At 43.1% G+C, this 1,153,433-nt stretch overlaps 1 protein-coding gene, 1 long non-coding RNA gene and 2 other non-coding genes across 4 annotated transcripts; 2 read left to right on the top strand and 2 right to left on the bottom strand.

Annotated features, from left to right (window-relative positions):
- Positions 1-304,013: 304,013 nt before the first annotated feature.
- LOC124789372 (adenylate cyclase type 2) lies at positions 304,014-582,194 on the bottom strand. Its single transcript, XM_047256703.1, has 19 exons — positions 582,003-582,194; positions 548,970-549,073; positions 513,714-513,825; positions 497,550-497,677; positions 461,096-461,254; positions 429,998-430,130; positions 428,728-428,973; positions 421,419-421,477; positions 415,235-415,405; positions 405,422-405,677; positions 388,858-388,995; positions 357,894-358,057; positions 355,520-355,664; positions 353,176-353,418; positions 338,474-338,578; positions 329,371-329,382; positions 321,249-321,366; positions 315,109-315,233; positions 304,014-308,305 (listed from the first exon to the last, which is right to left on the bottom strand). Exons 1-19 carry the CDS (start codon positions 582,135-582,137, stop codon positions 308,177-308,179), a joined length of 2,682 nt encoding a protein of 893 aa, XP_047112659.1. The 5' UTR covers positions 582,138-582,194; the 3' UTR covers positions 304,014-308,176.
- On the top strand, positions 564,480-564,554 carry Trnas-cga. The gene has a single exon. It is a non-coding gene; the product is annotated as a tRNA-Ser (tRNA).
- Positions 582,195-615,266: 33,072 nt separating the features above from the next.
- On the bottom strand, positions 615,267-1,133,904 carry LOC124790092. Its single transcript, XR_007016218.1, has 5 exons — positions 1,133,858-1,133,904; positions 946,756-946,830; positions 788,720-788,788; positions 647,642-647,761; positions 615,267-615,359 (listed from the first exon to the last, which is right to left on the bottom strand). It is a non-coding gene; the product is annotated as an uncharacterized LOC124790092 (long non-coding RNA).
- Positions 1,096,649-1,096,722, top strand: Trnat-ugu. Its single transcript has one exon. It is a non-coding gene; the product is annotated as a tRNA-Thr (tRNA).
- Positions 1,133,905-1,153,433: the final 19,529 nt, after the last annotated feature.

The following is a 1,153,433-nucleotide window of genomic DNA, read 5'->3' as shown; positions in this document are numbered from 1 at the left end:
GCAATAACTGCCCAGAGTTGGGCTTAATGAAAGATCTAAGACAAATATAAGACGCGAGACATGAGCACAACTACGCAAATTCGGTGTAACTTTCCGCGATGCTATGACATTTAATTAGTTTTACAAACAGCGGCGTTAAACAGCGACAAAGTAAAGCGCGAATTTCCCAAGAGCGAGCGCTGGACGCTCTGTTACGTGCAAAAACTGAGGAAAATGAAAGAATGCGGCCCCTACGAAGCGGAGAAACCAGGAGCTTTTCGGAGGCTGGAGGCTGGGTGCGGGGGTGGAGAGAGGGAGAGGGTTCTGAGGGTTCTTTTTGTAACTGCTCGCGCCTCGAGTGTGGCGTGGAATGCGTAATTGCGATGTTAATGTGGGGCCGGCATCACGACTCGTAATTACGCGTCTGCGTAACAGCCGGCGCTTTTCTCTCTGACGGGTCGGCCCGGCTGCGTTCATTAAGTTGTTGCCCGCTGCCTGCGCAATCCTGCGTTCCGAGATTGCACTACTCCACCTCGGTCGGATGGGTTATTTCAAACTTTTCGGAAGAAGCAGACGTTTCTTCCTCTTTTCACATTAATTTAGGCCTCATTAATTATTTGGTGACGTTTCTGAAGATCTTACTGCTGCGGCAAATTGTTTCGTTGCCTTGTATAAAAAATATGACATAGAAAATGATGTAGGTGAAAGGTCGTGATTATTTATTTATTTAAATGTCACGTTCCGTAGGAACAAATTGAGGAGCAAATCTCCAAGGTCATGGAACGTGTCAGTACATGAACTTACAACATAAAAAGTAATAACAGAAAAATAAATGTTCATGAACCTGAAAGAAAATCAGTCCGTAAGTTTGAGCAAACGCTATCAGCAATACAATGAGAATCATCTTAATTTTTCAAGGAACTCCTCGACAGAATAGAAGGAGTGACCCATGAGGAAACTCTTCAGTTTCGATTTGAAAGCGCGTGGATTACTGCTAAGATTTTTTAATTCGAGTGGCAGCTTATTGAAAATGGATGCAGCAGTATACTGCACACCTTTTTGCACAAGAGTTAAGGAAGTCCGATCCAAATGGAGGTTTGATTTCTGCCGAGTATTAACCGAGTGAAAGCTGCTTATTGTCGGAAATAAACTGATGTTGGTAACAAGAAACGACAATAAGGAATATACATATTGAGAGGCCAATGTCAAAATACCCAGACTCGTAAAAGAGGTCGACAAGAGGTTCGTGAACTCACACCACTTATTGCCCGAACCGCCCGTTTCTGAGCCAAAAATATGCTTATAGAATGGGAAGAGTTACCCCAAAACATGACACCATACGACGTAAGTGAATGAAAATAAGCAAAGTAGACTAATTTACGTGTCGAAATATCACTCACTTTCGATACCGTTCGAATAGTGAAAATGGCAATATTAAGTCTTTGAACAAGATCCTGAAAGTGGGCTTTCCACGACAGCTTACTATCTGAACACCTAGGAATTTGAACTGTTCAGTTTCACTAATCATATGCCCGTTCTGTGAGATTAAAACGTCAGGTTTTGTTGAATTGTGTATTAGGAACTGTAAAAACTGACTCTTACTGTGATTTAATGTTAGTTTATTTTCTACAAGCCATGAACTGAGGTCATGTACTGCTCTACTTGAAACCGATTCAATGTTGCACACAACATCCTTTACTACCAAGCTAGTGTCATCAGCAAACAGAAATATTTTAGAGTTACCCATAATACTAGAGGGCATATCGTTTATATAAATAAGGAACAGGAGCGGCCCCAACACTGATCCCTGGGGCACCCCCCACTTGACAGTACACCACTCAGATCCCACACCACAGCCGTTATCAACATTATGAATAATGACCTTTTGCTGCCTGTTGCTAAAGTAAGAGGTGAACCAATTGTGAGCTACTCCCCTTATTCCGTAATGGTCCAACTTCTGGAGCAATATTGTGTGATCAACACAGTCAAATGCCTTTGTTAAATCAAAAAATACGCCAAGCGTTCGAAACTTTTTGTTTAGCCCATCCAGTACCTCACAGAGAAAAGAGAATATAGCATTTTCAGTTGTCAAACGACTTCTAATGCCGAACTGTACATTTGATAGCAAATCGTGTGATATAAAATCATCAATTAACCTTACATACACAGCCTTTTCTATAACTTTTGCAAACACTGATGGCATAGAAATAGGTCTAAAATTATCTGCATTATCCCTTTCTCCCTTTTTATAAAGCGGCTTTACTATTGAGTACTTTAATCGCTCAGGAAACTGACCATTCCTAAAGGAAAAATTACAAATATGGCTAAATACAGGGCTAACATGTGCAGCACAATACTTTAATATTCTACTAGACACTCCATCATAACCATGAGAGTCCTAAGTCTTCAGTGATTTGATTATTGTCTCAATCTCCCTCTTGTCTGTATCACAGAGGAGTATTTCAGACGTCAATCTCAGAAAGGCATTTGCTAAGAAATTTATATGATTTCCTGTAGATACTAAATTTTTATTTAATTCACCAGCAATGCTCAGAAAATGGTTCTTAAATACTGTACATATATCTGATTTATCAGTAACAAATATTATTACTGCAAACCGACTTTATATCGTCAGCCTTGTGCTGCTGACCAGACACTTCCTTCACAACTGACCATATGGCTTTAATTTTATCCTGTGAATTAGCTATTCTATTTGCATACCACATACTTTTTGCCTTGCTAATAACATTTTTAAGCACCTTACAATACTGTTTGTAATGGGCTACTGTAGCTTGATTGTGACTACTAACATTTTGATATAATTCACGCTTTGTTCTACATGATATCCTTATCCCACTAGTCAGCCAACCGGGCTGTCCATTACTGCTAGTACCCCGTTTAGAATGTTCTAATGGAAAGCAACTCTCAAAGAGCATGAGAAATGTGTTATGGAAAGCATTGTATTTATCATCTATATTATCGGCACTATAAATATCTTGCCACTCTTGTTCCTTGACAAGTTTTGAAAACCTCTCTTGCTGTTGGATTAACTTTCCTACGTAGTTTGTAATTAAATACGACATTGGTTTGAGTACAAAAACCTTTTAATGTTAAAATTTGTGCATCATGGTCTGAAAGGCCATTCACCCTTTTACTAACAGAATACCCGTCTAGTAATGAAGAATGAATAAAAATATTGTCTATGACTGTGCTACTGTTCCCCTGCACCCTAGTTGGAAAAAATACAGTTTGCATCAGATCATATGAATTTAAGAGATCTACCAACATCCTTTTTCTTGCACAATCATGTACAAAATTAATATTGAAGTCACCACATAGAACTACTTTGCAAAGTCAATCAAGAACCCTCTCTAGCTTAAGCAAAAATGCTCTGAAGTCGGAGTTAGGGGACCTATAAACAACAGCAATTAGAAGTTTAGTTTCACTAAATTCAACTAATGCTGCACAACTTTCAAATATCTGTTCAGTGCAGTGTCGTGATACGTCTATGGACTCAAATGAATTACGGTTTTTTACGTACAGAGCCACTCCCCCGCCCCGCAAGGAATTCCTTGAGAAACAGCCAGCTAATCTGTAGCCTGGTAAAGGAAGCCTCTGAATTATGAAATTATTTAAGTGGTGCTCTGATATACCAATAATTTCAGAGTTAACATCTATTAGCAGTTCACTAACTTTATCTCTAATAGCTCTTATATTTTGATGAAATTCCTTCTGTACTTGGAAACATTACATCCTCTGGAGGTGAGCCCTTAGTTAGAGGCACTTCCTTTAAGCAGGTATACCTATCATCTGACTTCAGTCTAAAAAAGGTGCAGCTCTAACACCAACTACTACAGGAATTTTTCCATGAGTGATACCACTACCACCACCACCACCACCACCCACTACCCACTACACTGTCACCTATAAGCTTAGCCAGCCTCCCCTTCCCATACCTGTTGAGGTGCAGGCCATGCCTAGTGAAACCCCATCTAGTGATAGACCCAACTGGCACCACTGAGATGTGATCCATGCCCTCCGCCATCAGTGCCCTCCCCAGCCCCACATTAACGAGCCTAACATCCGCATTAAGGTGAGGCCGATCATGACGCTGAAACAGTTGCACGAAATGCACATTAGTACCACCAGTTTGAGTAGCTATCTTAACCAAGTCACCACTGACATCATATTCCCCGTCCCTATCGAGACTGTTCCCTGCTCCACCCACTATCACTACCTGATCCTCTTTCGTAAAATTATTACATAACTCCCCTATGCTTTCAGTCACCTGAGCCAACCCTGCACTAGGCTTCACAATGCTGGTGGCCTGGTACTCACTCCCCAACACTTCCTGCAACTGCTGGCCCATACCTCTACCGTGGGAACTACCTAGCAGCAGAACCTTCTTTCTGCTAGACTTTGCAACTAACCTAGGCCTCCTAATTGCTGAGGACTGCTGCAAGTTACCTACATCTACACGAGGCTCCTCTCCACTCAACTCTGACAGTTGGTCGTATCTATTGCATGTATGCAAAGTATAACTGTCTGAATACCTCCTCTTACTAGCTACCTTCTTGCCAACTGCCAGTTCCCATTCCCCACCACCCCTCACCCTCCTCAACCTATCTAGTTCCTCCTTTGCGCATTGTAACTGCACCTGAAGGGCACAGATCTTACGCTCCTGCTCCTCTATTAACTTGTTTCTACTACAGTTTCTACATTCCCAGGAGAGGATCTCCCTAAAATGACCACTGGCTTCCCCACTGCATTCCCCCCAATGAAAATACTTTGAACAAGTCCCACACCGTAATCCACTACTCACAAACCTACGACAGAGCCCACACTTTTCACTCATGGTAAATTTTACAGTTACTGAAAAAAAAACTATACGTCTACGTTACCAAAGTTCAGTTACACCAATAGAACTATTTAAGAACTAACAATAATGGTCTCGAAATTCTCTGCCTACTAAGAAAGCAGCTACTTGTATTAATACTACTACAACGCAGCCGATACCAATACCAGCAAAACTTCACAAAATTATTAGCTACAACCAAAAAATTAAAACTACCACTGTAACACTAAGCGAAGTTAAAACACTAGATGAAAATTTTACTGAAATATTTCACTAGAACGAATAATAAACGTCAGTTGAAAACTAAAGCACGAAAATTACTAACGAGTTCAACACACTGAAAACTCTCTAAAACACAGCGAGCGAACGATTATAAAAGTTTATTAAGTCGTTATTTCGCCACAAACGGCACGCAACACCGCTGAAATCTATTAAATTTAATAACTGTATTACAGAGCACAAATAAGTTTGTCAGTACTTAGCTTATAACCGCTACAGCTACAGTGCACGCCGCAAAATGTAAACACACTACTGAGGCGCGAGGCTTAGACGAACGACGAAAGCAGACTCACAAATAACAGACCACTCGAGTTAATAACACAGGAAGAAAGACTGAGATTAATGAAAATCCACTAATAAGTCACTTTTACGGCAAATATTAAAACAAATAATCTTTAAAATAAGTAAACGAAGTCTAAAATTTATAAAATATTAACGAGCTATTTCTACAGCAGTGCAGCACACGTGACGTCACACCAAAGCATGATGTCACTTGTTACTTCGAACCGTAGCAACAAGACCGGGGAACTGCGGCTTTTGTAGGAGCTGTGGTAAGTTTTAAGGTAGTGAGAGGGAGATAACCACGTTTCCCGCCGGAAGAATGGCAGGAATGAGATTCAAATTAAAAAAGAAAGAGTTTATAACGTTGTTCTTTCACGAATAGAATACTCTTCCCCAAATATTGCACCCTTACTATCTTTTCTTGCTGTTTATCTGAATATATCTCTGGGAGGAGAGAGACAACACGCGTACTGCGACTTGTTATAACGTCTGACAAAAATTACATCATAAGCATTTATTAGAAGTGGAGGCCTATTGCCTATGTGTGTATATGACTAATAAAAGAAAAACGCTTAGGATCCAGAACAATCTTCCACTCTTCTAGGAAATATGCACTCTTTTGAAAGTTCCTGGTAGATTAAAACTGTGTGCCGGACAGGTTTTCAATCCAAAACCTTACATTTCGTGTGCAATTCTTTTACTGGGTGAGTTATCTCTTTTTTATGTTTTTATTTTTTCTGTCTTTCATTGCGTGATAAAACTGCTGCAATTCCTGTGACAACTCAATATGTGAAGAAGTTAAACCTATTGGACTAGAAATACTTCAGGGAAAATGAACCCTGTTAAGAACAAATCATTGTTTCATCCACTATGGTGACAAAAGAAATGTAGTTATAATCTTCTTTAGTGATGCCGGAAGTGAAAAATGGGTAATATATGCAAGGGACTTTAACGTTACAACTATTTTGGTTTACACATACCAAACAGATACAAATAAGGGAAATTAAATTCATGCTCGTCGTTGTTAATTTTGCTGACGTAAAGTCTCCAGAGGGCCTGTTCTGACGCCGTCAGCTTGCGTTCCCCTACTTTCACTAATAAGTCTATTTATTGTTTCATTTATTTTTTAATAATATTTTTATTTTTATTCTTGCGTGATTGTGGAACGAAGATATGCCGATAGTTCTTCTCATTATTCTAGCACGACTTCCTCAATAAGAAAGACTTTTAAGTAATTGTGAAAGAGTTGTTTTGTAATTGTCTTCATTTTTCTTCTTGAGCGTCCAGTGCTGAAGCCGCAAAAGTTGTAGGTTTTCTTGTATAATTGCTCTCCTGAAAGCTACTGCGCAAACCGTGAGGTTTCCCGTGACACAAATATTATACTTGCCGGTCCATCTGGTAGAATTTTGCACAGAGCACATAGCTAACACTTGGTTCAAGAATCATGAAAGGAGGTTGTATACGTGGAAGAAGCCTGGAGATACTGACAGGTTTCAGATGGATTATATAATGGTAGACAGAGATTTAGGAACCAGGTTTTAAATTGTATAACATTTCCAGGGGCAGATGTGGACTCTGACCACAATCTATTGGTTATGCACTGTAGATTAAAACTGAAGAAACTGCAAAAAGGTGGGAATTTAAGGAGATGCGACCTGGATAAACTGACAGAACCAGAGGTTGTACAGAGTTTCAGGTAGAGAATTAGGGAACGATTGACAAGAATAGGGGAAAGAAATACAGTAGAAGAAGAATGGGTAGCTTTGAGAGATGAAACAGTGAAGACAGCAGAGGCTCAAGTAGGTAAAAAGACGAGGGCTAGTAGAAATCCTTGGGTAACAGAAGAAATATTGAATTAAACTGGTGAAAGGAGAAAATTTAAAAATGCAGTAAATGAAGCAGGCAAAAAGGAATACAAACGTCTCAAAAATGAGATCGACAGGAAATGCAAAATGGCTAAGCAGGGATGGCTAGAAGACAAATGTAAGGATGTTGAGGCGCATATCACTAGGGGTAAGATAGATACTGCCTACAGGAAAATGAAAGAGACCTTTGGAGAAAAGAGAACCACTTGCATGAATATCTAGAGCTCAGATAAAAACCTAGTTCTAAGCAAAGAAGGAATAGCAGAAAGGTGGAAGGAGTATATAGATGGTCTATACAAGGGCGATGTTGTTGAGGACAATATTATGGAAATGGGAGAGGATGTAGATGAAGATGAAATGGGAGATATGGTACTGCGTTAAGAGTTCGACAGAGCACTGAAAGACCTAAGTCGAAACAAGGCCCGGGGAGTAAACAACATTCCATTAGAACTACTGACAGCCTTGGGAGAATCAGCCCTGACATAACTCTACCATCTGGTGAGCAAGATGTATGAGACATACGAAATACCCTCAGGCTTCAAGAAGAATATAATAATTCCAATCCCAAATAAAGCGGGTGTTGACAGATGTGAAAATTACCGAATTATCAGTTTAATAAACCAAGGCTGCAAAATACTAAGACGAATTCTTTACAGACGAATGGAAAAACTAGTAGAAGCCGACCTCGGGGAAGATCAGTTTGGATTCCGTGGAAATGTTGGAACACATGAGGCAATACTGACCCTACGACTTATCTTAGAAGATAGATTAAGGAAAGGCAAACCTACGTTTCTAGCATTTGTAGACTTAGAGAAAGCTTGTGACAATGTTGACTGGAAAACTCTCTTTCAAATTCTGAAGGTGGCAGGGGTCAAATACAGGGAGCGAAAGGCTATTTACAATTTGTACAGAAACCAGATGTCAGTTACAAGAGTCCAGGGGCACGAAAGGGAAGCAGTGTTTGGGAAGGGAGTGAGACAGGGTTGTAGCCTATCCCCGATGTTATTCAATCTGTATATTGAGCAAGCAGTAAAGGAAACAAAAGATAAATTCGGAGTAGGAATTAAAATCCATGGAGAAGAAATAAAAACTTTAAGGTTCGCCGATGACATTGTAATTCTGTCAGAGACAGCAAAGGACCTGGAAGAGCAGCTGAACGGAATGGACAGTGTGTCGAAAGGAGGATATAAGATGAACATCAACTAAAGCAAAACGAGGACAATGGAATGTAGTCGAGTTGACTCCGGTGATGCTGAGGGAATTAGATTAGGAAATGAGACACTTAAAGTAGTAAATGAGTTTTGCTATTTGGGGAGCAAAAGAACTGATTAGGTAGAGAGGATAGAAAATGTAGACTGGAAATGGCAAGGAAAGCGTTTCTGAAAAAGAGAAATTTGTTAACGTCGAGTATAGATTTAAGTGTCAGGTAGACGTTTGTGAAAGTATTTGTATGGAGTGTAGCCATGTATGGAAGTGAAACGTGGACGATAAATTGTTTAGACAAGAAGAGAATAGAAGCTTTCGAAATGAGGTGCTACAGAAGAATGCTGAAGATTAGATGGGTCTGTCACATAACTAATCAGGAGGTACTGAATAGAATTGGGGAGAAGAGAAATTTGTGGCACAACTTGACTAGAAGAAGGTATCGCTTGGTAGGATATATCATGAGGCATCAAGGATTACCAATTTCGTATTGGAGGGCAGCGTGGAGGATAAAACTCGTAGAGGGAGACCAAGAGATGATTACACTAAGCAGATTCAGAAGGATGTAGGTTCCAGTAGGTACTGGGAGATGAAGAAGCTTGCACAGGATAGAGCAGCACGGAGAGCTGCATCAAACCCATCTCTGGACTGAAGACAACAACAACAATGTACTTGCCGGTGAGGAGAGCCGTCCCGCCTGGCCGCAAGCTACTGTTGACACTGATGGTCTGTGGTGAAGTCTAAGTTATAGTACTCATCGTTTCTCTTGTCCCGTTCCAAACTGTGTTTATCTGCTTGCATAAGAATGTGTGGGCTACGATTCCGACCAAACTTTATTTATTACAAATCGGGATTGGGAATAGATTTATTTAGAGCTTCCTTTACAAAGCTGGAAACGTTTCCGTGACTAAATATATCCAGATCGGTCTAACGTCAGTGGACAGGCACCTAGAATGAATGTTGCTCCAAATTCGGTTTCAATTTGCTTTCGGATATTTGGCAAGCAAGAGATGCCTTGGGACATCCTGCACGAGACTGTCAGACTGTCGGCTGTTTCAGGATGTTTGAATCAGTGTAACGACGACTCAGGCACGACACACGGCACATCTTCTCAGCTTAACACCCACTAGTAGCCCTCTGTTACTTTCTGAACTTCACAGATCTTTTGATTCATACCTGCAGCCGGTGAGAACCTTTGCCAGTGGAAGGAAAGCTTCCGGTTTTGAATCCCCGTCCGTCACATAGTTTTAATCCGCAGTTTCAAAGGTCAGGATTAATTTCCTTACAAAAAAGTACAAAGCATGAATAAAATAGTGAGAACACGATAAAGCTCCGAAAATACTTAAAGAGCTGGGCGGACATACCCTAGAATGGCGAGACGTGGCAACACGTTAATGCACACAGAGACATCGTCGAACAAGATCGTTTTGGTGGTCCAGACATTATGATATGGGTAGGCATAATGTTCCACGGACGTACTGACCACAACCTACGTACACGGTACATTCACCGGACAATGTTATTGTTGATACTGTACGCCTTCCCCATATATGTCTTTTCAGGGGTGCATCGACCATGACTTCATTTTTATGGATGACAATACGCGATCGAGTCGATTATAGAAGGTGCATGAGCTCTTAGAACGAGAGAATGTTCGGCGAAGTGACTGGTCTGCACGTTCCCGCGGCTTAAATCCCATCGAGCATGTGCGGGATGTGTTGGAAAGACATACTGCAATGCGTCCCCTAAGCACCAACTACCAACCAGCATTATGAACCGCGCTGATTGAGGAATGGAACACCCTACCAGAAGAACTCCTTACGTGCAGCCAGCGTGGGACACGTGTGTGTCTTCAGTGTAATTATTTTCTTTGAATAAAAGTGTCACTTCTGTTAGTCTTATTGCGTATTTCTTTCAGTTACGTTATGTACTATACTGTAACAGTTCTTTCTACGCGTGGTTCAAGTTTTGTCGAGGTATGTTACATGGAAGTGACGCATCATGTCGCAGACGCTTTTGTCCTTAAGTTGTGCGCATCAGTGTGCATCTACGATTTTCGAGAATACTTCATCCGTGACTTTCGAAAGATTGATTGCTGCGTTCATGTGGCAAATGTTACGAAGGCCTCTTGCGTATTTGACAATTGAATTAAATTCACTGAAACGAAATTAATGAAGTCCATTAGGATGAAATCTTTGAAGACGCACTGACGTTCAACGAAACTGTTGAATAACGCTAAACCTGCCGTCTGATAAATATGCTTTGACGAATGAAAATTTGTGTCAGAGTGGAACTCGAGTCTGTATTTACAGATTGTCGCTAGCGGAAGTCTTGACCACGATGCTATCTGCGGGCGCCTGATAGCCTCATTCGTACTCTTACTGCCGCTCATGTTTCTGCCTATTTCTTCAGAACATTATGCCCAGAGATTCTCCCACATAAAATTTAGGTTTTGCACCACTGGGTAAACAGATTTGATGGAGGACTGTTGCCTACCCTGCTGTGTGGATGGGTAACAAATAAATTAATTTTACTGAAATGAAAACAAACGGTTAAGGAGACTGCCTACGATTAGGAGATCTGTATCCGAGTCCTGTACTACTGGAAATTTTCGTTTGCCACGACGTATTCATTACACTGTAGGGTCAGCATTTCAGAGACAGGGTAGAGTTCCAGTCTGGTACTAATTCTCATAACACGGCATACTCGTTTATATTTAATCGGCTCTCTATTCGCTGAACGTCCACATTAGCTGGAACTCCTAATAGTATACGCGAATTAACGCTATTATAGTCGGTTTGTCATCAGTAGCAAGAGTTTAACTTTGAAAATTTCATCTGACAGTTTCCAACGAAATTGTAATTTTTTTTAGACATACATATGACGCATTCACTGCAGAAATGATTTTTTCCATATGTCTGAAGATTTATTTCCTTTCTTTCACATTTCACTTTCGAAAATATATGCCATCTGGTTGTCGAAATTGAGTATGGACGGTTGCCTCTAAACCGTGCCCAGATACTTAATACTCAGTTTCTTACCTCATCAACGTTGCAGTCGTAACTCTACAATAGATCAGATTTATTTACAAGTGATTTGAAATATAGGAAGAACTGTTAACGTCGTTTCGAATAGTTGTATATGAAGACACTGTCGTCAGCATCCTCTAACGTTTAATTCTTGATTCCAAATTGTGCCCTGTCGGCACTTAACGATAGAAGCATCAAGACCCAAAGTCCTCTCTCCGGTCTGCGAAGATCCGGAGGTTCTCTGTCGCGGTGGTCGGCCGGGGATTTGGAGGTTGTTGACCGGCAGTGGGGCAAGCCGGAACTGCGGCGGACGAGGCGCTGCTGGTGGGTCGAGAGATCGGTTGGTTGGTTGATTTGGGGAAGGGAACCAAGCAGAGGGGTCACTGATCCGATCGGATTAGGGAAGGATGGGGAAAGAAGTCGGCCGTGCCATTTCAAAGAAACCGTACTGGCATTTTCCTGAAGAGATTTATGGAAATTAGGGAAAACCTGCATCAGGATAGCCTGACACATGTTAGAACGTTCTCGCGAATACGAGTCCAGTGTGCCCCTACGTTCGGTCCGAGAGACTGGCGGGGCACAAATGATGCATTCGGTGCCTTACTCAAGCAGAGTTACTGTAGAACTATCACGGCTTCATTGGAAAACGTGAAAACTGCATTGTGTGGCGATGTAAGCACGTACGAAGTTGACATTTGCATTAAGGCATGATTATACTTTGCCTCTGCTGAGAGTTTGCTGAAGGAACTTGGAAAAGTTCGCTGCTGTTGTCACGGTCTATCTCTTTTGAAATACCGACTACTATTTGTGGTTAGGAGACAAGGTGCTGCATTTAACAGTGGTCAGTCCTTTGTAATGTGTCAATGGTGCTAAAAAAAAGAAACTCTAAAGGCGCTAAAGTAACAGAGTGGTATTTCTCCAATAGTTTTCGTAGCAGTCTGACACCAGTGACCTCGTTCAGTTGCTTGCATATCATTTGTGCATTATGCACTTAATATGTACCCACATGTACAGATTTTGACGTTTATACCTTCATCAGAATATCTTATGATCTGAAGATGGTAGTAGCCGAAACTTGTAACAGTGGATAGTAAATAAATTCGTGTGTTCAAGTCCGAATTTTACAAATAAAGTGCCACAATATGATCGTGGACTCATTTACAGACTTTACGTCTTTAAGGGGAATTAGAACCAAAAAAAATTTTTTTCAGATTTTTATCTCATTATGAAATTTGCAGTTTTCCGAATAAAATGATATGTATATCACTTATAAACTAACATGGCAAGTATATTTTTATTTTTTTAAATATAATCTACACCGGTTGAAAATGTTAAAAGTTTTACGTACATTACTTCAAGGTCTAATAAAATCGGTATTTTTTTTACATAGAAGACTGTGGATTGCTGTGTTGTAAAGGTCAATAATGTTGGTCACGTCCAGAAGAGGATGGGCAGCAGGTTGGGGAAGTTGAAACAAAGTCTCAGAGACAAGAAACTTCCTGATGGTAAAACCATAAGAGGCAGGCTGGCAGACTAAAATGATTGATGAACTACAGCAGTATTATGGAATGGCCATTAGAAATAATACTGAGGATTTGTTGAAAATGAAGCAGGCAGTATGGGCTACCTTCTTCCACAGACTGTCAACTGATGAAAAACCAGGACACCACCTTTGCCCTCCTGGACCTGATTCATGGTGCAATTATCGCAATGCCCAGTACTCAAATAGTTCATACAGCCATAAACATTCCATCTCAGCAGCAGTGATGGATATCATAAAACCTAGGAGACCTGGAAAATCCTGAGTTACTGAAGAAGTGTCTGCATGGTCAGACTCAAAATCTCAATGAGTCGTTCAATAATCTTATATGGACTCACTTACCAAAGAAACTGTTTTTGTTGAAATGAAGACACTAAAGTGGGGAGTCAGTGATGCTGTTATTGCTTTTAATGATGGCAATATTGGTAGGGTGAAAGTGCTACATCATATGGGAATTAATCCTGGAGCAAACGTAATCAGACAACTTGAACGGGTGGATAAGGTTCGCACTGATAAAGCAGAATATGAAGTACAGTTTCCCACTCAGGAGTCCAGAAAGGAGAGAAGAAAAGAAGAAAAAACTTCGAAAAATATCAAGAGGATGATATGCAGTATTGCACAGGGAGCTTGTGAGTGACCAAAAATAAAAAAATAACTAAGCATATATTGAGTGAGTTATAGTCTTTTGAAACTTTAGAAGCCCTTCCTAAAAATTTACATTTTCTGTTGCATTTTCCCTAAATATCAGAAATCACTTCGAGTAGAGTATTCAAATTTTCAGGGAGTAATAACATACACGTCCTGAGTCTACTGAACTAAAAAAAGAACATAATGTTACGTATAACTAAAAGTATTTAAGTTAACGTACAAAAGCACACAAAATTTTAACCGTGTAATTAAAAAGTTGTATTTGCGAAAGCAGTGGCTGAAATGCAATTATTGTAGTTTAGTAGTCAGAACATACCGTTTAATGTCCTGTAAAAGTTTCATGTCAATGGCTTCAGTGGTTCCTGAAATACAGGGAAGCCAAGTCACTAAATTGAACATTGTCGGGATAGGGCGTTCCAACTCCCCTCAATTGATATTCTTTTGGTTAGGCTGGTGGAATGTTGTTGTTTCCAGTGTGTAGCGCGTCCTGTTATGGGTCAATGAAACCAGAGTCTGAGTGATATGTACGTGAGGACATGGCCCTGGGCCGATGAGCATGTAATGTTGATTCTGTAAAAGGAAAACACGCCATATACACGTTCTAGGCTGCTGATTACTGGAAAGTATAGTGGCAGCTGCTGAGTCGTGTTGCAACACAAAGGAAGCTATATTTTGTATTCATAATAGACTTCTGTATTTTTGTAAATGATGCCGTAAAGGCCAGTGGGTTCCATGATTGTGGTTTGTTAAGGGGCATAAATCAAGATGATTGTAGTACGGTTCAATAACAGCAATAGTTGAGGATTTTTGTGTTTGTTGATTTTAGAGATTCTGGTCTTAATAACATCCTATTAAGCCTTTGAATTTTTTTCTTTCTTTTGGCAGAAACTGTTTCTAGATAGGGTTGTAGTGCAGCCGTTAATGGCCATAGTGATAATTCAAATTTTAGCAGCTTTATCCTGTTAGTTATGCTTATATTTTCTAGCAGTCGTCATGGCACACAAATATGCTATTTATACCTTGGGTCAGTATTGTATTCTTTGATGGTCAATAAATTTGACCTTGTATTGTACACTCAATCCACTCATAGAGCAGAAATATCTCTGGAGTGAGCATTGCATCCTGCGCATGTTGTCAACATTAAACTGGAATTGTCACGTGATCTAGGGACGACGTCGATTGTTTAGCGCCAATTCACGTCGGGCATCAAGTGACGTCACGTCTTGTCACATAACATCAAAACATTCTACAATACCTTTCGAATGGAGGCATTCGCACAGGTCGTCAACGGAACGTCACGTCATTTCACGGTACGTCAAGGTTTCTCGGGAAGAAAATTTTGACGGTAGCAGTCTGTTAACATCTTAAGTTAACCTATTTTCGCCGCGCTCATTCTCCTTATAATAGTGGATTTTGCACTGTTGTATCTTCATAATCTTTATTTTATAATAGCGCTTTGTTTTAGTGACAAATTGGAGATGTTCCATGAAGAGTGGGATATTTTTTCCACTTTCTTACACAACCGAGGTCGTATATCTGAAGGCGAAAAGTTATTTAGGTTTTACGATAACACAACAGCGCTGATGCCCACAATGTATATGTATAAGAACATAAGTAGACGAAGCAAATTCCACCATATGACATTTTAAGCAATAAAGTCAGCTTTAATGAAGGAGTAAAATACAGTTGTTTATGACGTTATTAATTACGTAAGAAAAAATATAATGGATAAGTTTAACAGGCTTCATTAATTCGTTTGAAGCTTCCTTTGATGTGTATGAATGTACATATTTTCCCTAGCAAATAATTGTCGATGTTTTGAAACGTTGTCTCACTTCTCAGTAATTTACCGAACATAACTGCCCAAGAACATGTGTTATAAAGTTTGCTTCGGCCATTGACAAACTCTTGTCATTGTTAGCTCCTCAGTTCTGATACTATACTCTAACATTTTATGCATATTAGGGATGGTGACTCAAAACCCCAATTTTGCCGTTCAGTACTGTGTTAAGCGACTTGGCGATATGTGACATGAAAGACATTGTAAATACGTGCTGACGTGAAGCTTCTGTGACGTCATGCTGGTTCATTTTGCTCTTCAAAGCTAAGAGCACAATTTATTTCAAATATCATACGTAAACAGCTATGGTGCCTGCAAAACGTCTATACTAAATCCACAGCACTTACGAAGGGAATCTGTCTTTACTAGCGATATGACAACATTCAAAATTTATAGGACAAATGTCGGACAAATCTACGGCGTCCCGAGATCACCTGACCATTGTGGCAACGTATGTTGACACACAAAATCAATTCTGCGCTTCTGAATGCTCACTCCAGAGATATTTCTACTCTATGAATCCACTACACGAGTAACTATTTTGTACCCAGCTCCCTGCTTTCCTAACAAAATAAATTATAAATTATGTAGTGACGGTTTAGCCTCACGTTTGAAATCTTATTATGTAGTGATTGGTTTATAACACTACGCAGCTTGAGAAGCTAATTTAAGTTAATTACACTTATTAACTATAAAACTGCACTTGAATATGGCATTTGAAATCAATACCAAATACATGGATTAGGTGCTCCAGGTGTAAGAATGTAATTCGGATTCTGACAAGGGACGCTATGAGTGCCATTTTCGTCTAATAGTGAAAGCGCTACCTCACATTCGAGATTCCCACTCGCGGGCACCGCTGCGCGAAAATTAGCAGTCGTTTCTTGCTACCGCTAGCCCGTGAATTGTTGAACAGCTGCTTTGAAGAAATATTATGGGACTTACAGTGTTACCTGCAGCAAAACTGAGAAGTGTATTTGTTACTAAAGTATATTGTAATATGTTTTATTTTCACAATTAGTATTCTGCACCATAGTTAAACTGAGCTCTCCTTTATGATATGTAGTCTGAAAATGTTAACAGCTTCCCATCATATACTAATATAAAAAAGCAACAAAGTACCTGTTGCATTAACAATTATTCCGGGGTCGCTTTACTGGGTGTTATCAGGTATCATTTTGAGAAAAATGGAACAGTGGGACACAGTTGTTGGTAGCCAGAGGTCAGTGGTTGCAAACGAGCTGGCTCAGGCCTCTGGTGTTAGCAGCAATGACTCAACCTTTCATCACTGTGACGAAAATCGTGATCAGCCTCTCAACATACGCTGAAGTGCCTTACATAACACCTAGCAGTGAAGAATTCCGTTGAAGGCGTGAGGCCCTCCTCTTGCAATCTGCAAGGCATACTCCGGGTGAGTTCTTATGTCTGTCTGGTCTCGAAAAATTCTTCATGCCAATCGGATTATTTAACTGCAACTTATTGCTTACTTTTACGTCTTGGAAACCATGGTATAATCTCAAAATAATGTCGCAATATCACATCAAAACAAAATAGTATATTGGTTCTGTTTTTCCTGAATCGTATGAAAATATGTTTCCTTGAAGTATTATTATGATAACAAAAAATTGGTTTTAATAATTTGAGATACAACTTGCGTAATACGGTGCTGTTTTGCACACAATGTGCACTAAATGCCAAGAAAATAAAATATAAAAATAAATATACAAAAATCTTGCTGCAGAGGAGGATCACGCAGTACATCCGCAACAGCGAAGTTGTTCTCGAGATGGCATTGCTTGCTCTATAGAAAAGCGCATTTCATTCTGATTTAAAAAATATATAGTTTAATGGGCATTATCATTTTCCGTTCGATATAAAATTAAGGCTGAACGTAATGCTCCACATGGGCCACGCCCATCTGTCAGTATGAAGTGCGTCAGAATACGTTATGCATTATTTTGTTCTTCCGTTTTTTTCCGTCGTTAGTTATGGGTTGTTAACACAGATGTATTCTAGAAGGCACTGACTCCCGGAACCAGAGTACAAGCATGTATAGAAGGCTATGGTTCGAATATAAACAAAGATCTGAGAATATATGATTTCGGAATTTCATACGCATGTGGTTTTGTAGTTATTGTGTATTGTTTTGTTTCTGTCTGTGTGTTTCCTGTGTTACAAATGACGATAGTAGAGAGATTTAGCGCCAAATGAAAGTTTCGCGGCAACCAGTTCCAAACACAACCGAATAATACACATCAATTGCTTCAAAAGTCGCTTGCGGAAACTGTGTCTACAGGCAGTGCTTCTAGACGTGAACTTTAGCTTTCTGAATGTAATAAGAACAAGCCTAGTAGTATTATGAGTAGCAATAACGACGGAAATATTATTGGGAACCTAAATATGCTGTCAAGACTTTTGAAAAGTGCTGTGAAATGTAACTACTGCAATTGTGAACATAATATTGACATTTCTGAGGACATTTAAGCAAGGAAGGGTTTTTCAAGTCGGTTAGTGATTGCCTGTAACTCGTGTAAAATGCACAGTGACACTATGACATTATCAATAACTGACAGTCGACATTACAGTGCAAATATTCAGCTTGCTTATGCAATGCGCTGTATTAGAAGGGGAAGGAGAGCTGGCCAGACTTTTTGTGCAGTGATGTATTTGCCTCCACCTTCACTGAGGTATGACAGATATAATATATTAATACTAATGCCTTATGTGGTGTAAGTGAACATTCAATGAAAAGAGCAGCAGAAGAAGCAATAGCCTTGTCTGAGAATACAGACATTGTAGCAGCATTTGATGGATTGTGGCAGAAGAGAGGTCATACTTCTCTGAACGGGATTGTAACTGTCACATTTATTGAAACTGGTAAGATACTAGGTTATGAATGTCCAACAAAGCACTGCCAGGGTTGTTCAAGTAAATTTATTGACACCCATACTTGTGTAAAGAACTTTGATCGGCGAAGTGGAAACGTGGAAACGAAAGGAGTTCTAAATATTTTTAGAAGATCAGAGGTCAGTCGAGGTGTGATGTATGTAGGCTATCTTGGGGATGGAGACTGTAAAGGACGCACTACTGTTGTTAATGACAGACCATATGGGGACACACTGATAGAAAAGCTTGAATGTGTTGGCCATGTACCAAAAAGAATGGGAGCTCGGCTGAGAAAATTGTATAAAGACTTCAGTGGAAAAAAAACAGTCAGATGGAAAACACATGGGTGGTCCAGGTCATCTCACAAAAAGTGAAATTGATTCTTTGACTCAATGTTATGGACTAACAATAAGGAGAAATATAGGAGATTTGAAGAAAATGAGACGAGCTGTTTGAGCAACATGGTTTCACAGAGTGTCAACAGATGAAACCCTACAGCATGGTTTGTGCCCGAAAGCGGAAGATTCGTGGTGCAAGTACTAACTGAGCAATGTTACAGGCATACAATATACCCACAAGCATTCCTTACCACTTGCTGTAATGGAGGCAATTGGGCATATATATATATATATATATATATATATATATATATATATATATATATATACTCCTGGAAATGGAAAAAAGAACACATTGACACCGGTGTGTCAGACCCACCATACTTGCTCCGGACACTGCGAGAGGGCTGTACAAGCAATGATCACACGCACGGCACAGCGGACACACCAGGAACCGCGGTGTTGGCCGTCGAATGGCGCTAGCTGCGCAGCATTTGTGCACCGCCGCCGTCAGTGTCAGCCAGTTTGCCGTGGCATACGGAGCTCCATCGCAGTCTTTAACACTGGTAGCATGCCGCGACAGCGTGGACGTGAACCGTATGTGCAGTTGACGGACTTTGAGCGAGGGCGTATAGTGGGCATGCGGGAGGCCGGATGGACGTACCGCCGAATTGCTCAACACGTGGGGCGTGAGGTCTCCACAGTACATCGATGTTGTCGCCAGTGGTCGGCGGAAGGTGCACGTGCCCGTCGACCTGGGACCGGACCGCAGCGACGCACGGATGCACGCCAAGACCGTAGGATCCTACGCAGTGCCGTAGGGGACCGCACCGCCACTTCCCAGCAAATTAGGGACACTGTTGCTCCTGGGGTATCGGCGAGGACCATTCGCAACCGTCTCCATGAAGCTGGGCTACGGTCCCGCACACCGTTAGGCCGTCTTCCGCTCACGCCCCAACATCGTGCAGCCCGCCTCCAGTGGTGTCGCGACAGGCGTGAATGGAGGGACGAATGGAGACGTGTCGTCTTCAGCGATGAGAGTCGCTTCTGCTTTGGTGCCAATGATGCTCATATGCGTGTTTGGCGCCGTGCAGGTGAGCGCCACAATCAGGACTGCGTACGACCGAGGCACACAGGGCCAACACCCGGCATCATGGTGTGGGGAGCGATCTCCTACACTGGCCGTACACCACTGGTGATCGTCGAGGGGACACTGAATAGTGCACGGTACATCCAAACCGTCATCGAACCCATCGTTCTACCATTCATAGACCGGCTAGGGAACTTGCTGTTCCAACAGGACAATGCACGTCCGCATGTATCCCGTGCCACCCAACGTGCTCTAGAAGGTGTAAGTCAACTACCCTGGCCAGCAAGATCTCCGGATCTGTCCCCCATTGAGCATGTTTGGGACTGGATGAAGCGTCGTCTCACGCGGTCTGCACGTCCAGCACGAACGCTGGTCCAACTGAGACGCCAGGTGGAAATGGTATGGCAAGCCGTTCCACAGGACTACATCCAGCATCTCTACGATCGTCTCCATGGGAGAATAGCAGCCTGCATTGCTGCGAAAGGTGGATATACACTGTACTAGTGCCGACATTGTGCATGCTCTGTTGCCTGCGTCTATGTGCCTGTGGTTCTGTCAGTGTGATCATGTGATGTATCTGACCCCAGGAATGTGTCAATAAAGTTTCCCCTTCCTGGGACAATGAATTCACGGTGTTCTTATTTCAATTTCCAGGAGTGTATATATAGGATTCAAATGGCTCTGAGCACTATGGGACTTAACATCTGCAAGTCATCAGTCCCCTAGACTCAGAACTACTTTAACCTAAGGACATCACACACATCCATGGCCGAGGCAGGATTCGAACCTGCGGCTGTAGCAGCCGCATGATTCCGGACTGAAGCGCCTAGAACCGGTCGACCACAGCGGCTGGCCTATATACAGGGATCTGGCAAATAAATATCTACTTAGGAAATGTACGCATGGCCTCTCTCAGAATGCAAATGAAAGCTTCAACAGCTGTATATGGGAGAGAATACCCGAAACTGTATTTGTTGGCCTGTCGGTGTTGAAGATTGGTGTAATGGATGCAATTATAACATTCAATGACAGTGCAATTTCAAGGATCAATGTTATGAAGAAATTGAACATCCAGACGGGAAGAAACAGGGCTTCAGCTCTAACTGCTATTGATAAACGGCGGCTAACGAAAGCAGCTGCAGAAGCTGCTACCAAGGAGTCAAGGATAAAGAAAAGAATGAAGAGAAGGAGTATGGAGGATAAGGAAAGAGGAGGACAACTGGAGTATGCAGCTGGAATCTTCTAAACGAGCATAGTGGTAAATTAATAAATCTGTAAACCATCTTTTGCAGTTTGCCGTAAACGTGAATTTTCATCATTCAGGTACACTTTTCTCCTAAATGACTGATGTTAAACTCACAAAAATTGGTACAGATATTTCGAATGACCTCTTATACCTCTCTTGCCTACTATTTCCTGAAAAATTTATAACATGATGATGATGTCAGAGATATTTGATCTACATTTTTAAATATTTCGGTTGTAGTAAAATAAATCACTTGTCATTTTTACAGATCAGCGTCAGGGAAGGAAACTGGAGGCATAACACTCACGCTAATGTTTTCTGTACTCTCTTTTTCCAAGCTGTGCAGTCAGTGGTTTCAAAGAAAATGGTACCGTTTCTATACTATTATAAATATTGTTGTCAGTACCAAAACATGATAAATATCTCAATGATTTTTTGTGAAATGCTTTGAGTAATGAACCTAATTTTGTGTAAGCATTTTGAGCTATCTCTCATTTATAGATCAGTTGCTCTATGAGGGCGAAGATAATGCTAAAGATGCAGTCCGTTGAGGGGCGTGTCCCCTTAAGGGTTTCGGCCTCTCGCAATGACATGACTGCAACGGAGAGGTATTAGGCGCCAGGTATACGGTACATTAGGCGGCAGATTACGAAGGCAAGTCAGCAGCGACGCTTCCATTCAGCTCGGGGTTCCTCTGTGGTCGCCTTCGCCTTCCACAGACTCATATATTTCCGCCCAGCTTCGCAGAGGGCGCACGACACAGACACGGAGCACAGCTGACTGGCAAGGGACGCCGCAGTCCTGTGCTTCAGTACGTCTCCCCCCCTCCCCTTCCCCCCAACCCATCCGCCACTCCTTCACCACAACCACCACTTCCTCAACCCCAAAGCACCACCAATTAGCGCCGACGAACCCGCAGACACTTTAGCAGGAAGTGCCGTGGTCTGCGAAGGCGAGCCGAAACGGAACACACCCTTCAAAGCGTCTAGCCTTTCGGCGTTTACAAGCAGTCGGCTAGCATCACATTACACAACTCATTTCATTTCACTGTAGCTTAAATATGTAAGCGAGCATACACAAATTATTCTCTCTTACACAAAACTCTTCCTGCACTGTACTTTGTGTAATAGAACCTGAAGAAGTGTGTTAATTATTAAAAGTTAACGAAATTTAGCTAATTCCAAGGCCATATTTTCAAATCACATCCTGAGTCACTGTATAACACTGCAAGAGAGTACCTCATAATCATTACTTAATTTAATTTTACAATCTCGATATTATTTTATGAATATACAAAAAATGGTTCAAATGGCTCTGAGCACTATGGGACTCAACTTCTGAGGTCATTAGTCCCCTACAACTTACAACTATTTAAGCCTAACTAACCTAAGGACATCACATACATCCATGCCCGAGGCAGGATTCGAACCTGCGACCGTAGCGATCTCGCGGTTCCAGACTGTAGCGCCTAGAACCGCACGGCCACTCCGGCCGGCTATGAATATACAGTAAACGTATTTATTTCGTTACTTTATTGTCAATGATCGTTAACAGAAGGAATGTAAACTATACATTACCGGAAAATGAAACTAGTATACCTGGATAGACGACGTTGCTTTCGATTCTACGTCCCATATGCCACCTGGGTGATAATAGGTTTGCTGGTAAAATTTTCAATGTCGTCCGCCAACAGATAGCGTAGTGGCATATAGAGCGCCTTCTCTGTGTATCCTTTGATACGGAATACTCACAGCCAGAAGGCTCACTGTGATATAAACGAGTGAAGCAAGAAGGCAACCATGCTACGGACACGTACTCGTTCTACCTACAGTCAAATGAGTGAGTTTGAAAGGGGTCAAATTGTGGCCTTCCGAGTGGCGGGTTGGTCCTTTAGCAGAACTGCCACACGAGTGGGATGTGCTGCGTGGGTTATGCAACGATCCTGGTATCAGTGGTCACGTGAACATTCTCACACCCATAGATGAGATTCTGGACGTCCATGCAGCAGACACTCCCGCCAGGATCGTTGTACTGTAAGGACAGCAATGGCAGATTGTACAGCCACCACAGCGTAGATAAGAGGGCTTGTGAGTCCAGACGTGTCAACACGAGCTGTTGTGAACCTGTTACTAGCAGCGAGACTACGGGCACACACACCTCTGTCCCGTCTGCCACTCACGTCACACCATCGACGTGCACGCCGTGACTGGTGCCGTCAGAGGATGACTTGGAAGATGGAATGGCGCGCCGTGGTCTTCAGCGATGATACCAGATTCTGCCTGCATGAAAGTGATGGTCGTTTGACCAGGTGAGCGCTGGCTCGAAGAGGGCATTCGTCCGAGGCACACTGGATCCATCACACGTCTTATTGTGTGGTGGTGCGACAAGCTAGGACTCTCGTTCGCCTTTGATGTTTCTGAATGGCACGCTAACCGGCCCTAGGTTAGTGTGGAATGTTGCTAGACCGCTTTTTGGCGTTCTTGCAACAGGAAGGTCATGCGTTCTTCCAACAGGATAAAACTCGCCCACACATTGCATTTGAAACTCAATGTGCTTTGCAAGACGTGCATAACTCTTCTGACACCATGGTCCCAGGACTTGGCTCCATTCGAGTACCTGTGGGACACAATGGTACGAGAAGTCACTCGTGCTACTCGTCAACCAACAACTCTTACAGGCCTACGTGAACAGGTTCAGTAGGTGTGGCATAGCGTATCGCACGACAGTATTCACCAGCTGCACGATCGACTGGATACCAGAGTCAGCAGTTGCATTGTCGTCCATGAAGGCTCGGCTCTGAGCACTATGGGACTTAACTGCTGAGGTCATCAGCCCCCTAAAACTTAGAACTACCTAAACCTAATTAACCTAAGTACATCACACAAATCCATGCCCGAGGCAGGATTCGAACCTGCGACCGTAACGGTCGCGCGGTTCCAGACTATAGCGCCTAGAACCGCTTGGCCACTCCGGCCGGCGTCCATGGAGGTTACACCAAGTACTAATGCGGGTGTTTCGGCATGGGTAGATACCTGGTACCTCAGAAACGCTTGTGCTACTGATCTGTAAATGTAATCATAATACACACATCAAAAAAAAGTTTTGCATCACGTCGATTCCAAGAGTTCCAGAATCTTACAGAAAATTGGAATACAGATCAACATAAATATCATTTCCGCCCTTTTTACTGGTTATGAAAACCACACATTGCTTGTTGTACCACCATACAACGAGACCTTCAGAGGTGGTGGTCCAGATTGCTATACACACCGGTACCTCTAATACCCAGTAGCACGTCCTCTTGCAGTGATGCATGGCTTTGTCATGGCATACTATCCACAAGTTCATCAAGGCAATGTTGATCCACATTGTCACACTCCTTAACTGCGATTCGGCATAGATCCCTCAGTGGTTTGTGGATCACGTCCATAAAAAAAAGCCCTTTTCAATCCATCCCAGGCATGTAAGCGTAGGCTTCCGCGGCCGTTGTCTTCTTCAATAAAATTCTTCAGGGTATCAGACCGCATCGTCATAATTTAAAATGCGCCAACGTTTCGGCCAGCGTTGCAGCTAGCCTTCATCAGGGCCTTACGTTAACTGCTAAATGAACACACTTGATTCCTTAAATAGCTGCACGAGAAAACCGTGTCGTTACTTGATTGGCTGTAAAGGGAGGAGGAGGAGGGGTGAAAGGTATGCTTTATTGGTGTTTCCTTTATTATCTGTCATTGGCTGAAATAGCTGTTTTCTATTGGTCTTTATATTAATCCACCCCATTGGAGGAGACGGACGAATAGCGAACAGGTGATGGCTGTGACGTCACACTGTTTCCATGCTGTCCAGAAGCCGGCTGCGGCGTCCCATTGCTCTGTGCGCTCGCGACCACTGCGGCTCTCCGCGTGTCTGCATGGGCCGCCACGGCTCTGCCGCCGCTCCGTAGCCCTGCTATTGCAGGCAGCCAAGACCTCGGAAGCTTGTACCCGTCCTCTCTATTCATGTTGGCGGGTCTTTTGGCTATTTCTATCGCCTCTCTAATCTTTCTTTTGAAAGTGAGAGGCTGTTTCGCCAGGACGCGGGCTTCTTGAAAAAATATTGGTTTCCCGCACTTGTCTCGGTGTTCCGCCACTGCTGACTTAGTGTGTTGTTTCAGGCGGATATATCTTTCATGTTCCGAGAGCCTTGTGCTAATCGGACGTCCCGTCTCACCTATGTAGACTAATCCACACGCACAACCAATTTCATACACGCCAGCTGTGTGTAGTTTGTCAACTGCGTCCTTGGTAGAACCGAGCATGTCTGATATTTTGTTTCTGCTTCGGAAAATTGGTTTGATGTCGGCTTTTCGTAGAATTTTGCCAATACGTTCGGTGACCCCTTGTACATATGGTAACACAGCAATGCTCTGTGCCTCCTTCTCCTCTTCCCTATTAATCTTCTCCCTTGTCGACATGGTGCTGTCTATCATCTGCTTCCCATAGCCATTAGTTCCGAAGATGGACCTGAGGCGTTCAAGTTCTGTCTTCAGATGTTCTTCGTCGCTTATCCTGTACGCTCTCTTCGTTAGCGTGTGCAGGGCGGACTTCTTCTGCGTGGGGTGATGGTGGGAGGAGGCGTGAAGGTACCTGTCCGTATTGGTTGGTTTCCTGTACACTTTGTGGCCAAGTTTACCATCAGGTTTTCGATAAACTTCCACGTCGAGAAAAGGCAGCACCCCATTCTTCTCTGTTTCCATTGTAAACTGAATTTTCCTATGCTGTTGGTTAAGGTGCTTGTGGAAGTTCTGTAACTCCTCTTCTCCGTGGGGCCAGATGACGAAAGTATCATCGACATAGCGAAGCCAACAATTTGGGCGTAATGGTGCGGACTGGAGGGCTGTTTCCTCAAATGCCTCCATGAAAATTTCTGCTGCGATAGGCGATAGGGGTGAGCCCATAGCTACACCGTCAGTTTGTTCATAAAATTGACCTCTCCACTTGAAATAGGTGGTCGTCAGACAGTGGCGCACAAGCTCACATATATCAGGTGCCACGCGTTCTTCTAGGATGTTCACAGTATCTGACACTGGGACATTCGTGAATAGGGATTTGACGTCGAAACTAACCATCAGATCTTGGTCCGTAACACGCATTTCCTTTAGGAGAGACACGAAGTGAGTGGAATCCTTAACGTAGGACTCGGTTTGGTGCACTAGGTGTCGGAGCCTAGGTGCCAGTTCTTTCGCTAGGTAGTAGGTCGGCGAATTTATACTGTTTACTATGGGCCTTAAGGGGAAGTCGGTTTTGTGTACCTTCGGTACACCATATATCCTTGGTGCCTGTGTCACTTGCGGGATGAATCTTCTGGCCTTGTCGAAGTTGATTCTAGAGTGCTTGAGCAGTGCCTGCGTCGTTTTGATTACCTTGGCCGTCGGATCTCCCTGAAGTTTCTTGTAGATAGGTTCTGCGAGAATATCTTCCATTCGTTTGTTGTAATCAGTTGTGTCCAAGACTACAGTGGCGTTGCCCTTATCTGCCTGCACCACTACTAAGTGGGGGTTGTCCCTGAGTTCCTTGATGGCACGGTATTCCTCAGCGTTGATGTTTTGCTTCGGTGGCTTTGCTTTATTCAGAACTCTGACCGTTTCCTGCCGGATCTTCTCCGCCTCGGCCTGTGGCAGATGACGTACCGAAGCCTCTACGGATTCTATGATATCTTCTTTTGGAACTCGCTTAGGTGCGACTGCGAAATTCATCCCCTTGGCCAGAATTGCTGTGGTTGCTTCGCTCAAGGTGTGGCTGGAGAGGTTGACCACTGTCCGTCGGCGACAGATGAGAAAGTACGACAAACTACAACAGAAAGCCACGGACGAAATATTGACGCTGGACAGGCGACGGACAGTGGTCAACCTCTCCAGCCACACCTTGAGCGAAGCAACCACAGCAATTCTGGCCAAGGGGATGAATTTCGCAGTCGCACCTAAGCGAGTTCCAAAAGAAGATATCATAGAATCCGTAGAGGCTTCGGTACGTCATCTGCCACAGGCCGAGGCGGAGAAGATCCGGCAGGAAACGGTCAGAGTTCTGAATAAAGCAAAGCCACCGAAGCAAAACATCAACGCTGAGGAATACCGTGCCATCAAGGAACTCAGGGACAACCCCCACTTAGTAGTGGTGCAGGCAGATAAGGGCAACGCCACTGTAGTCTTGGACACAACTGATTACAACAAACGAATGGAAGATATTCTCGCAGAACCTATCTACAAGAAACTTCAGGGAGATCCGACGGCCAAGGTAATCAAAACGACGCAGGCACTGCTCAAGCACTCTAGAATCAACTTCGACAAGGCCAGAAGATTCATCCCGCAAGTGACACAGGCACCAAGGATATATGGTGTACCGAAGGTACACAAAACCGACTTCCCCTTAAGGCCCATAGTAAACAGTATAAATTCGCCGACCTACTACCTAGCGAAAGAACTGGCACCTAGGCTCCGACACCTAGTGCACCAAACCGAGTCCTACGTTAAGGATTCCACTCACTTCGTGTCTCTCCTAAAGGAAATGCGTGTTACGGACCAAGATCTGATGGTTAGTTTCGACGTCAAATCCCTATTCACGAATGTCCCAGTGTCAGATACTGTGAACATCCTAGAAGAACGCGTGGCACATGATATATGTGAGCTTGTGCGCCACTGTCTGACGACCACCTATTTCAAGTGGAGAGGTCAATTTTATGAACAAACTGACGGTGTAGCTATGGGCTCACCCCTATCGCCTATCGCAGCAGAAATTTTCATGGAGGCATTTGAGGAAACAGCCCTCCAGTCCGCACCATTACGCCCAAATTGTTGGCTTCGCTATGTCGATGATACTTTCGTCATCTGGCCCCACGGAGAAGAGGAGTTACAGAACTTCCACAAGCACCTTAACCAACAGCATAGGAAAATTCAGTTTACAATGGAAACAGAGAAGAATGGGGTGCTGCCTTTTCTCGACGTGGAAGTTTATCGAAAACCTGATGGTAAACTTGGCCACAAAGTGTACAGGAAACCAACCAATACGGACAGGTACCTTCACGCCTCCTCCCACCATCACCCCACGCAGAAGAAGTCCGCCCTGCACACGCTAACGAAGAGAGCGTACAGGATAAGCGACGAAGAACATCTGAAGACAGAACTTGAACGCCTCAGGTCCATCTTCGGAACTAATGGCTATGGGAAGCAGATGATAGACAGCACCATGTCGACAAGGGAGAAGATTAATAGGAAAGAGGAGAAGGAGGCACAGAGCATTGCTGTGTTACCATATGTACAAGGGGTCACCGAACGTATTGGCAAAATTCTACGAAAAGCCGACATCAAACCAATTTTCCGAAGCAGAAACAAAATATCAGACATGCTCGGTTCTACCAAGGACGCAGTTGACAAACTACACACAGCTGGCGTGTATGAAATTGGTTGTGCGTGTGGATTAGTCTACATAGGTGAGACGGGACGTCCGATTAGCACAAGGCTCTCGGAACATGAAAGATATATCCGCCTGAAACAACACACTAAGTCAGCAGTGGCGGAACACCGAGACAAGTGCGGGAAACCAATATTTTTTCAAGAAGCCCGCGTCCTGGCGAAACAGCCTCTCACTTTCAAAAGAAAGATTAGAGAGGCGATAGAAATAGCCAAAAGACCCGCCAACATGAATAGAGAGGACGGGTACAAGCTTCCGAGGTCTTGGCTGCCTGCAATAGCAGGGCTACGGAGCGGCGGCAGAGCCGTGGCGGCCCATGCAGACACGCGGAGAGCCGCAGTGGTCGCGAGCGCACAGAGCAATGGGACGCCGCAGCCGGCTTCTGGACAGCATGGAAACAGTGTGACGTCACAGCCATCACCTGTTCGCTATTCGTCCGTCTCCTCCAATGGGGTGGATTAATATAAAGACCAATAGAAAACAGCTATTTCAGCCAATGACAGATAATAAAGGAAACACCAATAAAGCATACCTTTCACCCCTCCTCCTCCTCCCTTTACAGCCAATCAAGTAACGACACGGTTTTCTCGTGCAGCTATTTAAGGAATCAAGTGTGTTCATTTAGCAGTTAACGTAAGGCCCTGATGAAGGCTAGCTGCAACGCTGGCCGAAACGTTGGCGCATTTTAAATTATGACGATGCGGTCTGATACCCTGAAGAATTTTATTGAACCATCCCAGGCATGTTCGATACGGTTCATGTCTGGAGAAGATGCTGACCACTCTAGCCGAGCAATGTCGTTATGTTGAAGAAAGTCATTCAGAAGATGTGAACGATGAGGGTGCGAATTGTCGTCCATGAAGGCGAATGCATTGCCAATATGCTGGACTATCGGTCGGAGGATGACATTCACGTATCGTACAGCTGTTACGGCGCCTCCTTGACCACCAGCGGCGTACGTCGGCCCCACATAATGCCACCCCAAAAAATCAGGGAACATCCACCGTGCTGCAATCGCTGGACAGTGTGTCTAAGGCGTACAGCCTGACCGGGTTGCCTCGAAACACGTCTCTGACACTTGTCTGGTTGAAGGCATACGTGACACTCATCTGTGAAGAGAACGTGATGCCACTCCTGAGCGGTCCATTCGGCATGTTATTGGGCCCAGCGGTATCGCGCTGGATGGTGTCGTGGTTGCAAAGATGGACCTCGCCATGGACGTCTGGAGTAAAGTTGCACATCATGCAGCCTACTGTGCACAGTTTGAGCCATAACACGACGTCCTGTGGCTGCACGAAAAGCATTATTCAACATGGTGGCGTTGCTGTCAGGGTTCCTCCGAGTCATAATTCGCGGGTAGCGGTCATCCACTACAGTAGTAGCCCTTGGGCGGCCTGAGCGTGGCATGTCATCGACAGTTCCTGTCTCTCTGTATCTCCTCCACGTCCAAACAACATCGCTTTGGTTCACTCCGAGACGCCTGGACACTTCCCTTGTTGAGAGCCCTTCCTGGCACAAAGTAACAATGTGGATGTGATCGAACCACAGTATTGACCGTCTAGGCAAGGATGAATTGCAGAAAACACGAGCCGTGTACCTCCTTCCTGGTGGAATGAATGGAAGTGATCGGCTGTCGGACCCCTCAGTCTAATAGGCGCTGCTCATGCGTGGTTGTTTACATCTTTGGGCGGGTTTAGTGACATCTCTGAAGAGTCAAAGGGACTGTGCCTGTGATACAATTTCCACAGTCAACGTCTATGTTCAGGAGTTCTGGGAACCGGGATGATGCAAAACTGTTTTTGACGTGTGTACATATTCCATATGCTCGGTTATAACAACAAATCCTGAGTGAATTAGAAACCTCTAAAAGTGTGTGCTAATTTTTTCCGACAATTTATCTACGACAAACAGCGTTCAATTCAATGACATTGTTAAGAACATGGCACCAACAACTTTGAGACACGAGTGCTCGCTGTCCTGTTTTACATTTGAATGTTCAACGGTCGCTGTGCACCACCGGTGTCCAGTAAATTCCAATTTAGTTATTACCATGTTTGTAAATTAACTTTATTCGGTAATGATTATGTAGTGACATGCAGTGAGATGGGTCCGTTATAGCGTGAACCGGTGATTCGGAACACTTAGAGCGGGCTATGAGATGGGTGCTTAGTGTTGCAGTTAGCTGGAGAGAGGAATGAGGGTCGTGCTGAGTGTTGGATGTACTGTGGTATCAGAGGCGGAAAAGCCGGCAGTTTCCAGCATACACACACACACACACATACAGAGATGCAGAGAGAGAACATAAATGAACTATCTCGAGGCTTCAACACTTACATTAAAGTGGAAAACAAAAAAATCATGATGTAAAAATGTACCGATGTTTAAAAACTGAAATGACAGTGCGCCCTGTAACTTATTACCAGATGAGAGGAAATACATATCTTCGCCGGAAGAACGAATAACTGTAAGCAGTAATTTATTGATCTAAAAATTATGACATGAACAGTTTTCTAACCTATGAATGCAGGGTATAAAAATAGTGTTATTTTAAAATAAATCGACTGAGGGCACCTTAATGTAAAACATGCAAACCGTCTGGAACATTAATAAATATTATGTTAAAAAGGGGAACACTCCCCAATGTTCTGAAAAAAATTGTGAACATAATTTTGCAGAACCTTAGGAAGCATTTTCCTTTATGATATTACTATCGTGTTTTGCCAAGCACCAACAGAAAATTCAGTTAATGTTAAATAAATATAGATTATAGCAATAAATGAGGTTTAAATTTATAAAGCGAATATTTATGTACTTGTTCGGAATAGTGGCCACACCAACAAACTTGTTCTCTCCGTAGTGTTGTGTAAGGCACACATCAAAATCATTACCAACTGTGCAAGTGGACATATCACAATGGACGATTTCCAACCCATGAAGGAAATTATGGAATGGAACAATGAGTTTTAATTACCACATTGTCTGGAAGTGATAGACTTTGAGAAAGATTTTCACTCGGTTTCAGTAAAACGTGTATTATCTGCCCTGAATATCAGGATATTCATTCAGCTTTTATTAATATGCCCAAGAATACCAACATCAAGCCACAATTTCCCTTAAAAATCATCAGAATAGTGAGAAATACAGAACTGGAAGATTCAGGCAATGAAATTTCATATGACCAAGAATATGATCAGCAGTAGTAGAAAAGGACCTTAGACTGAAAAAAATACGAGTGCGTAAACAAGCTTCGTATTAACGATGGAGGCATACTATTTGCATCATGTAAGTGATATATCTGACACAGTAGTCAGCAGCATAAGACGTAGTTTTCAGAGAACAAACTAACGCTTAACTGCAACAAAACACTACACATACGGTTTCAGACTCGAAAATGTTATAAAAATGAGATTTTACTGTCTCATGGTGGTCAAACAGTCGTTTAAGACGATCATTTTAAATTATTCGGACACAGGGTATACGGAAAACTGTATTGTTGAATATCTTGTTTGTGATTGAGTATCTCACGATTCAATTCAAACCGACTTCTGCTATCAGCAACGAAAATCTTTAGGGAATAAATGAGCTGGGAAATAAATTTACGAACTGCAAGATCCTTAAAGAGGCCTCCAGTAGGTGTGCGGGTTTCTGCTATGAAAAAATACAAATATTGGTCTCCTCTGCTCAATAAATAATTTACTTGAAGCGAATTTCCCGAGAAGAGAACAGCCAGTATTTTTGTCTTTCGTCTCTACGTAATGAAATATGCTTCTAAGAGCACAACATATTGGACTTTCAGAGGCTCTTGATTAGTTTCCTATATGTTGATTCTATTGTAGCCTGCTACCTAATGATATCTCCAAGACTCGTCTTTTGTACTTGCAGCTCTTGTATATCTTCCGTGTTTGCAGTTAACATTATTGGATTTACATTCCGCCTTTTATGCAAAACACTACGTTTTCTTCTTACCCTAACATGTTTCGGCACCTCTGTGCCATCATTAATGGGTTTTGGTTATTGAAAAACTGTAAATAGTGAACATATGTAAGGTTGTAAGTGATCTAACAAAATGAGACCTAGAGACAGGTTTTATTCTTTTTTGTTGTTACCTTGATCCTGCATAAAATGGTTTTGCAGGACCATCTGTACGTTGTCCTGCACTGACAGTTTGTCATCTGCAAACCAGACGATATAAATGTGAATTTTATGAACGAGTTAGCACATGTCTTGATTTCTAAAAAAATGTGATTTTGGCGTGTGAAAATGTTTTGGTATTACTCACGTTTTGTTATGACTGATCCTCCTTCTTTCGCATTCTGTGCGCACTGCACACATATACCAAATGAACATGGTGTAATTTGGGTTTTACAAACGCCGTTTTAGTTCGCACGATGTTGTCGTGTGTTCTAATCCCGTCGGCGTTGCAAAACATTTTTCCGCACCAAAACCACGTTTTTAAAAAAAATCAGGGGATGCGTTAACTCGCTGGAAAAAATCCACGTTTACCTCGTATGTTTTGGAGATGACAAGCTATCAGTGCAGGACACCATACAGATGGTCCTGCAAAACCATGTAATGTAAAACCAAGGTAAGAACACAAACTAACAAATACTGTTTCTAGGCCTCATTTTGTGAGGTCAGGTACAACCTTAGATATTTTCGCTATTTACAGTTTTTCAATAAGCAAAACCCACTGCTGATGACACAGAGGTGCCGAAACATGTTAGGGTAAGAAGAAAAGTAGTGTTTTGCATAAAAGGCGGAATCTATATCCAATAATATGCCAAAGAATTTACACAATGTGCTAGATTTAATAATCAAATCATTTTATTTCATCTTTAAAAATTTTACAATGCCGTTTATATCGTCATAGAGAAATGCACTAAATACAGTACACAAAAACAAATACATAAAAAACACATGCACAATTTATAGAAAGACTATCAACTGCATTATGTTAGTTAAAATATTTGCAAATCAGAACTAAAGGACATTAACATTCTCACAGATAGGAGAGTCAGTAAATAATGTCGCATTTACAGCATGTATAAAACGCTTCTACTGTATAAAAAGCGTTATCTTCTAGCCACTTCTTTTTAACGTTTTTAAAAGCATTTAATGGAACATCATATGCCTGCGAAAACAATTAATTAAAAAACTCGTAAATACTGGTAGCTGTTAATTATCTTCTGAAGCCTAGTTGCAGGTGTCTGTACATTTTCTTTCTGTTATTTGTCATGTAGTTGAATTGATTTTCTTAGGGTAAATTTGTGTTGATTTTCTTTTATGTATAATAAACAACTGGATATAAGTAATCATGGGATGGTCAGTATTTTAAGCTTTTTGAATGCACTTTACAAGAAGCGTTACTATCAGAGATTCCTAATATGCACTTTCTGTCCTTTCTTTGCCAAATGAAAATTTTCTTTGCTCCTGGTGAATTTCCCATAGCAATCCTGCATATGTTAATTGTGTATGGAAGAACGTCTGATATGAAGTGAGTGGAATATTATGGCTAATACACGTTCTAAGTTAACCTAACAAATAAATGACTCTTGCTATCTATGTGCATATAAAATTCGTGTGTCTCCCAAGTTAATCTTGGTGGAAGGCGAATACCAAGGGGCTCTCCCGATTTATTATCTGTTTGTATATCACATGGACTGAAGAGCTATTGTTTTTGTCAGGATTGATTCTTAACTTACTGATTTCAAACTAGTCATAGCTGCTCTTAATTGTTCTTCATTTTGTGGTTTTAGTGTATCTAAATCCTTCCCTACTATTATAAAATTTGTATCATCTGCATAAACAACTGATTTACATTTTACCACACTTGGAAGAGCATTTACATAAACGATGAACAACAAAGATTCCAATACAGATTCCTGCGGATCACCTCTTGTGATATTTAGTGGACCTGACCTTAAGTTGTTGAAGTCCAACATCTGTTTTCTATCAGTCAATTGAGATTCAATGAGAGAACATACTGTACATCTCATACCATGCTGCTACACCTTTTGTAATAAGATTACGTGATTCATCGAGTCAACAGTCTTACTAAGATCCACTAGAGTAGCATGAGTAGATATTTTTGATTCAAATGTGTTTAATATAAATGATACAATATTTTCGACTGTCTTAACTGTAGACAGGCCTGGCCTAGATCCATATTAGGATTCCGACAAAAGTCCATGAACATTAATCTGTACTTCTGACGCTGGAGGAAGTGACTATGATAGAACAGCTACTCAGTCTTCTGAGCGTAATTCACGAGCTGTGTGTTAGAACCTAATCTCAGTCCGTGGTGCATACAGCGTCTGCTGAAGTAAATCTATAGCCCATGTTTTTCTTTATGTATTAGCGGGTGCAACTTTTGCTGAGACTGTAACACAGTAATCGTTAAATGTGTTTCCTGACTTCAGTGTGTCATCGTTTCTGTCACTGTTATTTCCTGCAAACAAAATTTCTTTCCATTGCCATTTTAGTCGTTTTTTATTTAACCGGTTCCAGATTACTTTAAAATAGCTAATCCTTGATTTTTGTGATTACTACGTTTATTTAGCATTCTTAATGACAGACAACAGTATCTGATAATAACGGTGCTAATGGAGAGCTTTAGACTGCAGCTTGTGATGTGGATTTCATAGAGCTCTCTCTTTGCAGCGCAGGATACTTTATTCACAGCACTTATCCATCCTTGGTCCCTGTTTATATTTAATTTTACATCTATTTGTTTTAGATGAAGGTAAGACTCAAAATGATACACCGATTAATTTTTAAAATTTTAGGTGCCGGAATGCACCTTTTCAACCATAAAAAACTCTCCCCCTCCCTCCGAACACATTTATCCCGAACTACAAAACCACAAATTTCGATTTTTTAAAACTTGTAATAAAACTTCAACGAGAAGTCATTTCTTACAGAATACTGTTATGAGATACAGATCTTTAAAACATAATTTGTTATAATGTAAACAAACAAGATTTAATGTAAGGGCGGTATGTAACTACCACAACTTCGGAACAAACGTAACTTACTTTGGCTATAATGTAGATCTCTGATGTTGCTGGCAGTCGTAAACAAAAGACAGTCGACAAGAAGATTACCGATATGTACCGATCACAACTTCGGAACGCAGCGCAGCTTGGGTATACTGAATGCACACATGCGCGCACACACACACACACACACACACACACACACATATATATATATATATATATATATATATATATATATATATATATATATATATATATATACAAACAGTACCTCGCCCCACGCTCCTGCTCATCGCATGACTTTGCTCACTCATTTTCACCTTCACTATCGCCGGCGCAGCGACAGATTAATTGGGCTTTAATAGACGTGTACTATTTTAAATCTCCATTGCCGCCTTGTTACAGTGAGTTAAAAAAAAATCTCCGGCGGATGCCAGAACGCCATTCCGGCACGTTCCGGCCTATATTAACCACTGATGCGATGCGATGCAGGAATATGTTTCAGAATATGTTAAATTGTTTTTGCACACTGAGTGATTTATAGATCTCTTCCCAGTGTTAGTACCTCTCAACACTTTTATTTTTGATTCTGTGATATTTCTCTTCTATGATTTGAGATTATCTCTCTACTTCATTTGGCAACAAACCATAAATTCACAAATGATGTCAAGACAACCACTGATATATGAATGGTGTTACCATGTGGAAGCGTACACAGACTGCCTGCATGGAGATGGACTGTATTTACTGTCGTTGTGTTGCTAGAACCATCGGAAATCGATAATCAACCCGAAAGTTGCTGTAAAGAGTGAATTATTTCAGTTCCTTAAAGTACATCTAAAGAAATTACATTTACAAAGCATTTATAACGTACCTCAATGGATGAACAGATTATGTTTTCATGTTTCTGGAATTGAAGGATAAATAATTAATCAATATTTTCCTTTTATTGCCATATGACAACATTAAGCTCTTGCTATCACAAACATAACTTTTTCCAATGTGGGAAGATTGACTATGACGCTGTTTAATACTTTTATTCGGTAGACATAGCATCAATTCCACTTTCATGCTTCTATGGGAGTAGATTTCTGCACCAGTTCGGAATATCCGAAGAAGTGAACGATTCGGAATCTGATGACACTGACAATGAAGAATTATTTGCAGATGACTGAGAAGGTGAGAGGGCTTTCAGTACCGGTGTTGCTGCGAGTGATGGTGATGGTGTAGAGAACAGGAAGCAGAGGAAAAGAACGAAGGAAACGAAAACAATGTCTTACACCGAAACGTCATTGTTGCCGCAGAACGAAGCAGTCTTCTAAGGCGAAATCAAAAATAAATTTTCATGCAGTCGAAAGAAACGTCAGGAAGAACTATTCATGCCAGAATGGACTAGTATACTTTATATATCTTCTCATATATACCGTCCAATAGAGTATTTCATACGTTTCTCGGAAACGTAGTGTTAGATATTATTATGGAGGAACAGGACGTTGTGGCCGAGCGGTTCTAGGCGCTTCAGTCCGGAACCGCGCTGCTGCTACGGTCGCAGGTTCGAATCCTGCCTCGGGCATGGATGTGTGTGATGTTCTTAGGTTAGTTAGGTTTAGGTAGTTCTAAGTTCTGGGGGACTGATGACTTCCGATGTTAAGTCCCATAGTGCTCAGAGCCATTTGAAGAATTTTTTTTTATTATAGAGGAGTCAAACAGGCTACTTGTTGAAAAAATTCTTAATGAACAGATTGTAAAGTTCAAAGGGTGCCATTAAATGAAACAGTACAGTCAAAAGCAACAAAAGATACGGAGCAACAAAATTGTCCTACTTCCATAGCGTACAACTTCGAATCGTATACTGGCAGTGAGCCGTGGTAAAAATTGCTATTTTGAAGAGCGCGCCGCAGCGCATTGTGTGAAGCAGTCGCCCTCTGTTTCTGGCGGTGGCGCCGCTATGGCAGTCGCAGCTTTGGTGTCTCCCTCTGGTGGGAAAGGGGAAAAGTTGCCCATTCATGTACATTTAAAGGGCGCTATGAGCCAGGCAGTGGGTCAGTCAGTCAGTCGGAGTGAGTCTGAGGCGTGGAGTCTGGTCAGTTGGTCAGCCAAGTTAGTCTGCGTCTGTCTCTCGTCCGCACTGGTGAGGCGGTTAGTGTCTGTCTGTCGTCCGGAGTGCTAGTATGTGTTAGGCCGCCAGGTTCAAATGGCTCTGAGCACTATGGGACTCAACTTCTGAGGTCATTAGTCCCCTAGAACTTAGAACTAGTTAAACCTAACTAACCCAAATACATCACAAACATCCATGCCCGAGGCAGGATTCGAACCTGCGACCGTAGCGGTCTTGCGGTTCCAGACTGCAGCGCCTTTAACCGCACGGCCACTTCGGCCGGCTAGGCCGCCAGTCTGCTCGACTTTGCTCAGGCAATGGGCATTGGCGGTTGGATTGATCGGTTGATCGGTCGCGCACTGGGACACAAAATGACTTGTCCGCCTGGAGCGTCGGCGCATGTGAGGTCGCCACGTCAGTCAAGTGGCCGCGCCTTATAGTGAGGCGTAGTGGCTTCGTGGCCGACACGGGAGGTCGGCGCGCCTTCCTGCCTCTGTTGAAGCGGCTGGCAGCGGACGGTTCGGGAGAGCGTTTTGGGGGGTGCTGCGCCCGGTCTTCGCCAGAAATCGCAGTTTGTTAGAAGTTAAGTGATTGGAGATATGTTGTCTCTGTTACTTGTTAAATTCTACTTGTGTTCTTGGTCAGTCTCTCGTCCCCAGCTTGCTCGTCTGTCTCTCGTCCGCATTTGTTAGGCAGTTAGTATCTGTCTGTCTGTCTGTTGGTCTGCCGTACGTTAATAGCCGCCTGTCATGTTTGTCGGATTCGGTGATTGCTTAAGGTGTAAAGGCCGAATTCTTTAAATATGTTTTTATCTTGCCTATCATCTTGCGAGGTGGTATATGTGTCATGTAGAGCATGTTGGTACATTTTATGTAAAACTATTTCATGGATTTTTAGTATATAAAGTTGCCACCCTTCCACAATAAGAGTTCTTTTAAAAACAAGTTGCACTTTCGGTGGCAAATAATTTGTAATGTGAGTGCTTTGTACCATTTCCATCCCTCTTACCAGGTGCATAGTTTACGTGTTTGTGTGAGTTGTTAAAATTTTTAGTTTAAAGTAATCTGGTGTGTTGCAGATTTGCACCAGTGTAGTCTTTCAGAGGTTGCTGTGAGCGGTCGTGACTGTAGCCGTGTTAAAAGGGAGCGGCCAGGTTCTCAGCCCGAAAGCTCATATTATAAAAAAAAAAAAAAAGTTATTTATGCCTCTGAATAAATTGTAACTTGATATTTACAGGGTACTTTCTGATTATAATTTTAAATCTGTTTTTTTTTTTTTAAAAAAAAAGAGGGGCTTTTAGGAATAAAATTTCCATTTATTGAAAAAAAAAATTAATTTGTGTCATAAGTTACCCATTGGCAACTATTTCCACGCTCACACAGTGTGATTAAATGTGTTAATGTTCTTGATGAATCGCTAGTAAATAAAGTAAATTCTTAAGAAAAGGTTTTGAAGGTAAATCCACGGTTCAGGTAGTAGTAATCATAAAGAACATCTTCATGACGTAGAAGTCAGTGGAAAAGTTATGCTACGATTCGCTGGTGTAACACCAGAGCACAAAAGCTGTATAATATATTTTGACAACTGCATCTGTAGCTCGGATTTGCAAATGGACTGGTGGAAAGCGGAACCGACAGCCTAGTTACTGTTCGATCCAACCGCGTAAAGTGATGTATGTTTGATGTGCCAAGAAAATGAAGAGCTCAGGAAGGGTTGAAAAAGAAAATTTTTTATTATTAGCATGTCAACGGACTTGTGATGTTGCTCAGTAATTTTGTGGGAGCAAACCCAGAACTCAGCCAGTACAATACAACTGTACAATACAACAAGGTCCTGCTGATTCAGTGGTAGCCTTGTGCAAGATCCAGATACGTACCAAAAAATTGTACCACAGGTTATTTTTTCATATACTTGGTATGATGCTAGTAATTTCTTGGGTTCTAGACAGAGAAGAAGCACTATCAAGTGGAATGCGTCGGAGAAGCATATTCGTCTTAGCCGAGTTCAGGAAGGCCATATGTGGAGGCTTGCTATTCCAGGGGGAAAGTGAGACAAGAAAGCAAGGAAGTTCTTGATGTGGTTATGCTGAGAGCTTCCACGCTAAAAATAGAAGAAAGGACCAGCTGCTGCACTGGTTGAGAAAGTCGTGCGACTGGACGACATAAGGCACTTGTATATTATGGATATGGAAGGATGGTACGAGGTCACATCATGGGATTGACTAGTCAGAGTGAAGTCTGTGGGAAGCGAAATGAACAGTAGGAAAACATTTTTTGGAAGTACTACGCTCTACGGTTCAGAGACGTGCACATTACGGAAGCAACTGCTTAAAGGAAACTGAAACAGGATGGAGCCCTCTGGAAGATCACTATTCGTCGTCCAAAGACCAGCAATGATTTCACTGTTGGTGAATACACGAAGGAGGAAAGGATTATAAGGTCTTAACGTCCCGTCAACAACGAGGCCGTTAGAAACGGAGCACATTTTTAAAGAATGGGGAAGGAACTCGGCCGAGCCCTTTCAAAGGAAACATTTCGGCATTTGCCTGGAGCGATTGGCGGAAGCCACGGAAAACCTAAATCTGGATGGGAGGACACGGATTTGAACTTTCGCCCTCCCGAATGCGAGTCCAGTGTTGCATATACAGGCGTTTATTAAAAATATGGAAACATGGCGAGAAATGCATGCTTGAATATAAGTGCGAATGCTAGTCAAGCTCGCAGGCTGCGCTGTTGTTTTTGACCACGAATGACACCTGGGGAATGTCCTCGATACATTGCAAGAGTCGTCATGGTCAGAACAGTGTTCTGTGTAGTAGTGAGTGCATTATGTCGGAGCCAAGTGAATTTGAACATGGGTAAGCTGTTGGTGCTCGTATGGTGGATCATTCCGCTACCAAGGTATCAGAAATGTTTGATTTTGGAGAGATACCGATCCGAAGATTTATGCTGGATATAGGGAAAACGGAGAAACATCAGGTGGTAAATCACAAAGCTGACCAAAGTGTGTAGTGAGTGAGCGTGAGAAACAGTCATTGAAGATGTAAGCGTAGGCTTCCGCGGCCGTTGTCTTCTTCAATAAAATTCTTCAGGGTATCAGACCGCATCGTCATAATTTAAAATGCGCCAACGTGCGGGAAACCAATATTTTTTCAAGAAGCCCGCGTCCTGGCGAAACAGCCTCTCACTTTCAAAAGAAAGATTAGAGAGGCGATAGAAATAGCCAAAAGACCCGCCAACATGAATAGAGAGGACGGGTACAAGCTTCCGAGGTCTTGGCTGCCTGCAATAGCAGGGCTACGGAGCGGCGGCAGAGCCGTGGCGGCCCATGCAGACACGCGGAGAGCCGCAGTAGTGGTCGCGAGCACACAAAGCAATGGCACGCCGCAGCCGGCTTCTGGACAGCATGGAAACAGTGTGACGTCACAGCCATCACCTGTTCGCTATTCGTCCGTCTCCTCCAATGGGGTGGATTAATATAAAGACCAATAGAAAACAGCTATTTCGGCCAATGACAGATAATAAAGGAAACACCAATAAAGCATACCTTTCACCCCTCCTCCTCCTCCTTTTACAGCCAATCAAGTAACGACACGGTTTTCTCGTGCAGCTATTTAAGGAACCAAGTGTATTCATTTAGCAGCTAACGTAAGGCCCTGATGAAGGCTAGCTGCAACGCTGGCCGAAACGGTGGCGCATTTTAAATTATGACGATGCGGTCTGATACCCTGAAGAATTTTATTGAAGAAGTCATTGAAGATTTTGACGAAAATTAGAAGACGACAGTTACAAAAGCCACAGCATGTTGTTCTCAATGGAGAGACGTCTACAGACGTCTGGCGTGTTATGGGACCATTGCTTTTGTCAATATATGTAAATGACCTAGTAGATTGTGTCGGAAGTTCCATGCGGCTTTTCGCGGTTGATGCTGTACTATACAGAGAAGTTGCAGCATTAGAAAATTGCAGCGAAATACAGGAAGATCTGCAGCGGGTAGGCACTTGGTGCAGGGAGTGGCAACTGACCCTTAACATAGACAAATGTAATGTATTGCGAATACATAGAAAGAAGGATCTTTTGCTGTATAATTATATGATAGCGGAACAAACACTGGTAGCAGTTACTTCTGTAAAATATCTGGGAGTACGCGTACGAAACGATCTGAAGCGGAATGATCATATAATTGTTGGTAAGGCGGGTACCACGTTGAGATTCATTGGGAGAGTGCTTAGAAAATGTAGTCCATCAACAAAGGAGGTGGCTTACAAAACACTCGTTCGACCTATACTTGAGTATTGCTCATCAGTGTGGGATCCGTACCAGATAAGTCTGACGGAGGAGATAGAGAAGATCCAAAGAAGAGCGGCGCGTTTCGTCACAGGGTTATTTGGTAACCGTGATAGCGTTACGGAGATGTTTAATAAACTCAAGTGGCAGACTCTGCAAGAGAGGCGCTCTGCATCGCGGTGTAGCTTGCTCGCCAGGTTTCGAGAGGGTGTGTTCCTGGATGAGGTATCGAATATATTGCTTCCCCCTACTTATACCTCCCGAGGAGATCAAGAATGTAAAATTAGAGAGATTAGAGCGCGCACGGAGGCTTTCAGACAGTCGTTCTTCCCGCGAACCATACGCGACTGGAACAGGAAAGGGAGGTAATGACAGTGCCACGTAAAGTGCCTTCCGCACACACAGTTGCGTGGCTTGCGGAGTATAAATGTAGGTGTAGATGTAGCAGATCTGAATGTCGCACTCGTGAATCCTGTCAGCACCAAATCAACACGAAGGAAACTCTATGAGCTAGGAATTTCAGGGCGAGCTGGAAATCCAAAATCACTCATCACTGACGTAAAAGGAAAATGTGGTGCCGAAGCGGTAAAGGTGCACTATGACTAATGTCATTGTGTCGGATGAGGCTTCTGGACTAGATTACGTCCCAAGAGTGAAACGAGTCGGTGGTTCGATGGTGATTTGGGCACCCATATGTTTGTACTCCATGGGCCCCACGATCAATCTGAAAGGTCATATTGCTGCCGTGAGTTATTTGACCATTGTGGCTGATCAGGTCCCATCCCTGGGTGCACCATTTGGTGATGCTGTGTTCCAGGGCGCTGTTCACACAGCTCGGGTCGTGCAGGACTGAGAATGAGGACTGAGCACGAGGATCAATTGTCGCATCTCCTTGGTCATCACAATCACCAGATCTCAATATTATTCAGCCATTGTCGTCTACTTTGGAGAGAATTGTGATTGATCGCTATCCAGTTCAATTGCCTAAACTTGTCACTGTTTTGCACAAATAATGGTATGAAATTCGCCTGAAAAATCATACAGGCGCTGTATTTATTCGTTCCGAGGTGACTGGGAGGTGCTTTGAATGCCAACGGAATTCCTTCATCGTGTTACCCATGGTAACGCGTTTTTGGTGTTTCGTATTTTTGTACATCACCTGCACAGTCACGGATATTGGCACTAGAAGGTTTCAGATGGATTATATAATGGTAAGACAGAGATTTCGGAAACAGGTTTTAAATTGTAAGACATTCTCAGGGGCAGATGTGGACTCTAATCACTATCTATTGGTTATGAACTGTAGATTAAAACTGAAGAAACTGCAAAAAGGAGGGATTTTAAGGAGATGAGACCTAAATAAACTGACTAAACTAGAGGTTGTACAGAGTTTCAGGAAGAGCATAAGGGAACAATTGACAGGGATTGGGGAAAGAAATACATAGAAGAAGAATGGGTAGCTTTGAGGGATCAAGTAGTGAAGACAGCATAGGATCAAGTATGTAAAAAGACGAGGGCTAGTAGAAATCCTTGGGTGACAGAAGAAACATTGAATTTAATTGATGAAAGGAGAAAATATAAAAATGCAGTAAGTGAAGCAGCCAAAAAGGAATACAAATGTCTCAAGAATTGGATCGACAAGAAGTGCAAAATGGCTAAGCAGGGATGGCTACAGGACAAATGTAAGGATGTTGAGGCTTATCTCACTAGGGGTAAGATAGATACTGCGTACAGGAAAATTAAAGAGACCTTTGGAGAAAAGAGAACCACTTTTATGAATATCAAGAGCTCAGATGGAAACCCAGTTCTAAGCAAAGAAGGGAAAGCAGAAAGGTGGAAGGAGTATGTAGAGGATCTATACAAGGGCGATGTACTTGAGTACAATATTATGGAAATGGAAAAGGATGTAGATGAAGATGAAATGGGAGATACGGTACTGCGTGAAGAGTTTGACAGAGCACTGAAAGACCTGAGTCGAAACAAGGCCCCGGGAGTAGACAACATTCCATTGGAACTACTGCCGGCCTTGGGAGAGCCAGAATATAATAATTTCAATTCCAAAGAAAGCAGGTGTTGACAGATGTGGAAATTACCGAACTATCAGTTTAATAAGTCACAGCTGCAAAATACTAACACGAATTCTTTACAGACGAATGGAAAAACTGGTAGAAGTCGACCTCGGGGAAGATCACTTTGGACTCCGTAGAAATATTGGAACACGTGAGGCAATACTGGCCCCACGACTTATCTTAGAAAAAAGATTAAGGAAAGGCAAACCTATATTTCTAGCATTTGAGGGAAAGCTTTTGACAATGTTGACTGGAATACTGTCTTTCAAATTCTGAAGGTGACAGGGGTAAAACACAGGGAGCGAAAGGCTATTTACAATTTGTACAGGAACCGAGGGGCATGAAAGGGTAGCAGTGGTTGGGAAGGGAGAGTGACAGGGTTGTAGCCTCTCCCCGATGTTATTCAATCTGTATATTGAGCAAGCAGTAAAGGAAACAAAAGAAAAATTCGCTGTAGGTATTAAAATCCATGGAGAAAAAATAAAAAGTTTGAGGTTCGCCGATCACTTTGTAATTCTGTCAGAGACAGCAAAGGACTTGGAAGAGCTGTTGAATGGAATGGACAGTGTCATGAAAGGAGGGTATAAGATGAACAACAACAAAAGCAAAACGAGGATAATGGCATGTAGTCGAATTAAGTCGGGTGATGCTGAGAAAATTAGATTAGGAAATGAGACATTTAAAGTAGTAAGGGAGTTTTGCTATTTGGGGAGCAAAATAACTGATGATGGTCAAAGTAGAGAGGATATAAAATGTAGACTGGCAATGGCAAGGAATGCGTTTCTGAAGAAGAGAAATTTGTTAACATCGAGTATAGATTTAAGTGACAGAAGTCGTTTCTGAAAGTGTTTGTATGGTGTTTGTATGGAGTGTAGCCATGTATGGAAGTGAAACGTGGACGATAAATAGTTTAGACAAGAAGAGAATAGAAACTTTCGATACGTGGTACTACAGAAAATGCTAAAGATTAGATGGGTAGGTAGATCATGCAACTAATGAGGAGGTACTGAATAAAACTGGGGAGAAGAGGAATTTGTGGCAGAACTTGACGGTTGGTAGGACATGTTAGGAGGCATCAAGGGATCACAAATTTGGCATTGGAGGACAGCGTGGAGGGTAAAAATCGTAGAGGGAGACCAAGAGATGAATACACTAAGCAGGTTCAGAAAGATGTAGGTTGCGGTAGGTAATGGGAGATGAAGAAACTTGCACAGGATAGAGTAACATGGAGAGCTGCATCAAATCAGTCTGAGAACTGAAGACGACAACAGTGTTGATTATGAATAACTCAAGGTAAAGGCAATAAAAGTTACTTTAACTAGAGAGATAAATAATCTTCTGAGTACATACATTATCCAATGGACTGTATCCCATGTAGAGCATATTTGGATTAGCCGAGCGGTCTGAGGCGCTGCAGTCATGGACTGTGCGGCTGGTCCCAGCGGAGGTTCGAGTCCTCCCTCGGGCATGGGAGTGTGTGTTTGTCCTTAGGATAATTTAGGTTAAGTAGTGTGTAAGATTAGGGACTGATGACCTTAGCAGTTAAGTCCCATAAGATTTCACACACATTTGAACATTTTTTGGAGCATATTTCAGTGTCTGCAGTAGCCAGAGAGGATTTAGCTCGAGTGTGTGGCATGAGTAAGAGGCACAAATCTCACTCGCGATGTCTGTTGACATTTTCCGTTTCTCTCTGCGAATAATACATCACACAGCTGCCTCGGTTCTTGGGCATCGCTCTGAAAATGCCTTCACGGATCCACTAGAAGTTTTCAATATAACAGGAACATGTTCATCAGCAAAACAGCGGTTTAACGTCGCTTCCTGTTCTTTCGCAGAAATTTAATGTTCTTTCTCGATCGTCCTCCGCCCAGCATTCGCTGTGAGCGGCGCCGCTTTAAGCGGAGCGCCGGCTGCCCACCTGTGGCCGCGCGCCGCTGACGTGAAGGCGGCCGGTTATCTAATCCCCAGGTTGCCGCCGCCAGGGCTGCCGGGCGCGCAGCCCGAGGGTGGGCTTAATGACGCAGCAGGGCGAACCGAGGCTGCCTCTCGCGGTCCACTGCCATCCGACGCCTGGAGCTTCACTCACCTGCCGCCGGATGGAAGCGACCACTCTCCAACGTGTTGAGCACGGGGTAGACGGATACTAACCTGCTATTTTCTATCCTGTAAAATAATGTAATGCTGCGCAAATTTTAAGCTGCTGGCTACTGAAACTGCAGAACCAAGGAAATTCTGGTCTTACGTAAAATCGGTAAGCGGGTCGAAGGCTTCCATCCAGTCACTCACTGATCAGTCTGGGCTGGCAACGGAAGACAGCAAAACGAAAGCTCAAATTTTATGACTTGGACAGGATTTGTGATTGGTGTAAAGAATGACAGCTAACTCTAAATACAGATAAATGTAAATTAATGCAGATGAATAGGAGAAAGAATCCCGTAATGTTTGAATACGCCATTAGTAGTGTGGCGCTTGACACAGTCACGTCGATGAAATATTTGGGCGTAACATTGCAGAGCGATATGAAGTGGGACAAGCATCTGATGGCAATTGTGGGGAAGGCGGATAGTCGTCTTCGGTTCATTTGTAGAATTTTGGGAAGATGTGGTTCATCTGTAAAGGAGACCGCTTATAAAACACTAATACGACCTATTCTTGAGTACTGCTGGAGCGTTTGGGATCCCTATCAGGTCGGATTGAGGGAGGACATAGAAGCAATTCAGAGGCGGGCTGCTAGATTTGTTACTGGTAGGTTTGATCATCACGCGAGTGTTACATAAATGCTTCAGCAACTCAGGTGGGAGTCTCTGGAGGAAAGGAGGCATTCTTCTCGTGAATCGCTACTGAGGAAATTTAGAGAACCAGCATTTGAGGCTGACTGCAGTACAATTTTACTGCCGCCAACTTATATTTCGCGGAAAGACCACAAAGACAAGAGAGATTAGGGCTCGTACAGAGGCATATAGGCATTCGTTTTTCCCTCGTTTTGTTTGGGAGTGGAACAGGGAGAGAAGATGCTAGTTGTGGTACGAGGTACCCTCCGCCACGCACCGTATGGTGGATTGCGGAGTAGATGTAGATGTAGAACCAGGAAGGATAGGATATAACGAAATTTGACTTATTGAAGGAAGGACGACAACGGTCACTAATGCGGAAAGTTGAAAATCTTTGCTGTACCAAGCTACTGCCTACTTCACTGAATCTGTTTCAATGCACTATTTACTAGTTTGATATCAACGTTGCTTTCCACACCACTAAATTGTTAACGCATTGTGTTTTAACTAAACTTAACTGGGTTATTATCTATTTATAACTCATTTGAACAAAGATAAAACATTGTTACCACTTTTTTCACAAGTTAATCCACCCTAATGTACACTGGTAGGCTGTGCATTTTCTACATAAATAACACACACACACATACACACACACACACACACACACACACACACACAACTCTACTTAGTCAGTGGTATGCGAGTATCTATGACCTTGATTTTATATTCAATTTTGAAATGCCTGCGCTAGCAGGACAGAGCGGATTAGGATGTGGAAAGGGCCAAGAATAAGGTTGTCAGTTGCACTCAAGATACAAACTTTATTTGACCACACACATAATATTACAACAAGAATGGAAAACACTCAAAGTTTTAATCGACCTCCTTTGATTAAGTTTAGATCGGCTGAAGGCCACACTCAAAGTCCAAGATGCAAGGCCTAAGTAAGAAATTGACATACAAGGTACTTCTGCAGGTGTGACCCTAAAATATTTTATAAATCTTCAATCTAAACAGGCTGAAGGCCTTAGTACTTTGATTTTAATGGAACTCGGCTGGAGGCCGCATATTAAGCAATAAGAAGTGTTTCAGTCAAACGGCAGAAGGTCTTATCTTAAAACTATTGAAGCAAATTCTGCTCAAGGCCCTATACAAAACATCGCAATCGTTTGCTTTAAGGTCAAGACAAGAACATTAATTTGAGAGATATCAACACTCGGCTGAAGGCCGCACATCAGCAAATAATGCCTTAAGGGCAAGACAGGAACATTAATTCAGGATGTATTAAAAGTCGGCTGAAGGCCACACATCAACCAAATAACTAAAATTCAAACTGGAAAGTTACTATGTAACACACACGGGACGGCGCTCAGAAGTTTCCAAGGATCGGCCTGGAATTGTAACACTAACGCCCGTTTAGGTGAGACAGGCAGGCTGACCAGCAGTCTCTTAGTCGGAAGGCAACCCAACAAACAGACTGCCGACGAACCAACCAACTACCTGATTTCGGTCAGCAGACCAACGGCACTACAACCAAAATGCCAGCGAGGCAAAGAGACCAGTAACACTGGTCTTCAAATATTGGTGTGTTAATAAGCCAAAGCACAATAGCTACTGAGATACATGAACATCGCCACGGTTGTGGAACTACACTCCGTCGCGGACAGCATGAATAGAGTAAGAAAACACTCATTCGCTGCTCTGTCGCAACCGACCAGTCGGCTGCTGCAGTACGTAGACAGCAATACAGCATTTAAAGCATTGCTCAGTGGAACTGACCCAGGGTACACAGTGTTCCACGAAACACTGCCACAAGAAAATCAAACAGGCATAAAACCGCTCATTGATGAACAACTGGAACTAATCGCAGGCGAACACACACACAAAACCGAAAGACGGTCGGTGACAAAACACATGTCATCTGACCAGACGACCGACCAACAACCAACCAAGGTCGTTGCCACTCGAACCATGAGTGTCAGCAACGGTCGGGTGAGTCTTGACTATCCGGGCACACTGGCTCGGACCCAATCATGCACAGGTAACTCTTGCCGACTGTCCACAACGTCTCCGCACAAGAAGGAATCGAGCCACGTCCAGTAAGATGACCCAGTGGCCAGGCCCAGAAACGGTCAAAAGACCAAACACACGTCGCCCAAAGAGGCGACCAACTGAACCACCGACCAACGGTCGGTCCCGCTGCCATCTCCGTCCGTCGGACTGTTCATTCTGTGTCGCGAGCGGTCGGCGAGTACTGGCTGTCCGCGCCTGCATAGCGCTCCGTCCCCGGCTGCTGCTACGTCTCGACTGGACGCCGCGTTCCAATTCAAAGACTGCCAGGTACGATCTCCCTTAACGACACTCGACGACCGTGGAGTAATAGCCGTCCAGCAAAGATAATACAGCAGGGCTAATATCGATACACGCTGCTGCTGCCACTCACGGGCAGGCAAGACAGCAATTCAGTGACACCAGTAACTGAAATTAAAATGACGAGGCGGCCGTACGGTAAAAACAAGATGTTAAATAATAGATGGCACGAACATGATCCACGCACGGCTCAAATTTATCCATCGCCAAGCGGACATCACATTTTTTCCAGCATCTCTGGAGGAGAACGAGGCTGTGTCTGTGCCTGCCCCTGCCCTTGTCATGGGATACTCTCTGCTTGAGGTATTCCCAAAAAGAGGGCGTGGATTGATAAAGAGTTGAGAAATATGATAGGACGAGCTGATGTGGTAACATAATACTGTGCAACGACAGCTAAATGTGTGTCCTCTCTGACTGACTGTTTACGTGAAAGGCGCATTACTTAAGAACGAGCTGATAAATGTAAGTGAGATTTTACAATAATGAAGAACTAAGATATTATTGGGAGAGCTAAATAGGTTTCGCGAAATTCGCTTAAAAGCTGTATGTATAGCCCATTCGTAAAAAAGGGGCGTGGCTTAGGAAAGGGGAGGAGAAGGGAATAGATTGTGGGAGGGGAATGTGACAGGGGCATGGTTTAGGAATGGTGGACGTGAGGAGGAGGGCTGGTGAGGGGTTGGGAAGGAGAGGTGGAGGGCGTGGGGAGAGGAGAGGCCACCTGCCAATGTCTAAACGTCCGAGGAATGGGACGGAGTGTGTTCTCAGTCCACAGAATACTTTGCTCTCCTACTCACAATGATGGCAGCCTGTAGACTTGACTGAAGTACCTACTGAGAACTCTACTGCAGGACGATGGAAGACACAAAGACCATCGGAATCATTGCTCTGAATTGCTAGAGTAGCATGTGAATAACAGAAATCTGATTCCATTTGCGCAGGAGGATTTGGGGCTCGCAGTAATGAAGTTAAAGAAGAAGGAAGCACCTGTGCCAGACAGAATTATGATAAATGTGTTGCTTCAGCTAGCAGACCAAGTTATTCGACATCTGACAGTGTTATTGAAAGACTGTCTTCTGCAGGGATGGATACCCAAAATCCGGAAAAGCTCCGATATCACTGTACTGGGAAAGGAGAGAACAAAGACTCAAGACAACTGAAATGTGTCTGCCAGTTGTCGAAAGGATAGAAGGTAGATATTCCTTTTCGTAAACATCATAATGCTGAGATATACAAATGCGTTTGAAACTTTATGTTGAAAAATTGTCTTGGATTGACAAACACAAATTTATATGTAACATTCGGTCTGGTCTTGGATCTGTAAAAGAGACTAAAAGAAAATAAATAAATAGTCCTAAACGTTTGCACAAGTGAGTAGTCCTAAACATTTTCTATGGGATTAAGTTGGGATGGTTTTGTGGGGCTTTTACGGTGTGACAAGCTCTAGAGCGTTCGTCCAAAAGATTCGATATCACTTGATTACTCATTTCTCCTGTCAATAAGTGGAATCAGTCACAACTTTGAAGTGTCTAGGATATTCTGTCCGCAGTAATTTTACGTGGAATAATCACAGAAATACAGTCGTGGTGAGAGGTAATGTCAGACTTAGATTTATTGGGAGAATCCTAAGGAAAAGTGATTTAGGTACGTAAGACGTCACCTACAAAGTAATTGCTGACAATTCTTGAGTAATCTTCGTCGGCTTGGGACCCTTACAAAGTTGGCTCGAGAGATAGAACAGACTCAAGTGAACGCTGCGCTCTTCGTCACAGGACTGTTTAGTTAGCGTGAGGGTGTCACAAAATTACGGTCAACTTACTCCTGCGGGAGACGTTACAAGAAAGGCGTTTTCCATAGCGTGAGCCTCCATAAGGAAAATAGTCAAGGAACACATTTTTCCTGCAACGTACGAGGTGCGACAATAAAGTAATGACTGATTTTTCTTTGCAAGATGTCGCAACCCTGCAGGCTTGCATAAGCACATTATCTTTGACCTTCGTCTATAAGCTGCTTCTAGTCCAAGCGGCACATCGATGAAACTGCTCAGTCGTGAGTTGTGCTGTAATACGTTAACAGGTGTTTGTGTCTCTCGTCACGGGAATGGAACTGCATAATATTGCGCAACGGTATGCCATTTCTTTTTGCGTTAAAATTAGTTGAAAACGCGACGACAACTTACGGTAAGCTTTAGAAGGCTTTTCGAGAGGAGGTTACGTCAGGAGCTCAAGTTTTTCGTTGACATAAAATGTTTAGTGAAGGCAGAACACATATTGAAGATGAAGACCGCAGTGGACGACCATCAACCTCACGGACGGATGTCAACTTGGCCAGGGTGCCTGAACTCTTAAGATCTGATAGAAGATTATCCGTGAAAATGATTGCAGAAGAACTGAACATCAATCGAGAAACGGTTCGTCTAATAAAACTGAAGATCTCGGTATGAGAAAGATTTGTGCAAAAATGGTCCCCAAAAATCTCTCGCTACAACAGCGATAAACACGGAAAAATGTAGCAGGCGATCTGTTAGAGCAAACGGAATTCAATCCAGAATTGTTGAGCCGTGTTATCACTGGTGATGAATGTTGTTTTTTTCAGTATGATCCAGAGACAAAACGCAGAAGTTAGCAATGGTGCTCAAAGGGACCACCCAGTACAAAAAAAGCTCGCATGATGAAGTCAAAAGTGAAATGCATGCTTGTGTGCTTCTTTGATTCCAAGGGAATTGTTCACAGAGAGTGGGTGCCTCCTGGACAAACAGTTAACCAATATTACTAGAAAGAAATTTTAGAAAGACTTCGGAAAAGAGTTCTTCGTGTCCGTGCCAACATTGCTGATAAATGGATTCTGCATCGCGATAATGCACCATCCCATACCGCTCTGTCAGTACAGCAATTTTTAACCTCAAAACAAATTTCAGTACTACCACAGCCACCTTATTCACCATGTATTGCTACGTGCGACTTTTTTCTATTTCCAAGAGTCAAAACGGCGGTCAAGGGACACCATTTTCAAACAACACAAGATGTCCATAAAGCTGTGACGAGGGTCTTGGAGGATATTACAGAAGATGAGTTCCAGAAATGTTACCATCAATGGCAGAAGCGCCGGAAAAAGGGTGTGCCATCAGAAGGGAACTACTTTGAAGGAAACAACACTACATCTACATCTACATGACTACTCTGCAATTCACATTTAAGTGTTTGGCAGATGGTTCATCGAACCACAATCATACTATCTCTCTACCATTCCACTCCCGAACAGCGCGCGGGAAAAACGAACACGTAAACCTTTCTGTTCGAACTCTGATTTCTCTTATTTTATTTTGATGATCATTCCTACCTATGTAGGTTGGGCTCAACAAAATATTTTCGCATTCGGAAGAGAAAGTTGGTGACTGAAATTTCGTAAATAGATCTCGCCGCGACGAAAAACGTCTTTGCTTTAATGACTCCCATCCCAACTCGCGTATCATATGTGACACACTCTCTCTCCTATTACGTGATAATACTAAACGAGCTGCCCTTTTTTGCACCCTTTCGATGTCAGTCCCACCTGGTAAGGATCCCACACCGCACAGCAGTATTCTAACAGAGGACGAACGAGTGTAGTGTAAGCTGTCTCTTTAGTGGACTTGTTGCATCTTCTAAGTGTCCTGCCAATGAAACGCAGCCTTTGGCTCGCCTTCACCACAATATTATCTATGTGGTCTTTCCAACTGAAGTTGTTCGTAATTTTAACACCCAGGTACTTAGTTGAATTGACAGCCTTGAGAATTGTACTATTTATCGAGTAATCGAATTCCAACGGATTTCTTTTGGACCTCATGTGGATCACCTCACACTTTTCGTTATTTAGCGTCAACTGTCACCTGCCACACCATACAGCAATCTTTTCTAAATCGCTTTGCAACTGATACTGGTCTTCGGATGACCTTACTAGACGGTAAATTACAGCATCATTTGCGAACATCCTAAGAGAACTGCTCAGATTGTCACCCAGGTCATTTATATAGATCAGGAACAACAGAGGTCCCAGGACGCTTCCCTGGGGAACACCTGATATGACTTCAGTTTTACTCGATGATTTGCCGTCTATTACTACGTACTGCGACCTTCCTGACAGGAAATCACGAATTCAGTCGCACAACTGAGACGATACCCCATAGTCCCGCAGCTTGATTAGAAGTCGCTTGTGAGGAACGGTGTCAAAAGCTTTCCGGAAATCTAGAAATACGGAATCAACTTGAGATCCCCTGTCGATAGCGGCCATTACTTCGTGCGAATAGAGAGCTAGCTGCGTTGCACAAATGCGATGTTTTCTGAAGCCATGCTGATTACGTATCAATAGATCGTTCCCTTCGAGGTGATTCATAATGTTTGAATACAGTATATGCTCCAAAACCCTACTGCAAACCGACGTCAATGATATAGGTCTGCAGTTCGATGGATTACTCCTACTACCCTTCTTAAACACTGGTGCGACCTGCGAAATTTTCCAATCTGTAGGTACAGGTCTATCGGTGAGCGAGCGGTTGTATATGATTGCTAAGTAGGGAGCTATTGTATCAGCGTAATCCGAAATGAACCTAATCGGTAGACAATCTGGACCTGAAGACTTGCCCGTATCAAGCGATTTGAGTTGTTTCGCAACCCCTAAGATATCTACTTCTAAGAAACTCATGCTAGCAGCTGTTCGTGTTTCAGATTCTGGAATATTCCATTCGTCTTCCCTGGTGAAGGAATTTCGGAAAACTGCGTTCAATAACTCCGCTTTAGCGGCACAGTCGTCGGTAACAGTACCATCGGCACTCCGCAGCGAAGGTATTGACTGCGTCTTGCCGCTTGTGTACTTTACATACGACCAGAATTTCTTCGGATTTTTTACTACACTTCGAGACAATGTTTCGTTGTGAAACCTATCAAAGGCATCTCGCATTGAGGTCCGTACAAATTTCGCGCATCTGTAAATTTTAGCCAATCTTCGGGATTTTGCGTTCTTCTGAACTTCGCATGCTTTTTCCGTTGCCTCTGCAACAGCGTTCGGACCTGTTTTGTGTACCACGGGGGATCAGTTCCATCTCTTACCAATTTACGAGGTATAAATCTCTCAATTGCTGTTGCTACCATATCTTTGAATTTGAGCCACATCTCGTCTACATTTGCATAGTCATTTCGGAAGGAAGGCTTCTAGTGACACTTTATCCGCTTTTTTAAATAAAATTATTTTGCGTTTGTTTCTGGTAGATTTGGAAGAAACGGTATTGAGCCTAGCTACAACGACCTTGTGATCACTAATCCCTGTATCAGGCATGATGCTCTCTATCAGCTCTGGATTGTTTGTGGCTAAGAGGTCAAGTGTGTTTCCGCAACTTGACTAAACTTGACTAAAACGGTAAGCAACATTTTTTTTCACGTCAGTCTCATTACTTTATTGTAGCACCTCGTATATCTGACATAATAGTGAAAATAACGATAATTATGGAACTTCAGACTCAATCAGGACCGTACCGACTGTCTTTCTTACTTTATAATATTGAGTGAAGGGCGAAGGATCACATAATCAACTGTGGCGTACCGAATGTAGATACGTATTAGATGTAGATACGACTACTTTCGTTTACGATCCTTTTCTAATTCCAGAGGAAGGAATGAAGACACTACTTTAGAGTGAAAGTGGCGCTGTCGTATGCAATGACGATGTCCAGTTGCAATAGCGATTAGAAAGTTGGTTCATCACTGTACAGCGTAATGCATCCATTAATCAGAATTACCTGTATGTGACGTAAGTTTTCTTTTATTGACTGGTAAACATATTGATGATAAGTGTGGTTCTAGCAAAAGTTTCTGTATTTCTGGCAGACGCGCACTACCCGCGGTAGACGATGTGCGGTGGTAGTTGCGGGCCGAGCGCAGGTGCTACTAGCGCTTCGCTTCGAGCAGTGTTGCGCTATGGCGCAGCTAACTGGGGCGCGTGGCTGCCGTGTGCTGCGGGTAGCGGCCCTCGGTAATTAAGGGGCGGCCTCCCACACTGCCAGCAGCAGCACACGCGTTAACTGCAGCTCCCAGCTGTCTGGGGTAGGGGGCATGTCTCGCTAAGCTTATCAAGTCTGAAAACGCTGTTTACATTTAAAACGTTCGTACAACAGAGTGCAGGGTATCCCGAATCTTTGGCGTCAAAATTTCTCTGATTTCTGTGTTGTGTAGTGTGTAATAACGTATTCTAATTTTTTGTGTAAATGATAGTGCATTTGCATTGTGTAAACTATGGACTGTAGTACAAAAAAACACGGGCAGCAACTTCTTGGATTAGTATTCTATTCTTTCTATACTTACGAACTTTGATTAGAGAGGGATAGGCACTGCCCCTCTAGTGTCTGGACGCAGAGAGAATTAACAACAGCTGGAAATGATCATAGCTGGAAGCTGTATTGGGCACCGGCAACAATTTTTAGGTTGCCACCATCGGCTGCTGTGAGATTGGGGTGCCTGAGACGAAGCTTTGGCATCTCTAGTGCTTATAGCGTCACCTGGGATCCTTGATACAGCAGCATCTTCCCATTTGCTCGTTCTGATTGCTCGACACTTGCTTGACGGTAAATGGCGAATCTCTGGGTGGAATATGAAAGTGTGTACTGGCTGTATAGCTGTGCCCCTACACCTTAAAAATAGATTTGAAGTACTGTCCACTGCTGAAAGTTCCTCGTCCGTTGGTATTTTTCTTTAACATCAGGCCAAGAGCAGGGAGTGGGGTGGCTTGTAATTGTGAGCTCCAACGTTAAATGGGTGATTGACCCCTTGGGAAAAATACTGGGAAGGAAGGCCAAGTTCACCCTGTTTCTTTGCCAGGGGATCATGTCCGATATGTGGAGGAGTCAATACCAACAGCAGTTGAGGGCACACGGCTGGCTGCTTTGGTGAAGGCAGCTAGCCTCGCGCACAGCAAACTTCAACAGACAAGTACAATTTTACATGGCAATTAGCTCCGCAGATGCTGAAGTGATGGAAGAAAATATGCTGAGAGAAAATAAATTGTTGAGACAGTTAAGGGACAATAACATTTAATAGTGATAGGGAAGTGAAATTCGACGGTAGGAAAAGGAAGAGAAGGAAAATCAGTAGGAGGATGTGGACTTCAGGAAAGGAATGACAGAGGAAGCAACCTGGTAGAATTTGACTCTTCTTCTTAATTGTCACTTTGACCTGGGAGACCATATACGTTCTCTACATTCCTCGACCAGTCGTTTCTGTTCTTGGCTTTCGAGGTCCATTCTGCTTTTCTCGGGCCCATCACGTCCTTAACCCTGTTAATATCATAATTTCATCCTGTTCGTGGCCTTCCTCGGCCCCTTTGCCTTCCACATGTCCTCACAATGCCAGTCGTGGTAACCTTTTCTCTTCGAGACTAATTAGGTGTGCAGTCCACATCGGTCATCTTTTCTTCACCTTTCGTATAGATTGAGGTAGCACAGTGGATAGCACATTGGACAGGCATTCAGGAGGCTGCCCTGATTTAGGTTTCCAAGATTTCCCTAAAGCGCTTAAGGCAAGCGCCGGGGTGGTTCCTTCGAAATGGCAAGGCCGCTTCCTTTCTCCAGCCTTCTCTAATCTGAGCTTATGCTCACTCTCACTCTCTCTGTCTCTCTAATGACCTCGTTGTTGACGGGACGTGAAACAGTAATCTTCTCGATCTCTTCTTCATCCGTCGGACAATATCAGTTTGCGAGTATAGGTCTGTAGTTCCTGGCTTTTTAATATCCTCCATTCCTGTGGCAGTGTACCTTTTAGGGGCATATAGTTTCCTTCATATCTTTCTCTACAAGATTAGCAGTTTTTGTTTATCTGTTTTCCTTAATGTAAATGTTTCCGAACCATACAGAGCTACCGGAAAAATTATACTCTGGTATAGTGTGATTTTAAGGCTTCTCGAAACTGCTGTACTGCACAGCACATTCCTTAAGTCAAAATATAATGTATTCACCAATGTGATCCTTCCTTTAATCTCCATTGTTTTCTGTTCAATAAAAATGATTTCCAAATCTTTAAATATGTCTATTCTTTTAAAAGTAAATTCATCAACTATCAGTGGGGTTTGATTATTGGGCGCCTTCCTCACGACCATGTACACAGTTTTCTCCTCGTTAATTCGTAATCCTGCCTTCCTTGTACATTTCTGTAAGAACTTATCATGAACTGCAAGTCCCCTTGCATACCACTTATTAGATGAACATCGTCAGCATACACAAGCCGATTAATTGTGATATTATCCAGTTTTATTTCAGTTGTGTTTCATTTTTCGAAAATTAAAAATTACTGAAGATAATGCATCAGGCCTGCCTTCAGAAAGCTCTACATTAGGTTTCCTCTAAACACACCTGTACTAGCTTTAATAACTTTTGTGGAAATTAAAACTCTTTCAAGGCATTAATGACCATGTCCCTATGTAGTCTTCCATAAACCTTTTTCAAATCTACAAAAACCGTATGAATATCAACGTTATGTCCACGAATTCTCTCGGCTACCTGTGTGAGTGTAAAAATGTTGTCTGTAGTTGATCTGCCCCTTCTGAAACCACACTAATAGTTCCCTCTTATTCCTTCTTTAGCAGACACTGTGGTACATTTTTGTAGCTTACATTATGCAGCGCAATCCCTCTATAATTATCACATACCAACTGGTCCTTCTTCTTTTGTGCAGGGCAGGTTACTGACATTTTTTGGTAGTCATACAGTCTCTCATATTCCCAAACATTCTTCAAAAATTTTAACGAGGACTAGTACCCCATTCTTTATTAGCTCTCCTGAAATTTTATCTTCGCAGAAATCTTTATTGTTGTATAGTTTTTGATTATTTGTCGTATTTCGTCTTCATTGGGTGGCTCTACTTTTCTGTCTACGGTGCCTGGTACTCCACAGGGAAGAGACTCAGTGGTGTCATCACAGTTTAGCAATTTTGCGAAGTCCTCTGGCTATCGCCGTTCTACTCCAATCTCATTCGTGAGGATATTCCTCTCTCTTTAGCAAAAGTTTCTCTTTTCTTATACTTATGTGTTACTTTCTTTACTTTTTGGTACATTGTTTTGCCCTGTAATGGATGCAGTATTCACGTAAATGATAACAGCCAAACAGGAGGCCAGCTTGATCATTCAGTGTACCAGAAACCAACGCACACTTATCGGTATTTGAACACCAATAGTTTCCACCACCCTGTACACAAGAAAGCGGTCCTGAGCACGTTGGTTCATAGAGCCAAGATTATCTCTGACGACGACCACCTGCAGTCTGAATTGCAGAACTTAAAACGTGTTTTCGGGGAAAATAGATACAGCAAAAGACACATCGCAAACGCTTTCAAGGGCCGCCGACGAAAGACATCTGGTGAATCAGTAGAAGAGGCCAAACGGACTGCATTCCTATCATAATTTGGAGCAACTAGCAGCAAGTTAGGACGTCTGCTGCAGAAACATGGGCTAAGACCAGTGTTCCGGCCCGCCCCCAAGATATGAGATATGTTGCACCCTGTTAAACACGACATTGCTCTTCGAGTGTCCGGTGTGTATGGTGTACCCTGTGAATGTGGCAGCATGTACATCGGAAAAACAATTCGCACGGTTGCGGAGCGTTGTACTGAGCACAAGCGCCATATAAAACAAAGGGAACTTGACAAGTCGGCCATAGAGGAGCATTGCCTAGAAAACGGGCATAAAATACAGTTCGAAAATATAAAAGTGTTGGCTCATGCATCTACATATTGCGTTATAAAGGAAGCTGATGAGATTCGTTTAAACAGCAACACCTTCAACAGAGACCAGGGGTACACACTCATCATGGCATGGGGGCGGGCGTTCGACATCGAAAGAAAGCAAAGACAGGTGCGCGACGCGGGAGCGGCAGTTTCAAACGTGTCGCCTGCCCCTGGCGCCAGCTGACGTCACCGGTGTTGCCACGGGCAACAGCTCCGCCAGCTGCTCGGGTCGACTTACACGAGCGCGCCACATTGGGTCTATTTGATTGGCTGCTGATGATGTCATCATTCCTTTATAAGCGAGAATGATGTCACGTGTTTTTCTCAGCCAGCACATGTGACCCAACTCCCACTCTCCTCCCTATCCCTCCTCCCACCCTACCCTATTGGCAGGAATTTCCAATTTTGTTCGGAATTTCTTTGTCCCAGGGCTGTGCTGATGTTACACCCTACCCCCCCCCCCCCCGCCCCCCCACTTCCCACAGGAAACTGACGGACAATTAAAATTCGCAGTGTCCTTCCTAGGACTCGAACCCTGGTCCTCCTAGGCAGAAAGCCCAAGTGTACCCCCCTAACACAATTAAACCAACACAGGCGCTTGGAACTGACAGGAAATTAAAAATGGCTGTGCCCTTTCTGGGACTCGAACCCTGATTCTACTGGATGGAAACCTCAAGTGCACCCCCTAACACATGGAAACTGGCCAGATGGGGGAGAGGAGGGTTAGTTTAGTGTACTTAATTTATTTTGGTCGGGAAACTGACGCAAAAATCGATCCTAATTACGTAATTTATCACAAAGATCCAGCCTAATAACACAACCATATGCATAGTGCTGCACAAGGATGGCATAAAATAGCAATACAACGCAAAAACTGACGATAGGAGACAAATGGTGTTATCCTGCTGGGAAAAAAATTCGCAATACCACTCGAAACTAATGACAGACGCACTCAAACTTTACCCTACACCTAGAAGCTGGCGGAAAATGGCATGGGTGTCCGGTACTATATTCTTTTTGGCGGCAAATACGTTCAACTGTTGAGATGCTGGTGTGGACAGAGGGGTTTAAAAAGTGTATTATCTGTAAGCATACAGTACCTATCGCTTTTTGACGTCAGAGTTCGATACAGATGCCTGCTCAAAAACCACCCTGCAGCCCACGTAATCGAAGGCAATACACGCTGCCACAACTGAGGGCGAAAAATTGCCTCACAGTTCTAATTACACTTCGAAAAAGCCAGCACTTGTAATGAACTGGTCATAATGCAGCACATGTACTGGGGAAATTCCTCGTCCTAAAAGACTGCAGAGGAGGTGGTAGTTAAACGTGCATTTTTCTCCTTGATAGGCATCCACAAACTGCCGAAAAGAGGCCCTCATCCTCCCTCCCTCCCTCCCTCCAGCCACCTACAGGGGGGGACGCAGGCTTCTTGATAGAGCCAGCTGCTCCGCCTATCACCTCGCGGCACGGGCAGGCCACTGTCCGCACTCGGCTTTCCACCACCTGGCCACCGCCTTAAGGCGACAATCCTAGACAACACAAAAGGGAAATTTAGCAACATAACCCAGCTCTTCCAGAGAACACTCCAGATGTCTATTTCAAAAATCGGCTGCTTGTGAAACAGAAAACTCCTTCTGCCGTTCTGCGCTGGACTATTTAACACCAACGCGACTCCTATAATATAGCAACTATTAAAAAAAGAAAAAAAAACCTTCGCAACGATAAGAAATGTCCTATTTCCACAAAAATAGGCAGTCCATTTTCTTTTAGTTTTATGAGCAAAATCGGTATAGCTTTTACGTTCGACTGTAGCCGCATCTCATTATTTTGTGACATCCAGCGAAGTGTACCGCCACCGATCACAGTGATCTTAAATAAATATAACACATTTCTGTTGCTGATGTTTCTCATATTACACTACTGGCCACTAAAATTGCTACACCACGAAGATGACGCGCTACAGACGCGAAATTTAACCGACAGGATGAAGATGCTGTGATATGTAAATGATTAGCTTTTCAGAGCATTCACACAAGGTTGGCGCCGATGGCGACACCTACAACGTGCTGACATGAGGAAAGTTCCAAACCGATTTCTCATACACAAACAGCAGTTGACCGGCGTTGCCTGGTGAAACGTTGTTGTGATGCCTCGTGTAAGGAGGAGAAATGCGCACCATCACGTTTCCGACTTTGATAAAGGTCGGATTGTAGCCTATGACGATTGCGGTTTATCGTATCGTGACACTGCTGCTCGCGTTGGTAGAGATCCAATGACTGTTAGCAGATTTTGGAATCGGTGGGTTCAGGAGGGTAATACGGAACGCCGTGCTCGATCCCAACGGCCTCGTATCACTAGCAGTCGAGATGAGAGGCATCGTATCCGCATGGCTGTAACGGATCGTGCAGCCACGTCTCGATCCCTGAGTCAACAGATGGGGGCGTTTGCAAGACAACAACCATCTGCACGAACAGTTCGACGACGTTTGCAGCAGCATGGACTATCAGCTCGGAGACCATCACAGACAGGAGCGCCTGCGATTGTGTACTCAACGACGAACCTGGTGCACGAATGTTAAAACGTCATTTTTTCGGATGAATACAGGTTCTGTTTACAGCATCATGATGGTCGCACCCGTGTTTGGCGACATCGCGGTGAAGACACAATCGAAGCGTGTATTCGTCATCGCCGTACTGGCGTATCACCCGGCGTGATGGTATGGGGTGCCATTGGTTACACGTCTCGGTCACCTCTTTTTCGCATTGACGGCACTTTGAGCAGTGGACGTTACATTTCAGATGTGTTACGACCCGTGGGTCTACCCTTCATTCGATCCCTGCGAAACCTACATTTCAGCAGGATAATGCACGACCGCATGTTGCAGGTCGTGTACGGGCCTTTCTGGACACAAAAAATGTTCGACTGTTGCCCAGGCCAGCACATTCTCCAGATCTCTCACCAATTGAAAACGTCTGGTCAATGGTGGCCGAGCAACTGGCTCGTCACAATACGCTAGTCACTACTCTTGATGAACTGTGGTATCGTGTTGAAGCTGCATGGGCAGCTGTACCTGTACACGCCATCCAAGCTCTGTTTGACTCAATGCCCAGGCGTACCAAGGCCGTTATTCCAGCCAGAGGTGGTTGTTCTGGGTACTGATTTCTCAGGATCTATGCACCCAAATTGTGGGAAAATGTAATCACATGTCAGTTCTAGTATATTTGTCCAACGAATACCCGTTTATCATCTGCATTTCTTCTTTGTGTAGCAATTTTAATGGAGAGTAGAGTATCTTGACAACTTCCTCGTTCTTAAAAGAACAGAATTTCTTATTATATTGCAAGTGTTAGAAACTGTGCATCACAACTGCACAATAAATTCGTGGTAACTCAATTGAATTCAGTTTCTAAAGATTGACTACTTATTACAAGGTATTGTTCTACTGTGATGAGGTCTTATCAAGCGTACATGATAGAAGTCTCCCATCGGATTCAGAGGCGCAATGGTAGTATAGCAACAGATCTAAAATGTCATGGGAAAATGTAAGAGTGGTAGCAGTTGAGTTAAATGGGAATTAGTGAAAGAGATGGTGATGTCGAAATCATTCCGATTAAGCATTTGGGGAACACTGCGCGACTAATCTCACTGATTATGTCGTGTATCGGGCGTAGGGACCATGAGAGTAAAAGATTACTTCAAATTTTCATTGTGCCAGCTTGCAGACTATGGAATCTGAATATGTTTATAATTCATTTCGCAATCTGGTTCTGGTAAAATCGGTGAATTCCGCTTTTCCGACTCATGAACAATAATTAGCAACTGCAATCTTGACAGAAACTCAAGTATTACATTAGTAACCGAAATAAGTAAAATATGACTCATGGATCGTGTCCGCCTCCACTGCTCAATGGTCGGCGTGTGTGACTGCTATGTGGAGGAACCCTGTTCGATTCCCAGTACGGCAAGTGGTTTTTTCCTTGTGACAGGTCTGGAACAGGGTGCCTATTGAGGAGCTTCTTGATTGAGAAAGAGCGGCTCCGAGGTCAAGAAAGTCGACAACGGCCGGGAGAGCATTTTGCTGACCCACGGCCATCCATACCATATCCATATGACGCCGTTGGTTGCGGGTGACACGGAGGTTGGTCGATTCCGATCGACCCATCTGGACCAGAACACGGAGCTTAGCTTCACTTGCGTGTGGATCAAAGCACACTGGTTGTTGAATCCTCGTCGTCACTGTCGTGTCTAGTACTACGGGAAGCAAGGGAGAGGATATTGTTTGGTGGCTGATACCCTCTTTCTACACCACAACTCCACACGTGGATTAACAGGGTTCTTTATTTACATAAACAGAAAGGTTCTTACCTTCAATAGAGTCCATGTGTTGTGGTACAATCTCTTCGTAACGGTCCACGTTAGCCTCACTACTGGTGAAGTACAAGTCCCACTATGCAATGAATGACAGATGCCAAACTGGAGTGCGAATTGGTGCATCAGTAACTGCGGTAGTGACCGAGGACTGCGCTAGTGACCGAGGTGAGACTGAGCTAGTGACTGAGAGACTGAGACCCTATGGTCAGCGGCGGCAACCTACATACTTATGGTCGAGAGGGCGTTGTCTGCGCGTTGCTTGTGAGTCTGTCTTTGGCCTCTCTCGCCTTTGATCCAGTGCCTGCTATCGATCTTCTTGCTACATCTTTGCGGAATGATGAGCTGGCGACAGCTTACGTCAGCACACTTGTGTTTGGAAAAAATAAAACACCGAGACTGAGAGACGTGATCACACTGAAATTTATTCCACCGATTAGCGATACAGTACTACACAAATGATTAGCATTACAGGCCTGTACATGGACTGTGACTGTGGAAATTCAATACGGAGTAGCGCCACTACGTGAGTCGCTAGACATTGTGACATGGAATGAAAGAGTGCCTGACTATGCTTTTGGAGAATACTTTGACACTCGCTCGGTTTGTAGGCAAGTCCACAAAGCATCAACTTTGGCTGAGGGAGGTCCTGAACAAACAAGTTGTCGACCGACCATGTCCCAGACACGTTCGATGGACAAAATGTCATGAATGGGCGGGCCATGGAAGCAGTGGTACACGTCGTTCTTGGAAGAAGGCTTGTCCAATCCTCTCCACATGTGGTCAGATGCTGTCCAGCTGAAATACGGCATGTAGAACGGCCTGTCGTAGGAGCAATGCCTTGGGCCCTAAAACATTCCTCATGTGGCGCTAGCTGTTCAGATTGCTCTCAAAACGTAGGCCGTTATGAGAAATGACGCCCCAAAGCATCAGACTTGGAGTTTATCCGCTGTCAGGCTCAAAAATACAGTCTGCCCGACAGCGTTCACCATGGCGGCGCCGAACACGTATGCGACCATCGTTGTAGGACAACTTGAAGCAGGAGTCGCCCGAAAACAATACATTTCACCATTCAGCATGCCAGTGCCGGCGTTCTCGCGCCCGTTTGTCTGTGGCGTTGGTGGGTTCTGGTCGATGGAAGCCGACGCATTGGCATGCATGCCACCAGTCCAGCCTGCAGAAGACGATGTCAGGCCGTCGACGCAGAGATGTACACATATGTTGCAGTGCTCCAGCGTCGCACTAAAACTGTGCACGAAGCTGTTCTGTCCGTTACGAACAAGCGGACAAGATGACAGTCGTCTCACGCTGAAGTCACGTCGTGTCCTCCAGTACCCGACGGCACAGTGTACAGTTCTGTCCACTGTTCCACATACGCCTCACAGTTAAACCAGCGTGCCTTGTGCGAGCCTCAGTGTCATGGAACGACAGGCCCGCCTCTGGGAGACCAACCGTTGTGCCGGGTTCAAATGCGCTCACATGCCGATACTCAAATGGTTCAAATGGCTCTGAGCACTATGGGACTTAACTTCTGGGGTCATCAGTCCCCTAGAACTTAGAACTAACTTAAACCTAACTAACCTAAGGACATCACACACACCCATGCCCGAGGCAGAATTCGAACCTGCGACCGTAGCGGTCGCGCGGTTCCAGGCTGTAGCGCCTAGAGCCGCTCGACCACCCCGGCTGGCACCGATAATCCAGCCTGTGATGTCAGCGAGGCATAGTACCACTTAATTACTCGTTTCCACTTCACATGACAGCCCCCCACCGATTGGACATTGCGTAATACTGATCTGTTCCGTCACACGAAAGAAACTGCTGTTGGACCTATGTGAATGTCACCACTCTGCCATTTAAATCGCTTTTTCTGGTTCTGTTGTTGTAAACGTCACCTTATCGTGGCGTGTTGCAGACAGTTGCTTTTGAGTGTTTCACTTTTTCAAACAGTTGTGTATTTCAGTTGTTACGAACATACCCGAATATAACTTCGGCCATTACTCACAGATAACCATTCATGTTGTTACCTTACTTTACAATAACATATGATTCTGTAGTAGTACTAGTGGATGTAAGATTCAGCAGCTATGCAGAGATCACGAGACTTGCACAGGACAGACTAGTTGGGGAATTGTCAGACCGTATCAGCACCACTTCATTTCACGAAACAGAGCCGAAGAGAGGTGCGTTGTCGCCTCTGGCCAGCTTCTCTGCCAGGTCGCGGCCCCCTCCCTCCAGGATTTTCCGCTGCCCCTCCCGCAAGTGATTTCCCTTCCCTCTCCACTCAATGCGTCGATTCCGAGCGACGACAGACACGCTTTCGCACTGTCCGCGGTCCTAGCTAACACGGCGCAATCCCCCGAGCCTGGCCGTGGCATTTTCATTACTGCCCCGTGAAAGGCCGGCATGGCTCTTTGGCGACAGTTCCCTCCTCCCCGGGGTTTAAGCCTCTCCAGAGCCGGAAATTAAACTACTGAAGACCGAACGGGATGGCGAATATCTCATCCGTAGCAATTCAGCTTTGCGTTTGTAATAGAGGGCTCTCGCCTCTCTTGATCATTAGAGATGGGGGCTTCTGTAAGGCCCTGATATTGCCCCGCGAGGTTGTAGTAATATTACTGTTTGTTACACAAGTTAAAGTTTTCCTACGGAGAAAAAGAATAGCATCTTAGGTTCCCAAACGGAATAAACACGCGACTTCTGAGTTGTTTTAACCAAAGTTCGTAACTGTACTCTCACTAACTCTTAAGTAAGACATGATAAAGAGTACATAGGATATAGACATGCTAACAACAAAATCAAAAACATGTGTTAACATGGGTTAACGACGAGATTTACTAATATACTGACGAAAAAATTGCAAAACCAAAAAATAATTGATGCAGAGTAATGAGATTTCGGGAATAAATTTGTCTAGGTAACTTGTTTAACTGAATGTTCAATTCTGGGACATTAATAACCCGTGTAGTCGTCAGAATGTTGAACGCCAGCATGCAAACGTGCATGCGTTGTCATACAGGTGCCAGAGGTCAGTATATGCGGTGGAGTTCCATCACTGTTGCACATGGTTGGTCAGTACAGGGACTGTTAATGCTGTTTGTGGATGACACTGGAGTCGTCGTCAAATGATTTCCAGTATGTGGTTCATTGGAGACAGATCTGATGATCGAGTAGGCCAAGGCGACATGTCGACTCTCTGCAGAGGATGATGGGCTACAATAGCCCATGTGGGCCAGCGTTATCCTGTTCGAAAACACCCCCTGGAATGCTGTTCATGAATGGCAGCAGCCGGCCGAAGTGGCCGAGCGGCTCTAGCCGCTACAGCCTGGAACCGCTCGACCGCTACGGTCGCAGGTTCGAATCCTGCCTCGGGCATGGATGTGTGTGATGTCCTTAGGTTAGTTAGGTTTAAGTAGTTCTACGTTCTGGGGATCTGATGACCTCAGTAGTCAAGTCCCTTAGCGCTCAGAGCCGTGAATGGCAGCACAACAGGTCGGATCACCAAACTGACTTACGGTTTTGCAGTCGGGGTGCGTGGGATAGCCACAAGAGTGCCACTGCTGTCATAGGAAATCACACCCCAGACCATAACTCCAGGTGTAGGTCCAGTGTATCTAGCACACAAACAGGTTGGATACAGGTCCTGAACTGGCCTTCTTGTAACCAACACACGGACATCATTGGCACCGAAGCAGAACCAGCTTTCATCAGAAAACACACCACATCTTCACACTGGCCTCCAGTGGGCTATCGCTTGACACCACAACGGCGGTGGTTTGGAGTCAGTGGAATAAACGCTCAGGTCGTCAGGCTCGGAGCTGTCCTCGAAGTAACCGGTTTGTAACAGTTCGTTGTGTTGCTGAGGGGCCAATAGCTGCTCAGATTGCTCCTGGAGATGCAGTGCGATGCGGTACACCCATACATCGAACACGACGGTCTTTCTCGCTAAAGCCACGTGGCTGTCCGGAACCCGATCATCTTGCAACCGTACGTGCTCCTGACCATTGCTGCTAGCAGCCATTTACAGTGGCTACATTTCTGCCAAATTCTTTCTTCAGTATAGAGGAATAAACAGTAAGCTTCTCGTAGCACTGTAACACTCAGTGAAGTGTTGATAATGGCCGGCCGCGGTGGTCTCGCGGTTCTAGGCGCGCAGTCGGGAACCGTGCGACTGCTACGGTCGCAGGTTCGAATCCTGCCTCGGGCATGGATGTGTGTGATGTCCTTAGGTTAGTTAGGTTTAAGTAGTTCTAAGTTCTAGGGGACTAATGAGCACAGCAGTTGAGTCCCATAGTGCTCAGAGCCATTTGAACCATTTGTTGATAATGGCCTCTTTATCGCCGTAAAGGCATTCTTGACTAACACCAACTCATAATGCCTAATCTCTATGACAATTAAGGCTCAAGACCGTTACAGAATTTAAAGCAAATCTGAATTGTGTCATCACAATCAGAGTGGCGATACTAGCTCCACTACAGTGCGACTGCCACGAAATTTGAATAGACACTATCTTTCAAATGTCGCACAACTCCCTCATGGTGTTGCGATTTTTTTTTCTGCCAGTGCAGATAGATGGCTGCTTGATTTATAACACACCATGCTCATATAAAAGTAAAAAATCTGGGTGTCACTGTGGGTTAGGAACAACAACAAAAAAATGGCTCTGAGTACTATGGGACTTAACATCTGAGGTCATCAGTCCCCTAGAACTTAGAACTACTTAATCCTAACTAACCTAACGACATCACACACATCCATGCCCGAGGCAGGATTCGAACCTGCGACCGTAGCAGTCCCGCGGTTCCGGACTGCATCGCCTAGAACCGCACGGCCACCGCGGCCGGCTAGGAACAACAGAGAACAGATTTTCTAATAGATACGTGGTAACTTGATTTGTAATAGATAATGACAATACACACACACACACACACACACACACACACACACACACACACACACAAACACATGCCTATGTACAAACCCAAGATGTATCCAATTTATTATTTTTATTTTGTGTGGAAATGATTTCGGTTATAATTAAAAACCTGAATTCTTATATGTATTCATGGTTTTATGTAAAGACAATAGATCAGATTTTTAAAGATTATTGTTTCATGAATAACATATACAAACAGTGTATGGTCATCGCTTTTTGTTCAGGGATTGTAAAAAACAATAATTATGTAATGTGAATATCAATAGCTCATACGAACAATAATTATGTAATATGAATATCAATAGCTCATACGACATGAAAAGAATGTTAATTAGGGGACGTACTTTGGTTAGGAGAAGACAAAAAGGGGCGGCGAATGAGTGAAGTGCACCAAAGTTGTAGGGATCTGTTGCTAGTAGTCATACCTAGCGGACAAGGAAGGTATGGTCCCAGATGCACGAGGCTGTGCTGTGTGATTGTCAGCGTTCCATGGTTGTGATGAATTTGGCCGAATTGATATAGTAGCTACATTAGTGCACTGGCAAACATGAACCAGCTACAGTTACGTATGAGATGCACCCAGTGCTATAACTGTCGTCCTCTTGTAACATCACGGTGAAGTACATCCAGTTCATCTGTTTGCAAAGTATGAATGAGTCTATAATCATTCAGTAGTTTATTTAGTTCATGTAACTCTTCAGGCTTTCCCGGCGATCTAATGACATCTTGGGTTGTTGGGTGTTCTGCCGGATATCAGCGTCGTACTTGCACGATATTTCGGTCACGTAGCTCGAGACCTTCATCAGGTGCGACCTGAGACTGCTCCTCGAGTGGACCTGGTCCAGTATTTATACCTATGGCCTTCCCCCTCCACCAACGGCTGCAGGCGCTTCCTCTGTGGTCCGCGCCCATTCCCTGTGACCTGCTGGAGCGTTGCTGCTCCGTTCTCCGTCCGCTGCGGTTCTAGGTGTTCCCTCTGCGGTCCGCGCCCACCAAACCCGCTCAAGGGGGTTTCATCTACGGTCTGGGGTACCAGGCGTTCCCCCTGCGGTCCGCGCCCGCTCACCACGACCTGTTGGAGCGTTGCCGCTCCGTTTTTCGTCTGCTGCGGCTCTGGATGTTCCCTCTGCGGTCCGCGCCCACCAGTCCCACTTCTGGGTGTTCCATCTTCGGTCTGGTGCTCCTGGCAGTCCGTCAGGGGCTCGTTTACCATCTCCATGTCTCTGGTTCTTCTGTTTGTGTAGTGTTGCTGCTGGCCCCGTTGCTCCTTTAACAATTCCAGAGCCGGATCCCAGGCTCTGCTTAGCTGGTACCCTGTGTCACGATTCATAAGATCGTCAGCCATTTTAATCTCAATCGATTCTCTTATAACACTGTCCCAAAATCTGGGTGTTTGTGCTAGAATCTTGGTATCCTCATACTTCATGGCATGATCTAGTTCTAGACAGTGTTCAGCAATGGCTGACTTAGTCACCTGTCTTAATCTAGTGTGCCTCTGATGTTCTTTGCACCTGATCTCCACAGTTCTTGTCGTCTGGCCAATGTAGGACATGCCACATTGACAAGGTATATTGTAAATCCCTGGTTTTCGTAACCCCAGGTCGTCTTTGACACTCCCCAGCAGTCCCCCTATCTTGTTGGATGGACAGAAAACACACTTGATATTGTGTTTACGCAGGATCCTACTGATTCTGGCAGAAATAGAGCCAGCATAGGGCAGATATGCCACCTTCCTTGCTTCATCTTGGTCTTCTTCAGGAACCTGTGGTATAGTGGCTGGTCGGAGTGCCCTCTCAATTTGTCTGTCCATGTATCCATTCTTGGAGAAAACTGTTTTGAGACGTTCTATCTCTATGGGTAGATTCTCTTGGTCTGATAGGGCACGTGCTCTGTGGACCAAAGTCTTCAGAACCCCATTCTTCTGTGCAGGGTGGTGACAACTGCTGGCCTGCAGATATAAATCAGTGTGTGTAGGTTTTCGGTACACACTGTGGCCAATAGAAACGTACCCATTTCAGGTTTCGTCAGTGCAGTAGAGCAAGTTGCAGCCACACTTCCACCTAATGTGGCAGAGGAAGTCCGCTGAGAGACCTGCAGGGCCCTCACCAAGGCCAGGCCGCCGAAATCGAACATCACAACCGAGGAGAGGCTTGCACTCAAGAAACTACGGGAAGACAACAGCATTGTGGTACTGCCAGCAGACAAAGGGAACTCCACTGTCATCTTGCAGCGAGTGGATTATGATGAGAAAGTACGCCAACTTCTGGAGGACCCTGCATACAGAATTCTGGAGTGTGATCCCACTCACAAGGTGGCCAAGAAGACTAGTGCTCTTTTGAAGGAAACAGGGATGCCCGATAAGATCATCAGACAACTACGGGAAAGAGCGCCAGTGCCACCTAGACTGTATGGTCTGCCTAAAATACACAAGGAGGGTGTGCCCCTACGTCCTATTGTCAGTAATATTGGGGCACCTACGTACACAACAGCCAAGTACCTGAAAGGTCTCCTGGCTCCATATGTGGGGAAATGTATTCACCACATCCGCAACTCAGAAGATTTCCTGCAACGCCTCAAGCAACTGCACATCACAGATTCGGACATCATGGTTAGTTTTGATGTGGTATCGCTGTTCACCAGGGTCCCACTGAAGGACTCACTAGAACTCATTGCAGAGAAATTTGATGGTGCCCTGTTGGACCTGTTCAGTCATACACTGACATCCACGTATTTCCTGTACAGAAACCAATATTACGAGCAAACTGAAGGTGTAGCTATGGGTAGCCCATTGTCCCCTGTGGTTGCCAACATGTTTATGGAGAGTTTTGAGGAGAGGGCATTGGAGACAGCCACATTTAAACCCACATGCTTCTTTAGGTATGTGGATGACACCTTTGTGATCTGGCCACATGGGATGGACAGGCTCAATGAGTTTCTTGAACATCTTAACTCATGCCACCCTAATATCAAATTCACCATGGAACTGGAGAAGAATGGCCAGCTGTCATTTCTGGATGTACTAGTCCAGAGGAAAGCAGATGGATCAATTGGCCACAGTGTGTACCGAAAACCTACACACACTGATTTATATCTGCAGGCCAGCAGTTGTCACCACCCTGCACAGAAGAATGGGGTTCTGAAGACTTTGGTCCACAGACCATGTGCCCTATCAGACCAAGGGAATCTACCCATAGAGATAGAACGTCTCAAAACAGTTTTCTCCAAGAATGGATACATGGACAGACAAATTGAGAGGGCACTCCGACCAGCCACTATACCACAGGTTCCTGAAGAAGACCAAGATGAAGCAAGGAAGGTGGCATATCTGCCCTATGCTGGCTCTATTTCTGCCAGAATCAGTAGGATCCTGCGTAAACACAATATCAAGTGTGTTTTCTGTCCATCCAACAAGATAGGGGGACTGCTGGGGAGTGTCAAAGACGACCTGGGGTTACGAAAACCAGGGATTTACAATATACCTTGTCAATGTGGCATGTCCTACATTGGCCAGACGACAAGAACTGTGGAGATCAGGTGCAAAGAACATCAGGGGCACACTAGATTAAGACAGGTGACTAAGTCAGCCATTGCTGAACACTGTCTAGAACTAGATCATGCCATGAAGTATGAGGATACCAAGATTCTAGCACAAACACCCAGATTTTGGGACAGTGTTATAAGAGAATCGATTGAGATTAAAATGGCTGACGATCTTATGAATCGTGACACAGGGTACCAGCTAAGCAGAGCCTGGGATCCGGCTCTGGAATTGTTAAAGGAGCAACGGGGCCAGCAGCAACACTACACAAACAGAAGAACCAGAGACATGGAGATGGTAAACGAGCCCCTGACGGACTGCCAGGAGCACCAGACCGAAGATGGAACACCCAGAAGTGGGACTGGTGGGCGCGGACCGCAGAGGGAACATCCAGAGCCGCAGCAGACGAAAAACGGAGCGGCAACGCTCCAACAGGTCGTGGTGAGCGGGCGCGGACCGCAGGGGGAACGCCTGGTACCCCAGACCGTAGATGAAACCCCCTTGAGCGGGTTTGGTGGGCGCGGACCGCAGAGGGAACACCTAGAACCGCAGCGGACGGAGAACGGAGCAGCAACGCTCCAGCAGGTCACAGGGAATGGGCGCGGACCACAGAGGAAGCGCCTGCAGCCGTTGGTGGAGGGGGAAGTCCATAGGCATAAATACTGGACCAGGTCCACTCGAGGAGCAGTCTCAGGTCGCACCTGATGAAGGTCTCGAGCTACGTGACCGAAATATCGTGCAAGTACGACGCTGATATCCGGCAGAACACCCGACAACCCAAGATGTTATTTAGTTCATGTTTCTAAGTATTCGATTTTAAAGCCTATTGTTTTAATAGGAATCTCATAAAATAGATAAGTTTATGTTCTTTCATGTTAATTGTCTTGAGGTCTTTGCCTTATTTGTTCTTAGGGGACAAACCGCTGTACTGAAGTATTGCTGGATGAAGTTGATGACAAAGCACTACACGGCTCTGAACAATCTCAAGTAAAGTGCGTAGTGAAATATATGTTAAAGTTAGGTGACATTAGCTAAAACAAAGTATGTAAATCTCCCAACGACTATTTATTGTTTACTACCTAACTAGCCAAATTTACTACAGTGAACAAATACAGAAATTTCAAAACGATTTACGAGTTCCTTATCGTATTCCATATCACTACTTTTTATTTATAATTGAACTAAACTAAAACTGGTTAATAATTAATTAAAAACCGCGCGTGTGTCTACGGACTGCCGAACTTTAATATCAAAAAAATGGTTCAAATGGCTCTGAGCACTATGGGACTCAACTGCTGAGGTCATTAGTCCCCTAGAACTTAGAACTAGTTAAACCTAACTAACCTAAGGACATCACAAACATCCATGCCCGAGGCAGGATTCGAACCTGCGACCGTAGCGGTCTCGCGGTTCCAGACTGCAGCGCCTTTAACCGCACGGCCACTTCGGCCGGCCTTTAATATCCCATGTAAGATGAAATCACAGAAAGTAAGAGTCTCACACATATCGTATTTTAATTCAGTGCTTCACTACCCTTATGTTCTGTGACAACGCTAACCGTCTCGTCCATTTCAACTAAATCCTTTTCAACTAAATCAGCAACATTTCACAAAGCGTAGCAGTATGTGTTATTGCATCTCAGAAGTATACAGTCACGTTGAAAAATTCGTGTCCTATCCGCCATTGGTACGATTTACACCATAATGTGAAAAACTCCTCCCGAACAGGCCATGAAGGCCCAAAGGTACCGACCGGCCGCCGTGTCATCCTCAGTCCACAGGCGTCAGTGGATGCGGATATGGAGGGGCATGTGGTCAGCACACAGCTCTCCCGGCCGTATGTCAGTTTCCGAGACCGGAGCCGCTACTTCTGAAGCAAGTAGCCGTTCAGTTTGCCTCACAAGGTCTGAGTGCACCCCGCTTGCCAACAGCGCCTGCCAGACCAGATGGTCACCCATCCAAGTGCTAGCCCAGCCCGACAGCGCTTTAATTCGGTGATCTGACGGGAACCGGTGTTACCACTGCGCAAGGACGTTGGCCCATAATGTGAAAAGAGTGTCTTTAAAAGTTATTACTCTCTGAAGATTCATTCTCGTATGTGATCACATTAAAAAAGAATTAGGAGATAACTACTTTTTCTTGTGCCGTTGTGGAAACGTGATATGCATCCTCTCGTATGGCTTGAAACGAGCGCCTCACCATCGCAGCTCGGTGTCTTTAGCTTTGCGTAAAGCATCAGATTACTCTCCTAGTGGAGTCTTAATATTCCCTGGTCTCATACTTCATCACTTATTCGGGTGGGGCAGCACAATTCTATTTAAATGAAAGTCTACTACAGCCTCAGCAAAACAGACGTATGGTTTCGTGGAGAAGAATATATGTACAAGAAGGATCATTAATTTATATTAACTAGGAACTGCAGCAATTAGTGGGAAAAGTGCTCTTCATGTAGAGAACCATTGGTTAGGAGACCGACAGACAGCTCTCGGGCAGGAAGGCAAAATCACATACGAGAAGTCATCGAAGATACGCTGTGGGGGCGAAATTTGTTGGACAGCGATATGCACATACACAGACGACGGTAGTATCTCGTACAAAAGGTATAAAAGGCAGTGCATTGGTAGAGCAGTCATTCGTACTCAGTGATTCATGTGAAAATGATTCCGAAGTGATTATGGCCGCAACGATGGAAAGTAACAGACTTTGTAGGCGGCTTAGTAGTTGGAGCTACGTGCATGGGACATTCCGTTTCGGAAATCTTTTGGGTATACAGTATTCCGAGATAAACTGTGTCAAGAGTGTGGCGAGAGTACAAAATTACAGGCATTACCTCTCACCATGGACAATACAGTGGCCGACGGCCGTCACTTAACGACCGAGAGCAGCGGCGTTTGCGTAGAGTTGTCAGTGCTAACAGACAAGCAACACTGCTTGAAACAACCACAAAAACCAATGTGGAGCGTGCGACGACCGTATCCGTTAGGACAGTGCGTCGAAATTTGGCGTTAATGGGCTATGGCAGGAGACAACTGGTGCCAACAGAAATTCGCCTGCAGCGCCTCTCCTGGGTTCGTGACCATATCAGCTGGACCCTAGACGAAAGGAAAACCGTGGCCCGGTCAGACGAGTTCCAATTTCAGGTGGTAGGAGATGGTTCGACTGTGATGCAGACCCCATGAATCGTTGGACCCGCGGATGCTGATGGCGGCTCCATAATAAGTGGGCTATGTTTACATGGAATGGTCCAATTGAACCGATCATTGACTGGAAGTCGTTACGTTCGGCTATTTGGAGACAATCTACAGTCATTCATGGACTTCATTTTCGCAAACAATGGAATTTTTATGGCCGATAATACAGCATATCACTGAGCCACAACTGTTGGAAGATTCGAGAGAATGATCTGGCCACCCAGATCGCCCGACATCAGTCTCACCGAACATTTATGGGATTTAAAGTTGCGTACAAAATCCTGCACCGGCAACACTTCCGCAGTTATCGATGGCTACAGAGGCAGCGCTTCCCAATATTTCTCCAGGTGACTTCCAACGACTTGTTGAGTCCATGGCACGTCCAGATGCCGCACTACACCGGGCAAAAGAAGGTCCGACAAGATATTTGGAGGTGTCCCATGACTTTTGTCACATCAGAGTCAATCAATAAAGAAATTAAACTTGGAAATGAGGCTGTGGAAGCGAGATTTAGTAAAGTGACGGTATTTGGTAGTAAAACATCGAGGATTACCATAGCGAGGGCTTAGAAGCGTCTATGCTCCGGAAACGAACGTAGTTGCGTGTCATCATTGTAAGTGCGATTTCTCTAATTGTCACTACTAGCGAGCAACTAGATTGTACACTGTTTTGCTCGTCAAAACTGGTAGCTTCCGCGCAACTTCTGAGGACAAAGGCACGCATGTAAAATACTGGAACGTGGCGCCTGAGCTGTAGATGTATTTGGCGCAAAGACTGACTGTATTAACTGCGGAAGACGCGCTTTGCCTCTAGAAGTTCAAAGCAGTAAAACGAGAGAAACCGCCAGCTTGGGCTGCTGTTTAAAACCTCGGCACACAAAGGAAACAGCGCACCTGTCTGGAGGGATTTGGGCTGCCTCACACCGACGTTTCCTAACGACTTCCGGCTCTCTGGTGTGTCCTTGTCCGCAGAGTTTACGTTCCCACAAGGTCTTACTTTCAACAACAAAAAAGAAAGAAAGGTTCAAATGGCTCTGAGCAATTGGGACTTAACTTCTGAGGTCATCAGTCCCCTAGAACTTAGAACTACTTAAACCTAACTAACCTAAGGTCAGCACACACATCCATGCCCGAGGCAGGATTCGAACCTGCGACCGTAGCGGTTGCGCGGATCCAGACTGTAGCGCCTAGAACCGCTCAGCCACTCCGGCCGGCTACTTTTAACAGAAAATATCATCTTCGCAAAAATTACTAACTTCTTAATGAAATGGAGTAATGATCCCCAACAATTGTGGGTTAATCCCGCTATGTCAAAGTATCATCTTTGACGCGCCCGGATATCCGAGCTCGTAAACGCGCTGCTTCCGGGATTCGGGGAGACGAGCCTGCTTAGGATCGAATCCGCCTCGCGGATTGATCACACTGCCTGATGAGCCAACCAGCCTGGATGTGGTGTTTAGACAATTCCACACATCCAAATGAGCCGTTCTCCTCTTCCTCGGGCGCATCGCCAGAGGGGGTCACGTTGCTTAGCGTGCGATCACTGGCAGCTTTCGTAGAGAGAGGGCATATTAGCGTAAGGGCAGTTGTTGGCAGGTAGCCCACGTGGATGGCCGCGTTTCGCTGTTTATTTTGCTGCCCGCAAGGTCGCACAGACGAGATTGCTTCCTGGTAGAGCGACGCTCAGCGTTGGACAGTTTGAATCTGCCTGTGGCCGCTGTGTGTGTGCTCACCATTAAATGAGATACTGTCAACTTGATCTGCAAGTTCGCATCTTGCTGATTCGTGTCGTGGCTTTCTTGTAGTGTTCGGCAAATTTTCCTGTTGTTGTTAACGTGCACCATTGAATGACAATTTGTTTAACGGTAAGCAACAAGAGGAGCCTTTCGACAGAGCGACATCGAGTGTTCAATTAATGTACAGTTGAAATAACTGTTATAACCAAACACGTCGCTGCTCTGTGATTATTAATAACTTCGCAAGATTACTACCTTTCGACAGAGCGCCGTTCAGTGTTCAATCAGCGTGCACTTGAAAATACTGTTATTACCAAATGTTTTACAGCCACTAGCAGTTGCACTCTGTGCTTGTGACTTGGTCGATTACATAGTTTTAGCTTTTAATATATATATATATATATATACCCCTTTTATGTATATATATCCTGGGTCGCAGCAGGTATGGCGACTAAGTATTACCTCCTACTTGTTGCTTCAACGATTATCTTTTTGTAGTGCTTTATCTATTTTTGCCCCCGGTAGCTGAATGGTCAGCGTGATGGATTGTCAGTTCTCTGGGCCAGGTTTCGATTCCCGGCTGAGTCGGTGTATTTTCTCCGCCCAGGGATTGGGTGTTGTGCTGTCCCCATCATCATCCTATCATCCTCATCGACTGCAGGTCGCCGAAGTGTCGTCAAATTGAAAGACCGGCACCCAGCGAACGGCCGACCCGACGGGGGCCCTAGCCATATGGTTAAATTAAATAAATATGTCTATTAATATTTCAAAGGTAAACTAATTCTGGGCATTACCTGCAGCAGGTTTACCGGGTAGCTTAAGGCCATCAGCTGCAGTAGTTGTAGTACTCTGGGCTTGTTGCTTGGTTGATTACATTTTTCTAGTTTATGTACATATGTAAGGTCGAAACAGATATGAGAATTAATCTATCACTATTGAGAATTGTGCCCCAGTTGTTGGGTTGATTGTGTAGTGACCATTATTTTGGTATATCCTTTTATATACATTCTTCCCACTTAAGGTTTGGGAAGACAAGAAACGTCGGTATTTATGATCACTGCAGGGCCGACATTGGTTTCCGATGTTCCCCACCCAACCGTGATCTTGTACCCTATACCTTAGGCGCATATTTGGGTTGAGAGAGTTGCCTATTCTGAGGCGCGCCACTCGCTATCTCTGTCGGAGCCTGCATTGCTCGATCCCCCGGAACTTGGCCCAGCCCTCCCACTCCCTTACCTACTTAAGGATAAATCCAGACTTGAGTAGGGCCATATCACCAACTAGGTGACTACCGGTCTGATATAGACGTTCCGTCTCAGGTACAGGTTACGCAAACATTAGAAAAAGATTCTCACTCTTGAGAAACATATTTATTCTAGAGACAGACATACTGGGCTCACAGATCCCGTCCCGGGAAGAGTGGTGGCATCAGAAAGGGCATCTAGCCACCGACTACCAATAACATTACCAAAACACATGTAACAGTGCCTAACCCATAGAGTCGAGCCCACAGAGATGCTTACCGTCAGTTGTTTCTCCCACGGACCATTCGAGACTGGTACCCTGCACTACACATCGTAATGTAGCTCGCGGAGTACTGATGTAAGTGTGTAGGGTGTCCATTTAAAGTTCTAGTTTCAAAACACTGCAGAAAAAGAACCACTGCTCAGAATGACGTCAAATTTGAAGAGCATACTATTGATGCGGGAGGAAACGTCATGGAACAAAAAAGATTTGAAGACAATTTTACCAATGGACAGCGCTGTAAGCGTGTTAACGTAAATGATAGATGAATCGCAATAGGGCGGCTGAGGTCTGAGTTGCACATTACATCATCTGTACTGTTCGATGTGCGTGACTGCACAAGTTCAACAGTCAGCAGTTGTGGCTCTGTTAGTTAGGTGAAGCCATCCACCACAAGGTCGTACCACATCGGATGAGGAAAACCGGTTTTTAATTGTCCTGAGGCCAAAGAGCGCACAAAAAGCAAAATTAAATCGGTTTTTATGCTGTGACCAAAAACGCGTAGAAACCAAAATACATTGGTTTCTAACAGTTGTGAGACTGGTGAGAATATTTTCAGTATCCTGTCCTCCGTTTCCTGCCACAAGTTGAAATAGAGAAACAGCATGTTCCGCAACAGATCGGATTGTCTCACGGGTCATGTTGAGAAGGCGTTGCGCAATGTATTACTTCAGTTCAGCTACATTCGTGACTGGAGCACTGAACACAAATCTTTCAGAGAACCCGACAGCCAAAAATCACACGGATTAAGGTCAGGTGATCTCCACTACCAGGCTGAAAGGATATGACTGCTGAAAATTCCAGCATTTCCGGAACGGTCGGCCGGAGTGGCTGAGCGGTTCTAGGCGCTACAGTCTGGAACCGCGCGACCACTACGGTCTCAGGTTCGAATCCTGCCTCGGGCATGGACGTGTGTGATGTCCTTAGGTTAGTTAGGTTTAAGTTGTTCTAAGTTCTAGGTGAGTGATGACCTCAGATGTTAAGTCCCATAGTGCTCAGAGCCATTTGAACCAATTTCCGGAACGGAGACAGGCCTGTTGGGCGTCTCGGACGTAAACTGGGGAACAGCCGCGTGCCGCGCGCCTCTTGATATGCCTGTTCTGATGCTAAAAGCGCCGTCTATCGGTCCAATTTTCGGGATTTTTTCGTTCCACGACATTCCCCCCCTGCGTCAATAACATACTTTTCAAATTTGACGTCATTCAAAAATGGTTCAAATGGCTCTGAGCACTATGGGACTCAACTGCTGTGGTCATAAGTCCCCTAGAACTTAGAACTACTTAAACCTAACTAACCTAAGGACATCACACACATCCATGCCCGAGGCAGGATTCGAACCTGCGACCGTCGCGGTCGTGCGGTTCCAGACTGTAGCGCCTTTAACCGCTCGGCCACTTCGGCCGGCGACGTCATTCTGAGCAGTGGTTCTCTTTCTATAGCGTTTTGAAACTGGAACTTTATTATGGACACATTGTACAATCGGGAAGAAAGCCAAGTAAGAAGAAGAAGAAGACTCACGTATCACAACTAGCTACTTGAAAATTTGAAATTTGTGGCACGGTCTTATGAGACGAAACTGCTGAGGTCATCGGCCCCAGAACCTACACACTACTTAATCTAACTTAAACTAACTTATGCTATGGACAACACACACACCCATGCCTGCCCGAAGGACGACTCGAACCTCCGACGGGGGAGCCGCACGGACCGTGACAAAGCGCCTTAGACCGCGCGAACTAGCTATTTAGTACCTCTCAAATCAACCACAGAATTTATAATAAAAATTAAGCGCGTATTAATAAATTCAAATTTCTATGTTATTTCTGGCCTTAAAGGCTTCCTATGCTCTAATGAACCTCCTGGCCATTATTTATTAACTTAGGCCACCCGTAGAGTCATCTAGTGCTGCCAGATTTGTTACGCCCCAGGATAGTATCCCCGGCTGACACTAAAAATTCGTCCATGTTATACCTTGGCAGCTCCCAGAAGCAAGCCTCCTGTGTCAGAAGGTTTACTTCTTTTCAGTGATCAGTAGACTGCCACAATGGAAAATGCTGAGCGAGCTGCGGCGAATACCGAAGCTGTCGCAGTTCGGGCAACAACCGAGCGCCGAAGCGAAGCGTTATCACATCGTGGAAGCCGAGAGGTATCGTGACAAGGCGGAATTTCGTAAGGAAGATTATTTACGACGCAACAGTAAGTATTCAGGTACCGAGTCTGCAGAAAATAGCCTCTCAGAGGTGAAGTTGAGAAAGTCTGAAGTTATTAGGAGAGGCGACAGCGAGGGAAAATACATGATGTCATAGTCATCCCCACTGCTGCAGAGCGCACAGTAAGCGCCAACATACGAGGGTTGTCTTGAAAGTAAGTTACGATCGGTCGCTAAATGGAAATCACAGTGAAAATCAGAAACATTTTATTTGAAAGAGTTAACTACACTTTCGAGATACTCCTCTACATAGTGGCCGCTCCGATTTAGATATTTTTCGGAGCGTTATACCAAATTTACAACACCATCGTCATAGAAGGCAGCCGCCTGTGCTTTCCGATAATTCTCTGCGCTGGTCTATAGCGCGTAGCCTGCAGCCAAGTGTCGTCTTCCTATCCACCGTTTCATGTGAACAGAGCTGACACTCAGGACGAGCCAATTAAGGCTGTGTTGTGGATGATCGAACACTTCCCATCGAAAAGGCTGCAGGAGCGTCTTTACTGCCCCTGCAGAGTGCGGCTGAGAATTGCCACGAACGAGGAAGTGTGCGGCAGTTGTGTTACGTGGGCTGCATTCATTAAGGCGAAGCCTCTCAGCGGGGCTTCCTACTTGGCGGGAGACATCGTTGTTCTAGGCACCTTTACTCGCTCACAGTGCGCTCACAACTGAAAAGAGCGTCTTGGTGCCATCGACGGTCATACTAGACACACTACCCAACACATCTCTGCAAAGCTTCATTCGGTTTTAACTGTGATGTCCATTTCACGACCGATCGGAACTTACTTTCTGGACAACCCTCGTACACTATGTGCTCAAAAGTATCCGGACACTACCAAAAAGAAAGGTTTTTCATATTAGGTGCATTGTGCTGCCACCTACTGCCAGGTACTCCACATCAGTGACTTCAGTAGTCATTAGACATCGTGAGGGAGCAGAGTGGGGCGCTCCACGGAACTCATGGACTTCGAAAATGGTCAGGTGATGTCACTTGTGTCATTCGTCTGTGCGCGAGATTTCCACACTCCTAAACATCCCTAGGTCCACTGTATCCGATGTGATAGTGAATAAGAAACGGGAAGGGACACGTTCAGCACATAAGCGTACAGGCCGATTTCGTCTGTTGACTCAGAGTCCGCTGACACTTGGAGAGGGTCGTAATGTGTAATAGGCAGACATCTATCCAGACCATCACACAGGAATTCCAAACCGCATCAGCGCCAATGCAAGTACTACGAAAGTTAGGCAGGAGGTGAGAAAACTTGGATTTCGTGGTAGAGCGGCTGCTCATAAGCCACACATCACGCCGGTAAATGCCAAACGACGCCTCGCTTGGTGTAAGGAAAGTAAACATTGGACGATTGAACAGTGGAAAAACGTTGTGTGGAGTGAAGAATCACGGTACACAACGTGGCGATCCGATGGTAGGGTGTGCTGGGTATGGCAAATGCCCGGTGAACGTCATCTGTCAGCGTGTGTAGCGGCGACAGTAAAATTCGAAGGCGGTGGTGTTATGGTGTGGTCGTGTTTTTCATGGAAGGGGCTTGCACCTGTAGTTGGTTTGCGTGGCACTATCACAGCACAGGCCTACATTGATGTTTTAAGCACCTTCTTGCTTCCCAGTGTTGAAGAGCAATTCAGGGATGGCGACTGCATCTTTCAACACGATCGAGCACCTGTTCATAATGCACGGCCTGTGGCAGAGTGATTACACGACAACAACATCCCTGTAATGGACTGGTCTGCACAGAGTTCTGACCTGAATCCTGTAGAGCACCTTTGGGACGTTTTGGATTGCCGATTTCGTGCCAGGCCTCAGCGACCGATATCGATACCTCTCCTCAGTGACGCACTCCGTGAAGCATGGGCTGCCATTCCCCATGAAACCTTCCAGCGCCTGATTGAACGTATGCCTTCGAGAGTGGAAGCTATCATCAAGGATACTTATGATCACATAATGTAAATATCCCACACTTCTTAAAAAATTCTGATTGATGAGTGCGATCGCAGACTGATCAATGTGTAGTCACAGTCCTTCTGTCGGTTGCAGCTATCCAGTGAGAGGGGAGGCTATGGAGGTCGACCCTCGGCGCGCCTAGGTGTCTTTGCTCTCTACGGAACCTCGAGTCCGGCTGGAAGGGTGCTGTTACTGCCAGCTGCAGTGCCAACTTTCGAGGTACCACTGATGGGGTGCAGAGGTTGCTTCACCCTGCAGGCCTGCTGGAGACTTAATCTGCTTTACCTGGACGCTGTCGATCAGCCGCCTTCGAGAAGGGAGGCACTCCTGCTGCTCATCCTGTTGCTGTGGCAGACACCGGTGCTGCCGGCTCCTGTTCCCTAAACGGGGACTGAGAGGCGACCCCTGTGAGCCAGTGAGTACAGGTGGACTTAAGGCAGATCGTCGACATCAACGAGTGCATTCTGAAGATCGATACAGAGAGCTGGAGGACCATGACGTAGCAGCCGCCACTCGATGCTTTACTGCACTGGCGGTACTGAGAGTCGAGTAGACGCCATCATGCTGATGGCGAGCCGCTGCTCCGCTGTTGCATCTGTGGCGCCGCGCTTTGGAAGACAATCCTGTATTGCTGCTTAATAAATATGTTATTCTCAGTAATGTTTCCTTGGTGTCGTTGAGCGTAACTAGGTCCTCACCACCGCATCCGCCCGGCTCTCTCCTGACTACTATAGGAGCCTGAGACCAGACTTCTATTGACCCAATGTGCAGAAAATCAGAACTCAAGGGAGAAGTGGTCTAAAAAATCGGCGAGAAAAGAATGTAAGATAAAAAATTGGCGGAGCAAGGCCCTAAAAAAGAACACTAATTTTCAAACATTAGAGAAGTATTTCCTTACAATGTGTTATGAACAAAATTGGTACAACTGGACGACAGTGCTCAAAAATGCTGTTCTGTTCATCGAAAGCCCCGCCCGAATTTAGGCTGGTAACAAAAATTACCAACACGCTTCAGCAAATCATTCAGATTTGCAAAATAGCAAGGAAATTTGTTACGAGCATCTTTGAAAATGTTCAGTATATTTTCACCATATAAACAAAGGTTGCAATATTTTGCAAAAAATAAAATTATACTTCTCATTGGTCTTCCTGACGTCTATGACTCATAACATTATCTACTAGAATACTTATGGAGGATGTGGTAAAATTGGACTTAAATGTCGAAATCTTTTTTGCCACCGGATAGTACTGTAGCATGTTATAAGTATTGTCCCTAATTTTCAGAGTTTAATGCGTGCTAAAAATGATGTAAAAGCCATCTTGTTTCAAACAATTGGCAGTGCCATGCCGCGATTTCTATTCGACTCGGCCCTTGTTAGTGAAATTTTATTTTTTTCTGTCGTCAGAAAAGACATCTAAAGGATATAAAAATCTTTAAGCCCTTATGTGATGCGATTAATTACGATTTGTTAAAGAAATGCACACATGGTGGAACACAAAATCCGAACGAAAGCATTAATATCGCGACTTAGGAGAGACGCCCAAAGACAAAATCTGCTCATCTACCTATTGTCAGAATTTCCTCGTGCTTGTCTGGTGTTCTTTGCTGGTAAAACGGGAAGAATCAGGACCCTTATGAAACTAGGATTTGATGGCGGTTGCTTTACTGAAAACCTCTTCAGAAAGGCTGATGATGTGTATATTTTTAGTTCTGAATTGTCAGTGAACGAAGTTGCCAAAAGGACATGTCGGAAGGATCAGACAAGAAGAAAAGAGCTTCATGAATATCAAAAAGACTAAATGTAAGTTTATGGCTAACAATAAGGTACTCGTTTCTAGCATAAATTCAACTAAATTTTTTCTGCATTTACCGCAACTTTCATTTTTCAGTGTATAACGAATATTTTCTGCCGAACTACTGCAGATAAAAAGGTGAAATTTGCTACTGACCTTATACATAATGTAACACAACTTCCTGTGGTACAGCTGGCCGGGGTGGCCGAGCGGTTCTAGGCGCTACAGTCTGGAACCGCGCGCCCGCTACGGTCGCAGGTTCGAATCCTGTCTCAGGCATGGATGTGTGTGATGTCCTTAGGTTAGTTAGGTTTAAGTAGTTCTACGTTCTAGGGGACTGATGACCTAAGTCCCGTACTGCTCAGAGCCATTTGAACCCTGTGGCGCAAAATTCTTCAAACTGCATTACTACCCACTTTATTTACATTTCTGTAAAACAAAAATTTCTATGTATCGTAAACATAAATTGAAAAAAAAGTTGCGAGAGTTCTAAGGCTGATATTGTGAAACTGATCTACAGATGTGTGTATCTAATTACTAAGAATAAAATACCATGTGTTGAAAATGATAAGTAAAGCAACTTTTCAGAAAATGTTCCTCATGTGACAATATGTGTTCTAGAAGTATCCAGCAATATGCTGACGACATTATTTGACAAAAAACATTAAAAAATCCAGATTTTAGCCAGTAACTTAGTGACAACATGTGCAAAATTTGGTACACGTTCCCCTTTAATACAAAGAAAGCTGCAGATTGAGCAGTCAAATATGAAGAAACACACACAGAATAAAGAACTCTATGCTTTGCGTGAATTAAGAAAGTTAATTAATCTATAAACTCAAGACGCGGCAGTGTATAGGCTTGTTAGTGTAGTTGCTTAATATACCTAACTAGTACACAGCTTTATTGAAACTGTTTGTATTTATTATGTTCCAAACTAGATATGTATTTTGTAAATTGCTTACCAGTCGTGTTTCTACTATCTGATTGAACTGAGACCATCGATGGGCGTTGTGTACTCACGTAAAAGCCACCTGCCTCCATTTTATTTCTCACTACAAATGAAAGTACGTGGTCCGCCACATTGGTTTTAAAGTTGATTTGCGCTTTCTGCTTCAACAGGGTCGTTACGTAATGCGACTTTGGTCTACCGCGTGACCGTTTTTTCCCTCAGAGTAGCACTTGCAACTTACGCCCTGAATCATTTGATGGATGTATTCCAATCTCTGTGTCACTCTACAGTTTCTACTCTCTGCAGTTCCCTCTAGTACCATGGAAGTTATTCAGTGATGTATTAACAGATGTCCTATCATCCTGTCCCTTCTTCTTGATAGCTCTGTTCAAATAGTTTGTATTTACTATGTTCCAAACTAGATACGTATTCTGTAAATTACTAACTAGTCGTATTTATACTGACTGACTGACTGAACTGAGAACGTCGATGGGCGTTGTGCACTCACGTAAAAGCCACCTGCCTCCATTTTGTTTCTCACTGCAAATGAAAGTACAAAATGAACAACTGAGTGGGCGGTTACAATCATGGAAAGGAAGTGGCGCACTACGAGAAGTCGCGGTCAGTGGACTGGCTGACAGAAATGAAGTGCGAGCTTGATTTTGTCCTTGTGCAGATGTATGAAGAAAATTTATTTGAAGTATATGTTGATGGCAGTTATGTGGACTCTGAGAGCGCAAATTCGAGGATGTTAAAGTCGTCAGTAAGAGGGTATCGCGGCTCCAGAGAGTTAGACGAAGACAGGATTAAGTACCGAAAGGAATATTTCACTCAAAACTCTCTTGATACAATCCGTTTGGAAATGAAATATTCGGTAAACATGCCAGCAACAAAGGAGGAAGAATATGGTGAATTCTTAAGAAGTTATTCGGAAATTTTCTACAAAAACCCGGAACTTATAAAGGGCTTTGTCAGACGTTTAAAGGTTAAAGAGCATGAGCTGTTCAGACGTAAAAGTGTTCCTATTTCGTCAACTAAGAAGGAGGCTGTTCGTGCCGTAATTCGTCGCATGCCAAAGAACGCAATCGTTGAGTGCTCTGAGTGTGAATATTTCAATCTGATGGATGTTGTGGCTGAGAAAGATGATCTGTCCGACTCGTGATTGACGCAAGAACCAAAAAACACAGTATTCTGTTGCAAAGGCATCATCCCGATAATATGGAAGGCGTCCTGCAAAAAAATTGAAGTTGTCAAATATTTAACGAATTTGGACTTCATCAGCAGTTACTACCATTTAAAATTACTTCCATAGACTAGAGAGTACGCTGTGTTTCTTTACAATGATGAGGTTATCAAGACAATGCCGACTGGATCAAACTTTTCCTCAGCAGTATGCGAGTAGGGCCGTGTATTGGTGGAAAAATTACCGCAAAATGCTATTCCTTCCATTGATGATGTATGAATTAGTTCGATATGCTGGGAAGAACATATCAACATTTTAGATCATATTTTGACAGCGGTTCAGAAGTAAGTTCATGTACATTCTGATAAGTCGAGGTTTCCACGCAAACAAGCACAATTTATTGAACATGCAACGTCGCAAAGCGTATTGAACCAGGTTCTGCGAAGAAAGAAGCAGTGAAGAATTTGGGAACGCCAACAAGCGGGAGTAGCTTAAGGCATCTATGACTGTTTCATCATATAACATTGCATTCATCAGCAGTGCCAGTAATTTATTGGAGGACGACACAGTATGAATGTGTATCAATGTGGAACACAGAAAAATGTAGATGTTTTACGAAATTACTGCCAGAAGCACCGATCTTACCCCATCCAGAATTATCTCCATTTTTTTGAATTGGGACCACTGTTAGCCAATTCTTAATTGATGCTCGTCTTTAAAATCGTATAAAGTAAATCTATGGACGGAACACCACACAATAGCATGTGAGAACTGAGCGCTACCTACTAGCTAGAGACAGTTACCGAACGGGAAGCTCTTACAGCTACCAGGGTCTTTGGGAGATTTCAATTTTATTTTTTGTTCCGGCATATAGCCAAGCGCCGGCACGAAGATGAAGAACACAAGAGCAAAGAAGGCTGTGAGATTCCGAAATTCAATATATGCCAGGACCTGTAAAGCAGTAATGGACGCCCAGATTCTTTATCACGCCTACTAGACGAGAGGGAGAATTAAATTCTAAAGTTAAAATTGCAGTCGTGGTGGTTGAGACAAAGCTAACAGGCAAAGGCAAGCGAGTTTTCCTTCAAATGCCCTACAAGTTAATTAACATACAACCTTTCTATGAACTGTGTCCTTTCTACTGCCTTCTGCCCATACAGTCGAAACAACTGTTCGTAGTAAATTAGTTTATTTAATAAGATACCTCCTTAGGCAACTTTGGAACCAAATTAATTCTAAAAATAATCTGTGTTACAAAGTTAAGAGCATTGGTCTTAGGGCATGTTGCCAATAATCTATTGGCACAGAAAATCTTGAATACACTAAAAAAATTATCATCAGGCAGAATGGATATTAAAAATATGTGAATACTGATGCTGCCAACGTCGCCTCTTGAACTGATAACCTCATCACTGTAAAGAAACACAGCGTACTCTCTAGTCAATGGAAGTAATTTTAAATGGTAGTAACTGCTGATGAAGTCCAAATTCGTTAAATATTTGACAACTTTAATTTTTTTGCAGGACGTCTTCCATATTTCCGGGATGATGCCTTTTCAACAGAATACTGTGTTTTTTTGGTTCTTGCGTCAATCACGACTCGGACAGATCATGTTTCTCAGCCACAACATCCATCAGATTGAAATATTCACACTCAGAGCACCCAACGATTGCGTTCTTTGGCATGCAACGAATACAGGAACAACTAACGAGCCACTATCAAAGTGTTTGCTTCCTACTGAAGGAGCAACTCAACTGTCACACAAAAAATACGTCGGCCCATGTAGCTACGACCATCTGTGACGAAAAAATTAAAATTAAAAATATCTGAATTGATTTTGTTTCTGTAGAACAGAAAATCCTCCTCCTAAAATGATGATTGGGAATGTCAAACTTTCTATGTGCCAAATCTCACATATGCAGGAGAATAAAAAAGAAAACATTTTATCTCTTTTTGCATCTGGAAAATTAGAAGGTATTCTGATACCATCTTTTAAAGTTTTACCTTTTAATTTCACTGATTCACAACTTCTCATTTTTTATGTTGGCCTTCCCTGTTATACAATTCAGATTCTGGCATTTTTTATGTATTTCGGTTTTTAGCTTCTGCTACTATTTGCTTAGTACTGTCATGTATCTGTTACAAGTCTTCTGTTACTAGTCATTCCGTTTTTTCCTATTTGCTTACTAAGGCGAACATCTCCAGTTCTTGACTGCCACTACTTTCGGTCATTACCTATATTTCTCCCGTACGTAGCTTGCCTTTGGTCTAGCTTGTGAGGGCTTTTTTCCCCCTCAGAGTAGCACTTGCAACCTACGTCCTCAGTTATTTGCTGGATGTATTCCATTTTCTACCTTCCTCTGCAGTTTTCTTCCTCTTCAGCTCCCCCCGCTAGTACCATGGAAATCATTCGTGATGTCTTAACAGATGTCCTATCATCCTATCTCTATTTCTTGACTGACTGCCGGCCGCGGTGGCGGTGCGGTTCTGGTGCTGCAGTCCGGAACCGCGGGACTGCTACGGTCGCAGGTTCGAATCATGCCTCGGGCATGGATGTGTGTGATGTCCTTAGGTTAGTTAGGTTTAAGTAGTTCTAAGTTCTAGGGGACTGATGACCTAAGATGTTAAGTCCCATGGTGCTGAGAGCCATTTGAACCATTTCTTGACTGACTGTTCCTATATATTCCTTTCCACTCCGATTCCACGCAGAATCTCCTCATTCCGTACCTTATCAGTCCACCTAATATTCAACACTCCTCTGTAGCGCTACTTCTCAAATGCTTCGACTCTCTGCTGTTCGAGTTTCCCCACAGTCCATGCTTCTCTACCATACTTTACTGTGCCGCTAAGGTACATTCTCAGAAATTTCTTCCTCAAATTGAGGCCTGTATTTGATACTAGTGGACTTTTATTGGCCAGGAATGTCCTTTCCGAAAGCGCTACTCTACTTTCGACGTCATCCTTGCTACGTCCACCATTGGTTATTTTTCTGCCTAGACAGCAGAATTTCTTAACTTTATTATTTCGTGATCGCCAATTACGATGTTAAGTTTTTCGTCGTTCTTATTTCTGCTAATTCTCATTACTTTCGTCTCTTTTCGATTTTCTCTTAGTCCACATTCAGTAGTTTTAGACTGTTCATTTCACTCAGCAGATCCTGTAACTGTTCTTCACTTTCACTGATGAAAGCAGTATCATCAGTGAATCTTATCGTTGATATCCTTTCACCTTCAATTTGAATTCCACTCTTGAACCTTTCTTTTATTTCCATAATTGTTTCTTCGATGTATAAATTGAATAGGAAGTGCGAAAGACTACATATTGTATATTACTCGTCTCTTCTTATAGCTTTCTCCTATTTTCCTCAGAATTTCCAACATCTCGCATAATTTTACATTATAGAACGCTTTTTCTAGGTCTACAAATCATATGGAGGTGTCATGATTTGTCTTCAGTCTTTTTCCACTATCAACAGCAACGTCAGAACTGCCTCTCTGGTGTCTTTACAATTCCTAAAGCCAAACTGATCGTCATATAAAACATCCTCAATCTTCTTTCCCATTCTTCTCTGTAGTATTCTTGTCAGCAACTTGGATGCTTGAACTGTTAAGCTGATTGCGCGAAAATTCTTGCACTTTTTAGTTCATGTAGTCTTCGGAACTGTGCGGAGGACGTTTTTCCGAAAGTCGAATGGTATGCCGCCAGACTCATACATTGTATCCACTAACGTCAATAGTTGTTTTGTTGTCATTACTCCCAATGATTTTAGAAATTCTGCTGGAATGTTTCTATCTCAAAAAACGTTCAGATGTGTGTGAAATCTTATGAGACTTAACTGCAAAGGTCATCAGTCGCTAAGCTTACACACTACTTAACCTAAATTATCCTAAGGACAAACACACACACACCCATGCCCGAGGGAGGACTCGAACCTCCGCCGAGACCAGCCGCACAGTCAATGACTGCAGCGCCCTTAGACCGCTGGGCTAATCCCGCGCGGCTGTTTCTATCTATTCTGCCTTGTTTGATCTTAAGTCTTTCAAAGTTCATTTAAATTCTGTTTCTAATACTGTATCCCCTATCACTTCCATACCGAAACGTGCTTCTTCTTCTATCGCATCAGGGAATCTCCCCCTCATAGATGCCTTCAATGTACTCTTTCCACCTATCCGCCCTCTCCTCTGCATTTAACAGAGGAATTCCAATTGCACTCTTAGTGTTACCACCATCAATTTTAATTACGTCGAAGGTTGTTTCGACTTTTCTATATGCGAGTCAGTCCGTCCGACAGTCATTACTGTTTCGATATTTTCACATTTCTCATGTAGCCATATCATCTTTGCTTGCCTGCACTTCCTATTTCTTTCATTCCTCAGCGACTTATTGTATTGTATTGTATGGAACTGGGGACCTAGAAACGACGGAGAGGCTTCGTCCCCGCCAGAGCCCTCAGTGTTTCACAGCCCCACAACAGGCTACAGGCCCCACACCGAACCCAGGGTTATTGTGCGGTTCGGCCCCAGTGGACCCCCCCCCCCCCCCCCCCCCCCCCGGGAACGTCTCACACCAGACGAGCGTAGCCCCAATGTTTGCGTGGCAGAGTAATTATGGTGTACGCGTACGTGGAGAACTTGTTTGCGCAGCAATCGCCGACATAGTGTAACTGAGGCGGAATAAGGGGAACCAGCCCGCATTCGCCGAGTCAGATGGAAAACGGCTTAAAAACCATTCACAGACTGACCGGCGCACCGTACCTCGACACTAATCCGCCGGGCGGATTCGTGCCGGGGACCGGCACGCCTTCCCGCCCGGAAAGCTGTGCGTTGGACCGCACGGCTAACCGGGCGGGCCAGCGAATTATATTTCTGTATTCCTGAATTTTCCTAAACATTTTTGTACCTTCTTCTTCCGTCAATCAGCTGTAGAATTACTTCTGTTATCCACGGTTTCGTCGGAGTTACCTTCTTTATACCTCTGTTTTTATTTCCAACTTCTGTGGTTTCCCTTTTTAGAAATGTCCGTACCCTCAGAGAAATTTAAGCGTTTCTCTTCATTCTTTAGTGCTTCCGAATCCCGTTTCTTTGCCTATTGATTCTCTTAAAACTTCAACCTAGTCTCCATTAGTACTAAACTGCGATCTGAGTCTACATCGGCTCATGTGTACAACTTACAGTCGAGTATACGATTTCGGAATCTCTGCCTGACCGTGCTATAATCTAACTGAAATCTTCCCATATCTGCCGACCTTTTCCGAGTATACCTTTTCCTGTTGTGATTCTTGAACACAGTATTAGCTATTATTAACTGAAATTTATTACAGAAGTCAATTAGCCTTTCTCCTCTCTCATTCCTAACACTAATCCCAATTTCTCCCGTAACTCTTTCTTCTATTCCTTCTTCTACAACCGCATTCCACTCTTCCATGACATTTAAATTTTCATCTCTCTTGATGCACTGAATTAGATGTTCAATATCCTCAAATTCCTTCTCTATCTCTTCGTTCTCAGCTTGCAGCGTCGGCATACATGCCTGAACTACCGTAGTCAGTGTTCATTTACTGTCGATTCTGATGAGAACAACCCTATCACTGAACTGTTCACAGTAATACACCCTGTTACCTACCTTCCTGCCACAACGAATCCTAGTCTCGTTATGCCATTTTCTGCTGCTGTTGGTATTACCGTATACTTATCTGGCCAGAAATCCTTGTCTTCTTTCCATTTCACTCCACTGACTCCGCCATATCTAGACTGTGCCTTTGCATTTCCTTTTTCAGATTTTCTAGTTTCCCTCACACGTTCAAATTTCTGACAGTCAACGTCCCGACTCGTAGAACGTTACAATGAAATCAATACCATTAGCTGCTGATGGGCGTTGATATACATCAACGGGGACAGTTGAAAACGTGTGCACCGACCGGGACTCGAACCCAGGATCTCCTGCTTACATGGCAGACGTTCTATCCATCTGAGCCACCGAGGGTTCAAAAAATGGCTCTGAGCACTATGGCACTTAACTTCTACGGTCATCAGTCCCCTAGAACTTAGAACTACTTAAACCTAACTAACCTAAGGAGATCACACACATCCGTGCCCGAGGCAGGATTCGAACATGCGACCGTAGCGGTCGCGCGGTTCCAGACTGTAGCGGCTAGAACCGCTCGGCCACCCCGGCCGACGCCATCGAGGGCACAGAGGATAGTGCGACTGCAGGGATTTTTCGCGGGCACGCTCCCCCGTGAGACCGACATTCTCAACTTACAGTCCACACACTACATTCGTAGTGCTCCTGCCATTATACCCATTACTCGCGGTAGACAATCCAACGAGTCCCGGAAGAGTTCAGCCAAATCATGGGCATCCGCACTGAAGAAGGACATGTCCGAAAGAACAGATGCCATCTTCATGTCGTAGAACGTTATTCTTTTGTTGATTATTCATTATTTTTGTCGTGGTCACATTCCCCTTGGCAATTCCCTCCCGGAATTCCGAATGGGGAACTGTTACGGAATATTTTGGGCAAAACTTGTGATCGAGTAAAGGAATAGATGGGACGGTGTGAGACACTGTTTCTCTGGATTCTCTGCAATACGCCTGTCCGGAATGGGAGGCCCAGCCAGTAGCTACACTACCGCCGCTATAGCCCTGTGCTTCATTGAAACATGCGCAGACAGTGCTAATGAAGGCAGTGTCTCCTTAAGAGGATTCAGACATCTATGATGTATATATGTAGACCGAAGTGATGACTGAAAATTCTGTACAAAAGCCAAGATTCGAATCTGGGTCTCCTGCTAGCTAGGCAGATGCGCTAATCACTATGTCACCCTGACACAATGGCTTTTGCATCTACCCAGTGAACAGGAGACACGGACTGAAATCCTGGCCTTGGTGTAAATTCTTAATCGTCGCTTCAATCTGCACATATACATCATATTTGAGTTTAATTAGGTATAATTCGGGCTGTGAGAGTGAAACGCGTCACAAATTAAATAAATAAACCTTTTTGTAATCGAAAGCGCCTATCAATTCCAATGTATCATATGTCTTGTTTAGTCATGAAGCCACACTTACCAATCATGGCCAGGTAAACCATCGAAATATGAATTATTGGTCTGTTGACAATACCGATTGTCTTCGTCATGGTGGAACGTCAATTTACATGGAGTGTAAACGTGTGGTGTGGGGGTAACGGATCATCAGCTCATAGGCACGTTTTTCATAGACGAAACACAGAACGCACACAAGTATCGCAGCCTCCTAACAGGCCATCTTCCACGGATGCTACAAGATGTTCCTCTACAGACTAGGAGGAACCTGTGGTGCCAACATGATGGCTGCCCAGGCCATACTGCACTAGGTACTGCAGCACGTCTTTGCGTAATGTTTCGAAATCGTTGGATTGGACGCAGGTGACCTGTAACTTGGTCGGCACGTTCCCCGGATTTGACGCCTGAAGACATTTTTCTGTGGGGAAAGCTCAAATACGCTGTGTACAAGGACATGGCAACTACACCCTATGATATGCAGTGAAGTATTACTGCAGCCTGCTCGGGCATGTCCGCTGAAATGCTAGCAAATGTGCAGAAGTCGTTCCATACCAGACTGGAAGTGTATATTTCCGCTGCAGATGGTCGTTTTGATCACAGCCTGTCATGGTCAACAGTCTCGTTACTGGTCAGACTCAACATAACTAGTGTAAACAGTTGTGGGAAATTTTCAAAATACGATATCACCCCAGAATCCTGTGATAAACACCACCGACATTATAATTTTCCCTACTTTTAGTCTATTAATGTCAATAGGCATTGTTTCGTTTTAAAAAGTATGCGTTTGCACAAAAATTGTATTTTATAAGTATTATTACAATGTGTTGATTGGCTAACAATACGAGCCCTTGACCAACAATCCATTCTGTGAGAACGCACGTTAATAGCACTTTTCATTTCCGCAATATTTGCTGTGCAAGTTTTAAGTGATTCACCCTTTATATACACTGGTATACAAAACTTAGATATGAAGGTATTTTTCAACGGGTGTGTCACTGCCAAGTAATATGGCTCAACGAAATGTGGACCATACATAAAAAGAACTGGTGCAATATAGAACAGAAGATAAACGAACGAAATATGCCGTGAGACGAACAGAAATTACACGTTTATTTCAAAACCAATAATTCCACTGAAGGCACCACGATGCATGATGGTGCCCTGGACATTACAAAAGTGGGACAAAGGGTGTTTGATCACCGTGGACGGCAGTGTACGCTTTGCGACGTACTCCTATGCTGGCCAAAGTTTGACAGGCAGTGCTTGTGGTCGGACGTCCCATACCTCCACCACAGCGATTGCGACTGCTAAATGGTAGTTGTCACGTGCCGACGTTCTGCAGTACACCTTTCTAACGCACGCCACACGTGATGGAGTAAGATGGCCGCCGAGTAAGTGACGCCAGAAACCATTTCCAGAAAGTTAAGTGATTTAGACAGGAATATGATTTAGTTTAACGCTGACAACAAATTAAATACGTGCATTAGTGTATCGTTTAGTCTTGCCGTTAAAGGTTTGACTTTTATTTGCGTATTTTTTCAGAAAACACGAAAAGATCGTAACTTCGCGAAGTCGTGCTTAGGCTTAAATTTTGTAAACGTGTTTGTTTCTTGTTTCAAGGTAATTTAACTAGTTTCACGGTAACAAATAAGTAAACTACCGTAAATAGCGTATAACTTCATTGTTTTAATACAGATTTCAGAAAAACAGCGTAACTTTATATCAGAAACTTGCCTATATACATTTGTTTATAGGCCTATTCTCGTAACGTTTTTGGAGAATCAAAGTTAAAGTATCTCGTTTAATTGCCCTTTTTTCATTCCATCGAGTGAAATATATAATAAATAGCGTATACCTTCGTTGTTTTAATACAGATCTCAGAAAACCAGCGGAATTTTAAATCAGAAACTTGCTTATATACATTTGTGAATAGGCTTAATTCTTGTAACGTCTTTTTTGATTTTCGGTAATTTAATTGATTTATTCTAGCTAAAGTATTATTTTTGCCATGAGTGAGAAGTGCCTGACTTGCCGTAGAATTGTTAGTTCCGGGGTTTGGTGTGATGGATGCAGTAGTTTTTTTCACTGGGGGGACTGCAGTGGCGTGGGTGTTGGGAAGTGGATCAGGCTCATCAGTGGTTATGTAGGATTTGCAGCAGAGATAGGAAGATAGTGGAACAGGAGGGGAAAATTGCTGCCCTTCAGGCTGAGCTAGATCAGGCTAGGGAAGATCTGGACAGGTTAAGGAGGGAGAAGGGCAAAGAGAGGTGGGAAGTGGCAACAGGTAGCAGAAGGAACAGGCCTAGAACTAAGTCTGACAGTTTTGTGGTGAATGTCAAAAATAAGTTTGACCTGTTGCTTCAGTTAGAAACTGATGAGCCTCAAGCAGAGGTAGGTGTAGACAGGACACAACAAACTTTCAATAGGAAATTGAAAAAAGAATGTAGGAAAGTCATCGAAAAGGAAGAAAGTTTTGTTGTTAGGCAGTTCTCATGCCAGAGGTGTAGGCCAACTTCTGCAGGAGGAATTAGGACCAGAATACCAGGTCACAAATTTTTTCAAACCAAGTGCTAGTCTGGATCAGGTGACAGAGGATTTAGGTTCACTCTGTAAAGGATTAACCAGGGAAGACACCGTGGTTATTGTGGGAGGGCCAGGGAACAGCATCGACAGAGATCCTGGGTACAGTATAGAGTGTGACCTGGTAAAGATTGCGTCGGCATCGAGACACACCTATGTTGAATTTGTATCTGTCCTGAGACGCCATTACCGGCCTCATTTGAACTCTTCTGTTGGGAGAGTTAATTTGGAGTTGGAACGGCTGCTTGGGTCGGGTGCGGGGGCTCATATTGGTGTGGTTCCTGTTGATTATCTCAGTAGGTGGGACTATACCAGGCACGGCCTACATCTCAACAGGAAAGGGAAGGGGAAATTGGCTGGGATAACAGCAGGAAATTTAAGGGGGGGAGGCACTGCCATGAATGGTAAAATACCAGTGGTTACAGGTGTTGGAGCAGCACCTTTTTTAGGATAGGTAAGACAGAAAGATGTCAAGTTCTACGAGAGGTCAGGATTGAAACAAATCTTCAGTTTAGGAAAGAAATTCAACAGCACAATTCTAGCACATTGGATCACCAATCACAGCTATCAATTATAAATTTTCATCAATCACCAGAAATTTTATCTCCACCAAGTTGTATCTCAGTCCTAGGTAATTGCATTGATGAACTAAAGTCACTCAACCCAATTGACATAATCTGCCTCTCTGAACACCATGTGACCACTGGTATAGGAACTAGGCCTAAGCACAATGAGAAACTCAGACAGGAGAGTACTGCAAATGTTAGAATAAGGAAAGGTTCTCATAAAAGTATAATTAAAAATAATGTAAGTATATTTCATCAAAATATTGGGAGTTTAAAGAATAAAGTAGATGAGCTTCTGGTTTGTTTGGAAGATTTAGAAGCTGAGAATGAAATAGATATACTATGCCTGTCTGAGCATCACATTGTTACTGATATGGATAAGGTAAATGTAAGTGGTTATAAGCTCTCTGCACATGTAATGAGAGAAAATATGGAGAAAGGAGGAGTTGCCATATATGTCAAAAGTTATCATTGTGCAAAAAGTATAGAAACAAAAAAGTTTTGTGTAGAGAAACATATAGAAGCATGTGCCTGTGAGTTTAAATTAAATAAAGGCACATTTATAATTGTAACTGTATATAGGTCCCCATCAGGAAAATTTCATCTATTTCTGAAAAATTTGGACTCCTTGTTGTGCTATCTGTCAGACAGGGGGAAGCAAATTATTATTTGTGGGGACTTCAATGTAGATTCTCTGAAAGAGGGTAATAGGAAAAATGACCTTGAAGTATTACTCGGTTCTTTCAATTTGACACCCGTTATTGATTTTCCTACTCGGGTGGTAAAGGATAGCAGCTCACTGATAGATAACTTCTTTATAGACCAAGATAAGTTTAACCAGATAAATGCTCAGCCTGTTGAGAATGGTCTTTCTGATCATGGTGCACAGCTAGTTACAATATATGACATAGCTCCATTCAGCAATACTAAACAGTCCTCCAAAGTAGTACGTTCAGTCAACAATTTAACAATTGCAAATTTCAGGGAAAGCCTACAGCAGTTAGACTGGGATGAGGTGTACCGTGAACCTGATGCCAATTTAAAATATAATTTATTTCATGACATTTTTGTAAATGCATTTGAAAACTGCTTCCCCAAGAAAATAGTTAAATATACTCGTAAGAAACCTTGTAACAAACCATGGCTTACTAAGGGTATAAAAATATCTTGTAACCGGAAAAGGGAAATGTATCTGACAGCAAGAAAGAGTAGTGACCCAGAAACTATCAAAAATTATAAAAACTACTGTGTTATATTAAGAAAAGTTAGTAAAAAATCCAGGAGTATGTGTATCATGTCTGAAATCAGCAACTCTGATAATAAAATTAAATCAATTTGGAATATTATTAAAAGAGAAACAGGTCAACCAAGAGCAGAGGAAGACAGTATTACCATCAAATTGAATGAAAAGTTTATGAACAAAAAGTCAGAAGTTGAAAATATTTTTAATAATCATTTTCTAAATGTTGTGGATATAGTAGGATCCAGGTGTTCATTAGAAGATGCTAGGCTGTTAATGGAAGAGGCCATACCTATGCAATTTGATACAATTGAAATCTCACCCACTTCTCCCTCTAAAATTAGGAAAATAATAAACTTGCTTAAAAGCAAAAACTCACATGGAATTGATGACATTTCCAGCAAAATACTAAAAGCTTGTTCTCAACAGATAAGTAAGATTCTCAGCCACCTGTGTAATAGCTCTCTGGAACAGGGCATTTTCCCTGATAGACTGAAATATGCTATTGTTATACCTTTGCATAAAAAGGGGGATGGATCTGATGTCAACAATTACCGTCCAATCTCCCTTCTAACAGCTTTATCCAAAATTTTTGAGAAAGTAATGTATTCAAGAGTAGCTTCACATATCTGTAAAAATGAAGTACTAACAAAATGTCAGTTTGGTTTCCAGAAAGGTTTTTCAACAGAAAATGCCATATATGCTTTCACCAGTCAAATTTTGAATGATCTGAATAACCGAACACCACCCATTGGGATTTTTTGTGATCTCTCAAAGGCTTTTGATTGTGTAAATCATGAAATTCTGCTAGACAAGCTCAAGTATTGTGGCATGAGTGGGACAGTGTACAAATGGTTTAATTCGTACCTAACTGGAAGAGTGCAGAAAGTTGAAATAAGTAGTTCTCGTAACATGCAAAGATCAGCACATTCCTCAAACTGGGGAACTATCAAGAATGGGGTTCCACAAGGGTCAGTCTTGGGTCCTTTGTTGTTCTTATTATATATTAATGACTTGCCATTCTATATTCATGAAGAGGCAAAGTTAGTTCTCTTTGCTGATGATACAAGTATAGTAATCACACCTGAGAAACAAGAATTAACTGATGAAATTGTCAATACTGTCTTTCAGAAAATTACTAAGTGGTTCCTTGTAAACGGACTCTCACTGAATTTTGATAAGACACAGTACATAGAGTTCCGTACAGTGAATGGTATGACGCCATTAATAAATATAGACCTTAATCAGAAGCATATAGCTAAGGTAGAATATTCCAAATTTTTAGGTATGTCCATTGATGAGAGATTAAATTGGAAGAAACACATTGATGATCTGCTGAAACGTTTGAGTTCAGCTACTTATGCAATAAGAGTCATTGCAAATTTTGGTGATAAACATCTTAGTAAATTAGCTTACTACGCCTATTTTCACTCATTGCTTTCATATGGCATCATATTTTGGGGTAATTCATCACTGAGGAACAAAGTATTTATTGCACAAAAGCGTGTAATCAGAATAATAACTGGAGTCCACCCAAGATCATCCTGCAGACATTTATTTAAGGATCTAGGGATATTCACAGTAGCTTCTCAGTATATATACTCTCTTATGAAATTTGTTATTAACAACCAAACCCAATTCAAAAGTAATAGCAGTGTGCATAACTACAATACTAGGAGAAAGGACGATCTTCACTATTCAAGATTAAATCTAACGTTGGCACAGAAAGGGGTGAATTATACTGGCACTAAAGTCTTTGGTCACTTACCAAATAGTATCAAAAGTCTGACAGATAACCAACAAGTATTTAAGAAGAAATTAAAAGAATTTCTGAATGACAACTCCTTCTACTCCATAGAGGAATTTTTAGATATAAATTAAGAAAAAAAGAAAAAAAAACAAAAATATTGAAAAAAATAAAAAAATAAAAATAAAAAATAAAGAAAAACAAAAAAAACACAAAAAAATAAAGTTGTTATATTAACTTAAGTATGTTGTTAAATTAACCTAATTATGTCATGTATTGGAAAATTCGACTCATTGCACATCATTACGAAATATCGTATTCATGATCCATGGAACTAGCATTAATCTAATCTAATCTAATCTAATCTAATCTTAATTTGATTTAAGCCGGGGAAACGGGCATGTCAGTCCACTCGCAGAATAATCTCTCGTTCCCAGAAATCCTCCAACTGACGTGTTCGATTCGGTTGCGCGTTGTCAGCCACAAAAATGAAGTCAGAACCGAATGCACATCTAAAAAGACGGGCTATGGGAAGGCCTACGGCATCACAGTAGCGTTGACCGGTAAGAGTACCGTGTTCAGAATTTTGGCGGTTGCAAAATTAAGCCTCCTCACACCGTAAGAGGTGTGAAAGAGGGCTATCTAAGCACACCTTCATTTTCCTTGCATGTGTTGTATGGTAAACTCTTTTATGTGCTGCACTGATAGTTTTATCCGGTGATTTGTAGTCCATTCGGATGAGAATAATCATGATGTGACAATATTTATTTTATGTAATTACCAGCTTGCTCTCCTCGTCCACTTCTTTTCAATGAATAATCTACGTGTACGTAGTAAAAATATACTGATGACTGAAGTAGAGTCTTTCCTGAGGTTCCTGATAGTGTAATGCAAATTTTGCTAAACTGTTCAGCGAGGCTCATTTTCGAGTGAAAGCATTCCTGTTCGTTTCGCCCTGAAATACTGCCAATGAGGTCCTGTCCCACTTCCATAATAAAGACCACCGTTGGCTGGCCTGTTGGAGAGGTCGATAAAGCTGCTTTTCGATGAACGAGAGCATTTAACGCTCTTCCGGCTCCCCGAACCATTGGTTATCCACCCTCAACCTCTTAAAACAAAGGGGTCGCCAGGCAACAGCTAGCGTTTGGAGACGTTCAGGCTTGGATGTTCTCTGGTACATTACATTTTTATTATTGTGGGCAGACACTTGTCTTTCGAGTAGTTCTGGAGTTCTTCCTTTTGTAGGGAGCACATTGTGCTCACGTGGGAGCGATCTGGATGCTTGTAAAACAATAAACTGGTAGCCAAGATCGCAGGAATTCTTTTTATTCCATGATTACCGGTTTCGGCGAAACTAAACCCACCATCATCGGACCTGTATGTGTCCTCAGATCCGATGATGGCGGCTTTAGTTTCGCCGAAACCGGTAATCATGGAATAAAAAGAATTCCTGCGATCTTGGCTACCAGTTTATTCTTTTACTAGTTCTCCCTTTGTTCATACTAACATGAACCAAGTGTTATCAGCACTGATATTTCTGTACTTCCCGCGCTTATGTAAAAGCTGTGTTCTCTTTAATTTGACAGCGTGGCGATACTGGTATTACTTAGTTCCTTGGTATAAGGTGATTCGAGTATCGCACCTCGTGCAGAACCCATTAAGGTTTTCGTCAGCTCAGTGAGAGTTAGAACTTTCAGCTACTGTCTCATAATCCGAAAGTGAGTTACGTGTTTAGACCGCGCGATTTGAATTTTTTTCCTTTATTGATAGAGAATTTTTCGCGGTTCGACTGCCGTGCGTGCACAAAGTGAAGGCGCTGCGTGAGGACCGCTTATTAATGAGTGGCACAAATAACTCTAAGCAGCATGAATCCTAATCTGTATAACATTTTGCCACGCGGGATTAGCCTAGCGGTCTAAGTCGCTGCAGTCATGGACTGTGCGGCTGGTCCTGGCGGAGGTTCGAGTCCTCCCTCGGGCATGGGTGTGTGTGTTTGTCCTTAGGATAATTTAGGTTAAGAAGTATGTAAGCTTAGGGACTGATGACCTTAGCAGTTAAGTACCATAAGATTTCACACACATTTTTTTGTATAACGTTTTTCATTATCAGCGAAATTACAGAGTTGTTGTTGAAGCTGTCAGTTGCTCAAAAAGGAGTACATTATTCAGCAACAAAAATCTTTGAACATTTGCCCAACAACATAAAGTGTCTGGCAGGTAGCAGATCATGTTTTAAATCTAGCTTAGAATCATTTCTTTAGGACAACTCCTTCTACTCCATGGACGAATTTCTGTTTCAGAAATGGTAAAAAAAAAAAAATATTGTACCTCTAAATTTAGTTGCATGTGTAGAATTAAAAATTTCAGTAATTTTAATATTAGCACTCTTCGTATGTGTATATACATCTTGTAATCTGACTTGTTACACATCATATCGATAAAATAATCGGGAAAATGATTTACGGAACATGACATAACTAAAGTTAAAACTATAAAATTTGGTAGGTAAGATTAGACTTTGATGTAAGGCCCTTTTTAGCGCGAGCTTGCGCTCCTCTGAAGTTAAACAGTCGTGGGAGAGGTTTTATTTTATACTGTTACTATGTTGCGTGTGTCAATTTTAATGTTAAAACATGATTATTATCCCTTTTTTGTGTGAATCCCCAACAGTCGCAACTTTGCCTTTGAGATCATTTACACTGGTGTTTCCCAGTGATTACGTTTAAGTATGACTTCTTCAAATGACAGACTATTTAGATTTTATTGTTAGTCTAACGTTGCATCCTATGAATCACTGGAATAAAGTCTCAATCAGAGTAGCCTTTCAAATGGCTCCCCTAGCCATGTATCTGAAAATCCCCTAAATGTTCCCCCAAAAGCAACAAATTTGAAGCAAATTCCTAATTAGATTTTATATATATTTTTTATAATGAATGCCTCTTGAAGTGCTGCTCGCCAAACACGCAGTCGAGCTGTGTTACCAGGGTTTAATGGCTGTGCAATTTAATTTTAGTGGGCCTTTATAAAGTTTGTAAAGGCTACCAGGTCGTCGATCTTGCATGTGTAGTGGCTGTGAGTGAGACAAGAGCTGCATTAATTAGTTGCTTCCTCATTTACATACCTCAGGCTAAATAAGTGCCATATGTATGGTGGCATGCATTACTACTCATGCATAATAGGCAGTCCTCCTGGATCATTTACTTCATGTAGAGCGACGTCAGGGTTTGGTGGGAGTAACCGTAAGCCTGTATTTCGTTTCTCACCAGAAACAGAGCAACGACCTTGCACTCGGGGGTTCCTGCCAAGTTTCTGATGAAAGATTGCGGTAGGAGTAGTAACTATGCACACGGACCAATAAAACGATCATGTTTGACAGTGTTCCTGAGTGTGTTACACACCATCACATGAAAAGAAGTAAGAACACGTAATGCACCCACGAACATTGTCGAACGTGATCATTTTCGTATCCATAATGTTGCGGCACCAGCGTTTAGGACAGGGAAAGTTAGTTTTGTGCGATATTTGGAGCATGAGTTACAGCTAGGGGCGCGCCGGATTGCAGTAAATTACGCATATCAGCGGTTGCGAATGCAAACAGAGGCCACGGGGGCATAGAACTGCCAGAGAGGGCACACACAGAAGTTTCCATGGCGCAAGTCACAGGCAGAAGAGGGCCACTAGCCAACCCAAGTGTTATGTATACTTGCCGCGAAGCGGCACGATTGGCAAAACAGAGGCGCACAGCCGAGTATAAATGGGTGCCGTTTTATAACGAGATTCATTCAAGTGTGGCAGCTGTCCTGGATGGCGAGGCGTGTCACACCGCCAAGCTACAAGCAGCAACAGATGGGGCGACAGCATCCCAGTCGATGGCGGGTCGTTGGTTCGACCCTCTGAGGCCGACGCGGTGTCCGCAGCCAGCCAACGGTGGGCCACTCTTCGGCTGACTACTGCGGGCAGTCGTCTCGGCTCCCGACACATGCCGGAGACTTCCAGAGGCGAGGCCTACAGATTCAGACGCCGGATCATGGGTGCTTGTTTGTCGCCGCGATTCCAGCTATGTCAGCAAGGAGGGAAGCAATGAGCCACTCGACAATCCCCGGCAGAGCAGCGCTGAGTCAACGGAGAAGAAGACCGCTGGGCCGGCTGCCGGCCCAGCCCTGACAATGTGGTCCTACAAGGGGGACACACAGCAGTGCGTTGCACTGGGTTACTGGGGCGGTGGCCTCAGCATTGCGGGAGCCTGTGACGTGGACCGAGGTGAACGGAGCACGGTAGTGGAAACAAATAAATCATTTGGAAAGTTTTCGCCGAGTTTCAATAGGACACATTTGGCGTCTGATACCACAACAGTAATGTTACTTGGGTATACTGACCACTTTGAACACAGTACGCTCGACGGTCAATGTTATTATTGTGGTGTCACCGCCATACACCACACTTGCTAGGTGGTAGCTTTTAAATCGGCCACGGTCCGCTAGTATACGACGGACCCGCGTGTCGCCACTATCAGTGATTGCAGACCGAGCGCCGCCACACGGCAGGTCTAGAGAGACTTACTAGCACTCGCCCCAGTTGTACAGCCGACTTTGCTAGGAAAGGTTCACTGAGAATTACGCTCTCATTTGCCGAGACGATAGTTAGCATAGCCTTCAGCTAAGTCAATTGCTACGACCTAGCAAGGCGCCAATTATCCTTTGCTATGTATCTAATGATGCATATACTGTATCAACAAGACCAATGTTCACCAATTGTGGATTAAAGTTAAGTATTCCAGCAGCTATGTACTTTTCTTTATAGCATTCATTACGTATCCTGTTTCAGACCTCACGCCAGCCTGCGTGAGTTTAAGTGCATGCCTTTCGGTTACCCGTCACTGTGGACTGGCTATCTTGTCAGTCCACTACAATTATGACACTGTACTCCTTCCCTTTTTAGGGTGCATTTGGCCCTGACTTAATTTTTAAGGATGAAAATGCCCAAACGAATCAAATACGTCAGGTGGGGAAACTCATAGAACGAGAGGATATTCGGTGAATGGACTGGTCTGCTGGATCCCTCGACTTAAATCCCAATACTCTGTATGTCCAGCTTTTCGTTGATGGTTGTGGGACGCGGCTGTTCGATACAGGATGTCAAATTAAGCAACATTCAGCTGTCAAACTCCCAAACTTATTTATCTGGCAGATGATGGTTGAAGGTATCGCTTTAGAAATCAGAAATCTACAATCCCAGTATCGCTGGCCCCTGTTTTTATCATAACTGAGGTGGAATCTTCCTACACGTCGGTCAGGGGTCTGAAGATGGTGTAGTAAATCACCGAAACTGGTAGCCAAGTAAAATAAGTTTGGAAACTGGACGGCTGAATGGTGTCTAATTTGTCATTCTGTATCCCAATAAGAATGTGTGGGACGCGTTGAGCAGATGTATTGCAGCACGTCCACATGCAGCATCGACCATCCAGCAGGTGTGAACGGCGCTGGTGGACGAATGGAAAGCCCTACTGCAAGAATTCCTTATCAAGCATTTGGGAAGCATGTGAACACGTCGCATAGCTTGCATTACCGTCTGTGGTGCTCACACACCCCATTCAGAATCACGTTTCGCCTTCCTTAACGCCCAGTGAACCATTATAAATCGCAGTCATTTCAGTGTTTTTATTGACTTTGAATGCAAGTGACATTTCTATTCGTCTTGCTACATGTTTCTGTACTCTACTGTAGCAGTTCTTTACATGTATGGACCAAGTTTCATCAAGCTATGTTACTTGTCAGCAGCATATAATGCGAAAGTTAAGTCGTCAGCTGCATTTTATCTGCTGTTTCAGCAGATATTTGCAATTTCGTTTTTGCAGCATTAAGTGGGGATCAGTCCAAACAAATAATGCCCATTACTTCTTTAATGCGACGTCCAGTGCCGACGGAAAACGTCAGTGTGTTTCCCAATTGAAAAAAAAAAAAAATTCAAAGCAGAATTATACGTGCTCATTTGACAGAGCCAAATCAGTCTGCTTCAATATTTGTTCTATTGATGGTCATTAGCGTGGCCAGTAAAACACGAAGAATAGCCAGCAGCGACTGAGTAGCACTGCTGCACGGCGGTAGGAATCAGCGCGGGCCAAGGTGCTACTCGGTCGCTGCTGGGGTACTGGTTATTCTTTGTGTGTTACTGTCCCTTTTAATACATGGCGATAAAATGAATATAATTCTTAGACTTAATTGGGCCTCTCTATCGAATGGACGTATAAAATTCCGCTTTAAAAATTATTATTCAGTTCGTAATGGGAACCTGACTGACGCTTTCCGTCGACAATGGGCGTCGCATGAAAGACGCGATGAGCACTATTTGTTTGGGTGACACATACTGCAAAAGTAAATTGCAGTTATCTGCCAAAACGTCAGAGAAGACGCACTCGACTATTCTTAGGAGAATCACCGTGTACGAGTATAAGAGTGCGTGCTGGAAAGTAATACCTCAGAATTTCTTGTGTGGAAACTCTTAAGACTTTGTAAATAAAATGAACATTATTAACGTTCTGAATCTTCATTCTTCATATCTACAAATTTGCAGCCCTGTACCACTAGAGTACCTAATTTTACGTGAAACATGGTGGGGCACAAGATAACTATGTCGGTGCGTAGAGTCAGCGTGCTGTAATTGAGTTTCGAATTCGAAGAGTTCATCTACACACGGAACACCCTCTGCTGCAGCATAACGATACCAGATCACAGGCGAGCACCACGACATCTGTATCAATCCGACCCTTGGGTTCACTGTCATCTATCACCCTCCTTGGCACCATCCGATTTTCACTTGTTTCCAGAATTTACAGGACACACACGTGAGCGCCACGACATCTTCATCTGTCCGACCCTTGCGTTCACTGGCGTTCACTGTCATCGATCATCCTCCATACAGCCCCGACTTCGCCCAATCCGATTTTCATCTGTTTCCAGAGTTTAAAGGACACCTTCGAGGACTTGAGCTTGATAGTGCTGAACCAGTGCAAGCTGAAGTGAGTTTGTGGCTCCATCTACAAAGTCAAACACCCTGTGGTGACGGTATCAACAAAAGAGTTTCTTGTTGGGATAAATGTGTTCATCGACAGGGTAACTACGTTGAGAAATGGATATGTAGACACAGTGTATAAAGATGTAGAGTGTTACTATCGTCTGTTTTATTTAAGAAGCCTTTAAAAGTTTTCACATCTACATCGAAGTGATTACTCTGCTCTTCACAATTAAGTGCCTGGCAGAGGGTTCAATGAACCACTTTCAAGCTGTCTCTTTACCGTTCCACTCTCGAACGGCACACGGAAAAAACGAGCACTTAAATTTTTCTGTGCGATCCCTGTTTTTCTCTTATTTTATCGTGATGATCATTTCTCCCTATGTAGGTGGGCGCCAATAGAATGTTTTCCCAATCGAAGAAGAAAACTGTAGATTGAAATTTCATGAGAGGATCCCAACGTAACGAGAAATGCCTTTGTTTTAAAGATTGCACACCAATTCACGTAACATGTCTGTGGCACCATCTCCCCTATTTCGCGGTAACACAAAACGAGCTGCCCTTCTTTAAACTTTTTCGATGTCATCCGTCAGTCCCCCTCCTCCCCCCCCCCCCCCCCTCCATGCGGATTCCACAAAGCGCAGCAATACTCTAGGATAGGGCGGACAAGCGTGGTGCAAGCAGTCTCTTTAGTAGACTTCTTGCACCTTCTAAGTGTTCTGCCAGTGAATCACAGTCTTTGATTTGCTCTACCCACAACATTATGTGATCCTTTCGATTTAGGTTATTTGTATTTGTAATCCCTAAGTGTTTAGTTGAATTTACAGCCTTCAGATTTGCGTGACTTATCGCGTAGTCTAATTTTAGCGGATTTCTTTTGGTACTCATGTGAATAACTTCGCACTTTTCTTTATTCAGGGTGAATTGCAACTTTTCGCACTATACAGATATCTAAATCCTTTTGCAGTTCGTTTTGGTCATCTGATGAGTATACAAGATATATATATATATATATATATATATATATATATATATATATATATATATATATATATATATATATAGAGAGAGAGAGAGAGAGAGAGAGAGTGCTTTAGCATAGCTAACATTGTAGTTCTTTGACAGTAGTACTAGTAGTAGCGAGTAGTTGGTGGAGCGACTGGTTGGCCGAGGTTATTTGTATAAGACATCGTCCTGATTCTGTGTTTTATTATGATTTTGAGGATCAACAAACCGAGTATTACGATTTATAAACTGTTCTTCTTACTGCTACCTTTCGGTTTCACTTAGAACAATATCTAATATTTATTTATTTTACGACTGCACAGGAAAGAAATATTAATTCGTTTACATTATTGTGATGACCAGTTATTCAAGAGCTAGAGCTGGGCAAAGTAGTTCAAGTATCTGTTCTTAATTTTCTGTCCTTGTTATTTGTGAAAGAAATCGTTGTCTCTGATAACTGTTTTTGCTAAAATAAGCCTACGCATGCACAAACCCCCCCCCCCCCAGGCCCCCCAGCCCAAACCGCACTCAGCTCATATCTAACGTTACAATACGCCTTTATGAAGCAAGCTTTTTCTTTCCTATGGTTAAAAGCTTAAGATTTTTGTATATGACTGAAAAAAATGTCTTATGTTGACAGGGTGAATTATCTAAAACTAGTTCCGAAAATTGTGGAAATGGAAAGTGCCATTATTTGCTGTTTCCAGAGAATGGATTGGTAGTCATTCAACACACAGATTGTAATGATACTTAGAAAGTGTAATCTTTGTGCAAACATACACTTTTTTAAATGGAACAATGCCTAATGACATTAACAGACTAGAAGTAGAGTAAATTAGAATCCAAATGGTATTTGTTGCAGGGTTCAAGTGCTATTCGTTTACGAGATATCGTATACGTTACCACACCGACACCCTTTTGCGCCATTCAACAAGCGTAGTTGCTTGGTGTGATGTTATTATGTTACTTACAGTGTGCTTGTGTGTTCCCTGAGTGCTTTTCCACCTGGTAGTCAGTGTCTGACAGTTCAAGCAGGAGGTCATGAGTGGGCGATGTGTTTACCAGTGCAGAAAAAGCCGAATGGTCATGGTGTATGCAGAGCGCAGGAAGAATGCAGCTCGTTCTTGTACCTTGTATGTGGCAAGATATCTCAATGGATGTGAATCGTCTCGGAAATTTTTTATCAACCACTTCAACCAGTTACGTGAAAGTGGTAGAGTAACACCTAGAGAACGTAACAGAAGGAAACAAGTGACGACAGAAGTTAATGTTCTCGCCACTGTTGTAGTTGATCCACACGTTATCTCCCGCGCAATCGCGCGAGGAAATGGCATGAGTCAGGCAAGTGTCCTATGCATTCTCCATCGGCATGGGTTCCATTCCTACCACATCCCTCTCCATCAGCAACTACATGGAAACGATTAAGAGATCATGTACATGGGCATTTAGACAGGATACTCAAGATGTATCATGTCTTGTTTAATGACGAAGCCACATTTACCAATCATAGTCAGGTAAACCGCCGAAACATGCACAATTGATATATTGAAAATCTCTGTTGGATTCGTGAGGTAGGACGTCACCGTCCATGGAGCGTAAACGTGTGGTGTGAGATAGTGAACAAGCAGCTCAGAATATTGAACGCGACCAATTACCCAGCCTCCTAACAGGCCATCTTCCACGCATGGTAGAAGACGTTCCTCCGAGACTAGGAGGAACCTGTGGTACGAACATGACGGCTGTCCAGCACATAGAGCACCAAGTACTACAGCATGTCCCTACGAAATGTTTCCAAATAGTTGATTTGGACGTAGAGCACCTGTACGTCGACCAGCACGTTCCCCGGATTTGGCGCCTGTAGACTGTTTTCTGTGGGTAAAGCTGAAAGACGATGTGTACAAGTACGAACCAGCTACATCCGATGATATGCAGTGACGTATTACTGCAGCCTGCAAGTGTGTAGCAGTCGTTCCATACCAGACTGTGAAACGTCCCCCTTGAAAAATTAAGAATGACAGTGCTGGTAAACTTCTACGTTATTTGATTTGCAAACAGCTGAGCAAAAGTCAACGTACTTAGACAGTTTTCTCTTTACTTATTCTGATCATCACTAAACTGACACACAATATTTTAGCGCAACGCAATCTGACTTTCAATAATCCCTAGAAAAGAATGGTCCTGACTAACAATAACCTATACCTTTCATAAATCACTTACCTCACAAAAATCTTCGTTACTCGAACTACTGCAATACAGCGAGCACCAATACTGTCAGCTGAATAAAAGATTCTAACTTCTGCAGGCACTAACTACTGATAGGCATACTTAGCAAATGAAAGATTTTGATAGAGAACAATGTATTTACATTTACCTTAATAGCGTTCAAAAGTCATAATATATGTATCAGTTCATAACATCCAGCCGTACATATTTTTTTTTTTTTTTTACTGACGCACGTCCAGATCATCCGCTCTCAAAACTCTAGCATCTCTCTCCCCACATCCACCACTGCTGGAGGCTCACATCCAACTGCCCAACGCTACCGCTACGGGCTGTTCACAACCAACTACCCAACACTACACAAGCGAATATTCCAACAATGAGTCCAGCCAGTCACAGATTGCACACAGCGCAGTCAGCGATTTTCATACAGAGCACTACGTGGCGGTACCAACACAAAAACCTAAACAGCCTACGTACAACTGGAGACGTGTATTTCCTCTGCCAGTGGTTATTTTGAACACACCCTATGGTGGTTAGCTGTGTCGTTACTGTTCAGAATCCACATAACTAGCATATGCACTTGAGTTGTTCTTTAATGTGTGCTAGCACAGATACTGTAGAAGAGTCGGTGTGGGAACTTGTCTTGTAAACAACTCGCACTAGAATCATGCAACGAACACCGCCGACATTTTAACTTACGCTACTTTAAGTCTGTTAATAGCTACACGCATTGTGCCACTTAAAAAAGTGTATGTTTGCTAAAAAAGTACACTTTTTAAGTATTATTACAGTCTGTTGATTGGGTAACAATACGAAACCCTGACTACCAACTCGTGAAAACCGCTCGTCAATAGCACTTTCAATTTCCGCGATATTAGCGGTGCAAATTTTAGGCGATTAACCTTGTGTATAGTAAACTCACATAAATAAATTTCTAAGGGGTATGCTGATACGAAACAAAATGTGAAGTCTACCAGTATGATTACCAGAAAGTAACTCAAAAATGTTCAAATGTATGTGAAATTTTATGGGACTTAACTGCTAAGGTCATCAGTCCCTAAGCTTACACACTACTTAACCTAAATTATCCTAAGGACAAACACACACACCCATGCCCGAGGGAGGACTCGAACCTCCGCCGGGACCAGCTGCACAGTCCATGACTGCAGCGCCCGAGACCGCTCGGCTAATCCCGCGCGGCTCAGAAAGTAACTATATGGTACACGAAGATGTGCTACAGCGACTCAAGTACAATAAAGGACAGCTCAGTTACACTTCTCCTAGAATTTCAAAACAGCCGTAATGTAGCACAGAGTGCAAGTGTTACCGTGGAAACAGTACTATGCGACGATTATGACCGTCAGCTCAGAGGGTATCCGGCCTCCATCCGAGCGAGCTGACCACAGCTGCTGCAGTCCATGAATGATTTATTACGGGCGCTGGCGGAGGGACGACGATATTCAGCCGGTAATTGGAAAAGCTCTGGACGAAAGCCACAGGTGGTGCGGGCGATATCGACACCGCAGGTGGCCACACACGTCCGAGCGCTAAGCCGCCGGCAGCTCGGCTGCGCCGCGCGATTCCAAAACCGCGTTAGCGGCCGGGGACGCCAGCCGGCGCCACATTTTCCGCTACGCTCCACAATTCGCGTCACACCTGCACCACTTCCACACTTGTCGGCACAGTTGGCAATAGTCACGAGTATTTAAAAGAGAAAGACAAACTTATTTTTTTTATTAAACTGTGTGTTTTATTCGCTGGTCACATAAGTCTTATTACCAAGTTTGGTCTTATTAGCAATTCGTCATCAGATGACCTGTTTAAAAAGAAAGAAATGGCGGGTAAATGAAATGCTAGGAAACTAGCGCAGTAATACTCCTGAAGAGGACGGACAAGCATTGTGTATGCAGTCCCTGCAGTAAATCTGTTGCATGTGGTAAAGGTTTTACGAATAATACACAGTCTTCCTCTCACCTTCCCCGCAACATTTTCTGTGTGATGGTTCCAATATAAATAGTTCGTAAAAGTAATGCTGTAAGTAGGCTGTTTAGGTTTTTTTATTGGTAACGCCACCTCTGTATGAAAATCACTGGCTGTGCTGTGTGCAGTCTGTGGCTGCTTTGCATTGTTGTAATACTCGCCATTGTAGTGTTGGGCAGCGGCAGCTGGATGTGAACAGTGCGTAGCGTTGCGCAGTTGGAGGTGAGCCGCCAGCAGTGGTGGATGTGGGGAGAGAGATGGCGGAGTTTTGAAATTTGTCATGAACTGCTATATATATTATGAATATTAAGGTAAATACAGTGTTTGTTCTGTATTAAAATCTTTCATTTGCTAACTATGCCTATCAGTAGTTAGTGCCTTCTGTAGTTTGAATCTTTTATTTAGCTGGCATTAGTGGCGCTCGCTTTATTGCAGTAGCTCGAGTAACCAAGATTTTTGTGAGGTAAGTGATTTGTGAAACGTATAGGTTAATGTTAGTCAGGGCCCATTCTTTTGTAGGGATTATTGAAAGTCAGATTGCGTTGCGCTAACAAAATATTGTGTATCAGTTTAAGGACAGTCGTGTATAATTGTTCTAAGGGGACGTTTCAATGCTAAGGAATTTAACCGAATGGATAATTTTTAAATTTGTGTGATTCAACGAATTTTTTTAGCTTTCTTGTGAAGGTCTCCACATCTTCTGTTGTTTAATGTCAGTTCTTTTCACACAATGAACATATTTTGTCTAAATCAGTTTGCGATACGTTTAGATCTTCTGACGATTTTACTAGATGACAAACGACAGAATCATCTGTGAACAGTCTATGAGGATTGCTCATATTGTGTCCTAATCTTGTTTATATACAGGGTGATTCATATTATCGTTTAAAAAACTTCGAAGCGACGTAGACGACGCTGAGACAAGTAATTTAATATAAGACACATGGGGTTACAAATGTCAAGAAATACTCCAAAATTGGATAACAAATGTTGAGCTTGTCACTTCACGAGCAGCTGTTGAGACAATCGGTCTGTCGCACCTGATCACCCCAAGCCAACGTGCGCGGCTTACGCACGTGGAACTCCGGTTTAAAGTCTTGCGTTTAGCAGGCAGTATTTTTTCTTCCATTCTTTAGACGATTAGTTTAAAGTGAGGTAAGATGTATTATCTATTATTTACCTGTCTCACTGTCTCCACCGTTTTATTACAAAATACTGTATGGACAAAACACGTCATATTGCGTCACACGTCGAGGAGTATACGCTTCCGAATTCCGTCGTTACCAGTAAATGACCTACGTTTTCTTCACTAAATAATGTCTGATTTACTTTGTTACAGCGAGGACAATTATTTTGTAACTTCTACAGCAGATCACATTTACAAAAGTGTTCGAAATTAGCACCGTTCGCTCGAATGCAAAGGGGTGCATCGATCAATCATCATTCACGCCCAGGCCCAACCGCTGCACGTGTGGCGAGGTTCGTCTTCTGTAGACGTCACATGTTACTTCCTCATCCATTTTTGGGTTATTTCCCGACATTTGCGACCCAATGTGTCTTATATTAAATTACTTGGTTTGCATCACCTAGGTTGCTTCTTTTTTTTTTAACTGTAATAAGAATCATTCTGTATATTAGGAACAACACAGTGTCTTTAACACTTCCTCGGAGAACCACAGATACCTCTTCTGTCTCAGTAGATGACTTCCCGTTAGTTACTACGAGCTCTGACATGTCTGAGAGGAAATCACGAATCCAATCGCACAACTGACACGATACACAATTTAATTAAAAGCCGCTTGGGAGGAACGGTATCATTAGCCATTTGGAAATATAGAAATACAGCATAAAACTGAGCTACAGTGTCAATAGCACACATTACTTCGTGTGAATAAAGAGCCAGTTGTGGCTGGCATCTCAGGCAACGGGAGAATCCACAGTTCAGCGTTGAGAGATATCCGACAAACAAGCAGAGAAGCCTTTTTAAATTTTTGGTATCTCCTCTTTCGGGACTCCTGATTTACTCCCGTTTTGCCGGCCGGAGTGGCCGTGCGGTTCTAGGCGCTACAGTCTGGAGCCGAGCTACCGCTACGGTCGCAGGTTCGAATCCTGCCTCGGGCATGGATGTGTGTGATGTCCTTAGGTTAGTTAGGTTTAATTAGTTCTAAGTTCTAGGCGACTGATGACCTCAGAAGTTAAGTCGCATAGTGCTCAGAGCCATTTGAACCATTTAAAAAAAAAAAAAAAAAAAAAAAAAAAAAAAAAAAAAAAAAAAAAAAAAAAAACTTCCCGTTTTGTGTCACTGGTCAGTGACCAGTAAGCTGTTACTGTTCCGTCGGACTTCTTACTTCCAGTTTATCGATGATTCGCTTCTGTCCCAATATACGTTAGATATACCTTCGACATTAAAAGAAAAAGATACCTCCCTAAATGGTTTCCACCTGTTACCAGGTGTTATATATGTCCTTAATTAGCGAACATGGGTTGCGTGGGATGTCAAAACAACTTACTGAGATTAGGTTATATAGCAGACGTGCGTTTTGGCACTGTTCCTCACAAGCGACTTCTAGTCAAGTTCCCTGACTAATGTGTATAGCCTGGACTGGATTCTTCAGCACCTTTCAGGAAGGTCACAGTTCGTATAGTTGAATACACCATCTGCTGTTTTTGATTTACGTAAATGACGTAGGAGACCATCTGAGCAGCTTTCTTACATTGTTTGCAGATGATGCTGTCATTTGCCATCTTGTAAAGTCATCAGATGATTTACACAAGATATATGTATGGTGCGAAAAGTGGCTATTGATACTAAATAATGAAAAGAAATCCACTAAATTTCGGTTAGACGATAAATCACAGAAATTCAAAGACTGTAAATTCAAGTAAGTACTTAGGGATTACAGTTACCAATTACTCAAATTAAAACGATCACGTGGATAATGTTGTGGGGAACGCAAACCGAAGACTATAATTTGACAGAACACTTTGAAAGTGTAACAGGCTGCTTACACCACGCTTGTCCGCCCTCCTCTGGAGCATTGCTGTGCGGTGAGCGATCCGCATTGGATAGGACAGACGGAGGACATCCAAAAAAGTTCAAAGGAGGTCATCTCGTTTTGTGTTATTGCGAAATAGGGGAAAGAGTGCTACGGACTTGATACGTGAATCGTGGTGGGAATCATTAAAACAAATACGTTTTACGTTGCGGCAGGATTTCTCGTGATATTTCAATCACCAACATCCTTCTCCGATTGTGAAAATATTCCGTTGGCGCCAACCTGCATAAGGAGAAATGATCATTATTTAAAATAAGAAGCCGCGCGGGATAGTCGCACGGTCCAAGGCGTCTTGCCACGGCCCGCGCGGCTGCCCCCGTTGGAGGTTCGAGTTCTTCCTCAGACATGGGTGTGTGTGTGTTGCCCTTAGTGTTATTTAGTTTAAGTTAGATTAAGTTGTGCGTAAGCTTAGGGACCGATGACCTCCGCAGTTTGGTCCCATAAGACCGTACCACAAATTTCCAAATTTTAAAATAAGAGAAATCGGAGCGCACACAGAAAGTTGTAAGCGGTCGTTTTTCTCGCACACCATTCGAGAGTGGAACGGCAAATGAATAGCATGAAGGTTTTGATTTATCGGCTTTTCCGGTCTGGTTTCAGTATATCAGACAACAGAGATATAGTAATAGATAATGATAATAGTTTGTGATCAGAGTATAAATTTTCTAATTGTGTTTAATACAAACTTTAGGAGTTTGACAATGGCTTTTTGCGTAAGGTCCGCTCATTGTAAGTTTGACCGTGAGTGATTTTTCTGAAAATATTTCTTTATCGGACTTCGTAGACTGAATAATTCCAAAGTTTTGGCTCGTGCTGGACCTTTCACAGGATTTGTAACAAGGAACCTTTAGCCATGCCAAGACGCTGTTTTATTGGAACAATAGCTTTCAACATAAATGAAACACAAGGTTAAATAATATCACTGTATTCACAAAATATTATACTAAATTAATAACATAGACACATTAATTCTGTTGCTGTGTGTAACTACGAGGGTTGCCCAGTAAATAATGCCCCATATTTTTTTTCTCCGAAATAAAAAATATTAGAAATGTGACACTTTAGGTGCGAGTTATTTGAAGTTTCCCGCGTGTGTACGCAAAGTTTCAATTTCCTCCGACAGAGAGCGGTGGTGTAGGAATGTTCTAAAATGGCGTCTGCAGGTGACATCCGTCATAAACAACGTGCAGTGATTGAATTTCTCGTAGCAGAGGAAGAAACCGTGGACAATATTCATAAACGCTTGTGCAAAGTCTACGGAACATCTGCAGTCGATAGGAGTACTGTTGGTCGCTGGGCACAGAGGGTGAAAGCATCAGAGGGCGGTGCTGCGGAGCTCCGAGATTTGCCGCGGTCGGGAAGGCCTCCCACGGCTGTCACGCCTGACATGTTGCAGCGGGCTGATGTTCTCATTCGACGGGATCGACGCATTACGACTCGACAGAGGCTTATGTCAAAACATTAGACAAACTTAAGCAGCGCTTCCGGCGCCTTGGGCGTCATGTTAACCCACAGGATGTTTTGATTCAGCATGATAACGCTCGTCCTCACACAAGTTTGAGGACTTGTGAACACATCGCGAAACTGGGTTGGATAGTGTTACCCCATCCACCCTACAGCCCCGATTTGGCTCCTTCAGACTTTCACTTGTTTGGGCCAATGAAGAATTTCATTCGTGGAAGACGTTTTGCCGATGACGAAGAAGTGATTCACGAAGTGACAACCTGGCTCCGTAGGCAGAGTACAGATTTTTACCGGCAGGGAATACACGCTCTTGTGTCTCGCTGGAAAAAGGCCGTCGAACTTGAAGGAGATTATGTGGAAAAATAAAGCAAGTAGACAAAACATCAGTCTTTCACATATGTAAATTTGATTGTTGTGGAATAAATACTTCTGGAGAAAAAAAATATGGGGCATTATTTACTGGGCAACCCTCGTATGAGTACGCTTAGTGAGATTGCGTCTCGATGAAATAGAATAATAGCGATGTGCCAAATAATTATCTGCAGCGATGGGAGATATGCGTCCTCTCTGGACTGCTACAAGAACAAAAGAGGTGCCGTCTTCTCAGCAAGACAACTGAACTGCGTAATTATTCTACTGTTTCAGCGGTTTCACGCTATAATCGATACAACAGCTTGTACTAATTAGTATCTTAAGTCATTATTTATATTTTCAATGTATATCTATGTTTTTGCTATATACCAACGCCCATCCTGCGAATGTGCCTTTAAATTGCCCCCTGAATTCCGAGGCGAAAGGAGGCACAAAAGAAAGCACATTCAGTTCAGTATTTACATACATATTCAAATACAATTCCTGGTATACAATAACTGAATGAGACGCATGAATGTTGATAATGCGGCTGCGGCGCATGCGCAATCTCGTGTATTTCTGTGTGGCAGTAGCCATTAGAGTGTTAGTTGAACTCGAGACACGGTGATCACAGTTTATTTACAGTTCGTATGTGCGTGTGCGCAAGATATCACTGTGAAGGTACACTCCCTGAAGTTTTCGCAAAAAATATGCACTAACATCTAAAACAGGTACAATAATCTTAAAACTACTACGTATGGTCAAGCAAAATACATTTCATTATTGGTCATTGTCTCTCATGGACAGTATTGCATTTAAAATGTCTTTCTGTTCCAGATTATCTGTCGTTCGCAGTTCATATTCATAACAAATCCAATAATAACGCAAAGGCAAGCATTGTTTCGGTAGTTTGCATAACGCAAATGTTATTGCATATCTACGTGGGATCATATCTGACGAGCCATTGCCATTGAATATTTGTAAATACCAAACAAAAAGACGAACCACTGGAACTGTTGATGAAACCTGGAATCTACACTGCATACTTGGATCCAAGGTAAGACAGGCACTTATTTGTGGACTGCAGAGTAATCATGTAGAAGTAAATGTAGATGAAACAGTGAGCTGAGCTTTAGTTGAATGAACAGCGTTCAGAATCCTGATATCTGCTCACACTAAAAGCAGTTGTAAGGAAGAGGATCTACACCTATATCTACATGCATAATCCGCAAACCAACGTACGGTGCATGGTGCAGGGTGCCTTGCACCTCTACTAGTCAGTGCGCCTCCTGTTCCACTCGCAAATAGAGCGAATGGAAAAAGACTGTCTAAAAGCCTTCCCGGACATTACCCGAGAAGTACATTGGCAGCCGTAGAATCGTTCTCCAGTCGGCCTTAAATGAGGTTCTCTAAATGTGCGCAGTAGTGCCTTGTGGAAAGAGCCTTGCATTCCCTCCAGTGATTCCCATTTGAGTCACGAAGCATCTCCGTAATACTTGCGTGCTGATCGTACCTACCGATTACAAATATAGCAGCTCGCCTCTGAATTGCTTCGATGTCTTCCTTTAATCCGATCTGGTGGGTACCCCAAACAATCGAAAAGTAGTCAAGAAAGGGTCGCACTAGCATTCTGTACGCCGTCTCCTTTATGAGTGAGCTACACATTTCCAAAATTCTCCCAGTAAGAGACTGACAAATATTCGCCTTCCCTGCTAACAGACTGACGCGCTGATTCCATTTCATATCGCTTTGCAACGCTACCCCTAGATATTTAATCGAAGTGACTCTGCCAAGGTGCACCCTGCTGATGCTGTATGCAAACGTTACAGAACGGTTTTTCCTACTCGTTCGCATTAAGTTGCATTTTTCTGCATTTAGAGCCAGCTGCCATTAATTTTGTCTCATTGTAAGTCATCACGTATATTTCTGCAGTCACTCAACGACATCTTCCCATAGACCACAGCGTCATCAGCAAACAGCCGTAAATCGCGGATCAACCTGCCGTCAGGTCATTTATGTATATAGAGTATAAAAGCGGTCCTGTCACACTTCGCTGGTTCACCTTATCAACTGATGAACATCTGCTTTCTATTACTTCAAAAGCCTTCGAATATTAGAGCGTCTTGCGACAGCGCTTGTTGTTGCCAAAACATCGTGGCAGGTACGGAACACTTTTTCTTATGTATTTATTAAACGTGTTTTCTTGTTACCCAAACGTGTTGCAATTCACAGAGTATCTTTGAAAAAATTACTTTATGCAGGTTGCTTCACTTTACAATCAGTTTACAGCTAAAAGTATTTAAGGAAGAAAACCTTGCTGTACTGAGGAATAATAAAACAAAATTAGAAAACAAAAACAAAAACAAATAATCCAGATTGGTACTAAATAAAGACCTCTGATTTCCCAGCCACAAGCCCGTTGATTATGTGAGTGCTTTGTAAAGACTTTTAGGTCTTCTCAATGAAAGAAGATGTCTGGTAGTAACAGCTGGTATAGCTGGTACTGCTACGTCTACTACCACCAGCACACCTCAGAAATTCGGTGGAATTCTCGAATGCTTTTGAGGCAATCTGCGGTTCTAAGCAGCATCTACTCTACGTTTTATAGATATTCTAAATAAACGGTACCGCTACAACATGTTAAGGGTACTACTGTACTAAGAAAAATGCTACAGCTTAACAACATACTAACACTAAGGTAAACTTTTTTATAAATTGAAGATGGAGGGGGGAAGAAAGAAGGGAAAGGCGAGGGATCACTGCTGTCAGCTGCATTTGGACATTACGCGGAATCGGCGGCAATAAGTGAAAATGTGTACCGTACCGGGATTCAGATGGCATCCACTACACTGCCTGTGACTGTTCAAACCGTAAATGTTTCTGGGAGACAGTGGCGACGACACGGATGACGCAGGCGAAAGGGCGGTCCTCTCGGATGCGTTCAGTCTGCTGTACGTAGTACCCTACTGGTTCCTTCGTCTCTCGCATCACTCAGACTTTCTGCAATATGAGCTCTAAGCCTGACTACTGTAGAAGTATCCATTGTAACAGATGGCTATAATTGAACTTCCGCTACTTAAGAGAGCCCTCATGAAAAACGAGTGATTTTAGGTCAATGACACTTTGTACAGACATGTATAAGGACATGTGCAAGAGAAATAACAAATAAACCACTGAAAGAAACACATTTTAATTGCCACGTGAGGGAGTAACATTTGGTAGTTGCGTACCATGTGAAACTTCTTTATTTAAATAAAAAGTATTTCTTTTTACTTAAATTGCAGTAACTGAGATTGAATGCAAGTGTCTCTTTGCTTGTCTTTATCATTTCAACACTGACCTACTGAATTGCCCTGACTAACAGAACTCAAACTTTTCCTATACATTAATTACCCACAATATTCAACCGTAACGCGATCTGACTGCTTTCAAATTAACTCAGAAGAATGGCCCCGAATAAGAAGAAATCCTGACAATAATCCATACATTACATAAGTCACTTACCTCACAAAAATCTTCATTACCGGCACCACTGCAATACAGCAAGCCCCAATACAGCCAACTAAATAAAAGATTCTACTACTGTAGGCTCTAACTACTAATAGGAATATGGTTAGCAAAGGAAAGATTTAGTTGCAAAGCAAACAATGTATTTTTACCTTAATAATGTGTCATCTAGTTCAAAAAATATATAATCGTCCGTGACATCCAGTTCCAAAAATTATATAATCATGAATAATACTCAATCTCCAAGTCGGACACGTCCAGATCGTCCGCTCGCGATAGTAATGCAAACCTCTAACATTGCTAATTATGAACCGCTAACCTCCTGAAACGTCCCCTTTGAACAATTATACAGGACTGTGCTTAAACTGACACACAATATTTTGTTAGCGCAACGCAATCTGACTTTCAAAATTCCCTACAAAAGAATGGCCCTGACTAACATTAAACTATACCTTTCACAAATCACTTACCTCACAAAAATCTTTAAACTATACCTTTCACAAATCACTTACCTCACAAAAATCTTCGCTGCTCAAGCTACTGCAATACAGCGAGCGCCACTACTGCCAGCTAAATAAAAGATTCAAACTACTGAAGGCACTAACTACTGATAGGGATAGTTAGCAAAATGAAAGATATTAATAGAGAACAAACAATGTATTTACCTTGATATCATCATATACAAATATAGCAGTTCATGACAAATTTCAAAACTCCGCCATCTCTCTCCCCACATCCACCACTGCTGGCGGCTCACCTCCAACTGCGCAACGCTACGCGCTGTTCACATCCAGCTGCCGCTGCCCAACACTACAATGGCAGACAACAATGCAAACTAGCCACAGACTGCACACAGCACAGCCAGTGATTTTCATATTGAGCGCTACGTAATGTTGCCAATAAGAAAACATAAACAGCCTACTTACATAGAGAAAACATAAACAGCCTACTTACACTCCATCACTGCTGACTACTTAGTCCCAACTTCCATCACTGCTGGCTGTTCACCTCCAACGGCCACCACTGCTGCCTGATAACTTCCAACTGCTAGTGCGACCAGCCACAGAGTCTCTTACACAGTGCGCACAGCTCTGTCAGAGTTATTAATGCAGTCTATCACATACAGACACATAAACAGGCTAATTAGTCATGTTTACGTTCCACGAAACAAACGTTGCTCAGTATGACGGCCGTCAACATCCAAGACAGACTGCAACTGCACTAAAGATTGCTCTACTGCTGCCCGAAACATCACGGGTGGGATGTTGACCACCTCGCTTGCTATGCTCGTCTTCAACCTTTAACGCGTGTTGATGTGCCGCTAATAAACACTGTCCTTCAGGCAGCTCCACAGCCAGGTATCACACGGGCTCAAATCTAGTGATGTTGGTGGCCAAGCGGATTGGCACGATCGGCCAATGATTCGGTTTTCTTCCAGTGTGTTACTGAGAAACAAAGTGGGCTCACGACCAATGTGAGACGGAGCTCCATCGTGATCCCAACGCAATGTTCTTGGTCCATGGGGTCTGAGCCGCTCAAAGGAAAAAGCACCAAAAAAATGGCTCTGAGCACTATGGGACGTAACATCTCAGGTCATCAGTCCCTAGAACTTAGCACTAATTAAACCTAACTAACCTAAGGACATCACACACATCCATGCCCGAGGCAGGATTCGAACCTGCGACCGTAGCAGCAGCGCGGCTCCGGACTGGAGCGCCTAGAACCGCACGACCACCGCGGCCGGCAAAAAGCACCAAGCATGATCTCTGCTGTGTAGCCATATCACACACTGATCAGTTCATTGTGCAAGTGAACTTCATGAACGTCCTTTGTTAATGGCGATCCCCAAATGGGACAACTATGAACGTTCACTGCCCTAGTCAGGTTCCAAGGCAACATGTCATCAACTTCAACCCATGCAAGTAACGTAAGAGCAAAGTCAATTCGAACGTCTGCATCACGTGTCAAAACGTGATGAGTAATGTGAAGTGTGTACGGATGTCGTTCCTCTATCGTTCGCAGCAGTTTTCGAACGGTGGGCCGCGGAATGATCAGCTGCTTATCAGAGCTCGTGGGTTGCTTGAATATTTCATATTGCGTCCAGCATTTTCATCCATGGCATTAATAACTTTTTCAATAATTTGCGGCGCAAACAGTAGCAATTTACAAATCGCCAGTTAATTCGACCTTCCGAATGTTTTTCCTCTATACCATTGGTGAAAGAAGAGCGTCCCGTATTTGTTAAATGTGTCGATACTCGCAAAGAGCACCAACACTATTGCTGTCGTTCTGATCAAACAGCCTTACGAGTAAAGCCCTACTCATCATGTCCAGACGCATGTTGACTGCCTGCAGCTGTGATTGATGCTTTTGTTTCAACACTACGTCGCCGTAGTACCAGCTCCTGGCAGCTAATCATGACACCAACATTACAAACAACGGAATTTCTGCAGCGCACAGTCTGAACATGATTTGGGTAATCAAACGGTAAGTAGTTTTCCGGCTGCACAGGATCAAGAATTGAAAGTTTAATTATAATCACCATTACCGAAAGGAAAATAATGGCATCTGACATGCTCTGCTCAATCTCCTTCAACTCTGGGTATTCAAAAATACTTTTAATTACTTTACTTTTATAATATCTCGTTTATGCAGGTTGTATTGAGCCGTGCATGGCTCGTGTTCATGCCACTTATTGTTTGTTGTCTCCCCCCCCCCCCCCGCCCATGAACCATGGGACCTTGCCGTTGGTGGGGAGGCTTGCGTGCCTCAGCGATACAGATGGCCGTACCGTAGGTGCAACCACAACGGAAGGGTATCTGTTGAGAGGCCAAACAAAAGTGTGGTTCCTGAAGAAGGGCAGCAGCCTTTTCAGTAGTTGCAGGGGCAACAGTCTGGATGATTGACTGAACTGGCCTTGTAACACTAACCAAAACGGTTGTGGTACTGCGAACGGCTGAATTCAAGGGGAAACTACAGCCGTAATTTTTCCCGAGGGCATGCAACTTTAAAGGAGTTTTGCTATTTGGGGAGAAAAATAACTGATGATGGTCGAAGCAGAGAAGATATACAATGTAGACTCGCAATGGCAAGGAAAGCGTTTCTGAACAAGAGGAATTTGTTAACTTCGAGTATAGATTTAAGTGTCAGGAAGTCGTTTCTGAAAGTATTTGTATAGAGTGTAACCATGTGTGGAAGTGAAACATGGACAATAAGTAGTTTGGACAAGAAGAGAATAGAAGCTTTCGAAATGTGGTGCTACAGAAGAATGCTGAAGATTAAATGGGTAGTTCACGTAACTAATGAGGAGGTATTGAATAAGATAGGGAAGAAGAGGAGTTTGTGGCACAACCTGACAAGAAAAAGGGACCGGTTGATAGGGCATGTTCTGAGGCATCAAGGGATCACAAATTTACATTGGAGGGCAGCGTGGAGGGTAAGAATCGTAGAGGGAGACCAAGAGATGAATACACAAAGCAGATTCAGAAGGATGTAGGTTGCAGTAAGTACTGGGAGATGAAGAAGCTTGCACAGGATAGAGTAGCATGGAGAGCTGCATCAAACCAGTCTCAGGACTGAAGACCACAACAACAACATTACGGTACTGCCGCCCTGTTTTCTTATTCAATTTACCGGCGTCACTACTTCCTGCCTTACTTGCCCGTGAGCGGCAGCAGCAGCGTGTATCGATAAGTGCACTGTCGTACCATCTCTGGGGCCACCGATAGTATTTCCAGGTCGAAGCGTGTCTGCCAGGCTGTTGGAGACGGACCAGCAGTGCAGTCGGGACGCAGCGGCAGTGAAGTCGGGAACGGAGCGCCGGTGAGGCGCGGACCGCCAGTGCTCGCCGGCTGTTGGCGACACACATAAACTGTCCGACGGGGGGAGATTGGAGCGGGACGACCGTTGGTTGGTCGTTCGGTTGGTCATCTCATCGGCCGATGTATATTTGTTCCTTTCATCGTTTCCGGGCATGGGAGTCTGTCGGTTGGCGTGGAGCAGCGAGGAAGTCTCCGCCGCGCGGACTCTGGCCAGGGCCGCTAGCGATGTGCACGCGCGGTTGGAGTGTGAGGTGCTGTTTGGGAGTGCTACGAAGTTCGCCGCCCCACCGATCTTGGACATGAAAGTTGAGTACTCACTTAATCTACTATCGAGCCTCGAGTGCTTATATTTCTTTGTTTGATCCTTTTGGGACATTACCGCGAGCAACACCGTGTGTGTATTCAAGTCGGCTAAGATTCCAGCCGTCTTCCTGTGGAATTTAATTTAATTTATTCCCTGTTACTGAAGTTGACTAGCGGTATCTTCTGCCCTGTAGCCTTTGACGTTCTGGTTACCTGCCCTGGTCGTTGACGTAATTTTCGTCAGTGTATTTTCCTCGTCGTGTTGTTGCTGTCCAGCACGGCGTGTAGTTCGACAGCTGAGGTGTTGTTGGTCGTTGTGGCCACCAATATTGTGTGTGTCGTTGTATTGAAATATTGTGGTCGTTTTACTGGTTGCGTGGAGTGGAACTGGATTTTGTTGATTGGTCGGTCGGCTGTCTGTCGGTTGGGTTGCCTTCAGATTAAGAAGTCGTTGGAGAGGCTGCCTGTCTCACCTACACAGGCGTTAGAGTTAGAACCCCAGGCCGACCCTTGGAAACTTCTGAGCGCCGTTCCTTGTGTGTTACACAGTAATTTCCCTGTCTGGGTTTCAGTTATTTGGTTGATGTGTGGCCTTCAGGCGAGTATCAATATCTCTTAAATTAATGTTCTTGTCTTGCCCTTAAGGCATGAGATTGTTATTCTTTTATATGAGGCCTTCAGCCGAATTTTATTTGAATTGTTTTAAGATACGGCCTGCTGCCTTTTAAAATTGGAGCTCTTCTTTCTAGGGCTTAAGCCGTTAAATCATATGCCGATGTGCGGCCCTCTGCTGAGTATTAATATCTCTTAAATTAGTGTCCTTGTCTTGCCCTTAAGGCATAAGATTGTTATGCTATTGTATGGGGCATTCAGCCGAATTTTGCTTGAAATATTTTAATATAAGGCCTGAATTTTGATTGAAACTCTTCTTATTGCTTAATATGCGGCCTCCAGCCAAGTTCCATTAAAATTAAATTCCTAAGGTCTTCAGTTTGTTTGGATTGAGGATTTAGAAAATATTTTTGGGTGAAATCTCCAGAAGAACCTTGTATTTAAATTTATTGGTTAGGCCTTGCGTCTTGGGTTTCGAGTGTGGCCTTCAGCCGATCTAATCAAAGGAGGTCGATTAAAGTTTTGAGTGTTTTGCATCCTTGTTGTAATTTTGTGTGTTGATAAATAAAGTTTGTATGTTGAGTACAACTCACAGCAACTTATTTTGGCCCCTTTCCAGAACCTAATCCGCTCTGCCCTGCTAGCCCAGGCATTTCAGTATATTGGACCTGGAATACAATGCTTTCTGGGGAATCGCCCCCCCCCCCCCCCCCCCCCTCGCTCTACAGTCATGTACTCCTCCAAGTCAGCGTTGGATTCCAGATACGAGCTGTGGATAAGGGCTGTGTCCACTCAACAGATAAACCGTGCCTCGAATGGGTGAGGCATGATGTATCTTTAACCATTGCCGTATGTTTGGGACGATCTCATACATTCTTATCAGACGAGTCCTAGTCGCTTTGCCTCCTGGATCTGTCCAGATCGCTCTTCTTGAACCAATATGAGGCAGCAAGATTTTCCACAGTGAAGAATAATAAATTTTGGTACACAATGATACTATAGCTCCCATTTGGGACGATTTGGGGTGTGGATCTTATGGCTGCATTGCTATGAACCAGTCCCATTCAGAAAAGCAGGCAGAATTAGAAAAGGCAGTTTCCTCTCTGCTCCACGGACCCAATAACACGAAAGACGTCTATTGCCTGAGTTAGCTTCCCTCGCCACGCTGCTCTGTCCTCTGTGTGGAACCTAGAACAGAGCACTGTTCTAGGAAAGCGCAGCAGAGCCGCCAGCCCCGCCGTCGCGGCGTGATCCGTCCGCCAGCGTCGGCTCGCGCATTGTTCTTGCACCGCCAGAAGAAAAGGCGGGGCTGGCGTCGCGCTTTGTTGAGGGGAGTAATTCAGAAGCCCATTCAGAGCAGAGAATGGCGCGGAACCTGAAAGAATTAATATTCAGGCCCACACCTCGCCGCGGGCTGGCGGGCTGCTACCGCGACCTTCGGCGATTGTTCCCGCCTAGTAGACTGACGCGGCGAACGGCGGATTTCCATGTGTCCAGTGAGTGATATGTGACTGTCGAGAAAATGAAAGTGGTCAGTGCTGGTGTATCTAGAACACGACAGGCAACTTCTACTGCATCTCAGCTTAAAATACGAGACTTTACAATCAGTTCACGCTGCATACTGGTTACAGCAAATTAGCGTACCGAGCAAAATTTTAGTTACCATTGTCAATTACGAAGATAATACCGTGTAACATCCCCAGTAGTCTTGAGAACAGCATCAGTTTGGCGGGGATGAGAGTCCACAAGTTTCTCCAAACGTAGCAAAAGCCGCTCATTGATAAATATATCCCGTAGAGAAAACAGATTGCAGGGGTATTGTCTGTCATGTTTCACCTGCTGCTCCAGTTAGTCCCAGATTCTATCTTTCAGTAGGTTGCCTGAGTGCGTGTCAAACCAAGAGCGTAGTGTGCAGCCCTATGACCAAGGTCTAACCTTTCTATAAAAAATTGTTTGTTTGTGAGGAAACTGAAAATATTGATTTGAAAAAGGTTTCTCTTTATGTAACATGTACTTTAGGTATCTTATTCAAACGCCAATGAAAAGTCAGAGTTGGCTGGCCCTGTGTTGAGCGTGTGAACCATGTCCTTACATAAAACTTTAAACTTCATTAAATGCACAATTTGTAATAAAGAAAACGAATCTAATTAAATGCCAAAAAATAATTGTGGGCTCAATAAAAACTACTTTATATATCTAAAACTCAATACCGAAGCATATGATGAACGTTGTGTGATATGAAGTGCAATGTTTGACTTACAGTATCCACACAAATAAATTACCGCTTTAGTCGGAAGAAAATAACTGTTTGAGTTACCGACACTGTTTATTGAAAATTAATCTACTTGTTAGTGCGACACCTGACAATGTTTTCTAGGATGCAAGGTGAGATCTTCCCTGAAATAAAAGTGACCTACCTCTTGCTCAGTATGCTGTTTTTCTGTCTGAAGTACTGACGTTCTCGAAAGCAAATTTAAATCAACGGGTGCAGCAGCTTAAGGACAATGAACTACTCACTACTAATTTCTTTCTTTTTGGTTGTCAGAAACAATCTGTGACTTCGTGTGGCATAAGATGCAATGCACACACGACAAAATATTCATAACTTTACCATGGATCATGGAGGTTGGTTTTACTTCAAAGAAAATCTTTCATGAGAAAGCAAACCCTGGTTATTGACAAAAAGGGTGCGCGACATAAAAAGACTCTAACAACTACGAAATCATATCGTTACAAAAATTCCGGACATATTAACCATTTGTGTTATTTGTCACATAATGAACAAAGAGTTCAAATTAACACTAAACCTGAATGTTATTAGTTATCTAATGGACAAAGATTTCCTTCAGTTAATAGTTCTGACAAAGAAAAATTTATTCTCGCGCGTGCCTTCGTTACCTTTAAAATTCCTCCAAAATCTTCTCCATCAGTACAAAGAAAGAGAAAGTATTATAAATGAGTTTTCATCTCCATAATAAAGTATTCCAGACACTTCCTTCCAGATTCACAAGTAAAAGATCTCATTCCCTGAGAAACTCAACTGTTCGTTACTACGCCTGAAATAACAATGGTCCAGCGCTACACAACTGCCTGACAAGCCAGTCAACCACAGATAAAACTGAACACAGAGTCAACGATCTCATTTACTACTCATGCAGTGTACTCATTCTTTTCTGTTCCTTTACAGTGAAGGTAAATATTTACAATAGCAGAAAACATATGAGAACCTTACAAAGAGTGTTGTCATCTTGGAAGATGAACTGAACTCACCATATGTTGCAGAAAGGGAAAAGCTTACAGAGAATGTTGAAACAAATATCACGATTTATGTTCGCTGTTGCCTCAACGAATGCGCTCAAGTCACAGTATGAAAAGACGACCAAAACTTCACAGAACCACTTTCAGCATGAACTGGAAGCTCCACACGCTGTGGATTAAACTCGTCATTGTGTGTTAAGCTCCTCACTGAGCGACGTGTCGGATAACAGTAGATATAACCAGTCAGGTACAGCCCTGTTTCTATGTTCTTTACGTTCTTTGGCCAATGGAAAATGTGAAGCTTTGTGTGCCACTGAGAGGAATAGTCTTTTGTTAGGTTCCCGACTCCAAATGTCCAAGCCATTTTCTCGGAGACTGGTTGAAATGGACCTACGTACACTGACAGCAGCACTTGATGTCGGGTTTGGAACCAACTGCTAGAGATAAAATGTGACATTCGTCTCTGGTCCCTGCCAGTTGGGGTGTTTTTACGACCATTGTCGTTATGCTGTGTCACAAGGATGTGAGTGGTCCACCATTTGTTGTAGACACATTGTGCAATTTGCGTTAATTGTCTAACAGTTCAGCAAAACTCTTCCATGGTGTGGTCATGTGTACGTCCAAACACATTAGAACAATTCTGCCTTTCTGTCACTCCTCCATGTTGAACTACCTTACTGCGCTGATTCTATACAATCGACAGTCTGCCACGACTTATGACGATGGTGGAGGACCATATGGCTACCTGGTACTACTTCTACAGCATTCTCCAAAGCGGCCAGTGTGCTCTTTTAAAGGGCTCACTGATATCGTCTCTGTCGAAGTTTTAGTCATATGTGCCGGACATTTGATGGTGACCGTGTGGTCGAAATTGGCCAATAATGAAGGGTAAAACATTTTGTTCCAATAAAAAACGCTTCGGCGGAACTATGATGTTAATTATTTATTTATCAGAAATCGTACTCCCAAAACCTGCGTTATCGTGACGAATTATCCTCCTTAAGTAGTGACATTCGGTGGAAGGTGCAGGAGAGAGTCTTGGGAACCAATGGAGTGCATCAGAGTTGCTTATACAATGAAAATCCTTAGAGCTTGCGTTTGCCTCCTAATTTGGTCGATTTTCTTTGCTGCTCAAGTAGTATAACTTGACCTTATACCATTTCTGCGCATCTCTTATCTCTCCGTCCATCTCCTTTCGATTAGTGATTATTTCTTGTTGCCACTGAGTTGTATAGTTATCAGAGGCAGGCCTCTCTTTATCACCGTCATGTCTACAGATCCGTCATTGGCCAGTTTCAGCAGACGCCAGTCCTATTACTTGCCTTTCCCATTAATTCCCGGTACCTTGGGCGTTAAATAAAGAATTAACATTACTAAAAAATAAGACAAAGAGCATTTTCAGCTTAAAGAGGTAAAACAAATCCGTCACATTAAAAATGAATGTTAAATCTACAAACTACATAGGAAACACTGGAGGTGAATATGGCAGTCGACTGACTTGTAATGAACACACTAACCTTCTGGCAAAAAGAATGCCATCAGCAAGTTTAGTTCTTAGGATACCATGATCAGTGTGCAACAGCCTGTGCCTTCTGGCGACATAATATTCCTAGGCATATCTAACTTTTAAATATAGGATTTTTTCTGAGGATTAAGTGCACAAAACATGAACACTGTTTTCAAGCTACGTCATAGGGTTATAAATATAATAGCTGAAAGTGGTAATCCAGCTCGTTGTAAATAACTATTAAAATGGTATCCTTACTGTGTCAGACGAGTTCATTTTCCAATATGTTGTGCACATCTGGAAAACAATTGTAAGAGGTCCGAGCAGATGTAATTTCGATGTATTGCTCATGCGCTGCCTGCGATATGCAAGGTCTCTGACCAGAGAGCAGTGTTGACTGCAGTAGGAACTGTGTAGCTGTAGCAGTAAGTTGTTGCTAGCCTGGAGTCGGCTCTGGTCTGGTATGGTGTATCGTGTTGGCTGGCCCGGTCGCGGTGCAGCGATGCCGGAGCCTGAGTATTATTGTATAAGGTAAAAAGCAGCCTCGCGCATATGTATTAATGTTATCTCAAGTCGCATGTAAATGTTTTAAAAATCTCGTAATAATAATCTTCCTCATAAAAAGTAACTTTTAACAACCATTCATTTCAATTTAAAGAATTTACTAATTTCTCCCATCCATGATCATCCCGATTATTGCAATAGAAAAATCAGTTGCTTCCTTTCATAAATGACATATAGGTCGGCCAGCATTGCACAGAGCTGTGCCGGAAAAATTTATTGGAAGAGCAGATATATCCAGCGACTTCATTGAGGTAAGAATTTTTCCTTTTTTTGTATTCAGAATGATCTTTCAGGGCCATGACGCAGCACTGCTGTCGTCCAAAATTTACCAGGTTAAATTCACAGTGAATTATTGAAAAGTCATAAATGAGCGACAATTTAATTGAGAGGTTAGTTACATTGTTTTATTACCAGGTTACTGAATTTATTTTTTTATTGGGATGTTATACTGAATGTTAACGACATAATTATAATTTTTACCGTTGAGAGGTTTAGCAATTTTTCTGTTGTGAGGTTACGCTAAATGTGAATAAATTTTGAGCTTAGATTAAATCAGAAAGAATTTTGTGTGTAGGTTAATGTGAAAAGAATTTTGTAGGGAGATTAAATGTAAAAGAATTTTGTGGGGAGGTTACACTTGGCGACAACCGGCCAGGATCGTATTTTCTTTGTGAATCTCTGAGAAGTATTCATGTATCTGCTCTTATTTACTTAAATGTGGTTTGCATCTGGCGCAACGCATTTACTGATTTGTCACGCTTTCTTTCACAGATCATCGGCAATTTATTGCTCTTTGTTGTAATTGTGTTTGTTCCATTTTTGCTTTGTCTTTGTTTCATTTTGTGTTTAATTTTGATTTGTGCAAAATGCCGCGAAAAACTGTTAACAGTACATCGCGATGTGCAGTGAGTGAAATAGCCGACTCGAATAATTTGACCTATAATACTTCCGGCACTCAGTGTAATAGTGATAATCCTCTAATTACAAACAATCAGTGCGTGCTGATCACTAGTATTGAGTTAAATCCTAATGATGGGCAAACAAATTCGATTATGTCCACCGTAAATGTAACAACTGATGACGCGGAACGTTCCGTTACAATGAACGCTGCCCAGTTTAACACACCTGATTTGCAAAATTTACACAGTGAAGAGATAAATGATTCTAACGAAGATGAACAATGTACTCAAAGTACGTCAGATTTATTTGACCCCGGTGTAGTGACCAAAAGTGTACATTCAATTGGCAAACCTTCACACAGTACAGAGAACAGAGTAGGTAATACTGGCTGGGATCGAGTTATGGTAGTATTGCTACAAATTAGTGAATCGAAAAAACAACTTAATGAAAATCTCAAACAACAAATTAATGAAAGTTTCAAACAGCGGAATGAAATATTAGATAACCATTTCAAACAACTTAATGAAAAATACGACAACCATTTCAAACAACTTACTGGATCGTGCAAACACCTTATTGAAAGTTTCAAACAGTCGAATGAAAAACACAACAACCTTAACGAACAGAACAAACAACTTAGTGAACAGATTACCGTGCAACGTCATGATACTAAAGAACAATTACGTGAGGAAATTAAGGGTTGTGCTAGGAACAGTAGTGAAGAAATTAGATCTGTTGTACAAGAATTAAGTAGTACACGTGTAGCCACAACGAAATAACTTAGAGATGAAAGTAGTGCAGTCACTGAACAATGTTCAGAAAACGCAACACAGATACGCGACGAGTTTAAATTAATGTTAGCAGAAGTTTCACGCACTCTGGATACGGAAGTCGATAAGAAATTTGAACAACAGATCAGCCAAATTGACGAACGTTTTAAAGTGACAGAAATGAAAAATGTTTCAGTCACTAACACGTCACAGCATACGCCACGTTCCGAACATTTGGCACACTCACACAGCCCGTATAACTTAAGTAATTTACAGAGACCATGCGACTTAGAATCCGAAGAGACGCAGACAAACAGATTCTCATTCAATCCTGAACCTGCTAAGACATACAGAGACGATAATTTTTATTACAAACACTTTCTATCCGTGAGAAAATTTAAGGTATTTAAAAATGATAGAGCACAGGTACACGCTTTGGACTGGATACGACAATTTGCTTTTGTATTTTCATCAGCATTGCCTGTAGTGCAGAAACTAGAATTGGACTGGATACGATAATTTGTTTTTGAATTTTCACCAGCATTGCCTGTAACGCAGAAACTAAAATTTATTTGCAGTGTGTAATTGACCTCAGGGGATTCATTACGCTTCGATGAATATGTGCCGTAGCGTGCACAGGGCTCCGAGCCGTAGTAGTGCTATTTCATCTTTAGTTTTCTGCACTGCTGCCTTCTCTTCTACTATCCTTTATATCTGTCAAAACAGCTCTTCAACTATCGATCTATCTAGAATTAGGAATGAATAATGAAAACTCGATATGACAAGTTTTACCGAAAGTGACAGTTTTCTTTAGACACTCCCGAAGCGACAAGAACTACCAGCATTATTTTAATAACAGGCAAAATTTTAATCATCAGTATGTACAAAATTTTCATCAATCGCAGACACATTTTGGTAACAATAGAGGTTTTTCCCAACAGCAGCAACAAAACCAGCCGGTTAGCATACCTAACCAACAATGTAGTCTGCAAGGTCAACCAAGCTTTAATGTTTCGCCGCCTACACGTATAGCGTCGGCTCCACCAAATAGTAACGCACCGCAACAAGGAAATCAGTACGTACAGAAAACACATCATTTCAACTCCTATCGCAACGCGCCTTATAGCAATGACTATCATGACAGACGTAAAAGTAGTGAGCACAATTTTCAACGTACATTTAATAACAGTCGGTCTTACCAGCAGCAAAATCATACGCAACAACAGATTATCATGAATGAACCAGACAGTCGGTATCATCCCGAACCTAATGCGTCAGGACGAAATAACAGAACAGTACAAATAGTCGAAATGCCACAGCATCCTCCCGCAAATAATAGCACGTCAGATAGAATTTGACTAGATATAGTACAGGTTGCATCTTCCAGCAACGCAAGCAATACTTTTGACACACAGAATCTTGTTCACGAAAATGTTATTACTTTTGATGACATTCGAGACACTCTTTTGCAGGAAAAACCAGTTATTCAAAAAACCATTTCACACCCTGTCATAGAAGTAAAGATTGGATCATCCAAATTTTCAGCAGTAATCGATTCTGGATCACCTATGTCATTTATAAATGAGGAAACTTTCAACGAGTGTAGCAAAGAGAATACCTATCCTACGTTACCATTAGACAAAACTAAAGTAAAAGGAGCAGTATCTGGTAAAGGAGTAGACATAAAATTACAGACACACTTATCATTTTGTATTGCAGGTCATACGTTCCACTCAAACTTTTGTATTGTTCCTCTATTGACAACAGACGTTATTTTAGGTACGAATTTTCTGGTACAACTCGACGCAATTATTGACTTTCAAAATTCCTATTTAATGTTAAAGGATGAAAATGTACAACTGGAATTAGAATTTCAGCACTCTTTATCTGCAGAAAAGCAATTAATCGTACAGAGGTCATTTCTATATCACGTTACATAGGCTGTCATTTGGCATTGTTCACAGATACGTACGTACACAACTATAATACTTCAGACGAAGCCGACTATGACGTTATGCAGATGATTTCTGATAAAGTTAAACAGAGCAGTGCAAATACAGACATCGACGCACGCAACTATGCAAAATTCTTTTACAGCAAGCTCCAATTTTTCACAACGTCCCTGGTACTATGTCCGGATTTATGTATGAATTTCAAGTTAAACAGCACGACACGTTTAAAGCCAAACATTATCCCATTCCGTATATTCACAGAGAACAAGTTAACAAAGAATTGCAAGCTATGCTTGACCAAGGAATTACTGAACCGGCAGTTAGTCCGTACATAAACCCGCTCCATATTGTTAAGAAAAAGGATGGTTCCCTTCGCCTCGTGCTTGATTCGCGTCACGTCAATGACATTGTTATTAATGAAACAGATCGCCCTCAAACACTAGAAGAACTTCTACAGAAATTTCATGGTACTACTATTTATTCCACATTAGATTTGAAATCGGGATTTTCGCAAATTCAGCTCCATCCGAACTGCAGAAAGTACACGGCTTTTCTCTGTTTTGGTGACTGTTATCAATTTTGTAAATTACCGTTCGGTTTAACTATTTCTTCAGCAGCATTTATTCGCGGTTTGAATACTATACTTCCGACAGAATTAAAAGACAGAATCACAACGTATGTAGACGACATTCTTATTGCAGAAGCTAACTGCTCTGAACATAATTTGATTCTTGAACAACTGTTACGAACTTTTCGTGCACAAGGACTCACAGTTAATCTCAGTAAATCGCACTTTCGCAAAACTTCTATAAAATTTCTTGGACATGTAATTTCAGCAGAAGGCATTGCGCCTGACCTGGAAAAACTTCAAGCTTTACGTGACATTACTGTACATACGACGAAGAAACAACTACGCAGCTTTCTGGGATTAATTAACGTTTTTCGTAAATTTATTCATTACTCTGCTTTAGACACCCCTAGATTATGTAAATTGACGGGTAAAAACACTATTTGGTCCTGGGATAGCCAAGCACAGTCTGAATTTGTCAATCTGAAACAAGCTTTGTTGAATGCACCACTTTCATCACATCCAGATCTTACTAGAAATTTTTCCATTGCCACCGACAGTTCTAACACCGCTTTAGGCGTACACATTTTTCAGGAAATTGAAAAAGACGGTACTACAGTAATTAAAAACATCGCCTTTGCGAGTCGCATTCTGTCACCTGCTGAACGCAATTATTCTGTCACAGAACTTGAAACATTATGTGTTGTATGGGCATTTACGAGATTTCGGCATTTTCTTTATGAAAGACATACGACCGTTTACACAGATCATAGAGCGATACAGTTTTTACTTTCAGCAGAATTTACACACGACAGATTAAGCAGATGGAAACTTTATTTACAGGAATTTAATTTTACAATTGTTCACATTCCCGGTACGCAAAATGTTGTAGCAGACGCACTATCCCGTTCTCTCAGCAACAATCAGCAAGACATCGCAACCAACTTCTGCCAAGCAAATGTTAGCGTCATGTATATTCAACAAGCTGCATTTGAAAATTTCATTTCGGCGTCATTACGAGACATAGCACAAGAGCAGAGTAAAGACAACGTATGGAAAGAAATTAAACACCTTGGCAAGATAGGAATAATGTTACCATTTGAAACCATTACACTGTACGCAATAATATTCTGTTTCGCCGCTCTCACCCTGACAGCAACAATTGGTTACTATGTATTCCTGACGAGCTTGTTAACAAATTAATTTGGTATACTCATTTAAGTTACGCACATTATGGAGCCAGAAAATGTTTTCTTATACTGAGACAGAACTGTTATTTTGCCAACATGGAGAAACGTATTCGACGAGATTTAGCGTCATGTAAAATCTGTCAGAAAGCTAAGTCAGACACGACTTCACATATTCCTCCGTTACATCCCATTGTACCTGTTAAATTGAGACACATGGCCGCTGTAGACATTTTTGGTCCGATTCCCAGATCTATTAGAGGTTTTTGTTACATCTTTGTCGCTGTTGAACTCACTTCGAAATTTGTTACCTTCACTCCGTTACGCAAAGCTACTGCTAAATCTGTTTCGAAAGCATTTGTAAAACATTTTCTATTTCACGTAGGGTATGTACTGAAAATAATTTCCGACAATGGACCACAGTTTCGATCTGCTATATGGACGCGTATGTTACAAGCAAGAAACATTTCTCCGATCTATATATCCAAGTATCACGCTTCTTCGAACCCTTGTGAATGACTAATGAAAGAAATTGGTAAACTATGTAGAATATACTGCTATAAAAAGCATATTGATTGGGATACACACATACTGTCATTCCAGGATGTAATTAACTCCATACCAAATGAATCTACTATGCTATCTCCGACTGTTATACTGAAAAATGTTGAACCACCTAACAAAATTAAAGAATTAGTATCCTTTCCTACATCTCGTCGACTACGACACCATGAAATAATTAACATTGCGCTGAACAACATCAAACGTGCCGCAGAGCGCCGGAGAAGACAGCAATAACACGTTTGTACACGCCGTGACTTTCACATTGGACAGAAGATATTAGTACGTACACACTATTTATCCAACAGAGGAAAGAGTAGATGCAGTAAATTTGAGCTTCTATACTCAGGTCCATATCGAATTCGCAGCATTCCTCACCCCAATGTAGTACACGTCGAAACTCTGAGAACCAGAAAAAGTAAAGGCAATCACCATGTCTCCAATATTAAACCCTTTATCGAATGAATATACTTTATGATTTATCACACTGTAATGCCATTTGCAGATATTTATATGACTACTTACTGATGATTATCATATTTTTTCTTGGCAAGTGCCCGGCAAGGTAAGGATAGCAGGTCGCTTTTCTTGTCGTTACACCTCAGACCGTGCACATTTTTCAGATAAACTTACAAATTTTTATGACCGCTTATGCAATTATATTTATATGATTACTTACTGATGATTATCATATTTTTTCTTGGCAAGTGCCCGACAAGGTAAGGTTAGCAGGTCGCTTTCTTGTCGTTACACATCAGACCGTGCACATTTTTCCAGATAAACTTACATATTTTATGACCAATTATGCAATTCTATCTAGTGACATATTAATTTTATCAAATTCTTTCTCCATTAAAGTCTTCAACTCTCGCCTCTATCAACTACACAACATACAAGCTGAACACAAAGAAAGTCATTTCTAGTCGTTATATATCAGACCATGCACATTTTCCATTTTTCGTGTATGTATGATTGTTTTCCTGTTTTGCTTGTATGCACTACGAAATCTTTAAGATATAACAAACACCAGTTGACTTTTACATTTTTCCTTATGATATCTCAATATCTTGACTATTCTACACTTTTGGCTACTGTATTATGAAACTGTGTGTACATTTTAGCACCTGAACACTGTCTACGTTTTTGATATAATACGTCATGCTATGCTGTATGCTTAATTATATCACTAGAAACAAGTTTTTATTTAATGGGTATATGATTTAAATGCAAGATATTAATCCTTGTTCATCATTTTCAGAAAGTAATAACGTGTAAAAGAAATAAATTAAACAAACCACAGTGGATTACTATGAAATGGGAATTTCACCTTCGGAATGAACGAAATAAAATGCAATATCTCGTCACGAAGAATAAATGGATCAGAATTAACAAGCATTAGCAAGAATATACTATACGCATCGTATGATAGCAGTCTTAACTAATTATTTTTCTTTCAGAATACGAGGCGATTGATGCAGGCTGTCAGACAGAACTACACATCTTAGTTTTACTGATGAAATATGCTAGAAATAAGAAACTCTATACTATGAATAGTTGTATGAGTAAATGGTAATATGAATCATGAATAATGAAGTGTCTTTTTTGCAGATGATAATGAATGATGATGAATAGTTATATGAAGACTATGCTAATATGAATAATGAAGTTTTTCTTTGCAGCTGATGATAGTGATGAAGTTATGGTAATATGAATAATGAGGTTTTTCTTCGCAGATGAGGATAATGATGAAGTTTCTATATTTACTGTTAGTTAAGAAATGCTATGTAGTTATTTAAGTATTTATTGCAGTTCGTTTTGACAGTATGTCTTATGTCGCATGGTATAATGACTGAATGTTTTGGAAAGGGCAGCTAGAGTACATACATATTGAGTACACGTTTCATTACCTGTTAATTCGAAGTTCACTACTTTTCAGCATAATATGCGTTTCTTCTTTCAGCTGGATAATCCATTTTGTATTTTATCCAGGAGAAGCTATTCATGAAATTAATTTGCTATAAGCAGTTAGTTATTAAACCTGTTCCAGTACTTGCATTTTTTTACCCATTTGTGTGTGTCATTCATGAATGTGATCACATATACTGTACTTGTTTCATAACCTTGTTACAGCTGACTCATGACGAATGCCGTTACTAATTCTTATTTGCAGCAATGAGTCAAAAGCAAATATTTTCATGCCCCAGCAATTAATTATCGATCCCAACGCAATGCCTTGCTAGCACAAAAAAATGTATTACCGGTCCCAAATAATGCTACTAGTTTAAGAGATATTTCTAGTACTAAATATAATGCAGATTTCTCAGATGTATTAAATCCATTATATCTATGTATTATTGGACCACAGACATTGAGTAATAGTTACAGTGTGTTACATTTTAAATATGTCCTATGTCACTTGAATGATGAGTTCTGAGTAATACTGAATGATGTTTTCTAACCACAGACCTTGAGTAATAGTTACAGTGTGTTACATTTTAAATATGTCCTATGTCACTTGAATGATGAGTTCTGAGTAATACTGAATGATGTTTTGTAATAATGCATAAATGCTATGCCAATAATTTCTGTAAATAATATTTTTGTTATACTCTATAAATGCTATGCCAATAATTAACTCTCATTTTGAATGATGACTTCTGAATAATACTGAATAATGTTTTATGAAACTATGTGAATACTTTGCAACTGGCCAATGAATGCCACTGTTTTTTTATATTTTAAATTTGTCTTATATCACTTACATGATATCATATATGAATACCAGTAGCTTAATGCTACACTCATTAACTCCTGTTTTGAATGATGACTTCTGAACAATGCATAAAAATGGTTTGTAACTGGCCAATGAGTGCCAATGATTACTATAACTAGATGAAATATGTTAATGCTATGCCATTAATTAACTCTTGTTTTGAATGATAACTTCTGAACAATGCATAAATATGGTTTGTAACTGGCCAATGAGTGCCAATATTTAGTGTAATCAGATGACTTATGAATGATGTTCTGTAATACTCCATACATAGTACAGAAATGTTTAGTAACTAGGCAATGAGTGCCAACAATTACTCAAATCGGTTAATAGACTAGTGTAATTCTCTATGATGACTAGCATAAGACTTAATGTCCTTCACCTTCTGACCTAATTACCAGAAATTACTGCAATATCCGTTTGTCCTGTCCATCCTCATGATCATGGAGCACTATATTTGGATTTTGCACTAATTCTACATTGGTGAAAAACTATCGATTCTGCAGGAGTGTGGTGTTGACACATCATGCTGTCCACCACCTTGAACGATGGAGATGTTATTATGGTCCCACTGTTTGGTGTACCTAATGTACTACCAAAATGATAACATTGAATATTAATACGACATTTCAGTGTCTTGGCTACACTGATTAATACTTCAGGGAAGAGAACTTCAGATTGTCTCACTTGATGTTGTGCTTCTGTAGAAAGATATGGACATTCAGTGCAGCTACATGCAACCTACTGTGCTACAACCATGATACAATCCTTCCCTTTCCTTTCCTAGTTCTTCTAAAATGGTAATATATATATTTTTATTCAGAATGATCTTTCAGGGCCATGACGCAGCTCTGCTGTCGTCCAAAATTTACCAGGTTAAATTCACAGTGAATATATATATATTTACAGTGCATGTGCACTTTATGTCATTTGTTAATGTGTTTTGTACTCATTGCGTATACATTTTGTCATTTTTTGATATGTTCTGTACTCAGTGCATGTGCACTCTATTTAATTCCATGTTCTGGACTTATATATATATATATATATATATATATATATGTATATACTCTGTGACTGTAAACTTAGTTAATTAAGTAGATTTTAGAAAAATTTGTTGCTCATAGCAAGTCCAATTGACTCACCATCGCTACCAAATTTTTGCCCCCCCCCCCCCCCCCCCAGTGGAGGGTTACGTAAGAGGTCCGAGCAGATGTAATTTCGATGTATTGCTCATGCGCTGCCTGCGGTATGCAAGGTCTCTGACCAGAGAGCAGTGTTGACTGCAGTAGGAACTGTGTAGCTGTAGCAGTAAGTTGTTGCTAGTCTGGAGTCGGCTCTGGTCTGGTATGGTGTATCGTGTTGGCTGTCCCAGTCGCGGTGCAGCAATGCTGGAGCCTGAGTATTATTGTATAAGGTAAAAAGCAGCCTCGCGCATATGTATTAATGTTATCTCAAGTCGCATGTAAATGTTTTAAAACTCTCGTAATAATAATCTTCCTCATAAAAAGTAACTTTTAACAACCATTCATTTCAATTTAAAGAATTTACTAATTTCCCCCATCCATGATCATCCCAATTATTGCCATAGAAAAATCAGTTGCTTCCTTTCATAAATGACATATAGGTCGGCCAGCATTGCACAGAGCTGTGCCGGAAAATTTTATTGTAAGAGCAGATATATCCGGGGACTTCATTGAGGTAAGAATTTTTCCTTTTTTTTATTCAGAATGATCTTTCAGGGCCATGACGCAGCTCTGCTGTCGTCCAAAATTTACCAGGTTAAATTCACAGTGAATTATTGAAAAGTCATAAATGAGCGACAATTTAATTGAGAGGTTAGTTACATTGTTTTATTACCAGGTTACTGAATTTATTTTTTTATTGGGATGTTATACTGAATGTTAACGACATAATTATAATTTTTACTGTTGAGAGGTTTAGGAATTTTCCTGTTTTGAGGTTACGCTAAATGTGAATGAATTTTGAGCTTAGATTAAATCAGAAAGAATTTTGTGGGCAGATTCAATGTAAATGAATTTTGTGGGGAGGTTACACTGTGAAAGAATTTTGTTTTGAGGTTACACTAAATTAGAATCATACTCATATTATTTATTCTATTTTGTGGGGAGGTTACACTAAATTAGAGTCATACTCATATTATTTATTATATTTTTGTGGGGAGGTTACACCATTAATAAGTATGTCAGTAAAGGTAATGTAGACGATCATGTCAAAGGAACACGTTTGGACCTTCATTTAACAACAACAAATAAACAAAAAATAAAAAAAGAATTAAAATTATATGATGGATTTTCCAATGAGATGAAACAGATATGTAAAATACTTCCATTCATAAAGGCAGTCAAAAGCTTGTTTTTAATTGTTGAAAAATACAGAATTACTTACAAAACGTAGAGTTCAACATCTCACTCATTTTGGCGGGATTCTGACGCAAATGTTTAGGGAGGCATAGAGATTAATAGGGAGATGTAACAAAGGCTTGACAGCATGGTCTTGAAATTTCGTGGCAGATTAAAACTGTGTGCCAGACCGAGACTCGCACTCGGGACGTTTGCCTTTCGCTGGCAAGTGCCCTACCAACTGAGCAACCCAAGCACGAGTCAAGACCCGTCTTCACAGCTTCAATTCTGCCAGTACCTCATCTCCTACCTTCCAAATTTCACAGAAGCTCTTCTGAAAACCTTGTTCGCTGGTCTTGTGAATAATTTATTTAACGACTGTTTTCGTAACCTTGAAGCTATATCATAAGGTTAGGTATGGTGAACTATTTATTTAATGACATGTTCCTTCATGACTCACCGTATCTATCCTTACGGCGTGGTTCTAGGTTACTAAACCAGTCTTTTTAATTATGTATAATAGGAGCTAAGCGATTACACAGGCCAACGAAATCATTTTTTTGAAAAACTTTTATTAGTTTGATAGCTGATCTTTATAAGCTGAATCCAAATCTAGCCTTAGTTTTTGTGTATCAACCACAGTTTTCGAGCAATATGGTTTTTATTGTGTAGTATAAAGATCCTATGTTATACAGTAAATGGGGAAATTAATGAAACGCTTTGTTACAACATAAGCATGGTTTCTATTTAAAGTAAGCTACTTAAAACAATGATATGTGTTAATAGAGATTTTACTTGTCAGCTGCAATTGGTCTGTATTTACTTTCCATTTTTCTTTGAAGCTTCTTGTGTAGCTTTTTCTGCGATGAGTCACTTGCTGAACTTCTTGGTGAAGTGACCAACAGTAGTCCCCCATCACGCTGGTGTTCCAGCGGCCTTGGTAGCGTTTCTCCATCGCTGTAATGTCCTGGTGAAAACGCTATCCTTGCTCCTCACTAACATCTCCCATATTTTCCGGGAAGTAATCGAGGAGACTGTTAAAAAAGTGAACTTACAGGCTCATTAAACAGCCTTAAGTCTTAAACTTCTTTAACATTGTAGCTATAATAGAAACATGTTTTAGGTCTTTTCCATGTCCTAAGAACTTTGTAAGGACTTGCTTGAATGATACCTATGCTTATTTTTCATTTGACGTCATTGCGGATACTGAGTTAACATCAAACACCAATTTTCTAATGTCAGGTCAGACAAAGACGACTTCTTTTAGTTTAGCTTATGAAAGGTGTGGAAACTTTTGGCAGAGATAATTAAAACATGGTCCATCTTTAGGTAAAGCCATTACAAACTGTTTTATTAGACTTAGCTTTATATGTAAAGGTGGTAGGAGTATGTTTTTTTTGGATCCACAAGGTTTTTGCGTAGAATGTTCTTCTCACCAGGTTTTAAAGACTCCCTCACAGGCCAGTTCTTTCTGCATCAGTGTTGATCCCTAGCTCTACTGTCCCATTGACATAAGAAACATGGAAACTTGGTAAAGCCACCTTGCTGACCAAGGAGCGTGCATGTTCCTTTTAGACCGCCATATATCATCCAACCATGATCAGAATAGCCTATTTTATTTAGCACTGTTTCTAGGTTTTCATAGCTTTCTTTCATATGCACAGAATGTCCAACAGGTATAGATGCATACATGTTACCGTTGTATAATAAAACAGCCTTTAAACTAGTTTTGGATGAATCAATAAATAGCTTCCAGTCTTCCTTTCTGTATTCAGTATCAAACTCATTCATCAGACCAGGAATGTCTGAGCAGTACACTAAATCACCTTCTTGTTGAAAAAACTTGGAAAATTGCTGCTCTCTCTTTCTATATATGTATATGCTGGTTCAAACTACCAATAAATTCTTTCCTTTTAATGTAAAGCCAAGCAGTTCAGATTTTTCTTTCGTTAAGCCCAGATCCCTAACCAAATCGTTAAGCTCGGTCTGAGTAAATAATTTGGGCTCTAGAATTTCTGTATTACAATGGAATTCATCATCATCTGGTTCATCTAAATCACATTGCACGTCAGAAAATACTTCTGTTGGAATAGAATTTAAATCATCTGGGCCGGCCGAAGTGGCCGTGCGGTTAAAGGCGCTGCAGTCTGGAACCGCAAGACCGCTACGGTCGCAGGTTCGAATCCTGCCTCAGGCATGGATGTTTGTGATGTCCTTAGGTTAGTTAGGTTTTACTAGTTCTAAGTTCTAGGGGACTAATGACCTCAGCAGTTGAGTCCCATAGTGCTCAGAGCCATAAATCATCTGGTGGTTCAGGAACTGGCAAATCTACACCATGTTCTACTGGTCAGATGGCGGATCGGAGGTTAAGGTAGCTTATTACCTGCTTGGTTTTCGAATTATGGCCAGTAATATCAACACTGCAAAAGTAGGAATCATTGGAATGATTTCTTGGCTCCCTCCATACCATAGGAACAGCAAATCTAAAGGCTTTTTTCTACATTATGCGGCGCTGTAGATTTATCTTTATCATCAAGTTTAGATAGTCTGTAATGTTTCTTTGGTGATTTTTAATCATAAATTCACCACAAATATAACAAAAACTGTCAGCAGAGTTTTTACAACCACGATTAGACATTGTACTGCGCACATTTACAGGAAATAGGAAAGTGAGGTTAGGTTGACAGTAAACAAACCACCATCTGTTAACACAAAAATAGAATAGACCTTTTTTTCCAGCAAATGTTTCTCAGCCGTGCTACCAACGTCATCTACATTCATTACACCTCCTTTTTAAATTATTTTAACAATATAAAAACTGTTAAATTCTTTAAGAAATCGCTTAATTTAATAAATTTGACTGTAAAATGTGAAGAAATGGTAGATGATACAGTTTTTTATGTATCATATTTAGATTCTCCACCCTAAAAACATAAGAGTAATGTATTTTCAGCAAAAAAGTTTTTCCATTGTTGGCCAGTGTTATCATTCAAGATCCTGATATAGATTTTCTGTGAATTTTCTAAATCAATTAAGATAATTTCGAGGATGATTTCTTATACAAAGGCACGGCAGACTACCAGTGCGATCTTCCTTAAAAGACTCTCTGTGTGTTTATACAGCTGTATACATTACCTAGCTTTATCCTTATATTTGACGCCAAAATCTACATCGCTCTAAAACTATAGCTGGACAAATAAAGTACTACTAGCTGACCTTCGCGAATAATTTGCACTCTGTCCTGATCATTTACCGATATGTAATATAGTAATGGAGAAAAAAGTAAATGCAAGTATTTATCAATAAAAGGAATAGTCTTTTGAATAGTGGTGACAAATATTAGTCTCACTGTAAAAATCGATATCGTTATATACAAAATGGTTAATTGTAAAACATATATGAAGCAAATAATGTCTTTTTCAGATTAATTTTATTTTTTCATCCTACTTTATTCTACAAAAGTTATTTGGATACGATGATAGCAGTTATAATGTGATCATCATTTATTTTTTGGCTGTATATGTCTTTACCATAAACATAAACATCATTGAATGTGCAAACTCGTGTAAAAGCCACATATAGCAGTCCATGTGAAAAAACATTTCTGGTAAATACAAACCTGTCCTTTGAAACGCTTACCTTATTCTTTATTAATGATCATAGCGAAGGCTACTTCTTTTGAGAATTGTTTCATTATCATTTGGAAATACGTGGTTGGATCAAAAGATGTGAGATTAATGCGAGATATTAGTACAATTTTATGGAAGTCAAGTAATTTAGCAGTAGTGATGTACTCATCTCAATGAGTTGCTAATGTTTTTGCACCATTAATTAAATCCTTATTAGTATTAAGATGTCCAACATAATAATAGCATTTTTAAAGCAATTGATGAGTTAGCAAACCGGAAGGCTCTAAAGAGTTCAAGAATTCTGCAGGTTATAGTTGAACCTTGTTGTTTCTTCCAGTTGATTAGAAACTGGACTGAAGTAAACATTTATCTCTGCAGGTAACAAACTGGAAATGCCATATTGTTTAACTGTTGTACAGTCATTATTTTTTGGACATGGAATAGCTGTTAATAGAATTGCAAAACATTTTGTTCGTTGATTTCTGTGACATTGAATAAAATCTCCATGTTGTGCCCTGTAGCATCCTGAAAACATGAAATACAGAAGAAACAAATTAGCAGACATTTGATAGTTTTTGTTTTTTATAATTATTCATTATTTAACAAAAATTAAGAAGAAATAGATATTGTTGGCAGAAAGTGTTTCTTTTACCTTTGGTGGTGAAGCAGATTAACGTTATTGAAATTAACAGATGTATAATGTAACGTTGCAAACGCTGTAAAGTAATGAAGAATTAAAAGTTCAATAAAAAAGTTATAAAAAAGTCATAAAAGTAAACCGTAATTCAGTTTATTCGCGCGGTTCACAGCGCTTGCTTAAAGAAAGTCAACAGCTCCAACTGCTGTTGTGCATAATAGAAAAATTAGATAGTCAACAGGTATCGCCTTCTAAATTCTTTGCAACGACACAGGTGACCGAAACTGTGTGACAGACAATGCTTGCAAAAAGAATCCACACAACTGCAAGAGCTGTCGAGCATCTTAATTAAACAGATTGGCAATAGATGGCACACCTTCTACATTGGTTATAAAAATATTTTCAGAATAAGTTTTTTAACGAAGATAAAAACTTTAAACTATATGTGTCTTGTTCGTCTTCAGTTCTGAAAGAAATATTGAAAACGACGTCTCAGTCATTAATTTTAAGTAGTACGGGAGATGTGGTGTACCGAAAAAAACACTTTTGAGAAATAATAATACTGTACTACAGTATACTGTATTATACTGTTTCTTTCTCAACATATATCAGCGTGCCAAATCTTTCTGTTCACTTTTGCTTATTATTTATTTGTGATATACTTTTGGAGAGTTCTTGTTTCCCTCACTCTTTAACGCAATACTACTTTGTCGTTCCTTACTCTATCCAAATAAGTTTCTCTATTCTTCTCCATAACCGGGTTTCATAGCTTTCAGAATATTTCTCATATTTCCGACATATTGACCAAGTTATGAGTCACATGCAATTTCAATACAAATAAAGAAATTTTAAAATGTGTTCTTTTGATTATATTCCCATTGCTCTTGTTAGTAATTCTAGTATTTTTCTGAAGGCTTCCTTTGATTTTGCTATCCATTTTCTTATATCTCTGTTATAACCTCCGTCTGCCGTAAGCTACCTTATCAGAATTGAACTGTGCTCGTGTACAAAGTTCGTAAAACCAGTTGGAAATTTAAAATGACCCGTGTTTCTGTGAGTCAAGTACAATTTATATGGATTTAGAATTCACACGCTCAGTTCGTTTTTCCTATTACGTCCACAAATCTGGGCCACGAATTATTGTCCTCTACCCAGGAATATATATGACGAATCTGCATCTCAGCTCTACAGACGAGAATTTTAATTTTCAAGCAGTGCATTTTGATGCACAGTATGAGCACAAAAATCACATACCGTGGAGTTTTTTATCTCCAAATAATGTATCGTGGTTTTCGAGATGCAGCTACTCAAGCAGTAAATGTGTTGCGGCGTACCAATCACGTAAACACACAGGACGTAACTGAGCATATTTTGTTTCATTCAGTGTTTGCGTTTGGCACAGAATAAACCCGGGATTTCAATGCGGCAACACACAGGCTGTACCGCTAATCAGTCTACGTCAGCAGACGAGAGCGGCGTGTGACGCCCTGTCCATTGTCACCTCTGGCTTTGGGCGTTATTTGTTTCCGATGATGAAAAAGACCTGTCTTCCTTGCTGTTACTGATCTGCGTCGGTATCCCACCAACATCGTTTTTATGGTGATCAGGCGGCTCTATCGACTGTACAGAAAAAAACGACGTTTCTACTTCTATTCAGTTCGACGGCGCGTCAAAGCGAAAAGTACGTGACGTCCTGATTGTCAGCTTCCAGAAACATGTACGTAAGTTTCTGTTGTAACTTTGTTGCTAGTATTTATGTTTCAGGTAAATGCCGTACCGTACTGTTAAACCTGTCGTTTCTTGTAGAAACTGAAAATTATCTCTTTCCAACCATGTACTACTATGCGACGTGGTGCGGACTTTAAATACTCCTCTGACAGTCTGTCTTTATTCGTGCTGTGTTTTCGATATCTGACGTTATCAGTGAGAAGGTGAGTAGCTGGCAGGTAAAAGTCACGATTCTTTTCAGTTCGAGGTCCCTAATGCATCTTCAACATATGACAGAGAAGACTGAGAAGATCCGAAGAAGAACAGGTCGTTTCGTCACAGATTCGTGCAATAACTGCGAGGACGTTACTGGAAAGCTCATCAAACTCCAGTAGTAGACTTTTCTAGAGAAGAGATTTTCTTCACGGGGAGGCAGTTAAAAGTCTGAGAGCGTAGTTTCGGATAAGTGGCAGCAAATGATTTCTCACACGTAGACCTGTACAGGATCTCGTAAAATAACCATAACGGGAAAACCAGATAAATTCGATCTCAGATGGAGGCTTATCAAAAGTTGTTGTGCCCCTTTCCCTTCAAATGCATCATTCGCGAGAGGAACAGGAAGCGCCGGCCGGTGTGGCCGTGCGGTTAAAGGCGCTTCAGTCTGGAACCGCGTGATCGCTGCGGTCGCAGGTTCGAATCCTGCCTCGGGCATGGATGTATGTCATGTCCTTAGGTTAGTTAGGTTTAATTAGTTCAAAGTTCTAGGCGACTGATGACCTCAGAAGTTAAGTCACATAGTGCTCAGAGCCATTTGATCCATTTTGAACAGGAAGCGGAAAATGATAGCGGTTCAGAACTATACTCCACTACACTCCATAAAATTAAACTTTAGATGCATAACTGCTGTTCAGTCACGGTTTTAAATGCCATTTTCAGGTCACACGTTTACAGATACAGAAGTAGACCTCAAATGCTTCTGTCTAGGCGTTTAGTTTTTAAATCTGTCAAACGTCTACCGCGATGAACGGACTGATTAACCAAGAAACTTCCAAATACATCAGCTGTCAGTCAAGTGCAGGCGTGGATCCGGGAGTTGGTTCGGGAGTGGGGAGGGGTTGCTGTCTTGTGTTTCTCCCAATCCACGTCCTTACTGCTCAAACATTAAATGCGGCCACCATCACTTTTGACGTACCATAAATGCCTACAATTTTTAAAACTAATAACATCAGAAAAATAAGGCAAAGCATGTGGCGCAGGCTATGGGACAGTGTGGAAGGACAGCAACGAGGAGAAATCTCCTCCCCTACCGTGTATTCAAACCGGGACGGAGCAGGTCCGGAGAGTAACGTTCCACCCGGTAGTCAGTCCATCATGGCCACAACAGTAAAATGCCTAAAATGTTTCATCACTATAATAACAATTTGTTTGCATCAGTGCTTAGTACATTGACTTAGCATAGCATCCAAGAAATATCAGTTCAAACAAATATGGTACAGCATGTCCGAAATTAAAGTTCCAGTTTCAAGTCGCTGTAGAAAGAGAATCGCTGCTCAGAACGACGTCAAATTTGAGCAGCTTATTATTGACGCCGAGAGAAACGTCATGGAACACAAAAAAGGAAAATAACGAAGAATTGACCAATAGATTGCGCTGTAAGCGTTCTAATATGCACACCAAAAGATGCGCGGCACACAGCTGTTCCTCACCTTGCGTCCGAGACGCCTGACATGACTGTCCCCGTGGTGGATCCCGCACTGCTGCTAAAGCTCTTTTACAAAAATGGTGGCTGTGCGCCAGTAGCCTGCAGACAGTTTCGGACACCCAAGGGAATGAAAAAGGCATTGGCTCAATACCTGCTAAGGGTCTGGAGAAAATTATTACAAAATTCGAAAAGACAGGTTCTTTTGAAGTGCAGTGTGGCAGAAGGAGGAAAGCAGTTGATCCGACATCTGCCGAAGATGTGGCCACAGCACGGCAGGAGGGGTCGAGCAATGGTGTACAAACGTGTACTGCAAGAGGAACTGTCCAAACGTTCAACATGCCTGCGAGCACGGTGCACAAAATCGTACGAAACGTCCTGCATACCTATCCATACAGAATTACCCATGACCATGTGTGACCTGACAAAAAGACAAACGTTCGCTCTGGAATTTCTTGCTCGCGTGAAAGTGGACAAATAATGGCCATGAAACATTCTGTGCACAGACGAAGCCCATTTCTATTTTCAGGTTCATGTTAGTACGCAGAACTGCAGAGTATGGGTAATGGAAAATCAGCAAGCACCTCAACCGATGTCCAACGGCCTTGCCGCGGTGCAAACTCCGGTTCCCGTCACATCACCGAAGTTAGGCGCTGTCGGGCATGGCCGGCACTTGAATGGATGAACATCCGGGCTGCCATGTGCTGTTGCCATTTCTCGGGGTGCACTCAGCCTCGTGATGCCAATTGAGGAGCTACTCGACCGAATAGTGGGGGCATAGAAAACCATCACAACGACCGGGAAAGCGGTGTGCTGACCACTCGCCCCTCCTACCCGCATCCTCAGTTGAGGATGTCACGGCGGTCGGATGGTCCCGATGGGCCACTTGTGGCCTAAAGACGGAGTGCTTTTGCTACATCAACCGATATCACATCATTCTGCAAACGTGAGTGTGTGGTGCGGGTTGGCGGCATCATTTGTCGTAGGGCAGTATGTTTTCCAGAAGATGCGTCTTGCGGATCCCATTACCTATACCGTCGCTGGTAAACGTTATTAGAATCTTTTGTGCACGAACGTTACTCCAATCCTTTAACAGCGTGGATGTGTAGGTGCGATCATTTTTATGCCTTTAACAGTGTCATTTTTATGCGAGATGTCCCTCCTCCACATATTGCACAGCCAGTGAAGCGGCTGCTGCAGAGGAATTTCGGAAATGCTATAATTATCAGCCGTCACTTCCCTGCAGCCTGGCCGTCCAGATCATTCTGATCTTAATCCGCGCGACTTCTGGCTGCGCGGTTACCTGAAAGATGTTGTATTCAGGGCTCCAATTACGACCGTAGCTGAATCAGAGGCACACATTGAGCAATTAATTCGCAACGTGACCACGAGACACTCCGATTTGTTGTGGAATACACTGTTTCTCGATTTAAGCTTTTGGCTGAAAACGGTGGGCAGCATATTGGAACATGCCCTGCGCTAGTCTCACGACTATTAGAAATCAATGATGTTTTGCTTTTTATGCGGTTTTTGGAGTCAGGACACTTAAAAACCGATTTTTACCATCAGATGGTACGACCTTCCCTTGGTAGAAGGGCTTACCTAACTGTGCCATAGCTGTTGACTGTCGCACATTAAACATTATGGATGCTCATTAAACAGTACTGATGTACAACTCAAACCATATCCGTCGTAATGCGATTCAGCTGTCATTTGTAGCCGACTCCATTCACGTTAGGACGCTTACAGCGCCATTTATTGGGAACATTTGCGTTACATATTTTTTTTTGTTCCATGATATTTCCTCCTGCGTTAGTAATATGCTGTTAAATAGTGACGTCATTATGAGCAGCGTCTCTTTCTACAGCGATTTGAAATTGAAAATATAATTATAGGTGCCATGTACTGGAAAAGTATTAGTACATAAATGAGAAGAACACCTTTCCAAGTGTCATGTAATTAATTTAAGAACTATAGCTGTAACAAATCCTGATAATTTTGACAACAACATAATTTATATAATATGATCGAAGTGTGCAGCAATCACCATTTCCATTATTTCAGTTAGCTCTAGGTCTATATAGACATGTTTCAAGACTGGGCTAATAGAGTGCGTAAATGAAAGGAATCTTGTTGCTTCGAGTCACATACACCTACATTCACGAAGTCAGTCTTACCATTCTCTCTTTGTCTTAGTGGAGGTTCTCTCCCTTTCGGCCTTTTGTGATTTGCCGGTTCTACATGTGGACTTATGAACAATGCAGCATTTGTTGTAGACGAAAGAGACGGTAAGACTGGTTGGAATGTTAAACAGTCACATCGTAAGCTCACTCACGTCAACACATTCTCCCACAAGCAGCTGAAAAGTATACTGTGTGAAATATAGCTCATAATTTACAGCATTTCTTGCAATTTTCGAGACCTTTTTCGTATTCCTTTTGTAAGCTTTATAAAAAATTGTCTCTGTGTGAGAAAACAGAATATAATAATTTCAAAAACTTTCTTCTCATGTAATGTGTACTTTAGGTATTGTATTCAGCTGCTGAGCAAAATAGACGATTGGGTGACCCTGTGTTTCACATGTGAACCGTGTCGTGAAATAAAACTTTGAACTTCATGAAATGAAAAATTTGAAATAAAGAAAACGGATCTAATTAAGTGCCAACAGAAATGAATTGTATGCTCAATAAAAACTTGCCTTATATATCTAAAACTCAGTACCGAAGTAAATGATGAACGTTGTGTAACAAAGTACAGTGTTCGATTTGAAGTATGTACAAAAATAAATTACTACTTAACTGCGAAGAAAATAACTGTGTGAAAATACCACCACCGTTCACGGAAAATTAATCTACTTGCTGGCACGACTCCTGACTATCCCGACTACACAACGTTTTCAGGAATGTAAGGTGAGGTCTGCCCTTAAATAAGACTGACTCACCTCTTACTCAGCATGCTGTTTTTGTGTCTGGAGTACTGACGTCCTCGAAAGAAAATACAAGTCAGCATATGCAGCAGCTAAAGGAAAATAATCTACTCACTACTAATTTCTTCTTGGTTGTCAGAAACAATCTCTGACTTCGTGTGGCGTAAGATGCAATGCACTCACGACAAAATATTCTTAACTTTACTATCGATCATGGAGGTGGGCTTTACTTTCGAAGAAAATCATTCTTGAAAAATCAGACTTTGATTATTGACAAAAAGATTGCGCAACATAAGAAGAATTTCTCTCATTACAAACATATCAACCACTTGTGTTATTAGTGACATAATGAAAACAAAGAGATCAAATTAAATCTAAACGTGGATGTTATTAGTTATCTAATAGAGAATGATTTCTTTCAATTAATAGTTCTGACAAACAAACATTTCGTTCTTACATATGCCTTATTAGCTCTAAAATTCCTCCAAAATCTTCTCCATCAGTATAAAGAATCAGAAAGAATTATTAATGTGTTCTCATCTGAATAATATAGTATTCCAGATAGTTCTCCCGGATTCATAAATAACAGATCTCATTCTCTGAAAAACTCAACTGCTCACTAAAACGCCTCAAATAAAAGTGCCCCAGTACTGCAAAAACTGACAATGAAGTCAACCACAGATAAAATTAAACACAAAGTCAAGAATCTGATTCGCTACTCATGCAGTGCACTCATTCACCTTGTTCCAGTACAGTAAAGGTGAATTGTTTATAATAGTAGAAAATATATGAGAATATTACACTTTATTCTCAAAAAGTCTGCTGCGTTTAAGGGGGTTGGTCATGGAAGGCCCCTCCCTTCCGCCCCTTCTAGCACACGTGTCTGATCTGACGGTAAAGGTACAATGAAGCTTAGTTCCATGCAAGTACGTTGTGTAGTTAAAACTAAATGCCACTGTTCCGCTCAGTCATTAAGCAGTGCCAATTTATTCAGAGGAGCTTTTTCCTTAGAGTCCCTGTTTCCGAAGTGTCGAGACTGAATACATTACTTGGTTAAATGTAATGACGACGTTACACTCCCCTTTGATGTAGCGAGTGTGGGGCCTTGTAGCATTCACCGTCACCGTGTACGGTCGCCTTTTGAATTAGCAGACAACTTAAAGAGGGTTTACAGCGCGAGAACCAGAATTGTACTGAAAAGAACTACTGTGCGTGTTTTGCATCTGCGCAATGGGCGCTGGTGACAGCAAATTAATTTTACACCACATTCATTTCAATTAGTTCTCCTGCGCTACACTTGTGTGACAGGCACAGTATGAAAACGTCTCTTCATATAATTCAGATCTTCCATTTCTCTAGCAGCGTCACATCTTTAGAACAGACTGTTAAAAGACCTGAGGATATGTTCTAGCGACAGCTGGGCTTTTCTCAAGCTCCGAAGTTAGCTTCGGAGAAAAATGTGTTAAAAGAATATTTTTAATAAGATGGTTTCTGCAACTGCAATGAGTCTGTTATTTCAGCAAACGTATATTGTACTGCAAATGATAATAGTCTTGATCGCAATACAAATCGCTATAGATAGCTGTTTGCGGATGACCAAACCCAGCTAATAAATTATTTAGTGCTACACAGAAATCAATCAATTTTTTTATTCACAAAAGAAGGTCGGTATTAGCAAATCTGTGATTCTGTTGTTCCATAAATTTTTCACTTTAAGATTTGAGGAAAAATGAATCGAGGTTACAGGAAGAATTAAGATGGAAATTGCTTAAGATTTTAGACCAGGCAGGTTGTAATTTGGTCAGAGATTACATGAAAAGCTATTGAAGTACTGATGTCTGCAGCGAGATCGGAAGCGATTGCTAAAGGCTGCTTCCACTTCAAAAAGAGATCTCGTTAGCATTTTGTGCCAGGACTGTTGTAATCCTCTGACATTGCTAGTCTTTGGTAACACAGATGTGTCGCAACATGACAGATAGTTATTAGTTGTAGATTCTGTAATGATTATAGATAAAAACGGGTAACTGAGACAGTAGTTTTTTATTTCCTTCAATTTTGGCCAACTAAGGACCACGTGACGATTTAAATTCTTTTTGCTTTTCTTCTCCACTTTCATTATTTCAGTATGTCTCCTTTAGCTGTCATCAGACCACCTCACACCTGTCCTATTTTTGCTCTTTGCTTGGAATCCTTATAAATATAACATTTTTCTCCTGTAAATCTCTCTTTCTGCTTCTTCTTCTAATTTTGTTGTGCATTTTCTGAATCTTTTTTAACAATTCGGATCCAACTCCTTATTAACTTCTCTTACCAGTTTTACATGAAGATATGCTTTATAAGCCTATTGTCACTCATCCCGTATAAATGTCCAAAAATTCTTATTTTCATTGCTGTTATTGTTTTTTCTATATTGCAGTATGTTCCTTGATTGATTCTTAATTGCCAGGCTTCTTTGCCTCTGATTAGACCTAAAATTTTCATTGTGATTCATTTCCCTAATGTTTCTCGTTGGGGCCGGCCGGAGTGGCCATGCCTTTCTTGGCGCTACAGTCTGGAGCCGAGCGACCGCTACTGTCGCAGGTTCGAATCCTGCCTCGGGCATGGATGTGTGTGATGTCCTTAGGTTAGTAGGTTTAATTAGTTCTAGGCTACTGATGACCTCAGAAGTTAAGTCGCATAGTACTCAGAGCCATTTGTTTCTCGTTGGTCTAATTCATAATTAAATGTTTGGATTCTCTTGCCTAGAGGCATTCTGTTTCCGCAATCATTCTTAAACCATTAATTATGTATTTCTTAATATTCACTTATTAACGTAAATTTTTTTATAATTCCAAATGCCCTTTACATTTTGTCTATCCTTTCCTTTATGTTTTTTTCTAACTTGCTTTCATGACTCATGTCTCCTCGAAATCAAAACGTTTTTAGCTTTTCTATTTGATCAATGTATCTGTAAAAATGCTGCTGTTTCTGTTTTTTTTCTATATTGTAATATGTTTCTTAATTGCTTCTTAATTGCCGGCTTCTTTGCCTCTTATTAGACCTCCAATTTTTGTAGTGATAAATCTGGTTTTCTCTGCAGAAATTCTTAGAACTTTCTGTTCGATCAGATTGAACTGTATTTCTGTAGCTGGAAAAATTTCATAGATTGCATCAAAACTGTCTGCAGACTCCACACATTGTTTCTTTCTTACCAGTTTTGATGATGGTACTTGACACTCTTTTAATATTTAATTGCAATATCTTAATTCTTTTCTAATGCACAACTGAAGAGAACTGGTGATAAACCATCATTTTATCTTACACCTGCCTTTATTTTAAACAGCTCAGAAACTTCGCTCATGAACTCTACTTATAAGACTGTTATTGTGTTTCATGGATTAGATTTGCTATTTTTCTTTTATGGAAAATTCAAGGATTTTATTTTCTAGAGTTTTCTCATCAACAAGGTCCAGAAAAGTTGAAGCTATACACTCTGTGACGTATTATACATTTCCAATTAAATACCCGTCCTGAGGAGGAGCTGCCTTTCTTATGTTAAATGATCGTCATTTACATATTACATTATCTCGTATAGCAAGACAGTTTTGTTATGTAGCACCTGTTTTTATTATTTTGTAGATTGGTAATGAGTAGTGTGATGTTTACTGTGTTCTTTATTGGCATGTTGCTTTAAGGAATCATTTTGCGGATACGTTTTCTGACTGCCGAGTTACTGCTCCGCACGAGATTTTGAGTATGCCGCGCTCATGCCAGATACATACGTTAAATTACTCACTTGTCAGACCGGCAGCGGACTGATGCTGGCTCACTATGCATTTACCCGTTTGTCTGTAAGTCCAATGAACAAAACACTGGTCATTCCCATAATGGAGAACACAGGTCAATTTGGAGAGGTGTAGATAGTGTGGACCTGGCACTGGACAGTCACGTGACACTCTACCACTGACTGAAGTGGTGTACGTGCGTGTGTGTGTGTGTGTGTGTGTGTGTGTGTGTGTGCCCGTTGGGTGTATGGGATCAACGCAATTAGATGGGCCTACATCGAGATGTGACACAATGGCAGAAATATGTGTTTGGACGTGCCTATGACGACAGCGTGAAGGAGGTTGCTCGAGTTTTTAAAGTAGCAACACTGACTGTCAAACTTGTCTATAAGAAATGGGACATCACCTATATCCATGTGACACGGCTTAAGAACAATGATCGCAAAAACGTCTTAGCCCATAGGGATCGTAGACAAGTGTCACTTCTTGTTGATGACAATAGGTTGCAAGCCCAACAGGAATTGCTGATGTCAGTGTATGGATGTTTGCCGTAGTGCACCTCACAAAAGATCATTGTTCACAGTAGCACATACACGCAGAGCTGCGTCGACAACATCGAAACAGGGCAGTAGCTACATCGAGGAGGCTGGTCTGGTCCAACGAGTTGCGGTTTCCCTTTTTAAATTTCCTGTGAAGACGAAGAGAAATTATCGTCAAAACCGATGTCTTGATGTGGTTGGCGATTCTAGTTAAGCATTCCATCGTAATGTCTCCAGTGTAACGAGAAATATGTAATTAGTTCCTAAAAATTTACTATCCATATCATAATGACTGTTGTATATATTATTATTATTTCTCTTGTGTCTTTGTCCAGCACTGCGGCAGAGTCGGCATGGTTGGTAACGGCTGAGGCATGCTTAGTTTAAGGGATGGCCAGATACCCTTCAGTTAATCCTCAGGACGGAATGTGTATGTCTGTGCGTAGCTTTATTCATGGGAAAGTGAGCGATAGTTTTACTAAATGTTTGCGAAATGAGTAACTAAGGAGCGACTTAGTTTCGTCAAGTGGTTATCGGCAGCTGATAAATATTTGAAAAAAAATCACCTTTTGTGCCAACAGCTGTACAATTTTATTATCTGCCGGTTTCGGTACTGGTTAACACATTCACAGGGGACACTGCGAGATACGAAACAGGATAACACAAGTATGTGACTTCCTGCTAAATACGACATAAAAGTAGGTGCAAAAATTATTGAAGCATCGGTTGATGTACATCAGCTAGTCAAAAATATATGTCTGCCAAATGCGGCAACACGATTATAATCTCTGATGAATCATCAAAATAATTATTTCATTGAATTTCCAATGTAGTATATTTACACGATCAAAGTTTGGTAACATGTATGCATGTGATCTTAACATCAAATAACCGCCATAAGCTCAGTCAGTGCAAGTCTATGCATGAAGACACCATTTCGTCAGTATATAAAACACAGGTCATAATACAGTCCATAGATGAAATTACAACAGTAAATGACGAAGGTATTACATGCGTATTGAAGGACATCTGGCTGTGGTTAAGTGTTGCCGGCATAGCTAAGGTATTGTTTCTTCTCCAGATGAAGTCGATTAACATTCAAGTTAAGATGGTGTCTATCAGCCGTGATAACAGGCCCACATTACCCAAAAATGTACGCCACATTTGTTTACAGAACTAATAAGCCCTCGACATGGATATTTTTCACTCCCAAAATGGAGGAGTCTACAATAATAAAATACTCAATACATATTATGTGTTTAGTACATTACACAGCACTTGCAAAATTCATGGTTGTAACAAGTGTCACATATAATAGCAGTGAATTGCATCTGATTGGTTATGTGATCGCTCTCGGGAACGCCACCATGTACGATAAATTATCGTGGATTGAAAATTGTTCTTACATTCTACAAGTAATATTATTATTTTGAATAACTGAAACTATTGGAAACATTACAAGCGTCTATTGTCCATCACTCTTCTTAGAACAGAGTAACACAAATGCTCAAAACCTACGTACAAATTTTATACACGTCTGCTATTGCGCAATCAACGATTTATTTTCTCTGTTATGTTCTCATAACCAAAATCTTTGCGCAGAGCTCTCATAATACAAGGTCACACGTCTGAGGGGGCCACGTGGACCGCCACTCTTCACAAAGAAGTCACGGAAGAAAGGCATTATAAAACTATTTAAATACACTCACTGGGCTGTAACTGCCATTAAACAACAAAGGAAGAAGTGAGCCATCTCAGAACCACTAACTGATTTGGCACGAAGTGCATTCCATAAGTTAAGTACAAAGAAAACGACACAAAATACTGAAAATTATCCCACATTAGGTTGAGCTTGAATTCACAGTTACTTCTGATACCTACTCAACTATTTTGTTCCTTTTGTACCTAATGCCCGTATGTACTATTCACTGTCACCACATAGCACAAACCGCTACACCAGTACCCAACACAAAGAAATTTTCCAAAAAATTTCAAATTTTCTGCTTCATTTCCACAAACATGTAAAACCTTTCTAAAGCGGAACAGTGAAAGAAATTTGAGAATTTTCATGGCCTAAGGCCTTCGTCCCTTTTCTTGTCAATTGTACTTCCTGCTATGATACAAAGAAAGGTATATAAAATTATCCTTAAACCATTACAATCCACACACGAAATCACACCATTTCAATAGTGCTACGCATTGAAAGACCTGTAGTTTTTAACTATATACTTACCTGTGTACCAAGATCATGGCTAATACTCCATCTCATTGACCTAAGTCTCTATATTTCCACCAGTTAATTAGTCCAAAAAATTGTCAAAATAATCACATTGTCACTCGTTTTCCCATCGACCATCGACACTGGCTATAAAGCATACATTTCTCGAAAGATTAACGAATCTGTGGCTCATTTACCGGACACTTTTCTTGCCATCGTGACCTCGAGCATGGCAACATCTTCCTTCTCGGCAAGTCTGGAACACACTGCCGAAAATGGGGTACACCACATTCAATGTTCTCTGCATTTCAGACAACTAAAACAAGACTCCTGCTATTGGCTGAGCTACCTGTCACCCTCTCTAAGTTTTGATTCTGCTATCCTTAACGTCTGCCAGTTTCTTTACCCAGTCTTCCGTACAGTTTCGTATTTCCAAACTACCATCCTCACGGTATCTTTGACTAGCCTTTCTGCTACTAGCTTAAACACACCGTCACTCATACTTTCACTTGTTAGGAAGTACAAAAAGAAAAAAGAAAGTGTGACCAATGACACAAAACAATGCACTTTGCCTTTCCACATTCTCGTGGCCCTGAAGTGTGAGGATCCTTAGTTCAAGCTACACATTCTGTCATTACGAAATTATTTCCACACAGTATAATTAATTTTAAATGCAAATAGCCTCACAGGCTTTAAGGAAGCGAAACTAACAGTTACGCTTCATAACCAATTACGGTTAAAATTTTTACCTAAAAAACCACATTAATCACTGAATTTTGGTTGCGTTAGACAAAATTACTTAAGTCACTTATAAATTATGGAATTAGTTGTCTATTGCACAGTGAATAATTTAATTGATTCTGTTGGTCATTTTTTGTATCAAGGAAAACTTGTAGCTACTGAGAGACACAGACTAAACGTTAGTAGATCAGTTATAAGCAAGGAAAATGTGCTAGTTTTGAACAGACTTCCAATTATCTTTAATTTTAAAACAGAGTAGTGAATCTAAAAAACGTTGTTTTTTCTACAGATGAAATTTGTTTCCTTGAGAAAGACTCGACATTTAATCTCCAAAATAAATTAGATTATAGAAGCTTTAAGAGGCTCATCCCTCACACAAATGTTGCCATTAATCAAGTAAGTGGCTCTGTAGCCTATAAGAATTTCCTAATGAACAAGATTGAAAAGATCATTAGTCAAGAACGACATGATATTCTTCAAACAACATGTGAGGCACTGGTAGGACATGACAAAAGGCAAATGAAAGCAATCATGAAGAAGTTAAAAGGTAAAGTTAGTTTACTATTGAAAGCATATAAAAGTAGTTCATCTGTGGTCATGTATTTAGAAAATTACAGCAAAAGTGCTCACTTTCTTTAATGAAAATAACATTATTATTGGTGATAAGGATACCACACCTACATATCAAGCAAGAATACATGCTTATGTGAGAAAGTGTTCTTTCCTATTCAATGACTGGGAGAAGAAACGGCTTGTAGTCATGAACCTGGTATGTCCAAAACTGTGGACCAAACCTAAGATTGATAAAAGACACATTGCAATTACTCCAGCTGCGAAATAAATAAACAGTCCTACTTAGCTAAAAACGATTCAGTTATTAGAGAAATGAATGTTTCTCATAATTATTACATGCCAAAAAGAAACGGAAATGAGTTCATCAACAGTGTAAAAAACTTCATTGTCCCTAATAGAGCTAGGCTTCTTTCAACTAATGTAAAAAAAACCTTTACACTAATTTACCACTAACTGAATCTGGGGAGCTTGTTAGATGAAATTTAACTGTTTATAATAGTTTGACAATACCTATGGTTATGGAGCTAGTTGATGAATTTCAATGATTCAATGACAAAACTGTTTTCAATCCAATATGCATTTCTACAGACAACCGGATGGGTTGACCAGCTTCTGTCTCGTAGCAATCCTGGCAAATATTTTCATGGATTATGTTGAAGCTATGATAATGAGGTGTAAATCAGACATTGTTAAAATTAATATACTACAAAAGATGGGTAGATGACATAATTGTTTTTTGTGATGATGACATATGATATTTGCTTACACTTTTTAATAGTAATTTAGAAATGGAACAGATAAGGACGGTAAATTTTTTTTCGATCTGACAGTGTCCATTGTTGACAACAAGCATGCCTTTAACAATTTCAGGAAACCAACCACCACAGACATAATTATTCATAACAGTTCAATACAACCTTGTATACTTTCTTCAATGGTTAACAGAGTATCAATAATACTGGTGTCAGATGAACAGTTACATGCAGAGCTAGACACCTTGAAATATGTAGCTACAGAGAGAGGTTATGGCCTCACTTTAGCAGACAAATGATTCAAGAAAAAGTTTAGGTTGAGACAAGCCAAAAATAATGTTGAAACTACACTTACAAAAATTAAGGCCAAGAAGAACGACAGATAAATAGTCTTTCCATATGATGGGAACATTTCAGATAAAATATATCAAATCTTTAGAGGAAATAGTGCTTATGTTGTATTTCAGACTGCAAACAATGTTAATAGTTTATTAACGATCATGTCAGGTAGAAAACCATTATTTGTATGAATGGGATGTAGAGAACTGATTGTGCCCAATGTGAAAAATTGTACATAGGTCCAACTGGTGGCTAATTAACAACAAGGTTCCACAGACACAAGCAGCAATCCAGTAACTTCTCTAACCATTCGCTTGAGTACACACAAGCACACTACAGGTCAACCAAATAGCAATTTAAGATTACTGCATAAAGTTAATAAAAGAAATTGCATGGACGTATTTGAAGAAATAGAAATATTTTGTCACGTAAGATTATAGCCAAAAGACATCTTGGACGAGCAGGAAGAATGAAAAAATAAACATTTTCTTGAAACTTTGTACATATCTTGCAATTTAATGTGACCATGGCATTGGTTAAACTAATTTTTCTGTAATGTAAAGAATGTTTGCCTATATGTGGGCCCTCCCTAGAACTTACCTTCATAAGACTGAATTGTAGTAAGAGGGATGATTTATAAACATACTGAATGATACTGTGCTATGTCTGTATACATTTTAGGAATTGGCCTTTGTGAAAATTATGTCATTAAGGTGAAGGTAATATATATGTATCCATTTAGAGTTTCAATTTATTTCTTTTATTGAGTAATTACTGATATTAATGTGGGCATTTTCAGATTTAAAAAATTTATTGTATTTACCTGTACAATATTAGCATTCTTGAAAACTAATAAGAGAATTGAAAGACTATGCATTATCTAGGATGGGCAATTATAGTGTTTATGTAGAAGATTACTTTGATTTCTTGCATGTCGCTATGTAAAGTTAACGAAATTGTTAGTAATGTAATGGAATTCAGAGTTTACAGTATTGCAATACATAATGTATTTTAACCTAGTTGCATAGTGTGCAGGGAATGTGTACCAAAATAATCTATTAGGGAGAACACTACATATACTTGAAACAAATGTATCTTTTCTTTAGTTAGAAAAATAATTGGGATGACTGTGTCAGTTTAGACTAATAACAACATTAGTATTGCATTAAAACTGCCTGGCACTCTGTTAGATTATCGGTCTTTATGAAACAAAGGCCCACCATGTAAGAGGATCACAGATTATCTAAGGAGTAGGTTTGGGAGCCTGGTGCAAGTAATGTATGGACAATATGAATAACTTAAAAGCTAAGTAAAAACTTTTTGAATGATCAAGTTTACTGTTGCATGCAATTTCTTTAATGAGCATTCGCAGGGATTAATCTGTGCAATTTTAATTAAAATCTTAACAGTAATTTGCTATAAACACTGGTAATTGGGAAAATTAATGAGAGAATCAAAAATAGAGTATGTTATTTATGACTGAAAATTGTACAGTTATGTAAAAGTTTACATTGTTTTCTTGTATGTCAGTTTTTGAAGTTAACAACGTGGTTATAATGCAGTGAAATTCTTCTTAGGCAGCAGTGTACATAACTCATATTGGAATACATACCTAGATGCTAAGTGTGCAGATAATCTGACATCCCATACCTTACAGTTTGCTATGACAAACATTACGTACACTTGAAAGTAAATGTCTCTCTTCCTAGATTAACAAATAATTCGAGAGTTCTGTGCATTAGGTGAGACTAATAATCTCAGAGTACACCATCAAAATAGGGCACACTAGACTCTCCCTCACTTAGTTTTTGTATTTGTTGTTGTGAAATAAATCTGAATTAGTAATAGTCTCATGGGTTGTTGGAGGGTTAGGTTACTGGGAAGTTCTTGGTAAATAACTTCTCAAATTATCAAGTCCCAAAGCGATAACGATGAGGTAGAAGTAGGGCGGTGGGGAAGAGGATAAATGTTTGACGGCAAAGTCTGAAGTGAATTAATTTTTGATGTTCTTCAAAGGCTGTTATGAATGGCGTGCATAAATTTTATGAATACAGTACTTGCTAATACGTTCACTGCTTTTATACATGAAACTTGTTACGATCACGACTTTTGCACAATGCTGTGTAAAACAGCAAACACACAATACATATGGAGGATTTGATTATCGTATAATCCTTCAGTCTGGGAGTGAAAAATATCCATGTTGAGTGCTTATTTAGTTTTGTAAGCCAATATGGCGTAAATTTTTGGGTAATGTGGCCTTGTCACCACTACTAATAGACGCCATCTTAACTTGAATATTAATCGACTTCCGCTGTGATCAAAGAAACAACACAATACATACAGCGGGAACACAGAACTGTAACCTGATGTTGTTTGATGGACGTGTACTATCTTCATCTTTTAATATTGTAAATTTATCTTTGGACTATATTATGACCTGCATATTATATATCGACTAAATAGTGTCTTATTGTGTAGAGCATACCCTGAATGAGTTTGTGGTGGTTAATATCAAATGTATACATACTATCACACTTCGATTGTGTAAATCTACTACAATGGACATTCAGTGAAACAACTGTTGCAGTAATTCATCCCATGTTATACTTGAGTTGCAGCAATTGGCGGAGTTGTACTGTTGATAAACGGATTTATGTTATGTACGTGTCTGACGCTTCAAAAAGTTTAGTGCAACTTTCATGACGTTACATTGTAGGAAATCACACACTTGTGCCATCGTGTTTTGTACCTTACAGTATCTCCTGTTAAAATGGCAGCTTGTATCGAAAAAGATATATAATAAAACTGTACAGCAGGTGGAGATAAATGTGATTTTTTTCAAACTTAGGGTACCAGCCCGGTATTTACCTAGTAGGATGTACGTAAACACGTAAAAATCACATCCATGCTGGCCAGGACGCCGACACCTGTCGTCAGTCAGTTGGGCGGATTCGATTCGTGGCCAGCTCACTTCATCATCCCGTAGCAGCGCTTTAACACCTATTCGAGGGGTATCTGTTATTATTTTATTATTATTATTCTGTATTGCCTAGATAAAAAACGATCGTTATGTCTCAAGATGTCCGATTATATGATAGTGAGTGTCTTAACGCTGTAATCTTGCCATATGAAATCAATTCATAAAGAAATAAACGAAATAATACATGGTGATAATTACTGAACTATATAAAAGAACGTAAGTTAGTTACAAACTACGGCATGCACACACTTTATTCAACACGTAAATTCGGATTTATGTTATAACCTGTTCGCTACGATTGCCATTATTCGCGATGATGTAGCGCAGACGAATGGTGAAATTCTGCATGACCCGCTGAAGTGTCGGAGCATCGATGCTTTCGATGACTTCCTGAATGGCTGTTATCAGCCCAGCAATGGTTTTAGGGTTATTGCTGCACACCTTGTCTTTAGTGTAGTCTCACAAAAAGGAGTCGCATGTGTTCAGATCGAGAATGTGGCGGCCAATCGAGGCCCATGCCAGTGGCCTCTGGGTACATTAGAGCCAGACTGCGGGCCCCAGAGTGCTCCTCCAGAACGTCAAACACTCTCCCGCTACGACGGGGTCGAGCTTCGTCTTGCCTGAACCTCATCTTGTCGAAATTGGGGTCACTTTGGATAATGGGGATGAAATAATCATCCAAAACTTTCACTTACCTTTCGGTAGTCATCGTGCCATCAAGGAATATCGCACCGATTATTTCGCTACTGGACATTGCACACCACACAGTTATCCGTTGAGGGTGAAGAAACTTATAGATCGCGAAATGTGGAATCTCGGTCCCTCAAATGCGCCAGTTTTGCTGATTGATGAACCCATCCAAATGAAAGTAGTCTTCGTCGATAAACCGTTGCGCTTGAGCATACTACGCTGAGACCAACCACGCAGTTTGAACGTCATAACGCAAACAGTTATGATCATTTTATTTTATATACACTCATGCTCATAAATTAAGGATAGTTGCAGAATGTGGTGCCACACAATGTGACACTACACGAAACTGGCGCTAATAGCATAGGTACATAGGGAACACACACGACACAGATCTGTAAGTCCACGGTGTTGGTGATAAGTTGAGAAAATCGTCCCTAAACATACGCGCTACAAAACGCCACTGTTTCCTGCGTATGTACCCCAACATCAATATGGGATATGATCACCATGCACACGTACACAGGCCGCACAACGGGTTGGCATACTCTGGTTCAGGTGGTCGAGCAGCTGCTGGGGTATAGCCTCCCATTCTTGCACCAGTGCCTGTCGGAGCTGCTGAAGTGTCCTAGGGGTGTGAAGACGTGCAGCGATACGTCGACCAAGGGCATGCCAGACGTGCTCGATGGGGTTTATATCTGGAGAACAGGCAGGCTACTCCATTCACCTGATATCTTCTGTTTCAAGGCATTTTTCCACGATGGCAACTCGGTTGGGCCGTGAGTTATCATCCATCCAGAGGAAGGTGGGACGAACTGCACCTGACCTGTTACAGTTCCTGTGTCAAAGACATGCAGGGGTATACATGCACCAATCATAATCCCATCCCACACCATCAGACCACGACCTCCATACAGGTCCCTTTCAAGGACATTAAGGGGTTGGTATCTGGTTCCTGGTTCACGCCAGATGAAAACCCCACTGTTCAGACTATACCTGGACTCGTCCGTGAACATAACCTGGGACCACTGTTCCAATGACCGTGTACTGTGTTCTTGACACCAGGCTTTACGGGCTCTCCTGTGCCCAATGGTTTGTGGAATGCACCTTCCAGGTCTTCTGACGAATAAACCATGTCTGTTCAGTCGTCTGTAGACTGTGTGTCTGGAGACAACTATTCCAGTGGCTGCGGTAAGGTCCCGAGCAAGGCTACATGCAGTACTCCGCGGCCGTCTGCGGGCACTGATGGTGAGATATCGGTCTTCTTGTGGTGTTGAATACTGTGAACGTCCCGTACTGTAGCGCCTGGACACGTTTCCTGCCTGCTGGAGTCGTTGCCATAATCGTGAGATCACACTTTGTGGCACACGGAGGCCCCGTGCTACGTCCTGCTGTTTGACCAGCCTCCAGTTGCCGTAGTATTCTACCCCTCATAACGTCATCAATATGTGTTCTTCGAGCCATTTTCGAAACACAGTCACCATTAGCACGTCGGAAAACGTCTGCACACTTACTCGCTGCACCGTACTCTGACATGCACCAACACATCTCTGCGTATTGGACTCCTGCCAGCGCCACCATGCGTCGACCGCAGGTGAAATGCACCGCATGGCCATACCCGGAGGTGATTGAAACCCGCAAACCGCCCACCAGATCATTGTTTCATCATGTATCAGCATTATCCTTAATTTATGAGCATGAGTGTAGTTGAATAACTGTCACCCAGTAACTTCTATGTTCGACTACATTATTCAGTTTGCAATTTTACAGCACTCAGGTCGCATAGAACGAAGTGAAATAAGTGTAAGATCTAATTAATGATCTCTAGTGAAATGGCGTGCTGCTTCTGAGAAACACTTAATTCCGAACACCAAACGGAAAGGATGGAGTACCTGTCAGGCTATCGAAGCACAATGTACGTTTTCTCTACTTTTAATAGCTTATGGAAATGGTACTTTGACATCTAAACTTGTCGCAAAAATGGCCAGAAAATGTTCCGCGTCGTGGGGAGCCATATTTGATGTGTCAGAGATTTAATGTCAATGCTAAGACATAGGTAATTTCGATTTTGTTCCGACTCATGAGGCTTTGCCAGGGTGATTGGCTCTTTTCCTAGGTGACCCCACAGACAGATTCAGAGCAAATACAGTGCAACCTAATACAACGTGATTCAGATCTTCGTCATCGCATGGATGCTCTCTGCACGCGGGAGGGTCTGTCACTCCGATTCTACAGATGTACACAGCGTAACTCGTGTGATCCAGCGGTATTTCGGCGATTAATGGCACATTTGTCTTCGGAAGACTCGCCCGGTTGTACCAAGGCTTTGTTCGTATCGTGCGCTGGACTGAAGGGTGCGTAAACCCCTACTGCTGCTGCGATGTTTTCCGGTGATGTTCCATTTCGTTGTACGCCTCTTTCGTTAATAAGTGGGGAGAGTCAGAGTGACGTAAGAAAGAATGGTGCAAGGTTACATGAGTTACCTCACTCCTTGTCCAGTGCTCGACTGTTTCGTAGTTCGGTGATAATAACTGGTGGGATGTCTTTACGGAAATGAGCAAATGCTTCGCTTCTTATACGACGTAATATCGATTGTTAAATCGCCTTCCCTTAAATGAGGAAAGGAGAAGATGGGTAAGAAAACATCGAAACTGTTTGTTACTTCTTGTGCTGAACTAAGGAGAGTGTTCTAATTTGTGTAGCACTCTGTTTCCTTACTTTTGAATCGTTGTCTCTTCCTTCGTTACCTGTGTTTCTTTTTACGTTTTCTGTCCATCCTTAATTTTGTCTGGTAGGCTTCTCAGCAAATTTATGTTTGTGAATAACAGACCTAAATTTCATTCTATCTTGAATGATTCCTTCACAAACACTAATTTCTTTTATATCTTCATTGACTTACGTTATCCAGTTGTGATTTTTCATCGATGAGGCTAAGCTTAGCACGGTCTTTGTGAGCCTGCTGTTTTCCATTCTATATTAGAGACCGCTAAACTGCAACTGCCATGTCCTTATGCTTTTGTGGTTATGCGTGAGACCTGATGGAACTCTTGTAGTATCAGTTTCATCCAAATTCCACAGACTCAGTTTTCTGAGAATGCTTATTTCGCGTTTCTCAATGAATTTTATTTGCAATCTCCCACCAATTGTCATAGTTCTAATGTGTTTTTCTGTAATAAGTGTGTTATAAAATAATATTCCACTTTGTGATATAGATTTTTTTATTCTATCTGTAACCAGTGTGTTTGTGTGCTCTTTTTAATTTTGTATTTTTTCCATTGTTGGCTACCCGATTTAGTTCCGCCGGATCAATAATTTATCCTAGATGCACGACTGTTTATTTCGGAGATTTTGTCGAATTCGGTGATTAATGGCTAAATGTTAATATTGTACCTTCCAAATAGTGTATTAAACCCTGTGAAATTGGGAGCCCAGTTTTGTTTGTCCAGAACTAAACTAAAATAGTATAGCTAGCCAGTCACTCACCCATCCATCGCTGAATGGTTTTTGCACCGAGTTCACAGTAACTGAAGCAGCGCAACTGATAATATTCCACTTTGCGCAATGGGTAGATCTATGGCACGAAAGCTTGCTGTGGAAGCGGTAACTAGTTAACTGCTAACAGTGTTTACATAATGTAATTACCGAACATGGTAACAGGTGGGGGCAGTTCAGCGATGGAGCGAGGCCCGTGTTTCCACCTCGCATGCGGAGCGGCGACGGCAGAACTGTGTGCCGAAGCGGCTCAGTCACAGGCAGAATGTCCGTTTCTGGGCAGCTTTACGTTTTGATGACACCTGAGTGACTAGGCCAACAAATTACCGACTATTATTGTTATTATCTTGCTTGTAGCTTCATATTTACATTCGGCAAATGACTGCATACGGCGCACCAGTATTATTGTACGACATGAGATGGGCGTTCAGCAAGTAACGCGACACAGTTTTTTTCTGAAATCAGGTTTGTTTTATTTAGGATTCCAATACACCAAATTATTTCCTCCTCTTCCGGCTACAAAGCCCTATTTTTCAACCCAATCTGCGTTCAATGCGACGGCCTTACGCCACCTTACTATGAAGGCCTGCATGACTGCTTGTACCTCTCTACTGGTGGACGTAGGAGCCAACGTCTTTCTGCATCAACAACTTCTACATCATCCACGTACTGCTTCCCGTGGAGTGCATCGTTCATTGGGCCAAACGGATGGAAATCGAGATCCTGGCTGTAGGGTGGATAAGGAAGAACCGTCCAATGTAGTTCTGTGAGCATCTCTCGGGTGCGCAGATTTATGTGAGGCCTTGCGTTGTCATGGAGAATGAGAAGTTCGTTTGCATTTTTGTGGTAACGAACACGCTGAAGTCGTTTCTTCTGTTTCCTGAGTCAAGCACAATACATTTCAGAGTTGATTGTTGCATCATGAGTGAGGACATCAAACAGAATAACCCGTTCACTGTCCCATAAGATCCTCGTCATGACTGGAGGTGCGGCTTTGAATCCATGATTCATCATCTGTGACGATGTCTGACAAAAAATTGTCGCGATTAGCCTCGTAATGCGCAAGTAATTACGCACAGATGGTCCTTAGTTGCTCTTTATGGTCTTCTGTTAGGCTGCTTGAAACCCAGCGGGTACACACCTGTTGAATGAGTGTTCAGCACTACCAGCTGTGACGTCCAGTTCAGCAGCGAGATGTTCGACTGTGATCCGTCGATCACCTCGAATGAGAATGTTCGCACGCTCCAACATTGCAGAAGTCAGCTGTGTGCAGCCGGCGGGCACGTGGAAGGTGGGACAGGTTTCATGACGTTGTTGCGATGGTGACGCACGCCTCGCCCAACGACTTACCGTGCTTTTGTTCACTGTGTGAAGGTATTGTATCAAATCAGGGAGAACATAAATTTGTAGTAGAGCTTGACTAAAACAAGGGATATGTTAGTACAATAGAATTAGCATCAGGCATACATGATAAATTAACAATCATTTGGGCAATTCTTGCATGAAACATTTTTATATATTTCTTTGTAATAAATAAATCGAATAACTTTTCGATGAAATTAATTATTATTCTATCACTTTCTTTTTATAAAGAAAGCATTGGACATTTAAAGAAATATAATTATCCACTTAACAGTATCGAAACACCTCTCACACTAAGCCATAATAAAACATATTGTGCAAAAAATTGCCAGAAGTTTACATGTTTTCCAGATCATTCTCAGTAGTGAAGTATAAAATGAATCTCACGTCGCTATATAAACTAACATTATTTTTGAATACTACACTTGCTAAAATCTATTACATATAAAACAGCAGATATTTGTTGCAAGTTAACGATGGTAGCAGTTTGCGAGAAAACCGTCATGTTAGTTTCTTCTTTGAACAGACAGAAGTGCCTGGTACCTAGCACCGGCGCTAGAGGAGGGGTGGTGGCGGGTGAGGGGGTGAGAGGAGGGGGGTTAATCCTCTTTCCACTCGAAGAAAGCGGCAGTCAGCGGTGAACACTTACCAACGATGAGTCGCCGTTGGCTTTTTTAAATTATTTTTTTAAATATAAAGAAGTCTTGCGGGTTTGGTGCCCTGACCCCACACTTAATTTCCTCGAGAGGAGGAAGATTTTGAATGAAGAGAGAAACCGTGGGCAGAGATTATGGGACGAAATATAGAATAGTAAATTGCGAACTAAAGTAATAAATAGTTTAAAAACACTTGGATCTCACTCTAGTATTAGCTGTGAAGATAGTCTGCTATTTGTGTATTTATCTGGTGTGTTAATGCTAAGAGAGTTTATCTATATGAATTAACGGTAATAAATTGATTTAAATTAAATATCGATGAATGTTTCCTGTGTCCGTGCATATGAAAGTGTCCTCGTAAGTTGCAAGTTTCGCTAGTTGATAATATGTGATTAGCAAAGTTGAGTCGCTGCTTTCATGTAATTAATTAATTTTTATCGTGTTCCAGATTTATCAGTTGCCTTGTAACAGGACACAGTTAAAAATTAACATGTAGATGATTTTTATAACATGAAAATGATATGAGATGCTAAGGTAACAAAGGAGCTAACATGGTGGTGAAGAATATGTCACACCCACCCAGGAAATCCACATAACCACACAAGGTACACCATTCCACAGTAATTACCCTTTAACGCAGCTGCCTCACTCCACAAGTAGAGCACAGCTGAGGTGTGCGACCTGAGCTTGGATTGCTGTTAACGTCCCTCAATCCCACATTGAAGTGGTTCCGATGGAATCGGACCATACGAGTTCGTAGCACTTTTGATCCGGTGTTCAGAACGTGAAGCTACGCAATATGTGACTTTTAACTCTGTAATAGTGTAAAATACCTTTCAGTTGCGAATCACAAAGTGCTCAGGTATTAAAACCATTTTATAAGAATTGTGTTGTACACCAATATACACTATGTGATCAAAAGTATCTGGACACCCCCAAAACATACGTTGTTCGTATTAGGTACATTATGCTGCCACCTACTGCCAGGTACTCCACATCGGAGACCTCAATGGCCATTAGACATCGTGTGAGAGCAGAATGAGATGCTCCGCGGAACTCATGGACTTCGAACGCGGTCAGGTGATTGGGTGTAACGTGTCATACGTCTGTACGCAAGATTTGCACACTCCTAAACATCCATGGGTCCACTGTTTTCCATGTGATAGTGAAGTGCAAACGTGGAGGGACACGTACAGCGCAAAAGCATACAGGCCGACCGCGTCTGTTGACTGACAGAGACCGCCGACAGTTGAAGAGGATCGTAATATGTAATAGGCAGACATCTATCCACATCATCACACAGGAATTCCACAGTGCATCAGGTTCCACTGCAAGTACTATGACAGTTAGTCGGGAGGTGACAGAACTTGGATTACATGGTCGAGCGGCTGCTCATGAGCCACACATCACGCCGGTAAATGCCAAACGACGCCTCGCTTTGTGTAAGGAGCGTAAACATTGGACGATTGAACAGTGGAAAATATGTGGAGTGACGAATCACGGTAAAAAATGTGGCGATCCGATGGCAGGCTGTGGGTATGGAGAATGCCCAGTGAACGTCATCTGTCAGGGTGTGGAATGCCAACAGTAAAATTCGGAGGCGGCGGTGTTATGGTGTGGTCGTGTTTTTCATGGAGGGGACGTGCACCCCTTGTTGTTTTGTGTGGCACTATCACAGCACAGGCCTACATTGATGTTTTAAGCACCTTCTTGCTTCTCGCTGTCGTAGAGCAATTCGGGGATGGCAACTGCATCTTTCAACACGCTCGAGCACCTGCTCATAATGCACGGCCTGTGGCGGAGTGGTTACACGACAATAATATCCCTGTAATGGACTGGCCTGAGCAGAATCCTGACATGAATCCTATAGAACACCTCTGGGATGGTTTGGAACGCCGACTTCGTGCCAGGCGTCACCGACCGACATCGATACCTCTCCTCAGTGCAGCAGTCCGTGAGGAATGGGCTGCCATTCCCCGAGAAACCTTCCAGCATCTGATTGAACGTATGCCTGCGAGAGCGGAAGCTTTTATCAAGGCTAAGGGTGGGCCAACATGATATTGAATTCCAGTATTACCGATGGAGGGCGCCACGAACTTTGAAGTCCTTTTCAACCAGGTGTCCGGATACTTTTGATCACATAGTGTAATGTGGCATTATGCGGGAATTTACGTGCAGATGTGATCCCAAAGCCACAGACTTCCAACCCGATCAGTTATTGTGTTCGCCTTACCGAGTAACATGCGGCACAGTGTGAGGCTGGCTGGGGGCTGAGGTGCGGCCCACGGCGTCGTGAAACGAGGTGTGACGCCGGCTGCCTCCAGGGCTGCCCTGAGGGCACGGCGGGCCAGCGGCGCAGCCCGTGGCTTGGGAAGGGACGGCCAGCGCCGTATTGACGAGTGATGCAATCTCTGCGGGAGGCTTCCGGGCGGGCTTTGTGAGCGCCGCCTCCAAAATGTCATTAAGGGCTTTAAAAAAAGCCCTATTCGTGGCAGAAGGGCCCACAAAAGAACTTCAAAGCGGCCGGGAAACAGCTCACGCGCCGGAAGCGACCTCTTTGATGTGCCTCTTCCTAGCTGCTTATAACCTTTGTGTATAGTGGACGATGCTGTTTTGGCATTAATGGCTCTCTTTCTGGCCGGTATAATATCCCCAGATGAGTGGCACTTATATTTGTTTCATGGCTAAATGATAAGTTGGGGACAGAATGTATCTTGCTTGTTACAAGTTGTAGTTCGGAACCTAACTGAAGGAAAAGCTAAACAATGGAACAGCAAACAAAGTCGTCCTTCAGTGTCAACAGACGGAGACCACATTTGAATCTGATTGGCTTATTATAAAATGAGGTGGTACCACACCTTTCTGTTGTACGTCCGTTGCTTCTTTTGGTATGCAATTGGCATTAAATCGGTGTAGAAATCGTTTTGAAAGTCTCTGAATGTCATCGCAAAGCTGCATCATCCCATTCAAAAATACTACAAATGTTCACATAGGCAGATAGGAAAGTTACAAAATACCGAGAACAATATTGGAGTTCAACGCTGTTTCTGTGTAGTGGGTTGTTACAAGAGTCTGGAATGCCTAGATTTGAGCCGTAACAAAGTGTCAAGTGAGCGTCTTCGGCGAGCGATTGTACTCTGTTTGTACTGCTGTAACGGAGACTGGAACGTAAGAAATGGGGTAGTTGAAAACCAATTCCAGCACATCAAAATCAAAATTTTCTTGGTAAAGGCAGCGTATACAACATATAACAGTTCGAAGACAAATGTTGATGGTGTTAGGACAGCAACCAGCCACAAATTTACTTTCAGTTCCTTTATTCAAATGGTACCGTTATCGGTTTCGAATCGTTCTGATTGATCCTCAGGCGGTTTACACGCTTTCTTTATGACATGTGGTGTGTTTCTTACAGATTAATTGTCCTAAAATATAAATAATACATAATTATAAACACGCCACACACAGATGGTTGCGTTACAGATTTTCGTTGCATGTGACTTACGTGAAACGTGTGCAACAATAAGAATGCAGTGGCAATGCATTTACACCTGTTGGACGAATGTTATGGAAACCAAATCGACATTTCACGTAAGTCACATGCAACGAAAATGTGTAAGGCTACCATCTGTGTGTGGTGTGTTTATAATTATGTATTATTTATATTTTAGGACAATTAATCTGTAAAAAACACACTACATGTCATCAAGAAAGCGTGTAAACCGTCTGAGGATGAATCACAACGATTCGAAACCGGTTACGGTACCCTTTGAATAAAGGAACTGAAAGTAAATTTGTGGCTGGTTGCTGTCGTAACACCATCAACATTTGTCTTAAAACAACAGCCACGGTCTCCATCATGTCATCATATGACAAAATTGCATATAACAGTTTGTGTTCCTAGACAATTATATCACATATACGCACAGGAAACAAACTGAACGAAAATGAATCATTCATTACATCACTGAACATTAAGGACTGAAATGGTTATGCTGAAATATTAGCTGGATTTTTCCAAGTCAGTGCTCGGTATATTAGTTTTGTAGCGTCACACCTGTACGACGTGCTCTTCTTGTGCCGTCAGTTTCGAGACAAATTCAAATACCTGTTAATCATACCAATTTATAAAAAGGAGGAAAGGATCATTTATACAAAACACAATTTATTCTTCGCTTATAAGGAACTAACAGCGCTAAATTATAAAATACACTCCTGGAAATGGAAAAAAGAACACATTGACACCGGTGTGTCAGACCCACCATACTTGCTCCGGACACTGCGAGAGGGCTGTACAAGCAATGATCACACGCGCGGCACAGCGGACACACCAGGAACCGCGGTGTTGGCCGTCGAATGGCGCTAGCTGCGCAGCATTTGTGCACCGCCGCCGTCAGTGCCAGCCAGTTTGCCGTGGCATACGGAGCTCCATCGCAGTCTTTAACACTGGTAGCATGCCGCGACAGCGTGGACGTGAACCGTATGTGCAGTTGACGGACTTTGAGCGAGGGCGTATAGTGGGCATGCGGGAGGCCGGGTGGACGTACCGCCGAATTGCTCAACACGTGGGGCGTGAGGTCTCCACAGTACATCGATGTTGTCGTCAGTGGTCGGCGGAAGGTGCACGTGCCCGTCGACCTGGGACCGGACCGCAGCGACGCACGGATGCACGCCAAGACCGTAGGATCCTACGCAGTGCCGTAGGGGACCGCACCGCCACTTCCCAGCAAATTAGGGACACTGTTGCTCCTGGGGTATCGGCGAGGACCATTCGCAACCGTCTCCATGAAGCTGGGCTACGGTCCCGCACACCGTTAGGCCGTCTTCCGCTCACGCCCCAACATCGTGCAGCCCGCCTCCAGTGGAGACGTGTCGTCTTCAGCGATGAGAGTCGCTTCTGCCTTGGCGCCAATGATGGTCGTTTGCGTGTTTGGCGCCGTGCAGGTGAGCGCCACAATCAGGACTGCATACGACCGAGGCACACAGGGCCAACACCCGGCATCATGGTGTGGGGAGCGATCTCCTACACTGGCCGTACACCACTGGTGATCGTCGAGGGGACACTGAATAGTGCACGGTACATCCAAACCGTTATCGAACCCATCGTTCTACCATTCCTAGACCGGCAAGGGAACTTGCTGTTCCAACAGGACAATGCACGTCCGCATGTATCCCGTGCCACCCAACGTGCTCTAGAAGGTGTAAGTCAACTACCCTGGCCAGCAAGATCTCCGGATCTGTCCCCCATTGAGCATGTTTGGGACTGGATGAAGCGTCGTCTCACGCGGTCTGCACGTCCAGCACGAACGCTGGTCCAACTGAGGCGCCAGGTGGAAATGGCATGGCAAGCCGTTCCACAGGACTACATCCAGCATCTCTACGATCGTCTCCATGGGAAAATAGCAGCCTGCATTGCTGCGAAAGGTGGATATACACTGTACTAGTTCCGACATTGTGCATGCTCTGTTGCCTGTGTCTATGTGCCTGTGGTTCTGTCAGTGTGATCATGTGATGTATCTGACCCCAGGAATGTGTCAATAAAGTTTCCCCTTCCTGGGACAATGAATTCACGGTGTTCTTATTTCAATTTCCAGGAGTGTAGGTATGCAGTCAACATTAAGAAAAGTATTTTACTTTTGTCACTGCGCTGGCTAGAAAAAGTGTTACAAGGTGCAACAGTAATCTCTACAGTAAAGTTCTGTGATACGTTCGTACCAAATAATGAGGCTTCTGATGATTCTACGGTACAATATCTTAAAATTAAGAACACAGAAGGTGGCATGAGGTGAGTTGTGTGGAAAGAGATGCTAACGTGAAACTAAATGGGTGTTCCACATATCCAATGTACGGTAATCATCATAGTATAATAAATCTGTGCAGCTACAAATTGGCCATTTAGCACTTTTAGTTGAAAAACCCTCTTGTATAGCTGCCCGCGTTGGCACGTCGCTTCCGGAATTCAGGGAGGAGCGCCGATCCTGGGCAAAGGGATGGTAACAAAAGGGTATTCGGACACTCTTTACCACTGCCATTGCCAAATCCACTAATTAACATGCCGCCCTCGTGAAGATACGGGATAAATGCCAGGAGAAAGAAGAAGGAGCACTTTTAGCTGTCTACCTGTTTCTATTCAAGAACTGCTCTATAAAGTAGGCAAGAAAAACCACATGCGTTTTATACTATTAATACATTAATACTGGCTGTCAGAAGAATTATTTCTATTTTTAAATCATCAAAGAGTTTTATAGCTGTGTTTCTCATTCCTTTGTGGTCCACTGCAAAACAGCAGGAAAGCCCATTATAACAGGAAAAATGAACCAAAATAAAATAAAATGGAACCCTACAATTAGACAAATTCTACACATGATTCTAACCACATTATTTTGTGCAATGATTACTTTATGTGAGTGAGGAGTGACCTGCATATGTACCATAGTATGTAACTTTATGAGTAAATAAAAAAAGCACTTAAGTTTCTCGTTTGCATTCCTAAAAATGCCAGTCTCTCTCTTGAAATAAGTAACTGAATCTAAGAGCATTAAGTATTTACTCGTGCTCTTAGTAGTAGGTCCATTTAGTGTGCAAGTCGTTCATGGGGTCTTTTCCACAAATAATAGCCCACAACTTGTAACCGTGGGCAGCACAGCGTTAATATCATGACTAAATAATGCTATTTATTAATTAGTGGGATACTTGCAGATTATACTGGCTCAATAAGTTTTACAAATTACACTTGTTTGCAAGTCGTTTATGACGACTAGTTGGAGTGAATGACATCAAGTTCTGATCATCAGCTGAGAATATCTCTGGATAAACGTTATGATACGCAGTAGTCATGGACCAGAACTTACTATATCATATTGGACAAGTTCTCATACACCACTGTTCGGATAGTGAAGTTGTAGTTCCATTTCTGGATGAGAGTCGAGGAGCGTAAGTGCAGTATGGTTATAAAACAAATCGTTGATCATATAGAACGAACATATGCGATGTTTGTACTTCTCTCTGAATTCTGATTGTAACTGATCGTTGAGCTTGGTCTTTATGCCGAACGATAACTCTGTCACAGTGAGAACGAGAAGCTTAGATGTGCAACAGGTTGTATTTCTTATTAGTGGGTGAACGCACCATGGAGGAGATGTTCGATTTAGGAATATAGGCCAAGACGGAGATTAACTGATTTTTATTTGCTCCAATGATTGGAAAAACTCACAATAAAAATTAACACAGAATGAAGTTATCTAAATCTTAGTCAAATTACAAAACGATGGAAACACTGTGGAAAGTGTGCAATATGGAGAAGGCACACCAAGACGTGCTCATCTGGTCAGCTTGCAAAATCAAAGATAACGATACATCAAGATGTCAAAAATTAAGGAACACAAGTTGCATGCCAAAATAAGCAGGTAATGCGCTGCCAAGAACGTCGATTGCACTACCGCAACTGCAACACTTACATTTTCCAAATCAGCAACAAACGAAGGCTGAGAGACGAGGACCCTCACGGTGGGTGGCGATCATGTGACCTGAAACGTATATCTCCGTACAACAATCTCTACCTACAACAATCTCTACTTAAAAGAAATAAAACCCTATATGGAGCGGATAACTTAATGCTGTTGTCAACGTGAATGTCGCTTATTTCATAAAAATTCGTATGGACACTGTAGAAACTTGACACGCTTCGCGTAAAAAACACAGCTTGGTACTGGAATGAAGCTCTATCCCATCGACTGATCGCATTTTTCGTGCAAAACATGGCGGTGGGGCAAATCAGTTCGATTGGATACAGCAAACTGGGAGCGCGAATGTCAGTTATTCTCTGGGGCTGGCAGTGGCGGCATGGTGCCTTCTGCTCAGGTCTAGGAGGGGTGCCGGCTCTGTCAACAAAAGCACGAAGCAGGCCACAACCTTACTTTTGCGAAAACCGCCCAGCCACCGAGGGACCTTCGCCTTTCCTAATGAGACTCACTGACCGCTTAGTGCTGACAAAGAGGATCCAAAGATCACACTAGCAGAACACCTTCACAGTGATAAAACGCAAAGTTTTCATCCAAATAAATGTACCCAGCACAGTTTAAATCAACCACGAAATGTTGGCAAAAATGAAACAGTATCATGTTAAGATATGTGACAGTAATATCGCATATCACACTAGCACCAAAGCCATATTATTATGAAAATACCACACTTTAAAGTCTGTTGCCTACATAATGTCCATTTATCACGAAAATTTCAGAGTCCAGCAAAGATGCGCATTGCTCTCAGTCTAGGTCCAGCCATAACTCTCATAAAATTTCTGATTTCATCAACACAGTTGTACTTCCTGGTATTAATCAAGGAGATTAATTTTCTGAATGAGTGTGCAGCCACTGTGAACTTTTATGAATAAAGCCATCTAGCTAGCTTAAAATATTCATTTACATGTAAAGGAGCTCCTGCCAAGTTCAAAATTTTTGATCTAATGTAATTGCAACGGAAACATCGTTATAAATAAAGGAATGTATATTAAGCGAGCTAGATTGCTTCGTTCACAAAATGTCTACATCCTGTCTGACACTATGTGAATTTTATCATGCCCTGAGGCTGACTGCCCCTGCTGATATCGACAAAGCTACGGTCGCCGGTTCGAATCCTGCCTCGGGCATGGGTGTGTGTGATGTCCTTAGGTTAGTTAGGTTTAAGTAGTTCTAAGTTCTAGGGGACTGATGACCACAGCAGTTGAGTCCCATAGTGCTCAGAGCCATTTGAACCATTTGATATCGACAAAATATGTCCTGGAATTTAGGTCGTAAGGGTCTACAGTGGAGAGTGATGACCTTCGTATGAGACTAGATTATAAAAGTCAGTGTCTTGGTCAGATGATACTTTATTATATTTGCTAACAGGTTTCGGCTTCGGAGCCATCATCAGATCCAAAAATTACGGCAGCAACGCGTGGTAGAACTAAATGCATTCCTGCGTGTCACTAGTATAATTATTTTTAGATGTAATGATAGCTGCAAATCCGAAATTTTTTATCAATTTTTATAAACTAGCGTGTGAATAAGGAACTGACTTTTGTGGTTTAAACAGTAAGTCCCCTCCAAGCACAAAGACGAACCACTGTAAATAAATCGCATTCTCCCCACAATGGATTTGCTTCTTAACATTGATTGGATTCAGAAAATGTCCTATGTTGGTAAAGAAAGCACTTTATTATTTGTACTGATTATTATTTTCAGCCAAGGTAGTTAGCCATCGTCAGATCTCAGTATAAGAACTTTTTTCTCAGTGAATGCTCACCAATCGGTAGAAGACATCGTCATTAATTTTGAGCAAGCTGCATATCTCAGAGAAACATTAATGTAAAAATCACCCAGGATTAAGTCATGGCACCCACTGTCTAGTAACACTATATCACAACCTCCACGTGTGCAGAGTGAGATCGCAATTAACACACTACGTTACTCTAGGGACGTGACATCAGAAAATAATACATTATTTTCACTCAATTTTTTGAGCACGTCGTATCCACTGTGCAAGAACTGTATTATGTAGACTCCATTGGGTTTTTGCGCTTCACACCTGTAGCAGTAAGGGGACAACATTCAGTAATTTTGTACATTATATAGCACTAAAAGTGGATTGAATTACTTTAATAACCTAAAATAAACTAGTGTTTGTTTTTCTGTGTCTTATATTCTCTCGTTGGCTACCTGATTTATTATCACACATTTAAATGGCTGGAATGGTTCTGTAATAGGTTCAAAAAATGTGTGTGAATTCCTATGGGACGAAACCACGGAGGTCATCGTCATACACACTACTTAAACTAACTTACACTAAAGACAACACACACACCCATGGCCGAGGGAGGACTCGAATCCCCGGTGGGAGTGGCCGTCTCTAATAGGTCAGGCAGCAAGTTCATCCATCTGACCAATGAACACTAAAGTATCTTGTGTTAAATGTTGCCCGAAATTTTCTTGAACTGTTTGACATTTTATAGGCGCTTAGTTTTAATACTACTTTAGTATCACAAAGTTAGCTGATAAATTCAAAAATTCGTATTTGTTAAAGTTGGCAAACTCTTCACAAAATGTTCATTGGAAGTGGTCATGACAGTGGTCCCTCCTTCTTCCCCTCTCCCAACACTGATCTGCACCTGGATATATATGAGCAGACATAAATTGAACCGATTTTTTATTATTTGGGAATGAAAAATTATTTGGACTTTTACATATGACTACCTTAACGACAGAGTTGTGTTACCCTTGCCCCGCTTGTAGAGAGTAGTAGAGGGTTGGTGGTGCCAGAGCGGCGCTAGAGCATTACCACCAGGAAACAGAAAAAAGGAGGAAAATATCTCCTGTGTAGAGCAGAACAGCCGTGCCGATTCTGTAGCGAGTATTTGTGGCGGTCTCTGATATAATCAACAAAATATAACGCACCAATGCACGTAGCACCAGTTATGGTGGTGTTTGCCCAGAGTCACCCCCCACACAAACAGTTGCACAGGTCGCCTCTCTTCCTTTCCTGTCTGTGCTGTCCTGGCGTGGGTCCCTAGGGCTTCACAGCCAACTGTAACTTGGTGCGCACAACAAAACTTTCCAGACTACCTCTCCCCTCACCCCGCACCCTCCGCCGTTTCCAAGGCACTGTGCGGCGGCAACAGTTAGCAGGAAGCGCCGCGGCGCGCAGTCACAGCGGGGAAACTTGCTCTTCTGCAGGGATCGCAGGTAGGTCCGCATTACTGCCCTGAAGGCGTTCACTTACCTACATCGCTCTATACAACATTCCCTGCCAATCACATGTTCGCAAAATCTGTGCAGTTCGGAGGGGTCTTGTACGTTTGTAAGCGGTCGAAAGTGGCAAAAGGGTTGATTGGATGGATTTTTTTAATGACGATTGCAATATAAATTCATTGCACCATTCCTTACAGCCTACAGGTAAGGCTACCAATTCATGTAGCACATCGCTTGCATCTTGGTTGCTAACGGAACCTGTTATACGAAGTAAGTGGATAGGACGTACACAAAAGAAAATGATCAATACTGTAGGATGATTTGAGATGAAAAGGAATTACTATAAAGCCAGTCTAGGTATTAAATTAATTATTCCCTTGTTAATTAATAGTCTTCGTCTACCTAAACGTTCATAAATAATATTAGAGAAACAAAATAATCCAGAAGAACATAAACCATGACCAACCATTAAGACTACTGACGAATGGCATCGTATTACGTTCAGCGATGAATTGCGGTTCTACACAACCATGGACGATCATCGTCTCGTGACGACTTTAGCTCATAATGAGGCCGAATCACCAAAATGTGGCCATGAGCCCGAAAAATGACTCATTGTTTCTGACTCTGTCTTGCTGCACTGTGCACAAAATAAAAAAAAAAAGGAGTCCATAAGCATTACCTTATTATCTTACACGATAATGCACAATTTCGCCTTTTACTCCTTTTTCCAATGATCCACTCTTGTCTACAACAACAATCACACCCCCAAAGATGTTCCTCTCTACTCGCTGAGGGTGGAAAGTATCGATAAAGAATGAAACGTTCCACGCTTATGCACGCGAAGGATTTTTTTTTTTTTTTTTTTTTTTTTTTTTTAATGTGTGTGAAATCTTATGGGACTTAACTACTAAGGTCATCAGTCCCTAAGCTTACACACTACTTAACCTAAACTATCCTAAGGACACACACACACACACACACACACACACACACACACACACACACCCATGCCCGAGGGAGGACTCGAGCCTCCGCCAGGACCAGCCGCAGAGTCCATGACTACCGCGCCTAAGACCGCTCGGCTAATCCCGCGCGGCGAAGGGCGTTTTAATAACGGTTTATGCATCTGCTCCACAAAACCATCATGTTCGAAATAACGGTCAGAGATAACTTTTTTTGTAAAACATGCTTCACAGCTCTGACATAGTTGAAGAAATTCGGGCCACCATCATAAGTTGCTTTTGGCGACATAAAAATACGTTATAATAAAATCTGCTGTTTTTTAACAATAGATAACACATGAAACTTCTCATGTAACTTAAGAGCCATCTTCATAAAAAAAATTATGTCAGAAGCTAATGCTTTCTGCACATTTGATGAGTTTCAAATTCTTCCTCTGGTGTTACGAGCATTGTGCTTGAACTTGACTAAATTTAAAAAAACATTTGTGAAACAGCTCCACAGCTCTAATATACACAGCCAGCAAAAAATTAGGACACCCTTTTAGAGGTTTGTAAATCACAAAAAATTTATTGTTGCAAACGGTGCATATGGGGTACATGAAATAGTTACGCTTACAGATCAATAGCGCAACCGTTTCTGAGGTACCAGGTATCGACCAACGCTGAAACGCCCACATTAGGAAGCGATGCTGCCTCATTAGTAAGAGATGTTCTCTTCGCGGGCAGCAATGGAGCTGTACTGACTCTGACATCCTCTGTGCCGGAACTGTATTACCTAGACTCCATTGGGTTTTCGCGCTTCACACGTATGACAGTAAGCGTACAACACTCAGTAATCTTGTGCAGTATATAGCATGAAAAGTGTTGAATACTCTCCTGGTATACATTATGCCACGCCTGCTGTACTTGTTCAAGTAGTTCTGTGAAAGTTGTTGGTTGACGAATTGCACGATTCACTTGTGATCCTATCATATTCCAGATGTGCTCTGCTGGAGGCAAATCCGGAGATCGTGCTGGCCAGAGAAGTTGCAGAGCACGTTGAGTTTCACTGGCAGCGAGTGGATCAACATTATCCCTTTGGAACTACACGCCACCTTAAGCAAAACAACACGTCTAACAACATTCTGCACCTACCAAACACTGGTTAGCGTCAGCTCCAGAAACGCCAAACGTGAACTAGAATTGTAGCTTATAACACGTCAGACCACAAGGCTTAGGATGGGGTCAGTGGATCTTGGAAATACAGTCTAGGAGGCAGCACCCGTACGCGCAGACTACTATCACTTAGATGCATACAGAATCTGCTTTCATCGCTGAAGACCACAGCGCACCATCCCACCGTCCAAGTCATCCTCTGAAGACACCAGTCAAGCCGTGTACATAGATGTTGTGGCGTGAGTGGAAGACGGGATAGAGGTGTACGTGTACGTACACTACTGGCCATTAAACTTGCTAAACCAAGAAGAAATGCAGATGATAAACGGGTATTCACTGGACAAATATATTATACTAGAACTGACATGTGATTACATTTTCACGCAATTTGGGTGCATAGATCCTGAGAAATCAGTACCCAGAACAACCATCTCTTGCCGTAATAACGACCTTGATACGCGTGGGCATTGAGTCAAACAGAGCTTGGATGGCGTGTACGGGTACAGCTACCCATGCAGCTTCAACACGATACCACAGTTCATCAAGAGTAGTGACTGGCATATTGTGACGAGCCAGTTGCTCGGCCACCATTGACCAGACGTTTTCAATTAGTGAGAGATCTGGAGAATGTGCTGGCCAGGGCAGCAGTCGAACATTTTCTGTATCCAGAAAGGCCCGTACAGGTCCTGCAACATGCGGTCATGCATTATCCTGCTGAAATATAGGGTTTCGCAGGGATCGAATGAAGGCTAGAGTCACGGGTCGTAACATATCTGAAATGTAACGTCCACTGTTCAAAGTGCCGTCAATGCGAACAAGAGGTGACCAAGACGTGTAACCAATGGCACCCCATACCATCACGCCGGGTGATACGCTAGTATGGCGATGACGAATACACGCTTCCAATGTGCGTTCGCCGCGAAATTGCAAAACACGGATGTGACCATCATGATGCTGTAAACAGAACCTGGATTCATCCGAAAAAATGACGTTTTGCCATTCGTGCACTCAGGTTCGTGGTTGAGTACACCATCGCAGGCGCTCCTGTCTGTGATGCAGCGTCAAGGGTAAGCGCAGCCATGGCCTCCGAGATGATACACCATGCTGCTCCAAACGTCGTCGAACTGTTCGTGCAGATGGTTGTTGTCATGCAAACGTCCCCATCTGTCGACTCAGGGATCGAGACGTGGGTGCACGATCCGTTACAGCCATGCGGAAAAGATGCCTGTCATCTCGACTGCTAGTGATACGAGGCCGCTGGGATCGAGCACGGTGTTCCGTATTACCCTCCTGAACCCACCGATTCCATATTCTGTCCATATTCTGCTAACCAACGCGAGCAGCAATATCGCGATACGATAAACCGCAATCGCGATAGGCTACAATCTGACCTTTATCGAAGTCGGAAACGTGATGGTACGCATTTCTCCTCCTTACACGAGGCATCACAACAACGTTTCACCAGGCAACGCCGGTGAACTGCTGCTTGTGTATGAGAAATCGGTTGGAAGCTTTCCTCATGTCAGCACGTTGTAGGTGTCGCCACCGGCACCAACCTTGTGTGAATGCTCTGAAAAGCTAATGATTTGCATATCACAGCATCTTCTTCCCGTCGGTTAAATTTCGCGTCTTTAGCACGTCATTTTCGTGGTCTAGCAATTTTAAGGTCCAGTAGTGTAGTTTCACTGCTAATAACCGCTTCGCAACAGTTCGTTTTGATACGTGTGGTCTCTCGAGCCCTGTTATCCGTGCTGTGGTAGCTGTACTGTCTGACACTGGTGACTCTAAATATACGACGATGCTGGCGGGCGTCTGTGCTGCGTGGACGTCCAGAACCTCGTATGTGGGTGTGAGAATGTTCACGTGTCCACCGATACCAGTATCTTTGCACGACTGACACAGTACGTCCAATCTGTGTGGCACTTCTCCGAAAGGACAATCCCACCACTAGGTGGGCCACAATTTGACCCCTTTCAAACTCGCTCAGCTGGCTGTAGCACGCGCGAGTGCGTCTGTGTGGCGTGGTTTTCTGCAAGCTTCACACGTTTACGCCACATTGAGCTGGTGGATGTGAGCATTTGCTATTGAAAGGTGGAAACAGATGGCACTCTGGTAGCTATGCCACTATGCTGTCTGTTCGTGGACGACGTTGAAACCGTTATCAATACATCTAGTATCCCACGGCTGACATAAGCCCTAATCGGATAAAAATCGTCGTCGCCTTTCCAGGTGTACTAATTTTTTATTCCGGCAGTATAAAGAAGTAAAGAACAGTTGAATTACATTGAGAGAAAAAAAGGCGCAACACCAGGAAGGAGTTGTGCAACATAAACGAAAGTTGGTAGGCGTGATTCTACATCTGAAAGCAGATGCATATTCAGATTTCGTGACAGTCCAATAACAGTGATACTTTTAGCGCCTGTATGAGGATGAAAATCAGGTTCGCTTTAAATACATACTGTAACGATCGTGAGCGTAAGTTACCTTTGAGATTTGCCTTGGTGATTTGATCTTAGCCAAGAATGCCTTTAAGACGACGAAGACGTCATTATTAACACCTCACTGAGTTTGAACGAGATCATATAGTAGGATTACGAGAGACTCGACGTTCCTCATGCAATATTGCAGAAAGGCTTGACAGGAAGGCAGCCACTGTACCTGATTGGCGGCAGCGATAGTCAAGGGAAAGTCTACTCGTCTAAGGCGACGGGTAAATAATGAAACAGGTCGGACTTTTTTTTAAGCTTGAAAAACTACATTTAAATTATCTGTGCGTGCTTTACACCTACCTTCGGCATTTACAAGAGCTTGAAAACTATTTTTCTGTCAGCCAGAAAGCGATGGAGGACATATTGACCTTAATTTCCAGTCTGCGAGTCCACATTATTCTTTGTACTCACTGAAGGAGATTGTCCCTACTTGCTATTTACTCAATGGGATCAGGAAGTATGACTATAAATAAAAGTTTTGAATTCTAACTGATGGCTATAGTCTTTAAAATTTCAAAAGCACAAAATCTAATAGTAAATAACTTCTAATCGGCAAGGTTATTTGCTCAAAACTAAAATTTCTGTTCCGACACTGACAATGTTGAGTGTTTATGGAAAAAGTTCAAGGCAATCGTAAAATGCGTTTTAGACAGGTACGTGCCGAGTAAAACTGTGAGGGACGGGAAAAACCCACCGTGGCACAACAACAAAGTTAGGAAACTACTGCGAAAGCAAAGAGAGCTTCACTCCAAGTTTAAACGCAGCCAAAACCTCTCAGACAAACAGAAGCTAAACGATGTCAAAGTTAGCGTAAGGAGGGCTATGCGTGAAGCGTTCAGTGAATTCGAAAGTAAAATTCTATGTACCGACTTGACAGAAAATCCTAGGAAGTTCTGGTCTTACGTTAAATCAGTAAGTGGCTCGAAACAGCATATCCAGACACTCCGGGATGATGATGGCATTGAAACAGCGGATGACACGCGTAAAGCTGAAATACTAAACACCTTTTTCCAAAGCTGTTTCACAGAGGAAGACCGCACTGCAGTTCCTTCTCTAAATCCTCGCACAAACAAAAAAATGGCTGACATCGAAATAAGTGTCCAAGGAATAGAAAAGCAACTGGAATCACTCAATAGAGGAAAGTCCACTGGACCTGACGGGATACCAATTCGATTCCACACAGAGTACGCAAAAGAACTTGCCCCCCTTCTAACAGCCGTGTACCGCAAGTCTCTAGAGGAACGGAAGGTTCCAAATGATTGGAAAAGAGCACAGGTAGTCCAAGTCTTCAAGAAGGGTCGTCGAGCAGATGCGCAAAACTATCAAAACTATAGACCTATATCTCTGTCGTCGATCTGTTGTAGAATTTTAGAACATGTTTTTTGCTCTAGTATCATGTCGTTTTTGGAAACCCAGAATCTACTATGTAGGAATCAACATGGATTCCGGAAACAGCGATCGTGTGAGACCCAACTCGCTTTATTTGTTCATGAGACCCAGAAAATATTAGATACAGGCTCCCAGGTAGATGCTATTTTTCTTGACTTCCGGAAGGCGTTCGATACAGTTCCGCACTGTCGCCTGATAAACAAAGTAAGAGCCTACGGAATATCAGACCAGCTGTGTGGCTGGATTGAAGAGCTTTTAGCAAACAGAGCACAGCATGTTGTTATCAATGGAGAGACGTCTACAGACGTTAAAGTAACCTCTGGCGTGCCACAGGGGAGTGTTATGGGACCATTGCTTTTCACAACATATATAAATGACCTAGTAGATAGTGTCGGAAGTTCCATGCGGCTTTTCGCGGATGATGCTGTAGTATACAGAGAAGTTGCTGCATTAGAAAATTGTAGCGAAATGCAGGAAGATCTGCAGCGGATAGGCACTTGGTGCAGCGAGTGGCAACTGTCCCTTAACATAGACAAATGTAATGTATTGCGAATACATAGAAAGAAGGATTCTTTATTGTATGATTATATGATAGCGGAACAAACACTGGTAGCAGTTACTTCTGTAAAATATCTGGGAGTATGCGTGCGGAGCGTGGAATGTCAGATCCCTTAATCGGGCAGGTAGGTTAGAAAATTTAAAAAGGGAAATGGATAGGTTAAAGTTAGATATAGTGGGAATTAGTGAAGTTCGGTGGCAGGAGGAACAAGACTTCTGGTCAGGTGACTACAGGGTTATAAACACAAAGTCCAATAGGGGTAATGCAGGAGTAGGTTTAATAATGAATAGGAAAATAGGAATGCGGGTAAGCTACTACAAACAGCATAGTGAACGCATTATTGTGGCCAAGATAGATACGAAGCCCACACCTACTACAGTAGTACAAGTTTATATGCCAACTAGCTCTGCAGATGACGAAGAAATTGAAGAAATGTATGATGAAATAAAAGAAATTATTCAGATAGTGAAGGGAGACGAAAATTTAATAGTCATGGGTGACTGGAATTCGAGTGTAGGAAAAGGGAGAGAAGGAAACGTAGTAGGTGAATATGGATTGGGGCTAAGAAATGAAAGAGGAAGCCGCCTGATAGAATTTTGCACAGAGCACAACTTAATCATAGCTAACACTTGGTTTAAGAATCATGATAGAAGGTTGTATACATGGAAGAACCCTGGAGATACTAAAAGGTATCAGATAGATTATATAATGGTAAGACAGAGATTTAGGAACCAGGTTTTAAACTGTAAGACGTTTCCAGGGGCAGATGTGGACTCTGACCACAATCTATTGGTTATGACCTGTAGATTAAAACTGAAGAAACTGCAAAAAGGTGGGAATTTAAGGAGATGGGACCTGGATAAACTGACTAAACCAGAGGTTGTACAGAGTTTCAGGGAGAGTATAAGGGAACAATTGATAGGAATGGGGAAAGAAATACAGTAGAAGAAGAATGGGTAGCTCTGAGGGATGAAGTAGTGAAGGCAGCAGACGATCAAGTAGGTAAAAAGAAGAGGGTTAGTAGAAATCCTTGGGTAACAGAAGAAATACTGAATTTAATTGATGAAAGGAGAAAATATAAAAATGCAGTAAATGAAGCAGGCAAAAAGGAATACAAACGTCTCAAAAATGAGATCGACAGGAAGTGCAAAATGGCTAAGCAGGGATGGCTAGAGGACAAATGTAAGGCTGTAGTGGCTTATCTCACTAGGGGTAAGATAGATACTGCCTACAGGAAAATTAAAGAGACCTTTGGAGATAAGAGAACCACATGTATGAACATCAAGAGCTCAGATGGAAACCCAGTTCTAAGCAAAGAAGGGAAAGCAGAAAGGTGGAAGGAGTATATAGAGGGCCTATACAAGGGCGATGCACTTGAGAACAATATTATGGAAATGGAAGAGGATGTAGATGAAGATGAAATGGGAGATACGATACTGCGTGAAGAGTTTGACAGAGCACTGAAGGACCTGAGTCGAAACAAGGCCCCCGGAGTAGACAACATTCCATTGGAACTACTGACGGCCTTGGGAGAGCCAGTCCTGACAAAACTCTACCATCTGGTGAGCAAGATGTATGAAACAGGCGAAATACCCTCAGACTTCAAGAAGAATATAATAATTCCAATCCCAAAGAAAGCAGGTGTTGACAGATGTGAAAATTACCGAACAATCAGTTTAATAACCCACAGCTGCAAAGTACTAACACGAATTCTTTACAGACGAATGGAAAAACTAGTAGAAGTCGACCTCGGGGAAGATCAGTTTGGATTCCGTAGAAATACGGGAACACGTGAGGCAATACTGACCTTACGACTTATCTTAGAAGAAAGATTAAGGAAAGGCAAACCTACGTTTCTAGCATTTGTAGACATAGAGAAAGCTTTTGACAATGTTGACTGGAATACTCTCTTTCAGATTCTAAAGGTGGCAGGGGTAAAATACAGGGAGCGAAAGGCTATTTAGAATTTGTACAGAAACCAGATGGCAGTTATAAGAGTTGAGGGACATGAAAGGGAAGCAGTGGTTGGGAAGGGAGTAAGACAGGGTTGTAGCCTCTCCCCGATGTTATTTAATCTCTATATTGAGCAAGCAGTAAAGGAAACAAAAGAAAAATTTGGAGTAGGTATTAAAATCCATGGAGAAGAAATAAAAACTTTGAGGTTCGCCGATGACATTGTAATTCTGGCAGAGACAGCAAAGGACTTGGAAGAGCAGTTGAACGGAATGGATGGTGTCTTGAAGGGAGGATATAAGATGAACATCAACAAAAGCAAAACGAGGATAATGGAATGTAGTCGAGTTAAGTCGGGTGATGCTGAGGGTATTAGATTAGGAAATGAGACACTTAAAGTAGTAAAGGAGTTTTGCTATTTGGGGAGCAAAATAACTGATGATGGACGAAGTAGAGAGGATATAAAATGTAGGCTGGCAATGCCAAGGAAAGCGTTTCTGAAGAAGAGAAATTTGTTAACATCCAGTATTGATTTAAGTGTCAGGAAGTCATTTCTGAAAGTATTTGTATGGAGTGTAGCCATGTATGGAAGTGAAACATGGACAATAAATAGTTTGGACAAGAAGAGAATAGAAGCTTTCGAAATGTGGTGCTACAGAAGAATGCTGAAGATTAGATGGGTAGATCACATAACTAATGAGGAAGTATTGAATAGGATTGGGGAGAAGAGAAGTTTGTGGCACAACTTGACCAGAAGAAGGGATCGGTTGGTAGGACATGTTCTGAGGCATCAAGGGATCACCAGTTTAGTATTGGAGGGCAGCGTGGAGGGTAAAAATCATAGGGGGAGACCAAGAGATGAATACACTAAGCAGATTCAGAAGGATGTAGGTTGCAGTAGGTACTGGGAGATGAAAAAGCTTGCACAGGATAGAGTAGCATGGAGAGCTGCATCAAACCAGTCTCAGGACTGAAGACCACAACATGCGTGCGGAACGATTTGAAGTGGAATGATCATACACTCCTGGAAATTGAAATAAGAACACCGTGAATTCATTGTCCCAGGAAGGGGAAACTTTATTGACACATTCCTGGGGTCAGATACATCACATGATCACACTGACAGAACCACAGGCACATTGACACTGGCAACAGAGCATGCACAATGTCGGCACTAGTACAGTGTATATCCACCTTTCGCAGCAATGCAGGCTGCTATTCTCCCATGGAGACGATCGTAGAGATGCTGGATGTAGTCCTGTGGAACGGCTTGCCATGCCATTTCCACCTGGCGCCTCAGTTGGACCAGCGTTCGTGCTGGACGTGCAGACCGCGTGAGACGACGCTTCATCCAGTCCCAAACATGCTCAATGGGGGACAGATCCGGAGATCTTGCTGGCCAGGGTAGTTAACTTACACCTTCTAGAGCACGTTGGGTGGCACGGGATACATGCGGACGTACATTGTCCTGTTGGAACAGCAAGTTCCCTTGCCGGTCTAGGAATGGTAGAACGATGGGTTCGATGACGGTTTGGATGTACCGTGCACTATTCAGTGTCCCCTCGACGATCACCAGTGGTGTACGGCCAGTGTAGGAGATCGCTCCCCACACCATGACGCCGGGTGTTGGCCCTGTGTGCCTCGGTCGTATGCAGTCCTGATTGTGGCGCTCACCTGCACGGCGCCAAACACGCATACGACCATCATTGGCACCAAGGCAGAAGCGACTCTCATCGCTGACGACGACAAGTCTCCATTCGTCCCTCCATTCGCGCCTGTCGCGACACCACTGGAGGCGGGCTGCACGATGTTGGGGCGTGAGCGGAAGACGGCCTAACGGTGTGCGGGACCGTAGCCCAGCTTCATGGAGACGGTTGCGAATGGTCCACGCCGATACCCCAGGAGCAACAGTGTCCCTAATTTGCTGGGAAGTGGCGGTGCGGTCCCCTACGGCACTGCGTAGGATCCTACGGTCTTGGCGTGCATCCGTGCGTCGCTGCGGTCCGGTCCCAGGTCGACGGGCACGTGCACCTTCCGCCGACCACTGGCGACAACATCGATGTACTGTGGAGACCTCACGCCCCAAGTGTTGAGCAATTCGGCGGTACGTCCACCCGGCCTCCCGCATGCCCACTATACGCCCTCGCTCAAAGTCCGTCAACTGCACATACGGTTCACGTCCACGCTGTCGCGGCATGCTACCAGTGTTAAAGACTGCGATGGAGCTCCGTATGCCACGGCAAACTGGCTGACACTGACGGCGGCGGTGCACAAATGCTGCCCAGCTAGCGCCATTCGACGGCCAACACCGCGGTTCCTGGTGTGTCCGCTGTGCCGTGCGTGTGATCATTGCTTGTACAGCCCTCTCGCAGTGTCCGGAGCAAGTATGGTGGGTCTGACACACCGGTGTCAATGTGTTCTTTTTTCCATTTCCAGGAGTGTATAAAATTAATTGTTGGTAAGGCGGGTACCAGGTTGAGATTCATTGGGAGAGTGCTTAGAAAATGTAGTCCATCAACAAAGGAGGTGGCTTACAAAACACTCGTTCGACCTATACTTGAGTATTGCTCATCAGTGTGGCATCCGTACCAGGTCGGGTTGACGGAGGAGATAGAGAAGATCCAAAGAAGAGCGGCGCGTTTCGTCACAGGGTTATTTGGTAACCGTGATAGCGTTACGGAGATGTTTAGCAAACTCGAGTGGCAGACTCTGCAAGAGAGGCGCTCTGCATCGCGGTGTAGCTTGCTCGCCAGGTTTCGAGAGGGTGCGTTTCTGGATGAGGTATCGAATATATTGCTTCCCCCTACTTATACCTCCCGAGGAGATCACGAATGTAAAATTAGAGAGACTAGAGCGCGCACGGAGGCTTTCAGACAGTCGTTCTTCCCGCGAACCATACGCGACTGGAACAGGAAAGGGAGGTAATGACAGTGGCACGTAAAGTGCCCTCCGCCACACACCGTTGGGTGGATTGCGGAGTATAAATGTAGATGTAGAAAACTGGAATATAATCTAGGCACTTGCCACGCGGTTTTGTCAACATTACGGGCGGCACACAGACTTACGTCCGTGAAATCTAAGCGATCCAGTGCAGTGTACAGTCCTCGGGAGTTCGCTTCCGACTTTTAGCGAAAGCGCTTTTGGTAGGCGCCCGACTCTGACGTCAACCGAGGCACAGCGCACGCTGGCGTTTGACTGACGTGGACAGACTGATATCTCTGTGCGAAGTGTCTCTTCTAACTGCCTCCATGGTTGTACATGTATAGGGGCGCAGCGGACCGCCAAACCGAGCTTCTGCTATCATCCGCTTTAGGCACAGGTAGCAGCATCTAAGTGGCCCCTTTCTCGAACACATATTAATTAATATCTCTGCCACTTAACAACTTACAATCTTCTTGATTTTTGTACAAATAGAGTTAAGTTTGCTTTAGTTACTAATAAAGTCTGAGCTCGACAGCATGTAAACTATGCTGGCTAGGACGTTTAGACCAGAAGCGGCAGTAGAACATGAACTCCGAATTGCCTCTGGAAGATTCCTTATAATAATTATTATTATTCACAAAATAGTCTTGAAACTTGGTAAATCTATATTGTTATATTAATGTAAACGAGTACTGTAAGTAGAAGTTTATATTACAAATGCAAATGAACACTTAATCTATTATGAATAAAGACATTTTTGTTCCAAATTTGTTTTTTAGTGCCGGCCGTAGTGGCCGAGCGGTTCTAGGCGCTTCAGTCTGAAACCGCGCGACCACTACGGTCGCAGGTTCGAATCCTGCCTCGGGCGTGGATGTGTGTGATGTCCGTAGGTTAGTTGGGTTTAAGTAGTTCTAAGTTCTAGGGGAGTTAAGTCCCATAGTGCTCAGAACCATTTGAACCATTTTTTTGTTTTTAGTAAATAACTAGAAAACTAGTAGAGGTATCTTATTGACCTCGCGTAGTTAATGTTCTTATATGTAACTGAGGTTACATAAGAATTTTCGTCTTTCTGAGTTCAATATTTAGCCCCTTCAGTTTTTCGTGAGGCGCCAATTTGGACCAAAATATTGATCTGATCTAGTTGGGACATGTAACATTTGATTGTAATCCACATTAGCATATTCTGAACAGTTTTTAGCTTCTTAGTTTTACTATTCAGCTCCATTTATTTTTTGCATAAGATCGTACGTTTTGCCCGACGTATTCAAGTGTTCAAAAGTGTGTGAATTCCTAAGGGACCAAACTTCTGAGGTCATCGGTCCCTAGGCCTACACAGTACTTAAACTAATTTACACTAACTTATGCTAAGAACAACACCCGCACCCATGCCCGAGGGAAGACTCGAACCTCCGGCAGGACTGGTCTCGCAGTCCGTGGTATGGCGCTTCGAACCGCGCGGCCACTCCGCGCGGCCCCGACTGTTCTATTTGATCATTCTGAGCCCTTACAATCTTCACATTATATACTGAAGGACACACTGAGAAATTTTCTAAAAGTTATTTTAATTGTTAATTTCACTCTTAGATTATGGTTCAATGCACTGTATGTTAAGTACAGGCGCGTTATGATCACGCGGCGCTGGTAGTAGTGAACTGGGGTAAGCCCAGGCACACTCGCTCGCCTCTGTACCTCTTACAATGATTCAGCGCTTGTTTCGCCTCAGTCGCAAGAATACCTGGCTCCAGGCGGCCACGTGGCACTAGCGAGAAGGAAGACAACGGTGTCCAGCGTATGGCCCCCGCGCTGTAGCAGCAGTTTGAGCACCAGAGTGACACAGCGAACTGCTACAAATCCGTTACTTCAAGGACAGCTCCGAGCCCGATGCCCTGTAGTGTGCATTACAGAGATCCCAAACCACCGCCGTCTGCGACTTCAGTGATGTCAAGCGAGAGCTCATTAGCTCATTGGAGGGCACGGTAGAGGTCTGTTGTGATTGCTGATGAAGGTTGGTCCTGCCTCGGTGCCAGCGGAGGCCGTGTTTTGGTTAGTAGGAGGCCAGCTGAGGGCCTGCAGACAACCTGTCTGCGTGTTAGGCACACTCTACCTACAGCTGGAGTTATGGTCTGGTAATGCGATTTCGTACGAGACCAGGAGCACTCTCGTGGCTACCGCACTCACTCTGACTGCAGATTTGTACGTCACGTAGTGGTAAGACCTGTTATACTGCCATTCATGAACATCATACCAGGGGGCATTTTACGACAGGATAACGTTCGCCCACACACCGCTGATGTAACTCAACATGCTTAACAGATTGTCGACATATTGCCTTGGCCTGCTCGATGACCAAACCCGTCTCCAATCGAGCACACATGGGACGTCACTGGACGACAACTCCTACGTCCTCCACAAACATCATTAACCGTGCCTGTATTGTCTGACCAAGGCAACAGTCATGGAACTCCATCCCACAAATTGACATCTGGCTCTTATGGAGAACGATTCCACGTTTGCATGCCTGTATTCAACATTCTGCAGTTACACCGGTTATTAACGTACGAGAATTTCACATTTGTAATCGCTAATCTCGCTGTCACATTAGACTGTGACCTTACTATATTAATCACCTGAATATGTTACTTATACAAATTTATTCCAAAAGTTTCATTACTCTACATTAATTATTTGTTGGTGTTGCGACTTTTTCCATCAGTGTATGATAGAAAACTGAATACTAAAGGAAAGTGAAGTAGCATTTTTCTACTTCATACAGAAAGGAACGATGCTACACTGAGCTAGCAGTTCTCAGTAATTACAAATGGTTTACTAACACCAAGATGGTTGTTGTTGTTGTGGTCTTCAGTCCTGAGACTGGTTTGATGCAGCTATTCATGTTACTCTATCCTGTGCAAGCTTCTTCATCTCCCAGTACCTACTGCAACCTACATCCTTCTGAATCTGCTTAGTGTGTTCATCTCTTGGTCTCCCTCTACGATTTTTACCCTCCACGCTGCCCCCAATACTAATCTGGTTATCCCTTGATGCCTCAGAACATGTCCTACCAACCGATCCCTTCTTCTGGTCAAGTTGTGCCACAAACTTCTCTTCTCTCCAATCCTATTCAATACTTCCTCATTAGTTATGTGATCTACCCATCTAATCTTCAGCATTCTTCCGTAGCACCACATTTCGAAAGCTTCTATTCTCTTCTTGTCTAAACTATCTATCAACCATGTTTCACTTCCATACATGGCTACACTCCATACAAATACTTTCAGAAACGACTTCCTGACACTTAAATCTATCCTCGATGTTAACAAATTTCTCTTCTTCAGAAACGCTTTCCTTTGGATCTGCTAGAAATGAACAGTACAGAATGTAACATACTTTTCGTAACACGATATGTGGATTAAGGGGACGTTCTACGTGAAATTCGTTGAACTTTGTCATTTTCTTTTTACTACTCCAGAATGTACTTTGGACTTTCCTGAATATTTTGTTATATAATATATTAAAATCAGACAATTGTGAGACCTTCAAATAATATTTTGAATGTTGACGTGTGACTGTCAAATTTCGCGGCTACACAAAAACTGAGCAGTCATGTCTTGGGAACTACACAGTCTAGAAGGCTGTGATTTGCTTTGTTTTGTGCCTACTGCTACGTCGCAGAAATTGGTATTGCGAATAAAGAAATTAGTCCTTTGTTTCTGATACTAGTTTTCGTTGAAAGTAGTGTGATTATCGGCTATTTTGTAGTAAGGTAACTTCTATTGCTTTTTATATGTAAATAAAATGACTAAGCGGAAAAGTAACTTCAAGAAACGCAAATCTGTGAGAGCTGCATTTTCTTCTGAAGTACTTGAAAACACGGATTAAAAGCCATGTCATACTTTGTGTCTATCTCCACCAAACACTTGGTGTAAATATAGGCAAGCTGAATTTTCTGGCACCCTGCATGAAATTACACGTAAACATTCTCTTCCCTTGGCAGTAATGGAGACAGTTAAACCTTTTTACAGAGATTTGGCAAATTCTGAGCTACTAAAAAAGTGTTAACATGGGAAGACCGAGAATGTGAATGAGTCCTTCAGTAACGATGTGTGGTGCATGTGCCTAAAAATGTGTTTGTTGGCCTTATGACTCTAACGTTAGCAGTGTCTAATGCTGTAATAACTTTTAACGGTGGGAACTATGACATAATTAAGGTATGGAGAAGTTAGGAGTATGATCTGGACAGAATAGAGCAAAAGGACTGCGCGAACTGGATGAGCTTCGTGTATGTGAAGCAGAGTTAGCTGCTCAGCAAATGACAAAAGAAGCAAGAAAGAAAAGGAGGCGGCAAGCACTGGGCTGTTGTGACACTGAAGAAGACACAGACTATGAGTCAGGGCAATTATAGTGCATAAAAGGCGCAGAAATGTAAGTCTGTATAAGAATTTGTAATAAAAGAGTTTTAAACCTCCATATCTCTGAACTACATTTTTTGCAATAAATGACCCATTTTCTAAAAACGTACTGATGGTAGAGACATGAAATTTTCACAGCATACCGAGTGTGAGATTCAATAACTAGAATAATTAAAATATCCTGAGTTGTTTTGTATTTGTGTTCATTTATTTACAAAATTCTGTCAAAAAATTGAGTGTTTGAAAAAAAAGATAACATGCCCCACAATTCAATTTCAGTAATCATTCTAGTTCAGTTTATCTAGAAAGGTGGATTCAATAATTGTGGAAAATTGTAAGTTGGTGTCTTAAAAAGTTTCCAAGAGAATGGGTCACAAAATTCGATAATTTAACATTGGCGGCGTAGGACATACAATGTCCCCTTAACGGGTTCCAAAAGCTAAGAAGAAACAACTACAGGTGAAAGAGAAGATTTAGCTACCAAAGTAACAGGGAGATCATAAAGGGACCACAGTAAGACAAAGTAGATTCAAGAACAAAGAAGTACATCATGGAGATGAGGTAGTCGACTGATTTGGCGGGAATTTTATGCTATATGTTCAGGTTCCGCTATGAAGTCCATCCTACATATTATTTTTCGAGGTAAGTGGAATTTAATGCTGTACTCGGAAGATCTGAAAGAAAAATAAGGAAGGATCAGATCAGATTCAGGAAAGAAAAGGAAATACGATATGTCACTGGATATTCGCAGGTGATGGTCAAGGAATAATAGAAGAGGGATATATTTGTTGACTAGAAAACGGCGTTTGACAGAGTTCACTAGAGTATCTTCATGAAAGGCTAGAAAGATATCTGTACAGATTAGAAAAAATGTGCAGTTACAAAGTAACTGTATGGAGTACACAAAACCAGAAGGCTTGAAAGATTTTGTACAGACTGGAGGAAAAGGGCACTTACAGAGTAACTATATGGGGTACACAAAACCGAATTTAGTAGCGAGGACTGGCCATGAGAAAACAAATAAGAAGGGTAGTCCATGAGGGTGTTCATTCCCACCAACGTTTTTCAATATTTCTGCTTAGAGACCAAAAGATAAGGAAATAGAAAAAAAGCAATAAGCATAGTATGAAGATAAAGGATAAAGACATTCAGATATACAATTAATCAAGTAGCGTTCGTAGAATCAGAGGAAGAACTCCAATTTATGATAACAAGAGTCATAAAGCTGGGAAAAGAGAATGGAATGAGGATAATTTTAAGGAAAGACCAAAGTGTTGAGAATCAACATGAATATTCCGTCAAAATATCAGCGGAAGGAAATACCCTGGAATTAGATTGCTCATGATACTTCGTAAATTCAGCAACAGAAAATTGAGCTATGCGATAGAAGCAAAATTGTTTTAGGTGAGATATTGATACCAAGAAGATGTTTTGCTGAGGTGAAATATTTGTTGACAGCAAAATGCATTCTGTTAGAACTAAGAAAGATAATCGCCATGTCCTATGTCTGGAGTGTAGTATCATACAGCTACGGCTCGTGGATACTCGAAAATAAACAGAATATACTTGAATCGCTTTGAAAAATTGTTTCAAGTAAAATTTTCTGACAGAATGGAAAATAAATAGATAGTTCGGTGCGTTGGAGAGCAAAGAAAACTAGAGGCGAAAAATGAGGAAAATATTGCATGTAGACTGGAGCGTATATTCTGACGAAGTTGTTAACAAAGAAAAGTCATCGACAGAAACTCTGTAGGGAGAGGACGACGAGGAAAAAGGAGTTTTAGACTGGTAGCTACAATTAAAACGTGCATATGGTGTTGGGACGATCTCTGTTTACGTATATATTTTTTGTGAAAGTCAAGTTCTCTTGATTTTAAGACCTTTAATCCAATTACTAGTTTCTACAGAATCGTCCTGTCATCTTCAGATTGGCATTACACTTTGTTTGTTTGTTCACATATAAGTGTCGCCGACTTTTTGAATTTTTTTATGTATTTAGACTTTGTTCTCAAAATTGAATAAAGACCTTCAAATCAAGCGATCTTGCTTTCTCAAAAAATATATGCTGAAATTAAAGATTGGCGAAGTTACCATGTTACGTAAGAAGTACGGGACAGAGGTTCAAATGGCTCTGAGCACTATAGGACTCAACTTCTGAGGTCATTAGTCCCCTAGAACTTAGAACTAGTTAAACCTAACTAACCTAAGGACATCACAAACATCCATGCCCGAGGCAGGATTCGAACCTGCGACCGTAGCGGTCTTGCGGTTCCAGACTGCAGCGCCTTTAACCGCACGGCCACTTCGGCCGGCTACGGGACAGAGGAAAGTGCAGAGCATCCACCTCATACTTCTGGTAAGACAAATTACAAAATCAGAAGAATATGTCTCAATAAAAAATGCCAGCAATGTGGTATGCAAAGCGAGTTGAAATGGTGTCGTAATTGTGTTCAGCAGATGGATTCAGTACTTCTCGTGAGCAAGAACTTAGCGTTCTGAGATCAATTAGGAGACATTTCTGTCAAGAAGAGCGTATCACAACAAAAAACTGTGAACTGATAATCTTTTGACATGCTGCGATGAGCAAGGACCTTTTTACGTGAGGTTTACGAGCTATCGACAAGGCGCCGACGTAACGGAAATGCAGCGCTAGGCAACCCGGAGAACGATGTGTGGCGGTCGGGGGTGTGGAGAAGGCGTACGAAGCTGTTAACGAGGCACTCTCGGAGATTAACTCGCCTCTTGGCGGGCTCAGCCAAGTGATGGTGCAATAAAGTCCACATTTTTATGGCTCAACAAGTGAGGGGTACTTTCGTACAAAAGCTGAGATCGTCCAGCAGTAGCACTTGTTTGATAAACTGTAAATTAATTTAGTTTTTGGTTTTTGTTCACGTTCTTCTGCAAAGAAGTGAACTGTACGTGTGTATTTTACTGTGGCAGACTAGTGGTTAGAAAATTAATCGTAGTTTTTGTTTTTTTTTTTCGTAAGTCTTGAGAATATCCTTGTGTAGGGCGTATTGCTTGCATAAATTTTCCGTGTTGAAAAATTTATTTCTGTTTAATAGCTTACGGCAGAGTTCAATGAGAAATCTGCACACCAATTTTCAGTGTTACTTTGTTCTCCTTTAGTATACAGGGTGATTGAAAAAGAATACCACAACTTTAAAAATGTGTGTTTAATGAAAGAAACATAATATAACCTTCTGTTATACATCATTACAAAGAGTATTTAAAAAGGTTTTTTTTCACTCAAAAACAAGTTCAGAGATGTTCAATATGGCCCCCTCCAGACACTCGAGCAATATCAACCCGATACTCCAACTCGTTCCACACTCTCTGTAGCGTATCAGGCGTAACAGTTTGGATAGCTGCTGTTATTTCTCGTTTCAAATCATCAATGGTGGCTGGGAGAGGTGGCCGAAACACCATATCCTTAACATACCCCCATAAGAAAAAATCGCAGGGGGTAAGATCAGGGCTTCTTGGAGGCCAGTGATGAGGTGCTCTGTCGCGGGCTGCCTGGCGGCCGATCCATCGCCTCGGGTAGTTGACGTTCAGGTTTCATAACTAACCTTTTTCGTAGGACTCTCCATACAGTTGATTGTGGAATTTGCAGCTCTCTGCTAGCTCTGCGAGTCGATTTTCCTGGGCTGCGAACAAATGCTTGCTGGATGCGTGCTACATTTTCATCACTCGTTCTCGGCCGTCCAGAACTTTTCCCTTTGCACAAACACCCATTCTCTGTAAACTGTTTATACGAACGTTTAATACACCACCTATCAGGAGGTTTAACACCATACTTCGTTCGAAATGCACGCTGAACAACTGTCGTCGACTCACTTCTGCTGTACTCAATAACACAAAAAGGTTTCTGTTGAGCGGTCGCCATCTTAGCATCAACTGACTCTGACGCCTAGTCAACAGCGCCTCAAGCGAACAAATGTACAACTAAATGAAACTTTATAGATCCCTTAATTCGCCGACAGATAGTGCTTAGCTCTGCCTTTTGTCGTTGCAGAGTTTTAAATTCCTAAAGTTGTGGTATTCTTTTTGAATCACCCTGTATTTTCAAACTCAGTAGCGCCATTTGAGACCTTATAACTATTTTATACACAGTACGATATGGCTATGGACTGTGCTTGTTGTGAGCGGACACAAGGAGAGTTGGCTGCTGTCCGTAAACATCTGGAAGCTGCGTTGGCTACCGTCGGCAAGCTTCTAGCTAATGCGGTGACGTCGGGGCGCCAGTGACGAGACCTGCGACATCTTTGGTGTCACTGGAATCCCATGGTGGCCCGGACACACTGCGGCTTCCGATACGCAACATCTGACCGCTCCGTCCTCACTCCAGAGTGGGTGGCAGATTGTGGTGGGTCCGCGTGTCGCTGGGCGGAAGGCGAAAGAGGGAGCAGGCCGTGCGGCTGGCTCCCTATACCTTAGCAACAGGTACGAGGTGCTTCCCAGTGTTGATGATAACTCTGAGCCAGCATGGAATGCCTCTCCTGTTGGGCCAGCGGTCAATATTCCTGCCCAGTCCGGACAAGTACAGAGGATGGGTAGGCTAGTCATTGAGAGTCATTGAGGAGGGTGATGGAGCACCTCAGGGAGGTAGCAGGCATGGGGAGAAAGAATTCGAATGTGGATTAGGTATGTTTGCCGGGAGGTCTCATCTGCGATGTAGAGGAGGCCCTACCTGTGGCTATCGACCGCACTGGGTGCAACCGGCTGCATGTAGTGGCACATGTCGGCACGAATGACGCCTACCGCTTGGGTTCTGAGGCCATCCTCGGCTCCTTTCGGCGGCTGGCTGATTTGTCAGGCAACCAGCAACTAATGCGGGGTGGTGGCTAAGCTGTCTGTTTGTAGCATCGTACCCAGGGTTGATCCCGGTCCCCTGATTTGGAGCAGAGTGGAAGGTCTAAACCAGATGCTCAGAAGGCTCCGCGACGGTATCGGATGCGAATTTCTCGACCTCCGCTATCGGGTGCAGAATCGTAGGGTTCCCCTTAATAGGTGATGCGTGCACTACATGCAGGAAGCGGCTACTAGGGTAGCGGAGTACGTGTGGCGTGCACATGGGGCTTTTTTCAGGTCAGAGAACCCCTCCCTTGGGATCAAAGACGATTTACCAGTTAAATCAGCCGCAGTGAGCCGAGAGAATTTTGGTCCTCGCGGATCCGAGATAGAAAAGATTAATATGAAACTTCCTTCCAAACGAGACGAGGTACTGGCAGAAGTAAAGCTGTGAGTACCGGCCGTGAGTCGTGCTTCGGTAGCTCAGTTGGTAGAGCACTTGCCCGCGAAAGGCAAAGGTCCCGAGTTCGAGTCTCGGTCGGGCACACAGTTTTAATCTGCCAGGAAGTTTCATGTCAGCGCACACTCCGCTGCAGAGTGAAAATCTCATTCTGGAAGATTAATATGATTTTAGTAGACTGCAGCAGCATCCAAGGAAAAGTCCCAGAATTAGTATCGCTTATTGAAGGTTATAATGAACAGATAGTATTGGGAACAGAAAGCTGGTTGAAGCCAGACGTCATTGACGACGAAATCCTAAGTTCAGACTGGAATGCTTATTGTAAGTATAGGTTAGTCGCCAAAGGTGGCGGCGTATTTATTGCAGCAAAAATTTCGATAAAATCTAGCGAGGTTATCACGGATTCCGAATGTAAATTAATCCGGATGAAACTGAGTATTAAAGAACTATCAAAAATGGTGATCGGATGCTTTTATAGACCAGCTGTAGCTGTAGAGCGCTTCAGACAGAGCTTACAAAATATCATTAGTAATTTTCCTGATAATGCCGTTGTAATACGGGGTGACTCCAACTTTTTAGGTAAAGATTGGGAGTGTTACGCCACAAAAACTGGTACCAGAGACAGGGAATCGTGTGGCATTATTCTCTATGACTTGTCCGGAAAATACCTTGAGCAAATAGAGACCCAAGTTGTGAGGGTAACGTCTTAGACTTCCTGGCAACAAACAGACCTGAACTTATCGAATCAGTTAACGTAGAGGAAGGTATCAGTGATCATAAGGCTGTGACAGCATCTATGGCACCGGGTCCTACAAGGAATGTTAAGAAAGGTAGGAAGATATATTTGCTCAGCAAGGGTGACAGGATACAAATTTCAGAATATATCAGCAGTCAGCATCAAATATTCGGTGAAGAGGGCGAAGGTGTGTAGAACAAATGGGAAAACTTCAAAGGCATCGTTCAATATGCCCTGGAAAAGTATGTTCCGAGTAAGGTTTTAAGGGATCCGTCATGGTTTAATAGCCTTGTTAGAAAAGCGCTACGTAAACAAAGAGCGCTTCATCTTAGATTCAAGAGGAGAAAAAACCTAGCTGACAAACAAAAGCTGAAAGAAGCGAAAATGAGAGCAAGGAGAGCAATGAGAGAAGCGCTCAATGATTTAGAAAGTAAGATGTTGTCAACCGACCTGAGTAAAAACCCTCAAAGATTTTGGTCGTATGTAAAATCAGTAAGTGGGTCAAAATCATCTATCCATTCTCTCAGTGACCAAAGCGGCACCGAACCAGAAGATAGCAGAGAGAAAGCCGAAATACTGAATTCGGTCTTCCGAAGATGTTTCATCGCTGAAGGTCGTAACACTGGGACAGTGCGAACGTCGACATGGGAGATATTGAGATAACCGGTCGCGGAATTGAAAAGCAGGTGAAAGACTTCAGGACCAGATGAGACAGCTATAAGTTTCTATAAACATTATGCGAAAGAACTTGTCCCTTTCTAACAGTAATGTATGGTAGATCGCTTGACGAACGAAAGGTACCTAACGACTGAAAAAAAAAAAAAACGCAGGTCATTCCCGTTTCTAAGAAAGGCTGTAAGACAGTTCCACACAATTATAGACCTTTATCGTTGACGTCAGTCTGCTGTAGAATTTTGGAACATGTTTTATGCTCAAGAATTATGACGTTTATGGAAGATGAACAGCTCCTTTATAACATCAACGTGGATTCCGCAAACAAAGATCCTGCGAAACTCAGCTCGCTCTGTTTCCCGCTTAGATCCACAGCGCAGTGGACAAAGGCGCTCAGGTTGACGCCGTGTTCCCTGAATTTAGTAAGACATTTGACACCGTCCCGCATTGCCGTTTAATGAAAAAACTACGAGCTTGAGAAGTATCGGAGCAGACCTGCGATTGGATTCAAGACTTTAGTGCAGATAGAACTCAACACGTCGACCTTAAGGGAACTAAATCGACGGATGTAAAGGTAATACCCGGAGTATCACAGGGATGTGTGATAGGACTGTTCCTGTTTACAACATATATAAAAAATGATCTAGTAGAAATCGTCGGATGCTCTTTAAGGCTATTCGCAGATGATGCAGTTTATACCAAAGTAGCAACGCCAGAAGACAGTAAGAATTTGCAGAAAGGCCTGCAGAGAATTGATGAATGGTGCAGACTCTGGCAGTTGACCCTGAACGTAAATAAATGTAACTTATTGCTCATACATAGGAAAAAAAATACACTACTGTACAGCTACACTATTGATGACAAACAGCTGGAGACAGCGTCTGCCGTAAGACATCTAGGCTTAACTATCCAGAGCGGCCTTAAGTGGAATGACCATATAAAACAGATAGTGTGAAAAGCAGAGAACACACTCAGATTCATCGGAAGGATCTGAAGGATATGTAACTCATCCACGAAACAAGTGGCTTATAAGGCGCTTGTTCGCCCGATTCTTGAGTATTGTTCATCTGTCTGGGATCCCTATCAGGTAGGACTGATGGAGGAGATAGAGAAGATCCAACGAAGAGCGGCGCGTTTCGTTTAGCTGGCGAGAGAGCGTTTCGGAGATGCTAAACAAACTCCACTGGCAGACGTTACAAGGGAGACGTTGTGCGTCGCAGAGTGATTTACTATTGAAATTTCGGGACAGCACTTTTCGAGAGGAGTCGGACAACATATAACTTCCCCCCACATACATCTCGCGTGTTAACCAAGAGGAGAAAATTCGAGAAATTAGAGCCAATACAGAGGCTTGCCGACAATCATTCTTCCCACGCACTATTCGCGAGTGGAACAGGGTTGGAGGGATCAGACAGTGGTATTGAAAGTACCCTCCGCCACACACCGTTAGGTGTTTTGGGAAGTATGATGTAGATGTAGATATATCGAAGAAGCGTTGAACTAAAGAAAAGGGAGATTATGGAACTGAATTAAAATTCAAGGTGAAAGGATACAAGATTCTGTGATGGCATTTCCTATCCTCAATCAAAGTGAGGAACATTCAGATTGCCAGTTGAAGGAACGGTCTCCTGAGCAAAGAAAAGCGACTGAGAGTAAAACGAGTAAAGACTAAGGTATTCACTGTTGATCCTTTCAATAATTCTCACCAAAGGTATTGGGTAAAGCCTTATAAAAACTGAGCATGTCGTTTCATGTTCAGTTTTCATTCAGCCTTATTCACTCTCCCAAAAATCAGTTTATCGTTGTTAACCAAGATATTTTATAGCTCAGCCCTTTGACTTTCACTAACACTCTCAATTTAATCCACTTTCTCTCTGAGTAACTGTCCCTTTTCAACACTCCAGTCTTTACAATCGGTATAATTTTCTGACTGGTAAATATCGCTACAGATATCCAGTGTCATCATTGTTATCTTTACAATCCGGATCTGAGTATCTTCATCCAGTAGTTGTTCAATGAAATCTGCTTACACTTCAGCCACATTACATAAAACTATAATCATCTCCTTTGCACAATCAATTATTTGTTAAATCCATCCCAAAAATTAGATTTAAAAATTTTATTTCAGTTCATATCCTTCAATGTCAGATATAAAGTAAACTTACCTTTTTACTGCTTTACTAAATTTTCCTGTTGCACTGACTACCCCTCCTCTGGATAGAGGTATATTTACAATTTTGTTATCTTTCTTTAGATGTTCCCATAATACTTCAGACAAAGCAGATTACCTCCCAGTGTCCAGCCAAACCTTTTCTTTATAATTTTAGGTAACGTTATTGGGATCTAAAGCATTCTTTCAGTTAAGTAAAATTAGTAAAAACAGTCTTGACTGTACAGTCGTTTATTAAAAATATGACCTGTTTCGGCCTCTAGTAGTAGTGAAATGAAACCGGTCATATTTTTAATAAATGACTATGTGATCAGGACTGTGTATTTACTAATTTTCCTTTTCCTTTATGCCACAAATGTTAATCATTATTATAGGTAGCCTCTTCCTACTCATTTCTCCTTTGTTTTCTTCCCTTACCAAATCCTGTTCAGTTTCCCCTGATGTCAAATCAGATCTGATTAAACTATTAAATTCCATAGTGATATTTATACCTTCATGGATTTCTTCTTTATTTCCTCTTCCCCCCTATTTTGGATCATCTCCTCTTTCCTCTTTCTCAACAGATTCTATGCATTCGTAATCTTTTATTTCCAACTGATCTGTGCCACCTTAGGGCCCGTAAATGTTTTCGTGTACACTGATGCTTGGCCAGCAACCTTACCAGATGCTAAGTTAGTTTGATTTGCAGATGGTACAGATACTGAAATAAACATCAGTTCAAATGTTATTTTAGACGAAGTTGTTTTCTTTTTCATGGAAATTAATAAATTGTGTCTAGTCAATTTAGTTGCATAAAGCTTCGAAAAACCTAAAAATATGCAGTTCAGAATCTGCCGCAGTTTCTGCCCAAGTACTTAAATCTATTTAATTTTGGGATTAAAAAGTGATTGATAATTCCGTTGGAATGAGAAGTTCTGAAACACCTAAAAATTCATAGTTTGTAAAGTGAATGTAGTCAGTTACAGCTGATGCACAAATACAAAACTGGCAAGCTTTGTTTGTTTTCATTCCGCAATGTTATACAGTATCATCCTTTTGGTAAATCATCAAGCCGACCTTAGTTTTCGAATTCCATGTGTAATGCTAATTATTTGTAATGTAAGTTGAAGAAGGTCTTATCGAAGAACTGAATGTAATGCCAACCGCTTCTCAGTGTATTTAGCATATGACGAAACATTTCATAGTAAATGCACTGAAGAGTCAAAGAAACTGATACACCTGCCTAATACCGTGTAGAGCCCCCATGAGCTCGCAGATGTGCCGCAACACGATGTGGTATGGACTCGATTAATGTCTGAAGCAGTGCTGGAGGGAACTGACACCACGAATCCTGCAGGGCTGTCCATAAATCTGTAAGACTATGAGGGGATGGGGATCTCTTCTCAACAGCACGTTACGAGGATCCCAGATATGCTCAATATTGTTAGTGCCTGGGGAGTTTGTTGACCAGCAGAAGTGTTTAAACTCACAAGAGTGTTCCTGGAGCCACTCTGTAGCAATTCTGGACGTGTGGGATGTCGAATTGTCCTGCTGGAATTGCCCAAGTCCGACAGAATGCACGATGGACATGAAGAGAAGCAGTTGATTGGACACGAGGCTTACGTACGTGCCACCTGTCAGAGCGGTATCTAGACTATAAGGGGTCCCATTTCACTCTAACTGCTCACGGTCCACACTATTATAGAGCCTCCACCAGCTTTTATAGTTCCTGCTGACATGCAGGGTCCATCGATTCATCAGGTTGTCCTCATACCCGTACACGTCCACATTTGAAATGAGACTTGTCCGACCAGGAAACATGTTTCCAGTCATCAACAGTCCAATATCGGTGTTGACGGGCCCAGGCAAGGCGTAAAGCTTTGTATCGTGCAGTCATCAAGTTTAGATGAGTGGGCCCCGAATCCGAAAGGTCATATCAAGGTGTTTCGTTGAATGGTTCGCACGCTGACACTTGTTGATGGACCAGCATTGAAATCTGCAGCAATTTGAGGAAGGGTTGCACTTCTGTCACGTTGAACGATTCTCTTCAATCGTCGTTGGTCCCGTTCTTGCAGGATCCTTTTCCGGCCGCCGGGATGTAGGAGATTTGATGTTTTACCGTATTCCTGATATTCACGGTACACTCGTGAAATGGTCGTACGGGAAAATCCACACTTCATCGCTACCTCGAAGACGCTGTGTCCCATTGCTCGTGCGCCGGCTATAACACCAGGTTCTAACTCATTTAAATCTTGATAGCCTGACACTGCTGCAGCAGTAACAGATCTGACAGCTGCGCCAGACACTTGTTGTCTTATAGAGGCGTTGCCGACGGCAGCGCCGTATTCTGCCTGTTTACATATATCTGTATTTGAGTACGTATGGCTGGCCGCAGCGGTTCTATGTGCTTCAGTCTGTATACCTCCCATTGAAGCTGTAAGCCGAGCTAACAGAGTCAATCTCAGAAATATGAACAGTTTTGAAAAGCAATTTAAGACACTTGCTTTGGCCCAGGTCGGTGTTCATTATTCAGAAGCATTCGTTTGCTGTAGCTTTCCGACAACAATAAAAGTTTAGTTAGTAATAAAGTATAATTGAAGAGGACTCCCACTTCTTCATATTCTTTGATCAACTTCTCAGCACTACCGAATGTTGTACTTATTATTAGCTGTAACAGATAACCTGAACTCAGTAAAGAGATCCGCAGAAGAAATCCATTCTAATTGTTTTTTGGTTGGAAGATACCTGACTCCAATAGCCAGCTAGCATCATACGCACTTTAGTATTTATAAATTATATTCTTTTGGTAACATCAACATCTGATACGTCACTAAAATGCATAAAAGTCTGAAATTTGCTGCCATCCTTGACCACCATCCCACCTAATATTCATGGTGTAAACATTAACACTAGAGTTACTTTGTAAATATATATTACGTATAGTGTTAATATTTGCAGTCATTTCCCTCATTTACTACCAGTAACTCTGATTATGGTTTATCATAAAGATAAGAAAATTTTCGTCTTTTGCAGTTGAAACTTATACTTGAATACAAGACATGATTCACTCACTCATGTTAGGACCTTCAGTGGTCAATAATACACATATATAAAATTATTTAATTACACGTATTTTGATGTGAGATTTGTAGCGATTCTTTGGCGTTTTTTCGATTTAACTACTTCCATTTATAGTTATATATTTCTGTTTTTTACTTAAATATATTTTTCTAATTACATTTATTTTTCACAAAAATATAACTAAGAGACACAAACCTTTAACTATAAACAGAAATAGTTAGGTCGAAATAAACTACCAAAACGTTACTGTAACTCTCACATGAAAATATGTATGCTTCAATAGTTTTATACGTATTACAGACTACTGAAGGTGCCTAACATGAATAGGCGAAACATGTCTGGTACTCAAGAATAAATTTCAGTTGCAAAAGACTGAAATTTTCTAGTCTTTATTATAAAACGTAATTGTACTATGTGTCTTCCCGTGATGTTCCACATCGTCGAGGAACTAAGCACTGTGCATCTACAAAATTATCAGTGCCTCTCTCTTGATATAGTCTACAAGAATTTCGCGGATTGCCCTCGACTGTCTTATAGACCGCCTGCCGGCGGACTACCCAGAACCAATATCGACTGGGCCTTCCTAGCGGACTGCGTGTCTCTCCCGTCTTAGGGGAATTACGTAACACAGTAGCACGGTGGCAATGTCCCATCGATCCCATCTCCGTCGTTGAGTGCAATTGGTATGGAAGTCCAACCGGATACAGTAATTATTCCCTAACGCAAGGCCAGGACTCTAGAACAATAGTAATTCAAATTAATGCTTTGTAATAAATGGAGAAAGGACGTGACAAAGACAAAATGGAACTAAAAATGAAGTTAAACACATTTTAACAAATAATAATCACGTTATACTAGATAGTAGGGTACTAAACCACTTAAGATTGGCAATTGATTGTAGACCGCAAGTAAAAACAATAATTTGCTCGAAAAATTAGTCAGACAGGAAGTCTGAAATGTATACTATGAAACTTCATTAAAGAATAAGGTGCTGCACTGGATTAAATGATGGTGCAGCTATTTAGCAAACATATTTCTAGAAACAGCAAAATATTTCGTACATACGAAGAAAGTAAAATCTGTTAAAGAGAAAGCGATATTCACTTGCACTATCTGTAAATGTTTTGCAGGAGACGAAAGACAATATGACAAAAACTGGTGAAACAAACGACTGAAAAAAGCCATAAAGAAAAGGAAACACTCATTTATGTTGAGAAGACACCAAATTTCATCAGTTATGATGGCAGGTGACACAAAACGTACCAAAAAGAGAAAATTATGCTCTGAATAGTGATTCTGGACGTATCCCCATAAGACGAGAGGTGGGAACACGCAATACAACCAGAAACATTGTCTAATATGATCTTTTGGTGGTCCAGGTGTTACTGTGTCGGGAAGCATAATGTCTCTTAAGCGCGCTGACCTACAAAACATCGAACACGGCACACTCACCGGTCAGAGCTATTGTAACACTTCCCCATGTGTGTCTTTTCAGTGGTCATTTGGCCCTGACGTAATTTTTATGGATGACAGGGCGCGACAGTATCGGACAACGCAGGTGGAGGAGCTATTGGAACGACAGGATTTTCAGAGAATTTTCCGGCCTGCGCGTTCCCCCTACTTAAACCACTGAGCACGCACGGGGAGCCTTGTTGCAGCACTTGCACGTACACCAACGTCCAACCGTCAGTTCCAAGGGTGTTGGTGGAGGAATGGAAAACCCTACCTCGAGGCCTCCTTACCAACCTTCCGACCATCGGGGCAGCACGCTGCACAGCATGGGCCGACGTCCATGGTGATGATGCACAATATTAAGGACCATGCCCCGTTTGTACCGTCTAGGTTACCACCATAAATTTTAAGGTAATTGTTGTCTTTAAATAGAAGCAACATTCCTGTTGGTCTCATTGTGTATTTCTTTCTATTACGTTCTCTACCACACTGTGGCTGTTCTTTCTATGTGTGGTCCAAGTTTCATTGGGCTACGTTATTTTGCAATAACGCATCATGCGAAAGTTGACTTTCATCCTTAATGTGCCACTAACTTATTTTCCGACAGAAATTTGTAGAAACTGAAAAAATTGTTTTAGCCACAGTGTATATTACTTATTTCAAAAGCTACTATTAATATTCATGTTTCAGTACTTAACTATATTGGTAAAATTATTGGTGGTGAACTAAACTAGCAATATGACTTTGGATGTCAGTAGGGAAATGCAATCAACTGAAAAAAAATATTTTGGATGAAAATATTCATTTAGCCTTTTTATTAAAAATGAAACTTCTCCAGCTGTACTTAAGATTTCATATTTATTTGGCTACTAGTTTCGACGTTCCGTCAACGCCATCTTCAGGCCCTATATAACACACCATACATAAAACAAACAATGTGAGACATTAGTAGTCGATGAGCTATTGTACAAAATAAATATATTATAAACATATTATGTAAAGAATGACTTCATTAAAAGTGGTTATATTTCGTTCATTTTCATTACGATGCAATTTACCTTGACGTTAGCAACAGTACTGACAGATTATAAATCAGTCGGTAATATACATTTGCCGACACTGTTAATGTAGTCTGCGTTTGAAACAAACAATACAAATTATTAGCGAGCACGCCTATAATGTATCATTGCTTAGTAGACCGGTAGAGTAAGCAATCCTGATTCTTGGATAGATGGATAATTCACAGATCTCTGGCTGAGATATTTTTCGTTATTTGTGATCATTCAGGAAACATGTTGTACTGATTGTATGCGTTTTTAAATTTTACGTACCCCCTAATAAGTAATGCCGTACTCCTGAGAGTACGCGTACTTCTGGTTGAATATGGCTGCACTACACTTGTGGTGTCACCGCCAGACACCACACTTGCTAAATGGTAGCCTTTAAATCGGCCGCGGTCCGTTAGTATACGTCGGACCCGCTTGTCGCCACTATCAGTGATTGCAGACCGAGCGCCGCCACACGGCAGGTCTAGTCTAGAGAGACTCCCCAGTACTCGTCCCAGTTGTACAGCCGACTTTCCTAGCGATGGTTCACTGTCTACATACGCTCTCATTTGCAGAGACGACAGTTTAGCATAGCCTTCAGCTACGTCATTTGCTACGACCTAGTAAGGCGCCATATTTAGTTACTATAATTACTATCTTCAAGAATGTATTCTGAACAGATAATATTGTGAGTCATGTACCGTCAAGAGCGATGTTCATCATTAATGGATTAAAGTTAAGTGTCAAACTAATTACGTCCGCTTTCTGAATTCTCATTCTTTGTCAGACCTCACGTCAGTACAGTTCTTCACTCCTCACGCCAGCCTGCGTGAGCTAAAACGCGTGCATTTCGGCCTCCACTCGTAACACGGTGTTGGCTCTTCGCTAACACAAAAACACGGCCACGGCCACAAAAACAACTATAAAGCACTTTAACTACATTCTTGTAGGGTCTCCATCTAATGAGTTTATTTGATAACGATTGCAAATGTCCACCTCAGCTGGAATTACGATTAATAAATGTAATTGAAATAAAGTAGCTTTTCAGGTTCGTTTACAGAAGAAGCCCATCACAACAAATTGGGGTGCTACAGTGCGTAGTGTTTCAATTCCAACAGGCGGAGGAGTGTTTGTGTGCGTGGATGTTGACCGCCTAAGTGTGGAATCCTGTGACAGAGGGAACCTGATATGGCAGCCACCACTTGGGCGGTGTCGGTGCTCGCCTTGACACCCTAACCCCGCAAGCCACAAGAGGACCTTTGTGTCGGCACACCACTGTAACACACCCTGCGGGAAGTTTAGATTTGCCTGTAAGAGCTCAGCGCCGCAAGTAACAGACATTTCCTACGTAGGTGCGTACAAACACAGACACAGCAGATCACCCACCTTAACAGGCCATACCTTGCAGCCGTCAAGGGATCGTTATTTATATTCTTTTATGAAAATCCATGCAACATTCCCCACGTAACAACACATTGCAGGAGTTTGCTTACATAAATGAGTGCAGTGATTACAACAAATAGAGCATGTAACAGAATAAAGCAAAGATTAAGGTTTTTGCTTGTCAACAATGAAGTCAAGAACATGACAAGCATGGCAAATGAAATCAGTCATATCCTTATTATAGGATACACATATCCGTTTCTTTAAGTGATTTAGGGAAAGAAGGAAAAACCTGAATCGGAATGGTCAGGCGGGGATTTGCTTCCTTGTCCTACTGTCGGCGAACCTCTTCGGAGGTTGTGCCTGCAATTCAAAAGAAACGGCCATGAAAATGGGCGAAAGGAGTGCTCTTGCAACAAGACAATCACCAATGCAGTCCGACAACCACGGTGCCATTGTTGACATGGCGCTCCAGGTATTGTCACAACTACTACATTCTCCTGAATTAGTCCCTTCCGATTACCGCCTCATGCGGGTTATGAAGAAACCTCTGCACAGACATCATTTCCCAGGCATCTGCGAACTACGAGCACATGTTTTGCGTTGGGTGTGACAGACTCCAACAAAGTGGTTGAGGGGCCCACAGAAGTTGCCACATCTGTGGCGCAAGTGTATAATGCTTATTGTAGACTATGTCGAGAAAGAGCAGTTATTTGATGAGACATTGAGATTCTTATAGATTTTATATATACGCACATATATACACGGAAGCGCTAGAGAAACTGGTATGGGCATGAATATTCAAATACAGAGATATGTAAACAAGCACAATACGTCGCTGCCGTCGGCAACGCCTATAGCAGACAACAAGTGTCTGGCGGAGTTATTAGATCTTTTACTGCTGCTACAGTGGCAGGTTATCAAGATTTAAGTGAATTTCAACATGGTGTTATACACTCCTGGAAACTGAAATAAGAACACCGTGAATTCATTGTCCCAGGAAGGGGAAACTTTATTGACACATTCCTGGGGTCAGATACATCACATGATCACACTGACAGAACCACAGGCACATAGACACAGGCAACAGAGCATGCACAATGTCGGCACTAGTACAGTGTATATCCACCTTTCGCAGCAATGCAGGCTGCTATTCTCCCATGGAGACGATCGTAGAGATGCTGGATGTAGTCCTGTGGAACGGCTTGCCATGCCATTTCCACCTGGCGCCTCAGTTGGACCAGCGTTCGTGCTGGACGTGCAGACCGCGTGAGACGACGCTTAATCCAGTCCCAAACATGCTCAATGGGGGACAGATCCGGAGATCTTGCTGGCCAGGGTAGTTGACTTACACCTTCTAGAGCACGTTGGGTGGCACGGGATACATGCGGACGTGCATTGTCCTGTTGGAACAGCAAGTTACCTTGCCGGTCTAGGAATGGTAGAACGATGGGTTCGATGACGGTTTGGATGTACCGTGCACTATTCAGTGTCCCCTCGACGATCACCAGTGGTGTACGGCCAGTGTAGGAGATCGCTCCTCACACCATGATGCCGGGTGTTGGCCCTGTGTGCCTCGGTCGTATGCAGTCCTGATTGTGGCGCTCACCTGCACGGCGCCAAACACGCATACGACCATCATTGGCACCAAGGCAGAAGCGACTCTCATCGCTGAAGACGACACGTCTCCATTCGTCCCTCCATTCACGCCTGTCGCGACACCACTGGAGGCGGGCTGCACGATGTTGGGGCGTGAGCGGAAGACGGCCTAACGGTGTGCGGGACCGTAGCCCAGCTTCATGGAGACGGTTGCGAATGGTCCTCGCCGATACCCCAGGAGCAACAGTGTCCCTAATTTGCTGGGAAGTGGCGGTGCGGTCCCCTACGGCACTGCGTAGGATCCTACGGTCTTGGCGTGCATCCGTGCGTCGCTGCGGTCCGGTCCCAGGTCGACGGGCACGTGCACCTTCCGCCGACCACTGGCGACAACATCGATGTACTGTGGAGACCTCACGCCCCACGTGTTGAGCAATTCGGCGGTACGTCCACCCGGCCTCCCGCATGCCCACTATACGCCCTCGCTCAAAGTCCGTCAACTGCACATACGGTTCACGTCCACGCTGTCGCGGCATGCTACCAGTGTTAAAGACTGCGATGGAGCTCCGTATGCCACGGCAAACTGGCTGACACTGACGGCGGCGGTGCACAAATGCTGCGCAGCTAGCCCCATTCGACGGCCAACACCGCGGTTCCTGGTGTGTCCGCTGTGCCGTGCGTGTGATCATTGCTTGTACAGCCCTCTCGCAGTGTCCGGAGCAAGTATGGAGGGTCTGACACACCGGTGTCAATGTGTTCTTTTTTCCATTTCCAGGAGTGTAGTAGGCGAACGAGCGATGGGATACAGCATTTCCGAGGTAGCGATGAAGCGCAGATTTTCCCGATTTCACGAGTTTACCATGAATATCAGGAATCCGGTAAAACATCAAATCTCCGACATCGCCATGGCCGGGAAAAGATCCTGCAAGAACGGGACCAACGACGACTGACAGAAGTGCAACCCTTCCGCATATTGCTGCAGATTTCGATGCTGGGCCATCAACAAGTGTCAATGTGTGCACCATTCAACGAAAGATCATCGATATGGGCTTTCGGAGCCGAAGGCTCACTCGTGTACCCTTGATGACTGCACGACCTAAAGCTTTACGCCTCGCCTGGGCCCATCAACACCAACATGGAACTATCGATGACTAGAAACGTGTTGCCTGGTCGGACGAGTCTCGTTTCAAATTGTATCGAGCGAATGGACGTGTACAGGTATGGAGATACCTTTATGAATCCATGGACCCTGCTTGTCAGTGGGGGACTGTTCAAGCTCGTGGAGGCTCTGTAATGGTGTGGGGCGTGTGCAGTTGGAGTGCTATGGCACACCTGATACGTCTAGATACGACTCTTGCACGTGACACATACGTAAGCATCCTGTCTGTTCACCTGGATCACCTGCATCCGTTCATGTCCATTGGACTATTCCAGGAGGACAATGCTATACCCCACCAGTCCAGAATTTCTACAGAGTGGCTCCGAGAACACCCTTCTGAGTTTAAACACTTCCGCTGTTCACCAAACTTCCCAGACATGAACATTACTGAGCATATCTTGGACGCCTTGCGAAGTGCTGTTCAGAAGTGATCTCCACTCCCTCGTATTCTTACGGATTTATGGCAGCCATGTAGGATTCATGGTGTCAGTTCCCTTCAGCAGTACTTGAGACATTAGTTTCGTCCATGCTACGTCGTGTTGCGGCAGTTTTGCGTGCTCGCGGGGCCCATACGCGATATTAGGAAGGTGTACCAGTCTCTTTCGCTCTTCATTGTAAATCCCACTTTGCTCTACATTACATCCTTATGCCATTAGTCAGCCACCCAGGCTGCCTTTTAATACTAGTATCCTGTTCAGAACGCTATAATGGAAAACAACTTTCAAAGAGCATGAAAAATGTGTTAAGGAAAGCATTATGTTTGTCATCTGTGTTACTGGCACCATAAACACCCCGCCATTCTCGTTCCTTAACGAGGTTTCATTTCAACATAGTTTGTAATTATATATAACATTTGTTTGAGTAGAAAAACCTTTTATTGTTAAAATTTGTGCATCATGGTCTGAAAGTCGATGTTGCCTTTTACTAACAGAAAGTCCATGTAGTAATGAACAATGAACAAAGATATTGTCCATGGTTGTGCTACTGTTCCCTGCACCCTGATCGAAAAAAAAAAGCAGTCTGCATCAGATCACCTCAATTTAGGAGATCTTCCAACATACTTTTTTTTGCACAGTCACACACCAAATTAATATTGAAGTCACCACATATAAGTGATTTTTAGTACTTCCTACAAAGTGAACCAAGAACCCTCTCTAGCTTAAGCAGTAATGCTCTGAAGTCAGAGTGAATAGATGGTCGATACGGTGAGGCGAAGTGGCGTCCCACGCTTGTGGATCTTCGTTTAAGGCATAAGCAGCAGGGGTCTAGGTGGCTATGGGAGAAGATTCTTGACCACACTGTCTCCCACCGAAGAGCGCTTGAGAAGTTCAGATGTCTTCCTTATTATTCTCGATGTTCGGTCGCTTGGGAGTTTTCGGTAAGTATCTTAGTAGTTCATCCATCCTGGGAATCGAGGCTCTCTACGATTCGTCGTGTTATCGTTCTTGATACTGGCAAGATACCAGTCCTGGGAATTCCAAGAGTATAAAGAATGTTTTAAGTTTCAAGTGGGATAATAAATGCTAAAATTTTTATTTTCTTGTCATATAATTACAAACTAAAATTTTATGATTTTTTCTTTATTTTTATTGTCAAACTTTTCTTTCTGCCAAATTTCATGATTATGGATCAACGGGTAGTACTCTGTGTATTTTAATTAGTGAGTTTGCCAATACCAAATATGTAATATAAACCTCCATTTCTTTTGATTGTGTTGACTTAGCAGCTTAAGACTTTTACAACGCCAAGAGACCGTACACCATAGTATGTTACATTAATTATAACTTGATATTTCTATCCAATGCTGAGAAAAAGGAGTCTTAACAGACGGACAGACAATAAGATAACAAATGACAGGAAAATAATTGGAGTGGTAAATGACAATTTAACAACTTTCGGATTTTTTTCTTTTACTTTTACTGTGAAATATTGCTGCTTCCTAAATTTCATGAGTCCAGTATCCTACGGATTATGATCAGTGAGTTTTCTTGTATCAAAATTTGTGACATATATGGTCGTGTCTTTTGATTGCACTGACTTAGAAACTTTAGTGTTCTGTACGAAAAAGGGACCATATACCATAGTGTGTGTGACGTAAATTTCAACTTGATATGTTTACCCGTTCATGAGAAAACGGGGTATTAACATGCGAAGAGACAGATAGTCGGATAACAAACGACAATTTTTTTCATGTGATGTAATAAAAACTAAACAGTTTTAGGATTTTTTCCTTTGGTCGTATTGTGAAACCCTGCTCCTTGCCAAATTTTGTGATTTTAGGGAAGTACGCTATAGGTTTTGATAAATGAGTTCGCGAAAAGCAAAATATGTGACATTACTGGTGGTATCTTTTGATTGCATTAACTGAGAAGCTTTATTCTTTTATATCGGCAAGGACCAGTAGATCTTAATATGTAACGTAAATGTCAACTTGATTCGTTTATCCGTTCCTGAGAAAAAGTGTTTTTAACACTCGGACAGACAAATGGATAGCAAAGTGATCATTTAAGGGTTCCGTTTTGATCGGCTGAGGTAAGGAAATCTAAAAATAAAAAAGAGCCAGAAGTCATCAATTACAGCTTTATATCCACCAAGAAAGTAGATCGCTCTCTCATCTGAACTATTGCTTTTGAGTTCTAAGATTTTTCTTGAAGTTATACCACACCGTGCTGAGAACGTCAGGCCATCTTCAAAATTTCATTTCTTGCACCACACTGGAGACAATCTGTCAACATCGATTTCCATTGCCTTCCTAGGATGTGATGCGGTGCTACATACACCACCATCACGAAGATATCTATGTGATGTTTCCAGAATGAGATTTTCACTCTGCAGCGGAGTGTGCGCTGATATGAAACTTTCTGGCAGATTAAAACTGTGTGCCGGACCGTGACTCGAACTCGGGACCTTTGCCTTTCGCGGGCAAGTGCTCTACCGACTTAGCCACCCACGTAAGACTCACGATCCGTCGTCACAGCTTAAATTCTATGGACTTCTGTGATATTGCTCTGAATCATTTCACCAGCTACATTCAGATTATCATCATTTGGAGCTGATGTAAGTGAGCACCCTAGAGATTCTGAAGATGCGTCTCTTCATTGACTGCACATGGTCGAGAGCCGAGACTGAACTAAGATTCAGCACATCCACGTACTTCTTCCGTCGGAGTGCATCCTTCATTGGGTCAAATAGATGGAAGACGGAATGTGCGAGATCCGGGCTATAGGGTTGATGAGAAAGAACAATTCAACGAAATTTTTTGACTCTCTCTCGGATGCGCAGACTTATGCGAGGCCTTGCGTTGTCATGGAGAAAAAAATTTCGTTTGCATTTTTGTGGCCACGAACACGCTGAAGTCGTTTATTTTGTTTCCTGAGCGTTGCACAATACAGAGTTGATCGCTTCACCATGAAGGAGGACATCAAACAAAAGAGCCCATTCAAAGCCTCAGAAGACCGTCGTCATGACTTTATCGGCTGACAGTTCGGCTTTGATGTTGATGATATGGATGGATGCCCTTTCGTTTCCGGTTCGAAGTGATGAATCCATGTTTCATGGCCTGTGGTGATGTTCGACAAAATATTGTCACGATCAATCTCGTAAAGCGCAAGCAGTTCCGCCCAGGTGGTTCTTCGTTGCTCTTCATGGTCTTCTGTTAGGCTGGAAGGAGCCCAGTGGGCCACACCTTTTAGTACTCCAAATGGTGGACGAGTGTGTCAGCACTACCAACGGAGACGTCCAGTTATGCAGCGAGGTGTTCGACTGTAATCCGTCGATCACCTCGAATGAGAGTGTTCGCACGTTCCAAGACTGCAGGAGTCACAGATGTGTGCGGACTGCCGCCACGCCGGGTATCGGACTGGTCTGCGTGACTTTGCAGTGATGACGACAGACGCCTCACCCAAACCTCAGCGTGCTTTCATTCACTGCCAGGTCTCTGCAGACATTCTGCAAGCGTCTATGAATATCTTACCGTCAAAAGAAACTCCATGACAGCTCTCTTCCTGGAACCCATCTCCGTTCCTGACGCTATTTTGAACGCTACGTACAGAGCCACCAGGTATCGAGACTTCATGAAACAATAGGAACTAGAACAGGAATATTCCTCGATATCCCACAAAAAATTCCGCATTTTTTTCTACCGAAATAGGCCGAGAAAAAATGTTGCATTGTGTACTGAGTGACTCTCGTGTATGTAAAATTCAATTAAGGGATAAGTTGTCGCTCAGCTAATATCCCAGAGCGCCCACCTAGATTTTTTAGACGAAACACCTGTTCCGCTGTTTCACAACACTGTTGTAAAACAGTTCAATCTTGAATATAATAATGTTATTAACACCTCCACTCCTAGGAACCGTATAAAACTGGGAAACATATTAAAGAGCTTCAGAGAATAACGAAAGCTTTGTGTGAAGGAAAATACTTACAAGTCAGGAAACGTACAGTTCTTCCTCTGTGTCAGTTCTCATCACACTGAAACTATGATGAAAGATACAACAGAATCTTTCATTGTGGTAATATTAGCACTTAATGCTTACAGCAGTTGGAGAAATACGCAAGCTGTATGACAACTTACTCTTTACACCAATTAGTCGCAGTCTCCTTTTCTCTAATTGAGAAAAGTACCAAAGAACTGAATATGAATGGCTGGACTGCGATTTGAATCTCTGTCATGGCGAATATGATTCGAATATCGTTTCAGTGGGACACATCGAACGGTCTACTGCACAGTAGTTGGGGGGCCACTGACAGGACCAGGTTACAGTCTCGTTGATGGCATCCCAATGCTGTATCTGAAAACCGTGATGAGTGGCGATGTTGAATGAACTCCTCACTATACCAAGTGCAGAGAGACTTCGGTTTGTTTCTGTACCTCCTACAGATTACAGAATGATTTCTAAAGGATCCAAGCATTTAGGCTGAGAGTGATGTGCCACAAAATAGCTCACCGATGGCGTCATAGATAACGCCACTGGTGAGTCGTAGGGTTTCCCTACCCCTCCCTCCTCCACCCCTCTGACAAAGGATACGTGCCCTATTGATAAATGGCGGGAAATTCAAACTATGGATGGAAATTAAAAAGTAGTCAGGGTTTTCTCCCCACTACTATGACGTTACTATGGAAGTAGGACTGTTGCCGACGGGAAAGTAAATTGACGGGAAACTAAAAAAGTCCGAAATGGCACATTGTTCTGCTGGTGGAAGTAGGTCACTTGTGCTAAGGATAGAATACAAGACGGCTGCCCTGGAATGCCAGTGCAGCTAGGAGAAAGAGAAGTAACTTGCCTGCTAGGAAGCTCCCAGACCTGTAGAGACCTGAAGGGCTGTTTATAGTAGTCAGGTCGTTCGTTCTAAGTGTGGATTTTCATACTACCTGTCCTAAGTTAAGCGATCCCACACGGGGGGAAGGGCCTCGTGTGGTCTCTGACACACCGCCGCCCTCTCGGCCACCACTGTGCCCACTGCTACGCGCCGTCCGCAACGGCGGGCCACGTCCGCGGATGCTGTGAGACAAGACAGGCCGCCGCCCCTGGCAGCATCTGCTCTGGCTGAAGGGGTTGGTGCAATGCACACGTGACTGGCTATCGTAATAGAATTGAGCGCTTTATGCAATTGTAAGCGTCTGCCTGTAGTAAAAGAATTCAAGTATAAACGCATCAATTCTTATACCAAAAGATACGTGTAAGGTAGATGTAACCGTACGTTGTAAACAGTTTTATGTATATTATTCATGACCGGGTTGAAGGAAAGAAAACAAATAGCTAGAGTTCAACAAATACATCTGTTTACTCGTCAAAATAGCAGAAAACGTTTCTGACTACAAAAAAATATTTCCCAATGTGCGAATAGTTAATTTTCACGTTATATATATATTTCAATACTGAAAAAACAATACGCCTCACATGTTACATTTTTACATGATATACAGTCTGAAACAGAACAAATGACGCTCCACGATAATCTGTCATTGTAGCTAGCAGTAACCGATCTAACAACTGCGCGAGACACTTGTCAACATCTACATCTACATACATACTCCGCAATCCACCATACGGTGCGTGGCGGAGGATACCTCTTACCACAACTAGCATCTTCTCTCCCTGTTCCACTCCCAAATGACTGCCTATATGCCTCTGTACGAGCCCTAATCTCTCTTATCTTATCTTTGTGGTCTTTCCGCGAAATATAAGTTGGCGGCAGCAAAACTGTACTGCTGTCAGCCTCAAATGCTGGTTCTCTAAATTTCCTCAGTAGCGATTCACGAAAGGAACGCCTCCTTTCCTCCATAGACTCCCCCCCCCCTCCCCGAGTTCCTGAAGCATTTCCGTAACACTCGCGTGATGATGAAACCTACCAGTAACAAATCTAGCAGCCCGCCTCTGAATTGCTTCTATGTCCTCCCTCAATCCGACCTGATAGGGATCCCGAATGTTCGAGCAGTACTCACGAATAGGTCGTATTAGTGTTTTATAAGCGATGCTACGCCCAAATACTTAATCGACGTGACTGTGTCAAGCGCTACACTACTAACTTATATAGACGTTGCCGATCGCAGCACCGTATTATACCTGTTTACATACCTCTTTTCAAATGTTTCAAATGACTCTGAGCCCTATGGGATTTAACATCTGAGGTCATCAGTCCCCCTAGAATTTCGAACTACTTAAACCTAACTAACCTAAGGACATCACACACATCCATACCCGAGGCAGGATTCGAACCTGCGACCGTAGCGGTCGCGCGGTTCCAGACTGTAGCGCCTAGAACCGCTCGGCCACCGCGGCCGGTTACATACCACTGTATTTGAAAACGCATGACTATATCAGTTTCTTTGGCGGTTCAGTGCATTATGTACGTTTTTACGAATTCACCACGCAATCTTAGGTGCTGTTTTCGACATATTATAGTTCAATTCTTTTATCTTGGCCCGCATCTCGCGGTCGTGCGGTAGCGTTCTCGCTTCCCACGCCCGGGTTCCCGGGTTCGATTCCCGTCGGGGTCAGGGATTTTCTCTGCCTCGTGATGGCTGGGTGTTGTGTGATGTCCTTAGGTTAGTTAGGTTTAAGTAGTTCTAAGTTCTAGGGGACTGATGACCATAGATGTTCAGTCCCATAGTGCTCAGAGCCATTTGAACCATTTTTATCTTGGCGGCTCGCGCGTGCCCGCCCAGACGCGGGAGATTGCTTCGATGCCAGTTGTATGCGCCAAGAGAAGCGGCGCCGTAGTATAGTATAGTATAGTTCGCAAACTTACGTTTAGGGGGGAGCGCGCAGTTTATGAAGTAAAGCCACCACGGCCGCATTAACCCTTTCGCTGCTACAGAGACGTGCTCCCCGCATTGGCGTTGTGCGCGATTTTGTCATCACTGCACTGCTCGCTTGTGCAGACACATGGTGTTCCGACTGCTTTGACGCACTGATCATTCAATTTCACAAAAACTATTTGGCGCAAAAATTTGATTTTTACACATCTTCTGGACTCATACCTTCCGCCCATAAATGACTTAATTTTGTTTCGATGTTCAACGCAGTTATTGTGCAGCATTAAATGTAGTAAACCATTGCACGAAATTTTGAAGAGTTTGCAGAGGTAAAAGTCACAGCGTATACTTTCCGTATGGTCGATTTTAGTTGCCACTAGAAATTTCAAAAAAATTACATTCAAACGAATAAAATTCATGAAGTAAGACACTTCGATATGGTTTTTAAATAAAGAAAACATTAAGCACCAAACAAGGTTTGAATTCGGAATCTTTAGCTTAACAACCAAACACCTTAACCGTTACGCTAACGCAGCTCGTCACTCAACAGACTTCCTGGAGAATTTTAAAGGGTCACGCAAAATAACGACAAACACTGTTGGTATGACTATGAATTACTCACGTTTCGTCGAAGTACAATAGGAAATAAACAATTACCGCTGTTCTTTATTGCGAAAAAGCGGTTAGTGAGAATGAATTTCCTTGCTATCGCCTGAATTAGGAGGCTTATTGCTTGTTTGGTTTAATTAATTAATAGAATATGAAGCAATTGGTGTAAAGAATGCTTTTTCCAAACTTTCTTTTATAGAAAGTCTGCTATCAAGACATTGCTTTTGTTCAATTACTTTATTTATGACTGAGCGTTTCTAGAACTGAAGACACTCGTCCGTGCTCTGCACTGCAGTCGAGCTCTTGCAACGTCGTTCTCTGTTAATTGGCTCACTGTGTTTTGTGACGTCAGATGCGCAGAACGAACCTAAACTCGGTCGCCGTCGTAAATGACGCGCACTTTAGTAACTAAAGAGTAACAGCATCAACATCATTTGTATTATAAGCAGTGATTATTGCAGGGCAAATAGGAAAAGGAAAAACTAAAAGCTGTTCCAGTTAGGTCCAGCCTCCCCTAAGTCAGAATGAAATCCAATGGTTAGGATAGTTAATTTGCGATTTTCTTCGTCGTCCTGGCACCCTCCGAGCTTGTTCCCCACCTCTGGTGACGGGCGCTAAGGACCAACGGCCTTCCATGTCCGCCGCGGCCGGGTCCCCGGTGCAGGCTGCCACCTCGGGCCACGTGCCCCCCGCTGTCTCCGGGGCGTTGGCCACCGGCCGTCGGTATTTTTAGGCCAGTGGGCTCCCGCAGGCGACGCCCAGAGCTCAGAGCTCACCTGCCGACGGACACGCGGTCGATGGCCGCCACTTCCCCCCCCCCCCCCCTCACTCCCCCCCCCCCCCCCGCCACGCCACCCCAGACCTCTTCTCTCGCTATTTCACGGACGACAAACGTTATTGCCCGCCAACATCCGACTGGCGCGGCGATAAATCGGCCGGGGTGTGATCTGCCGCCGAAATGAAATCCGCCGCGTCCGGTGTCCGTCGGCCCGCGTCACAAACGCCTCACTCTCTGCCGCCGTCAGAACATGTCGTGACCGTCGCTCCCGCTGGTACTGTAACCTCCGTGACTCAGCACTCGTTAAAGCATGTGCTATGGTAAGTGAGCGGGATTCACCTTATGTGAAATGATTTTCGTATAGATATCGACCGCGTGTACCTGAACGGTGCAAATCAGACTTACATTCACTCTGTAATAACAACGATCCGTCAAGCAAGTTCGAAATGCAATTACACGTCAGGATGGATCAAAAGCAACCCAGAAGATGTTACCAATTTGATAATAATACGGTCGCCAGCCTAATTAGGCATTAACTGAATTTCTTCCCCTGTACAAGTTGGTATATATTCATGCAAAACAACAAGTTGTAACACTGCATAATATAGTAGAATTTTACAACCATAAAATCTATTGAACTAATAGTTTCACGTTCTGTACTGATATGGAAAACCATGAATACATAACACTACACTATAACGTATACTAAAAAACTTAATATTGTCCATTAATCTGATTAAAACCGGGCATAGGTTACCCCAGAAAAAGAACTTTCGTGCCACACACAAAATGTCAATTTTGATAAAGATAAAACACTGATAAATTTTGACTTTTATATTGACTTTAACTTTTGCTGGTCAAACCAATTTAGGACACTCCAGAATTCAAATGAATGAGAGGGGACCCCGAAACTGTTATGATCGCTGTATTTAAAAAAAAATTGATTACTGAATTTATTATGCGTTCAAGATTTCCAGTATATAAGTAACTACTCTTTTCATCTTATTTACTGCTCTTTTAAATGCCTTTAAATTCGTCTCGAAATAATAAACTTCATTACTATATCAATACTAAAGTTATCTTTTAACTTCGTTAGACCTTCGTTATTCATTTACTGGTTCATTAACAAAACATTTCTTTAAACATCATTCTAATATAGCTAGTTCTGCAAATAATTATTATTAACACATATTTTAATTTTTATTTTGGGACACTCGGATTGCACAACGTTTGGAAAGGACTCTGTCTAGGTTAGTTGTGAGGATAATTAAATGATGGAAAAGTTCTGGTAAAATTTAGGTTATTATTGAACAGTTCACTCTATGGTCCATACGAATACAGTACTAAAAGTTTCAACCTGCTAGTATCGATGCGGCGGTTGGCGGGCGGCGAGATGGCGAGGCACAGAGCACGCATACAACCACAGCTAAGGTTCTTGACGTATCGGCAATTTAATTCTTCTTAGCGTCGCAATACTTTTCCATTTAGTGGCTATGTAATTTTGCCATGCTGTGTGGGCGTTGGAACGGCATACCCGAGGCTCAGTGAAGCTATGTCTACCAGGAGAGCCTTCTCGCTCCAGAAGGTGTTGCTCAAACCAGTGCCAAACTCCAACTACTACTGTGCCTGTTGTGCCATGCAGTGCCAGCGTGCATTTTCCCGCGCTCGCCTGCCATCCACCTTTTAGCGCTCCCTGACAGACCGGGTATTCACCCGAGGTTTTGCATTCTACATATCCTAACACACTGCCTACGTATGGACCAGACGCACAGTTACAATTTTAAACATCTTGCAACAGTTTCAACATTTGTTACATTTCAATTCTATTACAATATTACTTGACATTTGACATAAACATTAATATTCATACTGAAACTTGTTTACAGTTTTCTGAACACAATGGCATGAAACAAAAAAAATTGAAATTAGAACATCAATTACACAAGTTTATCGAAAAATCTGATGGGAAGAATTACTTATATGTACAATATTACAGAGTCTTTGTTGTTACACTACGTACCGCTGTTGTTACCATTCGTTTTGTAAGCTTTCCTTAAAAAACTATGTCTGTATGAGTGAGTTGTAAAGATACTGTTTTCCAACATTTTCTCCGCGTGCAACGCGTACGGTAGACACCGTGTTCAACTGCTGAGCTATACTGACTGTTGGGTGGCCCTGTCGCGCAACCGCTACGGGCGCAGGTTGGAATCCTGCCTCGGGCATCGATGTGCGTGATGTCCTTAGGTTAGTTAGGTTTCAGTAGTTCTAAGTTCTAGGGGACTGATAACCTCATATGTTAAGTGCCATTTTGGTGGCCCTGTGTTGCCGACGTGAACGGTGCCTTGAAACAAAACTTAAACTTAATAACTGCAGAATATGAAATAATGGAAATAAATCTAATTAACAGCCACTAGAAACTAATACCGTGCTCAACGAAAACTGTATAACAACCTCAGTACCGAAGTACATAATGAAAATTGCGTGACGCGTCTGCAATGTTTGATTTTGAGTAACCACAAAAATAAATTACTGATCTATTCAGAAAAATATAAATGTATGAAATTACGAGCAATGTTCACCGAAAATTAATGTGCTAGTTTGGCACAACTCCTGATAAATTAGACTACCTACTGTTTAGTGATAAGAATGCAAGGTTAGATCTGCCCTGATGGCCGTTGTGGCGAGTGGTTCTAGGAGCTTCAGTCTAGAACCGCGTGACCGCTACGGTCGCAGGTTCGAATCCTGCCTCGGGTATGGATGTCCTTACGTTAGTTATGTTTAAGTAGTTCTAAGTTCTAGGGGACTGATGACCTTAGATGTTAAGTCCCATAGTGCTCAAAGCCATTTGAACCATTTTTTGAGATCTGCCCTGAAACAAAAGTGACTTTCCCCTTGCTCAGCATGCTGTTTTGTGTCTGGTGTACTGCCGATCTCGAGGGCAAACACAAATCAGTAGATGCAGCAGCTGCAGAAAAATTATTTACTCAATTTTTTTTGCTTCTCAGAAACAGCCTCGCTAGGTGTGGCACACACGACGGAATATTCAGAACTTTACTAACAGTGATGAAGATGTGTTTTATTTTAAAGAAAATCGTTCTTGTAAATTAAACTCTGGTTATTCACGAAAGTAATGTACTACAAAGAAAACTAACAGATGCAAAATTTTCTCATTACAAAACCTACAGACATCTCATCCATTTGCGTAATTTGTGACATAATAAAAACAAAGATATCAAATTAAGACTAATCATAAATATTATTAGTTATCTGAGGGACAAAGATTTTCTTCAATTAATAATTCTGACAAACAAACATCTTATTCTTCCGAATGCATGCGTCATGTTTAAAAATTCCTCCAAAACTCTTCTTCTTTAATACAAAACAATGAACTAGCTTCATAAACAAGTTTTCATCTCCATAACAAAGCATTTCAAATAGTTTCTGTCAGATTATAAATCTAAGGACTCGTTCTCTGACAAACTCAACTGCTCGCTGCTATACCTCAAACAAGAATGCTCCAGCGCTGTACAACTGATTAACTAGCAAGTGAACCACAGATAAAACTAAACACAGACCCATTCACTACTGGTGCAATGCGCTCATTCAAGTTTGTCCCTGTACAGTAAAGCTGCATTATTTACACTAGTCTATTTTCCCAAAGCACGATGGCATCTTTATGGATGACAACACGCCATGTCACCAGACCACAACTGCTTGCGCCTGGTTTGAAGAACATTCTGGACGAATGATTTGACCACACAGGCCGCCCGAAATGAATCCCATCGGACATCTATGAGACATAATAGAGAGGATTGTTCGTGCACAGTATCCTGCACGGTAACTGAACCGTGGATTTACTTTCAAAATCATTTCTTAAACAATTTACTTTATTTACTAGCGATTCATCAAGAACATTAACACATTTAATCACACTATGTGAGCGTGGAAGTAGCTGCCAGTGGGTAACTGATGAAAACAAATTTCTTTCAACAAATGGAAATGTTATTCCTAAAAACCCTTTCAGTTAAAAAAAACAGTTTTAAATATTATAATCAGAAAGCACCCTCTAAATATCAAGTTACACAAGTTACAATTGCATTCAGAGGCACAAATAACAATTTATTTTATTTTATTTTATTTTATTTATTTATTTTTTGACAGTATGAGCTTTCGGACTGAGAAGCTTGCCGCTCCCTTTTGACACGGCCATAGTGACGACCGCTCACAACAACCTTTGAAAGACTACACTGGTGCAAAGCTGCAACACACCAGATTACTTTAAACTAAAAATTTTAACAACTCACACAAACACCTAAACTATGCACCCCGTAGGAGGGATGGAAATGGTACAAAACACTCACATTAAAAAAAAAAAATTACTTACGGTGGAAGGGTGGCAACATTATATACTAAAGTGACCATTTAAATAAAAACCCATGAAATGCAGTATTACATAAAATATACAAACATGCTCTACATTACACATATACCGCCTCTCAAGATGATAGACAAGATAAAAACATATTTCAGGAATTCGCCCTTTACACCTTAAGCAATAAATTCGTTAACACCGAATCCGACAAACATGACAGAGGCAGCTATTAACGTATGGAAGATTGACAGGGGAATTACTGAACAACCCGAACCGCAGATTGCTCTAGCCCACCCCTACTCCACAAGTGAAAAACGGACCACCCAATTCGTAAATAACCACCTTCCCGCGGGTGGTGGGACGACCCCAGAACAAAGCGGCTGGTGACCTCACCAAGAAAACAAGTAGAATTTAACAAGTTAATGAAATAATATATCTCCAATCACTTAACTGCTAATAAACTGCGATTTCTGGCGAAGACCTGGCGTAGCACCCCCAACGCTCTCCGGAACCTTTCGTTGCCAGCCGCTTCAACGGACGCAGGAAGGCGCGCCGATCTCCCGTCTCACGACGTCGCAGCTCGCACCGACCAGCTCGATGTCGTGGTTTGACTCCTGTTGCTCTCGTGTCGACCGCGAAGCCACTACGTCTCTCTACACGGCGCGCCCACTGGACTCAAGTGGGGACCTCACATGCGCCGACGCTCAAGGCAGACAAGTCATCTTGTGTCTCAGTGCGCGACCGACCAACCGATCGATCCAACCGCCAATGACCGTTGGCCGAGCAACTCGAGCAGACTGGCGGCCTAACGCGCAGACTCAGATGCCGGAACTCAGCCCAGACCGGGCGACCACTAACTGGGTTCTGTTACTGGCGATGTGGCAAGACTCTCATTTTCTGGCTTTAAGGTTTGATCCAAACGACACACATACTAGCACTCCGACTACGTACAGACACTAACTGCCGCACAAACGCGAACCAGAGGCAGACTAGCAACTGGTGACGTGAGGCTGACCCAGCCTGACTCCGACTCACCAACCCCACTGGCGAGCTTATTGTTGTTGTTGTGGTCTTCAGTCCCGAGACTGTTTTGATGCAGCCCTCCATGCTACTCTATCCTGTGCAAGCTTCTTCATCTCCCAGTACCTACTGCAACCTACATCCTTCTGAATCTGCTTAGTGTATTCATCTCTTGGTCTCCCTCTACGATTTTTACCCTCCACGCTGCCCTCCAATACCAAATTGGTGATCCCTTGATGCCTCAGACCATGTCCTACCAACCGATCCCTTCTTCTGGTCAAGCACTTATAGCGCCCCTTAAATGCACGTAAACAGGCAACCTTTCCCCTTTTCCACCAGAGGGAGACACCAAAGCTGCGACTGCCACAGCGGCGCCACCGCCAGAAACGGAGGGCGACTGCTTCACACTACGCGCTCTGACGCGCTCTTCAAAACAGCAAATTTTACCACGACTCAGCAACACTTTTGCAATTATGTACGGCGATAGAGGGAACATAGCTCAGTATTACTGCAGGGGACTTCCAACGACTTGTTGAGTCCATTCCAAGTCGAGCTGCTGCACTACACCGGGAAAAAGGACATGATCTTAGGAGGTGTCCAATGACTTTTGTCACGTCAGTGTAGCAGAGCCCGGCTGTTCTGATGAAGACGGCTGTATCCTGGGGTATAAATGCTGTGGCCAGCACTGAGTCTGCGGAAGAACTTTGTGTCTGTATCACCCGGGAGCTTCTGAAGCGGAGGCTGATGGACGTTTGCACCCGGAAAACTGCCGACGCGGAAGCACGTGGCTTCTGCTAAAGCGCGTTGGTTCGTCCGGCGAGCAGACTGCGGCTGCAACCTTGATTCGGTTCTGGGCCAGTTTTCCGTGATGCTGGAGCATCAGACCGCTATATTGCATTTATCTACTATCTTCGGAATTGTGTGGACGATAGTTTTCTGAAAATCTGATGTCTTTTCAGATTATAGATTTTACATAACATGGTGAAAACATGTGGTCGCCATTCCCTACCACCGATTTTAGAACCCTCGAACAGCTGTTATCTCTGCATTCTGCTTTATTTGATTTTTATTATTTATTAAATTTATTAATATTATTTATTAAAGCTGATTTAAATTCCGATTTTGGTGCAGGAGCTCTTATGAATTCCACACCGTCTCTCATTTCTTCTTCTTTCACGTCATGAGACCTCATACTACACTCTTAATGTTGATGCCCTTTGTCTTAAATCCGCTGAAGGCTCTTTTAAGTTTTCGGTACGCTGAATCAGTTCTTCCGATGATCATTTGCTTTTCGATCTTTTCGCGTTTTTCCAGCAGCCGCTGGCTTTGGCGTCCCTGTAATTCCTGTTTATTTCATTCCTTTGTTGGTTATGTTGCCCTATTCCTGACGTTTCCTGAATGTTTCTGTATTTTCTTATTCCACCGATCAGTTGAATTATTTCTTCTGCTGCCTAAGGTGTCTCCAGTTTTACCTTCCTTGTTCGTATTTCTGCCTCTTCAACTCCTGCCAATGCCCTTTTTACAGATACCTAGTACTTTCTAACCGAAATTTCTATGGTATTCATTATTGTAATACACTGAAGTGCCACAGACATATGTAAAGAGGCAGAATACGGCGCTGCCGTCGGCAAATTCTGTATAAGACAAGAAGTGTCAGGCGCAGTTGTTAGACAGGTTACTGCTGCTACAATGGCAGGTTATCAAAATTTAATTGAGTTTGAACGTGGTGTTATAGTCGTCGTACGAGCGATGGGACACAGCATCTCCGATGAAGTGGGGATTTTCCCGTACGACTTTTTCACTAGCGTACAGTGAATATTAGGAATCCGGTAAAACATAAAATTTTCGACATCGCTGCGGCCGGAAAAAGATGCGGCAAGAGTGGGACCAGCGACGACTTAAGAGAATCGTTCAGCATCTACATCTACATAGATACTCTGCAAATCAGATTTAAGTGCTTGGCAGAGGGTTCATCGAACCACCTTCACAATTCTCTATTATTCCAGTCTCGTACAGCGCGCGGACAGAACGAGTATCTATATCTTTCCGTGCGAGCTTTGATTTCCCTTATTTTATCTTGGTGATTGTTTCTCCCTATGTAGGTCGGTGGCAACAATATATTTTCCCATTCGGAGGCGAAAGTTGGTGATTGGAATTTCGCAACAAAAAACGCCTTTCTTTTAATGATGTCCAGCCCAAATCCTGTATCATTTCAGTGACACTCTCTCCCTTATTTCGCGATAATACAAAACGTGCTGCCTTTCTTTGAAGTTTTTCGATGTACTCCGTCAGTCCTATATGGTAAGGATCCCAAACCGCGCAGCAGCATTCTAAGAGAGGACAGACAAGCGTAGTGCAGGTAGTCTCCTTTGTAGATCTGTTACTTTTCTAAGTGTCCTGTCAATAAAACGCAGTTCTTGGTTAGCCTCCCCACATTTTCTATGTGTTTCTTTCAATTTAAGTTGTTATACTTCGTGACAGAAGTGTTACCCTTCCGAAAACTGCTGCAGAATCAGTGCTAGGCCATCAACAAGTGTCAGCGTGCGAACCATTCAACGAAACATCAGCGGTATAGCTTTCGGAGCCGAAGGTTCACTCATGTATCCTCGATAACTGCACGACACAAAGCTTTACACCCCGTCAACATCGACATGGAACTGTTGATGGCTGGAAACATGTTGCCTGGTCGGACGAGTCTCGTTTCAAATTGTATCGAACGGATGAGCGTGTACGGGTGTGGAGACAGCCTCACGAATCCATGGACCCGGCATGCCAACAAGGGACTGTTCAAGCTGGTGGAGGCTCTGTAATGCTGACTCCAGTAACACTATTCTGAGTTTAAACACTTCCGCTGGCCCCCAAACTCCCCAGACATGGACATTACTGAGAATATCTATGATGCCTTACAACGTGCTGTTCAGAAGAGGTCTCCACCCTCTCGTACTCTTACGGATTTATGGCAGCCCTGCAGGATTCATGGTGTCAATTCGCTCCAGCACTACTTCAGACTTCGGTGGAGTCCATGATGCGTCGTGTTGCGGCTCTTCTGTGTGCTCGCGGGGTTCCTACGAGATATTAGGCAGATGTACCAGTTTATTTGGGTCTTGAGTGTGTCTACAGCCTTAAAGAATTTCAAAAGCATCTCACCGTTCCTCAGTACTTCAGTATCCCACTTCTTTCTACATTCATTCTTTCGGCAGAACCTCTTAATCATTAATACGCTATCACTTGAGACTATATATACTCCTGAGTACGCCTTACAATCTATCTTTCTGTCTGACAATGATATATATGAGTCTCTGGGTTTTTTCAAGTAAACATTATCTTGCGATTTCTGAGTAGTGTATTTGACACTGTTAGTTCAAATTTGTTGCATAAAATAGTTTGTCACTCTACTCTCTCATCCTTATTTCCGAATCCATATCCTCCCGTAACTCTTTTCCTGTATTCTATTTCCTATAATCCCTACCACAGTGCTCCATTTGTCAATATTACTAGCTTTTCATGTCCCTTTACATACTATACTAGCCTTGAATGTCCTACACACTTTCGCTATCTGTTTATTTACTGGCTGTGACGTCGGAATACATATCTGAATTATTATTAGTAACACTGGATTCCTGGCGATACTAAAGAGAACAGCATTGTCACTGAACTGTTCAGAACAACTCACTCCCCACCCTACCTTCCTATTCATAACGAATCCTGTTCGTGTTATACCATTTTCTTCTACTGCTGACACTACCATATACTCGTTCGACCACACATCATTATCTTCTTTCGATTTCACTTCAGTGACTCCGACTATTTCAGATTTTATAACTTCCCTACCGCGTTCAAGCTACTGACTTTCCACTCTTCGCTTTGTAGAATGTTTCCCTTTCGTTGATTATTGAGTCTTTTTCTCGTGGTTACCTCCGTCATGGCAGTCTCGTCCCGGAGATCCGAACCGGGACGAAGCCGGATTTTTATTCTATTATGGTACATTGGAACGCATGAGGCAATACTGACCCTACGACTTATCTTAGAGAATAGATTAAGGAAAGGCAAACCTACGTTTCTAGCATTTGTAGACTTAGAGAAAGCTTTTCACAATGTTGACTGGAATACTCGCTTTCAAATTCTGATTGTGGCAGGGGTAAAATATAGGGAGCGAAAGGCTATTTACAAATTGTACAGAAACCAGATTGCAGTTATAAGAGTCGAGGGGCATGAAAGGAAAGTAGTGGTCGGGAAGGGAGTGAGACAGGGTTGTAGCCTATCCCCGATGTTATTCAATCCGTATATTGAGCAAGTAGTAAAGGAAACAAAAGAAAAATTCAGAGTAGAAATTAAAATCCATGGAGAAGAAATAAAAACTTTGATGTTCGCCGATGACATAGTAATTCTTTCAGAGACACCAAAGGACCTGGAATGGACAGTGTCTTGAAACGAGGATATAAGAAGAACATCAACAAAAGCAAAACGAAAATAATGGAATGTAGTCGAATTAAATCGGGTGATGCTGCGGGTATTAGATTAGGAAATGAGACGCTTAAAGTAGTAAATGAGTTTTGCTATTTGGGTAGCAAAATAACTCACGATGGTCGAAGTAGAGAGGATATAAAATGTAGACTGGCAATGGCAAGGAAAGCGTTTCTGAAGAAGAGAAATATGTTAACATCGAGTATAGATTTAAGTATCAGGAAGTCATTTCTGAAAGTATTTGTGTGGTGTGTAGCCACGTATGGAAGTTAAACGTGGACGATAAATAGTTTAGACAAGAAGAGAATAGAAGCTTTCGAAATGTGGTGCTACAGAAGAATGCTGAAGATTAGATGGGTAGATCACATAACTAATGAGGAGGTATTGAACAGAATTGGGTAGAAGAGAAATTTGTGGCACAACTTGACTAGAAGAAGGGATCGGTTGGTAGGACATATTCTGAGGCATCAAGGGGTCACCAATGTAGTATTGGAGGGCAGCGTGGAGGGTAAATATGGTAGAGGGAGGCCAAGAGATGAATACACGAAACAGATTCAGAAGGATGTAGGTTGCAGTAGGTACTGGGAGATGAAGAAGCTTGCACAGGATAGAGTAGCATGGAGAGCTACATCAACCCAATCTCTGGACTGATGACCGCAACAACAACATAGTACATTGAGCATTTACATCATTCCTGCTGAGAAGTTGAGAAAACAAGTACATAAAATTTTATGTGTAATAGCCAGAAAATAGATACAAAATTTGCAATAACATGAACAGCGGAATGTCCAGGGCATTCGACTGTTAAATGAGCAGTCAAAATAAGGTGTAAAAAGAGCCCATAAAAGGAACAAGCCGGGATCTTTTGCCAATGGAGAGATATTCATGACACGTTTTCGTTAGCGAACTTAACGAACGACATGTCCTGTTGTTGCAAATGTAGTGATTTCCATTGCTTTCTGCTTCCTGATGCCGTTGATCATTGGCGATTCTTCCGCCTTTTTAGGGGCAACAGGTTGTCCCGAATCTCTGTTCCTTCCTCCGTCCTCTTTTGCAAGGCAGCTGACAATGTTTGCGATTCCTTACACAAGAAGTCTTCGGCCACCATTGGTGATGATTTTTATTCATAACTTAAGGAGCTGTTGGTGTGGAACTCTGAAACCAGTCCGTTTTTTTAATTACTGGTGAAAGACGCTACCTTTTTCTTCCTCGTATATGTTGTGCATTTCTATGCGAATTACAGGGGATAGCCACTCGCCTGAATGAACGTGCTGAGCTATCGTGCCGGCACAATAGACCACGGCTTCTCCCTGGCAAGTCTCGTTCCAGCGGTAGTGGACTTCATGAAGTAGGCACAACAACAGACACTGAACGGATTCACAGACGCGCTTCTGGGACTGCAATAGGATGGTGTAGCACATACGCAAGTTTAACACAAGTGTTCTAGGACCGTCGTAATTTTCGGGAAACCTTGTTGCAAGAATTTAGACGGGGTAACTGAGACACTCTGTGAGATATTCTGTTGCCACCATAGTACAGGGTGGAAAAAAAACAACAAAAATAACAAAAAAAAACGTTGGTACAAACTACGACGTGCACACACTTTATTCAACACGTAAACGTCCCTAGAGATATTCGGATTTAGGTTATGACATGTTCGATATGCCTGCCATTTATAGTGATGATGTGACGCAGACGAACAGCGAAATTCTGCGTGACCCATTGAAGTGTCGGAATATCGATGCTGTCGATGACCACCTGAATGGCAGTTTTCAGCTCAGTAATGGTTTTGGTGTTATTGCTGTACTCCTTGTTTTTAATACAGCCCCACAGAAAGGAGTCGCATGTGCTCAGGTCTGGAGAATATGTCGGCCATTCGAGGCCCATGCCAGTGGCCTCTGGGTACACCAGAGCGGTTCCAGAGTGCTCCTCCAGGACACTCTCGTGCTCCGTCTTGCATGAACCACATCTTGTCGAAATAGGGGTCACTATGGATAATGGGGATGAAGTCATCTTCTAAAACTTTTAGTACAGTTCGGTAGTCACCGTGCCATCAAGGAATATCTAACCGATTATTCCGTGACTGTACATTGTACACCAGACATCACCCTTTGAGGATGAAGAGACTTCTCGATCGCGAATTGCGGATGCTGAGTCCCCTACTGACGAACTCATGCAAACCATACAGCGCGTACTAATTCCAATTATGCCCCGTGGCCAACCGTGCGGTTTGAACATCCTAACGCAAACTATTCAGAAGTTATGACGATTTTATTTCATATAGTGCAATAATAGTCATCTTGTATATATCGTGTGGGGGCCACGAGAATATGAGAGTAAGATGAGATTAGGGTGCGTGCAAAGGCGTATAGGTATTTTTCTCTCACTCAGATATGCGAAGGTTGTAGGGCAGGAAATTACTGATGTTGATACGAAGTACTCTCAGTTACGTACTCTACAGTGACTTGTGAAGTATACATGTAGATGGAGAAATACATTTCACTTTTGGAACAGAACTTAAGCTAGTATGTTTGCCACAAATCTCCGTAGTCTTGTGAGCCTATGTAGCAAGCTTTTTTATCCCACCGTTCAAGAACTGTTTGTTCTTGTCGCCTAGACACTTTACACCGACTGGCTAACTTTATCACTGTGTGCAAGAAGACGAATTCTCTAACTTCGGAAGGCAGGTATGAATTTTTCCATATAACTTCCCCTCACACGGTACCAACTTTGGAAACAGGCAAATGTTGGCGGAAGATGTGGACTGAACGACAGATACGCAGAAAGTTCTCCCCAGAAGTATTGTAGGAGTTTCCCCGTGAGTTGAGCGGAAGCATGTTGTCACACAGAAAAAATATTCATCGTCACCGCATTCCTAACAATTGACAGTTGTTTCGACAGACTGACGCAGCTTATCTGCCTATCTGTTTCCATACTCTGCAAAACTCTGTGCAGTGAATGGCAGAATGTAGAATTACGGTTCCTTCCTTCCTGGCACATTAGCGTATTGATCACGTGAAGTATGATATTTTTAATGCGGTAATTAGTCTAATTCTGTCTTTTTCAGTCTCTACGAGAGCTAGAGAATGGCGACAGTGGTATATTCCTCGATTACTAACTCAAGTCTATATCTTGAAACTTTGTTAACAGGATAGTTGACGTGTATCTTCTAAAGTCTATGGTTTTATCGTGATTTCCCCGTAACCACTGCTACCGCCCATCTTTATATACGCACAATATCCCTTGTTACGTTTTCCGTGGCGCACGGTGTCTCGCTGCACTCGTGAGAGCTTGTGGCAGAACCGGTTTATAGTATTTCGTGACTTTAATTACTTATAAATCATATTTCAGGTAGATCAAAAAAATATATAAAACCAGTTACATACTGTCAGCGTAAGAATTCGTTTGATCTCAAAAATGTTTATCCCGGCTAATATTTGTCACTCTTCTAAAGAAATCTCCGCTTGACGTTGTGTAGAAATCTTCTCTGTAAAGTCGTGTGAGTGGCACTAAATTGCATATCATTTATCAGATTTTACACAACTGTTACTTAAGATGGAAGCACTTTTCTCTAGCAAAATACTACCCGCGCACAACACTGACGTATGTCTCCTATTAAAATATTTCATGAAAATCATCCGAAATAATTAGGCTTCATACATCAGCTAATAAGGAATTGATATTACGTAACGTGCTGTGAGCACTGTTTTTAAAGATTAAATCTGACTTGAATTCTGTCTTTTAAAATAGTTTCGGGACCACCGGTGCACATTTATTTCCATTAATTTATATCTAACAACATTTATGTTTGTTAAAATTCTCGATTCAAAACTGCCGCGGAGATATTTTTGCTAAGATGATAGACGATAGTCAATTTGTCCATTGTTATTCTTGATTCCTTTTATATCATGTTAATATATTCAGGCAAAAGGCTTTAAGCCTTTTGTTCTCTATTCTTTAGCATTCAAAATTATTCTCATTGTAAAAGTTTCATATTTTTTATACCTACTACTAGTAAACTCCGCTGTACCTTACTAGCGCTAATGGCTGCGCTCCTAATTGCGGAGCTGAAAATTAACACTTAAAAACATTAATTAGATTGGATTACAATTGAAATAAATACGAATCCACGTCTAGACAATAGCGACTCTATTTCTCAAATAATAATTAACAATACAGTTACAGGTTTTCTCTTTACAGACCTCACACGACTCACGTCCGAGCTGTTCGTTGGTTAGCAGAGGAAGAACAACTGAATCACAATTATCACAGATAACAAAAAAGATTATAATTGTCGTTGGGTATGAATGTAGTTCTCTGATAATAGCTTTAATTTACGCACAAATTAAATTATTACAGAAATAATGAAATACACTACTGGCCATTAACACTGCTACACCAAGAAGAAACGCAGATGATAAATGGGTATTCATTGGACAAATATATTATAGTAGAACTGACATGTGATTACATTATGACGCAATTTCGGTGTATAGATCCTGAGAAATCAGTACCCAGAACAAACACCTCTGGCCGTAATAACGGCCTTGATACGCCTAGGCATTGAGTCAAACAGAGCTCGGATGGCGTGTACAGGTACAGCTGCCCATGCAGCTTCAACACGATACCATGGTTCATCAAGAGTAGTGACGCGTATTGAGACGAGCCAGTTGCTCGGCCACCATTGACAAGACATTTTCAATTGGTAACAGATTTGGAGAATGTGCTGGCCAGGGCAGCAGTCGAACATTTTCTGTATCCAGAAAGGCACATACAGGACCTGCAGCATGCGGTCGTGCATTATCCTGCTGAAATGTAGGGTTTCGCACGGATCGAATGAAGGGTAGAGCCACGGGTCGTAACACATCTCAAATGTAACGTCCACTGTTCAAAGTGCCGTCAATGCGAACATGAGGCGACCGAGACGTGTAACCAATGGCACCTCATACCATCACGCCGGGTGATACGCCAGTATGGCGATGACGAGTACACGCTTCCAATGTGCGTTCACCGCTATGTTGCCAAACACGGATGCGACCATGACGATGCTGTAAACAGAACCTGGATTCATCCGAAAAAATGATATTTTGCCATTCGTGCACCCAGGTTCGTCGTTGAGTTCACCATCGCAGGCGCTCCTGTCTGTGATGCAGCGTCAAGGGTAACCGCAGCCATGGTCTCCGAGCGGATAGTCCATGTTGCTGCAAACGTCGTCGAACTGTTCGTGCAGATGGATGATGCCTTGCAAACGTCCTCATCTGTTGACTCAGGGATGGAGACGTGGCTGCACGATCCGCTACAGCCATGCGGATAAGATGTCTGTCATCTCGACTGCTAGTGATACGAGGCCGTTGGGATCCAGCACGGCGTTCCGTATTACCCTCCTGAACCCACCGATTCCATATTGTGCTAACAGTCATTGCATCTTGACCAACGCGAGCAGCAATGTCGCGATACGATAAACCGCAATCGCGATAGGCTACAATCTGACCTTGATCAAAGTCGGAAACATGATGGTACGCTTTTCTCCTCCTTACACGAGGCATCACAACAACGTTTCACCAGGCAACGCCGGTCAACTGCTGTTTCTTCTAATTCCATTGGAGAATGGTCTGAAATAAGTGTTCAGCAATTATTATGCACATTTCCCCCTCTCTTACGTAACAGGTGCTGCTCATATGTGGCTTTAATAGTTCTACTCGTCTGCCCTATATAGTAGCTAGGGAAATGTTTACAGACGACTATATAGACGCCTGAATTAGTGAAAGGATGTTGTTCCGTTTTTAATATATGTACCAAATTTTTCTTCAGATTGTTGTTCACAGAGAAAGTACTCGTAACTTTACAACCACATTTTCTAGTCACAATACGACTAATCCTGTAGGACATATTACCTAGAAATGGTATCGAAATAAATTTGCCATTTCTCTTTTCATTACTCTTCAGTTTGTCACCTAGTGTTGAAAACCTTTTATTTGCCCTTCTGTTGCTAACTATTTAGTCGACTACGTCGTGTTTATTACTGCTAGAAACAGTCTTAATCAAATTAATTTCATTCTAAAATTCGTATGGGGAAAGTGGTGTTATTTAGGCAAGTTTTATTGCTGAACGGAGAAACGCAATTTTATGAGCCTGAGGATGGGAAGAACCGGATGGAATAATGTTATCGGAGTACGTTGTCTTACAATGAATATCGAAAGTGACACTGCTATTCTGTATGCGTAATTTCAGATCAAAGAGATATAGGTCACCGATCTCATTTTCAATTTCTTTTGTGAATTTTACTTTCTCGTGGAAGCCGTTGAAGATTTAAATAACAAATCTAATTCTTGGTCAGTTCCATCAAATGCAAAGTTAAGCCGACTACATACCGCGCATAAAACTGTATTTTACTCACTAATTCTGACTTAGTTTTGGAAATGTCATCTTCAAGGGAGTTGATGAAAATGTCAGTTAGGGGCTACCCATCGCAAGCCCAAAGCACTGAACATACTATTTACCATTAAAAGCAAAATAATTGTTTTTGAGCACTACCTTTAGCCAACTCATCAGTTCTGTAATTTACCTCTTATTTAACTTTCTATGCAGTGATAAGTTCTTTTGAACAAGTGCTACGTCAATCGGGACGTTCGTGTACAAGCTTCTAATATCAAAGGATAACAACCTCGTATTAGGAGCGCATTTGAGCACTTTTACTGTACTAATCTGATCTTGCCTATTTTTAATGGAAAAATTGCTGTCAAAAGTTAAAAATTCCTTGAGTTTTCTTTGTAAATTTCCAGCCACCTTTTGGTGGGCGCTCCCTATGCTATTTACAATCGGGCGGATCTGATGCTGGTTCTTGCGAAGCTTGAACTGGCTTCTTAAAACGGAAGGCTCTGGATTCGCGTTCACTAAGCATTCTTCTGAAATTTTCCGAACAAGTTTTCAGTATTTTTTAAGCAATTCCGAATTTATTTTTGCAGGTTAACTGTGGGATCTGTGCTAATTTCGGTGATGCCATTTTCCTCAAAAACTTGTAATGTTTTGTCCACATACTCATTTTTGTAGGCCGTGTACTGCGTTTATCGGGTTTGGTTATTAAAGCCTCACTATTTTTCAATTTACGATTAATGTTACTAATCACTTTCCTTTCTTCAGTGAAAACGCTACTCATAGCTGCCATTTTTTTTCTGTCATGTTTTTACGTTCATGAGCTATCCTAATCTGTTGGGCCTTATCTACTTTAGCACTGTATAGACTAATTTTAAGGCCTACCACAAAGTCATCTATTACAGTAGAGTCCCTAAGCTTAGGGGCTACGTTGTATTTTAAGCCTTTTTCTAATGAGTTTTATTTAATACTCTTTCAAAAAACTGATGTTGTGTTCTATTATTTATTGTAAGTTTATGTTAATTTATCCGTGTTCTACTCTTAAGTTTTGACAGTTTTTTTTCGTGTCTAATTTCAATTTCACATTTACGGTTATAGAACCAATTGTTGATACCGTTCCAGATAATATCAATTTGAAACACGATATAACTCGTAAGCTTCTGTATTCAACCTATCTTTCTTTTTATTCAGCTGTACTATTCTGTCAGCTAAAACTTGTTGGACTGATTTCCTCTTTATTGTAGGCGTTTTCTCGCATGCTTAACATTAATGAAAGCTTTCACATAGTGTGGCATCAGGTTCAACTTTTTACATTGCTTATTAAAATCAATGCCCATACTTGTTTTTAAAATTTTAAAATTAATGCCCATATACTTGGTAACAGCATTCGATACCTGGGCATGCACGTATTTCAAAATGTGAAACATGGCTGCGAAACAGAAACTGTGTAATTGAGAATAGATTGAAAAATCAGCCAGCCAGTTGCAAATAAGGGTTTATTATCCCTTGACCATAGTTTCGGTATTTGTAAAAAATATTCTTCAAAAGTATTGGTCCTAAAAATGTTTACACGAGTTACAAAATAATTTTTTTTACAAACACAATAAAACATTACCAGAAAATATTTGTGGAGTAAACGTACTCTCTTATTACATCACATGATGCAACAGGCGTCACAAGACAAAATATTTGCGTAAGTTACATGGATCTTATGTCAGAGACCAAGGCCAACTGCTACAAATACACAGACTCATGCGACCACTACTTAGTGCCCTCTGTAAACCAATTTTTACTGGTCTCCTGAGTCTGTATACCTGTAGCAGTTGGCCTTAGTCTCTGAGATAAGGTACATGTAACTCACGCAAATATTTTATTTTAAGATGCCTATTGCATCATGTGATGTAGTAAGTGAGCACGTTTCCTTCACACATATTTTTCTATTAATTTTTATTCTGTTTGTAAAAGAAAATATTTTGTAGCTGGTGTATAAATTTTTTGGGCCAATAGTTCTGAAGAAGATATTTTTACAAATATCTAAACCATGGTCAAGGGATAATAAACGTTTATTTACAACTAGTTGGCTGATTTTTCAATCTGTTCTATAATAAAGCTTATTTTTACCACGAAACTGATAATACAAGTGATATGAGTAATTCTAACAAGGATAATATAATGAAAAAGAAGGCAGTACAAACGAATTATGAAATAACAGAATAATTGACATGTTTCATATGTAGCACAGCTGAAGATAAATCTTATATTTCTCACCGATCGCGCAAAGTTTGACAAACTAACTACACTGAGGTAATAACGACTCCAGTTATCCAGTTTGTTGTTTTCTGTACATCTTCATGTAAGTCTGGTTACCTGCCATTAACTCTAGAACACTAAAGGTGGTGGGGTGGGGGAGGGGGGGGAGGGGGGAGGCGGGGAGGAAGAGGAGTAATGTTACATTATTACTAACTCGCCATAAATATTATTACTATAAATTTTATTCAAAGGAATACATAATTGGTCGGTTATGCAGTAGTTAATTACAATTATTAGATCTCCAATAATTTGTGAATTTTTTTTTAACCAACTGCAATCGTAAATTTTACGAGGGCTAATATTCAGTAGTAAAATAGTCCTCATATAGGCTGTTGCCTTTACACGTTGTTTTACAGTTGTAAATGTACGTGTGCTGGAATAAACACGTGAAATCCACTTGCGAGCATTTCAAGCTTGTTAACTGTTCGCCGGAGCGGCGTTTCACAATGCTAACACAGTTACACTGCAGCGGAACTTTCAACTTAATCAACAACTGGCGTGCGTATTTGACTATGTACCGTTGTTTGCCGTAGATTTTGTGTGAACAGTTCCAGAGAGGAAATGCCTCTTCACACATGGAACACAAGTTTGAATACGAACTGTTTGCGGAATCTGGGAGCTCAAATGTTCGTGTATAGAACTGAGAGCGGCCAAACTGCACTGAACCTCAGTTTAATGAGTAGTCGCCGCGCGAGGTAGCCGAGCTGTCTAGGCCGCCTTGTCACGGTTCGCGCGGCTCCCCCTGTCGGAGGTTCGAGTCCTCCCTCGGGCATGGGTGTATGTGATGTCCCTAGCGTAAGTTAGTTTAAGTTCGATTAATTAGTGTGTAAACTTAGGGACCGATGACTTCAGCAATTTGGTCCCATAAGACCTCACCACAAATTTCCAAAATGTGTAGTCTGTACTTGCCAAGAATCGGGAAAGTTTATTGCTCCATCGTGCTATTTGCAACTTAGAGATTTCTTTGCGTGTTAACATCACCAGTACTTGTTACAACTGATAGATAAGGAATTTAATCTTAAATTGGGGTACAGCAACTAAAATGTCTCCTAGTTCTACAAAACAGAAATTTTGCATAGGGGGAAAAGACGTAAGGAAAACCTTGGTCAGAAAAAAATGGAAATGACAGTTATATACTTAAAAGCAACAATGACGCTGTAGAAATATACCAAAACTCTCAGGCGCAACTCCAGAAGAGACGTGCTATATTTTTTGGACATACAGTATGAGAAGAATGGTAGGAAACAGGTTTATTTATTTAATCTTGTCTGAGCTACATCTATAATTAATTAATAAGCCATACATACTAGGTTACAAATACAACTAAGTAATAGTTATACGTTTATATATGCATTCATGATCTTCACATATCGTAAGTCGTTATTATTGTCTATAGCAAGGCTCATATCTCTCTCCAGTGTTCGGCACTCTTCACTGCAAGGTCGTTGGCCAGCTACAGTGTATGGGGCCAGCAAGGATGGGCAGGTCAACAGGTGTGTCATCGTTTGTTTTCCTCCACATTAGCAGGGCTCTTCTTCGGCGTATCCCCACTTCAACAGATTATCATTTGATCTTCCCATTATCTATTTAGGCTCTTCCAGACTCTCCATTCCAATTGTGATTCAGCAGGAAGTTTTCCTTTAATGTTCCAACTTTCAGGCTGCCTTTATCGAACTTTTGTTTCTACATTGATTCTCTGGTTGTATACTGACTTTCGTTTAGTGGACGTTCAACTTTTATGAAATCTTTCCTAGATTTAAGTCTTGCCACCGCTGGCTGATATGCGAACTCGGGATGACTTCTATCTTCGCTCTGCTTGCCTCGTTTGGCCATCGCCAACGTTTGTCGTCTGATCTGAGGTGGGGGGGGGGGGTGGGGGAGGGGGGGGAGGGGGGATGGGGGAGCGTGGGGGGCTATTCCAGAATACATATGAAAGAGATCACCGTTTGTATGCTTCAGGCATTCTGTAGTCATTCAGTGCTGATATAGCTTCTGGACTTATGTCGATCTTCTCCATACGGGGCATACACTTTCAGCTGAAGCAAAGCACAAAGCCAGGGATGATGCACGTAGAATTTCATAATTTGCTCCCTAGTGTGAGCTGGTAAGTTTGCGGATTATACCGTTCCGTGTGTTGACTTTGGCTCTAGGTTTTTGTACATGTTTCTTGTAAGACAATGTTTGATATAACGTGACTCCAAGATAAACTGGGTATGGGCAGTGTTTAACTTAGTTCCATTCCAATTGTAATTCCCTGTTTGGTTCCTTATTGTTCAGATGAAATTAACAAGTCTGCGTCTTTGCTGGATTCGGTTGAAGCTGGTTCTCATTGTAATATTCAGTTAGTACTTCTAAGGCATCTTTTAAGTTTCTCTCAATCTGTTTGATTGATCTGAACTGGCAGGCAATGGCTACATCATGAGCATAGATAAAACATCTTGTCGTTGGTCCAACTGGTTGGTTATTTGTATACAGATTGGAATGTAGAGGGAACAAAACACTACCTAGTGGGAGCCCATTCTTCTGGTTCCTCCAGCGACTTCTTTGCCCTTGAAATTCCAAATAGTACCTTCTGTTGGAGATAAGTGATATCACAACTTCAGTAATATGGGGGTTTCCCATCATGTTCAAAACTTTTCCCAGGAGAATTTTGTCGTTTATACTGCTGATAAGTCGACAAAAATCACACCAGTTTTTTTCTTCCTCCTCAAAACTGCCCTCTATGTATTGTGTTAGGCATAGGACCTGGTCAGTGCAAGGCTTATCGGGTCTGAATCATGCTTGTTGTGGAATGATTTGCCTTTCTATTTGTGGTGCTATTTTATTCAAGATAAGACGTTCATATAGTTTGAAAGGGCAACACAGCAGCGATATCTGAAGATAGTTCTTGGCATCATCTCTTGATTTACCCGGCTTTAGGACATCTACTACCCTGGCTTTCAACCATAGCTTAGGTGCCGTCTTGTTAAACCAGCAGAAATTGTAGAGTTGTAAGGGCCATTCCTTAGCTATGGGCCCCATGTTCTGTATAAATTCATTAATGACGTCATAGGGACCCGCGGCCTTCCTGGGTTTCAAGGAACTGATAGCAGTGTAATATGGCTCAGATGGTATTTCAGCCACTTGTAGCCTCTTTTATGAGGTGGCAGTCTTGTTGTTCCTGGTTGGTTTACCATTCAAAAGGAGCTGATGTGCGATTTGATTAGCTGTCACGGATACCTGATCCTTGGGGCTGCCGGGTCGCTAGACAATGGTTTTATGAGGTTCCAAGCTCTTCTGTTACTATGCTTCATGTCAAGACTCTCCAACGTATGTTTCCAGGACTCTTGTCGGTCTTTGCTTATAGTTTTAATCAGCTGATCCCCAAGTTTTATAGTTTCTTCACTGAAAGGGTCCTGGCTGTACTGCCCCAGGTATTCGTTATATATTTGTTTCATGTAGTTGGAATCTCCAGGAATGTAGAATGTCCTACAGCCTCTGAGTATGCTGAGTCTTACTGATCTTTTAACAGCTTGGACGAACTTTCCATCGTTTTCAGTGTTTGGTGGTAAATATATGATTTCCATACCTAAGGCGTCCGCAAACTTTTCCAGTTAGCCCTTTTGAAGTTAAAACGTGGCACTATTATTGGTCTAAACTTTACCAATATTGGTCTGTGTTGGGTCTTTCGGATAGGATTGAGAACGAATTTTTTGCATGAACCAGACAAGGTTTTGGAAACAAATATGACGTCTGGGTTATATCATCTCTTCCATCTTGCATTTTTGAATGACCATGGATGAGATTCAGCTCGTGTTCTTCTGCCCAGCTTTTCAGTAATTCTCCGTCCTCATTTGTGTCTTGATAGCCCCAAACTTTACTGTGACAGTTAAAGTCTCCCATTATTAGCTGTGGGTGATAGACATGTTAGCTGAAAGTAAACCTTTCCTCTGGTGGTTTCTATATTGATGACACCGTAATGCTTCCGATAGTAACAGAAATGTTTTCCGTGCTGATAACGGTGTTAGCTTGTATGTTGGATACTTTGATTCCAGGCCGAATAAATAGAGCACTTCCATATTGGTTGTGAAGGCCCTCCTTCACCAAGGTCATCCCATAAATATTTGAACGGTGTTGTGATGGCCTTCTATGTGTCTCCTGGTGGCACAGGATGTAGCGGGAATGAAGTTTGCATGTGTTGGATATAAGTTCTTCTTTTTCAATGTTGAGAGATATGACTGTCAAACATGGCTCAGAAAAGGGCCTTTTCTTCATTTTAGATTGTGAATACATGTCGTTTTGGACTTAGCTCAGTGTGTGGAAGGATCTGGCGGCATTACCGTTGCCCAGGGGACGCCCGACTGTACATGCACAGGTTAAAAAAATTGTTACATGCAGCAGTAGTATAAAAACGGCTAAATGCACAAATGAACCTTAAAAATGTTTAGAAGATAGAAATCTGTCGAACGAAGGCATTTCAAGCAAATATTAATTGTAGACTGGCATTAAAACTGAAGGACAGAGAAATCACCTAAGCTAAGAGACGGAACAGGACTGAGAAGTAAGGGAAATGGAAAACCGATCGAATTAATAAATGTTACTGGCTCTACTTGGTGCACAGTGCCTAGATTGCTATGAAGATTTGTTGCGCCTGTGGTGGTGCGTTTGTACTGTGAAACTGTAACGTCGATTCAGTAAAAAGGTTTTGTTAAGAGATATTAACAAGATAAAACAGCAGGCACTTGTTGTTTTCTTATGTTTGTTCTTTCTAGTTAGTGTTTTAGTACTGCAGCTTTGAGTAGCCTGCATAGTCTCAGTGTTTCTTCTAAATTACGCTCGTGATACATACTTCGCAAGTAACGCAACAACAGAGCCCAAGAAGCCCACCATGAGTTAGCAGTAATTGTAACGATACAAGTACCATTACCCTTTTGTATAAAGTGTTTCATTTCAATAACATAATTTTTTTTGTTCATAACTTGTTATATCGAGTGTTAGCCATGCATAGATGGATAACAATGTACAGAAGGCTGTGAGGTGCTAGAGCAATCACGGTACGCTTCTGCTATCTAGCTATGACGGTGATAAAATGCGCTCACCTAACACTGTATGGTGTTGCTGCCAGACAGATAAAGGAAAAATCTTAAATCGTAGATATATGCTTTATGAACTTAACTCTTTAAATAATGACTTGTGTATTGTTGTAACTGTTTTTTAAAACTGCTTTCGTCATTTTGATTCTCATGGACCTACTTAAATACACATGTGCACTATCATGACTTTAGTTTTAAGATGTAAACAGTAGGGACTTCCACTTGGAAGGGTTTTGTGCTGCAGAGTTATCGTCATTTTACTGGCTAGAACGCTCTCTAAGTAGAAGTGGAAGACAGTTTCGTGTTACGCGTGAAATGGCGAACACTTATATTACGTTGTGGTGGGCAAAATCGAACGTAGTTGTTATATAATAAGCCTCGGCTGGACGAGATAAAGTAGCTCCTATTAATTCTGCAGTGTTTTATGCAGTTTGTATCCAAGAAACAAGAGATGGCTATATATTTTTGTGGCCTAGTTTGAAGTTGTGGTACGCTGGCTTACGGAATGCATTACCTTGCAGCAAGATATGTTGTGCTGGCAAAGTATGACAATTGAAAGTACTGCGACATTCAAGCCACAATTAAAAGCTGCAAATTCATCGTACTGTAGCAACTCTCGTAAGAGGCTACAAACCGTGATCACCGCCTGTGAAAAGACTAAAGAATATTTTTTATTGGTACATTTCAGTGTAATGTAAAGGTCGTGACCTCATCTCTCTGTAAAGATTTGTGAGCAGATGATAAACATAACACATTTAAATTTATATTACTGGCATCACTGAGTAAAACATCTTAGTGTTAGCAAAGAATTTTGCAAGTTATGTTGTTATAAAGGTTACTACAGATTGGAAGCAGTGTTGCAGAAGTAGACACCAGAAGGTACTGTGTAATTTTTCTTACCCCCAACAGAAAATTACTGCGGTGACATTTCAGTCTACATGGCTTCATAAATTTGTGTGAAGAAAGTAACTTCCAGTTTGTTAAAGTGCAGGATGAAATGTTTCTTTGTTTAATGAAAGTGTAATCACATCATAGTAGGCTTGTTTCGACATAAAGTGTAATATTTTAGTAATAATACGAAGCATATTTCCATACAGAATGATTAGATATTGTAACGTAATAAGAAAGTAATGATTACTAATTACACAACTAATAAAAGCACCAGCACACTAACCAAGCATCTTCATTACTTAGCAGGTTATGTGCACTGATTATTTCACAGTACGTTTGTTTATAAGTGTATCAGGTTAACTACAAAGGTGTTTTGTGCAGATGAAAGTAATCATTTTCCCTCTAATTAACTCAGTATATATATGGTGCCCAAGTTGATCATTTGCAGTGTAAAATGGAAATGAGCGTATGGCATCGTTGGCCAGGAGGCCGCAGTCGGGGAAGTTCGGCCGCCAAGTGCACGTCTTACTTCAGTCGACGCCACATTGGGCGACTTGCGCACCGGTGATGAGGATGAAATGATGATGAGGACAACACAACACCCAGTCCACGAGCAGAGAAAATCTCCAACCCTTCCGGGAATCGAACCTAGGCCTGCTGCACTGGAGGCAAGCATGTTACCACCCAGCTAAGCAGGCGGACTATTTGCAGTGTAATATCGTCATCTCAAAGTGGTGCCTGTTGGTATTCGTGTTCTCCTCTTCAGTGATTTTAAATAACGTTATTTTGTCGGTTTCTTTAGATAAAATTCTATTTCTGTGGTAAAATACAAGCTCTCCATCCTAGAGAGATACCAGTAAACGGAATGCAAATTACTCACTACACGCGAGTGTCCGCCCACAAACATTTTCGAGTCCGATCGCCGTCACGGTCAATTATAGGCGAATACGTATTCATATTAGGATAAATCTGGGTGGGTCATCGCAAGTGGCTTCCTGGTGACAGGGCTTTCATGCAGAAAGGTCGCGTTTAGTGAACGTGTGAGTCTTGCAAAAATTGCGTAATTTTTGCAGATGGAATTAGGGACCATTTACTGAAGTAAAAAGAGATTATAGGTGAAAATAATTAATAGGAGGTTTCCCCACGTTAAACTGAGTGTGGCAACGTTTAAAAATTTCACAAAAATTAATTGCTTATTTTGGTTAATTAATATTAGAAAAGTTTTCAAAATGGCTGAAAAACAGCCACGAGGAGAAGAGCAAATAGTATTGGCTGACGTAGACAATATGGATGCAGTTGGCAAGAATGCAGACCTTAACATTGTAACAGATACTCCAATAAGTACAGAGGACATAGAATGGGTAACAGTGAAACAAAAGCTGATTGACGTTGACCAGGGATGTTCAGAGGAATCATTTCAGTATCCACATGTGAATGAAAGGCAGTAAATAGTACATTTCGGTCAAAGAGACGTGGAAGGAGTGGTTAAGTATCCAACAGAGGAAGAAATGGTGAATATGGGTGCAGGTAAGAATCTGTTTAACAATGGGAATGTAATTTTGGGAACCCGACTCTGGAATAACCTCCCTCGTTATGTTAGAGAACTTAAAAACATGTCCAGCTTCAAGAAACAGTTAATGACGTATCTACTTAAGCAACAGTAATGCCTTCCTCTTTACATGAATGCACTTCACCTCATTACTTCCCTCCTTCCCCCTCCTTAAATCTCCCTTCCCCAAAACTCGCTATACTAGTAAACATCAACTTTACACACCAAGATATTAATGTACATCTGCACAAATCTTCGTTACTACCGTAATATTGCCAATTTTTCTCATGTTTATCATTATAATTTGAGTTTCTTTTTTTTACAGTTATTATTAATGCTTTTATCATAATTTGTATGTGTAGCACCTGTTGTAAAAATACTGCCAGCATTTACTTTATTAGGTCTTAGTCATTACTCTCTATTCATATTGTCACTAGACTAATCTAATTTTCTTATTTAAGCTATTGTCATGATGTAACTCTGATGTGTGAAATGCTGCATGTGTGGAACACTGGCCAATGTAAGAGAGGGCCTGATGGCCGTAATCTGATCAGGTTAAATAAATAAAATAAATAATTGATATGTTGCAGTCAATATCAGACCAAATATATACACAGTTTGGTCAAACTATGCAGACTGTAAGTCAGTTAGGCATTCAATAGAAGCTTTGGACAATAAACAGAGTCAAAATTACAATCATTAAATCAGGCTGTGAATACAGGCGTTTGACACCAAAAACAATGGAGCAATGCAAACACTAATAGAACGAGTCACATTTTTGTGTGGGCAGCTTTACGAAAAGATAGGTTTAATGTATAAATAATCGAAAGAGGATCTATAGGAAGATAGTAGAATTGTTTGTAGACCAAAAAGTAAAGGATGAAGTAACAGAGCAGGTGAAGGTTGTGACTGAAAGAGTAGGTAACTGTGAGGAACGTATAGCTAATATAGAAACTACTGTCCATGAAGTACAATTACACACAAGTGATAGGATTAAGGGATTTGGAGAGGCAGTAAATTAAAAACTAAATGAGGTAGACAACAAAAGTAAAATGCCACTGGAAAAGGTTAAAGTGTTGGAAACTAGAAATGTGTTAGTATTCCAATTACATCTGGAGGGGCATGCCTTAACCAATTGGCGATAGAAATAGAAAAATTTGACCCGAAAGGTAAGATACATCCTGTGTCACCATGATTTCATATAGTAAGCTGATACCTAAAGAATTACTGGAAAGACAGAAGATTATAATCACTAAAAAAAGACTCAGTGGTGATGAAACTAACTAGACAGTCAAAACTACAGAAGAATGTCAGACTTAAGATGGTTTTCTGAACAAATTTGTAGAAGGATTATGGTCATGTAGTAAACAGAGTTAAATCTACCAGGAATTTTTAGATGCCCGCCATTCAGTCGCCAGGGAAGTAAAAGTATGAGAAAATACTGCAAAGGCTTATGTAGGAAGTAGAACATGTAAAGGAATTGATAACTGAGGAGCATTTATTGCATGTTTTCCATATGAAGTTACCTTTGAGTGTACAGAGTTATGTCAGTCTAGAGAACTGTGACTGAGCCATATTTTTAAGGAGAGCAGATGAAATTGATATGTGGAACAGATCTAATGAGAGCAGATCTCACAGAAACCAAAAGAGGTCTAATAATAATAATTACCATAACAATATTTACGGAAATGACGATAGGGAATATGCTGTAAGAACAGTAAGAACAGACAGAGGTAGGAGAGGTGGAAGTGGTCATTGAAATAGACACGGATACAATACTAGGACATATAACCAGATCATAATGAGGGAAACAAAAGGCACAACAGTGAAGGGCTGAGTTGGAGCGGATAGAGAGGATAGGCCCAAAGAACAACCATCACAACACCAAAATCACTAAAATAAGAGAGTGTACAATATAAATAGATGTTATGATGATAGATCAATAAGACAAAAATACATTGTGGTTTTAAAGAAATAAATAATCTATTCTATGCTTGATGTGATAAAGACATGAAGTACTAGGGAAAGAAAGAGTGGAACTTTTAGATTAAACTGGGTGCAGGGTTTACCTGAGATGATTAGAGGAAATGATATTCAGAGGTATAATAAACTGAGAAAAACATGTTAGGTAGACATATATGATATTTTGCCTGCAGAGGAATATGAAGCTAAAGAAAGCTTATTACGAAAGATCACAGTGTTTCCATTGAGGCAGTAGGTGAGGCTTGTTAATACATAAGGCAAATAGTGGACAGTGGCACTGGAGAATTAGTAGGAGATGTGGCTATAGAAACTAGTGATGATACTGGTAATGTAGAAACAGAAGAATATGAACAATGGATAGGTGCACTATGCAATTAAGGAGCAAATGTAATTGAATATAAAATGGAGAAGGGAGAAGAAGTAAAACAATAGGCAGGAGAAATAGAGGAAAGATGGAGTCTGAATGTAGAGGACAATAATGAGTGTAATATTGCCAATGAGAATTATAGTGAAGAATCAGAGGATAATAATAGTTCCATGATCAGAGTGAAGACAATCATAGTGATAGAGAGGTAATGAATGATGAGGTTATTAGTATATGTACTACTGTTGATGAACTTAATATATGTAATGCAAGTAAAAATGATGATAGGAAACTACTATGTGATGGATGGATAATGTAGTTGAGGAGAATAAAGAAATATTTCAGGAAATATGGGCCCATGAACAATTGAAGTAGTCAGAATAGATATTTTGAAATTACTTAATAAGACTTTATAAATGCCAAAATGGCACGTACTGAGATAAGTGATCGCGGAACAGAAGAGTGACTACATCGCTTAGTAATGGAAAGTCTTCTGGATGAGATGAACACTTCTAACTGTCTACAGAGATTATGCAAAAGAACTTGCTACCTTCCTAGGAGAAATTTATCGTAGGTTGCTGGAACAATAAAGGGTACCTAACAGCGGAGGTCACTTCCATTTTCAACAATAGTCGCTGGACATATGCGCTCAATTACTGCTCTACATCGCTGATTTTAATCTATTGTAGGTATAAGGAACATGTATTATGAGGTTTTTGGAGAACGAAAATCTCTTCTGGAAGAATCACCATGAATTCTTGCGAAACAGCCCGCACTGTTCTACCAGGAGATCCACAACACTGTAGGCATCTGCACTCAGGTTGATGTCATTGACTTGAGGAATGTTTTTGACATCGTCCTGCATTGCCGTTTAGTGAAAAAATACAAGCTTACTAGATTTCACTAGATTCAGGACCCTTACAGATAGAGATCAACACAATGTGATGGTAGAACCTCCGTAAGGCTTTATGCAGTTGATACGATTGTCTGTAAGAAGGTAACAATGCTGGAAGGGTAAGTAAACATCCCTGGCATAGTTAAGAAACTGAAATAGTTGAACACAAATAAACCAATTCAGTACTGCAATGAGTATGGCACTGTCCCAAGCGACTGGAAAAATGTACACGTGACTTCTCTATTTATAAGGAGGGTAAAAGAGCGGACGCACAAAATTACAGGCCAATATACTTAAACAGAAGTTCACTGCAGACATTTTCTGAGTTTAAATATAATACATCCTAGGACCGAAAAGCTTATGTCCATGAATCAGCACAGTTTCTGATAGCACCGTTCGTGTGAAACTCAGCTCGCTCTTTTCTCACATCATATGTTGCGAAGCATAAATTAAGGGAAACAGGTAGATTCCATATTTCTAGATTTCCAAGGGAGCATTTTGAGAAGGAAAAATCATTAAATTGGTTAAAAGTATTGAAAATATTTGAAGAAGTGCTGTGACTTCTGTTAATAGCTCAGGAGAGTGAGAGCATGCAAGTGTATCACTGGCCAGCTGTGTCAGACAACAGAATGGCGAGACGAGGACGACAGAAAATTTATGTGACGATCGATGGCGAGCTCCACATCGAAATGACAGCCTGGGGTGTAGTAACTGAGCTCCGATTACATCAGCTGGGTCAATCGGCCTGCGCTGGAACTTTCCATCGACTTACTAGCCAGAGGAAAACAGCAGACATCTGTGGAGGAGAAGCATACTTAACGACCGCAGGCCAGTACGTTATCGCCGGATGCAGCTGGGCGATCGAGCGATGGACCACCTGTGCTACCTGGCGCCACCGCCACCGTGGTCACCGTGACCGAGCCTCCAGCCCCAAAGCCCGGCCTGGGGTCCTATTCTGTATCGTTCTACCGATCGGTGTAGTAGGTAGCCTCGGTAGTGACGTCATTTTTGGTTCTTTATCGAAATATCCTATTGTGCAGGGAGGAGACCCCCAAGAGGGATCATTGCCGACAAAATTTTATTTAAATAAATTTTCAATGCATAATGTTCGGCCGTAGAAGGCGTGGGCATACTGTGGTGGAAGGTGCTGGCCGGAAGACCATGGTCGGCACATTCCTGCCACGTGCTCCTCGGTCAGACTCAAGTCCCACGGGTTGGTTGCGCTGACGGGGGCACGCTACTAGCAAGGCGCGTTGGCGGAATCAATCCTCCAATCAGAGACTAATCGTGTGATCACGTGGGGACGCGGCCGAGAGCGGCGAGGGCGGCTTGGAAACAGCTCCGCGCTCTCTTAGCTTCTGACCTCGGCCCCGAGTAGTCGCTCCTCTAGTCTCTGCCTCTCTGATGAGCAGACGGCAACCCCTCTTGGGGCTGCTCAGCCCTACGTAGGCACCACTGTACCATCATTACAAGAATAAACTGGGTCCATTCCACTCAATTAATTTTCATTTTACAACGCCCTCCGCTCCTGACTTCTATCCTGACGAACAAATGGTGTCAGAAGTGGGATGCGACCCACCTTACGGTTGTAAAATCAACTTATCAGTTGAGTATGAGTACTATGAAGGGGCCGAGTTTGAGCAATTAAGGGAAACTAGACCGAACGTGGCGAGGCTGCAGCGCGCCATGCGCGTGCCAGCCGGTCGCCTGCGTTGCAGAATGTGCGTGGCCGCGCACTAGCGCGCCACAAGCGTGACGCAGTTCGCCGCCGGACGCGAGCCGAGGAGGGTCCGCGATGCAGTCACGCTCGCCGCCGCCGCCGCCGCCGCCGCTGTCCGTAGCTGCCACGGGCCACCGCCTGCGCCAGGGTCCGGGGTGCGGCCCTCGCGCCGCCCCGCCGTCGCAGCTGTCCATGCTGCCGCCCGCCGCCTGCTGCGCCCACGCGTGATCAACGCGCCTGCCGCCGCTCGTCGACACCGCCGCCGTCCGTCGTCTGCACGCCACCAAATAATGTAAGTCGCTAGCGACGCTACGGTGGTGTAGATGCCCATACTATCGTAACATGCCGATCACCAGGCAGCAATCGGAGGCTGGAGCAGCCGGAGCGGACGAAGATCCCCTCTTGGCGCTGCAGTCCCAGTTAAATCAATTAATTCTAACTAACGCGGAGCTTAAGCAACAGATAGATGATCTTAAAATGGCTTCTCCGCAATCTAGTGTTGCTAAGCCAGTGCTAGTGGAAGAACAGCTGAAGCAGGTGATTCCACCACTCACTAGTGCAGAATCACCTGTGGCAGTAGCCACCTCTACTTTGGTGCAGAGCTTCCCAGCAGTAGCGTTTATTCCGGCGTTCGCTGGAAAGCCGCACGAGGATATTCAAACGTTTGTCCAGAATATCCAGGACATCGGAAACCTTTGCGGTTGGCCAGATGAATTTCTCTTAAACGTGATGAAAATGAAACTCACCGGCGAAGCGCGGAACTACGTGCAGTCGGTCGAGAGCTTGAAAAATGCCCCTACCTTCCAGTCCCTTGCAACAGGGTTGATTGAAAGGTATACAGACAAACGTGGTACTAGTTACTATCGCGACCTGCTTTCCACCCTCAAGCAAAAAGCGGGTGAAGATTTAGAAGCATTCGCGGACAGGATTCGAAGCGTTGCATGCCACACGTACGCACTAAGTGCCAGTTCTGCTCGTAACGAAGTTCTGTTGGAAGAATCAGAATGTCGTGCGATAGACGTGTTTATTCGTGGCATAAACCCTCAAATAGGGGGCGAAATCAAGGTAGCTTCCCCCCGCACCTTACACGAAGCCGTGCGATTAGCACTCTTGAGAGAGGAGGCGAGCCGATTTGTGGCCGTCTCCGCGCGGCAAAGTGAGCCCCGACGTGTCTTTTCGAACGATACTAAGTGTGGGCGCTGTAATAGACAAGGACATGTGGCAGAGCAATGTCGCGTGCCATATTGTCATCAGTGCAGGAACATGGGCCACCAAAGCGTGCATTGTCCAAATAGTAGGCCACAACCGCCTGCAAATTCCAGGCGAAATGCAAACCAACCACAGAATTCGGGAAACGGCCGCGGGGCAGGAAGTGCCACCCCTCCCGGTCCCCGTTAAAAATAGTGACCCCCCTAGTTGATAAGGGAATCACGCAGGTGGCAAGCGTGGTTGTCGATGGTGTTAGAGGCCGCAAACCAATACGCGTGCTAATTGACACAGGCGCACAGATCAGCTTGGCATTTTTATCGAAGAGAGATAAAAGAACATTGCAACCGCCGCGGTACCATATCAGTGGTATTGGTCCCGGCATAGTGAAACCTGATGGCAGCTGTTGCGTTGAGTTCACGTTGGACTCAACAGAATATGCTTTTACGATGGAGGTTGTACGAAACAGGCGCACGGATTACGACATCATCCTAGGAAGTGACTTTCTGCGTCATTTCCAGGGGGTTATTGACTATAGGTTAAATACCGTCCAATTCGGCGACAACGTGCACCGTTTTGGACGTGACTGCACGTTGCGGGCGAGCGGAGCTGGGAAAAAAGGATCCGTTTCCCAAGTTTCGGAGTCTCCCGTAACGATGCTAAAAGCCGATAATCCCGTGGAGATACCAGAAGGCACAGGAAAGATCCTTTGGGTGCCTGTCGGGATACGTGAATCCGAAGAGGTTCATTTCTTGGTAGATCCACTCTGCCAGAATGAAACTCTCGACCAGATGCAGGTCCACGTAAAACGTAGCCTGTGCAAAGCGCAGCAAGTACAGAAAGAAAATTGCGTACCCGTGTGTTTAGACAATTTTAGTCACAAGCAAGCTTTCATACCGCGTGGTACAGTATTAGCCAGCTTACAGGTTATCCCAGAAGATGAGTTGTCAAAGAGAACCCCTTCTCTGAAAAAGAAAAAGACTGCTGCCGCCTCTCAACACCTTTTGACAATCACGTCACATCTGACAGATAAGTTTAAAGCTAAGCTTAGTCACCTCCCATTGCATGAACAAAAGCTAATAAATGAAGTATTGAATGAGTATTCATGGTTGTTTGAAGACAGGAAATATTTACCAGCAACAGATTTAATCCAACATGAGATTCCAACCGGAAATGCTAGGCCAATAGCTCAAAAAGGGTACCGAATTCCCTACCATCTTCAGTCAGTGGTAGAGGAAACTATACAACAGCAACTAGAAGCAGGAATAATACAACCCTCTTCTAGTGCGTGGTCTAGCCCAATTGTAGTCGTTCCAAAGAAATCTATAGACGGAGAAAAATCCTATCGCCTCTGTGTAGACATGCGAGCAGTAAACAAAGTTACTACTCCAGATCATTATCCATTACCCCGGATCGATGAAACACTCGATCGTCTGGGCAATTGCCGGTACTTCACAACATTAGACATGCGCAGTGGGTATCATCAAATTCCAATTGCTCCTGAAGATCGAGCTAAGACAGCTTTTGTAGTTCCTGGCGGCTTATATGAATTCTTAAGGATGCCTTTCGGGCTTCGCAACGCACCAGCAACCTTTCAGCGATTTGCAGATCTGCTATTACGTGGGTTGAAACCTACTATGTGCCTTGTGTATCTTGATGATATAATTATATTTTCAAAATCCATTGCTGAACATGCTGAACATCTACGCAGTGTACTGTTGCGCTTGCAAAATGCTAATTTAAGCTTAAAATTAGAAAAATGTTCTTTTGCTCAATCACAAGTGCAGTATTTAGGTCATGTCATCAGTTCCAACGGAGTCAAACCAGATCCACGATTAACTGAAGCAGTAGACACTTTTTCTATTCCAACAAATTTAAAGGAATTACAATCCTTCCTTGGCCTTGCAAATTATTACCGCCGTTTTGTTAAAGATTATGCTACTATTACCAAACCACTTACTAAATTGTTGAAAAAGGATACTCCTTTTGTTTGGACGGATGAATGTTCGACCGCCTTTCAAACAGTGAAAACTATTTTAACTAGTTCACCTCTGCTTGTTTACCCAGACTTCGCTGAACCTTTTATTTTATCTTGTGACGCATCTGATTTTGCTGTAGGATGTGTCCTAAGCCAAGTGCAAGATGGTGAGGAAAAACCCGTTGGGTATGCCTCTCGTCAACTGAATAAAGCAGAAACTAATTACAGTACTACAGAAAAGGAATTGCTTGCCCTTCTTTTTGGAATTAATTATTTTAGATGTTACCTCTATGGTCGCAAATTTACAGTTCTTACCGATCACTCTGCTCTGCAGTGGTTATTGAATCTTAAAGACCCTAGCAGCAAACTTATGCGCTGGGCCATGAAACTGTCAGAATATGATTTTGAAGTTCGGCACAAGCCTGGTCGGTTGCATCAAAATGCTGATGCGTTAAGTAGAAAAGTGCGTGTCATTGAATCAGATGAGGTATCAATTGAAGAGTTAAAAGAAGCACAGCAGGTGGACGTTCAATGTCAAAGATACGCCACCTTCCCAGAATTTGAAGTAATAGACGACCTTTTGTATCGAAGAACTCCACATGGGAATCGTTTGGTAATACCGGAATGCTTGCAGCAACGTATAATACGGCAATGCCATGATACCATCCAAGCATGTCACAGCGGAAAACGCGCTACGAACGCTCGAATTGCGACACGTTATTGGTGGCAATACCGACAACGTGATGTGGACAGGTATGTAAGATCTTGCCTGCCTTGTGCACAACGAGCACAAAATAGGCATCCGCGAGTGCCGCTGCAAACACTTCCTCAGGCATCTTCACCCTTCGAAATTCTTGCTTTAGATTTCCAAGGTCCTTTTCCACAGTCGCAACAAGGTAACAAATACATTTTGTCTATTATTGATCACTTTTCACGTTATCTAATTTTGGTTCCCCTCCCCGACATGACAGCTGAAACTGTGGCGAGAGAGTTTGTAAATCGTGTGATACTACCTTTTGGAAGTCCTGATGCCATTTTAACGGATCAAGGAACCAATTTCATGTCTGCTTTATTTGTACAAGTTTGTAAATTATTAAGAATCAAAAAATGGCGTACAACTCCCTTCCATCCTAAAGCCAACGGTCGCGTTGAACGCGTACACCGTACAATTTGTAAAATGTTATCCTATTATGTTGCAAAAACGCACGCTGATTGGGACAGATATGTACCGTATATTTCTTCTGCATACAACACCCGAATACATGAATCCACAGGGTATACCCCTTACGAAGCTGTGTTTGGACGGCCGATGAATTCGCCGTTCGAAATAGACAAACTACCTCAAGGTGTAGAAATAAAGGAAGTAAAAGGTTTAGCCCGCCGGCTAAAAGCGATCTGGTATAAGGTAAAGAGGAATAATATCAAAGCTACTAATAAACTGTTGCACAGGCAGAACAAAAATGCTGTTTTACCGACTTATCAGACAGGTGATTTAGTGTTACTACGAAACCCGGCAATCAAAAAGGGACGAACTAAAAAGTTCTCTCCCCGCTTTGAAGGCCCGTATCGGATTGTACGGTTGACCTCACCAGTCAATGCAGAACTGCAATTAACCGATCGTACGGTGATAGTGCACTTTGACCGCCTGCAACCTTACCACGGTAGGGCTGTGTCACCACAACAGGTCGCAGCCCCCGATCCGCCTGTGTCACCTCCACCTCAAGTAGAACAAAAACGAAATAAAAAACGGAGGAGATTACCTCCACAGGGTTGTAGATACCCTCTGCGGAATCGACACCCTTATGGGTTGAGGTCGCGTGATTAATCACGCCTAGTTAGAGTTTTATGATATGTTCTATTGCAGCTTAGTTTAAGTCATTTTCTCCAGGGACTTGGAAGCAAGATGTGCCTGGCCACCACGGAGTTCCCAGCCATTCTCAATTGTCAGTTTCCAGTCCTGTCATGTATTTTTGCTCATTTTTATATGTATGATTATGTTTTATGTTTTGCAAGCAATGCCACGCATTAGACGTCACGCAACTGACTTGCTTCAAATGCCACCATTACACTTGGTGTTGGCAGAACCGCGGCTGCTAACTCCGAATAATATTCTTCAATGTCCTCTATTGCCATCTATTTGGCAAACCAGTACATGTGGAGTATTTTTACTCCGAGCTTTTCTTAATACTTGTTACGTTGACGTCTAGTGTATTGTACTATATGTCCTAGTTCTGTATTTGCTGCAGCTAATCGTAAGTAATCGGAACAGATAAAGCCAGGACTTGAAATGCATACGCCTCGTACGCTTTGTTTACGGGACCAGCTGTTGGCGGGGCATAACATCAGCTGTCGCCTCCCCTCCTCTTCAGCGCTGTCCCTTCTCCACGCCAAGAACTGGCCAGCGGCCATCATTCCTTCTCAGCCAGTAACAGCGCTCCGCGCGATGACGTATCTTATCACTACGTGCGCTGCCGCCTCCAGCGTCTCAACACGCGGAGCGTCCGAGTAGTTACAAAAACAAATCGCAAATTACTGCCCTATCCTCTGTGTATGACAGACTACAATGCACTTACCATCAGTTTATATAACTAACAGCCTTTTTTTTTTTTTAAAAAAAAAAAAAAAAAAAAACCTCTTATGCTAGATAATTAGCAATTTCTAATTCATCGTTATTTCTGGTACACGCTAAGCGCGTGATATTTGTCGCTGCAGTAGCGGCCGGTCTCTCGCGGCTACACGCCTTCTCACATAACCGCTGACGTGCCGTTGCCTACTCCGCACCTACGCGTGCGCTGCGCTCTCGCTAACAGCTCCAAGCTGGTTTCTTTCATGCATCCGGAAGACACGGCAAACAAAATTCATTCAAACATCCCAATAAATCTTAACATAAATATTAAATAGATGTGATTCATTGTTTAAATTCTTTTCCTCGTTTTGTTTCACATTAGCTGGATAAATCACACGAAGTTCTTAACGATTTACATTATTCTGCATACCTTAGTCTGCCAATCCTATAAGTGAAATTTCACTACTGCTTTGATTCATTGTGTAAGCTACAAACTACAGCCCTAACCCTCTTACACATCGAACTGCCTTGGACAAGGCCAGATATGGGCAAACCAATACAATGCCACGGGTTTTTCACGCTACTGACGAGGCACAAACGACCAATCGTCCGGGCTGCCGTATATCGGTAGACGATTGTTCCTTGGTTGCTACGCAGTTATTTTTGCCCTCCCCATTTATTTTACTCTACCACCGTGGTCATTGTTCTATCCTGTTTTCCTTCTTCTGTCGATGAGGAGGCCCCTACAACATGTTAGGTACCCTCTTCCGACAGTACCGGTCTTTTAGTCTTACCACCATTTACACCGAGATATTGCTCTTCCTTGTTGCAGTCTTGCCCCAAAATATCGGCCGATGATCCATTGTGAGATACGTACTTTGCCTCTAATTAGCCGGTGATGTAAGCGCTACGGGAACTGTGCCTAGTTGTCCTTTCAGTTCAATTTGTTATCGTCAGTTTTAAAACTAACACACACGCAGCCTAGCAGCCAGCCCCAGGTGGCCAGTGTTACATGTTAACGTTGAGCGTTCCGACTACTTACAGCATTATTATTATACATCATTGTGTTTTTATTTTCCTGTCAATATATGTCATTGTTTTTAATTATGTCATTATGCTAGCGCTATTGATTTATAGTTCATGATTTTCATTTTATGTAGTGTTATGTACTGCGCGCACAAAAAGTGACGCTATTTATGCATGTATGCTATTCTAGCTTCAGAGCTATTTTTATTGCTTGAACAGTCGACATTTCCCTAGTACAGCAGGTCGCTAATAACGCCGCTGATACTTTTATTACGGACGCCCTTAGGCCCGCTGAACCACGGTATCGCAGATAGCTCCAATGCACTGCCTACCCCTCAATTATTAGACAGGTTGCCTTAGCACTGTCCGCAGGTTGCCCCATTGCCCTGCAAATTATATAATCATCAGTCCAAGTCTGCAGATTGCACTAATGGACTGCTGAACTTAATAGTCGAGTCACTCGCAGGTAGCTCATACGCACTGCGAACTTGTACTTACACGTCACCGAATCCTAGGCTCCTCGGTTGACCACAAAACATTTCACACATCAATTTCCGTGAGACAATTTGCACTCACACTACGCCTTTGGCACTCAACCACAAATGAACTGAGCCCCAGACGCTCTTTTATTACATTTTATACAACGCCACCTTCTTCTAGATGGCAATTCCATTGCAAAATCATCGGATTCTGCCAAAGATTCAGATACCGTTCCCCAGATGGCAGCCTTTTCCGTTGCTGAACGGATTAGTTGCTTTTCACCATCTGACAGTGCAAACTGCACTTTTAAGAACGATGTTGTTATATACACACACTGTCGGATTTTACTGACGTAGTCCCTTATGCACTTCGTCAACCGATTAAAAAAAAAAAAAAAAAAAAAAAAAAAACTTCCCCTGGCGGATTTCGTATCCGATTCGGAAGTTTATGTTCGGGAAATATTTCCTTTATTTTATTTCTTGTCAATTGTTATTACTTCAATGTTATGTTTTATTGTTATCAATTTATAGTTATGATGAATGTTAGTACACTTTATGGTTATACGCTATTTTTGTGTCATATTCGGTATTCCCTTTTAAGTTTCATTGTTTCTCGACTGGAAGTATCTCTGATAGCACCTATTGGCCTTCAATTCGTATCCACCATCAGCTACCATTAGTCACACATTTACACAACACTTCATACGCCCAATAACAACTTACAACACACTCACACTGTTCATATCCACACTACCTTGGTGTAACTCGTTGATGTTACCAGACCTCTATTGTCATATACTAAGTACATGAACAAGGCTTTTATGGTTCATGCCCTCCGCTCTTCGGAAGGGGAAAGGGAAGTACGTACATATGTACGTCATGTTCAGTAGCAGTTTCTTTTAATCAACAACGTAGTCAATTTACCTGTTGAACACTTAAGTTGTTCTGTTAAAATGGAATCAAACGTCTTTGTGACATCAGCTATTTGTGTATTATTGCTTTGCAATAAACTGTTACTTTTAAGTTGCACTTACAATGTCTTAGTCTCGGACGCAGAGCCACTAGCGCTCTCTGACGCTGTTATCTGAGCTCAGCACTCTGCCGGCTCAGCGCTGATAAGCTGCGCTGCGTCGCCTCCACTGCTTCACACCCAGCCTCTGTATTCACGAGCAACAGACTCGCTCTCGCTAACATTCATTTCCGACTTCTATTGACCACTTCTGTAAGTAAAGATCCTTTGATTATTGAGTTAACTTGAGTTGTCCTACCCTCATTCGGGTTTTCTACAGCTGAAAAACCACTCAATATTATTTCTGAAATTTATGAAGTACTTCACCTGTCTCGCCGTGTCGAACCTTAGCGGGGTGGGTGCCCCTGCGTAGTGGCCAATGCGTGGGAGGTGCCTAGGCTGTGCGGGTTTACACCGCGATCACAGGATTCCTTCTCATTTTATTCATTCAAAAAAAAAAAAAAAAAAAAAAAAAAAAAAGAAAAAAAAAACTTTCTTCGTACAAAATCTCAAATTAATTGATGACACTTGGCCTTCGTCCCATAGCAGGTAGAAAAATTTTTCCAGCGAGTTACGCTTAGTCTGCGCTGCGTAGTACTGCCTCCGCGTTCAGCGTCTTTTTTGCTGACGCGTGATTGATCAGCGGATACTCGGTGTCGAATTACACCATTGTCTTGCCGCCTTGCTACCCCCACGGCTGCCAAACTGTTGGTTGCCTGCCGTGATTCTACTTCGTGGCCTTCTTCATCAGTAAGCGTGACTGAACGGGTCCATCGTCGCTACTTGCCAGGTAATTATTGCTACAACGTTGTACCCCCTCCGTCATCTCTGAATTACTCATCAAGTGAGCAAGGAAATTTTTACTTCTAGGGGCACTAATACTTTCTCTCGCAGTCGACCGTTATCAACATTGGAAGCTGAAAGCAACCTCCCTTTTTACTATGCTCCGTTGGAGGTCCGACTTACCCGTAATTCTGACGGTATTCGGATGCAAATGAGGTTGCCAATCACGTGCGCAAATTGCGAATACGAGTGCTATCAAATATACACTTTTCCAGTCTCTTGGGCTACCCTTCATCACCATGTTGTTTGGCAGACTCAAGAATTTTTAATAGTTAGTCGGGATCGACAAACTCACGCCACTCTCACTCGCGCTGAACTATCCCGTTGCTTCCATACAACACATTACTTATGCTCCACGATAATTTTACACACTAACACTACTGAGTGCGAGATGACACTGTTTTTAGCTGAAACTACTACCCCTCCATGTCCTCGTGTTCTAGTCTCACTTCGTCAACCAATAATTCAGCCTGTTGGCAACAGTTTTCTGTTCGCTGTTCCACAGACTGTCACCGCCACCCTCGTGTGCCACCGTTCAATGGCAGAGACTGAATCGTACCGGGTAACACTGAATAATAGTGGCCTAGTGTATAATAGTTCTAGATGTGACGTATACGCTGCTTCTATGAGGATATCAGCTCAATTGCACTCCACCTTTCATGTCACCATTCCCACATTTACCTTATACCTTCCTGAACTCACTTTTAAAATCCATCACCATGAGAAGCTGAAGAATTTACCGAATACCAATGATTCAGATCTACTCCAATCGATCAATCATCTCCTTACCCAGGAACACAACCAAGTTGCTCTTGACCGAGTGGCCTCACATATTGCTGATTGGCACCAAACCAAGCGATTAACCACCGTTGTATTGCCCAGCGCTGGTTCGGTAATCATCACTGTAATAATTCTGATTATAGTATCCTGGATACTCTGTAAAAGAGGGTTTTGCAAATGTTTCACTTCCTTCCGAGAAGTAGTACCACCCCCACAACCTGAAGGTGAATATCACACCTGAAACTACCTGCCAACCTTGGTGCATGCGATCAGGCATGACCCCCCCCCCCCCCCCCCTTAGAATTAAGTTGTAGTCTAGGTGTCAGGTCAATGAACTAATTTTGTAATGGATTTGTATTTCTATGTAAAGTCTATGGAATCACAATTTAACTGTCGAGTTTTAACCCTCATGTAAGTTATTTTGTTTTCTCTTTAAATTTTTGTCATTCTGTAATGTTCTCGTTCACCCACTTGGGCAATTACCATTGTAATCCTAGATTTAAGAACTCAAAATAATATTACGGGGAAAAACCCCCTTGTGACTATTAGGCCTGGGAGCATTCTCTCACCCCCACGAGGGTGGAGTGTTTCAGTGTGCTGTGCTCCGGTGCCCCTCATCATCGCCTGGGTACCCACCACCACTGATACCGCCGACACACATTCACAGCATGGCGCCGCCCCACTGCCGTCGCACCAACTTCACAAGTTTGTTATTCAAGAGCCTTCCTTCAGGCCCTTCAGGCCACTTTGTAACATTTGCACATATTAATATCACTATGTTATGGGACCCTTCATAATGATCATATATTTTTTAAATGGAATAATCGATTAGAATAAGCTCATTCATTTTCATCCAGAGAGCCTTCTTCGGAAGGGGAAAGGATGTGCAGGGAGGAGACCCCCAAGAGGGATCATTGCCGACAAAATTTTATTTAAATAAATTTTCAATGCATAATGTTCGGCCGTAGAAGGCGTGGGCATACTGTGGTGGAAGGTGCTGGCCGGAAGACCATGGTCGGCACATTCCTGCCACGTGCTCCTCGGTCAGACTCAAGTCCCACGGGTTGGTTGCGCTGACGGGGGCACGCTACTAGCAAGGCGCGTTGGCGGAATCAATCCTCCAATCAGAGACTAATCGTGTGATCACGTGGGGACGCGGCCGAGAGCGGCGAGGGCGGCTTGGAAACAGCTCCGCGCTCTCTTAGCTTCTGACCTCGGCCCCGAGTAGTCGCTCCTCTAGTCTCTGCCTCTCTGATGAGCAGACGGCAACCCCTCTTGGGGCTGCTCAGCCCTACGTAGGCACCACTGTACCATCATTACAAGAATAAACTGGGTCCATTCCACTCAATTAATTTTCATTTTACAACGCCCTCCGCTCCTGACTTCTATCCTGACGAACACTATTCAGTAAGCTTCTGAGACTTGTTACCGAATGGTCCCCCCACCGATTTTACGACAATTGTACCGAGAGGTTTTGGATATCTGTCTGGCCCCGTCGATCGGTGAGCAATGGTTTATGTACATCTATTATTTGTTATTTTAAACATATTTAGAGGTTTTAGCTTTGGATTTAGTGATTGTGTTACAAAAGGATCACCAGAGGACGCATCCGGTTGGAAAGTGAGTTCATAATAGACTATCTTCCTTTGTTAGAAATATGGTTAGGTTAGTTTGTTACTGTGAATGATTACATAAAAAAATAAATTAAAAAAATAAAAATTTTCAGTCAATATTCTCTCAAAATACGTCTTATTTTGATGCAAATAAGAGTTTAAATATCATTAAATATCATGATATCGGCTCTGCTTACGTGTATTACATGAGTGTGAACTGACGTTCTTAGTGCCTTTGTCTACTTTTTCAAACCAATAGGTAAGTTATTAAGTATCGAAAAGTGTTTACAACTTTCAAGTAACAATGGGAAGCAATTACGTGAAGCCTGATATTGGAAACCTTCCAAACTATCACGCATTTATGACCTACTCAGCACCGTTTGGCAACAAAGTCAGCCTAAGTTCCTCTATACAATAACACAAGGATTGCGCTCTATGTGTCTGTTTGGCGTGGCCGGGTGGTTAGCGCGCGCGAATGCTGTATGAAAGGGCAAGGATTCGCACATGGGTGAAAGCAACAAAATTTTTTTTCCATTTCATATATGCAACACGTTCTGAGACATTGTTATTCGTGTAAGTTAAGATTTTTCTGCAATATTCGTTATTACTTACATGTAAGTGCTCACTTCCTCAGTAATGATTTCGTGATTTCTGTGTGTTTAAAATAGGAAATATGAAATTGTTCGAGATGAAATTGCTGTGAGAGAAGCAACCGACAATGACGTTTAATTTTTTCTAGTCAGAAATAGTTCATGATTTTTTCCGAATATGTAGCGATTTCCGAGTATGCTGTTAGACAGGAATCTAAGAACACAACTTAAATTACTGGGAATGTAACTAGCAGCAGTCATCTTCATAATCTTGCTTGTCACAAGTATTTATCTGCGATCGAATCCTCAACCACAGTAGACAGAGATGAAAGATCTCTGCGGTAATATTTTTAGACTGTAGCACCATATACGAAAGATTTTCATTCATGAGATGCATGTTATAAACAGGAGGTCTAGAAAATGCGTTTTTTTTTTCAATTTTGTTTTTAAGACCTAAATCGTTGACGTATTATATAGGGAAGTGGGCTACTCAATCATTTGGATCTCTAGGATTGAGTTATAATCACATTCTGTTTATCTTCTTATTCTTTGAAACTTTCAGAATCAATTTTTCGGGTGTTTTTATAGATGTATTAGTACAATGTGGTACTATACACTATTCATAACTAATTTTCCGAAACGTAAAATCCAAAACATGATGCCAGTGTGAATGAGAATAAGATGACATAATGTTGTATTTATGACTATCCGCAGAATACAGTCAAATACGCATTCGTTAATATGCTTGCACAGAAACATGTGGTCAGAGGAACTGTAAAAATTTTTATGCATTTCAGCTGAGAATCATGGAAATGGATATACTGCACCTGATACTGTTAAGGAGGAGGCAAGGGCGATGAAGGAATGATGGAATGGCAACGTAAACGCAGTTTTCGGTACTTGGAAGAATAGCGCGCCTGTGTCGTCTGCTAGCCGCTTTGTGTTCATGGCGCTGTGCGTGCTGCACTGCGCATGCGCAGATCTGAGGCCGCTTGCTTTTGATTGGCTTTCGCGACATGAACCGACAACAGCGCTTCGGTTCTCTAGACCCGAACGGTATCGCTACCGAAATACATAATGTATAATGCAGGGACTCTAATTTGAGTTCTAGACCGTTCGGTGCAATTGAGTACCGAAACGATCGGCACAGTGGCAGTAAGATACACAATAGGCCCCCTGGCCACACACCTCACAGCTGCTGCCGCGGAGTTGGGCTACGGGGCAGAACGCAGAAGTGTTCGCAGTGGGGCCAACGAGATACATTGGCCCTACAACGAGCTTGTGACATCACACTAGTAGTCTGTCACACTTTGCGAACGCTCGGTTCCGTACAGTGTCCACGGGAAATCAATATTTAATTGAAAAGGTACATGCTATAGGTCTGTTTTCATTTGCTGTCGAGAACTTATATGCATTTAAATGCGCAGTTAGCAATTATTGAACCGTCTCAGATAGTAACTAGCTCCCCATCGGAGACAGCGGCTGACGCTGCAGTGTCATGTGCAATGACATACCTGCTGCGTCCTGTCTTTTTCGTGGGCCTCGGCTTGCAGCCACAGCCGTCACACCGCGCTGGACCTTGCTTGGCACGATAGCAGCTCCGTGGCTCGACACAGCCAGCGTCAGTGGAAGGTCGACACCCGCTATACGGCGCCCTGAGGCAGTCCACTGCCATCAGACCAGCAACACGCCGCAGCACCAGGCACCTGGTGCCTGGAGCCACAGCCTCCATTGGCGTGCTATTTTGATGAAAATCACGGCTCCATTTCCAGTGGTCCTTGTCTTCTACTCTTTCCAAAAATGACAAGAAGCTTTTGTGATTACTTCCCACATAACGTTTTGAATCCTCCGGGAGCTTTTTCCATAGTTCTCACACTATTTCAGACTCCGTGCGTCTGTTTCCTAAGTGTGTCAGTTTCTGATACCACATTTTGCAAAACTCTTTCATTGAGTTCCTGCCTTTGTTGTCGTATAACCTGGCTATGATAAATTCCCACCATAGGCAGTCCTGTTTTTGCTCTGACCAGTATTCCTCTACAAATTTCTGTTTAAATCCGTCAAATGATATTTTTTCTATATCCAAATTTAGGCCCCATCTTTTCGCATCAGCAACTAATGTGCTAGTAACCACATCTATCTTTTCCTGGTCCGTTATGTGCTCAAGAAAATTCCTTTCACAGTTTTTCAAAAAATCTATTAAGTGCCATCCATTATGCCTTTTGATGCATCAAATCGTTCTTCGCCTTCTAGCAATTTGCTACACGTTATTCTGTCAGTGACATAATTCGGTTTTTCTCTTATTTTCCGTTCTAGGTCGTTCAGTTTTCCTTGAATTTGGGAAGTGTCCTATTCACACTTCTTTTCGCATGTTGCCACTTGTTTACTCAGTTCCTTTTGGGAATCAATCACCGTTAGTCTCATTTGAGAAATTTCCGTTTTACATTTGTTTACTAATTCCGTTTTGAGGCCGAAAACCTTTTCATAAACTTCCGTTGCAACCAGAGGTTCTACAGTGTCTTGAATCTTCATTACTTCGGTATCGAACCTCCCGTTAATGTCATTAATCTGTCCTTGCAAAAGAAGGCACCACATTCACATAAATAAACATTTATCATTCATCTGCAGCCTTCTTTATGGTGAAATATAGCCCAGGTGGTTCCAAATTTTTATTACTGTAAAAATTTATAGTAAATTGGTCAAGAACTTTCGATATATTTCCTGACAAAATTTCCGCTTTATATGGTACATACTTATTTTTATAACGTATTTATTAAAAAATATGTTGGCTATGTCAATCTACATCTACATCTTCATGGATACTCTACAAATCACATTTAAGTGCGTGGCAGAGGGTTCATCGAACCACCTTCACAATAACTGTCTATTACTCCAACCTTGTGTGCTGAATAAACCAATCCCCCCGTGTGAGCTCTGAATTCCCTTATTTTATTATGATGATCGTTTGTCGCTATGTAAGTCTGCCCGAACAAAATATTATCGCATTCGGAGAAGATAAATTGGCGATTGACATTTTGTGATAAGATTCTGTTGCAACTAAAAACGCCTTTGTTGTAATGATGTCGTAATGATGCCGGATGTGTGCCAACACTACCGAATGCCAGGCCATCAGCCTCATGGCTGTCAACCGTGACCAGCGCGACTGCCAGCAATTTCCAGTCACTGGCCAATCACTCCGTGTATCCATACACAATAGGCACAGTCTCTATCCTACTTTACCTGCGTCTAAGTATGCAACACTATCCCAAAAAGTCGCTAGGTATAATCTAGTACTGCTCCTGCACTGATTTTGGATTTCACGATGTCTTCAATGACCGGAGCTCTATGATTATTTTCACCGGTGCTTTGTTAGTGTAAAATTACACTATGTTGTCACATTCATACTGCCAAAATACGGAGACAATTAGAGAAATGGAAAACAGTACTCGACATGGGCAATAAATAAGCAGCTAATTATCTCTCCCAAGTACAGGTAAGTAATAAAATGACTACATTATAACACTCTGTACAAATTAAGTACTAATACTAGCTGCTGCTGACTTCAAGTACTAGACTGGAGCTGTACATCACAAAGTCAGTTGGTATAACTTTAACGCTTGCAAAGTACCCAAATACTAACTAATAAACACTGCCCAACACAGATAAATAGTTACTGTTCACGTCTTCGCAGAAGGACGTAAGAAATGGAGTAAACCAAACGCCTTATAGAAACTAGGTACAGTGTGATGCACTCCACTTCCAAAAATTAGCCTTCGTAAGAATTAAGTACAAGCATTTCATTTCAATCATTTTTTTAAATGGGATGCATAACATTTTGTAGCAAAAAGCTGTTCTTAAAACCATATTTGTCCGTACAGAAATAGCACACAAAGTCAATTGAAGTTTCACAAATCCGCATAACCTTAAAGTATAGTTGCAATATCCCACTCGTCCTTGGAGTTGTTGGCAATGCCGCAGTAGTCCATTCGCGGACTACAGAGGAATCTGCACCTGTAGGTGATTAAATTCCATGAGGTACTCCAGAACAGAATTTCTAAGGAAACTAAGCAGTTCAGGGTAGGTTTACACCTACACGGGACAGCTTTTTAAATGACTTCGTCATCAGGTATTATCCTCTTGTCTGTACACATGTACACTTTGTTTTGGCAAGGTGAATTCTTTGTTGTGGGTGGGTGGGGGCAAGCTGTGAAAGTAGCAGCATATAAGTCTACATTTGCTGTATTTCCTTCCGTCAGTCTATCTTCTGCTGTGAAGGGCTAAAGTTCCTGCAGACTGAGCAAGAACGAGAAAACGAACTCACGAGTGTTGACTGTATAAGTCCTCTTTCCCACTAAAATTTAAGAGTTTGTTGTCGTCGGCATTCGAATTCAGATCGTGTGTCCAAATACACCATTTCATGATGTTGTTCTTTTCTTTTAGAGTAGTAGATTTCGCTAAAGTTTGTGAGGATAACGATACAACATCACCACAAGCAACCAGCGAGTCGAGTGCCGACTGTTAGCACAACCTGTCTACTGAAGTTTAAGAGTTCAGCTTTTGTTATTAGCATTCGAACAAAGATCGTGTTGTAGAACGCATTACTTCACGATTTTTCTTTTCTTTAACAGCAATTGATCTCACTGAAGGAGGCGATGACGAGACGTTTGCTAATGATTGGTGGACTTCGCGACGGAACACTGAACAGTGATGCGAATATTTGCAAATAATGTATGCAATAATGTACGCATTATTTGATATTAAGAGGTATCTCTTGTTATTAATAAACTGTGCTCAGTGCATTATGCTGCGCTAAAATAAAATACTGGTTAGAATATTAACACCTAAGTTTTAATGAAAATATCTCAGGCAATAAATTTAGGCACTTGTTATGCAACCATCAGAATTTGTCGCATGCTTGATACACACTCAGTGTTTGTAACAGTGTAATGTAAATATATATTATTCTGAACTTAATGACGTCTACAATAGTTGGTTGATGAAGTAAATTATTACCGAAAAAAATTTCTAAAAATGTGAGGTGTCAAGCTGCATTTTCGTACCCAAAGTTCTTTGAACATTATTTGCAATGGAATAACATATGCTGTCCCTCCCACATTCACATCACAGACAAGACTATCTTCAGAATTAGGCATATTTCACTTAGAATAGCGCTGAACTGCAGTATATAGTATGTAAACGACCTCATTCAGGTGTTGTTCAGAAATATTTCCAGACATAGCGAAACAAGAATTGGTTATTGATATAGCTATGCAAATCTTTTTACTCGCAAAACGTTAAAATCTATGCTACCTTATAACAACAAGTCCTTGTTACTGAAAATCTCTAAAAGTACTGACCGATTTATTTGAGATTTTTACATGTTACCCTGATGAACATCACAATGGACGTAGATTACGTGTATACAAAGACGAAGGTTGTTACTAAAAATCTCGAAAAGGTGTTGATCGATTTTCTTCAAATTTGTACATGGTACTCTAGTGAACATTCGGATAGATACAGGCTATACATTTTAATGTATATGATATATAATTATTTATTTAATATAGAAAGAAGAAAGACTGGTACCAAAACCATCGAAAGCACTTGACAGTTTACTTCAGATTTTAACACGATACCCTACTGAGAGTCGGATATATATATGAAGGGCTTATTTCAATAGTGGTACAAGTCCATTACCTCCACTTTTCTGCCTATAATGCTTCCGAAATTAATGACCCAAACACACAGAAAGAAAGGTTCATCTCTAGCAAGAAGCCAGATGCTTGAATATTTCTGGTATCTCAACTGCAGATTTTTCAGCATTCATTTAACTTTAGGACTCTGTAACTCTAAATGAACAAAAATGGACTTGTACCACTATTGAAATAAGCCCTTTATGTATATACTGCACACATTGTGTAAATATAAATGTAGCATATAAAGGGGAAAATGGTTATCAAAAATCTCGAAAAGTTTTAACCGACTAACGTCGAATTTTTACGCAATATTATAATGAATATTTGGACAGATACAGGATACATTTTAATGTATATAATATACAAATAAGTATTTAATATAACGAGACGAAAGGTTGTTACCAAAAATCTCAAAAAGCGCTTGACTGATTTGCTTTGAATTTTTACACGATACTCTAACGAACATTCTTACAGATGTTTGTTACCAAAGATCTCGAAAGTTTCTTGACCGACTTATTCAAATTTTTACATACTACTGTAGTGAACATTTGGACAGACATAGGCTATACGTTTTAATGTATATAATATACAAATATATATGTAATATATAGAGAGGATACGACGATACCAAAAATCTCAAAATTTTCTTGACCAGTCTACTTTAAATTTTTACACGATACTCTAATTAACATTCTCACAGATATAGACTCTATATTTGTTTTGACGGCACTGTACCGGTTTTCTGTTAAAACCGACTGTGAAAAAGAAAATGCTGTACTGTGGTGTGAAAATGTGCGTCTTCGTTTTCTTTCACACTCAGCTTCAACTACGATAGCAGGACATGTAAACTATTTGATAAATTGCTTCTGTCACATATATTATTTCTCCTTATAAATAATTTCAAACAAAAATTGTATGTAGAACAACCCGGTCTTTTCTTTTCTTCCTTGCCGCTGATTTTGGGACGCGGAAGTATTTGTGGCTTATCAGCTTATGATTAGACTACTGCTACGGAATATGAATCGTCCGAAACGTGCAGTTTTACCCATCCACATATTGAAATTACGGGAAATACTGGCAGTGAGGCCAGTATCCAGCAGCTGGTGAGGTCTCGCTCCCTCTCACACCGCGTGCACCAATGATCCCAACCGATTTAGCCGTTCATTTTAAGCGACTTCAATTTCCAGTCAAGGTTTCGTTTGCAATAACACTGGCTCAAAGCCAGAGAAAGGGGTAAGTGAAAATAAAGTGGGGAGGGGGAGGAAATGGATATAGACAGGGCGAAGGAGGGAATGGACAGAGACAGAGGGAGGAGGTGACGCACAGAGAGAGGGGTGGGGGGGGGGGGGGGGGGGGGGGAGGAGGATGGTGGACAAAGAAAGAGGGCGGAAGGAGGCTGTCGGAGAGAGCGGCAGGGCAGCTTTTCTGGACGTTTGTGCAGTTCCCATACACATTCAGCAAATATAAAGCATTGCCACATTTGCTAATAGGAAATAAAGCGAACTAGAGTATTGTAGGAGCAACTCTTCGGGACCTCTGCAAGATCAACCAGTATGTGTATAGCACATACTTTTCGTTGTTATACCCACAGGAAGCAGCTGATGTAGAAAAAGAAAAGGGGGTTGAAGCTGGTCTTTGCTGGGAAAAGCATTTAATCCAGTTTCTCAACCGCTACAGAGATCGTTTAGTAACAAGAGTATGAATGATTTGTGATTCAGCAGTAGATGTTGATGAAAGTGACTTAATAACCCACAATGTAAGAAATCTAAGAACAAGAGAATTGTACAACGTATTGTTTAATATTAAACCCAATAAAAAGAGTGACACAGCACTAGGTCTTTAAAACTATGTTAAAATTGAAACTGTAATAAAATCCAGACCCTTAGCTGCTTACAGCGTTGATAAATATCAACGGGGACAGTTGAAAATGCGTGCCCCGCCCGGGACTCGAACCCAGGACCTCCTGCTTATATTGCAGACGCTCTATCCGTCTGAGTCACAGAGGACACAAAGGATAGTGCGATTGCAGGATCTTATCTCTGGCACGCTCCCCGTGAGACCCACGTTTTCCAACTTTCTGTCGACACATTAAATTTGTAGTTTCCCTGCCCACCATATTCATTACTCGCGGCAGTCTATATGTCGATTCCCGTAAGAGTTCCGGCAATTTGAGTGCATCCGCACTGAAGAAGATCATTGGCTGTTAAGCCTTATCTATATGAAGATGGTACCTGTTCCTTTGGACATGGCCGAAAGAACAGATACCATTGGTGTAAGTTGGAAATGTGGGTCTCTCAGGGAGCGTGCCAGAGATAAGTCACTGCAGTTGCACTATCCTCTGCGTCTTTGGTGGCGCAGACGGATAGAGCGTCTGCCATGTAAGCAGGAGATCCCTGGTTCTAGTCGCGGTCGGAGCAAACATTTTCAACTGTCCCTGTTGATTTCATCAACGCCTATAAGCAGCTAAAGGTCTGGAGTTCATTGTAATTTCATTCTTCGAGAACTGCAAGATCACCGATTTCTTCTTTCGGACATGTCTCAAAGGACAGATACCATCTTCATACGCTGCAAGATCACCAATTTGTTCTTTCGGACATGTCCAAAAGAACAGATACCATCTTCATACGCTAAAATTCTCAAGGCTACCAACGTTTATAAGCAAGACTATCTCTCCTAAAGATTAGTACATTCCAACTGAGGCTGCTAGAATACCAGTATCATTAAGCTTGCAATATGTAAAAGGTTTTGGAACGTCATTGAGAAAAGATGAAATACGTTTCACCATCGAAATATACAGGCATGGAGAGAAAAAAATGAATTTGATGTTAAAGAGTGGAAGAAAGCCTCAAATGATTCATCAGCAGATGTCGAATAAGTTCACTCGAATACCCCAAAATAAACTGGTAAAGCGATCACATTTCTTGTTAGCACCGAAAGCAATGGGCAATAATTCGCATGGTAACTAAATACTACCTAGTGAAAAGAAACTTTAGGAAGTGGCAACCATTTTTTGAATTTTATAAATGAAGTGAAAGACTCAGCTGCAAAGTAGGAAATGAGTTGAAGGAAAGACAAACAATATAAAATTGTCAATTTCAAAAGGTGGAATTACTGCATGAGATTTTGCACATTGAACAGTGCGCTTTGAAACTTGGTAACATGTAACATGTTATTCAATGCCAGTGGCATTTGGCATCGCTTCCGTGGAAGCCCTTTGTTTTGTGCTTGCAACATACCCTATTGACATAACCATTAGACACGGAGCAGCAGCATACTGGCTGGAAACGGAAGACTGGATAAGGTGCACAGGGGAGCATATTACGAAAAAAAGTCAATTAAACCTTTGGTACGTCTGAAACGCGTCAAAGAGAATGGGAAACATCTGACAAAGGCCACTGGGAAACGGAAGACTGGATAAGGTGCACAGGGGAGCATATTACGAAAAAACGTCAATTAATCCTTTGGTATGTCTGAAAAGCGTCAAAGAGAATTGGAAACATCTGACAAAGGCTACTGGGTTTTCTCCTTCTTCGCGAACGTCTGGGAATGGTTGAGGCCCAGACACGTTTGCACACGGTATGGTACATTTCCTGGCGCAACATGGACCTTACCCTACACACCTGCATCGCTTCGGCCTTAGCCAAAGTGATATGTGTGCATGTGGGCAACATGGCTCCCCTGAACACATAGCACGAAAATGTAGCACACTCACACACGTAAGGCTGACGTCTGAGACTGAAGACACAGGACAAGTTTTAAGAGGTCCAGATAAGTGGAGCATGCTTAACCGCATCACTGATGAAATTTCAAGAGCGTTACACAAGACCTAGAAGCAGAAACGACTATATACGACTTGAAACACTCCCTACACCTTAACATGATGCCTGGGATAACCGAGATTCAAACACTGATGTGGAAACACATGAACATGTGGACACAAACTGATGACATGAACACTCCAATATCAACAGATACATATACGACTCAAAAATACTACAAATAATACATATATATGGAATTTAGAAATAAGTTAGTAATAGTTATAAAACAACGAATTTTTTCCTTTTTGTAAAAGTAAAATAAGTAACAATTTAGTTTTTTGGATCACGATTTTCAAACATGTAATTGTGTAATCCGTGAAATGTATAAGATGCAAATTGTAAAATATGTGAGCCTTACAAAATTGTGCATAAACGTAAATATGCAGTATAATAAGACGTAAATACACAAGCAAGCGTACAATGCAGATAAGAAGCGCACTTCGGGAGACGAGGCTCCATGTCATCTCAAGTGGCTCCTCTACCACTTACGGCGCCGTTAAGTGGAGGACGCAATATAAATAAATAATACTGTCGTACCTCATACACAAATCCCACAGAGTGAATATCACTGAACCGGACAATCAGGAGTTAAGGAAAACAGGAAGGATCGGGCCCAAAAATCAACTGGTTATTATTTCATGCAAATAACAATTTATTGATAAGTTAATATTTAACTTAAAATCAATGAAGTAAATACTGCAACGTAAATCATAAGGCCACATTTTAAAGGAAATATAGCATGGTAATAATAATAATAATAATAATAATAATAATAATAAAAGGGTCAGCTGAGAAAAAGTTCAGGTGAAATTTGCAATTTAAATCTTAAGGCCACAGTTTGGAGAAATATGACTACAAGGTTACTCTTTTCAGACTACTGTGGTCAAGCGAAGCCACACTTAATAGTCGTCTTGTGTAAGGTGTCGGCACTGCATGGATGCACGAGGTGTCTTAAATGGTAATTTTTAAACAAAGAGTCGGATGGTGTATCCTGCAGATCGGTCCAGGGCGAAGAAGAAGATGTGACTGAACATCATATAAATTGACATTTCGAGAAAAATTAAAAGGTTTTTATTTGTGTGTTAAAAACAGCGACGTGTGAACCATAAATTATTGAAGTGCACGATGGATATCAAATATTAAAAAGTGCAGTTTATTATCTGTAAAGCTCGCAAACAGCGATGCGTTTAACAAATAGCCTTTTGTTAATAGTATGTGTGTAATGTAGATGAAGAAGAACAGAGATAATTTTTTTGGGTTAGACTTGTTTTTCCTAGCTTGTTTCGTCTAGCGGAAGGCCGCCATTGTATCACAGTCTGATATTTAATGGAAGTCTGTCTGTAAGTTATCAGAATATATGTCCAATTGTTATTAGAAAGTGTTGGTTATTGAAGTAGTGAGCACCTACCATAACAGCCACCAGTAATTGTAATTAATAACTCTACTTCAGAACTTCGTGTTGCCGGGAGCTCTCTTTCCCTAGCAACATTTGGTCGGCCATTACGCTGACGATATTTTTTAGTTGGAAATTCACTCTGTAATATTAAATGTAAATGCGGGAGACTTCTCTATTTTGATCGTTTAATAATTTCAAAGCTGCTAAAGTAAAGACAGATTCTATTTATTAATGTTTTCGTACCGAATGCTTTCAGTATGTTTAAGATTGGCCGCTTAACGGCATATAACATTCTCCTCAGTTTTTGCCTTGCAGATAAGGAATAGTAAATACAGAAAAACATACTGTTTAACAAGCATAAAAATATCTCCGTTTCTTTGTAAAAGTTGGTACATGAATGACCAGTAGCCCCCCGAGAACCAAATTAATTATTACAGTTTGCGTAAAATCACGCATATTTTCTCCCCATAATAGCAGCGCTGACGCGAACTATCTTTTAGAAGGCGGTGAGTCGCGCGCTGTGTATAAAATATTATTTCTTGCGTACTTCGGAATAGCTGATGTCCGTACGTGTGTTATCGTGGTACTGGTTTATTTCAGAGTCTAATGCTAGCCCGCAATATTTAACATAGTAAATAATATTGCAGTATTCAGTATTTATTTTTTTGCTTAATCACTGCATATATAGAATTTAACAAAAATCCCAATCCCAAATACTGCGATAACGTGAAGCGGCAGTCCATACAACCCGATGAATTGCGGTTTCGCTAACCAACGACCGGACGGACACAAAGTTGCCCCCAGGGCTTCCTCCCAGGCGAACTTCGACAAACAGTAAATCGATAGCAAACTCGAGCCAGTGGCGCCAGAGAAGTAAAATATGGCGCGAAGGCTCAATCACAACATACATACATATAGTAGTAGCTATAGTAGAGTAGAATATGCTAACTGGGTGAGACAGGCTCAAAGTGTTTACCGAAGCCCTCCCACTTGAAACAGTTAGGTAAAGGAACTTCTTTTGCCATATAAATCTTCCCTTTCGTGTATTATTTTCGGCTTAAGAATATAGTTACACATGTTTTTTATATCCTTTCCCAAATTGTACTCTTTTGTTTTTCTTTTTTAATCAACAGTTTAGTTATACAACAAACAAAAAAGAACAAAAATTCTGAAAACTGTCTAGTTCGTAGTAACAAACGACCCAGTATAGTTTGTAAGGTGGTGAGTCATTCTGTACTGTTAATAAATAAAATAACATAAAATAAAAAAAAACTGTTTTTGAACATACGGGAACAGCGTTATGGCCGATACTACAAATCCGTTACATGAATGCCTCGTTTTTATTTGTTGTGTGTGGAGGTGTCAGGAGGTGCAAATGTGTGTTATCTAAACGATAGTCGGCCATTGAATGTGTGTCTTATCAGGACACATGTGAGTTGCATGTAACTGAATGTTGGACTGTGCATAGTGTAAGACAATATGCAGTTGCCATCATCAGAATGATTTGATGCCATGCCCTGAGAACATAACACTCCGATTTTCCACGTATCATAAAAATATAACTGTGATTTACATTTTACAAGATGTATTATCACAATGAACGCACCAGTTACAGATATATTATGAAAATGTGATTGTAACACATTATCACGAAAAATATAACGGAATGCTTCAATGATATGTTATGAACTATATATCTTGATGGTTTTCTTGTATTTTATAACTATAATACTGGGAGATGAAGATTGCACAGGATAGAGTAGCATGGAAAGCTGCATCAAACCAGTCTCAGGACTGAAGACCACAACAACAACAACAACAACAACAATACGTGTTTCAACTTACATTGTATACAATTACGCATTCATCATTATCACTGCATGAGAATGTCGTTCCCCACCCAGCATTATGCTAGGAAGCTCTCTGATGGGTGTATTTCCAGGTCGGTGTTGGCTTATGGAGGAATCGAAATATATGATTGTACAGTAAAATACGTTAGCTATTGTTGAAGATCTAAATGTGTTTAACTCAATATGCTTTGAAGCTCTCTGATTGGACTGTTTTCAAGAAAGATCTGTGGATTACGAAGGAGTTGGAAATTTGATTGTCGTATGATAACGAAATGGCCACATTGTAACGACTTAGTTCTAGATCACGGTGAGATGATTCCTGGCTGCTTGCTTGCTCTACTTTTACGTGAGTGTACGCTATGTTTCTTTTTAGATTGTGGAAAATTATTTACGTTGCAGTCACGTTTAACGTGGGAAACAGTACGTCCTTGTCATAGTTCACAACCTTTTTTAGAGCACGTGGGAAGAGGTAGCCTATTATTACACAGTGATAAGAAGTTTCAGCTTGTTTTTCTCATTGCTTCTCTAGTCATAAAATAATAATTCGGGCCATTTCGTTAACTTATGATGATTTTCTTGGCTATTATCATGTAAGTATTCATGGTCTATTGTGTTCGATTTGTATGTGAAAGATGAGAGTTTTTATTCAATACCTGAACAATGTGTTAAGTGTACAAACATTTTGGAATTCTTAGTAACTTATAATTCACTTCCATCATCTTTATTCAAGTTAACCTTTCAGGAAATTATGTTCTCGAAGGTACTACGTTCGCTTTAACTACATTTAAAGCCGAAAGGAAGTAGAGTGGCTTCAGCTGTGGTGGTATTTTTATTTTAAATGGAATTTTCAGCGATGCATAGAACACTAAGCGCAAATCAAATTTGCATGGCACGGAATTACATTTATTAAGTGTAATTCATACATATATACTGTGTATAGCTACATGATATTTGTTCTAAGGATTCTGTTTCAGTTTTATCTAGCTATAACTCCTGTTAAAACCTTCCCCCCCGCCCCTCCTTTTTACTTATTCCTTTGCGCTACGAGAAAGTTCTTGCTATTACGAATTGTGAAAACAAAGTTAGCCACATTGCATTTATTCACATACGGGTTAGATTCTATGTAATGGGTACCGTTTCAAGACATAAAAAGTCGGAGCCGTTGTCTCTTGTGAACCAAATGGTTAGAGTATGAAATAGTGCAAGCTATTTCGTTTATGCTTGAAAATCTTAAGTTGCAACAACTGGATCCTCTCCACTGTTTCTAAGGAAGACCATAAAGTTTCTATCATCTGTATCTGTTAAAAAGCCATCTTACTTTCTCCATACTCCCTTCTCTCTCGTTCTCATTCTATTTCTCTGCTTCTCTCTCTCTCTCTCCCTCCCCTGCCCCTCTCTCTCTGACAACCCGTCCCCTCCCTCTCTCGCACCTTCGCCGTCTCCATCTGTCTCTACGCCACACTCCAGAGCGACAAAGATAAAAAATGTCTTCATAAATCTCCCTGTTCTTAACCAGCGACGGAAGGGGTTGAAAGACTGGTCTCAAATTGAGTCGCACCGAGACAAATGATGTCATTTTACCGTGAGATACGAAATGAGTGGAAATAACTACTTCTACCTGCCATGTCTACGATATGAAAGTGAAGAAATTGCAGATATTCAGTCTCCTTTTTGTTATGAACAGTCATTGTTCCCTGGTAACAGTTTTTCACTCGACGTGCTTTCCATTTAACTCTCTACATTAAATTTGAAAGGCAGTGTGACCAAACTGTCTGCCTAAAAATGTGCTTCTTCTATGTTTTATGTTAATATTGATCGTTGTGTAAAGAGAGTTACCAGTTGCGTCCCCGACTCCCCGCCACCCCTCTCTTACATACATACACACACACACACACACACACACACACACACACACACACACACACACGCACACACACACACACACTGAAAAACACGTACACAGGTCTCCTCATATGTGACTATGTGTAGCCACATGTTTGCCTCAGCACCACAAAAAAAGCATACAAAACGGAGAGGTAAGCATATTTATACATGTCACGTGAGTAAACGGATCTGAACCATATATTCAGTATTTCAGTGACCGTATTGGTACGGAAGATCTGAGAGAGAGAGAGAGAGAGAGAGAAAGAGAGAGAGAGAGAGAGAGAGAGAGAGAGGGAGAGAGAGTGACAGAGGAGGGGGGGGGGGGAGAGGGAAAAGAGAAAGAGAGGGGGAGAGAAGACCGACATACTGAATTCAGTCTTCCCCTGATCGTAAAACTGCTTCATAATGGAAAGGCATCTGGAACGGACGTGATACCAGAGACAAACTACAGAAATTAAGAGAATGGATTAGCTCCCCTCGTAGAAGTGTTTTATTGTGGGTCACTTAATTAACGGAAGGTGCATAGCGATTGGATATAAGCGGTGACCATTCCCGTGTTCTCCTACTGGTACAGATGAACATAATTATTCGCTGATATCGCTGACGTCAGCATGTTCTTGCATTCTGAAACTTGTTTTGTTCATGCATTAGAGCTTTAACGGAGAGCGGATACCGTATAATAATCGAACTAGATTCCGCAAACAGATTTCTTCCGAAACTCAGCTAGCTCGATTCTTCCATGAGATACAGGACGCCGCAGATAAAGTGTCCGGGCTGTTTCCATGTTCATTGACTTTAAGAAAATATTCCATACCGTCCCACTCTCCCCTTTAGAGAATACGAGCTTACCGAGTATCACACCAGATTGCGACTGGCTTGAGAAATTCTTTGTAGATAAAACTCAACACATCGTCTCAGCAGAACGAAGTCGACAGACGTAAAATGTAATTTGAGCAGTGCCCCTACAGTGTGTGATAGTGTCGTTACTGTTTACAATACATGGTGTGAGGTGCCTAATTATTTCACCTCAAAATACGTTTTATCTTTTAAAGCCATTCGCCGTCTATCTTCACCTGGACAAACAGCGAACAGAGACCATACCTTCTCTCAGTTTCATTAATAAGTTAGACACAGATTTTTAAAACTGGATTATGCTATTTTTGTCCTCAGAATAACATATCCTGATGAGATAAGTTCAGTGAAATAGGTCCTTTGTAGATGTAACAGGAAATTATGGAGTAAAAATAAATTGACTGTAGGGATGTTTGTACTGTTATCTGGATATTCTATGGTCTCACCATTAGTAAGTTTAGCCACTGCCTGAGGAAATTTACAACAAACTCTGTAGCCTCTCTTTCAGCATTACGGAAGGCGCCCAATATATTTAGATCTAGCGTTGTGATGCGTAAGTCATATACGCATTTAGTCAGGTGAAACATAGTGAGGTTTATCGCCAAATGTAATACGACGGCGGTGACATTTTACGGACACTAAATACGGTCACTACAACGCCAAATCTATATTTTTGTATTCGTAGGGGGCCACAGCCTCGAGATGTTTGATAAGCCTAAACATCGTCCGTAGTAGGCTGTAATGCGCTTTTCTTAAAAGTACAACTTTCATTAGATCTAGTCTTATTTGCACATACAAAATCTTTTCCCGAGGCGATAGTCTGCACAGCTTGGCGCCGCCTCGGTATCTACAGATTATCGGTAATGCCATCAGTCTGAGGTGTGGCTTCAGTCCAGCACAGTGTTTCGCTTACGGTGGTGCAGAATGTGTGCTATATGTTGCGGTCGCAGCAGTTTCGGGTCCATTCCACGGATAAATGGAAGAATGTATTTGATTCAGAGCTGAATCCGCCATCGGTCTTCACGGAGATTTCCATTAGGTGCACGCGGTTTAATTTTTCACTGTCATTAAGATCGATAAGTGAGGGGGGCTACAACTTCTGTCACGTAGAACGGTTCTCTTCAGTTGTCGTTGGTCCCGTTCTTGCAGGACCTTTTTCTGTTCGCAGAGATTCCTGGTTCAAATGCCTCTGAGCACTATGACACTTAACATCGGAGGCCATCAGTGCCCGAGGACTTAGAAATACTTAAACCTAACTAACCTAAGGACAACACAGACATCTACGCCCTAGGCAGGATTCGAAACTGCGACCGTAGCAGTCACGCGGTTGCGGACTGAAGCCACCGCGGCCGGCCCTGATTCCTGATATTCATGGTACACTTGTGAAATGGTCATACGGGAAAATCCCCACTTCATCGCTACCGCGGAGATGCTGTGTCCCGTCGCTCGTGCGCCGACTGTAACACCATGTTCAAACTCACTTAATTCGTGGTAACGTGCCGTTGTAGCAGCAAAACCGCGACAAACACTTCTTGCCTTATATAGGCGTTGCCGACCGTAGCGCCGTATTCTGCCTGTTTACATACCTCTCTATTTGAATACGCATGACTATACGAATTTCTTTGGCGCTTCTGTGTAATTTAACGTTGTTTTTCTTCTTAATGCGACATTTTTGCTTTTACACATTGTTTCGGTCCTACAAAAATTGAAAAATGAAAGCGGCACCGTTATTTGTACGAACTGAGGGTGTTTCTACGTAAAATTAGATCTGATACTAAGTTACATTATTTTAGAGTTGGATTTTATCCAGGCTGAACAGTTTTGAAAGAACCTATAATGAACTTGTACTATGCAATGCAAACTTTGCACTGTGGCATAAATGATTAAAAAGTAAAACTTTTTCGTAAATACAAAAAATTTTAAACTATGTGTTTCACAAAATGTTACATATACTTGTATCACATACGTGTGTTTTCTGTGATTTTGATTGGTTTGTGACGTACTCATGCAAAATGTGGTCATTCGCTAAGTTTATAAAACCTTAGCCTCTCATGTCATAGTTAATCTTTGCACTGTTACAACCCCTCGAGCTGAGGGGTCGTAAGACGTCAGAAAGACCGGGATCTAAGTTTTTGGAGAGACGGATGACTCACGCCGAAGCGTGCAGAAAAACACAGACAAGTGTGTCATTTACTTTGTTACATCGAAGGCACACAGCCGACCTCGGTCACGGTGCCGCATCAATGCGAGCGAATGCCGGAATATGCAGCGTCGGCGCCCCGTTGCCCACCCTTGCGGCCGTAGAAACGACAGAAAGGCTTCGTCACCGCCGTAGCCCTCAGTGGTTCACAACCCCACAACAGGCTGCAGCAGTCCACTCACACACCAGACGAATGTAACCCCAAATGTTTGCGTGGTAGAGTAATTCTGGTGTACGCGTACCCCGGAGACCGTGTTTGCGCTGCAATCGCCGAGATAGTGTAACTGAGGCGGAAGAAGGGTCTAACAATACCACCACTTGCAAAGTAGGTTGGAAATCAGATTAATAATGTTGCTCACGCAGCATATGTTCGCTTTATCGGGCAACGACAAAGTTATTGACTGTGTATGGTATCGTCAGAATGGAAATAATGAAGTCATTGTAAAAAAGTCATTAATTTTGGCACTTTTCTTGAATGGATTCCCATGTAGATTTCGTCGAAGTTGTTATGGCTCATCTTGTTGATTCTAGGGTGATTCCACTTTGACTGCTAGAAGGTCCAGATCTGTATTTTAGCAATATTTGAAGACCTAACAAATGCGTTTTTCAGGAAATTCTTAATGATCAAACAATCCCAGATCAGAACAATGGTATGATAGAAATAATTTTAGACTTGGTGTTCACGATCCACATTTTTATTAAACTTCTTGTAAATTCACATATACTTCTTCTTAATTGTCACATCCTCAAGAAAACAGTTTTGTATCAATCTTCATATATTTAATTTCCACTTTAAGCAAACACAAAACTTCACTGTTCATTTACAAGCGAAATAACAACTGAACTTCTGCAAAGTGAAACAAAGACTGCTCTGTGCGCATTCGCGCCAAAACGTTTACAAGTAAGTCAAAGATTATGACAGTCTCACGGAAATAAATACACACAAGAACCATATCACTGTAATATAACGATACATTGGAGTACCTATACATTAATAAAACCAAATGTGAATATTGTCACAAAAATATGTCTATTACTTCTCAGATAAGTAGTTCGATATTACTGGTATCGAGAACTGGGGTTGGCGTGCCGTAATGGTCACGTAAATAAAGAACCATTACAAGGGGAACCAGCCCGCATTCGCCGAGGCAGATGGAAAACCGCCTTAAAAACCATCCACAGACTGGCCGGCACACCGGACCTCGACACTAATCCGCCGGGCGGATTCGTGCCGGGTACCGCACGGCTAACCGGGCGGGCTCGTAGCGATTTACTCGCGCCACAGCTAGATGTATCCGCGTTAACTGTGGCAATGGCCCGGAACACCCTGACTGCTCCCCCAAGCGGGACTCGTAGATCCCGTGTAGGGTGGCGAAGGGAAGCAGCCGACCGCTGTCGTTGAAGTGAGCCTCAGCAGCTTCGGCCGTCCGCCAGGGGCAGCTCGTGTAGTGCCTGCAGACAGCTCTGCACCCGGGAGGCCGCGAGTTCGAGGCCCGGCTCCACCCCTGCTGACGGCAGCTTGCAGTTCGCCGGACGATGCCCCCCAGAGAGCGGAGACTAGCAGCCCTGTAACTGCTCGCGCTGCTGTACCTCCACAGTGCGACGCGCCCCGCCACAGCAATGACGAGTCCGTGCGGCGGAGGTTGGAGGTAGCTTCAGCGGGCCCGTGGGCAGTCGACATCTATCGCTAAAAGGTCGTCGCGGTCGGCCTGAAACTTAAACAATCGTCATCCTTTCCGTTTCTAGACGCAGACAGAAAGGCGATACGATGGCCTGCGTTGAGCTTCTGAGGTGCCGGCCGGTGTGGCCGTGCGGTTCTCGGCGCTTCAGTCTGGAACCGCGTGACCGCTGCGGTCGCAGGTTCGAGTCCTGCCTCGGACATGGATGTGTGTGATGTCCTTAGGTTAGTTCGGTTTAAGTAGTTCTAAATTCTATGGGACTGATGACCACAGATGTTAAGTCCCATAGTGCTCAGAGCCATTTGAACCATTTTTTTATTTATACTTTTCCCACACCTCCGATGGAGTTCCTCTGGAGGGGACAAGTGGAATGCTCTTTGATAATTACAACGTCAGCTTTGCTCAGCCCACTTCGGCCCCGACACACAGATCACGAGGCGCTGTTGTAATTGCAACGTATGGCTTCTTCACAACGCCTTAGAGCCCGTACACAGTGCCCGCCGGGCCGTACCTTCTAGCCTGAGGGCGGTGTCAGAACCCTTTGCAAAATATCAACATCGCCTGTGTCTGCCACCCGATGTGCCAATCGGTCTCTTAACTACTGCCTTACAGCCATAGCTGCTTGAAATTTACAAGAATTTGTCAAACCCACTCCTGTATTTATTCGTGGCGTAGCGGTACTAACTTAATACAACTCAGGAAGAGGTTCGTACACCATGAACACACTATATTGTTGACGCCCTATGTCCTACCGTTAGCCGGCAGCAGTGGCCGAGCGGTTCTAGGCGCTACAGTCTGGAACTACGCGACCGCTACGGTCGCAGGTTCGAATCCTGCCTCGGGCATGGATGTGTGTGAAGTCCTTAGGTTAGTTAGGTTTAAGTAGTTCTAAGTTGTAGGGGACTGCCGGCCGCGGTGGTCTCGCGATTAAAGCGCTCAGTCCGGAACCGCGCGACAGCTACGGTCGCAGGTTCGAATCCTGCCTCGGGCATGGATGTGTGTGATGTCCTTAGGTTAGTTAGGTTTAAGTAGTTCTAAGTTCTAGGGGACTGATGACCACAGATGTTAAGTCCCATAGTGCTCAGAGCCATTTGAACCATTTTTGTAGGGGACTAATGACCTCAGCAGTTGAGTCCCATAGTGCTCAGAGCCATTTGAACCATTTTTTTTTTTTACCCCGTTTCTGCCTTCTCCGCCATGACGCTCTCACACGGGCTAAATGAACCCGTGACCAAACGTGTTGCTCCTCTTTGGAATTCCTGTATTAATGCTACCAAGTAAGGGTCTCGTATCGCTGACCTATATTCAAGAATCAGATTCTGCAAACTACCTTACATTGAACATTTTAACGGTTGTCACTATTTGCAGTAGATAATTGATCGCTAATCGTGTAAACAAATAATACTTACACGCTGATAGTTGTCCATATTCGCAACTGAAAATGTGTTTATTGTACTTCATAACGGCTGTAGTCACCGCAGTGCTTCTTCGTTCGGATATACATGCTTGACGAAGGAACACTGCAGCGCGTAATTCCGAATAACACAAGAACTGCAGTCTCGTATGTATCCGCCGATACCAGGCGAGCGTCTTTCAAGTAAAATATCTCCCGTGTACAGCAATATACACTCCTGGAAATGGAAAAAAGAACACATTGACACCGGTGTGTCAGACCCTCCATACTTGCTCCGGACACTGCGAGAGGGCTGTACAAGCAATGATCACACGCACGGCACAGCGGACACACCAGGAACCGCGGTGTTGGCCGTCGAATGGCGCTAGCTGCGCAGCATTTGTGCACCGCCGCCGTCAGTGTCAGCCAGTTTGCCGTGGCATACGGAGCTCCATCGCAGTCTTTAACACTGGTAGCATGCCGCGACAGCGTGGACGTGAACCGTATGTGCAGTTGACGGACTTTGAGCGAGGGCGTATAGTGGACATGCGGGAGGCCGGGTGGACGTACCGCGGAATTGCTCAACACGTGGGGCGTGAGGTCTCCACAGTACATCGATGTTGTCGCCAGTGGTCGGCGGAAGGTGCACGTGCCCGTCGACCTGGGACCGGACCGCAGCGACGCACGGATGCACGCCAAGACCGTAGGATCCTACGCAGTGCCGTAGGGGACCGCACCGCCACTTCCCAGCAAATTAGGGACACTGTTGCTCCTGGGGTATCGGCGAGGACCATTCGCAACCGTCTCCATGAAGCTGGGCTACGGTCCCGCACACCGTTAGGCCGTCTTCCGCTCACGCCCCAACATCGTGCAGCCCGCCTCCAGTGGTGTCGCGACAGGCGTGAATGGAGGGACGAATGGAGACGTGTCGTCTTCAGCGATGAGAGTCGCTTCTGCCTTGGTGCCAATGATGGTCGTATGCGTGTTTGGCGCCGTGCAGGTGAGCGCCACAATCAGGACTGCATACGACCGAGGCACACAGGGCCAACACCCGGCATCATGGTGTGGGGAGCGATCTCCTACACTGGCCGTACACCACTGGTGATCGTCGAGGGGACACTGAATAGTGCACGGTACATCCAAACCGTCATCGAACCCATCGTTCTACCATTCCTAGACCGGCAAGGGAACTTGCTGTTCCAACAGGACAATGCACGTCCGCATGTATCCCGTGCCACCCAACGTGCTCTAGAAGGTGTAAGTCAACTACCCTGGCCAGCAAGATCTCCGGATCTGTCCCCCATTAAGCATGTTTGGGACTGGATGAAGCGTCGTCTCACGCGGTCTGCACGTCCAGCACGAACGCTGGTCCAACTGAGGCGCCAGGTGGAAATGGCATGGCAAGCCGTTCCACAGGACTACATCCAGCATCTCTACGATCGTCTCCATGGGAGAATAGCAGCCTGCATTGCTGCGAAAGGTGGATATACACTGTACTAGTGCCGACATTGTGCATGCTCTATTGCCTGTGTCTATGTGCCTGTGGTTCTGTCAGTGTGATCATGTGATGTATCTGACCCCAGGAATGTGTCAATAAAGTTTCCCCTTCCTGGGACAATGAATTCACGGTGTTCTTATTTCAATTTCCAGGAGTGTAGATACTGGACGTACGAGCACAGGTTGTAGACACGTGGTTGACAACATATAGAAGTTTGGGTCTGCCCGTGAGTTGATCTCGAACAGCCAATTGGTGAGGCGAGCACTCGCGTTAAGTGGTAAATCCGAGCCCGAGTTCCCCTTCGGCACTAATTTTCAATGTCGTCATTTACAGCCGGTAGCTGTCCATATTCGCAACTGCGAATATGGACAGCCGGTAGCTGTTAATATTCGCAACTGCGAATAAATTTCCAGTATTTCGTCTATATATGCACAACACATTTCATTTGTTTACGTTGACGGCTAAATGCCTGTCTCTTTACCAACTGTCGAATCTTAGGACGTCCTCCATTTCTCAACAACTTCCTCACTTAAACGAGAGTACTACATAAACCACCACTAACCTTAGAAAACCACAAGGAGCTTCCAAGATTATCAATCTATGCATCACATGATTTGTTTCGTAAATCAGTGAAGACATTATGTTCATTGTATTTGAATGTAATAAAAAAATATATGATTGGCCAGATAATATGTAGACTTAGCTTTGCGTGCAAGCCCCATGTTGAACTGAAAACTCCCTACATTAATATGGTACGTACAGTCCTTTGATGCAATCTCAGACCAAATAACAAATGAATTCCCAATTTCATTGCATGATCACAATCAAACGCTACGTAGAATATACAGGAAAAAAATCTTTATGCCAGACTTACCTTGAAGTATCTGCGCTAGCAGAATAGAAAGGCAGAAGACACAAGTCCGAAAACAATTTATTGGACTCAACAAAACGAAACAATAATACACTCTCCAAAAGAACAACTAATCGATCCCAACTCCGGATCTTCACAAATATAAAATAACAAATAAGAATAGAAAAGACCCGACTCTCCAAAGGGAGAGATCACAATAAAACAATTCTACAATTTCAAGATGTTTGTTGACAATACCAAGCTCCTCTGCAAGAGATCAGCCAGCTAGAAGAGACGTCTCACCGTGGCTGCCGGGATAGCAGCTCTGTATACTTCCAAGCGGTGCATCGAACTGCCCTTTGCCGGCAGTGCGCCGTCCTATAAAGCGCGTTTGCCGGAACTATTTGCGGGCACGTGCCTCGCGTATCAAAGTAGTTTCTGGGCTAGCTGCGACCTCTGCTGAAGCTGTTCTGCAGGCTCCGTGAACGGGTAGTGGTCCCTGGCGGTCTTTGGTGGAGACTTGGTGTTGTGTTGAGTTGTGGCCGTTGGTAAATATTGATGTTGACAACACAGACGACATATGTTTCCTGATGAATACGAGGTATGACAATAAAGTAATGAGACTAATTTTCTTTGCAAGATGTGGCAACCCTGTAGGCTTGCGGAGGCACAACATCTTTGACCTTGGTCTATAAGCTGCGTCTAGTCCAAGTGGCACATCGATGCAACTGCTCAATCGTGAGTTGGGCTGTAATAAGCTAACACGTGTTTATGTCTCTCGTCACGGAAATGGAACCGCATAATATTGCGCAATGGTATGTCATTTCTTTATGCATTAAATTGGGTGAAAACGCGACGGCAGCTTACGGTAAGCTTCAGGGAGTTATGTCAAGATCTCAAGTTTTTCGTTGGCATAAAGCGTTTAGTGAAGGCAGAACGAATATTGAAGATGAAGACCGCAGTGGACGACCATCATCCTCACGGACGGATGTCAACTTGGCCAGGGTGCATGAACACGTACAATCTGATCGAATATTATCCCTGAAAATGATTGCAGAAGAACTGAATATCAATCGAGAAACGGTTCGTCTAATAATAACTGAAGATCTTGGTATGAGATAGAGTTGTGCAAAAATGGTCCCCAAAAATCTCACACCACAACAGCGAGAAACACGGAAAATTGTGGCAGCCGATCTGTTAGAACAAACAGAAATCAATCCAGAATTGTTGAGCGGTGTTATCATTGGTGTTGAAAGTTGGTTTTTTCAGTATGATCCAGAGACAAAACGCCACAGTTCGCAATAGTGCTCAAAGGGATCACCCAAACCAAAAAAAGCTCGCATGTCAAAGTCAAATGTGAAATGCGTGCTTGTGTGCTTCTTTGATTCCAAGGGAATTGGTCATAAAGAGTGGCTGCCTCCTGAACAAACAGTTAACCAATATTACTACAAAGGTGTCCGCGCCAACATTGCTGATAATTGGATTCTGCATCACGATAATGCGGCATCCCATACTGCTCTGCCAGTACAGCAATTTTTAACCTCAAAACAAATTTCAGTACTACCACAGCCACCTTATTCACCAGATATCGTTCCGTGTGACTTTTTTTTTATTTCCAAAACGGCGGTGAATGGACACCATTTTCAAACAAGATGCCCAAAAGCTGTGACGAGGGTCTTGGAGGATATTACAGAAGATGAGTTACAGAAATGTTACCATCAATGGCAGAAGCGCTGGAAAAAAGTGTGTGTAATTAGAAGGGAACTACTTTGAAGGAGACAACACTAAACCTGACTAAAACGGTAAGCAACATTTTTTTCACATCAGTCTCATTACTTTATTGTGGCACCTCGTATACGCCCTGTGATGCAGGCATCCCTTGTTAGTTGGACGTGAAGTGGGATGCCGATACAGCAGGCGCTACAATGTATGAAGTTGGCGGCCACAGCATACCTCACAGTCGGTTGGCCACAGTGTCAATTAACGTGGCTGTTTGTGCAATTAAGTGATTGGACCTGTGTCTCATCTTACATTGTGTAGCTGCAGTAACACACAGGCGAGAGGATAAAGGACAGACAAGTTACGTCTCTTTATTGTGGCCGACTCTTGTCGTCAGCCTATGGCAGATGTATGGGTCTGCCCTCTTCTGATACAGGGTGTCGGTAACTAACTGCTGGCAGTCTTACAACTCCATGGTGCCCGTGAACCAGATGCGAAGTATGGATGCTTGATACGGCTGCTCCGCAAGATATGATACTTGCAACTTCCAATTTTCCACATACAACAACAGAAAAGTCAACTCACATACTAGGGCGTGGAGATTAGTGTTTAATGTCTCGTCGACAACGAGGTCATTAGAGACGGAGCACAAGCTCGGATTAGAAGACAGGGAAGGAAATCGGCCGCGCCCTTCCAAAGGAACCATCCCATGATTTGGCCTTAAGTGGTTTAGGAAAATCATGGAAAACCTAAATCCAGGATGACCGGACGCGGGTTAGAACTATCTTCATTCCAAATGCAAGTCCAAACTCAGATAGTAGGTCGTTTAAGATTATACCTACCACCCACAACGCGAAGAAGCTATTACTTGCCACTGATCATCTAAGTAATGGGAACTCTAATGTACGTCAACTCATAAAATTTTGTGTTCTTCTCCTCTAAGAGTTCGTCTTAAATTTTTGAGCAAAATTCACCAGATGGGCGAGCCTGGGTATCCTCCCACCCAGTTGCACATTTTGTTACATATTTTCTTGCACTTCTCTTTGCGTTAGGTCATTTGCTTCCAAACTAGTGTGATACTATCGCTTTGTCCTTATCGTAGCACAGTGAGGTCGAGACACATGATTTTTGCTGCCTTCCAGGTTCCCCCATTATCTACTGTTCTAGAACATACTGTTTTCCTTTCTGGATAGCTGCACGTTCGTTAATTTCCTGCCCCTTAGACAGTTGACAACAGAGACTATTGGTTTAAACCTCCTCAGAAAAAACCTTCCATAACCATTATATGTGAACCGACCACGCGTGCAATTCTATTCTACAGTAAGCGATTAAGATTCGTTATTGAATCACTTCATTACTTCCTCTTGCTTCGATTTCGATATACAGTAATAATGTGCAAGCCAGATGAAGGTATGGAAAATGGTGACCTAACTAAACAAATATGAGACTTAATAGACAGCGATGCCTGCTGGTTGAAGAAGGCTTTGTGGTTTGTCTGTGATCATTTCAGTCTATATCATGAAGAGTAACACTTATTGGGGTACACTCAATGCCAAAATTTTCTTAAATAACAATACATCAGTTTATTGACAAATCATCCGAGTGATATCTATACTGAAGTCCTACCGAAGTAAAATATCGCTACGTCTAATTTTCGGTTTTAAAAAGAGAGTCTTATTATGGATGGAAAAGAACCGTTTTGAGACGTTTGGGATGCGGTGTTAGGCAGAACGTAGGGTGAAAGAGGGTGGAACAGGAGGGAATTCAGGGGAGGATGCGTCTAAACGGAAAATTGATGACCCCCAAAGCAAGTAACAAATAAATACATAAAATAAAATAAAAATAAAAAAAGATTTTCTGACACAGCTGCAACGAGTTTTCAGGACGTCTGAGTGCTCAGCACCAGTCGCACGTTGCTGGAAAGCGACTGCCTCGTCTGCGGGATGTTACCGGTGCCCCACGCCTGTTAGGAACTTGACTGTGAGCTTCCTGGTCGTCGGCGGAGGAGAGCCTGCTTGCGGAACTGTTGCCTGCCTATATCGTGGAGTGTGGTGAGATCTTTTAGTAACAGGCATTCAATTTTGTGCCGTGATGGGGTATCCTGGTTCCCTCCGCACCTACTTTATACGAGATGTGACTAGAAAGTTTTAAGAATAGGCTTGTAATTGTACAATGGTGGTACGTGCTGCTGTGATGTACCTCCTTCAAAATAGTCCCCTTCTGACTGAACACACCGATTCCAACGTTGTTCCCACTTAGGGAAACATTCCTGAAATTTTTTTCCTGAAGTGTGTTAAGGACGCCGTCCATATTTGCCTGGATGTCTTCAATTGAGTCTAATCGCTTCCCTTTCAGTGAAAATTTCACTTTAGGAAACAGGTAGAAGTCCGCACAGTACAAATCAGGGGAATACGGAAGCACAGGAATTTTGAATTTGGTCAAAAATCAACGATGGAGAAGGCACGATGATCCACAATGCAGGCATTTTCTTCAGCACCTTCTCGAACAAACGCTCAAGGACACTTTTGTAGTATTCCTGGGTAATTGTCTATCTTCCAGGGTTAATTTATGATGCAAAATACCGGTAGAATCGATAGAAAATCACCAATATTGTCTTCACCTTCGACCGACTTCACCGTGCTTTCTTCGGTCCTTGTGAACCTGGAGTCTTCCACTGCGAAGACTGCATTTTGGTTTCAGGATCATATCCATATTCCCACGATTCGTTACCTGTAATTACCCTATTTAACAAATCTGGGTCATTTTTAGTCCGATTAATCATTTATCGGCACATTTCAAATCGGTATTGTCTCTGGTCACTTGACAACACTTTTGGAATGAATTTTGCGTACACTCGACGCATGTTCAGATCGTCAGTTAAATTTGACTGAACTGCTTAGAAACTTAAATTAAGTTCATCAGCCATCTCCCTAATTGTAAGTCTACGATCAGAGCGCACGAGTCGCGAACTTTCACAACATTATCATTCGTTTTCGAGTTGGAAGGACCACCGGACCGTAGTTCACCTTCATATGATTCACGGCCTTTTTTAAAGACTTTGAATCAGACAAAAACATTTGGCTGGCTCATACAATTATCTCCAAAAGCTGTTTTTAATAATTTGTAAGTCTCAGAAGCTGATTTCCCGGTTTTAAAACAAAATTTCACACAAATTCGTTGCTTTGTTTCTACGTCCATTTTCACGCAGGCAGAATCCAGCAACAAGCCCAAACAGACCTGCACTCAACCAGCTGCCACAACGAACTGAATAAAGGCAACCCAGTTTCCTGTCAGAGGGCGTTCAGGGGCAAGGCAATGACTCAGTCCCCACCCTCCGTGTACCTGCCGACCAAACCAGTAAGCAGTAGCGGATCCATTCTTAAAACTTTCCAATCACACCTCGTATATGTGTCACTAGTCCGGTCGAGTATTGAGAGAAAAGGTGTTCTTTGGTGTTTTCACACTTAATGTGCATTAAGTTAAAAACTTGTTATCCGTTCAGTTAAATTTGACTGAACTTCATAGAAACTTAAATTAAGTTCATCAGACATCTCCCTAATTGTAAGTCTACGATCAGAGCGCACGAGTCGCGAACTTTCACATTTTCATTCGTTTTCGAGTTGGAAGGACCACCGGACCGTAGTTCACCTTCACATGATTCACGGCCTTTTTTAAATCCGTTGAATCAGACAAAACCTTTTGGCTGGCTCATACAATTATCTCCAAAAGCTGTTTTTAATAATTCGTAAGTCTCAGAAGCTGATATCCCGGTTTTAAAACAAAATTTCACACAAATTCGTTGCTTTGTTTCTACGTCCATTTTCACGCAGGCAGAATCCGGCAACAAGCCCAAACAGACCTGCACTCAACCAGCTGCCACAACGAACAGAATAAAGGGAACGCAGTTTCCTGTCAGAGGGCGTCCAGGGACAAGGCAATGACTCAGTCCCCACCCCCCGTGTACCTGCCGGCCAAACCAGTAAGCAGTAGCGGATCCATTCTTAAAACTTTCCAATCACACCTCGTATATGTGTCACTAGTCCGGTCGAGTATTGAGAGAAAAGGTGTTCTTTGGTGTTTTCACACTTAATGTGCATTAAGTTAAAAACTTGTTATCCGTTCAGTTAAATTTGACTGAACTTCATAGAAACTTAAATTAAGTTCATCAGACATCTCCCTAATTGTAAGTCTACGATCAGAGCGCACGAGTCGCGAACTTTCACATTTTCATTCGTTTTCGAGTTGGAAGGACCACCGGACCGTAGTTCACCTTCACATGATTCACGGCCTTTTTTAAATCCGTTGAATCAGACAAAACCATTTGGCTGGCTCATACAATTATCTCCAAAAGCTGTTTTTAATAATTCGTAAGTCTCAGAAGCTGATATCCCGGTTTTAAAACAAAATTTCACACAAATTCGTTGCTTTGTTTCTACGTCCATTTTCACGCAGGCAGAATCCGGCAACAAGCCCAAACAGACCTGCACTCAACCAGCTGCCACAACGAACAGAATAAAGGGAACGCAGTTTCCTGTCAGAGGGCGTCCAGGGACAAGGCAATGACTCAGTCCCCACCCCCCGTGTACCTGCCGGCCAAACCAGTAAGCAGTAGCGGATCCATTCTTAAAACTTTCCAATCACACCTTGTATATGTGTCACTAGTCCGGTCGAGTATTGAGAGATAAAGGTGCTCTTTGGTGTTTTCACACTTAATGTGCATTAAGTTAAAAACTTGTTATCCGTTTGCCACATTATTGACAAGGGAAACTCGCAATCACATCCACGTCAAATTTAGTGGTAAAACGGCCCAGTGGATAGCCCATCGAAACTGAACACAGATCAAGCATGAAAACAGGACGAAGATTTACAGAACTGTGAAAATAGAAGGAAAATCGGAACAGTGAACGATCCAAGCTGAAGATGCGCAATATCGAGCAAATCGCGAGCAGCACAGCGTCGTCGTTTTGTGGTGACATTGTTGGTCTGTGTTCAAACCTCCCTCGTGTCCCATTTCTTTCCACGAAATTATGAACTACGCATCCGGACATTGACATCTTTTTTCTCCTTCTGCAGTTTTTTAAATTGTCGTACTGTATATTGGTTATAGAATATTAGTCAAGTGGTAAGAACGTATTTGCGTCGCAAGTAAATGTGGGAGCAGACGAGACACCGCATAGACCTCACACAGGAATGAAAAACAAGAAATAAAAGGGTGTAAACTATGTTACAACAAAGGAATTCAAGAGTCAAAACTTCCAAAACGGAACGGAAGTGTCATAACGTGCGGTACTTGTGTGGAATAAATAGGAGGAACGTACGTCTGGAGGTCCTTTCGTTAAACTTCGCTGTTGCAGACGGAAGATACATCACGACGCAGACATAAATTTGAAAAAAGCGAAGAGACACGTCAATGACCGGACGGAGATATCATAATTTTGTGAAAAAAATGTATATAGGGCGCGAGCGAGGTTTAAACATGGATCGCCACCTTCTCAGTCCAACACCGTGACCAAGTAAACACGACGACATTGCCATGCAAATATGTTAGATGTAACACATCTTGAGATTGAGTCGTTCACTTTTTCTATTTTGCTTCCTTTTTCATTGTTGAGTACATGTTTTTTCTGATTTTATGCTTGATTCGGGTTAAATTTTTGACAGGCTATCCGATGGGCCATCTTACCCCTAAATCTGAGGGGGATGCGGTGGGGGGTTTCCCTTATGAGCAGCGTGACTCTCTTGCGATTTGCATAAATGCGCTTTCTGTTTTTTTTTAGTTTGCCTACCCTGTTCTTTTGTCACACGTCGGCAAAACTTCTTAAGGTAACTGCTGTTTAGATTACCTGCAGTTTGCTTGCTTCACATATTATCTAGTGTCTTGCGTTTTATTCAGTTTATTTTGTTAGTACTTACAGTACTTGTTAAAATTGTTTTATCTGCTGGATTTGCAACTGAATAGTAGTTAATTCTGTCTCTATGTGTGCTTAATCCTTTATTATCAGGGGCCCCACAGTAGAGTCACCACACGGACTTTGTAACGTGTCTGTCAAAAGAGACCTATTTTGATAATCAGCTGGGCGGCTGGGTGTATTAAATCCAGATTGCTTCCCACTAGCGGTTTTTTTAACTAGCTTTCTGTCTGCTTATCATTTGTCACTTGTTTATTTTGCCATGCTGCCCGCTGGGCCTCGTCTACTCTACGTACTAAGAATTTTTCAATTACTCAATTTGTACGTCGTTTGTTTTGAAAGGTGTCCTTCAACCTTTCTGCAAATTTTTTTTTTTTTTTTTTTTTTGCTTGGCCACTGTGCCACAAGAGCCTGTTATATAGTTACTTATGGATTTCTGGTTTTTCCGCCGAATTTTAGGAGAAATCCGAAGGCATCATCGCAAATTGTAAAGTTTGCTTACGTGGCCACTAGCCGTTAATTCAGTACTCACCGCTACCACTTACCTCACTCTGATAAACTGTTGGTGCAGGTGCTAAGAATAATTTTGGATTTGCCATGTTCTGTTGCCTTTTAACTGTAGAGTACTGTGTTGTACTATACCTGCTTGTAACTTATATTTTGACTTAGCCACAAAACATGCGTTTAATTCGCTCTTTAACCAATTTTGCAGTGGCTAAGTTCGTCGAAATATTTAATGGCTACTGTTGAGTGATTTTGGTTTAGTTTGGCTTGGTTTATAACTCATTTCTAATACGATTGCCGCTTTTTCTATTTTTAGTGATTTGCTACGCCTTTATAACTACTTCTTCTCCAAGTCTTTTTAGCTTTAAGACTTTTAGTTTCCTGTCATTCAATTATTGGTGTATTTTTCTAATTGTAAAGATTTTCATTGACTGTTGTTAAAACATACTTTGTGGTTCCAATACCTCTCCGAAACAAAGATATGTGATTGAAGTTCAAACGATTCTTGTGGTGTCCACCGGTGAGGACGATTCAGGTGATGAAGTGCATCATGTTCTGTACATAGTGTTGTTTTGAGACAACTAAGTATCTCTAAAACGACGTATAGGTGGAAAGTTGATATTAGTCAAGGGAACACCTCTGTGCTACAACTTACCACCTCCTTACCACCCTGCCTGCATGGGCGGCGTCAACCTTGTATTTTCAATTGGGAAACCAGAAATATTTTTTTAAAGCTGTATTATGACTACTAGTGCCTGCAATCTTATTACTTTATCTCGACCATAGTGTTCCACACAGACCTCTTAGCCAGTACCCTGGCCAACACCGCCCAACAAAATTGTGCTACGCAGTTACGGACACTGTTGTCCATGCAAAACCACGTGGAGGTGGGGCTGAGTAGAGTTCTTTTGTCTGCACTTTGGTGTTATCTTTCATTTATTTCCAGCAATTACACTTATGTTTTAAAGAAAAATACAGTGATTTGAAAGCAGGAAATTATAAATTTATAATGATATTTAAAAAGAAAATTAAAAAAGACAGGAAAGAGTAGATATAGATATACCTTCACCAACACCACCCGAGGAAGGGAACTTGGTTCTGAACTTCAAGTCCAGGTCCACATGTGGTGCTACCCGTTTCAGTAATTATGCACATGGACATCCCTCTTCAGGAAAACTCGATTTGTTCAGTCCATGCAGGTCTAATCTACGCGCTATTGTTTGTTAGAGTGCTGTGTGAGTGCTGTGTGAGGTTACATAACCACTACTACTACTAGAATAATTAGTAAACAAATTTTGCATGGCCTCGGAACAATGCAACTTAATTAATCTATATACTGTTCCTAAATAGCTGTAGGAGAAATAACAAGCCACCACTAATATATTATTAATCTTGTAAAAACATTTCTGTAGAATAAAACTAGAATTTTTTAAGTAGTGGACCAATTAATTTTGTATAGTTGTGTAATATACATGATCTGTTTCTGTTGTGTATTTACAACGTTTGTCTTTGCTTGCTTACTGTATATAAAATTTGTATTACATTCATATTATTACATTTAAAATGATGTGTTCATTTATGCAACTACTTAACAATCCATGAACTATTCTAATTACTCCTGCTTTTCATTAGATTCATTCGTAATAAGGTATAAACTGCAGTATTTGATTAATATTCACAGGAATAGTTGTGCATGTTTCACGTCTTTTATGTTATGTATATTTTGTGTGTGTATGTTACGTCAGAGTTGTCACTGTCACACGTGTGAACATCAGTCCTGGAGATGCTGGATCTATCTATGTCGGCCTGTCTTCGTCTTTGCACCTTCTACATTGATAAGTCTTTTTTTACATGTCATGTTCCGCTTTTGAGATGTTGTTGGCGATTGCTTTCAACTGTGTATCTGGGTTCCTCAGTGCATCGTATAGTGTTGTTCCCGTTATGTTTTCTACGTTATTGCATAAGTAGGCGTATCTAATGCATTTCAAAATAGAGTGTTCAGGGGAACCAATTTCCCCGCATGTGCAACGACTGCTTTCTGAAAGCCACATGCGATGCAAGTGGGTGGGATAAGGACCGTGTCCACTCAGACAACGAACCATGCCTCGGCTGGAAACTACTCCTTGGTACTGGGAAAAAGTGAATAGACTCGACGGCCCCGATTGCTCTCGTCCCACACGTTTTGCCAAGAGTCCACCCGCCAATTTTTCAGTTGTCGCCTATATTCTATGTGCCGCCCAGTGGTCTGCAGCACCTTCTCAGCTCTTTAGCCAGTGTGTTATAGCCCGATAACTGATGGTTATCAGGTATACTCCGAGCACCACATACAGTGAATCGACTGATGTGGTGCCGAACCCTCAGATAGTCCAAGTAGCGCATTCCTCTGTCCCCGCTTAACAGTGGTCCTGTTCATGACAAGAGCGAGTCTGCGTGCCAATGTACCGGCTGCAAAGCTCAATACCAACTCGAAAAGTGCGCAGTGATACATTCTTATGTGTGTGAATGATAGTATGTATCGTGTCGAATTTAATGTCGCTAGTTTGTGAAGAATAATTTCGACTTTGTTGTGATTAGTCATATGAGTTCGTTGAAGCTATGTGTTTCGTCAGTGTGTACCCCAAGATATCTAGCTGCTACTTCGCGTTTTATGTTTATGTTGTTTATTTTAATTGCTGGGTGTCATTAAGGATTATGTAAGTTGTTTGTGCTGCTATGGCTAATTTGTTTTGGCTGAACTATTGCCATATTGTGTGTAGCATACCACTGGCTTTGTTTTCCAGCATTTCTCTTGCGTTGGCTGATATCACAACTAACAGGTCGTCAGCATAACGATCCCTGGATTAAATTCAAGAGCAGTTCAATTGTAATATCCCAGAAGATGGGTCCAGAGATAGAGCCCTGTGGATATCCTTAAGTAATCGTTTCTACACTGGGAAACCCTCCAGTTTTATTCCATTTTCGGATTCTACATCAAAAAATAAGTAAGGTTGTTTCTCGTTCGTGGTCGATGGTGCTATAATCGACAAATATCAAGTGTTTTTTCAATTAAGCGCCAACGCATTTGATTCTACATTTTGCTTACGATGTAAATGTAAATGTTTATGTTCTAACGGTTCATATTTATGTTAGAAATTTACTTTAGCGGGGCAAATTTGATTGTACAGCGCAGTATGGTTAGCTGTTCCAACGTCTGGTTAGAAAATACGTTTATCAAAACCCAGGAACAACGACGTGGAGGTAATAGTTTTCTCTTCCCATCGGGATGTTCGATATCAGTGAGACCCTCTGTCTCTCACCACTGATTTCGGTGAGCCCCCTTGGTTCTTAAAATAATTGTAATTCACACTGCTTTTAAATTGTGTACGTGCATACCACGAACACAGATATAAAAGTATCGAAATGGAATGGCGTTAGTGTCAGCATTTATTGTGAATCAAAATTATGATAAGAGGTATGAATAAATAAATAAATAGCAAATGTGTTTTGAATCAAGGCAGACCCATAATCCCATGTTCTTGTTTTTATAAATCATAATGATCTGGAATGAATCATTTTATATTCATATAACAAATTTCTTATAAATCCATCTACAGGTTAATAACTGACAATTTTTGACAATGAAAAAGAAGATATTCAGATGTGAATACCCACCACCTATTACACATTACAATAATAGAAACACTTCTATGGAAGAGAAGGAGTTGTCAAGGGGAAACTTTTTGACTTTATTTTCAAATTTTATTTTGTTGTCTGTTAGACATTTTATATCTCATCGAAGTCAATCACCCGAATGGTGAGAGGCAAGGCGACTCGCCAGTACCAAGCATCCTGATGGGAGCGGAAAACTATGACAACCACGTCGTTATTCTTGGATCACGTTAAACGTGGTTTCTAACCAGACATTAAAATGGCTAATATGACAACACTGCAAATTCTTCTGGACCGTACATCGTGCACAATTTGACTCAGGTGCGGCGAATTATTAATGCCGAGAGTAGTATAAACTGCCTGCAAGAATTGGACGTTCCGTGATACGGACGCATCTCTCTGGAATAAGTAACCAAAGATGTATATTTGGGGACTCAGTGTGAAGCGATTACAGAGTTCGGATGTGTTTTACGTTGGAGAGATTTTGCTATTGTTGTGCGACGCTATTAAGCTCCATTGTGAATGTTTAGTTAGTCGATGGCACAATAAGCAAATTCAATAAATAATACGCATTCAAAGTGTGTATTTATCAATTTATAAAAGATTTGACAAACATTCTTCAGATATCACATGACGTATATCGAACGGATAGTGCGAGCCTGCATCTTTTCACGGTCGATATTATTCGAGAGAATATCTCAGAAGCAATAAACTTTTCGTTGATAAAAACATAGCACCTAGTTGTGCCGAATGATCTTCGTAGCGAAATAAACATTTTAGAGATTTCAGGTGGAGCAGTTTCGAGGAGGAGTATCAGCGAGATCGGCGCTGCGGGACACATATCTAGCTCTCCTGTGGTATTTAAAACCAAAGACTTATATTCATTAGCTTTTGAGAGACTGAAGCTAAAACCTAAATAAAACCACTGGAGATCATAACTAAAAATCACCAAAAATAAATAAGAAACAGAGAATTTTCTTAAGCATAATTTCTGAAATAAATAAATTATTTAATTAAAATATAGTAAAAAATGAGTATTCTAGTTTTGCTGTCAAGAAAGTAGATTTTACTAGCACACATATCGCCATCCTTTATAGAACCACAAAAGGGAATAACACTTCTGCTACCGTGGACGATCTGACTGAATCCATAGCAATATTCAGTTACAGTATTCCAATATCTAGTTTCTTTTTTTTCTTTATGGTTTAGAAATATTTATTCAATGGAATCACGTATCGATGTTACACATGTAGGCGATTCGCTTAAACCAGTTTTTACCAACTTTTAACTCTACAAAAATTTTTAGTATTTAATATACTTCCTATGAAGACGAAATATAGTCTCTTTACCTTATTATCTAGCTTAGCAGTCCATAAAATTGTGTTATACAGAAGTCATGGGATAGTGATATACATGTTTAAAAATGGCGGTAGTATCACGTACATAGGGTATAAAGGGACAATGCATTGGCGCAGCTGTCATTTGCACTCAGGTGATTCATTTCAAAATGGTCCCAACATGATTAAGGTCGTACGACGGGAATTAATAGATTGGTAGGTGGAGCTTGACCCATGGGACATTCCATCTCGGAAATCTTTAGGGAACTCAATTTTCCGAGATCCACAGTGTCTAAGGATACCAAATTACAGGCGTTGCCTCTCTCCAATGACAGTGCTAGCAGACCTAGGGCTCGTGACCATATCGGTTGGACCCTAGACGACTGGAAATCCATGGCCTGATCAGATGATTCCCGATTTCAATTGGTAAGAGCTGATGGTAGAGTTCGAGTGTGACGCAGACCCTACAAAACTATGGACGCAAGTTGTCATATAGGCACTGTGGAAGCTGGTGATGACTCCGTAATGGTGTGGGCTGCATTTATATGGAGTGGACTGGGTCCTCTAGTCCAACTGAACCGATCATTGACAGGAAATGGCTCTGTTAGGGTGCTTGGAGCCCATTTGCAGGCATTCATGGACTCCATGTTTCCAAACAAAAATATTATATCACCAGGCCCAATTGTTCGCGAATGGTTTGAAGAGCATTCTGGATAATTCGAGGGAAAGATCTGGCAACCCAGATCTCTCGAGATGAATCCCATGGGACATAGTCGACAGGTCAGTTCGTGTACAAAATTCTGCAATGACAAGGCTTCTGCATTTATGGACGGCTACAGCAGCAGCACGGTTCATTATTTCTGCAGGGTCCAGGCCACGTTGAGATGCTGCTCTATGCCGGACAAAAAGGAGGTCCGACACGACATTCGAAGGTACTGCACGACTCCACGACTTTTTTCACTGCAGCGTACGTGAATTTCGCTGTCCCATTAGTTTTGTCTTCTCAGTGTATTTTTCATTAGTTCCTGTGGAAGAATTTTATCCAGGGACATTAATGAAAAGGAACAGAGAGGAGAAATATAAATAACATGCTTTTATTAAATGCACATTTAAATTTACATACATAAATAATCTGATTTGTTGCACTGGTTACATGCCATTTCTAGTTGTAACCTGAATCTCGGAATGTATTTGTTAACATCCTAGCTCGTACTTCTCAAATTCTATCTACTTCACAGAGACTATTTTAGTTTGTGCAAACCAAAGCCTAAAACACACCAACGAGTAATGCACGTCATAGTGCCTACTATTCAACTTCTCTACGCTGCTACTTGACATAACAGGGTATCTCACCTGGCATGGAGGGTGATCACTACAGCACTACAGGAAATGCACTATGCGCAAAAGGGAATCTGAAGTAGACACATCAAGTAATTCACAATTTGACCGAAGCCTGTAAAGGCTTCATAAGATTTTGTCTTCTTCTCATAAACTGATGATTCTATAAATCTATCTACAACACTTCCACAACAGTAAAATTTTCTATGTACACGCACTATTGTCTGGCAAACTAAATAACACAAATGTGAATGCAGCTAAAACACACCTATGTGTATTTTAACAATGTTCGTATTGTTTGATATATTTCAAGAATCATATCAGTGTTGTTTCCTCAAGACAGTCATACTAGGCAAGATTAAGGCTGTTCTTAGGAAATGTACATGCTTCTAGTAACATTATCTAGAAACTAGATCTTACTGACATTGTGACTGCGACTATACAACTGTAAACTGATATCAAATTTCAAGACAGTTACCAACCAAACAGGAAAAAAATGGCTGCTTGCTGTCAAATAGTTAAGTTTGTTTTTGTCAATGTGTTTCCTTGTATACCAGCAAAAATAGGAATTCTCCTCTTCACACTAAAATTTGAAATTCAGAAGGGTGCCCAAACAAAGCACCTAAGAAAATGCCCACAGTCAATACGCTATTAGTAGAATCATAGTATAGTAAAATTTTATTGCACATAAACACGGCGACCTACACTCTGTTCTATCCTGCAGTAAGTACCCTTGGAACCAACCAAGAACTCATAATGCATCTATCATGTTTCTCAGTGACATACGATAGTAGGACTTCCTGGTTTAGATAAGGAAGCAATGATGTGTCAATAACAGAAAGTACTCTGGCGTCGTCTAATAATCAAGTGTGGGAAGTACAGAAATTTTTTGTAACCCAGTTGTTCATTTTAATTTGATAATAATTTGCAGAAAGTAGTTATTTGTCTAAGAACTTGTCGGCAGACGGCAGGTAGTGAAGGGCAAGGTGGTCTATGAGCGACTACAGCCAGAGGCACCTTTCTCTCTGTACGGCAGGCAACAGGATGCAGCATTTGAAAGCTGCTGCGACAGGGTAAGATATGTGAACTCGAGTACAATTTAAGTTACCAATTAACGTTGTGTCCTGGGAGCCACTTGCTAGACTGACATAATTAATGGAGCGAAGGTGGGTGGAGTGATGTTTGATCATTGGTGTATCTCATATATAAAACCATCAATCTAGGAACATGACAACATTTAGAAAAGAATAAGCATTTATAAACATCTGCATCTCTGTTTCACCTAAATTGATTCTTTGGACACATGAGTCAGATGAGGCTGTGGAGAAAAAATGCTTAAAATGAAATGGAATGACATAATGAGAACTGAAGAAATATGAAGAAAGGGGGAAAATTTAATGGAGATGATAAGAATAAGGAAAACATCACTGTTAGAAGACATACTGTGATGAAACTGCCTGCAATGAAGAATGAACAATTGGAGCGAAGAGAGCAAGGGCAAGAAGAATGCTTCGAGTACTGTATGACATTGCAAACTAATGAAACTGCCAGCATATCATGGAAAAGGCATAGGACGGAAAACATTTTGAGAGTCTAGAATAGGTGTCTAAGAAGAAAACTAAGTTATGGGATCATGTGAACGTTTCTAGAATACTCTTATGTACTGGTCATTTGTTCATCTTCAGAAATGACTATACCTGTCACTTGGTAATTACTATGGTGGATGAAATTCTGAAATGTAAATTTTTCCTCTCCAGTGGTGAGCCAGTTTATCATTATCTATCGTCATAGTGTCGAACGGTTATTGACATACCACTGTTTCTTTATGGCCTATCTTAGAGTAACATTTCCATTTGAACTGTTTCATATGAACTAAATTGACATGTTTCTATTCTTAAATGTGTTTCCCAGCACAATTTACATTTCTTGTGGTACCTTTGACTTTTGGTACTAATTCATAGTACCCACATCACCGTACGCATTTTCCCACGAAAGGAACATTAAAATTTAAAAATAAAGAATGAACAAATTTAACAGAGGGGCAAAGAGAGTGATTATACATCTCTACTCCAATACTGAATTTCTCTTTGGGTGAGTTACACATGAGGCGGAAATTTACAGTATTTCATGGCTGGTCGTCATTGTCTAAAGGGTATTGAAGGAAACAATGTCACCATCACTGGAACAACAGTAAGTAGGTAAAAATGTGTGTACAAATAAATTTTCTGATTGGCTTTGCAAGAATGATTCCCATGAGAAGACGAATTTCTCTTTCAATGGAACGTCTAATTTCAAACTGGTTAAGTCACAGTGGACACAAATCTACATCAAATTCCATACACAATTGCTAAAGTTAGAAAACAATGGAAATGGTTTGCAACTAAAGCAAGAATAAACTTTGAGACATGTGTTGTTAGGGCATATTTCTTATCAATAGTGACAGCCAAGTTACAAGCAGACAACAGTCTTTGAATTGGATAGTCACATTACAGGAAGAGGTTATATTAGTCCTCAGAACGGCAATGAGTGTTTGAGAATTACTGCTCTTACATGTGTTTCGATTACAGTACAGCACAAACGATTGGAATATGTCTGTTCCACAAAGGGGACAAATTTGCTGAGTGACTGCAAGAAAGCAATTTCAAACAACTCAGATAAATAAAATTTGATCCTATCATTATATTGTGTGTCTCCCTCATGTTCAAAATGTGTTCTAGTTGCTTGTGCTGCATAAACAGAACAATGCTGACACACAAAATAAAGGAACTTCTAACTTTAAGTTCCATCACACTATGAATGGCTAATGGAACTAACGGAAATAGAAACAGGTCTATAGTGTTGGTAAGAGGCTCACAAAGAACTGTATTTCTCTTGAACTGATGAAAAAGCTTCTCCTAACAGTTGTATTCCCTAGAGTCTGTTAAGTTGGTGATACTAATCATAGTGTCATCAAACATTTTCCAGTGATCTTCGATCGACTAATGAAATATACCTACGTTTTATAACCAACTCATGTTTCAGTTTCCAGGGCAAATCGTTCACAACATGTCACTCCTAAAGATTAAAGTAACAATAAAAGAAATTTTATGATAATAATATCCCTTCCTGAAAGATTGCTCTTCGTATTTCCAGTGCATAGCAGAAAAACTGAACAAGCACCTTCTAATATCAAGAGGGAATGATAACTAGACTACCCACAGGGCACATAGCAAACAATTTCTCTTACTACTGAATTTCAGTTTTGTAATACAATCAGTCCTGAGCTCTGAAGAATATCGGTGAAATTGTTTCACATTTAAATAAGTGAAGTAGTCAAAATGTTTTACATACCAGCAGCAATGCAGTACCACTCTGAGCATTTACCTTCTCTTAATGCCACAACAAGTACAAATATAAGTTAGGTTCAAGGACTTTTGAATACCAGTAGGAAATGAGAACTGTACTGATAATCCCAGAAGAGCTTATTTCACAACCTGACGACATATCGCATCAGAAGCAAAAGCCTCATAAGATCTCGGTAGTAAAAACGAGCCGTTTCGTTTATCACCGCTAAGATCGTGAAACAATCCAGCATGGTGTATTAAGCCCTGTCACTAATTTAGTGCCATCTTCAGTTCTCAAATTACCACAAGTTCAATATGATACATAACACCTGTAGTACTAACATGTATAAGATGATAAACGCTCTCAAGATGAAATAATTCTTGTCGGCATGCAATGTTTCATACGTAAAGAGTTTTGTACATTTTGACGGAAAAACGGTGTGTCGCCAACATCTTGGTTCTTTAGCAGCGAGCATGTCCCAGCGTTCCCTGGTTCTTATGACGACAACACGATCGACTGTTTCCGGAGTTAAACGTCCAACATGGTCGGTGCAGGCGAATCGCAGGCAGTCGACGGGGTCTACTTCTCGTCGAAGGGCGTCCTGACGAAGTAGGTGGTGAGCGTGCCCTTGCCTTTGACGAAAGTCGGCCCACGACACTCGCAGTCGTATCCGGCGGCCATCAGGATCTTCGCCGTATCCTCCGTCACCTGAGGACACCACAGCACAGCCTCGTTACAAACACTGCAATGCAGGGACTCTCCTGCAACATACATACTGAGCAAGTACCTTTCAACTAAGTAAGACTATCTCCCCGCACAAGTAGAAACGGCAGTCGTAAATTTGTAACTATCACCCTAAAATTATTTTATTCATTTATTCATTTGCAGGTACGTGTCTACAGTCTGTTCTTGGGGTACATATTGAAATCCCCCCGCCATCGTACTAGAGCACACCGCTAGAAGAGCCAACGGAACGGCGCAGCCCATAGATAAAGTACAGTGAAGGTTATCCAAAAATGAAACCCCCTGAAGGAAGCATCCAGATCAGGTGAAGTTTTCAGTATGTGTTTGCGGCGATGAGGGATGCACACGATTAGCATTTTAGCACAGGCGCACATCACAGGCGCCGGTAAAGCCACTTACAAGCGATGTATAAAGGGGGAACGGACGGCCGCATGGCCGTATTGGAACTGCCCTTTGTTTTGCGTAAGCAGCTTCAGTAGAAACCGGTGATCGTGTCGGACGGTAGAAACCGGTGATTGTGTCGGACGGAACGAAGCAACTGTAATCACCGAAAGCGGGAGGGAACGACAGACCGATGGGACCGATTAAACCCACCTCGTTGCCCAACTAGGCGTGATAGGCATATTGTGTGCGTGGCAGTGATGGATCGCTCTGCCACATCGCGAACTGTAAACCAAAACAAATTCGGTCTGTTGCACAACAAGCAGTCTCCGAGCGTACCGTTAAGACGTCATTTGAAGCACAGAGAATTGTCCGCGAGACGTTCATTGCTGCGTTTACCACTGAGTCAACGCCACAGGTGTTTGCACCGGGGATGGTGCAATGAACGTCATGAACAGCCAATGGAACGACACTGTTTTTACCGACGAATCTCGATTCTGCCTGGGCCACCACGATGGTCGTATTAGAGTCTGGACACACCGTCGTGAAAGACTGTTGAACTGTTACCTTATGCACCACCATACTGGTCTTGCACCCGTATTATATGTTGCGCTGGTATTCCACTTATGCACCCCACCCCCTCCTCATACCCCTAGTAACGCATTGCCAGTGCGCTAATCAGCCAGCGTTACATCTCTGAAATGTTGGAACCTGTTGTCCTCCCATACATGCGGAGCTTGCCGACGGCCACATTGCTGCAAGGTAATGTATAGCCACACGTGGAATTCAATGTTGAGGACTTTTAGGTCGCCCATCGGATTGCATTTCTGCCTTGGCCTCCCCATTCTCCCATCTCTCGCCTATCGAAAACGTCTGGTAGATGATTGGCCCACGATACACCACCCGCTGCTACACCACATCAACTGTGACAGTATGTGGAAGCAGCATGGACTGCTACACCCCAGCAACATCCGCAGCCTCTTTGGTTCAATGCCGAGGCGTGTAGCATCGGTTATAGGCAGCAATTTTGGCAACAATATTGATTTCATCATCTTCCACACTTCACATGGGATGTATTTTCTGTCATGTGTCTTTGCACAACGTGCTATCTCAAAAATCAACCTGGATGTGATTCTTCAACCCTTCTTCGTATAGCATTTTGGTTGGCTACCAGTATAGAAATGTGCTGAGCTATTTCGTTTTAGTTCCTATAGTGGCGTGCTTCGGTACTGTGGTACGAAGATTTCCATGTGGTCCACGACTGCATACATGTACGTGCAAATACACAAAATAGTAGTTAGGTAACATAATTTTTTCCAGGTGTTAATTACTACTTTATGACTGCCCTCACACAGTGTGCTTGAAAACGATTCAAATGGTTCAGATGGCTCTAAACAATATGGGACTTAACACCTGAGGTCATCAGTCGCCTAGACTTACAACTACTTAAACCTAACTGACCCTAGGATATCACACACATCCATGCCTGAGGCAGGATTCGAACCTGCGACCGTAGCAGCAGCGCGGTTCCGGACTGAAGCGCCTAGAACCGCTCGCCCACAGCGGCCAACTAAAATGATTCGCCCTATTTCATATATAGGGTGTTCCGAAACTGTTCGTCCAAATTAATACAGGAGATAAACAACACCAAAACAAATATATTTTGTGAAGGAACATATGGTCTTTGAAGTCAGCTTGTGATGTTAGGGAACCAATTTTTAATTTTTTTGGCAAATGTCGTTGTGTCGGTGTCGCTGAATGGGAATGTGTACTGACATTCTAATAACCACGTTTCGCATGTTTGGGTACATGTGAATCCGCTAGATAGTCGACCTCGTGCTCATCAATAGCGATTCGGTGTTTTCGGTAGTGTTCTTGGTGATAGGTTGAATGGACCATACTTTCTTCCATTCTGCCTCAACGGAAGGAGATATTGTAGCTTCGTGGAATATGCCTCGCCAGAAATGGTTCAATGGCTCTGAGCACTATGGGACTTAACATCTGTGGTCATCAGTCCCCTAGAACTTAGAACTACTTAATCCTAACTAACCTAAGGACATCACACACATCCATGCCCGAGGCAGGATTCGAACCTGCGACCGTAGCAGTCGCGCGGTTCCAGACTGAGCGCTTAGAACCGCTAGACCACCGCAACCGGCTGCCTTGCCAGAGCTGCTGGAGGATGGACCTATGAATTTCAGACAATGGATGTACTCCCAGCACAATGGTGTGCCACCCTTTTTCTGCACTGCTGGGAGGAATCATCTGAGATCCACTTTCGGGAATCAATGAATCGGCCGGGGCGGCCCTATGGCTTAGCCACCCAGGTCATTTGACCTCACGTGTCTGGATTTCTGCCTCTGTGGGCATATGGAGCAGATGGTGTATGAAACCGTTGTGGAAACGGAATTGTCGTCGTCGTGGTACCATTGCGGACATGCCAGAAGTCTTCGATTGGGCACGACTATCAGTGGTCCGACGATACGCAGCGTGACGCGGGCGATTGGCCTCGCATTCGAGCAGTTCCTGTGAACGGCACTGCTGTGATTAGTGTGCTAGAATGCCTTCTGTGTAAATCGTTCCTGGCGTCAAAAACTGACGTCAGAGACCATATGTACCATAACTGATTATATTTCTTTCTGATGTTCTCTACCTTCTGTTTTACACTACTGGCCATTAAAATTGCTACACCAAGAAGAAATGCAGATGATAAACGGGTATTCGTTGGACAAATATATTATACTAGAACTGACATGTGATTACATTTTCACGCAATTTGGGTGCATAGATCCTGAGAAATCAGTACCCAAAACAACCACCTCTAGCCGTAATAACGGCCTTGATACGCCTGGGCATTGAGTCAAACAGAGCTTGGATGGCTTATACAGTTACAGCTGCCCATGCACCTTCAACACGATACTACAGTTCATCAAGAGTAGTGACTGGCTTATTGTGACGAGCCAGTTGCTCGGCCACCATTGACCAGACGTTTTCAAATGGTGAGAGACCTGGAGAATGTGCTGGCCAGGGTAGCAGTCGAACATTTTCTGTATCCAGAAAGGCCCGTACAGGACCTGCAACATGTGGTCGTGCATTATCCTGCTGAAATGTATGTTTTCGCAGGGATCGAATGAAGGTTAGAGCCACGGGTCGTAACACATCTGAAATGTAACGTCCAGTGTTCAAAGTGCCGTTAATGCGAACAAGAGGTGACCGAGACGTGTAACCAATGGCACCCCATACCATCACGCCAGGTGGTATGCCAGTATGGCGGTGACGAATACACGCTTCCAATGTGCGTTCACCGCGATGTCGCCAAACACGGATGCGACCATCGTGCTGCTGTAAACAGAACCTGGATTCATCCGAAAAAATGACGTTTTGCCATTCGTGCACCCAGGTTCGTCGTTGAGTACACCATCACAGGCGCTCCTGTCTGTGATACAGCGTCAAGGGTAACCGTAGCCATGATCTCCGAGCTGATAGTCGATACTGCTGCAAACGTCGTCGAACTGTTCGTGCAGATGGTTGTTGTCTTGCAAAAGTCCCCAAATGTTGACTCAGGAATCGAGACGTGGCTGCACGATCCATTACAACCTTGCGGATAAGATTCCTGTCATCTCGACTGCTAGTGATACGAGGCCGTTGTGATCCAGCACGGCGTTCCGTATTACCCTCCTGAACCCACCGATTCCATATTCTGCTAACAGTCATTGGATATGGACCAACGAGAGCAGCAATGTCCCGATACGATAAACCGCAATCGCGATAGGCTACAGTCCGACCTTTATCAAAGTCGGAAACGTGATGGTACCTATTTCTCCTCTTTACACAAGGCATTACAACAACGTTTCACCAGGCAACGCCGGTCAACTGCTGTTTGTGTATGACAAACCGGTTGGAAACTTTCCTCACGTCAGCACGTTGTAGGTGTCGCCACCGGCACCAACCTTGTGTAAATGCTATGAAAAGCTAATCATTTGCACATCACAGCATTTCCTTCCTGTCGGTTAAATTTCGCGTCTGTAGCGCGTCATCTTCGTGGTGTAGCAATTTTAATGGCCAGTAGTGTATTTGACACGGTGCCCCACTGCAGGCTGTTAATGAAGATACGAGCCTATGGAATAAGTTCACAGGTATGTGACTGCCTCGAAGACCTCTTAAGTAATAGAGCCCATTATGTTGTCCTCGACGACGAATGTTCATTACAGACAAGGGTATCGTCAGGGGCGTCCCAGGGAAGTGTGATAGGACCGCTGTTGTTCTCTGTATAAATAAATGATTTGGCGGACAGGGAGGGTGGGGGGCAGTAATCTGCGGTTGTTTGCTGATAATTCTGTGGTGTATGGTAAGATGTAGACGTTGAGTGTCTGTAGGAAGATACAAGAGGACAAAGTTTCTAGCTGATGTGACGAATGACAGCTAGCTCTAAATGTGAAAGAATGTAAGTTAATGCGGATGAGTAGAAAAAACAAACCTGTAATGTTCGGTTAGAGTAGTAGTTTCTATATATCGGCGTCACAATGCAAACTGATATGAAATGAAATGAGCATGTGAGAGCTGCGGTAGGGAAGGCGAATGATCGAATTTGGAATATTGGGAATTTTAGGAAAGAGTGGTTCACCCGGAAAGGAGAGCGCATATACGGCGCTGGTGAGACGTATTCTTAAATACTGCTCGAGTGTCTGAGATCCGTATCAGCTCGGATTGAAGGAACATATCGAAGCATGTCAGAGGCGGGCTGCTAGATTTGTTACCGATAAGTTCGAACAATAAGTAAATGTTATCGAAATGCTTCGGGAACTTAAATGGGTATTCCTGGAGGGAAGGCGACGTTCTTTTCGGGGAACACCACTGAGAAAATTTAGAGAAAAGGCATTTGAAGCAGACGGAAACGATTCTAATGCCACCAATATACACCGCGCGTAAGGACCACGAAGATAAGATTCGAGAAATTAGGGCTCATACGGAGGCAGGGAAACAGTCGTTCTTCCCTCGCTCTATTTGCGAGCGGAACAGAAAAGGAAATGACTAGTAGTGGCACAGGTAATCTCCGCCACGCACCGTACGGTGGTTTGCGCAGTATGTATGTAGATGTATATGTAAAACAAGATTATATGTGCAAACATTTAAGAGATATATTCTTGTAAGATCGGATGTAAATGAAAACTTTTTTCTTCTGTACGTAGGTTAAAATACTCCCCAAGCTTCTATCTTCATTCATTTACAAGATACAGTCTTGTGAAATCGGAAAATTCTTTTTGGAACACCTGGTACTTCAGATTACTTAACATAGATCTAAATTAAACAGTACATTAGTTTACTCTTATATAAGAGAATCAATAAATGAAAAATTATTTATAAATTATAGAGTGCAGCAATAAGTCGACTTACATGCATTGAGAATAAAAAATAGCGCATTGAGATTGGCTAGCTACTAGCCAAAATCTGGATTTTCATAATAAAATCTAAAAAGGACGATGATTGCTGCACTCTGTAATTTATAAGTGACATACAGTCGCCGAGTGCATACACTTTCCGAATGGAAGGTAACCTGATGAAAAATTATTGCTATTTGTTAAGACGATTGTGATAACCATAATATTCTCATTAAGTGAAGTCAGTCACATAGTCAAGAAATTATCGTTGGGCATTAATCTGGCTACCTCCCATTGACACCTTGGCAAACTCATTGTGTTCTGTATGCAATCTCGTTTGTGTGCGGTTGCATTTTCCAACTAACCAACGTCTGCCACTTGTTTTACCTACGACTGAGCACATGTGAACATTCCCTTGCACATCCCTACAAATTGTTACATCTATGTGTTTACATGAGCTGACTAATTCCAATTGTGAGTCATTGATATTGTAATCATTGGATACTCTTTTCCGTGGTTTTCTAAGCGCAGAGGTTTCCAGAGACGAACATTTAATACAATTGACAGTCTTCGTACAAATTTGAAATCTGATCAATATTTGGCTGAATATTTGTGCAACCTTTCTTTATTGTACTTCAGTAGCAATAACTGCCTCAATCGCGAAATGTCTCAGGTTTCTATTAATATTTTGTACCATGTCAATAATACACAACACATACAGCAAAGGTGAAACTTCCCTAATGCAGACCTGAAGTTTTTTCTACGTCTGTCGATTACACTCTATCGAAGTTAACATGCTGCGATTTCCCTACCAGTAAACCCTAGTCCAGGCCCCCTTTTTGCTTCATACCTTAAACGATCGTACTTCCGTTAAAAAGTTTTGGCGATGTACACAGTGAAATATTTTTCCAAAGTCAAGAAATATTGCGCCTACCTGACTGCCGTATCGGTTGGCATGGAGGAGTTAATTTTGACTGAGATACCACACTTGTCGGTTGCGCTACTTGCCTGTATGCGGCCCATGATGCCGCAGCTGTCCATGCGCGAGGCGACGTTGACGGTGTTGCCCCAGATGTCGTACTGCGGCTTCTGGGCGCCCACCACGCCTGCGATCACTGGTCCGTGGTTCAGACCTGCGGCACAACACAGTACGCGTAAACTGCTCAGCTCGGCACGTCTCCAACAACACTATCTCTTCTTATAGTAATGATAAGGAAAGGATTACTGTGCGACATCAGTATGACGCCTGTTGCTGTTTCACTAGATGATAACACTATCATTTAATAAAAAAGCAAGACTAATGTGACCACCCGTCAAAAGCCTGGATAACCACCTATTGCAGCGCGGACGTGCAGGAAGAGCGTCAGTGAGGTTCAGTAACGTACCGACAGGGACATGGAGCCACGTCGACTCCAGTGCTGTGGACAGCTCCGCTAGATTTCACGGTTGTGGATCCATGACACGAACAGCCCGATCGAGGTGGTCCGACGGATTCTCGACAGGGTTTTAATCCGAGGGGTTTGGTGGACAGCGGACTATGTTAAACTCATCCTCACGCTCTTTGAATTACGCAAGCACACTGGGTGCTGTGCAACATGTCGCATTGTCTTCCTGATACCTTCATGCTCATAAATTAAGGATAATTGCAGAACGTCGTGCCACACAACGTGGCACTACACAAAACTGGCGCTAATAGTATAGGCACATAGGGAACACACACACGACACGGATCTGTAAGTCCACGGTATTGGTAAGAAAAAGGTCCCGAAACACATCTGCTACAAAACGCCACTGTTTCCTGCGCATGTACCCCGACATCAATATGGGAAATGATCACCATGCACACGTACACAGGCCGCACAACGGTTTGGCATACTCTGGTTCAGGTGACCGAGCAGCTGCTGGGGTATAGCCTTCCATTCTTGCACCAGTGCCTGTCGGAGCTCCCGAAGTGTCCTAGGGGTTTGAAGACTTGCAGCGATACATCCACCGAGAGGATCCCAAACGTGCTCGATGGGGTTTAGGTCTGGAGAACAGGCAGGCCACTCCATTCGCTTGATATCTTCTGTTTAAAGGTACTCCTCCACGATGGCAGCTCGGTGGAGCCGTGCGTTATCATCCATCAGGAGGAAGGTGGAACCAACTACAGCGCTGAAAAGGCGGACATACTGGTGCAAAATGACTTTCCGACACACCTGACCTGTTACAGTTCCTCTGTCAAAGACATGCAGGGTTGTCCGTGCGCCAATCATAATCCTACCCGACACCATCAAACCACGACCTCCATACAGGACCCTTTCAAGGACATTAAGGGGTTGGTATCTGGTTCCTGGTTCACGCCAGATGAAAACCCGGCGAGAATCACTGTTCAGACTATACCTGGACTTGTCTATGAACGTAACCTGGGACCACTTGTAACGCCGGAAATGCATATCCTCCTATTTCCATCTATTGTACTATAAATTTTTTTCCTTTATTTGTTACCTGAAGATATGACATTTCTGTGTCTTTACATATTGTAATTGTTTTACTATTTATGCATTTATGTCGATGTATATTGGTTTGTTTGTAAATATTATTTGTAGTTCTACGCTGGGTCTGGCCTAGAGAAAACTATTCTTGCGAATGACTACATCGATAGGTCGTATGGAGAACCAAAGTGTGTAGGATCTTTGGCAGTGTTAACTCTGCCGTGTGGAGCGCGGGCAGAGCAGAGAGAGTCTGGCTGGAGTAGGGCGGTGGAGCAGGTGTGTTGTGTGACGCTTCCGCGAGTTGCCGCGCTTTCGGGGTTTGGCAGCATGTAATTGCGCTCGACTTGCTATGATAGTTTCTGGCACGGTGTAGCGGACGGGAAGCATTAGCTGGCGCACATCAAGAGCTTGTTTCGCCTGGTGACCGTGTCGAGAAGGAGGCGCGCCAACATCCAGCTTCTGCAACAGCGACGGCCGACAATGAGTGACTGTCGCCACCTCCCCGATCGACGACTGCAAACCTTCAATCAGCCAGCAAGGAAGACTGGAAGCACGTTAAGTTTTAGAATTGTATGGCAGACCTCAGCTTTTCAAAGTAGTGAATTGTGTCACCAAATTACAGCAACGTAGTATGAACCTTTGTTGCTCATTGTCCCAATTGCCTTACCAAACAGGGTCCCTTCCTTTTCCGCAATGAACCCGAGTGTCGTTGAAATTCAAACGCCAGTATCATTCGATTTCACTGCTTTAATTTCAAAGTTCAGTTTAGGTATTAATAGCTGGCTACAATATTTAGCTTACACAAGCACAAATTAAGAGTGCGAGTTTTGTTACCGTATTTTAGCTTACCTGTGACTGCAGCTCAGCTTGGTACGTACTAAATTTTACTATTGTTAATTGTTCAGAATCATTTAATTCAAGTTCAAAGTTAAATCTCTTATTTCTAAATTGCGTAGATTCAAGTAGCTTTTGAAATGATTGTTGAGGTAGTCCAAGACTAACTGTATCTTCCTGAATTTCGATGTGCTTCAGAAAGAAAGGTCACTATTAACTTTAGTCACTAAATTAACTTTCGATTTTCCGGTTTTATTAATTCTTTCGCTAAATTAAGTCAGAGTGTAGCGAAATTTATTACTTCTGACAAACATTCAGTTTTCACACAGCACGTGTCAACCTTCAGTTGCCACGCTTCTAGTGCTAATTATATGTGCATTAATCTTTCATTTTCAGTTATTATAGTAGTTGTCCATAGGACTGGCGACCGTAATTTTCCCCAAATCTCAAATATCTAATTAACGCCAATTAAATATTAACGTAACGACTGCACATTTACTTTCTTTATTAATTTTACCGTTTTCTCGAAATTAATTTTCACCAATTTCATTTGCATTTTTCCTTTCATTTAGATGAAACCCTTTCCTCCCTCTTTACCGACAAATTAACTTCGGTGACGATTGCTTTTCCCAAATTTCCATTAGGTACACGCGGTTTAATATTTCACTGTCATTGAGGTGGATAAGTGAGGGATGTTACAAACTGTTCCAATGACCATGTACTGTGTTCTTGACACCAGGCCTTTCGGGCTCTCCTGTGACCAGAGGTCAGTGAAATGCACCTTGTAGGTCTCTGGGCGAATAAACCATGTCTGTTCAGTCGTCTGTAGACTGTGTGTTTGGAGAAAACTTTTCCAGTGGCTGCAGTAAGGTCCCGAGCAAGGCTACCTGCAGTATTCCGTGGCCGTCTGCGGGCACTGATGGTGAGATATAGGTCTTCTTGTGGTGTTGTACACTGTGGACGTCCCATACGTAGCGCCTGGATACGTTTCCTGTCTGCTGGAATCGTTGCCATAATCTTGAGATCACACTTTGTGGCACACGGAGGGCCCGTGCTACGACCTACTGTGTTTGACCAGCCTGCAGTTGCCCTAGTGTTCTACCCCTCATAACGTCATCAATATGTGTTCTTTGAGCCATTTTCAATACACAGTCGCCATTAGCAATTTTGCACACTTACTCGCTGCACTGTACTCTGACATGCACCAACACACCTCTCCGTATGTGGACTGATGCCAGCGCCACCGTGCGACGACCGCATGGTCACACCCTGAGGTGATTTAAACCCGCAAACCGCCCACCAGAGCGTTGTTTCACCATGTATCAGCATTATCCTTAATTTATGAGCATGAGTGTGGATGACGTTGTGCTGAGAGAAAATCAGTTTTACGTAGTAGTGGACACGGTCATCTGGAAAGACCACCTGTCGCCTCTCAGTGGACGACAGTTGCAGCGCTGGCGTGCAAATTACAGTCCTTGTCTCCGATGAGCAGCAGTCAATACGGGTCCAGGCCCGTCCTGCAGAGGGTCATACAACAGTAAGACTCGTACACAGTAACGTTTGGTGATTGGTTGTTTAGGTGACACTGTTGATAGCCCCTTGGTTCACCTGGGCAGTCAGTTTTTCAACAGTTGGACGTCTATTCGCCCTTACAAATCTCCGCATCCATCGTTCGCTCCTGTCACCTATGGCCTGTGCTGCACCCCAGTTGCCTTGTCACCAGTTTGGCTAGCGCCATTTTGCCATGCACAGTGTACTTTAACCACGCGAACCGCGAACGCTTTACAGACTTAGCCGTTTGAGAAATGCACCCATCCTTGACCTGAAAGCCAATGATTGTGCCCTTTTGGACGTCAGGTAAATAGATCCGTTTCTGCACTACGACAACGACTGCACTGTGGTCCGCGTCCTCCCGATAGGCTTTATATATATATATATATATATATATATATATATATATATATATATATATATATATATATATATCCTCCACTGCTAGTGCTGCCACTTCCCGTCTGTGAGTGGTTACTGCACGTTGATGTCGAGTTACGCGATGGTCACATTAATGTGCCTAGAGTGTGTATGACTTTCTTACACTAGCAATATTATCGTTATACATAACTGTATGTGCGCGTATGTCTCGGTGGCTGAGTGCATGAGTGCCAGAATAGAAATCCAGATGTCACCTGTGGCACAGATTTGTTAACGTGAGAAATGCCAAGACGCGAGGTGGTTGATGACTACATCAAAGAGTAAGCCCCACCAGTAATTTGCATTTCTAAGGTAGAAAGTAGCCAAGAACATACCACTTCCTACAGCCGCAGAGTTAGTGTAGCATTGCGCTGTTCAAACAAACCTGCGGGTTAATCACAATGGTCCGAACGTGAACGGCAGAAAATTCGACAAAGTGTCATAACAGAAATACGAACATGTGGTACATAAAATCTGCTTTCCTGATTATTACTAGAGACTTACATACCTGTTGAAAAATTTATCTACTACAGAAATGCACGAGATAAGCGGCCAATGAAATTACTTTGCTACTATAATGGACCAATGATGATGTCGGAGAAAGTAAAATCTTTAACTTAACTAGCAGTTATAGGAATCGAATAACGTAACATTGTAAGGTGCTGTTGGGAATATATTTTAGTAAGTGACTGGTTTCGATCAAAGACCATTTTTCGGCAAAGATTAGGTTAACAGCTAGAGTTACCTCGGAATAAAACGGCGTCCTGGACGCTGTATTCTCCTTACAATGTTTCTACTTTAGATCAGTCCACACGATTAATACAGGATATTTTACGGTTGTTGCTGTTCATAGTGATTTATCTCCAACAGCCTAATTGGACGTTAATGGCCCTGTCCTCGTATTAATACACAGTTTGTGATATTTAATTACGTTCTGGGTCAACTGAAAGCGGCTGCACCAATCGCCAGTCATCTGCCATTTAGCTACGGTCCGCTGCAGGCAACAACGTCTTTCTCTAACACTACGGCGGGATTTCAGTGAGTAATGCAACACTTTTTTTCAGTATTCCTATACACCATATTATTCTCACTCTTTTGGGCTACAAAAACTTATTTTTCGACAAAATCTCCGGTCAATGCGACGGCGTCATGCCACCTTACTGGGTTACTCAGTGTGGAGGGGGGGGGGGGGGGGAGCTGTATGCCCGCACAGTACCATTCTCCTTGCTGCATCAGTAACCTCCCATCATCCACATATTGCTTCCCACGGAGGGAATCCTTCACTGGGCCAAACAGATGGAAATCGGAAGGAGCGGGAGATCAGCGGGCACGCACCTTTGAGTACCCCAGCTGGTGGATGAATGTGCCAACACTACTAACAGAGACGTCCAGTTTTGAACGAGGTATTTGATTTTTATCCATCCTACACCTCGAATGAGAGTGTCCACACGTTCCAGCGTGGTAGAAGTCACAGCACGCGGGGGATCTTGACAGACGCCTCGCCCGAAGACTCACCATGCTTTTGTTCACTGTCAGGTTTCCGTAGGCATTCTACGTGCACCTATAGATATCTGCGATGCTCTGAGTTTCCACCAAAAGAACTCAATGGTAGCTATCTGCTTGGAACGCACCTCCATCACAGACGCCATTTTGAAGGCTAACTACAGCGTCGCCACCCATCGGAACTTCATGAATCTATAGTGTCTGAACCGGGAATATTCCACAATGTCCCACAGTAAATTCCGCATTTTTTCAAATCAAACTGGCAGTGAAAAAAAGGTGTTGCATTAATTACTGAACGCCCTTTGTATTTTGAATATGACGCCTGATGGGGAAAAAAAGGCATTAGACTAGGGAGATGTGGCGACTCACCTATTCTGAGTTTGAACCTCTGGAAGGACTCCCTGTTGATCTGGTCGAGAATGGTCATCAGCTGTACGGCGAACTCAACCAGGATGACCACATTGTGCTCTTGCTGGCGGCAAGCGTCCTGCAACAGATGCGTAGGTCGGTACCTCGATGGTGCTGTGTTTAGCACACTGACTGAGCCCGGCAACTGGCTCACACGTGGACGACGTGATGCCTACTGCACTACTCTGAATTAGGACCACATTGTCTGATGAGATGTCAGCTTATTTAGGCCAAAGATTAAAATCATGAAACTACTAACAATTAAGAAAACTACACTGTTCTGTAAAACTTGAGGACAGGGTAGATCAAGTAACATAACATGTCAACTTATTGGTGGAACGTGTGTAAGCGCTGGTGCATGTTGCCAGAGGTCTTCCTGTCATGTACGGGAAGCCAGACAACATATAGCGTGAGGCTAGCGTGATTATAGTGTTAAATGGGGCTGCCTCCGCAACACGAGTCAATTGAAGGAACTGGAAAAGACAGAGTGTGTCAGTCAGTTCTTAATTACAACATGGCCGGGTGATAACACCTGTACGACTTCAAAAGCGAAAGAGTCGTCGGGAAACTGTAAGAAGGACCAGCTGGGACGAGCAGCCAAGGACTTTGCTATTACTCACAGCATTCCAGAATGAGATTTTCACTCTGCAGCGGAGTGTGTGCTGATATGAAACTTCCTGGCAGATTAAAGCTGTGTGCCTGACCGAGACTCGAACTCGGGACCTTTGCCTTTCGCGGGCAAGTGCTCTACCATCTGAGCTACCCAAGCACGACTCGCGCCCCTGCGAAGGTCTGCAGGGGAGCTTCTGTAAAGTCTGGAAGGTAGGAGACGAGGTAATGACAGAAGTAAAGCTGTGAGGACGGGGCGTGAGTCGTGCTTGGGTAGCTCAGATGGTAGAGCACTTGCCCGCGAAAGGCAAAGGTCCCGAGTTCTAGTCTCGGTCCGGCACACAGTTTTAATCTGCCAGGAAGTTTCACTCACAACATTGTTTGACGTCCATCGCGAGCGTTCCAGAGCTCAGGCACTAGCAAGGTATGCCATCCCATGCTCCACAGTGGCTCGGCGACTGCATGGGGGTGGTGTCTTTGCCTGACGACCAGTACTTTTTGTTCCATTGACAACCACACATCGGCGTCACCGTTAGGGATGGTGCCAAGAGCAAAGTGACTGGCCCAACGAGGAGTAGCGTAGCGTGCTCTTTTCGGCTGAAAGAAGATTCGGTTTGAGTAGTGATTCTCGAGTACCCTCATGTTGCCATGTTTCCACTAGGCTGCAGAAGTTTCACTGGAAGTCCTTACACATTCTCCATACGGTCCCGATCCTTCCCCATGTCACTTGCATATTTTTGGAGCCCTGAAGAAATTCGTGGCTGTCGATTTGTTTCAGAGGAAGACGTGCACGTCTGGGGGCAATCATGGTTCCGTAGTGAACTGCAAATATTTTTCCATGAAGGCATTGACCATCTTGTCTCACACTGGAATAGATGTATTAACAGTTACGGCGACTGCTTTTGAAGTAACTGACAGTTTACGTCCTTTTCCGTCTCTCTCGTTTACATTTGACTGTCCATTGTACATCGCAGTGACAAATCATGCAAAAGTTACTTTCGTCCTTACGTTTTGCATAGCATCGTAATTAACCACAGAATGAAGGAGACTGAATTGATTATCAACCGTCATTATGTCAAAGACTGTCATTTACATGGTGGAAGTAGGTCTAATAGTAATTGGGATACGATAAAGAATGGATTGTCTTTGGCTGTGCCTCGATATGGTAAGAGGAACAACACCACACTTTTATCGAGATTACGAAAATATAAAACTGAAGTTGCCAAAAAGTCCATTTCGAGTCGTTTCGCCATCTCTCGTCCTAAGGAACCTTCAATGGGAGACGAGTGAAGACATTGATATATTACGCAAAAATCTTAGCTACTTTATGATGCTATTTAGGAATTCATGAAAATAACTATAACGAGCATTTTATTGATTGACTTTATTCGAATGTGTCCCTCAAGTTACAGTAGAAGTGGTGGAATCGCGTCCACGTACGAGCGATCGATGCGGTTCGAAGACAGTTCGCACAGTTCCGGGAAGAAAAAGGTTCTCACTTTATTTGAATGTTCTTGAAATTTATATTATTATCCTCCAGACAGTGCTATTATTGCAGCCCATCTGAATGATATCCTGGGAAATGTCATTACTGACAGTCCTGCGGTTTTTTTTATTTTTCGTAATGCTGTACTCCATTTACGTAGATTGAAATGAATTGACGCTGAGTTACGATATTTGTGATACAAGGACTCAGATAACTCCTGCGATATTTACGCTCACTTCTCTCTACGACAGAAGAGAACTACCACTTTTTCATCTTTAAAGAACAGTAAGTATTGAAAAGAAAGATTATTTCAATACCATACGGAAGTTAGAAAAGATAAATAAATTACAAGTTGAATTACAAATTAATGAGAGCTAAAATAAAACAGTAACACTCCAAAGGAACAATATATTAGACACTAAAATTCAGAAAATTGAATCAACCATGCAGGAGAAAAAAATAAATCCGTAAATCAGCTTTCAACTTCCAGACCACAAAAGATATTGTAGTGGAAAGAAAACTGTATTATTCAAATAATGTACTGCTACATTAGACACTATCATGCCAGTTGAGTGTAACAGAAACAAGAAACAACGCAGACCATCTACGCCAGCAAATAATAGAGCTACACTTTACAGCGGAAAATAAACTGCAGTTTAACGAGAAGGAAGCAGCGAAATAATGAAAATGAAGCAACAAAAAGAAGTGAGCAGAAGCAGTAAGCTGCAACAGTCAACAGGCCACGTACATGTGGAATGTTGCCATAGTAACATCGGGCTTTCAGTCTGTTTCGCGCAACTAATAATTTACTCAGAAGACTGATGGGTCTGCACAATATATGGAGGAGTGATATAGTAATTAAGAGCTTCTACATCTACATGGTTATTCCGCAACACGAACTTTAGCGCTTGACGGTTGGTGCAATACACCATTTTCATATCGTATCTCTGTCGTCGCACCCTAGAATATCTCGTGAGGAAGAAGAAAACCTAAATATGTCCGTGAGAACCCTAAATTCTCTAATTTTATAGCGAGAGTCAATCTTCACTGTGTAGTTGGGAGGGGTAGGGCAACAAAATGATTTCGTGATTCAAGGAGATCGTTCACTGAAATTTTGAGAAAAGATTTAGCCGAAGTGGAACACTTCCTTCTTTCAGTGGTTAAAGTCATAATTTGCTTGTCACATCCATGAAATGCTCTCCCGCCTTTAGCTATAACACAAAACGAACGCGCTCGTCTTTGAACTTTCGCAACGTTCTGTCAATTCTATCTTATAAGGATCCTATACTCCACAGCACTGCTGTAGAGGAAGACGTAATAACTTAGTGTAAGTAGCTTCTTGAGTGGCTCTGTCGCACGTCCTAAGTGATCTGTTTGGTTCGTCTGTTCTGCAGGACTTTCTATACGATCGTTTCTGTTTAATTTGGTTCCGGTTGTAATTCCTGGAGGTGTAGTGCTGGACTACACCCAGACTAGGTCAAACGTCGAAATACTGTCCAGAAAATATCATCACCAATCTGTCTGGAAAATATGTGCTGGGGAAAACCTGAGAAATCGTATCTGCTTGTCTGTCAGAAATATTTCTTCTAGACAAAGTGCGCCTAAGGCTTTTTCATATACGACACATAATACTGGTTGCGCTCTCTTGCATTCGCTGCTCTTAAATCAATTGGAGTGTTAATATGAACTCCGAATGGTACTGCAGAATTAATATTTACTACATTATTAGTTATCTGGTGCATTGAACGCTGTGAATGACATTAAATGAGAATAAGTATTGGTACTACTGGCTTAAAAGCATACAACATGTACGCTAAAACTTCAGAGAGGGTTACAATGAACGACAGATGATTTGAGATGCGGCAGAAAGTTGCGATGTAGAAGGTAACGTAGCCCATTGCGCAGCTGTATAACGACTGGACATTTACTTAGTGAATTGTGACTGGTTCAAAAGTTGATCATTTACATAATTTTTATTTCATGTTTTGAGAAGTTAGTAAACAAAGTAGAAAGAGGAAAATATGGCGGTGACATTGCTGGACATTGCATGCCATTCTGTTAATGTTAAAATGTAGATATATTTAGGCCCTTCTGGAAAAAATGGAATTCCTTATAAGAGAACTCGGTGGCTCATTTAACTAATCTACATGTGTGTTGTTAAATAAACAGCAAGTTGTAGTTGGATTTAAATGTCAAGAACAGTCTGGAACCGCGCGAACGCTACGGTCGCAGGTTCGAATCCTGCCTCGGGCATGGATGTGTGTGATGTCCTTAGGTTTACGTAGTTCTAAGTTCTAGGGGACTGATGATCTCAGAAGTTAAGTCCCATAGTGCTCAGAGCCAGCCATAAATGTCAAGAGTAGTGGGTTTTCTAGTAAAGTGGAATTCCTATTCTAGATCATATTTAGTGCAAAAGCACCGTGATTTTCAAACTCTTGCACTTAGCATTTCCACCAGACTACAACTGTTATTTCTTTCGTAATACGGAATGAGACAGATAAACATTACGAATTATACTTTTCAAATACAACATAAGGAAAAAAATTAGAGGTCACAATCTAGAAGACGGTGGATTCGGTGTATAACGAGAATAAAGATGCACTAGAGCACGCGATTTATTGGCGATTGAAATGGTCTTGCGATAACATTTAAGTATTACGAAAAAATACAGTTTAACTGGCGTTTATCTTAGTTGCTACTATAAATTATGTAAACTGCCGTGTTTTACATTAAAATCTATACTACGCGAGCGATCTTCTCCATGCTGTGGAGAGATCTTCTTGTAGGAGATCCTCCATGCTGTTCCACACGCACGATTGGCGCGCTGGAAGAAGGACTGTCTGTAAGCCTCCGTTTGAAATCGTATTTCTCTGATACGACCAGTGCAGTGCCAGAGACTGTGCCGATGTGTGCGTTTCTAGCGACGCCCATTTGCACTTGTAGAAAACCGTCTCCGGAAATTTGACATCAGGATGTCGAACGTCTATCAATACAGAGCCGGTTAAGACGCAGACACAGCAATAATTACAATAGCCAGTTGTTCCTGCTTAACTTTGCGGTTATCGACTGAAGCTCCAGTTTTCTTGTGTTTTACTGCGGGAAGAGTTTTGAGATTATTTTATATACGAATCGTGTTTCTCTTCTCAGAACCGTCTCTATAGCATGGGTTATTTGAACTCTGAAATTATGTCGGGACGAAGAGTACTCAAAGGTTTGGTGGAGGAAATTTTTGTACACGAACGACAACGTTGATGAATTACACGTCCGTAACACTCTTACGACAAATCAACATAATGGAGATGTTACTAAACAAATAAATGTAGGTGGCTCTTTCACCTTAAATCACTTCAAATCGATTTTTCATAGTTGTGGCTATTGGCATCCCTCATTGAATCTCTTTGCGGGCAATGAACTGCCTCTCCGCAGGAAATCTTTCGGGACCAAATGTCTGCCATGTTTACTGGCCATGACGCTATCATAAGGTTGAACCCTGCTACATTACGACTTTCCACTGGAAAACTTCAGTCCTCGTTTTGAAGAAGCCAGGATACGTTATTGTTTTGATGTGATTCGTCTACAGTGCGGAAAAAAGAAATGATAACTTTTTCAAAACTTCGTAATTGTCTTCCATTGCGCTGCAATAGCTGCGCCACAACTTTGGCCACCCATGAGATTCAGGTGTCCAACTGGTTGCTGTCTTGAAGGTGTGTAGATGTGGATAAAGCTGTAGCAACAATAATGTCATCTTATGGTGGCTCAGTAATAGTGAGAAAGCGTGGCTCCCCGCGACGTCACGATCGGTCTAAGAGACGTTTGAAACAGCTTGTCGACAAGTGCGAAACAAAGGCCACAGCTCAAAGGCTCATGTGATGTGTAAGGTGTGTTAATGACGTCACACTGGCACCATATTTCCGTGATTCTGCTCAACGCTACCGTTGACGTGGCACACGACGACAGGGTCGTCACACCCTCCCTTACCCATATTTCACCTCTTCTTTTGCCGCTTCGGCGATGGAGGTCAGAAATGCGACACTCGACGTTGAAATCACGCAGTTTTCTTAAGGGTGGCATAGGAAAACATCTTAGACAGACCGCCGCTCAGAATCGACTGGAAACGACCTTCGAGGGTGGTACAAATGGCGTCAATGGAACAACCGCTCTCCTTGGAGCGTTGATTCCCACACAATACGCCATCGGAAAAGACAGTTTGCAGTGCGTTCTTGACCATGTTCGACAATGCTCACTGGACGTTTCAAATCTAGTCTGTGGACATCGTGAGGCTTAAACCCCGCTGAACTTGATCTGACCCTTTTGGAGTGTAGTGCAACCGCAATGTTTGCTCTGGTATGCAGGGTAGAACCACTGGCGACTGTTCAAAACACTTCCATTCCCTGCCTACGCTTTTGTGGCACATCTTGCATGATTCGACATCTCCTATCCTCCTTTATTACCAACGTTTTTTGACTGCAGTCTTACACGTGATCGAATAGCTATTGGCTGCTGACTTCTGTCCCTCACGCATAAAAATTTAATACGAATGGAGCATATAAAACCTCTACATAAATCCACAGATATCATCTGAAACTCCGTATCTATCCAGATACCTTTAAGGGGGGTAGGACTTCAAACGGGCCGACTTGGATCTGGAGAGGCACCACAGGACATTTTAATTTCCACTGTCTATACCTTTACAAGCAAATTCATAAAACTTTGTCAGCATGACCAGGAAGGATTCAGGATTCACACTCGTAGCAGTGGAAGTTCAAAAACATAACAAAATAATTTTTTTTACATGTGAAGTTTCATCATTTTTTCACATACTATTGGCTGCATTTGTTGCTGTAGGTACACTTTTCTTCATAATAAGAGAGGCTGTTCGATACACAGCATACAAACCATACTTACACGTGTCTGAAACTCTAGAATCTATTTAATTTATGAAAAAAATGAATGAATGTTATGTTTAGAAAAAAATCAAATTTTGTAGTTAATTATCTCAATTTTTACCACAGTTTTTAATAGATTTGGAAAATTCTAGAGTTTCATACACCTGTAAGTATGGTTTGTATGCTGTGCAAAATTCATAAAGAATCTCTCTTACTTGTGAAGAAAAATGTACCTATAGCAACAAATGCAGCCAACAGTAAGTGAAAAATGATGAAATTTCATATCTAAAAAAATTTATTTTGTTATGTTTTTGCATTTCCACTGCTATGAGTGTGAATTCTGAATCCTTCCCGGTCATGCTGACAAAGTTTTATGAATTTATTTGTAAAAGTATAGACAGTTTAAATTAAAACGTCCTGTGGTGCCTCTCCTGCTCCAAGTCGGCCCGTTTGACGTCCTACCCCCCTTAAGAAGGGGCTCTTCTCTTTGCAATAGAGAGATGAACTAGCGCTGTGGCCTACTGTAGAATTACAAGAATCTTGCACGGCTTTGACAAGCGGACGATTCGAATTCATCGGGAAATACTGTCCCGGCTAATGGTTTTCCCTTGGCTCTGATAACACGCCTCGATTTCCGCAACTCTGAACGATGGGCAATTAATTCCGATTTTTCAAAACTTCGCGTTCCGTTGCGCCCAGTAAGCGAACAAGGACGGCCGCCTAACGCGAGTTTCGCTGCGAGGCATTTTTCGGTCGAACGCAGATGTAAAGTGAGGCGTTCAGATTCCGCGGCTGGGATTATTGGCACGCACTGCGGGCTCTCGCTTTGAGTTTCGCCGGTTTAATTTCCGGCTCAGCGGTGACGTCACAGGGCAGCAAGCAGTAGCAGTAGCAGCAGCGGCAGCAGCGGCAGCAGCGGAGGCGGCATCGGCGGCTGCGACGACGAAAGCGGCAAAGCGTTGCGCGAAGCGAAGCGGGCACCCGGCCTGCGGCGCGGTGTCGGCGCGAGCTGTGATTAAGGCGCTGGTGAGAGGAGGCGGCAGCACACACGCAGAAACAGCTGCGACTACGGGCACGGCAACTGGCGTGCCTCCACACTTACTTTGGCTTCGTCCTGCAATGTGGGCGCGGCGGGGCGAAGGCGCAGCGCCGGAACACAGAATCTCATTAGCGTTAGTGTCGATGACACACACACACACACACACACACACACACAGACATACACAGACAAGCACATGGGTGATCCAGCAACTAAAGCTCCTTTAGCTTCAATAAATTCAAGAACTTATTTTGACAGCGAAAACACTTCACATACGAAACTGAAACTCATTTAACTTCTCTGTAGGAGCATTCCTTCTGTTTGAGCGTATGTCTTATCTCTCCAAGAGCTTTAGAGGTAACATTGTGTAGGCGACTCCTGCTAGTCCCTCAAGTTTTTTCAGAGCATTCTCCACCTCGGCATCACTTCATAACCATTTTCTACCCCGCATCTCACTGACCTTCGTGAGAAAACGAAAATCTCTAGAAACATCTTGCAAATTGGAAAGAGGAGGCTCAAAACTTCCCCACTGAAATTAGCAGCGAGCCCTCCGGTTGCAGCAGTAATGTCAGGGCGGGAATTTTCGTGAGAATGCAAAATACCGATAGAAAGAATTTCGCGACTATGATTTTGGAATCTTCGCCGTGATTCTCTTGGTGTGCCACAATACCGATCGTAATGTCTTTTCATGTTAAATCAGTTAGGAAAAAACACTCAGAATAGAGACAGATAGATAGATGGATATATATAGTGAGAGAGACAGACAGAACACGAGTTATTTTGACATTTTTCGCATTTTTACTGGTTTTTCGATGATAATCGGATGATTACATTTTAGTACGATGAAGTGAGTCACACACTCCTCACCACCAGTAAAAATTTGATCAAGTAAAACATTTCCATTTCCGTGATACTGTTTCGAAAATGTAAGTGTTGCAGCTACACTACTGACCATTAAAATTGCTATACCAAGAAGATGTGGAGATGGTAAACGGGTATTCATTGGACAAATATATTTTACTAGAACACACATGTGATTACATTTACACGCAATTTGGGTGCATAGATCCTAAGAAATCGGTACCCAGAACAATCACCTCTGGCCGTAATTACGGCCTTGATACGCCTGGGCATTGAGTCAAACAGAACTTGGATGGCGTGTACAAGTACAGTTGCCCAAGCAGCTTCAACACGATACCACAGTTCATCAAGAGTAGTGACTGGCTTATAGTGACGAACCAGTTGCTAGGCCACCATTGACCAGACGTCTTCAGTTGGTGAGAGATCTGGAGAATGCGCTGGCCAGGGCAGCAGTCGAACATTTCCTATATCCAGAAAGGCCCGTACAGGACCTGCAACATGCGGTCGTGCCATATCCTGCTGAAATGTAGGGTTTCGCAGGGATCGAATAAAGGGTCGAGCCACGGGTCGTAAGACATGTGAAATGTAACGCCCACTGTTCAAAGTGCCGTCAATGCGAAGAAGAGGTGACCGAGACGTGTAACCAATGGCACCCCATAACATCACGCCGGGTGATACGCCAGTATGGCGATGACGAATACACGCTTCCAATGTGCGTTCACCGCGATGTCGCCAAACACGGATGCGACCATTATGATGCTGTAAACAGAACCTGGATTCATCCTAAAAATGACGTTTTGCCATTCGTGCACCCAGGTTCGTCGTTGAGTAGACCATCGCAGGCGCTCCTGTCTGTGATGCAGCGTCAAGGATAACCGCAGCCATGGTCTCCCACTGATAGTCCGTGCTGCTGCAAACGTCGTCGAACTGTTCGTGCAGATGGTTGTTGTCTTGCATACGTCCCCATCTGTTGACTCAGGGATCGAGACGTGGCTGCACGATCCGTTACAGCCATGCGCATGCGGATAAGACGCCTGTCATCTCGACTGCTAGTGATACTAGGCCGTTTGGACCCATCACGGCGTTCCGTATTACCCTCCTGAACCCACCGATTCCATATTCTGCTAACAGTCATTGGATCTCGACCTACGCGAGCATCAATGTCGCGATACGATAAACCGCAATCGCTCTGGGCTACAATACGACCTTTATCAATGTTGGAAACGTGATGGTACGCCTTTCTCCTCCTTAAACGAGGCATCAGAAAAACGTTTCACCAGGCAACGCCGGTCAATTGCTGTTTGTGTATGAGAAATCGGTTGGAAACTTTCCTCACGTCAGCACGTTGTAGGTGTCGCCACCGGCGCCAACCTTGTGTGAATGCTCTGAAAAGCTAATCATTTGCATATCACAGCATCTTCTTCCTGTCGATTAAATTTCGCGTCTGTAGCACGTCATCTTAGTGGTGTAGCAATTTTAATGGCCAGTAGTGTGTTTCCCGTTTTGTCAGAGCCGTTCCGTCGTCGGGAAATATATTGTGTGCGAATTTTGCCATAGTCAAGATGTTCGCAGAAAGTTTTGTCGAGCAAATAAGGAGAAATATTTGGAGTTTTTCAAATCATCTGTGGTATGTGATGGATGTTTGGATCGAGTTTCGTTACGCATGTCTGTCCGTCCATTGGTGAACATTTCACATCTCTTCACTATCATATAACGATACTCTTCGTTTAGCTGGTGGCAGATTTCCGCAGAGGCGGTCTCTGCGGCCGAGCGGTTGTAGAAGCTTCAATCCGGAAGGGCGCTGCTGCTACGGTCGCAGATTCTAATCCTGCCTCGGGCGTGGATGTGTGTGATGTCGTTAGGTTAGTTAGGTTTAAGTAGTTCTAAGTCTAGGAAACTGATGACTTCACACGTTAAGTCTCACAGTGCTTAGGGCCATTTGAACCATTTTAGCAGACTGAGACCATTCAAAAGACGAAAAACAGCTATGACCTTACGGTCTTCTGACTTTCTCATCAGATAGTTTATTGTAAACTATCACAGAGTGCATAACAGCGACTTGTTTCCACTGGCACTAACACAAAACCGAGACAAGAGGTCTAGGAAACGCACGACTTGGGTAGAAGCCTGATACGAGTCTGCGCAGCAGGAACGCCTTATAGACCTTTACTTCCTGGATTACCCTCGTCCAGCACACACACGCACACTGAAGAAGTGGTCGACATCAGCAGCAGACTCTGTCTGTACGGACAAAATTTCCTCGAAGATGTAAACCATCTAGTTATAAGACTAATTACTTTGAAGAAATCTTGCAACATATAACTCAGTAAGCTAGAATTTACTCCCCTCTGCAACTATGATCTAATTTGAATTGTTGTGTTTCATGCTTAATGAATGAACTGTATGTAGAATGTTGAGAAGTATCCAGCTACTGCAAACTGGGATGTCTTTAGATCAGGCGCTAAATTAGAATCATCAATATGCACAATAGGCACGGATGACATGGATTAGCAAGTTGTTTTTACAATTTTATATTTTTTACGAAAAGTAAGTTGCTCTTACTTTTAAATTCATCCTTATTGTATTATTCTTGACAACCCTATTCAATCAAACAATTGTAAATAGCCACTTAAAAAAATTAATTTTGCGGACATCAATTCAAGATGTAAAATATTAATTTATGCTTGAACCTTTTCTTCTGCCAAAGAAAGTACTGGTCAGAATGACTTTAGGCACAATATTGATTACGCAGACAGTGCTGGCTTCAAATAGAACTTTGTGGCGTAATGTCCAATATCCGAGTAACTCCACAAAATGTGAACCTGAGGGTATTCAACCATGGATAATGTGGTGACAAAAAACATTTTGAAGGGCCATCTCTAGCAATGCGTAGACATCATCCGTCTCTTAGTAAAAATGAGGTGTCTAGTATCAAAACCGGCCAAGTCATGAAATTTTCGAAAATGAGCTCATGTTATCAATTTAAATTATAAATATATTACTATCAGATAAAACACGAATGTGCTTCAAAATCGAACATTTCTTCGTGTAAGACAGCACTGTATTCTAGGTTGTGTGGCCAGGTGTTACAGGCATTGAATTTATAAAGTGCTGTCAAGCAACGAGCAAAAGTCTTCATATCACAGCATTTTTATTTAGGACCGAATCTTGTGTTGTTAGATTACGCAACAATGTGATCATATCTGTAGGCATAATAATTCCTTATGTTATATATTCTTTGAAGTCCTGATATTTCATTTCTATATTGACAACATCAACCTGTTTCACAAATTTCCGTACTGACGGTGTTCTTTTGTCATTATCGTGTATTGTTTAGTGTACATTGCGTCTGTGTTTCACGTGAAATTTCTGATATTCTAACGCAAGTGAGAGCAAAAGTGCAGACTTAAAACAACAATATTACTCAGTTTATGTGGACTGATTCTAATAACATATCTGATTATTTGCAAATCATTTTCTTTTTGTTGTGTTCAAGATATGAGCGAACTACAAGCTTTTAGGGAGAGAAACCCTATTTTGTAAGGTACTCAGTTTTCGGTTCAAATGGCTCTAAGCACTATGGGACTCAACTGCTGTGGTCGTAAGTCCCCTAGAACTTAGAACTACTTAAACCTAACTAACCTAAGACATCACACACATCCATGCCCGAGGCAGGATTCGAACCTGCGACCGTAGCGGTCGTGCGGTTCCAGTCAGTTTTCGGACGTCCTCCTTGATATGACATTGCCGTATTTACGATAAAATGCATTTTTTTACCTATAAAGAAAAGCAATTGCAATGTTTCTATGTTTTCTTGTAATTGCTTTATTTAAAAGATTTTTTTGGAACTTAAAAAAAAGATACAGTTTTATAAAACCAGAATAAAATTACATAAAATTGCAACAAATATGACCAGGTCAAAACTGAAATTAACTAAAGACTGGGTTCATTATGAATCAGATTTCACATAAAGTAGAACTTAAATATTAAACCACTAAGGATGTAACTATGAAGGAATGGTTCCGAGTTCGAGTCTCGGTCCGGCACACAGTTTTAATCTGCCAGGAAGTTTCATGAAAGAATAACGTTTGTTGCCATCCTTGTTTTGTAACTAGAGGTTTTTTGTCCATATTGTAAAACATGCCTTCAATGACATGGCTGATTTTGATACTACGTGCCTCATTTATACAAAGAGAGCATGTAATTCTCGATTTTATTGTTTGTTTTAGTTTCCAAATAGTGAAAGTTGTGACCTTGAACTATTGAATCGTGGTGTCACTATCTGCACACGTATTACACAAATGTTATATGCCAAATGATAAGTGATTTTCTACAAGGACATTCCATGTTGAAGTTATTTCGGTCTCCTTGACGCATTAGATTTAAACGGAATCAAAAGTCAAATATTTGGACGATAGTCACTTCTTATATCATAGACAGATTAACTTTATTTATGACCGGCTATGGAAGAAACTCGTGTAAAAGAGGGTGCATAAGAGGAGGGACCAAACGTTTAATCGGGACTGCACACACAACCTCCGAATGTTATCATCAGTCTTACGTCGCTCGTCTGCTGCATTCATCCATCACCCACTGATTGACATTCGCTGGTTGACTGGCCGCCTTGCTCTGTGGACTTTCACAGGCACAGAGCGCCAGGTGATCCACTGCCTAACAGCCTACCAATAACCTAGCCGACCCTGGCGAGGTGGCGAACAATGACGGTATCTACCAACATCACAGTGAAGGAGCCGTCGTTCTTCACCAGTGGTGACCTTTCATTCAGCCGCTCACTGATTGTTTGTAAAGTGTCTCACAACTGCATTCAGGGTACCACGAGGGATAATTAATTCGTAATATATCTCTCACGCATGCCAAATGACTGATAACTAAACATTACCAACTTGACCTCATATTTTAATAACAAAAAGCGCACTTGCGAGATATCAGACCCACCAATCGACCCCCGCGAAAATTTAGGCCATAATTGTTTCAGTATGCAGTTAGATTTATGGCTGCGCAGTCGATCCACACGGTGATGTCGACAGGCAGCCATAGATCTAATTCCATGCATATGTCATACCTCTTTGACGCCGATCAGCGTCTCTGGCGCCTTGTGTATCTGTGGCCGCATGCTCATTGGTGCGGTCCGCGGGTTTAAAAGGACGGAGCAAGTGCTGGAGCGTCAGTCAACTCGGCTCACTCTGAGGATGGCTGGACGGTATACAGCCGAAATATTAGAAGAAGTCTAATTTATACGGCTGCACATCCGAAATTTTATGAAACAATCTTTGGGCCGTGAAAATATGAAAAAAAGTCATTCACTCGTTTTTGAAAATTAGGAATCCAAATCTTTGTGCTCAAGTCACGTCATATTCTCGTCTCGTTAGACTTTGCTTCCATTCTTCACTGGTTGTTTGCCTTGAGTCTCCTCACTAGGACTCACCATTATTTTTTCATTTTTATTGTATTCATAATGTTTAACCTTTCTGGGTAATATTTATTCTTTTAAGTACAGCGTTCTTAAATTGTTCATTCCATGTTTTTAGGGCGTGCGTGCTTCTTTTCGCTTGTATTTTAAGTACCCCATTACCAATTTAAAGACGAATTACTTTCTTTGTTTACCAATCGAGTTATACAGCACCATATATTCTATGCAGGCTTACAAAACTGCTTTCCAGCAAGAGGAGACAACCAGTACGCAGATTTATGACGCTGTTACTATGGAAATCATTATAGACATACTTACACAGATACGCTAAGGTGAAGCTCTGCTCCGCGCGGTATTAGCCGAGCGGTCTCAGGCGCTGCAGTCATGGACTGTGCCGCTAGTCCCGGCGGAGGTTCGAGTCCTCCCTCGGGCATGGGTATGTATGTTTGTCCTTAGAATAATGTAGGTTAAGTAGTGTGTAAGTTTAGGGACTGATGACCTTAGCAGTTAAGTCCCATAAGATTTCACACACATTTGAACATTTTTTGAAGCTCTGCTGTCAGATGATCTTGTAAAGTGAAACTGGTAGCGCAAAGAGAGTCCCTTAGCACCTGTCGGTATGTTTTCTAACATTGTTGTTTTGGAATTGTCCAACCACTTTATTATTTCAAGTGTGTTTCCGGTAAACAAACTAATTTTTCACTTTTTCCTCAGTCCAGGAAATTTGGGAGAGCTGTGTGTGGACAAGCCAGTCAGTGTCTACAGTTTTAGTGACAGTAAAAGACAAGTTTCGTGTGGAATTATTCTCACCTAATCGTAAATGTTTTCTTTCTCTGCGGACAATGGCTCCTTCCATTGCGCTTATGAGTGCTGTGTCTTACGTCTATCTGATGTGTCCGGATGACCGTAAGTGATCTTTTAACAGTGTCGTGTCATGTTTATATAATGTGATAACGAGAGGAAGGAGAGGGTGGCGCAAATCTTCCTCATCAGGAACACCGCGAAGGGGGCGACAGACATAAACGTCCCCACCCGATGGAACTATCACTATCATCAGTCTTGTATGCTCTCAATTCACGAGACACTGCGGAGAGATTGAAAATTTAAACCAGGGCATTGGTGCCAAGACTGGTGATCAAGAAATTTACGCCACCACATCTACCATTGCCAGCCGAATACTGTTGGTGAACACTTCTTCCACCAACTGTATACTACACTACTGGCCATTAGAATTGCTACACCAAGAATAAATGCAGATGATAAACGGATATTCATAGGACAAATATATTATACTAGAACTGACATGTGATTACATTTTCAGGAAATTTGGGTGAATAGATCCTGACAAATCAGTACCTAGGCCATAATAACGGCCTTGATACGCCTGGGCATTGAGTCAAACAGAGCTCGGATGGCGTGTACAGGTACAGCTCCACATACAGCTGCAACACGATACGAAAGTTCATCAAGAGTAGTGACTGGCGTATTGTGACGACCCAGTAACTCGGCCACCATCGACCAGACGTTTTCAATCGGTGAGAGATCTGGAGAATGCGCTGGCCAGGGCAGCAGTCGAACATTTGCTGTATCCAGAAAGGCCTGTACAGGACCTGCAACATGCGGTCGTGCTTTATCCTGCTGAAATGTAGGGTTTGACAGGGATCGAATGAAGGGTAGAGCCACGGGTCGTAACACATCTGGAAAGTGACGTCCACTGTTCAAAGTGCCGTCAATGCGAACATGAGGTGACCGAGACGTGAAACCAATGGCACCCCATACCATCACGCCGGGTGATACACCAGTATGGCGATGACGAATACACGCTTCCAATGTGCATTCACCCCGATGTCGCCAAACACGGATGCGACCATCATGATGCTGTAAACAGAACCTGGATTCACCCGAAAAAATGACGTTTTGCCATTCGTGCACCCAGGTTCGTTGTTGAGTACACCATCGCATTCGCTCCTGTCTGTGATGCAGCGTCAAGGGTAACCGCAGCCATGGTCTCGGAGCTGATAGTCCACGCTGCTGCAAACGTCGTCGAACTGTTCGTGCAGATGGTTGTTGTCTTGCAAACGTCCCCATCTGTTGACTCAGGGATCGAGACATGGCTGCACGATCCGTTACAGCCATGCGGATAAGATGCCTGTCATCTCGACTGCTAGTGATACGAGGCCGTTGGGATCCAGCACGGCGTTCCGTATTACTCTCCTGAACCCACCGATTCCATATTCTGCTAACAGTCATTGGGTCTCGAGCAACGCGAGCAGCAATGTCGCGATACGAAAAACCGCAATCCGACCTTTATCAAGCCGGAAACGTGATGGTACGCATTTCTCCACCTTATACGAGGCATCATAACAGCGTTTCACCAGGCAACGCCGGTCAACTGCTGTCTGCGTATGGGAAATCGGTTGGAAACTTTCCTCGTGTCAGCACGTTGTAGGTGTCGTCACCGGTGGTGTGAATGCTCTGAAAAGCTAATCATTTGCATATCACAGCATCTTCTTCCTGTCGGTTAAATTTCGCGTCTGTAGCACGTCACCTTCGTGGTGTAGCAATTTCAATGGCCAGTAGAGTAACTGGATGCTTTAGCGGCCTCGGCTACAGGGCCGAGAAGGAGTGAGACTAATTTGGCTGCAAACAGATAAAACTAAGAATTGACATTTATTTTTCTTTTTTTCCCCTTTCGTCATTGTAGGAAGCTTGGGATGCTCTATGTGGAGACAGGAAACCTGAAGAGGAAGAAAGTAGTGACAGCAGCGAGAAGCGGAATGCAGCCACTGCCAGGGTGGGAGTGGAGGGTGGAGCGGACCGGTCGGCGCTCGGGTGAGAGTAGCGATGCGGGGCGCGACGCGGCTCTGCACTTACCCCTCCGCCGTCCTCCTTGCCAGGCCGCAGTCCCGAAGCCAGCATGTAAGTGCTGCCGATCGTCTTGATTTTCTCGATGCAGCTGAACTTTGGCTTCAGCAGCAGCTGTGGAAGAAACGAGCCACAGGTCACACAATGCCTTCCTCAGTGGCGAGTCCAAAACTCGGCTAGACTCAACGGATTACATGTTTTTTCCGTAACGACTAAATAAAGGAAAGCTGCCGTTGCGTGAAGAGAACTACCGAATAAAGAGTACAACTGTTCTACTCAGGCAATAATACACTAAACAAATACGCACCACTAAGGAATTATCCGAATGGGACGGAAATCGGTAGATGTGATGTAGACGTACAGACAAACACATGACTACAATTGTAGAAATGGTTCAAATGGCTCTGAGCACTATGGGACTTGTGAGGGGTCCGTAGCCCCTTACTATAACTTTGCACTCGGCACAGGTCGATAGGGCGAACAATCGATTGTGACGTGTTGCGAGAGCGAGTGTCGAGATGCGCCACAGTGGTTGGCAGGAATGGTGTGTGTGTGGAGGCCATTATTGGAATACAGGGTTTTTAACCGAGAGGGGTGTCACCATCGCCGTGGTTAGACCCCTAAATAATAAATAAATACCGCGAAAGTGATGAAGTATCTTTATAAAAGTAATCAGTGACGTTACTAGTTCCGATATTTAGTTTCGCGTCTACCGCGCCGGCCTAACCTTGGATTGCAGTGTTGGATGCAGTGATGGATTAGGGTGTGACGATAATGGCAAATGAAGAAAGCCTGTGCTGAGATTAGCCGTAATTAGATATGTATGACGAAGGCAGTGGCTGTCTCCTTTTTGTGTTTTGAGAACAATATAAGTTCGTAATTAGTAAAACTGTATTGGTGTTCCTTATTACCATACATTCAGTATTGTAGTATTGAACAGGACGAACTGGAAAGTAACAACTTCCGTAGCAGTCAATTCCGATTACCAGCCCCATTAGCTTCACGGCCATGTTAATAATAAATATTGGGCTGCTATTCGATCAGATCAGGTCGGGATAAAAACGGAGGTGTTACAGACTTAACATCTGAGGTCATCAGTACCCTAGAACTTAGAACAACTTAAACCTAACTAACCTAAGGACTTAAGTTTCCTTTAATTTACGTCTGTGGTCACAAACTTCTTGTTGACACATTACCGGTTCCGATCTTTAATGACCATCATCAGACCTGTTTCATAAAAACAAAGCCCTAATGTACTGCAACCATAGTGGCATCGTCAAATGTTAAATGCGGAATCAGCACAGCATTTAACATTTGACGATGCCACTATGGCTGCAGTACATTAGGACTTTGTTTTTATGAACAGATCTGATGATAGTCGTTAAAGACCGAAACCGGTAATCTGTCAACAAAAAGTTTTTGACCATAGACGTAAATTAAAGGAAACTTATTGCATGTACAGGTCACTGTTTTTTCGCGACGATGTCGCAGCTTGTGTAACCTAAGGACATCACACATATCCATGCCAGAGGCAGGATTCGAACCTGCGACGGTAGCAGTCGCGCGGTTCCGGACTGAAGCGCCTAGAACCGCTCGGCCACCACGGCCGGCGACTACAATTGAAGAAAAAAATGGATGATTTATTCAAGAGGAAGGGCATAAATCCAACAAGTCATTAACGTGTTGACCCACCTCTGGCCCTTATGCAAGCAGTTATTGTGCTTGGCGTTTGTTGACAGATTTGCTCCACGTCCTCTTGCGGGTCAGCGTGCCAAATTCTGTCAAGGTGGCGCATTAGATCGTCAGACTCCCGAGCTGATTGGAGGGCTCTGCCCGTAATGCTGCAAACGTCCTCAATTGCGGAAAGATCCGGCGACCTTGCTGACTAAAGCAGGGTTCGGCAAGCACGGATCTCAGCAGTAGAAAGTCTCGCCGTGTGCGGGCGGACAATATCTTGCTGAAATGTAATCCCAGGATGGCCTGCCATGAAGGACAACGAAACCGGGAGCAGAATATGGTCGACGTACCGCTCCGCTGTAAGGGTGCCCCGAATGACAACCAATGGGGTCGTGCAATGAAATGAAATGGCACCCCTGGTTCTCGGGCCGTATGGCGAAAGACAGTCAGGCTGGTAGCTCATCGCTGTTCAGGACGTCTCCAGACGAGACTACGGCCTTCAATCTCATTTACTGGAGTAGAATTGTCTTCAGTGATGAGTCTCGCTTCGAACTGAACTCCAAAGACCAGCGAAGACTTGTACGACGATATTATACTCCCCGTTCTGTTGCCCTCTGTGGCAAACCATCCTCTGACTTACATTTCAGCAAGATAATGACCTACCGCCGACAGCGAGAGTTTCTACTGTTTCTTCTCCTGCTTGCCAAACCTTACCTTTGCTAGCGAGGTCGTCGGATGTCTCCGCAACTGAGAACGTTTGCAGCATTATGGGCAGGACTTCGAAAACGAGTTCGGGATTTTGACCATCTAAGGTGCCATTTGGACTGAATTTGGCACGATATCCCCCAGGAGGACCTCCAACTCCGCTGTCAATCAATGGCAAGCCGAATAACTGCTTTCATAATGGCCAGAGGTCGGCCAACGCGTATATATTAATACCTTCAGCTGCTGAGGGGCGTTGATATATATCAACGGGGACGGGTGAAAATGTGTGCCCCGACCGGGACTCAAATCCGGGATCTCCTGCTTACATGGCAGACTCTCTATTCATCTGATCCTCCGAGGGCACAGAGGATAGTGCGACTGCAGGGACTACGGCGCGCACGCCTCCCGCGAGACCCACATTCTCACCTTATATGTCCACACACTACATTCGTAGTGTCCCTACCCAACACTCTCATTACTCGTGGAAGACGTAAGACTTCGGGTAATAGGTGTGCACATGCACAGAACAAGGTCATGGCCGGTATTGCAAGAACTATATACTTATTTGGATATAGTGTCTGTTCCTTCAGACATGTCCCAAAGAACAGACACCATATCCATATTAGTATACGTTATTGACTTGCTCAGTTTGTAAAGTTCTTTCTCTTAAATAAATCGTCTAATTTTTCTGAAATTGTAATCATTCATTTCTCTGTATATGTGCATCACAGATAGCAAGTTCAGCCAAATTCGGGTAATTCCTTCGTGGTAAGTCTTACAGCATTTATCAAGAGTTCATTTCAGTAACACAGATAGTTTCGCCTTACATAGCCGTTTTCGAAATGGCTTAAAATTTATGCTACCATTCGTTATGGTTTACAAACTATAGTAGAGTTGAAGCTCACTAGTAGTTTAAAACTGTGTGAAGGAACGGGGCTCAGACCTGGAACTTTTGCTTTTTGCGGGCAAGTGCTCTACTGACTGAGTTATTTATCACGACCAGCCTTCTTAATTTTACTTCTACCAAACATCTCATATCCTATAAACTTCACAGAATTTCTCGTACGAATGAAAATTCATTCTGGAAATAAGCCACCTGGCTGTGTCTATGTCACTCCTCCGCAGTAACCTTTCTACCAGGAGTCCTCGCCCACAAGATATTTAGGAGAACTACTGTGAAGTTAGGAAGGTAGGAGATGAGGGACTGGCAAAAATGAAACTGCGAGGTTGGGTTTTGCTTGGATACTCAGTTGGTACAGTATTTCCCCGTGATAGGCAGGGGTTCCAGATTTCGCTCCTGGTCCAGGTAGACAGTTTTAATCCGCCAAGAAGTTTCAGATGGGCACACACTCCGCTGCAGAGTGAAAATTCACTTAGTATGTAGTCGAAATGCTATGGTTCGTGACGGTTTAGAAACTGCTGTAGCAATGCTGTCGATTGTGGCGGTCGCGAAGCGTCGCAGAAATGGTATCGATCAGCATGATTTACAGACTAAGAGGGATATTCGGAAAATAAGTTCCGATCGGTCAAGAAATGGAAACCACTGTGAAAATCTAATCAATCTTTGCACATATGTGTTCGACAGTGTCTCTAGTACCTCTGTCGGTTGCATCACTTCGCTCTTTTCAGTTCTCAGCGCATGGTGAGCACATAAAGATGCGTGGAAAATAGTGTCTCCCCACAAGTATGATGTCCTGGTGAGAGATTTCGTCGATGTTATGCAGCCCACATTACAGAACTGTCATACAGTTCCTACTGCGTGACAAGTCTCGGTCGCAATCTGCAGGGCCAATGAAAGTGCTCCTGCAGCGTTTTCGATGGGAAGTGTTTGATCACCCACACTACAGCCCGTAATTGGCTCCGTCTGTGTTTCATCTCTGCTCACATTAACTACTGGCTATGAAGACAACATTTTCGCACAGACAACGAGCTATAGATGAGCATAGAGAATTGGCGGCAAGCATAGGCGGCTGCCTTCTATGACAAGGATATTGGAAAGTTAGCACAACGGTGCGACAGACGTCGTAGCTGGAGTGGCGTCTATGTAGAGAAGTAGCTGGAAGGTGGAGCCAACTGTCGCAAATAAAACATTTCTGATTTTCAATGTAGTTTCCATTTCGGTACTGATCGGAACTTACTTTCTGGACGAGCCTTGTACGAGGGTTATTCCAAAAGTAAGGTCCGATTGATTGCCAAATTGAAACCACAGTGAACATCAGAAATGTTTTACTTGTAACAATTAGCTACACCTTTCAGCTACTTCTCTACGTAGTCGCCGTTCTGACTTAGACTTTTGTCATAGCGTTGTACCAACTTTTCAATAGCCTCATCATAGAAGGCAGCCGCCAGTGCTTTCCGCCAATTCTCCACGCTGGCCTACACCTCGTTGTCTGTGTCAAAATGTTGTCTTCAAAGACAGCGGTTCATGTGACCAGAGATGAAACTCAGGGGGAGACAATTGCGGACTGTATTGTGGGTAATCTAACATTTCCATTTGAAAACGATGCAGGAGCATCTTCATTGCCCCTGCAGAATGTGGCTGAGAATTGTCGTGAAGACGAAACAGCACGACAGTTATGTAATGTTGGCTGCATAGCTTCAGGCGAAATTTCTCACCAGGCCCTCGTACTTGGCGGCAGACACTATTTTCTAGACATCTTTACGCACTCACTGCGAGCTCAGAAATTAGAAGAGCGACGTGATGCTAACTGGGGTTATACTAGAGACACTACCCAACACATCTGTGCAAAGCTTTATCGGATTTTCATAGTCGTTTCCATTTCGCGACCGATCGGACCTTACTTTTGGAATAACCCTCGTATAATAGATGTGCTACCGTTAGTGATGATACAAACAACAGCACAAATGCTACTGTTTGTGACTGTTCGCAAACTAAAGTAGAAATGTTATCGTTTGTGATGATCTACAGACAGTCTGTACTGACTGAACTTTTCAGAAGTGACTCACGACAATCTTTCAACAAGATTTATCACTCTCTGTTCAAGACAGAAACTTCGATCGATCCATTTACAAGTAATGTAGCCCCGTTAACAAAATAAAAAAAATGCAAGTAGAGATGTGCTTACCTCTACAAGTAAATGAAAAGCGAGGGCTAGCGCTGTGTACGGTCTGATTCAGACCTCTCTTTCAAAAAATGAGTTCCTCGAAGCAGCTCTCTTGCAAACACAGTTTGACGTGACCGGCACTCGCCGTAAATAACTTAGAGGAGAATGTCGACTGTTAACAAACGGTTTATCAGTATTTTTCCTTTTAAAAATAGACTGTTTTCGATGATTTAACAGTACTGGCGTCATTCAATGTCGTGACATTACTGACAATATTGCCGGTATCATGCTTCTTTCGAACTTTTTCAAAAGCTTTAAAATTTCTACGCTCTCAGCCATTCAAAAACAAATCAACTTCTTCATTGAAGCGCCGTGAATTGGTCCGCTGCTACGGTCGCAGGTTCGAATCCTGCCTCGGGCATGGATGTGTGTAATGTCCTTAGGTTAGTTAGGTTTAAGTAGTTCTAAGTTGTAGGGGACTGATGACCACAGCAGTTGAGTCACATAGTGCTCAGAGCCATTTGAACCATTTGAATTAGTCCGTTACTTTCACTTCACATTCATTTCATCTCTTTAACTTCCGTAACTCTGAAAGGATTTAAATGGAACGGTATAATAAATGATGAAGCCCACTCCAAAATTGATAACTTGCTCCCAACACTTTTATTAGACGTAAATATTTTCTTGGTACATTTTTCATTTAGCATAAACCTTGACGAAGATGGTGTTCGTAATTTACTTACTTCTCAATAGCAAATTATATCTGAGGACAATTCCACTCAAAACCGAATGTATTGCGTCAGTGACACTCCTATGCCTACATATTCCTCTTTATTCCTGCTTATTGAGCCCTACTGCCAGGAGCTTGGTACAAATACGAAAACTTCTATACAGAGAGATCACAATACAAATCGTACGTTGAATAATGATTTAGAGTCGTTTCTCAGTATCCTCACAGGCAAAACACTAGTATCTAGAGTACTGTATATTGACGTGATACCATTTGTAGACAAAACAAAAGATACAGGGTGAATATAAATAAAACTGACAAACTGGAGGGACAGATTCGTGACTAAAGATCGAGCGATATAGGTCCTACAAACACGTTTCCGGAAATGGACGGTGTGCTAGTAACGACGACAAATCGTCCTGGAAGACAGTACAGGACATTGTATCCACTTCACAACATATGTTTGAAGTTCCCCCCCCCCCCCCCCCCCAAGGAGGCAATGCATACGTCATGCAATTACACTATGTTGGCGGGCCCTTGCATGGATCTTGTACCAGGGTTCGTGTCAACGGTCCTCAACATGGGGTGTGCGCACAGCCCGCTGCCTCCCTATCTGAAAGGACCCATGATCTCACAAACGCCCGGACAAGGTTTGAAATGTTGTGTGATGTGGTTGGTGTCTGTGAGGGTACTCGGTATGGTATAGCTGTGCTGCCTCTCGACCGTTTCCATCTGCTTGACCGTACACATACATCACCTCGGCCTGTTTCCGGCATGGATGCCGGGCCATTCTACCGCTTACAGTATACCTCAACAATCCCACAGCCTGCAACACACAAGAAACGCACGGCACATGGTCTGAGGACCATTCATTCGTCAGCGTCATCTACCGTGGCAACGATACATTTCCAGACACGTTAATAGGACCTTTCTTCCTCCATTTCCAGTCATGAATCCATCACTGGAGTTTTGTCAGTGTTCACCCAGAACATATATAAAAGAACTCAAAAGAGATTGAGGAGCGTACACCTGGGGATTAAGATGCTTATGTAATCACCCATAGTACACCAAATTTTATTAACCCAAGTTACTACACGGTATATAAACAAAATATACATTGTATATTTTAATATCTTCATAAGTCCCTCATCTGCCCCATCCTACATTATGCCCACCCCGCTTGGATCTCTGCCCCCCCCCCCCCCCACCCACCTACTAAAAATCCCTCCAAGTCCTTGAGCGCCATGCACTACGCTTCGCTTATCGCATCTGTCTCCCGTTCCCCACGCAGATCCTTTGTGATCTGATTCCGTTCCCCAATCTCCTCCTGATCCTTGAACGAATACGGATTTTATACATCTCCCGCAAACTGGATCCCCCCCATCCTTTAGTTTTCCCAATCCTCTCCCACCCTAGCCCGCTGCCGCATCTGTACCACAGTGTCCTGCCTGGTCTCCATCTCCGCACTCTCCATACCCTCGCCCAAGGTGGCTTCCGCCAACTGCCCCTCACGGATGATGTCCTTGTGCCTTCCATCTACCCCTCCTACTATATCTAATCTATCCTTCTCCCCCCCTCCCCATCCACAGGGCTCCCTCTCTCCCCTCCTCTCCCCCTTCCCTTCTTCCTCCCTTTGCCCTGCCAAACACCTTCTTTCTACTTTTCACCTCCCCCCACCCCACCCCTCGGGCTTCCTGCTCCTTTCCTTCTCCCCTCCACAGCCCCCTCTACCCCCTCCTGGTTTTCCTCTACTGTCTCTCCTCTCCCTTTTCTTCCCCCCCCCTCCCCCTCGGTGTAGTGATTTTTAATGTTTTCGTTGTGGTGTCAGCGTTTCTTCAGTGCCGTGTGGAGCACTACGTTTCACCAGCACCAACAGTGTCATTAGGATCATTCATTTGTGTTCACACTGTGGTTTTTTTTTTTTTTGTTTTGTTTTCGTGTCGACTCAAGAGTGTTCATTCTCCGCATGTGTGAGTGGCTCTCGTCTATATTGTTTTTAAATCTACCATTTTTGTTCTCGTTTTTCATCACTTTATGTCACTCTATGTTATGTGTTCATTTCTCATCTGACTATGTTTTTTTTCTGTAACTCTCTTGGCTGAAGAGCGGCGTTTTCTGCCGCTGCCAGCCCACCCCATTTTGGGGAGTGAAATAACAATAAAGAAAAAAAAAATCTTCATTGCACGAATAAAAACAATGTTTGTTGGAAACAGCACCTTATCTTTATTAATTGCTAATTAAAAAATGAGTTTGGCTGTAAGGAATAAGATTAATTTGAGCTTCCTAATACATTTGGTAAGGTGAAAGATATAGTCTACAAACAAAAATAAATATAGTAAATATGACGTTGACATATGACATTATTAAAGCAAAGCAAGGGCAAAGAGAAACAGCAGTGGAAATATTGTTCCATCATTGTCTACGTGACTAATGGTATTCACGCACGATGTATGTTGCATACATGGATATTGGTGTATACAACTGAAAAAGGTTACTACTTGACATAGTAGTATCAGCAAATAAACTACTAAATTAACATTAGTTAGAATGATACGTCATTTTATGTTCATACATTTCAGACAAATTGCTAAATTACTCAAGTGCTGCCGTCATATGAGATCTGTCACTGTGCGTTACAGTGCGAAAACGTGGAGTGACACACTATTTGAGTCATTCCATGCAAATGGACACATCTGTACTGTAATGAGGGCGTTTCAGATTGTTCTGCGCAATTTATTGTTGTAATTTTGTGCATTCTGTGATCATTTATAATGTCAATGATTGTTTTTCAATAGTGGATTTACGTATGCATGTAGATCAGTGTAAAATATTGCTACAATATCACGGACATCCCGTATGCATCCAGTTAGGCAAACAGTCTAGGCATTTATCAATAAAGAATCAGAAGGAAATTCTAGAGTGAGATCCAGTGATGGAAAAGACGGGAGGGGCGCCTAAGCTAGACTAAAAGGATATGGTAGCTGCCGGCTGTCGGTGCGCACGCACGTACAGGATGAACCAGAACTTCACCGACAAAATTTCAGATATTGGTCATCGATGTTTTCTGATTTTTTTGGTATAAGGAATCATAGTCTCCGATGGCTTGTGACACCGTAATAATATAATTATTTTTTGTTACCCCAATTACCTTTGTTTCTGTGGACAGTTAGAAAAATTTGCGGTATAGAATCAGTAAAACGTACAACACAAAACACCTACGTTGAGATGCAATAGTGCTGCGGGGAACAGGCCAGCAAAAGGTCGTCGCGCCGCTCTTCCATCGTATTCATGGACACAACAGACGAGGAGCGTATCGACCAACTCTCCGTCAGTAAACCCATCCGCACTGCTGTGTATTACTGTTAACGTACAATTAACACTGCAGGGTAAACAAACCCGTGCCAGAACCGAACAGTGCTGATTGAAAGCTTCAGAGAGTAGATAAAGTTGACATTAGTGTTGACAACAGCACATGGTTTGACTCTTCGGAACAAGTTTGTTTCGAAACAAAAGACACACGCAAACGCACCTGCGTGTGAGGATGCTTCGGTCGGCTTAGCGCGAGTTACCGCTTAATCGAGGTTGACAGTATATTCACAACTGACCTGAAAGCATTGACACTGGTATGTGTTTCCCTTGGTCACCAGTGTACTTGTTTACTGTACGCTACCGCGTGTTTCCGGTAACGGACAACTGCAGTAATATCGTGGTTTAGTAGTATCTTCGACATTTGCATTGTTACGCTCTATTTTCAGTTGCAATACAGATACAAAAGTAACTGGGGCAAGAAACCAAACGAAATGTCAAAACTCTGTAACGAGCTGCCGGAGACCTTGGGTCCCTCCACAATTATGTCGGTGGAGTTCTGATTCATCATGTATACTTTCCCGTATACCGCATACACTACACGACACGGCACAGCGCTTGGCAGAAGGTACTTGTAACAACATTCATCAGGGGCGACGGAAAAATGACCGTCTACATTTTTGTTACGTAATATTCATTATCTAAAAGCAAATAAACTACTAAATTAACATTAATGAGAATGATACACCATCTTATGTTCATATATTCCAGACAAATTTCTTCATTACTCAAACGCTATTCTCACGATCTCTACTTGAGATGTATAGTGGTAGCAGGACAAAGATCTATCAGTATTCTTCGAATACCGATTGTTCAAATTTACCCAACAGGGTTTCGCGGAAATGTCTTCTTTCTTCCAAATAGTATTACTGACGTTGCCCGAGCATAAGGACTTCAAACGTTGGAGTATTGGTCCCACTAGAGTCTATCTTTGCACATGGAACGCTCTTTCACAGAAACCAGCCCTTCCCCCACATTCAAGCCGTGCATTCGTTTATTCCTGTATACATTTTACTTGTTCGCCCCATTTCATTAACGGCTCTTAACATTATTTCAAATTATTTAAACGTTGTGTGCATCTAATCTTATAATCTAATTATTTCTTATTATTTTCGTATGTGCAGGCATTAGCTTGCCTTTATCCACATTAAGTACAATATATATAGAAGCATACATAAGAAAGTTCTGCCTGTCAGTGAGACCTGAATACAGACAGATATAGAGGTCGATACTCGGTAAACTCGATTTTCTTCACTAAACGACAGTGAAGAACTGTTTCAAACACCACCCTGATGTCTTGCAACACGGTATCTAACTGGATGCCGTTGAATGCCATACTCATTATTTCAAGGACGAGCAGAGCGACCTGTGTTTCGCAAGACCCCTGATTACGGAATCCATATTCGTTCTCTAAAACATCGAACATAGAACATATTGTATAATTCTATAACAGACTGACTTCAGCGATATAAGGCTATAATTATGTGCACCTGAACCCTTCATTGCTCTACGATAAACTTCTGCTAAAATGGTAGAAAGTTCTTCCGCATAATCTCAGTAGAATCTCACAGCTGTCTAGTCGACATGCGTTCTCTCTATTGAGGGGATTTAGTTCATTTTCTATCCCACGTTCAAATTCTCAATATTTCCGATTTAGGCGCTCGTGTGATGATTGAGATGAGCAACCGTCTTACTATCTTCTGCGGTGAAATAATATCAGAAAGCCGAATTCATCGTTTCAGCCTTCTCTCTATCAGCTGCCAGTTTCAGTGTCAATATTGTTACAGAGTGACTGGAAATATGTTTCCAGCGGAATTTCTAAAATCACTGGGGGAAATGGCAACAAAATGATTACTGACTTTGGTGTTTAAAATGTGTCAGACTGGCGATATACCATGAGACTTTCGGGAAAACATTGTCCACAGAATTCCGGAGAATGCAAGATCCGACAAGTGCTGTAATTATCACACACTCAGCTTAACACCTCATGAATCCAAGTTGCTGACAAGAATAATATACAGAAGCATGAAAAAGAAAATTGCGGATGTTTTAGTTTGATGATCAGTTTGGCTTTGGGAAAGGTAATTCCCTCAGAGACGCTTTCTGACGTTGCGTGTGGTAACTGTAGCATGACTGAAGAAAAATCAAGACAACGTGAAATGGTGCAAACTGTCCGAAATTCTGAGAAAGGTAGTGGTAAGTTATAGGAAAAGATGGGTGATATACAGTACATACAAGAACCAAGAGGGAACAATAAGACTGGAAGACCAAGAAGGAAGTTCTCGGATTAAAAAAGACGTAAGGCAGGGATGTAATTTTTCACCTCTGTTGTTCACTCAAAGAAGCAATGACGGAAACAGAAGAAAGCTTCAAGAGTGAAATTAAAATTAGGGTGGAAGGATATCACTGACAGGATCAACTGACGACATTGCTATCCTCTGTGAGAGTGAAGAACAAGCTACCTAGGCAACAAATAACCCATGACGGACGGAGCAGGGAGAACATGAAAAGTAGACAATCAAGGCAACCAGGCCAATTCCGGCCAAGAGAAATCTACTAGTTGGAACATAGGCCTTAATTCGAGGAAGACATTTCTTAGATTGTGCCTTTGGAGCATCGTATTGTATAGTAATGAAACACGGACTATGGGAAAACCGAAACAGAAGAGAATCGAAGATATGGAGCTACAGAAGAATGTTGAAAGCTATGTGGACTGATAAGTTAATGAGTGAGGAGGTTCACCGCAGAATCGGCGATGAAAGAAATATGTGGAAAAAACTGACAAGGAGGAGGAACAGGATGGTAGGAGAAGTGTTAAGACAAAATGTCCCTGGTACTAGATGAGCTGTTGATAAAAACTGTGCAGGCAAACAGAGACTGGGATACATCAGGCACATAATTGACGACATAGGTGGCAAATTCTACTCTGATATGGAAAGGTTGGCATTGGAGAGGAATTCGTAGATGGCTGCATCAAATCAGGCGGAAGACTGAGGAGGAAAAAGTTCGTGGATTTTCAGTAAGATCAGTAAGAAAATTTTATTTTAGAATTCATTAAAAGCTTCTTGCAGTGCTCTCCTTACGCTGAATTTACTTCTTTTCAGCTCGTCTTTGGCAGTCAAACACTGACTTTGCTTAACTTTATTATGAAGATTACTTTGCTTTAGCAGTAATTTTCTGACACGGCTAGTTAACTACGGTGGGTTTTTGTGAGGCCTCAACCTTGTTCGCCACATACTGGTCTCTGGTATATAGTAAAACGCTTTTATTGTTATCCATTTTTGCTCGACATCTTCATCCTCAGAACTGATTATTTGATATTAATCACTCGGAAGTGTGCAGACCGTTCCTGTCTCCTGCTAAGCAGAAGTACTTTGCTACGCCTCTGAACTTTTGATAGGAAAGAAACTGAGCAGTGGTAACAATTGCTGTTTTGAAGAGCGTGCCTCTGCACGTAGTGTAAAGCAGTCGCCCTCCGTTTCTGGCGGTGGCGCCGCTGTGGCAATCGCAGCTTTGGTGTCTCTCTCTGGTGGGAAAGGGGAAAAGTTGCCTGATCACGTGCATTTAAGGGGCGCTATGAGCTTGGCAGTCGGTCAGTCTGTCAGTCTGAGCGAGTCTGGTCAGTTGGTCAGCCAAGTTAGTCTGGATCTGAAACTTCCTGGCAGGTTAAAACTGTGTGCCGGACCGAGACTCGAACTCGGGACCAATGCCTTTCGCGGGCAAGTGCTCTTCCACGAAAGGCAAAGGTCCCGAGTTCGAGTCTCGGTCCGGAACACAGTTTTAATCTACCAGGAAGTTTCATATCAGCACACACTCCGCTGCAGAGTGAAAATCTCATTCTAGTCTGGGTCTGTCTCCCGTCCGCATTGGTGAGGCAGTTAGTGTCTGTCTGTCGTCCAGGGTGCTAGTATGTGTTAGGCCGCCAGTCTGCTCGAATTTGCTCAGGCAATGGGCATTGGCGGTTGGATCAATCGGTTGGTCGGTCGCGCACTGGGACAGAAGATGACTTGTCCGCCTGGAGCATCGGCGCATGTGAGGTCACCACGTGAGTCCAGTGGCCACGCCGTATAGCGAGGCGTAGTGGCTTCGCGGCCGACACGAGAGCAACAGGAGTCAACCCACGACGTCGGTCTGGCCGGGGCGAGCTGCGACGCCGTGAGACGGAAAATCAGCGCGCCTTCCTGCGTCCGTTGAAGCGGCTGCCAGCGGACGGTTCGGGAGAGCGTTTTGGGGGTGCTGCGCTAGGTCTTCGCCAGAAATCGCAGTTATTAGAAGTTAAGTGATTCGTGATACGTTGTTTCAGTTACTTGTTAAATTCTACTTGTTTTCTTGGTCAGACTCTCGTCCTCAGCTTGCTCGTTTGTCTCGCGTCCGCATTTGTTAGGCAGATAGTGTCTGTCTGTCTGTCGGTCTGCCGTACGTTAATAGCTGCCTCTGTCATGTTTGTCTGATTCGGTGTTAACGAACTTATATAATTAAGGTGTAAAGGCCGAATTCCTGAAATATGTTTTTATCTTGCCTATCATCTTGCGAGGCGGTATATGTGTAACGTAGAGCATGTTGTACATTTTATTTAAGTCTGAATTTCATGGGTTTTATTTAAATAGTCATTTTTATAAAGTTACCACCCTTCCACCGTAAGAGTCCTTTTAAAAACAAATTGCAATTTCGGTGGCAAATAATCTCTTAGTGTGAGTGTTTGTATTATTTCCATCCCTCTTACGGGGTGCACAGTTAATGTGGTTGTGTGAGTTGTTAAAATTTTTAGGCTAAAGTAATATGGTGTGTTGCAGATTTGCACGAGTGTAGTATTTCAAAGGTTGTTGTGAGCGGTCGTGACTACGGCCGTGTTGAAAGGGAGCGGCAAGCTTCTCAGCCCGAAGGCTCATACTGTCAATATCGTTCTTTCTGCCTCTAAATAAAACTGTAGCTTGATATTTCGAGGGTGCTTTTCTGTTCATAATTTTAAATCTGTTTTTGAAAAGCTTTTAGGAATAAAATTCCCATTTGTTAAAAGTAATTTCATTTTCATCAGGTACTCCCTGGCAACTACTTCCACGCTCACATAGTGTGATTAAATGTGTTAATGTTCTTGATGAGTCGCTAGTAAATAAAGTAAATTCTTTAAGAAAGATTTTGGAAAGTTAAATCCACGGTTCATGAACTACCTTGTCAAAGTCGCAGATGATCTCGTTGAGCAGCCGAAGGCACTCGAGCCCCTGCTTGTTGACGTCGTTCTCGTCGTAGAACTCCTTGTAGTTGGGGATGGAGGCGAACATGACGGCGATGCAGGAGTAGCGCTCGTGGTACAGGTCCGAGTGGCGCGCCGCGCCCGCCAGGAAGTGGTCGGCCACGTGCGCCGGCAGGATGTTCTCCAGCAGGATCTTGTTGATGCCGCGCATCGTCTCCACCTGCCGGCACCGCCGCAACGCACCACACTCAGCAGCAGACCTCGGTGCGTGCATCGCACCACGAAGAAGTACGCGTGCGGCCGTGGATTTCGTTAATGCCATGCACTTCTCCATTTCTTAGTACCATCCTCACACATTCAGCCAAGGGTTGATGTGCAAACAAATTCAAAAACGTTCAAATGTGTGTTAAATCTTATGGGACTTAACTGCTAAGGTCATCAGTCCCTAAGCTTACACACTACTTAACCTAAATTATCCTAAGGACAAACACACACACACATCCATGCCCGAGGGAGGACTGGAACCTCCGCCGGGACCATCCGTACAGTCCGTGACTGCAGCGCCTGAGACCGCTCGGCTAATCCCGCGCGGCGTTACAAGTGCAGAGATACTCTTACGGGTACCCTTATCTGTTACTGCTAGTTGCAAGTCCTCTAAATGATTTTACTATAGTTCGATGGGAAAATTGTAAGATATGCATGAAAAATTTGTTGCGAGGGTGAGTCAATAAACAAGTTGCAAACAGAGACAGAGAATTCAGTGCCACGTGTACCTGCCTGAGATTACTTTACTTTTCAAAAGTCTCCCCACGCGTGTTTAAATACTTATCTCATCTTCCGACAGGGCCTTGAAAGTCTGCAGCATGGACTTCTTTTGATACCATTCGGAACCCACGAATGACTTCTCGCGCCATAGACAATTTATTTTGTTCCTTAAACTGCTGCAACCAAAAACACCAATGTGTCGTGCGGGTAGCGAAATACCCCTTGACGTGGAAACAAGGTGGCATCACTGGATAACCTGGGCGACCAGCACTCTCCTTATTTTGAATTTCTTCTTGTCATGATTTAAATAATGAAAACTCGTCCTTCGTTGACTTTCTGCATGCAGCTTAATACAAATTTCCATGAAATACAATTGTAACCAAATACGACACGAATTTCACTAAGAACATCCTCTGCAGTCAGTCCCCTGTCTCACAAGAATTACGCTGTGCCAGTCGGGTGCACACTTACAATATACCTGAGATCTTTGTCTGACTGTGGATTCAAATGTTTGCCGCGAAATATTGTGTGTCGTCTATGTTCCACACAACATACTCTGTCAATTTGTAGATACGTACTCGTATGGTCGTGAAATCGAAAACGATATGCGCTGATCTGGTGTTTGCGACTTATTTATTGACTCAGTCTCGCATTTCCGATGTTCAGTTAATAATCAGACAACAGACACAAAATCGAAGTTTTAAATAGCACATCAGCTCAGAGGTCATTTAGAGACTCACCAATAGAAGACGAGGAAGCAGAAATGAGATGATAGTGCACATGGTGGTGTTGATGATGATGAATATGAAAACGATGATGAGGATGCTTTATGTGTGGGAAAAGGTTTTCTAGTGTCCATCCAGTTGCCGATTTTGCATTCTGCTTACTATTTCGGTGAATGACATCTGTGTCACGTGACACAATCTATCATTAGACGTGTTGCCTGTCTGAACGGCGGATAGTGTAGCTACAGTGATGGGACCGAGAACGTCTAAAAACTGAGGGGACTATCAGATATTTGTAACATTGCGCGTACGTGAAATCTAATGACTCTTGGTAAACATAGTTAGAGATGTAATTACAAAATGGCTAACATAACAATGAAAAATCATGCAATATTGAAATAAGAATGCATGTTGGCAAATGGAAAACGGTAAAAATTTAATTTTAGGGAATGCAGTTTCGAATTAAATAGGTCGCACGTGTTTGAGAAAGCGAGTGACGGTGTGTTACGCAACAGAGAGATGAAATTAGTATTATCTAAAGCTTCTTGAACTACTGATGCTAAGATTTTTTATACTGACGCCAAGAAAGTATGTAGTTATTTCTATTGTATCTTGTTCAACTTCTCGTTGAGGATTATGCGTACAAAGCTAAACGGCTTTTACACTATAAATATATTAATGTAGCTTCAACATTGCCAGTTTTCTTGTGAATGTAAGGAAGGAGGGATGGAAGTAAGGAAGGAAGGAAGGAAGGAAAGAGGAGCGAAGTTAAACTACGTAGCAAGTTGCCTGAGGTTGGCTGTTAAGTCGCTTGGACGAGCGAGTACGCACCTCATCCTGCTCGACGCGCAGCTTGGCCTTGCAGAGGAAGTCCGTGCGCGCCGTGAACTCCAGCTGGCGGTCGAGCACGTGCAGCAGAGACACCACCACCAGCAGCAGCAGCGCCATGCGGAACGGCGCGGGCACCAGCTCCATCCTGAGGACACGCCACCAGAACGCATTCCTGAGGTACACGACCATCGGTTGTTCAGCAATGAAGAAACAACAGAGCCTTTATAGTTTATCACTGGATGCTGTCCATCTCGATCCTGCAGCACGCCAGGGGATATCTGCTCTAATCCACACACAACTCCTCTATCTACACACAACACACAGTTGCACGTGATACGGACACGGCCGGTCCCCGTCTTGGCAATAGAAGGAATTTTCATCGTTTGGTCAGCATATGGTGCAGAAACAGTAGTGTACGTGTCCTGGTCACCAGACAGTGCGCCAGCGTTCTGTATTAAATCCTGTACACTCCCACAAATCTACGAAGTGAGCCTATGTACACAGTTGGTGGTCTTCCGTTGGATGTAGAGATGATAGCCTTTTCAATGACTACAGTGTTATTTGAGATCAGCTTGGCTACAGTGATTGTACTACAGCGCTGTAGCAGATGTACTCATGTTGTAAATAAAAAATAAAATAAAAAGAAAAACATTACTTTCTGTTACTGTTCTCCTAACTTATATTCTTCACAGACGAGTAGCACTTCTACCTGCTCTTCGCTGGGGCACACTGTGTTCACACTAACGTTCACATGAAGACTATTGACTGAATGATAGTGTCGCGTCTGCCACAGACGGCACCTGCCAGGCAGACTACACTCAAGACACCACATAACATACACAAGCACTTGCAGGCGCAACCAAGAGGAAAACAATTCTTCCAAACAAACAGAACCTTTTTCTGAAGAGGTCGCCTCAGAGATACAGGGAAAGCTGGAGTACTCCGCCGGCCTCCGCAGGCTTTATAAGGTACGCACAGCAGCAATACAGCCAGTTCCTCGCCGAGCTAGGACCAGCTCCGACGGACCTCACCGACGCTCTTGATGAATGGTCGTCTACAAGTTATTTGTTTTTCTATGTATATAGTGATTGTTCGAGAAGTGTAGTTCAGTTTCAATAAACGACATTATACTGAGTGTTCTACAATACTGAGTACGCTCCAGACAGGTGTGCATATTCCTGGTTTTTCCATTTGTTTACTGTCAACTCTAGCAAGAGAAGCAGTTACCCAGGGCACTTGCAGTGTCTGCTAGTATACAGGCGACAGAGTCAGTTTTGACTTAAATTTTCAGTAACGTCGTGTTTACGTGAATGGTAAACTGCGATACCTTTTTCAACAAGCCTTGAGGAGAAGAAGTGGATTTTCGAATAAAATTTTAGGATGATATTAAAATGACGTACTGCTCCTCACAGTTTCGTAATGAACTAAGAACAAGAAATGGAATCAAGCTGGTTAATGGCCTCCCAAGTAGCTACTCATCATTCGCTTCGTATATATATATATATATATATATATATATATATATATATATATCCCAGCTGGACGAAAGTTATTTAGGGTGTTCAAGATAAGTGGGAGCCCAGTAGTTCTTTCAAGTTTCTTTCCTGTATATCCATTTCTGTACGTTCCTTCCACTTCTCAGCCTTAGCTTCTTTGTTTAGTACCGGACTGCCATCCGAGCTCTTGATATTGACACAGCTGCTACGCTTTTTCGCGAAGCGTTCTTTAATTTTCCTATGTGTGGTATCTGTACTTCTCAGTGTCGTGAGTTTATCTACAGGTTTGTAGTTTTCCTCTAATCATTCCTGGTTTTCTATTTTCCACCTTCTGCCAGACTCATTTTTAGATGCTGTATTCCTCTTTGACTACTTCACTTGCTGTGTTTTTATATTTACTCTAGCAGTAACAGGTGCAAACATGTAACTCTTTTGTATCGGTGGTGAATAAATAGTTGCCACTATTTAAGTTCCAACCCTCGTACATTAGAGCTCTCTGCATCACTGAGGTACGGGAGCCACCACACCTTGCCAAGGCCCATCGTTTGAGCAGGTCTCTCAAGAACAAGTGATTTTCATCTTATAAACTGTTTTTAAGATGGTTCCCATTCCGTTCTACTGATATACACTTAGTTTCTGTACAGCATTTGCACAACAGCATTAAGAGAACCACGTGGAGTAGTTAACGTACGATCTATGTCCCAACCAAGACATATGGTATGAGCTACACTGGAAAACTGTTTGATTTCCTTATTTCGTAAAAATTAATTACGAATTCATTTAGTGTATACTTGGATGGCAGTGTGTAAATACTCTAGTTAGTAGTAGCAGTAGTAATGGTAGTGGTAGCAGTAGTAGGAGAGCGTCGACTGACTCACCCATCGCGCGTGCTGCGGAAGTAGAGGTGGAAGGCTTCTATGGAGGAGTAGAGAGCGAGGTGTGCGGCGGCGGTGGCGACCATGAAGAGCAGCTTGAGCAGGAAGCCGGCGCGCAGGAACACCGACACGGCACACAGCGACAGCGCAGAGCTGTACAGGTAAGACTGCAGTCACGTCACGCGCGGCTCCTCTGGCAGCGAACAGACACAAGACACAAAAGCAACAACACTACCACACCACAGCAGGAATACTGCAACACAGTCATACCATCACGACTCGAAACTGTTCAGTTGCACCAACATGCGCTCGACACTCTCAACACTCGACATCCGAACACTCGAAACAGGGGGGTGCCAAATTGCCATGTCAATGAATACATCGGCAAAGGACCCCTCTAAGGACCTCCAGTTCGGCAACACCCTCAGTGCCTCCCACACACCTTTCTTGAGCACATTAAAGACGTAGCTGTCGGAGACCTAGACACCCGTTCACTGAGTGGTGTCTCGTAGCTGCTGTAGCGCCTGAGGGCAGGTAACCCTACGTCAGAGGAGTCGAAAGGGTTGCCTGCTCTCCGGCGCTAGAGCAGACGCAAGACAGCACTCAGCTGAACAGGTGCCTAGGTCTCTGACAGGTGCATCTTTAATGTGCTCAAAGAAGGTGTGTGGGTGGCACCGAGGATGTTGCCGAACTGGGGGTTCTTAGAGGGATCCTTTGCCGCTTTATTCGTGCACATGGCAATTTGGCATCACTGCATGATCACGCTACAGCAAGTCACCAAAGAATATGTTTAAAAAAGTTTAAACATTCTTTGCTGCTTTGGATCGCGTTCAGATTTCGTCAAGTGCTTTTCAGTGGTGTTTAGTGATTCCATCAGGCATACCAGAGCAAAAAGTCGCAGTCACACTACACACCAAACATGCCATGTCACATTCAATGGGACTGCAGCCTCACGATGACCCTAGATGAATGACTCAGAGGGTGTCAACAGTGTCTAACGTTATCAAGACTGTCGTACTGTTGCTCATCGCACTGCGAACTGTCGTTTCTGACCTCGAAATATATAAGAATCTACGTCCCAAGCATAGGGCTGGTTTCACTGACGCCCTTTATGCCATCTCATAAGGGCTTTCCATGTCGATTTTGAGTGGTGGTGTACCTCAAATGTTTTCCACTTCCGCCCATAAGAAAAAATTGTGTGATTTCTGTGCTGGATGTCGTGGTTATGACCTACATAGCAGAAGCGTCAGAAGAAGGGTTGAAATGTGCACAAGAGGATGACGAACTTCCAATAGTGCGATATGTCCACGATGGTGTTGGGCACAATTGTGGTGGAACTTGATGCCATTGTGACATCATTAACCCACCTCACACCTCATATGAACTTCTGAGCTGTGGCCTTTTCTTTCGCAAGTGTCGACACCTTGCTGTTCGAAGTGTCGGTGAGTCCGAGGGTGACGTCGCACGCCGCCACGCTTTTACAGCTTTATAGAGGAGGGTTGTAGGCACCTTTGAACCAAATTTAATACTTATGCTTCGCAATTGAAGATAATTACAGGGTTTGGCAAAAGTGACAACTTTTTTTCTAGTAGTGTATGTAACAATTCACACACACAAACACACACACACACACACACACACACACACACACACACACACACACACAGACACACAGACACACACACACACACACACAGACACACACAAACACACACACACACACACACACACAACAACCCAAAATGCGACCACAAAACGCAGAAACACACATGATACAACAGAACAGATCACAAATATGTGGGGACTTAAGAAAGTAAGTTATACATGTCGTCCTACGCTAAGACAATTGACCAACAACAGTGGTGCATTGGCAGAAGAGATTACATGTTCTGGGTTTCCTGCATATGCAGTACTGCTGTGGTACGGTTAACAGGTGCATCACAGTCTGAGAGCGAAATGACATGGCAACAGCAAAAGCACTCCAAAGTTGAAGTACCTCGAACAGTACAATATTTGTGCGTAAAAAGTCTAAATTACACACAGATTCGTGGCGAAATTCCGGAACTGCATGCACCAATTGCAGTGTTGCACCCAGCCAGAGTGGGGATAAGATGCCAACAGTTTGAGCAAACCGCACCAACGAGAAAGAAGGCCATCGACATCGACCACGGACGACAATGTTCAGGCAATCGGCAAGCTGAGAGCTGAAAGAACACTGTAGGAAAAGAGATTTTACAAAGACGTTCGCACAGCTGTTCTCGAGTGGCTATGTGGCCAAGGAGTGGATTTCCATCATCAAGGAACTGAACGATTGGTAGAACGTTCCGACCGTTGTTTATAGAGACTGCTGACTATGTTGAAAAATAGTGTCACGTTTCTGTGTCACTCTGAACTGCAGTGCAGCGTTCAATACAAGTTATTTGGTCTGCCACGATAATGTAAAACTTACTTTTCTAAGTCCCCTCGTACAAAACCAAAACCAGCTACTACAATAAGAGCATCGCAGACACTACCACAGAGGAAATATCCACACATACTAAATCAAGAACGGTTGTAGTAATAAGTTCAAAAGCAAGACCCCGGCAACAAGAAATAAAAAATTGAATACGAAATAAAAGATTTTTATTACGTTATTTGTACACATGTCCTTTTTCAGGAATATACATATTACCATGGATATCGAAAGACTATTTTATCTTAAATATTAGTGTTATATACAGGGTGATTCAAAAAGAATACCACAACTTTAAAAATGTGTATTTAATGCAAGAAACATAATATAACCTTCTGTTATACATCATTACAAAGAGTATTTAAAAAGGTTTTTTTTTCACTCAAAAACAAGTTCAGAGATGTTCAATATGGCACCCTCCAGACACACGAGCAATATCAACCCGATACTCCAACTCGTTCCACACTCTCTGTAGCATATCAGGCGTAACAGTTTGGATAGCTGCTGTTATTTCTCGTTTCAAATCATCAATGGTGGCTGGGAGAGGTGGCCGAAACACCATATCCTTAACATACCCCCATAAGAAAAAATCGCAGGGGGTAAGATCAGGGCTTCTTGGAGGCCAGTGATGAAGTGCTCTGTCACGGGCTGCCTGGCGGCCGATCCATCGCCTCGGGTAGTTAACGTTCAGGTAGTTACGGACAGATAAGTGCCAATGTGGTGGCGCTCCATCCTGCTGAAATATGAATTGTTGTGCTTCTTGTTCGAGCTGAGGGAACAGCCAATTCTCTAACATCTCCAGATACTGTAGTCCAGTTACAGTAGCACCTTCGAAGAAAAAGGGACCAAACACTTTATTGGCTGAAATGGCGAACAAATGCACAACTAAATGAAACTTTATAGCTCCCTTAATTCGCCGACATATAGTGCTTAGCTCTGCCTTTTGTCGTTGCAGAGTTTTAAATTCCTAAAGTTGTGGTATTCTTTTTGAATCACCCTGTATATTCACAGTAAAGACATAAATGAAAAAAACATACAAATGAGTTGGGTGCTTCTAAATATTGCAGTAATCAAGGTAACCAACGGCATGTTTTCAGTTTGTAATATCGTAACATATAAAAGGCATTCCAGATTCTAAAGCATAAACGAAGCATAATGATTATTGATCTCCTACACTCGCCTGCTGTGGGTAAAATGAGGATCATTCTGTGAGACAGTTCATAATATCAGATAGATAAAAAATTTGCATCTGACTACCAGGAACCGACGTGATTTGCTAATATACCACAGTATTAAAGTTATAAAGTGTACGGTGCACGGTGAGTGATAAGCTCTGCAATGATTAAGTCCTGTTCAGTCATTTTACTTCACTATGTCTTCATGAGAAAGTATAAAACAAATGACACTGCATTTTACAGACCAACATTTATAATAGAAAACTGTGTCGCTATTTATTTGGGAGATTACAAAAAACTCTCTCTTAACACATTCAGTTACACATGCGCGCTTATGACTTTTCACTCGTGTTGCAATTTTGTGGTCTTTTCTATTCTATTTTTCTATAGATGTACAGCAAATTTGTTTGGTGTATAATTGGACAGTACTGTTCAAATGAGTTACTGGCGTACATTCAAGTTATTCTTTATATTTTTCTTTGTATTTTACCACGTTATTTTTCGTGGTTTTTAAGGAAATCTGATAGTCTTAGATATTGTTGGGGAACATCTGCATTTTGAAAAGACAGTACGTTACGTTATCAGTATAGCGTGTCTTAAATGACGTGTAGGGACTAACCTGATACATGACTAACGAGACAGTGCGATATTACTTAGAATTCTTTATCTGCCAACAGTCCGGTTTATGAAACCATAATACTCATTTAACCAACTGAATCTCAGCCAGATACCCACAGAGAAGAGAATAGATCTCCACATGAGTATTACGTGACAGGAAGGTCTGTCGGCGCCACAGTCGAGAATAGCATTGGAGAGGGGAGGCGAGCGGTATCAGCGAATCTGATCGCAGTCGGACCTGCATGCACAACGCGTAGCCACTTTATCAGCGGAGTCATGCACGCAAAAGGATTTCCACGTGCTACACTGTCAAGGAGAACCTCGATTCCCAAGACACAAATGTCGTTGGCATCAACGTGTTGCGGAAAGCTGTTGTCACTGAACGTGGCGGATTAAAGCTGCCATTCCACCTTGAAGCCAATCCTCATTGTGCGATACAGAAACTGTCCACCCATCGCTATAGTACTGCCCTAGGCAAGAAAAAAACCTGGGAGGTCACGGAACTTAAATGGGAATCTTTGGAAGAAAGGCGACGAAGTTCTCGCGAAACCCTTTTGGGTAAATTCGAAGAAACTCTAATCGAATAATATGGTGACCATTTTGTAGACCACATAAGGATGATGAGATTAGGACGATGAGGACGCGTACAGAGACACATAGACAGTAATTTTTTCATGGCTAATTCCACGAAGGTATGAGGAAGAAATCGATAGTATTGGTACGACGTACGCTTCACCACAAAGTGTATAGGGGCTAACTTTTTTGTCAGCCAGACGGGCTTCGTTTGACATTCCAGGATCGAAAGTACAAGGATAGTGATTCGAGTGCACGTGCGAGCAGAGTTACGTAGAATATTAATGATTACAAAATCACGAACTTTTGGTAGACGATAAGTGAAGCGAGGGAAACGGGGTAGGAGGAAGTATATCGACTAGTAATGCGGATAAAAAGATTGTAAAAAGTAGTCATTAAAGAAGCGGTATTCTGCTTTAAAGTGGATCAAATGGACCGTAATTTTCATATACTGTAGTTACAGCATACCATGTTCCATCAACAGTTCCATCATGGTGTAAAATCCAGAATGACGCTCAGCGTACTGAAATAGGCATTGCAACAATAGTGGAAAATAACAGTGCGAATTGGTACGGTTAGTGTTGTGTTTGTCGAATGAACAGTGACTGCATTTAGGCGTTTTATCGTTTTGAATTGCTGAGCAATCGTACAGGCCATGCCCATATCCTTATCAACAGATACTGAAGTGAATAATAACCAAACTATATCTCAATGTAATAGGAATATGGGATGGGGGTACTACGCTTTTACAGATCCTATCCTTCTCGTGTTCACCTGTCACTTGTATCTGAGTTCTACCACTTTCCCAGGCCAATTACATAGATTCCGACTTCCATAATTAAACTTGCAACTGCTAATGTTAATTGAAACTTAGGAAGTAGTGCGAGGGGGGTAAGGGGGGGGGGGGGGTGGAAATGTGCAAGTGACAGTGTATACAACGATGAGAAAAAAAATTACGAGCACTGTCCCTTGCGAGAGTGAACATCACGTGCTGGCGTCGTGGCACGTGGAAAGTACATCATATGAGCGGAACAGAGACGAACGGAGAACGGGAAATCATTATAGTGGCGATAGGGGCCTGAAATGGGAAAAATTCACTGAAATGGACGACTTTGACCAACAGCAGATTGCTGTGGCCCGGCGACTGTGAATGAGCATCTCGGAAAAGGGGAAGCTAGTTAGCTGATCGCGTTGACAAGTGTGTGTGTAAATTTTCGTAGGAATTTTTCTTGTTTTGGATATCGGGAATCTCGCTTGTAAGGCCTGAATTGTATAGATATGCGCGCGCAGCCTCGGCAAAGGAGCTACGCTCCTCAGAGACAGTTAAAGGTGTCATTCCTCTGCGAAGATGCACGGCAGTTTTACCTGTTGATTGCGAGGAGAGGAGAGAAGAGGACAAAGACATATGAGCTTTGGTGCTAGATGCGAACAGTAGAGTTTGGTTTAGTAGCAGCAAGCAGCGAACAATCGAGATTTTTGGGAATCATATTATGGTTGAAATGGCTGTAAGCACTATGGGACTTAACATCTCTGGTCATCAGTCCCCTAGACTTAGACCTACTTAAACCTAACTAACCTAAGGACATCACACACATCCATGCCCGAGGCAGGATTCGAACCTGTAACCGTAGCAGCCGCGTGGTTCCGGACTGAAGCGCCTAGAACCGCTCGGCCACCGCGGTCTGCAATCATATTATGGATTAATGGAAGATTTGTTGTAGAAAGAAGAGAATTGATTTCTACATTGGTACGATTATACCCTATGTTAGCTCGCCGTGCTAGCCGTGTGGTCTAACGCGCTGCTTCCCGAGCGGGAAAGCGTGCCGGTCCCCAGCAAGAATCCTCCCGACGGATTAGTGTCGAGGTTCGGTGTGCCGGCCAGCCTGAGGATGGCTTTTAGGTGGTTTTCCATCTGCCTCGGCGAATGCGAGATGGTTCCCTTTATTCCGCCTCAGTTACACTATGTCGGCGATTGCTGCGCAAACATTGTTTCCACGTACGCGTACAACTACTCTACCACGCAAACATTTGGGGTACACTCATCTGGTATGGGACGTTCCCGTGGAACGGGGCGGGGCGGGGCGGAGAGGGGATCCACTGGGGGCCGAACCGCACAATAACCCTGGGTTCAGTGTGGGGTGGCGGTAGGGTGGGTGAACTGCTGTGGCCTGTTTTGGGGTTGTGTACCACTGAGGGCTACGAGGGGACGAAGCCTCTCAGTCGTTTTTAGTCCCCAGTTCTATACACAATACACAAATACCCTTTGTGAAAAATGGATTTCAGGTAATGATTAAGTTTCGTTTGATTTGCAGCAGCAGTTTGATAATGCAGCATTCTTAGTTCGTCAGAGATCCAGATCAGAAATCTTTTTGCTTTTCATTTCTTTGTTAGAAATTATCGATCACTGTGAGGGAAATGGATTTAAGAATTCGATTTTGAAATTTTGTTTAAGGAAAAATTATAAATGTGAAGTTTAATTTTTGTAATTTTTGTGTTATAGTTACGTGATGTCAGAGAATGCTTAAGTATTATTCAAGTTTCAGTAAATGTTATTAAATCAAACGATATGAGATTGCTATTGAGTTCATTTAACCCAATGTCATTGTCCGCATCCCATGAGTCAATTATTTTTCAATTTCTTTAAAACCATTATCAAAAATTATGAACCAAGAATGACAGCAACGCTTTCGGAGAGCGCACCGTACCTTTTCGTATCTTAGTAGTTAAATTTTGCACCTCTGTTATCGCGCTGTAGCTACGTGAGCAATTTGCACGCCATTATCCAGTGCGACTCAGGTGGGACAAATAGCGTAGAAAACAGATTCTTTCTTTAATTAAATTTCACATGGGCAGTCTTTAGTTTCAAAGTAATCAGTTTTTCATCAAAGGTCATAGTCAGATTTGGTCCATAGCAGTAATTTTAAGACAGGAACATGATTTTCATAGAATTCTTGCAGTTAGATTTCTCTACGCATTTGAATTTTGTCATCAACAGTAAGCATTTCATAGGCCATCAGCTATAAAGTTTGGTATTGCGCACCATTCGGAATAGGAAGTGCAAAGTTTAGCTTGTGACAGTTTAACATCAAAATCACAATCAATATTAGGGCCGCAGCCCCGCGCATCCATACAGGAAACACGCCTAAGGCGCCATGGACTCCCAAGCTAAAGCGCCTCCGACGCGACTGCAGACGGCATCACCAGCGTAGTCTTGGCGATCACATGCGTGAGGGCACACTTGTGCGGTACGGGCGGCCCAAGGCGCTGCTTAAGCAGAAGTTGAACACGGTAAGGATGAGAGTTGGCAGAGATTCGTTCGCTACAGTCTGGCGGGTGACCCCTGGGACATGCACTATAAGACTGCAGCGTCCAAATTTCGGACATCGACGGTACCGTCAGCCCTGAGGATGATAGATGGCAGCCACACCAGTGACTGTGGAGAATCTGCCGAGCTCCTCATGAGCACCTTATTGCCCGACGATAATAACGAAGACGAGAATGAGGAACAGGGGAACCTGAGGCGGCCACAATCAATATTGCAGATTTACTTTCACTAAAATTAATTTAACAGATAACTTTCAGCGTGCTGCCGTCGCGAATCTCTACGGATAATGGTTAATGGATAGTAAGCGACAAGATCCTTGAAGCCTACACCTATGTGACACCCACGGCTGATCTCAGTCGGTATGAGAAACTTGCCTGCTGTGCAAAGCAAAACAGATGAAGTTCTGTGGCATACCGGCCGACAGAATAGAATGTTCGTGCAGCCAAACGCTTTTCGGAACACATCGTTGAACATGGAGCCCGGCAAGAGACGGCCACTTCATGTTACCAAGTAGAGTCAACGACAATGGCAATTACGATTGAAGGGTCCTCGAAATTAGACCATGGATCCACGGAAACTCGTCACCTTACTGAATGAATCATGCTTCTTGTTACACCAGATCGATCGTACCATTTCTGATACGTTGACGTCCATGCGAACGGCTGCTCGAAACTTGCACTACACTATTGACGCAAGTTGGCGGCGACAGTGTTAGTGTATAGACGAAATCCAACTTGTCTTCCATTGGACACGTGTTAGCAATAGTTGGATTGACACCTGTGGACTTCCTTCTTCAGTTTATTCATTAACTGATGTTGGCGACCACATGACGCATTTCTTTCTATGAACCACATTACGTAATGGTTGATCTGCACTCGATAATCCTGTTCCGTACTTTACATTACCTAACCAATATATACTTATTCATCCTTTTCCTCTTTTCCTCTCAATCTTTTATTATAAACTGTAGAAGAGTGTATTTGGTACTCCGTAGTACAGGGCGTAACGGATATACACTACTGGCCAATTAAAATTGTTGCACCACGAAGATGACGTGCTACTGACGCGAAATTTAACCGACAGGAAGAAGATGCTGTGGCATGCAAGTGATTAGCTTTTCAGACCATTCACACAAGGTTGGCGCCAGTGGCGACACCTACTACTTCCCCTTCCCCCCCCCCCCCCCACCCCCCACCCACCCAGGAAAGTTTCCGACTGATTTCTCATACACAAACAGCAGCTGACCGGCGTTGCCTAGTGAAAGGTTGTTGTGATGCCTCGTGTAAGGGGGAGAAATACGTACTATCACGTTTCCTGGATGCACGACGGTTTATCGTATCGCGACGTTGCTGCTCGCGTTGGTCGAGATCCAATGACTGTTAGCAGAATACGGAATCTGTGGGTTCAGGAGGGTAATACGGAACGCCGTGCTGGATCCCAACGGCCTCGTATCACTAGCAGTCGAGATGACAGGCATCTAATCCGCATGGCTGTAACGGATCGTGCAGCCACGTCTCGATCCCTGAGTCAACAGATGGGGACGTTTGCAAGACAACAACCATCTGCACGAACAATTAGACGACGTTTGCAGCAGCGCGGAGACCATGGTTGTGGTTACCCTTGACGCTGCATCACAGACAGGAGCGCCTGCGATGGTGTACTCAACGACGAACCTGGATGCACGAATGGCAAAATGTCATTTTTTCGGATGAATCCAGGTTCTGTTTACAGCATCATGGTGGTCTCATCCGTGTTTGGGGACATCGCGGTGAACGCACAATGGAAGCGTGTATTCGTCATTGCCATACTGGCGTATCAGCCGGCGTGATGTTATGTGGTGCCATTGGTTACACGTCTCGGTCACCTCTTGTTCGCATTGACGGCACTTTGCACAGTGGACGTTACATTTCAGATGTATTACGACTCGTGGCTCTACCCTTCATTCGATCCCTGCGAAGCCCTACATTTCAACAGGATAATACACGACCGCATGTTGCAGGTCCTGTACGGGCCTTTCTGGATAAAGAAAATGTTTGACTGCTGCCCTGGCCAGCACATTCTCCAGATCTCTCACCAACTGAAAACGTTTGGTCAATGGTGGCCGAGCTACTGGTTCGTCACAATACGCCAGTCACTACTCTTGATGAACTGTGGTATCGTGTTGAAGCTGCATGGGCAGCTGTACCAGTACACACCATCCAAGCTCTGTTCGACTTAGTGGCCAACCGTATCAAGGTCGTTATTACGGTCAGAGGTGGTTGTTCTGGCTACTGATTTCTCAGGATCTATGCACCCAAATTGGGTGAAAATGTAATCAAATGTCAGTTCTAGTATAGTATATTTGTCCAATGAATACCCGTTTATCATCTGCATTTCTTTTTAGTGTAGCAATTTTAATGGCCAGTAGTGTACTATGAGTCGTTTGTTACTAGGGAGGTTAGTACCTCCACGGACATGTAGTTAGAGCAAGCCACTAACTCTTGTTTCCCCCAGGGCAGCGTGTCAGGTGCTGAAGTGTGGACGCGTGGATGCAGAACAGTTAATCTATACTGACAGCCATGGTCCACTTAGCAGTGTAGTTATGACCATGCAGAAGACATCAGGTCGTAAAATTAATGACTGCTTGTGGGAAGACTGTTCGACACAGAGAAAAACAGCCAACATGCAGACGTGTGCACATATTAAGATAGCAAACACAGAACTACCAGCCGGCCGAAGTGGCCGCGCGGTTCTGGCGCTGCAGTCTGGAACCGCGAGACCGCTACGGTCGCAGGTTCGAATCCTGCCTCGGGCATGGATGTGTGTGATGTCCTTATGTTAGTTAGGTTTAACTAGTTCTAAGCTCTAGGGGACTAATGACCTCAGCAGTTGAGTCCCATAGTGCTCAGAGCCATTTGAACCATTTTGAACAGAACTACCTGTACCTAAATCCGTTACAGCTTGCATGTATTCTAAGTATTCAGTTTTTCTCCTTTTAAACATTAACGTTTCTCACTGTTTGTGTATTCTTCACAATACGTCGATATTACTCACTCTGACTGCCAGGGCATTTTATGCATTTTGGAGAATATCCAAATTTCAAAGTCGTGAATTCCCAGGGCATTTTATGCATTCTGGAGAATATCCAAATTTCAAAGACCTGACTGTCCAGGGCATTTTATGCATTCTGGAAAACATCCAAATTTCAAAGTCCTCTACTTCCTTGCTGTTGCCATATTTAGTGTCAGTCTTCTAGAACCGCATAGAACTATAGAGCAGATGTAGCGTCTTACAAATCGAACTCTAAGGTTTAGGTCTAGGTCTACACTTGTGAGAATTTTCTTAAATTTAATGAAAGTGATACGGGCGTTCTTTATGTTTGTACTCGAATCTTCACACGAGTGCCGTTCGAAGGTACTTAAACTTATTTACTCTTTGTACTAAGGGGGCAAAGAATGGTAGATTTTAATGTGTAAAGGAGTCGGGCTACCGTTTGACAATCATAGAATTCGTCTTTTCTATTTTAATGTTTAGACCTAGATTACTGCTGTAAATTCCTACTGTATTGACGATTTGTTAAAAAACCATCTAAATTATCAGCAATCAATACTGTACTATCAGCACAGCTAATATTGCTGTTGAAGACTCCGTTGCCCTTTATGCCTGTTTGTGTGTTATATCACCAAGTGTGTGTGTGTGAGCGAGGTTTCTACGGCTGGCGCCACCAGTCTCCGTCGTTCACGGTCATTCCAGTCTCCTTCATTAAGATCTCTTGCCGCCATTGCTTTGCTGACGTCGTCTTTCCAGCATCTCGCAGGTCTACCGCGCTTTCTTCTTTGATGTGGAGTCCATTGCCATACACGTTTCGGCTATCTTGTGTCTGGCATATGCTGTAAGTGACCATACCAGAGTAGGCGCTTCCTTTCTGTGTAGTCTAGGATTGTGCTGTCGACGCTCATAACCTCTTTGATTCTATCATTTCTAATATGATTAAGCCTGGAGTATTCACAGCTGCGTCTCCAGAAATCGATCTCGAGAGCCAGCAAGCGATCTACTGCCTCTGAGTTAGTTCCCACAACTTTGCACCATATGTTGTGATACTTTCAATAATCACCAAGTGATTCCCGAAAAATACTCTCTGAGTACAAACTGAATTACAAGGGTGACAGAATTCATGCTTGTCGGACTCCTCTACAGATATTAATCAAATCGGTGATCCCATTATCAAGCTTAATCTGTGCTGCCTGTTTCCAGTATAAATTCTCTATACAGCGGACGTCTTTCTGATCGAGATGCATTATTTTGAGAATTTCCATAACCTTATTATGTTGTACTCTATCTAAGGCTTTTCAGTAGTCAGTAAAACGAAGGCCTATGTTTTTATCTTGATCGTAGCAGATTTCCTTGAGACCTCGTAGTGCAACGCTTGCTCCTCTTATGCATAAACCATCCTTAAACTCAGACACTGCCTGACCAATAAATTTCTCACGTTTTCATATATCCTTTTCTGGGTGACCTTCAGAAGTATTTTCAAGGAATGGTTCATAAGAGCAGTGACTCTATGAGCTTCACATTTACTCACATTTTTCTCTCATGGTATAGGAAAGAATGTTAGTAATAGCCATTGGGCAGAGTAAGTGACCTATACCGTAAATTCTGTTAAAAGTTTGTTAAGACTCTGATACCTACTTTATCAAGACTCTTAGTGAGATCGACAGGAATTTCATCTGGTCCTATTGCCATGTTCGTTTTTGAGTTTAGTATGCTTTTCTCGATTTCTTCTTTCATTATTTGTGGTTCTGTTAGTTTAGTTGTTAGAAATCTCTGTATGGTCTATCATCTCGATATAATCTTCCCATATCTCTCACTTTTCGGCAGCGTCATGAGAGAATTCACTGATCATTTTTTCGAAACGCCGCAGTTCTTCCCCACTGCAACGCATAAGTTTGAAAACTGGCTCAAAGCTGCGTACAACCTTTCTCTGTAATGACGCAGAAGCACACGGCCCTGTGACATCGCCCTCTGGTTCGGCGATACTTGAAGCATCTGGGTGTCGACATATGCGAAAAAGAAGCCAGAGCTCATGTGAGGTGTAAGGTGAGTTAATAATGCCACATTGGCACTAAATAGCACCAAAATTCTAGCCATCGCCACCGTGGACGTGTTACACTATGTAAAGGTCGTCACATCTCTTCTCACCCGTAATTTGTCCCTTCTTTTGACGCCTCCGCAAAGGAGATTAGAACACGACGGCTAGCATTGACATCACGCGTCTTTCTTATATGTGGCTGAGGGAAACGTTTCAAACACACTGTCGCTTAGAGTCGACACGAAAATGCCTCACGGAAGGCATAAAGGGCCTAAGTGAAAACACCCCTTCTTTCAGGTGTTGATTCCCACATTTTGGGCTCGAGAACGACAGTTCGCAGTGCGTTTGGCAACAGGACGACGTTCTGGACGATCTTTGACACTCCTGACAGCCCACAGACGTTTCAACCCTCCTCTAAAGACAGAGTGTGCCAGTAACCCAATTGGACGTGATTGGAGGTAGGCAACCACTTGACACATCTTTGTTCAGGCATGCCTGCTAGCCGACGCCCAGGGCTCTCTCACGGGTTTTCTCTCTGCAGGTGCATTTTTTAAAGTGCTTGAAAAACGCGGGCTGGTGGCGCTGACAATACTGCCGAACCCGGGAGGTGGTCTCAGACGGACCATTTGCCGTTATATTCACGCATGCGTCAACGTCGCACCTCTCCAGCACCACGTAACAGGATGACGCCTCGGGTCGTGTTCGAATTTCATTGAATGGTTTTTCCCTTGTGGTTCCGCACTGAACACCAGAGCACGAATTGCAGTCGCACTACCCTCTAAAGGGGTTCGATTTCGTTCCGTGTGATTGCTAGCACACAACGTCCCTAGAGAAGGATCGAATCGTCCGTGGGGCGTCAGCAGTGTCAAATACTGTCAAGAATATCGTCCTGTTGCACTTTGCAGTCCAAACTATCGTTATCGAACTCAAAATACACTACTAGCAATTAAAATTGCTACACCAAGAAGAAATGCAGATGATAAACGGGTATTCATTGGACAAATATTTTATACTAGAACTGACATGTGATTACATTTTCCGGAAATTTGGGTGCATAGATCCTGAGAAATCAGTACCCAGAACAACTACCTCTGCCCTAATAACGGCCTTTATACGCCTGGGCATTGAGTCAAACGGAGCTTGGATGGCGTGTACAGGTACAGCCGCCCATGCGGCTTCAACACGATACCACAGTTCATCAAGAGTAGTGACTGGCGTATTGTGACGAGCCAGTTGCTCGGCCACCATTGACGAGACGTTTTCAATAGCTGAGAGATCTGGAGATTGTGCTGGCTAGGGCAGCAGTCGAACATTTTCCGTATCCAGAAAGGCTCGTACAGGACCTGCAACATGCGGTCGTGCATTACCCTGCTGAAACGTAACGTCCACTGTTCAAAGTGCCGTCAATGCGAACAATAAGTAACCGAGACGTGAAACCAATGGCACCCCATACCATCATGCCGGGTGATACGCCAGTATGGCGATGACGAATACACGCTTCCAATGCGTGTTCACTGCGATGTCGCCAAACACGGATGACACCAAAATGATGCTGTAAACAGAACCTGGATTCATCCGAAAAATTGACGTTTTGCCATTCGTCCACCCAGGTTCGTCGTTGAGTAGACCATCACAGGCGCTCCTGTTTGTGATACAGCGTCAAGGGTAACCACAGCCATGATCTCCGAGCTGATAGTCCATGCTGCTGCAAACGTCGTCGAACTGTTCGTGCAGATGGTTGTTGTCTTGCAAAAGTCCCCAAGTTTTGACTCAGGGATCGAGACGTGGCTGCACGGTCCGTTACAACCTTGCGGATAAGATGTCTGTCATCTCGACTGCTAGTGATACGAGGCCGTTGGGATCCAGCACGGCGTTCCGTATTACCCTCCTGAACCCACCGATTCCATATTCTGCTAACAGTCATTGGATCTCGACCATCGCGAGCAGGAATGTCGCGATACGATGAACCGCAATCGCGATAGGCTACAATCCGACCTTCATCAAAGTCGCAAACGTGATGGTACGCATTTCTCCTCCTTAAACGAGGCATCACAACAACGTTTCACCAGCCAACGCCGGTCAACTGCTGTTTGTGTATGCGAAATCGGTTGGAAACTTTCCTCATGTCAGCACGTTGTAGGTGTCGCCACCGGCGCCAACCTTGTGTTAATGCTCTGAAAAGCTAATCATTTGCATATCACAGCATCTTCTTCCTGTCGGTTAAATTTCGCGTCTGTAGCACGTCATTGTGGTGTAGCAATTTTAATGGCCAGTAGTGTATGTGGGAATCAATGTCTCAAGATTGACTGACGCCTTTTATGCTACCCCCTGTGGCGGTTTCTTGCCGATTGTGAGACGTGGTATGTCCTCGGCCACTGATAAGAAAACTGCGTGATTTCAAAGTTGGGTGTTACGGTTGTAACCTCCATTGCGGAGGCGTCAAACGAAGGGGTTAAATGTGCGTAAGAGATGATATGGCGGTCTTCCACCGTGTGACAGGTGCACGACGGCATAGCGCAGAACTGTGGTGAAAATTACTGCACTGTGACATCATTGATCTCGCTTACACCTCAGATGGACTTCTCAGCTGTAGCAGTTTTCTTCCCCCCGCATGTTTCGACACATGGACAGAAGGTGATGTGGCAGGTCATCACGTTTTTGCACCGTTGCAGAGGAAGCTTCTTGGCACTTTTGAGCCAAATTTCAAACTTAGAAGTCGCAATGGGAAAGGGTAGCGAGGTTTCGAAGAAGTGTTCCTTAGTTAGTGTTCAGCAGCATGTTTTATTGACTTTTTGACCATCAAGGAGATGTATTTTCTTCTACACATCCGAGCAATTTCTTTTAGCTTCTTATGTAAGCTACCCTCATCATGTTAAGCCTGCAAGCTTTCAGTTTCTATGCATTCCTATTGTAACCATTTTTGCTGATCCAATATTTGATCTTATAAGTTTATGTATATCACTGTAATTAGATGTGTCTGTGCTCAGTGTTCATCCATCAATGGAAGAATTTGATCAGTCATCCATATCTTTTTTCGATCTCTTGTTTTATACCCTAGTTTATGTTCATCATGGATTATCAGTGTTTCTCGTCTCTTCCCACGGTTTTCTTGATAAACCAGACGCATCATTGTCGTCACGATTCTACTGTTTTCATCCATGCGCACGTGAAGAATATTGCGGACCACTTGTATCCCTTTATGCTTACTGTATTCTCTGACAGCAGTAGCATCTTCCAGCCACGTAACTGTACGCCTCATAAAACCAGAGTCGTGCTACATTGATTTCAGGAAGATGATAGTGGACTCACACTGATTCCCCCCCGATTCGACCACCCGGCGCCAGGTCTGCGCCCACAAACCATCAGTCCGTAATTTACGGGAATCGCGCGACTTGCTCGTAGACATCCGGTGGCGTATACCTCCGGAAGGCTACCAAGGACTTGCCGAATCCATTCCACGTAGGATTGCTGTTGTATTGTTCTCGAGAGTTGGACCAATACGCTATTAAGCAGGAGGTTATAATGATCTGACTTGGTGCAGTATACGTCGATGTGGAGACCCGTAAGGGCAGGTGCATGCTCCTATCAGGCGGGACGCCATTCATGCTGGCGTTTTAGCACTCTGTCCACCTAGAAGTGAGACAGAACAGTTCCGGTAACGCTCCACAGACACGAGTACGTTATAGCGATTTCCAGAGAACGTGACCTCAGTCCTACTGGGCATATTTGAAGTTGCAGTCGGCTCCATCAGTCCTCAGTGCCAGTGAAAACTGATAGCTGGTTGAGAACCGTGCAAATGGGCGTTTTTCACATTAACAAACACTGTCAGAGGTAAAAGAGGCGATAAGTGACAGATAAAGTCTTAGTACTGACCATAGCTCGAAACATATACCTTCGGGTCAGTACACAGGCACTTAATGACTGAGCCATCGAGTCATACTCTTATTCTAAATCCACTGGATATCATTATCTTCTTTAAGTAACCATGTTCTAAAATTAAAACAATTGCAGCCCTCAGCCGCAAAAATGAAGTCTTTTTGACTTAGATTTCAGCCACTTCTAAGAGTGCCTTCATCAGAAATAAAACATTTAAAACTGAAACTTCCTGGCAGATTAAAACTGTGTACCCGACCGAGACTCGAACTCGGGACCTTTGCCTTTCGCGGGCAAGTAATCTACCATCTGAGCTACCGAAGCACGACTCACGCCCGGTACTCACAGCTTTACTTCTGCCAGTACCTCGTCTCCTACCTTCCAAACTTTACAGAAGCTCTCCTGCGAACATCCCCCAGGCTGTGGCTAAGCCATGTCTCCGCAATATCCTTTCTTTCAGGAGTGCTAGTTCTGCTAGGTTCGCAGGAGAGCTTCTGTAAAGTTTCGAAGGTAGGAGACGAGGTACTGGCAGAAGTAAAGCTGTGAGTAGCGGGCGTGAGTCGTGCTTCGGTAGCTCAGATGGTAGAGCACTTGCCCGCGAAAGGCAAAGGTCCCGAGTTCGAGTCTCGGTCGAGCACACAGTTTTAATCTGCCAGGAAGTTTCATATCAGCGCACACTCCGCTGCAGAGTGAAAATCTCATTCATTTAAAACTGGCATGTCACGCATAAAATAACTATTAAGCGATAACGCTTTAGTCACAAAATATTAGAATATAACACATAGAGGCAGGCCACTAAGGGCTCCACCTCATGTCGAGCTGCCATTTTTAAAGCTATAATCATGTTATGTTTCCTGCATAGTTGTAATATTTGTACGCCTCTCATTTTTTTGTGTAGGGAGCTTCATTGAGTACGGCAAGAAAGAAAAGCAGGTCACTTGATTAGTCCTATCAATATCCTGTCCTCCTGCAATGCGTTTTACCCAGACATGTAGGGCATCCCAATCCAAGTTTAGCTTTTTGACTTACATGCTCTTTGCATTCACTGTTTTCTCAGTCTTAAATGGCTTAATACGAGTCCCGATATATAAACTCGCCAACTGTAATTAGATACTTTCTGGAATTTGTTTGACAGCAAAGTACGCAACATATAAGCAACTATAAAAGTGTGCAGTACAAGAATCGTGTAGGGAACGCCTCATGCTTATGTAGGCTTAGCGATATAGCTGTGAAATGCTACAAGAGAGAAAGAGCAAGAAATAAAGCCACACAATTTATTTACAAAGGAAAGAAGAAATCAACAGATAAGGTTTTCACTACACATGCTAGAAGGGCACTCACGAAAGAGAAGAAGGAAAGTTGAAAACAGCAGAGCATCGAGTAACACGCAACTTTTAGTCCTGAAAAGTGATAGAGAGATAGCAAAACACAGATACTCAACTGATTTACAAGAGACAGACAAGTATGCAATAGGTACAATCCAAAAAAGGATGGGTACACAAAGTGAAGTTCATCTAAAATACATAAAATACAAACAAACACTGAAAAAGTTTGAGTGATTTGTTCAGCAAAGAACTACACATTTATCAACAGGATTTCATGCAGGGATGTATTTATAATACAGCATGTAACACAAAAAAGTACATCAAATGAAAGTTATCGGAAACTGTAATACATTATGCTTCCTAATTTTTATATTTTACTAGTTTGAAGCACTTATAGCTCAATTCCATCTATTGTTTTAATGAGGAAGTTTATATTCAAATCAACATATAGTTCACATGCATATGTCCTCAGAAAGTTCCAGTTTTCTGTCATTAACCAAACAATTTTAAGAGGTATATTTGTGACGAAAACATAATACTTAATTCTGTTTAGTCTGTAGACAAGATAAAAAATTATACACCTTTTTTGTTTTTAACAGCTGATGTTTTATGAAAATTCAGTGGGTAGCTGACACTGTTTGTACATTGTGTTGAGTTTTAAATAACTTTTTGACAGTAAGATTTGGGTGAGTGTGTTCTTGCACGTGTAGTAGGTCCGTAATGGAAGTGACTGACAAGCAGAAGTTCTAATAAGCCAGCTCCACAGGGTCACAAACATTTAGAAATCTAAAAAGAAACGCAAACAATGTCAGTTAGCCACCGGAATTTCCTAAAAGCATTAGGGGAAACATGCTTTGCAAGAAAAATAAAATTTAGTTCCAAAAGATGGACAGTAAATACATTTGTCTACAAGATAAACACTGAAGGCAACAAATGAGGAAGAATGGCTGCAAATGTTAACAATAATACACAATATTTAACCAAGAATTTATCGCAACGTTAAACGTAATATAGTATGGACGTGGTGCATTTACTTTGTGATCAACAACGGTTCAAGACGTCATAACGAATATTGACGAAAATGGTAACTCTGCGATGAGGGGAGCATTTTGTGTATGGCTATAAGTCGTACTTGTCCTATGGCTGCCGGCAGCACGCAGTACCGTGTGACACGTTTACCTCTATTTCCCAGACGTACCTTCCACATGATGGAGGTATACTAGATTTACTTGTAACAAACAGACGCCATCTCTTTGCTCACATGGTAGTCACTGAACACAGTGGAATTTTAACAATAATCGGTACCATTGTGCAAATGGTAGACAGGTTATCAAAAAGTTCTACGTGTTCAACAAAATAGATTTGGATGAGACTATCTAAGAGAGGAGGTGTAATCATTTCATTTAAGTGGTCATCTGTTGTCGGAACCATGACTCAAATTCAAAGAAATAGTCGAACTTGCTCTAGAAAAATTGTATCTGTTAGAACACTTGAAGATGATAATGATTTCCCCTTGGGGTGCAACCAGTAACAGAGCTTTTTTTATGAAACAATGGCTGTTTCAAAATAAACACAAAACAAAAATATATCCTCAGACAGACTTACGTTAGTTAATATACGTTCACTGAATCGCTATCTGACCTTACGATTGCAAAATGTTAACACTATCATTGACACCAAAATCAGTGCCAAGACCGGCCGCGGTGGTCTAGCGGTTCTAGGCGCTCAGTCCGGAACCGCGCGACTGCTATGGTCGCAGGTTCGAATCCTGCCTCGGGCATGGATGTGTGTGTGATGTCCTTAGGTTAGTTAGGTTTAAGTAGTTCTAAGTTCTAGGGGACTGATGAGCATAGATGTTAAGTCCCATAGTGCTCAGAGCCATTCGAACCATTTTTTTCAGTGCCAAGGGATTTGTAGAGTAGACAGGAAGCGATACAGAAAAAAGCTAAACGAAAGCCGATACGTTGAATTCTACGTTAAACATTCATTTAGAAGTGGAAAATCAGTGGACGATGCATTCGTTAGCTGCATCACTGTTAAGGCGAGTGACATAATTATCATTCCTGGTAGTAATTAAAAGCAACTTAACTCGCTAAAACGTACAAGATTCCCATGACAAATGGAATGCATTCATGTCCTCTACAGATTTACAGGGTGACTATAATGCAAAGTAAATCTGTTGAGTAGGGTGATGTTCTACAAGGGCGTTCTGAAAAATAATGCTTCTAAATTTTTTATGTGGAAACTCTTACAGCATTTTAAATAAAACACTTGTTATTAACATTCTACAGCTTTATTCTTCAAATTTACATTTTTATTACTTAACATATTTCTCCTAATGAGAGACCAGTTTGTTGACTTCGTTGACTCAGCTGCACCATCACCACTGTTCGCATTGCTTCATCACTGTCAAAGCGAAGTCCTCGAAGATTCTCTTTAAGATTTGGAAACAGATAAAAGTCGGGTGCGGCTACCTCGGGGCTATATGGAGGATGATCGATGACAAAGGACCAAGTCGGTGAGCTGATATGTGATCTTCCACTGCCGTGCTGAAGGGAAGGTTCCTGCATGCGTGGACGAACTTTTGAAATTCAAAACTCAAGTACAGCACGCTGTTTCTCACGCACCGATATAGTTATTTTGCACACCGCCATGTTACATGATACAGTTCGGAGCCCTATAGCGCTACAGGACCGCAGATTTGTAGACATAAACAATGAAGGCGTAGAATGTGCATAACATTTTTGTATTTAAAAATCTTCAAGATTTTTCACATAAAAAATATAGAGGCATTACTTTTCAGCATCCCCCTCGTAAATGACTGGGAAAGAGCACAGGCCGCATCCATCTCCAGAAACTGATCCACAAAATTATCGTCCTATATCACCCACAAGTAGCTGAATCAGAATGGGAGAACATATGATAGGTTCAGGCGAGATGTACTACTTGGGACAAAGTAAACTACTCCGTGAAAATCAACACTGGTTCTGAAAACATTGATGTTACGAAAATCAACTCAAATTCTTCATATGTGATGTCATCAAGTATGGCGGAAGCCATATTGATTTGGTGTACCTAATATTTCTAAGGGCTGTTGATTCAGTAGCACATCTACGTCCCTAAAGGAAAATGAGTTTTGTGGGATATACGAGGGTTGTCCAGAAAGTAAGTTCCGATCGGTCGCGAAATGGACACCACGGTGAAAACCCGATGAAGCTTTGCACAGATGTATTGGGCAGTGTCTCTAGTATGAGCGTCGATCGCATCAAGACGCTCTTTTCAGTTGTGAGCGCACTGTAAGCCAAGTAGGAGGGCCGTCTGAGAGGCTTCGCCTTAATGAATGCAGCCCACCTAACACAACTGCCACGCACTTCCTTCTTCATGGAAATTCTCAGCCGCACTCTGCAGGGGCAGTGAAGATGCTCCTACAGCCTTTTCGATGGAAAGTCTCCGATCACCCACAACACAGCCCTAATTGGCTCGTCCTGAGTATCATCTCTGTTCACATGAAACGCTGGATTTGAAGGCAATACTTGGGCGCAGGCTGCGCGCTACAGACCAGCGTAGATAATTATCGGAAAGCACAGGCGGCTGCCTTGTATGACGATGGTGTTGGAAATTTGGTATAACGCCCCGACAAATGTCTAAGTCGGAGCGGCGATTATGTAGGACAGTATGTAGAAAGTATAGCTAATTCTTGCAAATAAAATGTTTCTGATTTTCACTATGTTTTCCATTTAGCGACCGATCGGAACTTACTTTCTGGACAACTCTTGTATAACCTGATTTACGACTGGATCGCGTATTTTCTGAAAGGCAGAATGTAGAATGCTATGCTGAAGTAAGATTTGGTGGCCCCCGTGGAAGTATAATAGGACCGTTTTTGGTCATGTTACACTTTGCTCACTTCCCAAATAGTATTATTTGCAATGACTGAGTTGTCCACAAGGTGTGTTCACTAAAAGCTGCAGAAATTTCCAGTTATATCTCGACAAAATCTCCGCATTCTTAGAAAACTGGAAACTAGCTCGTAATGTAGAGACGTACGAAGTTACGCACTAGACGAAACATGAAGCGCGAAATCCTTTGACTGCAACTTTCATGAGTCGTAACTAGAGTCAAAATGGTTCAAATGGCTCTGAGCACTATGGGACTCAACATCTGAGGTCATCAGTCCCCTAGAACTTAAAACTACTTAAACCTAAATAATCTAAGGACATCACACACATCCATGCCCCTAGGCAGGATTCGAACCTGAGACCGTAGCGTTCGTGCGGTTCCAGTTTGAAGCGCCTAGAACCGCTCGGTCACACCGGCTGGCAACTAGACTCATTTTAGACAAATATTTGAATACCGATGTCTGGAGATATGAATTGAAATGGCCACATCCGCTCAGTTGTAGGTAAATCAGATGAAAGGTTACAAAAAAAACTGAAGTTTTTCTACAGGAAATATTGTTTATGAAATAACTGTATCTCCCCACTGTACTGCCCAAATGTAATGCGAGCCCATCATGTCGGACTCGCAGGGCATTTCAAACGTAAACAAAGTACGAAGCCGTGGTCACTGGCTCGTATCGCTGGAGACGATGCGCAACAGAAATGTTGAAATATCTTAACTGACAGACACCGTACCTCTCACAATTACCTACTTAGAAAACTTCATGAATAGCACAGACCTACAATTAAGTAAGCAACTACTCGTACAAAGACGTTCTTTTCAAGCTCCAACCCCGAATGGACTCTTACGCTGTATCTGTCATTTTCGATGTTATCGAATACTGTTGTAAAAAAATCCTCAACCAATTTGTAGACGACTATAATTGCTACAGCATCTCTGGGAATAAAGAACGTACTGTTGTTAACCATATTCGTCCAGTACTGTACCGTCATTTACCAATATTGTCTTTTTGGTACGTTGAACCATTTAAGAAATATTTTCCATGTTTACACCAGAAAGGACAACCCGACATTAAATTCAATAGAACTGGATACGACAGCCGTGAAAGTGCCATTTGTAACATCGAATCTCGCTCTAACCGAAGGCAATCAGCTCCTTAAGAGTAAAACACCTAATAAAATCTTCACATTTTTCCACCCTGATTCAGACTTTTCATAAAACAACAGTTCCTCCCACGTGCTAGCAGATACTCCAAGCAACAGGACGACCAGCTACATCAAGCCAAGGTTGTGCGTAGACATGAGGAATGAGCATCGTTACGCGCAAAACGTTAAGAACTGCTCGTTTACTCAGGAAATAGCTGCTACTTTATAGAGGGTGGATGAAGAAGAGTATCAGCGAGGGTGTATGGGACATTGTTACTCGCCATTTAGTTCCAAAGCCGCGCGGGGTAGCCGTGCGGTCTGGGGGGGCCTCGCCACGGTTCGCGCGGCTCCCCCCGCCGGAGTTTCGAGTCCTCCCACGGGCATGGGTGTGTGTGTTGTCCTTAGCCTAAGTTTGTTTAATTAGTGAGTACGCCTAGAGGCCGATGACCTCGGCAGTTTGGTCCCATAGAACCTTACCACAAATTTACAAAAAATTAGTTCCAAAACAACTGCTGGCCTTCCGGTCTCAGATATCGCATTTCCGTGACAAATAACATTTTAGCAAACACTACTGCACACCCTTCCCCAACTCTTGGCAATACCAAAATCCACATGTGACACACCCCATCCTGTACCCATATACAGGGTGGTCCATTGATAGTGACCGGGCCAAATATCTCACGAATTAAGCATCAAACGAAAAAACTGCAAAGAACGAAACTCGTCTAGCTGGAAGGGTGAAACCAGATAGCGCTATGGTTGGCCCGCTAGATGGCGCTGCCATAGGTCAAACGGATATCATCTGCGTTTTTTAAATAGAAATCCACATTTTTGTTACATATTCGTGTAGTACTTAAAGAAATATGAATGTTTTAGTTGGACCACTTTTTTCGCTTTGTGGTAGATGGCGCTGTAATAGTCACAAGTACGTAGTATCACGTAACATTCCGCCAGTGCGGACGGTATTTGCTTCGTGATACATTACCCGTCTTAAATGGACAATTTACCAATTGCGGATAAGGCCGATATCGTGTTGATGTATGGCTATTGTGATCAAAATGCCCATCGGGCGTGTGCTATGTACGCTGCTCGGTATCCTGGACGACTTCATCCAAGCATCCGGACCGTTCGCCGGATAGTTACGTTATTTAAGGAAATAAGAAGTGTTCAGCCACATGTGAAACGTCAACCACCACCTGCAACAAATGATGATGCCCAAGTAGGTGTTTTAGCTGCTGTCACGGCTAATCCGCACATCAGTAGCAGACAAACTGCGCGAGAATATGGAATCTCAAAAACGTAGGTGTTGAGAATGCTACATCAACATCGATTGCACCCGTACCATATTTCTATGCACCAGGAATTGCATGGCGACGACTTTGAACGTCGTGTACAGTTCTGCCACTGGGAACAAGAGAAATTACGGGACGATGATAGATTTTTTGCACGCTTTCTATTTAGCGACGAAGCGTAATTCACCAAGAGCGGTAACGTAAACCGACATAATATGCACTATTGGGCAACGGAAAATCCACGATGGCTGCGACAAGTGGAACATCAGCGACTTTGGCGGGTTAATGTATGGCGAGGCATGATGGGAGGAAGGATAACTGGTCCTCATTTTATCGATGGCAGTCTAAATGGTGCAATGTATGCTGATTTCCTACGTAATGTTCTACCGATGTTACTACAAGATGTTTCATTGCATGACAGAATGACGATGTACTTCCAACATGATGGATGTCCGGCACATATCTCGCGTGCGGTTGAAGCGGAATTGAATAGCGTATTTCATGAGAGGTGGATCGGTCGTCGAAGCACGTTCACCGGATCTGACGTCCCCAGATTTCTTTCTGTCGGGAAAGTTGAAGGATATCCACCGACAACGCCTGACAACATGAGTCAGCGCATTGTCAATGCAAGTGCGATCATTACGGAACTACACGCTGTTGAGAGGAATGTCATTACACGTATTGCCAAATGCATTGAGATTGACGGACATCATTTTCAGAATTTATTGCATTAATGTGGTATTTACAGGTAATCACGCTATAACAGCATGCGTTCTCAGAAATGATAAGTTCACAAAGGTACATGTATCACATTGGAGAAACCGAAATAAAGTGTTCAAACGTACCTACATTCTTCCTACCTGTTACCAAGTGTTCGTCTAAAATTGTGACCCATATGTTTATGACTATAACAGCGCCATCTATCACAAAACTAAAAAAGTGGTCCAACTAAAACATTCATATTTCTTTACGTACTACACGAATATGTAATAAGAATGGGGATTCCTATTTTAAAAAACGCAGCTGATATCCGTTTGACCTATGGTAGCGCTATCCAGCGGGCCAACCATAGCGCCATCTGGTTTCCCTCTTCAAGCTAGACAAGTTTTGTTCTTTGTAATTTTTTCGTTTGACGCTTATTTCGTGAGATATTTGGCCCGGTCACAATCAATGGACCACCATGTATATCATAGACCTCCGCTGCCCATAAACTCAACATCTTCATCATTTATGCTTCCATCCCCCCATCCCCTCTCGACTTTCACTATCATATTTCCCTCTTGTACCTGAAGTCTCTTGGATCTGATTACAATCTGCGGATTACGTCCAAAAATTATACAGGGTAGATCCGAACTCTATAAAGTTTCAGATGTTGCTCATCGATATTTACTGAGTATTTTGATGTAATGCACCCGTGGTCCACAGACGTTTTTTAGAGACTAATTTCAATTAGTTTGATTTCTTATCTCATTTACCTCTACATTTGTAATGCACTGAACATACCTGCACAACACTGCAATTATAAGGATATGCGCTGTATGTCTTGTTTGGAAATGAACTTGCTCCATTAACTCACGGTACGTCTTGTAAAGTGACAAAAATCAGTACGGACAGTGTTAGTGAGGAAGAGTTGGTCAGTGCGCACCTAGTGTATGGATTTATTGAATGCAGTGGGAGAACGCTACGACGACGCTAGGCTAAGTGACAACCAATCACACTACTTCAGCGTGTGTCACCCGACGATCTATCGCTGTACACTCTACGGTGTTCATGGTGGTTGATATTTTAATCCAGTCGACCAAGGAAAATAAGTAAAAAAATTCGTGTGGATGCAAAGTTTTGTACTGTTGCAGGGGAGAGTGAATTGAATAGTACACTAAAATTCCTGACCACTGGAATGTAAACGTCGGTGTTTTTGACTACCTCTGAAACCCCCGCTTCTAGCGAAAATGTTTTCCAGAAAAAATTAACATAATTAATTCTGATAAAAGTACAGTAACTGTCTGGTCATTCATTACTGTACCACTAAGTGACTACAACATGGTAAACATGGCCTTACAATTTCCTGTCAGTGACATACAGCAAGAAGATGCTATACTAATCCAATACCTTTCCCACCAACGCTACATAGGTCACTTCTCAGTCATCGTTTATATGAACGTATTTTACAGAGCAGCTCACTTAACAGCTACGTACTCAATTAATAAACTGAAAATAATTCCGCTATATAACCACGAGGTCAGTGAGGTTATTTGGTCTACTTACATAAGAGAACTGGACAGAAAATGGTTCAAATGGCTCTGAGCACTATGGGACTTAACTTATGAGGTCATCAGTCCCCTAGAACGTAGAACTACTTAAATATAACTAACGTAAGGACATCACACACATCCATGCCCGAGGCAGGATTCGAACCTGCGACCGTAGTGGTCGCGTGGTTCCAGACTGTAGCGCCTAGAACCGCTCGGCCACATCGTCCGGCGACAGAAAATGCTGGGGAGGTGTAGTCGGCCGGTAAATCGAAAAGCGAGCAGTACCCGTGGTGGGGGGAAGTTGAGTTTCTTGGAAGAATGCTGAAACTGGCGTACAGTGTAACTAGGAATCGATTTTCTCCGGCAGCAGTATAGAATAGTGCGCAAAGATTTACGAAGAATCAGTCTATATGCTGTTCTTCCGTTTGTGTTATTAATCATTCATACCTGTGTTCCGTGTAGTATTAAGTCACTGTAGAAAATGAACACCTCCCGTGATGCTCGTATCTACATAGCCAGCGATACATAAGACGAGTTGCGGAAGAGTCGGTACAGCTTTTTAAAATATACTGTATTTGATTTTTGTGACGCATTGCGATAGAGAGAATGGGGTATTGCCTTCTGGCTCTTGAGTTCGCAGACCTACGAAGGAGGAAAATGCATGACCACAATCCGAAGACCTGCCTTCCCTCACGCTTCTAATCTCCAGCCCCGCCTTTCCACCCTATTACACCCCGAGAACACAGTTAATGCCTTAATACGGTTCTACTGTAGTTACGCGTGGTACACACATTTAGTAATTGTTCTTAGCCCACTTAATTTAACAATATACGTCAATTTATACCACTATAACAATATTTTTAATAATCTGCGACTTTTCTAGCACTGTAACTTGGAAAATATTAGACCTAGTGACAAATGAATACTAGCTTTCTTGTTGGAAATTAAATGCAGTTTTGTTTTTACAGGACAACATTTTCCCTACAAGCCAGAGTTTTCGAGATATTCAGGAAAAACGTTAAGAAGTTGCCTTTAAGCACCCCAATCCCACCCACTGGTCAGGATTTTTCGTATGTTGTTCATGACACTGCCCTCTGCCCCTGTACAAAAATTTGCAACTACAAGAATTTTTTCCCCCTCAACCGACACTTCTTGGTCTTAGTTGAATGGGCTACTTTGAACAACAAGTGTAAGCGGGCAGGTCTTTTACATGGAACATGTGTGTTACATTGTTTTGTATTACTCCATGTTTTATGTTGTTCGGTTTCGAGATCACATTTTACAGGTTTTTTTCACTTCTTCCCCATTCCCTGGTTCGTTCACGAATGGTGTGTGGGAAGAATGGCTGACGCAAAACTGCGTGTCAGTTCTAATTTCTCGGATTTTCTCGTCGTGTTGATTGCGAGAGACATATGTGGGAGGAAGCAGTAAGTTGTCCACCTCTTCTCGGAACTTACCCTCTACTAATTCCAGTAGTAAACCTCTTCATCAAGCACGATGTCTCTCTAGCAGCGTCTGCAACTGGAGCTGAGCGTATCCGTAATGCTCTCACACTGACTAAACGAACTCCGCCGTTAGTTAGATCTTGTCTATCTCTTCTCTTAATCCAAACTGGTAAGGGTCCTTGACTGATGAGCAACACTCAAGAATCGGTCAAACAAGTGTTTTGGGAAGCCACTTCTTATGTGGATGAATTACATTTCCTTAAGATTCTCCAATGAATCTCAGTCTGGCATCTGCTGTCCCCGCTATTTGTCTTATGTGGTCATTCCACTTAAGATTACTGCGGGATATTTTACGCTTGATACAATTTCCATCAATTTGCCATCAACAGCGTAGTTGTACAGTAGTGGGTTTCTTCTCTTAAGCAATTACATATATTTACGCTCAGGGTCAACTGCCTGTCCCTACACCAGTCATCAGTGCTCTGCAGACCTTCCTGCAGTTCGCCAGTCTTCTGACGCGTCCTTTTTTTTTAGGAATCAAGCGCGTCATCTGTCAACAGTCCCATGGAGCTTCAGACGTTAGTCACGAAATCATTCATGCATATTTTAGACAGTAAGAGTCCCCGAGTTTTGACTGGGCCGTGAATTTGTGCACAGTACTGATATCCCAGTAAGACTGAGTGCGAATATGATGGGGAGTAAGAAGAATGTTAGCTTCTGGGTGAGATGAGAGCGTTGTTAAATACTTGGAAGTATGCTGCTTGTTAAATAGCCTTGGAATACGAAATCATGGAGGGACCAAAGACGTATTTTTCCTGGTGTCCCGCTTACCGCCCTATAAAAGACTCAGGAGACCACGAAGTTTTGGTGTCGTAGGTTGCGAAAAATAAACACTCAAGACAAAGTACACGAACGGCGGAAGTTAATGAAGGGTAATTTCTGAGTCGTTCGGAATATGGGACCAGTGGTCACAAGTAGCTCGATGCAGAGTAATAATGTAATGATTATTCAATTCGCACGCAGGCTGATGCCGTGTTCCTTTGGGTAGGCATTTTAATAGAGTTCCGCAGTATCGTCTAGTGAACAAAATACGAGCTTACCGAGTACCGGACCAGATTTGTAACTAGATTCAGGGTTTTATTGTAGAGAGAAATCAAAATGTCGCTCTTGTTGTTGTTGTTGTTTCTGTGGTCTTCAGTCCAAAGACTGTTTTGATGCAGGTGTCCATGCTACCCTACTCTGTGCAAGCCTCTTCATCTCAGTGTAATTATTGCAACCTACATCCTTCATAATCTGCTTACTATATTACAAACGGTCGAATTTGCACGGCAGTACCGCGACTGGGCGTCGACTGAGGTGAATCACGTTATATACTTCTTCCGACAGGTGGCTGTTGGATGCAACAATCGTTGGAAGGGTTCAGGCCGGAGGAGGGCGAGTTATAGTCTCGGGACTGTTTCTTTGAGATTCCCTGAGTGATGTCGACATTCTGGAAGGCACAATAGATCAACACAAGAATACATCTATCCTTGGGAACCACGTTCACCCCCACTTGCAGAATGTATTTTACTCGGCACGATGGCATCTACCAGCATGACAATGCAACGTAGTTTGAAGGGCACGGGAATGAGTTTACTGTGCTCCCCTGGCCATCAAAACACGCTGGATTTCAGCGCAATCGATAATCTATGGAACCATCTCGATCGGGCTGTTTCCGTCATGGATCCTCAATCGCGAAACTTAGCGCCACTAGGTACGACTCTTACGGCCTCAGGTTCGAATCCTGCCTCGAGCATGGATGTGTGTGATGTCTTTATGTTAGTTAGGTTTAAGTAGTTTTAAGTCTAGGGGGATTGATGACCTCAGATATTAAGTCTCACAGTGGTCAGAGCCATTTCAACCGTTTTTGGCTCGGCTCTGGAGTCGGCATGATTCCACATACCTATCGCTACCTACCAGAACCTCAGTGATCATTCAGGCTTTTGCCAGCTGGTCAGTTTAATGTGACTGGAATGTGTACATCTATCGTGTAATAGCTAGAACGAACGCCAGCACCTATGTAGTGGCACCTCACATATTATCTGCAAGAGTGCTCTATAAAAAATTCGACAACTTTAACAATTTCATATTCATTTTTAGTCCTACAAATTGAAAAACTCGTTTTTTCAATATTTGGCAGTAAGGTCACTATCAAACAGGAGGCATAATATTGTCAATAGAGGAACAAAAACATAAAACTCTTTGATGAAACCTCGAGTTGTCAGCCGGAGACAGGGCTGATCTGCAGCCTTGCTCCAACGAGGTTTCCTGCTCGTCATCTTCATATAGCGCCTGTCTCCTGAAGATGACGAGTACGGAACACGTTGAAACTTTGCTGCAAGATGACTCTGCCACTCGACTGATAAGCCAAGAACAGTTCATCGATGAAATTCGTCGAAAACGCCTGCATTTTCACACAGTAGCCCTGTTTGGTAGCGGGGTCGGTACAGACAGAGAGCACATGGCGTGACGGGTGGGCACCTACCGGTACGGCGTCCGGCGTGAGAGCGGCTCCCAGGACGGGCCACGAGTCCCCGGCGGCCACGTCCGTCCAGTTGGCGCTGTTGTTCATAGCTTCCAGTAGTTGCAGCGCCGGCGCCTCTCCGTCTGGGCCCACCTCCACCTGCAACACCAAGTGCAGGGAAAACTCTCTCTCTCTCTGGTATGCTGTTGTTATAGGGTAACACTTGATAACTGTGGATTCATTGTATTACGGCTAACAGGTATGAATAATACCAAATCATCAGTTTTTGTTAGATGTGTTCATGCGTTCGTAACGGTTTTATTTTGCATGCTGGTATTCCGGCTGCTACAGGTTTATTTATTTATTGTCATTTTTTATTTGTAGTTCACTGTTACTATTGAAGTTTATATATTGTAATATTGTCATTTGGAGGTAGTGGGTGGAGTTTGGACGCTACAAAAAGGAGTGCCAAATTGAGAAATCGTAACTTTTCCGGCATTTTCTTCTGTTTACGTTCAATAGAGGGGTGACAGCAGCGGAGGGAGCCAGAAATATTTGCATCTTGCATGGGCATAACACCACTGAACAGAGCACAACAAGAGAATGGCTTCCACGTTTTAAGCAGGATCGTTTTGACATTAGTGACCCGTCACATTCAGGAAGACCTTTTGGGTTTGACGATCTTTTAAACGCATTAATCCACAATGATCCAAATCGTGTGCTCGAGAACCGGCAAATGTGTTGAACTGTAATCATTCCACAGTCGTGCAATATTTACATGTAACGAGGAATGTTCGTAAATTAGGTGTATGGGTACCGTATGCTCTAAGCCAAAATCACAGAAACCACCTGATGGTCATATTTGCACCTCTGCTTCCTCGTCATCAATTGGCTCATGAACAACACTCATCATTCCTATCCTGTATCGTTAATGGTGACGAGAAATTGTGTCTTTATGCTAACTTAAGGAAAAGAAAGGACTGGTTGAACCCAAACAAACCAGCAGCTGCCCATCCACAAAAGTTAATGTTATGCATCTCGTGTAACAGTGAGGCTATCGTGTATTACGAATTGCTCCCCCGCGGTGTAATCACCTGTGATGACATTTACTGTCAACAGTTGCGACGTTTGTGTTGGGAAATGATTCAGAACCACCTCATTCACCTGATCTTGCACACTCAGATATTCATCTTTACCGCTCTCTGTTGAACAAGCTTCAAGGAGTTTCCTGTCAGGATGAAAATGCGCTCCGAACATGGCTCGACGACTACTTCGTCTCAAATCCACGTGATTTCTATAGTCTTGGAATCGGAAAGTTACACCAACGTTGGCCGAATGTTATAAATAACCAAGGAGAGTATATTATTGGTGGCTAAAGTCTCTACCCCGTTTATCGGTTGTGGTCAGTAAACTTATAGGAAAACCCTGAGAACTAATGCACCAACACGATATAATTCATGGGTACAAAATAATAACACGGATTATTTACAGTAAAGTGGAAAGAGTGTTACATACCGACCTCGGGACGGATAAGTTTGGTTACCGAAGAAATGTTGAAACACTCGAGGCAATAGCGACAATACGAATAAATCTACAACAGAACCGAAAGAAAGGCAAAACTACGTTTATAGAATTTCTTGACATGGAGAAAGATTTTGCCAGTGTTCACGGGAATATTCGCTCTGAAATTCTGAAAATACCAGGAATAAAATATAAAGAGCGAAAGGATATCTACAACTCGCGCAAAAATCAAACTGCAGTTATAACAACCGAAGAACATGAAAAGGAAGCGATGGTTGAGAAAGAAATGAGACCGGGCTGTAGCCTGTCCTCGATGTGATTCGATCAGTATATTGGGCAAGCAGTAAATGAAATCAAAATGAAAACTTGAAAGATAATTGAAGGTCATGGACATTCATAATTTGTTAGAGATGGTAAAAGATTTGGGAGACCAACTGAATGGAAACTGCCTAGAAAAAATATTACAAGATGAGCATCAACGAAACTAAAACACGGGTAGGCGAATGAAATCAGACGGTGCTGACGGAATCCGATTAAGAAATGGCTCTGAGCACTATGGGACTTAACATCTGAGGTCATCAGTCCCGTAGCACTTAGATCTACTTAAACCTAACTAACCTAAGGACATCACACACATCCATGCCCGAGGTAGGATTCGAACCAGCGACCGTAGCGGTCGCGCGGTTCCAGACTGAAGCGCCTAGAACCGTTCGGCCACATCGGGCGGCTCCAATTCAGAAATGAGATGCTAAAAGTAGTAGTTGAGTTTTGTATTTGGCAAAGAAAGTTACTGACGATGGTCGAAGTAAGAAGAATATGTAATGCGCATTGCCTATACCAAGAAAAGGATTTCTGAAAAAGAGAAATTTGCGGGCGTTGAAAATAAATTTAACTGTTAGGAAGCCTTTTGTGAACGTATATATCTGGAGCGTAGCGTTGGAGGTTAAAGAAACGTACGGCTTAGCAAACCACTAAAAGAAGTCCTATTCTCCCGCACGAACGCTACCCCTTGCATCATGGTCGAAGGAAAATGTTTCCTCGAAATCTGTGAATAAACAATCGTTTGATAGATAACAGAAATCCGTTTGGAAGCCGAAAATGCTCATAACTCTGTAAGAAATATTTGGACATAGTTGCAAGAAGAGCCGCAAAATAAAGGCTTGATACAATTTGATATACGGGAAATAAAGTGTTTCCAGACGATTGTATAAATCTGAAAACAGACGTATCCAGTGAGGCGACGTAAAAGTCTTTTCCCTTTGTCTCAGTTGAAGGTGGACACTCGTCCGACCGCAATACAAATTTGCTTTTTGTTAAAAACAAGTATCTCTCACACACGGGGAAATGCTGAATAAGTCACCCAGGTCATTCGCCTGGAGGCTCCAACCAAAGAAAGAATATGTAGCTTGGACTGATCAACTGGAATTTGTCGAAAACTTCACATATTAGATTACACAACGTCAAACGATGAAAAGAAATATTGCTTTGGCTGGTGCTGTAGATGCGTGAGAGATATTAATTTAGGAAGTTGTGCTGTCTGTGGTTAAACTTTACAACATTATGGTTTGAGGTTTCATTCTGCAGTCACAATGGCGTGATGTCTATGTATTAATCATTAGTGCTTGGTTGTAGTTTTTCAGTATATTAATGCTTCTAAAAATTGCAGCATTAGAAATAAACAAATGTTAGTACATAGGTGACCATGAATTATACAAAGAAACAAAGGCCAGAACATTTTTTGACCAAGTCCCCAATTTCTGACGTAAGTCCTTGTCACACTGTAACTTCAAATCGAATACGTTTGACTACGTCACTCCACATGATTCGAATGATTACAAAATTCGAAAAGACAGTTTCTTTTGAAGTACAATGTGGCAGAGGAAGGAATGCAGTTGATCGGACGTCTGTCGAAGACGTCCCACAGTAGTGCAGGAGGAATCGAGTGGTAGTGTGCAAACATGCAGTGCACGGGGAACTGTACATGCCTGCGAGCACGATGCAGAAAATCCTACGACACATCCTGTACTGCTATCTACATATAATCGCCCTTATTCGGAAGTGCCTCCCGCTGACTTGCCAGCAAGTCAAACTTTCGTCCTGGAATTTCTTGCTCGCATGGGCACTGAATGGACATGGAACACTTTGTTGAGAGATGAAGCCTATTTCCATCGACAAGGACATGTCAACACTCAGACTTGCAGAACATGGGCAACGGAAAATCCGCATGCACATTAACTGGTAACCCTTGATTCTGCATAGGTGACTGTGTAGTACGGATCGACGTCATCGTTTATCGTAGGACAGTATTTTTTTGAATGCTGTTACCTGCACCGTCACTGGTAAATATTATGAGGGTCTTTTGGGCACCAACGTCGTTCCAACACTTCAACAGCGTGGATGTGTGGGAAGGATCATTGTAATGCAAGATGGCGCTCCTCCGCACCTTGCATAGCCAGTAAAGCGGCTTTTGCAGAGGATCTTCGGAAATGCTGGTATCATCAGCGGCCTTTTCCTACAGCCTAGTTGACCAGGTCACCTGATCCTAGACCGTGTGACTAGTGGCTGTGTGGTTACACGATTGTGTTCAGTGCTTCAGTTACGAACGTAGCTGAATTGAAGGCACGAATTGCGCAACACATTCTGAACATGACCCGGGGACACTCGGATATGTTACGGAACTTGCTGTTTCTCGATTTTAACTTGAGACAGGAAAGGGAAACGGTGGACAGTATATTATTAAACATGTTTTGCGCCAGTCACAACGAGAGCTATAGACGAAAAAAAAAAAGCAAGAGAGAAACCATTCCCCCATCCTACTGTTCAATGTGCGTGACTGCACAACTTCGGCAGTCAACATTGGTGGCACTGTTAATTAGGCAAACCCATTCGTCACAAAATCTTATCACATAGGGTGGGAAAACACGGTTTTTTAATTGGTCTGGGGTCAAATACCGCATGAAAAGCAAAATGACATCTTTTTTTAGTTTTTGTGAGGCCAAAAACCGCATAGAAACCAAAATGAGACGGTCTATATAACTGTCGTGCGACATTCTTCCATGTTTTAATTAAAAAAACATAGATCCACTTACTCAGTGAATCAATGATTTTTAATTAAATTCTGGGAGAAAGTAGATGGATCAATGTTTATCAACAACAGAATCGCACATTTGATAAATTTCGCTCGTAGTGAGGCCCTAACATCGAATCCCAACGATTGTTCCAAATTACCCAGTTCTGCTTCAGTAACACTTCAAATTAAAATTATATTTGTGCTATTAAGGGCACTTTCAATGTCAGCACTTTACGCAGTTCACACATAAAGTTTGTGGACCTAACGGTTATGGTTTATGTACCATTTTTTTCTGAAGATATAATTAGGCATAAGGATTGAACAGTTTTATTCTGTTTTCTTGTTCCATTAGAGGTTCATTTCAGGCTTGTACTCTGTAAGAAAAGTGCAGCACCTTCCTCCCGCATCGTCTTCAAAACTGAGTTTCTAAAGGAGCTCTGTCAGTGAGACAATAACTTGAAAGAAATTATATAAACATCGAGTAAGAAGTTAAGTTTTCGTTTGTTGGGCCACCTTTAATATACTGTTGTGAATAGTAAGACGAACTATTATTTGCAGTATAGATGGGAGTGAATTAAAATTCCACAAATGTCACGAATAACTGACATGTATTGGCCTCATTTGAGTATAAGTGGATATATTGTAAGTAATGACCTTTCAACTCACAGCAGTTTCTATTCAGCTACTTAAATGTTTTTCTCCTCTGTGCTGCCCCCCCTCCCCCCGCCGTCTCACTCACCGCACTTCAGCCGTCCATTTCAGTATACTACTTGTCATCAGCATGGAGCTTGAAACATCGGTCATGCGAAAATCAGCTCGTGCTTTACCCATGGATCAACGCAGTCACATAGATGCAGAATGTCTTGGCTTCAGAAAAATATTTTACATTATACCACACAAACCCTTATTAAATAAAGTGACATCGTATCAGGTACCAAGTAAAATTTTTAACTCTATTAAAACTTTGTTGATATGGAGTACGCTGGACGTTGTCTTGGATGGAGAACCATCGACAGTTCTTTAACTTCCTTCAGGCGTGCACTAGGGAAATGTGTTAGGATTCTAGTTGTTCATGTGCCATTATGTTCCTTCAAATAGAACGAGCCAGAGGGGATGTGATCGTAACGCCATTGTGTGGTCGCTATAAGAGCGTTGAGACTTCAAACTCACCGCTAGAGCGACACAGGCACACACCCACGTGTCAACAAAGTGAGCACGTGTACTGGTCAACCGTCCACTGCACAGAGTCGTGCTCATAACGCAGGAATGGAGACTTCAAAAGAATAGCAACGAGATGCACTGTGCTTCCTGACAGCGGAAGAAGAACGGGGAAAGGAAATTCATCGAATTGAAATGAGGACGGGGCGTGAGTCGTGCTTGGGTAGCTCAGTTGGTAGAGCACTTGCCCGCCAAAGGCAAAGGTCCCGAATTCGAGTCTCGGTCCGGCACACGGTTTTAATCTGCCAGGAAGTTTCATATCAGCGCACACTCCGCTGCAGAGTGAAAATCTCATTCTGCAAACATCCCAAAGGCTGTGGCTAAGCCATGTCTCCGCAATATCCTTTCTTTCAGGAGTGCTAGTTCTGCATGGTCGCAGGAGAGCTTCTGTTAAGTTTGGAAGGTAGGAGACGAGGTACTGGCAGAAGTAAAGCTGTGAGGACGGGGCGTGAGTCGTACTTGTGTAGCTCAGTAGGTAGAGCACATGCCCGAGAAAGGCGAAGGTCCCGAGTTCGAGTCTCGGTCCGGCACACAGTTTTAATCTCCCAGGAAGTTTCAATAGCACGAGTGTACTACAGAGGGCCGAAAGGAAACATTTCTGCGTGGAATGAGGATAGCTGTTAGGAACCTGTGAAGCGTCGACTACGCTAGTAAAACATTATAAGAGTTCAATATTTTATTCTCAATGTTTACAAGTCGCCTTTTTTCAGCTGTTGCTCATTCAGCTTCGTGTTGGATTCTAGCTGACGCTGGTTGAGTCAGCTCAGCGTTGAATGTCCAGAAGACCATGTCAGTGGAAGAGATAGAACTCGTTATAATTCGAGAGATGTTTGAAAAGTCCGTGCAAAAATAAAAACTACTTACCTGTTGGGGGTAAACCTTTCTTATTTTTCGAGATAGTCTTCTTTTAGACTTATACACTTCGTCCAACGCTGCTCTAATTTGTTGATCCATTCCGAATAATGGGAATTGTCCAAGTCTGCAAAATAGCTATTAGTTGCTGCAATCACTTCCTCGTTTGGTTAAATTCTTTGTCCCGCCATCCGTTTCTTCAGATTCGTGAACAAACAGTAGTCCGAGGGAACCAAGTCTGGAGAACAGGGGGGATGTGAAATGAGTTGGAATCCTATTTCCATTAATTTTGCGACCACCACTGCTGAGGTGTGCGCTGGTGCATTGTCGCGATGGAAAAGGACTTTTTGCGGTCCAATCACCGGCGTTTTTCCTGCAGCTCGGTTTTCAAACGGTCCAATAACGATGAATAATACGCACCTGTAATAGTTTTACCCTTTTCCAGATAGTCGATGAGGAATGTCCTTCGCTTTTTTGGTGAAGATTCTCCCTTGGTAACCCACTGTTTAGATTGTTGTTTGGTCTCAGGAGTATAGTAATGTATCCATGTTTTATACAGAGTGACGAAACGACGCTTAAAGTCCTGCGGATTCTTCCTGAACAGCCGAAAACCATCCTTGCAACACTTCACACGATTCCGTTTTTGGTCAAGCGTGAGAAATCGCGGAACCCATCTTGCGGTTAACTTCCTCATGTTCAAATGTTTATGCAAAATATTATGTACCCGTTCATTTGAGATGCCCACAGCACTAGCAATTTCACGCACCTTAACTCTTGTGTCACCCACCACCACATCAAGGATTTTATCAATGATTTCTGGAGTCTAACCTCCGCAGGGCGTCCAGAACGTTCAGCATCAGCTGTGCCCATATGGCCACTCTGAAAATTTTGAAGCCACTTATAAACTGTTGTAATCGAAGGTGCGGAGTCACCGTAGCGTTTATCAAGCTTCTCTTTAGTCTCCAGAGGCGTTTTGCCTTTCATAAAGTAATGTGTAATCACACGCGAAATTCTTTTTCGTCCATTTTTTGACAATCGCTCGACTTCCTTGATTGACACGAATGCCAAACACAAAGAAATAGACCAGTATGTCTGAAACTTGGTGTGCATTCTTTCCAAAGATGCTACTAACTAAAGATGACCTCGATACGAGCCGGTTGTGCCATCCCTCGGACTTTGCACGGACTTATCAAACGTCCGTCGTATGCCTTACGAGTTAACGAATGTGCTTCTCTCGCTTCCATTGGTTTTCTGCTACAGCCAACTCGCTGTTGAAGGCGTATCCTCACTCGACAGACGGTGTCGTAATGTGTCGACGACACGAAGCACATCTGTCTCTGGCGTCAGTTTGCCTGTTGCAATGGACATGAGTTAATAAATTTTTTATTTCTATCCGTTACTATTCTGAGCTGTAACAGAAGAGGCCGTACAAAAAACAAAGGACGCCCCTTACAAGGTCAAGGTGTGGCACAAGCGATTGAAGGACGAACCACTATCTGCCGCGCGGGATTAGCCGAGCGGTCTCAGGCGCTGCAGTCATGGACTGTGCGGCTGGTCCCGGCGGAGGTTCGAGTCCTCCCTCGGACATGGGTGTGTGTGTTTGTCCCTAGGGTAGTTCAGGTGAAGCAGTGTGTAAGCTTAGGGACTGATGACCTTAGCAGTTAAGTCCCATAAGATTTCACGCACATTTGAGCATTTTTCGAACCACTATCTGGAACGTCACACCGCATTACCGATACCCTTGTCCAGTACCTACTCGTATACGCCCTTATTGAAGAACCGCGAGTTACGATGGCAGCAATTGCCCCAGAACTCGGATTGAGCGTCGGAATGACAACGAAAGCGCACTGTTCTCTGTACACTTGTGCCATTCTTCGATGGCACTACACCCCTCTGCTCTTTCTTTGAAGTCTCTATTTCTTTATTTTCAGTACTACTGAGTGAAGCGAACGGCCAAGGCGTGCACGTCCTTGCTCCGTCGTCATGTTGGTGTGTCCTCATGTTCTTGTAGCGGCAAGTTTGTCACCTTGTCGATCTTGTAGGGTAAACCCCCTCTTCCGTAGGCAAAGGAATTACGATTCCTTCAGCAGTTTTAGTTTTGCAGCATTCGGATCGTTTATCTCTGAAGGAACCTAATAACCGCTCTGGAAAGCTTAAGGACGCACTAGATAAAGTAACTCAACACATTAACTACGCAGTGAAAACGAAAGGAAGTGCTGGGGCATGTTGCTAAATGTTTCCTGGCTGTGCACAGGAAGTTGGACTTCACAAAGCGAGAGGTCATCGTCACTAAAGTGCCAAAAGGGGCTGGCACCGCAACACGAGGCAGTTGGAGGTACTGGAAAAGAAAATGTGTGCCAATCAGAGAGCATTCGCGGTTCACTGTGGTGGTTTCATTCATTAAAGCGTGGCCCACAGACAATATATGATTGACTTTACACAGGGGAGCATCTTCGGGAAACTGGAAGAAGGACGAAGTGTGACGAGTGTAGCCTTAGGATTGGTATTGCTCACAGCATTGTTTCAAGACTTTGGGAAGCGTTACAAGCCACAGATAATGCTGCCCACCACAGCAGCGGATGGCCGCTAATTTGTGCAAGCGACATGAAGGGACCCACGTCAAACAGCAGGTGAAATTTCAATCCCACTTAACAGGACTGTAAGGTACTCAACCTCACGCTGGACTGTGACGCTGCGAATGCGTGGGGATGGTCGCTTTGGTCGCAACCAGTACGCTGTGTTCCGTTAAAAATGTAAATGTCGTGTGACTAGGGCCTCCCGTGGGGTAGACGGTTCGTCGGGTGCAAGTCTTTCGATTTGACGTCACTTCGGCGACTTGCGCGTCGATGGGGATGAAATGATGATGATTTGGACAGCAAACCATCCAGTCCCTGAGCAGAGAAAATCTCCGACCCAGCCGGGAATCGAACCCGGGCCCTTAGGATTGACATTCTGTAGCGCTGACCACTCAGCTACCGGTGGCAGACTGTATTCCGTTGATATCCGCACATCGGCGATGCAGTCTGCGATTGTAATAGTATCTCTGCTTAGCAACGTAAATAGAGATCGTAGAATAGTGCACTCTCAGAAATAATCTAAAAATATAATTGTTACATAGTTCAACTTTAAGCGGTGTCCAGTGTCGTTATAGCCTTTTTACAAGCAAATGACACAAAAGTTTCGTTTGTCTGGGACCAGAATAGCGGTTCTTGCGGCCGTCCTGAACAGACGCGCTGTGTCGCTTCAGACACGGTGCTGCTCTGTTTGGATGTCGCTAATTTCTGTTCTTTCTGTGCGTTACAGTGTTGTGTAAAATTGTGATTGTGTGAATAAAGCGTTTAGTTTCCTTCTTTTTGGGACCTGTTAACTATTGGAATGGTTACCATGTTTCCCAGGAAGTTTAAGATATGGATTTGACAAAACAAGCCGTAATGTCCAGTCAAGTTTACTAGAAATTAATGGCTGGGTCGTTGATGTCATTAGTATTACTTCGGATCAGACGTACACTGCTTATTACGATTTGGAGCAATATTGCTTTTTTGTGGAGCTGCTTTTCTCATTAGTGATTTTACAGAAATTTGAAGGAAAAGCTGAATTCCGCCATCGCGACAATTCGGTGAGTACAGTTTTCATTCCAAATTCTTGTTTTGGTTATAAACACATCAGAGTATTTAATTTGCCTCCTGTGGTAGAAAAGTGCTACTTAAAAGACGTTTTATCATGTGGAGACATCAAGCAAATTCGTAACGAACGATGGTAAAGCAACATAGATTGCAATGCTATACTGGTGTTTGTTCTGTCGAGATGCATGGCAAACAAAATATCCCTTCTCATATTTTGGTTTATGGTTACAAGGCCCACGTTATTTACAATGGACAGACTTTGACTTGTCACATACGTAAAGAAAGTGGGCATCTCCAGCAAAACTGTCCAAACAAGGTGTTTGTGTCGCAGAACAATTTACAACAGCGTAATAGGTTAACACTGGCTGATCTTGTGACCGAAAATCAGATGACGAGAAGTGAAGGTTCCAGCATTACGGGAAATATGAAGGACAGGCCACAAAATCTTGAAGCATTTCCACCTTTATTTAGGAAAGACGCTGAAGACAACCCATTGCGAAAAGTAGTGTAGTCACTAACAAGAGACGTCGAACTTTTGACAGTTGTAGAACAGATGAAGAGGGAATCAATCTGTCGTTAGATGCTATAGGTGCCATTCAGAAAACAATATTGGAAACTACAATTTCAGTCAATATTGTTAGCATAGATTGAAACTCAGAGACAAGTATACAGGTAGACAAACCGAGTGCGCCACCATTAAACAAATATTGAGAGGTGACGTCACAGCTCCATTCTGCAGACCAGGACGCGCCGGTAGCTGACAATACTCGGGCCCAGTTAATGCCACAGCCCTGCACTGCAGTACCGGTTTGTCAAAATCAGTGTGAACAGACTCACCCGGGTATGCAACTGAAAGCAAACATGACGAGGTAGCGAAAAATTGTCAACAACAGACGACGTCGCCGTCCATATCCCACAAAGAACAAGTGGAGTGTTAGAACAATAACAAACAAACAGCAAGCGAAAGTGATTCGCAGAAGTGACCGGGCGTAGGAAAAATGTTTGCAAAATGCGTATGCGCCGCTCTCGGCAAATGAGATGGTAGCACACGGCTGCCCCACAGATTCACCGAGGCTGCCCTCGATGGAAAGCTACTCAGGGAGTGGGCGGAGTAATTCGGTGAAGGACAGTGTCGATGCAAACCGTAAGAAAAGTAAAAAGAAAGGTTCAAATGAAAACCGGGACGGTAGTCTGCCGTCAGATTCTCAGGAAGGATCCCACATGGAATGGCATGAAATGAAGGACTAGAAAAAATGAAAATAAGAAAAGGCCAGACTCCAGCGCTACGGTCATATACGATTACCACGTTAAACATCAACAGGATAGAGTGGGATGTAAAAATAGCAGCTCTGAAACAGTTTCTATATGAGTCAGCGATGGACATTGCTGTCCTGCAGGAAGTGATATCCCAACAACTAAATTTTTCCAGTTGTGTTGGTTTTCACAATACATTCACTGAAACGAGAGTTGGCACGGCCATTTTAATTGGAAGAGGCATTTCCGTACATAACGTTGATAGATCAGACTCGGAACGAAGTATTGGAATAAATGTAGCAGTAGTTAATATTGTAAATTTATATGCTCCTTCGGGCAGCACTAATAGAACTGCAAGAGCCACATTTTTTAAGGAAAGCGTAATTTATTCACCCAGTAAAAAAACCCTGCAACTTATAATTGGGGGAGATTTCTATTGTGTATAGAGTCGTAAGGATCAAATTCCCAACTTCAATTACTCAACTGACTTGAGAGGCCTTGTTGTTGATTTAAACTTAAAAGAAGCGTGAGAAATAAAGTATCCAACAATGGTGAACTTCGCTCATATTGTTGCGAATTCCTCTAGTAGAATTGTCTGAATTTACGTATCTTAAAATTTAGCAGACAGAGAGTTGCAAACAGAAACCTTTCCCGTTAGTTTTTCCGACCACAATGCGTTGTTAACCTGCGTACATTTAACACCATAAACTACCCGAAGAGTAATAAGCCAGTGGAATCTAAACATATCGATATTACTAGAAGAAGACTTAGAAGAAGCCATAACCAGAGCTTGATAAATGTGTTTCCGTTCTTTGCACAACTTTCAAAGTGTGCTAGAATGGTGGACCCGACGGGTGAAACCGAATCTAAGGAAAGTTTTAATATATTTTAGTATATATAAGGCCAGAGAAAGGAACATGACTGTAGAATTCTACCATAGCGTGCTAAGGGTCTCCTACAATCAGACAGATGCAGTTCCTACAGGATTAAAAGACATCAAGCAAACAAAAGCAAAGTTAAGAAGTTTGAAACGTAAGGAACTGAAGGGACTCCAGATAAAATCCAAAGCAAAGTCAGTCACTCAAGATGAGACTGATGCTTTGTACCATCTTGTCAGAAACTCCAAGAATAGAAGAAGAATTTTCACGGATGAACTCCAAATCGATGATGGAACCATAATCTCCACACAGAAGAAATCTGAGCGTACTATGAACGCATGCAAGCATCAGGGGAAACAAATGAAGAATATGATGAGCTCTTTGGTACGTATCATCCACGAATATCATGAGATGACGATGTGAACATTTCTTCGGACGTCACCAAGGAAGATGTATTGGAAATCGTGCGCAGCTCTCCCGCTAGGAAATCTCCAGGATCTGCCGGACTGCCCACTGAATTCTATAAACAATTTTGGACCCTAATAGTAGAGAAGTTCGCCGAAGTCTTACGGGGAAAGCCAGTGCCTGCAAAGTTCAAACAATGGAAAATTGAGTTGATCCCGAAGAACAGAGGCTGCAAAAAATAAACAACCTACGGCCGATTTCGCTTTTAAATTCGAAATATAAATTATAGCTCGAGTAATTAATAAGCACATTATACGATGCACCGCTGACATCAAAGGCCAACAGCATTCCCGCGCTTTTAGAAGGTCGATTTTACAAATTGCGCTAACATAGACAAGTATCATAAAATGTTGACTGCTTTTCATAGACTTCCATAAGGCATTTGATCAAATTAATCACAAGTACCCGACAAAGGCAATGCGCTGAACGGACTTCCTGCCAAAAACCATCGACATCATCAAGAACATGGCAATGGGTGTTACTGCACAAATCTCCGTTAACTGTCAACTGACAAAACATCTGCATTAAAATAAAAAAGGGGCGTTATCCAAGACAGCCCCTTATCCTGGCTTTTGTTCATTATATCGCTGGAACCTATCCTGATGCAGCTACAGCACAGATTAACAGGCATTACCGTTCCAGGGACAAACACCGTGGTAGGTGCCTACGCGGACGATGTAGGCGTAAATCTTCAGGGACCACGCAGATGTGATACCACTAGAGATGGTACTTGCAAAATACTGTTCTGCATCAGGTGCGTGGGTAAATGAAAATGAGAAAATATTACTTAGATTTTCTGGAAGATCGAACAGCGTTTTGTACGACTAATCTTGAACTGAACTGTAGTCAGCTCTGTCACACGTCTCTCATATTCAGCCTCACCTCTTAACGTAGGACCGATTTCACGTCATCTGAACTGTCGCCAATCATGCTTCTCACCTAGTGACATACGAAGGGGAGTTGGAGAATAAGTTTCCCCTGTCGACTGTGGTCAGAGTTGTGTGTGAAAGAAAAAAAAAAGAGAGTGAGACATTAAAGATAAGTCATATCTTTATTTTTCTACATAATTTCGAAGTGCATTGAGAAATTTATCATACCGCTTTACACACGGAAGAAGCGTTGAACGGCTTGTTTGACTTCAGCATTGCTACCAAAGCGCCTTCCGCCGAGAGTCTTCTTCAAAGCAGGAAACAGACGGAAGTCACTTGGTGCGAGATCCGGACTGTAAGGCGGATGGTGTAGGCGCTCCCAGCCAAGAGATGCAATGTGGTTTTGTGTTGCCATCGCCGTGTGTGGTCTCGCATTGTCATCCAACAGCAGAACGCCTGATCTCAGAAGGCCAGGCCGCTTTTTCCAAATCATCTCTTTCAATTTCGACAGAGTGCCACAGAACCGCGCAGCATTGATGGTTGCATCCTTCAGGAATTCCAGCAGCAAAACTCCTTTGGCGTCCCAGAAAACGGTGAGTAGCACTTTACCTGCAGACGGAGTGCTTTTGAACTTCTTTGGGACAGGTTATGACGGATGTTTCCACTCCACGGATGCGGCCTTCGATTCGGGCCACGTTTCATACCCCGTCACAATCCGAAACAGAAGGTCATTGCCAGATTCATGGTAACGCACGAGCTGTTCCAGGCTGAACGCCATGTGTTGTTCCGTGTGTGTCGGGGTCAGTTGGCGGGGCACCCATCGTGCTGACACCTTCCTATATCGAAGATTGTCGTGAATGATCTTTGTGAGCTCGCTCATGTTTGATCCCAAGTTCTACCGCTTTAATCATGTCATGCACCTTCTTGACATCTGCATCTGTAGCGTCCGTCCAGGTCTCGGTATGTCCTACACTTGCTGACGTCCATCACTGAATGCTGGCACCATCTCCGCACCATCTGCCTCGACATCACACCTGACCCATACACCTCAACAAGGCGGTTATGAATTTCTGTGCCTGATACTCTTACTTCCGCCTATGACCACGACTACAAAACGCACCTTCTCTCCATAGCTCCGGGAAAAGACTGAGCGGTTGGCCTCTGCTTTGCGCAGGCACTGCGACAGCGCCATCTGCTTGATCGCGGTCGATCTCTACCCGATGATGTATCGGTGTCTTGCATGTGCGCGTTCACCTGCCGTGCCGTCATTCACCCACATCACACAACTCTGCCCACAGTCGACAGCGGAAACTTATTCTCCAACTCCCCCTCGTACGTATCGTATACTGTACGTCGTCAGAGATTACTTTTGCACACCACCTTCTTAACACTCCAATGCTACCCCAAAATAAACTACCAATATCACAGAGCACTCTGACTATCTCATATCACTCTGACACGGCTGCACCTACGGTATGTCTATCTGTAGATAACGTTGAGCAATGCTGGGCATCTCCCCACAGCAACATCTGCGGCTCGTCGAACGTAACTCATGCGTGTACGTGGTTTTGTTTGAATAATTCAAGGTGATTCTGAGCAATGCTTACTTTTGAACGTTATTCCTTCCATCCGCTACAATCTACATCTACATTTATACTCCGCAAGCCACCCAACGGTGTGTGGCGAAGGGCACTTTACGTGCCACTGTCATTACCTCCCATTTCCGTTCCAGTCGCGTATGGTTCGCGGGAAGAACGACTGCCGGAAAGCCTCCGTGCGCGCTCGAATCTCTCTAATTTTACATTCGCGATCTCCTCGGGAGGTATAAGTAGGGGGAAGCAATATATTCGATACCTCATCCAGAAACGCACCCTCTCGAAACCTGGACTGCAAGTTACACCGCGATGCAGAGCGCCTCTCTTGCAGAGTCTGCCATTTGATTTTGCTAAACATCTCCGTAACGCTATCACGGTTACCAAATAACCCTGTGACGAAACGCGCCGCTCTTCTTTGGGTCTTCTCTATCTCCTCCGTCAACCCGATCTGGTACGGATCCCACACTGATGAGCAATACTCAAGTATAGGTCGAACGAGTGTTTTGTAAGCCACCTCCTTTGTTGATGGACTACAGTTTCTAAGGACTCTCCCAATGAATCTCAACCTGGTACCCGCCTTACCAACAATTAATTTTATATGATCATTCCACTTCAAATCGTTCCGCATGCATACTCTCACATATTTTACAGAAGTAACTGTTACCAGTGTTTGTTCCGCTCTCATATAATCATAGAATAAAGGATCATTCTTTCTATGTATTCGCAATACATTACATTTGTCTATGTTAAGGGTCAGTTGCCACTCCCTGCACCAAGTGCCTATCCACTGCAGACCTTCCTGCATTTTGCTACAATTTTCTAATGCTGCAACTTCTGTGTATACTACAGCATCATCCGAGAAAAGCCGCATGGAACTTCCGACACTATCTACTAGGTCATTTACATATATTGTGAAAAGCAATGGTCCCATAACACTCCCCTGTGGCACGCCAGAGGTTACTTAAACGTCTGTAGACGTCCCTCCTTTGATAACAACATGCTGTGTTCTGTTTGCTTAAAACTCTTCAGTCCAGCCACACAGCTGGTCTGATTTTCCGCTATATTCCGATATTCTGCTATATGTAATAGAACTGCATCAACCCCCTACTCACAGTACTCCTTCAGGGAAAGTGGGTCACACGTTATAAAATTTCGCCGTAACTACTCCAGACGTTTCGCAGCTATTCCTCAACATACACAGCCACTCACAGACGTAGGCAGGCTAGCAGTGTATACTCACCAGTGTGATGACGGCGCAGGCGGCGAAGAGTGCGGCGGTGATGGAGAAGACGGCGAGGCGCAGCCAGCGGTGGGCGCTCACCGTGTGCCGCCCCTCGTCACCGGCCGCCGCCCCCGCCGCCCCCGGGCAGCCGCCGCCCACGGCAGGGGTGGGTGACGAGCCGCCCCCGGGGCACCGACCCTCCAGCCAGCACAGGTAGGCGAACACTAACAACGCGCATAGCGTCGCCCCCAGGGACCCCCACAGCACCACGCCCCTGCCAAAAGACCACCATTGCAACCAACAGCCAAATGATTCACAAAACATACAACAGAACGTGCAGCCCAAGCAATAATAGCAATACAGGACATCAAAAACATCCGCCTAGAAACAGCCATGAAATTATTCAACACAAAAATCTTTCCAGTCCTGGCCAATGGGATGGAGGTTATATGGGACCACCTGACAGAAAAAAATCTAGAAACACTAGAAAGGTAAAATCGACCTATCTAAAAAGAGCACTAGGTCTCTCAAAGACAACAAGATATAGACTAGTGTACCTGCTAGCGAGAGAGACATTCCTAATTGAAGACATCAGACTTCGATATATGATGCCACACACCAGGGCTTCCAGAAAGCAACTGAAGATCATGGAGGACAAACGAGAAAAAATATGGCCCGAGTTCTATGGCACCGAAGCAGCTCATGGACAGCACCAAACTTCGAACAGCGACATGTCGTAACTAGACTTTCTATTCACGGCTTTCATCATCTAATCTGCAAAAACAAAACTTATAATGACCCAACCACAACATGTGTATGTGAACTGTGTAACGAAGCCTGTGAACGATACCACATGGAACTGTGCAGTAAAAGAGTGAAATCGATAAATGAATATGCAAAAATGTAAAATGTAAATGTAAAATGTTAAGCAAAGTAACTGTATATGGCTATTTGGCTGCAATTTTATTAAATAAAGACCATCATCTCCCTCAGTACCTGCCCCTGGCAACGGATCAACTTCGCTCAGTGTTGCTCTGTCTCTGGCACGCTAAACAGCAGCATTTCGTCGGTGCCCTTGGTTACACAGGCGTATGCCGTTCGGAAACCACAAAGAAACATCCCTACCGGGGCTTACAAAGCTACACTCAGTGTGGCACTACTGGAGAAACTTGGCGTACGAACACTGGAGCTATCAGTACGAGAGAGAGGCACACAGTATTCGTTCAGAGAGAGCGAACGTGAAAAGGCAAAGAAGATACTAGGCACAAAAGCTACAGTGAAAAGGAAGTAATGGACTGCTTCGATAGGCAAAAGCTGAAAATGTGGAACAGGACACACACACAGGGAAGAGAATTAGTTTTTTGATACAGTCGACCAGGACTCCTACAGTTATGATACCAACAGAGAAAAAGAGAAACACTAAAAAATGTGAAGAGCAGTCTAATTTCTCATGCAGCTAAAGTCTTGCTGAGAGTGTTGAATAGAAGGTTATATGGCAAGCTGGATAGAGGGATTGCAGCGGAACAGTTAGGGTTTAGAAGAGAAAAAGGAACAAGAGATGCTATTGGCCTGTTAAGAACTATAGCAGAAAGATATATGGAAAAGGGTATTTATAGATTTAGAAAAGGCTTTTGACAGAGTTCAGTGGAACAAGCTGACGGATATTTTGAAGAGGAAAGGAGTAGATTGGAAAGAGAGACGAGTGATACAGAATCTATATTTACACCAGAAAGTAAGGATAAGGACTGGAAATGAAATGTCAGAAGGAAGCAGCATTGGACGAGGTGTTAGACAAGGTTGTTGCCTGTTGTTTAACGCATACCTTGAAGAGATTATTGCGAAAAGCTTAGATGGGAAAAGAGTAATATGTATTGGCGGAAAAAGAATAGAATGTATAAGATTTGCTGATGACATGGTATTAATGGCCGAAAGTGAGTGGACAGTGAATATCATGCTCAAAGATCTGAATGAAGCTTGTGTGGAATCTGGAATGCAAATAAACACAGCAAAAACAAGGAGTATGGTCATCAGTACAAGACGCAGACTGTCCAATATTAAAATAGGACAATCTACCATTAGCCAACTAAGTGAATTTAAATATCTTGGAAGCACGATAACTGAAGACTTGAGATGTCACCAGGAGGTGAAAACTCGAATTGCCATAGCGAAGGAGGCATTCAACAGAAAGAGGAGACTCTTACGTGGCAAATTAGATAAAGGACTAAGGAAAAGGCTTGACAAATGTTTTGCCTGGAGTGAGGCAGAAACATGGACGCTAAGACGAGAGGATGAAAAAAGGTTAGAAGCATTTGAGATGTGGATGTGGAGGAGAATGGAGAGAATAAGCTGGATGGAAAGAGCGAGTAACGAAAGGCTTGGTGAGAGAATATGTCTGCTGAAGGTTGTAAGAGAAAGGAAAAAGAACTGGTTGGGACATTCATTGAGAAGGGAGTGCTTGCTAGCAGATGCTTTGGAAGGATTGGTTTGTGGGGGAAGACTGAGAGGAAGAAGGAGATACAAGATGATAGACGACGTAAAGGGAAGAGGAAATTATGCAGACCTGAACAGGATGGCAGAAGAGAACCACCATGTGGAAACCTGCCTTTTGACAGAACACTGATGATGATGATGATGACCGGGAAATACGCTATCTACTGTAAATTTTTATTAATGTTAGGGACTGAAGGCTCATGAAGTCAAGATCGCACATGAAATTCCCTTTATTTGGATAAAAAGAAATGTGTGTGAAATCTTATGGGACTTAACTGCTAAGGTCATCAGTCCCTAAGCTTACACACTACTTAACCTAAATTATCCTAAGGACAAACACACACACCCATTCCCGAGGGAGGACTCGAACCTCCGCCCGGATCAGCCGCACAGTCCATGACTGCAGCGGTAAAGACCGCTCGGCTAATTCCGCGCGGCTTATTTGGATCGATTGCTAGCTAACAATCTAGCCATCTTCAGGTCATAAAACGTACTTGATTAGTGTTGGTGCCATCATGGCTTCACACACTGTTAAAATCTTTCTTAAAATGACAACATCCACACATGACATAATTAAAAATACTTTATCATCATTCGTGACCAGTGTAATTTAACGATGGTCAATAAAACAAAGTCGTTATGCTGTTACTTGGTAACTAACAAAATCAGTATTTACCTCATGAAAAGATGAACTTCAAGTTTCATCGAGCTATCTTACATGGTAGTGACACATAATGCGAAAGTTACTTTCTTTTAAGTTTTACATACCAGTGTATTTGTAGCACACTCGCAGAGAGATGATTTGCTGACTGGCTCTGGCGGCATACGCAGCTATTTGACTCAACTGTTGCGTCGACACGTCGTTACAGGACTGGACTAGACTGACTGAACGGGGTTATGGGACTAAACCGTGAGGTCATCAGTTCCGCAGTTCAGAACTTAGTTGCGTAAGATGGAGGTGTCCGTTAAAAGTGGGCGCATCCAGTCAGAAGCGTGAAACTATAAAGCAAGAAAGCTAAAAATCTACACAGTAGAAGGCGTAAAAGGGTAGGCCAAATCTTAAAACTGGAAAAACAGAGGGATAAAAGAGCGGTCTTTGCAAGGGCAGTGGTCATGGGTCCGAGACTTATAAAACACGAAGACAGGCCCCAACCACAACCATCCTGCCCCTGCTCCAGGAGTAAAGCAAAACCTTATAACTGAAAATAAAAACCACTTTCTTATAGGAACCTGAGGACCAGTTCAGCCTCCCGTCAATTGTCAGCTAATATTAAAGACAAGGAACCTGGAAGGTTATACTTAGTACGAAGAGCCAAGAGAGGGGACCTTCCACCAATTTATGGAATACCGTCAGTCTGCCTCCACAGCCACGTTAGGCAAGAGAAAACAACGGACGAGCCTTGTATGACAGATACCTAGATGGCCTGACACAGTGGACTCCCTAGAGGAGCAGAATGAAGAGCGAAGATTATTACTAAGAGCAGTAGCGAACTTCTGGACAAAGAGCGATTTGACGTGTACCTGCATATCTGCATTGGAATCACCGAAGGCAGTGAGGGTCAAGTATCTGCCTCTCTAGTCAAACGGTCAGCCTATTCATTCCTTGGGATGCCCACAAGCCTTGGGACCCAGAGAAAGGCAACTTCGCGGGATTCACAGCCAAGCGCATGGAGAAGGTCGTGGATAGCAGAGACCAAAGGGTGACATGAGTGGCGTCGGTCTATAGCCTGCTGACTGCTCATTGAGTCAGTACATATTAAAACTCTGTGGAGGGAGCCCTGAGTAACAAAATGGAGGGCACTGTTAAGGCTAGCAGCTCTGCTCTGAACAGACTACGAGATCTCGGCAGTAAATGGTGTTCCACGCCAGCAAGAGACGTAAAAGTGTATCCAATCTTATGTATCATTTTAGAACCATCAGTGTAGAAGATGACAGCATTCTGTAACTCTTCAAGGACGGCATGTACAAGATGCTGGAATAACATACAGGTGACAGAGACCTTACGATCTTGGAATATGTCGATCCTAATCTGTTGTCTAACTACAATCCAGAGTGGGGGGGGGGGGGGGGGGAGGAGAGACGCAGGGCTCATTCCAGTGAGTGGAGATGGGGAGATGATGGAGATCCTCAAAAAGAGAAGTGAGGATGCATTCCAACTGGCAATCCCACCTGAGGGCAGGTGTCAGGAGGAAGATATTCCAAGTTTGCAAAGAGGGCAGGATACACGGGATGATAAAGGAATTGTCGAATGGTCGAATGCCGATTGCGCAAGAAACCACGAGTTGACTCCATCGTATTTGTAATGGGGAAATACCCGCTTCTGCAAGGAAACTGTAGACAGGACTAGTGCAAAAGGCACTGATATCCAGATACATTCCATAATGATTAAAAGGGTCAAATCGTTTCAGAGTGGAAGGAATTGCTAAGCCATAAATCACACAACCATAATCTAGTCTGGAAAAAACCGCACCGCAGTAAAGGTGGAGAAGAGTAGCACAGTCTGTACCCAAAGATGTGCGAGCCAGGACCAGAGACCTTTAAGGTTCCGAATGCAGGTAGTCTACAGGTGGCATATATAGGGCAGCCACGACAGCTTTTTATGAGAAAAGAAGTCCGAGAACCGGTGCTGTGCTACATCGAGGCGCTGGTTGCCTAAAAAAGTGCTGGATCGGGGTGTACTGTGGCTCAACGGCAAGAATGCATAACCCGTGTTATCGAGGAAGAAAACTGGATGCCATGGGAAAGGGCCCCTGTAGAGGCCCATTGGATGGCACCTTGAAGCTGGCGTTCAGCTGATTCTATCGAGTGGGAGCTGCAGCAGATGCAAAACTCGTCGACATACAATGCCAGTGTAACCAGAGGCTTAACAGAGGTTACAAGCCCATTGATGGCAACGAGGAAGAGTGTGGCTCTTAACACGGAACTCTATAGGATACGTTCTCCTGGATCCGAAGGATGCTGAATGAAGTGCCAAATCTACCCAGGATAGCCGGAGGCATAAAAACTCACACCTACAAATCGAAAAGGGGTTGGAAAGCCTCAGTCATGGGGGATAACGACAATATTACGGTGCTAAGCTGTGTCGAATGCGTTATGTAGGTCAAAGAAACTGCACAAGGTGTCGGCGTTTAGCAAAAGCCTATCGGGTTTCTGTTTCCATTCTGAGTAAATGATCAGTTGTAGATCGTTCGTCCTGGAAGCCACACTGATATGAGAAAAAAGACCCTGAGATTAGAGTACCCAGCATAATCGGAAGCTAACCATCCACTCGAGCAGTTTACAAAGGACGTTGGTCAGGCTAATCGTTTGGTAGCTGTCTTCATGGGCTTAAGTACATGAATAAGTATACTGTCTCGCCATTGTGAGGGGAAGATAACCATGAGCCAAATGCATCTGAAGACACAGAGTATTGTTGCCTGTGGGTAACTTGGTGTTGGATCATCTGGTTGTGGACGGAATCTGGGCCTGGGGCTGTGTCACGTGCAGATGTAAGAACCTGCAAGAATTCCCATTTGGTGAAAGGATCATTATAGGCTTCAGCTTGGCGGGGATTGAAACAGAGGGGGGTTTCTTCAACTCATCGTCTCTAGTGGAGAAAGACAGCAGGATAGGTAGAGGATGCCGATGCTGTCACGAACTGCGTTTCGAGGTAATCTGCAAGGACTGATGGATCAGTACACAGAGCGCGCTTTAGGATGATACCCTGGACAACAGATTGTCGCTGGCGGCCCAGAAGGCTACAGAGCTTGGACCAAACCTGGGATGAAGAGGCATACATCCCCAGGGACGAAACACAGTGATTCCAGCATTTCTTTCTACTGTGCTTAATAAGATAGCGAGCCCTAGCACAGAGATTCTTTAAAGCGATAAGGCTAGTCTATGAAGGGTGTCATTTAAATCGTTGCACCGACCATTAGTGGTCCTGGATAGCGAATGCTACGTCGTTGGTCCACCATGGGATTGGTAGACAAGAAGGACCTGTGGATGGGGGTTAGCAGTGCCAGCGACATGAAGAATAGTTGCAGAGACGCCTTGCACTATCACATCAATCCTATCCGAGAGAGAGGTGTCGACGTGCACAACAGACATATATAAAGGCCAATTGGCTCTGCAGAATGCCCATCTTTGGGGCCTGTCTGGCTGGAGGCGGTAGGGGAACTATAGAATCACCAGAGAGTGTTCATTATCACAATGATCATCATGGGGTGACCAGTGTAGTGAAGTCTCGAGCGTAGGTGAGGTGGTCGTGAGATCAATGGCAGAAAAGGTACCATCAGCAGCACTAAAGGAGATCCATCAAAGTCTGTAATAAGGTGGTCAATTAGAAGACCGCTACCCTTAGAAGTGGCACACTCCCACAGGGGATTGTGTGCACTGAAGTCCCTCAGAAGCAGGTAAGGGGGCGGGAGTTGCTGTTTAAGGCAGGCAGTTCAACTTGACGAAGTGGGCTACCTGGGGAGGTATACATTGCAAATGGTGATTGCTGGGGCCGTTCGCACTCGTGCCGCTGCTGCTTCCAGGTAGGTAGGAAGGGAGATCCAATCACTAATGGCATGAGTGTGGACGAAAGTGCAGACTCCTCCAGATGCTATCTTGGGGCCCACACCATCCTCACAGGACGCCCGATAACCACAAAACGTTGGAGAGTGGTGATCACGGAAGTCTTGAAGAGCAAGACAGAATGCAGAACAAGTTGTTGTATTTCCGGTAGGTGACGGTAATATCCGCCACAATTCCAATGGATTATCATGTGTTGAGAGTTCAGGCTAGACATATAGAAGCTGAGGGGAGGTCGTGTCACTGGGTCAATGGTCGTCACTGATGTGAATGGTATGACATACATAAAAACAGGATCTGATTGAGAGTGAGAGGGAGGGGGTGAAAGCCCCTGGGATGTTGGGGAAACATCGTCCTTGGTCTTGTGTTGCTTGTTCTTCTCCCTTGGAGGGAGGGAGTAGGTGTTATCAGTAGGGAATAGGTGGCAGGGAGGTCTGGATTGGATAGAAAGCATGTGGCTTTGGGGCCTCAGACCTTGGGCCCCTCGTCTGACCATAGGTTGCAGGCTGTCTATCTTGAGAATGTCTAGTGTTCTGAGAGAGAGCCCCATCCCTAGTAGGAGCCAGAGAAGAGGATTTGTTCCCTAGCTGAGGGGGAGGAGGGGTTGCTTGATGGGAAGGGATGGGAGCCACTGGGGTGGAGGAAAGGGAAGGAGGCAGGATCGGGGTAAGGAGGAGGGGAGACGAGGGGAAGACATAATTGAGGCAAAGTAGGTGAGAGATTCACAGGGTGAAGTCTATCAGATTTCACTGTCAGGCCTCAAAGTAGCTAAGACTGTCAAAGATCTATATTTCTGGATTCTTTTTTCGTTTATATACACTGGACACACTGGTGAGCAGGGATAATGTAGACCTGCAGTAGGGTGCAAGGGCTCCCCATATGAAGAGGGCGACGACAATCACTACACATGGGTGTGGTATACCATAGATTGAGGCAACGGAAGCAACACGTGGGAGGTGGAATGTACAGTTTGCACTGCATCTGTATACCACTGCCTTTACCTTCTCGACCAGGGTATCCCCTGCAAAGGCCAGGATGAAAGCGCCAATGTCTAAACGATGTCGTTAGGGCCTCTCTGGACGCTCTGGACGAAATGAAAGCCACGGCATTCCAGATTAGCCCTGAGCTCATCATTGGACTGGAGGAGAAGGTCCTTATGAAAAATTACACCCTATGTTATAATGACACTTGTGAGGGGTGATATTCACTGGTATGCCTCCTAAGCGGTCGCAGCCATTGAGGCAGGCAGACTGACTGGCAGGAGTTGCCTCTGTAAGGGGGGAGCCAGATCTCAACTTACTTAAGGACTTGTCCTCAATATTTTCCACAAAAAGGGCTTTGGTGGAGGCAAAAGACTCAATGTCAATCCTGGTACAGACCAAGGACCTCAGATACGGTTTTGTCTCAAGCCAGTGGGCCTAGCCCTTCAACCAAGGGGTAACAAAAGGGGGGGGGGGAAGTCTGGGGAGGCAGAAACAGGAACTGAGAGGGAACTATTGCTAGGAAGAGACGCGGCGGCGTAAGAAGGCCAGAGAGTTTAATACCTTTTATGCGCCAAATATTCACCCTGGTACCACCCACTATGATCAGGGGCTTGCCTCATGGGCGCGATCCATCCACAGCAACGGCCGCCTGGCATGACGGTCGTTGCAGGGAGTTCCGATGCCCTAAAAAGATGGGCAACCGTTCCTAGGCTATCGCGAGGCGTTCAGAGTGCAGGTACGAGCAGTGTGATCCCTGTCGAAGCCCTAAAAAGATGGGCAACCGTTCCTAGGCTATCGCGAGGCGTTCAGAGTGCAGGTACGAGCAGTGTGATCCCTGTTGTGCCAGGGGCCTCAGCCAGATGGGGCTGTAGGAACTGGTAACCTAGGAAAGAGGCGAAAGGGGTATGGCTGGAAGGAAGGGAAGAAGAAAAAGGGAGAAGGAGAGGAGGAGGAGGAGGAGGTCGAGGAGAAGCCAAGCCAAAGGCGCTAGGGAGGGATTTCTTCCCCATCTGCTCAGACTACAGATTCCAAATTTAGAAATGAAGGTCAAAAAAAGAAAAGTCCAAAAGGAGGAGGAAAAGCAAACAACCGAAAACCACACGACGAAAAGAAGTCAGGAGGGTAGCTGGGCCAACATAAATAAGAACACCAAGATAGGGAATGGGAGGAGCAAAGGGAAAGGAATAACGACACAATGGGAGACGGAAGGGGGAGGTAAAGCAGCCCGGAAATGAATAAAGACTGCAATAGCTCAGGGACCCGTGTGTACCACACATGTGCTCACAAAAGAGCTGTGGGTCCCATGGGCGGGAAATTCAGAGGAGGTAAGAGATAGTAGAAGTGTAGGTTAGCAGCACAGGAAGAGGAAGAGGAAGTAGTGCAGCTAAGGCTGGGTTCCCTTGGTAGTCAAGCACGTACTCACCGAAGGGGGAAGGGGGTGAGTGGTTGTTACCGGAGTCGTGTGGCACACTGAAGTAATGTGTGGGGGTTTGCTGTTTGGATATGTCGCTAGTCAAGTGCCTTCGAGATAGTATGTGGATCACTATGCCCCGAAATTCTTAGACAACCGATATTCGAGGGAACCTGTTCCACAGTCCAGTTGCCATCATCATATGTCTTGCGTAGGAGTCGTGAAAATAAAGTGAGAGAGATTAGATCACACGTAGAGGCCCGTAAAGAATATGTTGTCTATCGACCGTTACGGGACTGGGACAGGGTACAAAATCACGAATATGAGCAGTTACTGTAGAGCGGTATGTAGGAGTGTGTGGACGTGATGTAGTAAGAAGGCGGCGCTTACCCCTTGAGAATGAGCAGCTGCACGGTGGCCATGCAGAGGAAGAGGACGAGCGCGGCGAGCACGTAGTAGCGGAATTGCAGGTCCGGCTCACTGCGGTAGTCCGTCTCGTGGCCGCTGTCTTTGAACCACAGGAGTGCCGGGTTCATCTCCTCTGACTGAGACATGCACTGCCTGTGGGGAAACAGGCAACATCTGGCTGCTGTTATCTACACAAATAAAAAATGTAAAAGTTCGTTTCTTTAAAATCTTAAATCTTCTTAAGTTCTTCGTCGATTTTGACACAACGTTGCATGCGAATACGCACGTGTTTTTATACGCCCACTTTTTATCATACGTATACAGTGTCAAAGAGAGGGGGAGTAGGAGATGGACAGAGGGGTGGGAGAAAGTGGACACAGAAAGTGAAAAGGACGAGATGAAGGGAGAAAGGGGCAGGAGGAGATGGAGAGATAGGTGGAAGAGAAGGAGAAGATGGACATAGAAAGGGGTGAGAAGGTAATGGACAGGAGAGGGGGACAGAGAGTGGGCCAGACGAGGTGGAGAGAGAGAGGGGGGGAGGAGGAGAAGATGGACAGAGAGAAGGAGGAGGGGGTGATGGACAGAGAGAGGGGGAATGAGGGGAAAATGGACAATGAGGGAGGAGGAAGAGGAGATGAACAGAGACGGGGCGGAATGGGGAGAAAAAGATTAGGATGTATGCCCAATTCACAAAGATGCTAGAAACGTATGCTCTCTGCTTTTCTTTCTTTTAAATTTAAGTTGATTGAGCCATAGCAATGCGCGCCTGGGAACAGTTAGTATGCTATATAATACACTAGATGACTATCTGACGGTGCCTGGCTACATATTTATCCTTATTTCTCCAGAGCTTCACCCCATCTCTCCACTAGACCTATACCCTGCATAGAAATGCTAAGGGTGTCCTTCTCCGCCCATCTCCCCACTAATTTTTCCTGACTTTAAATTAAATGCGCACCTCATTAAGTTGAAATTGCTGCAAGCATTCCAGAGATAAGCTGCACATGTCATCTCCTTCTACCGCAAACGCCACGGCTTCAGAGTTGTCAGACTGTCTCCATTAAAGCCTAGCGATCCCAAAAATTATGCATTCGACGTTAAGAAAAGCGATTGCGATTACTTTTACTTATCATACAATTCAGACTGCATCCCACGCCTAAGGGTGCGAGAGGTGTCCAGATATGTGCCAAGTTTGGATGAAATTACGCTGGTTGTAGAAGTCAGTCCGCATTTCTTCTCTTCAGGTACAGTTCCAACCACCTCGTCGTTATTCTGGTTATACCTGCCATACCGTGGTTTCGTCTCTGAATAAAGAGGAAGAACTCACGGTGAGCTATGTCAGGATACTACGGAAGGTAAGACAAAATTTTTGTAGCCCAAAGAAGCAGCAAGTGCCACTCTTTCTGCCTTAGAATGAGCTGAGCTGTTATCGTGGAGCAAAAACAAACCCTTTGTAAGCTTATCGCAATGCTTCATCTTGACAGCCTCGTTAGGACGTTTCGGTAGTTCCTCTTGTGATGGTTTGCCCTTACGAGGATAATCTGTAAACATCACATCAAGGTATTCACAAAGACGCTCAGCATCACTTTGTCAGAAGCTGGTTCTGTCTGCTTCGCCGTTTTCGTCAGTTGTGAATCCGCGTGTTTCCACCGCTTGTTTTGTTCCTTTGTTTCGAGGTCATAGTGATAGACCCAGAATTCATCTACGGTTGTTCAGTCCGAAGACTGTTTTGATGCAGATCTCCATGCTGCCCTGTCCCGTGCAAGCCTCTCCATCTCTGCGCAACTAACATAACCAACGGGCATTTGAATCCAGTAACCGTATTCTGGCCTTAGTCTCCCTCTAAAATTTTTAACACTCACACTTGTCTATGTTACTAAACTGACAATCCCTTAGTGTCTCAGAACGTATACCACAAAACGATTCCTGGTTGAGTCAAATTGTGCCATGAAATTCTTTTTTCCTCAGTTCGATTCAGCACCCTCTCATTTGTTATTCGATCTACACGTCTGAACTGCCTATCGACCACGTTTCACTTCCGTACAACGCTACACTCCAGAAAAGAGTTCCCAACATTTAACTCTATATTACATGTTAACAAATTTCCCTTCTTCAGGAACACTTCTAGTGCTACAGCCAATATACAGTCTTTATCCTTTCTACTGCGGCCACCATGAGTTATTTTGATGACCAAATAGCAAAACTTATCTACTTCTTTTATTTTCTAATTTAATTGTATCAGCACTGCTTCATTTAATTCGAGTACATTACGTTATCGTTGCTTCAGTTTTGTTGCTGTTCATTTATAATATCTTTTCAAGACACTATCCATTTCTTTCAGCTGCTGTTCCAAGTACTCAACCGTCTCTGCCAGAGTAACAATGTCATCGACAACTCTCAAAAGTTATTATTTCTTCTTCGTGAATTTCATTCCCTTTACGAATTCCTCCTTGGTTTCCTTCCTAGCTTGTTGAATGTACAGATTGAATAACGCTGGGAGTAGGCTATAATTTTGTTTCGCTCCCTTCTCAATATGGCTTCCCTTTCATATCCCTCGACTCTTACAACTGCAGTATGGTTTCTGTATAAGTATTATAAATCGTTCGCTTTCTTTATCTTCTTGTATTTTATCGCTGCTACGTTCAAAATTTCAAACTGTATAGTCTAGTTAACAGTACCAACACTTCGTCTAAATCTACAAATACTATAAAAGTAGGTTTGTCTTTCTTTAAGCTGTCTTCTAGGATAAGTAGTAGGATAAATACTGATTTGCGTGTTCCTGTTTTTCTCCGAAACCGAAACATCCTTCCCGAAGTCGGCTTCTACCAGTTTTTCTATTCTTTTGTATATCATTCACGTCAAAATTTATAACCATGGCTTACTGAACTGATGGTTCGGTACTATTCACATGTGTTAGCGCCTGCCTTCTTTGCAACTGGGGTTATTATATACTTCCTGACGTCTGAGGGTATTTCGTCAGTCTCATGTATCTTGCTCACGAAGTGCAACAATTTTCTCATGGCTGGCTCCCCCAAGGATATCAGTAATTCTAAGAGAATGTCATCTTCTCCAGGGGCCTTGTTTGCATTTGGGTTCTTAGGCGGCTAAAGAAACTATCTTGGTTGGTCTGACATAGCTGCTACATTTTCGTTGCTACTGCCGACCAGCAAGTTTTTTGAATGTCTGCAAGCAGGCAGGAAACTTACTAATGTTCAGAATGACTTACAAAATATTGAAAAATGATCCTTGATTATGCATCGTCATGAAGGCTCGCCCACAAAGGAGTAACATATGTGAGGACGAGAGGGCTGGACTACGTAAACTTCGCCAGGATACCGAGACGGTGGTTTTTCCAGCTGATAAGGGTAATGCCAATGTTTTAATGTCTCGTGACGATTATGATCATAAAATGAACAGTTGAGTGACAGCACATACCGGAAGATCAGTAAAGACCCCACCAACCAGGTGGTTAGAAGACTGCTTCGCTTATGAAAGGCTCCCCCCTTCTACCAGAAGTTGTGCGAAGATTGAAACCAAGTGGTGTGGTGCCTCCAAGGCTTTATGGACATCCAAAGATCCACAAGAATGGTGTTCCTCTGCGTCCGATAGCGAGTAACATCGGATCTCCAACCTATGATTCTGCCAAACACTTAGCATCGTCATTAAGGCCTCTGATGGGTAAATGATATACGGAACTCTGTGGGCTTCATTGGCAAACTGAAATCACTCAAACTGAGCAATTCTGATATGTTAGTCAGTTTAGATGTAGTGTCGTTGTTTACATAGGTTCCTCTTTCGGAATCATTGTTTCTCATTTGAAAAAGTTTCGATAAAGAGATTTCAGTTTTGTTTGAACATGTTTTCAACTCGACATATTTTTTATTCAATAATTAATTTTGTGAGCAGACCGACGGTGTCACCATGGGTAGTTCTTTTTCGCCTTTGGTGGCCAAATTTTTTGTGGAGGACTTCTAGGAAAAGGCGCCGGAATCTGCAAGCTTGAAGCCCACAGTGTTTCGAAGGTGTGCTGACGACACGTTTGTAGTGTGGCCCCATGGTGAAGACAAGTTAAAAGGATTTTTAGATCATCTGAACTCCATCCACAGACAAATTCAGTTCACGATGGAAATCGAAAAAGATGGATGTCTTCCATTTTTGGATGTGCTGGTACGGTGTAAAGATGGTGGCACCTTGGGACACGCGGTTTATCGAAAATCGACTCATACGGATTTAAAATTACGCGCAAATAGCGGCCACCATCCTTCACAGACGATGAGTGTAGTCAGAACTCTAGTACACAGAGCACACGTCATTGCTGACGAGAGCAGTCTGGAAGACGAGCTTTTACACTCGAGAAGAGTTTTTGAAGCCAACGGGTACTCACAACAGCAGATACATAAGGCACTGCAAATGAAATCAATTGTGGGTATAAGAAAATCAGAAGAAGACAATGAAACTTTTAAATCGATGGCTTTTCTGCCGTACGTGGGAAGCCCATCGTCAAAAATAGGACGGATTCTCAGTAGGCATGAAGTGAAAGTGATTTTTCGCCCTCCACCAAAGACAGCAGCACTCTTGGGTTCCGTTAAAGATGATTTGGTGCTTAGGAAGCCTGGGGTTTACAAGACCCAAGTGCGGCCGTTCCTATATCAGACAGACGACACGTACTATCCAGGAGAGATGCACAGAGCTCTTACACCCTAATAAACCTGCGGTGGCCGAGCACTGTATTGACACTGGGCACTCTATGGCGTACGATAACGTCGAAATTTTGGCCTCGACTTCATCCTTCTGGAACTCAGTAGTGAAGGATGCAATTGAAATTCGCTTGGCGACGAATTTAATTAATAGAGATAGCGGCTTCAGCTTGGACAAATCTTGGAATCCGAAATTTCTGTAATAAAATCACAAAGACGTTGCGACGGTGCAGCTCGCAGTGACACATCGGTATCACCGTGTGGATCGACTGCGCAGCCATGGATCTATTTCCATGCATATGCCATACGTCTCTGCTGCCGATTAATGTCTCTGGTGCCTTGTGTATCTGCGACCGCATGCACAGTGGTGCGGTCCACGGCTTTAAAAGGACGGAGCAAGTGATGGACGTCAGTCGCCCCGGCTCACTGGGAAAATGGCTGGACGTTATTTAGCCGAAATATTAGAAGAAGAAGTTAAATTTATGTGGCTGCACGCCCGAAATTTTATGGATCTGATCCTTGACTGGTTTTCACTTTATTCACTGCCCCCTCGATTGTAATACCCGATCTGCCACTTTCTCCTTTACAGTTCTGATTTGTTTGACTACACTGGAAACGTCTGTGCCACCTACCCACTGCGTCATATTACTGTGAATTGTTTCCGTACACTTACAAGAAATTCCTCACGGATGGTTGCCCCGTTGTTCCCCTTCACATGCAGAAAACGAATTACCATACAATACTCCACCTAGTAATAGACTGCGCATTATTGTTTTAAATGTTCTAGTAGACTGCTGTGTTAAAGGTATTTCAATGTTTCGATGTATACTAGCATTTTCAGACATGTGACTGCAAAAAAAAAAAAAAAAGGCACCATTACGTAACTTTACACATAGTGACTACTGCAACATATATGTATTTTCCGGTGGGTGAAGTAAACTGCACAGTGACTAAATCGATCAACTAACGGAAGCCCGCATTTCGTGGTCGTGCGGTAGCGTTCTCGCTTCCCACCCCCGGGTTCCCGGGTTCGATTCCCGGCTGGGTCAGGGATTTTCTCTGCCTCGTGATGGCTGGGTGTTGTGTGATGTCCTTAGGTTTGTTAGGTTTAAGTAGTTCTAAGTTCTAGGGGACTGATGACCATAGATGTTAAGTCCCATAGTGCTCAGAGCCATTTGAACTAACGGAAACTTATTTCAAAGTATGGAGGCAGTTGAAGGTCGATGAAGAATCGCACATTAGCACGCCAAGACGAACAGTTCCTTAGTAGACCGAAGAGTCTCGTCCTTTTATGTCGACGTAATATACTTCTCTTTTAGATTACATTTATTCTATGAAAAACTGCTACCTAATCATCAAAGTAGAAAACAACTGTAGCAGGTGTGTATTGTAGATTGCCGCCTCGCTTTCAGAAGAACGACTAACCACAGTAGTATGCATAAATGTAGACACTTTGGATGTGCACTTACTTGCAGTCGAAGCAGGAGCTCTCGCTGGGCAGCAAGTTTGACTCAATCATGGAGATACTCTGTAAACAGAAAATGGACGGTGTTCTTTAAATATACGCAGTAATGAGCCGCCTACAAAAATAAACAAAATGCTTTGTAATCGGCGAATGAGACAGACAAATGAAATAAGAAACCAAACTGTGAAGACAGGAAGATAAAGTTGGGGTAAAAACATTTGGTATGATCATAATTTTATAATACTGAGCATAGAGAACTCAAAAGTTTACTACACAAGCCAACAAAAAAATATATATTGATTACTTTTCTTAGGTATTAGTTTAGTCTCACATCTGACGACAGCTTTGTTATCACGTAATATTTAATCACAATGTGACCTCGTTATGAATCAGCAAAATACAACTAATAAGGATTAAAAGTAATTTAACTTTTCAATGCGAACGAATATTTTACTGAAATAAATATGAAATCAGCACTCCATTTCATAGTTATTATATATATTTCTCTGTATATTTCCTTTCTCTCTTCTCCATGAATATCTAATATAGACTTGTCTCCAATGAGTTGCTTGCTGTATTTCTTGGTGAAGTGGTCTATAGAATCTCACATAATATTGGTAGTCCAGCGGTCCTGATAACATCTTTGCATCACTCTGATACCTAGACGGATGCGCTCACCTTGTTCCACAAATACATAATCCAAATTTTCAAGGAAATATCAAAGTGACTTCAAAAGTGGTCTTGAGATTCATTAAATAGCCCAGTTTCTTGAACTTATCCAGCATGTTTGTTAAATCAGAAACATAACGTAGATCGTTTTTGCTATCTAAGAACTTCCTGGAAAACTTCTTGAATGATGGCCAAGCCTCACTCACACACACTTTAGTTCAAAGTTTGAATCAGTCATCATTTGTCGCATGTCAGTTCCATCTACCATTCCCTCATTTTCGCACCGAGTGATGAGCCAGGTGGTCAGACACTGGACTCGTATTCGAGAGAACGGTGGTTCGAATCGCAGCCTGGGTGTTCCGTGTTTCTCCTTAAGCACTTAAGACAAATTCCGGGATAGTTCCTCTGAAAGGGCAAGGTCAGTTTCAGTACGACCTTCCCCAATCCGAGTTTGTGCTATGGTCTCTAGTGACCTTTTCGTCAACAGGACATGAAACCCTCTTTTTCCTTCCTTTATTGATGCAATCAATCATTCAGTTTCGCTTCTGATACATAAAGAACCATCACACATGTAACTTTGAAACATTCTTTGGATAAGGCTTTCTCAAACTGTTTCATTAATGCATACAGGTGAAAGTAGAATTTTTTCCTTTATCTTTTTTTGGCACAAGATTCTCGCTCAAAAGGAAAGAGAGTCAAACAGCTTGTCATCGTATTTGCGACATGAACTAAGCAGCACAAGAATTACAACTGAATTTTCCACTTTATATTATTATTAACTGAAATACTGTGTGAACTGTATATCATTAAAATTCCTATACTTTTTAAAAGTTTGAATGTTACCTGCAAAACATGGTGGATAAAACGTCTTTTTCGTTATCGTATTAGGATTAAGCACACTACAAACAAAAATAATCTACTTTCAGCAAGAAAAAAGTTCTGTATTACCCAAATGTTCAGATGTCTACGATGAAGGAACGTTCTAGGCTGTGATAAAACGTGGAAATAATTTACGTAGTTCTATTTATCTGAATATAAACATAGCAACTGCCGAACCTCGAAATTTTCCAAGTTATAAGAAATTCCACTTTCTTAGATATTGTCATGTTGAATATTATTTGCGTTTCACAAATAATTGATCAGTGATAGAATTAGTCATCTTCGAAACGATAGTTTATAGAAATAGGAAAGGTGATAGGAAGACGCACAGAAAATAACAAAATTCCGTAGTAACAAATGGCTAGGTTTTAATAACATAACAAATCAAAATGTTCCACCATTATCTTGGTTTCACAGATAACGATGCCGATTGCACATGGCCAGAGTTCCATCACCTCTTGGCCGTAGGACATTTTCCTGTATTTAACATGGAGCTGATGGCAACGCTTTATGCATGTGATGTACGACCAGTTGCAGTAGAGTTCAGATTCTCTGGAGAACTGTCTATCCTCAACTTTCGGAATGAGGTACTGATGAGGTCACCATCCCCGCTGAGCAGTATGAAGTTATAATTAACTTTTCAGTCCACACTGCGTGGCTCATAAGTGAGTGTCGGCTTTCCACCTGCAGAGCCGCCGGATGTCTTCCGCAGTTTATAATGTCATGTTTATTGCAATCGAAAGTTCCACTCGGCATTGATGCTGTAGTTACACCCACATAATCGGTTCTCAGTCACTTACGAGTCATTGCGATGCCGTTCTCGGCTACTGCCTGGACATGCATAACCTTCAAAATCAAGAACAGAGGTTTTTTCAAATGAATATTGTCAAACTATTTTGCTTCTGGCGTTGAATTGAAGTAAGTGACTCCATGAATTTCGTGAGACAAACAAAATCTTCCTTTGTCAGCAATCTTCTTGTGACTATCATCCGTCGCCACATATCAGAGACCGTCTGGCAGTGACAACATTTGGGACAGCGAGCAAGGCCGCCCTCAGAGCCGAATCCGATTATCTCTACGCACGCCTATCCTAATATTCCCTGTCTCATTGCCTTCATTGTGATCCCTTTCATCGCAGCGAAGTTAACATTTAACTAAGACTAAAGTTATCAACGATGATGAATAGTCAATAAAATTCGTACTACTAAGAAAATCATCCCAACTGATTATTTGGGAGGGATGAATAACTAATTTCTCTCTGCCACAGATTTAGAAGAAGACGGATAACACAACGGTCGCAATAATATGTCACATTTTGCAACCCGGCGCTCTGGAAGAAAGGGTTTTACTTAAGCCGCTATGACAACTTAATAGTCGATCTATAATTAAATAGTGTAAATGCCAGTGTGTAATCAAGTGGTGATCATATCTTGTTATGCTAAGCCGAATTATCTCCCAGTCCATCTCAAAACCAATAAAGCTGTACTCATATTCTCTCACTGTACTTTTACTCATGCATGTCAGATTTGAATGCAGCACCTGTTGCGGTTCACGACCAGTCGGGACAAAATATTTTTTTATATGCTCGCGTGCATGCCATACAATGGCTGGTTGCAGATCTGTCCACTTCACTCTTTAAATCATTTGTCACGTGAGATATCGGAATTAGCGGAACGTGGCAAATGCACTGAATGAAAGGGAGCATATGTGGCTACTGTGTCACGTAGTAACAGAAAAATTGTAGGGAGACCTACTGAGAAACCACTATGTTAATACGTCAGTTCTACTTCACCAATTTGCGTCAATACCGTCGATTTAAGACAACATTTCATTGTAAAGAGGAATGAACTCACGAAAATACTACTTTTGCAATTGTGAGTGGGATCCTATATTGCAGCCTGCTTCAAAATTGTCCGCTTTTGCTGAACCTCATCTCGTTGCAGGAATCGAAGATATGGTGTGGCGATGACGTCACGCGATGCTGGTGTTCGGCGGTTCTTTTTTAAAAGATTGTCTCGAAGGTCCGTTATACACTTGTTGTAGGTAATGAAGTAACTCCTGTACTGTCTCAGATGTTGTCGGGAGCTTGATGTCATGCGATTGCACGTGCTGCACAAGCTGAAACATGTGGCTCTAAAATGCACGGAATATGTTACTCTATACGACGTCTAATCGCGAATTAGTTTGGGCCACTGAGTCACAAGACAAAGTTGAAAGCTTATTGACATCATTTCACAGTTCTCGTAATGTTCAAAGCGAATATCGTCCAGACACGTTGTCTCAACTCACGAATATTCGTTCCAAACACACGCAAAAACTGTCTTAATTTGTCCAGAAATGAATGCACAGTTTATTCAATAGTAATGACATCCTTCCAGCAATTCACACTGATGTGGTGCGCATATTAATTTCAATGTCTCGCCCGTGTCCTCTCATACGAAATTTAACGTACTAGACATGACATCACATCAACAATCTTCATATACTCGTGACTGAAACTACCAGGGATGTTTGGAAGTGGTATCGCAAAGGTTATCACCCTATAACCAATATTGGGACGGTGGTGTCACGTACCGTAGATTGTTCATTGGAGGACATACGAAATTAATGTGATACGACCGGAAAGGCAAGAGTAGAGGAAGACACGTCGTAACGCCTACTGCATAGTCTACCAGTCAGCCACGGCTAGTAACCACGACTGCATATGCACCAGGGGAAGCTAGGACGACAGTGTTTCAGCAGCCCTCCACAGAGGGCGTCGACGGCAAGGGACTACATTGCACGTCATTTGTCGCGTTCAGCCAATTGTGTGAAGATATGGCATCAACCGCAATAGCAGCCAATAGTGCGGAAATGCGGTGTCACTCAGCGCACGGAGCCATAATATCACTCTGTGCTATTGGATAAGTCACGCCCTGTTCCCGAGAACAGTTCTGGAATTCATGAGCTGAAAGTTTACCGAGACGTATTCCACCGCGAGTCGTCGAGTGGATCCGCAGACGACCACGACAGCTCCAGCAACATCATGCATCGGAAAAAAGAGGGACACTCTTTGACAGGAAAGAGAAAGCAATCACATAACAGTCGTATCAGAAATTAGGGCTAATTTCACAGTTGATTATCTACTCTACATCAGTCATCTGATAGGGACACGCTCATCTCACAAGTCTTTCTGCAAAAGTGACGTCATTTTAACGTCACATGCAATATCGACACTCGCAGGAGTTGCTACCGAACTCGTGACGAGGAAGAATATGAATGTTATCACTCCTCGTTTCATTCGCAGCGCTTTAAGCTGTCCTCTTCGGTTCCTGCCTAACCACACTATCGGAAACGTCATATATTCGGAAATAATGAGTCAAACACTTGTAAAAGGAAGAATATGAATTTTGCTGCTGCACGTTTTAGTCGCAGCAATTAAAATTGTCCTCTTAGGTTCCTGCCTAACGATATACCACTTGGAAATCGTCTAATACATTTAAAATGACGACACTGTTGCAGAAAGACTTGTGAGATGAGCGTGACTCTGTCAGATGACTGATGTAGAGTAGACAATAGACGCTGTGCATTTCGTCATGATGGTGTAGCGTCGGCGGCTTATCTCTTGTGCAATAATTGTATTCCTCCAAGTAGTTGCGGAACAAACGAATAGAGGCTGTGCCTAAATATGACTTACGTCTAGCAAATTGCGACCTACAGACACTATGCCCATTGCAAATTTTTATGCCTATAAAAGCCACTGTCACTACTTCGGCTCTTCTAATTAATTTCCACAGCAACGGATCACCGCTTTGAATAGTCTGTTCTCCAATCAGTCAGAAATGTAGATAACATTGAATGTTACAGAACATATTTATATTAAATTTATAAGAAAGTCGCAGAATGTGTTAACAATATTAAGATGGAAAAAAATTAACAGGCAGTAGGATTCAAACCTTCATCCTCTACCTCCGTAAACCGCAAGATTATGCATTACTCTAGCGTCTGGTCATCTGATTTTAGTCTCCTGTATTGGTTACTACAGTGTCTCTTGAAGGCTTATAGCATTGATGCCTTATTAACTTACATTTAACTATGATGATGATGTGTTTGTCATAAAATTCCAGTGCGCCGTTGCCTTGAAACGGAATATCGCAAGTTGTAATACGAAACCTCTAAATATGGCAAAATGAAGACGGCGCCTGCCACTTCGATTGTCGATATTGCGCCTGACGCCAAAATCAAGTCACGTCTGCAGAAACTCTAGTGAGATGAGCGTAAGCCCCATCTGACACGTCAAGAAAAATAAACTACGAGAGAGAAAATACACTCCTGGAAATGGAAAAAAGAACACATTGACACCGGTGTGTCAGACCTACCATACTTGCTCCGGACACTGCGAGAGGGCTGTACAAGCAATGATCACACGCACGGCACAGCGGACACACCAGGAACCGCGGTGTTGGCCGTCGAATGGCGCTAGCTGCGCAGCATTTGTGCACCGCCGCCGTCAGTGTCAGCCAGTTTGCCATGGCATACGGAGCTCCATCGCAGTCTTTAACACTGGTAGCATGCCGCGACAGCGTGGACGTGAACCGTATGTGCAGTTGACGGACTTTGAGCGAGGGCGTATAGTGGGCATGCGGGAGGCCGGGTGGACGTACCGCCGAATTGCTCAACACGTGGGGCGTGAGGTCTCCACAGTACATCGATGTTGTCGCCAGTGGTCGGCGGAAGGTGCACGTGCCCGTCGACCTGGGACCGGACCGCAGCGACGCACGGATGCACGCCAAGACCGTAGGATCCTACGCAGTGCCGTAGGGGACCGCACCGCCACTTCCCAGCAAATTAGGGACACTGTTGCTCCTGGGGTATCGGCGAGGACCATTCGCAACCGTCTCCATGAAGCTAGGCTACGGTCCCGTACACCGTTAGGCCGTCTTCCGCTCACGCCCCAACATCGTGCAGCCCGCCTCCAGTGGTGTCGCGACAGGCGTGAATGGAGGGACGAATGGAGACGTGTCGTCTTCAGCGATGAGAGTCGCTTCTGCCTTGGTGCCAATGATGGTCGTATGCGTGTTTGGCGCCGTGCAGGTGAGCGCCACAATCAGGACTGCATACGACCGAGGCACACAGGGCCAACACCCGGCATCATGGTGTGGGGAGCGATCTCCTACACTGGCCGTACACCACTGGTGATCGTCGAGGGGACACTGAATAGTGCACGGTACATCCAAACCGTCATCGAACCCATCGTTCTACCATTCCTAGACCGGCAAGGGAACTTGCTGTTCCAACAGGACAATGCACGTCCGCATGTATCCCGTGCCACCCAACGTGCTCTAGAAGGTGTAAGTCAACTACCCTGGCCAGCAAGATCTCCGGATCTGTCCCCCATTGAGCAGGTTTGGGACTGGATGAAGCGTCGTCTCACGCGGTCTGCACGTCTAGCACGAACGCTGGTCCAACTGAGGCGCCAGGTGGAAATGGCATGGCAAGCCGTTCCACAGGACTACATCCAGCATCTCTACGATCGTCTCCATGGGAGAATAGCAGCCTGCATTGCTGCGAAAGGTGGATATACACTGAACTAGTGCCGACATTGTGCATGCTCTGTTGCCTGTGTCTATGTGCCTGTGATTCTGTCAGTGTGATCATGTGATGTATCTGACCCCAGGAATGTGTCAATAAAGTTTCCCCTTCCTGGGACAATGAATTCACGGTGTTCTTATTTCAATTTCCAGGAGTGTAGAAAAAAAATGTAAGAGAAAAGAGCGTGAGCTGACCGTGAGGCCGATGTTCTTGGCGAGCGTGCTCTCGGCGATGTTGGCGAACGGCTTGTCGGCGCCCCAGCACTCCACGTACTTGGTCATCTTGCTCGGCGAGCGGTTGCGAGACAGGTCGGAGGCCGTGCTGGCGGCGCGCAGGCAGTTGCTGCCCCCGCCGCCTCCGCCCCCGCCGCCTCCGCTGCCCTCCTGGGCGACACCCCCGCCACCTGCCGAGCCATCCTGTCCACCGCCGCTGTCGTTTTTCTGCAACAGCAAGCGTCTTCAGCTGACACCTTGCTGCTAGCACGGATCTCGCTCTGCGCACTTCTTAGGAAGATGAGTATCCACTAGTTCCTATTTTACCGCAGTTTAAGTGTGTATTAATATTCTTCAGTTTAAGAACAGCGCCAGGTAGAAGTTCCCGTAGGTTAGTCATATTGGAAGGAACGTATCAGGACTGTGGATTAGTGTTTTATATGGACGACTGTAACAGGGTTGGGCGGGGGAGAAGGGGGTTCAAGAAAGTATCAATTCCTAATTCTGAAAGCATGTCGAGGTTCCTGGTTTTTACTTAGGTATTTCAAAAGATTTTCATGATATCGCATTACGCTTCTCTTCTCACCGACATCATCATCTCTGTCTATAATATTTTTATCAAATTTCTTTCCATCGAAAACAACTCTAACATACGTTCCCTCTACCTAGTCAACGTTTCCTTCTTTGCTCCGTACTGGTTATCCATCTGCTCTCGTGTTTTTTCCCAATATTTCCTTTATTTATGCTACAAACAGCATCTATCTTCCTTGAAGTCATGCATGCTTCAAAAGCGTAGTATTTATCGTCTATCAATTTCTCCTTGGCCACCTTCCACTTCCCATCTACCTTAATTTTCGCCTGTTTCATTTGCTGTATTTTTATGTTTTCTTCTTCTGTCACGTTGCCTATGTATTTATGCTACGCCTTGCCTTCTTTCCTAGTTCTTCATCTGGTTCCTTTGCTATTTTATCTCTCAGTGCGAATCATTAGTTACATGCATTAACTGCAAAAAGACTGGGGCGAATATTAAAATCCGCCAGGTCATTAGTATACCACATCCTCAGATGTTTTTCGGAAGTAAATATATACTGGATCCACACGGTTGCCTTGATCTATAGGTTTGGGAATGTTATGAGTCATTCTGATTGCGATGTCTTGTATGACTGGTAATGTTCATTATGGTCGCGGACTTCATAAACTGATAACCTGTGTGAATAGAGTTAAACCAGTAACCTCAGGATGGTGCGTTTACCTTGGGCGGCACGATGAGGAAAGTCTCGACCTTGTGGTCGGCCAGGTAGGCCTCCCTGGACGCCCCGTCGCCAGGCTCCACTTGAAACTGGTCGTTCAGCTGCAGCAGCGTCGCCCTCGTGATGTGGACGCGTCTGTCGGAAAGAAGATATGAACACGTAAGAGTCACAGGATGCGTAGTCCGAAGCTGACGAAATGTATAGAGCCCCATCTATTGGCATGTATCTCGATGCAGATCGTCAGGGCCCTCCAAATGTTCTCAGCTGGGGACAGAGCCGGTGACCTTGCTGGCCAAGGAGCATGAAGACAAGCAATAGAAACTGTTGCTCATTTATGAAAGTGGCGAGTTTGGACTGATCAAAGGTTGGGAATTTGCATGGGCGCTGATAACTTCGCAGTTGAGCGTCCCGCAAACCAAACATCATCATCATCAGAAACTGTCGCCATGTGGAGGCATTATCTAGCCGATGGCTTGCCATTAAGGGCAACAAAACGGCTTGTAGAATAACGAGAACGTACCGCTGTGCCGTAAAGGTGCGGTAGATGGCAACCAAATGGGTCCTGCTACGAAATGAACTGGCACCCCAGACCACCACCACTCCTGTCTGTGGGGCCTTATGGCGGGCGACAGTCAGGTTGGTATTCCACCGCTGTCCAGGTAGCACCCAGACACGTCTTCGGCTCAGAATTTCATTGACTAGAGTAGAAAATTGTCTTCAGTGATGAGTCCCGCTTCGAACTGAGCCGTGATGACCAGCGAAGATATGTATGGATACGGTGCAGAGAGCGGTGCGGTACGAAACTGACTGTCGGTCGCCGTTGGCCTGACAACCAGGAGTGGTGAGCTGGACTGCCATTTCTTTTCATAGCAGGGCACCCTTGGATGTCATCCAAGGCATCTTTACAGCACAGCGGTACATCGACGATATTCTATGCCCCGTTCTGTTCCCCCTCATGGGAAGACATCCTGGGCTTACATTTCAGCAAGATAATTCCCGCCCACACATGACGCGTTTACTGCTTGTCCCCGTCCTCGCCAAACGCTACCTTGGCCAGCAAGTTCACCGTTATCTCTCCCCAACTGAGAAACTATGGAACATCATGGGCAGGGCCCTCCAACCATCTCGAGATTTTTGACGACTTAACGCGCCAGTTGCACAGAATTTTAGACGATATCCCTAAAGAGAACATACAACAACACTATCAATTAACGTGAAACCGAAAATATGCCTGCATAACGGTCAGAGGTCGACAAGGCGTTATTGACTTGTTCACTTTACGAAGCTCTTGCTTTTGAATAAGCCACCCAATTTTTCAGATACCGTAATCATTTCGTTCTCGGTACATGTGCGATTTCCTTCCCATTCGGATAATTCTTTTGTGGTGGCCTGTGCTTTTTTTTGTAGAGTGTGTTATGGAAGCGACGGCGTATGTACGATTAAGAAACCTAGCATCCATTAGCGCCGTGTGAACACAATTTAATACTGGGAGTTTTGTATGCGATGTAAACCCTGGGTGCGGCGTCATGTGCCAACCAGTACAGGAGAAGCAGCTTTCGATCAGCGCATGGTCTCCAGCACATTTCTCGGAACTTGGCGTTAGTTAAATTTGCGACCGGTAATGTCTGTTGAAATATAGGACTGGTGGAGGCGGAAGGTTACAAGGTTTACCCAGACCTTTCAATATGTTTAAGTCATCATCAGTGTTCATTTATTTATATGCGCATGGTATCTGTTCGATACCATCTTCATACTACTGGCCATTAAAATTGCTACACCAAGAAGAAATGCAGATGATAAACGAGTATTCATTGGACAAATATATTATACTAGAACTGACATGTGATTACATTTTCACGCAATTTGGGTGCACAGCTCCTGAGTAATCAGTACACAGAACAACCACCTCTGGCCGTAATAACGACCTTGATACGCCTGTGCATTGAGTCAAACAGAGCTTGGATGGCGTGTACAGGTACAGCTGCCCATGCAGCTTCAACACGATACCACAGTTCATAAAGAATAGTGACTGGCGTATTGTGACGAGCCAGTTGCTCGGCCGCCATTGACCAGACGTTTTCAATTGGTCAGAGATCTGGAGAATGTGCTGGCCAGGGCAGCAGTCAAACATTCTCTGTATGCAGAAAGGCCCGTACAGGACCTGCAACATGCGGTCGTGCATTATCCTGCTGAAACGTAGGGTTTCGCAGGGATCGAATGAAGAGTAGAGCCACGGGTCGTACCACATCCACTGTTCAAAGTGCCGTCAATGCGAACAAGAGGTGACCGAGACGTATAACCAATGGCACCTCATACCATCACGCCGGGTGATACGCCAGTGCGACGATGACGAATACACGCTTCCAATGTGGGTTCACCGCGATGTCGCCAAACACGAATGCGACCATCATGATGCTGTAAAAATAACCTGGATTCGTCCGAAAAAATGACGTTTTGCCATTCGTGCACCCAGGTTCGTCGTTGAGTACACCATCGCAGGCGCTCCTGTCTGTGATGCAGCGTCAAGGATAACCGCAGCCGTGGTCTCCGAGATGATAGTCCGTGCTGCTGCAAACGTCGTCGAACTGTTCGTGCAGATGGTTGTTGTCTTGCAAACGTTCCCATCTGTTGACTCAGGGATCGAGACGTGGCTGCACGATCCGTTACAGCCATGCGGATAAGATGTCTGTCATCTCGACTGCTAGTGATACGAGGCCGTTGGGATCCACGACGACGTTCCGTATTACCCTCCTGAACCCACCGATTCCATATTCTGCTAACAGTCATTGCATGTCGACCAACGCGAGCAGCAATGTCGCAATACGATAAACGGCAAGCGCGATAGGCTACAATCCGACCTTTGTCAAAGTCGGAAACGTGATGGTACCATTTCTCCTCCTTACACGAGGCATCACAACGCCGGTCAACTGTTGTTTGTGTATGAGAAATCGGTTGGAAACTTTCCTCATGTCAGCACGTTGTAGGTGGCGCCACCGGCGCCAACGTTGTTTGAATGGTCTGAAAAGCTAATCATTTGCATATCACAGGATCTTCTTCCTGTCGGTTAAATTTCGCGTCTGTAGCACTTCATCTTCGTGGTGTAGTAATTTTAATGGCCAGTAGTATCTTCCTGTCGGTTAAATTTCGTGTCTGTAGCACGTCATCTTCGTGGCGTAGCAATTTTAATGGCCAGTAGTATATATATATACACTCCTGGAAATTGAAATAAGAACACCGTGAATTCATTGTCCCAGGAAGGGGAAACTTTATTGACACATTCCTGGGGTCAGATACATCACATGATCACACTGACAGAACCACAGGCACATAGACACAGGCAACAGAGCATGCACAAAGTCGGCACTAGTACAGTGTATATCCACCTTTCGCAGCAATGCAGGCTGCTATCCTCCCATGGAGACGATCGTAGAGATGCTGGATGTAGTCCTGTGGAACGGCTTGCCATGCCATTTCCACCTGGCGCCTCAGTTGGACCAGCGTTCGTGCTGGACGTGCAGACCGCGTGAGACGACGCTTCATCCAGTCCCAAACATGCTCAATGGGGGACAGATCCGGAGATCTTGCTGGCCAGGGTAGTTGACTTACACCTTCTAGAGCACGTTGGGTGGCACGGGATACATGCGGACGTGCATTGTCCTGTTGGAACAGCAAGTTCCCTTGCCGGTCTAGGAATGGTAGAACGATGGGTTCGATGACGGTTTGGATGTACCGTGCACTATTCAGTGTCCCCTCGACGATCACCAGTGGTGTACGGCCAGTGTAGGAAATCGCTCCCCACACCATGATGCCGGGTGTTGGCCCTGTGTGCCTCGGTCGTATGCAGTCCTGATTGTGGCGCTCACCTGCACGGCGCCAAACACGCATACGACCATCATTGGCACCAAGGCAGAAGCGACTCTCATCGCTGAAGACGACACGTCTCCATTCGTCCCTCCATTCACGCCTGTCGCGACACCACTGGAGGCGGGCTGCACGATGTTGGGGCGTGAGCGGAAGACGGCCTAACGGTGTGCGGGACCGTAGCCCAGCTTCATGGAGACGGTTGCGAATGGTCCTCGCCGATACCCCAGGAGCAACAGTGTCCCTAATTTGCTGGGAAGTGGCGGTGCGGTCCCCTACGGCACTGCGTAGGATCCTATGGTCTTGGCGTGCATCCGTGCGTCGCTGCGGTCCGGTCCCATGTCGACGGTCACGTGCACCTATCGCCGACCACTGGCGACAACATCGATGTACTGTGGAGACCTCACGCCCCACGTGTTGAGCAATTCGGCGGTACGTCCACCCGGCCTTCCGCATGCCCACTATACGCCCCGTCAACTGCACATACGGTTCACGTCCACGCTGTCGCGGCATGCTACCAGTGTTAAAGACTGCGATGGAGCTCCGTATGCCACGGCAAACTGGCTGACACTGACGGCGGAGGTGCACAAATGCTGCGCAGCTAGCGCCATTCGATGGCCAACACCGCGGTTCCTGGTGTGTCCGCTGTGCCGTGCGTGTGATCATTGCTTGTACAGCCCTCTCGCAGTGTCCGGAGCAAGTATGGTGGGTCTGACACACCGGTGTCAATGTGTTCTTTTTTCCATTTCCAGGAGTGTATATATATATATATATATATATATATATAGTTAAGGATCACCGGCCATTTGACCATCTTCTTCTGTGCGGATGCACTAACAGTGTCCGAACTCTTACGGGAATCGGCAGTAAAGCCGCGAGTAATGAGTATGATGGGCAGGGGCACTATGAATATAGTGCGGGGCAGTATGTTGGGAATGTGGGTCTCACGGGAGGCGTGCCAGAGATAAGCCCCTGCAGTCACACTATCCTCTGTGTCCTCGGTGGCTCAGATGGATAGAGCGTCAGCCCGAGTTCCTGTCGAGGCACACATTTTCAACTGTCCCCGTTGACGTACATCAACGCCTGTATGCAGCTAAGGGTATTCATTTCATTGTACGTGTACATTTAATTTATGAGATGAAATGTTACAGAAATGAAACTGCAGTGACAAGATTTTAGCGATGTGGCAGGAACGCAGTATTTGAGAAAAAATCACACAGGGTTGTAACCACTTTGTTTCGACCTGTGTCTTTCTTAAACGCTACAGAAAACGAAAGAAGTTCATGGAATAGTCATTTTTGTAACGGAAGGAAACGTTGAAGCTATCTCTCTCTCTCCCTTTTTTTTAAATGGATGTTTGAATATCTGTTTGAGATTAATTGACTTAGACAACGTCAGAGTGATCTCCATGAAAGTTGGCAGATCTACGTAGTTTTTCATGAAGAGGATTTTTATGCTATTCACTTTGCTGTAACTCGTCACTAGATGGCACTGCAGCACATCAGTTTCAGGAATCACAATTGGCTATGCGAGCGAACCGTCTTAGCTGACGACTTCAGTCGAATCAACTGAAATTTCCTGTTCCGGTTACGAAATACAAATCCACTGACACAGTTACAGAAAACGAGCGAGCTGTTAATTATCCGGTAGAATTTCTCAGTTCATTGGAGCCTGCAGGAACGCAACACAAATACGAACGCTGAAAGGATGTTCACCAACATTGCTCCTTCGGAATCTCAACGCGCCAAGGTCGTGCAACGGAACCACGCATCCAGTGAAATACTCATGCCGAAAATGATTGAAGCAACAATAATTAACGGCAAATGTATAGGAAAAGACGTGCTGAAACAGCAAATCCAAAGGATCTCCAAAAACTCTTTGCTCCTATACACTAAATCAGAAAAACAGAAGTATAGTTTATCTACTCACGTCAATCTAAATTTTAGCGTTATTTTAAGTTGCTTCAAGCATATAGTGAATAGGATAGTCAACCACATTGTTCATGCAACTGATTTATTAATTTAAAAATGTATATAATTCATCATAAATTTATATCAGCAAAAATGATGGAATCTCATCGCTATCTTTCATTTTTCCACGTTTTTCTACAAAGGCTTATATATTCTTGATTACATACAGACAATCTTTCTTGATGTACGCAGAGGGTTTCTTGCATAACATAAAAATCCTTACTTGTTGTAAAGAGATGTGTAATCACGTGATGATGTCTGTGTCCAGGTTGTGAAGTAGTACCTCACATTGTAAACGAATATTCTCGTTAATAATACAGTGTTATATTATGATGAGGTAGCAACTTCTACAGCTCTCTAGCAGTTTTGTGGAAGACTGTTCAAATGATTCAATGGCTCTGAGCACTATGGGACTTAACATCTGAAGTCATCAGTCCCCTAGAACTTAGAACTACTTAAACCTAACTAACCTAAGGACTTCACACACATCCATGCCCGAGGCAGGATTCGAACCTGCGACCGTAACGGTCGTGCGGTTCCAGACTGAAGCGCCTAGAACCACTCGGCCACAGTGGCCGGCGAAGACTGTTCACTTTGTTTCAGTAGGGCCAATTTCACGTGGAGATTCAGTAGTCCGCTCCGGTCAGTTTTGTGAAAGTTATCGATAGTTAACGGTGCAAGGAAGTTAATTATTAAATCTGGGAACTGAGGTTATTGATGGACTGAAAGGCACATCGGTCACATTTTACTGTTTTTCGTTAATTAATTGACGAAGCTGATAATAAATAAAGAGTATTCAATATTGCTCAAATAGGTTAAGCATGCTGCCTTATGGTAACACAGGGAGCCGGTATACTGACGCTCGCTTGCGGGTGTAGTCTACGAGTAGCAAACTGCTCGCCGACAGCCGCAAGTTTTGCAGTTTTTCACTTGTGACCGATGACGAGTAGTTTGCTTCTCTCGTGTGACGTCCTCAGTCAAGCGTCATTATACCCGCTTCTAGCGTCGTCTGACGAAGACATGCTAAGACGTCGACAGGTGTGTGGTCTGAAGCTGAAAGATGCCTTAAAAGAATTTTATTATTCAGTGCTTCTTTTTGGTTAGCCAGTAGCTAGATCACATTCCCACAACTTACAACAAGCCAACTCTTACCTACTTGTTCACGCCACAGCGTTGCAGACCAGCTGCAATGTGACGAGATCATAAATAATAATAATAATAATAATAATAATGAAAACAGAATTTCAAAGCGAATTCTTAAAGACTTCAACTCAGGCAGGGGAAAAACAAAATGGATAAAAGAAGTTGAAGAGGACCTCAGACAAGCACACATAACAGTAAACGATGCAGAAAATATAACTGAATTCAGGAACATCATCAAAAAAACATAAATTTGACACCACAACACAGAAGAGACGAGGATGCAAATGGACAGTAGAGCGAAAGTAACAACACAGTGAACACATGAAGCAAATTTGGGCTCGGAAAAAACATAAACAATCATCATAAAGGAATTCAAGTTCAAACGCTCTCTTTAAATGTGAATAATCGAAAATAATAATAGTAGTAATAAATAGGGGAATTCCCAGCAGGTATGCAGGGTATGTGGGAAATAAAATACCACTCGCGGAGCAAAATGACAACCAAAATCCATGCTGCGTCTGACTTGGAGCAGGCGGTAGTATGGACGGCGTCTGTCCAGGAGGAGGTACGGCTGTAAACATGCTCCAGGGACCGACAATCCCTGATTCTACACCACTAGCAAAAGCTAGAAAATTTATGACAAGCAAATATGACACGTACAAGTAAAGACGTAATTACCCAACGCGGACGATCCATCTACTCCAAATTGGCAACCAAGCATTCGGATTATGGGGAGGTTGGACTCATAAGAGAGAGGAAGTCTGAGTGCTCTGGTAAACTTCCAAGAAAAGCACACACCTACATTGGCACTTTCAACATTCAGACACTCATTCGAGCAGGAAAACTTATGAGCGTACAGAAGCTGTGGCGGTAGTTTAGAGCGGCAGTTTTCCGCTGCAGAGCACGTGGCTGGCGGTTGCTACGGGGCCGTGGCTGGAGGCTAGCCCCTACGCGGCCTTGGATAAACCCGAGCGGATGTTCGGCAGGGGCGCGTATGGCTGTGTTTGGCGCTTGGATAAATTTATATGCCAGAGAAAAATTTATAAAAACAAAACTAACAGTGACACGGAGGTGCGAGTTGGTACTCATGTACAGAAAAATAGGTAAAGCTAAATTATCTAGACGAGCCACAAAAATATGTAATTGTTTAAAAGTTATTGTTGTCTTAGAAATTTTAAATTTATGAAAGTACAAAAGCTAATATCTCGGCAATGCTTTGGCCAACTAATATGAACAAAGTGTTTACCGGTGCAGCTAATAGAGCTGCATCGAGCAATCACAGCCGATTTAGCATAGTTTGTACCAGTTTTGATGAGAAGTCGGAATATGGGATTCTACTGAAAGAAACTGTGTTTTTTGGTAATAAATGCCGGCCGGTGTGGTCGAACGGTTATAGGCGCTTCAGTCTGGAACCGCGCGACCGCTACGGTCGCAGGTTTGAAATCTGCCTCAGGCATGGATGTGTGTGATGTCCTTAGGTTAGTTACGTTTACGTAATTTTAAGTTCTAGGGGACTGATGACTTCAGATGTTAAGTCCCATAGTGCTCAGAGCTATTTGGTAATAAATAAATTTAAAGACACGGAACTAGCGGCAGCATCTAAAGTTTAAAGTAGTAATGAGTAATTAAGTCCGTATTTTTATTTGTTTATTTATGTTGAGTATCACAAATCTGGGTAAAGCAAAATCACGCCACAAGAACATTATTGTGAAAAAACGGTGGCAGATACAGAAAATTCGACTTTAAATTGTTATTGCCTAGAAAATTTCCATATTTTTCTATATAACATGTATGTTTGTGTGTTTAGTTTTAGAATATTCGTAATTTTTGTTAAACATTGTTCTGAGTTAGGCAGTCGTTACGAGAGTGGATAGGGCGGCCATGTTTCATCTTTGGGGAGTTTGTTTTGAGCGAAACTAAGAGCCGAACGTACCGCGCATCTTGGGGTAGTAATGGGTTGGTAGTCACGTTCGGGGACAAGTATATATGTATGTAGCGACTTTCGAAAGCGATCCAGTAGAGCTCAATAAGTTTGTGGTTTAGGACAGCAGACACGAGTGTATTTTGTGAATTGTGAATAGACTGTTGAGTGCCGTGATCGCGACATATAAATTTTATAGTGACGAGTTGTAGCCTCAATTATTAACGCCCACCATAACGTAAGAGCCCCTCAGACTATATTTAAGTGTTTAGTGAATATAATGAAGAAAAATAAACTACTTGCTCAATATTTTAAATTTCACCGCAATACTTGCCTGTATTGTTTTGTTATTATTTATTTCAGCTCAAAAATTGAGTTTACGACAGGTGTGAGCTGGCACCCTATGACGAAAACCGTAGCCAAACACTGACACCAGCCACCTGTCTGGGCCGCTAAATTAAGCTGAGTGTAACAAATACTGATATTTTCGTGTCATAGCTTGTGGGGGCTCGAGTTGAACTATTCAAACTTCAATGTGTAGTGCCCAGTACCATCGTAAACTACAAACTCTCATAACAGAACTCACGAAGCAGAAAATACGAAATCTCACTCTGCAAGAAATACGTTTCACAGATTCAGAAAAGACATACTACTATAACTGCAGAATCTTCAAATGTAGATCAAACAGGATAATTAGCAAACGAGCAGGTCTTCATCGTAGACAAAAAGTATTGGATTCAGTAAAAGATGTGAAACCCATCTACAACCGATTTATGACCTTAAGAGTCAAATTACCATACAAAAACTACACCTTCGTTCATGTACATGCACCAACAAATGGCAAGAATAAAAAAGATTTCAAAAAAAAACAGAAAAATTCTGGGAAGAATTTGAAACAGAGATTGCCTAAATTCCAAAAGTCCACTCGCTGATTTTAGTGTCCAAATTGGCAGGAAATGCAAATACAAGACGACAGTGGGAGACTATCCTGCTCACAGGTTCACCAACAGGAATGAAACAGTAATCGAGTCATGCCAACTAAACAGTCTAAAAATTATGTCAACCTCACTTCGGTAAAAGCTCAAAAAACAAAAACATGGCGATCACCCATCCATTATTTAGAAAAAATTCAGACTGATAATGTGGTTAAACACACGACTCCCAAAAAGAAATTCATGACGTGCAAGTATGTAGAAGTGCAAACTTCGATTAGGATCGTTATTTAAACTGAATCAGAATTAAATCCCCACCCAAAAAAGAATTCGACAGAAAACACCGGTGATCCCCAAATCAAAGACTCTAAAATAAAAGAAAAATAGGAAGAACAACCTGTAGAGAACTGGTTGAAATTTCAAACCAAGATCATCAAAACAGCGAAAGACGTGAAACCTCTTCACAAAAAACAAGGATGTCAAAACGCAAAAGAAAATAAAGGCATTTCAAAATTACAGTTGCAACAATTCAGAAAAAAAACACAGAGGAATTTCCTAAAAGTTCGCAACAAACATCCAAGATTTTAAGACAAAATGAACGAAAATGTCAATGACCAACTGGAGTCATTTGTAGATAATTTCAAAAATTAAAATATAATTCTACTCACCACAGAAGCTGTGCTTTTGAAAAGAAAATGGTAAATAAGCCTTGATAAATAAAAAATCTTGCTAAGAACTGGCGACATACTTTCCACAGCTTTTAAATTGCCTGGAACCCACAGAGAGATCCCGAAACCACAATAGAAAGTTCGTCACCACCAACACAAGAAGAAATTTATTTACATAATAAGAAACTACAAACAACAAAGCATGGGCAGAGAACGGAACTGTAGTTGAACATTTGAAAAATTTAGGTCCAAACTCACTCAGAGAAATTACACAACTAGTCCGAAACATTTCGCAACCTGAAAAAACCGGATGACTGGAAGATTGCTCTAATACGTCCATTACTTAAAAAAAAAAAAACAAATCAGATGTAAACGACTACAGAGGGATCTCCCCCTTAACGGCTACCTATAAAATCAGATCAGTTTGACTCAACTGAGTGCAAAAGCAATTATAACTCAAATTAGAAGAATATCAAGCATGATTCAGAACGAACAGGTCATGCCCAGAACACTTTTTTAATCTCAAAACCATACTTAAAATGCGAAGCCCAGATGAAGGCCACTAGCGCGCACATTTTTAGATTTCAAAAAGGCGTACGACTCGGCTGACAGACCCTCACTATTACAAATTGTACAAGAGAAGGGACTAGATCCCAAATACGAGAACTCATAGAGCAAACACTAGCTAACAACGAAATCTGAAGTAAACTTTCTGGGGCAAATCTGTGAACCCTTTGACATTCAAGCAGATGTGAAACAAAGAGATGGTTTCTCTCCTGCTCTGTTTCAACGTAGTCCTAGACAAGGTTATGGAACAATGGGAGAAAGAACTCATAGAAAAGTTGGTTCAGGAAGCTAATCCTGCTGGGCTTCCCCAAAAACAGCCTCTATATGCCACACATCGCATTTTTGGAGCATCTGGTGATACTTGCAGAGGACGAAGAGTGTGCTGTCAAACAGCTCGAGACATTTACAGAACGTGCAGAAAAAGTAGGGTTACAAATCTCACTTGAGGAAACTGAATTCTTATGTTCAAAGAACGAAATCACAAGCCTGAAAGCAGGCCGGTGTGGCCGAGCGGTTCTAGGCGCTACAGTCTGGAACCACGCGACCGCTACGGTCGCAGGTTCGAATCCTGCCTCGGGCATTGATGTATGTGATGTCCTTAGGTTAGTTAGGTTTAAGTAGTTCTAAGTTAAAGGGGACTGATGACCTCAGAAGTTCAGTCCCATAGTACTCAGAGCCATTTGAACCAGTTGAACACGCCTGAAAACAAAACACGGTAAAATAAACAGGGTCTCATACTTTAAATACCTCGAAGATTTCATCGAATCGACAGGCGTTGAAAAAATCTCGCAAAAAATCGCCTCCAAAGAGTCAAAACAGAGTTAAGACTAGTCCAAAACCTCTACAACAACAAAAAAAGACAAAAATTCAGCACTACAACACAGTCATAAAACCAACTGTGCTCTACTAAGCGAATCAGTGACGCTTAACAGAAAACACGAGCTTGAGGGTTATAGCCTACAATCGATCAAAACAACAGAGAAGTTTTCGAACATCGAAACTGACATCAAGGCAAGGCGAATTTAATTTTTTGGCCACCTCAAAAACAACCAGAAAAGCGACGGCAAAAAGGATAATACACTACGTAACGTCACTGAAGACATCAACACGCTGGTTGAACGTAATTCGAAAGGACCTCAACAATACAAACTTAAGACCAACCGACGTTTTAGAAAAAGACACCTTCAGACACCAAACAGACAAATGGGAAGTTACAGCAGAACAACCAAAACAAAAACAGTATAGATCAATGCGGTCGCAAGAACGAAACCAAACCTTCTCGGAAAGAATGAAAGGCTAATGGAACTTCAAGAAGAACCTAAAGAAAAGTTAATTGAGTTATTTGCTTAACGTCTTCCATTTATTGGGAGAAATCGTTAGTAATAATAATAATAACAATAATAATAATAATAATAATAATAATAATATTTTCGTGTGGCTTAACGGCCTGGTGCCTGTCTTTTAAGTGGACGTCACTACGTGGATTTGCAAATCCCTCACGGCCGGTTTAAGGCTGAAGCGACAGAAGCCGCTATATGCAGCGCCGATCAGAATTATTAGCGAAAACTGACACGGGTTAAACAGTATGGTGGGAAATTGGGTAAGGGGAGTGGCGGGAGGCTTTAAAGGATAAGTCGATTGTGTGGAAAAATGCTCCCGAACCGGCCCTGATGTTTCTAAACTACGCGAGTAATCCTACCGCTGGAAAAGAACCTACAGTTTAACTTGGAATTTGAACCACGTGTCGCTCCTGGCAAATCTTCATGACATTGAGAGTTCAAGATTACGTTAAAGGCACACCATAAATTTCGTGCTCCGGGAGGCATTCGATGCAGCGATCTTCAGGTTTCCGAACTCCTACTTCATCACTAGACCACCAGGTTCAATGACGAGGTGATTCAGTCATTCCATTATGAGGCTTTTGCTGTAGACACGTTACACAACAGAACCTGTAACCAAACAAAGTGGAGAGAAAGAGAGAGAGAGAGAGAGATAGAGAGAGAGAGAGATAGAGAGAGTGGGAAAGGGGGGGGGGGGACAGACAGAGAGGCAGACAGAAAGAGAGTGGAGTTATTGCTGTCCCATGACTGTCTGCAACTGAGGCAAGGAAAGTCATGAAATTAGACGTCGGTAGTTGTTTATGAAAACTATACCGTTTACCGCAGGGAGTCGTTTCGATAATCTGTTTACGTACGAACTGGTAGCCCCAGTTCGCAAGATTCAAATACAGAAGTCGACAGCTATTTATGAAAGCATATTGTTCACCGCAGAGTAATGCAAGGTACCTACTCAAAAACCACCAATTATCAACATTCCAGCTAACCAATAAATAACGGACGCAAGGTACTTAATCAATGACCGTATCAGAAATTACGATCAGCAGTCGTTTTTTATAACAAAACTGTATCGTTATAGATGCCACTGATGATGCCTTAGAACAGGAGAAGTCGAAACGCGTATGGGATCAATAAAGTAACTAGCAGCAGGAAAAGGCAGTTTTATTTACAAAACAAGTATTTATATGCTTGCTGTGGAGGATGGCCACACAAACAAACTTATTATGATAAGGTATGAACAACGTTAGATCCTGAGTAGTCACTGTGAATGACACGGAAATGCCTCTTATTCGTGTGTGACAGCGTTACAGCACCTAAAGGAGTTTGACTGCACCTAATTATGGGTCTCCATCCGTTCAGCTTATGGACTCGTCGATGAACCAGATTTGTGAGGCTTTTGAACGTGACAATGGCCCGATGATGGCCTGCATAAGAATGTCAGGGCAGGCATATATGCCGTCAAGGTTCCCGTCGAGCACGTCTGCGCACAACAAGGAAACATCGCCGTGTTAAGCATCACCTACATCGTTAAACCCTACACATCTGTGCCTGTTAACCAAGAACAAGTGAGGCACCATGTCGCACCATTGGTGCTCGACTAGCAGCAGTGGGACTAGGGAATCACCGTCCCATGTGTAGGCTGCCGTTAACAGCACTACACAAACGGCTGCCTTTGGAGAGGTGGCCGTGGTTAGCGATGACAGACTGCTGATGAATGGCACTGCATTAGGTTCACAATGAATCGTGTTTCTGCAGTATCCCGGATGACCGTCTTCGGCGAGTATGGCAGCGACCTGGAGAGAAGTTCCATTCTTCCGATGTTTTGGAGAGGCACACCGCGGCGTTACTCCTGGCATCATGGAGTGGACAGCTATCCGGTATGACTTCAAGTCGCAGTTGGTAGTAACTGAGGGAACTCTTACGGCCAGAGCAATACCTCACCCACATTCTATGTCCTCGTGTGTTACATCTCATGCTACAGAGTTCGTCCTATCCTGACTTGTGACTCTATGAACTCTGTGTGATATTGAGATAGTCGTCGCCAGAAAGATCCCCAGATATGTCCACAACAGAACACGCGTGAGACCCACTGGATGACCACTCCATCCGTGTGCTAGTTAAGTCCAGACGCAGAAAAGCGATTTATTACGGGTGTTGTCGCAGTGCAGGGCACATCTTAGTTGTACAGGTTAGGATTAATTTCAAGGCCATGACAAACCACTTTATTGATGTGCTTGTGGAGCAGTGAACACTTTTCTGTTTCTGTATAATTTCGAAGTATTATACTAGAAAGTAAACGTGGTTTAGGCCCGCCCAGTTGGCTGTGCGGTCTAACGCACGGCTTTTCGGGCGGGAAGGAGCGCCTGGTCCCCGGCACGAATCCGTCCGGCGGAACCGGCCGGTCTGTGGATGGTTTTTAGGCGGTTTTCCATCTTCCGCGGTGAATGCGGCCTGGTTCCCCTTCTTCCGACTCCGTTACACCACGTCGGCGATTGCTGCGCAAACAAGTTCTCCACGTGCGCGTACACCACCATTACTCTACCACGCAAACATAATGGTTACACTCATCTGGTGTGAGACGTTCCCTGGGGAGGGGGGGGTGGGAGGGGGGTGGGAGGGGGGGGGGGTCCACCGAGGGCCGAACCGCACAATAACCCTGGGTTCGGTGTGTGAGGCGGTGGAGGGGTGAAGTGGACTGCCGTAGTCGTCGTGGGGTTGCGGACCACTGCGGCTGCGGCGGGGACGAAGCCTCTCCGTCGTTTCTAGGTCCCCGGTTAACATACATACAGTACAATACAAACGTGGTTTAAGCATTTGATAGTTAACAAAACAAAGTCTTGATTGTTGAAGGGCAATCATTGAGTAATGTGTTTCACAGGTAATTACTTCTCGTGATAAAATAATTAATTATTAGTGTCCTGGAACAGACTGCAAATTGCCGTGTTCAGTTTAACGTAATAAAGCTTCATATGATAAGCAAACAATCAAACAGTTGCCGTTAAACTAAAGAGGGACCTTTCGGTTAGATGTAGCTGTTAACTGGTTCAATTCTTTGATTGTAATTGCATTTCTCAGTCGTTCGTTATAATCTGAACAACCTGTTGTACTAAGCTGTTGTTTTCTGTGTTTGAAAGACCGGATCACTATTGGTGTACTGTAGCTGGATCTTGTGGTACCACCGAGTGAGTTCTCTTGTAATAAGTGTTCACAAGTAATGTTTTAAGACGTTCCTTCAGAGCGGTCTCAATAACTGACAATCAGTTTAACTAGGGCTTTAGTCAAAATAAAATTGTCAGAAGGGACGGGTAGGGATCCAGTCGCACCTTGTTTGGCGATTGAAATAAAGAGGTTGGTTGCTTTGAAGTAAGCCTTAACATTGTCATATTGTTTGCTAATCTGTTTAATCTTTAAGCACAGGTGCGCATCTTAACCCCGAACTTTCGAAATAAAACTTTCAAATTAAAAGTTAAATCATCTGTTTTGAGTAACTGAATCAGTCTTGTCATCAATTGTTCTTATATACGAGGGCTATCCATAAAGTACATTACGTTTTGGAATTAAAAATAAATAAAGTATTGGAATTTTTTTAAATTATATACAGATGAAAGCCACACTCAAATACTACTTTTCTACATAGTTGCCATTTAAATTAAGGCAGTTATCGTAGCGATGGACGAGCTTGGAAATTCCTTCGTCGTAAAATTCGGCCGCCTGCGCCTTCAACCACGTGGTTACCTCTTCTTGAAGCTGTGCGTCGTCATCAAAACGCTGCATAGCCAACCACTTCTTCATTGCAGGGAATAAGTGGAAGTCCCTCGATGCCAGGCCGAGACTGTACGGCGGATGAGAAAACAACTCCCACTTAAAAGATTCGAGTACTTCACGAGTGGCATTTGCCGTGTGGGCCCGGGCGTTGTCGTGAATCAGCAAGATCTTTGAGTCCAACTTTATCCTGCGCTTGTTTTGTATTGCTCTTCTGAGGTTGTGCAGAGTTTGGCAATACCTTTGTGAGTTTATTGTAGTGCCTCTTTCCAGGAAATCCACAAAAATCACACCTTCTCTGTCCAAAAAGAAGAGGTAACCAGGTGGTTGAAGGCGCAGGCGGCCGAATTTTACGACGAAGGAATTTCCAAGCTCGTCCATCGCTACGATAAGTGCCTTAATTTAAATGGCAACTATGTAGAAAAGTAGTATTTAAGTGCGGCTTTCATCTGTATACAATAAAAAAATTTACGATGCTTTATTTATTTTTAATTCCAAACGTAATGTACTTTGTGGATAGCCCTCGTAGTTGTCATGTGTTGCAGAAGGGCCGGCCGGAGTGGACGAGGTTCTAGGCGCTACAGTCTGGAAACGCGCAACCGCTACGGTCGCAGGTTCGAATCCTGGCTCGGGCATGGATGTGTGTGATGTCCTTAGGTTAGTTACGTTTAAGTACTTTTAAGTTCTAGGGGACCGATGACCTCAGAAGTTAAGTACCATAGTGCTCAGAGCCATTTGAACCACTTTGTTGCAGAAAGGCATTTAATAAGACAGACTGTGTCCAACGAGTTAGTAAACACCGCTGTTTTACCCGATAACGGACGGGCTGCAGGTCCGGCCGTCTTGTAATTATTGTCATATTGTTTGCTGATTTGCAGTACAGCACTTCAGATTTCTTTTGCAAGGATTAAAAGCTTATTCAACCTAAGGTTTAAGGTCAAAATAATTTTGCAATTGTTTTCACTTTATTAAAGAAAATTTTGTGGTTAAATTCTTCGATTATCTGGAAAACACAATTTATATATTGTTAAAGAAACAGGTTGTGTGAAAAGAATGGGCTCAACAAGTTACAGTTACTATGTTTTCATTCACAGCTACCATGTCACACAGCATACTACATTTAGAGCATTGTATTTAGAGAGCTGGAGCATAGAACACACGGAAGTTGCACGCTAAAAATCATGTATGACTACATTTAGAGCGTACCATCACGTTTCCGACAGTGATAAGGGTCGGATTGGAGCCTATCGCGATTGCGGTTTATCGTATCGCGACATTGCTGCTCGCGTTGGTCGAGATCCAAAGACTGTTAGCAGAATATGGAATCGGTGGGTTCAGGAGGGTAATACGGAACGCCGTGCTGGATCCCAACGGTTAACAGTCGAGATGATCGGCATCTTAATCCGCATGGCTGTAAAGGATCGTGCAGCCACATCTCGATCCCTGAGTCAACAGATGGGGACGTTTGCAAGACAACAACCATCTGCGCGAACAGTTCGACGACGTTTGCAGCAGCATGGACTATCAGCTCGGAGACCATGGCTGCGGTTACCATTGATGCTGCATCACAGACAGGAGAGCCTGCGATGATGTACTCAACGACGAACATGGGTGCACGAATGGCAAAACGTCATTTTTTCGGATGAATCCAGGCTCTGTTTACAGCATCATGATGGTCGCATGCGTGTTTGGCGACACTGCGGGGAACGCACATTGGAAGCGTGTATTCGTCATCGCCATACTGGCGTATCACCGGGCGTTATGGTATGGGGTGGACACGTCTTGGTCACCTCTTGTTCACATTGACGGCACTTTGAACAGTGGACGTTACATTTCAGGTGTGTTACGACCCGTGGCTCTACCCTTCATTCGTTCCCTGCGAAACCCATTTTGTCAGCAGGATAATGCACGACCGCATGTTGCAGGTCCTGTACGGACCTTTCTGGAAACAGAAAATGTTCGAGTGCTGCCATGGCCAGCACATTCTCGAGATCTCTCGCCAATTGAAAACATCTGGTCAATGGTGGCCGAGCAACTGGCTCGTCACAATACGCCAGTCACTACTCTTGATGAACTGTGGCATCGTGTTGAAGCTGCATGGGCAACTGTACCTGTACACGCCATCCAAGCTCTGTTTGACTCAATGCCGAGGTGTATCAAGGCCGTTATTACGGCCAGAGATGGTTGTTCTGGGTACTGATTTCTCAGGATCTATGCAAATCGCATGAAAATGTAATCACATGCCAGTTCTAGTATAATATATTTGTCCAATGAATACCCGTTTATCATACGAATTTGTTCTTGGTGTAGCAAGGCATGAGAATTTAATGTAGATATCCATATTCTATTTATAGACTTCAAGAAGGCATATGATAGCATACACCGACAGACACTCTTAAACACAATGAAAGATTTTGAAATACCTTTAAAATTAATCATATTAGTTAAAATGTGTTTGGAAGAAACCATATGCAAAGTTAAGACACCTGCAGGAGAGACTGAAAATTTTAAGGTGTACACTGGACTGAGACAAGGGGATGCCATCTCACCTATTCTATTTAATATTATCTTAGAGAAGATTGATAGAGAATTCACCAAAACTAATCCACAAGGGATCCAACTGCAGGGACAGAACATTACTAGACTTGCTTATGCAGATGATGTAGCCTTAATAAGCACTTCAAAAGATGAATTAATCAGGATGATGCAAAATTATTACAAAATAGCTGAGAAAGCTGAACTTCATGTGAATGAAGAAAAGACAGAATATCTAGTCATAAGTAAAAAACTCCAAAAGAATACACCACTGACCGTAAATGGTCTCACTTTCAAGGCAGTTGACCACTTCAAGTACTTAGGGAGTCTTTTTAGCAGAGACAATAGAGCAGAAATAGAAATAGACGCCCGTCTAGCAGCAGCTAATAGAACTTTTTACAGCTGTATCACTTAGTACTGAATTCAAAATCCGTTTTTATCAGTCAACTATTGTACCAGTAGCATTATATGGATGTGAAGCTATTACATTCAGGAAAAAAGATGAAGAAAAACTGTTGATATTTGAAAGAAAAATACTAAGAAAAATATTTGGACCAATCTTCGATGAAAATGTCATGGAGTGTAGGATAAGGAAAAATGAAGAACTACGGGAGCTGTACAAACATAGTACCATTGTGGAAATGTTAAAGAAGAGAAGACTGAACTGGGCTGGTCATGTAGCAAGGATGCCGGAGAACAGACTACCCAAAATAGCATCCACTAAGAAATTAGAAGGAAAGAGAAGAAGAGGAAGACCTCGAATTAGGTGGATGGAGAATATCCGGGAAGATGCAGCTAGGATGGGCATCAACTCTGATTGGACAACAATTTCCCTGGATAGAAATAATTGCAAGAGGCTCGTAGAGCAGGTGTATCGTCGATAAGGCCTTAGCCACGTGTAAAGTAAGTAAAAGTAAGTAAGTAGCAACTTTAATGGTCAGTAGTGTATTAGTAAAGTATTTCATTTACACTGAAAAGTTTTCTGTGGAATTCACGATGTCTTGTTAATTCATTATATTATAGTACGTTTATTTTATTTAATAGAAATAATGTTGTTGTATGAGTATTATGTCATCTTGTCGCCGCTGGAGAAAATATCAAACATAAAGGGATGTAGGTGGTCCGCAATAATGTGCACCCAACCCACAGTAGTCATGCTACACTGTATGTTTCGAGCCGCTGTTCGTCTGAACGGTAGCATATACTAACATCGACCTAGTTTAACAAGAAACGCGATTCATCCACCCAGGCATCAGGTTTCATTGACACGCTGTCTAATCTCGGCAATCAAGTGTCCACTGCAGTTGCAATTGTCGATGTCGTCGGGTCAACACCGGAACATGTAGGCGGCGTCTGCTCCAGAGCATGATGTTCAACAATGTACGCTGAACCGTATGGTCCGAAACACTTGAGCCTTTACCAGCGCTGTACTCTGTCATCTTATCTGCCACAGATAGCCTCCTATCTTGCTGTACAGAGCGGTCAAGACTCCATTCTCCACATGTACATCTACAATGATCAGCCAGACCAGTGTGACCACCTACCTAATAGTCGGTATGTCCACGTTTGGCCTGGATAACAGTGGCGACGCTTCATGACATGGAAGCTATGATGCCTTGTTAGGTCGCTGGAGGGAGCCAGCACCACATCTGCAGACACAAGCCATCTAATTCCCATTAATTCCGAGGACGGGGCCGATGAACTCTGACGCCAATCACATCCCAGATCTGTTTGGTCGGGATCAAATGTTGCCAGTTGGGGGAGGGGGCGGGGGGCAGCAGATTAACTGGAACTCGCCACTGTGTTCCTCGAAACATTCAATCACATTCCTGGCTTGTGGTCTGACGCCACTTTCAATCACATCTCAGATCTGTTCGGTCGGTTTCAAACATTGCCAGTTGGGGGGCCAGCAGCAGAGTAACTGGAACTCGCCACTGTGTTCCTCGAACCATTCAATCACATTCCTGGCTTGTGACATGGTGCATTACGCTGATGAAAATTTCCATTATCGTCGGGAAACATGACCGTCATGGTGGTGGTGGTAAGTTCCAATGGGACCAAACTGCTTAGGTCATCGGTATCTAGGCTTAAACATTACTCAATCTAACTTAAACACACTTACGCTAAGGACAACACACACACCCATGCCCGAGGGAGGACTCGAACCTCCGACGGGGGTAGCTGCGCGAACTGTGGCAAGGTTGACCGTGATGAAGGGTTGTTTGTTGTCATCAACCAGTTTACAGTACTCCTTGCCCGTCGTGGTGCCTTGCACGAACTCCCCTGGACCCGCGGATGCCCACGTGAATGTTCTCGAGAGCATAATGGCACATGCATGTGTCGTCAGCTGCGGAGGCCCATCGTTAGGAGTGTTCGGTGCACTGTGTGTTCAGACACGATTGTACTCTGTCCAGCATTAAAGTCTGATGTTAGTTGCACCCCAGTTCGCCGCTTTTCGTGTTTTACCATTCTGCTCTGCCTATGACGCCCAACTTCCATAGCGAAGGGTGGCCTCCCAACCCCAGGACGTCTGGAGGTGGTTTCATCTTGTTTTAGCTACGTTTTGGAGACACTCACCACAGCACTGATCGAACATCCGAAAAGTCGTACAGTTTCCGTAGTGCTCGTACCGAGCCTCTGGGCCATCACAATTTGCCCTCTGTCAAACTCAGACAGAGCGCGCGCCTTCCCCATTCTACACAAGGATAGCACGTTCACTGATACTACACGCACCGTGTATGAGTCTGTCTAGCAGTCATACATCGCCAGGTGACGCTGCTATCGCTTGGCACGGTTTATATCGATAGCAGGCCGGTGGTCATAACGTTCTGGCTAATTAGTGTACATCAGTACGCCACAAGCAACCTGACGGTGTGTGGTGGTGTGGTACTTATGGCACCACTTACTTACCCCCCCCCCCCCTCCCCTTTCAAGTTCTATTCGCGAATGGCACGTGGGAAGAAAGTTTGTTGGTAAACTTTTGTATTAGCTCTAACTTCCACGTTCGGTGCCGAGCGTGGACGTCCAAACCCTTGCCACCAACTTATGGTTTCACTGTCCTTCAATCACTTTCCATACGTGTTGACGCCTAGAGCATGCGAACAGCTGACCAGCTTCGCCGTTTCCGAGATGCTCGTACCGAGATGCCAGGCCATCACCATTTGTCGAAATTGCTGCTGTCAATGGGTTTCCACGTATGCTGGCCGTATCATCACTAAAATGAGCCCCCACTTGTCTCTGTTCCACTTGTATAGTGTCCTTACTGCATCGAGTACCGACAATGTCATCAAGTGTAACCAATCTCGCCATAGATAGTGGGCATAATATTTTGCCCTCTTGTCTCTGTTTCACTTGTATAGTGTCCTTATTGCGTCGAGTACCGACAATATGATCAAGTGTCACCAATCTCGCCATAGATAGTGGTCATAAATTTTTGGGTTGTGTCTGTAATATGACCGTGAACTCGGAGTACAGTATTGCAGTAACTTCTTCGTTTCTGAATTTGTGAAGAATGAAGTATGTATATGGCAAACGCAATAGGCAATACTATTATTTTAGTATATGCTTTCATACGTGACCTAGTATGAATGCAACAGAATATAAGTAATAACAGTATATAGAATTTGATTATGAGTTATATGAGGGAATTGGTTGGAAAATATCTTTTCTATCAAAAATTATCAAGTAAACATTGTGGTGTCACCGCCAGACACCACACTTGCTAGGTGGTAGCCTTTAAATCGGCCGCGGTCCGGTAGAATACGTCGGACCCGCGTGTCGCCACTATCAGTGATTGCAGACCGAGTGCCGCCACACGGCAGGTCTAGAGCGACTTCCTAGCACTCGCCCCAGTTGTACAGCCAACTTTGCTAGCGATGGTTCACTGACAAATTACGCTCTCATTTGCCGAGACGATAGTTAGCATAGCCTTCAGCTACGTCATTTGCTACGACGTAGCAAGGCGCCATTATCATTTGCTATTTATCTTGTGATGCATGTACCGTCAGACCGATGTTCACCAATTATGGATTAAAGTTAAGTATTCCAGCAGCTATGTACCTTTTTTGCTAGACTCAATTCCTTTAACTGTTCCAGACCTCACGCCCGCCTGCGTGAGCTGAAACGCGTGCCTTTCGGCTACCCGTCACAGTGGATTGGCTGTCTTGCCAGTCCACAACAAACATTATGTGCTAATATTCACTATAAATAAATTAAAAACCTATGGTCTGCTTTAGTTTCTAGTTGGTAGACATTTTATAATCGTTTTTGTAGTCTTCAGTTCGAAGACTGGTTTGTTAAGCTACCACGATAGTCTGTCCTATACAAGTCTCTGTATCTCCACATACCAACTCACCCTGCACCCATATTAAGGTCCTTACCGTAGCCATACCTTGCCCGTCCTCAGGAGTGTTAGCGCCCTCTCTTGCCTCCATTACTAGATTCACTAGTTCGCATTCTTCAGGACGTGCCCAATCAACCAATCCGTTCTGATAGTCTAGCTGTGGTGAAAATTTATTTTTCCCCAATTCGGTGCTACTCTCCTCCATTATTTATACAATCTACCCATCTAATTTTCAACATTTGTTTGGAACACCACATTTGAAAAACTTATATTTTTCCTACGTCTGTGCTATATTTATCGCCTAGTTACTCTTTCGTACGTGGCTATAATCCAAATACTTTTAGAATGTCCTTTCTATCTTTTAAATTAATATTAGCTTCAAAATATTTCCGTTTTATCAAACTATTTTCTTGCTTTTGCCAGTCTGCTGCCGAAAAATATGAAGGACGAGGAAAGAACAAGCTCTCTAGCCACTTAGACTATTCATGATCAGATTAAGATAGTTCTTGGCCTGATTGTGAATAGCCGGTGAGTAACCGTTAATGAAGTGGCAAACTAAACGCACATTGTTCAAACGACTTACGGGAAAGCATTCAGTCAAGTGACACCTTCGACAACCGCTGAGATTTCTGTAGGTGAACGATCTCTAATTTTCAACACTTTGTTAATCTTTGAGTCCACTAGTAGATCAGTGTGTAAATTAAATCAAGAACTCGGAGAGCTTAATTACTCTGATATTATAGTAACCTTTGATGTGGTATCTCTGTTCACTCCCGTTCCTTTGTCTGATTCGTAAAGTTAATTGAGATTAGATTTGGTGTTTAATTAGCTAACCTATTTCGCCATGTATTGACTTCCAATTACTTTTTATTTAATGACCAAGTTCTATGAAGAGACATGGAGCTGAGATAGGGAGCACTCTGTCACTTATTGTTGCTAACATGCTTACGGAGGATTTCGAGGAATGAGCTGTGTAATTAGCGACATCGAAACCTGCACCCTTCTTTACGAGCGGATATGCAGACGAAAGCTTTAAGATTGGCCTTTTGGCTGTGAGAATTTGAACGCTTATTAGAACCTCTGAATTTAATCCACCCTAACATTCGCTTCACTATCAAGGTGGAAAATAATTGCATCATTTCCTTCATTAGTCTGCTGGTCAGGAGGAAAGTTGACGATATGTTGTATATGCCATTTATAGGTTACTCACACTGATTTGCATCTTAAGGCTGATAAATGTCACTATCCGATTCAGTGTGAAGTGGCACTATGTACCTTGGTTCATAGGACCCACGTCATCTCAGAACCTGAAACTTTGTCAGTTGAGTTAGCCCACCCCGAAGCCACCCTTAGCTATAATGAATATACTGGGAGATACGAGATAATAGGCTGTGCTATCGACGAATGATGAGTAAGGGGAGGGGGTGATGGAAATAACAAAGTGGCACCAAAGACTACGATCCTTTTTGCTTAACGCAGGTAGCATTCCGAGCAAGATTTGTCGTAGTCTGCAAAATCACGGTGCGAAGTGTGTTTTCGATCAACATCTAATATTAGGGCCTTTAAACTCTCTGTAAAGGATGACCTTGATTTACGTAGGCTTGTGCCTACCACATTTCTTGCAGTTTTGACATGTTCTACATTAGTCACATCACCAGAACAGTGAATCAGCGGGGTACTGAGTATAAGCGTCACACACGCCTACAAAACCTGAGAACATTGCCTTGGCACCAGTCATGCTCAGATGTTCTGGCGTGCTGTTCCAGCTATTGGGGTGGTTGCTATTGGGGTGGTTTTATTAAGGAAGATTAGATTAAATTAACTAGCTAGAGATTATTGCTTAAGTTCTGCTTGGAATCCTGCTCCGTCCCTGATCAAAGAACATAGTGAAATGTTAGTGCTACTTGCTCATCCACCGGTAATTAATAGCAACTATCGAAAACTTCTGACGTTGGTCTGTTTTTAATTGTGTGGTGGCGCTGGTTTGTAACGAAGTATTTTTGTGTATGCCGTATTACGGTTCTTCACAGGCGTAGCCGCCCCCCCCCCCTTTCCAAGCGTTGAAATTGCCTTGCACAGCGCTCTATCGTCCCATTTGTGCTTTGAAAATGACGAGGTGGTCATCTGTCGAGATATCGTTGGTTAGCGATGAAGTCGCCTGGCTGGATTCCTACAAATTGCATGAACATTCAATACCGCAGAAGAAACTCAAGTTTCACAAATGAACATGACTTATGGTAGTAAACATAACAAGATCAATTTTCCCACAGTCTCCATCAGGTTCATCCCAAAACAACTCAAAGAAAAGCACAAGCGTAACTGTTTGAGAAACTGTCGACAGATTTTGAACCGTCATCCTTATGAAGGTGAGATACACCACGAATAGAACGCAGATCAGGAGATCTGATTTACAAGTACAGGCAAACAAATGTTTACAATTTCCGAAAAACTGGATAATTTATTCAAGATAAAGAGCTTTACAAATTGATGTTTTGGTCCACATCTGCCCCGTATGCAAACAGTGATTCGGGCTGACATTCATTGATAGAGTTATTAGATGCCCTCCTGAGGTACAGTGTACCTATTTCGCCCCACGTGGCGCGTTAGATCGTCAGAATCCTGAGCTGGTTCGACGTCCCTGTCCAAAATACTCCAGATGTTCTCAATAAGTCGTTGGCCTGGAATCTCATTTAATGGAGTAGAATTGTCTTCAGTGATGAGTTCCGCTTCGAACTGAGACCCGATGGGGCGAAAGACGTGTCTAGAGACTCTCCGGACGATAGTGGGGTACCAACCTGACTGTCCCGACAAGCAGGAGTGGTGGTCTGGGGTACTGTTTCTTTGGATAGCAGGACGCTTTTGGTTCTCATTCGCTACATCTTTCCAGCGCAGCTGTACGTCGACGATAACGATACTCCTCAGGAGGACATCCAAAAAGTTCATCACTCAATGTCAGGCCGAATAACTTCTTCCTTAAGGGCCAGAGGTGGGCCAACGCGTTACTGATTTGCTCAATTTGTGAAGCTCTTTCTCTTGAAGAAATCATCTAATTTTTCTGGGACTGTAATCATTTGTTTGTATGTACATTTAGATCACGTCTTCCGGTTTCCGATTTTTTTTACTGAATCATCACTGGAAACAATGGTTCATCATTAGATTTTGTTGTTCTGTCGTCACCAGTCGTGGGTCAGGTTATGTTGCTGATGTTCAGATTAAACGACACAGAAAAAAACATGTGTTCATAAATATATTGTTGTGATACTGAAAATTCTAAAGACCAGACGAAGGTAAACAGCTTTAAAACCAGCAAAGCAACAACACATATTGAGCAGCAACCTTACTACTGATGACGTCTTTCAAAAACCAAAGGCGGAACGTCTATCGAATGATGAAATTGGTTTTATACAGTTGCACATATACGGACCTAACCTGAAAACTGTCAATATGTAGGGAACTATATAAGAAACGCCAGAGCGTGGAATGGAAACATTCCGGACTTCTTACCAAAAAGAAAGTCAAGAACCAACCCTCTCTGCTAACAGTTTTCTGAGACAGACAAAGGCCAATTCTGCATCATTATCTGGAAAAGGGGTCAACAGTAAATAGCCAACGCTACAGTGATGCGCTTTGCACAGTGTTCAAGTCCGCAAAATTGTGGCAAACACCGAGTACTGTTTTCAAAGAGGTTACTTTCTTTACATGACAGTGCTCGTTCACATTTCGCTCCTCACACCATTCAAACTCTTCAGAACATGCATTTCGAGGTGTTGGGGCATCCTGCATGCAGTCACCGTTGGATTTCCAGTTGTTTGCTCCACTTAACAGTTGATTAAGAGGCCGCCGTTACTCCTCCGTTGGAGAGGTGAAGGAAACGATGCATATGCGGCTTGCTGCTCAACATAAAGGGTATTTTTCTGAGGGCAGTAGAAAGCTGTTTCATTGATGGACGAAGTGGATTGATAAGGAGGGTAACTGCTCATAAATGATGCATTTGCAAATTTGGTGCCGCTTATAATAAATCAGCAGAATGTTGATGAGATTCTTTTTGGTTTATCCTCTTAATTCAATCGGCATGAATGGCAGTTTGTTTTAAACACGGAAAGTGTAAATTAATGCAGACGAGAAGAAAAATTCTGTACTGTTGGAATAAAGTGTTAGTGGAGGGCTGCTTGATACAGGCACGTCGATTAAATTGTTCAAATGGCTCTGAGCACTATGGGACTTAACATCTATAGTCATCAGTCCCCTAGAACTTAGAACTACTTAAACCTAACTAACCTAAGGACATCACACAACACACAGTCATCACGAGGCAGAGAAGTCGATTAAATGCCCAGGCGTAACGTTGCAAAAGACGTGAACTGGGGCGAGAACGTTAGGTACATTGCAGAATAGGAAAATTATCGACGTCTGTTTTTGGAAGAATTCTAGGAAAGCTTAGCTCATCTATAAAGGAAATCGCGTACAGAACACTAATGCGATCCAGAATGAGATTTTCACTCTGCAGCGGAGTGTGCGCTGATATGAAACTTCCTGGCAGATTAAAACTGTGTGCCCGACCGAGACTCGAACCCGAGTTCGAGTCTCGGTCGGGCACACAGTTTTAATCTGCCAGGAAGTTTCACTAATGCGATCCATTCTTGATTACTGCTCGTGTTGGATTCACAGCATGTCGGATTACCGGAAGCAATCGAAGCGGTTCAGAGGCATATGCTTTGTTTGTTACCGGTAGGTTCGATGAGCGCGCGACTGTTACCGAAAATTTCAATGAACTCAAATGGGAACCCCTGGAGGAGAGGAGACGTTCATTTCACTAAACACTTTCGATCGTCTTCATAAAACCGCAATTTGTTGCAGATTGTTACGATTGTAGTGCCGCCAACCCCCATTTCGCGTAAGGACCACATGCACAAGATACGAGATATTAGGCCTCGTGCTGTCCCCATACTTTTACGAACTTCTCAGTGTGTGTGTTAAGTGTACGTTATGTGAAGTTGTGCTGCGCGGCCGTGCGCGCACAGCGATGACACAGAAACGACTACGTACTCTTCGGAACAATGCTTACTGCAAAGGGCGACATGATGAAGTTAAGAAATCTTCTTCCGATTACTTATAATGAAAGAAAATGGTGCAGTTTATCACATTACGTCCCATGTGGGCGGAGACTCTACTGATTGTGTTAAAGGATACTAAAATTGTGAATTGTAGAAATTCTGAAAATATATAACTATCTACATTGATCACGATACGTTCACTGATTTCCTCTTTATTTTTTCCTGGACCAGGAACTTTGTTGGCGTCAGATGCAGGGATGCCTAAAGGCTGACGGATAGACCCCTGCAACGCGGTTCTTACGATTCAGGTAAACTTTTTTTTAAAAAAGAATTGCATGTTAATGTACAACATAGTCAGAGTACCCGGTCATCCTACACTCTGAGCTTCGTTATAGCAAGTTGACGAATACTCTGATTCTTAAATCACACCCAGCATTTCACGGCAGAGACAGTCATTCGACGATAAATGATGTCAGCAAAGTTTTTCAAGTTTCTTTGGCAGATATGTTACGCAATCTTGTCGTTTGCTGGATTACAAGAGCTAACGACATTCACATTTGTTGACCTTGAAGACATAGATTCAACTCCAGGTGGACGATGAAAATACTGAATTCTTTCCGCAAAAAGAGAAATCTAGTCACAGTTAACGAACGTTATTAATTCAATTTGAAGTGCTTCGCGTCTGATAGACTATAAATATGAATGCCAACTCGACCAGTAACCTTTATAGACATTCAATTATTTTTTTAACTTGTTAGCTTGCATTAAAGTAAGTAGATATTGTTTAAATATCCTGAGTAGATGCAGTATTGTAATACTTCTGGCTTAGTTGGCCATCATATTAGGCTCCAAGAAGCTGTACCCAAAGCAGTGGAGATGCAAGAAGTATATAGATGACGAAATGTGGTGTGAGGTACCCGTGACAGATGTTAGATTCGGTACCATTCCCGTGAGAAAGACCGCCTGCATAATGCTACTGCTCTATGATTGGCTGCTGTGTTCGGAGCGAGGGCGCCAAAACGTTAAAGTATAGTTATTATTATTAGTTAAACTACTCACTGGAATGTCTTCACTTTTTAATATAAATATCTCTCAACAGCTGACTATCAATCAGTCATTTTAGAATTATTGAAAACAATTTAAATAAAAAACAAAAGACTGACGAATTTGCAGACGAAGCACTTCGGGAGCGTTCGGGTCACGACTTTTCTGGTATGGCGCGCGAAATGTTTCGGGCTGTTGGTCACTCTGGATTAGGCAGTCGAAAAGAACAAACATGTTGTCTGTCGTAGTATGTGTTTTCAATTTTTATTGCAGTTCATTGGTTCAAATGGCTCTGAGCACTATGGGACTTAACTTCTGAGGTCATCAGTCCCCTAGAACTTAGAACTACGTAAACGTAACTAACCTAAGGACATCACACACATCCATGCCCGAGGCAGGTTTCGAACCTCCGGCCGTAGCGGTCGCGCGGTTCCAGACTGTAGCGCCTAAAACAGTTCAGCCACTCCGGCCGGCTATTTAAGTTCCTGTTGGTCACTCTGGATTAGGCAGTCGAGAAGAACAGACATGTTGTCTAACTTAGGATGTGTTTCCAATTTTTAATTAAGTTCCTGATCGTCACTCTGGATTAGGCAGTCGAGATGCACAGTCATGTTGTCAGTGGCAGGATGTGTTTGCCAGTATTCAGCATTAAAAGATCCACTCCGGTAGTCATGAGGCACAGACACGTGCCACAAATAGTATAAAGATACATTTTAGTAAACATTGTGTTTGATCATGTACTTTGCTGTATCAGAAGGTGTTGTGTTAAGACCATGTAGTCTTCTCGTGTGGCTATATTAAAATACGCGAGTGGCATCCCAAATGTGATACATTATTTCAGAACAGAAGCTCGCTAAAAACCAGTTTCAGCCTCAAGATACAGAACCTACGACCTGAATGATGTTTTCTGCGCTGGGGACATGAACTTGAAGACAGCAGGTTAGTGAACTATAACAGAACCTTCGTATTCCACACAGTGCAGTGGAAACAACTAGGCGCCTCACGTGTACTGCATGCACAGAACAAATGTGCTCAGTGACACGTCATCTGCAGTAATGCAGAGGAGGTAAAGGAAGATGATCGTTATTAACACCAACAGTGAATTTATTCTTCCTTTCTTGCCGTAGTAAGTACAGAAGCATACATAAAGTCATTTTTCCCTCGCTTCATTCACGAGAAGGAGGAAAACGAATAGAAGTGGAGCCGCGCGGGATTAAATGGCTCTGAGCACTATGGGACTTAACTGCTGAGGTCATCATCCCCTAGAACTTAGAACTACTTAAACGCCGGCCGGAGTGGCCGTGCGGTTCTAGGCGCTACAGTCTGGAACAGCGCGACCGCTACTGTCGCAGGTTCGAATCCTGCCTCGGGCATGGATGTGTGTGGTGTCCTTAGGTCCTTAGGTTAGTTAGGTTTAAGTAGTTCTAAGTTCTAGGGGACTGATGACCACAGATGTTAAGTCTCATAGTGCTCAGAACCATTTGAACTACTTAAACCTAACTAACCTAAGGACGTCACACACATCCATGCCCGAGACAGGATTCGAACCTGCGATAGTAGCGGTCGCGCTGTTCCAGACTGTAGCGCCTAGAACCGTTCGGCCACCCCGGCCGGCGCGCTAGACTAGCCGAGCGGTCTGAGGCGCTGTGGTCTAAGGCGCTGGTCCCAGCGGAAGTTGGAGTCCTCCCTCGGGCATGGGTGTGTGTGTGTTTGTCCTTAGGATGATTTAGGTTAAGTAGTGTGTAAGCTCAGGGACTGATGACCTTAGCGGTTAAGTCCCATAAGATTTCACACACATTCGAACATTTTTGAATAGAAGTGGGACAAGGTACATTCGACCATGAGCTCTTGTCGACGTTTATCTTACAAGCTGTTTCCAAGACAGTATCCACTGCGTTCAACCACTGGTAGCAGTGAATGAAATCGCTTGGATTTGACAGCGTGGCGCGGCCCGCGCTGCTCACCCGGGCCGCCCGCCGGACTCCATGTGGTTGGCCAGCGTGACGTCGTCGCTCCAGACGTCGAACTGCCACTTGCGCAGCCCCAGCACGCCGCACAGCACGTTGCCCGTGTGGATGCCGATGCGCATGTCCACGTTGAAGCCGGTCGCCTCGCGGACGAACCTGCCAGCACACACAGACATGTGTACCACACGTTCCAGGTTAAGTTTCAACACTGCACGAACAATAAAACACTCAACACCTGTCAATAGTTTAACTCTAGTGGGGCCCCACACGAAGTAAAGTCTCCTGAATGACATCAATCGGTCTTATTGGCCGTTGTTAGTTGGATTTAAACTCCCTTTAACACAAAATCCTAAAAAAAAAAAAAAAATACACAGTTTCGGCTGAGTAGCAATTCTCCAGTGCGTCTGAAACACATACTGGCTTTAACACAGTTAAAATAAAAGTATAAAACGATCGTTATTTTCTGTTTACCAGCCTTCGCAGTCCTGTGACATTTTTACAAAATTGGCCATCTGGGAGTAGGATTCGCACACTGAGGATTCTGTACATATATAATTAAGTATATAGATAGTTGATCCATTACAGGAATCGGGAATCGGGAATTTCGACGATTTTTGTTTACTACCGACAATGACACTGGTAAGATATCCGTCCCACGGAGTCTCAGATTTTACGAGAATGTTTTAGTTTGAAGTTTGACTCGGATTACAAATGACAAAATAAATATTTTTTCCTGCAGTATTATTTCGAATTAGCAATTTTATGATTTTTCCTTTAATTGTACAGTGAAAACCTTACTTCTCGACAAATTCCATTATTCTAGAACAAAGGTGAAGTACCCTATAGGTACCTTCCCGGCTAGCCGCGCGGTCTAACGCGCTGTTTCCCGAGCCAGAAGGCGTGTCGGTCCCCGGCACGAATCCGCCCGGCGCGTTAATGTCGAGCTACGGTGTGCCGGCTAGCCCATGGGTGGTTTTTAAGGCAGTTTTCCGTCTGCCTCGGCGAATGCGGGCTGGTTCCCCTTATTCCGCCAGTTACACTATGTCAGCGATTGCTGCGCAAACACTGCCTCCACGTAAGCGTACACCATAATTACTCTACCACGCAAACATTTGCAGTTACACTCGTCTGCTATGAGACGTTCCTGGGTGGGGGGTCCACTAGCGGCCGAACCGCACAATAACCCTGGGATCAGTGTGGGGCGGCGGTGGGGTGGGTGGACTGCTGTGGCCTGTTGTGCGGTTGTGAACCACTGAGGGCTACGGCGGGACGAAGCCTCTCCGTCGTTTCTAGGGCCCCTGTTCAATACACAACACACACCCTACTACTTCTGATAAGTGAATTTTCGAGCATCAAAATGTGTGACATAAATGGATGTATCGCTCGGCTGAATTGGCTTTGAAACGTACATTTATCAACACCGGCAAGGGACTGTAGACCTTAATATGTAACACAAATTTAAACATGATACGCGTACCCGTTCCTGAGAAAAAGTGGTCTTAACAGATGGATTGACAGACAGAAAGATGGTCTGATAACAAATAACAAAAATATTTTATTTTCGCCTAATATAATTACAAATTAACAATTTTCAGATTTTTCCTTCGGTTGTACTGCGAGACCTTGCTTCTTGCCAAATTTTATGATCCTACGTCAGTGGAAAGTACCCTGAGTATAAAAATATGTGACATAAATGGCCATATCTTTTCACTGCATTGACTCAGCAAGTGACGTTTATTATACCGCCAAGGGAGTTTAGTCCTTAGTACGTGACATAAATTTCAACTTGAAATTTCTACCAGTTTCTGAGAAAAAGAGGTCTTTAGTGACGAATCAGACAGATTGTCTGATTACCAAAGACAAAAAGATTATATTTTCATTTGATAACTTCACAAATTAACAATTTTTCTTTGATCGCGCTGTGAGGCATTGCTTCTTTTTGCCATATTTTATGATTCTACGTCGTTAGGAAATACCCTAGAGGTTTTGATGAGTTAGTTTTTTAAGTCTCAAAATATGTGACTTAAATGCTCGCGTCTTTTGACTGCATTGACTTAGAAGCTTTCAGGTTCTACACCACCAAAGGAATGTAGAACTTAGTATGTGGCATAAATTTCAACGTGATACGTCCACCCATTCTTGAGAAAAAGGGTTTTTGACAATCGGACAAACAGACACAAACAGACAGACAGACGGACGGACAAAAAAGTAATCCCATGACGGTTCCGTTTTTACCTACCGAGGTATGGAACCCTAAAAAGAACACGTTTTCTTCCTGAACTGCTGTTAAATGTACACTATCTGATCCAAAGTATCCGGAAACCTATTAGTGGACATTAATATGTGGTGTGTCCAACCTTCGACTAATGACGGCTTTACCCCAACTGTAGACACTTCCAGTAGGTTGCCTGACCGTCTGAGAGATATGGCAGCCCATCCTCCCTCAGTAGCCGAAACCACAGAAAGTAGTGATGTTGGGCACTGGGGTTTGGGGCAAAGTCCACGTCCTAACTCATCCCAAAGGTGTTCCATTGGATTCGGGTTGGGATTCTGGGCAGGCCAGTCCATTTCAGCTGTGAAATATGTTCATTCCTTCAGAATATAGCATTCTCAGACCGTGTACCTGTAACAGCACGTAAACCGTGGTTCACCGCTGGCGCTACAGATCATTGGATTGCTACAGGGCACAGCGTCATTCATCAGCCCAAATCACTCGAGTTTAGTCATGCATTGTCCAGTGTCGTCGAGCTTTACACCACCTTAAACGTCGCTCTTTACACCACCACAAGTGTCCCGTTTGAAGAGGACAATATCCTTGTGTCACGCATAATCCATATGTAACAATAACGATTATGCATTGAACACTTCACAGTAAACTATCAGTCGAAAATGACGTAAAGGGCCGAAATCTCGATTGTGAGTAAGAACATTAAATAGCAACAGTTCATCGGAAAATGTGTCAGTTCTAACACAGTTCTTAGTTAAGGATTGTTGGTCGCCGGCCGCGTTGGCCATGAGGTTCTAGGCGCTCAGTCCGCAACCGCGCGACTGCTTCGGTCGCAAGTTCGAATCCTGCCTCGGGTATGGATGTGTGTGATGTCCTTAGGTTACTTAGGTTTAAGTAGTTCTAAGTTCTAGGGGACTGATGACCACAGATGATAAGTCCCATAGTGCTCAGAGCCATTTGAACCATTTTTTGATTGTTGGTCAAGAAAGCAGCCAGGCACGTTACATTTTAAAAGTATTCGTGGATGATTGCCTTCTCCTCAACAATCGTTAACTGAATAATCCACAAAGCTAAATAAGACCCAGCTTGGATAAAACTACAGTCTAACTTTGTTTAGTGGAAAAAATATAAAATTAAAAGAGGAGCTATGTAGGACTACCCGTCAAACAGGAATATCTGGTTTACAGTCTAAACTTTCATCTAACCATGCTTTGTTAAAATGTAGGTGATTGGCCCAGTATGTAGCAGAATTAAGCACGAGGAAAATTATAATGTCGTAATCAGACAATAAGAGACAGCATCACACAATGAAACATTTTACCGTAATACCTGACTTTAAAGTTAATTATATGGCACCAAGGGATTTCTTAGTAGTGATGTAACACATCAGTTGCACGTGTAATGCATGGGACTCCACCTCTGAGCGACTCTGAACAGCCAGCTGATCACAGGTAAACTTGAGTAGCAAGATAGGTTCTAAGAGTCGGACAGACAACATTTAAGGAATCTTTGTTCACTTTTTTTTTTTTGTCATCAGTCTACTGACTGGTTTGATGCGGCCCGCCACGAATTCCTTTCCTGTGCTAACCTCTTCATTTCAGAGTAGCACTTGCAACCTACGTCCTCAATTATTTGCTTGACGTATTCCAATCTCTGTCTTCCTCTACAGCTTTTGCCCTTTACAGCTCCCTCTAGTACCATGGAAGTCATTCCCTCATGTCTTAGCAGATGTCCTATCATCCTGTCCCTTCTCCTTATCAGTGTTTTCCACATATTCCTTTCCGATTCTTCGTAGAAGCTCCTCATTCCTTACCTTATCAGTCCACCTAATTTTCAACATTCGTCTGTAGCACCACATCTCAAATGCTTCGATTCTCTTCTGTTCCGGTTTTCCCACAGTCCATGTTTCGCTACCATACAATGCTGTACTCCAGACGTACATCCTCAGAAATTTCTTCCTCAAATTAAGGCCGGTATTTGATATTAGTAGACTTATCTTGGCCAGAAATGCCTTTTTTGCCATAGCGAGTCTGCTTTTGATGTCCTCCTTGCTCCGTCCGTCATTGGTTATTTTACTGCATAGGTAGCAGAATTCCTTAACTTCATTGACTTCGTGACCATCAATCCTGATGTTAAGTTTCTCGCTGTTCTCATTTCTACTACTTCTCATTACCTTCGTCTTTCTCCGATTTACTCTCAAACCATACTGTGTACTCATTAGACTGTTCATTCCGTTCAGCAGATCATTTAATTCTTCTTCACTTTCACTCAGGATAGCAATGTCATCAGCGAATCGTATCATTGATATCCTTTCAACTTGTATTTTAATTCCACTCCTGAACTTTTCTTTTGTTTCCATCATTGCTTCCTCGATGTACAGATTGAAGAGTAGGGGCGAAAGGCTACAGCCTTGTCTTACACCCTTCTTAATACGAGCACTTCGTTCTTGATCGTCCACTCTTATTATTCCCTCTTGGTTGTTGTACATATTGTATAGGACTCGTCTGTCCCTATAGCTTACCCCTACTTTTTTCAGAATCTCGAACAGCTTGCACCATTTTATATTGTCGAACGCTTTTTCCAGGTCGACAAATCCTATGAAAGTGTCTTGATTTTTCTTTAGCCTTGCTTCCATTATTAGCCGTAACGTCAGAATTGCCTCTCTCGTGCCTTTACTTTTCCTAAAGCCAAACTGATCGTCACCTAGGGCATTCTCAATTTTCTTTTCCATTCTTCTGTATATTATTCTTGTAAGCAGCTTCGATGCATGAGCTGTTAAGCTGATTGTGCGATAATTCTCGCACTTGTCAGCTCTTGCCGTCTTCGGAATTGTGTGGATGATGCTTTTCCGAAAGTCAGATGGTATATCGCCAGATTCATATATTCTACACGCCAACGTGAATAGTCGTTTTGTTGCCACTTCCCCCAATGATTTTAGAAATTCCGATGGGATGTTATCTATCCCTTCTGCCTTATTTGACCGTAAGTCCTCCAAAGCTCTTTTAAATTCCGATTCTAATACTGGATCCCCTATCTCTTCTAAATCGACTCCTGTTTCTTCTTCTATCACATCAGACAATTCTTCACCCTCAAAGAGGCTTTCAATGTATTCTTTCCACCTATGTGCTCTCTCCTCTGCATTTAACAGTGGAATTCCCGTTGCACTCGTAATGTTACCACCGTTGCTTCTAATGTCACCAAAGATTGTTTTGACTTTCCTGTATGCTGAGTCTGTCCTTCCGACAACCATATCTTTTTCGATGTCTTCACATATTTCCTGCAGCCATTTCGTCTTAGCTTCCCTGCACTTCCTATTTATTTCATTCCTCAGCGACTTGTATTTCTGTATTCCTGATTTTCCCGGAACATGTTTGTACTTCCTCCTTTCATCAATCAACTGAAGTATTTCATCTGTTACCCATGGTTTCTTCGCCGCTACCTTCTTTGTACCTATGTTTTCCTTCCCAACTTCTGTGATGGCCCTTTTTAGAGATGTCCATTCCTCTTCAACTGTACTGCCTACTGCGCTATTCCTTATTGCTGTATCTATAGCGTTAGAGAACTTCAAACGTATCTCGTCATTCCTTAGTACTTCCGTATCCCACTTCTTTGCGTATTGATTCTTCCTCACTAATGTCTTGAACTTCTGCCTACTCTTCGTCACTACTATATTGTGATCTGAGTCTATATCTGCTCCTGGGTACGCCTTACAATCCAGTATCTGATTTCGGAATCTCAGTCTGACCATGATGTAATCTAATTGAAATCTTCCCGTATCTCCTGGCCTTTTCCAAGTATACCTCCTCCTCTTGTGATTCTTGAATAGGGTATTCGCTATTACTAGCTGAAACTTGTTACAGAACTCAATTAGTCTTTCTCCTCTTTCATTCCTTGTCCCAAGCCCATATTCTCCTGTAACCTTTTCTTCTACTCCTTCCCCTACAACTGCGTTCCAGTCGCCCATGACTATTAGATTTTCGTCCCCCTTTACATACTGCATTACCCTTTCAATATCCTCATACATTTTCTCTATCTGTTCATCTTCAGCTTGCGACGTCGGCATGAATACCTGAACTATCGTTGTCGGTGTTGGTCTGCTGTCGATTCTGATTAGAACAACCCGGTCACTGAACTGTTCACAGTAACACACCCTCTGCCCTACCTTCCTACTCATAACGAATCCTACACCTGTTATACCATTTTCTGCTACTGTTGATATTACCCGATACTCATCTGACCAGAAATCCTTGTCTTCCTTCCACTCCACTTCACTGGCCGCTACTATATGTAGATTGAGCCTTTGCATTTCCCTTTTCAGATTTTCTAGTTTCCCTACCACGTTCAAGCTTCTGACATTCCACGCCCCGACACGTAGAACGTTATCCTTTCGTTGATTATTCAATCTTTTTCTCATGGTAACCTGCCCCTTGGCAGTCCCTCCCGGAGATCCGAATGGGGGACTATTTCGGAATCTTTTGCCAATGGAGAGATCATCATGACACTTCTTCAATTACAGGCCACATGTCCTGTGGATAGACGTTACGTGTCTTTAATGCAGTGGTTTCCATTGCCTTCGGCATCCTCATGTCGTTGATCATTGCTGATTCTTCCGCCTTTAGGGGCAATTTCCCACCCCTACGAAAGTGATATGATGGATGTATGAATGCCGGCTGGAGTGGCCGTGCGGTTCTAGGCGCCACAGTCTGGAGCCGAGCGACCACTACGGTCGCAGGTTCGAATCCTGCCTCGGGCATGGATGTGTGTGGTGTCCTTAGGTTAGTTAGGTTTAATTAGTTCTAAGTTCTAGGGGACTGATGACCTCAGAAGTTAAGTCGCATAGTGCTCAGAGCCATTCGAACCATTTTTTGATGAATGAATGACAGGAAGGAGAAAGATTCAGAAGTGTATCCAAGGTTCTCAGCACCACCTGATCATAGCGGAACGGTTATCCGCCGAAATATCGTGGAACTTCGACGAACGGATCCGGCTGGACACCCGAGAACCTTGGATACAGCACATTCGCCCGGAAAGCCTGAGATCACATGGATTCAGAAGTCTTTCTCACGTATGGAGCAGCAGCAGCTGTAATTTTCGTAATGGAATTAATTTAGGAAGTGTACTTGTAGTGAAGTGTGAGGTACAATATGCTGTAAATACAACAATTTTTATTATGATAGTACCCAATGAAGAGGAATTACGTCATTCCTGAATAACGAAATAAGTGTGCATTTCAAAATAATAGAAGTGTATCAGAAAAAAGACTTTGTTTAAGACAGAAAGAGACGGACGGTCATGTGTAATTTCACCCCATACGGAGGCAATCCAAGGCATTTCAACAATGTATGAGTAGACGAACGCTTTTACTGTAACTCGAATATGACCGTTTGACGAGTTTTAATGTGCAGAAGATATTTTCCCATTCATTTTTTATTCTTTCCACTATGAAACCAATGGTTTATTCTATATTTCAACTATATTAGACGTAGTACGAATGTAAGACAACTGAGTGTTGCTGTACAGACGGAAATCACTGTAGTTATGGTTCGAGAATAGAAGGATGTCTTAATCCAAGTTATGGCAACTAGCGTAACTTACTGTTGTCGCTCAAAAACCAAGACTAAACATTTTGCAGTATATTTTATCTGTGGTTCTGCCAGATGGCTAATGCAGAAGATAAAAAAAAGGAACTACTGGCAGCATGTATAGTGTAGCGTATCGAGAAAACAATAAGTGTAATTGCACCGTCGTGTATCGAAGGCGAAATAAAAAAAAAAAAAAAAAATGCAATCAGCTGGCGACAAATGGCTCATTTACCCCTGCCACATACAAGTTTTTCAAAGCAGTACAGAAACTGGTTAAATTAGCTTAATACAACTGTTAAAGCTGGACTGCAAATAAGGCAAACTTTAATATCTTATCCCAGGCATTCGATTTTTCTGTCGTGTTTACTGGGAAACGCTTGACTATTGTATCAACTTTGGTAGGACTACCGTATCTCCAAACCGAGACAATTAACTACATCACAGAACCTGCAGTAAGGTATGAGGCGGAGGGGATCATGGGTACATGATGGTGGAAGGTACTGGTTTTTAACATGAACGTACTACGAGGTAAAAGAATTATTAACAAGAACACTCAGCTACAAGAGCTGGTTTACAGTCGCCAAAGAATATGGCAGCTTAACAGCCAGATATATTTACGCGAATTAGGGTGATAAGACAAATAAATCTCTCCCTCCAAGGGGCACTAAGGATATTTAAAAAGCTGTAGCAAATATCTCTTAATTTGTCTTAGAACCAATTTTTAAAAGGTAACTCCTTAAGAACATGGATTACATTACATACCAGCATTATAGATTATGTAGAGAAATAATTGCTAGTAAAAAAAATTCTATACGTTGCGCCGTTTCAGAATTAATTAGGACTGAAGTTAGGCAATCAGGCCTTTGCGCGCCGAAATTAAAGCGGCCCGCGAGATACAATTTGTGTCAGTTAATGAAATACCGTAGAAGACATCGCACGAGACTGCTCAGCCTTTGGCTCGGGTTCGATCCTTACTACCGTCCCATGTACAATTTCTGTGACCGTCTCTTGTTCGATTTTACGAAACCAAACGAAGAACACGTTTGGTGACACTGGCAGGCCGCTTGAATTTGCACGCGCTAAGGCCTGACTGGCTAACTTCAGTACTAATTAATTCGTAAACAGCGCACCGTATCAATTTTTTTAACAATTATATCTCAGCATAACTTAAGCTGTAACACCTTTACAAGCTTTTAAGACTGTTTCCAGTCATCATATATGAGCTGAGGGAAAAAATCGCGGCCGGCCGTTGTGACCGAGCGGTTCTAGCGCTTCAGTCCGGAACCGCGCGACTGCTACGGCAGTAGGTTCGAATTCTGCCTCGGGCATGCATGTTTATGATGTCCTTAGGTTAGTTAGGTTTAAGTTGTTCTAAGTCTAGGTGACTGATGACCTCAGATGTCAAGTCCCATAGTGCTTAGAACCATTTGAACCATCTGAAAAAGTCGCAACTGCAAAAAATAATTAATGTACAGTAATGAAATTTCGGGAATACATTTGGCTAGCAAACATGTTTAAGTGATTAACATTGCAAGATCACAGGATAACGCAAGTGCGAGATAAACCTTTGCGAATGTGGATAGCTGGTACATTAGTAAAAGATGGAACCGCCAGAACATTGAATGCAGACTTGCAAACGTGCATGCATTGTATTGTACAACGTCAGTTTGTGGGAGAGTTCCATGACTGTTGCAATTGGTCGGTCAATAAAGGGATGGTTCATACTGCCTGTGGATGACGCTGGAGCTGTCGTCCGACGAAGTCCATATCTGCTCGACTGGAGATCTGGTGATCGAGGAGGCCAAGGAAATATGTCGACACTCTGTAGAGTATGATGGACTATAACAGCATTATGTGGTCGAGCGTTATCCTGTTGGAAAACACCTCCCTGGGATGCTATTCAGCACGACAGGTCGAACCACCAGACGGATGTACAATTTTGCAGGCAGTCTGGTTGTAGGCTCTCAACTGACCTCCTCCTAACCAACACTCGTCCATCGCCGGCATCGAGGAAGAACAGGCTTTCATCAGAAAACACAACAGACCTGCCCTTCAATGAGTTGTCGCTTGACACCACTGAAGTCGCGAATGGCTGTGGTTGAGTGTCAGTGGAATGCACCCTACAGGGCGTCTGGCTCAGAGATGTCCTTGAAGTGACCGATCTGTAATAGTTCGTTTTGTCAGTGTGGTGCCAACTGCTGCTCAGATTACTGCTGCAGACGCAGTACAATGCGCCAGAGCCACACGCCGGACACAACGGTCTTTACTCTCGGTAGTGCCAGTTACCGTCTGGAGTCCAGTCTTCTTTAGATCGTACATTCTCGTGACCATTGCTGCCAGCAATCATGTACATTGACTATATTCCTGTCAAGTCTTCCTGCAATATTGCAGAAGGACCAGCCAATTCTCGTAGTCCTATTACACAACCTCGTTCAAACTCGGCGAGGTTCTGATGATGGAGTCTTTGGCGCCTTAAACGCATTGTAGCCTAACATCAACTCACCACGTCCAATCTGAAAGGTAACTAACGCTCACGACAGAACGTGTATTTAAAGCAAACCTGATCATTATCCTCATAGTGGCGCTACTAGCGCCATTATTATGCGACTGGCGCGAAATTTGAATCGATATAATTTTTCATATTTAGAAAGATGCCTGCCAACTTTCGTTTATGTAGAGCAGCTCCTTCTTGGAGCTGCGGGTTTCTTCTGTCACTACATTTTAATCATCTTAGCCAACCGCTAAAACATCCTTGTCAGTGTCAGTAGCGTTTCAAATCTAATGTTCTCCGTTTACAGTTTTCCGTGTCGACCGTTTTGCTTGACATGTCTTTCGCAAAGGATGTTAATTCATTTACTATTTATTTATATTTCTCAGATTCCTTTGAGTCACAGCTGTTCAACTCTATAACGTGACACTGCATAATTAATATAGTACTGGCAAAAACTGTGGAGCTAAAAGAAAAAGAATAAAGTGCGCACAAATGATTTTCGACAGTACATTTGTATGAACGAAATACAGCATCGAAGGACTCTGAACTACTAGGAGGAATTCCGTACAGAATAAAAGAAAGCTTTTCACCTAATTTCACTGATATGAGTTTAAAACGTTCGACTTCACTGGATATTTAATCATCATGAAATAAAAAAAAGTTTTTCTTGTGCAGAACTTTCATCTCCGTCGACACTGTGTTTTCTTATTGCTAAGTGACAATTGTTCTGTTTATGGTTCAAATGGTTCAAATGGCTCTGAGCACTATGGGACTTAACATCTGTGGTCATCAGTCCCCTAGAACTTAGAACTACTTAAACCTAACTAACCTAAGGACATCACACACATCCATGCCCGAGGCAGGATTTGAGCCTGCGACCGTAGCAGTCGCGCGGTTCCGGACTGTGCGCCTAGAACCGCTAGACCACCGCGGCCGGCTTCTGTTTATGCCATCAGCTATTGTTACTCACTACCCCATTTATTAAAAATTTACTTTCTACGCCTTTCACAAAAGCACTTGCGCCATTTATAAATAGAAAAAATAATCACGTGTCAGTCATAGTTGCTTGTCCCAGAACTGAATATTGTGTTATCCTCCATTTTACAGTAGTCCCGTTAGATTCAATTCTGTTCCTTGCTTGTTCACTTTGAAGGACAAATTTCCTAGGTTTAAATTAACCAACTTGTGAATTTCGCCCATAACTCTATAATGGTCCATTCTACGTAAAAGTATAAAATAAAAAATGCCTTTCTTATATCAAAAAAGATACCTTTTGTCCTTATGTGGTCGTTTAGCCCCGCAAGTGCATCACTCACAAACGAATAATTTGCAGATCTTGTGCACCTCCTTAATCCAAACTCCGCGTCTGCCAAAAAATTACGTTTTATGACTTGAATTCACACTCTTGTGCAGTGATTTCTAAAAAATATATGAAAATTGTGGTATGTAAAAATTGCGCGTCATTCTGAGTGCATTGATAATTCAGTTTTAGAATTAGGCAACAAGGCATTTAAAATTACTTGCGATGGAGAGAAGGGGGAAGTAAAAAACTAACGCCCGTATTTGTTTCCCTATGCCGGAGACCTCTACTGTGTTGTCACTTTACTTCCTGCGAGGCAAAGCAATTTTCCGCGCCGAGCCTGCAGCGGGCAGTGGCCGGTATTCGAGTTATTCCAGCGGAAAATGCGAGCGACGCGCGCCATCCCGGCGGGCGGTCATTGTGCCCCCTGGTTACCCACTGTGGCCGCGCAAACTCCCGCCTTTCAGACGATGACGTATGGGCCGAGTTACGGAAGCCGCGAGCCCCAACAGCGCGTAGGGACGGCATGTTTATTGCTCAAGTTGCTGTTTACACCCCGACGTGTTAGGAAATTCAGGTCTGGGCTGATTTAGTGCGCGAGACATTACATACATGGTAAAACAAAGGATCTCCAGGTATCGTAGCATAGAGATAAGTTACCAGTCGAAACGATGTCATGCGATGGATATCTACGTAATTTAACAACTCGCTTCTGTTCCCTAGAGCTCTGTTCGGAATATTATAGTATTCTTTAAAATAGGTTACTCGGATGTGTAAAAAAGATCTGTACTTTTGAATTACACTGAAGTGCCAAACAAACTGGTATAGGCAAGCGTATTCAAATACAGAGATGTGTAAACAGGCAGAATACGGCGCTGCGATCTGCAACTCCTATATAAGACAACAAGCGCCTGGCGCAGTTTTCGATCGGTTACTGCTGCTACAATGGCAGGTTATCAAGATTTAAGTGACTTTTAACATGGCGTTATAGTCTGCGCACGAGCGATGGAACACAGCATCTCCGAGGTAACGATGAAGTGAGGATTTTCCCGTAGGACCATTTCACGAGTGTACCGTGAATGACACGCATCACATAAAACATCAAATTTCCAACATCCCTGCGGCCGGAAAAAGATTCTGCAAGAAAGGGACGAACAACGACTGAAGAGAATTGTTCAACGCGATAGAAGTGCAGCCCTTCCGCAGATTGCTGCAGATTTCAATCCTGAGCCATTAGGGGGGGGGGGGGGGGAAGGACGTCAAACGGGCCGACTTGGAGCAGGAGAGGCATCTCAGGACATTTTAAATTCCAGTGTCTATACTTTTACAAATAAATTCATAAAACTTTGTCAGCATGACCAGGAAGGATTCAGAATTTACACTCATAGCAGTGGAAGTTCTAAAACATAACGAAGTAATTTTTTTTACATGTGAAATTTCATCATTTTTTTCACTTACTAATGGCACCATTTGTTGCTATAGGTACACATTTCTTCATAGGTTAGAGAGATTCTTCCATGAATTTTGCACAGCATACATACCATACTCACAGGTATATGAAACTCTAGAATTTATTTAATTTATGAAAAAACGAATTAACTGTTATATTTTAAACTTCGTGTTTAGAAAAAACACAAATTTTATAGTTAATTACTTCAATTTTTACCACAGTTTTTAATAGATTTGGAAAATTCTAGAGATTCATACACCTTTAAGTATGGTTTGTATGCTGTGCAAAATTCATCGAAGAATCTCTCTTACTTATGAAGAAATGTGTACCTATAGCAACAAATGCTGCCATTGGTAAGTGAAAAAAATGATGAAATTTCACATGTACAAGAAATTACTTCGTTATGTTTTAGAATTTCCACTGCTATGAGTGTAGATTCTGAATTCTTCCTGGTAATGCTGACAAAGTTTTACGAATTCATTTGTAAAAGTATAGACCGTGGAAATTCAAATGTCCTGTGGTGCCTCTCCTGCTCCAAGTCGGCCCGTTTGACGTCCTACCCCCCTTAACAAGTATCAGCGTGTGAACCGTTCAACGAAACACCATCTACATGGGCTTTCGGAGCCGAAGGCCCATTCGTGTGCCCTTGATGACTGCACGACACAAACCTTTACGCCTTGTCGTGGCCCGTCAACATCGACACTGCATTGTTGATGACTTGAAAAATGTTATTGGACCCTGCTGTTCCGCCGGCCACCAAACTGCCCAGACATCAACATTATTGAGCATATCTGCGACGCCTTGCAACGCGCTGTTCAGAAGAGATGTCCAGCCCCTCGTACTCTTACGAATTTATGGACAGCCCTGCAAGATTCATGGTGTCAGTTCGCTCCAGCACTACTTCAGACATTAGTCGAGTCCATGACACGTCATGTAGCGGCACTACTGCGTCCTCGCGGGGCCCTACTTGACATTAGACAGGTGTACAAGTTTCTTTGGCTCTTCAGTGTATATATATAAAACTCTCTAGCTCTCCATTCCTCAGAATCAGGAAGACTCTCACGCCATCGACGGTTAAGGAACAACGAAGTTCGAAGCGAACACATTAACCCTGGACGAACGCGGGATACAGGCATCAAAAGATACAAGGCCGTCCCACCCCAGTCCCGTTTTCTTCATCATATTCCATTAGCAGATGGCAAGTGGGAGTAAAGACTCTGTCACCCTTCTCTAAATACTAAAATTTCTGTGATCTTGCTGTCTTGCCGTTACGAGCGATATATACTGAAAGAAGTAAAATGATCCTCGGCTCGTTTTGGAACATGGACTGTCGGATTGTTGTGAGCAAGGCTACCCATCGCCGGCTAAACAAAGGACCTGGAACGAGGTTCAGACATGGATTACTTTAAGTAATGCAGTCTACACGCAAAATTGTCTGTTACTCAGATTTATTACACAGCTGACCATTAAAATTGCTACACCAAGAAGAAATGCAGATGAAAAATGTGTATTCGTTGGACAACTATATTATACTAGAACTGACATGTGATTACATTTTCACGAAATTTGGGTGCATAGATCCTGAGAAATCAGTACCCAGAACAACTACCTCTGCCCGTAATAACGGCCTTGATACGCTTGGGCATTGAGTCAAACAGAGCTTGGATGGCGTGTACAGATACTGCTGCTCATGGAGCTTAAACACAACACCACAGTTCATCAAGTGCCTGGCGTATTGTGACGAGCCAGTTGCTCGCCCACCATTGACCAGACGCTTTCAATTGGTGAGAGATCTGGAGAATGTGCTGGCCAGGGCAGCAGTCGAACATTTTCTGTATCCAGAAAGGCCCGTACAGGGCCTGCAACATGCGGTCGTGCATTATGCTGCTGAAATGTAGGGTTTCGCATGGATCGAATGAAGGGTAGAGCCACGGTAACTGGTGAACGTGATGACTCAACAGATATGACTTAATCAATAGGATCAATTCGAACAGCAACCGACCCCAAAAACCTGTAACTGTCGTAGGGAGAAATCGACAACATACCATGGCCACTGCCCCCATCACGGACAACGTGGAAGTCGGCAGCAGCAAACCATGAGTGATTTTGCCTGCTATGGTATGCCGTGCTGCTGGCTGCCGTCCGGTTGAACTCCCGGAGATAAACACTCCACTAGCTGGTGCGCATCCGTCCACTTCTACTTCGTCCAATTTACGACGTTAAAAAGCTATGTTACTTCACTGACAACACTCAATTCAGAAAGAAACAGTACAGGGTGACCATAAAGCTCGATAACATTTGAAAATGCTCTGATTCACGGATTGCTGTAGGCAAAGAGGTAAAAATCGACACACATGCCTGACATGACATGAGGTTTTATTGAAATCAAAAACAAGTGCAAATACCGGCGAAGAGATGGTGCTGGTCAGCAACATGTCACTGTCGCTGCGCGAGAGTAGTATAGTTGTAGTTAGAGGGGGAGTCAGTCATACCATCCCTAGCCTGGCTGATAAACACCTGCTGGAAGGTAAGACTTTTAATTGAGCTGCCGATCAGGATTCGTGGAGGTCTGCTGCAGCCAGGTTGAGGAGACACAGCGCTGAGATCCAAGGCCTACACGTGAGGCGAACGCCAGGGCGTCACCAATAGTCTCGGGGCTCGGCACTGGTTTATTTGAGTGCAAAACTAAAAGTAAAATGCAGTTTTTGTGGGGAGACACCACTTAGCCACAGTGGTTGGTCTCGTCCCTGGCCCTGAAGGGTGGGAGAAGCAAAAGTAGTCCGTCCACAAGAATACGTAGTGCAGCAGAAAGGGCGGATGAAAAATTATTTTAAAGGGGTTTCGGAGTGAATTTATGCGGGAGAATCAGCTAGGGAGTATTTAATAACAAAATTGTGTAATATCGGAAATATGGCATGTTTGACATAACAGCTGGCTGGAAAGTAATGTACTCATGTTCAGGAAAAAAAAAACAGATCACCTTGAACGAGTAGAGATAGGACCTTCATATTCACAGGAAATGTACAATAGTATGTCATGCAGAAATGATTAGCATTTGAGTCACCTCGGTTAAGGAGGACGACGGTTCAATCCCGTCTCCGGCCATCCTGATTTAGGTTTTCCGTGATTTCCCTAAATCGCTTCAGGCAAATGCCGGGATGGTTCCTTTGAAAGGGCACAGCCGATTTCCTTCCCCATCCTTCCCTCACCCGAGCTTGCGCTCCGTCTCTAATGACCTCGTTGTCGATGGGACGTTAAACACTAATCTCCTCCTCCTCCTCCTCGGTTAAGGATGTGTCCTGGCCGCACGGGGTAGCGCGGGACGTCTTGCACGGTTCACGCTGCCCCCCCCCTGCCCCCTCCCACCCTCGTCGGAGGTTCAAGTCCTCCCTCGGGTATGAGTGTTTTTGTTTTGTTTTGCTTTAGGGCGCAAAAACAACTGGGGTCATACGCGCCCAAGTCAAAACTACAGAACACGGGCATAGAGGCGAGTGATACGACTATACGTCAGTCCCAATAGAGGTACTCGCGGGCCGCCCTGGCAACAGCGTCAGCAACCTCGTTGCCTGGCAGACCGACATGACCAGGAACCCACAGAAACATGACATTGGCTCCACCAAGAGTCAGAAAATGAGCGTTTTCCTGGACCAGCTGCACTAAGGGATGAGCAGTGTACAGTGTACAGAGACTGTGGAGGGCGCTGAGTGAGTCTGAGCAGAGGACACAATTGGGAAGGCTGCGTCGCCGGATGTACTCCACGGCCTGATACAAGGCGAAAACCTCGGCTGTAAAAACTGAGAAGTGTGCCGGAAGCCGATGTGTGTGTTGTCCTTAGCGTAAGTTAATTTAAGTTACATTAAGTGTAAGTAGGCTGTTTAGGTTTTCTTATTGGTAACGCCACGTAGCGCTCTGTGTGAGAATCACTGGCTGTGCTGTGTGCAGTCTGTGGCTAGTTTGCATTGTTGTCTGCCATTGTAGTGTTGGGCAGCGGCAGCTGGATGTGAACAGCGCGTAGCGTTGCGCAGTTGGAGGTGAGCCGCCAGCAGTGGTGGATGTGGGGAGAGAGATGGCGGAGTTTTGTAATTTGTCATGAACTGCTATATATATTATGACTATTAAGGTAAATACGTTGTTTGTTCTCTATTAAAATCTTTCATTTGCTAACTATGCCTATCAGTAGTTAGTGCCTTCTGTAGTTTGAATCTTTTATTTAGCTGGCAGTAGTGGCGCTCGCTTTATTGCAGTAGCTCGAGTAACCAAGATTTTTGTGAGGTAAGTGATTTGTGAAACGTATAGGTTAATATTAGACAGGGCCATTCTTTTGCAGAGATTTTTGAAAGTAGTGTGTAAGCTTAGGGGCCGATGACCTCAGCAGTTTGGCGCCATAGAACTCACCACAAATGTCCAAATTTTCCATGTGTGATGTTGCCTAGTAGGCACAGGGTCAGCCATAAGCCCTGATTCGTTGTTCTACGTTTGATGGCATCGACACGTATAAGGCGCGAATTGCGTCCTGTGCTATAGCCATCCATGCTGCATTTACCTCGTGCCAAAGATCCTCTGTGGTGGCTCGCGTTGGGTCGCAGCGCTTAACCCGTCGTTTCACCATACCCCACGTATTTTCTATTGGCGACAAGTCTGGTGCTCTGGAGGGCCACGGTAAAAGGTTGAATTCCTGTGACACCAAGAAGGCTCGTGTTCGTGCAGCAACATTTGGTCGTGCATTGTCTTGGTGAAAAATGGCGTCTGGGGTGTTGTGCAGAAAGAGTATAGTTACGGGTTTCTGGATGTCATTCATGCAGGTCACACTGGTCAAGCGGCCTGGACACGCTCCAGCTGTGAGTTTTGGTTGCACCCAATAGCACCCCACACCTTAAGAACTCAAGCGGAGGCAGTCATTGTGATGCTGCTCCCCCTGTCTGTGACGAACCAAAATGCAGCCATCACTTTTTTAACAAACAGAACTTGGATTCGTTCTAAAACACTGTCTGATGCCATTCCTCTTCCCACTGATCTCATTTCCTACACCATTGCCGTCTAGAATGTTTCTGTACATTCGTCAAAGGTAGGCGAAAAACTGGACGACGCGCGCTAAACTCCTGCCGTAATAAACCGCGACGGACTGTCACCCCTGATGGTGTACGATGTTTTACACTATTCTTACGTTGCGCTGGTGTTGAGGAGGACGCAGGTCTGTCCTGCAACGTTGTTTAGATAAGGTGTCGATCATTTGCGGGTATGGTCTCTGTGACGCTACGTCACATAAATGGACATTTGGAGAAAGAGAAAGGATGTTTTTGTTATGAGACGTGTGAATTATAAATTATTCAAGACTGTGTACGTGTGCGCGATGTATAAAAAATAGGAAAGAACGTAAGTTATTATTATTAAAACACATGTATCGATGTATTTAACAAAACACAGTTTTTTTGGTATAATCTCTGTGTAACATAGGCCATGAAGATCAGAGACAATGCTTTGATTGAACTAGCTTTCCTGTTTTTGTTTCGTCTATCGGTAGGCCGCCATTGTAGTGCTGTCTGATAATTCACGTAAGTTCTATCTGCATTTTTCAAAAATATAATAGAAATTGTTATTAGAAAGTGGATATTATTGACTTAGTTGTCACCTCTCGTGATTGAAACCATTAATTATATTTAACAAAAATTTTACAGAACTTCGTAGTGCAGGGAGTACATCTCCCCTAGCAGGATTTAGTCCGACATTACGCTGATTGTATTATTTAATTAAAATTTCAAGTCATAATATTAAATGTAAATATGTAAATGCGAGAGACTTCTCAATTTTGATTTTTCATTAATTACGAAGTTAAAATTAATTTCAGTTACCAAAATTCACAGCACTGAATGAGTTCAGTATGTTTCATTTTGGCCGCCTAACGGCAGACGAGATTCTCTCCAGTTTTGCCTTGCAAATAGTGAACAAGAAATATGGAAAAGCATTACATTCCGCAATATCTCAGTTAATCTTTGTGTGCTTTGGTACATAAAAAACCAGTAGCCCCTGAGACCCATATTAATAATTACAGTTTGCGTAAGAATACGCATATTTTCTTTTCTAAATAGCAGCGCTCACGCAAACTATTTATTAGGAGGCGGTGAGTCGCGCGCTGTGTTTAAAAAATATTATATCGTACGTACTTCGCGGCAGCCGATGTCCGTACGAGTGTTATCACGGTATAAGTTAATTAAAAGTCTCATACTAGCCCACAATATTTAAAGCCACCCCAACCAAAATCATAAAATATATAATTATAAAAATAAAAATATACACTTATACCGTGATATCTCGTTGGTGCGACCTGACTCATCTCGTCGTGTTCTATGGCCTTCCGTGAACCATTCTGCGCACGCCCGTTGCACTGCCGAAACACTTCGGTCCACAAAAGGGGCAGTTTCCACGATGGATACTCACACTCTCTCAAGCCAATAATGGGCTCCTTTCACACTCACTGATCTGACGGTACGGTTCATGCATACGTCTGCGAGGCGTGCTGCACATCTGCTCAAATCACATTCATCCATTACGGTTTATAGCTGCACGCACCTTTTACCGGTAGGTGGTGGTGTGCCGCGATGTCGATGTTGACCTTGAGCTCGCGGCCGACATGGTTCAAATGCTAATCATTTCTGCAGAACATGCCAATGTACAAGTCATGAATATTAACGTTCCATCTCTAGTTGTTCAAGGTGTTCTGGGTGTAGATAGGAGTCGGAGTCCGATGTTCGAGGCAAAACGCAACAGGCGTTGAATGAGGACAGATTTGACGTCCGTTCCACGTCAGTGTAGCAATAATTGTTTTGAGGTTTCATCTGATGTTTGCAATTTCTGAATACGAACAGTCGTAAAGGAAATGACTTTAATTGGTGTTTTAAAGTTACAGTTTTGACTGTGACATTAGTAACAGATTGAGACATGGAAAGCTCAGATGAATAGAGATTGTATCACACTATTGTGTCATCCATCACATTGAGGCTAGTAAGAGGACAAAGCTTCTTATGTTCCTCCGTAGTTTCTCAGTGTTGGGTTAAAAAAGTGCACGTACCCTCTGGTGGCGTTTGTGGGTGTCAGTCTTAATCGTCTTGGAAACACTGACTGTTTTGGTGCCAAGTAGATTCAGAACTATCCTGTTGATTCATGTATAAAGTCCCGAGTGGCAGAAGTATTATTCTGTTGCGTGCACTCGGACTGGAGTTGCTAGATAGTCAAATTTACAGCAGAGTGGTGTTACTCTAAATTAGATACTGCAGTACAGGCTAGGTGAATTCTGAAGCGTAGGGATTTTGTCTTTACGTTTGCGTTGATGCTAATGTACATCTAGCTAACAGGACTCAGGGCCTCGGCAATACAGTGTGTTTTTTACCAGATTCGTGTGTCACTTATTTGATGGTGTACAAACCTCTCCATATTTTTTTTTTGGTATTACAAAGCTACCCCTCTTCGAGTGCACCTTCTGAACGGTTGGAGCCCAGGTAAGGGCAGGTAGGTTTGAGCGGATGAAAGCAATGCGAATCGACATCGCCTGAACGGAACCAGCAGAGAGGCCTCTTGATATCAATAGATCACGTACGCCTGTTATCCCGCCGCTTACTGCTGCAGACACTTCATTCTCATAGACCCTGCAGGACTGTTTCTGCCATCTTTCTCCTGTCCGTTCTATACCAATGCACTAATTGTTGACAGACATGGAGGACTAACGGTACAAGATGTCTTGCTGCGCACCGCCGCCGGGAAATTCCAGTTTGAACAGTGCGGTACCCGTCATGGAACAAATTAAACGGGACCGTGCTCATCACAGCAAAAAAATAACTCATGACGGCAGAATTAAAGAGGATATAAATAGTTGGTTGGTCACGGAAAGAAAAACTTTCACGAAATAGAAAAATACGAGGGTTGTCCAGAAAGTAAGTTCCGATCGGTCGCGAAATGGAAACCACTGGGAAAATCCGGTAAAGCTTTGCACAGATGTGTTGCGCAGAGTCTCTAGTAGGCCCGCCGATCGTGTCGTGTGGCTCTTTTCAATTCTGAGTGAACAGTGACCACCTAACGGTGCATAGGAAATAGCGTCTCCCGCCAACTATGACGGCCTGCTTAGAGACTTCGCCTGAGTCATGCAGCCCACAGAACGCAACTGTCGAGCAGTTCCTTCTTCATGCCAATTCTCGGCCGCACAATGCAGGGGCAATGAAGACGCTCCTTCAGCGTTTCCGATGTGAAGTGTTTGATCACCCACAATACAGTCCGTAATTGGATCCTCATGACTCTCATCTCTGCTCACAAGAACGACTGGCTTTGAAGACAAAATTTTTCCACAAACAACGAGCTTGCACGCCAGTGCAGATAACTGGGCGAAAGCACAGGCGGCTGCTTTCTATGACGAGGATATTGGAAAGTTGATACAACACTACGACGAAACTCTAAGTTGGAGCGGCGACTATGTAGAAGTTGTACCTAATTATTGCAAATAAAACGTTTCTGGTTTTCACTGTGGTTTCAATTTCGCGACCAATCAGAACTTACTTTCTGGACAACCCTCGTACGTAATTTAAGTGGTGCAGGGTACGCCTTCCGTATAGGCCGCCTGCCACACTAGTTGGCGCAGCGGGTTGCGGTGGCAGGCGTGAGTGCTTGGAGCCATTCTTCAGCGGCGCTGTCTCTCTAACCTCACCTCTCTCCTCGCGTGAGCCGCCTGTTGTCTGCCTGGCAGGGGCAGAGTAGCGAGAAATAGCACACGGGATCCACGGTTCGTCCCTAGTCTCGGCAAAGTCATGGATTTGACTGTGAATACTTGCTGCTGTCAAGACTGGAGCAATCCAAAACGGCATCTCCCCTCTACTGTCATGTGTGGGGACATTCTACACTGGATACATAAGTGGCTATGATGTACTCTCAGTTGTGCGGTCAAGTTTTTGGTTCCATGTCAATGCACAGTATTTCGACGATGGATCCATTCGTCTTCTTCAGGTGCTGCAAGATACGTTGTTAAGCATGTTCATTGCGAGGACTCCGATCAGACTGCGAAGTACTGTTTCTGTCGCGCAGCTGTATGTTGAGGCTTACTTACCCCTAAAAAAAAAGCGTATGACTCACTCCAAGTCTAGAGAAATATTCGCCGGTTCTCTGTATTCCATATGTTGGTGTACTAGATCTTTTATAACCAGCAGTAGCTCTTATGAGGTTTACATATTGCAACTAGCTACTGCAGCAATTAAATGTGAAACTATATATTAGCACTTATCCTGTTCTGGTTTGTTTGGATAATGAATAATTGCTGCGAGGTTCATCCAGAGAGTCAACTACACAATTTGGATTCTTGTAACCGTTTGTAATGTCTGTCTTTCCATTTTCTGGGGTCATTTCTTAATGGTATGTAACGATACAATTGCTCCATTCGATTTAGGGACGTTTGAGAAGAGTGCGTATTACTAATCTCAGAGAATACTGAATGAACCAAACCACTGACATGCTCTTGATCTCACGACAGATGTTCCCATCCGTACTGTGCGAGGAAAACAATGTGATGTCAGCTTCATTAGCTGGCTTTATTCATCCTGATGAATGCAATACTCAATAAAAGCTTTCAGTTCAACAATGTTAAATTCGTATATGTAGGATAGAAGTAAGGACTTCAACCTTCCTCTGCTTTCTCTTATTTGTCATTTGTGTACGAAGGTAAAATACCCACCTTGAGATCAGATATGCAAAATTCAAAATGAACAACGATATTTTGGGTTAAATATACATATTTTAGGCCATTTCCAATTAGGATTTCACCGGAGAAAAAATTGGTTTGAGTCTCCGATTCTCCCTTCATTCTCTTCAGGAACTAGCTAAGGTCGCATCAGACTCAGATTTATGATCATTTGAGATGCAATTATGTGAGTTGTCATCAGTTTCATTTTCTGTATAGCTGGAGTGTAGATCATTCAGAAATAATCTCAGTGTCTATAAGTGCCTGTCAGATCGTTCTCGCTATGTCATGTCGCTCTAAGACATTGTTTCCTTTGTTAGGCTACGAAGTAAGATTAAAAAGCAGCGCCAACTGTGAAAAGAAATATTTTGCTAACCGAATGAAACTACACCAAAAACGCGTCAGGGAAGACTCGGTATGCATTTTCGTGCTCGGGATTTTCACTTTGGAACTGCAGTAATGCACAATGTTTCGTCTAGCGTACAAACAACTATGTAAACTAGGAGTACAATGTTTCAATGCCACTTTCCGATTAGCGCATTAAAAATTACGAAACAGAAAGTGTCTTGGTTCAAATGGCTCTGAGCACTATGGGACTTAACATCTACGGTCATCAGTCCTCTAGAACTTAGAACTACTTAAACCTAACTAACCTAAGGACATCAAACACATCCATGCCCGAGGCAGGATTCGAACCTGCGACCGTAGCAGTCGCGCGGCTCCGGACTGAGCGCCTAGAAACGCTAGACCACCGCGGCCGGCAAAGTGTCTTGGATCCAACACACGCTACCGACATTTTTAAAGGTTAAGACGCACATTCTTGGGTCGTGCCACAACAGTCAGGCGCAGGTACACAGAAGCAGAGCAGCCCTCGCCATTCCATAGAGGCAGAGTAGTGGCGTGCTACGAGACGGTCACTGTCAGCGGAATTCGCAGAGACATTGGGGGTACCAGCTAAATCTGAATGCAGACACAAGCAGAAGCTTTGTTATACTGGGAGAAGAAGAGTAATAACGAGTTGACGAATTCATTGTCTCATTTCATTTATTCATTTCTGTGCCCACTTAAACGAGTTCTTTTTTGTAAAAAAGCGGTTGAAATGGCCTTCTTATTAACTTTAAAAAGATATAACGTGGAACTAAAATCACTCCACTCCATAACTACCACTGTGGCACTGGTATACCAACCGTAATAGATCTTAAGATACAGAAAAAGCAGTTTTGGTGGCACGAGGTAGGTTCATTTCATCTTCACATGTGTTCTAGCCGTCATCAGACAATCGAGTAGAAACTCTTGTTAATCGTGACCGAGGCATCGAACGTAATTAAAAGCCCCACAGAATCGAGAGGTGACAGCCAGAAAGCCAGTCTGCAGTCTGTGCACAGCACTTTTAGCAGACCATATTTGTGTTAATGGGGCGGTTTCTCCATGGGTGATATAAAGACGCATTGACAGTGGCTATCTGGCCTCCCAATTCTTTGAGACTTTTAATCACATTTGACCCCTAGGATATCAGTAGAGAGCATTTTATCGGAGATGTAATGAAGCATAGACTGTAGCTGCCTGGCTGTCACCTCCCGTTTCTATGAGACTTTTAATTACTTTCGACGCCTCGATCACGATTAGCACGAGTTTTTGTCCTTTTATCTAATGATGCCTAGAACAGGCGAAGCGCGTCGCAAGTGAATATTAAATAAACCTTTCTTGTCAAACCTAGACTTTTTTTCGGTATCTAAAAATAATGTGGGAGGTACATCTGCCAGACAATACAGAAACAGGTAGCCCGGACCTTGTACACCACTGTACACCTTGCAAAGAGCACCTGCTTCATCTGCGAGAAAAAGAATCCCCCTGCTCTGTATGTCGGTCTTGCAACGCTGCGCTTGAACCCTCATCTCGTTTAGAGCTCGCCACACTGGGCAAGTAGTTCTCCGCCAGAGGAAGGTTCCTCTCTTGGTGAATGCCCGGGTTTTCCAGTTACACACGGTGCTTCTAATGGACACACACGAGGACCAGTGTTCTTTGCACGACGCTTTTTCTGAATCGTTGGCGTCTCCAGACAGACTACGATCGGTACATTGGGTGGCCTCATTGTGTTTGGCAAGCAAGGTGAGACTTCCGACAAGTTGATAGCCTATCACAAATAGTTGACATCATGGCGAGTGACTGTTTTTTAAGGTAACATCGTGTCATTTATGAAAATGTTCTATGGAAATAAACTAAATAACGACCAATGTTTATTTAAGTACAGAAAACAGAATTGCATACTACCCGAAAGCTGAAAGTACGTATCTAAATGAATTACCTGAACTAGTTGCTAGTCTTGAGTGCAACTCGTTCGATATAAGTCGCTCACAGATAACCGAATTTGGGTATAATGAACCCCAATGTTCCGAACCATTAATAACACAGATAAAACCACCCTAAGCTACAAGTAATTTAAAAATATTTACTTTTCAAAGAACAGTACAATAAAGAAACTGATACGGGCATTTTAGCAGTATTAAACGAAGACACCTGCTTTTTCTTATACTTCGAAAACAATTAATTAGTTTATAAATCCTAGAAAAAGTGGCTGGAAATGACATTAAAAAATTGTACGCTATCTTAAAGCGTTTTGTGTGTTATGTGCCTTTCATAGTAATACTGTACGGTGTGAAATAAACGGCTTTGCTAACAGCGTTGTTCCCAGAATTACTGTGTTACATTTCTGATTATTGTCTTGTGTGAAACGGAAATGTGTTACAATGAAACAACGGGAAACCATAGAGCACTATTTAATATGACGGGATCAACTTTCGCATTTGCCTCACAGTGTTGCTAAATTGGTTCCTCTATAGAATAAATGTCACATTTCAGTTACGTAAATAAGAGATTTAAGAGGATCTCCTATTGTTAAAGTAAACCACTGAATTTATTTCTGTAAAAGAACAGATGGAAACTATCCAGCTTTCTGAAGTTTAACCTTTGGAGTTAACATTTGAAGACTACGAATGGGAATCGTATTGCTATATGTTTGCTTCATCAATATAACAAAAATCCGATATTTCTGTCCGAAAGCCGTGGCACCACGTTCACGGTCTCAAACATCTTTGAATGTAAGTCTGCAGACTTTTTTGGCCATTGACAGTGAAGTTAAAATCTTCTGGATTGTTTGGCCACGTCATATTTGTTCTAAACGACCAACGTTCCGACCCCACTACTGGAATCTTTTCAGGATCTTATGGTGTTTACTGTTGGGTGAACACTCATCAATCAACAGTGGACACCACAAGGTCCTGTAGAAGATCCCAGTAGAGGGGTCGAAACGTCGATTTTTTAGAAGAAATATGACGCGGCCTAACAAACCAATAGATTTTAACTTCTTCTTTAAATCTCTTAGAAGCAAAATGTACACTCAAAAAATTTTGCAATACAATCAGTTTCTGCCTTTTTTTCAATAACAGTATAAACAGAAACATGAGTCACACCGTAGGGAAATTTAACATACAAGAATCGACAATGCAGAACACAACAGAATATTACAATCCATTTTCAATTCCAATCATTGGGAACATTTTTCTGTCTAACTAATTATGGCGAAGAGATAGTTCACTAGCAACATTTGTATGGAACTATATTCCGCATTATCGAGTGACTTCATTAAGTTTCAGCAATTTAAGCTGCAGTTCATCTTCAAATTTCCACAGATGGTGCCATAGGTGACAGAGTTTAATTGTTTACAAGTGACTGTCTCAAGGAAAATTTTGTTGCGAAGCCAAAATGCGTGGGCAGCTCAAATGTGATGCAAAGACGTATTATTATGGGTCTTCTTTATCCACTAAGGATTTAAGATTTTATGAAGAATCTGTCCCCTCCGTTGTAAAACCCGTCTTCTTTCTTTCGAGAGGACGGAGATCCTAATTGCAGTTCGACGAAGCAGATTTATGTTTTCCGTTTTTCACAAAATCGATTAAAGCACCTGCGGAGATCTTCATTTTCTAACAACGCGATCGGTTTTCCTTATCATCCTTCCCCAATCCGATCTTTTACTCCACTTCGAATAGCTTCATTGTCGTAAAATTTAAAATTTTCCCGGTGAATCAACAGTTCAAAGAGATTTCGGGATTGCAGTCGGTCGTCGTAAACTTCGTTCCACGCTATTTCAGCTGGACAACTGCCACCTGAAGATGGCTGGCAGCTGTCCAGCTGAAATATCGGGGAATGAAGTTTACGACGACCGGCTGCAATCCCGAAATATCTACATCTATACTCCGCGAGCCACCTTACGGTGTGTGGCGGAGGGTACTTATTGTACCACTATCTGATCCCCCCTTCCCTGTTCCATTCACGAATTGTGCGTGGGAAGAACGACTGCTTGTAAGTCTCCGTATTTGCTCTAATTTCTCGGATCTTTTCGTTGTGATCATTACGCGAGATATATGTGGGCGGTAGTAATATGTTGCCCATCTCTTCCCGGAATGTGCTCTCTCGTAATTTCGATAATAAACCTCTCCGTATTGCGTAACGCCTTTCTTGAAGTGTCCGCCACTGGAGCTTGTTCAGCATCTCCGTAACGCTCTCGCGCTGACTAAATGTCCCCATGACGAATCGCGCTGCTTTTCGCTGGATCATGTCTATCTCTTCTATTAATCCAACCTGGTAAGGGTCCCATACTGATGAGCAATACTCAAGAATCGGACGAACAAGCGTTTTGTAAGCTACTTCTTTCGTCGATGAGTCACATTTTCTTAGAATTCTTCCTATGAATCTCAACCTGGCGCCTGCTTTTCCCACTATTTGTTTTATGTGATCATTCCACTTCAGATCGCTCCGGATAGTAACTCCTAAGTATTTTACGGTCGTTACCGCTTCCAATGATTTACCACCTATGGCATAATCGTACTGGAATGGATTTCTGCCCCTATGTATGCGCATTATATTACATTTATCTACGTTTAGGGAAAGCTGCCAGCTGTCGCACCATGCATTAATCCTCTGCAGGTCCTCCTGGAGTACGTACGAGTCTTCTGATGTTGCTACTTTCTTGTAGACAACCGTGTCATCTGCAAATAGCCTCACGGAGCTACCGATGTTGTCAACTAAGTCATTTATGTATATTGTAAACAATAAAGGTCCTATCACGCTTCCCTGCGGTACTCCCGAAATTACCTCTACATCTGCAGATTTTGAACCGTTAAGAATGACATGTTGTGTTCTTTCTTCTAGGAAATCCTGAATCCAATCACAAACCTGGTCCGATATTCCGTAAGCTCGTATTTTTTTCACTAAACGTAAGTGCGGAACCGTATCAAATGCCTTCCTGAAGTCCAGGAATACGGCATCAATCTGCTCGCCAGTGTCTACGGCACTGTGAATTTCTTGGGCAAATAGGGCGAGCTGAGTTTCACATGATCTCTGTTTGCGGAATCCATGTTGGTTATGATGAAGGAGATTTGTATTATCTAAGAACGTCATAATACGAGAACACAAAACATGTTCCATTATTCTACAACAGATTGATGTAAGCGAAATAGGCCTATAATTATTCGCATCTGATTTATGACCCTTCTTGAAAATGGGAACGACCTGCGCTTTCTTCCAGTCGCTAGGTACTTTACGTTCTTCCAGCGATCTACGATAAATTGCTGATAGAAAGGGGGCAAGTTCTTTAGCATAATCACTGTAGAATCTTAAGGGTATCTCGTCTGGTCCGGATGCTTTTCCGCTACTAAGTGATAGCAGTCGTTTTTCAATTCCGATATCGTTTATTTCAATATTTTCCATTTTGGCGTCCGTGCGACGGCTGAAGTCAGGGACCGTGTTACGATTTTCCGCAGTGAAACAGTTTCGGAACACTGAATTCAGTATTTCTGCCTTTCTTCGGTCGTCCTCTGTTTCGGTGCCATCGTGGTCAACGAGTGACTGAATAGGGGATTTAGAACCGCTTACCGATTTTACATATGACCAAAACTTTTTTGGGTTCTTGTTTAGATTGTTTGCCAATGTTTTATGTTCGAATTCGTTGAATGCTTCTCTCATTGCTCTCTTTACGCTCTTTTTCGCTTCGTTCAGCTTTTCCTTATCAGCTATGATTCGACTACTCTTAAACCTATGATGAAGCTTTCTTTGTTTCCGTAGTACCTTTCGTACATGATTGTTATACCACGGTGGATCTTTCCCCTCGCTTTGGACCTTAGTCGGTACGAACTTATCTAAGGCGTACTGGACGATGTTCCTGAATTTTTTCCATTTTTGTTCCACATCCTCTTCCTCAGAAATGAACGTTTGATGGTGGTCACTCAGATATTCTGCGATTTGTGCCCTATCACTCTTGTTAAGCAAATATATTTTCCTTCCTTTCTTGGCATTTCTTATTACACTTGTAGTCATTGATGCAACCGCTGACTTATGATCACTGATACCCTCTTCTACATTCACGGAGTCGAAAAGTTCCGGTCTATTTGTTGCTATGAGGTCTAAAACGTTAGATTCACGAGTTGGTTCTCTAACTATCTGCTCGAAGTAATTCTCGGATAAGGCAGTCAGGATAATGTCACAAGAGTCTCTGTCCCTGGCTCCAGTTCTGATTGTGTGACTATCCCATTCTATACCTGGTAGATTGAAGTCTCCCCCTATTACAATAGTATGATCACGAAACTTCTTCACGACGTTCTGCAGGTTCTCTCTGAGGCGCTCAACTACTACGGTTGCTGATGCAGGTGGTCTATAGAAGCATCCGACTATCATATCTGACCCACCTTTGATACTTAACTTAACCCAGATTATTTCACATTCGCATTCGCTAATAACTTCACTGGATATTATTGAATTCTTTACTGCTATAAATACTCCTCCACCATTGGCGTTTATCCTATCCTTGCGGTATATATTCCATTCTGTGTCTAGGATTTCGTTACTGTTCACTTCCGGTTTTAACCAACTTTCCGTTCCTAATACTATATGAACAGCTTCATTGTCGATGGACAGAGTGGACCGTTGTAGCTTTCTCCACAAACTGGAAAATGGAGTCCCATTTCCGAAATGTTGGAGGGGATCGTAAGTTTCAGAATTTCCCTGATAACCAAGGGAAACCTTGATCGCGTCAGGGAATTGGAACTATTTTACCTTCTGCTGTGACGACGTCATGCAGTACTGAGAAGAAAGAAACATGGATATGTGTGACTGGTCAGTAACGAGAGACGACGACGACGACACAGAGAGTGTTGTGTCAGGGAAAATGCTTTGTGGTGATAGCATTGTAATGCGAGTTACAAAAAATGTCAGTTCACTTAGTTCGAAATTGAGTACAATTGTCGTGGCTGGTGGTCGCCTGGAGCTGTTTCGGATAGCTACGTGCTTCTCCTCTCAGTGCGACCGGAGTTGAAGAAGAGGTCCCAACTTGGGTGGGCACTCTAGTAACGAAATTACTGAGTTCTAGGGAGGCAACTGTCGCTGTCAGGCAGCTGAGTAAGCGTGGGCGCGCGCCCTGCAGCTGAAGTGGTTAGAGGAGGTGGAAACGGCTTCCCAAACAGCCGCTTGATGCTACCCTGGCTGGTGACACCGACCTGCCAGCTGCTACAATGCGAGCTCGCCTCTCATAGAGAACGTCGCAGCTGAAGCACTGTGTAGCGGTAAATACAGACGGAAGACTTCTTCATCAGTAAATTCATATACAATCCAAACTGGATTCACCCCGGATCCTTTATCATTAATCATCTAAGCAGGAAGATTGTTAAACTTTGTCTGGTATTTCTAGATATTCGACACGCTGTTTATTTACTACCACATGTCTACTTAGGAGAATACATTCTGTTGGATGTCTAAGCAGGTTTACGAGTAGATCGAAAATAACGCGGCAGGCAAGACGCAGTACGTCGTACTGGACAGAGTGTCATCTGCAGACCCTTAAGTAGTTTCTAGTGTGCCCCAAAGTACTGTGTTAGAACTTTTACTGCTCAACTGTATATTTTGGTGTTAGCAGATGGTATTAGCTGAAATCTCAGGCTTTCAGCCGATGATGCAGTTATCCGCGAAGAAATTCTACATGGTAAAAATTGCAGTGCTATACAGATTGAGTTGAAATATTATCACCCTGATGCAAAATAATAGTTTCAGTGCACAGAAATTCAAACAAAAAGTAGAAGCGTGGTGTCCATTGACTGCCACGTTAATGGTTCACAACTAAAGTTAGTCATCTGACACAAATACTTTGGAGTAACACTGCGTAAATAGATGGAATGTAACAACCAAGTTGGTAGTGGCTGAAGCAAAATCTAGTTACCGTTTATTCGCAGGACACCAGGAAACAGCAGTTTAACAACAAAAGAAATGGCATAATTGACGCAATGTGTTGGGAACCGTGACCTCTTTTGTTTTAGTAAAAAAACACTGTCTGGATCACAACTTCTTCTATTAACGACTACTGGTTTCAATTGCCGCTGCATATCATCCTCAGGTCTGCGCTGCAAAGCGCAGATTGTCAGCAGTGGTGTGAAACGCTGTGTACCGCTTTTGAAAAACTGAATTTAGCACCTCCAGATCTGAAGATATTTGTATATTAGAAGCAAACTGGTAAAGATATACAGGGTGTTACAAAAAGGTACCGCCAAACTTTCTGGAAACACTCCTCACACACAAATAAAGAAAAGATGTTATGTGGACATGTGTCCGGAAACGCTTAATTTCCATGTTAGAGCTCATTTTAGTTTCGTTCTTCCACCTACGCTCAATGGAGCACGTTATCATGATTTCATACGGGACATTCTACCTGTGCTGCCAGAACATGTGCCTTTACAAGTACGACACAACATGCGGTTCAGGCACGATGGAGTTCCTGCATATTTCAGTCGAAGTGTTCGTCCGCTTCTCAACAACGGATTCGGTGACCGATGGATTGGTAGAGGCGGACCAATTACATGGCCTCCACGCTTTCCTGACCTCAACCCTCTTGACTTTCATTTATGGGGGCATTTGAAAGCTCTTGTCTACGCAACCCCGGTACCAAATGTAGAGACTCTTCGTGCTCGTACTGTGGACGGCTGTGATACAATACGCCATTCTCCATGGCTGCATCAGCGCATCAGGGATTCCATGCGACGGAGGGTGGATGCATGTATCCTCGCTAACGGAGGACATTTTGAACATTTCCTGTAACAAAGTGTTTGAAGTCACGCTGGTACGTTCTGTTGCTGTGTTTTTCCATTCCATGATTAATGTGATTTGAAGAGAAGTAATAAAATGAGCTCTAACATGGAAAGTAAGCGTTTCCGGACACATGTCCACATAACATTTTTTCTTTATTTGTGTGTGAGGAATGTTTCCTGAAAGTTTGGCCGTAACTTTTTGTAACACCCTGTATATTAGAAGCAAATATACTGTATGTATATTAGAAGCAAGTCGGTGAATATCTGGAATGGTTCTTTACCGATTTCCTTCTAATTTTTACACGAGACTCTAATAAATTTTCACAACACCCTAATAAACATTCAGACGGACATAGGCTAAATATTTTTAAGCAACAATATACAGTTTTCTGTTAAACCATGTGCGAAAAAAAGTGTTGCCCTGTGCTGTAACAATGTATGGTTTAGTTTTCTTTCTCGCACACAGTTTTAACTACCACAGCAGGGCATTTAATTAAACCATTACTCAAATTATTTCCCCCGCATTTATTCTTTCTCCTTTTATGTAATTTTGAACAAAAATTGTAGACACAACAATGTAATGTTTTGTTCTCATCCTCGCACTCGACTTTAAGAGAAAACACGATAACCATATTTATAGTTTACTGCCTTATGACTATAATATTGCTACGGATGGCGAATCGTTCGAAACTTGGTGCCATTTATTAATTAAAACCATTTGTTAATTAAAGCTATAAGTACAGTCACTGAATCTCATATGCTCACACATCCAGCAGCTGGAGAAGCTTCTGTCGTATACGAATGACACCAACCGATTTTCCCTCTCATTTTAAGCGACTTACGTCCCACTCAAGGTTTTGTGTGCAACAACCTTAAACAAGGCTCGAGGTGAGGTCAGACAGAGGGAGGGAAAGGTAATAAACAGAGAGAGCGGGGGGGGGGGGGGTGCGGATGGACAAAAAAGGGGAAAAGGAGACGGACGGAGGGGGCGGAGGAGATGGAGAGAAAGAGGGGGAAGAGGAAAGTGACAGAGAGAGGGTGAGAAGGTGATTGGCCGGCGATGGTGGGGGGAGGGGGAGGAGATAGATAGAGGCGGGAGAGTAGAAGATGGACAGAGGGGGGGGGGGACGAGATAGACAGAGAGATGGGAGACAAGGAGATTAGGAAGTTATCCAATTCCAATAAAAGCTGCAATGCAGACGTTGTTTGTTTATTTACCATAGAACAAGTTACATACAAAACACTTGTACTGCCCTTATTTTAGTACTACTGAAGCGTATGGGCCCATCCTACTAGGTCGGACTAAACGCGGACATCGAAAGTGTACGAAGAATGGCGGTACGAATGGTCACAGGCTATTTCGTGAGAGTGCGCCACAGAAATGTTAACATATCTTCACTAGATTCACGATGTCGTACACAATGCGAGAACCTTCTTAGAAAGAAGGAAGAACCGACATTCATGCAAGAAACTAGGAATACAACGTGTCTATCCTGCAGATAATATCAGGCAAATCCTCTCACAGGGGCGCACAAGCAGTCATTCTTCCCACAATCCATATATTGGTCGATCGGGAAGAAACATTTATGTGTGGCACAATAAAAAGTACACTCTGGTACACACTACATAGTGATTCGCAGAGCATAGATGTACTTGTGGACAAAATCCTCTATAAGCGCACATTATCTTGGGAAATATTATGCAGTTTCAGTGTGTCATGGGTTGGTAGTTCGGAAGTGTTCTAATATCAAACGCACCTCTTATTTTTTTAATTTTTGTACGACGAAAATCCCGTTGTAGAGTGTATGACTCTTTTGGCGGGGAGTCCCCTTATGGATAATTAGACCGCCTGCTGCAATTCTTTTTGACGCCACTTCGGTGACTTGGCTTGGAATCGAATCCGGAGCCTCATGATAGAGAGTCGGCAATGCTAAGTACAAGACCACGAGCTGGTGACTACGTTCACAAAGCATAACAAACAATGTATTACGGCATCGTGCCCACCAGAAAAAAAACACAGCTTCATGGAAGTTGCTGTATACTGGGCACCATCGTGTCTTTGTAGCACGTTATATCGCATGTGGATAGATTTACCGATTGTTTTCATCCAGAAAATAACGTGTTACAACGAACTGCACGGCGCACGAGCGAATGTGAAATTCCCGTGCGAGCCATCAGTTGCGAGGAAATGTGTACTGCTGCATTATCTGATCGTTGTAACAGCGGTTCCTAATCAACAGGAGTGTTATTAGCTGGGAGCCAGGTCTAGCTGCTCGAAGTCTGCACAACATTAATTACGTATCTTCCTCGAAGCTCGCTAATTAAGCCGGTGTATACAGTGACATTATCTCGATGTAAAGTGTAGAACTTTAAAGTGCTGTGTATAAATAAGAAATTAAGAGGAATACCCCAGAAACAGGCACATTTCAAGATTTTTAAGGTGATAGCGGTCCGCAAGTTAACACACGGTGGTGAGATTAGGAAATTACCCAGAACAGAGAAGAGGCAGTTAAAAGATGTCGAAATGATATTTTGAAGGTCAAATGATATTTTGAACGTCTGTGGCAGGTTATACTTTCAACGATGAGGGCACAACAAATTTAAATTGCAGATGGTAGAATATACAACGACAAACTAAAATGGACAGTCGAACGATTGGACAATAACAGAACTGCATAGGTCTTGCTAGGACTGCAAGTTGCTGCGCACTTTAACACGCCCACTTCTGGGACGGGGATGTATGCCGCCTCGGGATCGAACCCATCTGCCGGATCAACGACAAGGGGTCAGTGTGCCGGTCGGCCTGTATGTGATTTTTAGGCTGTTTCCCACAGTCCATTACGCGAATACTAGGCTGGTTCTCACGTATCGCTTCACATACACGCTACGCATATATTTAGAACACTTTCTCACACTTGCACACAGAATTTACTCTTTATACAGTCCGACTGGGTACACTGCTCCTGTCCTGGGAGATGACCTTAGCTGTTTGGTCTCCATAAACTCTTCCTCAGCAGGACTGCGGAACGTAGGAAAACCTGACACCAGATAGATGACAGTTCCGCTTGAAACGGTAACAGACCAACAGGCCTAAGCCACAGAGGTGACGGTTATGACGAGCTACTACGTATAACATTTAATGAAGCAAAGATGGTCAAATTATATACAGGGTTATTACAAATGATTGAAGCGATTTCACAGCTCTACAATAACTTTATTATTTGAGATATTTTTACAATGCTTTGCACACACATACAAAAACTCAAAAAGATTTTTAAGCATTCACAAATGTTCTATATGTGCCCCTTTAGTGATTCGGCAGACATCAAGCCGATAATCAAGTTCATTACACACTCGGCGCAGCATGTCCCCGTCAATGAGTTCGAAAGCGTCGTCGATGCGAGCTCGCAGTTCTGGCACGTTTCTTGGTAGAGGAGGTTTAAACACTGAATCTTTCACATAACCCCACAGAAAGAAATCGCATGGGGTTAAGTCGGGAGAGCGTGGAGGCCATGAATGAATTGCTGATCATGATCTCCACCACGACCGATCCATCGGTTTTCCAATCTCCTGTTTAAGAAATGCCGAACATCGTGATGGACGTGCGGTGGAGCACCATCCTGTTGAAAGATGAAGTCGGCGCTGTCGGTCTCCAGTTGTGGCATGAGCCAATTCTCCAGCATGTCCAGGTACACGTGTCCTGTAACGTTTTTTTCGCTGAAGAAAAAGGGGCCGTAAACTTTAAACCGTGAGATTGCACAAAACACGTTAACTTTTGGTGAATTGCGAATTTGCTGCACGAATGCGTGAGGATTCTCTACCACCCAGATTCGCGCATTGTGTCTGTTCACTTCACCATTAAGAAAAAATGTTGCTTCATCACTGAAAACAAGTTTCGCACTGAACGCATCCTCTTCCATGAGCTGTTGCAACCGCGCCGAAAATTGAAAGCGTTTGACTTTGTCATAGGGTGTCAGGGCTTGTAGCAATTGTAAACGGTAAGGCTTCTGCTTTAGCCTTTTCCGTAAGATTTTCCAAACTGTCGGCTGTGGTACGTTTAGCTCCCTGCTTGCTTTATTCGTCGACTTCCGCGGGCTACGCGTGAAACTTGCCCGCACGCGTTCAACCGTTTCTTCGCTCACTGCAGGCCGACCCATTGATTTCCCCTTACAGAGGTATCCAGAAGCTTTAAACTGCGCCGAATGGAGTTAGCAGTTGGTGAATCTTTGTTGAACTTCGTCCTGAAGTGTCGTTGCACTGTTATGACTGACTGATGTGAGTGCATTTCAAGCACGACATACGCTTTCTCGGCTCCTGTCGCCATTTTGTCTCACTGCGCTCTCGAGCACACTGGCGGCAGAAACCTGAAGTGCGGCTTCAGCAGAACAAAACTTTATGAGTTTTTCTACGTATCTGTAGTGTGTCGTGACCATATGTCAATGAATGGAGCTACAGGGAATTTATGAAATCGCTTCAATCATTTGTAATAGCCCTGTAGATTTGATCACAAACACATCAGTCAGAATACTGTTACTGTTATCAAGTTAAAGATTTTTGCACTCACCTGATGGCGTCAATCATCTGGAGGCCCATGTTGACGCAGTTGCAGGCGTGGTTGGGCCGCGACACGGGCAGCCCGGACACGCAGTAGTAGCAGTCGCCCAGGATCTTGATGCGCATGCACTGGTTGTCCTGCAACAAGCAACGAATTGGCACGCCAAGTACTGATAAGTCAAGTACCATTATTGTTCACGATACTTGATAAACACAGGAATTACTGCGTAAAAAGGAACACCTTGTTATTTCGTAAAAGTTTCAAGATATAGAAAACAAACGGTAGTAAAGCAGGAGCAGGTGATTTTGTTAACTATTTATTTCCAGTACCTGTCGGGATACGGAAGCAAGTATTTTTTTTTAATGAAATAGTAAATGATCTTAAGGGTACTCTGTTATGCCGGAGCCAAGGTAGCCCCTGAGGGCCCGCAACTCATATTACACCACAGAGGACAGGCTTGGCTATGTCCAAGGCGTACCAAAAGCACCATGGTAAACACCGGCTATTTACATACAAGACAATGGAAACAGATATTCCGAGCACTATTTCCTGCAGGGGGAGCTCGAGCTATGGCCTGCAGGAAGTATCACTACGCCAAAACCTGATTGGCTGGAGACAGCTATTTAGCGGCTAGAACCAGCCCCGAAGTTCAGTTCACTCCAGATGCCGACCTCGTGGACTTCGACCGCTGAAGATTACGTCTTCGTCTCTAAATTGGACTTTTACTAGTGTGTGTGTGTTACCACGAACCTTTGTGGAAAATTAGTAGTGAACTGTTGTTTGCCTCAGTTAGGAGACTTTTCCTGGCATCGTTATTGTTACCTTTCTTCTGTTGTTCAGTCACCAACCTTGTAAACGAAAGTTGTGTTTGTGAAAAACTGCGAATTGTCAGTCACAACATACTCTAACGCTACTCCAACGCTCCTGAATAGACAAGAACAGTGACATAGCACTTCTTAACACGGGCATTGAAACCTTTCGCAATTACATTTGAAAGAAGTGCTACAATGTGAGACAAACCGACTAGAATTCGCTAACGCGTTGTAAACACCTCCAAGCGGTGTTTTCATGATCAGTTCCGTCGTTAACATAGCATTACGCTACGAGAATTTAGATCTTTGCACAAAACAGTCTAAGCATAAGGACTGAACATCGTTTGAAAAATTTGCAGGACTCTTCTTATTTACTAAAAACATTGCTCCATCTACAAAAATTTTCAGTTTCTTCAGTATACACTGCCGGGAAAAAATTACTACGCCTGGAAAGACGACGCAGATTTTGATCCGATGACGGCATATGCCACCTGGGGGATAGTAGATGTACTGATATTGTTGTAGTTTAGTCCGGGAAGTGGTCAGGTAGAGTCAAATCATGTCTGTAAGCTTAAGAACTATGAATTTTTGGTGGGGACGGACTTCAGACACTGGAAAAGCAGACCTTAGCGGAACAATACTGGAGTCAAGTGGTGTCGAGTGAAGAACCGAAGGGAGCTATTCTGGACACTTGGATGTGCGTTCTGGAAGAAGGCAGACCTACCTCTGCTATGTGTGGTTTTTGGTGGAGTTGGTGACAGATTCTGCGCGGTGGACGAGCGCCACCAAATTTTATTTTCTGAATGGACTTCATATTTCGAGATGTCTAAATGTACTGCAGTATAGGACTCTTTTTTTTTCCATTTCTATTGCAGCACTAAGGATAGACACAGTTTCAGACAGTTTTCTTTGTATCGCATGTATTAATCTGCAACACATCATGTTGAATTGTGAACTGTTTAGAGTGAGAGGTGGCATGAGCCCCCTCTCATATTTTTCTGAGTAATTCGATCTTCCTCTCTAATTGCATGTGGTGAAAAGTCGCTATTCCTTCACACGCGGACTTCCCACGCAGAGTCTCTCGTCACCCGGGTGGTCCGGTGACAGGCGGGCTCTGCGTATCTTGAAAGGGTTAAGCCGACAGGTGTGAGGGAGTCAAGTGAATGCTTTCCAGACACCGACATTGTCATAAGAGCGGCGGCGACACGCCCACAGGGGCCTGACGGAGCAGCTGGGCTAGAGATTCCGTTACTTCGCAGAAACTTAGTGAAAACCGTTTCTGGCGGGCTACCAGCGAGGCGTGGGGAAGACTTGTGCTCCCAGCCAAGCGAAGTCACACAGTAACTCCGATACAGTCAACTTTAGCCAAAACTGCTCAAGACAGACAACATAGGCCGCTTGTACACAGAACGCTCAATTGCCAACTGTACACGGAAAGTTACGCTGAAGTCGGAACTTCAGCAACTTCGTCAGTTACAATTAAATAAAAGTATATTAGACAGCCAACGGGAGGCAGGCTGTCCAGAGCAGCGAGAGCTCAGTCTTGTAACCTACTCCAACCGAAAGGCGAGAGCCGACTCTCACAAGAGCACCCGTACAAACCGAACACATAACGTTTCCGCCCCCACGACAGTGGCCGTGGTTAAACGTTCCAATCAGCAACTCGAAAACCGGCGGAAAATTCCACTCTATTGCCGAAGCATTACCTTTCCACCAATGGAGATTCTATGCGCCAATTTCTGCGCCGATTTTGCTACGTCACGGAGCTATGCCCTGAGCAAGCCAATCACAGTTACGATTTTGCAGAAAACGCGGGTATTAGCCCGCCAAGACTGCCTGGGAACACAAGTCTTTCCCACGCCTCGCTGGTAGCGTCAGTGATTGTGTAGCGCGCCTTCTTCGTCTCCGTCAGAGGTGCATTTGTATTGCTAGGAAGCCTTTAGTCTGGAACAACCAGAACAGGATAATTTGTTTCGGGCTATTCTCGCGACATTATCATCACCACGATGGGACGTCGAAGCAACCTGCCATCGCCTCCGGTACGCCAGATCGTGTTCTTGCAGTTAAGAAGACAGATTGGTAATGTATGTCTGCAGCACTGGTAGATTAGTGATTTTGCTAGGTGATAATCAGAGCTCAGCAGAGCACGCCTGTTCGTCTTTTTCTTTGTTCAGTCTTGGGTGTTCATTGTCTGAGTTCTTACTACTGTAGCAGGAATTAATGTTGGGTTGGCTGTGTGTTTCTCTTACGATTTGAGTTGCAAGGAATTGGCTCCACATACTACTTCGTCACAAATGTCACAACCTAGTTTAGGGACAACTTCACCTTCACAGCATTTATTTGAGTATCCAATTTCAGCCAATTTGATGTATTGTAAATGTTTTATGTGTTTTGTTTATTATTTTGAGTTTAGTCATAATAAATCATATTGTCATTTTGGACAGAACTGTCATTCTGTTAATCGGTAGAGCAACCCTTTCATTTCTCACTACATTAATGAAACTTTCCGTTATTTAACTTATTTATCAAATTAAATTATTGCAGGTGCCAAACTCTTTTCTACTCCACTTGCAGGGTCCATTACAGTCAGTTCGCGTTTCTTTTTAATCCATGTGCAACAGCAAAAGTCAGAGTTAGAATGGGCGGGGTGGGCTTAGAGCATCATTTATATATGAAGATTCTAAAAGAATTTGGTGTTAAATACACTGCTAGCCCCGGCACCTCGCAAGGGCTGCTGAATATTTTGTGCACTGTGATTACGAAATGGATTTAGTTTTCGCATGTCTTTGCTGACTATTTAGTTTGGGAATTTTGGTATCATTCTCGAAACGCTCTTAACGTAAATTTATTGCATTTGATAAGGGTATTACCTGTCTGTATTTTACATGAATATGTAGTACAATTTCCCGTTTGAGATGTCATTTCATGAGTAAACATTATCCACCATAATCCCCTGTCTTTTATATCAATTACAGGAGTCAGAATAGACCTTTCGTTATTAAATTATTCATTTAACTTTTACTTTGTGTTTCTGTATAACTCGAAATTCTAGCCAATGCACAGACTATTTGACCGCAGGGTCTCATCTAAAGGTTATTATTTCCAGCGAAACAGTTGCGGGACGTGAAAGCAGACGTGAGCCCAAGTACCTAAAATATGGGAAACCACAGGTAAAGACGCAACTGGTTGCTTGTATAGGATGCTGTTTGGAAGAGCAGCTACACTAGCAGTAACCGTTAGACACCGTCGAACGTCCACGAGAAAGTCGGTGTTATACAGGGTAGCTGGTCCTGCTCAGCCCGTATGCAGGGCGAGGCTGCAAAAACAGCCAGCCGCAATGTAACCAGAATGAGTAAATAAATCGAGGTGTGGTTCTTCGCTAATTTTTTAGTGGACAACCTGGCGAATTTTCTGACGTACGCAAGTAATTTTCAACTTGTACAGATGGGGACTCCCCTCATGAGCCGTGGATGGTTCAAATGGCTCTGAGCACTATGGGACTTAACATCGGAGGTCATCAGTCCCCTAGAACTTAGAACTACTTAAACCTAACTAACCTAAGGACATCACACACATCCATGCCCGAGGCAGGATTCGAACCTGCGACCGTAGTGGTCGCGCGGTTCCAGACCGAAGCGCCTAGAACCGCTCGGCCAGACGGGCCGGCCCATGAGCCGTGGACCTTGCCGTTGGCGGGGAGGCTTACGTGCCTCAGCGATATACCAGGGTTGCCCAGTAAGTAATCCACCGCATTTTTTCCTCAACAATTCTTTATTGAATATAATGAGAATTCACACACGAAAGAATGGTGTTTTATCTACACATCCTATTTTTCCACGTAGTCTCCATCACATTCTATGGCCTTCCTCCAGCGCGAAGCAAGGACGTGCATGCCCTGTCGGTGTCAATCCTTGAATATGCAAGAGTGCGGTTAATTGCATCCACACTTCCTTTGCTGACTGACAGATGCAGCGACAACCGCCGAGTCGTAATGCGTACGTCTTCGCGAATGACGTCAGCTGGCTGCAGCACGTCAGGTGTGACAGCCGTGGATGGCTCCCGCGACCGCTGCAAATCGTGAAGCTCTGCCGAACCGCCTTCTGACGAACTCACCCTCCTTGCCCAGCGACTAACTGTACTTCTGTCGACAGCAGATGCTCCATAGACTTTGCACAGCGTTTGTGAATATTCCCAAAAGTTTCTTTCTCTGCGGTGAGAAATTCAATGAAGGCACGTTGCTTGTAACGTACATAACCTGTAGACGCCTTTTTGAAACTGTCCTGCAACTACGCTACCTGTCGGAAGTGAAGGAAACTTGGCGCGCTCACTCAGGAGACTTCACATAATACACACGCAACGTTTCGCACTCGTATCACTGTTTTCGGGTGAGGAAAAAAAATGCGGTGAATTACTTTCTGGGCAATCCGCGTAGATAGCCGACTGTAAGTGCAACCACAACCGAGTAGTATATGTTGAGAGGTCAAACAAGGGTGTGGTTCCGGAAGAGGGCAGCACCTTTTTAGTAGTTGCACGGGTAACAGTCTGGATGGTTGACTGACCTGGCCTTGTAACACTAACCAAAACGGCCTTGCTGTGCTGGTACTATGAACGGTTGAAAACAAGGAGAAATTATAGCCGTAATTTTTCCCGAGGGCAAGGAGGTCTACTGTATGGTTAAATGATGATGGCGTCCTCTTGGGTAAAATATCCCGGAGGTAAAACAGTCCTCCATTCAGATCTCCAGGTGAGGATACTCATGAGGGTGTCGTTATCAGGAGAAACAAAACTGGCGTTCTACGGATCGGAGTGTGGAATATCAGATCCTTAATCGGGCAGGTAGGTTAGAAAATTTAAGAAGGGAAATGGATAGGTTAAAGATAGATATAATGGCAGTTACTCACGTTATATGGCAGGACAAACAGGACTTCAGGTCTGGTGAATACAGCGGTATAAATACAAAATTAAATAGGGGTAATGCAGAGGTAAGTTTAATAACAGGTAAGTAAGCAGGAACGCGGGTAAGCTATTATGAACAGCATAGTGAACGCATTATTGCAGCCAAGATAGACACGATACCCACACCTACCGCAGTAGTACAAGTTTATATGCCAACTAGCTCCGCACATGTAGAAGAGACTGAGGAAGTGTATGATGAGACCAGAGAAATTATTCAAATAGTTAAGGGACACGAAAATTTTATAGTCATGGGGGACTGGAATTCGGTATTAGGAAAAGTAGGTGAATATGGACCGGGGGGAAGGAATGAAAGAGGAAACCGCCTGGTAGAATTTTGCACAGGGTATAATTTAATCTTGTGCGGTTGGTCCCGGCGGAGGTTCGAGTCCTCCCTCGGGCATGGGTGTGTGTGTTTGTCCTTGAGATAATTTAGGTTAAGTAGTGTGTAAGCTTAGGGACTGATGACCTTAGCAGTTAAGTCCCATAAGATTTCACACACATTTGAACATTTTTGAACATATTATTTAATCATAAATATTATATCGCTTAAGAATCATGAAGGAAGGTTGTATATGTGGAAGAGACTCGGAGACACCAGAAGATTGAATATGTAATGGTAAGAGAAAGATTTCGGAACCGGGTTTTAAATTGTAAGACACATCCAGAGGTAGATGTGGACTCTGACCGCAGTTTATTGGTTCAGAACTGCAGATTAAAACTGAAGAACCCGGAGACGATTGACAAGAACTGGGGAAAGGACTACAACAGAAGAAGAATGGGTAGCTTTGAAACATGAAATAGTGAAGGCAGGAGAGGATCAAGTAGGTAAAAAGACGAGGACTAGTAGAAATCTTTCGGTAACACAAGAGATATTAAATTTAACCGATGAAGGGCGTACATATAAAAAATGAAGTAAATGAAGCAGGTGAAAGACAATACAGACGTCTAAAAAATGAGATCCACAGACAGTGAAAAATGTCTTAGCAGGAATGGCTAGAGGACAAATGTAAGGATGTAGGGGCACATATCAATGGGGGTAAGATTGATGCTGCCTACAGGAAAGTTACAGAGACCTTTGGAGAAAAGAGAACCACCTGTATGAATATCAAGAGCTCAGATAAAAAAAAACAAGTACTAAGCAAAGAAGGAAAATCAGAAAGGTTGAAGGAATACACACAGGGTCTATACAAGAGAGATGTATCTCAGGGCAATATTAAGGAAACAAAAGAGGACGTAGATAAAGATGAGATATGATACAACGTGAAGAATTTGACAAAAAAATGAAAGACTTAAGTCATAACAAGGCTCGGGGAGTAGACAATATTCCGTTGGAACTACCGATAGCCTTGGGAGACCCAGCCATGACAAAACTCATCAATCTGGTGAGCAACATGTATGAGACACGCGAAATAGTCTCTAACTTCAAGAAGAATGTAGTAATTCCAGTTCCAAAGAAAGCAGGTGCTTACAGGTGTGAAAATTACCGAACTATCAGTCTAATAAGTCATGGTTGCAAAATACTAACAAAGAATACTTTACAGAAGAATGAAAAAAACTGGTAGGAGCCTCCTCGGGGAAGATCAGTTTGGATTCCGGAGAAATGTAGGAACACACGAAGCAATAGTGGCCCTGCGATTTCTCATGGGAGATAGGAGAAGGAAAGGCAATCCTACTTTTATACCCTTTGTAGACTTAGGGAAAGCTTTTGACAATGCTGACTGGAATACTCTCTTTCAAATTCTAAAGGTAGGGGTAAAATACAATTAGGGAAAGGCTATTTCAAATTTGTAGAAAAACCAGATGGCAGTTATAAGAGTAGAAGAGCACGAAAGGGGAACAGAGGTTGAGAAGGTAGTGAGACAGGCTTATAGTCTATCCCCGATGTTATTCAACCTGTATATTGAGCAAGCAGTCAAGGAAACAAAAGAAACATTTGGAGTAGTAATTAAAGGCCAGGCAGACGAAACTGAAACTTTGAGATTTGCTGATGACATTGTAATTCTGTCAGAGACAGCAAAGGACTTGGAAGAGCAGTTGAACGGAATGGACAGTATCTTGAAAAGAGGATATAATGTGAACATCAACAAAATCAAAACAAGGATAATGGAATGTAGTCGAATTAAATGAGGTGCTGCCGAAATGAGACACTTAAAGTAGTAGATGGGTTTTGCTTTTTGGGAAGGAAAATAACTGATGAAGGTCGAAGTAGGGACGATATAAATGTAGAGTGGCAATGGCAAGGAAAGCGTTCCTGAAGAAGAGAAATTTGTTAACACCACGTATAGATTTAAAAGTATAGAAGTGTTTTCAGAAACCATTTGTGTGGACTGTAGCCATGTATGGAAGTGAAACATGGACGATAAATAGTTTGGACAAGAAGAGAATAGAAGCTTTTGAAATGTGGTGCTACAGGAGAATGCTGAAGATGGGATAGGTAGATTACGCAACTCATGAGGTGGTACTGAACATAATTGGGGGAGGAGAGAAATTTGTGGTATAACTTGACTAGAAGAAGGGATCGGTTGGTAGGTCACATTCTGAGACATCAAGGGATCACCAATTTTGTACTGTAGGGAAGTCTGGGAGGTAAAAATGCCAAAGGGAGACCAAGAGATGAATACATTAAGCAAATACAGTAGGATGTAGGTTGCAGCAGTTACTCTGAGATGAAGAGGCTTTCACAGGATAGAGTAGCATGGAGAGCTGCATCAAACCAGTCTCTGGACTGAGGACCACAACAACAGCAGATGAGGATTTGTGATACAGATTTTGGTTTCTTTTCTGTGGCATTGGAAGGCCCCTTAGAAGCGCACTTTAACAACGTAATATGTGCGGTCCTTGATCAAATAATAGCAAGATAACAGAGCCTTAAATCACTCAAGACACTCGCTACATAACGATGTTGAATAAAGAACAGAACTTGTTGAAATTCCCCGGACTTATCGCAGTACAGACACGGCATATAAGCCATTTCATTACCTCCGGATTCGTCGGTGTTTGCCTTTAGCCCTCACGTTTTAAATAGAGCGCTCAAAGACCTGTATGTTTGGGGGGCAGGCAGGTTATTTTGAATACTGAACGACCAGTTCAACGATTCCCACATGTTCTGCAACGATGATCTGTAATTTTTTGTGCAGAAGGGGTGAGACATACGTCATGTCCATATCACATTAACTGTCTTATGACCAGGGCGATCTCTCCCAAAAAAAAAAAAATGCTACAGCAGATCGGTTAGGAACGGAAGATAGTTTTCGATATTGAGGGACCAATGATGTGATTCTTGAAACGCGGACACCACACATTGACAGACCGTTTGTTACCCACTTCTATCAACCACAGTGGGTTTTCACGGACGGGCACTGCATACTGCAGAAACTGCTTTGCTCATGGTTTGTAAACGATGCTTCATCTGTTAGCAACACCTTGCATAGGAGGGTCGCATTACTTTGGAGTTTTCGTAGACATCATTCACAGAACTGCAACCGATTTTGAAAGTTACTGCCATGAAAGTGTTGTAGGAGCCAGTTGTGGAAAAGATGAAATGCGTTGGATATGCGGTATTCGCGGAACACCCGCAGCCTGCCTCTAACTGACATGTTCATTTTGTGTTACTGTTGTTAAAACGTTTGCTATATTTCTCGCATCAGCTGCTGCTTTTGCTTGGTTTTTTTTATTCTTCACACTACCAGTTTCTTGCATTTTTATATAATGTTTGCAAAAGAAAGCGAAAGTTAGCACTTTCACGATAGCTTTCGGTGTACAACTGCACTACTGCTCTAACAGTTTGGCAACATTCACCGTAAATGAACACACAACAGCTTTTGCTACTGTCGTACACATTGCGAATACAGTAGTTGCACGAGCAATTGAAGGGTACAGGGGAATGGTGAAAACATCATAGCCTTTATGCAGTGCATTTTAAATTAGAGTAATTTTTCAACCTTAAGAGAGTTTATTGTTTTAAATGTTGGTCATCTTGGGTTTTCAAAATTGGTTACACACCTATGCTTAGCTGCGGCTTATATTTTTACTGATAGCAAACTTCATTGTTGTTCAATGAACTCTATTGCACTGGAATGCAGACAGGCAGTTTACATTTCGAGATGGAATTAACCGATAGACGGGGTGGGTGTCTATCGGTTCCCCTTGGTGCCATGTATCGCAAACATATACATGGAACACTTCGAAAAAATGGCTCTCGAAACGGTGCGCCTGAAACCGAAGGTATTTTACCACTACGTGGACGACATGTTCGTGATTTGGCCACATGGCTAAGAAAATCTACAAGAATTCCTTAACCATCTCCAAACAGTTTAAAATTCACCATGAAGGTGGAAGAAAACGGATGCCTGCCTTTTCTCGACATCATGATAAAGAAGAAGACTGACAGCACGTTAGGTTATTCTGTTTATAAGAAGAAGACACTAACCGACCTGTACCTCAACGCTAGTAGTTGCCACCATGTAGCACAGCGCAAATCCGTGTTCACCACCTTGGTGCGCAGAGCACGAGACATGCGACAAGGAGAGTCTACCTGCCGAACTGCAGCACTTGAGAAAACCTTTCGCGAGAACAGCTTTTCTGAGACGAAGATAAGACGCGGTTTCCAACCGAGCAAGAAGAGGAGTGAAGACGTACATGAAAAGGACACAAAGCGCTTGAAGTTCTTTCCGTATGCTGGCTGCCCTTGGCAAAGATCATCAGGATGTTAAAGAAGAGCAACATTAAAACCATCTGCCGCTCATCGGCCAAAATCAGTAACATGCTGGGTTCAGTGAACTATAAACCGCCGAACTGCTGCACTTAAACCTTTCGCCAGAACGGCTTTTCTGAGACGAAGATAAGACGCGCTTTCCAACCGAGCAAGAAGGCCCTCTGCTGTTAATGATTTACATAAATGATCTAGGTGACAATCTGTTCAGCCCCCTTAGATTGTTTGCAGATGACGCTGTAATTTACCGTCTAGTAAAATCGTCAGACGATCAATTTCAACTACAAAATGATCTAGAGAGAACTTCTGCAGGGTGCGAGAGGCAGCAATTGACACTAAACAAAGAAAAGTTGGAGGTCATCCACATGGGTACTAAAAGAAATCCGATAAATTTTAGGTATACGATAAATCGCACTAATCTAAGGGCTCTCAATTCGACTAAATACCTAGGAATTACAATTACGAGCAAGTTAAATAGGAAAGAGCAAATAGATAATATTCTGGGGAAGGCGAAAAAAAACTGCACTTTGTTGGCAGAACACTTATAAGGTGCGACAAACCCTCTAAAGAGACAACCTACATTACACTTGACCGTCCTCTGCTGGAATATTGCTGCGCAGTGTGGGGTCCTTACCAGGTAGGATTGACAGAGGGCATCGAAAAAGTGCAAAGAAGGGCAGCTCGTTTCGTGTTATCGCGCAATAGGGGTGAGAGTGTCACTGATATGACACGCGAAGTGGTGTGGCAGTCACTGAAACAGAGGCTGTCTTCTCTGCAGCGAGATCTATTTACGAAATTTCAATCACCAACTTTCTCTTCCGAATGCGAAAATATTTTGTTGGCATCCACCTACGAAGGGAGAAATGAATATCATAATAAAATAAGAGAAATCAGAGTTCGAACGGAAAGATTTAGGTGTTCCTTTTTCCCACGCGCCAACGGCCTTTCCGCAGTGGTAACATCGGTTCCCGTCAGATCACCAAAGGTAAACGCTGTCGGGCTGGGCTAGCACTTGGATGGGTGACCATCCGGTTTGCCGAGCACTGTTGGCAAGCGGGGTGCACTCAGCCCTTGTGAGGCAAACTGAGGAGCTACTTGCTTGAGAAGTAGCGGCTCCGGTCTCGGAAACTGACATACGGCCGGGAGAGCGGTGTGCTGACCACATGCCCCTCCATACCCGCATCCAGTGACGCCTGTGGGCTGAGGATGACACGGCGGCCGGTCGGTTACGTTGGGCCTTCATGGCCTGTTCGGGAGGAGTAGTAGTAGTTTTTCCCACGCGCCATTCGAGAACTGAATGGTACAGAAGTAGTATGAAAATGGTTCGATGAACCCTCTGCCAGGCATTACGTGTGAAGTGTAGAGTAACCATGTAGATGTAGATGTAGATGTAGATGAAAATACAGGCACCTAGAGTCTACAGCATCAGATGCGAGTGTGGCAAACAGTACATCGGCCAGACGCAGCGACCTATATCCTAGCGCTACTCAGAACACGTAAGGAGCGTTCACCTCGTACCAAACGGACAAATCTGCAGTGGCGGAACACAGTCTCAAGGAAAACCATATGTTTGGTTTCGAACAAACGAAGCTGCTGTGCACGGCGAAAGGGTTCTGGGATTCGATCTTTAAAGAGGCTGTGGAGATAAAAGACCATGATAACGTTGTCAACCGAGATAGCGGTTACCAACTTAGCAGCGCAGGGGATGCAGCGATTGCAAAATACCACAAGAACGCTCCAATGCGAAACCAGCGAAGGCAGCAGACGGAATGGACAGGCGTCACCTGGAGGCGACGCCCGCACCCTCCAGCACGCAGGGAGCCCCCACGACCACCGGCGACGACTCTGCCTCCCCCTCCCCCCCCCCCCCCCCCCACAGGAAGCAGCGACACCCCCTCCGGAGGTGTGCGATTGGCGCTACCGACGCAAACGATGCAGAGGAACCTGCGGTCCATCGGCTATAAGGAACCGGACAGGACACGAACCTGACACTCCGCCTGAAGATGATAAGTAGGAAACGTGTTGAAACGTTACCGCAGAAGGCGCCTTGATTCGGCTCATAACCCGAGAAGACTTCATCATCGACATTCACTGAGAAAGTTATGAAAATGCTACAGCTATTTATCAGACTAGAGAAAACAAAACATCTAAATATGCTACACTTCATGATGCGAGTAAACGCATAAAAGCAATGCGTCAAATTCTTGGTGAAGACTGAAAATGTAGAAAACAGTGTTTTCCGAAAATTTCAAAACATGTATGTGATGTATTAACCCAAGAGTTCAATTTACTTAAAAATAAGAATGTACCGAGTGTTCAGTTGTGTTCACTAATTTCAGTTTTGCCAGTGAAATGAAGAACATGGAAAGCAGGAGATGGGAACCTCACAAGGGAACCTCCCCATCGTACCTACCTCAGATTTAGTTATAAGTAGGCACAGTGGATAGGCCTTGAAAAACTGAACACAGATCAATCGATAAAACGGGAAGAAGTTATGTGGAACTATGAAAAAATAAGCAAAATATACAAACTGAGTAGTCCATGCGCAAGATAGGCACAAGGATAGTGTGAGCTCAGGAGCGCCGTGGTCCCGTGCTTAGCGTGAGCAGCTGCGGAACGAGAGGTCCTTGGTTCAAGTCTTCCCTGACGGGGGTGCGATGGGGAGGTACCCTTGTCAGGTACCAGTCTTACTCCTGCAAGTTGAGTGTACAGAGGGACGGAAAAGTTATTGAAATTTCAGTTTGTTACAGAGCCCTTTTATGAGTGTGCATGGTATAGCAAACCTGAATATGTTGACAATCAAGAAATCTCTTTCGTCTACTGGCCATGCTTCTACTGATTGGCATGTTACTCATTCCACTAGACCCATGGAAAGGTCAACAGACACTGCTGAGAAGATAATGAAACACATTAGTTCCTTCAAGCGCGTTCTTCTCACTACAGTCTCCATGATAAATCTAAAACTTTATCTGCATCAAGAATTAAACATTAAAACATTGATAACGAAAGAGAAATTCCGACATCAACTGCAATCAAGCACTGAAATAAATCCAATGGCGACAAATGAAAATTTATACCGAACCAGGACTTCTCAATTTTCGCGAATGGTCGCCTTAACCACTTCGGATAACCGAGCACACTTTGCGGCGGTGCGGTTCTTTCCGTCCTTTTACGACGAACCTGCTCCTACCTGTGAACATTGTCTCAGCAGATCATCAGTAGCCGGCCGAAGTGGTCGTGCGGTTAAAGGCACTGCAGTCTGGAACCGCAAGACCGCTACGGTCGCAGGTTCGAATCCTGCCTCGGGCATGGATGTTTGTGATGTCCTTAGGTTAGTTAGGTTTAACTAGTTCTAAGTTCTAGGGGACTAATGACCTCAGCAGTTGAGTCCCATAGTGCTCAGAGCCATTTGAACCATTTTTGAAGATCATCAGTAGGAAAGCCGAGTGAAACCTACTGTACTTCGACGTGAAGCAGGCTGCAATTTAAGTCACTAATCTACGTTTCGGGAGAAAATTTTCACACAAATGAAAGGTTGGAAATTTTGTCCTCAATTAATGTATTCTGAAACTTACGTGAACAAGTATCACTGCCAAGCCCGTGCTAGTCTTAACATAGTCACTCACAATCCCTTTCACTCACGTTAGCAAGTTTATGGTGTTGCATTTCCCGAAAACGTAATAGCTACAAAAACACTGATTGTTTTTGATTGAGAATGCTCGCCAAATATTAAGTATGTCGGTACCTAATGCAGTCACAGTTTTTAGCCACCGACCTGCTCAATACGCGACGCGGAACATATGTCTTTTCTCGTCACACACATCGGAATAATTATGCCGTTACTTTACCACACTTTTGATATATGTAACACTGCTAGATCCGGCAACTTATCATTTCCATCGGAACTACTACTACACACGTCCGACTGTTTCATGGCTAGGCTTCGACTCTTCTCTAGAATACTCTCAGTCTTTTCTACCAGCAGAGAAAGGCGCGCGAAGAATATTGCCTTACCATTGGTCAGTTTACTCAACAGCCAATAGCAAAACAACATTCTCCCGCGTCAGTCCGCGCTTTTCATCAATAACCAATCGCAAAATAGTAAACCTAACGACTGCACTTTTTACCGACGGAATTATCTAATATGCTGAAGTTTTGCTTATGCATAAAGTTATTTACTATAATTATTTATACCTGTATTAACTTTCTCTTTACCACAAACTTACTTTAAAAATCTGTTCTACAAAAATCCCCTTTGTCCATATCCATACCTCTTCGAAATGTTCCCACACTAAATGCTACTACATAACTCGTCAAACAATTATCTTCATATTAACCTTAAACCACACTCACGCATCATTCATACTGCTAAAACACATTTCTAACATTTTACATACACAAAAAGACAGAATAACTCTTCATGAAAATACTAGAACGGTTTATGAAAAATATTCTATTTCTTTAGTACACTCTAGTGGGCACAATCGAAACTAAAATCACAGTCCCCATATCAAATATTGTCCTCTATCGGCTGATACATAAACTACGTGCGCTTCCAGTCTCGCGTCACCATCTGTCAGTATCCAGCTCTGAGACACATCTCCCACTTAACCGCCTACAAGGCAGGATCGTTATACGGCGCTACGCCTCAACTTCCATTCTAACCCAGATTCTCATACGCCGCACATTACATACATAGCGAAACCTGTCCGATAATCTCATTGGTCGCAGCCTCAACTGACTCCCGCACGGCGTCGTAGGAAGAGTGCATCTGCACTGTGCGAAAAGGACTCAGTATTAAGCTCGAATTTCTCTGATTTTATCGTTGTTGTTAATCCGCGTAGTGTATATGGAGGGAAGTACGTGTAATACCTTTCTGAACTCTTCTCGGATGTGTTTCTCGCAGTTTAAACAAGAAATCCCACCATGGTAGCAGCCACACTTCGGAGCGTCTATTACTGCAGTTTAAAAAGCATCTGCGTGACGCTCTAACACTGACGGCGCGAGCCCTTCATGAAGACGTGCTCTTCTAAGATTGATCTTCTCTATCTCATCTGTAAACACTACTTAGCAAAGGTCAGAGACTGACAACCACTACTCAAGAACTGGTTTCGAAAGCTATCACTTTCATGGTGTAGGCTGTACTTCCTTCAGATTCTCTCAATGAATGTTAGTCTGACCGCTGACTTCCCTCAAAGCTTTATTTCATACTGATCACCTACCGTGCGAGTGAAAAAAAAAATGAACTATACGGCATAAAATTGAATAACTTGCGATACCATTTATTTCGGTAATTGGAAAGGAACAGCTGGATCCACATCCCGAAACAAAACAAACGCACTAAGTGTAACGTTGGTGATGATTTTATTTGACATCGCCGCCACAACCGCGAATCTGCACCCGTTATCGTCCTCATTGGCGTACAAATTTTTGATAAACACGTCGCCTGCGCTTGCTCCTTCTATCGGAAGTACTTACTGCGCGAGTCAAGTTTATCTATACAAACTGAAACACTGGTGAAATTTCAAACAGTCTAATTAGTTCTCCACGGGTAACAAAAAATTAAAGTTATTCCCAAGTTTTTCCACGTTTTCCTATTCTCCGACATCGCACAGAACTAAGAACCATCGTATTTTGAACTCTTATTGTTCTTCACTGCGTCTTGTTGGAGACATGCTTTCAGTGGCCACTCACCTGCGCTATTTGGTCGAACCGCCCGAACAGCTCGTTGAGAGTCTTGACCAGGTCCGAAGCGCTCAGCTGTTCGGACAGCGGAGTGAAGTTGACGATGTCTGCGTACAGGATGCTGAAACAACAGTAAGGGCACATTATTGCAATAGATTTTGTGAGAGGATACATTGAATCAAACAAGCGTATGGTACGTGATCGATGTACACTAATGCTCATAAATCAAGGATAATGCTGATACATGGTGGAACAACGCTCTGGTGAGCGGTCTGCAGGTTTAAATCGCCTCGGGGTATGACCATGCGGTGCATTTGACCTGCGGTCGTCGCACGGTGGCGCTGGCAGCAGTCCACATAGGCAGAGGTGTGTTGGTGCATGTCAGAGTACGGTGCAGCGTGTAAGTGTGCAGACGTTTTCAGACGCGCTAATGGTGACTGTGTGTTGAAAATGGCTCAAAGAACACGTATTGATGACGTTGTGAGGGGTAAAATACTAGGGCGACTGGAGGCTGGTCAAACACAGCAGGTCGCAGCACGGGCCCTCCGCGTGCCACAAAGTGTGATCTCAGTATCATGGCAGCGATTCCAGCAGCCAGGAAACGTGTCCAGGCGCTACAGTACGGGACTTCCACAGTGTACAACAGCACAAGAAGACCAATATCTCACCATCAGTGCCCGCAGACGGCCACGGAGTACTAAAGGTAGCCTTGCTCGGGACCTTACCGCAGCCACTGCAACAGTTGTCTCCAGACACACAGTCTACAGACGACTGAACAGACATGGTTTATTCGTCCGGAGACCTGCAAGGAGCATTCCACTGATCCCTTGTCACAGGAGAGCCCGTAAAGCCTGGTGTCAAGAACACAGTATATGGTCATTGGAACAGTGGTGCCAGGTTATGTTCACAAACGAGTCCAACTGTAGTCTGAACAGTGATTCTCGCCGGGATTTCATCTGCTGTGAACCAGGAACCAGGTACCAATCCCTTAATGTTCTTGAAAGGGACCTATATGGAGGTCGTGGTTTGATGGAGTGGGGTGGGATTATGATTTGTGCACGTACACCCCTGCATGTCTTTGATAGAGGAACTGTAACAGGTCACGTGTATCGGGACGTCGTTTTGCACCAGTATGTCTGACTTTTCAGGGGTGCAGTGGGTCCCACCTTCCTCCTGATTGATGATAACGCACGGCCCCGTCGAGCCTCCATCGTGGAGGAGAACCTTGAAACAGAAGATATCAGCCGAATGGAGTAGCCTGCCTGTTCCACAGACCTAAACCCCATGGAGCACGTCTGGGATGCTCTTGGTCGACGTATCGCTGCACGTCTTTAAACCTCTACAACACTTCAGGATCTTAGACAGGCACTGGTGCAAGAATTGGAGGCTATACCGCAGCAGCTGCTCGATCACCTGATCCAGAGTATGGCAAACCGTTGTGCGGCCTGTGTACCTGTGCATGGTGATCATATCCCATATTGATGTCGGGGTACATGCGCAAGAAACAGTGGCGTTTTGTAGCAGATGTGTTTCGGGACGGTTTTCACAACTCATCACCAATACCGTGGCCTTACAGATCTGTGTCGTGTGTGTTCCCTATGTGCCTATGCTATTAGCGACAGTTTTGGGTAGTGCCACGTTGCGTGGCACTACATTCTGCAATTATCCTTAATTTATGAGCATGAGTGTATAAAACTTTCCGACTCCCGCCTACATTGTATGATCAAGCGTATGGTAATTCACGATGCTCCCCTTTGTAAATTAACGAAGGAAAGCTACACCAAAAAATAATTTTTGTAGAGTAATGAACTTTGCGGAATACATTTGTCTATCTAACATATTTAAGTGATTAACACTGCTAGATCACAAGATAATGTAAGCGCGAGATAAGCACTTGCAAACATGAAATGCTGGTATATTAATAACCGGTGCAACCACCACAATGTTGAATGCAAGCATGCAAACAAGCATGCATTGTGTTGTACAGGCACCGGATGTTAGTTTGTGGGATGAGTCCCATGCCTGTTGCACTTGGTTGGTCAATACAGGGACGGTTAACGCTGTTTGTGAGTGTCGCTGGGAATGACGTCAAATGGTATCTCGTATGTGCTCGACTGGAGACAGATCTTGATCGAGCAGACCAAGGTAACATATCGGCACTCTGTACATCGTGCTGAGTTGCAACAACGATGTGTGGACGAGTGTTATCCTGTTGAAGAACATCCCTTGGAATGCTGTTTATGAATGGCAGCACAACAGGTCGAATCACGAGACTGACATACAAATATGAAGTCAGGGTGCGCGGGATAACCACGAGTGTCCCTGCTGTCATAAGAAATCGCATCCCAGACCATAACGTCAGGTGTAGGTCCAGTGTGTCTGGCACGCAGATACACTGGTTGCAGGTCCTAAATTAACCTTCTTTTAACCAGCACGCGACCACACTGGCTCCGAGGCAGAACCAGCTTTCATCATAAAACACAACAGACCTGCACCTTGCCCTCCAATGATCTCTCACTTGATGCCACAGATGTTGCAGATGGCGGTGGTCTAGGTTCACTGGAAAGCACGCTACAGGCCATCTGGCTCGGAGCTGTCCTTGAGGTAACCGCTTTGAAACAGTTCGTTGTGTCACTGTGGTGCTAACATCTGCTCAAATTGCTGCTGCAGATGCAGTACGATGCGCGAGAGCCATACGCCGAACACGGTGGTCTTCCCTTCCGGTAGTGCCACGTGGCCGTCCGGAGCCTAGTCTTCTTGCAACCCTACATTCCCCCGACCACCGCTGCCAGCAGTCATGTACAGTGATTACATTCCGGCCATGTCTTCCTGCAAGATCGCAGAAGGAACATCCACCTTCTCATACCTCTACTACACAATCTCTTACTCATTCAGTGAGGCTTTGATAATAGCGTCCCTGTCGTCTTAAAGGCCTTCCTGACTAACATCAACCCACCACGTCCAGTCTCAAAGGTAACTGACGCTTACAACCGTTACAGCGTGTAGTTACAGAAAAGATGATTTGCATCCTCATGGTGGAGCTACTAGTACCACTCGTATGCGACTGGTGGGACTTTTGAATGGACATCAGCTTTCAGTTGTAGAAACACACCACCCACTTTTCGTCTATGTCGCACGACTCGTTCTTGCTGCTGCGATTTTATTTCCGTCGGTGTATTTGCCCATCATATTGCGACCACCTAATTCATCAGACTAACGCCAATTTCCAGTAGGGTTTTGGAACATATTCTGGGTTCGATGATAATTATGTCGAAGAAACCGATTTATTGACTAATAATCAGAAGGGATTCAGGAAAAATCGTTCTTGTGAATGCAACTAGATCTCTATACTCATGAAGTAATGAGCGCTGTCGACAGGAGTTGTCAAATGGATACCGTATTTTTAGGTTTCCAAAAGGCTTTCTACAGCGTTACTCACAAGCGTCTTCTAATCAAATTGCGTGTGCCTATGCACCCAATGAAGCGGTATAGGCCCTTTGCTGTTTCTGATATATATAAACGTTTTAGGAGACAATCTGAGCAGATTGCTTAAGATGACGCTGTCATTTGGCGTCCTGTAAAGTCATCAGATGATGAAAACCAAGTGCAAAATGATTTAGACAAGGTAGTTATATAGGGCACAAAGGGGCAATTGATTCTAAATAATGAAAAGTGTGAAGTTATCCACATGAGTACTAAAAGAAATCCGCTAAATTTCGATTACACGATAAATCATACAAATCTAAAGGCTGCAAAATTCTGCTAAATACTTAGGATTGCAATTACGAATGACTTCAGTTGGTACGGTCACATAGATAATGTGGTGGGTAAAGCAAACCAAAGACTACGATTTACTGGTAGAACATTTAGAAAATGCAACAGATCGATTAAAGAGGAAGTGCAACGGTCATGATGCATGAGCTCGGTTGACAGTCATTAAAACAAAGGCGTTTTTCGTTGCAGAATCTTCTCGTGAAATTTCAATCACCAACTTTCTCCTCCGAATGCGAAAATATTCTGTTGGCTCCCACCTACTTAGCGAGGAATGATTATCATGGCAATATAAGAGAAATCAAAGCTCGCACAGGAAGATTGCAGTACTTGTTTTTCCCGTTCTTGAAACCGGGAATAACCCTACCTTTTCCAATCCGCGATTTCTTGTGATTGATTTAGTGCCTACGTATATCGAAAGTTGTCTTTCATTCTTTCCATTTCATACTCTCCTACTTTCTTTATAATCTAAGATGCGTATCACAGAGTAATGTTTTCACGTAGTGAACTGAAAGATGTTCATGTGCACCAAATTATTTACAGTCCTGCAGCCACACACCCTGGTGGGCTTTGCAAGTATCAACCAAAAAAAATTTCAGAATTTCTTATGTTCCACAAGAGTCTAAAAAATAGGAATTTAAACGGTGCCATAGTCTAGCAGGTAAACTATTTGTTTTTAGTGCGTATTCATATTTTCGCGGCACAATGATTCTTCCGTAAAATTTCTGGCGTGCTGCAGGATCAATTTCACGTCCAGCCATCTCCAGAGTGAGTCGGGTGACTGACGTTCCAGCAGTTGCTCCGTCGTTCTAAACCCGCGGACCGCTCCACTGCACATGTGGCCACAGATACAGTGACGCGGCCTGCGGGTTTGGAACGACGGAGCAATTGCTGGAGCGTCAGTCACCCGGCTCACTCTGGAGATGGCTGGACAGTATACAGCCGCAATATCAGATGATGTAGTGAAATTTATGCGGCTGCATCCCCGAAATTTTATGGAACTGTTGACTTTTATGCTGACGGTTGTGGGCTCCATTTCCATCGCTTACAATCAACTTTTTATATCTTTGTCGAAATGAATGTGATCATTATTTGTGTTCAATTAATTGACATAATTTTTCGTTCTATTCCTTTGCCGTCTCATTTTAATTGTCCTATCAACTATTTATTTGCTTCAATTTTTATTACCATTTATTCTTTCTTTAAATAATTGTCCATGTGTTCTGAGTTATATATAGTTACGTATCGCAATATTTAAACATTTCAAAATACCTACCGTCGGTTAAAAACCAAAAGACAATATAATCTATTTATACTGGCTGTGCAAAATGGCGTCAAAAGTGTATTTTTCGTCACAAGATGTACACTTTTTTGCATGGTAATCGTCTTATAAACATTAAAAACACAGATTCCCGCACCACGGACAAAATACGGCAGATGAAGATTCAAACAAAAGAAAATTTCACAAATAAAACTAAATTCAAAGCAAAATAATTATTGCAGTAATATGGACGCACGTATAACATGCTGAAAAGGAAGAAATTAAACCGAAGTCAGTTCTCGAAAATAATAAATAATCACACGAGCAAACATTTCAAATGATAAACAAGAATGAGAGGAAGAAAAGAGAGCAAACAAAAGATTTAAAAATATGATTAAAACTTTGCGGCAAAGATTAGAAATGGAAAAAAATTTATTTAAACCAGTATATATTTCGATAAGGATGTACCAAAATGGGATTATTCCAGGCCGGATTTGATTCCACAACTTTCAGTATACAAGCCAATTAATCTATCAACTAGACTATGGCACCGTTTTATAACTAATGCTACTTTTAAGGCTGTTGTGAATCATAGGAGATTCTGAAATACTTTTTGTGGATTACACACAATCGAGGATCAACCAGGACGAATGGCTTCTGCATGTGATTCCTTGGACCATAACCTGTAACTCCACATGGTTGATTTCAAAAAGTCAGTAACACTCTTGGTGTCCTCTCCTTGTCGATAGTACTCGTGACAAGCAAGAGTAAGTTCTTGACCAGAAATGTTGGCATATGCGTTTTGACAAGTAGAAATATTAATTGTCACCCATCGTATACTTCATTTATTTTCTGTGTACGTATGTGTCGGCAAGATTAGAAATGAAAAACCGTGAGCATTAGTTAATACCTGGTGCTGTTCACTAGAACATGCCTACTGGTTTTGTTTGTGTAAGTACATAGGCCTATATCTTCATTTGCGGGAACTCTGAAATCGAGATTCCGCGCAAAGTCCGTGGAACGGCAGCTAATGGGCTTTAGCGAGGTACCTGAGTAGGAGTTGTAGCTGCTCGAGCAAAAGCCGAACCTCACCGCATGATGTGCTGCTGGTAGGAAATATGGAAGATGGGGAGCAAGTAACATAGTCACCTCGGCTGGTCGATGCTCAGGGCACACACGTGGTAGGGCTCACATTGTTTCCAGCACATTATTCTTCACGCCTGGATTCGAGAGTGACGAAGAGGGCGATGTGCAGCAATGCCGTGACAAACTACGCAATATTTCAACCACTTGGTGAGACTTCACTGGTTGTCGACCGGTGCAGTGACATCATCTGTTGTGATGTGAAAGCTATTCATTTTTCAGACGTACTCATGCCACTTTCACACGAACTATCACACTCATTTATTATTATTATTATCTTCATTCCTTTCTCAGACGTTATGTCTGGTTAAAAATGGAAAGTGACGCGGACCTTGATCAAGCGTGACTTCCTTTTTCCTTTTAACTGTACGGTATATGTTACATTGCATTTAGGAACTTTTGGGTAATTGAACATGTATCAATAATTACAGATTTCTGTAGTTGTATATATACGTTTGGATGTAGCTGTATTGCGTTGATGTACTGGTGGATATTGTGTGGTATGACTCCTGTAGTTGATAATATAATTGGTATAATGTCAACTTTATCCTGATACCACATGTCCTTGACTTCCTCAGGCAGTTGGATGTATTTTTCAATTTTTTCTCCTGTTTTCTTCTGTATATTTGTTGTATTGGGTATAGATATTTCGATTAGTTGTGTTAATTTCTTCTTCTTATTGGTGAGTATGATGTCAGGTTTGTTATGTGGTGTTGCTTTATCTGTTATAATGGTTCTGTTCCAGTATAATTTGTATTCATCATTCTCCAGTACATTTTGTGGTGCATACTTGTATGTGGGAACGTGTTGTTTTATTAGTTTATGTTGTATGGCAAGTTGTTGATGTATTATATTTGCTACATTGTCATGTCTTCTGGTGTATTCTGTATTTGCTAGTATTGTACATCCGGTTGTGATGTGGTCTACTGTCTCTATTTGTTGTTTGCAAAGTCTGCATTTATCTGTTGTTGTATTGGGATCTTTAATAATATGCTTGCTGTAATATCTGGTGTTTATTGTTTGATCCTGTATTGCAATCATGAATCCTTCCGTCTCACTATATATATTGCCTTTTCTTAGCCATGTGTTGGATGCATCTTGATCGATGTGTGGCTGTGTTAGATGATATGGGTGCTTGCCATGTAGTGTTTTCTTTATACAATTTACTTTCTTTGTATCTGTTGATGTTATGTGATCTAAAGGGTTGTAGAAGTGGTTATGAAATTGCAGTGGTGTAGCTGATGTATTTATATGAGTGATTGCTTTGTGTATTTTGCTAGTTTCTGCTCGTTCTAGAAAGAATTTTCTTAAATTGTCTACCTGTCCATAATGTAGGTTTTTTATGTCGATAAATCCCCTTCCTCCTTCCTTTCTGCTTAATGTGAATCTTTCTGTTGCTGAATGTATGTGATGTATTCTATATTTGTGGCATTGTGATCGTGTAAGTGTATTGAGTGCTTCTAGGTCTGTGTTACTCCATTTCACTACTCCAAATGAGTAGGTCAGTATTGGCATAGCATAAGTATTTATAGCTTTTGTCTTGTTTCTTACTGTCAATTCTGTTTTCAGTATTTTTGTTAGTCTTTGTCTATATTTTTCTTTTAGTTCTTCTTTAATATTTGTATTATTTATTCGTATTTTTTGTCTCTATCGTACGTATTTATAGGCATCTGTTTTTTCCATCGCTTCTATGCAGTCGCTGTGGTTATCCAATATGTAATCTTCTTGTTTAGTGTGTTTTCCCTTGACTATGCTATTTTTCTTACATTTGTATGTTCCAAAAGCCATATTTATATTATTGCTGAATACTTCTGTTATCTTTAGTAATTGGTTGAGTTGTTGATTTGTTGCTGCCAGTAGTTTTAGATCATCCATGTATAGCAAATGTGTTATTTTATGTGGGTATGTTCCAGTAATATTGTATCCATAATTTGTATTATTTATATGGGTCTGCAATGTAACTGTTAAATAATTTAGTTAGATGTGAATATGTTGAGGTGAACTTCTTTGGCCAGAAATTTGCTATTTCATCTTTTCCAGGGGCTTTCCAATTGTGCGTAGAATTAATGGCTTGGGTGACTTCATGTTGCAAAATTTTCACTTCAGGCATTTGTGGTATCATCTTATATGTGTCTATTTCTGCTTGTATCCACCGTGCATGTCTGTTACGTTGTCCCGGTTTTGACCACATGTTGCTCCAGAAGTGTTCCATGTCTGTTATGTTTGGTGGATTGTCTATTTTAATGTGTGTGTTATCTATTGTCTGGTAAAATTTCTTTTGGTTTGTGTTGAATGTTTGGTTTTGTTTCCTTCTATTTTTACTTTTTTTGGATCTTCTAAGTCGTTTGACCAATGCTTGTAATTTGTACTTCTTTTCATCTAATTGCTCTATCGCTTCTTGTTGTGAGATATTACCTAACGTTTTTCGTTTTTTGTCTGATATTTCATTTCTTATAAATTGTGTTAGCTGTCCGATGTATTTTCTCAGTTTTTCTATTCTGATCTGTAGCTTGTGTTGCCATGCTAGTTTTGTGGGTTTCTTCTGTCTGTTGGTTGGTTCTGATCTCTGCCTAGTGTGTATATTTAGTGTAGTGAGTGCTCCTACATAAACTAGTAGTTGTAACTCTTCAATAGTTGCATTTTCATTTATTTTGTTGCGTATGATAGTGTTGATAGTTGTTATTGTTGTTTCGACTTGTGGGTTATTTGGTGGTCTCTTTATTTATTTATTTTTTATTTATTTAAATGTCAAGTTCCGTAGGACCAAATTGAGGAGAAAATCTCCAAGGTCATGGAACGTGTCAGTACATGAACTTACAACATAAAAAAGTAATAACAGATAAAAATAAATGTTCATGAACCTGAAAGAAAATCAGTCCATAAGTTTAAGCAAACGCTATCAGCAATACAATGAGAATCATCTTAATTTTTCAAGGAACTCCTCGACAGAATAGAAGGAGTGACCCATAAGGAAACTCTTCAGTTTCTATTTGAAAGTGCGTGGATTACTGCTAACATTTTTGAATTCGAGTGATAGCTTACTGAAAATGGATGCAGCAGTATACTGCACACCTTTTTGCGCAAGAGTTAGGAAGTCCTATCCAAATGGAGGCTTGATTTCTGCCGAGTATTAACCGAGTGAAAGCTGCTTATTCTTGGAAATAAACTAATATTGGTAACAAGAAACGACAATAAGGAATATACATATTGAGAGGCCAATGTCAAAATACCCAGACTTGTGAAAAGAGGTCGACAAGAGGTTCGTGAACTCACACCACTTATTGCCCTAACCGCCCGTTTCTGAGCCAAAAATATCCTTCTAGAATGGGAAGAGTTACCCCAAAACATAATACCATACGACATAAGTGAATGAAAATAAGCAAAGTAGACTAATTTATGTGTCGAAATATCACTCACTTTCGATACCGTTCGAATAGTGAGAATGGCAGTATTAAGTCTTTGAACAGGATCCTGAACGTGGGCTTTCCACGACAGCTTACTATCTATCTGAACACCTAGGAATTTGAACTGTTCACTTTCACTAATCATATGCCCGTTCTGTGAGATTAAAACGCCAGGTTTTGTTGAATTGTGTGTTAGGAACTGTAAAAACTGAGTCTTACTGTGATTTAACGTTAGTTTATTTTCTACAAGCCATGAACTGAGGTCATGTACTGCTCTACTTGAAACCGAGTCAATGCTACACACAACATCCTTTACTACCAAGCTAGTATCATCAGCAAACAGAAATATTTTAGAGTTGTCCATAATACTAGAGGGCATATCATTTATATAAATAAGGAACAGGAGCGGCCCCAACACTCATCCCTGGGGCACCCTCCACTTGACAGTACCCCACTCAGATCCCACATCACAGCCGTTATCAACAGTGTGAATAATGACCTTTTGCTGCCTGTTGCTAAAGTAAGAGGTGAACCAATTGTGAGCTACTCCCCTTATTCCGTAATGGTCCAACTTCTAGAGCAATATTGTGTGATCAACACAGTCAAGTGCCTTTGTTAAATCAAAAAATACGCCAAGCGTTCGAAACTTTTTGTTTAGCCCATCCAGTACCTCACAGAGAAAAGAGAATATAGCATTTTCAGTTGTCAAACGACTTCTAAAGCCGAACTGTACATTTGATAGCAAATCGTGCGATATAAAATGATCAATTAACCATACATACACAGCCTTTTCGATAACTTTTGCAAACACTGATGGCATAGAAATAGGTCTAAAATTATCTACGTTATCCCTTTCTCCCTTTTTATAAAGCGGCTTTACTACTGAGTACTTTAATCGCTCAGGAAACTGACCATTTCTAAAGGAAAAATTACAAATATGGCTAAATACAGGGCTAACATGTGCGGCACAGTACTTTAATATTCTACTAGACACTCCATCATAACCATGAGAGTCCTTAGTCTTCAGTGATTTGATTATTGTCTCAATCTCCCTCTTGTCTGTATCACAGAGGAGTATTTCAGACGTCAATCTCGGAAAGGCATTTGCTAAGAAATTTGTATGATTTCCTGTAGATACTAAATTTTTATTTAATTCACCAGCAATGCTCAGAAAATGGTTGTTAAATACTGTACATGTATCTGATTTATCAGTAACAGAAATATTGTTACTGCAAACTGACTTTATATCGTCAACCTTGTGCTGCTGACCAGACACTTCCTTCACAACTGACCATATGGCTTTAAATTTATCCTGTGAATTAGCTATTCTATTTGCCTTGCTAATAACATTTTTAAGAACGTTACAATACTGTTTGTAATGGGATACTGTAGCTTGATTGTGACTACGTCAAACATTTTGATATAATTCCCGCTTTGTTCTACATGATATCCTTATCCCACTAGTCAGCCAACCGGGCTGTCCATTACTGCTAGTACCCCGTTTAGAATGTTCTAAGGGAAAGCAACTCTCAAAGAGCATGAGAAATGTGTTATGGAAAGCATTGTACTTATCATCTATATTATCAGCACTATAAACATCTTGCCACTCTTGTTCCTTGACAAGTTTTGAAAAACTCTCTATTGCTGTTGGATTAACTTTCCTACGTAGTTTGTAATTAAATACGACATTGGTTAGAGTACAAAAACCTTTTAGTGTTAAAATTTGTGCATCATGGTCTGAAAGGCCATTCACCCTTTTACTAACAGAATGCCCATCTAGTAATGAAGAATGAACAAAAATATTGTCTATGACTGTGCTACTGTTCCCCTGCACCCTAGTTGGAGAAAACACAGTTTGCATCAGATCATATGAATTTAGGAGATCTACCAACATCCTTTTTCTTGCACAATCATGTACAAAATTAATATTGAAGTCACCACATAGAACTACTTTCTGGTACTTCCTACAAAGTGAATCAAGAACCCTCTCTAGCTTAAGCGAAACTTCTCTGAAGTCGGAGTTAGGGGACCTATAAACAATAGCAATCAACTAATGCTGCACAACTTTCAAATATCTGTTCAGTGCAGTGTCTTGATACGTCTATGTACTCAAATGAAATACTGTTTTTTTACGTACAGAGCCACTCCCCCACCCCGCAAGGAACTCCCTGAGAAACAGCCAGCTAATCTGTAGCCTGGTAAAGGAAGCCTCTGAATTATCAAATTATTTAAGTGGTGCTCAGATATACCAATAATTTCAGAGTTAACATCTCTTAGCAGTTCACTAACTTTATCTGTAATAGCTCTTATATTTTGATGAAATTCCTTCTGTACTTGGAAACATTACATCCTCTGGAGGTGAGCCCCTAGTTAGAGGCACTTCCTTTAAGCAGGTATACCTATCAGCTGACTTCAGTCTAAAAATGGTGCAGCTCTAACACCAACTACTACAGGAATTTTTCCATGAGTGATACCACTACCACCTCCACCACCCACTACACTGTCACCTATAAGCTTAGCCAGCTCCCCTTCCCATACCTATTGAGGTGCAGGTCATGCCTAGTGAAACACTATCTAATGATAGACGCAACTGGCACCACTGAGATGTGATCCATGCCCTCCGCCATCAGTGCCCTCCCCAGCCCCACATTAACGCGCCTAACAGCCGCATTAAGGTGCGGCCGATCATGACGCTGAAACAGTTGCACGAAATGCACATTAGTACCACCAGTTTGAGTAGCTATCTTAACCAAGTCACCAATGACATCATATTCCCCGTCCCTATCGAGACTGTTCCCTGCTCCACCCACTATCACTACCTGATCCTCTTTCGTAAAATTCTTACGTAACTCCCCTATGCTTTCAGTCACCTGAGCCAACCCTGCACTAGGCTTCACAATGCTGGTGACCTGGTACTCACTCCCCAACACTTCCTGCAACTGCTGGCCCACACCTCTACCGTGGGAACTACCTAGCAGCAGAACCTTCTTTCTGCTAGACTTTGCAACTAACCTAGGCCTCCTAACTGCTGAGGACTGCTGCAAGTTACCTACATCTACGGCTACACGAGGCTCCTCTCCACTCAACTCTGACAGTTGGTCGTATCTATTGCATGTATGCAAAGTAAAACTGTCTGAATACCTCCTCTTCCCAGCTACCTTCTTGCCAACTGCCAGTTCCCATTCCCCACCACCCTTCACCCTCCTCAACCTATCTAGCTCCTCCTTTGCGCTTTGTAACTGCACCTGAAGGGCACAGATCTTACGCTCCTGCTCCTCTATTAACTTGTTTCTACTACAGATTCTACATTCCCAGGAGAGGATCTCCCTAAAATGACCACTGGCTTCCCTACTGCATTCCCCCCAATGAAAATACTTTGAACAAATCCCACACCGTAATCCACTACTCACAAACCTACGACAGAGCCCACACTTTTCACTCATGGTAAATTTTACAGTTACTGAAAAAAAAACTATACGTCTACGTTACCAAAGTTCAGTTACAGCAGTAGAACTATTTAAGAACTAACAATAATGGTCTCGAAATTCTCTGCCTACTAAGAAAGCAGCTACTTGTATTAATACTACTACAACACAGCCGATACCAATACCAGCAAAACTTCACAAAATTATTAGCTACAACCAATAAACTAAAACTACCACTGTAACACTAAGCGATGTTAATACACTATATGAAAATTTTACTGAAATATTTCGCTAGAAAGAATAATAAACGTCAGTTGAAAACTAAAGCACGAAAATTACTAACGACTTCAACACACTGAAAACTCTATAAAACACAGCGAACGAACAATTACAAAAGTTTATTAAGTCGTTATTTCGCCATAAACGGCACGCAACACCGCTGAAATCTATTAAAATTTAATAACTGTATTACAGAGCACAAGAATGGTCTAATGTCTGTAGGTGTGTCTTTGTATTCTATATATGTCAGCTGAAATTTTTCTTCTGTATCTAACATGTGTGTCACTTCGTGTTCTATTTGTGCTTGTTCCGATGGCTGTCTTAAGATTTCGTTTTTATTTCGTTATTATTATTATTATTACTGTAAGGGATCATCCTCAGACACGAACAGCTAATGCTGATTGACTTTTAAAAGTCTGCAGATTAATTTTAAGTCAGAGCCCTTGTCGGCGTCAAAACAATCCTAAAGACATAATACACAAGCCCAAACTTTCAGGTCTTGCTCTGGCTCTTGAAATGATTTATAGTCAGTGCTGCCGTCTCCTTTCTTTAATAACATTTCACTAACTCCCTGTTAGTAAAACGCAGAGTAAACTTTGCGGTTTGATATTTTAATGAAAATTTGTTTCACTTCTTGTTATCCCCTGAACTCAAACTTTTTATTAATATTACCAGTTAATGAAAGTGCCTTATTATGCCTCTGTACGGCATAAAGACGACAGCGAAATTGTGGACGGGCTCCACTATGTTCCATACGAGTTTACTCAATATCGAAATACGGAGAGTTTACAGAGCTAGATCGCAAGTTTATGAGAAATTAGTCATAAGAGCTGATATCTGTTCAAAATAAAATTACAAATTTTTTTTTCGATTCTTGCCTTATAGTTTCGTTTCTTCTTTTAACTGGTTTGACTACATTTGTTTTATGACACCGATAACCAGTGAAACCAATATTTCAGGCATTTCTATTAAGATTTTAATTATTAGTGGTAAACAAAATAGATACGAAAATGACAATGTATTGAATGATTTAAAATATGTGAGTTTTACCGTAAAAATATGTTCTCGTTTTAATTAAACGAGTGAATCTATTTTTTAGAGGGGACTTTAGGAAAAGTTGTATGATACATCGAAACGCTTAACCGTACATAAAAACAATAATTTCTTATATCAGCACACTTTAAAATAAAGTAACAATAATACGCTCTCAGCAATGCCAGAAATTGACGTTTGTTCCAAATACACTACTGGCCATTAAAATTGGTACACCAAGAAGAAATGCAGATGATAAATGGGTATACTATGGACAAATATATTATACTAGAACTGACATGTGGTTACATGTGATAACATTTCCACGCAATTTGAGTGCATAGATCCTGAGAAATCAGTGCCCAGAACAGCCGCCTCTTGCCGTAATAACGGCCTTGTTACGCCTGGGCATTGAGTCAAACAGAGCTTGGATGGCGAGTACAGGTACAGCTGCCCATGCAGCTTCAACACGATACCACAGTGCATCAAGAGTAGTGACTGGCGTATTGTGACGAACCAGTTGCTCGGCCACCATTGACCAGACGTTTTCAATTGGTGAGAGATCTGGAGAATGCGCTGGCCAGGGCAGCAGTCGAACGATTTCTGTATCCAGAAAGGCCCGTACAGGACCTGCTGAAATGTAGGGTTTCACAGGGATCGAATGAAGGGTAGAGACACGGGTCGTAACACATCTGAAATGTAACGTCCACTGTTCAAAGTGCCGTCAGTGCGAACAAGAGGTGACCGAGACGTGTAACCAATGGCATCCCATACCATAACGCCGGGTGATACGCCATTATGGCGATGACGAATACGCGCTTCCAATGTGCGTTCACCGCGACGCTGCCAAACACGGATGCGACCATCATGATGCTGTAAACAGAACCTGGATTCATCCGAAAAAATGACGTTGTGCCAATCTTGCACCCAGGTTCGTCATTGAGTACACCATCGCAAGCGCTCCTGTCTGTGTTGCAGCGTCAAGGGTAACCGCAGCCATGGTCTCCGATCTGATAGTCCATGCTGCTGCAAATGTCGTCGAACTGTTCGTGCAAATGGTTGTTGTCTTGCAAACGTCCCCATCTGTTGACTCAGGGATCGAGACGTGGCTGCACGAACCGTTACAGCCATGCGGATAAGATGCCTGTCATCTCGACTGCTAGTGATACGAGGCCGTGGGGATCCAGCACGGCGCTCCCTATTACCCTCCTGAACCCACCGATTCCATATTCTGCTAACAGTCATTGGATTTCGACCAACGCGAGCAGCAATGCCGCGAAACGATAAACTGCAATCGCGATAGGCTACAATCCGACCTTTAGCAAAGTCGGAAACGTGATGTTACGCATTTCTCCTCCTTACACGAGGCATCACAACAACGTTTCACCAGGCAACGCCGGTCAACTGTTGTTTGTGTATGAGAAATCGGTTGGAAACTTTACTCATGTCAGCACGTTGTAGGTGCAACCTACGGCAATCATGACAACGCAACTAGTGATAATACCAAAATTATTACAACACTTGACAGCGTGGTGAAGATAAACATTCAGAACAGCCACTGAAAAAGCTTTTGAGATCTATTCTGGTGGAGCCTTTTTTTTTAAATGTACCCAGACTCGATGTAAAAACGTAGGTAATTCTTAGCGAAGGACGTGGATAGTTCCGGCTTTTAATGTAGCCGTTATTCAGACTGAGTCGCTAATAGCTACGACATCATTACCGTACAAAGTTGCAATACCAACGCTTAATTTCCAAGTGTTTCAAGAAAATTTAGGAAAAGCTCAGTAAATAAATTCTATATCACCTCCAGCTACACTAATCCTTAAGACGGCCATGGTCCTGCAGTTCCAAATAAATTGTATATTTTTAGTTGGGAACTGGCTTCTACAGCCGCAAATCGATGTAGTTTGATTGTTATTCTTTATTTCTAAATGCAACTGTGAACGGAGCAGCTATAATCAAGGCCTTGTGTTTACATCATTTAGCATCCGTACAGGAAATAACTTATTTGATTAATTTCGCGTTTCATCCATCATTGGTGATATTTCCGTGGAACGGGTGTGCAATACGTGAGTATACTTTCTCAAAATAGTATTTACTCGTCAACTGCTCGATGGGAATATTTTATTTCATTTGACGAGTATCGACGGATTAATCTATCATCTTCAGAAAGATAGAGCAATGGCTTCGTCAACGAAGCATAATGCCATGTCACATCGCAGAATTTGCGTAGTGTATGCGATAATTACTCGAATAATCACATACAGATAACTTTGAGTTGATTAATCATACTTGTATACAGAGTCAAGTTGGTGCGCTAGCAGCAAGGAACGTTTATAGAAGTATTTAAACATCATAACTAAGCAATAAAAAAGGAGGTTATATATTACATAAAATTGCTCAACCGCTAATCAATTATAAACGTAGATTTCAGGTTACAAGGTCTTACAAAAAGCTGGTATAGAATTTTATTTATTAGTAGTTGATGGTGGCGCTATGGGCTGGTGATGTATTGGCAGTTCGCTGTACATTTCACTATTCTGGAGACGAGGCTGGCAGCTGGAAGAGAGTTCGCAGAAACGACAGGTAAGTAGGCTGCATGCGGGCTTCGGTGTCAGCGACTAGAGAGCGTGGGAGGCGCCCTAGCGCGTGTGCAGGAGTTGATATCGTATGTGGAAAGCGTGCCTATGGCTCATACGCAAGTTAGCTAAAATCTGACTGGCCATTTTCTACGTAATATGGAAAACGTGCCACATAGTCCTGCGTAAAGTATTGCAAACATTAGAATCTGCATGAAATTGTTTAATTTTCATCATGTTAAGGGAAATGTTAAACAATAAAAATAGTGTGATTTTCAATGTGAGCTGATCATTGAGCAAGTCTTTAGAATTTAGGTAGGGATGATACACATTTCGAGCTTTTCCAAGCGGCTCATTTTGTCGCATTTGTCAGCTGCATACAAAATTTTCGTTTCAGTACAGATGATAAAGGAAGTGTGTGTGTCTTGACTTCAAGGTATTCTGTGCAATTTGACATACGTGAATTTTTACCATCTTTTCTGAGCAAGTGCTGGCGAAGGTGGGTCTTAAATGCGTCCTCTGTGTGGCCTATATAAAATCTCGGACATACATTTCATTGAATTTTATACTCACCGGAGTTGGTAAAGTTGTCAGTTGTAGACTTCTCATAATGTGTAGATAGCTGCTTGGTGGCATTACTTGTCATAAAGGACACAGTGATGTCATATTTTTTAAACAGATTAGCAATACGATATGAAACTCACTTATGAATGGAATTGTAATTATTTGTTAACACTAAGCTCATTTTTATTAAGTGTAAAAGAATTGGCGATCTTATTGGTTTTAGTTTCATGACGTATTTGTACAAGACTTGCTTGATAGCTGTGTTGGACCTCTACATACTTTTAGTTACTAAGTTCAGTAACAGCAGCAGTAGGGGTAGGTGTAGCTCAAGCACGCAGTCGATCACAGCCGGAAAGAACGGCAATTTTTCCTTGAAGGAGTGACAAGAAGGAGTATGAAACACATTATCTGTTGCGGTTTGTTTCTTGTAATTGTCAAAGTTAACTTTACCGTAAAATCATATGTAAATTTAATTTTAGTGTGAAAGCAATTCAGGGAGTAACTAAGTGACATAATGTCATTCACATCCTTTTAATACAATGCTGGTATGGTCAATGTGCCATCCGCAGAAACAAATGCTATCAGCCAGAACTAAGATTGGTTGTAAAGTTAATGAGCTTGTCACGAAAGGAAAAAATAATTGCTAGCCACATAAAAAAATGACTTTCCACCATGAAGCACATTAATAAGAAGCTCAAAGAAGAAAATGCTCTCATCATTAATAAGATAAGAGCAATTATTCGGTCATCTTGAACAAAGACCTGTATAGTAGCAAAACGTTAGAATTTTTGATAACATAGATACCATCAGCAACAATCCCGCAACTAAATCTACTAACGAGCTTAAAGAGGATTTTTCTCCTGTAATTCTTCCTTCTCTGCCAAAGACCGTACCAGGGTGTTAAGCATGAATCACAGGACACTAACTTCACAGTCATTAATGGAATTTGTATGAACTTGCTGTTTCTTTTAGCAGAAGTTACTCTGTATTCGCAAAAAGCTACTATTAATATCAAACGTCTTTCCCTGTGAAAAATAGGAAAGAGATATCTGACTCTAAAAAATATCTTTTTTTCTGCTGCCCATATACTTGAATTTTGCTGGCTCACTGGATAATACAGATCTTTAAGCCTACATTCCAATACAAGAAACGATCCACATCATTGAAGACAATTTCACAAAGCACAGAAAGTGGATTCAGATGAAATTAAAGCAATTATAACACTTTTTGAGAATCATTCCAAACTACAATTACGTCAGTGTCAAAGGTCTACTGTATCAACAAGATGAAGCCCTCCCGTGAAGACCTGCCAACTTAGATATCTACCTGACATCTTCCTTAAACATGTTGAGATTAATTTTTTTAAGTCTTTCCCAGCTCTGGCTAGTAGCATTTCTTAACAGAGACAGTATGTGGACAATATTAGCAACGTATTAAAATGAGATGTGAATGACATCTTGTCAGTTAGTGACTCCTTGAATTGTTTCCAATCTAAAATTAAATTTAGATATGAAACAGAATATCAGCGCAAGGGACTTAGCTTCCTTGACATAAAACTGCCTTAACTAGACGGTAAAATTAACTTCGACGCCTAAAAGGAAACCCGTCATAACAGATACTATTATCCATACTTGTCACCCCTTTAACACGAAGCTATATACTTATATTTAAAGTTTTGCAGGGTAGTCCACTGATCGTGACTAGGCTAAATATCTCACGAAATAAGCGTCAAACGAAAAAACTACAAAAAACGAAGCTTGTCTAGCTTGAAGGGGGCAACCAGATGGCGCTATGGTTGGCCCGCTAGATGGCGCTGCCATAGGTCAAACGAATAACAACTGCGTTTTTTAAAAAAGGAACCCCAATTTTTTATTACATGTTAGTGTAGTACGTAAAGAAATATGAATGTTTTAGTTGGACCACTTTTTTCGCTTTGTGATAGATGACGCTGTAATAGTCACAAACATATGGCTCACAATTTTAGACTAACAGTTGGTAACAGGTAGGTTTTTTAAATTAAAATACAGAACGTAGGTACGTTTGAACATATTATTTCGGTTGTTCCAGTGTGATACATGTACCTTCGTGAACTTCTCAATTCCGAGAACGCATGCTGTTACAGCGTGATTACCTGTAAATCTCACATTAAAGCAAAAATGCTCAAAACGATGTCCGTTAACCTCAATGCATTTGGCACTACGTGTAACGACATTCCTCTCATCAGCTAGTAGTTCGCCTTCCGTAATGCTCGTACATGCATTGACAATGCGCTGATGCATTTGTCAGGCACTGTCGGTGGATCACGATAGCAAATATCCCTCAACTTTCCCCACAGCAAGAAATCCGGGGACGTTAGATCCGGTGAACGTGCTTCGACGGTCAATCCACCTGTCATGAAATATGCTATTCAATACCGCTTCAACCGCAAGCGAGCTATGTTCCGGACATGAATCATGTTGGAAGTACATCGCCATTCTGTCATGTAGTGAAACATCTTGTAGTAACATCGGTAGAACATTACGTAGGAAATCAGTATACATTGCACCATTTAGATTGCCATCGATAAAATGGGGGCCAATAATCCTTCCTCTGATAATGCCGCACCATACATTAAACCGCCAAGGTCGCTGATGTTCCACTTGTCGCAGCCATCGTGGATTTTCCGTTGCCCAGTAGTGCATATTATGCCGGTTTACGTTACCGCTATTGGTGAATGACGCTTCGTCGCTAAATGGAACGCGTGCAAAAAATCTTTCATCGTCCCGTAATTTCTCTTGTGCCCAATGGCAGTACTGTACACGACGTTCAAAGTCGTCGCCATGCAATTCCTGGTGCATAAAAATATGGTACGGGTGCAATCGATGTTGATGTAGCATTCTCAACACCGACGTTTTTGAGATTCCCGATTCTCGCGCAGTTTGTCTGCTACTGACGTGCGGATTAGCCGCGACAGCAGCTAAGACACCTACTTGGGCATCATCATTTGTTGCAGGTCGTGGTTGACGTTTCACATGTGGCTGAACACTTCCTGTTTCCTTAAATAACGTAACTATCCGGCCAACGGTCCGGGCACTTGGATGATGTCGTCCAGGATACCGAGCAGCATACATAGCACACGCCTGTTGGGCATTTTGATCACAATAGCCATACATCAACACGATATCGACCTTTTCCGCAATTGGTAAACGGTCCATTTTAACACGGGTAATGTATCACGAAGCAAATACCGTCCGCACTGGCGGAATGTTACGTGATACCACGTGCTTATAGGTTTGTGACTATTACAGCGCCATCTATCATAAAGCGACAAAAGTGGTTCAACTAAAACATTCATATTTCTTTACGTACTACACGAATATGTAATAATAAATGGGGGTTCCTATTTAGAAAAACGCAGTTGATATCCGTTCGATCTATGGCAGCGCCATGTAGCGGGCCGACCATAGCGCCATCGGGTTTCCTTCGTCAAGCTAGACGAGTTCCATTCTTTGTAGTTTCTTCGTTTGATGCTTATTTCGTGAGATATTTGGACCGGTCACTATCAATGGACCACCCTGTAGAGGTGTCAAAGGCAGCTATCAAACAAGTCTTGAACAAAAACTTCTACATCTACACCTACATATACATGGTTTCTCTGCAATTCACATTAAAGTGCCTGGCAGAAGATTCATCGAACCACCTTCACAATTCTCTATTATTCCAATCTCGTATAGCACGCGGAAAGAGTAAACACTTATATCTTTCCGCACGAGCTCTGATTTCCCTTATTTTATCTTGGTGATCGTTCGTCACTACGTAGGTTGATGTCAACAAAATATTTTCGCAATCGGAGGAGAAAGTTGGTGATGGTGATTGGAATTTCGTGAGAAGATTCCGTCGCAACGAAAAACGCTTTCTTTTAATGATGTCCAGCGCAAATCCTGTATTATTTCTGTGACACTCTCTCCCATATTTCACGATAATACAAAATGTGCTGCGTTTCTTTGAACTTTTTCGATGTACTCCGTCAGTCATATCGGGTAACGATCCCACATCGCGCAGCAGTATTCTAAAAGAGGACGGACAAGCATAGTGTAGGCAGTCCCCTTAGTAAGTCTGTTACATTTTCTAAGTGTCCTGCCAATAGAACGCAGTCTTTGGTTAGCCTTCCCCACAACATTTTCTATGTGTTCCTTCCAATTTAAGTTGTTCGTAATTGTAATACCTAGGTATTTAATTAAATTTACTGCTTTTAGATTAGACTAATCCATCGTGTAAGCGAAATTTAGCGAATTCCTTTGAGCACTCATGTGGATGACCTCACACTTTGCGTTATTTAGGGTCAACTGCCACTTTTCGCACCATTCAGGTATCTTTTCTAAATCGTTTTGCAGTTTGTTTTGATCTTCAGATGACTTTATTAGTCGATAAACGACAGCGTCATCCGCAAACAACCGAAGACGGCTGCTCAGATTGTCTCCCAAATCGTTTATATAGATAAGGAACAGCAAAGGGCCTATAACACTACCTTGGGGAACGCCAGAATTCACTTCTGTTTTACTCCATGACCTTCCGTCAATTACTACGAACTGTGCCCTCTCTGACAGGAAATCACAAATCCAGTCACATAACAGAGACGATAAACCATAAGCACGCAGTTTCACTACAAGGCGCTTGTGTAGCACAGTGCCAAAAGCTTTTCGGAAATCCAGAAATACGGAATCGATCTGAAATCCCTTGTTAATAGCACTCGACATTTCAAGTGAATAAAAAGCTAGCTGTGTTTCACAGGAACGATGTTGTCTAAACCCATGTTGACTGTGTGTCAATAGACCGACTCCTTCGACGTAATTCATAACGTTCGAACACAATATACGTTCAAGAATCCTGCTGCATATCGACATTAACGATATGGGCCTGTAATTTATTGGATTACTCCTACTATCTTTCTTGAATATTGGTGTGACCTGTGTAACTTTCCAGTCTTTGGGTACGGATCTTCCGTCGAGCGAACGGTTGTATATGATTGTTAAGTATGGAGCTAATGCATCAGCATATTCCGAAAGGAATCTAAGTGGTATACAGTCTTGCTTTTATTAAGTGATTTAAGTTGCTTCTCTGCTCCGAGGACACTTACTTATACGTTACTCATGTTAGCAGCTGTTCTCGATTCGAATTCTGGGATATTTACTTCGAATTCGTTTGTGAAGGCATTTCGGAAGGCTGTGTTTAGTAACTCTTCTTTGGCAGCACTGTCTTCGATAGTATTTCCAATTCTGTCGCGCAGAGAAGGCATTGATTGTTTCTTGCCGCTAACATAATCTACATACGGCCAGAATCTCTTTGGATTTTCTGCCAGGTTTCGAGACAAAGTTTCGTTGTGGAAACTGTTAAAACATCTCGCATTGAACTCCGCGCAAAATTTCGAGCTTCTGTGAAAGATTGCCAATCTTGAGAATTTAGCGTCTGTTTAAATTTGGCATGTTTGGTTCGTTGTTTCTGCAACAGTGTTGTAACTCATTTTGTGTACCAAGGAGGATCAGCTCCGTCTTAAAATTTATTTGGCATAAATCTCTCAGTTGCTGCCGATACTATTTCTTTGAATTTAAGCCACATCTGGTCTACACTTATATTATTAATTTGTAATGAGTGGAGATTGGCTCTCAGGAAGGTGTCAAGTGAATTTTTATCTGCTTTTTTGGGTAGGTATATTTTTCGCTTATTTTTCGAGGGTTTGGGGATTACAATATTCAATCTCGCTATGACAACCTTGTGTTCAGTAATCCCTAAACCGGTTTTGATGCTCGTTACTACCTCAGGATTATTTTATGCTAAGTGTGTTTTCACAATCGGTTACTACTCGCGTGGGCTCATAAACTAACTGCCTGAAATAATTTTCAGAGAATGCGTTTAGCACAATTTCGGATGATATTTTATGTGTAGTTCCGGAATTAAACATGTAATTTCGCCAACATATCGAGGGTAAATTAAAGTCACCACCGACTATTATCGTATGAGTAAGGTACGTGTTTGAAATCGAACTCAAAGTTTCTCTGAACCTTTCATCAACTGTATCATCGGAATATGGAGGTCGGTGAAAGGATCCAATTATTATTTTATCCCGGTTGCCAACAATGACCTCTGCCCATACTAACTCACAGGAAGTATCTACTTCAGTTTCGCGACAAGTTAAACTACTTTTAACAGCAACAAACACGCCACCGCCAACCGTATTTAGCCTATCCTTTCGCAAAACCGTTAGGTTCTTCGCAAAAATTTCAGCTGAGTTTATTTCCGGCTTTAGCCAGCTTTCAGTGCCTATGACGAATTGAGCATCAGTGCTTTCTATTAGAACTTGGAGCTCTGGTACTTTCCCAACATAGCTACGACAATTTACAACTATTATACCAATGGTTCCTGTATCTACGTTATTCCTGTGTTCAGCCTGCACCCTTTGTGACTGAAGCCCTTCTTGTGTTTTCCCGATACCCTCTCACCTAGAAAACCCCCCAGTCCACGCCACGCCACAGCCCCTGCTACCTGTATGAACACCAGTTCCTCTACACTCAATACAAATGACCTTACTATTAAGAAATACATTACAGTCGATTCCTAAGTGACATTTCGTATCGTATTGCTACTTTGTTTACAAAATGTGGCATCAATGAATCCTTTACCACCAATAATGTCACAAAGCAGCTCTCTATACATAACGGGAAGCCTACAACTCACTAATTTATCAGGTTTGCGATGTATACAAATCAACGAAATACGTCGGAATTTTTATGTAGAACAGACAGGGAGGCATTTAATAAAGTAATTCTACATGGACAACGGTGTATGTCTGTGAGAGACAGCAAAGGACTTGGAAGAGCAGTTGAATGGAATGGACAGTGTCTTGAAAGGAGGATATAAGATGAACATCAACAAAAGCAAAACGAGGATAATGGAATGTAGTCGAATTAAATCGGTTGATGCTGAGGGAATTAGATTACAAAATAAGACACTTAAAGTAGTAGATGAATTTTGCTATTTGGGTAGCAAAATAACTGAAGTAGAGAGGATATACAATGTAGACTGGTTATAGCAAGGAAAGAGTTTCTGAAGAAGAGAAATTTGGTAACATCGAGTACAGATTTAAGTGTCAGGAAGTCGTTTCTGAAAGTATTTGTATGGAGTGTAGCCATGTATGGAAGTAAAACATGGACGATAAATAGTTTGGACAGGAAGAGAATAGAAGCTTTCGAAATGTGATGCTACAGAAGAATGCTGAAGATTTGATGGGTAGATCACATAACTAATGAGGAGGTATTGAACAGAATTGGGGAGAAGAGGAGTTTGTGGCACAACTTGACCAGAAGAAGGGACCGGTTGGTAGGACATGCTCTGAGGCATCAAGGGATCACAAATTTAGCATTGGAGGGCAGTGTGGAGGGTAAAAATCGTACAGGGAGACCAAGAGATGAATACACTAAGCAGATTCAGAAGGATGTAGGTTGCAGTAGGTACTGAGAGATGAAGAAACTTGCGCAGGCTAGGGTCGCATGGAGAGCTGCATCAAACCAGTCTCAGGACTGAAGACCACAACAACAACAACGGTGTATGAATACTTTTTTCTATGACAACTTAACTCTCTTTGTCTGTGTTATTAATCCACTCTAAGTGATCTATCCACAAATAAAATTATCGTATACCCTAAAAGCACTTTCTCACGTCTTGGCATTGCGCTCCATAAAATAAGACATTCATGTCTGCTTATCCATGTAATAACGCAAAACAGCCTAAATTTGTTATATTATACGCTTCTCTTACTACACATGGAAGTAGATGCATGTTATAATCATTTATTTTGTAGGCTTCCGAAGATGACAGGTTAATGTGTTGAAAGTGGTTAAGTACTATAAAAAATTCCAATTGTTCAGCTGACGACTGAACTTTATTCTGAAAAAATAGAACAGGTTCTGAAAACATTTCAGCTATGAATAATTTCATGGTTTATATATATATAATAACTTGAATATATTAACAGATATATATATATATATATATATATATATATATATATATTTCTGTTAATATATATATATATATATATATATATATATATATATATATTAACAGAAATACACATTTTTTTCTGTTAATATATTCAAGTTATGATTATTTTCCCCTAAACGTGCTTTACACGCGGCTCTAACGCTTCAGAAAATGACGTAGAATAGCAAGTGATGGAGAGTTGAAGGGGTAAGATTCGTCGTTACGCTTTATCGTTTTTCAAAGTTTGTGATGTACGGCGCGTCTTGTTTATGTAACCAAATGGTCATGTGCCAGATACCACACTCGCTAAGACTATTCGTAAAAATTTTCTGTCGCATTTGTAATATGTACCAGTATGCGAAAAATCTCCAAAGAAGCTGTGCTGATATCTGCTATTGTACTAAAAGCGCAGTTAATTTATTTTCATTTCACGGAAAAAAGAAATACTTTCAGTCACCGTTTTACTGATTCCTCCTTATTTTTTTGACCTATGTTTTGGGTGATTTGCCCATTGTCTAGTGTTACATACCAATAAGAACAGACAGTAAGCTAATAACTCGAAAAATAGGTCAAAAATTATAAAAAAAGTAGTATTACAATCTTATCGCAAATGTAACATTGGCATTATATGCAATCTACAAGACAAACAAGGCCAACAGCTTTTCGTCACTTTTACTGAAGACAGCAATATCATCAGAGAACCTTTATCATTGATATGCTTTGCCATGAATTTTTATCGCACCGTTTCTTTGATATATACGTCGAACAGCAGCCTTACGCTCTCTGCTGCCTCTTTTCTTGTATAGTGAGACGTCACAGCCAAAGAAAATTTTCGCTTCGTCTCATGAACAGTACATGTTGCATGATCGCGTATAATAGACATAAATAATATTTAATTTTATTTTATGTCAGTATCTGTGAAATGGTGCAATGTACGTAATCTATAAAGAATAACAAGATGAAAACTCTGTACAAAGATCCCGTTGTGAGTAGATTATATACTCACGTATACTTGCATCGAAAGGGAAAAAACTGCTATTTCTGTTACTGTTGCTGACCGTTGCGACATTGTCTGGTCTGCTAATTTGTCTTGCTGTTATCTATTGGAATGTGCGCTCATGTGTTAACATTTTTCATTACAAACTTTCAAAAATATTTTCTTGGGTATAGAGTACATCCTTTTATAACCCTCTTCATTGAAAGACATAGTAAAATTGTTTATTTTCTGGCCAAAGTGAATTATTGAAATACATCTACATTACGTGATTACTCTGCTATTCACAATAAAGTGCTTAGCAGAGGGTTCAATGAACCACCGTCAAGCTGACCACTCTCGAACGGCACGCGGGAAAAACGAGTACTTAAATTTTTCTGTGCGAGCCCTGATTTCTCTTATTTCATCCTGATGGTCATTTCTCCCTATGTACGTGGGCGCCAACGGAATGTTTTCGCAATCGGAGAAAATAGCTGGTGATTCAAATTTCATGAGAAGATCCCGTCGCAACGAAAATCGTCTTTGTTTTAATGTCTGTGAGACTGTTTCCCCTATTTCGCGATAATACAAAACGAGCTGCCCTTCTTTGTACTTTTTCGATGTCATCCGTCAGTCCCACCTGATGGGGATCCCACACCGCACAGCAATACTCCAGAGTAGGGCGGACATGCATGGTGTAAGCAGTCTCTTTAGTAGACATGCTGCACCTTCTATGTGTTCCGCCAATGAATCGCAGTCTTTGGTTTGTTCTACCCACAATATTATCTATGTCATCGTTTGAATTTAGTTATTTGTAATTGTAATCTCTAAGTATTTAGCTGAATTTACAGCCATCTGATTTGTATGACTTACCGCGTAATGTAAATTTAGCTGATTTATGTTAGTACTCATGTGAATAACTTCAGACTTTTCTTTATTCAGGGTCAATTGCCACTTTTCGCACCATATAGATATCTTATCTAAATCATTTTCCAAGTAGTTTTGATCATCTGATGACTTTACAAGACGGTAAATGACAGCATAATTTGCAAGCAATCTAAGACGACTACTCAGATTGTCTCCTATGTCGTTAATATAGATCAGGAACAATATAGGGCCTATAACACTTCCTTGGGGAAATCCGGATATTACTCCTGTTTTACTCGATGACTTTCCGTCTATTACTACGAACTATGACCTTGCTGACAGGAAATCACGAATCCAGTCGCACAACTGAGGCGATACTCCGTAGGCACGCAGCTTGGTTAGAAGACGCTTGTGAGGAACGGTGTCGAAAGCCTTCTGGAAATCTAAATATATGGAATCAATTTGACATCCCTTGTCGATAGCACTTATTACTTCATGAGTATAAAGAGCTAATTGTGTTTCACAAGAATGACATTTTCTGAATCCGTGCTGACTATGAGTCAATAAATTGTTTTCTTCGAGGTACTGCATAATGTTTGAGTGCAGTATATGTTCCAAAACCCTACTGCAAATCGACGTTAGTGATATAGGCCTGTAATTCAGCGGATTACTCCTACTTCTCTTTTTGGGTATTGGTGTGACTTGAGCAATTTTCCAGTTGTACGGATCTTTCTGTGAGCGAGTGGTTGTATATAATTGCTAAATATGGAGCTATCTGGACCGGAGGCCTTGCCTTTATTAAGTGATTTAAGCTGCTTTGTTACACCGAGGATATCTACTTCTATGTTTCTCATCTTGGCAGTTGTTCTTGATTGGAATTCAGGAATATTTACTTCGTCTTTTTTGGCGAAGGGGTTTCGGAAAACCGTGTCTAATAACTCTGCTTTAGTGGCACTTTCATCAGTGACTTCACCGTTGTTATCGCGCAGTGAAGGTATTGATTGCTTCTTGCCGCTGGTGTGCTTCATGTATGACCAGAGTCTCTTTGGGTTTTCTGCCAGATTTCGAGACAGAATTTTGTTGTGGAAATTATTAAAAGCATCTCTCATTGAGGTTCGCGCTATATTTCGGACTTCTGTAAAACTTTGCTAATCTTGGGGATTTTGCTTTCTTTTAAATTTGGCATGCTTTTCTCGTTGCTTCTGCAGCAACAATCTGATCCGTTTTGTGTACCATGGGGGATCAGTACCACCATTAATTTATGTGGTATATGTTTCTCAATTGCTCTCGATATTATCTCTTTGAAAACATTCCACATCTTTTCTATACTTACATGATCAGATCGGAAGGAGGAAGACTGTCTCTTAAAAAGCGTTAAAAGCATTTTTATCATCTTTTTTTAAACAGATATACTTTGCGTTTCTTTTTGATGGCTGTAGGTGTTACGGTATTCAGCCTAGCAGCAACTGCTTTGTGGTCGCTAATCCCTGTATTCGTCACAATACGCACTGTTTGTCCAGGATTATTTGTTGCTAAAAGGTCAAGTATGCCTTCGCAACCATTTACGCTTCGAGTGGGCTTATGAACTAATTGTTCAAAATAATTTGCTGAGAATGAATTCAGTACAATTTCGGATGACGTTTTATGCCTGCCGCCGGCTTTAAACGATTGTCAGATATAACCTCTACCCATACAATTTCACATGAACTATCTACTTCAATTTCGCTACAAGCAAACTACCTCTGACAGCAATAAATACTCCACCACCAACCGTATTTAATCTATCCTTTCGGATCACTGTTAGAGCGTATGAAAAAATATCGGCTGAAATTATTTCCAGCCTTAGCCAACTCTCCGAACCTACAACTATTTGAACTTCTATGATTTCTCTTAGGTCTTGGAGCTCTGGTTCTTTGCCGACACAGCTATGACAATTTCCCACGACAATACCAATCGTTTCTAAAACTACCTTACTGTGGCTTTTCGCTTGGTTTGCGATCTTTATAAGGGGCGTTTTGTGAGCAACTGTAATTCAATCATCATGCTGGAACCTGCAATCATTTTAATTTTGTGACATCCAATATTATTCCTAACTAATGCTTTCCGAAGGGAAAACGTTATTTCTTTCCGCTGTCGATTAAGAATTACCAAACGAGTCGTCTTCCAAGCTAACTGTGACCGTAAATACTTTAATAAGTGCAATAAAAGAAAACCGTATCATACCATACCATCATTAATTATTCTTGACTTTTTCATGCAATCATGTACAAAAGTTAAGAAAGAAGATATTATCATTTTCTTCTGGTCCCAGTTTCTCTTGTAACATTGCAGCCAAAGACAGAATTTTCGATGGTTCGCTTACGTAACTTTAAGCTAGACTATTACCAGATGCAGAAATGAAGTTCGGCAGAACATCATACAAGGGCGGTAATGTTATAATATATTGTATATTACATTCTACTAATGGTGCCAATAATTCAAGAGGCATTATTTTAGTGTTCGTATAGTTTACTGATAGCATGAAAAGAAATGGGCAGTTCCTTAACGCTTCATACGCTTAATGTTCATGGGGCAGTAAAAACACAGACAGCTCTGGGAATAGGACGTCTAACAGACGCTATCGCAGCTGCAGCACTTCTGTGTAAAAGGCCAAGTGGTCCAATAAATCGCCAGTTAAGAAACTTTGGTCGGCAGGAAGTTCGCCTCTGGTGTGGCGACAGTGCAGCTGCAAGAGGAGTTTTACTGAAGTCTTTCACGGCGTCTGCACGGCAGCGCAAGGAACGAACTTCAGTTTTATTAGTCGTAAACCAGTGATATGAAGCCGATATGCGAAAAAATACGACAGTAAGACTCCATTCGGTTTTTCCCTGCACATGGGGCGGCACGTAGGACGTAAGGTTAAACACAATGGAGTAGAATTGTTTATACGTCGTGCCATTACCCATATACAACACTTGGATACACAACCTAACTGAGAACAAAATATAACTATAAATACTAGACATTTGCAGACCAGAACTTGGCATCATCAAGTGCAATGAGCGCAGACTTGGGTAACTTCGCTGCTATGGACGAGAATAGCCATATACTCCATTGCATCAAGTGAATTGAGTTCTGCTCATCCCCACAATCACAGAACGCAGGCTCCACACTGAGACGCCACCCATATTCATTTCTTCCTCGTGAACAGGAATGGAGTCAGTTGAGTGACTTATAAGTCATTTTTCTGCGGGGCGGAGGGGAAGTCCTCCTCATATTTCATCTATCTAACCAGATGCTGGGTTCTAGCGAGCTAATTTCTTAATATCGTTTGCCATGGTGAAGCTACGAATTCCTCAGTTGTCTTGAGAAGACTCGTTATCGACATCAGTTCATGTAATTGATTGCCGGTGGCTAAACAGTGGTTAAGATTCTGATTTCGTTGCTTTGGTCTTCTCTTATCTGGCTGCTAGTTCTCGCCAAACGTCAAGAGGTGCAATTCTACAGTGACAGTATAGCTCCTACAGAAGAGGGGACGTAGAGAGCCTGTAATGATTCGACGCGTATTTTGATGCCGACATCCACTGATTTGATGTGGTGTGATGTAGGCCATACAAGGCATGCGCTCTTTTCTGTAGAATAGCACAGAGCTAGTGATCATATCTTCAGGTCGTGCTCTCCAAGTTACTTCCGTCAATTTGCGCACATTATTATAAATGCCCCTGCTCTGTTCCTTTCCACATATTTTTAAAGTTTTATTTTTGTGTTTGACATATTACTTTGACTGACATGTACTATAGCTTTTCAAAACGCGCGTTAAAATTTCGACTGCCACATACGACTGTTATTAAAAAAATTTTACTTCACGTAATATTTTTAAAGAGATTTGATGAAATTATTATGTTTAAGATTCTCCTACGCAGTGAATTCTTATGTTAGATTCCAGCAGCTTCAGCTAGGGCCTTTTTGGCAAAAATTTGTAACTGCAATTACTGACAATTTTTTGTGATGTAATTTTGATGACAGATGATGATGTTACAAGCATTAGCTACTAGTAGCCCATAAATGGCCGTGGTTCCTTGTAATCGTGTCCCTGCTTCATTCCTTATTTTTTAAATTTATCTTTTTTGAGCTACTTGTAATTTTGATTTTGCGTTGTAATATTGCTTTTAACTTTTTGTTTGAAATGTATGTACTGATTTTCTTCGATTTCTGTCACTTTCTATGTTCAAATCACTTAATAAAGGCAAGGCCTCCGGTCCAGATTTTATACCAGTCAGGTTCCTCTAAGAGTATGCTAATAAAATAGCTCCATACGTAGCAATTATATACAACCACTCGTTCACAGAAAGATCCGTACCTAGAAACTGAAAAATTGGAATATGAAGATATGGCTTCGATAGTACAGTGTGATTCCTTTATTAACCATTTCTGTACAGACGTAAGTTAAATAATGTCAGCAGTGTGGGAAAAGTTTGTTGCTACTTACTGTAAGGATAACACGCTAAGTTGCAGACAGGCATAATTAAAAGTCCCTTACACGTAAGCTTACGGCCTCGGCCTTCGTCAAAGAGAAACACAAATCATTCATTCACAAAGGCAAGCACACTTCGCCCACACATGAGTATTAACCCCATTTCCAACTTGATCGTTACGTGTGCGTGAATTGTGCCTGCCTGTGTGAATTAATGGTGTGTGTTTGTCTTCTTCCGGCGATGGCTGAAGCTGAAAGCTTGTGTGTGAGTGTCTTTTAATTGTGCCTGTCTACAAATTGGGTTGCTTCCCGTAAAGATAACACACTATCTTTTCCTGCATTTTTGATATTCCTCCATGGAGTTTCCAGTGTTTAAGTTAAACAGTATATTTTCCGTTTTTAATAAGCGTTGTCATGTAACTGTTATGCTTAGTGCCATAGGCATTAGTGTCATTACTGGCACCTACTGATAAAATTGCTTCTCTTGTAACCTTCGTCAGCTTGGGCACTGATGATGTTACGAATTGGATTAGAGAGGGACAAAATAGTTTGTGCTGATTGTAGTAGGTACGTTTGTCATCTTCAGTGTTGTTGCAAGGTATTCCTTTTAATATTTGTCTTATATGTTATGTTTCATTCAAGAGATCTGATGATGGATTCCTCCCGAAACTGGTCTTGAAATGATAGATAAAATTATTTTCGAGCAAGATAAGTGATTTAACATTATTTCTGGTGGCCACTTTGTGCTTGCTGTTCAGACAATGCTGCTTAAAGGATATTGTGCGCTGCAGCTATACCCCTAGTCATTTTGGAGTTTCACAGTGTTCCAGCGTTTTACCTTCCCAGGAGAAGGTTAAGCTTCTTTTCCTCTTATATGATGAAACACAGGTGTTCGTGATTTCAGTGGGTCTGACCTGAGTCAGAGTGCAGCTAACACTCCTGACGATGGGCCTCCGCAGTCGACGACCCATGCACGTGCCTACGTTAACACCACGACACCGGGAAATACGACTGAAAAGGGCACATGACCCTCGGCACCGAACGTTGGCCCAGTGATAGAGCGTTGCGTGGTCGGATGAATCCTGATACTTCTTCATCATGCCAATGTGAGAGCACGAATCCGTCGTCTTTCAGTGGAACATCTTCTTGACACCTTTACTACGGGACGGAGACAAGCTGGCATCCACAGGTCCAGTGGAGCTCGTGCAAGGCACCATGGCGGGCAAGGATATCGTACGCTGGTTGCAGACTACGTGCAGCCCTTAATGACGTTCATGTTTCCCGATGGCAGTGGCATTTTCCAACAAGGTAACGCGCCATGTCACAAAGTCAGGCGTGTGATGCAGTGGTTCGAGGAACACAGTGGCGAGCTCCAAATGATGTGCTGCCCCCTCCCCCCCCCCCCCCCCAACTCGCCAGATCTGAACCCTACGGAATACATCTGCGATGTGACGTGGCGTCAGATCTCATCGCCCCCCCCCCCCCTCCCACCCGCAATTTACGGGAATTATCTGACTTGTGTGTGCAGATGTGGCGTCAGCTCCCTCCAGCGACCTACCAAGGCCTCACTGCTTCCATGCCACGACGCGTTCCTGCTGTTATCCGTGCCTAAGATGGACATACCGGTTATTACGTAGGCCGTCAGTGTTCTGGCTGATTAGTGTACATTGAACAATGCACGTAGGTAATCCAACAAATTGCGCAGCTTCCTTCCAGCTAGCTCTAAACAAGATAACTCTTTTCTATCGCTCTGTCACTTCTCTCTCTTCTATCTTACTGCGATGATTGCATGCTGGCAAATATACACCACTTCATAGCCATGATTTACCTGTTCTACAATATTTATGGCGCTCCAAAGCAATCAGTGGTACCAATTTTCAAGAAGGGTCGTCGAGCAGATGCGCAAAACTATAGGCCTGTATCTCTGACATCGATCTGTTGTAGAATTTTAGAACATGTTTTTTGCTCGCGTATCATGTCATTTCTGGAAACCCAGAATCTACTCCGTAGGAATCAACATGGATTCAGGAAAACGGGTTCCCGGGTTCGATTCCCGCCGGGGTCAGGGATTTTCTCTGCCTCGTGATGACTGGGTGTTGTGTGATGTCCTTAGGTTAGTTAGGTTTAAGTAGTCCTAAGTTCTAGGGGACTGATGACCATACCTGTTAAGTCCCATAGTGCTCAGAGCCATTTGAACGATTTTGATTCAGGAAACAGCGATCGTGTGAGGCCCAACTGGCAGCATTTGTTCATGAGACCCAGAAAATATTGATACAGGCTCCCAGGTAGATGCCATTTTCCTTGACTTCCGGAAGGCGTTCGATACAGTTCCGCACTGTCGCCTGATAAACAAAGTAAGAGTCTACGGAATGTCAGATCAGCTGTGTGGCTGGATTGAAGAGTTTTTAGCGAACACAACACAGCATGTTGTTCTCAATGGAGAGACGTCCACAGACGTTAAAGTAACCTCTGGCGTGCCACAGGGGAGTGTTATAGGACCATTGCTTTTCACAGTATATATAAATGACCTAGTAGATACTGTCGGAAGTTCCAAGTGGCTTTTCGCGGATGATGCTGTGGTATACAGAGAAGCTGCAGCATTAGAAAATTGCAGCGAAATGCAGGAAGATTTGCAGCGGATAGGCACTTCGTGCAGGGAGTGGCAACTGACCCTTAACGTAGACAAATGTAATGTATTGCGAATACATACAAAGAAGGATCCTTTATTGTATGATTATATGATAGCGGAACAAACACTGCCAGGAGTTACTTCCGTAAAATATCTGGGAGTATGCGTGCGGAATGATTTGAAGTGGAATGATCATATAAAATTAATTGTTGGTAAGGCGGGTGCCAGGTTGAGATTCATTGGGAGAGTCCTTAGAAAATGTAGTCCATCAACAAAGGAGGTGACTTACAAAACATTCGTTCGACCTGTACTTGAGTATTGCTCATCAGTGTGGGATCCGTACCAGGTCGGGTTGACAGAGGAGATAGAGAAGATCCAAAGAAGAGCGTTTCGACACAGGGTTATTTGGTAAGCGTGATAGCGTTATGGAGATGTTTAGCAAACTCAAGTGGCAGACTCTGCAAGAGAGGCTCTTTGCATCGCGGTGTAGCTTGCTGTCCAGGTTTCGAGAGGGTGCGTTTCTGGATGAGGTATCGAATATATTGCTTCCCCCTACGTATATCTCCCGAGGAGATCACGAATGTAAAATTAGAGAGATTCGAGCGCGCACGGAGGCTTTCCGGCAGTCGTTCCTCCCGCGAACCATACGCGACTGGAACAGGAAAGGGGGGTAATGACAGTGGCACGTAAAGTGCCCTCCGTCACACACCGTTGGGCGGCTTGCGGAGTATAAATGCAGATGTAGATTACAATCAGTCATCTCTTTCAAAGGGGGGAAACGGTATGTTGTCCCAGGAGCCTATGACTCTGATTGCTGCCACGACACAACTGCTTCATTTCGCGACAATACTTGAAGGATGAGGCCTTACCTGACGTTGTTGTGCCGCTGGACATACATCTCGTGGAAGCGTGTCTGCTTGTTGGCCATGTCCTGGCAAGCGTCCGCCATCTTCAGCATTATGCTCCTCTTCACCTGCAACAGCCATTGGCCAAGTAAAGCCTTTAGCAAGCACTTGAAGGGAAAAAATTGTGATAAGTAAAATCTATTTCTTGTTACTTGTGAGGTCACAAAAAAAGAACCTTTCATTTATATGTAAGGTCTTATAAATCGGCTGTGTTGGTTAGAACAAACACTTATAAGTTGTTATAGGGTATTAAAGTATGTGTGTGTGGGTATAACTTCCTCTCGTCCAACCATCTTGAGAACAGCGTTAACGAAGTGGTTTGTCAGATAATATTCTGGAATGTACTTACTAAAATAGGTGAAACGTTATAAAATTTAATACATAAATAGCAGAGGACACAAAAGTACCACAATACACAGACATAAAAAATCTTTGTTTTCTCTCCTGAGACTGCTGCCATCTGGTGGCACTCCTCTCACTACTTTACTTGCGCAACTGGTGTACGGCAGTATGCAGCCTGCAGTCAACTCAGACACCTGCGGCACTTCTTGATGTGCCACGCCTGTGTGACTCTGTGTTGCCAGGAGGACACAGTTACACTTTTTAATGTTTTACTCTCTTTTCATTGCGAGACAATGTTATCTTAGGCGTACATTGGAATTTATATATTTACTGTAATAGCTCAAGCAAAGAAAATTTCATTTTTTATTTGAAATACACAGTCTGTTACGATGGTACACAAACTAAGGTGCAGTTGATTGCACACCACGACTTCATAACCAATACACTGAGGGTATGTGAAAAAGAAATAACGGAAAATCATTAATTTAGGTTTGCAGTTACAAATATGTAATATTCTTGCAATTTTTGAAGATGGCATTTAGCCTTGGCGAAACTAGTAGTCCAGTGTACCTACATACAATCAATGTAATAACAACTTCATGTCTGAAGCTTTCTTTACGAGGTACATTCAAGTTCTAAGGCCTCCGATTTTTTTTCTCCGGACTGGAAAGAGATAGAAACATGCGCATTGTTTTAAAATGAGGCCACGTTCATTGTCAATACGTCCCAGAGATGGCAGCACGGTACGGCAGATGGAATTTTACCGCCAGCGGCGAGAATGAGAACTGTTTTAAATACTTAAAATGGCGACGTTTTCCTTACTTGAACAGCGTGCAATCATTCGTTTTCTGAATTTGCGTGGTGTGAAACTAATTGAAATTCATCGACAGTTGAAGGAGACATGTGGTGATAGAGTTATGGATGTGTCGAAAGTGCGTTCGTGGGTGCGACAGTTTAATGAAGGCAAAACATCGTGTGCAAAAAAACCGAAACAACCTCGGGCTCGCACAAGCCGGCCTGACGACATGATCGAGAAAGTGGAGAGAATTGTTTTGGGGGATCGCCGAATGACTGTTGAACAGATCGCCTCCAGAGTTGGCATGTCTGTGGGTTCTGTGCACACAATCCTGCATGACGACCTGAAAATGCGAAAAGTGTCATCCAGGTGGGTGCCACGAATGCCGACGGACGACCAGATGTCTGCCCGTGTGGCATGTTGCCAAGCAATGTTGACGCGCAACGACAGCGCGAATGGGACTTTCTTTTCGTCGGTTGTGACAATGGATGAGACGTGGATGCCATTTTTCAATCCAGAAACACAGCGCCAGTCAGCTCAATGGAAGCACACAGATTCACCGCCACCAAAAAAATTTCGGGTAACCGCCAGTGCTGAAAAAATGATGGTGTCCATGTTCTGGGACAGCGAGGGCGTAATCCTTACTCATTGCGTTCCAAAGGGCACTACGGTAACAGATGCATCCTACGAAAATGTTTTGAAGAACAAATTCCTTCCTGCACTGCAACAAAAACGTCCGGGAAGGCCTGCGCGTGTGCTGTTTCACCAAGACAACGCACCCGCACATCGAGCTAACGTCACGCAACAGTTTCTTCGTGATAACAACTTTGAAGTGATTCCTCATGCTCCCTACTCACCTGACCTGGCTCCTAGTGACTTTTGGCTTTTTCCAACAATGAAAGACACTCTCCGTGGCCGCACATTCACCAGCCGTGCTGCTATTGCCTCAGCGATTTTCCAGTGGTCAAAACAGACTCCTAAAGAAGCCTTCGCCGCTGCCATGGAACCATGGCGTCAGCGTTGTGAAAAATGTGTACGTCTGCAGGGCGATTACGTCGAGAAGTAACGCCAGTTTCATCGATTTCGGGTGAGTAGTTAATTAGAAAAAATCGGAGGCCTTAGAACTTGAATGCACCTCGTACGCTGCACTCATGAGCGGTCTCCAGCTGACAATATCTCATGCATTAATGTGATTAATTTGGTTCTAGTGTCTTGTACTTTCAACTGTTTGCTTTTAGGCCTTTAAATACACTACACAACAATGAATTTGCTAATGGGTGAAAATAGCGCGAGTGTTGTGTAATAGTGTGCGCTGATTCCGATTTTGCTATCGGAACTGTTGTAGGACGCCTGGCTTTAAACTTATGGCTGAAATTCATACGATATTTAAAGCCTGTACATGGGTTAATATGTAGCTGCATCAACGAACCGTGTTTGACGAAGGATTGTGTGAGTGTGTATGTACAGTACGTGTGTGTATTCTCAAGGTTTCTCTACTTTATGCGTCTGTGGAAGGATAAGTATGCAGTACTGAAAACAAACAGGCAGACTTGGACAAGTTCTAACTAGTCTGCGACAAGTTCTAACTTTTTTTCGAGGTACAGCGCACAGGCAGGTTTCAACACTTTTATAAAATTAGTCCCCGTGCAAGTTCTCCTGCTCATCAATCAGTCTGATTCGGAGGTGACTAGAGAACAGTTCATGCCAGTGTGGTTCTGTGTTTTATTAATCAACAGTCGCGGTAACATGCATTTAGGTGATTTCATATAAGACGATTCGGTAATCCGGTGTATGGTGATTTAGTAAGCGAAACATGAATAGGAGCAGTTGTGTGAATTTTCCAGACTACTTTTGCTACATTTGGGGCAAGTATACGACGTCCGACCGACGCCAGAACATGACCAGAATGCTTGTAAGCTATACGTATATAGCTTACAAACATTACTTCGAATGTGAAACCAATGGTTAAACGGTAAGCGAAATCGAATGCCTTTTGCTCTTACCTTGATTTGGCGGGAGCAAAAAGATCACCACTCGAACTGCTGTTTCTGCTTGAGCAACATATCCAGGTACAGCGAGAAGAAGTCAAAAATCGTCAATCCAGATTTTCAGTCTGCTCTAAAGCCTGTGGCGCATGGTACAGATTACCCAGTACCAATTTATCCTTCATCCGATGCAATGATACTGAAGGTAATGGCAGTGACGCTGGAGCTATGGAGTATACGAATGATCGCGACAATGACATAAAAAAAGGCACATTTGATAAGCCAAGTCGAACTGGACCACCTGGTTCACGATTAGACCCTGTTGAAAGATAAATCTGAACTGTTGGGTTCCTGACTGAAGGTGTGAAACTTACTCGAGAGATATCTTCTGGTAAATCTTCCGGGATGTAAGGTCGTGGTCCATGAAACTCTTCAGCTCCTAACGTTTCGTCCAGAGCTGTCCTGGACATCTTCAGAGGGGTGTTTCTCCTCCGGTGAATCTTGCCGACTGTCGGCAAGACTCACCGGAGGAGAAACACCCCTCTGAAGATGTCCAGCGCAGCTCTGGACGAAACGTTAGGAGCTGAAGAGTTTCATGGACCGCGACCTTACATCCCGGAAGGTTTACCAGAAGATATGTCATGCGGTCGTGAAAGCTTTCATACTATTACTCGAGAGAGGTGTCACAGTTACCCATTGTTCTGATCGGCGCATGAAATTCGCAGCGTACTATGCTGCTGGAGGCGGTGTTTGCTTCTGTCAGGACGTGACAGGACTCATAAAGAAACTACGCAATAAATACGTATCAGAAGAGTGGAGACTTTTTATTGACTCTAAATCAAGCAGTTTCAAACCTGCACTACTACACAATGATAACCAGAAACTATCAATTCCGACTGCAAGTGAAGGAAACCTACGAAACAATGAACACTCTCTTGATGCTGATTAAGTACTCTGAGCATAACTGGAATATCTGCGGTGATTTGAGGGTTGTAGCCCCATTGTTAGGACTGCATACTGGGTATACAAAGCACACGTGCTTTGTTTGCTATGGACTAGTCGCGATGACAAGTATCACTGCATAGCAGAAAATTGGCCACCGAGAAATTTACCTGTAGTCGAATAGCACAATGTTGAACATGTACCTATTGTGGATAGTAATAAGATTTACCTAACTCCAATCCATATCAAGCTGGGTCTTATGAAATAGTTTGTTGCAGCGAAAGATAAAACAAATCGTGGTTTGCAGTACCTAAAAGGCAAGTTTGGAAAGATGAAAACTGACGAAAAATTGAAAGCAGGAGTCTTCGTCGGGCCAGAAACACGAAAGTTTGTTCGAGATCCGCAGTTCAGATTGGAGCTCACGAAACGAGAACTAGAAACTTGGGACTCATTTGTGCCTGTCGTGCACAACTTTCTTGGGAATCACAGAGCAGACAACTATGCAGAAATTGTGGACAACTTGCTAACAGGGTTCCACCACCTCGGTTGCCAAATGTCACTAAAGATGAATGTCTTGCATTTGCATCTCACATTCTTTCCGTCAAATATGGGAGCCTGGAGCGACGAGCACGGTGAAAGATTCCACCACGAGACGTCCACCGTGGAAGCAAGATACTACGGCCGCTTCAATCCGAACATAATGGGGGATTACTGTTGGTTTTTGCAGAGAGCAACAGAATATGTTCACAGGCGGAAAACAAGACTCTCTACCCACGCCGGCCGCAGTGGCCGAGCGGTTCTAGGCACTTCAGTCCGGAACCGCGCTGCTGCTACGGTCGCAGGTTCGAATCCTGCCTCGGGCATGGATGTGTGTGATGTCCTTAGGTTAGTTAGGTTTAAGTAGTTCTAAGTTCTAGGGGACTGATGACCTCAGATGTTAAGTCCCATAGTGCTCAGAGCCATTTGAACCATTTTCTCTACACACTTTTAAACCAAGTCAGTGCCAATCTTAGTGTAATTAAAGGTCGGTGACGAATTTCAGAGCTATGTAAACATTTATAATACACTTCTTCTTTATAGTATTTAGTGCTTTCATTCCAAAGTACGTACATTAATTTCCTAAAATTTCTCACATTCGCAATTCAGCGCAGGTGATATCCTTGATAACATTTACACATACATAACTTTTTTCCCGACTTGTCAGAGCAAATATGACTGTAGTTATGTATTCAGCGCATATGAATTACTCTAAGGAAAGTATTTTCAACCCAGCTACAGGGAAAAAAAATTACTTTGTTTCGTAGTGTTATGATGCACCCTCTTTATATTTGAGGAGGTTTTTCCAACGACTTGCTGACACGGGAAGCTTCACAAGAAGGATTCACAGTAGACGCTCGCATGACATGGAAAAATAGTGTTGCGGTTAGTAGACGTTGGTCCCCAGTCAAGTCTAGGCTGCTACCGCACTTCGTGCTGGTCAGTGAGGTGTGAACATTTAGTTCCTCACTTGGAGCTAGTTCAAGCTCTCAGGCTACAAGACCAACAAGCCACATTATAGCTCTGCCCGCCCGTTCGAAGAACAAAGTGCGATAAATTGTAAAGCTGCGGCCAAAGATATTGTCACAACCCATGGAGCAATGTCTGCACGTTTGTCTTGATATTCTAAACGATTATAACTAAGTGTACTATTTAAGATGAAAACAGTTTCAGACAATGAGATCCGAAACTGGAGGGAAAAAAACTCAGCTTTGTGGCATACTTGAGAAATACGGCAATTCCTCCATTTTTGTAGAGCTGATAAGATAATGACCGATATTAAAGTAACGGCCGATATAAATTCACGCAAGAGAAATACACACAGTCATTATGCGAGTAGATGACTTACATGGATAATCGGATGAATCTTTAAATTCGTTAAGGAAAGAAAGACAAATATTCTTTGGGGAAAAAGCCTACAGAAAGTCGGATTTATATACGCACTCTGGAGATAATAGCAGTGTGTAATTTGTTATGGCTTTAAAGCCCACCGCACAGCGAAGTACAATCTGCTGAAATAGTGACTGACATTACTGAGGTGCTGGTTTACAGGCTTGCTCAGGTTGGCTCCGCGGCTAAGCAGGTGAGTGTGTCGCTACAAATACGGGTCGTAGTCAAAAACAGCTCTTTTTTTCTGTCATTCTGCCCTGCACGAATTCCTCCCCTGTGCCAACCTTTTCATCCGAGAGTAGCACTTGCAGTATGTCCTCAATTAATTGCTAGATGTAGTCCAGCCTCTGTTTTCCTCTACAGTTTCTGCCCTCTACCGCTCCCCCTAGTACTGTCCCTTCTTGTCAGTGTTTTCCATTTATGCCTTTTCACGTCGATTCTTCAGAGAACCTCCTCATTCCTCGCCTTATCCGTCCACCTAATTTTCAACATTCTTCTGTATAACCACTTATCAAACGGTCCGATCTTCTTTTCCGGTTTCTCCACGGCCCATGTTTCACTACCATGTTTCACTCCGGACGTACATTCTCAGAAATTTCTTCCACAAACTAAGATCTATATTTGATACTAGTAGACTTCTCTTGGGCAGGAATTTCCTATCTGCCAGTGCTATTCTGCTTTTTGTGTCCTCCTTTCTCCGCTCATTATGCGTTATTCTGCTGCTTAGGTAGAAGAATTCCTTAACTTCGTCTACTTCGTGATCCCCAGTTCTTGTGTTAACTTTCGAGCTGTTCTCATTTCTGCTACTTCTCATGACTTTCCTTTTTCTTCGATTTACTTGTAATCCACAATTTGTACACTGTTTAATCCGTTTAACACATCCCGTAATTCTTCTTCGCTTTCAGTGAGGACAGCAATTTCATCAGCGAATCTTATCATTGATATCCACCAACCTTGAAGTTTAATTGTACTCTTGAACCTTGCTTTATTTCCGTCATTGGTCTTCAAATGTGTGTGAATTACTAAGAGGCCAAACTGCTTAGGACATCTGTCACTAGACTTACACTCTACTTAAACTAATGCAAACTAACCTATGCTAAGAACAAGACACACACCCACGCCCGAGGGAGGACTCGAACCTCCGGCGGGAGGGGCCGCGCAGTCCGGGACATGACGCCTCAAACCGCGCGACCACTCCGCTCGGCCATTGCTTCTTCGACGTATAGATTGAACACTACGTCTGTAAGACTACAGCCCTGCTTTACGCCCTTTTTAGTTCAAGCACATCGTTCTTGCTCTTCCGGTCGTGTTGTCCCCTCTTGGTACTTGACATATTTTCATGTAGCCCATCCATATTTTTCTCAGAATTTCCAACATCTTGCACTATTTCACCTTCTTCTAGATCGACAAATCCTGTCAGCGTATCTTTCTTTTTCTTCAGTCTTTATTCCATCATTAAGCGCAAAGTTAGAACTAATTCTCTGGTGCCCTTACCTTTCGTAAAGCCAAACTGATCGCGGTCTAACAGATCCTCAATTTTCATTTCTGTTCTTCTGTATATTATCCTTACCAGCTACTTAGATGCCAGAGCTGTTAGGATGATTGCGCGATAATTCTCGCACCTGTCGCCTCTTGCTTCCTTCGGAATTGTGTGGATGATGTTTTCCAAAATTCTGATGGTATATCGCCAGTCTCATTGATTCTGCACACCAACGTGAATAGTCGGTTTCCTGCCGCTTGCCCCAACGATTTTTGAAATACTGATGTATTGTTATGTATCCCTTTCGCCTTATACGATTTTTAGTTGTCCAAAACTCTTTTAAATACTGATTCTAATACTTGATCTGCCTTACCTTCTTATTCATAACGAATCCTACTTCCGTTACACCAATTTCTGTTGGCATTGATATTACTGTTTACTTGTGTGAGCAGAAATCGTTGCCTTCTTTCATTTTCATTTCACTATATGTAGACTGAATCTTGAATATCCGTTTTCATATTGTCTAGCTTCCCTACCACGTTGAAACTTCTGACATTCCACGTCCCGAGTCGTAGAAACTTACCCTTCCGTTGGTTATTCAATCTTTTTCTCATTGTCACCTCCTTCTTGTCAGTTCCCTCACAAAGATATGAATGAGGGACTAATACAGAATCTTTTGCCATTGGGGATATAATTAAGACATTTTTCCAACTACAAGCCACATGTCCTGTGGATATAAATTGTATGTCTTTAATGCGGTGGTTTCCTTCACCGTCTGCGTCGTCATGTCGTTGATCATTAGTGGTTCTTCCGCCTTTTAAAGGCAGCTTCCTTTCCGAAGGGCAAGACAGTGCCTCCCGCCCTCTTTGACAACGGCGTTGGCAGAACAAGTGTGGCTTCTATATGCTGAAAGCCTTCGACCGCCATTGCTAATTATCTTCGTTCAAAATTCAACTATTTATGAGGCGCGAACCCTCATTATCGTATTTTCCGTCATTATTCTCGGACTTGATCCGGGCGGAAGTCAATGACACCTCTTCAAGTTCATAGTTGAATACTTAGTCAACTTTTCTTTTGTTTTACTGCAGAGGGCAGGCACCCCTGTGACTAAACACGCTGAGCTACCGTGCCGACAGCACTAGAGTACCGTTGCACGAATTATCACCTCGAAAAATTCAAGCAGCAACCATTAGATATGCTGTGAGTCCTTCCCTGCATATTCAGTCATTAAATCGGCTGACTATCCCCAACGACGGCATTCACCTTTGAATGCGACTGATTAACCGCTATGATGGATTACTTGTCGGAGACCTTGGTTTTACAATCCAGTTCATCATGGAAGTGCTTTCTGGACAATGGTTTATTCATCCGAGGAAAGAGTCACTGGGGATCATGTCAGAGAATGCAAGGGCTAGGTGGGGGGAGAGGGTTGGGTCTCAATTTGATAGGCCAAAGAAGAACATCAGTGACTGTACAAAATACGTTGTTGAATTTTCACGTAGTCCAACAGCCGGCCACGGTGGCCGTGCGGTTCTAGGCGCTGCAGTCCGTAACCGCGGGACTGCTACGGTCGCAGGTTCGAATCCTGCCTCGGGCATGGATGTTTGTGATGTCCTTAGGTTAGTTAGGTTTAAGTAGTTCTAAGTTCTAGGGGACTGATGACCTAAGATGTTAAGTCCCATAGTGGTCAGAGCCATTTGAACCATTTTTGAAAGTAGCCCAAAAACCGCCTTGGACGGCTTCCCGTGACGATTCGCCTTTATAAGCTGCCGAAACCTCGTCAGATTTCCTTAGCATGCGCCTGTGACAGTTTGGCCCTTACGAGTACGGTCTGTAAGCATCAACCGGTGTCAGTCCAAGAAACACACACAGTCACTTTGCCCGATGATGGTTGGATATTTGGCTTTTTCGGCTCTGGTGAATCCACTTGTTTCTATTCCTTCCTTCGCGGTTTTTTCGGCGGTAGTGAATCCACAGTTTTCCTCTGATTGCTCTGGTGCTTTTTGTCGTGGCCATAGTGCTACAGCTAGTACTCGTCCGTGGCGATTCAAAAACGAAAGTGCCCTGAAGTTGTTTGAAAGCCACTTGAAAAACGGAGAGCAAAGTGCTGTGAGTGAGAATGAAAAATCTTCCTGAAAACATGTTCTTTCAGGATTTCCACAAGCATCAATCTAGGACCCACTTTTGTTTTCCTTGTATGTCAATGATGTTTCATCGATTCTGTTTTCCTGTAAACATCATTTCTATGCCAACGATCGCCGGCTCTACGTAAGTGCCAGACCTGAAAATATAAATACTGCGACTGCCCAAACGAATGATGATGTCCTCAGTGATAACAAATGTGAAAAACTTTGGGCTTAATCTAAATACAAGAGTCGCAAGTAATCTTTGTATCCCATCACAAATGAATGAATTCAGAATTCAGCGACAGCTGCCTCCCATTTAATTGGACGGCATCCCAATAGCATTTCAGAAAGCAGTGAAGAACTTCAATATAATTTTGGATCAGCATTTAAATTGGACAGAGAATACTGTCGCCATATAATATAAGTTTTCCGGCTGCATCTATGCCCCCAAAAAGTTTCGGAACCTATTGTTTTCATAACATTTTCCGGAGGATGTGAAACGCAAGCTCGGCAGTCACTCGTTCTACCGAACCTCCACTATTGTGGTGTTATTCAACGCGGTACAATTAGTGAAAACACAAGACAGTTAGAGCTAATCATGAATGGTTGTGTGCTTTACATCTGCAACATTCGCCTTTATGGCCATGTCAGCGCTTCAGACACCCAGTTAAGGTGATTTCTGCCAGACAAGTTACGGGACCACCATACGTTGTGTTTACTTCATAAGCTTCTCAGAGCGCATGCACTTGAGTACCTCGCCTCAGAGGTTAAGCATCTTTAGTGCAATCGTAATGTGAACACAAGGTCTCAGCTATCTAGTATCCTAACTGTGCTGATTCATGAAACAGAAACATTGGCAAACTCCTTCGATGTCGCTGCTGCTCGGCTCTGGAGAAAGATGCACTGTTTGCGCTATGCGACGTCCTACTAACTTTAAAAATAGGTTGAAGAAATTCCTCCTATAATACTGATAGCGCTTCCGTAAAATTAAGGTACATATACAGCCAACTTCCCCTCTGTCAAAAAGCGAAGGCCATGTTCGTGTCTTCTCTCACATACGCTTCTTTATATTTCCCTTTCCTTGTAGGTCAAGTCGTCCTCTCCTCCCTTATATCCTTTAACTTTGTGTTATCACATTCATCGTTCCATTCCTCGTCCACCCCTTTCTCCATGCCCATTCCTGCTACCAGTCATAATTAAAAATCTGCCTTATTGCAACCTCTTCAGATGGTTCAAATGGCTCTGAGCACTATGGGACTTCACAATCTGAGGTCACCATTCCTCTAGAACTTAGAACTACTTAAACCTAACTAACCTAAAGACATCACACACACCCATGCCCGAGGCAGGATTCGAACCTGCGACCGTAGCGGTCGCGCGGTTCCAGACTGAAGCGCCTAGAACCGGTCGGCCACACCGGCCGTAATTGCAACCTCTAATTATTCTTGTAGTTACCATTCGAATATAAACTGCGCGTATGTTTTTCTTGTCAGTACCACTGTAATTTTTATGTTTCTAAATTTAGTATTATATGCTTGCTGTAACATACGTAGAACGCCTATTTAGGTGTAAGAGAGGGTCTGATGACCCTAATCTTGCCATCTGGTTCGCCCTGAAACAGCTGTAACATTTTCACTGCTACCTCGTTTGGACGTGCTTTTTGAATGGATATGAGCAGCAACGACTTTTGACACGTTCAAAGTGTCGTGCTACATGTTGAAATCTGATCCATGACAGATTGTTCACCTTTTCCACAACCACCTGGATTGTGAAACCCACGGCCTCCGCCTTTCTGGCGATCTCCATCAGACCATCACATACATGGTCTGGCACTTCGCTCTTTTTAGAGCTCTTTGACCACACTAGAAGCGTCTGTGCTACTCAACTACCGTGTCATATGACAATGCAAAGGCACACTTCCACAAACTTAGCTTGCCTTGTTCAAACATTCTTCCCTTGATCAATGTAGACCAGGAGTGCAGACATATACGAGGTGGCTATAATTAAAGTGCAGCAACTCACGGTGGTTAGGTGTGGGCCGGAATTATCGTATGACAGCGAAACTTGTTAGATATGCTAATGCGTTAATGTGGAATCGATTTACGCTAGAAAAAAATTAGTTCCCATTTTTGTCACCACTTGCAAATCTGGTCCAGTGTGGGCTGTAATTATCATACGGCTCCGAAAGTCGGTAGATACGCTAATACTTTAATGTGAGATCGACTGACGCTGAAAAAAACTTCCAGTTTTGTCCAGCAGGTGCAAATCTGGCGCTGTGACTGCAAGAAAGAGGTATAGAAATGTTTCCGTACGTAATAGGACAGCAACGGAACGTGGGTAAAAAACGTCAAAAAGTGGGGAAAACATAATGTTGATTTCATTATTGATCGTTATGGCATGCCAAATGGCAGCGTGGATGTCTTTCTTTTTTTTTGGGGGGGGGGGGGGGGGAAGGTCCTTAGTCTTCTCACTGATTTGATGCGGCCTGCCACGAATTTCTCTCCTGTGCTAACCTCTTCATCTCAGAGTAGGATTTGCAACCTAGTCCTCAATTATTTGCTGGATGTATTCCAATTTCTGTCTTCCTCTACCGTTTTTGCCCTCTACAGATCCCTCTAGTACCATGGAAGTCATTCCCTGACGTCTTAATAGATGTCCTATCATCCTGTCCCTTCTCCTTATCAGTGTTTTCCACATATTCCTTTCCTCTCCGATCCTGCGTAGAACCTCCTCATTTCCTTACCTTATCAGTCCACCTAATTTTCAACATTCGTCTGTAGCACAGCATCTCAAATGCTTCGGTTCTCTGCTCCTACAGTCCAGGTTTCACTACCATACAATGGTGTTCTCCAGACGTACATTCTCAGAAATTTCTTCCCCAAATTAAGGCCGATATTTGATATTAGTGGACTTGTCTTTGCCAGGAATACCCTTTTTGCCAGTGCTAGTCTGCTTTTCATGTCCTCCTTGCTCCGCCCGTCACTCGTTATTTTGCTACCTAGGTAGCAGAATTCCTTAACTTCATCTACTTCGTGACTATCGATCCTGATATTAAGTTTCTCGCTGTTCTCATTTCTACTACTTTTCATTACCTTCGTCTTTCTTCGATTTACTCTCAATCCATACTTTGTACTCATTAAACTGTTCATTCCATTCATCAGATTATGAAATTCTTCTTCACTTTCACTCAGGATAGCAATGTCATCACTGAATCGTCTCATTGATATCCTTTCACTTTGAATTTTAATTCCACTTCTGAACCTTTCTTCATACCATCATTCAAATAGTGAACAGCTCCATATATGCACCAGGTGGCCAAAATTTGAACTAATTCCTTTTGCAGTTTAAATCGTTCCACATTGAAGCATTGTCATGTCTACCAACTTTCACTGTCACACGGTAATTATAGCCCATACTGGACATCCGTAAGTAGCTGCACTTTAATTGTTACCATGCGGTAGCTGTATGAAAACAAAAATCAAATACGTAACTTTATTTTTTCCAGGTAATGCTCAATGACTACTCCTCACAGCAAATTTCGAGGTTTTGTACTTAGCCGGAGATTCCTGTCACTTAACGTTTCTTTCACCACGGAAAATGGTTTTGTATAAGCTAAAACACGAAGTTACACCTTATTTCGGAGTCCGCGTCATATTTTTCGCTGTGTGAGGTATTTCGAACGACAGGGAAAAACAAGGGAACGCAGCTTCGAACGATTAGAAAAGAACTGCAGTGTTCAAACACACCTTGGGGTTGAGGGTTGATTAAAAAAATGTTTTGCCCCTCTTTTCAGTCTGGTGCATATTTTTCCTGGCAATGTTTGGTGCCTCTGTCTGCGTATACTCTCCAAGGTATATAGGGCTCCTGCTAATCATTTCTATTTTGATGCGCAGATGGAAATCACCATCAACATGAGGAGATATTTCGAACATGAGTAATCGAAACGTGAAAAAAACAAACGTTCTAGAAAGAAAATAAGCATTCAGTGAGATAAGCCTTCTAAAAAAACCAGTTACACACACGCAGACACATATACACACACACCAATCCTTTAGAATAGCAAACATATCTTGCCCGACATTTTCGGTAGAAATAATAACAAAAATAACGGGATCTTATACAGCCCAAAATGCAATATTTGGAAATAGTTAAGTTAAAAAACAACCTCAATATTTACAAAAAATCATAGAAGAAAATTAATAAAAAGGTTCTGAACGGAAGAAATGGTACAAATATTCAGAAGAAGGAAAGAAGCGTGTGATTTAACTAAGAAAATCTTTAACATCATAAACTTCTCTAGAACTACAAAATGCAGGTAATGTAATAGTTTAAAAATGAACTGTGGACAGAGCAGGCTACAGGTAAGAAAAAATTATTGGAAGAATAATTGTGAGGTGTGAAACACACAAAAGATAAATTGAAAATGAAAAGAAACATGTAAATTTATAAAAATGTGCAGAGAATAACGGAGGTAACGAAAAAACCAGTGTTGATGTTATTTGGATACACTAACAGAATGAATAAAGGAACATCAGTAATTCAAAATATGCAACCGTTTTAAGGAAATAACGCACTGAGTTTGGCCCATCTAAACCTGTCGTTTACTTATCCGCATGACAGCCATGGGTATCCTTACCAATGCTAACAGCAACATCGTGAGAAGCTTTTTAAGACTGTTTGAAGAAGATGGGGCTGTCTGTAAGAAAGAAGCAACGCTAGAAGACAGTGCAAAATGACCTACAGAAGACTGAATAATGGCGTAGTCTCTGGGGGTTGACCCTGAACGTAAATAAATGTAACATATTGGGCAAACATAGGAAAAGAAATCCACCACTGTACAACTACTCTGTTGATGACAAATTGCTGTATCGTAAAACATCTAGGAGTAATTGCTCAGAGGTATCTTAAGTGGAGCGACCAACAAGACAAATAGTAAAGAAAGCAGACTCCAGACTGATATTCATAGACTCCAGACTGATATTCATAGACTCCAGACTGATATTCATAGACTCCAGACTGAGATCCATACTCACCCACAAAAGGAGTGTCTTACAAGCTGCTTGTTCGACCGATTCTCGAGTATTGTTCGTCCGTCTGGGCGCCTTACCAGTCAGGAGTGATAGAAGAGGTGGAGAAGATGCAACGAACAGCGGCGCTTTCTTCACGGGATCGTTTAGTCGGCGCAAGAACATTACAGAGATATTCAACAAACTCCAGTGGCAGACACTACAAGACAGGCGTTATGCACCACGGAGAGGCTTTCTACTGAAATTTCGAGAGGGCACTTTCCGATAAGAGTCGGACAGCATACTGCTGCCTCCTACATACATCTCGCTAAATGACCGTGATAAAAAGTTCGAGAAATTAGAGCTAATACAGAGGCTTACAGACAGGCAGGTTGGGGACGAAATAATGTGGAATTTTTTGAAAGATATTTCCGCCATTTGGCTGTTAATTTTTCTTTTATTTTACTCAATAGTAATTTCGCCTTTATAGCATTTCTCAAGTACATGTTGAAATGTTAAAGTACGTCTGATTGTCTGTAACATGTCATCGTCGAAAGAACGTATTTCTGGTCTTATAGACCAGTTGTCGTATTATATTATTACATATCGAAGATACATTAATAAGGCTGCATTGTGCACAGTGAAATACGATTAAAACCCAGTATAGCGTCCAGATTGAGGTTTTCACTCTACAGCGGAGTGTGCGCTGACATGAAACTTCCTGGCAGATTAAAACTGTATACCGGACAGAGACTCGAACTCGGGACCTTTGCCTTTCACGGGCAAGTTCGCAGAAGAGCTTCTGTAAAGTTTGAAAAGTAGGAGACGAGGTACTGGCGGAACTGAAGCTGTGAGGACGGGTCGCGAGTCGTGCTTGGGTAGCTCAGTTGGTAGAGCACTTGCCCGCGAAAGGCAAAGGTTCCGAGTTCGAGTCTCGGTCCGGCAAACAGTTTTAATCTGCCAGGAAGTTGCATTATACGGTATTTAACAGCCAATATATTCCTGTGACGTGCATTCGTCACTTCTGTTCATCAGCTGACGTTAACATATGTCAAACATCATACAAAAAAAAGAAAAAAAAAGAAAAAGATGCCGACAAACGTCTTCCCAGGCGCCATTCGCGAGTGAAGAGGGAAGAGGGATCGTTTAATGGTAATAGACGTACGCTCCGACACGCCACACACCACCAGGTGGTTTGAGGAGTATTGATGTAGATGTAAATCGTGGAACGCTGAATCGTAGTCGTGATACACGACGATAATGCCTGTGTTGAATTTAGACACGTCTTGGTAGGCCTATCTCCTTCTTACACAAGGCAGAATCCAATCTTCTCAGAAACGATCAACATTCAAATATGATTTGTGATTAAACAACCCGCTGCATAATCTTTCCTCGTGTACACGAAGTAGATGGCGTTACTCGTGGCTATGTAGACAACTGGTAATGACATGCATGTAGAACACTTCACGCCAATTTGAAGTTCGCTGTATACCCCATCGATGCTGTTGCAATTATAATGACGAACAGTGTAATTAAAAAAGCAACAAAATTAGAGTTCGCTGATGATAGAGTAAATGTTTTGAAAGGCCCCCAGGGCATACGTGCACTTGGATGTTTGGTGCTGTGCTAGGTGCGTCGCGCAACTGCGCTAAACATCAGACGGACGCGACTGCTGGCGTTCAGAGAGGCGGCGTGTGGTAATTGGAGGGTGTCTGTGGCGGGGGCGGCGCCCCACTCAGCGCTGGGGGCGGGTGTGGGGGTGGAGGTGGAGGCGGCAGCGAGCCGGAGGCCGGAATACCGGCCGGCGCGGCGGCGCTTCATTACGCAACGACCGCAGGCAGCCCGCCGGGGGATCCGCGCTGGCAGCCTCGGCACGGCGGGGGTTGCACGGGCTGCAGCCGCGTTAACAAGTTGATTCAGCGTCCCAGAGGGCCGCGCCCAATCCCTGTCGCACAGTGCAGAGTTATTTCAGAGTGTATGCTTCAGCTGCACAGTGCCGTGGCAGTGTCTCGTGTCGATATCGTCTCAGCAAGAAGGATATAGCGTCACTCTGTAAAGGAGGCAGTTTATAGAACTCGCGAGCGTCCCATATTACAACGCACACTTTTTTATAAGAAACAGAGGATGGGGGAAAGGAAGGGAGGAAATGGATGGGAATCCGTGACTTAGAACCGCACAGGGCACTGTGGTAATGCAACGGCGAAAGATGAAAATTTGTGCCGGTCGCGGACTCGAACAAGGATTTACCGTTTCACATGATCGGTTGGCTTAACCGCTTCGGCCATTACGACACGGACCCTGACCAACTCCAATTTCCAACTTACCGCGTGCTGCAGTGCAGCGGCTCTCGTTGATTAACCCCCTATTCGCGAATTATTGATTCCTGTAGGAGTTTGGATAATATTAGTCGATCAGCTCTGAAACAAATTCCACGGAGCCGTTGCGCTCTTTTGTCTGATCTGTCGGACATGCCCGGCAGAACAAGCACAGCTTATGCATATTAATTCCTGCAACAGCGTGACGGTTCCTTGGTCCTTCTTGCAATGCGGATATACAAATATCGTCCGAAACCCTATGGGAATCGGTAATTTGCGAGTAGACGGTTAAGGGACGAGAGACCGGGGCGGAATTATCCGAGTGCGATGGAAATCCGTAGATGTGATGTTCATGTACAGACAAACAAATCAAACGACTACAATTACGGAAAAATTGGATGACTTACTCAAGAGAAAGAGATTCACAAATCGAATCCATTCCTGCCAACATCGTCGACTAGTGGTATTGCTCCTATTCAAATCTCGAACGCCGGCCGAAGTGGCCGTGCGGTTAAAGGCGCTGCAGTCTGGAACCGCAAGACGCCTACGGTCGCAGGTTCGAATCCTGCATCGGGCATGGATGTTTGTGATGTCCTTAGGTTAGTTAGGTTTAACTAGTTCTAAGTTCTAGGGGACTAATGACCTCAGCAGTTGAGTCCCATAGTGCTCAGAGCCATTTGAACCATTTGAAATCTCGAACGAGTCGCCGATTACTCCACACAGGTTAGATGAGCCAGACTACACAACCCCTCGCAAATACTAACATTTGGGTCATCCATTTCCATGAACCATGGACCTTGCCGTTGGTGGGGAGGCTTGCGTGCTTCAGCGATACAGATAGCCGTACCGTAGGTGCAACCACAACGGAGGGGTATCTGTTGAGAGGCCAGACAAACGCATGGTTCCTGAAGAGGGGCAGCAGCCTTTTAAGTAGTTGCAGGGGCAACAGTCTGGATGATTGACTGATCTGGCCTTGTAACATTAACCAAAACGGCCTTGCTGTGCTGGTACTGCGTACAGTTGAAAGCAAGGGGAAACTACAGCCGCAATTTTTCCCGAGGGCATGCAGCTTTACTGTATGGTTAAATGATGATGGCGTCCTCTTGGGTAAAATATTCCGGAGGTAAAATAGTCCCCCAATCGGATCTCCGGGCGGGGACTACTCAAGGGGACGTCGTTATCAGGAGAAAGAAAACTGGCGTTCTACGGATCGGAGCGTGGAATGTCAGATCCCTTAATCGGGCAGGTAGGTTAAAAAATTTAAAAAGGGAAATGGATAGGTTAAAGTTAGATATAGTGGGAATTAGTGAAGTTCGGTGGCAGGAGGAACAAGACTTTTGGTCAGGCGAATACAGGATTGTAAATACAAAGTCAAACAGGGGTAATGCAGGAGTAAGTTTAATAATGAATAAAAAAATAGGAATGCGGGTAAGCTACTACAAACAGCATAGTGAACTCATTATTGTGGCCAAGATAAACACGAAGCCCACGCCTACTACAGTAGTGCAAGTTTATATGCCAACTAGCTCTGCAGATGACCAACAAATTGCAGAAATGTATGGTGAAATAAAGGAAATTATTCAGATAGTGAAGGGAGACGAAAATTTAATAGTCATGGGTGACTGGAATTCGATAGTAGGAAAAGGGAGAGAAGGAAACTGCAGATGACCAACAAATTGCAGAAATGTATGGTGAAATAAAGGAAATTATTCAGATAGTGAAGGGAGACGAAAATTTAATAGTCATGGGTGACTGGAATTCGATAGTAGGAAAAGGGAGAGAAGGAAACATAGTAGGTGAATACGGATTGGGTGTAAGAAATGAAAGAGGAAGCCGCCTGGTAGAATTTTGTGCACAGCATAACTTAATCATAGCTAACACTTGGTTCAGGTTGTATACACGGAAGAACTCTGGAGATACTAAAAGGTATCAGATAGATTATAATATGGTAAGACAGAGATTTAGGAACCAGGTTTTACATTGTAAGACATTTCCAGGTGCAGATGTGGACTCTGACCACAATCTATTGGTTATGAACTGTAGATTAAAGCTGAAGAAATTGCAAAAAGGTGGGAATTTAAGGAGATGGGACCTGGATAAACTGACTAAACCAGAGGTTGTACAGAGTTTCGGGGAGAGCGTAAGGGATCAAATGGCAGGAATGGGGGAAAGAAATACAGTAGGAGAAGAATGGGTAGCTTTGAGGGATGAAATAGTGAAGGCAGCAGAGGATCAAGTAGGTAAAAAGACGAGCGCTATTAGAAATCCTTGGGTAACAGAAGAAATATTGAATTTAATTGATGAAAGGAGAAAATATAAAAATGCAGTAAATGAAGCAGGCAAAAAGGAATACAAACGTCTCAAAAATGAGATCGACAGGAAGCGCAAAATGGCTAAGCAGGAATGGCTAGAGGATAAATGTAAGGATGTAGAGGCTTATCTCACTAGGGGTAAGATAGATACTGCCTACAGGAAAATTAAAGAGACCTTTGGGGAAAAGAGAACAACTTGTATGAATATCAAGAGCTCAGATGGAAACCCAGTTCTAAGCAAAGAAGGGAAAGCAGAAAGGTGGAAGGAGTATATAGAGGGTCTATACAAGGGCGATGTACTTGAGGACAATATTATGGAAATGGAAGAGGATGTAGATGAAGATGAAATGGGAGATATGATACTGCGTGAAGAGTTCGACAGAGCACTGAAAGACCTGAGTCGAAACAAGGCCCCGGGAGTAGACAACATTCCATTACAACTACTGACGGCCTTGGGAGAGCCAGTCCTGACAAAACTCTGCCATCTGGTGAGCAAGATGTATGAGACAGGCGAAATACCCTCAGACTTCAAGAAGAATATAATAATCCCAATCCCAAAGAAAGCAGGTGCTGACAGATGTGAAAATTACCGAACTATCAGTTTAATAAGTTACGGCTCCAAAATACTAACGCGAATTCTTTACAGACGAATGGAAAACTAGTAGAAGCCGACCTCGGGGAAGATCAGTTTGGACTCCGTAGAAATATGGGAACATGCAAGGCAATACTGACCCTACGGCTGATCATAGAAGCTACATTAATGAAAGGCAAACCCACGTTTCTAGCATTTGTAGACTTAGAGAAAGCTTTTGACAATGTTAACTGGAATACTCTGTTTCAAATACTGAAGGTGGCAGGGGTAAAATATAGGGAGCGAAAGGCTATTTACAATTTGTATAGAAACCAAATGGCAGTTATAAGAGCTGAGGGGCATGAAATGGAAGCAGTGGTTGGGAAGGGAGTGAGACAGGGTTGTAACCTCTCCCCGATGTTATTCAATCTGTATATTGAGCAAGCAGTGAAGGAAACAAAAGAAAAATTTGGAGTAGTTATTAAAAACCATGGAGAAGAAATAAAAACTTTGAGGTTTGCGGATGACATTGTAATTCTGTCAGAGACAACAAAGGACTGCTGAATATTTGAACGGAATGGATGGTGTCTTGAAGGGAGGATATAAGATGAACATCAACAAAAGCAAAACGAGGATAATGGAATGTAGTCGAATTAAGTTGGGTGATGTTGAGGGTATTAGATTTGGAAATGAAACGCTTAAAGTAGTAAATGAGTCTTGCTATTTGGGGAGCAAAATAACTGATGATGGTCGTAATAGAGTGGATATAAAATGTAGTCTGGCAATGGGAGGGAAAGCGTTTCTGAAGAAGAGTAATTTGTTAACATCGAGTATTGATTTAAGTGTAGCCATGTATGGAAGTGAAACATGGACAATAAATAGTTCGGGCAAGAAGAGAATAGAAGCTTTCGAAATGTGGTGCTACAGAAGAATGCTGAAGATTAAATGGGTAGATCACATAACTAATGAGGAGGTGTTGAATAGGATTGGGGAGAAGAGAAGTTTGTGGCACAACTTGACTAGAAGAAGGGATCGTTTGGTAGGATCGGTTGGTAGGACATGTGTTGAGGCATCGGGGGATTACCAATTTAGTATAGGAGGGCAGCGTGGAGGGTAAAAATCGTAGAGGGAGACCAAGAGATGAATACACCAAGCAGATTCAGAAGGATGTAGGTTGCAGTAGGTACTGGGAGATGAAGAAGCTTGCACAGGATAGAATAGCATGGAGAGCTGCATCAAACCAGTCTCAGGACTGAAGACCACAACAACAACAACATGTCAAGTGTACTAGTTTAGAACATGCTCCCAGCTCGAGCAACTTTAATTTCGATGAAATTTATGCAGACTGAACTTGATGGACGTCCATGACATTCTGCACAGTTTCAAGTTCAGCTGGTACCGCCGTGCCCGGTGGATGAGCGGTCCTGGGCGCCTTGCCAAGGTTCGCACGACTCTGTCCGTCGGAGGTTCGAGTCCTCCCTCGGGCATGGGTGTGTGTTTGTGTTCTCCTTACCGTAAGTTAATTTAAGTTAGATTAAGTAGTGTGTCTGATTTACCGTTACCGATGACCTCAGCAGTTTGGTCCCATAGGAACTTGCCACAATTTTCCAGTTATCTGGTACTGGAGTCATTCTTGTGAAAAGGCCGAAAAGTCACGAACTAATCTTCAAGCTGGGCTGGCCACTGTTCCTAATCTAAAAGAGCTAGCCGCTTGTTCCGCTTGTTTCTGGACATAGTGGTACAAATTTTTGTGCTCAACACGTAAATGACGCCAGAAAAGTTCAGAAAGCAATGCTTATGGGATAATCTCAGCTCAAAATGGGTAACAGATCATGTTGTGACAAATTTGTCCCCTGGTTTAACAAGGCAAAAGTAGTGAGGAGAGATCGCTAATGTCTGTCTGGCCGTTAGATATTTCATAAATTAGGGCCTAGTTTGCGTGTTTAATAACGGTGCTACAGTCCTCTAAATTTGCTAAAAAATATGAATGTACCAAGTTATAGCCATGTTGGAAGTCATGTCTCTCAAAATGGACACCTACCACATTACATGCACTAACACCAGTCAACAGAGCACATATCATTCTACCAGAAATACCTATTTCCATTTAGGTGTCTCTTTGTGTAAGGTGCAAAAATTTCTCCTAAAGTACTGTATTACAAGACATCGTTCAAACTCAGTGAGATGTTGATAATGGCTTCTTTATCGCCTTAAAAGCATTCTTCACTAGCATCGACTCACCGCGTCCAGTCTCAGAGCTAACTAATGCTCACGACTGTTACGGTTTGCATCCTCGTAGTCTTAGTCTTAGTTGTTGTTGTTGTTGTTTAGTAACACAAGACTCGTCTGATGCAGCTTTCCTCGTTAGTCATTTTTGTGAAACTCTCTTCATCCCTTCACAGCTACTGCAATATACAGGTTGGTTGTGATTACACTTTCACTACTTGAGCCAATATTTACCGGCTGCCCAGCTTTATAGCAATGACGTTCGTACTGTGCGTAACAGGATTTACGTTGTTAGTGGTGTTGGTGTCATGACTTGCCGTTAGGTGCCGTAGGGTTGAAACACATGCATCAGTGTACATTACAGTTGCGCACAGTCGACATGGATTTGTATAAGGTGAGCAGGGCTTTACTCGTACAGCTATTTAGTCAAGAGAACACCAATAGTGATATTGCTCTTCGCGAGTACTGAGACATTAAAGAAATACATAAAGGTCCTCTTTCCGCACCGAAGTTAAAGAACATGATGCGGAAGCTCGAATTAGCTGGCAAGGTGGGAGAGTTCAACGACCAATAGCGCCAGAAATTGTTAAAAAAAATACTGTTCCTATGGCTGAGAATGTTGCACGCAGTGTGTGATCTTCAAGCAGTGCACGAGCTGTGTCACGGCAGCTGAACATTCCATGGTCTACCGTTCGAAAAATGTTGCAGACAGTAGAAAAAGGGAATGTCTAATGTGGTTCCGGGGTGACGTGGATGTAGATTGTCGCTACAATGAACAACGTTTGTAACCTGAAACATAAACATGGTACGCAATCAACAAATGTTATCCGCTCATGTGGAAATGAAAATGAGTTTCTTTCAATGGTTTATTCGTAATTTCTCTTCCGCATGTCCTTTCGAATGTTTCCACACAGTTGCACTGTCATAGGTACCCTAAGATAGTTTGATGCTTCAGGTTTTCTACATAGTTCCCCACTCACTTGAGTACAACGTACAGAAAGTTCATACAACTCATGTGAAACTGCCAGAAAAGTCTTTCTTTGGGATTTTATTCAACTCGCTCGTCACACTGATTTGAATTTCGGTATGTCGTCAAAGTGTCGACCCTTCATATGAAGTTCTACACCTTGTCGTCTTGTGGTAGGTTATTACAGAAAGCACCAAGCCTCTTTACCTTTGATAACTTTTTCATGAAAAGAAAAGTCCACGTTTTCAATTTCAGCCGATGCAGGAGTAGGCGCATCATCGTTTTTGTTCTGGAGTCTAAGCGTGCGACGAAAACTTGGCACACACTTATCTCATCTTCAAAACATTATGGAGAATATCTTGAACGCTTGATTCGGAGTTGTTGCTCCACTGCGAGTTGTGACACTACAACGTTGGCACACCAACGGCAGCACTTCCGCTACTGAACACGGCCTGCTCACAGCTGACTGGCGCATCTGTTGTTTACAGTTGTTATTTCAAGCTGCCACCGTAGCTAATGGACGGCCACTGCTTATATGCCAGGAGTAAAATCAGTTTCAGAATGGCCTTGGCGTCACTCTACAGCTTTCGTCCTTCCCCTCTCCCCCAACTTCCCTCCTTGATTCCTCATGATGGACCCCATGTCACAACATTACAGAAAAATAACATCAGAGAAGAGTTAGTAACACTTACATTTATATTCCATGTTAAATTTTTCGTAAGACGCTTTTCTTACTGTTACCAGTCTTCATTTTACATCTCCTCTACTTCGGCCGTCGTCATTTTCCTGCCGAAATATTTTATCTCAAACTAATTCTCTCAGCATCACCTGATCACTTTCTACTACATTCCATTGCTCTAGTTTTATTTTTGTTGATGTTCTCATACAATATCTTTTAGAGAAACTATATTTCTTTTCAACTGCTCTTCGAAGTTCTTCGCCGTCTCTGACAGAAGTGCTATGTCATCGGCAAATCTTGAATTTTTATTTCTTCTGTCTGACCTTTAATTTCCTTTCCAAATTTGTCTTTGGTTTCCTTTACTACTTGCTAAATGTATAGATTAATAGCATCGGCGACAGGCTACACCCCTCTCTCACTCGCTTCTCAACTTCTACTTCCATTTCAAGTCCTTCGACTCTTACAAGTGCAGTGTGTTACTGTACATGTTGAACGAGCCTTTCGCTCTCTGTTCTTTACCCCTCCGCTGTTCATAATTTCGAAGAACGTATCCATTCAATAATTTCGAAAGCTTTCTGTAACTGTGCAAATGCTATAAACGTAGGTTTGCCTTTCGTCAGTCTATAATGTAAGGTAAGTAGCAGAGTCAGTAATGTTTCGCGTGTTTGTTCATTACTGAGAAATCCAAACTAATCTTCCTCACGGACGGCTGCCACTAATCGTTCGCTTCTTCTGTAAATAATTTGTGTCTGTATTACGCAACACTGACTTCATAACCTGGTGGTTCTGTAATATTCATAGCTGCCAGCACCTGCTTTGTTTGTCATTGGCATTATTTCATTGATCTTGATGTCTATCTGTATTTCACCTGACTCTTACGTGCAACCGACGATATTTAATTATTACAAACCAGTTTAAATCGGTCGGTATACTGCATTTCTAATTGTAAGTTTGCAGCTTATCTGAATCATCGTCTGCTGAACACATTCTGTAGACGAAGGATTTAGATGTCGATCATGAGCACAATTTAATACAACGCTGTGTGTTATTTAAACGGTAAATTTCGTAAATTACAGCTTTCTTTCGTAGATGTTGAAACAGATTTTGTGAAATTTTCTGCAGAATATTAGTTCAACATTGAGAAGTTGTGTCACAAGCTATCGTCACGTCTTTCACACAGCTAAATGTTAGCCACATAGTTTATGAAATGCACGTTAATTCACTATAACGTTAAATCACGATAACGTGCTACACTCCTTAACGTAATTAGTGATGCATGTCACTGATTTCGTAGCACACCGTGAACCGAATATTACAGTGACTGGAGTGTACTAGAATAGCGTTCAATTTGCTTTGTGGCAGCTGGTAGAACAGGAGCAGGTTGTACGTCTAAAATCGCCATCTTTTCAGAGATCTACTGCCTTCAGGATACTACGCACTCTACACAATACAGGGTGATTCAAAAAGAATACCACAACTTTAGGAATTTAAAACTCTGCAACGACAAAAGGCAGAGCTAAGCACTATCTGTCGGCGAATTAAGGGAGCTATAAAGTTTCATTTAGTAGTACATTTGTTCGCTTGAGGCGCTGTTGACTAGGCGTCAGCGTCAGTTGATGCTAAGATGGCGACCGCTCAACAGAAAGCTTTTTGTGTTATTGAGTACGGCAGAAGTGAATCGACGACAGTTGTTCAGCGTGCATTTCGATAGGTGTATTAAACGTTGGTATAAACAGTTTACAGAGGATGGGTGTTTGTGCAAAGGGAAAAATTCTGGACGGCCGAGAACGAGTGATGAAAATGTAGCACGCATCCAGCAAGCATTTGTTCGCAGCCCAGGAAAATCGACTCGCAGAGCTAGCAGAGAGCTGCAAATTCCACAATCAACTGTATGGAGAGTCCTACGAAAAAGGTCAGTTATGAAACCTTATCGTCTGAAATTGGTTCAAGCACTGTCTGCAGCTGATAAGATTAAAAGAATCGATTTCTGTGATTTTATCCTTGCTCAAATGGAAACAGATGAATCTTTCGTTTCAAAGATTGTGTTTAGTGATGAAGCAACTTTCCACACTAACGGGAAAGTCAACCGTCACAATGTCTGTAAATGGGGCACTGAGAATCCGCGGGAAACAACTCAGTATGAACGTGACTCGCCTAAGGTGAACGTTTTCTGTGCCATTTCAGCCAATAAAGTTTTTGGTCCCTTTTTCTTCGAAGGTGCTACTGTAACTGGACTACAGTATCTGGAGATGTTAGAGAATTGGCTGTTCCCTCTGCTCGAACAAGAAGCACAACAATTCATATTACAGCAGGATGGAGCGCCACCACATTGGCACTTATCTGTCCGTAACTACCTGAAAGTCAACTACCCGAGGCGATGGATCGGCCGCCAGGCAGCCCGTGACAGAGCACTTCATCACTGGCCTCCAAGAAGCCCTGATCTTACCCCCTGCGATTTTTTCTTATGGGGGTATGTTAAGGATATGGTGTTTCGGCCACCTCTCCCAGCCACCAGTGATGATTTGAAACGAGAAATAACAGCAGCTATCCAAACTGTTACGCCTGATATGCTAAAGAGAGTGTGGAACGAGTTGGAGTATCGGGTTGATATTGCTCGAGTGTCTGGAGGGGGCCATATTGAACATCTCTGAACTTGTTTTTGAGTGAAAAAACCTTTTTAAATACTCTTTGTAATGATGTATAACGGAAGGTTATATTATGTTTCTTTCATTAAATACACATTTTTAAAGTTGTGGTATTCTTTTTGAATCACCCTGTATAGTGCCATTCAATGCCGAGCTGATAATATTGTCAATACAAAAATTGAAAATAAAATTGTAATTTTGACACTATTCTGTAACTGTTTACCACAAAATAATTACACTGCCTCAAAAAGAAATTGAAGCACGCAGAAGGGGAAGAGGAAACGAAATGAAACTTCACACTTAAGACGCTATGCGACGTTATTTCAGTGATTACGAAATCGAGTCATATTTACAACGGACTTAGAAGTATGAGCCCACTTATCAGCATGTCGTTGCTCCAGACAGGCGTGGGTGTATGCACTGATTCAGTTTGGAATGGTGTCACAAAGCCATTGTGTCATCTCGTGAGGCAAGCTGGCCATAAATGTTGTAACTGGTCCGTCATATAGTGGATAGTAGCGCTGGGACGGAGATGATGTCCGAGCTGAACCCTCACGTGCTATATGGGGGATGCTATATCGGGGACACATATACACTGCTGGCCACCGTAAATGCAACACCAAGAAAGACAAGAGGTAGCACAACAAAATTTATTTTGTAGATAACATGTTAACCAAGTATCACATGATTACGTTTACAGACGTCTGTGACATGTGGTTCCTGCCAGAATCAGTAGCCAGAGTTGCCGCCATTGTTGGAGATCACCGCTGCCACACGTCTCGGCATTGAGTCAAAGAGACGTTGGATGTGTTCCTGGGGTACAGCAGCCCAAGCAGCTTCCACACGTTGCCAAAGATCATCTGGTGTGGCGGCTGGGGGTGTAATCTGCGCCACTCGTTGAGCAACCATGGACCACATGTTTTCTGTCGGCGAAAGATCCGGAGAGCGAGCCGGCCAGGGAAGCACTTCAATCTGGTTATTGACGAAGAACCTTTGGACAATGCGTGCCACGTGTGGTCGCGCATTATCCTGTTGAAATATGGCTGTGGCCGAGCCCTGAAGGTAAGGAAGGACAACTGGCTCCAGCACCTCGGATATGTAGCGCCGGCTATTTAAAGTACCGGCAATGCGTACTAGAGGCGTGCGAGAGTAATACCCAATACCGCCACATACCATAATACCCGGTGCAAGACCAGTGTGGCGGTGCATAATGCAGCTGTCCAGCATCCTCTCTCCACGGTGTCTCCACACTCGAATCCGACCATCGTGGTGCTGCAGACAGAAGCGTGCCTCGTCAGTAAAGACAACGTCATTCCATTCTGCCGTCCACATCCGTCTGTCATCACACCATTGGCGACGGAGACGTCTGTGGTTCTGCGTCAATGGTAGACGAAGCAATGGACGTCTTGCGGACAGACCACTCTGCTGTAAACGGCGTCGAATGGTACGCGCAGACACTGGATGATGCGTTACAGACGCAATGTGCTGTGCTATGGTTCGGGATGTCACTGAGCGATCCGTCACTGCCATGCGCACAATTTGCCTATCAGCACGTGCAGTGGTGCACCGAGGTGAATGCGATCGACCACGTCGGTCCGTCGTACCCTCATGCATCCAACGGTCACATATCCGCATTACAGTTGTTTGGTTTCGTCCAACACGACTAGCGATTTCTCTGTATGATAATCCACAATCTCGGTAAGCCACTATCCTTCCTTTGTCGAACTCGGATACTTGATCAAACGATGTTCGCTGTTGTCTACGAGGCATAACTGATCGTCTTGTGAAACAACCACAAGGTAAACACACGTGCCGAACGTACACTCGTCGAAATCGCCAAGCCTTAAATGGCGCTATGAGGTGGCGCCACAGGCACGCGTGATGTGCGTCTGCGCTGAAATTCTAATCAGTTGCATATCTCATCGCTGCAAACCCATGGTGTACATTTCACTTGATTCGGATGCTTCCTTCAGGGTGTTGCATTTACGGTGGCCAGCACTGTAGGAACCTTGCTGGCCTTGGCAGTACCTCAACGTCACACAGACAGTTCATAGAGAGCCATGCCACGTGTGAACGAGGACCGTGCTGGTCAAAAATGATGCCACGGTACTTTAGCACGAGAGGTAACACATGAGTGCGCAGGACGTCTGTCTGCCATCGGAGTTCCTTCAATCGGTACAAGGAGCGACCGGGAATCGAACCCCCACGACTTCAAGTTTCAAATGGTTCAAATGGCTCTGAGCACTATGGGACTCAACTGCTGAGGTCATTAGTCCCCTAGAACTTAGAACTGGTTAAACCTAACTAACCTAAGGACATCACAAACATCCATGCCCGAGGCAGGATTCGAACCTGCGACCGTAGCGGTCTTGCGGTTCCAGACTGCAGCGCCTTTAACCGCACGGCCACTTCGGCCGGCGACTTCAAGGTCAACAGTGTCGTACTCTCCAACACATCGGATGAATGGCACCTATCTACAAGCAACAGCCATTGTCATATGGAGAAGTGAAGAACCGCGATCATCGCTAACCGTAATGCGACGCTATTCATCGGCAGTCCAGGGTTCCCAGTCACCGCACACCCTAACACAGCCGTTTGTGGTGTGGCGCTACTGACAGCCTATGCAGGGCACAATATTCCCTTGTCTGGCTGCTGCTAATCTCTGACCAATGGGGCAGGATGGCACAGAATGTTGTAAGGAGTCAATAACTTACTCTCAGATGCCAGGAGCAGGCGTGAAGGCGTTACGATTTTCTGGGTGCAGAATACGGCGATCCTCGCTCGTGGGTGTCAGACGTGGTCGGAGGAAAACCGGAAGACTTTATGCCTGCCCTCACGTTCCCATGCAGTCCAACACTGGGCCACTGGCACATCTGAATACCTCATAAATCTGGATACTGCACGATCCGACCAGCTGGCCGAACGGAGGTCCACCCAGCGTATGACAATGTTCACGCCCGTAATATACCCCAACAGCCCTGTTAGCACTCTGCCGTCCGGAGGCACCACAGTGGTGCCGTGCGTGAAATAGCGGTCAACGGCCGGCGACACCACAGTGGTGTCGTGTGCATAGTGTCGCTCAGTGGCCGGCGACACCACAGTGGTGTAGTGAGTATAGTATCGCGCTGTGGCCGGCTACAGCAGTTTAGTATCTTTTACATTCTGTTGGCGTTTTGTTTAGGTAACAATAAGTTACAAAGGTCCACAAGTTCTTTGTATTTATAAGTTCCTGTGCCCTTTCATCATGGTAGACGAAAGAGACGGTACGATTGTTTACGATGAATGCGTGGAGCAAAACTTGGAGGTTGCCACTACGTGTGGTGTCACCGCCAGACACCACACTTGCTAGGTGGTAGCCTTTAAATCGGCCGCAGTCACTTAGTATACGTCGGACTCGCTTGTCGCAACTATCAGTGATTGCAGACCGAGCGCCGCCACACGGCAGGTCTAGAGAGACTTCCTAGCACTCGCCCCAGTTGTACAGCCGACTTTGCTAGCGATGGTTCACTGACAAAAAACGCTCTCATTTGCCGAGACGATAGTTAGCATAGCCTTCAGCTACGTCATTTGTGACGACCTAGCAAGGCGCCATTACCAGTTACTATTGATGCTGTAAAACATGTACCGTCAACAGCGATGTTCACCAATTATGGATTAAAGTTAAGTATTCCAGCAGCTACGTATTATTTTTGTTAGCCTCATTTCCTTGTCCTGTTCCAGACCTCACGCCAGCCTGCGTGAGCTTAAATGCGTGCCTTTCGGCTTCCTGTCATAGTGGATTGGCTGTCTTGCCAGTCCACAACACTACATCACGCACGTCTCATAATTATTCGGTTGACAGACTTTCGGGTCACATAAAGCAACACCAACTAACAAGCCTACGTATTTCCGAGAGGAATAAAAGAAAACGAAGAAACTGCCATGTACGGTCAAAAAAAAAAAAAAAAAAAAGGAACAACAAACCTAATGTGCAAGTCTTATGGAGTTGCGTTACATCTTGGAGACTATTTTGCTGAATATCATATGAAAGAGAAATTCTAAGCCCCAGAGACAATGCAAATAAACAGATATGTGAAACAAACGAATTTTGTATTTATTTACGTATGTATATTTTCGAAATTTCATAAAAGTAGGGGAACGTGGTTGATAACTTATGAGACCTAACGATGAGATTAGTAAAACGTAACATTTTCCGACAATCTCAAGAACGGCCGGCGACAAGCCAAGTAATTCGAATTAGCGCTGCCGGCGCCGAGCAAATAAATTTGTACGAGGCGTGCGGGCGGCAAAGTGTTAACAACACTACAGACGGACAGCGCTAATGCATTCTGGTGGCTGGGCTAATGGACACAGAGAATTTACATTTCTTGTCATTCACACACATGCCAACATGTCAATGGTGTATGCATCTATGAAGTTACATTGATATCCGACCATATCTTATGGATGCTTCACTTTTTGTATCAGGCAGTATATTACTGCCGAGTTTCGCACATACACTCACAGACATCCACTTTGAGCAAGCCCTTATCCGCAAAGCCAATAATACTATTGATATGGGCGTATACAAAGGGTGTAATGGATATACACTCATGCTCATAAATTAAGGATAATTGCAGAATGTGGTGCCACACAGCGTGGCTCTACAGAAAACTAGCGCTAATAGCATAGGCACACAGGGAACACACACAACACAGATCTGGTAGTCCATGGTATTGGTGATGAGTTGAGAAAAACGTATCGAACCACATGTGCTACAAAACGCCACTGTTTCCTGCGCATGTACCACGACATCAGTATGGGATATGATCACCATGCACACGTACACAGGCCGCACAACGGGTTAGCATACTCTGGATCAGGTGGTCGAGCAGCTGCTAGAGTATAGCCTTCCATTCTTGCACCAGTGCCTGTCGGAGCTCCTGAAGTGTCATAGGGGTTTGAAGACGTGCAGCGATACGTCGACCGAGAGCATCCCAGACGTGCTCGATGGGGTTTAGGTCTGGAGAACAGGTAGGCCACTCCATTCGGCTGATATCTCCTGTTTCGAGGTACTGCTCCACGATGCCAGCTCGGTGGGGCCGTGCGTTATTATCCATCAGGAGGAAGGTCGGACCCATTGCAACCCTGAAAAGGCGGGCATACTGGTGCAAAACGACGTCGCGATAAACCTGACCTGTTACAGTTCCTTTGTCACAGACATGCAGAGGTGTATGTATATCAATCATAATCCCACCCCACACCATCAAACCACGACCTCCACACAGGTCCTTTTCAGGGACGCTAAGGAGTTGGTTTCTGGTTCCTGGTTCACGCCAGATGAAAACCCGGCGAGAATCACGGTTCAGACTATACCTGGACTCGTCCATGAACATAACCTGGGACCACTGTTCCAATGACCATGTACTGTGTTCTTGACACCAGACTTTACAGCTTCTCCTGTGACCAGAGGTCTGTGGAATGCGCCTTGCAGGTCTCCGGGCGAATAAACCATGTCTGTTCAATCGTCTGTAGACTGTGTGTCTGGAGACAACTGTTCGAGTGACTGCGATAAAATTCAGAGCAAGGCAACCTGCAGCACTCCGTGGCCGACTGCAGGCACTGATGGTGAAATATTGGTCTTCTTGTGGTGTTGTACAGTGTGGACCTCCCGTACTGTAACGCCTGGTCACGTTTTCTGTCTGTCGGAATCGTTTCCGTAATCTTGAAATCACACTTCGTGGCACACGGTGGGCCCGTACTACGACCTGCTGTGTTTGACCAGCTTCCAGTCGCCCTAGTATCTTACCCCTCATAACGGCCTCAGTATGTGTTCTTTGAGCCATTTTTAACAAATAGTCACCATTAGCACGTCTGAAAACGTATGCACACTTACTCGCTGCACCGTACTCTGACATGCACCAACACACCTCTGCGTATGAGGCCTACTTCCAGCACCACCGTGCTACGGCTGCAGGTCAAATGCACCGCATGGTCATACCCTGAGGTGATTTAAACCCGCAAACCACCCACCAGAGCGTTTTTTTCACCATGTATCATCATTATCCTTAATTTATGAGCATGATTGCAAGTGTAGATACTTTCTTATGAGGTACCTTCATATGTACATACATTACTGCGTTGGCTTTTTTCTGCGTCTAACAGTCTTCTTGCAAACACGTCACGTAACTTACTACTTGATGTTCTGAGCACGGTCGCAACTGCACCATTAAGTGGACTACCAAAAATGGCTCTGAGCACTATGGGACTTAACAGCTATGGTCATCAGTCCCCTAGAATTTAGAACTACTTAAACGTAACTAATCTAAGGACATCACACAACACCCAGTCATCACGAGGCAGAGAAAATCCCTGACCCCGCCGGGAATCGAACCCGGGAAACCGGGCGCGTAAGTGGACTACCCCTATCAATTTTGACTAAGCGTTCTGTGTCCAGACATCCACGTTTCAACACCTGACACACTGCCCAGGGGTAAATACAGTAATGGCTTGCTTTTGCTACATGTGCTTGCAGGTACTAAACAACCTAATCGTTATTATTATTATTATTAATCTGCAAAAGACGTAAATACTGATGAAATGCCGTTCAGTACACCGTCCTCAGACATCTGCACTTATACCCAGTACACACAAGCCTTGAGCACTAAGTGGAGTGTAATGAGCGCAGCAGTGCACCGACCTCTGCGGCGATGTAGGCGGGGATGACGCTGAGCAGCAGCTGCTCCTGCTGCTCCTTCTCGCACTCCAGCTTGATGCGGGACTCGATACAGGTGCGCGTGCCCTCGAACGTGTGCTGGTGCGCCGCCTCCGTCATGTGTCGGTAGTAGAGGCCGGTGCCGCCCGCGCACGCCAGCAGCAGCGCCTCCGCCAACAGCTGGAACAACACAACATGTGAGTAGGCTGTTTAGGTCTTTGTGTTGGTAACGCCACGTAGCGCTCTGTATGAAAATCACTGGCTGTGCTGTGTGCAGTCTGTGGCTGGTTTGCATTGTTGTTGGCTATTGTAGTGATGGGCAGTTGGCTGTTAACAGCGCGTAGCGTTGCGCAGTTGGAGGTGAGCCGCCAGCAGTGGTGGATGTGGGGTGAGAGATGGCGGAGTTTTGAGAGCGGATGATCTGGACGTGTGTCCATCAGAGAGAGTAATTTTGTAAGACTGGATGTCATGAACTGATATATATATATATACACTCCTGGAAATTGAAATAAGAACACCGTGAATTCATTGTCCCAGGAAGGGGAAACTTTATTGACACATTCCTGGGGTCAGATACATCACATGACCACACTGACAGAACCACAGGCACATAGACACAGGCAACAGAGCATGCACAATGTCGGCACTAGTACAGTGTATATCCACCTTTCGCAGCAATGCAGGCTGCTATTCTCCCATGGAGACGATCGTAGAGATGCTGGATGTAGTCCTGTGGAACGGCTTGCCATGCCATTTCCACCTGGCGCCTCAGTTGGACCAGCGTTCGTGCTGGACGTGCAGACCGCGTGAGACGACGCTTCATCCAGTCCCAAACATGCTGAATGGGGGACAGATCCGGAGATCTTGCTGGCCAGGGTAGTTGACTTACACCTTCTAGAGCACGTTGGGTGGCACAGGATACATGCGGACGTGCATTGTCCTGTTGGAACAGCAAGTTCCCTTGCCGGTCTAGGAATGGTAGAACGATGGGTTCGATGACGGTTTGGATGTACCGTGCACTATTCAGTGTCCCCTCGACGATCACCAGTGGTGTACGGCCAGTGTAGGAGATCGCTCCCCACACCATGATGCCGGGTGTTGGCCCTGTGTGCCTCGGTCGTATGCAGTCCTGATTGTGGTGCTCACCTGCACGGCGCCAAACACGCATACGACCATCATTGGCACCAAGGCAGAAGCGACTCTCATCGCTGAAGACGACACGTCTCCATTCGTCCCTCCATTCACGCCTGTCGCGACACCACTGGAGGCGGGCTGCACGATGTTGGGGCGTGAGCGGAAGACGGCCTAACGGTGTGCGGGACCGTAGCCCAGCTTCATGGAGACGGTTGCGAATGGTCCTCGCCGATACCCCAGGAGCAACAGTGTCCCTAATTTGCTGGGAAGTGGCGGTGCGGTCCCCTACGTCACTGCGTAGGATCCTACGGTCTTGGCGTGCATCCGTGCGTCGCTGCGGTCCGGTCCCAGGTCGACGGGCACGTGCACCTTCCGCCGACCACTCGCGACAACATCGATGTACTGTGGAGACCTCACGCCCCACGTGTTGAGCAATTCGGCGGTACGTCCACCCGGCCTCCCGCATGCCCACTATACGCCCTCGCTCAAAGTCCGCCAACTACACATACGGTTCACGTCCACGCTGTCGCGGCATGCTACCAGTGTCAAAGACTGCGATGGAGCTCCGTATGCCACGGCAAACTGGCTGACACTGACGGCGGCGGTGCACAAATGCTGCGCAGCTAGCGCCATTCGACTGCCAACACCGCGGTTCCTGGTGTGTCCGCTGTGCCGTGCGTGTGATCATTGCTTGTACAGCCCTCTCGCAGTGTCCGGAGCAAGTATGGTGGGTCTGACACACCGGTGTCAATGTGTTCTTTTTTCCATTTCCAGGAGTGTATATATTATATGACGTTTGAACACTATTAAGGTAAATACATTGTTTGTTCTCTATCAAATTCTCTCATTTGCTAATTATGCCTATCAGTAGTTAGTGCCTTCAGTAGTTAGAATCTTTTATTTAGCTGGCGGCATTGGCGCTCACTGTATTGCAATAATTCGAGTAATGAAGATTTTTGTGAGGTAAGTGATTCATGAAAGGTATAGGTTATTGTTAGTCAGGGCCATTATTTTGTAGGGATTATTAAAAGTCAGATTGCGTTGCGCTAAAAATATTGTGTGTCAGTTTAGTGATGATCAGAATAAGTAAAGGGAGAAATGTCTGAGTACGTTCGGTTTTGCTCAGCTGTTTGAAAATCAAATAACGTAAAGGGTTTACCAGCACAATCATTCATAAATTTTGCTAAGGGGATGTTTCAAACACACCACACGCCGTGCCCTCATTCCAGTCACACGTCAACGCACAAAAGTGTGCGTCAGCTGCAAGACTTTACGACGGGGCGTCCGCAGTCTAAGCTTCGAGTGTATGTTTGCAGCGCCCATCGCAAGCGGGTTGTGGGACGTAATCTTCTCGGAACAGCTGAGTGCATAGCCAACCATGAAACACTCTTTGGGACTGCAGGCTTCCTCGGCGAATTTCATTGATGAAATCTTTCTGGATATACAGTAGTGTCGTTGTCTCGTTTTGTTGAAACGTTTCGAATAGCTCCTTGCCCGTCATTGGACTCTTGGCGTAGGAGTCTGCGGTTAAACGGCTATAAATGAAAGAACTGGATATAGACCCGACAGTCTGCCTGAAGATGAATAGTGAGACAGTCGTCAAAACAGTGCGCCAACGCGACGCCACGACTGAGTCGATAATCCGAGAAGATTTCATAAACGTAAACGTTATGTTTTCGACTCGATCACAGGACAAATAATTCACAATGCAGCCATGTTAATATTCGAGGTGTTAGAGGGCGATCAAATTGAATTTTCGGAGAAAAACCAATTCGTTAGCAGTTGTAAATACATATAAACACGTAATCCATTGCTGAACACTGAATTCTACTTTCTGCTTTTGCTTACTGATATATGTAGCATTTTGTGCTTTTTATATTGAAGGCTATTAGAGACTCTCTCTCTCTCTCTCTCTCTCTCTATATATATATATATATATATATATATATAGGGTGAGACGGCCATTGCGGCCATTGACCCTTTCCGTGAAGATGCGCAACCAGTCCCGAATTCCACGAGAATCAACAATCACTGCGAGTAGTGACGATAATGCGCAGGGACACTAAGTCAGTAACATGTGGTCAAGTTGGGATTTTGGATCGGTCAGGGACAGTGAACGGTTATCCGAGGCCGTCAAGACGACAGTTCGCAAGAAACGGAAAAATTCGGGCACAAATTTTCGACTTTCCCCACCGGTTAATTTCAATGTCGTTGTTCTTTTGAATAAAAATACGGAATCTTCATTGCAGTGACTTACTGATACGAATTAATTCGTACAAAACATGAAACAGAGACTTATGACAGTTATTGGCATTCTGTTCTGTCTGATATTCCCGTACACATACGTTTGTCTTATTGATACACAGTGAATTTACGCTACCACAACCAAACTTTAAACTTCCAAACTAATCTAGACTTCAGGCTATGCTACAAATCTGACTACAGCCACAACTTAAATCTTGCTCAAATGGTTGAAATGGCTCTGAACACTATGGGACTTAACTTCGGAGGTCATCAGTCCCCTAGAACTTAGAACTACTTAAACCTGACTAACCTAAGAACATCAGACACACCCGCGCGCGAGGCAGGATTCGAACCTGCGACCGTGGCGGTCTCACGGTTCCAGACTGTAGAGCCTAGAACCGCTCGGCCACTCCGGCCGGCTTAAATGCTGCCTTTAAGAGGAAATTATTAATGGCATTTCAACATACCAAGCAACAGAGCTGTATATATCCAGGAAAAAAAAACTCTCGTATGCAGAAAAAGTAGAAAATAAAGGTCGAGATGTCCGCTGCATGACAATAGTTCTTTTGTATCTGTCAGGATTATCCAAATTCCGTATCTGATAAGAAATCAAATGGTTCAAATGGCTTTGAGCACTATGGGACTTAACATCTGAGGTCTTCAGTGCCCTAGAACTTAGAACTACTTAAACCTAACTAACCTAAAGACATCACACACATCCATGCCCGAGGCAGGATTCGAACCTGCGACCGTAGCGGTCGCGCGGTTCCAGACTGAAGCGCCTAGAATCGCTCGGCCACTCCGGCCGGCCAGTCGTATCAATCCGTCACCGAACCGGTGTTTTAGACGAATTCATTATTATGTATTTCGATGTAAACAGCGTTACACTGCGAAACATTTTGTTAACAGGAACGCCTAAATGAGGCAAAAGCAGAATTGGGCCGTCCACAATACGCAAGTAAATCGTATATCAGGGGCGCAAAGACGTATCAGTTTAACAGCTGCTCATTGGCTGCCAAACGGCATCCTCACATTCGTTGGCCCCCACTTGGCACGAAGGCACATGACCAATACCTGCCCTACACAGCGGCCGAGCGAGGGGGCGCAGTGGTTAGCACGCTGGACTTCCATTCGAGAGAACGACGATACAAATCCGTTACCTCACCAACTTAAATTAGGGTTTGCCTGAGATCCCTAAATCCCTCCAGGCAAATGCTCGAATGGTTCTTTTTCCTGCTCGGTTGGCCGTGCGGTCTGACGTACGGCTTTCCGGGCGGGAAGGAGCGCCTGCTCCCCGGCACGAATCCGCCCGATGGACTTGGTGCCGAGGTCCGGTGAACCGGCCAGTCTGTGTATGGTTTTTAGGAGGTTTTCCATCTGCCTCGGCGAATGCGAGCTGGTTCCCTTTATTCCGCCTCAGTTACACTATGTCGGCGATTGCTGCGCAAACAAGTTTTCCACGTACGCGCACACCACCATTACTCTACCACGCAAACATAGGGGTTACACTCGTTTGGCGTGAGACGTTCCCTGGGGGGGTCCACCGGGGGCCGAACCGCACAATAACCCTGGGTTTGGTGTGGGGCGGCGGAGGGGTGAAGTGGACTGCGGTAGTCGTCGTGGGGTTGCGGACCACTGCGGCTGCGGCGGGGACGGAGCCTCTCCGTCGTTTCTAGGTCCCTGGTTAACATACAACATACAATGGTTCTTTTGGAAGGGCATATTTTCGTAATTCGAGCTTGTACTCCGTCTATAATGACCTCGCTGTCGACGGGACGTTAAACCCTAATCTTCGTTTCTTCCTATAAAACAAACAAGCGCAGTGCGAGGACGACCCTTTGCAAAGTCTCCAGTTTTGCACTGGTGAGGAATTTATCCCTAATACAATGATGTCTGTCTCTGAGGGGACTCGAAGCCGTTCACACACAGGAAACAGTCTCTTGCAAACAGAGACAATCTGTGGGAGGTGTTATTTGTCTAGACGGAACACATAGGTACTCCGCACGTGTTGTTAACCGCAGTGTCGGAGATATTCCCACGATAATATTCAAAAAGAACACGTGCTGTGTCAAACGTAAAGCAGGCGCTACAGGTGGTCGCTTCTGGGGACGAAACTCCTCAGGTTTCCAGCGACAGAGCTGCGAGTGAGGCGACCACTGGAACTGTCCATATACAGGGTGTTACAAAAAGGTACGGCCGAAACAGTCCTCACACACAAATAAAGAAAAGATGTTATGTGGACATGTGTCCGGAAACGCTTAATTTCCATGTTAGAGCTCATTTTAGTTTCGTTCTTCCACCTACGCTCAATGGAACACGTTATCATGATTTCATACGAGATACTCTACCTGCGCTGCTAGAACATGTGCCTTTACAAGTACGACAAAACATGTGGTTCATGTGCGATGGAGCTCCTGCACATTTCAGTCGAAGTGTTCGTACGCTTCTCAACAACAGATTCGGTGAACGATGGATTGGTAGAGGCGGACCAATTCTATGGCCTCCACGCTCTCCTGACCTCAACCCTCTTGACTTTCATTTGTGGGGGCATTTGAAAGCTCTTGTCTACGCAACCCGGGTACCAAATGTAGAGACTCTTCGTGCTCGTATTGTGGACGGCTGTGGTACAATACGCCATTCTGCAGGGCTGCATCAGCGCATCAGGGATTCCATGCGACGGAGGGTGGATGCATGTATCCTCGCTAACGGAGGGCATTTTGAACATTTCCTGTAACAAAGTGTTTGAAGTCACGCTGGTACGTTCTGTTGCTGTGTGTTTCCATGCCATGATTAATGTGATTTGAAGTGAATTAATAAAATGAGGTCTAACATGGAAAGTAAGCGTTACCGGACACATGTCCACATAACATATTTTCTTTCTTTGTGTGTGAGGAATGTTTCCTGAAAGTTTGGCCGTACCTTTTTGTAACACCCTGTAGATACCCTGTAGGTAAGCGCTAATACAGGTTCAACGCAGAATTCACAGAGATTGACAATATCCAGATACACCACACTATAAGAACTTTTATGCTGGGATTACTGGCGATAAGGTCTCCTCAGGATACTAGATACTTAAGAAATTAAGACAAGATAAAGTGGAATAAATATGGTAAGTAATTAGCTAGAATACATGACGATCTGTAATCATTTATTTAGCCGCTAGGTCCGGAAAACTGATAAAGAACTAAATGACTTCATTTAAAATACATAACGATTAAACTACACGCACGAGCAACGGAATACAATAGAGTAACAATAGCTTTGGACCCTGCCATTTCAACTGATAATGCTTGATTAACTTTCTTTTTAAATCGGGAATCGGAAATGATATCTTACATAGCCATTAGATATTATAATTCGAATGTATTCTTTGTACTATTATTATACATCGTAGAGTGTGATTCCTATTTATAAACTTGTTATGCTTCAGATCCCACTTAGGAACTTCTGGCCACACACAGTCTCACAACGTCCCCAGATACTTTTTTCAGTTTATTGTTTTATGGAAACGCTACGGACCAACAATTCAAGACGCAAAAATTCTGCACCATCTTCGGATACAATTTCTCCTTTTCAACGGAAATATGAGAAATATTCATTTGCCCAGTAATGACCGATTGATCTGTTTATAAAACTGCCAACGTGTGGCAGAATCTCATCTCACCATGGTGCATCACAGCCACATCACCGCACAATACGCTACAACACAAACCCAGCAATACATTTCATCGTGGCTCCTCAGCATGATTTCAGTCATCTCCATTTTGTGATCTCAGTTCTCAAGGAACAGTTCTTGCATACAATTGGGCTTTATTTCTTAAGGAGACATATAATTTTTAGAACAAATATGAAATGCGTCGACTTTTAAGATGCCTACAGACTTCGCGATGTAAAGACGAAAGAGATTTACTCACTTCCAGAATCCTGGTTGACAGTAGGCAGCAACTTACTATGATTCAATGAAATTACAAAACCCTCAAATTTGCATACAGTTTGTTGTTATTTAAATGGCGACCAGTTCATGAGTTTTGCCCATTATCAAGACATCCATGTAAGTCTTTCTACGCTCTAGTTTTATGACAGACTAGCTTGATAATGGACAGAAGTCCGAAACTGGTCGCCATTCAAATAAAAACAAACTTCTGTGCAGCTCGGGCGGTTTTGTAATATCACTGCAAGTGAACTACGATACCGGGGAAATAATTAGCATTCTGTGGATCAGAATGGCTGTTTTTTCTTTGTTTCTTTTTTGTGTATAGTAATCGTAGCTCGGAGCCTGGGAAAGGCATTCTGCCTAGGAAATGGTAATCCAAAATATTACTGAGCAAGCTTGGAAGCTATGAGATGGCAGCCCCAATACGAAGCTTAACCTGCGCAGCGCTCGTAACGCGGCCAGGACATTTTATGCATATTGGCGCACATCAACGACATGCCTCGAATAATGGATTTAGAGTGGAAGCAGGTCGTTGGATGCAGCTCGTGGCATACAGGACCTGTGATCGCTGAAAAGAAGAAGTTTCGGATCCTTTCTGGGGTACCTTTAACAGTCGTACGGCTCATTTCAAAGCAACTGAGGAGCGCGGCTTCGGAACTATTTTGCTTACACAGTTGCTAGCCAGAGAATCTGCGAGGTATCATTCAGTCTACAATGACACAGATAAAGTGAGCGACTCCCAGTTGTCAAGTCAAGGTTATTCCTTTACTGGCTGCCAGAGGATGGCCGCACTGCAGGGTTTAGGTAGGCTACACATCGGCGGAGGACACGTTATAAGCGTGTCTGGGCTTCTCAGGATATAGTCTAAATGCGTAATGTGATATTATTTTCTCTAATACGAAGCAGAAAGCGTTTTTCTTGCTATTCCAAAAGAAAGAGCGGATTAAATTTTTCAGCATTGTGACACCTTTCGTTGCACGCTTTACGACATTAGTCGGAGGCCAGTTAGATGGGCTAAAAACGGAATAGGTGCTTTCATTGTGTATCCTGTTCTCTTTAAAACACTACAGAAGTGTTTTGTCTGCTATTCTGATATAGACTGCTGATCTAATTGTCCAATTTTGTGTTATCTTCTTTGTGTGATACACCATGGGTGCCTTAAGAGTATTTCCTTGTCCTTCTGAAATGCTGCCGGAAGAGTTTGCTTGTCATTTTGATATAGGTTTCTAAAGTAACTGCTCGATTTCGGGGTATTTTTTTGTGTGATGTGCCACGAGAGTGTGGATCCAGTTAGAAGCCACTCAGATTGAACAAATATATCCGTAGTCTATCTTTTTCGTTGGTGGACGCGCCAGAAGAGATTTCGTCTACTATTCTAATGCAACTTATTGGGTTATGTCGTGGTGCTTACTTTGTCTGAAAGCCTACGTGGAGTCTACTACCTGGGAGCCATGATGTCATGGTCTGAAACAACTTTAAGGGGCTCCGGAACGCCCTATACTTGCAATGTTAAAATAACGCCTATAAATTACATCTTTCCTCACGAAGTATTTGAGGTAGGAAGTTGAACTTTTTACAGATTATTTATTGGAATATGGGCTACAACTTAACACAGGGATTTTACAAAATTTTAGTCCAGTTATTAAGGATGATTTTTTTTTCAATTGTAATGAAAATTCACAACATTTTTTTGCAATTTTTTATTTATATATTCAAAAATATACAGTTTTTTGGAAAAAGGCTGTGTTAAATTATGCAGAAGGTACTGTGTAACATTTACTGAAAGTTTGAAACAAATATGTTTGGAAGATCCTTAGAAAACATGTAATTAGTATGAGAAAATAAAAGTTTTGGGAATCGAGCGACAAAGATTGGATTAACTTTTTAGTGCATTCCAGGTCCATAGGATGGATTATCTTCATCCTCTGCAAACTCCTCCTCCAGCTTCCTCTTGTTCCTCCTCCTGTTTAATCTTGCTTGTATTTCTAGACTCTTTACAGCCCTGTCTGCAGCCCGAAGGCGTTCCTTGTCTAAAGCAAGCATCGCTCGTACCATGATAGAACCTATCTTCATTCCCATATTTCTAAATACCTTGCACCTCACAATGTTGCCATCATTGAAAGCCGCAACAGCATCATACACACCAAAGTGAAGTGTTTCTATTCCAACAAATACAGTCTTGGGGATTCTCGACCATATAACACTATTTACACTTTCATTGGGGTTTTGAGTTTTTCCGTGAATACACTTTTTCAACAGTTCAGGTGCTGCTAAGTCTCTGAAAATAGGTTTTATCACCTCCATTATTGCATGAGGCAGACTAAAATGTACCTGATGAATACGGACGTTAATAATAACACCATTTGACAGCAGTTTAACAGCGCCACAGTGGGTCACGCCCATGTAGAACACATTTCAAAAAAAATTTAAAAATAGTTGTAGTCTTCGGAATTGAATAAATTATATATCTATTAAAAGGTAATAGTCTGCAGATTCAGAAAACGCAAAAAAGTAAAAATTGAACTTTTCATGATTTTGAGCCTTTCCGGAGCCCCTTAAATTCGAACTCGACGATGGACTATCTAGCCCACGCTGAATCACCGCAGCTATTGTGTGTACGGTATCCTTTTTGCACATTTTCCTACATCTGCATTATTGCAACAAGTAATTTTTCCGATAAGCGTCACGTAATTGAGAATCTCAGTAGACTCCTGTATCCCAACATTTCCTTGCGCTTCTGGGGGATTGTTTGTCCTTGCCAAATCCCCCTGTTGATTAGGTATTATAAGCTGTGATTATCTGAATTTATATTTCTGTTTCCTTGTACCATAGAAGAGGTGCAGGATGTTAGACACATGTTCAATAAATGCCACGACAAATTCCAGCTGGTTGCTCGTAACTAGTTCCTATCCCCCGTTCCTGAAAATAATGCTGACCACTGTTTCTTGTAGACTAGAGTTCAAAAGCGCCTCACTAACATAGTTGATCTGTGCTTTATATGAACCAGAAAGACTCAAAGTGCTGAAATGTATACATGGGCTCTTAGCTCCCTATATCATTGCTTTAACCTTCTCTTTGTCGAATTTTTGTTTAACTGAATTACTAAGTAGTGTGTGTATGATCTCTGACTGACACCATTTATTCCCGTTTTTTAATTACAAAATAACGGAGTGTAACACTTCGGTTCAGTTTACAGTGATAAAACCTACAGAAAGAATAATTTAAAATTAAGAATAGAATTTTTAGAGGGGAAAATAGTATAGAATCAGCGTTCAGTAATGGCAGATCAAAATTATAGTGCATCAGCAAGTAGTTTAACGTCTAGTACAGCAAAGCCACAGAAGCTCCGTCTTGGAGAAGGCAGTAACGTTAAACTCTTATGATGAAAAACCTATAAAAAGGCCTGATCGTCATTATTGCCGCCTTTTTTCCTTGATTGTTTCGCTAAAGGGCGGGGAACCCGTGTCAGTCAGCGAGACAATAATTAGATTGGACTTTATCGTGTTAAGATTCACGATAAACTGTTAGAATATTACGGAGATTAAAAGTGATGTAGTGTACTATCTCTGACTGTTGGTAGCAACGGAGTATTAAGGGGATTTTAGGACTTAAGTGCTAGATTGGAACTTTACGGACATATAGACGACAGAAACTCAAGTTATCTGCTGATACGAGTGAATTCAGAGTTACCGGTATTCAGATATTAACGTGTGTACTTTTGAAACTATCGTGTGCCGTTAGTTGCGAATCTGGACGTAGAGCGCGTGCACATCGGCATTTGCGGACTATTTAGATTCCTCCAGGCTAGGAACCTTTTAAATAGACCATCATCCATCACCATCTTAATCCTTGAATATAGAGTGAAAGTGAAATACAAGAGTGTTGTACTTATTTCATTTACCTAGTACTAACCAACTCGAAGAGGCCACATCATTTAATGATTGAATTGGCTGATGATGATGATGAACCAGTGAAGGTTTTGCGGAACCAAAGCTATTCAGCAGTAAGTCAGCACCATCTAGCGGAAAGCGTAGGCATTAACTAACACGCTAACTGAAGTGAACGTTTACGTGTTTTACGGACTGCTTAATATGATCTTTTGTAACTTTTTGACGTCCCCACTCCCTCCGAAAAGAGGCGCAGGCTGTCTTAATCATAAAAGGAGAGAGTTTTAGCCGGGCAAATTACTAAATAAAAGCAATGTTTACAAGACTCGCAGTAATAGCAAAACACAAGGCCTGCACCTCATCGGAGAGTCGTCGCTGTCATGTCGGGAAGTGAAGCCGGAAAACCTACCAACGACAGGAATCTACGAGCAGACGTCGACGCGGAGTACCTAAAAAGGGAACCACAAGAGAGCTGGGGATGATTCAGGAGGCTACTTGCAAACTGTTACAACAGTTCTCCCGACACCGTTGGTCGGTTCAATTCTCTGGCTTCCTGTTAAACATTTCATTTACAGTAATGACCTTAACATCTATTCTCATGGTTCCTCTTCCTCATCGTCTCTCATCGGCGTTATTACTCACTACTAAGAGCTTCCGATTACTATTTGCAATTCTTTTCGTATTTAACTCCAGAAGAATTTATCGTGCAGGCATCCACCACATTTTCACCCGAGCTACAGACTTGAAAAACTAGTTCCACAGTTCTGCAGAGAGTGTGAGAGAGAGAAAGAGAGAGAGAGAGAGAGAGAGAGACAGAGGGGGGGGGGGGGTTGCGGGGGAGGGGGGGTGGACTGAAATAGACTAGAGTAGACGGAGGAGCGGAGGCGCGGAGCTGTTGAAGAGTGGAGTGAAGGAGTGAAATTGTTGGGTCGCATTCAAGGACTCGATCCCGGAAAACAGAAAGCATACTGTCGTGGTTAGCACTATGTTTTACAGTCGCCGTAAGTAGACGTCCTTAAAAATGATGTTGGCTCCTGATCCAAACCTAGTAGTAGAGAAAAATGTATAAATAAACTAGAAAGAACAAAGAGTAGCTGTGGAGCTGCTGTTTCCAGAAAAAAGGTCACATTTACAAGGTAGTTGTAACGTTAGGCCGCTATTATGCGGCCGCGAGAAACCAGTAACATTAGTTCCCAGCAAATTGTAGCACTTATTATTTTATAAATGAAATAGCATACCTCACTTTAATAAAGTGTGGTTTACACTTCTCCATAAAGTTAAATTAAAATAGCAGTGCCTTTGGATAATGTGACAATGTTTCTGTTTGAACCATTTTGGCGTCTGTTAGCTTAGTAAGGGTATCCCAGAGATGCCCTCCAGTATTTAAGGAACAATGTTCCCGAATGCAGCACTGCATCAGCTCGTTGTCCTTCCATCAGGAGTAAAACGTTCATCTGCACGACAGATAGCGGCAGTCTCCTTGGCCTCCAATTAGGGAAGATTCCAACATTTTCGTAGTATTTCGCTCCTCCTCTATCAACGCCAATTAACTCGCAGCTGCTGGGCAAGTTGAGAAGTTCGTACAGTTACGAGATACGCGTTCAGCAGCAGGCCTTCTACATTGCTGGCCTTAAAAATTTCAACACCAGGAAGGAGGAGACGCATTGGAAGTTGTTGTGCATATGCTGTACCGTAAAAACACACAAACGTGTAAATTCGTAAATGACTGGTGACAATACCAGATGCGAAATTCAGTACACAGAGCTTCCAACGCTGGTAGCTATAATGGCTCTGAGTCAGCTGGTTACAGAGCGGAAATGGGCGTGGATGGGAGATGCGGTTAAGTCATTCCTCGCAGTTTCAACTCTGCCCCACAGTTCATCATCAGCCTTGTGGTTGGCGAGTAGTTGTGTGCCAGTCTCTCAGCAGTTCATAACCACGTGTTTTCAGTGCCAAGAGAATGTGTTGGCCAGAAAGAGAGTCGCACATTCTCTATACCATGCTAGGTCAGCGCATCACGGGAAATATGCAGTCTTGACATACCCTGTTGAAAGATAACGTCCTGGAAACCTAGAAATAAGTTCTCACGCATCTGTCAGAGCGCCTCCTCCTGCTGTCGCTTACGTCGATGGAAGACGCTAAATTGTGGCCGTGACCGTACGTAGTGGTCCAGACTTCATGGGCATTTGTCTTGCTGCAAAAAACTCCACTTCATGAGTGAAGATGCGTAATGACTGTGTGTTCTAGCGGTTTATCCTACTGATTACGGGAAGATTACAATGGGAGATGTCCGATGCAGCAACTGCAAGAAGGCTCCACCTCGGTCAGCCTCAGTTGTGTAATTCATTTTAATACTGACAGTGTAATGTAGTGTATGTCGTCTAATAATTTCTGCTTATCTACATCTACGTGATTACTCTGCTATTCACAGTAAATTGCCTGGCAGAGGTTTCAATGAACCACCTTCAAGCTGTCTCTCTACCGTTCCACTCTCGAACGAACGAGCACTTAAATTTTCCTGTGTGACCCCTGATTTCTCTTATTTTATCGTCATCATCATTTCTCCCTATGTAGGTGGGTGCCAACAGAATGTTTTCGCAGTCGGAGGAGAAAACTGGTGATTGAAATTTCATGAGAAGATCCCGTCGCAACGAAAAACGCCATTGTTTTAATGATTGCCACTCCAATTCACGTATCATATCTGTGACACTATGTCCCCTATTTCACGATAATACAAAACGAGCTGCTCTTCTCTGTACTTTTTCGATGTCATCCGTCAGTCCCGCCTGATGAGGATCCCACACCGCAACAACAGTACTCCAGAATAGGTCGTACAAGCGTGGTGTAAGCAGTCTCGTTAGTAGACCTGTTGCACCTTCTAAGTGTTCTGCCAATGAATCGCAGTTTTTGGTTTGCTCTACCCACAATATTATCTATGTGATCGTTCCAATTTAGGTTATTTGTAATTGTAATCCCTAAGTATTTAGTTGAATTTACAGCCTTCATATTTGTGTGAATTATCGCGTAATCGAAATTTAGCCGATTTCTTTTAGTACTCGTGTAAATAACTTCACACTTTTTCTTATTCAGGGTCAATTGCCACTTTTCGCACCATACAGATGTCTTATCTAAATCATTTTGCAATTCGTTTTGATCATCTGATGACTTAACAATACGGTAAATGGCAGCATCATCTGCAAACAATCTAAGACGGCTACGCAGATTGTCCCCTATGTCGTTAATATAGATCAGGAGCAATAGAGGGCCTATAACACTTTCTCGGAGAAACCCGGATATTACTTCTGTTTTACTCGATGACTTTCCGTCTATTACTACGAACAATGACCTTTCTGACAGGAAATCACGAATCCAATCGCACAACTGAGGCGATTCTCCGTAGGCACGCAGTTTTGTTAGAAGATGCTTGTGAGTAACGGTGTCGAAAGCCTTCTGGAAATCTAAAAATATGGAATCAATTTGATATCCCCTGTCGATAGCACTGTTTACTTCATGAGTATAAAGAGCTCAAATGTTCAAATGTGTGTGAAATCTTATGGGACTTAGCTGCTAAGGTCATCAGTCCCTAAGCCTACACACTACTTAACCTAAATTATCCTAAGGACAAACACACACACCCATGCTCGAGGGAGAACTCGTACCTCTGCCGGGACCAGCCGCACAGTCCATGACTGAAGCGCCCAGACCGCTCGCCTAATCCCGCGCGGCTATGAAGAGCTAGTTGCGTTTCACAAGAACGATATTTTCTGAAGCCGTGCTGACTACGTGTCAGTAAATCGTTTTCTTCGAGGTACTTCATAATGTTCGAATACAGTATATGTTCCAAAACCCTACTGCAAATCGACGTTAGTGATATAGGCCTGTAATTCGGGCTTAACGAGTAATGTTGCCAGTACACTTTTGCTCTTTGCGCATGAGCAACCCGCTTATCAGATACCTAACGCTCTATTTCCTGTTTCGTGATGTCACGAAGTGAAGGAAGCATTACTTTTGAACAGGACTGACCAACGTATTGTAAGCAGTTCATTTGGTTGATTTTTGTATCATCTATGTGTCTTCCCAACAAAACGCCCTCTCTCTAACATTTTTTACGCGGTGGTTCCAGTTTTTTTCTACTATCCCTGTATATTTAATTGATTCCATAACCTCCAAAATTTTTGTCATTCGTTCTACACAACTCTCTTATCACTTACCTGGAGGATACCGTTCACTCACGGAGTCAGTAAACGCGAGATCAGCCATGGTAAATGTGACATGCTAGTACATTAACAATCGGTGTAGACACCAGAATTTTGGATACAAGCATGCGTGCATACATTGTGTTGTACTGGTGCCGGATGGAGTTACATGCCTGTTGCGCATGGTCGGTCAACATAGGGACGGTTAACGCTGTTTGTGAATGGCGCTGGAGTTGTCGTCCAATGATGTCCCATCTTTGCTCGATTGGAGACAGATCTGACGATCGAGTAGGCCAAGGCAACATGTCGACACTCTGTAGAGAATGTTGAATTACAGCAGCGGTATGTGGGCGAGCATTATGGAGTAGGGAAACACCCGTCCCCTCCCCCCACCCCCTCTTCCCTGGAACGCTGTTCATGAATGGCAGCACAAAAGCTCGAATCATCAGACTGACGTTCAACTTTGCAATGAGTGTGCTTGGGATAACCACATGCGATTTCCTGCACGTCAGGCCATTACTCCGGGTGTGGGTCCAGTGCAGCTAACAGGCCCTCAGCTGTCTTCTCCTAACCAACACATGGCCATCACTGGCACAAATCTAGAACCAGAAAGCACAACAGACTTCCACGCTGCGCTCCAATGAGCTTCCGCATGACACCGGTGATGACACCAATGGCGGTGGTTTGGGGTCACTGGAATCCACGCTACAGGGTGTCTGGGTCGGAGCTACCCTTGAAAGAACCGATCTGTAACAATTCGCTGTATCCCGTGGTGCCAACTGCCGCTCAGATTGCTACTGTAGATAGATTACGTTCCGCCAGAGTCCCACGCGCAAGTGCCACGTGGCTTCTTGCGACTGTGCATTCTTGCGACTACCGCTGCCAGCAATTATGTACAAGGGCTACGTTCCTGCCAAGTCTTCCTGCAGTATCGCAGAAAGAACATCCATCTTTTCGTACCTCTGTTACACAACCTCGTCCAAACTCAGTGACGTAGTGGTAATAGCGTCTTTCTCGCCTCCAATCTAAAAAGTAACTATCTCTCACGACCGCTACAGCGTGTACTTAAAGCAAATCTAATTTGCTTCCTCATAGTGACGCTACTAGTGTCATTCTTATGCGACTGGCGCGCGGAGTTTGAATAATCATCTTTCAGAAGTAGACACACATTTACCAACTTTCGTTTATGTCGCACAACTAATTCTTGGTGTTTTGATTTGTTTTTCGTCAACCAATGGAAAATACGGGATGGAATAATGACAATATGATGAAAAGTATAGTTGCTGTTCACGACATAACGGAAATGATGAGTGGCAGGTAGGCACAATGAAAAAACTGTCAAACAAAGCTTTCGGCCAAACAGGCCTCCTATTCTGATCAAGGCCTGTTTGGCCAAAAGCCTTGTCCGACTCTTTTTGTTGTGCGTATCTGCAACTCAGTATCTCCCTATATGGTGAGTAATACTGGGTGGTTATAATTAAACTGACACTGTCCAAAGTTTACACCGCGGGACATTTACATTGCAGGAAGCTGAAATATCGTAGGCCTGGTCACTAATCGGTGCGCACGCGGAGTATGACGAAAAAATATTAGTTTGTGTGCATGGAAAGGAGAAGTATGATCAAACGCACGTTTATTAGGATATAGTCACAAGCTACAACGCGTGTTCAATTTGACCTCCCGACTCAGCTGCGTCCTGCAGCCGTAACACTTCGTGATCGACAGCTGCTCGCGGCGTATCCGGCGCAATCAGAGCGATATGTCGTCTCATGCTGTCCTTCAGATCAGGAACAGTCCAGATACATTCCTGATAGACACGATCTTCCAGATATCTCCACAATTATAAGTCACGTGGATTTAGGTATCATGTGTTGCACAAGGAGGTCCTTATAACAAGCAGACGTCACTATACACCTAACAGTCCCGAGAGCTGTCATTCCCCGATGAAAAACGAAACGAGAATCAATTAGCCTGTCAAACAAAAAATGGCTCTGAGCACTATGGGACTTAACATCTGATGTCATCAGTCCCCTAGAGCTTAGAACTACTTAAACCTAACTAACCTAAGGACATCACACACATCCATGCCCGAGGCAGGATTCGAACCTGCGACCGTAGCGGTCGTGCGGTTCCAGACTGAAGTGCCTAGAACCGCTCGGCCTCACCGGCCGGCCATTAAATTATCAGCAAGACATATTACCACAGATTCTTTAATTACAGAGTCCCAGAAGCTGGCAACCGGTGCTAAAATTTTGGCATTATTGTACTCCATTGAACGTCCCATGGAAACGCAATGTTCTGCTACTGCTGATTTTAAAGGTTGCCGCATACGGGTTCCTAGACCATTCATGTCGTCTGACCTACATATGCAGAGCAACACTCACAGGGAATTTTATAAACACGCGCCTTCCTCAATTGTAAATCGTCTTTAACGGATCCGACTATGGCCTTGCTCTTTGCTGGTGGACGGAAGACGACATCAATATTATTCTTCCTAAGCAATCTGTCTACTTTAGAAGACACGTTTCCGGCATATGGAAGGAACGCAGTTGATTTATAATCGACATCAGTCTCCTCAGAGCGTTGCTACTTGTTATTATAATTTTGCATGTCCTTCCTGCATCTCTAGAAGGTTTTTAAAGAGAATGGCTATACTTCGCGTCAAATATGGAAGGCCATGCACAATTTTACCACTAAATCTGGGGGGGGGGGGGGGGGGAGTTTCCCTTGTGAGTAGCGCTGCTGCATGCAGACAACGCGTGGCGTGGTGGCACCCAAGACAGGGCAAGTCGGGCAAGGAAGACGTGGTGAACATATGTTTACCGATAAGACAATTTCTGTAACACAGTGGAACTGGCAGTGGACACGTATCACAAGGAGAGATCGCCAGGGGTGGCATCGACTTTTCAAAACCATTTATATGGCAATGTAAGGGAAGAGCCCAGGACCTGGTTTGCCTCGTTTGCGAATAATCGATGAAAAAACAAATACGCGACACGTAACAGCATTAAATAAGTTCTGTTTTGCAAAACTAGTTGCGTGGTGAAATGAATGGCACAAGCAAGGCCTTCATGTGTGGAATGTTGTGGGTTCAAATGTTGTAAGGTGCCTTACATTGTTTTTTAAATCTTTATCGAAATGACTTTGATCAGTATTTTTATTCAGTTAATGGGTTGAAACGTATTTTTTAGTTCTATTCCTTCGTCACTTCACTTTAATCACTGTATGAATTTTTTCATTCATTCTCATTTTTTATTTATATCATTCTTTTTCCATTCGGAATTTCTATAAACGTGAATCTAAATTTATATTTATCTACCATAATATTTGAATAACTGAAAATGCTGATCTATAGGTTGGAAAGTAAGAAATTATCTATTCATACTGACTGTGCAGTTGTGCCAAAAATATGCTTTTCGTTACGAGATGTACATTTTTTGGTCGGAAATAGTCGTATAAACATTTACAACATAGCCTCAATTTCTACTGCACCATGGATAAAATAAAGCAGACTGAGATTTAAATTAAAGAAGAGATTATAAATAAAACGAAATCAAGCAAAATGAGGAAAAGAAATAACGAACGTAATAACTGGACGAAAAAAATAGGATGATAAAACGAAAGAAATTAAACTGAAATTAATACCGTGTGTAAAATTAATTAAAATCAGAAGAATAAAGATTTCAAGCGGAAAAAGCATGACAGAAGTGAGAGCGAATGAAGAATTTCATGTAATAATTAAAATGTGACAAAGGAACAGATATAAAAATTACATTTAAACCAATTAACTGAATGAAAATAATGATCAATGATTCTGATAAAAATTAAAAAAAATTATATGAGCAGATTCAGTCCCACGACCTTGTGCACGTGAAGGCTTTACCCTGTCACAGCACGCAACCAGTTAACATGATATTTCTATTTTAATGCAATTGAGCATCACACAAAATTCCGAAATGTTTTTCGACAGTTATTGGCAAACGAGGGACCACCGGGATGAATGGCTGCAGGGTGTGACATCTGGGCTTTTAACTTACATCACCATACAGATAATTTAAAAAGTCGACCCCACCGCTGGGGACATCTCCTTGTCAGCCTCCTTCCTGCCACGGCACACAGCAGAAAAAAATTTGCTTCAGAAATAACGTGCAGAAATCTGATAATGAGAAAATGCTTCTAAAGTATTCCTGTGCCAGCATCCTGTTTCGTTGTTGTTACTTTAGTGGATATTTCCGACGCGATTCTTTGCTGCTAATTTTATTTACTTAGATGTGCAAAAAGGCTGCCAGGGTGACAGCTCGAATGTACGCCGAGAGTTATTCGGAACGAGGTGGAAGCCGCCTTGCGCAGATCCTTTTCAGTCTCTAATACAACGAGCTCTACACACAGGGGATTTGCACCCAGAAAGCGCCAGCGAAGCAATCTTGTGCGAAATCGAGCCAATGCCACTGCGTTGGATATGATACACACAGTAGTACAAGGACGCTCGCAGCGTGTTACAAACATCACGCAGCACGGCGCATCGCAGTGTTGAAAGACTCAAACATCCACTTTCTAATGACCTCGTTGTCGATGGCACATTTAAATCTAATCTTCCTTCCCTCCTATAAACATGCACTCATACCACCAGCACGTGCATCAGAAGTTTTCAGTGCTGGACAAAGCTAATTGGCTGATATTTTGTAAGAGGGAAATTGAAGCAACCTATAATTTAAAGAGACTGTTCACAGACGATGTAACACCACACTCGAGAGTCAGTAGTTTATAAAGTGTAAGTTATTATGTGAAGTATAAAGTGTTTACTCTTTACTGCCTAATGTCTTTGCATTACTGTGAGAAAGTGGAGTTTAGCGAAATATGTTTTGTACAATTATATCTGTGTGCTTAAATAATTGAATTTTATTAAATATGTTTGTTTATATATGAAAAACTGCAATGTAAAAACAGGTTCATACATAGGGATTTTGTATTGTATAATATAAAAGACATAGTGATTTCCGTTCGATGCACAAGTGATATGGCGCGAGCTAAAAGGAGGTATTGGCGCTGAATTTGGGCGGCAAGCGAGAGAGCACAGTAAGGAGTCAGTAGCCAGCAGCCGACCAGTCAACAGCACAGGTGCCGAGCGAGGCATCCAGTATCTAATTTCAGATGGAATGGCCTCGGGTGTAATTGTGGTTGTAAAATGGTGTTCTCGCCTTGGAAATGGCTCTAAAAATGATATTCACGTCGCCAAGAAGAACGAAATAGAGCATATTACTGCCAAAAGGGAGACCAGATAGTCGCCACGTGCTCGCCACCACTATTTATTTACCACTCTCATGGTACCTAACATGGTCCTCTCCTCAAAATTACCAAAGACCGAGTATTCTGTGTGTGAAAACTGATAATAATTTGTGTTATCAGAGTGTGCCTAGTTTCTGAATGCAAAATTTTATAAACGTGGATAATCAGATTAATGATTTCATTGAAATCATGGGAGACACTTATTGATGAATTTATAAAAATCTCCAATGTGTTTTGGTTTGCTTCTATTTTACAAATATCAGTGTGTTCAGCAGTATAAAAGTTGTCAGTGAAAGTCACTTGCTTCACAAGTAGTGTTATGAAGCATTTGGTTTTGATGCTGTTTGAAGTTAACTTCTAATTGAAGTCTCTGCTGAAGTTGTAAAGAGTATTGTCAGTGGAAATAATGTTAAACCTTTGCAAGATCAATGACCTTAAGTGGGGCAGTAATTCAGCTTTTTTCATAATGCGAAATATTTCTGAAATGTGTGTATAGTTTGCTTATATAAAGAAGGTATGGTTTGTGGGACCCCATTTCATTCTTTTATATCAGGAAGAAAACAGGCCGAATAGTTGTTTTCTAGCTAAATAAACTAGAAGTGATCATTTAAAAGGCTATATAGAAAAGGTATGTGTACAGTGTTATCTTATTGCATTTCTGATGTGTGTGTAAGACTTAGTCAAACTTTAATTGTTACCAGATGCCACTTAGTCTTGTGTATGCTACAGGGAACAGTTCATGTGCCAAATTAGTGAAAGGTAGAAGTGAATATTGTGGTTAACGGAGATAGTCTCTATCCCCTTTTCTGTGATTGCTGAACTATGTTGTTGATAACTACTGCTACCCACTGCGTGGTTTTTCTTATTATTGTAGGTGTTCACTGCACTTGATTAGGAAAGGATTTATGAAAGTTACTTTTGCAAGAATAAAAATAGATTAGTTAAAAATAATGTTTCCACATTATTATATCTAATTAGGCTGGCGACCGTTTTGTATTTCATTTACTGGAACTCCGTTACTGTAATTTCTTACAAAGTTTTAGTCTTTCTGTTGTCTACCAACTGCTACTATTACGAGCGTGTTAGATTCCCTCTGTCTGCTATGTAACAGACGGTCAAACTTTTAAAAATCCTCCCAGAGGGTAACACATACTGTGTGTTAAGTCATATTTAGGCAAATTGCAGCGGTAGTGTTATACTTGGCTTCCTTGTGACAAGTTCGTAAGTTCCGTTATTTGGAAACAGTGTTGCACACGCACCTGAACGCCAGTAATAGTGTTATAACGAGTAAAAGTTTTGCAGCACAGGAATGACAGATCCCTTTGCCAAACACTACTGGACCTCTGCGAAACCCTATGCTTGAGGCAGATTATCAACACCGACGGGCCGTCAAATGCTTGGGTTGTATTATATTATCTCTGACGTCGATCTGTTGTAGAATTTTAGAACATGTTTTTTGCTCGAGTATCATGTCGTTTTTGGAAACCCAGAATCTACTATATAGGAATCAACATAGATTCCGGAAACAGCGATCGTGTGAGATCCAACTCACTTTATTTGTTCATGAGACCCAGAAAATATTAGATACAGGCTCCCAGGTAGATGCTATTTTTCTTGACTTCCGGAAGGCGTTCGATACAGTTCCGCACTGTCGCCTGATAAACAAAGTAAGAGTCTACGGAATATCAGACCAGCTGTGTGGCTGGATTGAAGAGTTTTTAGCAAACAGAACACAGCATGTTGTTATCAATGGAGAGACGTTTACAGACGTTAAAGTAACCTCTGGCGTGCCACAGGGGAGTGTTATGGGACCATTGCTTTTCACAATATATATAAATGACCTAGTAGATGGTGTCGGAAGTCCCATGCGGCTTTTCGCGGATGATGCTGTAGTATACAGAGAAGTTACAGCATTAGAAAATTGTAGCGAAATGCAGGAAGATCTGCAGCGGATAGGCACTTGGTGCAGGGAGTGGCAACTGACCCTTAACATAGACAAATGTAATGTATTGCGAATACATAGAAAGAAGGATCTTTTATTGTATGATTATATGATAGCGGAACAAACACTGGTAGCAGTTACTTCTGTAAAATATCTGGGAGTATGTGTGCGGAATGATTTGAAGTGGAATGATCATATAAAATTAATTGTTGGTAAGGCGGGTACCAGGTTGAGATTCATTGGGAGAGTCCTTAGAAAATATAGTCCATCAACAAAGGAGGTGGCTTACAAAACACTCGTTCGACCTATACTTGAGTATTGCTCATCAGTGTGGGATCCGTACCAGATCGGGTTGACGGAGGAGATAGAGAAGATCCAAAGAAGAGCGGCGCGTTTCGTCACAGGGTTATTTGGTAACCGTGATAGCCTTGCGGAGATGTTTAACGAACTCAAGTGGCAGACTCTGCAAGAGAGGCGCTCTGCATCGCGGTGTAGCTTGCTCGTCAGGTTTCGAGAGGGTGCGTTTCTGGATGAGGTATCGAATATATTGCTTCCCCCTGCTTATACCTCCCGAGGAGATCACGAATGTAAAATTGGAGAGATTAGAGCGCGCACGGAGGCTTTCAGACAGTCGTTCTTCCCGCGAACCATACGCGACTGGAACAGGAAAGGGAGGTAATGACAGTGGCACGTAAAGTCCCCCCCGCCACACACCGTTGGGTGGCTTGCGGAGTATAGATGTAGATGTAGATCGGTAACCGTGTTGTTGGTCTCACTTATTTGAGACAGGTTGAACAGGAGAATGTACACGAATTTCCTTTGGAATGAACTGCCTGCTCTGCTCGACGATTTAAGAACGAAGCAATTGATGTGGATGCAACAACAGTATGGTGTACCTGTACCTAGACACTGCACTGCATCTGTGTGCCAAGCTGCACGGGATCTTTTCCGCATGAAACAGGCAGACATATGGACGCTGAATGACCAGCCAGCTCGCCCGATCTGTCGGTCCTCGACTTCTATTTCTGGGCAACAGTAATGGATATGATGTACGCAGGACGATGCGAAAACCGTGACGAGATGAAAAATTCCATCCGCAGTTGATGTGTCATATGAGGTACTGCAGATTACAGCTACTATCCGACCTAGACTAAAACGGAGTCGAGAACAAAACTGCGGTGTATTCGAACACCTACAGTAAGGTACTGGATCGATGAAATAGTTATTTGGTTTCCTATTTCTCTCTTTTCCCTTTTTTACTTTGTTTTACTCTAAGCATTTATTAGCAACTTTGGCTAGACTTTCAAAATGGTTCAAATGGCTCTAAGCACTATGGGACTTAAGATCTGAGGTCATCAGTCCCCTAGATTTAGAACTACTTAAGCCTAACTAACCTAAGGACATCACACATATCCATGCTCGAGGCAGGATTCGAACCTGCGACCGTAGCAGCAGCGCAGTTCCGGACTGAAACCCCTAGAACCGCTCGGCCACAGCTAGGCTTTAGTATCCGTTTTTATGTTATGGGGAATGTTAATGGATCAAGTGTCTACGACGAAAAATTAATAATAAATTAGCAAAATAACATTTTTAATTATGGACTGGAAACCAGTTACAGACAATGGCTTCAGTAGCAAATGAGCAAGTTATTGACTGTAAAATCAACTGTAAACTTACAGCTGCTGCTAACAACCATGTTCAAGATTGTGAATTTATTGACTGGTTGGTTGGTCATGAATTGGTTTGTAAATGTAAAGTCTTGCCGCTCATTATGTGCAGTAACCAAACTAAATTAAATGACTTACGTCTACTGCGTGCTACTTTTTATTAAACTCAAACTCGTCCCGAACAGGCCATGAAGGTCCAAAGGTACCGACCGGCCGCCGTGTCATCCTCACCCACAGGCGTCACTGGATGCGGATATGGAGGGGCATGTGGTCAGCACACCGCTCTCCCGGCCGTATGTCAGTTTCTGAGACACGAGCCGCTACTTCTCAGTCAAGCTGCTGCTCAGTTTACCTCACAAGGGCTGAGTGCACCCCGCTTAAACACTGACTGCTCGTTAAATTTGCAAGTGTTCCAGAATTCAGAGATGGAACTTATTACTACTTGTTTCTTCACATTAAACGTTTACGCTCTTTTCAACTGTACCGTCATCTAGCAAGTGCTTTGGACGACATAAGCACTTTGTAAAAGCCACCTCCAGGTTGCGGAGCAGAACCGACGGACTAATCCCACGCCCTTCCAGCTGATTTGACTCCGCGGTTGTTCAGTGCTGGTCCGCCTTTCGTGCTGGCAGGCTTCAGAGGGCTCCTGCCTCTCCTTGTGCTCAAAGAGAATGCGTCTTCCGGGACTGAATCTCATTACTTTGATCGCCCCGTTCACCGACCTGGAAATAACCCCGCGACCTCACCCTTCAGCCAGCTCTGCCTTAGTCAACCAGCCCTCAGCAAAGGAGACTCAATACGATTACAATATTCCTTAAGCTGTCTCCAAACTGATCACTATTCATAGCCTTTTGAATCGTTTGCTTTAGTGTGTCTCTTCCGAATTTTACACTTACCTATTCATAATTATACACTTACCACACCATACCTCTGCTATATGGCGATTAATCCATCTTTCTTGACTATAGTTATCGCTCTTGTTGTATTAATAATCAGATAACTGGGTTCATGTAGCTTTCCAAGACAGTCTATGCATAACTCCGGCAACCTACATAAATTTGGCCCTATTAACTGATTTCATGGCTTAGTCTCCCCTATCAGCTTTACTCCGTACACTACTCTCCTCTGACAAAGAAAATATTCCTTGATGCCTCAGAGTAAGACTATTCTTTCAATCGGGTTGCGCCATACGTCTGTTTCATCCCAGATTCGATTCAGTATATCTTCGCCCGCCTCGTCTTAAGCACTGGTCTGTAGTAACACGTTTCAAAAACTTATATTCTTATCTATTCTGTTTATTGCCTATCTTTCACTTCCATATAAAGTTACATTCCAGATAATAATTTTGAAAGAGACTTCCTAGAAAATCCTCTTATATTCAATGTGAAGATATTCACCTTTTCTGAAAAGCTTCTTCTTCTTTTTTTTATATTGCTACTCAAATAGCAAAACTAGTACTTCCAACCTTTCATTGACAAATGAAATACTACTTCATTCAGTCACACATCGCTCCTGTAACGTTGTACCGCGAGAAGCACGATAAGTGTTTCAGTAGTTGTGGAGGCCTGGAGAATGACCGTGGTTTGTCGGAACCACTGGGATTCTGTGATAAAATTGAATTATGACCTGTAGACTACGCAGGGGTCACATCTAGCCATACTATTTGTACTGAGACCAACTTGTTTAGTAACCAGAATAGACAACGTTTAGGTCTTATAGTATTGGCAATCCACAGTTTTTTATTTGAGCCTGTGTGTGTGTGTGTGTGTGTGTGTGTGTGTGTGTGTGTGTGCGCGCGCACAGTTTTGTTTGAAAAATTAAAATGAAGAATGAAATACTGTAAATGTAGACAGGGAAATTATTGAAAACTTGATGAGAGAAAGATTGTTAATTAATAATATGGATTAAAAGATGGCGATAAGGAGTTGTTAAGGAAAGAGGATTCTGACTGAGAGTGGTACAAGTGCGTAAAGAAAGCAGTTGCACATGAATAACAAGCAACGATAATTTTCACGTATATTGTGTCATCTAAATTTTATTGGTTTGCATTGTGACCAATCCTGACTGCCGATGAACATAGAGAAAACGACATTTTAACAATTATAAGGATTAGGAATAAGAATTGAAACTGTTAGGAGTGAAATGCTTGTCGAAGTAACGGTTACGATATGTACGTAAATTTTCTATTCTAAGTTATTGAATGTACACCACATTTGAAATTAATAATAAGAAAGCTGTATTAAAATCGAAACAGGAGCATCGGATGGGTATAGAAACGTAGTTACAGCTCTTAATCTTCCTGTGTTTTCTTATTCGGGGTGTTCAAAAAGTCTCTCCGTAGTGCCGTATGATTGTTGGCCGCGAGTCCCGCATGATTGATTGTTCGCCTTCCTGGGTTACTTAAAATGCTAACCATTGAAGAACGTGTGTTTTTAGTCGAACAAGTGTTCAAAGCTGGCGGTAAATACACAGTTTCAGCTCGTCAAACATTTAATTCAGTTTTCATCGCGATACTGTGCCAGATTTGATTCACAAATTTCGAAGTACGGGTTCAGTGACAGATGCACCGAGAAGTGGTCGTCCTAGTGTTTTGTCTGAGGATAAACTATTCGATATTTCCGATAAAATATCCAAGAGTCCGAACAAGTCAATAAGAAAACTCGCCTAGGATATCGATGTTAGTGTCGGAACAGCCAACACAGCAGTGAGGAAAAAATTAGAACTTTTTCTACACAAAGTGACAGTCGTGCAAGAACTGAAAAATAGTGGTCATGGCAAGAGACTGCATTATTGTCAATGGTTCAAAAATTTCGTTCAACGAAATGGAAGGGATATTTTTAATGAAACGTTGTTCACTGATCAGACGTGGTTTCATTTATCCGGGTACATGAACTCGCAAAATTCTCGTATGTGGAGTACTGCAAATCCATTGTGTAGTCATGAGGAACCACTTCATTCTGTGAAAACAGTTTTGATTGCAGTTTCTAGACGTCAGTTTGTGAGTCCCATACTTCTCAACCAAACAATAAACGCACAACGATACTGCAGTGATATTCTGTACCCATTTATAGGAGAACCTGTGTTAAGTGAAATACTGAACGGTTATTTTCAGTAAGATGGTGCAATCGCGCATACAGCTCGCGTTTCGATGTCACTGCTTGCTGATGTCTTTGATGATCGCATAATTTCGCAGGGACTTTGGCCTCCACGATCGCCTGACCTAACACCGCCAGACTTTTTCTTCTGGAGTGCAGCGAAAGCAACTGTCTATAAAAACCGTCCAAAATCCATCGATGAATTGAAAACTGCAATATCCACTTTCACTGCTTCTGTTACAGAAGAAATTTACAGCTTGTGTTTGGAAACATGACTAGACAAATTGAACTGTTTATTCAACAACAGGGGGGACACTTTCTACATTTAACGTGAAAATTTGTAAGTAAAAATGAATATTCAATAAATTAGTAACTTGTATTTCACTGAGTTTCATTGGTATATCCACTGCGGCATAGGGCACGCGGAACTAACAACCATACGGCACTTCTGAGAGACTTTTTGAACACCCCGCATGTGGGCTCCATCCCCCCCCCCCCCCTCTCCCCTCGGTTCACGTCCAACTAAATAAATACTGATTGTCCCTAACAAAATTTGCGGCCACTAATATGTAAATTATATTGTACGGAACAGAGGTCGAAGTTTACACACAACAAATTAAGAAAATATCTTGCGTATGAAAACTAATATAACATAGTGTTCGCTTACTGGCCATTAATTGTGCTTCAAGAGCACCACACCCATTCGGTAGGCAGTGTACTGTACACCTCCCGGCGTGCGGGTACACGTAGCTGGTCCGATCTTTATTCCTCAAATCATCGGTATAAAAAACGAAGAGGTCTACCATTTCATTGGACTCATGTACGGGTGGGATTCACGCAGGGTGAGTTAGCTGGTCCGATCTTCATTCCTCAAATCATCGGTATAAACTGTTTCAGAACTGCGAAATCCGCCAAGGACTGAAAGGAACAAATGGTGACAAACGAAGAGGTCTACCATTTCCTTGGACTCGTGTACGGGTGGGATTCACGCAGGGTGAGTTAGCTGGTCCGATCTTCATTCCTCAAATCATCGGTATAAACTGTTTCAGAACTGCGAAATCCGCCAAGGACTGAAAGGAACAAATGGTGACAAACGAAGAGGTCTACCATTTCCTTGGACTCATGTACGGGTGGGATTCACGCAGGGTGAGTTAGCTAGTCCGATCTTCATTCCTCAAATCATCGGTATAAACTGTTTCAGAACTGCGAAATCCGCCAAGGACTGAAAGGAACAAATGGTGACAAACGAAGAGGTCCACCATTTCCTTGGACTCATGTACGGGTGGGATTCACGTAGGGTGAGTCGTCAGACGTGTGCTAGGGAGAAATGGTCAACTAGGAAAGGCAGTTGTCGGACAGAGTTCTTGCGAACCTCAGCTCACGCTGTTCGTCCGTGAGATTCAGAGCGTGGTAGGTAAAGGTATCCAGGTCGGTGCTGTGATACTTGACTACAGAAAGGCATTCGACACATTACCACATCTTCGTTTAGTAAGCAAAATACGAGCTGCCGAGAATCGGACCAGATTTGTGATTGGATGAGGAATTCTTTGGAGATAAAACTCAACAAATTGTTCTTAGCGGATGTAAATCGTCGTATGTAAAAGTGATTTCTGAAGATCCTCAAAGCAGTGTGATAAGGCCGTTCTCTTTCACAACATATGTGACTAATCTAGTGGATAAATAACTCGGGACCACGCAGACGATGCAGTTGTCTGTGGGTAGATAGCAAAGCCGGAAGACTTTAGCGAAATGCAGGAAGACCTGTAGCAGATCGACAATTGATGCAGAGACTGGCAATTGACAATGAAATAAATAAATGTGCCGTACTGTTCATAAGTAGTCAAAATATCCGCTGCTGTTAGATTGCGCTATTTGCGATAAATTACTGGACACTATAGTGCAGTAAAATACACAGGAGTAGCCCTATGGAGTGGTCTTAAGTCAAACGATCAGATAAAACAAATTCCACGATAAGCAGGTGCTAGGCTGAAATTCATTAGAAGAATCTTAAGGAAATGTAATTCATCAACGAAGGAAATGGCTTAGACCGATACTTTAGAACTGCTCATCAGTCTGGGATCCATACCAGGTTCATTAACAGAAGATGTGAAGAAGATCCATCGAATAATGACGCTTTTCGTCACATGATCGTTTAATTGACACATGAGCGTTAAGGAGACGCTGAACAAACTGCGGCGTCGGACGCTACCAAACGGGCATTCTGCATCACGGAGAGGTTTACTTCGAATGGCCAAGGGCGTGACAACATGTTACTTCCTCCGCTCCCAATGTCTCGAGAAATGATCACAACGAGAAATTCAGAGAAATTACAGCTGATACGGATGTTTACCGACAATCGTGGTTCCCATGCGCTATTTGCGAATTAAACGGGGGGGGGGGGGGGGGGGGAGTTAAGCTTGTGATAGCATAAGTACCTCCGCCACTCACCGTAAAGCGGCATACGGAATGCGGATATAGATAGGGAGATATTGTAAGCGAAACGGTGACATAGGTCTGTTTTGTCGTAGTCACTTTTTCACGTCAGTCTGTAACCGAGGAAGTCTAAGTTTGCTTGCAGCATCAGGAATAGTAGCAAGTAATGAAAGTTTACTTATTGCGTGTAAGAATACATTAAATTTGTAGGTGATTCGAAGGTACGCAGGTTACAAAATTTACTATAGAGAACATCAACAGTGGCTACGACCATGCTGGTATCGAGTTAAACTAAGCTCGGAAACCAGTCACGACTACTTCATTATATTCTGAGCACTATGGGACTTAACTTCTAAGGTCATCAGCTCCATAGAACTTAGAATTACTTAAACCTAACTAACCTAAGGACATCACACTCATCCATGCCCGAGGCACGATTCGAACCTGCGACCGTTGCTGTCTCGCGGTTGCAGACTGTAGCGCCTAGAACCGCTCGGCCACCTCGGCCGGTCCTCATTATATGCTGCTTCGACTCTGGCATATACTTCATCAATGATAGTGGCCGGCGAGTGGTGGCGGCACAGCATCATTAGATACCTCCAGTGGGTTCGGTATCTAAAGAAGCTGCTGAGCAGGCCGAAGAGGCCGCGCGGTTCTGGCGCTGCAGTCTGGAACCGCGAGACCGCTACGGTCGCAGGTTCGAATCCTGCCTCGGGCATGGATGTGTGTGATGTCCTTAGGTTAGTTAGGTTTAACTGGTTCTAAGTTCTAGGGGACTAATGACCTCAGCAGTTGAGTCCCATAGTGCTCAGAGCCATTTTTGAAGCTGCTGACCGAGGCACCAGTCGAAGACACGCTGTATCGTGACTGGTCAGGAAAGTACGGAGAATATGCGGAGTTGTGCTACCTTGCTGAAAGATGTTACAAAAACCTCGACGGTAGTGCACACCCATAGGGCTTAATACGTCAGAAATATTATGGCTGCTGTCCAAATTATAGGCTGTACGAACGAGAGGTAATTGTGCTATATGTGGAGTGGTACCATTAACCATTATGGCTTATGATGTTGAGGAATACAAAGTGGCAACGTCCATTATGCTTGGAGCCTTCATACACGGATACATCCATCGTGATAGAGTGCACAGAACTAGAATTCGTCTGCCCCCAATAAGGTCATAGAACGCACCTTTTTCAGAGTGCCACTCTCTGCTATCGCACCAACAGAATCTGCAATGGGCACCTTGCTGACAATCAATATCGATCGCAGCGAGGATATTTGTCATGACAAAGAGTCCTTTTTGCTTACTGACAGCATGTGTCGTAAAAGGAGAACTCTGCATAGGTAACTTAAAAAAATACACCACTGGCCATTAAAATTGCTACACCACTAAGATGACGTGCTACAGACGCGAAATTTAACCGACAGGAAGAAGATGCTGAGATATGCAAATGATTAGCTTTTCAGAGCATTCACACAAGGTTGGCACCGGTGGCGACACCTACAACGTGCTGACATGAGGAAAGTTTCCAACCGATTTCTCATACACAAACAGCAGTTGACCGGCGTTGCCTGGTGAAACGTTATTGTGATGCCTCATGTAAGGAGGAGAAATGCGTACCATCACGTTTCCGACTTTGATAAAGGTCTGATTGTAGCCTATCGCGATTGCGGTTTATCGTATCACGACAATGCTGCTCGCGTTGGTCGAGATCCAATGACTGTTAGCAGAATATGGAATCGGTGGGTTCAGGAGGGTAATACGGAACGCCGTGCTGGATCCCAACGGCCTCGTATCACTAGCAGTCTAGATGACAGGCATCTTATCCGCACGGCTGTAACGAATTTTGCAGCCACGTCTCAATTCCTGTGTCAACAGATGGGGACGTTTGCAAGACAACAACCATCTGCACGAACAGTTCGACGGCGTTTGCGGCGGAATGGACTATCAGCTCGGAGACCATGGCTGCGGTTACCCTTGACGCTGCATCACAGACAGGAGCGTCTGCGATGCTGTACTCAACGACGAACCTGGGTGCACGAATGGCAAAATGTCATTTTTTCGGATGAATCCAGGTTCTGTTTACAGTATCATGATGGTCGCATCCGTGTTTGGCGACATCGCGGTGAACGCACATTGGAAGCGTGTATTCGTCATCGCCATACTGGCGTATCACCCGGCGTGATGGTAGGGGGGGCCATTGGTAGCACTTCTCGGGCACCTCTTGTTCGCACTGACGGCACTTTGAACAGTGGACGTTACATTTCAGATGTGTTACGACCCGTGGCTCTACCCTTCATTCGATCCCTGCAAAACCCTACATTTCAGCAGGATAATGCGCGACCGCATGTTGCAGGTCCTGTACGGTCCTTTCTGGATACAAAAAATGTTCGACTGCTGCCCTGGCCAGCACATTCTCAAGGTCTGTCACCAATTGAAAACGCCTGGTCAATGATGGCCAAGCAACTGGCTCGTCGCAATACGCCAGTCACTACTCTTGATGAACTGTGGTATCGTGTTGAAGCTGCATGGACAGCTGTACCTGTACACGCCATCCAAGCTCTGTTAGGCTCAATGCCCAGGCGTATCAAGGCCGTTATTACGGCCAGAGGTGGTTGTTCAGAGTACTGATTTCTCAAGATCTATGCATCAAATTGAGTGAAATGTAATCACATGTGAGTTCTAGTATAATATATTTGTCCAATGAATACCCGTTTATCATCTGCATTTCTTCTTGGTGTAGCAATTTTAATGGCCAGTAGTGCATTTATGTTTGGCCTATCGCGCGCTAGTCGCGTGGAGGAAAGCTGAGATCCACCGTAAGCCCATCGATTCGGTATATGCACAACAGTCGGGAATCGCTACCAATGTGAGCTGCAATATCAATTACAGTCTCAATAGGTCACAGTTTTGCCACTATTGAATTTGGAGATGTGTTGGTAAACGTTTCTTCTCCTTGCTCAGCGCAAAAACGATATTCTGAGAAACAAATCAGCATTCAGAATGGGAGACCGCCTTCGTAATCGTTCCTTACAAACAAAATGTAGACGTTATCACTCTAGTTTGTGCACTTGCAATTAAATGCTGATCGTTTGGATATCTTCGTATCAGTACGACGTTCGTTGCACGTAGCCTTCACGGTGTCACAGTTTAACCAGCAGTGTACTGAGTAAGGCAGCGGCTCACCTGGCAGACTGTGGCCTGCGTGGAGGGCCAGGGCCGCAGGACGGCGGCGAGCGCGAGGTGGCCGGCGGCAAGCAGCGCCGAGAGGGCGGCGGCGAGCGCGCGCGGCGCGGGCAGCATGGTGTGGGCGGCCAGCAGCAGCGCGAACAGCGGCAGCGGCGCCGCCCCGCCGCCCAGCGCCAGCGCGCCGCCGCCCAGCCCGCACAGCGCCGCCGTCGACGCCGCCAGCAGCCGCCGTGGGCCGCGTACCGCCGGCACCTGCGCCGCCACCAGCAGCGCGCCGCTGCCCGCGCACATCGCCGACAGCACCCACACCGGCACCGGCGACTCGCCCGCGCCGCCCTGCGCCACACGATCGTTTCGCTCCTGAAGATGGGATCACTACAGGCCGAAATGTCATTATAAAGACTGTGGCTATGTCATCACTTTGGTGAATTTAGCCTGTGTATGTGTGTCTTATTTATTCTCAGCGCCGCCCTGCGCCACACAAACGTTTCGCTCCTGAAGATCAGATCACTACAGGCCGAAACGTCATTATAAAGACTGTGGCTATTCCAACACTACGGTCAATTTAGCTCGTGTAAGTGTGTTTCATTTATGCTCAGCGACGAGGTTACCAGCAACCTTACTAAAATAACCAGAAAAAATTTGATTATAACGTCTAAAATATTAAAAAGATGCCACGTATAAAATATTAAAAACAAGTAAAGGACAATCTCATGTTCGTCCATTTAATCACTTTAACATGCTAACCTGCAGATGCTGCCAATTTAGTTAAAGGTTCTAAAATATTCTGTAGTATCATTGCCACAGATACTACTACAATGCCGCACCGACACAAGGTTGGCAGCCCGTCGTCTGCCGAGCACAGCGCACTCTAGCGGGCTGTGCAGCTCGACGGAACTTCTTAGCTAGATTTCAACCTAGGCAGACGCACTTTCATAATCGGCCCTCAGCCAGTTCTGTAATGTTTGCATTAATTCTCTGAGGAGGGCCTATCAGGCTTACTCCCTGAGAATATGTTGTATTAGTCCATGGTATTCCATGTTACGAGATTGTCAGTTCATAGACGCAGCTGCTGTCTTACAAACTACTGAACATAAGTAATTTCAAGGTACTATAATAATCCCTCTCTCTAACAGTGTGCCGTACCGCATATTATTGCAACCTGGACTCCTTCAGCTCCTATCAACTTATTTGCATTTAGTAACGAGCTGAAAACACCCACGCGTTTTGTGCCTCTAAATAGTGAGACACAATATATTCTATTAAAGCATGGATAATACGAGGACGGTAAAATGGCGACACAGTGATGTGTGACTGACCGATCAGCTAAAAAAGCGAAGAGGAGCCAGCCCCGATAAAACTTTAAAATCTCTTCCCTAATATTTTGCAGAGCTAGTAGGACATTTCACAGAGTCGGAAGTGGTGCCACTTTCGTCTCACATTCAGTTAAAATACAGGGCAAATCGGCTGGTAAATTAATCGCCTTTCTCTTTTCTGAGTATAAAACACAGGCAGTTAAAAAGCGGGGCATCAATTAAAAAGTGGCACTCTGTGACCTTTAAGCGACAAGCACTCCTCATTGGAGAGTCCTCTCGTTGGGGGATAGTCTTGCATCATTGGACTGTGTGCCATGCTGAGACAAGGGAGGAGGACCTGATCCCGCCTGTGTGGCTGGAAGGAAGTACGTCATAATAACATTGTTGATTTTACTGGTCATAGGTGTTCTCTGTCACTTACAGCCACTCTTGTTCCAATCTACGGATGACCCTCTACCACAACAGTTAATTGATATCGTATCGGGAGACGGCACACTGAAGCACGTCATTATCGATACATGCCCCCTTGGCTCCTTCATCTGATAATTCGTTTCCCTAAATTTCCATGTAGACTGGTATCCAGCAGAAGGACGGCTACTTCCACGACCTTTCGTGGCCGCAGAGTCACGACCTGGAGATTCTGGACTACTTTATCTGCTGCGTGCTTCTGCAGGTATGTTAAAGTTTCATGTCACAGGTATTTCCTAAGGATTCAACGACATATGACTTCACCAGAAGCGTACATTACAGACGATACCCACATCGGTTGCCCGTCGTGTGTTCCGGCATCTTGCAAAGGAAAGAAATATATTGTGAATATTGGGTCTACTGACGTACGTTGCTGGTGATAACCTATTGCTTTTCTGGACACGTATTAGTAATGTGTGGCGTTTCAATCATCATCATACTTACCTTTTGGCGAATTTAAAAAGACATTGCAGATATTCTGTTTTAACCACGGTGAGACCTCTGGGGTTCAGTTTATATATGGGATGTGTATGAGGTGGGCAGAAGGTGCAGGATTCGGCCTGGAGACTATACTGGATTCTTTCTGTGGTCATTCTTTTCCTCTGTCAGGCAAGTTAAACTCTCGTGGGCGCAGCCAAACACTGTCTTCCTTACCTCAAGTGTACAGTAGGGTGGCTCTTCCATCTCTGATGATTCTATACCCACCAGTTTGGTTGTCCGCAGCTCGTGGTCGTGCGGTAGCGTTCTCGCTTCCCGCGCCCGGATTCCCGGGTTCGATTCCCGGCGGGGTCAGGGATTTTCTCTGCCTCGTGATGACTGGGTGTTGTGTGATGTCCTTAGGTTTGTTAGTCTTGGGGACTGATGACCATAGCTGTTAAGTCCCATAGTGCTCAGAGCCATTTGAGCCATTTGGTTCAAGTTCATGTAGAAATAAGTCGTGCGGACTACCGAATTACACATATACTCGCATACATATATCCCGAACACCCAGATTCCTTGGAGTGCACGAAAAGAATCACTAGTTAATATGCACGGACGGACGTTCGATTGAAGAGCAACCTAAGTGACAATTACCAATGTCCGGTCTAGGTGCAGCACTTACTGCGCATCACAGTAAACTATCGATCAATTCTTAAAGTCCGTGAAACCTACAAGTGCCTAAAGAACTTTTTCGTTGATTGCGACTCAATAACAACGATCAGAATTCAGTAAACCGTAGAACAACCACTAGTCAGTATTAATTTTCGACGTAAAAATATCCTCAAAACACCTCCTTAAACCTATTCAGAAACTATTCCTCGGAAGAGACGCAATCGAGTAGCTACGCTGTGGCCACGGGTATGTCAGCTCGCCAGTTAGCCTTCGCTGCCACTGCACTGTACAGGACCTGGTATTCAACTGAAATAAACGTACAACGCTACCGTTACTTTTAACAATTAGTTCATTGCATTCCACAGCTGTCGGCTATTGCTTCTGTGGCCAGCACTCGTTGATGTCGTCTTTGCCCCGGACTACTGCTGCCGGCGATAAGCGCAACCCGTACCATTTTTGACCGCTCACTCTGCTAAAATTGGCGGATGATGTCATAGAACCGACACTACATTTTTGGAAACGAACAGAAATTGAAAAAAAAGTTATACTAAGATACGTTTCCGTTCTCCAACTTATCTCTTAGGACTAATGTGGTTGCTAAAACAACAATTTAAGACGACTTGACTAGCTTGATGACAATTAAAATTTTATCAACACTGTGTGAACTGTCGCATGCCGATAGCCCGCAAGAATATTCACGCAGTTCACAGCTGTCGTAGTGCCTCCGATTAATACCGCACGTCCCATGGAAGTGCAGGTAATTGTCCTCCATAATGTAATAATACGCCCATGGTTCTGGGTACGTGGCGTGTTTCAAATATCCGTTCGCATTCATGACGGCATTTCGGAACACGACCATCGACCTGATGTAACAAGAAACGCGACTCATCTGACCGAGTGACACGTTCAGTCTGTGTCCGTGTGCCTACTGCAAACGTTACTGACGATGTCTTTGGCCCAGAAGAGGATCACGTGAGGTCCTCTGATGCGGAGCTCCATATTCGACAACGGCGTTCTATGGAACACTTGTGCCCGCACCAGCGCTCAACTTGTGGAGTTTGTGTCGGTCTCAGCGTCCCACATTTCAGCACTGGAGAACCGTCAATATCAGAGCGGGGATCAGCCAGGTACTGAGGCAGACTGCCTGTAAGGAGAATTCCCGTCTGCACCTAAATAGCGATCTGGACTGAAGGTGTTACCGTTACACTGTATTCAGTTGCCCAAATAAGACTGTACTAGGGTATAATATTCCGAGAGTACTTGTACATCCCGATTTCAAATTTCACTCTCAAATGCAACTGTTTACGAGAAAGATGGGTGACCTCTCGAAAGTAGCTGTTTCTAAATAAAACGATATAATGCGGTTTTTGTGAAATATTTATGTTACACTGAAGCTCCAAAGAAACTGGTATTGGCATGCGTATTCATATACAGAGATACGTAAACAGGCAGAATGTCGCGCTGCGGTCGGCAGCGCCTATATAAGACAACAAGTGTCTGGCGCAGTTGACAGATCGGTTATTGCTGCTACAATGATAGATTATCAAGATTTAAGTGAACTTTAAGTGCCATTATAGTCGGCGCACGTCCGATGGGACACAGAATCTTCGAGGTAGCAATGGAGTGGGAATTTTCCCGTACAACTATTTCACGAGTGTACCGTGAATATGAGAAATCCGGTGAAACATCAAATCTCCGACGTCGCTGCGGCCGGAAATAGATCCTGCAAGAACGGGACCAACGACGACTGGAGAGAATCGTTCAACGTGACAGAAGTGCACCCCTTCCCAAAACTGTTGCAGATTTGAATGCTGAGCCATCAACAAGTGTCATCGTCCGAACCATTCAACGAAACGACATCGATATGGGCTTTCGGAGCCGAAGGACCACTTGTCTACGCTTGATGACTGCACGACACAAAGTTTTACGCCTCACCTGGGTCCATCAACACCGGCATTGGACTATTGATGACTGTGGCTAAGCCATGTCTCTGCAGTATCCTTTCTTCCAGGAGTGTTAGTTCTGCAAAGTTCGCAGGAGAGCTTCTGTAAAGTTTGGAAGGTAGGAGACGAGATACTGGCAGAAGTAAGGCTGTGAGGACGGAGCGTGAGTCGTGCTTGGGTAGCTCAGATGGTAGAGCACTTGCCCGCGAAAGGCAAAGATCCCGGTTCAAATGGTTCAAATGGCTCTGAGCCTAGAACTTAGAACTACTTAAACCTAACTAACCTAAGGACATCACACAACACCCAGTCATCACGAGGCAGAGAAAATCCCTGACCCCGCCGGGAATTGAACCCGGGAACACGGGCGTGGGAAGCGAGAACGCTAGGCAAAGATCCCGAGTTCGAGTCTCGATCCAGCACACAGTTTTAATCTGCCAGGAAGTTTCACTGTAAACATGTTGCCTTCTCAGACGTGCCTCATTTCAAATTTTATCGAGCGGATGGACATGTACGGGTTTGGAGACAATCTCATTAATCCATGTACCATGCTTGTCAGCAGCGGGCTGTTGAAGCTGGTAGAGGCTATGCAATCGTGTGAGGCGTGTGCAGTTGGAGCTATATGGGGCACGTGATACGTCTAGATACGACTCAGACACATGACACTTATGTAAGCATCCTGTCTGATCACCTGCATCCATTCGTGTTGGTGGTAAGTTCCTATGGGACCAAACTGCTGAGGTCATCCGCTTACACACAACATAATGTAATTTAAACTAACTTGCGCTAACGACAACACACACAGCCATGCCCGAGGGAAGACTTGAACCTCCGACGAGGGGAGCCGCGTGAACCGTGGCAAGACGCCCGAGACTGCGCGACCCATTCATGTCTACCGTGCATTCCGACGGACTTGGGTAATCCCAGTATCACAATGCGATACCCCACACACCAAGAATAGCTACACAGTGGCTCCAGGAACACTCTTCTGAGTTTAAACACTTCCGCTGGCCACCAAACTCCCCAGACATGAACATTATTGAAGATATCTGGGATGCCTTGCAAAGTGCTGTTAAGAAGAGATCTCCACCCCCTCGTACTCTTACGGGTTTATGGACAGCCCTGCAGGATTCATGGTGTAATCTCCCTCCAGTGCTACTATAGACATTATCCATGCCTATGCGTGCGTATGCTGACCTACACAATATTGGGCAGGTGTACCAGTTTCTTTGGATCTTCAGTATATGTTTACAAATTCAATCGGCCGCATAACCTACTTCCAAATTCACAGTCATGATGAACAAAATTCTGCTTATTGCATTAAGTTCACTGACAGCGTGTTAAAAAGACTCGAGTATTCCCAGGTCAGTTCTGATTCTGCCGACCTCCCTACGTATCTCTCGGTAGTGCAGGCATTTTATTCTTCACTGGCCTCCCGTTCCGTCTTCGCTTAACCGTCTTCATTTGAATTACTAATAATACTTTCCTCAGTATCATCTTCCAGCGCTGTCCCTCGCATTATTGCAGACTCGCTCCTGCCGTGTGTGACCCTTGACAGCGGCAGGTGAGAGGTCCCTAGCTGGGTGGCCCAGGCTCATTAAGGGCTGGCGGGAGACGCTTGTCTGCCAGGTCTTTGAAGTCGCCGCGCGGGACATTGCCGTCGGCTAATAACGCCGCTTTATAAGCCCTGCCGCCGCCAGTTTCGCAAACTTGCTCACAGTACGTCACCATCTCCGACACTGCACACAGCTGCGCTTATCTGGAGAATAGTCCTTTGTATGCGTTAATTTCTGCAGGAACGGCGAATCGACGTGGCGTGCTGCGACTATTCTTAAAAACCACTTCAACAACATACTGCTTCATGACGTAGCTTTTTACTGTAGTGATCCGATTTCGATGAGATTTCTTGTACAGATATGTAATTACAGCTGAAAATTTACTTTCCATTCTTCTAGGCTCGATGCGTGGTACTAGTCTTGTAACGACGTTATTATTTTAGCAGTAAAGATGAAAGGGTCAATCAACTGACTTCATAGACAATATAAAGCAAAATCGTTGAAGATTTCGTGGCCACTTGTTGGAAAATTGGTTACTGGTTTCTGTCTCGGACTGTTCTTTGAGCTCGACTCCAGTCCACCATCAGCAACGGAGGGTGAAGCTTTGACAATGTCAGCCACTAGTGCTGGTGAAACGTCGCCCGAAGAACCCGAGGCAAAAGCCAACGGGCAAATTCTATAAAAAAACAACTTTGCAACGATATATCATCGTTGGTTCAACTGTCAAATGGGCTGTCAGAAATTCGTTACCATATAAACGTAAACAAAACGCGTTGGTCAGCATCCAGTGATGTCAAAAATGACCAACAAGCTGTCACAAATTCGTTAAAATACAAACATAGATCGTAAAATCATAGACAGCAGTTTAATAAGCTACGGCACTCATACGTTTGAAATGAAAGTCAAGAATAAGTAAATGTATGTATTAATGTACACACGAGCCATATAGTCACAACAAGTAAATAAAAATAATTTGAGTAAGTAATGATAAAATTCTATGTAATATTCGCAGATAGCTTGAAAATGGCAATTATACACAAAATAGGTCTATCGCAGTAAATAAATTCGAATGAAGCAGAGGACTTGGATTCATATTTATAGCGTGATTAAAAGCTGAAGATTTATAGATTACAGTCATCAGTAACTGAACTGGAGATATGTGCTGTGTTCGACAGGGAGAGCCTCTTGTTGCTACGACGAGTAGAAAAGCCCGTCGTGCCTCGTGGCTGGTGGGCTGCTTTCAAACCTTTTACTAGCCGGCACTGTAGCATCAGCAACAGGCGCGCTATAAAAGCATTTGGCGACAGCCATACGATGTGTACGACGTATGGGACACAAAATACCCATCATGAATCACTTACCTCACAAAAATCTTCGTTACTCGAACTACTGCAAAACAGCGAGCGCCAATACTGCCAGCTGAATAAAAGATTCTAACTACTGAAGGCACTAACAAGTGATAGGCATACTAAGAAAATAAAAGATTTTGACAGAGAACAAACAATGAATTTACCTTAATAGTGTTCAAAAGTCAGTTCATGGTATCCAGTATTACAAATTTACTCTTTCTGGCGGACACACGTCCAGATCGTCCGCTCTTAAAACTCTGCCATCTCTCTCCCCACATCCACCACTGCTGGCGGCTCACCTCCAACTGCGCAACGCTACGCGCTGTTCACATCCAACTGCACAACACTACAATAGAGAATTTTTCAACAATGCCAATCAGCCACAGACTGCGCACAGCACAGTCAGTGATTTTCATACAGAGCGCTACGTGGCGTTACCAACATAAAAATCTAAACAGCCTACTTACAGGGTTCCTCGATTCGCGGAAAATATCACGGCCAGTGTGAACTAATATAGGGAACAAGAAATCGAACAGCGGCTACAGATCAGGATCACTAATTACAGCAGCGGAGCTGGCCGGTGGGGCCAGGCGGTTGTAGGCGCTTCAGTCTGGAACCGCGCCACCTCTACGGTCGCAGGGTCGAATCCTGCCTCGGGCATGGTGTGTGTGATGTCCTTAGGTTAGTTAGGTTTAAGTAGTTCTTAGTTCTAGGGGACTGATGACCTCAGATGTTAAGTCCCATAGTGCTCAGAGTTTTTTTTTTTTTACAGCAGCGGATAGACGGTTCACAGTGCAACTCGATGCTGGGCGACAGACGACAGCGTCCGTTGAGTCACCATACCATCCAGAACCACGTATTCACTGTAGAGAACAGAATCACCGTTCCAGATGTTTGCCTCCAAACACAGCCATCACAAGACACGGGGAGGAGAATGGGCACGGAAACAACTCACTGGAGACTCGAAGCCTAGAGAAACGTTACCAGCTGCGATGACAGAGTACGAATACTTCGAAAGAGACATGTGGCGGTGCATCTCCATGACACCAGGTAGGTGGCAGAGCCCTCACCATACGCAGAATGTCAACATGGCGTAGATGGTTCAAATGGCTCTGAGCACTATGGGACTTAATATCTGAGGTCATCAGTCCCCTAGAACTAAGAACCACTTAAACCTCACAGGCTAAAGATGCAGAAACCTGTTGTGCTACCACGTGCATCCGTTCGTTCATCTTGACAACACCTCCATCGTTCTGTACCCCCAAGAGTTACCTCATCGCTCCCGATCTGTGTCACCTCGGTTTGAGGAACGTCTTTCTTGGTCACAGTCGTCCTGTAGCAATATTATCGACTTTCTTTCCTATTCCATTAATGTACTGGGCGTGAAGAATGTTTACGTGCATATGCATGCCCTCTACTCTATCCTATTTTCATGATCACTACACGAGGTGTACGATGGCTGAACCATAATAATCACACTCTCTTCTTCCAGCACGGATTTTGTAAATTTACCCAATAGCATTTTGCGAGAACTATTCACAGTTATGATCTCCGGGCATTTCTGTTGCACTTTCGCCTGTGCTACACCGGTCTGTTACAATCTTAGCAGCACGTCTGTTATTTCGTTCGAAGTCTGTTCTCATATCTGCTTTATAAGGATTCAAAACAATGGAACAATATTCTAGAAGTTATCGCACTAGCGTCTTACATGTCCCTTCATTTACATGTACATTGCATTATCTCACAGCCCTCGCAACAAACCTAAAGTCCTCGCTAATGCCGATTTTGTGTGATCGTCCCGCCTTATATCGCTTCTTAGTGTTATCGCTAAATACTGTATCCAACCAAAAGTATCTGGACACCTATTAGTAGACACTGATATCGGCTGTGTCCACCTTTCGTCTTTATGATGGCTTGGACTCTACTGGAGACACTTCCAGTGAGGTATCTGACTGTATGTTGAGGAATGGGAGCCCATTCATCCTAAGGAGTCAAAAATAGAGAAGCTAGTGATGTTGAACGCCGGGGTATGGAGCGGCCGACGTTCCACCCCATCCCAGAGTTGTTTCTTTGGGTTGTGGCGGGAACTCTAGGCAGGCCAGTCGATTTCAGATATCATATTGTCCACAAACCACTGTCCCACAGATGGTGTTTGGTGTAATCATCGTCTCCCAAGTGCTCCTCTACTGTACGAGATACACAATGTTGTGAAATATGTCAATTTCCTTTCACACCCAGTGTTTTCATAAGGGAAATAAGAAAACTACACACTTAACACCAAAATCTCCTCCGTATTTCATTGTCGGACCTCCACAAGGCAGGTAACATTCTGCAGACATTCGCCAAACCCAAACTGTCCTATCGGACTGCGACAGGTTATAGCACTTACTACAAAAATATGTGGCTTATGACGAGTTGCTCGACCCTTTTAACTCTTAGACAGTCATTGTGCTAGCTGGACTGCTGGAAGCACTTTGGTACTCCACCAGCGACGCCACCTGCTGTGACTTTACAACCACACTCCTCAATACTTGACGATCCTTGACAGTGAGTACATTATGTCTGACTGATCTTGATTTTCCTGTGGTCATTTCTTCGCGTTTCCATTTCACAATCACGTCATTAGCAATCGACTTGGGCAGCTTTGGAAGGGCTGAAATGACTCTGATGGGTTTGTTACTCAAGAGACATCGAATGACTAATTCATCACTGAGCTCTCCTAACTGATCCAGTCTGTTGTTAACGCTTTTCTACAGGCAATACAAAACGCCCGACTCCTTTTGGAAGGGAGGGTCCACCTAGTGGTCGATTCCGCATTACATAGGTATGTCCGGATACTTTCGATCACATAATATCATTAAAAAATAATTTCATTCGTGCCTACCGGTGGGTAATACGGTTATGATAACATGCGGTTTGCTATTTCACTAAGCCACACAAACCATTCGTCAAAAAGAAAGTAGTATATCGATAACTTGATCTAAAGTGGAACATATGCTCGGAGGCATGACCAAGAGACTGTAGAAAAGCAAATTTTCTGTGATACAGCTTTAGAACCGCACGTAATGCATTACTACGGAGCAAGACGTCTGCCGTAGACCTGGCGTTATTGGGAAGGTGTTATTGAAGAAGGGACTGAGATTTGAGTTACTGAGACTCTGCCTCTAAGCTGGTCGTAGGCTGTGTTCCAAAAATGAACAGCATAGAGACGAAAGTGATGACACTTCCAGCACGACTTGACCATCATTTTGCAGTACAATGCTCAAGCACGTACAGAGCAAGCTGATACGGATTTGTTTGACTGATGGGGCTACTAAGTGTTATACCACCTACTGCACTTCCCTGACTTAAGCCCTCGTAAGTTCAACTCGATTTCTAAACTGGAGGAAACACTTCACGGCATTCGCTTCAGAACTACTACAAATTTCTTGGGCAATTGACCGCGCCGTTCGAACTGTCAACACAACTGACACTGCTAAGAGTATCCTACGACTTCCACATTGCTGGCAACGGGTTATACACAATGCTGGTGACTACTTTGAAGTAAAACTTTGAAACACGTATCTATTTTGTACGAGCTCTAAATAAAGAGTTGCCACTATTAAAGTTCTAACCCTCGTACATGCTGAAACGGGGAATACCCTCTGCCACGCACAATGCAATGGTTTTCAAAATGTGGATATAGATGTAGAACAGCTGTGGAAATGGAAGAAGTATGAACTTAACCACCCCTGGGAGCCCATCGTAACTCAGGTTACATGCGCATCTTGCGATGCCAACGTGGTCGTCTGCCAGATTGTTGTGTTCACTAGATACCCAGGTCCAGACGTACTTCCATTAACTAACTTCACAACTCACTGGCTGTAAATAAGGGCTGCGTAATTTTAGACCGCAGATTGGCCCTGCTTACTTTCACGGTATGTGAAAATAGGAACATTAGCACCGAGACATCAAGCTCACGAATTAAATCTTATTACTACGTGCTAAATATGCTCTCCAAGGCGACAGTAAAACTGTAACTGCGTGGAATCAATAAACAATTGCCATCTCTGTAAAATAAGAGCTATATTATCGGGAAGTAGTCGTGTATGACTGCTTTACCGCATGTTAGAGCACAAAACAAATTAATCATAGCGTATAACAATGCCTAATAATTCATTACCGTACTGCTTGGTTGCAACAGAGTAGCACAGACTGGAGAGCGGAAGAAACTGCAACAGGTCTACTGTTCCGACAGAACGATGGAAGACGAAGTCGAGGACTGAAGAGAAAAATGCGAAGATATGTTTGTCTTATTTCTTGAGTGCTTGTTTTTCTATCGTTGAATCCTTGCTGTCGCTACGTACACACAAGAAAAACTCATCACGAATAATTATCTGTATGGGACGGAAATCGGTAGATGTTATGTAGATATACAGATATACAAATGTATACAATTTCAGAAAATTTGGATGATTTATTTAAGACGAAGAGTTTCACAAATTCAGCAAGTCATGAATGCTTTGGTCCGCCTCTTGCCTTTATTCCAGCAATTATTCAGCTTGGCACAGATTGATAGGGTGGATGAATGCTCTCCTGAGGGATACCAGGCAAAGATCTGTCCAATTGGCGTCCTAGATCGTCAAAATTCGGAGCTGCTTGTAAGGCTCTGTCCATAACTCTCCAAACATTCTCAATTGCGGAGAAATCCGGCGACCTTCCTGACCAAGGTACAGGGGCAAGCACGAAGACAAGCAGTAGAAACTCTCGCCGTTTGGGGGCGACAATTACCTTCTTGAAATTTAAGCCCAAGATTGCTTGTCATGAAGGGAAACAAAACAGGGTGGAGAATATCGTCGACGTACAGGTACGATGTAAGGGTGCTGCGGATGTCAACCAAACGGGTCAGACTATGAAATGAAATGTCACCGCAGACATCAACTTTCAGACTGGTATCCCACTGCTGTCCGGGGACCTCCAGTCATGTCTTTGCTGGTCATCGGGGCTCAGTTTGAAGCGGGACTAATCACTGGAAGACAATTCTGGTGCATTCAGTGAGATTCCAGGCCAAATGTGCCCGACGCCCCTGCAAACCTGCTTGTTAGTGAACAGATCTGTGGTGTGCGTACTGTAAGACCTTCAGTACACACACCATCAGATTATTTGACTCGTCGCTCTAACGAAGTGGGCGAGTGTCAGCACTATGTCTCGTGGTCTTATCGTGGCGCGTTTATCTTCTGCCGTTAGGTCAGACGATAGAAATGCCACTTGCACGCTTAGAGTAGCAGATTGACGGTGACCAACTTTAAACAGAACCTGATTAATTTTCACACACATTTATTAAAATAATAACTAGGATAAAAATTACTTAACTTGGTTCTGGATGCTATTTACAATTGACAATCTGAAGTTCCTTTGGTATTGGTACGTTAATCTTATTCTCACATATCTCTGATACTTGACAAAAGTGTCTATACATTGATCTTCATATCTATGTACAGGAATATGGTAACCTTCTTAGGTGCAGACAAAAACTTAACTATAGACTGGTACAGACTATTGAAGACTGGTACAGACTGGTGCGGACAAATGCAGACTGACTAATCAGAGGAGGTCTGTACACTCGTTATAATACCTCGTGCGTTCATGTATCACTACGCGAATGTGATCCGCGAGGAGAAAAGGTTCTATGTTAGCAGCAATCTCATTGGCTGCGTTGCATATTAATACGCGGATCGGCGGAAGCAGAGTTTGGTCCGTCTCGATGGCAGCGCCATCTCGTAGTGCGGAGACGGAAGAGGGCAGCACCTGCGCTGTTGTGCTTAGCGGGTTGCGCTCTGGTGGGAAAGTTGTGTACGCGCTGACTACGCGGAACTATGTACACAACAAGAGGTCAATCATACTCGGCACAAGGGGCGTCTTAGCTGCCCTACTGTGAGCCACCTATTAATGGTCCTTGTGGTCGCTGAAGCACCAGTTGAACATCGGATCGATTATAATGATGAATACAGGGCACTGAGTGCGTCTCTGACGATTTCTCTGTCCTCTCGTTGTGTCGTCTCTCTAGGACGACCGCTTCCTTTTTGACGCCGTGTTCTGCCATTGTTCACCCATACCTGACAGCAACATAAAATAGTGGCATCGCTCCTGTTCAAATGTCGAGCGATTTGCCGATTCTCCAGTCGGCTTCTTTGAGCCCAACTACACGTCCTCTCTAAAATGATGACATCTGCGTGTACTTTTCACGCGCCTGTCTGTGAGGCATAGTTACTGTCAGATTGAGGACACGGAATAAAATTCACAAATACTTTGCCTTTGCATCGACATGTCCCATGTTTACCATCCTTGCTAGCTGTGCGGTGAAATTGTGCTGCAGCGTCAAACGTTCATCCATCGGTAGCCAAAATCTACAGTTTTACATTTGCTGTGGATACCTATATGAATATCAATTTGTGACTAGGTTTCATAACCCCTCCGCGCTAAGTCTATTATTTATCTTAGAGTGTACTTCAAATTGTGAATGAGTTTTTATACTGTGGGGTTTAGGCGCTGAATTTGAGTCCTGTTGCATTACTACCTCATAGAAGAAGCGGAAGGAGGGTTGGTTTTTGTAGAATGTTTTGAAAAGTTCTGTGTGTACCCTGTACAACCATAAACTTGTTCTTATACTCAGACATGAGACTACGCGTTTTCATTGCAAGTTGAATTCTATAGTTGAAGCATTGCTAGCTGTCTGGAATGCAAGGGCCGCCGGGAGTGGCCGAGCAGTTCTAGGCGCTTCAGTCTGGAACAGCGCGAGCGCTACGGTCGCAGGTTCTAATCCTGCCTCGGGAATGGATGTGTGTGATGTCCTTAAGTTAGTTAGGTTTAAGTAGTTCTAAGTCTAGAGGACTGACGATCTCAGATGTCAAGTCCCACAGAGCTCAGAGCCCATTGAGCCATTTTGCAATGCGCGGCAATTGTCTGTGTAAGCTATGATCCCAGACAGTGGCCACCATAGGTCACTAATGAGCCTTTCAAACACATTTACTTTTTTTCGTAGAGGGAATCTAATACTCCTTAAAGTGACAGCTTTATAAGATAAGTAAGTAAATGAGCACTACCCCAAAACTAAACGGCATCCTTGAATAAAAGTACAGCCCCAGCTTCCTACACGTTGCAAAACAGTTCCTTTTGTAGATATGTAGGTTCTGAAGAATTCCATAAAGAGCTGACTACTTTTCAAGGGAGTAAGAGAAATAATTACTCTCTGATTTGACATTTTTCTATCAGCACCTGAATGTTCACTACAATGGTAACCACCATGTTGTACTCATGTTTATCGTCATTATAATCGAGTCTACTTTACCGTCGGGCTTTAGCACACTTCACAAATAATCTCACTCTTTCTTCTTCTCATCTGACCGGGTCAAGATTTTCCAGTCGCCTAGGGCCCAACAGATATGGTCACGAGCCCAGGAGAGGTGCTTCAGGCGTTGTCGTGCTGTTAGCAAAGGCACTCGTTACCCTCGTCTACTGCCAAAGCCCGATAACGCTAGATTTTTCTGCACTGTCCTAAAGGACGTCGTAGTGGACGTCGTAAGTTCCAGATTGATTTCTGTGATTACTTCACAAAGTTGCTGCTTATCTGTTATCACTGACAACTGTACGCGAGAGCAATTGTTCCCGGTCGTCAAATGAAGGCCGTTGGCCGCTCCGTTGTCCGTGGTGAAACGTAACGCCTGAAATTTGGTACTTTTTTGTACACTCTTCACGCTGTGGCTCTCTGAATATTGAATTCCCAGACGATTGCCGTAATGGAATGTCCCATGCGTCTAGCTCCAGCTACCATTCCGCATTCAAAGTCTGTTAATTCCCTTCGCGTGGCCATAATCACGTCGGAAACCTTTCCACGCGAATCACATGATTGCGAATGACAGCTCCGCCAATTCACTGCCCTTTTATGCCTTGTGTGTGCGGTACTATCGCACATATCGCTGTCCCATGGCTTTTTTTTTTACCTCAGTGTAATTCGGTATTCACTCAGTGTTAAATGCACTTCGCTACTGTTTTATTTATTTAAGGTGGAAACCGACAAGCATTGAATAATTTTATGGAACGTCATCGTTTTTCTTTGTATTTTTATTGAAAATATAATATTAAGTTTTTAACTTCGTCTGGTGTTTTGATTACAGTAGTATTTTGATTCCACTTACTTTTTCAGTTCATATAACTTGTTTACTGTTTATTATTACAGAAATGTATACTGAATATCGTAAGTTTAATCAGTGTTTGCCTGGCCAAAACTTAGATGGATGGGGCTGTTATTAGGACAGCAGAGCCAAACTTTGTAGTTAGGATCGTACACTACATCTACATCTACATACATACTCCGCAATCCACCATACGGTGCATGGCGGAGGCTACCTCGTACCACAACTAGCATCTTCTCTCCCTGTTCCACTCCCAAACAGAACGAGGAAAAATGACTGTCTATATGCCTATGTACTTGCCCTAATTTCTCTTATCTTTGTGGTCTTTCCGCGAAATATAAGTTGGCGGCAGTAAAATTGTACTGCAGTCAGCCTAAAATACTGGTTCTCTAAATTTCCTCTAAATTCACGAAAAGAACGCCTCCTTTCCTCCAGAGACTCCTACCAGAGTTCCTGAAGCATTTCCGTAACACTCGCGAGATGATCAAACCTACCAGTAACAAATCTAGCAGCCCGCCTCTGAATTGCTTCTATGTCCTCCCTCAAACCGACCTGATAGGAGTCCTAAACGCTCGAGCAGTACTCAAGAATAGATCGTATTAGTGTTTTATAAGCGGTCTCTTTTTCAGACGAACCACATATTCCCAAAATTATACCAATGAACCGAAGACGACTATCCGCCTTCCCCACAATTGCCATTACATGCTTGTCCCACTTCATATCGCTCTGCAATGTTACGCCCAAATATTTAATCGACGTGACTGTGTCAAGCGCTACACTATTAATGGAGTATTCAAACATTACGGGATTCTTTTTCCTATTCATCTGCATTAATTTACATTTATCTATATTTAGAGTTAGCTGCCATTCCTTACACCAGTCACAAATCCTGTCCAAGTCATCTTGTATCCTCCTACAGTCACTCAACGACTACACCTTCCCTATACCACAGCTTCATCAGCAAACAGCCGCGCGTTGAAATCCACCCTATCCAAAAGATCATTTATGTAGATAGAAAACAACAGCGGACCTACCACACTTCCCTGGGGCACTCCAGATGGTACCCTCATCTCCGATGAACACTCACTATCGAGGACAACGTACTGGGTTCTATTACTTAAGAAGTCTTCGAGCCACTCACATATTTGGGAACCAATCCTATATGCTCGTACCTTAGTTAGGAATCTGCAGTGGGGCATCGAGTCAAACGCTTTCCGGAAGTCAAGGAATATGGCACCTGTCTGATACCCTTCATCCATGGTTCGCAAGTTATCATGTGGAAAAAAGGGCGAGTTGCGTTTCGCAGGAGCGATGCTTTCTAAAGCCGTGCTGATGCATGGACAGCAACTTCTCTGTCTCAAGGAAATTCATTATATTCGAACTGAGAATATATTCCAAAATCCTGCAACAAACCGACTGGCCAGGACGTCAACAGAATTAGTACTACTTTGAGAATACAGACGCAAATTGTCGTAATTATTTTCTCAACAAGGTGGAGTCGGTTTTCAGTTCTGCGTATTTCTCCGAATAACTGCGAGAGAGAATTTGTCTACATTTATGATTTCTTGTCTCGCAAGCTAAACAAGCCTGTGACCATTCATACCACGCTACTTCATAAGTAACACATGTATTCTATTGGTCCGACCTCATACGGATCCCATGCTTGAGGGATATTCGAGTGTCGCCCATACAAGTGTTTCGTACGCAATTTCTTTTGTGGAAAAACTACAGTTACCCAGTATCCCACCAATGAGTCATTGCTTGCCATTTGCTTTACGTACAACTGAGACTGTGGGATCGTTCCACTTCAAATTTCCATACCCTGTTACCCGCAACTATTCTCATGATATAAAAGACTGTGATTGATTAATCCTGTAGTCAAGGGAAATCACGTTTTATGTTTCGTGAATGAAAAATTTTGCATTTCTCTACGTTAAGAGCTAATTAATATTGACACGAGGGTGATATTTTCAAGAGGCCTCGCTGGATATTATTGCAGGTTTTTAACGGATGTAATTCCCTTATCGGTAAGCGCTTCGTTTTCGTAAGCCCTGAAATTACAACTAATACTATTCGCTAAGTCATTACTGTATATCATGAACAGCAATAGTCCTAATACAGGGCCGGCCGGTGTGGCCGAGCGGTTCTAGGCGCTTCAGCCTGGAACCGCGCGACCGCTACGGCCGCAAGTTCGAATCCTGCCTCGGGCATGGACGTGTGCGATGTCCTTAGCTTAGTTAGGTTTAAGTAGTTCTAAGTTCTAGGGGACTGATGACCTCAGATGTTAAGTCCTATAGTGCTCAGAGCCATTTTAACCATTTTTAGTCCTAATACCTTTCCCTGGAGCACACCGCGTATCACTTCAGTGTCTGTAGATGACTCTCTATTCGGGATACCGTACTGTGCCCTGCCTGTCAATATACTTCGAACTATTCACAAATCCAGTTAGATATCCGATATGAATGTATTTTCTTTAGTAGCGTTGATGTGATACTGAATGAAGGCGCTTTCGAAAATATAGAAATGCTGAATAAATTTGGGTTCTTCTTCTCACGTCACTGAGGACTTTATAGGGGAATAACAAGTTGACGTAAAGGTCATCTGCAACTTGTAGAGAAATAAACCTGCAGCTGTAAGAGTCGAAGGACTTGCAAGTGAAGCAAATGTAACCCCATTTTGGGCTCAGGAGCGTGAGACAGTTCCTGGTCGACGAAATGTAATAATACTTTACCAACAGCAGTTTTTTGATATTGTCTTATTGTTGTTGTTGTTGTTGTTGTTGTTGTGGTCTTCAGTCCTGAGACTGGTTTGATGCAGCTCTCCATGCTACTCTATCCTGTGCAAGCTTCTTCATCTCCCAGTACCTACTGCAACCTACATCCTTCTGAATCTGCTTAGTGTATTCATCTCTTGGTCTCACTCTACGATTTTTACCCTCCACGCTGCCCTCCAATGCTAAATTTGTGATCCCTTGATGCCTCAAAACATGTCCTACCGACCGATCCCTTCTTCTAGTCAAGTTGTGCCACAAACTTCTCCCCAATCCTATTCAATACCGCCTCATTAGTTACGTGGTCTACCCACCTTATCTTCAGCATTCTTCTGTAGCACCACATTTCGAAAGCTTCTATTCTCTTCTTGTCCAAACTGCTTATCGTCCATGTTTCACTTCCATACATGGCTACACTCCATACAAATACTTTCAGAAACGACTTCCTGACACTTAAATCTATACTCGATGTTAACAAATTCCTTTTCTTCAGAAACGATTTCCTTGCCATTGCCAGTCTACATTTTATATCCTCTCTACTTCGACCATCATCAGTTATTTTACTCCCTAAATAGCAAAACTCCTTTACTACTTTAAGTGTCTCATTTCCTAATCTAATCCCCTCAGCATCACCCGATTTAATTTGACTACATTCCATTATCCTCGTTTTGCTTTTGTTGATGTTCATCTTATATCCTCCTTTCAAGACACTGTCCATTCCGTTCAACTGCTCTTCCAAGTCCTTTGCTGTCTCTGACAGAATTACAATGTCATCAGCGAACCTCAAAGTTTTTATTTCTTCTCCATGGACTTTAATACCTACTCCGAATTTTTCTTTTGTTTCCTTTACTGCTTGCTCAATATACAGATTGAATAACATCGGGGAGAGGCTACAACCCTGTCTCACTCCCTTCCCAACCACTGCTTCCCTTTCATGCCCCTCGACTCTTATAACTGCCATCTGGTTTCTGTACAAATTGTAAATAGCCTTTCGCTCCCTGTATTTCACCCCTGCCACCTTCAGAATTTGAAAGAGAGTATTCCAGTTAACGTTGTCAAAAGCTTTCTCTAAGTCTACAAATGCTAGAAACGTAGGTTTGCTTTTTCTTAATCTTTCTTCTAAGATAAGTCGTAAGGTTAGTATTGCCTCACGTGTTCCAACATTTCTGCGGAATCCAAACTGATCTTCCCCGAGGTCCGCTTCTACCAGTTTATCCATTCGTCTGTAAAGAATTCGCGTTAGTATTTTGCAGCTGTGACTTATTAAACTGACAGTTCGGTAATTTTCACATCTGTCAACACCTGCTTTCTTTGGGATTGGAATTATTAAATTCTTCTTGAAGTCTGTGGGTATTTCGCCTGTCTCATACATCTTGCTCACCAGATGGTAGAGTTTTGTCATGACTGGCTCTCCCAAGGCCATCAGTAGTTCTAATGGAATGTTGTCTACTCCCGGGGCCTTGTTTCGACTCAGGTCTTTCAGTGCTCTGTCAAACTCTTCACGCAGTATCTTATCTCCCATTTCATCTTCATCTACATCCTCTTCCATTTCCATAATATTGTCCTCAAGTACATCGCCCTTGTATAAACCCTCTATATACTCCTTCCACCTTTCTGCCTTCCCTTCTTTGCTTAGAACAGGGTTTCCATCCGAGCTCTTGATATTCATACAAGTGGTTCTCTTCTCTCCGAAGGTCTCTTTAATTTTCCTGTAGGCAGTATCTATCTTACCCCTAGTGAGACAAGCCTCTACATCCTTACATTTTTCCTCTAGCCATCCCTGCTTAGCCATTTTGGACTTCCTGTCGATCTCATTTTTGAGACGCTTGTATTCCTTTTTGCCTGCTTCATTTACTGCATTTTTATATTTTCTCCTTTCATCAATTAAATTCAGTATTTCTTCTGTTACCCAAGGGTTTCTATTAGCCCTCGTCTTTTTACCTACTTGATCCTCTGCTGCCTTCACTACTTCATCCCTCAGAGCTACCCATTCTTCTTCTACTGTATTTCTTTCCCCCATTCCTGTCAATTGTTCCCTTATGCTGTCCCTGAAACTCTCTACAACCTCTGGTTCGTTCAGTTTATCCAGGTCCCATCTCCTTAAATTCCCACGTTTTTGCAGTTTCTTCAGTTTCAATCTGCAGTTCATAACCAATAGATTGTGGTCAGAATCCACATCTGCCCCTGGAAATGTCTTACAATTTAAAACCTGGTTCCTAAATCTCTGTCTTACCATTATATAATCTATCTGATACCTTTTACTATCTCCAGGATTCTTCCAGCTATACAACCTTCTTTCATGATTCTTGAACCAAGTGTTAGCTATGATTAAGTTATGCTCTGTGCAAAATTCTACAAGGCGGCTTCCTCTTTCATTTCTTCCCCCCAATCCATATTCACCTACTATGTTTCCTTCTCTCCCTTTTCCTACTGACGAATTCCAGTCACCCATGACTATTAAATTTTCGTATCCCTTCACTATCTGAATATTTTCTTTTATTTCGTCATACATTTCATCAATTTCTTCATCATCTGCAGAGCTAGTTGGCATATAAACTTGTACTACTGTAGTAGGCATGGGCTTTGTGTCTATCTTGGCCACAATAATGCGTTCACTATGCTGTTTGTAGTAGCTAACCCGCACTCCTATTCCTTTATTCATTATTAAACCTACTCCTGCATTACCCCTATTTGATTTTGTATTTATAACCCTGTAATCACCTGACCAAAAGTCTTGTTCCTCCTGCCACCGAACTTCACTAATTCCCACTATATCTAACTTTAACCTATCCATTTCCCTTTTTAAATTTTCTAACCTACCTGCCCGATTAAGGGATCTGACATTCCACGCTCCGATCCGTAGAATGCCAGTTTTCTTTCTCCTGATAACGACGTCCTCTTGAGTAGTCCCCGCCCGGAGATCCGAATGGGGGACTATTTTACCTCCGGAATATTTTACCCAAGAGGACGCCATCATCATTTAATCATACAGTAAAGCTGCATGTCCTCGGGAAAAATTATGGCTGTAGTTTCCCCTTGCTTTCAGCCGTTCGCAGTACCAGCACAGCAAGGCCGTTTTGGTTAATGTTACAAGGCCAGATCAGTCAATCATCCAGACTGTTGCCCCTGCAACTACTGAAAAGGCTGCTGCCCCTCTTCAGGAACAACATGTTTGTCTGGCCTCTCAACAGATACCCCTCCGTTGTGGTTGCACCTACGGTACGGCCATCTGTATCGCTGAGGCACGCAAGCCTCCCCACCAACGGCAAGGTCCATGGTTCATGGGGGGATTGTTTTATTAGGCATCCAATTTCGATGCTCCAATCATGTCATCTTCAGGCCTGTCTCATGAGCGACACCAGATACCAATTTCATAAATATAAATATGCTCATGATGTTCGGATGTCTATGGAACCAGATGCAAATATTGGTGCCTTGTCTTAGACATGAACGAGTGGTAGTTGGTGTCATTCACGCAACAGATCTGAAGATGACGTGATTGGAGGGTCGAAACCGCTTGCCTAATGAAACAATATCTAAATAACGGCTGTTGGGGCAGTATTTGAACGTGAAGTAGTTGTTGAGGAGTAGTGAGACAGGGCTTTTTCCCACATTTTCGTTAATCTGTTCAAAATGATAATGGTAGGTAGTCGAATTAAATCAGTTGATGCTGATAGATTAAGATATGAAACACTAATAGTAGTTTTGCTATTTGGGCAGCAAAATAACTAATGATGACCGAAGTAGAGAGGATATAAAATGTAGACTAGGAACGAAAAGCATTTAGAAAAACAGGAATTTCTTAATACAGAATGTAAATTTTAATGTTAGGTTCTACTGACGATATTTTTCTGAAGTATAGCCTTGTGCGGAAGTGTAATGTAGACATACGGTGCTACAGGAGAATAACACTGGAGAAATTACTGAATATCCTTGGTGAGAAAATAAATTTGTAGCACAACATGAATTAAAGAGGGGATCTGCTGATATGATACATCATGACACATCAAGAAACAGTCAGTTTGGTAGTAGGGGTAAGCATAGTGGTAAACTATGTAGAGGGAGACGAAGGCTTGATTAAATTAAGGAGGTCCAAATGGTTGTAGGATGTCTAGACGTAAAGAGACACAGGACAGCCTAGCATGGACAGCTGAATCCAGTCAGTCTTCGGACCGAAAACAACAACAACAACAACAACAACAGCATGTTAAATAGTAATAGCTGACAACTGTTCTTGTGCTCTTCGCGTGGTAGCAGTTGTTGCTCAGCCAAGAGTACTGATGCTTTTTTTTCGCATTGGGAGAAAAAAAAAGAGCATCAGAAAGTAGTACAAATATAACATGATAAAATACTTTGAAGATGTCTGGTGAAAAAATACGTTAACATCATCTCTTAATAGGGAAATACATGACTGTTTCCATCAAGTCCATAATGGTGGAATACCTAAATGAAATCTTCTCAGTTTTCAAGCAGAGTTATTTCGAATAAAATTCCTGAAAAATATCTCTGCTAGCGTCTTCAGAAGGTAAAATAATTACAGTCAATCGTTTTACTACTTAAGACTACGGTGGAAATAGCTGCTGAGAACTTGAGAATTTATTTGGAATTATTCGGCTTGAATTTTGATAATTTATTCGTAACTGGTTGTTAAAGTCCATCAAATTATCGTACCGACTGCCGCTTTGCAAATATTTACAGCATACTGCAGTACTAACATCATTTAACTCTATGGTAAATACCACGTGTATTTGAACCCATTAATTCTTTGCTGGGAGGAATAGAAACAGGGGGCGGGATTTTGAGCGAATTGGTTCATCGATACGTACCATATTTTACCGATTTTAGTACGATATCATCACTAACGTTTTGTATACTGCTGTATATTATACATTCTGGAGTGAATATTACGAATTGTTCTGTGGAAACAACTATATTAAACTAATAAGTCCGCCGTTACATGTTTTCTCTCTGATTTAGGTAATTTAAACTTTTATCCGGAATTATTCCTCCATAGCGGACGTGAATCTTTTATTTGGTAGATATATTACTGATAAATTTAATAATTTAACACCCTAACAACGCACATACTTCAACGTTCGCTGTGTATCTAGTTAAAACTGCAAGGCACTGTACGTACTAACTCAGAATATTTTTGAAGTATATCTCTATACTGCTAGTATGAGGTTCCCACGGTCCAGCAAGGACAAATCTCTGTAGACTTTCAGACAATTTCATAGTCTCGTATATGCCGTGTTTTACGGCAGTAAGAATGGAATTTCTGTTGGGAATAGCAAGAGTCGTTCGCAGAATGTATCGTGTTCACATCGATGGTTACTAAAGTCCATCAGACGATGGTGACTACAATTAAAACTAAGAATGAAGGCGTCCTATTTTGTTTGTTTTCACTGAAGTCTCCTGACGGATTACAGCTTTGTGCCACGCATGGAGTCGCGTCCGTACTTTTTCCCTTAGCGACCATCGATGTACATTCACTCAGGAGGGACTTTCTCGGATTCTTCTGCTGGAAAATTATTGCTCATGTAGATCACAGATCCAGTTCTGAGCCGTATGCAAACTGAAAGAAGTAATCAATGTTCTTTAAGTTGTGCTTCAAAGATTAGATAAAATATATTTTCATACAAAGGCAAACCTGAGCTTCATCGATAAATTTTGGAGGTTTTTCAAGGATATTTTCTAAATACCGAGATGTGAAGTTCTCTTATATCAAAAACACAGAAAATATTATTCAGAAAATCTGAAATTTTGTTAATAGAGTTCGGATTCATCCTGCGTAAGTGCTTTCATTCGATTTTCTGTGGTAAATATATGAATTTCAGTCAGAATGTATCTCTTTACTTATTATACAGGCGAAGAGTGAAACGTACAGTATGGGAACAAAGCCGTTTAGAAATAGTGTTAAATATACGAAAATGGCAAGACTTCTGAGTACGACACGAAATTTTTTTACGGTATGGTGTTTACATCTTCATCAGATGGTTCAAATGGCTCTGAGCACTATGGGACTTAACTTCTGAGGTCATCAGTCCCCTAGAACTTAGAACTACTTAAACCTAACTAACCTAAGGACATCACACACATCCATGCCCGAGGCAGGATTCGAACCTGCTACCGTAGCGGTCGCGCGGTTCCAGACTGTAGCGCCTAGAACCGCTCGGCCACTCCGGCCGGCTACATCTTCATCAAAACCATCATAATCTTCATTATAATCATCGTCATGAGCATCATCTTAGTTGCGATCAGGATCGTAAGGAACATAATAATCATTGTAATTATGAGCTTAACCATGATTATCAGAAATGCGTTCATCATTACTATCATCACTGTGATCAACTTCAGTGTTACAACGATCGTCATTAGTTTTCAAGTGGTAGGCATTCTCTGCAGCTTTCGACTGTTGCGACATCGTTATTGCAATAGATTAACGCCAAATTTTTAAAATCAGATTAGAAGTCGTTAAATACAGTTTACCATGGAGGAAATAGTTATGAATATTCTTTGCGCAACAACTGACCATTACGTTATCCCGTAAGTAAAGCACATGGCCTATCTGTTTCACGGTTTTTTTACGCCATTCTAAATTCCAGGGGGTGGCATAGGTTCCTTTTGCGATACATCTAAGTACGAAAGTCACTTGACCTGGAGTACAAAATGAAGTACTGACTCCACAGATTCACACGGCTCTAAAACAAACTTGTCCGCACGCTGTACTCAATAATAGTGACTGCAAGATTCCAAAATTCGTGTTAAGTGACTGACATGCAAAGAACAATTCCTATTTGTAATGAATCATTAGATGAAAATTTACGTTGGTTGAGAATTTCAATAGTATTAACAACATGTCGGAAATGAGTCAACACCGTCACCTCACGAAAAGACCCAGTTATTTGCGATTAAGGCAGTCCAAAATATCATGATAGCTTGCTGCCACCTTTGTAAGTTGTCTCGAAAGAACCCCTGATTTCATCGAGGGACAGATGAAACGTATCATTCGCATTCAGAACTGTGAATGCTATTATCAGACGACAGATTTTACGCCTTCTTAAGACGACTATTCGTGAGTTTCAGTGTTCTTGGAGAGGAAGAAGGAAGGGTCTATTGTACGCATGTCTCCACCGAGTATCGGTACGAAAGAATTCCATTGCGAGCAGTCATTGGGGGTCTTAAAGCAACTCCAGCCTCACACCTCGTGGCCTTGTTGCTTGTTACGCTCTGCAGGCCCTGATCATGACTGACCTTCTGCAATCACGACGTGATCTCTTTGTGGACTGGCAGGTTTGCTACTTGTGTTAAACTTGAAGTACAGTACGCTATGACATATCAGTGAATTTCTCCACTCCCTCCCCAAGATGTATTTTGTACCCGCGAAGAAAAAAGGAAGAAAGATTGCACCTTAAACGCCCTTTGGTTGAAGTAATGCATTTGTGCAGTACACACAGAATGTAAACTCACTAATGGATTATAACCACCATGTGACCATGATTAAATCTGAGATTGGGCTTTCCCTTTCATACGGTTGAATTGACACCGCCGTGTCCTCTTAAATCGTTCTGGACAAAAATTTCTGGGTGTGTGACATGCGCGCCGCTCCGTTGAATGATGGACGATCGCGTAATTAATCTTTTCGTCTACGTCGGGCATTAAATTTATTTATGTTTAGAGGAAGCTGCAAGTCTTTGCATCAAGCTGCGACCATGCTCAAGTCCTTCTGCATACCGTAACAAGTTCCTAATGACGGCATCTCTCTGTACGTAACTGCGTCTTCCTTATGAATCTCAAGTCTACAGATTTATCTGGGAAGCGATATAAAGGGTGGGGCAAAGAAAAGTGGCCCGGAGAAGCGAGCTCCAGGATACAGAGAAACATAGCAGATGAAATGAAATACTGTACTAACCTGACTCTAGCAGATGTTGAACGTGAGCATCATTCATCTCTTGGTACTTTATGGCCTCGTCACCAAACTGCTGAAGGCAGATCGAAGCTGGACTGCTGGAATTTCTGCCATCTCATCCGAAATGTTCTGTTACAATTCTTGAAGACCATGCGGGTTGTTGCGACACACCTTATACTTGAGGGCTCCCAACACAAAGTAATTGTACATAGACAAATCCGTTGACCTGGATGGCCAGCTAGGCCCACGATCATACTGACTTCTGCTAACAACACCGTCAGGTGTGAAGCTTGTGTAAATGTGCTCCAAGATTCGGCCGGCGGTTTGGTCAGTTGCTCCACACTGATATAAGTAACTGCAGGTCTCTTCCTCCTCCGTTAATGCTGTCACAAATGGTATCCACTCGTCCTGGCCACTTCTATTTGCGCCACAATGTATATCCATAGAATATTACCAGCCTTATCACATCCAGATATACCAACGCTACCAGCCTTTCATTATCTTGACGCCTCTCAATTATAAACGATTTGACTGCTAGGAAGTTTTCATCTTACTGGAACACCAGTTCAGTTATTCGGTAAGCAAGTATTTATTTTAACAGGACCGTGTAATGTCTCTTGCAGCGGTCTCTCCGCGATATTTTCAGAAATTTTATAAAGTATATAACTGAGTACATATCTCGAAATATCTCTTCTTATCTTACCGATTCCTAAACTTTAATATACGATGATTATCAATGCAAAGTAGTTTCAAGCCCTATTATTCCTTGGAGCGTCCATTTACTCCATGGAGTAGCTTCTCTACTATCTATGTTTTCTCTTATGAAAAGAATGAGGGAGATCTTGTCGATTAGCCGTGAAAGAACGAGGATGTGTATGTATGTATTGTTGAGCTAGTCGCCATCTTGATCAGATTCTGTATGAGAAGGAATTTAATACATGAACTAAACTAAGTGTGTTCGCGTATTATTTAACTGATTATTATTGACAGTGTCTGCTTACTACGCTGTGTTGCACGGGATCAGTGGGGAACGTCTGATTTACACTGAACGAACCTGCCGTTTTGTATGCTCAAGATATCCAGTTACTTCAAATAAATTGGCTAACACGGTCTTACCAGCAGATCTCCGGTCTTCCCCATGTGATCACCGAAAATTAATAATTATTACAAATGTTTTCAGGAGATCGACTGACAATTTTCGTCGCACTCAGGCTTCGAAACTGCTTCACTGCCTTAAGGAATTTAAGTTAAGCTCAGTTTAATCAGGATAGAACAGTATTGAACTGTGTGAATGTGATAAGCCTGCTTTGTGAATAAAAATTCCCGTAATATACGCATGTTTTTTACTATCCTGATCAGTGAAGCTAAATCAGGCCGGTGTGAGAGAGGTTTTTAAATTTTTTGAATACCACAAAAAAAATATTAAAACCGTATGGAAGCCTTTCTCGAAGTCAAGGAAGGATCATCTCTCTCCAGATTCCACTCTTTCTTCAACACCCATGCTCATAAATTAACGATAATGCTGCTACATGGTGAAACAACTTTCTGGTGGCAGTTTGCGGGTTAAATCACCTCGGGTATGACCATGCAGTGCATTTGATCTGCGATCGTCGCACGGTGGCGCTGGCAGTAGCCCAAATACGCAGAGCTGTGTTGGTGCATGTCAGAGTACGGTGCAGCGAGTAAGTGTGCAGACGTTTTCAGACGTGCTAATGGTGACTGTGTGTTGAAAATGGCTCAAAGGGCACGTATTGATGACGTTATGAGGGGTAGAATACTAGGGCGACTGGAGGCTGGTCAAACACAGCAGGCCGTAGCACGGGCCCTCCGTGTGCCACAAAGTGTGATCTCAAGATTATGGCAACGATTCCAGCAGACAGGAAACGTGTCCAGGCGCTACAGTACGGGATGTCCACAGTGAACAACACCACAAGAAGACCTATATCTCACCATCAGTGCCTGCGGAAGGCCACGCAGTACTGCAGGTAGCCTTGCTCTGGACCTTACCGCAGCCACTGCAACAGTTGTCTCCAGACACACAGTCTACAGACGACTGAACAGACATGGTTTATTCGCCCGGAGACCTACAAGGTACATTCCACTGACCCCTGTTCACAGGAGAGCCCGTAAAGCCTGATGTCAAGAACACAGTACATGGTCATTGGAACAGTGGTCCCAGGTTATGTTCACGGACGAGTCCAGGTATGGTCTGAACAGTGATTCTCGCCGGGGAATCATCTGGCGTGAGCCAGGAACCAGACACCAACCCCTTAATGTCCTCGAGAGGGACCTGTATGGAGGTCGTGGTTACATGGTATGGGATGGGATTATGATTGGTGCACGTACACCCCTGAATGTGCTTGACAGAGGAACTGTAACAGGTCAGGTGTATCGGGACGTCATTTTCCACCAGTACGTTCGCCTTTTCAAGGGTGTATTGGGTCTCACCTTCCTCCTGATGGATGATAATGCACGGGCTCAGCCAACTGCCATCGTAGAGGAGTACATTGAAACAGAAGATATCAGGCGAATGGAGTGGCCTGCCTGTTCTCCAAACCTAAACCCCATCGAGCACGTCTGCGGTGCTCTTGTTCGACGTATCGCTACACGTCTTCAAACCACTAGGACACTTCAGGAGCTCCGTCAGGCACTGATGCAAGAATGGGAGGCTATACCCCAGCAGCTGCTTGACCACTTGATCCAGAGTATGCCAACTCGTTGCGCGATCTGTGTACGTTTGCATGGTGATCACATCCCATATTGAAGTTGGAGTACATGCGCAGGTAACAGTGGCGTTTTGTAGCATATGTGTTTCGGGACAGTTTTCTCAACTTATACCAATACCGTGGACTTACATATCTGTGTTGTGTGTGTGTTCTCTATGTGCCTATGCTATTAGCGCCAGTTTCGTGTAGTGTCACGTTGTGTGGCACCACATTCTGCAATTATCCATAATTTATGAGCATGAGTGTAGTTGGGATCTAATAACACTATCGTTTCTCATTGTGTCTATTTACTTGGCTTAGAGCTACGTCACATGGTGTTAGGTGGATGGCGCGTGCTGATGGGCGAGAAGTGACACGATATTATTCGAAATTTGAAAAGCTAATAATTACAGAGCTCTTCACGACACTGCGACGAGTGGGCAGCATGGGCAGAATTGTGCAGGTAACGGGAAAAAACAACAAGTTACCGCAGAGCGATGAATACGAGGTGGTGCGTGTGAAGGGGTGTAACCGGCGTATCGAGCGGTTGGTGCGGTGTGTGGGACCACGAGTATCAACAGCCGCCTGACATTCTGCTCGCCAAGCAGCGTGTGTTGCCGAGGAATAAACGAGGTGTCTGGCAGAGTGACATGCTTTCATTACTTCAAAAGAGTCGAATAACTGACATGAAAACTAACTCTGAACCCTCATGTAAACGACATCAAGAGTAACAAATTAATTTTATCCATCATATTAGATTTTGGTTTGAAAGCCTGCAAGTGTGTCAGTAATACAAAATAAGGCGAAAAATGCTTTATCTCCAAACGCAATTCTTTTTATGTTGTCATAAAACCCACGTAGAAAAAGCTATTCTTATGTGACGATGCAACCACAGATATGTACAGTGTTGTGGAACCTTTGTGCAAAATATTGTTGATCGTAACAAGAAAAAAAGCCGCTTCCTCCATCATCACAATCTCAGGATAACTTAGCCAGGAAATGACTTCAGGCCTCAATAATTTACTGTGAAAAACGTGTTTGAACGCAGCAACGTCCCATAGTGCTAAAACTCTTCTTTTTTTACTGCACCAATTTACAACTCAATATATGTTTTTCCGGAGCAGAAAAACTTTTTCCCGACGAAAAGAAATTAAAATTTGAAATCACAAGTAACTCTAAAACTTCGTAATGTTCATCCACGCAACGGATCCCAATTTAAACTTTTTGTTAAAGATGGAGGACAGCCACTACTACTACTACTACTACTACTACTTCTCTCTCTCTCTCTCTCTCTCTCTCTCTCTCTCTCTCTCTCTCACACACACACACACACACACACACGCACTACTTAAACCTAACTAATCTAAGGACATCACACACACCCATGCCCGAGGCAGGATTCGAACCTGCGACGGTAGCAGTCGCGCGGTTCCGGACTGAAGCGCCTAGAACCGCTTGGCCACCGCGGCCGGCTAAACGTTAGGAATAGTTACTTCGCCGAACATTGAATTAGTGCCCTTGTAACACTACAACTGACGGTCGTATATATTATATAAATATGTTCATTGTTTAACGTTACAATTAACTTCATTAGTGAATTTTAAGGGTAGTATACAATGCATTAAGAGTTCCCTGTATTTGCACTGTACATTGCTTGTTTCATAAAATCACTTTGTTAGGAATATGTAGGGCCTGTGCTTCAGAGCTGTTAGAACTCCCAAGGTATTCTGAAGGCTGCTATATCTACTTGTAAATATTTGTACCGAGTAGGTCGGCTTGCTATATAGGGTGATTCTTGCTAACGTCTAAAGAACCCCGAAGCGTCGTAGATGACACTGAGACAATTATTTTAATATAAGACACAGGCGGCCGAAAATGTCGGGAATACCCTGAAGTGGATGACAAACGTTGAAATGTGACGTCACCAGGTGACGTATCACGCCGTACGCGCAGCGGCTGAGCTTGTCGATCCTACCATCGCTGGCAGGGGCAGTGCTACACGTCGCTCCGCTAGGCTACTCTTTTATCGAACACTTTTCGAAATGTTATCTGTTGTAAACGTAGAAGTTGCATTATTGTCCTTGCTGTAACCAAACAAAAGCTGTACTTATTTTGTGCCTCTTTCCTTTTGTCCTTTTTTTATTTTGTTTAGAGCTTTTATTGAGTAAAGAAAACGTACGGGATTTACTGGTAGCAAAGCGATTCGTAAGCTTATAACGCAATACGTTAGTTTTTTGTTGAACTGTACTGTACTTTGTAATAAACCAGCGGGTACCGCGAGACCGGTAAATGAAATTACAAATATATTTTCAATATAAACACATAATCGTCTAACCCAATGAAAAAAAAAATACTTCCTGCCACACAGAAGATTCGAACCCTGAGCCGATCGAGAGACGTGCATGTAGGCCAGGAGCCACATTGACAAGAACACAGGTTGTTTATTAATGAATATCGGGGTTTTAAGGCTTTATAATATTTATTACATTAAACTTACAGTTATAAATGATATGGGAAATGAAAGAGGAACTCAAACAGTTTTACCAAGAACCTTATAAATGTTCAATGTGAGCACCATTTGTCACACGGCAAACATCAAGTCTGCTGATTCAATCGAGTTTCTTAATTCAGGGAGGTCTGCTGGTAGCGGTGGCACGTACACACGACCCTTGATGAAGCCCCAAAGGAAAAAATCCCATAGCGTTAGGTCAAGTGAACATGGAGGCCATGCAAAGCAAGCCTCGACATTTGGCCCCTTGCGGCCTATCCAGTGCATGGGTACAGTGAAGTTCAACCAATCTAGCGGATTTCGGCGGAAACATTGCGCGCTACGCATGCGCACTGGTGCCAAACACAACTGTTTGAGCTGCTCTTTCACTTTACATATCATTTATATACTGTAAGTTTAATATAATAAATATTATAAAGCGTTAAAACCCCGATACTCATTTATAAACACCCTGAACTTGACTTGGGTTGGGATGATCAGTTGCGGCAACGTACGTCAACTGCTGAAGTCACATGTCCATTTTCCATACAGTTTTCGGGCATTTCCCTACATTTGTGGTCCCCAGGTGTCTTATATTAAATTACTCGTCTCAGCGTCATCTGCATCGCTTCGGAGGTTTTTAAGCGATCGTAAGAATCGCCCTACACGAAGAGTATCCCAAGGATGGTGCTTAACTCCGGAACCACGAGGATGCTACGGTCGCAGGTTCGAATCCTGCCTCGGGCATGGATATATGTGATGTCCTTAGGTTTAAGTAGTTCTAAGTCTAGGGGACTGATGACCTCCGATGTTAAGTCCCATAGTGCTCAGAGCCAGTTTTTGATGGTGCTTACCTGTATGAGCAGAGCGGTGAGTGCGCACGCGCAGCTGGCCGTGGAAACACCGAGTCCGGACAGGAAGAGCGACTGCTTCAGCCGCGAGCAGTAGCGCCGGTACAGGTCCTCCAGCTCCATCTGGAACACGAGGGCATTCCTAACATTTGCACACGTTCTGGAAACATAGTCTTCTCTGAAATAGCGCCAGTCAATCTTTCACTCTGTGATTACGAAATCAACTCAAAATCGTAAGCCACAGTGGCACTTCAAAAAGGATTTTGCTTTTTATGGACGCTGCAACAACTCCAGCCGTCATTACCTCTGAAAACATAATGATAGGAGCTAATTCTAACAAACATTGCTTCCAGATGCTACAGCTGGACTTACGCACTCCAGGCATATGGGACGGAGGGTCTGTGCACCCGCCTTGCGCCCTCTATAGTCCTGTCTCCTGGGAAGAAGCTACCGCACTGTCGCAGGTCTGCTGTTATCGCTTCCCTTGACTGTAACGAGGATCGCTACGAATTTCCTACATCGCTTGACTACTAGCGATGGATATTTTTGTAGGGATGGCACGATATGTTTAACTTCCCACAAAAACAATCGTGGTGGAATGTGTACACCCTCAGTCTCAGGCGCTTTTAAATATAATGACACGTAGTCGAAGTAGAATAAAACACACTCTCGCAGAACCTACATCTTTCTCGATGCACGTTCACCCTGAGAGTAACGCCACACCTTGTTGTGTGGTCGTTCTGGAGACTCTATTCTCAAAAAGTAGCCAATCAGAGGCCGGAACAGACACCTCTTTCTTATGAGGTCTTGCTCCGGACAGGCAGTGGGAAACGAGGAGACGTATATCATTACTTTCAAGTGAGTGACCACGCACCCGGCGCGGGTGAGGACTGTAAACATACCGCACCGTTCAGCTTATCCTATTTTTCACATCATAACCAGTTTCCATATACCTCATTATTTGGCTAGAATAACTGTTTCCAATAAACCAACACCATGTTTTCCATTTGGCAGATCTGAGCATAGAGCCGTGACTGTCGTTAAAATAGAAACACTTAGCCGGCCGCTGTGTCCGAGTGGTTCTAGGCGCTACAATCCGGAACCGCGCTCCTGCTACGGTCGCAGATTCGAAGCCTGCCTCGGGCACGGACGTGTGTGATGTCCTTAGGTTAGTTAGGTTTAAGTAGTTCTAAGTTCTAGGGGACTGATGATCTCAGATTTTAAGTCCCATAGTGCCTGGAGCCATCTGAATTTTGTCGTATTTCATGGTATACCATTAGCGTTGAGAGGCAAGGGCATCATATGCTGGTGCGCAGAGGAGTGGTTGGAAGTGATGGGAAATGAGTTGTTGTTGATAAAATCGGGTAGTAGGGTGTGGGGCACCTCCTCCTGGCCACGGATGCGGCCGGCTAGCGGGCCCTCCATTGTGCTGTCTAGATTTCAATATGGATCATATAAGGGGTGGCAAAAGTTTCCATTAGAAGGCTGTACAGTTCGGAATCGGAATGCAAATAAGGAAAATTGCCCTAAGTATTGAAACGAAGCTGTCATCCCACCGACGAACCAGGTTAACGATATCCATTTGGTAAAACACCGTGTTATGCAGCGTGGAGAAGTCCCAATTGCCTGCTGCACATCCTCACCGTACGGGAATGGTTGATCCTTCAGGGCCTTTTTCAAGGGACCGAGTTCACGATAATCGGTTGGGGAGAGATCAGGAATAGAGGGCGGGTGTTAGTGTGTCTCCCTCTTGAGTTGGCGTAACCCCTGCGTTAAGACATTTTGGACACGGGATTTGCGTAATCATGAAGTAGCGGCACTGCTTGGGAACTTGGCGCAGCATCCCACAACGGTGGTTACCGACAGACCTGCTGCCCCGTACAAATTATACATTCACAGATGAATGTCTAGCGGTGTCTGTCCTTCGGGAACCAAGGAAAGAATAACAGTACGTTGGCCCTGTTCCTACGCTTTTGATAATTACGTCGCCATAGTTCACGCATCCGCATAGACCGCACGCACGTCCACAGCGGCCGGTCGAAATACATCACATTGATCCCAAGTCTTTTTTGAGTACATTCCTTCTTGGCTCTCACAGCCGTTAATTCATTTCTCTGAATACCAATGTGATCTGGCACCCACTAGAATGACTCCTTATTTCCGAACTCCTGTAGATGGAAAAGACACCCATGAATGTTGTATATTGTGTTTAAGGCAGAACAAGGGCAAATAATTTTCTGTTAACGATGTAGTAGGTCATCAGATGAGCAGAAAGCATGGATGCGAATGATATTTAGGATATCTCTATAGCAACTGATTTACTCGGAGGGTGTGTAAAAGAATCAATCGAGTCGAACTGAAATCATTAAGCCCGACGTTTCCGACTCAATAATGCATCCGACGGAAAACGCTAGTGCAAATGGATGCTCTAAGTCTGTTTCTCTACTGGGTTATATTCGTTTTACTGATATGAAGCCATTCGGGGAGTCGGAGCAGATGAATTTTTCAACACGAATGCATCCAACTCCATGCTCTAATTACTGCATTTAACTTCGCGTGAGATTCAATGAATTATTTTAGCAAAAGAATCGTAAGGGCACATCCATAAAACAAAATGAAAATAAAAGTACTGACCTATTAAGACAGTTTCCTTGCCTGCGAATGTTCTCATGTAAATGGTAATCATCTTGCTGTAAATTATTTACACTACTGGCCATTAAAATTGCTACACAAAGAAGAAATGCAGATGATAAACGGGTATTCATTGGACAAATATACTATACTAGAACTGAAATGTGATTACATTTTCACGCAATTTGGGTGCATAGATCCTGAGGAATCAGTACCCAGAACAACCACATCTGGCCGTAATAACGGCCTTGATACGCCTGGGCATTGAGCCTAACAGAGCTTGGATGGCGTGTACAGGTACAGCTGTCCATGCAGCTTCAACACGATACCATAGTTCATCAAGAGTAGTGACTGGCGTATTGTGACGAGCCAGTTGTTCGGCCATCATCGACCAGACGTTTTCAGTTGGTGAGAGATCTGGAGAATGTGCTGGCCAGGGCAGCATTCGAACATTTTCTATATCCATAAAGGCCCGTACAGGACCTGCAACATGTGGTAGTGCATTATCCTGCTGAAATGTAGGGTTTCGCAGGGATCGAATGAAGGGTAGAGCCACGGGTCGTAACACATCTGAAATGTAACGTCCACTGCTCAAAGTGCTGTCAATGCGAACAAGAGGTGACCGAGACGTGTAACCAGTGGCACCCCATACCATCACGCTGGGTGATACGCCAGTATGGCGATGACGAATACAGGCTTCCAATGTGCGTTCACCGCGATGTCGCCAAACACGGATGCGACCATCATGATGCTGTTAACAGAACCTGGATTCATCCGAAAAAATGACGTTTTGCTAATCGTGCACCCAGGTTCGTCGTTGAGTACACCATCGCAGGCGCTCCTGTCTGTGATGCAGCGTCAAGGGTAACCGCAGCCACGGTCTGCGAGCTGATAGTCCATGCTGCTGCAAACGTCGTCGAACTGTTCGTGCAGATGGTTGTTGTCTTGCAAACGTCGCCATCTGTTGGCTCAGCGATCGAGACGTGGCTGCACGATCCGTTACAGCCGTGCGGATAAGATGCCTGTCATTTCGACTGCTAGTGATACGAGGCGGTTGGGATCCAGCACGGCGTTCCGTATTACCCTCCTGAACCCACCGGTTCCATATTCTGCTAACAGTCATTGGATCTCGACCAACGCGAGCAGCAATGTCGCGATGCGATGAACCGCAATCGCGGTAGGCTACAATCTGACCTTTATCAAAGTCGGAAACGTGATGGTACGCATTTCTCCTCCTTACAGGAGGCATCACAACAACGTTTCACCAGGCAACGCCGGTCAACTGTTGTTTGTGTAAGAGAAATCGTTTGGAAACGTTCCTCATGTCAGCACGTTGTAGGTGTCGCTACCGGCGCCAACATTGTGTGAATGCTCTGAAAAGCTAATCATTTGCATATCACAGCATCTTCTTCCTGTCGGTTAAATTTCGCGTCTGTTGCACGTCATCTTCGTGGTGTAGCATTTTTAATGGCCAGTAGTGTACTTAAAACCATATTGGTGTACTGTCACTCCTGTTTCTCAGCAAGTCAAAAAGAACTCTGGAACAAATTTCATGCACCCACGCAAATTTTTAAGCTTACAGCAATCTTCAGCTATGCTTCCAACCTCTGTGAATCTTTCTTGAATTCAGGCAAAGATCTGGATCCGGATCTCGGTTCTGCTCAATGCTCAAGGCAATGTATTTGTATTGAGAGGATCGTTTGGCTGTAAAAGATGAAAGAAGACGCCAAAATGCTATGACGTGCACGCGTATATACTTTTACTTTTTTATCCCTGGCTACAACCACTTACAGCAAAGCACTTTTGTCACAGCGTACGAGCTATCTGCGACCCATTTCATTTGGTTCCGAAACCTTGGGTTTCAGCTGATGTAGAATTTGAAGTTTTCTATAGTTCCCTATGACCTAGAAGTAGATAATCAAGTTACTTTTTGAGATGTAGGAAACGGCGGGTGTAACGCAATGGCTAAGTAGACCTCAGACAACGAATTCGTTTCTTAGAATAATTTTTCAGTGTGGAAAATGCCAAGTTTCACCGTGTTTCGGACCTAACGTTAAACCGTTAGTCCCTGTGAATGACTGCGTAAATGAAATCAAAAGTGGGATGGAAGGCAACGACATGCCACCTTCTCGTAAAGTTCACTTTTCAAATAAATTTGCACTAACTAGGACAATATGTCATAGAGGTATCCGTAGCAAAAAATGGTTCAAATGGCTCTGAGCACTAAGGGACTTAACTTCTGAGGCCATCAGTCCCCTAAACTTAGAACTACTTAAACCTAACTAACCTAAGGAAATCATCACACACATGCATGCCCGAGGCAGGATTCGAACCTGCGACCGTAGCGATCGCGGGGTTCCAGACTGTAGCGCCTCGAACCGCTCGGCCACGCCGGTCGGCTATCCGTAGCAGCTCGAAATGATACGTTCACAGTTATCTCGCAAGTGACTCCTTTACTAACCTATGTTCACTGAAACGAGTTTGCTTCCATTACTGTATAATTTCATCTCTGTCAGTTTTCGCTACTAATTGTCACACATCACCTGTAGATGCCAAGACCATTCCTCAAGTCAACTATAGACTTGAGACAAGCATCCTATTCTCGAAAGAAGTTAATTTTCAATACACCATTACCGATTAAAAGAAATAATTTTTTTGAACCTATTGTATTGCCGACTTGTATCCTGATGAAATCGCAACGTTCCTGATGAGTTGCCACCTGTAAGTTTTCATACTGTTTCAAAAGAGAGGATAAAGACATATTAAATATCCTCGTAAATACAGTACTAGCTACAGTATACATTGGGGCAAACATGGTTCAGTTATATCAGCCATTATTCGATTCATAAGGAAACGCTGCTGTACGGAAGTTCGACTTCCGGTGCCCCACAGATAACAAGTGTCTGGAGGCAGATGACAGTTTCGCTGGCCTATTCACGTAGGCCGACGCCGAGTACAGCCCCAGCCCTTTGACGCGGCGCCTGCGAGAAGTGACGCAGTTACAGCGTCGGCTGTGACAGGGAAGCGCCCTTCCGGCCCTTTGAACTCCCTTCTCCGTTCTCTTCTGTTTCTCCCGCCGGCGTCGCCGCTTATGAAGCCAGTCATATTTCACCAAAGTCAACGCGGCCGCTGACGTGTGCGTCGCTCAGGCTCATATCTGTTCTGCAGCGAGACCACGAGACCACAGCTTACGTCACGGAAGTGTATATTTAGCCTTTAGCCAACAGTTATGCGCTGATATAGCGGTACAGTGGTGGTGATTGAAGATCGTATCGCAAAGATGTTTATGAGAAACTGAGATCTGTTTGACGAGATGGGAGCAATGGTGCATAGGCAACAAGATGAACATAGCAGGTAATAAAACGACTCCATACTTCTAGAAAAAAACGTTCACATAGCAAAAATTCCGAATGATTAAGATCAAGACTTACATACATTAGCTTGTACACTTACGATGAAATGATGGACTAAAAGTGTTGTCAACAAACTTAGAGATACAGATATCAGAAAGAAATTTGTGCAAACTCCAATCAAATACGGCGGAAACTTTAACATGTTTACATGAACACGTTTTGTTCCATTCGTAATGAGTTTACATAGAAAACAGCGAGGAAGATTCATACCTAATTTAATCCTCACAATCACTGATTCTTACAGTTTTCACTTGGCGCTAAGGGATTTATCACAACACTCTGCCATCATAATGTTGATGGGTTGATTTCATATCAACCTGTCTAAATACTAGTCGTTTTTACGAGCATTAAAAGAACAATCTTAAGCGTTCCCTCTGTAATAATTACTCAAACGTACGTGAAGTTCAACAAATTGTTTCTCGACTAGAAAAATGCAATCATCTGTAAAGGATATCGCTGCAAATCTATTCATCCAGATACATCTCACCAGAAATAGTTCATAACTGTTCCAGAAAATTCTCAAAAATGATTGCATAGTATATATATGTGTGTGTGTGTGTGTGTGTGTGTGTGTGTGTGTGTGTGTGTGTGTGTGTATGTGGGTGGGTGGATGGGTGTGGTGTGTTCTGCCATCTTAAACACAATATCAACAACTGAAATGTTAGCTGTATTGACCAATTTAAAATTCCTATTAAATAAAAATTTATAAAGAAAACTTCAGAACAGCTGCATTTCAGTTGTACTTGTCTTTCTATGGGTTAGCCCAATCGTCGTTGTACTGGGTTACGGAGTAGCCTTGCAACTGATTTCTTAAGAGCGAAAGACTGCAAACTGAGACAGTCACAAAGAATATCATCTAGACATCAACTCCGGCGAGAAATTTTCTAAAATAATATAGAGTGTATCGTAGACTGACTACGGGAGGTACTCTATGTGTGTGGACGGAGGTACTTTCTCGTAGTTTCACACGTCCTCTTCTCTCTCTAGATGGTGTGAGCAAACGACAACTGCTTCCTCTCTTCAGCGTACTGAATGACTATCATTCGTCTTCCATACAGTTCGTATTGTTAATGGATAGATTAATTTGGTTCGTATTTACAGCTTCGACTTTACATAATTATCTTTTTGTGTTTGAATACGTTATTTTGTAGATATTCGCACTCCAACGGAATATTCTACCAAAGGAACTGTTGGCCCTTTGGTCATGAGGAAAGTGTGACGTCCAACTGTGTCTTCTTTATGCGCGTGACCAAACAATTTTTTAAAAGTCTGTCCGTATTTTAATGGAAAACTTTTAGATTTTAAAATTCTCTGTCATGAAAATATCCGCATGATTTTAAACTAGATTTATTAATACAGTAAATATATGAAATCTCTTAACCGAAAGGATACACGAATACATTTGACAATATTACTCCAATCTTACTATAGTCTGAAAATACATGTTTCAGATTGAAACTTAATACAAAAGTTTAAAGATCGTACGCCGATGTCCTTCTCTAGAAGAGATTTCGGAAGCCGTTATCGAGTCATTCGACGGATGAACGGAGATGGTGTCTTCGGTGGAATAATATAGGTGCTCATCAAGAGACCTTGCTTATTGAGAAGCTGGATGAATACCTTAAAAGCCTGTTAACAAAAACTATAAAAATATTTCGACATTTCACTTTCTCTCTTTTTCCTTCTCTCTCTCCCCCTCTAGTGCTGTTTCTTACCACGTTTTGGCAGCAAGACTGTAAAACCTGCTTAACAGCGTGGATGATAGAAAATCGCCATAGGAAACTACATGCAACTTTTAAATCCTAATCAATTTGCAAGGCAGAGCGATTAAGCGCAGCGATTACACGATGGGCTCACATTCGGAAAGATGGCTGTCCTAGGCTTTCCGAAACTGCTTAAGTAAAATTCCGGGAAGATTTCTTTAAGAAGCACAAGATGGGTTTATTCCCACCCCTTACGAAATCCAAGCTTGCGCGCAGTCTCTGATGACCTTCTCGTTGACGAACAATTATCCTTCATCTTGTGTCCTTTCTTTCATTTTGCTTTGCACTCTAAGGTTAAAAAAAACTCACCAAAAAATCAGTTTTATTTATAAAGGCTTCGAGGAAATTTTTCTTCCAGAGCGTCCGCGCTTTTCGTCGTTCCCGTTGTGTAAAGTAACTGCGGTTAGGAGTCCTTGCTCGGTACTCATGAGGACCAATACGATTTTCTCAGTATAGGTGTTAAATTAAGGAGTAAATCACGGAACATAGTGTGGAATGAGGGTAGAACAAAGTTAAAATTTTCAGTAGGGAGTTATTTGTCATCCATTGTATTTAACTAGTCTCTCACGTACTACTGTCATTGGGAATAATGTCGAATCGAAGCTCCAATAACCTTAGTGCGTGGCGAAGCCCTCGCCCTCTTCCTGAGTGGATTTTCTTCTTACCAGCGTGTCATTGTGCGATAAATATTATTCCGCAAAGTACGATAAACGTGAAAAATGTGACTTACCGGCAGGGTAAGAACACCACACTGCTGTCCTGAATGTCTTAGTTTCATCTGAGAACGTGGACACCCAATTCTGCGAAGAAGTTCATGGGAGAAACAACTTAAGCAGTTTGACGATAATTTTTATTGAAGTAATCATTAGTTGAACGTGTCGTGTACGAGACGTCCGTGAAGTAATACCGACTAATATGACTCAAATGGCTCTGAGCACTATGGGACTTAACATCTGTGGTCATCAGTCCCCTAGAACTTAGAACTACTTAAACCTAACTAACCTAATGACATCAGACACATCCATGCCCGAGGCATGATTCGAACCTGCGACCGTAGCGGTCACGCGGTTCCATACTGAACCGCCTAGATCCGCACGGCCACAACGGCCGGCAATACCGACTAATAACTTTGTATTATTTAAACGTTCGAATAAATGCTAAACAAGGGTTCTAATAGGCCGCCTAAGAGTCAATGAAACGCTTGATACCCGTCACATCAATACAGACCACACCTATCGGATACGCAGAGCCGGTTTAAGACCCAAGTGACACAAGGCACCGCTTGGGGCGCCAAGCTAAGTGAGCCACTCAAGTGCAAAATTTGTACGAGGTGCATTCAAGTTCTAAGGCCTCCGATTTTTTTTCTAATTAACCACTCACCCGAAATCGATGAAACTGGCGTTACTTCTCGACGTAATCGCCCTGCAGACGTACACATTTTTCACAACGCTGACGCCATGATTCCATGGCAGCGGCGAAGGCTTCTTTAGGAGTCTTTTGACCACTGGAAAATCGCTGAGGCAATAGCAGCATGGCTGGTGAATGTGCGGCCACAGAGAGTGTCTTTCATTGTTGGACAAAGCCAAAAGTCACTTGGAGCCAGGTCAGGTGAGTAGGGAGCATGAGGAATCACTTCAAAGTTGTTATCACGAAGAAACTGTTGCGTAAAGTTAGCTCGATGTGCGGGTGCGTTGTCTTGGTGAAACAGCACACGCGCAGCTCTTCCCAGACGTTTTTGTTGCAGTGCAGGAAGGAATTTGTTCTTCAAAACATTTTCGTAGGATGCACCTGTTACCGTAGTGCCCTTTGAAACGCAATGGGTAAGGATTACGCCCTCGCTGTCCCAGAACATGGACACCATCATTTTTGCAGCACTGGCGGTTACCCGAAATTTTTTGGTGGCAGTGAATCTGTGTGCTTCCATTGAGCTGACTGGCGCTATGTTTCTGGATTGAAAAATGGCATCCACGTCTCATCCATTGTCACAACCGAGGAAAAGAATGTCCCATTCATACTGTCGTTGCGCGTCAACATTGCTTGGCAACATGCCACATGGGCAGCCATCTGGTCGTCCGTCAGCATTTGTGGCACCCACCTGGATGACACTTTTCGCATTTTCAGGTCGTCATGCAGGATTGTGTGCACAGAACCCACAGAAATGCCAAATCTGGAAGCGATCTGTTCAACAGTCATTCGGCGATACCCCAAAACAATTCTCTCCACTTTCTCGATCATGTCGTCAGAACGGCTTGTGCGAGCCCCAGGTTGTTTCGGTTTGTTGTCACACAATGTTCTGCCTTCATTAAACTGTCGCACCCACGAACGCACTTTCGACGCATCCATAACTCCATCATCACCTGTCTCCTTCAACTGTCGATGAATTTCAATTGGTTTCACACCATGCAAATTCAGAAAACGAATGATTGCGCGCTGTTCAAGTAAGGAAAACGTCGCCATTTTAAGTATTTAAAACAGTTCTCATTCTCGCCGCTGGCGGTGAAATTCCATCTGCCGTACGGTGCTACCATCTCTGGGACATATTGACAGTGAACGCGGCCTCATTTTAAAACAATGCGCATGTTTCTATCTCTTTCCAGTCCGGAGAAAAAAAATCGGAGGCCTTAGAACTTGAATGCACCTCGTACATAGCGCTAACCACAACCAGTAGCGAGATCTGACACGAGTGAAAATGTACGAGTGTACGAGGGAAAAAAGGGGAGGGAAGCGGGGGGAGGCGGATACAAGTGATATGTCGCATATGTGGAAAAATGCTCTCGAAATGATCCTGCCGATGTGGCAGGATTATCTTCCATGTTGCGGAACTGATTGGGTCAATCAGCTCTCGCTAAACTCCGCCGCTCTGAGCACAACCGGACCGCTGCGCCATCCTCCGCCCTTCGAATGCCAGTTCTTTCTGCGTGAAATCCCATTGTAATTATTTTTTGAAGTACCTGTACCTTTCGCATGAAACCGGCGATGCTATTGTAAGACAGAGACATCTAGTGATGCACTGAGGTATTCTTGCGAATGTAGCGCATTGTAGCTGTCGCTTACAACATTCAAAGGAACAGTAGGCGGGGCGATAGTGCTAAGTGTTTATAAGAGATTGCGACATAGTTTTTTTGATAGTTATAGTACTGAGGAGATCGTGGACAATAAAGGTAAGTATATCTTCAGTTCCTGTAAGGTAAATTTGAGTTCGTGCTAGTGCTTTTATGAGTGGTTATGAAATGAAACCACTTTGGCAGTACGTACTTTTGACAGATTAACTAAATTTTAGGCCAGTTGTGGCTCGTTATTTAGGACTATAATTTGATTTAGGTATCATAAATTCATGGAAAGGAATTTAGACAAAATTGTCTATGCAGTGCAGCGATCTGGAGCTATATTTAGGTTAAAATCAACAGTAGGGAAGGCAATAATATTTGTTTATTTACCGGTTTGGGCTGATGTAAAGGCCATCCGCAGAATTTTTGGCCCCCTATGATTGGTGGTGGCGGCTCCTCGGTTTTCTCGTGATACCACGACTGGTACACTGTAGTATCACGAGAAAACAAAGGAGCCGCCACCACCAATCATAGGGGGCCAAAAGATCAAAATATCTTTGGATTTTCTGCTAGATTTAGAGACAGTGTTTCATCGTGAAATCTACTATAAGAGATATTGCAGTGTCTGCGAATACATTTCATGTGACTAATAAAAGCATCTCACAATGAATTTCGAGCTTCTTCCAAACATAGCCAGTTTTGCACATTTTGCGTTCTTTTATATTTTGCATGCTTTTTCCATTGCTTCTGCATTCGTGTATGAAATGGGAGCTAAGAAGGGGAACCTGGGGGGGGGGGGGGAGGAATGGGGGGGGGGGACTAGTACGTGTATGTAGCTATCGTCATGCACCATGTGGCTGCTTGCTAGCAGACATGTACCGAAGCACTCAAGGGTCGAGCGTGCCGTCGCGGTGGTCTCGCGGTTAAAGCGCTCAGTCCGGAACCGCGCGACTGCTACGGTCGCAGGTTCGAATCCTGCCTCGGGCATGGATGTGTGTGATGTCCTTAGGTTAGTTAGGTTTAAGTAGTTCTAAGTTCTAAGGGACTGATGACCACAGATGTTAAGTCCCATAGTGCTCAGAGCCATTTGAACCATTCGAGCGTGCCGTTTTGTTTAGGAGCTTAGTGATGATAAAATGGAATCAGAAATCAACAATACGGTCACTAGAGTTCTACTCAGGTATGAGCAACGTTAAACCAGCGAGGCTGATGGAGCTCTAGTGAATGGGACCTTAGTGACTGGTACTGGTAGCAGGTGTTGTGGGCCTGGAACTACACATAAACCGCATCCCGGTTCTATACACACGCAGCCAATAACGCCCTCGCGTCGCGCTGCGCGTTTCGCTGCGTCCTTTCACGTGCGGCAGCCGCCTTTCCCAGTTTGCCGATAACGACGTCACCGGAGAGTTCGGCGTGTCTCAATTTATCTCTCGCGCCTCTTCATTTTCTTATTCGCCATATTCGTTCCCTCCAACCCCGTTTCCTTCATTTGACGCCGGTGAAGGGAGTGACAGGTTCCCTGTAAATTGGGATCCTTTCATCGAAGTGGCGGTTCCCGTCTAAATTCAATGGAAAACAGAAATGCGACTGCGCTGGTAGGTAGGAGTTTTGCTACGCTCCTAAGTGCAGAGTCGGCAGTAAACGAGCTCCACCGAGCGAACCGCCTTGCGCTGGCTGGCGCCCTTTCACGCCGCGGCTTGCTACTGGCATGAATACCTCAACACTTCGCGGTGGTTCCATCAGTCGTGAACGCCACAGAAATGTAAACTACTTCACCTGTTCAATTACCTCAGGGAAAACTTTCCTGACTGGGGAACACTTATTACGAAGAAAATGTTTTCGGAATGCCGCGGCCCATCTAACATGTCTGAGAACTAATTCGTTGGTGACAAATTTGATTCAAATGGTTCAAATGGCTCTAAGCAGATCTGAGGTCATCGTCGCGTAGAATTAGAACTACGTAAACCTAACTAATCTTAAGGACAGCACACACATCCATGCCCGAGGCAGGATTCGAACTTGCGATCGTAGCAGCAGCGCGGTTCCGGACTGACAAGTTTGATAACAGAAACGTAATAAAACAATAAACAGCCGACCAGTTGCAATGGATAAAGATATTCTTTTTCTATGTTTCGACAAATATAAATTTGTCTTCTTCAGAAGGTAACAATTTCACATTAGTAAGGACTAATGTACCATCACCGTTTTTACAATTGTCGGCATAGATCCATGTGTCAAAATAAAATATACCCCTAGAATTAGGGTTTGTCACGTTAATATAAAATGGCTCATGGATCTTGCAGAGCTCACAACCGACTCTTGTCAGCTCTGCAAGATCCATGAGCCATTTTATATTAACGTGACAAACCCTAATTATAGGGCTATATTTTATTTTGACACATGGATCTATGCCGACAATTGTAAAAACGGCGATGGCACATTAGTCCTTACTAATGTGAAATTGTTACCTTCTGAAGAAGACAAATTTATATTTGTCGAAACCTAGATAAAGAATATCTTTATCCATTGCAACTGGTCGGCTGTTTATACACTCCTGGAAATGGAAAAAAGAACACACTGACACCGGTGTGTCAGACCCACCATACTTGCTCCGGACACTGCGAGAGGGCTGTACAAGCAATGATCACACGCACGGCACAGCGGACACACCAGGAACCGCGGTGTTGGCCGTCGAATGGCGCTAGCTGCGCAGCATTTGTCCACCGCCGCCATCAGTGTCAGCCAGTTTGCCGTGGCATACGGAGCTCCATCGCAGTCTTTAACACCGGTAGCATGCCGCGACAGCGTGGACGTGAACCGTATGTGCAGTTGACGGACTTTGAGCGAGGGCGTATAGCGGGCATGCGGGAGGCCGGGTGGACGTACCGCGGAATTGCTCAACACGTGGGGCGTGAGGTCTCCACAGTACATCGATGTTGTCGGCGGAAGGTGCACGTGCCCGTCGACCTGGGACCGGACCGCAGCGACGCACGGATGCACGCCAAGACCGTAGGATCCTACGCAGTGCCGTAGGGGACCGCACCGCCACTTCCCAGCAAATTAGGGACACTGTTGCTCCTGGGGTATCGGCGAGGACCATTCGCAACCGTCTCCATGAAGCTGGGCTACGGTCCCGCACACCGTTAGGCCGTCTTCCGCTCACGCCCCAACATCGTGCAGCCCGCCTCCAGTGGTGTCGCGACAGGCGTGAATGGAGGGACGAATGGAGACGTGTCGTCTTCAGCGATGAGAGTAGCTTCTGCCTTGGTGCCAATGATGGTCGTATGCGTGTTTGGCGCCGTGCAGGTGAGCGCCACAATCAGGACTGCATACGACCGAGGCACACAGGGCCAACACCCGGCATCATGGTGTGGGGAGCGATCTCCTACACTGGCCGTACACCACTGGTGATCGTCGAGGGGACACTGAATAGTGCACGGTACATCCAAACCGTCATCGAACCCATCGTTCTACCATTCCTAGACCGGCAAGGGAACTTGCTGTTCCAACAGGACAATGCACGTCCGCATGTATCCCGTGCCACCCAACGTGCTCTAGAAGGTGTAAGTCAACTACCCTGGCCAGCAAGATCTCCGGATCTGTCCCCCATTGAGCATGTTTGGGACTGGATGAAGCGTCGTCTCACGCGGTCTGCACGTCCAGCACGAACGCTGATCCAACTGAGGCAGCAGGTGGAAATGGCATGGCAAGCCGTTCCACAGGACTACATCCAGCATCTCTACGATCGTCTCCATGGGAGAATAGCAGCCTGCATTGCTGCGAAAGGTGGATATACACTGTACTAGTGCCGACATTGCGCATGCTCTGTTGCCTGTGTCTATGTGCCTGTGGTTCTGTCAGTGTGATCATGTGATGTATCTGACCCCAGGAATGTGTCAATAAAGTTTCCCCTTCCTGGGACAATGAATTCACGGTGTTCTTATTTCAATTTCCAGAAGTCTAGTTTTATTACGTAAAACCATTGCTGTTGTGCAGCTATATTTAAAAAAAAAAAAAGAAAAAAGAAACGTAATACCAGCATGATCGTGAATAAGAATGTCACTTGAGTGCATCATAATGTTCTAAATTTTTGGACCGTCACATATAGGAAATTTTGATTTGCAAGAAACAAGTTAAAGAGCTACTTACACAGCAAAATTTAGCAACGTGTCTGATAATAGCTAATTTCGAAACAAACAAATTAATATCTTAGCTTATTTAGGATATTTTTACTCATTAATGTCTTATGGCACAGTAACTCATCACACAGGAAGAGCTGTTTGCACACAAGCGCGTTGCGAGAATTATCTGTGCCGCACACCTACAGCCGTCCTGCGTGGAGTTTAGCGTTGTGACCGCACATCACAATTTGTAAATTACAGTTACAACAACAGAAGAAAAAATAGCCTTGCGGTTGCGAGAAGGAGCACTTCTGTAACCAAGTGCTCTTCCACAGGAACTGACTTGATCGATTTTCACAATGCAAGGAAATACTTCCAGGTCGAAAAAAAAATCGTTCAAAAATGAGTTACACTACAATTGTGAGCTGCATCCTATTTTCCCTACCATACTGTTATTTCTCACCTATAAAGTTGCAGAGCAGTCTTCCATACCTTATATAGATACCTTTAATACAGATCTAGCAGGGTAAACGGAACAAAACATGTGTGCAGAATTACAAAATTCAGTAATAACTTATAAAGTAATTACCAAAATTATTTGTAAACATACCACACAGATTTTAAGAAGTCTGTGAAATATCTCGACGGCCGTTGTGGCCGAGCGGTTCCAGGCTCGTCAGTGTGGAACTGCGCGACCGCTACGGTCGCAGTTTCGAATCCTGCCTTGGGCATGGATGTGTGTGATGTCCTTAGGTTAGTTAGGTTTAAGTAGTTCTAAGTTATAGGGGACTGATGACCTCAGAAGTTAAGTCTCATAGTGCTCGGAGCCATTTGAACCATTTTTTCAAATATCTCTGGCCGGCCGTTGTGGCCGAGCGGTTCTAGGCGCTTCAATCCGGAACCGCACTGCTGCTACGGTCGCAGGTTCGAATCTTGCCTTGCGCATGGATGTGTGTGATGTCCTTAGGTTAGTTAGGTTTAAGTAGTTCTAAAGTCTAGGGGACTGATGACCTCAGATGTTAAGTCCCATAGTGCTCAGAGCCATTTGACCCAAATATCTCTGTTTTTGCGTATTCGTATTTTGAATTCGTTATCCGGAATGGTATATCCTGTCGAAAACAGAATGAAAATTATTTGTTGAAAATTCAAAAAAATCAGTGGACTGACTTCACATTCATTTACATCTGTTTACTGCTTGGGGAAGGCTGTTTTTTCGTGATGAAAAAAATCGGTAGCTCTGATCGATATCACTGTCACTACCATTTTTGTCCTTGGATATACTACCAGAAAACTGCAACAGTACAGTCTTCCGTGTGTTTTATCCACATAATAATCGCAAGAAAAAAGGCCTCATTACCATTGTAAATATCATGTAGATTAAAGTAAAGCTGTGCTACATTCAAAATTAAATTTACAATAGAAATAAGATTGATTTGTTTTCAAAGTGCCTCGTAGATATTACATCCTTCTGAAAGAACTGCAGCATAGCTGTTTCACTGATTAAACGCATCTCGAAGGTCATATTTTCTCTCCCCGGCCGCTTTCTTGAAGACCACGTCAGGCTGTTTTCTAACACCTCCTAACAGTTTCTTCCCAGTGGAGCATGTAGAAGGAAATCGTTTTTTCGAGAGTTGCCAACGTGAAGAAACACAACGGATTTGCATCTCTTAATACTGACATGTCTATCACAGAGCAGAGACGTTAAGGAATCAGTATCTTTTGTGATGTTATAGAACGTGGACTGAGACAATAAAACCTTACAGTTTTACTTTGCAGCTCATTAATTCTTCACTTCGACTATTTGCTTAAATATCCCGAAGTCAGTCAGTGCCATCCTCAATCAGCAACTTTGTTAACTAATTCATCTTTGTTTTCTAAAGCAGTGACGCCTTAAACATAAATACGCAAAAATAAACAAACCTACTATTAAAACACGGGCTTATGATTCGTCTAAATTTGAAGGTATGTACAATATACACACTACGTAAATTGGTAAGGAATGAGGAGTTTCTCCACACAATCAGCAAGGAAAGGAATATATGGAAAATAGTGACAGGAAAAAGGGACAGGATGGTGGGACATCTGTTAAGGCATCAGGGAGTAACTTACATGGTACTAGATGGAGCTGTAGAGGGTAAATACTGTAGAGGAAGACAGAGATTGTAATACATTCAGCAAATAACTGAGGACGTAGGCAAGTGCTGCTCTGAGATGAAGAGGTTGGCTCAGGAGAGGAATTTGTGGCGGGTCGCATCAAACCAGTCAGAAGACTGATATATAGTGGGGCAAATAAAAGTGGCCCGAGAAAAAAAAATACGCAGTAGTAACCTGACTATAGCAGATGCTGAAAGTTACCACCATTCGTCTCTTGGCAAGTTGCTGAAGGCGGATCGGAGCTGGACTCCTGAAATTGCTGCAGCCTGATCCGAAATTTTCTGCTGTCGGTTTGAAGACTATGACGGTTGTTTGCGATACACCTTGACTTGAGGACGCACCACACAAAGTAATCGCACACTGGCAGATCAGGTGACCTGGGTCACCGGCAAGGGTCGCGACCACACTAACATGTGGTAACAAATCTGTCAAGCTTGAAGATTGTCTCAATGTGGCCCACGTTTCGGCCGGCTGGATGGGGAGTTGTTCCATCCTATTGGAAGGAACTGTAGGTCTACTCCTCCGCCGTTAATCCCTCTATAAATGGTTTCAAAGTGTTGGTAATGTAACGCGCCGAAGTGGATGTCTGATGAAAGAAGATGGGACAAAAAATGCGGCGTCTAGGTACAGCACACCAAACCCTAACCTTCTGGCCATGCAACGGTGTTTCGTAGATGTTGCGCGGTTTCTTCGCTGCCCAGAACCTGTGATCCTGTGTGTTGACGTAGCCCCTCAGGTGGTAACGAGCTTCATCAAACATAAAGAAAGGGTCCATGTCGAAACTATTTATTATTATCTCAGTGAACACCGACTCGCAATACTGGAGGCGCTGCTGGTTTTAATGAGTGAACAGACACTCGGTAGGGACGTATGTCCTGGTGGAGTATTCATCCGGAGGATCGGCGTGATATCCCGGTCTCTTGCGACAGGCGTCGAGTTAATTTGATAGGAATCTGATGCATTTTCTCGTGAACTACGGCCACGTTTTCTGGTATGCGAGCACGTTTCGGAATGTTTCTTCACTTGTTCAAATCAGATCCTGTCTGACGCCATTTTCGGACTAAGCTTTGCATGGAACTCTTTGCTGGCTCTCTGACACCAATAAACGTCTCAGCAAACAACTGACCACACCGTTGTCACGACTCTGTTGTCACTTATCTTTCCACAGCGAACACCCGCTGCTGCACTGTGAGTGCCAGCGTATCCTCTGCCCTGCTCCACTCACAGCGACACAGCCCGCCCTAAGCTTTGAACCGGTGTGGTTCGCTCGTCGGGCGTACACGTGATGTGCGAGTCACGGGGTGTGGTTATACGCATGCCGTCATATCCAATGGTATCCAATCGTTCGGGCCGCGGGTGAAGAAAATTTCACGCACTCGGGACTTCGCAACGCGATAAACATACCAGCAACACAAAAATGTCTCTCACAAAATTTAGTCCTGCCGATATTTCGGGCAGTATATGGATGTCAAAGACTGGCAGTCTGGCAACACTGTAATCAAATAACTACCTCCGTTAGCATACAGAGCAGTGCTGTGCAGTTGCTGCGGTGTATAGCGTTTTGGGTTAGCGTGCAGGAGGTGGGGGATCTATTCTGGGTTGAGGCGTATTTGTTTGTATTAGCTCAATGTGTAGTCTGCGTGGTACGGTACCTGGCGTCTTAATCGTCATACAGCAATTACATTGGGTCTTCTACAAAGCATTTGCAATTACCTACTATGAACACAGAAGTGGAAGTACAATCGTTTTCACTGGTCAGCTTTTGAAGAAACCTTATGTAAGTCGTCGACGTGAATTGTCCGGCGCCACTGCAGCTGCTAGATGTCCACCACGATAGATGACTCCCCGTACAAAAGATTATTATCGTTTGTTTATGCTGTCTAACCCTTGCGACCCCATGGTGCTACAGCACCCTGACATTAACTGGCGAACGGTTTGGCGGGGTGTGCATGCACTCTTTTTACCGTCGTGTGTGTCTGCACTCTGGTATGTTTTAGACTATGGCAAATTCCCGACTAATCGCATAGGACTGGCCACCTCCCCACTCTGCTCTGACTGTCAGCTCAAAGACACCGACGAGCACCGTCTTACGTGCCCCCTGAAACGAAAAGTATGGCTCCTCATCCAACGAATCGTGGGCTTTTACCTCTGTGCCCCGCCAACGACGGTAACCCCGGATTTCTTGTTGTTGCCCCAGACATTTCACTACTCTCTTGCTAAGCACCGTACCCCAATCTGGTTTCGAGGACAAGCTTTAGAATACCTCTTTCAGAGTCGTCCGCATACAGTCCTTGACTTCTGGTACAAAGTTGTGACCGCGCATAGCAACCTCACACGACAACCATCTTACCGACAAACTTTTGCCGGTTATCTCCGCAGCGTCTTCCTTGACCCCCCTCAAAGTTGGGGTGTGCCATGCCTACCTGTCACATGATGCAACACCCTTATCCACGTTCTCATGCATAAAAAAAGGAAGAAGACAGAATATGTTATATTTTATTGTATTTAATGTTTTTGTAATATTTTTTGTTTAACTAACAGTGATTTGTATATGTTTTAAATGGTACCTTGAAGACCTCTTGCATAGTGTATATACAGGGTGAGTCACCTAACGTTACCGCTGGATATATTTCGCAAAACCACATCAAATACTGACGAATCGATTCCACAGACCGAACGTGAGGAGAGGGGCTAGTGTAATTGGTTAATACAAACCATAAAAAAATGCACGGAAGTATGTTTTTTAACACAAACCTACGTTTTTTTTAAATGGAACCCCGTTAGTTTTGTTAGCACATCTGAACATATCAACAAATACGTAATCAGTGCCGCTTGTTGCATTGTAAAATGTTAATTACATCCGGAGATATTGTAACCTAAAGTTGACGCTTGAGTACCACTCCTCCGCTGTTGGATCGTGTGTATCGGAGAGCACCGAATTACGTAGAGATCCAAAGGGAACGGTGATGGACCTTAGGTACAGAAGAGACTGGAACAGCACATTACGTCCACATGCTAACACCTTTTTATTGGTATTTTTCACCGACGCACATGGACATTACCATGAGGAGTGAGGTACACGTAAACACGTGGTTTCCGTTTTCAATTACGGAGTGGAATAGAGTGTGTCCCACTGGAAACGCGTCGACGTATGTGGTATCAGCATGATGGTGCACCTGCCCATTCCGCAATTAACACTAGGCTGACCCTTGACAGGATGTTCGACGGGCGTTTCATAGGACGTGGAGGACGCATAAATTGGCCAGCCCGTTCTCCTGGTCTTACACCTCTGGACTTCTTTCTGTGGGGTACGTTAAAGGAGAATGTGTACCCTGATGTGCCTACAACCACAGAGGATATGAAACAATGTATTGTGGCAGCCTGCGGCGACACTACACCAGATGTACTGCGGCGTGTACGACTTTCATTACGCCAGAGATTGCAATTGTGTGCAGCAAATGGTGGCCACCACATTGAACATCTGTTGGCCTGACATGTCGGGACACACTCGATTCCACTCCGTAATTGAAAACGGAAACCACCTGTGTACGTGTACCTCACTCCTCGTGGTAATGTACATGTGCGTCAGTGAAAAAGACCAATAAAAAGGTGTTAGCATGTGGACGTAATGTGCTGTTCCAGTCTCTTCTGTACCTAAGGTCCATCACCGTTCCCTTTGGATCCCTACGTAATTCGGTATTCTCCGATACACACTATCGAACAGCGGAGGAGTGGTACTCAAGCGTCAACTTTAGGTTACAATATCTCCGGATGTAATTAACATTTTACAATGCAACAAACGGCACTGATTACGTATTTGTTTATATGTTCAGATGTGCTAACAAAACTAACGTGGTTCCATTTAAAAAAACGTAGGTATGTGTTAAAAAACACACTTCCGTGCATTTTTTTATGGTTTGTATTAAACAATTACACTAGCCCCTCTCCTCACGTTCGGTCTGTGGAATCGGTTCGTCAGTATTTCATGTGGTTTACGAAATATATCCAGCGGTAACTTTAGGTGACTCACCCTGTATATGTACTGTTAGTTTGTTCAAAAAAAAAAAAAAGTTCGATTCCCGGCTGGGTCGGAGATTTCCTCCGCTCAGGGTCTGGCTGTTGTGTTGTCTTCATTATACTCGTAATTCCATCCCCATCCCGCGCGCAGGTCGCCCAGTGTGGCGTCGAACCTGCACCAAGGCGGCCGGACCTGCCCCGCAAGGGGCCTCCCGGCCAATGACGCCAAACGCTCATTTCCATCTACTAGATTCCATATCAGTTTTTGTGTACATTCTCCCAATGATCCCATCCCAATTATTTTCTATGCACGTTGCTAGCCCTACAGGTGACGTGTAATGGACGTGAACGTGGCAAGAATAATAGTTGGTATTAACCGATGGGACCATTAGGGGACGGAACACACAAAACAAGTTCGGAATCTAGTAGATGCAGTGGTGCGAAACGATTCGAGTCCACGATGTGCAAAAGGCTTCTCTAAAAGCTGACCAATGAAAACGATTATACTTCCATTTCTGTGTTCGTAGTACGTAACAGCAAATGTTTTGTAGAAGACCCACTGTAATCACTGTATCACTATTAAGACCCCAGATACCGTACCACGCAGACTACATTTACCTAACAGAAACAACTAAGCCCCGACCCAGAATCGAACCCTCGAACTGCTGCATGCTAAGCCGAAAACTCTGTCCACTGCATCAGCTGCACACCCCTACTACTACGTGCTGACTGCGCTTTTTAGCGAACTTGTGATTACAGCGTTGCCATACTGCCAATCTTTAACGGCCATTTACTGCCCGAATTATGCGCAGGACGAAATTTTGTGAGAGACGTTTTTGTATTGCTTGTATGCGAGGAAACGCACTGCTAATTCCGAGCGCCCGAATTTATGCATATAGCCCAGCAAAAAAGTGAAGCACCCAGAAGACATGGTCGGACGCCAGTGTAGCTTTGGTTGTACACGTAAATACCATCCGCGTAAATGTTATAGAGTTGTCATTGTCCGTGACAGGCAGAACGGCCACTAGAGTGCATTCGTATTGCTCGTCTTTAGCGCTGTAACCAGGCCTGGTAGGTTTCATAAGAGGCGTAAACATCGTCAGATGTTGAGTGATCACTGAGGAGCGCACAGACATGACGCGTACTCCTATGAGGCAGCGCTATCAGCGCCTGTCATAGTTTGAAAGGCGCTTCACTGTGCGTCTCCATTTGGCCAGCACATCGAGTTGCGCAATATTCAGATAAGTGGGGATTGTGATGTGACAGCGACCCGATGTTGGAGCACATGGAAAGTGACGAGAGACATACCGTGGGCCGTCACCAACGGTCATCACGAAATAAGTGGCCTGAAGATGATCCCACACAGATCGAAACCGGTCACCTTTTAGAATAAGAATAAATTATTTTAGGGGTCAAGATCGTTTAACTAAAATTTCAATTAGTACTTCACGACTGCTGTCATTTTCATGAACAATGCTTCAGAAACTGTTTCAGGAATCTGTCGCACCTTTTACATATCCACAATACCACAGCAAGTGTTAGTTGGGAAATACAATGAAATACTCAGATCTGTTGAGAATATTCTGTTTAAGTGCAATGCATGTGTTATGAAAAGCTGCACAAACACTTAGTTACATTTACGAAACCGCTACCTGATGAAAGCTATGACATTTTTCTATTGCATTCTTCGTGTATTTCGTGCAGGAACCATGAGAATAATGGAAGAGAGATCAGGGAGCTACACGTTACATATAGACATAGCACAGATCATGATGTGCTAATACTACTAAGAAGCATCCTCAAGCGTCCCGTGTAGAGCAGTTTCTGGAGTGCATATGCAATAAAAAGGGTAAACTAAATGTAATAAACGGTGGTTCTATCTGTCGCCTTCCAGGAAGAGTTGCATTAAGACATGCACTGTTGAGGTCTTCTTCACGGTCATAGAAGAACACATTCGTCTATGTCTGGGTCGACAAGTAAAAAATTAACCTATGGCCAAGCTTATAACACTATTCTCTAATAACTGAACCATTAGTTCTGTCAAGGGAAATGTCACGTATAGCACTAACATGCCGTGAAGCACACTAATGTTACCCTGTGAGAGGATTTCAAAGTTCTACTGTGCGTGTGTCTAATGGGAAGGGGTATCGGTCTATAACTGCGAATATTGTGAAGTTATCAGTAAAACCAAACGGGCCTTAACCTTAGGAGTTAACAGAAGTGGTAAAATTATAAGTGAATGAAAAAATGAACGGTCGCCAGCCGAATTAGGCAAATTAATTTGGATCTATAATTTTGAGAAAATTGGATGGGCCGGTCGCTGTGGCCGAGCGATTCTAAGCGCTTCAGTACGGAACCGCGCTGCTGCTACGGTCGCAGGTTCGAATCCTGCCTCGGGCATGGATGTGTGTGATATTCTTAGGTTAGTTAGGTTTAAGTAGTTCCCATAGTGCTCAAAGCCATTTGAACCATTTGAAAATTGGATATTAGCCTAGTTTTTCAAGTTACTTTTGTTGAGATGTCCCTTTGAATAGCAAACAGGATACAAACTGACAGTGCACTCTGTACTGTGTGTAGCAGTAGTTACCGATAACACACACACCAGTAAATTATGGGGAGCAAAATTGAACCGAGCTCATACTAATGACGGCCACAGTCAATAGCATTACTTAATCGAAATACTGAAACATCACTGCATGAAGTGCAGAACTAATTTTGGACTTGAGGGACATCTATCTTGTCTGACATGAATAACACAAATAAAGATAACATCTCAAATACACTGTTGAAGCTCCAATGCATATAACGGTTTCCGTTAGTAACAGTAATAGATCATTTCTTTTCTTAATAGGAGGACAATATGATCTGGACCCATAAACTGGTATAGTTTCACTAGCCAAGGTTCTTTGATTATTGCAAAAGTAAAAACTATCTCTAAAAGCTAATCATCCACTTAAATTACTTTGCAAGGTAATAAAAAGCAAAATGGGCTTAATTAACTTCAAAAGGAACCATTGATGACGGGTACCAAAAATTTACTATCTTTGAAAATGTGCATAACTTCTAACAGTACTACCTCAAATTGGTTCATTAAAGATTTATATGTGCTTGTACTTTAATCACCTGTGAAGCAGGTATTCTTGGCAATAATATTTACACAATCTTGCACTTTAATCCTACAGAACTAAATGTTACAATAAACTAAGGATACTTTAGCAAAAGCTTATCCAACTACACTTTGGTTTTAGACTTTAAATAATTAAAGTTTTCACTTTCCTATTGATTAATCTTTAAATTTTTGTACGTAAACTTCCTACCTTAACAATTTCAATCGGAGTAGTCCATATACAAAACATCCAAATTTTACTCTTCCTTTAACTTTTGCTACTCCTTTTACTTTAGACAAAAAATCACTTTCAAACACATGAATGCCAGAATTGTTTATTTAAATCAGGATACTCAGCTTTAGTAGCACTTAGGTGAGGACCCTGCGTAAGTTCGTGATCAGGATGGAATTTATGGTTTCGAACACCGACTGACGTTTTATGTGATTATTATTGAAACGACACACAAATTAACTGGTCCATGCAAATATACATTACATAAGTGAATGTATTAGGTCTGTGAAGCAGTGGCGAAGATTAGTGGCAGCCGAAATGGCGGCTAACTGTACTCGCGGCCCTTCATGTACGGATGCTCTATAAAATCTCTTCGTGACGTCGGATTCTCAAAATATTAGAGCCATTCTATTATTCCGTGAATACCAAATAATAGCCAGATTCAGATCCGAGGCAAATCACTTCTAATGCAGCTTCCAATTGCCTCTCTTAGCACCGTTGAAGTGTACCGTGCTAAGGCTAGCCACACACTGCGTGCCGTTCACACAAAGGAGCCGCTCACTTCGACCGCCAAACCCACCTTTCACATCGCGCCATGCCACTTCGTCGTGCAGGGGCTTCCCTACAGCGTTTACGTGTTACAAATACAAGTGCCCTAAGCATGAAGCAGCTTTTAACAAACATGTTCTTTCATAAACATATTCGTATCATAATTATTTAAATTTTCAACATACTCCATTGCTTTTTTCATATATACATTACAAAACTGTAGTTTTCTTGCTATACGTCAAGGAGTTCAAACAACACAGAATTCACATTTCATAAATTGCAGATACACAGTTAATTAGATTAAACCTACTCCTAATCGATGTAAGTGTTACAAGCTTTAACTAAGAACAGAACTTTGAAGACCTAAAAGAAAACTGACTTCAGAAACAATCATTATTGTTTTCGTAGATGTAACTTCTGAAATTTTCTCTGCGTTTTTCTTGTTCTAATAGTTTTCGGGTGTGCCGCCGAATCCCGTCGACATCCTGCCACGATACTTCAGTCCAGAGAAGATCGGCCGTCGTCAGGTGAGTAGACAACTGCTGAAGAGCCCAGGTATGTCGTAGGTGTTTAGCCGTAACACCTCCTTAGTAATTTTCAGTTAATATAAGTGGAACAATAACAGCATAACACTGCTTCTCAAGTGAAGAACTGGAGGCTCGAGTAAGTTCGTAAGACGTTCTCCGGCGTCTTCGTCGCGATATCGCTGCCTCGCAACGTCAGCATCTGAATTCAAGGCCTGGTCAATCATACAGTTATGACGTGGTTACTAATTATCACCAATCAAAAGTCTCAGAACGCATTCCGTGATTGATTTGCATCATTGGCCCAGAAGTCTACTGAGAATGAGCTGAGGAAGTGCTACTACACATAAATAATTGTGAAGTGCGTGGGAGAGGCTATTTTCATCGTAGGCCTATAATAAAGTATTTTCATGGTCTATTTAAGGAAAAGTCGTGGTTAGACACGCACTGTTGAGATATTCTTCACAGACATAGACCAACATATCCGTTTATGACGGTTAGGCTACGTCAGTTCTTCACATGAGAAGCAGTGATAAACTGTTATCAAAAAACTCGGAATGTGTAGCACGATACAATTTCATTATCGCTGACATGATACGGTATTAATATATAGGGGGCCTGATTTGTGTCTCAGACTCATGGGCCGTATTCAAATTCGGGCAGTACGAGTGTATTGCAATAAATCTCCTTTGTAGACTTCAGTTTCCCTGTGTCCGGCCAATGAACCGTAGTTTGACATTTGCTTTGCCTACGACTGAGCTTATGTGGTCGTACCACTTCATATCTCTTCTGTGAAAGCGCGAGGGAAGTTCCCCCAGTGGCTGCGCAGAGTAAACAGCTGTCAACCGGCGAACACAGTTAACGCGCGTTCGATGCCACTTGGGAATAATGGGCAGACGTCCAGTCGAAATATCGTCGGCTTTTCAAAATACGACGCCTGCTCCCGACAGCCTTTCAAAACAGCGTCACTGTTGTTTGTGCTGTATTTTAAATTTGAACAAAACATCTGGTCACAGTACAATAATCTCCTGCTACCACGTCGATACAATGAGAGTGGGCCGCGTGCTTTGTTCTCCATCTGCCTCTCGAAAGTGTTTCGAGCAACGCCTGACAAACCTGTAGCCACGTTCATCAAATCTGCGAGCATGTATTCGGACACGTTTTGTCACAAGAAGAGTGAGAAGAGAGCTGTCATATGCTAAAATATAACGTGAAAAAAATAGTAGCATTTTAAAAGATATTCGGTATTTGCCTTATAAGACATGCCGCAGTATTTTCCGCACTTATTTGCCTAATATCAAAGATGAATTATACAACTGACATATACTGTTTTTATCTGAAACTGTTAAGGCAAAAATAAAGACTATTTGTAGACATTTCTCGACAAATTCAAAGGTCAGATGGTGAAGGAGACAGTCTTGAAGCTCTGTATAGCAGAGATCAACATAAGCAGAGTGCCAGCTCAGCTAAGCTTGTGTTGAGAAAGGTTTCACTATTCTTTTGTGTAGAGTACGCACAATAGCGAGGCCATCTGCTCCCTTATTAAAGGAACTGGAGACGAATACTGCAAGACCTGCAAACCAGACTACAAATGAAAATCAATAAAAGGAGTACAGGAAAAGTTGTCTCAGATGAAGAAAGAAAGAAAATATCTGAAAGAATGAAGAAATATTGGGCAGACAGAAGAACAAAACACCTTTCATATAAGAATAGCCTCTAATAATTATATTACCTAAATATATTAAGTTACTGTCGAACCAAATTGTATCCATGTGTAACAACTTGTTTAGAACTTTGATTTTTGACTGCAGTGGTCCAATGAAGGCCATAAAATAAATAATAATAATTACTTGAACATTATACACGAAAACTAAAATATAAAATTTAATACTAAACCACCCTGCTACACCCTCTCTTACTGGCTAACACTCACACATTCACACAAAAAACTAAAAGACGTATGCCTCAGTTCATTTTATGGTTAAAATACAGAGACTATAACCACAGAACAGCTAAAAAAATGTAACAGGGAATCGTGAGTAGTTGATCAACTGGGAAATAAAAGATGAAGGGGACACCCTGGAAATACATTGAACTGTACTACTTAAGAAACCATGTAGAAGGTGGAACATCACACAGAATCTTAAAACATGATCCACGTTCGATTTATTGCTTCCTAAAGTAGAAGGCAGGTCAGCAGATAAGCCGGTTGCAGCCCTAATATAAAACGGGTTCATCTACATCTACATGGATACTCTGCAAATCACATTTAAGCGCCTGGCAGAGGATTCATCGAACCACCTTCACAATAATTCTCTTTTATACCAATCTCGTACAGCGCGCAGAAAAAAAGAAAAACTATGTCTTCCCGTACGAGCTCTGATTTCCTTTATTTCATTATGATGATCCTTTCTCCCTATGTAGGTCAGCGTCAACAACATATCTCCGTATTAAATTTCGCGAGACGGGTCCGACGCAACGAAAAACATTTTTGTTTCAATGATGTCCACCCCAAATCCTGTATTTTTTTCAGTGACTCATTTTCAACTACACTCCTGGAAATTGAAATAAGAACACCGTGAATTCATTGTCCCAGGAAGGGGAAACTTTATTGACACATTCCTGGGGTCAGATACATCACATGATCACACTGACAGAACCACAGGCACATAGACACAGGCGACAGAGCATGCACAATGTCGGCACTAGTACAGTGTATATCCACCTTTCGCAGCAATGCAGGCTGCTATTCTCCCATGGAGACGATCGTAGGGATGCTGGATGTAGTCCTGTGGAACGGCTTGCCATGCCATTTCCACCTGCTGCCTCAGTTGGACCAGCGTTCGTGCTGGACGTGCAGACCGCGTGAGACGACGCTTCATCCAGTCCCAAACATGCTCAATGGGGGACAGATCCGGAGATCTTGCTGGCCAGGGTAGTTGACTTACACCTTCTAGAGCACGTTGGGTGGCACGGGATACATGCGGACGTGCATTGTCCTGTTGGAACAGCAAGTTCCCTTGCCGGTCTAGGAATGGTAGAACGATGGGTTCGATGACGGTTTGGATGTACCGTGCTCTATTCAGTGTCCCCTCGACGATCACCAGTGGTGTACGGCCAGTGTAGGAGATCGCTCCCCACACCATGATGCCGGGTGTTGGCCCTGTGTGCCTCGGTCGTATGCAGTCCTGATTGTGGCGCTCACCTGCACGGCGCCAAACACGCATACGACCATCATTGGCACCAAGGCAGAAGCGACTCTCATCGCTGAAGACGACACGTCTCCATTCGTCCCTCCATTCACGCCTGTCGCGACACCACTGGAGGCGGGCTGCACGATGTTGGGGCGTGAGCGGAAGACGGCCTAACGGTGTGCGGGACCGTAGCCCAGCTTCATGGAGACGGTTGCGAATGGTCCTCGCCGATACCCCAGGAGCAACAGTGTCCCTAATTTGCTGGGAAGTGGCGGTGCGGTCCCCTACGGCACTGCGTAGGATCCTACAGTCTTGGCGTGCATCCGTGCGTCGCTGCGGTCCGGTCCCAGGTCGACGGGCACGTGCACCTTCCGCCGACCACTGGCGACAACATCGATGTACTGTGGAGACCTCACGCCCCACGTGTTGAGCAATTCGGCGGTACGTCCACCCGGCCTCCCGCATGCCCACTATACGCCCTCGCTCAAAGTCCGTCAACTGCACATACGGTTCACGTCCACGCTGTCGCGGCATGCTACCAGTGTTAAAGACTGCGATGGAGCTCCGTATGCCACGGCAAACTGGCTGACACTGACGGCGGCGGTGCACAAATGCTGCGCAGCTAGCGCCATTCGACGGCCAACACCGCGGTTCCTGGTGTGTCCGCTGTGCCGTGCGTGTGATCATTGCTTGTACAGCCCTCTCGCAGTGTCCGGAGCAAGTATGGTGGGTCTGACACACCGGTGTCAATGTGTTCTTTTTTCCATTTCCATGAGTGTATTTCGTGGTAATGGAAAACGTGCTCCCCTTCTTCGAACTTTCTCGATGTACCCTATCAGTCCTGTCTGGGAAGGATCCTACACAGCGCAGCAGTGTTCTAAAAGAGGACGGACAAGCGTAGTGTAGGCAGTCTATTTAATAGATCTGTTACATTTTCTAAGTGTCCTGCCAATAAAACGCCGTCTTTGGTTAGCGTTTCCCACAATATTTTCCGTGTGTTCTTTTCAATTCAAGCTGTTTGTCATTGTAATTCCTAGGTATTTAGATGAATTTACGCGTTTTACATTTGACTGAACGGATTCGTTTTAGCACTCATGTCGATGATCTCACACTTTTTGTTATTTAGTGTCAATTGTCAATTTTTACACCCTACAGATATCTTTTCTAAATCGTTTTGCAATTTGTTTTGATTTTCTTATGACTTTGCCAGTCGATAATCGACAGCACCATCTGCAAACAGCCTAAGACGCTGCTCAAGTTGTCTCCTAAATCGTTTACACAGATAAGGAACAGCAGAGGGCCTATAACACTACAATGGAAGACGCCAGAAATCACTTCTGTTCTACTCGATGACTTTCCGTAAGTTACTACGAGCTGTGAATCCAGTCACAAATTTTCTAAGCACGCAATACCGTTACAAGCTGCTTGCGTGGTGCAGTGTCGAAAGCCTTCTGGAAATCTAGAAATACGGAATCAATTTGAAATCCCTTATCAATAACACTATTGTGAGTAAAGAACTAGTTGTGTTCCACAGGACCGATGTTTTCTACATCTCTGTTGACGAGGTAATTCATAATGTTCGCATACACGTTCCAGAATTCTGCTGCATATCGACGTTAATGATATGGACCTGTAACTTATTGGATTAATCCCACTACCTTCCTTGAGTACTGGTGTGACCTGTGCAGCATTCCAGTCTTAGGGTAGGGATCTTCCGTCGAGCGAACGGTTGTATATGATTATTTAGTATGGAGCTATTGTATCAGCGTACTCTGAAAGGAATCTAACTGGTATACGGTCTGGACCGGAAGACTTGCTTTTGTTAAGTGATTTAAGTTGCTTCACTACCCGATCATATCTATTTCTACGTTACTCATGTTTGCAGCTGTTCTTGATTTGAATTCGGAAATATTTTCTTCGTCTTCCTTGGTTGGCTGCGTCTTCCGGAAGGCTGTGTTTAGTAGCTTAGTTTTGGCAGCACTGTCGTCTATTTTCATTCTTATCGGAGCCAACCACGAACCATGGACCTTGCCGTTGGTGGGGAGGCTTGCGTGCCTCAGCGATACAGATAGCTATACCGTAAGTGCAATCACAAGGGAGTGATATCTGTTGAGAGGCCAGACAAACGTGTGGTTCCTTAAGAGAGGCAGCAGCCTTTTCAGTAGTTGCAGGGGCAATACTCTGGATGATTGACTAATCTGGACTTGTAACATTAACCAAAACGGCTTTCATCTGCTGGTACTGCGAACGGCTGAAAGCTAGGGGAAACTACAGCCGCAATTTTTTTCCGAGGGAATGCAGCTTTACCGTATGGTTAAATGATGCTGGCGTCCTATTGGGTAAAATATTTCGGAGGTGAATTGGTAACCCAGTCGGGCTATCGTTATCAGGTGAAACAAAACTGGCGTTCTGTGGATCAGAGCGTGGAATGTCAGATCCCTTAATCAGGCAGGTAGGGTAAAATATTTAAAAAGGGAAATGGATAGGTTAAAGTTCGATATAGTGTGAATTAGTGAAGTTCGGTGGCAGGAAGAGCAAGACTTCTCGTCAGGTGAAACCAGGGTTGTTGTTGCTGTGGTCTTCAGTCCAGAGACTGGTTTGATGTAGCTCTCCATACTACTCTATTATGTGCAAGATTCTTCATCTCCAAGTAGCTACAGCAACTTACTTCCTTCTGAATCTGCTTAGCGTATTCATCTCTTGGTCTCCCTTTACGATTTTTACCATCCACGCTGCCCTCCGATACTAAACTGGTGATCCATTGATGCCTCAGAACATGTCCTACCAACCGATCCCTTCTTCTAGTCAAGTTGTGCCACAAATTCCTCTTCTCCCCAATCCTGTTCAGTACATCCTCATCAGTTACGTGATCTACCTATCCAATCTTCAGAATTCTTCAGTAACAACACATTTCGATAGATTGTATTCTCTTCTTGTCTAAACTATTTGTTGTCCATGTTTCACTTCCATAGACGGCTACACTCCACACAAATACTTTTAGAAACGGCTTCCTGACACTTAAATCTATACTCGATGTTAACAAATTTCTCTTCTTCAGAAACTCTTTCCTTGTCATAACCAGTCTACATTGTATATCCTCTCTACTTCGACCATCATCAGTTATTTTGCTCCCCAAATAGCAAAACTCATCTACTACTTTAAGCGTCTCATTTCCTAATCTAATACCCTCAACATCACCCAACTTAATTCGACTACATTACATTATCCTCGTTTTGCTGTTGTTCATTTTATATCCTCCTTTCACGACACTGTCTATTCTGTTCAACTGCTCTTCCATGTCCTTTGCTGTTTCTGGCTGAATTACAATGTCATCGGCAAACCTCAACATTTTTATTTCTTTACCATGTATTTTAATTCTTACTCCAATTTTCCTTTTTTTCCTTTACTGCTTGCTCAGTATATAGATAGAATAACATCGAGGATTGGCTACAACCCTGTCTCACTCCCTTCCCAACCACTGCTTCTCTTTCTTGCCCCTCGACTCTTATAGCCGACCGTTGAGGCCGAGCGGTTCTAGGCGCTTCAGTCCGGAACTGCGCTGCTGCTACGGTAGCAGGTTCGAATCCTGCCTCGGGCATGGATGTTGTGACATCCTTAGGTTAGTTAGGTGTAAGTAGTTCTAAGTCTAGGGGACTAATGACCTGAGATGTTAAGTCCCATAGTGCTTAGAGCCATTTGAACCATTTTTTGACTCTTATATCTGCTATCTGGTTTCTGTACAAATTGTAAATAGCCTTTCGCTCCCTGTATTTGACCCCTACCATCTTCAGAATTTGAAGGTGAGCATTCCAGTCAACATTGTCAAAAGCTTTCTGTAAGTCTACAAATGCTAGAAACGTAGGTTTGCCTATCATTAATATACCTTCTAAGATAAGTCGTAGGGTCAGTATTGCCTCACGTGTTCCAACATTTCTACGGAATCCAAACTGATCTTTCCCGAGGTCGGCTTCTACCAGTTTTCCATCCGTCTACAAAGAATTAGTGTTAGTATTTTGCAGCCGTGACTTATTAACCTGATAGTTCGGTAATTTTCACAGCTAATAACACCTGCTTTCTTTGAGATTGGAGTTATTATATTCTTCTTGAAGTCTGAGGGTATTTCGCCTGTCTCATGCATCTTGCTCACCAGATGGCAGATATTTGTCAGGGCTGACTCTCCCAAGCCTGTCAGTAGTTCTAATGGAATGTTGTCTACTCCCGGGGACTTTTTCGACTTACGTCTTTCACTGCTCTGCCAAACTTTTCACTCAGTATCATACCTCCCATTTCATCTTCATCTAGTCCTCTTCCATTTCCATAACATTGTCCTCAAGTACATCGCCCTTCTTCCACCTTTTCCACCTTCCTGCTTTCTCATCTTTGCTTAGGACTGTTTTCCATCTGAGCTTTTGATATTCATACAAGTTGTTCTCTTTTTTCCAAAGGTCTCTTTAATTTTCTTGTAGAAGATGCTAAATAGAATTGGGGAGAAGAGGAGTTTGTGGCACAACTTCACTAGAAGAAGGGATGGATTGGTAAGACACGTTCTGAGGCATGAAGGGATAGTATTGGATGGTAGCGTGGAGGGTAAAAATCGTAGAGGGAGACCAACAGATGAATACACTAAGCAGATTCAGAAGGATGTAGCTTCCAGTAGGAACTGGGAGATGAAGAAGCTTGCACAGGATATAGTAGCATGGACAGCTGCATCAAACCCGTCTCTGGCTGAAGACCACAGGAACAACATCGCGCAGAGAAAGCTTTGATTGTGTCTTGCCGCTAGCATACTTCACATACGATCAGAATCTCTTTGGATTTTCTACCACGTTTCGAGACAAAGTTTCGTTTTGGAAACAATTAGAAGCATCTCGCATTGAAGTCCGCGCTAAGTTTCGAGCTTCTGTAAAATATCGTAAATCTTGCAGATTTTGCGTCCGTTTAAATTTGGCATGTTTTCTTCGATGTTTCTGTAACTTCGTTCTGATAAGTTTTGTTAAAATATTCTGTTAAAATATGGAGTACAGATATCTGTAAACCACATTGCCCTATCTGCAGGTGCGTTAACAGTAGTTCCTCCCACCACATGGGCCGGAAGGGGAAACGATTCGGCCGTGTCGTTTGCTTTAGCGAACACTACTTGTTAATCCTCAGCCATGAAATCTCATCCTCTCATAGACGAATGATTCTGTGCCTCAACATCGGACTAACTCGATGTACGGAGAAACACATCCGAACATTATATTTCTGCAGCAGGCACCCTCAGTTGCTGGTTCATTACACTGAGTTTCTAAGTGTTCTTGTACCCAACAAACTGACACCGCCTTGCCCTACGTCTGCTAAGTGGAAAAGGGTGTGGCAAGGTGTGTGTCGGGTACATGTGATGGACAGCCCCTAGTCGGTGCAGGTGGCAAATGTGGTAGCATGATTACGACGCTTCTTTTGCAGCACCCTCAAGATCACATACAATTCATTTCATAATAAAACAGTCCCAACCGCATAAAGATGTTTATTTATTTACGGACGACCGGTTTTGAACACTGTTCTAGTCATTATCGTACTGCTTACTGTCTGAAGAGAGTAATATCTATGGTCTTATAGGAATGTAAAGTACAAGCACGAAAATAAACGTAGCACATCAAAAATGCATAAAAGAAAGACAGATATTGCCGAGGGAGTCTGTTCAAGCTGGCGAGGAGCAGGCGCCACTCTAGGAGGCAAATAACCACTGCTGTATGAGATGCAATTTTACAATTAACATCGTTTAAATAGTGAATCATCCACCCACCATCCTCAGCATCACTTCATTGACAGCTAATGGCCGTAAAGCACATTACATCAAGTCTAAATACAATTATTTGTGTACAATATTTAGGTCCAGAACATAGGTGTATTGAAAATACAAAGCCGGTCGTTGTGGCTGAGCGTTCTACGCGCTTCAGTCTGGACCGCGCTGCTGCTACGGTCGTAGGTTCGAATCCTGCCTCGGGCATGGATGTGTGTGCTGTCCTTAGGTTAGTTAGATTTAAGTAGTACTAAGTCTAGGGCTGATGGCCTCAGATGTTAAGTCCCATTGTGCTTAGAGCCATTTGAAAATACAAATAAGCTTTATTAAACCATAATAGAAAACTTAAAACTGAGTAAAAATAAGGAAAGTAAACTATTAGCGTATAAGAATACGCATGCTGCCATCTGTAGGCTTCTGTGTGTAACAACCATGTGGCAAAGATGTTTAGCAGGGACGTCACCAATCATCACTGTAATGTTCTGAAGACCGACATATTACGACTACACATCAAAGATACATCAGTATTGGCTTACTACCTTTGGCTCACCAGTAATCAACGAACCACCATCAATATTACTACCGACAAGAAAAAAAAATTGTTATTATAAGCCAAAAATTATTTCTGTCACAACTATATATAAAATTAACGTGGCCTTTAATTATTGAAACGTCGCGACAAGACGACGCCACCACTCGGCTGATAACCAGAGAAGAATTCATCAGTAGAATACACCGAGAAAGACTGAAATCGCATATACTATTCATTTTCATTTTACAAATAGTCCTGTAAAATTTGCGTAAACCAAGACGTAAAAGCAAGTCAGAGTTTACCTTGTTATGAGGATACACTGATGTTTGTGTTGTTACCAGCGTACCGGTGATGCATTTTTCTAATCATTGTTACGTTACATATGTTCAAGTTCCCATTGTGGACATCTGATGTTAATTGCAATTCAGTGAGAGTTTATTTCATTTTATATTTGTATTGTACATGGGCAGGGAATGGGAAAGAAGGTTGTTTGTTGGGTTCTGCTTGCGACGACACCGTACAGGAGGTCGAGTATTCAGACTTTTAAGTGGACATCCAGAGTTGCCGTTAAATGGTAGAACTGGAAATTAGGTAAAATGAAGAGAATATTTCAAATTACTGTATACAAGGGGCGCGCCTAAGGTCGGAAGTTACCAGCTTTAGGCCAGTCTAAGAGGTTGAACAAGTAACTGAAGTGGGCAACGGTTGTGGAGGCGATTCATGTTGATTTACGTTGGTGGTCGGTCATGGAACGCAGAGCCAAGGGCTCGGGGTCTGGATCACAAGAGAGCGAGGCTGCTGTGTTCTGCTCTGCAGAAGCCTCCAGCCTTCACACTTGTGGTCGGAATTTCAGCGTAGAGCTCAAGGCGTCTCTTGACAGCAACTCTAATTGGACAGAACTGCCTCTGTTCTGAAAGACAGGCAACTTGTGTCACTTAGGCACAGCCGAAGTTGCTCTGGGAGAAAACTTGAAAAGATTTGACTGAGGCTTTGAAATAAACTTTTAAACTAATTCCCTAAAATATTCCTTGACTGGCTGCCATCCTGTATATTCCTTCCCCCTTCCAGTGGAGTGGTGACTCACATTGTTTACAAAAGGATGTCAGTCACTCCCCAGAAGGACGGTTTGCCCTAGTAGAGGCCTCAATACTACGGGAAGGGTCTGTTACAATAACGCATTTAGTGTATGTAAGTGGGAAGGGACTTACTTACAGCCAAGTTTATTATATTTCACGAGATAAGAAGATTGTAAAACATTAACTGTTCAAATTTTCTGCAGAAATATAATATCTTTTGTAATAACTGAAATCATTAGTACAACAAAAACAACGGAAAATCGACGATTATCACAAAATACTTAATTGTATGATAATCGAAGTAATTGAGTAAAAATCATGATAAATCGTCTTACTGCAGAACATTAACGCTTGGTGTGGGTTACAACTGGATTAAGTACGTTTGAAAAAGAGTAATAATCTAAATAAAATCTTGCTACGACATATGACTATTTTTGCGGGTAGAAGTTGCATAAAGTTGCTCAGGCTACAAAATATTAACACATTTCAGTAAAATGTAGAATGCCGTTAGCAAGTTGAAGAGATAATTTACCATAAATCAGGATGAAAACCTTTGGCTACATTAACCCATATTCAAATGCTAAGTATAAAACTTCTCTTATACCGATAAAATTCTTAAATTATGGATGAAATCGGGGAACAGCAAAGGGTACACAGCAAAACCCATGAATTTCTAATACCAAAAAGCTACCTTCTCACTTCAAAATACCTTAAATTGTTTCATAGAGCAATAGTCCTTCACACAATGGCACACTGGAATACTTACAAACACACAGTAAGAGAGGAAGACAGTGAAATATTACACCTAGGTCAAAATTACGCAGTACTTTCAAGTGGAAAAATTGTACCACAAAGTAGCCAGTGCATCTGATAAGCTTTCACAGCCTCAACTTGGATACATCACTGGAAAGGCTAATACAGCCAAATAATAGTGGAAATCTCAGAAAATCAAGGGGTAGTAGTACTTATGGAAATCACTTAATTTGCCATGTAAATTAATTAGTTAAAAGTAAGGGAAATGAAAATTAATAAGGTTGAAATGTGACAAAGTTGTGGTCAGAACGGTTAAGAGCTTCCCAGTCATCACACAGACTTAATACTTTTTCCAGTAGTATCTCTACACCACAATGTTTTACAAACCTGTTACAGTAATTATTAACATATTGTTCTCTGTAACTAAAATTACAACTAGAAAAACTGAAGGACTACACCAGAACAGTACTTGTTTGACTGTCAACTGAATATGAGAATCGGTTACAACCATATTTTTTTTCTTTAAAATGACAAAGTTCTAGAAAAACTATGTGTCTTCTCTACCGATCTTGGAGTTTACTGTTTTGAAATTATCAGGGGACTGTCATACGGCATAAAATAAGCTTGTAAAACAAAGTTACAGGCATGGAGAAACACACAGGCAAAACTCCACAAAAGACAATTAAAAATGTGTGTCCATAATGACAAAACAGCTAACAATATTCTCGTCCTATTCATAAAACTTTGCGTAGAGGAAGGGAAAGAATGCAGTGATTTTTTAATCTGTTCATAAAATACGAAAAGATTAACAGCTAGAATGTGGTTCTGTGCGACAGAAACGCACGCATTGTTTGTAAACAAAGACTGACGGGAGAAGAGCACGTGGCTTGCCCGGCGGGGAAGGAGAGATATACGTGTGTGACGTCGACGAACTTAAATGGCGCGTCTCTCTAGCAGGTTAATGGAGGGGGTATTATCTGAGGCGCAACGCACGTCTTGCGGGAGGGGAAAGAGCGGAGAGGTAATTGCAAGGGGTGAGGATTGGTGAGGGGAGCGGCGGGAGGGGGAGGTGCCACTTCCAGCATTCGGCACAGCACACATGTGCTTGCTAAGGCGATCTTGAAGCAAACGTTTTTTGAAACACAATTGGTGGCGTGTACCGGCGGTATAAGGAAAAACAGAGAAAGACAGTGCTGGCTAACAGACGGTCAAACACCGGTAGTAATCCGCACGTAAAGAAACCAAATTTGTACACGAAGAGATCCCAACTGTTATAGGACAAAACCAAATGCATGGAAGCACAGTAAACAACGTTTCAGAAGACTCAGTTCAGATCTTTAGTACAATACATGCATTAACTCTTAAACAGATATTGGACGACAGAGTGCATCCCTGTGGCGATTTACAGCAAACACAAAATTCAGAAGACGCTGGCCATCCATTTTAGGAAGTTGTTGTCTGCATAAAAACTACAACAGAGTTGCCTCAAGACGACGAAATTTCCGATACTGAATGGTCAAAGCGTTTGATAGAGTACTGCAGAACTTAACGTACCGTGTAAAACATGTAGGTAAGAAAAAAGTAAATTGTAATTTCACCGGACACAGGTCAGGAAAATTCTGTAAAGAGAGACTGAAGGGAAACAGTCAACTCGGCGAACATGAGAGTTAAATCGCGCAATCATTTTTAACTGTAAGTGACAACTTGAAAGAAAACAGGGAAATAAATGCTTCTAAACCGACAATAGACTTAGCTCATCTGCAAAGCAGTGGAACATTAGTTACAAAATTTAGATGAAAATTCGAAGCATCACAATCCATTGAAAAGTAAAAGACAAACAGAACGGACACCGCGAGAAGGGAATCCACATTCTAGGTTTTACAACAAAACGAAACATTCAGTGACGTAGGCTTGTAAAGAGTAGCATTGTAGAAAAACTTTCCTTGAAAAGGCAAAACAAAATCCTTGTCAATAAAAGAAGTGAAATACAGTACAACACCAAAATTCTGCAACACAGCTGAATAATGCAAATAGCCTAATATCATCAAACGACAAATACTTATGCAGTAGTTTGGAGAGGCCAGCAAAGGAAGAGATGGATCGATGACGTCGTAGAAGTAATGGATTCTAACCCCGAAAGTCTGTGGGGTAAAGTGTAGGATAGAGGAAACTGGAGTGTTTCAGTTCATGGGGAAGAGTCGAAATCGGCTAAATGATTAGAAAGAGAGGGAGAGAGAGAGAGAGAGAGAGAGAGAGAGAGAGAGAGAGAGAGAGAGAGAGATGAGATTCCCATAATTAACGGTTTGACGAGGTTTAATACTGGTAATAATTTCTTCTTAACGGAAAATGTTTAAGATTAGTCTTACACAACCTGCATATCGTCGAACTAATGACGATCTTGGATTCAAGATGGAATGAAACTGAAAATTAACTATTGTGAGATAACAACAAAAACTGAGTAAAATAAAGACAGTCTGTTAAGAAGTGCACATCTCTGCACATCGGTGAAATCAATATCTGCTGGTCTGAAGCACTTAGTTCGATTTGAAAATTAAAAACAGTCTTGATCGCAACTTTTATTTTTATTGGAGTGACCGGTTTCGATTCTATTTAAGAACCATCTTCAGACTCCAGAACAGTGGGTGGACTCCGTGGAGCAAGCTGCGCCGGCCCTCGACGCTGGAGTAACTGCTGTTCGGTGTTGCTATACCCAGTAAATTTGCAGCATGCATTGTTTCCTCTCTGGCACGCTGTCTACAATGCTGTCATGGAGGTCTGCTCAGACTTTCCCCACTCATCGACAGCGACTTTCCTGAGACCATACACGGCGGTCACGAAAGAATAGCCCGTCGCCAAATTTTTATTGTAGAGCTGGTCAGTAGGTTGGAGGATACATTTCTGGTAACACACAGCCTTCAAATTACTCTCCATAGCGATGAAATGTGTATACGAAATAAGTTCAAATGGTTCAAATGGCTCTGAGCACTATGGGACTCAACTGCTGTGGTCATCAGTCCCCTAGAACTTAGAACTACTTAAACCTAACTAACCTAAGGACTTCCCACACACCCATGCCCGAGGCAGGATTCGAACCTGCGACCGTAGCAGTCGCACGGTTCCGGGCTGCGCGCCTAGAACCGCGAGACCACCGCGGCCGGCACGAAATAAGTGTAGGATATCAGTCCAAAACATTACCTACCTACCTTCCTGCTGAACCCGGGGGATTGTATGCTAGAGATGATCTCTGCCGCACCTGTCACCTTCCAAACTCTTCCATGACGGTAATCAGGCATCGCACAAATGCTACTCTATTCGGTGAAAAGAACCTGACGTCACTGATCCCATCAGGTTTAGACCAGCCTCTTCCCTTACCCACTCCTACCGAGCATTACACTGCCGAGTGCTTAGTAAAGGACGCCTAGAGATCAAACTTCACCGTTTGAGTACTGTCTGGACAAAGTCTTCCAAGCTCTTTCCAGAAAATAACAACCTCAGGTGTATTGCGTTCTCCTCTGTGTACTGACAAGCCATAATTTGTAGGCTCCCGCCCTCAGCTGGAGATTTTGACAGCAGGTGATTATTGCCCGTCATAACTTCAGTGCTTCGCATCTCGCAATATTGGATAATATTCGATTGGAGTCAATGCCGTGTACGCCAAATTAGGTAGCACCTTCCCGTGCCAACAAGCGCATTTGCCGGAAAGTGACACTACACTCAACGTCGAAGCATGAAACGACCCATCGAGGTACATTGACCGACTGATCACTGAACACACGAAGCACTGTCCAGTTATTCTTCACACCTACGTATTTACAGCCCTCTGCGACTAGAAGGCTCCGAATTATAGAATTCAACGTGGCGGTGTGTAACGTAAGTATGTCAGTGCTTGAGAAACAGAGTGCCATGATCGAGTTTAGAATTTGAAGAGTTCGTCCACATATGGAGCACCCTCTACTTCAGCATGATAATGCCCGACCACACACGAGCGCTACGACAACATGCATCAATCCGAAGCCTTGGGTTCACTGTCGCTGATAATCGTCCATATAATCCCGACTTGGCCCCATTAGATTTTCATCTATTTCCAGAACTCAAAGAATGCCTTGGAGGGCTTGATGGTGATGAAGCGGTGCATGCAATGGTGAGGTTGCGGCTCCGTCAACAAAGTCAAACATTCCACAGTGACAGTATCAACAAACTTTTCCCTCGTTGGGAGAAATGTGTCCGTCGCCAGAGTTACTACGTTGAGAATTAAATATGTAGGCACGAAGAATAAAGATGTGAACTGTTAATAAAATTTGTTTTCTTTAAAAAGCTTTAAGAGTTTTCAGAAATAAATTCGGGGGTTTTACTTTTCAGCACACTCTCGTACACGGAGCAGTACTGAAAGACAGAAAATTGTGAGGTTGCGAAACGATTTCAATGTGCGGCACGGATTCCTGTGTGTAGTAAAAATGTAGTAAAAATGGTTGATTGATGATAGCAACCTTAACTCGCCAAGCGACAAACGAACAGAAGTTGACAATGGCGTGCGGTGAGAGACAGTGAGTCACCGAATCTCCCAGCGACTTTCACTTAACCGTCGCGCCTGCTGCCATCCATCTTGTGTGACGCGGACCACCTGTTGACAGTTGCAACAGCCTGTTTGCTAACTGTCTTTGCCCCTTCTCGGCTGCTCTCTACTAGGTGCCGTTGATAAAGACGCTCAGGTTGGTCGTTACGGTAGCGGCACAGCGAATGGGCCATTAACAACGTCACAGAGCAGCTCCGAAGGGCAGCAAACACATTACGCCGCAAGGTCGTAAGAAGCACCACCGAGGTAACCGCTAAGATTTACAACAACAAGCCGGTACATAAATTAAAGTTTTAGAGTTACAGTGGTGAAACGTTTGGAATTGTATGAATAGCTAGGAAGACAAAGGAAAATCGTCTTCAAAGCAAAATTAAAAAAAAAAAAGAGGCTACATTCATTTCAGTTTTTGAGGGAAGTGGCTTGTTGTCTTTTGTAATAATTATTTTTTACTCTAGAGCTTCATTGTTTCAGTAATCTGCGCAAGCCCGTTACAGACCTATACTGTTCCGTCAAGTAAAGGAAGACAGTGATATTGGAAACACCGAAAACGGGGTTAAAGCAGCAGTGATTGCGAAAGTACAACTGATATAAGAAATAACTACGAATTTCACACCACTTCAGGTATGTAGCCGCGCAACGTCTTCGACAGTAGTCCGTCATTCTCAAGGGACAAATGAAACAAAAAATTTCTGTGCATGAAAATTAAAACCATCGTGGACGCGACTACGGCAACAAGAAACCCTAAAGTCAGCGCATGCTGTGTTTCCCTCACATACTGAAAATTACGGGGTTTTCACATGTCGAAATATCGGAGACTGTCGAACACGTTAGCTGGCTGTACTACAGTTATGAATGTGAACTTCAACGCACCGGAAGAAGCTCAAGTTTTACAATTCTAAGCCTGCCGGTGTGGCCGAGCGGTTCTAGGCGCTTCAGTCTGGAACCGCGCGACCACTACGGTCGCAGGTTCGAATCCTGCCTTGGGCATGGATGTGTGAGTTGTCCTTAGGTTAGTTAGGTTTAAGTAGTTCTAAGTTCTAGGGAACTGATGACCTCTCATAGTGCTCAGAGCCATTTGAACCATTTTCTTACAATTCTAAATTGTATCTACTTTACATTTTCTTGTGATTTTCAGGTTAAAACAACTAAAATGTTAAACGTGACTAATTCCAGCAACTGTATAACAGTAAACATAGAGAGGTCACAAAAAATCTGGCAGTTAGTTGCAAATAAAAGGTTAATTCGAACCCCTGACCTAGGTTTCGACAATTTTAAAATTCTTTGCTTCTGAAGGTGTAAAGGATCTTCTTACATCCCATGTTAATTAATTTGCTTGGTTGATTTGGGGGGAGGGGACCATACAACGATATCATCGGTCCCATTGAGTTAGGGAAAGAAGGGGATGGAAGTCGGCGGTGCCTTTTCACAGGAACTATCCCGGCATTTCCTTGAAGCGATTTAGGGAAATCATGGAAAACATAAATCAGTATGGTCGGACGCGGGTTTGCACCTTCGTCCTTCCGAAATGCGAGTGCAGTGTGCTAACCACTGCGCCACAAAGCCAAACAGTGCTTGCCATCTGAGAATCCATCTTAAGAACACGAAAAATCACGAACCATGACTTAAGATTGCAGTACTACAGGGTGTATCATAATTAATGCCGGCCGCGGTGGTCTAGCGGTTCTAGGCTCTCAGTCCGGAACCGCGGGACTGCTACGGTCGCAGGTTAGAATCCTGCCTCGGGCATAGATGTGTGTGATGTCCTTAGGTTAGTTAGGTTTAAGTAGTTCTAAGTTCTAGGGGACTGATGACCAGAGATGCTAAGTCCCATAGTGCTCAGAGCCATTTGAACCTTTATTTTTTTTAATTAATGGCGTAAACGCATACAGTTGAAAGTACACGATACTAGAAGCAAAAAAGTCTCAGTGAACACAGGGTCGAAAATGCATACCTTAAGAACTACGAGCAACTTTTCATTTTCGATACTGTGAAACAAATCTCTTCTACTGCAAGTTCTCTGCTTTCCATATTTTGGGAAGTGGTAGCATGGACCAAAATAAGACAAAAATGTCCAGCAAACAAGTGCTCTAAAACGCATACGTTAAAAATACGAGCATTTGATCATTAGAAGAATTGTGTTTCAAAGTAGCAAAGATGAACAAGTACTCATAGGTCTTAAGGAATGCATTTTAGAGCACATGTTTACTGATTTTTTTTCTTGTTTTGGTCCATACTACCAGTTCCCAAAATATGTAAAGCAAAGAACTTGCAGTAGAAGAGATTTGTTTCACAGTATCGAAGATGAAAAAGTGCTCGTATCTCTTAAGGTATGCATTTTCGACCCTATGTTTACTGAGACATTTTTTGCTTATAGTATCGTGTACTGTCATCTACATGCGTTTAGGCCATTAACTATGAAACACCCTGCATGGTATTAAAGGTGTGCAGACAAAATACCATTTTAGGGGTCCATTAACATGAGGCTCTTGTCAACATTAAAGTTGACTTGTAAGCAATAAAATGCAATGATGGCATCTGGAGTACAGCAGTAAATATTTGACAAATAGCAAAAGTCATTGATATTGCAGTTTTGATTATTCAATGTACTTCATCAGCAAATGGTTCAAATGCCTCTGAGCACTATGGGACTCAACTTCTGAGGTCATTAGTCTCCTAGAACTTAGAACTAGTTAAACCTAACTAACCTAAGGACATCACAAACATCCATACCCGAGGCAGGATTCGAACCTGCGACCGTAGCGGTCTTACTTCATCAGCATGTGATGTAACAATGACCATTACACCTTCTGAAGAAGACAATTTTAAAAGTGTCGAAACTTAGGTCAAGAGTTTCTTTAAACCTTTATGTGCAGCTGTTTGGCTGTTTTTTTCAGTCTCTTGATGATTAAAACAACTACATTTCTTCACAAAATTTTCTTTCAACATACTGTTTCAGGTAGCCATTTTTCCGTATATGCCACAAAGGAAAACGTTTGGTTGTTTTATACAGTTGAGGATGTCCGTTTCTTAGCATCTGAGTGCAACATAAATATGTCGAGGCTAGTTTTGACACAACCACTAAAAAGACTTCATGCCCTCAATCAGATGAGAGCAAGAACATTGTACATGATTTAACTCTCAATGACTCCAACGCCACATCAAAATCCAGTCTGATTTGAGGAGAAGTACAAAAGTCGAAATGAGCACAAGAAAGTAGGAAAACAAGTACAACATGGACTTGGCACTTATGATTTGCAGAAGAGGAATTCGGACACTTTCCTGTACGAACAGGAGGGACAGATTCCACTGTGGAATCCGGAAGTAAGTCAGAGTGCAGTATAACGCCTGGTAAGAGTTGGACACGGTACAGAAAGAGGATGAAATTAGTATTTAATGTCCCATCGACAACGGCGTCACTAGAGACGGAGCACAAGCTATGATTACGAAAGGATACAGAAGGAAAGCAGCCTAAGGAACCATCCCGGCAATCACATCAAGAGATTAAGGGAAATGACGGGAAACTTAGATCAGGATGGCAGGACCCAAGTTTGAACCACCGTCCACCCGCATGCTATTCCAGTGTGATAACCACTACCCTATTGCACCCAGTGGGACTCGATACTAATGATATCTGCCTTAACCAACAGTGACGTATTTTGTAAGTGAACAGTTATCCCTTATGTTGATTGATTTTTACTTTCCCTCTGTATTAAAAATGGTTTTACTATTATTGACTGTCAATTATTACGTGATGGCAAGAGTTTTATTAGAGATGAAAGCGAGTCTATGGCTCATATTTTATTTAAAATAAAATATAAAAAATCAAATTTCAGAAATCAACATTCTAGCTTAACATGGCGTAAAATGCAACCGAACGAAGAGGGAATGCCATAGGCAAATACGCAAAGCAACATCTATCTTCAATGTGACGCCAGCTCATACGAGAGTTTCTCACGATTATTAATGTTTTTACATAAGAAAATATGAGACGTCTTGGACAAGTACAATACTGTTTAAAAGTAAAATGAAACTGTTAATTAATTTAGTAACTCATTTTGTTAATCTGCGTATAAAAAAGAATTCACTAATCAACTCTGAATTGTTTATTTAACAGAACTACACTTGACATACTGCCCGCAGGAATCTGTTTCATATCGTTCGGCCTATGGTTGTTTGGTTCAAAAATAATCTGAGATTTCGCTAGTATGGCAGGCTGATATCCTCGATGAACTATCCTTCGCTGCTTGCACACGTGATACAATACTTCGTGTAAGTTCTGAGAAACTATATATGGAAGAGGATGTAGATGAAAACGAAATGGGAGATACGATACTGCGTGAAGAGTTTGACAGAGCACCTGAGTCGAAACAAGGCCCCGGGAGTAGACAACATTCCTTTAGAACTACTGACGGCCTTGGGAGAGCCAGTCCTGACAAAACTCTACCATCTGGTGAGCAAGATGTGTGAGACAGGCGAAATACCCTCAGACTTCAAGAAGAATATAATAATTCCAATCCCAAGGAAAGCAGGTGTTGACAGATGTGAAAATTACCGAACTTTCGGTTTGATAAGTCACAGCTGCAAAATACTAACGCGAATTATTTACAGACGAATGGAAAAACTGGTAGAAGCCGACCTCGGGGAAGATCAGTTTGGATTCCGTAGAAATGTTGGAACACGTGAGGCAATACTGACCTTACGACTTATCTTAGAAGAAAGATTAAGGAAAGGCAAACCTACATTTCTAGCATTTGTAGACTTAGAGAAAGCTTTTGACAATGTTGACTGGAATACTATCTTTCTCATTCTAAAGGTGGCAGGGGTAAAATACAGGGAGCGAAAGGCTATTTACAATTTGTACAGAAATCAGATGGCAGTTATAAGAGTCGAGGGGCATGAAAGGGAAGCAGTGGTTGGGAAGGGAGTGAGACAGGGTTGTAGCCTCTCCCCAATGTTATTCAATCTGTATATTGAGCAAGCAGTAAAGGAAACATAAGAATAATTCGGAGTAGGTATTAAAATCCAGGGAGAAGAAATAAAAACTTTGAGGTTCGCGGATGACATTGTAATTCTGTCAGAGACAGCAAAGGACTTGGAAGAGCAGTTGAACGGAATGGACAGTGTCTTGAAAGGAGGATATAAGATGAACATCAACAAAAGTAAAACGAGGATAATGGAATGTAGTCTAATTAAGTCGGGTGAAGCTGAGGGAATTAGATTAGGAAATGAGACACTTAAAGTAGTAAAGGAGTTTTGCTATTTGGGGAGCAAAATAAGTGATGATGGTCGAAGTAGAGAGAATATAAAATGTAGACTGGCAATGGCAAGGAAAGCGTTTCTGAAGAAGAGAAATTTGTTAACATCGGGTAATTTAGGTGTCAGGAAGTCGTTTCTGAAAGTGTTTGTATGGAGTGTAGCCATGTATGGAAGTGAAACATGGACAATAAATAGTTTGGACAAGAAGAGAATAGAAGCTTTCGAAATGTGGTGCTACAGAAGAATGCTGAAGATTAGATGGGTAGATCACATAACTAATGAGGATGTATTGAATAGGATTGGGGAGAAGAGAAGTTTGTGGCACAACTTGACTAGAAGAAGGGATCTGTTGGTAGGACATGTCCTGAGGCATCAAGGGATCGCAAATTTAGCACTGGAGGGCAGCGTGGAGGGTAAAAATCGTAGAGGGAGACCAAGAGATGAATACACTAAGCAGATTCAGAAGGATGTAGGTTGCAGTAGGTACTGGGAGATGAAGGAGCTTGCACAGGATAGATTAGCATGGAGAGCTGCATCAAACCGGTCTCAGGACTGAAGACCACAACAACAACAACAACAACAACATATTTGTTCCACGAACGACATCGGAAACGTGACAAACCCCAGTAGCGGGCGAAATGACACCTTTAAAGAACAAATGCCTGGCACGGCCTTTCTCCCGTACCTCCCCAGGGTAGGAACTAGAAGCGGATGAATATCGGAAAATACAGATAGTACGCAGATCGACCGAGGAAACCAGTGAGTACTTCAGATCGCTCAGCGACAACGAGGACCCGCTCACAGCATCAATGGTTAACCAAACTCTGCGCACTTTCGGCCAATTATGCAGGGTGTAAATTTTAAGTTGACAAACCAGAATAACTCGAAAAATAAGCTTCACACGAAAAAATGTGTAGAATCCAAAGTTGATTATTTTCGAGGGGGACATCGGCTGGTGCTAAAATTAACCCGCCACCCCAGACCCCGACAACTTTAAAATTTCAAATGGGAACCCCCATTTCTTATTGCAGAATCAGATTCTACATAAAGAACTACGTACATTTTGTTTTAAACATTTGTTTTGATTCTTGGTAGTTGGCGCTGTAATGCAATAAAATCCATGTTCTCACTCGGTTCGCGAGTCAGTTTTTTAGTTAATGAGTTCACTCGTCAGTAAGTAGGATGTTTGGTTAGTTAGTTAGCTAGTCAAATGGTCTGTTTCATAATTAAAAGTTGTGTAGCCTCATTATCACGAAAAAACAAAACTTATCCGAGTCTGCGGAAAAAATTAATGTATGGGTGAACATTTGTAAAACTCTACTTCCTCCCTCACAAACCCCACTCTATGGGGATAGAGGAAGAGTTTTAGTTTTATCGAATCAAAATTTACCAAGTAAATAAGTATTTTTTATTTATCCGTAACCATTTTCCACGCAAAAATGAGAACATGGATTTTCTTGAATTAGGGCACCAACTACCAAGAATGCTTAAGACAAAATGTACGTAGTTTTTAATGTAGAATCTGAGTCTGCAATAAAAAAATGGTGGTTCCCATTTGAAATTTTAAAGTTGCCTTCTGATCCACCCCCAGGGGATTCGGGTGGCGGGCTAATTTTAGCACCGGATTCTATACATTTTTTCTTGTGATGCTTCTTTTTGGATTTGTTTTGGTTTGTCAACTTCAAATTTACCGGAATGACGGGTCAATCCACTGTCGCCAAGATGCCGGAACATGCACGAAACAGTAGGGTGGGAGAGGCGGAAAATCGGTTGTCCTTGAGCATGCGTCAAATGACGTGGAACAATGTACATGTTCGCCAAAACTCGACTTCTGCGTGAGCAAATTAGTTACTACGCCCGTCTGTTCCTAGAGATCATGGATGTCTATATGCACGAAGAGAACGTCAACGAGGAGGAGGAAAGCCTGGGAGTAAGCGGATGTTTGACTGCTGTCTTACAGAGAACGAACAACACAGGTACGTAGCTAGCGATAAAGACCACGAAAAGGCACTCGGCCAAAGTCCCCACGAGCTCGGCTTCATTCCGCCACTGGCGACAGTGGATGATTGTTTTGAAAATGTCAGCGAAAAGTTAGGTTATCAATCATCCGTCGCCCCATGAATCCAAAATAGACACCTCCAAGTGATATGTCATCAAGATATGGACACATAAATTATTGCATTAATGGAATTATAGTTGTTTCACACATTACCTGCATGTAAATGTAATAAGCTCCAATGGAATCACAGTGTTTGCTAGAACTGTATAATCAGAACGTCGGCGTTTGATGAGGACGGACCGTTATGAGTGTTTACATAGTATATACATTGCCAGTTAATTTAGCGAATGTCACGCAACCGAATGTGTAGGTCTAACTACAGCTATTTAGTAAAGCAATCAAAAAATGGAGCCGGCCAGAGTGGCCGAGCGGTTCTAGGCGCTTCAGTCTGGAACCGCGCGACCGCTACGACCGCAGGTTCGAATCCTGCCTCGGGCATGGTTGTGTGTGATGTCCTTAGGTTAGTTAGGTTTAAGTAGTTCTAAGTTCTAGGGGACTGATGACCTCAGATGTTAAGTCCCATAGTGCTCAGAGCCATTTTTTGAAAAAATGGTACAACGCCTATGTTTTTTCACTGTGCAAAGCGGCAAGCCATTTTCCATATCCCTTTTCATTTACTATGAGAACCACACACTAATTAGAGCATTATGAGGGAGCGGAATATGATGATAATGATTCATGAAAGCCAACTGGACTGCAGTGTCTGTTATCACTGACTTCCACTAACTTCATATCGTAACAACCGGGTGGTTATAATTAAAGTTTCCCTATTTAACAAGTTATAAAACGGAAACTAATTACTGTACGAGTAGCAAAGTTGGTAGCATTAATGTCCAGAGTGCATGATTTCCATGCGTCACAGCGCCGCCATCCAGTTCCAACTATGGCCACCAGGAGCCCTGATCAGTCATTGTGATTCATAGTCTCACGCACCTAACCAGTCGTAGTGCACTTGTTGACGTTTGAACATGAGCTTGGACAAAAGCAGCAGGGCATTATGGGTGAAACTGTATTATCAAGCCGGCCGCGGTGGCGGTGCGGTTCTAGGCGCTTCAGTCCGGAACCGTGAGACTGCTACGGTCGCAGGTTCGAATCCTGCCTCGGGCATGGATGTGTATGATGTCCTTAGGTTAGTTAGGTTTAAGTAGTTCTACGTTCTAGGGGACTGATGACCTCAGATGTTAAGTCCCATAGGGCTCAGAGCCATTTGAACCATTTTTGCATTATCAAAACAACAGTAATGCTGCAGCTGCACATCGAGAATATCACCGGCTTTCTCCACATGCTGTGCGGAGCATGATGTAGCAGTTCGAATCAACTAGAGGACTGGGCGTCGCTCCGGGAAGAGGCCGAAGAGTGGTTTCACCACAGGTGGTTGATGAAATCGCTGTTGCTGTGGCAGACAACGTCGCGCGTAATTCCCGATCGTCAGGCAGTGCGAGTGCTGTGTCACGACAGTTGAAGATCCCGTGGTCCACTGTATGGAAGGTGCTTCGAACCATTCTCAGTTGGTATCCGTACAAGATCCATATCATACAGCAGCTTGCACCACAGATCACACAACGACACGTTGATTTCGCTCTCCACTTTCCCGCAAGGATTGAAGTTGACGAGGGCTGGTCCTGGACCACCCTATGGACAGAGAAAACTCAATTTTCTCTGACGGGTGATGTAAACACACAGAGTTGCCAAGTGTGGCGAAATTCACCTCCAGTCACTGTGCATGAAGTTCCTGTGTATGGTGAACGTGTCCCCTTATGGTGTGGCTTCACGCTACGTTCATCATTGGCCATTCTTTTTTGAACAGTTTGGCGCTCAAGGACCATAGACGTGCAGTGTTACTGGCCAGCGGCACTGTGATATGTCTTGCCAGCATGTCACACACGCCCCACAGGAGAGAGACGCACTGAACTCAACAGTTTTCATGCAAGATGGAGCCCCACCGCACATCGCTCGTGATGTTCACCTGCTTCTCCGAAACACATTTGGAAACGATCGAATTAGTAGCCGATCGTTTCCAAATTCTTGGCTAGCACCTTCACCTGGTCTCTCCCTGTGATTTCTGGTTGTGGGACTTTCTGAAGGACAGGGTTTACCAAGGGAACATTCACACATGTGCTTATAAAGCGCAGGATATTAAGAGAGGTAGCCAGCATACCTACGGACATGCTTCGTTCTGCTGTGCAGAATGCAATCCTGCGCTTTCAGACTCTTCTGGACACTGATGGGCGCCATATTGAGCCCCTTTTGTAGCAGAAATGGTACCGGTATGTAATGGTATTATATACCGTAGCAGCACATTAAAAGTGTTTCAGTTGAACTGATTCTGCATTATTTGTCTTTCCCATGTTGTTGAAGTTAATGCTACCAAGCTTGCTCCTCGTAAGGTAGTTGGTTTTCGTATTATAACGTGTTAAATAGGGAAAGTTTGATTATAGCCACCCGGTACTTGGAACATGGGGCAGGTCTTTTTCTTTTTGCTTTCTGAGAGTGTGTGCGAACAGGACAAGTGCTGGATCTGGGACAGGCAAGGGAGTGTCCAAAATAACGAAAAGAAGCGAGGATGAGCAGCCAGTGTGGCCTCTGGCATCTGGCATTCGCAGAGGCAGTTGGTGTCAGGTGTTGCCTTCATGAGAGCAGCCTCGCAGGGAGAGCTCCGGGTGACCGGTGCCACTGTGCTCTTACGACTCACCTCCAGCCTAGCGGCTGAGCAGTGGCGAGTGAAGGAACTGTACCAGTAGGTGGCTGGCACTCTGAAGCGTGCCCTCAGCCGATAACAATCTTACGCTTTCCTAAAGAAACGCGGAATGCCGAAATATAAGGCGCTAGCCTCAGATGCTCCCTATTTTAATTTCCGAGCACCTCTGATGCGAGACTAGTTCCTGGTTGAAAAAACGCACTACCGGTAAAATGCTTGTGATGCCAGGTACAATTCAGTTAAAAGAAAAATTTAGAATTCGTCTGGAGACGGAGACGCGAGTGGATCAAGGAATACGTCCACATACGGAATCTAGCGTGGATTCAGAAGTTCGTCCAAGGACGGAGATGAGATCAGATCGCGAAGTTCGTTTTGAGACGGAGACGAGGGCGCATCTGGTGTGCATATTAGCAGCCGAATGGGATCCAAAATTCGTATCGGCAGAAGCAGAACCCTCACCCTGTGCTTCAGACACACAGGCATATCAGCAGCTTTCTGCATGTGTCGCACTGGTTATACAGAACGAGCATTATTAGCAGCAGCCGGCCGCTGTGGCCGAGCGGTTCTAGACCCTTCAGTCCGGAACCACGTGGCTGCTACGGTCGCAGGCTCGAATACTGCCTCGGGCATGGATGTGTGTGATGTCCTTAGGTTAGTTAGGTTTACGTAGTTCTAAGTTCTAGGCGACTGACGACTCAGATGTAAGTCCCACAGTGCTTATAGCCATTTTATTAGCAGCACTAACATTGTAGGACAGCACTTGGTCGATATGTTGTCAGATCATTGCAGTTATCTGTCAACAGACCAGCACTGATTCCGTAAAAGCACGTGTTTGTCACTCTGTCAGGCCAAAAGTCACTGAATTCGTTTAATTAGAAGCTCGCGAGTCTTTTTTTTCAGTTTCAGTTGCATCTAAAGGGCACGTTTTCTTCACCTTCAGGTAAATACGAAAACCAACAGGTCCACTTGGTTTTGATTCATGCGGTGCAGATTTGTAATATCGGTTGAAGCTTGATATTCAGATGCGTTTTATGTTTGTGTGTTAATAGAATAAAATAAAGTGTAAATTTCTGTTAACACCTTCACTTAAGGCCGGCTGGAGTGGCCGTGCGGTTCTAGGCGCTACAGTCTGGAGCCGAGCGACCGCTACGGTCGCAGGTTCGAATCCTGCCTCGGGCATGGATGTGTGTGATGTCCTTAGGTTAGTTAGGTTTAATTAGTTCTAGGCGACTGATGACCTCAGAAGTTAAGTCGCATAGTGCTCAGAGCCATTAGCCGTCACTTAACGTCATTTTTAATATTACGCAATTCTTCACTTTAGAGTTCACAGCAAGCGCCATAAATTCTTCGTGTTAGTCATTGCGTTCCACTCAATAATTTGAGCCTGGGGCTTAATGGGTGTCCAGCTCTAACTTTATTTTCTGGGTCAGGACACCCATTTCAAACACACATGGGTTTATGCAATAGTTGCTGTCTTTTCATGGGAAACCCCTTTCTCTACATTCTTACTACCGTAGGAAGTCCCAATATGCTTTGAAGGTAGAAATAAATATTCTCATTGCAGTTCAGTAGAGCACACTCAGTAATGTGGGGAATGGGACTCTGCGTCTTGTGTACCTGCACTGTTGATTCTGTCAACACGCCTCTAAAAGGTCGTTTCAAGTTGAAATGCGCGTGCATTGTCACTGTATGGCAGTAAGCTTTGTCAGCACAGGAAGTCTCCCAACCAATGAACAAAAAACTATTATCGTATGGGACAAACCATTAAAGATCGGCTTTTTAGTGGACGCCAGCAGCCAACAACATTAGCTGATGAGAGTTGCTGCAAATTATGGTGTTGGGTACCCAGAGAAGAATGCAACAGAACTGCACGTTGCCATTCTGGAGGCATCTGCGATGGCTGCATCAAACCAGTCAGTATGTAACAGTACATGAAATGACGACAGCTAAAATTTGTGCCCGACCGGGACGCCAACTCAGATTTCCCGCTTATCGCGGGCGGCCGCCTTACCATTAAGCTATCTGAGAACGACTCACGGCCAAACCCAGTCTTTCATATGTCGTCAATCATGTGTCAACCTGTACTTGTACGTCCATTATGTATATTCTTTTGTTAGGAAGACACTGTAACTGAAAGTCGCTCACCCGGTGTCGACGTATAAATACCGTACTGCAGTGCGTGTACTGTACCGACGCGCAACGCAAACTTCCTACGGACATGCACGCTCGCCATAAGCAGGAAACACGGGTTCGAGTCCCTATCCGGCACAAATTATCACTGTTATCATTACACTATACAGCTGATATTCGCAGCTGTGAATCTACAGGGTGAGCACAAAGTCTTGCCCCGATTATAACAATTTATTACAGAATAACCGTTTGACATGGTAATTTACATTTGATGGGGTTACAAAGGTTAGTGTTACTAGTTTTTTAAGACAACTTACGTTAGTAAACCTCAACGTGTGCTCTCTTGGTAGCTCGAAGAACGTCGAGGCGGTATTTCAGATCCCGCCAGGCGTTTCGTAACATGTGTTCTGTCACAGTACCCACAGCATCTTGTACCCCAGCCTTCAGTTCGTCGACGTCAGCAACTGGTGTGACGAAGCCTCTGTCGTTGATATAGCCCCAGAAAAAAAAGTCAAGGGGCGTAATGTCTGGAGAACGGGGGATGGCCAGGGTGTTGGACCGTTCCTTGCAAACCACCGATCCGGAAATGTTTCATCCAGAAAATAACGCACTACCAAAGCCCCAAAGTTAGAAGAATATCAACTATGGATAATTTTCCAGCAAGATGGGGCACCCCCTCCCACCCCCACCCCCCCCCTCCACTATGCTTTGATAGTGCGTTATTTCCTGGATTAAACATTTGCGGATAGGTGGTTTGGAAGGAACGGTCCAACACCCTGGCCACCCAGCTCTCCAGACATTACGCCCCTTGACTTTTTTTTTTCTGGGGCTATATCAAGGACAGAGTCTTCGTCACACCAGTTGCTGACGTCGACGAACTGATGGCTAGAATACAAGATGCTGTGGGTACTGTGACAAAACACATGTTACGAAACACCTGGTGGGAACTGGAATACCTCCGCGACATTCTCCGAGCTACCAAGGGAGCACACGTTGAGGTTTACTTAACGTAAGTGGTCTTAAAAAAAAAAAAAAACTAGTAACACTAACCTATGTAACCGTATCAAATGTAAATTATTATGTCAAACGGTTATTCTGCAATAAATTGTTATAATCAGGAAAAGACTTTGTGCTCACCATGTATTTCATAACGACTACGCAGTGCAGGAGAACAACACAGGAACTGTTATATTGTATTTATCTGTCGACACCGGGCAGGTAACATTCAACTAAAATGTGTTCGCTGTATGGGAATATACATAATAGCTGTATCAGTACAGGCTGTTGACACATGCTGGGCGACATATGGAAGTTTGGGTCTGACCGTCAGGCGTGCTCGGGTAGCCTAGTGATAAAGCAACAGCTCGCGATATGCGGGAAATCTGCGTTCAAGTCCCAGAACGGAACAAATTTTCGTTGTCGTCATTCCATCGCATAATTGATGGTTGTCTATCTTCGGCACTGGGAATACATTTCATATGTTTCACAACCATTGTAGTCGTTGCAGTTCCTGTTCCTTCAGACAAGAAACATCCCATCCCCAGCACCATGATTCGTGAAGATGATCGGCACGTGAAGTGGAATTCCTTTGCGTTCCCTCCACCAATGGTGTGCAGGATATATTGACGTCTGATGATTGTCGTAGAGGATTATGGTGGTGGACAGGTACCAACTGACGTCTCAAGCATGAAGTCCTAGCTGTTCAGTAAAGAGCTGAGTCAGTCATGTTTTGGGTCCATACACCGATGTCAGACGCCTCTTAATGCCATTGAGGGTGGTTTGAGGACCGCACAGTATCCGACTGGATTCTATAACATATTACGCGCCATAAAAATCTCGATTTAAAATGATAAGAGTCGATGGCAGGGTTCGAGTGTGGCGCAGACCCCAGGAGGTCATGGACCCATGTTGTCAACAAGGCACTGCCGCGCGGGGTAGCAGAGCAGTCTAGGGCGCATTGCCTCGGTTCGCGTGGCTAACCTCGTCGGAGGTTCGAGTCCTCCCTCGGGCATGGGTGTGTGCGTGTTGTCCTTAGCGTAAGTTAGTTTAAGTTAGACTAAGTAATGCGTAAGCCTAGGGACCGATGACCTCAGCAGTTTGGTCCCATAGGAACTTACCACGAACTTCCAATTTTCCAACAAGGCACTGCGCAAACTAGTTCAAATGGTTCAAATGGCTCTGAGCACTATGGGACTTAACATCTGAGGTCATCAGTCCCCTAGAACTTAGAACTACTTAAACCTAACTAACCTAAGGACATCACAAACATCCATGCCCGAGGCAGGATTCGAACCTGCGACCGTAGCAGTCGTGCGGTTCCAGACTGAACCGCTCGGCCACAGCGGCCGGCGCGCAAACTAGTTTGGTTCCGTAATGGTGTGGGCTGTGTTTACGTGGAATGGCCTGGGTCCTCTGGTCCACCAATCACCGACTGAAAATGGATATGTTCGGCAGTCATTCATGGACTTCACTTTCCAAAACAGCGATGTTATGTCACCGGCCCACAACTGTTCACGATTGGTTTGAAGAACATTCTGGACGACTCGAGCGAATGATCTGGACAACCAGATTTCCCGACATGAATTGCATCGAACATTTATGGGACATAATCGAGATACAAGTTCGTGCATAACAGCAATGATAATTGTTGTTTTTAACCGCTAAAAGTTAAAAAAATTATTCTGAGACTGGCTGTATGGCTGATGTCCGAGACCCACTAATAAATTTAAAAAATGTTTATTACAGTTATTGTTTAACTTTTATTTACTAGTAAAGTTATTTTTGTTTCGTGAGGCTAATTATTTTCTTGTCGTGCATAAAACCCAGCACCAGCAACACTTTCGCAGTTATCGACTGCTATATAGGCCGCATGGATCATTATTTCTGCAGGGGACTTCTAACGACTTGTTGAGTCCGTGCACGTCGAGTAGCTGCACTACACTGGGAAAAAGGAGGCCTGACGCGATATTAGGAGATATCCCATGATTTTCGTCATCTCAGTGTATGGCTGAAGAACAAATAAGAATGTAGATAAAGCGACTTATAGTTTTGCGTTTGAATATAGTAAATGAATAAGGATGATTTATGATATCAGGCCTCCTTTCAAATTAACTAATGTGGTTTTAAATTTTGTTGGATCATTAACGGAATTTCATACTAATTTAAGGTAGATGATAATTGTTGTTTTTAACCGCTAAAAGTTAAAAAAATTATTCTGAGACTGGCTGTATGGCTGATGTCCGAGACCCACAAATAAATTTAAAAAATGTTTATTATGGTTATTGTTTAACTTTTATTTACTAGTAAAGTTATTTTTGTTTCGTGAGGCTAATTATTTTCTTGTCTTTTTCCTCACACATTCGCAGATACGCAGATGGAACAATTGTTTCTTGACATTTTACAATTACCGTTTCATGCCATGCTTAGTCTTGTATGTTTTTGGGTGTGTGTGTGTGTGTGTGTGTGTGTGTGTGTGTGTGTGTGTGTGTGTGTGTGTGTCAGAGAGAGAGAGAGAGAGAGAGAGAGAGAGAGAGATAAGACTGTTCATGGAAGCGGATCTAGTGTAGCACAACACTACTGTCTGAATTAAACTATAAACAACAGAAATTAATACGATGGTCAGGCACACACGTCAGATATACTTTTTTTTAATTTTTTGAGAATATTTAGCTCAAAAAGCCTCACGTGAGTGTTCACAGTCCTATAATACGGTATGTTGTCTTAAAAAGACGTTACGAGAACCGTCGTTGTAGGATAACTATAAAGTTTATAAATTAAAACTGCAATTTACACAAGCAAATAACCAATTTAGACAAGAAGAGAATAGAAGCTTTTAAATTTGATGCTACGGAAGAATGCTGAAGATTAAATGGTTAGACCATGTAACTGACGAGGAGGTGCTGAACAGAATTGGGAAGAAAACAATTTATGACACAACGTAAGTAAAACAAGGGATCCGTTGATAGCACACTTTCTGAGGCGTCAAGGGACCACCAGTTTATTACTGGAGGGAAGTATGGGGGGGGGGGGGGTACAAATTATAAATGGAGACGAATAGATGAATTCAGGAAGCAGGTTGAAGTGGATGTAAGTAGCAGTAGTTATTCGGAGATAAAGAGCCTTGCGCAGGATGGAATAGGATGGAGAACTTGGGGTACGATGGAGACCTTGCATAAAACCAGTCCTCAGATCGAAGACAACAACAACATACGCCGGCCGTTGTGGCCGAGCGGTTCTAGGTGCTTCAGTTCGGAATCGCGCTGCTACTACGGACGCAGGTTCGAATCCTGCCTCGGGCATGGATGTTTGTGATGTTCGTAGGTTGGTCTAGGGGACTGATGACCTCAGATGTTAAGTGCCATAGTGCTTGGAGCCATTTGAACCATTTTTTTGAACAACAACAAAGACGTACGACAATTCGATGAACAGAAATAGACGCCACGTAAGTGTTCGTCACATTTCATTTTTAGTAACTTTATAATCATTTCATGTACGTTTCGTGAAGGTAAAAGAAACTGACGTAATTTTACCGAATTTTGAACGAAAAACTCCTTACCTTGACGCACAAAACCAATAACGGTTACAAAACGAGGTCTCAGTGCGTAAGCAAGAAAATCTGTAAGAGGCATCTGAAGATGAATTTGTAGTAAATCCGAATCTTGTGATGGTATGTTTTAAACAAATTTCTTAACCAGTACTTGTGACCGGTTGATGTTTAAATTCATACATCTGGTAATTGTCGTATTATAGATGATATAGCTCGTTACGGGGGTCGTTGATGAAAAACACACACTGTTTCAAAAATACACCAAATCAACAGTTTTGGAGATATGGCAAAGAAATTTTGTACCACGCTTTAACATATTTACGTATAAAATCCTTTGATTATATATATTCAACTTTTTAAAATTAAATTTGAAGTTTTATTTTCAAATAATAATGTATGTGCCTTTTTCTCAGAAAGTATTCAAGAGATTTCTACAAAAATTTCGCTGTTTCGGCTCTTTATATGTTGTAAGCTTCTCTCATGAGGTTTTTGAAATAGGTCGTATAGGAGAATTTTCATAACTTTTTAATTATAATTTCACAAGTACAATTTTCAATTCATGCAAAATTCCAAGCACTTTGCCCAATATCTCAGCTTGCAGTCAGAATTTCGAAACTTGCTCTTGAGACAACGTTTGTTAGCTTTACAGAAATATGTGTACAAAATTTCATAATTCTAGCATTCATAGAATCTGAGGAAAAGGTACATAAACTTTAAAAAACAAACTTTTCAGGAAACGTAATTTAAAGCTCAGCCAAACTATTTTTCCCTATGACACATTTGTTATCTGGGTCGTCTTTCACTTCAAGGCTTCTCTCCTGGTTTCTTGTTGTATGTCTTCTTTCCTATACCACGTCTTCAACTGACTTTCCAGCTGCGGACACTAGCTGTAAATCTATTTTTCTTAGGATGTCTTGAGTAAAATTTTCTATCTTGAAGCCTATTCTTTGTAATACCTTCATCCTCTCGACGTTCGCATCATTAAATACAATAACTGCATCATAAGTTGCAATTCTGACAACCGTAGAAGATGCAAATGTGTTTTTAGGGCATCGTTTCCATATGAATGAACGTAGAAACTCATTTGGATTTTGGGTTTTGCCATGAACTCACTTTTTGAGAAGTGCAGGATCGACCAAAGTTGATCTATAATTTTTTTTTTCATCAGTCTACTGACTGGTTTGATGCGTCCCGCCACGAACTCCTTTCCTGTGCTAACCTCTTCATCTCAGAGTAGCACTTGCAACCTACGTCCTCAATTATTTGCTTGACGTATTCCAATCTCTGTCTTCCTCTACAGTTTTTGCCCTCTACAGCTCCCTCTAGTACCATGGAAGTCATTCCCTCATGTCTTAGCAGATGTCCTATCATTCTGTCCCTTCTCCTTATCAGTGTTTTCCACATATTCCTTTCCTCTCCGATTCTGCGTAGAACCTCCTCATTCCTTACCTTATCAGTCCACTTAATTTTCAACATTCGTCTGTAGCACCGCATCTCAAATGCTTCGATTCTCTTCTGTTCCGGTTTTCCCACAGTCCATGTTTCACTACCTTACAATGCTGTACTCCAGACATACATCCTCAGAAATTTCTTCCTCAAATTAAGACCGGTATTTGATATTAGTAGACTTCTCTTGGCCAGAAATGCCTTTTTTGCCATAGCGAGTTTGCTTTTGATATCCTCCTTGCTCCGTCCGTCATTGGTTGTTTTACTGCCTAGGTAGCAGAATTCCTTAACTTCATTGACTTCGTGACCATCAATCCTGATGTTAAGTTTCTCGCTGTTCTCATTTCTACTACTTCTCATTACCTTCGTCTTTCTCCGATTTACTCTCAAACAATACTGTGTACTCATTAGACTGTTCATTCTGTTCAGCAGATCATTTAATTCTTCTTCACTTTCACTCAGGATAGCAATGTCATCAGCGAATCGTATCATTGATATCCTTTCACCTTGTATTTTAATTCCACTCCTGAACCTTTCTTTTATTTCCATCATTGCTTCCTCGACGTACAGATTGAAGAGTAGGGGCGAATGGCTACAGCCTTGTCTTACACCCTTCTTAATACGAGCACTTCGGTCTTGATCGTCCACTCTTATTATTCCCTCTCGGTTGTTGTACATATTGTATATGACTCGTCTCTCCCTATAGCTTACCCCTACTTTTTTCAGAATCTCGAACAGCTTGCACCATTTTATATTGTCGAACGCTTTTTCCAGGTCGACAAATCCTATGAAAGTGTCTTGATTTTTCTTTAGCCTTGCTTCCATTATTAGCCGTAACGTCAGAAGTGCCTCTCTCGTCCCTTTACTTTTCCTAAAGCCAAACTGATCGTCACCTAGTGCATTCTCAGTTTTCTTTTCCATTCTTCTGTATACTATTCTTGTAAGCAGCTTCGATGCATGAGCTGTTAAGCTGATTGTGCGATAATTCTCGCACTTGTCAGCTCTTGCCGTCTTCGGAATTGTGTGGATGATGCTTTTCCGAAAGTCAGATGGTATATCGCCAGACTCATATATTCTACACACCAACGTGAATAGTCGTTTTGTTGCCACTTCCCCCAATGATTTTAGAAATTCTGATGGAATGTTATCTATCCCTTCTGCCTTATTTGACCGTAAGTCTTCCAAAGCTCTTTTAAATTCCGATTCTAATACTGGATCCCCTATCTCTTCTAAATCGACTCCTGTTTCTTCTTCTATCACATCAGACAAATCTTCACCCTCATAGAGGCTTTCAATGTATTCTTTCCACCGATCTGCATGAGTTGTACTAACAAATAAAAAATAAATCGAAAATCGGTATTTTTGGTCAGTTTCGGCAACGTCCCCCGTAAGTGTGTTATGTTATTACCAGCAAGTGAGGCCTCGTTAGCTGGTTTACGGGACAGCGTTGGACGCCAAGAACGCGGGTGTGGCACCGCAGAGGCGGCTAACCAGTTTACCGGTGCAGCTGGTGCTTGTGATGCCACTCGGCTAATTTGCCGGATCTCTGCGTGGTTCTGAGTGCCGGAGACTGTCCTGAGGGCTGCGAGCGCCGAGTCTGCTGCCGGCACAGGTGTGGCGCGCCTCGCCTCGCCTCGCCTCGTCTTGCCTCCCCCGCTATTTCCGCTAAGACGCGTAATCTGCCAGCAGCCTGGGCCGCCAGCCAGGGCAGGTGCCTTCCAAAAGCAATTAGTCTGTCGGCGCCGCTGCTGATCGCCGCCTCCAGCGAGGCAGGCTTTCAGCCAGGCGTCACACTGGGTGCGAGGCGGGTGTAGGTGCAAATGTTTTAGTATGTGGTATCTTACTACGAGGGTTGGAACTTTAAAAGTGGCTACTATTTACACTACTGGCCATTAAAATTGCTACACCAAGAAGAAAGGCAGATGATAAACGGGTATTCATTGGACAAATATATTACACTGGAACTGACATGTGATTACATTTTCACGTAATTTGGGTGCATAGATCCTGAGACCTCAGTACCCAGAACAACCACCTCTGGCCGTATTAACGGCCTTGATACGCCTGGGCATTGAGTCAAACAGAGCTTCGATGGCGTGTACAAGTACTGCTGCCTATGCAGCTTCAACACGATACCACAGTTCATCAAGGGTAGTGACTGGCGTATTGTGACGACCCAGTTGCTCGGCCACCATTGACCAGACGTTTTCAGTTGGTGAGACATCTGGAGAATCTACTGGCCAGGGCAGGAGTCGAAAACTTTCTGTAACCAGAAAGGCCCGTACAGGACCTGCAACATGCGGTCGTGCATTATCCTGCTGGAATGTAGAGTTTCGCAGGGATCGAATGAAGGGTAGAACCTCGGGTCGTAACACATCTGAAATGTAACGTCCACTGTTCAAAGTGCCATCAATGCGAACAAGAGGTTGTAACGCCGTAAATGCATATCCTCGGTTTTCCATCTATTGTACTATACTTTTTTTTTCCTTGTTTTGTTACCTCAAGATATGACATTTCTGTGTCTTTATATATTGTAATTGTTTTACTATGTGTATATATATATATATATATATATATATATATATATATATATATATATATATATATATTTATGCATTTATGTCGATTTATAATTGGTTTATTTTGTGAATATTATTTGTATTTATACGCTGAGTCTGGCCTAGGGAAAACTGTACTATCGAACGAATACATCGATAGGTCGTGTGGAGAACGAAATTGTTTAGGATCTTTGGTATAGTGTTAACTCTGTCGCGGGGAGCGCGGGCAGAGCAGAAGGGGTCTGGCTGGAGTAGTGCAGTAAAGCAGGTGTGTTGTGTGAAGCTCCCGTGAGTTGCTGCACTTTCGGGGTTTGGCAGCATGTAATTGCGCTCGACTTGCGATGATAGTTTCTGACATGGTGTCGCGGACGGGAAGCATTAGCTGGCGCACATCAAGAGCCCATTTCGTCTGGTGACCGTGTCGAGAAGAAGGCGCGCCAACATCCAGCTTCTGCAACAGCGACGGCCGACAATGAGTGACTGTCGCCACCTCCTCGATCGACGGCTTCAAACCTTCAATCAACCAACAAGGAAAACTGGAAGCACGTAAAGTTTTAGAACTGTATGGCAGACCTCAGCTTTTCAAACTTTTAATATTGTGGCATCACAAAATTATAGCAACTTAGCATGAACCTTTGTTGCTCATTGTCCCAATTGCATTACCAAGCAGGGTCCCCTCCTTTTCCAGAATGAACCCGAGTGTCGTTGAAATTCAGACGCCAGCATCATTCGATTTCATTTAAGGTATTCATAGCTGGCTACAATATTTAGATTGCACAAGCACAAATTAAGAGTGCGAGTTTTGTTACCGTATTTTAGTTTACCTGTGACTGCAGCTCAGCTTGGTACGTACTAAATTTTACTACTGTTAATTGTTCAGAATCATTTAATTCAAGTTCAAAGTTAAATCTCTTATTTCTAAATTGCGTAGATTCAAGTAGCTTTTGAAATGATTGTTGAGGTAGTCCAAGATTAACCGTATTTTACTGAATTTCGATGTGCTTCAGAAAGAAAGCTCACTATTAACTTCAGTCACTAAATTAACTTTCGATTTTCCGGTTTTATTAATTCTTTTGCTAAATTAAGTCAGAGTGTAGCGAAATTTATTACTTCTGACAAACTTTCAGTTTTCACACTACATGTGTCAACCTTCAGTTGCCACGCTCCTAGTGCTAATTATATGTGTAATGACCTTTCTTTTTTCAGTTACTATAGTAATTGTCCTTAGGACTGGCGACCGTAATTTCCCCCAAATCTCAAATATCTAATTACCGCTAGTTAATTGTTAACGTAACGGCCGCACATTTACTTTCTTTATTAACTTTACCCCTTTTCAAAATTAATTTCCACCAGTTTCATTTGCATTTTTCCTTTCATTTAGATGTAACCCTTTCCTCTCTCTTTACCGACAGATTAACTTCGGTGACGATTGCTTTTCCCAAATTTCCATTAGGTACAAGCTGTTTAAATTTTCACTGTCATTAAGGGCGATAAGTGAGGGGGAGGTTACAAGGTGACCGAGACGTGTAACCAATGGCACCCCATACCATCACGCCGGGTGATACGCCAGTATGGCGATGAGGAATACACGCTTACAATGTGCGTTCACCGCGATGTCGACAAACACGGATGCGGCCGTCATGATGCTGTAAACAGAACCTGCATTCATCCGAAAAAATGACGTTTTGCCATTCGTGCACTCAGGTTCGTCGTTGAGTACACCATCACAGGCGCTCCTGTCTGTGATGCAGCGTCAAGGGTAACCGCAGCCATGGTCTCCGAGCTGATAGTCCATGCTGCTGCATAGGTCGTCGAACTGTTCGTGCAGATGGTTGTTGTCTCTCAAACATCCCCTTCTGTTGACTGAGGGATCGAGACGTGGCTGCAAGATCCGTTACAGCCATGCAGATAAGATGCCTGTCATCTCGACTGCTAGCGATACGAGGCCGTTGGGATCCAGCACGGCGTTCCATATTACCCTCCTGAACCCACCGATTCCACATTCTGCTCACAGTCATTGGATCTCAACCAACGCGAGCAGCAATGTCGCGATACGATAAACCGCAATCGCGATAGGCTACAATCCGAGCTTTATCAATGTCGGAAACGTGATGGTACGCATTTCTCCTCCTTACACGAGGCATCACAACAACGCTTCACCAGGTAACGCCGGTCAGCTGCTGCTCGTGTGTGAGAAATCGGTTGGGATCTTTCTTCATGTCAGCACGTTGTAGATGTCGCCACCGGAGTCAACATTGTGTGAATGCTCTGAAAAGCTAATCAGTTGCATATCACAGCATCTTCTTCCTGTCCGTTAAATTTCGCGTCTGTAGGACGTCATCTCCGTGGTGTAGAAATTTTTATGGCCAGTAGTGTATTTACAGCTGGTAGAAAACACATACGTGTTTCAAAGTTTTACTGACCTTCAAAGTAGTCACCAGCTCTGTGTATAGCCCGTTGCCAGCGATGTCGAAGGCGTAGGATACTCTTAGCAGTGCCAGTTGTGTTGACAGTTTGAGCGGCAGGGTCTATCATCCGACGACTTCGTAGCAGTTCTGAAGCAGATGCCGTGAAGTGTTTCCTTCATTTTAGAATTCGAGTTGAATTACGACGGCTTAAGTTAGGGTAGTTGCAGTAGCTGTGAAACGTCCCCTTTGAACAATTATACAGGACTGTGCTTAACCTGACACACAATATTTTTAGCGCAACGCAATCTGACTTTCAAAATTCCCTACTAAAGAATGGCCCTGACTAACATTAAACTATACCTTTCACAAATCACTTACCTCACAAAAATCTTCGCTGCTCAAGCTACTGCAATACAGCGAGCGCCACTACTGCCAGCTAAATAAAAGATTCAAACTATGGAAGGCACTAACTACTGATAGGGATAGTTAGCAAATGAAAGATATTAATAGAGAACGAACAATGTATTTACCTTGATATCATCACAAGTCATAATATATATATCAGTTCATGACACATTACAAACCTCCGCCATCTCTCTCCCCACATCCACCACTGCTGGCGGCTCACCTCCAACTGCGCAACGCTACGCGCTGTTCACAGCCAGCTGCCTAACACTACAATGGCGAGTATTACAACAATGCAAAGCAGCCACAGACTGCACACAGCACAGCCAGTGATTTTCATATTGAGTGCTACGTAACGTTGCCAATAAGAAAACATAAACAGCCTACTTACATAGCCCCCATGCTCCCCACAAAAAATTTTACAAATTTTTTTTTTGGGCAGTGGCCAATAATGATTTGATAAAATTTTTCATAATTACAATAACAAAGAAATCAAATGCACACACTTATTGATATTATGTTGGTCAAAAGCTCAAATTTTCTCACAGTCCATAAAGATAGTCCTGATCATTCATTACAGTAGAATATCAGTGTTAATCTCAAAGTCTGAGCAGTAAAAGAAAATGCACACGGAAGTAGTGGATTTCCATGCAGTCTTGAAGAAGTAGTGTTGTCCTTCCAACGGAACGACAGTGCTGACTCTCGACATGCAGACAAGTATTGGGTCACAACAGAGCAAACCCACTGCAGAGTCAGTCGAAGTTTTGATGAATATTGGTAGGTAGGTCATCACAGAGCAGACCCACCGTAGTCCTGGTAGAGATTACGATATTGGTGGGCCACCAGAGGCGCTGACCCACTGTAGTCCTTGTAGAAATAATGGTATTGATGGATCATCAAAGATGTAGACCCACTGTAGTCCTTGTAGAGATAATGGTATTGGTGGGCCACCAGAGGTGCAGACCCACTGTAGTCCTTGTAGAGACGGCCAGCAGCCATCTGTTGTGACTGTGCAGGTGCACAATCACCATTGAAGAGTCTTGCTGATAATATAGCAAGTCCATAACCACCACTTGTGCACTCACAAAGTTTTTGGAATTGTCCTTAGAACCAACAATGCTGTTATCCAGTCCCTTGCTGAATTAGTAACACACGTGCAAACACTATCAGTGCCTACTTCTCACATATTGTCCATATACTATGACCAACGGAAATGTGTGCAGTGAAATGAATGCTTACAAGTTACTTAGTTTGAAGAACTGGTAACAATTACAATTTTATAACATGAGAATACAATAACAAAGGTACACAATACATCATTAAAAACATAACAATATAGATAACATTTGTAGTAATAGGGACTTTACAAAAGAATAGAAATAGACATATACGTCAGTGTTACAGGAATTATGACATGAGTACATACATAAAAGATCAGAATAACTTTCGAAACATCAACTTCACACATAAGCATTTAAACAGAATGAATAATGTCTAATATCTTTACAAAGTAAATAACATATTATTAATGCCAATTATATTTGATGATAACAGTATTCCTCATCATAGTGAATGTAGCTTAATATTAAAAGAAGAAAAAATTCTATGAAACTACACAGAGACAGGAAGAAAACAAATACACAAGGGTACACAAACACATAGTGGGATAACACCAATAGGAAAGGACAGGGTTCGTTTTCAGTGTAACATTTGGTACTGCAGTCCAACCCAAAACTTCATATATCTTTCCTCTTATTTCATCCTTTGTTTCCACCAAAAAAAATTCTAACTAAGCATGCTTTCTGTGTTTATATGTTCACACATTTCTTACCTCATTTTTATTTTCCATTATCTTACCTCATCATTTATTTCCAAGAAAATCCTACCTAAACCTGTTTTCTCAATGCATTTCTTCCAATTCATCGCAACTCATTCTCTTAGAGGCTACCCCCTCTTAAGCTAACTTAAATCTACTGAGCTCAGATGCTAAACTAAGGGACGAGGCAATGCAGCAGCACATAATAAGTAACACAAACAGCAATGACCAAAAAATTGGAAAATTGCAAAGCAAGCTACAGTAAATCTAAATTACCAAGCAATGCAACATTACAACTAATATGAGCCAATCAAGCTACTGCAATACAGCGAGCGCCACTACTGCCAGCTAAATAAAAGATTCAAACTATGGAAGGCACTAACTACTGATAGGGATAGTTAGCAAATGAAAGATATTAATAGAGAACGAACAATGTATTTACCTTGATATCATCACAAGTCATAATATATATATCAGTTCATGACACATTACAAACCTCCGCCATCTCTCTCCCCACATCCACCACTGCTGGCGGCTCACCTCCAACTGCGCAACGCTACGCGCTGTTCACAGCCAGCTGCCTAACACTACAATGGCGAGTATTACAACAATGCAAAGCAGCCACAGACTGCACACAGCACAGCCAGTGATTTTCATATTGAGTGCTACGTAACGTTGCCAATAAGAAAACATAAACAGCCTACTTACAGCTGGTATAGCACTTAGTAGTCCCATCAGTCAAACAAATCAGTAAGAGTTTGCACTGTATGTGCTTGCGCATTGTTCAGTAAAATGATGGTCAGGCCCTGCAGAAAGTGTCATCACTTCTGTCTCTATGCTGTTCATTTTTGGAACACAACCTTCAACAAGCTTAGAATTGATGACACTTTCTGCAGGACCTGACCATCATCTTGCCGGACAATGCTCAAGCACGTACAGCGTATTTTGTTACTGATTTGTTTGACTGATGGGGCTGCTAAGTGCTATACCGCCTACTGCACTCCCCTGACTTAAGCCCTCGTAAGTTCAACTCGATTTCTAAACTGAAGGAAACACTTCACGGCATTCGCTTCAGAGCTGATACAAATTCGTCGGGCAATAGACCGCGCCACTCGAACTGTCAACACAACTGGCACTGCTAAGAGTATCTTACGATTTCCACATCGCTGGCAACGGGCTATACGCAATGCTCGTGACTACTTTGAAACACGAATCTGTTTTGTACGAGCGGTAAATGAAAAGTTGCCACTATTAAAGTTGCGACCCTCGTATATACACATATGACTGTGTTTGTTGTTTTTTCTCTGTGTCGAAGTCTTCCCATGAACATGTCCCAAACTTTACGTCTGTTGTTTTTTGCACGAAGTACGCCTGTCAAGAAAGACTATCGTTTTTGCATCAACACTTCAATACCTGACCTACTGCCCTAGGGAACATATATGAGGGCTATTCGGAAGGTAGCCGGCCGCGGTGGCCGTGCGGTTCTAGGCGCTGCAGTCCGGAACCGTGGGACTGCTACGGTCGCAGGTTCGAATCCTGCCTCGGGCATGGATGTGTGTGATGTCCTTAGGTTAGTTAGGTTTAAGTAGTTCTAAGTTCTAGGGGAGTGATGACCTGAGGTGTTAAGTCCCATAGTGCTCAGAGCCATTTGAACCATTCGGAAGGTAAAGTCCGAAGGGTCGCGAAATTGAACCCCCGTTGAAATAAAAAAAACGTTTTATTTGGAGCATTTAGCTACACCTTCCAGCTATTTCTCGATGTAGTCGCCGCTCCGACTTAGTCACTTGCCGTAGCGTTGTACCAACTTTCCAATACCCTCGTCATAAAAGTAGCCGCCTGTGCTTTCCTCCTATTCTGTACGCAAGTCTACAGCTCGTTTTGCGTGCCAAAATATTGCCTTCGTGGCCAGCGGTTCATGTGAGCAGAGATGTAACTCTAGGGGAGCCGATTACGAGCTCTATTGTGTGTGATCAAACACTTCCCATCGACAACGGTATGAGCGTCTTTTCTCCCCCTGCAAAGAGCGGACGAGAATGTTATGCATGTTGTTGGCCCTCATACTTGGCGGGAGACACTATTTTCTAGGCATCTTTAGGTAGTCACTGTGCGCACACAACTGAAAAGAGCGACGTGACGTGATCGAAGGATATAACAGAGACACTTCTCAACACTTGTATGTAAATTTAATTGGATTTTCACTGCGCTTTCCATTTCGCGGCCGATCGGACCTTACTTTCCGAACAGCCCTCGTTCATTACTGACTTGCTTGTGACACCATACGTCGATGTGGTACTCAAGTTAAAAACATACGTCTTGTAATACCTACGATTATTAATCTGCAAATGACGTAAATACTGTCTTCCTGTTGTTCCGTACGCCGTCCTCAGTCACCAATAGAAATATCTGCACTGTTAGCCGTTTCACCCCGTATATACCAAGGGAAGGAGGTAAGGTTTTAACGTCCTGATGATCGCGGGGTCACTCCAGACACAGCGGAAGATCGGATTGGGAAAGGTAAGGGGGAGGAATTCGGTACTGCCTTTCCAAAGGTATCATCACTTCATTCACCCCAAATGAAGTGCAGAAATTGTGGAAAAGTAAAATCTGGATGACCGTGTGGCTGGTGCTTCTTGAGATGGCATCAGATGAAGTGGGTGTCAGTTTGCCTTGCTCCCTAAATGAGCTGGCGATGTTAAATCTCACCTGCGATTCCGCTGTTGGTCCAATAGCGGCCGGTATCCATCACGTCTACATGGGGTTTCAGTTTTTAAATTGATGATAAAAAGAGACAGCACAAGGTAGCCAAAGACCGAAGAAAACCATAGATATTATGGAAAATCTCAAATTAAATTTTTGCTGAGACATTTAAGTCTCTAATTTATCTACGATAATGTTGGAAGCTGAAGAAGTGAATTAAAATTTGTATTGCGGCTAGGACTCGAACCTGGGTCTTTTCGCTTAGTAGGCAGATACGCTGACCATTACAGCACCAAGTAATACAGTCAAGATCGCTGCACAAACTATCCAAGTCAAATACCCTCCCCAACACCAACTCCAATTCACATCTCCCCTTATATTGTCACTATTACCAGGGCTCTCCGACATTGGAATAGTACCCAATGTGATCGTATAGATCTTAAACTAAATTTACCATGAGACATTGAAGTCTCTAATTTGTTTACGATAACGCTGGATGCTGAAGAAGTGGATTAAAATTTGTGCTGCTGCCGGGACTCGAACACGGGTTTTCTTGCTTACTAGATGTGAATTGGAATTTGTGTTGGGGAGGGTATTGGATTTGCGTAGTTCGTGCATGTGTGTAGACGGTAATCCTGTGGTAGTGTAATAGTCAGCATATCTGCCTAATAATGAAGAAGAGCAGGGTTTGAGTCCCGGCCGCAGCATAAATCTTAATTCACTTCTTCAGCTTCCCATATTATGGAAAATGTTGCATTATTGTCCTATAAGATCACATCAAATGAGAGACAGTCTTTTGTAAGTGAGTAACGGCTATTGCGCTTGAATCAAGCTAAGAAACTTGCGAGAACTAGTCTTACTCCAGAACAGGACAGAAGAACGATTAAACAGGAACAAATTACGGACATTCTGATGAATGGTCTAACCGCTGAATTAAGAGCGAGTGCGCCGAGAGTACTTGAAATATTGATAGTCATGAGAACTGACGAGGCCGGTCCAGCTGGAGGCGGTTCAGATTGCTGTCCGGAAACACGACGAGTCCGTGCGCCTGCGCTTTGGCACACGCGCTGTTGCTTCGCGTCGGAATTATTACCGATTAGCACGCGGAAACTGATTACTGACCGTGCTGTAGCGAATCGCGTGATGAATGGCCGCTACCGACGCAAGAAGCATACACACCCGTGCATAATTGCGGCAACTCACTAGCTGGCGATGGTCACGAACCTGCTCCAACTGAGATCTTAGATCAACTGGGCCGTCGGTGCCGTCTCTCTTCATATTTTTGTACAAACATCCAACGACACTGCATGCCTTCACCGGGAAGAAGAGGAACCCCACGACCAACCAAACAGGCACGTCTCATTCTAATTTCTTCCTGCCCGTGAAAGTAGTGCCTGCGGCCACCGGGTTGGAATTATAACCTCTTCACGGGCTGGAAGTTCTCAGCTTAGGCAAGCCTACGGAGGTCGCTGTCTACCGAGGAAAATTCATTTGATATGACTTACTTAATCGGCGTTTAATCAAATTGACTTTTAACCCATTTGGCCGATTCGTCCACGGTTTAAATCAAGACAAAGCGGAATCTGTACTCAAACGTACCTACTGATTAAATGTCATTTGGACGCTCTTCCTTTGTCATAGTGCTAGACCAGCTGCTGGCGTGCTTCCACGTGCTTTGTGGCTAGGTAGCACAATATATCAGTGCTACAACAGGCAGGGATTTGACCGTAACCTTTCGAATATAAGACCAGTGCTTGACAAAAAAATGAAGCCAATAAAAGGTGAGGAGGAACCGAATTGAAACGTCACAGGTTGAGGGTATGTGATGTTATTTCAGAGATTACAAAAACTTAGCACTATAAGCCCACTTATCATTATGATGTTGCGCCCCTCTGGCCTAGGGCATATACTGATTCGGTTGGGAATCCATTGTATCCCCTCCCGAGACAAGTAGGCCCACAAGAGCCGTAACTATTCCTCGACACAAACCACTTTCAGGAGAGGGCAACCCCAGCTCAGAGACATTCAGAATAACACTCAAAAACCATTCAAATTATCATAACAATTGTCTGTCTATATCCGGATCCCGCTCCAGCTACTGTGGGGTCTGGGTGCTGACGAGTCCTCTCCACTTGGCTCGGTCCTCCCACCACTTTTCTTCCTCCACTTGCTGCCAGGTCACACCTCTCCTTTCCACAGATATTTTCACTGCCGTTTTCCTCCGTGTTCTTGGGCGCCCTCTAGGTCTTTTTCCATCCAGCTTTGGTTCTTCCATAATTTTGGGGAGTCTCTGCCCACACATCCTCTTAACATGCCCGTACCATCTAAGTCTCGTTTTTTTCAATTTCTTCACTCATACTTTCTTGTTTAACGTCCTTTCTGATATCTACGCTCCTTACTCTGTCCATTCTTGTTTTTTCATAAAAATTATAGCGATAAAAAAGTCAAGAGTATATATTTCCATCTACGCTATGGAAAGATAACCGTTATAAACCTGACGATGCGTCTATACTGAAGCGAAAAACCAGTAGCTACGAATAAAGCACCTTCACGCAGTTACGAGGCTGTTGGAAACATCTCATGGTTCTTGACTTTTTAATCGTCACAATTTTTATGAAAATTTGAATGGTTATTGAGTGTTGTTGTTATTCACAATGTTTTTGATTTCCTGGATAGTTGCACTCAAACGGAATTGATGTTCGAGCTGGTCTGACACATGTTCTATTACGACAGACTGGGGATCTTGTTGGCCACGGGAGCATCTCAACATCACGCATACAATCCATACACATACGTACTATTTGTGGACGAGCATTGTCCCGCTGAAATATGGCATCTCGATACTGTCGCATGAGAGTTCACACAGCAGGAATATGACCACTACGAAAAAACTGTAGCGACGTATCGTTACCTTAAGTCACTACTAATGAGAAGTCATGCAAGTGTAATATATTGAAACACCACAGTGAAGAATATTACAAAAGAATCTGCTTAATTTAAATGTTTACAGTATACGCAGTACAAACGGGCACATCAAGACAGCAATACGTTCAGATTAAACAACAGGCACAAAAACGGGACAGTGTATAGTCAATTACAAAAACAACAAACATATTTTTATTACTTTCCATGTTATACGAAGTTCTTCGTTAAAAATGTAGTAATTGTTTTCCTTGTGCAAGTATACCGAAGATAAACAGTGTCTCCTTCGTATCTTGAGCGGGGGCTAGTCAGCTCATCTTGTTTAACCTGTACATTAATGACTTCCCAGCGACACGAAACACGACGTTAGCCGTCTACGCGGATGACACAGCCATCCTCGCGCAAGACTGGAAACCGTCGAACATCAACTCACGAATACAGACAGCGCTCAGAACAGCTGAGCCTTGGCTGGAGCGATGGCGTATTAAAGTAAACGTCGACAAGTGCGAAGCAGTTCTGTTCACACGCAGACCGAAACTACTGCGCAAACACCAACACTGTAGACCGATAACACTACATACACGCCCAATACGTTTCCGAGAGAGAGTCAGATACCTTGGTGTCTGGCTGGACCGGAAACTTACATGGGGGGACCACATCGAATACGTTGCCAACCGAGCGCACGCGAGGCTCAAACAGCTCTACCCAATGCTCAACAGGGAAAGCACACTGAATAGGAGGGTGTCGAGGCCCTTATACATGACACTCATTAGACCTCTGATGACGTACGCAGCTCCCGTCTGGGGATATGCAGCTCCCACACGACTGCGCCGCCTGCAGATCATACAGAACAAGGTGCTACGAATCATCAGCAATGCTCCACGCTACACACGCACCGTGGATCTTCACCATGAATACCGTCTTGATACCCTCAAGGAAGTATTCAAGAAACACGCCACACGACTATACAGGAACTCGAGACACTCGAACAATCCTTTCATCCTCACTCTGGGAAACTACGATCACAACCACAGGTGGAAACACAAGCGGCCAAAGACACTGCTAGCTAGAGCATAACCACCTATGGTAAACTAACATACGCAAACAGCGACAAACGCCGGTAAGCCCCTGCATATCAGCAACACTGACTGGTAACTACCAGCTGCTATTAGAGCCGACCAACAGGCCACAGCAGGGACACCGACGAGCTCGCCCACAGACGCACGAACAATCTGCCAACACTCCCTCACACCGTGCCTCCGGTATATGACCTATCGGACACAAGACCGATAACAAACCTAACTGTTGCAGGTTGCAGGACGCTTAACGAGGACTCTGTACCAGCACCCAGCGCCAGCCGCCGAGCAGCACAAACGCACAACGTCAAGGTATCGACATGCATGATACCCACTACTAACAAAGCTTATCCTTGCACAACCTATCGCAGGCAGCAAGACAACCGCTACTGCTCTTGCCGCCCGACCTAACTTTCGCAGAGGTTTTTTTCCCTTGGCTCTTGCTTTGGCACTTTTTTTCCTCTGCCCTTCAAACCGCTACCCTTCGTCAGATTTCGACCAATCTATCTCCAGATGAGCGCGTATTAATGGTTAATCCTAACCAGACGTACGCAAACATCGCAGTACCCACATCCTGCGACACCTCACTTTAGTGAATACTAACCCTTATGCAGAGATGGCAGTAGACCTTTTGTGTTGGCCATCATGCCGGTGTGGGCGTGGAGGGGCTCCACCTCTTTTTTAGGAGGAGCTATTAGGGGAAAAGAGATTGCTGATTAAGTTGGGCACTTTGATTATTAAAACTCTTAAGTCAACAAGGGTAAGAAAAAAAGTTCAAGGCAGATATTTAAACGATTCAGGTACAAATCGCAACACAATTAAAGGATCACTTTTTCGAAACCCGTAATTGACTTCTGCCGTGACGCTGAAGATTGCAGTTTGGCTCAAAGATGCCTGCAACCTTCTTCTGTAATGGTACAAAAGGGCGCCCTGCGACGTCGCCCTCTGCTTCGAAGACGCTTCAAATAGTAAAGTGTCGACACAAGCGAAGAAAAAGTCAGAGCTCAGAAGTTCATGTGACGTGTAAGGCGAGTTAATGCCGTCACATTGGCACCAAATTTCGCTAAAATTCTGCCTAACGCCGCCGCGAAAGTGTCAAACGATGGGAAGGTAGCCAAATACCCTCTTATCTACATTCCATCACTTGTTTTGATGCCTTTGCGACGGAAGTCGTAACAGCGATACCCAGCGCTGAAATCACGCGATTTATTGTGGGTGGCCGAGCAAAACACTTCAGACATAATGGCGCACAGAGCTGACACGAAAGGGGCTGAAGGGGTGGGATAAAGGTCGTCAATGAAACCACCTCTCTCCTTAAGGCTTGATTCCCACACATTCCGCGGTCGAAAGCGAGAGTTCTCAGTGCGATGAGAAACTGGACGACGTCATTGACAACAGCTGACGCTGGGGAACGTTTCGCACCCCTCTAGAGTGCAGATCAACCGCAATTTTTGCTCTCGTGAACAGGTTGGAACCACCAGGGACCGTTCAAGATCATTCGACCAACTTTAAACGTGACTGGGAACAGCAAGAAGTGCTTATGCATTTCAGCACTTCAGTTTCTCGCCTTCCTGTGGCGTGACCATGCAGTTGTGCAACACTGAAACATGCGTTAATAAAACGGCAAAGGCTCCCCTCAGGCATCCAGTTCGGCAATACCTTCGGTAGCAGCCGCCTACATTTAATGAGAATTTTAAAAATGTGCCTTTACAGAGGAAAACTGCGGAATAAACCTAGATGTTCACAGGCAGGGAAGCACTTGTCGCCGGCCGGTGCAACCGAGCGGTTCTAGGCGCTTCAGCCTGGAACCACGCGACCGCTGCGGTCGCAGGTTCGAATCCTGCCTTGGACATGGATGTGTGTGATGTCCTTAGGTTAGTTAGGTTTAAGTAGCTCTGGGGGACTGATGACCTCAGATGTTAAGTCCCATAGTGCATTTGAAGCACTTGTCATTCCTCCGATGCCAGCGTCAAATGTTGCCAGCAACATCATCCTGTTGATCGTCACACAGAGGAATGTCGTTCTCGACCGTAACAGGTGCAGAATCAACGCTCCAAGGAAAGGGCTGGTCTCATTGATGCTCTTTATACGAACCTCTGAAGCCCTTTCGTGTAGATCCTGAACGGCGGCGTCTCTGAAATCTTTTCTTCGCCCACCCATAAGAAAATCATGTGATTGCAGGGCTGGGTGTCGCGGTTCTGACCTCCGTTCCAGAGGCGTCAAAAGAAGGGTTGAGATGTGGGTAAAAGAGCGTGTGCCGACATTCCCATAGTGTGACGTTTCCACGGTGGCGTTGGGCAGAATTGAAACGACATTTGTTTCCAGTGTGACATTATTAACCCACCTTGTAGCTCACATGAACTTCCGAGCTGGGGCCTTTGTTCTGCATGAATCGACACCTTGCTATTTCAACCGTCTTCGAGCTCGTGGCCGACGTCGCAGGAGGTTGAAGTCACCTTTCAACCAAATTTCGAACTTCTGACAAAATGACTTTCTTTCACTGCTCCACAGTCCAGATCTATTGCTCCATTCATGTTGCTTTGGTGCTGACACGGTTCGTGAGTGGGACAATCAGTTCTTCAATTACTCTTGCAGCTATCGTCGTCTTATATTTCGTCACAATACGCTTGAATGACCATCTGCCACATCACTCAACACACGTTTTCTTCCCGCTTTGTGACGTAGCAGATGTTATTTTTCATCTTTTCTTGTATGCGGTATAAATCTTCGATACGGTACCTCTTGAAACATTGAACACTTCGGAGCCCTGGTTGTAGGAACACCTACCATGCATACCAACAGTTCGCCCTCGTTCTAATTTACATGACTCCGACACAAAGCAGTCACAACTACACAGAGCACTGCTCTGACCGTGACTGACACTTACAGCATACTAAGCGCGCTGCGTAGGCGCCGTTTGTGGTCAAATATAACAACGCTACCTGCAGGCTTGGATAGCGTCGGCATCTATGTTCAAGCATGCATTTCCTTAATTTGTCCATACCCTGTATATCCTGTCACGACACTGTATTTGCTCCATCTTTTTATTAATAAAAAATGTTGCTCATCCTAGAGAAATACCATCACCACTTATGTTCATTAAATTGGTCCTAATAAATCAGTCTGTAAAAGTGTTACCCAAAGCTTGATAAGATTTCAAGTGCGTTTACTGAACTTGACACTGATGTTCGATTGGACATATAAATTGAGATTGTGGGTCTCGCGGGAGGCGTGCGCGTGGTAGTCCCTGAAGTCGCACGTAGTTGGCCTTTGGCTGTGCTGCGGTGAGGACGCGCTTTTTGTGTTCCTGCCGCGGAGCGAGCGCTCGTGTTGTTTACATCGTACTCGGCCGTTTCACGCGTGCCGTACTCAGCATATAGATCACTATGGCGCACCAATACAGAAAATCGACGCTCAAATTTACGTTCCGCAACGAATTTGCACGGCCCAAAGCACTCGAAGTTGAACGATTTCTACGAGAAGAAGTTAAAATCCCAGCGACCGACATTCTCGGCATTCACTTGTCCATTGTGAGTAGTATCGTATATGTCAAGATCATCAACGACGCAGCATGTGAACGGATCCTTCGGGAAACGAAACAGGGCCTCCGTTTCTGCCATGCTGATGGCAATGTGGGGACTGTGCACGTCGATTATTCTGGCATGGGACTGCGCACGATCAGACTTTACGAACTTCCTTTCGAACTACCGGCGGAGGACGTCGTGACAGCGCTGCGCCCCTATGGCACGGTGCATGATCATATTGCGGAAAAATTGACGCAATTCCAGACATATACTGTGCTGAACGGAGTCCGCCAGGTCCGAATAGAACTTAAAAGACATGTACCTTCATATCTGAATATCAGTGGCTGCCGTGCCATCGTCATCTACTATGGGCAACCGAAGACCTGCTCTGGTTGTGGGAAAGAGGGACACCTCAGATCAAAATGTATCCAACGTCGAATCACTCAACTGCCGCAGGCTGACACGGACCCGCCGTCGCAGCCGACGCTGCTTCCCGTGACTTATGCAGCAGCCCTCACGTCAGCTACCACTTCACCACGACAGCCGACATCCACTGTTGGGTCGCGGCTCCATCCTCCAATACAGGGCGATGACGACACACCCGTTCCACAAGCTACGGATTCAACTCCGATGCAGCCGCCCCCGTCTACGGATAACAAGATACATGACGACAGCATGGCCGTAGACTCGTTTACTATGCCTACGGCTGCCTTTGTGCCGGAACGTCGTGAATCTTTGACATCGTCTGTCACAGAAGGACACACCAGGAAGCAACGCTCTCCGAAGCGACGGAAGCGGAGGCGTAGAGCAACTTCCGAACGGGATGCGACGCAGCCTCCAGAGGACGACGACTCCACCTTCAATGACGACGCTACCACAGAGGCAGCCGCCATTTGCTGCAGTGTGGCACCACTGAACGGAACTGAGGACAAACCACACATATTTACAGTGGCAAAATCGGATGCCGATACGCAGGAAAGATGCTGCCCACCACCTTCTGGAGTGCAAGCACCCATGCCGTGTCCTGAGAAAGCTAGGGAAACCGATCTTGCTTTGAGTTCCCCGACGTGGGACTGCAACTGCTGTGTTCGGATGCGGGCTGAGTTGGCATCCCTTCGCTCCCAGCTTCAGGCAGTGTTGGCTTCGGTCACACAGCTTGAGGCTGTTGCCAATGGGCGTCACTGTGGGGTTCCGGATGGGGGTTTGTCGGGGACGGCCAGCTCGTCCCACGCATCCCCCGATCGGACTACGACTGTGGTTGCCCGGGATACTGCCCGCATTGAGGCTGATCCCTCACCTGTGGTAGAGTGGGAGGTCGTCTCAAGGTGTGGCAGGGGGCGAAAGACATTCTGGAGGGCTGAACGGAAGGACTCTCCAGTTTGTCTGACGAACCGGTTTCAGGCTCTGTCTCAGGCTGATACTGATCTTCGGCCTGACATGGCTGCTTGTCCTGTTCCAGAGGGTGCCCCTCAGTCTGCAAGATCCGGGCGGTCGCAGAGGGTGGGCTTACTGGTAGTTGGGAGCTCCAACGTCAGGCGCGTAATGGGGCCCCTTAGGGATACGGCAGCGAGAGAGGGGAAGAAAACCAATGTGCACTCCGTGTGCATACCGGGGGGGTCATTCCAGATGTGGAAAGGGTCCTTCCAGATGCCATGAAGGGTACAGGGAGCACCCATCTGCAGGTGGTCGCTCATGTCGGCACCAATGATGTGTGTCGCTATGGATCCGAGGACATCCTCTCTGACTTCCGGCGGCTATCTGATTTGGTGAAGACTGCCAGTCTCGCTAGCGGGATGAAAGCAGGTCTCACAGGACTGACTGCGGACCTTTGGTACAGAGCCGAGTGGAGGGTCTGAATCAGAGGCTGAGACGGTTCTGCGACCGTGTGGGCTGCAGATTCCTCGACTTGCGCCATAGGGTGGTGGGGTTTCGGGTTCCGCTGGATAGGTCAGGAGTCCACTACACGCAACAAGCGGCTACACGGGTAGCAGGGGTTGTGTGGCGTGGGATGGGCGTTTTTTTAGGTTAGATGGCCTTGGGCAAGTACAAAAAGGGCAACAGCCTCAACGGGTGCGGGGCAAAGTCAGGACATGCGGGGACCAAGCAGCAATCGGTATTGTAATTGTAAACTAACGAAGCTGCGTTGGTAAAGTACCGGAACTTCAAGCGCTTATAGAAAGCACCGAAGCCGAAATCGTTATAGGTAGAGAAAGCTGGTTGAAGCCAGAGATAAATTCTGCCGAAATTTTTACAAAGGTACAGACGGTATTTAGAAAGGATAGATTGCATGCAACCGGTGGTGGAGTGTTTGTCGCTGTTAGTAGTAGTTTATCCTGTAGTGAAATAGAAGTGGATAGTTGCTGTGAATTATTATGGGTGGAGGTTACACTCAACAACCGAGCTAGGTTAATACTTGGCTCCTTTTACCGACCTCCCGACTCAGCAGCATTAGTGGCAGAACAACTGAGAGAAAATTTGGAATACATTTCACATAAATTTTCTCAGCATGTTATAGTCTTAGGTGGAGATTTCAATTTACCAGATATAGACTGGGACACTCAGATGTTTAGGACGGGTGGTAGGGACAGAGCATCGAGTGACATTATACTGAGTGCACTATCCGAAAATTACCTCGAGCAATTAAACAGAGAACCGACTCGTGGAGATAACATCTTGGACCTACTGATAACAAACAGACCCGAACTTTTCGACTCTGTATGTACAGAACAGGGAATCAGTGATCATAAGGCCGTTGCAGCATCCCTGAATATGGAAGTAAATAGGAATATAAAAAATGGGAGGAAGGTTTATCTGTTTAACAAGAGTAATAGAAGGCAGATTTCAGACTACCTATCAGATCAAAACGAAAATTTCTGTTCTGACACTGACAATGTTGAGTGTTTATGGAAAAAGTTCAAGGCAATCGTAAAATGCGTTTTAGACAGGTACGTGCCGAGTAAAACTGTGAGGGACGGGAAAAACCCACCGTGGTACAACAACAAAGTTAGGAAACTATTGCGAAAGCAAAGAGAGCTTCACTCTAAGTTTAAACGCAGCCAAAACCTCTCAGACAAACAGAAGCTAAACGATGTCAAAGTTAGCGTAAGGAGGGCTTTGCGTGAAGCGTTCAGTGAATTCGAAAGTAAAATTCTATGTACCGACTTGACAGAAAATCCTAGGAAGTTCTAGTCTTATGTTAAATCAGTAAGTGGCTCGAAACAGCATATCCAGACACTCCGGGATGATGATGGCATTGAAACAGAGGATGACACGCGTAAAACTGAAATACTAAACACCTTTTTCCAAAGCTGTTTCACAGAGGAAGACCGCACTGCAGTTCCTTCTCTAAATCCTCGCACAAACGAAAAAATGGCTGACATCGAAATAAGTGTCCAAGGAATAGAAAAGCAACTGGAATTACTCAGCAGAGGAAAGTCCACTGGACCTGACGGGATACCAATTCGATTCTACACAGAGTACGCGAAAGAACTTGCCCCCCTTCTAACAGCCGTGTACCGGAAGTCTCTAGAGGAACGGAAGGTTCCAAATGATTGGAAAAGAGCACAGGTAGTCCCAGTCTTCAAGAAGGGCCGTCGAGCAGATGCGCAAAACTATAGACCTATATCTCTGACGTCGATCTGTTGTACAATTTTAGAACATGTTTTTTGCTCGAGTATCATGTCGTTTTTGGAAACCCAGAATCTACTATGTAGGAATCAACATGGATTCCGGAAACAGCGATCGTGTGAGACCCAACTCGCCTTATTTGTTCATGAGACCCAGAAAATATTAGATACAGGCTCACAGGTAGATGCTATTTTTCTTGACTTCCGGAAGGCGTTCGATACAGTTCCGCACTGTCGCCTGATAAACAAAGTAAGAGCCTACGAAATATCAGACCAGCTGTGTGGCTGGATTGAAGAGTTTTTAGCAAACAGAACACAGCATGTTGTTATCAATGGAGAGACGTCTACAGACGTTAAAGTAACCTCTGGCGTGCCACAGGGGAGTGTTATGGGACCATTGCTTTTCACAATATATATAAATGACCTAGTAGATTGTGTCGGAAGTCCCATGCGGCTTTTCGCGGATGATGCTGTAGTATACAGAGAAGTTGCAGCATTAGAAAATTGTAGCGAAATGCAGGAAGATCTGCAGCGGATAGGCACTTGGTGCAGGGAGTGGCAACTGACCCTTAACATAGACAAATGTAATGTATTGCGAATACATAGAAAGAAGGATCCTTTATTGTATGATTATATGATAGCGGAACAAACACTGGTAGCAGTTACTTCTGTAAAATATCTGGGAGTATGTGTGCGGAATGATTTGGAGTGAAATGATCATATAAAATTAATTGTTGGTAAGGCAGGTACCAGGTTGAGATTCATTGGGAGAGTCCTTAGAAAATGTAGTCCATCAACAAAGGAGGTGGCTTACAAAACACTCGTTCGACCTATACTTGAATATTGCTCATCAGTGTGGGATCCGTACCAGATCGGGTTGATGGAGGAGATAGAGAAGATCCAAAGAAGAGCGGCGCGTTTCGTCACAGGGTTATTTGGTAACCGTGATAGCGTTACGGAGATGTTTAACAAACTCAAGTGGCAGACTCTGCAAGAGAGGCGCTCTGCATCGCGGTGTAGCTTGCTCGCCAGGTTTCGAGAGGGTGCGTTTCTGGATGAGGTATCGAATATATTGGTTTCCCCTACTTATACCTCCTGAGAAGATCGCGAATGTAAAATTAGAGAGATTAGAGTGCGCACGGAGGCTTTCAGACAGTCGTTCTTCCCGCGAACCATACGCGACTGGAACAGGAAAGGGAGGTAATGACAGTGGCACGTAAAGTGCCCTCCGCCACACACCGTTGGGTGGCTTGCGGAGTATAAATGTAGATGTAGATGTGGGCGGATGATCACGACGACGACGGCACCATGCAAGTTATGCCAGCAGGGCCCAAGCCACTGGCGCCGGCTCTCTAGACAGGACAGCAAGTGAGGTTTGGGGGGATGCGGAGGTGTCAATACAGTCAGAAACGTCATAGGTAATTCCAGTCTTAATGGATCACTTAGCACCTGCGGTTCGGCAACAAGCTTATCGTATCGCCACGAGTAACCTCAACACGATACGAACGGCAGTGAAGATCCAGTTGCTGCGTGAGATGCTTCGTTCTTCGGATGTTGACATTGCCCTGTTGCAAGAAGTGTATATAGCGGCCCTCCCTGTTTTCTACGGTTATGTGACACATATGTCACCGGCGGACCGGAATGGCAGCGGTACGGCAATACTAGTGCGCGACGGAATTGCCATCGAAGAAGTGACTCGCCTTCCGTCAGGAAGGGGGCTGGCGATCACAGCACTGGGCACACGCATCATTAACACTTACGCTCCATCAGGGACTGACCAACGCCGCGAACGATCGCTGTTCTACTCGGAGGGTATCGCCCCCCTCTTTATCAGTCGCGTCGATCAATATATCTTCGGCGGCGACTTTAACTGTGTGCTCCACCCCAAAGACCAAGTCCCTCATTTCTCGACTTGTCAAGAACTTCGGCTCCTGGTTCGTGATATGCTTCTCACCGACACGTGGGAGACAGTGCACGGTGACCGTCCCGGGCCGACATACCTTACTAGTCACTCAGCCAGTCGACTAGACCGCATTTATGTCTCACGAGCTCTACCGCCGGGAGTATTGGACGCCGAACGTTGGCCGCTTGCCTTCTCCGATCATAGCGCTTTGATATGCAGACTCAGTCTACAGCAGCAGCGGATATGGCGCAGCCGAGGACGCTGGAAGCTGAATGTGGCACATCTTCAAGACCAGGAATGCCGTCAGATTATCGCCAACACATGGATGGATTGCGAACGTCGTCTTCCCCGATACCCTTCGACTCTTGCATGGTGGGTGGGATGTGCTAACCAGCGTTTCGGCGTGTGCTAACACAATTCGGAAAAGATATCGCAGTGTGGCATCGTCACACATTGGACTTTTATTACACGATGCTCCGCGAACTCGCCAGCCAACCACCATCTCCAAACCGACAAATGGAAAGCCGCCGAATTAAAGGTAAAATATTGTTGCTTACGAGGAAACGTTTAGAGGGGGTCGTCGTGCGATCGCGACGTCAAGACCGAGAGGAAGGAGAAAACCCGTCTATGCATCACATCGTGCTCAATAGCCGACGACGCCGACAGCAGCTGATCACGGACCTCGTATTGCCAGGTGGTAGGGTCGTAATGACTCAGGCGGCGGTTACAGAAGCCTTTGCAGATCACTATCGCCGGTTTTACGACGAGGTGAATACAGAGGAAGAGGACGAGCACGACATACTGCAGCGCGTGTCGCACACCCTCGACAATGCAGCAGCGGCGACGCTGTTAGCTGGACTTACACGGGACGACATCGAGGACGCACTTAACAAGGGAGCACTCAACAAATCCCCCGGGCCAGACGGACTGCCGCTCGAGTTTTATCGGACTTTCCGCGATCTAATGATGCCCCGATGGATCACCATGTACCAAGAACTGATGACCCCCGGTTCCCACGTGCCACCTGGATTCGTGGAAGGTCTCCTCATACCGATACACAAGCCTTCCAGAGGTCGGACGGTCGAGGACTACAGGCCAATTACAATGCTCAACGCGGACTATAAAATCTTCGCCCGACTACTCGCCAGCCGCGTAAAGAAGGTTCTGCCCCTACTCCTCTCCATGGAGCAAACGACACAGGGCGGAGTGACCAACATGCAAACGGCAACCAGCGAATGCAGGGATTTAATAGCTATCGCCACATCCTGTCGCCTTCGAGCTGCTCTGATCTCCATTGATTTCGACCACGCCTTCGACAGAGTTCACCACAAGTTCCTTCTGTCCGTTATGGCCCGCATGGGCTTCCCGTCTGACTTTCTCGACATCTTTCAGCGACTTTTCCGTGGAGCTGCATCCCGTGTACTGGTGAATGGACGGATTGCGGGTCCCTTTCCAATCCGACGGTCAGTTCGCCAAGGATGCCCGCTCTCCATGATCCTTTACGCGAACGCACTCGAACCACTTGTCGGAGGGTTGAAAAACAGGCTCTCGGTCATGTCATTGAGGGATCACACATTTCACTGCGGGATATATGCTGATGACCTTCTGTTACTTGTCCGATCTGGTGACGAGGTACGCTCGGTGATACAATGGATCAATCGCTATGGATTTGCAGCGGCCTGCCTCAGAATGTGGCCAAGTCGGCAGCGATGCCCATTGGGAGAGGTCTACAGGAGGACGCTTTATCCCCACTCCGTTAACAAGATCCGGTTCTTGGGCATGACATTTACACAGGATGTCCGCCGCACGGCTGCCGTGAACTATGCACGATTACTACAGGCAATACGCACAGAAGCTCGCCGGAACCTACTTCGACAGATGGACCTCCTACAGCGTGTGGAATACTTCAACCTTCACGTGGCGACTAAGATGATCCAAATGGCTCAGGTCCTACCGATATCGACAGTGATGACACACAGACTGCAAGCAGCGTTTGGATATTACCTTACCGTCGGACACCTATTCAAAGTCCGCTACGAAACACTCACCCTCCCCCCGCGTGATGGCGGACTGGGACTTATAAATGTACGAGCGAGAGCTACAGCGTTATACTTGTGCACAATGATGAAATTGTGGACCCACAGAGATGCTTCCCTTACGGGACGTCTGTTAGAAGAATTGCTGCCGGCGTCTCTTCTGCCACCTGCCACGATTGCGCACATTACACCCTCACTCACGCACCTCTCGGCATTTATTCTTGAGTATAATTACGTGCGCCCAGACCTCCCCAACACACGCACTCCCAAGGCGAGAGACGCTTGCAGGCTGCTGCTAAGGTCCATCCCTCGCAATGTGATGGAGAGGAAAGCCCGATTACCCTATGGCCTGCAGTGTGGAGACCGATCCAGAAGCCGTTCCTCTCCACGCGGGTACGAGCCGCGTGGTACCAGGTGGTGAACGGGAAGGTTGTAACACGACAAAGGCTGCACGCTATTGGGATGACGGATTCCCCCCTCTGCCCACGTTGCCACCTCCTGGATACTGACGAACACCGTATAACATGTGGATCGGCGTTAAAGGTATGGCTGCTAGTGCAGAAGATCCTCGCCTGCTACCTCCGCATCGCGCCTCCCACAATTGAGCCACGGCTTCTCCTTTGTCCGGAGGATACTTATTCCCACCTGCGAAGACTCACGCTCTCACATGGTTTAAAGGCATGTCCATATGCTTCCTCTTTCGAGATGATGAGAAGATGGTACTTGCTTACTGGCAATTTCTCCAGGACAGTCATAGCACACTTGAGTGTACACCCCCATACCGACAATTATTTGCGAACTATTTGCGCAGTGTCTTCGATAACCCCCCTCACAGTTGGGGAGTGCCGGGCAGAGGATGACCGCCGTCATGGAGCTCCACACGCTGCGAAATGTTTTATCAATTTGGAACATGGAATCTGTACGCAGATGAGCCACGCATATGGAATGGCGTGCGGGATTTGGTTACATTTTTCTTTCCTTATTATCTGTCATCATACTATTAGTTTCGAATTCTATTTCATAGTTTAGAAGGAACTCTTCTTCTGTTGTTGCTACGGATGTACATTCTGATTTTGTTTGTCGTAACTGAACGACGCCTTTTTCCATATAAAAAAAAGTTGGTAGAGAAAAATTTACAATTACAACAAAAAACTTAAAAAAAGAAAAAACAAAAAAACAAAAAAAGGAAAGAGTGGTCAGTGTATCTGGCTAGTAAACGGGAGGTCCAGGTTTCGGATACTGGTCCAGCACACATTTTGATCTTTCCCTATTGTAAAAAAAAAAAAAAGTTGGTACAGCACTTGCCCGCGAAAGGCAAAGATCGAATGATAAAAATAAAAAAAAATTAAAAAAAATATGGATAGAGCGTCTGCCATGTAAACAGGAGATCCCGGGTTCGAGTCCCGGTTGGGGCACACTTTTTCACTTGTCCCCGTTGATATATATCAACGCCCGTTAGCAGCTGAAAAGTATTAACATATAATTCTAAATTCTTAGGCAACAGCAGGTACTCACATTATATGCTCCTGTTGTAGCCAACTTGTTGAAAAAGTTGAAGTTAGGCTGTTTGATGAACCTCAATATTCACTTTTTGGAGAGACACCTTGAGTTTTCTCTGAATATTTGCATGAGCGTTTTCATAAATACATCAACGTATTAAAAAGACGGTACTAGTGCCGCTGGAATACCCATATGATACAAGGCCATTGCTGATTTTCTCGCTGAGACGTACAACAGACAGTTCGTCGCAGTTGAGGCTGCATTAGATGTTTTAAGGAGAAAACGGAAAGGAAGTATATGCCTCAGCCAAAAAGTACATAATTACGATGCAATAAAGAATTATTTTAATGTTTATACTTCAATAAAAATCTATTTTCATAAAAATAAATAAAATTACTGTTCATTCTAATCACTCATGTTCTGCTAATTTTCCAGTTTGTAACGAACGCACATTATGACAAAACTGTGCGTGAAAGAAAAAAAAACTGAAGTCAGAAATGGTTTCAGTGCCAAAATATCACAAGATAGAGCTGTTACGTAAAACCGACAGGTTAAAAAATTATATATGCTTTCGTTAGGCTGCGGCAATCGAGTGAAGAATTACGTGTATATAACACTTTCTACGTTCTTGGTACAATTTTCACGTAATTCAGCAGAGCCCTCTTAACCGAAAGCAAACCTGTAGTTTCCCAAAAAGACATGATTTAACGATTACGTCACAATCCTGTCTCTCCTTAATGTTCACCAACTTCTAAATTCTGTTTCAGTATTCAGCTCTGTAAATAAATACAGTTCCTAAATAAAGTTGGCGACGAAAGGTTTTATTTACAAATCTAATAGAATCGGGATGAATGGAAACTCGTTTTAAAGGCGTATCATTGTTTTCTGTAAAAGCTTTTTTCAACTGACATAATCAGAGTCTCTGTGTATAGAATAAAAGGTGCTACTACGTAGTGTTCAAAAGGTGAGTTTGTCTACCAGAAGTTGTGGACACTTGGATGCCAATTTCCGGAAATGTGTTTAAAATTAAGACCTTTTATTGTTCTTGCGGTGGGTTGGATGGCGCACTACCTGTAAGGTTATGCTTCTCTCAGTGATAAAACTCAAGATAGCTGTTTCAACAGTTGTGAATAGACCTTCGGTGGAACTGAGTACAGTACAGTACAGTACAGTGGTACCAATATAGGCCTATACGTGGAGTAGGTTTATTTTAGTCTTGTGTTTATATTAAGAAACTGTCAGTAGCAACGGCTAGGAAGAGGAGGGGGGCGGGAGTTGGCTCTGAGCACTATGGGACTTAACTGCTGTGGTCATCAGTCCCCTAGAACTTAGAACTAGTTAAACCTAACTAACCTAAGGACATCACAAACATCCATACCCGAGGCAGGATTCGAACCTGCGACCGTAGCGGTCTTGCGGTTCCAGACTGCAGCGCCTTTAACCGCACGGCCAGGGGCGGGAGTTATTATTGGCCCTGATTGAAGTTGTAATATTCCTACTTACAGACGACGTGTCGCATAAAAGGATTGCGGTGTACATAGAGTTTTAGGATGCACATAGCATCTTTGGCATTACAAAACTGGCCTCACATCTCTGTTGCCGGCAGATGTCGAAATGTTGTACATGCAATTAAAACTTCCACTCTAGCGGAAACTATGTTTGCTATCAACCCGTCGAATGGAAATGACAGAAAAGCCCACGATTCACTGATGCGAAATACGCAATTATGTTCTGTTACTGTCACTAATATTACTACATATCCGATTACGCGCATGCGTTCCTAAAAACAGAAAGAAAGAGTCATCTAAGACGGAAATTTATTTGAAGGAAGGAAGCTTGGAACCCTATACAGTTCAAACTGCTCACCTACAATCGCACAGTCATCTTCACCTTCATGGTATTTAGCTTGCAATACTTGCAACAGTGTACGATTAGGAGTACGTACGACGGGTACTGTCTGATGAAGCCGACATACTCACTATCCCGTGGCCAACGACATGTCTGGAGACACCGGCAGAAACTGTACCGCGCTCGTCGCTTATCACCCGCCACATCCCGTTAAGATCGCCGCTTCCACTGAGTGCAGCGCTATTCCTTTCCGTTACTAAGAAGCTATGGCTCAGTCATCAATGTGGATAGCTGTATACAACAGCGCCTTCATGTATTTAATTGAAAGTAGAACGGGTGTTGTTGGCGTAAATAAGGAAGCTAATCTGCATAGCTCGAACGATTAGAAACTTCTCAAACATAATTTAGGAAAATTTATTCAAGAGCAACTGAATTAGGGTCAGCTGCTGTACAGGGAGCGAGAGATCTATCGTCACGGTCAGTCGATCATTGTCTACTATGCGCTACATTCCGATTTGTTCAGTATCAGAATTTGGCACTATAACAAGAACCTGTCTCAGAATTGGTAAATATTACGGAATTCCTTAAAGAAATACACTTAAGAACACAAAGGATTTCGTCGCCTTCTTAACAGCTTTATTTTTCGTTTTCTATTTCCTCTTTAGAGAGGAAGCGTATGATGTCCGCTGTTCCATATTTTACAAACTGTTCTCTAGCAATGCGCCGTCACAAGAAGTCACTCAGCCATAGCAACTTGGGAAACCTCGCCAGCCCCACTGCGACCGTGTCAGCAAGACTTCACGGAGGCGCTGTATGCGAGCTCACCGCCGTATCAGCGCCGGCCAGACTCCAGCAGGAGAAGAGGGAATCTGGCAGAGCAACGAAGGGGGCCGAAGGACCAACATCGCAAGGAAGCTGGTGACACCGCCGAACGAGTCGGATGAACGGATTCGACCGCATACCTGGGCAGCCGTGGCTGAGTCGGGAGCCGCTATCGAGGGAAACTACCCGTCGCACCCGCCTCAGATTTAATGGTAAAATTGCCCAGTGGATAGCCCGTCAGAAAATGATCACAGATCAGGCATGAAAACAGGAAGAAGCTAAACTGAAATGTGAAAAAAGAAGCAAACCAGAAACAGTGAAGGTCCAAGCTCAAGATGTGCGACATAGAGCGAACTGTAAGAACCACAGCGTCGTGGTTGTATGGTCACAGTGTTGGACTGCAACGCGGGAGATCCATGTTCATATCTCCCACGTGCCCCATTATTTTCACAAAATTGTCGACTCTCCACCCGGTCATTGACGTATCTGTTCTCCTTTGGTAGTCGTGGTAGTTGTGAAACTACACATTGGTTCTAGACTTTGGGTCATGTTTTAAGAATACGAGGACTGGAACTTAAATAGTGGCATTAATTTATTCACAACCGATACAAAAGAGTTACATGTTTGCCTCTGTCACTGTCCTTTAAAGTAATCGGCATCGTTGTGTAGAACCCGTTGCCAGCGATGTGGAAGGCGTAGTATACCGTTAGCAGAGCCTGTTCTGTTGATGGTCTGAATGGAGCAGTCTACTGCCTGTTGACTCTCTAGAACAGATCTGAAGCGAATGACACGAAGTGGTTCCTTTATCTTCGGAATCAAATCAGAGTCACAAGGACTTAAGTCCTGGGAGTATGGTGGATGGTACAGTACTTCCCAGTCCCATAGACCGAACAGAGCAGCCACAGCTTGCGCTGTATGCGAGCGCTCATTGTCGTGCAAAATGATGGGTGGGTTGCGCAGAAAGTGTCGCCGCTTCTTTCGCAAAGCTGGTCGCAGGTGACGCTCCAAAAACGAACAGTAATACTGTGCATTAATGGTCTGCCGTGGAGGAACGTAATGCCTTAGGAGAACACCATCATAGTTGCTACTATTTAAGTTGCAACCCTCGTATATTACTGTCGCAAGTAAATGTGATGAATAGTAAATGTGAGATCAAGCGAGATGCTGTATAGACCGCGCACAGAAAAGAAAACGACAATAAACTGAAGTATATTACAGCAAAGGAATTCTAGAGTCAAAACTTCCAAAATGGAACGTAAGAGTCGTAACATCTGGTACTTGTGTAGAATAAATAGCAGCTTGTATAGAACTAATAGGAGGTATGTACGTCTGTAGGTCCCTTCCTTACACCTTGCTGTTGCAAACGGACGTTACACTACAGCACAGACACAAATCTGAATACAGCGAACAGGTACGTCAATGATAACACGGACTGTTCATAATTTTGTGAAAAAAAAAATTGAGCAAGTGGTGTAATATTATTGGTGCTTTCCGTCGTACGAAAGCTGTGAGTACCATCGCAAAGGCATTCACCTAGCTGTGTATTAAATGATCAACTTATGAGATGAGACCTATTCTTTGAAAGACATTTGTTTTATATAATTTACGTAGCTGTAAAGATGCGCATCTAGCACGAACGCTAATACATCGATTGCGCAGTCAAAGAAACATTTCAGCAGAAGCTGAACTGAGCGTTCCGCTCCAATCAATATGACGGTAAAAACCTTTGTAGATTTTCAGATTTTATCGTACTTCTTGTAATGCGAAAGCGAAAAGAAGGTCACCTTTAAGCGATAAAAGTGAGAGGTCTTGCCAGCGTGCAGTCAACAGTTATTAATTAATAAAATTCAAGTAATTTATGTTCCATACTGTATGGTATTATCTCGAAGGAATGAGAAACGTAATGAGTGTAATGTGTGATAAAGACGTGAATCGAGAAGCGATCACAGGACAGGCTGAAATCTGATGGCAACAACAGTCAGATAATTACTTATTTAAGTTATAGTGTTTATAAATAAGCCCTAATTGCTTGTGAGAATTATCTGAATATATATAGTGTTTACCCGATTTCTTATTCTATTGTTTTCCTTTTTTTACCTCCATGTCATATTATTTTTATAAATGTCAAACAGCCTTTACTACAGCAGAGAATACTGCGGCATCCTGGTCGTAGACAGATGGCCGCTCCTTGTTTTCTATACAACTCATAGCCGCCCCAATTATTAATGATTTCATTTGCAAGAGCAATTTTTTATTGTTCATTGTTAAAGGTCCCTTAGGTAATTATAAAATTCATACTGATTAATCTTTTCCAAATAATAGAAGCCTTTGAGTAATGAAAAACTAGCCTCCTTCTGACAACGATCAGGAGCCGACCAGAAGACTGACGTCTTCGGCCTCTTCCGTGTTTCCTGTAGCAAAGCTGTGCCAAATCGCGAACACGACATTCTAGTATGAAACACAATACATATATAATTATCAGATTAAAAGTGAAAAAACTGAAATACATTAAATTTAGTTTTTTTTTGCTTTTATCATAGTAGAGCGGGAACTTTGAACACTGATTTACCAATCCAACACCAGAACCACGCACCCACGACGCCGCTGTTACTGACCATCGCTCGATGTTGCATATCTGAGGTTGAACCGTTCCCAGTTCCTATTTTACTTCTTTTTTCGCAGTTCAGCGCACCATCTTCCTGTTTAAATGTTTGATCAGTGTTCAGTTTTTGGCGGGCTATTCACTCGGCCATCTTACCATTACCACTAAATCTGAGGGGGATGCGACGGGTAGATTCCCTTGTAAGAAGAGAGTGCCGGACGAACTGCACGCCCTGTGCTGTTTACTGTAGAGCTTTCTGACCTGCATGTTCCTGGAAGGCGCGATTTGGGGTGCCATAGTGGGCTGTCTGAGTGTGTTGTGCTTTCCTAAATTTTTACCTGACAGGTTGTCACCTGTGTCTCCGACGCAGTTGGTAGTGTACTCACAGGAAAGAGCGGCGTTATTTCTGAGTCTAAGTGTTTCAAATCAGTGCTTGGGTGACTACTGATAACTGCGTGCATCCTGAGTCTTGTTATAGAATTACTGTTATAGAATTTCTGAGTTCAGTATTTCTTTTATTCAGTACATTTGCGCCAGAGCACTCAGTGAACCGCGAATGTTACTGCATCCGTTGCCACCTCACTTGAACATATATAAGCCTTGGTATATTTTCTGCTAGAGTACATACATTCCGATCTGGTTCCCACTCAACAATGATGATGTTTGAAGCATTGCTTTTCCTGATTAATGTTGTTGTTGTAAATCCGTTCAGCGTATAGGATCTAAATTAATTTGAAAACTTGTGAAAACATTTGGTCATTCTGTAGTATTTTCATATTGCTTCGATGTAGCTTGTATCTGGTAACATTGTCAGTAAATTACAATTGTGTTATTGACCGGACTGTGTGTACCATTATTTAGGGCAAGGTTTCATGTAATAGTTGTCACGGTTGTAGCAAGCTTATATATGGTGCTCTGTCCCAGGTACAATAGTTTATTTTGTGTCTGTTATGCATTTTAAAAGATTTTGGCTAATTGAACTGTTTTTGTTGGGCAATTCTCTGTAATTTTATTATTCCATTGATTTTAACATTATCTCGCTATCCTTGAGCCTGGCTTTTTTTGAATTTATTGTTTATTGTAATGACCTCGGAATTCAGAGACTATCAGTCCTTTAATACTACTGAATGTGTCAATTTTAAAAACAGTGTATTTTTTTTTAAAAAAATATGTAAATTCATTGGAATATTGTTTTCGATACTTTACTAAATGAAAATTTTTAAGAGTATCGACAACTCACAGCTAAGCCCAGTTCTACCACTCACTGTACAGCACAAATAATCAACATATCTTAAGCACATTCAGATTCTCTGTTCTTACACATTATCTTTTCTCTTCAAAAAGTGAAATTAATTAACGTAAAGTTATCAGCTCGATGAGTAGACGCATTTCCTGCCATTACTTGCTAGCTTAAATTAAAAAGTAACAGCGGTTCACCGCTTCGTGCCTGAAGCGGCTGTGCAGTTTTCATGTTAATGACTTTTGACTTAGTTAACTAAGGCTTTTGATTGCTTGGAGCGCGATGTCTTCATGCAAAGGTTTAAATACTGTGAAACGGTATACATGACTTTTATTTTATCTGAATGGCAGCAAGCAGTGAGACTCAGTTCTATGTCGGCCTGATAGGAATAGACACTCTGAACATGAAGAGACCGGATACAGTAGACCCTTCGCCGCCCTCCGTACCCATCCCCATGTTCTCTTTTGGGTCCCTCAAAAAAATGGTTCAAATGGCTCTGAGCACTATGGGACTCAACTGCTGAGGTCATTAGCCCCCTAGAACTTAGAACTAGTTAAACCTAACTAACCTAAGGACATCACAAACATCCATGCCCGAGGCAGGATTCGAACCTGCGACCGTAGCGGTCTTGTGGTTCCAGACTGCAGCGCCTTTAACCGCACGGCCACTTCGGCCGGCTTGGGTCCCTCATTCAACCTGTTAAATTTAGAATGATTTCCCATCTGCGTTGTCAGAAGATCAAAACGTCGCTTTTATTTTCTAAATCAAACAAGTGCAGGGATGAAATTAGCATCATCATGTTACTGGAAACGTCAACAGACGATTGAATGCTAACGGGTTATTTGTAGAAAGTCATGTTGAAGCTGTACAAATTATTACTGTTTCTCTTCTGAAATTGTTACAAGTGGATACTTATTAAATTTTCGCAAGGCTCGGTGCATACAATGTAGTACTACTCACATAACTCTACAAGCTATAAAAAAGTTTATTGAAAGAATGAAGTAAAAGGAGGAGACAAATGAATGAAATGTCTTAGTTCAGTTAGTGTTTAACGTCCCGTCGACAACGAGGTCATTAGAGACGGAGCGCATGCTCGGGTTAGGGAAGGATTGGGAAGGAAATCGGCCGTGCCCTTTCAAAGGAACCATCCCGGCATTTGCCTGAAACGATTTAGGGAAATCACGTACATTAGCTGTGTGGGCTACTACAGCTGTTGGCGAAATAAAATAAAGGTATTGCATTATTCATCCTAATTACTATGAATAATGAGTTATACAATTATTTTTTGCCGAAGCTGAACTATAAGGGAAACTTTTTCAGAATAGAGAAATGTGTCGTAAGAATTGTGCTTCGTACTGGCTTTAAGACATCCTCCAGAAACCTCTTTAAATAATGACTTAGTATTTTCACAGCGGTTTCCCAATGTGTAGAATCATTAACATTCTTTGTAATTAGCGAAATTTTTCCATTCTCAAAAAACAGTGCTCCTTCCAAGTGCGTTTTCAGAAAAATTCTGACACTGATGTGATGTGTTATAATATAATTAATGTTATCAGTGTGTAACTAAAATCTTTCATAAAGGTGAGTAATTTTATTGCAACGTGCTAAAATATCTGAACATTCCAGAGACGCTTCTCTCTATACTATCCATGGAATACGATTATACTTTTTTTATAAAAAAAAGATTCGCCAGTCACAGTCTTGAAATGGCCGCTATTAGACATAACATCTACAAAGCCTCATACATAGGGCAGATACCAGGAATATACTTTTTACATTGTGTTGCTGGACTCACCCCAAACAAGTATACTCGTCAAGTCTTTCATGCGACATACAGTGCCGACAGAAAGTGCCGGTTTGTTTCCAGTTACGAGAAAACTGATTTTTAGAGCGGAACTTTACATGCCATTTCGATTGAACGGTCCCAAATTAGACTAGCCCGATCATTGTTTTATCGGTCGGTACTAACAGACACAGTGAAATAAGAAGAATAACCAGTACTGCAGCAGCAGCCCTAACTGAGCAGCACTGCTGCGTGGCAGCGAAAGTGAGCCCTGGCCAAGGCTGTACTGTCGATGCTAGAGTACTGGTTATTCTTCCTGTTTCACTGTGTCTGTTACTACCGACCGATAAAACAATGATCGGGCTAGTCTAATTTGGGACCGTTCAATCGAAATGGCATGTAAAGTTCCGCTCCAAAAATAATTTTGCTCGTAACTGGAAACAAATCGACAGCTTCTGTCGGCACTGGGCGTCGCATGATCACCATTTGTCTGCGCTACACAATGTAAAAATGACATTGCAGATGCCTGACGAAACACCAAAGAAAATGCACCTTACGACACATAGGGGAGACATCCTTTATAACCGAAACATGACTCAGTTTCTGTCTTATTCGTGTACTGGGTGAGGGAAATATTACGATCTATGTGTCTCTGTACGTGCCGTAATGTATCTCCCCTTTCTGTCATTATCTATATGCGAGATTTTTTTTTATTTATGAATTTGGCCAGCTGTGGACCGCATACAACTTAAGACTTATAGTATTTCTCTTTATTCACAGTACTTCTTAATTTTCTCTCCAACTGCACGTCTCTGCTCATCTGTCCACTGTCTTTCGTCGAGGTTTTGCCTCATCTTCTTCATAGTTTTCGTTTTCTGTTACTAGCCTCAAGTGATTCCTGTCACGTATTATTTCTTCTGTAACACCTAATTTGTTGGCATCTTTCTTTATTGCTTTTAGCCATCCTACAATTTTTTTCAGCTTACTAACGTAATTAAAATTTTTCTTTGTAATCCGCGTTTCTTTCATTCTTTTTGAATGTCCATAAAATTTTAGCCGTCTCTTCCTCACTGCATCTGTGATCTTTTCTGTATTTTTGTATAAATCTTCATTTCTCCTTTTAATCCACCTATTTTCATTGTTTTTCTCAGGACCTAAATTTTTCTTAGTATTTTCCCCTCTCTTTTTTCTAATTCTCTTAATTCGCCTTTCTTATTCAATGGTAGGCACTCTGATCCATATGTTGCTTGTGTCCTAAAAACTGAATTATAATGTCTAATCCTCGTTTGTATGGGTATTGATTTTTTACTGCAGTAGTTTTATGTTAATTTATATGCAAATTCTAACTTTCTTATTCTTTCTTTATTTGTCGTGCTATCCAGTCCATTGGCTTGGATCCACTCCCCAAGGTATTTGAATCCTCAACTCTTTTAATTTTTCCATACTTGGTTTTCATAAACTTTTCTGTATTATGTTTGTGTTCTATATACTAGGTTTTTTCGTAGGATATCCATAGCCCAGTCTTTTCAGCAATCTCGTGTAACAAATCAAGCATAACTGTTGCGTCTGCTCGGTTTTCAGTTATCAGTGCCATTTCAGCCACAAAGGCAAAACATTTCACTTCAAATTTGTTCTTTCCTTGGCCGATGCTTATACCCCTTGTGCCAGTGTTTTTTAATGTGCTTTTCCATGTTTTCACTATTTTATAAAAACCGGGTTAAAGAGAATTGGGAAAAGTCCATCGCCTTGTCGAACGTCTTTCTTGATTTTGAATGGTTCAGAAATTTCGCCTTGAAACTTAACCCTTGACGTAGTATCTGTGAGCGTTTGTTCAACAAGTATTCTGGTGTTTTCGTCTACCCCTGATTCATAACGCATCTGGAAAAGTGTTTGTCTGTCGACTGAGTTGTAGGCCTTCTTGAAGTCTATGAAAGTATAGCTCTCACTCTCAAAATTGTTTTTAAATTAAGAATCTGTTCTGCACATGATCTACCTTTTCTCAGTCCTGCTTGATAATGTCCTATATTAGGTCCTGCTTGTTCCTCTATTCTCTTTTAAAAGCTCTTTAACATTATTTGTATCTTATTGGTAACAAAGTATACCCCTGCAGTTGCTGGTGTCTGTTTTATCTCCTTAATTATACAGAAGATGGATCAATGCTCGTTTCCAGTCACTGGATAGGATTCCTTTTCTCCAAATGTCTTTAATTACTTTGTGAATTTCCTGCCATGCGGATAAGCCCCCTAGTTGTCACATTTCTGCTTCCATCCCATCCTCTCCTGGTGCTTTGTTATTCTTCAATGCTTTGATAATCTTTTCTCTCTCTTCTACTGTAGGTGCTTCCGATGGTCGATCTTCATGTTGTGGTTTTTGAAATTGTAATCTGTCATTAGCCTCTTCTTAATTTGATAGATTTTCAAAGTATTCAGCTAAAATTTGGCTGTTCCCTTTATTGCTTAAAACCATTTTTTCGTTTTTATCTTTAAAATGTAAACTTGGTGACTGGAATACTGCTAAAATTTCTTTGAAAGTCTTATAGAAGTCTCTAGTGTGAATCCATTTCTTCTAATCTGTCTTTGTCAAATTTTCTTTTCACTGATCTGATGATTTTTTTCTGTCTTTTTCCTTTCTTCTTGAAACTCTTCCCAGTATTCATGTTTCTTATTAGTGTTCCATTTTTTCCATGCCTTTAGTCGATTGTCAGTTGCTTCGTTACACAGCTCGTTCCACCATCTGCCTTGGTATTCTTCGTGGTTGTACCATTTCCTTAACTGACTCTAGCATTCTTTCTTTAATTTCTTCCAAATCATCCATTTTTCTTGTGTTTAATATACCATACAATTTGTCCTGGTTATGCGTGGGAAATTTAGTGTTTACTCTTGGAAATATTTTTGGTTTTGGTTTAGGTTTGTCTGGTTGGAACATGGTCTTTATTTCAGTCATATAATGGTCTGGGTTTATGTTCAGGCCCTTCCTCACTCGGACATCCAAGATTTCCTTGTAGTTACGAGTCATTATTGTCACATGGTCTAGTTGATATTCACCTTGATTTGGATTAGGTGATACCCACATTTTTTTCTTTCTTTCAAGTTTCCTGAAAAATGTCGACATTAGTTTTAGGTTAAATTCTTTAAAAGAATCTACGAGTCTTTCCCCATTTCGGTTGGTTCTTAATATTTAACAGAGACACCAGTAATCTTTGAAAACAAGTTACATAAATTTACACATGAGGTATCGCAAGAACTCCACCTCTCCTTTGCAGGAATTTCGTTTTAAGTTCCTCGAACATTTTTATTAAGCTTTCATGTGAGCCTCTCCGAGCTGGTACGATTGCAGTAGCAGCACGGCTCTGAACTCATTTCATGTCTGCTGTCATGCCTACTTGATAACGCTGGAACAATATTCGTGTGTGTTCCGACAACCGTGCAAACAACTTTTACTTCACACACCTTCACCTTGAAATGCTGAGAACCTCGTGGAGTGCGTGACATACTTCGCAAATCAGAGAAAGCGCAGCGGAGTTCCAGAATCGCTACTGGAACCCATGTCCCGAGGCAGACGGCGCCGTATCCGTGGCAACCGGCCGTCGCCGCACGACGGCAGTGACGTCACGGGTCAGGCACGCGGGTCGGCTTGTTTTGTTTCTTTCCACCCCCAGTTTCTTCAGATCCTTGCTGGAAGTAAACAGTATGCACTGCGGCCTGGGAACGAGTGATACACAGTTCCGCAATATCCCAAACAGTGTCTAAGTGGTGCATAAACGCCGTTTGAAATGTAAACGGATCAAAGTGCCGCAGTCTCGTTTCACTCGCCCAGAGCATAACGTGCCACGCACTGAGGAACGGCCAGCTATTGATACCAGGCGAGAGTGAACGTACTAGTCGTCCATTATAGGGCTAACAGCGTTTTATAAGATGAGTGGGGCGGTAAAGCTGTTGCCTCGGAGAAGCAACAAGTCGACATCAGATTTAGGTCCACGAGCTCCTTTCGTCTCGTTTACGGCACTCGAAGAAAAGTTTTCAGGTCCCCACCGGGTGCAGAATCGCAGTCTCTATTCGCATTTTATTTCTTATACAAGAATCATTGCAAAACAAGAAGCGTGATAATATTTCTATGAGCCAGTAATCATGTAAGAGTGTTTTGGAATGACAAAGTCGAGTTGTTCGCGAAGGAGGCCAGTGTTTCTGGCCCTGCAATGAATGTCGGTCTACCGTCCTCCGATCTCAAACATTGAAACTGACCGTTGAAGAATGGTCGAAAGATTCGAGCCGTTTAGTTTGCTACGTAGACCATAGGACGCTGCGATCCATCCAATAATTAGAAGCTCTTCCTAGTTTCGAAAAATTCCAAACCAGCAGGAAGCTCATAACTACGGCGAACGACTGCGCACCAGCAGTTTCCATCTCACTTACACTGGATGGGTATCAAGGAAAACTATTTGTGCCACTGTCAGAGAAATGAACAAAGATGTGGAAAACACTTCCTGTTTTCCGATAGTTCCTTCGAAGCACACCAACATCGCTTACCGCAAAATCTTGTATAAACGAAGGCGCCCCTTCCAAGCTACTGTCTCGTAAAGAGATTAATTATAAAAAGATCTTTTTTAAATCTACATAACATAATAATGGTTTTTTATTGATCTAGTGTCCTATGAGTGGATGCATTAACACTCTAATACCCACGTGGACTTGCGCCAATTTCTATTGAGTTAAATTTTTATAAGTTTGTCTACAGCTGGTATCATCTATTGCGATTTCTCTGTATGCATGTTTTTATATTTGTACCAAACTGTTGACAGTATGTTCAACAAACACTAGCAGAATCATGATAAAAAAAAGTAGCGTCAAGTGAATGGTAAGACGATTTTTTAAACAAGGAACGGCCAAGTGTCTTCCTCCATCCTGTTCCGTTCCGACCTTGTGTTCTCTATCCCATTACCCTGATTACGACCCATGGTAAAGCTCTCACGCATACTTTCTTCCTCCTCCTGCCGTTAACTCCACTATTTTTGCACAAAACCCACAGCAGTACTACGTAAGTAATCTACCATTGTGGTACTAAATTTCCGGAATATGAGGAAAGAAGAGGCTTCTGGGGACGGCATGCAAAATGAATCGTTTACAGCGGAGGAAAAGTTATATACACTGAAGCGCCAATGAAACTGGTATGGGCATGCCTATTCAAGTACGCAGATATGTAAACAGGCCGAATACGGCGCTGCGGTCGGCAAAGCCTATACAAGACAACTGGAGTATGGAGCGGTTGTTATATTGGTTACTGCTGCTGCAATGGCAGGTTATCAAGATTTAAGTGAGCTTGAGCGTGTTATTATAGTCGGCGCACGTGCGATGGGACACAGCATCTCCAACGTAGCAATGAAGTGGGGATTTTTACATACGACCATTTCACGAGTGTACCGTGAATATGAAGAATCTGGTAAACCATCAAATCTCCGACATCGCTGCGCCGGAAAAAGATTCTGCAATAATGGGACCAACGACGGCTGAAGAGAATCGTTCAACGTGACAGAAGTGCAACCGTTCCGCAAATTGCAGCAGATTTGAATGCTGGGCCATCAACAAGTGTCAGTGTGGTAACTATTCAACGAACCATCATCGATATGCGCTTTTTGAGCCGAATGCCCACTTGTGTACCCATGATGACTGCACGACACAAAGCTTTACGCCTCGCCTGAGCCCGTCTCCACCAACACTGGATTGTTGATGACTGTAAACATATTTCCTGGTCGAACGAGTGTCGTTTCAAACTGTATCGAGCCGATGGGCGTGTACGGTTATGGAGACAACCTCACGAATCCATGGGTCCTGGATGTCAGTAGGGGACTGTTCAAGCTGGCGGTGGGCGTGTGCAGTTGGAGTGATGTGAGACCCCTGATACGTCTAGATACGACTCTGACAGGTGACACGCACATAAGCATCCTGTCTGACCACATGCATCCATTCATGCCCATTGTGCACTCTGAAGGACTTGGGCAATTCCAGCACGAAAATGCGACGCCCCACAGTTCCAGAATTGCTACAGAGCGACTGCAGGAACACCCTTCTGAATTTAAACACTTCCGCTGGCTGCCAAACTCCCCAGACACGAACATCATCGACTATATATGGGATGGCTTGCAACGTGCTGTTCAGAAGAGATCTCCACCTCCTGTTACCCTTACGGATTTATGGACAGACCTGCAGGATTCATGCTGTTAATTACCTCCAACACTACTTCAGACATTAGTCGAGTCCATGCCACGTCTTGTTACGGCACTTCTTCGTACTCGCGATGGCCTTACACGGTACTAGGCCGGTGTACCTGTTTCTTTGTCTCTTCAGTGTACAACGAAGTTGTAAAATTATTTACAGGATGTTTTTGAGAAAAGCCAATTGCTCCGTATTTGAACAATGTATAGTTGTTCTAGTTTACAAAAAAAGTGACAGACAGGATATAAATGATTGCCTACCTCTAAGTCCAGTCCTCGTAATGTGCGAAATATCTCCGTAAATTTACACCAACCACTGGGAAAAACGATGTTAGATTTTAAGCAGGCAAATGAAGAAGCTGGCTTTAGAAATGAATACAACGAGAAGGAAAATTCGCAAGCCAAAAATGAAACGACGGAATGGAAGTATGATACTTACTATGACTTCGTCTGACAGTCACAGAATATAAGTTAGGTTTCAGTTTCAGTGAAATCTGTATTAGCAGTCCTAGAGAAACCTACGTTAGTGTACTGAAGAAAACATAGAGTGTTACATCTTCCACAAGACTGTACTACATGATCAAAGGTAACTAGACACCACTATGCAACCCGGAATTGACCACTAAATGTCACGGAAGGTCGACGAGGCAGCATGAAAGGAGACGGGGAGTGTTGTGTTCTCAGTGCAGAAGCACTGAACGGTGACTTCAAACTAGGACTAGTTTTTTATTGTCACTTCAGTAACAAATACATCAGGTGCATTTCAGTCCTTCTAAAGCTGCCAATGTTGACTCTTAGTGATGTGACTGTAAAGTGAAAACGCGAAGGAACAACCACAGTTAATAGACAAGTCAACGACAGAACACTAGGAGAAATAATTGGTGTAGTCGCAGACTGTTGTGTAGTGGTAGGACTACCATGAGGAACATGCTAAAAATCTTGACGAGTCGAGTAAGAGTGTAGGCGGCTGGGCTTTTGAAAGTCATTTTTATGTTCTCCTTGAATAACTCGAAAACAGAGGCTTCAAGCGACAATGTTTTTCGATACAGAATTAAACTACATTAAATTTCCTACTAAAAAGCGCCATTCATTTTTTTCTCTAACACTTATATGGTTTCCGTGTTGTGGGGGATGGAAAAATCGCAGTTTATTAAAAACGGTGTTTTAATGGCATAAAATTGGAGAGGGTTAAGAGCAAAAATTAAATGTGTGTATGGCATCTAAGCGGAATAGAGCCGTACTGAGGGATAAATTGGGTTTAACAGGGTGGTGCAGACGAGGAGAGGGCGAGAGGGGGGAGGGGGGGTGGAAGATGCATGAAGCAAAAGCCATGCAATAATTTGCAACTCTATGGTTGTAAGATATAATTTCAACTTAAGTAACCCGTAGTAGGTTTGACAGAAGTTGGCATAATATGACAGTTTCAGAAAAGCAGTAGCAAAAAAAAAAAAAAATGTTAGTAATGAGTTATATAACAATAAAAATATGAGAAAAAACTCCGACACAGTAGTTATATTTTATGCTTTTACGTTTTGTAGAAAGTATAACAGTGTAAAATAGTTACAGTGACAATCTGCATGAAAATTCAAGCAATACTGCACAGATTGAAAGCAACATGAATAACCAAATGGGTTATTAAAGTATATGTTTCTGTAGAAACGGCTTTAGGGATGTGATGACCGTCTCTCCAAGCTGCACGTTTTTGTACTCCCTGACTATAGTGTAACATCACCAAGTTATGTATGCGTAAATAGTGAAAAACAAAAAAATAGTGTTCTGCTGAAGGTGGGTTGCTCACAATTTGTTTATTGTTCGTGCAAACACGGAAGTAAATAGAAAGTTTTTCCCAAGTAAGTATGTGAAAGATGAGGAATAATTTATCTATGGTGAAGGTCGAGTTTCAGCGCAAATTTACAGCCCACAGAGTACAGATAGTCAGTTGTGATCCTACTCTGCTCCTCGTCGCAGGTCAGTGAGCGTGGCTCTTATTTCCTCCTTCCCGTAACTGAAAGGTAAGTTCTTTCTCAGATGGAGGAAATCTTTTACCATTCCGTTCTCAGCTCATCCAGTCTTTGGCGACATCTTCCCAGTTACTTCTTTTCGGCATGTGCATACTTTGACGGTGGGAGTCAATGAATAGCTTCATTATACAAGGTGGTTCAAGAGAATACCACAACTTTAAAAATGTGTATTTAATGAAAGAAACATAATATAACCTTCTGTTATACATCATTACAAAGAGTATTTAAAAAGGTTTTTTTCACTCGAAAACAAGTTCAGAGATGTTCAATATGGCCCCCTCCAGACACTCGAGGAATATCAACCCGATACTCCAACTCGTTCCACACTCTCTGTAGCATATCAGGCGTAACAGTTTGGATAGCTGCTGTTATTTCTCGTTTCAAATCATCAATGGTGGCTGGGAGAGGTGGCCGAAACACCATATCCTTAACATACCCCCATAAGAAAAAATCGCAGGGGGTAAGATCAGGGCTTCTTGGAGGCCAGTGATGAAGTCCAGAACTTTTCCCTTTGCACAAACACCCATTCTCTGTAAACTGTTTATACCAACGTTTAATACACCACCTATCAGGAGGTTTAACACAATACTTCGTTCGAAATGCAGGCTGAACAACTGTCGTCGATTCACTTCTGCCGTACTCAATAACACAAAAAGCTTTCTGTTGAGCGGTCGCCATCTTAGCATCAACTGACGCTGACGCCTAGTCAACAGCGCCTCAAGCGAACAAATGTACAACTAAATGAAACTTTATAGCTCCCTTAATTCGCCGACAGATAGTGCTTAGCTCTGCCTTTTGTAGTTGCAGAGTTTTAAATTCCTAAAGTTGTGGTATTCTTTTTGAATCACCCTGTATAATACTGAAGAGGCAAAGAAACTGGTACACCTGCCGAATATCGTATACGGCCCCGCTAGCAAGCAGGAGTGCCGCAACGCGACTTGGCATGGATAAGACTAACGTCTGGAGTAGTGCTGGAGGGAACTGACACCAAGAATCCTGCAGGCCTGTCTATAAATCTCTAAGAGTACAGTGGGGTACAGATCTCTTCTGAACAGCACGTTGCAAGGCACCCCAGATAGACTCAATAACGTTCATGTCTGTAGATTTTGGTAGCTATCGGAAGTGTTTAAACTCAGAAGAGTGTTTCTGTAGCCACCCTGTAGCATTCTGGACGTGTTGGGTATATCAATGCCCTGCTGGAATTGTCCAAGTCCGACGGAATGCACAATAGACATGAATGGATGCAGCTAATCAGACGGGATGCCTATGTACGTTTCACCTGTCAGAGTCGTATCTTGACGTATCAGGGGTCTCATATCACTCCAACTGCCACCATTACAGAGCCTCTGCCAGCTTAAACAGTCCCCTGCTCACATGCACGGTCCATGGATTAATGAGGCTGTCTCCATACCCGTACACGTCCATCCGATCGATAGAATTTGAAACGAGACTCGTCCGACCAGGCAACATGTTTCCAGTCATCAAGAGCCGATTGTCGACGTTGACGGGCCCAGGCGAGGCGTAGAGCAGTGTTTCGTGCAGTCATCAAGGGTACACCAGTGGGCCTTCGGCTCCGAAAGCCTATATCGATGACATTTCGTTGAATGGTTCGAACAGTGACACTTGCTGATTGTCCGGCAATCTGTAGCAATTTGGGGAAGATTTGCGATTCTGTCGTCGGTGGCCCCGTTCTTGCAGGACCTTTTGCGGTCGAAGCGATGTCGTATGGCTGATATTCATGATACACTTGTGTAATGGTCGTAAGGGAAAATCCCCATTTCATTGCTACCTCGGAGATACTGTGGTCCATCGCTCGTGGGCCGACTATAACACCCGTTCAAACTCATGCACTGATAACCTGGCACTGCAGCAGCAGGAACCGCTCTAACAACTGCGAGAGACCCTTGTTGTCTTATATATGGTTAAACGGCAGGGAAATGCATTCTTTCTACATTACAATTCAAAAATGGTTCAAATGGCTCTGAGCACTATGGGACTTAACATCTTAGGTCATCAGTCCCCTAGAACTTAGAACTACTTAAACCTAACTAACCTAAGGACATCACACACATCCATGCCCGAGGCAGGATTCGAACCTGCGACCGTAGCAGTCCCGCGGTTCCGGACTGCAGCGCTTAGAACCGCACGGCCACCACGGCCGGCTACATTACAATTCTACATCATTTATAAAACAAAACAATTCCTCCCGCCGCCCCACAACTGGTTCATTGGAAGGAAGAAACGAGGGACTTGGCAACATGAGAACCACTCGCACACTCGATTTTGAAGAGGAGGTGCCGGGACGTGTTGCAGCGGACCCCACTACACGTACTCGTGTTGCGCGTGAAATGGGCGCTGCTCATACTGGCGTGTGGCGAGTATTTCACGAACAACAATTATACCCGTATCACCCTCAACGAGTCCGTGTAATGCTTGTGACTGACTTTGCACCAAGGGTTGCATTGTATCAGTGGTTACTCCAGCAATGGATTGATCGATCAGATTGCCTCCAGATCGTGCTGTTTTCTGATGAGTCCTCATCAGCCGGCCGGAGTGGCCGAGCGGTTCTGGGCGCTACAGTCTGGAACTGCGCGACCGCTACGGTCGCAGGTTCAAATCCTGCCTCGGGCATGGATGTGTGTGATGTCCTTAGGTTAGTTAGGTTTAAGTAGTTCTAAGTTCTAGGGGACTGATGACCTCAGCAGTTAAGTCCCATAGTGCTCAGAGCCATTTGAACCATTTTGAATCTGTCCTCATCTGATCGTGGTGGTATTTCGAACAGCAGGAACAGCACTGTGTGGGATGAGGAAAACCCTCACGCTTTAGTAAAGTCATACCATCAAGTACATTTTGATGTGAATATCTCATTAGGCCATGTCTTCTACGTGGCCATCTGAATCGCCACCTACACTTAAGGGCTGTTCGAAGAGTTCTGCCTGAGTGGTTGGAGAAAGTACGCATGGTTGTTCGTGTAGGATGTGGGTACAACACGGCGGTGCGACGCCTCACTTCAGTATGGATATTCGCAACCATCTCAATGCTGTGTTTCCTGGTCGCTGGATTGGAATGGGAGATCATATTCCATAGCCTGCGTAGTCACCTACCTGAAACCCTTTGCGTATTTCCTATGAGGATATCTAATGTCACTTATGTATGAGATCCCAGAGGAGACGGAGATGGCATTAGTTGCCAGAACTGTAGCTACCTGTGATGTGATTCGAAACACACTAGGGATATTTGCCTGCGTGCGTCACAATCTTATTCGCCGATGTCATGCCTGCATTGAGATTGATGGCCATCAGTTTCAGCACGTTTTGTAAGATACAGTACAAATGGTACGTTCAGTGTGTGAATGATGGTATTTGCAGTTAACTGTAACTAATGTAAATAAAAAAGTACATATTAATGTGATATTATTCCTATTATCTCCTTAAGATTGCTTCTCCGACCCTAGGTTCCCTACCTCAAATTGTCAATGGAACATCCTCTATGTCACGTTAAATTTTGGCACGCTCTTACAGATCACCCTTTTTAAGCGCGCGTTAACAGTGTAAGATCTTACCCCATGTAGAACTGAGCGATGGGGGTCCGACTGTGGATCTCCATTTGGCCGGCTAGTCGAATCGTGTGAAAATTTGGGGCACTGAGATGTAACAGTGGCCCTATGTTGGACTGCTTGGGAACATTAGAGAAGGCTTACTCGTCCTCAAGGTTCCGGCCGACCATGTGTGGCCAACGCACTGTGAACTAAACACATCGTAACCTCATTACATTTGCGCCAGCCATCTGAGAATACGTAATGAACACTGTGTTATCCAGCACCACTGGTCGGAGAGTGGCAGCACCCACAGTAGGGAATTACCGTCTCTGCATAGGCTGACGTCATCCCCACAACACAAATGGCCGAGCAGTACTGTGGCAGGGAAGCATCGACTGCAGGTGAACGGCACCGCACTGTATTCAGCGATGAACTGCGGTTCTGCACTACCCAGGATAATCTGGGGAGAAGTCCCATTCGTCGAATGTTCTGAAGAGGCACAAAAATGTAAGCAGTCTGTTTATATATTTGTATGTTGGCAGCGCTATAGACTGCATTAATATCACTGACAGCACTCTGCGCCATCACTAATAGGCTCTTTGGTTGGACGGACTCGCAGTTGGCTGTTAATACTTGGAAGTGTTGGGAGGTTAGCAGTGAGCGAGCGGGCAGTCTGGACGACGGTCCGTCATGGGATTTAGTGTTGATTGGAGATGGATTTAAAATGACGATTAATGTATCTGCTGATGTTTGGATAGTGAAATTATTGATGATTATACAATTTTGGATCTGTATGTCACATGATTAAGGTAAAATCAGCTAAATACATTGTTTGCTCTGCAACAAAATCTTTCCTTTGCTAACTACATGCCTATTAGTAGTTAGAGCCTACAGCAGTTAGAATTTTTTATTTAGCTGGTTGCAGTTGCTGCTTGCTGTTATTGCCGTATTTCGTATAATGAAGATCATCATCTACCTTCGTAGATAAATTTGTTAACTGAGCCGAAAGTTGGGCTACTTTTACCGATAATGTGCTGATTTCCTCTGTGTGTTTTTCTGAACCAAGTCTTAGAGTGTCCAATTATGTCGTAATCGTATTTACTGTGTCCTTTAAGTTTTCCTGATCTACAAGTTGCACGATCCTATGGGTAGATGCAACTGAGTCAGTCTTAGCCTGCAAGGTGTAGTGATTTTCGTGAACAACTATCTGCAATTCTTTTATGGCTGCTTCATGATTCTGTAATGTGTTTTCATGTCGCGAAAAAATAGGCTGAAAATGCTCACAAATTTGTGTTTTTACATCTTCAAAAACCTTTGGATATTTCGATTCAGTTTTAAGTAGCTCTTCAGTTAAATCTTGACGTGTTTGTTCAAGTGCTGTGTCTAACTTTTGAAGCTGTTGCTGTGTTCGTTCCATTTGTTGCTGTGTGTTTCTGATTTTGTATTAATTGCAATAACAATACATTAGTGACCGAAACATGTTCCTCTGCGCTTTTCGTCAGTGCGTTTGCACCGGCAATATTCGTATTTTGAAAACAGAGAGTGTGTCCTGACTTAATTGAGAAAAGTGTAATGACGCAAAACCTGAATCTACGGTATTTGCAAGATTTGGTTCTGTTATTTCGCATTCCTGAGGCGAACTGTTACCGACCGAGCAATCGACAATAGTTCCCTGTTCACTGATTGTTTCACTTTCTACACCGCTATTTACTACCTGGTCCATCTCCCTATGCACAATTACCAAATTATTGTCTTGAACATTTGTCAATTCATTACTAGGTGGTGTTAACAAGCTATGCTCGTCGTCACTGTGTCATTGCTCAATTTACTTTGCAGCCTAGTGTTCCGCTTTTCACACGCCATGATTATCACGGTATTTCACACGATAACACAGAAGAAACACAATTTGAAAAGCAAAAATAAAAAGAACCACTAGAATAGCACTGAAAATAATCAATATGTAAATTAGTTGCAAGCGATACTGCGAAATACTTAGCGCAAATCCATGTGCATGCCACAACGTCTTTGCTCATTACAATACAGTACAACAATAAGAGACTACAACTACAAAGGAAATTCTCTATATACAGTAACGCGCTACCAGTACACAATAACTAATTTCTAATCATGCGCTAATGATTCAAAGTACAAGGAAATCAGAAGATTCCAGTGAGGTATCCTCGGCTAAGGGTCGACAGGTGAAACTTCTTTGTTTAAGTCTGAAACTGCTGAATGCAACTGGACCTACAGTCTCTTTACTTGTTTTTATAATTTCAGCACTGACCAGCAAAATTTCCCTATTTGTGTCCCACAACACACAAACGCAACCCATTCTGACTGCAAATAATTAACACAACAGAATGGCAGTGGATTGGAAGGAATCCTAATAATAACCTACACCTTTTCATAAGTCACTTACCTCACAGAAAATCTTCGTTACACGATCCAACGGCAATAGCAGCAAGCAGCAACTACAGCCAGCTAAATAAAAGATTCTAACTACCGTAGGCCCTAACTACTAATAGGCATGTAGTTAGAAAAGGAAAGATTTTGTTACAGGGCAAACAATGTATTTAGCAGATTTTACATTAATCATGTGACGTACAGTTCGATAATTATATAATCATGAATAATTTCTGTATCCAAACATTAGCAGATACCTCAATCATCATTTTACAATCTATCTCCAATCAACACTAGATCTCCATGACGGACCCTCGTCCAGACCGTCCGCTCGCTCACTGCTAACCTCCAACACTGCTAAGCATTAACAGCCAACTGCGATTACGTCCAACCACAGAGTCTCTTCGCGAGGGCGCGGATCGCTGTCAGTGATATTAATGCAGTCTATAGCGCTGCCAACATACAAAAATATAAACAGGCTACTTACAAAAGTATTATTCCTGGCGCTATGGTATGCGGAGCCATTGGCCGCTGGCACTGACTGATGGTACTCTTCAAATTGTTCAAATGGCTCTGAGCACTATGGGACTTAACTTCTGAGGTCATCAGTCGCCTAGAACTTAGAACTAACTAAACGTAACTAACCTAAGGACATCACACACATCCATGCCCGAGGCAGGATTCGAACCTGCGACCGTAGCGGTCGCTCGGTTCCAGACTGTAGCGCCTAGAACCGCACGGCCACTACGGCCGGCGATGGCACTCTGACGGCACGTCACGTCACGGTCATTCTGTTACGTCACATGTGACGTTATCATGGCGCCCTTTTCAAAAATGAGCTCGTGCAGACATGGTACGCGTTCCTATGAACAACCTATTTGATGCTCAGGTACGCTGTGACTATCACTATCCTCTTAAGGGAACCTCCCCATCGCACCCCCCTCAGATTTAGTTATAAACTGGCACAGTGGATAGGCCTTGAAAAACTGAACACAGATCAATCGAGAAACAGGAAGAAGTTGTGTGGAACTATGAAAAAAATAAGCAAAATATACAAACTGAGTAGTCCATGCTTAAGATATATAACATTAAGGACAGCACTACAGTAGTAGCGCCGAGGTCTTGTGGTTAGCGTGAGCAGCTGTGGAATCAGAGATCCTTGGTTCGAATCTACCCCCGAGTGAAAATTTTAATTTTTTATTTTCAGACAATTATCAAAGTTCAGGCACACACACACACACAAAATTAACTTCGTTCTCCAGAATTCCAGGACATGTTCAGATTTGCTTGGACATATGCAGGATTTGACGGTCTACACACGGAAAAATTTGAAAACGTTAAAAACATATGTTGTGGCAGAGCACAGGGAAAACTGTGCGACTGTTGCAGTCATTTGTTGCAGTTTATGTGACAAACTCTTACGTTTTCATCACTTTTTTGGGAGTGATTATCATATCCACAAGAAAACCTAAATCGGGCAAGGTAGAAGAATCTTTTTACCTATTCGCCAAGTGCACAAGTTAGGTGGGTCGACAACATATTCCCGTCATGTGACGCACATGCCGTCACCAGTGTCGTAAAGAATATACGAGACGTGTTTTCCTGTGGAGGAATCGGTTGACTTATGACCTTGCGATCAAATGTTTTCGGTTCCCATTGGAGAGGCACGTCCTTTCGTCTACTAATCGCACGGTTTTGCGGTGCGGTCGCAATACACAGACACTAAACTTATTACAGTGAACAAAGACGTCAATGAACGAACGGACGGATCATAACTGCGAAAATAAAGAAATTAAATTTTTCACTCGTTCCACTGCTGCTCACGCTAACCACGGGACCACGGCGCTCCTGATCTCACATTGTCCTTGATGTTGCATATGTTGCACATAGACTACTCAGTTTGTATATTTTGCTTATTTTTTTCATTCACACAACTTCTTCCTGTTTTCTTGATTGATCTGTGTTCAGTTTTTCAAGGCCTATCCACTGTGCCAACTTATAACTAAATCTGAGGGGGGGGGGGGGGGTGCGATGGGGAGGTTCCGTTGTCAGATCTGTCTCTGACAGAAGATGTGTGGGACCAGCTCGGACGTCAGATTCGTCCTTCTGTCAGACTCAGGGACTAATTACAACCCTTCTCAACGCAATCAACTTTAGAAGTACGTTCCTGATGATGTCTCCTGGCTATAATGGACCGACAAAGAATTACAACACTTGTCTGTCAACTTGACTCGGGAGAGGATGAACGGTCTTATGTGTCCCTTCCTAATCGAATCAGTGCATGCGTCCAAAGTTCAGATGGGGTACAATGTCGCAGTGATAAGTAGGCTCTTACTGCCAAAATCATCCTAAATTTGAATCAGTTTAGTAATCAGTGAAACAAAATCGCGCACCATCTCAACTTGCGAAGTAGCATCTCGTTTCACCCTCCACTCCTTTGTGCTTCACGTCTTTTTTTCAGTTTGGTTTTCACCCCAAGTTTATCCTGCTCAATATCAATCTCTAAGTATCTCTATCAGTAAAAAAATTTTGATTATCAGCTGCTAGCGCAGTATTTCCTCTGACCATTACCCGTTATTCACTGCGCTAGAGCTAAATTTACACATAATACCTCTGAATAATCTTAAAGTCTGTTCTCGCCTAATGCGAAGGAGAGAAATGAAATGAAATGTCGTGTGACGAGGGCCTCCCGTCGGGTAGACCGTTCGCCTGGTGCAAGTCTTTCGATTTGACGCCACTTCGGCGACTTGCGCGTCGATGGGGATGAAATGATGATGATTAGGACAACACAACACCCAGTCCCTGAGCGGAGAAAAATCTCCGACCCAGCCGGGAATCGAACCCGGGCCCTTTGGATTGACAATCTGTCGCGCTGACCGCTCAGCTACCGGGGGCGGACGCGAAGGATAGAATGAGTACCAATGACTGCATCACAACAATCAGCGTCACCGAATGCGTGCCAGGTATTGTAACTTGACCTCGAAGTTTTCAGATTTCCTGTACGCCTGCAGTACCCTAACAGCTTGCAGATCTATAAGTCATAGAAACTTTTATTCATACCACATGAAGTATTTACAATATAGATTATTTACATAAAGGTCAATCGTGAAAATACGAAACTCACAAGTTCGTCCTAGGAAAGCTAGGGATTCCCAACTCAAAAGGGAACAAGCCTAGTAAGATTCTGTGACGTTCAGTCCAACCTTTCGGTAAAAGGAAGGATGAGAGGTAAATATCCTATTGCAAGAACGTTATTACAGCCGGAGTACAAGCTCGGGCTATGAAAGGATGTGGGAGGGAATGTGTTGCGTTCTTTTCAAAGGAGCCATTTCGGCAGTCGCCTTACGCAATGTAACGACGCCATGGAAAATCTGTATCTGGATGGCCAAACGGGGATTTGAAAATCGTTCTCCAAAATGTGAGTCATTTGTCACAACTTTTGAGTTGATGACGGCTCTCAATATAAATGCAGAAAGTAAATATTAGGGTAAAAGTGAATACTCGTGATTTATATGTGTCGTTATATTTATGTGAATAGGCTGTCGAAACAAAAGACAGCTTAAACACTTAGTTTTCATTAAAGCATAAATAACAATAGGGCAAGTGAATTACTTTGTGATAATTAACTGCCTCGGACCGTATTGTGCGATGGAAATTGGTAATTTGCGCTGTTCACGCTCATTTCAGTTACCAGCTATTATAACTTTGTTGGCATTTTTTAAAAATTACCTAACTTCAACTCGTTTGAAATCGTTCGTTATTTGATAACAGCCAGCAAATTGCACGAGAAATTATAAAGCTTATCATTATTTGCTGTCATCTGCCATTTCTCGTAGCCTTTAGCTGCGTAGAGAGAGAGAGCGAAATATTTTCAATTATCCGATTAAACATACACACAGCACTGTCACGCTCTTTCTGAAGTCTATAAACCAATAAAATAGCGTTCGGTACGGCTAATTTTCACGAATAATATTTGTAAATATTGTCGGTATTGTTAAATGGGTATTCATAACTAATAATGGGACTCTGTTTTTAGCTATGGGCGAAAGCATTGTTTCAAATCCTTGGAATCTCAATATTTTTCATCAATGATGAAAATTTTGTAACGGTTCGGTGTTAAAAGTTTCGCAAGGTACAACAGGTTTTTGTGTTACGGTTCAATAAGAGGACTGTTACGACCTGAGCTTTGTAGTAACAGACGGGGTTCGTCTTTCAATCTTCCCGATTTCTTTTATCAATTCTCTTAACGGTCCCAGGTTGAGGAGCGATACTCAAGCAACGTTAAACGAGTGTTATGTGTGTTACCTCCTTCACAAGCGGAAGAAACTTCCTGAGGGTACATGTAATAATCTGTAATCTGCCTTACCTGCGGTTAGCTTGATGTGTTCTTCCAAATTCATGCAAATTGCAAGATTTTAATGGATATAGCAAGATTTTAATGGATATGACAACTTTCAGTGACTTTGGCAAATGGGAAGTCGTACAATTATAAGATTTTCTGCCAATTTTTTACAGTAAATTATTTGTTACGCTAAATTCAGCCGGCCAGTGTGGCCGAGTGGTTCTAGGCGCTTCAGTCTGGAACCGCGCGATCGCTACGGTCGCAGGTTCGAATCCTGCCTCGGGCATGGATGTGTGTGATGTCCTTAGGTTAGTTAGCTTTAAGTAGTTCTAAGTTCTAGGGGACTGATGACCTCAGATGTTAAGTCCCATAGTGCTCAGAGCCATTTGAACCAGCTACATTCAATCACAAAGCTGGTCTGGTATACTATTATTATTATTATTATTATTACGTAGAATTCTGCCTAGTGGCAGGTCCATGTCTTCGTACGGAGAATTTCTGATTCCACTGTTCCCTGTCATCAGCTTCTTCCTTCAGTCTATTGTATCTCCTTCCATCTTTCACGTCGTCCAGATGTTGAATTCTTCTTCTTCCTCGTCCTGCGTTTCCTCTGAGTTTCCCTTCGATGACATCATGTATGAGTCCCTCGTGTCTAAGTACATGTCTAATCCAATTGGCCTTTCTCTACGCAGAATACTTCTCTTCTCTCCTACTCTTCGCAGTACATCGTCATTTTTTATGCGATCTGTCCACTTGATCTTTTCCACTTTCCTCCAGCACCACATTTCAAAGCTCTCTAAGTATTTTTACTCCTTCTTTCTCATGGTCCATGTCTCTGCTCCATACAGTGCAATACTCGAAATGTAGCACTTTATCAGTTTTTTCCTCAATGCCAAACTTAACTTGCTGGCCAGCAGAGTATTCTTCTTGTTGAAAGCAGCTTTGGCCATGGCGATTCTTGCTCGGATTTCGTTGCTCCAGTGGGCATTCTTTGTGATAAAACTTCCCTCGTACTTGAACTGATTCACATTTTCCAGTTCCCGAATGTCAACAGTTATCTTCAAGTGTTTCTCACGTTTTGACATGCGCATCACTTTCGATTTTTCGATGTCATGCCGTATTTTCTTCCCGTTTCCACCATATTGTTCATCATGTGTTGCAGCTGTCTCTGATTTTTGGCGAGCACTACCAGGTCGTCTGCATACCTTGAAGTTTTCGCATCCTTTCAGCACTTCTCTCGCCAGCATTTCTCCATACAGGTTGAAGAGACTTGGCGACAGACAACATCCTTGTCTCACTCCCCTTCCTATTTCCTCACTGTTTCGTTTCTCCATATTTCAGTCGTACCTTTACCCTTTGTCCCAGGTACAAGTTCCTTATAAGTCTCCGATCTCTCCAGTTGATTCCTATTTCCTTAAGGATGTTCTCAACATATTCCAATAGGCTCTGTCGAAGGCCTTCTGCCAGTCTATAACACAAGTGCAAACTTCTTCGTAAGCGGCCAAAACTGTCTCTGACAATACCCTCATCATGCCAATGGCGTCCCCGGTCCCTTTTCCTTTCCTGAAGCCAAAATGATCTTCTCCCATCAGTTCTTCAATTTTGTTTTCTAACCGTCTATTAAGTATTCTTGCAATGATCTTTGCCACATGCGATATGAGACTAATCGTTCTATAATCACTACACTTCTTGGCCTGCTTTTTCTTCTCAAGGGTAACCATTGTGACGTCCAAAAATTCTTCAGGCCATTCTCCAGTTTCATAGATTTTGTTTATGAGTTTCATTTCCGATATCTTTAAATACCAATACTGATTAATATCATATGATCACATTTTGTCCTATTGGCGATTTTGCGAAACTGTATCGTGCCCATTCCGGAAGTCCAGGAACAAGGGATCAACCTGGGCGCCGGTATCTGCCGACTTCTGGGTCTCGCGGACGAACAGGCGAGCGGGATTTCATTCTGTAGAAGAATGCGGAATCCACGTTGTTCCCTACAGAGTACATTTCAGGCCTCCGCAGAATAGGCCTGTGTAAACGTTTACTACAATTCTACAACTGAAATAAGCGTTGTTGCTCTATGGTTGTGTGCGCCTGTTCGACACCTTTTTTGAACAGTAACAGAACCTTCCGCCTTTACACTCAGATTATGAATGTGGGAGGTGTGAGCGTGGGGTTGATCTGCTATTCTGTTATTCTGCGCAATGGATTAATCTCAGATGTACCCTTTACCCTGTGGCTCCTGCAAGATGCAGTTTCCACCCCCACACTACTACAGAAGTCAGACAGACGCTCCTAACGTTCCAAAAAGAAATGCCTGACAAACGTTTAGCAATAAATATCTTCTGGAGTCGTCCGCTGTGAGGAAATGACACAAAAATTCACAAAATTTCTTACGTAACTAGTGGGATACTTGGGTACTGAAGTAGTGCTAGTTAGTGTAAGAAAAACATGAAACCAACGAAAATTATTATTTATTTTGCAAAAATTCTGAGAAATCACAATGGCACTTTTAGTCATGAACTGAACAAGTTATTTCCAGGTTCTTTTCGGAATGTGAAGTTACCTCTTAAGGATATGATTCGCTAGTGAAATTTCTATACAAAGTTTAAGATTGTTATTGACTTGGTACAATGGCTGAGAGCCGCACCTACTCAACTTGAATAATTATCCGTTAGAATGTTGCTAGGTACGGTCGAGGCTGTTGCGTGTGAAATACAGTGAAGTACTGTTGTGGAGGAAATATGGGGCTCACAATAGCTGTAGCGCACAATACCGTAAGCTGTGATGACTGCTGGCTGCGCCGCTCGCTGCTGACAAGTAAGATAACTCTCGTTCTTACAATGAAATGAACACCCTTAGCTGCTTACAGGCGTTGACATACGTCAATGGGGACAGATGAAAATGTGTGCCCCGACTGGGACTCGAACCCAGGATCTCCTGCTTACATGACAGAAGCTCTATCAATCTAAGCCACTGAGGACACAGAGGATAGCGCGACTGCATGGATTTATCTCTGGCACATCTCCCGCAAAATCCACATTCTCAACGTATTGTCCCGCACTACATTCGTAGTGCCCCCGCCCATTATCTCTCGTTCTATCTGGATTGACCTTCGCCAATCAAACTCTCCCCACGCCTTGATGAAGTCAATGACTCCTCTTCACCACTATTCCAACTATTGTCATGATACACCACTCAGATAACCAGTCCACCGCAATGCCACTCAAACATTCGCTCGCAGGCGTTTAACTATAACTCTGTCCGTTCACACCGCACAATTAGTGTGGTGGGCAACACAGTGAACAACACTTAATCGAAAGGACTCAATATAGAGTCGCACTCCGATTCGCTCTCAACAGAGGTGCTTTCCCAGTGAAGTACTGAGGAGAGACTTGTTCCTCGCCCTTTGAGTACACGTACGAGCGCACACGCTCTCGTTACGTGTTCTCGCTCATAGAGCGACAACGGAATGGCCCCTCTCCACGCCAGACGTGAAGGGGTATATCTTTCGGTCTCTTCCATTACTTCTTCAGCTCAAGGCATCAGGAGTATCGTCTGCCAATTGGCATTGCTCTTCTAAAACGGGAGAATAACGTTTCGTTTATGTCGACCAGTCCAGAAATCTGTAGCATCGGCGTTTGGCGTTTGCTGCCTCCCTGTGAAAACCTCTGAAACTGCGTGCTATGTTTGTAAAGAATGTGTAGGCTGGGCGCTCCCACACAATGTAGCGGAATTTGCTTTTAAGCTGAACACAGGGTCGTTCTGCCTTTCACTCAGGCAAACACTGTCTGCTCTACAGGCGGTCGCTGGCTGACGTAGAGAGGTTGTCTCGTCCTCTGAAGGGACTGGCCTCCTGGTGAGTGGTTTGCTTCTCCCAAAATAAAAGCTTTTGTGACCGTTGTGTCTTGAATGTGTGTGTGTACGCCAGCCTCGAGTATTTCAGCCATTGTGCGCACTTGCGATTTACTAGCTATTTGCATATTGTTTACATGAATTCGTACAACATTGACTTTGTCTTATCGAGTTTGAGTTTGATTGAAGCGTCTTCATGTGCGCAATATGATTGTGATGGCGGAATATGTAAGCAATGAAGGTCAGGAGACCATGACGTCTTACAAGGGTTCACTGCTACTTGTACGAGGGATGTTCAATGTGCATTGCAACACATTTTTTCCCGGACAATTTCGGCTGTAATAATCCGGAATTTATTGTGGGCTCTCGTGGAATATTTCTGCTTCAGCTCCAATAGTTTCATGAAGTTCCGACTGGTGATAGCGCCATATGTAGCCTTCAAAATGGCGTCCGTAAAGGAGGTGCGTTACAAGCAGGGAGCTGTCATTGAGTTTCTTTTGTGGGAAAATTAGAGCATCGTAGATATTCATAGGTACTTGCAGAATGTCTACGGAGACCAAGCAGCGAACAAAAGCACGGTGAGTAGTTGGGCTACTTGTCTCCCGTCATCGCAACAGGGTTGCGCAGACATGTCTGATCTCCCCGTGCCGGACGGCCGCGCACAGCTGTGGCCACTGTAGTCTTCGAAACAGAGGAAACCACAAAAATGCAAAAGATGTTCTCCTTCTCCGTGACAAAGTAATGCCTCACACACGTCTGTACATCCGAGAGTAGCTCACCTAACCTTCATTGGAGTGTTCTTCTTCATTCACCCTACAGCCCGGAAGTCACACCTTCCCTCTTGCACCTGTTTGGCCCAATCAAGTTTGCTACCTGCGGGAATCAGCACGTGGACGATGGGGAGGTTACTGACGCAGTATAACGTTGGCTCCGACATAGAACACTAGAGTCGTACCATGGGGGCGTACAGACTCACCCAGTAAGGGTGACACCGGCACCGAGCGGGATTAGGTTGAAAAGTAGGGTTTTGTAGCCAAAAGAAGGGGGAATAGTATGGTGTACTGGAATCTTGAATAAAACGAGCCTGCTTTCAGGAAAAAAAGTGTGGCGTTACTTATTGAGGCCCCTCGTATGTCGCCTATACAGGGTGGTCCATTGATCGTGACCAGGCCAAATATCTCACGAAATAAGCACCAAACGAAAAAACTACAAAGAACGAAACTTGTCTAGATTGAAGAGGGAAACCAGATGGCGCTATGGTTGACCCGCTAGATGGCCCCGCCATAGGTCAAACGGATATCAACCGCGATTTTTTATTACATATTCGTGTAGTACGTAAATAAATATGAATGTTTTAGTTGGACCACTTTGTGATAGATGGTTCTGTAATAGTCACGAACATATGGCTCACAATTTTAGACGAACAGTTGGTAACAGGTAGGTTTTTTTTTTTTTTTTTTTAAATTAAAATACAGAACATAGGTACGTTTGAACATTTTATTTCGGTTGTTCCAATGTGATACATGTACCTTTGTGAACATTTCTGAGAACGCATGCTGTTACAGCGTGATTTCCTCTAAATACCACATTAAAGCAATAAATGCTCAAAATGATGTCCGTCAACCTCAATGCATTTGGCAATACGTGTAACGACATTACTCTCAACAGCGAGTAGTTCACCTTCCGTAATGTTCGCACATGCATTGACAATACGATGACGCATGTTGTCAGGCGTTGTCGGTGGATCACGATAGCAAATGTCCTTGAACTTTCCCCACAGAAAGAAATCCGGCGACGTCAGATACGGTGAACGTGCTGGCCATGGTAAGGTGCTTCGACGACCAATCCACCTGTCATGAAATATGCTAGTCAATAACGCTTCAACCGCACGCGAGCTATGTGCCGGACATCCATCATGTTGGAAGTACATCGCCATTCTGTCATGTAGTGAAACATCTTGTAGCAGCATCGGTAGAACATTACGTAGGATATCAGCATACATTGCACCATTTAGATTGCCATCGATAAAATGGGGGCCAATTATCCTTCCTCCCATAAAGCCGCACCATACATTAAATCGCCAAGGTCGCTGATGTTCCACTTGTCGCAGCCATTGTGGATTTTTCGTTGCGCAATAGTGCATATAATGCCGGTTTACGTTATCGCTGTTGGTGTATGACGCTTTGTCGGTAAATAGAACGCGTACAAAAAATCTGCCATCGTCCCGTAATATCTATTGTGTCCAGTGGCAGAACTGTATACGAGGTTCAAAGTCGTCGCCATGCAATTCCTGGTGCGTAGAAATATGGTACGGATGCAATCGATGTTGATGGAGCATTCTCAACACCGACGTTTTTGAGACTCCCGATTCTCGCGCAATTTGTCTGCTACTGATTTGCGGATTAGCCGCTACAGCATCTAAAACACCTATCGGGGCATCATCATCATTTGTTGCAGGTCGTGGTTGACTTTTCACATGTGGCTGAACACTTCCTGTTTCCTTAAACAAGGCGAACGGTCCAGAGACTTGGATGATGTCGTCCAGGATACCGAGCAGCATGCATAGCACACGCCCGTTGGGCACTTTGTTCACAATAGCCATACATCAACACGATATCGACCTTTTCCGCAATTGGTAAACGGTCCGTTTTAACACGGGTAATGTATCACGAAGCAAATACCGTCCGCACTGGCGGAATGCCACGTGATAGCAGGTACTTATACGTTTTTGACTATTACAGCGCCATCTATCACAAAGCGAAAAAAGTGGTCCAACTAAAACATTCATATTTCTCTACGTACTACTCGAATATGTAATAAAAAATGGGGGTTCCTGTTTTAAAGAAACGCTGTCGATATCCGTTTGACCTATGGAAGCGCCATCTAGCGGGCCAACCATAGGGCCATCTGGATTCCCCCTTCAAGCTACACAAGTTTCGTTGTTTGTAGTTTTTTCGTTTGATGCTTATTTCGTGAGATATTTGGCCCTGTCACTATCAATGGACCACCCTGTATATGTTTGCTAAGTGTAGAAAGAAGAAACTGGAGATTAAAAAAAAAAGGAAAAGAATGGAAGAACACCGCAGGTCGGTTGGATGGGAGTGATCCTGACTGACGGTCCATTTCTGTCGTAGCCTGGGGCCACTCCAAACAATATCGGGTGTCTGACTCTCACGTGGCGAGGGCAGCTGGCAGGTCGCCCAGAGCAGTCGGGGAGTAATTCTGGAAGCGTCGGAGGCAGACCGGGCTGGCCTAGGCCAAGCCAGGCCGTTCTGTTAATTAGCTGCGGGGTGGGGGTGGCCGCCCCGGATACTCCTCCAGTGGGCGCCAATTACTGGAGAAGCCGAGATACGGCACGGCTCGGCGCGCCGCCCTTGTTTGGGGGTGCGACACCCTGAGTGGGCGGCAGAGTGGCAGCACGAGGCAAAGTGCACGCCTACTCACCTGCGCACGGGCTGACGCTCCGCGGTAATGGCTTCGTCTTCAGTGGCGTCAGTGCACTGTAATCCCTTCAAAATTCGAGAACTATGAACTACTCCGCATTTGGAAGAAAGAAACATTCGGAGTGTCAAGACATTCCATAGGACTACAGCATATCTGATAGTACTGCTAATGCAAAAACTATGTAAAGCAAATGAACAGAGACAAGATTCTTCATTGACTCAACAAGTACTGAACTATATCCACAGCGAAATGGGAACATGTACAGACAGCGAAAAATCTACTAGGAATGGTCATAAAGTAGTAATTATCACATCGAAAAACTACAGTTGGAAAATTAACTTTCTAACAATATAAGGAAAAGGATAGATTGCTTCTCACTGTAAAAATGACACGTTGAGTTGGCGACAGGCACAACGAAAAGACTGCTAAACATCTAGCGTTCGGCCGAACCGTTCTCCAGAAAGGAAACATACACATTCGTACAAGAAAGCAGACGTCACGCACAGATGACCGCCCTCTCTCGCAGCTCAAACTGGAATGCAGCAGCCTTATTGAACGAAGGTAACAGTCTGGAGTGCGGCGGGGAAAGAGGTGGGTTAACTAGGTACGGATGGGTGGGGAGAAGAGTGCTGTCTGGTGAAGCGTGCAGGTACTACATGGAGGCATGTCGAACCTGCTAGCTGCAGTGTCTGAAGGATGCGAGGTAGCGTGGTGTGGTGGCGTGGCGTGGGGGGAGGACCGGGAAAGGAGAGGAGCAAGGATGGGGAGAGATGGGCGGATGCATTGGCAGAGAGCGGCGCAGAACGAGGGTGAGGGGATGTTAACAGGTATGAGGTGATAGGACAGAGTGTGCGGAAACTGTTGATTGGAGAGTGTTGGGACTGTAGGTTACAGGTTGAGGCCGGTATAATTTTAGGAGTGGCGAATAAGTTGTAAAGGTAACTCCCATCTGTGAAGTTCAGAAAAGATGACGATGGAGGGAATGATCGAGATGACCCAGGTTGTGAAGCAACCATTGAAATCAAGTGTGTTACGTTCAGCTGCGTGTTTTACCCTAGGGTGGTCTACTTTGATCTTGGCCACAGTTTGGCAGTGGGCATTGACCCTGTTGGATACCTGGTTGGTAGTCATACCAATATAAAAGACTGTGCAATTATTGCATCAAAGCTAGTACATGAGATGGCTGCTTCACAGGTGGTCCAGCCACTGATGAGGTAGGATAAGCCTGTGACAGGACTGAAATAGGAAGTTTTGGTGAGTGGATTTGGGAGATCTAGCACCTCGTTCTTCCACAGGGATACAATCACTTTGACAAGGGATTCTGATTGAAAGTGGCATAGAGATGAGATGAACTAGGATGTTGTGGAGTTTGGGTGGGTGACGGAACACAGCTAGAGGTGTGGTGGGAAGGATCTTGGGTAGTATGTCCCTCATTCAGGTCATGATGACAGGTAACCAAAGCCTCGAGGAAGGATATGGTCCAGTTGTTTGAGTCTGGGGTGATATTTCAGTTGAAACTAATTTTTTGTTTGTTTTCATGCCTGCAGTCCTGGTACACTTTGAAAAGGCAGTGTCACAATACTGTACCAAGTTGTTACAGGAGTCAAAATGGTGCAAACTACCGATGCAGTGGAGTACCACGCAGCAGTTAGTTTGCTGCTTTTCAAGGGGAACAACGGTGCAACAATCCATGCTAAGTTGGTGGAGGGTACGGCAACAATGGTGATACAGTCGCTTGCAGTACGGCAATGTGATCAAAGTATCCGGACACCCCCAAAAACATACGTTTTTCATATTAGGTGCATTGTGTTGTTACCCACTGCCAGGTACTCCATATCAGCGACCTCAGTAGTCATTACATAACGTGAGAGAGCAGAATGGGGCGCTCGATGGAACTCAGGGACTTCGAACGTGGTCAGGTGATTGGGTGTCACTTGTGTCATTCCCACACTCTTAAAAATCCCTAGGTCCACTGTTTCCGATGTAATACTGTCGTAGAAACATGAAGGGACACATTCAGCACAAAAGCGTACAGGCCGACCTCGTCTGTTGACTAACAGAGACTGTAGACAGTTGAAGAAGGTCCAATGTGTAATAGGCAGACATCTATTCAGTCCATCGCACAGGAATTCCACACTTCATCAGGATCCACTGCAAATACTATGACAGTTAGGCGGGAGGTGAGAAAACATGTATTTCATGGTCGATCGCTGCTCAAAAGCCACACATCACGTCGGTAAATGCCAAACGACTCGTCGCTTGGTGTAAGGAGCGTAAACATTGGACGCTTGAGCGGTGGAAAAACGTTCTGTGGAGTGACATATCACGGTACACAAAGTGGCGATCCGATGGCAGGCTGTGGCTATGGCGAATGCCGGTGAACGTCATCTGCTAGTGTGTGTTGTGCCAAGAGCAAAATTCGGAGGCGTGTTTTTCATGGAGGGGCTTGCACCCCTTATTGTTTTGCGTGGCACTATAACAGCACAGGCCAACTATGATGTTTTAAGCATCTTCTTGCATTCCACTGTCGAAAAGAAATTCGGGGATGGTGGTTACATCTTTCAACACGATCTAGCACCTGTCCATAATACACGGCCTGTGGCGTAGTGTGGCCGTGCGGTTCTAGGCGCTGCAGTCTGGAACCGCGAGGCCGCTACGGTCGCAGGTTCGAATCCTGCCTCGGGCGTGGACGTGTGTGATGTCCTTAGGTTAGTTAGGTTTAAGTAGTTCTAAGTTCTAGGGGACTAATGACCTCAGAAGTTGAGTCCCATAGTGCTCAGAACCATTTGAACCATTTGTGGCGTAGTGGTTACACGACAATAACACCCCTGTAATTGACTAGCCTGCACAGAGTCCTGACCTGAATGCTATAGAACAACTTTGGGATGTTTTGGAACGCCGACTTCTTGTGAGGCCCCACCGACCGACATCGATACCTTTCCTCACTGCAGCACACAGTGAAGAATGGGGTGCCATTCCACAAGAAATCTTCCAGCACGTGATTGAACGTATGTCTGCAAGAGTGGAAGCTGTCATCAAGGATAAGGGTGGGCCAACACCATGTTGAATTCCAGCATTACCGATTGAGGGCGCCACGAACTTGAAAGTCTTTTTCAGCCAGGTGTCCGGATACATTTGATCGCGTAGTGTAGATTGCTTTGTGAAGAAATGGGAATCACAAGAGACGTGGGTGTCTGGTGCCCAAAAGCTGGCATAGCACAATCGAGGTGATGATAGGAAAAGTGACGATAAGTCGCGGATCAGTTTTAAACGTCTTGCACGGTATTTAGAAGATGACAAAGGTCGCCACTTGGTGGTTTCTGCGACTGCTCCCACTGAAAAATCCCACAAAACTGAGGCAGCAGCGGAAATGCTTCGGCTGTGTCAGACCAAACAAGATGACTTCGTTAGCCGCCTAATCGTCATGCAAGAGTGCTGGGTGCGCAATTACAGCCCCGACACAAAGCAGCAGATCAAGTAGTGGAAATATGTGGATTCAACACCGCCCAAAAAGGCCAACACCCAAACACCATCAGGTAATGTGCCACCGAGTGGTTTTGTTTTGGGACTGTGCCATGTTGTGGTGCTAACAAATAATGCTCTTGAGGGGCAAACCGTCATACTACCGTTTTCCAGAATGTCCTGTCGAGATTACGGGAGGCTGTTTAGACTAAACGTCGCTGAAAGCTGTCGAAGTCTGTATTTTTGCTCTACGAAAACGCTCCAGATCGCACACAACACAGTCACACACTCTGCTTCCTTGGGCTGCCAAATTTTGCCTCACCACCCATATTCTCTTGAGATGTGTACCGAGTGACTTCCTTTCTCCTCGGGTGAAAAAACCTCTTTGTGGCAATCACTTACAGATTGACTATGGAGTCTTTATTGAGACAGAATGTTTCTTGAACAGCCAAAATGTAGACTCCTACTACGAAGATCTCGATCAAGTCATGTATCGTTGAGAAAAATGTGAATATAAGCGGAAAAACTAATACCGCCGCCAGGTTTCAAGACCAAGCTCGACTTCTTTTCTTTTACTTTTCTTTATTTTTATTTATTAATTTATTTATTTTTGAAATGTAATTGATATTTTGTGAATTTCCCTCGAACGTTTGCACAGTTTCCCAACGCAGGTCTTTTGAACGTAAATATAACATTAGAGGAAGTGTACAGTCCAGTCTGTATTCTTTCAACTGGGGAGGGAGGGGGCGCAGAGGAGATCCTGCAATGGTTTCTGCAACCATATCTTCGGTTTCAGAGAATTATACAGACACACTGAAAGAAAATACAGCTATTAAAATCTTAAGTATGTGCAAGACTAGAAGAAGACATGTATTCGGCTATAAATCATACGGTGAGAAAATAAAACTGCTAAGATCTGTAGTAGATGACCATGATCGTCTCTTCACAATTGTTACTTTGAACATGAAGGCTTAATAGGTCAACTGACGGCTTTGGAAAACTGTCGGTTCAACGATGCTTATATGTTTCTAGCAATTTGAAAAGTGTCTTCGTAAATAACAGCACAAGTCCTTATTTCCAGTGACACAGGACTTAGATACAAGAGTCCCACACGGATTCAGGCTGTAGTGAATGCAATAATTTTAATTGGTTGTTTATATATTGAAAGGGTACACTACCGCCCAACATTGAAAATAGGTACAACATTCTTCGTTATTCGTGTCAGAACAACATTTTTTTTTAATAATAACTCAATTTCACTTAATACACCGAAGCTAGATACCAGTGTAGGAAAGAATGACAATTTATTTATTTAATTGATCACATGTGCACTCCCACAAAATAAATCCCTACATCCAATTTGGTGAGATCTGCGAAGTGAATGAATGTATGGTCATCTGCTAACCGCAGATAGTGAATGTGAATACATGATCATCTTTGAGACGGTCCTTTGGTCACCTTTGGTGGAACCAAAGAGATTAGATTTACCGGAGCTTTGAGCGCCTGAAATGTGGCTGACCAATACGGTAGCAAGGTGCTCCCCCACCTCGACAGAGGTGCGAGCTGACCTAAAGAACGGCCATGTTTTTCGGCACTCTGCCGCTGGATCTTGTGTTGGTAAGACCTGTCTTAGGTGTGCTCCGTAAAGACAAAAGAGTGGAGACATGGTATGCATGTGAAATACTTAAGAGTAGTTTGGAATAATAATTTCTCTATTTCAGGAACTTTTGTGGGGAGAATTAAATGTCAGGCAGGTAATATTAAGGGGATCGTAGTAATCTTCGGAAGTGACCAACTGTCACAATGAAACCACGTGTAGCAATAAGTTGAAATACTTCCGAGTGCTTAAGTTAAGCTGAATTACTAGTGTGTGCACTATAAGTTGGAAATATTTAAGAAATGGCGTGTGCAGGACTTGAAATTAGAGACGAGTACTTCCACTTGGTGAGTACTGTGTGAGTCTCAATCTGTGTATGAGACAAAGGATCAAGAGAAGTACTCGTCCATGGTATCTGTTGAGGACTCGCGTGTGTGATGAATATGTTCTTAATATTACTTTGCGTGTTATGTTTCCGTGTAATGCTTGATTCAAACTATAATACTCAGAGAGAAGCAAGGTGAGTCAGCCGTCTATTCAGCAACGCCACTTGTCTTGCGTTGCACAGGAAGGCGTGCATATATTCTCCAGAGTTCGTAGTACGAAGCGGGGCAGTGTCGTGTGAAACTGGGATGAATATTAATTGTAGTGGGAAAGCTGAAAGTGATGTGATTATAACGTTGTGACTATTCTTGGTGTTATATTGTATGTTGCCAGTGTAATGTATTTCATGCAATATAAGTATGTGTGGTTTGCATGGGAGAGTATCAAGGTAGGTTCAGAGGCAGTGGGTTATGCATGTTCCTTTTGTACCGCTCGGTCTGGAGGAAATTTTCGTGATGATGGGTGTGAGAGTCGAAGTGTGAGATATAGCAAAAGATCCACCATCCTATCCAGAAAGTGCACTGTAGTGTTAGATAATTACGAGACCATAAGATAGAGAATCACCAATGTAAGGCCATGCCCACTGGGTGGAGTTTCTCATGTGCAATTGTTGTAGAAAATGTAATGGTGTGTTTAGGTTATAGAATTTATCGGAATAAAAAAGACAGTGAAAAGAAAAAGATTGGTGGCCTTTTCCTTCGAATTGTATGTTGTCATGGTATCCAGAATTTATGATGTGTGCGCCATTCATATTCAGTGCGATGGCCACGTGTTGATCAAAGCCGTTAAATAAGAAAGAAAATGTGGTATTGCCAGTGCGTAGTGAACAGTCAGAGTTGTGTAAATTACTAATAGTCAGATGTGCGTTTCCGTTTCCGTTGCGTAATATTCAAACAGGAGAATAACTTGTAACTTAATTGTGAGTACTAGAGTTCATGTTACTTGATAAATAAGAATGAGTCCACTCGCTTGGCAGACCACTCATCTTGCAGGCCTGACTGCTTGATGCCACAGTATGAGCAAGGCATGTGGGTGCCTCTCAATATGGTCTTTAAAACGTGACGCAACCTTACGGAAGAATGTTTGCTTTTTGTTGCGGGAATGATCATTGTTCAGTTTGGGGAAGAATTACTGTACACATTACATTTCCACCGCGTACAGTCAGTATGGTGAGGCTCAGAATGTCTTCACAGAAAAGTATGGTGAAGTGCAACGACCACGTGCACCATCTTCGAGCTGTACGACAAGTTCCTTAAGACCGAAATTGTGACATTTAAGTCCAAAAGTGATCGGTTGGAAGTGCTAACAATGCAGAAGTTGGAAGAGCGAGGCTCATTTTCTTTGAGTCACACGAAGCCTGCGCGATTCAGGTCGAGCCAGTACGGTACATCTGTTGGTAGTGCTCACATGAAATTACGAATTTGTTTATAAAATACACCTGTATATAATACTTGCTGTTCATTAGCAGTTACCGTAAGACTATGGGAAATGTACAGCCTTCTGTCAGTGTAATGCTAGCCGGCCATGGTGGCCGAGCGGTTCTAGGCGCTACAGTCTGGAACCGCGCGACCGCTACGGTCGCAGGTTGGAATCCTGCCTCGGGCATGGATTTGTGTGATGTCCTTAGGTTAGTTAGGTTTAAGTAGTTCTAAGTTCTAGGGGACTGATGACCTCAGAATTTAAGTCCCATAGCGCTCAGAGCCATTAGAACCATTTTTTTGCAAATGCTAGTTAGAAAAAAACGATTTTGGGATGAGGAGAGATGGAGCACATATCACTTTACTTGGCGTACGGCAAATTCTGATCAGATGCACGAGTACCTCCTGCACGGAAAAAGGAGATGTTTGGGAGAGTCATATACATGACTGCCCTGTTTTGTGAATGAAGAATAGAGACCACTTTCAACAACTTTCGTAATCTCGTAATTTTCCGATAAGGTTGTGTTACTCTTGAAAAATCCTGTATAATTTTGTCCAGCTCTCGTCACTAATTGTCGGCAGCGCATGTGCCCCTTCCTGGAGGAATTTTCATTGTACAGGAACATTACTCAGGTGGCAAGACCAATAGCGTTAAGCGTTAATTGTCACTCACAACTGCATCTTATCGTTTGAAATTCCCTCTAGATGGTCTTAATCGACAGAACGAGGGAGAATTGCCCACCACTTGGCGTACAATTTCTTCCGTCGTAACTACGGCCGGTCCGCTTTGCGTTAGGTAATTCTCCTGCCACAGCTGTTGTGAAAGTTAGAGAGCGGCAGATATATGTCCGAGCCCCATCCATCACCAGGGCTGCCCGCTTCGCTTCCTCTCTGCGTCTTGAGTCTCAGAAATTTGCACGCGGCCGCTGTCGCGCCTGGCAAGTGATTCGCTCGTGTCGGGATGATTAACGGGTCTGTGTTTAGAGAGGCGGCTTACCCTGTACCAGATGCGGTAGCTCTGTGCCGGGTGATTAATGCGGCTGAACGGACGAAACCACGAAGAGGCTCGCATGGGCGCACTTCGGTTACGCGTCAATCAGCGGCAGACGTCAGAGTGTTTACACAAGCCAGTAAGAGGTGACGGGAGCTGTCAGGCGGCTTAGCTCACCACAGCTCCACGCCTACATATCTTGGGATGTCCTCAGCTCTCACACGTGTCTTCATCGTAAACCGGTATACAAGACAAGCTTTACACAACCGCCAAATAAAAGTTCGAACGCATTCTACGCAGCACTGAAATGTTAGTTGGCAAGTAATGTCTCTTCCAGTTCATTGATCACAAAAACGGAGCAAATAACATCTACTATTATCTAACGGAAACGTAAGTAACTTTTATTGAGGTACATCCGTCTTAACTTCTATGGCGAGTCAGAACGTGCTAGCAATACCTTTTTTAATCAGTCCCAACCTTTTTCAGTGAGTTTAGTATCGAGGGAAAATGCAGGCCGATACAGTCGAGCGATACTGATACGACTGATGAAATCACTGACGATACCTTCGCGATGGACTAGGAAACTGTCATTCATAAACTGCACCTTATACTGCTTTCTGAACGGAGGTACACATATAATCTTTGCCATGCGCTTCCTTTGCCATGCCCTCGGCGGTGGTTCGCAGAGTATAAAATCTAGGTGTACATGTAAATAGGTTACCGACATTCAACAAGTTGAGTATGCCTGCGATATAAAGAACTATATGCAAGGCTGCTTATGAGGGTCGTTTAATTACATATACACCTACGTGATTACTCCGCTATTCACAATAAAGTGGCTGTCAGAGGGTTCAATGAACCACCTTCAAGCTGTCTCTCTACCGTTCCACTCTCGAACGGCACGCGGGAAAAACGAGCACTTAAATTTTTCCGTGCGAGCCCTGATTTCTCTTATTTTATCGTGATGATCATTTCTCCCTACGTGGGTGGGTACCAAAAGAATGTTTTCGCAATAGGAGGAGAAAACTGGTGATTGAAATTTCATCAGAAGATCCCGTCGCAACGAAAAACGCCTTTGTTTTAATAATTGCCACTCCAATTCACGTATCATGTCTGTGACACTATCTCCCCTATTTCGCGATAATACAAAACGAGCTGCCCTTCTTTGTACTTTTTCGATGTCATCCGTCAGTCCCACCTGATGCGGATCCCACACCGCACAGAAATACTCCACAATAGGGCGGACAAGCGTCGCGTAAGCAGTCTCTCTAGTAGACCTGTTGCACCTTCTAAGTGTTCTGTATATGAATCGCAGTCTTTGGTTTGCTCTACCCACAATATTATCTATGTGATCGTTCCAATTTAGGTTATTTGTAATTGTAATCACTAAGTATTTAGTTGAATTTACAGCCCTCAGATTTGTGTGACTTACCGCGTAATCGAAATTTAGCTGATTTCTTTTAGTACTCATGTAAATAACTTCGCACTTTTCTTTATTCAGGGTCAATTGCCACTTTTTGCACCATTCAGATTTCTTATCTAAATCATTTTGCAAGTCGTTTTGATCATCTGATGACCTTACAAGACGGTAAATGATAGTATCATCTGCAAACAATCTAAGACAGCTACTCAGATTGTCTCCTATGTCGTTAATATAGGTCAGGAACAATAGAGGGCCTATAAAACTTCCTTGGGCAACGCCGGATATTACTTCTGTTTTACTCGATGACTTTCCGCCTATTAATACGAACTGTGACCTTTCTGACAGGAAATTACGAATCCAGTCGCACAACTGAGGCGATACTCCGTAGGCACGCAGTTTGATTAGAAGACGCTTGTGAGGAACGGTGTCGAAAGCCTCCTGGAAATCTAAAAATACGGAATCAATTTGACATCCCCTGTCGATAGCCCTTATTACTTCATGAGTATAAAGAGCTAGTTTCGTTTCACAAGAACGATATTTTCTGAATCCGTGCGACTATATGTCAATAATTGGTTTTCTTCGAGGTACTTACTTCATAATGTTCGAATACAGTATATGTTCTAAAACCCTACTGCAAATCGACGTTAGTGCTATGGGCCTGTAATTCAGCGGATGAATCCTACTTCCCTTTTTGGGTATTGGTGTGACTTGAGCAATTTTCCACTCTTTAGGTACGTATCTTTCTGTGAGCGAGTGGTTGTATACGAGTATAATTGCTAAATATGGCGCTATTTTATCCGCATACTCAGAGGAACCTGACTGGTATACAATCTGGACCGGAGGTCTTGTCTTTATTACGTGATTTAAGCTGCTTTGTTACACCGAGGATATCTACTTCTATGTTTCTCATCTTGGCAGTTCTTGATTGGAATTCAGGAGTATTTACTTAGTCTTCTTTGGTGAAGGGCCGGCCGCGGTGGTCTTGCGGTTCTAGGCGCGCAGTCCGGAACCGTGCGACTGCTACGGTCGCAGGTTCGAATCCTGCCTCGGCCATGGATGTGTGTGATGTCCTTAGGTTAGTTAGGTTTAAGTAGTTCTAAGTTCTAGGGGACTGATGACCACAGCAGTTGAGTCCCATAGTGCTCAGAGCCATTTGAACCATTTTTTTTTTTTGGTGAAGGAGTTTCGGAAAACCGTGTTTAATAACTCTGCTTTAGTCGCACTGTCATCAGTGACTTCACCGTTGTTATCGCGCAGTGGAGGTATTGATTGCGTCTTGCCACTGGTGTGCTTTTTGTATGACCAAAATCTCTTTGGGTTTTCTGCCAGATTCCGAGACAGAATTTCGTTGTGGAAATTATTAAAAGCATCTCGCATTGAAGTACGCGCCATATTTCGAACTTCTGTAAAACTTTGCCAATCTTGGGGATTTTGCGTTCTTTTAGTAGCACAACACATTTTTCTCTCGGCCAGTTTCGGTTGGAAACAAACGGAATTTGTTGTGGGACATGGTGGAATATGCCCGCTTAATCTCATACACTTTCATGAAGTTCCAATAGGTAGCGGGGCTATATGTAGCCTTCAAAATGGCATCTGTAACGGAGGTGTGTTACACGCAGAGAGCTGTTACCTAGTGTCTTTTGGCGAAAAACCAGAACATCGCAGATATTCATAGGCGCTTGCAGAATGTCTATGGCGACCTGGCAGTGAACAAAAGCGTGGTGAATCGTTGGGCGAGGAGCCTGTCACCTTCACAATAAGGTCGCGCAAACCCGTCCGATCTTCCGCTTGCCGGCTGGCCGCACAGACCTGTGAGTCACGCACTGTACTAACGTACGGACATTCTCACTCAGCGTGTGCGACCCCACGAAAATACAGACGAATTTCCTCTTTATGACAACGCAAGGCCTCACACAAGTCTGCGCACCCAAGAGCACCTCACAAAACTTCACTAGAGTGTTCTTCGTCATTCACCCTACAGCGCAGACATCACTCCTTCCGACTTCCATCCGTTAGACCCAATGAAGGATTTACTGCGCGGGAAGCAGTAGATGGAATCTCGGGAGGTTACTGATTGATTCCGACGTCGACCAGTAGAATATGACAATGCGGGAATGAAGGCCCTCCCAGTAAATTGGCGTCCCATTGGACGGAGTTGTTGATAAACACGGTTTATAGCCAAAAGAATGGGGAATAGTATGGTGTATTAGCATCCTGAATAAAACCAAATAGCTTTCAGAAATAAATGTATTACATTACTTACGGAAGGTCCTCGTATATTTTTAGACTGTTCAAAGGACCAGCGACTTTGAATCACTTCAGTGTAGGTGGAAGAGAAATACGTGGTATACACAGGTGATGCATAATTGTGTTTGAACTGGTAAATTTTGAATGTAGCCACGAAAGCATAAAAAAATACAGTAATGGGTTTTTCCGATGACTTAGAAGCAATGCGTTACCTTTGTTTGTGCTGTGGGTCAACTGTCACGGCGTGACCCATCGATCCTCCTGGGGGTCTCCTTGGATTTCGACATCATTTTTGGCGTCATGATCACGGAAGATACTCTTTGCGAAAAAAAAGAAAAAGAAAAACGAGGATCCACGAAGGAGTTATTCAAATTGGTCACAAATTGGTATTAAAAGACGTATCGAAGTAGAATGCAAAACTGTAAACTTTGGTGGTCGGTGGATGAACGTGTGACGCTGCAGCGTACTCTGGTTGTCATTCGCGGCACCTTATACCAGAGCGGTGCGTCGATGATAGTCTACGCCCCATTTTGTTGCTCTTCATGGAAAGCCATCCTCGACTTATATTTCAGCAAGATAACGCCCGCTCGCACACGGCGAGCGTTTCTACCGTTTATCTTAGTGCCTGCCAAAACCTACCTTCGCCAGTAAGCTCGCTGGATGTCTCCCCAGTTTAGAAGCTTTGGAGCATCATGGGCAGGGCCTCAAATCAACTCGGGATTTTGACGATCTGTCGCGCCAGTTGGGCACAATTTGGTACGATATCTCTCAGGAGGACATACAACAACTATATCAATCAATGCCCAGCCTTATTACTGCTTACATAAGGCCAGATGTTCCGGCGTAGTGGCAAGCGCCGGCACGACGATCAGGAGCAGAAGAGCAGAGAGGACTGCGAGACGACGTCAGCCAATAGTACGCTGACGAACCAATCTCTAGGACGACACCGAGACAGGAGCGGCATCTAGGCGAAGAGAATACAAGTGCCGCGCCGCCTAGCCGCGACCGGAGTGAAAGACGACCCGTCATAAAAACGCTACAGCAGTGACTTGTGAACTGTATTGTTTTGCTTGCATTCAAATTATATATAACAAATGACAATGATTATTTGCATGTCGCCATCCCATTTATTGTTTGTCATCTTCTATTACGGTACTGCTGCCTCGTTTTCTTATTCCATTTGCTAGCGTCACTAATTTCCTGTCTTACTTCTCCGTGAGCGGCAGCAGCAGCGCGTATCGATAAGTGCACTGTCGTACCATCTCTGGAGCGACCGATAGTACTTCCGGGTCGTCGTGCGTCTGGTAGTCAGTTGGAGACGGGCCAGCAGTGCAGTCGTGACGCAGCAGCAGTGAAGTCGAGGACGGAGAGCCGGTGAGGCGCCGACAGCCAGTGCTCGCCGATCACTGACGACACACATGAACTGCCCGACGGAGGGAGATAGGAGCGGGACGACCGTTGGTTGGTCGTTCGGTTGTTTTGCCCTTAAGGCGTCAGATGGTTTGGGCCTCCAGCCGATTTTTAATTTAAATTGTTTGCTCTTAAAGTGCCAGATTCTTTGGGCCTTCAGCCTAATTAAGAACTCTTTTAAAATAAGGCTTTGCCTTTTAAATTTCTGATTTTGGTTGAGCCTTCAGTTATTGGCCTTCAGCCTTTTTTTAAATTAAAGTGGTCTTTCCCTTAGGGCATTAGATTGTCCGGTACATTCAACCGCTAATTAAGTTCCAAAACCAAAGCTGTGTTTTGTTTTCATTTTTCTTGGTCCTTGTAATGTTTCATCAAATAAAAGGTTGTATGTTCGAGTGTAACTGACAATCACTTATTCCGTGCCCTTTCCACAACTTAAACTACCTGTCCTGTCTTGCGGGTTTAGTAGGGCGTCTCACAGCTTCCTAGGCACCCTATATTAGACGAACTGGCGGACACAATACCAGAGGCTGACCAGCACAGTTCTGACTTGCTCAATTTGTGAAGCTCTTTATCTTTGTAAATCTTCCAATTTTTCTGAACTTTTAATCATTTGTTTGTCCGTACACGTACATCATAGATTCCGATTTTCGTCCCATTCGTTTAACTTCTTCGTGGTACGTCGTTTTCTGGTGTCTTATGGTGTATCACAGCATCGTTCACAAGCATTTTTATGGAGTTCTCGAAGTGACCACCAGTTCATTCATAAAATAGTCGCCTCCTGAAAAGAGCACACTGGTTGCTTCGGAGCGCTGTACACGGTGTATAATTACTGCTAGATGTTCACGCCACATTGCACCACTAACGGTAGTTATACCAATGACCTAGCCTAAGTGTAAGAACAGCGGGTGCAAACAATTTTTAACCGATTGTTACCGGATTTCAGTATCACCCCTTATCGCTGACAACCGATTTCAAATCCGACAGGAACCTGTGCAGCCAGTAAAGGCATATCCATCTCAACCAGTTCCCAATCGAACATTGCGAAGAAAACTGCATTAATGTGGAGACCGTGAGTCTGATACTCTGCTGAAGCTACTGCCCAGTGTGTCTGTTAAAAAAGGCGCGTCTACAATGTGTCAAATAACATAGCAACTCGACAGTAGCTAAATGGAGGCTTGTTGTCCGACGAGTCCTGGTTTTGCGATTGTTCAACTGATGTATGTATCTGCGTACACTGGATAGCATCTGAGTTAAGATTTCCACTTCCGTTCACGACCACGGACCGCAGAAGTTACTGCAGCGGACTGACAAGTGCCTGGTGTTTCGTAGTGTCAATTAGTGGAACACGCAGTTGCGGTAACGGCACCACGTAATCAGGCTATTACGTATCCCGGCTGAGCACTCCGTAGCAAAGACCAGCGTTACGGTGTTGAGGCTACTGTCTCACTTGTACCAGTCCTTTCAATTTAACTTCTCATAATTTGATAACTGTCTGTGGTTGGTGAGTACAACGGTACGGTAGCAGGTTCGAATCCTGCCTCGGGTATGGATGTGTGTGGTGTTCTTAGGTTAGTTAGGTTTAAGTAGTTCTAAGTTCTAGGGGACTGATCACCTCAGATGTTCAGTCCCATAGTGCTCAGAGCCATTTGAACCATTTTTGACTCTTGATTGGAAGTATGTCTGTAATCGTGCAAATTGATTAGCGACACCTATACAGCAAAGTCGCCGACTCCATCTCGGTGATGGAACCCCACGAGAGTATCGTGTTTGCCATATGTATTCGTGGTTGGACCACTAATATACCTAACGATTTCTGACGTAGGATAACCAGCATCATTAGAGTGGCTCCTGACGATGATATTGTCTGTAGCAAAGTGTCGTCGTTGAACAGTGTTAAGGAAATGTATGTAGACGCGGCCAAAATTAACATTTTTAATGAATGAGATCTGCCGTTAATCATCGACATATCTACATCCACGTCTATACTCTGCAAACCACCGTGAGGTCCATGGCAGAGGGTAAATTCCCTTATATCGCTTGTTAGGGTTTTTTCCTGTTCCCTTCACGTATGGAGCGCGAGAAGAATGATTGTCTGAATGCTTTTGTGCTTGAAGTAATTATTCTAATCTTATCCTCACGATCCCTGTACGAGCGATACGTAAGGGGCTGTAGTATATCCATAGCATAATTATTTAAAGACAGTTCTTGAAACTTTGTGAACAGACGTTCTCGGGAAAGTTTACGTCATCTTCAAGAAACTTCCTGTTCAGTTCCTTCAGTATCTCTGTGACACTCTTCCACGGATTAGACAAGCGTGGAACCATTCGTGCTGCCCTTCTATGTATACAGTCATTATTCCCTGTTGGTCCTATCTGGTACGGGTCCCACACACTTGAGCAATATTCTACAGGGTGTATACGCGGACAAGAAAAAAATTCCCGGATTTCCCAGTTAAAATTACACTTTCTGCCGGGTGAAAATACACTTTTTCCGTGTTATGTGACCGTATAATTTTCGTCAGAACTGTAAAACTTACCAATCCTTTGAATGGTTATGGTTTTATACATGGGCGTAGAACTTCCCGGACCTTTAGAAAACCAAACTCAGTAAAAAAAAAAAAAAAAAAAAAAAAAAAAAAAAAAAAAAAAAAAAAAAAAGTGGAAAGGTCTTTGGTGTGCAGCAACATGTACGCTGCGTATTTTCGTATTATGAAAGTGTAAATTTAAATTCCACCAAACACCGCATGTTACTTACCGAAACATTCAAATCAAGATTGCAGTGCGCTTTTGTAGCCAGTTATAGCTCGTCACGTGATCTCGCCAGCCAATGACAGCGGATCTTCTACCGTAGGACACGTGATGTAATCAGCCAATAGCAATATTTTCTTTTATTTATTAAATACCGAGCAGCACACATAGCACACACCTGTTGTGCACTTTGATCACAATAGCCATACATCAACACGATATCGACCTTTTCTGAAATTGGTAAACGGTCCATTTTAACACGGGTAATGTATCACGAAGTAAATACCGTCCACACTGGCGGAATGTTACGTGATACCACGTACTTATACGTTTGTGACTATTACAGCGCCATCTATCACAAAGCGAAAAACGTGGTCCAACTAAAACATTCATATTTCTTTACGTACTACACGACTATGTAATAAAAAATGGGGGTTCCTATTTTAAAAAACGCAGTTGATATCCGTTTGACCTGTGGCAGCGCCATCTAGCGGGCCAACCATAGCGCCATCTGGTTTCCCTCTTCAAGCTAGACGAGTTTCGTTCTTTGTAGTTTTTTCGTTTGAGGCTTATTTCGTGAGATATTTGGCCCGGTTACTATCAATGGACCACCCTACATGTGTGTGTGTGTGTGTGTGTGTGTGTGTGTGTGTGTGTGTGTGTGTGTGTGTCAGAGAGAGAGAGAGAGAGAGAGAGAGAGAGAGAGAGAGAGAGAGATAATGTTCATAACAAGCAAACAGTATTCGATTACATGATTAGTGGAGAATATGCGAACAATCTCGTATCGTTTAATTATATGTAGACCTTAATCTAAAGCCAAAAATGAACAAGCAAAATCCGTAATATAGAGAGGGCAGGGAACACACAGATTTTTCGTGTTGAAACTGTTGGGAACAGCCCATAGAGAAGTCAGAGAAGTCGGAGAACTTAGATGGACATCTTCTTGGGCGAAGTTAGAGAACCGGTATATCAGTAAGACTGCGACAGTTCTGCTGCCACCATTGCATATGTCGCGCAGGGGTCATGAGAATAATATGAGATTAGGGCGCACATAAAGGCGTAAGTCCCTCAATATGTGGATGAAGTAGTAAAAAAGCAGCTAACATTCCTTCGAAGTAGTCTCCGCCACGCACTGTTTATTGGCTTGCCAAGTATGTTCACCGCACAGAAAACTGGATACCCCACCGTACAGAACAGAGCAGTCCCTTGACTTGGTTGCTTCTGTAACAACATAGCGTGGGGCAGTTCTGGAAAGTAACGGTGTGATTACTCACCAACTGTCCTTGTCCTGAACTGGTTTGTCTAGCGGTTTGCTGCACTGTAGCTAGCCTATCCGCTGTTATAACTCGCGATAATTGACGATCCCGCCTCATACTGTCTTCTTTTCCTTCCTCCCCTTCTTCTTCTTCTTCTTCCTCTTCTCAGGTGATACGCATTTGGGTATTCCATTTTCAATCGTTCTTGTGACGTGATCTCTCAGTTTATTTCTGTACGCCTTGGTATGTTCATTTACGTTTTTAAGCCTTAGTTCTTGCCTGACTGTTGTACTCCTTATCATGCCCGGTAGTCTATAGTCATCTGTTTTTAAAGAACTCATTTTCACAGCTAGTACTCCTCGTTTATTTTCAGATATTATCGTCCAAACCTCACTCTCATAAACTGGTTCAAATGGCTCTGAGCACTATGGGACTTAGCATCTGTGGTCATCAGTCCCCTAGAATTTAGAACTACGTAAACCTAACTAACCTAAGGACGTCACACACATCCATGGCCGAGGCAGGATTCGAACCTGCGACCGTAGCGGTTACACGGTTCCAGACTGAAGCGCCTAGAACCGCACGGTCACACAGGCCGGCTCTCATAAACTATCGATAGTATTGAAGTTAAAGTCTTCTGGGTTATTAGGCCGAGTCATATTTCCTCTAAAATGATCGACGTTTCCACCCCTCTGCTAAAATCTTCCTTAGGATCCACTGGTGTCCACTGCTGCTGGAACAATGTCAGAGACGAGTGTCGCGTCCTCTTATAAATGGGAGTTTTCCAGCAGTCGTGCTGGAGAAGTGGTAGTATTAGTTAAAATTCTTATGGCTACCATTGCTCGGTCATAGTCATAGGCTAATATTCCCGCACTGATGCAGAAGAAGGGGCGTTGTTGGCTAAACTCCTGTGGATACTATTTGTATACAGATGACCTGATAACACAATAGGTGACAGAGTGTACAGAAAGCCGACTAACACTAACAGGTATTTAGATGTCACTTCGCACCACCACTCAGCCCAGAAGCAAGAAACACTCTTTTTTCAAGTGCCTTCCGTATCAGCCATGACGACAACTTGGATTCGGAGTTGAATTTTTTAAAGAGGACATTGAAGGCAAATGGCGATGATAGTTATTCAATCGACAGGGCTTTTTGGCGGAATATTAATAGCGCTAGTAAGAATGACGAGGAACCGCCTTCTCACTCCGTTAGGTTACCGTTCGTTTCTGGGGCCACAGACCGCATAAGCAAACTTCTAAAGAAAAATGATATTCAGACATCTTCCTTTGGTCAAAACAAAATAAAAGATTTCTTTCGACGGAAAGTAGATGCCACACAATTGCCTCCACAATGCAGGCGCCTATCAAGTGACATGTGGCTGCGGCAAAGTGTATTTATGCGAAACGGGAAGAAGTGTTACAGAACGCATTAAGGAACACAAACGGCACATGCGGCTAAAACAGAGTGCAAAATCGGCAGTAGCGGAGCATCATGAGAAATGATGATTTTAATAACGTAGTGTGCTGGCTAAGAAAACAAACATTTATGGAAGAAGGGTCAGAGAAGCGGTTGAAACTTCCTAGAATGCATGTAATTTCAGTAGAGAGGACGGCTATAGGCTTCCGGCATCGTGGCTTCCTGCCATCAAGGAAGCGAACATGCCGCCGCGGTGCGTGAGTGACATAAACAACCTGCTGCAAGTCACCTCGGCGGACAATAATATTTTGGGTAAACATTCCTCCACTCTTGCTCTGTCCGTTTCGAATCTAGCCAATGATGACGGCCAACCAATAGCAGTAGGAGGAATTTCAACCAATAACCCTTCTCCAGCACAAGTGTGGAATAGTGCCTTTCTATCCAGTGGCAACGGGCCACCAATAGTATCCACATGGGTTTAGCCAACAACGCCCATTCTTCTGCATCAGTGCGGGAATATTAGCCTATGACTATGGCCCAGCAACAGTAGCCATAAGAATTTTAACCAATACTACGACTTCTCCAGCACGAACGCGGGAAAGCTCCCCTTTGTAAGAGGACGCGACACTCGTCTGACAGTGTTCTAGCAGCTGTGGACACCGGAAGATCATGAGGAAGATCCCAGCAGGGGGGTCGAAACGTCGATCATTTTAGAGGAAATATGACGCGTCTTTATAACCCAGAAGATTTCAACTTCAGTGACAACGCCCACGAAAGCCTGCAGAAATACATATCGATAGTATTGCCATTGTTTTGTAGAACTTAAGTAAGCTCTCTTTCCTCGCCTTTTCATTCAGGATCCTATATATGGTCCCATTAATATAATTGAAACTTTTTCTGTATATCTTTTTCGTTTGTTCAAAATGATTCAAATGGCTCTGAGCACTATGGGACTTAACTTCTGAGGTCATCAGTCCCCTAGAACTTAGAACTACTTAAACCTAAGGACATCACACACATCCATGTCCGAGACAGGATTCGAACCTGCGACCGTAGCTGTCGCGCGGTTCCAGACTGTAGCGCCTAGAATCGCTCGGCTACTCCGGCCGGCTTTTTCGTTTGTGAAGGAGGTGCTATTTACCAAGCAGGTGAAGTCAGTCACTTTCTCTGTTTTCTGGTCGTTTATTACAGTTTTGCGTGGGTCTGGGTCCTGTGCTTTGAAAGGATGGAACAGTGTCCTTGCTGTCGGTTGCAAGATGATCATCAATAAAGATTGTTGTCATCAGATAACTTCGTTGGTTAAGTCATGGGCCTAAGACTCTAGTTTCTTTAGCAGTTGTCTCAACATAGAATGAACACAAATATTAAAAAATATCAGAGTCGTAATGCAACCTTATCGTAAGCCTAAATTTGTTGTTACTGTAACATTCATACGACATACAGGACCCCTATCATCAACCGTCCTTGCCTGCTAATTTTGGCGGTGGCAGTTTTTTCTCAGTCGGAGTGAGTACAAAGCACAGTGGAGCATGTGAAACCGAGTGTTCACAGGATGTCGGATATGGAATGTCTCGTGATTCAGGTATCTACGATCTGACAGCAATCAGATGAAGTGACATGCTCATTCTGTGGTCTAGTGTCACCACGATGACTAATACCACATTACCAGAGCTTTCTCTTTCTCTCTCTCTCTCTCTCTCTCTCTCTCTCTCTCACCGTCAATTTATCAGGCATGTGTGTACTCTGAGACCGTTCAATAGCATTCACCACCCCATACCGGGGCCAGCCATTTCTTATCCAGCGTATGTGTCACCATGACACTGCTTCTGGCGAAAAGTTAACCAGACACTGTACCTTTCTTTCTCACGTCGAATCGTGAACTAACAGCAACGAACTTCAGGAATTTCTAAATATTTCATTACGCAGCTACGCTGGAAATTTTATTGAAACAACCGATTTCAGCAAATACATAGGATCACCTCCACGTTATTTAGGTGGGATCTGCATAATAAAAGTATTAGGTAGTTTGCAACACTGACTTCCGTTGGTTGAAGGAAACTTCAATTTGTTTTGTTTCTATTTCTGTGCATTCATCCAATGGCATCCATCGTGATATAATGGTAACATTCAGGCAATTTGGAGTAGCTGGAGACTCTGTTGAAATCGAAATAATGGAAAGTAAAAGCGTACTGCATAGTGTTACACCAAGTAACGAGGTGAATATTTCCTGGCGGTAAATAAATAGCAATTAAAATGCACCTTAAGGTTTACAAACAATATCTCTTTCGTAGTGATGCATATCCCCTTCAGGGCAATCTCAGTAAGACAACCGAGGATATATGTCTTGAAATACTCACATACATTTAACTAGTTTCATATTATGATATTTTTGTGACTTCAGTCGCAAAACTGGCTACGACAATATGATGTGTTACAGCCTAACTCAAGCAGTCGCTACTAAACTACAGGAGTTAATTGTAATCAGAAGTGTCACCTGTGGACCTTCAGATAGCCGAATGTGAAGAAAAAGCTTACATTGGAAGCTTACCGTGTTGTTCTGGCTGTATCACAGGCAAAGCTGACTGCTTAGTTCGTCTGCATTGGCGAGTGCTCCAATCTGTAACAGTAACGATACGTACTGTTATTTCACTGTATCACACATACACACACACACACACACACACTGTGATACTACCACTTCGTTTCAGTTAACTTGTCCTTTCCTTGTTAGGAATGACATTCATTCAAGCGTGACTCATCGTATTGAAACACTAACGATAACCTGTAGTAGCTGCTCGATAATGTTTTGCGCTATATACCTAACGATAATATTATGTGAGCTGCTGGACTTAAAATAATACGTTGTCATTACGTTCTGATGAGTGTGTAGGTAGCTAGCTGTAATCACAGTTTCATTCTAACTGCAAGATGGTTGAGGACTGAGAATAAACCTACAAATGGGACAAATTAATAAAGCAATTCGGACAATCAGCATAAACATTAACAAATGATTTTAACACGTAGCACACACAATAATATAGAACGATTAGACAAAAAATACGCAGTAAGTAAATATATATGGCTGAACTGCACTGCACAAAGGATGCAGCGTGCAGTGCGGTGGCTGGTCATTTGAGTATTTGTGTGGGCAACACTTCACTTTACAAATGGCGGTTTTAACCAGTTCACTTTACAGTAATTAACGCGAGAAACAAGAGTTAATGTGTCACTGAAATGTAAACTTTGCGTAGTTAACATTTTAACATCGTCGCATGTATCGAAAGAAACTATTTTCACTGGAATTACATCACCACAGTGCGTCTACTGCATAATGATGAATTCAACTTATTGCCTTTCGGAGTCAGTTTTGTTGTCTCTTTCACAGCTCATAGCACTTCAGCACATAAAACTGCTTATTATTGATATAAACTGCATTTGTCGAATACTGAATATGTTAATTAATCTGGTACCAGCTTCTACTTTCATGATAGTGAAATATGAACAGACTTTGATACATGGAACGCGCAGTCGGTATACACTCAGTACTTACTGAAGGAAACACGTAAAACCAAGTGCAGTAGCTAATCCAATAATTACTCAAATAAAACAGCACAGTCGAGAGAGCTTGGCTTTACAAAACTAAACTTGACTTCGCATGCTAACGTCCTGCGAGCGTATTCACTGTATGCCCAGCACTAGTGACAAAAACATTTAAGATTTGTAGTCACATCAGTGAGCAGTTTTGTGCCTCTCCTGTAGATGCCATTTAATGTTAACTGCTGTATTAAGTTACTATCCAACAGCTCGTATTGCAATTAATCAGCTGCTTCCTTATTCTCGCTAGCTAACCAACGACCCAAGCCAAGTTGCGATGTCCATTTCATCATACCATTGGCTGGCGAGGAAATACCTGTAGAAATTTAGCTAAGACACTCCATGATGACGGTGTACTGCTGTGATATCATCGGCGACTCAGCAATTGCACTCTATGCAGAGTGTTCCTGGAGGGATAGTCAGTGTTGAGGGGTATGAAAAGAACGATTTTTCGAAGAAAAACATGTCCAGTAAACATATGCTCTGAAATGCGTATCTTAAGAGTTATGAGCACTTCTTCATCTTCCATATTGTGAAACAAATCTCTTCTACTGAAAGGTCTTCGTTTTGCATATTTTTCGAGGAGGTAGTATGGACCAAAACAAGAAAAATATCGTCTCATAAACAAGGTCCCTAAAATGCATACAATAAGAGCTACGAACACCTGTTCAGTAAAAGAGATGTGTCACACACGATCGAAGATGAAGAAGTGCTCATGGCTCTTAATGGATGCACTGTAGAGCCAATGTTCCTACATTTTTCTTTTCACTGCGAATGCTCGTTCCTGTCAGGCCCCTGAATACTGACAATTCCTCCTTACACTGTTTACAGTAAATTAGAGGCTGAATGCGTGTCTGCTCAGCGACAAGTAGTCTTCACGACTCCACAAAGATGACTCGAGAAATGGTGAGTCAGTAGCCCGTTCTTTGTCCATCGACACTTCCCCTAACTGACGTACATTGCCATCTTGTTAAAAAATTCAGCTATTAATAGCGAATACTGTGTTCGAAAATTCCAAGGAGGAGGAGGAGGTACACTTGGAAAGCGCCGGGAGACACGGGGAAATTCTAATAACATCACATATTGATCAGGCAAACATTTCGAAATCAGATATTGGATTGTAAGGCGTACCCTGGAGCAGAATGGACTTAGATCACAATTTAGTAATGATGAAAAGCAGGCTGACGTTTAAGGGACTAGTCAGGGAGAATCAATGCGTAAGGGAGTGGGATACGGAAATACTAAGGAATGGAGGTACACGCTTGAAGTTCTCTAAGGCTGTAGCTACTGCTATAATGAGTATCTCAGTAGGCAGGTCAGTAGAAGAGAAATGAACATCTCTAAACAGAGCAATCATAGAAAAATTTGCAGGGAAATTCAGGAGTGCAGAAATACAGGTCACTTAGGCATGAAATACACTACTGGCCATTAAAATTGCTACACCACGAAGATGACGTGCTACACGAAAGTTCACCGACAGCAAGAAGATGCTGTGATATGCAAATGATTAGCTCTTCAGAGCATTCACACAAGGTTGGAGCCGGTGGCGACACATACAGCGTGCTGACATGAGGAGAGTTTCCACCCGATTTCTCATACACAAACAGCAGTTGACCGGCGTTGCCTGGTGGAACGTTGTTGTGATGCCTCGTGTAAGGAGGAGAAATGCGCACCACCACGTTTCCGACTTTGATAAAGGTCGGATTGTGGCCTATCGCGATTGCGGTTTATCGTATCGCGACATTGCTGCTCGCGTTGGTCGAGATCCAATGACTGTTAGAAGAATATGGAATCGGTGGATTCAGGAGGGTAATACGGAACGCCGTGCTGGATCCCAACGGCCCCGTATCATTAGCAGTCGAGATGACAGGCATCTTATCCGCACGGCTGTAACGGATCGAGCAGCCTCGTCTCGATCCCTGAGTCAACAGATGGGGCATTTGCAAGACAACAACCATTTGCACGAACAGTTCGACGACGTTTGCAGCAGCATGGACTATCAGCTCGGAGACCATGGCTGCGGTTACCCTTGACGCTGCATCATAGACAGGAGCGCCTCCGATGGTGTACTCAATGACGAACCTGGGTGCACGAATAGCGAAACGTCATTTTTTGGGATGAATCTAGGTTCTGTTTACAGCATCGTGATGGTCGTATCTGTGTTTGGCGACATAGCGGTGAACGCACATTGGAAGCGTGTATTCGTCATCGCCATACTGGCGTATCACCTGGCGTGATGGTATGGGGTGCTATGGGTTACACGTCTCGGTCACCTCTTGCTCACACTGAAGGCACGTTTGTCTGGCCTCTCAACAGATACCCCTCCGTTGTGGTTGCACCTACGGTACGGCCATCTGTATCGCTGAGGCACGCAAGCCTCCCCACCAACAAGGTCCATGGTTCATGGGGGGGGGGGGGGGGGGGGTATGAAAAGTGGACGTTACATTTCAGATGTTTAAGACCCGTGGCTCTACCCTTCATTCGATCCCTGCGAAACCCTTCTTTTCAGCAGGGTAATGCACGACCGCATGTTGCAGGTCCTGTACGGGCCTTTCTGGATACAGAAAATGTTCGACCGCTGTCCTGGCCAGCACATTCTCCAGATCTCTCACCAATTGAAAACGTCTGGTCAATGGTGGCCGAGCAACTGGCTCGTCACAATACGCCAGTCACTACTCTTGATGAACTGTGGTATCGTGTTGAAGCTGCATGGGCAGGAGTACCTGTACACGCCATCCAAGCTCTGTTTGACTCAATGTCCAGGCGTATCAAGGCCGTTATTACGGCCAGAGGTGGTTGTTCTGGGTACTGATTTCTCAGGATCTACGCACCCAAATTGCGTGAAAATGTAATCACATGTCAGTTCTAGTATAGCATATTTGGCCAATGAATACCCGTTTATCATCTGATTTTCTTCTTGGTGTAGCAACGTTAATGGCCAGTAGTGTAAATAAGAAGTGCAGGGAAGCTAAAGCGAAGTGGCAGCATGAAAAACGTAAAGAAATCAAAAAAAGTAATCATTCTCGGAAGGACCGACGCAGCATATAGAGAAGTCAAAACGATCTTTGGTGAAATTAAAAGAAGTAAGGGCGATTACGTAATGTACGCAATGGGAATTCCAGTGCTAAATGCAGTGGAGAGAGCGGATAGGTGGAAAGATTTTACTGAAGGCCTCTATTGGGGTGGGGGGGAGTGGCAACAAAACTACTATTCTTGTTGGAGTTTAGATTGGCGATAAATCATCATACTTTTTCGAAAACATCATCCACACAATTCCAAAGATTGCAGGAACTGACAAGTTTGTCGCACAATCAGCTTAAGAGTTCATGCATCCAATTTATTGATAAGAATAATATATAGAGGAAAAGAAAATTGAGGATCTGTTAGGTAACGAAGAGTTTGGCCTTATGAGGGTAAAGGTACAAGAGAGGACGTTCTGAAATTTCGGTTGATAGTGGAGACAAGAACCATTCATAGGAATTGTAGACCCAGAAAGAGCGTTCGACAATGTGAAATGGTGCAAGATATTCGAAAGTCCGAGAAAAATAGGGGTAAGCAGTAGAGCAAGACGGGTAAAACAAAAAAGGTACAAGACCCAATGGGAGGAATGGGACTGGAAGGCCAAGATCTAAGTTCCAGAAGACAGGGATGTAGTCTTTCGCTCCAGGTGTTCAGTTTATGCGTCGAACAAGCAATGACGGAAATAAAAGACAGGTTCAAAAGTGGGATTAAAATTCAAGATGAAAGGATTTAGCGATAAGATTCACTGATGACATTGCTGTCATGAGTGAAAGTGAAGAAGAACTACAGGATATGCTGAATGGAATGAACAGCCTAATGAGTACAGAATGTGAATTGAAAGTAAATCGAAGAAGGATGAAAGTAATGAGAAGCAGTAGAAATGAAAACAGCGAAAAATTTAACATTAGAATTGGGGATCACAAATTAGACAAAATTAAGAAATTCACTGCCTAGGCAGCAAAATAGCCCCTGATGGACGGAAAAGTAGACTATCACTGGAAAAAAGGGCATTCCTGGCCAAAAGAGTCTACTAATATCAAACATAGCCTTTAATTTGAGGAAGAAATTCCTGAGAAAGTACGTTTGGAGTAATTTGTATCCCGCCTGGAAGGCGGCGCGTGTGTCTGCTCCTGTAAACTGAAGGGTAGGCCGAATGTAGGAAGCTAGGAGGAGCAGGTGTGGTAGAACTCTCGGTACTGCAGTGTGAATTTAAATCACCTTTACTTTAGCAAGAAAATGAATATGTAAACTTAGCACTGAGGAGCACGTAGGTGCGAAGCCGGGTGTCTCAAGCTCACAGAAGTCACACAGACCAAGTCTGTAGTGGCTAGCCCACTATGAAATAGAAACAATGTTGCTTGGTCGTCTGCTCGGCTCAGATGGGCTGAATCCGGAGCGGTTAGAGGGCGCTGTCATCGGTGTCGGTGTCGTAGTGCCAAACTAGCAGAGCGCACCTACGTTGTGGCATTGTAGCTATCGATACCACAGAGAATAGCACTGTATGGTAGTGAAACATGCAATTTAGGAAAACCGGAACAGAATAGAATCGAAGCATCTGAGATGTGACGCTACAGGAGAATGATGAAAATAAGGTGGAATGACAAGATAAAGATTGAGAAGGTTCAAAATGTTCAAATGTGTGTGGGTTCCTGAGAGACCAAACTGCCAAGGTCATCGGTTCCTAGACTTACACACTACTTAAACTAACTTATTCTAAGAATGATACACACACCCATGCCCGAGGGAGGACTCGCACCTCCGGCGGGAGGGGCCGCGCAATCCGTGACGTGGCGCCTCAAACCGCACGGCCACTCCACGCGGCTGGCAAGGTTCAGCGCAATCTTAGTAAGGAAAGGAATATACGGGAAACTCTGAAAAGATGAAGGGAGAGGACTATAGGACATCTGTGACGACATCGGGGTATAACTTCCATGATACTAGAGGCTACTGCAGAGGGTAAAAACTGTAGAGGAAGACAGAGCTTGGAATACACCCAACAGATAATTGAGGACGTAGGTTATAAGTGCTGCTCTGAGATTATGAGGTTGGCACAGTTGAGAAACTCATGGCTGGCCGAATCAAACCAGCCAGAAGACTGATGACTAAAAAGTGGTAGCACAGTACAACACCACGTATTTCAGCGTGTAATTTCCTGTTAACTCTTATTGCTGCTGCTGGGTAATGTAAGTGCGCAAACAGCTAATAGCCCCCGGGTTTCTACATTAAGATTGATGCTCTCGTTACTTAGATATATAGCCTACGCAAACAAATGGAATTTGGTTTATTAGAATTTTGTGGAGATGGTAATACGTGTATCTTTACAACAGCCATACATGCGCGCTTTATGAATGGTTTTAGATGTTCAACAGTATGTACATTATGCACGTTCCCAGTTTCACTGCAGGAAGATGTTTATCCTGTTTATGCAAAACACAGATACTTCGAGTTAATTACCTAAATGTGTTTTCCTTCACTTTTGCATTGGACAGATGTCACTTTTTATTTAGTACTTCCACTGAAGCTGTGTCATATGAATACTTACGAAGTATTGTCGAGCTAATATCTGCGTCAAGACATCTTAAGAGGCTCGATTAAAAATATTGGTACTGCATAAGATATGTAATATTTGTGTGTTTTATCGCCTTTGATAAAAATCGGGAATTTACTCAGAGACAAACGCTGTCATGTCTTTGTTAGAAAATTTGAAGAAGCGTTGAACATGTTACTATGCGGAAAGAGAATGCGATGTTATGTAACGAACATGGGACACATCGTCAGAGATGGCTCCAAGACTTCCTTGGAGACTGAACGTAACATATCATTAACACGATGAACCATTACGGTGTAGCCGCAACGGAGGCTTACAGCACCGTTACAAACGATGATTTAATGGATACTGTCGGAAGATACGTTATGCTGCTCACGAACGACCCTGTTGCCTATAGGAAGCTCGCAACACCAGAAGACCGTAGTGAAAGGCAGGAAGATATGCAGAGGATCGATTCTTGGATAAACCGCGACAAACAAAAGCGTTAGCCGCAAGATTGACCTAAAGTGGAATTATGACACAAAAACTAGTTGAACGAAAAGGAGATGCCAGGCTGTGATCCACAGGTAGAGTCCTAAGGAAATGTAAGAACTAGCTAACAAAACACTCGTTCGGTCAATTATTCTTGAATGCTGCTCGTTGTTCAAGCAATTTACCAAAATGGATTAATGGGTGAGATGGGGAACCTAAAACGAAGAGCGGGGGTTTCGTTGCAAGATTGCTCAGTAAGCACGAGACAAATAAGGAGATTCACCTGTGCCACCCGCTGTAAGACATGCTATGTACTTGCATAAAAAAAGGTTTAACGTTAAAATTCAGAGTAGCGTACCAAGTGAAGTAGGGCAGCATATTATTTCCTCCAACACACGTCTCGCAAAATATGACACTAAAAGCACGGAAATTAGAGCTCATATTGAGGTTTTCCGCCAGTCTGTTTTTCCCACGAACCATTTGGAAATGGGATAGGGAAGTAGAGAGGGAGGGGAATAATGAAAATGGTTCCAGAAAGCCTCCTCCACACGCAGGAAAATGGCTTGCGGAGAGTAGGAATAACTGACTGGTAGACAGTGACAGTTATGGAAGGTAGGGGATGGGGTTCAAGGGAGTCATAACACCACTAATTTACTTTTAAATCTGTAGAGAGGCAAACAGGGCAAATTAATACATTTTGGAGACTAAATTAAATATATAGGCACAAAAATCCGTTCCTCTTCAAATGATGTACTAAGATGACTGTCCGAAAATTTACTAGTCTACCTAAATTGAGTAGCATTTATTCTCTTACTACTTACGAAGATTAAATAATTTGACTAGGCTTCGTGGAGTATACACACATTAAAAAAAGTTTTGCATCACCCCGGTTCCCAGAACTCATGAAGATAGACGTTGACTGTGGATATTGTTTCACAGACACAGTCCCTTTGATTGTTCAGAGATGTCACTAAACCCGTCCAAAGATGTAAACAACCATGCATGGAAAGCGCCTATTAGACGGAGGGGGTCAGACAGCAGATCAGTTCCAGTCATTCCACAAGGAAGGAGGTACCCGGCTCGTGTTGTCTGTAGTTCAACCATGCCAAGACGATCAATACCGCAATTCGATCGCGTCCGCATTGTTACTTTGTGCCAGGAAGGGCTCTCAACAAGGAAAGTGACCAGGCGTCTCGGAGTGAACATAAGCGACGTTGTTCGGACATGAAGGAGATATAGAGAGACAGGAGTTGTCGATGGCATGCCTCGCTCAGGCCGCCCAAGGGGTACTACTGCAGTGGATGACCGCTACCTACGGATTATGGCTCGGAGGAACCCTGACAGCAACGTCATGATGTTCATTAATGCTTTTCGTGCAGTCATAGGACGTCGTTTTAGGACTCAAACTGTGCACAATAGGCTGCCCGACGTCCATGGCGAGGTCCACCTTTGCATGCAGCGCGGTACACATGGCCCCAAGAACATGCCGAATGGACTTCTCAGGATTGGCTCAGATGGCTCTGAGCACTATGGGACAACGTCTGAGGTCATCAGTCCCTTAGACTTAGAACTACTTAAGCCTAACTAACCTAAGGACATCACACACATCCATGCTCGAGTCAGGATTCGAACCTGCGACCGTAGTAGCTATGCGGATCCGAACTGAAGCGCCTGGAACCGCTCGGCCACAACGGCCGACGCTCAGAATTGGTGTTACGTGATCTTCACCGATGAGTGTCGCATATGCCTTCAACCAGACAATCGCCGGAGACGTGTTTGGAGGCAACCTTGTCAGAGTGAAAGCCTTAGACACACTGTCCAGCGATTGCAGCAAGGTGGAGGTTCCCTGCTGTTTTGGGGTGGCATAATGTGGGACCGACGTACGCCGCTGGTGGTCGTGGAAGGCGCTGTAACGGCTGTACGATACATGAATGCCATTCTCCGACCGATAGTGGAACCATATGGGCAGCATATTGGCGAGGCATTCGTCTTCGTGGACGACAAGTCGCGCCCCCATCGTGCACATCTTGTGAATGACTACATTCAGGATAACAAAATCGCTCGATTAGAATGGCCAGCATGTTATCCAGACATTAACTGTGGGACAGATTGAAAAGGGCTGTTAATGGACGACGCGACCCAACATCCACTCTGAGGGATCTGCGCCGAATCGCCGTTGAGGAGTGGGACAATCTGGACCAACAGTGCCTTGATGAACTTGTGGATAGTATACCATGGCGAATACAGATATGCATCATTGCAAGAGGGCGTGCTGCTGGGTATTAGAGGTACCGGTGTGTGTTGCAATCTGGACCACCACCTCTGAAGGTTTCGCTGTATGGCGGTACAACATGCCATGTGTGGTTTTCATGAGCAATAAAAAGGGCGCAAATGATGTTTGTTGTTGCTCTCTTTCCCAATTTTTTGTACAGGTTCCGGAATTCCCGGAACCGAGGTGATGCAAAACTTTTTTTTGATGTGTGTGTAAGGGGCGTTCAAAAAGAAACGAGCTGGAGGCATAATTACAGAAACCAATACCTGTACGTTAGAAGTATTGATCCTGGCTGTTGAGACACTTGCCCCACTGTGACACAAGGCGGTGAATGGGTGTCTCATGAAATTCCCGGGACTTCGTTGTTAACCAGTTCCGCAAGTACAGCTGAACGTCATCGTGCGAGGTGAATCGTTTGCCCCTCAGAGCCTTTTTGAGGGGACCAAAAATGGCCTAATCACAGGGAGAGAGGTCTGGACTGTATGAAGGGCGGCCGGGAACCTCCCATTTGAATTTCTGCAGGAGTGCCGCAACTGTGTTGGCCGTATAAGGCTTTGCATTGTCGTGGAGCAGAATGACCCCATGGGTGAGATTCTCTGATCGTTTGGATTTGATCGCTTGGCGAAGGGTGGTCATCTGCAGAGAAAAACGGCAACAGAAAACCACAGAAAATAGCCGCAAACAGCGACAACACTCTTAAAACCATACTGTAACGTATAATAAATATGATAGTATGAAAGTATTAAGAGAAAACAATATTTAAAAAACAAACAGTACAAATATAATAATGTATTACTGTGTTTCATAACTATGCTATTTTCTGCGGGTTTAGATTTAAAGAACCCACTGATGATGGTGATATTTGTCACTGAAACTAGTTTGGGGAATAAACAAATAACATAAAAGTGCTTCGCATCAGGGCCTACTCACAATTCCCATACTGTTGATTTTATACAATTTATCTTTTATACAGGCCAAATGACAGTGTAATATACCGAAAAATCATTTAATTCCCCTATTTTAACTGAGAATATGAACTTAACAATGGATTTGTTTGCTTCAGCCGGCCGAGGTGGCCCAGCGGTTCTAGGCGCTACAGTCTGGAACCGCGCGACCGCTACGGTCGCAGGTTCGAATCCTGCCTCGGGCATGGATGTGTGTGATGTCCTTAGGTTAGTTAGGTTTAACTAGTTCTAAGTTCTAGGGGACTGATGACCTCAGAAGTTACGTCCCATAGTGCTCAGAGCCATTTGAACCATTTTTTGTTTGCTTCATTGTATTCACTTCTGTGTCAGACTCTTCATCCGTGTAATCTGCCTTGTAACTCCCTAAATTTGAAAGTAGTTGGTCTATTACCACCAGACTCACGCTCATCAATCATTAAAACAAGCAATAGAGAAGAAGGGTCACATCATAACTGGCAAGCAACGTGGAACAAGCACATCGCATGAGCTGATATCAGCAAAGGTAACCTATTTCATCTGCACTGACAGAGTACAATAGTGAGTTACCATTTGACTAGCTAGTAAAAGGAGCAGCTGCCGAGATTAAGCTACGTATACTCTCGCCTGTGCAAAGGGACGCGCAACCTTTTGAATAAACTACCAGTTTCGCCAATTACACGGTGGTCCGAGCGGAGTAAACTAAAACAGGTGTCGGCGCTTCATTCGCACACTAACGAAGCCGTAGTGTGACGCGGACGGGCCGCCAGTTTAGCGGTTTGGCGATAGTATCGCACCAGCCCACAGGCTAGTGATAAGTAGTGCCAGGACACGCCAACGCAAAGCGCAGGGTCTCTGCTCAATTAGCAGCGGCGAAATTAGTTGGTGCAGGCGTGGTGGCAGCGCCGGCTGGCCTTTTCGCCGGCCTTGCTGCACGCGAGGTGGCTATCAGGCGCCGTGGGACCTCGGAGCACGACTCGCGAGCGTACAGCGCGTCAACAGCAACAGTTCCAGAGGAGCGAGCGGGCGAGCGCGGTAACCTGCGAGAACCAGTGTGAAAGGCTGAGGAATTGCGCAGTTCTAAAAAGTGGACATCAACAATTGGTAACTCTATAATAAATAAAAAGCACCAGTTTGCTTTTGTTCTACAATATTACTTTTATTGCTAACCGGTTTTCGGCTTACAAGGCAGACACAACTCAATACTTCCCCTCTCCTAAACTTCATATAATCACCTTTTTTGTTCATTATTTCCCACACTCTCTCTTCCTACATATTCCCATTTTCCTAAATTCATTAAGTTGTTTTATTTGTTGCCGTTGTCTTTGTATTCCACATAGACTGTGGTTTCAATAGTTAAGGGTTTCCTTTTAACTTGTATTACCGCCCATGCTTAACTCCCCTTGTGGTTGTCCCATCAAATACTGTTCATATTTTACTTTTCTCATTTATTTAATGGAAACTGGTACACAGCCACTACTTTGATTATAATGTTAATGTTAAAATGCAGTACCACCACACTCTCAAACTGTAGGTTCCCTCAAACACCTCCATTTTCCTGCATTTATTAATTTCTGTTCATCTTATTGATATTGCTTAAGTTCCTTATGTATTCTGTATTTACATTGACAACTGTCTCTTCTTTTTTTAATTGGTTGTGTATCACTCTCCATGTTTCATACCTCTTGATGCAGCCTTGTCTAGTACTAGTTATATCCTATTTTATTAGTTTTGTTTATTAATAGAAACTTATGTAGGCATGCTATTCCTATTTTGTGCTAAAGGTTTTCCTGTTAACTCCACTGTTATTTATGTACTGTTCAGTTTTTAATATTTCATTGCAAAGATGTTACTTACTGTATGTTTCTACTTCAGTCTACATGTGTTACTTCTCCTCCAATGTTGACTGCTAACATTTAACTTCTTTGCTGATAATACTCAGTAAATGTCTAAAGATGGCCTTGTAAGCCGAAAACCGGTTAGCAATAAGAGTAATATTGTAGAACAAAAGCAAACTGGTGCTTTTCATTTATTATAATGTTGTTCTACCAAGAACCGACGGAAGATTCTGTTAATTTGTAACTCTCTATCCAGCGACATCGACACATCTACACCTAAGTCTTCAGCAAACTCTGCAAACTATCTAACGGTGTGTGGCGGTGGGTACTTCGGGTAACACTAACTGTCCCTCCCCCCCCCCCCGCCCCTCCCCCCCCCCCCCGACACTTTGTTCAACTCGCAAATGGCGCGTGAGATGATGTGGTATGAAGTAATACGTTGTCCGACTCTTCCCGGAAAGTGCTCCCCACAAAATTCAATAGCTAACCCCTCTGTGATGCACAGCGTCTGCCAATGGAGTTTGTTAAACATCCCTATAAAAAATGGTTCAAGTGGCTCTGAGCACTATGGGACTTAACTTCTGATGTCATCAATCCCCGAGAACTTTTTTTTTTAAAATTCTTTATTCAACTCATTACATTATACATATTAACCCACTACATGATTACATTAGTGGGTCCTATTTTCATACACAAATATGCAGCTCTCTGTTCTACACTACAGGTAAATCTTAGTTATGATCTTACCGCTATGTGGTTCCTAATCTACTTAATCTACGACAAAACTTATGCTACCTGCAGCGTTACAGGTGTGCCAGTGCTCTATAAACCTAATGGATGTTGGCCTGGCCCACTGAGCTAATCCCAGTGGGCATGCCCATGGAACTGGTCTGGCCAGTAACTTGGTATCGCTGCGGTCTGTCCTTAAAAGCCTTATCCTATCTTCTACGTCTAACCTAATTTTACATAGTGTCATAATTGGTGCGTAGTCCTATACGGTTATTGTACACCCTCCCCCCCCCCCCCCCCCCTAGTCCAGAGCAAGGCGGATTCCAGCCGTGAAGCGGCTGGCCAAGTCCCGGTCCGGCGGAACAGGAAAGGTGCACGGAGTCTGAGTTGGTGTAATTTTTACTGATTAATGGTTGTCCCTTAGAAAGTTCTGAAGGACTTTTTTCGAAATGTCGTCTGTCAATTTGTTCAAGACACTGAAGGTGTTGTCATGCCTTAGCAGACGGTATGTGTCGATATTCAGAAGTCGTTGGCTACGTCATCGAAGAGGTGGCACTCTATACACCACATGTTCTGGCGTACCTTGCACAGCACCACAGTCGCACGCGGGTGTAGCCTGCTTCCCAAACCGATTTAGATATGTAGGATAGGGTCCATGTCCTGTAAGAAAGTGCAGCATTCCTCTCGTAGGCATGAAGTACGTGTTCCTCTATGTCCGGTAACAGCTCTTAGGTTCTGCACCGCGTATCCTCATTATTCCACTGTTCCTGCCATAGTTCGATCTCTCTCTTTTTAATTGCATTTTTCCCCAGCGTAAACCCCCAGTATCTCTCTTACTTTATCCCTTTTCTCCTTCTTCGCCCAATACCAGGCGGCCTGCTCACGGATTTTAATGTCCAGTGGACAGATCCCCATTACCACAAGAAACGCCCCTCCAGGTGCTGTCCTGTATGCCCCTGCTGAACGTAGGAGCATGTTACAAGTGGCTCTGAGCACTATGGGACTTAACTTCTGAGGTCATCAGTCCCCTAGAACTTAGAGATACTTAAACATAACTAACCTAAGGACATTACACATATCCATGCCCGAGGCAGGATTCCAACCTGCGACCGTAGCGGTCTCGCGGTTCCAGACTGTAGCGCCTAGAACCGCTCGGCCACACCGGCCGGCAAACATCCCTATAATGCTGTCTCAAGACTAAAGCATCCCGTGACGAAACACGCCGCTCTTCGTTGATCTTCTCTATCTCTCCTGTCAGTACTACCCATAACGATCCAAGATTGATGAATAATATTCAAGAATCGGTCGAACAAGTGCCTTGTAAGCCTCTTTCTTCGTGAATGACGTACATTTTGTTGTAGGTTGGCAGGAGAGCCAACACCGGGTACTAGAGGAAGCCGAAAGGCACGCGTTTTAGCTCACGCAGGCTGGCGTGAGGTATGATTACAGTATCAATAGTAACTGGTACTGGCGCCTTGCTAGGTCGTAGCAAATGACGTAGCTGAAGGCTATGCTAACTATCGTCTCGGCAAATGAGAGCGTAGTTTGTGAGTGAACCATCGCTAGCAAAGTCGGTTGTACAACTGGGGCGAGTGCTAGGAAGTCTCTCTAGACCTGCCGTGTGGCGGCGCTCTGTCTGCAATCACTGATAGTGGCGACACGCGGGTCCGACGTATACTAAAGGACCGCGGCCGATTTAAAGGCTACCACCTAGCAAGTGTGGTTTCTGGCGGTGACACCACACATTTCCTTCAGATTTTTTCTAAGAATTTCAGTCCGACAACAGCTTTTCCTACTATTTATTATATGTGGCCGTTCCACTAGAGCCGCGCGGGATTAGTCGAGCGGTCTAAGGCGCTGCAGTCATGGACTGTGCAGCTGATCCCGGCGGAGGTTCGAGTCCTCCCTCGGGCATGGGTGTGTGTGTTTGTTCTTAGGATAATTTAGTTTACGTAGTGTGTAAACTTAGGGACTGATGATCTTAACAGTTAAGCCCCATAAGATTTCACACACATTTGAACATTCGAATCGTTCCACTACAGGTTGCTTTGATTAGATACTCCCAGATATTTTACCACAGATTCTGTTTCCAGAAATTTGTCATCAGTAGTGTAGTTCTGCAGAACTGGACTGCTTTTCCTATGTATCTGCAATGTGTTACATTTATCTACGTTCAGGGTCAACTGCCACAGCTTGCACATTTAATCAATTTTCTGCATGTTTTCCTGCAAATCAATACTGTCTTCTGGCGTTGGTACTTTCTTATAGAAAACAGTATCATCTGCGAGCAGTCTTAAGGAGTAAAGTGAAAAATGATGTCGTTTTCGTCACGCCTTCTGACTATGAAACTAGTATGCTTGTAAGTGTTAAGTTTGGATATAATATTCAACGTAATTAGTTTTAGCGGAACGTTTACAAAAGTCGTGTTTCTTTCATTATTCTTATGGGCACGTTTTAATTAATGTTAACGAATTAGTCGACTATGCTGGTGGCGTAAAAGCCCAGTCAACAGAGATGAAAAAAATGGCGAACATAGGAAACAGTTCCTGTAGTCGGAATGTTTTTTACAGAGGCAAGAGGGAGTGTCACGAACAATATACTAGAAATCCTAACTAGTGAGGGATGATTGTGAGGGTGAAGATGTGTTTCAAGCTCACTTTTGTACGGTTTTCTTGAATAACTTGCAGACTACTGCTTCTACCGAAAACGTATCCCAATAGAAAATTTAACGACGTCATATTTCCTACAAAAGAAGATCTGTTCATTTTTCCTGTGGAATTAATAGTTGGCGTTCAGCGAGCGACAGAATACGAAAACCTCGCACCCGGTTTTTGAATGCCAGATGTAACCTTAGGTGTTGCATAAAACGACATCGCTAGGGACAGCTGAATCGCATTGCATAAAAACAACACGTCGCTTTTGTTACTATTTGTGATAAAATTTCGGGAAATGGTATGAGGGTAGGAACTCGAAAGATACCTCCAGATGTTTTGCTTATGCAACGTCGCGTGTATCCCGAATGATCATTTAGAAATGAAAGCATCGTCTGAGTTTAACGTAGAAGATTTGGCGTCAAACAATTTAGAAATACAACAATTTGATGAAACGCCACGAAGTATATCTGCTGCAGCACTGCTTTCCAGTTTGTGGATGATTCCAATCAGGCAACCGTAGTACACAAACTATTGCGAAGTGTTGTGTACATAGTTCCGCGTAGTCAGCGCGTACACAACTTTCCCACTACAGCGCGCCCCGCTAAGCACAACAGCGCAGGCGCAGTGCTCGTCCATCTCCGCACTACGAGATGGCGCTGCCATAGAGACGAACCAAATTCAGCTTCCACCGATCCGCATATTAATACGTAACGCAGCCAATGAGATTGCTGCTAACGTAGAACCTATTCTCCTCGCGGATCACACTCGCTCAGTGATACCTGAACGCGCGAGGTATTATAACGAATGCACAAACCTCCGATTAGTCAATCTGCATTTGTCTGCACCAGTCTGTACCAGTCTGCATTAGTCTGTACCAGTCTATAGTCAAGTTTCAGTCTGCACCTAAGAAGATTACCATATTCCTGTACATAGCCATGAAGATAAATGAATAGACACTTCGTCAAGTATTAGAGATATGTGAGAATAATATTAACGTACCAAGACCAAAGGATCTTCAGATTGTCAATTGTAAATAGCATCCAGAATCAAGTTACGTAAGGTTTATGCTTGTTACTATTTTAATAAATGTGTGTGAAAATTAGTCAAGTTCTGTTTAAAGTTGGTCACCGTCAATCTGCTACTCTAAGCGTGCAAGTGGCATTTCTATCGTCTGACGTAACGGCAGGAGATAAACACGCCACGATAAGACCACGAGACATATTGCTGACACCCGCCTACTTCGTTAAAGTGACAAGTCGAATAATCTGATGGTGTGTGTACCGAAGGTCTTACAGTACGCACACCACACGAAGTACACAGCAGAGGGAAAACCCTATTGGACGACGTTTGCGTTTTCTTACTGTTCCGCCAACGTGTGGAGCCGGGAAAAAGATGCTTAAATGCTCCTGTGAGCGATGTAATCAGCCCAGTCTTGTCTTAACCGTCACCTGGAACTCACTAAAGGAGTCTTCACTTGATTCTGGTTTTTCAATCTCTATGCGTAGGGTTTCGCTGGATTATTGTTATTTGTCTTCAAGCTTCTGCCAATTTAGGTTTTTCGGCTTCTACCTGATGCTCTCTCGTCGTCGCACAAATCACTGGCCACTAGTGGTGTTCTTCTTTGTGTACCTACAATATCCCCCGTCAGTCCTCTTTGATATTGGTCGCACACATATGAGCAATATTCTGCAATGGGAGCCAAGAGTTTCATCTGAGCAACCTCCTTTGTAAGCTGAATAACACTGAACTCCGCCTTGAAGGCCCAACGGTACCGACCAGCAGCCGTGTCACCTTCAGCCCACAGGCGTGATGGATGCGTATATGGAGGGGCATGTGGTCAGCACACCGTCCTCCCGGCCGTAAGTCAGTTTAGGAGACCGTTTGTAAACTGAATAGAGTTTCGAAATGTCCTGCCAATGAACCTAAGTGCACCATCTGCTTTACACTCATTCCTTAATCATACATGAAACGTTAATCCATCGCAACTGTGCCTACTTGCTTAAATGTGTTGCAAATCATATTTTGAATGGAAGAAAATGAAGTACTTTTAAACGTCTCTTTTAGTGTTAAACGTCTTGGGACGCACTGACGTTTCCACAACGTTCTTCGGTATTTTCTCCACGGATCTTAGAGAATCGCATTAGAAGCTGACGCAGCTCACTCACGAATATTCATTATCTGAAGCAAATTTCGTGGGTTTTGCGCGCCACGTGAGATGTAACCGCCAACTAATATTGGTAAACGCAGCGGCCACAGAACACGTTAGCGAGGACGTCCCGTGTGATGGTTTCTGAGCGATAACTAACCTCGCTGGAGAGCGCGGCCGCGTTCACGTCTCAGTGGGAATGGCATTACTATTGCATTCGAGGAGATTGGTGAGGAAGAAAGAGGTAGATAGATGTATGTGTGTGGAGACTGTTGGGTATCGCTTCCTCAGTAAACACTGAGGAGCAAATGGGCTGCTGGTGACCGGAGCCCGCAGTATATTTGGTCTGTGTGTGTGTGCTTGTGTGCTAATTATACTGGGGAGACGAATGGCTCGCAGCTGTTCTTTGTGGGGCCTCCAGCAGAATGCGTGACCAGTGCCAGGGGCCAGCAGGTTACTGCTGCTACCTGGGCCAAATAACCGGGCGGTCCCTCCTCCCACAACACGGCAAGTGACTTTAATGGACCATTCCATTGCGTTAAATTGCAACACATATCATATTTATGAATGACACACAGGGGATCGTGGAGGAATTTTATAAGGGGGCTATGCTCCAGACTGAACGCTGAAAGGCATAATCAGTCTTACATGATGATGATGATGATGATGATGACACACAAACAATTTTATAAAAATGGCTCAAATGGCTCTGAGTACTATGGGACTTAACCATTGCGTTAAATTGCAACACGTATCATATTTATGAATGACACACAGGGGATCGTGGAGGAATTTTATAGGGGGGCTATGCTCCAGACTGAACGCTGAAAGGCATAATCAGTCTTACATGATGATGATGATGATGATGACACACAAACAATTTTATAAAAATGGCTCAAATGGCTCTGAGTACTATGGGACTTAACATCTGAGATCATCAGTCCCCTAGACTTTGAACTACTTAAACTTAACTAACCTAAGGACAGCACACACATCCATGCCCGAGGCAGGATTCGAACCTGCGACTGTAGCAGCAGCGCGGTTCTGGACTGAGGCGCCTAGAACCACTCGACCACAACGGCCGGCAAAATTTAAGAACTGCGGATAAATACGAGTACGACAGGCGCACTGAGAGTTCCGTAGAAACTTACGTAGATAGGTCATCCATCCAGGGAATCGAAAATTTCGATGAGTTTTGCTGTTATCGATATTAGCAAGATATCAAAATATTTATTTTATTTTTATTTTTATTTACACGTCAAGTTCCGTAGGACCAAATTGAGGAGCAAATCTCCAAGGTCATGGAACGTGTCAGTACATGAACTTACAACGTAAAAGTAATAACAGATAAAAATAAATGTTCATGAACCTGCAAGAAAATCAGTCCATAAGTTTAAGCAAACGCTATCAGCTATACAATGAGAATCAGCTTAATTTTTCAAGGAACTCCTCGACAGAATAGGAGTGACCCATGAGGAAACTCTTCAGTTTCAATTTGAAGGCGCGTGGATTTCTGCTAAGATTTTTGAATTCGAGTGGCAGCTTATTGAAAATGGATGCAGCAGTATACTGCACACCTTTTTGCACAAGAGTTAAGGAAGTCCGATCCAAATGGAGGTTTGATTTCTGCCGAGTATTAACCGAGTGCAAGCTGCTTATTGTTGGAAATAAACTAATATTGGTAACAAGAAACGACAATAAGGAATATACATATTGAGAGGCCAATGTCAAAATACCCAGACTCATGAACAGAGGTCGACAAGAGGTTCGTGAACACACACCACTTATTGCCCGAACCGCCCGTTTCTGAGCCAAAAATATCCTTCTAGAATGGGAAGAGTTACCCCAAAACATAATACCATACGACATAAGTGAATGAAAATAAGCAAAGTAGACTAATTTACGTGTCGAAGTATCACTAACTTTCGATACCGTTCGAATAGCGAAAATGGCAGTATTAAGTCTTTGAACAAGATCCTGAACGTGGGCTTTCCACGACAGCTTACTATCTATCTGAACACCTAGGAATTTGAACTGTTCAGTTTCACTAATCATATGCCTGTTCTGTGAGATTAAAACGTCAGGTTTTGTTGAATTGTATGTTAGAAACTGTAAAAACTGAGTCTGTGATTTAACGTTAGTTTATTTTCTACAAGCCATGAACTGAGGTCATGTACTGCACTACTTGAAACCGAGTCAACGTTGCACACAACATCCTTTACTACCAAGCTAGTGTCATCAGCAAACAGAAATATTTTAGAGTTGCCCATAATACTAGAGGGCATATCATTTATATAAATAAGGAACAGGAGCTGCCCCTACACTCATCCCTGGGGCACCCCCCACTTGACAGTACCCCACTCAGATCCCACATCACAGCCGTTATCAACATTGTGAATAATGACCTTTTGCTGCCTGTTGCTAAAGTAAGAGGTGAAGCAATTGTGAGTTACTCCCCTTATTCCGTAATGGTCCAACTTCTGGAGCAATACTGTGAGATCAACACAGTCAAATGCCTTTGTTAAATCAAAAAATACGCCAAGCGTTTGAAACGTCTTGTTTAGCCCATCCAGTACCTCACAGAGAAAAGAGAATATAGCATTTTCAGTTGTCAAACGACTTCTAAAGCCGAACTGTACATTTGATAGCAAATCGTGTGGTATAAAATGATCAATTAAACTTACATACACAGCCTTTTCGATAACTTTTGCAAACACTGATGGCATAGAAATAGGTCTAAAATTATCTGCATTATCCCTTTCTCTCTTTTTATAAAGCGGCTTTACTACTGAGTACTTTAATTGCTCAGGAAACTGATCATTCCTAAAGGAAAAATTACAAATATGGCTAAATACAGGGCTAACATGTGCAGCACAGTACTTTAATATTCTACTAGACACTCCATCATAACCATGAGAGTCCTTAGTCTTCAGTGGTTTAATTATTGACTCAATCTCCCCCTTGTCTGTATCACAGAGTAGTATTTCAGACGTCAATCTCGGAAAGGCATTTGCTATGAAATTTATATGACTTCCTGTAGAAAATAAATTTTTATTTAATTTACCAGCAATGGTCAGAAAATGGTTGTTAAATACTGTACATATATCTGATTTATCAGTAACAGAAATATTATTACTGCAAACTGACTTTATATCGTCAGCCTTGTGCTGCTGACCAGACACTTCCTTCACAACTGACCATATGGCTTTAATTTTATCCTGTGAATTAGCTATTCTATTTGCATACCACACACTTTTTGCCTTGCTAATAACATTTTTAAGCACCTTACAATACTGTTTGCAATGGGATACTGTAGCTTGATTGTGACTACTTCTAACATTTTGATATAATTCGCGCTTTGTTCTACATGATATCCTTATCCCACTAGTCAGCCAACTGGGCTGTCCATTACTGCAAGTACCCCATTTACAATGTTCTAATGGAAAGCAACTCTCAAGGAGCATGAGAAATGTGTTATGGAAAGCATTGTATTTATCATCTATATTATCGGCACTATAAACATCTTGCCACTCTTGTTCCTTGACAAGTTTTGAAAAACTCTCTATTGCTGTTGGATTAACTTTCCTAAGTAGTTTGTAATTAAATACAACATTGGTTTGAGTACAAAAACCTTTTAGTGTTAAAATTTGTGCATCATGGTCTGAAAGGCCATTCTAGTAATGAAGAATGAATAAAAATATTGTCTATGACTGTGCTACTGTTCCCCTGCACCCTAGTTGGAAAAAACATAGTTTGCATCAGATCATATGAATTTAGGTGATCTACCAACATCCTTTTTCTTACACAATCATGTACAAAATTAATATTGAAGTCACCACATAGAACTACTTTCTGGTACTTCCTACAAAGTCAACCAAGAACCCTCTCTAACTTAAGCAAAAATGCTCTGAAGTCGGAGTTAGGGGACCTATAAACAACAGCAATTAGAAGTTTAGTTTCACTAAATTCAACTAATGCTGCACAACTTTCAAATATCTGTTCAGTGCAGTGTCGTGATACGTCTATGGACTCAAATGAAATACTGTTTTTTTACGTACAGAGCCACTCCCCCGCCCCACAAGGAATTCCTTGAGAAACAGACAGCTAATCTGTAGCCTGGTAAAGGAAGCCTCTGAATTATCAAATTATTTAAGTGGTGCTCTGATATACCAATAATTTCAGAGTTAACATCTATTAGCAGTTCACTAACTTTATCTCTAATAGCTCTTATATTTTGATGAAATTCCTTCTGTACTTGGAAACATTACATCCTCTGGAGGTGAGCCCTTAGTTAGAGGCGCTTCCTTTAAGCAGGTATACCTATCAGCTGACTTCAGTCTAAATAAGGTGCAGCTCTAATACCAACTACTACAGGAATTTTTCCATGAGTGATACTGTGGGGTGTTGGGTGGAATTAATTGTTTCATAAATGTGGAATGTAATGTAGAAAAGATGCATTTCCCAGCCGATTAGCAATATATGTGGGGCAGTGGGTGGAATAATTGTTATTATAAATGTTCCTATTATTTATTTAATGCTGTTGTTTGCCGTTCTCAACACTGGCTCTCTAACTACAATATTGGCAACCAGAAAGTGATTAACAAAATGTGAAGCCTGTAATTAGAATTCCTAGTGCCAACTTCATCTGAGAAATACACTTATAGCTACAGCTTATAGCTCTGAGGAATTAGGAGATTGTCTGGGATTCATAATCAAAAACGATTCTGTCTAAAATGTTCACTATATTCTGAAAGTCACAGACCAAAAAAAGAATCCACACAATCCAACTACCAGAGCAGTTCACAGTCTAATGCGCTGATGCAACTATAACTGTTCAAATTAAAGGTTTAAGTGAATGCTCGCATAATTTGATGATAATGTTCATCAAACGCCACGCTAAATTATGGTAGAATGTCTGTCCCACAGCGGCACGTGAAAATACGACATACGCAAACTGAAGATAGATCATTAAAGTCCCCCAGAATGAACACTTCACTCGAAAACGATTTCATGGTTACGCGTATCCTGAGTAACTTATTACGGCATCCGAGGCTGTTTATAGCAATGATACCGATGCGACGTGACTCCTGGCACTGATGGTGCGCTAATCAGTGTCTGGAGACTGGGTCCTTTGTTCCTCACGCAGCGTTCTTATATATACAGCCGCGGTGCGGACGGCTAGGGGAACGCCTGATCAAATCGGCTCTCCCGACTAGCCGCTGGGCTAGTAATGCACCACTTTAAGTTATCGAATAAATCATTGCATCCTTTGCTGATGGCCAATGAAGCTCTCAATTTAAATGTGCAAATAGCACACAGGTAAGTAATCATAATAAAAGTCTGACGTGGCTAAGTGAAATATTTTAGGCGAGAGAATTAATTTAATTACACTACACGCAGTAGACGAGCTCTGAACTTGCCCTTTGGAAATACGCTAACACTATAGTTTTATAGTTATTCAGTTGAAACTTCTCACATCTTTATGATTATAGCGGATCTCCCTTCTACTTAAATTTAAACATCCTAGCCTTATTTATTCGTCAACTTAATCTATCTTGCTTCCTTAATTTTTAAGACAAAAACCAGAAAATCATGAATTTTAACTAAAATTTTAATTTGTGAGATCCAGAATACTGTTTCTACTAAATTATTATGAAAAAGGAATCTAAATATAAATTTTTAAGTTTCCAGCTCTTTTCTGTTGCGCCAATGACTTTTTCAGAGAAACATCCAAATTTCGATAATGGTTAAAGTTATTGAACTGATATTCAACACATATTGATTTAGTATTACTCCTGACATGCTAGAAACATTTCAGGTTATTTAGTTGATTTATAAAGTATTGCGCAACATTTATGACGTCAGAGCTAGTTACAGCGGACTGGCTGGCACACAATGGAAAGACTGATGTGAATTTTATACGGCGTGAGTAGGCTGCTTCCCTACAATACCACTACCACCACCACCACCCACTACACTGTCACCTATAAGCTTAGCCAGCCTCCCCTTCCCATACCTATTGAGGTGCAGGCCATGCCTAGTGAAACCCCATCTACTGATAGACCCAACTGGCACCACTGAGATGTGATCCCTGTCCTCCGTCATCAGTGCCCTCCCCAGCCCCACATCAACGCGCCTAACAGCCGCACTAAGGTGAGGCCGATCATGGCGCTGAAACAGTTGCACGAAATGCACATTAGTGCCACCAGTTTGAGTAGCTATCTTAACCAGTCACCACTGACATCATATTCCCTATCCCTATTGAGACTGTTCCCTGCTCCACCCACTATCACTACCTGATCCTCTTTCGTAAAATTCTTACATAACTCCCCTACGCTTTCAGTCACCTGAGCCAACCCTGCACTAGGCTTCACAATGCTGGTGACCTGGTACTCACTCCCAAGCACTTCCTGCAACTGTTGGCCCACACCTCTACCGTGGGAACTACCTAGCAGCAGAACCTTCATTCTGCTAGACTTTGCAACTAACCTAGGCCTCCTAATTGCTGAGGACTGCAGCAAGTTACCTACATCTACGGGTACACGAGGCTCCTCTCCACTCAACTCTGACAGTTGGTCGTATCTATTGCATGTATGCAAAGTAAAACTATCTGAATACCTCCTCTTCCTAGCTACCTTCTTGCCAACTGCCAGTTCCCACTCCCCACCACCCTTCACCTCCTCAACCTATCTAGTTCCTCCTTTGCGCATTGTAACTGCACCTGAAGGGCACAAATCTTACGCTCCTGCTCCTCTATTAACTTGTTTCTACTACAGATTCTACATTCCAAGGAGAGGATCTCCCTAAAATGACCACTGGCTTCCCCACTGCATTCCCCCAACGAAAATACTTTGAACAAATCCCACACCGTAATCCTCTACTCACAAACCTACGACAGAGCCCACACTTTTCACTCATGATAAAATTTTACAGTTACTGAAAAAAACCTATACGTCTACGTTACCAAAGTTCAGTTACACCATTTAAGAACTAACAATAATGATCTCGAAATTCTCTGCCTACTAAGAAAGCAGCTACTTGTATTAATACTACTACAACACAGCCGATATCAATACCAGCAAAACTTCACAAAATTATTAGTTAAAACCAAAAAATGTCACGTAGATTCCCGCATCGACCCATCCCATTAACGTGGAATGCTTAAAGTTCTTACATCTCCAAAGAATCATAAGCCTTAGTATGTGACATAAATTTCAGATTGTTACGTCTACTTGTTCCTGACAAACAGCGTTCCTAACAGACGGACAGACAGACTGTATGATGTATTTACAAATTATCGATTTTTCCATTTTTCCCCTTATTTGTACGGTGAAACCTTGCTTATTACCAAATCTCATGATCCTAGGTCAGCAGATCGCTTTGACCGAGCGGTTCTAGGCGCTTCAGTCCTGAACCACGCTGCTGCTACGGTCGGAGGTTCGAATCCTGCCTCGGGCATGGATGTGTGTGATGCCCTTAGTTAGGTTTAAATAGTTCTAAGACTAGGGGACTGATGAAGTCAGACGTTAAGTCCCATAGTGCTCAGAGCCATTGAACCATTTTTTTGATCCTAGGTCAACAAGACACACTATAAGTTTTGATAAGGGAATTTGCGACTGTTAAAATGTGTGACGTAAATGGCCGTATCTTTTGACTGCATTGACTTCTAAGCTTCAGTGTTTTACACTGCAAAGCGACTGCAGACCTTATCATGTAGAAAAAGGGTTCTTAAGAGCCAGGCAGAGAAAGAGACGGAGGACAAATTGATCCTATGAGGGTTCTGTTTTTACCGATTGAAGTACGAAACAAAAATCATCAACGAACCTAAAAATGGTCAATAATCAATAACAAAAATATTCTTACTGATATAAAATTACCAAAAACACGTTAGCGAGCACGTTCCGTGTGCGACTGATTTCAGACAGCCCTAACAGGGTATATCGACCGTTTACAAAGAAGGTCACCACAAGTGGTCACAAGCTTGTGCAACCCATTGGAGAACATCGAGAAGACGCTTAAATCAAAAATTGAAAAGTAAAAACGTTCGCACACAGACACACACACACACACACACACACACACACACACACATACGTAAGTCGTCGCTATCACATCACACACACCATTTCCTTTGTCTCCAACTTGTTTACTCGGTTTTCGACCTCTACAGCAGAGTTGTGAAATGGAATTCAGTGTAAAATTTGTCGAAAGAAGAGTAAATGTAGATACGTGTATCATCTTTCTTTCGTCTTCAGGCTTGTGACTTGTCTTATGCGGTCCGCCACGACCTTCGTCCTTTGCCACAAACTTCACCTCAGAGTAGTTCTCCGTTCTAAACGTCCTCAACTGTTTGTTGTATGCAGGGTGCTAAAAAACAGTACCACGTATTCCTACAGCAGATAGTATCGCTCAAAATTAGAAGAAAGGATCTTATAATTATGCGTCTTTCGAGATTATGGGCCATTCTTTGCTCTCATTCCCATCTGTCTGTTCGGTTGAAACAGTCCTCCAAGAGGTTACCGTGTATCCTGACATTTCCTTCAGCCGTTCTTCGGAATGGATCAAGCACTCTTTCAGATTCATCTCTTTTAATTAGCACACGCACATGGGACCCACGCTTCTGTAACGTCTGCACATTGCCGACGCGTTGACCATACACCAGTTTCTTTAAATGTCACCATAGACAGGAATCCAATGGATTCAGTTCCGGTGAACAGGGAAACCAATGTATCGGACCTCTACTATCAACCCACCGTCCATGAAACGTTGCGATGTTATATCGCACGATCTGCAGAAGATGAGGTGGTGACTCCTCGTGCATAAACTACCAATGGCTGTGTGCAGGCTAAAGTTCCCCGATAGCAGTGGTAGTTCATTGTGCAGAAATCAATGATAGCACTTGTTAAACTGTTTCGTAAAGTATGTGGCCCCATGTGTCTATCACCGACAATTCCTGCCCAATCACTGATAATGAAGCCACCCTCATGCCTCACTCTCATTACTGCTCGACGATTTGCGCCTGCTCACATGTGCGCATTATTGTAAATCAATGCGCCAGCTTTTGTAAAACATGCCTCATCTTTAAATAAAATGCAGGAACTGATCTGCTGGTCTTCAACGGTCTGTTGTAGCAGCAGATGATGTAGCAGATCGTTGCGCTGCCATGACTGGTACAGGGTGTTTCAAAAACGACCGGTATATTTGAAACGGCAATAAAAACTAAACGAGCAGTGATAGAAATACACCGTTCGTTGCAATATGCTTGGGACAACAGTACATTTTCAGGCAGACAAACTTTCGAAATTACAGTAGTTACAATTTTCAACAACAGATGGCGCTGCGGTCTGGAAAACTCTATAGTACGATATTTTCCACATATCCACCACGCGTAGCAATAATATGGCGTAGTCTCTGAATGAAATTACCCGAAACCTTTGACAACGTGTCTGGCGGAATGGCTTCACATGCAGATGAGATGTACTGCTTCAGCTGTTCAATTGTTTCTGGATTCTGGCGGTACACCTGGTCTTTCAAGTGCCCCCACAGAAAGAAGTCACAGGGGTTCATGTCTGGCGAATAGGGAGGCCAATCCACGCCGCCTCCTGTATGTTTCGGATAGCCCAAACCAATCACACGATCATCGAAATATTCATTCAGGAAATTAAAGACGTCGGCCGTGCGATGTGGCCGGGCACCATCTTGCATAAACCACGAGGTGTTCGCAGTGTCGTCTAAGACAGTTTGTACCGCCACAAATTCACGAAGAATGTCCAGATAGCGTGATGCAGTAATCGTTTCGGATCTGAACAATGGCCCAATGATTCCTTTGGAAGAAATGGCGGCCCAGACCAGTACTTTTTGAGGATGCAGGGACGATGGGACTGCAACATGGGGCTTTTCGGTTCCCCATATGCGCTAGTTCTGTTTATTGACGAAGCCGTCCAGGTAAAAATAAGCTTCGTCAGTAAACCAAATGCTGCCCACATGCATATCGCCGTCATCAATCCTGTGCACTATATCGTTAGCGAATGTCTGTCGTGCAGCAATGGTAGCGGCGCTGAGGGGTTGCCGCATTTGAATTTTGTATGGATAGAGGTGTAAACTCTGGCGCATGAGACGATACGTGGACGTTGGCGTCATTTGGACCGCAGCTGCAACACGGCGAACGGAAACCCGAGGCCACTGTTGGATCACCTGCTGCACTAGCTGCGCGTTGCCCTCTGTGGTTGCCGTACGCAGTCGCCCTACCTTTCCAGCACGTTCATCCGTCACGTTCCCAGTCCGTTGAAATTTTTCAAACAGATCCTTTATTGTATCGCTTTTCGGTCCTTTGGTTACATTAAACCTCCGTTGAAAACTTCGTCGTGTTGCAACAACACTGTGTTCTAGGCGGTGGAATTCCAACACCAGAAAAATCCTCTGTTCTAAGGAATAAACCATGTTGTCTACAGCACACTTGCACATTGGGAACAGCACACGCTTACAGCAGAAAGACGAAGTACAGAATGGCGCACGCACAGACTGCGTTGTCTTCTATATCTTTCACATCACTTGCAGCGCCATCTGTTGTTGAAAATTGTAACTACTGTAATTTCGAAAGTTTGTCCGCCTGAAAATGTACTGTTGTCTCAAGCATATTGCAACAAACGGTGTATTTCTATCGCTGCTCGTTTAGTTTTTATTGCCGTTTCAAATATACCGGTCATTTTTGAAACACCCTGTACAAAGCGGAGCGATTAGCGTTCTGTGAATTACAACCACTCAGACGTGCGCGACGAACTGTAATTGTAGGACGATCTACACTACGGTGCCGACACCGTTTGGTGCATCATTGCTTGACTCTGCCTTCGCGAACGCGAATTGTGTCTTCTGAGTCGACTAGTTCCCATTTCTGGTGCTTTGGTTGATCGATGTGGTCCCACCAGTATTTCTTGGGCCTCAGGCATTCGGCGTAGAAATAAATGACGAGCACGTCGTCTGCGTGTGATTAAGTGATGGATGCAATTTTCGGAAGTTCTTGTTCTTTGTAAGTGAGACTTGGGTTGACGCCCATAGTGTGTGTAGCTCTCGCTAATGGCCGTTATTTGGCCTGGGTGTTAAAAGCGGCTCATCATCCGTTGTAATCTCCGAGTAATTTTTAAGACAGTTGTAAACGGGGTCACATTTTCTCTAGTCCCAGTTCCATTATTATTGGAAAAAGCATAGAGATCGTTTCTTTAAAATCTGTTCGTTTGTCTTATTTTGAACTCTCAAGGGCTCAAATAATGTATTATATTTTACGATTAAAGCACTCGTTCTTTAATCTTCTTAGAATTATATCTGTGTTTCATTCTGAATGATCAGGTGTTCAATTTTTAAAACAAAAATATTTGTACGTACAATTGAATATTTGCTTCCGTGGGCTAAATGGGGACAGTTATTCTTGTTCTGAAGGGAAGCACCCGCATGCGGTCTGTAATTTGTATCTGTTACACAGTTATAATGTGTACCCTGTGTATGTTTTACAGTCTGAGCAGAACCAAGCAACACTTTGATGTGTGGTCTGAGCTCAAGTTAGTGCATTAAATTTCAGCTCCCTTTCAAATATTCTGTGAATCTGTTTGTCAAAGCGTTTGTGTTTTGCTTTTTTCGCGATTTAAACACTTTAACATATTTCGTACTTTAATAATTTTTGTTCTCTTAGTGGATTCAAAAGAGTTTGGAATCTAAACGATTTTTTTTCAAATTTTAACGGTGGTTACTCTAACACCTGTATTAAAAGCTGCTTGTAATTGTCCTTCGAAACTATCGATGTTCCACCATAACCGAGTCCATCAACATGAGGTAGCAAATATGAGATAGCCAATGAGGTGGAAACGTGGGTTCTACTATGCTAAGGCTGCTTGGTAGCTACAACAGGAAAACACAGTTAATTACCAGGAGTACAAAATAAGAAAGTATTTATTACTTAACTTCGTTGTAGTCCATGATCTGTTAGTTGACAATTACAGAAGACGCGACTGGACTAAGCGTCTGTAGAATGGCATAATTTACAAGTCACAAATCTTGCAGTGACGAATTAATCTCTCGTAATCTTAAATGTCGAATCCGGTGAATATGAAGACTAACTTGGCTGTCGACATGACAGAACGTAAAATTGTTTACAACTACTCACTTAGTACTGTTGACTTTATTGTAGTACACTCACGGTACTTTACAACTAGGCTACAAAGACTTGATGGCAGCAACGGCTGAGAGGCAGACGATGACTAACATCGGTGCTGGCTGACCACTGGGCGCGGCTACGAACTGTAGACTGCCACAACTGTACCACACGCCTGCTACACATGAAGTGGCCCAGCGGCGCCTCGCAACGAGCAGAAGTACTGCGACTGGCTGTGTACTCTTTGGCTAACACAGCCGTTCTTCTATTCCGTTTATCGAGAGAATCGCATTCGGCGGATCGATCTCGCAGGCAGCGGTGTGGTCGTATGACTGACGACTTCACAATAAGCGTATGCCACTGGTTTTGGCGCTTTGGCGGATTGTCTTTTGAGATTTATACCAGTGTTGAATGGGTCGCTACAATAACTGGCCACTTGCTTTCCATGAAGAATTTTCACTTTGATTTTCTGACAATGGGCTGTGGCCTAAACGCGTCATAAGCAAGAATTTTTGAACAGCAAGTGGCTAGTTATTCTAGTGGAGTAAGTCTCCTCAAGTTTACTTCATAGTCGCAGGTCTCCTGCATGACTTCTGTCGCATTTTCAGTCGATTGACGTTTAGATATCTGTGTTCTTAAATGTTACTGGTGTTAAAGTATCATTTAAAAGAAAATGGTTCTTTAAATCATTGTCTGGAGCGCCTCTGGAGCAAATTCTTCAGTGTCTGATAGATTTCAGAAACCACGTTTGTTAAAAACTGAAAACAAAAAGTAATAAAGGTATGGAACGATTGAGTCGTGTTCACAACTCCTTGTAACCTCCACATTACTAGTCGGTTAAAGCCATAATATGACATTTATATACGTATCTCCAATTTATTTGATTTTGGAGAAGGTGATCGTCACCTTAGAAATTTTTTGACCAGTTAGTGGAGAGAAGTGCACAAGAAATTATTCTAATGAACAACTTATTCTACTCCGGTACTTCCTACTTATATGGATTTTGCTTAGTAAGGAAAACAGTGTCATCACTCACATAAAATATGAAACGAGAAAGGGTACCACATGACGCAGAGAGACCACAAGAAATCTAATTGGAATAATACAGAAATTAATCAATAAGGTCGCCAACCCAACTGGACACTGCCTGTGTGTAATCGTTTGGCAGTACGTGTGGCAACAGAAGGCTGACACAGGTTTACGACGACACGACACGTTACGAAATAATAATGAATAAAGAAAGAAATTGTCTTATATCGTTAACACTCAGATGTGTTAATTTCGAAAAGGGTATTTAAACTCATTGAAAAGTAAATGACTGAGTGGAGACAGCTCTTATGCTACGACATTGATTTAAGGAACCTGAGTGTAGCGTTTACTTACGTGCGCTAGATTGTTCGATATTGGAAACTATGTACTTTGAATGGATTGCAATTACTCTGATAAGTTACTGGATCAAACACGCAAATGTTGGCTTTCAATCGATTGATAACGCCAAAATATGAACCTAGCCAGTACATACCTACATCTACATTTACATGGATATTCTGCAAATCACATTTAAGTGCCTGGCATAAAGTTCAACGAACCACCTTCACAATAATTCTCTATTATTCCAATCTCATACAGCGCGCGGAAAAAACGGACGTCTATATCTTGCCGTGAAAGCTCTGATTTCCGTTACTTTTTAAGACGATCGTTTCTCCCTATGTAGGTCGGCGTCAACACAATATTTTCGCATTCGGAGGAGAAAACTGGTGATTGAAATTTCGTGAGAAGATTCCGCCGCAACGAAAAACGTCTTCGCTCAGATTGTCTCCTAAATTGCTTATATGCATAAGAAACAGCAAAGGGCCTTCAATGAACCACCTTCAAGCTGTCTCTCTACCGGTCCATTGTCGAAAGCGCGCGGGAAAAACGAGCACTTAAGTTTTTCTGTGCTAGCCCTGATATCTTCTCCCTATGTTGGTGGGTGCCAACAGAAGGTTTTCGCAATAGGAGGAGAAAACTGGAGATTGAAATTTCATGAAAAGATCCCGTCTAACTAAAAACGCCTTTGTTTCATTGATTGCCACTCCACGTATCATGTCTGTGGCACTATCTGCCCTACTTCGCGATAGTACACAACGAGCCGCCCTTCTTTGTTCTTTTTTTATATCATCCGTCAGTCCCACATGATGCGGATCCCACACCGCACAGCAATACTCCAGAACAGGACGGGCAAGCGTGGTGTAAGCAGTTTCTTTAGTAGACCTGTTGCACCTCCTAAGTGTTCTGCCAATGAATCGCAGTCTTTGATGTAGTCCACCCACAACATTATCTATGTGATCGTTTGAATTTAGGCATTTTGTAGTTGTAATCCCTAAGTATTTAGTTGAATTTACAGTCTTCAGTTTGTGTGACGTATCGCGTAATCGTAATTTAGCGGATTTCTTTTAGTACTCATGTGAATAACTTCACGCTTTTCTTTATTCAGAGTCAATTGCCACTTTTCGCACCATAGAGATATCTTATCTAAATCATTCTGCAATTCGTTTTGGTAATCTGATGACTTTACAAAACAGCAAATGACAGCATCATCTGCAAACAACCTAAGACGGCTACTCAGATTGTCTACTACATCGTTAATATAGACCAGGAACAACAGAGGGCCTGTAACACTTCCTCGGAGAACGCTGGGCATTACTCCTGTTTTACTCGATGACTTTCCGTCTATTACTACGAACTGTGACCTTCTTGACAGGAAATCACGAATCCAGTCATATAATTAAGACGATATTCCATAAACACACAATTTAACTACAAGCAGCTTGTGTGGTGCAATGTCAAAAACCCTCTGGAAACCTCGAAATACGGAATCAATTTGAAATCCCTTGTCAGTAGCACTCAACACTTCATGTGAATAAAGGGCTAGTTGTGTTTCACTAGAGCGATGTTTTCTAAATCCGTGTTGAATGTGTGTCAATAGATCGTTGTCTTCGAGGTAATTCATAACGTTCGAAAACAATATATGTTCCAAAATCCTGCTTGCATATCGACGTTAATGATATGGCCCTGTAATTTAGTGGATTACTCCTACTACCTTTCTTGAATATTGGTGTGACCTGTGCAGCTTCCCAGTATTTGGGTACGGATCTTTCGTCGAGCGAACGGCTGTATGCGATTGTTAAGTATGGAGCTGTAGTACCAACATACTCTGGATGTAACGTAACTGGTGTACGGTCTGGACCGGAAGACTTGGTTTAGTTAAGTGATTTAAGTTCCTTCGCTACTCCTAGGATATCTACTTCTACGTTACTCATGTTGGCAGCTGTTCTTTATTCGAATTCCGGAATATTTACTTCACCTTCTTTGGTGAAGGAATTTCGGAAGGCTGTGTTTAGTAACTCTGCTTCGACAGCACTGTCATCTATAGTATTTCCGTTGCTACCGCGCAGAGAATGCATTGATCGCGTCCTGCTGCTAGCGTACTTCGCATACGACCAGAATGTCTTTGGGTTTTATACCAGGTTTCGAGAGAAAGTTTCGTTGTGGAAACTGTTATGAGCATCTCGCATTGATGTCCGCGCTAAATTTCGGGCCTATGTAAAGGATCGCCAATCTTGGAGATCATGTTTTTTTTTTTTGTTTGTTTCCGCAACAGTGTTCTGACCTGTTCTTTGTACCAAGGAGGATCAGCTGCGTCGTTTGTTGATTTATTTGGGATACGTCTCTCAATTGCTGCCGATACTATTTCTTTGATTTGGAGCCACATCTGGCCTACACTTACATTGTTAATTTGGAAAGAATGGAGATTGTCTCCCAGGAAGGTGTCAAGTGAATATTTATGTCTCCCAGGAAGGTGTCAAGTGAATATTTATTTGCTTTTTTGAATAGGTATAGTTTTCTTTTATTTTTGGAGGATTTGCGGGTCACAGTACTCGATATCGCTGTGACAACCCTGTGTTTACTGATCTCTGTATCCGTTTTGATGCTTGTTATTAGCTCAGGATTATTTGTTGCTAAGAGGTCAAGAGTGTTTCCGCAACCGTTTACTATTCGAGTGCACTGATGAACTAAATACTTGAAATAATTTTCAGAGAATGGATAGCGTTATTGCGATAGGCTCAAATATGAAATACGTTAACTTAATTTATTCTGTTCTTTGGGTTGAAATTGTAAAAATTACTTTAATTTTAAGTTACTTTGTCTTCACTCAGTTAGCGTGGATGACATTGCCTCTTTAAATTATTGAGTCACACTGTTCAGTTTTTGAGGCTTCATTATCAACTTCTTTCAGTTATCTTTTCAATAATTAAACAAAACTGGCAATGGAAATCTTTTGTTACTTTTCTTTTAGCTATTTAAACAATGACACTTGGTTATTCAATAACTAGAAAGGAATGAGATTATAAGTAGGTGACAGTGAGTGAGGATAATGGCAAGATTAAGTACCCAGTTTCTAGGTGCAACACTTGTTATTGATAAAATTTACTGAGAATATCACTGGGTAATGCCTCACAAAGTTTCCAAAGTGAACAAAAATAAAACAACCCTTAAGCTCGCTGCAGATGATAAGCAGTGTCTTCATTGTCGTCAGCAGTGCCCTTATTGCTGTATGTAATATTGCGGCTACACCTTGATTCGCAGTGACCATTTATGGGACAGTGACAATTTATGTTACTGGAGCCTTATATCCGCCCACGCTCGGCATGCTCTTGGTGCCCGGCTCGTAACAGTTAGGCCCGACAGCGCACGACACTTGCTTGTGTTCACTCTTAAGTGAGACAACCAAGTAAGTCTTCTATTTGCTCAGATCTGACGTCATACTCGCGTCCAGAAACAGTAGTCCTACACAAGACTTTACTCTCTGTCGACTATATCGCTTTTCCTTACTTTCTGTAAAGGCATTCATTAAGATCTATGGCTAATACCAGGAGACATCTCTTAACCAGAAATGCCCTATTTGCCTTTGCTTCATTGCTTCTCATTTCGAACTTGCTTCATACGTCACGTTTTCCTTCCAAGGCAGCAGAATTATATCACTCCGCCTACTTCGTGGTTTCCAATTCTGATATTCATTCTATCGTTAATCTAACTTCTGTTACTCCTCATTACTTTCGTTTTTCATTTCATTTCTCTTGAAACGTCCCCTTAGAAAAATTTATGAATGACTGTGCTGATAAACCTCTTACATTATTTCCTTTTCAAGCAGCAGAGCAAAACCAAACGTAGTCAGACATTACTCTCTTTACTTATTCTGATCAACACTAAACTGACACACAATATTTTTAGCGCAACGCAATCTGACTTTTAATAATCCCTACAACAGAATGGCCCTGACTAACAATAACCTATACCTTTCATGAATCACTTACCTCACAAAAATCTTCGTTACTCTAACTACTGCAATACAGGGAGCGCCAATACTGCCAGCTAAATAAAAGTTTCTAACTACTGAAGTCACTAACTACTGATAGGCATAGTTAGCAAATGAAAGATTTTGACAAAGAACAAACAATGTATTTACCTTAATAGTGTTCAAAAGTCATTATATATATATATATATATATATCAGTTCGTGACATCCAGTCTTACAAATTTACTGTCTCTGATGGACACACGTCCAGATCATCCGCTCTCAGAACTCCGCCATCTCTCTCCCCACATCCTCCACTGCTGGCGACTCACCTCCAACTGCGCAACGCTACGCGCTGTTCACATCCAACTGCCCAACACTACAATATTACAACAATGCTAACCAGCCACAGACTGCACACAGCACAGCCAGTGATTTTCATACAGAGCGCTACGTGGCGTTACCAATTAAAAAAACCTAAACAGCCTACTTACACTCTCAGTTCTTATTCTGTGTTTATTCGACGACTAATTCAGTTCAAAACGTCCTCCATTTCTGCTCATATTTACTGAGAATGGGAATGTCATTAGTGAATCTTACCAAATACATCCTTTCACTCTGAATTTTAATACCAATCCTTAATCGTTATTTTATTTTGACATTGCTTCTTCAATGTACAAGTTGGACAATAAAGGCGGAACACTGCCCTTCATCCTTTTTCACCGGCACAGTTCCTCAGCTTTGCACCCTTGTTAATCCTTCTTAGTTGTTGTTCATATTGGATGTTGCCTGATTTTTACTGTGCCGTACCATATACGAGGGTGCAAAAAATATTTTTCTCAGTTAAAGGCCCCCGTTGACATGCCGAGCATACTTTCTACTAACAACTAATCCGACACGATCGGTGAGCGCACAGGTACAGGCGGTAGCCCAAAGGGAGCAGAGTAAAGCAAGAGAGAAAGAGCAAGGCCCTCCACTAAAGCAAAAAATAACAGAAATAATAACGCTCCAGAACGGAAGTGTAGAAGACCGAGAGAGACGACATCACCCCCAATTTGATGCTTCTGTAGCTGTGGACCGCGTGACCGCCACGGTCGCAGGTTCGAATCCTGCCTCGGGCATTGATGTGTGTGCTGTCCTTAGGTTAGTTAGGTTTAAGTAGTTCTAAGTTCTAGGGGACTGATGACCTCAGCAGTTAAGTCGCATAGTGCTCAGACCCATTTGAACCATTTTTTTGTAGATGTGGTGCCCAGACCTGTGTTCTTAGCTGTAGTGCTATGTGGACTACTGTAACAGTGAGTCTGCTTTCATTTTATACTGAGTAAATTATGACATTGTCAGATATGTGAGTTTATTACTGTTACGTCAGGTAGTTCTTAAATCAAATGTGTGACACGAATGCATTTTAGAGAATTGCAATTTCTTGCATGTTATACTAAACGATGTACTGAGCTCTAATGTAAACAAATTATTGTATTAAAACATTTTATACATTTAATGTTATTTTTATTAAAATACTAAGAACCTGTGGTACACTGAAAGATGGAGTGACAGAAAATTACATTTCAAGGTATGAGGATAAACTAACAAACTGCGACGATCTCCCAGAACCAAAAGTCGTACCCGCGCCTGTTTTGGTCTCGACTCTCGGTACCTCGTCCACGGAATAGACATTACCTGCATCATCATTTCTCTGCTATAGGGAACCAGTTGCTCTTTACTATCCTCTCTCAGTTATTCTCCTTCCACAGATTTTGTGTTTATTTTGACGCCAGTTGGCATCAGTTGGCATCTGTACTTTTGCAACGCCTTTCATACCGCTCTTCTCCAACCATTTACGAGTTGTTTCCTGCAGTCTCCTCCTGGGAACATTATGTTCACCATATCAGCGTATATTTAAGCTTCTTCTTATGGATTAGTTGTCATGGCATCCTCATATCACTGTAATCGCGTCAGCTCTGGAATCTTCAGAAGACTGTTTATAATTCCAACTGCTGCCCAGTTACTATGTTCCTCTTTTTATCCGTTTTTGTATGTTGTGGACAAGAAGGAAGTTACTAAGTCTTCTTTGTTACTTGATCGAAATCAAATTGCCGTGCAGTTTTATGCTGTCCCTCAGTCTCTTTGATCTACAAAATCCATAGACAGCAAGTGTCGAGGAGTATCTTCGACAGCACTTTGGCAATCGAAAAAAAAAAAAAAAGAAAAACGATAGCAACAAGAGACTTCGCACAAAATATGCACAACTGAACTTCGTTTTTCAGAAATTACTTCCGTTCCGTCACGTGAGGCACACGTGTGTGTGTGTGTGTGTGTGTGTGTGTGTGTGTGAGAGAGAGAGAGAGAGAGAGAGAGAGAGAGAGAGAGAGAGATGGTTGGTTCAAATGGCTCTGAGCACTATGCGACTTAACATCTTAGGTCATTAGTCCCCTAGAACTTGGAACTGCCTAAACCTAACTAACCTAAGGACAGCACACACATCCTTGCCCGAGCAGGATTTGAACCTGCGACCGTAGCAGTCCCGCGGTTCCGGACTGTAGCGCCTAGAATCGCACGGCCACCGCGGCCGGCAGAGAGAGGGAGAGAGGGAGAGAGAGAGAGAGAGAGAGAGAGAGAGAGAAAGAGAGAGAGAGAATGTTTACGGGCTGTGTGAGGCTGCCTGTCCCATTATAGAACTTGTCGTCAGCTCGTTACTCCGTGTCGCGGTTGTGGCTGCATTCTTCCGCAAGTGCCTGGTAGCCAGCCCCAGTATAAACTTGGGAGATCGCCAGTGGTGCATCGCAAAGCCAACAGGACGAACTGAGCTGTTGTGTGTGATTAGATTTTCCCCCGATACTAAGTAAGCGACCTACGCAATCGACAGCATGTAAAATCACGTTTAGCCGGTATTAAAAGTCCATTCTTTGAGAAAGGTCCTTCCATTTTGACTTAAAAAATGAAGGCGGAATTAGTATTCATTTCCCCTAAGTTTGATGAATATTTTTTGCTTAGTAACTTTAAGACCGTTAGTTCTACGGATGCTTCTGATTTTCTTTGAAGCATGAAACAGTATTCATTTCTCACTGAGCACGGGCATTATAAACACTTCCTTTCACACTTACACTGTCTGAACCACAGATCGTCACACTGTGTTTACATTTGACCCTCCAAGTGTAACATCTTTTTCAAAGATGGGCATCACTATTATATCATCTTTGATGACTGTAACGATAGTGGTCTCTGAAGCCGTAAGTCGGTTACGTAATTAGAATAATATTGCGCAATATCTGCAATTAACTACTTTTCATTCGTAACACCTAAGCTGTCTAATTAAGGTTGGGTCAACAAAAAATTCTACATAAGATTTGCCGCTCAATACCCCAAGGGCAGAGCGACCAAACTTTAAGTCCTGCTGGTGGATAGCATTCTTGAAAGGGCAGTAAGGAGTGCTAATTTCTCATGGGTGGATGAAAGACTGTTGTTTGGTTATCAGTCTTGTAATTGTTCTAATGTTGTCCTCTACCTTCTTCTATCTGGTATTAATGAGCATCGTGTATTTCTTGCGGAGGAGTGTATTCGTAGTGGAGTTCCTGTGAGTAATACTCAGAGAGCATTTCGCATTCGGTTCGAGCGTGGCAGACATGATTTTGTTTCTGATACAGATACTATTCGAGGTTGGATATCAAACTTTATGAAAACGGATTCTGTACTGAAAAGAAAATCCACTGGCCGATCTCGAACTGCAACATAGCCGGAAGACGTGACGCATGTGACAGCGTCCGTCCATCAATCTCCGAAGCGATCAGCAGTTAAACGGGAAGCTGCCCTGCGATTGTCTTGATAGTGTAGGAAGAATATTGAACGCAGATTTTTGCATGCACCCATACCAAATGACGGTTACCCAGGAATTAAGCGAGAGTAATTTTGAAACTCTCAGAAAAGTTATTGTGGAAATTCTTCAGAATATTCCCCCGGGTGCAGTTTTTATTTCGCATGATGAGACTTACATGTCACGTACTGTAAGTAAATAAAATTTTCGCTACTGAGCATCAGGAAACCCTCAGAAACTTCGCCAATGACCACTTCACAGCCAACATGCGACAGTTTGATACGCCGCTTTTGAATTTGGCGTTGGGGTCCCCATGTTTACGAAGAAGACGGCGAAACGGTAATGGGTTATTCAGATCGCTGCTGTCATAGTCGAGGGGCCTTTCTTCGACCATAATTAAACGAGTTTGTTGGGGACCATGAAGAGGGAAAGTCTGGTTCTAACAAGACGGAGCCACAGCTCATAGTTCTCGGCATTCCCAAGAAATTTTGAGAAAATTGTTTCCTAGGCTTCTTCTTTCTTCACGAGAAAAGATAGCATGGCCCCCAAAGTCACCCAATTTATCACCATGTAGTTGTTTTCTTTGGAGACATTTAAAGGCTCAGGTGCATATACAGGGTGAGTCACCTAACGTTACCGCTGGATATATTTCGTAAACCACATCAAATACTGACGAACCGATTACATAGACCGAACGTGAGGAGAGGGGCTAGTGTAATTGTTTAATACAAACCATACAAAAATGCACGGAAGTATGTTTTTTAACACAAACCTACGTTTTTTTTAAATGGAGCCCCGTTAGTTTTGTTAGCACATCTGAACATATAAACAAATACGTAATCAGTGCCGTCTGTTGCATTGTAAAATGTTAGTTACATCCGGAGATATTGTAACCTAAAGTTGACGCTTGAAACCTCCGACGTTCAGTTGCGTGTTGTAACAAACACGGACCACGGTCGGCGAGCAGCATCTGCAGGGACATGTTTACGATGACGACCGTGTTTACGAGAGTGGCTGTAGTGCACTGTTGTGGTTTGGTCTAGCTGTCGCAGTGTCCGCATGTAGCGCTTGCTGCTATTGTTATTCTGCATTCGTCTCCGCACGCAGACTAACTGTAGTACATCGTGTTACCAGACGTCTGTGATAGTGTAGCGTTGTAGGAACTGTGACCATGGTGTATTCGAACTCTGAAAAGGCGGAAATGATACTCATCTATGGCGAGTGTCGACGAAATGCAGCTGAAGCCTGCAGGGTGTATGCAGAATGGTACCCAGACAGAGAGCATCCAACGTGCCGTACATTGCAAAGCATCTACCGCCATCTGTATGCAACAGGTATGGTCGTAGCACGCAAATGGGTCCGTAACAGGCCCGTCACAGGAGAAGCGATTGCAGTTGGTGTGTTAGCTCCTGTTGCCACGAACCCACACATGAGTACACGGGACATTGCGAGAGCCGGTGGACTGAGTCAAAGTAGTGTCATGCGCATACTGCATCGTCACCGCTTTCACTCGTTTCATGTGTCGCTACATCAGCAATTACATGGTGATGACTTTAATCATCGAGTTAAAATCTGTCAATCGGCATTAACAGAGAATGCGTTGCAGTTCTACCTATTTACCGATGATGCGGGTTTCACAAACCACGGGGCAGTGAATCTACGGTACATGCATTACTGGTCCGCGGACAATCCTCGCTGGCTCAGACAGGTAGAGGGACAGCGACCGTGGACTGTAAATGTATGGTGCGGAATCATTGGCGACCTCCTCATTGGTCCTCACTTCATTGCAGGGGCCCAAACAGCTGCAACATACATCGCGTTTCTACACAATGATCTGCCAACGTTGCTCGAAAATGTCCCACTGGAAACGTGTCGACGTATCTCGTATCAGCATGATGGTGCACCTGCACATTCCGCAATTAACACTAGGCTGACCCTTGACAGGATGTTCGACGAGCGTTTCATAGGACGTGGAGGACGCATAAATTGGCCAGCCCGTTCTCCTGATCTTACACCTCTGGACTTCTTTCTGTGGGGCACGTTAAAGGAGAATGTGTACCGTGAAATGCCTACAACCCCAGAGGATATGAAACAACCTATTGTGGCAGCCTGCGGCGACATTACACCAGATGTACTGCGGCGTGTGCGACATTCATTACGCCAGAGATTGCAATTGTGTGCAGCAAATGATGGCCACCACATTGAACATCTATTGGCCTGACATGTGGGGACACACTCTATTCCACTCCGTAATTGAATACGGAAACCACGTGTGTACGTGTACTTCACCCCTCATGGTAACGTACATGTGCGTCAGTGAGAAAGACCAATAAAAAGGTGTTAGCATGTGGACGTAATGTGCTGTTCCAGTCTCTTCTGTATCTAAGGTCCATCACCGTTCCCTTTGGATCCCTACGTAATTCGGTGCTCTCCGATACACACGATCGAACAGCGGAGGAGTGGTACTCAAGCGTCAACTTTAGGTTACAATATCTCCGGGTGTAATTAACATTTTACAATGCAACAAACGACACTGATTACGTTATTTGTTTATATGTTCAGATGTGCTAACAAAACTAACGGGGTTCCATTTACAAAAAAAGTAGGTTTGTGTTAAAAAACATACTTCCGTGCATTTTTTTATGGTTTGTATTAACCAACTACACTAGCCCCTCTCCTCACGTTCGGTCTGTTGAATCGGTTGGTCAGCATTTGATGTGGTTTACGAAATACATCCAGCGGTAATGTTAGGTGACGCACCCTGTATAGTGGCCCCAAACCTTCGAGGACTTATGGACGCAATCAGCCAGGAAGTGGCTGCCGTTCCACCGGAAGTGGTACGAAGACCTATGCACAACTCCCAGGAAAGGCTTCGCCAGTGTGTCAGCAACGGAGGACACCATTTACCGGACGTAATTTTTAAAAACCACCTCATGTAGTATCGCATACTATTTGTTGCTCATAAATAAAAGTACTTTCTCTGTATATTTCTTTGTTTTTTTGTAACTTCTTTTTGAAACAAGGGAGGTTTTTTAGCCGGTCCCTATATTTCCCCTCAACTGCTCCTTACAGCTCCAAATTAACAACTCATGAATGCTATTTGCAGATGTTCCACTAATGTGGTGGTACTCTTTTTAGTACTTCTTCCTTTCAAACTTCATCTGTCGACTTAATTTTTAACATTTTTGGATGCGTCATATATCACCTACTTCCAGTTTCTTTCTCTCTAGACTTCCAGTGGTCCTTGTTTGTAAGGGCCTACTTTCATTCCATAATGTCATATGGTATAATATTTTGGGGTAACTCTTCAAGTCAAACAAAAGTTTTCAGAGTCCAAAATTGTGTAATACGTATTATTTGTGTAGTAAATTCACGGACGTCATGTAGAAACCTCTTCAAAGAACTGGGTATACTAACTACTGGCTCTCAGTATATTTACTCCTTAATGAAATTTGTTCTAAATAATATATCTCTTTTTCCAACAAACAGCTCAGTTCATACATACAATACCAGGAACAAAAATGATCTGGACAAGGACTTAAAAGCACTTACTTTTGTTCAAAAAGGGGTCCACTGCTCAGGAACACTCATCTTCAATAATTTGCCAGCAAACATAAAAAATTTAGTTGCAAATAAAGATCAGTTTAAAAGGAGCCTGAAAGACTTACTAGTGGCCAACTCATTCTACTCCATTGACGATTTTTTTAATAGAAACAAATGATGTATTGTATATATTCACACTATTAGTATTGTTATTTCAGCTTTTAAAAAAAATTGACATGTTCCACATTCACGAGGATCTCCTCAGCACGGATCTGTGGAACGGAAAACTAATCTAATCTAATCTTGACTTCCGTACAATGCTCTGTACCTGAGGAGCTTTCACCCCATTTTCATACCAGTAGCTGTATTCTGGTAGATTACTTTATTCACGAAAACTTACATCAGCTGCGGAAGTCGTCTTCTAACAAGGATGTGAATCTCGATTGGCTCACAGATTTCGCTGACTGTTGATTGCTGTTTATGATTCCCCATTACTAGTCACTCCTCTTGGCGTTTAAGGATTAACCGTTGTCCTTGTAGCGAAACCGCAAGATATACTTTCACTAAGTTCTGTTCCGATAAACTGACCGAGTTTGTCTTAACCCTATATGCTCCAGTACACTGACGACTCTCGTGAGTCAGTTCTTTTTTGGGTGCCGAGTTCAGAGACTATAATAAAAGCGAGCAAGTAGACCTACGGAGCGCCTGGCAGTTTTATGTCTACACATCCCGCAGCACAGTGGGATGATGGTGTTGGGGTTGGCAGAAAAGGCGGACGTGTATTCTTGGACCCTTGCGGCACATCCTGGAGTTGAGGCTCTGCTTGACGAATCCGGCGCGCGTGCACGCGCTTCGCTCCGATTCGTTGTCGCCATTCCGAATGTCGTCCGCGCCGGCTCAGCTGAAGGAAAGCTGGCCGAGGATAGAACGGGGCGTGGGAGGAGCCAGCTGCCCAGCTGCTCAGCCTCTGGCCGTGGCTGTAGCTTCCGGCCGGTCCGTCCCGCTGCCAGATGGCGAGTGGCTCAAACGTGCCCGCCCCAGCCACGCCCATGCGTGCTCAGAGCTCCGTACGGCTCGTGGGAAGGGTCTATCTTTTTCCGCAAAGCGAATGGCGTGTAGAACGGACTTGTTTGAAGACGCTAGCATTTCTGAATATAAACATAGTCAGGCTAATTACAAGCTTACTTTGTACAAGAGTGTCACGTATCCCACATATCAAATGGTTCAAATGCCTCTGAGCACTATGGGACTTCTACATCTACATCTACGTCTACATCTACATACATACTCCGCAATCCACCATACGGTGCGTGGTGGAGGGTACCTCCTACCACAACTTTCATCTTCTCCCCCTGTTCCACTCCCAAACAGAACGAGGGAAAAAGACTCCCTATATGCCTCTGTACGAGCCCTAATCTCTCTTATCTTCTCTTTGCGATCTTTCCGCTAAATGTAAGTTGGCGGCAGTAAAACTGTACTGCAGTCAGCCTCAGCTCTCTAAATTTCCTCAGTAGCGATTCACGAAAAGAAAGCCTCCTTTCCTCCAGAGACTTCCACCCGAGTTCCTGAAGCATTTCCGTAACACTCGCGTGATGATCAAACCTACCAGTAACAAATCTAGCAGCCCACCTCTGAATTGCTTCTACGTCCTCACTCAATCCGACCTGGTAGGGATCCCAAACGCTCGAGCAATACTCAAGAATAGGTCGTATTAGTGTTTTACAGGCGGTCTCCTTTACAGATAAACCACATCTTCCCAAAATTCTACCAATGAACCGAAGACGACTATCCGCCTTCCCCACAACTGACATTACATGCTCGTACCACTTCATATCGCTCTGCAGTGTTACGCCCAAATATTTAATCGACGTGACTGCGCCTAGCGCTACACTACTAATGGAGTATTCAAACATTACAGGATTTTTTTTCCTGTTCATCTGCATTAATTTACCTTAATCTTTATATAGAGTTAGCTGCCATTCTTTACATCAATCACATATCCTGTCCAAGTCATATTGTATCCTCCTACAGTCACTCAACGACGACACCTTCCCGTACACCACAGCATCATCAGCAAACAGCCGCACAATGCTATCCACCCTGTCCAAAAGATAATTTACGTAGATAGAAAACAACAACGGACCTATCACACTTCCCTGAGGCACTCCAGGTGATACCCCACCTCCGATGAACACTCACCATCGAGGACAACGTACTGGGTTCTATTACTTAACTGCTGAGGTCATGAGTCCCCTAGAACTTAGAACTGCTTAAACCTAACTAACCTAAGGCATCACACACATCCATGCCCGAGGCAGGATTAGAATCTGCGACCGTAACGGTCGTGCGGTTCCAGACTGTAGCGCCTAGAACCGCTCGGCCACCCCGGCTCTCACGTATCCTACAAGTCTAACTAAGGCCTAGGACCAGATGTACTCACACTGCTGGTTCGGCTGGGCATGCACTACGCGGCTCCTACTCCCGCGCTGAGCTCTATACTCGAACGAGCGCAGCCGCACATGCGTAGTCCATCTTACGGAAACCGTCACATATACAACACTATAAGCTGTGCTCGCTGACTCACAGCAACCAGACAGCGTACAAGACGAATGCAACGGGCGCTACGTCGTCTTAAGCATCGAATCACAGACAGTAGATTTGTTTATTTATTTATTTTCATTAACAGTTCAGAGTAACCCTCCTCCTTGAAATGTAAGGTGGGTCTGAAGCTTCTGAATCTAACAGAAAAGAATTCTCATTGTTACAGTCTTATTGGTATACAGCTTTTAATGATTTTTTTTAAATAATGTAAAGAACATAATATATAAATATTTCTCTGAGGTTACAGGGAATTGAATGCTTAACAATTGTTAAAATGATTCCATACAATTTGTTACTACCTGAAACGCCTGGTTAAATCCGCAGGACAGAACAGGTAGTTGGAATTGTGGAAAGTGGCCAAAAATGAGCGGCTGTCAGTTACACTCGAACACATTTAACTTTATTATAACATTACATTTCCGAACTTAAGTATCGACTGAATATGTCACACAATCTTATGGCTTAAGGGCACAACCTCTTTAATTTTTAAAACGGCTGAAGGCCCATGATTTAAAAACACAGCTACAACAAGTTTTCAAAGGCAAAGGCCCAAAGCTTTATCCTTAAATAATTTAAAAAAGGAGGCTGAAGGCCCAAACAATTTAAGACTTAAAATAAGGAATTTTACCTTTTGAAACGGCTTAAGGCCCATGATTCAAAACACAACTACAATACATTTTTACAAGGCCAAAAGCCCAAGGCTTTATCCTTAAATATGTTTTTAAATGAGGATGAAGGCCCAAACAATCTAAGATTTAACAAGTAAGGGATTTAAATTTTAAGACGGCTGAAGGCCCATGATTGGAAAACACAACTACAATAAATTTTCAAAAGGAAGAAGGCCCAAAGCCTTATAAAAAACAAAATATTAAAATGAGGCTGAAGGCCCAAACAGTGCAAGACTTGACAAGTAAAGAACTTTCAATTTTAAAACGGCGGAAGGCCCATTATTTAAAACCCAACTAAAAGCATACAAATTCAAACCAATAAGAAAAGACAGTACAGCCAGCGGCGCTCAGAAGTTTCCGGGGTCGGTATGCACTTGAAATATTAACGTTCGCTTAGGGGAGACAGGTAGTCGATGTGCCGACAACCAAACCAAGAGACGGTCAACGGACCCACCGACAAGACGACTTGCTTTTCACCCGACCAGTACACAAGGAACTCCAATGCCAGAACGTAAATGGCGGAGCCGCCCACTACCAAATATGCATAAGCTGTCAAAACTACATAACTTGACAGCGACAACACGGTGAGGAAAGGACACTGCCTGAATTTTATGTCAGCTACCAGGCAGGTAACCGGAACGCTAACGGCCACAAGGCAGAAAATTCGACTGGTGCACTTGGACTTCAAATAACCAAAATACAATTAAACTCCACCAGATGGTGGCCAGACTTTCGCCAACTCGAACACTCGCTGTTGCTCACGGGAATACCCCAAACAGCGAACCATGAAAACCAGCGGCACAATGTGAACAGACTGGCTTCGGTAATCAAATCACCACTCAACTTTGATGTCCTGGGTCGGTGAGCCACGAACCCCGTAGCAATCGGCACAGCTGCCACACACTCCGACATTGCGTAGAGACCGCCAGCGGACCCGGTCCAATGCGCCACGTGGAGATTTCCTGGCTGATCCACACCAACCGACCGACTGCCGCACATCAGCTAGCCGGAAACTATCAGCATCAGACCCAAGATAGTACAAGGTGCGAATATCGATACACACAGCTGCTGCCACACGTAGAAAGAGGAAGAACCACGGCATAACCGCAATAACCGCGGGTAACCAAACGCAGACTAACAGTCAAGGTTTAAACCAACGCATAAGCTGAGGCCAGCATGGCTCACTACCTAGTTGATGAGAATATAATTTATATAATGCAAATGTCAAAGAAAAATAAAAAAAAACAGATGATGTAATACAATGAGTGTGGTGAAAATAATTTGCACTATGTAGAGGGAAGTGATATGCTGTATTTGGATGTGTAATATAGTCTAAGTACCAAGTTGGCCTATTTCTACTATTTCAGATACGGACGTCTCGGTACAACCTCGAGTTATACTCATCTGAAATGGTTTGTGCTAATGTTTGTTTACGCAGATTATACAGGTTAAATACTGATTGAGCACTTCAGTGGGGGCAACATACGGGAGAATCAGATAGCGGTGCACGACCCTGAAGACCGCTATGAATAGAGTCGTTAACTCGCAACTAGGGATGGCGCTTATCGCTGAAACAACTGGTTTTCGGCTATGTCTATCCCACGCCAGTTTAACCTGACTGCTAAAACCGCTCAAAACAACCGGTTTCTGAAATAACCGATTTTCGGTTTTTCTATTCCTGTTCTTTCCTGTCTTAAATGTAGAAACTAAGCAAAAATTTTAAAAAAATTGCCTCTCTCAGTTTAAAGATACATAGAATCAAAATATTAAATTAAGTAGGCAAATAAAAGAAAACTTAGTCCGTAAACTGTTCGGTGTTGGTAGACGTCAACTATCCAGGGGAATTCCTTTTTTAAAGGAGGGTATTTCCACTTTTATAGTAATTGTGAATAATAGGGTGATTGTGTGATCCAACACAGAGTTAAGAGGTCTGGAAACTAGAGCAAAAATTTAAAATCTGAAGGAGAACCAGTCCGTTTACTGAAACAATGAATGAACAGCATACAAGCTTGCCGTAGAGCAAAAAAGTGAAGAAAATTACTGCACTGACTCTTCTCCAATCATTCTCAGATTATTAGACTAATTATCATGGACAGAAGAATTAATTCCTATAACAAATTTGTCTTGAATGAAGCACTGTTCGATTTCTCAAACAGTAGAAGTACAATATCAGCCACAGTAAAACTGAAAAAGTTGTTCTTGACGCACCAGACAAACGATCATTTTAGATTTACTCAAGACCGACACATTGTTGATTCTACAAGTTCAACAAACAAGAATAGAATCATATGGAATGTGAGTAACCAATGGCGGATTAATATTGTATGTCGAAAACAGAGTACATAGAACAGAGGCAGAACAGGCCACAAATATAGTTTTAAAAATGTTTATCACACATCGTAAAACATAAGGAGTTCTGGATAGTGTCTTACGGCCGATGATGTCTCAACTCGCATCAATCACTTTTCATGCAATATTCTTCTTCTTCCTCTTTTTTATAATGGCGTTAACACCCAGTGTGAATTTCCTTTGTTATAATTCTACAATGTCGTTCCCCACTAGCATAAAATTTAAACAGATATCCTCTTCGACACAACACAACATCATACGTCTGCAAAAATTATCGCCATTGATGCCAACAAATTTTCAGTCTCAAAACAAAATGCAAAACTTCTGACAGTCATTTAAGAGAGACTGCCGTAAATTGTGCTTTTGTGCAAATGGTGAGAAGGTCATAAAACTCCGTGCACGTAAAAACATATATTTCGCAGCCACAACTGTATGAGAAGCTTAACAGCCTTCTTTCAGAAACTGGAAATGGTGAGCCCAGAAAGATTAGCTCAATCTGTAAATGAGGGACTGTGGTCCAGTCTAGATAGATATTTATTGCCAAAATATGCCCATGCTTACCGTGAGAACGGCGCTTCCCTTGTCTAAAGTCTTCTATTTTTCATACAGGAGAGATTTGGAGGCGTTCGTTGGTTACTCTCAGCATACACAAAGGAAAGGCTTGTTCCCCTGTGTGGAAACGATGGTGCTATGACTCTGTTGTCTACTAGGCCAACAGAACAGTCAAGAGGGGAGATTCGATAAACAGAAACAGATTGCTTTGTGCAGGTGGTTTCGTTTTGCTAATTCTGCACCCGTCCTGAAGCTTGGCGGAATGTAGTGATGATTCTTCAGGGAATTTCGTCTTCTCCTCCTGTTTTGGCGAATTTCACATTTTTTTTCTTTTTTTTTTTTTTACTTTGGATCTGTATCTTGTGGTGGACTGAGAGCCTGTGGCCATTTCCAGGAGTATCGACAGTGGAACTGCTTATCATCTCTGACATACACTATGTGATCAAAAGTATCCGGACACCCATCAAAGCCGGCCGCGGTGGTCTTGCGGTTCTAGGCGCTGCAGTCCGGAACCGCGGGACTGCTACGGTCGCAGGTTCGAATCCTGTCTCTGGCATGGATGTGTGTGATGTCCTTAGGTTAATTGGGTTTAAGTAGTTCTAAGTTCTAGGGGACTGATGACCTAAGATGTTAAGTCCCATAGTGCTCAGAGCCATTTGAACCACACCCCTCAAAAATATACGTTTTTCATATTAGATGCATTGTGCTGCCACCGACTTCCAGGTACTCCATATCAGCGACCCCAGTAGTTATTAGACACTGAGAGAGAGCAGAATGGGGCGCTCCGCAGAACTAACGGGCTTCGAACGTGGTCAGGTGACTGGGTGTCACTTGTGTCATACGTCTGTACGTGAGATTTCCACACTCGTAAACATCCCTAGGTTCTCTGTTTCCGATGTGATAGTCGAGTGGAAACGTGAAGGCACACGTACAGCTCAAAAGCGTACAGGTCGACCTATTCTGTTGACTGACAGAGACCGCCGACAGTTGAAAGGCAGACAACTATTCAGACCATCACACAGGAATTCCAAACTGCATCATAATCCACTGGAAGTACTATGATGATTGGGCGGGAGGTGGAAAACTTGGATTTCATGGTCGAGTGGATGCTCATAAGCCACACATCACGCCGGTAAATGCCAAAACAACGCCTCTCTTGGTGTAACGAGTGTAAACATTGGACGATTGAACAGTGGAAAAACGTTGTGTGGAGTGATGAATCACGGTACACAATGTGGCGATCCGATGGCAGGGTGTGGGTATGGCGAATGCCCGGTGAACGACATCTACCAGCGTGTGTAGTGCCAAGAGTAAAATTCGGAGGCGGTGGTGTTACGGTGTGGTCGCGTTTTTCATGGAGAGGGCTTGCACCCCTTGTTGTTTTGTGTGGCACTATCACAGCACAGGCCCACACTGAAGTTTTAAGCACTTCTTGCTTCCCGCAGTTGAAGAGCAATTCAGGGATGGTGATTGCATCTTTCAACACGATCGAGCACCTGTTCATAAAGTAGGGGCTTTGGCGGAGTGGTTACACGACAATAACATCCCTGTAATAGACTCACCTGCACAGATTCCTGACCTGAATCCCACAGAACCCCTTTGGGATGTTTTGGAACGCCGACTTCGTGCCAGGCCGCATTGACCAACATCGATAACTCTCCTCAGTGCAGCATTATATGAAGAATAGGTTGCCATTCCCCAAGAAACCTAACCAGCAGGAAGGTATGCCTGCGAAAGTGGAAGCTGTCATCAAGGCTAAGGGTTTGCCAACACCATATTGAATTCCAGAATTACCGATGGCGGACGCCACGAACTTGTGAGTCATTTTCGGCCAGGTGTCCGGATAGATTTGATCACATAGTGTATCGTATGTTTTGAAAGTGAACTTATTTTTCCTGAGTCGGCCGTTTGATGTTTGACAATTCAAGCATGCACAGTCATGCCTGTGAGTCAGATTGGTTTGGCCAGGCCAGCAAACAGGTGCACTTCACACTGAATTCTGCCGAGATTTTAGGCTCTGAGAGGGACGTTTCTCACGTTCTGATAATCAGAACGCCAGACTGCAAGGTTTGCATATTTTTGTGGATGCGTCAGAAGATTACAGCCGCTACAGCACACTCCTCCTAGCCTACAGCGCACCGTTTTCTGCTACCGCCTGAATCAAAGTGAGAGGGCAAAGTGCTGCTGCGGTGGAGTAGGGTTGTTAAATTACATTCACAGTTGCCTGTTCTCAGATGAACCATCGTTTGTGGTATGTCTGATCGTAGTCTATTCCATTTGAATAGAGTTGGGCGTCGCAGTAGACTTATGCAAGCAAAGTCATATTGCGTTGTAAAACGGATACATTCAGGGGAGAATTTATGTAGCTTCTACCCCGATGTGTGCTTTGCCTATCAGACACCATTCGTTAACCGGTTTGTGTTTGTCATTTCCATGTAAGATTTATCAGATGGTTCTCGAGAAGGTTGTAGTTACTAAAGATTGAATAAAACTTGCCATTATTTTGTAAACTTAAATACCTGTTCTCATTCATATTCACTGTACTATTCACTATTTTTATTTATTGTAGTGGTACGTGGGTACACCAGCAATTTGTTTCATATTATTAAATCAATTATTTTGATTATTAATTTGACTTCTGAAAGTGATTACACGCATAGGGCAACAAAAGCGCTATGAGTAAATTCAGTAATTTATACAGAATACTCATGTGAGCACAACACAATTGTTATTGACAAGATAATACTTTTCTTTATGTGAAGATAACATTTGGCTTTGCTCAGACATATATTTATGATTAAAGCATGAGACAGTTTGCACAACATGTAAGTTGCAGTGTCCTCTAATTATATACTGTTCTACGCATTTCCAGCATGAAGTCAGTGCAGGACCAGAAACCTCGATAAGCAGTAATAATAAAGAAATCACAATGAAAAATACTATTCTATTTCTGTATACAGTCCATCTTTAGCTGTGGAAATGTTTTTGAGGCCAAAATAATCAAAACATAATTTTCATCTTGGGTAAGGGACACAGAAATTATAACAACAGATAGAAATTGGGCTTATTGCTAACCTCTGTTTATGTACTTGGTGATTCTACACGCTCAGTGTCAGTACACTTACCAGGTCGTTATCCACATTAAGATAACACTGCTAATTATTTCACCTGTATTAACGATAAATGAGGCTGACGTAACTGCACCCATCGAGAAACACAAAGAAAGTATTTCTTCCTGTGATATGCCAGAGGGCTGATGACTAAAACTAAAATGTTAAGAAAAGAGCAACTACAGCGCATATCTTAAACTACGCATCACGTGCTGTAGCCATACCTGGCAACCGCTAAACAAAAAGTTATCTACGCTAGTTTTAAACCGTTATTAAAAGTGTTAACTTCGTTAAACGTTAAAGCGTTACTTTACAGGTGATTTATCGGAAGTTAATCGTTAACTGTTAGTGATAAAATCAAACGTATTATCGTTGCTTAAAAAAAATTTTTGGATGGGGAAGCTTAGGTAGGAATGAAAGATAAAAACAGTTTAATCATTTAATTTTATTATCATCTAGTTATCAATGTTAAATCACTAGAGAATCAAAATACAGGGGAACCAGATAGTGTGATACATAAGGTGCATATTTCCCTTCATGAACATGAACACGTTAACATTTTCATCCGAGAACGAGCTCGTATAGGAGACAAAAGTCTTTGCCCGCAGAAAAAAGTCGTTGACTGCAGCATTTGAGAGTATGTAGACGAATTTACTAAAGCCTGTTCCCCAGGAATTGCCGCATCATTGAATGAGCCTTTTGATTTCATGTGCAGCCACATTTTAACTAGACTACCGGCTTTACTTTTTACAGATGAGTTACTAATAGGCTTCTGTTTAGAGTGAGGACAGATGTCGAAAAAGTCTTCCTCTTCGTCTTCGTAGTTGCTGCCTGTGTCTGCGTAGACCACTGGCAAACCTTCATGTGGCACGCTTGTATGACTCTGTCTTGCCATGAGGACACAGCTATATTTTTAATGTCCTACTCGCTTTTATATTATTAGTCCGTTACGATGTTATGAATACAAACGTGCGGTTTACCGCACAGCATGATTTCATAACCTGTACTCTGCGGATCTGAGCATGACAGATTATTCGTATCGGAACTGGTAAGCCAGTTGTACATATACGCGGTCAAGGCATTAAAAAACTTCGTATCAGAAGCTTTCTTTACATCGAATTAATTGATCGCTCTTCAGCCGACAATGTCAGGTATTTATATTATGGATCGGTCTAGACTGTTACAACTTCTGCAGAAAAGCGAACGAAAAGCGTACCGAGGCAATAGGGCAGCGGACGACAGAAGGTACCAATTAGAACCCCATAACCACCATGACCACGAAGAAGACGGTGGATGACCTCCTTTTGAATCTGGGAGGATTCCTTTTTGGTCCACGGATCGCTCACTGGACGTATGTTTAACTACAAAAAATGTACCTTTAAACGCATTTTCTCGAATTACTTTTGTTTTCAATTTGGCGACAAACATAACTCGAGAACGGCACACACGACTTTGATCGGAATTTGATGCCGCCATCCTAAGTTGAATTTTCTGTCAGCGTACGTAGCCGTTTAGCATTAGCTTCGAAAATCTGTTTTTGGTGCACGGTTTTGTATCGGTGTTTTGTGCGAATAAATTACATTCGTTTCAAAACGTCACCATTTCGTTAAAAGTTAATATTTTTCAAATATCATCTTTATTATGTATATTGAAGGTGGAGGGGGTGGAAAGGAACCGATAGGGAAGGAACTATTGATGTCAGGTGCATCGGTACTTTATGCGGAATCAGCGGCGACGAATGAAAATGTCTGTGGGACCGGGACTCGAATCCCAGATCTCCTGCTTGCAAGGCAGCTGGGTTAACCGCTGCGCCTTCTAGACACAGTGTTTATCGAAATTTTTCATACTATCTTGGCATGTCTATCGGCCAACCCACATCCTCACCTAGCGCCGCCTACCTACAGTCACCGTCCATGTCCTTCATGCTCGCTGTTTTCAGATTATTGCAGAAGGTCGAACGTATTAGTACACCCGCAATAAAGGAGTGGATTCATTACCCATCGAGGCGAATCAGTTATATGAACGCTGATATAAAATATACTTAAAATGACTTAACATAAAATTATTTTATTACAGGTGCAACAGGACTCGTTCGGAATGCCCGCTGATGACCAGTGCTTCGGCTGCAAGGACTCCTTCCACCTAGTGCAGCGGTTACAGAGAGCGTCTGATGTGGGCACCAAAATGATTTCTTAAAGACTAAGCAGTATTAGTATGGTATTCTGCCTTACAGCAGGTCTTGTCATGGGTTAAGCCTCTTCCATTTTTGTCTATCCATAGCCAGTCTTTTCATTCTGAATATTTGTCTCCTTTGATATTGTCCAGCATTTGATATCTTCTTTTTCCTTTTCCCCTTTTTCCCTCCACCATTCCTTCTATTCCTTCCTTCAATAAACAGTCCCTCCTAAAACAATGTCCAATCCATTTCCGTTTTCTCTTTATGATGACTTTCAGCATGTTTCTTTCACCTCCAACTCTCCTTAATACTTCTTGATTCCTTACTCAGTCTTCCTCATTTCACTTTTCCCATTCTTCTCCATATCCACATGTCTAGTGCCCCCAATTTTCGTTCATCTTCCTTCCTCAATGTCCAGGTCTCCGCACCATATAGTGCAACGCTCCAGATGTAACATTTCGCAAGTCTTTTCCTCAGATCTTTGTTTAGTGGTCCACAAAGTAATTTCTGTTTTCTCTTGAATCCTTCTTTTGCCATTACAATTCTTTTCCTAATTTCTGTTGAGCAATACATACCATCCATTAAAGGGTAAGGAATTAAAGTACCTGGTGATCAAAAAGTCAGTATAAATTTGAAAGCTTAATAAACCACGGAATAATGTAGATAGAGAGGTAAAAATTGACACACATGCTTGGAATGACATGGGGTTTTATTAGAACAACCCCTAATTGCTAGCTGCGTGGAAGATCTCTTGCGCGCGTCGTTTGGTGATGATCGTGTGCTGAGCCGCCATTTTCGTCATGCTTGGCCTCCCAGGTCCCCAGACCTCAGTCCGTGCGATTATTGGCTTTGGGGTTACCTGAAGTCGCAAGTGTATCGTGATCGGCCGACATCCCTAGGGATGCTGAAAGACAACATCCGACGCCAATGCGTCACCATAACTCCGGACATGCTTTACAGTGCTGTTCACAACATTATTCCTCGACTACAGCTATTTTTGAGGAATGATGGTGGACATATTGAGCATTTTCTGTAAAGAACATCATCTTTGCTTTGTCGTACTTTGCTACGCTCATTATTGCTATTCTGATCAGATGAAGCGCCATCTGTCGGACAGTTTTTGAACTTTTGTATTTTTTTGGTTCTAATAATACCGCACGTCATTCCAAGCATGTGTGTCAATTTGTACCTCTCTATCTACATTATTCCGTGATTTATTCAGTTTTCAAATTTATACTGACTTTTTGATCACCCTGTATATCGTCAAATTTAACGTTTCAGTGTACTTGAAAAAAATCGCGTATTTTTCGTGATTTCGTAGACGACTACCACCTTAAATGATTTAGGGAACCCAGGGAAACCTAAATCTGGATGAACGGACATGGACCCAAACCATCGTCCTCCCGAATGCGTTTACAAGACATCGTCGCACATGCTACATCGTTGGGGTTTCAAATTTTGCTTCAGCACTCGTGTTCTGCTGACATGGTACCTACTCAGTTTTTCCTCCCTCCTCAGATGAAGGAACCGTTGCTTTGGAGGGAAGAAAGGAGGTCAGTGTTTAACGTCCCGTCGACAACGAGGTCATTAGAGACGGAGCGCAAGCTCGGGTTAGGGAAGGATGGGGAAGGAAATCGGCCGTGTCCTTTCAAAGGAACCATCCCGGCATTTGCCTGAGACGATTTAGGGAAATCACGGAAAACCTAAATCAGGATGGCTGGAGACGGGATTGAACCGTCGTCCTTCCGAATGCGAGTCCAGTGTGCTAACCACTGCGCCACCTCGATCGGTCGTTGCTTTGGAGATTTTTACACGATTAGGAAGAGCTGAATTTCATAGTGGAACGTTTCCTTCACAGCTAAAACTCAGACTTATACAACCATAGACTCCGTCTCGTCATCCATCATTACGAAAAATGTGTCGAATTTAAGGACACCATCAAAAGCAAGTGCCGAAGTTTTTTCGAAGTGATGATTAATGCTGTATGTTTACCATTCGTACTATGGCCTTTGGAACGCGAACGTGGTTACTTTTAAAAACTACCTGCAAAGTAACCAAGGCCTGTGCTCGGGTCTACTAACGACATTTCTGGACGGCTGGCCGCACCGGCCGGTTAGCACGCGGCGCAATGCAGCGGGCCGCGTAAACCCGCCAGACACGCCGAGACTGGGGCCGCGCGACCGCACACTGCCGCCTGCTGCGCGTGACGTCACCGGCGGCGCCCCATAAACACGGCCATCTGCCTGCCTGCGGTCGCCGCTGCCTGCTGGCGCCCACAAGGCCGCCGGAGCTGGGGAGCTGGTGGGCGGCCTGTGTTTGACACAGCGCAGCGCAGCCGCGTCTAGCCAACACCACCTAGACTACAGGCCTGCGCGCACACTTGTGACGTCACATACTGATGGACAGGTCTGCATCGGAACGCTCCTGTTAAGCGCTCTGCAGCTATACGAACTTTACAAGTTTTAGAACTGAGACCGAATAGGGATTTCTCCTGCTTCCCCCTTCTACATGGCCTTGTAATGAAAGTATGGAAGTGTATATCATTGCGTAAAGTAATGAACAAAACTGCCTTATGTTATTTCAAGATGTAAAATTAATTTGACGATTTGCCTTAAATACGCGTTTCTAGGCTTGAATACAAACTGTAATTTTAAATTCTGTCTTTTACCTCAGGATCTACGTTTTCCTGCAGTAAAAAATCGGCAATATGCAACAACAAGCAGCCGTTTTCGGTTTTAAATAAAGCAACTGGAGCTCCTACAGAATTTAAGAATTTCTTTCCCCGTTTGCTTTCGTAAATTTTCCTCGCCACTTCAAAATTTGCTGACCTCACACGAAACTCAGATCATTCGACGAAATGAAGCACCTCCTGACATAATGTTCAATAAATCATAAAACCCGAAAAAATATTTTATTTCCCTGTTTCTCCAGGACTTTAGAACCTTAAACGTGAAAAGATTGTTTCTCCTATATCCTTGACTGAAATTCGTGTCACAGAGTGCTGTTAATTTAATCACAATGCCCTTACCTCGAAATTCTGCGTTATATACTGCTTAATCTGTCTAACAATGAATGCATTAAAACAACTTTCTAAGTTGTTATACTCAAATTAAAATTATTTCCAAATAGCTGTATATCTAAAACTGAACAAAATCATTCTGTAGCTCTTCCAAATAAAAGTACTGGAAACTCAATAATCTAAACATTTTCGAGCCACACTAATTAATATAACTATTCTCTGTGACAATAGTTGCAAATATGAGAGACATTTCACAGCCAGCTTCGTATTAACCTCGCAGCAATGGTCCAGAATTAAGAAACAAATGATACTGGTACATGATACGTAACTGCTTTTAAAAACAATTGGCAAATGTGGTGCAATGGAAACAAATAACACGCTACAAATTTTTTGTCATTTACTTACCTTTGAATGATGCGTAGACACAAATTCCTGTCTGGGAATAGCTGCAATCTAGCGATTTCTCAACTTCACACATTTGGGAAATCGAAGCATGTGCACTTTCATGCCTTTTTGGGATTTATAATTTTCCTGGCAAAAGGGAACGCAACACTTGTATCCCATATTTCGAAGAACCGTAGGCGAATACTGTATGAAATCTATATCAGTTTCACGTGGCACACACTTTCAACACAACATACATGTCAACAGGACTGCCGACTAAAGATAAGATGGCCAACAGTTTGTGACGTCACGTGCCAATATGGCCGCTGTGCGTAGGCCTTGTATCTAGAAGGCTTTGGTCTAGCTGGGCAGCGCTTGTGGTGGCGTGTAGAAAGTGGGCTCTCATAGAAGAAAGCTACAACTGCCATACAGTGCGCAGAAGAGATAGTTTCCAATGTAGTTGTGTAGTGCTGCCCCCTGTGATTTACGAATAAACTGTTTCTGTGCGTTTTTAGTTACTCACTTCTGCGTTCCGTGTAGTAATAACGCATTCAGTGGAAATAGTCTCCGGATTTTCTGCGCATTGTGTCCCCATGAACTTTTGAGGAACAATCAGAAAATTTCCGTTCGAAGGCCGTACAGGACAGAATCGGTAACCCAATCAGAGAAAATCACCTGTGGACTTCGAGACAATCAACCCAAGGACGCACCAGGCTGAAGATATCCGTTACGTAAAACACCACGTTGTGCTGGGTGACGAAGTCCGTAATTGCCCGCTGCACATCCTCGTCTGTCAGGAATCGTCGACCTTCAAGGCCTTTTTTAGGGGACCGAAGGCGTGATAATCGCATGGCGAGACATCAGGACTATACGGCGGGTGTTCGATTGTCTCTCACTTTTCTGTCCAGTTTATTGGCTTTAGGGACGTGCCCATTCAACCATCTCAATAGTCGAATTACGACGATATGAACGTAAGGACAACGCAACACCCAGTCCCCGTGCGGAGATAATCTCCGATCCGACCAGGAATCGAACCCGAGCCCCTTCACTTGGCAATCGGCCGCGCTGACCGCGCACCTACCGAGGTGGACTGTTCCTCCCACTTGAGTTGGCGTATCTTCCGCATTACATCTGCCTTGAGAGGCCGAGCGTTACCGCGAAGAAGCAGCGCCTCTTGTTCCACCACCCGACAGCGGAGGGTTTCGACAGACATTATAACATTACAGGTCGGGATTAATCTATGAAGTCTTGAATATCTTAATTGTATCTGTCAGCTGGTTCAAATGGTTCAAATGGCTCTGAGCACTATGGGACTTAACATCTGAGGTCATCAGTCCCCTAGAACTTAGAACTACTTAAACCTAACTAACCTAAGGACATCACATACATCCATGCCCGAGGCAGGATTCGAAACTGCGACCGTAGCGGTCGCGCTGTTCCAGACTGTAGCGCCTAGAACCGCTCGGCCACTCTGGCCGGCCTGTCAGCTGGTATGGAGAAATTTAGATTTGGAGGATTTCTTTATATAGTTTTGCGTGTGATTAAGTCCCGACGCTATGCAAAGCTGTTATTTAGTTACCTGCGCTTTGCAATCTGTTATGTTTTATTTTCCGATAATAAACCATATTTGTCTGATTACAATTAAAATACAATGACGATAAATGTTTGAGTCATTTGTAATAATAATTTAATAACTACGTAGATGACGTGACGTCATTCTTTTACTCTTAGAAAGAGAGTGTTAATTGTACGTTTATGAACGGTCAGTGTCGGGATCGGTGATTACGATTCGAGAAATAATTGGTTTCACTTGCACACAATCGCGTGGGGCGAATTATGACCTTGGAATTGATTGTAGATGTATGCCGGTCAGTTTCGTGACAAGCTAGTGAGCGTCGCGAGCGTGTCGCGCTATCAAGACTGCTTTCGCGCCGCCGACGGTTTGCTTTAAACTCGCGAAAATACAATTTACGCGAATTCTTAATTATCGCGAAAGGGTAGAACATTTGATGGTTATCCTACTGTTCATGGGCCATTGCGGAGGACGTAAGTTTGGATAGAAAGATTAATTTCAAAATCCAATATAAATCCTGTTAATCGAAGTAGCCTAGCAACCCAAAAGCTCATACGTGGTGGTTATCACCAGAAAGTGTGTACTATTTTTCATGCACAAGTTTAGACTCTACAATCAGGTGTGAATGGTTTGTGGGTGCGAAATAAACATTTGAAAGCATCCTGAGTGTAGTAGTTGATCATTGTGCCACTTTGTTAAGAAAAAGGTTTAAAATATGACGTAGGGGCATTAATTGGATCCCTTTATCAAAAGCAAGATACGAAAGAGAGTTGGTGGCAAATTGGAATGCAGTGAATAGACTTTGAGCTGGTGTTAGATTTGTTCCGAGGCGACGCACGTTCACTAAATGTAAATACATGTGCGGACTAAGTTCTTTTGCCCCTGCTGCTGCTGCGTGAAGTGGTGCTGTGATAAGGGACTGAATGTTCATCTGGAAGGAGGCCGTGTCCCATTTGATGGAAGCAACCGATCATTATTACCTACATGCCGTATCACTAGTGAGGCGCCGGCCGCGGTGGTCTAGCGGTTCTAGGCGCGCAGTCCGGAACCACGCGACTGCTACGGTCGCAGGTTCGAATCCTGCCTCGGGCATGGATGTGTGTGATGTCCATATGTTAGTTAGGTTTAAGTAGTTCTAAGTCCTAGGGGACTGATGACCACAGATGTTAAGTCCCATAGTGCTCAGAACCATTTTTGAACTAGTGAGGCGCAAGTTTCCCTAAGCCGATTGGAACTTGCTCCCAGGGAAGGTCCGCCCCGATAGCTGAATGGTCAGCGTGAAGGACTGTCGTCCTAAGAGTCCCGGGTTCGATTACCGGCTGGGTTGGGGATTTTCTCTGCTAAGGGACTGGGTGTTGTGTTGTCTTCATCATCATTTCATCACCATCCGGTGCACAGGTCGCCCAATGTGGCGTCGAATGTAATAACACCTGCACGAAGGCGGCCGGACCTGCCCCGTAAGGAGCCTCTCGGCCAATGGTACCAAACGCTCATTTCCAATTTCCAATGTGATCTGCAGCGTTGATCCGTGGTAAGCCGAGTGTTAAACAATTTGCGCAGACTGCTCTCCAATTTGGAAATGGAGGAGTAGAGACTGGAATTTTAGATTGAGGGAGGCAGGTTATCTTCTTAGTTCAAATGGTTCAAATGGCTCTGAGCACTATGGGACTTAACATCTATGGTCATCAGTCCCCTTATCTTCTTAGTTGCTACAGAGTGAAAATGACAAACGCTGATTTAACCCTAGGCTCGCATTACATTCCCGCACTAAATTTAACTTTAGCAATTATTGGGAAAAAGAAGTGCAGTTTCCTAGAATATTAAAATGTTTGCTCTTGTGAAACAGTTTCAGTCAAGTACTTTAGTCTCGAGACTACGTCTTCCAGAATCTGAACACAATGCAAGATACATCATTGGAGCTGAAACTGATATTACTCTGTAGCTCAACTCCGGTTTCCTGAATCAAGAGGTTTTTTTTATGATCAATACTGGTAACAACAAGCAGACCTGTGGTGTGTGAGATGTGAGTAATTGTTTTTTGATAGGTAAATATGATGTTGCTGAACCAATTAAAACAGTTTTACAAGTGTAGGGATATATATATATATATCGGATCAGCGTAAGTCGACGAATTGCTTCATGGTCGAATAGTAATTACATGTTCGCATCTCGGTGTTTTTATGTGGTCGGTTGCATCCCATATGGTCAAAAATGGTTCAAATGGCTCTGAGCACTATGGGACTTAACTTCTGAGGTCATCAGTCGCCTAAAACTTAGAAATACTTAAACCTAACTAACTTAAGGACATCACACACATCAATGCCCGAGGCAGGATTCGAACCTACGACCGTAGCGGTCGCGCGGTTCCAGACTGTAGCGCCTAGAACCACACGGCCACTCCGGCCGGCCCCATATAGTCGAAACACATTATATACTCGTATATAATATTTTGCTTTCACTGTTATTGGAGCGTTGGGCGGAGTGTTTCGAACAATCTTCCGCGTGTAACATCTGTCAGTGAAATACAGCTATCTTTCGGAAGCAACGGGGGAAGAACTGCACAGAAGGCGTCTGGCTGTGTAGAGCAGCAGAATCTGAACGTTTACCTCGCATTTCCTCTATTCGCTTCACGGTCTTCTGGCGAATGGAGTCCCAAAGAGGATTTCTCCAGATTATCGCCGTGAAAGGACTTGCATCCGAGTACCTAGCACCCCGCCCCGAAGTTTGCGACTGCCTCCACTTTCCCTCCCTGCGCGATAATATCGCTCTCTCTGATGCCCTCCCTGCTGCAGAGGTGAAGAGCTTAACGGTAATGCGCTTATGAAACTGCGGGTGGGAACTTCCCCAGATAAGAATTAACGCCACGAGTCACTTGGGCTGCGCGGAACGCTTTGTTAGGCGATCTCGGCGCTGGCTGCGAGTCTTGTCACATCACAGAACACGTAGCAGTTTGTGTACACCAGGGAACAAAACTCTCTTTAATGTGTCAGTAACCTTTCAGAACCAGCTCATTCATTCATTTCCGTGTCCGGTAAGCATTTCCATAAGGTAGCAACCCCGATGGCCTTGTTTTTTTTCCCTCTATCAGGTCCTGTGTCGTGCAGGGTTGTTCAGGTTGAGGACACAATAGCAGGTGGACCGGATCTTCTGCTGTTCTGCACTCGCAGGATGTATCTCCTACAGCTGGAAGTATGCCCTGTTTTCGCATGTTGGTCTTGGAAAGAGGAACGCCAATCCTAAGCGACTGAGCTATCTCCAAATAGGGTAGGGCAAGTCATTTACTGGATCTAGCTCTTCCTTTACAGGGATATCAGGTGGTAGCTTGCTCTTCCACCTAGTGATGCGGTTAGACTCCGCTGTTCCCTCTAGTGGCTCAGTCCTGGCGATGCAGCTCTTTCTCGACTTCATTCGACGAACTATAGCTTGTTGATCATGTAGTGTATGTCGGTGATCGTAAGTTTGCTTAACCCATTCTACATCAGCAGCAACAGCCTTTCTAATAGTGGGGGGAGCTATTCCAACAATCGGGTAGATTTTATCGACTGGAGTTGGCTTCATACATCCCGACAAGATTCGGACGGTCTCAGCCTGTTTGGTGTGTGTGGATGCACTCCACACAGGTGAAGCATACTCTGCAGCGGACACACACAAAGCAAGAGCCAAAATTCTCAGGACGGGAGGATTTGCTCCACAGGCGGTGGATGTGAGCTTCCTCAAGATGTTATTCCGTGAATTAACTTTCAGCCTTGTGTTATGGAAATGTTTCTTGAAGGACAGAGTTCGGTCAAGGGTAACACCCAGACATACTGGTGCTGAACAATGATTTAGTCGTTTACCAGCTCATGAAAAACTGTCAGTGACACATATTATTTCTTCGAAGCTGACTATCATTATTTTTTGACAGTGTAAGTTCAACAGTACGATAACCAGTGTCTTGGTTGTCTGTAGCCGAGGTCACGGATGAACGCATGTGCGATGGCACTCGGATCCGAGGTAAACCGGTTTGAATCATGGTGAAACTTCCGATGCCAGTATTTGGCCGCTAGGGCGAGGAGAGGTGGTGGCTTACACTTCCTGATCACCAGTCTCTGCACCAGAGTCCCTCCGCAGTGTCTCATGAAGTGCTGGTCGGATGAGGACGTTAATCTCGGTTGCCCCTTGGTCCTACTTGAGACAAGCAGGCAGGACGCCAGCACTTGAGGTTGACCACAGCCATTTTGTGATGATCATAAAACACAAACGTGACGTCGCACCGTATACACATCCACTACAATTACGTATAATCCAAAAATATACACTGGCCGACCATCCAGAACATTATGACCACCGATCTACTACCGATATGAGCCCGTCCGAGTGATAGCTGCGTCACCTGGCGGGGAATGCCCGCTAATGAGGCATACGTATAGTGTATTCAGTATCAGCGTGCGTGCTGTCCATGTGTATAATGGGGAAGGAGCGCGATCTATCTTAGTTTGACCGAGGACAGATTGTGATAGCCCTGAAGGCTCGGCACGAGCGCTTCAGAAACCAAGGGGAAACCACGTCCAGACGTCGCAGGTTTGGGTGGTCACACCTCATTACATATGTCGCACGTCGTAGGCTGGGCATACTGGTAAAACAGGTCAGGTGGCGAACTGTGGCGGAACTAACGTCAGACTTTAATCCTGGAGAAAGTACTAGTGTGTCTGACCACACAATGCATGCAACACTCCAAACGATGGGCCTCCGCAGCCGACGACCCTTGCATGTGACTATGTTAACAGCACGACATCTGCAGTTACGACGGAACTGAACAGGTGACCATCGGCACTGGACGTTGGCGCAGTGGCAGTTGCATGGTCTGATGAATCCCGACACCTCCTTCATTATTCTGATGGGAGGGAGCGGATCTGTCGTCGTCCAGCTCCCTGACACCTGTATTGCGAGAGGGAGACAAGCTGGCGGCGGTTCCATTATGCTCTGGGGAACATTCACGTGGGTATCCAAGGGTCCAGTGGAGTTTGTGCAAGGCGCCATTACGACCAAGGAGTATCGTACACTGGCTGCAGACCACGCGCACCCCTTCATGATGATCATGTTTCATTACAGTAGAGGCATTTTTCAACAAGATAATGCGCCATTGCAAGAGGCCAGCAGTGTGATGGAGTCGCTCGAGGAACACAGTGGCGAGTTCCAGTTGATGTAGTGTCCTCTCCTCCCCCCGCCCTCTGCTCGCCAGATCTGAACCAGATCGAACACATCTGAGATTTGATTGAACGTGGCGTCAGAGCTCATGGACCCCTCCCCGGTATTTACAGGAATTAGGTGACTCGTGCGTGCAGATGTGGTGCTAACTCCCTCCAGCGGCCTGCCAAGGCCTCACTGCTTCCATGGCACAACCCGTCGCCACCGTTACCCGTACCTAAGGTGGTTCTTCAAACAGGTAGTCGTAATATTCTTGCTGATCAGTGTACGTGACACAGCACTCACATTTTGGCAAGGTAAGGTGCCAATAAGCGCGGAAGAAGAACACGCTTTCCGCTTCAGCCATCCTGTAATCACTTTATCCACTGCTATCAAAGGGCTACCATTGTCCTCCATTTCAAAGTGAAAACGCAATCTGTATATAAATTAGCATGCCTGAGATGTCAGCGTAGCTCTTTTTCCAAAATTCGTCTTCTCTCTACTGCAGGTAGCCATTTTCCACATACACGGCAAGAAACTCACAGAATTAGAGGAATGCACGTACGCACACAAACCTGAACTAAGCACTCGACCCAAATGAATGAAAGCCGGGGTCGCCTAGCTCTACGGCAACACTGGGCCGTCGCCACGGTAACGCAAACAAAATCCTATGGTCTGGATGACTGTCATGGACGCGCGAAGCACTTACGCCAAGGCCACTTCAACTGTTAGGGCCGTGCGAGGTGTGGGACGCAGAACCCAACTCGTGGGATATCCCACCCAAATACGCCAAACGATATTTAATTTTTTAATGTATTGGTTACATTTCCGCCGTGTAAATCCAACATACAACTACACAGTCATCTGCCCGCCCGGTTGACCGTGCGGTTTAACACACGGCTTTCCGTGCGAGAAGGAGCGCCTGGTCCCCGGCACGAACCCGTCCGGCGGATTTGTGTCGAGGTCCGGTGAGCCGGCCAGTCTGTGGATTGTTTTTAGGCGGTTTTCCATCTGCCTCGGCAAATGCGGGCTGGTTCCCCTTATTCCGCCTCAGCTACACTATGTCGGCGATTGCTGCGCAAACAAGTTCTCCACGTAAGCGTACACCACCATTACTCTACCACGCAAACATAGGGGTTACACTCGTCTGGTGTGAGACGTTCCCTGGGGGGTCCACCGGGGGCCGAACTGCACAATAACCCTGGGTTCGGTGTGGGGCGGCGGAGGGGTTCAAATGGTTCAAATGGCTCTGAGCACTATGGGACTTAATTTCTGAGGTCTTACATTACAGCAAGATAATGCCCGCCAGCACACGGCGAGAATTTCTACTGCTTGTATTCGAGCATGCCAAACCGTACCTTGGCCAACAAGGTCACTGGATCTCTCGCCAACTGACAAGGTTTGGAGTATTATGGCTAGGTCCCTCGAACCAGCTTGGGATTTTAACGATCTAACTCGCAGTTCTACAGAATTTGGCACGGTCTCCCTCAGGAAGATATCCAACAACTCTATCAAACAGTGTCAGGCCGAATATGGCTCTGAGCACTATGGGGCTTAACTTCTTAGGTCATCATTCCCCTAGAACTTAGAACTACTTAAACATAACTAACCTAAGGACATCACACACATCCATGCCCGAGGCAAGATTCGAACCTGCGACCGTAGCGGTCCCGCGGTTCCAGACTGAAGCGCCTAGAACCGCTCGGCCACTCCGGCCGGCGCGGCGGAGGGGTGAAGTGGACTGCGGTAGTCGTCGTGGTGTTGTGGACCATTGCGGCTGCGGCGGGGACGGAGCCTCTCCGTCGTTTCTAGCTCCCCGGTTAACATAACATAACATAACATAATACAGTCATCTAGGAAATTGATTCCTATCAATTAGCAAAAAAATGTCAGTCCTGATCACGTAAGGTGGGAAAGGAAGAAGAAATGGAGGAAGGAATATTAGGATTTAACGTCTCATCGACGACGTGCTCATTAGAGACGAGGCACAAACATGGATGGAGGTGATGCATGTGGAAGAAAGTCGACAGTGTCCTTTTCGAGACAACTATCTAGGAATTTGTTTCAAGTGATGTAGAGAAGGCACGGAAAACCCAAATGTGGATGATTGGACGAGAATTTGAACCACCGTCCTCCCAATTACGAGACTAGCAATACTAACCACTACCTCGCCTACCTTGATGCCGCACAAGTTAAGTACCATTTTCCGGTCAGTGGCCTTTGCTAGAATACCACGTTACTATGTGTTCAGGTTACTTCAGTCGCAGTGGCAGCTGAATGTATCATTATCATCTCTTTCACCAGCAAGCGCTGACAGTGATCGGAAGGCTATTATTACTTACTGAAATCGGAAATTACAATGTCTACCACTACGATCAGCTCTGACAGAAGAAAACTCGTTTGCAGGTCTCGGCCTGTCATGAGTGTTACGCAGGGAAGTTAAAATGACGTAACATGTGCTGCCACTTCTGTTCTTGGAACCTTGTGAAATACAAACATACAGTATATAATGAACCAAACAATAATTCATAATTGAAAGATACGAGCATCGTATGAAACTTCCTGGACTAAGCTATTGCTTTCCGTTCAAAATAACAATAATTTCTTGTAGCACAAAGGCTTGGTGTAAATCTTTGGACTGGACGCCGTTTTGATGACTTGCGTGTTCCTACCCTATACCAAAAATCCTACTGCAGAACCGGGACGTACAGTTTAGTAACATGTAATCTAAACCCTTTGTCGTTCTTGCCGAATCTTCTCATCACTGAGACATGAAATTCAATGCTAAAACGGATACAGGTACTGAAAAACTGGCGGTTTTGTACTGTCCTTTCAAAATACTGGAGTAACTCATGCCGTACCTCAATTTCATAGAAAACCACGCTCCTTAGGAGTGATTTCAGGCAATTTTTTTAAGGTGAATGAAAGTAATTTATGTCAGCAAAATTTTACAGTGGACAAAACTTCTTACAATCTCAGTCAGTCAGCTTCTGACTAGTTATAGCCATCTTGTGTAATACTGGGTCACAGGATGACAGCACAACAGAAACAACAACAACAGCTACTACTAGTACTACCACCACTACTACTATTATTACCATAGAATACAGAAGAAAAAGCAGCATATAGGGAGCCGCAAGCATCACAACCAACAAATGCATTATTAATTTATATTTATCATGAAACAAAAAAAATCTTAACAATCTCAGAGCCGCTTCATCTGTGTGTGAGATAAACTGTACATACATTGTTCTACGCGGGCCTGTGAGTGTAGGCTACTTTCTATGACAACAAAACAACAAACCACGAAGTATGTACCGGAATGGGTTGGCTCAAATGGTTCAAATGGCTCTGAGCACTATGGGACTCAACTTCTGAGGTCATTAGTCCCCTAGAACTTAGAACTAGTTAAACCTAACTAACCTAAGGACATCACAAACATCCATGCCAGAGGCAGGATTCGAACCTGCGACCGTAGCGGTCTTGCGGTTCCAGACTGCAGCGCCTTTAACCACACGGCCACTTCGGCCGGTACCGGAATGGGAGGGAAATCAGTAGATGAGATGTATATGTACAAACAAACAAATGATTACGGTTACAGAAAAATTGGATGATTTATTCAAGCGAAAGAACAACACAAACTGAGCGACTGAATAGTGCATTGGTCCAATTTTGGCCCTTATGCAAGCAATTATTGGGCTTGACATTGATTGATAGAGTTGTTGGGTGTCCTCCTGAGGGATATCGTGCCAAATTTTGTCCAATTTATTCTCAGATCATCACAATCCCGAGATTGGCGCTCCAAAATGCTCTGAACGTTCTCAATTGGGGAGAGAACTGGTGACCTTGGTGGCAAAGGCAGGGTTTGTCAAGCAGAAATAAAAAAAAAATCAGCAGAAACTCTCGCCGTGTGCGGGCGGTAATTAACTTGTCGAAATGTAAGCCCAGGATGGCTTACCATGAAGAGCATCAAAATGGGGCGTACTGGTGTGGTCTAATGGTTCCGCGGATGAGAACCAAAGGGATCCTTCTAGGAAATGAAATGGCACCTCAGACCATCATTCCTGGCTTTTGGGCCGTATGGCGGGGGACGGTCTGGTTGGTGTCCACTACTTGCCGAGATCTCTCCAGGCACGTCTTCGGCCTGGAATCTCATTCACTGGAGTAGAATTGTCTTTAGTGATGAGTCCCGTTCCGAACAGAGCCTTGGCGTGTAGCGAAAACGTGGTTGGAGGCGCCCCCGACAGATGTGGGATACCATCCTGACTGTCGCCCATCATAGGGCTAGACAACCAAGAGTGATTGTCTGAGGCGCCGTTTCATTTCTTAGCAGGACCCGTTTGGTTGTCATCCGCGACGCCCTTACAGTATAGCGGTACGACAAAGATATTCTACAAGTACAGCCCGCTTTGTTGCCTTTCATGGCTAGCCATCCTGGACTTACATTACAGCAAGATAATGCCCGCCAGCACACGGCGAGAATTTCTACTGCTTGTATTCGAGCATGCCAAACCGTACCTTGGCCAACAAGGTCACTGGATCTCTCGCCAACTGACAAGGTTTGGAGTATTATGGCTAGGTCCCTCGAACCAGCTTGGGATTTTAACGATCTAACTCGCAGTTCTACAGAATTTGGCACGGTCTCCCTCAGGAAGATATCCAACAACTCTATCAAACAGTGTCAGGCCGAATATGGCTCTGAGCACTATGGGGCTTAACTTCTTAGGTCATCATTCCCCTAGAACTTAGAACTACTTAAACGTAACTAACCTAAGGACATCACACACATCCATGCCCGAGGCAGGATTCGAACCTGCGGCCGTAGCGGTCGCGCGGTTCCAGACTGTAGCGCCTAGAACCGCTCGGCCAATCCGGCCGGCGCAGGCCGAATAACTCCTTTCACAAGGACCAGAGGTGGACTACTAGTTATTGACTTGTTCAATTTGTGAAGCCCTTTCCCCTGAATAAATCATCCAATTTTTCTCAACTTGCAATCATTTGTTTGTCAGTTCATGTGCATAAAATCTATCTATTTGCGTCCCATTAGGAAAATTCTCTCGGATGTCTCTTTCCTTTTTTGTCTTAGAGTGCAGTTACGTTACACATACCCCTGGTGAAAAGAGCGAGTTCTTTCCTCGTTGGGGTACCAGCAGTTTGTCGTCGTTGTCCACTCCGCCGTGGTTGTCTCTTACAACGCTATTAAGCCTTTCACCACCGGCTGAACAAGGTCTCGCTGTGGTGCATGTCTGCAGCCTACGACCATCAGTTGGCGAATGTGAATGGAAACGTCTCGGATGCCTAGATGTTGGAAGATCCTGCAGATCAGTAATAATCATCTTCCGTTCTTGGGCGTGTAGCACGTCAGCTCATACCAGCTACAGATTGGACTCATCTGAACAGGCCACGGTTTTCCAGTCGTCTGGGGTTCAACCGATGTGGTTACAAGCCCAGGAGAGGTTCTGTGACGGCTCCCAAACCCAAGGTCCTCGGCAGTACTTTTGGGGCAGCCAGCACAAATTGTATAAAGCGTGGGTAGTGACCAGGATGTAGCTATGTCTGTTGGCCGAAAAATAATTGATGACGAGAATTGCGCCAGCTAGAATGAAGAGATAACTTTATTTCTGACAAAACATGCACAGGCAATGCAAGTCCAAGTAATATCCAAGAGTAATCCGTGTACTGAGCCTAGTCGAATACAATAGCAAATATCACGGTGCAATGGCTCCGCTATAGACTCCACGAAAGGCTAGCAATAGACAATCGTCAATAGACTGTCCGTCTCTGGGCTTTTTTTTTTTTTTTTTACTTTATTGTTAGTTTAACACCTGTACAACAGGCAGGCTGTCAGCAGCATTCTACGCTGCTCTTCAGCCATAGAATACACAATGAGAAAAAAAAAAACAGGAAGAATACACGTAAGTTCCAGAACGGTGGGCAATAAAACGGTAGACACAAAGACAAACATGGAGCCGTTCACACTCGACGATAATCCACACGGCAAACTTTTGAAACGAGGCACAAACACTGAAGATGGCGATGGCACAGGTGACCGATGGAGTGCGACGGTGAACACCGAACACTAAACACGACGGCACACACGAGACACTGAGGGCGATGATCTCCGGCGCGCGAAAGTCCACGTAGCGAGTGCGGGTCCGGGGACCTGCCAAGAAAGGTGGAGGGGGGGTGGGAGAGGGAGAGGGGAGAGCAGAGATGCCATGGGCAAAGGAGATAAGAGGAAAGGAGGAAGGGGGAGGGGAAGCCCGGGGGAAGAGGGATGGAGGAAGAGGGATGGGGGGGGGGGAAAGGAGAGAGAAGGGAGGGAGGGTGCCTAAAGGAAAGGACACCGGAAGCGGGGGGGGGGGGCAGATCAAAGATGATAGGAGGAGTAGATGGAGGGGAGGAGGACATCATCAGGGAGGGGGAGCTGGCGGAAGCCACCTTGGGAGAGGGTAAGGAGGGTGGAGAGATGGAGGCCGGTGGGACATGGGAATACAGGTGCGGCAGTTGGCGGGGGTGAGAGAGGATGGGCGAGACAAGCGGGTGAGGAGGATCGAGTTTGCGGGAGGTGTACAGGATCCGTATCCTTTCAAGGAAAAGGAGGTGGGGGAATGGACTGAGATCGTACAGGATCCACGTGGGGGAGGGGAGACGGATGCGATAGGCGAGGCGGAGAGCATGGCGTTCAAGGATTTGAAGGGATTTATAAAAGGTAGGGGGGGGGGCGGCGGAGATCCAGGCCAGATGGGCGTAACAAAGGATAGGGCGGATGAGGGGTCCAGACCTCACGTACGGCCGGAAAGGAGCTTGAGGAGACGGCGTCGGGAGCGTGCCTTGGCTTGGATTGTCTGGAGGTGAGGAGTCCACGAGAGGCGACGGTCGAGGGTGACGCCAAGGTACTTAAGGGTGGGAGTGATGGCGATAGGATGGCCATCGTCTCGGGGTCAGTGCTCCTCCTTATATGCAAAAGGCAGAGGGCACTGCGGACCCGAGCTCAGCCATGGCGCGACCTCTTCGGTCGGCGGTAACGCCCTGAGACGCCGACGGCCGCGACAGGAACTGTGGCCAGTGATGTCAAGGTCAGGGCGTGCGTGCGCGAGTTGGTTGGTTGGTTGGGTCCGGTGATACAACAAGAGGCGCTGCAGGTGACGTCCTGATGTGCCGTTAGCAAAGACACTCGCGTAGGTCGCCTTCTGCCATACCCCATTAACGCCAAATTTCGCCGCACTGTCCTAATGGATACGTTGGTTGTATAACCCACTTTGATTTCACCGGTTATTTCATGCAATGTTGCTTGTCTGTCAGCACTAACAATTGTGCATAAACGTCGATGCTCTTGGTCGTTACGTGAAGGCATTCGGCCACTATTTTGTCATTGGTGAAAGGTATGCCTGAAATTTGGTATTTTCTGCACGCTCTTGGCACTGGTGGTATCAGAATATTGAATTCCCTAACGATTTCCGAAGTGGAATGTCCCATGCGTTTATCTCCAACTACCATTCTGCCTTCAAAGTCTGTTAATTCCCCTGTGCGGCCATAATCACGTCGGAAACCTATTCACAACGAACACTTGAGCATAAATGAAAGCTCCGCCAATGCACTGCCGTTTTATAGCTTGTGTACGCGATACTACCGCCATCTGTATAAGTGCACATAGCTATCTCACGACTTTTTTCACGTCAGTATAGAAACATTAGGCGGCTTCCGTCAGTTCTTAAGCGTCATATATATTTTTGTACAGCGACCATTGCCCAAGTCTATTATTAGTTGAAGCAATACAGCTCGTGAGATGGTTTACAGCAGGGCACATATTGAGGTGGGGAGCAACCTTGTATTTCCACACTGAAAGCAGTTTTAGAAGACAGGGAAAGCAGTATACGTTCCGTGTAACCAGAAATTGATAGGTATGGCCAAGTACTGAAGGTGATTCGTTGGAGGACAGTGTTTCTATGCCTGCGTAGTCGATGGACTTATGAAAATGAATTTAGAGTCGCCATGTTAAAAGCATACCTCATATTAATAAGTCGCGCAATATACGACGGCGTGCTGAAAAGAAATGCCTTCAAATTTTTAAGTTGAAACTCTGAAAGGTTTTCAAATAAATCAAGCAAACTAACGTTCTGTATCTTTACTCTTCATGGCTACATACCTGCAGCCTCTGCCGCTGAAGTCTCCGAAGGGTAGCGTGTAACACGGTGGGCGTAATGTGGCTATGTCGTGTGTGAGAAAGAGTGTGCTGTAATAGTGTTTCGAATTCGAAGAGTTCGCACACATGGAGCACCCTGTTCTTCAGCATGAAGATGCCAGACCACTCGCTACAGCATGCTGGTTATGCTGAGCTGATCACCACTTCCTGCCTCAGGAAATGCGGTTCACACACAGTTATGCAATCGCACACAGAACGAAGTTTACACGATCCACAGGCAGGTGCCGCACATAAATTGCCTACCTCAGGTAACAGGGCATCCCTGTGACAACATGGAAGGCATCTCGCTGCAAAGACAACAAAAATTAATTTGCTAAAACTCGAGTATAGCGGAGCGCGTATTAGACGGGGTGAACGCTGAAGAAAAGAAGTTGAAGCAGTAGTGCGTTCTCCTCGATTTGGATAAACAGAAATTCGTTCTTCGCCTAGCTAAAATTCTCTCTCTTTCGCCTTTGGTTAGTTTATCCTAGCGGAAAACTGAATCACTTATTTTTCAAAGGGGACAACTTGCCATCGATAAATTATTTAGGAGGAGGAAATAATACTCCACAATCTTGTTTGAAAATTTGAAGACCAATTTTTTTCTACTGTTTGAAACAATAATTCCTTTTCTGAAATGTGTAAGGCTAATATTATCTAGTTTGAAAAATATTTGTGGGTGCCTCGGTAATTTTTTTATTCCCTTATCGCAATAAATGAAGAAGAAAATATATTTTAAGGCAAATATTACCTAGTTTGAAAAGTATTTGTGGCTGCCGTGATAATATTTTATTCTCTTATCGCAATAAATGAGGAAGAAAATATATTTTAAGGCACTTATTTAAATAACATGAAAGTAAGAACTTATAAATAATTAATGACAGTGTTTTGACTGCAAGAACTGTAATAAAAAGTAATTATGTCTATCTTGAGCTTACTATTAAACGGAAAAATTTATTATCCTCATACATAATCGTGTTTGAAGTTCTTTTAAATGCCTTTGAACTTAAACCACTGAATATTTTTAACGTTAACTTTGTACCTCTAAGTATTCAAAAAATGTCTTAGGAACATACATAAATACAAAACATGTTGCAAAAAAAGACTAGCCAGTTGTTCACAAAACTGTCTTATGTTTATACGAAAATGAAATGTGTTATAAGAGATGATTGGTTCTAGTCACTTATCAGTCACCTTCATCCACTTCTTTGCTAGACCACGACTTCAGCTGAATATAAAAGACTTGAGGTTGCGGATCTGTAATATACTTCAGTGATTTCTCACTGTCACTGCTATCTTCTTCTTTATGAGAACATTCCAATGATACGCTTCCGTTCGAGCAAGCCTGATCTTCTTGTTGGGAAAATATGTCCCGTTTTTCACTAATGTAAAGGTATGGACTTAGAGTCTTCCAACATACGGCTTATTAAAAACTTGCCCTTTCACTTCTCAGCTGTACTCATCGTACTTAAACTGTTGGGGAGCAAAAGATACTCTGTCCTTTTTTCTAGTGTCTGTTCTCATTGCTTCAGCTGAGATGAAGACCTTTTTATATAAAAGGAACCACTATGTTTTAATATTCACTGCGTCGCTTGTTTTTGCTGTATAAACTTTAAAAAGGCCAAGGCACCTACATTCGGTGATATGTGACATGTCTAGAGTAAGCGCTCGATAGTACATTCGTCATTCGTAATTTTCTTTTCACAACAGTTAATTCACGGTCAGACGGTAGATAAGGGTGCCTTCTAATGGCGAAATAGTAGTAGATGTTGTCAAATCTATTTCTTTAGAATCAAATACCAATTTTCACGGATTGAACTTTAAAAATATTTTGATATCACTAATAGTTTATGAAATAGTTTCATAAAAACTTTCATCCCCAATTTCACCCCCTAGGGGTTTAAATTCTAAGAAACACTGAAACACGTATATTTTCAAGAAACTTTTCACCTCCTTAAGGGTTGATTTTCCTAAAATGCTTAAATGTGTGTTTCCTGATGTCAGGCCGAGAAACCAAATACCAGCTTTTGAAGTTCCGAAAAATCCCTTCTCAGACGATGTCTACAACATAATACCAACATTCTCACCAAATTTCAAGTTTTGGAGCTGGGAGATGATGTGAGAGTCAGGATATTTCCTTTAATATACGCAGAATATATCGTTGTCACAAGGATCAGATCATTCTGAATAATGAAGATGGCGGGGGAGGGGAGAAGAAGGGGGGGGGGGATGGCTGCCACAGGTAAAACAAATATGTATCTCGATGATACACTGACATACTACTCTAAGGTGTAACTACAATTGTGACGTGTTCTGACGCAGATCTGAGCTACATCTAAAGTATGATGACATGCACCAAGTATATCCCAAACAGAAAATACATAAGTAGTTATCGTCTAAAGCATATTATTATTGATATTTTTATAATCCGCATTCGACGTATCCACTCATAAAATTTTGATCTCTGTAAAAGGTGGCTTATGAAAATGGGCAAAACCCAAAATTAGCCAGCCAATAAATGCATAAAATTAGCTAAAAACATTCTTTGTCACATAAATATTTTATTCAAACTGGTGGCCTGTTTCGATCTATTGTAGTTAGACCATCTCCAAACCTTGAACTTCATGATGGTGAAAGAAGCTTGGCTGCCTGAGTGCTCTAGAAATGTGTAATCGACTCTCTCTAGAGCAGCCTGCTCAACCAACCCAGCGCTTCTCATCATCATGAAGCTAAAGGTCTGAAGATGATTCTAGTACAGCAGAACTAAACCGGGCACCATTTTAAATAAAATATTTATGCGGTCAAGACTGTTTTCAGCAGATTTTATTGACGCCTGAGGTCAAGGGGTGCTGGATGCCCATCCTGCCGCCACCCCGTACCCCCCAGGACGGAATGAGTGTACCCCAGCTGTCTGTGTCTAGTGTAATCCATGGAATAGTGCGAATGTGTTCAGATGTCTGCGAGGCGAGTAACTGAGGCGGAACATGGGTTCAAAAAATGGCTCTGAGCACTATGGGACTTAACATCTTAGGTTATCAGTCCCCTAGAACTTAGAACTACTTAAACCTAACTAACCTAAGGACATCACACACATCCATGCCCGAGGCAGCATTCGAACCCGCGACCGTAGCAGTCCCGCGGTTCCGGACTGAAGCGCCTAGAACCGCACGGCCACCGAGGCCGGCGCGGAACATGCGGACCAGCCCCATATTCACTTAGCGGGATGTGGAAAACCGCCTAAAAACCACATTCAGGCTGGCCGACACACCGGCCGCCGTCGGTAATCCGCCGGGCGAATTCGGTCTGGGGCTGGCGCGTCCACCCGAGTCCAGGAAGCAGCGCATTAGCGCTCTCGGCTAACCTGGTGGGTCCGCTGTTTTCCTAGAACAATGTTCCAAAAAATAATAAATAAATACTGCCTATACAGGAACAAATAAAAATGATTTTTCATCAAGATATAAGTATGTCATCTCATGCTGTTTCTGGTCTATGTCGGAGTTCATCAATCACGGTGGCTATCAAGTGGTAGCTTGTTATTCACTCGGTAACCAAGACCCGATGTTTTCAGTGGGGGAGAGATCTGGTGAACGTCCTGGACAAGGACATGGACAAAGGCCATCTACATCCAGGTATATCAGAAGAATGCATACGGTCTTATGCTATCTTGTTAAATGGTAACGTCATGGGGGTCTTGACTATACGAAGGGCATTCAATGAGTAATGTAACGCATTTTTTTCTCGGGCACTTTCAGTTGAAAAAAAAAATGCAGAAGCTGGGCTTCTTTGGTTTCATGAAATTCCGATTAGTGGCGGCGCAATACTTTGTCGTCAAAACGGCGTCTCTAATGAGATACGTTCCAAGCAAAGAGCTGTCATTGAGTTTCTTTTGGTGGAAGACCAGAGCTTCGCAGAGATTCATAGGCGTTTGCAGATTGCGGAGACCTGGCTGTGAACAAAAGCACGGTGAGTCGTTGTGTGAGGCGTCTGTCATCATCGCAACCAGGTCGTGCAAATCCGCCCACGTACTGCCCTGGTGCAGACATCTCCGACTCTCCTGCAGTGTTGGAAAGTGCGGACACTCTCATTCGAGATGATCGACAGATCACAATGAAACATCTCACTGCTCACATGGACGTCTCTGTTGGTACTGCCGACACACTTGTCCATCAGTTGGCTCCGAGATCGACCTGTAAGCCAGCCGGAGTGGCCGAGCGGTTCTAGGCACTACAGTCTGGAACCGCGCGACCGCTACTGTCGCAGGTTCGAATCCTGCCTCGGGCATGGATGTGTGTGTTTTCCTTAGGTTAGTTAGGTTTAAGTAGTTTTAAGCTCTAGGGGACTGATGACCTCAGAAGTTAAGTCCCATAGTGCTCAGAGCCATTTGAACCATATTTTTTTTTTTTTTTTTTTTTGGACCAGTAGATTGGTACCTATCGGGCGCGCAGACCTTTCCATTAAGGTGACGTCATGCTGTCGCACTGAACTGAGATTATGTTGTAAAATCGATTGCTGTAGACAAAAGAGTGAAGAATAACATGGTTTCTCGCCAACTAACGGAAAAACATAAAGAGGAACAAAGAACCACGAAGGGTCATCTGGAACTGCTTGCGTATTACAAGGCTGATCGTGAGATTCTTCTGTCGAACATGGTCACAGGCAATGAAACATAGATTCAATATTTCGAAGCGGAAACAAAACAGCAATCCGTGTAGTGGCGCCACACAGATCTGCTCATCCGATAATACCTCACAAAACTTCATTGGACTGTTCTTCCTCATCCACCCTACAGTCGGGATCTCGGAACTTCCGAATTCCATTTGTTTGGACCAATGAAGGATGTACTCCGCAGGGAAGCAGTACGTGGATGGTGGGGAGGTTACTGATACACCACGGCATTGACTCCAACGTTGACCAGTCGAGTGGCACCATGTGGGTATACAGACCCTCCCAGTAAGGTGGCGTAAGGCCACCATGGTACAAGGAGATTATATTGAAAAATAGGCAAGAGAGAGGGGAATAAATAGTGTATTGGACTCCTGAATAGAAGCAACTTACTGAACGCCTATCGTAGATCATAGCCTCTGGCCTTATCACGTCGGAAATGTAACATCTGCTGGTCAAGTTACCGACTACGCCGACCAGTGGTGATGGTGCTGAGTATCGATTGGCACCACATCACCACGCCAGGTGCTCGACTTGTATGACAATGGCGAATGTCACCTAGCGACGTTTGCTCTCCACCGAGTCTACAGACAAAAATTCAAATGGTTCAAATGGCTCTGAGCACTATGGGACTTAAGTTCTGAGGTTATCAGTCCCCTAGAACTTAGAACTACTTAAACCTAACTAGCCTAAGGACATCACACACATCCATGCGCGAGGCAGGATTCGAACCTGCGACCGGAGCGGTCGCGCGGTTCCAGACTGTAGCGCCTAGAACCGCTGGGTCACTCCGCCCGGCAGTCTCCAGACAAGGACGCATCTATCGTGATGCTATAACGCTGAATCGAGTCTCATTAGTGTCGATTGTGGTGCTCCAGACGTCATTGCACTGTCCATGGTACGAACAAGCCCGTTTTCTGACTCGAAGTTCACCCGCTGCGTAATCTTCTCTTATGTACAGAATGTAGGCACCATTGAGCTGTTCCGCTGAATTGGTAATCATTTTCATATCGAAGCAAGCAGTAGAATTAATTCCAATTTGACTTTTATTGTGCTCTCTTCACACTATTGCGCTTTTAATGGCCAGGAGTGTATTAGAACATAATTTGGTTTTTCCGTTTGTTATTTGTTAGTAGAAACATGCTGCAGCACGTTCTTCTACACTGTCCAGTCACATTAATATGGTTACCGGTCAAAAGACTCAATAACCACCTTTCCCTCCGCGATACGTGTAGGAAGAGTGTCAGTGAGGTTCTGGAAGGTGCTGGAGCATGCATGAAGCCATGCCAACTCCAGCGCCGAGGCCGGCTTCGCTAGGTTTCTCGGATGAGGATCCATGACGCGAGCAGCCCGATAGGGGAGGTGCCACAGATCCCCGACTGGGTGTAAATCCAGGGAGTATAGTGCCCAGGGGAGTACGGTAAAGTCATACTGGTTCTCTTCGAACCACGCTTGAACAATGCGAGCTGTGTGCAACGTTGCATGTCCTACTGGTAGATGCCATCGTACCGAGAAAAAAGAAACTGAATCTAGGCGTGGACATGGCTCCGAAGCATAGGTGCATACTTGTGTTGATGAACTGTGCCTTCCACAATGACGAGATGACGCAGCGAATGCCACGAAAACACTCCCTACAGCATAATGCGTGCAGGGTGTTTGTTCTCAGACGTTTAAGGCTGTACGCGCCAGCGGCCTTCTGTTCGATGGAGGGTAAAACGTCATTCATCTGAGAAGGCCAATCGTCACCTCCCAGTGGACCGCTCCACTGCAGTATCGGCGTGACAACTCCAGACACCAGTCAGCGTGGGTTCCTGAACCAGGTGCCTGCTGCGGAGACCCGTACACATCAATGTTCGCTGGACAGTCGTTGAGGAGACTCTGTTGGTAGCCCCTTGGTTCATCTGGATGGTTAGTTCTTCAGCAGCTGCACGTCTATTCGACCGGACACATTTCCGCAACCGTCGCTCGCCCTTGTCATCTATGGCCCCAGGTGCACCACATTTGCCTCGACGCAGTCATTGGATAGCGGGATAGCGCCACCCTGCCATGCACGGTATACTTTAACCACGGTGGCATGCGAACAGTTTATTAACTTAGCTGTTTCGGAAATGCTTCCATCCTTGCCCCGAAAGTCAATCATTATGGCCTATTGGATGTCAGATAAATCGCTCCCTTTCCGCATTACGACTCCACTGTTGTCTGCGTCCTCTCCGAAAGCTTCACAAGGGTTGGAACCTAAGCAGTGGCAACTATTTATTCACAACCGATACAAAAGAGTTACATGTTTGCACCTGTTCTTGTCCTTCAAAGTAGTCACCAGCCGTGCGTAGAAACCGTTGCCAGCGATGTGGAAGGCGTAGTATACCGTTAGCAGAGCCTGTTCTGTTGATGGTGCGAATGGAGCGGTCTACTACCTGTCGAAACTCTGGAACAGTTCTGAAGTGAATGCCACGAAGTGGTTCCTTCATCTTCAGAATCAAATCAAAGTCACAAAGACTTAAGTCCGGGGAGTATGGTGGATGGCACAGTACTTCCCAGTCCCATCGACCTAACAGAGCAGCCACAGCTTGCGCTGTATGCGACCGCGCATTGTCGTACAAAATGATGGGTGGGTTGCGCAGATAGTGTCGCCGCTTCTTTCGCGAAGCTGGTCGTAGGTGGTGCTCCAAAAACGAACAGTAACACTGTGCATTGACGGTCTGCCGTGGAGGAACGTAAAGCGTTAGGGTAACACCATCTCAGTCGTACACGAGAATCATCCATACTGGAGCCCTGACGCACTTTCGACTTTCGCGGCGACCCATAATGACGAACTTCGTGCCATTCGCTTCAGAACTGTTCCAGAGATTCGACAGGCAGTAGACCGCTCCATTCGCACCATCAACAGAACAGGCTCTGCTAACGGTATACTACGCATTCCACATAGCTGGCAACGGGTTCTACACAACGCTGGTGACTACTTTGAACGATAGTAACAGGTACAACTCTTTTGCATCGGTTGTAAATAAATAGTTCGCACCATTTAAGTTCCAACCCTCATATATACCCTCCACTGGTAGGGCTACAACTGTATGTGAGCGGTCATTGCATTTTGACGTAGAACATAGGCGGTGCTCACATTTATGTGACTAGACCGTGTAATCTGTGGCTCTCTAGTGTAAGCACAGGCACAGAACAGTTTTAAAGTTTCGTTCAAAATGGCTCTGAGCACTATGGGACTTAACTTCGGAGGTCATCAGTCCCCTAGAACTTAGAACTACTTAAACCTAACCAAACTAAGGACATCACACACATCCATTCCCGAGGCAGGATTCGAACTTGTTACCGCAGCAGTGGGACTGAAGCCCCTAGAACCGCTCGGAAAGTTTCGTTACTTGCCGTGAAAGTTACTGCTTTTCAAGGTAAATACCTAGTACGGTCGAAGATAACAGCTGAACAGTTTGTCAGCATAGTATGCTTGTCGGTTGGCTTTAGTGCATAAAACAGCAATAATAATAATAAATATTATTTTTTGTTATTTTGCTGTATGTAGTTACCCCTTGCTGTTACTTCTTGTGTGCGCAGCCTGTCAGTACCTCGCAGGTTTGTGAGTTGTTCAAGAACTGCGCATTGACAAAGTAAGTTAAAGCTCATCACTGGTACAAACAGTAAGAACACGAGAAGAGTGTCTGCTGTTCATGAGCAGACTTGCTCGCGGTTTGGTGTTCTCCGCAGCACACTTTTGTTGGCCAATCGCGGTATCCCCGCTCACTTGATGCCTATATTAGAATTAACTTGCGCTGAGTGCCGTTAGAACCAAGTTTTACACTGGCAGACGGCGTTTCAACAGAATGGTTTTCTTTTATACTCGTTGTTTATCAGGAAAATGATTAAAACAGACATTCTGAACATTTAGTTCGTTTTAAAATAATCACGCTGTCAGTAAATACATATATGTCTACACCTTTAAGTGAACCCATGCCATTAAATGCCAGGAAGCGAGAAAGAAGATTGTCTGGGATGCCTCTCGAATTATGGTATATACGAAAATCTGCACAAATTTCAAGCAATTTATGGAGGAATAAACAGAAGATTGAAGTACAAAACCAAAAAAGAAAGGAAAAAAAAGATTTTATTAAAGTATGGAGACACCATCAAGAGGTGGAAACGATGACAGTAACATAGCAGCAACAAATGGTTCAAATGGCTCTGAGCACTATGGGACTCAACTGCTGAGGTCATTAGTCCCCTAGAACTTAGAACTAGTTAAACCTAACTAACCTAAGGACATAACAAACATCCATGCCCGAGGCAGGATTCGAACCTGCGACCGTAGCGTTCTTGCGGTTCCAGACTGCAGCGCCTTTAACCGCACGGCCACTTCGGCCGGCTTAGCAGCAACAGGATGAGAGTGTTGAGTAGAGTGAAAGGCTGCATAATTAGAGATCAGATCAGAATAGAAAACCTACTGAACTGAATGTAGATGCTACTAATGAAGAAATAGGCAGAAACAACAAGTGAACAGAATGAAAAACAAAAGAGTACGCTATATATCTGTTAAGTACAATCAGATTCAAAGGAGAGACATAGGTCGACAAAGGAAAGGATCGACATATGCTCTGAGAAGGCTGTACAGGGCTTTTCATAACGCCTGCCTGTAACACGACGACGGAGTACGCGTACAGAATCTCGGTACGAATGCCTCACAATATCACCGTGTTCCACTGACTGCACCATTGGACTGTATGTGTCACAGGATGTGTTAGCCTTTGTAATTACAGTCGCTCCGTGGCTGAGGTGGTAGCGAGCTTCTGCGTCAGCAGACTTTTCTGCGGCTCGGCGGCAGGTACTCGGCACGGCCGACAGCCCTCCAGCCGCGCACGCACAGACTGGGGACACGCGAACAATGCCAGCAACCCGCCTCTGATCTCGCCGCGCCGTACAATATCCGTGCAGCGCACAACCCGCGCGTATCCTTACCGCCAGGTACAGTACAACTTGCCCCATAGACTGCACAGTTTTTGTTGATAGAAGTCCTCACTGCAACGGAATAAAATATTTCGTATCCAATCAAAACATTTTCTTTAAAGGCTTTCCAGTGGTACAACTACGCGCTTTGCTGTTCCTTATCTATATAAACGATTTGGGAGACAACCTGAGCAGACGTCTTAGGTAGTTTGCAGATGACGCTGTCGTTTATCGACTAATGAAGTCATCAGAAGTTCAAAACAAACTGAAAAACGGTTTAGAATAAATATCTGAATGGTGCGAAAAGTGGCAACTGACCCTAAATAACTAAAAGTGTGAGGTCATCCACATGAGTACTAAAAGGAACTCGTTAAACTTCCATTACACGATAAATCTGTCTAATCTAAAAGCCATAAAGTCATCTAAATACCTAGGTATTGCAACTACGAACAACTTAAATAGGAAGGAACACATAGAAAATGTTGTGGGGAAGGCTAACTAAAAACTGCGTTTTATTGGCAGCACACTCAGAAAATGTAACAGACCTACTAAGGATACTGCCTACACGACGCTTGTCCGTCTTCTTTTAGAATACTGCTGCGTGGTGTGGGATCCTTACTAGATAGGGCTGACGGAGTACATAGAAAAAGTTCAAAGAAAGGCAGCACGTTTTGTATAATCGCGAAATATGGGAGAGAGTGTGACAGAAATGATACAGGATTTAGGATGAACATCATTAAAAGAAAGGTGCTTCTCGTTGCGACAGAATCTTCTCACGAAATTCCAATCACCAACTTTCTCCTCCGAATGCGAGAATATTTTGTTGACACCTACTTACATAGAGAGTAATGATCACAAAGATAAAATAAGGGAAATCAGAGCTCGTACGGAAAGATATAGGTGTTCATTCTTTCCGCGCGCTATTCGAAATTGGAATAATAGAGAATTCTGAAGGTGGTCGATGAACCCTCTGCCAGGCACTTAAATGTGATTCGCAGAGTATCCATGTACATGTAGATGTACTCAATTGTTTATTAAGATATGCTACATTAACAGACACTCTATGAGGCAGAAGGCAATAATACTGGCAAAAGTCTTTTATTGTGCTCTTCTGCTTTAGATCGCACAAACGGTATCACAAACAGATTCGGCTTCTCAGCGATTTATCAGCAGGTACTCTATTTTTAAAAAAGGGGGCACGGGAGTAGCTAAATACTGGGAAACTAAATCACACTGCCAGATCTCCGTAGACAGTCTGCAAACGCCTATGAATATCTTCCACGATCTGGTTTTTCGCCAACTACACACAATAACACGCAGTTGAACAGGTTACATGCGAGGGGTGTTCGATAAGTAATGCAACAATTTTTCTCTGAAAGCAGGTTAGTTCTGTTCAGGATTCCAGTGCATCACATTATTACCCACACTCCTGGCAACAAAACCCTATTTTCAACGTAATTACTGATCAATACGACGATCTTATGTCAGTTGACTTGGAGGGCCTGCTTGTCCTCATGGTACCACTCTACTGGTCGACGTCGGAGCCAATGTCACTCTGCCGGCCGCTGTGGCCGAGCGGTTCTAGGCGCTTCTGTCCGGAACCGCGCTGCTGCTACGGTCGCAGGTTCAAATCCTGCCACGGGCATGGATGTGTGTGATGTCCTTAGGTTGGTTAGGTTTAAGTAGTTCTAAGTCTAGGGGACTGATGACCTCAGATGTTAAGTCCCATAGTGCTTAGAGCCATTTGAACCAAGGTCATTCTGCATCAATAAAAAAATGGCTCTGAGCACTGTGGGACTTAACTGGTGAGGTAATCAGTCCCTTAGAACTTAGAACTACTTCAATCTAACTAACCTAAGGACATCACAAACATCCATACCCGGGGCAGGATTCGTACCTGCGAACGTAGCGGTCGCGCATTTCCAGACTGTAGCGCCTAGAACCGTTCGGCCACTCCGGCCGGCTCTGCATCAATAACCTCCCTATATTCAACGTACCGCTTTCCTAGGAGTGAATCCTTCATTGGGTCGTATAGGTGGAAGATGGGAGGTGCGAGATCCATGATGCAGGGTGGATGAGGACGAACAATCCAATGACGTTTCATGAGCTCCTCTCGGGTGCACAGACTTCTGCGAGAACTTGCATTGTCATGGAGAAAGAGAATTTCGTGACGAACACTCCGAAACCGTTTGTTCAGTTCTCCTGATGGTAGCAGAACACAAGTCAGAGTTTATCGTAGCACCTTGAGGGAGAACATCAAAAAGAATAACCTCTTCAGATTCCAGAGGACTGTCGCCATGACTTTCCCGACTGAGGGCGCTGTTTTTTCTGCGGAGAACAGGTGGTGTGACGCCCCTCCATGGATTGCTCCTTTGTTTCTAGTTCGAAGTGATGCAACCATGTTTCACGATCAGCCGCATTACATGCAAGCAATTCCGCGCAGATGGTTCCTCGCTGTTCTTTACCGTCTCATCTACATCTACATGGATACTCTGCAAATCACATTTAAGTCCCTGGCAGAGGGTTCATCGAACCACCTTCACAATTCTCTATTATTCCAATCTTGTACAGCGCGCGGAAAGAATGAACATTTATATTTTTCCGTAAGAGCTCTGATTTCCCTTATTTTATCGTGGTGCTCTCCCCCATATTTCGAAATAACACAAAACGTGCAGCCTTTCTTTGACCTTTTTCGATGTACTCCGTCAGTCCCATCTGGTAAGGATCTCACACTGCTCAGCAGTATTCTAAAAGAGGACGGACAAGCATAGTGTAGGCAGTCTCCTTACAAGGAAACCTGCCCATCGCAGGCCTCTCAGATTTAGTTATAAGTTGGCACAGTGGATAGGCCTTGAAAAACTGACCACAGATCAATCAAAAAAACAGGAAGAAGTTGTGTGGAACTATGAAAAAATAAGCAAAATATACAAACTGAGTAGTCCATGTTGAAGATAGGCAACAACAATGAGAGTAAAAACTCAGGAGCGCCGTGGTCCCGTGGTTAGCGTGAGCAGATGCTGAACAAGAGGTCCATGGTTCAAGTCTGCCCTCGAGTGAAGAATTTAATTTTTTATTTTCAGCACATGTTCAGATTTGCTTGGACATATGCAGGATTTGACGGTCTACACACGGAAAATTTGAAAACGTTAAAAACATATGTTTTGACAGAGCACAGGGAAAACTATGCTACTGTGAAACTTGCATTCATTTGTTGTAATTTATGTGACAAACTCTTATGTTTTCATCACTTTCTTGTGAGTGATTATCACATCCACAAGAAAACCTAAGTCAGGCAAGGTAGAAGAATCTTTTTACCCATTCGCCAAGTGTACAAGTTAGGTGGGTCGACAACATATTCCTGAAATGTGACGCACATGCCGTCACCAGTGTCGTATAGAATATAACAGATTCCTGTGGAGGAATCGGTTGACCTATGACCTTGCGATCAAATGTTTTCGGTTCCCATTGGAGAGGCACGTCCTTTCGTCTACTAATCGCACTGTTTTGTGATGCGGTCGCAAAACACAGACACTAAACTTATTACAGTGAACAGAGACGTCAATGAACGAACGGACAGATCATAACTTTGCGAAAATAAAGAAAGTAAACTTTTCGCTCGAGGGAAGACTTGAACCAAAGATCTCTCGTTCCGCAGCTGCTCACGCTAACCACGGGACCACGGCGCTCCTGAGCTCACACTCTCCTTGATGTGACATATCTTCCGCATGGACTACTCAGTTTGTATATTTTGCTTATTTTTTTCATAGTTCCACGCAACTTCTTCCAGTTTTCTCGACTGATCTGTGTTCAGTTATTCAAGGCCTATCAACTGTGCGGACTTATAGCTAAATCTGAGGGGGGTGCGATGGGGAGCTTCCCTTGTTAGTAGCTCTGTTACATTCCCTAAGTGTCCTCAGTGTCTGCTGTTATACGGTCTCCTGTTAGAAGGCGAGGAACCCAGTGGGTACACGTCTTTGCACCGCAACTGATGGACGAGTGTGTCATCACTACAAGCAGAGACGTCCCTATGTACAATGAGGCGCTCGATTGTGATCTGTCGATCACCTCGAATGAGCGTGTCCGCACGTTCCAATGTTGCAGGAGTCACAGTAGTGTACGGCCGTCCGGATCGTGGGAGACGGGACAGGTCTGGGCGACATTGTTGTCATGATGACAGACGTCTCGCCCGGCAACTCACTGTGGTTTTGTTCACTGCCAGGTCTCGGTAGACATTCTGAAAGTGCCTACGAATATCTGTGATGATTTGGTTTCTCCGCCAAAAGAAAATCAGTGACAGCTCTCTGCTAGGAATGTACTTCCGTTACAGAAGCTATTTTCAAGGCTACGTACGGCGCCGGCACCTATCGGAACTTCATGAAGCTATAGGGGTTGAAGCAGGAATATTCGATGATGTCAGAGAACAATAGAAATTAGCCGATAAAAAAAATGCAATACTTATTGAACACCCCTCATAGTTAGAGGCAAGGAGAGGATCTCACAGTGCAAACATATATGCACTTCTCATCCATATGAACCTCCTTACAGTATTCGTTGCTTGGACTCCCTTAACATTCTTTACTCCCCATTCTTGCATTCATTAGAAGATTTAATATTTCTTGAGGTATCTACATACGTACTCCGCAATCCACCATACGGTGCGTGGTGGATGGTACCTCCTACCACAACTACCATGTTCTCTCCCTGTTCCACTCCCAAACAGAACGAGGGAAAAGTGACTGCCTATATGCCTCTGTACGAGCCCTAATCTCTCTTATCTTTGTGGTCTTTCCGCGAAATGTAAATTGGCGGCAGTAAAATTGTACTGCAGTCAGCCTCAAATGCTGGCTCTCTAAATTTCCTCAGTAGCGATTCACGAAAAGAACGCCTCCTTTCCTCTAGAGACTCCCACCCGAGTTCCTGAAGCATTACTGTAACACTCGCGTGATGATCAAACCTACCAGTAACAAATCTAGCAGCGCGCCTCTGAATTGCTTCTATGTCCTCCCTCAATCCGACCTGATAGGGATCCCAAACACTGGAGCAGTACTCAAGAATAGGTCGTATTAGTGTTTTATAAGCGGTCTCCTTTACAGATGAACCACATCTTCCCAAAATTCTACCAATGAACCGAAGACGACTATCCGTCTTCCCCACAGCTGCCATTACTTACTTGTCCCATTTCATATCGCTCTGCAATGTTACGCCCAAATATTTAATCGACGTGACTGCCAAGCGCCACACTACTAATGGAGTATTCAAACATTAAAGGATTCTTTTTCCTATTCATCTGCATTAATTTACATTTATCTATATTTAGAGTTAGCTGCCATTCTTTACACCAATCACAAATCATGTCCAAGTCATGTTATAAGCTCCTAAAGTCACTCAACAACGACACCTTCCCGTACACCACAGCATCATCAGCAAACAGCCGCACAATGCTATCCACCCTGTCCAAAAGATAATTTATGTAGATAGAAAACAACAGCGGACCTACCACACTTCCCTGAGGCACTCCAGATGATACCCTCACCTCCGATGAACACTCACCAGGACTCATCGGGACGTGTCATATAAACCGATCCCTTCATTTGTCAAGTTGAGCCACAGATTTCATTTTCTCCAATTCGATTCAATAACTCCTCATTATTTAGACGATCTACACATCCAATTTTCGACACTATTCTGTATCACAACGCTTCAAAAGCTCCTCTTCTTGTTCGAACTACTTATTCTTTGCGCTTCACTTCCATACAAGGCTGCACTCCACAGAAATAGTCTAACAAAATATTTCCTAACACATTTATATCTAATATCAAAAATTTCTCTTTTTCAGAAGAGCTTTTCTCGGCTATTTGCAGTCTACATTTTATATCCTCTACACTTCGGCCCAAACAGCAGAATGCATTGACTACTTTTCGGGTGACATTTTCTGATATAACTCTATGACCATTGTCTTATTTAATTGAACATTGCTGTTTTACTTTCGTTCATAGTCTTCTCGTGTATCACTCTAAAGTATCACTGCCCATTCCATTCAACTGCTCTTACAAGTCATTTGCCGTCACTGACAAAATTACAGTGTCATCGGCAAACCGTAAAGCTTTTATTTCTTCTCCCCGAACGTTAATACTTTCACTACCATTGGGACATATATATCCCACGAGAGGTTAGCAGAGACTCAGTGGGAATTTCCTGCGTATTATCGCTACGTATCAGTGTCCCACTGGTCGACGGAAGCTTGCAAAATTTTTGTGGAATATTTATAATTACATTTTGCACCTGTAGGTTCTGATGTCTTCAAGTTTCAATGTTAACCCTCCACTCCGCACCGCTCCATATTGACGCATCGGATTAGTTCGTGCCAGCAGATAGGCAACCCAATGAACAGATATGGTAAGCAGGCTGCCGTCGCGCCTGTCTGAACAATTACTGTCGAACAACTGACGTCTGCTGCGTCACAAGAGGTATCCATACTGAGCACCTGTAACGCTAGTTAAGAACTTGGAGAGACGCTTTAACCGCTGATGTGTGTTTGTTTCCTGTACGTCTCGTAGTTTTTGCTCTGTCATCTTCTGAAACTCCATAGGTATCTATGAAGAATCCTATGTCCCCATCCCCGTTCCCCCCACCCCTCTTTCGAAAATACGAGGGTGAGTCAAATGAAAAGCTTAAATTTGTAACAACAAATCGAAATTTCGCGCCGTTATCCTGTAAGTTGATAAGCGTGCTACCAACAGCGTGCGGAATGGCCTGTAGGTGGCAGCATAGTGCAGATGCACACATACCGTCGCAGTATCAGTATAAAGGTGGCCGCCCCACTTGCGACTTGCACCAGGGAAGAACAGCGTTCTGTTATTCGGTTTTTGCGTAGTGAGGGTGTGAAACCTATTGAAATTCATCGACGAATGAAGGTTAAGTACGGTGATGCATGTTTGTCACAGCAGCAAGTCTACGAATGGAGTAGGAAGTTCGCAAATGGTGTGACTTCAGTGGAATATGCTCCCCGTCCAGGTCAGGCACAACGAGTTGTGACTCCATAGAACATTGCAGCAGTTGAAGCCATAGTGAAAGAAAACCGCCGAGTGTCAATGACACTGCAGCATGTTTACAGATTAGTCATGGGTCAGCACACCACATTGTGCATGATGTGCTCCAGTTTCATAAAGTGTCTGCAAGACGCGTGCCGCGGCAGCTGATTCCTGAAATGAGAGAACGACGTGTTGATGCTTGTGAAGAACTTATTCGGCGCTTTGAACGAGAAAGTGATGGCTTCCTTGCAAGAATCGTTACTGGGGACGGAACCTGGGTTCACTTCCACCAACCGGAAACGTAGAGAGAAAGCAAGGAATGGCGCCAGTCCTCATCAACAAAACCAAAGAAGTTTCGAAAAGAACCATCAGCAGCGAAGGTTGTGCTGACTCTCTTTTGGGACGAAAAAGGCGTCATTTTGGAGCATTACATGCCTAGAGGGACCACTGTCACCAGTGCATCATACTCAGGCCTCCAAAAAAAAAAAAAATCACCTGCGGCCTGCAATCAAGTCAAAGCGACGTGGGTTGCTGTCAGCAGGTGTCCTTTTCCAGCATGACAATGCAAGGCCCCACACTGCCCGTACAACAGTTGCAACAATCACACACCTGCATTTTGAGTGTCTTCCTCATCCACCATACTCACCAGACCTTGCCTCAAGTGATTTCCATATGTTTGGACCACTCAAAGACGCAATGGGAGGAAAGAAGTTCCGTTCTGATGAAGAGGTACGCCACGCGGTGCATGAGTGGATGCGCGGACTACCAAAAGAATTTCTTTTCCTAAGGAATATATGCTCTTTGTAAGCGCTGGAGGACTTGCATTGAGGTTGGGCGAGTTTATGTTGAAGGGTGATACAGCTTTGTACTACTTCTGCACAATAAACTATATTTTAAAAAAAGTTTAAGGTTTTCATTTGTCTCACCCCCGTTTATTTCTGATTACGGCATTTGTTAAGACAACCATATGTTAATATTTTTTGCTCTAAAGAACGTAGTGAAAAGGTTAATTCCCTCCTCAAATTTCTCCTCTGATTCCATTACAGCTTGGTCAATGTGCAGACTGAAAAACACTGGAGAGAGGCTGCAAGCTTGTCTCACTCCTTCAACCACTGTTTCCCTTAGGGGCACTTCAGGTCTTATAACTTCAGTCTGGTTTCCGTACAAGTTGTAGTTAACTTTTCGCTCCCTGTATTTTATTCGTGTTAGTTAGCTACACGTTCCACAGATCATTTGAACGCTTCTTTTCTTGGAGTGATGTGGAACAAAAACAGTTTACAGTACAGTATACATAATTAGTGTTCGCATGTTGTTGTTGTGGTCTTCAGTCCTGAGACTGGTTTGATGCAGCTCTCCGTGCTACTCTATCCCGTGCAAGCTTCTTCATCTCTCAGTACCTACCGCTACCTACATCCTTTTGAATCTGCTTAGTGTATTCATCTCTTGGTCTCCCTCTACGATTTTTACCTTCCACGCTGCCCTCCAATACTAAATTGGTGACCCCTTGATGCCTCAGAACATGTCCTAGCAACCGATTCCTTCTTGTAGTCAAGTTGAACCACTAACTACTCTTCTCCCCATTCCTATTCAATACCTCCTCATTAGTTATGTGATCTACCCATCTAATCTTCAGCACTCTTCTGTAGCACCACATTTCGAAACCTTCTATTCTCTTCTTGTCCAAACTATTTATCGTCCATGTTTCACTTCCATACATGGCCAAACTCCATACAAATACTTTCAGAAATGACTTCCTGACACTTAAATCTATATTCGATGCTAACAAATTTCTCTTCTTCAGAAACGCTTTCCTTTCCATTGCCAGTCTACATTTTATATCCTCTCTACTTCGACCATCATCAGTTATTTTGCTCCCCAAATAGCAAAACTCCTTTACTACTTTAAGTGTCTCATTTCCTCAGCATCACCCGACTTCATTCGACTACATTCCATTATCCTCGTTTTGCTTTTGTTGATGTTCATCTTATATCCTCCTTTCATGACACTGTCCATTCCGTTCAACTGCTCTTCCAAGTCCTTTGCTGTCTCTGACAGAACTACAATGTCATCGGTGAACCTCAAAGTTTTTATTTCTTCTCCATGGACTTTAATGCCTACTCCGAATTTTTTTTTTGTTTCCTTCACTACTTGCTCAATATACAGATTAAATAACATCGGGGACAGGCTACAACCCTGTCTCACTCCCTTCCCAAACACTGCTTCCCTTTCATGTCCCTTGTCTCTTATAACTGCCATCTGGTTTCTGTACAAATTGTAAATAGCCTTTCGCTCCCTGTATTTTACCCGTGCCACCTTCAGAATTTGAAAGAGCGTAATCCAGTCAACAATGTCAAACGCTTTCTCTAAGTCTACAAATGCTAGAAACCTAGGTTTGCCTTTTCTTAATCTAGCTTCTAAGATAAGTCGTAGGGTCAGTATTGCCTCACGTGTTCCAATATTTCTACGGAATCTAAACTGATCTTCCCCGAGGTCGGCTTCTAATAGTTTTTCCATTCGCCTGTAAAGAAATCGCGTTAGTATTTTGCAGCTGTGGCTTATTAAACTGATTCTTCGGTAGTTTTCACATCTGTCAACACTTGCTTTCTTTGGGATTGGAATTATTATATTCTTCTTGAAGTCTGAGGGTATTTCGCCTGTCTCATACATCTTGCTCACCAGATGGTAGAGTTTCGTCAGGACTGGCTCTCCCAAGGCCGTCAGTAGTTCTAATGGAATGTTGTCTACTCCCGGGGCCTTGGTTCGACTCAGGTCTTCCAGTGCTCTGTCAAACTCTTCACGCAGTATCGTATCTCCCATTTCATCTTCATCTACATCCTCTTCCATTTCCTTAATATTGTCCTCAAGTTCATCGCCTTTGTGTAGACCCTCCATATACTCCTTACATCTTTTGCTTTCCCATCTTTGCTTAGAACTGGGTTTCCATCTGAGCTCTTGATATTCATACAAGTGGTTCTCATTTCTCCAAACGTCTCTTTAATTTTCCTGTAGGCAGTATCTATCTTACCCCTAGTGAGATAAGCCTCTACATCCTTACATTTGTCCTCTAGCCATCCCTGCTTAGCCATTTTGCATTTCCTGTCGATCTCATTTTTGAGACGTTTGTATTCCTTTTTGCCTGCTTCATTTACTGCATTTATATATTTTCTCCTTTCGTCAATTAAATTCAATATTTCTTCTGTCACCCAAGGATTTCTATTAGCCCTCGTCTTTTTACCCACTTAATCCTCTGCTGCCTTCACTACTTCATCTCTCAAAGCTACCCATTCTTCTTCTACTGTATTTCTTTCCCCCATTCTTGTTAATTATTTCCTTATGCTGTCCCTGAAACTCTCTACAACCTCTGGTTTAGTCAGTTTATCCAGGTCCCATCTCCTTTAATTCCCACCTATTTGCAGTTGATTCAGTTTTAATCTACAGTTCATAACCAAGAGATTGTGGTCAGTCCACATCTGCCCCTAGAAATGTCTTACAATTTAAAACCTGGTTCCTAAATCTCTGTCTTACCATTATATAATGTATCTGAAACCTGTCAGTATCTCCAGGGTTCTTGCACGAATACAACCTTCTTTCATGATTCTTGAACCAAGTGTTAGCTATGATTAAGTTGTCCTCTGTGCAAAATTCTACCAAGCGACTTCCTCTTTCATTTCTTATCCCCAATCCATATTCACCTACTACGTTTCCTTCTCTCCGTTTTCCTACTACCGAATTCCAGTCACCCATCACTATTATTTTGTTCGTCTCCCTTCACTATCTGAATAATTTCTTTTGACTTCATCATTCATTTCTTCAATTTCTTTGTCATCTGCAGAGCTAGATGGCATATAAACTTGTACTACTGTAGTAGGCGTGGGCTTCGTGTCTATCTTGGCCACAATAATGCGTTCTCTATGCTGTTTGTAGTAGCTTACCCGCACTCCTATTTTCCTATTCATTATTAAAGCTACTCCTGTATTACCCCTATTTGATTTTGTATTTATGATCCTGTATTCGCCTGACCAAAAGTCTTGTTGCTCCTGCCACCGAACTTCACTAATTACCACTATATCTAACTTTAACCTATCCCTTTCCCTTTTTAAATTTTCTAACCTACCTGCCCGATTAAGGGATCCGACATTCCACGCTCCGATACGTAGAACGCCATTTTTCTTTCTCCTTATAACGACGTCCTCTTGAGTAGTCCCCACCCGGAGATCCGAATGGGGGACTATTTTACCTCCGGAATATTTTACCCAAGAGGAGCCATCATCATTTAACCATACAGTAAAGCTGCATGCCCTCGGGAAAAATTACGGCTGTAGTTTCCTCTTGCTTTCAGCCGTTCGCAGTACCAGCACAGCAAGGCCGTTTTGGTTAGTGTTGCAAGGCCAGATCAGTCAATCATCCAGACTGTTGCCCCTGCAACTACTGAAAAGGCTGCTGCCCCTCTTCAGGAACCACGCGTTTGTCTGGCCTCTCAACAGATACCCCTCCGTTGTGGTTGCACCTACGGTACGGCTATCTGTATTGCTGAGGCACGCAAGCCTCCCCACCAACGGCAAGGTCCATGGTTCACGGGGGGGGGGGGGGGGGGGTGTTAACATTACTGAACATATTTTTATGTCCTACTCATGTACTCATACAACTACACACAGATACTACTTTTTTTTAAAGAGTTCCGTCCCTCAGTCGGTAAAAACGGAATCCTTACAGGACCACTTCGTTGTCTATCTATCTGTCCGACTGTTAAAAACACTTTTTTCTCAGAATGGGTACACCTATAGATTTGAAACTCATGCCACATACGAACGTCTACAGTTCGTAATTAGCGCAAAAAATGAAGCCTTCAGTCAATGCAATCAAAAGATACGACCATTTGTACCACATAGTTTCATACTCGTTAACTCTCATATAAAAGTCCACACGGTACTTCCCCCTCACCTATAAACATCAAATTTGGCAGGGAGCAAGGTTTCACAGTACAAGTAAAGGGAAAAAAATCAGAAAACTGTTAATTTCTAACTATATCACACAAAAATATTTCTTTTGTCATTTGTTATCTGACTTCAGACTTGAAATTGAATCATGCTCGAAAGTCTTGGAATTCCCGGCACAGATATACTGCCCGAATCAATGCGAATAACAGGCAAAAATGATCGAGATTCTCGACTACCGAGATTAATGAACTGTCTGTATACTCGGTTAAGTTTGAACGGAGCCCTCAGAACGCGGGCCCTACTTGGATTTTTTTCCTTCTTACTGGCTACAGTTTTTAAATAAAAATGCATTCAGAATTTCGAAGACTGTATTCCAGTCAGCATTCTCAAAAAGCTTCTGCAATACGTCGTAGGGTCAGAATGGTTTAGCGCTTCTTGCATTTTTCTCCAGGAACCAAACTCATCTTCCACGAGGTCAGCTTCTACTTGGTTTCAATTCTTCTGTATGTGAGCTACACCCTTCTCAGAGAGAAAACTAGTAATAAATTACTTCGCTACTGATACAGGTAATCGAGACGAACACTAGAAGCGAATTGCGAGTAAATGCCGCCAGCCTACAGACGTGTTTGTTGTGCAAGTGGCAGCTGCTCGTAAAACAACAAATATGAAACAAACGCTGAATCAAGCAACTATTAAACAGATGCGAGCTGGGGCAGAAAAATGGACCCAAACACACTGAAAGGCAATAACTGCTCGATTTCACAATTTTATATGTACACACAACCACTGTATACTTAACAATTAATTAGATTCACTGAAATAAAACGAACAGATAGATATATTATTTTAATAAATACAGTAGCCAGTACTTTGTTATTTATTTTTATTTAAGCTAATATGCGTTTCGGGCTTTCACCAATCTTCAATTAGCGGAATACATATTTGAGTCTTCAGTCAGTTTATAGCTACAACATCGAAAGCGGACTGGATACTGCAGTTGCCCTGTGGGAAATGGCAACTTTGTTTTGCTTCTACACTTTGCAAGTTTTATATTTACGATATACTGCTGTTTAGGTGTACATAATTTCTACTCTGCTTGTTGTTTCTCCGATTTTTGCGTTTATGGGTGTGATACAAAAACTTCTTTACTTCTGTTTTGCACAAAAACAAGCCAGTATCCGCCGTGTTGCTGCGTGACATTTTTGTTTACATCCGAAAAATACGTATAGTCAGAGATAATATTTTGCTTACAGGTTAAGCTATGGTCAAAGTTATATTTTGCTTGCAGATTCTGAATGACTAAAAAGAACCGACATTGTTCAGCATAAATGTGCTGAGTATACGGTTATTAAAAGTGCATTAGCGAAAAAAATAGTGTAATAAATTTTAAATACAAGAATTAATGTCACTTTTTCTCTCACTGGTGGTATGACATTTATAGACAATAAAGGTAGAACGACAGATTCACATAATGTACAACAATTTTATACACTGTATAGACTCACAGTAGACTACGTTTTTGCATGGTTGTACACACTGTGGTTGTACACATTATGGAAATCCCTTACAAAGACTTGTTTGGTAACTCTTTTTCGTCGTTTAGGTTGTCATCTGGGGCTGCATATTGGTGAGAATAGATCTAGATTTCTTCAAGTAGTGTCATTCTTTTTTTATTTGTTGGCCAGGTGGAATATTTGTACATTCTGAGGCTAGAGGCTATGTCTGTCGTTTGATGTTCATCTTAAGCTACGTGTAGGGCCAACGTGGGGTTGCTTAAGTTTTGTAAATAAAGGTCATCCATATGTTCCTGGGATCATATGTCGACATGCCCTCCCGTTTGGTCAACGTGTATCTTTGAAGACGAACTAGCTAAATTTGTATATTTATGATCGTTTGTATGGCTTGCTGATATTTTTAATATTATCGAAGGCTTTGGGCTTGATTTCATTATTTGCGTAAAAAGTCATTCTGAAATTTGGTCTTTCGAAAACGTTTGCTACTTTATATGATAGTTTTGCTAAAAATGGCATGCTCACATATTTTTCTGTTACCTGTGGTGTGGTGTTATTTAGGGTAGGTTTGTCTTTGCGGCTGGTTATGCGGGAATTCATTTTATTATTTAGCTTATCTATTAGTTTTGGACTATTGTCATTATTGTAAGCAATTGCTTTAATGGTGTTTAGTTCATCACTCTGGACATCTGAATATAATGGGATTTTGTGCTTTCTGTTGAGCATTGCAGTGTATGAAACCATTTTCCGCTTATCTGGGTGGCATGAGGTTTTATTGATTGTGGCATCTGTGTATATTATTTTCCTGTATATTTGCAATTGATAATTGTTGTTGGAGTTACTTAAGGAGAGATCCAGGAAATATAAACCTGACTGTCATTTGTTCAAAAGTGAAGAAGATATTCTGATACATTTTATTCCTTCCATTTACAGGGTCCTAAGTTTCCTCTGTTGTACCATTTAATTAGATCAGTATATCATCAACATATCTTTCATAATATACTATTTTGTTAACTAGCTGGTAGTTTCTTTTTAAAGATTTTACATTGTAAGTTGTTGAAAATCACAGCAAGTAAACTGACAAGGCTAGTCTGTCTTCCTGCTTTTCTGCCGGTTCATTTTCTTGTTAAAAGAGAAGTACTTATGTAGCAGTACTAATAATAAGAAAGCAATGAACTCTCATTTCATGTAAAGAAAAGTCTTTGTGCTTAAGCCAGTTATTTTTAATTATTCCTATTGTTTCACCGACAGATATGTTTGTGCAGAGGTTCGTGATCTCAAACGTTGCAAACTTAGCACTCTCAAGAACCTGAATATCCTTTATGCAATTAATTAGTTCATAACTATACTGTACTATGTCTCTTCACATTTTAATGTGAGGCTGAGGATTTCATTCAATTCCTTACTGATATTGTAAGTTGAATTGCTTTGAGAACTGGCAATCGGGCATGTAGGGCAAGACTGTGAATGTTAGGTTATGCTCGAAGATGTGGTACAGAAGGACTCGCAACAGTGGTCACGTACATCTTTTGTAGTTAATAGGAAGTCATTTTTCTTCATCAGATTTTTAAGTTTATTCAGTAATTTGGAAGTAGGATGTGACTGAACTTCTATTACATTGTCGTTGCTGAAGAAATCAATTGTTTTACTGATATATTCACCATTATAAATTACAACAACAGAGCTACCTTTGTCTGCTTTCACTATTAAAGCATTAATGTCACAGTTTTTTAATTAATATTTTCAAGTACTGTATTTAATTGTCTTTCACATTACTATAACTTACTTGTTTGGATATAAAACTGGTTACTTTGTGGCCTATAGCAATCTGGTCATTCTGGTTAAGATATATATAGATGAAATAAATGACAATACGATGACACAAAATGATATCAGAGACAACTCGTGAGAAGTGCATCAGTATAAAGTAGGCAGAATGACATGACCAATGAAAATTTATGCCAAACCTGGTTTAGAACTCGAATTTCCTGTTTAATCACGTGCAGTCACCTTAACTTGGCCTATCGGAACATGCGTCCAGGCCGGATTGCGTAGTTATGAGAAAGATATGTCGTTCTGGAAGAAAGTGTCCTGGTATTCAGCGTAAGCTGTTTAGGGAACCTCAGGAACCTCAAATCTGAATGGATGGGCGGGTGCTGGACGCGTCCGAGTGGAATGCGAGCCCTGTGTCCCGACAACAGTCCCTTCCTCGGTCGCTGGTCGTCTGCTCTCGACCTGTTAGAAACGCTGTATTTCAATACACTCAGCACAGCACTCCTTCAGCTACCATTCTAAACAATTTTTAAGCGCACTAACCAATGAAGTAACTGTCACAACTGCGTTTCGGAAGGTTCTTTGGTGGGAGCAGTTGACAGAAAATTGTCAAGGGAAGTTTGTCTATACATTTTTCTGGCATCTGCAACAGCCATATTTCTACAATTCTGTGTCTTGAGTTAGAACGTGCAGTACTTTGTGCACCAAGTCCAACACTGTTGCTTCAAAATCCGTTGGCTGTCTAAGTTAACTATGACAAGGTGATGGCCTTATAAATGTTTCCCGAGAGTGGAGAAAGGTGTCTAACAGAACACTAAACTTTCTCTAGCACCCCATCAATACTTACGTCTGAGACGTGGTGCACTATGCTGGGGAGGGGGGGGGGGGGGGATATTGTTACAGCCACCTTAGAAGCTATAATCAGTTTCGTTCCCGTATTCGACTGTCTGAAATTTTAGCCGTTATCCCGTACTTCTTTCAAGTCATCTACGCTTTTAAAAACGGAAATCTGGGTTCCGTAAACGTCAATGTCTCGAAAACTGGATGTCACGGGTTTGAATTCAGCATCCGCAATAAGTTTATTTTCAACTGTGCCCTTACAGGTGTCATTGTGGGTCCTTACCCAGAGATTTCAGTGAATAATGACCTCGAAGACAAATGTGTTAAATCTGTTAAAACCTAAAACCGTATGATCTAGAGATACACATGGATTTCCAAAGTTTTCAGGTAAAAATGGTAGGATTGCAAATAAAGTATTTTGAGATGAGGAACTCTTGGCCGGAAATGAATATTTATGGAGGTAAGAGGCCTTTGATGAGCAAAGCGGTTTCATGACCAATGACTGACATGAAGATCCTGAACGGATAAGACGGTTTGTGTTGTGTCTGTTGTGGCCTTCACCAATATTTACTGTTGATGACTGTGTGATGTTTACATTCAACTAGCTGCTCTTTTTATGAATCCGAAATCTGCTGCAATCACTCGACCTATTCCATGTAGATTGCTTCAGATGAAAACTACTTTGCATGGCATTACTTAAAACTACATGATAAAATTTGGTTCTGATTAACTGATCAGATACTTTCGGCCACTACAAGAAATTGCTTGAATTTTCCGTCGTCGGCCGTTGTGGCCGAGCGGTTCTTGGCGCTTCAGTCCGGAACCTCGCTGCTGCTACGGTCGCAGGTTCGAATCCTGCCTCGGGGATGGATCTGTGTGCTGCCATTTGGTTAGTTAGGTTTAAGTAGTTCTAAGTCTAGGGGACTGATGACCTCAGATGTTAAGTCCCATAGGGCCAGAGCCACTTGAATTTTCCATCCTTCTCCACATCAGTCTACTCCTCGTATTTGTCTTATCAGCTTTGTTTGTGTGGTTCAAATTTTCGTATTTGATATCTCTTTTAGAAATTACTCCGTGCCTTACAAACATGTACCGGAAGTCAGAATATCGTGATTAGCGTCCGTCGCCTAATTGTGCTTATCTTAATTTTGACATTTTTCTAATAAAGTTTTTTGAAGTATCTCACATATTTCAATCGAAGAACATGGTCAAAATACTTCGATTTTGATAGTTAGTTTTACTTTAAAGACGATGCTGTGATAACCAGAAATAATTACTACATAGATAGAGATATGTCTTTAACTCTTGTAAATACGAAGGCTATATTTTTCCAGTCTCTGATAGGTCGCGAAATGGAAACTAGAGTAAAAATAAAATAGGATTATTTTGCAACATTTAACTGCACCTTCTGCTACTTCTCTATGTAGTCGCCTCTCCAACTTGGTCATTTGTGTTAGTGTGGCACCAACTTTCCAATATCCTCCACATAGACGGCAGCCACCTGCGCATTCCGCCAATTCCCTGCGCTGACCTGCAGCTCGCTGTTTGTGCCAAATTAATTTCCTCACGGCCAGCGTTCATGCGAACGAAGAGATGAAAAGAGAGCGAGGCCTGGACAGTATGGTAGTGGTCAATACTTCCCATTCAAAATGCTGGAGAAGTGCAGTTGAGAATTATTGTTATGAAGAAGCGAACGCATGCCAGATAAATTACGTGGGCTGCTTGAAATCAGGCGAAACCCTTCAAGCGGCACTTCACACTTGGAGGGGGACACTACTGCTATAGGTACCTTTACGTGCTTACTGCGTGTTCAGAACTGAAAACTGCGACGTGACGCGGTAGACGGGCTTACCAGAGAGACTGAGAAACACGTAAGCGCAAAGCTTCATCGGGTTTTCACTGTGGTTTTAATTTCGCGGCCGATCGGAGGTTGAAAGAAAAATAGCCCGCGTAGTTTGTCCAGACAAAATCGAATTTAAGTTTTGTAATCCTCTGATCAAACACGATAATATTTACTGAATTTTATTTTGTTATTTTTTCTAGTGATTTTTGTTTTTGTATGTTTTCCATCTTTCCACAACCTTTCAATCTGGTTCAGTAAGTAAAATTATTGTAGCCTAGATTTGCATGTAATAAGATCTGACAATTTATGAGGGATTCTCAGAATCTTTTGGATACAATGAATTACCTGTAGAATTAGCAATCAACATAACTTTAATTTATAAGAAACTTGAGTCTTAAGACACGCAATTCTGACGGAGCGCTTTTATGACGTCACTAACCACTTGAATAAAAACAACAGGGGAGCACTTGACATCTATACAGTAGTGGTGAGAGTCTTTGCACAATATCGGCGAGTGTAGGAGCACACGCTTTGACATCTACAGATGAGCGCATGTTTTCAAGATGGCGTTGTACGGTGTTTGCCAAGGGTCGAGGTGGCAACACTGAGGCAGCGGGGCATTTCTAAGCACTGTACTCATGTTAATGTCATTGCACTGAACAACAACAAACACACATTAGTAACAGCTTTTGTTCGTTACTTATAAAGTTAAAATGCACCCCACTCAATATGAAGCTGTGGACCTGCGTCGCTGGACAGTGAATGACTCTAAGGTAAATGTATCCAATGGAGTTGTGGATGGTGATGATGACGATGACGATGATGATGATGATGTTTATTATTATTATTTGAGGTGAGGGGCCCTCAACATCATTGTCGTCAGCGTCCTGTCGAAAAGTCAACAAGCCAATCTCATGGGTGGGGATGAAGGCTGTCCCCACATGCAGAGCAATTTATAATGCCTCCCTTCCCCACCAATTTACGGATGAGGCCTAAAAGTTCACAAAATTTCACTATTCTTGTAACACTGGAATCAGTATCTGTGATGATGGTGGGCAGATCTCCATCCAGACTGAGGACTGCCATAATATCAGTATATAGGACACATGTTGCCAAAATACGCTGAACTGATACATGCTACAAATCTCATGGAGTGGTGCATCCTCCTGCAGGAGGAGGAAGCCATGTGTTAAAGGGATATGTCCCATGTGCAGTCTGGTAAGCAGAACATCTTTCCAGAGGTGAGACTCACAAGAACTCCACGATACCTGTATGGTCGATTTCAACAACCGCAGTTTGTTTTCTGTCACGTCCAACCATTCAGTCTCCCACTTGCGCATGATGCGTCTGTCAGAAAACGAGACGACGGCGCGCAACGGGATGGGACATTGATGGACAGCAACATCCCGACATGCTTCCTTGGCGGCTTTGTCGGCTACGTCTCTTCCCTATATCCCAATGTGGCAAGGTACCCTGCAAAAGATCACCTGTTTCCCACGGTGTCGGAGCCGCTTTAGGAGCCATGGACAAATTGAATCAGCTGGTCTACTGGATACATTTAGTGAAGTGCCTGAAGCGAACTAAGCTACTCGGAACAGACAAGAAACCTTGTATGGTGATTTCTCCTAATACTCTCCAGTGCCACCAGAATACCATATAATTCCTCATAATAATTCGTAAATTGTTCCAGACGCACTTTAAAAACCCTGTCAGGGAAAACAGCAGAACAACGGAGGACATTCTCTTGCTCGGATCCATCTGTATAAACAACGACAAAACTTTGGTACGTACTTGAAATGGACGAAAACGAAGTCATAAAAACATATCTGGAGTACAAGTTTTCTTGTACTGTGCCAAGCTTAAAATCACCTTGGCCCTCTGAAGACACCAAGGCGGCAATTCGTTCCATCCCTGTTTATTTTGATGCCTGATAGTTTCAGATCCTTGATACAGTCTGTAGCACGTATCCCAAACGGTTTGGTCGCACGAGGCCGATTCCTGAACAGCTGTTCAGAAATGGGTTGGACCACTGCACTAAATGCAAATGACTGAAATAACGCTGAGATTTTCAGTGCCTGTGGAGCTAAAATGATACGTCGCCGAATTCAGAGTAGTGGGTCACCAGCCTCTGCACACAGATTTGTAACTGGGCTGGTCCAAAAGGCTCCAGTCGGCATACGAATGCCCTCTTGGTGGACAGCGTCTAACATCTTCAGGTAGGAAATATGGCCTGATCTGTAGACCACTCTGCCGTAATCTAAACGTGATCGAACAAATGACCCATAAAACTGCAGGAGACGGCACCTGTCAGCTCTCCATATTTTTCCGCTAAGGCATTTCAAAATATGCAATGGCTGGAAGCCCTTTGTCGTTCGTAGGTCTTTCAAGTGTGGGAGCCAAGTCAATTTCGAGTCAAATAATAAACCTAAAAAGCGCTCAGTTCCTTGAAAACGTACAATATTGTCCCACTTTGTGAGCACTGGTCTGTTAAAACTTCGACGAGCACGCTTAAAATTGACACATGTAGTCTTCTCTGGGGAGAACCGAAAACCAGTTGTCCTGGTCCAGGTTTCCAGCCTCCTAATGGTGAGCTGTAGCTGCCTTGTCGTCGTTGTAAGATCATAGGAGGAGTAGAAGATTGCAAAGTCATCCACAAACAAAGACCATTTGACAGGGGTCCTGACTGCAGAGGAAATGCCGTTGACAGCGATGGCAACAATTGTGACACTGAGGACATTGCCTTGGAGGAGCCCATTCTATTGAACATACCAGTCAGACAAGGCATCGCCAACATGGTATCGAAAACGACGGTCCTCGAGAAAGGATTGGATAAACAATTCGTAGGGGTCCACACAGTTCTCATTCATGAAGTTGGCGAAGAATGTTGTACCTCCAAGTAGTGTAAAAAACACACACAAACCAAATGGATTCAACGTAAGAAGGAGTCCCTTATCGCCTTCTCCAGTAGAATTAAGTTGTCAAGGGAGGAACAGTAGCGCCTGAAATCGCATTGGAAGCGGCTCAGGGGACCTCGGGATTCGAGCAGCCAGAAGAAGTGGGGTTGACCATGGGTTCAATAATCTTACCCATGCAAATGGGAAGGTGTACTCTCCGGTAACTGTTGGGGTGCCTGGCTTCCAGAATGGAATGAATATTGCCTCCCTCCAAGGCTTTGGGTACTGTTCATCAAACCAGATTTGACTGAGAGAAGAGAGGAGCTGTCCTTTTACTTCAGGGTACAGATGACGAAGCATGGCATATTGGATTTCATTATGTCCTGGAGCAGTGTTTCTGGCTGTAGACAAGGCTGATTCCAGTTACCACATAGAGAACGGAAGGTCGTAGACTTCTTCATTATGTGAGAAGGAACTGCGCTTCCTCATCTCCGCAGTCCTACAGAACATCTGAAAAGCAGGAGCTTGTCCGGATGACGTAGTGACAGTAAAAAAAGTGTTCAGCTAAAACTTGAGCCATGTCTTCCGGAATGTGCACCAAGACCCCATTACTTGACAAGGCCGTAAGTGGACGTGAACTATCCTTTCCTGAAATCCATCTCATTGAGTCCCAAACTTGTATAGTGGAAGTGGACCGATTAATGGAAGTCTTGAATTCCTTCCAGGAAGCCCTTTTCTATTCTTTTATCTCTTGCCTCGCATGTGCTCTCACAGATCTGAGGGCATGAAGGTTTTCTGTAGTTGGACAGTGTTTGAAGCTCTGCAGAGCTGTTTGTCTGGCCCTGATTGCCAGTAGACAGTCTTCATTCCAAAAAGGTGCAGGCCGTTATGTGAAGTGGTTACTGGGCCAATGGACAGACTCCGCAGCAGCCTGTTGGATTTCACAAGTGATACGGGCCACCATCTCCTGTGAACAGTCATTTTGTCCAAATATAGCCTGTCGACTTTTCTCCAACTAATTTGCCCTTTGTATCACCCATCTGCATGATGTCCTGTCAGTCACCATCGTAGTAAGCAGATGGATCCACACTGGGAAGTGGTCTCTAGCATGTAAATCTGTAGCCACTTCCCCCTGGAGCCGAGCGAGGTGGCGCAGTGGATAGCACACTGGACTCGCATTCGGGAGGACGACGGTTCAATCCCGTCTCCGGCCATCCTGATTTAGGTTTTCCGTGATTTCCCTAAATCGTTTCAGGAAAATGCCGGGATGGTTCCTTTGAAAGGGCACGGCCGATTTCCTTCCCAATCCTTCCCTAACCCGAGCTTGCGCTCCGTCTCTAATGACCTCGTTGTCGACGGGACGTTAAACACTAACCACCACCACCACCACTTCCCCCTGAACCGAGTCTGCAATAGCTAGGGAACTGAAACAAAGGTCAATGGCCGAAAAAGACCCTGTAGCTGTGGAAAAGTGTGTCATCTGACCCCCATTCAGAAGGCAGATATTATCAGAATGGACGATTCGCCCTATCATCCGACCCCTGGAGCAAGTGGTAGCCGAGCCCCACAGCTCACTGTGTACACTGAAGTCTCCCACAAGGAGGAATGGGTGTGAGAGTGTATGGAAGAGTTCTGTTTGTGCGTCTGCATCCAGAGCATCATTAGGTGGAAGATACAAAGAACACATTGTGATGTTAAAGGGTGGTAGAACTTGAACAGCAGTTGCTTGTATGGTCGTGGTAAGGAGGGACAGGAGAGGAGAGGAATTTGTCACTTCACCTTTAGCTCTGTTTCCAGTAATATCGTCCTTCTGTATGGATGGTAACCAAGTAATGCAGGTGTGTCAGTGACTTTAAGATTCATTTCTTGTAAGCAGATGCAGAACGGTTTCTCCTGGACCAGGAGCTGTAATTCTTCCAAATGTGAGCGACATCCATTTAAATTCCATTGCAACACGGAAGTCCCTGGGGAAGCTGTTGTTTAGGGAAGGCTGTTTTTGTCTTTCTCCCTTGGAGGTGGTAATTTACCAAGGAGGTCAGGGGGAACTTTAGCCGATTCCCGGCTCCTTAGTTCCTCCAATTGGAAGTTCATATCCTCAAGAGCATAATTCGCATCAGAGACGGAGAGATCTCGCCGAGTCGAAGGTTTACCTACCACTTTTTTGGGCTTGGAACTACTTTTCAAAGGGCGTTTCTCTTTACTTATAGGAGGAGAAGGTGGCTTGGGTTGCGGGGACGGCTTAACTGGCTTCTGATGGTGGGCGGTGGTATGTGGCATAGGTGGTAAGCCCACTGCCGACGGCTTCCGAATGACTTCTGTTTCAGGTGGAGCGTTTCTCCCACAGGTACACTGACAAGTGCGTGTGCTCGTACTCGAATCTATGGTCTGAGTCTGTGTGGAGGCATCACACTTGGTGATGGCGTCTTAAAGGCTGATGGAAAAGAAGTAGAAAAACCGGAGGTTGCTTAGCTTTGAAAGCTTTTTTAGCATAACTTTACGGTATGCACATCTTCACTTTCAACTTCTGAATTTTTCTTTCGTCGTTGTAAACCGCACACTTTCTGCTTCATATTGGATGATGCCCAGAGCAGTTTACACATTTCGGAGGAAGTGCACAGGAATTGCCTGATTCGTGAGCTGAGCCTCCACAATTGACACACGTAGCCCTACCATTACACCCCACACAAATCTTTGACATATGAAGCATCACATTGCGCTGGGAACAAGCGGGCGAACCTTAAGACGGATAGAACCTGAGAGTATATGTTCAGGTAATTCCGGAGTACTAAACGTTAGAATAAATGTTACCGATTTTTCCAATTTACCATTGACTCTCCTCATATAGTTCTGCACTTCTGTGACGCCCATATTTTTCCATTCGTCATCTAATTCCGCGGGGTCCACCTCCATTATATCAGAGCAGGTATTTACGCTCTTACTGAAGTTATGGGTGTTATTCATCTCAGCCTCGACTGTGTAGTCACCTAAGGCATTACATCCCAGAAGCTGAGACATTTGGTTTAAATTAGCAGTTTCAACTAAAAGTGATCATTTATGAAGCCATTTCTCACTTTTTACAGACCCAGAATAGCTTTGAATGCCTTATGAATATAGAAAGGGAAGACCTTCTAAAAGGTTCCCCTTGTTCGCTTGATTACAACGAAAGTGTCATGGCACACTAATGTCCTGTTACTAAGATTCTGAGACTTCTATTCGGGAGGACGGACCAACCGAGCTCTCTTTGATGAGTGGGCGTAGGTACTACCTGGCGGTATATCCGCCCCATCAGGAGTAGTAGTTTGATGAGAGCGTTCCATAGGGATCCCATGAAACACTAGGGAAACAACCACCGACCCAAGCAGAGCCCTGCATGCCTGAACAAGCCTTATGGGACTAGGTGAAAGGAGGGGGGGGGGGGGCACTCCAGGTGCCCCAGAGGTTGCTTGCTACAAACTGTTTTACCTCAACACCCATTCATTTCATCAGCACGTAGCACACCTTGAGGTTGTGGCTTTTTTTTTTTAGAGGCGTGTTCCTTCCTGGCGGTAAAGGCGGTGAACCCAAGACCCCGGTCTCTAAAACACACAACCTTCCACCGCTGTGCCACACGTTGGTCGCCGAAATAAGCACAGAGCTTACAGTGACAGAGGGATGGCGGCGCTTACCAGACCCCAGCTCAGGAAACCCAGCGTCGCCAAGCCTGTACTCAGCAAACGAATCCTGAGCCCTTGAGGGGTGGAGTTGGGAATTTGGCTCTTTATGTTTTTAGTGGAGGGTTAAATTGTCATCTAAAATGAAATATAGGTAGATATCAAGTGGTTGCGGATGATAGAACATCATTCATTACAGGAAAGACAAGCGCGTCACAGCAGTATGAAACCGAACGAATGTATGACGAACAGTTTCGCATCAGGGGTATGCCGCTTCATGATACATTGATACATTTTCTCTCCAGCTAGCCGTTTGTGATCCTTGGCTCTGAGCCGTTTCGCCTGCTGCGTGGCGAAGCCGAGGCAGAAGACCGAGCTGCCAGCAGAAGAGTCTGATTTGAGTCTCCGAATGGGAAGGGGGAAGGTTGTCTGGCGGAAGATTGCTACAAGTGGTTAGTGAATGATAGCTACAAATGTAGTTACACTGTGCGGGACGAGGAACGGCGTAGTGGCATTACTGACTTTAGCTACTGACGGTAGCTACAGCACAACTTTTTTTTTTTCATCTGCCCTGGAATTCGACCTAGCATGGTGTGTTGTGGATGTACGAAATCAAGTTTCTCAGCAAAAACCACGCTGCGGCTTTTTGAGAGTCATCGAATTTTCAGGAGGGTATATGTTGTGGGTAGATCCATTCCACTCAGCTTTATATGGAATCCAGGTTGTACTATACATCTGCATAACTACTCTGCAATTCACACTAAAGTGCCTGACAGAGGGTTCTATGAACTATTTATCTACCGTTTCAATCTCTAACAGCGTCTGGGAAAAATGAACACTTAAATCTTTCTGTACTAGCTCTGATTTCATTTACTTTACTAAGAGATCATTTTTCCCTGTGGAGGTTGGTGACAATAAAACATTCACAGGAGAATGTTCGTCACTGAAATTTTGTGAAAAGTTATCGCAGCAACGAAAAAAGCCTTTGTTTTAATGATTGCCATTCCAACTAACTTATCACATACGCGACACTCTGTCACCTACTTCGCGATAACACAGAAAGAACTGGCCACCTTTGAACTTTTTCGATGTGCTCCGTCAATCCTTTCTGTTAAGGATCGATAAAGCACAGCATTACTCTAACAGAGAACAAACAATCGTTGTGTAGGAAGTCTATGTAGTACACCTGTTGCGTCATCTAATCGCTCTGCCAATAGAGCATAGTCTTCGGCTTACCTCCCCACAACGTTAGCTATGTTAACGTTCCAACTTAAGTTGTTCGTAATTGTAATTCCTAGATATTTAGTCTTTTAATTTGTGTGATTCATGGGATAATGGAATTTAACAGAATTCTTTTATGTACTCATGTGGATGACCTCTCACATTTTATTATTGAGAAAAATTGCCACTTTTCGCACCATTCAGATATCGTGTCTATTTCGAATTTGGTTTTGATCTTCAGATAACTTTACTAGAATGTAAATGACAGCACCATCTGCAAACATTCTAATTTTCTCCTATATCATTAGTGTAAATTAGGAACAGCAGAGGGTCTATAACACTTCCGTGGGAAATGCCGGATATCACTTCTACTCGACGAATTTCGTCGATTACTACGTACGTGACTTTTATGACACAAAATCACGAATCCAGCCGCGCATCTGAGACGATATTCTACATGCACGCAGTTCGGTTAGAGGCCGCTTGTGAGGAGAGGTGAAAAAAGCCTTTTGCAAATTTAGTGATACGGAATGAGTTTGAGATCCCTTGGAGATACCACACATTACTTCGTGCGAATGAAGAGCTAGTTGTGTTTCACAAGGCAAATATTTTCTAAATCCTTGCTGATTGTGCGTCAATAAAAGGTTACCTTAGAGTTAATTCATAGTCCTTTAACACAGTATATGTCCCAAAATTCTACTGTAAATCGACGTTAATTATATGGGTCTGTAATTCAACGGAATACTACTGTAGAAAAGAGAACCACCTGTATGAATACCAGGAGCTTAGATGAAAAACCAGTCTTAAGCAAAGAAGGGAAAGCAGAAAGACGGAAGGAGTATACAGAGGGTCAGTACAAGGGTGATGTTCTTGAGGGCAATATTATGGAAATGGAAGACGACGTAGATGAAGATGAAATGGAAGATAGCATACTGATCGAAGAATTTGACAAAGCACTCAATGAATTAAGTCGAAACACGGCACCGGGAGTAGACAACATTCCATCCAGCCTTGGATGACTCAACCATGACAAAACTCTTCTACTTTATGAGCAAGATGTATGAGACAGGTGAAATTCTCTCAGACTTCAAGAAGAATATAATAATTCCAATTCCAAAGAAGGCATGTGTTGACAGGTGTGAGAATTACCGAACTATTAGTTTATTAAGTCACTGTTGCAAAATACTAACAAGAATTCTTTGTAGTCGAATGGAAAAACTGGTAGAAGCCGACCACGGGGAAGACCAATTTGGATTCCGTAGAAATGTTGGAACATGCGAGGCAATACTGACCCTACGACTTACCTTAGAAAATAGATTAAGAAAAGCCTACAATCCTAGCATTTGTAGATTTAGAGAAAGCTTTTGACAGTGTTGAATAGAATACTCTATTTCAAATTCTGAAGGCGGCAAGGATAAAATACAGGCAGCTAAAGGCTATTTACAATTTGTACAGAAACCAGATAGCAGTTATAAGAATCGAGGGTCATGAAAGGGAAGCAGTGGTTGAGAAGGGGGTGAGACAGGGTTGTAACCTATCCCTGATGTTATTCAATCAGTATAGTGAGCAAGCAGTAAAGGTAACAAAAGAAAAATTTGGAGCAGGAATTATAATCCATGGAGAAGAAATAAAAATTTTGAGGTTTGCCGACGACATTGTAATTCTGTCAAGAACAGCAAAGTACTGGAAGAGCAGCTGAACGAAATGGACAATGTCTTGAAAGGAGGATATAAGATGAACATCAACAAAAGCAAAACGAGGGTAATGGAATATATTCGAATTAAAGCAGGTGATGCTGAGGATATCACATTAGGAAATGAGACACTTGAAGTAGTAAATGAGTTTTACTATTTGGGGAGCAAAATAACTGATGATGGTCGAAGTAGAGAGGACGTAAAATGTAGACTGGTTATGGGGAGGAATGCGTTTCTGAAGAAGAAAAATATGCTAACACTGAGTATAGGTTGAAGTGTCAGGAAGACGTTTCTGAAAGTATCTGTATGGGGTGTAGGAAGTTATGGAGTGAAGCATGGACGATAGATAGTTTAGACGAGAAGAGAATCGAAGCTATCGAAATGTGGTGCTACAGAAGAATGTTGAAGGTTAGATGGGTAGATCATGCAACTGAATAGAATAGGGGAGAAGAGGAGTATGTGGCACAGCTTGTCTAGAAGAAGAGATCGGCTGGGAGGACATGTTCTGAGGCATCAAGGAATCACCAATTTAGTACTGGAGTGGAGTGTGGAGGGAGATCAATAGATGAATACGCTAAGCAGATTCAGAAGGATGTAGGTTGGAGTAATTATTCGGAGATGAAGAGGCTTGCACAGGATCGAGTACCATGGAGGTCTGCATCGAACCAGTCTGTGGACAGTAGACCACAACAGCAACATTCCTATTTCCTTCCTTGGGTACTGATGTGTCTTGTGCAGCTTTCCAGTCTGCAGGTAGAGCTCTTTCGACGTGCAAGTAGTTGTGTTCAGTTGCTAAGTACAGAGTTATTGTATCAGTATACTTTGGAAGGATCCCAACTGCGATACAGTCTAGACTTGAGGTTCCATCGTTATTAAGCAATCTAAGTTGCCGCGCTGCACCGATGACATATAATTCTACGTTACTCATGTCGGCAGTACTTCTCGATTCTAATTCTGGAATATTTGATACCCCTTTTGGTGAAGGCATTTCGGGAATCTGTGATTTAATAACTCCGTTTTAGCTGCGCTGTCATCGGTAATATTACCATTAGTATCCCGCTGTGAAGTTATCGATTGCCTCTTGCCGTTTGTGTACTTTACATACGACCAGAATATCTTTAAATTTTCTTTCACATTACGAGACAGAGTTTTATTGTAAGCGATTTACGCTAAAGTTCGCGCTGAGCCAGTTTTGGAGGTTTTGTGTGCTTTTAACTTTGGCATGCTTTTCCCGTTGCCTCTGCAACAGTGTTCTGGCCTGTTTTGTGTATCACGGGGGATCGGCACCATCTTCCGTTAAATGCTTCAGATACTATTTGTCTGAATTTAAACGACATCTCGTCCATACCTAATAGTTCGGAAGGAGTGGAGGCTGTCTCTTTGGAAGGTGTCAAACGAATGTTTATCTGATTTTTTAAATAGATATATTTTGTTTTTATGTCTTCTGGATTTGGATGTTGCGTGGTGTCACTCGCTACAACGATGTTGTGGCCACTAATCCCTGTACCCGCCATGATGCTACCTGTTTGTTGAGGATGATTTGTTGTTAAGAGGTCAAGTATGTTTTCGCAGCCATTTACACTTACAAGGGGAGGCCACAGCGTTGGGACTACAGATTTACTTGAAAATTAGTGGGCCATTAAGACAAAATAATGTGCAATTAGTAAAGTGTACTACTCTGGCAATTCAGAGAAAATAGCAAGAGAAGATTTGCGCGTCTATTATGTAACTGATGTATCTGTGCGTAGGGGCCGGGAGTTAAGAGTTCATGGTGATCAAGTGGAGCCGAGAGGGTAGCTGTGTGTTCGGTCAGAGGATTAGCTGCCCTCTTTAACAAAAAACTGAGTAAAGGGATCAACAACGAACTTCAACGGATGTCATGTGATGTCCGCTACAACCAAACACAAGGAACAAAAACGAACAAAATGCTAAAAAAAAGTGGTTAGAGTTTGAGCTTCGTAAGACGAACGTAACTGAGACGACGGTGCGACTTCTGCTCAAACCTTCATTTTTGTAGTACAAGTGTATATTCTGAGATATTAAAAAAATTTGTGCCTACACTATTCGTCTCACCGCTACGCAGGTTAACTGCCAAATGGGGCTTGCGTCTGTGTCTGCAGCTCGAGGCGTCGAGGTGCAAAGTAGTTTCGTTTACCTTACCGGATTGCTTGTATGAGGGCTTTAGCAAATCACGGCAGGCATAAATTTTCAGGAAAACTCTAAGCGTTTCTTCATTTACTTGTCAACAGTTATAAATCTGTTTGTTCTAATAATGAAATTTAATTAAGACTAGTAAGTAGTCAAACAACATGAAATTCACTAAAACTTCATGCAAATACAGGTGTTTTTTAAAATTATATTTCCTTCAAATATTATATAAATTAAATAATATAGCCGCTGAAAAAAATATTGATTAAAAATTAAGTCTGATCGGAGGTCGAACCGTCGCCCTTACACGTTCGTCTTACTTGCTCGAACGATAACCACTTTTTTTTGGGTGACCTCATTTTGTTCGTGACATTTACATCTACATCTGCATACAGACTCCGCAAGCCACCTGACGGTGTGTGGCGGAGGTTACCTTGTGTACCTCTTTCGGTTCTCCCTTCTATTCCAGTCTCGTATTGTTCGTGAAAAAAGGATTGTCGGTATGCCTCTGTGTGGGCTCTAATGTCTCTGATTTTATCCTCGTGGTCTCTTCGCGAGATATACGTAGGAGGGAGCAATATACTGCTTGACTCCTCAGTGAAGGTATGTTCTCGAAACTTCAACAAAAGCCCGTACCGAGCTACTGAGCGTCTCTCCTGCAGAGTCTTCCACTGGAGTTTATCTATCATCTCCGTAACGCTTTCCCGATTACTACATGATCCTGTAACGAAGCGCGCTGCTCTCCGTTGGATCTTCTCTATCTCTTCTATCAACCCTATCTGGTACGGATCCCACACTGCTGAGCAGTATTCAAGCAGCGGGCGAACAAGCGTACTGTAGCCTACTTCCTTTGTTTTCGGATTGCATTTCCTTAGGATTCTTCCAATGAATCTCAGTCTGGCATCTGCTTTACCGTCGATCAACTTTATATGATCATTCCATTTGTTCAGAGCGGACGTCCCATGACACCCGTTCAGGTTTATCGTTGATCCGCTCACTCAATTTTTTTTAATTACAGAGGGCACCTAACACTCTGACCGAACACTCTGAGCTACCGTGCCCGCTCCATTTGACAACAATGAACTCTTAACTTCCGGCGCCTACCCACAGATACATCAGTTACATAATAGACGCGAAAAACTTATCCTGCGATTTTCTCGGAATTTCTGGAGTAGTGCACCTTACTACGTGCACATTACGTTGTTTTAATCACGTACTAAAGGTGTACAAAGTTTGAAATAAATCTGTAATCCCAACGTCGTGGACCCCTCATATTAGTTTAGGCTCCTGAAATAATTACTCAAAATAATTTTCGGAGAATGGGTTTAGTACAATTTCTGACGATGTTTTATACCTACCACTGGCTTTAAATACGTATTTTCACCAACACATTCAAGTCACCACTAACTATAACTGTGTGAGTGGGGTAGCTATTTGAGATGACACTCAAGTTTTCTTTGAACTGTTCGGCAACAGTATCATGTGAGGCAGGGGGTAGGCAAAAGGAACCAATCAATAATTTGTTCGGTTTGTCAAGTATAACCTCCACCCACACTAAGTCACAGGAACTTACTTCAATTTCTCTACAACGTAATCTAACAGCAACAAATCTATCACTAACTATATTTAATCCATCTTCATCAAACACTTTTAGGTCCTCCATATAAATTTCGGCTCAAGTTATCTCCGGCTTTAGGCAGCTTTCGGTACTCTTAGGGATTTGACTTTCAGTGCTTTCTGTTAGCATTTGGAGCTCTGGTTTTCTCTCACCACACCTACGACAGTTTGCAACTACAATGTTAATTGTTGCTATGGGTACCTTCTTCCTGTGTTCGTCCTGCACCATTTGAAACTGAAGCCCTTCCAGCATTTTTCCGAGACTCGCCGAGGTTAAAAGAATCCCAGTCCTCGCACGCAGCTCCCGCTACCCGTGCGACCGCCTCCTGCGTGTAGTGGACGCGTGACCTATGAGCCAGGGCCGGTCACGCAGTGCCGAACTTCACGCGTTTAGCGTGCGCGGGCGGCGGGCGGACCAACGGGCCAACGCACGGCCTGTCACGCGGCTTTGCTCCGTCCTAGTGGGAAGTGCCCGGAACGGAGCGACGTTTCATTTAGCATTGCGGTCCGGCATTTTTCGGTCTGCACAACTCTCAGAATTCGGCAGAATCGTGCTGTCAGCACGCTATGTGTTCGTGGTATGAAGGACGTTGACCAGTGGTTGTTTGCACAAAAAGAGGCAGTCTAGCAATCTATCGTCGCAAACCTTTACAATGAATGGAAATGAAAGAATAGAGGGATGAAACTCTCAATTCGCATAAGCGACGGGTACCGCTTGTTTGCTACGAAACCATTTTATAGTACCATGCAGAAAGAATTTAAACCTTTAAATGACAATTAAAGTGCAAAAAATCACGACGGGCGACAGACGGGATTCATAGTTCTGTACATCAAGAAACACTTCGTGCTAAATTTGCTGGCATGGAGCAGTTGCAGAAATTGGTGATACGAATAGTAAAATTTCTGAAGTCGCAACCATTATTTAATTTTCAGTCGCAACAGTTTTCATTGGAAATGAAGGAAGAGTATGAAGATTTCATAAATTTCTGAAAAGTACGCTGGTTAAGTCAAGGGCATGCCCGGAACGATTTTTTGATTGATATATCGCTATTGCTGAATTTATGAAGGAAAAAGGAGCGCAGGAAGGAAAATTAGAACATTTGGAATGGATTGCACACTTCGCACTTTAAGTGGACTTATGTGCACTTTCCTCACAATAAGACATTGCACGGTAACTTCTTTGTGATTTGATGGGAATGCATTTAAAAAGAAAATCACAACGTAGAAGGACACATTACGACTTTACGACAGTTCATTATGCTCACTGGCGTTAAAGAAAGCTCGAGGTTTGAAGAATTCATTGCGGCCTTGCAAGAATTACAACAATACAATTATGAAGATTTTGAGGACTCTGTGAATCTTACATCTGTTTTCCAGAGTTTTTCGAGACCGTTTGCCATTTCTGCTGAAAGCGTACCTGTGCATGTGCAGATGTAACTGATTGGCCTACAAGGTAATTCCAGTTTCAGTCACAAATATTTTTACGTTAAAACTGTCCAGGATGTCTACATTGCTTTACTCAGGTACATTTGCCATCTTCCCATAATGAGATTGCAAAAATGCTACAATATTTCGATCGACATATTTGTGTGAAAGACCTTTTTTCGATTATGAAGCTAAATAAGTCATGATTACGTGGCAGCTTGAGTGGGAAACTGTGTGAAATTGCTACGTCTATCCGTATGGTGACAGTTTGTACCAGATAAAAATTATGTCTTCAGCGCACCAAAAACAATTAACACTGAAAACTTATTGTGTTTGTGATCTATGTTGCTGTTATCGTCTGAAACAGCTCGCTGAAGTTATCGACCCTCAGCTCAAGTAATATTAAGGCTATACAAATAGGTATTATTTTTTGCCTTTCCGAGCTATGTTTGCTCTATCTAATATGCACAGATGCTACTTGACAAGCCTGTCTTGCCATCTATTGGCAGTTGTTAACATGTTTATGTAACAGGTAAGTTTAAACTTTTATAATTTGTTGTATTCATATTTTGTTTAATCTGCATAGTAATGGAATCATTTGTTATATTATTCTTGAAAACTGTTATATTAGAATAAATTTTAAAAAAAACACTTATTTTGCGAGTGGTCAATACGACATGTTGGAAATAACTGTTTGTTGTGCAACGAACATGCTGCATAGGAATGTGGGTAGCGGTGAATGCAGTTGCGAATCTAAAAGGAGGCCTCATCATTCATAAATGGCCAATATCAACTGTAAACTTTATTAGGTCAGTAAGTTATGTTTTCGGTATCTGATATCAACGCCATCTGGTACCTTCTTTAGCTGACCACATTCAAGAGGTTGCTGCCAATAGCAATATGTGACTTCACACGGTTAACAGCTTTTGAAACAGCACTGAAATGAAATGAAATGAAATAATCGTATGGCATTGTTGACCGGGAGGCCCCCATTCGGGGGAAGTTCGGCCGCCGTATTGCAAGTCCTTTTTAGTTAACGCCACTTCGGCGACTTGCGAGTCAATGATGATGAAAGTGATGATGGACACACAACACCCAGTCCCCTGCCGGAATCGAACCCGAGCCCCCTGCGTGGTAGCTAGTAACGCTACCGCTACGCTACGGAGGCGGACTGAAACAGCACTTAGCATGTATATCTCACATAGGAGTCTATATTTCACTTGATCTGCTTGCTAGTATGAGCGTTTTCGACAAATCTGTAAATACTTCCTGTAGGAGTACGGTCTCAGCCTTCTACAGTCGTCGTGTGAGCGCAGGGTTGGGTTGAGGGTTGATTTGGGGGAAGAGACCAAACAGCGAGGTCATCGGTCTCATCGGATTAGGAAAGGATGAGGAAGGAAGTCGGCCGTGCTCTGTCAAAGAAACCGGAATTTGCCTGAAGTGATTTAGAGCAATCACGGAAAACCTAAATCAGGATGGACGGACGCGGGATTGAATCGTCGTCCTCCCGAATGCGAGTCCAGTGTGCTAACCACTGCGCCACCTCGCTCGGTGGTGAGAGCCGTGTGGGATGCAGTGGTGAAGACCTAGTTACGCTCGAGAGCCCCAAGAAAACACCATTGATAATAAGACAGTTATTAGGCAGTAACACGTGTTCTCTTCCAAAGCGATTCGTCACACCGGGCCGACAGAGCAGAGGCCTCGGGAACAGTTTTTCCAACATAGCTGTTGGATTCCGGGGCAGCCATAGATTCGTTGACGGCTGTGGCCTCGAGATTTATGTACCAATTTACAAAGTGCTCTAGATGACCTCGAATGTTTGCACATAGAAGTCCCATGTCCACCTGAAGTACACGCTGACTCGCAGGGCTGGCTCTCAGCTCCCCTTTAGGAGACAGGAGCTGCCAGCAGTGATGTGTGCCGTAGGAATGGAATGAGCAGCAGCAGTGGCCCACCCTCTCGAAGGTGAATGATGGACAGTATCCAGGTCAAACAGGTCGACCATCTAGCAGACCTGCAGAGTAATGGCGACCTGCGCATCCCATCAGTGTTGCCTCAGAAGTTGGCAGTGCAGCTGGTGGTAGCTGCGTCCTTCCAACAGAACTGTTAGTTCCATTCATGATCGAAAACAGTGAGGTGAGGGTCGACCTCCAAAGTCTCCTCTCTCTGCTGGCAGCTGCAACTCACACAAGGACAGAGAATACACACTGGGCAGCCGGCAATCAGTAACATTTGTTAAGAAGGGTGGGATATCTGTCTTGGGCTTCCTGCGCGCTTTGCGGCGGTGGGGGTGGCTATGAAATCATGTGCCCTGCTTTTCACTCGCTATCAGCTCTCCTTGTGACTTCAGAGTTCCGAAACTTCACTTTTCAGAGGCTCTTTTCCGCTGGTTCGACACCTGAATACTTATTGTCACGTTGTACCTAGTCTTTCTTACGAATGATGGTCTCTCTCGGCTTCCGTGATGTCATTATGCTTCACTTGTAGACTTGGGCACTCGACCGTTCCCCCGTGCTGCGATAGTTTCCGTGTTTTCTGCAACTCGCTCAGCATGTCTTCTTAGCTGCAATCTATTGGTCACCGACACAAGTGATTCGGCTTTCCGGAGCTGCCAAGGTAGAACTTGGACGAGGTTTTAGTGTCTGGTGGGACGTAACATTACTTTCCAGCATAAGTTTCGTTCTTCCTGCTACTTGAGTTTTCTTTGTCACATATTCTAGCATTTTCTATTATTGCTCTTTTACTGTCTTTTATTGCCGCAGTATTCTGGAGATGATGTATCGAAATGCGTCATAACAAATAAATTTGGCTGCGATCAAGGCGTCTCCAGGAATTTATCGTGTTCTTAGAATATAGCGTTTCAAACGAGTTTTACCTGTGTTTTCGTCCATCTGAAATACTCTATCTGTTAAATCTGTTCCTCTGTCCTGAATTACAAGCATGGGTCAAGAAAGAAAGGGACGGAAGATTAGAGTTTAACAAAAAGGTCAATAGAGGAGGATCATAAGTCGTATTCGTTAAGGATGGGAAGAAAATTAGGCCGTCCCATTTCGAGGGAACCGTCCTGGAATTTACCTGCCTGCACAGTTGTGCCTTTTTTGGTCCTCCAGCCTTACCCTTATAATTTCAGGTCAGAAATGCACAATTGTGGTTGGAGGGTTTTGACGTGTGGGGCCCCTTTTTGTTCCATGACCAGCACTGGATGGCACCAGCAGTTAGCAAATGAATAGTTAGAGTTATGATGGTGGCCAGGAAGCGCAAATTCAACTGTTTGTCCTTATTGTCATAATATAAGTTCGTTTTAGATCGCTTTCGTGGGTAAAATCTACTTTCCATAGTTCGTTTTATGTAAATATCTCATAAATTATTAGTTCGTTTGAAAATTAACAGAGGTATAAACTGAAACATTAGGACAATCACAGTTGAGTGTATTGGCCCTAATCTCATATTTTTAAGACAGTAGCGTGTTGACAAAGTGTTGATATCTACGTTACTTTCAACGTCTGATCTATCATGTCTGACAGCCAGTTGATTTTATATGATCCTGTGTCGTTTTTTTTTCTCATTATTTTGATACTATCACTCTGTCTAATAGTTATTATTAATCAAACAAGAAAATTAAATTATTGGCGCTATTTCAGAACCTGTGAGTGATTCTGTAATTCAAGCTTTGCTAGACCTGCCAAATGCACAGTAGATGATGTAAGCATTGATGATGATACACTTGATTCCACGTGGCTCGTAACTGCAAAGAGAAATGCCGGAAACTCATACAAAAGTTCCTCTGGGACGTCCTCCTAAGGTGAAGATTTTGAAGAAGCACCCACTTTGCAGTACAATGAAGATGACACGTAACAACACTAAAACGAAAACCTGTAAAACATAAATCAACAACAATAACATAAGCAACAGCAAAAGAAACAAAGAATACACAGTCTGGCTACAGCTGTACCAGAAAATGCTGAAAAATCTAGACGACAGCACATTTGGGAAAAGAAGACTTTCTTCAGGTGGCATCACTTCCTGAGGACCGGGTAGAACAGTACACCTTACAACTTACGCCCTACTTATATTACAATAGAGCTTTTGTGTGCCTAGAATATTGTTCAAGGACAGTTTCATTTGATTTGCTTCATGATGCTGCTGAGGTTAGAAACCCAGCATTTTATTTCCTATAAATTATTTCAATGAATAGTTGTTCCAAGAAGCTGCAGCCTGTAAAGAAATTTTCAGTGTGCACATCAACTGTATGAAGCGCAATCGAACAATGGAAGGAACTGATGTCTGTGATCAGCAGATGGACGCGTATCGTATATTTAAAACTAATAGGATAAATCGACATTTTATGAAAGTGTAAGGAGTGAATTCAGCATAGGAATTACAGTAAAAGCAAATACAGTTGTAACAAGAGACAATGGCCTGTTGGTGGTGATTTAAAATATGGAAGAATTTGGCACAAAATCCGTTGAAAAAGCGTGCAAGAACATAAACAAATGAGAAGGAAAAAATGGTTCAAATGGCTCTGAGCACTATGGGACTTAACTTCTGAGGTCATCAGTCCCCTAGAACTTAGAACTACTTAAACCTAACTAACCTAAGGACATCACACATATCCATGCCCGAGGCAGGATTCGAACCTGCGACCGTAGCGGTCGCGCGGTTCCAGACTGTAGCGCCTAGAACCGCTCGGCCACTCCGGCCGGCGAGAATGAAAACTTGACGTATTCAAATTGTGTATATCATAAAGCAATTGTGGTAAAGCCCAACTTGCACAACTGTGCCAAATTCCTAGAAATTTCAATATTATAAAAAAGTTCTGGTAAAGGCCCAACCCACACAACTGTGTGGTTGCCAAATTTCTAGAAATTTCTGAAATAAATAAATTTATTTGCATTTTTGTAATGAATTACGGACTGGTTTTTACATCCCAAAAGTTCCCGCTTTAAAAAATTACGCATATAATGCATCCTTGGGTCGGGAAGAGATATACAGGGTAATTAAAAATTCCTATTACAGGCCTGTAGGGGTTGTAGAGGGGTCTTAGTAGATGACGTTTCGATAGGGAACCCATGTCAATAAATTTACCATTTGGATATAAAAAGAGTTTGAAGATCGGATCACTTTCAAATGACTCGCTTCACGGTACGCACACAAGCTGAGAAAAGGGCGCCGTCTTCAGTCCTTGTTGCAATTATAACATCACATGACACTTTCGTCTGACTGAAACAACGGATGCGAGAAACTGACACGTTTGAAATTATGAGCCTCGGGTGTGGTGCTCCACAGTTGCGCTGCACTCTTGACTTCGAAGGCGACGTCCCTCGCCGCATATAGGAGAACACGAGGACGACTACTCGAAGCATTGCCCATGCCATGGTCTCCTACAGCACGCAGGGCAGAGCTTATTGTCTTCGCTGTGTGCGAACCATGGAGCGGGAGATTTGAAAGTGATCCGATCCTCAAACCGATTATACATCCAAACGGTACATTTCCGGAAGTGGGTCCCTTATCAAAACGTCATCTACCAATTCCCCTCTACAGCTCATAGAAGCCCGTGATAGGAATTTTGAATCATTCTGTATTTTTCCATTGCGTTGCATTGTTCCTGTTACTTATCCTCCTCCTCATCCCTTACTGTAGTATCACTGCGAGTGTATGAAAACAGTGTAATTGTGCTAAACGAATGTAAAGTTAAATGTGTTTTTGTTCTTTTGGCCTTAATGGAACATTTCATTTGATGTGATCTTGCTGCATTGTTAAAATCGGCACTCCAAAAAAATGTTCTAATGTGTGTGAATTCCTAATGGACCAAACTACTCAGGTCATCGGTCCCTAGACTTACACAATACTTTTCTTAAACTAACCTATGCTAAGAACAACATTCACATCCATGCCACTCCGCGCGGCCGTTCCAAGAAACTTGTCTCATTTCAATTGCATTTTTTAAAAGTGTTTTATGAAGTTTTTTTGCTTAATTGTTAGAGTAGGTGGGCGTAAAGTCTCGCAGTGTTAGAGTTTTCTGATATTAGGGTCAATGAGCGTTAGATTTTACGGCGATTTCAAACTGAAGCCATGGATGGGTCGTTGCCCACAGCTTATCCAAATTCCAGCTCGGTTTTATTATTAATAAATAAACATGGATAAAAATTGGTGTCTCCAATAGAAAAGCATTTGATATAATCGTCCCTGAAATTGTTGTATTGTATCCAAGTTACCCAACTGAATATTTAACTGAAATATCTCGTAAATTTGAACATAATTCTTAAAATACTTGTACAAAACTAATACTTTCTTCTTCAAGAAAGGAGGATTTGTTGGGTAACCTCAAAGAGTTCGATTACTGAGGCTAAGTTGTCTAAGTATCTAGTAAGTAGTGTACTGTGTCGGGTCCTCTGATTCTTTCTCGGAAGTCCCAGGTTCTTCTTCATCTACTTCTTCTTCCTCTTAGAAAGCTTCTATGCCTAACAGTATGTCTACATCTATATCTGAGCTACGGTCATGATGTTAGAAGACAATCTGGCCCTGAAGAACAAAATACAAGTGGCTGTTTTCTTGAATTTTTTTTGGCATCGACGTAATGACATCTAAATTACGTCTTCTTGTTTCCATAACACGCACTTTTCTTTCTTTGGCGCGTCTTTCCTTGTCAGTAGAAAGCTTTTCTTTTCCTGTTCACTCTTCTTCCATTCCTCCTTAACTGAGTGTCAAACTTAAAAGTACAGAATCTATTGCTCTGCTACAAAGTTTCCCCTAAAGCTTCATCTTAGTCAGCGGAATTATATTTTCAGGTGGGATAATCTCATGCACTGTGTATTCAGTATTGTCTTTTGCGTGCATTATCATTGAGGAGTTGTCGCCACATTTTTGGATCTGCGGGGATTAACCTAAACATTTTGGGAACTAAACGGAAAAATTATTTTCACGGGAAAGTGAGGTTTAAAAGCAGTAGTCTCAACGAGTAATTCCTCGTACCCCTTTTCAAACCCTACGTTTTCAACATTCAAGTAAAACGCCAGAAAAGTTACATAAAAAATTTACGTCATTTTCTCACCTCTGGAGCGACCTGTCTGGAGATAATTTTAAGGAACGATGAGTTACAATGAGACAAACCTGCTACCTGATGGTCAGCGTCTGAATCGATGGCGGTTGATTAAAAAACGTGTTGTGGGTCTTTAACAGATGCGGGACTTTACCCCCATTTACACTACATATCTGTGTACATTATTTTGGAGGAGAAACGTTTACACGATTTTTGAGCCGTCTTGTGTGATTACATAACGGTGAAAAGTCAGGGCCTCCATCAGTCCAGATATTAGCTTGTTTGCATTCCGCATTTAACTTTTTGGTGAGAAATTGAATCAGACGTGTATCGCTGCACTGTAGTAACTGGAATTTTCAACGCACAAGTAGTGGCAGTAGCTCACGATACTTAATTCCTTGAGGCCAGTTGGCCCTATTTTAACACAGTCACTCTTTCGTTGCGTGTATTTCAATAGAAACTTCAGAATGAAGTATAGTTCTTTTATACATTGCGATGTGTCCGCCACTGGCGAGCAGAAGTGAAGAGCCCAGGTACAGGGAACGAACAAAAGTTTATAGAACACAATTTATACAAAAATAATCTCCATTATGAAACAAAGGAAGGATGGCTCTTCAATAAGTGAAAGAAAATAGATGCTAGTCTTTCAGTAAGTAAACAAAATAAATGAAGCTTCATAAATAACGGAGTCCCTTACACTTGCAGAATCAGAAAGTAAATAAATAAGTTCAGTGATACTTGAAAAAGTTACACATGCTTCAGTGAACACAATCTTCAAGTCTTAGGAGCTTTACATTAAAAACAGTGAATTACGTTTCTGTAGTCACACACTAATGGGTAGAGTACTGAAGTCTTAATAACTTTAGGTTAAAATGGAAAAGTAAGTTTCAGGTCCAAACTCAAGCTTCAGTAAAGTAGAATAAACACTTAACAATTCCTATGGTGTACTTTGCTGAAGAAGGATAGAATCTTCCAGTCTGACACTGTCTTGTTGCCTAGAACAACAACATTACAATTCTACAAAGTCTAAACAAGCCGGCTGCTGATTACTTAGAGTCCCAGCTGAGGCGGCGGTGTGCCGTCCAGAAGTCGAGACCCCAGTCCTTGGCGCAGTGTAAGGGAGATCTTCAGATTTCTGGCTGCGACGGGACTGCTCTATAGTGCTCATGTGCTACCCCAGATAGCTGCCTCACGGATAGATCTGTGGGCCCCTGCTTTTGGCACATAACATGGTGGAGGCATGAAGTGGTGCGGTTTCCCAGCGATCTCTACGGTCACAGTGTACAAGGCCTGGTGACCTGGCCTTTAGCTGTTCTGGCTGTGGAGTTCCGGGGTTGCGAAGTTTCATGTCAGCTGCTAAGTAGGGACTGAGCTGGCTGCAACCTGCACGACGAATAGATGTCATGGTGCCGCGAGCACCCGATGCCTAGGACACTGTGGCACATTGTTTGGGAGCTGTTCCACTAAACTCCTAGGGAAAGGTCTAGGGATACATATTGACAAGAAATTGGCCAGAGACGTATTACAGGGGTAGAGTCTTCATATTTACCGAAGACCAGCAAACAACCGTAAAATATTTCAAGGATGTCACATGCATAATAGTGCTTCGCAAATAAAATTATGCTTCCTAACGACTCTATAGTGGGATACTCCAGCTATCGTTTACTTTATTTTTATTTTTCTAGAATTCACCAAACTTTGACAGCTCATCTGCAATCGCAGTCAGACTGGCGGTCGCCACTTCGAGCAGTGGCTATAGATTTAGGTTTTGACTGCAATGTGTAAATTTATAATTTTAGTAAAAACTAATTCCTGATATCAAAGTTCTCTAACTTTTATCCTAAATGTTTGGGACACATTACACATCTATGCAAAGAGAAGAATGTTGTGGATTGGCAAGACAGCCAACCCACTATGAGAGGAAGCCGAAAGACGCGCGTTTTAGCTCACGCATGCTGGCGTGAGGTCTGGAACAGGTCAAGGAAATGAGACTAACAAAAAAACGTACGTAGCTACTGGAATACTTAACTTTAATCCATAATTGGTGAACATCGCTCTTGACGATATATGTTTTACAGCATCAATAGTAACTGGTAATGGCGCCTTGCTAGGCCGTAGCAAATGACGTAGCTGAAGGCTATGCTAACTATCGTCTCGGAAAATGAGAGCGTAATTTGTCAGTGAACCATCGCTAGCAAAGCCGGCTGTACAACTGGGGCGAGTGCTAGGAAGTCTCTCTAGACCTGAAGTGTGGCGGCGCTCGGTCTGCAATCACTGATAGTGGCGACACGCGGGTCCGACGTATACTAAAGGACCGCGGCCGATTTAAAGGCTACCACCTAGGAAGTGTGGTGTCCGGCGGTGACACCACAAAGAATGTTCCACAACTTTCAACGAGTTCGTGACAGTGAAACGTTAGGTTGATTACGTCTCTCTGGGGCACCCGGTATAATGGCCGACTTGCGTTTCTCCAGTGGGGATGACATGCGTCATCCGTTGACTACTCGGGCAAGGAACTTGTCTAAAGGCCGTAATTATAAGTTGCTTTGTGTGGCGAACACGAGAGCCTAACTCGACTTTACTGTGCTCTTCCTAACGACTGCTGGGCGTTGCCCGCCGTGGAGTTTATGGCTCTACGATACGCGGCGCAGCTCGGTGTCCTGTGATCAACTCGGGCCGCGCTGCTGCCGGAACAATAAGCCGAGCCCGTCACTAATTCAGCTTCCAGGTAGCGCCGTGACGCATGACTGGCGTCGTTTATCATGCTGCACGCAACGCCTCCGGGGCCAGATCGAACTCACGGATTTAAAGTGGTGGTCTACGTAAGATCGTGAATCTAGGGCTACGGCAAACGCTGTCTCTGGTTCTCTTAATGCACGGTACTGAGTGATATTTTAGCCTAGTACAAACGCTAAAGGGATGGCGACTCACTAGGAACCCATACATACATGCTATAAAAATTGTGCTATGTATGTTTATGTGTATATTTATGTGTATGTATGTTCTACATCTAAACCACTGGACCGATTTCAACCAAACTTTGTACATGTATCCCTTACTGTCAAACAGCAATCGTTGTAGGGGTAAGAACAACCCACCTATCACAATTCAGGAGCTATGACGTCATGGACTATGATACGAGTGAAAAACTGTCGCATCGTGTATGTCGTTTAAATTTACTAATTTCGTGCTAACTAAATTTCGCAGACAGTATCCACCAACGGCGCTAAGTGCACCTTCAGAATCATATCTGATATCAAAATGGTTCAAATGGCTCTGAGCACTATGGGACTTAACATCTGTGGTCATCAGTCCCCTAGAACTTAGAACTACTTAAACCTAACTAACCTAAGGACATCACACACATCCATGCCCGAGGCAGGATTCGAACCTGCGACCGTAGCAGTCGCGATATCTGATATCACACATAGTTCAGACGATATGGCGTCTGTGACGTCTCGTTTTGTGTCGGCTTGATGGTGATTGTTGTCCCAGTCGAGATGACGTGGAACGGTGTCCGTAGATTACGACAGCGCCAATTTGTAACTATCATAAAAACAAACTCCTCGCGCGGTTTGGTTATTTTTCAGATACTGTGTCTCAAAACCGATATCAACATCTCGATGGAGCAGCACGCAGGAGTGTGTCCGCCGCACTTGCTTGTAATTAAAGCAAACGTGTTCGATATCTATCGATCTACTCCTCTTATAAATATAGCTACTGCACCACTCGATAATGCGATGACTCCCTTCATCTGAAATAATAACCAAAAGTCCTTTGGGTGTTCGCGACAGACTTTTCAGTTCACGCAAACTTGCTGGCTGTAGTTCTTATGCCCGGTTTGAGAATGGGTATTCAAACGTTGAAAATATAATGTCTTGAATCATCAATCCATCACCGAAACCGATGTCATATCATGATTTTTGCGAGGATATCGAGTTGTTAATCATTATTCCGTCATCAAGGCGTCGCTACGTCGCGTATTCAACAACTACACGACATAATTCCAGAGATAACATACCCTTGAGCAATGTTCAGAATGCGTTGTACTTCGGTGTAAACTTATTGCTGTTTACAGTTAAATTGTCACTAAATTACTTTTCATTTTTATGTTAGCCGAAGAATCAGTTAATTCACAAATACACTTTAAATGTCCATTAAATGATGTATGCGAGACACGAAGAATTAAAGTTGAATTAAAGTTTATTGTTCTTGGTAATTATTTGTCCTTGCACTGAGCACACACACCGATTTTTCATTCAGGGAATTGTGTCTGTTAGCACCAGCAATTCTGACTTTGACAATAGCTTCTGACAACACGGCGCAATTGTAAGTTCTTCGTGATTGCGTTTATCTGTTGCCTACTCAAGTCCAATAATTGAATTTATGTCGGCGATCAGTCTCTTTCTGTGTCCTTTGATATTCGTGACTGTTAAGTATCACGAAGGCTAAGTACCATTACAATTCAGCAATCACACGAGTTATTTTTCTGTCACATATATCAACCATCCCGTTATCTGTCTAAACGGTAAAGCTGATTTTACTTCAGTCCGACTTCTGACTAATACTTGCAACCGTAAAACATTTAAACTTCAGATCTGTTTTTAAACAATGCAGTAGCGCTTAATATGCGTACTACTGTTGCAAGAGTACAAGAGAGAAGTGAACATCTCCATTGCCGAGCTACATTGTGGTAGCAGCGAACTTACACCTCGACGCGGCTACAACTCTGTTTTAGGATAAATGTTGTCTTTGGTCAACTTATGGTCTGGGCTTTAACCTTTGTAAATAATAATTTTTTGAATTCTTTCTTTAAAGTTTCTGTTTCATATCACATGGTATTCTTTCATTCAGTTCTTTCTTTATGATAAGCATTAGTATTTACATAACATTCTTCTTAATCAAACTGCCAAGATTGTATATTTTTGTTTTCAGTAGCTGTCATCACTGTCAGGATCATTGATTTTTCTATTTCTTTTTGCAACAAAAGGGTGATCATTATGGGCTCTATAATTGATGTGTTACACGTCATAAATACTCACATGCGTGAAATAGTGCCGCATCGTTCTTTACCTACAGTCGAGTCAACTTAATGAAGTACCCGATACCCGGCAGCGCTATTGACTGCTTTCAAATGCGAAGCAGAAACGGCTGTGTTCGGAAACATTAGCCCTCTACAGAGCAATGAACAGGCGTTGTCCAGAATTTTCTTGAAATTGTGACCAATTGTGTCTCAATGACATGACATCGTTGTCTGGAAACATGAAGTACATGAATGGCTGCAAATGGCCTCCAAGTAGCCTAACATAGCTATTTCCAACCAATTATTGGTTTAGTTGAACCAGAGGACCTAGTCCATTCCATGTAAACAAACTCCACGCCATTATAAAGCTTCTATCATCTTGCACAGTGCCTAGTTAACAACACAGTTTCGTGGGGTCTGCGTCACACTCGAACCCTACAATCAGCTCTTACCAACTGAAATCTGGACTCATCTGAGCGAAAGCACTTACGTCGCTCGTCTGCTGCCATAGCCCATTTACGCCAAGTTTTGCCGTACTGAACTAAAATCCATGGAGAAGAAATAAAAACATTGAGGTTCGCCGATGACATTGTAATTCTGTCAGAGACAGCAAAGGACTTGGAAGAGCAGTTGAACGGAATGGACAGTGTCTTGAAAGGAGGATATAAGATGAACATCAACAAAAGTAAAACGAGGATAATGGAATGTAGTCGAATAAAGTCGGGTGATGCTGAGGGAATTAGATTAGGAAATGAGACACTTAAAGTAGTAAAGGAGTTTTGCTATTTGGGGAGCAAAATAACTGATGATGGTCGAAGTAGAGAGGATATAAAATGTAGACTGGCAATGGCAAGGAAAGCGTTTGTGAAGAAGAGAAATTTGTTAACGTCGAGTATAGATTTAAATGTCAGGAAGTCGTTACTGAAAGTATTTGTATGGAGTGTAGCCATGTATGGAAGTGAAACATGGACGATAAATAGTTTGGACAAGAAGAGAATAGAAGCTTTTGAAATGTGGTGCTATAGAAGAATGCTGAAGATTAGATGGGTAGATCACATAACTAATGAGGAGGTATTGAATAGGATTGGGGAGAAGAGAAAATTGTGGCACAACTTGACTAGTAGAAGGGATCGGTTGGTAGTACATGTTCTGAGGCATCAAGGGATCACCAATTTAGTATTGGAGGGCAGCGTGGAGGGTAAAAATCGTAGAGGGAGACCAAGAGATGAATACACTAAGCAGATTCAGAAGGATTTAGGTTGCAGTAATTACTGGGAGATGAAGCAGCTTGCACAGGATAGAGTAGCATGGAGAGCTGCATCAAACCAGTCTCAGGACTGAAGACCACAACAACAACTAACGGATACGTTCGTCGTAAGTTCCACACCGGTTTGGCTGGCTCTGAGCACTATGGGACTTAACATCACAGGTCATCAGTCCTCTAGAACTTAGAACTACTTAAACCTAACTAACCTACGGACATCACACACATCCATGCCCGAGGCAGGATTCGAACCTGCGACAGTAGCGGTCGCGCGGTTCCAAACTGAAGCGCCTAGAACCGCTCGGCCACCAGCGGCCCCACACCGGTTTCTTCGGCTATTTCACGAAGTGTTGTTTGTCTGTTAGAGTTGATAACTCCAAACAGTCACCGTTGCTCTCGGTCGTTATATGAAGGTCTTGCCCACTGTGTGGCCTGTGGTGAGAGGTAATGTCTGAAATTTGGTTTTCTCGGCCCACTCTTGACACTGTGGATCTAAGAATATTGAATTTCCTAACAATTTCCGAAATGGAATGTTCCATGCCTGTAGCTACAACTACCACACCGCGTTCAAAGACTGTTAATTTCCATCGTGAGGCCACAATCACGTCGGAAACCTTTCCACACGAATCACCTGAGTACGAATGACGGCTCCGCAGATGCACTGCACTATTATACCTTGTGTACGCGATGCTACTGTCACTTGTTTAACTGCATATCGCTATCCCATAGTTTTTGTCACCTCGGTGTAGAGACGTTCACAAAATCGCGTTGTAGACACGCGTGGCAGCTGTACCAAGCGTACAGGAACTATGTTTCTTAATTTGGGTAATTACTTTTACGCCGGCCGCTGTGGCCGAGTGGTTCTAGGCACTTCACACCGGAACCGCGCTGCTGTTACGGTCGCAGGTTCGAATCCTGCCTCGGGCATGGATGTGTGTGATATCCTTACGTTAGTTAAAGTAGTTCTAAGTCTAGGGGACTGATGACCTCAGATGTCAAGTCCCATAGTGCTCAGAGCCATTTGAACCATTTGAATTACTTTTATATTTGTATATTATGGAAATTTCTTTTTGTGACTGTTTCATAACGACAAAGGCGTTTTTCGCGAACAAATGTGCATGAAATTTTTACGATATTATACTACACACACAGTTCATTTTTGGTTTTCTTCCTAAAAAAAAATAGGTAAAATGAACACCCGGGAAATGAAATGGCGGGTTTGTCAGATGGTTGCGGTATAATCAGTTTGGAATAAAATACTCAGAAATCGACTAATTTTATATACAGTTCCAAATTTAGTACAGGCAGTATAGGCCAGTGTTTCACGCAGAAACATTATTTTTACTTCAGCAAACTGATTATACAGTGTTGCTTCATTGCATACAAATCCCATTCTACTTTTATGGAAATGAGGTAATGAAATTTAACTATAATGTAATTCTATTTACATGTCTCTAAAGCTGTCGTCTGCCTCCGCAGCTGAGTAGTCAGCACAGCTGACTGTACGCGGAGGACCCGGGTTCGATTGGCAGTATTGGCAGGAATGTTTCCTTGGATAGGTGTGGGATGCACTCAGCCTCGTGAGAATAACTGAGGAGTTACCCGACCGATGAGTAGCGTATTCAAGGTCAACAGACGCAACAACGACCGAGAGAGTGGAGTGATGAACACATGTCTCTCCGTGCCGTATCCGGTGATGCCAACGGCAGAGGATGACACGGCGGTTGGTCGGGTCCTGTAGGCCCACGTAGCGCCCAAAAGTGGAACTTTACTTACCTTTACCTCTAAAAGTGCTAATATACGCATGTCACATAACATTTAACTATAAGGAATACTTTTTAGCTTGAAGGTGTCACCTTCTGGATTATTTGGCTGTGTCACATTCGTGTTCAACTTCTTCTCCAAATAATACGTTTCGATTGCTCTGTTATGATTTTCCTCGAGACTTTTGTGATGGCCCCGTATGGCTGAATCTGGGTTGAAAAGTGGCTGAATGCTGCACAATCTTTCAGTCATCTAGTTTGTCATGCAGTAGACGATTGCCAGTATACTGCGCATATCTACATCTACATCTACATGGATACTCTGCAAATCACATTTAAGTGCCTGGCAGAGGGTTCATCGAACCACCTTCATAATTCTCTATTATTCCAATCTCGTATAGCGCGCGGAAAGAATGAACACCTATATCTTTCCGTACGAGCTCTGATTTCCCTTATTTTATCTTGGTGATCGTTCCTCCCTATGTAAATCGGTGTCAATAAAATATTTTCGCGTTCGGAGGAGAAAGTTGGTGATTGGAATTTCGCGAGAAGATTTCGTCGCAACGAAAAACGCCTTTCTTTTAATGATGTCCATCCCAAATTCTGTATCATTACTGTGACACTCTCTCCCATGCTCCGTGATAATACAAAACGTCCTTTGAACTTTTTCGATGTACTCAGTCAGTCCTATCTGGTAAGGATCCCACACCGCGCAACGGTATTCTAAAAGTGGACGGACAAGAAAAGTGTAGGCAGTCTTCTTAGTAGGTCTGTTACGTTTTGTAACTGTACTGCCAATAAAACGCAGTCTTTGGTTAGCCTTCCCCACAACATTTTCTATGTGTTCCTTCCAATTTAAGTTGTTCGTAATTGTAATACCTAGGCACTTAGTTGAATTTACGGCTTTTAGATTAGTCTGATTTATCGTGTAACCGAAGTTTAACGTGTGGATGACCTCACACTTTTCGTTATTTACGTTCAACTGCCACTTTTCGCACCATTCCGATATTTCTTCCTAATCGTTTTGCAGTTTGTTTTGATCTTCTGATGACTTTATTAGTCGATTAACGACAGCGTCATCTGCAAACAACCGAAGACGGCTGCTCAGATTGTCTCCCAAATCGTTTATATAGATAACAGCAAAGAGCCTATAACACTACCTGGGGGAACGCCAGAAATCACTTCTGTTTTACTCGATGACTTTCCGTCAATTACAACGAACTGTGATCTCCCTGACTGGAAACCACAGATCCAGTCCAGGCATATAAAAACATCTTTGTCATCCCTATGCCTGCAGAGACAAAATGTCGCTAAATCGATTAAAACCTTGGTAAAATCTTCTTAGTAGTCAGTCCACCTCATATTCCTCTTCAAGTTCTTACAGTGCTCGAAATTCCGATCCCTTTTCTGGGTTCATCGTCAGGATGCTACTGGTTTCATTGCATTTATTGTCAAGCCACGATGAGGGTAGGTAGGAGGGTAGGAGAAGGGTTTGGTGGGCGCACGACAGCAAGGTCTTCAGCGCCCGTTCAGTATCATAGTGAGACGAAAGCCACGATGAGCTCATTAGAAAGTGAAGTGGTTTAGCTTTATTTTCAAAATCACCCAACTATATGGCATGGGGTTCCTTTTGCGTTCTTTGAATAACGCTCATTCACGCCTGCCAAAATGTTCAAATGTGTGTGAAATGTTATGGGACTTAACTGCTAAGGTCATTAGTCCCTAAGCTTACATACTACTTAACCTAAATTATCCAAAGGACAAACACACACACCCATGCCCGAGGGAGGACTCGAACCTCCGCCGGGACCAGCCGTACAGTCCATGACTGCAGCGCCTTAGACCGCTCGCCCGCCTGCCAAGAAGAGCGATCATAATCTTTGTTTATTCGGTTAAGTGACGCAGGAACTTTCCCCTGGCGTAGCAGAGCTATTTATTGATATTCAGGTAGTATTGTTGAACCCTTTAGCTCACGTGGTAGTGGTATCCCAAAAGATCAGAGAATTCAACTCTCTGTAACTTTTATTATGCCTAGAGAACGAAACAAATTAGTTAAATGAAAATACTAGTATTTTCTACTACGCGCTTTGACCAATCTCCTTTGACGTTTCCTACGAGGAAGTCTCGTAAAATAATAACAGTGTAACAGCAACATGTAGGTAACTTTCAAAGTTGAAGCGCAATGTAGTGCAGCCTAAACACGTATAGGATTTTACCTTCAGTGACAAGCTGAATTCAGCACACCCTTTAGTTTGTTCTACAAGACCAAGAAAAAAAAATATCGGGTGAACACACATTCGAGTAAGCAACACGTTATCACAATAAAAGACGCAAAAAATGTTATTCATGTGCGGTTTCAAATTTGTCTTGGGTACTGAATAAAGTTATTTGAACTTGTGCATAAGCATTCAACGAACACCCATCAATCATAAATCAGCAATTTTTCATCGCTATCATTTCAAAGGGGAACGAAAAATATACCTTTCAGCCACTCTCTGCAAGCAACCAGTTTGCTTAATGACGAGTAGCAGCGTACAGCTGCATAACTAAACTGTTCAAATGGCTCTAGGCACTATGAGAGTTAACATCTGAGGTCATCAGTCCCCTAGACTTAGAACTAAGTAAACCTAACTAACCTAAGGGCATCACACACATCCATGCCCGAGGCAGGATTCGAACCTGCAACCGTAGCAGCCGCGTGGTTCCGGACTGAAGCGCCTAGAACCGCTCGACCAGATGCATAACTAGTAGCAAGTGTACTGTAAACAGTGCTCTGTTGTTACAGACGTATGTATTTTCTCTGAATAGCACCAATATAGTAAAGTACATATTGAGCTAGCAATGAAAGATAATGTAACTAAGGGAGGCGCAGCTGTTTCAAAGTAGGGAGACATGTAGCTGGCGTATCTACAAATAGTGTGTGTACTACAGTGACAGTTTACTGTTAATACACTTTCTACGAGGTACTTGTCTTTTTGTTACTGTATGCAGTTTGTAGAATAACTCTGTATTTTCTGTAAAGTTTAAATTAGCAGCCGGCCACTGTGGCGGAGCGGTTCTAGGCGCTTCAGTCTGGAACTGCGCGACCGCTGCGGTCGCAGGCTCGAATCCTTCCTCGGGCATGGCTGTGTGTGATGTCCTTAGGTTAGTTACGTTTAAGCAGTTCTAAGACTAGGGGACTGTTGACCTCATATGTTAAGTCCCATAGTGCTTAGAGCCATTTGAACCATTTTTTTAAATTAGCAGATCTAATTCGTGGAACAGTTACGGACACAGAAGATAAAGTGAAACTTAGGGAGAAATATATCAGACAATCGATACACAAGGTGACGGACTATACCCAATTCTTTATAATTGTGTTGTATAAAAAAAATGGAATTTGGAATGAAAACTAAATGAATTTGAGATTTTACCGATAAGGCTGGGAAGAGGAAACAAATACACAGGCAGAAAAAAAATCTCAACCCCAAAAAATAATTAACGTAGAGTAAGGATATTTCGGGAATATATTTGTCTAGGTAACTTATTTAACTGATTTACATGGTAAGATCGCAGGTTAATATAAGCGCCACATAAGAGATTGCAAATGTGAAATGCTGGTACATTAATAACCGGTGTAATCGACAGAATGCATCGTGTTATACAAATGCCGAATGTCAGTTTGTGGGATCGAGTTACATGCCTGTTGCACTTGATCGGTCCGTACAGGGACTGTTAACGCTAGTTGCGGATGACGCTGGACTTTCGCCTGATGATGTCTCACATGTGCTCGTTTGGAGACATATCTTGTGATCGAGCAGATCAAGCAAACGTGACAACACTCTATGGTGCATGTCGTGTTACAACAGCGGTACGTGGGCCAGCGTTATCCTGCTGGAAATCACCCCCTGGACTGCTGCTCATGAATGGTAGCACAACAGGTCTATTCACCAGACTGTTTTACATATTTGCAGTTAGGGTGCCAAGGATAACCACGAGTTATACGAATCATACGATTCGCAACCCAGGCCATAGCTCCAGGTGTACCAAGGTTGGTTGTAGGCCCTCAACTGGACTACTACTAACCAACACACGACCATCACTCGCAACGAGGCAATTCCAGCTTTCATCGAAAAACACGAACCTCCACCCTGCCTTTCAATTAGCTCTCGTTTGACGCCACTGAATTCAGAAATGGCAGTGGTTTGGGGTCAGTGGAATGCGCACACCACAGAGAGCCTGGCTCGGAAATGTACTTGAGATAACCGATTTGTAAAAGTCCCTTGTGTCACTGCGGTGCCAACTGCTGCTCAAATTGCTGTTGCAGGTGCAGCACGCAGCACTACGCGCCAGAGCTGCAGGCCGGATGCAAGGGCCTCTTTGTCGCCTTAAAGGCATTCTTGACTAACATCAACTCATCATTCCTGTCTCATACGTAACTAACGCTTACGACCGTTACAACGTGTATTTAAAGCAAACCTGACTTGCATCCTTACAGTGGCGCTTCTAGCATTACTCTTATGCGACTGGCGCAGAATCTGAATAGATAACATCTTTCAGATGTGGAAACATGCTGTATTATTAGTACTTTTCGTCTCACAAACATCAATATACGCTCAATAGTAAACGCCTGATGGCCTAAAGTTATCGAACAATTGTAAAGTAAAAGAAATGAACCATTGTATAGCAGCAACAGAATTCATTATTCTTTATCTTTGCCGTTCTTGCGCGGTGCCTGTAAATCTCTAAGTACATGTATCGATTAATGATATAAAAAATAGTTCTGTTGTTTCAAGACAAATGAGGCATCGAGCGCCTCAGGGGGGCGCAGAAAACTATGCACAGAAAGTAACGTGTTTTCTCAGTTGTGCGCATGACGTCACGGTGGAAGCAGCTGTGCCAAACAGTACGCAGTTCGAATTGTGTGTGATTGTTTTTCTTGTGTTGTTTTGTGTTTGAAGGAGTATTTTGATTGAGTTCTTTCTTCTGAGGTACTCAGTCAACAGCGGAAACATTCGGAATTCGGGAGTGTTAACGGTTTTTGCTGTAATTGATATTTGACTCGGAACTGAAATAGTTAGCGATAGTGGACAGCGGAATCAACATTGTGTTCGCCAGCTCTATAGTTTATGGTTCGTCCTGTGAAATTCTTATTGGAGAATCTACAAGTGACTGAGAAAATTAATTTTTACAATGCCAGGCTGTGCTGTAAAGGCCTGTTTTTCCTACAACTGGAGCACAAAGGGAACTGACGTAATGTATCACAGTTTCCCGCGTAATGAAACATTACAAAAACTATGGTTGTCGAAATGTTGTAGGAAAGACAGTGTAAATGTTGCGCATGCAAGAATATGTTCTCGCCATTTCGCAGAAACAGATTACTTGAGGGATTTACAGTCTGAATTGCTTAATTTGCCCCGAAAAAGAATGCTCAAGCCAGATGCAGTTCCTTCGTGCAATTTGCCGTGCAGTAGTGCGACTGTCAATGTGTCACCCGCAACAGAAGACAGAACCAAACGGTATAAGAAACAAGAACTACATAAGAAATCTCTGGAAACTCTGGAAAAGCTGTCACCAAATAAGAAACATCATAATAAGAGCAGATGTACAGATGACAGTTTTTTTTCAGACATAGATAAAGTTACTTTGATGAATACTACAGCGGCTTTAGAAAGAAGGAATGCTGTTCTTACAAACAAGTGTGTGCGACTTCGAGCTCTTAAGTAAATTCATTTCAATGCGATTAAATGAATAGTTTCTGATTTATTTGAGCCGAGGTTTCGAATTTCAAGTGTGTGTCAGTGTGGTTGTGATCTGACATTTTAAAGATGTGTGAGGCATAAGCTGCGAAAGAATATAACTCATCAGTTTTAACTGTAATATTTTAGCAGCAGAAAAGCAGTTTAGACATCTCATTTCTGGTATAAACAAAATCTTCCGCCAAAAACTTGACGGAAACGCGCATGCCGTGTCGTCTGCTTGTGAGCGCTTGCTTCCACGCTGACGTCACTAGGCCAGCCAATGGCAGAGCAGAGCGCTTACTGTCCAACCTTATTATTTAGTAACCTTGGGGCGCCTCAACTTTTACTGTTTGTATTCCATGAAAGGCAGACGCGGACTTGCTGCGTTCCGCATCGGTATTTTATATTTTATGTGAAAATATTCAGTAAATATGCTAATTGTTACTATTCCGATCAGAAAACATTTAGTTTCTTGTAACTGATTACTAACAGACAGCATCAAGAGGACATTTTGTCTGCTATGTATAAAGTATTTAACCACAATGGTCATATATTGTAATTTAATATGCAAAGGTACGTAGCCTTAAAAAAACGTGTGTTAAACATAAGTGTGCTTATTTTAGTAAATTAACCTTGATGATTTCCAGATCGTCATTTACTTGAATGTTAATTATTTTCTGTTAGTTCATCACCAGAAATTACGATCACGCTGATGGGCCAAACGCAGCATGAGGCAGAAGGAACATTATCGTTTTTCTTATTATTTCTGAATCAGCTCTTTTTTTTTAATTGTGTAGTGTTGCATTTCTTTTAAAGTTTATAAATCTTCTGGTGCCTTAGTGTTGCTCCCGGTATGACTACATCGCGACTATAAAAATGCACAGAAATGATAATGTTTCTTCCGAACGATCTCAAATAAATCAATCTGCTACTCTTGTTCAAAATAATCCAACCACGTATTTAATGCTCAACGTATGTTATTATAATAGTGTAATCAATCCCTGATTCAGTTGCCAAATGGCCCACCAAAATATTCACTTTTTCGACATTTTTCAAAAAATGTAAAATAACAATTCTTTCCCTTTTCACCCCCCCCAAGAGCAACGCTACAATGCCTACCAACAGCTCCTTCTTTGGTGTTGTGATTTTTTTTCCGTCAGTGTATACAGGAATAAACTGTCCCTCCTTTGCAGACAGCTTGCTACACTTTCTGAAAGTGTGACACCAGCTGTAACTAGAATTAATATTTCAGAAGAAATAGCCAGTAGGACCGGCTGAAGAATTTTTGCAGGAAAAAGAAAACAATTTTTTCTACAAACATGAAAAATGCACCGAAATTTCTGAAAGCAATAATGGGTCGTTAAAAAATTTAAATATTTTTAGAATATAATCCAAGAGAATTGGCACATAAAATGGAAAGGCCATGTGGTATAACTAAAGACTTTCACAACAAAAAACGCTGGTCTAAAAATGCAAAAATAAAGCATTACAATACGGCATTACAATACTGCAGTGAAACAAGACTGTTTATATGAAAGCGAATTTCTTGCCCTAAACTACAATTTGGATTAATTACAAATATGAGAAAGGCTAATCATTAGGAAACTATTAGGCTCACATAGTAATGTGAAATTTATCGAAACATAGAAAACATAACAGAAGTAATGGGAATAAGAAGAATGTTGTTTTTTTTATATTTATATCTAATGCAGCACAACAGACTAACCAAAAAGATCTTCAACTATTTGTGGGACAAGAAGTCAACGATAAGATGGATCCATGAATTGAAAACGGATGTAGAAAAGAATAATACAGAAGCTGAAGAAAGAATTTATAGAAGTGTTTAGAGAAAAGTATTGGGTATGGAAAAATCCCTAGGTGTAAGAGTGAAAAAAGGTCCTGAAGTGTTCAGCAGACAGGAGTAAAGAATGTAGTGAGCAGATGAAAGAGTACTGGAAAAAAAAGAAGAGAACCAAATATAAGGAATTGCAATTGTCACGGGGTCTTTAGTTGGCCCATCCAAGTGGGACAAAATAAATACACGTACCTCTGGCTGCGTGGATGTTCCAGCAAGATATGTGAAATTTGTCCACCATGACCCAGAAATTTTTAATCATGGACTTACTTTTTCGCAAAATGGGAAATCGTGTTTCTGCGTGATTTCGTGTCTGAAAATAGAAACTGAGAAATTTAAATCGTGGTTCGTTAAAGGTACAACAGTCCTATTTCATTCAAATGTAAGAAACTGGTATTTAAACACGAAAATAATGGAAATTATTGAAATGCATAGATTGTTCATATTCTCTTCACCATTTGACAAAACTTACAAAATACCCATGGAGACCAACCAACATTTACGTGAACACAGCCTGCAGCTTAACGTTACTGTATGGCAAGATGAATATGGATCGTCATGGTATTGATTCTATTCATTCAGGAGCTTCCATGTTGTTGACAGAAGCCTGTTCTACCTGTTTATGGAGAAACAGACGAGACGGGTGTCCCCAGATACCTCGTTTGCAAACATGTAGCAGGACAATGCTTCTATGTTTACATCTGGGACATGCATTAGCACAATATCCATTGTGTCTTGACCAACACACGCTGAACTAGCTATGTCAGAGTAGATTAAAGGAAAGCTTGTTAGCGGACAGCTTCTCGGCTTTCGCTCTGTGGTAAACGCCCCTTGCTACGCACTTATATGTATAATTATTTTATGGTGTACGTAATTGTTTCGAAATAACTGTCTGCAATATTACTTTCAAAATAGATTAATGTAAAAAGTCATTTTAAAGCGAAGTAAGAATCTTGATGTGTCATTCGCTTACCCTAATGTCGGATTCTCTGCTACTAAGTGAAACGGTTGAAAAGGCTAAAAACCAATAAAAAATCTCTACGTTTTTGTACAATCGATGTTTGAAGGTTTACAAATCTAAAGATAGAAGAAGCACACGTTAATGATGAACCATTACTGAGTAACAGGCAACAGAGGTCAGCAGCTACACGAGAGTCATAAAAGAGATATTCTTAGCAAAAAAGCAAAGAATGCTTGAAACGTTATGCATTAACACATGCAGTAAGTTTAGAACCACATTTACAAAACCGAAGTAATTGTGTTGAGTTACTCGTCATCGAAGTGCAAATCTAGAGAGATTAAAGCGGAAAACAGCTCTTGGCAAAGATCTGGATAATGTTTTCGCTGTGGTTTTTGACAATGGAATAGAGCAGTGCAGGCACACAGAATATTATGTAGCATGGCTACTGGTTGCCCGTAAGCCCGTAAGTGTTCATACTGTTATATTCCGATGTGTTTTATAACTTCACTGGCACTTTCCATTTGCACATACAGATGCAGGTTTTCGTCCCCATTGGCGGTTCCCTTTATTTAGCTGTAACATCGTCAGTGGTGTCCATTCGTCTTTTGTTTCCACTCATGTCTCAATGTCTGCCTGGGCATTTCGTTGCTCACTTTTACCTCTAATTTTCTTGTTCATTTCTGTTTTCAGCGCTAAATACTTCCCAAACCACGCGTAACCTTAAATAAGGTATCACACTGAATTGGTTGTGTTTTGCGGATTTTCTTTTCAATTTGTAAATCAAAGCAAACAGTTAAAAAGATACGAGAAAGGAACATACTTTCCAAATAAACCTGTTAGGCCTACTTCATTTTAAGAGACTAACTAGAGAAGACCTTCCGAATTGTTTCAGCATGGGGAAACACTCACTTTAGTTCCTCTTCTAACTTCAAAGGCAAGCCTGTAGTTGTGATCATGTTACACGTAGGCTGTGGCGTCAGAATCAAATCTCTGGGCCGCTGCCAATCATGACCAACAGACTACCTGCAACGCCCGACCTGATTGCACCATAGTGTTCAAGATACCGTCACTGCGTCTGAGGTATGGTAAACAAATTGCTAACAGCAACCGTTAACTATTTAATAGATTTTTCATAATGCGGGGCCACAGTCATAATATATTGCATTAAAGTTAGTACCGCCATTAGACTGTTGTTTATTTAAAGCGTTACATTTACACTTACACAATCATGATTTCGGCTTCAAAGTGCCTTATCAAGTGTTTTAAGTGTTATAAATTTCCTAAGATGGCATACTGTCTTATTAAAATACGAGCCGAAATCATGATTGTGTAAGTGTAAATGTAACACTGTAAATAAACAACAGTCTAATGGCGGTACTGACTTTAAAGAGGTGTTAACCATTTCCTACACACATTCTATGCTTATAAACTAAGGACCAAAATCTCACAATGCTAAGAACTCTTCCACAGAGGTTTCGTACACCCAGAGCCTATTTTATGCGCCCCTATAGAAACTCCTCCAGTCCATGTCCACGCAAAATGTTGTTCTGGTCTCTTTAGTGCTTAAACTTGTCCGATACAAATTTCTACGTTAGTTTTTAAGTGGAAACTTCTACATCTTTACGTAACTATTGCAACCTACATTCATTTGAACCTATCTGCCGTGGTCAAGCTTTGATCGCATTCTACAATTTTTTTCTCTTCACATTTCCCTGTATTACCAAACCGATTATTCCTTGGTGCCCGAGAATGTCTCTTTCGTATCTCTACAGATGCGCACAAACACTGAACCGTCGTATGACGCACTGAATTACAACGAAGCTGCCACTGCATCATCTCTTACTTTCGCAGAACGGTTGAGTGAGCCGATGTCCGGCTCTCGTACTTGAGAAAAATGTGAGAACCGGCCTCGTTAGGCCAGCCGGAGTGGCCGAGCGGCTCTAGGCGCTACAGTCTGGAACCGCGCGACCGCTACGGTCGCAGGTTCGAATCCTGCCTCGGACATGGATGTGTGTGATGTCCTTAGGTTAGTTAGGTTTAAGTAGTTCTAAGTTCTAGGGGACTGATGACCACAGCAGTTAAGTCTCATAGTGCTCAGAGCCATTTGAACCAGTTTTGAACCGGCCTCGTAAACTGACAAGGACAGTGATAAAACAACAAAGAAAAAAGAAATCCAGCTATAATTGCAAAGTCAATAAACCCATCAAAACGAATGGCTTGTTACAGTGCAGTGACGTGACTTGCCGGTGGCTAGCGCCGAGCTTAAATTGCGAGATACGGCTTCGGCATGCAGCGATCTCGGCACTCTGCTTGACAATGCGTGTGTCCGGTGAACGACAGTTTGGTCATTGAAACAGCAGTATAATTTTGCGTTAACGACACTTTCATGCAAGCTTTCAGGCCGTCGGTGGTAGAATTCACATGGTGGCTTATTCCCAGGCAAGCTGTTCGCCGTTTGACCAATCGAGCTGGAAGTTGTTTCTCGGGGATGCTGGGTGACGCCAACTAACATTCCTTGTTATCGGTATTTTACCAAAGAATATGTTTGTTATTTTTAATGGTTACCTAGCGGAGAATGATCTTCTGGTCTAATCCTCATATTAATATTTTGAACAGACTGCCACGAGCACAGTACAGATCAAGGATAGTCAACCATTCTTACCAACCGCCCACTTTGGTATCCCTGTCAGTAGCAAACTATTCTAAACGCCCACCTGTTTCACAGTAATGTTCATTTATGAAGTAAGCAATTAACTTTAATTGATTAAATTTGTAAAGCAGAGTTACAGCAAATTTAACCGTATAATAGTAATTAATTACGAAATACTGTGTCAAGATTTTATGAAACCCTACTGAAAATGTTTTTAAAATCCCCACCGCCTGTCACCCACCGTGAAAGCTGGAACCCCCATTTGGTGGGCGGTAGGGACCAGGTTGTCTCCCAATGGTGTAGACCTATGGTGTGTTACAGATATGCAGATGACACCTTCATCGCCTCAAACAAGGTGAACACAGGTTACATGAGTGTTGCCTTTCGTTCAATCACATTAATGATATCCATGCCGACAAACCACTTACAGTGGAAAAAGGATGAGGATGCCCCACTTGCGTTTCTCGACGTATTATTCATGCGAGTAGACCGGCATTTGGGCTACACTCTATACAGAACGTCAATACAAACAGGGCAGTACTTGAAGCGAGAGTCCTATCACCATCCTAGCCAAAATCGACTATCATACATATTTACAGGCACGTTCTGAACTGGAGGATGTCTCCTTCCCTTTTGTCTTCCAAATCTGAAGTTCAGGAGAACTCAAGACTACAAGAGTAACAACAAAAACAAAATAAAGGGACAGTCACAGCTAACTGTCCTTGCTCTAAAAAGTCATCGATGGACTCAGTAGATTCAACCATGTTCAAACCCGCTGAAAGGATTGGCGAATTCTACAGGTCGCTAAAACTCAAATGTGATGCACTTGAACATCAGGGGTTTATCACATTCCTTTTTCCTATGGAAAAGCCCGTATTGCCTTCACTAAAAGATCGGTTAACACGGGACTTCAACGCAATATGACTGGTCTACAAAGACAAATTAAAAAAATAAATTGTGGGGAAATACGTTTTCAGTAATGTTCAACATACATCGAAGTTCAATGAGACTAAAGTCCTTTTGAATACAAAGGAAACCTATGCACATTAAATTCAGTTAGCCATTTAGAGGCATAAACCTTATCTTAACGAGGGGGAGGTAATACTACCAATTGATTATATAGGGAACGCAGCTCTGATGGAAATAACGGTGAAAAAAAAGAAACCTGGCAAACATGTTGTGGTGCGATAAAGCAACGATGCTGGGTCATTAATTAAGGGTACATTGTATGTCCTATACCGCCAATGATAAATTATCGAATTTTATATTCGAAACATTTTAAGACACCAACTTACAATTTTCCATAACTATTGAATGCACCTTTCTAGATACACTGCCTGGACTTATTATTAAAACTGTACTGTGGGGCATATTATCTTTTTTTTCCAAACACTCAATTTTTTGATAGAATTTTTAAACAAATGAACTTAAAAACAAAAGAACTAAACATAATTTAATTATTCTAGTTCCATATGTGATGAATCTCACATTTGGCATGCTGTGAAAATTTCATGTCTCTACCATCAGCACTTTTTACAGAAGGGCTCAATTATTGCAAAAAATGTAGTTCAGACATATCGAGGTTTTTATTACACATTCTTATACGGACTTAGATTTATGCGTCTTTTCTTATCGTTGTTGTTGTGGTCTTCAGTCCTGAGACTGGTTTGATGCAGCTCTCCATGCTAGTCTATCCTGTGCAAGCTTTTTCATCTCCCAGTACCTACTGCAACCTACATCCTTCTGAATCTGCTTAGTGTATTCATCTCTTGGTCTCCCTCTACGATTTTTACCCTCCACGCTGCCCTCCAATACTAAATTGGTGATCCCTTGATGCCTCAGAACATGTCCTACCAACCGATCCCTTCTCCTGGTCAAGTTGTGCCACAAACTTCTCTTCTCCCCAATCCTATTCAATACTTCCTCATTAGTTATGTGATCTACCCATTTAATCTTCAGCATTCTTCTGTAGCACCACATTTCGAAAGCTTCTATTCTCTTCTTGTCCAAACTATTTATCGTCCATGTTTCACTTCAATACATGGCTATACTCCATACAAATACTTTCAGAAATGACTTCCTGACACTTAAATCTATACTCGATGTTAACAAATTTCTCTTCTTCACAAACGCTTTCCTTGCCATTGCCAGTCTACATTTTATATCCTCTCTACTTCGACCATCATCAGTTATTTAGCTCCCCAAATAGCAAAACTCCTTTACTACTTTAAGTGTCTCATTTCCCAATCTAATTCCCTCAGCATCACCCGACTTAATTAGATTACATTCCATTATCCTTGTTTTGCTTTTGTTGATGTTCATCTTATATCCTCCTTTCAAGACACTGTCCATTCCATTCAACTGCTCTTCCAAGTCCTTTGCTGTCTCTGACAGAATTACAATGTCATCGGCGAACTTCAAAGTTTTTATTTATTCTCCATGAATTTTAATACCTACTCCAAATTTTTCATTTGTTTCATTTACTGCTTGCTCAATACACAGATTGAACAACATCGGGGAGAGGCTACAACCCTGTCTTACTCCCTTCCCAACCACTGCTTCCCTTTCATGTCCCTCGACTCTTATAACTGCCATCTGGTTTCTGTACAAATTGTAAATAGCCTTTCGCTCCCTGTATTTTACCCCTGCCACCTTTAGAATTTGGAAGAGAGTATTCCAGTCAACATTGTCAAAAGCTTTCTCTAAGTCTACAAATGCTAGAAACGTAGGTTTGCCTTTCCTTAATCTTTCTTCTAAGATTAGTCGTAAGGTGAGTATTGCCTCACGTGTTCCAGTGTTTCTACGGAATTCAAACTGATCTTCGCCGAGGTCAGCTTCTACTAGTTTTTCCATTCGTCTGTAAAGAATTCGTGTTAGTATTTTGCAGCTGTGACTTATTAAACTGATAGTTCGGTAATTTTCACATCTGTCAACACCTGCTTTCTTTGGGATTGGAATTATTATATTCTTCTTGAAGTCTGAGGGTATTTCGACTGTTTCATACATCTTGCTCACCAGATGGTAGAGTTTTGTCAGGACTGGCTCTCCCAAGACCGTCAGTAGTTCCAAAGGAATGTTGTCTACTCCGGGGGCCTTGTTTCGACTCAGGTCTTTCAGTGCTCTGTCAAACTCTTCACGTAGTATCATATCTCCCATTTCATCTTCATCTACATCCTCTTCCATTTCCATAATATTGTCCTCGAGTACATCGCCCTTGTATAGACCCTCTATATACTCCTTCCACCTTTCTGCTTTCCCTTCTTTGCTTAGAACTGGGTTTCCATCTCAGCTCTTGATATTCATACAAGTGGTTCTCTTATCTCCAAAGGTCTCTCTAATTTTCCTGTAGGCAGTATCTATCTTACACCTAGTGAGATAGGCCTCTACATCCTTACATTTGCCCTCCAGCCATCCCTGCTTAGCCATTTTGCACTTCCTGTCGGTCTCATTTTTGAGACGTTTGTATTCCTTTTTGCCTGCTTCATTTACTGCATTTTTATATTTTCTCCTTTCATCAATTAAATTCAATATTTCTTCTGTTACCCAAGGATTTCTACTAGCCCTTGTCTTTTTACCTACTTGATCCTCTGCTGCCTTCGCTACTTCATCCCTCAAAGCTACCCATTCTTCTTCTAATGTATTTCTTTCCCCCATTCCTGTCAGGTGTTCCCTTATGCTCTCCCTGAAACTCTGTAAAACCTCTGGTTCTTTCAGTTTATCCAGGTCACATCTCCTTAAATTCCCACCTTTTTGCAGTTTCTTCAGTTTTAATCTACAGGTCATAACCAATAGATTGTGGTCAGAGTCCACATCTGCCCCTGGAAATGTCTTACAATTTAAAACCTGGTTCCTAAATCTCTGTCTTACCATTATATAATCTATCTGATACCTTTTAGTATCTCCAGGGTTCTTCCATGTATACAACCTTCTTTCATGATTCTTAAACCAAGTGTTAGTTATGATTAAGTTGTGCTCTGTGCAAATTCTACCAGGCGGCTTCCTCTTTCATTTCTTAGCCCCAATCCATATTCACCTACTATGTTTCCTTCTCTCCCTTTTCCTACTGTCGAATTCCAGTCACCCATGACTATTAAATTTTCGTCTCCCTTCACAATCTGAATAATTTCTTTTATCTTATCATACATTTCATCAATTTCTTCGTCATCTGCAGAGCTAGTTGGCATATAAACTTGTACTACTGTAGTAGGTGTTGGCTTCGTATCTATCTTGGCCACAATAATGCGTTCACTATGCTGTTTGTAGTAGCTTACCCGCATTCCTATTTTCCTATTCATTATTAAACCTACTCCTGCATTACCCCTATTTGATTTTGTGTTTATAACCCTGTAGTCACCTGACCAGAAGTCTTGTTCCTCCTGCCACCGAACTTCACTAAATCCCACTATCCCACTATCCATTTCCCTTTTTAAATTTTCTAACCTACCTGCCCGATTAAGGGATCTGACATTCCACGCTCCGATCCGTAGAACGCCAGTTTTCTTTCTCCTGATAACGACATCCTCTTGAGTAGTCCCCGCCCGGAGATCCGAATGGGAGACTATTTTACCTTCCGAATATTTTACCCAAGAGGACGCCATCATCATTTAATCATACAGTAAAGCTGCATGCCCTCGGGAAAAATTACGGCTGTAGTTTCCCCTCGCTTTCAGCCGTTCGCAGTACCAGCACAGCAAGGCCGTTTTGGTTATTGTTACAAGGCCAGATCAGTCAATCATCCAGACTGTTGCCCTTGCAACTACTGAAAAGGCTGCTGCCCCTCTTCAGGAACCACACGTTTGTCTGGCCTCTCAACAGATACCCCTCCGTTGTTGTTGCACCTACGGTACGGCTATCTGTATCGCTGAGGCACGCAAGCCTCCCCACCAACGGCAAGGTCCATGGTTCATGGTTCATGCGTCTTTTATGAACTAGAATTTCCCTGGTCCATAGTCTCTGTCTACTTCAGTGTCACAACAACCCAGTGCTTGCCTCCTCCTTTTCTTTCTTGCTTCTTTTGTCATTTGCTGAGGAGCTAACTCTGCTTCACGTACACGAAGCTCATCCAGTTCCCGCAGTCCTTTGGCGATGTTCTGTCCAAATCTTACCCCTAACTTCTCCAGAACCTTAAGTCTTTCATAGTTCCCACAATTAAAATTTACTACAGCATCAGACACTGCTAACTTTAGAGCTATAAGACCAAGAAATACATTTTTAGGCGCACGGCACCAGACAACACTACTGAAGGACTCATTCACTTTCTCGGTCTTCCCATGTAAACACTTCTTTAGTAGCTCAGGATTTGTCAAATCTCCGTAAATAGGTTTGATTGCCTCCATTACTGCCAAAGGAAAGAATGCTTATGTGCAAATTCATACAGAGTGCCAGAAAATTCAGCTTGTTTGGTAGAGGTGGACACAAAGCATGACACGGCTTTTCATCGGCTGATATTCGATGAATGAAAGTGCTTCACACAGCTCTTTTCATCTTCTCTAAATTGCCACAGTTATCTTTAATGGCTTACGCTTAGTCATTTTATTTACATATAAGAAGCAATAGAAGTTAGCTTACTACAAAAGCAGCCCATAATCACTCTACTTTCAATTAAAAGTAGTATCAGAAGCAAAGGACTGATTTGTTTATTCGTAATGACAACTTATGAGACGTAGCAGTAGGCACAAAACAAAGCAGTTCACAGCCTTCTAGACTGTGTAGTTTCCAAGGTACGACTGCTCAACTGTGGCAGTATAAGCGTACCCGCGAAATTTGACAGACACATGTAAACATTCAAAATATTATTTGGAGGTCTCACAAGTGTCTGATTTTAATGTGTTATGTACCAAAATGTTCAGGAAAGTCCAAAGTGCATTGTGGAGTAGAAACAGAAAATGTCAAATTTCAACGAATTTCACGTATAATGTTCCCTTAAGTTCGTATCTCCGGGCAGAGAAAAAGCATAGAAATCTCAGCTATAGCACATTTATAAGATCTCCGCAGATTCACACACATTTTCCAGCAAAATAAAACGTGTCATATGCTGTGGTAGTTGAAGTTTAAGTATCGCTCTGGGAACTGCTGTATTCACCACCACAGTAGTCAGCTCACCTTTCTGAATTCAACATTTTATTCGTCACAAAGGGATGTCGACTCAGTTTTTCAGGCTAGCAAATGGGAAGCTGCGGTGCACAAAATGGTCCTGACAGCAGCTGATAGTGTGTGTAATGTTATGCAACAATTTGCGTATAGTGTGTGTAGTGTGTACAGTGACTGGGTGCGAGAAAAGAATGAAAAATGTAGCACTGTCTTTCCACCATTATTAAATAACCTGTCTGTAAAGCAGTATTGTACACTAGGAAAGAACCGAATGAGTAGTACTACTTTAAACGGGTTGGCCTTGTATTCGGGAGGATGGAGGTTCCAGTCTTCATCCAGCCATGCTTATTTAGGCTTTCCATTGCTTCCCTAGATTATTTCGGGCAAATGCCGCGATTTTTCCTACCATAACCGACGACCTGCCCCATTCTTCTCATTCTAGACCTGTAAATCTGTAAATGTCTGTGTGTGTGAGAACTACTTCATTTTTGTTTTTCTTAAATTGTAATACCAAAACTTGTCCAGTGTCCTTGTAAAAGATATCTAAACATAAATAAAGCTACTACTACTATTAGTATTGATGCACGTGCAGCCACGATACTCATTACGACATCCGTCTGGCTTCTTTTCGCTGCAGAAACGCTCCTTAGAGTTGCAACTCTGAAATAATAGCACGAACAACAGAAAAACATACTGTTGCTTCCAATACGTCAGGGGGCATTCAAATATTACCGGTATATCTACTTCGATGTATTGACTGCAAGACCTCTGCTCATTTCCCCAAGGCTCCTAGAAAATGTGGTTGGACGTAAAATCGCTAAGACTTCTGTTCAGTCACTCTTAGCTCAGACTGATGTGGCAATAGAAGAGAGCAAACACGAAGCTAGTTTTAAATTGTATTTTTTAAAAATCGTTCGAGCGTGGAGGTGGTACAGATATACCTTGTACTATCGTTTGAGTGCTGCAGAAACCCACACATTGAGTGATTGAAATAGGCACTCCTGCCGTTGAAAAGCAACTGAAAGGGTTGCGAACAAATAAGTCGACAGGTCCGGACAGAATCGCAGTTCGATTTTACAGACAGTACTCTTCGGCGTTGGCCCCTTACTTACCTTGCAATTATGGCGCAGCGCAATTTCCGAAGCGAGTGGAGGAAAGCACAGGTGAGCTCCGTACGTACGAAGCGTAAAAGAACAGACCCGGACTTAAGTCGGTGTGCTCCAGAGTTCTTGAGCATACTCTAAGTTCGAATGAAATAATTTACCTTGCGAGGAAAAAAAAACCTACATCCACAAATCAAAACGAATTTAGAAAGGATCGGCTCCTGCGAAACTTAGCTTGCCCTTTCCTCGCACGATATCCTGAGAAGTATGTATGATAGGCAACAGCATCCTCACAGGGCAGACCACCTTCTTTCAGCGAAACACAGCTACACAACTGAGAAAGTTTAGAGAACCTGGATCTTCGACAGACTGTAGGAGGCTTCTAATGTCACGAACGTGCGTCTTGCGTAAGGATCTCGTAGACAAGAGTAATTAGGACTCGATTTTCCCTCGCCCCATTTGCGAGTGGAATAAAAAATGGAGTACCTATCAGCAGTGCGAGGGTGGTTCGATAAGTCTGGTAAAAAGGCAAGAGAAAATGTTTGTTTCTTAAACAACTCGTCTCAGTTCTCGACATTGTCCCTTTTAAGGGATATACGCTTGGTCCAACGGTCCACTAGGTTTTTCATCTCATGGCCAGACTAGCTTCTGTCATTGCAAAGTACTCGTTGACTACAACTGTCAGTTTTTCATATGAGGAAAATTTCTTCCCAGGAAGAGAAAGTTTCAAGCCAGGAAACAGAAAGAAGTCACTTGGGGCTACGTCTGGTGAAAATGGTTCATGAGGAAACAATTCAAAGCCCAATTCACGCGCTTCTGGCATTGCTATCGCTGATGTGGGAATGGTTCAAATGGTGCAAATGGCTCTGAGCACTATGGGACTTAACTTCTTAGGTCATCAGTCCCCTAGAACTACTTAAACCTAACTAACCTAAGGACATCACACACATCCATGCCCGAGGCAGGATTCGAACCTGCGACCGTAGCGGTCGCGCAGTTTGTAGCACCTACAACCGCTCGGCCACTCCGGCCGGCAATGTGGGAATGGTGCATAATCCTAGTGAAAGACCACTTTTTTGCGTGCCAACCGTCTTTTTTAAACCACCAAGCTTGAAACGATCCAACAGTGAAGCACATTAGGATCCAGTTAGGGTTCTGTCTTTTTCCAAGTAATCTATAGAGATTATTCCTTGGTAATCACTCCAAAAAAAAAAAAAAAAAAAAGTGGTCTTCACCTTAGAAGCTGACAGAACAGTATTCGCTTAGTTCGGTTGACTTTCACCAGGCATTGTCCATTGGTTTGACTGCCGTTTTGACTCTGGTGTGTAATGATGGATCCAGGCTTCATCAATAGTCCCAAATCGGTGCAAAAAGTCTTACAGATTGCTATCAATATCGCCGGGAACTGTGTTGAAATGCTGTGCCCGATGCGCTTTGTGTCGGCACCCACCTCGCACAGTTTCTTCAGAGAAAATTTTCCGTACAAGATATTACGCACTCACGCAGTTCAGATGCCTACAGTTTCATAAATCTCATGAATTTTTATTCTTCGGTGTTTACCATGTCATGGACTTTGTCAATGATTTCCTTTATGATGACCTCAATTGGAAGGCCGAACCGTGCTTCGCCTTTGGCCCGACAACGTGTAAATTTGTTAATCCATAAGTAACTGGTCTTCAGTGATAGTGTAGAGGCAGCGTGGACTTCATCCAGTTTTGTTTTAATTTATGCTGCAGTGTGACACTTCAAATGAAAATGTTTAATAACAGTACGAAACTCGGTTTTCTCCGTTTTCATTCGCAGTCGACACAATAAGCAATTCAGACGGTGGTCTACAACAAACTGTAAGCTGTACATTGTTGAAATTCTTTATACATACGATCTTTGGAGTAATCAAGAGTACCAATCAGGAAGGTATAACAAAAATGTTTCCTTCTTTCCTGGAGATTTACCAGACTTACCAAACCACCCAAGGTATCCTCAGCCATGCATCGCAAGTTGGCTTGCGTAATATGTTTGCATGTAGATGTTGAAACTGAAGTACAGCGCAGCAGAATAACAGGCACCACAAATCTCGTGAAAATGTCAGCCAGGCACAGTGGCGAAACGTCACGTAGGAGAAAAAGAGCGGACGGCACGTGCTGGCGGGACTGAACCGCCGAGTCCTGGAGCAGGCGGTCTCAGCGGTGACAATCTGTCACCCTGGCAGCCGGCGGGCCGCCCATTCAAAGTGTCACTCGGCCCGCGGCGGGAAAGACAAGTCTCTGATCTCCGACAGAGATTCTCTTCTTAGCGAGTCTCTTCTGCCCTCGCATTTCACACGCGCACACGACTGAGATTAACGTTCCGCTGTCATCTAAGGACTACTCGCTGTTGGGCTTTACCTCGGAAATACAGCCCACATTTACTGATTCAAAGCTGTAGCTATGTGGACGCTTTCTTATTAGGCAGTAGCTTATTGTCTGGCGTTGATCAGTTACTAATGTGCCCTGATCTGGTATAAGATAGGAGCAGGAATAAAATCTGTCTATCCAGTTTTGAATTCCGTAGAAATGTTGGAACATGTCAGGCAATACTGACCCTATGACTGATCTTAGAAGATGGATTAAGGAAAGGTATACCTACGTTTCTATCATTTCTAGGCTTAGAGAAAGCTTTTAACAATGTTGACTGTAATATTCTCCTTCAAATTCTGAAGGTGGCAGGGGTAAAATACAGGGAGCGAAAGGCTATTTACAATTTGTACAGAAACCAGATGGCAGGTCTAAGAGTCGAGCGAGATGAAAGGGAAGCAGTGGTTGGGAAGGGAGTGAGACAGGGTTGTAGTCTACCCCCGATGTTATTCAATCTGTATATTGAGCAAGCAGTAAAGGAAACAAAAGAAAAATTCGGAGTACGAACGGGGAAGAAATAAAAACTTTGAGGTTCGCCGAAGACATTGTAATTCTATCAGAGACAGCAATGCACCTGGAAGAGCAGTTGAATAGAATGGACAGGGTCTCGAAAGGAGGATATAAGATGAAAATCAACAAAAGCAAAACGAGGATAATGGAATGCAGTCGAATTAAATCGGGTGATGCTGAGGGGATTAGGAAATGAGACACTTAAAGTAGTAAAGGAGTTTTGCTATTTAGGAAGAAAAATAACTGATGATGGTCGAAGTAGAGAGGATATAAAATGTAGACTGCCAATGGCAAGGAAAGCTTTTCTGAAGAAGAAAAATTTGTTAACTTCGAGTATAGATTTAAGTGTCAGGAAGTCGTTTCTGAAAGTATTTGTATGGAGTGTAGCCATGTATGGAAGTGAAACGTGGACGATAAATAGTTTGGGTTCAAATGGTTCAAATGGCTCTGAGCACTACGGGACTTAACTTCTAAGGTCATCAGTCTTCTAGAACTTAGAACTACTTAAACCTAACTAACCTAAGGACATCACACACATCCATGCCCGAGGCAGGATTCGAACCTGCGACCGTAGCGGTCGCGCGGTTCCAAAATAGTTTAGGCAAGAAGAGGGTAGAAGCTTTTGAGATGTGGTGCTACAAAAGAATGCTGAAGATTAGATGGGTAGATCACATAACTAATGAGGAGGTATTGAATAGAATTGGGGAGAAGAGGAATTTGTGGTGCAACTTAACTAGAAAAAGGGATCGGTTGGTAGGACATGTTCTGAGGCATCAAGGGATCACCAATTTAGTATTGGAGGGCAGCGTGAAGGGTAAAAATCTTAGAGAGAGACCAAGAGATGAATACACTAAGCAGATTTAGAAGGATGTAGGTTGCAATACGTACTGGGAGATGAAGAAGCTTGCGCAGGATAGAGTAGCATGCAGAGCTGCATCAAACCAGTATCTGGACTGAAGACCACAACAACATCAACAGTGACAAAAGTTCTTATACACTTTAAGACGAGCAAGACGAGGCACCACGAAGGAATTATCAGCATGCGTCAGAAATCGGTAGATGTGATGTTAATGCACAGACAAAAATTGTAAGATTTATTCGAGAAAGAGGTGCACCAATCGATCAAGACAATAATTAGTTGGTCTACCTCTAGCCCCTATGCAAGCAGTTATTCGGCTTGGCATTGATTGACCTCCTGAGGGATATCGTGCGAAATTATACCCAACTGGCATTTTAAATCGTCAAACTCTGCAGCTAGTTGGAGGACCCAGCGCATAGTGCTCGACATGTTCTCAATTGGGTAGAGATGCTGCGATATTGCTGGCTGAGGTATGGTTTGGCAAGCACGAAGACTAGCAGTGGAAACTCTGACAGTGAGCGGGTGTGCAATACCTTTCTTTTTTTTAAAAAAAAAAATTCTCTATTCAAACCAATAATATCATACATGATAACCCACCACTTCATACATTAGTGGGTCTTAAGATTTACATTTAGCAGCATTTTCTAATTCTACAGGATATGATAAGTTAGTTGTTCAATGGGTAAGAACTAATCTCTACCATAATCTAACTATTCTAGAAGCTACCTCCTGCAGCATTACAGGCGTGCCAGTGAATGTATAAACTTACTTTTTTGGCCGTGCCCACCGAGCTAATCCCAGTGGGCGTGCACTGGCACCGGGCTGGCCTTTAGAAAATCGCTTCAGGTACTGTTTGGGGATGTCCTAATCTACTTCCTACTGAAAATTGCCTGACTACTAAGTCATTATCGGTGTGCAGTTGTCAAGTCCGAGATATCTGCCCAACTTCCCCCTGTTCCAGGACGTGGCGGATTCCTACCGTTACAACGATCGGCCAATCTACGCCCTGGCGGAATGGGATGGGTCGCATTGTGTCATGTAGTGATCAATGGTTCATACATTTTCCCTATGATATTCCCGCAGGTCCTTTGCCGATACCTCGCTGGCAAGGCCATTTATGATCTCAAATGTGGTCAGGTTCCTAATTAAGTGATAGGTGTCATTGTTTGGTAGCTGGTGTCTTAAGTCAGTGTAGCCCAGGATGGCTTTAAGGGCAACAAAACGGGACTTACGAGATCGTCGACGTACCGGTATGCTGTACGGGTGCTGCGGATGAGAACCAAACGGGTCCTGCTATGAAAGAAAGCGGCACCTCAGCCCATCACTCCCAGTTGTCGGGCAGTGTGGAAGGACGACAGCCAGGTTAGTATTCCACCGCTGTCCGTGACGACTCGAGGCATGTCTTCGGCCTGCAGTATCTTTGAATGGAATAGATTTGTCTTCAGTGAAGGGTTCCGCTTCTAAATGAGCCCTAATTACCAGCGAACGCGTCTCTGGACAGTCCTCGGACAATGGTGGGCCGCCATGCGACCCGAAAACCACCAGTAATGGTCTAGGTAGCCATTTCGATTGATAACAAGACCCGTTTGACTGTCATCCACAGCAGCCTTACAGCATTACAATTTTCTACGTCCCGTTTTGTTGCCCTTCATGGCAAGCCATCCTGGGCTTATATTTCAGCAAGATAACGCCCGCCCGCACACGGCAAAATATTGCATTGCTTGTCTTCGTGTTTGCCAAATACTGACTTGGCCAGCAAAGTCGCCAGATCTCGCCCCGGTTTAGATCGTTTCGAGCAGCGTAGACTGGGCCCTATAGCCAGATCGGATTTTCACAATCTACCGTGTCAGCTGAACAGAATTTGACACGACATCCCGTAAGAGGGCGTCCAGCAACCCTATCAATCAGTGACAAGCGAGTAACTGCTTGTATAAGGGCCAAAATTGGACCAACGCGTTATTCACTTGCTCAGTTGTGAAGCTCTTTCTATTGAAATAATAATCCCACTTTTGTAAAATTCTAATTATTTGTTTATCTGTACGTGTATCTCAAATCTACCAATTTTCGTCTCATTCAGGTAACTCCTTCGCAGTGTGTAGTTTTTTTTGTCTTTTTTGTCTTAGAGTTTACTTACACATATTTTAAAATGTAAGATAGTACACCAAACATTAGGTGAAATCTTCTACTAATGTTGTCTACGATATTTCATAATAACAGCTATCAACTACTAAGCAGATGAAACTCTACTTCAACTGCTTAATTCTTTCTTGTCGCTAACTATTTCTATCGTTGTACACATCATTAGACAGCTTCACTGTATTTACAGGACGAACTGTTAATCGGCTGTCGACTGCTCTGAATGCCATGGTATTCCAAAGCGAAAACATTTTAAACAAATGAATATTGAAAAACGACACGACAATCCTGGATAAATTAAATTTGTAAATTACGCCATAAATCTAAAGTAGATGTACTTCCATGTAAATTGAAGGTGGGGAGGGATCACTGCTGTCAGTGTATTGGGACATTACGCGCAATCGGCGGCCACGAATGAAAATGTGTACCGGACCGGGATTCGAACCAAGGATCTCCCGCTTTTTAGACAGGTAAGGTAACCACTGCGCCATGCAGGACACATTGTTATCGCAACTGCACGGACTATCTAGGCGCGCCTCAAGGCCGATACACACTCCCATCGAGCGCCACCTGTCCGCAGCCCCTGTCCATTTCCGCCATATTTGTTCTTCGGAGAATCCGACAGGAGGTCGGACGTATTTGTGCATCTGCACTGAAATAGGTGCATTCATTGGCCAGCTCGGCCTATCGAATTATATGAATGTGTGGTGTCTGTTCTTTCGGAGATGTCCAAAACAACAGACACCACACATTCAAAAATGCAATGGCTCTAAGCACTATGGGACTTAACATCTGAGGTCATCAGTCCCCTAGAACTTAGAACTACTTAAACCTAACTAACCTAAAAACAGCACACACATCCATTCCCGAGGCAGGATTCGAACCTGCGACCGTAGCGGTCGCGCGGTTCCAGACTGTAGCGCCCAGAACCGCTTGGCCATTCCGGCCGGCTGCCATTTTAGATTCTGTCGAGGAAGAGTTGGGGCTACGGAAGCCCGGTGTTTATAATATTACATGTCACTGTTGTAAGGCATAAATTCTCATTAAAACTATTCGTACTGTTGACGACAGATGTTGCACATCACTTGCAAACAAAGTTACAACAATCCGGAAAATCTGCGGTCATACGCAATGAAATACAGTATCGTGAATGACAGGTCGCTGATGCCGCTTCTCGTTACTGGTACTGTGTTCTGAAGAAATCAACTAAAATTAAGCTGGCAGGTAATTTGTTAAACAGGGACACGGGATGTCCTCCGAGCATGTCGTGGAACCCTGGCTGACCTGTATTAAAAAACGACGTTCTCGATCGCCACACGTTTCCGTAAACAAAGTTCAACCAAGGCAATAATTAAATATTTCGCGGGAACATAAATACGGCATTAAATAACCAAAAGAAGGATGTCTAAGGATGAGTTAATAAATAAAAGTAAATTCAACGATCAGTAAAGACAGCGATACCTCACATTTGCTACAGTGTCATCACCGGCAGCACACCTAGTATCTTTTGCAGTGCGACGGCACTGACGATGCTAGGTGCATGAGTTGAGTACACTCTGCTGGGCTACACAGCGGCGCCGGCTCCAGCGTATCATCAGGAATGTGAGACTTAGCAACAGCAGCGTCTCATCTGAAGATGAGGGCCAGATGGATCGTCGAAATACTGTGTTAATTTGACCCGAAGATCGGGTTGCAAACCGGAAACAGTGTCATGGCTTATTCTGCTGGGAAGACAAACAAAATCACAATATTTCTTATGGTCGGAAGGGGATAAGAACTACCATCTCGACAACTGCGAGTACAACTGGGCGTCCGGAGCACCGCGATGTGAATAAGTGAAACGTTGATGATGAGAAACCATCAGCTAAAGAATGTGGATGAATCTGACCTGCGTTGCGAAAATGTCTAAAATCCAATGGATAAATCAGATACGAACTGAAATGGTACTATAAAGGTAGTTGAGGAAAGACGGCTGTAGAGAACCCTTGCTACAAGTGAGAGAGGTTAATGGGCCATCTGCTGTGGCGTGCCGAAAAAGTTAACTTGGCGCTGAAAGGAGCAGCAGAGAGGAAAATGTAGGGGTAAGACGGAGACTGAAAATAGATCATTAGGGGTGATGGGTGTTAGAGTTATGAAAAGGTGAAAAGATTAAAGAAATGGATAGCCACGACTAAAAAATGTACACTTTGTAACCATTATGTTTATGAACATTTGTATACAGGTCTTCTAACACGAGGGTTGTCGAGAAAGTAAATTCCGATAGGTCGCGAAATGGAAACCACTGTGAAAATCCGATAAAGCATTACACAGATGTGTTGGGCAGTGTCTCTAGTACGCCCGTCGATCGTGTCGCGTGGCTCATTTCAGTTTTGATTGAACAGTGAGCACGTAAAGATGCGTAGGGAATGGCGTCTCCCGACAAGTATGAGGGCTTGGTTAGAGATTTCTCCTGCGTCATGCAGCCCACATAACACAACTGTCGAGCAGTTCCTTCTTCATGCCATTTCTCGGCCGGCTACTGTAGGGCCAATGAAGACGCTTCTGCAGTGTTTCCGATGAGAAGTGTTTGATCACCCACAATACAGTCCCTAACTGGCTCCCCCTGAGTCTCATCTCTGCTCACAAGAATCGCTGGCTATGAAGACAAAATTTTTTCCACAGACAACGAGCTGCAGACCAATGCAGATAACTGGCCGAAGGCACAGGCGGCTGCTTTCTATGATCGAGATATTGGAAGGTTGATACAACACTACGAAAAAACTCGAAGTTGGAGCAGCGACTATGTAGAGAAGTAGGTGGAAGGTGTACCTAACTGTTGCAAATAAAACGTTTCTAGTTTTCGCAGTGGTTTCCATATCGCGACCGATCGGAACTCACTTTCTGGACAACCCTCGTATTCAAGGTTAAGGCCAGCTTCTCATTCGAAATGGTCGAAAATTAGATTTTTATTGCATTTTTTGAAAGGTATATTTGTCTGGAATGTTGAGACTAAAAGGGTTTTTAATCCGTGCGTTACAAAAGTTCGAAGCCAGAGACGGCAGACTCAGAGAGAAAGTTTGGCGTGCAGTGAGTCACGTTCATACAATGATTCATATTTCAGTATGCATGCAAACACATTTGCCGAAAAAGCTGACGAACACTGTGTTAGGCTGCCGAACGCAACATACCCAGCTCAGCCAGATCGGCTCTTCTCGCCAAGAAGAGCGAGGAAATTGCTCTCCAGGAATAGCTCGAGTTAGAGGAAGAGTTGATATACAGACATGGAATAGCAGACTAAATGTAAGTAACGAAAATCTTCCTTTTTTTCCCAAACGTTGGTCAAAATTTGTCAAAACATAATTTTCGGTACGCCATATTGGATTAACCATTACGAATTCTGAAAATCTAACTTCAGATTTGAATTAAGCGACATCAAAACTATATAATGAGATTTAGTTTTCAAGAAAATTGAACTAATAACGCACATAAAACTTTTCCCTATACTTTAATCAGGTTTTTCTCGAGAAACGATTTATCAAAACTGTGCGCAGCGTAAAATAAAAATGGTTCAGCCTGTTAACTCAAAGTCTGATCTGTCATACTCCCCAGACACATCCATTGTATGTCTTTTCATTATCTCAAAAAAATTCCAAATTTGCCTGTTTTTTGCTCATTAGAATGAGAACCTGGCCGTAACTATTCATAACATTTTACACGTGTTTCTTCAGGTGTCTTGTCAATTGAGATTACTTATCTTTTTTCAGAATTTGTCTAACACATCAGAGCGAACGAAACGTGTATGTAATAACCACTAATGTCCTACATGCACCCTGATAGCCCACCCTGATGCGACTGAGACAGATCTGAAATTATACCGGTACAGATCGTGTAAAGGATTTATAAGCAATCACTTTTGCAAGCAAACTGTAGTTTTCCGGTACACGACCAATGACTGTAATCCTGCCATTTGCTTGTACCAACATCGCACGAGTATACAACAGTTCCATTTCACCTCTCCACGCTTTCATACTCGAAGATGTTTCTGACATAAATGATTCGTTAACCACGTAATTTAAGGCGACTATATTTTTTATTTCTATGGAGTGAAGAACGTTACATTTTGACATAATACCAACTAGTTTCAGCGGTCTAGGACATCCTGAGCAACTCTTCTGTGCCCTCAGTAATTTGAAAGTTAGGAAGAAAGGCTGTACTTACCGCAGACGTGCAGACTCCAGCACTGAACGTTGCTGAAGGCCTAAGTCACCAGTTGCCACCAGCAGAGTGTTTGTCCTGAAAAATAAACAAGAAGTAGTCGTTACGTAACGTAAAGGAAACATTTTTTTCTTTTAATTTCAGTTTAGTGGCTTTCGGTTCGTGCCCATCCAGCCATCTGAGTAATGGGCAGACGATACGACGGTGTAATGGAGATGGTTGTCTTCTCAGCTACGACGATTCGAAAGTAGCTACAACACAACACCCAGTCCCCGAGTATAGGAAACGAGATAAGTGATAGTTATCAGGGAGAACAGTACTTACTTCAAAAGGGCATAGTTCGCACACTTGTCAGTAATACTGTAAAAGATCATAGAACGATGAGCGTGTCGAGTAAGGAAAGATAGAAGATGATTGGCAGGGGGAATGACCAGCTGCAGCAGGAAGGTAGTTGAAAAAGTTGTTGGATGTTGCTAGTAAGAAAAGTAGAGCTACCAAACCTAGGATATGTAACAAAATTAAAATACGTTTCACACATCCACGAGAAATAAGCAAAGTTATCATGACTCTGGTATACAAAATTTTGTATGCTTTCATACAAGGGGGTAAAAAGTTTCAGTACTTCACTATGTATTGTTATTATTTGCATATGTTACAGACTGTTAACATAAATATCGGTAAATAGCGACTAGCCTCAGCTTAGATAATTTTTCTAAAATGTATGAGAAAGCAATAAACTAATCGTTGCTATCCACTTGTGCAGTAACTAGATACTAGATTTGCGAAAGGAGTTCTTAATGACAGCAGTTTATACATGCCCCGAGCACTTCGTATACGTTTTAAATCATTTCCACGTAGTTCATAGTTGAGAGAATTCCTGGTTTGATTTAAATTTTGATCAACAATTCACAGAAAGCTGCACTAGATTGTTCACGTAAGTCATGAAGAGATGACCATCTGAAAAGGGAGAAATTACAAACTGGCATTCTGAAGTGTCCAATAAAAGACCAATTCCTGTTCTTTCTCTTAGTTAATTATTACAGTTTAATTTACAGGAAGAGCTATTAGTCTCTTTTATAGCCGGCCGGTGTGGCCGTGCGGTTCTAGGTGCTTCAGTCTGGAACCGTGTGACCGCTACGGTCGCAGGTTCGAATCCTGCCTCGGGAATGGATGTGTGTGATGTTCTTAGGTTAGCTAGGTTTAAGTAGTTCTAAGTTCTAGGAGACTGATGACCACAGATGTTAAGTCCCATAGCGCTCAGAGCCATTTGAACCATTTTTTGAATCTCTTTTATAGATAAGTGTTCTTATCAAGTTGCGTAATGAAGTATCAACTGGAAATCAGTGAATGTTGTTTTTTTTTTTTTGTGAAAGCTAGTAACTCCATGATATGATGGGATCTGTTATATCAAGCGAGCTGATATTGGGAGGAAAAGTACTTGTGTTCGCAAATTCCTGTCACTCATTCAAAAGTGGAAAATTTGATTCTGCTAATAGAAGAGGCTGTGGCAGCCCGCCGTACAACAGAAATTGCCGCTATTGTGCCATAGAAGCGTCGCGTTTTTGCAGTTTTGTTGTTCAGTCAGAAATATTCGAAATATTTCTGCCTCACATAAAAGTCCTATACAGCCCGTGCGTCTTTGTAAAGAAAATAAAAGCAAATACTTCACAGCACCGAAGAGCAGTGATTTCCTCTGGTCGGCGTCAGACAAACAGTGCGCTAGTTTCTCTGCTGGCAGTCGGCCATCGACAAATGGTTCGAGCCGTGAAGTGGTAATCGGCTGAGCTTACGCAAAAATGGCTTGAGAAAAAGAAAAAAAGAAAGCATCGCATGCTCAGACACTTAGTGGACGCTACGTGATGCTGCTTTGCAACCAGAGCAAAACATCACAGATGCAAACACTTGCCAACAGACACGATGTCCTGCGAGTATAAACTAACACACACATTCTTTCCGATGACAGTCTAGATCAACAAATTCAGAACTCGAACTCGCATGCTACTGTGGCGAAATTAGTTCAAGTTTAAATAGAAACCTACATTTATACGAAATCTTTAGCATCACCATACGATTTCAGTGATGCGAACTTTGTACTTGCTCTGCACAGTGATTCAGCATTGTAATGTTACTCCTGCCAGGGAATTGCGCCAATATTTACAACGTTCTTGATTAGTACTAGGAGCCAATGAAGCATCTTTCACGTAGTGGTCGCTTACCCATTATGGGGGTCTGCAAATTATACGATAAATACGAGTCCATCTCTGTTGCCCTAACTATTAGTTACAGTCGCACATGACGTCCGTGCTGTCAGAATATTCCTTATTAACGACGTACGAAGTCTATCTAGGATGCAAGCAGTAAAACGTAGCACAGAAGATAAGTTTCTTTATCTCGTGGTGTTAGAACTGTTGTTTTATGCTTTGTCTGCATGATGCGCCACAATCCACTTTACCTTTGTTACGGAACCGTTGAGTTGGGAAAGTTAAATAAGAAACCACCGCTTCGATTCCAAATCCCACTGAATACCAAGTTCATTTTCTTCCGCTATAATGTAACTCTGTTTTCTTTTATTTCTTTGTGCACATGATATAATAACGTGATTGTATCGTCCATACAGATGGGCACTGTTCATTCCTTTATAAATGGGGCTGTCCTTTAAAACTCTGAAAGCACCAACGCTGGTTACATAGCCACCTGTCAACTTTCATTCTGTTATATTAAGTGAGTTACATTTTATCGATCGCGAGCGCTGAAGTCTCTAAGATGCGATAATACGGCATATATTTCAATCGAAGTACAATAATATGAAATTAATTAACATTAAGAAATATTTCAGAATAAAAGAACTAAATTTAATTATATTATAACATAATGCTTTTAGGGTCCATTTGAAGAAAGAACTCTGCCATAACCCATTGAAAAGAATCATGCAGGAGGTAACCTTAAATGATTTAGAGGAATCACGAAAAACCTAAAGCACAATGGCCAGATGAGGATTTGAAGCGCCGTCCTTTCGTATACAGGTCCTGAGTGCCAACTACTGCTTCACCTCGCTATTTGTTATTGGCGAAAGGAGAACGGTAAATTCTACTCACTGCTCAGAGCGGAAAGCGTGGGGAAAGCAACGTGCAAACATTTCCTACCATCAAAATTTTATCAGGCAGTACATCTCACGTTCACGTATCTTTTTGCTTTTTCAACTGACAAGCACAAAATCAGTGTCAGTGTAATCTTTTTTCTGAGCAAAAATGGCTCTGAGCATTATGCGACTTAACTTCTGAGGTCATCAGTCGCCTAGAACTTAGAACTAATTAAATCTAACTAACCTAAGGACACCACACACATCCATGCCCGAGGCAGGATTCGAACCTGCGACCGTAGCGGTCGCTCGGTTCCAGACTGTAGCGCCTAGAACCGCACGGCCACTCCGGCCGGCTTTTTCTGAGCAAAAACTGTTTTACTTTTATTACCTTGTTATTTATTTACAGTTCATTGTATAGGCTTTGTAAAGCCTAACTAAAATTTTACTTAGAGATGCTATCTTTTGACCCGCCAGGTTAGCCGAGAGCGCTAACGCGCTGCTTCTTGTCTCGGGTAGGCGCGCCCGCCCCGGATCGAATCCGCCTGGCTGATTAATGACGAGGGGCGGTGTGCCGGCCAGCCTAGATGTGGTTTTTAGGCGGTTTTCCACATCCCACTAAGTGAATACTGGGCTGGTCCCCACGTTCGGCCTCAGTTACATGTCTCGCAGACATCTGAATAGGTTAGCACTACTCCATGGAATACACTACATGCAGACAGCTGGGCCCACTAATTCCGTCCTGGGGGGTATGGAGTGGCGGCAGGAAGAGCATCTGGCCACCCCTTAACCATTAATCCTGCCAAATCCGTTCCTCACAATGCCGACCCTGCACAACTGCGGGATTAGGCACCAGTGAAAGAAACAAAGAAAGATGCTGAGCATCTTTTGAAGGAGTTCACTCGAAAAAAGTATCAAGTCCTAGTGAAATCTAAGCAACGTGTGTTGAAAACAAAAAAGAATTAAAGATTGGGAAGTCATAACCGTAAGTAATCCATTAGTCAGACGCGAATGAGCTTAGTGAGATTACACTGAGGTGACAGAAGATACGTGACAACGATACGCACATATACATATGCTGGTAGTACCGCGTACACAAGCTATAAAAGGGCAGTTCATTGGGAGAGCTGTCATTTCTACTTGGTCATCTCGGTCACTCACGTTGAAAGATTTGCAATGTGATTATGGGCGCACGACGGTAATTAATGCAGAAGGGTAGCTGAAGCTTGGCTCATGGGATATTCCATTTAGGAAATCGTTCGGGAATTCAATATTCTGAGTTAGACGTGTCAAGAATACGCCAGAATACCAAATATCAGGCATTATCTCTCACCACGGACACCAAAGTGGCCGACGACCTTCAACGAGAGCATTGGCTTTTGCACGAAATAAACGTAGAAATCAATGTTGGCAGTACAACGAACGTATCCTTTCGGACAATGCGGCGAAATTTACCGTTAATTGGATATGAAAGCGGGCGACTGCTGCAAGAGCACGACATTGCCTGCAGCGCCTCTCCTGGACTCGTGATCACACCTGCTGGACCCTAGACGTCTCGAAAACCGTGGCCTGGTCCAGCAAGTTCCGATTTCAGTTCATAAGAGTTGATGCCATAATTCGGGTGTGGCGCAGACCTCACGAAGGCATGAATCCAAGTTGACAACAAGACACTGTACAAACTGGTGGTAGCTCCACATGGAATGAAATGAGTCCTCTGGTTCAACTGAATCGATAAGTGACCGGAAATAGTAACTTTCGGCTACACGGAGACCATTTTCGGCCACTCATGGACTTCATGTTCCCAAAAAAACAAATCTTGTCACAATTGTTCGCGAGTGGTTTGAAGAACATTCTGTACATTTCAAGCGAATGGTTTGGCCACCCAGATCGCCCGACACGAATCCCATCGAACATACACGGGACATAGTCGAGAGGTCAGTTAGTGCACAATATCCTGCAACGGCGACAGTTTTCCAGTTATGGACGGATACAGAGGCAGCATGGCCCAATATTTCTGCAGGGGCTTCCAACGACTTATTGAGTCCATACCACGTCGAGCACTGCACTACGTCGGGAAAAAGGTGGTCTGACACAATATTAGGAGGTACCACATTACTTTTGTCACCTCAGTCTATGTTGGGTTCCGATATGAACAGACGGCGCCACTGCCGAAGTTATCTTCTCTAGAATCCTTGATAATGACGTTGCTTTCCGTTGAAGGTGTACGTGAACGTAGCATATAACAAAGTCATGTATGAGGCACGTGATCATTTTATAATTTTTTTGTACGCTGTCGTTATTGTGGCTGGAGAAAAATGTAGTCATTTGAGGTTCAGCAACTCAACGTTATTTAAGCTAGTAAACTTATCTTCATAAAATCAAAAGGGATAGGGTGAAATTGGGTACTTCTACAACGCCATACCGTCTGTATGAAGCGCCTTACTTCCTTTGACATTCTGAAGATGAGTTCACTCGAAATGTGTAAATAAAGTTGAGTTGCTGAAAACCAAGTGACTAGAATTTCCTCTAGCGGCCATAACAGCATTGTACGGATAAAAATCTTTCAAATCTATTGAATGTTCCTCTAGAAAATAAAACGTTTCCTGGTAAAGCATGCTTTATAACTATACAATGACAATTTTATTTATATATAGGCACTGATTACGTCTGCGTACTCTGAATAATAATAGAATAGAGACAATTATGTTATATTTTGTATTTGTAAAGGATTAAGTACTGGATTTGTGAAATAATATCTGTGTCGGCGAGGTCTGAAATCGCCACAGAAAATAATTAGTAAAGAAAAGTCAGAGATTCATGACAATCAGCCATTGTATAAATAGTAATGTAAGAATAATAATGTCGTTGTCGTCTTCTTGGAGTCACATAGAGAGGAGGAACCTGAGACGCTATGTTTAACGCATAGGTAGCTTTCATTTGTCAAGATTGTAAGCAGGACGCCATTAGGCGTTGACTATAAAGAAAGGTGTGTGAACTTGTTATTATTCGAGCTTTAAATGTAGTTATTTAATGAGAACTCGCGTGGTATTATTAGAAAGCTTGCCTGGTATTTTAGCCATTTATTTAAGACATTTTCAGCTTTTTAAGTAGTGTCTGTGGTGCAGAACTGCGACACGGCGGAGCGAGCCATCGCCGCGGCAGATTCAAATCTGATAATAAGGGCAACCATACCGCAATAAGCGGTCAGGTAAATATTGAATTTAAAATTATTTCTTACAGCAGTTCGAGATCGGAGTACAAAGCAGCAGATTTTACGTTGTGTTTCACAGGCGGACGCGAGCTGCTAATATTGTAAACTTTAACAGTGTCAAAGTTAAAATATTAACATGTTTCAAGAGCAAATCCTGCTATGGAAAAATTCATGACTGTTAAAAGTTATAGAAAAATCATTTTCTGGTTAATAATGATAGTCTGATGCTCTAGTGTTAGCGGTGGTGCTGATTAATAATTAATATTGACGAAAAATCCACTGCAAGGTTTGAGTTTCTTTAAGCGTTGCGTACGGCAACTTCATTATTTTTGATAACAGAAATAATTTCACAGCATTTTTAGGATAGTTGCAGCAGAGATGTATATGTTGTGCATTGTACTGAGTTACAGTAACAAAACAGTGTTCATTTAATAAGAAGCCAGTTCCAGTATAATAATAATTAATCTCATTTTTTCGCAACAACGTGCACATACAATTAACCAAAGTAAGCCAGTCTACAGAAAAAATATTGGAGCGCGAAAAAAGCGTACACAACGTTCTACGTTCTATTCCGTGACTTTTAGTATGAGTTGGTATTAAAAGGGACACAGCGCTGAAACTTCTCTTTTAAGAACGGGCTCAGCGTTCTTCAAGAGGCCATGCGGACCACATTCCGGACATCGCACCAAAGAAAGACAGAACCAGGTCCTCCTGCAACAGCGTGATATGCTGCCGCGTAGATAGGGATACAAAATACCTCCCATGAAATATTTTTTTTTATTTAGATATCTATAGTCAAGGAATACCTTTTAGACAGACTTGTACCACCAAAAGTAGCTGTCCAAGTAGTTTGTGAACAGAGTTGACTCGAAGGAGAGTTAGGTACAAAAGCTGAGTCATCATTATCATCATCATCATCATATAAGTCTGATTATGCTTTTCAGCGTTCAGTCTGGAGCACAGTCCCCCCCTTATAAAATTCCTCCGTGATCCCCTATTCAGTGCTAACATTGGTGCCTCTTCTGATGTTAAGCCTATTACTTCAAAATCATTCTTAACCGAATCCAGGCACCTTCTCCTTGATCTACCCCGATTCCTCCTACCCTCTACTGCTGAACCCATGAGTCTCTTGGGTAACCTTGCTTCTCCCATGCGTGTAACATGACCGCACCATCTAGGCCTGTTCGCCCTGACTGTTACATCTATAGAGTTCCCAGTTTTTCTTTGATTTCCTCATTGTGGACACCCTCCTGCCATTGTTCCCATCATCCTAGCTACTTTCATATCCGTAACCTCAACCTTAATGATAAGGTAACCTGAATCCACCCAGCTTTCGCTCCCATACAACAACGTCGGTCGAAAGATTGAACGGTGCACAGATAACTTAGTCTTGGTACTGATTTCCTTCTTGCAGAAGAGAGTAGATCGTAGCTGAGTGCTCACTGCATTAGCTTTGCTGAGTTCGACGTGAAAACCTTTTTGCTCGCAACTGCAGACAGAAAGCTGGGATACTTGACAAGGATTCTGTTACTTAGTTCCATCTTTTTGTTTTCTTCATCCCCCGGTAGTTATTGATATGAAGTATCGCCTATCAGTTTTCCAAGTTCCGCCGTGATTATGTTTCTTCCTAATTAATTCTAGAATCGCGCAGAAAGCAGTTAGGTTAACTAACTGCTAGGCGCGATTCGTGATACATTCCATTCGATATTGCAACTTTCCTGTGTGCGTTTAGGGGAACGTTTAGCTTAGTGTTTGGAAGATTCAGCGGGCACCTTAGCCGAGAGCACTAAGACATTCCGAACCCGGCCCGTTCTGCCCTCTCCGGTCTCCCCTCCATGCCGTCCTTACATAAAAAAGAAAATAAATTAAAAGGCAAGTCTGTTCCGTAGCGCTCGGCTGCCAGGTAGCCGGTTCGAATCCTGCTTGTGGGATAAATTTTGACAGTTTATATTTGGCCATCGAGGGGAAGAGAGGTGGCAGCGGAGAGTTCCTGATCACTAGACGTTGCGCCAACATCCTAGATCAAATTCCAAACCTCCCGCAGGGCCATGCGTCGTGAGGACGTGTGACAACGCATGTTAAACTCTGTGGACCCCTTGTGGCTATCTGTGAGGAGCACGTTATTTGCTAGAATCGGGATCCATCCTCTTCTTCCTGTCATCATCATACAACATAAACATGATTCCATACTAGGCACACACACGCAACCATTGCAGTCACTCACACTGAACAGACACACTTAAGACACCCACCTTCACAGTGAGGAAAGGGGCCACTGTGCGAAGGTGAAGAAGAACCTTTCCGGTTCGATGATTAAACTTCAAAAGTGGTTCAAATGGCTCTGAGCACTATGGGACTTAACTGCTGTGGTCAGCAGTCCCCTAGAACTTAGAACTACTTAAACCTAACTAACCTAAGGACATCACACACATCCATGCCAGAGGCAGGATTCGAACCTGCGACCGTAGCGGTCGCGCGGTTCCAGACTGTAGCGCCTAGAACCACACGGCTACTCCGGCCGGCAGATGATTAAACTATTTCGAGGTTCAACCACCCAGTTTCTTTCATATATTTAAGCTCCCAGACGTCTGTATGGAGCCATTTAATTTAATCTTACTTCTTTTCCTCACTCTACAAGCCTCAGTCTTCCGTATGTAGTTTACCGTTAAAATTAAGTATGATGACGTTTGTGAAAAGAGCAACATTAACAAAGCATGATGTGAAAGAAACACTGACAACGTATATAACAGTGTACACGAATACGGGATGCAAATCGCTTATGTCCTACATTTAGACCAGGAGGCGCCTTCTATTGTGAGACTAGTATAGTCAACGTTATCTCATACTCTTCCCCAGCGTTGCACAACTGCCTTTGTGCTTTGCAAAGAAACCATCACAGAATTTGTCCAAAGAAATTTTGTGAGACTACAAAGAGCCTAAATCTGAATTCATGGACTGGAGATGCAACCCCGATTCTGGCAACAACGAATTCAGTACCTTAAACTCGGGCGTAATTTTTGTCGATAAAATATACGTTTTCAATAGGTGTTTTCAGTGATATCGAAAATGTTCTCACAACATTCCAGAACTGCATCGCAGTGACATTCAGTAGGTGCACTGCACGTGGCGAAGAAATAACCGATTTTACTCTGTACATACACAAAATAATACACTCACACAAACGCTCTGATTTCGGTGTTTTGCCTGTGAACTATTGTCCTAGGATTCCCAGATTCGGATCCAGGTTTTCCGGAGGTTTCCTTGCTTGAACTAGAAGTCCCTTCCCAAATATTCACAACTGGGACTTCCTCTGCTCCAGTACAGCAGTACAGCACCGCCTCGTGTTTGGCTGAAAAGGCCCTTACGCCACAAACGGTCAGGATTTGAATCGCCTGCTCTACCTCTGGGATAGACACGGATTCAAGCGTATTTTCAAAAAAAAAAAAAAAAAAAAAAAAAGGTCGGGTTGCAATCATACCACTGTGCGACGAGCAAGAGAGCGCTTTCCTATTGGTCAGCTGTCCCTCTGAGTTTCCCTGATAACAGTACCCTACAGCGCTCTCCATCTACTTCTACATCTCTATTCCGCAAGCCACTTTAAAGAGGGAACATCGTGTACCACTGTCACATCCGCCTTTTCCTGTTCCAGTCACGTTTTGTTCGCAGGAACAACGATTTCTGGTAAGCCTCTGCGGGGGCTCGAATCTCTCTTTTACCTTCATGGTCTTTCCACGAGATATCCGTGTGGTTATAATTACAGTGCACTTAGTCGCAGAGGTCCAGTATGGGCTGGAATTAACATATGGCAGCGAAACTCGGTAGATATTCTAATATGTTAATGCGGAATCGATTTACGCTGGAAGAAAGTTTCCATATGTATCGGTTTAGGAGTGGGATGTGGGCAGAATAGGTCAAAGAAGTGAGAAAGGTATAATATTTTTACTATTAACCGCCGCCTACATAATTTATTCAGTACGACCACCGGAGACTCTACGGAATACTATACAGCACCATATTTGCACTTGGTGGCCAAAATTGGAACTATCTTTTTCCAGCGTGTATCGGTCCGCATTAACGCATTAATGTATCTACCAAGTTTCGCTGCCATACAATAATTACAGCCCACAACGGATCTCTGTGAGTAGGTGCACTTTCATTATAACCACCTGGTATTTAGGAGGCAGCAATGTGTTGGTTGACTCTTCTAGGAAGCGTTGCTCATATCATAATGCAGAGCACCTCTTTTGTACCTTCTGGCACTAGAGCTGACTCATCGTCCCCGTGAACCAGTAACGAAACGTGCTGTGCTTCTTTACTTCCTCTATCAATGCCTTAGTGTAGTATGGGAGCCGATAATCCCACTGTAGAGCGCCCTATATGTACCACACCACCAACACCACCGCCACAACCTATCAATGCCATGTGGTGCTCCTCCCAGACTGACGAACAGTATTTTAGTATTGGTTGAACGAGTGTTTTGTTAGCTACATCATTTGTTGATGGACTACATTTCTTGAGGATTCTGCCAACGTCTTTCCATCTGGCACATGCCTTAGCCGCCTTTAATTTTACGTGGTCGTTCCACTGGAAATGGCTCCGTACGCATACTCCTAGATATTTTATGGAAGTATGTTCTTCCAGCAATTGTTCTGCAATCACGGAATCACACACAGATTTTCTATTTATATACGCGCTATACGTTCATTTGTTCATGACGAGGGTCAGTTGCGACTCCTTGCACCATACTCTGCAGGTCTCTCTCTCTCTCTCTCTCTCTCTCTCTCTCTCTCTCCCCGCCTCCCACCGTCCCTCGAGGCGTTACGCAGGGCTGTCGTGGACGAAATACGACTCACTACGCTTCGCCGTTGCCTTCCTTTGACCAGTGCTAAGGTGTCAAGCTGTCTCTCTGCCGCGGCAGACTTTGACACCTGTTTGTAGAGTACGTTGCTACCACGTTTGTGTTGTTATACATGAGCGTGGAATGAAGACGAAGGCAAACGTTGGAACCCGCTACCGGCACACCGCCAACTCCTCTCGAGTATCTCAAAAGAGGCCACTAAGGTTGACTGGATCAGCCGGCGGGGAGACCAGCATCAACAGTTCCATATGATTTCACTCCGCGGAAGTAATTGAGTTTTAACATACAACACTAAAAAATTTTCTCTTCTCCCCATACCAAAAAAATATTGATTTATTCTACCACCAAGTATTCAACCTAATATCTCCGAAGTCAGGAAAGCATTATCAAACCATCACCAAGGTGGGTGGGAACACATGCAGATATATAGGAAAACTGTCGGACGTTTAGCCTGAAAATGTCTGTTTACGGGCTGCTGACTAGAATTATACATAAGAAAAACAGAAAAAAAGGAAGACGTATTGAGTGAAGATGGTGTAACATTCCTTTCATCCATGCCTCGCAGCGTCCGTAGCGTCGCTGAAGCCGCATTCCATTCTCATAAATTCGCAACACTCAAAAAAAAAAAAAAAAAAAAAAAAAAAACAGGAGAATACTGAAGAGGAATGTGACATCAGCGAGCAGCAGTGCACCATCGCACTTTCGAATGACTTGTAGGCTTTGCGTTACCGCAAAGTAATTTCATTTATTTCATTGATCACGAAGGGTCACTAATGCTACAAATTAGAAGTGACACCAGTTTAAAAACAAAAACTGCGCCGCAGGGGGTCCACGACATGCAACCTCAACTCTATGAGCCGAGTCCCCAATTTCACGAGCCTCCAAATTGCTTCGCAAAATTATTTAACACTTAGGTATTGCGGCCAGTCAGAATAAGGATCAGACTGTAGGCATTCTCGCTGATCACGTCCTCGCTGATTCTTACGGCGCTTCCGTAACATGCCGTCTTTTGCCAGGTCTTTCAGAATAATTTCTTAAACTGATGTTGGATACATCGACCGTCACGGGGAAGTTAAGACAGCCATGTCGGCTCCGGGTATAACCCATTTAGGAGGTTCAGGAAAAGAACGGCCCATCACGATTGGTCGGTGATCGCAATCTAATGTATGCCACAGCTCACGAGACTTACCACGGATCAAGACAAAACACGACGATATCACCCCCCCCCCCCCCCCCCCCACACACACACACACAAAAATGTCCCTCCAAAACATACGTTAACACATGCAACAAAAATTACAACAGAATGAAAGATTAAGACAGAGATGGTAATAATAATGACTACTATTAACAGTTGTCCAATAATGTCAACATAGAAAGAATCATTTATTTTAAGGAAAGCAGGTATTAATAAAAGTTTCTCTCCATTTAGTGTTTATGAGTGATAGAGAGAGCGAGCGTTTCTCGTTGCAGCTTAACTGTTCGTAGTCGGGGTGTTGTTACGTCGATAGCTGTTCTTTGGTTCTGTCGACGTAATTATTTTAGCTCCATCAATCGTGACATTACTGTGGATACATGAGCTTGCTTATTATATGATTCTCCTGGCGATAGTATTATAATCCGTGACATTCCCTTCATCACAGGCTGGTCGAGCATAGTAGTTGTGAAGATCCAACTTCGCACGTGTGCAGTCACACGCGATTCCGAAATCAACGTGCCGCACACAGTTTCAAAACAGTATAAAATTCAGTTTCACTTGCCATTCATGAAATTACGGTCCATTGCTTTTAGCGTGTGTACCACAATCTCGAATTCACCGTTCCGGCGAAAACAGTACCACACGTAATAAACAGTTTAAATATTTTCATTGCGGCGGTCAATGTTTCAATGCGTCGGCAGTTCATTGACTTGCAAATACGACAAGAAATTTAAAATACATTAGTCTATACAATTCAGTAATACGCAAACAATTCAGTTCCAACAACGGCAATCAAAGTCCATTCGTATATAGGTTATCTGAACAACGTTCAAATCGAAATTTAGTTTTAACCGTGTCCGAAAAATATTTATGCGGCAATAAATCTTTATATGTTTCTGTCTAGCAGAATTATGAAGCATAAGAGCATATACGTGCCACCACACTGACTGTCACTGTTCGACTGTCACTATCGATAACGCTCTCGCATCACAGTTCATATACATTACGTACTACATTTAGTTTTATTCTGTGCATTTTACAAAAACAGATAAAACATATGTTGAAGTTTTGCGTACTCAGTTAACAAGAAATTAATGTAGAAATGTAAATAAAGCAAAACTTAGTCATATTTAACACTGTAGAACAAAACAAAAAATATTCGGCACCATCAAAGATGTATGTCCAAAGTAAAAGAAAAGAAAGAAGAAAAAGTTTCATCTATTGCAGTTGCGTAAATGAAATTTATTTTCTCGTAGATTCTTTTTGAAGTTTCGATCAACAGTCCTAAGGAAAATATGATACAGTTTCCCATTCATGCCGCTTCAGAGTAATCCTCTTCATTCAGCACAAATATTACATTCTATATATCGACTATATGCCATAAATACTCATATCTGGTCGTGTCCTTCAGGTACTATTTTCAGCAACGATTCATGTCGTAATATCTGCCCAACTAATCTGCCACATAATTTCATTATGTAGGTCTACTATAGTAAACATGTTTTCTCAGTGATTCGTTACAGGACGTACGTGTTCATTCTTTACTCGATGAATGTACCACATTTTAAACAGTCTCCTGTAACATCATACTCAAAAATTCTATCATTTCATTTTTCTCTTCCCCTGCGTTCACGTTTCGCACACACGCTTGAAACAGTTTTCATGAACATTTTTCTGGGTCAGCATCTATATTTTTGCATATTAAAAGTTGTGTGCCTTTTGCAGTCTTAACGTCTATGACATTCTTACAGATATGCTCTCTATTATTCTACTTCCAAGTCTCTTGTCGAGGCTTGGGTTTAGCCATGCATTTGATCCCTGAACCCAGAACCCCTTAAATTTTCATTACACACTGCTTATGAAGAAACAGCCATGTAAGAAACCTGCAATGTAACTCAATATAACCTTAAATATCCCATGTGTTGATAATATCTGTTCATCATAGTATTTGTGAAATTTTCTCCATTGAGATGTTATTGATATTTTATGAGCGGTTTTGTAAATGTCTCCTTCAGTTACACATTACCTCCATAGCAATAAATTAAAAGAGGTGAAGAGGTGCGTACGTTGCCGCTGCCCCCCCCCCCCCCCCCCCTTTGCCCTGTACACAGAGAAGGTACCCGCGCCCGAGTGATAAAGAAAACATCACGTGACTCCTGACCTGAATCAGGTCTAGCTGAAGGCTATCACCAACACAACTGTGCCATTTCACTACAGTGTAATCACAGGAGCATGTGGTCCAGATGACACATTTATTTATTTTATTGCTTCCTGTAGACTTATAATTTGTTGTTGTTGTTGTTGTAGTCTTCAGTCCTGAGACTGGTTTGATGCAGCTCTCCATGCTACTCTATCCTGTGCAAGCTTCTTCATCTCCCAGTACCTACTGCAACCTACATCCTTCTGAATCTGCTTAGTGTATTCATCTCTTGGTCTCCCTCTACGATTTTTACCCTCCACGCTGCCCTCCAATGCTAAATTTGTGATCCCTTGATGCCTCAGGACATGTCCTACCAACCGATCCCTTCTTCTAGTCAAGTTGTGCCACAAGCTCCTCTTCTTCCCAATTCTATTCAATACCTCCTCATTAGTTATGTGATCTACCCATCTAATCTTCAGCATTCTTGTGCAGCACCGCATTCCGAAAGCTTCTATTCTCTTCTTGTCCAAACTATTTATCGTCCATGTTTCACTTCCATACATGGCTACACTCCATACAAATACTTTCAAAACCGACTTCCTGACACTTAAATCTATACTCAATGTTAACAAATTTTTCTTCTTCAGAAACGCTTTCCTTACCATTGCCAGTCTACTTTTTATATCCTCTCTACTTCGACCATCATCAGTTATTTTGCTCCCCAAATAGCAAAACTCCTTTACTACTTTAAGTGTCTCATTTCCTAATCTAATTCCCTCAGCATCAACCGACTTAATTCGACTACATTCCGTTACCCTCGTTTTGCTTTTGTTGATGTTCATTTTATACCCTCCTTTCAAGACACTGTCCATTCCGTTCAACTGCTCTTCCAAGTCCTTTGCTGTCTCTGACAGAATTACAATGACATCGGCGAACCTCGAAATTTTTATTTCTTCTCCATGGATTTTAATACCTACTCCGAACTTTTCTTTTGTTTCCTTTATTGCTTGCTCAATATACAGATTGAATAACATCGGGGATAGGCTACAACCCTGTCTCACTCCCATCTCAACCACTGTTTCCCTTTCATACCCCTCGACTCTAATAACTGTCATCTGCTTTCTGTACAAATTGTAAATAGCCTTTCGCTCCCGGTATTTTACCCCTGCCACCTTCAGAATTTGAAAGAGAGTATTACAGTCAACATTGTCAAAAGCTTTCTCTAAGTCTACAAATGCTAGAAACGTAGGTTTGCCTTTCCTTAATCTTTCTTCTAAGATAAGTCGTAGGGTCAGTATTGCCTCATGTGTTCCAACATTTCTACGGAATCCAAACTGATCTTCCCCGAGGTCGGCTTCTATCAGTTTTTCCATTCGTCTGTAAAGAAATCGCGTTAGTATTTTGCAGCTGTGACTTATTAAACTGATAATTCGGTAATTTTCACATCTGTCAACACCTGCTTTCTTTGGGATTGGAATTATTATATTCTTCTTGAAGTCTTAGGGTATTTCACCTGTCTCATAAATCTTGCTCACTAGATGGTAGAGTTTTGTCAGAACTGGCTCTCCCAAGGCCGTCAGTAGTTCTAATGGAATGTTGTCTATTCCGGGGGCCTTGTTTCGACTCAGGTCCTTCAGTGCTCTGTCAAACTCTTCACGCAGTATCATATCTCCCATTTCATCTTCATCTACGTCCTCTTCCAATTCCATAACATTGTCCTCAAGTACATCGCCCTTGTATAGACCCTCTATAAACTCCTTCCACGTTTCTGCTTTCCCTTCTTTGCTTAGAACTGGGTTTCCATCAAAGCTCTTGATATTCATGCAAGTGGTTCTCCTTTCTCCAAAGGTCTCTTTAATTTTCCTTTAGGCAGTATCTATCTTACCCCTAGTGAGATAAGCCTCTACATCCTTACATTTGTCCTCTAGCCATCCCTGCTTAGCCATTTTGCACTTCCTGTCGATCTCATTTTTGAGACGTTTGTATTCCCTTTTGCCTGCTTCATTTACTGCGTTTTTATATTTTCTCCTTTCATCAATTAAATTGAATATTTCTTCTGTTACCCAAGGATTTCTACTAGCCCTCGACTTTTTACCTACTTGATCCTCTGCTGCCTTCACTACTTCATCCCTCAGAGCTACCCATTCTTCTTCTACTGTATATCTTTGCCCCATTCCTTTCAATTGTTCCCTTATGCTCTCCCTGAAACTCTGTACAACCTCTGGTTTAGTCAGTTTATCCAGGTCCCATCTCCTTAAATTCCCACCTTTTTGTAGTTTCTTCAGTTTTAGTCTACAGTTCATAACCAATAGATTGTGGTCAGAGTCCACATCTGCCCCTGGAAATGTCTTACAATTTAAAACCTGGTTCCTAAATCTCTGTCTTACCATTATATAATCTATCTGATACCTTTTAGTATCTCCAGGTTTCTTCCATGTATACAACACTTATAATTTATATAGGACTAATCACCTAAGACCTGTAGCGCAAATATTACGGAAATGGAAAGTGCTAGTGCTGTGCGGGTTTCACAGAATGGATTGGTAGTCAGGGGCTCATATTGTTAGCCAATCAACAGATTGTAATAACACTTAGAAAGTATATTTATTTGTTTAAACGTATAATTTTTAAGTGGAATAATACCACTTGACACGTTTTGATTGAAAACAAAATACACTCTTAGTATAGTAATAATACTAATACCACTACTACTAATAATAATTAAAGATAATAGTGGTTAAGTAATATATATATATATATATATATATATATATATATATATATATGAACCCTGGGATAGGTTGAAAAGGGCTTATATATATATATATATATATATATATATATATATATATATATATATATATATATATATACACTACACTCGCATTCACATCTTCCACGAAACTAGATGTACTCGCCAGCATCTATTTCATCATTCAGACTTCTCTTTTTCACGCCTTGAAATGATGTTAGAAGTACTGTTATTGAATAGAATTAGTAATTTGTAAAATGTTCATATTGTGGTTGGTTAGTAAGTATAAGTTCCATTGTTTCATTATAAGCGTCATAGTAATAGGATGACATCAGGTGTTCCGGATGCCGACAATAGTAGATGCCATTGGCTTTTCTGTTGAGCCTGTACTGGTAAACTGAATACGGATGGTGTCCCGTTAGGTAATGTGTCATGCCCGGACTGGGGTTTCATGGCCGAGGGCTAGGCGTTCTCGAATGTACGGAAAACGCTGACAGACTCTTCGGCCCATTTCACTCTCCTTCCAGTTGTTTCACCATGTATCCACTTTCCATTTCAGGAGTTGGGACGTACTTGTTACCCTTTAGTCAACTATTTGCTGGATTTCTGGCAGATCACCTTCATGTAACAAGCAGGAGGTTGCACAACATGTCTACTGGGTAGCTTCCATAAATCACTAGTAAAGCATCCGCCGACGTGGTGTCAAAGCGACTGTGAGTCTAGAAGCACATCCGTCTGTGCACGTTGCAGGATCTGCCTGTTCCGAGCACTCGCTGCGAAGCCTACGGTGCACGTGAAAATGGCATGTGGCGGTAATTAACTTTCAGCTAGCTGTAGAAGCGCGGGTGGTTCTGCGGATAATAGTTCTTGCTTTGTGTGCGGCTGTCTATATATGTTGCGCGAGGTTACGCTTTGCGTCCAGTTAGTCACAACGTATCGTGTGCCTGTGTAGTGACGAAGATGTTTTCTAATTCTGTAGGCTTTCTTCGTAATGAAAACTATCTTTCAGGAGTAGGTATGTGGTTTTCTGTGAGGCTGTAGTTAATTTCTTCATGTGGTGTGTCACAAATTCACATTAATCAAAGCGACTAACAAATTGAAAAGTGATTGATTTTAGCACCATTGACAATAGGTGCAGATTATACACGAAGCTACCAAAACCTCCGAGATGAGCTGCCTTTTTCTGTGTGTTTCGAGCACTTCTACACACACACACACACACACACACACACACACACACACACACACACAGACAGAGAGAGAGAGAGAGAGAGAGAGTATATTTTTCGAAATACACACATCAAAAACAAATAAGCATCACACCGGTTCCCAGAACTCCTGAAGGTAGACGTTGACTGTGGATATTGTGTCACAGACACAGTCCTTTGCACTGTTCAGAGAAGTCACTAAACCTGCCCAAAGATGTAAACAACCATGCATGAGCAGCGCCTATTAGACGGAAGGGGTCCGACAGCGATCAGTTCCAGTCATTCCACCAGGAAGGAGACACACGAGTCGTGTTGTCTGTTGTTCAACCACTCCTAGACGGTCAGTACCACGGTTCGATCGCATCCGCATTGTTACTTTGTGCCAAGAAGGGATCTCAACAAGGGAAGTCTCCAGGCGCCTCGAAGTGAACCAAAGCAATGTTGTTCGGACATGGAAGGCACACAGAGAGACAGGAACTGTCGATGACATGCGTCGCTCAGTCCGCCCAAGGCTACTACTGCAGTGGATGACCGCTACCTACGGATTATGGCTCGGAGAAACCCTGACAGCAACGCCTCCATGCTGAATAATGCTTTTCGTGCAGCCACAAGACGTCGTATTACGACTCAAACTGTCTGCAGTAGTCTACATGATGAGCAACTTAACTCCCGACGTCCGTGGCAAGGTCCATCTTTGCAAGGATGAGACCGTGCAGCGCGGTACAGATGGGCCCAACAACATGCCGAGTAGACCGCTCAGGATTGGCATCAAGTTTTCTTCACCGATGAGTGTCCCATATGCCTTCAACCAGACAATGGTTGGAGACGTCTTTGGAGGCAATCCGCTCAGGCTGAACGCCTTAGACACGCTGTCCAGTGAGTGCAGCAAAGTGGAGGTTCCCTGCTCTCTTGGGGTGGCATTATGTGGGGCCGACGTATGCCGCTGGTGGTCATGGAATGCGTCGTAACGGCTATACGATACGTGAATGCCATCCTCCGACCAATAGTGCAACCATATCGGCAGCATATTGGCGAGGCGCCCGTCTTCATGGACGACAATTCGCGCCCCCATCGAGCACATCTTGTGAATGACTTCCTTCAAGATAACGACATCGCTCGACTAGAGTGGCCAGTATGTTCTCCAGACATGAACCCTAGGATAGACTGAAAAGGGCTGTGTATGGAAGACGTGACCCACCAACCACTCTGAGGGATCTACGCCGAATCGCCGTTGTGGAGTGGGACAATCTGGACCAACAGTGCCTTGATGAACTTGTGGATAGTATGCCACGATTAATACAGGCATGCAAGAGGAGCTACCGGTGTGTACAGCAGTCTGAACCACCACCTCTGAAGGTCTCGCTGTATGGGGTACAACATGCAATGTGTGGTTTTCATGAGCAATAAAAAGTGCAGAAATGATATTTGTGTTGATCTCTATTCGAATTTTCTGTACAGGTTCCGGAATCCTCAGGACCGAGGTGATGCAAAACTTTTTTTCGATGTGTGTGGTTGGTTATACATCTTCTGAGATTGCTTTAAATTGTTCCATGGCTTCTAGACTTATGCTTACATGTTACTATTACCCCCACACCAATAAATAATGTCAAATTAATCATCTTTCAGCCGTCTAGCTTCCAAACTCATTTTATTTGGCTAACAGTTTCAGCGTTTTACAACGTCGTCCTCAGGCCTAGTGTACAGACAACAATGGTACCAGTATGAAAGAGATAATCAGAAAAGGGGCGTGGTGCACGTCTTGGTATTATTGTGATAATATGTAATAACATAACAACACCAACAAGTGCAAGAAGTTACATATAGTTACAGATAAATTAAGGAATAAAATAAGAGAACAGTGCACACCATATTAACTTAAACTAGTGAGCAAATTATATACGTCATATAATTGTAAAAAATGAACCAACTAAAAGGGGATTAATATTTCATGTTATGCGTAGATAATCACAGTATAATGCGTATGTAATGCCCCTTAAACAACTGGAGTAAAATAGTATAATCATATATGACGAGTACAAACTGAGCATAAAAATTTGTTTACATGCTGTCATATACTAGTAAAACTTATACCAGTTACTGGAGGTCAATCCCATAACTACTTGTATCATTATGTTCCATATATTAGTAATAACTAATAAAAGGAGAATATAAAAATACATCAGTGAAATTTATTGATCACGAACTCATAAGATACATCTTATTTAATAAAGCATTTCTAGTGAATCAAACTACGAATGTAAAGAAATATACCATAACGAATTCCCACTAAGCAGTGAGTATTGAAATAGGGAAAAATCAAAAGCAACGTTATCTCGAAAGTGATGAGTCTGTCATTAAGCAGGCGTGTGGATAGATGGTACACTAAACCATAAGCTATGGAATAAGCCTAAAATAAAAGTACTGCGATGCATAAGCAGTATATTAGAAACGCACCCATTACAGTCAGAACAACCAAAGGTGCTTACCTCTATATGACATGTAGCTCTTAAGCAAGGGAAGAGAAAAGATAGTACGACTTACGACAGAAAAACCACCAGAACGCATGTGTCGGGGTGTACCATACAAAGTGTAATATGTCAGTTAGTATCCTTGTGATTAGCTGGTTAACTGAGAACGTTGGTATCAAGGAACATACCGGAACACTGTGTCGGGTATTGTCAAGGCAATAGAGGTTCAGGCGAGCAATATGAAAAAAAACCCACATGTCAACTAATGATATTAGTAACTACCCGAAAACTTATACTCGTCATGTAGCGTGAAAACAACGTAAAGAGAGAAAGAACTCACTCACAACACCAGCACCACGATGCCAACCAATGTAGAGTGGCAACCGTCGTGGTTACATGTCGAAGAATAAGGTAAGCAAGTAAGCAGGTGGAGGCAACGTTACCCTACGTCACACAGGACAGGTGAAGAAACTAGGAAGCTAAGAAAAACTAAATAATTCTGTATTGTTTGAATAACAGTAACTGCACGGTTGTAGTGCAGCCTAGAAAAGTGACGTATTTAAAAAAAATGGCTCTGAGCACTATGGGACTTAACATCTATGGTCATCAGTCCCCTAGAACTTAGAACTACTTAAACCTAACTAACCTAAGGACATCACACAACACTCAGTCATCACGAGGCAGAGAAAATCCCTGACCCCGCCGGGAATCGAACCCGGGAACCCGGGCGTGGGAAGCGACAACGCTACCGCACGACCACGAGCTGCGGACGACGTATTTTAATATACATACAAACACCCCAACTTTAACTAATATTGCCTAAAATGATACAGGCAAACACAAATGTAAAGTAGAACCCAATTTTAATTAAAGTAGAACCCCACTTTAATTAATAATGACCAAAATGATACAGGCAAACACAAATGTAAACTAGAACCCCATTTTAAATAATAATGACCAAATGATCAGTCATTTAAAACTTCCAGTCTGTCGTACATTAGTCTACAACCATACATAGGAAACCTAGTCCTTGTTCACCCAAAGTTTGACTTTAGAAACTCATCCATGAAAGAAGATTACAGCACAATTCCTAGTATATTCCATCGCCGCTTGGCTCGGGAAATATATACAGAAATAAATGATCAGAAAATTTAAAAGCAGCTCGAATCTCACGATATAGAAAGAACGCTTTGCAAGATTCTTGAATCCAAGCCGTGCAGATCGCTACAGTATTTCGTTTCAGTGGTTGATCAACACGTTATTAAGCGTTTGGTCCTTATGTTATTGCCCATAAGTGTGTAGTGTGCTCACGTATGATGACTCTTCTGGCGCTCGGACAACTTATGGGGGCTACAACATGACCTCCGCCGTGAAACCCTTACTGTTGTGTTCGTGCAGAAGGCAATAGATAGCGTAAATAGTTAACAAAAGATGCGTACGTGGAGTATTCAAAGACTGGATAGAAGAGAGAACCCATTCGGCATTCTTAATAAGGAAGTATCGTCAGAAGCAAAGGCAGCGTCCGGCGTGCCGTGAGGTGCTGTTGGAAGCACGGTGCCGGTCACGAATAAAGCCTGTATCTCTCTGGGGCTGTTTGCGGATGATGCATTTCTTCACTGGTAGGTGACGTCATTTGAAACCACACATTCAATGCAGACAGATGAGTACTGGCTCTCATGCTTGCACAGCATTTATGTAACTGAGGGTTACGTAGTCTTCAAGGGAACATTAATTCCTTTGAGCGATATACTTTGGAGTTGTATGTAACGGGTAAATCGTTATGTCTTTGTTAGAATTCACAGCTTCCTTAGAATAACTTTTATTTAGTCATCCAAGCTTACAAACTGCTTATCTCATTGCTCTTCGACCTATCAAATAATACTTCGGACGTTAATGTTAATACGTGATGATTTTAGTTTTTCTATTGTGCTTAGATGGTCATGTAAACGGAATTTTTATATAAAACAAGAGATTTATATGAAGTTATTGAGAAATATATTGAGGATGAATATAATTTGAGATTCCTAGGATTTTAACGCCATTTAGCCTTTGTTGAATTTAATCTTTCACGTCTTCCATATCTCCTTATGTGTTCACTTAATCACATTCTCACGTGTACTGTACTCGCGTTAGCAGCGTTTAAAGTCGAGAGGGAATAAGGTGCAGTGATGAATTTCTTTTATTTCAAATAAAATTTTCAGCGGCTCAGGTAAGTTTGTGCTGCTGTTGAAATTCAAGACGCACGCTTGCGGAGACGGATTCTTTGCGATAAAATTCTGTAACATTAGCTCAGATCTTCTCAATTTATTAGCTGTGTAAGGGTACAGAGTGCAAAAGCAATTGCATCACACCAACTACCTCTGTACAGTGTAAGTCAGAGACCTGGATAGTGATTAGCTATGAGCGATCTGTTGTAAGGATTATGGTTTCAGTTTTGTATATGCTTGAAATTCAAGTATGGGATCAATCTAGAGTAATATGAAATATAGAAGCAAAAGCTTCTGCAAACCAAGGTCTCTAATAATAATTTTATTTTAGATTACCGGTTTCGGCAAATCTAAGTTGTCACCATCGGATCTTATCCAAATACGTCTCAATACATGGCCATCATATGTACAACATACCGCGTCAACTCGTGACACGTCATTCCAGGAACACGCAGAAAATGGTACATCGGCATGTCAACAATAAAACCTTGTCGATATACCACTTACTGTATGTTCCTGAAATGATACGTGTTGACACAATATATTGTACAGACGATGGAGTTTTACTGAGACGTATTTGCATAAGATCCGATGATGACAATTTAGATTTGCCGCAACTGGTCACAAAAAATAAAATTATAATTAGCGATCTTGGCTGTTGAAATTTTTACTTTTATAGGTTAGGTATCAGTTTTGTTGGTTTTAATCCTTATTAGACCTCGCTTTAATTATCTGTAGCGCTGTCAGAAAGTTGTTATCACTACCAAAACTCAGAAACGAAATTAGTCTTATTGCGTTCGTCACATATAGCTCACACTTTACGTAAGACGGTAACGTTTCAGGGTATTAAAAATGTGGGCATTGATGTGTAAAGTAGTGAGGAGGCTTTCAACTCTGAGCTCCTTACTGACTTAAATTAGCGGAATGGATGGAAATGATAGAAATTAGAGTTGTAAAATTCTATTTTATGTGCACCAGAGTGCCACGTAAATTCCCAATAAGAAGCGATGGGAGACGTTAGGAAAAATACTACACTGCAAAGCGCAGATCCTATCTCCATGTAGTAAGGCCTTGGTCATTATTTTAAAGCGAATTAAGAATCATAGCACTTGCTCGAACAAACCGCGCTTAACGACCATATCGCTGAAACTAGATTTGGCCTATACGGAGGGGTACTGCCTTCCTTCTCCCTTGTCACCCGCGAATGGATTTGAAGGGAGGAAAGAGACTGGCACGATATGCGGCCTCTGCCACACACTGCACGATGTCTCCCTAAATACAGACGCAAATGTAGATGTAGGCTGACACCGCCACAGAATTCTTACTTCCCCCCGGCCTTTGCATGTGTCGCACGCCCTGCGTTTCACGGGGTTTGCGGCGTGTCATCATCAGGACGTTTTACGACACGGCTGCGGGATGACCACAGGCGCCGGCCTGCCTTTACGGGTGGTTTTTATAACCCTGAGAAAGCAGTCTTGGCGCGCCTCGCCAGAAGCCAGAGGCATCGCAACAGGGGCTGCTCTTTGCTGCAAAGTAGCCTTACAAGGAACAGCCTGCACCGACGGTTTCAGCGCTACTACTGCCATATACCCGGCTAGCTCATGAATAAAATTTACGTTCAGACACACAACATTTCGAATTTAGACACACACACACACACACACACACACACACACACACACACACACATACCTACAGTTTTACAGCATCAACTTCCAACCCTGTCACAATCGTGTATGACAAGTGGAAGGCCGGCCGGTGTGGCCGTGCGGTTAAAGGCGCTTCAGTCTGGAACCGCGTGACCGCTACGGTCGCAGGTTCGAATCCTGCCTCGGGCATGGATGTGTGTGATGTCCTTAGGTTAGTTAGGTTTAATTAGTTCTAAGTTCTAGGCGACTGATGACCTCAGCAGTTGAGTCGCATAGTGCTCAGAGCCATTTGAACCATTTGAACAAGTGGAAGGAAAACCTGCCTGTAACTCACCGTACCTTCCGCAAATTCTTTAATTTTAGTTTTGTATTTCGAAATATATAGATACAGTATGCATCTTGGCTCATTAGGTCTTCAACTTTGCTCCCCTGCTTTTAATGCGCAAAGCTTACAAAAGAAATTTGCGATTCAAAGTACTGGCCATCGGTGACCACTACTTTCTTCAATCTTCCGGACAGCATAATAATCCCGTGGCGGAAGGACTGAGCGACTTTTGAGGGAATCCATGAATCGATCCAATCGAAGAAGTTGGTCGTCGAAGGGAACAAAGTCTGGAGGAAACGGTGGCTGGGGTAGGAATCCCATTTCAACGTTTCGCAGTATGTTTTGCGACATGGGATCCAACACTGTTATGCTGCAAAATAGCTTTTTCATACCTATGACTGTATTGTGGCCGATTGTCTTTCAGTGCCCACGTCAAACGAATAAATTGCTTTCAATAACGATCTCCGTCGGTTTCAGTAGCTTCCATAACTCTGTCTTTCCACCACTATGCCGGTCTTCTACGTCAAAATCACCGTTCTTGAAGCGTTGAAACCATTCTCTGCATGTTATTTCACCAACGGGTGCCTCACCGTAGGCCTTACCCAGCATTTATTAGTGTCAGCCACAGATTTCTTCGTATTAAAGCAGAAAATTAAAACTTTCCGCAGGTGACGAGAACTGGGCTCCTAAGTTCACATACTCGGGAAGAACTCTTGATGCAATTGCAAATCTATTGATATCTTGATGGCTTTATGGTTACATATGCCTAAGCTTCAAGACTTCAAGATCAATATAATAATTCCAATCCCAAAGAAAGCAGGTGTTGACAGATGTGAAAATTACCGAACTATCAGTTTAATAAGCCACAGGTGCAAAATACTAACACGAATTCTTTACAGACGAATGGAAAAACTAGTAGAAGCCGATCTCGGGGAAGATCAGTTTGGATTCCGTAAAAATACTGGAACACATGAGGCAATACTGACCTTACGACTTATCTTAGAAGAAAGATTAAGGAAAGGCAAACGTACGTTTCTAGCATTTGTAGACTTAGAGAAAGCTTTTGACAATGTCGACTGGAATACCCTCTTTCAAATTCTAAAGGTGGCAGGGGTAAAATACAGGGAGCGAAACGCTATTTACAATTTGTACAGAAACCAGATGGCAGTTATAAGAGTCGAGGGACACGATAGGGAAGCAGTCGTTGGGAAGGGAGTAAGACAGGTTTGTAGCCTCTCCCCGATGTTATTCAATCTGTATATTGAGCAAGCAGTAAAGGAAACAAAAGAAAAATTCGGAGTAGGTATTAAAATCCATGGAGAAGAAATAAAAACTTTGAGGTTCGCCGATGACATTGTAATTCTGTCAGAGACAGCAAAGGACTTGGAAGAGCAGTTGAATGGAATGGATAGCGTCTTGAAAGGAGGATATAAGATGAACATCAACAAAAGCAAAACGAGGATAATGGAATGTAGTCGAATTAAGTCAGGTGATGCCGAGAGAATTAGATTAGGAAATGAGACACTTAAAGTAGTAAATGAGTTTTGCTATTTGGGGAGCAAAATAACTGATGATGGTCGAAGTAGAGAGGATATAAAATGTAGACTGGCAATGGCAAGGAAAGCGTTTCTGAAGAAGAGAAATTTATTAACATCGAGTATAGATTTAAGTGTCAGGAAGTCATTTCTGAAAGTATTTGTATGGAGTGTAGCCATGTGTGGAAGTGAAACATGGACGATAAATAGTTTAGACAAGAAGAGAATAGAAGCATTTGAAATGTGGTGCTACAGAAGAATGCTGAAGATAAGGTGGGTAGATCACATAACTAATGAGGAGGTATTGAATAGGATTGGGGAGAAGAGAAGTTTGTGGCACAACTTGAGTAGAAGAAGGGATCGGTTGGTAGGACATGTTTTGAGGCATGAAGGGATCACAAATTTAGCATTGGAGGGCAGCGTGGAGGGTAAAAATCGTAGAGGGAGACCAAGAGATGAATACACTAAGCAGATTCAGAAGGATGTAGGTTGCAGTAGGTACTGGGAGATGAAGAACCTTGCACAGGGTAGAGTAGCATGGAGAGCTGCATCAAACCAGTCTCAGGACTGAAGACCACAACAACAACAACATGCCTAAGCTTACTGTGTGACACCTACGACCCATCACCCTCACCACAACGTGGTGCAATGTTCATTTATCACAAAACTGTGGCAGCAAAGTTGCACACTTAATACCGGGTGGTTGCAATTGAACTTCTCCTATTTAGCACGTTAAAACACGGACATTTGGTAGCATTAATGTCCACAGTATAAAGTTTATGATTTCCATGCGTCACAGCGCCATCGTCCAGTTCCACCTGTGGACAACAGGAGCCGTGATCATCACCGTGATTCATAGTCCCAGACACCTAACTAGTCGCAGTGTACTTGTTGATGTGTCAACATGAGCTTGCGCAAAAGGAGCAGGGCATTACTGGTGAAGCTCTATTATCAAAGCCGGCCACTGTGACCGAGCGGTTGTAGGCGCTTCAGTCCGGAACTGCGCTGCTGCTACGGTCGCCGGTTCGAATCCTGCCTCGGGCATGGAAATGTGTGATGTTATTAGGTTAGTTAGGTTTAAGTATTTTTAAGTCTAGGGGACTGATGACCTCAGTTGTTAAGTCCCATAGTGCTCAGAGCCATTTGAACCATGTCTATTATCAAAACAACAGTAATGCTGCAGTTACACTTCGAGAATACCGTTGGCTGAAAGGATTACGCAAGGATCCCCTTTCTCCATCTGCTGTGCGGAGCATGATGGAGAAGTTCGAATCAACTGGCGAACTGGGCGTCGCTCCGGGAAGATTTGCACCCCATGATGAAATCGCTGTTGCTAAGGCAGATAAAGCTGCGCGAAATTCCCGATCATCAGGCAGTGCGCATGCTGTGTCACGACTGTGGAATATCCGGGTACGGAAGGTGCTTTGAACCATTCTCATATGGTATCCGTACAAGATCCATATCGTACAGCAGCTTGCACCACAGGACGCGCAACGATGTGTTCACTCCGCTCTCCACTTTCTCACAACGATTGAAGTTTACGAGGTCTGGAACTGGACCACCCTATGGACAGACGAAGCTCATTTTTCTCTGACGGGTGAGGTGAACACAGAATTGCCGAGTGTGGGCATCTTCACCTCCAGTCACTGTGCATGACGTTCCTCTGTATGGTGAACGCGTCACCGTATGGTGTGCCTCCACGGCCACGTTCACCATTGGACCAATAGTTTTTTGAACAGGTTGGCGCTCAGAAGTGTAGTGTACCTCGCCAGCGTTCCTGCGATTTGCTTCGCCAGTACGTCATACTCGCCTAACAGGAGATAGACGCATTGAACTCAACAATTTTCATGCAAAATGGGGCCCGACCGAACATCGCTAGTGAAGTTCACCTGCTTCTCCGAAACACATTTGGAATCAATTAAATTATCAGACGATCGTTTCCAAATGCTTGGCCAGCAGGATCACCTGATCTCCCTCCCTGTGATTTATGGTTTTGGGGCTACCTGTAGGACAGGGATTATCAGGGGAACATTCATGTATATGCTAATCTGAAGCGCAACATACCAAGAGAGGTGGCCAGCATACCTACGGACATGCTTCGTTCTGCTGTGCAGAATGCAGTCCTGCGCTTTCAGGCACTTCTGGACACTGATGAACGCCATATTGAGCCCCTTTTGTAACAATAATGGTACCGGTATGTAATGGTATGATGTACCGTAGCAGCAAATTAAAAGTGTTTGAACTGCATTGATTCTGCATTATTTCTCTTCCCTGTGTCCTTGACATTAATGCTGCCAAGCCTGGTCCTCGTACGGTAATTATTTTCCGTGTTATAACGTGTTAAACAGGGAAAGTTTAACTATAGCCACCCGGTTTATCGTGGACTCCTCGAAATTTCTGAGCAAGGCTGATAGACAAAGTCTTCCTTCTAACATATCTCACTGCAATTCTCTGAACATTTCTGGCAATCTCTTGAACTTGCGAAGAAAATCCGTGCTAAATAGTACATTTCTGCTTTGTATCTTTTCTACGTCTTCCGTTAATCCACATCGGTAGGGGTCCCAGACCGAAGAACAATACTGATGAGTTGGTGATACATTTATACGTTCTTAGGAGTCTTCTAATATACCTGAACCTGCCATCTACCTCTTCTACGAAATCACTCCGTACGGAAACTCGCAGATGTGACAGTTGTGACTGATTCCAGTGATTGCCGTTGCGTAATCAGTGTCATATCTGTTCCTTTACCCAAAAGCAGACCTATACTCAGGAAATGATTGTAGAGGAGCTCACATAGCAATACCGCATCGCCGTTCCAGGCAAGATCCTAGTGGAGGTGATTTCCTGCTGCCTTTCTCCGACCTGCTAATAAAGTGTCAAGAGTGTATCTGTTTCGTGTGGGTGGTTGTGGCGAGTACTTGTAAGTGTAGTGTTGGGTTTGTGTAGTTATGAATGACAGGAAAAGTGAGGATGAAACCCGGTGCCGGCACGTAGCTTACTACCCTCGAATGGCACCGAGGGTCCGCTGTGTGTAATGTCCGCAACGGACAGACGGATCACTGTTAACAATGTCGCATGCCCTGACTTCATGAGACGCTGTGGAGAGCTTAACGCAGGACATTAACGCAAAGGGTGGTGATCAGGAATCTCACGCAGAATCTCTGCTCGCCTTTCCGGCCAGCCACTGGCAATGAGCCGGCCGGAGTGCCCGAGCGGTTAAAGGCGCTACAGTCTGGAACCGCACGACCGCTACGGTCGCAGGTTCGAATCCTGCCTCGGGCATGGATGTGTGTGATGTCCTCAGGTTAGTTAGGTTTCAGTAGTTCTAAGTTCTAGGGGACTTATGACCACAGCAGTTGAGTCCCATAGTGCTCAGAGCCATTTGAACCACTGGCAATGAAAATATTCACCACCGAGATTCTTATCAGTTTACCTCGAAGTCGAGTGCCACTCACAGGCGTACATTAGCGACCTTAGCTACGAAGGTAGATCATTCGTTTATTTACGCGCATTATTTGCTACTCAAACCCTTGATAGGTTCTAGCGTCCTGAAAAAAAATGACTCCAGACATCTCGTTCTTTGATTTTTTTCCTCTGTTCTCGCATCTCCACATTTCGGCAAGGTCAGCCAACACATTGTTTATCAATGCCACTCGTGGTGGGGCCTTTCTGCCTGCTCTGATAGCCTGTAACCATCCTCAAAGCTGGCTAGCTAACACGATCGAGAGACATTAGAGCTCGAAAAATATGCAGAGAATTGGAATAAACCTATATAGAGGACTGAACACTAAACAATTACAGTTCACTAATACATGGAAATAGCTAAGTAAAGGACTAAGCTGAACCTTGTATACAAATAAAGTACTAGTGCTGTTGCTTGCAGCTCGCCGGACTACGATTAGGCCACACACGTTAGTTCCTTTTATCTACTCTTCTACTCTTTCTTCGGGTTCCATACCTAAAAGCGGGCGAGGTAGAGCAATTGTTAAAACTTTCTCCTTGCATACGGAACGACGGCATGACCAAATCTTCGTCCACCTATCCAGCTGGACACTAAGGCAAATGTGGGCCCGTCCGGTTAGCCGTGCGGTAAAACGTATGGCTTTCCGGAGTGAGGAGGAACGCATAGTCCCCGTCACGAATCCGCCCGGCGGACTTGTGTCGAGGTCTGGTGAGCCAGCCAGTCTGTGGATGGTTCTCAGGCGGTTTTCCATCTGCCTCGGCGAATGCAGGCTGGTTCCCCTTATTCCGCCTCAGCTACACTATGTCGGCGATTGCTGCACAAACAAGTTCTCCACGTACGCGTGCACCATCATTACTCTCCCATGCAAACATAGGGGTTACACTCGTCTGGTGTGAGACGTTCCCTGGGGGTGGGGGGGGGGTGGGGGAGGGGAGGGAGTTGTTCCACCAGGGGCCGAACCGCCACAATAACCCTGAAAGAGTGGTTTGGTGTGGGGCGGCGGAGGGCTGAAGTGGACTGCGGTAGTCGTCGTGGGGTTGTGGACCACTGCGGCTGTGGCAGGGACGGAGCCTCTCCGTCGTTTCTAGGCCCCCGGTTAACATACAATACAAGTCAAATGTGACATTAAGGCAAATGTCGAGAACGTTCCTTCGGTGGAGGTTCGAGTCCTCCCTCGGGCATGGGTGTGTGTGTTTGTCTTTAGGATAATTTAGGTTAAGTAGTGTGTAAGCTTAGAAGCTGATGACCTTAGCAGTTAACTCCCATAAGAATAAACACACATTTGAATATTTGAACATTCCTTCGGAATTCTTCAACAATCCGAATGTATGATCCGACTGAATGTTAAACACTAATCTCAATTCGTTCCAAGTTTAAGCGTCTGCAAACTTCCACATTGGCTGCCGAGAATAATTCTGATGAACTGGAATCTCCTTTCCGACTGATGTCTGAGTTACTCATCTCGTACTAACCCTCATAAGCTCTATCTATAGCACTGACGTGCATGATCTTTAGTACACAAACGTAGCCTGAATCAACGCCTTGTATTACAGTGAGTTGTTTCTACAGATTTTGTCCAGCATTTAACTGCAAATTGGAGGAACTTAATAGAACAGGTTCGAAAATAGGCATGGAAGTCAGTTATACAACAGCCGTCTTTTTAAGCTTTTACACAAGATCGCTAGATGGTGCTACTGACATGTGATGTACCTATTGTTTAAAATTTGTCATTTCTCGTCTACATCTAAATCCACATAGATACTCCGCAAGCCACTGTACGATGCATGGCGTAGGATACCCTGTACGACTGCTAGTCGTTTCCTTTCCTGCTCCACTCGCAAATAGAGCGAGGGAAAAACGACTTTCGGTATGCCTCAATACGAGCCCTAATTTCTTGGATATCTTCGCGATTCTTACGCGCAATGTATAAGGGGCATTCAAATGAAACCCGGTCACTAGCGTAAAGTAACAGCAACGATTTTATTAACTCAAAAATGTAGTTACACACAGTACACACACTCAACAATAGACACCAAAACTGTTGGCACATTTATCCCGTTGCGACACTGGCCGATCGACTCCATCCTTGAAGAAGCTAGTAGGCTGATGTCGGATCCAGGTCTGGACCCAGCCACACACTTCGTCGCCCGTTGCAAATCAATGTCCGTGAATAGCTTGTTTTAGAAGTACAAACACATGAAAGTCACACGGTGAAAGGTCGGTACTGTACGGTGGATGTTCCAGCGTTTCTCACCGAAACTGCTGCAATGCCGTCTTCACCGCATTGGCCGTGTGTGAGCGGGCATTGCCATGTAGGAGGATAACGCCATTGGACAACGTGCCTCAGCTTTTCGACTTGATGGTTCGCCTAAGGTTCTGTAAAGTGGCTTGATAACGCTGGGTTCCAATGGTTCAAATGGGTCTGAACACTATGGGACTTAACAGCTGCCGGCCGCGGTGGTCTATCGGTTCTAGGCGCTCAGTCCGGAGCCGCGCGACTGCTACGGTCGCAGGTTCGAATCCTGCCTCGGGCATGGATGTGTGTGCTGTCCTTAGGTTAGTTAGGTTTAAGTAGTTCTAAGTTCTAGGGGACTGATGACCATAGATGTTAAGTCCCATAGTGCTCGGAGCCATTTGAACCATTTGACTTAACAGCTATGGTCATCAGTCCCCTAGAACTTTGAACTACTTAAATCTAACTAACCTAAGGACATCACACAACACCCAGTCATCACGAGGCAGAGAAAATCCCTGACCCCGCCGGTAATCGAACCCGGGAACCCGGGCGCGGGAAGCGAGAACGCTACCGCACGACCACGAGCTGCGGACGATAACGCTGGGCATGAAATCGAATCCCTCCTCGTTGTTCCTGCTTACTCGCCTGCATGTTCGGTATTCGACAATAACTTGTGTGACCACCTTCTCGCCGGCCACTGTGGGCGAGCGGTTCTAGGCTCTTCAGTCCGGAACCGCGCGACTGCTACGGTCGCAGGTTCGAATCCTGCCTCGGGCAGGGATGTGTGATGTCCTTCGGTTAGTTAGGTTTAAGTAGTTCTACGTTCTAGGGGACTGATGACCTTAGAAGTTAAGTCCCATAGTGCTCAGAGCCGTTTGAACCACCTTCTCGTCAGAGTGAAACCACACTGGCGCTGCGCAACATCAAACGGTGCGCACGCTTCAGTCTCTCTACCGATAGATGGCGCCACCATACCTGCAGTTACTTGTGCCACCTTACCTGTAAGGAAGAGATAGACGCACTGACCAGGTTTCATTTGAATGAACCTCATATCTTGGCAGCAGTAGACTCGTTTGGCAGTCAGCTTCAAATGCCAACTCTCTAAATTTTCTCAATAGTACTTCTTGAAAAGAACGTTGTCTTCCCTCCGGGGATTCAGTTTGAGTTCGCGAAGCTTCACCGTAACACTTACGTCTTGTTCAAACTTACCGGTAACAAATCTAGCAGCCCGCCTTTGAATTGCTTCGAAGTCTTTCTACAATCCGACCTGGCACCGATCCCAAACATTCAAGTAGTTCTCAATAATAGGTCGCACTTATGTTCTATATGCGGTCTCCTTTACAGGTGAACCACTCTTTCCTAAAATTCTCCCAACAAACCGAAAGCGGCTATTCGCCTTCTCTATCATAGTCCGCACATGCTTGTTCCTTTTCATATCGCATTGTATCGTTACGCTCTGTTATTTAAAGGCAGGACACTAGCAATACTGTATCGGAACATTACAGATTTCTCCTTCCTGCTCAACCATATTACCTTACATTTTTCCAACATTTAGAGCTAGCTGCCATTCATCACACCAACTATAAATTTGTGTCTGTTGCCTTGTAGTTTCCCGTAGCCACTCAGCTTCGACACGCTACCGTACGTCACAGCATTATCATCAAACACCCGCAGATTGCTGCCCACCCTGTCCGCCAAATCATTTATGTGTACAGAGAACAACGGCGGTCCTATCATACTTCCCTGCGGCTCTCCTGACGGTACCCTTCTCTCTCTAAAACTCGCCGCCGAGGACAACATACTGGCTTCTATTACTTAACAAGTCTTCAAGCCAGTGACATACATGTGAAAATATTCCATATTCTCGTACTTTCGTTAACAGCCTGCAGTAGGGCACCGTATCAAATGCATTCCGGAAATCTACACATATGGGACCTGCCTTTTGCCCTTCATGCATAGTTCGCAGTATATTACGTGAGAAAAGAGCAAGCTGAATTTTGCAAGAGCGATGTTTTCTAAAACCATCCTGATTCGTGAACGTAAGCTTACTCAGTCTCAAGGAAGTTTAATATACTCGAACTTGTAACACTACGCTACTGCGCACGATACTTATTAAAGCCTGTACTATGGTAAGTTAACGGGCTTCACCTTATAAGATAGGATTTTGGCATATATGTTGACCGCGTGTACCTGAATGGAGGCGAAATCAGACTTTCACCCACTCAGTAACAACAATGATACGTCAAGCAAGTCTGAAGTGCAACTACACGTTAGGACGGACAAGAAACAACACATCAGATGCTACCAAATTGTTAATAATACGGTCGCCAGCCTAATTAGGCATTAACTGAGTTTCTTCCCAGTACAAGTTGAAGTACGTTCATACAAAACAATACGTAATAACACTGCATACTATGGTAAATTTTAGAACCAGAAAATTTACTGAACTAATGATTTCACTTTCTGTACTAATATGGACAAGCCATAAATACACAACAATACACTATAATGTTTACTACAAACTTCGTACTGTCTATTGATCTGATTAAAATCGGGCATAGGTTACCCTAGAAATAGCACTTTCGAAACACCCATACAATATCAATTTTGAAAAAGGTAAAATACTAATAAATTTTGGTTTTATATTGACTTTAACTTTGATGGTCAAATCAGTTCAGTAAACTTCAGAATTTAAATGAATAGAAAAGAAAAAGGGGGGAGGACCCTGAAACTGTTATGATCACTGTATTGAAACTATTAACTATTGCAAGCATTAAGCACTCAAGATTTCCAATATATGAATTACTACTCTTTTTATCATATTTCCTGCTCATTTAACTACCAAATTAATTAAACTTCATTACTAAACCAATTTCAACATTATCTTCCAACTTTGTCAGACCTCTATTATTTGTCTATTATTTCATTAACAACAAAGTTCTTTAAACATCACACTAACATAGCTAGGCCTGCAGGTAATTATTATTAACATACATTTTAATTCTTCATCTCGGGACACTCGGATTCCACAACATGTGGAAAGGACCCTGTCTAAGTTAGTGATGAGGATAATTAAATGACAGGACAGTTCTGGTAAAAGTTAAGTTGTTATTGAACAGTCAGGAACAAAAGTAACACTGGTCCACACGAATACAGTACTAAAAGTTTCAACCTGTTCGTATCGAAGCGGCGGTTGGCGGGCGGCGAGATGACGAGGCGCAGAGCACACATACAAGCACAGCTATGGCTCATGACGTATCGGCACTTTACTTCTTCATAGCGTCGCAATATTTTTCCATTTAGTGCCAATGGAATACTGCCATGCTGTATAGGCGTCTGAAACGGCACATCCGAGGCTCAACGAAATCACGTTTTCCAGGAGAGCCTCCTCGATCCAGAACGTGTTACTCAGACCGATGCCCAACTCCGACTACTACTGCTGAGCCCGTTATGCCGTGCCGCGCCCGCGTGCATTTTCCCGCGCTCGCCTGCCATCCACCTTTTACCGCTCCCCTACAGACAGGGTATTCACCAAAGGTTTTGTATTCTACATATCTTAATACATTGCCTACGTATGGACCAGGCGCACAATTACAACTTTAACATCTTACAACAGTTTCAACATTTCTTACATTTCCATTTTGTTATAATATTGCTTGCAATTTGACATAAACATTAATATTCACATCGAAAATTGTTTACAGTTTCTTTAACATAATGACATGAAAAGAAAAAAGAAATGAAATCAGAACATCGCTTACACTAATTTATCGAAAATCAGAAGAAAGAGAAAAATTATTATATGTACAGTTGTTGTAGTTGTTACAAACTGAGAATATGTTCAACGATTTTGTAGCAAACTGAGGTTAGAGATATCTGTCTATAATTCTACGGGTCTGGTCTTTTACGCTTCTTGTATACTGTAGTCACCTGCGCTTTTTTCCAGTCACTTGGGTCGTTGTGCCGGGCGAGATATTCACGATAAACGCAGTTAAAACAGTGGCAGATCTGATGACGAAGTGGTTTGTTTACAGAGGGCGTTTAAAGAAAGTGTTGGGAAATAATGGAAATTTCTCATATAGGTTATGACGCTTCGAAATGGTTCGCTCAACTTTCGACAGTAAATCGTCTGCATAGATGTCAACATCCTTGCCTCGTTGAATACGCCAGGATCCGTCAGATCACCGAAGTTACGCAAAGCCGAGCGTGCCCGGTAATCGGATGGATAACCGAAGTGGCGCGTCAGGCACTATTGGCTTCGCGCCAGTCTCCTGGATTGAACTCCATACCTCTGGTCAGTGACTCCATCGCCTGGGGACCTTAAACTGTGAGGACCCCTTGGCGCAGTTCGTGAGGAATGGGCTACGTGCCGGGCCGGGTTTCACCCTCTCCCCTCTCTGACCATCATACAACATAAAAATGACTCCACACTACACTCGCAGCCAAGAAAGTCATCTACACATATCAATTACACTTAACACATAAGTCTCACATTTCACGAAGTAAAGCTGCGAGTGAGAGCGAAGGACCTTCCCAGTTCGACGATGAACCTCGCCCTCGGGGTCTCCCAGCCAGTGACGCCATACGACTTTACTTTCTACCTTCATAAAATACAGTTTACAATTGTAGATAATAGATTTCAACTATCAGTCGTCCTTTTTAAATTTTATTGGCTGATCTAGATTTCAGCTAGAAACTAACCATTCTCAATGCACTATCATTTTTGACCAATGCATGTAAGGCCTGTTGGTCGGGCTTCATCCACTGGTATTCAATGAACTGTGGATGAAACCCGACCATCAGGCATTACATGCATTGGTCAAAAATGATAGTGCACTGACAATAGCTAGTTTCTAGCTGAAATCTAGATCTGCCAATAAAATTTAAAAAGGACGACTGATAGCTGAAATCTATTATTTACAAGTTAAACAGTCGCTTAGTGTAACAGCCTTCTGAATGGTAGGTAACCTAATGCAATTTACAGATGTTTTGCAGAATTTCGTCGTGGTCGTTCTTCGGTCAGCGATGAATTTCGTGAAGGTCGACGAGCATCGCTTATTATTCCAAACAACATCGACGCTGTAGCACAACGTGACTGGCGAGGAATAGAGTGGAACTTAGTGTAAGATACCAGCTTCCTGAGTATATCTGCCCCCACAGTACTTCGGCATTTGTATCAATATTTATTTGTGGAAAGATCCTGTTTCCGATGGATTCCGCATTATACAGCCGAAGCTCAAAAATTGTCTCATATTAATCGGTTTAAGTAAATGCTCATGGAATTCGAACACGGAAATTCAACACTGTAACAGGAGACGAATCTCGATTTTATTAGTACGATCAGGGAACTGAGCAGCTATCAATTTATAGGGTGTTCTGAGAGCAACAAAAATAAATTGGGTTACTCAGTACGATCATGGAATTGAGCAGCTATTAACTTATAGGGTGCTCCAAGAGTAACGAAGATAAAGTGGGTGGGTTACTCATGAAGCATGTCAAGAAAATGATCAGTAGTTTCTGTCGAAACAGTGGACGTGTTGTATCATATCATTTCTGGGCCCCATCTGCTTCTTCGTCTCGGTGATTACTGTGTGCGCCAGGGAAAGTGTTCTCTCCAGCCTGGACATAATGGGCTGGTCTTGCCCTAATCCCCCTAAATGGGTACTGGTCGGATCATACGATGCCGACTCCAGGTCCAGGGGTTTCTCCATGACGGCCGGTATTTTCTAACGCCGCAGAGTCCTGGGAGTCCTGCCAGGAAGCAGGACTTTGCATATGTAGGAGCAAGAAACGGCCCATGCCAATGCCTATATTTCGATCCTGATTCTGAATGGCTGTATAGTTTATGTCTCTATGTATATATTAGAAAAACGTACCTCTGTGTTGTACGTACGCTTGTTCCTTTAACATCTCCTCCTAAATTATTGAATCGATTTCAGTCAAACTTGGTACAAATATCGCTTACTATCCGGAAAGAAATCTGTCTCTCAAAAGGATGTGGGTGGGTGTAAAAAAGAATCATTAAACACTGCGTGCAAATTGCTAGATTATATTCATCCAGTATTTGAGAATGAGAAAACTTAACGACTTCCAACAAACTTCACACTTGATTTCAAACCTTTTCTAAATTTTTACTCGCTTGCATGCTTACTGTAAAATTTGTAACACATTCACTCATTTGCTCAGTAATCAAAAGTTTGAAGTTAGAGAGAGAGAGAGAGAGAGAGAGAGAGAGAGAGAGAGAGAGAGAGAAAGTACGCAAAAGGAAGATGAAAATGCAATAGCAGTGGGGATTGGAATGCGCTGTAGGGGAAGAGTAGACGAAAGGGTTACTGGAGAATATGATGAAGTTTTAAAGACTAGTCAGGGAGAATCAATGCGCAAGGAAGTGGGATACGGAAGCATTAAGGAATGAAGAGAAACGCTAGAAGTTCTCCATACTGCGATAAGGAGTAACTCAGTTAGCAGTTCACTTGAGGAAGAAATAATATCTCTAAGAAGGGAAGTCACAAAACTGGAAAGGAAAACATAGGTACAAGGAAGATAGTTGCGAAGAAATTCTTCAGTTAATCGACGAAAGAAAGAAGTACAAAAAAGTTTTGGGAAATTCAGGAATACAGAAATATACGTCATTTAGGAAGGAAATAAATAAGAAGTGCAGGGAAGCTAAGCCGTTGTCGCGGCAGGAAGCATATCAGGTAATCGAAAATGAAACGATTGTTGGAAGGACTGACTCAGCATACAGAAAAGTCAAACTAATCTTTGCTGAAATTAAAAGAAAGGGCGGTAACATCAACAGTGCAATGGGAATTCCACTGTTAGATGCCAAGGAGAGAGCAGATAGATGGAAAGGGTACACTGAAGGCCTCTATGAGGGTGAAGATTTGTTTGATGTGATAGAAGAAGAAACAGGAATCGATATGGTAGAGATAGGGGATCCAGTATAAGAATCAGAATTTAGAACAGCTTTGGAACACTTAAGGTAGAATAAGTCACAGATAACATTCCATCAGAATTTCTAAAACCATTCGGGGAAGTATCAACAAAACCATTATTCACGTTGGCATGTATAATGTACGAGACTAGCGGTATACCATCAGACTTCCGGAGAAACATCACCCACACAGGACAAGTGCGAAAATTATCGCAGAATCAGCTTAGCAGTTCATGTGTCCAAATTGCTGACAAGAACAATGCACAGTAGAATGGAAAAGAAAACTGAGGATCTGTTAGGTGACCATTAATGTCGTTTTAGGAAAGGTAAAGGCTTCAGAGAGGCAGCTCTGACGTTGTGGGTGAAAATGGAAGCAAGACACATTCATAGGGCTTATTGCCGTGGAAAAATGTAAATTGGTGCAAGTCGTTCGAAATTCTTATAAAAATGGAGTAACTATAGGGAAAGGCGGGTAATGTACAATATTTACAAGGGGGGGGGGGGGGGAGGGGGACAGAGAAAGCGGAAGACCAAGAGTTAAAAATGTTCAAATGTGTGTGAATTCTTAAGTGACCATACTGCTGAGGTCATCGGTCCCTAGACTTACACACTACTTAAACTAACTTATGCTAAGAACAACACACACACCCATGTCCAAGGACGGACTCGAACCTCCGGTGGGAGGAGCCGCGCAATCCGTGACAAAGCGCCTCTACCCACGCGGTCATTCCGCCCGGCCCAAGAATGAAGTACACGGATTAAAAATGGTGTAAGATAGAGATGATGTATTTCTACCCTATTGTTCAATCAAATGGTTCAAATGGCTCTGAGTACTATGGGACTTAACATCGGAGGTCATCAGTCCCATAGAACTTAGACCTACTTAAACCTAACTAACCTAAGGACATGACACACAACCATGCCCGAGGCAGGATTCGAACCTGCGACCGTAACGGTCGCGCGGTTCCAGATTGAAGCGCCTAGAACCGCTCGGCCACTCCGGCTGACACTGTTCAATCCATTCGTTGAAGGAGCTAGAGGGAGCTGTGGAAGGTAAAAACTGTAGAGGAAAACAGGAAATTGGGATACATCCAGCAAATAACTGAGGACGTAAGTTCAAGTGATAATCTGAAATTAAAAGGTTAGCACAAGAGAGCAATTCTTAGTGCGCTGCAACAAACTAGTCAGAAGGCAATGGATTCGGAAAAAAATTCTGGAGCACTTTCAACCAAATTTCATGCACTTATTACTTATTATCTGGAAAGAAACGCTGTAGATATAAAAACCGTAAACCAAACATTGGGGAGAGGACGTTGGTGATACCATGGTGATGGTTAGAGAAAGAGAGGAGGAGCGGATGGACAAACAGAGAATGAGGGAAGAATGGACAGACAGGGAGAGGGGGGTGCAGGTGTTGGACAGAGTTGGTAGGAGATGGACAGAGAGAAGAAGGAGGAAGAGGAGATGGACAGAGAGAAGTGAGACTGAGATGGGCAGAGAAGGAGGAGTAGAGAGACGAATTAGGGCGAGGTGAACAGAAAGAGGAGGGAGGAGGAATGGAGAGAGAGGAAAGAGGAGCAGATAGATAGACAGAGAGAAAGAGAGAGAGAGAGAGAGAGAGAGAAAGGCGAGAAGGAGATGTTCAGAGAGGGGAGGAGGATGGATAGAGGAGGCAAGACAAGATGGACAGAGAGATAGATAAAGAGAATGGACGGAGAAAGGGGGATGGAGGATATGGACTGATACGGAGGAGTGATGGGCAGAGAGAGGCGGAAGGGGAAGGGTGCATGAGATGGACAGAGAAGGAAGAGAACACGGGCAGAGAGAGGGGTAGGATGAGACGGATAGCGAAGGGGAGTGAACTGTAGGGGGTAGCATGTTCAGAACAGCACCTGGCAGCGGACTGTCAGAGGAGATCCAACGAGAGTTGGACACGACGCGCGCCCTTCCGCTCTACCGGCGGCCGCGGTCCATAAAACACAGCGGCCGTATTTTTATTTTTAGGCGGCAGTCAGCCGTCAGGCGGAGCACAGCTGCCACCTGCGTGCCAGAAGTACCCCTCTCCCCCCCACCCCCAAACAAATCGATGTCCCCCCTCTCGCCCCTCCAGCACTATGTCACTGGCGACAAATGTTATTGGCCTGCGGTGGCGGCGGACGCGGTATAAATACACGGACGGCGCCGCGCCGAGTGCCAGCAAATATTTAGAACGGCCGGCCGGGCGCGGCGCGTTGCGTCGCGACGGCTGCGCCCGCGGCGGCACGGGCGCCGGCGCTACGGGCCAGCGGCGTCCCAATTAGCGGACCGGCGCAGCGACGCCGCGCCGACAGCGGGTCCGTTCATAGCGCAGGCAGGCCAGTACTCCGAGCGCAGCGCACGTCTGGCCTCTGCTGGCGACACGCGCCAGCTGCCGGCACTGCGGGCTAATTTTAGACGCTGCACTCACTATTCTGCCTAGCTGTGCCTGCTGCCAACTGTAGGAAAACAATCTTCTGGGTAGGTGTTTATGTTTTCTCCTAATGCGTAGAGCCGCAGACTTGCCACCGATTAGAGCAACACACTCACTGCCGTCAGAGAGAGAGAGGCGGCTGGGGTGTGGTGGAGTGGGGGAGAGAGAGACAGAAGACGGAGGGAAGAGAAAGAGGGACAGGGAACAGATGATGGAGGGAGCGAAGTTGGGAGGTATGAAGGAAGAGGAGGAAGGAAGAGAGAGAAAGAGAAAGAGAGAGAGAGAGAGAGAGAGAGAGAGAGAGAGAGAGGGAGGGAAGGCAGGGTGGGAGAGGGAGAGAGGGAGGGAGAAGGAGATAGAGAGAGAGAGAGATAGATAGATAGAGAGAGGGAGGAAGAGGGAGAGGGAGAGAGGGAGGGAGAAAGAGAGAGAGAGAGAGAGAGAGAGAGAGATAGTTAGATAGAGAGAGAGAGGGGGGGGTAGGGAGGCAGACAGGGAGAGGTGGTATGGAGAAGGATGAGAGACGGATGAGGAGAGGATGGGAAGTGGAGACAAAAATAGAAGAGAGAAAAGTACGAAGAGGGGAAGAGGAAGGGATGGGGAGGGAATGGTACACGTGAGGGCAGTCGTGACGAGGCGGTAAAGGGAGGAAAAATAAACGAACTGCATTAGTCCAGGTCCACAGCCTCAGAGTAATTCTAAATGATGAAATAGTTTTCGAAACCACCGTAGGCTGTCAGTTTTTTATAATGCAAAGTACCTTTATTGCACCAAGTACATACTTCGCATTACTGCCCAGTTTACAACTTTGGCCATTTTCATATGTATAGAGCTAGTAGTATGTGTGTCACATTTAAAACCTGTTACATGCTAGGCTGGAGACTGACACTTGTTCACACACGTACATCGAACGTTTATATGGTCCTGCACTTCACAACCTGCTGCCAAGAACACATTATATAACACATCATGCAAGTAAAAACACAATTAATCCCGGTCCTTGCAAATACATTCAATGGCACTTGCAAGGACCAGGAGTCCAGCTGTGAGTAGTGTTTTTACATGCAAGACGTTCTCTGTAATGCATGCTTGGAAACAAATATGTACGACGTGCGTGCATCTGTGTGTGTGTGTGTGTGAGAGCAAGTGCCAGTCCCCACGGGGCACTAAACAGGATTTAAATTTGACACATATATCACCAATGTTGAAATCTGAAAACGGTCAAAGGCCGGAACAGCAGCCATTTGTGTAACGGTTCCAACATGTGTCTCACTCTAGCTATGTTACAGTATATTAAGCAAGGTTTTAACGATGAATCGGAGCTGGCGACCAGGAAAATTGTGCGAGTCTATTAATTCCTTTTTCAAAAGATTTTAATGAGGCTGAAATTAATGCTCAGATAATGATAGCATTAGTGTGTGCACCGTTCATATTTTAAACGCAAAAACAGTCTCCCTCGTTCGGATTTTACGTGCAAGAACAGTCATCCTTAAACAACTCCGGACTGAAGCGAGACTGATGATTCAAATCTGAATACTGATGTATCGCAGCTTGGTCTTAATCTGTTGAAAAAAATCTTTTTTCGCCTGGATTTTAGTCCAAAAAATATTTTCTGTGAGGATTTTGAAGTGCGCCACTTCTGAACTTTAAATTTGTACGGCTTGGTTCAAACTTTGTACTAAGTAGATAAATGGATGAAGTCAGAACAGAGGTTTTTTTAAAATCCAGTAATCTTTATTCATTATCGATATACGATGGGTTAAAGACGAGCAAAATGCAGCACATGGAATTCGTTCTCACGTGAACTCAATGCGCGAAAACAGTTTAAAGTGAATCAGACAAATAAATAGTGCATTCTTACGATAAAATTGAAAACTCGTTGTCAAAAATCTAGCTTCATTCGGATGTTACGTGCAAAAATCAAGTTTACTGTACGTTTTCTTAAGCGCGGCGCTTCTGTATTTCAAACTTATGCGAATCACTTCAAATTTTGTAATTAATGGTCGTTCTGTTGTTTTGTGAAAGCTTTATCCGTTGCCACATACAAACATCATGGTTCGAAAGACAATAAAAAAACTTAAACAGGATCAGTCGTCGCGTGAGTAAAAAAAAAAAAAAAAATGTACATCGGATGACAAACTATGGCGGTCAATGTCAAAATTTCGGTAGTGTAAAAGTTGGGAACCATAATGAAAAATCCTCCTCTCGTAGCACAAAAAAATGTGAATATGTCCTGCTCAGAGTTAGAGATGCAAAAGAAAGGAAATAGCTTTTCGACTTATCAGGATGCTTCAACCACATTTATATCAAAATATCTTGACATATTGGCGGTTTTTCACCAGTTAGCCCTACTTCCTCAGCGCAGTGAGCTCTCTTAGACCTACCCTCTGTTACATGTACGGTGAGGGGTGTAAGAACAAAGAGAGAAACATTTGTACACTTCTGGAGAGCGGGATGCAACTACAATAGGAAGTACCAGAGATTGGGCGTGCATCTATAATAACAAGTATCACAGAGTGAGGACGCATGCATCCCAAACTTTAATGGAACGTTGGAAATATTACAAGACATGAGAAATGCAATGCTGGACGGCATGATGGCATTCGTCACCTTATATGAAGTGACAACATGTATCATGTTACTTTCCTTGACATGCTGCATCATATTAAATGACACGTGCACTAATACTAACAAGTAAAAAAGCGCGAATACCTCAAGATGTTTTGATTTAAATGTCTTCGAAGATGACAGATAAGTCGAAAAGCTAGCTATCAACTTTTAACCAGTAACACTGATCAGGATATATTCACTTTTTTTGCGCTACGATAGGAGCATTTCTCATTCTGGTACATGTATGTGTGGTGCAAGAAAAGGTCTTGGCGTAATGAAACTGACAGCCTACGTTGGTTTTAGAAATCGTTTCATCATTTACAATGAAACTGCATTTTAATATTAATTGAATTTTCTATCTACACTTGGCAGAACATGACAATAACAAGAAAAAATATATGTAACTTTTCCTCATTTTCTGCAACTGTTATTTACTCAAAAACCGGTTTTCGGCTTCTTATCAGGAGACAACTTAGTGTGTGAGATACAGATGATATTACATGCGCCTTATCTACGTATACGGTTGGGGATTAAAACTGCAACACCAGGAAAATGGCGAGCAACAGCAAAAAATTGGCGTGATGTTTACTAAAGGCTTAGAGATGTAAGTGATTAGCACTTCAGCACTACCGTACAAAGTAGGTAGAAGTTACGCCATCTCCATTCTATACAAATTCTTAGAGAGAAAAATGAGGCACCCCGACGGAATTATCCGAATGGGACAGAAATTGGTAGATGTGATGTACATGTACAAACAAACATATGATTAAAATTTCAAAAAAATTGGATGACTTATTCAAGAGAAAGAAGTTCATGAATTGGACAAGTCAATAACGAGTTGGTCCACCTCTAGGCCTTATGCAAGCAGTTATTCGGCTTGGCATTGGTTGATAGATTTTTTGAATGTCCTCCTGGGGGATATCGTGCCAAATTATGTCCAACTGGCGCGTTAGATCGTCCAAATCCCGAACTGGTTGTGGGGTCCTGCCCATAATTCCCCAAATGTTCTCAATTGGTGAGACATCTGGCAAACTTTCTGGCCAAGACAGGGTTTGGCGAACACGAATACAAACAGTAGAAACCCTCGCCATGTGTGGGAGGGCAATATCTTGCTGGAGTGTAAGCCCAGGATGGTGTAGAATATAATCAACGTACCGCTATAATGTAAGGGTGTCTCCCGGCTGTTGGGCCGGATGACGGGCAACATTTAGGTTGGTGTCCCATTGTTGTTCAAATGTTCAAATGTGTGTGAATTCCTAAGGGACCAAGCCGCTGAGGCCATCGGTCCCTAGACTTACACATTACTTAAACTAACTTATGCTAAGAACAACACGCACACCCTCTGGCGGGAGGGGCCGCGCAATCCGTGACATGGCGCATCTAACCGCTCAGCCACTCCACGCGGCCCCATTGTTGTCCGGGACATCTCCAGAAACGTGTTTGCTGGTCGTCGTGGCTCAGCTCGAAGCGGGACTCATAACTGAAAGCAATTCCACCACATTCAATGGGATTCCAGGCCGAAGATGTGTCTGGAAACGGCACGGACAGCGGTGGGAGACCAACGTAAAAGTGTCGCCCGCCATAGGACCCGACAGCCATGGGTGATGGTCTGGAGTGCTGTTTCTTTTCATAGTAGAACCCCTTTCGTTGTCATCCGCGGCTCCCCTAAAGAACTGCGGTACGTCGACAAAATTTTACGCCCTTTTTGTTGCCCTTCATTGCAAGCCGCCCTAGGCTTATATTTCATCAAGGTAATGTACAGTGAATGCTGAAGATTAGATGGGTAGATCACATAACTAATGAGGACGTACTGAATAGAACTGGGGAGAAGAGGAGTTTGTGGCACAATTTGACTAGAAGAAGGGATCGATTGGTAGGACATGTTCTGAGGCATCAAGGGATCACCAATTTGCTATTGGAGGGCAGCGTGGAGGGTAAAAATCGTAGAGGGAGACCAAGAGATGAATACACTAAGCAGATTCAGAAGGATGTAGGCTGCAGTACGTACTGGGAGATGAAGCAGCTTGCACAGGATAGAGTAGCATGGAGAGCTGCATCAAACCAGTCTCAGGACTGAAGACAACAACAACAACAACAACATGTCCGCCCGCACACAGAGAGAGTTTCTGCTGCTTATCCTCATGTTTGCCAAACCGTATCTTGCTGAGAAAGTTCGGCAGAACATTTGGAAGATTAAGGGCAGGGCCCTCCAACCAGCTCGGGATTTTGACGACCTGAGGCGCCAGTTGGACGTAACTCGGCACGAGGTTTCTCTGGAAGACATCCAGCAACTCTATAAAACAATACCAAGCCGAATAACAGCTTGCAGGAGGGTCAGTGATGATCCAACGCGTTAGTGAATTGATCGGTTCGTAAAGTTCTTTCACGTGAAAAAATTATCCAATTTTTCTGAAATTGCAATCATTTGTTTGCCTGTACGTCTGTATCACACGCACCGATTTCCATCCCATTCGGATAATCCGTCCGAGACTGTAATTGATCTCTCTGCGATATTGCTGCTTGTGTCGGTCGGGATCCAGCACCCGTCATGAGAATGTGGAAGCAATGGGTTCACGATAGCCATACTCAAAGCCATGCACGCTCTCTTAGGCCATATGGGACGGAATTTGAGAAGCGGTGCAGAATCGTCCATCCACATGGAGCACTTTGAGTCAGGAAGTGGGATTGGTGGTAGCAAGAACGTTATCCACACCGCTTGTCACGGCAATAGAGAGAAGTGCGCAAATGTTGTGCGCCTATCGACAAGACTGGTCATGCATGTGACACAACGTCTTCCTTCCAGACGATATGGTTCTGTGTATGCCATCACGATGGAAGAATCCATGTAAGGAGAGCCCGAGGAGAACCAATGTTGCCAGAATGCATTCGTTATCGTCATACAGACGAAGTACCGTTAGGCTGTTCTGTGCCATATTGTATAAAACACCATCAGCTCTTGTCCGAATAGCCAATAATTTGGGCAGCAAGCGTTGCATTTCTGACATGTCGCTGCCGGTGGCTGTGCCCTACCAACGAGGTTTCTGTGGCGTTTATCTTTCAACAAGATAACGTAAAACCGCATGTTATCGATGCTATCCTGATATGTCTCGATTGACGAGATCTAGACTGTAGACCTGGACAGCACATTCTCCACATCTCTCTCTCATTGAAAACATGTGGTCGCAGATTGCCAAAAAATTAGGACGTCGCCACTATGATGAACTCCGTCATACTGTTGTTGCAGCATGGCATGATGTTCCCATACCTGACACCCAGATTCAGTTCGTCTCGATGCCCAGCCGAGCAACCTGTACACCCGATTTACCTACAAATTTGATCATCTATTCTTCCTACGCCGGCCATGAACCATGGACCTTGCCGTTGGTGGGGAGGCTAGTGTGCCTCAGCGATACTGATAGCCGTACCGTAGGTGCAACCACAACGGAGGGATATCTGTTGACAGGTCAGGCAAACGTGTGGTTCCTGAAGAGGGGCAGCAGCCTTTTCAGTAGTTGCAGGGGCAACAGTCTGGATGACTGACTGATCTGGCCCTGTAACATCAACCAAAATGACCTTGCTGTGCTGGTACTGCGAACGTTTGGAAGCAAGGGGAAACTATAGCCGTAATTTTTCCCGAGTGCATGCGGTTCTGATGTATAGCTTAGTAATGTTGGCGTTATTTTGGGAAAAACATTCAGGGTGTAAAACAGTCGTCCATTCTAATCTCCGGGCGAGGACTAATAGAGAGGATGTCATCAGGATGCACAAAACTGGCATTCTGTGGATCGAAGCGTGGAATGTTAGATCTCCTAATCGGGCAGGTGGATCAGAAAATATAAAAAAGGAATTGGATACGTTGAAGTCAGATGCAGTGGGAAGTACTGAAGTTCGGTGGAGGAACAGGTCTTCTGGTCAGGTGAGTACAGGGCTATAAATACAAAATCAAATAGAGGGAACGCGGCAGTGGGTTTAACAATGAATAAGAAAACAGGAATGCGGATAAGCTACCATGAACGCCAGAACGAGCGAATTATCGTAGCCAAGACAGACTCGAAGCCCACGCCTACCACAGCAGTACAATTTATTGTCAACTAGCTCCACAGATTCCACAGATGCTGAAGAAATTGAATACGTGCATGATGAGATAAAGAAAGGAGACGAAAATTTAGCTGTGATGGGTGGCTGGAATTCTATAGTAGGAAATGGAAGAGAAGGAAAAATAGTAGATTAATATGGTGTGGCGGTAAGAAATGAAAGAGGAAGCCGCCTAGTAGAAATTTTGCACAGAGCAGGATTTAATCGTCGAAAACACTTGGTTTAAGAATCATAAAAAAAGGTTGTATACGTGGAAGAGGCCTGGAGACACTGAAAGACTTCAGGTTGATTATATAATGGTAAGAAAAAGATTTGGGAACTAGATTTATAACTGCAGGACATTTACAAGGGCAGATGATGACTCTGATAACCATTTACTGTAGATTAAAACTAAAGAAATTGGAAAAGGTAGGAAATTTAGGAGATGGGACTTGGATAAGTTGAAAGAACCAAGGGTTGTTAGAGTTTCAGAGGGAGCGTCAGGCAACGGTTGATTAGAACAGAAAAAAGGAATACAGTAGAAAATGATTGGGTAGCTTTTAGTGGTGAAATAGGGAAGGCAACAGACGGTGAAATAGGTAAAAAGACAAGGACTCTTGGAGAGCACAGAAGATATTGAATTTAAATTATGAAAGGAGAAAATTTAAAAATGGAGTAAATGAAGGAGGCGAAAGGTAATACAAACGTCTAAATTAAAAGATTGACAGTAAGTGCAAAATGGCTAAGCAAAAATGACTGGAGTACAAATGTAGAGTATTAGAAGCATATTTCACCAGAGGGAAGATAGATACCGCCTACAGGAAAGTTAGAGAGGCTCTTGGCGAAAAGAGAAGCAGCTGTGTGAATACATAGTCTCAGAAGGAAAATCAGTCCTAAGCAAAGAAAAAGAGAGCTGAAAGATGAATGGAGTATACAGAAGCCCTTTACAAGAGAGATGAACTTGAAAACAATATTACCCAAAGGGAAGTGGACGTAGATGAAGATGAGATGGGAGACGTGATACTACGAGAAGAATTTGATAGACCACTGAAAGATCTAAGTCGAAACAGGTCCTCGGGAGTAAACGATATTCCGTCAGAATTACTGATAGCCTTGGGAGATCCAGTCATGACAAAACTCTTCCGTATTGTGTGCCAGATGTTTGAGACAGGCGAAATATCCTCAGACTTCAAGAAAAATATAATAAATCCAATCCCAAAGAAAGCGGTTGCTGACAGGTGTGAAAATGACCGAACCATCAGTTGAATAAGTCATGGTTGCAAAATATTAACACAAATTCTTTACAGAAGTGAAAAATCTCGTAGAAACCAAGCTCAGGGAAGATCAGTTTGGATTCTGAAGAAATGCAGGAACACACGAGGCAATAAGGACCCTGGGGCCTCTTTTAGAAGATATGTTATGAAGAGGTACTCTTACGTTTATAGCAGAGAGACTTAGAGAAAGCTTCTGACAATATTGACTGGAATACTCTTTTGAAGTCCTGAACGTAGCAAGGTTGTCGAGAGGCATGAAAGGGAAGCAGTGGGTGGGAAGGGGGTGAGGCAGGGTTGTAGTCTATCCCCGATGTTATTCGACCTGTGCACTGAACAAGAAGTAAAGGAAACCAAAGAATAATTTGAAGCCGGCCGGTGTGACCGTGCGGTTCTAGGCGCTTCTGTCTGGAACCGCGTGACCGCTACGGTCGCAGGTTCGAATCCTGCCTCGGGCATGGATGTTTGTGATGTCCTTAGGTTAGTTAGGTTTAAGTAGTTCTAAGTTCTAGGGGACTGATGACCACAGATGTTAAGTCCCATAGTGCTCAGAGCCATTTGAACCAATAATTTGAAGTAGGAATTAGCGTTCAGAGAGAAGAAATAAAAGCTTTGAGGTTTGCCGATGACAGCAAAGGATTTGGAAGAGCACTTGAAAGGAGGATATAACATGAAGAGCAACAAAAGCAAATCAAGGATAACAGAATGTTGTCGAATTAAATCAGGTGGTGCTAAGGGAATTAGATTAGGAAATGAGAAACTTATAGTAGTAGATGAATTTTGTTATTTGGGGGGCAATGGCAAGAAAAGCATTTCTGAAGAAGAGAAATTTGTTAACATGGAATATGAATTTAACTGTTAGGAAGTCTTTTCTGAAGCTATTTGTCTGTAGCGTGGCCGTGTATGGAAGTGAAACGTGGACGATAAACAGTTTAGATACAGAGAGAATATAAGTTTTCGACATCTGGTGCTACAGAAGAATGCTGAAGATTAGGTGGGTCGATCACGTAACTAATGGGGAAGTACTGAATATAATTGAGGAGACAAGAAATTTGAGGTACCACTTGACGAAAGAAGGAATCGGTTGATGCGACACATTCTAAGACATCAAGAGGTCACCAAAGGGAAGTGTGAGAGATAAAAATCGAAGATGGAGACCAAGAGATGAATACAGCAACCAGTTTCAGAAGGATGTAGGTAGCAGTAGTTATTAGGGGATGAGAAGACTCGCACAGGCTAGAGTAGCCTGGGGAGCTGCATCAAACCATGATGATAACAACTGCAACATTCTCCCTGCTGTACTGTACACGCATAATTACTAAAGTTTCGTTACTTGCTATTTTTCCTCGTGTTGCGGTCTATTAGTGATACAGATACAAAGTTCTTACGTTGGAAAGCAGTACAGTCATAAGAGAATTACAAAGAAATTAGTTATATCTTAAATACGAATGTTTATTTTATCACTGTTATCCGGTCCTCTTACAGATGCAGAACCGAAACTTATTTTAACTGAGGGTGCAAAACGAAGTAGGGGTTGGTCATTTAAAACTCAGCGAACAGTCCGTGTCACACTTTTATTCATTTCTAATACAGCCGTATCGTCATTTTCCCGCTTTTCTTGTAAGCATGTACAACTTTACAGCGGATATCGTACGGACAGTTTACTGTTAAAAACAATCAAATCTGTGTTTCCTACTCAGCAGATCCTCTCATATGATTACTGGTTATCTAACACACCCTAATTTGTGCCACAGGTTATATTGTGTCTTTGTTATGTTACTGTTGTAGGAAAAGGTAGGTATGTAGTTGCGAAATTTTTTCAAGATTGTATGAAAGCCTGTTTATGCGTAGGATAGCATAACTTTTTTCAGTAGCGCCTAGGCGTTAGTGGTTGGCGTAAAATTATAGCACTTCTGTTGAAAGGAGTACACTGGGGCACACTTGTAAGCGGCACAAGAATAAAATAAGAATATTAATAAATTAAAATGAAACTAGTACCGTATACTATAAACAATGAATGTCTCTGATAGGCTCGAAAATGTGGTCGCTGACTGAGGGCGACCGCAGAGCCAAAGGTACCGTACTGCTTTGTTGGAGTAAGAGTGCTGGTCGCTCAGTTGTCTGTGAGGGAAAGACGATGGAGTCGGCAGGTTCTGTGGTGTGCTGTATGAAGCCACCAAGAGTTAGATTAATGTTGGTATGTCAATATTGTTGAACATGGAAGCAGACGTCTTCAGGCAAATAAGGTAAATATTTAAATAATTATGATTTTTGTTTTTGCCAGCGTGTTAGTATAGATGAGTTGGCTGATAATTTTAAATTGTTGAGTAACCCCAGGATGTATGTGAACTGTCTTGATAAAAAGGCTAGTTAGATATTTCATTTTGTAATGCTTTAAGATTTGTTAACAGATCTGATGATTTACATTTATCTCGGATTAAGGAAGTTATATAATACTTGCTGCTTAAATCTCATTGTTTGTGAATCAATTGTGAGTAATGTAGCTCCAATTGGCAGATGTTTTGGAAAAGACAAAATTAACTTGCCATATAAATTTGCTAAGAAAACTCAGTGTTAGTAATTCACCATAATCAGTACCGCCTCCCAGTCCAGATCATATATAATTTTTAAGAAGTTGAATTTTCTTAAATGATCTCGTTTGTCAGCCAAATGAATTTCATGTGCATTTGAAGTATTATGGCCAACATTTGCTCACTGCTCAGCCTGAAGCTAGCATTCATGTTTTTGTGGGACCAGAATATATCGGGTTACTCCGTTGCTGCTTTAGAGGTAAGACAGTTAATTTTATTTGTTATGTGCACAGGGACCAAAGTTATCAGTTTTGAACAGGGCCAGATGATTCAGTCCCTAAGGTGCTGAATGTATTTTGCAGTGACTGTATTCCTTTATTGGTACTGGGAGCTGCATTGTCCAATCAGTTCGTGTAAACTTTTCCTAACAATAACATAGAGTAAGCACAACACTTGCGCTTACAACACGAAACACGACAAATCGAGTTCAGTATTCATTCCATACATCACACTTCATTCAAGGTAATCGTAAAGTTACACATTTTATTAAGGAAAGTTACACTCTACAGTATCTTTATGGATACTAAGCAGGTGTTATTAAGAATAACATGTAACCTAATACGACGAAAAACTGTTGGTAATAACGTAGTGGAAGAAAGCAAAATTTGTTTTTTGGGGCTAGATATGAAACTTTTCTGCCAAAAGTGACGATGGAATCCATTGACATGGAGCTGTGAGTGTTGTGTAGGAAGTCTCAGGAACTCTAAAGACAGAGCGTCAGATCGTGGCAAAAGAGCAAGGTTACATGAAGTATTCCAGTTCGTCTCTAGATCTGGAGATTTAAGCTTCAAAAAGTATTTTAGATGAAGTACCGGAAAGTAAATGCATATGATTAGGGCTTGCGCGAAGATTTCTGCTACAAAAGGCATACTTTTATATGGAACATAATTTTAAAGTAATGCTTTGCATCTGGAGTTTGAGGTAAGATTTGATTTTAAAATATAAAAATTTCAGTCATTAGTGCTATCTGCGCTGTGCTGAGTCTGTTTTCGAAGTGTGGTGATGAAACACCGAGTGAAGTCGTGCTATGACACAGTGGCAACACGCTGGACTCGTATTCGAGAGGACGATGGTTCAGGTCCCACTCCTGTCGTGCAGATTTAGGTTTACCGTCATTTCCCTAAATCGCTTAAGACGAATGTGTGGGTGCAGCCGAATTCAAACGGTTCAAATAGCCCTATGCAGTATGGGACTTAACACCTGAGGTCATTAGTCGCCTAGACTTAGAACCATTTAAACCAAACTAATCTAAGGACATCACATACGTCCATGCCCGAGGCAGGATTCGAACTTGCGGCTGTAGCAGCAGCGCGGTTCCGGACTAAAGCGCCTAGAACCGCTCGGCCACATTGCAGGCGCAGCCGAATTGCTTCCAGTTCTCTTGTTGTGTCTCTAATGGCCTCGTCGTCAACGGAATGTTAAGCACTGACCTTCCTTTGAACTAATAATATTCTTCACGAGGTTCACGTAACGCTTGCAGACAAATGACACTGTTTATGCTTCCACAGGAAACTATCTCATACATCATTGTTTCCCGCTTCCCTACGGCCTAGTAATATTCAGATGCACGCGTGCGCGCGCATGTGTGTGTGTGTGTGTGTGTGTGTGTGTGTGTGTGTGTATGGAAAACAAGAACTGTTACGTCACGGCAGAGTTACGTTTACTTCAGTAAGTGCAGGACCCACCATTACAACGTGTACTGATAATCGATTGCTCGTGTTTTTTTTTCTTTTTTTTTTTGTCATCAGTCTACTGACTGGTTTGATGCGGCCCGCCACGAACTCCTTTCCTGTGCTAACCTCTTCATCTCAGAGTAGCACTTGCAACCTACGTCCTCAATTATTTGCTTGACGTATTCCAATCTCTGTCTTCCTCTACAGTTTTTGCCCTCTACAGCTCCCTCTAGTACCATGGAAGTCATTCCCTCATGTCTTAGCAGATGTCCTATTATCCTGTTCCTTCTCCTTATCAGTGTTTTCCACATATTCCTTTCCTCTCCGATTCTGCGTAGAACCTCCTCATTCCTTACCTTATCAGTCCACCTAATTTTCAACATTCGTCTATAGCACCACATCTCAAATGCTTCGATTCTCTTCTGTTCCGGTTTTCCCACAGTCCATGTTTCACTACCATACAATGCTGTACTCCAGACGTACATCCTCAGAAATTTCTTCCTCAAATTAAGACCGGTATTTGATATTAGTAGACTTCTCTTGGCCAGAAATGCCTTTTTTGCCATAGCGAGTCTGCTTTTGATGTCCTCCTTGCTCCGTCCGTCATTGGTTATTTTACAGCCTAGGTAGCAGAATTCCTTAACTTCATTGACTTCGTGACCATCAATCCCGATGTTAAGTTTCTCGCTGTTCTCATTTCTACTACTTCTCATTACCTTCGTCTTTCTCCGATTTACTCTCAAACCATACTGAGTACACATTAAACTGTTCATTCCGTTCAGCAGATCATTTAATTCTTCTTCACTTTCACTCAGGATAGCAATGTCATCAGCGAATCGTATCATTGAAATCCTTTCACCTTGTATTTTAATTCCACTCCTGAACCTTTCATTTATTTCCATCATTGCTTCCTCAATGTACAGATTGAAGAGTAGGGGCGAAAGGCTACAGCCTTGTCTTACACCCTTCTTAATACGAACACTTCGTTCTTGATCGTCCACTCTTATTATTCCCTCTTGGTTGTTGTACATATTGTATATGACCCGTCTCTCCCTATAGCTTACCCCTACTTTTTTCAGAATCTCGAACAGCTTGCACCGTTTTATATTGTCGAACGCTTTTTCCAGGTCGATAAATCCTATGAAAGTGTCTTGATTTTTCTTTAGCCTTGCTTCCATTATTAGCCGTAACGTCAGAATTGCCTCTCTCGTCCCTTTACTTTTCCTAAAGCCAAACTGATCGTCACCTAGCGCATTCTCAATTTTCTTTTCCATTCTTCTGTATATTATTCTTGTAAGCAGCTTCGATGCATGAGCTGTTAATCTGATTGTGCGATAATTCTCGCACTTGTCAGCTCTTGCAGTCTTCGGAATTGTGTGGATGATGCTTTTCCGAAAGTCAGATGGTATGTCGCCAGACTCATATATTCTACACACCAACGTGAATAGTCGTTTTGTTGCCACTTCCCCCAATGATTTTAGAAATTCTGATGGAATGTTATCTATCCCTTCTGCCTTATTTGACCGTAAGTCCTCCAAAGCTCTTTTAAATTCCGATTCTAATACTGGATCCCCTATCTCTTCTAAATCGACTTCTGTTTCTTCTTCTATCACATCAGACAAATCTTCACCCTCATAGAGGCTTTCAATGTATTCTTTCCACGTATCTACTCTCTCCTCTGCATTTAACAGTGGAATTCTCGTTGCACTCTTAATGTTACCACCGTTGCTTTTAATGTCACCAAAGTTTGTTTTGACTTTCCTGTATGCTGAGTCTGTCCTTCCGACAATCATATCTTTTTCGATGTCTTCATATTTTTCCTGCAGCCATTTCGTCTTAGCTTCCCTGCACTTCCTATTTATTTCATTCCTCAGCGACTTGTATTTCTGTATTCCTGATTTTCCCGGAACATGTTTGTACTTCCTCCTTTCATCAATCAACTGAAGTATTTCTTCTGTTACCCATGGTTTCTTCGCAGCTACCTTCTTTGTACCTATGTTTTCCTTCCCAACTTCTGTGATGGCCCTTTTTAGAGATGTCCATTCCTCTTCAACTGTACTGCCTACTGCGCTATTCCTTATTGCTGTATCTATAGCGTTAGAGAACTTCAAACGTATCTCGTCATTCCTTAGTACTTCCGTATCCCACTTCTTTGCGTATTGATTCTTCCTGACTAATGTCTTGAACTTCAGCCTACTCTTAATCACTACTATATTGTGATCTGAGTCTATATCTGCTCCTGGGTACACCTTACAATCCAGTATCTAATTTCGGAATCTCTGTCTGACCATGATGTAATCTAATTGAAATCTTCCCGTATCTCCCGGCCTTTTCCAAGTTAAATCTACGTTGGAGGATAGTGGATTTCGTGTTAAATCCTGTGTTAACCTAATAAACAAGACCACGTCTGCAGCTGGAAAACCGGAGAAGCTTTTTCCCAGACGTGGTTTATTTTTTACCTGCATAAATTCACTGTTATTTGCGGGCAAGTTCTACGAATAAGTACATCGGTTCCTTGTGTAGCCAACAATTAGAAATAAACGAATACAAAACTGGAACAGAGCAAAATCAAATTTCGGAGAGACGTTCAACACGTGGGGATATATTGCATTCTGTACCGCGTTTTTAATTTGCAACTGTGCGTTATTAAAAAACAAATAATGCACGGGTTTTTCCGTAAGTGTGCCACAGAATATAAGCGCGCTACTCGCCTCTACTAGATTACGAATTTTATATGTCCTGACAACGTCGCTTGCACCGTGCACAAAACTGGTACCCGTCCTCTTTTATTAGTAACTTGCATGTCGTTACTCACAAGAGACTAAATTATCCAGTTTGTATCTAATGACATAGCAGCGGGAAATAATGTCATATTTTAACGGTAGGTACTCGATACGGCAGGAATCCTGATATCGCAATAAGGATTTTATACGGTCATCGTTCACTCAAAGAAAAGAAGGTTAGTGATTATGGTGCCATAATGCTCCTAACGGTCTCAATTTGGGAGAGGTCAAGCTACATTGGGCCGGCTGAAGTGGCCGTGCGGTTCTAGGCGCTGCAGTCTGGAACCGCGAGACCGCTACGGTCGCAGGTTCGAATCCTGCCTCGGGCATGGATGTGTGTGATGTCCTTAGGTTAGTTAGATTTAACTAGTTCTAAATTCTAGGGGACTAATGACCTCAGACGTTGAGTCCCATAGTGCTCAGAGCCATTTGAACCATTTTGATCCAGCTACATTGGTGGCCAAGCTAGGACTTCACAAGCACGGGGACAAGTAGTAAAATCTCTCCCCGATCGCGGGCGGGCGTTATCTTGCTGAAATATAAGCCCAGGATGGTTTATGTTAAGGGTAACACAACGGTGTGTAGAATATTTTCGACGTAAGCGTGCTACGGATAACAACCGGTTCAAATGGCTCTGAGCACTATGGGACTTAACGTCTGAGGTAATCAGTCCCCTAGAACTTAGAACTACTTAAACCTAACTAACCTAAGGATGTCACACACATCCATGCCCGAGGCAGGATTCGAACCTGCGACCGTAGCGGCCGGCGATAACAACCGGGGTCCTGCTTTTAAATGAAGTGGTACCTCAATCACTTCAATCTCTTCGCCGTCGAATGTCATTGATTGGAGTAAACTGTATTCAGTGACAAGTCCCGCCTTGAACTGAGCCACGATGACGAAGAGGCGACCGCCATGTGGCCCTACAACCAGGAGTGATGGTCTAGGCTGCCTTTTCATTTCAAAACAGGACCAATTTGGTTGTCATCCGCGGTACCCTAACCTCACAGCGGTACGTCGACGATATTCTACGCCTCGTTTTACTGCTCTTCATGGGAAGCCATCCTAGCCTTACAATTCAGCAAAGTAAAGTCCACCCGCAGACGGCAGAAGTTTCTGCTGCTAGTTTGTGCTTGACAAACCCTACCTTGGCGAGCTAGGTCGCCGGATCTCTCCCCAGTGAAGAGCGTTATGGGTAGGATCCTCCAACCAACTCGGGATTTTGAGTATCTCACAATTGGACACGATTTGGCACGATATTCTTCAGGAGGATATCCAACAATCTTTCAACTAATGTCAAGCAGAATAATTTCTTGCATAAGGGCCAGAGGTGGATCAAGGCGTTATTTACTCGCTCAGTTTGTAAGGCTCTTCCTCATGATTAAATTGTCCAATTTTGCAGGAACTGTAATCTCTTGCTTGCCCGTACATGTACACGACATGTACTGATTTCAGCCCCATTCGGATACTTCCTTCGTAGTGCGTCGTTTCCATAGCTGTGAAGAAGATGAATGGGGGGAATTCCCCATTACCTGATGAAGTATCAGTGGGCATGATAAGGGCAGCAGGTCCAGTAGGAATTCAGTGGCTGTATAGAGTACTATCAAGTGTGTGGAGAAATAGTACAATATCTGACGACTGGAGAAGAGGAGACATTTTTGCCATCTTCAAAAAAGGCAATAAAAGACTTCGTAAAAACTACAGAGGAATAAACTTATGAGTCATACAGCCAAGATTTTTGAAAGAATTTTACTAAATCGAATAAGTGAAAAGATAGAAAAGGAGCTGAGTGAAGAACAGCATGGGCTTAGGAAAGGAAGAAGCACAATCGACCTGATACTTTCTATCCATCAACTGATGAAAAAAAGTTGGGAGTATAACAAAAGGGTGATAATGGTTTTCATAGATATACAAAAAGCATATGACTCAGTTAACAGGGAAAGACTTTGGGAAGAAATGAAGAAAATAGATGTAGAAGCTGGATACATTAATGTAATAAAGACAATGTACAAAAGACAATTGCAGAATTAGAATATCATTGGGGAACTCCGACACCTCGAAATAAGACAAGGACTTAAACAAGGAAGTATTCTATCTCCTGCACTTTTTAATGTTGTGATGGAGGGAATGAATAGGGAAGTTAAAGATATAGTAAAAGAAAAAGACAAAAAGATGATTTTGCTGATGATATGGTAATATGAGCGATAGAGAGGTAGATGTATAGCTACAACTTGACGCGTGGAAGGAAATAATGAAAAGAGCTGGATTAAAAATAAATAAAGATAAGAGTGAAGTAATGGTATTTGGAAGAGACAAAGGGATCAACGGAAATATTAGTTTGAATGGAGAACCCCTCACAGTGGTAGACCAGTTTCACTTATTTAGGGAGTGAAATATCTAGTGATGGAAGAATGACCAACGAAATTAATAGGAGGTTACAGAAGGGAGGCAATATCTACCAAACAATAAAACACCTGATTTGGAATAAGGAAGCTTCACCTTATGTATAAGAGTTATTACTTCCCTATTGTCACCTATGGAGGAGAAACATGGACAATGACAGAAAGGGACTGGAGCAGACTGCAAGCAGGGGGAATGAAATTTCTCGGAGCAGTTAAGGGAAAAACAAGAATGGACAGAGTACGGAAAATAGATTCAGAAAGGACCTTAATCAAAAAAGTATGAGAGAAGAAATTGAAAAAAAAGGGATTGAGATGGTATGGGCATGTTAAGAGGATGTGTGGGCAGAGTCTCCCCAAAATTATGGAAGAACTAAAGATAGATGGAAAAAGACCTAGAGGGCGCCCAAGAACACGGTGGAAAACGGCAGTGAGAATGTCTGTGGAAAGGAGAGGTGTGACCTGGCTGCAAGTGGAGGAAGTAAAGTGATGGGAGGACCGAGCCAAATGGAGACAACTCGTCAGCACCCAGACCTGGCAGTATCTGGAGTGGGATCCGGATATAGATAGATAGGTACATAGATAGTGCGTCGTCTCTTTTTTTCTCAGTGTATTTGTAAAAAAAAATTATACAGGGTGCGTCAAAAAAATGTATACACACTTTGAACTGTCATAGACAATTTATTTCCCGTTCTACAAGGTTAAATATCTGTGAGAAAGTATTGTTATGTTTCTTCAACAGGTGGGAGCAGTGGCAAGGAAGTAACTGCAACATGGCGGACATGCGTTTGAGCTTTGAATCGCGGAAGCAGATAATTAAGTGGTACTGGAAGAGTGAGAATGTAGCTGCTGTTGGAAGAGAGTGGAGAAGTGAGTATGGTACAGAACTACCTTCAAGGTTAACAATTACACGTCTACGAGACAAATTCGAAATTCGTGGAACGGTGTGTGATGTGCATAAAGGTCGATCAGGGCGACCTCGTACAGCTACAAGTGATGATTCCACAACTGCGGTCTTGGAACTGTTTCAGCGTTCGCCTAAAAAATCTTCAAGGCAAGCGGCACGTGAGAGTAATGTAAGTGCTAGTAGTGTGCCAAGCATTCTGAAGAAAGGGAAGTTTCGTGTGTACATTCCAAGACTGGTGCAACAGCTAAGTGACGACGATCCAGATCGAAGGTTAGTTTTTTGTGAATGGGTTCAGGAGATGTGAGACGTGAACCGGGATTTATGGGTTGCATAATTTGGTCGGATGAAGCCCAATTCAAACTCAATGGAACTGTCAATAAGCACAATTGTGTGTACTGGGCTGAAGATAATCCTCGCATTACAGTTGAAAAGGCTGTGAATTAGCCTGGTGTAAATGTGTGGTGTGGTTTGTCTGCAAGGGGATTCATTGGACCTTTCAGCTTTGAAGGTACTGTTACTGGAGAAACGTACCTAACAATGCTTGCTGACTCCATATTCCCTGCCATTCGTGCATTATGCGGTAATGACGAGATTTATTTGCAACAAGATGGCGCCCCGCCGCACTATCATAGGGACGTACGAGCATACCTGGATCACAATGTGCCAGGCTAGTGTATAAGACGCAGGGGACCAAACGAGTTTCCTGCACGCTCTCCAGACCTCAAGCCGCTGGATTTCTTCTTATGGGGCACAGTAAAAGACGAGGTTGTGGGTGTTGGAGAAAACAATTCCTTTATTCCCACATATATTTAGCAATAACTTAACACTACACACATGAATGAATTGTGTAGACATGAACAGCACGGAATAACTAACTAAAGCGAAGTCAAAGAATAACTATATCACTGCACGTAAATTAACACTTCACGGAATATTTATGAAGCACTGTACACTTGTAGGGATCGATTGTCAGAAATAGGTCACTACAAGGTGTACAAACGTAAACCACGTAACCTGGACACACTTCGGAATGAGATTCAGGCGGTGTGCGCAGAAATCTCATTGGACACTTTGGTACGATGTACGGAATCAGTGGTGACTCGTACTCAGAAATGTATTGATGCTGAAGGCCACCAGTTTGAACATTAATCACATTTGCAGAGTAAATTTATTTTTCCAATTGGACTTTAAGCTTTCCATTTCCAGAAATTTAACATTGTAGAACGGGAAATAAACTTTCTACGACGCTTCAAAGAGTGTATACATTTTTTGACGCCCCCTGTATTTTCTCTACTGTTTGAGCACCGTTCTCATGTTTCATTCCTTTTATGTTACCCAGTGTAAGACTGGGATATATATGTAAGCGAGCAACGCCGGATAAGGAGCTTGTCTTCTTTTAAAGAAGGCAAGGGAATGACGGGTGTCTCCACCAACACAAATTTCAAAGCTGAAGAGGTGTGCGAGGGAGAGCCATTTTCCACTTATGTGAGTTGTCCTCGGCGACCCTGTGTGCGACGTGAGCTCCAAAATATTATTCTCGGCGGAGTAGCTGCGACGTGCAGAGCGACGTGCCGCTGCCTCTGCTCCGGGGTGGATTACTCGCGAGGCCTCAAGAGCTCTCGCCGCACGTCAGCGACCGCGTCTGCCTGTCGTCGTGCGCCCACTTCTCACGTGGCAGAGGCTTCTGACGTTCCCCGCGGAGCTACTGGCATTCTCTCGTATGCGCAGTGACTGTCACTTTACATGCCGTGGGGCTGTCTTTCGTTTGCATAAATCACGTTAGGCACCGTGTTTTACTTGTTCATACTGTTGTCGTTGTTGTGGTCTTCAGTCCTGAGACTGGTTTGGTGCAGCTCTCCACGCTACTCTATCCAGTGCAAGCTGCTTCATCTCCCAGTACCTACTGCAGCCTACATCCTTCTGAATCTGCTTAGTGTATTCATCTCTCGGTCTCCCTCTACGATTTTTACCCTCCACGGTGCCCTCCAGTGCTAAATTTGTGATCCCCTGATGCCTCAGAACATGTCCTACCAACCGGTTTCTTCTTCTTGTCAAGTTGTGCCACAAACTCCTCTTCTCCCCAATTCTATTCAATACCTCCTCATTAGTTATGTGATCTACCCACCTAATCTTCAGCATTCTTCTGTAGCACCACATTTCGAATGCTTCTATTCCCTTCTTTTCCAAACTATTTATCGTCCATGTTTCACTTCCATACATGGCTACACTCCATACAAATACTTTCAGAAACGACTTCCTGACACAAAAATCTATCTCGATGTTAACAAATTTCTCTTCTTCAGGAACGCTTTCCTTGCCATTGCCAGTCTCCATTCTATATCCTCTCTACTTCGACCATCATCAGTTATTGTTCAATTGTAGATAACGACGTCCTCTTGAGTATTCCCCGCCCGGAGATCCGAATGGGGGACTATTTTACCTCCGGAATATTTTACCCAAGAGGACGCCATCATCATTTTACCATACAGTAAAGCTACATGCCGTCGGGAAAAGTTACGGCCGTAGTTTCCCCTTCCTTTCAGCCGTTCGCAGTACCAGCACAGCAAGGCCGTTTTGGTTAGTGTTACAAGTGTTGCCCCTGTAACTACTGAAAAGGCTCTGCCCCTCTTCAGGAACCACACGGTTGCCTGGCCTCTCAACAGATACCCCTCCGTTGTGGTTGCATCTACGGTACGGCCATCCGTATCGCTGAGGCACGCAAGCCTCCCCATCAACAGCAAGGTCCATGGTTCATGGGGGGAAGTGTTCATTCTAGTCAGTGAGAAAAATTATCATCCACGTCGTCACCATCAACGTTTTCGCCACCGTTACTGTGGGGAGAGCTTCCGTCTGTTTCGTTGTGTGTGTATTTCGCGAGAAATTTGTGGGAGCAAATTAAGTATTACTTGCCTCCTCTTCAAACGTATGCTCAGGGAATTTCAGTCGTAAAGCTCTCCGAAACTGACAAAATCTCTCTCGTAACGTCTGCCTCTGGAATTTGTCGAGCAACTCTGTTGCTCTCGTGCTTACTTTACGACCCTATTGCAAAACGCCCCAATTTTTTTTAGGATTCTCTATGCCTTCTACTAATCTAAGCTGAAGAAAACGACCCAGAATGGTAAGAAATACTAAAAAAATCGGTCGAAGGAGTGATTTGTGTGGTATCGAAAGCTACGACTATGCGGCTAGTCCCAGCGGAGGTTCGAGGCCTCCCTCGGGCATGGGTGCGAGTGTTTGCCCTTAGGATAAAGTAGTGTGTAAGCTTAGGGACTGATGACCTTAGCAGTTAAGTCCCATAAGATTTCATACACATTTGATAGCTATGATGCCACAACGTAAGTGCGGTCTCGTAGGTTGGCACTACGAGAACGGACGAACAACGCCGACCACAGCGCCCTCTAGCCGACGCTGTGGAGATCGACGAGCACCGCTCCAGATTCAGACCATTTGATCACGAGTAGACGACCAAGCAACATTGTTTCTATTTCATAGCGGGCGAGCCACTACAGTTTTTTTGCCTTTGTAGCTTCTAGTAGCTGTTAGCTTTGATAGCCTTACGACTCTGCATCTACGTGCTCATCTCAGCCAAAGTTAAGTAACCATTTATCTACTCATATTTTTTTTGGTAACTTGTAGCCCCCCCCCCCCCCCCCCAATTCTATGTCCCTCCAGATCCTCGAGCACCATGCACTCCGCCTCGCCTTCCATATATACCTCTGGTCACCCACGCGGATCGTCTATGACCTGATTCCTTTCCCCCATCTGCTCCTATTCCTCGAACATATCCGCATTCTCTACACCTCCCGTCGCCTCGAACCCCCTCACTCCTGATTGCTCCTCTCCTCTCCAATCCCCACCGCGTCTTTACTGTTGTGTCCCCCCCCCTACCCTCCATCACTACACCCTTCATCTCCAAGGTGGCTTCCGTCAACTCCCCCTCCCGAATAATGCCCTCTATCCCTCCATTTATCCCTCCTTTCCTCTGTCCTTTCTCCAGGCTCCCTCTTCACCCCTTCCATTCTGTTTTCTCCCCACCTAACCTCTCTCTTCCTCCCCTCCCCCCCTGCCTCCCCCCCCCCTCCCCGAGTCCTTTTGTATATCACTCCTCTGCCTTTCCCTACTCCCTGTCGACACAGCCCTCCTCTTATGGGTCCTCGTCGTCCATTGGCTCCTTCCCGCCCCCCTTGGCTCCTTCCCGCCCCCCCCCCCATTTCGTCTTTTTCCTCTCCTTCCCCCCTTTCCCATCATCTGTCCAGTTTCCCACCATCTGCTCTTGGCTGTGGTATATCATATTTGTGCCAATTTCTTTTTTTTTTCTTTAGTGTTCAAGTGAATGTTCAGTGTTGTTTGTCTTTCCAAAGTGTTGCAAACAGAAACCATGCTGTCACTGGGTGTAAATTTTAAATCTCTTGCGAACAGAACCAGACTGTCTCCCTGTTTTTTTAATTGTCTGTCTATTTTTTTACCTGTCTGCTTCACATTTATTTTATTAGCATCATCAACCCTTTGTTCTATGTTTTAAATTGCACCGATTTCCGCCTTTTTACCATTTAACTCTGATTTTATCGCCTGCTTTTATTATTTACTATCTTCATTTTTTTAAAACAAATTCTGTTGGCTAACGAGCGGCGTACTTAGCTGCTGCAGCCCGCCCCCTTTGGGTGGAATCGAAACTCAATATAGAAAAAAAATAGTAACTTGTAAAATCTAGACAGTACCGAAGTATTTCTCCTTTTCAAACTCCTACTCGCGTCCTTCACTCTCGGCCTATTTTGCAGAAGCAGTTCACAGGATCAGATCCACGCGCCGCCTATCCAGGCGGGATACAAAAATTTGTGCGTCACTACTTTCGTGGATGACTTACATTTTCTTAGATTCTCAGCCTGGCATCTACTTTTCCACTGTAGACCACTCTCTTCACGCTATTCCGCGTGTATTCGATAGTGTTCAGAAGGCAGTGCATCGCTGGATCTGAAGCAATTATTCAGATAGTTGGCAGCCCTATTCACGATCCCAAGTAAGACGATGTGTATTACTCTTGCAAAACTGAAAATCACCGGCGTAATGAACAGTTCCTGTAACTGAAAAACAAAATGAGACTCATAACTTTCAAGTCAAACGTATCCATACAAATACTGATCTGAGTTCACTTTGATTTTTTAAGCTGTTGTTTTAGCTAGGTTTGACTGACACGAACGTCTAGTGCAGTAGATTGTGCGACAAACATACAACTTCGAAACGTCTAAAATAAGAGGTTGATTTTAAGAGGATATGAACAACGAAGATTCATGTTCGTGGGGCTTGAATCACAAGAATACAGTGTGGCTCTGACCACTATGGGACCTAACATCTGAGGTCATCAGTCCTCTGGAACTTAGAACTACTTAAACCTAACTAACCTAAGGACATCACACACATCCAGGCCCGAGGCAGGATTCGAACCTGGTACCGTAGCGGTAGCGCGGTTCCAGACTGAAGCGCCTAGAACCGCTCGGCCACACCGTCTGGCCAATACAGTATGATGTTAGGGAGATAGTTAGGAGGAGGAATCGACATGACAGCCATAAAACTCTTCCAAAATCCACCGTCGAAACAGTTGACACTATTGTACATAGAACATTGCGGTTTGAAAAGCGCAATTCCGGCAGTGAGGAATGTAGGTCTCTCTAATTGTGTTATAGCACAGGAGAGCATATTGATTCGTTTCAACATTGTAGGAAGTAGCTTTTGCTGTGACAACAATGCAGTTTACAAGTGGCAACTGGTTCTGTGTGCCACCGTGAACTTGCGCGCCAACTTTTGTCTTGGCCTGTCACGCTCTTGATTTAATCACTTTGTGTGGCGAGTTCGTTATGAACGTTATCAGGGAAGCTGCCTTGCTTTCAAGCAGTTGTTTAATAGCACGTGATATGGAACTGTGTGAGAAAAAAGTATTTAAAAAAAATAGCAAGCCAAGCTGTATTGCAGTGCTTCTGTGGTTAATCAACCGGCAAGTCCCCAGAATTCAAGTGACAGATACAGGAAATCATTTCGCTGGGGCACCTTCTGAATGTGTTCTTCGTATGGGGAAAAGAAGGTGTTACAAATTATAGTTTTCGTAGCGATTTTTCACTCTACTTAAACGAAGCAATACGTTTACGCTCGTAAAATTAGTATCCAATTTTTGTTTCTGTAACACGCAAGCTGTAGCAAAAACTTGTAGTATTTATTGTAGTAGCAGATTGCGTCAAAAGTTTCCTGTTTTCAGTAACGCTGCAATATAATGGAGCACTCACCGTCTTACTATGATGGTCCTGAGACAGGAAAATTAGCTTATGACAACTGAATATTTCACGAAAATAAAACGCTACTTGTTGCTGTTTCCTGAAAGAGAGAGAGAGAGAGAGAGAGAGAGAGAGAGAGAGAGAGGTACATATTGTTAAGGACTCCTCATCATGGCTACAGTTACCATGACGTCACTGGATACTTCGCATAACGAGCCTGTTTCAGATTCGCGAGAGCTGAGTCCTGCGAACTAGAAATAACTGTAATGGCTGTGCCTCATAGCTTATTATTTCGGGAGAAAAGAGTTCTATATTTATAATAAGGAGGCAAATTACGGTGACAGTAATGTGGGACCTGAGTAAACCGTTCCAAATATAAGAGCAGCCATCTGGAGGAAATGAGGCAAGAGTGGACCGAGCCAAGGAAACAGCTCCAGGCCGTCTTTCACTCCGCTATCAGTGCAGCCAACGTTGCAGCTGAAGGCCTCTCTCGACCTAAAGGGAAGACCTCATAGCATGGCGGAAATTCGGCTGCGGTCAGCCATTCGCGTGCGGAAAGATTACGCAATGCATCCTGCGTGTCTGCCTCACAGCTTCCTAGAAGTACCGACTTATACAGCCTTTCTTTGACGTCCACTTCCCTTTTTCTCTGATTTATATCTCCATACGTCAACACGTATAGCGCACAAGTCGCTTTACGGTTTATGTAACGGGAGGAAGATTTATTTAATGGATTCGATGTTTCCGTATGCAGATGAGTCAGAATCGGGCTGAGTCAGTAGTATTCGTGAGCAGCCAGAACATTTCTCCCAGATGCATCTCGGTAGTCCTGTAGATTCAAACGCCGTGCGCGAAACGTTGATGACGTGATTCACCAGTGCGGCAACTGTAGGTCTCCACCATCATCTAATTTGACCCAGCTACATTTCATATAAAGTATTCTATTGGACTCCAAAATTAAATTATGTTCTGAGCCGAAATGGAGGGTAGAGTTGTATTTTTGCAGCGTCCCGTTGTGCTTGCTGCTAACATGAGTCACGTTCACGGTAATTTAGCGCCTTTTCTCACTGCGTAGTGCAGTAAATATTTATCGGAAAAGAAGCAAACGACGTGATTTTTTGAAGAGAAGAGTCAGAAAATAAAGCGAAGTGCGTTTTATGTCGGCAATAATGGTCACACAAGGTTCCACAACAAACTTAAAAGCAATATTCATACGCAACAAGGTAACAAATATTTTGCAACGGTGAAGTTTCTCGACATTACCGAATATATGCGCTACATATTGTAACCGTTATTTTTACTGCACTAGTGATGATGCCTGGTAAAGGGCGTGCGTTTCGGGTAACCTCTCTCCAGCTTTATTCATGAATAATTCGAGTCAACATGGGTTTAGGAAACATCATTCCTGTGAAACACAACTAGCTCTTTATTCACATAAAGTGTTGAGTGCTATTGACAAGGGATTTCAGATCAATTACGTGTTCCTGCTTTTCCGAAAGGCTTTTGACACTGTACCACACACGCGGCCCCTAGTGAAATTTCGTGCTTATGGAATATCGTCTCAGTTATGTGACTGTATTTGTGATTTCCTGTCAGATAGGTCACAGTTCGTAGTAATTCACGGATAGTCATCGAGTAAAACAGAAGTGATTTCTGGCGTTTCCCATACGTAGTGTTATAGGCCTTTGCTGTTCCATACCTATATAAAAGATCTGGGAGACATTCTGAGCGGCCGTCTTCGGTTGTTTGCAGATGACGCTGTCGTCTATCGACTAATAAGGTCATCATAAGATCAAAACAAACTGCAAAACGATTTAGAAAAAATATCTGAGTGGTGCGAAAAGTGGCAGTTGACCCTCAATAACGAAAAGTGTGAGGTCATCCACATGAGTGGTAAAAGGAACTCGTTAAACTTCTCTTACACGATAAATCGGTCTAATCTAAAAGCAGTAAACTCAACTAAATACCTAGGTATTACAATTACGAACAACTTCAATTGGAAGGAACACATAGAAAATGTTGTTGGGAAGGCTAACCAAAGACTACGTTCTATTGGCAGGATACTTAGAAAATGTAACAGATCTACTAAGGAGACTGCCTACACTACGCTTGTCCGTCCTCTTTTAGAATACTGATGCGCGGTGTGGGATCCTTACCAAATAGGACTGACTGAGTACATCGAAAAAGTTCAAAGAAAGGCAGCACGTTTTGTATTATCGCGAAATATGGGAGAGAGCGTCACAGAAATGACACAGGATTTGGGCTGGACATCATTACAAGAAAGGCGTTTTTCGTAGCGACGGAATCTTCTCACGAAATACCAATCTCCTCCTAATGCGAAAATTGACACCGACCTACATAGGGAGGAACGATGACCAAGATAAATCAAGGGAGATAAGAGCTCGTACAGAAAGATATAGGTGTTCATTCTTTCCGCGCTATACGAGATTGGAATAATGGAGAATTGTGAAGGTGGTTTGATGAACCCTCTGCCTGGCACTTAAATGCGACTTGCAGAGTTTCCATGTAGATGTAGATGTAGAACAACGATTGCTGATAAGCCTGAGAATTATCTGTGAATTATGTGAAATTGTTGTATGATCATTTCGCAACGTGTATCTCTGAGAAAGTAGCTGTCTGTCACGTAACGGAAGGTACGCTCTCGGAATTTTAATAGCAAACCTGCCTGTGAGGAACACCACCTCTTTTGCACCTCCCGCCAGTGCAACTGGATGAGCGTTTGCATGGTGCTGCATCGCTTACCAAACGAATCGGTGACGAAACGTGACACTGTTCCTTGGGCCTTTTCTACTTTTTCTACTAACGGTACAGTAAAATCGTATGGCATGACAAGCTGGGAGACCCAGAAGTCAAGGTTCCGTCATCTAGGTGGAAAGCTTTTTCCAATTCTCCGTCCCCCAAGATCCTTACCTTTGTCCACTGTGAGAGCTGCGTGAGTGTGTAAATGTACCCGTTAGGTGTAGATGATTATAGTGGTGTATGTTTAGTGTAGTGACGTTTTGGAGATTATAGAGAAGGGAGCGGCTGAACCCGGTTGCAGCACGCAGACTACTATCGAAGAACACCACGCGGACCGTCGAGCTTCATGTCTCCCTTCGACGGACGGATCTTAATCACCCATGTCGCATGCTCCTACTTCATGAGAAATTGTGGAGTAGTTTGGATATGAATCCAGGACATTAGCGAAAAGACTAGTGATCAGGAATCTTATGCTACCACCCCCCTGTCCCCTCTAATACAATGGCAAACGGATAATTGTCTAGAAAACGCGACGTATCCGGACAGTTATCCATCAAAGTACTGGCCACGACGGTCACCCATCCAAGTAGTGAGCACGCCCGATGGTAATAAACTGACGGGAACCGATGTATCCACCTCGACACAGCCATTGATGTTTTCTAATAGTGATGCGTAGTGAGGTGCGGAGTGTGTGTGGCAAACAGCGTCACGGAGAGATGGTACACACAATGATGGACCATTATTTTCATATTACACAATTTAATGGCTACAAAACGGGTGATACCACCCATTGATACCACCTCACAGCCATTACGTTGGTAACGGGTTTTTATGTTTCCGTTCCACGTTGATAGCGTGAAGCGTAGCGCCTAGCATCGTGCCTGTTCAGATGGGACGTTACAGAGTGACCAGACGTGTAGTATGAGTCACGAGCAAGACGGGTGACTCACACGGGTCGAGTATGAAGTTTCCATGCAATATGGTAAATGTCACTAACTGACAGACAGTGTTGGAGCCGCAGTCAAAATACTGTTATTTTATTTTTGGTTTAGTTTTTTTAATTTTTTTCATTGTTCCTTAATTACTACTATTATTGCGTTTGATTATGAGGCCGAGAGAAGGTGTAAATGTGAAATAGTGCTTTATGTAAAGTTGTATATTATGCCGTGAAGTAACTGGTCTCATTAGTAATGTTTGAGAATGACGCATGTGTAAGTAATTCGAACTGGAGAATTTATTATAAACTATTTCGTCAGTTTATGGTACTGCGGAAATGAAATTATGATTTCGGAACAATAGTTTTCTTAAAAAGGACTGAATTTCATATTTGTGGATTTTCAAAATTTAGTTTTGTTACTTTTTCTCTGGTTCAGTGACCAATTTTGATTGACAGGGTTGGATGCTGCTCTCCGACTGGCTGTGATATGTCTCTGAAAAGCAAAAATTAGCATGTTCGGGCTTTTTTGGGGGAACTAGAAACTTCTTTTGTGTAGAGAGAGCAGGGTGAGAGATTCGATCGCATAGTGATCAGATCTATTGACATGTGCTTCCTTGAAAGTTATTAACATTGTGATATTTCGGTATCAAAACGTTTGCGAAGTGCCGTAAAGTGTGGAAGGAAATCTGACTTAATGTACAGGGTGAAATTCAGAACGTTTGGAGACATTTAAACAACTAACCACTGCGTGGCGTGTTGCTTACTCGCGAACTTGACTAATTTTTTCCGTGAGGCTGATATTAGCTGCATGTGAGCGAGCAATTTTGGAAGAAACAATCCGTTTGTAAACTTTTGGTGAAGAATTACCGTAAACTGGCTATGGTTATGAATGAGGTGCGTGTGTGAACTTTTCAGACTTTGTACAGCTTAGAATGAGGCTTGGTAGTAACTGGTGTATGCAAGCTTGTCGTAATACCGTGAAGTATCACGGATATAAATACTTTCATTTACCTATTCCTTCCGCCAAAAAAAAAAAAAACCATTTTAGTGCTACTTGCGATTATGATGTGTACAGCCGTTTTTTCTATTTCTTTTTCTGATTGAGAACTTCGTGTCAACAAGTTCAAGGAGGGGTCTGTGTAAGAAGAAATTCACTGCCAGGTGAGTGCATCTTTGCAAAGCGCTGCTCCGCCGCAAGGAGACGCGCGGGATCTGGCGGACTCAGTCAGCCGTGCCCGCTGAACCATGCTTGCAGGAGCTCTGCGCTACGAACACCCTCTGCCGTCGCAGTATATGACGGCCGGCGGCAGCCACTCATCCCAGACGTCCACGGAGACCTTCGCTAAGGTCCATGCAGGCAGCGCCTGGTCACAGCAGCGCCGTTATCGTTCGTGCTTCAGTATAAAGAGAGTCTTCCTCCCTGACATTGAGAGCTTGACTCTATTTCTTGTCACATCATTTGTAACGTGTCTTCAGACACATGAATAAATACAAACTAAGTAAATCTTCTGTTTCTTTTGTTAACTTGTTCGCTGATCGTTTCTGCTCGTGTCCAGCTTTCCTACGACGACAGTTGCTACACCACAATGTAGACCATCTCTCCTGACTGCCGTGTACGAAGTCGTACACAATAAAATACACTCGTTTTACAGAAAGTATAGCACTAAAATAAGTAGTGGTAAGGCACTGGGGAGAATGGTGGCTCACGTTCCCACCGTCCATTCATTCAGATTTACACTGAAGGGCCAAAGAAACAGGTACACCTGCCTAATATCGTCTAGGGCTCCGGCGAGCACGCAGAGGTGCCGCAACACGATATGGCATGGACTCGACTGATGTCTGAAACGGTGCTGGAGGGAATTGTCACCATGAATCCTACAGGGTTGTCCATAAAACAGTAGGAGTACGAGGGGGTGGAGATCTCTTCTGAACAGCACGTTGCAAGGCGTGCAATAATATTCGTGTCTGGGGAGTCTGGTGGCTAGCGGAAGTGTTTAAACTCAGAGTAGTGTTCCTGTAGCCACCCTGCAGCAATTCTGGAGGTGCGGGGTGTCGCACTGTCCTGCTGGAATTAACCAAATCCGTCGGATCCGCAAGGGACATGAATGGATGCAGGAGATCAGACAGGATGCTTACGTAGGTGTCACCTGTCAGAGTCGTATCTAGACTATCAGGGGTCCCATATCACTCCAATTGCAAACGCCCCACACCATTACAGAGCCTCCACCACTTCGAACAGTCCCCTGCTGACATGCAGGGTCCATGGATTGAAGAGGTTGCCTCCATATCCTTACACATCCATCCACTCGACGAGACTCCTCCGACCAGGCAACATGTTTGCAGTCATCAGCAGCCCAATGTCGGTGGCCCAAGCGAGGCGTAAAGCTTTGTGTTGTGCCAGTCATCAAGGGTACACGAGTGGGCCTTCGGCTCCGAAAGCCCATATTGGTGATGATTCTGTGGTGTCACCGCAAGGCACCACACTTGCTAGGTTGAGGGCTTCAAATCGGCCGCGGTCCGTCAGTACACATCGGACCCGCGAGTCGCCACTGTCGACGCTAGCAGACCGAACGGCACCACTCGGCTGGTCTTACGAGACAAGTTAGTGCAACTGGCCAGTTCTACAGCCAACTTGAATAAGAATGGTTCACTCATTACAGCTTCAGAGATCTCATTTGCTGAGACGCTAGTTAGCATAGCCTTCAGCGAAGTCAGTAGTTACGACCTAGCCAGGCGCCACATACAGTTTATCCATTGACAATTGATCTATATAGGTGAAGCAATAATAATTGTAAAGAAGTATTCGCAGTTCAGTCTGTGACTGTACTTGTAAATATAATTGTACAAAATCAAGATCAACGTTCACTGCTGATGCTGAATTAAAGCTAGGTATTTAATTGTATTTTAAGCGCTGTCGGGCGTGGCCGGCACTTGGATGGGTGACCATCCAGGCCGCCATGCGCTGTTGCCAGTTTTCGGGGTGCACTCAGCCTCGTGTTGCCAATTGAGGAGCTACTCAACCGAATAGTAGCGGCTCCGGTCAAAGAAAACCATCATAACGACCTGGAGGGCGATGTGCCGACCACACGTCCCTCCTATCCGCATCCTCAACTGAGAATGACACGGCGGTCAGATGGTCCCGATGGGCCACTTGTGGCCTGAAGACGACGGAGTGCATTTAATTGTATTCCTGGCTACTACTTTCTAATCACCTAAGATAATTCCAGATACATCCCGTGAAGTATAGTTCATTGATCCTCACGTCAGCCTACGTGATGAACGCGTGCAATTAATGGCCACACATCGTGATCAGACTAAGAGTCATTGCGTGACTCAGCCGGGTCACCTTTTTTCCATGAGGCCCATAGTTCCGCGTCATACATAACAGTTTCATTGAGTGGTTCGCATGCTGATGCTTGTTGATGACCCTGCACCGAAATCTGCAGCAATTTCCGGAAGGGTTGTACTTCCGTCACGTCACTTCAGTCGTCTTCGGCCCCGTTCTTGTAGGATCTTTTTCCAGCCGCAGCGATGGTGGAGATTTGATGTTTTACCGGATTCCTGATATTCACGGGAAAATCTCCACTTCATCGCTACCTCTGAGAAGCTGTGTCCCATCTCTCGTGCACCGACTATAACACCAGGTTCAAACTCACTTAAATCTTAATAACCTGCCATTGTAGTAGACTAATCGATCTAACGTCTGCGCTACATACTTATTGTCTTACACAGGCGTTGCCGACCGTAATGCCGTATTTTGCCAGTTTACATATGTCAGTATTTGAATACGTATGCCTACACCATTTTCTTCGGCGCTTCAGTGTAGAGCTTTCCGAGGTTTCCGTAAATTTTAAAAGACAAATGCCGGGACAGTTCGTTGTAAACGGTACGACCGGTCTCCTTCTCCAAGTGTAGTATGTGCTCCCTCTCGAAGTCGGTGAGACGTTCTTCTTTTCACAGTAAGTAAGCGTCGGATTATGGGCCAGATTGGATTGAGGTTAAACTGACATAACGTTTCGCTAATGGTCACACATCGCCCGACTCTATGCCTGCATACAATTTCTCGAACACAAACGGTAAAAAGAAAAGAAAGCGCCGAACGGGCTGAGGAATAAGTTTGGTAGAAGTGAAAGGACACAGTATCGCTCGACATTGAAAATAGGTACAACATACTTCATTATTTTTGTCAGAACAAAACATTTTTTTTGTAAAACTAACTCAATTTCAATTAATACAGCGAAGCCGGATACCAGTGTGGGAAAGAATGACAATTTATTTATTTAATTGATCACATGTGCACTCTCACAAAGAAAATCGCTACATCCAGTTTGGTGAGATCTGTGAAATGAATGAATGTATGGTCGTCTGCTAACCGCAGATAGTGAATGTGAATATATGATCATCTTTGAGTCGATCCTTTGGCCACCTTTGGTGGGACCAAAGAGATTAAATTTACCTGAGCTTTGAGCGCCTGAAATGTGGCTGACCAATACGGTAGCATGGTTTTCCCCCACCTCGACAGAGGTGTGAGAGAACCTCAAGAACGGCCATGTTTCAGCACTCTGCTGCTGGATCTTGTGCTGTTAAGACCTGTTTTAGTTGTGCTCCGTAATGACGAAAGAGTGGAGACATGGTATGCATGTGGAATATTTAAGAGTAGTTTGAAATAATAATTTCTCTATTTCAGGAACTTTTGTGGGGAGAATTAAATGTCAGGCAGGTAACATTAATGGGATTGGTAGGAATCTTCGGAAGTGACCAACGGTCACAATGAAACCAGGTGTAGCAATAAGTTGAAATACTTCCGTGTGCTTAAGTTAAGCTGAATTACTAGCGTGTGTACAATAAGATGAAATATTTAAGAAATAGCGTGTGTACCATAAGTTGAAATATTTAAGAAATGGCGTGTGCAGGACTTGAAATTAGAGACGAGTACTTCCACGTGGTGAGTACTGTGTGAGTCTCAAACTGTGTATGAGACATAAGATAAAGAGAAGTACTCGTCCATGGTATCAGTTGAGGACTCGCGTGTGTGATGAATACGTTCTTAATATTACTTTGCGTGATATGATTCCGTGTGACGCTAGATTCAAACTCTGAGAGAGAAGCAAGGTGAGTCGGCCGTCTATTCAGCAACGCCACTTGGCTTGCATTGCACAGGAAGACGTGCAAATATCTCCAGAGTTCATAGTAGGAAAGTAGAATTGCAAAGTGGGGCAGCGTCGTGTGAAACTGTGATAAATACTAATTGAAGTGGGAAAGATGAAAGTGATAGTGTTGTGACTATATAGTGTTTGTATTCCATGTCGTAGTGTGATGTATGTCATGTAATTTGGGTATGTGTCGTTTGCATGGGGGAGTAGCAAGGTAGTTTCAAAAGATTAGTGGGTTATGCTTGTTCCTTCTGTACCGCTCGGTCTGGAGGATAGTTTCGTGATGATGATTGTGAGAGTCGAAGTGTGAGAAATAATAAAAGATCGACCATCCTATCCAGAAAGTGCACTGTAGCGTTAAATAATTACGAGACCATAATATAGAGATTCACCAATGTAAATCCATGCCCACTGGGCGGAATTTCTCCTGTGATATTGTTGTAGGTTACAGAATTTGTGTGTTTAGGTTAGAGAATTTATCGGAATAAATAGGATGTGAAAAGAAAAAGATTGGTGGACTTGTCCTTCGAATTGTATGTTGTCATGATGTCCCGAATTTATAATGTGTGCGCCATTCATATTCAGTGCGGTGGCCACGTGTTGACAAAAGCCGTTAAATAAAAGACAAAATAAAAGTGGTATTGCCAGTGCGTAGTGAACAGTCAGAGTTCTGTAAGTTACTGATAGTCAGATGCGTGTTTCCGTTGCGTATTAATCATATAGGAGGATAACTTGTAACTTAAGTGTGAGTACTGGAGTTCATGTTACTCGATAAATAAGAATGAATCCACTCGCTTGGCAGACCACTAATCTTGCAGGCCTGACTGCTTGATGCCACAGTATGAGCAAGGCATGTGGGTGCCTCTCAGAAACAAGCATCTCAGTTTCTAAAGAAAGCCTTTATCAGCCATTTTTACTTCCGCAGTTGCTCTTTTAATACGTAGTTATTGTTTAGAACCTGTCCTTTATTAATTAAAAAGCCCGATTGCCAAGTGCAAATTAAATTATCCCACTTGAAATGTTCCAAACTTTCACGGCCGCGAAAATACGAAGCTCGTTATTCCCGAGACATATATTTCGGCAAACTGAATATTTTCGATTCATCGTCAATTTAACTCTCCAGTAGATATAAAGCGCTCATACCAGGCAGGGTCATGGCACAGTTTATTGTCAGCAAAATTCACAATTGCATTTCGGCCAGGCTGGGACGGCTGGAGTTGACCGAGAAACAAGGAAGAAAAGCCGAGACATTACGTGACACAGCTCGGCGCAGCCCAGTTTACAATTAGCGGAGGCAGCCTGTGGTCAGAATTGCGTCACTAGGAGCTCCCGTGCGGTATTCTGGTGACACCGTAACAGGCAAGTCGGTTGTGTAAGGCGGCTGAAGATGGCAGGCGCTCAGGCCGACACGTTGCCGAGCTGTACGCCACGTCTGTGATCCAGGGACCACCACTCTGCGTCTCACACAGCCGAGGTGCGAAACAATCAGGCGAAGACAAAGGGAACCATATTGCTGTTCAGCTGTTAGTAAGAAAAGACTCGGTCCGCGTCACTTCCTCTGCTTTATTCGGATAACCGACTTCAAGCCGCAATTCTGGTTATCTTCACGTCCAAGTAAGTGATAAAAGAATTAAAATATGTACGAGGGTATAAAACTGATAGTATAATTTCACAATAAAAAGATAAAGAACGGCAGTACAAAAATCAAACCCCATGAAGTAATTCGTAACAGTCACTGCGAAGAGCAGCTTTTCAGCAGGGCGAGGGTTCACACGAACTACTAAAATTGTACCTTGTCAGACACGTAACAATATGTCAATGTGTCCAGATACAGAAAGGAAATATTTAAAAGTCACGGATACTTTCGAAATTACCAACCCAAATTCAGTCACACATAGAGATTAAGAAAATTCGTCCCATTTTCTATAACATTAACTATCCGTTACCTCTCCAACAAAGAAAATAAATTGATAGCCCTATGCACAGATTTTATTTTTATGAGGTTGTGAAGCACGCCATATTTTAACGAGTCTGACAACTTTCCTTATAACTTCTTGTACGCAATTCCCGTGTTGAGTGAATCCTCACCCTACTGACCACCTGCGCTGCACAATAATACAATGATCAGTCAAACTAGGACTACTGCCTACCATGTTGAACGTCATCAAATAATCCCACTTTACAACTCACAGAAGTAAGTAAGAGGAATTGCTGTCGACCCCGTGTAGTTGTAAAAGAGACTATGACAGCAAGGAAATAGGATTTTTACCGTTATAACCGGCTCGTTCTTGAAAATGTGGTCAAATGTTTATTCTGCGTTGCCCATTCAGCGTTTACTTCACACTATCCTAATTTTTACTATTACCGTGATTTTTAGATTACTCACAGTACACGGGAATTGTAACTACAGACGATTCGACAAGGGTCCGGACTGGAATGAAAAGGTACATTAAAATGAATGCTTCTGAAAGCAGTTGACAGGCTAAGGCGACTCTGGCGAAGCATGGAAGAGGTCGATGGATCTGAGAAAGAATAAGGGAAATCAGTGACTACGTAACTTAAGCTTTTCTTGGCATATCGAATGCACAGGTAACTTTCAGGAATGAAGCCGCGTAACTTCCGCGACAGCCGCCGATATTTCGACAAGTAAAGACCACCACATTTTCAAATATTAACATGTGAAAATAACATCGGCGGCTGTGTACTAAGTTACACGACCGTATTCCCGCACGTGACTAGGCTGTGTAAATTGGTAGGAGAGATAAAAGAAGTGGAATATAGGCGAACATACTTGCAGAAGAGAATGTGTTAGGTAAGTGACATAGCTGTATAAACTCGCCTGTAAGCGTACGTACTCTGTTTTTTATTGCTTTAGAAGAAAATTATTTACGATGAGAATAGAGAAATAAAAACAACGCACTTTGTCTTTGTAGAGCGATTTTTGCAACTTTTTTGCTAAAAAATGGTCGTCAAATCGTGGCATTGAGGTAATAATGTAATGACATGCAGCACATACATTATTAGTTAAAAATGTATAACGAACTTGCGCAGTTTATGAAATTTAGATTCAAATGGCTCTGAGCACTAGGGGACTTAACAGCTGTGGTCATCAGTCCCCTAAAACTTAGAACTAATCAAACCTAACTAACCTAGGGACACCACACACATCCATGCCCGAAGCAGGATTCGAACCTGCGACCGTAGCGGTCGCGCGGTTCCAGACTGAAGCGCCTAGAACCGCTCGGCCACAGAGGCCGGCTGTGAAATTTAGGGTTGAATGCTGTTACATTCCGCGTGTACATGTATTTATCTTCATTTTAGAATTTAGCCCTGCAAAAAATAATTTAGCATACTGTGGTTCTTACGCCATGTGTATCCTACAACTACACAGTACAGTATTCTTAATGGAGTTATGACAGTAACACTGATTAGGTTGCTAGAAATATTGTTGAAGAGTAAAGGTAGCAAAACTCGCCTGTGATGGGATAGAAATAAGAACACGAGTCAGCATTTCAACAACACAAAATCTACCAGTAATTCTCACTGCATTGACAATGAAGGGCCAGTGTCATTCAGTGCTCACAATCTTGCTCAATTTTCATGCTTGGACGTGTATTTTCTACTGAAAATATGTACAGGACGAAAGTACTGTTAATGCTTCTCTGTCCTGCTACCATGGAAGGAATCGCGCAGTGAACTCCGAGTGGGCCAACTTTGTAGATAAATGGTCACAAGTATGAAAATCTTAAAGCACTTGGCAGCATGTAACAGGAACTAAATGCGATGGTCAACTGACAGCGGAGCGATTCGGTAGCGCCCATGCCCTTAACGCGAGCGGGGAAGGCGCTTGTGCTGACGTCACTAGCGGAACGTTAAACACTTTGCAGCCACGCACGCCGCGTCACGTCGAGCACGCTGGCTGGCTTCCTTAATTGTCGAGAACGCCCCTCCTAACAAAAACCACGGCCGCTTAAGGCGTCTGCGTAGTCTATGTTACAACTGCTCCTCAGCACGCCACTTTATATAGAGTGCCGGAGTTAATTAGCTCACGCTGTGATATGCTAGGTATACTAAAATGTCACTTTGCTTGCAATTTTACCATACTCTACATACTTTTGCGTAAGTAACTTATCCACATTCTCACGAGACAGTTAAAAATACGGAAATGTTAATTCTGAAACTATCTACTGCGTCCTACAATTTGTGAAATGAAACAAAGAGGGTGCGCTGAAAAGTAATGCCTCCGAAATTTTATGTGAAAACTCTTAAAGCTTCTTATACAAAGCAAACGTTATTAACGTTCCACATCTTTATTCTTAATACCTACATTTTTATTTCGCAGCAAACCACCCTAGCGACGAACACGTTTCTCCCACGTAGAGACCACTTTGTAACAAACCTTTTTACCTACAAGATCGTATTCATTTATGTCTGTTATTGGCGACCGGTTCCGATTGCTGAAACTGTTAATTCTGACCTTGACAAAAGTTTTGGTTGTAAAGCGTGTTCCATTATCAGTTTACCATTCACGCCATGTTGTCATTATGGTGGAGAATTCCAGTTGTTGTGGTCTTCACTCCAAAGACTGGTTTCATGCAGTTGTCCATGCTACTCTATCCTGTGCAAGCCTCTTCACTGAGAAACTAATGCAAGCTACATCCCTCTGAACCTGCTTACTATAATCACCTCTTCGTCTCCCTCTACGATTTTTACCCCTCACGCTGCCCCCCAGTACTAAATTTGTGATCCCTTGATGCCTCAGAAAGTTGTACCACAAAGTTCTCTTCTCCGCAGTTCTATGCAGTACCTCCTCATTAGTTACGTGATCTACCCATCTAATCTTAAGCATTCTTCTATAGCACGTAATTTTAAAAGCTTCTAAACTGTTTATTGTCGATATTTTACTTACATCGTGGCTACACTCCACACATATACTTTCAGAAAGGGCTTCCTGACACATCTGTACTCGATGTTAACAAATTTCTCTTCTTCAGAAATGCTTTTCATGCCATTGCTAGTCTACGTTTTATATCTTCCCTACTTCGAACATCAGTTATTTTGCTTCCCAAACAGCAAAACTCATTTACTACTTGAATTGTCTCACTTCCTAATCTAACTCCCTCAACATCACCTGATTTAATTCGACTAAATTCCATTATCCTCGTTTTGCTTTTATTGATGCTAATCTTATATCCTCCTTGCAAGACGCTATCCATTTCTTTCAACTGCTCTTTCAAGTCCTTTTCTTTCTCTGACTGTATTACAATTTCATCACAAACCTCAGAGTTTTTATTTCTTCTCCCTGGACTTCAATTCCTATTCCAAATTTTTGTTTTGTTCCCTCTACTGATTGCTCAGTATACAGATTGAATAACATCGTGGATAGGCTACAATCTTGTCTCACTCCCTTCTCAACCACTGCTTCCCTTTCGTGGCTCTCGACTCTTGTAACTGCCATCTGGTTTCTGTACAAATTGTAAATAGCTTTTCCTCCGTATATTTTACCCCTGCCACCATTAGAATTTGAAAGAGAGTATTCCAGTCAACATTGTCAAAAGCTTTCTGGTGGAACAGATAAAAAGCACCTTGTGAAAATGTACATGTTTACACAAAAATCACTCCAAAGAGACTTGTTAGTTCTTACAGTGCACGATATACAGTAAAAATACATTTGTACAAACGTTTACGTTTACATGACATGTTGTACACGTCATGGCTACATTTTAGTCGAAGTATAAGCAATCTTCCAGTTGCACTGTATCCTTTTCAGCTGTTTTGCGACCATGGCACACGTCTGTAGGTCATGTATCGAAAATAAGGACTCGATACTTTGTATTGCTATTGTGCTTTAATATACTACCCGAATATTACCTGCTGACAGTGGTTTGTGAATGTGTTGCTCACATTCCTGAAACACCATGCAACACACGCAGATCCTCTGGCACTTCTTATCTGACCCTAAGAGGCTATTCCGGTGAGCCATTAGAAAGATGTCATCGACGTATACGATCTTGCGAGAGAAAGTGTGACAGATCATGCATATACTGATTCGGCAAATGAGGCTTTTTTCTTACCTCACGAATACGACAATCATATTTCTTGAAATTAACTTACCAATAAAATATTCACACACACAGTAGACGCCTTGGCTACAAAACACGCATTACTGTCGGCACACGTAGAGGACATCTCCTACAGTTGAAACTTCCTGAAAGATTAAAACTGTGTGCCGGACCGAGACTCGAACTCGGGACCTTTGCCTTTCGCGGGTAAGTGCTGTACCAACTGAGCTACCCAAGCAAGAGTCACGACCCGTCCTCACAGCTTCATCTCCTACAGTTAATCGCAACTAATTTTAAGATCGTGTTACAGTCAATAGAAAATACACTGTTTTAAATGGACATCGTGCATAGGAAAGTGAAAATTGAAAGGAATAACCTCGACTGTGATGACACTCCAGCTACTGGTGTGCTCTAAACATAACCATTCCCAAGTCCGATATTGTAACATGGTTCAAGAAAATAAAACTAAGGAACGTTGGAAAGATAACAGAAAGTATTTTATTATTCACTTGAGAAAGTCTCTAAAATTTTGGTTTACCGACAGAAAAATTATAAGGTGTCTTGTCGCCAAACGCGATCGTGAAAAATTCCTAGCTCATCATCTCAGATTCGATGTTGAACTGAAAAGCCTAGGAAAGAAGTGATTCAATAACCGAGAATATTAGAAGTTCACTTTCCTTGTAGCACACCCAACTTATTATTGTGAAACTTTGTACACACATGCAATACAGTAAATACGAAAAACACTATACAATTTTTTTACTGCGTGTTAACCTAGCTTGCAACTGTATTTGTAGTCCAGAGCGTGCTGCTCAGAAACTAAAAACATGAAGTTCAAATGCGAGATTCAGGGAGTTGTCTCATATTTATGTGGGTTGTACACAGTCCACATACAACTTTCTACACTGCATTCTACCAATGCTTTGTGGAGATGCTTGTCACACACCGGCCATTAAATTCTGTTCGGAATGACGTCCAACATTACGATGAAGTATGATCCCCCATGGGGCCGGAAACGCTCTTGCAATCGTTGTCACAATAAAGCAAACAGCCAGAAAAAGTCGAGTTTCTTAGCACGCATCAAACACATGCTTCGTCAGTTCATGAAGACTGTTGGGTGGAAGCTGATGTGAAAGTATAAGTTTTCCCGTCACATCCCAGATATGCTCCATGGGTGACTAATCAGGGGACCGGCGACGAAAGCTTAGAATTCCTAAATTTCTAAACGCGTGTCTGGCGCGAACTGCAGAGTGGACTTACCGTGTTGGAATATGCTATTCGTTTCCCACATGCTGGCAAACATTCAGCTTCTTTTCAACAAATACCAAATCAGTCCTGTTGTCATACCCAATAGGTCTCCATCGCACAGGGTTCCTTATGCACGGCATAGTAACAAGCAACACTGGCGCAGAGAAACAACTAAAAGAGCTGAAAACAAATCAATAGCCAGGTCCCGATAGAAACCCAATTCTGCTTTACGAATAATACGATTCTGGCCCCTTGTTTAGCTTACATTTATCACGGACCTCTCGCCCAGTACAAAGTCGCAAACGACTGGAAAAACGAGCACGTGACTCCTGTACATAAGAAGGGTAAAAGGACGGAATCGGAGAATTACAGATCAATATCCGTAACGTCGATGTACTGCAGAATTCTAGAACATATTGCGAGTTCGAATATAGGAAATTTGCCAGATACAGAAAAGCGTATGTCCACGAATCAGTACGGTTTTAGAAAGTATCACTCTTGTGTAACTGAGCATGCCATTTTCTCGCACGATACACTGCGAACTATGGATGAAGGACAACCGGCAGATTCGATATTTCTAGATTTCCGAGAAGTATTTGATACGATACCACACTGTAGACTTAACGAAGGTACAAACATATGGAACAGGTTACCAGATATGTGAGTGGCTCGAAGCCATCTTAGGTAATAGAACCCACTCGATGGGGAGTGTTCATCAGATAAGCGCGTTCAAAAAAATCTAATGTGTGTGAAATCTTCTGGGACTTAACTGCTAAGGTCATCAGTCCCTGAGCTTACACACTACTTAACCTAAATTATCCTAAGGACAAACATGCACACCCATGCCCGAGGGAGGACTCGAACCTCCGCCGGGACCAGCCGCACAGTCCAAGACTGCAGTGCCCGAGACCGCTCGGCTCATCCCGCGCGGCGATAAGCGTGTATCGTCAGGAGTGCCCCAGGGAAATGTGATAGGACCATTATTATTTTCTATATACATAAAAGTTCTGGCGGACAGGGTGGGAAGTAATCTGTGATTGTTCGCTGATGATATACGGTGTAAGGGACGGTGTCGAAGATGAGAAACTGCAGGATGATACAAGTTGACAAACTTTCTACTTGTTGTGATGAGTGGCAGCTGGCTATTAATGCAGAAAAATGTAAGTTCATACGGATGAGTAGGAAAAACAAACCCTTATTTTCGGATACAGCAATAGCAGTGTCCTGCTTGACACAATCTCGTCGTTTAAATACCTGGGTGTAACGTTGCAAAGCGACATGAAGTGGAACGTGTATGTGAGGGTCATGATAGAGAGGGCGAATGGTCGACTTCGGTTTTGTGGGAGGATTTTAGGAACGTGTGGTTCATTTGTAAAGGAGACCGCATTTGGGAAGCCAGTGCGACATATTCTTGAGTACTGCTCGAGTGTTTCGCATCCGTACCAGGTCGGATTGAAGGTAGACGTCGAAGCAATTCAGAGGCAGTCTCCTAGATTTGTTACCACCAGGTTCGAGCAACAAGCAAATATTACGGAGATGCTTCAGGGACTCAAATGGAAATCCCTGGCGGGAAGGCGACAGTCTTTTCGAAGAACACTATCGAGAAATTTTACAGAACAGGAATTTGAAGCTGACTGCAGAACGATCCTACTGCCGCCAACATACATTTTGCGTAAGTTCCACGAAGATTTGAGGAATTGGTACTCATACGGAGGCATATAGACAGTCGTTTTTCCCTTCCTCTATCTGCGTCTATCTGCGAGTGAAACAGGAAAGGGAGCGACTACTAGTGGTACAGGGTACTCTCCGCCATGCACAGTACGGTGACTCGCGGAGTATGTATGTAGATGTCGATTTCATGCTTCCAAGGGGTATAGAAGAATGGTTGTCAGATGACGCTGCTGCCTGCTACCCTTAAGAGGTTATCCACGTTCGGGTCGCTCTGACGCCCGCAAACAGAAGTAAGATACACAGCCGAGAACCACAGAATACCACTCAGTGTCCCATTTCACTCTGGCTCTAGACCACACAATTCTCTGTGGTATGGCGTCAGTGGTAAATGACGGAAGTACCTCGAACTGTACCAGTTTCTAGCAATCTGGTTCCGATGGTTCGTGGAGAGAGACATTCTGTAACCTCTGTCCAGATTTCAGTTGCTGTCATCCGCCTGCTCGTCAGAGCCGCTCGACCGGTCCTACTATGTTATCTTAGTGTACTCATTCTGGAAGGCCCGTACCTACCCTTCGTGTTACGCTCTGGTACTCAGTCCATCTCGACACCATTCGTTTCACAGTTGTTCAATAACAGCCAATTGTCTTTGCGAGCTGTTGGTATGAAGTCCCCGTCACCCTCCTGCGAATCATCCGACCTTTCTCAGAGTACGAAAGATGGCGACAAGCAGTAAGTGCGCGTCCTTTGAGCATGCTCTTTTGTGATTTCCACCTGAAAAGTTCCAGACACGTTAGACATACCAAAGCCATCGCGTACTGCTACCATTCCTCGCGTGTAGGAATGACTGTTTTCAGTACTGAATATAAGTTGGTGTAAGGATGAAATTTCTATGAGCACATGGAAATACTAGAGTATCAGTTTAGCAGAATTCGATCACAGTGTTAATGGTATAACATTTTCCGTCAGTGTACATTCCTTTTGTTTAATGACGTGCTGCGTAGCAATGATGGCTGTACTGTGTGGAAAATACCCAACGCCAAATTTAAAAAAAGGAACATGTATAGAAATACATCATTCGTTAGTAGTTTCTTCCGATGGTGAATATCTTATTCCAGATGCGTGCTTTACATTGTACTTAAGTTTCAAAGTTTTGTTTGAAGAAAATTCGAGGTTCGTGTGCTTCCCTAAGTTATAAACAGAAGGCTGGTTTGGAAACATTTCACTATAATTCTTACATCACCATGATATCAACTGCTGAATGATGGCAGTGTGGTTTCATGATGTTACCTGAACACGTTATAGCATAGGATTCATATGCAAGCTAAAAATTATCCTAAAGCGGCAGTCGACAGTGAAAAACCGAACGAATTAGCCAGCTATTTGGCTACGCTATTCTAGAATGGTGTTACAACTTTTCACGCATAAGTCTGATAACACCATTATGGATCTTTGAAAGGAAGGAAGATTGGTTTTAACGTCCCGTCGACAGCGAGGTCATTAGAGACGGAGCACAAGCTCGGATTGTGTAAAGGTTGAGCAAGAAAATAGGCCATGCCCTTTCAAAGGAACTATCCCGACATTCGCCTGAAGTGGTTTACGAAAATCACGGAAAACCTAAGTCTGGATGGGCGGAAGCGGATTTGAACCGTCGTTCTCCCGAATGCAAGTCCAGTGTGCTAACCACTGCGCCACTTCGCTCGGTATAGATCTTTGGACTACTGTTGATGAGAGTCTAACCCGTTTGACAGAGGCCATTAATTACAGGGAAATGATCTGAACAGGCTGTCCGTGTCCTAATTCTGCTCATATCTTTACAGGAGATTTTTTTAGCAGTAGGAGTAATGATCACAGTTACGTTATGAAATATAATCGTCTATGGTTTCGTTCAATAGTTGCTCTAAACCCATAACTTAATTACTCACAGCAGCGGCGGATATGTCGCAATGCAGCTATGTTTCCCGGCTTGTATTCGGCATCAGTGGCTATGTTGCAGGGGAGGAAGCAGAAACTCATTACGGTGATACAGCAGTTTCTGTAATAAAAGATCTTCGGTATATCGATGTGTCTGGCATTAATAATACTTTAATGAGAAACACGAGCAGCCAATACTGCCGATATTTGATCTTTTTACACGCCCGCATATTTTTCACTTAATTAATTATTGTGATTACGCTTTACATATCGCGCTGATTTGTCAATACAGGCCGCAGTGAAGGGTATCCCAGAGCTACAGTGTTCAAAAAAGTTTCCTTTTAAAGATTCAAAATAGCCTGTTAATGATGCTAATACGAAACGAGGGAAGGATCTACTTGCGGAAGTATAAGTTCCCTTCCCATTTTCGGACCACTATAGTTAATTTAATTTGAAGCGATCGCATCTTCAGAAAGGAGACTCCTTACAAACAGATCGTACTCGGAAAAGGGTGAAACTGCATGCCTACCGTTCACGACGTTCCTGTAATTGTCGTTCCAAACTAATAACTAGCTATGACAAGCATTTATCTGCAATAAAAGATGATATACATTAAGTTAATTAATCTTACTCCGCCAGGCACCGTACGGTGACTCGCGGAGTATGCATGTAGATGTGGATTCCATGCTTCCAGGGGAAGAGAAGTGTGGGTCTCAACAAACGCTGCTGCCTGCTGCCTTTGAGAGGTTGCATACCAGTTTTGACACTTCTTGCCATTCCATTCACATACGGAGAGCACCAAGAATGACTGTTTAAATGGATCTGTGTGCGCTGTTGATTAAGTCAATCTTGTCCTTAAGATCTCTACAGAAGCGATATGTAGGGAGTTGTATACTCCTAGATTTATTTAAAGTTCGTTCTTGGAATTTTGAAAGTAGGTTTCCTCGGGATAGTTTGTGTCTTTTTTCTACTGTCTGGCAGATAAATTCCTTCAGCATCTCTATGACACTCTCCGATAGGTAAAAAAAAAACCTGTGCTAGTGTTCTCTCTAAACATTCAATAACCCCCTCTTATCCCTATTTTGTACGGGACTCAAACACTTGAGCGGTATTCTAGGATCGGTCCCAGCGGTGATTTGTAAGCAATGTCCTTTGTAGACGGATGTCATTCCCCTAGTATGCTACCATTAAACCGTAATCTGCACGCGCTTTATCTGTGATTGAGCCTATGTGATCGTTCCATCCCGTGTCCGTTCAAAGTTTACGCTGAGGTAATTGTTTGCGTTGACCGCCTTTATTTTTATTTTATTTTATTTTATTTCATTTTGCTAAATGCACAAAATTACATAATGAAATCTCCAAGTGTTACAGAGATTCGCAGCTTACTTTAAATAACCATAAATGTATAGCTGCGCGCTTCACAACATCCTATGCCAACAATTTATTAATGAGTATCGGCGCTTTTAACTTGTACTTCACTGGCCAGCCGCCTGGTCCAACTAACCTGTAGTGATGTGGGCAGTTGCAGATAGGACGTTAAAACACGCGAGCAGACAAACAATACAGCTTCGAATGTCATTTAATTTTTAAACAGAATGAAATAATATTCGGCAGAATCCCAGCAATGCCGCTCGCTTCTTAGGGGACCAGACGGAAAGCATAGCATGCTCATGTCCTTATATACGGGGTGTTCAAAAGTCTCTCCGCGGTGCCGTATGATTGTGCCGCATGCGGCAGTGAATATACCGAAATGAAACTCAGTGAAATACACTTTTGTTGAATACACAATTCAATTCGTCTAATCATGTTTCCAAACAAAAGCTGTAATATTTCTTCTGTAACAGAAGCAGTGAAAGTGGATATTGCAGTTTTCAGTTCATCGATGGATTTTGGACGGTATTTTATAGGCAGTGGCTTCCGCTGCACCCCAGAAAAGTCAGGTGGCATTAGGTCAGGCGATCGTGGAGGGCAAAGTCCCTGTGAAATTATCCGATCACCAAAAACATCAGCAAGCAGTGACATTGAAACGCGAGCTGTATGCGCGGTTGCTCCATCTTGTTGAAAATAACCGTTCAGCATTCCACTTAACACAAGTTCTCCTATGAATGGGTACAGAATATCACTGCAGTATCGTTGTGGAGTTTATTGTTTCGTTGAAAAATATGGGACTCACAATCCGACGTCTAGAAATTGAAATCCAAACTCCTATTTTCACAGAATGAAGTGGTTCCTCATGAATACACAATGGATTTGCAATACTCTACATACGAGAATTTTGCGAGTTTATGTACCCGGATAAATGAAACCACGCCTCATCAGTGAAAAACGTTTCATTAAGAATATCCCTTCCATTTTGTTGAACGAAATTTTTGAACCATTGACAATAATGCAGTCTCTTGCCATGATCAGTATTTTTCAGTTCTTGCACGACTGTCACTTTGTATGGGAAAAGTTCTAATTTTTTCCTTACAGCTGTGTGGGCCGTTCCGACACTAACATCGATTTCCTGGGCGAGTTTTCTTACTGACTTGTTCGAACTCGTGGACATATCGGAAATATCGAGTAGTTTACCCTCTGAAAAACACTAGGACGACCACCTCTCGGTACATCTGTCACTGAACCCGTACTTCGAAATTTGTTAGTTAAATCTCGCACAGCATCGCGATGTGGGAGTGTTGTCTCCGGGAAAACTGAATTAAATGTTTGACGAACTGAAACTGTGTATTTACCACCAGCTTTGACCACTTGTTCGACTAAAAACACACGTTCTTCAATGGTTAGCATTTCAACAGTGACAAAATCGAAACAAACGAACAAAGGAACTAAAATTAAACGTTCACGTCAACACGTAACGACACACACCAACGATACTACTGACAATGGTTGAGATAAACGAAACAGTGGAATGTTGGGAGAGTCCACCTGAAGGGAAGTAATCCAGGCAGGCGAACAATCATACGGCGTGCGCGCTAACAATCATACGGCACTGCGGAGAGACTTTTTGAACACCCCGTAGTACTGTAATTAAAAAGAAGAGTGATGATACTCCCAACTTAAAAAAAGCATATTTTTCTGAGCGAGTTATGTGTGATCTAAAAGCGTATTGCAAGAATTTTACCGTAAAGTTAAATATTGCAGTCAGCGACGGTGTTGCAGCCAGTCATCTGGTAATCCTGAACTCCTTCCATATTGAATCCCACAAATACACTTCAATAATGAAACTGTCCGCTGCGACGTTGATAAAGAGACGATCAACAACAGATTCTACGAAGCCCGAAAAGCGCCACATTTCCTCCTCTTCTTTTATGACTTGCCGTTCTGTATCCCGCCAGCTACGGCAATAACGTGTGACAAAGCATCGTCCATTCGTTCCTGTAAGCCTGGCAGCTTAAATGCCTTTTTATTTCACGCGACAAATCCCTTAACTTGGCTACAGATCAGTCGTATTGGATTCATCTTGCAATGGTACAATGACAACCGTAAAAATGCAGCGTATATATGCTCTACTCAATGTTATAAAAATTGTTTTCCATGTTTTCACGACACTTATGCTCTGGCTAATGTGCCACACATCTGTGGTATAAAACAATGGACAAAGTCTAAATAGAGAGTATTTGATTTTTCGTTTTTGTCGTCAAAATTGTTTTTTTTTTAAATTTAAGAAACCTTTATTATAGATCTTTTATAAAATACCGGTAAGTAACAATTTATACTCCAGTAAAACTGGAATTTTTCATGGAATATGTAACTAGATACAAGAACATGTGCGTTTTTCATTAAAATGATGATTAGATTAGTATTACTGAGCATGTATTTGATGAATTTTAGATTAAAAAGATGTAGGTATTCCAAACTGATCTAAAAAAAGAAAGGTCAAAGCGAGATCTGAACCATCGATCCATGGACTCTATTGAATATCCATTATACGATGCTACCTATTCAGCTATGCAGACGCTTTTGAAATACTTAGCTTTAGTAAATACAGTTACTCGGAAAACTTTTTTTCTCTAATCTTGTGAAAAATATTAAGAACAACGTGTTTGTCTCCACTTTTTAACGGTTTTCCAAGCCTGTGTTTCACTACGGAACGGTGTCAGCCATTTCCACACTGCGTATTAACAGCGCAACAATCCGAGCACAGTAATACAGAGACAGTGACCGTACACAATTTTTGAAATAGAAACTACATACCGTAAGTGTGATTAAGAAACACGTTGATGGCTGTTAAGACATTAGAAAATTTTTAAGTTTCATTTAACGCAATGTATCTAACACGCAAGTAGGACCTGCTTCCAAGAGCGTAACACAAGTGCATTTGTGCTACGGCTGCAGACCTATCTTCGCGTTTGTGTTTGTTTTCATCAGGTTTAGTCTTATGATGAAAAAATATATTCTGCATGCTAGTTGTCAGTTGTAACAGTGGATATTCACACGAACTGAGTAAATTGACAACTGGCCCCGTCAATTTAGTTAGACATAGCACGAAAAATTCTCCATTTAACATCTTTTAATTGCTCTTTATACTCCAAAAATTATACCACTCGGTAGAAGAAAATAGACACTTCCCACCATAACTTTCAAGTGTCCATTTCTTGTCACTCGATACCTCGATACCCGCATGTTAACTCATCCGATCTCATCTGCAAAAGCCGGCCGGAGTGGCCGAGCGGTTAAAGGCGCTACAGTCGGGAACCGCACGACCACTACGGTCGCAGGTTCGAATCCTGCCTCGGGCATGGATGTGTGTGATGTCCTTAGGTTAGTTAGGTTTAAGTAGTTCTAAGTTCTAGGGGACTTATGACCACAGCAGTTGAGTCCCATAGTGCTCAGAGCCATTTGAACCATTTTGAACCATCTGCAAAACCACTGCTGAACCCGCGTGGTCGCTAGTGCACGCTTTGCTGGCGCTACACCATAATGCCCCAGCTGCCAGAAAAGACGGGTAACAACGATAATACTATAACGTAACGCTCACTGGCTACACCAAGCTAAGCCAAGAAGTACCAGACTAAATGACACTGATACTAAAATGTAGACTTTCACGGCCGGAAATGCCATGTACATTATAATTGTCCGGACTGTTATGCCGTGGTCGGTTGATGAATTCTGTGTCAATTCCCAACATTTCGTCCCCGTCTGCGGGGGACATCTTCAAGGGGGTCTGTAGCTCGATGGAAGGTCCAACACACCCACTGGTAGTCAGCAGGTTGGACCTTCCATCGAGCTACAGACCCCCTTGAAGATGTCCCCCCGCAGACGGGGACGAAACGTTGGGAATTGACACAGGATTCATCAACCGACCACGGCATAACAGCCCGGATAATTATAATCTAAACGACACTGTGCTCTTATAGCACAGAGGCACTACTTATTTGAAAAACGGAGCTTTTCTCTTAAGTCGTGGATCAAGGCCTCGAGCAAGGAACGATTAAATACCTAGAGTGCCAGCAAATGTAGACAACGAAATGAAATGTAATTGTTAATACTTGGTACACAACGTACCCTCTGCCACATACCGTAAGGTTGCTTGCAAATTACAGATGTAGATGTAGAGATCTAAATTTGATACAGTTAAGAGAAAATTCACGGAAGTACTTTCAGTTAGGATGGGTAGACGCTATGGGAGTATTTTTTTCCACACGCAATGAAAATATTAACAGATTTACAAATTCAAGCACGTGTAAGGTCAACATGCCTCACGTGCGCTTCAAGTTCCTTTGAATGGAGTTCTGTTTGCTGTTAGGCATTAAAAGCGAGCAGGGAACACAATTAAGTTCTATAGTTCTACAAGAAATATATGTCAGTGATACAGGTCTGAAGATGTACTATCTTTCCAGAAAAGCTAATGGATTACCGAGAAGCACTGGAAGGCATGTGTTGGAATTTCAGTTTCGCTCTGTTAGTACATATTTTTCACGATACACTTAGCTTATACTGTAGAAGATGCACCATGAAGGCGTTATCCGAATGGGAGGAAATCGGAAAATGTACATGTACAGACAAACAATGATTTCAATTTCAGAAAAACTGGGTCATTTACTCATGAGAAAGGGCTTCACAAAGTGAGAAAGTCAATAATGCGTTACTACACGTCTGGCTCTTACGCAAGCAGATATTCGCATTTATTGAGAAATTGTTGCATCCCCTCCTAAGGGATATCGTGCCAAATTCTGTCCAATTGTCACGGTAGATGGTCACAATCCCGAGTTGATTGGAGACCCCTGTCCATAATTCTCCAAACGTTTCCGGCGACCTCGTTGGCCAAGGTAGGGTTGGAAGCACGAAGATAAGCAGTACAAACTCTAGCCGTGTGCAGGCGGGAATTATATTGTTGATAAGTAAGCCTAGGATGACTTACCATGAAGTATCAGTCGTACGTCGGACCGATGACAGTGTTGAATCCTGCGCTATGAGCGCCGCTCTGACGATTGCTTGATCCTCTTGACGCTGTGTTCGGCCAAGATTCATCCATTCTTGCCAACGTCGTGGAATAGTGGCATCCCTACTATTCAAATGTCAGACGATTCGCCTGTTACTCCAACCGGCTTCTTTGAGCCCAACTACACGCCCTTTCTCAAATGCTGATGTCTGCACATATTGCTCAAATACCTGTCTGCGAGGCATTGTTATTGTCCAACTGAGTACACGAAATTCCCAAATACCTGATAACGACATGTCCCCAGGTTACTACCCTTGCCACCTGCGTGGTGAAACCGCGCTGCTGCGTCACACGTTCATCCATCAAGATACAGGTGTTCATTCTTTCCGCTCGCTATACGATATTGGAATATTAGAGAATTGTGAAGGTGGTTCGATGAACCCTCTGCCAGGCACTTAAATCTGATTTGTAGAGCATCCGTGTGGATGTAGATCTGCCATCGAAGTTTACAATTCTGCATTTTCCGTCTATACCAGTACGAATATCAATTTGTGACCCATTTGCATAACTCATTCTTGGTGCGTCGTGTTTTTGTACTTTTTTGTCTTACAGTGTATTCATCGACGACATTCAGCTCTGCTGCATGGCGTAGTGGTGGGTGAAATACTTCGGAGGAGAAACAGTCCCCTATTTGAATATCAAGGTCAAGGAAAAAGCAAATCTAGCGTTTAATCGTCCGAGCGCTGATTACAAGCAGCGGAAAACAAAAATGGTTAGGTTGATGTTACAATTAGTGGAAATTAGTGAAGTATGGTGGCAGGAAAAACAGAACTCTCATTCAGTCGAGTACAAGGCTATTGTAGTGGGATACCTAGACTTGACTGCAATGAGCAGGTTCAGTTGGATGTAGTTTGCTGTAGTAATAAGGAACTAATGAGTTTTGTCACGAGGTAGACAAGCATGGAGAGTGTGGTGTCACTGCCAGACACCACACTTGCTAGGTGGCAGTCTTTAAATCGGCCGCGGTCCGGTAGTATACGTCGGACCCGCGTGTCGCCACTGTCAGTGATTGCAGACCGAGCGCCGCCACACGGCAGGTCTAGAGAGACTTCCTAGCACTCGCCCCAGTTGTACAGCCGACTTTGCTAGCGATGGTTCACTGACAAATTACGCTCTCATTTGCCGAGACGATAGTTAGCATAGCCTTCAGCTACGTCATTTGCTACGACCTAGCAAGGCGCCATTATCATTTGCTATTTATCTTGTGATGCATGTACCGACAGACCGATGTTCACCAATTATTTTTACTAGACTCAACTCCTTTAACTGTTCCAGACCTCACGCCAGCCTGCGTGAGCTTAAACGCGTGCCTTTCGGCTATCTCATAGTGGCTTGGCTATCTTGCCAAGTCACAACAGAGAGCTACACTGCCCTCCATAAGTTTAGAAACACCATGCTGCGTATTAAAATGGAGCAAGATGGAAGTGATCTATGTGATTTATTGGTTTGAATACGGAATAGCAAGTTCAAATAACGGTTAATAATGACATGTACAGTACTGTACACTTAATTATTGTACATATACATATATATTGGAACGTACTAGTATTGCTCCGTTTTATGTAAACCGACGTTACCTGTCCAAACAGTTCTACTAAACACGCCAGGTGGCGCGAGTAGACCGCATGGCTATGTAGAAGTACGTTGTTTACATTTCTGTTCACTTGTTGTTGCGTTTGCATAGAGGTATAACACGCCACGAAAGTAACCGAAAATGGCCCCAAAGTGGCAGATTCTTTATGAATCACGGGCAATGATAATCACTTTGCACCAAGATGGCAATAGTTCCGACAAATAGCAAAGAAACTGATGCTTTCCATCAGCGGAGTTGTCAAAACCATACATCGGCATCGGGAAACAGACTCCTATGGAGATCGTCCTTGCTCAGGAGCACCCAGGAAAATATCAGAACACCAGGAAAAGTATTTGGTAGTGACCAGTAAACGTAACATAACGTAACAGATTAAAAATTGACCGTGAAATGGCTGCTGAACTAAACGCAACGAGGGATACATCGCTGAGTGAGTCAACAGTGTGACGACGCCTGGCAGACAACAACCTCGGAGGTTATGTAGCAACAAGGAAACCACTGTTGCGCTCTGTTAACGAGAAGAAAAGGCTTCAGTGGGCTAAGACACACCGATATTGCTCAGCGGGGGATTGGGAAAGAGTCTTATTCACTGATAAATCCAAGTTAGAAATATTTGGAAGCAAACGCCGTCAATTTGTGCGTCGTTTACCCCATGAACGCTTGAATCCTCAGTGCGTAATTCCAACTTTAAAACTTGGAGGGGGTTCTGTGATGGTATGGGGATCCTTTGGAGGGAATAAAGTCGGAGATTTGGTGAAAATAGATGGAAAAATGAACCAAACGGATTATCATGCCATTCTCCAGCGGCATGCTAAGACATCTGGTTTGCGTCTGATTGGGAAAGGGTTTGTCTTGCAGCAAGACAACGACCCGAATCATACGTCTCGCTTGTGTCAGATCTATGTGAAGTCTCTAGAGGTTCGTAAAATATTGAAAAATATGGAATGGCCGCCTCAATCCACTGATTGTAACCCAATCGAGCTGCTATAGGATGAGTTGGACAGGAGGATCCGAAAACGGGAAATCATGAGTGGGTCACAACTGTGGGAGGTCCCGCAGCAAGAATGGAGATTAATTCCAACCGAAACCTTCCAAGATGCTACTCATGGCGGGTGTAAAATGAATGTGCGCAACGGAAAATAATAAACGCTAGATGAAGATTTGGCCCTGTCTGACTACCCCCTGAAGCAGATATTAGGATCTCTTAGTTCTATAAATTACAATCTAAACATAAATGAAGAATGAAGGCACTAATCCTCCTAAATGATAAATGTTGTTCCTGCATATATATTTATTGTAGATTAAAAAAGAACTTTAGATTACAAAGTTTACATTTTCTAAGAAAAATTACTAATCAATCGCCCAACTCTGCCCTTATTATGACTGTGCAGTCTAATATCAGCAACGCCAAATGACTGACATCATCTACATACCAAACACTAGAAGACACTACTTTCAAAGATGGTGTGGAACCTCAGTGGAAATAAACTAACGTGATCACAGCTGTTTGGCTTTTATAGCCCTAATAAGCCGAAGCAATTTGCAATATCACCGTATGTACTGCGTCCAGTGCGTCGAAGTGATGGTTCTCGTACTCGTCTGCGATGATGGAAGAACTCCAGGCCGGCCGAGGTGGCCGAGTGGTTCTAGGCGCTACAGTCTGGAACCGCGCGACCGCTACTGTCGCAGGTTCGAATCCTGCCTCGGGCATGGGTGTGTGTGATGTCCTTAGGTTAGTTAGGTTTAAGTAGTTCTAAATTCTAGGGGACTGATGACCTCAGAAGTTTAGTACCATAGTGCTCAGAGCCATTTTAACCATTTTTGAAGACCTGCAGCCGCAAATAAACTCTTTGAAACACTAGGACGGCAGAAGGCAGTCCTCTGACTAATATACTCTAATACTGTCTTCTCCTCTTTGTGTTCTACAGACGAGAAACTCGAACTCTCAGCCACAAGAACGGAGTTCAGATAACGTCTCAGTGTAAGTATAGGCAGAGGAAGTGCTCTCAACTACTGACCGCTGCGTACTCAACGACGACTTACAACCCGGAGGTGAAGTCCAGAATTGTATAAAAATGGTTCAAATGGCTCTGAGCACTGTGGGACTTAACATCTGTGGTCGTCAGTCCCCTAGAACTTAGAGCTACTTAAACCTAACCAACCTAAGGACATCACACACATCCATGCCCGAGGCAGGATTCGAACCTGCGACCGTAGCAGTCGCGCGGTTCCGGACTGAGCGCCTAGAACCGCGAGACCACCGCGGCCGGCAGAATTGTATAGTTTCGCAACAGTACAGTGCCTAACTATAAACTCTCCTGAGAGCAAAGACAGCAAGTCCGTCTGTACCAACAAATTTGGGGGCTCACAACGGAAGACCTCGTCTATCCACCGCTTGCCTCCCAGGAAGACTCAGCTCCCCACCATCGTAATTCCGAAAACGAATCATATTCCCGAAATCACGGAAAATTTGCGAGGAAAACACTAGAGTCGCACAATGGTACGCTTCTGAGCAAAAATCCTTGGAAATAACCCAGCCTGCGTGGTTTCTGAGGTGCCGCTTCTTCGTTCCTCTCACCTGCATCCAAGATTTGCAGAGTTCGGAAGAATTATCCGGTTATCCTTCCTTCCCTACTACAATAGCGGCCGGCCGTCACCTTATTGTGCTCCAGAGCTCAGGTGCCACGACGTCCGTTCAAATGGTTCAAATGGCTCTGAGCACTATGGGACTTAACAGCTATGGTCATCAGTCCCCTACACAACTTAGAACTACTTAACTAACCTAAGGACATCACACAACACCCAGTCATCACGACGACGTCCGTCTAGCTACTTCCTATTTTAAAGCAGGACCAACACCTGTGCGGTCCTTCCACCCAGAACTTGAGTTCTGCCTGCCGTTTCATCTCCACTGGCGTTCCAACCTCTACTAGTATGTCGATAAAGGCACTCCGTCACCTTTCTTGCAATAAGCGTTGACAATTATTTACAAAGCGTACGTGACGATGTCAGTAACCTTATATATTCATGTATACGATGTACAGCCTATCACATGATGCCTAATTGTGGTTTAGATCATGGCAAAGTATGTAGCTGGGTTCTTGTAAGGTGTGAAACTATAGCCACCTTACAACCTTGGCAAAATTGACGCAGTGCATGCCGAGAGTGTGCCAGGCAGTAATGAAAGCAAATGGTGGCTATTTTGAGGAATCGAAAATTTAATTGTTGCATCATCTTGTGTATTATTTGAGCTTAATAAACGTTTCGAAAGCAACAAAATGCATTTTTATACTGTATTTCCTTTCCATAATCTATAATTAATGGGTGTTTCCAAACTTATGGAGGGTAGTGTACATGAAACCAGACTTTGGAATGAAGACCACGATGACAACACTCATCGCGTATTACGCCAACGAGTAGACTTGTAACATTCCATTTACGATGAATTGTTTGCCGCGGCGGCCGTACGCGGAGGGCAAGCACTGAGCAGCCTTGGTCCCAGCAGTATAGACAGCAGGCTTACATAAGAAGCGAGGCATCACACGAACGTTAGGAGCCGGAAACGAGAGCTGATAAGCTAATGACTTACGATTTTCATGCTGACTACCACGAACATTATTCTCCCGGAATAAAATACTGCCTTCGGGAGGAAACAATGATTCATTTGGCGTCGATGAGTCCTAGGAACCTTCATTCATTTTGGAAACGTTGTTGTTGTTGTTGTGGTCTTCAGTCCTGAGACTGGTTTGATGCAGCTCTCCATGCTACTCTATCCTGTGCAAGCTTTTTCATCTCCCAGTATGTCTCTCTAATTGCATGCAATGTCATGGGAACTGTTACGAGGCTAACCTGCGAACACCAGCGAGCAACAGGCACTGGGGAACTGGTCTGTTTCCAGCACAAACGCCCAAATCCTTACTGAGACGCTGTTCTGGGGAAGACTACAGATTCATCAAGTGATTCATGATAGTGGTCTTGTAGTCTTTAATCCTAACACTAGATTTACGTAGCTCAACGAGGAAGTCAATCCTGTTACTCCCAATTGCGCTAATTGCTGCAGCTCCCTGTAACTTGGATCCATTTGAACTAGCCTTTTGTTTTCAAGCCTGGGTGCCTACAGCAGTTTTTACCCTCCGTGTTTACCACAGCTATCAAATTAACTATCCCTTGCTTCCTCAGAATGCGTCCTGTCAACGTACCCTTCTCTTAATCAATTTGTGCAATAATGCTCTTTGGCCTACAGTTAAATTCAGTATCTATGCAGTGAGATGAGGCACTAGTTCTACTCATCTAATCTCAGAATTTTTGTGAAAAATCGCATTTCAGAAATTGCTATTCCTGTTTGTGTCGCTTATCTTGATGTTTCATTTTAATGTAAAGCCACACTCCAGATTAACTCATTCAGAAACGACTTGCAACAACTTATATTTGTATTTGACTATTTATTTTTCAGAAAAAGTTTTCTTTCTGTTTCCAGTCTGACGTCAGATGTTTTGTTCCCGAAACAACAAAACTCATCTGCTGTTTACAGCGCGGCGTATCCCAATTTAATTTCCTCGGGATCACCAGAGTGAATTCGACTACACTGCAATTTATTTGTTTTACTTTTTATGATCTTCGTCTTATAACTTGCTTTCAAGATACTATCCGTTACATGCTGAACGCAACAGCTGACTGTCGTACGCAAACAGTATCTTTCACTTAGTCAACCATACAAGCAATGTAGCCAGCGTACACACATTATGGTCTTTTGGTATGACTTACGTGGATGGTTTGATAATAGACAAAAGTCCGAAACAGGTGGTTATTTAAATGAAAGGAAACTTTTGTGCAACTTTAACGGTTTTGTAAGCTCATTAAATCGTAGTAAGTTGTTCTCTACTGCCATCCAGCGCGCTGAAAGTAACTAACTATCCAATCTGTTTAGCTGCTCTTCCAAGTCCTTTGCTGTCTCTGACAGAATAACATTGTCATCGGCATACCTCAAGTTTAGATCCCTTCTCCCAAAAGTTCCTTTCGAAATTCCTCCTCCTTTTCCGTTACTTCTTACTCTACTTGTTGTTTGAATAACATGAAGGATAGCCTACAGCACTAACTACCTTCTCAACCACTGACTCACTGTCATGTATTTCAACAACTATAACTGTAGTATTGTTTCTCTGTAAATTGTAGATAACCCTTCGCTACCTTTATTTGATCCTTAATAACTTCAGATCCAAAGTAAATAGCCAGGAAACTAAAGAAATGTATTGCACGACTACAAACACGAAACTTGTAATGTGACAAAGACGAAGAAGCCACTAAGACAGGAATTCATAAAGACAATAGTGGTCACTGGGAATTTAATGCGACATCTACATCTACATCTACATTGATACTCCGCAAGCCACCCAACGGTGTGTGGCGGAGGGCACTTTACGTGCCACTGTCATTACCTCCCTTTCCTGTTCCAGTCGCGTATGGTTCGCGGGAAGAACGACTGTCTGAAAGCCTCCGTGCGCGCTCTAATCTCTCTAATTTTACATTCGTGATCTCCTCGGGAAGTATAAGTAGGGGGAAGCAATATATTCGATACCTCATCCAGAAACGCACCCTCTCGAAACCTGGCGAGCAAGCTACACCGCGATGCAGAGCGCCTCTCTTGCAGAGTCTGCCACTTGAGTTTATTAAACTTCTCCGTAACGCTATCACGGTTACCAAATAACCCAGTGACGAAACGCGCCGCTCTTCTTTGGATCTTCTCTATCTCCTCCGTCAACCCGACCTGGTACGGATCCCACACTGATGAGCAATACTCAAGTATAGGTCGAACGAGTGTTTTGTAAGCCACCTCCTTTGTTGATGGACTACATTTTCTAAGCACTCTCCCAATGAATCTCAACCTGGTACCCGCCTTACCAACAATTAGTTTTATATGATCATTCCACTTCAAATCGTTCCGTACGCATACTCCCAGATATTTTACAGAAGTAACTGCTACCAGTGTTTGTTCCGCTATCATATAATCACACAATAAAGGATCCTTCTTTCTATGTATTCGCAATACATTACATTTGTCTATGTTAAGGGTCAGTTGCCACTCCCTGCACCAAGTGCCTATCCGCTGCAGATCTTCCTGTATTTCGCTACAATTTTCTAATGCAGCAACTTCTCTGTATACTACAGCATCATCCGCGAAAAGCCGCATGGAACTTCCGACACTATCTACTAAGTCATTTATATATATTGTGAAAAGCAATGGTCCCATAACACTCCCCTGTGGCACGCCAGAGGTTACTTTAACGTCTGTAGATGTCTCTGCGTTGATAACAACATGCTGTGTTCTGTTTGCTAAAAACTCTTCAATCCAGCCACACAGCTGGTCTGATATTCCGTAGGCTCTTACTTTGTTTATCAGGCGACAGTGCGGAACTGTATCGAACGCCTTCCGGAAGTCAAGAAAAATAGCATCTACCTGGGAGCCTGTATCTAATATTTTCTGGGTCTCATGAACAAATAAGGCGAGTTGGGTCTCACACGATCGCTGTTTCCGGAATCCATGTTGATTCCTACATAGTAGATTCTGGGTTTCCAGAAATGACATGATACGCGAGCAAAAAACATGTTCTAAAATTCTACAAGAGATCGACGTAAGAGATATAGGTCTATAGTTTTGCGCATCTGCTCGACGACCCTTCTTGAAGACTGGGACTATCTGTGCTCTTTTCCAATCATTTGGAACCCTCCGTTCCTCTAGAGACTTGCGGTACACGGCTGTTAGAAGGGGGGCAAGTTCTTTCGCGTACTCTGTGTAGAACAAATTTATTTTGTCTCCAGAATGAGATTTTCACTCTCCAGCGGAGTGTGCGCTGATATGAAACTTCCTGGCAGATTAAAACTGTGTGCCCGACCGAGACTCGAACTCGGGACCTTTGCCTTTCGCGGGCAAGTGACTAACCTAACCTAACCTAACCTCACTCTACCAACTGAGCTACCGAAGCACGTGGAATGAGAGAGTTCGTGAGGTCTTTTAAATGTCTGCAAACTCCATCTCTTCGTTTCGACAGGAGAACTGCTCTCTAACGATGGGCTCGTAATATAGACTAAGTGCGCGCCGCCATTATGATCCAAGGTTCACTGTCGGGACCACAAGTCAATTAAAGAGAACGCCGTCCTGGTTCTGGCACCAAGGCTGCGACCAATTGCCAGCCTAATCGACGCCCAGACTCTGGATGCTGCCTGCTTGTAACGAACCTCGCTTCTGACAAAGGGTGGAGTCAAAAGAAGAAATTTTTAAAAACAAAATTGCGAAATGCAGGTGTTAACCCAAACACTGAAAATAATAGAGATTAGTCTAAACCAAATATCTCTGCTAACTTGACGCAGAACTATGAGGAATGTTTAACTAATTTCGCAAGAGATAGACAGACAGATAGATAGACAGAGATCCTGCTTGGGCTTTAAACTATGTAACTTTATATTTGGCTGCAGATGTATGTTGTTATTTGATCAGCAGAACTTTGCTCAAAAGCGAGTAAATTTTGGTTTAAACTTATCTATGTAGTTGCACTACTGAAATGTAAATGAGAAAGGAAACAAAAATACAACAATTTTTATAGAATGTAACCATTTTTAATGCTTGTAGGTTTTTAACGCTAAAAAATATTTTCATTCGCCAAGCTTGGCAATTTTCAGCAACATTTTTATTTTCATGTCCTTTTGTTGCATTCAAAAATGAAAAAGTATTCGAGATTGAAAAATCGCGAAATATCGAGGGAAAATGGCTTTGTCACTCCATTCGGGAGTGTTATGCCATCAAAACTGGTGCCAGAGACAGGGAATAGTGTAGCTTTGTTCTGGATGTCTTGTCCGAAAATTACCTTTAGCAGATAGTTAGAGAATCAGTTCGTGAGGATAACTTCTTAGACCTCCTGGCAACAAACAGACCTGAACTCATCAAATCAGTTAACGTAGAGGAAGGTATCAGTGATCATAAGGCTGTGACAGCATCTATGACGACGGATCAAATGGTTCAAATGGCTCTGAGCACTATGGGACTTAACATCTTAGGTCATCAGTCCCCTAGAACTTAGAACTACTCAAATCTAACTAACCTAATTACATCACACACATCCATGCCCGAAGCAGGATTCGAACCTGCGACCGTAGCGGTTGCGCGGCTCCAAACTGTAGTGCCTAGAACCGCTCGGCCACTCCGGCTGGCGACGACGGATCCTACAAGGAATGTTAAGAGAGGTTGAAACATGTATTTGCTCAGCAAGGGTGACAGGATACAAACTTCAGAATATCTCAGCAGTCAGCATCAAATATTCGGCGATGAGGACGAAGATGTGTAGAACAAATGGAAAAAATTCAAAGGCATCGTTCTATATGTCCTAGACAAGCATGTTCTGACAAGGGAACCCCCCCATCGCACCCCCCTCAGATTTAGTTATAAGTTGGTAGAGTGGATAGGCCTTGAAAAACTGAACACAGATCAATCGAGAAAACAGGAAGAAGTTGTGTGGAACTATGAAAAAATAAGCAAAAATATACAAACTGAGTAGTTCATGTGCAAGATAGGCGACATCAAGGACAATATGCGCTAAGGAGCGCCGTGGTCCCGTGGTTAGCGTGAGCAGCTGCGGACAGGAGGTCCTTGATTCAAATCTTCCCTCAAGCGAAAAGTTTAATTTTTTATTTTCAGTTTATGTGACAAACTCTTATGTTTTCATCACTTTTTTGGGAGTGATTGTCACATCCACAAGAAAACGTAAATCGGGAAAGGTAGAAGAATCTTTTTACCCATTCGCCAAGTGTACAAATTAGGTGGGTCGACAACATATTCCTGTCATGTAACGCACATGCCGTCACCAGTGTCGTATAGAATCTATTAGACGTGTTTCCCTATGGAGGAATCGGTTGACCTATTACCTTGCGATCAAATGTTTTTGGTTGCCATTGGTGGAGCACATCCTTTCGTCTACTAATCGCACGGTTTTGCGGTGCGGTCGCAAAACACAGACACTAAACTCACTACAATGAACAGAGACGTCAATGAACGAACGGACAGATCATAACTTTGCAAAAATAAAGGAAGTAAACTTTTCACTCGAGGGAAGACTTGAATCAAGGACCTGTTGTTCCGAAACCGCTCACGCTAACCACGGGACCACGGCGCTCCTGCGCACACATTGTCCTTGATGTGGCCTCTTGTGCATGGACTACTCAGTTTGTATATTTTTGCTTATTTTTTCATAGTTCCACACAACTTCTTCCTGTTTTCTCGATTGATCTATGTTCAGTTTTTCAAGGCCTATCCACTTTGCCAACTTATAACTAAATCTGAGGGGGGTGCCATGGGGAGGTTACCTTGTGGGTAAGGTTTTAAGGGATGGGAAAAATCCACCATGGTTTAATAGCCGTGTTAGAAAAGCGATACGTAAACAAAGAGCACTTCATCTCAGATTCAAGAGAAATAAAAACCTAGCTGACAAACAAAAGCTGAAAGAAGCGAAAATGAGCGCAAGGAGAGCAATGAGAGAAGCGTTCGATAATTCTGAAAGTAAGACGTTGTCAATCGACCTGAGTATAAACCCTAAGAGATTTTGGTCGTATGTAAAATCAGTAAGTACGTCAAAATCATCTATTCAATCTCTCAGCGACCACACTGGCACCGAAACGGGAGACAGCAGAGAGAAGGCCGAAATACTGGATCCGGTCTACCGAAGTTGTTTCACAGCGGAAGATCATAACACTGTCCCTCCTTTCAATCGTCGTACGAACATCGAAATGGCAGATATTGAGATAACCGCTCGCGGAATTGGAAAGCAGCTACCGTCGCTTAGTAGTGGAACCGCTTCAGGACCAGATGAGATACCTGTCAGATTCTATAAAGAATATCGGAAAGAACTTGCTCCCCTTCTAGCAGAAATTTATCGTAGAGCAAGGAAAGGTACCTAACAAATGGAAAAAAGCGCAGGTCATTCCCTTTTTTAAGAAAGGCCATTAGACAGACCCACACAATTATAGACCTATGTCGTTGAATATGGACCATGTTTTATGCTCAAGGATTATGAACATCTCCTGTATAAAAATCAACATAGATTCCGCAAAAAGAGATCCTGCGAAACTCAGCTCTTTCTGCTCCTCCACGAGATCCACAGGGCAGTGGACTACAACGGTGAGGTTGGTGCCGTGTTCCTTGATTTCAGTAAGGCATTTGACACCGTTCCGCACTGCCGTTTAATGAACAAAATACGAACTTACGGAATAGCGGAGCAGACCTGTGATTGAATTCAAGATTTTCTTGCAGACAGAACTCAACACGTCGCTCTTAACAGAAATAAATCGATAGATATAACGGTAATATCCGGAGTAGCACAGGGAAGTGCGATAGGACCGTTTCTGATTACAATATGTGTAAATTATCTAGTAGAAAGCATTGGTTGCGCTTTAAGGCTACTTGTAGATGATGCAGTTGTTTACACCAAATAGCAACGCCAGAAGATAGTAAGAATTTGCAGAACGACCTGCAGAGAATTGATGAATGGTGCAGACTCTGGCAGTTGACCCTGAACGTAAATAAATGTAGCATATTGCGCATACATAGAAAAAGAAATCCACTACTGTACAGCTACACTATTGATGACAAACAACTAGAGACAGCGTCTGCCGCGAATTATCTAGGAGTAACTTCAAATGGTTCAAATGGCTCTGAGCACTATGGGACTTAACCTCTGAGGTCATTAGTCCCCTAGAACTTATAACTACTTAAACCTAACTAACCTAAGGACATCACACACATCCATGCCCGAGGCAGGATTCGAACCTGCGACCGTAGCGGCCGCGCAGTTCCAGACTGTAGCGCCTAGAACCGCTCGGCCACAGTGGCCGGCTAGGAGTAACTATCCAGAGCGACCGTAGGTGGGATGATCATATAAAACGGATAGTGGGAAAAGCAGACGCCAGACTGAGATTCATCGGAAGAATCTTAAGGAAATGTAACTCATCCACGAAATAAGTGGCTTATAAGGCGAGTATTGTTCATCTGTCATCAACAAAGGAGGTGGCTTACAAAACACTCGTTCGACCTATACTTGAGTATTGCTCATCAGTGTGGGATCCGTACCAGGTCGGGTTGACGGAGGAGATAGAGAAGATCCAAAGAAGAGCGGCGCGTTTCGTCACTGGGTTATTTGGTAACCGTGATAGCGTTACGGAGATGTTTAATAAACTCAAGTGGCAGACTCTGCAAGAGAGGCGCTCTGCATCGCGTTGTAGCTTGCTCGCCAGGTTTCGAGAGGGTGCGTTTCTGGATGAGGTATCGAATATATTGCTTCCCCCTACTTATACTTCCCGAGGAGATCACGAATGTAAAATTAGAGAGATTAGAGCGCGCACGGAGGCTTTCAGACAGTCGTTCTTCCCGCGAACCATACGCGACTGGAACAGGAAAGGGAGGTAATGACAGTGGCACGTAAAGTGCCCTCCGCCACACACCGTTGGGTGGCTTGCGGAGTATCAATATAGATGTAGATGTAGATGTAGATCCCTGTCAGGTAGGACTGATAGAGGAGATAGAGAAGATCCAAAGAAGAGCGGCGCGTTTCATCACGGGATCGTTTAGCTGATGAGAGATCGTCACAGAGATGCTAAACAAACTCCACTGGCAGACGTTACAAGGGAGGTGTTGCGCATCACGGGGAGATTTACTATTGAAATTTCGGGACAGCACTTTTCTGGAGGAGTCGGAAAACTTTCCCCCACGTACACCTCGCGTATTGAACACGAGGAGAAAATTCGAGAAATTAGAGGCTTACCGACTATCATTCTTCACACGCACTATTAGCGAGTGGAACAGGGCTGGCGGGACCAGATAGTAGTACCGAAAGTACCCTCTGCCACACACCGTTTGGTGGCTTGCGGAGTATGACGTAGACGTTCATGTGGTAATGAGGATGGTTGTGATCTCCAGCGAGAAGGAGCATTTGCATATTCTAATCACCAGGTGACACGTCACCGAAGCATAAAATTCACTGAAAGATGAATCGGGAGTGATGTTCCTTGGCCACCAAGACTCCGATTTGGATTACATTCTACAGTCTGGTGACTATGTAATCAAATAAAATTGGCCGCATGTTTTATGTAAAGTTCTACTCTGACTAGCCCAAACCACCACCTCCTCAAATATTTACTATGCCTCCTGATACAGCCTGTATAAGAGACACGTGTTAGTACAGTACTGAATATGTTTGTGTATTAAATTTGTTTACTACCATTGGGACAAGACGGGAATGAGTGTGTCAGAAATTGCTAATATTATCTTAATTTGTGTTTAACTGTTATATGTCTAACAAAGCCATCCGAATCTACAACAGACACTACATACGCAGACTAAGTTGATATTCAGCGCATTGGCTGGTGGGAGCAACCGTAATGGCATTTCCCATTTACAGTCGCTCGCATCAGCCTCCGTGCCGAGTGTCGACTTGGTTTGCACGTATAGTGTCTTCCCACTATCAGAACCAGTCCCATTATAAAAATAAAACACATCACGATACGGACCTAAACTAGCGATTTCCGCCCACTCACTTCCAGCCTCTGCCATAAATGACGCACGCGCACTCAACGCACGCACCAAAGCAATAAGTTGGCAACGCTGCAGAGGACAATGGACCTCGGAAGTTGGCAACACAGACAGCAACAGGACAGCAAACACACAGAGTCAGCTCACCTGACAAAACTTTAGTGAGCCCAGCGGACACGGCAAGGTGAATCGTCCAACCTTTGCATGTGATGCAGAGATCTAGTCACGTGTTCGACCGCACGAGTTGCGCCTCTACGTGAGCATGAGGAAGCAGCGATCAGTGAGACATTGTGTTTCAAGCGGACATTGTACGTAAGCATGGGCAAACTCAAGGATGGGACAGAGTGGCTAGAAGGAGCAATCATATATCACCGTGCCCATAGTCAAACGGCATGTGAGGTTGCTGTATTTGTTAGTGTTTCGCGGCGGACTTTCGATGAATCTACAGGCAGTGGTCTAACATATGTGACCACGAATCACAACGTCAGAACTGTGGTCGGAAAAACAATGTGACGGAGGGAACGGGGACACGTTTCTAGGCTTCTGAATCAAAATCGTTTTCAAACCCGACAGGAACCGCTGTAGATCCATGCCAAGATGCTATGTAGCGATGATTACGACGGTAATTGCTGAAATGAACGTTTGGAGTGGGTCACTTTGCAAGAGGCCATTGCTCACACAGGCGCATATAGCTGCTCAACATCAATGGGCAAGAAATCATCGAACGTGAACAGTAGCTGATTGGCGGAATATAGTATAGTCTGACGAGTCACTTTTTTGCCTACATTCAAATGACGCACGTCGTCGAGTGTACCAAAGGCCAAATTAAGCTTTCATGTGAGTCTGTGATGTTTTGGTGGTGTTCTTCTCATCGTAAACTGGTCCCGCTCACTAAGGTAATCACTAACATGTACCAGCATATTTATTTAAACAGTCTGAATAATTACGTGTTGCCTTTCAGCCAACAACTGCATGATAAGTATGTTAATGATAACCTTATTTTTCAAGACGACAACAGCAAAGGGCTGGAAAGATACGTGACTGGTTTTCTGAACACTCCCCCACCCCATTACATCTCGACTAGATTGCAAAATCACCTGACTTGAATGCCAAAGAAAATCTGTGGAACATGTTTGAACAGCGGGTAAATCAGCGATACCAGAGTACCCGTAAATTGGTTTTACTGCTCTGTCAAATCCTCAGTGAGTGTCTTAACCTCATGAGGAACCTGCACATCCTTTTGGACTCACTTCCTAACCGGATCATGGCGTTTATCAAACCCATGGACTTAACTACACGGTGTTAAATAATGCTTGTGATGATTTCTCCAGGGATGACTACTTTTTTGTCAGGTGAGCTTACAGTTCAAAAAAAGAAAGAACAAACACTTGTGTACAGGCAAAGTGGATGTAGTGAGATGAGCACGCAGACATCAAGAGCGGGACTTCTTGAAATGGCTCTGAGCACTATAGGACTTAACATCTGTGGTCATTAGTCCCCTAGAACTTAGAACTACTTAAACCTAGCTAACCTAAGGACATCACACACATCCATGCCTGAGGCAGGATTCGAACCTGCGACCGTGCCAGTCGCGCGTTTCCGGACTGAGCGCCTAGAACCGCTAGACCAGGACTTCTTGAACTGTATAGATATACTGAATAGTATTGGTTAAAAACAGTCTTGGTTGAATTTTAGTTTTTTATTTTTCAACGACGCGTTTCGCTTTATTTAGGCATCTTCAGGTTATCTACATAGAAAACAGAGAACAAATACATCTATTTAAGAATCGCGATCGCGTTGTGTAGACTTGGATAACCTAAAAGCATGGATTGGAAGAATTTCTATTGAAATACGTAAAACCGCGCCATTACGGTACCAGCCATACAAATAGCTATTCATTTAGTTTCGGACACAGAACTTACTATTCAAAGATAATTATAATTCGTAAGACTTGCTGAAAACTTCTTTTTCTAAATTTCCTGCACTATAGTTTCCACTACCTTGTGTATTATGTGCCAGATTCACAATATTTGGCCGGCCTGTGTGACCGAGCGGTTCTAGGCGCTTCAGTCTGGAACCGCGCAACCGCTACGGTCGCAAGTTCGAATCCTGCCTCGGGCGTGGTTGTGTGTGATGTCCTTAGGTTAGTTAGATTTAAGTAATTCTAAGTTCTAGGGGACTGATGACCTCAGATGTTAAGTCTCATAGTGCTCAGAGCCATTTGAACCATTTTGAACCACCATATTTGTGGTCTCATGTATGTTCAGACTGACCACGTTAATGTGAAGTAGTGACAAGAGCGAAGTTCGTTATGGGACGGACCAAGGGCAAAACCTAATGGTGTGGTTTCCGATGACGTTAAAAGTGTGTCAGAATCCACGTTAAGAATATCTGTGATGAAATACAGTGGAAGAACGCTTCCTCCAGTGGCGGTACGTATTCCTCAGGCTTTCTCAGTTCATTCTCCTCCACCTCGTCTCTCTCTCTGACTCTCTCTCTCTCTCTCTCTCTCTCTCTCTCTCTCTCTTTATTTCAGAGCCATCTTAATCACTTCATACTTTATCAACTACGCAGTAACACATAAAGAAGTTACATTTGCGAGACGGAAAGGAGGTTCTGTTCGCAAAACCACACGTGAACATTATATAATATAATTTTGTATTAGATAAAGAGAATCGTGACTTGATTTCCCGTTACTGCAGTGTCATATCAAACCAACCGTGGTCAATGTGATTACCGGGAAATGAAATCTGCCGCAACGCAGCGGACGGAGGGCCTGAAATTCAATCTGAATCAGGAGATTAAAAAAACGCGCTGTCAACATTTCAGTTTTTCGTGGAAACACGCTGCCGAACAGACTCGCAATTTCCTTGTAAACGGCTGCACGCATCTTACGTATGGCACGCTTTCACAGAATTTCATTATTAAATTTCCAAAATCTGTTATAAACATGTATTGGTCAAACTTTGGCCGTTGTGACAGTCTCCGAGTTCCTGATGGCTTTACTCATCTCACCAGATACCTGCTAGATCTCGGAGGACACGGCAAGTAAAGTATTGAAACGGAAACGTTACTCAAGTCGCTGGGACGCGAGCACAACCCCGTGCAGTCCTCGAGAACATGATTGGCGGTTCCCAAACTGGAAAAACAACAGAAGTGAGAGAATTGCAGCTATTATGGAGAAGATAAATAAAACTGATGTTGCAGTAGGGGAACAGTACATTCTAAGACGCACGGAAAAAGAAGCGGTGCACCATGAAGGAATTATTCAAATGGAACGGAAATCGGTAGATGTGACGTACCGATTACAATTTCAGAAAAACTGAATGAAGTATTCAAGAGGAAGAGATTCACAAGTTCAGCAAGTGAATGTCGCTTTGGTCCACCTCTGATCCTTATGCAAGACGTCATTCGGCTTGGTATTAATTGATACGGCTCTTCAATACCCGCCTGTGGGATGTTGCTGTTCTTGTTGTAATCTTCAGTCCTGATACTGGTCTGATGCAGCTCTCCATGCTACTCTATCCTGTGCAAGCCTCTTCATCTCCCAGTACCTGCTGCAGCCTACATCCTTCCAAATCTGTTTAGTGTATTCATCTCTTGGTCTCCCTCTGCGATTTTTACCCTGCACGCTGCCCTCCAGTACTAAATTGGTGATCCCTTGATGCCTCAGAACGTGTCCTACCAACCGATTCCTTCTTCTGGTCAAGTTGTGCCACAAACTCCTCTTCTTTCCAATTCTATTCAATACTTCCTCATTAGTTATGTGATCTACCCATCTAATCTCCAGCATATTTCTGTAGCACCACATTTCGAAAGCTTCTATTCTCTTCTTGTCCAAACTATATATCGTCCATGTTTCACTTCCATACATGGTTACACTCCATACAAGTACTTTCAGAAACGACTTCCTGACACTTAGATCTATACTCGATGTTAACAAATTTCTCTTCTTCAGAAATGCTTTCCTTCCCATTGCCAGTCTAAATTTTATATTCTCTCTACTTCGACCATCATCAGTTGTTTTGCTCCCTAAATAGCAATACTCATTTACTACTTTAAGCGTCTCATTTCCTAATTTAATTCCCGCAGCATCACCCGATTTAATTCGTCTACATTCCATTATTATCGTTTTGCTGTTGTTGTTGTTCATCTTACTTTCTCCTTTCAAGATCATGTCCATTCCGTTCAGCTGCTCTTCCAGGTCCTTTGCTGTCTCTGGCAGAATTACAATGTCATCGGCGAAACTCAAAGTTTTTATTTCTTCTCCGTGGATTTTAATTCCTACTCTAAATTTTTCTTTTGTTTCCTTTACTGATTGCTCAGTATACAGATTGAATAACATCAGCCGGCCGGTGTGGCCGTGCGGTTCTAGGCGCTTCAGTCTGGAACCGCGTGACTGCTACGGTCGCAGGTTCGAGTCCTGCCTCGGGCATGGATGTGTGTGATGTCCTTAGGTTAGTTAGGTTTAAGTAGTTCTAAGTTCTAGGGGACTGATGACCACAGCTAATAAGTACCATAGTGCTCAGAGTCATTTTGAATAACATCGGGGAGAGGCTACAACCCTGTCTCACTCCCTTCCCAACCACTGATTCCCTTTCATGTCCCTCGACTCTTATATCCTGAGTGATATCGTGCCAAATTCTGTCAAATTGGCACGTTAGACAGTCTAAATCCCGAGCTTGCTGGAGGGTCCTGCTCATAATGCTCCAATCTATCTCAACTGGGGAAAAATCCGATGGCCTCCTGACCGAGGTACGGTTTGGCAGGCACAAATGTAAATGTCGTGTGACTAGGGTCTCCCGTCGGGCAGACCGTTCTCCGGGTGCAAGTCTTTCGATCTCACGCCACTTCGGCGACTTGCGCGTCGACGGGGATGAAATGATGATGGTTAGTACAACACAACACCCATTCCATGAGCGGAGAAAATCTCCGACCCAGCCGGGAATCGAACTCGGGCCCTTTTTATTTATTTATTTATTGTTCCGTGGGACCAAATTAAGGAGAAGTCTCCATGGTCATGGAACGAGTCAATACATGAAATTATAACACGATATTAGAAACAGATAAAATGAAATATAAAAAAACATATTCAGGTGACAAGTCGTTAGTTTAAATGAAGAAAATCAACAATGTAGCACTGGAATTTGCTTAATTTTTTAGCTCTTCCAGGAGCTCCTCGACAGAATAGAAGGAGTGAGCCATGAGGAAACTCTTCAGTTTAGACTTAAAAGAGCATGGGCTACTGCTAAGATTTTTGAGTTCTTGTGGTAGCTTATTGAAAATGGATGCAGCAGAATACTGCACTCCTTTCTGCATAAGAGTCAAGAAAGTGCATTCTACATGCAGATTTGATTTCTACCTAGTATTAACTGAGTGAAAGCTGGTAACTCTTGGAAATAGGCTAATATTGCTAACAACAAACGACATTAAAGAAAATATATACTGTGAGGACAATGTCAGAATTCCCAGATTTTTGAATAGGGGTCGACAAGAGGTTCTCGAACTTAACACCACATATAGCTCGAACAGCCCGTTTTTCAGCCAAAAATACCCTTTTTGAATCAGAAGAATTACCCCAAAAAATAATACCACACGACATAAGCGTATGAAAATATGCGAAGTAGACTACTTTTCGTGTTGAAGTGTCACTTATTTCAGATACTGTTCTAATGGTAAATAAAGCAGCATTTAGCTTCTGAACAAGATCCTGGACATGGGCTTTCCACAACAGCTTACTATCTATCCGAACGCCTAGGAACTTGAACTGTTCCGTCTCGCTTATAATATGCCTATTCTGTCTGATCAAAATATCGGTTCTTGTTGAATTGTGAGTTAGAAACTGTAAAAACTGAGTCTTACTGTGATTTAGCATCAAATTATTTTCCACAAGCCACGAACTTATTTCATGAACTACATTATTTGTTACTGTTTCAATATTACACACAAGATCCTTCACTATCAAGCTGGTGTCATCAGCAAACAGAAATATTTTTGAATCACTTGTAATACTAGAAGGCATATCATTTATATAAATAAGAAACAGCAGTGGCCCCAGCACCGACCCTTGGGAAACGCCCCACTTAACAGTGCCCCATTGGGACTGAACATCACTACCACTCTCAATATTGCGGAGAATTACCCTTGCTTTCTGTTCTTAAAGTAAGAGGCGAACCAATTGTAAGCTACTCCCCCTACTCCATAATGGTCCAACTTCTGCAGTAATATTTTGTGGTCAACACAGTCAAATGCCTTCATTAAATCAAAGAAAACACCTAGCGTTCGCAACCTTTTATTTAATCCATCCAAAACCTCACAGAGAAAAGAGAATATAGCATTTTCAGTTGTTAAACCATTTCTAAAACCAAACTGAACATTTGACAGCAAATTATATGAATTTAAATGCTCCAGTAACCTTGTATATACAACCTTCTCGATAACTTCTGAGGATTGGCATTCTGTCATGCTAGCCACTTATTTTGTAATCTCATTTTGTTCGTTTTTGTTCGTTGTATCTGCTCAGGGCGGACGCCGAAAGACACCCATTTCAGTTCGTTGTTGATCCATTAACTCAGTTTTTTTATTACAGAGGGCAGCTAGCCCTGTGACCAAACACGCTGAGTTACCGTGCGGGCACCACTCAGCTACCAGGGGTGGACTTGGCAAGCATGAAGACAAGTAGCAGGAACTCTCATCGTGTGCGGGCGGGCATTATCTTGCTGAAACGTAAGCCCAGGATGGCTTGCTATGTAGGGCAACAAAACGGGTATAGAATAACGTCGACGGACCACTGTGCAGTGAGGGTGCAGCGGATGATAACAAAAGGAGTCCTGCTACGAAAAGAAATGGCAACCCAGACCATGACTCATGGTTGTCGGGAAGTATGGAAGGTGACATTGAGATTGGTATACCACCGCGAGATACGTCTTCGGCCTGGAATCTCATTGACTGGAATAGAATTGTCTTCAGTGATGTGTCGAGCTTCAGTTCGGTATTTCCTAATTTTTGTCCACCACTTGTATAATTTAAATGAGACACATGGAGAACAGGAGCGTTTCTCATTATACTTCCCTGGGGCAGTGACAACGTTACCTTCCTCTTTCGTGACTACTGCCATCCACAACTTCCCTCAGTTACGAAACAGAAAAATGTGAGGTAGTCACAGCGACTCGATCCTGGGAACTTAGCGTCAGTATTCTAAGGAGATAACCGCCAGAACACGGTAGGTGTCACGAAATGAGGTCGAAACGATCGACTGCAGGGAGATAAGTCACTTGTGGCGTTGCCTAGCAACAGGTTGTGCTGTGTGTTCGCCGCCGGCGACTGTCGAACAGCAAAGGGCTGCCGCGCCGCCAAAGGCAGTGTCTGTCCTTTGGGCCGGTTACAGGTCAGCAGGCCACGTGGCGCAGCGTGGGGCGGCGACATTCCGCCACGGCTCGGTGCTGATCTGGCCTGACCTGGGCTGCTCTTTCCTGTGCGTTCAGTCAGCCGCAAGCCGACATTTCTTTTTGCTACACTTGTGTATAGAGCCACTACTGCCAGGTACTCAATAACACCGGCTCCCTTAGCCGACACAGCTCTTTCAATACCAGCACACAAGAAAGGAAGGAGTACTCCCCTGGGTAATAAACCCAAATGCTTGACATCGATTTACAGTAGGACATTGGAACTAAACTTTATGAAATAATGTTTTATTTATGGATGTCATTTTAAGCTGCTGTAGTATATATTTCAGAATAAAATTCAGTCGTCAGTTGCAAATATACTTTTATTTCGCTTTTCCGGCTTCAACGGATCAATTTGTCATCTTAAGAATCCTACAGAATTAAGGTCATTGCAAATCATTAGACTTTGGCTACACATTTATGTAGAGTAACTTAGTATCGATTTAAAACTAGTCATTATCTTCTACATAGAAGCAAAACCCATGATAAGTCCAAAAACGAATGTATTGTATGTCATATCCGCTGCATCAAAAAGCAAGAAGATATTGACACCGTTAAATCAATACTAAGTAAGTTTCGGTAACATACCTCTTATACATTACATAAATGTATAGCCAAGGTCTAAAGATTTAAAATATCACTAAATCTGTAGGCTTCTGAAGATCACAAATTAATTTGTCGAAGCAGGGAAAGCTAAATAAAAATAGATCTGCAACTGACGATTGAATTTTATAGTAGGTACTGTGGTCTTCGGTCCAGAGATTGGTTTGATGTAGCTCTCCATGCTACTCTACCCCGGTACAAGCCTCTTCATCTCCGAATAACTACTGTAACCTGTATCCTTCTGAATCTGCTTAGTGCATTCAACTCTCGGTCTGCCTCTACCATCCCCCCCCCCCCCCCCCCCTCGTTTCCAATCAGTGCCAAATCGGTGATCCCTTGATGCCACAGAACATGTCCTACCAACCGTTCCATTCTCCTAGTCAGCAATAATAATGTAGATGTAGAATTCCACGTATTTTTCGTGCGGGAATGTACAATACAGTTACTCCGCTGTCTGTCCAACAAGTTATTTTATTTAAAAGTAAGAAACTACATTAGACAAGTAGGTCATGTGCAAGCACTGACTTTCACCCTCCACATCTACATCTCTAGTTTGTGAATCACTGTGATGTGCGAGGCAGAGAGCACTTCTTGATTTCAGCGTAAATTTGCTGTTTCTTCCCGTTTTGTTCACGGAACAAGCATGAAAACATTTATTTATTTATTTACTTTTGCACTGTCTCTAGGGGTAGATACGTGCCTGTCAGATTAATAGTTTCATTGTTTCGGCTACAATCTCTCGCTAGTCAAACAAACCTATCATGTTAGGAAAATAATGATTCGGCTCCAGTGGCTGTGTATAAACACTTTCATAAACCTAAATTTTGTTACTATCAAACATCAAACCATTCTCAGGCAAAAATATGGTCTTAACTACAGGACATCCTTTTATTATGCCTCAAGATACCCTGATAAATAGTTTTATGAAAGTGAGATGCAGCTAGTGTGCCAAATCACTATTTTTCAAAAACATCGAAACATCACTGCCTCCTTAAATTAATGTGAAGCCTTTAACCATTCACACCGACCTTCTTTTTCTCGTATGCACCAACTCCCCTGTTCCTACGACCTATTTTGGGTACCATTTTCTTGAGCTGTTTGGAACATGGACTCACTTTGTGTAGCATGTCTGCTGTAAATAAATTTTGACCGTATACACCGTTTGTCCTAGAAACTCTTTCGAATGCCCTCTTAAAATTAAGGGTCGCTTATCTTTCAGATTTTTTGTTGCCTCTTAACAAGCGTTCCATGTTTATTTTATCATTTATCGTAGTTTTACTCACCTGCTGACACCCTTTAGTCTCCTGTGTGTCGATAAACTTCAAGAAACATGGACTGCTTTCCCTAGAAAACGGCCCACTTCAAGTAATGACCCAAGCATACGAGTACATGACCCCAGCTTCTTTGCACCTTAGTTAAAGAAAAGGGGGTTGCTACGTTCCTGATTTTAACTAAGTATGTAAAGTGCAGAAGAATATTGGTAGTTTCTGTCCAGGATTACGATTCTTGAAGTATTTTTAACATATCATGAGAGAAGTACGGCTTCTGTCTTTGAGCATCTTCCGAGTATCTTCTGGCAGAAAAGCCTTTGACGCTCTTCTATGTACCTAAAAACTGGCATTACTTTGTTACCCTGACCTCATAAGGGTTCCATACACTTCAGCAGTATGCATATGTGGGTCTACGAATGTTTTAATGTTTTGTACTCAATCCCTGTTGTAGACAAGCCTCAGTGTCTCAACATCTCAACAAAGAATCGTAGCGAGACATTTGTTTCATTTATGTCGAAGCCTGTCTAAAAGGAGCAGTCGAATGAAATTAAGATGTAAAAATATAAGTGTTATGTCCTAGCCAGTAATGCCACCCGAGCCCGCTGCCAAAAGGTTGGCAGCATCAAAGTCCGGACGCCGTCCGCATAAGCAGCGCCAGCGAGACAGCAAATCGCCGGCAAGTCTGCGCGCGCCACCGCTGGCTTCTGGCTTCTTAAGCGCTGGAGTCGGGAGCGCTAGGACAGTTCTGTATTCGCCGCTCAGTTGTGTACTCGCCACCGAATTGTGTACTTGCTAGTCAGTTGTGTGTTCATCGCAGCAGAGTTGCTGTTTGTCGTCAGCCGACGCTGACCTAGCCGCTCCGACTCGAACTAGACAGATTTCTGTAGACACCGGGTTCACTACTGTGTTTCTGTATCTTCAGTAATAAAGATAAGTACCGACTTTTATTTAATCAGAGTGTTTGGGGTTTCATCTTTCTGTTTACTGTTCCAGCGGACCGGTCGGCCCGCTATTAAAAGTGTGGCGGTGACTTCGTAAGCCATTTCTACAGCCAAGTGTTTGTCGCTACGAACACCGCCACAAAAATAAGTATACTGTTTGCTATTTCAAAAGAAATCGCCATAATAGTTAATACATTTATTACACAGTGAAACAAGACGACCAACGCCTTCTTGAAAAAATGTTTGCGGTTGCCCACGGCGTTAATGATCGTATCCAGGCGCGCATCTCTTCGTACGAAGCAAATCGGCGGCCACGATTGTCTTTCTCCAGGTACCATAAATATGGAATTAGCACGGCGTGAGTTCGGGACTGTATAAAGGATGTATAAGGGCTTCCTAGCGAAACTTCTGCAGCGTAGTCGAAGCAACCTTGACAACACGTGTGCAAGTCGGCTACATTGTACACAGTCCCGATCTCTCCTTATGCGATTCCCATACTTTTGGTGCCCTGAAGAAAGACACTGGTGATCGCTGATTTGTGTCGGACTAATAGGTGCACGCTTGGGTACAGTCATGGTTCCGCAGCCAATTGTAAACATTTTTCCATGAAAGTATTCACCATCTTGTCTCACAGTAGGCTAAATGTATTAACAGTTATGATGACTGCATTAGAAATAGTAAGCAGTGTACTATTTTTTTTTTCCAAGTCATTTTCATTTGAGTGCCCCTTATACCTGCAAATATCTATAAATTTACCGGATAGGATTTCCTCTTACAAGGGAAGGCCGCCAATTATGAAATTCAGATTCGATTCATACTGCGCATAATAAAAGCTCATAACCAGAGGTGTAATGTGGCAAAGCACCAAGATGCACTTCTCAGCCGTTGTCGAGAAAATCGACAGTTAAAAGAAACCGTTGCGGTGAAATACTCTCTACGATTAATAATTTTCTACAGCGTCGTGGCGCAGCGGTAAGCGCTCGGGTTTGTAATCCGAAGGTCGCCGGATCGAATCTCAAGCCATGGAACTTTTTTTTTAGTATTTGTTTTTTGTAATTAAAATATATATATATAGAGTAGCATGGAGAGCTGCATCAAACCAGTCTCAGGACTGAATTCCCGGCAATCATTTGCAACAATTATGCATATAATAAGTTGTTGAAACACGTTTGTCGTGGAAAAACTGGTGACTTCGAACATCATTATGTTTTCCGCAAAGAAAGTTGTATTTCACAAATGTTATTAATTGTCTTCATAATGTTAACCACGTATAGTTAACGGAAGACGTAGAGACGATATTCCGAAACGAATACGTATAGCGTAAGTCAAACGTTCGAATTAGAATAGAGACCCCACGAACACAAATTTGCTGTGGCGGGTATGAAATATAAACTCCGTTACTCGCTCGTTACACTTGAAGGACAGATGTTGAATGGGCCGAAACGAGCCGCTGCATAACAGCGTAGTTACCTGCTAACTTCGAAAGAAGGTAGATGCGGTCCCTAGCGCAACTTATAACATCGTCGAAAATCAGTGCGGACGGGAGAGCTTTGGTACACCCTGTTAAACAAACGGAAAAATGGAGGCGGTACAATTGGAGAGCGATCCGCCTTCACCAACATGCAAAAGCAATTCATTAATTATATATATATATATATATATATATATATATATATATATATATATATATATATATATATGAATTACAAAAAACTAATAATAAAAAAAATTGCATGGCGCGAGACTCGATCCGGCGACCTTCGGATTAAAAACCCGAGGGCTTACCGCTGCGCCACGACGCTGTAGAAAATTATTAATCGTAGAGAGTATTTCACCGCAGCGGCTTCTTTTAACTGTCGATTTTGTCGACAACGGCTAAGAAGTGCATCTTGGTGCTTTGCTACATTACACCTCTGGCCATGAGCTTTTATTATGCGCAGTATGAATCGAATCTGAATTTCACTATTGGCGGCCTGCCCTTGTTAGATACAATATGTGATCAAAAGTATCCGGACACCTGGCTGAAAATGACTTACAAGTTCGTGGTGCCCTCCATCGATAATGCTGGAAATCAATATTGTTGGCCCACCCTTAGCCTTGATGACAGCTTTCACTCTCGCAAGCGCACGTTGAATCAGGTGCTGGGAGGTTTCTTGGGGAATGACAGCCCATTCTTCACGGAGTGCTGCACTGAGGAGAGGTAACGACGTCGGTCGCTGACGCCTGGCACGAATCCGGCGTTCCAAAACATCCCAGAGGTGTTGTATAGGATTCAGGTCAGGACTCTGTGCAGGCCAGCCCATTACAGGGATGTTATTGTCGTGTAACCACTCCGCCACAAGTAGTGCTTTATGAACAGGTGGTCGATCGTGTTGAAAAATGCAATCGCCATCCCCGAATGGCTTTTCAACAGTGGGAAGCAAGAAGGTGCTTAAAAAATCAGTGTAGGCCTGTGCTGTGATAGCGCCACGCAAAACAGTAAGGGTTGCAAGCCCCCTCCACGAAAGACACGACCACACCATAACACCACCGCCTCCGAATTTTACTGTTGGCACTACACGCTGGCAGATGACGTTCAGTGGGCATTCGCCATACCCACACCCTGCAATCAGATCGCTTCATTCTGTACCGTGATTCGTCACTCCACACAACGTTTTTCCACGGTTCTACTGTCGAATGTTTACGCTCCTTGCACCAAGTGAGGCGTCGTTTGGCATTCACCACGTGATGTGTGGTTTGTGAGCAGCCGCTCGACCATGAAATCCAAGTTTTCTCACCTCCCACCTAACTGTCATAGTACCTGCAGTGGATTCTGATGCAGTTTGAAATTCCTGTGAGATGGTCTGGATAGATGTCTGCCTACTACACATTACGGCCCTCTTCAACTGTCGGCGGTCTCCGTCAGTCAACAGACGAGGCCTGCCTGTACGCTTTTGTGCTGTGCGTGTCCCTTCACGTTTCCACTTCACTATCACATCGGAAACAGTGGACCTAGGATTGTTTAGGAGTGTGGAAATCTCGCGTACGGACATACGACACAAGTGACACCGAATCACCTGACCTTGTTCGAAGTTTCGCGGAGCGCCCCCTTCCGCTCTCTCACGATGTCTAATGACTACTGAGGTCGCTGATATGGAATACCTGACAGTATGTGGCAGCACCATGCATCTCATTCTTGGGGGTGTCCGGATACTTTTGATCACATAGTGTAACTACACCATCTGCAATAATCGTGATATTTCAGTAAATATTAACAGATAAGTCTCTAATGTATAATATGATTCGCAAATAGTGATATTGTTACGTAGCTGACCACCAATGATGATAATGCTAACGGTTTTAGGCTTGTCACCGGCGTGGTTATGAGCACCGTCCTGACTATGAATGTACGAGGGCGTGCTGAAAAGCAGTGCCTCCGAATTTTTTGTTCTCTTCTCAAGACCGGTTGTGGTGTTCCATGTCATGCGCATTACTAGGTTGATTTTCCCATATCGCTGAAGTACATTGCAGCCCTCTGCCGCTAGAAAGCTCTGAATTGTGGTGTGTAACGTAACTACACTGCTGGCCATTAAAATTGCTACACCAAGAAGAAAAGCAGATGATAAACGGGTATTCATTTGGCATATATATTATGCTAGAACTTACACTTGATTACATTTTCACGCAATTTGGGTGCATAGATCCTGAGAAATCAGTACCCTGAACAACCACCTCTGGCCGTAATAACGGCCTTGATACGCGTGGGCATTGAGTCAAACAGAGATTGGATGGCGTGTACAGCTACAGCTGCCCATGCAGCTTCAACACGATACCACAGTTCATCAAGGCTAGTGACTGGCGTACTGCGACCAGCCAGTTGCTCGGCCACCATTGACCAGACGTTTTCAATTGGTGAGAGATCTGGAATGTGCTGGTCAGGGCAGCAGTCGAACATTTTCTGTATCCAGAAAGGCCCGTACAGGACCTCCAACATGCGGTCGTGAATTATCCTGCTGAAATGTAGGGTTTCGCAGGGATCGAATGAAGGGTAGAGCCACAAGTCGTAACACATATGAAATGTAGCGTCCACTGTTCAAAGTGCCGTCAATGCGAACAAGAGGTGACCGAGATGTGTAACCAATGGCACGCCATACCATCACGCCGGGTGATACACCAGTGTGGCGATGAGGAATACACGCTTCCAATGTGCTTTCACCGCGATATCGCCAAATACGGATGCGACCATCATGATGCTGTAAACAGAACCTGGATTAATGAGAAAAAATGACGTTTTGCCATTCGTGCACCCAGGTTCATCGTTGAGTACACCATCGCAGGCGCTCCTGTCTGTGATGCATCGTCAAGGGTAACCGCAGCCATGGTCTCCGAGCTGATAGTTCATGCTGCTGAAAACGTCGTCGAACTGTTCGTGCAGATGGTTGTTGTCTTGCAAACGTCCCCATCGTTGACTCAGGGATCGAGACGTGGCTGCACTATCCGTCACAGCCATGCGGATAAGATGTCTGTCATCTCGACTGCTAGTGATACGAGGGGGTTGGGATCCAGCACGGCGTTCCGTATTACGCTCCTGAACCCATTGATTTCATATTCTGCTAACAGTCATTGGATCTCGACCAACGCGAGCAGCAATGTCGCGATACGATAAACCGCAATCGCGATAGGCTACAATCCGACCTTTATCAAAGTCGGAAACGTGATGGTACGCATTTCTCCTCCTTACACGAGGCATCACAACAACGTTTCACCAGGCAACATCGGTGAACTGCTGTTTGTGTATGAGAAATCGGTTGCATACTTTCCTCATGTCAGCACGTTGTAGGTGTCGCCATCGGCACCAACCCTGCGTGAATGCCCTGAAAAGCTAATCATTTGCATATCGCAGCATCTTATTCCTGTCGGTTAAATTTCGCGTCTGTAGCACGTGATCTTCGCAGTGTAGCAATTTTAATGGCCAGTAGTGTATGTCGGTGAACTGCAAGACCCTCTGAAAACTGAAAGCACGATTCCTGTAAGTTCGTCCACACATGGAGCACCTTCTCCTTCAGCATGACAATGTGAGACCACACACGAGCCCCACGACATCTGCAAGCTCTCCACGCCTTGGAGTCACTGTCATCGATCATTCCTCACACACACCCTGCTTGGCCTCATCCGATTTCCACCTGTTTCCAAAACTTAAGGAACACCTTCGAGGATCTCAGTTTGATAGTGATGAAAGGGTGCAAGCAGAGGTGAGGTTATAGCTCCGTCAACAAAATTCAACATTCTGTAGTGACGGTATCAACAAACTGTTCTGTCTTTAGGAGAAATGTGTTCCTCAACAGCGGACTAAGTTGAGAAATAAATATGTGGATATGTTAATAAAATCTGTTTTATGTAAAACGCTTCAACAGTTGTCACATAAAAATGCGGAGGCATTGCTTTGCAGCATTTTCTGATAAGATGGTATGAACTGAGTATAGTAGTAGCATTTCTCTACAAATTACGTTACTGTTCAAATACGGTCTTTAAGTATCACGCATATCTACAAGGGTGAGCTTAGATTCAATAGGGAATAGATGATAACAGAATGATTCCTATAATAATTAAATTATTATCTTAGTGAGTAATTAAAACAAAAACACAAACAAACAAAACAACCCGCACTTTTAGGTCAAGGGAGCTAGAGGCCACTGATAAAGGTTGCATTCCAACGACCAATGAAATTCAGTTTAAGTGAAGCCTAAAGGATTTATTGGTGGCCAACTCCTTCTACTCCATTGATGAATTTAACAGTAGAACCAACTGATTTGTAAACTTCTGCACAATTTCAGTGCAGTAACGTGTTCATTGTAAATAAGTATTGTAGTAGTTGTGTTACACGATTATTACCTTATAAATAAATAAAACTTTTTTATTTTAAATTCAGTGCATTAGTATTTGTAAAATGTTTCTTTCATATAGTACTGATTAAAAAGTGACGATCATTCCACTTGGGACCTGTGGAATGGTACATTAGCTTATTTGTTTGAGTTGTAAATATTTGTCATGTACTGTTGTTTTTCTGACATTTTCTACATCCTGGAGGACCTCCTCAATATGGATCAATTGAAATGAAAGTATATCTAATCCTAATACCAGCTGATCCCTTGTCCACTTTCTTCACGCGTCACGATGCTGATGTGTTTGTACTAGGGTGAAACGTCCTTGCAGGTCCTAGCTGTAAGCCAGATCGGGACTCGAAGCTGTAACTTTTGCTTTTCTCGGACAAGCGATCCACTGACTAAGCTATCGAAGCACGACTCACGGGCTGCTCTCAGATCTTTACTTCCGCCGGTACATCTCCTAACTTCCAAAATTCACACAACTTCTCCTCATCCCAGGTTCTAGTCCCACGACAGCAAACAGTTTTGATCTGCTAGGATGTTTCAGAACAGCGCGCAATCGGCTACCGAGTGAAAATGCATTCTGTTTGCATTGTTGTTCGTAATGTACACACAGTGGTCAAAGTAATTGCGTGGAAGCGGTTGCGCATTGTCGGGGTCGATACAGTCCTGCCAGTTGAATCCGAAAAGGCAGCACGCAGCGGTGTTGCATGACGCTCGCCGATCACACGAGCTATAATTGACAGGTGGCGGTCATCAGATAGTGGTGTACACCGCGGACCACGTCCAGAGGGCTGACCTTCGATAGTTTGTGTCTCACGCAAGCGATTAAATGTTCGAATGATGTGGCTATGTTGTATACCAATGATATTAGCAACTTCCGTTCCTGACAACCCCGTGACAATGCATTTGCAGTCTAAAGGCACCTTCACACCGAAAACCAAATACAACAAACTCGGTTGACAACTGCTTTCAACTCGAAGTCTGACTTTTACTTTTTGACTATCGTCGAGAGTTACTAGAAATCGCGAATTTGAATGACTAGTTGAGGGAAGTTTTGTCTCCAGTTTGCAGTTTATGGTCAGTGAATAAAAACATGGCAAAGTTGGGTGACTGGCTCATGAGCATTTCAGTGTCGTATGTTTTCTTTCTTTTCTGTTTTTATTATAAACTAAAGTTATGAAAACTCAGAGGGAACCATCTGATTCAATATTCTTATGAATAAATTATTTCAATTTAACAATCATTTTATTTTAAATTTAAGGTACAGATATCTACTATGTTCATTTTGATTCTGGCAAAATATAGTGCTTCTCCCAGGCGTACGTGTATGTATTTTAAGTATTTCCGGCAACTTATATTCTTCACTTAGAGGTTGAAGCACGTGCAAACTCTTATGATGATCAGAGACTTTAACAATAACTTTCAGTTCCTTGCCTTAAGATAATAGGATAAAGGGAAGGAACTGAATATATGGCATGTGCCGATAAGTGCATGTGTAGAAAGTAAAATAATAGTACGTGTTGTTGTTGTTGTGGTCTTCAGTCCTGAGACTGGTTTGATGCAGCTCTCCATGCTACTCTATCCTGTGCAAGCTTCTTCATCTCCCAGTACCTACTGCAACCTACATCCTTCTGAATCTGCTTAGTGTACTTATCTCTTGGTCTCCCTCTACGATTTTTACCCTCCACACTGCCCTCCAATGCTAAATTTGTGAACCCTTGATGCCTCAAAACATGTCCTACTAACCGATCCCTTCTTCTACTCAAGTTGTGCCACAAACTTCTCTTCTCCCCAATCCTGTTCAATACCTCCTCATTAGTTACGTGATCTACCCACCTTATCTTCAGCATTCTTCTGTAGCACCACATTTCGAAAGCTTCTATTCTCTTCTTGTCCAAACTGGTTATTGTCCATGTTTCACTTCCATACATGGCTACACTCCATACAAATACTTTCAGAAACGACTTCCTGACACTTAAATCTATACTCGATGTTAACAAATTTCTCTTCTTCAGAAACGATTTCCTTGCCATTGCCAGTCTACCTTTTATATCCTCTCTACTTCGACCATCATCAGTTATTTTACTCCCTAAATAGCAAAACACCTTTACCACTTTAAGTGTCTCATTTCCTAATCTAATCCCCTCAGCATCACCCGATTTAATTTGACTACATTCCATTATCCTCGTTTTGCTTTTGTTGATGTTCATCTTATATCCTCCTTTCAAGACACAGCCCATTCCGTTCAACTGCTCTTCCAACTCCTTTGCTGTCTCTGACAGAATTACAATGTCATCGGCGAACCTCAAAGTTTTTACTTCTTCTCCATGAATTTTAATACCTACTCCGACTTTTTCTTTTGTTTCCTCTACTGCTTGCTCAATATACAGATTGAATTACATCGGGGAGAGGCTACAACCCTGTCTCACTCCCTTCCCAACCACTGCTTCCCTTTCATGCCCCTCGACTCTTATAATTGCCATCTTGTTTCTGTACAAATTGTAAATAGCGTTTCGCTCCCTGTATTTTACCCCTGCCACCTTCAGAATTTGAAAGAGAGTATTCCAGTTAACGTTGTCAAAAGCTTTCTCTAAGTCTACAAATGCTAGAAATGTAGGTTTGCCTTTTCTTAATCTTTCTTCTAAGATAAGTCGTAAGGTTAGTATTGCCTCACGTGTTCCAACATTTCTACGGAATCCAAACTGATCTTCCCCGAGGTCCGCTTCTACCAGTTTTTCTATTCGTCTGTAAAGAAGTCGCGTTAGTATTTTGCAGCTGTGACTTATTAAACTGATAGTTCGGTAATTTTCACATCTGTCAACACCTGCTTTCTTTGGTATTGGAATTATTATATTCTTCTTGAAGTCTGTGGGTATTTCGCCTGTCTCATACATCTTGCTCACCAGATGGTAGAGTTTTGTCATGACTGGCTCTCCCAAGGCCATCAGTAGTTCTAATGGAATGTTGTCTACTCCCGGAGCCTTGTTTCGACTCAGGTCTTTCAGTGCTCTGTCAAACTCTTCACGCCGTATCTTATTTCCCATTTCATCTTTATCTACATCCTCTTCCATTTCCATAATACTGTCCTCAAGTACATCGCCCTTGTATAAACCCTCTATATACTCCTTCCACCTTTCTGCCTTCCCTCCTTTGCTTAGAACTGGGTTGCCGTCTGAGCTCTTGATATTCATACAAGTGGTTCTCTTCTCTCCAAAGGTCTCTTTAATTTTCCTGTAGGCAGTATCTATCTTACCCCTAGCGAGACAAGCCTCTACATCCTTACATTTGTCCTCTAGCCATCCCTGCTTAGCCATTTTGCACTTTCTGTCGATCTCATTTTTGAGACCTTTGTATTCCCTTTTGCCTGCTTCATTTACTGCACTTTTATATTTTCTCCTTTCATCAATTAAATTCAATATTTCTTCTGTTACCCAAGGATTTCTATTAGCCCTCGTCTTTTTACCTACTTGATCCTCTGCTGCCTTCACTACTTCATCCCTCAGAGCTACCCATTCTTCTTCTACTGTATTTCTTTCCCCCATTCCTGTCAATTGTTCCCTTATGCTCTCCCTGAAACTCTCTACAACCTCTGGTTCTTTCAGTTTATCCAGGTCCCATCTCATTAAATTCCCACCTTTTTGCAGTTTCTTCAGTTTCAATCTGCAGTTCATAACCAATAGATTGTGGTCAGAATCCACATCTGCCCCTGGAAATGTCTTACAATTTAAAACCTGGTTCCTAAATCTCTGTCTTACCATTATATAATCTATCTGATACCTATTAGTATCTCTAGGATTCTTCTAGGTATACAACCTTCTTTTATGATTCTTGAACCAAGTGTTAGCTATGATTAAGTTATGCTCTGTGAAAAATTCTACAAGGCGGCTTCCTCTTTCATTTCTTCCCCCCAATCCATATTCACCTACTATGTTTCCTTCTCTCCCTTTTCCTACTGACGAATTCCAGTCACCCATGACTATTAAATTTTCGTCTCCCTTCACTACCTGAATAATTTCTTTTATCTCGTCATACATTTCATCAATTTCTTCATTATCTGCAGAGCTAGTTGGCATATAAACTTGTACTACTGTAGTAGGCATGGGCTTTGTGTCTATCTTGGCAACAATAATGCGTTCACTATGCTGTTTGTAGTAGCTAACCCGCACTCCTATTTTTTTATTCATTATTAAACCTACTCCTGCATTACCCCTATTTGATTTTGTATTTATAACCCTGTAATCACCTGACCAAAAGTCTTGCTCCTCCTGCCACCGAACTTCACTAATTCCCACTATATCTAACTTTAACCTATCCATTTCCCTTTTTAAATTTTCTAACCTACCTGCCCGATTAAGGGATCTGACATTCCACGCTCCGATCCGTAGAATGCCAGTTTTCTTTCTCCTGATAACGACGTCCTCTTGAGTAGTCCCCGCCCGGAGATCCGAATGGGGGACTATTTTACCTTCGGAATATTTTACCCAAGAGGACGCTATCATCATTTAATCATACAGTACGTACTTTTACAAAATCCTTGAGTACATTTACGGCAGCCTAGCACACTCCAGACATGGTTTCACTAATCTAGGTCAGTGATATTCACTGAGAGTACATTAAACGTTTTAACTGACACCTGTTGCCAAAAATCGAAGGGTTATAAGAAGGTGTTCTGCTGATGGTACTGAATCTCCCAAATTTGTGACTTTCCGTGGAATATGTGGTATCACTTGCCTCAAAAGTTCGTCGAATTGCCCACGTGTTATACTGCCATAGTTCTTCTTTCCCGTCTCCCGTATAGAGCTCCAATACAAGATTATAAGTTCCGTGGATTTCTGTTTGTAACAAAAACTTTCTGTACCACATGCGTCTTTCTTGAGTTGATTTTCGTGACAAATAATTATACCAAGAATTATAGTAGAATGTGGTAATGCATCTTCACAACTAGAATCCATTTTCATTTCTGAAAAAAAAGAATACTGCGAATGTGTATATTTACAAGTATTTGAAACTGTTGTCAACATTTTGCAATAGGTGGAAGTTTGGCGAACTCACGTTGCAACGTTACTTTCGCGTTCTAGTCAATACGGTACCAGAACGTTTAAGTTCTACCACTGTAAAGACGGAAGATCCGTGATTTGAAATGTCAGAACTGTGTAGTAAGTAGCGGCAGGAACACCACGACAAAATTACGCAGCACTAACACTCCAAACCATCGACTCTCGGAGAGAGATTTTAACCGTGTTTAACCTAATGGTAAAGTATCGAACTATTTTTCTCCGAATCATACAGTTTGTGGGAAAAGCAGTGAGAGTAACTACTTTTGGAAACCTTTATTCAGACAAAGCCTGTTATAACAATAAACTGTTTCGCTTAATAAACCGGCCGCCAGCCCAAATCTGGCACAGTGTCCACACAAAAAGATGAAGTCAGTTTCCGACACTGAATAAATAACTTCTTTCACTTACTATGTAATTCAAACACAACCACTTAATTTCCATTTACTACAGTCACTTGGCAGTAAGTACTATTAATTCCACTTTCTGTTACTTATGGAATTTATCACTATGCTTCAGTAATTATTTAAAGAAGACACACATATGTTTCAACAAGGATACAAAAAGTATTAAACTTGTAGCTATCATTCATATGACCAAAACTATTTTTAACACGGCTAAATTTCATTTGTTTAGGACTGTTATTTGTTAATGTTTTACTAACACCAATATTTGTCTGACTTTCTTTGACATGGAGAAGCAACACGAACAATTACTGTTAAGATTGTTGCAGTTAAACAATTATGTTACTTTACTTTCAGAAATTCTAGTGAAAACTTATCCTCATGGTCACGCAAAGCGGTGGCCCTTAAACTGATACGTGCAAACTTTAGTATTTAATAACGATTTTCAGAATTTACTACCAAAACAATACTATTGCCAGTAATTTACTATTATTCAAGCTTCAACAAACATCAGGATACTTGGAATAAATTCTTTTAGGTAAGGCTCCTACTGATGTAAATGAAATAGGAATATTACGGTTAAAAACAAAGGTACATTTAACACTTATATTCCACTGATTGAAGACGGATGGTTCATACTGTGATACACTTCTAAACAAAGTACTTTGCCTGTTACTGATGTCGAAGGTGGCGTGAGGCGGTGCTGCGTAGTAACATTGCGCAGGTACGGCTCTTGATGTACATAGCTCTGTCTTCCTCTTGGTGGCGACGATAAAATTGCAAATTTCTGAGCCGTACTGTGCCAATCATGTAGAACACGTCCAAGGCCGAAACCCAGTCTTGCAGGTAAATTCGGGGACTCTAGTTCTTTACCACCGTAATGCGGGTTCACCACTTGCAGGGCAGCTACCGACTGTGTGAGCCACTTGCGCGCCAAATCTCACTCGCGCGCCCCACCACCTTTTCCATTCCACCACAGAACGGAGTTCCGTTCTACCTATGATCCCTACACCTTTTCAATTTACGCTTCTGCTTACAAAAACCCTAAGTATGAACCATCTACAACTGCATGACAGCATATACATACAAAATTGACATAATTAATTACAGTTGTACTTGAAATATTACATAATTATTTACAAAATATGTTTGAATACATTTATTCTACTTATGTCAAAGAGGTTATTTTAAACAGATAAACTACACTTCAAAAATGCTTACTCTCATTATAGCATTAGCTTAATTTTTCAAAATTATTATGGAACAAATAATTTTAAAATATACAGATTAATGGCAGTATTGTATTTACAATAGCATTACAACGTCAGTTGCAAGTTTGAGAAACTTACTACAGTTGCGACTTTTTGGTTTTTTTTTTTCAGTATCAAGGTACCTTAAGCTGGAAATGACACTTCGAGGTACGTTGGCAGACTGAATAGTGAACACAATATGGACTGTACACTTCACAATAGCAGACACAACACATGGTACTTAGCTGCAATGAGGTGTGGGATTAATGTTACCTCCATTACACAGCTGGATGTAAGAAGCCATTTTCCGTGGTCAAAATAATATAAAGAATGGGAATATCGAAAAAAAGAGAGAAAAAAAAAACACAGAAACTATGAAAGTCAGGGGGATGGTGTAAAGCCAGTCGCTGTGGCCGAGCGGTTCTAGGCACTTCAGTCCGGAACAGCGTTGCTGCAATGGTCGCAGGTTCGAATCCTGCCTCGGGCATGGATGTGTTTGATGTCCTTAGGTTAGTTAGGTTTAAGTAGTTCTAAGTTCTAGGGGACTGATGACCTCAGATGTTAAGTCCCATAGTGCTCAGAGCCATTTGAACCATTTGATGGTGTAAAGCTTTCTTACCAAAAGTGTGATTACTAGATTAGGTAACGAGGTCTTACGTTGAAAGGCTGAAACTCTAACCCGATTACTTTACTACGACTCACTAAATGAATAAAATTCTATTCCTCTTGAACTGCCTACTAAATTAGGACGTTAAAATTGGAGACCACCGTTTGTGATGTACATGGGCAGGGATGGGGGAAGAAGGTTACTGGATTCTGCTTGCGACGACGGTCAGCACTTGTGAGTAGGCATCCAGGACTGCGGTTAAATGATAGAACAAGAAATTAATTAAAATGAAGAGAATATATTTCAGTGTACAGTACACAAGGGGGGGGGGGGGGCGCCTAGGGTCGGAAGTTACCAGGTTTGGGCCAGTCTAGGAGGTCGAACAACTAAATAAGTGGGAAACGGGTGGGGAGGCGGTTCATGTTAACTTACGTCGGTGGCCGGTCGTGGAAGGCAGAGCAGGAGGCTCTGCCTGCCAAGAAGTCAGTTCCGCTCGGGGCCTGAATCACAAGAGAGAGAGAGGCAACTGCGTTCTGCACTGCGGAAAGCTCCAGCGTCCTCACACGTGACCTGTATCCCACGCACGCTACCGCCTAAAACCGATGGCGTGAATTCACTAACAATTTCAGCGTAGCGCTCAAGGCGTCTCTTGTCAGCAGTTTTAACAGGACAGAACCGTCTCGGTTCTGAAAGACAGGCAACTTGTGTCACGTAGGCACAGTAGAAGTTGCTCTGGGAGAAAACTTGTAACGGTCTGACTGGGCTTTGTAAGTGGGCTGCTTCTGTGTTGGCAGCACTGCGTAGCGCTTTGCATTCGATCTCTGACTGCGCTTTCTTTGTAAGAGACTCTGTGGCTGGTTGGACCGTTGTTGGAAGTTATAGTTCAATTCTTTTATCTTGGCGGCTCGCGCATGCCCGCCCAGACGCGAGAGATTGCTGCGTTGCCAGTTGTAGGCGCCAAGAGAAGCAGCGCCATAGTATAGTATAGTATAGTTCGCAAACTTGCGTTTAGGGGGTAGCGCGCAGTTTATGAAGTAAAGCCACAACGGCCCCATTAACCCTTTCGCTGCTACAGAGACGTGCTCCCCGCATTCCGCGCTGTGCGCGATTTTGTCATCACTGCGTTGCTCGCCTGTGCAGACACATGGTGTTCCAACTGCTTTGACACACTTATCATTCGATTTCACAAAAACTATTTGACCCAAAAATTTGATTTTTACACATCTTCTTGACTGATACCTTCCCCCCATAAATGACTTAATTTTGTTTCGATGTTCAGCGCAGTTATTGTGCAGCATTAAATGTAGTAAACCACTGCACGAAATTTTGAAGAGTTTGCGGAGGTAAAAGACACAGCATATACTTTCCGTATGGTCGATTTTAGTTGCCACTAGAAATTTCAAAAAATTACATTCAAACGAATAAAATTCATGAAGTAAGACACTTCGATATGGTTTTTAAATAAAGAAAATATTACGCATCAGACAAGGTTTGAACTCGAAACCTTTTGCTTAGCAGCCAAACACCTTAACCATTACCCTAACGCAGCTCGTCGATTAACGGAATTCATGAAAGACTTAAAAAAATCATGCAGAATACCGACAAACACTGTTAAAATGACTATGAATTACTCATGTTTCGTCGAAGTACAATAGGAAATAAACAATTACCGCTGTTCTTTATTGCGAAAAAGCGGTTAGTGAGAATGAATTTCCTTGTTATCGCCTGAATTAGGAGGCTTAATGCTTTTTGGTTTAATTAATTAATAGAATATGAAGCAATTGGTATAAAGAATGATTTTTCCAAACTTGCTTTTATAGGAAGTCTGTTATCAAGACATTGCTTTTGTTCAATTACTTTATTTATGACTCAACGTTTCTAAAACTGAAGACACTCTTCCGTGCTCTGCACTGCAGTCGAGCTCTGGCAACGTCGTTCTCTGTTCATTGGCTGACTGTGTTTTGTGACGTCGATGCGCAGAACGAACCTAAATTCGGCCGCCGTCGTAAATGACGCGCACTTTAGTCGCCATAAGAAGTCACGAACATATCAATCGCTGATTGCGAAACAGCATTTGGTAATGATGTTTCAGATTTGTTGGTTGGACTCCAGAGTACAGACAGTTAATCGCCAGTTTGTTGGGCAGTGGGGAGTTAGTCGCCAGCAGTGATGGAAGTACTGTTGGGCAGTTGGAGGAGAACAGCCAGCAGTGGTGGATGTTAGATGTGAGAAGTTAGCATTGATGGAGGGTAGAGGTCTGAAGTGTTGGCGCAGGCTAACAATCTGCACATATTCAACTTGGAGAATGAAAATTATTTAAGATTATATACCTTTGTACTAGATTTCAAAGACGAATTACATTCTTGTTTAAACTGGATGTCACATTATTAAGGTAAAAAATACATTATTTGTTTTGCAACAAAATCTTTCCTTTGTTAACCACATGCCTATTAGTAGATAGTGGCTTTAGTAGTTAGAATATTTTATTTAGCTGGCGGTATTGGCGCTCGCTGTATTGCAGTAGTTCGTGTAATGAAGATTTTTGTGAGGTAACTGCTTAATGAAAGGTATAGGTTATTGTTAAGATTTCTTTTTAGTCAGGGCCATTCTTTTGAATTGATTATTTGAAGTCAGATTGTAATTTTTTCGAGCAGTCAGATTGCGTTGCGCAAGAATATTGTGGGTCAGTGTTATAAGAAAAAGTAAAGAGAAAGTAGGCTCAGTACGTTCAGTTTTACTCAGCTGTTTCAGAATTAAATAACGTAGAAGCTTCAACTCTCCATTTCATTCAGCAATAGAAGCAGAAAAGAATTTTAATAAACAAGTCTCAGTCTTTGAAATAAGTTTTTTTAAACAAATTCCTTAAAATATTCCTCGACTGGCTGCCGCCTTGTACAGTGCTATGCGAGAGGGAAAGCTATACCGAGACGGCCAGGCGGGGAAATGAACATAATTCCTTCCGAATATGAGTTCCTTGGCTTAACACTGGTAAAGGGGACCGACACCAGAAGGCAAAATAGGACAAAAGAAATTTAAAACGTGCGGAGAAGTGTTAGAGCCATTCGCGGCTCCGTTTAATCTCTCCGGAAGCGAATCAATGCAGCTACGCGCTGTGACCTAGCCAACTGAATACGAGCTTACGCAACGCCGGACAACTTTTATGACTGAGGGCTTCCCAAGCGATACACGCACAGCGTCGTTCGTAAGTGAGAGATTTCGTCACATGGGAAAGTAGTTTCGGGTATTCCCCAGGTGAGTGTTACTGGACCGCTGCTGTTAACGATGTATATAAATGACGTGTGAGGAAAACACCGGGTCCGCAGCTCGTGGTCGTGCGGTAGTGTTCCCACTTCCCGCGCCCGGGTTCCCGGGTTCGATTCCCGGCGGGGTCAGGGATTTTCTCTGCTTCGTGATGACGGGGTGTTGTGTGATGTCCTTAGGTTAGTTACGTTTAAGTAGTTCTAAGTTCTAGGGGACTGATGACCATAGATGTTAAGTCCCGTAGTGCTCAGAGCCATTTGAACCATTTGAAAACACCGGAGGTTCCATGGACTGTTTGTAGGCACAGTACGTAGGCATGCAGGGATCGACTCTAGGTGCAACGATTGACAGTTGTTATTCAACACAAGCAAATTAAATGCATTGTTCGTACATAGGCTTTATAAGAGACTGGCAGGAAGTAGTCACAATTTACAAATACCAAGCACTAACAGTAGAGTTTATATACCATTCGCGAATGGAACAGGAAACACAGAAACCATACGTCTCACTCCCTAAGGTGCCTTTCTAAATGTAGAAATATATTCTCATACTCAGCCAACAGGTGAAACTTGTATCCCGTTACAGTATGGACGGTGCTAATAACAGCGTGTGAAGTCCTCAACATAATGTTCATGAGTAACATTACTAAATTGGCATAAACACAAAAGATTCATTGAATATCACATTACCGCGCGGAGTGGCCGAGTGGTTTGAGGCGCCATGTCACTGACTGCGCGGCCCCTCCCTCCGGAGGTTCGTATCTTCCCTCGGGCGTGGGTGTGCTTGTTCTTAGCATAGGTTATTTTAAGTAGTGTGTAAGTCTAGGGACTGATGACCTCAGCAGTTTGGTCCCTTAGAAATTCACACACATTTGAATATTTTTGAATACCACATTGATTTGCTGCGAGTGATTTTATTGGTGTCCTTCGTACCGTACACACACACAGTCCTTCATTGGAGAACCTAGGCTTTCACGCAGAAAACATTATACGAAGAGACTAGGCAACTCATTCAATGAACACTCCAGAAGATAGATAAATTTCCAGACAATGATCTTCTGAACATACACGAATTGGATCCTGATTTATTAGCACGTGGTTCCCAAACATTCACGAGTGTTCACAAAACAGACTACGATTGTGCATACAAAAGAACATGCCTTAACTGTAATACTGTCAACGAAAATCTCTATACTACCCGATAGCCAAGTTCATCTCAGGCGTTGTACCATCATACTGATAACGCTTATTCGAAAATCATACCTCACGGCTGCTGCAATTTCGCATCAGCAATACTGCCATCAGACGTGTCACGTCGTCTGTTACATAATGGGAGCAAGACTTAAAATAAATCAACGCACTTTTTTAGGATTTTTCGACCCAAAAAGCGTTCTACTATGTGAAACGTTGCTACGTGTTCGAAAAATTTGAGAAAAATAGATGTGAACTCTAGGGAAAGACGAGTAATATACAACATGTATAAGAACCAATAAGAACAACAAGAATGGAAAGTGCTCGGACTAAGCTCGGACTAAAATCGTGTCACGGGTGTAGTCTTTTGCCCACACTGTTCAGTCCGTGCATCGAAGAAGCGATGACGGATATAAAAGGTATATTAAGTGGACTTAAGATTACGGGTGACACAATGTCAATGATGAAATTCGCCGTTGCGTTGGTATCCCCAGTGCAAGCAAGGAAGATTACAGGACGTACTGAACTGAGAGTAAACCGAAAAGATGAAAGTAATAAAGGGGTAGCAGAAATGAGTTTAGTGGGGAATGTAACATGAAAATTGTGGGCCACGAAGTAGAAAAAGTGAAAGAATTCTGCTATCTTGGTAGCAAAACAGCACATGATAGACGAAGGAGGAAACGTGAAAAATGCAACCTAGCAGAGGCAAAGACAGAATTCCTGGCCAAAATAGGTCTACTAATAACAGTTTTTAATTTGATGAAGTCATTTCTCAGAATTTACGTTTGGATCACAGCGTTGTATGAAAGTAAAACATGGATTGTGGGAAAAGCGAAAGAGAAAAGAGGCGAAGCGTTTGAGACATTGAAAACCAAGTAAGCTGGTGAGATGCCAAATATGGTTCTCTGCTGAATTGGCGAGAAAAGGAATGCATGGAAATTAATCTGACACTGTAAATTATACTGTAGGAAGTACTGCAACCAAGCACAAGTTTTCTTGAAATGATTTTATTGTACCATCACTAGATGGTAGCATTACTTCCTGAAAGTTTTACATCTGTGTCCTAAAATATAAGAATTTTTTTGTGATACACAGTGTACAAAAGATTTTACATTTGCATAATACATAGTTCACATAGTTTACAAAATATTTAATCTTTGCTTTCACTACACGTCTAAGTGCAACGACTGTAGTGCATATTCATCCTTTAAATGAAATGTTTCAAATATCAATGGGGTTTTCATTCTGCTTTTATGGAACTGAATAATATCAGCTAGGCCCATTATCTTTATAGAATAGATCACGTGATTACGAAACAGTACCCTTCATAAGAAAATCTCATTCAATGTAATGTCTCTCAATTCCATATGTTCAGTTTTAAAAATGGCAATGAATAAGCTGGAGCCAAATGCAACTCAAAATTATCGCACAAAACGAATAGATTCCGTTTTAAGGGTGGCCAAATTAAACATTACCTGATTATTTCTCGAATTAATTTTTATGAAAGACAATTTTGAGTAAGTTTTGAGACACAGCTAACCTTGAAATGCACTATTATTCATTTAAGAAAACATTACATGTAACTGACGTTTAAACTAAGCGACATGCAACGAAATGATCAGATGAGACAAAACAGACATTAAACCTTTCTTTTCTTTGTGAAGAGTTATAAAATCATTCTACTTACACCTCTCTCAATCTTCTATTGTCACTGTTTATACCTTTTGTCGTAGCCCTAAGACAGAACGAAACTATCGCATTTTATATTTGTGTTTGTAAATAAAAAAACTGGAAAATAACGTTACTACTCTCAGCAACCTTTAGTTTCTGTACGGTTTTCGCATTAATAGTTCCTGTCTTATTGATACAGGACAAAACCGGTAATACTCATTCATTCTAAATGTTTAGGCTTATCGGAAGCTCCGTTTTGAAATCCCTATTAAATTTTGAGACTGCACAGACAATAGTGTCGTCGCCTACAGCTACCAGAAATAAATGAAACCTGTCAACTGTTCTTTGAATTACACAGTTTTCATTACTGTTAGTTGGCTGCAATATTATAGATATACAGTCCTTGTTTCAAAATATTAAATTGTTCCATTTCTTGTTGAAGACCATCTGTACTAGAGATAAAGAATTCAATTTTGAATTTCCCACTGTCCAGATGAATTCCAATGGAATCCGAAGCACTTACAACTACATTCTTCAGTATAGTAACGTAGGTTATATCAGTAACAGTATCTACTGTAAAATATCTAGGAGCAACTATCCAGAGCAACCTTAAGTGGAATGACCACATAAAACAAATAGTGGGAATAACAGAGGCCAGACTCAGGGTCTTAGGAAGAATCTTCCACAAAACAAGTGGCTTATAAGACGCTTGTTCGACCGATTCTTGAGTGTTGTTCATATATCTGGGTTCCATACCTGCTAGGATTGATAGGAGAGAGAGAGATAGAGAAGATCCAACGAAGAGCGGCGCGTTTCTTCTCGGAATCGTTTAGCCGGCGCGAAAGCGTTAAGGAGATGCCCAATAAACTCCACTGACAGACGTTACGAGAGAGGCGATGTACATCGCTCGGGTTCCCGGGTTCGATTCCCTGGAGGGTCAGGGATTTTCTCTGCCTCGTGATGACTGGGTGTTGTGTGATGTCCTTAGGTTAGTTAGGTTTAAGTAGTTCTAAGTTCTAGGGGACTGATGCCCATAGATGTCAAGTCCCATAGTGCTCAGAGCCATTTGAACCATTTGATGTACATCGCGGAGAGACATGTTATTGAAATTTCGAGACAGAACTTTCCGGGACAACATATTACTTCCCCTCAGATACGCATCGCTTAATGATCTCGAGGAGAAAATTCGAGAAATTAGAGCCAAAATAGAGGATTGTCGACAATTATTCTTCACACGCGCTCTTCGCGAGTGAAGCGGAGTTTTGAGGGCTCAGTTAGTGGTACAAAAAGTACCCTCCGCCACACATCAATCGATGGCTTGCGGAGTATGACGTAGATGTAGGTCAATGACATGTTTCTCACCATCTTGTTGTACAGATATTTTTTGAAACTCATTCTTGAGGATATTTAAAGTCTATAAATCCCATCCCTCCTTAGGTCAGTGGTCAGCGTGTCTGGCCGATATGCGGAGGATCCGGGTTCGATGCTCGGTACTGCTAGGGATTTTTTCTTGGTGGGAGGATTGGAACGGAAGGCACTCAGCATCGTGATTCCAACTGAGATGCTACTTGATTGAGAAGGAGCAGCTCCAAAGCCAAGAAAGTCAACAACTACGGAGAGAGTGGTGTGCTGATACCGTGCCCCTCGAAACTCAATGAATGACGCCATTTAGCAGAGGATACACGGCGGTCGGTCGGTCCCAACTGGACAGTCTGGGCCAGAACACGGAGCTTTGCTTAATCTGCCAGACAGAGAGGTTATTCATACACACTGCGCTGTTCTATAATTTTGTGGGCGTGTTACAAGTGAATAATTTATGTGTATTCAATTCCAAAACTTGCTTGTTCTTTACATGGTTGAAATATATTTATTCTTCAAGTTAATAGTGTACATGCACTTAACACACGGTGCCTCTCTCCACAAAGCAAACAATACAAGCGTACGCTCGATATAGAAGAGACGAAGAAATAGGTCACTTTTATGCATGCAGTACATTTCCAGGAAAGAATCGCGTGTGGGTAAACAGGAAACTATTTTCCGTTTTGTCTGGCAAGTAGTCTCGCTGCCTGAGGACTCATTTCTGACGTAAAATACCGGTTATGCTGAACATTCCAGCAGCTACACTACTGTGATGTAACTTGCCACACGTGTTTTCACACACTTGTCGCTGGATAAAACATGCCCGGAAACAGACGGTTTTAATAAGCACGCAGTGGTCGAGCTTCTTAAACGAACATGGCACGTTTAATATGCGCGTTAGTACTGCAATATACTGCTGATATCATTTTTAATTCTACGCTCCTCGGGTTCGATAAGTTTACGGGTCTACTAATGACATAACCTAACAGCACGCCTTCCTACCCAGATAGTTAACGATTTCGTAGTCGGCTCAAACTTTCGGAACCAGGAAGAAACTCTAATTAAGGGCTGTATCGAAGAGTAGTACTGCCCTTTATGGCAGACAAATGATTTCATTCCAATGTCCATTCCTCATCGACTAGTTGTCCGTCCCTGGTAGCTGAATGGTCAACGTGACGGATTGTCAGTCATCTAGGCCCGGGTTCGATTACCGGCTGGATCGGGGAATTTTCTCCGCCCAGAGACTGGGTGTTGTGCTGTCTTCATCATCACCCTATCATCCTCATCGACTGCAGGTCGCCGAAGTGGCGTCAAATTGAAAGACCGGCCCCCGGCGAACGGTCTGTCCTACGGGGGCCCTAGCCATACGATAAAATAAAATCGACTGGTTTTGTAACATTTTCGTGAAATCGCAATATCCATATAAGGACGAGAGACATAGGCCTCCTTCGTTAACTAATACATCTTATGAAACTTCCTGGCAGATTAAAACTGTGTGCCGAACCGAGACTCGAACTCGGGACCTTTGCCTATCGCGGGCAAGTGCTCTACCAACTGAGCTACCCAAGCACGACTCACGCCCCGTCCTCACAGCTTTACTTCCGCCAGTATCTCGTCTCCTACCTTCCAACCTTTACAGAAGCTGTCCTGCGGACCTTGCAGAACTAGCACTCCTGAAAGAAAGGATATTACGAAGACATGGCTAAGAGCTGTAACGCAAAGAAAGGAAATATACGTACAACCTCGTTTTTTCTGCTGTCATTCTCACATAATTTCCATAATTAGCAGTTTAATATTGCTACAAATGTTACTTTTACGTCGAATCACAATACACTCCGAGTCCGACACAGTAGGTTCTGGACCACATTATGAGAGCCCCAGCTTTCGCAACTGCTATGACGTCAGCCGGTACTGCAGGCAACTGTTCTGCTTCGTGAACACTTCTTTTAAGGCGAATGCTGGAATATTTCCTCTGAAACAGTCACATCCGATTTTCTTCTACATCCTTGTGTTGTCTGAACTTCTGTGACGCTTCTAATGACTTTGCCTCCGGTTTGGTGCAAATTTTGGCAACTCATGTAAAATTTTTGATTACACGAAACGCAAAAAGTGGTATCCAATGGCTACAATATTAACCAGTAACAAGAGGAATTAGTCAACTCACGCATATTCCCATAGTGGAATGACCCGAGTTATGCATTGGTAGTATACGGTCAAAATTCTCGTGCGACTCGCACAAGAATATTGATCATGTTTGTGAGCTCTATGTGAAACAGTGCTCAAGGGGGGGGGGGGGGGCATTGATGGTGTACTGAAGAGGACAACACGAATGGTCACAGGATCATTTAACTCACAAAAGAGCGTACCTGAAATGCTGAGAAATCTGAATTGGCACACTTGAAACAGACGAATTCTTTCCCACTAAAGCTTTCTTACGTAGCATCCACAGTATTAATAAACGAATACAGGAATGTACTACAGCTACTCACGTATCGTTTTGGAAGGGAGCGTGAAGACAAGATTAAGATAACTACAAAAAAATTGTTCAAATGGCTCTGAGCACTATGGGATTTAACATCTAAGGTCATCAGTCCCCTAGAGCTTAGAACTACTTAAACCTAACTAACCTAAGGACAGCACACAACACCCAGTCATCACGAGGCAGAGAAAATCCCTGACCCCGCCGGGAATCGAACCCGGGCGTGGGAAGCGAGAACGCTACCGCACGAGCACGAGCTGCGGACAGATACCTACAATATACGTAGAGGCATTTCACTAGTCATTCATCCCTGGCTTCATACGCGAATGGAACAGGAAGAGATTTAATATGCGGTACAACGCGAATTACCCTCTGTCCCGTACTTCACAGTGGTCTGCAGAACAATGATGTTTAGATGTTCATTAACTCCAGTCTCTCTTTTTCGTTAACTCGAAGCCTTGATATCTGCGAGTAACGTTCTTACCCGAATAAATGTTTCATGGGTACCTTGCTGGATCACATTGGTACTGTATGTAAACTCAAGCTTTCGACGACTCCCTCTGTCGTCATCGTGAGGAATTACCTTTATTCAGTCGGCCGAATCAGTTCATGGAGACTTGACGAGACTTCTCTATATATTACCACAGATTACGTCACTTCCTACAGTTAAGGGAGATTAACAGCAATGCTGATTGTTAGATGACGATACAATGCATGCCTCGACTTGACGTTCTGAATGCCAGATGCGCCGATGTATCCCTGGCATAATGCGTAAGATTATCGCAGCCATGCACAAAACGGGTACAGAGATTTTCGGCATACATGAAATTTATTCGGACGAAAATGAAAATTTGTTCCGGACCGGGACATGAAACCGGATTTCCCGCTTTATGCGAGCGATCGCCTTAACCACTTTGGCTATCCGTGTAAACTCACGGCCAGTCCGAACACCTATATGTCGTCATTCCTGCCTAACGGATTGTACTTGTACACACATTATGGAATTCCCTTGCAGGGGAGGAGATTTTAAATGAAAGTCGCTGCCTTTTACTGCGAATAAATACGATATTGCAGAATGAACAATGCAATGTTGTTCTTAACAACATAGGCACAGAAATATCGTATCTACTTTTGGCATCTTGTGTCGGGGTTCGATGCACAAATAGTAGTCTAGATTGTCTGGCTCCGTGGAAAGTTTAGCTCAGAGAATTGGTTCACATATTTTGTGCAAATAGATTGGAGCGGAAAGTGAAAATTTGTACCAATGCCGCCGGCCGCGGTGGTCTAGTGGTTCTAGGCGCTCAGTCCGGAACCGCGTGACTGCTACGGTCGCAGGTTCGAATCCTGCCTCGGGCATGGATGTGTGTGATGTCCTTAGGTTAGTTAGGTTTAAGTAGTTCTAAGTTCTAGGGTACTGATGACCACAGATGATAAGTCCCATAGTGCTCAGAGCCATTTGAACCATTTGTACCAATGCCGGGAATCGAACCCAAGTCTCCTGCTTACTAGGCAGATGATTTAGCCCTAAACCTTCTTGGCACAACTGCACTGACCAGCCTGACACCCATCCCTCCTAGATCCTATTTCTCACTGTCACCACAGTCTACTGTAAATTCCCCCTCACACACGAACATAACTGCCGATGTTCTCCATGTTCTGGAATACCACCTCAGCATCGAACTAAAATGGGGGATCCAGTCTGAAATCCAGATCTAGTGAATATGATACCCGGTGGGATTTTAATAAACTGAGTAGCGGACCTCAGACGTTATTCAATGAATTAAGTTTCTGACTTTTTTATTTCTATGTGCTCTTTAATTATTCTGTCCCAGAAGTTTCCTCTTTGGTGCACGATGCTGGTGCACAGAGCTCGAACACTTCCAGACAAGGATAGACTCGTCGAGGAATTACAACACCTACGAATAGTATTACAAACGAATGGGTACACAGGTCAATCAAACTGACCGAACGATGTAATCAAAGAACCTCTGAGAAAGAGGGTCAGATCCAGCTAGGGAAGAGAAAAATCACTTATCTCCCTTTTGCTGGTACAATATCCGGAAATACTGGTGCACTCCTACGGAAACATAGCATCCAATGTATTTCGTTCTCTACAAGGAAGAGAGAAGATAGTGTTTCTAATGCTAAAGACGATCTGGGTCTCCCAAAGCCGGCTGTGTATCGCATCTCCGAATGTGGTGTTTCTTAAGGGAGCCGGACTATGGGAGCACTCGAGAGGGGATGCAAGGAACACCAGACACGCACGCAATTAAAACAACCAACCAAGTCAGCTGTCACCGAGCACTGTTTCGAATATAATGAGGAAATAAAGTACGGCAAGACAGGTTTCTGAGACTGCATACTTAAGGAATGTATGGAAATAAATAAGACAGAATACCTGATAAACAGCGACAGGTGTTTCAGCTTATGTAACACCTGAGTTGCGGTACTCGGTACTCACTCTATAACAGTCTACCCAGTACATCCAACAGAGCAGGGAAAGGCTGAGAGAATTTTCATTTCATGGAATATCAGTGCGAGCTCTGAAAAATAAAAAGAGCATCAAAAGGCGTAGGGAGTGCCTTGCATCGAACTCAGCTACAAATATCGGCGTGAGAGTAGCAATAGTTCACAGTCCAGTTGAAGCCTAGGCAGCGAGTAAACATTAACAGCAAAACTCGCAGCACCTGAAGAAGGCCGTTAGGTCGTAGGTCGAAATATTATGCACCAAATAAAATCTACACCTGTACAAAACACCGGGAAGCATACCATTAAACACGACGAAAAATCCTGATATATTAGAAAGATTTAATTGCTTGAAAGTAATCAGGGTAATTAGAAAAAAATTAACTAGTGAGAGAAACTGAAATATTTCAAGAACAGCTGCTGCTAACTGTGTATATGAAGTGTCGAAAAGTTCATCTTTTCAAAGTCTAGCCATTCTGCGTACAAGTTACTTTAGTGTAATAGTTCATTGTCAATTAATTTTTGGAAACAGAAAGGTCAAATGTTTTGTGAAGTGATTTGTCTAAACGTAAGAAATAGAGTAGGGTATCGATAACTTTGGCCCATCCTTGAATAATGCAAACTAGGTCTTGACTGAGAATTAAAAGTTCAATTTCTAACAAATATCCTCTGGTGCTGCCTAAAATTCTAAGTTAAACATTTAACTTTAAATTCTCAATCGTCACCTCATTTGCTGTAGGCCTACGTGATTTCGAGGAGCATTCAAAAGTGCGTCAAATGTTTGTCTGATCTATCTTCTTTCTTACTTTTACACAAAAGCATTGTAACTGCGGCATTTTCGGGAAGAAAGGGTTACAGGACAAGATCTTCATTTGATGTGGCTAAAATTTGGCTCAAATGGCTCTAAGCACTATGCCACTAAGCATCTGAGATCATCAGTCCCCTAGACTTAGAACTACTTAAACCTAAGGACATCTCACACATCCAGGCCCGCGGCAGGATTCGAACCTGCGAACGTAGTTGCCGCGTGGTTCTCGACTGAAGCGCCTAGAACCGCTTGGCCACCGCGGTTCACTCTTCATTTGATATAGGGCAGTTTAAATGCTTACTTTTAATAAACACTGACGGAAAAACTATTGAAACCAGTTCATTCCGTCTTCAGGCCACAAGTTGCCCACCAGCACCATCCGGCCGCCTGTCATCCTCAGATGAGGATGCTCATAGAACGCTACTATTCAGTCGAGTAGCTCCTCAGTTGGCATCACGAGGCTGAGTGCACCCCGAAAAATGGCAACAGTGCATGTCCGCCCGAATGGTCACCCATCAAAGTGCCGGCCACGCCCGACAGCGCTTAGCTTCGATGATCTGACGGGAACCGGTGTATCCACTACGGCAAGGCCGTTAAAGAGTTGTGCGACACAAAGAAAGTTGGTTGACGTGTTTTTACATCTGAAAGATGATGTTTACTCACATTTCGTCCCAGTCGCATGAGAGAAGCGCTAATAGCGCCAATATGAGGACTCACACCAGGTTTGCTTCAAATACACGCTGTTACGTTCTTGAGCGTTGGTTACCTTTCAGATAGGATGTGGTGGCATGACGTTGCTCAAGAATGCCTTTAACGTGACAAAGACCCCGTTATGGTCCCCTCACTGAGTCTGAACTATGACGAGTAATAGGGCTACGAGAAGCTGGATGTTCCTCCTGGCATACTGCAGAAGGACTTGGCAGGAACGTATCCACTGTAGATGACTGATAGCAGAGGTAGTCACGAGAATGTATAGTCGCAAGAAGACCGGTCTTCTGACGGCCACATGGCACTGCCGAGAAGGAAGACCACGTGTTCGACGTGCTCTGGCGCATCATACCGCAGCTGCAGCAGCGCTTTGAGTAGCGGTTGGCATCGCAGTGACACAACGAACTATTACAGCTCGGTTGCTTCAAGGACACCTCCGAGCTAGAGGCCCTGTAGCGTGCATTTCACTGACCCCAAACTACCGCCATTTGCGACTTCAGTAGTGTCATTGCGAGAGCTCATTGGAGAGCAGGACAGAGGTCTGTTGTGTTTCCTGATCAAAGTTGGTTCTGCCTCGGTGACAGTGAAGGCCATGTGCTGAATGGAAGGACGCAAGTTGAGGGCCTGAAACCAACCTGTCTGCGTCATAGACACGGCGGACCTACACGTGGAGTTATGGTCTGGAGTGCGATTTCGTATGACAGCAGGAGCATTCTCTTAGTTAACCCACGCACCCTGACGGCAAATTTGTATGTCAGTATGGTGATTCGACCTGTTGTGCTGCTAGTCATGAACAGTATTTCATGTTTTCCAACAGGATAACGCTCGTCCACATACCGCTGTTGTAACCCAACAAGCTCTACGGAGTGTCGACATGTTGCCTTGACCTGCTCAATCACCAGATCTGTGTCCAATCGAGCACACATGGGACATTATTGGACAGCTCCAGCGTAATCCGCAAACAGCATTAACCGTCCCTGTATTGGCCCAGCAAGTGCAACAGGTGTGGAAATCCAGCTCACAAACTGATATTGGCACCTATACAACACATGGGTCCACTTTTGCATGGTAGCATTCAACACTCTGGCGGTTACTCCGGTCACTAATGCACCAGCATTTCGAAGTCTCTGTAGCTCATCTCGCGCTTACATTAATCTGTGATCTTGCAATGTTAATCACTTTAATATCTTACCTAGAATAACGTGTTTTCGTAATTTCATTAGTCTACCTTAATTATTTTTTGGTGTTGCGATTCTTTTTCGTCAATGTTTTAAAATAACAAATCGATTCTAATGGTTCAAATGGCTCTGAGCACTATGGGACTCAACGTCTTAGGTCATAAGTCCCCTAGAACTTAGAACTACTTAAACCTAACTAACCTAAGGACATCACACACACCCATGCCCGAGGCAGGATTCGAACCTGCGACCGTAGCAGCCCCGCGGTTCCGGACTGCAGCGCCAGAACCGCACAAATCGATTCTAATAAACAAGTATATTTTAATAGGATGTATGCTACTATTAAGTAACGCTTTCCTAGTACTAGATATTTTAACCTATGTCTTTAAAGTGAAAAATAAAATTGATGATAAACATTTTTGGCCCTTTTGCCAAAACTCAATGGCAGTAAGTTATAATGAGGAAACACTTCTTCAGTCTAATCGTATTTTAACTCTCAGAACAGATTAAAACATAACAATAATATTATTCCTAATAATAGCATAAATTTCTTTATTTCAAGTCTATGAAGGCAAATAGTGTAGGTCCTCAGACTACAGGTTTCGGTTGCAATGACCATTTCCAGATCTGTCGTACAAACCGAAACCGGTTCTTCATCTTCTTCTTCCTGCGTGCACATGCATCAAGAAAACACTCCTCTGATAATGATAATGAAACAAAACCTTGATGGAATATTCTGCATAACAAGCTGATTACTTTTAAATAATTTTCAGAAAAACGGCACGTAAATCTATGTACAATTCTTCCGGAAAATGTCCCAATTGTAATCCACCAGAGTTGGTTTGGCCGTTTTATTCCAGAACTTTTTCGGAGACCGTCTCTGTACTCTCGGATACAGAGGGTCATATGAGCTATGCATCTACCGAAAACTGGAGTCACTGTTCACAAAATTACGAAAATTATGCAATTGACGAAATCTTGTTATTCCCCCGCAGATATATTACATGGCACACCCGGACCCTGATTTGTACCACCCACCGATGGAAATTGAAAGTAAAATGTTCATTTTATAGCACAGCACGATAAATCGTACAAGACCTTATTGGTCAAACGTTGCCGAAATTGAGCACGAGTAATTGGAAAGAGCGGTTGAGGCAGTGTTCTACGATGCAATTTGTTGAAGTTTGTTACTAGTGCATGCAGACTTACTCGTATACCGCCCCACGCGAACATTCAAATGTTGTCCTGAGATTTTTCGACACCACGAAATTGCGTTGCATCGCCATTTACTGACACTGGAGCGTAGAAAACCCAAGTCTGTGTTCGGAGCTCAATGCTTCACACTATGTATGAAATAATTTTCCAGTGTTTTTCATTATTTATATATGGCGTCATCTGGATGTGGCATGGAGCTGTGTGGGTCAGCTCAGCGCTCTCCCAGCCGCGCCTACACGCCAGCTAAACGCATCATATCTGGATGATTGATCGTTCGCAGCAGCCACGGTCAGTGACTGTCATGGTTATCTGATCTGGTTCCATTAGAGTTCTGAGCGTCGGTGTAGTGGGGGATAGCAGCAGGAAGCAAAAGTGGAATTCGCTGAGTAAAAGCTAACAACACACGACCGAATTGTTGGCGTCATTAACTCTGTAACCACCAGTACAGAACAAGTCCACGTCTTACCAGGAGACAATGTATTACTGAGGACACCCGGAAAATAACTCTAAGCTGACTGTATCTTATCATATACATGGCTGACCATTTTAACCATAATGAGAATAACTCATAAAGGATATAAGATACAGCAAAATGTTTATCTGACCAAGACCTAGAACGTGATTTTCCAGATAATTTGGAGGTGAAGGTGATTTTTTAAATGGGAACCCTAACATGTAATTCAAGATTTGAAAGCAGATGAAAACTTCACTTAGAAGATAATATATTATTCAAGATCTTGGCTAGAAGGTCAAATAAGCAAATGTGTTTTTCAGGTCTAGTAGGAATTAACTTAGGATAGAGGAGGGATAATGCAAAATACAATGTTAGATACAAATTACAAAAGGCACTCCGAGGAATCAGAGGCATGGGGGCTCATTCAACGACTTGTAAATCAATGATTTACGTTTTATTTACGTTTTTTTTCTTTCTTTCAAATGCCACAATAACATTTATACGCTGTAACGTATTTATTTTTGCCAATAAGCACGTTAATTAAAACTTGAAGTTCAAAACTCTGTTTGCTCTTTCCAAATCCGGCATCACGAATAGTGGTTGCCATGAAGCAAAACTCAATCTTCGAATGACGTTATACAATTACCTTTAAAATCATAATTACTGGTAATGATACGTGACGCCTTATGTCCCTTCCAGTCTGCATCTAACATTGTATTTTGCTGTATCCCTCCTCTATTCCAAGTTAATCCGTACTAGGTTGAACGTTGCCACGACTTTCAGTAATGTATCATTTTATACGTAAAATTTTCCGCTCTTTTCAAATCTTGAATTACATATGAGTGTTCCCATTTAAAAAATCACTTTAACCCACAAATCACCTTCGAAGTCACGTTCAAAGTCACAGCCATTAGTAGCAATGCGTGAGCCTCTTTGCCACCTACAACTTCGTCTGAAACGTTTTGCTGTATCTCATCTCTATTCCGATTTATTCTCCATTGTGGACTAAAATGGTCGATCGTATATATATATATATATATATATATATATATATATATATATATATATATATAATGTCTTGTTATAATTAGTAACTAATCAGTAAGTAAATCTTTGCAGTTATTTGTTTGATCTAATTTCCTTCGGTAATGTTCGCGTGATGCAGTGTATTCGAACTGATGTAGTGTCATTTTGCGTGCCAACTTTTTAAACCCGCACTGGTTTGTAAAAGTTGTTTGAAAACTTGTTATTTCTTTTCATAAAATTCTGTATACAATTTTGCCAGAAATGTTTCCCGGGATACTGTTTTCTGTCGATTATGAGAGGAAACAGCGTTAAAAGCTCCAGCTTTTCTCCTGCATAATAGCAACGGCAACATTATCTGTTCCATTACTAGTTCGTTACTAATCGGTTTAGAATAGGTGTCATTTGTTTGTCCTACACACCGGAGGGAAGAATTGTTTGGAAACGGAAATATTTAAAATCGATGCCTCTTTTTTCATAAACGGTCCATTTCAATGCACTGATGCCGATAGTTTACGAGTAATTCCAAAGCTGTGTATAAAGCGTCCTAATTGAACTAAGTCTGTCCTCATTCTGAAGATTTCTTCGGACATCAGATAGCTTTACTATTCATTTTCTTCTTTGTGGTGGTGTGCCCATGCCTACCTCCGACCTTTGAAGTGATTTATACAGGGGGACTCAAAGAGTTCAACGTGCATTCAGAAAGCACAGTAGAACTTGACTTTTTCACATTAACAAACCCTTGACAGAAGTAGAAGATACGTTTATCAACGGGATCTTTATTTTTCAACGATGAAGAAGACCTTTGGAGCTTCACTTCGGCACTTAGACAAACATCACGGCACACAGTGAAAACTGGTCACTCGCCAAGCACATCTGGGAATATTTTGTGGACTGGGATACAAGACATTCACTGTCTGATAAAAAAAAACGAAGTACGAAGGAGACTGTTAGCACACATACACCCCATTGGTGGCTGTGCAAATGACTAGAGATGCAATTTTCTGTGGCACGTAGAACTGCAGCCAGAGTGCATTAGTGTTATTTTCGTTACCAGGTCTGGTTGGGTACATAAGGGGGGTGAATTACATCATCTGTAGAGTGATCACTGCCAAAGACATGGGACAACTTTATCGCCTCCTGACGGTTTTATAAAGAGGAAACGATGCGACTTTCCATTAGGCCGACTGGTCGAATCGTGCAATATCCAGGTATGTGGAGCTTTCGGATGTGACAATAGACCGATGTTGGATTGCAAGAGGAACATGAGAGCAGGATTACTTCACGTCAAGATTCGAACGGCCGAGTGGGATTCGCCATACTGCGCACCGTATAAATCGTAACCCCTTCACATCAGCGCTTACATCTACATGGATACTCCGCAAAGCACATTGAAGTGCCTGGCAAAGGGTTCATCGAACCACCTACAAAATTCTCTATTATTCCAATCTCGTATAGCGCGCGGAAAGAATGAACACCTATATCTACGAAGACAGTAACTTGTTCTCGAAAGAACGGTTACTGTTGATGACCATGCAGCTTTTCCCTGAAATAAATGATGACTAACTGACAACCTCAGCTGCCGACAGGTGTTGTTATTATACCTCGATGTGGACAGCTGAAAATGTGTGCCCCGACCGGGACTCGAACCCGGGATCTCCTGCTTACATGGCAGACGCTCTATCCATCTGACACCTGTCGGCAGCTGAGGTTGTCAGTTAGTCATCATTTATTTCAGGGAAAAGCTGCATGGTCATCAACAGTAACTGTTCTTTCGAGAACAAGTTACTGTCTTCGTGTATATAGTTAAAGGCTACCCAGCCATTGACCTTTGTCTGTGCGAATGCGCACAGGTTGCCCAAACTCTTACGGGAATCGCTAACGCGTGCGCGAGTAATGAGTGGGTGGGCAAATGTCTATAAGGTACAATACATATGTAGAATTGTGGACAGTTTGGAATGTGAGTCTCACGGGAGGCGTGCAAGGGATAAGTCCCTGCAGTCGCGCTATTCATCTGTGTCCTCGGTGGCTCAGATGGATAGAGCGTCTGCCATGTAAGCAGGAGATCCCGGGTTCGAGTCCCGGTCGGGGCACACATTTTCAGCTGTCCACATCGAGGTATAACAACACCACCTGTCGGCAGCTGAGGTTGTCAGTTAGTCATCATTTATAACACCTATATCTTTCCGCACGAGATCAGATTTGCCTTATTTTATCGTGGTGATCGTTCCTCCCTATGTAGGTCGGTGTCAACAAAATATTTTCGCATTCGGAGGAATGTAATTTGTAATTGATTGTAATTTCGTGAGATGATTCCGTCGCAACGAAAAGCGCCTTTCTTTTAACGATTTCCAGCCCAAATCCTATATCATTTCCGTGACATCCTCTCCCATATTTCGTGATAATACAAAACTTGCTGCCCTTCTTTGAACTTTTTCGATGTACTCCGTCAGTCCTATCTGGTAAGGATCCCACACCGCGCAGCAGTATTCTAAAAGAGGACGGATAAGCGTAGTGTAGTCAGTCTCCTTAGTAGGGCTGTTACATTTTCTAAGTGTCCTGCCAATAATACGCAGTCTTTGATTTGCCTTCCTCACAACATTTTCTACGTGTTCCTTTCAATTTAAGTTGTTCGTAATTGTAATACCTAGGTATTTAGTTGAATTTACGGATTTTAGATTAGACTGATTTATCGTGTAACCGAAGTTTAACGAGTTCCTTTTACCACTCATGTGGATGACTTTACACTTTTCGTTATTTAGGGTCAACTGCCACTTTTCGCACTATTCAGATATCTTTTCTAAATCGTTTTGCAGTTTGTTTTGATCTTCTGAAGACTTTATTAGTCGATAAACGACAGCGTCATCTGCAAACAACCGAAGACGTCTCCTCAGATTGTCTCGCAAATCGTTTATACAGATAAAGAACAACAAACAGGCTATAACACTACCTTGGGGAACGACAGAAACCAATTCTGTTTTACTCGATGACTTTCCGTCAATTACTACGAACTGTGACCTCTCTGACAGGAATCACAAATCCAATCACATAACTGAAAAGATATTCCATAAGCTCGCAATTTCGCTACGAGCCGCTTGTGTGGTAAAGTGTCAAAAGCCTTCCGAAAATCCAGAAATAAGGAATCGATCTGAAATCCCTTGTCAATAGCACTCAACACTTCATGTGAATAAAGAGCTAGTTGTGTTTCACAACAACGATGTTTTCTAAACCCATGTTGACTGTGTGTCAATATACCGTTTTCTTCGAGGCAATTCATAATGTTCGAACACAATATATGTTCTACGATCCAAAAACAAGCAATGGAGTCCGTGAAACTCTCTGTGTTACCCTGCTCCACAGGAGAGAGACTAGCAGCAGCAGGACTACGGAATTACGACCCCTGCGTAAGATGCCGTTTACACAACGCAAATGGCTGCTTTTGGAGAAGCGCCGTGACCGCGAAGCCTGGGCTGCTGATGAATAACGTTGAACCACGTTTCTGCAGCGCTCTAGATGACTGTCGTCAGCGAGGAAGGTGGAGACCTGGAGAGAGGTCCCAACCTTCAAATGTTCTGAAGAGGCACAGAGGTGTTACTCCTGGTCTCGTGATGTGGGAAACCATCACGTATGAGTTCGGGTCACGCCTGGTAGGGATGTACTCGTGTAGCCCAGATCCCCAGATCTGCCCCCGATGGGCCATGTGTGGGACCAGTTTGAACTCAGTCTCTGAGTCAGAATCGAGAATATCAAGAAGCAGTAACAACTACTGTGGGCCAGCTTGTATAAGGAGGGGATACAACGGCTTTTATCATACATTTCCCTACCGACAAGCGCATGCATCCAGGTCCGAGGGGAGTGTGGTGGCGCAGTAGTTAGCACACTGGACTCGCATTCGGGAGGACGACGGTTCAATCTCGCGTCCAGCCATGCTGATTTAGGTTTCCGTGATTTCCCTAAATCGCTCCAGGCAAATGCCGGGATGGTTCCTTTGAAAGGGAACGGCCGGCTTCCTGCTCGTCCTTCCTTAATCCGATGAGACCGATGACCTCGAAGTTTCGTCTCTTCCCCCAAACAACCCAACCCAACTCGCCCCCCCCCCCCAACCCCAGGTCCGAGAGGGTGCAACGTCGAACTGGAAAGTGAGCTCATTCAGCCAAGTTCTTCGTAAATTTGTCTCGATTCTGTGATCACTGAATTGACATTACATACCCTCTCAGCCCGCCAAGTTTCATTTAGTTCCTTATTTCCCTCCTGCTCTTCTGGGTGCTTTGCCTTCTCTTGCCAAGCAATGTGTATTAACTTTTATGTGAGGAAAGTTTTAGCAGGGAGTGCGTAACGGGCATTTGCGGTATATGTAAAGTTAGTATGAGAAGCTTCTACCCCAAAAACCGGCGACGCTCTTGATATTTCCTGAAACAGGACACATTGCCGTTTTTAAAGTATCGTACATAAACAGACGGAAAGTGCTATTATTGCGTAATCACACACTTGGCGATCGACCACTCGAAGAAATCCCAACCATAAAGTATGTATGACTACGCCTCCTGAATTTCCTGAAGGAGATCAACCACAGAAAGGGCAGATGACAGACAAATCCATCGCAAGGATCATAAGGAAATGTGATTCACTAGTCTAGGAGCTTATAAAACCCTCGTACAGCCAATTCTGGGGAGCTTACCAGATAGAACTCACAGAGGCAGAGAAGATTCAAAGATGAGTTAATTTAGTAAGGGGGAGAGAGTCAGAGGCTGCAGGACTGTATGTCAAATCACAGAGGAATTTGCTCTCAATGTTCTAAGAAGGTGACATCCAAGAAGAGTTAAGCCTTACCTTCCACTCATATACACCTTGTGAAATGGCCATAGCGTTAAAATTGGAGATATCCGTGTTCATTTGGCGGCCTACTGACAGCAGTTCCTGCCACACCATTTTCGTATGGAATATCACGAGTGTAGTGAGTGGTACGGTAATGATACCGAAGCACTCCCCGCGTCGTATCATAAGGTGGATCGTGATGTATAGATTAGATGTATCTAATTTTAAGTTGTAAGACGCCCCTGAATATAGCACGAAACTCCCATTTTAGAATAGTTTCTTCTGATTTTTAATAAATATGACCAATCGAAATTTTAAATTTTCTTAATGAAAATCTGGATAGCTTTATCGGTAAAGTATTCATACCAGGAAACTTTGTCGCTGTTTCTTAGTGCCAGGAAACATAGGAATACCAACGTAGGGGCCAGTCAGGGGACTCCAGATGAATCTACACTCCTGGAAATGGAAAAAAGAACACATTGACACCGGTGTGTCAGACCCACCATACTTGCTCCGGACACTGCGAGAGGGCTGTACAAGCAATGATCACACGCACGGCACAGCGGACACACCAGGAACCGCGGTGTTGGCCGTCGAATGGCGCTAGCTGCGCAGCATTTGTGCACCGCCGCCGTCAGTGTCAGCCAGTTTGCCGTGGCATACGGAGCTCCATCGCAGTCTTTAACACTGGTAGCATGCCGCGACAGCGTGGACGTGAACCGTATGTGCAGTTGACGGACTTTGAGCGAGGGCGTATAGTGGGCATGCGGGAGGCCGGGTGGACGTACCGCCGAATTGCTCAACACGTGGGGTGTGAGGTCTCCACAGTACATCGAAGTTGTCGCCAGTGGTCGGCGGAAGGTGCACGTGCCCGTCGACCTGGGACCGGACCGCAGCGACGCACGGATGCACGCCAAGACCGTAGGATCCTATGCAGTGCCGTAGGGGACCGCACCGCCACTTCCCAGCAAATTAGGGACACTGTTGCTCCTGGGGTATCGGCGAGGACCATTCGTAACCGTCTCCATGAAGCTGGGCTACGGTCCCGCACGCCGTTAGGCCGTCTTCCGCTCACGCCCCAACATCGTGCAGCCCGCCTCCAGTGGTGTCGCGACAGGCGTGAATGGAGGGACGAATGGAGACGTGTCGTCTTCAGCAATGAGAGTCGCTTCTGCCTTGGTGCCAATGATGGTCGTATGCGTGTTTGACGCCGTGCAGGTGAGCGCCACAATCAGGACTGCATACGGCCGAGGCACACAGGGCCAACACCCGGCATCATGGTGTGGGGAGCGATCTCCTACACTGGCCGTACACCACTGGTGATCGTCGAGGGGACACTGAATAGTGCACGGTACATCCAAACCGTCATCGAACCCATCGTTCTACCATTCCTAGACCGGCAAGGGAACTTGCTGTTCCAACAGGACAATGCACGTCCGCATGTATCCCGTGCCACCCAACGTGCTCTAGAAGGTGTAAGTCAACTACCCTGGCCGGCAAGATCTCCGGATCTGTCCCCCTTTGGGCATGTTTGGGACTGGATGAAGCGTCATCTCACGCGGTCTGCACGTCCAGCACGAACGCTGGTCCAACTGAGGCGCCAGGTGGAAATGGCATGGCAAGCCGTTCCACAGGACTACATCCAGCATCTCTACGATCGTCTCCATGGGAGAATAGCAGCGTGCATTGCTGCGAAAGGTGGATATACACTGTACTAGTGCCGACATTGTGCACGCTCTGTTGCCTGTGTCTATGTGCCTGTGGTTCTGTCATTGTGATCATGTGATGTATCTGACCCCAGGAATGTGTCAATAAAGTTTCCCCTTCCTGGGACAATGAATTCACGGTGTTCTTATTTCAATTTCCAGGAGTGTATTTCGATGCTCATTTCATGCTAACCCCAACAGGTCGTGTGTAACACCTCATACTCATGGAGGTAGAGCACGGTTTTGTGTCGTAATTTCTGTAATCCTGTTAAAACTACCTTTGTAACTGATACGATAACTTTGTAGAATAACAGTCTGTCACTGTTTTCCTATTTTCAAAAAAAAAAAAAAATGGCTCTGAGCACTATGGGACTTAACAGCTGTGGTCATCAGTCCTCTAGAACTTAGAACTACTTAAACCTAACTAACCTAAGGACATCACACACATCCACGCCCGAGGCAGGATTCGAACATGCGACCGTAGCAGTCGCGCGGTTCCGGACTGCGCGCCTATTTTCCAAAATGTGATGATTACACATAGTGCTTCTCAAAAGAGGAATCGATCGCTTTTCCCACCAGTGAAACGCTTCGCTTTCGTCAGTGCTCTTTCGCATTCACTGATCCACTGTCTTACTTCAGTTTTAGCTCCGACGTGTTTTGTTGGATCCGTTTCGACAGGACACCCGACGACATCTATAGCTCCTCTCTTTATGCTTCAGATTCTCAAATAATTTTTTAAATGTTATATTACAAGTCCACGGAAGAGGTAACCACGCAATTAGCCTCTCTCCTGTAAAATGCCAAAAATCACAACCACCTGACAACTTTTGAAGTGACTTTTCTACCACAGTATTAGGCATTTTAGCGATGATTTCTTTAGTAGAATTCTCGATACAGCATGCGGAACCTTTTAAGTCTACAGTGCAGATTTGACCAAAATCAAATTCTTTTATTTAGTAGATGAATAATTATCGATTTAGTTTGTATCTGTGTTGCAGAACACATTTAGGAAAATATAACTTCATTAAGTTCTTCCATTTACTTCACCAAATTGTATCTAAACTACAAACAAAGAGCATAACGTAATGCGCAAAATGAAGTAGTACACATGCAGTACATTAAGACGTATTAGTTTCTTTTCTATCGACAGCAGGTCTAAAACTCATTACACTTCAGAATAAATATCGAAAAAAGTCAATCAAATGAATAATGAAGTTACCGGACCAGTGGAAAAGGTTTTGCGTTTAAAGCAATTGATAACATTAACGGAATGGACATAAAAAGAAATATATGAGTAAAAATGTCTTACATTGCCAAACTGAAGACGATTTCGTTTTAAAAGATGCTTTCTGTGAGTCTGAAAAGGAAAGTTTTCCATAAGCGCTTATTAGCACTGTTGAGATGTGACAGGAAAACGCGAGGTTTTGATGCGAAAATCATGAATAACTGTGACGTGTTCAGAGAGCAATGGGCACATACAGGTTGGTTCAAAAATGGTTCAAATGGCTCTGAGCACTATGGAACTGAGGTCATCAGTCCCCTAGAACTTAGAACTATTTAAACCTAACTAACCTAAGGACATTGCAAACATCCATGCCCGAGGCAGGATTCGAACCTGCGACGTAGCAGTCGCGCGGTTCCTGACTGTAGCGCCTAGAACCGCTCGGCCACCCCGGCCGGTTACAGGTTGGGAACAACTAAACGGTAGGATAAAGATTAAGTGTAGCAGAGAACAAATTGGAGTGTATGACGTAATTGTGACTTTATGCAAAATTAGATTGAGGTGAATGAGACATATGCCCCAGTGTGATAGATGGATCAAAGAATTGCCGGATTCGAAAAGGGAATAAAAGATCAGTACGAAAATCTAATGGAAGGCGAGTAGACGTCATTTGGAAACATGAAGGAACAACACAGCCATGTATAGACGAACACCGGACTGGATTTAAATGTCTGTAGGAGGTATCTACCCAGCAGCTGTTTTCGTATGTTATACCTGACGACGACAACGACGACATCTACAAGAGATTCGATTTTATCCAGTTCTCTCAAACGTTGCACGTATGGCTGCAGTCAACTAAAACCTGCGTATTGCACCTGTTTGAACGTTAACAAAAATATCATGTGTGCCAGCAGCCATTTGGATTGCAAAATATTCCATTACTTCACTGAAAATAGATATATACTGGTAGTGACATTCCTTACACACTACAACCGCTACAAGAGTACTTCACCAGGAAGCATTAGAGATCGCGAATACGTACAGTTTGTGAGGTACAGAAAACGTAGTTACGGCTCGGAAACAATAAAAAATTACAAACAACTACCTACAAGCGGATTTTAAACTGATTATATACCTTCGTCTTCAAACAGGGTAAGTTTTTTTATATTGAAACAGCGAAATATCTCAAGAACTATGCATCGAATTATTTTTTTCTTTTTAAACAAAACAAAAAAAACCAATTTTTTGTTTTGTGGTAGATGGAAACCAGAAGTGTTCAGTAATTGTGAGAAAGGCTTGTGTGAAGTGCGTTCTCTCACCAACATGGTGCTTGTTTGTAAGATGTGTTTCACAGCAACTGCTCAAAAACGTCGCTGCTCACTTCGAAGCAATTATTCGTCCCCACATGAAATGATTCGACGAAACTCAATTGTTTCCGATGTAATCTGCTGACATGCACTCGTGATACACCAAATCGTGTTATCGTACGTTGTTGGCACTTCGTTATAAACTTCACTCAACCAGTAAGCCCACAAACGAGTCATACCAAGACACTGGACCGTCTTTTCTGATCCACCGACGATTCTACACGCGATTTAATATTTCCCGTGCTGCTAGAGAATAACGTCCTGGACAACCATAATGTTAAACCACTTTGTTTGTTGCAAGTCCAGGGGTAGGTCTGCAAGCAATACTGAAAGATTGTCCTCCAGGAATGCCCGTTATTTATCAGCATTTTAGGCGCCATTGATAAAGAATGGACCAATAAGTTTGTCACCAATTATTCCATAACAAACATTCATATTCCACGGATGCTGATGTTCAACTGTGTCGTAACAAATCTGGCTTCTACACAATAATGTATGTTGCATCGGTCAGTGGTACTGTAGTTTTTGAAGGTCGATTCATCCGAAAAAAATACTAGAGTAAATAAATTAGGTTCTCTCTGTGTCTATTGAAGTGACCACCGGAAAAATGTTACTCGATTCTAGAAATCATTGCCATCAAGTTCCTGATGGAGGGGTATATCATATGGATGGCATTTTCTACGTTTCAAAATTCGCCAAATTGTGTCTGATTAATTCACTATTCAATTTCCGACTGGTAAAGAGAGAGTTACGATTCACTGTAGTTAAAATCGCAGTTTCATTTTTCTCTCCAGCAGCTGTTTCTTTCGACGGTTCCTTTTTCGTGGCTGCACAGTCCTACCGGTAGAGGACTGTCGAATAACCCGACAAAAAGAAGCGTCTGATCACAACCTGTTCAGAAAACGTTGATCACAAAGGGTTACAGTTTTATCGACATTCTTACCACTCCCTCCATAAATGTAAACCATTTCAGTTTTTCTATTTTATACTAATAGCGTGCATTCTGACTAAAAACGCGGTAAGGTTATGAAACAACGTATTTAAGAAATGAGGGACGACGAGCACGCAATGGGATAGAGACAAGTAATGAATTAATCAATGAATGAATATTTAAAAACAGTTACACAGAGAAAACTGCAAAATACTGACTCGTTTGCATAAATGCCTGCATTTATGTTTTCGTTCCAATCCATTATTCTAAAGACCGTTTTGAAATTCAACTGCATTATTTTTCGATTAAAGACCCAACAGTCACGCAACAAAAGAAGTGTTATATACACAGCCCCTTACGTATCGTTTCCCTGTAGAATCCGATTCTACAATAAAACCTGTTTAAGAATTCAAAGTTGTCCCCCTCTCCAACCCCCTGGGTGTGGGGCAGATGGATCAACAATGGTATCGCCTGATAGTATGTTTGAAAATAATGAAAAAGTGTTATTCCGTTTAGTATTTGAGATATTTTCTTGTCTCATCTACATCTACACCTACATGGATACTCTGCAAATCACATTTAAGTGCCGGGTATAGAGTTCATCGATCCACCTTCACAATTCTCTATTATTCCAATCTCGTATAGCGCGCGGAAAAAATGAACACCTACATCTTTCCGCACGAGCTCTGATTTCCCTTATTTTATCTAGGTGATCGGTCCTCCCTATGTAGTTCGGTGTCAATAAAATATTTTCGCATTCGGAGGAGAAAGTTGGTGATTGGACTTTCGCGAGAAGATTACGTCGCAACGAAAAACACCTTTCATTTAATGATTTCCAGCCCAAATTCTGTATCATTTCTGTGACACTCTCTCCCATATTTCGTGATAATACAAAACGTGCTGCCATTCTTTGAACTTTTTCGATGTACTCCGTTAGTCCTACCTGGTAAGGATCCCACACCGCGCAGCAGTATTCTAAAAGAGGACGGACAGGCGTAGTGTAGGTAGTCTCGTTAGTAGGTGTGTTACATTTCCTAAGTGTCCTGCCAATAAAACGTAGTCTTTGGTTATCCTTCCCCACAACATTTTCTATGTGTTGCTTCCAATTTAAGTTGTTCGTAATTGTAATACCTAGGTATTTGGATGAATTTACGGCTTTTAGATTAGACTGATTCATCGTGTAACCGAAGTTTAACGAGTACCTGTTAGCACTCATGTCGATGACCTCACACTTTTCGTTATTTAGGGTCAACTGCCACTTTTCGTACCATTCAGGTATTTTTTCTAAATCGTTTTTGAGTTTGTTTTGATCTTCGGATGACTTTATTAGTCGATAAACGACAGCGTCATCTGCAAACAACCGAAGACGGCTGCTGAGGTTGTCTCCCAAATCTTTTATACAGATAAGGAACAGCAAAGGGACTATAACACTGCCTCTGGGAACGCCAGTAATCACTTCTGTTTTACTCGTTGACTTTCCATTAATTAGTACGAACTGTGACCTCTCTGACAGGAAATCACAAATGCAGTCACATAACTGTGACGATATTCCATAATACAAAAAACTCAACCTGTATACACAGAGCTCATAAATCATGGGCTAGCGGTATGCACATATACAGGTGATAGTAGTATCCAGTACACAAAGTATAAAAGGTCAGTGCATTGATGGAGCTGTCATTAGTGCTCTGGAGATTCATGTGAAAAGGTCTCCGAGGTGACTATGGCCGCATGACGGGAAGTAACAGACTCTGAACGCAGAATTGTTAGACGCATGGGAACGTGGGACATCCCATTTCGGAAACTGATAGGGAATTCAACATTCCGAGTTGCAAAGTGTCAAGAGTGTGCTGAGAATACCACATTTCAGGCGTCACCTCTCACCGCGGACAACGCAGTGGCTGACGGGATTCACTTAACGACCGAGAGCAGCGACCATTGCGTAGGGTTGTCAGTGCTAACGGACAAGCAACATACCGTGGAATAACAGCAGAAATGAATGTGGGACGTATGACGAACGTGTCTGTTAGGACAGTGCAGCGAAATTTGGCGGTAGTGGCTAGGCTAGCAGACGACCGACTCGAGTGCCTCTGCTAACAGTTCGACATCGCCTGCAGAGTCTCTCCTGGGCTCGTGGTCACTTCTGTTGGAGCCTAGACGTATGGAAAACCGTGGCCTGATCAGACTGGTTTGATGCAGCTCTCCATGCTACTCTATCCTGTGCAAGCTTCTTCATCTCCCAGTACCTACTGCAACCTACATCCGTCTGAATCTGCTTAGTGTATTGATCTCTTGGTCTCCCTCTACAATTTTTACCCTCCACGCTGCCCTCCAATGCTAAATTTGTGATCCCTTGATGCCTCAAAACATGTCCTACCAACTGATCACTTTTTCTAGTCAAGTTGTGCCACAAACTCCTCTTCTCCCCAATGCTACTCAATACCCCCTCATTAGTTACGTGATCTACCCACCTTATCTTCAGCATTCTTCTGTAGCACCACATTTCGAAAGCTTCTATTCTCTTCTTGTCCAAACTAGTTATCGTCCATTTTTCACTTCCATACATGGCTACACTCCATACAAATACTTTCAGAAACGACTTCCTGACACTTAAATCTATACTCGATGTTAACAAGTTTCTCTTCTTGAGAAATGCTTTCCTTGCCATTGCCAGTCTACATTTTATATCCTCTCTGCTTCGACCATCATCGGTTATTTTACTCCCTAAATAGCAAAACTCCTTTACTACTTTAAGTGTCTCATTACCTAATCTAATTCCCTCAGCATCACCCGACTTAATTTGACGACATTCCATTATCCTCGTTTTGCTTTTGTTGATGTTCATCTTATATCCTCCTTTCAAGACACAGCCCATTCCGTTCAACTGCTCTTCCAAGTCCTTTGCTGTCTCTGACAGAATTACAATGTCATCGGCGAACCTCAAAGTTTTTACTTCTTCTCCATGAATTTTAATACCTACTCCGAATTTTTCTTTTGTTTCCTTTACTGCTTGCTCAATATACAGATTGAATAACATCGGGGAAAGGCTACAACCCTGTCTCACTCCTTTCCCAACCACTGCTTCCCTTTCATGCCCCTCGACTCTTATAACTGCCATCTGGTTTCTGTACAAATTGTAAATAGCCTTTCGCTCCCTGTATTTTACCCCTGCCACCTTCAGAATTTGAAAGAGAGTATTCCAGTTAACATTGTCAAAAGCTTTCTCTAAGTCTAGAAATGCTAGAAACGTAGGTTTGCCTTTTCTTAACCTTTCTTCTAAGATAAGTCGTAAGGTCAGTATTGCCTCACGTGTTCCAACATTTCTACGGAATCCAAACTGATCTTCCCCGAGATCGGCTTCTACCAGTTTTTCCATTCGTCTGTAAATAATTCGCGTTAGTATTTTGCAGCTGTGACTTATTAAACTGATAGTTCGGTAATTTTCACATCTGTCAACACCTGCTTTCTTTGGGATTGGGATTATTATATTCTTCTTGAAGTCTGAGGGTATTTCGCCTGTCTCATACATCTTGCTCACCAGATGGTAGAGTTTTGTCATGACTGGCTCTCCAAAGGCCATCAGTAGTTCTAATGGAATGTTGTCTACTCCCGGGGCCTTGTTTCGACTCAGGTCAAACTCTTCACGCAGTATCTTATCTCCCATTTCATCTTCATCTACATCCTCTTCCATTTCCATTTCCTGATCAGATCACACCCGATTTCAGTTGGCAAGAGCTGATGGTAGGGTTGGAGTGTGGCGCAGATCCCACGAAACCACGGACCCAAGTTGTCAACAAGGCACTGTGCAAGCTGGTGGTGGCTCCATAATGGTGTTGATTGGGTTTACATAGACTAGACTGAGTCCTATAGTCCAAATGAACCAATCATTCACTGCCAGTGGCTACGTTCGGTTACTTGGAGACCATCTGCAGCCATTCATAGACTTTATACTCCCAAACAACGATGAGATTTTCATGGATGATAACGCACCAAGTCACCGGGCCACAATTGTTTCCGACTGGTTTGAGGAACATTCTGGCCAATTCGAACGAATGATTTGGCCACCCGGATTGCCCGACATGAATCCCAGTGAACATTTATGGGAGATAATCAAGAGGTCAGTTCGTGAGGAACAACCTGCAACTGAAATATTATCGGAATTATGGACGGATGTAGACGCAGTATAGCTCAACATTTCTGCAGAAGAATTCCAATGGTTTGTCGAATTCACGCTATGTCGAGTTGCTGAATTCCGCCGGGCGAACGTAGCGATATTAGGAGATAAAAACTCAAATGGCTCTGAGCACTATGGGACTCAACATCTGAGGTCATCAGTCCCCTAGAACTTAGAACTACTTAAACCTATCTAACCTAAGGACATCACACACATCCATGCCCGAGGCAGTATTCGAACCTGCGACCGTAGCGGTCACGCGGTTCCAGACTGAAGCGCCTAGAACCGCTCGGCCACACTGGCCGGCTATTAGGAGATATCCCATGACTTTTGTCACCTCTGTCTGTACACCGAACGCCCGCTACAGTACGTTGTGGGGGGGGGGGGGGGGTACTTGGTCTCGTTATCATGATTTTCTCTCTTATTTCATTATCTTATTCAGTGAAGGAAAATTTCTGTGTCCATACATGCACTCTAGTCTAATGACACTTACACGAATTAGAGAGTGTCCAGCTCGAAACCTAAGATCGATAGACAGTGCGATAAAATGTATGATTATTGTGAAAGCTGTACGAATTTTATACCGAAGCTATACAGAACTTTTGACATAGTTCGAAAAGCAGGAAACAGGTGGCGCTGTACGCTGTGGAGCTCGTAGAGTATCAGCGTGCATAACTGAACTCGCCCCTGCAAGCAGTATTTGCAATCATATCTCAGTTTTTTTCAAAATTCTCACTACTCACAGTTGTGCCACAAACGAACAGTGAAATTTGGCATCACATACCGTAATGTCTCAATGGAACTGGATTCACACACCACACAGATCGTCGATTGAAGCTCGTCCACCGTGATGGGTTGGTTCCAATAGACAGCGTCATTCAATGTGCCCCACAAAAAGTAGTCACACTGATACAGATGGAGCGAATATGGAGACCAATTCATCTCTGCGCCAGAAAATTTGAATAATGGAACGCATTGACTATTCCCGAAGTATTCACCAAGAAAGCGAACCACCTGTTCGGTGCGCTGTGGTCTTGCCCCATCTTGCATAAACCACTCGGTGCCTGGTCGATCCTCCAACGCTAGCGTGTGGCAACAAATTGTCCAAAATAGCAACGTAATGTTCATTAGTGGTAGTTTTTCGCATGAAAAAAGGGCCCACAATGCCTCCGCTGCATACCGTAGACCAAACAGTAACTTTGGAAGAATACATATGTTTCGCTTCACATAAATAGGGATTTCCGAAAGTCCAAAATCGCTAGTTTTGTTTATTCACGACTGCTTTCAGGTGGAAGTGTGATTCAATTGTGAACCAGATGCAGCCAACATCAGAGCCTTCATTATCAGTCGTTGCAAAAGTCTGGTTGGCAAAGTCAGCCATTTGTGGCACGTCTCGTACTGGTATGGCCTGGTGGCTTTGGAATTTCAATGGAAACATGTGTAGGCCCTATCTAAGTATTTTCTGCGTGCTGGAACGCTTCAAACCAGTCTCTGGTCCAAGTCTTCGGATGAATTTCCTTGGCTTATGCTCAGTAGTTCCAGAAACCGTGGCAACATTTTCAGGAGCAACTACAACTGGTTGCGGTCAACATTCCTCGCTAGATCATCAGCCACCTTGCGTATCCATTAGAATGTGGAGAAGAGCTTATGGATAGTTTTCGCATTGGGCCCCTTTAGAACTCTAAATCACGTTTGAAAACTGCGCATTGTCACCATAGGACTGTGCTGTAACCTGTGGTGTTCCACTACCAGAAAAACACGATGTTCAAATGGAATAAATGATTTCAATCTCTTCCATCGTACACCAACTTCCTTTCACGTTTCACTGGTGGAGCTGATCGCCCTGGGCTATGGCGCAGTATTTATAGACAGCAAGTATTGCGATTACAAAATGGTTCAAATGGCTCTGAGCACTATGGGACTTAACATCTGAGGTCATCAGTCCCCTAGAAATAACTACTTAAACCTAACTAACCTAATGACATCACACACATCCATGCCCGAGGCAGGATTCGAACCTGCGACCGTAGCGGTCGCGCGTTTCCAGACTGAAGCGCCTAGAACCGCTCGACCACTCAGGACGGCTGCGATTACAGCTCCATTTGTTAGGAGCTCTTCGAACTATTTGGAAAGTTCTGTACAATTTTTGTATAAAATTCTTACAGTTTTCACAATAAACGTACCATTTGTTGCACTGGTCTATCGATCTTAGTCTTCGGTGTATTTAATGCTAAAATCAAGGACAGCTTCGCTGAACACCCTGTATATGGTAGTGGCAGCGAAACTGTCGCACAGTTTCCTCGAATACAAGGAATCTAAATTTACATAACAGGGGTCTGCGAGAACAGCTTCACCATTCTTTCAGAGATTCTCATCCAAGTTCGCCGAGCATTTCTGTTACGCTTTCGATGGGTTGTCCGGATCTGTTACGTTGCTACCCGTGCGTCTCTGAATTCGTTCCATGTTGTAATGTGGTATCCTCTGCAAATGCATTGAATTTTCCCATAACCCACCCAACTATAAGAAATAAAATCGCCACTGCTTCTGAACAGTTTGCGTTAGGACGTTCAAACTACACGGTTGGCCGCGGGGCTTGATGGGAATTAGTATGGTTTGGCTTAGCGACCACCTCCATTGGGATGGGTTCCTCAATAAGCAAAATCGGCGCATTTGGTGGACTGATAATCTGCATTTCGCGATCGAGAAGTCTCTTCACCCTCAACGGGTGAATGTGTGGTGTGCAATGTTGAGTCACGGGATAATCGGTGCGAAATTGCTTGGTGGCATAGTGACTACCGAACGGTAGGTGAAGGTTTTGGAAAATGATTTCATCCCTATTATCCAAAGTGACCCTGATTTCGACAAGATGTGGTTCATGCAAGACGGAGTTCGACCCCATCGAAGGAGGATTATGATGTCCTGGAGAAGCACTTCGGAGACCGCAGAGGCCACTGGCATAGTCATCGATTGGACGCCATATTCTCCTGATCTGAGCACATGTGACTCTTTTTTGTGGGACCATATTAAAGACAAGTTGTACAGCAATAACCCCAAAACCATCGCTGAGCCGAAAACATCCATTCAGGAGTTCATCGACAGCATCAATGTTCCGACACTTCAGCGGGTCATGCAGAGTTTCTCTATTCGTCTGCGCCACATCATCGCCAATGATGGAAGGCATATCGTACATGTCATAACCTAAATCCGAATGTCTGTAGTGACGTTTACATGTTGAGTAAAGTGTGTTCACGCCGCAGTTTCTAAATAGTTTACGTTTTTTTCATATAGTTCAATAATTGCCACCCTGTACATAAAACATCTGGCGTGCAGATTAAGCAGTAATTTGTGACTGTTTGCTGATGTCGCTGTGATGTCGGGAAGGTGTCGTCATTAAATGACTGTGGAAGGATATAACATAATTTTTATGTGTGTTCAAATGTGTGTGAAATGTTATGGGACTTAACTGCTAAGTTCCTAAGCTTACACACTACCTAACGTAAATTATCCTAAGGACAAAGACACACACCGATGCCCAAGGGAGGACTCGAACCTCCGCCGGGGCCAGCCGCACGGTCCATGACTGCAGCGCCCAGACCGCTCGGCTAATCCCGTGCGGCTAATTTTTGTGGAATTTGCAGATGGTGTGACGAACGGTAGCTTGTTCCTAATGTGGAAAAATATAAATTAATGCAGCTGAGAAGTAAAACAAACCTGTTACGTTCTAATATACACGTAGCGTTAGTAGAGTGCTACTTGACACAGTCACGTATATTAGATATCTACGCGCAACGCTGCAAAGCGATTTGAAATAGTGCGAGAGCGTAAGGACGTTAGTAGTGTACGCGAATGGTTGGCTTCGGATTACCGGGAGAATTTTACGAAAGTGTAGCTGATCTATAAAGAAGACAGCGAACAGAGCGCTAGTGCGACCTATTCTTGAGTACTACTCGAGTGTTTGGGACCCACACAGGATAGGATTAAAGGAATACATCGGAGCAATTCACAGGCGGGCTACTAGATTTTTTACCAGTAGGTTCGATCAGCACTCAGATATTACGGAGATGCTTCCTGAAGTCAAGTCGAAATAAATGGAGGGAAGACGACTTTGCTTTTGTGAGATGTTACAGATAAAATTTGGAGAACAGGCACTTGAGACTGACTGTACAATAATTCTACTGCCGCCGACGTACATTTCGTATAAGGTCCTCGAAGATAAGAGAAATTAAGGCTCACACGGAGGCATATAGGCTGTCGCTTTTTCTTCGCTCCAATTGCGAGTGAGACAGGAAAAGAAACGAATAATAGTGGTACAAGGTGCCCTCCGCCATGCACCATGCTGTAGCTGTAGATGTAGAAGATCATCCAACAACTTGCTGACTGTCTCAGCACGTTTTCCTAGCACGGATGATGAGAGGTGAAGATTACATATAAAACAACTCTCCGATATTAGAGATCTAAATCCGCAGGGATTTCAGAAAGTAAGCTATATGTGTCGTTGCAAGCTAAGACCACTGTGCAACATGAATGGCGCATTGTCAGAAGAAAAGGAATTAATGTTGCGGGTTTCCTGCAGAGAGCTCTGCGAGTTACGGATAATGGGTTAATTCTAGTGTGGGAAAGAAATAGTGCAGAAATTGAAGCACGCGTGATAGTACGATTCTTGTGCGGAAAAGATCTAAATTCAAAACAGATTTGCCGTGAAATTCTGCCCTTATGTGGATCAAATGCAATACTGCGTCCACCTGTAGAGAAAAACGATACAAACAATTGTATCATGGTCACTTCGACAGGTGTGATGCTGATCAGGAAGGAAGACCATCGACATCGGCCAAAGTCTAGGCAATCGAGAAACTGATTCGCGGTAATCACTGAGTGATTATGTAGAACATTTCTCAGCAGAAACGTATAACAATAGGAAGTGCTCACTACATCGCGATCGCCTGCCGTTCCGGAAGCTCTCCTGGTACTATGGTCCGCGATCACTGTCTACAGCACACAAATGCGCAAGGCTTATGGCGTCTCTGGACTTCCTTCCGTGGAAGGCAATGATTTCCTCAGCCCACAAGATTACTGACGATGAGACACGGATCCATGATTTCACATCTGCAACAAGAGCGTCTGTGGAATAAGGACACATCTCCCCACCTCCGCGGAACAAATGCAAAGTTGCCCCATGAGCAGGGAAGGTCGTGGACACAACTTTCTTCGGCTGTGAAGGAGTTGTGTACAAAGAGTCTACGGCAAAGGGCACTACCATTAACGCCGATTCGTACAGTGCAACAAGGACACCACTGCGCAATGCCATAAATAGGAGGCGTGGAAAAATGAAATAAGGCCGTTGTTCTCTTCCACGACAAAGCAACATGCCACAAGGCGCGCCCAATGTTTCCGATGGGAGGTTTGCAAGTATCCGCCGTAAGGTTCAGATCTTGCACCCTGCGATTTCCATCTTTTCGGCATCGACGGGGGATGTCAAATTGATTCCATATTTTTAGGTTTCTAGAAGGCTTTTGACACTGCTTCGCACACCGACTTCTAATTAAACTGCCTGTGGAGTACCGTCCCGGCTGTGTGACTGGATTCCTCATTTTCTGCCAGGAAGGTTACAGTTTGCAGTAACTGAGAGAAAGTCATCGAGAACAGAAATAATATCGGGCGTTCCCCAAGGAAGGCCCACTGCTGTTCCTGATCATAAATGATTCAGGTGACAACCTAAGCAGCCCTCTTCGATTGTTTGCGGATGATGCTGTCGTTTATTATCTTATAAAGTCTTCAGGTGATCAAAGGAAATTGCATAAAGATTTAGACAAGATACCTGTACTGTGAAAAAAGTGGCAACTGACTCAAAATAATGAAAATATGAAGTCATCCATATGAGTACTGAATGGAATCCGCTAAACTTGGATTACACGATAAATCACACAAATTTAAATGTTTTAAATTCAACTAACTAGGGGAGGCCATGGACTAACTAGGGGAGGCCATGGCGTTGGGATCACGGATTTATTTCTAACTTTGTACACCTTTAGTACGCCATTGAATCCACATAATGTGCAACTAGTGAGGCGCATTACCCTGCCAATTCCGAGAAAACCGCAAGAGAAGTTTTACGCGTCTGTAATGTAACTGATGTGTCTATGCGAAGGTGCCGGCATCAGGAAGTCATTGTGCTCATGTGGTTAGCATTCGGGTGTAGCAAGAGGGTAGTGGACGAGCAGACGGTTCGAATCCTGTGGATATTCATCGTAAAATTTTTCGCCACTGGTCACATTATTTAATTTATATGACGTTTGAGAGCTGATACAATGAGAAAAAAAACACGTGCATTTTCATAAAGTTGTAGTGAATTTCGTATGATATTTTAATATTTACTATTCGTAGTTAAATTTTCAAGGACGAGGAACAGGTTTGGAAAGCCCAAGTCAAGCTTCGATAAATCTTGATGCAAGTGACAATTTGTCAGACCACAAGTGTAATGTACAATTACTCATCCGATGTGCTCTCAACATTACACTTTGCAGGATGGTATCTGTCATACAGACGTGGAAAAAATAAATTGAAACTCCCATGCAAATACTTCAGGCAAATACACGTCGTTTTTTTTCATTATATTACCTCTCAAATGTCATATAAATTAAATAACATAACCAGCTATGAAAAAAAAGATTTATAATCAAGTATGAGCGGGAGTCGAACCGTCACCTCATACACTTTCGTCTTAGGAAGCTCGAACGCTAATCACTTGACCTTGAACTCTAACGTCGGGCACCTACGCACAGATACATAAGACTCATAACAGACGCGTAAAACTTCTCTTGCGATTTTCTCGGAATTGCCAGAGTAGTGCACCTTACTAATTGCACATCACGTAGTTTCAGTGGCCTACTAAAGGTGTACAAAGTTTGAAATAAATCTATGATCCCAACATCGTGGCCTCCCCTTGTTAATACTTAGGATTACAATTATTAATAACTTAAACTGGAACGATCAGATAGATAATGTTGTGGGTGAAGCAAACCAAATTTTTAGGCAGAACACTTAGAAAATGCAATAGGTGTGCTAACGCGACTTCTTACACTGCGCTTGTCCACCCTCTTCTGGAGTATTGCTGTGCGGTGTTGGATCCACATCAGAGGGGGACTGACGGAGAACACCGAAAAAGTTCAAGGAATGGCAGCTCGTTTTAGTATTATCGCGGAATGGAGGAGAGAGTGCCGCGGATATGATAAGAAAACTGAGGTCGCAATCATTGAAACAATGGTGTTTCCAATTGCAGCAGGATGTTCTCGTTAAATAGCAGTCACCAACTTTCTCCTCAGAATGTGAAAATACTTTTTTTTTTGGCGCCCATCTATATATGGAGGGATGATCGTCATAATAAAATAAGAGAAATCAGAGCTCGCACGGAAAGATTTAAGCATTCGTTTTCCCCGCGTGCTGTTCGAGAGTGGAATAGTAGAGAAATAGCTTGAAGGTGGTTCCATGAACCCTCTGACACTCATTCAGTTGCCAATTGCTAAGTAATCGTGTAGATATACGAGGGTAATTCTATTATTATCCGCAAAGTAGTTATAAAATTTTATTGTAATCAAATATTAAACTTACAAGAACATCATAGTCTCCTTGCGTTTCAATGCACTTGGTCCATCGTTGTGCAAGCTACCTGATGCCCTCATAAAAGAAGGTTCTCGGCTGAGCTGCGAGCCAGGAATGCACCGCTTCTTTCACTGCTTCGTCCGAGGCAAATCGACGGCCGCTTAATGCCTGTTTGAGTGGACCAAACAAGTGATAGAAGACGCAAGATCGGAACTGTATGGATGATCCAGTACTTCAAATTTGAGTTGCTGGAGCGTTTCACCAGTGTGGACAGCAGTATGCGGACGGGCGTTGTCGTGCAACAACACAACTCCTTTTGACAGCAATCCTCGGTGTTTGCTTCGAATTGCAGGCTTTAGCCTGGCAGTAAGCATCTCGCTGTGACGTACATTCTTTTATTGTTGTGCCCCTTTCCTCATAATGTTCCCGTACTGGACCTTGTGCGTCCCAAAAAACTGTAAGCATCAGTTTTCCTGCGGACGGTTGGGTCTTGAATTTTTTCTTGCACGGCGAATTTGGATGTTTCCATTCCATATTCTGCCGTTTACTCTCTGGTTCGTAAAGATGGATCCATGTTTCGTCACCAGTAATGACCCCATCTAAGAAGTTGTCCCCTTCGCTACTATAGCGACGCAAATGTTTTTTGCAGACGTCCAAGCGCGTTTCTTTAGGTCTATGCAACTATGTGAATCGTTTTGGGACCCATCTTGCACAAACTTTAAGAAACCAAAGTCTGTTGTGGATGATTTCGTAGGCAAAACCATGAATAATTTGCAGACGATGAGCCACTTCGTCAATAGTTAATCGTCTGTCTAATTTTACGTGAACGCTCAATGGTTTCTTCAATTGTAGCAGTAAGCTGTCGTCCGGCTCCTTCATCGTGCGTAACACCTGTGCGCCCATTTCGCAATTTTTTCAATCCATTCGTAGACACTCCGTTGTGGTAAAACACTGTTCCCGCCCTGTACCGAAAGTCTTCGATGAATTTCGGCCCCTGATAGTCTTCCGACCACAAAAAAAAAACAAGGGTCACTGAACGTTGCTCTTCTTTGGTGCAAATAGACAGCGGAACAGCCATGATTAACAGCACGACAGCGATAACGAAACTAACCTAGCAGCTCGAAAATTGCAAATATATAACAACAAATAAACAAAGCATGGGCCATCGACGTAAAACTACCGAAATAAACAAAAATATAACTAAATTCTGGATAATAATTGAGACAAAAATATAACTAAGTTCTGGATAATAACTGACTTACAAGGGGAGGCCACGACGTTTGGAACGCGGATTCACTGTAAACTTCCTACACTCGTAGTATCCCATGAGGACAACAAAATGTGTAAGCAGTAGCGCGTACTTCTCAAGCGTTACTGAGAAAATCGCAAGATAATTTCGGTCGTTAAATATATATATATATATATATATATATATATATGTGTGTGTGTGTGTGTGTGTGTGTGTGTGTGTGTGTGTGTGTGTGTGTGTGTGCGTGCCCATTTTAACCATGAAGCGGCTGCAACGGAATGGCGCCGGCACGGTAGCTCAGCGTCTTCGGTCAGAGCGTCAAAACTGAGTGGAAGGATCATCAAACGAACTTGAACGGATGTCATAGTGACGTCCGCAACGACCAAAACCAACGATCAAAAAAAAAAAAAAAGAGCGTTAGCTACCCTTTATAATAAAAAAACTGAGCGAACGATCATCGAACGAACTGAACGGGTGTCATCGTACGTCCGCCCTGAACAATACAGAACAATTTTTTTTTATTTTATTTAAAAAAAAGGGGTTGGCGTTCAAGACGCTGGATCGCTGGATCGAGTATTTTCAGTATCACTTAATGCGTTTGGTCGTTTACTAGTCGATAGTTATGAATATTACATTATTTTTGATAGTAAAAATTAGTACACTGCCAAATAACATTGTAAATTTAATAAAAGTTCATCCGATTACACGTATTTTCCCCATTATATCATCCACACAATTCCGAAGACGGCAAGAGCTGACAAGTGCGAGAATTATCCCACAATCAGCTTAACAGCTCATGCATCGAAGTTGATTACAAGAATAATATACAGAAGAATGGAAAAGAAAATTGAGAATGCGCTAGGTGACGATCAGTTTGGCTTTAGGAAAAGTAAAGGGACGAGAGAGGCAATTCTGACGTTAGTGCTAATAGTGGAAGCAAGGCTAAAGAAAAATCAAGACACTTTCATAGGATTTGTCGACCTGGAAAAAGCGTTCGACAATATAAAATGGTGCAAGCTGTTCGAGATTCTGAAAGAAGTAGGGGTAAGCTATAGGGAGAGACGGGTCATATACAATATGTACAACAACCAAGAGGGAATAATAAGAGTGGACGATCAAGAACGAAGTGCTCGTATTAAGAAGGGTGTAAGACAAGGCTGTAGCCTTTCGCCCCTACTCTTCAATCTCTACATCGAGGAAGCAATGATGGAAATAAAAGAAAGGTTCAGGAGTGGAATTAAAATATAAGGTGAAAGGATATCAATGATACGATTCGCTGATGACATTGCTATCCTGAGTGAAAGTGAAGAAGAATTAAATGATCTGCTGAACGGAATGAACAGTCTAATGAGTACACAGTATGGTTTGAGAGTAAATCGGAGAAAGACGATGGTAATGAGAAGTAGTAGAAATGAGAACAGCGAGAAACTTAACATCAGGATTGATGGTCACGAAGTCAATGAAGTTAAGGAATTCTGTTACCTAGGCAGTAAAATAACCAATGACGGACGGAGCAAGGAGGACATCAAAAGCAGACTCGCTATGGCAAAAAAGGCATTTCTGGCCAAGATAAGTCTATTAATATCAAATACCGGCCTTAATTTGAGGAAGAAATTTCTGAGGATGTACGTCTGGAGTACAGCATAGGTAGTGAAACATGGACTGTGGGAAAACCGGAATAGAAGAGAATCGAAGCATTTGAGATGTGGTGCTATAGACGAATGTTGAAAATTTGGTGGACTGATAAGGTAAGGAATGAGGAGGTTCTACGCAGAATCTGAGAGGAAAGGAATGTGTGGAAAACACTGATAAGGAGAAGGTACAGGATGATAGGACATCTGCTAAGACATGAGGGAATGAGTTCCATGGTACTAGAGGGAGCTATAGAGGGCAAGAACTGTAGAGGAAGACAGAGATTGGAATACGTCAAGCAAATAATTGAGGACGTAGGTTGCAAGTGCTACTCTGAGATGAAGAGGTTAGCACAGGAAAGGAATTCGTGGCGGGCCCCATCAAACCAGTCAGTAGACTGATGACAAAAAAAAATATCAATTGCAATATAAATAATAAAGAAAATGATTGTGTTGAAAATAAAAAAAAAACTGACGAACGGAACTCGATCCAGCGATCCAGCGGCTTGAACGCCAAACAGTTTTTTTTTTAAACAAAAAACATTTTGTTCTATATAGTTCGCTGAGTTTGTTCAGGACGGACGTCCGATGACACCCGTTCAGTTCGGTCGATGATCGTTCACTCAGTTTTTTTTATTATATAGGGTAGCTAACGCTCTGACCGAACACCATGAGCTACCGTGCCGGCGCCACTTGGCTCTAGCCGCTTCTTGCTTAAAGTGGTCATATATATACAATTCTTGAAGAACAAGGACTGGATAAGAAGACACGGAACATCATAGAGCAGACATTAACAAATACAAAATGCAAAGTGAAATTCATGGGAAAACTTTCAAAATCATTTGAGATAAAAACTGGGGTTAGACAAGGTGATGGATTATCACCTCTGTTATTTAACTTAGTTCTGGATAGAGTCATGGCAGAATGGGAAAAAGAACTCAAAAAAGAAAAGTACTGGAAACCAATATCACTGGGAACCAAAAGAGATGACCTACAAATCCCCTACTTAGCCTACGCAGACGATCTTGCAATAATGGCAGATTCTAGTGAAATGGCAGTCAAACAGATAGAAACCTTAAAAGAGTGTGCAGGAAAAGTTGGCCTACAAATATCTTTTGAGAAAACGGTGTTTACAACAACAAATCTAGAAATTTCTAAGTTACAAACCAAATATGGAGAAATTAAGAGGGTACCATACTTTAAATATTTAGGAGAGATAATTTCTGAAAAATACTCACAACAAGAAAGAATATTAAAAGCTCGTAGGGGTCTAGGGCTGGTCCAAAACATTTACAATAAAAAATGTCTATCTATAAATACAAAAATTAAACATTATAAGTCGGTAATTAAACCAATAATGCTATATGCCAGCGAAACCTTGACACTTAAAAGGAAAACAGATATGGAAAACCTGAAGAAAGAGGAAAGGAAAATCATTAGGAAAATTCTGGGACCAAGATGGACCAAAGAGGGGTATAGATTACAAAAAAATCCTAAAATTGAAGAATATTCTAACATAGAGATAGACATGAGGAAGAGGCGTCTAAAATTCTATGGCCACATAATGAGACTTCCCGATCACAGACTTACAAAAAAAATAGTAAGATACGTAGCATCCCTTGTTAATGGAGGAGAATGGATCAAAAATGTAAAGAAAGATCTGGAATTAGCCAACATTATTACTGAAGACATGAACAAAAGAAACAATTTCAAACTTAAAGTTGACAAATGGGAGGTCAAACCAGAGACAAAAGCGCCGAGAACTGGAACAAAATGGAGCGAAGAAAGAAAAGCTGAATTCTCGCAAAGAATGAAGACCTGGTGGGCAAACAAGAAGAATAAGAAGGCCCAGAAGTGAACCATCTTTACTTAGCGTCTTCCATGTTGGGAGCTTTACGACTAATAATTATATATATATATATATATATATATATATATATATATTCGACGACCGAAACTATCTGGCGATTTTCTCAATAACGCTTGAGAAGTATGCGCTACTGCTCACACATTATGTTGTCCTCATGGGGTGCTACGAGTGTACGAAGTTTGCAGTAAATCCGCGTTCCAAACGTTGTGGCCTCCTCTTGTTAGCCTCGTACATCATATATGAAAGAACATCTGGGGAAAGGGGTAGCGAGGGGAGAGGGGAAAGAGAGAGAGAGAGAGAGAGAGAGAGAGAGAGAGAGAGAGAGATCTTCGGACGATGAGGTTACACAGCGGTTGCCAAAGTGCTTCGTGATGAAGGAGCGAATTTCCACCGCCAAAGTACTGAAGTATTTCTAGAACGTTCCGACCGTTGTGTACAGGGATTTGGTGAGTATGTGGTAAAATAGTGTCATATATCTTCGTAATATGAAGCGTAGTGCTGCGTTCAATAAAAGTTACTTGACCTGCTACGATAATGTGTAACTAAATTCTTGAAGGTTACTTATGGCAGGAAAGCGCAACACGACGTCACTGAAAAAACGCTCGATAATGGTAAACTGAACTCCGCAGCCGAAGGGAGAACTGGAAATGTATCTCGAGGGCTCTTTACGCGCCCCGAAATACAAGTGAATAGAGAGCGACGCGTTGTTTACACGAGAGAGAACGCGATATGCGGGCGCTACGCGAGCCGCTGCTGTATAATGGATTCAGTCCGGAGACAGTTAACCGGGAAGCGCGGCCAAGGTCGCAGCAGAGATTACTGCCAACAAAATAATCTGGACTTTCTCGAGAAAGAAGTTAAACACAGACGCATATTTTCTTTAGAGGAGAAACGGTGAACAAATGTTGGTGTGACTATCAGAGCTGTCAGTTATTGACGCGAGTTATTTCTGTTGTCTTCCCCAAACGTTCACGTCTGCAATACACGGACGAGAAAGTTTATGACTCTATTGCAATAAAACCGGTGCCGATAGTCCTCTACAAATGATTCTTTGATTCAGCACAATGGAGAATACACTCGACAGTGCAACAGCTTCCTCTCGAGTTCATCAGGATAATAAGAAATCCACAACAGAAAGAGAAGTCAAGTATGAAGATTCTGTATCACCGTAACTAATCTTATTAACGGCAAAGAACTGAATTTGAAAGAACTGAAAACTTCAAAAGCTGAGGAGTATTTTGCTCTTGTTCGTACTTCCGCCACCTTTGCTCTGCTGATGACATTATAGTGTTTGCCTCTTCTGCAGACGAACTTCAGTAACGAATAGAAACAAATTATCTGATCAAAGTATCCGGAAACCCTTGTGTAATGCGGAATCGACCCCCACATATGATGAGAAGCGGACCCGCTGGTACAAAAAGAGGCAGGGAATATTTGCTGTCAGTACAGAAGCAGTAACAAATGGTTCAAATGGCTCTGAGCACTATGGGACTTAACATCTGAGGTCATCAGTCCCCTAGAACTTAGAACTACTTAAACCTAACTAAAAATGGCTCTGAGCACTATGGGACTTAACATCTGTGATCATCAGTCCCCTAGAACTTAGAACTACTTAAACCTAACTAACCTACGGACATAACACACATCCATGCCCGAGGCAGGATTCGAGCCTGCGACCGTAGCAGTCGCGCGGTTCCGGGCTGAGCGCCTAGAACCGCTAGACAACCGCGGCCGGCCTAACTAACGTAGGGACATCACACACACCCATGCCCGAGGCAGGACTCGAACCTGCGACCGTAGCGGTCGCGCGGCTCCAGACTGAAGCGCCTAGAACCGCTCAGCCACTCCGGCTGGCAAGCAGTAACACTACAACACGTCGATCACGAGAGCTCACGGACTTCGAACGTGGACTAGTCATTGGATGTCACCTGAGCAAGAGTTCAGCCAGGGACATTTCAGCCCGTCTAAATGGTTCAAATGGCTCTGAGCACTACGGTCACTGAGGTCATCAGTCCCCTAGAACTTAGAACTACGTAAACCTAACTAACCTAAGGACATCACACACATCCATGCCCGAGGCAGGATTCGAACCTGCGACCGTAGAGGTCGCTCGGTTCCAGACTGTAGCGCCTAGAACCGCTCGGCCACTCTGGCCGGCCAGCCCGTCTAAAGCTGCCCGAATCGATTGTTAGTTGTGTTACCATACGTCGCGGATTTCGCTGACAGTCCGATTTTTATGCTCGAAGACGGCTGCCCTGGAGGAAGAGGAAAATGTCCGCGAAAAAAGTGGCTAGTAAGTAAAAAAAAAATTTTACGCAAGTTTTGCCATTGCCCACTGATCAAGTGTTTCATAACTTCTGCAGACTTAACGATAGCCGTTGAAACCTGTGCTGATATTCCGTGTCACTTCAGAATCTTTATGATAACTGAAACTGAAATGTTTTCTTACACAGGAAGATAACCAGAATTTGGAGATGATGCCTCATAAAAAATGCGTTAAATTTTTTGAGGATTGTGTTTCTAAAGAGCAGTATTCAGAACTGCTTGCTGTTGTGGAGCACTATGTCTCCATTCCAGAGCATAATGCCAATGTAGAGATAGTGTTTTCCCTTGTGTATGCACAATGGACAGAAGAAAGAAACAGGGTAAAAAAGCATCAGTCAATGCAATTCTCCAAATCCAATATAACATGAAAAACATAAATTGTACATATTTTCATAGACTAATTCAGAATCGGAGCGACTTTCTTTCTTCTGTCCAGGGCTCACAGAAATATGACAAGTTTAAAGCATAAAGTGAAAGACATATATCAATTGTAGCAACATGGCTGTTTACATGTTAATGGTTCAAATGGCTCTGAGCACTATGGGACTTAACATCTATGGTCATCAGACCCCTAGAACTTAGAACTACTTAAACCTAACTAACCTAAGGACAGCACACAACACCCAGCCATCACGAGGCAGAGAAAATCCCTGACCCCGCCGGGAATCGAACCCGGGAGTGGGAAGCGAGAACGCTACCGCACGACCACGAGATGCGGGCACATGTTAATGATTTGAGCTCAGTGCTTTAACTGAAAAGTTATTTAATGTCAATTGCAATTAATTTTCTTCATCATTGACCACTCCTTAAACAGACACCATTAATGCTTGCATTAATTTTCCTTGTTACTTACAACTTCTTTGCTGACAGAAGTACTGTTTGAATTATGGTAATTACGAAGATTTGGCTGACGTGCAGAAAGGTGAAAGGACATTGTGTGATTCCAGGTTTCAACCACAGCTTCATAATTACCACTGTAAAGTAATGATGAAGATTCAACTGAAATGCAAACCAATGGTCACTTGCACAACATATCGGTCCGTGTTTGAATCGCATCTTTATAATCATCGAATTTTGTCCTTGCTTTTCGTTCTTGGATTATGGCAACCCTGACTGTTACTTATGTGACTGTGAGGTGGAAAGGTGAATCAATAACTATAGCTAAACGAAGACCTGACACACCTCTGGTACTGACGTACAGGGTACATCGAGCTTTGCGGGTGGTAGTTGAAAACAATAGCATTAGATGAGCTGAAGGACTCATTTGTGAGCTCCAAAATGCTAACAGCAGTCCATCTAGCACCATGACCGTGCGTGGGTAGTTAAAAACAATGGGGCACAGTGGTCGAGTAACTCGTCAAAGGCCACACATTTCTGGAGTCAGCGCTGAACGATGCTCGAGGTGGTTACAGACCATCGCCACTGTACAGCGGATGACTGGAAACCAGTGGTTTGTTGTGATGTGTGGTATCGATAGCTACGATGCCATGGCGTAGGTACACGTTCTTAGATTGGCACTACGACACCGACACCGACGACAGCGCCCTCTAGCCGGCGCTGTGCAGCTCTACGAGCGCCGCTCCATATTCAGCCCATCTGATGCCGAGCAGACGACCAAGCAACATTGTTTCTATTTCATAGTGGGCGAGCCACCACCGATTTGCCTTCGTAATTTCTAGTAGCTGTTAGCTTTGATACACGTACGGCTTCGCACGTACATGCTCATCTATACGCAAAGTTAAGTAATATTATCAGTTGTATATGTTCATAAACCAGTAAAAGAGCTATAACCTATACCCAGTACCGAAGCATTTCACCTTTTCCTGCTCCTACTCACTTCCTATATTCGGTCTACCCTTCAGTTTACAGGAGCAGACTCACGGGCCGCCTTCGAGGTGGAATACGAAATGATGAACCACGCTATACCTGTAGCAATCAGATGTAAGGGTTTGTGTTTGCGGAATGCATGCAGAACATTAGCTCTCATCAAGTGTATAGCCAACAACCAAATGGGGAGGAGTTGGTGTTACAGTATGGGGTTATTTTCGTGGATGGGTGTGTACGCCCTACAGCGCTTAAAATAACCCTAAATTCAGAAGGATATGAACACAGTTTAGAGCACTGTGTACTGCTTGCAGCAGAGGAAGAGATTTAATGTATCAGCAAGACAATGCACCGTGTCACAGTACAGTATTTGTGAGGCAATCTTTCGTGGACAGTAACATTCCTGATACGGACCTGAACCCAGTGGAACAACTGTGGGATTAGTTGGAACGTCGACTTGCACCAGACCCCGGCGTCCGACACCACTACTGTCTCTGGTTTTGCCTGTTAAGGAAGGGGCTGCCATTCCTCTCACACTTTGAGACACCTCATTGAAAGTGTCCCCAGAGGAGTTAATGTCGTCATAGAGGTGAATGGTGGACGCTCCTCACATTGGTAGGTGTCGGGATACTTTTGATCGCATAGAGTACTGATCACAGTTTGAAAGTGAGCTTGCAGATTGTTGCATCAGCACTAAAGTAGTATACAAATCAGTGTACCAAAAATAATAGCACAAATTAACAATGAAACCAGAGAAGGACCTGAAGAGTTCTTGCATTTACGACAGCTGAACATAATGTAGGAAGACATTGCTAAATTTATATTTTTCAGAACTGAGCTTCCCGTGTTTCGCAAAAAACAAGTTTAAAATCAGCTTGTATTGGCAGTTTTTGATAAGGCAGTAAGACAGGAAACTTCTACGCGAGTCCCATTGACAAGTGAGGGTACACGGAAACCAATGGCCAGATACTCCGGGAATTTCTGGAAGAGAGAAGAAAACAAACGGATAGCCCTGAATGCTTCAGGGCAGCGTAATAGGTACGCTGCTTTTTACGATTACATAAACATTCTGGTTGATGGTATTGACAGCGGCATTAGACTGTTTGCCGATGATGCTGTAGTCTACAGGAAAGTAGTATCACACGAAAATTGTGAACAAATCAATGAGGATTTGGAGAAAATAAATGCATCGTGTAATGACTGGCAGTTATCTCTCAATATCAGTAAGTGTTCAAAAATGGTTCAAATGGCTCTGAGCACTATGGGACTTAACATCTATGGTCATCAGTCCCCTAGAACTTAGAACTACTTAAACCTAACTAACCTAAGGACAGCACACAACACCCTGTCATCACGTCAGTAAGTGTAACCTAGTGCGTACAGAAAGGCGAAAATCCCCATTATTGTATGAGTACAAAACAAATGCCCAGTCTTTGGAAGCGGTAACATCCATCAACTATCTGAGTGTGACTATTCGAAATGATCTCAAATGGAATGATCAGATTACACAAGTAAAAGAAAAGGCGAACTCTAGAATGCGGCTTATTGGTAGAATCCTGAAGCGATGCAGTCCTTCAACAAAGGAAATTGCTTACAATACGTTAGTTCATCCAGTTTTAGAGTATTGTTCACCTGTATGGGACCCTTACCAGTTGTGTCTGATTCAAGAGATTGAAAAGGTCCACCAAAGAAGACCGGCAAGATTCGTGACTGGTATATTTAGCCATCGCGAGAGCGTTACAAATCTCATAGAAAGTTTGAAGTGGGACACACTTGCAGATAGCCGACGCGCTGAACGGAAGGGGCTGCTCACTAAATTCCGAAATCCGATATTAGCCGAGGATGTAGAACATGTATTATTACCACCAACTTTCAAATCGCACAATGATCACCATTCAATGATAAGGGAAATTAGAGCTCGTACTGAGGCGTTCAGACAGTCGTTTTTACCTCGTGCCATCCGCGAGTGGAACAGACAGGGGAAATCTGACTTTGGCGCGAATTGTGCCCTCCGCCACACACCGCTTGGTGGTTAGCGGAATATATATGTAGATATGTAGAATCACATATAACTACGTGTAACTTTTTCTTTATTTTACATGTTTCGCTCGACCATCGCGAGCAAATTCAGAAATTACGTGCCGAGAGCCACTCGTTACAAATATCAGGCTGTGTATGTATGTAACGAGTGGCCCTCGGCCAGGTAATTTCTAAAGAAGCTCGCGAAAGTCGTGTGAAACATGAAAAATAAAGAAAAAATTATGTGCGACTTGTGGCAGCTCTACAATTTTAATTTCTAACGACCGCAGTTCCCCTGCAAGCAAATAACTGCGCTCGCTAAACCTAGAATTAAGATCGTACCGAAAATTAAAAAGAGTTCGGCGGACATATAGCCAAGTCAATGAATGTTGGATGGATTGAGGAATTTCTTTACTATTTTCCAAGAATAACAAGAGATGGCGATCTGATGGAAAGGTGGGTACACGAAATTGGAGAACATGGAGAAGCAATAGGGATGCGTATATCGGAAGTCCGTTATGCATGGATATGTGTAGTACAGGCCTTTATCTAGCAAAGGATGATTACGCAGGAATGGATGAATGTCTCTTTCTGGATGACTATTGCTCTGGAACATTTCGTTCGCTGAAATAGTGCAAAAACTAGTTTTAAAATGGAACGACTAAATTTAAAAGTAACTACATAATGAAAAAACAGAAACGAATAATCTCTATGTCTGCAGTGAAACTTTCTACAGAAGTGGCCACTGTAAGTTCAAAACTTTTAAGACCATGGGAAAGATTCGAGTCGTATTATGAGATATTTGTATTGTATTGTATGTTAACCGGGGACCTAGAAACGACGGAGAGGCTCCGTTCCCGCCGCAGCCGCAGTGGTCCACAACCCCACGACGACTACCGCAGTCCACTTCACCCCCGTCGCCGCCCCACACCGAACCCAGGGTTATTGTGCGGTTCGGCCCCCGGTGGACCCCCCAGGGAACGTCTCACACCAGACGAGTGTAACCCCTATGTTTGCGTGGTAGAGTAATGGTGGTGTACGCGATCGTGGAGAACTTGTTTGTGCAGCACTCGCCGACATAGTGTAACTGAGGTGGAATAAGGGGAACCAGCCCGCATTCGTTGAGGCAGATGGAAAACCGCCTAAAAACCATCCACAAACTGGCCAGTTCACCGGACCTCGACACAAATCCGCCGGGCGGATTCGTGCCGGGGACCAGGCGCTCCTTCCCGCCCGGAAAGCCGTGCATTAAGACCGCACGGCCAAGCGGGCGGGCTTATGAGATATTTACTGGCTCCCTCATTTGTTCAACAGTCGACAGTTTCTTCAAACGAAGAAAAAATAAAATGACTGAAGATGTTACACTATTGGCGATAAATTAGTGGAGACTACTAACCGTAAGTATAGGTTGCTTAAATAAAGTGCTGCATATTCGTACGGGAGGTAGTTGCGTCAGAACTAAAAGAAAAAATCCTGTAATTACGTCTACGGAAACAATATCTGTTGATATATGGACAGTTTTGCTCGTGACGATAATGCGTAGTATTGAGAGGTGTGGGCCGTCGCAAAAAATGGCATAGTAAATTGACAGAATATGCACGTGTGAGCAGATCCAAATCCTCGAGCAATCATGGAGGTGAATCATCAAGATCGTTTCAGTATCAATGATTGGGCAGGAATTGTTTCTGACCCTCATAGGTGGATCCAGTTTACCAAGCAGATTAACGGGTGCTGTGTATCATTGATTTATGCACGATAATCTACCAGCAGCACTGGACAATGTTACATTTGCAGAGAGACTGTGATTTATGGACGGCGGGGCGCCACACCATTTTCTACCAGTCGTGCAACAGTACGTCACTGCAACGTTTTGTGATCGGTAGATTGGTCGAGGACGTCCGGAGGCGTGCCCTCCCAGTTCACCGGACCTGATTCTGATGGTGTTACGGCTATGGGCACATTTAAAAGGCTTCAGTATGTGCCCAGCCCATCGACAGCGGCATACGTTACAGGATGGTGTGATCCAACGCATGTGATGCAATCCGAATGGAACCAGGTATGGCCGGCCGGAGTAGCCGAGCGGTTCTAGACGCTACCGTCTGGAACCGCGCGACCGCTACGGTCGCACCTTCGAATTCTGCCTCGGGCATGGATTGTGTGATGTCCTTAGGTTAATTAGGTTTAAGTAGTTCTAAGTTCTAGGGGACTGATGACCTCAGAAGTTAAGTCCCATAGTGCTCAGAGCCATTTGAACCGTTTTATGAACCAGGTATTTTCGAAAGACAGTGTGATTCGCTGCGAAGAATGGCTGAAGGATGTGTCAAGATAAGTGGTAAGCACAGGCAACACTGCTTATAATGTCTAGTTCAGCATAAGATGTGAATGAGAGAACAGCTTCGCCGAAATCTCAACAGGTATTCGTTTGTGGACATACTATTACAGGAACTTAACGTTTTGGCCAAAATCACCTCCTCAAGGAATATGTGACACTTGTTTTAAACAGCCTGTGTAGCAGAGTAGTCGTCAGGAGTGATCTAAAGTGGAATAGAAGCATACATTAAGTCAGAGGGAATGCTACGCTGAGTTTCATTCACAGAGCATATATACGAAAGAAGGTTATAAAGCACTTGTTCGGGCGATTATTGAATATTTTTCGTTAGATTGGGCCCTTATCATGTAACATAAAAAAGGAGATACAGAAGATACGAAGAAGAGCGGCCTATTGAGTCCTTGATTTGTTTAGTAAGCGCTAGAGGGCTATGGAAATGTTCATACAACTCTAGTGTCGGATGCCAAGAGCCGGCCGGAGTGGCCGTGCGGTTCTAGGCGCTACAATCTGGAGCCGAGCGACCGCTTCGGTCGCAGGTTCGAATCCTGCCATGGACATGGATGTGTGTGATGTCCTTAGGTTAGTTAGGTTTAATTAGTTCTAAGTCATAGGCGACTGATGACCTCAGAAGTTAAGTCGCATAGTGCTCAGAGCCATTTTGAACCAGATGCCAAGGATTTTCCCTGTGCACCAACACTGTGCCAGGAGCAGCGAGTTTAATTAAACAATCGCATATTTAATGTTTCGGTATATCAAAGTCAACATCTACGAAAGAATAGCGACACCCTGAGAATTGACTACTCAGTCACTCTCTGTTAAGGAAGGCGGTGTAAAAGTATTCGCACTGTTAGCAGAATTGCTAAAATACCACTTTTGACTGCGTTATGCTAAAACTACATACCATAAGTTGAACAAATTGTGGAAAATTACCGATGCGTGATTATAAAGGGCAGGTATAATTTATATTGGCTCGTTGCCAGTCTCTTTAGGGAATCGGATTCGCATACTGACATCCAACTGTTGGGCCACAGTACTGTACCTCAGGAAGTCACAGAAGCAATACGTGTCCAGGTAAAATCGACCCTGGCATTCCTAACTTTTTACTACGTCTAATAATTGTTGAAAACCATATCTTGATGTCTTGCAACAAAAACAGAAGTCCCAGCTGTTCGATGAAAACTAAAAGTTAAATGTAAATTACACTAATTATTAACTAACTTTGAACAGCTGTTCGTCCTCCACTTTTTTATATAAAATCTTTATTTGAGGGCATTATTAATTTACATCTGCCTTTGCAGTAACCGATATCCCTATTCCCCCTTTTACGCTTCTCGTTTCAGCAGCTACAATGATCAACAGTAGCTTAAAAATAAGCCTTAAAGTATAAAACCAATTGCTTATTATACTACTGAAGTAAGGTTCCTTAACCTACTGCGATTTTCCCCAGTTGTTTTCCGCTTATATTCAGTTTGAAACCAGTAGTCAAAGTTATGAATTTCTGCCGCCTTTGGCACTGATATCACAGTCGCTGCTCTTTACGACTTCGCAACGGAACACAATTCAGTTGTCTGTTATATTCCTCTTCTCATGTACGTTGCGTTGTTGTTTACGTTTCAATAATCCAGACTGTAATATTGCCAACTTACGCTGCTGATACAGTATTAGTTTTATAAAAAATAAACAAAGAGGCCTTCTCATATATCCTTCGAGGAAGTAAAATGAGTGTCTGTTATGAAACGCGCTTCTAGATTACGCATTCTGATGCAACGAGAAACAGACGGGGAAAAAAAGTAACTTACCTTCAACACTTAACTAAAAGAACTATAACAACTCACTGTATACCATCATAAATAAAGTTAATAGCGTTTCGTGATACATGTTTATTACTTATGTTAACTACTTGCAAGTAGTACTGCATGCTTCTGATTAACTGTGTTTAGTTCGGCGCTACTGAAAAAAAATATATATATATAAAAAAACCGGAAGACAGAAAATGTTCAAATGTGTGTGAAATAATATGGGACTTAACTGCTCAGGTCATCAGTCCCTAAGCTTACACACTACTTAACCTAAATTATCCTAAGGACAAACAAACACACCCATGCCAGAGGGAAGACTCGAACCTCCGCCGGGACCAACCGCATAGTCCAAGACTGCAGCGCCTTACACCGCTCGGCTAATCCCGCGCGGCAAGACAGAAGTGTGGTGTTATAACCAAAAGCAATATTTTCGTTTAGAATACAAATTTCTAGTTGTGAAGAGTATACGAAGAAGCATCCTCAAGTTATTAAATGCCAATGCGTGTTAACCGGGATTTGAGCGCCTAACAGACGCGGATTGGCCTGTAATAGTGCAGAACTTTTCTCGGTAGAGACGAGATAATCGAGAAAACACTTATCACGTACAAGGACGCACTGAAAAATGTTGATCTATTATTAGAGTACAATGGGCAAAATCTGTCTCACCACCGATCTTTTCACTCTCCGGTAATGAGAGTTGCCGTTAGGAAAAAATAAAAATACCTGGACCACTATCTCCCGAAAGTGAACTGAAAGCAAATGAAGTGTGTTATAAGCATAATTTTGTATATTAATTCACAATTTCCGGTGAGTAACGCGTAAATAATGCAGCGAACTTTCAGGTGTGACATGTAGCATGTGATTTAAATACGGTAAATATAAGTTTTGGGGGAAAACGTGTATTTTGGACTATCCATGTTTTTAGGTTGCCATTGCACTCTCAGGTCTGCGTTGCCTCGGAGAATCGGCAGTTTGCTGTATTTCGTAAGTTATTTTCATTAAATATCATGCAATAAGTTTCCAAATTAGTGAAATTTAAATTTACGAATTCATTAAATGACCAAAAACAACCACTTGCTACATTTTTTCAAGTACCTATAAAAACACATCAAATCTATACCTTCTTTTCAGTTTCAAAGGCAACATAGGCTTATACAGACGGATATTTTTGAAAATACGACTGCCGCACGCGAAGTATCGCACAAGTTCCCTAAGTAACATATTCTCTCGCGCCAACAATTAACTATCTTAATTACTAGCACATGCTATAGGCCGAGGGTTAGCCCACAGGGCCTCAAATATAGGAAAAAAATATGTGAGAAAGATCGTTTCTCGCGGCTCAATTAACGGAAATAGCAGTAAACCTTATGAAAGAAAACTACCTCAAAATTGAAAATTTCGTGTCATTTATTTATCCAGCAGACTGATACAGCGTGCGTAGCAAATTTGGTAAAATTACGTTAACTAAAGATATAATAACCATATTTAAAGTTTAGTGTCATTATTTCTATGGGCAGCTGATAATATTCCTGATACGGGAATACAGAAATTTATCGTTGCATCCGTCGAAGAGAGAAAAAACTGATATGACTTGTGCCGCCCATAATCATTTATTTAATGGAATCATTCTGTTGTTTTTAATTTAAATGTATGATATTTCCTAACAAGCCATTGTTGTAGGCCTATAGTGTTGTACAACTAAACTAACTATCCTTCATGGAATTACTGTCTAATGCAGTAGCTTATAGAGGGACAACTAATTCAATGGAAACAACTCGGTTTCGTTAAGTTTGAAAAAGGTTATTTGTTCTTTTGTGAAACTGATCAAATTGAAAATTACGCCGCATATCAAATATTAAAAAAAAAAAAAACAGTTGAATCACGCTGTTTCTTTTTGGTATGGTAACCAGTCAATCAAAAAATCGAAAATATTGGTAAGTATGATAGATCGTTGTTAGAAAATTTAGAATAGGCGCTGTACAACCGACTAAACAAGTTAAAATTATGTTTAAAACAGTTTATATTGCTGTTATCTTTATTAAGATGTGAATTATACTTTACATAAAAATATTTTCACATCAGCTTAATATCCAGAACTGACGTGCTGGAAAAATTTACTAACTTTATGTTTCCTTGTCATTGTTGATATAAGTCTGTCTAAAGATGATTGTGTAACCGAAAAAGGCCACTAAATACAATAAATCTCTTGCTGGACTGTTTTGAGATCTTTTTAAACAACACTATTTTCATTTGATTACGTCCAAAATTAAAGAATTTTAATCAGTCATAAAGAAAAACATTTCAAAGAATCTGTCGCTTATTTCACATTATGCTATTTGGAAACACGCAACGCTCTCGCACGCGTACGTACCTGGGCCAGCGTCCGACAGGATAGACCGCTACCGGTGACTGCACGCGGCGAAGCGTAGCTTGCAACTGCCGCGTCTCGTCCTCGGGCGGTGCAGCAGCGCTCCTAGCGGAGGCCTGCGCAGTGAGTGGCCGATCGCGGCTACGCAACAATCAGCGCTCGGCGCCCTCTCCGTGTGTCTGCCGAGGGCTGCAGAAGACGCGGTGCGCTGCGCTCTGATGGCTACTGAATGGGGTAATCGCGCACGAAATTTCTGCGCGTGAAACACGACAGGCGTTATTGTCTGCAGTCCATAAGTCCTCATTCACGCGCGCTAGCGAAAACGTCTTTGTGATTCTCACAGCGGAGCATTAGCCGCCTTGTAAAAGAATGCTTCGCGCTTTTTCAACGTGTCACCGTTTAAGGGGGGAGGACGTGAAACTGGTCGACTTGGAGCAGGAGAGGCATCACACGACATTTTAATTTTCAGTGTCTATACTTTTACAGATAAGGTCATAAAACTTTGTCAGCATCACCAGGAAGGATTCAGAATTCACACTCATTACAGTGGAAGTTCGAAAACATAACAAAATAAATTTTTTTACGTGCGAAATTTCATCATTTTTCTCACTTACTAATGGCTGCATTTGTTGCTATAGGTACACTTTCCTTCATAAGTTAGAGAGATTCTTCGATGAATTTTGCAAAGCATACATACCATACTTAAAGGTGTATGAAACTCTAGAATTTATTTAATTTATGAAAAAACGAACGAGCTGTTGTATTTTAAACTTCATGTTTAGAAACACACAAATTTTGTAGTTAATTATCTGAATTTTTACCACAATTTTTATAGATTTGGATAATTCTAGAGTTTCATACACCTTTAAGTATGGTTTGTATGCTGTGCAAAATTCATCGAAGAATCTCTCTTACTTATGAAGAAAAGTGTACCTATAGCAACAAATACTGACATTAGTAAGTGAAAAAAATTATCAAATTTCACATGTAATAAAAATCATTTCGTTATGTTTTCGAACTTTCACTACTATGAGTGTGAATTCTTAATCCTTCCTGGTCATGCTGACAAAGTATTATGAATTTATTTGTAAAAGTATAGACAGTGGAAATTAAAATGTCCTGTGATGCCTCTCCTGCTCCAAATCGGCCCGTTTGACGTCCTACCCTCCTTAAGCTACCATCTCGTTCGTATCGACGGCTAAAAACGTTCCTAATCCAACATCTTGATTCTCCATAGGTTAGGAGAGGGTGAAGGAAAGAAAACTCGCAGATTGACGTTCCGTCTATACCACAGTTGGATGGTCGACCTAACTTTAATAAAGTGGTGGCGTAATCTCGTTTTCTTACATTGATGAACTTAAGTTTGTTACAGTATGGCAGCGAGTGTATTTTACATTCTGTGTACAGTTTGATTCAATGTCCGCAGGAGCTATAGAGACTCAGTAGAATACAGACACTGCCCTACGGTATTTCGTAGCAAAGCAATACAATCTGACGAGGCAAACAATGTATCTCCTTGTGCGTGAGTCATACGATCTGTATTCGAGCACTGTGGGATGTAGGCACTAGATCATAGATGTTAGGGGCAGTCCTGGAGGCGTGATCGGGTGACGGAAGCGGGAAATCCGGTTTCGAATCCCAGTCAGGCACAATTTTCATGTTAACAGTAAATCGTAGATCCGTTGTTTTATTTATTTATTGTTCCGTGGGACCAAATTAAGGAGAAGTCTCCATGGCCATGGAACGAGTCAATACATGAAATTATAACACGATATTAGAAAGAGATAAAATGAAATATAAAAAAACACATTCAGGTGACAAGTCGTAAGTTTAAATGAAGAAAATCAACAATGTAACACTGGAATTTGCTTAATTTTTTAGCTCTTCCAGGAGCTCCTCGACAGAATAGAAGGAGTGAGCCATGAGGAAACTCTTCAGTTTAGACGTAAAAGAGTTTGGGCTACTGATAAGATTTTTGACTTCTTGTGGTAGCTTATTGAAAATGGATGCAGCAGAATACTACACTCCTTGCTGCACAAGAGTCAAGGAAGTGCATTCTACATGCAGATTTGATTTCTGCCTAGTATTAACTGAGTGAAAGCTGCTAACTCTTGGGAATAGGCTAATATTGCTAACAACAAACGACATTAAAGAAAATATATACTGTGAGGGCAATGTCAGAATTCCCAGATTTTTGAATAGGGGTCGACAAGAGGTTCTGGAACTTACACCACATATAGCTCGAACAGCCCGTTATTGAGCCAAAAATACCCTTTTTGAATCAGAAGAATTACCCCAAAAAATAATACCATACGACATAAGCGCATGAAAATATGCGAAGTAGACTACTTTTCGTGTTGAAGTGTCACTTATTTCAGATACTGTTCTAATGGTAAATAAAGCAGCATTTAGCTTCTGAACAAGATCCTGGACATGGGCTTTCCACAACAGCTTACTATCTATCCGAACGCCTAGGAACTTGAACTGTTCCGTCTCGCTTATAATATGCCTATTCTGTCTGATCAAAATATCGGTTCTTGTTGAATTGTGAGTTATAAACTGCAAAATCTGAGTCTTACCGTGATTTAGCATCAAATTATTTTCCACAAGCCACGAACTTATTTCATGAACTACATTATTTGTTACTGTTTCAATTTTACACACAAGATCCTTCACTATCAAGCTGGTGTCATCAGCAAACAGAAATATTTTTGAATCACCTGTAATACTAGAAGGCATATCATTTATATAAATAAGAAACAGCAGTGGCCCCAGCACCGACCCTTGGGGAACGCCCCCCTTAACAGTGCCCCATTGGGACTGAACATCACTACCACTCTCCATATTGCGGAGAATTACCCTCTGCTTTCTGTTCTTAAAGTAAGAGGCGAACCAATTGTAAACTACTCCCCTTACTCCATAACGGTCCAACTTCTGCAGTAATATTTTGTGGTCAACACATTCAAAAGCCTTCGTTAAATCAAAGAAAACACCTAGCGTTCGCAACCTTTTATTTAATCCATCCAAAACCTCACAGAGAAAAGAGAATATAGCATTTTCAGTTGTTAAACCATTTCTAAAACCAAACTGAACATTTGACAGCAAATTATGTGAATTTAAATGTTCCAGTAACCTTGTATGTACAACCTTCTCGATAACTTTAGCAAACACCGATGGCATAGAAATAGGTCTAAAATTGTCAACATTATCAATGTCTCCCTTTTTGTGAAGTGGCTTCACTACCGAGTACTTTAATCGGTGAGGAAACCGACCACTCCTAAAGGAAAAGTTACAGATATGGCTGAGAACTGGGCTAACATACATAGAACAATACTTCTGTATTCTGCTAGATACCCCGTCATATCCATGAGAGTTCTTGGTCTTTAGTTATTTAATTATTAACTCAATCTCCCTCTTGTCAGTATCATGGAGGAGTATTTCAGGTAACAGTCTCGGAACACTTTTTTCTAAGAGCGCTATATGATTCCCTGTTGGGACTAGGTTTGTATTTAGTTCACCTGCTATATTCAGAAAGTGATTATTAACTACTGTACATATATGCAACTTATCAGTAACACGGACATTCCCACTACGCACTGATTCTATATCCTCGACCTGTCTCTGCAGACCAGCAACTTCCTTTAGGACTGACCATATGGTTTTAATTTTATCCTGAGACTTACCATACTTTTTGCCTTCGTAACAACATTTTTAAGCACCTTACGATACTGTTTGTAATGGGCTGCTGCATTTAGATTTTGACTGTTCCTAACGTTTTGATATAATTGCCACTTTGTTCTACGATCATATTTCCAATTTAAGAATTCATTTCATAATTTAACACGGCTTTCAATCGGCAGCAGTGTCTGTTCCGTTAGGCATGCATGCATGTTCTAAGGAACATTGCTTCTTGCCAAAGAATGGTAATATGAAGAGCAAAACAATGTTTCTCCCTGTACGGGAATCGTACAGTTTGTATGCCGGCCCTATAGGATGTAGACATTTGGGTATATGGAAGTCTGGGTCGGTCCTGAAAGCGTACTTGGAGCGCGATGCGGTTAAGGAGACTGTTCACGTAAAACAGCGAATCTGGGTTCGCGTCCCGTTCCGCCTCAAATCTTTTTATGTTACTAGTAAATCGTGTAGCCGCTACACAATCGTATTCTGAATTTGCGAATACCTTACAAATACTGTGTTAGTTAACAGTGATTAATTCCATGCGCGGGACTCTGAGCCAAAGGAATAAAATGACATTTACTATGCAACTCCAAAGCAACAAAGGTGTACTCGTAAATTCACCTTGTATCTTTCCTCAAACATGCCCTGTACAAAGGAGGAGCAAGAGAACTAGATAAATGTCATTCTCTGATACAAGTTCGTCGTCTTTCGTGTCCAGTGCCATTGCGAAAAAAATAATTTAGGATATTAGGCTGCAATGACGAGGACTGCAGCAAGTCGCTTGAGACGTTGACAATTTAGTTACTTTAATGTTTTATAATGACAATGAGTACAGTACTCACAAGTATATACACTGAAACGCCAAAGAAACTGGTATAGGCATGCGTAATCAAATACAGAGATACGTAAACAGGCAGCAGACAGCACTGCCGTCGGCGAAGCCTATATAAGACAACATGTGTCTGCTGCAGTTGTTAGACCGGTACTTCCTGCTACAATGGCAGGTTATCAAGGTTTAAGTGAATTTGAAGTGGTGTTACAGTCTACGCACGAGCGATGGGACACAGCATCTTCTAGGTAGCGATGAAATGAGGATTTTCCCGTACGACCATTTTACGAGTGTACTGTGAATCTCAGGACTCCGGTAAAACATCAAATTTCCGACATCGCTGCGGCCGGAAAAAGATCCTGCAAGAACGGGACCGACGGCGACTGGAGAGAATAGTTCAACGTGGCGGAAGTGGAACTCTTCCGCAAATTCCTGCAGGTTTCAGATGCTGGTGCATCAACAAGTGTCAGAGTGCGAACCATTCAACGAAACATCATCGATATTGACCTTCGGAGCAGAAGGCCCACTCGTGTACCCTTGATGACTGCAAGGCACACAGCTTTGCACCTCGCCTAGGCCCAACACCGACATTCGCCTGTTTATACCAGAAACATGTTGCCTGGTCGGACGAGTCTCGTTTCAAGTTGTAGCGAGCGGATGGACGCGTACAAGTATGGAGACAACCATGGACCCTGCATGTCAGCAGGAGACTGTTGAAGCTGGTGGAGGCTCTGTAGTGGTGTGGAGCGTGTGCAGTTGGAGTGATAAGGGACCCCTGATACGTCTAGATACGACTCTTTCATGTGACACATACGTAAGCATCCTGTCTGTTCATCTGCATCCATTCATATCCGCTGTGCATTGCGACGAACAAGTCCAGCAGGACAATGCAACACCCCACACATCCAGAATTCCTACTGAGTGGCTCCAGGAACACTCTTCAGAGGTTAAAGACTTCCGCTAGCCACCAAACCCCCCCCCACACATGAAACATTATTGAGCATATCTGGGATACCTTGCAACGTGCTGTTCAGAAGAGATCTCCACCCCCTCGAACTCTTAGGAATTTATGGTCAGCCCTGCAGGATTCATGGTGTTAGTTGCCTCCAGCACTACTTGAGACATTAGTCGAGTCCATGCCACGTTGTACTGCGGCACTTCTACGTGCTCGTGGGGGCTCTACACTATATTAGGCAGATGTACCAGTACTTTGGCTCTTCAGTGTAGTACCAGTATCGTTGGACGCAGCCATGGAGTCATTTACTTGAAATACGCTGACGGGCCCAGTCCACGGAATTCTAGCAGCACTGCAGACAAAACAGTCCAGCCGCATGTAGCTTACCTGTGAGTACCTAACACAGCGCGAGCTGGGTTCTCGGTCAGTCGGGAGATTGTCGAATTACGATAGGTTCCCGTGCACGCTTATTATAGGCAGTTTGCAGATCGGCTCACTTCAGAAACGTATTAATTTTCCACTCGACAAATTAAAATATGTAAAACGCGGTAAATGCACTGTTAGAACGGTAGTATGAGTGAGTATTATTTTACAAACAGTCGAAAAATTGTAGGTAGGGTTATGGGGCAAATACTACGTTTACTTGTGAGTCCTCTGCGGTGGGAACGCCATTGCAGATTGACAAATGGAAATTGCACTAGTGTTACAACATTTTTAATAGCTAAACAGGGACCGCTTTACTTTTGAAATTGAGAGCCTGCATTATTCAGCAGTCTTTTTCGAAAACGTGTTACCTGGCTGCGCTTCATCTCGTTTGCCGGATTCCGAGAAGGTATAGCGACGATGGCGCACTTTGATGGTATTTGGCGATTCTGCGTTGAAAGTAATATCTCCAGACCCGTTGCAGAGCTCCAGTACTGTCGCAGCTGTTATCGTGAGCCTCACGTCGTAGGAATGAAGTTCAGAGCGCGCACAGTCCGAAACGTGCAGCACTGCGTGCGAAACTTCACGCGTCACACTATGTGCTGGACGTGTGCAGTCCGAGGCCCGGCCTGTCTCAGCTCGTCTCGGCTGTGGTCGGTCCTTCTCGGAACTACTCGGTTCAGTGCGACATCTCTTTGAGCACTGCGATGCGACACTGTTTCTTCCGGCATTTGGCACGGTATGTTGCTTCATATCCGCAGAATCGTGGTGTCAGCGCTCTTTATCTTTCGCTACCTATTCTTGGTATAAAGGAAGTTCATAGGCCCAGTGGTCGTTTGCACAAAAAGAAACCGTCTAATGATTTATCGTCCCTACCTTCATGAATGGGAATCACAAAAGAAAAGGACGAGAACTCTTAATACACTACTGGCCATTAAATTTGCTACACCAAGAAGAAATGCAGATGATAAACGGGTATTCTTTGGACAAATATATTATACTAGAACTGACATGTGATTACATTTTCACGCAATTTGGGTGCATAGATCCTGAGAAATCAGTACCCAGAACAACCACCTCTGGCCGTAATAACGGCCTTGATACGCCTGGGCATTGAGTCAAACAGAGCTTGGATGATGTATACAGGTACAGCTGCCCATGCAGCTTCAACACGATACCACAGTTCATCAAGAGTAGTGACTGGCGTATTGCGACGAGCCAGTTGCTCGGCCACCATTGACCAGACGTTTTCAATTGGTGAGAGGTCTGGAGAATGTGGTGGCCAGGGCAGCAGTCGAACATTTTCTGTATCCAGAAAAGCCCGTACAGGACCTTCAACATGCAATCGTGCATTATCCTGCTGAAATGTAGGGTTTCGCAGGAATCGAATGAAGGGTAGAGCCACGGATCCTAAAACATCTGAAATGTAACGTCCACTGTTCAAAGTGCCGTCAATCTAAACAAGAGGTGACCGAGACATGTAACCAGTGGCACCCAATACCATCACCGACCTGTATCAAAGTCGGAAACGTGATGGTACGCATTCCTCCTCCTTACACGGGGCATGACAACAACGTTTCACCAGGCGACACCGGTCAAGTGGTGTTTGTGTATGAGAAATCGGTTGTTAACTTTCCTCATGTCAGCACGTTATACGTGTCGCCACCGGCACCAACCTTGTGCGAATGCTCTGAAAAACTAATAATCTGCTTATCACAGCATCTTCTTCCTGTTGGTTAAATTTCGCGTCTGCAGCACGTCATCTTCGTGGTGTAGCAATTTAATGGCCAGTAGTGTATGTATTATGCAGTCGCATAATCGATGGGTACCGAAAACTTGCTATGGAATGACAACACCATGGAGAAGTATTTAAAGATTTAACTGTTGATGAAAGAGCAAAAAAGTTACTACGATTTGTAAGAGATTCATTGTTGTGTGCGTCAAGAAGCGCTGTGTACAAAATTAGTAGGCATGGAGCGCATGATGAGACCAGTTGTGCGAATAGTAAATTTTCTGAACTCGCACGCATTATTAGATTGTCAGTTGCTAAATTTTATGATGGAACTGAACAAAGCGTATGGAGACGATATATATTACTGCAAAGAACGTTTCTAAAGTCAACTGGCATGTGTGGGAACGATTTCGCTGTAGTTCAGTTTCTGAAGGAAAAAAGAAAGCAGAAACGAAAATTAGAACATCCGGAATCAATTTATGACTCTTCGTTTAAGTGGACGTGACCGCAACTCTGCCCACAGTAAGACGCCACAAGGTGAGGAACAATTTACTTCTGAATTCGTTGGAATGCGTTTAAAAAGAAAATCGCACTATGGAAGAGGAAACTTCGGGATAAAAGATGTCATTTCCCTAAGGTCACTGAATTAAATAAACGTGAATTTCGAAGAATTTATTCTGGCGTTGACGGGACTACGGGAATATTTTAAAAACGGTTTTCAGAAATTACTGCAACCAGTCGCCTTTTATGTAGATGTATTTTATTTAACCATGACCGGTTTCGAGCTGCCTAGCAACTCATCATCAGATGGTATATACATTTAGTGCTTTTTTGTACCCATTGTGTGGGTGGTTGAGTATCTGTGGCTAGACAGAAACGAGAACAAATAATCGCTACATGTGGTACAGTAACACGAAATATTTACAGCATAATTTATGTTTAACGTATAAGAGCAAATAATCACTACATGTGGTACAGTTACACGAAATATTTACAGTTTAATTTACGTTTTGAGGTGTTACTTACAGATAAATCTTTCTGCAGGTATATATATCTCTTTTAGGACGTATTTTTGAAACCATTGTCTCTTGTTTTTCACAATTTCACAAGTTAAAACTTTCACTAGATGTATATTACTTTTATGAGGCACTGTTGGAAACATATATCTTGTTTTTCGTAAACATCGCTGAACACACTTAGCCACAGATACGAATACAGGATTTACACATTATAAACAAGCCAAAGATTGCAATATAACTACAGTATCAAAGATTTCAAGTTGACCAGAGGCATTATTAGTCATCACACACACTGACAAGAGATTTGTCTTTATTACATAGAAAATAAATGTAAATTAGCTTAAACTAGTAAAATGTTTATTTATAAATTAACTGTGCAATTTTAACAGGTATATAAAACTAGATTTTTTACATTATATTTCAGTTACAATTAAGATTATTGGTATTGAGAGTATTATGACAGCTAATTTCTTGCTCCTTCCATTGGCTGATCTTGGCATATGATGTCTGGGATGAGAGGTTGATGGTTAACTTGAAATAATAAGTAATGCTGGTACTTGAAAGGGTGTGGAAAAGGAGTTGGCGGTGGGGGGGGTGGGGGGTGGGGGGGTGGGGGGGTGTATAGGAAAAAGGAGAGGGGGGGTTGAGAGGGTGATGTGGAGAGAGAAGAGAGCTGAAGGGGGGGGCAGAAGTGGTACAAGCTTTTATGTGTGTGTGTGTGGGGGGGGGGGGGGCATTTTGTTTCTGAATGACTGTTTAGTTTTTTAAGTTCAAAGAATCCTTAAAATTCTGAAAGAAGGAGTTATTCGCCAATTCTGTCTGCTCATTTAAAATGGTATGTGGGGAATTATGTTTGTGGGTAAAAATCTCTAATTGTTCGAGAAGATCCATCTTGAATCCCTTGTCTACAGTGTGTAGGATTTGAAGGTTAGTTATAATGTCTGTTATGGAATGTTTATTATCTGCTAGATGGGTAGCAAAAGTGGATCTATTTAAGTTGTTTAGGCGAAGTGCATCAGTGTGCTCTTTGTATCGGATCTCAAAATTTCTACCTGTTTGCCCTATGTAGTAGCAGGAGCAGCTGTCACATCTTAATTTATATATACCAGATTTTTGGTAGGGTGTGCTGGCTCGTTTGGTGTTGTGGACTATTTTGTTCTGTATTTTGTTGTTAGTGTGAAAACTTATTTTGACATTATGTGGTTTGAATAGCTTAGCAAGTTTGTATGAGATATTGCCGAGAAACAGCATACAAACGAATTTGGTTTCTTCTGCTACTGAGGTCTGGCTTGCTGGTTTTGCTTTGTTAGATATAATGTTTTTATCTAATTTTTCAATTATGCTTGGGTCATAAGCATTGTTTGATGCTATTGTTTTTAATATATTGATTTCATTAATTTTTGCAGTAGGATCAGCTTGAATCTTGTTGATACGGTTAAGTGCTGATTTGAAAAAAGCTAGTTTATGCTGATTTGGGTGGCATGATGTATTGTTTATTATGACATCTGAAGTGGTGGGTTTCCTATATATCTGAAATTTATGTTTGTTGTTGTGATGTGTTATGTTTAGGTCAAGAAAATAGATACCTTTTTGGGTTTGGTGTTCTACTGTGAACTGTATTTTGGGGTGAACATTATTAAGTTTACCAGCTAAGGCCTCAATTTCAGTGGCTGTCCCATCATATAACAACAGGGTGTCATCAACATATCGTTTATAATAAATGATTTTGTCTGTTTCTATTGGGTTTGCTTTAAAGAATTTAATTTCGAGATCATTAATGTAGATGTCAGCAAGAAGGCCAGCTAGACTACTGCCCATTGCTAGACCATCATGTTGAATATATATTTTGTTGTTGAAGGTGAAGTAATTGTGGGACAGCACTAATTCAAGTAAATCCATCAGCTCACAGATTTCCATGTCACTTAACTTTTTATGTTGTAATAAGTTATTTTTTATTATTCGAAGTGTGTCTATTATAGGTATGTTTGTGTACAGGTTGACAATATCAAGGGATGCAAAGTTAGCTGCATTGGGAATGGAAATTTCTCTGATACTGTCAATCAAATCATAGGTGTTTTTTATGGAATAATTGGTTGGGAATGTATAATGTTTCTTGAGTATTTCATGCAGTTCTTTAGTCACTTTGTACCCTGGGCTATTTATGGAATTCACAATCGGGCGTATCGGGTGTCCATCTTTATGAATTTTAGGTTGTGATCTAAGCTTTGGTGCTGTAGGGTTCATTATGACACATTGTTTGGCTTCAATGGATGTCAGCAGAAAGTTACAATTTTTTAACATGTCTTTTATTTTAGCTTGGTATTTGGGAGTGGGGTCAGATTTCAACTCAGTTATGTTGTTATTCTTGAAAAATTCTAGGGTTTTCTTAATGTAATCAGACTCATACATTATCACGGCTGTGCTGCCTTTGTCAGATTTAACAACAAGGGCACTACTGTTTGTTAGCTTTTTGTTAATTTGTTTCAGTGTTGCAGATTCATCATGTTTATTACTATGGAGCCTTTGTGCATCTATGGTTTTCTTTATTATTTTGTTTGCATCATGGGCTAGAGCATTTTGATCATTCTGATCTAGTTTTGATGCTATACATGCTATTTTGGTGTTAGTTATTAGGTCTTTAACACTGTTGTAATCAAGTTTTGTGGCAATATTATGTTTAAGTCCCTTATTTAACAAATTTAATTCTGTGCTATTGAAATTAATGCTTGTTGTGTTAACTACTCTCTCAAAGAATTTATGTTGCACGGGAGGGCATTCATTTGGTGGAATGGGGGATTTTTTGGCAATCAGGAGTGAGAGCTTTTCTTTTTGTTTATGTGCAATTTTCAACATCTCTTTATCCACATTTAGTTGGGTTAGATCTAAGAAATTCGTGATTTGGCTTAGAGTGAGATAGTTGCTTAACTCTAAGTGCAGCATGTAGATGTCCCTGTTTAACAAGTCTTTTCGTTTGTAATGTGATCTAATTTCATTTTTGATCCATACAATTTCACATTTTCTCTTGGCTGCTTGTGCAGATTCACTCTGGTCTTTAACTACAACTCTTATGTAATTAGGAGTTACATTCTCTAAGATACATTGCTTATTAAATTTGTTGGCAAGAATAGTTTTCATTAGTTTCACTTTGCACTTCCTGTATTTGTTCATTGTTCCTTTTACCTGGCTAGGTAGCAAAATAAGACTTTTATCCATTGTGGATGTGGAACACTGCGACTGTGGTGTGAAAAGGTTTTCAGAAATTACTGCAACTGTAAATATTTCGTGTAACTGTACCACATGTAGTGATTATTTGCTCTTATACGTTAAACATAAATTATGCTGTAAATATTTCGTGTTACTGTACCACATGTAGCGATTATTTGTTCTCGTTAATGTCTAGCCACAGATACTCAACCACCCACACAATGGGTACAAAAAAGCACTAAATGTATATACCATCTGATGATGAGTTGCTAGGCAGCTCGAAACCGGTCATGGTTAAATAAAATACATCTACATAAAAGGCGACTGGTTGCAGTAATTTCTGAAAACCTTTTCACACCACAGTCGCAGTGTTCCACATCCACAATGGATAAAAGTCTTATTTTAAAAACGTTTTGTGGTTACTGCTAGTCATACATATACACTCCTGGAAATTGAAATAAGAACACCGTGAATTCATTGTCCCAGGAAGGGGAAACTTTATTGACACATTCCTGGGGTCAGATACATCACATGATCACACTGACAGAACCACAGGCACATAGACACAGGCAACAGAGCATGCACAATGTCGGCACTAGTACAGTGTATATCCACCTTTCGCAGCAGTGCAGGCTGCTATTCTCCCATGGAGACGATCGTAGAGATGCTGGATGTAGTCCTGTGGAACGGCTTGCCATGCCATTTCCACCTGGCGCCTCAGTTGGACCAGCGTTCGTGCTGGACGTGCAGACCGCGTGAGACGACGCTTCATCCAGTCCCAAACATGCTCAATGGGGGACAGATCCGGAGATCTTGCTGGCCAGGGTAGTTGACTTACACCTTCTAGAGCACGTTGGGTGGCACGGGATACATGCGGACGTGCATTGTCCTGTTGGAACAGCAAGTTCCCTTGCCGGTCTAGGAATGGTAGAACGATGGGTTCGATGACGGTTTGGATGTACCGTGCACTATTCAGTATCCCCTCGACGATCACCAGTGGTGTACGGCCAGTGTAGGAGATCGCTCCCCACACCATGATGCCGGGTGTTGGCCCTGTGTGCCTCGGTCGTATGCAGTCCTGATTGTGGCGCTCACCTGCACGGCGCCAAACACTCATACGACCATCATTGGCACCAAGGCAGAAGCGACTCTCATCGCTGAAGACGACACGTCTCCATTCGTCCCTCCATTCACGCCTGTCGCGACACCGCTGGAGGCGGGCTGCACGATGTTGGGGCGTGAGCGGAAGACGGCCTAACGGTGTGCGGGACCGTAGCCCAGCTTCATGGAGACGGTTGCGAATGGTCCTCGCCGATACCCCAGGAGCAACAGTGTCCCTAATTTGCTGGGAAGTGGCGGTGCGGTCCCCTACGGCACTGCGTAGGATCATACGGTCTTGGCGTGCATCCGTGCGTCGCTGCGGTCCGGTCCCAGGTCGACGGGCACGTGCACCTTCCGCCGACCACTGGCGACAACATCGATGTACTGTGGAGACCTCACCCCCCACGTGTTGAGCAATTCGGCGGTACGTCCACCCGGCCTCCCGCATGCCCACTATACGCCCTCGCTCAAAGTCCGTCAACTGCACATACGGTTCACGTCCACGCTGTCGCGGCATGCTACCAGTGTTAAAGACTGCGATGGAGCTCCGTATGCCACGGCAAACTGGGTGACACTGACGGCGGCGGTGCACAAATGCTGCGCAGCTAGCGCCATTCGACGGCCAACACCGCGGTTCCTGGCGTGTCCGCTGTGCCGTGCGTGTGATCATTAGTTGTACAGCCCTCTCGCAGTGTCCGGAGCAAGTATGGTGGGTCTGACACACCGGTGTCAATGTGTTCTTTTTTCCATTTCCAGGAGTGTATATTCGAGGTGTTTTCGAGGCTGCGTGCCATTTCAGCTGAAACTTCTCCTGTACATGGGGAGATAAAACCGATCAGTCGGCACTGTAATTCCCGTTTAAAAGACAATTTTTTTACTATAAAACAGTTCAGGAATTCTAATTTTTTTTTACATGGAGAATTCCTACTTATGCAAACGTGATACAATGTTTCGATCAATGTGTGTGCATAAAAGACTTTTTTCAATTGTGAAACTAACTGGCTCGCGATTACGTTGCAAACTTAGTGTCAAAAAATCTGCGAACTGCCTATGTCTCTCCGTTCCCGACAGTTTTTACTAGGTATAAAATTCATCATGTCGTCAGTGAGCCAAAAATAACTAAATAATACTCAAATTTTGTTGTTTGTTGTCTACGATGTTATGAAATATGAAACCAAGCCGCATGCAAGACGGTCAGTGTTTCTTGTATGATTGCATTGCCATCTAAATGCACCACGTTCGCAGTTACCCCATCTTCCCACTAAACAGCATGGCCTGTTAGTAGTACCCCATCTTCCCACTAAACAGCATGGCCTGTTAGTAGAGGAAGTATGTAGTTAGGCGACAGAACTTAGCACGCCAGAGGGGGCACTGCAAGTGTGCAGAATTCTTGCCCATCCCTACTCTATATAGTATTCTACTCCATGACACCTGCGAAACACTTGCAGTTCAATGACTGATACAACACATTTCATGGCTTATCCACATGCTGGCATGTCGAAATGTTTAAGCCTGCTATGGTCCATACACATTGTTTCACAAGTGAACTACCGATTTGTGTTCATTGTGCGAGTATATGGCTAACCTCTTTCAGTTCATCTAGGCAAAGAGCAGAGCACACAGTTCCCTTAGTTTTAATCACTGTCTTTATGGAGTTTGCCTCGACACGGTGCATATATTAATTTAAATGTTTTATCCCTGACGTTACGCACGAAAATAAAACACAAGACATTTGATTGTTTTATTTCAATATCCAAAATCAGGTTCTCTTACTCGTATAGCGAATATGCACACAGATACATTGAAACATTTATGTTCTGGTAGATGTATTATTTGACTGTAATCACATTTACTTCTAAATTTAAATCATAAAACAAAATAATAAATGAAAAATGAGCATTTTTAAATAGACTCTCCAAAGCTATACTTTTGAACTTCGACATCGAAGTTAAGGATAAACGGCTGAATTTTTCTTACTTTATTAAGTTATGGTGTCATTCCTCACCATTGTAAGAGAAACACGAGCAGCCAGAAGTCTGACTGGAAATTAAACCTACCATCCGACTACAGACGTTAACAAAAAATGGTTCAAATGGCTCTGAGCACTATGGGACTTGACATCTGGGGTCATCAGTCCCCTAGAACTTAGAACTACTTAAACCTAACTAACCTAAGGACATCACACACATCCATGCCCGTGGCAGGATTCGAACCTGCGGCCGTGGAGGTCGTGCGGATCCAGACTGAAGCGCCTAGAACCCCTCGGCCACACCGGCCGGCACAGACGTTAACAGTTAATGCTCACTGAGCCGTGCTGCGGCTCGCGTTGGTGCTCTTTGTAGATTCCCCCCCCCCCCCCCCCTTGTTGGAGGCCAGACGGTATCGTTTGGTTGGCATGGTTGCGGTTGTTTGTCTTCCTTCTCGTGTTGACTGGCGCCACTCCGTTTTGCAAGCGTTGTCTGTCAGCTAGTGGCGGCAGCGGTGGTTATCGATATGTGGTGACAGTTGCCCTATCTTTGGGGCGACGTCGTTGTTTTTCCGGGTCGTGTGAGTGGGCCAGTTCGGTTGGGGACTCAGGAGGAGCCAGGTCCGCGCAGTGCCACAGAACACGCCGGGGCCGCTGGCGGCACGCATGGACTGCCCGATGAAAGAGCTGTGGTCACGAGGGTGTACGACCTCGTCGTAAACCGGATCCAACAAGCTTTAAGATGAGTGCACTTCGATCCAAGTAGAGAAACCTCCACCACTGTGATACCTCGCGATTCTGGTTTGTGACTTGGGTTCGTGTGTTGCTGCTCGTAGTTTCGCTGGGGCGAAGAGCAGCGAGTGAAGTGCTTGGGGTAGGCGGATCTGATTAGCTTTCCTCGACTTCTTATTACTATTTACTGCGTTCAACTTGTTGCAGTTTCTTAAGTTCAACCAGCGGTAGTTTTTCTTGGTTGGTGGCCGCTAACGCCCCAGTTACCTGCCCGGGGGGTTAGTGTATGTAATGGCAGTAAACGTTTCCTCGCCTTGCCAATGCTGTCCGGTAAGGCGTGCAGTTTTGACGGCTTTCTTGATTGTAGGCCGGTTGGTGGTTCTTCTACTCTGGTCGTAGTGGTTCCTTTCTCGTTCTGGGCGCTCTAAACACAGTATTCTGTGGACGTAGTGCTGACCGCCGGTTCCGGCTTTGGCGTATTGTTCCATCGTTGCATTTGGTTTATCAGACGTCAGGTAGCTTCAGCAAGATTATCATTAGTCATTCGTTACACTGCCTCTAGTCTGAGTTACCATCTTGTGAAGTGAATGCAACTCCTGGCTGCCTGTCTCATCGCTCGCTTAAGTGTTTGTTGCCGGACCATCTCAGAGGTCAATTCCTGGAGCACCGTCTGGATCAGTTGCTTGTTTTTTTAATTAAATTTTGCTATTGTGTTTGCTGTTTTACAGCAGGTTTCAAATACTTTTATATTATTGCCGTTCCTGGCGTATAAGGCCTTCTGCCCAGATCACAGTGGCTTGCTTTAAAACATTAACTGTGGAATTTGAATTTAATGGTGATTTGCTAAATTGAAACTCACTGAAAACTCTATTACTTACGCTGTTGTCTATTCCTTCATTAATAACGTGTTTTGTTTTATTTATTGTTGAGTCTGGAATTACTGGTTTAAAATAAATTGTGTGTAATTGTAAAAGGCAACCAGTAGTAACTGATTACGGCACTGTCCACAATCGTAGCCGAATTCTTCCTTCCCTTGACTACCACCAGGTTTCACTCACATACACTGATCAGCCAGAACCTACCTAATAGGCGGTATGTCCAACTTTCCAACTTTGGCTACAGGTGACAGTGGCGATGCGTCATGGCACGGAAGAAATGAGGCCCTGGTAGGTCGCTGGAGGGCGTTGGCACCACGTCTGCACACACAAGTTACCTGATTCCCGTAAATTCTGGGGAGGGGGGAGATGAGCTGTGACGCCACGTTCAATCACACACCTGGCGTGTTCGATAGGGTTCAGATGTGGCGATGGCGAGTTGCAGGGGGGTGGGAGGGGGGGGAGGGATGGAAGCACATCTATTGAAACTCGCCACTCGAACCACTCCATTGCATTCCTTGCCTTGTGACATGGCGCATTATCTTGTTCAGAAATGCTACTGCTGTCAGGAAGCGTGATCGTCACGAAGGGGTGCACGAGGTCTGCAACCAGTGTACTATACCCCTTGGCCTTCATGGTGCCTTAGACGGGCTCCATTGGACCCATAGATGTCCACGTGAATGTCCTCCAAAACATAATGGAGCCCTCGCCAGCCTGTCTCTGTCCCTCAGTACAAGCGTTAAGAAGCTGTTCCCCTGGAAGATGACGGATTCGAGCCCTCCCATCGCTACAATGAAGAGGATACCGTGAATCATCATACCGTGCAGCGCTCTGCCACTGCGCCAACATCCAGTGCCGATATTCATGTGCCCATTTCAGTCGTAGTTGACGATGTCGTCGTGTTAACATTGGCACATACATGTGTCGTTGGCTGCGGAGGACCATCGTTAGGAGTGTTCGGTGCACTGCGTATTCAGAGACTTTTGTACTCTACCCAACATTAACGTCTGATGTTTCTTCACCACAGTTCGCCGCCTGTCCTGTTTTACCAGTCTACCCAGCCCACAAAGTCCTACATCTGTAATGAAGGGTGGACGCCCAGCCCTACGACATCTGGACGTGTTTTTACCTTGTTTTCGCCACGTGTTGAAGACAGCCACCACAACACTCCTCGAACAACCGACAAGTCGTGCAGTTTCCGAAATGCTTGTGCTACCAATTTGGAAATTTGTGGCAAGGTCTTACGGGACCAAACGTCAAACTGCTAAGGTCATCGGTCCATAAGCTTACAAACGACTTAATTTAACTTAGGCTAACTTACGCTAAAGGCAAAACACACCCGACTGTCGACAAGAGGTTCGTGAAATTACACCACATATTGATCGAACTGATTGTTTCTAACCAAAAATGCGCTTCGTAAATGGGAACAGTTACCCCAGAATATAATATCGTTCGGCATAAGGGAATGAAAATATGCAAGGATAAGTAATTTTCGTGTTGGACCCTCACCTACTGCGTATACAGTTACTATAGTAAACACAGCTCCATTCAGTTTTTGAACAAGATTCTGAACATTCGCTTTACACGACAGTTTATTATCTCTTTGAACACCTAGAAATTTGAATTCTCCTATTCCTTAATCATATGCCCATTCTTTGTAGTCAAAAAGTGATTTTTCATTGAACTGCTTCTTGGAACCCATAAAAACTGAGTCTTATTGTTATTGAGCATCGATTTATTTTCTACAGCCATGACGTTATGTACTGAACTGCAGTATCTGACAAAACTCCTGTGTTCCACTCAGCGTCTTTCACTATCTCTCTACCAAGTTAGCGTCATCATAAAACAAATAGTTTAGAATCAGCTGTCATTAGAAGAATTTATATATATACTGTGGAGAATGACCTTTTCCTGTGTGTTCTTAAAGTAAGAGAGGGATCAATTGTGAGCTACTCCTCACATCCCATTATGGTCTAACTTCTGCAGTAATATTTTATCATACACCCAAACAAACGCCTTAGTTCAATCAAAGAAGATGCTTAATGGTCGTAACTTTTTGTTTAATCCGTCCAGTGTCTCTCTGAGAAAAGATAATATAGCATTTTCAGTTGTTAAGTCTCCTCTGAAACCATACTGTACGTTTCATAGCAAATTATGTAAACTGAAACAATCAGTTAGCGTTCTCTAAACAGTCTTTTCAATAATCTTTGCAAGCTCCGATGGCATAGAAATTGATCTAAAATTGTTTACATCATCCCTTTCTCCTTTAATATGGGTGCTGTAGTTTCTCCTTTTTCATGAAGCGGCTTCACTGTTGAGTGGTTTAATCGTTCAGGAAACTGACTGTTCCTAAACAAAAAGTTACAAATGTTGCTGTATTGGGCTAACGTATGCAACACAGTGACTTAATACCCTGCTAGATACCCCATCAAATCAATGAGATTCCTGTCTTCACCGATTTAAGTACTGCCGTAATGTCCCCCTAGTCAACATCACATAGTTGTATATCAAATGGAAGTTTTGGAAAGCCATATTCTAAGAAAGTTCTATGATTCCCTGTAGTAACTAATCTTTTTTATTTAATTCAACTGCTATATTCAGAAAGTTATTGTTAGATGAATGGAATGAAATAGTGAAGGCAGCAGAGGATCAAGTAGGTAAAAAGACGAGGGCTAGTAGAAATCCGTGGGTAACAGAAGAGATACTGAATTTAATTGATGAAAGGAGAAAATACAAAAATGCAGTAAGTGAAGCAGGCAAAAAGGATTACAAACGTCTCAAAAATGAAATCGACAGGAAGTGCAAAATGACTAAGCAGGTATGGCTAAGAGGACAAATGTAAGGATGTAGAGGCTTATCTCACGAGGGGTAAGATAGATACTGCCTACAGGAAAATTAAAGAGACCTTTGGAGAAAAGGGAACCACTTGCATGAATATCAAGAGCTCAGATGGAAACCCAGTTCTAAGCAAAGAAGGGAAAGCAGAAAGGTGGAAGGAGTATATAGAGGGTCTTTACAAGGGCGATGTTCTTGAGGACAATATCATGGAAATGGAAGAGGATGTA

Source organism: Schistocerca piceifrons, chromosome 3 (assembly GCF_021461385.2).
Source record: "Schistocerca piceifrons isolate TAMUIC-IGC-003096 chromosome 3, iqSchPice1.1, whole genome shotgun sequence".
Classification (NCBI taxonomy): Eukaryota; Metazoa; Arthropoda; class Insecta; order Orthoptera; family Acrididae; genus Schistocerca; species Schistocerca piceifrons.
The sequence above is the reverse complement of the archived record's forward strand: the minus strand, read 5'-3'. Positions and strand labels throughout refer to the sequence as shown.

Coding starts and splice junctions, on each gene's coding strand:
- LOC124789372 (XM_047256703.1), bottom strand. CDS start 582,137: ATGACGGAGGCGGCGCACCAGCACACGTTCGAGGGCACGCGCACCTGT. Junction 421,478..428,727: donor CCAAGAACATCGGCCTCACG/GTCAGCTCACGC, acceptor TTCTGTTTACAG/AGTATCTCCATGATTGAGTC. Junction 358,058..388,857: donor TCACGCCGGACGCCGTACCG/GTAGGTGCCCAC, acceptor ACGTGACTGCAG/TCTTACCTGTACAGCTCTGC.